Source organism: Hetaerina americana, unplaced genomic scaffold, assembly GCF_022747635.1.
Source record: "Hetaerina americana unplaced genomic scaffold, ioHetAmer1.1.p SCAF_8, whole genome shotgun sequence".
Lineage (NCBI taxonomy): Eukaryota > Metazoa > Arthropoda > Insecta > Odonata > Calopterygidae > Hetaerina > Hetaerina americana.
In genome coordinates, this window is record NW_027287427.1 from 39066751 (window position 1) to 40220183 (window position 1153433).

At 38.1% G+C, this 1153433-nt stretch overlaps 2 protein-coding genes across 2 annotated transcripts; one reads left to right on the forward strand and one right to left on the reverse strand.

The window, feature by feature from the left end:
• The first annotated feature begins 78848 nt into the window (after positions 1-78848).
• On the forward strand, positions 78849-610212 carry LOC139697860 (uncharacterized). Its single transcript, XM_071596719.1, has 15 exons — positions 78849-79263; positions 223854-224100; positions 325690-325862; positions 371999-372038; positions 486877-486954; positions 558836-559175; positions 562521-562850; positions 582546-582933; positions 584730-584925; positions 587419-587754; positions 590356-590633; positions 591241-591439; positions 593119-593223; positions 598428-598844; positions 608847-610212. The coding sequence occupies exons 6-15, from the start codon at positions 558884-558886 to the stop codon at positions 609267-609269; spliced, it is 2964 nt and encodes a 987-aa protein (XP_071452820.1). The 5' UTR covers positions 78849-79263; positions 223854-224100; positions 325690-325862; positions 371999-372038; positions 486877-486954; positions 558836-558883; the 3' UTR covers positions 609270-610212.
• LOC139697816 (uncharacterized) lies at positions 148531-150793 on the reverse strand. Its single transcript, XM_071596668.1, has one exon. The coding sequence runs from the start codon at positions 150714-150716 to the stop codon at positions 148623-148625; it is 2094 nt and encodes a 697-aa protein (XP_071452769.1). The 5' UTR covers positions 150717-150793; the 3' UTR covers positions 148531-148622.
• Positions 610213-1153433: the final 543221 nt, after the last annotated feature.

Consider the following 1153433-nt stretch of genomic DNA (forward strand, 5'->3'; position numbering starts at 1 on the left):
TTTTTATCGCAATCCGTACGTCTCTGACTGCTCAGGTGCGAGTGGGGGATGGAGAGGCCGGAATGGGCAGAGGTAGGAAGAGGTGTAAGGCAGGGTTATCTATTTTCACCTGTACTGTTCAACGCCCGTATATGTGGAGGAAATGTTTAAAGAGGCTTAAGGGAACTAGAGATACGAATGAAAGTCGGTGGGCAATTCATGAAATCAGCAATGTTTGCGAATGATCAAGCTTTTGTTTCAAATCCTCTAAATGTATTTTTTTGAACTTTGGTACGAAAACATGGACACTGAAGCAGCATAATGGGAAAACATATACGAGGGTCATCCGGAAAGTAGTACCCGTTCGTGCCGCATGAAGTGCTGACGACGCGAGTAGCCGCTGGACGAGGTCAGATAGCTTCAGTGGCTTGTCTGCCTTCTCTGAGCCAAGTTGCGTGACGCTAGCATTGCCTGTGTTGTTTCTGTGATTGTTTACAATGTTTAAAAAAATTGAGAACGCCGCCAGTTGTGAAGTGAGGGCAGTGATTAAATTCCTCAATGCAAGAAACGTTCGCCCATGTGATATTCATCGCCAATTAAAGGAGGTGTATGGAGACAATGTAATGGACGAGTCGTCTGTTCGGCGGTGGTGTCGCAACTTCAACATGGGGAGGGGGAACACACACGACGATGAGCGTTCGGAGAGACCGTCTGTCATTACAGACCAACTGGTGAGCTCAGTTGACGAATTCGTGAGGAACGATCGGCGCGTCACAATTGATGACATCTGTGAGCATTTTCCCAATGTTTCTCGAACAATTGTTCATGAAATTGTTAAACACCATCTGCATTATGCAAAAATTTGTGCAAGATGGGTCCCTCGCGTATCTCAATGAGCTGGCGGCGAAGGACTATGCAGCAGGAATACAGAAACTTGTCACACGTTATGACAAATGCCTTAATTTGCTTGGAGATTATGTTGAGAAGTAGTTTAAAGTATCCTCTTTCAAATAAAATTTTTTATGTTTGTTAATATTTACTTTTGTGTCTTTATTTCACGAACGGGTACTACTTTCCGGATGACCCTCGTAAGTCTTTTAACAGGTGGGTGAGTAGGATGGAAAAGGTAAAGTGGACAGAAAGGCGAGAAAAAGGAGTAAAAGGTGAGGGGATTATTGGGAGAAATCCAAAGGAGGCTTAAAAGAAGCTGTTCGGAAAACACTCGTCAATACTTTGATATGGAGCGTAGTTATGTACATCACGGAAACATGGTCATTGAAGTAGGGTGATAGGCGAAGGGAGGATTGGAGGATTTTGGAGAGTGGAGAAGGATGGAGAAGGTGAAGCAGACAGAAAGGAAAAGAAATGAGGAAGCGCTAGGTATGGTGGCGTAGGAGAGGGGATTGATGGGGGAAATCATAAGGAGGCAGGAATGATGAATGCAGAGCATTTTGATTGGCGATGAAATGTTGAAGAATGTGAAAGAGGGGAGAAGGTTAGACAAACGAGCAAGGGGTAGGAATAGGATAGAGATGTTGGACGGAATGGAGGATGGAAGTATGCGGAATCGAAGAGGGGCTTGTTTAGTGTTTGATATTGGGCTGCGTTTTGTTGGGAGAGCCAAGATATTGTTGCCGTACCTTGTGATAACTTGGTAGCTTGTCCATCTAAAACCGAACTTGACTGATTGGTTACCAATAGTAATATACGAGGGTCATCCGGAAAGTAGTACCTGTTCGTGAAATAAAGACACAAAAGTAAATATTAACAAACATAAAAAATTTTATTTGAAAGAGGATACTTTAAACTACTTCTCAACATAATCTCCAAGCAAATTAAGGCATTTGTCATAACGTGTGACAAGTTTCTGTATTCCTGCTGCATAGTCCTTCGCCGCCAGCTCATTGAGATACGCGAGGGACCCATCTTGCACAAATTTTTGCATAATGCAGATGGTGTTTAACAATTTCATGAACAATTGTTCGAGAAACATTGGGAAAATGCTCACAGATGTCATCAATTGTGACGCGCCGATCGTTCCTCACGAATTCGTCAACTGAGCTCACCAGTTGGTCTGTAATGACAGACGGTCTCTCCGAACGCTCATCGTCGTGTGTGTTCCCCCTCCCCATGTTGAAGTTGCGACACCACCGCCGAACAGACGACTCGTCCATTACATTGTCTCCATACACCTCCTTTAATTGGCGATGAATATCACATGGGCGAACGTTTCTTGCATTGAGGAATTTAATCACTGCCCTCACTTCACAACTGGCGGCGTTCTCAATTTTTTTAAACATTGTAAACAATCACAGAAACAACACAGGCAATGCTAGCGTCACGCAACTTGGCTCAGAGAAGGCAGACAAGCCACTGAAGCTATCTGACCTCGTCCAGCGGCTACTCGCGTCGTCAGCACTTCATGCGGCACGAACGGGTACTACTTTCCGGATGACCCTCGTAGTTAGATCGAGTTAGAGAGACTAAAAATGGCTCCACGTTCACAAATAATACTGCTAGTGTTTTTCGTGCCATAAACGTTTTGTTTTTCAAGACAACCCTTTTGCACCAATCTCTTAACGTAAGTTTACTCAACTTCAAAGGTATTATACTTACCAAAGTTGCTGTACGGTCTCTTGGCGATTTTAGATACCAATTTTGTACCACGTTAGACATCCTCTTAATAATTCTCCATTTTATTCCTATTCCATAAATTTTTCTTTATTCCACACTATTTTTTTCGTTGTACTTTCTACTTGCCTTCTTACTGTTTAAAAAGTATACTCTCTTACTTCCTCTACCCCGCTTGCCCTACAATCTCACTTTATTTAACGGCATTCAAGTACTCACTATTACACAATATTTCCCCCATTCACTTTTTCTGCCTTTTCCGAAATTCTAATAACAGCTTCTGCTCTTCGCCTACCATGTTTAAAACTTCGAAGTTTGTCTTCCTCTCTTGGGATCACTTTGATACTCATTCCAAAAAAAAGGAAAACAGCAGTATGTGAAAACTATGGGATCATACGTTAATTTCAAATGAGGAAAATGCTAGTTCGAAGAATATTATATATGTATACATATATAAATAATACCTTTTTCCTACAGGTGAAGAAAATCATGTTAAAATTGAAACTAGTCACACTGATTTAGAAACCACCACGCTTTTTACAGTATTTCATTTTTTGTCGATTGAAGAAGACATCCAAAGTAAGTTTCGGACATAATAATAATATTTTGCTATTTTATTTAATACGAAAATATTCCCCATAGGGATAATTCAATCCAACCCATAGCTGAAGCAGCGAAATGAGAATTGGTTTGCACCGTGATAGGTAGGAGTGTGCGACGGAATAATCCGAAAGCACCGGTACATTTAATGTACGTAACGTGCAGACGGAGGCATGAGTAGAGTTGGGGCCTGGAATGAAAGTGGGCGGCGAGGTGATTAAGCCAGTTTTAGTTGCAGCTGATCAATACTCAGTCAATCAATCAAGTAATTGCAGTTATTGCTGAGTGTCTTGTGGAATCAACGCAAAATTGAATGAATTGTATGGTTTTTTCAAAAGAATACCGAAGTGATGAGATTCGAAAGAAGTAATATGTATAAATTAAACATGGAAGTGGGAGGGAATACACTAGAGTAGACTGAGCACTTCACGTATTTCGGGATTTGCTATTTTGGAGGAAAATGGGCGTAGCAGTAGGCACATTAGGAGAAGATGCATATTTTTGAAAGAAGCATCTCTGCGAAAGGGTGATCCGAAAGCAGTTAGGTGAGATTTAGAGGAAAGACATTGAAGAATTCAGTACAGTAAGTAGCGCTACATGAATCAGAAAACTGGTTTTAGAGCAAGAAAATGAGCACCAAGTAGCGGCTTTTAAAATATAGAGCATTTATATACGTGTATAAAGAGCAGTCATTACTGACAGCCTATATTTTTTATTAAAGTTAAAACGCCAATCTGGTAGGATTCACACAATCTTTCGTGCTATCTGCTTCACCGTTATAGCACTAAACGTGAACCATTGCCCTGTAAATACAAGGTTTGTATAAAAAGTATCAGAAACAGTTTTTGCCTGACGTGATTCTGCGTCGTAGCGCCCTTGCACTGCGCAGGTTCGGTGGTGGGGATCTGACCTTAAATATGCACCAAGCGCCAATCGCCTGCGGGCATTCGTTTAGGTCAGATCGTGTATTTATGGAACCCTGTGCAGTGACTCGGTGCAAACGTATAATGCAACAAACGATTGAACAGCAGTAAGCCATCATATTTTGTGCTGAACTGGGGATATTGGATACGGAGACGTTTGGCATGATTTGCTTAGTGTTCAAAAATGAAAGAATAAAACAAACTGCTGTGTTTAGGCGGCACAAAAGATGGCCAAGAAAGTGTGGAGGACGAGCGCCGCGCTGGACGGCCGTCGCCGTCAAGAACCGACGCTAACGTGCAACGTGTGTAAAGTGCTGAATTCAGACCGTCGGTTGAGTATGCGCATGATGGCAGATATTATTGACATTGATAAGATGACTTTTCACACCATTATCACTTAAAATTTGGCGATGCGATGGGTCTGCGCTTGACTCGTCCAGAAGATGTTGACGCACGACCAAAAGCAGAGTCGATAGTCTGGTTGTGAAGAAGAAGAAGGATTGGATCAAGCGCTGGCATAAGTGTGTTGCAGTCGATGGGGATTACTTTGAAGGGGACAATATAGATTTAGATGAATAAACTTGTATTTTTAATTTTCTGAATAAATTCCGGGAAATTTTTGATCAAGGTAGTATATTCACGAAGTTGTTTCATTTTCGATATGAGTCTTTCACCATTAATAAATTGCCATCACTGAGGACGAAAAGATTCCTTTTGGGTGAATAAAAACTTATTTTAATGTGATGTAAGAGACGAGTAGCGAAAACATAACCATTAGACGCAAACTTTACATTGGAGGAATGGTTCTCCAGAACTCTTGGAGTTGACAGGCCGAGGAAAACATATTTATTAGCTACTTAAACTCTGCCATAAAATACCTGCAGAAGGAGCTTACAAAAACATCTCACGACATCTCCTTAACGTTTTGCGGGTCACTTGCGAGGCGTCATTTGGAGGCATTTCAAGGAGCTTTTATGCTATATTATAAGATGTGAAGCTTCACATTGCAGTGGGTCTGATACCCGATCTGCTATAGTAAAAATAGGACGTCTTATCAGATTGAACTCATCACCAAGACCCACCGTAAAATTGCTTTTGAAAGTAACTTCTATTCTACTTCTAATCAATACCAGTTGCTTGAAGTAGTGTAATTGATACTTGTAATTGATTAAAAAATTAAAGGAGTAACTGTAGCTGAGCTCATTTAATTTTTTCGTACTCCTCCCATTCTGATTAGAAAGTTTTGTAGGTTTTTCATTCGGGAAAAAAAGGCTGTTCACGACACAATAAAACTTTAGAAAATTCTTGAACTATTATCGTTGATTCACGGATAATATTTTGGCGAATAAGGGCGAACGTTTATTTTTGTTGTCAAGGAAAAAATCTAGTTTTATCCCAAAAACGAATTTCACTCTAAAATTTGTTTATTTTGCCTCGCGTAAAACTTGGAATGTGGATTTCGATATGTTTGAAATGCTACAATGCTATTTTATCCCAAAAAAATGATTTTATTCTTCTATTTTTTTCCGTCGCCCATGAAACTTGGCTGATGGATTTCAATTATTTGGAAAGCCTGCGGTCGTACTGACACCGTGGGTGATGGATTTAGTAATTAACTCGAACGGAGCATGACGGTGGGAGGACATCGAATGCGTCCGACGCTGGCACCGAGCGTGGCGAATAAATACCAGGGTGGACACGTATAATAAAGTTTTGCCTTGTCGAATACTTTCTCTGTGAATTCAAGTCAGGGCGACGAGTGCTTCAGATATTTATTAGACCTATGATAAAGTGTGGGATGAACTTACGTAACTGGGGAACTTTGATTTAACGGCAGTGAGTCAAGGTTCACACCGATTCATTTGGGAGGAGAGATTATAGTAAACTCGGAATCCCATTTTTTTGCCCTGGGTCTTTTGAGAGACGTACAACCAGTATAATTCTTCTGCTTGTTGGCCGATTTCTTTCTCTGCCTCAGGGCAAAATATGACCATGCCTGATAAATCTCACGCTTGCCATTTTAAGCAGGGTCAGCGTATCATTTTACAGAATAGTTAACTCTTTATCGGAAATAGTAAATGATAATGTACTTTTAAAGTGATATTACTCGTTTAAAATATTTTTTTATTTTTCGGGAATGTCGTTGTTTATCTATAATTTATCTGAATAAACTGAAGCTGTTTGCACCTGTGGTTGAACGTAGAAAATAAATTAGTCGAGTATGAAAAATTAAATGGTAAGATGTGGGAACTAGTTAGCTTACGTAATATTTTTATGCGTATAGAAATAAGTTTACTTGTAATGATTACATATATGGTATACCTACATATATATACCTACTATATAAAATTCAAGTTCGTTTAAGCTTGGTGAGTTCTCTGAATTTTATGGATGGCTTCCTATTTATTGAAAAAAATGTTCCTGGATTTACGTTATGTCAATTCTACCATCACAATAAAATTAAGTTGAGACGGGGCTAGGAAAGATAACTGAAAATGCTTTCCTCATTGAAAAATATTCCGCGAGCAGTATATTTGTATAGTATAGGCTAATTGGTATAGTCCTATTGAAATCTCGAATGATTTTACAGAAGTGTGCCAAATGTGACTTCACTTTTTCAATTTCCAAATGCTAATCGACTTTTATGGCAAGGGGAAAGAGAACGAACGCGATTTCGAATTTCATAGCTGTCGGAGTAGTGCATTAGCGCATGTCATTCTAATGGCCCGGGAAAAAATTTATGGCCGGATGAAAGCAATGCGCTCGTTGAACTTAAACGTACGCTACAGTTATGTTCCATTTGCTCCTTGTATGTTCCATTAAAACCGCCGCCCTTTCTGTTGTCAGTGGCCTGGGTTGAGAGGGACCTTCAAAGAGTCAGTGGTCATAGCTTCTTCATCGTTAAATTCTAACTTGAGATCTTCAAATTATTTGTCCTGCTTGAAGTAGACTGCTGCTCAAAAGTACGTATGTGCTGTATCTGCGGTAATTCCGAGTCCTTTCATACGTACGTTTGAGGTGAAAACTTCAGTTGGCGTATCCAAATAAACATCTATAGATCATTTCTTTAAGGATGTTGAAAAATAATTTGAACTGTCTGCTTTTTCAGAAGCTAACGCTTTCTTCGGCAGCTTGGTCCCTATAAAAGAATGTGTGTGATTGAATTGACTGGGGCGCACTTGGTGAGATATGCAGTGTGGGGCAGGCTGTTGTCCGTTCACGCCGGAATATATCCTTAGGCTGCATCCCACTTCGCGGCTTCGAAGGGAGGGTCATGCCGTGTTGCCAATTCTCCTCATTATGTGCGAGGTAAACTCAAACAACTAATTTCCAAGAGCGCACTTGAGAGTCTTAGCTTACTCTAGATTATAATATTAAAATGTGATTTTCCGAACCAGTAAAAAAGACCAAATTGACCCCAAACTTACATGTATGTGGCGAATAATAGCAAAAGTCAAGCTCAATTACGTATATAGTATCAATCTAGAGGTGAGAGCATAATGCGACAGCAGTTTTAAGATAATCATAGTGAGAGATGGACGGGAAGCGAGACTGGGGTGAAATTGGGGAAACCGCCACTCCAAAAAGGGGCTGTGGGAAATTGCAGCGCTGGTTCTATTCTAAGCGAACCCACTATAACGGCCCTTGTAGTCGGCTTCATTTTGTATGTATCCTCGAACCTCCTTCTCATATCAGTTACCCATCTTAAAAAAGACAGGATAAAAGGACGTAGGTATTTCGTTTCATCAGCTTCGTATCGAACGTTAAACTTTGATCAAACGATTGCATATGCCCCCAACACAGGCAGTTAGATTTTGATGAATTGTCGCATTAGTTTTTTCTTGAAAATATAGACAGGAAGATGTTTCGTAAAATAAAATTCCAAGCAAAAATTTGTAGGCATCCTGACAATAATTGATTGCACGTTGCAAGTTCTCATGGAAAATTCTGGGTGAACTAAAGGAGATATCACTTTGAAAGCATTATGGTTAGATTGCAATGCAACAATTTTAAAAATCATTCGCCTTGACCGGAATTCAAACCTGGTTTCCTCGATGTCCAGCTGAGTGCTCTTGCCAATTAAGCTACCAAGGCGTATGGGCCATGGATAATACTTGGACGTAGATTTTGGAACGATGTCCTGTATTTACACAGCTTCCCGGGGACGGTTTTAGGTTCAGACGGTTGCAGGCGGTAATCATATGTTAACAGCTCAACATTCAAAATAGTTAAAAAGAGGATGGGTGTTGTGAAAGTGCACCGTAGAAATTTTAACTGGAAGAGAAGAGGAAAGAATACGGAGAGGCTCACAATGAAATGCTAAACGATGACATGGGGGATGGAACATTGAACTAGTCGTAGGAAGATCCAGAGAAAGGCACAAGAAGACCCGTGGAAGAAACACGAAAGAAAATAATGAAGCTAGAACGAATAGAGCTGGGAAGCCATGGATTTTAAGAGATGGGAAAAATGATGTGAGATGGAAAATGGATCGAAGAGGAAGATTGAAAACGAGGATTCAAGGAGAAGAAATCTAGAGAATAAATTAACGAAAGCAGTCGCGCAGTTAATGCGAAGAAGAAAACCTGGCATAAAGGCACGACGAATTGAAGAAATATTAAAGCTCTTGAGATGAGAATCCGCCGAACAAGACGGCAGATACAAATACAAACAAAACCAAAATACCATGGGTTATAAAAAAAATCGCGATGCATAATAAGTGACGGGTAAATGACGAATTCGTAAAAAACTATGACAAAAAGAGTTTTATTCATTTGAGATGTAGAAAGGGAATTTGACAAAGAGGAGGATTGTTTGTATTCAGGGATAAATGCTGCGAGGATAAAAAGCGGTAATTGACGAAGGTAAGCTAGGATGTTGGAAGACATAATATCAATTTGCTCGCAATTATGCCCTATGGAATCTTTAATGAACGCAATAGCGTTGATCTCTGGCCCGTGTGGTAAAAACTCATGCTATGAAAAGATACTTTGCATATGGAATAAAAACGAGAGTCCAAACCAAGGTAGAGAATTTGGAATACCTACGGCATTCTATTAAAAATTACGATGATTTTAAAATGTCATTGAAAAATGGAAATGTAATGTTATATTTTAATTATGTACGAAACCGGCTACTTTGTCTATGGAGGTAGCAATAAAAATGGATGTCTTTCTCATTAGTCTCGTAGCTCCAGTTATCCGGCACTAATGTGTTGGGAAACTTTTAAAGACCAACTTATTGAAACTGTTATTTCTCAAGCATTGAAATATCAAACATCGAATGCTCATTTATATATTTTGACAATGATATAAAATATACCTTTTAGTTGAATAATTATTAAGATATGAAACTAAAACTGAAATCTCAAAGGTGGCTTATTAACTTGAAGGTAAATGCCTAGCTGGGTTTGCGGGTTATAGGAGTTGTCATGGAGACAGAGCTGCTGAGGGGGAAATCTCCAGTCGAAGGTTAAACACCTCCCACCGCCTGTGAGTGATCATTGTCGACGAGGAAAATAGATGAGGGCAAAGTCTCGGCTATGAAGCTCACGCTTTGACACCGGTGAATAAGGGACTCAGTCAGCTACGATTATGGTAAAACAGCCAAAACTAATTCCTCATGGGCTTTGTTCCCATTCTCAACTCCGGCACATCTCGTGATGATACACTCAGTCACTCATTAATTGTGCTAATCATGGCGCTAAGTTTAAAGTCAGAACTTTATTTCAAGCCTCCAGATAACTGAATTTGAGTACACGGGATTAAGTATAAGGTATGATTAAACCATCAATCATTAAATCATCGTCATTAATTTTCAATGAGAATGTTATAATTAATCAATTTCACTACTCCTTTAGACAAGGTTTCGTAACCTTTGACTTGCTTCATCACAGAGAAGGCGTAAGAATGACATTGTGGAAGAAAGAGGTTCTTCTCTGCTGCTTATTAGTGTTCTTGATTGCTTGATAAATTAATTTTTGGGGCGTTCAGGGCATAAAAAATTATTCTCAAAAGTAGCGAGGGTAAACTTTCAAGAACCCTCAATTTAGACTCTAAGGCTTAAGTTTAAACCTTTGAAAATATTCTTCCTCATCATGTCTGAATTATTCTGAAAATTTGTCTGGAAATAACATCTTTATTAATTTTTCTTTAAGAATATCTCCTTTTTCTTAACGTTAGTCATTTTATCTTCGCTTCGATTCTACCTCTTTAAAGTTTCTAGTGGTATTAATTCCTGATGATGATTCTCTCGTAATCTCCAGCCTATTTGATTCTTCATATTGTTTACGTTTATTCGGTTATCTTTCGAGCTCCTTCATTCCAATTCATTCCTATCTGCCTTATATATGTTGAGCATTGGATTTTCTAGTTATGCTTCCGGTTGCACAAAAATACTGCCTTTTGGTTAATTTTTCTAGTCACTTACCAATGAAATGAAAATATGTGGAGCAGTACACTATGAGGAAGTTTTGTGAAAAAGGTTGGCCTGAGTTCAAGTAATTAAATTACGCAATATTAGTGCCGTAGCAGGATAGAAAAAATTGTGCATGACATTTCCCTATGTATTTAGAACATTATACAGCCATTGTCAATGGATATTTCTTCATTTTTATATTTACGATAATTTACCGTTTAAGGTAAATATTTACACATTATCATGCGTATTCTTTCTGGGGACTTTTCATAAGTCATCATTTTGTAATTACCAATTAAGGCGCAACTTGTCATGTATGCCAATTGTTTTAACTCACCAGTCAAAAAGAGACGACATTTTCGAGATGGAACGTGTCAGATAATTGATAAATGTAACCGAATGAAACCCCACTTAACATTAATGTTACCTGTATCTTTTGCGATCTTCATTTTACGGAGAGACGCTTCCTTTTTTTTTAATTTTCCGTGAAAAAGTGAATTTGAGTTACTTCAAGGGAACGTTACATTAACTCAAAAAGAGCGTGGGGATCGAGATGATGCGGGGGCTAACGTACTGGCTTTCCACCCTGAGGGCGCGGGTTCAAATCCAGGCGGTGTTGAATATTTTTCAGAGGTATCTCGATCCATACTTGAGGTGCACTGTGGAGGGCACTTTGAGGGAGTACGCCGTCTGTCGGATGGGACGTTAAACTGCGGACCCCTTGGCGCCTTTCGTAAAGAGAAGGCTAATGCCGACGCCGGGTTTTCGCCACCCTTCATCCTTTCCTGTCCATCCCCTATGGCGCAAATGACCTTAGCTGTCGGTCGCCTCCTCTCAAAACTACTACTACTCAAAAAGAGCGTGTTTAATCGTTACTAGACTAAAACACTGAGCTAATTTTATTTCGTTGAATGATAAAAATGTTGTTGCATCAATAAAGTGTAACTTAAAGCTGCATGGTTTTTCTCAGGGACGTTGACTAAAACTTGACGAAATAAATAAGAGGGAAGAAAAAAACGCTTATCTTGACGAATTTGCGGCGCCGAATACAAAGCAAATTGTACTGTGATAAAAAGTCTTTGTTTCCATATTAGACTATTTCCTGTTCCCGGACTATTTCCTGTTCCCAAAAGTGAAATCCTCCCTCAAAGGGCACCACCATGGGCCCCTAAGTGCCGTCAAAGAAGCTTGTACGCATACCCTTAATAGCCTTCTGAAATCCGCGGACCAGGGAGCCTACGAGTCGTGGAAAAGCCACTGGCAAAAGTATGTTGACGCTCAAGGGTTTCGCTTTGAAGAATTATGAGGTATTGTACCTGAAATAAATCTATTTTTCCGAAAAGTTTCCCGATAATTTTATATAGACCTTGACTTTGTGAATCCTATTGTTGGCTGGTGTGAACGTATCCCAATTTATTTATAATTACTGTTATAAAAATCTAAATTCAGCATCAAGGGCATGCACCAGAAGCTACTATGGCTGCGACATATATAATTTTGTTGCTTAAAATCCAGTGTTTTTAGAAAACCATCGGGTCAAAAACGAAAAATTATTTTTTTAAAGGATAAGTTTAGAAGGCTGCTTAAATAATGTGGCATTAAGAAAGTAAAAAGTCTCATCTGATTTTGACAGTGATGATGAGCATGTTTTAGTTTCAATTTGATAATGTAATTAATAGGCTTTCTGACGTTGCTCTTTGGCGCGGAATCCCGAAAATATGGCAAAAATATAAAGAACTTATTATTAAAACATGACATTTTATATCCAAACGTGTTTGAAGTCGCTGAATGCAAAATTTTATTTCAAAATTTGGCAAAATGATGGCAGACGGGTTATAGCGAACTCAATAATTTGCGCCGTAGCGCGCTTATTGCACTAATTATGTACATGTAGCTTAATAATAGAGAAAGTTTAGAATTTGTTTTTATTTCGTCGAAAATTAATATTATTGTTACACTAAAAGTAAAGATTAAATATATGTGAATGCATGCGCACATCAAGACTCATATAAAAATATAATTAAGCGTTACCGTAGAAAAATAAGTGCTCCACTGTTTAACCGAATATTTTAAACATATTTTTGTCTTAAAGTCTTCTGACATTTTATACTATTTTATCCGTTCAAAACGGCTTGGAAAAGGTAATTCTACAAATATTTCAACCTATAGCGAAAATCAGTTTTCTCAATTCCTTTTTTTAGTTTTACCAGAAAAACTCCACATATTTGTATAATCACGCCATTTTTACTTAGAAAATTGCATTAGGTATTATAAACTATTTAAGACTAATTTTAATGGCATTAATATACCAAGTGATTGCATTAAATAAAGGCGTTTCACCGATCTTTTATTGCAGTGACGTTAATCAATTTTAGAAAAAAATATGTGATAACGGAAGGAAATGGCTCAAATTTTGTCAGCGTTAAAATTATGATGAGAGATAACTGAGGGGATCTGAATGGTGCGGTGGCTAAAGTATGGCTTCCCACCGATAGGGTCTACGTTCAAATCCTGGTGATGGCAGATCCCTTTCAGTGGTATCCAGATCCCTACTTGAGGTGCTTTGTGGAGAGCACTTTGAGTGAGTGGCCGTCCGTTGGATAGGACGTTAAACCCCTTGGCACTTTACGTTAAGAGTAGGCTAATGCCGACGCCGGATTTCTCTCCGCCCTTTCTCCTTTCCCATCCTTTCCTAGTGACGCAAATAACCTTAGCTATCGGTCGCCTCCCCTAAAAACTACTATTACGTCATAAGCGATTTTCTATTACATATATTAGAGCATAACAAAATTGATATTTTTCAATGTTGATACAAAACAGTAATATGTTTAAATATGGGAGCTCTATTCTCATATTTTACCTGACATGCAAAATATTTGACTTGCATGCGGTGGTTTTAGTCGAGTTCAATTTAGATGATAACATCTCATAGGCAGGTCAGTAAATTTACAGTAATCATTAAAAGTTAAATATGCCTTTTGTTTCTTAATGCATTACGATTATAGCTAAAGTGATGAGGAGAAATACCATTTCAAAAGCAATCCAAACAGGATTATATCTCTAAAAAGTTGTAGGACAATACCATCATTTTTGTGTGAGAAGAAATGAGGTATATTGATAAGAATGTTTCTCACGAGGAAGGGAATTGTATTGTATAAATTCTATTCTCCATTTTTATATTTGTTGAAAGTTAAATGAATACAATTGAAGGACAAAAAGCGCAAAATAATTTTCAGTGTTAGACTAAGAAATGGTATAAGGACGCAATATACTAGAATGTATTTGCTTGTTGTTCATCGGAGGGTTTGCAGAAGTCACAACCGGGTGAGTATGGAGTCCAAAATATACGCATGGTTTATCATGAATCTCAGCGTAAAACACACACGAAAGTCGTCAAAACATATTCAGTGAAACAGGTACAGAAAATGATTAATTGAGAATGCCAAGTTCTGTGTTGACTTTGATGGTGTATTCAATGTAATTCGTCTCTCCCTAAAATTAGGCAAACCTTCTTCCGTTATCCAACCCCTTCCTCTTAATTCTGTGCGCCTAAACCTGATCCCACGCCTTGGCGCGCGGTTTTCCTGGAATTCGATACGGGCATTGTTTTAGGCACAAGAAAAATAGTATAGTATGACGATTTCAGGACGTAATTTGAAAAGAAACGACGGCGGAAGAAAGGCGTTGGCGTACGCCCTGGAAATTCACAATGGGTGAGTGTGGAATACGAGTATACGAGCACAAAGGGGAGAGAACGATAGAACTCCTCGGACGCACATATTTGGTCTCAACGTCTTTGAGAATGCAATATAATGGAAATTGTTTCCGACTTGGCTTTGTGAAATTCCTTCGCGATAGAGGTAAACATATAACCTCGCACTGTTTCCATGTAAAATTTTATTTATGCAAGACACGTTGATCGTTTAATTGAACTTTAACATGGGATTGATTTGTATTTTTTTATCTAATTAATCTCTTGTATCATTACGCTAAAGGAATAATTAAAAGTAAACAAATAGGGGGGGGCGTTCAAAAATGGTCTTCAAAAAACAAGGAAACAATCGTGATATAATAATTAATTTTAATGAGAGCAATTAGAGAAAAGTTAAAAATGGTGAAAGGAAATTGATTGATCAAATTAATCAATATTTTAGCAATTAAAATGTAGCAAATGCCTGGAATAGAGGTAGTATTGAGGTAGAATAGCCTGGAGTAAAGGTAGTATTATTTTTCCTTCCATATCTAAAGAAGTAGTGTTTATTAGGAGAGGCGACCGACATCTGAGGTCATTTGTGTTCGATATCCCGTTAGCTAAATAAAAAGACGTAGCGTATTGATAAATGATGATCCCTCTGTTGCTCATGTACCTACTACATGCATAGTATTAATCAAAACGGAAAATAAAGTCTCGTAAAGATGAATGGTAAGTAAGCTGTACCTACCTTTCCCGAGATATATAACAAATTTCTTTGTATCTAAGCGTTATGGTTTCAGGCTTAACTTCGTATAATTTGTATATGTCCATAATGTATCATAATATATGGAGATTTTGCTTTTTTTACACGAAGTTTTATTGTTACGACGCGTTTCACCGTGGTGCGGCATCATCAGATAGAAGAGCATTTGGATACATATTAATGCCGTTTCAATTACAATTAGTTGAACAAAATTTTGAGATAGGCAATGCTGTACTTGGCCGAAAGTTTCAAGTATTATTTTACCTGGACTGCCATATTGGTAACACGAGTAAACTTCAAGGTTTCAGGCTTCAATTTATGAACGTTTTATATAACCATAACAGAAGAACCAACATCGTGCTTTACCTCTGGTTTTTTTATTCTGTGGAGAAGTAAGTTGCTCATTTTTATGCTACTATGTTATGGATCATAATAGCAGTATTTTTCCATGGGCATTTCTTGACATTTTACTGAGGGGGAAGGAAACATGATCGTGAAAGCGTCCCTTTCGCACCTTCCGAGTAATTGATAATTTGAAAGAAGGGCTAATGATAATACATCTGGATAATTCGTATACGCCGACAATTCGACTTCGTTCTACTTTTCTGCTGAATTTTTCTAATTTTATTTTAAGTTCATTCCAAGTTAAACTTAGTTTGATTGTTTTGATAGAATTGAGCTCTTACGGCTAGTAATATGAAATAAATGAAAAATTCATTTGTACTTTGTTTAGAAAGGTAAACTGTATACGGCTATTGGAGTTTTTCATTTATTTCTTCTTAGTTTTGTTTAATTATCTTTCCAAAGATAATTTCTTTTTAATTCCACCTCACAGTTCACTCCCCCAATTACTTTTGCAGACCCCTCCTCTACGCTGTCTTTTCCTTCCGTGACCTTGGAGAATTTTGCCTCTCTTGTCATTAATCCGTTTTACTCCGGAATCTCGAGCGTTCTTAATTGCGGTCATGAATATGAGGAGCTCATTTCCGACAGGTGCCACGCTGGCAATCACTCCACGAGTAACATCGCTTTATTTTTTTGCGCGAGTAACATTTCTTCATCTCGTGCGCCGTCTTCCCCGCAGTTTCTTTCCCCTCTGGATTGCCGGAGAACTCTTCGCAGCGTCGCACTCGTGTTTCAGGATTTCGGAGAGGAGAAATATTGAGCAAAAAATCTCACTTTTTCTCCCCTCACTCTGTGATCGATTACTTTCCTTTCCCACCACGTCCGTTCATTTTTTTTCCTTGTTCTTGGCACAGTGTCCCTCACCCTTATCGTCTGCCCATGTTATTTTGTCCTACTGCGGTGTTTCTTTAACTGCATCGGGAAACACGACTCTTAAGACGACACCTCTAGCTGCTACGCCAATACATTACGCTAGTTTTTCTTATCTCCTTCACGCTTGAGTTTTGCAGGGCTGCATTAAACTGGAAAATTCATTCAATTCAGAAGCTCTGAGAGACAATCACATTTTGGAGAAGGTTAGTTACTTGAGAGGAGATACTGCTCTAATACTTCACATTTTGTGCCGAAGCCCGACGTGGAATAGAGACCACTCTTCGGGTGCATTTCACCTTCGAAAAATTTAAGTTCGTTTCACTGGCATACGATAAACCAACATTTCTCAACCGTCTCGTTCTTGCAAAATTCTTGAAATAATATTCATTTCCCTGGGAACCCCTTCATAAAGATTTTTACGAGTATGTATATTATTATTGATGTATCCGACCTGCGTTCATATCTCCGCATTGGTGCTAATCGGCGACATCCGGGCCGTGGCATCCTTCGCATTAGCCCCCATTTCATTGAACCACGCGCTACCAGCGGTGCTTTTACGTCTTACTGCACTCCTCGAACGCAGATTTTATAATGGCCTTCAGCTCGCGCGTTGCATTACTCTGAATCATCTCGATATCGTCCTTTTAGCGCCATTTTCAATTTTGGGAGCATTCAAAAGTCGCAGGGAGCTATGTCGAGCCTGTACGGAGGCTGGCAAAGCTGTACAATCTTGTGTTTTGCCAAAAATTGCCGCTCAAGGTTATATTAATGCGCTGGCGCGTTATCGTGGTTAAGAAGCCAGTCACCGCTTCATCAGAGACGCGGTCGTTTTATTCTCACGGCATCACGCAATCTTTTCAGAACTTCAGCGTAATATTCTTTGTTGATCGTCTGACCTCTTGGAACAAATTCGTAGTGCGCAACACCCTCACAATAAAATAAACAATTAAAAACGCAGGTCGGATACTTTTAGGACACACCTCGTATCTTTCTTTCGGTTTGTATGGAAAGGAGCCCATGAGAAAAGCATGGTATATTTATTTTGATAGCTATTTTGTGTAAAACATGTGCGTATTCATCAATTTTATTGGAATAAAACTTTTTCTGATACAAACGATATTTTCATGAATATGCGGTCTTGATGAAGATTGATGATTTCTGGAGTCCTACGACTGGAGCCCCGGGCACGTAGACCTCTTGTTATATTGTGCCAACCCATGTTTAACCTACCTGCCATATAAATAAATGGGACAAGGGCACCATGGTAAAGCTATGGAGGTCATACATCCAACCTCCACCCCTATTTTGCTTACCTTGGTCATCTATCGGGATGTGGCAAGGGCTTTGCACATGAACAATAGGTAAGTCTGACTATATTAAATAATATTTCTTAAATATTATTTAATGTAATCAGCCTTAGAAAAGGCCTACTAGGCAAGTCTGTATTAAAAGTACGAACATGAATAGAATTGAAAAAATCATTCAGACATACATTTTCATATATTTTCCCATTTTACGTATATCTCGTGAGATCCTTTGTGACCTCTCTTGGAAACTACGACAGAGAATCAATTCTTGGGTCTAATTGTCACTCAGGTGCACACTCAAACATAATAACTGGTTTTAACTTACTCTATAAGGTTTGTGTGTAATACGAGTAAGTGACACTTATGAACAGAAATGCATGCATGCTTGAAATGCTATCATCCCACCATGTCTGGATCGTCCACATATGGGCAAATAAAAGATACTTTGAGTGACCTAAAATGGAATCGAAATCAATTAATTCCTCGGTACAGATGAGATAACATGATCGTGTTACGTTTAACGTTGCCTTTAAAAAGAAATATGGAGTCGAGTCACCTAGAAACATGTGGATTACCAGGTACTCAAGTTAGAAAATATTCAGATCCTGCGTCGTACAACTTTTCCACCCCACAATATTTTTGTGTGTAGTTTTCTCCATATTACGCGAACATTATTTTTTCGGACAGTGTAAACATTTATTATTTTGTAATTACTATTTGATTTTAGATGAATTGTCCTCGAATAGTAGATTAATTATATGATGCGGTGCACTATACGTTTGCTTCCTCATCGACCCGTTCACCTTCTGTCGTTCCGTTTTTCGGCGCTCAGGCTTAAGGTGTAGCAGTAGCATACGGAGTCACTTTCCTTCCTCATGTTCCACTTATTCTCTTTTGTAATTCCGGAGAGTAGCAGGTAATCCTCTTTCCGTCAAATCAATTTTCATCGCAGACATCGGAAACGTAATCGGAAAAATGAGAGGAGACCCTCGGTAAACTCTTTTGATTTTTTTTTGAGTCAGACACATCATAAATGAAACAGTTTCTGGCGTCACTTGGTGGAAATTCTTCATATTGAAATTAAATTTAAAATACTTCGCCTTTCCACGTGGAAAGGCGAAGTATTTTAAATTTAATTTCAATCAGACACATCATGTTGGCGGAAATTTCGGGGGCATTCTGATTTTGGGCTCCGTTAGGTGAGCATTTTAGGTGAAGCGCCCATTCCATCGGATGGAAAGGTAAACTTTGGATCCCTTAATGCACCTTGCTGCGGGCTAGCCAAAAGCGGCAGCACCACGAAGCAGAGACGACAACTGAGCCCGAACCCTCCACTCCTTTGACATTGTATCCGCACAAAATTACGCGCCTGCTTCTTTTTCCCCCCCTTGATTGTCAGTCCGGGACATTTCAACCACTTGAAATGAGTGCCCCGGCGATATAAACCCGGAAGTATCTCGTGTGGTAATATATCGGTCCTTCACATGCATGAGAATTCAAATGAACGAGTTACTTACACTTTTTACATGTTTAAGTGCTCCTAGGGTTTCATGGTAGTGTCCATTTGTGTTTAAAAAAATAGCACCTAGTCTTATGAAGAACATCCAGGCTCCCTTCTCAGATAATCTTATAGAACTATAACTCAGTAGAGCAAATAATTTAAATGCTTCCACCAATTCAGAAATGGCAGTATTTTCACGTCGATGACGGTCTTACGTATTTACCTGATACGGGTTACTTTACCTGTAGGTTTAACAGTAAATGCTCATATGCACTCTAGAATGTCCTCTAGTAGTGGGTCTTTACTGCGTGAATGTCATCATTATTATACATACTCTACCAGTTAAGGTAGGTTTTTGGATGGATAGAACTACCAAATAAATATCTTATATCTCTTAATAAAACACCACCCAAAATCCTAATCTACAACAAGCCCCTCTTCATATCCGCAGACTTTCTTCCTCCCTTCATTTCGTCCAACATCCCATATCGTTTTTTCCTCGTTTTCCTAACATTCTCCCCTCTATCACAGTCTTCATCATCCCATTGCCCATCAATATGCTTTGCATTCATTTGCTCTGTCTTCTCCCAACAAACTCCTATCCTCGCCCACCGTACCTAGTACTTCCTCATTTGTTTTCCTTTCGGTCCATTTCACCTTCTCCATTCTTCTCCGCGCTCACATTTCAAAAGCCTCCAGTCTACGTCTATCCTCCTGCTTCAGTAACTACATTTTCGCGCGTTTTTACGGGGCTCTTCATAACATCATTTCTCAACGTTCCTGTCATCAATTCCCACTTCCTTGTGAAAGATTCTTTGCCTAAGGCAATTCTTCTATTTGTGCCTCTACTACTTGGACCATTTTGGTCCAAATTACTTCCGAGATACGTAAACTGTTCCACCTGCTCTAGTTTATAAACTCCTATTTTGGTATTTAACTTAGTTTTTACACTTCTATTTTAACCTTTAGCTTAGCTTTTCTCTTTCTGAAAAACCACATAACCTTTGTTTTATTTATATTGATTATCATCCCATATCTATTGCACTGGATTTCGAAATCACTCAACAATAAATTGGAATTTCAGTGAGATAGATATTGAATGAGAATCAATTTAAATGAAGAAAAAGTTATGCGGTTTTCCAGAAAGAGAAAAGCTAAGCTAAAGGTTAAAATATAAGTGTAAAAACTAGAGCAGGTGGAAAACTTTACCTATCTTGGAAGTGTTTTGGGTCAAAATGGTCTAAGTAGTAAGGACATAATAAGAAGAATTGCTCTTGGCAAAGATGCTTTCACAAGTAGGAGGGAAATGATGACAGGTACGTTAAGTAAGGATGTTAAGAAAAAACTCGTTAAAACTTTGTAATGGAGCGTAGTTGTGTACGGTGCGGAAACATGTTCATTGAAACAGAATGTCGTGATAGGAAAAAATAAAAAAAAATGAAAATGAAAGTAAAGTAAATAGAATTGAAATTTAATTAAAAACATTAAAGGCATTCTCCTTCGCTTTCGCTCCTCTGCATTGATGCGGACCGGGGATTCCTTTACTTTTCGTTTCCTCGCCTCGCAGCATTTCCTCCGTCAATCAACTCTTCTCCGGAGAATAAGGTGTGACGTTCGCGTGCACGCGTGGAGGTCTCATGAAGACATGTGAGTTGCTCCAGTAAGGGAGAGTGGTGCTGAGTGACGTCAAATCTGTACTGCCGTGGTTCACCCCTCCTTTCACTACTCCCACCCGCTCGGGAGTCCATCCCCGCCACCTACCCAACCACCCACGTTTCCACCTCATGGGAGATGTTGCTGGCGTGACATCACCCTGAGGAAGACCATCATTCCTTTCACCCTTCCAGGATGTTTCTCCCTCATTCCGAAATCGCCTCAGAGGGAAAACTTAATGTGTCATGGCGACTTCGTGGAAGTTAGTGATATGCAATGGAATGAAAAAAGATTCTTATCCGTTAAGGCGTAGAATGACGGTGGAGTTTTCTCGATGCTGGCTCCAGAAATGGAGCTCAGAGCTTTCCCTCTTGATATTATAATCTGCACTAAATGTATAAATTGCACAAAATATAAGACCAGCGATCATCAATGAAGAATCAAATCATGTTTGACATTTCGATCGGAATATTTAGGATAGGCTTAATGATGTCTGAAGGTTGACTGAAAAACTGGAGGTTAAATTTAACCTCCGGTTTAGTCTAAATGTCAGTTTTATGACCGCTAGTTAATTTCAAAACCAACCGTTAAACTGCTAAATAACTGGTAGATGATATTAAGACGTTTACAACGCTCAAAGTCACTGATGAGCAATCTTACCTTTATCATAATCCCAAATATATACTTATGAAGATAATTTGGTTGCTTGTTTGGGGTCAATCACGTCAAGACAGTACGGAGTAAGGGGTTCTGATTTAATATTTAAATAGGGTTCATATTCATTAAGTAACGTAGCTCGATGTGGATATACTTCTCCGAACATTTTTGAGATCGAAAAAACCATTAAATATTTTTTCTCACACATATAGGAGCTCATTTTTCACTCTAATATAGGATTTCAATTCATTCACTTCAATGACGAGCAACCATTAAACGGTCGCATTTTTCTCTAGCTATTGTATCATTAATAGCGTGTATTTATGCCGACAGCTGGGAAGACGCTTTATGTATTGTGTGTAAACAGCTGCTGCAAGATTCGATGGTCTTGGATTATTTCTTTGAACTTTTCAAGGTTATCATTATTTTAATCAACTGTGAATGTGAAAAAAACACGATGGTCTCGAAATTTTTCTGCTTGAGTTACATTTTAAATCTCATCAGTTCGTTTCTTTCGAATTCAGTGTTCATTAGCGTCAAAACCAAATCATATTAGTCCAAACCATCTGTAGTATCGCGTGCCCACAGACGGCACTGTGATGAAAAAACTGCCCTCGTACTTAAAAAAGTCTATAATACGAATTAAAGCCAGTTACAACTATATGGACAAATAGTTCAGGCGAAGCCAGACATAACCGCTAGTTTGTATACTGATGTCCATTTAGATTTCCAAAATTTTCATCCCTTTTCATTTGATCATTTGGCGCTCGTTAAACGTCTTAAAACATATTTTACCACCTTACTGTAGTCCAAACTCCGCATGTTCATTTCACCTTTTTTTGGAACTGATTGATCGATGCTTCTTCCCGATTTCAACATGCTGATTGACAGCGGCATAGCAGAGCTCGCAAACATTAAAGAAAATTGCTAAACCAATGAAAAGAGTTAATATTATTAATTAAAAATAATATTTCAAAAATCATTCATTCAATGCTGGTTATAAGGTGTTAAATAATTAAAAGTTAATATCTATACCCAGATTATACACGTAGAATAAACAGATGTCTGCTTTTCATATAATTTTTAATAGGTTAGATCAGATATATTCACATCGGAATAAGTGGCGATTATTAGTAGGAAAACTTGTATTTCAAATCGATTATGAATATAAAATTCGAAAACTATGAGCATGAAGATAGCATTAGGACATGTAGTTAGAAGAAGAGCAATTGGTAATCATTTATGCGTTACAAAAAAGCTAGTTGACAGAAGTTATGCATGCATCCCAGCAATATATTATGTGAATGTTTTGACGTGCATTATTATTTTTAACAAATATTTATTCCCAAAATGAAGATATATACTAGACATACTAGCAGAGGAGGAGAGGGGATTGTCGGGATACATCTTAAAGAGGCAAAAAAGTGAATTGATAGCATTCTGGTCGAAGATGGAATGTTAAAGACTGTCATGGAAGAAACAAATGTAGAGCAGGAGAGGTAGGGGTAGGTAGATTATAGCCAATTTGGACGGGTTTGGATGATATAGAAAGTTTGCGAAATAGAAGGAAAGAATGCCAAATGTAAGGTGTCAGACTGTGCCGTGCTAGAGAAGGCGTAGAAATTTAGCGTTAGTTAATGTGCGCGCCCAAAGCCTACCTTAATGTGCAGACTACAATGAACAGGAGATGCATTGAGATGGTAAAGCGTGCCGATGTTTTTAAAAGTTCATTCTGTCTTTCTCTACGTGGAATATTTGGCCATGGTCATCTTCTGTCTTCTTGTGTTGTCCATTTATGCGTCTATGTTTATTCTCCAGGAAGGAAGTGTCGCGTACTTATCTCTTTCCCCTTCTCTTTCATTCCCTCCTACTATTTTTTAAAAAACCAACGTGACAGCCCGTCAAGTGTCGGCCAACTTCAAGGGCAAGTATTTGCACGTGGTCCGGTAGCTTAGTCGGTAGATCACTCGACCGGTAGTGGTGAGGTACCGGATTCGGACAACGGTGATAAAAAAATGATACCAGGAAAGATGACATTTTTATACTTTGTGAATGCATGCACAAAAGATAAGATTCGCAATTCACTTATGCATAGGCACTCCAAAAATAAAATAACAGGCGTCTTTTACGGGTATCACGTACTGTTTTGGATTCCATTGATGAATCAAAAATGGAAAACAGTAATTGCATTACAGATAGAGCAATAACAGTGCAGCACATCACATGAGGAGACACGAAAAAAAATATTACTATCACAGGAGACGTTTTGGGTGGGAAATGGGAGGTATTTCCTGTGGAGAGGGGGCCAAGGGCAAGAAGACTGACGATAAAATTGTGAAGGCATTCGATAGATTAGCGATCGTAGCGAAATGGTTCAACGGAATTGGTGGGCGTGAAGCGCACTAGTATTGAGGGTGTTGAGTTCTGAGATGCGTACCAATGAAGAAAAGTTCCTTGGAGCGGTAACACCCATTCGTAATACAGGGTCAAAATTTGAGGTCAGAAGTTATTTTGGCGCTTTTTTCAGGGGAGAGAACCAAGGGTGGAAAACGTTTCTTTACGCGTAAGGGGACGCAGCGGTAGAATATGGATAAAACGAAATTTACCGAACGGTTCAGTGACGAATTATCTTACGTTAAAAGTAGTCCAACTATTTGGAAGGCGGCTACTCTTATCTCCAAAATAAAAGTGTGAATTTATGAATGTTTTTGTTCGACAAAATGTTTTCGCGATATCGCGGTTTAAGGTCATCTTCCTCTTGAACCATTAATTTTTAAGATTGGCTCTATAGTTTGCTGTTAAGTTCAACTTTTACCGTCAAAAATAAATTGTTGTATTAAATATAAATAGTTTGAATTACGTTCATAAATAAACAAAACTCCACTGCGTTCATTGGGAGGAATGAGGAAATATCATTTCAATTATTGGAAGTTGATATCGAAAGACGATAAATTTAATTTTCGCAAATATTTTATGCATTAAATATCATCTTTTTATCAAGCTTTAGGAAAATTTATTAGAAAGTAGTTAAAAACAATATCAATCACAATGACTGGTAGTTGTGGTAATCACTGGACCAAATGTGCTTAAAAAATGTTTATTCATTTTAATTAGGGATCTTATTGATTATCTTGAGTTCCCTTTCATGGTCTTAATATATCAAATCTCTCAGAATATTCTGTCCAACGTCGTTATCGCTTCGGTGAATCCTTCCTCCAATTCGATGTTGCTCAAGGTAGCGTCATAATCATCAGTTATCACTTCGAAGGTTGTTTTGATAGGTGATGGTAGACCTAGTACTAAGCCCAACAGTATATGAAATTACATGTCAGGGTAAGGGGTTCAGTTCCTTACCCTGTGCCATCAGTGGTTTCCCAGGAAGAATTGGTATTGAAAAAACACAGCCTGGGTGAAGCTGAGGGGGCCCGGAGGCGTCACTCGGAATCGGATCCGGATCTCCCGGCCAGCAGCCCTGAGCTCTACCTTCCGGACTGCCACGCTCCCACATAATTATAATAAAAACATTAATATTGCTATGAGCTTTTGATATGTGGGCGTAAGGATAGAGGAGATGAAGTGGACATAAAGTAAAACAAATGAATAAAGTGCTAGGTATGGAGAGGGGTTTGTTGGGAGAAATGCAAAAGAGACAGGAGAAATGGAATAAATACATATTGATCGGCAGTGGGATGTTGAAGACTGTGATAGAGGGGAGAATCTCAGACAACGAGGGGGGGGGGGCAGAAATTGAGTGTACAGAATTGGGGTGGAAGAAAATGTCCGGAGATGAAGAGGGGCTTGTTGTAGCGTAGAATTTTGGATTGAGATTTGTGAGGAGAGAAAAGACATTTATTTGGTAATTGTGTCCAAACCTACCTTAACCGGTAGATTATCCACGATAATAATTACTATTATTATCCCACACGATCGCCACTATGCACGTAGGGGTATAGTGATGAGAAAACATAAGGGGCAAAGGATTAAAGATTAAAATGTAACGAGGTAATAATGAAGCGACGGGTTCTGCAGTATTTTCATCCAGGGTAGCTTGTAGTGATTGGAAAAGTTCTTTTTACTATACCATCGAATTTTATTTATTTTTTCAATATGTCCACCAAGAGTCACCTAAAGTTTCACAAAATCTTATAGGAGACGTAAATATTCTAAAAAGTATCTTTCACGCACTAATGACCGACGAATATGAGCAAAAATTACATTGAAAGACTGAAGGTAAAACAGAGTATGACAGTAGGAATAAGGAGAGGAGATTTGAGGCACTGGAGAAATTTGTATTCCTCGGATTTGGGAGTAAGATCAGTACGATCTCCTCATTACGAAATGAAACAGTGCGACAGGTCACCAAGCATGTCATAAGTGGGAATAAAGCATTTCATAAGAAAGCAAATACTGTTTTAAAGCAAGTATTGGAAAAGTCAGTTGATGGTATCCGTAACGGTTTGTTTAAACGCAACTAAAATGTACATAAAACGAGCTGAAATATTTTATAAGCTCGCTGATATGATCCTTTAAATATAAAATTCAATATACCTGGTATATATACTTGAACTATATTAATGTAGTTTGCCTAAAATGCGATACTTATTTATTTTAATTAGCCTGAATGGGATGAGACGGAATGCATCTCCTCTTACCACCATTCAGGGCTTTCGATTGGTGTAATACAAATGGTTTGCGTAAAATTTCACTTTCAAGTGAGTGATCACAGTAGTCTTTCTTATTGCTGGAGGCTTATGCCATCCCAAGTTATTAGGAAGGAATATTACACGAGGAAATACAGCAAGAAAATGCCATGGCAACGAGAATAATTTGTCACACATGTCAACGTTAAAAACTAAATCGTTCACGATATCCGTGCCTATTCAGTAATTTCCATTCGTTCGTAATTTAATTCATGTTATGAAAAAGGCCAGCGGATTTTAACCTCTGATATATGAGAGTAATTGAGTAGTTTCTACCTGTTCATAATTTCAAAAAAATAACAAAGGTGTAAAAAATTTGTGGCAGTTGAAATATGATGCATATTTTACAAATTGAATTTAAATAAATAAATGGAAAACATTGTGTCAGTCGTTGTCCCAGATTTAGTGGTGGATTCTGCTGATTATTTAAAATCTAAAAATAAAATTTTTATTTGAAAAATTCAATCAGTGGCTGGAAAATCAAATGTATTTAGGCTAGAATGTAGGATGTGTTTCTCTCGTTCATATTGAACGATATAAAAGTTCTGCTGCCATTGAAAATGAGAGATTCTAGTCATATCACATTGATTTATTTTGGTGAAACTCATGGAAACTATAATCTAATCATCGTCATGGAAACGAAACTGTAAATACGGACGCCATTATTTTCTTCCATTTCAATTTTTCATTACGCTACGGTTTCTAATCGGCGGATTCGTATTCACATTTTAACTACCGTGACTTGAGCAGCGTATTTTCCAAAAACTGTGGAAATATATGTATATATATATATATATATATATATATATATATATATATATATATATATATATATATATATACATACATATATGAACACACACACACGCACACACACACACACACACACACATATATATATATATATATATATATATATATATATATATATATATCCCTCCCCGGACTACAACCTTGACGTGGTGGAAGGGCTTGTGCGTTCCGATGACCCCTAGAGCTGTGCTGGCTGGAGTAATAATAATTGCTCCTGGTAGGGTCACCCATAGGTTGAAGGTTAGCAGCCAGACGAAAGGTAGTCCACGCAGCGTCTGTTCCTCAGTGAGGCGGCTGCAATGGCGTCTGACCCCAGTGGGGCGGCCAGTAAGTGATGGTGTCACGTTAAAAACACTATTGAGGAAGGCAACGGGAAACCACCTCAATTATCATTCCCAAGAAATATATGATGGACAATAGAGATATTTTGAGTCCTGGCAACCACGGGGCTCGGCCCAATCGGCCGTGTGTCGTGCCCGGCAGCGGGGGAGGCAAGGCTTCCGCGGTCGTCATCCCACGAAACCCTTGCAAGGGAAAACAAGCAGCAGCAGGACAGAAGACGCAGGAGAAGAAGACCAAATTAGTTAGAATAGGAACGTGGAATGTTAGGACAATGATGAGGACGGGGAAATTGGAGAATGTTAAGCGAGAGATGGAAAGGGGAAATATAGATATTTTAGGTCTATGCGAGGTGAGATGGGAAGATAGCGGGGATTACTAGAGTGATAAGTGTAGAATAATATACAGCGGCGGTGACGAGAGCCAACGAGGGGTTGCCATAGTATTAAATGAAGAGGTAGGAAGAAGCGTAGTCAACATAGAGCAGGTAACGGATAGAATACTACTAGTGGAGATAAAAGCAGAACCGACGAACTTAGTTATTATTCAGGTATACATGCCACCGGGCAACCATAAGGAAGAAGAGGTCGATAGGATATACGATCAGTTAGAGGACACGATCGCGTGTGTTCCTGCAGGGAAACATTTGATAGTGATGGGGGATTGGAATGCGACGGTAGGCGAAGGAAGAGATGGTGATGAGGAGGGGGACTCCGGTTTAGGCACGAGGAATGACCGCGGGGAGAAAGCAGTTGAGTTCTGCAGGAGACAGGGGTTAGTCATCACCAACACTTGGTTTAGACACCACAAAAGACGCAGGTATACATGGAAAATGCCAGGTGACTCAGGAAGATATCGGCTAGATTATATCCTGGTTAGACACCGGTTTAGGAACAGTGTGAAAAATTCGCACAGCTTCCCGGGAGCGGACGCGGACTGAGACCACAATTTAGTTGTTATGAAATGTAGCGTACGTTTCAAAAAGATAAGGCAGGGGTGGCGAGTTTGAAATGGAATGTAGAAGCATTAAATGGGTTGAAAAGGAAGGAATACAAACGGGCGGCAGAGAAAATCATGGAGGATGGTAAAGGGCTTAGCACTATCGAAGAAAAATGGGAAATGATCAAGAAAGGGTAGTCTAAAGCCGCAAAAGACACTTTTGGAACCGTTTACGCTAAAAGAACTAGGAAACCATGGATCACGGATGAGATGATTACAAAGATGGATGAGCGGCGAAAATGGAAGAATATAAATACAGAATTAGGCAAAATGAAGTACAAAGAATTGAACGATAAATTGAGGCGGGCAACAAATAAATCAAAGGAAGCATGGTGGAAGACCCAGTGTGAGGATATGGAAAGTCTGCAGAGGAAGGGTGAAATCGGTGCTCTGTACAGCAAAGTTAAATCGTTATCGGGAAGTAAGAAAGGAAGAGCTATGCTAACAGTTAGAGATAAGGCGGGTAAGGTAATAGTTTACGCAGGAAAGATCCAAGAGAGATGGAAGGAGTATATAGAAGAACTGTATAGTAAAGAACTCAGACCAACAAAGTTAGACATTGAAAAAGAAAATGACGTAGAGGAAGACAGCTTAGGTCCAGGCATACTAGACAATGAGATAGAAAGGGCATTAAGGGAGATGAAACTAAATAAGGCCGTGGGGGTATATAACATTCCCGTGGAGCTTTTGAAATCCTTAGGAAAATGTGGGAGGGAGAGGCTATATGGGCTGATCCGTAGTATTTATGAGGAGGGAATCTGGCCGGAAGACTTCGTGAGATCTGTTTTAGTTCCTATTCCGAAAAAGGTAAAGGCCACGTCATGTGAGGACTACAGGACAATTAGTTTGATATCCCACGCAGCTAAGGTTGTTCTCAGGATCATGAGCAAAAGGATAGAGAGTAGGGCAAATGATTACTCAAGGGATGATCAGTTTGGGTTTAGGAAGGGGAGAGGTACGCGTGATGCCATTGCAGTAATGAGATTATTAATCGAGAGGAATATAGAACACAACCAGGAGGTACTATTATTTGTATTATTATTAGTATTTATTAGTATTTGCCTGTTTCGTAGATTTCGAAAAAGCGTTTGATAGGGTGAATTGGGAAAAACTAATGAGTATATTGCAGAAAATAGGAATAGATTGGAGGGAAAGGAGGCTAATCCGCAACCTGTACATGTCTCAGACTGCTCAGGTGCGGGCGGGAAACGGGGAGTCAGGATGGGCAGTGTTAGGAAGGGGTGTAAGGCAGGGTTGCTGCCCATTATTACCGTTGTTGTTCAACCTGTATGCTGAGGAAATGATCAAAGAGGCATGGGAAGAACTCGAGGTAGGATTGAAAGTGGGCGGGGAATTCGTAAAATCAGTTAGGTTTGCTGATGACCAAGCCTTAGTTTGTCAGTCAGCCAAGGGGCTGCAAGCATTGCTGAGTGAATTGGAAATGCAGTGCGACAGGTATGGGATGAGAATCAATATTAAGAAAACAAAGGTTATGCGATTTTCTAGAAAGAAAAAGGCCAAGCTTAACATTAAAATAGGAGGGCAAAAACTAGAGCAGGTAGAGCAGTTTACGTATCTCGGTAGTGTTTTGGACCAACACGGTCAAAGTAGTAGGGACGTGAGGAGAAGAATTGCGCTAGGCAAAGAGGCTTTCACAAGGAGGAGGGAGTTGATGACGGGGACTTTGAGTAAGGATGTTAAGAAAAGACTCGTAAAAACTTTGACATGGAGCGTAGCTATGTACGGTGCGGAAACGTGGTCATTGAAGCAGGAGGATAGACGTAGATTGGAGGCTTTCGAAATGTGGGTGTGGAGAAAAATGGAGAAGGTGAAATGGACAGAGAAGAAAACAAATGAGGAAGTACTTGGTATGGTGGGCGAAGAGAGGGGTTTGTTGGGAGCAATCCTATGGAGGCAGGAAAAGTGGATGAAGGGGGTGTTGAACGGCAGTGGGATGTTGAAGACTGTGATAGAGGGTAGAATGTTGGGCAAAAGAGGAAAGGGAAGGAACAGGATAGGGATGTTGGACGGGATGAAGGGGGGAAGAAAGTACTCAGAGATGAAGAGTGACCTGATATAGAGTAGGATGATGGATTTTGTGTTTTGTTAGGAGTAATAAAATATTTATTTGGTAGTTGTGTCCATCCAAAAACCTACCTTTGCCGGTAGATTACCTTAAAAAAAAAAAAAATATATATATATATATATATATATATATATATATATATATATATATATATATATATATATATATATATATATATATATGAAGGCTTTGGGAGAGGTATGTTATCATCGAATATTTTTCGGTTGAATCGTGTTACCTAGAAAAAGTACCTTCTTGGTAGAGGATGAACAATATCATAGGGGTATACTTTACCAGTTGGCTTTAGCAACCTTTTGGGATTCTATGGATTCCACTACTTGGGCAGTTGAAGATATTTGATTGGGGGAAAACGGACATTGAACGAGTATTATGGTAATCAAATTTGTGATAAATATTCGGAAATATTTGTGATCAAACTATTTCTGTCAGTTGTAGGAAGTAAATGGTTGATTGCTTTTGATTAATAAAGTTACGTTATTATAAGTACTTAATTTTTCACTGGAAATTACTCGTGGAATACCTTTGAACCCGAAATACTCTGTTCCATTGCTAAATAGGAATTTATATTTAAAGTTACTTAAAATCCGTTTAGATTAGTCGTTCGCGATTAGAAATCTTTCGTTTAGGTGTGTTTACGAAAATGGAGTGAGTTTTGTGAAAGCAGCAACAGATGAACCAAAATGTATTGCTCATCAATGTTTTAATCCTCAGTTTTAATGAATTTGTACATTTTTTTTACATTTTTACTTTTTCAACCATACTGTGAGGCAGACCCAAATATTTTTATAAAATAAAAAAGCAAATTTCATTCATCTTATGGCAGATCATTTTTAAAATATAGGGTAAAAATATAAAAACTCCTGATATGGAAAGAAAAACTGATCTCCGTTAGCGGAGAAGCATTGAGCTGGAAAGTTTTGCCTCAGGCCCAACTTCATATGCATAGATATCGCGTTGCGGTAAAAATTAATGTTTCTGCGTGAATTCTTTTTAAGACTTCACTGGAACTTGTCTTCCAGAGGCTTTAAAATTAAATCAGCCCAAATGTAAATTGACGTAAGTCGAATACGATTGGTTTAAGAATTAAAACGTTTGAAGTCTCTTTTTCGGTGAAATTTCACCGAATGAGTCTTTTTCCCACCTTATCAAAATCAGAGCAGTGTTTGGCATATCTAGCCACGAATTTCTTTGACTTGTGACGGACTTTTAACCACGTGTGTTCAAAGATTAGAATGACATAATACTACTCTTGAAATATGTGAGAGTACCTACCTGATATGAAGTGTGCATGTTTATTCTCTTAACCCTACGTGGCCGAAACGCGCCTTTGTGGATATTCGCATCCTACGGAATATGTCAAAATATCGGACATCGTCTGTTTTGTACTTATGGGAGTTTACATCTTTTCCATGCTGGAGGATACCATCTGTCGTGATTGTTGTCGGTTGTTGCGGAAGCTCCACGCCAGGCGGAGGCACTGTTTATTGATCCATTTCATTAATACACATGGCTTGACTCACGGTGTTTGAACTTCTTATTGTCTCGTGAGGCTAGCGCGGATCGTATTTTTGGTCGAAGGCTATCGGGAAAATAAAAAAGATTTCACTGGACACATGCCCGCGGAGGCAAATACAACCCTTCCCTAAATGTACACCCAAACTCTGACGATGAGAAAGGGACAATTGAGTGATGGCTATGTAAGCGAATCCAAGATGTTTTCCCTCTGGATGTTGTCCAGGTGTATTTAGATATGGCGCGTGTACGACGCCCACGGAGATTCATTGTGACTGTAGGCATTGGCGATACTAATCCTCCTGGTGATCATTTACCCTTATCCAAATTATTAGAGGAACTAGGCTGGGAATCACTCACGGAGCGAAGGTTAAATTACAGAGTATAACTCTTGCATAAATTGGAAGGATGTATCTTTCGTAATGATGTTGAGAATGTATTATAAGCCCCATCTATTCTTTACCATTTCTGGTAGGCGAGATCATGTCAATAAAATTAGAATGGTTAATGTAGAACAGATTTAAAATGTCATTTTTTCCTCGAACAATAAGATATCAGAATAACGTAAGACCTCGGTAGGGCTAAATCTAGTCTGGTCAGAAATAGTCTGGTATATATTTACCACCTACCACGCACCTTAGCGGTGGCTTAGAGGGTACCAAAATACCTTTAATTTATCCTCTCAGTAGTCCATTAGGCATAACATAATATAGAGTTAGCAATATTTTTTGTGTATGACAGTTAATGTTACGAGTCTATTTGTTATATAAATGCTCTGTATTTGATTTTTTCACAAAACAACCTTATCACCTTCAAAGTACTCTCCATTACACTGAATACATTGGTCCAATCTGCGACTCCACCCCAGGAAACATTTTTCAAACTCGTCTGTTAGTTATGCCCGACAGCTCCTGCCTCGTTTTTTCTTTATCTCTTCCAAGTAATCAAAAAGCTGACCTTTCATGTCCCTTTTCATTCACGGAAACAAGAATAAATCGCACGGAGTGAGAAAAAACCTTTGAAAAAAATCTGGGTCGGCTCAGAGATGGACTTTCAATGCAAGGCAAGTTTCAATTCGATTCTCTTTTTGCTGTTCAGCCAGGACCCGAGGCTCGAATTGTGCAGTAAACCTTTTCATCTTCAAATCTTCCGACAAAATTTGCTGAACCGAGCTTCACGTTATTCCAGATAACTTACTAATCTCTTCAATATTCCGCCGTCTTCAAGTATGATTGTGCGAACGTTTTCAACATTTTCGTCAATTCTTGAAGTAGAAGGACGTCTTGAACAAGGTTTGTCTACAAGAGACATTTCATCTTCTTTGAAAAAAGAAAAGTATTGGTACACTTGAGTTTTTCCCATAGCACAATCATTATAAGCCATCTTTAGCATCACAACAGTTTCTGCGGCGTTTTTCCCAAGCAGGAAGCAAAATTTTACAGCGGCGCCCTGTTCACTTAAATCCGTCATGACGAAAAACGTGGACCGTATGAAACTGCTTTTACAAAATGAATTGTTTTGACTGAACATAAACTTCCCAGACGACGACAATGCCTTCCTCGAACTCGTAACTATTTGGGTTATGCTAATCTACCGGAAGAAATGTATATAGCAAAAGGTCATTAAAACTATGACATTAACGAAGCATAATATTTGAGTGACGACTCCACGAAGTACAAATAATACACCACGCATTTAAACTAATGTATCCATCTCTGAATTTAACTTTTAATAATTATTTATCGAATCACATTTTACATTAATTTTTTATGCGCTAAGTGAATACTCGAAATACATCCTAAAACGTTTTTGCGAACATATTTTTATGACTGGGCAGAGCGAAATATCCCGGAACTAGTTGGAATGATTTATTTTGCCAAAACTCCTTGGAGAATTAAATTTCCGGCGTCAAAATCCACTTGCTGTGCGAAATTTAAACTGGTTACTGAAACTTTCCAGACGCCCTGGTGTGTCTGTAAGTAGAATTTCTTCGCATCAAAGACCTTTCTTCTGGGATCTATTCATTACTAATATACAGTTAGCAAATATTATTACACCTTTCCTCTTTCGAAGCTAATATATTGCTCTCCGTTCCCCATGTAAACGCAGAAATGGGCCAAGGTCGCATGCGCAGTTTCACAAACATAGCCCAGATGATTACATTCGGAGCACTGGAGTTAAATTTCCGCGTTATTTTTCACTACATTTCCCTTGAAAATTCTTAGTATTTCACGCCTTTAACAGCTAACCTTTTTTAATAAAAATCATTTTACTGCAGAGTGAAAAACTTCACACCTCTCATGAAATATATTTTATTGAAATAAGATGAAATGAAATAATTGACTTTGTAATTCCACACACTTTTTGTGCAAAGTGTGTGGAATTACACAGTCAATTATTTCTATTTCATTTCAATATGTATGCAAACTCCATAAAGTTACGCCGGAGGCAATAAAAATAATGTTTTAATTCGTTTTAATTAAATTATAGGTTGGTAATTGTAAGGAAAACGAGAAAGTATGCTCATCTGCAACGGCCTTTGTGACACAAAATATATTATTTAACGAAAAATTGACATTAATTTTGCCGTGATAACTAATGCGACGGCATACTCATAACTTTTTCTTGTGCAAAAATGAATGTCCAAAAACAGTATTCGTTCTCCGCTATTGACTCTATCCATTATTTTTCAAACTATTAATAATTGCTTCCAGCTCTTAAAAATATCATTAATTTACAAGTTAATGTAGTCATCTATTTTTCATATTTATTTTACGTGATCTCGTGTAACCATTTGATTAGTACCTGAGACGGTAATTAAAGATATAATCAGTTCTTTGGACTCAGAAAAACTGTCTTCTTGCCTTTTTTATTTTCTGTAGAGTGATTAAAATAATTCTTGTCTCCGATTCTGTTTTTAGACTGCTAAAGATATCAACTCATCTGGCTTGTGAGGCTATTGATTTAAAACAATTACTCCTCAGGGTATTAGGTTTCGCTGACTATTGCCATTATATACAAAAAACATTTTGTGCTACGGTATCTACGCGATTTTTGGTCAGTTCCAAGCGACTTTATCAAATTTGTGATAACATACAATTTGGTTAACACAAGAGTTTCAAATACGATTTATGTGGGCAGTTACGGAGATAAGAGTTGTATGTACTATTTGAATTAATGGTGTCGGGAGTCCTAAATCTTTTCCGACAACGGAGCTTTGTTATCTTAGTCTGGATTTTTGGAGAGTCAAGTTTATACTACCTGACTTGTCACAGTCCTCATTATTTTATACCAAGAGTTTTGGGCTCAGTAAGTGTCCTATCATCTCTAGACCAGTACATAACATCATATTTGGAAAACATATCCTCAGTGTTTATTGTTCAAAATAGAGTATTAAATGAAACTTTAAAGTAGGGTCTTCTCATTTTACGAAAACATGATTATTGGCTACTTCAGATGAATTTATTGAATAATAAACGTTATTTTTGCTCATAAGTTTTGCCAGTTTTTCAAAATAAATCTGTTTACCTAGGATTTGCTATTTAAAACGTGCACTCGACACGTGAATTGATGAAATGCGATTCTGATTTGCTACAAAGTAGGAATAACCCGCAAATAAAGGAAAAATCGAAGTACTTTTATTTTTAATCCGATTTGGAATCAGGAAAAACGGAGGAACGAGGTAAGTAATCATGCATTAAACGATGCTTATTTAAAAAAAGATCCACATCCACAAGTCATTGGGTGACATTCGCAGACTTGTAGAAGGAATTTGCCAAAGACAATTTGAACAAAATGTTTCAATTGATGGAATTAAATGGCATGGATTACTAAGAAGGGAGAAAAATACAACAAATGCGCAAACATCATATCGCCAAAATGCAAACGGATCGTGGAAAAAAACGAGGGAAACTTAAGGAAGAAATCAGACAAGGATTGAAACATTAACCAGTACTGTTCAAAATTTGTTCAAAAGAGTCCATGATGGAAGCAAGGTATGGAAATCAAGGGAATTAAGCTGACTGGGGAAGAAATTAACGTCCTCCGTTTCGTTGATGACTAAGCGGAGAATCCAGAAGATTTAAAGGCAAATTTGAACGCAAAGGACAATTACTTTACGACCTAATTTGATGGTAAATATAAAGAAAACTAAAATTTTGACATTTGAAAGAGAGAAAATGTAGGCGGGTGTCGCGTTAAGAGAAGCAAATTAGAACCAGTGGAATCTTTCAACTGCCTTAGAAGTAGCATAAATAAGGACGAAAGGAGCTTGACGGACATCAAAACGAATTAATTCAAGATATGGAGGCATTTACCGTGTAGAGTCAACTGCTAAATTCAAGGAAGATAAGCGCAGTAATATGCAAGCAAAGCGTGCAGGAATAGGTGGGAATAATGAAAATACGTGTACATGGATCAAAGAAGATGAATAAAGAAGAGAAGGCTTCGCCGGCCCCGGTGGCGGCGGGGTAACGTCCTCGTTTTCCAACCCTGAGGTCCCGGGTAATTCCCGCCTCTATCCTTCACCTAGGGCTTGGATGTTTGTAATTGTGTCCAACGTTATACATATATATATATATATATATATATATATATATACAAATATATAAAAAACACAGATTTAGATTTTTAGAATATAGAGACACAAAGAAAGGACACTCACAATTTGTTATTTTACGTTTCGACAGCACGGCTGTCGTCTTCAGAAGTGTGATCAAAGGTAGTGTCATGCACCACTATTACAATTTTAAGCTTTGCAAACTATAATATCCGTACACGAAAAACCCTTATTTTTTATTTTATGGCAAGTAGTAAAAAAGAAATATATTAAGTCTACCGTTTATATTTGAGTATTTCTTGTTTTCATCAAAATAGAAAAAACAACTTGGTACATTTTTTACCTTGCTTCATCAAGATAAACAACCATAGTTTGGACCACTGTCAAGTTAACCTAGACCGAATTCGTCTAGAGTCAATTATATTATAACGAAGTGTAGAAAATGGACGGAGTAATTTTTATATTAATATAGAATAATAAAAATGAATTGGTAAGGTAAAAAATCAGTTTGCCGCCATAATCTTATCACGGTTTGCATTGCAACTTTGAAAGCTGACGTCGGAAGTTCCCGATTTCGTATCACCAATTTTATTATTCAACTTATTATTTATTTTACTATTTCTATTTCATTAATTATTTTCTTATTTTTGAAATGCAGCTAATCCACAGAGTATGTTGCGCGAGTCTCTTCAATTTATTTGCAACGGAGATATTTATTCGATTTCCTCTGATTCTCAAATTGTCCGGAAGGTACGCTCTCCGCAATAAGAAAAAGACAAAGGAGCAATCGGAAATATTAAAATTTCACCCATTTTCAACAGTGAATGTTTTATTTAACAAATTGTTTTAAATATAACATTCTCATCTTCAGCTGTAACTGTAAAAAATATGTGTCCAGCATCATGCGGGGCAAACTGAGGCGAGTGATGGCTAGTGATGGTGGTGGTAACAGGATTTTTTAGGGGCTAATGGGAAGGTAAAGCGATTGTATGGAATGAAAGTAAATGAGTAAGGGAAGGGAGAGGAGGTGATTATTTATTTGGATATCATTTTAAGCTAAGGTTAATTAGCTATTGCTCAATAAACTTCAAATAATTATAGTTCCAAGTTTCGTTGGTTAATGTTGTTTGTTGTTTATTTTTCGTAGCTCATTATTGGACGTTGTTTATTACTGATCCTTGTCTATAATTGTTTGTTAAATATTAGTGATTATTGTTTATTTTTTTGGCTTTGTTTCAAATTTGGGTGCGCCGGAGGGAAGGGTTGAGGGAAATGAGAAGGGGGGAGGGTGTAGTTTTCCTGATGGTTCAGATGTGGAATGATGGACAGTGGGGAGCGGGAAAGGCGAAATATACCTCTAATTGACACTCCCGAATTTAAAAATGAGTCTATCCCAAGGAAACCTTTCTGCACTTCTCCTTTGGGATTACGTGGCCTTCTGGTTTCCTTGGTTTCATTTTCCTTCGTCGCTACCCTCCACCCTTACCACGCCAATATCTCGGGCCCTCGGCTCTATCATCGCCTTCCTCTCCGTCTAATGGGTTTCTCACTTCGAAATGGATTCACCCCCAAGTGGTGTAGGGGGATGCTTGTGGGGGTCTGTATGGGTGGGGGGAGGGGTTAGCGAAGGGGCTAAGGATGGCCCATCTGCACCAGATGTGATTAAATGGGTGGCACCTCCCTTCTTGTTAGCTCCTTATTCCGCTTCCCAATTAAGTGCGGTTTGCGCCCGTTGATTAATCCGAATCGGATGAAGACGTGACATAGTCGGATTGAGAAATACTTGTGGGAATGAAAGGGATAAGATGAGAGAAAATGGGAAAGCTTCGGAAAATGGACCAGATGGATCGGAATGAGTAAGAAGAAAGAAATTGGAATGTGAGGCATGGTTTAGTGGAGATTGGAACTGGTCAGTATCATAACCAGTATTTCAAGTTATAGATTTAATATTGGTAATTGCAAAATCGCAATGCCTCGAAATAGAGGGGCATTTAAATTCTTTCGGCGTTGTATTTTTTTCGTTAATCGGGAGCTCGAAGCAATTCCATTTTACTTTTGCTTTTTTTTGAAGTTTTATCTCAGTATGTTCATCTCCACTTGAAATATAATGTAAGGCATTCTCATGACGATGGCCAATTTGGGTGACCGCAGAATATGCATTAATATTCTCGTTCAATTGCAACCTTGATACATTCTATGTTACTCGGCTTAACTTTATGGAACTTCATGATAAACTTAAAAAATTAAAATATTTTATGTTCACCTTAAAATTATGTAAAACGATTGGTTTCGTTGAACAGTCGACATCATCGTGCGTCGATCACCTGATGATGTCGAGTGGATGTGAGTTAGAGAGTCATAAATCTAGATATAGAAAAACAGCAATTAAATATTGCCAATTATTTTTTATTTGTAAAAGTTCTCGTCTCTGCTTGGTGAAATGCAGCTTTGAGTTCGACGTACCTTACTACGCTACACAAGGCTCAAACAGTTTTGCGTCTCCTTCTGTCTAATAAAGCGTTATTCAGTAAACATTATTAGTGGTATGCATCACTTAATAATGGAAAATATGACCCCTCATCCGAAGTTTATTTCCCATTGCCAAGGACAAAAATTTATCAACTCCTTCTGCTCACAATTGTAATATGATTTTGTCATTACGACTTTATGCTAAATACGTTTTTTAGTTTTGGCGTGATATAAGAAAAAAAACAGATTCCCATTGTTATGTATTAATAATAATTACTACTAAAAAGTGCCTCAAAAAGTATTAGGAAAAAAACGGGGAAAGAAAAATTAGTTTAAAAATTTGTTTTCAAGCATAAAAATTAGAGTGATGAATTAAACTTGAAAAATATCCGTCGTGAATTTTTACACAGAAAATATCTTCAAAGAGAGTTGATTTGTGTATTTAGCAATGATGCAGAAAAATATCATGACGTTACCATAAGAAAAGGACGAAATATTCTTAAATAACTCGCAATGGAAAAGGATATTATTCATTTCTCTAACGAGATATGCATGCAAATCATGAATAAAATATCAACTTTAACTTTTTTGACCGCATTTTCGTTTGACTCTGTAGATCGTAGCTTGAACGCATGGAACTTAAAAAAAACCTGTACCTTGAATTAAAGGTTAATGCAAGTACTTTTCTAATGGAACTGAAATTTGACTACTGATGGGGTTCAAAAATCTTTTAAAATTAAAATTGGACAGAATATTATTTTCTGGTCAATTGTATTCAATGCAATGGATGCAAAACTTAAACATTGGGAAAGAGGGAGAGGGCTCGATTGGAAGTAATGGAAATGTGGATTTGGAGAAGAATGACAAGAACAAGATGGACGGACAAGAAAAGCAACGGTAGAAGTATTGAGAGAAATTAAAGGGACATTTAATCAAAGGGATGGAGAAAAGAAAAATTAAATTTGTTGGACATGTTCTTAGGAATAGTAACTTCCTTTAAAATATTGTGCAGGGATAAATAACAGGTAAAAAAGGAAGAGGAACGAAATAAATTTATGGATGGCATAAAAAGTACTATGAGAGTGACAACATATTAGGAACTGAAAAGAAGGGGAATGGAGGAAGACCAATGGCCGCAACGACAAGGAACCGCCTTTAGAAGATGATGATGATGAATATACTATATTGATATTTTTTAATATCAGATTTGTTGATAGGAAATTGAACATTGCGATGCCCTGTCCCTAGGAATATTAGTGCTTGATCTCATAATTCCTATGATATTTCGGATATCTAAATTATTTTCCTGGTACACTCCCGTACCATCGCTATCCCGTGCAATTTTATGCTCTTCTATGTTTTTGGTAATGATATATGCCGATGCTGAGTAATTGCTGGGCATCGGAGGACTTGCAAGTTAATTTTGCCATTCGTAGTGGTAGTCATAGCAACAGTGGCTCCAAAAGGGGAGAGGAAATAATTGGCCGTTCTCTTGAATTATTTTGGTTCGTATTAGGAAAAATTCGCGTCACCATCGCCGCTATTTACTGCCGCGGAGGTGACGTGCGATCTGATCAGTTGAATTGAAGTTCCATGTCCGCGCTCAGGGACGGGAAAAGTGATTGTCTAAATTAGCGGTGGGTGGATATATACGGGAATGGCTGCCAACGCTGCTTTCCTGAAAATGGTCGCAGTGATAATTTAAAATGTATCATTCGATCTATGTTGACTGCCTTACCTTGGATTTCTATGGAAATAAATGACCGTGTGCTGTGAAAGAGCTTAATTGATTAAAAAATTAACTATAAAATCACCCCTTGATTATATGCTGTCCTCATTTAATCCGAGCATCTCAATGGAATGCATTAGGGGGACACTATTTTTGATGAGGCATTTTAGCTATTTTTTCTCACATACTTGAACTATTTATTGGTACCTACTAATTCAGGTCAGAAGCCACTTTTCTCAAGGAAGAGAAGAATGAACTACCTTCTCTTACTTGGGAAAGGTGGCTTTTACCACCGAAAATTTGAAAACGTGTGAGTTTCTTTTCTTTTTTGTGTGTATCTATGTTTTTGTATTTGTTCGCTAGTGCTGACTTCCTATATGTACATTATTATTCACATCCGTGAGACTTTCACATAAGTTTTGTATGAGATGAGTTAGATAATATAAGGCTATGATTCTGATTATTCGAGATAAGCAATTATCATCGATGTTGAATGGCATATGCTGTCTTGGCCACAAAAGATAAAACCGCAGTAGGTCTGGCACGGGATAAAATCTGGAGAAAGCCAATTTTAGCCAAAATCTGTCACCCATATTCGAACGTGGACCATCCTATTGAATGCCCAACAATCTAACCAGTGAAAATTAGTTTTTTAGGTGACTCATCCTCTTATAAAATTAAAGAGATTTCAAAATTGACTGCAAAGTTTCATTAATCAGTCCTTTCAATATTTCGCCATTATTAACATTATTGGAAATGGTTGGTTTAAATGAAACATTTTGCCACATCTTTCGCATTGCATTCCGTAATATTTACTCTTTAAAATGGTCGACCATTCATCTGCAAAATAACTCCAATAAGTTTGTTCACGGGAATTAATTCAATGGAAAGTTTTTTTCTTACTCGTTATTTTCCTTGTTATTAGGAATGTTTAATGCATTGTATTTCGCGTATTTTTAGGTGCGTTTTCTTATACCAACTCTTCTGTTTTAAAGCAGGGCGATTTACGTTTGTGAGGCAGTGTTTACCTAATAGAGATCTATTCTTGGTCCTTCGCAAGCGGCAATGTCTCGCGCTTCACGTAGCTCAGATTTACTCGGTATCATAATCTCAGTCTCGCCTAAGAAATATAGTTAAAATAGATAGAACCATAGGTGAAACGGGGTGGTTTTTTTTAGTATTTCAGCCTACTAATCCAAATAAGTGTGGTTTTCGGGATTCATAGTTTCGGGGCGAGGAAAATGTTGGATTATTATTGCCTTGTTTCATCAGTTCGGATTTTACTGTTGCTCCTATTGGTACTGTCGGTCAATTGATTCGTGTAACATTTATTTTTTGTTTGTAATAATAGATTGCCTAAAATAACATAAAAATCCTTTATGTCCTTAATTATTTTTGTCATTCCTCTTCCCCTGAATTTCTCTTTTGCTTTAGTTTTTGGGTGATAGATATAGCAGTCTTTCAGTATATTCTATTCAGTTGTTTCTTTGCATTCTCAAGTAAGTCAGTAGTAAACTTACCTTCCGTGTTTTATCTTGCTCGTAATATGTAAAACCGAAGATCTTAATTAGCGTTTATGTACTTGTGAGAAAGTATAATATTGAAAAAAGTGCATTTCAGCCGTGCCACGGAATTAGTGTTTTGGTGCCTTAGTTTTCTTTGCACTTGAAGGGTTATTGAAATTTCTCACCCTATCGATAAATAAGGCGAATTTAATAAAATGAAGGGGAACATATTATCTAATTGCCCGATTAAAATATTATTAAATTGACAAAATTACCTTTATTTCTCATAAACTTTCAAGAAGGTATCGTAAATAAGATTAAATACCTCAAAAGTTGTCTTTAAACTGAATTCATTTTTCTCTTTCGTTACACTTTGACTAGGGTATCATGGATGATATAGTGAATCCTAATTACCATTACAAAACAATGGCCGATTCAACAATATTTTCTGCTTCGCACCAATTTGGGTGGTGGAGTGTGACATACGAGCTCGTAAACTTGTACTATGGTTTCCCCACTCAGTCTTGTTCTAAAGGCTTATGTAATATCTGGATGAGACTACCGATTTATGCCCTCCACGTCAGGAGAAACAGAAGTCACAAAGTGACGCGCCTTACCAATCGAGGGACCTTTGTATTGGTATGTCTGTAGAGAGACTTGTGACCTGTCCATTCGGGGGACAACACACGTACTGTTTGGGATGGCTAATGCTAACGAAGAACAGTTATATACCCTTGAATTATGAAATCCTATGGTAACGAATGTTGAATAGAATTTCTTGAGCTCCTTTTCCAGTTTACTCCCGAACCAATTTACATCTCCTCTAGGCTGCAACTGACCATTTTTTCGGATGTTTACACTATATGAATATTCCATCATCATTATCTAATTAAAGGCATTGCCTTGCCGCTGTTTTTACAACACTATTTCTCTATCCCCAACTTACTCTTTTTTATGGAAAGAGCCGCAATTCATTCGGTGCATAGTATTCCGAAGCATGGGAACTCTGGGCCGACCTCAAGTTCTTTTACCTGAAATTCTTTATTTAAAAATGTTATACATCAACTCTTAATGCCTTATTTAATGGAAAATAAGATTTGATTTCCTCTTTTCAGTTGTATCTAAAAGGGTTCTGATTTCCCTTCATTCCTTCCATACTTGTTCGTTACATTTTCTTTGGGTCCAAATTGTTTGTGTGAATTTTTAACGAATCAGCATTTCAGCAGCTAGTGTTTTATTTTTTTCGTGCTTTCCTTTTTCATGTCTCGCTACCATAAGCTAGAACATACACCCCAAAATAATTTATTTACAAACGTTTTCCTGGTATCCATGGAGAGAGAGCCGTTCGTTTCCCAAGTCTGTTTTTTTTAAAGGCTTCTTTTGTCTCGACCATTCTTCTTTTAACATCGATCACGGTTATGTTTTCATTTGTTATTTCCAAAATAACAAAACTTCTTTGCTCGTTCCACCTTTGATCCGATATTGATCGAATCAAAGGTGGAACGAGCTTATTTTATCTACAACCATAGTTTTAGTTATTTTTTGTGTTCATGCCAAGTTTGACTATACCGTGAATATTTTGTTGACTGTATTGATTGCGGTTATAAAAATGCTCAGAGGTAAGAAAGGTAAACAGCCTTGAGACGTATGGAATGTACACACAAAAAGCGAACACGATTACATTTAGTTTGGAACTTGCAACGGTTAATTCAGGTCACGTAGTTATTTTCGTTCGACTCACATGACTAAGCAGGGCTTTTGGAGGAGAGCCCGAAGACCTTTGGATGCTTTAGGTAGCAGCAAAATCGTTTCGCTTACAGCTCTTAATGGCCCATAACCTCGAGCATCTTCGATCAGAGCGCGGACCAGAGATGAATCATCCCTTTGTTAAATACATTGAAATAATTTTAAATCGTTATTTTAAAGTGTTAAACGAGTAGAGAAGAGAATATTTTCTAAAATAAACGATTGATATGTTCAAGGTTGAAAAACAAAAATCATGCGGCTCACTCGATAATTTTCCACAAGGACCATGATACATGGTTGTATTAACCAGCACTGTGGTGTAGCGGTTGCAGCAGAATAATTTAATTCCGAATTCAGGTGAATAATTTTATATATTTGCCTTGAAAATGATAATAAACCTGAGAATACCTTACCTGAAGTTAGTGTTGTTAAAATTAAAAAATTGGACTGAGGACTCACTTAACTTATCAAATCGTTCTTCATTCCCCCCTCAAATAATCCTATCAAAAAATGTGCCCGGATGTGATACGGATATATTTTAATATTATTGGTAATCTACCGGTTAAGGTAGGTTTTTGATGTCACAAGCTACCAACAATTTCTTTGCCTCACCTAACAAACACAGCATCCACAACTCTCATCCAACATCTACAACTACAACAATAAGCCGCTTTTTCATTCTGCGTACTTCCTCCACACCGTCCAACATCCCTATCTTAGTCCCACCCTTTCCTTTTTTGCAAAACATTCTTCCTTCTATCGCAGTCTTCAGCATGCCATCGCCAATCTGAATGCTCAGCTTCCATCTTTCTTGCCTCCTTCGAATTTCTTCCTCACCTCTCCTACCATACCTAGCACTTCCCCGTTACTTTTCCTTTTTGTCCACCACTTCACCTTTTCCATCCTTCTCCAAACCCACAATCAAAAGCCTCTAATCATATTCGAATATAAAATGGGACTATCAGGACTAGAAAGTTTTAAAATCTTTATGATACTTAAATAATATTATTATGTTTTCCATAAAAATCATTGTACGGCAAATGAATTTCCTCTTTTGAGGTGATCCATTAGAAATTCCTTTAGTTATTTGAGATAGTACACATTCTTATTTTGAATTACGTGAGAGTATGGAAGTCTCGAATTATTTTGTCCGTCAACAATGGATTTCAATTTCATGAATTTTTCTTTCACTTCTCTCCCGAGTTCATGCTATTATTTCCTTAAGAGTTTATATTTTTATTTGTCTTTGCATTTGGCTTAAAGTGTTTTTTTTAACTCTAGAATCTGCCGCTTCCGTTTCAAACGGCTCTGATTTTAAGAGCACGAGGAAGTTTTATTCGATACCACTCGAAAAAAATACCTCTAGCGCTCTGCAAAAAACCCTCCACTTTACTCTTTAAGATTCAGAAACTCAATCCATTCGTCGAAAAGGATGCAACGTTCATTTGAAATACCTCATTATCCTTTCACAGTAAAGGAAAATGATGCCTTCAACCCGGAGCGGAGCTTTTAGTCGGCCATTCCTACGAATACGTGCCCCATTGGTTTTTTTGCACATTTTTTTAGTTTTTTTTTTAAACGAGTCGCGACCGAGTCGAATCCTCAATAGTGAGAATAAGGTCAGAATCGGGGGCAAGACATGTCTGCGAGAGGTGACGGAAATGAGCAAGGCGCATTCAAGGTCGACGCGCACACATCTGCACGGACGCATCTTCGAATCAAGGCGTCTATTCCTGGAGTCTTATCGGGAAGTCGATCGGGAGGAGGAGGGGGGTCTGAAAGAATGCAGGTGGGAGGGATAACAGTGGGGGAAGGAGAGTTGGGAAGTGTGTCCAACTATCGAGGATGCGATTCAGAAGAGGGTCTCAAGTTGGCTCCCAAGACGCGCGCTCAGGCGCATTCCCCTTATTCTCCTCCCTCTCCGGCCCACCCCTCTCGTTCCACTGACCCCCATTCCAAGTCGCTGTGCACTTCCGTCTTCATTCTTTTACTTTCTCCCTCAGCGCTGTTGGTCCAGCGGTCCCCTCGCGAATTCCTTCTCCCTTCTTGTATAGGTTTTTTTTCAATCTCTGTGGATGTCTTCACTCTAATCGTGGATGTCTTCGCACTAGTTCTAAACGCACTCTCAATTATATGCTCTCCCTTCGTCTTTGTTGATTTCTAATTTATTGTTTATTTGAAACAGTAATTCCTTCAATAACGACGTCATTATATTGTGAACACCATCTGTTAGTCATTAGTTATTTTTTCTTGGAATTTTAGCCCTCTTTTTCCCATTTAAACCCCCATCATTAAATTTTTTGCCTTTGTGCATTCCTTTGCCGCTAAATCTATTATTTTGGCGGCTGATTATTTTATGCACATTTTTAACCTTCCCATTTATGACGTTGGGTTTTCTTCGTTTCCCTTCGATAGTATAGTTTTAATTGAAACAAACCTCTTCTGGTTTAATTTTCCTCATCACACTTTCGGCCGTTCCTAAGGTGCAGAAAGTTTTTCTTGAATTGATTTAATTGTATTTTGACTCGATTTTTACTTTCAATTTTTATTAATGATTTTGATGGAATCTTCTAAATTACATAACCATTCGCTGAATTTAATTTCAAATTATTTCCAAGCGAGTGGTAAATAATTGAACCTTATTCATCGAATTCGTTATCAGCAAACCTTTGTTGGGACGTGAAAATTATATTTACCTCAATTTAAAATGGAGAATAATAGCGGGACGAGCAAGGGCAAGTAAAATTTATTACTACCTCGTAGGTAATACAAACACATTAAAGTAGGCATAAAATTTAACAAATTTGGCCTTAAGCGGTTTTAAACCTATGTATCTTGTGTAAATAATAATAAACATGAGAAAATGGTGGCGTAAATGAATATTGTAGAGATATTCCCCCTTGTCTACTTTATCTATTTCCCTCTTGCCTATTCTTCCTTTTTCCACTTTAGGCAGTTTATTTTACTTGTCATTCATCGTTCTAGTTTAACTAAATGCCGGTTTATTCCTCATGCTAATTGGGAACCAGTTTTTTTTAATTTTGCAAATTTCCTGGACTTCCACTGGGAAGTTTTATTGCTCCATGAGTTTTTGTAATGCATATTGGGTATAAATTCATATGGATAGCGCGTCGACTCTAACCACCATCTCTGACATGTGGTTTCGGATACCGAGGGAACGTAGACCATTAAAACCGTCACATTTTGATGATATGCACAACATTTTTTATCACGAGAGTTGCATAATTGATTGCGTCATTAATATGCCGCAGGGAACTGAAATCATTAATACGCCATGCGTCAGATATGTTCTGTGCCTGATAAATACCGAAACGCTCATAACTTTGTGTTTAACTTTTTCATAAAATTATTTATTCTGTAAATACTGATTTTTAAAGTTATTTTGAAAGGATTTTGTAAGCCAAAATGAAGAGGGAGACCTTTTAAAAAATGCTACATGTGAATTGTTGATCTCGAATAAGAGTTCTCTTTTCCAATATATGTTAAAAGCTTTAATATTTTAATTCGATAAATTTATCATCGCATTATTGCGTTGAAATTTGCTTTTATTTTTATTATCATAAAAGTGATATGGGAGTTGGGTTTTAATTATGACGCAGATTTGTTCCAATAACTTGAAAAACTCGGATGACAGTGGCAAGCCTTTTCCAGCTTGCCCTCCAGTAATGAATGGATATGATGTGCAAAAGTATTAATCGCATCGGGAAGAGCGCCAAATTTGAAAGCTACATCTCATACTATGTTATCGATTTTATTAATTTTATTGTTATCGAAATTCAGAGAAAATATATTTTCAATAGTTATTTAGCTGTTTTTGTTAGAAATTCTATGTAGGGTTGGTAGATGTTGATTATGAAAATACGTCGGAGTACCTAAACCATCTAAAGTGCGGAACGAAATATATTCGAAAACTGTTGAATTTATCTGATTATTAAGTTATGGAACGTGTTTATGAAATTTGTTCGTTGTATGTAAATGTTTCCTATCTTTCTTCGAAGAGTATGGAGTAGGTATATAAGGATTAACATATTATTAGTATAACCACAAAATAACTAAAGCCAATTGTTCTGCGGTATGGCATTTCAAGTATGAAGAATAGAGGACTATTATCAACAAGAAAGGTACACATTTCTCAATTCCAACTATCTGTGGCGCCACAATCTGTCACACTGGCTAACCTCGAATCTGAGATTCGGAATAGCAGCTATTTGCTAAATAATATCCATAAAAGTCGGCAGGAAATTCGTTACATCAATTAGGTCTGCTGATGACCAAGCTCTAGTTTGTTGGTCCGCCAACGGGGTTGCAAGCATTGCTGTGTGCACTGCAAAGCGCGATATTTATGCTATGAATAAATGTAAACAAAACCAATCGGCTAAGGTTTTCCAGAAGAGAAAGGCCAAGTTAATAATCGAAATAGCTCATAAAGCAGAACAGTTGGAACGGGTTACGTATCTCAGAAGTATTTTGGACCAACATGGCGAAGAAGTAGGGGCATAAGAAGAAAAATTGCGTTGTACAAAGAAGCTTTCACAAGGAGGAGGGGATTGATGACAGAAACGTTGAGTAAGGATGTTAAGAAAAGGATTGCCAATACTATGATATGAAGCGTAGTTATGTACGGTGCGGAAACATGGTCATTGAATCAGGATGATAGGCGTAGATTGGAGGATTTTGAAATGTGGAGTGTGGAGAAGGATGGCGAAGATGAAATAGAAAGGAAAACAAAAGAGTAAGCGCTAGGTATGGTGGGGGAGGAGAGAGAATTGATAGGAGAAATCATAAGGGGGCATAAATGCAGAGAATTTTGATTGGCGATGAAATGTTGAAGACTGTGATAGAGATAGAGAAATAGATAGAGGTCTTTATTTGGGCGAAATTGAGACCAAATGGTCCCTTCTTTCATTTAACCCATTGTCGTATACATATTATATTAGGCATTAAACTTATAGTTAAATTCATATGTACAAATAGATACATATAGACAGACATAAATTCATTTAGCACAGATTTGCACATCGAAAAGAAAAAAGAAAAAATATATACACACAAATACTCACACATACACACACATACATACACATACACACACATACATACATATATGCAAACACATACCTGCACATATACATACATATCCACACACACATACATACACACATACACATACATGCATGCATACACATACATAAATACATACATAATTACAGAGGGGAAAAAATTAGACAAACGAGGAAGAGGCAGGAATGGAATAGGGATGTTGGAGGGAATTCAGGGAGGAAGGAAGTATACGGAAATGAAGAGGAGCATGCGCTACAGTAGGATGTTGGGTTGTGGTTTGTTAGGAGAGACAAGATATTTATTTGGTAGTTGTGTCCATCTAAACCTTAACCGGTAAATTACCTACAATAATAATAATGTCTAAGATTTGTTCGTTCGAAGGTTTCCGCGGCGATGAGTAGGTGATTTCCACATTTTTCGGGCTGCGTCCGCGTATGTCGTTTAAATGTACAACAGTTTCGCCAGCTATCCTGCTGGCGTCCTCAGGTCAAGGATGAAAAGAAGCTTGTTGTCCCGTCTTATATAGGAAAAATCCGGCGCCAATACCGGGAAATTTCTTGGCCAATCATGGAACGTCCTCATATTTTCGCGGAATAATTCTTTTCCACGCACTGTGGAGTGGATATCCATCCTCTCTGTTAAAATTTTCTGGCCTTTTAACGATTTCAATGGCCTCTCTGATTATTCTCTGGAAGTATTTTCCTTCTTTCGCTATTATTTTAGCGTCGTCGAACAGAATAGAGTGTCCAGGTTCACTCCAGGCGTGCTCAGCGATGGCCGATGCTCTAAACTGTTTGGCCTTGGTTGCCCTCTGGTGTTCACTCATGCGTGTTTTCAGCGCTCTGCATGTTTCACCGATGTACCATTTGCCACTTGAATTATTCCGCGAAAATATGAGGACGTTCCCTGATTGGCCAAGAAATTTCCCGGTATTGTGTGGGAATCACCAATGTCTAAGATTGCCTCACATTATTCAAAAATATCTGCAATGCATACATTTTTCACCAACTGCTTTTCACCTCTTTTTTGTTTAAGTGGAGGTATAAAATGCTGATTTCCGAGATAATCTAACTACTCAACTTGTAAAAAAGTTGACTGGTTTTTATAGGATATTTAAATTCTGTACTGGTTTTACCCGACAATGCAACTACTAATTGAAGGAATGAGTCAAAGCTCACAATTTTCTTTTTTCATAAATATATGCAGATACCTTTAGAAAGTGTTTTGCTGAATTGTCTCTATGCATTTGTGAGAAAGGAAGAGTATGGTTTAGGTCGAAATAACTCATTATTCTAATAACTGTAATTGAGGAAATTTCGGTTTGCTGTACCATCTTTCTTCAACGTTATCCGCGGTATTCGTTTTAGCAACAAGTTCACTGAACAGTGATTATTAATATTGGAGCATTGGTATCGAATCAATTCATTGAATTAGAAGGAAAAGAGAGAGTGGTATTAATAAAAATCTTTGTAAAAATATTATATTGCCAGTTTGAAACATCTGTTTTGAATGCTAAAAATAGCCTCGTAAATCTTTGACTCGTGGCTTTCTTAAAATATATTCAAATAAACGCTATTCATTTGGAGCTGGCTGCCACCCTACAAGCTGACGATTGGGACACAACCGAGCGGATCACGTACGACTCTTCCCGAGCCAGTCTAATGGCGACGCGGGAAAAGCAAGTCAACAAATTCAACAAACTTCATTGTAGGCAGCATCCACTGACCTCGATTAATGGGGCTGACAATGGCCAATCGGTTGTGAACTTGACGGACCTTCATTTAGATGAAGCCACCCTCGCAGTCTTATCTAAGGGTCTGAACTTCGCTTTGACCCCAAGGACGATACCACTTGAGAAGATCATCGCGGAGGTAGAGTCATCGATCCGGAGACTTCCGAAGGCGGCCGCCGACGAAATCCGAGAAGATGTCGCACGTATCCTCCATGGCGCAAAACCACCAAGATCAAACACCATCGGCAAAGAAAGGAGAGCACTGAAGGAGCTAAGGGACAACGAGAGTATAATCATTTTACCAGCTGACAAAGGCAACGCAACAGTCCTGATAAACAGAGAGGATTACGAAGGGAAAATATCGCTCATCCTCAGCAGTCCGACTTATAGGAAATTGAAAAGCGATCCGACTGCCAAGACGGAGAGAAGCACAAGGGCTATCATTAAACGATCGCTTATTCCAAAAGAAGAGCAACGACGCCTGCTTCCGACTGCACCGAAACCACCGAGACTGTACGGCCTGCCCAAAATTCACAAGAAGGATGTACCTCTCCGACCGATTGTGAGCCAGATTGACGCTCCGACTTACCAACTCGCCAAGTACTTGGCGCGGTCTCTGCAGGACCACGTCGGACAGACACCCAGCTTCGTAAAAAACTCGACGCATTTCATTGACGTAATAAGAAACATCACCATCCACGACAACGATCTCATGGTCAGCTTCGACGTTGAATCGCTTTTCACCAGCGTCCCTATTGAGGAATCGCTGAATATCATCAAGGAACTCACCTCCCGCGGAATCCCTAAGGACTTTCCAGGATTGGTGGAGCATTGCCTCCGCAATTCCTTCTTCCTATGGAATGGTGACCATTACGAGCAGACGGAAGGAGCTGCGATGGGCTCACCCCTCTCCCCGGTTGTGGCCAACCTCTACATGGAGAGCTTCGAAAAGAAAGCACTGGAATCCTGCGACAAGCGGCCGTCACTGTGGCTAAGATATGTCGACGACACTTTTGTCATTTGGTCACACGGAGAGGAAGAATTAAAAAAGTTCCTGAAACATCTGAACTCACAGCATCAAGCCATCCACTTCACTATGGAGGTGGAAAAGGATCATCAACTGCCCTTCTTGGACGTCATGGTGAAGAGAAATAAAGGGAATGGGAGGCTTGGACACAGAGTATACAGGAAGCCTACTCACACCGACCGCTACCTTAATGCTGCATCGCACCACCATCCCAGTCAGAAGACCTCATTGGTAGACACACTTGTCAACCGAGCATATAAAATATGTGACTCCGATTCTATTGCCAACGAGAAGAAACACTTGACAAATGCCCTACAAAGGAATGGATACAGCGCTCATATGATCCAAAAAAGGACCGAGAAGGAAGAAAAGAAGAGACAAACCACCGCTGTTCCTGACAGGGAGGAAGACTCCAGACCACGACCGAAGGCTTACGTCACCATCCCCTTCATCGCAGGGACTTCGGAAAGAATCGCGAGGGCTTTAAGGAAACATGATGTGGTGACCAGATTCAACTGCGTCACCAAGATAGCTGACACCCTACCCGGACCCAAGGATGGAATTTCACCGTTAATATCAGAAGGCGTGTACCAAGTGCCATGCTACTGTGGCAAATGGTACATCGGTGAAACATGCAGAGCGCTGAAAACACGCATGAGTGAACACCAGAGGGCAACCAAGGCCAAACAGTTTAGAGCATCGGCCATCGCTGAGCACGCCTGGAGTGAACCTGGACACTCTATTCTGTTCGACGACGCTAAAATAATAGCGAAAGAAGGAAAATACTTCCAGAGAATAATCAGAGAGGCCATTGAAATCGTTAAAAGGCCAGAAAATTTTAACAGAGAGGATGGATATCCACTCCACAGTGCGTGGAAAAGAATTATTCCGCGAAAATATGAGGACGTTCCATGATTGGCCAAGAAATTTCCCGGTATTGGCGCCGGATTTTTCCTATATAAGACGGGACAACAAGCTTCTTTTCATCCTTGACCTGAGGACGCCAGCAGGATAGCTGGCGAAACTGTTGTACATTTAAACGACATACGCGGACGCAGCCCGAAAAATGTGGAAATCACCAATGTCTAAGATTGCCTCACATTATTCAAAAATATCTGCAATGCATACATTTTTCACCAACTGCTTTTCACCTCTTTTTTGTTTAAGTGGAGGTATAAAATGCTGATGTCCGAGATAATCTAACTACTCAACTTGTAAAAAAGTTGACTGGTTTTTATAGGATATTTAAATTCTGTACTGGTTTTACCCGACAATGCAACTACTAATTGAAGGAATGAGTCAAAGCTCACAATTTTCTTTTTTCATAAATATATGCAGATACCTTTAGAAAGTGTTTTGCTGAATTGTCTCTATGCATTTGTGAGAAAGGAAGAGTATGGTTTAGGTCGAAATAACTCATTATTCTAATAACTGTAATTGAGGAAATTTCGGTTTGCTGTACCATCTTTCTTCAACGTTATCCGCGGTATTCGTTTTAGCAACAAGTTCACTGAACAGTGATTATTAATATTGGAGCATTGGTATCGAATCAATTCATTGAATTAGAAGGAAAAGAGAGAGTGGTATTAATAAAAATCTTTGTAAAAATATTATATTGCCAGTTTGAAACATCTGTTTTGAATGCTAAAAATAGCCTCGTAAATCTTTGACTCGTGGCTTTCTTAAAATATATTCAAATAAACGCTCTTTCTTCAAATGCCAATGCGTAATCACTATTACTTTCATCTGAAGCACCTGACCACGAAAACTTTGTTAAAACTGGAAAACTGTAGTCAAATATGCTATATTTAATAAATAAGTTATTCATAATCATATTTTTCAACAGGAGTAGCGAAATATTGCCGTGGAAAGTTAATTTCGGTTATTAGAGAATTAATTACAGATACGTGGATGATAACGCAAGTTAACTCGCATTAGCCGCTGTTGTAGGGTTGCAAAACATATAACCACAAAGTCTCTGACCGTCTCAAAAATCTCCCCTCGCCAGCATTTACGATGTGTCTGACGTTATTGAACTTTGTGACCGATCGTACATCGCCAGCATCAAAATAAATTGGTTTTAAAATGTGTCGTTCCACTCAACTGGCTTTGAAGAAAATAGGAATAGGGGCAAGACCTAGACCTAGGAACTTACTCTTTTGAGACGTTAGATCTTTTCACTTCCTCCTTGAGAAAATCTTGAATTCACGCTGGACACCCTCTCGCCCCAATAATCCCATCCCCTCCCTCCTTTTGTGAGGAATCTGTCCACCTCCGCTACGAAGTCATTTCAATATGCAAAAAGCCTTGCTTGGATTAGGGATTCCTTGAACTCTAAATAGCGAAATTGCCTTGGGGAAAATCGTGCGCTGCCCATGGGCAAATTGCACTTTTTCAAATAAGAAAACGTCGTGGATTATCAAGTGTTCTCTTAGCCTAGAAACATCCAAGTCACAAGATGCTTTTGAACAGTGTCAATAAATTTTAAGAATCAATATCTTGCATGATTTTCATTGTCAATGGAGGTAATGTTTATGGTAGTTTTAGACAAGTCCACTTCATTTGACACATTTAAATAATATTAAAGAATGTTTTAAAAACGAACTCGTTGGGATTTAGCCGTGAAAAAGAAACACTTCTAAGCGTTATCATTCTTTAAAAATTACTCGTGGAAACTTACCGACCTCTTGATTTGTATCTGGAAAATTGATTTAACAGCTGATAGAGGAGAATTAATCGGGTTTGCAGTTCTCGCAAGTGTATATGTAACCAATTCAATGCAGTCTGCCGGTTTAGGGTACTAATCTGCTTTGTCTACATATTCTCTTATGAATATACGTAGATATATGCGCATAGAAACAGGAGTTTGATTTAGTTATGCTTATTTATCATGCGAGGGAAGAATAATACAGATCAAACCATTGCAAGACTTCTGAAGTATGCAAATCACAGGACGATTAATCCAAGTTAAAAATAAATTCGCTGCTCTGTGGAGATACTTCATTAAGTTATTAGCATCCGACATTCTAACTCGAGGTTTTTCAATAACCTGGTTGCTGATTGCCTGGTACCTGGTTAACTCATCCCTAATCGGTTGTGTTAATTAATCATTGACACCTCTGAACCGGCATGAATCCACACGGAAATTCACTTTGTGAACTGATTAACGCAATCGATCGCAGTTAAGTGGCTGTGAAACATAATTATCATAATGCTTCAGCGCCAAAAACCTGGGAGTATAATCAGTTATTTATGTCAGCAATAAAAATGGATGTCATTTAATCATAATTATTAATAAATACGGGCACTATGAATATGCAATTTTATAACCTAAAGAGGAGAGAAATATTTTTGGATAAGCTCATGCCATTAAAAGTTCATGGATGGTAATCATTATAATTGTCTTGTCAAATTAATCCCTAATTGATATCGCTCGGCGGCAAACATTATTTGGCATCATACCCTTTCCTTTATAATATCCAGAGTCTGAACCCCGGTCAAATTAAATGTTTTTCATGGAACTTGCATCCATTGATTTCGCATATCGATTGGATCCCCAATATAGGTGTGGTAACTATGGAGGGGTGTTACGTTGGCGTTTGTCATATTTTTCATTTATTTCATTCGTGCGTAAAATTGGGAAGAGTGAATGGAATAAGAAAAACATTTTTGCGTGTCTACAGCGATAATGATTTCATATGTTTTATTGGCTAACTGAAAGTGAGTGCCTATCTCATCGAAATATTGCAGAATATAACAAGTGATGTGGTGTAGAAAAGGATGTTAATTCACAAATTCTACCCTGTGCCAATGCGGTTTGATATTTACGTTATATTAGCAACAAAAGTGGCAGCTAATGCTTAAAATTTTAACCACGTATAACGATATGCCGATGTAAGCCACTTTATATTCTGCTGTAAAAGAAATAGCATGAAAGTAGAAAATTTTTTTGAGCTAAAGGCTAATGCCGGCCATAATAATTAATAAAGACATATTATAACTATAATATATAATATAGAGGGTCGCGGTAGTCCAGTGGATAGAGCGTTGGACTGCTGACCAGAGTCCCGGGGGGAGGTCCCGGGTTCGATTCCCGGGCAAGGCACTCTGGGCACCTGCAGCTCCACCCAAGCTAAAGTGAGTTTTCGGGTACCAGATCTTCCTGGGAAACCAAAACCGGCACAGGGAAAGGAACTGGCCCCCTACCCTGATATGTGAATTTTCACACGCCGTATAGGGCTTAGTACTTGGTGATCTCTACCATCACCTACTAAACCGACCTTCGGGTTGATTACTGTGTTTATGGTTTTTTTATATAATATTGGTGATATTATGATTATTTTATCTGTTTTCATTTGCACCGGCCAAACCGTTTTTCTTCGGAAATCAATATTTATCTCGAGAAATGTTTCAATAACCGCATGAAGTGGAAAAATGAAAACTAATTTGTGTAAATGCAGTTTTCCATGCCGAAGAGGGTGACTTAAGTTCGTTCCTAGTAGTGGAGTATTGATTGTAACGAAAGCAGTATTTTAAAGAAGCGTTTCTCATATTCTATGGAAACTCATATGATGAGATACTCATTTTCGCAGTGTCTTAATACAGTTTGCATAAGCCTGAATGACTTATTGAATACCTACCTCGTATATGGCTTGAGATTTTTGAAGTTCAAAGTTTCAGCTAAGATTTGGTAGTAATATATTCATATGAAATCATTTTAAGATACACTTACGAATATTTGTTATTACAGAGGACAGGTATTGCAAATATGAACTTTAAAAAATGTAAATTTGCAAATATGTCCATTAAAACTATTCAATCAACAATAAATATGTTGTTCTCTAGCCAATCTACAATCTTCAATTAAAATCTTTTTGGTACGCCCAGTTTTGGACAGTTAGCAGGTACCCTGTATCAACTTAATTCCTGTTAACCACGTCAAAAAATTACTTTTTTATTTTATTAGCTGTTTTCAAATATTTATTTAGCAGATCTAATTTCATATAATCCCTTTGATAAAAATTTCTCCAAAGAATGCAATATTTGTAGCATATGTCAAATGTGTCCAAATGTTTGTGAAATAACGTCTTTCCTTTACTTTCGTATTGCTTTTTCTCGTAAAAGGTCTTTTGAAAGCGTGTTTCTTTAAGGCGGAATCCTTTAAATCGAGTGAAGAGTAAGGTAGTGCTTCTTGGCCCATCAAATATCTCGAGCTGAAGGCTGATGTGGATTGTATCGTCTGGACAGTTGCCATTTAAATGTTAAATTTTGCAATGGCAAACCGTTAAAAACTATAAATTTCACATTTATTCACAACGTCTTCCCTGAGGTCTGAAATCAACTAAAGAGCAGCACACAAACATTCGATGAGAACGATGGTTAATCACATTCAGTTCCCCGTTAAATATTGCTGTTTTCTTTGGTGCCTAATCTTAGGCTGGCGTTGAAATATGCCGCTCTCAAGTACGTCTTGTCGACTTGCCCAGCTTAATGAGTGCAGTTTAACCTTGTCGCCAACCCGCTCGAAGGAAGCCGGGATTGCTGCAAAGGGGGGGGGAGGGGGATGCAAAGAAGGGAGGATGGACGCTTGGAGGGAGGGAGGGAGGTGTCCGGAGTGTAGGATTACCTCTACGGGAGCCGCGAGGGAAGATGTGGACAAACACTAATTTCGTTCGCCGCATGTCGTGGGTGGGAACGGACCCATTTCCGACGCCGCCTGGCGACGCAATCGTATCCGGGCGGTCTTTAAACGGATCACGTTCGCAAACCTCGAGGCATCTCTCAAATGGGTCGCTTGGAAACCTCACCCTCCCGTCCCCCTTACCACCCTTGCCTCCCCGTTGCACAGTGCGATCCCCCCCTCCCACTTCTCCCTTAAATCACACACGTACCTCAGCGGTAGGCTGTGTGTCTGTGTGTGAGCTGTGACCCTCCTTCCCCACTCGTTGCATAATCCGCTCCGCAGGCGAGATTTCCGACCCGCCATCCCTCCACTTTTGATCTCGTCTCCCTTGATATCAAACTTCTCTCCCACGAGCATCCGCATCCCGACCCGCCACCACCGTTCTCGATCCCTCACATCTCTCCGCACTCTCACTCGCTCTCCCACCGCGGTCAGTCTGCCCGGTCTACCACCCGGATTCGTCGAATCCGGCGCATCTCACGGCGGCAACGTTGGTCCCCGCGGGGTAATAATGGGGCGAGTCGCAACCGTTCCCGGTGAAGGGGTGGTGTGGGAGGGTAGAAGGTTGGAGCCAAGCAAAGTGGGGTGAAAAAACGGAGATGACGGTTGAGTGATGGTTGAGGTCGAGCCTTGCGGAATTCTATTGTGATTAGTGTCACCATAGGTTATCAATCAATGAAGATTGGTTTGTGGTAGATCACCAATCTATCATGTTCCTTGCCGATGTGTGCCAAATGGGTTGTTTCGTTAACAGTGAAATTGCTTCCTTCCTCGAGGGCCGATGGTGGAAGAATAATTCAGAGGGATTCCGATCATTATTTGGGTGCTATGTAGAGAGCACGTCTAGCGAATCTCTCCGTTCGTCGGATAGGAAGTTACATTTTTGTGACTCCTTAGGGTATGCGGATAAGATTAGACTAAAACCGACATTGATGGTTTTTCTCCACCCTTCCTTCATTTCTTGAAATCCTACTTCCACCAAATTTCCCACCTGCGGCGTAGATAACCCCAGCTGTCGATCGCCACCCATCGCCCTAATAAATACCAATACTACTCATTCCATTAAACCTTCTTGCGGCGAAATTTTCCGTTTCCTGAAATAGTTATTCCTTTATCTGTAATTCTTCCCTTTTTTGATTCCTCCAAATGTGTCCACATAGTTTCCTTCTCCTTGTAAATGTCTCGTAAAAGACTTTTACACAACTGTGATTGGTAAAACGAAAGAAAAAATTATGAAAATTTTGCGTCCAAAGAATTAACTATTTATTTCAATGTATTTCTCTACACTGTGACATCTTCAAGAGACTGTTCCCTCGCTGGCCTGATGTGTGAAATCAACACCCCGTAGGGGTTCAACGAGGTGACCTGATTCAGCCAGCTAAAACTGACTGGTCAAGAGCATCATCACAAACATGCACTATGTAGGGCAGAAAGTATGCAGAGCTTACAAACGAATTATGTACTGTAATATATACATGTAGTATGGTATTAAAGGATATTTAATGTCCTGCTAGTTGGGGCTTAGGAATCCAGTAATTGGTGAAGCCATGGTCCATTAAATACCTACCCTAAATCGGTAGACTATTGCTTGACAAAATACATTTACGTGATACACTGAAACCACCGTTATGGTTGATGGCAGGGGGTTTTATCCACCCCAGGAATACAGGGTATGCTAAGAGTTGCTGCCACATTCCGTGCATGAAAGTCCTGAATTACAGAAAACTTGTGGCGTTACGCGTTGAAAAAAAATACGAGCGTCTAAATTGATGAACTGAGATACAATCCAATATGGAGATGATGGCAATATACTACAGATGTATGTGTAGAGAGTATTTTTGGGCCCACATGGGCGCACGGGCAGGTGCTTTGACGGGAGCCAAGGCAAAAAGGAAAGGTTAAGTGCGACTTATGATGGAGCAATACGATTGAAATACCGCGTGGAAGGAGACGGCTGGCGTGATCTTCACACACATGGCCAGATGGGGAGAGTGCTCTGGAAGCACAAGCGACGGCGGGGCCCACTTCCCACCTCGGGTATAGAACGCACAAATGGGTTATACCCTCCATATCGATTATCGTTCAGATGGAGACTAAGGGTGTGTGGAGGGCAGAGGGCCCGCGTCCGAGTGTCGTAAAAATGTCGTCAAACATTCGACCCTAATGCAAAACGTGATGATGTTCGACGAGAAATCCAACGGCGTCCACTTACGTCACTGCGTCGTTTCATCGACACCAAGGTTTGTGAGCGGTTTGCAAAAATCGCATCGTTCGGAGCAGCTCGCCATGACCACCTGCGTCGTGGTAGAGGACATCAAATTCCCAAGCCGAAGGGGACTGACGGGGAAGGGTTTGATTTTCAATTTTATCCTGTAACTTACAGTTCCCTTTATCCGAGAATCTCAAGCTTCGTTTTGCATCGATTACCATACCTATAACTTAGATTCTGTGCTGTACAATCGTGTCTTTGCACGATAAATAATCAGCGTGATAGGTACACGATGCGAATATAATTGAAACAGAGGTAATGAGGTTCCCAGGAAATAGGAAGGGTCAGTTTAAAGTTAAAATTGGTGGAAAAAGAGTTAGTAGAGCATTTCACCTATCAAGGATTCCGTCCAGATATTTAAGTTTTAAAGATCACTTGGAAATTGGTAATTCCCCGAAATTTTGAGTGATTCATGTCGTTAATACGATCGTTTGTTGACTCGCATGGGTTCAATAATGTTGAGTTTGGAGTCCAATGTGACATTACTTGTCAGAGCACATTAAAATCAGTCTTAAAAAAACCAAAATGATTTTAAGTGGTACATCTGGGTTCAATGAGTATTATTTTGGAAAATAGTTCATTCTAAAGATCCTAAATTCTATTCCTACCAAAAAAATAGCAAGAGCTTTGTTAGGGGAAAATGCAGCTACCATTTTGCATCCAGAAATATACTGCGGTCAGCTTTTACATAAAATTTAATGGACTTATGAGTAAAAAACTGAAGACACTAGTTGAAGAGGAAGTTAATATTTTCATGCATATTTCCTTCCAGTTTTAAATACTTCATTTTAGCTCATGTCGTAAATAATGCATCATCCGTAAATATATATCAATGCTTGATATTGAAACTGCCAATATTTTTAAATATATTCCGGCTTCATACTAAGGGTTATTGAAGAAAGGCAGGGTGTAAACTCTCAAATCGCGCCATTACTTTAGTAGTAATTGTGAACAAAATATTAGTAAATCAGCCAAATCATCGATCATATAATGTTAATAAAAATCCCATCATAGAGTAAATAATGCGGCTGTGATATTATGGTCTTCATTTCACAGGATGCGTTTTTTAAAATATCGAGATTATGAAAATAAAAAGTGGTAGACGAACAAGCAGCTGAAGAAATATAAAAAACGTTGAAATACAACGATAAGGGCGAACGATTACCTCTAGTGTTGTGTTCTAGTTCTAAATCTAAATCGTATTCAAAGCTATCCCACTAAAGTAATTACTCTTTCAGGCATTAATGAGATGAGTTAACCAAAAAGAGTTACAATATTATGTTAAAATAGTTTTTGAAATGGTTACTATTATATGCGATTTAGCTCATAATTCATAGCAAAATTGTCAAATTTTGCTAATGAATTTCGTAAACGACACATATCTCTAAGACTTATAAACTATCTTTAAAAGGTATACATTATTATGTCAACAAATCCAGACTGCATGGAATGTGATAAATTATCAGCAAAAATTTAATAATTCAGGACAGCAATGTTGGGTAAACTTTGTTCAAAGAAAAATAATACACGTAGTTTTTCAGCCAAGGGTTTACAATCACATTAGGAAGAGCGATCGAATTATAAAGTCAGTGTTCATAGGTATGGTGTGAGAATCAATATTTAAATGTAAAAACAATGGTAATTAGGTTTTGGAGAGGACGTTAAACTTAACGTTTAACGTAGCACGTAATATGAGGGCAGAATCTAGAGCAGATCCATGTTCAATGTAAGACAGGAGTATGAAATCAAAGCTGTAGGAGAATGTTCATTATATTAAAGAAGAGAATTGGGTAGGTACACAGATGGAATGGAAAACTAACAGAAACGCGAAGATGTGCATTGATGATGTTCCTAGCAGGAGAGTATGAGTAGGGAGACCGAGAGAGAGAGAGATATGGTAAGATAGCACGTAAATGGCAAAACAAAGTACAAACTGAAAACCTGAAAGAAGATCGGAAAGCAGGCGAAAAGGAAATGCATGACATTAATGCAAGTGCTTACGGAACATGTCCTGGCCGCTTTCGTTACCCTGAATATCTTACAATGAACTAAATACAAAGAATGAGACGGTAAAATTGAATATATGAGAAGGAAAAATGCACATCGGTCGATAAATGAGAAATGGACATGAATGATTAGGAAACATATCGTAAAACTTCGCTTTCGTTTCCTCACCTTATAAATTTATGCATTGAATAAGACGTTAATCCTTTGGTTGGAGCGAATGTGGAAAATTGTCGTCATACCTTCTCTTTGAAGTTATGCTGGCTCTGAAATAATGATGCAAGGGGAAAAGCTTGAAATACTCAATACGTAGGACAGGTAACAAGACATGGTATTTCTGCCAAGTGTCCATTCGTGACATTCGACGTGTTTCCATAACGGTAATATGATACCTTGGCAATTACATGCAAATCAATCGTGAGTATGAGCACTTATCTTGCGTCAAAAGTTATTTAAATCACCTTGAGGCACCAAGTTGTAATGATTTTTTAGTTTTAAAATTTAAAACGAAGGATCCTAGAACGATGATCGAAATAAATTCCTCTTAAGTTATCACACAATAGCTTCATCTCCTTCTTCGAAATATACGATAACCTTGACACGCACAAACGTGGATAACTCTTTTTACTCATTTTTTTGCCGGTTGTCATTAAGAATGTCATATTGGTTAAATTAGGTTTTAGATGATTGCTGAAATTCATAGCTCAATTTCGTGATACCTGGTACTGAACAGTTCCACGGTGTAATGCTTACCAAGTACTGTTTACACCAAAATAATAGATACCTACGAAAGCTGCCCAAGGGGCTGTTAGGCCACCAGGCATTTATGAACAATATAAATTTAAATAATTCCATTCATTTATATGAATATACATTTGCTCATATGCAAAAATATGCGTATACATATACAATTATGCAATAATGTTTGTTTAAACAGCTAAAAAGTTCTTTTTAAGTAGAGATATTCGGGTTCTTGGGCTCCATTGTGCTATTATTGCGTGGTTTCCGAGGGAAGAACGAGAGCTTGAACCTATCAGTGACGGCGTCTCACTCTCTTTTATCTCAGTGGTCGAATCTACTCGTAGTTGGTTCCTGTGAAAATGCCCACGGTGTCACACGGAAACTTAGGTGTTCTGTATGCTTCTAAAAGTCTACATATATAAAAGCTGCTTACGTTATATTCAATCGTCTTCATATCCTTGTACTTTCCACTTCTGCCACCGAGGAATAATAAGTTGAGTTTTCACGTTTAGAAAGTTTTCTTCCATGTGGTCCTTTTGAAGTTACAATGGGATTGTTTTTGGGGAAGCAATTCGTACATTATTAACCGCGAGTACTCCATTTAATCGCGGTGGACGTTGAAATCTCGTGTGAAATAGAAATTATTCTCTATCTCCGGAGTGAAGTTACAGGAATTAATTCCTGTCTTTCCTACTGTTGAATTTGCTTTTGCAGTGCTGTCAAGACTATGAGATCTCCGATGAAGACCAAGGAAAAACAAACGTTTGGCATTATCGATAATCAAAATTTAAATGGTAATTTCTTCGTAACAGCAAGCATATATTGAGATATTGCGATATTTTCTGGTGAGGTTTTACTGTTTTCGAGATACACTTAGTTGTATGCTCCCAATTAGATGGTTTACAGTTAGCCATCGGTTTTTTGTGACAAGATCATACGCCTACAAGAATATCAATTTGATTTATAGGGACCACTTTTCGGTCTTGAATCTCGTGCTTGATTTCTAATGTAAACATGTAAGTTCACACAAGAAGTTTCTTCAGGTGTATTTTTGCGTAGGGTCAAGTTCACACGGATGCGATATTGGATATCCTCGTGTTAAGATAATCAATTTGATTTATTTATTATTGCATTGTATTCCTCTCTGTAAAATTTGGAAACAATCCTCTCTAAGTCACACCCATATTCATTCATAGGTAAAGTAAAATAAAAATCCAGGTTTCTACCGTGTTCATGTTTCCTATTACCTTCAATCGTCGTTAAATTACGAAAGGCTATTTTCTGGAACGTGCACTAACATTGGTCCCCAAATATGCGTTACAGAGTGTTGCGCTGGATTATTAATTCATAGTCATCGTGACCTCTGGGAGGAAAGAGAGAGAGAAGTGGGATAAGAACGAATAGTTGCCACATCTCGGGCGTTGCAAATAATGCTTAAGTCATGACTTCAAGAAGGGAGAGAGAGAGAGAGAATATACAAGTGGTTTCTGTTTCCGACAAGATCTTTCCTTTTTAAAGACGTACTTAGAGGATAAAGAAGACAAAACTCCCAGCGTACATATATCATATGAATGATAAGTACCTAGCAGTCTACCAGTCAAAGAAAGATTTTAATATCAATCCCAAGAAACATTATAGAAGTCATACTACCTTGATCAAAAAGTTCCCGGAATAACCACCGTGTGGCGCTCCCATCGTTCCGATTTGAGTTCTGTTTTTTTTGTTAAATTGGTACATCTGTTGTTGATATTCCCTTTAAATCTTAGTGTCATAACTTGACATTTGCAAAAGTTACGTAGCCAAGAGTACATCTATCTCTGTGTGTGTTGGCGATTTTTTACAATTTCAGAAATGGATTTAAATTTGCAACAACGAACTTGTATTAAATTTTGCGTAAAAAACGGATTTAGTGGCGCACGGACGTTGGAAATGTTGGAAAAGTGTTTCGGCAACGATTCTCTAAAAAAAAAACGGTCATTTACCAGTGGCACGAGCGGTTCAGAAGTGGTCGTGAGTCAATCGAAGATGATGAACGCAGTGGCAGACCATCGACATCGAAAGTCGGTGAAAAAATTGATAAATTGATAAAGTAAAACAAATGTTGGTCAATAACCGCAAATTAACCATCAGAGAAATAGCGGAGGACTTGAACATTGCCTATGGATCCGCCCAAGACATTGTGGTTAATGATTTGGGTTTCCGTCGTGTAGCAGCAAAGTTGGTGCCAAAAGACCTCAATTTCATGCAAAAAAGAGACCGTGTTGACGTCGCAAAAGAAATGATTTGCGAGGCTGAATCCGATCCCACATTCATCAAAAGGATCATTACTGGAGACGAGACGTGGGTTTATGAGTACGACACGCAATCCAGACAACAGGCAGGTGAATGGCGTTCACCAAATGAGCCGAGACCAAAAAAACCACGTCGTTTTCAGTCAAAAAAGAAGGCAATGCTGACGGTTTTCATGGATTACAACGGTGTAGTGCATCATGAATTTTTGCCAGAAGGCCAGACAGTAAACAAAGAGTATTATTTGGGCGTTATGAGACGTTTGCGTGAAGCAATTCGCCGAAAGAGACCAGAAATGTGGGCAGAAAACTCGTGGATTTTGCACCATGATAACGCACCGTCGCACAGTGCTATCATTATTCGTAATTTTTTGACGAAAAATGCAACAAATACCATCCAACAGCCACCGAATTCACCTGATTTGGCTCCCTGTGACTTCTTTCTGTTCAATCGAGTTAAAAAACCATTACGGGGAACGCGTTTTAGCAGCCGAGAGGAAGTAATGGAAAAATCGCAGGAAGCACTGATGGACATACCGAAAACCGAATATAAAAAATGTTTCGAGGATTGGATCAAGCGCTGGCATAAGTGTGTTGCAGTCGATGGGGATTACTTTGAAGGGGACAATATAGATTTAGATGAATAAACTTGTATTTTTAATTTTCTGAATAAATTCCGGGAAATTTTTGATCAAGGTAGTATGAACAAGAAAATAGAAATATACTCTTAAATCAGAGTTTTGCTTTGCAGTTGTTTTGTGATTATGTAAATGCAACGCATGTTCAGAGGAAAAAACAGGATTTTTTAATAATTAAAAACTATTGCATCGCCTTTTTTCCAAAAAAAATAATGCCTTAAAACGCAAGGGGAGTAGTCCAAAGGTCAATACAATTGACTTAAGTTAAAACAATTAGCTCAAGACTGAAAGTTAGGTGAAGTAAATAACTTAATGTTTAAATAAATATCATGTTACCATCTACGGTTACCCTCAATAGCGTACACGTGTTCAGAAATATATTCGTGTTATCTCCCGAGGTTGGTGTCCTGGCACCCCCTGAAGCGAGCCCATACTATAATTCGCGGGTTATGATACAGATAATTATTTATCAATGGTAGTTACCAGGTAACGTAGGTTTTGAATGAGCGAATAAACTACAATTCTATGCCTCACCTAATACGGCACTAAAAACATAGAAACAAAAAATTTAAATAGGTTTATATTGTACTCATATTGTGGTGTACACTATAAACCTATTTACATCGTACATTCCGCGTACATTTTGACTTCTTTCAATTCGTCCAAAGCGACTAATCTTCTGCTAAATATTTCTCGTTTCCATAACATTCTTCCCTGTATCACAGTCTTCAGCATGCCATCGTCGACATTTAAAGAATATAGATTTTTTTTATATTTTCTCAAAAAAATTATCTACCTCTACAATTCTAATCAAGGCACTTCTTCGTTTGCTTTTCTTTCCATCAGTTTTACTTTGCCAATTCTTCTCTAAACCGATACCTCCTACATCCCCAGTTTACGCTTATTTCTTTGCCTCATTGAACAGGTTACCAAGCTGTGAAAATCTACGCTCCATGTAAACATTTTCAAGAATATTTTCTTATTTTTCATACATAATTTCATTGTCATAAATTCCTCCCATTTAGCAGAAGCTTCTTCGACGAACGGAGTTTTATTTAGCCGAAATGATTTCCCCACTACTCTGGCAATCTTTGTCCTAAACACCTTCTCGGTAAGGGAACTATTACTATGCCGACTCTAGTTTACTCTCTCCAATTATTGTTTTAATTAGCCTTCCCATTTCTTGAGAATCTCATTTAATATGATTCTCATCCCAAACACGTGACACTGATTCTGTTACGCCCTCTGCAATGGTCTTAATCTTTTGGCTGCGGGGCTAAATATAGCTTGATAATCTGGAGTTATAGTATGATTTTATCGATTCCCCATATACTTTGATTACTTTCTCGAACTCATCTATACCTCTGATTTACTCCATCTGTTGAAAATCATGGGTAATGGTGGAAAGCCCTCTCTTACCCTTACTGGCTAACCCTGCTCATTACGACTCACCATCCGCTGCTCATCGCAGTAGAGGCAGGTTTCTTACAGATCGTCTGTCCCTCAAATCCACTCATATCCTCTGTTATAGACTTATTAATTTAACACAATTTACTATGCCGAACGCCTTCTCGTAATCCACGTAGGAAATAAATAGGTCCTGGCTGTATTTAACATTTCTTTTTATCAGTGACCCAATCATATTTTGCTGTGGTGTCACGTCTGCTTCTCCCCTTTCTTAATCCAATCTGATAATTCCTTTAGTGGTAATTTTCCCACAATCATTCCCATTGGCTTACTATTATCCCATTAATCCTTTTGTTGGCTATTCTAAGTATTATTAAAATTTCTGCCTGCGAAATCAAACTTATTAATCCTCATAAATATTAGGCTGCTATTCCCTTTTTTGGGTCAGGAATTAATAAGGATCAAAGAGTCTTTGCCAAAATTCCCCTCTGATAGATACTGCAACTGAGCTCATAAAAATCTTTCTTTCGCAGTCCCGTGGACATGTTTATCTATCTTCACAGCCTTGAACGATTTTATTTTATTTCGTGACTCTTCTATCTCGCTGTTAAGTCTGTCTGGGATTAAAAACTGCCCTCGTCGAATTCATATTTTATTTATCTACCTGACCTCATTCGCCTAATCTCGTACCTTGTAGTTCTGTAGATATTCTTTGTATCTTGTATGAATCTTTTACGGTAGGATTAAATTTTTCGTAAGTATTTCTGATAGTGTTAAAGGATTTTCTTTTCTTACTTACTGGTAGTACTTGTGCAATGATCCCATTTCACTGTCTCTGTGAACTCTATGACACTACACTGCTTCTTTAGCCATACTATTTATTCATCCATTTAATTTATTTCTCCTAAGTGGTTAGCCGTCTTAGTTTTTCAATCGCTCAGGTGCAGGTGAAGAGAAAGGAACATGAAATAAAATCCAGATATCGTTAAAAATGACGCACGCTGGCGCATGGCATAACAGTTGAGACATGAAACCTCTCCTTTTTTGTTTTACTAACCCCAAACTTAAAAATAAAGCCAAGTATCTCAAAGGCAGTACCAAATGTTTTAGTGCTTTTTGGTTATTTGGCCTGCTATAACAGTGGCTTAACTCGTCCACTCGCTTACTCGCCTCCTGTCAGATTCAGCTACTCACTGGACATTTATATTTGATTTGACAAATCCAGTAGTATTTTCACAAAGTGAAGTTCTGCTCGCCATTTGTGGAAATATCCAAGGCTAGTCATTTTCATGCAATAAAGACCTGCCCTCGCTCAAATAAAACTGCAGAGAAGCCATGGTAAACATCCTGGACTTCTCTTTACTTTAAACAGCCTCTTAACTCCTGCGTCTCTCTCAAATAAAGTTTTTTTCATATGTTGCTCCTCCCCTTGATGATGCCGGAGTTGTCTCTCCACCTCCCGCTCCCTGAATCCTCTTTGAACCCTCTCAGGCTTTGATTAATTTGTTCTCCTCGAAATGAGCTTCATTTGATGTGGTATATATCCTCTGAAGAAAGTTGTGGGGTTTGAGCTAATTTTATAGCATTCATTTAAAACTCTCCAAAATGCATCGGGTGGATCATTTATTTCGCCCGTTTCGTTGAGTCGAATACTTTAGGATTTGTTGTAGGTTATGGTCTGGGCTGAATATCTTTTATTTACTGTACATAATCGTCAGTATTCAGTAGCGTAGGCATAACTTTGCAGATAATTAAAAAAAGGCAATTTTCCACAATATAAAATTTAATGCGACCAGTTTCAATTTAACTACATCATCATCATCACCTGACGATGATGTAGTTACATTGAAACCGGTCGCATTAAATTTTATTTTGTGGAAAATTGCCAATTTTTAATTAATCATGATAGTCCACCATAACGTGCCTGAAACGTCTCTTTTTTGTAACTTTGTAGGCCTGAGATGCTGAATTCACCTACTTTCTTACTGATTTAAATGCAAATAAAATACACTTCAGCTGCTTCTCATTTCATTTATTAATTGGATTTCAGAATCGTTTTAAACCATACGGATAGTAGTACAAAGTACCTTCAAGTTCTAAGATCTTCTTATTGTTTTCGATCCACTGTTTGCAACAAATAGTTTTAATATCTGTTACTTCTCACCGCAATCTTCCCGTAGTCATACACGTTTTTGAGAACATTGGCGCCATGATTCCATGGCCACCGTGGACGCTAGTAGTAGTATTTAGGGGAGGCGACCGACAGCTGAGGTCATTTGCGCCATAGGGGATGGATAGGAAAGGATGAAGGGTGGAGAGAAACCCGGCGTCGGCATTAGCCTACTCTTTACGAAAGGCGCCCAGGGGTCCGCAGCTTAACGTCCCATCCGGCAGACGGCGTAATCACTCAAAGTGCCCTCCACAAAGCACCTCAAGTAGGGATCGAAATACCTCTGAAAAATATTCAACACCGCCGGGATTTGAACCCGGGCCCTCTGGGTGGGAAACCAATACGACAGCCACCGCACCATCCCCATCCCCCCCGAAGACGCTTCTTTAGGAGACGCTTCTTTTAGACCCCCTTTGCTCATTGGGAAACCGGCTGGTCCATGGCGGAGGCTTATCCGGTTCGTTGTCACACGACGTTCGGCCTTCGTTAAGCAGTCGCACTCGCGTGAGTACATTTTTCACAAAAATAATGTCATCTTATTCCTAACTCCATTTATGATGAAATTCAACGTTTGTTAAGCCACGCAAGTGAGGAAGGACGTTTACATTATTATGTTCTTGTACAGTACGACGCCATTTTAGGGAAAGAAAACGTTTCTTTCTCTAACGTCATCAGTTAGCACCCTGTGTACCGTATTGTGCTGTCATCTATGGTCTATATTCATAAACGGTACCTACGTATTTTAAGCACAACTACACATATTTACTTCTACTCCCAGTGGCAAGAAAAAATGTTAGAACTAATTATTAGAAGTGCAGCGATATGAAAGAGACATTTTGACTCATTATGTAAAAAACGGGGGACGCCGTAGTCCAGGGGTAGATCGTTGGACTATTGACCGCAGGGCCCGGGTGTGATTCCATAGGGTACCCAGAGGGGCATACCCCTCTGGGTACCCTCAGCGTCACCCAAGCCCTGTGATTTTTCGGGTAAAAGATCTTCCAGGGAAATCATAGCCGACACAGGGAAAGGAATTGGTCCCCTTACCATGATGTGTGAAATCCACACGCCGTCTGGCTTAGTACTGGGTGAATTCTACCATCACCAACCAAACCGACCTTTGGGTTGATTACTGTGTTTTATATGTAAAAAATAGGTTATCCGATAAAATGCTAAAATCTATGAAAAACTAAAATGAATAGTCGAATTATGCGGGATCAAGTGGACAACGTTACTCCAAAGTCACGATAATCAACCCGAAGCCCGTTTGGGCAGTTTATTTAGTGAAATTTAACAAGTAAGGCTCATTTTGCTGGTCACCAGAACTTGAAGAAAAGGTGATAGCATTGTTTTAGCGAGTGCCCTTCTCGATCCAGTTCTTTAAAGCCATTGCCGATTTTCCTTCCCTTTACATCGGCAATTCAATCTCTCACTCTCTACCTACGGTATACGTGTATTCATTTCCTTAAATATTTCAGGGAAAATGAAAATATGAATTATATATCCTTTGGCATACTGCCGTTGTTCTACTTCGTCAAGAATGGTAAAAGGCCCGTTTTTTGGTCACTCTTATCAGTCAGAAGCTTCACAAAATGTATACCAGTAACCGGAGAAGGAGATAATTGGGATAACATTTTCGCGAAATCTCGAACCTTCCTTCTAATTGCTCCCCTGAAAATAGTCTTTAGGATGATTGTCATAATGGAGTAATGGTATCGTAGATTTAGTGAAGCAAGTTAATCACCTAGTCAGTCGGAATTTCGGTGATTCCTCAACGAGAATTGGTATAATCCCAAACCTGGAAATCCACAATTTCCATTAAATAATCTCAGTTAGATGATTTATGATATATTTATAAGGGGGATAATATAATTAAATTATTGTGAAGAGATGCTGTGGGATGAAAAATATATTTTGCTAAAACTAACGCACTAACACGTGTTGTGTACAGTAATGTCATGGAATGCGAGTAAGTTGACGTCATTCTTTCTATTAAGGTATTGCTGTATTTTTTCTATTAATATTTTTTTGGATTCATTTATTTTGCCGCAATTTGTGCAATTATTAATTAAATTAAAGTAAATTTCCACCTTTGGTCAGGCATACCTTGAAAATTCCCTCACCTGCATTCTACTTGCAGTCACGTTCGTTTGATTTGCTATTTGAATATCATTACAACATTTGGAAACTGAAATTCAAATCAAAATGTACATAGTCTTTTAAAACTCTTGTGTTTGAAGAGAAATCGATGAACTTAATCTCATGGGGTTAAGTATAGTGGCTTAAAAAATATATATATGATGCCATTTTCCTATGGAGCATGTGAATTTTCTCTTTAAAGTGTTCTCTCGTAGCAGTAAACTATTCCCGTCGGACTAGACTAAACGATAAAAATTAATTTTGCCTTTAGTACGGCACTTTAAGACTATTTTTTTTAGTTTTTGCTATTTTTACACAATGGATAGTTTCATTGATTTAGTAGAACAAGCAAAATTCACTCTAATCGATACTTCCACAAGCGGCCCTCGAGTTAATGTTTGCATATGGCGATATCCTTGCGAATTCAGCTCCCCGTTGGGTATTTCAAACCCGTTTTTTTAATACGCTCGGGTGAATTTTATTTTCAGTATCATGGTGGAAAATTATCTTCTTTATAGTTTATAAAGACACTTTCCTACCGCTTGGAGAATGCCTTTTTGTAGAAGCCAGTTTTTTTCTCAGAATGCATTATCTCTCTAGAAACCTTACCCATCGAAACAACGGGGAACGAGATTTGTGGACGCATTCCCAGAATGTTACAAAAACGTTTCTTTTCCGTTGCCATTGCGTTTAGAGGTGCCTTTGAAATTCAAAAGCCCCTGAAAAAACGTGAGGGTATCGCGGAATATGTAGAGGACGAAAAAAGGGAGTGTGGTTGAATTTTTACCACGCGTGAAGAGTTGGCACGTGCATAAGAGCCTTCTGCTGCACTCAAGCGTATCCCACCGCAAGCCGAGCCTCGCGCGGGATGAGAAGTTTGCGATCCGGTCGATTTTCATTTAACATCACTCTGCTACCACCTAACTTGAAAACAGGGAAAACGGGGAAGAGTCAGGGATTTTTATTTGAGTATGAAATACGGGGAAAATGAGGGAATACGAGAGGTATAGGAAAAATAACAGAAAAATATTGTTCTTGGATTTTTCTTTCTCCTCTTCGGCAGGATACCGTTTAATCTATGCATGGTGTCTCATTAAGAAAGCTCGAGCCTGTAATTTTTCAGCAAGGAAAATTTATTATTACTTACTTGAAGTACTCATTAAAAAAAATTTCAGGACCTAAATTTTGTTGCTCTCTTTTTCGACGCCCATTTTTTCACATGAGGAGGGAAAAAACTAGAATTATCATGTTTTGAACTAGGAAACAAAGTACCATTATGACACTGGACGATTCCTGATTGCAGAAATAGCTCAGAATTAAAGTTCTCTTGCCAGAATTATACACTGGCATATTAGTTATTGATATATACCTGATGAAATAAGGAACACAATGTATTCGTTCAATAATTTTTTTTAGTAAATACGAGTATACCAATTTATAACAGTAATTCGGCCAATATAACCATCGACTGTTTCTTTGCTTTTTTACAATACCAATGCTGGAAAAGTGCACCATTAAAACTCACGCACATGAGCAATATTAAAGAAGAGAATACATTTTCTTGGAGAAATTGCATTAATGGCAGATTTAAGTTAAATTTTAAGGAAAAGTATGAAAAAACATGACTGTTGGTTAGGCAAATATGAAAAAGTCGTGGAATATTGGAATCAGAACAATGCGGTAAGCGATCGATTTATAATTTGCGGCCAAATAAGAATTATCATGCATCTTTGTGCAGACTAATTATATCATTGTTTGTGCTTTTTAAAACTGATGGCTGAATTTTTGGGACCTTATGGTTCCAGCTCAAATCATTTTATATCGACCAAATATATTTCATTTGGAACGATCCGTATAAAGAGGAAGTGACATTTGCTCACATTTGATTTTAACATACGTGTGATAAAGATATAGTTGTATTAGTATGAGCCGAGAAAAGCAACACATTCTTCTAAACCCTCCATTACAGGAACTGGGGTATATCATAAAAAATAATTATATTTTATTAAAACAAACCTTTTTCAGCTCTGTTAAATTTACCCATTGATTGTTGTTACATAAACGCTACCTTTGAATAGTTCTGCAAATTAGATTTTTCCGAATGATCGGTTTCAAAGCTTTGAATCATCTCCATTACTTTGACTGTTGATCTGAGGAGAGTATTGAAAAGTCGTGAGCTCAGAGCATGTGTAATTGAGGTATGGTATGAAGACGTACTACAAGAAACAGGGAAGCAGACATAAGGGCTGACGAAATAAAGACTTGTTTAATGATAAGGAAAATACGAGGTGAATTGGTAGGAGATACAAGCTTGTGATGCAAGAGATATTATTTTGAAGTTTGGATAATTGCCAACGTTTCAAGGGCATTCAAATGAGGTAGTTAGTTTTCAAAGATGCATCTGACCCCGTGTGCACGAAAATTCACCTGAGCGTGAATTGAGTGGCAATTGTTCTAGCACTAGTGACTTGGGATATCTGCTAGCATGAATTTTCTTTGTTCATTTCTTATTGGTAGAATAATGCCATACGTTTGTTCCCTATGCAACCCCTCTTCCCATACTCCTTGCGACTTTTTTATTTAGTTTGCATATACCCTCAAATGTTTTCTCTATTTTAACGTCATTTAAAATATTCGGTGCATCATCTACCCTGTGGATCTTGTGATATCTCGTTGAGCATCGATGTCGCACAGAAGGACAGAAGTATTTGCATCTTAATCCATACAACTTAAAATTTATTATTGCATTCACCATTCATTCATTTTCCCATGAAAGCATTGGGTAATCATGTTTACAGTGTGCGCCCTTTTTCAAACCTTACGTTATTTTTATATAAACTTATGAAAAACGCTCCACGGCGTATTCATTGCTTTACAGCCCTTCCATGTTATTCCATTTCCCTTTATACAAAGTTATAACCATCGCATTTCACCAATGGTTTTGAACAGATAAATATTTATGGACATAAATTTGACCCGATTTGCACAAAGTAGTTATCAGTATTTCGAAATTAGAATTAAAAATTACCATTGATATACACATGCAAGTTTTCTGTTTTTCAAAATCTCACTGCTGCCAATAAGTCATTTACACTTTTATCAAATTTCTCGGATTCAATTTCACTGCACTATATATTTGGCTCGCTTCCATGGCACGCATCTCTGGCCCATGCATATAAATCCTCAACTTCTATCCCTCCTTGGGTCACCAACTCTGAATTCGTTCAAAACAACAACTCTACTTTTATATTTTTCCTCCTGCCTTCATTTGTCCTCAAATTGCTATGCTCTTTTACTCATTTCCAAGTCATTATCATATCTTTTGCAATTGATTTAATATTCACACAAGACAAGCATGCGCAGCGCAGCCATCTAATTCACCAACTCCTCTTCATACACATAACTCACTTTTCACAAATCTGGAGATGGGACTACCTGGACTTTTGAGACTATTAATGTGAGATTTATGCATAAAATTTAAAAAAAAATATAGCAACTGCTAACGGTGGCCAATGTGCCTACGTACGTTCATTGATAGCACCATCTTTTGGAAATTTATTTCAATCGAGGTTTTTAATTTTAAGGGGAATTAAATGATATTTCGACCCTCCCGTCCCTAATTTTCCATCTTCACATGAGCACACACGATCGCGATAGCCCTGACTTTTCACCGCGCATTTATGGAGTCGTCTCAGGCGCAAAACGGCACCCTAGCACGCACACGTCTGAATGAACACCGACGCATCACCTCATTCCACGCACCGCATTCGTCTCCCGCCCCTTTTCCCGCCCATTTGAGGCGCATTCAAGCAATATGCTGTGGAGAAGAAAAAAAATATCTCCTTCCCGACTGGCTCGCCTCGTCGCTCTCGACTCCCTCCCTCCCACGAGAAATACCCTTCCCATCACTCTCCGCCCCTCCTTCGCAGTCCCCCTTTCCGCAACTTTTAAGCGACTACGCTCTCGAATTGTGTGCGAGGGGGGAAAATAATAAGCGCACTCCGACTTGCAAACTCCCTCCCATGCAGGCGAGCGTGAGTGTACTCTTTCTTCACGAACAGCTAGCTTCCTCCCCTCTACTCTCCTCCCTGTCTGCTATGAAAATGGTGGCTTACTCTTATCACTTTCAGTCTGTGACATGCACCCAGATCTTTAAGTAATATCCAAGATCTACCTAAAAGCAAACCGTGAGCAGCATGCTTATTCAAGAAGAATCATTTTATTCGGTGTTTTCTTGGCATTATTTTAGGAATGCTGCTTGTGTAAGTTTTAAAATTTTTCGTGCGTAGTTTTCAAATTTTATTCCACTCATACCGTTTCTCTAGTCATTATCATATTTATGTAATGCACATCGTCTTGTAATTTTATTTCACATTTATCCATAAATTTATTGGGAAGAGAGGAAAATTTGCAGAGAGCGGGTAAACAAAAACCACTATTCATAAATTTAAACGTAAGTAACAAAAATATGGGTACCTCCTTTCCAAAAGGTGTTTTTTTTGCACTGTTCAGCGTGCTGTTTTGTTGATTTCTCGTAAAACTAATGGATTGTGAATACTCAAGGAAAAAAACAAAAGCAGATCTATTTTTTGAATCATCGACCCAGGATTTCATTTCTTGCGTTTTAAAGTAATTTTTCAGGCTGTAAAGTTTTGAATGCCTGTTTCATATGACAATAACCTGTTTCGGTAATTTTTAAATGTACTCTGGATTTACGTGTTTCTTTCTTTGCATAAGGTTGACGAAGTCTACCGAATTACGTCGGAATGCATTTAGTAAACTGTGTTAACCTAATGCATGTGTTTTTCAATTGTGACTCTGATGCCGTAAATTTAAAGGGTGAACAATGTTAATGGCAAATAACAGTGTTTATTTGCCTTATGGCTAAACCCTAAATAAAGAACATTTCCGCTAAAAGAGAGAAATTTAAGATTGGGTTAGTAATAATAGTCATTGCTAAGGAAGGCGATCAACTGTTAAGGGCATTTACGCCGTTAAGAATAGGTGCTAATTAGGTTGAGGTAGGATGTTCAGGGACTGAAGGAAAGGTGGGTAGAACCCCGTTGTCGGCATTGGTCTACTCTTAAAGATAGGCGTTAAGTGGTCAACAGTTCAACGCCCAATTTGACGGGCATCGTACTCCTCTTGCTATACCCTGACAGAGCTCTTCATTTCGGGATCGAAATACTTACGAAAAATCCTGCCACCTTCGGGATTCGAACCCTAGCCATCAGAGTGAGAATTTTGAACATTAACTACCGCAACATCCCGATCCCTTTAAGGTTCGACCGTGTAAAGGCTACGAAAGAGTACGGCACTTAAAAATTTTTACATCAGGGAAGGTAAGTACATACAAGCAGCCAAAGTGGATTTCACTTGCCCAAGATCTTTTGAACGTGGACTATCGTTGAATGGAAGGCAGCTTCACCTGTGCCACCTTGTGTTTCTCGATAAGATTTAGTGACTGGAGAATCACATATTTTAGGTGAAGCTTGTCCAGTTTACGGACACTCGGATTTGAACCTCATGGTCCGGTCATTATTCGAACGCTTTACAACGCTCGTACTTCGACACTCCGTTGAGAACCACGTTAAGTATAAAACGCCGATGTGACGAAGATTTATTGCACCCTGGTTACTACATCACGCTCTGTCCGTTTTCATTATAATTCCGATTCCAGTCTCCTCTGTTCTCATCAGTAGATTTACAACTATTATTTGTAGGAGCTGAATACTCGCGATTGATTCGGTCACAACATTTCCGCCATTAGTTTTGAAGCGAGCGTTCTCCCAGCTTCCGTTGGTTGGATTCGGTTCGCCCGGCAATTTCACTCTCAATATTTCACCCGAAACAATTCGGGACGGCCGATGAGAGGGCGGATCTCCCCAACCGTCGGCCGTCATTCTGAGATGGGGAGGATTGGATGGGCTGCGAATAAAGCAGGTCGCCATGCGTCCAAGTGTTGACGCGAGATGGCACGCCGGGCGGTTTCGAATGGATTACGGCGGGAGAGAGCTTTCCCTCCAGTGTACGATCTTTCTCCTTCCCTCTCCACTCGCTCCCTCCCTCGCGCACCCTCGCACTATTCGTCCGGCGCCTTCATTCTAACCCCCCTCCCTCACACGCTCTCTCACCCTTCTTCCCCTCCCCTCCTTCATTCGCGCAGGCGCATCTGGCGAAAAATTCCATTTTCTGCATCCTTCTCCCCCGACCACACACACACACACACACACACACATATATATATATATATATATATATATATATATATATATATATATATATATATATATATTGGACAGCATAATAGAACACAAATAATATAGGTAACACTTAAAAGGACACTCACATTGTAGATTGTTTGAGTTTCGACCTTCTTCAAGTAAGACTGAAAATTTTGGAGAGAAGTTATATATATATATATATATATATATATATATATATATATATATATATATATATGCATGCACACACACACACCCAGACATAAATACATACCTCAATCTACCAGTCTTACCCCTCCCTCCCACCCCTTCGAACACTCGCAACACCCTCCAATCTTAACCAATCCTTCCCTGTCCGTCAATCCCAATGCTTCCGTACAGCCTGCCCGAAAGCTCTTCCACACCTTCCTCTTCCTAGTGGAGAGAGAGAGGTAGTTCTTCAGGCCTCCGGATGGGAAGTGGTGGGTGTACGAGGGAGAGGAGAAGGGTGTCTCGGTGAGGAGGAAGAGGAATACGGGCGACGGATGTGAGGGAAGGAGGGCGAGATTCCACGAAGGGGGGGGGGAGAGGTGAACGGGGGATCGATCCCGTAGCAGGGGTTTCGTGGTGCTGAGTGTGTGTGTGTACGCGACGGTGGGATGAGATGGGAACGGCGGGGGTGTGGTGGGGTTTGGAGTGGGAAAGGGGAGGTTAGAAAACCCCTCCCGCACTGTGTTAAGGGAGACGGAAGGTGGCTGGGGAGGAGGAAGTAGTGAGTGAAAGGGGGGGGGAGTTCAAGGGTTCGCACGGGGGCGGGGGTACGAGGGTTCGGCGTGGAGGTGGAGGGGGAAGTCTGGGTTGTGTTGGGGCGGGGAGGGGGGGCGCACAGGTGCCGGCATGGCCTTTGCCGAGAGCCACTGCTAACCGTGCAGCCGGTCCGGGAGGTTGTCTCGCTCGCTCTCTATCCCTCTCGCAGGAGAGCGCGGTGATCGGCGACGGAGAGCTGAGGGGGGCGGACAGGGGGAGTATGGGGGAACATTAGTGGGTGGAGGAGTGCCCCTCTCCAGAAAACTCGTGGGAGGAGGGGGAGATTCGAGGCGTGTTTACCACCGTTCTGATTCGATCGTGCGTGTGCTTGTTTGAGTGAGCGATCTCGTGCACGTTTTTTGCCGAGAAGGCGCGTGCGCCCCCAAGAAGAGTAGTGGAAAAGATTGAAATAAAAAAAAAATGAAATCCGTAAGCGCGCCGCAACCCTCCCGTGTTGTACCGACTTTCATCGTAAACGGTTCTCCTTTGACGGAATGTGGGCGGAGAAGGGGGGAACGACGATGAGGGAATCGGCGGAAGACGACGTAAAGTGTAGCACAGTGTCGGATGCCCCCGGCTCTGTGGAGGCGAAGATGAAGAGGAGACGGGCGGGAAAACGAGACGCGAGGGTGTGAGCGTCGCTCGCCGACGGCTACATTTCACCGCGCGTTTGGGGAGGTCAAGTGGCCGTCGGGCCGGAATGCTCAACGTGGGGCGTCCGCCGCTCGCGAGAGACGACGTCCTCCTCGCCGTTGCGGGGAGCGGTCGTCCGCGTGACTTCTCCCGCCGCCGTTCCTCGTGCCTCCCCTGACGGCACTGCTCCGCCCCCCCGTCGGACGGGCCGCCGCTACGCTCCCGTCCCTCCCCACCCTGTATCCATCAAACCCTTTCTCCACTCATCCTTCCCCTCCTTCCCTGACGACTCGCAAAACACGTACTCCTCTCTCGCGCACACTTCTCCTCCTCCTGCCGTCCCCCTTCCCACTCGCCCCCTCCTCCGGCCGCCGGTGGAGGCAGGGAGCAGACGTCGTCGGCTGATTGTGGCGGGCCCTATGCCGGGGTACTCCTCCTCCTCCCTCCCAGCGCACACGGCCTCTCTGCCCGCCAGATCGTGGTTTCGCCTCTCTCGGAACGTTGGCTACTACTACTGCTGCCGCGACGTGTCTCGGAGTATCAGATTCGCCGCAGACGGGGTGAGTGCGGCCGACTTTTGTTTGGGGTTTCCCATTTTTCGTTCCTTGAAGAGGGGAAAGAACCTGGCCTACCTCGATTTGAAGGATGAGGCGGTGCTATTCCTCGGGCGTTATCATCTCTTTTGTATTTTTGGAGTGTTTGCAAACTTTCGCATGGAGCCGTACCAGTTAGACTCTGAATTTGTTGTCGTTTTAAAAGTAGGCGCGCATTTATCTTTTAATTGGCTTTTCAGGACGTTTTCCCTCGATGATGTCAACAGTACAGGACTGTTGTTTTTTTATTAGTGTTTGTTAACCTTGGCTAAAGAATGCTTTCACGTTTTCATGGAAATGAGTCTTTCCATGGAGGCTTGAATTCTTGGCAACTAATCTCAAAGTGATCCAATTTGGCTTACTGTTAGCAATTGATTCAAAAAATTTTACTTGAACTATTTTTTGACTTCTATTTGATGGAAACATTAATGTAGAAACCTTCACATTGTGTTTTCTTTGTTTATATTTCCAGCAACAAAACTTAGAATAAAAAGTTTATTATTATTTTTGATAACTTTTCAATGTAGTAATTAACACTTATTAATTGTATTGATAATGCATCGTACACATACGGATTAGTTACTCATTACATAATATAGAATACACATTTTCGCTGTATTTGGCAAAAATACTTCCTTGTTTAGTCATTGAGTGGAGTATGTTGTACTGGAGGTCCCAATTTCTAACATGCGAATTGCCTTATTGTTTTCTTGTTTTCATATGAAATGCTGTGATTAATTTGCCAGCTTAGCAAAAGTTTTTGACAGAATCCAGAAACACTATAACCTATTCAAATGCGTTTAATTTTTAACATTGTATTTATAAACTGTGCCTTTTCTTGCTTGATACTCAATATTTTTTTAACAAGTTGATTTTTTAATTTCCTAATATAATGCATATTTTACTATTGTTCTATGAATATTTCTTTATATATATCATTTTATCACATGCATAGACGAAATGACATACTTGGTCGCGATTTGTGCTCGCTATTTGAGCAGCGTTCACTTATGGTTGTTCTTCCAGCTATTAAGGTATGCATTTCAACAAAGTTGTGGAGAAAGGATCTCCTCTATTCGTTTGCTTTCATTTTCGATTGCCAAGTATTTTTCCTGGTCGGCGTGTGGTGCAAACTTAACTGATAAAGTTCCCGAGTTTCTACGGGATATTATTCTGAGTCACGTTGAGGAATGATCGAGGGGCTTTGAAGTTGGCTGGGAGGACTGTGAGGGAAATTGCCCGTTTCAACGAAAACGTGCATACGAAGTGCTAAAAGATTTGTCGAGTGAATAAATTTACATATTTGCAGGAGGGACTGGAAAGTTCAAAGTGGAAGGGTTCTTACGGGGTTAGATAAACTGTAAATGTAATAGGAGATATTTTAGTAATATGCTGAAATGATTCTATTCACATTTGAGTTTAATAGAACGAAATGCTACGAAAACGGTGCGAAGCATCATATCGTCAAGTGCTAAAATTTTCAAATTGGCGTTACAAATAGTTTAGGTAGTATCAAAATAAATATTAACTCTACAGTAAACTGTGGTCGAACGTTTTTTGCCGTGAAGTCCTAATAATACCATCTTAATAAGCTCAAGCAATTCAGAACCTACACAATTAGGTTCCTTGAAACACTATTTGATATGTTTTTCTCTTTACGCCGTATTGGCGAATGAATTATCGCTATTTGAAAAAATAATGAATCATCCAATTAGGTTAATGGTTTATTTTCCAATTATTTCGCTTTTCTTCTCCAACCGCTTCCTCGTGTCGGCGTCAAAAGCCAAAAATATTGTTTTCGAGCGGAATAGGGTTCATATTTAACTATTAATATTTTGCCAGTTGAATTCATGGCGGAAAATAATTTTTCTAATTTTTTCTAAAAATTAAATATTATTAGATTTTAACTTTTTTAGATTTGAACGCATTCAGATTTGAACGTATCACTGGAGCATTGAAAAATATTCATTCGACTACTTATCGTGAATTTTGAGTAAAAATGGTATTTTAAAAGAAAATTATTTCAGTTTGTGGACTACAGGTCTCATTAAGCGACCGAAAATAAACATTTCTGTTGATTATTTTTGTATTTTCGACCATTTGAAAGCACTTTAATCCTAGCTACTTTTGTCTAAGTAAAATAGAAAAAACCGCACTTACTAAGTGTTAAAAGATTTACCGAGTGAATGCATTTGCATCTCTGAGAGAGGCACTGAGAAGTTCTAAGAGGAAGAGTTTCCACGGACGTAGATATCCTGTAAATGTAAAAGAATATGTTTGACCGATGTCATCCAATGAATTTAATCATATTTGAGTGTAATTACGAGGGTTGTCCAAAAAGTAACCTCCGTTATGCTATAAAAAATACACTGGAATAGATACAGAAAATTTATCATTTTCATCTTAAAACTACATATCTCTATTGCTTTTATACATATTCGTCATATCTCTGAACTAGTTTTCAACTTCCTTCAGCATAAAATTCTGCCGCCTGAGATCGCAGCCAACCGAAGACGGTATCTTCAAGTTCCTCGTCGAGACGATCACAAAACATGCAGCAGCTTAACTTTTCAGTCGCGTTTCCATGCAACAGAGTCGTAGAAATCTGTGGACAACTTTCTACATATTTCAGATATCGTAAAACACCGGTTTTCACGAACCTTTCGTAAAATTTGTGGGGAAGTCCATTGTTCACCAAAGACTGGCAGCCAATTCCGTCATCATCATGGACATTTGTGTTCACTCTCAAACGAACGACAACACTGACGCACAACTCATGTCACTCATCATATTTGTTCCGTACAGAGCACAAATTTCCCGATGAATGCCAGCAGCTTTGAAGTTTATTGCCAGTGCAAACCTTATCACAAAACGGATTTTAGTTTTGGCGGGATATCCAATTGTATTGTTTACTTTGACTCGCTACTGTAAACAAACGACAAGCGGCACAGCCTCCCGAACACTGCAGATCGAAGAGTACTACCCTAGTGCGTGTGTCAATACAGCAAACATTCGGCTCCCCCCATTACTTCACTCGCTACACGCAAACGAAGGTTACTTACTGGACAACCCTCGTAAAATGCTACGAAATAGATGAGTAAAATAAAAAATAACCTCTTTCAAGAACTTAAATTGTATTGTTATTTTTTTTTTAATGTTTCACTTAATGTCTTTGGATTAATCAAAACTCTTATTGGCCTTTATCTTTTGGGTTGAAGGTGACTTCAGCCTGAACAAAGCCTTCCTTCGGATTTACATGGGAATAGAAGTTTAAGGTCAACATTCGTAATTTAATGACGATCGAATGAGAAAAAAAACCTTATGATCATTTGCTCCATTTCTTCTAAATGCATAATTTCCCAAAATATGTTTCACAGATGAGTATTATGATGAACCTCCTTTGAACTTAATTTACAAAGTTTTGCAATAATACTTTTGACGACTATCTCTCTGTATTATGTGCAGTGCTTGTCTTTTGTGTGTAATCATTGGTATCTCCTGAAACATTCTAGTTTAACAGATCAATATTTGTCTTGAACGTCTCAATTTTAGATATAGGGAAAATTTCCGAGTATTTTGCACCGGTGAAGAGCATTTTCTGAGTAACTCAATATGTTTATTTTGGTCCCTAGATGTCTCTGTTGCTCACAGATATAAACACTATCGGAAGGAGCATACTCTCTCAAACATCAGAATTATACGCGGAGTATACCGTTCTAGCTACGCAGCATGCCCATATGAATCACTGCAATACCCTAACATTAATGCATTTAATGAAACTCTTTCGTAGCAATTGGAAATAAAGTCTAATCAGTAATCTTACATGAATGTAATTAAAGAGAAACGAAGTGAATTAAGCCCATATCTGAGTTAATACAAGATTTATAAGTAAAACGATAGCCCTCACTCTCTAGCTATTTAGTATATGCATGCTGATAATGTTTAATATGTGTTAATATACATTTAATATGCTGAAGAATATCATGTCTTATACAAATGCATGCATATTTATCTTCTAGCGACTCGTATTTCAAAGCGAAGGATTCTGCGAGTAAAAAAGATATTATTCCAACACCATTTGCTAATTTTTTTATAAAGAGATTCATATGAAATCCGTGTTCGTTATCCAAAGTTTTTTCGCGATTAACTGAAATTTTAGGTAGCTATGTGGCATTTTATTTATTTGGTATTCTATTTAAGGTTGGCTTTGAGTGGACACAGACTAAATATCGCTGCATTGTTAGCAACAATTATTAGAAAAATAGGGAGGCCCCTGTATTGCCGTGTAGGCCTATGCTAGATAGATATATCATGTAGGTAGGGTAAAGAGGCAGATAGCAAGGAGTCCTCTTGTACAGCGGAAACAAACCATGTTATGAAATCGTAAGCCGATGCACTTCCTCGTGTTAAACTGCCACTGATGAGACAAATAGCTCAAACTTGGCATGTTTTGATAAAGATGGCCAGATGCCATGACATTTTAATTTATGTTACTAGAGTAACTGTCCTCAAATAAGGTTTTTGTTAATTCCATAAATTTAAAAATAGCGTGAGCATTACTCCTGGCCATCGTTTTCAGCTCACTACAAGTTTACTCCTAAGCACCCAATGTGATTCACGGTTGCTTACTACTATTAGCTATTATTTTAAAAAAGTGGATTTTTATTGGCGTCTTAAGGAAAGAAAAATTGCGGTATATAATAAAGGTGGCAAACTAAGTTCCAGGCTAAAATATTAATTTCTTCGGTACGTTTAATTCCGAATAACATTGCATAAAATAGTATGAAGTTGGCCTATTAATAATCAATCATTAAAAACGTAATTGCAAAATGGTTAACAAAATCAAGTTTGAAATCTTTCCTTCATTTATGTAGCCCTCTGGTATACATCAATGTTATACCAGTAATAGAATTCAATTGAGAAACATGTATGTAATACTTCTTGCTAGAAAATAAGCCGTCACGTATCGTAAAACTCTTATCCCATTAACGAATTCTTCAGCATATTGACTTGAGGCGGGTAGTCGTAACGTAGATTTCAAAGAAAATACAGCTTTAGTTATTTTAGCAAAAAAATAAAAGGTACTTCCTAAATGACGGTGAATCGCCCATTAAAATTAAGTATTCTATGTTATGGAAGCTATTTACATGCGGGTCACTCAATTACACGTGCCAAATTCTAATCTTTGCAATGGAATTGCCCCAGTTTGAAATCATGAAGTGGGGACGAATAGCGGTAAAGCTTGGTTTATTTGCCATAAATTTCCCAGGTCGTAAAGCGCAGAGCGGTGGAAAACAAATCAATGGGTACCGCTATCGTCGAAATCTACTCGAGGAAGACATTCAGCTCTTATCTCTCCCTTCTTGTCCCTGTAATTGCGTACTCCTTCCGTGATTGGATTCTTCTTTCTCGATTGAGAAACTTACTTCTGCGAAAAGGCTGGCGGAAGTGGTCGCCTCAGATATCGGCGAGAAAATATTTACCGCCCACTTCTCAAACCCCTTTGTTAGAACATCCTTGAACTGTTTCCTAGAGAGAGCCGTTCGCAAACAGAGAACTCATGAGTTTGGGAGACTGAGACTCAGGATTTTATTAATTCATTATCCGTCGAAGACTTAAACCCCGAACAAAATATGGCACTTGTGCCAAGTCACAATCATTTCTGAGCGCATTAGTAAATCAGCGTGATAAGTATGGTGTGAGAATCGTTGGAAACAAAACAAAGGCTCCGAGATTTTCGTTGAAGAGGAAGCCTAAGTCAAGCATTCGAATTGTAGGTTATAAACTAGTTAAGGTAAGAACGGTTAAGCTATCTTGGTGGTTTTTGGACTAAATTGGTCACATTACTAGAAACCTTTCAAGATGAATTTCGATGTGCAAAGAAACTTTCACGGGGGGAGAGGAAATGATGACAAGGACATTGAGTAAGGTTGTTAAGAAAATATTAGTTAAAACTTTGATATGGAGCGTAGTTCTATACAGTTCGGAAACTTAGTCGTTAAAGCAAGGTAAAAGCTAGGAGATAGGAGACTTTTGAAATGTGGGTGTGGGGAGGAATAGAAAAGGTAAAATAAGCAGAAAGGAAAACGGAAAACAAAAGAATAAGTGCTTGGAATGGTGGAGAGAGAGAGAGGGTTATTGGGAGAAATTCAAAAGGGAGCAGGAGATATGGATGCAGAGCATTTTGATTTTTGATGGAATGTTGACGAGTATAGCGGAAGGGAAAACGTTGGGCCGACGAAGCAGAGGGAGGTAAAGGATTAAAGCATGTCAGAAGGAATATTTATTTTGAATGAAAAACATGGAGGTGGAATGTATAAGGGTCTTTTGTTGCTCATTATGTCAGGTCGTCTCTTATCAGGCATGCATGCAAATGTATACATGTACAGTATATTTCGAACCATGGAATTGAAATCATATACTTTCATCGTTACGAATCTTTGTGCAAAAATTTAAAGAATATACCTGCTTTAAATCTCCTCTTCTGTTAATTTTTACTCCAATGAGATACTTTCTCCTAGTAGGCTTGCGAGAGCTCAATATCGATTAAGTCCCGAATTCGCATTTACACAAGGGACCGGGTGGGATTCCAAGTGAAAAAACGCGTTAATAAGTCTCCCAACATGAATTTATTTAACATATAGTTCTAGGGTTAAATAAATTTTTGTCTAAGAACTCTTTCCTCTAGATTATTAACTTAAAAAGTTCAGGTTTTGATTCAATTACGAAGTACGCAGTCCTACCAAGTTTCACCTTTTTTTCGCCCACAACTTCACTTTTTCCCTTTGGAGGTAGATTTTCAAACTTTTCCTGCCAACCTCACTTCACACGCTCCGTGGGGGAAAGGAGAGCGATAGAAGGAAGAGAGATTGGGGGGGGGGGAGGGGGAATTGGAGTATAGCTCTCCGTTTTTCGCTTGGGAAGTGAAGTGCTTCGAACCCACGAGTGTTTTTCTGGAGAGAGAGAGTGAGAGTGTGAGTGAGAGAAGGCGGTCGTTAGTTGACAAACTGCGGTGTTTCATCCCTGGGCTCGTCCCCATGAGCCGAGGCCCCATTTACGATAAATGCTGCTTTCCTGACCTCGCGCCGTTGGAGAAAATTCAAGGCGACAGGCATTTGCGGAAAACCCTTATTTTTTTATCCTCCCCTGTGATCACCAGACTACCTACTTACTATTTCAGGTTTAGTGACGGAGTAGTTTTTCTCAGGGTGTGTGAGCCAGAGTGGTCAAGATAATTTATTTTAACCGTAGGATGCTGACCTCCACTTAATATATGCCTCACGATGTGAAATTTCAGCTGATTTGTTCACATTCCTCGTCGTAGGTACTCCACAGACCATCAGGTTTCAATTTCACCCAAATAAAGACCTCTATCCATCTATATCTATCTATATATCTCCACCTATTAGGTATACGATTTGGACGGTCACTAGACATTATCAAGAACAACCATACAGACTGTATACATCTTATTTTTACGATGTCATTTCCTTCAGCTCTTTCTATTTTCTACCTGACGCCGCACCATCCAAAAACCTTTTCCTCTATCTAGCTCTTCTCCACTCGCTCAACATTCCTTCTTCTATCACAGCCTTCATTAAATTACTTTCTCTCAATATCTTCTTCCTCCACTTTTCTTCTCGATACCGATTTCTCCTTGCAACTTCTTGTCCACCCTTGCCTATCAGTGAGAACTCTTATATTTTTGACCTCTTACCAATTGAACTTACTTTCTCCATTCTTCCTCATACCTGCATCTCAAACGATTCCCACTCATCCTTTTGTCATGAAGCCCACGTTTCCGAGCCATAAAACTCTATATTCCTTATTGCAGTCCATACAAATCTTTTGTTTACGTCTATATCCAATGTAACATATGATCATTTCCTTTGGAAATGATTCTCTTGCCAAAACAATGCCTTTTCTAACGTCCGCAGCACTGCGCTCATTTTCATCAAACATATTGGGTAATACTTTGGACTGCGTGGCCATCTATAATGTATTATCTGCTCTTTTCACTTTGACTTACTATTCATGAATTCTATTAATGCTGTAATGAAAACTTCGTTGCAATTTTCCACAGTTAAAACTTTATTGCCGACCATGGTTTCGATACACTGTATCATCTTCAGGTGAGGAAAAATACAAGGAGAAGGGATATATATACACAAGTTACAAGAAGGGGTGGCAGGGGAGGAGGGAGCGGGGGGGTAGGGGGGGGTTTGTCATAAAAAGAGAAAGGCAGGAAAAACCAATGGAACCCCTACCCCCCCGCTCCCTCCTCCCCTGCCACCCCTTCTTGTAACTTGTGTATATATATCCCTTCTACTTGTATTTTTCCTCACCTGAAGATGATACAGTGTATCGAAACCATGGTCGGCAATAAAGTTTTAACTGTGGAAAATTGCAACGAAGTTTTCATTATGTCTCGATTCCACAATATCACGCCTGACTCTTCACTTTTCGCTATTAATGCTGTTTTCTTCGATTTAATCTCCAACCGGCACCTCTCACATTGAACATATAATAATCAGAAAAATAATCGTGACAAACGAAGTGAATTTTTAGTTTAGTCAGTGTAGCGATTAGCCTTGTCTAGGAATCTGGGTGATGAAATCTAGTTGCTGTCCCTGATGACTACGGGATACAGTCCCCGCCTGGCAACCGAAAAGTCGCGGGTTTGATTCTCTTCTATTTGGGTTTTCTGTCACCTGGGGTTTGTGCGTAATTTTGGTTCTAATTCCAATTAGTTTTTGTCATTTTCATATTAAAAATCCGGCACGAAAGGATAGGACTTTAAGATCGCCTAATGCAGGCGATATGCGATAAAAATGTTGGTTGCCAGATTATTATTATATTATGAACTGAGGTACACCTAAGTCAAATTTTGCAATGATTAATAGCTCCGAGAAATGTAGTATCATAAAGAACAACTACAGTATTTGAAATATTATTCCTATTTTTTGGCAAAATAATGCTCCTTGGGGACTTACATTAAGTGCGAACATTAGAAGAGGATTCGTTTTCCATATGCCAAGTTATCCATCATAATGCTATCAAAATTTGCAACCGCACTGTTTGCCTTTGCCTTCTGCTTTATAAAAATAATTACGAAGAACGAGGAGTTCTTCGTAATTATTTTTATTGGCCTTAGGATCTTCTTCCTCGAGATTATTTCTTTAACAGCCAATAGCTCCACATCTTCCATTCTGCTTTATGTCGTCACACAATAATTTTACAACTGCGGTCAGAAAATTTGCTCGATTAGTATTCTCAACTCCATGGACTAAAATTGCATTGTTTCATTACGAAAATCTAGGGTTAATTTGGTTTAAAGTCTATAAAATCGCTGCCAGGTCCGCTGCTATCGTATTAAATCTATGAACAAATGTAGGTGTGAAAATTCCATTTCAATGAAATTCTAATGCCCCATAAGAATTAGGTTTGCGTGGATGTGCTGATTTTGAAATTGGTTTTGTTCTCTTTTACGGGTGGTGAGCTAATACCCCCCGCTACACGCCCTTGCGGGTTATTATGTAGATGTAGATAGATGCAGAATAATCTTTGCATTTTATAAATGGGAGACTAAATTCAATACGGTAGTTTGGCTTGTGTGTTCTAAGGATAGCTGAGTGTTGATATAGCGAATATACCCACAGCTCAATAATCAGCAAATGTAATTATCAATTTCCATTTGAAACTTTTATCATGAGGTGGTTTTAATATTACCCTGTTTGCACTTGAACAGCGATAGTTCTGTTGGAGGCGGATTTTGAATAGTTTGACTTCAATATGTAAATGGATGACATTATTCATTTCTGCGAAGTAGCGGCATTGTCTGCCGATTTTAATGGAAAACTAATTATCGAAAAGGAAATCTTCGTGCTTGTGCGATTCCTTTCTCTCGAAAACTGTGAGCTTCTATAACTAAAAATCCTTACTTTTTAATCCGCTCATCTCTTAGTTTGGAATCAGGAAAAATATAACAGCAAAAGTGTAGGGTTAATGTCTTTTTAAAATGAATGATATGATACAGGTTTTTCTTGCTTTAGCTTCCGATGATCTTGCCGATCTTGTAATCATACTTTCATTAAATTTCTTATTTAAGTATTCTGAAGGGGAAAGTGTATTTTTTTCGAATCCAAGGGTTGACATATAATTGCAGAATGAATGCGAAATCTGTGATTGGGTCCACAGATTTAATCTTTCATACTCATCTCTCTTCAAGGCGCAATCTATAAATCTCGTGGGACGTTAAACCTGAAAATGTTCTACCGAACTAATGGTTATCTATTTCAAAGTTCAAAATTACGCCATTTGACTTTCCTATTCTCTAATTTACATCAGAAATTGAAAATCGCATCGCTGTGGGCCGTCCTATTTTTTAAACCTCAAAACGAGTCTTCCATTCTCAAAGGCTTCATGGAAAATGCTGTCAGTGATGAGGCAAGTGGAAAAAGCGACCAAAATTATTCCCAGGACACAGAAACGGGCTAAAGTGGCTAATTGGTGAAAGCACCCGTAGATATGTGTTTTGACCCTCGAAATTGAACCTTGAAAATAAAAAAAATATAATGTAAATTGATTATTTTAAAGTGAATGTAAAAAATATCTCCTTGGAATGTATTTTAGAGTAGCATTAGTTATTAGGAACGGTAACTGATAGTCTAAGTCATTTGCGCCATTAGGATGATGTTAGTGATTTGCGAGAGGTTGAATATTTATGGAATGGGGGTATGGAGAAACTCCACGTCCTACAGAAAGTGGCCATGGGGACCACAGTTAACAGTCCCATCCTACAGACGGCGTACTCACTTGAAGTAATCTCTACTATATACTCGTCCCCAAGTAGGGATTGAGATATCATTGATAAATCCTTTCACCTCCGAGATTCGAATCCGGGTTTTCCAAGTGGGAAAACAATAAACTAGTCACCGCACTAACCCAATGCGAATAATGGTTCATTATTGTCATATTTTAAGTGTATTACCAACTTTTTGACAAGCGGCAGCTTTAATATAGCCAGTGAAAACTACCGAGTAAAATCGAAAACTTCCCACCTTATTAAACTCAGATTAATAATATTTTAATAATGCTCGTCTTCTGTTTAAGGCAAATAAGGAATTAACCATGGAATAAGCACCAAAAACACTAACCTCTAATCTCCTTAATTGTATTCTTGTTCAATTATTCATAGGTACTTTCCATTACACTTCATCTGTGCAGAAGTCTTATTCTTTTCCACTTTCTCATTTATTACCTCTCCATTCATTATTTATCCCTTCATGGAACAAGTTAAAAAAGAGCAAATAAGGGTAAAATTTTTAATTATAAAGGAATTGCTAAGTTTCCACGGAGTATAGTACACAATATATAATCATTACAATTATTTCAAAATCGAATCATAGACAAACAGCATTGCATCGTCAATTGTGTTGAGAAATTGTTTTATAAAAATAGCATTTACCTAACATAAATTTTGAAATAGTAGTAATAATATAAAATAATAGAGAAAACTAAATGCCAATGCGAACAGAGTTTCCATGCTTAGACAAATGTAAAATCAAAAAGAACGAAAACGTGACTCAGTTTTATGCATTTTCGGTAATGTCAATCTCTGATTGCATCGTGACTCTCTTTTGCCACATCAATTGTTATGATATAACGTCCAGTTCAATTCTGGGAGCAAGTATGTCAGAGGTCGGTTTGGAAGTTATTCTGTTGGTACTGCTTAACGTGATTCCCACACATTAAAGGCGTTCCGATCGAGGCGAGTGCTCTAATTCAAAGTGATTCATTCCAAGCGCTCCAATTAAACATTCAGAATTTCTCCTTCGTGCGATCCAAGCCCTTTCGGTTCGCTATTTGTAGGGGCACGGGTCGTGTGTATGAAAGGGGATGAGAATAGAAGTTCGTGCACTCACATTGGAACCTCAATATGGATGGGAGCTGAAAAGTTCTGTCTTTTAGTTTTCATTTGAGAACCAACTCCCACCATTTATGGAAATGGAATGAACCGTCGAAATTGCGGCTAACTGCATTCGATCTACGATCATATAAAGACTCCGAATGATGAACCAGAGTACTCCATAAGTATAGGCTTAAACGGCATATATTGTGCTTGTCACAGAGTCTGTTTTCGAGAATGGAACTCAGAAACGGGGAGGGATGAGAACGTGGGGTAAAAGGTCGAGCTTGAAAAATTTATCTTCTGTAAATATTGCTTCTGAATTTTCGGAATCTTGGAATATCCAGGGTCTTTTGAGCGGAGAAAGGTAAACCTTGAAAATATCGATATTTTGAGGCGTAGTCAAGGGCAGCCAATGCTAAAGCTAAAAAAGAGCCAAAGGGCTCTTTGCAGGCCAGTAACACCTTTCCAATTCTTAGAAATGCGGAACAACTGCTAAAATTATGATGTGCTCTTAGTAATCATACGTATATATACTCCTTGATCAAAAATTTCCCGGAATAACCACCGTGTGGCGCTCCCATCGTTCCGATTTGAGTTCTGTTTTTTTTGTTAAATTGGTACATCTGTTGTTGATATTCCCTTTAAATCTTAGTGTCATAACTTGACATTTGCAAAAGTTACGGTCGGTTTTCGGTATGTCCATCAGTGCTTCCTGCGATTTTTCCATTACTTCCTCTCGGCTGCTAAAACGCGTTCCCCGTAATGGTTTTTTAACTCGATTGAACAGAAAGAAGTCACAGGGAGCCAAATCAGGTGAATTCGGTGGCTGTTGGATGGTATTTGTTGCATTTTTCGTCAAAAAATTACGAATAATGATAGCACTGTGCGACGGTGCGTTATCATGGTGCAAAATCCACGAGTTTTCTGCCCACATTTCTGGTCTCTTTCGGCGAATTGCTTCACGCAAACGTCTCATAACGCCCAAATAATACTCTTTGTTTACTGTCTGGCCTTCTGGCAAAAATTCATGATGCACTACACCGTTGTAATCCATGAAAACCGTCAGCATTGCCTTCTTTTTTGACTGAAAACGACGTGGTTTTTTTGGTCTCGGCTCATTTGGTGAACGCCATTCACTTGCCTGATGTCTGGATTGCGTGTCGTACTCATAAACCCACGTCTCGTCTCCAGTAATGATCCTTTTGATGAATGTGGGATCGGATTCAGCCTCGCAAATCATGTCTTTTGCGACGTCAACACAGTCTCTTTTTTGCATGAAATTGAGGTCTTTTGGCACCAACTTTGCTGCTACACGACGGAAACCCAAATCATTAACCACAATGTCTTGGGCGGATCCATAGGCAATGTTCAAGTCCTCCGCTATTTCTCTGATGGTTAATTTGCGGTTATTGACCAACATTTCTTTTACTTTATCAATTTTTTCACCGACTTTCGATGTCGATGGTCTGCCACTGCGTTCATCATCTTCGATTGACTCACGACCACTTCTGAACCGCTCGTGCCACTGGTAAACGACCGTTTTTTTTAGAGAATCGTTGCCGAAACACTTTTCCAACATTTCCAACGTCCGTGCGCCACTAAATCCGTTTTTTACGCAAAATTTAATACAAGTTCGTTGTTGCAAATTTAAATCCATTTCTGAAATTTTAAAAAATCGCCGACACACACAGAGATAGATGTACTCTTGGCTACGTAACTTTTGCAAATGTCAAGTTATGACACTAAGATTTAAAGGGAATATCAACAACAGATGTACCAATTTAACAAAAAAAACAGAACTCAAATCGGAACGATGGGAGCGCCACACGGTGGTTATTCCGGGAACTTTTTGATCAAGGTATATCAATATAAAAATAATATAAATATTTCTCTAAGGTATTGAAAGAAAAAAACATTTTTCTTTCAAACAGATAAATATTTTATATTTCAGGATATATATTAACGACGACCGTGATCGCTACTAAACATTTAGTCATCAAAGCAAAATTTTTCTACGCGGTGACGTAAATGGGAATTCATGTTAAACAATAGGACGTACTGTAATGATTTATTAAGTCACTTAATTAATACAATTTCGTTTTTGTTTAAATTGACCCAATCCCAACCTCTGTAATGATTGCAGTACCTTGTGAGAACGAAGAATTTTCAAAATGTAATTATTTCAAAAAATAATGTTGATTTTCGCTCGGCCACATAATGGAATACTGCGAGAGTAAACATCTGCCCTGAAAACAGTAATTAGCTCTAAGTTTAAACGAAGGAATAGAAAGCACTCGCTTTTATTTCAACTTGTTAATGTAAAGGGAAAGTGACCGGGTGTTTTTGAAAGGAGTGGTTTTCTACTAATTCACGCATGAATTCAAAAAATGATATCTTTGCTACTATTACCAGCAGTGATGAAATGTATGAGAACGTTTTAATTTAAATCAAAAAGTATTTGACAATAATTCATGGCAGTGGGTTGATGAACATAGAAATGGAATTTCTACTCTTGACAAAAAAATTTAACACGAACTATTCTGGAAATATATTTGGCCAAAAAGAAAAACTAGGGACGAACTTTTCAAAATGGGAAAGGGAAAAGAGGAAATAGCTTGGTGAGATTCGAAGAAGGGGAAAAGACTGCTACAGAATAGCTGAACGGCTTTGGAGCGCTGAATTGTAAGGTTCGTGATCCAAGTTATAGTGTAAGCAAAGCGCGCAGGAGTAATGATAAGAATGAGATACATATTTAAACGGTAATGAACACCACTATAACTGCCTGCCAATATGTATATATGTATAAGCCTGTAAATATATGTGGCAGTGTACTTACGGTCCAAACGTAGCTCTAATAAGTCAGCTACTTACTTATTGAAAGTATAGCATGAATGCCACAAACCGCTGTGCCGAATATCTTTTACCACATGTGACATTTACATAATCGCTTTGAACGTTTGTGGCTTAATATTTTACATTAAAAGTAAACCAAATGAGCGCTCTTCTAAGGATTTTTAAAAAAATTGGTGTTGGGAGGGTTTAAGAAGTGTAGGAGTGTTTAGTTCATTGTACACTTCATGAACTGAAACTTATCGATAGACTACTGTTAATAACAGAACTAGTTGTTAGCATTTTCCTTTAAAATATGATTTTTCTCTTTTCTCCGCGCATTCAATGTAATGTGATTGCATAACTGAATTTTCATTATTGTGTGCTCTGCATTAGGTAATCTTATAATTTTATTAATTTTATTTCTGATTTGAGGAAAATTTAGACAAGTTAATCAATATTTGGTCTCACAAGTTTCAATTATAATCTGAATCGACAATCGTAGAGTAAGTTATTATTTTTAGTTGTGCCTAAATTTGTTCCTCTTTCAAAGAAAAATATCATTAAATATGAAATGATGGCTAACGAGGTTAAAATAATAAAAAAAAATAATATTTCATTTTTGATTTATTATGTCACTGTTGTATTGTTGAGTACATAACGCTAATTTTATTTTAGGTCATCGGTTTAATACATTATTCCTATGATTGTGGCGTCTTTAAAATTATTGAGAAGTCTTTGAGGTCATTTCGAACGTCACTCTGTAGAAATCATTCATAATGATATTTCCCCATGAGCTGGTGCTGATATGTGCCTTACGTCGAAACTTAGGTTTTGCTTTGAGTTTTTAAGTTAAAAACCGGGTTCTGTGGTAATATCATGAAACTGCTGCCGATCCAAACGTGGTCTCCAGTACCTGGTCTGACACAGGAGACCATAGGAGTTCCGCAACATTCTGTTAATTTGCTCTTTAATTTATTTTTAAACTTGTAATTTTTTAAACGGCGAGCAAGTGGAGTTCCGCCGAATTTCAGTCCCTCTCCTTTGTTTGACCGTACTTAAGGTGTGCACAAAAGAGTTCCGAGAATGCTAAGTGGAAAGTTCTTTTGAGGGTCACCGAAAGGGCTATTTATTTTTTTGAGTTTTAGTTTTTTAAAAGTTCTCGCATCTCAACTTTTTCTTGAGGTACAGTGGGCACAGAGGAGAAAGTTGAAATAAAAAAAGAATGCCCTTTGATGACCTCTGTACCTCTCCAAATGTATTCGTCCACGTACACTCAAACACGCACGTGAACTGTGAGGTTGACGATGTTAGTTGCGCACCATATTTTTCATTGCAGTCAGATTTACTGGACCAACCGCCCACTTCGGCTCCCCCTCGTCCCTCCTTTCTCGCCGCCCGCGCCACCCCTGTCCTTCCGGAATCACACGTGAGATTGAGCGAGGGCATTTGATCTCCGCGGCCCGAACAAATTACTGCGGGATATCGGTCTCTTGTCTAAAGGGCTATAGGGCTACTAACGTGGCAGGAGGTCAAAAAAATATATATCACAATTCGGAAATCTGAGCCCTAGGCTAAGGAAAGCGGCATAGACCCTCGCATCCGTATATTGAGTTATTTTCCTGGCACAATTTTCAATCATAACAGAAGTGATGCTAAACATTTTTAAATGGATTTAAATAATTCAAATCTTCACATATTTCCTTTGTCAACCAATCTCTTCAAATTTACATATTCCTTCTCTCTGGAATCCTTAATTACCTGGTCCATGAATCTGATCCGGGTCATTCGTCTTTGCGTAATCCTGTTCACTTCTTCCTCGACGGCTGTCTTCATCAGACGATTATGTCTCAGAATGTGCCCAATAAAGTTATCTCTCCTGCTTTTCAGAGTTTTTTGTCAAATTTATTTCTTATCCTGCGATTCGTAGAAATTCTTCGTTGATTATTTGATCCGAGCATTTGATCTTCGTCTTTATCCTGTTGCACCAACTGAATTTCCAATATTATCAAACTTCTCTGCAGTTGTTTCAGAGTGTAAAAATCATTCGCCTTGACTGGGATTCGAACCCAGATCCCTCAATCCCTCAAATCCCAGTCAAGGCGAATGATTTTTACACTCTGAAACTTGCATTGAAATGCACATTAGCGGATGACTCCGTTAAAAGTTACTGTTGCGGCATCTCCCGCAGTTTCTTTGGAATTTCTCTGCAGCTTTTATTGGTCACACTGACGCCCAGAGAACGCTCCTGTCGATGGAGTGCTGCCGCAATTTCAAGCTTACGTTGCCGGATTATTGAAGACCTATACTCAGGAAGAAGTTCTTCTTTGCTTAGGATTATATTACAAATGTTCACATTGCTGCTGTTGCTATGTCCCGGATGACAAAACTTCTCAATTCCCCCATCTCGTGATTCCCATGTTCAAAACTCATGTTGTTTTCTGCTCTTATGCTATGGACCATTAGCTTTGTCTTTTATCTTTTAATACTCAGATGGTATTGGTTAAATTATCCATCATCTCCAGATCCCATTCTCTTTCTGCTGCAACTGGATTGTTGGCAAAACGCAATATTCTGTTTTTTTCCTCCTGAATCATTTCCGTTGATTTCATTCATCGTTTCTCAATCTTGACATAAAAGACAAATTGGTGAAAATACACATTCTGATATGAATGTGAAATTATCTTTTTTGAGTGAACAATAGTTTTAATTAATCCCCATTCTGATTTTTGTTACCTGAACGGAAGCTCACGGTTTTAATTTTAATGAACCAGTAGACATGACAGTAAAAATACTAAGTGCGCGTGCAAAAATCGGTACTTGTACAATCCAGATATCTTCTCTTTGTTTACTACACCTGTACCTGCGAGTATTAAAAATTTTAAGCATAACAATGGGAGGCATGGAAATTGTTATACTCTTGGAAGTATGAAGTTGAAAAGGAGGTTTATGTTATATCTTGACGGGATACTAAATATAAAAACTTCGTGGTTTCTAAATCGACTGCTGAGAGGGGTATAACTAATAAACTGGATACTAAAAATTCAGGAAAGATTAAAAAAAATATCTTGTTCGTTACTTGCATAGACAATGTATTTAAGACTAAATGCTATACTCTGTTTCATGTTATGATACATTTTCACAATCATCGCCGTTCAGCCCTCGGTTGTTTTCATAAAAATGATAACAATGGCTACCTGGGTAACATATTTGATGAAAGACGGATCCAGCAAAAAATGTCATTATTCAAATGAATAAATTACACACACAAACGATTTGATGCCCCTTAAGTTTTCGAGTCTACGTGCGAATGATGCAAGAATTAGCACTAAATAGGATTTTTTTATAGCCTAATTTGACACACATCATGAGCTAATTTTAAAAATGTTCTCTCTACAACTGCCCAAAGAAAGCAATACATTCCATGATTAATACCATATTAATAATTTAGTTACTCTCGCAATCATTGAAATTTCATATTAATGATACTAACTTCAATCGAATTTTTCGAATGTCATTCAAGATGTTGCCAAATTTTAAATTGCCATTAATAACCATATTATTTTTATTGCAAAATACAAGCCAGCTGACTCGCAGCAAAGAATCAAATTGCAGATGCCTAATTCGTGGAGATAATTTACGGAGATGGATTCTTCGCAGTCTCAAAAAGTAAAGTGAATCAAAGTGGCAAAAAATGAATGAATTCATTGGGGTTTTCATTAAAAAAAACCCTTGACATGTGAGTGAAACGTGCGTATTTACATTTAACGTCATTCCGCCGTTCTCCGTAACATGAATTGAAACTTAATTAAATCATAGTTGTTCCCGTGACAGTTTTAATACACCCATCTCGGTTTTCAAAGACTCTTTCTTTCCATATCATTCTCCTGGGAATATTTATACTCCCGATTTCCAGGTGCCTGCGTGCTATTCACCAATTATAATCTCACGACGTAAAATCCATGTCACTTATTTTATTATTTTTATTCAAGCGAAGTATTTATTTTAGCATTAACTTGCGTCGATGCGCATGTCTGTATAACACCAACTATGAATATGTCAAGTCCACTTTGGGTTGATCATTGTGGTAGGGGCGTGTACATCTCTCTTGATGGTGTTGGCCTAGTAATTTTGATGTAATTTACCGATTGACATTTAGCCGTATGAATTATACAAAGAGGAATATTCTAAATCTATGTTGCGTGAATGCCGAATTTCTTTGAGAAATATTAACAATAGTTGGACGTAAAAATAGATATTTAAAGCCTAGATATGTGCGTCGAGATATTCACTTACCTGGACATATGATAAGACATACTTAAGGCATACGATTAAGTCCTAAAAAAACAGTTTCTGGCGTGACTTGGTGGAAAATCTTCATTTTGAAAATGAAAAATGAACAACTTGGCTTTTCCACGTAGAAAATATTTTATTTACGACCTAGGTATCGTTATGGTATAACATATGTTATACCACGGCGAAACCTAAGTCTTAAATAAAAAATATTCTATGTGGAAAAGCCAAGTTGTTTGTTTTTATCAATTTCAAGATTACGCCCTAGTTATAAGTAGGGTTAGAGGGACGGGGATTAGGATAAAAATTCGAAGTCGGGGTATGAGCGCAGGAGATAATGAGAGGAAATGGGTTGCTGAAGACTGTGTCAGAGGGGAGAATGTTGGGAAAGCGAGGTTCGTGCGGAAAGGATTTTGAATGAAATTAGGGAAATAGAAAGAGTGAAATATCAAAGATAGAGCTATTATAATGCGAGGGGTGTGCATAAAGTAAGGTTTGCGTTACTTTACTTGTTATTTTTCCCAAATGTATTCATAGAAACTAGATATTTCGCGTGTATTGGTTTATTTATACACCATAACTCATATAGGTGGGGATTGACATGGATTGTATCCGGAAGCGTTAGTAAGCGAAGCAAATCTCTACAAGTGCTGCCTTCAAAAATTTATGAATTTATTTTCAGTTAATTTTATAATTCTCTCAAAAGTGCTTATATTTATTGGTTATGTCAGTTAACGGTCTGCACATTCCAAAACTGAAGAAATTGAGTTAGGCAGACAGAGAGTGAGAGAGAGATGTGGGATGAAATTTGCATGTTTGGCTCAATTGAAAACTTGATTCTGAGTGATAGAAAGAAAATTTATTTAATATCGCAGGTATCCAAATGGCAATGAGATAATATATTTACAATATATTTATACGTGCTATATTTATAAGCGAATAAAACATGGAAGAAATCAAAGAGATACGAACAAAAAAAATCGACATAAACGTAAAGCAAATAATTAACTCTTATATGGTGACTGTTCCGATAAAAGTAGGTCTAAAGTATGCATTACATAAAAAATATCATTAAATATAAGAGAATGTGAGCTTACATACCTGTAGACTGTTTATTAGTACTTAAATATGAATCGTTTATCTAAGTATGTTCAGTTATAGTTAATAATCCGTTGTAAAAAACATAAAAATTTTAATTGAAAATAAAGTGTCTAATTAGGATTAAACAGTGTCGTACTTGTATTTTTTTATTTCGTAGGAGAGTGATATTTGGGTTCAAGAGGCTAAGACTTAGGAGAGGAGTTTTTGACTGACGAGACGCGGTTTTGGGGAATTCGCACCTCGGTAGAATGAAATCGTATGATGCGATGGCGAACTTCAGATTTAAACTTGATGCTAAAATTTGAATGAGTATCGTGGCAGAATGTTTAGAACCTTGGAAATAATATGATTTTGAGAGAAAGAGAGAACCCTTCGTGTCGTGGCGTTTTAAATGGAAAACTACATTGTTCTATCGCGCTCAGTTTGGTGAAAATCGCAAAATTAATTCTCGTTACAAAGCTCGTCTGAATTTCATCTCTCAATAAGGTATTTGATCAATGACTTAACCCTCTCATATTTCGATAATCTTTGATAAACCTTTCGAGGAAAGTGCAAAAATGATTAGATCTTTTGTAGTTATCGGAAAATTTAGATGATAATTAAAGCATTCACAAATATTAGAATATTTAGAAAGTATTGTGGTAAACACAAAAAAAGTATTACAAATAAAATTTGAAATCATTTGTTTTGATTTACGTAAAATTAATATTGCAGAGAAAGATTTTAAACGAAACAATCTACCCGAAACTCTAATGGCTGTGATTAAAGCTCAATTAATACTATAAATACTCTACTGCGTATAAAATTCAGGCAATCAGGGCAATGGTTGTTCCTTTCTCTATGTCGCCAGTGGATTCTCAAAAATACCTGGTATGCACCCAAAAAATCACACAACTTGAATGGAGTCTGAGATCTTCAGGGCCGCCAGGATTTCAATTCGGGCCCTTCAGTCAATAGCTGAACGTTTCAACCACCAGGCTACCTTACCACTACCAAAAGATTCAAAAAAATGTTTTCAATAAACCACCTTTCACTTCTAAGTATAAGCCGTATCCGAGGCACTGTTTCCAGGCGAGCCTCTGCCAGCAAGGAGGGACGTCACTCTTCATTCATGACGCAAATCGGGCGTCAGACAACCCTCTAGAGTCGACGTCAACTTGCCCTCTACCACGGCAGTTACAAAGTGTTTCCCTTTTAAATTCTCCCTCGAGGCCATCTACGCTTCCCATTCAATCGGAATGCAAATACGCCGTAGGTCCAATGTTTGCTCCCTTCTGACGTCGATCTGGATACAGTCAAGAATCTCCTTCACGTCTCCCACAACATTTGCAGTATCAGTTCGGAGCCTGCGCCCTTGGGATCTTTTTACCTGTAGGCCCGACGTCATTGCGTCGTTTCTCAATGGTTGTAACAACGCTTGCTGGCTCTGAGTGAAACTATCGATTTTTACGAATTTGAGCATCGTATTAGATCCCCTCAAAACATTAAAAATGTTCGTTTTCATCCCGTGACACATGAATTTCTCGGGCAATAAGATACTCCGTAATTTTTTTCCCAGATTCACATTTAATTTATTGAGATAGGCTTGGTTAGAACTTGTATGGTTTATCGAAACTGCGTTCGAATAAATGAAAACATTATGTTGGACAATTTAGATATTAGCTTTACCTTTAGCGACCGAAATGAGCCTGAATTCTCAATGACCTATGGTTTTAGATGCACCAATTGACGTGTGAATAATCGTTGCATAGATAGTACGATTACACCAAAACGCCAGTCGTATTCAGCAGTCATCTTTATCCATTCATTTTACGCTCCCGACTTTCGTCTGGTTCAGAAATGCTGTGTTCTAACAGGAATGCGAAAGCTTCGGGAAAGTATGTTAGTTGCGATTTTAAATATCTCGCATTTCGTATGCATGCTCTTCTGAATTTTCTAGTGCTGGGCTTAGATACCAGTGGCGTCACAACATCCGTGGCGTGCGAAATGTAAACTGCTACTTGCGTAAGAACAGGTTCCTACTATTCTACGAACCAAGGGGAAGAGGTTATACTGAAGACGATGCTTTCTCCTTTGCTCTTTCTAGTAGTGGTAAAGTTACGCATTTATTATTCAAAATCCCTTATCTCCGACAACCCTTCTCCATCTTTTTCCTCTCCATAAACGCAATTAATCACACTCTACATTGCTTGCTCTTGCATTTTACTCAATGACCGTCGTCCTTTTTCCACACGAAGTATTTGGAAATTCAGCCCCTACTCATTTTAAACATGTCTTAATTTTTCAAGATGGTGTATCACAATAAAAATTGGTATAATTGATATGAAAAGATTAGGGAAAGTGTATTGAATGGAAGGTGGGAATCTACCAAGCCTAATTTTGGGTACCGAGGAATCGAGAAATAAAAACAAGATACATGTTTTGCTGGTGCCTCTAAATGTAACTATAAAATGAACAATGGCTATGATTTTGTTGTGACACTTCCGTCTGGCGTGATACTTGAAACACAGTATTTGATGAGGCAAGCACAGAAGAATGCATTGCAACAGAAATGTTTTTTTGAGAACTCTATTTCTTCCTGTGCAAAATAAATGTTTTCATTCATAATATTGCACTGACATGACTTTTTGAAAAGTGTACTCCCTGACTGAAATGATAGTTGCCAGCAACCAAGATAACAAAATCAAAACTCATTCATCCTACTACGAGTCTGTCCGATTGTGGCTGTTAAGGAGGGCTTATCATGTTTCCTTTTCTTGTGTCTAAAAAAATTACTAAATAGCCGCACTATGCCGCGCGTTCTAATTTAATATTCAAATTGTAAACAAATCACTTATTTAAAAAAACTGAATTGCTTACATCCTCAAGATTGAAGAGGAAACGACCGGTCTACGGCCGTGTCATTTTTTTCTTACCGTTGCTTTGCATGTAATCGTAGTAGTTTTTATGGGAGGCGACCGACGGTAAGGTCACTTGCGCCATTGGGGATGGTTGGGAAACGAAGGGTGGAGAGAAACTCGGCGTCAGAATTAGCCTACTCTTGTCGAAAGGCACCAAGGGGTCCGCAGGCGTACGCAGGCGTCCCATCCGACGGCATACTCACTCAGTGTGCTCTCCACAAAGCACCTCAAGTAGGGATCGCGATACAACTGAAAAATATTTATTGTCTCCAGGATTTGAACCCGGGAAGCCTGTGCATTAGCCACCTCATCATCCCGACCCCCGCATGTATTCGAGAACATTCATTTAGCCAAGCAAGCAGCTATGAACGTCAGATTACGATTATTATGACTGTTTCCTTAGTATAGTAATTTTCTCAAACGCAGTTCGGCCATCCACCCTAAATAAATAAATATAATATAATAACATATTATATATACATTTATGTATGTAAATGAATTTAAAAATGTGTCTTTAGAGATTTAAGGAAAGAAGGACTAGATGTTTTGGACAGGAGAAGATTGATGAAGATTTCGACCGGGTGATTGGGAGGGAGCGGTGGAGGTTCAAGGTGGGAAGGCGGCCGGAACTTGGTGAGGGCGCTGTGTGTGTGTGCGGGGGATTGAAGAGTGGCGGGTTGCATGGCCCAGAAATGTCGCCATCTAAGATTTCTGGCGAAATTTATGACGTCTGCGAGGATGTTCACGTGATTAACCTTGGGGGTGGGGGAGAATGAGAGGCCTTTTCCCAGAAGTGAGGTATGGTGCTCGTTCAGCGTGGCGCTAGAAAGTGCTCAGTCTCTCAAATTCATCCTCAAAGACCTATTCCCCATCCTCAAAAATCACAACACTTCCTCCAACCTTCTTCCCAAATGCCCCTCTGTCACCTTCAAACGTCCCGCCAACCTAGCAGATATCCTCAAATCCACCAGGCCGCTCTCAAAATCCCCTCACACCCCCAGAGCCATACCCACTCCATGTCATCGAGCAAGATGCAAAACCTGCCCTATTTTCACCACTCCACCCCACTCCATCCCACCATTTAACTCTCTCCCGCCCTTCCCCTATTCCTCTTGCACTTCCAAGAATGTAGTTTATCTTCTTACCTGTAAACTCTGCCCGTCATTTTACATAGGCCAATGTTCCACACCACTTAACATTAGGATTAATAACCACCGCGCCTCGTGCAATCCCTCCTCCCCGTCCGCGGGTCTCCCCATCCCTAAACATGCTTCCCATCATAATACCCCTTTCAACCTGTGCTACAATGTTTCCGTCCTGGCCTCCCTTCCCACATCCGATAACCCTATACAATTAAAAACACTTGAAATGGCATTCATTTACATCTGTATGGCCTATCAGCATCCGGGCCTCAATGTCGTTCACTGATGGGAGTGGCCTAAAATTGTTACTTTGTGGAAGCCCACCCTCACCCCTCCTTCGCCTCCCGTTCTCCCCTTCTCCTGGCCCCCTTCCCTTTCTCTCGCACCCCTCACCCCAACAACTCCAGCAGTCATTACTTCTATATCTTCAGAGGAAGACGGATTGTTTCCGTCGAAATATCAAGAAATAACGTGTGAGTGTTCTTCTTTTTTTGTGTTTCTATATTGTGTGTTACTATATATATATATATATATATATATATATATATATATATATATATATATATATATATATGCATATTTTCATTTAATACTAGTTCGTAAACAGCCAAAAAAATTCTTAACGTTTTACTCCAGGTCAACATACAATATTAGAAAGGAAAATCAAAGGCACTCGAGCGAATAAGTGGAGGGAAACCAGTCAGGAATCAAACCGGAGGCCCCCTGGGTTAGCTCCTGCCGCCACCGGTGCCGGCACATATACACATTCATCAGTCCTAATTGAGCGTCTTGGCAGCTGGCTAATTGCAGCCCTCGGTTATTGAACGGAGAGTCCCTGGTCCAAATCCGAGCGATACATCTGAAATTTGCAGGCGTAATTCGATAATGCAGTTTTTTGAACACCAGGACTCTCTAGAAACTGCAGATTGGCCAGGACATTGACTGGTTTTTCCGTGGATTCGTAAATCTCACATAGGATTAAAGCTGTGTAAAATTAAAAATTATACTAATCATTCTTTAGGTATGTTTATTTTCTTCGCTCATCTAGTGGGTTAGTCGCACAACAATTTCCAACTACCAACAAAGTATTTACATGCACAACTGTTACCATTACGAATGTAAAACGCTATTAATTTGAATTGAAAAACAGCATCTGCAACTATTAACGGTAAAGAGTTCCCGGCGTAGATAGACAGGAAGCAATTTATTAAAAGCTATGGAATCGTTTAGGCATTTTTCTACGGATGAGAGACCTCGACGAGAGAAGCAGCAGAGAAAGGGAGATATGAGGTATTGGAAATGTAGTTCTGAAAAGGAAAAATTAAAATAAAATGGATAAAAAAGTACTTTGGCAGTGGGTGATGAGAGAATACTTTTGGGGACACTCGCAAGGAGAAGAAAATTGGTTTGGTACGTCCGGGATCACCATAGTTATCTGAATTATAATTAAAGAAAGCATGTAGTGGAAGAGTAACAGTGAGAGGCCACCTAACAGGGCTGTTTGGAATCCTACTGCGGAACAATCCTGAAATTTATAACTCATGATGACGACGGTGAAACAACTTTCCATTTTTACGTTCAACTTGAAGAAGGAAACAATGGATAATCTCCCAACAAAACAGAGCGAGGGGAGCTCTTTTCCAACGCCGAGCATCAAATCAAACATCATTCGCATTAGTGTCAAAGTTAATGAAAACTTGCTAGCTAAAATTAAATTTGCGGAAAAACAAGACTTCGGATTCCCAGGGAAATTTCCAGGATTGGTAAATACGTCTTAGATATGATAGCTGGGGGCGTGGGGGGAGGAGGACGATCAGGGACTCGGATTCGAATCAGTAACTTTCCGGTCAGTGGTTGTACACCCTCAGCAATCAGGATAACCTCAGGGTATCTATTAGACTATGGCCTCGTTCGAAATTTAGGTACTGCCATCACTACCGAAATCAGGTTAGGGCAGAGGAAGCGGGATTGTGGGTAATTCATGCCTCTTCGGCAGAGATTGCGATTTTCCATGACTCCAGTCCGTGGTCCAATATTCTCGCACATCCACTCCCACCCGTCCATATCGAATTCCCCGCGATATCTCCGCAAACTAACTACGACGCGTCGTGATCGGCCATTATCTACGTCCCGTCTCCTCCTCCTCCCTCTCCCCTATCCCTTTCCTCTCCTTGATCGGCACCGGGAGGTAGACACTGGAGATTTTAATGGGAGACCCCAGCAATTCACCGCGAGTCGTGTACCCTCACGCACGCCCGATTAGCATCTCGCAACCGTCGTCACCGCTCTCTTGTCCTTTTCCGTTCGCACCCTCGAACGCGATCGAACGTTCAAAAGTTATATTTATTTTGTCGTTTATTCCTTCACATGAACCACGTAGGCCCTCGCCGGCTCTTCCCTTTTCAATGCGGCAAGTGCTTAAAAATACTCCACGCCCACGTAATAGCTCCTGCATGCTCCTAAGCGGGCAAGGGAGGCTCCAGACATCAGAGAAGTGTCATGGGAAGTACATGTATGAAGTTCATAAGAGTAGAGCTGTGGAAAATAAGCATTTCGAGGTTACTACGGCAATCGAGAAGGGAAACCCTACGCTTGCAAAGAGAGCAAGTCAATCAAGGTTTTAGGATGATATCATGAAGCTGGGGTTATTAAGACCTTACAATGTAATTTCAGATGTTATCTCTGGATTAAGCTCAAAGAACTCCCTGGCCGGAAGATTTAAATAGAACTCCTTTTCTCGCACAGATCGTGGTCACAGCCAGCTGAGGGTAAACACCTCAATTTTTTTAAAGTAAGCTCTCGTTTTCATCTCCCCTATATTATGCAAAACTTCGGTGAAACAAAATCTTAATAACTATTAATTAAAGGAGGTTGTTATCCTTCCTTCATACGCTGCATGTGGGTTCCGTAAGGTGTGATTGGCATGATGGTGATGGGATTGAACCAAGGGGCATTTTTGTAGCAAGTGGTTTAGAAATGTGTACTTTGTTAATCATGACCGTTAAAAACAGTTTGCAGAAAAACTAATTCATATAAATTATCTGTCAGAATTAATAGAATCTGATTTTTTAAATGTTATCATCGTGGTCTGATTTAAAATATTAGTCGTACCTAGAATATTTAATTGAAATTGGAGGGCTCACCCGGAAATTAATCATTTAAATTTGTTTTACGTATCGTATTTTTGCATTCCGCCTAGCTATTGTCTCTCGGGAGAACTTATAAAAATAGCCTTTTTTATCCAAAGCAGTATTCTCGAGTATCTTTGTATAATATTGAAAATTACAATGCCTTTTATTTGCCAAGGACTGACTATTGAGTTTTGGGTAGTGATATTTTAAAAGAAATAATTCTGCGTGAATATTCTGATAATGCGTGAATATCACCGCTCTAGGGCTTAGTAACGAGATGAGGCTAACCAACTCATCTTACTCTAACTCATCTAACAAACCTTCGGGTTGACTTTTGTGTTTTTAGGTTCAATATGTAGTAGGTGTAATTAGAAATGCGTGGATTTATGGTTATTTTGTGACATGTCAGTCAGGCCTAAGGGGTGTTTCGTGCCAGGGCCCATCAAAAATCTATTTAACGCGGTAGAATCCTGCTGAAAACATCCACGCAAGTGGTCCAAATGATCACCAATGAAATTCACCGTTATACTTAAATAACGGCTGACACCTCAGGGTAATCGGGGAATGGATGCTTGATTTTATTAAATTTCAATTGTGCTAAAATTATGTAAATAAATTAGGGAAATTTTGAGCAATTTATTTGCACACAAAGCCTGTTTCGGCAGAAAATTTGGCAAAAATGGAACATAAAATAGAAGAAGAAATTTTATCTGAAGAAGAACGTTATCAAAGTGAGTAGGGCTAAGACCAGGGCAGGAAAGTAAAGACGTGAAGAGAGGATTGGCAAAGACTTTGAGCCCACTTTTTTATCGCATAGGAACTTGAGAAAGAGCCTTGGAGAAAAATGGAAAGTAGGTTGAATTTCGGATGTATGGATGCAAAATAATGGTAAAATTAAGCCATGTTAGCCATATTAAGCAAAATCAAGCCATAAGTACGAGTAGTAGGAGGGAGTGAGTTTGGGTGCGTTCCTCTAATTCATCACCAGTACTGTCCTAAATCGAAACACAACATGGAGATGCCACCTTAGAAGTAGCCAGATATGAACTCACTTATTTAGGGCGGCAACTAATGGTACCTCTTTTTTTGAATGAAGTAAACTAAATCAAGTCTACAAAAAATGTATAATTTTCCGACCCAGGCTTTGATTTATGCCAAGTATCTTTCACCTTAAACCTGATATTTGTTTTCATAATTTGTTTGAAACCTGGGTTGAAAAAAAAATCCTGGGCCTAACTTAATTCATTTTCACGAATTATTCGTAACTAGATATTTGTTGTTAACAATTGCTATTGGAGTACTACGGTAATACTTACATAACCGCGAGGTATTGGCAATGAAGATACGCGGCAAACGAGTGCAAAGCCATTACAATATGACAGCATACGTCTTATGAACCAAGTCAAACAAAATAAGGATGAACGTTCACCTAATTAAAACGGTCTTCTCGCCGAATATTTTTAAACATAGTATTTCTTTATTTTCCTTCCCGTATATTTTACTTTTTCCGTCCTTCTTTCCAGCAAAATCTCAAAATTTCTATCTACGCCTAGCATATTGCCTCAATGATCATTTTTCTCTACCGAACGAAAATACGCTCTACTATGTAAAAGTTATCAATAAACGTAGAAAGAAAATTGGTCAAATGACCACTGCGGACTGCCAGAAAATCAGAAATGTTAAATAGGTATTTAAAGAAGGAACTCAAGTAATTAATTCAATATAAAATATACTTTTACTTTAAATAACTGAGTTTACATGTTAATGGAACCTATGGGGAACTAGTGAAGGCATTTGCTTGTGTAAAAAAGAGCGTAACTTGTGTATAAAGCTTTGAGAAATCCTGAATAAAGTCATAAAGCTTCCAAAGATTGCCCAAAACCTACATTTGGATCGATAGTTACTTTAAATGAGCAATGCCGTTGCTCTTGTGGATTTTTCAGTTCTTCGGAGTGTAACTTAGTGATATGGAAATTGCCCCCTGGCATATTGTGCTCTTGCGTGGGCTTCGTCGGGCGTTGTGAATAAACGAATATTAGCTGTATCTCTGGGGTCCGATAGTCTCTTTCACGGCGTGGATTTTCGAATTATTATCGGTCACCCCGAGGCTTTTTGCGGAATCACCACGACGCGTTAATTTCCAGGCTCATATCACAGTTTTATATCTGCGGGCAGCGAAACAGTATCCGATTCTCTCGGGACGATCGAACGCGCAAACAACACGCTTTAATCTAATTACAAATATACATCATCCGCAGATAATTTGAAATGAAAGCAAAACAAAATCATCAGCGAAAAATCTGTAATTTAACACATGTGCATCCAAGCTGAATAGATTCCTCGATGATAGTGCGCAAAGTCAAGCATGACCGGATGAATTGTTCAAGTTAAATAATTTAGTGTACAACCGGACATTAATTCTTACAAGTGTGATACTCCGTATTTGTTTGCGTGGCAGTGTAAAGTGAAACAGTATTCGGCGGACCGAAAAGTTTTCAGTTCAATTTGGGGAATTTCTATGGACGCCCACAGCTAATCCTGTCTTTTTTTCGTCACCACGGCTCGGTGGAAACGTCACTAAGGCCATGATGCAGGAGCTTAGCTGTATTACGGGCGACGCCTTCCAGAATGCGTACGAGGCGTGGAAAACCCGCCAGTAGTAGGGTGTGGATGCACAAGTGTTCTACTTCGAAGACTTAAGAGTGATTGTATCAATTCTGGAAATACATTTTTAATTGACTCAGTCCTACCACTCTTGAGACAAACCTTGTTTAACTGAGGCTTAGGAATGAAGCTTCTTTTTCTGTCAAAACGAGTCTATGTTATTACTGTTCAAATTATGCGTTGCTGAAAACTTTCCATGGAACGTTCCGAGAAAGAATTAGTTGTGTATTTAATCACAAAATCAATTGAATATTCAGGATGGCGTCAACTACGTAACGAATATCGTCCTTAGGTTATATGTATCCGACATAGGATAATATCTCCTCTACTCCCTACTACTCTTCCGTATGGATCCTTTCTTTCATTCATAGGCGTTCTGCTTAATTTATTAGTTCCAAAACACTTCTCCCTCACTCATCGGCGAAATATTGGTTTTTTCCAGGGGAGCTTGAGAGCCCTTTGGCGCTCCCATGACTTTCGTGTTGACGTCATGTTCCTTCTCATGAGTCTAATAGCCTGAAAAAGAAAAATCAATGTTACAATATTCTAAATCTACATATAACCCCGCATGCCTCCGCAAGGGTGTGTGGCGGGGTTTGCGGAGGGTATTCGGTCACCACCCGTATAAGGGAACAAAATTACATTCAAAATCGACATATTTATGCAAACTTACTCCCATAGTGGCGTGAACGTTCATTCAAAAATATTTTTAACTTACACGCATGAAAATACATATACTATCAGCTAAAAAACACATGTGTTTTAGAATGTAGTAAAAAATTATCCAGTAACGTGCAATCTAGAATTTGAAAAGTAAGAAGGCGACATTCCAATAACACATGGGCATGCAATATTCAATGGTCTCCTCCCCCAAGCCCCAAGGACACTGGTAGGAATGTGACAACGCTGCAGGCAGCGGGGGGGGGGATCCCCCACAGAGAGAGACGAGGGATGGAAGGAGAAGCTAGAAAACAAACTAAGCAGGGCAAGCAATACTTTAACGAGCTCTCCATTCTTTAATGGCATTCTTATACGGCCATGCGGGAAGAATTGCGGAAACAAAACATATGATTGATTTCATAGTTCATTGACATATGTACCGTGGATGTCGATTTTGGCAATATGTCATTTCTAATACCCTATGAAGAGTGGAAAATAAAATTAATGAAACACGATGTACATGTATTAAACATTCAATTTGAAATTACGTGATGATAAACGAGGAAATGTATCTTACCCTAGGGATCAACTCACGTGATTAACAAACACACGACACACACACAACCAAAAACACACTAATCATCCTTGGTTGTTTGCGGAGATATTAATTCCACACCAGGGAAAATCACGGCACCTCAATCACGCTCCCTTTCAGTAGGATTCAAATTGAAAAAAATATGTACCTATTGTGTTTTTCCGTGTCTGTGATTTATGATTTAGTTGTTATGACCAATGGCCTTTCTTATGTGGTTGGTCTTACCATTTCTGCTTTAATATCGGAAATATTACTTGCAACAATAGGAATTCTAACACTTACTTTCTGAACGATATCTTTTTCCCGAGTTGGTATGGATTCTCCAAAATTCACCTAAACTTCGCGATGAAAGCTTGCAGTCTCAATAAAAGCAGCCCGTATTTGATTGCCCTAATTTTCGAGCAATAGAAAGCTCATCAGTTATTACCTTTGATAATACGAACATTTTTGTATTACTTCCATCTCTTAAAATGCTTTTCTGTGGCAGTAAATATTTGATTCCCAGCGGTTTCTATCATTCTTGAGAAAAATGCTTTCCAAAGAAGCGCATTTATTGCAAAAAATTGGTGAGAAAATAATCTTAAATGGTACTCGGCTACATTTTTTGTTTGATGAAAATGTTAATATTCCTCTCTTTACGTTTTGAGTTAGAAAAATAGCTTTTTTTGTCAAAATCTTACAATGTATTGAAGAATTCCAAGAAAGAGTAACTTTTAACAACGGAGTCATCCGCTAATATGCATTTCAATGCAAAAATTTCAGAGTGTAAAAATCATCCGCCTTGACCGGGATCGAGGGATCCGGGTTCGTATCGTGGCTGGGATTTTAATACTCTGAAATTGTTGCATTGAAATGTATTGAAGATATCATTAAAAGAGCGTTTTTAGATTTTTCAAAGACATTTTTTTTAAAGCTTATGTTAAAAATGTTGCTACTGTCTCCTCATCTACAGGTATTAGTGGAGAGCAAGGGAAAGTGTCATATTCATGAAAAAATCAGTTCTAGTGTTCCTACAAAAACATGTCTTGTTCCCAGAGGGTGGCTCGATCGAAATGGTGTCTGTCCATGAATTGGTTTGTGCTAGTTCCAACAAAACACGTGCGTGTCGGGAATTTTGTGAGCAGGATCGCTCATTAACTATCGATATAAAAAAGCAATAAATTTAATGCTTCACTTATTAACAAGTGTAGAGCTGACTACCAACTATAAGGTACACTATCCTAAAGGATCATTTGACTGCTACATTTGTTTTTCGTTACCACTTCAAACCTTTACTTTTTATGTATAAACATTTTAAAGAATTGTTTAGAAATCACATTAAAATATTTTACTACCAATAGTTTATCATTTATTTGTTTTTTGTGAATAATATTTTTCAGAAAATAATTTTCTCAATGGCTGTTGTTTCACAAATATCCCTGCGTTTCTAAATTGTTAAATTGGAATGAAGAATTTTGGCATTTAATAAAAATATATTGATAGAAATAATTTTCGCCAAAGATTACGTTGTAGTTATTAAAAGAAGTACCAGGCGACTATATTGCTATAAAATTTCATGCATGAAATCACCTAACGCAAAATCCACTTTTTGATGCAACGTTTTCTTTTGTATTTTACGAATGATTAACGCTAGTATGGATGCGGTAACGGAAACTTGACTCTTTTATCAGAATACGGCGGGGAATATGGAAAACATAATCCCAGTATTTGTCCAGCGGGTAAAAATCTTTGAAGGCTGTTTTTCTGGATGAACCTAAAGGAAATGAAAGTATGTATGTATACTCATTTATTTTCGCTTGCCCAATTATGTAAGCAGGTATTTTGTAGAGGAACTAGAAGACAAGGGGGATCGAGATGGTGCGGGGGCTAACGTACTGGCTTCCCACCCTGAGGGCGCGGGTTCAAATCCCGGCGGTGTTGAATATTTTTCAGAGGTATCTCGATCCCTACTTGAGGTGCTTTGTGGAGGGCACTTTGAGTGAGTACGCCGTCCGTCGGATGGGACGTTAAACTGTGGACCCCTTGGCGCCTTTCGTAAAGAGTAGGCTAATGCCGACGCCGGGTTTCTCTCCACCCTTCATCCTTTCCTATCCATCCCCTATGGCGCAAATGACCTTAGCTGTCGGTCGCCTCCCCTCAAAACTACTACTACTAGAAGACAATTAGCTAGCGGAAGAGATAATATCGCCCAATTCGGCTTCGTTTTCATGGGATATATTAAATAGCTCCTATGCCGACGATAGTACACGGCATGATTGCACCTAGGCAACGTATCTCGCATACACGAATGTAATGAAATGGCTGTCAGCTTGAGAATTTACGAGTATCGTTACAATATGCATCTCGTAGAATTTCGGTTTAGATGACTCACATTGCCTGTTTCGAAATAATCGTGTTTCCCCTCTTCCAGGATCTTGAAACGATTAAAGAGAAAATGTTCAACTTACCTAGCTAGCGGAAAATCACCTGAGACCCGATCGCTCTTCCATTTTCCTTGGGTAGTAATTTCCCTCCTTTACGAACTCCAGCGATTTGCGGTTTAATCGCTCTGTGCAAATGAGAATGTGGCTATAATACTTCATGGCGTTAAAATTTGCTCGTAGATTCACTGAAATTGACCTTGTCGATTCATTGATCTACTCTACAGCACAGAAAATATTGCGTTTAAATTACATTAATTTATTTTCATTCTTTGTTAACTGCTACTTGTATGCTGCTGCTTTGAAAATATGTACATCGCAAACGCATACAAAGTAATTTGCGGATGGCATAAACTGTTTTTTTAACTACTAACCTGGGATGTGAATTAATGAAATAAAAAATTCAATTTCATAGCCCTACTATATTAGATTTAAATAATTGATGTTAAAAGTAGACCTATCAAATTTGCCTTTTATATTAAATATTTGGTACTTAAGATGTAAAGGAAATATGAAGTTTAAAGAAGCTTCGATATTCCCAATTTGTACGAATGAACTTCTAGCAGTTGTAATTTTACAATGAACTGAATTGGAACAGTAACAATATGATTTTAATTTTGTAGATAATTTGTAGGCAACTTATTATTCAAGGTACAAAAATTCTGATTAATTAGTTAAAACTATTTTCAATAAATCAAATTTTGTTGTAGTATCTAAATTAGATTATGGAGTTTACAGTTACTTAATTATTTTCTGAAATCGTCCCAAGAAATATCTTACCTTACATTCCAACTTGCGGTAAAGTTTACTAACTGCTATGCTTACCAAAACAGAGAAAGCTTTGAAGAGAAGTTCGAAGGTAGATAAGTATTGAAAACTTGGTAATTAAATATTGCAAGCAGAAATGGTTATATAGATATACTTTTCCTTTTGTGAACTATCTGTTTGTTAAAGTTATAGGATTACCTTTTCGCTATAATATTCCTTATTAAAGATGGGCTAAATGAGGCAGTTGAAATGTTTAATACTCGGAATAGTATTGTATAAAATTAACCGGGTTAACTCATAAGTAATAAATTATGTATGAATCTTTAATGAAGGAAATGTTTAAAATTTCATCAACTAACTTGAAAAATTAAACTGTCTGAAATGTAAAAAATATCTAAAATATTAAAATAAATTTGGAAAAAGTATTAAATAAATGAATTTGAAGAATGAAAATAAATCTAACAAGATTTATCGCGTAGTAATTCGATCTTTTAGGCTTTTTAAATTTGATTATGAATGAACTGGCAACTTTTATTATCAGTGACGCCAAGTGAGATATTTATTTTTTCATTCAATGTTTCAAGATTCTTTTGCATATAGATTTTCCCGAATGAAATTATGGCAAATCAACGACACGGAGTTGCGAATTTGCGAATATATTCTCAATGGCTTCTCTTGCGAAATAAGAGGAAATACACTTATTTAATCGAAAATTCCTAAATGTAACCCAGCCGCGAGATTTTTGTAAAAGTCACGGATAATCACGTGAGTGTGCAAAAAATGCAAGCGTGAAAATGAGTAGAACTTTCGTTTCACTCCTCATTCCTTGTTCTTCATTCAATTTTTCCCAACTCCATGTAAAGAATTTATATGCCATCCGGACGAATTGGAAACATTTCTTACCCATTCTGATATGAAATGCACGAGGTGTTTACTTTAATTCCCTGTTAATTAATTTTATTCCCTGGTAACTCATTTAATTAATTTTTTGCTACTTAATTTCTGAAAAGATTTTCACCGTAGCACATTTAAAAATTTCTTCTATTTTTTTCATGATTTGCTTTTTTGTGTCTAATCCTTACTGTGCCACTAGGCATAATGCCAAATTTCAGCACCATTCAATTGAATTCAAGTATAGTAATTGGAATCGTTCGCTCAGATGGTGTAATTTGCCGATAAAAATCAGTCGTGATGAGCGAAAGAACACATTTGGGATGAAAATTGAATTGATTCACTGTAAGTTTATATTGATTTGATTGCATATTAATATTCCTTGTTTGGACACAGGGGAGGAAGCGAATTAGACGCGACTTTGTCTAATTCCATGCAAATCGATATCCCTTTTGTTTGTCCCTGGGCTGCTGGGGTAATGGGGCGGAACGATTCTTTTTGCGACTGCATCGAAAGCTGTGAGTTATCTCTATTTGCACCGCCATCTTTAATTAAGGAAAGAGCTCCTTCAACTTAGGACCTCGTTGCATTGACATTTTATCCAATTCCCTCGCACAGGGCCTCAGAAAGAAATAAAAGAAAGGGGCCACTCGGGGTGGCGGGGGAAACGGAGAGATATACACAAAAACGAGTGTGTTTGCCCTGATTTCAAAGTACATTTGCACTTCACATCTCCTCGTATTGCTCAGAGCGTTGGTATTTGGCGCATCATTTTTTTCCCAATTTTCAGCGTATTCGGACCATCGCGTAATTAAGAGTGTACTACTCTCTTGATGATGAGCACTGCTTTTCATCTGATATTTTCAAAACTTGGGGGCGAGTAATTAACAAAAAATCTTTTACGTCTCATAAATATATATATATATATATATTTTTTTTTTCAAAATTGTGGTTTGTCGTGGCCTTGCAGTGGCTTTTTTATAGCTTAGGGCTTTAAAAGCTTTGACAATCCAAGCGCACCACTTTGTTGTAGATAGATAGATGTCTTCATTTGGGTGGTATTGAGACCTAATGGCCCCTTCTTCCATTTAACCCATCGTCGTATACATAGTATTATATTTGGCACTAAATTTTTAATTACATGCATACACATAAATATATATATCTAATAAGGAAACGTTTCCTGGATAGCTCAAGTTGTTAAGAGCCTCCGCCCGACAAGTGGAAAGATCCGGAGTTCACATCGCGGTCTAGGAAATATTTTTACATCCACGATCTGCTTGATTCCGCCTTCCCCACCTCTCCTGTGTTTGTCCTTTATGTGTGTTCCTATTCCTTTTCCTTATATCTGTTTCTATAAAAACGAGCATTTGTTCGCCGTTTGGCAGGATTTCGTGTTTGAATGTATATATATATATATATATATATATATATATATATATATATATATATATGCTTATATATATATACTATATATATATATATATACTATATATATATATATGCTATATATATATATATATACACTATAAGCATATATATATATATGCTTTCGTAGGCGTAGCGCGGAAGTGCCGAATAGTACAATACACAGTAGCACACAATATAGAAACACAAAAAAAGAAGAACACTCACACGTTATTTCTTGATATTTCGACGGAAACAATCCGTCTTCATCTAAAGATATAGGAGTAATGATTTTACTTCTAGAGGGTTCGTCCGGAAAATAAGTGTACTGATTTTTTCCCGCCGCTCCAGGCGCGCCCAGCACCGCTCGGCGCGCCTGGAGCTTGTGTGTTACTGTGTATTGTACTAATATATATATATATATATATATATATATATATATATATATTTATATATATATATATTCATACATATACATATATAAATTAAGTTTACACCTAAAAATACGCATACTCAAAGCAGGAAAGGAGAACAATAAAATAGGGAAGCTCTAAGCAAAAAAGGAGGTCTGTGGGAATAGCTACGGAGAGCGTGGCATTGCTCACCTAGTAAAAACACGCAAAAAAACACCCACGGAGATGAGGGGTGTGAAAAACCTGCGAGAATCCTATAAATTAGAGGAAAGTGTTACAAACATTAAGGGAATGCATGTAGGGTCTTAAAGTTGTGGAAGGATGATGTAGACAAACCCGATGTCAGCATCTCCTAAGAAAACACCTTAAGGGCTCCATTGCTTATGATAACATTGTTTTCCAGTCACCCCCAAGTTCCAATGGCAGCCAGCATGAGGGGAGCTACGCAAAAACACATTGAACACCCTCATATCTTTTGTGGGCGACTTTGTACGAACAAAACATTTCCTGATGAAATCATTTCACGAATATGGATGTTGATAGCTCGAACGTTGATTAAGAATGTTAATGAAATGATAGTAAAACCTTTGACATGGACTGTGATTTTGTAAGGCGAGGAAATGCGGTAGTTGAAACAAGAGGATATGCTCCCGAAAGTATTAAAAAAAATACATTTCCATTTGATTGATACATTATTTTAAAGTAAGGGCGCTCGGAAAACGACGTAAGATCATCTTGAAGTTCTGTGACAAATGGAGAAGTTGATCACAACTGATGGTTCAATTGATTTGTGGTAATGCCAATTCGATATTACCCAAAAAATAGAGAAACGATTTATTCGTTAAATCGTAGTGATGAGATGATTTTTGTAAACGTTACAATTATACGCTACGTTTTTCAGTAATGCTTAAAATGAATGGTCAGTGTCTTAATCTCCCCCATCTATTTCAATGTTTTTGGTCAGTGCATAATTAGTTTGGTATTAGTATGCGTATTTCAGTAATCCTTGGAAGTAAAAATATAACCTGTTATTATTTTAATGCAAACTTTGTCACTTTTATTGTAACAGAAAATATTCTCCAAAGTTTATTTATTTTAATCGTAAGTGGAGTTAAACAGTAAAAATTATATAAAAATTAGTTTCACTGGTTGGTGTAGGCGGAACACAAACTTTAAGCTACTGGAAATTTTGAAATATGAAGTGATTTTGGAAAAAAACTCTTTCAAATAATTTTTTGTTACTATTAGAGCATGCCTAACTTTGACATGTCTATGATTGTTGGAGCTTGGTGGGCAATATTGCATGAACGCTTTTTACGAAATCCTCGATAACGTATAGTTGTAAACGCGAGTAAATATTTTTAATGCCAATATAATAAAAAAATCCCAAGTACTTCTTGGAGTAATTGCCTTAGTATTGATTAAATTATTACTATTATTATAAGGTAATCTACCGGTTAAGGTAGGTTTTGGGATGGACACAACTACCAAATAAATTTTTTTTGTGACTCCTAACAAAACACAAAATGCAGGCACCTACACGACATCAGGTCCCCCTTCATCTCTGAGTACTTCCTTCCTTCATCCTGTCCAACATCCCTATCCTGTTCCTGTCCTTTCCTCGTTTCATTCTCCCCTCTATTACAGTCTTCAACATCCCACTGCCGATCAATACCCCCTTCATCCATTTTTCCTGCCCTCATAGGATTTCTCCGAAAAAAACCCTCTCTTCGCCCACCATACCAAGTACTTCCTCAATTGTTTTCTTCTCGGCCCATCTCACCTTCTCCATTCTCCACACCCACATTTCAAAAGGCTCCAATCTACACCTATCCTGACCATGTTTCCACGCCGTACATAGCTACGCTCCATAGTAATGTTTTTACGAGTATTTTCTTGATATCTTTACTCAACGTCCCTCTCATCAACTCCCTCCTACTTATGAAAATCTCTTTGCCTAGCGCAATTCTTCTCCTTACGTCCCTACTACTTTGACCGTGTTGGTCCAAGACACTACCGAGATACGTAAACTATTCTACCTGCTCTAGTTTTTGCCCTCCTATTTTAATGTTTAGCTTAGCCTTTTTCTTTCTAGAAAATCGCATAACCTGTGTTTTATTAATATTGCTTCTTATCCCATATCTATCGCACTGAACTTCCAATTTGCTCAGCAATACTTGCAACCCCTTGGCTGGATGACAAACTAGAGCTTGGTCATCAGCAAACCTAACTGATTTTACGAATTCCCCCCCACTTTCATTCCTACCTCCAGTTCTTCCCATGCCTCTTAAATCATTTCCTCAACATACAGGTTGAACAGCAACGGTGATAATGGGCAACCCTGCCTTACACCTCTTCCCAACGCTGCCCATCCGGACTCCCCATTCCCCACTCGCACCTGAGCAGTCTGAAACATGTACAGGTTGCGGATTAGCCTCCTTTCCCTCCAATCTATTCCTATTTTCTGCAGAATACTCATTGGTTTTTCCCAATTCACTCTATCAAAAGCTTTTTCGAAATCTACGAAACAGGCAAACACCTCCTGGTTGTGTTCTATATTCCTCTCGATTAATAATCTAACTACTGCAATGGTATCACGCGTACCTCTCCCCTTCCTAAACCCAAACTGATCATCCCCTAAGTAACCATTTGCCCTACTCTCTATCCTTTTATTGATGATCCTGAGAATAACTTTAGCTGCGTGGAATATCAAACTTATTTTCCTGTAGTCTTCACATGATGTAGCCTTTACCTTTTTCGGAATACGAGCTAACACTGATCTCACAATGTCTTCCGGCCGGATTCCTTTCTCATAGATAGTACGAATCAGTCCATATAGCCTCTTCCTCCCACATTTTCCTAAACCCTTTAGTAGTCCTGCAAGAATGTTATCCACCCCCACACGAATAGGGCCGGATTTAGCCGGAAACTCCGTGGTCAGTAACTGAATGTTGGATAACTTAGCTCTACCCTCCAAAGTACTACGCCGGCAGATAAAAAATGCTACTACCAACCTTAAGCCCTCTCTAGTCTATCGTTTTAAATTTTTTATACCTTCATATCTGCTGAAATTCGTATGGATGATTACATACCTTTAAATAATACCCCAAAGGTGGCGGCAAGGGCGTGTGGCAGGAGATTTTAGGTCACCACCCATAAAACAGAATAAATCTACCAGCAAAATTAACAAACGTATGCCAATTCACACCAACAGAGACGTATACATTCATGCAAAATCAATTTTAACTGACACACATGCAAATAAATTTACGAGTATCTAACGCATTCATGCATATGTACAGCCTAATATATCTTATGCCTACGCAGCATTTAATATGCTCACTTGTAAATCGAATGTCCCTCCTCTTTCATTATGACTTATGATTCGATTTCTTACTATTATGAATTCCGATTTCCCTAGGAAAAAACAAATATTTGTATCTTTCTATACTTGAGTCTATCTCCCTAAACTTATCTTCGTTGTCTAAACAGTGTGGGGCCATAATAATCCCCCTTGTGTTCTAATAGGACCTTTTAATAGGCCCACAATTAAAAAGGACCATTGTGTGATATAGTCGGCATATATGTACAAGTATTGTATATGTATATTGGATAATGATCCAGAGAGAAATATGTCAATAAAATTAGCCATGTGAACACTTTTTCCGTTTCCAAAGCATCCTTTGAGCTTTTTTGCGGCATTCTGAAAAAAAATAAGTTGTCATACGGCTGTTTGGTTAAGTTAATGTAAGTAATTACTGCCTCACAACCTAAAGAAGTCTACTGAAGGATTAGTTAAGTTGAATTCGATGATAAGTACTATTTAAGGGAACTTTTTTGAGGAATGATATGACTGAAAGATTGAAAGAAACGCAGGATCTGTGGATTTTCCATCGTTATTCTCGGTACCCCTCAGACCTGGAATTTTATTTACGACTGTTGGATATCGTATATCATTTTCAAATAGTTCATCTTGTGAGGATGTATGTTTTTGAAAAACATTTGCGTGTGGTTACATTCACTTCCGAACGCGTAAATACATTCTTTCCTCGATTTTCATCGCCAAAATGTATTTCCCCCCCTCTGTTTGAGGCTTAATAAGATTCAGCTCATGGGGCGAGTGCGGTGAAATATGTGTCTGTCAGAGTCGCGCATAGTGCCCCGTTCCTCATCGGCCGATTTTTTTATCCGAGCGGACAGGCAACATTTATTTGAGGAATGCGCGGACGAGTGGGTGAGGTGGGGGTGGGGTGAGTAGGGGGTGAGAAGTAGTCCTCATCAAACTTCTACCCGCTATCCTCCAAGTTGGATATAAATAGGCGCTCCTAGCCGGATGAATAGTTACTCTGGGCCATCTCCTTGCTGTGCCGGTTTTCTCTCTAAAAGGGTGAGATACGGTAGGTTATGCTTGTCTTCTCGAAGAATCCTTTTAAGAGGAATCGACTTCCTGCAACGTGGAGGGTTGTCAGGGAGTCCTCTCGGAAGCATTTTTGTTTTTATGGCGAGTAGATATGCCAGGCCATGCTGTGCTTGAGAAACTATGACGCATAAAGTGTGGCCGTTGAGAGAGAATATCTTTCGTCGGCGATATTACGTGTACAATGCATGAGCTCTGTTAGTAAATCGGTCTCCTAAGAGCAGTCCGTAGGATTGTTGAAATATTATTCTGAATGACCACATTCTTTTTTGGTTCACAGAAAATTTTCGGTGCATTAAAATTGATATTTTCAACCGAGAAAATGATAATTATCCTCTGTGCCTTATTAGATGGAACTGATGTGTTTGAACCGGATATTTATGAACTTGGAAACTAATTTGCGTGGTGCATAAAAAAGTGTGCGTCATTGATGATGATCTCATTAGCGATACCCGAGCTCCATAAAAGCTGTTGCGTTTTGGCAGACGTAATCTTATTTTTTTCGGCTCCTCCGGGTTACCGCGCAACGTCATCAGCCGAGGATAAAATGTTGTCTTTGGCCGACTTCCCACGCATTGGGTAATGAAATCACACGTGAGGATGACAAAAGATCCGCGCACAATGCTTTATTCCCTATACTACGCCTAATGCAAATCTCATGTGCACTCCAGGATGTTCGACAAGAGGAAATGGTAGGGGGCTGGGTTAAACGCCAAACATTTCTTGTGGAAAATGAACGAAATGGAGAAAACACGGCATAGGGGTAAATATGGATCTTTGGCGAAATGCCTCAAAGAAAGACAAAAAAGAGAGAAACGAAACTCAGTCGATTTCATTTAAGACTGAGAATGACCACAGGTTTTGATAACTGTTAAATTAACAAATGACACTCTTTCAGGCGTGACCTGGTCGAATTTCTTCATGGCGAAAGAAGACACTTTGCTTTTCCACGTAAATTTTTTTTATTACGATCTAGGTTTCGTTACAGCGTAATAACTTCCGGCGCTGAAGATGTTACGCTGTAATTTTTTTCATTACGACCTAGGTCGTAATAAAAAAATACTATGTAGAAAAGCAAAGTGTCTTCTTTCATCATGCTAAATTAACATGAGAGTAAAAGGTTAGATAAGGCTAGATATGTTCCTGAAACTCAAGAGGAAATAAGAAACTCATAATCCTGGGTGATTGAGGTTATTATCATTTTCAACGAGCAAGTATTGAAATGATTAGTGTTTTAAAGCGATGGGTACGAGATGAGTGGCGTATTACATTAATTGTACACCAAATATAAAGCTTTAAATGCCGTACGTAGTCTTTTAATTCCTTGATTTACTCTCTGCGAGCATCAGTTACTAATTTGTTTAAGCGAAATATGATCTGGTCCTTTCCAGCGTATCAGCTTCATGAAGATTTCTCGGGTCTGGGTTCCACCGGGTTCCATATTGGCCGACCTTTTGAAGCTCGACTCGAGCATCTTCTCTGGGGACAAGCGAGAGTCGAGTTTTGGAACGTCGGCCAACATGGAACTCCTGACCTGGTGGATGACCCGAGCAAACCTCACAATACAGCGAAGTTCTGAATGACTGCGTCGATTAAATTGTTCACCGGAAATTGTACTGCGCTTTTTACAATTCTTTTAAAGGTAGTTTTATCCAGTAAAGTAGAACATATGTAGATTGCCATTGGTTCAACGTGTGTGATATACATACCTGTATTTATGAAAAACAAATGTGGTCATGGCACTCAATATCCCTAGCAAGAAAACAAGGTCGATAAAAACATACCGCTATTGTATGCATGAGCCGTTTTATATTGATAGTGGAGTTAGATTGGGGTTCTCTTCCACTGTCCATTTATATTAATGGAACCGTAGAGAATTCATAGAATATTTAGTCAGATCACGAATTGACATTTGTATTTACTTGGTGGGGAAATCACGAGCATATGAAAGCGTGGAAGATAAAGAAAGTTTTGAACTAAAACTTGCGTTAAGTTACTAATTGTGAAGTTACTCTTACAAGTTGATCGAGCGAAATCAATACAATGCTGCGCCTTCTGCCTTGACGTATCTTCCCCGATGCTTCTTTAGTCAAGAAACTTCAACATAATTTTGTATGAGGCATAATTTTCAAGGCTCTACTTTAATGTTGAGAAAGGCATAAAGGCGCAAACTTATTTTGGCTTTGTAAGACATTTTTCTTAAGCTTATACAACACTACAGGAATAAATTCGAGGTGTTACGATGCCGTAATATATTTGTTAATGCATGTTGATAATTACTAGAGATCTGACTAATTAGAGAATTATATATGGAAAAAGTGAAGGGATGGGTTACATAATAAAAACCTCTACGGCAATACAAAAATCACATCACAGATGAACGAGGAAATTTCAGTAAAGAATTATCATACCTTTTTTCACATACCTTTCACAGTTACTTATCCTCCTAATATTGATGCCACCCTCAAAGTACTCGTAGCCCCCATTTGACGAGATTCCCTTGCCCCATGTGCTTTACCAGTCCTCGGAGGTAGGTTAAAAGCAATTATTTAATAGGTCCTTCGTAATAGCGTCAGCAGCCTTCAACACTGCATCTAATAATAAAAAGCATTTCCTACAAACATTTTTATACACGTTGGGAAACAGGAAAACTCACATGTGGCTAGGGTTGGACCATAGGGAGGATGAGGAATGCATTTCACATCACTTAATCATGCCATTCTCAGAAATAAGCATTTCGATGCATTGCTGTGTTATTGTGGTGCAGCATCCAGCCTGTTGCTTTAAAATGTGGCCTTAAGCGAGTGATATGACCATAGAGAATTTTACGTTAATTTCTATTGTAAGCAACATTTGAAATTGTGTGCCTTAGTACGACGCGCTGGTACGTATAAAATTCTCTAAATATCGAAAAATGATATGGCTACAACTTTTCCAGGCTAGTTTCAATGCTTTTTAAATGCACCTATTGCTTTGTGAACAAATATTTTTTCATACGGCTGAAGGTTTCAATGAAGTTTTGGAAAATGGGTTTAAAAATATGGGTTGTGAAATCAAAAGCATGACTTTCTTGACACTTATGCTCTCTCGGGTGTACCTTGGATATTTCAATATGGAAATATTAGCTACTCAGTTACATTTTCAACCTCCTGAATATACACCACATCGATTCCCAGAGAACGACTCGAACATGCGACCTTTGAACAAAGAGGAGGCTGCTTTTCCTCTCCTGATTAAAACGGCAACCGATGAATTTTCACCTTTGCCTACAGGTACATCTGTTTACCTGTACACCCTGAGAGCGGTTAAAATGTATTCATTCAAATGATGGGATGCAACCCGAGGGACGAAGGGATATTTGACGAAATGCCGTGTTTTTAAGGTAATATCCTAATCTATTTAGGATTACTTCACGCAAAGTTGATTGTCTATTTATTTGTAAGCATCTGCTTAATGGATGTAGGCAAATGAAAATATGACTAGTCTTATCGGGCTGCAGATATGAGAAAAGTACTGAGAACTCTTTTGATGAGATCAAAAATATCTCGTGTGATCTGGAATAGAAATCGCGTTGGAAACATGGTATTTTGTATAAATCGATGGAATTAAATTAAATGAAGATAAACACTATGAAGTACTTAACGGGTATTCTTGCCACCACCCTTTCATGGAAATCAAACATGATATGAAGAAGCCTTCGGGCGAGTAGCTAAAATGTTTTGTAACGATGAAAAGATAGTTTCTTTTCTGTGGTTCATTGTTAAGGCCAGGTTTAGAATGTACGGCATTTAGGTGGAAAATCACGAAAGATCCACTGGGTTCGACCAATTGGTGTAGTAATGCGTTCCTTCTCCACCTTTTGCAACCAAATGGAATGCTCAAGAAATTACGGCTCTGAAATTGGGTAAATATTCAGGAAGAATGGTTTCCAATTTTTTGGGATATTTTGCGCGGGAAATGACCGGCTTCCGCGGATGAATTGATACTTTGAGTCTCTCACAAAAGCTGACGAATGAACCGGACTGCCTCGAGCTTCCAGCCACTTTACTAACCGGGGGGTTTTGCGGAGGGAGGTGAGCGACGGGGATCCCATCAACAGCTTGCTCTCAAGGTAGCATCATCCATCTATTGACGCTTTCACGGAATAAGAATCGCGGTCCTTCGCGTAGACGTGGACCTAAGACAAAAGGCTAACACGGCCCTTGGATAAGATATGAGCGCACTCCGCTCTTTAATTCAGTCTCTACCAGGATTCGTTTCCGGACGTGACACAGGGCTTAGCGAGAGAAAGAGAGAACCTTGGAAGGAATTTTGAGCGAGAAAGAATAGTAACGCTCAGGTCCCCAATGCAGATTTGGGAATTCCACACAATGAATCAGCGCCACTTCTAGGGATGGAGACGGCAGCGCGGCGATAGTCTGTTTCACAAGGAAGGGCAGACGATATTTTTTCCATTTTTGAAAGATTGATCGTATTTATTGGGAAAATTAATGCATCATTGGAAAAATCACACCCCGAAGTTTTCAGATGTGCTAGTCGAACTCGTCATTAGGAAATAACATTTATGTTCCAATATCTTAAGAAATGGTTTTCATTTATTTTTAATGTGATTCATGTATTAGGTACTAAATATTGCATTGGAGACTATGAAGTTCTAATAGTTTTATTTTATTTACAAAAAAACGTTCCGATCTAGTAAAAGTAATAGATAGATATAATGAGATATACCATTTATCTTCAAATAACACTTGTGAAGAGCTCCTCTTATCCAGGTTTATTTAGATGACTCCGTTACTATATGATGGCTGGTGACCTAACACACCCTGCCATATGCCCTTGAGGATGATGTATAGCTAGATGACGTACATTTCGCCTGCATAAACCATAGACTTTCTTTGGAATGGGCTTCGGAGAACTAGGTGACCGTTGCACAGAAGTCATGTTTCAGTGGTATAATCTTAATATTGATGTAAATTAAAAGTATATTGCCCTTTTTCCAAATCGGGAAATTTAAATTAATGCATGAGAACCAGTACAATTTATTATATCCATATTATTACATCATTGTTAATTCATGCATACTAATTCACACATTATACGCGCATTTACTTCTCTTTAAATTACACATCTTAAGATATCAATTTTCAAGAATAATTTAATCCGCATTCTTACTTAAGTTTAGATTACCATGCTATTGATTTCAGTCTAAAAATTATACTATACTATATAAAAAATTATATTATAATATATTTAAAACTATATACCCGGTGCAACTTAAGGTCATAACAATACAATTTTTATGACTCTCATGTAAAATCTTCATAGTACCCTGCAATCTACCGCTAAGGTGTGTGGCAAGGGGTGTATTTTCACCAAGCATGCTTAGCACACGAGCAAAGTCACGTACCATGCATGAGCCTTACTACAGAAAAAATTAACATGCAATGAACTAGTAAGCACTTATCATAAACAAGAAAAGTGCACATTGTACCACCACTATTTCATGTGAAGGCATGCAACAAGAGTGACATGTTTCTTGCTAAATATCTCTTCAACTACTTTAAATATATGTACGCATATATGCGCTACATATGTTTAAAGATGTAGATGCAGTAGACACTACATATAGATGGAAACATGCATATTCATACCCTAAAACATGTATACACATGCACACACCCACCTCCATTACCACATAATAAATACCCAATAGTAATTTCCGTGCATATTCGTAAACTTAGTTTCAGTAGTAGTATTATTTAGGGGAGAAGACCCACTTCTGAGGTGATGTGCGCCATTAGGAATGGACAGGAAGGGGCTTGGATAGGAGGTTGTCGGAATAGGAGGTTGTTGATTTGTTGACTTGTGGAGGATTTCTTTGTCGCGTCTCATAGTCCTAATTTTATGGGAGGCGACTGACAGCTAAGGTCATTTGCGCCATTAGGGATGGACAGGAAAGGATAAATAGTGGAGAGAAACTCTACTCTTAACGAAAGGCGCCAAGGGGTCCGCAGTTTAACGTCCCATCCGATGGACGGCGTACTCACTCCAAGTGCTCTCCACGGAGCGCTTCAAGTAGGGATCTGGATAACACTGAAAAATATCTGCCGCCCCTGGGATTCAAACCCGGGCCCTCTGGGTTGGAAGCTAGTACGTAAGCCTTCGCACCGTCCCGATCCCCGCTTAGTTTCAAACTGTTACCAATTCATATGTATTATCTCCCAATATTTACGTTCAAGTTTTACAGGCTTCGTAGAACCACGGAAAATTTATGAAAATAATGGAGACTGTAATATTAGGAGCGGTAAATTCAAACAGCATCTGTCTAATTTGAAATTCCAACCTTTGCTAAGGCATGTTTTGTCAGATTTTTTATCGGTAGTATACCGTTGAAGATAAGCTTTGGATGGAAACAGACGGCACAACGAAAAATAACTTCTCTCCAACACGCCTACTCTTTTCCTACTCATTCCTCACTTGCCTAACGTTCTCCTTCTATCACGGCCATCAACATCTCAACGCCAATCAAAATACTCTATTTCCATGTTTCCTACAAAACCATGCTCCATAAAGTTTTAACGAGGCTTTTCTCAACATCCTTACTCAACGTTCCTATCAGCGATTCCCTCCTAATGAAAGCTTCTTCTCCTAACGCAATTCTTCTTCTTGTGTCCGTACTATGTTTAACATTACTATCCAAAACATCTCCGTGATCGGTAAACTACTTTAATTGCTCTAGATTATGAATTTCTATTTTCACGTTTAATCTAGCCTTTCGGTCCCACCTCAAGGAAAGTTGGCCTTTTTATAAGAGTTTCAGAAGAAAAATCGATCCAAATGTTAAGAGGAAGAGACTTTCTACATTGGTAAGATCACATTGGACGGATGTGTTTGAAAAACCAGAGAGTTAGTGAGAAGTTCAAGGAAGATAAGCTGGATTTGTGAATTCTTTTCATGAAAAAGAGATGGGCTGAGTTTGAGAGTTGTGAAAATCTTGCGAAAGAAACTAAAGAGTTACAGGTTTTAAAAAGGGACTATGATGAGTCCAGGAAGGGAGCGAGATTAATTGTAGGACCTTTGGAAGGTTACAGGGTCCTCTTATTTAACGTACGTGGGGCACCGGTGGAATTATTGGGACGCTCAGTCGAAAGATCGGAGAGTCACATAAATTCAGGGAAAAGATCGGAAAGTCACCAACTCGAGTAGTATTAAAGAAAGATGACTCCGTCATCGAAATATTTGAATAATTATCTCCAACAAATCGCGATCACTGCAGAGTTATACATTGCGCCAGCTATAATACCTTAGCAGTATCAATGGAAAAACATTACCCTTTCATCTGAAATCGGTTTTACGAACGATTTGTGAATACCGAAATCTAATATAACATATAACATATGTCTCGCGTTGCCATGGAAGCTCTTAGAATATGACGTAGGTTTAGTTGTAAATGTGAGTGAAACCAGCTCTGTGTAACGCTTCGCTCTTGTTTTTCCACTTTTTAAGAGCCAATAAATATTTTCCATGAATATAGGCGTCGAATTGGAGAACTCAGATGGAATATTTTGTCCGTTGTCTTATTTTACCTTTTTCTCAAACGAGAAAATTAAGGTGCTAGGATATATTGAAAATTTTTCTTGAAAAAGGCGTCTTCTTCCAACTTTTCTTATATAGCACCATAAACTAGCTGCTTTTCGATTACCCAAAGTCAGTTCAGTTAGCATACAAACCATGCACAGTACTTAGGTATACTTAGTTTACATATATTTGGTAAACTTAGTAGCGTATCAAAAATATTGGAAGAGCTAGGCTGAGAATCACTCTCGGAGCGAAGGTTAAATTACAGATTAAATCTCTTGCATACATTGGGAGGACGTCTCTTTAGCAGTGACGTTGAAAATGTATTTTTTATCTCCATCGTACTAGGGTAGGGTAAATAATGCCAATAAAATGGGAGAGATTAGGTGTAGAACAAATAGATTTAAAATATCATTTTTTTCCACGGACAATAGGGGATCAGGATAACATTTTCCGACCACGGTAGGGTGATATTCGGTTAAAAGTTAGTCTGGTGTGTATTCACCCTGCGACATACCCTAGCGGTGGCTTGCAGGGTACTAAAAGATCAAATATCAAACCATTATAGAATTTCTGACGTCACCGGCGATTATGCTGGCAGGATAAAACAGCATAAATTTTATTAATTAAGAAATAATAATGCGTTATAATATTCTCAGTGGATACGGAAGCTCAAATGATGGAAGTCTTACAGAGATTGAAGGCATTAGGGTCGTGGACAAGGGGTTGGAGAGAGCGAGACTGTTAGAAAGGAAGTCATGGAGAGTCGGCGGCGAGGTAGTGAGGGGGATATGGTGGGATAGGTAGTTGAGACGTATTAAATAATTTATCTTCTTAGAATAGAAGATGATAGACGGATAATTCTCAGATAAGTGAGGAAGCGACTGTAGAGTACTTATATGTTAAATCCATCCAAAAATAGAACTAAAGAGAGGCGCGGATCTCCATTGCGCTCGTAACGGGCGTTACTTGCGAGGTGTACTCGTCATAGTGCCTAGTTTCCCTCCGTTACTCCTATTCTTCTCAGAATACATATTTTGGAAATGTATGAAAATTAAGGCTGAAAAATCAGTAGTGATGAATAAAAGGAAACGCGTTAGGCACATAAGCAACCACAAAGAGGAGGAAGTTGATGACAGGGACGCTGAGTACGGAGGTTGACGAAAGATTAGTGAAAACTTTGTAATGGAACATAGTTTGCCTGACGCGAAAACATAAACGTTGAGGATAGAAAATAAGTGTGAATTGAAAGTTTTGAGATGTGAATGTGGAGGAGGATGAAATAAGTAAAATAGCCAGAAAAGAAAAAGAGCGACAAAGTTGCAGCATAGCATGAGGGGGTTTCTTTGGAGTAATCCAAATGAGTCGGGAAAAGTGGATACGGGGCGTCTTAATTGGGTATGAAACGCTTAAGACCGCAATAGAGAGGAGAAAGTTGGACAGGAGAAGTAGGGGGATGAAATGATTAAGAGTGTTGCACAAGGTGAAGGGAGGAGGAAAGAATGAGAAATCGAAGATGGTTAAAGGTGACATTTTATGACTTATAGGCGAGGCTGGGATATGTGGCGGTGGTATGTATGTTGATCCATCCATACCTTACCGTAAACGGCAGATTACTACAACGATAAACTCGCGCCAAGGAAGTAGAGATTATGCGACTACTTCCGCTACCACAAATCATTCGCAGGCCGAGTCTTAATGCTCGCAAATTGTGTCGAAGAATATTATCTAATGAGCGATTGCGATGTTGTGGTAAAAAAACTACTTACTCGTATAACCACGCTTAATGACGGCTATAGCGGAAAAAGAGAGGTATTCTCATATACATCCGGTCACCGACATCGTCTCGCCACCCCCGCATCAAGGCACACCACCTCACTATCACTGATATCGCGCAATCCGCGCCAATCGACTCCGCGTAGTAATACGTGGCGGGCTGAAGGGGCGGGGGGCACGTGGGTGGAGGGGACCATCGGAGTGAAAAATGAGCGAGGGAACTAAGGGACCGACGGCGAATCGCCTCCGGCCTCCATCGCTGCGAGGGTTGAGAAGATTGCGGTTGAGTCCCACGCATGCGATCGGGGTGTCCGGAGGGGGGGGGTTGTGTACAGGTCGGGCGGTGGGGAAGGGAAAGGGAGATAAGCAGCGCAGTGCCGTGCCCCTCCTTGGAGAAAAGCTCACCGGAACGATTTCGGGTCGGTGATTCGACTGGAGCCGGGGGCGTTGCGGAGGAGAAGCGATGGGGCGGAGGTACCTACGGGGGACTTAACCGGGAAGGAGAATGGGCACTAATTAACCAGGATTAAGGCGAGACGAGCGCGCGCCGTGCTGTCGAGCGTGTGGATCCTGCCAGCCACTCCTGCATGGTAATCAGACTGATTCTCTCATGTCTCAGGTGAAGTGAGGGCCTCGAATCTCCTTGCCGCCGGATCGGAATGATTAAATGGGGGAAGGGAGAGTCATCCCGCAGCCATTTAATAAACTGCGTACACGAATTTGAGTGACGCATCGCTTCTGTTGTGACAAATACAGGAACATATCCTGCGAATCTCATCTGATGATGGTGGTATCTGGCTTTATCAAGGACGGCGACTTTTCAATAAGAACATGTCATACATTTTTATGCGCCTAAACCTAATTTGTAAAAAATAAATTTCGGGTAATGGTTTGGAAAACGTTTAGGGCTCAATTAAAAGTCCTCATTCCAAAAGAATCGATGTATGCGCGTTTTACTGACCGCGAGTCGATAAAGACAATTAAATACTAGAATTTGATCAGAAAATCAAAGGTTTCTTATCCCAAAACAATGATCGCGACGTTATGATCGGTGGACATATCAATTATATTGACTGGAGCACATATAGTTTCAAAACTGGTGGTAAAAACAAAGATATCTGCGAATCGCTTTTGAATTCTTTTATGTTGAACTCATTGAATCAACTTGTCAATTCACCAACTTGGGGCGATAATATTCTTGATTTGTTAGCAACAAATATCCCGAAGTCTTAACTATAGAAACTATAAAAAGATTCAGTGATCACAAGGCAGTAAATCCCAAGTTTTCGCTCCATGGGCTCCGAAAAAAGAACCTTAAAAGGAAAATTCTTTTGTTCAAAGAAGGGGACTACAATGGCCTAAAGTGCGTGCTACAGAATCAGTTTTCTAGTTTTAAGAAAAATAATTATCACCGAAATACTGAGGGTACGTGGAATCACTTCCTTGAGATCACGCGCTAGGCAGTCAACATGGTCATTTCCAGTCAATTTATAAAAGATTACACAGAACCTAGATAGTAGAACGCAGATGTTAGAAAGGCATTGCGACGTCAAAGGCTATGTCATGCCAAAATGAAAAATATTAGGGATGATATCACTAGCGGAAAAAGGAATGAGATCACTTATGATTATCAGATATCTAGGGCGAATGACAAGAATGAGTTTCGGAAAGCGTTAAGGGAATTCAGGAAAAGATTAGCGGAAAATTTGAAAGAGAATCCGAAAGTATTTTGGTCATGCGTCAGAGAAGTTCAGGGCAATAAGTCAACTGTTAATTCAATCAAAAACGATAAAGGCGAAAGAATATTTCCTATACTATACTACCTTGATCAAAAAGTTCCCGGAATAACCACCGTGGGGCGCTCCCATCGTTCCGATTTGAGTTCTGTTTTTTTGTTAAATTGGTACATCTGTTGTTGATATTCCCTTTAAATCTTAGTGTCATAACTTGAAATTTGCAAAAGTTACGTAGCCAAGAGTACATCTATCTCTGTGTGTGTTGGCGATTTTTTACAATTTCAGAAATGGATTTAAATTTGCAACAACGAACTTGTATTAAATTTTGCGTAAAAAACGGATTTAGTGGCGCACGGACGTTGGAAATGTTGGAAAAGTGTTTCGGCAACGATTCTCTAAAAAAAAACGGTCGTTTACCAGTGGCACGAGCGGTTCAGAAGTGGTCGTGAGTCAATCGAAGATGATGAACGCAGTGGCAGACCATCGACATCGAAAGTCGGTGAAAAAATTGATAAATTGATAAAGTAAAAGAAATGTTGGTCAATAACCGCAAATTAACCATCAGAGAAATAGCGGAGGACTTGAACATTGCCTATGGATCCGCCCAAGACATTGTGGTTAATGATTTGGGTTTCCGTCGTGTAGCAGCAAAGTTGGTGCCAAAAGACCTCAATTTCATGCAAAAAAGAGACCGTGTTGACGTCGCAAAAGACATGATTTGCGAGGCTGAATCCGATCCCACATTCATCAAAAGGATCATTACTGGAGACGAGACGAGGGTTTATGAGTACGACACGCAATCCAGACATCAGGCAAGTGAATGGCGTTCACCAAATGAGCCGAGACCAAAAAAACCACGTCGTTTACAGTAAAAAAAAAAGGCAATGCTGACGGTTTTCATGGATTACAACGGTGTATTGCATCATGAATTTTTGCCAGAAGGCCAGACAGTAAACAAAGAGTATTATTTGGGCGTTATGAGACGTTTGCGTGAAGCAATTCGCCGAAAGAGACCAGAAATGTGGGCAGAAAACTCGTGGATTTTGCACCATGATAACGCACCGTCGCACAGTGCTATCATTATTCGTAATTTTTTGACGAAAAATGCAACAAATACCATCCAACAGCCACCGAATTCACCTGATTTGGCTCCCTGTGACTTCTTTCTGTTCAATCGAGTTAAAAAACCATTACGGGGAACGCGTTTTAGCAGCCGAGAGGAAGTAATGGAAAAATCGCAGGAAGCACTGATGGACATACCGAAAACCGAATATAAAAAATGTTTCGAGGATTGGATCAAGCGCTGGCATAAGTGTGTTGCAGTCGATAGGGATTACTTTGAAGGGGACAATATAGATTTATATGAATAAACTTGTATTTTTAATTTTCTGAATAAATTCCGGGAAATTTTTGATCAAGGTAGTATACCTACTTCCTATTTCTCTCACATCCATTTCGTGCAAGGTTATGGAACATATAGTTGCTAGTTCGATCATGAGACACCTTGATAATCTGGAGTTATTAATGAAAAATCATCACGGTTTCCGAGAAGATAGATCCTGCGAGACACAACTTGCGCTTTTTGTTAATGGCATTCTTATTTCGGGAGAGAGCAATGTTCCGGTGGACCTGATTTTTATAGATTTTAAGAATGTCTTCGACAAAGCACCTCATAGTAAACTATGCGCAAAGCTAGAAGCATTTGACATATATAAAAATATCCGGGGTTGGATTAAAGACTTTTTTAATGCTCGGGTAAAAAGAGGGGTTGAAGATGGAATTGTTCAAATGCAATAGAAGTTATTTCAGGTGTTCCCCAGGGAAGTGCCATCGGACCTCTTTTATTCCTACTTTACGTTAACGACGTTGACACTTAGTCACTAGTAATATACACTTGTTTGCCGATGATGCAGTGGTTTACCGTGATATCCGTGATCCTGAGGGCATAGCAGCTTTGTTTTCCAGATGACCATAATGCTGTAAAACGCTGGTGCGACACTTGGTAATTAGAATTAAACTTAAAAAAGTGCGTAGTCATAAATTTTTGGAAAAAGAAGAATTCCCTCCCGAACACCTACTGAATTGGGAACACCGAAATGGAACACCCACGATCTCTCCTGGATGATATGATGAAACATTCAAAGAGAAATGTTACATTTTGCTGGTTAGGCCTCATTTGGATTATGATGCAAGTATATGGGGTCCACGTAAAATTGTATTAATCGCCGAATCGGATCGCGTGCAGGGTAGAGAAGCTAGATTTGTAAAACGTTCTTATGATAAACTTAGTGGCGTATCCAAAATATTAGACCAGCTAGGCTGGGAATCACTCACGGAGCGAAGGTTAAATTACAGATTGAAGGTCTTGTTTGAACTGGAAGGGAATCTCTTTCGCAAGGATGCTGGAAATATATTATTACCTCCATCGTACTACGGTAGGAGAGATCCTGTTAGTAAAATTAGAGAGATTAAGTTTAGAAAAGATAGATTTAGGATGTCATTTTTTCCGCAATTGATAGGGGATCATAATAACATCGTCCGACCGTAGTAGTGTCATGTTCAGGTAAAAATAAGTCTGGTGTGTATTCACCCCCAGCCACACACCCTAGCGTTCTTGTAGGGTACATAAGGAAATAAATAAAAATAAATAAATTATATGTTATCGTTAGCTTAATGTATAATGTACAAGAATATGTGGTACTAGTTCCATTGAATTTTGGTTCCAGTGTTGCGTCAGCGGCAGCAGTTGCAAGTTGAAACATGTTCAGCTTGCTAAATATTTGTTTTCAGTAATCTACTGGTTGAGATCTGTTTTGGGTGTTCATAAGTTACACAACGGTACAGTAACAATTCCTTTGTCTATCTTCGAAAAATACACCCTGACATCCAGCATTAAATGAGCCCCTCTTTGATTCTGACTGCTTGTTTTCTCCCTTTATTTCGTCCAACATTTCTTAGCTTGCCTAACATTCTCAAACAATATAATATAACTTAGAATTTCATTTTTGAAAAGTAAATTATGTAAATACCAATTATATCAACTGTCTTTTTTGAACAGCCCACGTAATCCCTGAATATGATAACACGGTAGCAATATTTTTTACCAGAAGATGACCTATTTAATGAAACCGGTATTACCGTGTTAATATCTTTTTTTGTAAATTTCACGACGTTTACTCATTCCACGTTAGCAATTGACATAAAAACTACTGCATAGTGTCATATTACTAGGCACCTAAGCGGTGATTCACTACCAAACATGATTAAAGATACACTGAACGCCTTTTCGGACTCCATAGCCACAAAAACAATGCAAATATTTTATTTATCTAGAATAAAGTCAAGTGTGTGCTATTTCTAGCAAGTAGAGACGTATTCGAGATATGGAACTTTCTTTTTCTAGGTATCACCCATTGTTGTAGAATATCTCCGCTAACACTCCCCGGTCAGATAAATAAGGCCATGCTGAGAGCAATTGGACAAGGATAATCACCTCTGCACTCGAAAAGTGTAGATAATTTATTTACATTTTATTAATTTTATAAAAAAAGTATATTTTATCAATCGATAGTATACAGGGTCGCACCCAAAAGTGGTAGGACTGATTTTTTTACAAGAATTTTATTGACGATATACTTACATCGACTTAATAATCTTCAAAGTATGCTCCTTGAGCTGCTACACACTTAGTATAACGTTGCTCCCATTCCCCGTACGCCCGCTGGAAATTTTCTTTGGGGATGCCGTTGATGACCCTCGTCGAAGCCTCTTGAACGGCCTTTATCGAGTCAAAACGTCGTCCCTTGAGCTGTCTTTTCATCAGGGGGAAGAAGAAGAAGTCCGGTGGTGCCAGATCGGGAGAATAGGGCGGGTGCAACAACGTGGCAACGCCGTATTTGGCCAGGAGCTGACGACGAGTGCGCCATGGCAGAATTTTCGGCATCATCTTGGCGCACACCTTGCTCATGGCCAAATCCTGTGAAATAATGCGTTGGACGTTGGATTCAGACAGACCCAATTGGTCTGCAATTTCTTCACTGGTTAAGCGTCGGTCTGTGTTCAGTAGTGTCTTCACTCTGTCCACATTCGTGTCGGTTCTTGCCGTCGACGGCCGTCCGGAGCGATGGTCGTCTTCAACGAGCTCCCTACCCTCTTTAAACAACTTGTGCCACTCAAATACTGTGGAACGGCTTAAGGCAGTGTCCCTATAAGCCTGCTTGATCATATCGAGGGTCTCAGTTGCCGTCTTCCCGAGTTTCGAACAAAACTTCACGGAATAACGTTGCTCTAAATTCAGATTCATTTTGTTTTTGGACGCGGACAAAAAACTTGCTTCACTAAAAACGGTGTCCTCACTCAACGACAGCCTGCAGGCGACTCAGGTTGGTGTCGGTCTGTTGCTAAGAGCCCCCTCCACCTTACTCTGCCAGGCAGACCCCCCTCCACCGCACCGTTCGCGCCAGAGAAAATCAGTCCTACCACTTTTGGGTGCTTCCCTGTAAATTAAGTTTCTGAAGAAATTTAATCAAGAATAATAGTGGGGATAGAAAACTATAAAAATATTCATTGTCCGACTGCGGTAGGGTCATATTCTGGTCAAAACTAGTCCGGTTCATATTGACTCCCTGTCACACACCCTAGCGGTGGCTTACAGGGTACTAAAATAACCAACTAAAAATATTCTTAGCTATTATTTAATTTTCTTTCTTTTTGTCATATTATAGTGTGCCTTCAACAACATCTGGGTGTAAATTTTGCCGTAAATTTTATATGCTGCACTATTATTTTGAGAATACAAATGCTAGCGTTAAATAGTAAATACCTAATTCAAATAAAATATTTCATTATTCATTGACATTTTGACCATAAACCTAATATTTCTTCTCTTTCTTGCAGGTAAGTGGCGGTGCTGAGTATATTTTATTCATTGGACTATTTGGCGCAGTGATTTCTACAGTGAGTACCATTTTTCATTCGTCTCAGGGGATCAATGCGCCCTAGTAATAATAGTAATTGGAGGAAGTTCCTTTGCTACGGTCTCAAACGAAGATATGTCCTTTTTCTTTTCGATCCCAACGTAACGTAAGTTTATTAGACATTCCCCTACGTAACGTAAGCTTATAAGACATTCCCAAGATGGGAGTCGTAACCACTAACATGATAGGCATCTAAATAGCTGGCAAGAGCAGGTCATTCCACTGAAAGGAATCCAAGGACTCCTGCGTGATAAGAATATTCTTATTTAAAATAGACTTGGCACGAAAAAGATTTGTGTTTTAATTCCTCTTATTAAAATCTACCAATTTTTAATTTAACAAAACGTGACATATTTTCACTAAGATGACATAAAATTTAGCATATGATAATGACCTGTAAACTTTTCTCTTATTGCTTGATCGTTTTTTCAGTACACCATCGCTGTAATTAATGAATTTAAATCATATGCGCTATTTTGAGCTTGAATTTGTCAAATTAATTCATAGGGGGCAATAAGAAAAAATAAAAAAATGATAAATTCACCAATATACAACACATACTGGTCGTTTTTACAGAACTATTAAAAATCCCATTTCATTTTCAGAGTTCTCATTAGATTCATTTCTTCTATTATAATATGAGGACTCTCCTTGTATATTCCCCAATTAACTTTTCCCTTGATAACTTATTCCCGAATGCAGTTTTCCGGGACCCAATTACCGGATACCATTTTCACGAATGACTTTTTCCCCAAGTTCTATTATGGTATCAGAATGTGATGATCTCCACTTTGCCAGTGTAACCGTAGTAACATTGCTTAGATTATTGTGACTCCGTTGGTGAAATTTACTCTTGCGGATGGATGCTCTTGAAATACTTGGTAGGTATTAAACTGATGCTTAGTAGGCATTTTAATTGGCGTTCAAAGGTAGAAAACATTAGGCCATAAATGCTATACCTATTGTCTTTTGATAAACTGTGATATAACATTAATTACATGATAAGTTTTATTTTTTGGGAACATCTGTATAATACCCCGCAAGGGCATGTGGCGGGGGGTGTTATTTCAGCAGCCATGCATGCACAATCCCATTCATGACATGCTCAATCGGGAATATGTCCAGCAGATATTCCTTTTTGCATGCAGATGCGTGAAAACCTATTAAAAGTTCCTATGACCAAATTTGTGGAAGTAAAATCTTCGATACTTTAACCGTATTTTATGGGTCAATAGCCTTGTTTGCGGTATTTACCACTGAAAAACGTCAGTATGACGCCTGCGTTTTTTTACATTGTAACTAGACAGAAATTGCTCATCTTTATTGAGGGACAAGAGGAATGTTTCGGTAGCACAGATTTAAAACCACATCCATCAATTCTGCCTCTGACGCCATTATTACAAAAATACGATAGATTCATAACTGTTGTAATTGAAATCTAGTGAATTAATCTGTGATGTGCTCGTAAGTTTAAAATTTTTATAATCCTCAATAGTTTGACTCCTACAACTCACAGTGAATAAAATAAGTGGGAGGGGATTATTTTCCACTCCAGAGCCTGCTCTATATTGATATGCTTACAAAAAGCTGGCCTTCTGCTTCGGTGGTATTTACCCATTGGAATCCAAAGAGGTTATACTTCTAGGAAGAGCGTTAAACCATCTGCCTAATAGATTATACCTCAATCTCTACTCTGTTCATAGTTCATGATTTATTCGGTGTTAATGGGATGAAACAGGGAGTTCAGAGAGACGAGAGTACGTGTATTGCAGAACAGGAAAGGTGTGCAAGGTTTTTAGGTAAATTAGCGTATCTAGAAAATCTTCAGGAGGGAGCGCTTTCATATACGAACAATGATAATTTTATAACCACTTCTCATGCAAAGAAAGTATGAAACCAAGTTAAATTTGAAACTAATGGCATAGTTAATCGAGAGACCAATTTATATACCTGAATTGTTCTTGTTTTTTGCCACCAGCAAGTATCCAAAATTAGTTTCGTGCATATAAATAATATTAATTTGGAATTTTATTAAAGCTAAAAATATTGCCCAATAGGTGAAGTTACGGCTCCACTCTTGGTCCCACACCTGCGCAATGTGCCGTAAATCTTTGATGCGGTAAAAGAAAGAGAATAAAAGAGAATTTATGAAGGAAATCAAGGTTAAGGAAATTGGGTGTTTAGCTTGGATTGGGTACAAAAGAGAATAAAACAATAAAAATTGAAGCTGTTTTTTGATGATTAAAAAATGACAGAGCAAGGATGACAAAGGAATGAATACCACTAAGAATGAAAGTGAAAGAGACAACACTACATGGGATGAATGATGCTACAAGCTGAGTAATACTATAATACAGATACCCCTAAGGGAATAATATATAGGTGTTGTATCTTACTTGCAAGTGGGTGAAAGGTGTATAGCCCAGTCTTCTTGCTCTCTAGCAAGCATAATCTTAATCTTCCCCCCCCCCATCCATTTTTGCTGCCTCCCCATGATTTCTCCCAACAATCCCCTATCCTAGCCCACCATACCTGGCACTTCCTCATTTGTTTTCCTTTCGGTCCACTTCACCTTCTACATCGTTCTCCTCGCCAACATTTCAAAAGCCTCCAATCTTCATCTATCCTCCTGCTTCAGTGACCGTGTTTCCGCGCCGTACATTACTACGCTACATATCAAAGTTTTTACGAGTATTTTCTTGATATCCTTACTCAACGTCCCTGTCATTAACTCCCCCCTCCTTGTGAAAGCCTCTTTCCCTAGCGCAATTCTTCTCCTTAAGTCCATACTACTTTGACAGTGTTGGTCCAAAACACTTCCTAGATACATAAACTGTTCTACCTGCTCTAATTTCTGCCCTCTTATTTTAGTGTTTTCCTTAGCCTTTCTCTTTCTGGCAAATCAAATGATCTTTGTTTTATTGATATTGATTCTCATCAATAATGCCATTTATCTTCACATTATTGCTATCAGTATTTCAATCCGAAGATTAGTTTAGTGACACCCTATACTCCTCTCTATTCAGTGTTAAATCCCTCACCCCCTGATAGCTTTCCTGTTTTATTTCCTTCTTAATTTGTCCTGTGTACTTGTCTCTTGGACTTCCTCGCGGGATCTTCCCTCCAAAATTCCCTTATATAATGTTTCTAACTAACACTTAGTGCATCAAGATGTATCCAATCCATCTAGTTCTTCCTTGTCGTAGAGCTCTCCAAATGGTCCTTTCCTCTTTTGCTCTTCCATTTATCGTTTATCATTTTGTCCATTTATTCTTCAGAATTCTCCTCCGGAACAATGGGTCAAAGGCTCCAAATTCTTGGCTAGTGCACTTTTCCATTGTTCCATGTCTCTAATCTATAGAGTTACATGCTCCATGCGAACATTTTTAAGAAATAATTTCTTGTTAGCAACCGCAGGTGTGCTTTAAACAAAACAGTTGCCTCTTTTTCACGAACACCATCTTAGCTCGAGTTATTCTTCGTTTGATGTCGGTCGAATTTCTACGACCCAGTGTATACTGCCACCCAGCTAGATAAAGGATTCCGCTTGCTCTATTATCACGCCTCGTATTCAGATCTCTGCCCTCAGTTTCCCTAAACATAACAGTTTCAGGTTTAATTTTGTGGAATTACTTCATTATGAGGGAAAAAAGAAACTTAAAATTGCCACAATAAAGATTTAATATTTCACGACTATGGTTTCGATGCTGCGCATTATTAAATCTTTAAATGGCAAAATATTGAATTTTATTGTGGCAATTTTAAGTTTCTTTTTACCCTCATCATAATCAGCTTCCCTCTTCCACACACGAGGATTTAGGTTTTCTTCTTGTTGATGATCATATTGCATTCTCAAATTCCCTGGATTGCATTCCGAGTTGCAGGTACTCTCGCGTTTCTGCTGCAACTGCGATGTCATCTGCGAACCGGAGAGTATTACTTTCTTTGCCATTTATCTTGACTCCTTTGATGCCCAATTCTTGTTCTTTTATTGTCTCCTCTAGATATACGTTGAGTAATGTTATCAAGATGTTGTATCCTTGTCCAGCTACTTTGTTTGTTTTGACTTATATTCTCTTTCCGTTTTTCATTTGTATGGTAGCCAAATGCCTCGAGTAGAGGTGATTCTACTGTCGTTTTAGTCCATTACAAGCGATTCTAGTATAGAACACCTTGTTTTACTCGAAGGTGTTGAATGCCTTCTTTAAGTTCACGATTTCCGCTTGTTTGCATGCATACATATTTCGGTCAGTACCCTTTGGTTAAGTACTGCCTCTCTTGCTCCTCGGTTTTTCCTGATTTCAATTGATTTTAATTCTTCACATATCGGTCAAAGTTTTATTCCAACAACGCGACACGTCTTTCAGTGAATCTATATGTATGAAAATTGGTATTTCCAAATGAAAATCTCCTCTAATCCTGCCCCACTTTGTATTAATTTGCATTTAACATTTTGTTATTTGTAGATAATGCGTAGCGGTCATCTTCTATCGGCGTTCATCCATTTATTAAGATTAGTGTGGCAAATGCTCATTCTTTTTTCGGTTCAGCAGGTCAGTAAGAGGGGAACGTATTCTCGATCTTGCCCGTCACTTTCTGTTTTCCATTAGTATCCATATCTAAAATGAGTGCTAGGATGCTTCAGCAGCACGCAATTGACCTTTGCGAAAACACCATCAACCTTTTTGGCCGTGAAAACCTTTAATCCCAATGGCGTAGTCTGATATTTAGTCGGCTAGTAAGTCATTATGCTGACTCGTGTTTATCCGTACATCATCCAGAGGTCGAGGTCAAGCGTACTCAGCGATAAGTACACAGCGTGGAATTATCTGTCTCCATATTTAGAAGAGAAACTCTTTAGAAAACTCCTATCGATCTTCAACTCTCATGCTTTGATGGAGTTGTACTATCAATAATTCAGAGAATTAATTTCTTTCAAATTTATCGATAGTTTGTTTGTTGGACTACTGTCTCATGCATTTGATATGAATGGATGACTGTAATACATATGGTGACGCTTTAATACAATAATACCTATTGCATGTTGTAATTTTGGAGAAATACGACAGACTTCGTACATTGTTCGATGAAATGGTTGCCCGGGAATTATCATGTTTATTATATCAGTTAACTGATAAAAATGGTAAAGGGGAAGTTCAGTTTTGCCTGTATTTTCATGAATATGAGCATATCGAAATGATTTTGGTCCTTATTCATTCAGAGGTAATGCATCTTTTTAAGGTATGAATTGGACGGTCCCCAAGAATTGGACTAATCCCGCATAGATTTCATATTTTTTTCCAATAATGTTTCATGGAGGAAAATGTAACAACAAGGTGAAAAAGAAGTGCTCCTTTGCTATATTTATGCCAGATTTGGAATTGGCGTAAAGTATTAATGATCCATGAGAAATGTATTAATTAAGAAATTGTATGAGAATAAGGGACACCAAACTCGTAGTAACGATTGAATTCAATGAACTCATTCCAAATGCCAAACGAGATGTTATTACGTCCTTTTCGCCTGTTGAAATCTGAGTACTAATTATGAGCGAATGTATTTCATCGTGACGTACATTCATCTCAATTAGTGAAGGATAATCATTTATGGTAGTGTACCGGTTAGAATAGGTGTTGGCGGAATAGGTTGAATAAGGCGGGCGAAGACACATCAATCACCACATGTGCTAAACTTCTAGACCACACCTTGAACGACACTAACACCGTAAAACTACACAAACCCATCTTAAATTTTGCATAGTTTCTACCTCCCACGCGACATGCCTAGTTTCTCCCTTCCCCATTATGAAAAGTAATACTTTTCGAAGGATAATTACAAAATAATGATCAAAAATCGAAGTAAAAGTTCTTTGACGTGTGCGGTAAGAAAGATAAGATTGAATCAATATCAGAGTTAAAAAATATCGTAAACTTTGAGCACAAAGAACTGAAGGGAGCAATTAGGATTCAAAGAACATAGGATTGAAAGAGAAATTTGGATTGAGCCACCCAAGAAGATGAAATAATACACTTTTTTCAGGTATCATCATCCTGGGAAATGGCCTTCACTTTATAAATTAATGTTCTCTCCGTAATGAATTTTGAATTTGGTGCATACTCAAAAATCACTGGTTGAAATTTGTTTTGAGTTTTAAGAAAAAGTTGATGGTATGTACATCGAGTGTAAGTATATTTTGAACCCTAATTGAATATTTGAATACCTCTATGCATTTTTGTAGACGGTAAAAATTATTATTAATAGTTATGATTTGTCTGTCTAAGATGGATTTAATAGATGTAGATAAATGCAGGAAAACTTATTAAATGAAAATATTCCACAATTCTTCAATTAAATTTGTCCAAGTACTTTGTCGATTATCTCTTTGAATTCCATGTAGCACGCTTAGGCATCGAGGTCATGGTTTAAAATATTTTGTTATGAATATCTTAGTCTCAGTCGTGATGTGATGGAATTGAAATATATCAAAGACCAAAAAATTACCTTTTATCGATCTTCAGGAAAATAATTATCGCCCCAGTTTCGATATACTACATCATCTTTGGGTACAAAATAAGAGTGATATGTTATGTACATTTTTATCCGCCGGGAAATGAAGTATGTGGAGAGTTCGGGTGCAGAATGAGTAAGATTTTCATCTTATATACGTTTTTATCGGGTAGGAAAAGATATGAGGGAGAAGTCTCAACCCACTTCCTTTTCTCCGTTCCAAGTGTTATTATTTGTCCGTTGGTATGTTCTGTTATTACTCCAAATACTCCAACGGCGACTTACAGTATTATCGTCGCCTTATATCCAGCTTGCTGTTCAACTAGGTAGAAGTTAGCATTATTATATTGTCATGCATAAATGATTCTCCCTTCCCCGGACTACAACCTTGACGTGGTGGAGGGTCTTGTGCGTTCCGATGACCCCTAGAGCTGTGCTGGCGGGAGTAATAAAAATTGCTCCTGGTAGGGTCACCCATGCCAGATAGGTCGAAGGTTAGGAGCCAGACGAAAGGTAGTCCACGCAGCGTCTGTTCCTCAGTGAGGCGGCTGCAATGGCGTCTAACCCCAGTGGGGCGGCCAGTAAGTGATGGTGTCACGTTAAAAACACTATTGAGGAAGGCAACGGGAAACCACCTCAATTATCATTCCCTAGAAAAATATGATGGACAATAGAGATATTTTGAGTCCGCTAAAAGGACTAGGAAACAATGGATCACGGATGAGATGATTACAAAAATGGATGAGCGGCGAAAATGGAAGAATATAAATACAGAATTAGGCAAAATGAAGTACAAAGAATTGAACAATAAATTGAGGCGGGCAACAAATAAAGCAAAGGAAGCATGGTGGAAGACGCAGTGCGAGGATATGGAAAGTCTGCAGAGGAAGGGTGAAATCGATGCGCTGTACAGCAAAGTTAAATCGTTATCGGGAAGTAAGAAAGGAAGAGCTATGCTAACAGTTAGAGATAAGGCGGGTAAGGTAATAGTTGACGCAGGAAAGATCCAAGAGAGATGAAAGGAGTATATAGAAGAACTGTATAGTAAAGAACTCAGACCAACACAGTTAGACATTGAAAAAGAAAATGACGTAGAGGAAGACAGCTTAGGTCCAGGCACACTAGACAATGAGATAGAAACGGCATTAAGGGAGATGAAACTAAATAAGGCCGTGGGGGTAGATAACATTCCCGTGGAACTTTTAAAATGCTTAGGAAAATGTGGGAGGAAGAGGCTATATGGGCTGATCCGTAGCATTTATGAGGAGGGAATCAGGCCGGAAGACTTTGTGAGAGCAGTTTTAGTTCCGATTCCGAGGCCACGTCATGTGAGGACTATAGGACAATTAGTTTGATATCCCACGCAGCTAAGGTTGTTCTCAGGGTCATGAGCAAAAGGATAGAGAGTAGGGCAAATGATTACTCAGGGGATGATCAGTTTGGGTTTAGGAAGGTTTGGGTTAAAATCAGTTAGGTTTGCTGATGACCAAGCTTTAGTTTGTCAGTCAGCCAAGGGGCTGCAAGCATTGCTTAGTGAATTGGAAATTCAGTACGACAGGTATGGGATGAGAATCAATATTAATGAAACAAAGGTTATGCGATTTTCTAGAAAGAAAAAGGCCAAGCTTAACATTAAAATAGGAGGGCAAAAAATAGAGCAGGTAGAACAGTTTACGTATCTCGGTAGTGTTTTGGACCAACGCGCTCAAAGTAGTAGGGACGTAAGTAGAAGAATTGCGCTAGGCAAAGAGTCTTTCACAAGTAGGAGGGAGTCGATGAAAGGGACCTTGAGTAAAGATATCATGAAAATACTCGTAAAAACTTACCCTTGGAGCGTAGCTATGTACGGCGCGGAAACATGGTCACAGAAGCAGGAGGATAGGCGTAGATTGGAGCCTTTTGAAATGTGGGTGTGGAGAATGGAGAAGGTGAAATGGGCCGAGAAGAAAACAAATGAGGAAGTACTTGGTATGGTGGGCGAAGAGAGAGGTTTTTTCGGAGAAATCCTATGGAGGCAGGAGAAGTGGATGAAGGGGGTGTTGACCGGCAGTGGGATGTTGAAGACTGTGATAGAGGGGAGAATGTTGGGCAAAAGAGGAAAGGGAAGGAACAGGATAGGGATGTTGGATGGGATGAAGGGAGGAAGAAAGTACTCAGATATGAAGAGGGACCTGATATAGAGTAGGATGATGGATTTTGTGTTTTGCTAGGAGTAATAAAATATTTGTTTGGTAGTTGTGTCCATCCAAAAACCTACCTGAACCCGTAGATTACCTTAAAAAAAATGGTTCTCACGGCCTTATATACCGCATGTAATATTAAAGTTATGCCCCGTTAGGTCCTCAATAACCTCCCCTTGACTCATTTTTTTTGAATGAGGATTAAAATGTATTCAGGGAAATCTTCTGGTCAAACACCTTGCTCATAAATTCTACGAATAAGTCCAAAAATCGTTCCCTTCCACTTCACTTAGAGCTTGGTTAATCCTTGGGGGGTATCAACCGCCGCTGCCATACGATATCTCTTCATCACTAAGGTCTTCATTGGCCGGCCACCTTGGCTAGACGTTTTTGCAGCCGCATCACTAATGAGCAGACGCCACGCGGACTGCCTTTCGTCTGGCAGCCGCTCTTCGATCTACCTGGCATCCGACCAAGCTTGGGCAAGTTGGGCAATGTTGTCCATGTGAAGAGACAGCGGTTATAAAGATGCAAAAATGAAAATTCTATCGCAGAGGATGAAGAGGCATAGAAAGTGAAGGTTACTCAGGCGTGCTATATATATTTCGAGTAGAGAAATCAAAGAAAATAGGGAGGCCTGGCTAATTCTGCATGAAACATATTGGACTGATAATAATTTTTTATGTGGACTCTGTCAAGTCTCTTTTAGACTTATAATCAAGTAACACCAAGTTTCGCCTAGAAAAAATGTTTTTTGGTAAAATATAGCAACCGAAATGAAAAACATATCGAATTGGTGAGGAATAGTGCTAGCCTCTATTAAACAACGTAATCAGTTGAGATCATTTTCCAATTTGGTCATGATTTTTGTCGATCTTTCCCAAAATCTATTCCGGAGAATAAGTCATATCGAATTGGTCGAGATAGATATCGGCATGGTTTCGAAGTATCCGTCAAAAGCGGAACCCTCGCTGGAGGTCAGCACGCCTCGTCCCATGCAAATATTGAACGAGAGGTATGATAATGATCCCGCCAACAAATAATTCCGCTGCGTCAACGGGGTGAACGAATTAATTAAGCCATTAACCTTCAAAACGGGAAGGCGACACTCCCTAGTCGGTCTCCCTCCATCTCAACGCTCTATGCGCGGGAGGTGTTTATCTATGTAAACCGGAATCGAAAATTTACGGCTGTCATACTCATTCTTTTTGTGACCATATTCCTCAAGCAGGAGACTCTCCGGCACCAACACTGTAAAGAGAATTAATAGGCCATCCATCGTTCCACTGTCAAAAAGCGGATCACAGGGATATTGCTTCCGGTATACTCTTCTGCTCATAGTATACCAAGCTTCCCCGCAACAACTTCATGCAGTAGACTTCGTAACATTTGGAGAAAATAAAGCGAGAGATTCGTAATCGTAAATCGGCGATATTTACGAATTTTTTCGTTGATTTTCACCATCAGTACATTTGTCACAAGGTTAGGTCGATCACTGTGGTCCTCGTCATGAGCATTGGTGCGGTAATTTTTAAACTGAATGCGCCACCGCCTCATTCCGCCTTCACTCATTATTTCGTCAAATTTTAACAGGCTACATTGAGCAAAGTGGAAGAAACATAGTTTTCCCACTACCACAGCAGTATGTGTACTGAGTCAAGAGACGTTTAGACACCAAAATGGGCTCTATACCTACCCATCCACCGCCATGCTAGGCCGAAACGTAAGTTAATTTCTGAACTGCCTTTGTAAATGAGATAAAAAGGCAGATTAAACTCCGTGCATGGTTGCCCCTGCCCTGGGACAACCACCCTAATTGACCTCTTATGACCAATAGTTACGACTCTACCTGGTTCCCGCTGGTAGTGACAGAGATTTAAGCAGTAGACCGTCGTGCTCATCTTCGGGATAACAGAGGATATATTGATGTAATCAGAATTTTCATGCACATAATTTTACGCAGCATAATAATAAAGCTCTTTCAAGGGTGACTTTTTGACGCTTCTTCGTTGGCAGTTACGAGTAATCGAGCAAGACTCAATGCTACTAGTTTTAAGTGTTCGCATTAGTTGTGGAAACTTAATGGGCTTAGTTCATAAAAGGCGAAAATATGAGCACCAAATTCATTGAAATATGATACAATTGGACCAAACTCAAAGTAATATGATACGTCGCTGACTTCAATTTTTTGTCTAGCTCGGCTGAAAGATTTATTTGTGAAATTTGACTGGTGAACCAATTGTAGTGCTGGAATTGAATAAGGGTATGATAAAATGAAAGTGGGCGTAATTATTGAGGTAAAAAAATTATCTCTGTCACAATAGTGCGTGGAGATTGACGCTCGTGGTAACAGGAGACTTTTAATACAGAACAAAGGTTCCGTATGAGAAAGAGTCAATTATAATGGCCTCAAGTTACATTGCCACATTAAAACATCAGAATAAAATAATAGAAAGGGATATTAGTTCTGTGAGATTTAAATACACGATACTCCCTCGCACAATACTTTTTTATCAAAAAATTAGAAATTATTAATACAGCTTTCTTAATTCAAATGTTAAAATTGGAAGCCCTATGCAAGAAAACTCAATTGTATCATGGACGTGATAGACAAATGAGTGCGTTTATATGTGAATATGTGTATTCAAGTACTGAGCGAATATTCAAACATAAAGGCTAGAATCCCCTGCCCTTGAGGCGTCATATGTAGATATGTAAAGCATATGTATGTTTGTCTTATGGCTATGTATACGCACACAACTGTACGTAAGACACTTTGCTGCTGGAACCTTTTTTAATTAGCAACATGGGTGCTGAAAATAGCACGATTTGTTTCATGCCCCCCTGGACATGGACCCCCTTTGCGTTTTAGACGGTGGTCTCATAATAATAAAAAAAAACAAAAAATTATTTTGCGAGAATACATTTATTAACCAGCCAGAAAAGTATACAAAATGAGTATTACTTCAGTGGAGAATAAGCATTATAACTCGAAAGTTTTGGCCTACAGTTGGCCTACAGTACTACAGGCCTATTTGTGGCCTACAGTTAGGTTTTCAAAAAATTTGTTTCCAGAAATGCCTCGAAGATGTCCGTACAGTGCGTAAGATGGATCAAGGTACCCCAGTTTAATACCTTTATGCACAATATATTTTTTGAATGCAAATAATATTTCTTTTGACCGAAAATCATAATCGAAGTCTGCCATGAAGGAAATCATTAAAGTTGCAGCTGAATTCCCGTTTGACACTGGCGGATTTGATGACCAATGCCACCCCAGGCCCCTGTAAACATTTCCATTGCCATCAATATAGAAGTTCATCTCAGATGGGGAATAATGACTGTTCATCAAGGAAATGCATTCATCCATCGTGTAGCATGTAAAATCTTCATTGGAGACCTGTATACTGTCGTAGAAAGATGATGGTAAGCGATGCCCATAATGATTACCATATGGATTCAACTGTAAATCATTCACCAACTTGTTGTTAAAAGGTCCGCAGTCCATAGTAATGTTTATTTTTTCGGACCAGTTAGCCCATTGGCGTAAGTCAAGATTGAGAGCGTCGCCAACGAAGGAGCAATTGCTGCAAAGTTGGCGAATTGAAATTAATTTGTAGTCTGGGATTATCTTTCCAGTTCGGATTCCAAATTTCATGAGGTACTTAAAGGCACGAGTGGCATTTGCGGAGGGATATTCATAATTGAATTTACCTAAAAATATGACAAATATCATATTGCCTTTGGGGAAAAAGTATTCGCTGTATATGTTGGATCCCCAACCAAATGACTCGTACGACCGGCCGTCTTCGCCCACGAAGAAGTTTTCGTTCAAATCGACATTTTGCGATACATATGGTATTTGTGACTCACATTGCTTGTGGTCGAAACAGCGTTCCCCTCCATCAGATATGACAACATATTCTGCTGGGGGAATGTTTTTTATTCCGCGCCCAGTAACACTCCTAAAAGATATACTAGTCTGCACGATCCTGAGATGTGCGTAAGATATGGTTTCTGAAAAGTTAAATGGAGTCAGATCGTTTGAATATCGATGCCATTTCTCAATGTCCAGCTGTAATTTATTTGCCAGTCTATCATTGTAGTCAAACAGCTGTCGAACAGAAAAAATCTTATAATCTATCGACAACCTGTCGGCATTGAGGCCATACTTCATGAACCTGTGAAAAGCTGCGGTGGCCAGTTGAGACGGTAACACGTTCTCGAATCGTCCAAGAAATCTGACGAATATAGCCTTTCCCTGCTCTTTGCGAGAGCTGTCGAGTGAAAGTTCTTTCCAACCTAAACCCTCGTAAACGTTTCCATCATCTCCAATGTAGAAATGGTCAGTGAGGGACCCATATAATTTGATTGCTCGATCCTGCTCGTTTTGCATCCGGTGGACGCATTGGGAGTAATTGAAGCACCGTTCTCCCGTCTCGCCAACGAACACGTATTGAACACTCCCGTTGATATTATCGAGGGAATAACCAGGTGAAGTGGCATTCCACTCATCGCGAGACACGTAGGGTAACAGACCCATCGATTCACGCTCTCTGTCGCCATCCACAGTCATTGCCGTGGACCAATGTTCTAGGCCTTCCACGTATTCACTGAGGGCATCCCCCAGAAAGGAAGAATCGTTGTAAATGTGACGGAAGGAGTATATCTGGTAGGAAGGTGATATGGTTCCGAGATTAATGCCTAGTTTGAGGAGTGATCGGAATGCTAGGAGAGCTAAATCGTTGGGCTGTGATGCATGGAATGTCCCTAAGAACTTGATGGTGATGTGTAAATCGTTGAGGTGTTTCAAGTGCAAATGCGGTACATCATTCCATCCGCGTCCCTCGTAAATGATGCCGTCACTACCAATGTAAAAGCTTTCGAGAAGATTGCCGTACGTTTTCGAATGCATATTTAATTCCGAAGTCATGGACACAGTGCATTGCTGCAATGTGTAACAAACTTCTCCACCCTCGTTGATTATGACATAATCGACTGGTGGACGCCTTCCATAAAGCACGTGATCAATGTCTGCAGTGTGATATGGGGACGGATTATATTTTAGAGATCTCATGGTTGAATACGGCACCAGTTTTTCTTTCATGCGCTGGTCTGCATTCATTGAATCGAACTCCTTGGCCCAAGGTGTCCATTTCTCCACGTAACGTGTTAATTCATCCCCCAGGAACACGTCGTCGTCATAAATTAAACGAAGGGAAGTAATTTTAAAGTGGGGAGATATTTTATGGAGCAGGATTCCAGTGTTAATGAGCGCCTTGAAGGCGCTAATCGCTCTGTAGGAGGGTATCTCCGAATTGAATGATCCCAGGAAGCTGACGCTAATGTATTTCTTATTGAAACCTTCAATGTGCCAATGGGGGAGAACGTTCCAACCTCGTCCTTCGTAAACATTACCGTCTTCCGCGACGTAAAAATTATCTAGAATGTCCCCATAAGTCTCCGTTTGATTTTTCTGAAGTGACTGCAACTGGAGGATGCACTTGTTCCGCATAAAACACCTATCGTGCCCATTATTCAACAACACGTATTGGACTGGTATTTCCAATTTTTCAAAATTTCTTAAAGGAGTGAACGCAGTCCATTCCCTCCGGAACACGAAATTAAGTCCTTCTGCCCCATGATATTCCCATCTTGAAGACAGGACGGAAAAATCTACCCAACCTTTCCATTCACTCACATCATTATCCAACTCTTTTCCCAGACCCCTTGTGTTTCCTAGTTGCCTAATGGAAACGATTTTGTAATTAGGCGATATTTTTCCCAACCAAACTCCCCTGACGAGAGCAGATTTTAAGGCTCGCAAGGCATTGTAGGACGGGACCTGTGACTGGTGGGTTCCCATAAATTTCACTGTTATTGACTCGTTTCTTAATCCATTAAGGTACCAATAGGGTGCCACTTCCCATCCACGTCCCTCGTACACATTTCCGTCATCTCCTATGTAGAAATTATCTTTGAGTTCGCATACACTGCTCGGTTGGTGAATCCTTTCCAAGAGGACTTTATTGAGACAGTCATTCTTTGAGAAACACCTCTCCCCTCCATCTTGAATCACTACGAACTCGGCTGGATTTTTAATTGGGATCACCTGGCTATGTTCTGAATTCTGTTTTCTCCAAAGATTCATATTCGTCCATTGAATTCCGTCTGGAAGGAAAAATAGAGTCTAAATGTGGATGTGCAAAGTGGTGCCAATATACCTGAGTGGAATTAAAGAAAAAAAATTATTAGACCCTGACTACCGTAGGAGGTGATCAATCAAAAGAAATTCATGAATTCTGTGAATTATAACAGTATAGAATTTTTGTGCAGTATGAAAAGTCTTATGTCTTATTGAAGTTGATAATGTATCCTTTATGGCACATTAGCATGAATAACAAAGATGAACTGATATCTCAACATCGTTTCACCAGAGGCAAGCCTTCACTCAAGAAATATACCTAAGAGAGCTAGAGAAGTAAGCTTCAGTTGATGTCGTGCAACAGTTTATATTACTATTTTGTAAATGTAAAACAAACAAGCTTTTGAGGTAGATTGAAAAATAGCTCAGTCTTATAATTATTCATGTGAGAAGAAGGCCCATTTGAAGTATTGGTGAAGTGCAGTTGATTATTATTTTATATTATATATATATATGTATATATATATATGTATATATATATATGTATATATATGTATATATATATATATATATGTATATATATATGTATATATATGTATATATATATATGTATATATATATATGTATATTTATGTGATTTGTTGACCGGAAACGGCATCGTTATTTTTCTTATATTACCGTTGCATGGACTAACAGTAAATGAACTCTTTGAGATATTCTATTTTACGCAAATGTATTGCGAATTAAATCCAAATTTATTTTAGAAACGTAGCTAATAATACGATCTTCAATCTTTTCAAGAGCAATTGTCTCAAGCTCATTTAGTAGTGCTCATACGGTTAGTATGTGCGCTTGAAAATTATTGCTGGTTCTGAACACGTGGAGTGTTGCAATTCTATAATTAGGATTTTTCATTTTACCCTTTACTAAAGGTATTAGATTGCGTAGAGTTAAAGGTTAACAAATTGCTTCATCAAATCTGCGATCGCTATCATGATTAATTACAAATCTCTCACGCTAGTATGTGATTCAACGGCAACTTTAAATGTATGGCAACCGTCCTACCCATCTCAGCTGAACAGATCGAGAATTTTTAATTGAAAATATATTTCTGCATATCATTGACTTTTTTGAGTCCTATTCATACTTTTTTTCTCGGACAGCATTAGAGTAACTCATCAATCAGCAATAGTAAATTCGGAGTTCAGCTCCTTCAATGCTAATTTCTTGGCTCTGTTCACCTGAGGAAGCGGTCATCTTACCTTCATAGCATCTGTTAAAATATCTATTAGCTTCATCGTCGCCTTCGATCACTGGGTAACCGCTTTCCCACTCCTCCTCATCTGAAACACAAATGTCATCTTCAATAAAGATTGTCTTCCCGAAAATAAATGTGGAAATAATTGTGGGGCAGGAGTTAAAGAAAACGCAATCTTGTGGATTTCACCCTGAATAATAATGGCTGTATGAGTGGTAGTGAGTGAATGTGGCCAAGCTTTACCTCAACCTGTAATAGTAATGAAGATTTAGTTTCTGGGGCTTAGGTAGCCGAAAGGCGGAACTTCCTATTCCCTACACACTTGACGTGATGGAAGGGGGTGGCAATGACCCCTGGAGTTGCACCGGAAAGGGAAATGAATTAGATTCTAGTTCGACCACCAATTTCAGATGGGTAGAAATGTGAAATCCAGACGCACGATAGACCCGCGGGGTGTTTGTTATCAGTGAGGCGATTGGAAAGGCGTCTGACTCAAGTTGAGTGCCCAATTAGCACGTTGAAAGCACTAAGAAGAAGAAAGAGGACAGTCACCAGTATTCGGGCTCACAAAAATGGATTCTAGACCCTGGATACCGTAAGGGAGATCGCAGCGACAGCGGATTATGGCGAGTGTCGTACCCGCCATAATGGCTGACGCAAGATCCCCGCTGTCGTAATCACACGAAATCGTCCAATCGATGAGCTGATAGAAGTAGAAAATAAGCCACATTAGCGGATAGCAATGTTTAGAATTTCCAGGACGAATTAAGAAGAGGTATTAGGAAATGTGTGAATAAAAATTTTGGAGATACCCAAAGGTAGGTACGATTTGCTTGAGGTAAGATTGGTAGATCCCGAAGATTAGTGGCGCGTTATTCAGAATTGTTTTTTGATAGGTGGGAAAGTGTCAATAGAGAGTAGCCCTTGTGTTGAATAGGTGATTTGGGAGAAAGTTTATGGGTATCAATTATATGAGAATCATATAGAATTTTGTCGGTAGTCACTGCAGAACCAATGAAACTAGTGATAATCTAGGCGTGCATACCAACAGAAAGTGAAAAGTGAAAGAAGTAAATAGAATATTATAATGGAATGAATTATTGCAGACGTTTGAAAGGATACAAATATTGGTGATACCGAATTGTTACGCAGCGATAAGCGAAGAGACTTTGGGGAGAGAAGTAGGACTGTAAGATCAGGGAATGGAAATGACTACGAAGATAGGGATATCGAGCTTGGAAGGAGAAAGAGTTAAATACTAATTGCTACTTATTAAGTCACTTACTTAGGAGCAGATGTAACATGACGGGAAATGTACGAAGTTACGGGCTACATTGAGATTTGATTACGTAGGCATTTAGGAACAGCGCCATCGATTCGTACGGACACACGTGGGTGAACGCAGAATCCGAACAGAATTAAATGATTATGAAATGTACTTAAATATCTATAAGATATTAATGGGCTAGTACAGTACGAATGTGAACCCATGGAGGCTTTAATGGGAATAAAAGTTAGAAATACCAAGAAAGAGTTAACAGAAAATTAAGGATAATGGGATAGGATGATTAGAGGACAAGTGGGTAGAATATTACTTAACAGACTCAATAACTATATCCCACGGACAATACGGGATAGTAACTGTAAGGTTGGAGGAAAAAAAGTCCCACTTGCCACCCGCAACGTCTAGGGAATACAGGTAGTCAGTGTTAATTATACGCATACATTTTACATTATTTAGTTTACAAAGCACGAAGATAGAATCAAATCAAAGACTTTGCCTTTTTGTGGGAAGGCAAAGTCTTTAATTCCTCCCTCGTGCTTAGCAATGAATTTCCAAGAAGAATCGGCCTCAGCCATCTCTCAAATCCAAATTTAGTTTGTTTTCTTGGCGAAACCCTTCCCGCACGAACGCATGGGTCTGACGTACAATTAACGTTGTGCATCCTGCAAAACTTTCTGCCCTGCTTTATTATATTTTCAAGCTCCCGTTCTATCCCTCGTTCCTCTCTTCGGGGATGATGTGTATGCCGCCCGTTGCAAACGGCACACGCTTTGACTTTAGGGGTGGGAACCATAACCTACATGACAGTGAATTAATAGAACTTCCCCATTCTTACTTTTCAGTTCTACATGATCCATACTGTATGGTGGAGGTCTATCGTATAAAATGCTGCGGTTCATTTTTCTTCCTTCCTTTGTCGTATACTAAAGAACCTTTTCGTGGGTGAAACTACATCTCAGTCTGTCATCACTTTGCCGATCGCGGAAAATTTTATCCACTTGACTAATTTTGGTATTAACAACAGAACTTTTCAAGCAGTTTGTTCATCTCAATCGGGGTATCCTTTCCCATTTGCATAAGATAAATTCATGAACAAACACAATAGAGCAGGGAAATAAAGAGAAAAGAGATCTTATTTTACGAAAATATTCAGCATATATGGCGTGGTTTTGTACGGCGCGGAAACATGGCCATTGAGGCAGGATAATAGGAGTAGATTGCTGGCTTTTGAAATGTGTTTGTGGAGGTGGATGGGAAAGGAAAAATGAGCATAATTGAAAACAAGCGAGGAAGTGCGAGGCATGTTGGAAGAGGAGGATTCTTCGGAGAAAACATAAAGAGGCAGGAAAGAGTGATTCAGAGCATTTTGATTGGCCGTGGGATGTGGAGATTTTTAAAGAGAGGAGAAAGCCAGGCAAGCGAGGAAGTAGTCGGAGTTGAAGAGGGGCTTATTGTGACGTTTGACGTCAGATTTTGTTTTGCTAGGAAAGGCGAGGGAATATTTGAACCATTGTGAAGCTTGCTTCCAGCCAAATGATACATTAAACAGTAGATTAGCAATAATAATAAAAATGACTTACCAGGGACTGGGTAGTAATCCGGAGGCTCGCCATGGAAAACGAGAGGATGATCAGGAGCCACCATCAAGCCGTGAATCCACATAGGAAGCAGGGATATTGTCAGGAGACGGAATACGATCGAATCCATATTAAATCCCGTTATTCTTCAGCTGAAGACCAAGCCTGTCGGAAGTAAATAATCCGTTTTAATGTATTTAGCTCTCGTTCCCAGCTTTATATTGTTTGAAAATGGTAGAGAGTGATGTTCACTGTTTTTATTTCCTGGAAACTACTAGCAACAGCAAAATACCCATAAAGGTAGGTTTTGATAAATCCAGGCCCTACCACACTCATAATCTCCACACAAGACGACAAAAATATTATTTACAATTGTATTTGTGTTCAGGGGTAGACCCAATTGATTTTGGCCGCTGAAATCTTCGCATATGGCTTTGCGGTAAACAACTAGGATGTAGTGGGTGGGAGCAGTCTGTTGAAAGTTTAATCTCTATTAGACCCCGGTTTTGTTCAAATTTCGAATCTGCGTGCAATATATCCGAACCTCTGTTGCCTGCATTTGCCTGATATCACCAAATGCTCTTTGTGCTTCTTCCACTTTCTCATTTCAAGATTTTCTTCTCTGTTTACTTCTTATTTTATATTTCTCGTTCGCTTATTACCAATCCGCTTTTTTGTCCTCTTTCATCAACACCCAGGATTACACCTTCCATCCTAACTTCGCGACGATATCTGTTGTAGAACTTATTAAGGATCTTAAGGAAATTTATCAAGATAAATTGGTTACAGATTGTTCGCTGTTTAGACAGAAATCCACCTCGTCATCGCAAAGAACATGGCTATGATATTTTTTCAACACTGTTAGAGAGAGAATTGTTAATACCTCAATTTTCAAATATTCACCTGTGAATCACAAGACAAATTTTGTGGACGACCTCTTGCCCCTGAGGACTCGTGGAAGTTAAAAAAAATATATTTATACATAAAAAATTCTATTCTTTAAACATACCCCTGCCGTGAAAATTGTAGTAGTATTTAGGGGAGGCGACCGACAGCTCAGGTCATTTGCGCCATATGGGATGGATAGGAGAGAATGAAGGGTGGAGAGAAACCCGGCGTCGGCATTAGCCTACTCTTTACAAAAAGCGCCAAGGGGTCCGCAGCTTAACATCGCATCCGACGGACGGCGTAACATCCCATTCGACGGACGGCGTACTTACTCAAAGTGCCCTCCACAAAGCACCTCTAGTAGGGATTGAAATACCACTGAAAAATATTCAACACCGCCGGGATTTGAACACGGGTCCTCTGGGTGGGATGCCAGTACCCGTGAAAATAATTGGAGGAAGACATGTCTATTGTTTTGCGACCGCGGCTTCTGGCCGCTCGGACTTTGGCAATATTCTCTTCATATTAACCTAGGGTACGTTTCCTTGTGATATTTCCTTGGAGCATTATAGACTATACCATGAGGTGTAAAGAATTCTTTACAAACCATTATACTGTGCTATGAGAGGTCATGTAAACAAAATTGTAGAACAGTTTGTAGTTGAGGTTAAATCAAAATTTAAATCTCTTTCATGAAGTGGAAGGATATCCGTTTAGAGATGATGTTGTAATTGTATTATTAGCTCAATTTCACTAGCGCAGGAGAGATCGTGTGAATAAAATTATAGCGATTGAGTGCAAGATAGATATATTTTAGATGTCATTTTACCCACGAACTATAAGGGATCAGAATAAAGTTGTCCGACCGTGCTAGGAAAGATAATCATTTTGGGTTGAAAGTAGTCTTTATCATAATCACCCCTGCCTCATACCCTAGCGGTCGCAGTGTAAATTTGTAAAAAATTAATATACATGTTTTTGAAGAAAATATAAATCTTTGTTCTCTATAAAAAACGCTGATTGACTTTAAAGGTCTCTAGTCTTGGCATATGAAGTATCTATCTTCGGCCAAGACTTGAGATAACGTTCCCACAGCTAGGATATAACCCTTGTCTTGAAATTTGAGATTAGAGACACAATTAATGAATGCATTTAAAAGACGAAGTTCATTCTTTGACATTTTTTTCCCGACTAGATATTATTTTTTTAGATTTTGACGGATTTTTAGTTAATATGCTTTAATATTTTCATATAGTCAGATAAAGGTGCTCATAGAATTAATAACACACACACACACCAATTATATGTCCACTTTTGTTTTCTTTTCCTACTGTAATAATTTTTCCAATGCTCCGGATATCCACATTTCGAAAGCCTTCTATCTACGCCTGCCATCTTGCCTCAACGATCACGTTTTCGCACCGTATAAAACTACGCTCCATGTAAAAATGTTCTCTAATTATTTCATAGCATCCTATCGCAAAATCCTCATCATGTATTCCTTCCTTATTGTGAAAGTTATTTGCCTAAAGTAATTTTTCCTCTTAAGCCCCCACAACCTTCACGACAAAACGTCTAAAACAGATAAAACGCGACTCTTGCAGTATTTTGTGACCCCAAAATTGAAACTGAAAGAAAAGAAAGCGACGTTAAATCTACTTATTTTTTTGAATTTATCAACCGCGTTTAACGTAGCCTTCCTCTTCCTCGACAACGTCATAAACTTGGTTTTGTTTACCATGATATTCTTCCCTTACCCACTACACCGTCTTTCTACTGGGTTCGACCACGATTGTAACTTTTTTGCTGGCCAGCTAAGGAAAGATAAGACATTAATTTTATTAGTGTGCATTTATTTTATTAGAGTGGTCTCGTGATTGTTTCGTCTTCGTGGCATAACGCCTCTTTGCCGCCAGCAATCAGGACCTGTTATTGTGAGCGTGGATTCCAGTAGGAAGGTAGGGGCAAACTGCCGAAGTGCCTTAAGTGCATCAGAAACACCGAAATATAAAGTTTAGACTCGATGAAATACTTAGGCGTTACTGTCAATTGCGACCTCTCCTGGATGAAACATATCCGGAAATATATGGCCAAGGTAACAAAAAATTAGGATTCATTAGAAGAGTTTGGCGAAATGTGTTGAAAAGATTGAAGAGCAACGCTAATTCTTGTTTCGATTGTCGAATTGGATCTCGTGCATTGTGGGTGAGCTAGATTTGTGAAACGATGTTTTGACAAATTGAGCGTATCAAAATTATTAGAGGATCTAAGTTGGTAATCACCCATGGATCGAAGGCTAAATCAGAAAGTGATTCTATTGCATAAATGTGAAGGATGTCTCTTCAGCGATGATGTTGAAAATGTGCTGTTAACCCCATAGTATTACGGTATGAGAGATTATGCCAGTAAAGTTGGAGAATATAGGTGCAGAAATGAATGATTAATGAATTGAATGATGTCATAATTCCCACGAAAGATAGGGGATCAGAAAAATAAAGCGATTGTTTGACCACGCTAGGAGTGTTAATCAACCCCTGCCATGCACCCTAGTGGTGACTGGAATGATGCTAAATAAAACCAAAAGTAAAACTACAGATTAAACCTCTGGCATAGTTAACGCCATGCTTAAATGCAAAGCATTTACTATGCGGTAGGTAATAATGCAGAGTATGCCATGATTCATGTATAGTAGCAAGCGGCTTTCTATCCCTGCGCTTGAAAGCCGTATTCATCAATTTTTTCACTCAGGTTAACCTCAATGTCTTGATCAGCAGTGCCATGCCAATAAAATGTGATTATCAATGATGTCGCGTGGTTGGCGGCCGCAACATCATTGGTGGGAGCGCAGCACAGATTGAGAGAGTCGTGATCGGCTTATGCGTCTTTTACTTAACCCTTTAAGCAATGGGGCTCAGGCACCGGGGAGTAGGGACGAGGGAGCGGGGAAAGGCGGGCCCATCTCTGGTGTCTCGACCGACGGGCCCAGAGCCAGGGTATCGGATGAGGTATCGGTAAGGAATGGGAATCGGGGGTCTAGGAGTCGGGAAGGGAATGGTGTGGGTAGAAACATTGTAACAACAAGGGAATTTGGTAGGCGGACATTGTCTTGCCTTGGTTTCCGAGAAACCCGCGCTAGATACATTGTCTGGTATGCTTGGGAGAGTTAACCAATGGTAGTGTGGGTTTCCGTTTCCGAAACCCACACTAAATAAGACTTATCCATGACCAGATGACTTCTTCATTGCCTTGTGTTAAAAATGATATTGGTAGGTGCACAAAAGCTTTTATATAATTTAGTTAAAAATAACTTCTTTATAAAGATCCACTTGGCAAGAACTAATAACGTACTTACGTTTGGTTGCTCCACAGTATTTTGCGACTTGTAGAAATCAATGCGAAGAATCTGCTAAGAGACACGAGCTCATCATTCAGATTCCTCCGTCTTAAGTCTGCGTGGTTCTTTGAATCATTTTTCCTTTATATCAATTTTCATATGCACGATATCTTTTCTGGAAGAAATTGCTGAAGCATCAAATGAATGGAAGTTTAACCTCACCCCTTTGATTTCCTCGTCTTTATCTTTCGTTCTCTCGATTTCTAGTAATCTATGTTTTGAAAACATTGCATATACATTATGCAAGAAGCGAAAACGGTATGTAGAAGTAGGATAAGTATATTTTGAGAGCATTTTATTTGAGTTTTTATGTCAGAATATCGATAACCATACATTTAAAGCGAGCTTAGTAATGATACCGTCTTAATTATGCGAGGTCTGTTCAAAATGACTTGCCACTTTAGTGCTTTTTCGAAAATTATTTATTTATTCATTAATACCTATTTTATCCCCTTCAAAATAATCCCAGCATAATTGACTGCAAGGCTTTGTGTGGTCCTTGCTCTGCGCCTTTCCAGCTGTTTAAGGCTACTAAGGCGACGGGAATTCAACTGCGTCGTCAGGCGTTTGTTTTTTCCCCTTCCCGCTTAAAGGAGCCTTGGCTTCTTCTTCACAGGAAGGCTTTCCTCCGTGTTAAGGGAAGCTATTGGGCGCTTAAAGCGGTCCCATGGCCTTACCTTAATTTCACGGACCCTACGAATAAGGTTAGCATCTGCTTCTGCCGCTTTCTCAAAGAATTTTCCTGAGATTCTCGGCAGAAGGACGTCTAGGGGTTTCAGCTTTCCGTCCTCGTGCATTTCGAAGACGCGGGCGTAACGACCGCGTCCCAATATGTCACGAAGAGCAGAGTTATGCACCACTTGGATTTGAGCGAGACTCGTTCGCGACACTCCTGACCATACCGCTGCAGCGTAGGTGATGACTGGCAGCACGCACGCCTGATATAGTCTGCGCTTCGTGGTCATACTCAGGACAGGCGGGCGAATAATCGGCCTTAGTCGATTAAGCGCCGCGTATGCCTTCGCACGGACCCGAAGCGCTTGGGCGTCCAAAGGAGTTTCCGGTCCATCAGCACTCCAAGGTAAGTAACTTCAGATTCCCATGGTAGGACGACTCCGTTCACCGAGATGTTCACTCCTGGCGGCCCACCATTTCCAGGTTGGAAGATGATTGCCTTCGTCTTTTGTGCTGTCGGTCGCCTCCCCTCAAAACTACTACTACTACTACTACCCCAGTACCATTGAAGGAGCTCTGCCACTGCGTTCTGCAGCCTTTGCACTGCAGTCACCTTCCGCCAGGATCGGCATAGGAGGGCCGCATCGTCAGCATAAAGAGACAGGATTTCAAGATTCCCTCCACGAATTGGAATATCGTGGGAATAGATGTTATAGAGCAGTGGTCCAAGGACGGAGCCCTGAGGCACGCTGGTGGAGATCCGACGCACCCCCGAGTCTGCCCCTAGCCACTGTACTGTGAATGTCCTGTCTCTCAAGTAGGAGTGAACCATCCTGATAGCCCAAGGTGGGAAATGGAGTCGCCTCATCTTCAACAGAAGAGCCGGATGCCATACGCGATCGAACGCCTTACTGACGTCGAAGAAGGCTCCGGCTACCACCATATTCCTGTTGAAGCTGTCGGTGATGAAATCTGTCGTTCTCACCAGCTGATGGACTGTGGAATGCTGCGCACGGAAGCCAAACTGTTCCTCCGGAAGAATTTCATTCTCCCGGACGAAGTCAGTAAGCGGCCTTTGCAGCAGTCTCTCGAATATCTTGCCGAAGCCGTCGAGCAAGGAGATAGGCCGGAATTCTCCGGGATCTACCTCTATTTTTTGTGACTTCGGCAGAAAGACGATTTTCGCTCTTCTCCAAGTGGTCGGAAAATAGGAAATCCTGACACAGCCATTGAATATCGCTGTCAGGTACCTCACCGCCGCCTTCGGAAGTTCCCGGATGACAACATTTGGAATGTTATCACTTCCAGGGGCCTTCCTCACGCGGAGGTGACGTATTGCCCCTATTACGTCCTTCTCGTCGAATCTTGGAATTTCAGAGGTGTCTTCTCGATCGGCGACTTCAGCTCTCTCTGACGCCTGTATTTGCTTCTCTATTTCGGCAGAGGCGGAGTTCCCAGGATTGGGTGAAAAGCTCCTGGCTATGTAGTCAGCGAGCATTTCCGCCTTTTCCTTGGGAGATCGTGCCACGCTGTCTCCGTCCATTATTAATGGGCGGAGGCTGCTCTATGGGGTGCACGCAGCTTCCTGCACATCTTCCACACCGCCCCTATGTCGTCATTGCCGTCTTCTGAAAGGAGTTCATCCCGCAGGTGTGCCTCCCAGTAGTCTGATCGGACTTCCTGGAGGGCGTCCCGCACCGCAACGTTAAGCTCAGAGAGCTGCGTCCGCACATCTGCTGTGCTTAATGGGGTGCGGCCATACTCGTCCATAGGTCCATCGAGCACCGTGCGTGTAGGGAAATTTCTCACCCATACGCGGAGGCTGTTTCGGTGGACATACGGACTAGAGGAGGATGGCTCCGGGTCTCATCGCTTTACTTCCCACCCGGGAAACCTTGGGATCCGGATCTCATTAAACCGTACAAAAAACAGCGGCTCATCGATCGTCCTGGGGGACCTGAATGCCAAGCACCCATCTTGGAATTCACGGTCCTTCAACCCGAGGGGAGAAAACCTGCGTGGGCTAGCAGACGACGAAGGCCTCACGGTCATTGGCCCAGTAACACCAACGCACGACCGAAGGGACGTTCTCGACATTGCGATCACTCGAAATGTGGGGACGTCTCTTAGCATGTACGCTTGCGTTGAACTGTCCTCAGATCATAACCCAACGATCCTAGCAGTGGGGAAACGTATTCCTGTGTTCCCTTCGACTCGCCGCCTACACTTGTCGTCGGCTGATTGGAAGTGTTTCCGCAACGTCATAGCTGGGGAGCTGCCTATAATTAATAATCCCCATTAGATATGATACACTTGTGCCTACGTTTTTTCCAATCCTCGAAGCACTTCAAAAAATCATTTTCTATGGTCTTGTTTGCCCCTTCTTCGAAGCAGTCTTTATCTCGTCAATTGTAGCGTAGAGTCGTCCTTTCATGGGCCTCTTCAGTTTCGGGAACAAGAATAAGTCACTGGGGGCCAGATCTGGAGAATACGGTGGCTGCGGCATCATTAGTGTGTTGTTTTTGGCCAAAAATTCGCGCACAAGCAATAATGTGTGAGCATGCGCGTTGTCATGGTGCAAAAGCCAATTTTTATTCTTCCACAAATCCAGTCGTTTGTGGCGGATTGCTTCGTGCAAATTGCGCATAACTTGCAGGTAATATTCCTTATTTACTGTTCTACCCTGTGACAAGTACTAATTATGCACCACGCCCCTGTAATGGAAGAAAACTGTGAGCAAAACTTTCACATTCGACCGAACTTGGCGCACTTTTTTCGGTCTTGGCTCGTGCTGCAGCCTCCATTGGGATAATTGAGCTTCAGTTTCCCCGTCATAACCATAAACCCATAATTCGTCCCCAGTTGTGACCCTCTGGATTAATTTTGGGCCATCGCTGACAGAGTCCAACACCTTATTAGCAATGTTAATGCGTTGGTCGAAATTGAGAAATGTTGGTACGAATTACGCGGCGCCATACCCAAATCATTGGAAAATTTGAATGGCACGAGCCAATCGATAAGTTAAGGTCCTCAGCAACTGCTCTAATGGTGATTCTAATACTATTTTCTTCACTTCATCAATGTTTTCGTCTGTCGTTGACTTGCTCGGGCGTCCGGCACGTTCTTCGTCCTTCACATTTTCTCGGCCCTCTGAGAACATGTTGTACCACAGATAAAGGTTGCTTCGGTCCAAGGTAGCTTCTCCATATGCCAAAGGCAACATTTGGAAACCCACCGCGCACTTAATTTCGTTTTTCACACAAAATTTGATACCGATTCTTTGATACATTTTTTGGAAGAGGCAAAAATCGGAGACAAGCCAAAACACGTCCAAGCAAAACAGGTGTTAACAATTAACTGAACATTCAAAGTAGCCGAACTTTTCGGCATAAGTGAAAGTCATAAGTACCAACAATACGCTATAAAATAAATCGAAATTAAAGTATACGTAACCCGAGGAAATTCAAATTCGCGATACTTGTTGAACAGACCTCGTATAAGTAGAAGCATGCTTTCTGTTGTGCTGAATGCATAAAGTTAATAATACAGATGGCAGAAATGATACTTAGTTATATTTCTTCCTTTTCTGTCTAATTAATATATCTCATAAATGCTCTTTTAGTTGAAACGTGATATGTCCAATACGAGTTTCAGTAATTTTAATACTGTAGTATTTGTGTCAAATCCAGTACTCTATTTTCTGCATAAAGCAGGAATAAGGAATCAAAGACTTTTCGTTTCCAAAGGCAAGAATTTATAATTCTTGTATATTATATAGTTCATCCCCAGGAATGAATTTATGATTATATTTATTAATTCTTTCCTGTGGAAACACAAAGTCTTTGACTGTTTCTTTGTGCTTTACAAATTGATTTCCACAAAATATCGGCCTCAAAGATCACTCAAAAGAACCCAGAGTGTATGTGACAAGGTACGACTCAAACCAGGCATGCACTCCATAAATATTTTTTTTTAATTTTTAGCTACAGTGTGGACAAAATTAAAGTTAATATTGTAGACCATGATGACAGCAGACAAATGCACTCATATATGTGTGATGCACTTAATCATACGAGAGGAGGTGTTAGTATCGAGAAGGATAAAAAATAAAGGTAAATGGGATAATGGTAACATATTAAACTGCTTAGAAAAAACTTCCTCTCCCCTTGCGCGGTGGGATATGTTTCCTTCGGATTCATTGCAATATCAATGAATTTAAAAATGTGGAACTAATAAGTAGAGGCAAACAGTTTTGAATTATTTAAAGGCGTTAAAATCATGCATTCTAGGTCAGTGTTAATTTTTATATGGTAGGCTAAAGTTTTGCGAAAAAGCATTAAAACACCATGACCTAAATAAGAAAAATAATGAAGCGCAGCGCTGTAAGGTCCCGCAATATGCTACCACTTTTTTTTAACCGTTAGCCTTGGCAGTAGTAGTGTCTAGGGGAGGCGACCGACAGCTGAGGTAATTTGCACCATTAGGGATGGACGGGAAAGGATGATGGGTGGAGAGAAATCCGGCGTTGGCATTAGCCTACTTTTTACGAAAGGCGCCCAGAGGTCCGCAGCTGAACGTCCCATCCGACGGACGGCGTACTCACTCAAAGTGCCCTCCACAAAGCACCTCAAGTAAGGATCGGGATACCAATGAAAAATATTCATCACCGCCGGGATTTAAACCCGGGTGGCTTCAAATCCGACGGCGATCGTACTGGCTTCCCACCCCTCTGGAAGGGCGTGTTGACTGGCAGTAGGATTCTGATAGCCGAAATCGAGGTGAGAATGTTTGGCAAACGAGGAAAGGTAAGGAACAGGATAGGGATATTGGACGGGATGAAGGGAGAAAGGAAGTACTCAGAGATGAAGAGGGACCTGATGTAGAGCAGGATGCTGGATTTTGTGTTTTGCTAGGAGTCGCAAAATATTTATTTGTTTGGTCGTTGTATCCATCCAAAAACCTACCTTAACCGGTAGACTACCCTTGTAATTTAAATAATAATTATATATTATCCCGATAGTCCAGGGGGTAGAGCGTTGTAATACTGACTGGAGGGCCCGGGTTCGATTCCCGGGCAAGTCACTCACGGTACCTGCAGCTCCAACCAAGCTATGTTATTTGTCGGATGCCAGATCTTCTGAGGAAACCATAACCGGCAAAGGGGAAGGAACTGGCCCCCCTACCCTGATGTGTGTATTTCACACGCCGTCGGCCTTAGTACTGGGTGAACTCTACCATCACCTGCCAAACCGACCTTCGGGTTGATTACTGGGTTTATGGTTTTTTAAACTTATATGTAAATATATATAATTTCCCATTTTATATATATGTATATAATGGGAAATTATATATATTTACATATAAGTTTTAAAAAGTTATATATATATAGTGGGAAATTATTTTTGTATATGATGTATATAATGGGAAATTTTATATATGTATATATATATATATACATAAAATTTCCCATTATATACATCATATATAAAAATAAATTCCCACTATATATATATATATATATATATATATATATATATATATATATATAAGGGGAAATTGTGAAGGCTGCAGAAAGTTCTCTGAAACGCGATTGATAGACTCTCCATTTCTTATTTTATGTGGAATTTTATTGAGTACATTTAAAATCTCATTTAACCATTTAAAATATTAATAAAAAATACAGTAATAGTGATGAAAAATAATCTATTAGAATGTTCATACCATGCACAAGCCAGGAAATGACAGCAGCTAGAATTTGATATTGCAAGTCCCATTATAATGATGATGATTAGTGTTATCATTAGGAAGGACGATAGGCAATGCAATACTTCAGTTGGGTAAAGAAGTGGGAGCCTTGAGTGGAGGAAGGATTCAACTACTCGATCCAAAACCTCAAGTTCGATGGGGAATTCTGTAGGAAGCACCAAATGGCTAATTTGGTGGCTGTTTTTACTGACTGAAGTAGGAATGTTTTTGGTAATTTCGTTTTTCCTTTAACATGAAAACGAAAATACATAGATCTCGGTAGTCTACAAGGTAAATGTTTTAATTGAGTTAACGGGGTTTCAACTCCTAATTAGTGAGTCAAAACTTCGAGGTTGTGCCCAAAAATACCATTTTTTAAAACGACCATTGAGATTCAAACATATGGTTTTATTACTAACTACTTTAAATCGTCCACAAAGGTGTTTTGAACGTAGAGCTCACAATTATATGTCACAAGATAGTTACACGTGATTCTCCTGGAGAGTGTGCACATTCAGTGAAAATATGGGAAAAAATAAATTAATGGAAAGAAAAGTTAATCTGAAAGCAACAAACGGAGATTGTTCTTTAACTTTTTTCCAACATTTGTCGAATAAGTGCCATCTGGAACTGCTCTTAGTTTGAAAGAAGGGTGAAGATTTCCAGACTTAATACCCTGATTCACAATTAAATTTTTGAACGCCAAAATTGCAATTTGTGATAGGTTCTCGTTTTCGAATCTTCCAAAGAAAAGAACGTTTATGGATTCCATTTTTCTTGAATGTTTGGTGTTGTAATCGTCGTATTCATCGCTATCCTCATCGTGATCATAACGATGATGATCATGAAATTCGTACTGTGGATCCCGATGCCACCCGCGGCCTTCATAAACGTTCCCGTCGTCTCCAACGTAGAAATTTTCGAGAACGCCGTAATTGCGTTGCACCTGAGTGTGCTCCTCCTCCATGAGGGCCGTGCATTCCTGGGGCGAGTAGCAATGCTCACGCCCGTCTCTGACAAATATGAATCCGACTTTGCCGTTTCTTGGGGATCCGCGAATCGGTCTTAGAGCACCCCAGGTTTCAGGTGAAATCATCTTGCCACATAGAAAACTGCAGCTCACAGTTATATTTATTTTGTCAGACCAATTGTTCCACCGTTGCACTTCATGATTAAGAGCGTCCCCAAGTAATGAGAAATCGCTGCAGATTTGGCGACTCGTGATGAGTTTGTAGTCGGGCGATATCTTTCCCGCGCGCACTCCCCAGTTAATAAAAGTATTGAAGGCGTTTATTGCATATCCAGAGGGTAGGTCAGAGTTAAAGTTTCCGAGAAAACTGACAGATATGAGAGAGCAGTTCTCGCAAAATGAATCCCACATTGGATTATTTTCCCAGCCAGACCCTTCATATAAGCGACCGTCCTCGGCTACAAGGAAATTGTTAAGTGTCGACAATGTGTTTCCCCCTTTTGAAAACTCATGCTCACATTGCTCACGATCGAAGCAGCGTTTCCCGCCGTCAAACAAGATAACATATTCGGCTGGAGAGGCATTATGTTTTACATTAATTGATACGCTTTGAATAGAGTTCTTATGTCTTCTTGGTACAATGGTTAGGCATGCATCGCGGTGGGCCTCCGGAAATGTATCTATAAGAGGATCGATTAAATATTGTTTCCAGTTTTCAACTTCTGCCTGAAAGTTGCTTCTTAACGCTTTGCTGTCGTTACACAGCTGTGCAATGGTAATGATAGAATAGTCTTGGGACAATTTTCCGGTATTGTATCCGTAGTTAATTAACCTGTGAAAAGCTGCGGTAGCCAGTTGAGATGGTAACATGTTCTCGAATCGACCTAAAAATTTTATGGAAATAGAGTTTTCTTCCTCTTTACCAGAGCTGTCGGGTGAAATTTCTTTCCAACCCACACCTTCGTAAACGTTGCCATCATCTCCAATATAGAAATGGTCAGTGAGGGAACCATATAATTTGATTGCTCGATCCTGCTCGTTTTGCACCCGGTGGACGCATTGGGAGTAATTGAAGCACCGTTCTCCCGTCTCGCCGACGAACACGTATTGAACACTCCCGTTGATATTATCGAGGGAATAACCAGGTGAAGTGGCACTCCACTCATCGCGAGACACGAAGGGCAACAGACCCATCGATTCACGCTCTCTGTCGTCGTCCACAGTCATTGCCGTGGACCAATGTTCTAGGCCTTCCACGTATTCACTGAGGGCATCCCCCAGAAAGGAAGAATCGTTGTAAATGTGACGGAAGGAGTATATCTGGTAGGAGGGTGATATGGTTCCGAGATTAATGCCTAGTTTGATGAGTGATCGGAATGCTAGGAGAGCTAAATCGTTGGGCTGTGATGCATGGAATGTCCCTAAGAACTTGACGGTGATGTGTGAATCGTTGAGGTGTTTCAAGTGCAAATGCGGTACATCATTCCATCCGCGTCCCTCGTAAATGATGCCGTCACTACCGATGTAAAAGCTTTCGAGAAGATTGCCATACGTATTCGAATGCATATTTAATTCCGAATTCATGGACTCAGTGCATTCCTGCAATGTGTAACAAACTTCTCCACCCTCGTTGATTATGACATAATCGACTGGTGGACGCCTTCCATAAAGCACGTGATCAATTTCTGCAGTGTGATATGGGGACGGATTATATTTTAGAGATCTCATGGTTGAATACGGCACCAGTTTTTCTTTTATGCGCTGGTCTGCATTCATTGAATCGAACTCCTTGGCCCAAGGAGTCCATTTCTCCACGTAACGTGTTAATTCATCCCCCAGGAACACGTCGTCGTCATAAATTAAACGAAGGGAAGTAATTTTAGGGTAGGGATATATGTTATTGAGCCGAATGCCAACGTTAATTAGCGCCTTGAAGGCGCTAATCGCTCTGTAGGAGGGTATCTCCGAATTGAATGATCCCAGGAAGCTGACGCTAACGTATTTCTTATTGAAACCTTCAATGTGCCAATGGGGGAGAACATTCCAACCTCGTCCTTCGTAAATGTTGCCGTCTTCCCCGATGTAAAAGTTTTCTAAAAGATCCCCGAATGTATCCATTTGTACTTTTTCTAACTCTCTTAATTGAGAAACGCATGCATCGCAGGAATTACATCGATTCATTGCGTTGTTTAATAACACGTATTCGACTTCCATTTTGTTTCTTTTAACGTTTAGGGGTCTAATATTGTCACTCCATTCCCTTCGCAGCACCAAGTTCAGCGGTTCTCTTGTATGGAATTCCCATCGGGAAATTGGTACTGAGTCATTCACCCAACGTTTCCATTTCATCATTTGCTTACTCAACGCGTCTCCCAGGTATTTCCTTCCACTAGTAAGCTGACTAATGGAGACAAAAGTGTAATTAGGGGAGAGTTTACCTTCCCATACGCCAATAGCGAGAGCAGAGTTTAGGGCACTCAGCGCTCTTCTCCCCGGTGTGCGTGTATTGTGGGATCCCATTAATTTCACCGTGATTGTCATTGCTCTCAATCCACTGAGGTACCAGTAAGGAGCTATCTCCCACCCGCGTCCTTCGTAAAACTTTCCGTCCTCTCCTACGTAGAAGTTTTCGAGAAAATTGCATGGTTCCCTTAGGTTTCTGACCGTTTGGGATCTGAGAATATTTATACAGGCTTCTTTAGTGAAACACTTTCCGCCCCCATCAGTTATCACCACGAACTCGGCTTGGCTATCCAATCTCATGGGTTGATTCCGATCTGCATACCAATCCCTCTGAATGGTAACTGGGTAGTACTCGTATTTTAGATCATCTGTGAAATAAAATAAACGATTTTAGAACAATTATTATATTCAACTTTCTTTCTAAAGTAGAAGTGCGCGTGAGTAATTTTATATTCCTTTGAATTTTTCGATTGTATTGATATTTACTAATATTATTATTTGATAATGATATTATAAATACTCAACTAAGTTATTAGAACAGGGAAAAAGGATTCTCTTCTTTGAGAAAGGTGACTTGATCACACATATGTACGAGGGTGGTCTGAAAAGTTGCCGACCTAACAAAGATATAAGATATTTTTCCTGAAATCTTCTGAGGTCAGAAGCCATTCATACTCGTAGCATCCTCGTGTGTATATATATGTATAAATATTATATATATATATATATATATATATATATAACATTCGGACGGCACAATAGAACACTAATAAAATAGATAACACTCAAAAGGACACTCACATTGTATATTTTTTGAGCTTTCGGCCTTCTCAGAGGCCTTCTTCAAGTAAGACTGAAGATTTTTAAGAGTGGTTAGAGGTCTGGGGAGGGGGTAAGGGAGTCGTAGGAAATGCTGGGAGCGAAGTTAAAGATGGCGGTAAAGGGTGGGAATTTTAAAAGACCGGGAAGCTAGTATAGACGCGGATTTTCGAGTTTTCACCTCTATATTGGTGGCTGAATCGTGTAGGGATTCTAGGATGGTAAGAGCAAAGCACTGGTCGAATGAAAGGTTGTGAGAATTTGCGTGTGAAGGGATAGGAAGAGAAGAGAGTGAGGCAGAATTGCAGGAGTAGCGGTGATTGTTCATTCGAATGGATAAGGGGGTAATGCATTAGCCTATGTAAAATGAAGTGCATTGTTTGCCTGAAAAAAGATAAATAATGTTTTTTGAGAGGCAATTAGCGTGGGAACGAGGTGAGGGGGCAATTAGGGGATGTGGGGAGAGGGGAGCAGATCTGATAAGTAGACATATTTTACATCGGGGGCGGTTGCAAGTAAGGGAAAAATGAGGAAATTTGTCAGGGGGGGGCGCCAAAGGGTTGATGGATCTCAGAAGGTTTTTGAGATTGGCGGATCTTCTGTATGCGAGGGATGGGCATTGGGGTAGTACGGATGAGGTCGCGTCATTGTCGTGTAAAATAGGAAGCAGTTCTTCAAGAAAGGTTTTCAGTCTGTGTGATCCGGGGAAATAGGTGGTGCAAAGGTTGAGTCCTGCGTCAGATGTGGGCTTGTTTTTATGTAGTGTGTGTTGTAGGGTGGAGCGGCGGATTTTATTTTGTAGGAGCTTTTCTGGATAACCGCGTTTGTGGAGTACAAGGTTTAGATTGTCGAGGTATTTATTGAGAGTGGCTGTGGTGTTGCAAATTCGATGCCCGCGGGCACCGAATTGTCCCTGCACCACTTCCGCACGTTTTTGATGTCCATACACTTCTCACCGTACACTTCCATTAAATGGCGATGAATTTACATCAGAGAAGCAGTCGTCAGTTGACTTTGTGAGACGCGGCGGGAGAAAGGTAAGACGCTGGTATTGAAAAGCTGCTTGCAAGGATGCAAAAGGTTACTGATCGTCAAGGTGACTAAGTAGAAAAATAGCTAAATGCTAAGCGTTTCCTACGATTTACTAAAAGTTGAGAATAAAATTGATTTTTCATGAAAAAAATATAGGAGACCTTACTTTTCAAGCCACCCTCCTATGTATAACTAAATATATATATATATATATATATACCTGTGTGTATATATATATATATATATAGCCAGCAGTCATTACGTCTATATATATATATATATATATATATATAGACGTAATGAATGCTGGTATAGGAGAGGTGAGGGGTGCGTGAGAAAGGGAAGGGGGGCAGAGGAAGGGGAGAACGGGAGGCGGAGGAGGGGTGAGAGGAATGGTTGGGGGAGAGGAAAGGGTAAGGAGAGGCTCGAGGGGAGCGGAGATAGGGAAGGAGTGAGAGGGAGGAGGTGGAATTGACACAAAGTCGGAAAAGAAAACAATCTGCTCACCACAACTGTTGCAACATCCGAGACCCAGGTTTCAACTTACAAAGTCGTGATCAAGACCCTGAGTAGGTGGCTGGATTGTGTTTTGCTAGGAGCTGCAAAATATATTTTGGTATTTGTGTCCAACCAAAAACATAACTTAACCGGCAGATTACCTTATAATATATATGTTTAAGTATTTCCCAGCGGATTTTTATATAATTTCCCGTAATGCCTTTTCTTTTTCATCGTGGAGTACGAGGTCTGTTCACAAAGTATCACGAATTTTGAATTTTCGCGGGTTACGTATATTTGATTTTCGATTTTTTTGTTGGCGTTATGTTGGTACTTATGTCTCTCACTTATTCCGAAAGGTTCGGCTAGTTTGAATGTTCAGTTAATTGTTGACATCTGTTTTGCTTGGACGTGTTTTGGCTTGTCTTCGATTTTTGCCTCTTCCAAAAAATGGATCAAAGAATCTGTATCAAATTTTGTGTGAAAAACGAAATTAAGTGCGCGGTGGGTTTCCGAATGTTGCCTTTGGCATATGGAGAAGTTACATTGGACCGAAGCAACGTTTATCTGTGGTACAACATGTTCTCAGAGGGCCGAGAAGATGTGAAGGACGAAGAACGTGCCGGACGCCCGAGCACGTCCACGACAGACGAAAACATTGATGAAGTGAAGAAAATAGTATTAGAATCACTGTTAGAGAAGTTGATGAGGACCTAAACTTATTGATTGGCTCGTACCATTCAAATTTTACCAATGATTTGGGCATGGCGCCGCGAAATTCGTACCAAAATTTCTCAATTTCGACCAACGCATTAACATTGCTATTAAGGTGTTGGACTCAACTGGGGACAAATTATGTGTTTATGGTTATGACGGGGAAACTAAAGCTCAATCAGCCCAATTTAAGCTGCAGCACGAACCAAGACCGAAAAAAGCACGCCAAGTTCGGTCGAATGTGAAAGTTTTGCTTGCAGTTTTCTTCCATTGCAGGGGCGTGGTGCATAATTAATACTTGTCACAGGGTAGAACAGTAAATAAGGAATATTACCTACAAGTTATGCGCAATTTGCGCGAAGCAATCCGCCGCAAACTCCCGGATTTGTGGAAGAACAAAATTGGCTCTTGCACCATGACAACGCCCCTGCTCAGACATCGTTACTTGTGCGCGAATATTTGGCCAAAAACAGCACACTAATGATGCCGCAGCCACCGTATTCCCCAGATCTGGCCCCCAGTGACTTTTTCTTGTTCCCGAAACTGAAGAGGCGCATGAAAGGACGACGCTACGCTGCGATTGACGAGATAAAGACTGCATTTAAGGAAGAGCTGAACAAGATCACAAAAAATTATTTTTTGAAGTGCTTCGAGGATTGGAAAAAACTTAGACATAAGTGTATTATACTAATGCGGATTACTTTTGAGGGGAAAAATAGATATTTATGAATAAATAAATAATTTTTGAAAAGACACAAAAGTCGTTATATGTGTTGAACAGACCTCGTATGCCTGGAACTAAGTTAGCTTCATCTACGTCATGTCTCTAACCTAGCTGGCCTAAGCTCCTTACCATAGAGTTATCTTCCAAAACCGCTAATAGCAATATTATGTGAGGGCTACAGAAGAATAAGTTTGATTTCACACCCAGCAAAAGCGTTGCTCAGGATCATAAACAAAAAGATAGAGAGCAGGTCAAATGATTACTTAGGGGATGATCAGTCCGGGCTCAGGGAGGGTAGACGCACGCGTGATGGCATTGCAGTAATGATATCACTAATATGGAGTAATATAAAATACAATTAGAACGTATTTTCCTATTTTATAGATTTCAAAAGGGTTTTTCACAGACTGAATTCGGAAAAATGTTGGACATATTGCAGAAAATACTGATAGGTTTGAGGGATAGGAGGCTAATCCACGCGCTGTACATGTCACAGACTTCTCAAGTGGGAATGGGGGACGGAGGGTCCGAATGGGCGTTGTTAGGAAGAGGATTATGCTTGGGTTTTTCATTATTACCTGTGTTTTTTCACGTTTTCACTTGATGATGTTGGACTAGGCAAGGAATTTAATGTAGGTAGGATTAAAAATCGGCAGGGAATTAAAATAATCTGATAGTTTTTCTGATGACTTAACTATAGTTGGTTAATCATCCAAGGGATTGCAAGCATTGATGAGTGAATTGGAATTTTTGTGCGATGGGTATGGGATGAGAATAAATGTAAATAAAGTAGAGCACATGCGGTTTTCCAGATAGAGAAAGTCAAATTTAAACGTTAAAATAGGAGGGCAAAAACTAGAGCAGGTGGAACAGTTTACGTATCTCGGAAGTGTTTTGGACCAGAGTGGTCAAAGTAGTAGGGTCGTAAGGAGAAGAATTGCGTTAGGCAGAGGAACTCAGGGATTTACTTTGGTGAATAATGCATGGACCTTTAAAACTCATCCGCTCAAAATACGGAAAAGTTTAATTTCAAGTAAATTATAACTGAGAATAATTTTATATTTATTATTTATTCCATAACCCTGGAAGAAATATTGACATTAGGCATGACCATACTGGAATTCATGCAGAATAAAGCGTTTTCCGACAGTGATGACAAACGTCGGTACATCATATTTTCCTGACGGCTATATTGTGCTGACTTTCATTCTAGTCAAAAGCTACATGATAGAAGTTACAGAATACGCAAAACATACATGACAAAATGTTTTCATTTTAAAAGAGGCTTTTATTATAACTGAAACCAAACGCAAATAGAATTGTAATTGAAAATTTCTTAGCTGATGTGGTTTGTTACTGCCACCATAGCGTACTCGTACCAGTTAATTTTGGTTGAATCTATTTTTAATATTTTAAATTGATTATACGAGTGGCTCAGATGTGAGCTGGTGCATTCTATGAAATTCTAAGTTTCTGAAAACACTAAAGATGCTAAAATCAATGATGCCCTTTAATTAAATCATCGATTAAAATTTAATTTTGCCTTCAATGATGTAATGACTCAACAAATGTGGGGACAAATAAGTATATAGTACGTGTTTGGCTATTCTCGAACAGATAACTGTGTAGTCAAGGGTCAGTAAAATAATACTTCCAATATTATTCATTGTACTTAATATCAAATTATTCTTTTGTGTTTAAATAGTTACATCAGAAGTTCATCTAGTTTTAATGTGATATCAAAATTTTGTCATACCTTCATAACAGCTTGAATAATCCTGAATAGATTCATCGAGATCATTGACGCTGCTTTCATTCTCGCCGGAGTGATTCTGGTTACCTGAAAAGGAGTGACTATTAAGAGAGGATGGATGGGTTATTTTTAAATTTAAACTTTTACTTGAACTGGAGAGATAACATCTCAATTTCGACATAGGTTTTCATAATGCCCACAAATAAAATGCCATTATTATTAGTTACATTCGATGGCCACAGTAAAAGACTATGCATCTACTTTTCCTACTTCCTTTGATTTGCTGAACGGCGTGGCGTAGAAACATGTTAATTGAGGCGGAATCATAGGCATAGATTTTGAATTGTGCAAGTGGAGTAGGATGGATGTGAAGTGGACAGAAAGGAAAACAGTCGAGGAAGTACCAGGCATGGTGGGAGAGGAGAGCGAATTGTTGGGAGACATCCAAAGGAGGCAGGAAAGTTGGATGGAGAGCGTTTTTAATGGCAAGGGGTGTTGAATGCTGTGATAGAGGAGAAAATGTTATGCAATGGAAGAAGGAGGAGGAATAGGATAGGCGTGTTGAACGGAATGAATGGAGAAGGGAAGTAGTGAAAGCTGAAGAGGGGCTTGTTGTGATGCTGGATGTCGGGTTGTGTTTTGTTGGGAGAGACAAGGGAATCGTCGCTGTAAGGAGCTTTTGCCCATCCAAATCCTACCTTAGCTGATAGATTACCAACAATAATGATTCATAATGTGTAGAACATATCCATGCGGCGCTTTAATCCAGAAAAATTTCAATTTGAATTTCCCAATATCCCGCCATATCGTAATTTCACTGGAGGTCGCAATTGGCCTTCTTGAAAGCTTTAGGCATCTAGTTAACAGTCATTACCTCCAAATGGCCGAGATGTTACGTACAAGTGCGGAGTACAATCGAAGAGCCGCTATTATCGAAAGTGTTCGCACCGGGCGTTATATTTCGAAATAGTTCAATTCTTCTGTTACCCCAGATCAACTGTTTACGATATTGTGGCTAAGTATAATGCTTTGGAGAAGTCTGGAGAAGGTTTCGCGAACCCGGCGAGGAATCTCATTCGAGGAGACGCGTGCTTGTCCGGATTTAAGTGCCGACCCTGTTTAATGTGTATGAAATCGGTGTTCGGTCCAAAATAGCCGTGGATTGCTGGAGGGTAGTATTTCCAGGTTAGCTATGCATGCCACCGTGTGACATCGCTCTGTCGGGCCATGAGTTCGAATTAGAGGGACGGACCCTTAGGAAATTGCCTTCTTTTAGCCTGCTTCAAGTGCATCCTCCTTCACCCTGCTGGCTGGGATGCCTTGGCTGGGGTCTATCGTTGACCTGTGAACACCAGTGAGGGCACCAAAAAGACCACGTATAGGTGTGTTAATTCCTGATTATAATCGTTTTTGTCCACGCTTAAGGTCAAAATATTACGTCCTTCGCATCTATTTTCATTTAAGTCAAGTCTGATAAGTTGGTGACGCACATGTTAACGATGGTCGATTGCGGTGTCTTGAAAAGGCCATCACAAGTATGAAGATTTACTGCTCTACTCCTCTCAATGTCCATCACCGAGATTAGACTTAGGCGTCGAGTTGACTGACATATTACTTTCAGATAGGCGCAAATTTATGGAAAGAGACAGTTTCATTTGGAAAATAAGTCTGAATCAGCGCAAGTATCCATCGATGTAAGATGGAAAGTTTCTTGTGAACAGCCTACTTATAAACGCAGTCTCCTACGCCTACGTGGGTCTTAAGCGCACCGAAAAGCAAAATAAATGAATAGTTAAAATAAGTGGAATATAATTTTGCACTCATACAAGTGTTCATGGAAACCTCTCCTAATGGTTATTTACTCGTAGTTAACTTCTGAACCAGTGGTAACCAAAGGTTACTCACAAATCAACCACCGGTGGTACCTCACCTTAGCTTATAGGACCCCGTGAAGATCAAAGGATGTTTTTATAGGATATTGATCCCTGGAGACGGTTTCAGTTCCCCGTAAATCGCTGCGCAGTCCCCATTTGGCTTCAATATTATAACAGGCATAGGAGTTTTCATTTCTACCTTTCTGTAATCCAGCTTATCAAAGATACGAAGAGCGTAGATTAAACCCAAGTATATCCTCTTCAAGTCCGATCGATTTTAACGATTTATTATAAAAAGCTCTGAACGTAATCTTACTTAAATGAAATGAAAGGAATTAGAAAAATCGAATAAAAATATAAGATGTCAGTCAAGGCTCCTTTTCAAGTGGTCCATTCAAAATTCTTTTCTCGAGACGTTGGAAATGGAAGTAAATCTTCATTTCATTGGAAGCACATGTGTGATTTATCTTTCCAAAAATGCGATGAGTTAGAGACTATTATTGGAACAATGTTCTTAATGCAATAGTGTTTTTATTTTTATTGAAAGCATGAGTACTGAAGGTACTATTTCAAGAGATTCAAATTTTCACATTTGGCCAATCAAATCTCGTTTGAAGTGCATTTCTAATTTTTTAAAGTGAAAATATTGCCAAAATACCTTAAGTTCTGCTCGTAAATCAAACACTTTTTTTTAAAGATTTAGCGTCCCAGTTAGTTTGTTTACCGGACGTATCCCTTTCTATAATTTTCTTTGAATACTTAAGGGATTATAAGTTTTGGCTATTGACCTCACATGAAGTAATAATACTTACATATGATTATGGTGCTGGTGTCACTTCTGTCAGGATCATCTTTTTCAGTGTCTGGCACAGATATTATTTCTCCAAGGCATAGAGGCATCAACGGTAGGATGAGTAAATGGAAAAAAATCATATTCATGGTCGAGACGGATGAGCCGCTGTTGAATTGGAGGATTCCGATCTGTTGATCGGGAGACTGCTTGCTTCCTCTTCAATCAATGGCCACCTGGCTATTACGCTGACTTCCCCGGACTAAAGACGTGTATACTTTCTCTTTTCAATCCTAAAATATGAATAGATTTCGAAAAAATGCAATTATTGGTTCTCGAAAAATAGAAGGATTAGCATTAAATTTGACTAATTGAAATGAAATGAAATTATTTACTTCGTAATTCCACACACTTTCTTTTAAGAATACGACACAGGTTTCGACGTTGAACGTCATTATCAGGTGGCTCTCAGAGAAGCAAACTTGGTATATATACTTTCTGATCAAGGGAGGGGGGGGGGTTGGTCAGAGAGGGAGGGTGGAGGGGTGAAAAGGTTAGAATGTAGCTGGGAAGAAAAGAGAGTTACATCTTTCGGTGTCAATTGTTGACTTGGAAGAGTGGTAGGCCTAGGAGTGGGGAGTGAGAGGGATACAAAATTTCGTTGGCAAGTTCATCTTTGCAACGGACCCATTTCAAAATTTCTAACTGCTCCAAAGCATCGAGCATATGACCATTATTTTCAAAATGAATTATTTTAGTCACAAAGTCACTTTTGTGGTCACTTTCGATGAGGTGCTTTGCAAATAGGGGTGTTATGTTCTAATTTTTTACACGTTTGGTGTTATATTATTCTTTCTTTAAATTTCCGTCCTGTTTGCCCAATATACTTTGTGTTACATTCTGAACACTTTAACTCCTACACTCTCCACTCGTTTTTGGGGACCTAGTCTTTAGTGTGAGAGATCAGGTTCTTAAGGTATGAACCACTGTGAAAGGTACATTTAATTTTTTCTTTAGGAAAACTTTTAATTACTTTTTGAGAAATAGTCCCTAGATAGAGTATTCTTCGCCATTTGGTAGTGGGGCCTTTTAAATTTTCAGGATTGTAAATGTGGCTTAAGGCCATTTGTGTGAGTTTATTCCGGTAAATTTTATTAATTAGATCTTCAGAATAGCCATTGTTTAATGCATAAATTTTAATTACATTCAGTTCCATATTTGCATTGAATTTTGACTTAGGAATAGCGTTTAAACGGTGGATCATTGCATGAAATGCCGAAAGCTTTTGGGCGAAGCAACCTTTTTACCCCTCCCTTGATGAGAAGGTATATACTACCTTGATCAAAACGTTCCCGGAATAACCACCGTGTGGCGCTCCCATCGTTCCGATTTGAGTTCTGTTTTTTTTGTTAAATTGGTACATCTGTTGTTAATATTCCCTTTAAATCTTAGTGTCATAACTTGACATTTGCAAAAGTTACGGTCGGTTTTCGGTATGTCCATCAGTGCTTCCTGCGATTTTTCCATTACTTCCTCTCGGCTGCTAAAACGCGTTCCCCGTAATGGTTTTTTAACTCGATTGAACAGAAAGAAGTCACAGGGAGCCAAATCAGGTGAATTCGGTGGCTGTTGGATGGTATTTGTTGCATTTTTCGCCAAAAAATTACGAATAATGATAGCACTGTGTGACGGTGCGTTATCATGGTGCAAAATCCACGAGTTTTCTGCCCACATTTCTGGTCTCTTTCGGCGAATTGCTTCACGCAAACGTCTCATAACGCCCAAATAATACTCTTTGTTTACTGTCTGGCCTTCTCGCAAAAATTCATGATGCACTACACCGTTGTAATCCATGAAAACCGTCAGCATTGCCTTCTTTTTTGACTGAAAACGACGTGGTTTTTTTGGTCTCGGCTCATTTGGTGAACGCCATTCACTTGCCTGATGTCTGGATTGCGTGTCGTACTCATAAACCCACGTCTCGTCTCCAGTAATGATCCTTTTGATGAATGTGGGATCGGATTCAGCCTCGCAAATCATGTCTTTTGCGACGTCAACACGGTCTCTTTTTTGCATGAAACTGAGGTCTTTTGGCACCAACTTTGCTGCTACACGACGGAAACCCAAATCATTAACCACAATGTCTTGGGCGGATCCATAGGCAATGTTCAAGTCCTCCGCTATTTCTCTGATGGTTAATTTGCGGTTATTGACCAACATTTCTTTTACTTTATCAATTTTTTCACCGACTTTCGATGTCGATGGTCTGCCACTGCGTTCATCATCTTCGATTGACTCACGACCACTTCTGAACCGCTCGTGCCACTGGTAAACGACCGTTTTTTTTAGAGAATCGTTGCCGAAACACTTTTCCAACATTTCCAACGTCCGCGCGCCACTAAATCCGTTTTTTACGCAAAATTTAATACAAGTTCGTTGTTGCAAATTTAAATCCATTTCTGAAATTGTAAAAAATCGCCAACACACACAGAGATAGATGTACTCTTGGCTACGTAACTTTTGCAAATGTCAAGTTATGACACTAAGATTTAAAGGGAATATCAACAACAGATGTACCAATTTAACAAAAAAAACAGAACTCAAATCGGAACGATGGGAGCGCCACACGGTGGTTATTCCGGGAACTTTTTGATCAAGGTAGTATACCAAGTTCGCTTCTATGAGGACCACCTGATGATGACGTTCAACGTCGAAACCTGTGTCGTATTTTTTAAAATAAAGTGTGTGGAATTACAATGTAAATAATTTCATTCCATTTCAATTTGCTATGCAAATTCCATAAAGTTACACCTGCGACAATAGAAAAAGAAATTTGAATAAGTTAAACATGATATTTTGGGAGGATAAAACAGAGCAGATAGATAACGTTAAAAGTAGAATTAAATGTAATCAGCAAAATAAATAAGTCAGCAAATATTTTACAGTGAGAAGGGACTTGATGACAGAAACTATTAGTAAAAATTCAAAGCAATAATTTGCGAAAAATTTAATACGCAGTTTTGTCTTGTACGTTACGGCAAATTGGTCGTTGAGAGTGGAGAATAAACGTGGGTTGGAGGATTTTTGAGGAGTAGGTGTGGAGGAGGATAGAAAAAGTGAAATTGAAAGAAATAAAAAAATGAATAAGTTCTTGAATGGGTCGGGTAAAAGAGATGAATAGTTGGAAAAAATTCAAAAAAAGTGGGAAAAGTGAATGTCGGACATATTAAGTGGAACTGAACAGTTGGAGAACAATCAGGAGGTCCCCCCTCCTCGGGCCAATCACAGGTCACCTGAGGCGGGAGCTCAGGTATATAAGACGGCCAAATACGGAATGGCAGCCACCAACCCTGAAGACGATGCACGAGTCGGGCATCGAAACGTCGGCCAATATGGAACCCTTGACCCGGTGGAAGACCCGAGAATCCTTCACGAGTTGGAGATTGCTAGAGGGTAGAATAAGGGTGAATTGGGTGAATAAGTTAGTGGCAAGAAAGGAATGGGCATGTTCGATGGAATGCAGGGAGAGAGGAAGTATGCCGATTCAAATGATGGCCTATTGCATCGAAACCTTTCGAGCGCATAATGAGTTAGAGTTGCGTTAGGAGGATTTTAAAATTGTAACATAAGAGTACACCTCAATGCAACAATTTCAGAGATTAAAATCAATCACCTTGACTGGGATATCCGGTCGAGTGCTTCAGCCACTTAAGCTATCGAGGCGTTCTCTTAAACTCTGAAATTTTGGGGGTTTTAAAGGAACTAGATGTTGTGACGAAATACCGTACGTACAATGTCACCGGCATTCGTATTCGTGCGCGACGCGCCATAGTCCACGAGGTTAAAGCCAACTCTGAGACTGGGGTCCCAGTCAAGGTGAATGATTTTTAATCTCTTAAGTTGTTGCATTGAAATGCACATTAGCGGATGACTCCGTTAAAAGTTACTGTTGCGGCATCTTCCGCAGTTTTTTTGGAATTTATAAGAGTACACGTTGGATCCCTCAAAGACTTACTTCGCCGCGGTGTTAGGTCACCAGCATTTTATGCAAAGATATTATCAGACAATAGCGTAGCTAGATATTTTCAAATACGAAAATTCAAATTCACTTTACCCGGAAAACATCCGCAAGTCGGTAGAGCTTTTGAGTTTTGAGTTGCGTAAAACGTAAACTTCAGAATTAATACTTACCGGAACTAGAAATCAGCTACAAATGTTCACTTTCTTATCTAAACAACAGTAGAAAAATATGTAGACTACAAAATGGATTATTTTTCCCTTGTGGCCTCGTGAACTTACACCTCTTATCGTCACTAAAACCACATTAATGCCCTCGGCGGACAAGTACGATTTTACCAGGAAATTGATATTCCGAAATAGCACATGTATGGTTTGCCTGTCTTCCCTGCACTTAAAGGCTATGTTTTCTTCCACCCGATTTTCTACATTTCCACAGTCTGCGGGGCTAATCAAAAAGTAGATCGTCTACTGGCGGCGGCTTTGCGGCAGGATTTGTCCATCTCTCAATTATTTGCGTAGACTTCTTGAGCGTGGTTGCGGTTGCGAGCGATGACAGATTCTCGATATCTACATCAAACATTTGCAGTCCTCAGATTAAGATACTAAGCGTAGGGGTCTCTGTCGCCGTCTGTATTCTACTGGCGATACCGCAGACATGAAAACTGGATACGATGCAAACTCACGTCGCTGTTGCAAACCAATGAAAAATCGGATGGGAGAAACGAGACCCAATGTTACAAGTTGCTGGGTACCCCAGTGCGGGTGGTGTTGCTTGTGAGCCAAGCCACAATCCATAAGAGGAAATTTCGATTCGCAAGTGAATAGACAAACAAACTTTCTCGCAAGTGATTCAGCGTCTTTTGCACCGGTCGCACTCTTTAATTTGAGTCAATTTATGTGGGTGTTTCTTTTTTGAGTTTTTCTTCCTTTCTTAACTTAACTAAGATTGAACTGAACGGAACGATCACCTTTGGGAATGAAAATCATGGGTCTAAAAATGAATGGGATAGGAGTAAAAGGTATGGTTAGGTCTTAATGGAAATGAAATGCAAGGTGTAATAATTATTCTTATATTTGGCACTTACTTTTTAGCAATCGTGTGATGGAAAGTCGGAAATATTTTTGGCGTGCTCAATGCAGGACGGTTTTGCTGCGGTTGCCCTGACTGCTCATCCTTCAATGCTGCGCAGGATCTCTCTGTAAGACCGTCGACTTCGCTCCACTATCTCTTAAGACGCTCGAGGAAAAGAGATAAAAATGCGATAAAAATATACTGCTTGGATAATCTTGGTGGGGTCGACTCATCAGCGAAGCCCCGTGAAGCCCTGCTTCGTCTTCAAGTCTCTCCCTTTTCGCATGAACTGTTTGCTATGAGGGTTTATGCCATGAATTTAGCGCATCAGTGGCTATTATGGCGTTTCATCGTAATAATAAATAATGTTGAAATTCGTGGTACACTATATTTATTAGTATATATGTACACATATGTTTGTCCAATGATAAAGAGAAAATTTTTGGCGGGAGAGATAAATATATAGAGGTGCAAAATCTTTATTTGTGCAAAATTGAGACCTTATGGTCCCTTCTTCCATTTGAATCATGTTGCATTGAATGAATAGAGGCAGAGAGTATGCGGAATTGAAGAAGGATTTACTATTTATTGTTGGGTACCACGTTGTGTCTAATTTGGCGATAATTAGATATTTAGTAGTATTGAGTCTTTGGGCCCATACCTTAAATACGAGTCTCGTATTTAAGTTATGGACCTCGTATACCAGTTTGCTTTACACGGTAGACTCCCAGGGCGCTGTGTGTCTCGGCATCTAAATGCACGGTTCATTAAAATAGCGGAGACATCGATTACACTATTATTATCCCTTCCAGACGGCTTTGACCATGCTGATTAATGAAAAGAGTGAGCGCATCGCTCTAAATTCTATCGCAAAAAAATGTTTCACGCATTGACCTAGGCTTGGTTTTCACTAATTTATTTATAAGTTTCTGTTTCATGGAAATTAATAATCGTGTTACATTAAACTACTTGAGGTTACCTCCGTAATGCTTTCCAATTATGTTCCAATATTACACCGACCATGAGAGCTGAGATTAAAGTTGGAATGTTATGGTGTTCGATATTATGAATAGTTAGGGTTCAAGTTTAGAATATTTGGACACAATTTTAGTATTAGTTTTGAATAAGTTTTCTTGCTATTAGTTTCGAGTCAAGATTTTTAAAACCATATACTTCATAAGGTAATATTGCTAATTTTATGGTGTTTGGTGTCAAATGTTTCAATAAGAGGAAGAAACGTAGATCAAATAAATGTGGACAGTAATTTGATTTGATTCTGAGTTGATTTTAATGAATAACTGATCGTAACACTTTTCCACTTGATATAATTTTTATTTTACGACCGAGTTTCGATGTATTACATCATCATCAGTCGCCTGATGATGATGTAATACATAGAAACCCGGTCGTAAAATAAAAATTTTATCAAGTGGAAAAGTGCTACGATCAGTTATTCATTATATTCGACTTCCACCATATCACGCCAGAAGCTACTCAATTTGTTCTGAGTTGATTCATTCTGCCAATAAGGTACAGTGGAACTTTTTTAATTTTTTATACTCTGGGCTCATCTTAAGGTATTTCATTTCACAATCAGTGGATTTGCAATAGTGTGATGTATAACCCCCAGGTGATAATTCTTGAAGAGTCTAGATTGTCCCTAGGGTTGCAACGTGATTTATTTATTTAAGAATGTGGAAAGAATACGGAGGTGAACTTATGAAGTGAAGAATGGTGAACACTTTGATATGGAGGGTGTTTTTTCACGGTATGGAAACCTGGTAACTTAGGCAAGATGATTGGCGTATTATGCAAAACTGATCTGCTACGGAAACTTACCCTGCAACCTGCATGCGGCTTGATGGCATTGGTGAGGTAATTGACAGGAGCAGAAAGCTTGCTGGTCGTCAAAAGATAAATTTGCGACGTTATCCTATTAGCATTCCTAGTTTAAATGTTCCTGTTCTATTCGTCGTTGCCGTAATAAACTTCAGTATATTCTTGTAAACTAAACAAACAGAAAATTGGAAGTAATCGTCTCCGATCACTTTGTCACTCACGCAGTGGGGCGAATCTATTAAGCTAATACGTGAAATCCTCGTGCATTCTCTTGTATTGCAGATTGTTGATTACTATTACTCTGTTTACCTGTACATCCGAAAAATAGAATTGACGGCTTCCGAATGCCTACAAATAGTTCTATAAGATAGAGCACTGGCTAAAAACCTTTTGAGTAGAATTGTCAGCGACACTAGGTCGGCAAATGATTGAATTATGGTGTTCTCTTGAATATTTCTCACTATTCTCGTGAATTTCTCACTGTCTGTATCCTAAATATTTCTCGTGATAGGCACACATTAATCAAGTGTAGATGTCATGACTCAGACATTATCTCCAGTTCATCCAATGCAAGTATATGTGAAACTAAAAATATTTCTGCAGTCTTTCCATCTTATCAGGTGCCCATGAGATGAGGGATTTATTTATACAGGTGAAATACAATCTAGAATAAAGATTCAAAATGATGCATTTATTGTGAATTTCCCATGAAGTTCCATGAATGCAACAGATGTAACGTGCTTCAAGATTAATAGGGACGCAATAAAACGTTGTCATGAAATGTAAGGACCGGAGCAGTAGTAAAAGATGACTATGTTTTCCATGAATTCGGAAGAGCTTTCTAATTTTGGACGCATTTACTTTTGAATGGGCTTATGTTGTTTAAGCCACCATGTGAGTATGCTGGAAAAATTTGTCAAGAATCCTTGAAATGGTATAAAAACTAAAGTCGTTTTTTGTTCCAAGCTCTCACGAACTGCTTCAGTCTTCCACCTACGTCTGTTACATATTCGCCGTCAGGGACTGCACGAAGGATGTAATCTGGGGACAGCAATCCTAGAAGTATTCCCTGTTTGACAACAATATTTTCAAAAGCTGATATGGCCGCTATTGATAGTGGCTCCTGATCAAACTCACCGAAGAACAGAACGTTTATGCTATTTTTGGCTGAAATAATTTCGTGATACGGTCTTCTTCCCCACCCACGTCCCTCGTAAACATTTCCGTCGTCACCTATGTAGAAATTTTCCAGCACACCCCCTTTTTCCCGTTGAATATCGTGGTGCTCGTTTGCCATCAGTTTAGTGCAGTGTGCTCTACTGTAGCATCTCTCTCCTCGGTCCCTAACGAAGATCTCTTCTACTGGAAGATGGTACCTTTCAGATCCCTCAATGGAGTATCCTTCCCATTCGCGGGTTGATACAAGGCTTTGCTTCGGACTACAGTCAGCAGTTACGGCAGCATTGCCGGTCCAATGTTTCCCGATACATATGTGACGGTGAAGGGCATCCCCAATATCTGTTGTATTTTCGCAGAGCTGGAGAATGGATAGTACTCTGAAATCGGGTGAAACTTTTCCCAAACCAACTCCCCACTTAACCAGAAAATTAAAGGTATCGGTAATATTTGCATCAGGTGGTGTGTCATCGTAGTTGCCTAGGAATACTATTTTCAAGAAGCTGCAATTCGCGCAGCTAAAATTAAAATTTGACTGTAGGTCCCAACCCAAACCCTCATACACAAAGCCGTCTTCAGGGATGAAAAAATTGTCGACGTAACTGGTGTATTTAGGTTCTATTAAAGTCGACGTAACTATTGTGCCACATTCTTCGCGGTTGAAACAGCTACCTCTCTTGTTGGAAACAATAATATATTCCACCGGTCGTCTTTCATGGGCTCGCTTTGGTACACTCCGATGCTTTATGTTTTTTTCTAATCTTGGGACCATCATGAAGCGCACTGACGACTTACGCTGAAGTGCTGAGGACCCATTCAAATATCCAATACATCTATCCCATGTCAGGATACTTTTATGAAAGGTTTCACCAACAAAATATTTGTAGTCGTAAATTTGCCTGGCGGAGGCTATCTTATAAGTCTGAGCGATTTTACCTGTGCTAATGCCGTATTTAATTAGCCGTCGAAACGAAGCCATTGCTAATTCAGATGGTAGTTCATTTTCGAATCTTCCGAAAAACGAGACATACATTGATTTACTTTCGACTCCCTCGTCGGATGAATACGGATCCATTTTCCAGCCTTTCCCTTCGAAAGCGTTTCCGTCCATGCCAATGTAGAAGTTGTCAGGGACGTCGCCATATAGTGGCATTGTTTTTTTCTGTTCGGCTTGCATTTCTGCAATGCAATGGTCATACTTGAAGCATTGATTTCCCACTTCGCCAACGACCACATAATCAATGGCTTGAGTGACACCTCTGAATGTCCTGTAGGGAGGATCCGCGTTCCAATCTTTGCGCAGCACTAACGGGAGTGACCCTGAGGCTTCGCGCTCACTGTCATCAGAATGCGCCCATGAAGTGGACCAATGCTCAGAGGCCTCGAGATATTCACAGAGGGCATCTCCTAGATAAGAGGGCTCGTCGTATATGTGTCGGTACGAAAAGAGTTGGTAATCAGGCGATATTATCCCAGCATTAACCCCATAGTTGATTAGTGCGTTGAATGCCTTGAGGGCAAGGTCGTTGGGTATGTCATGGGTGAAGGTTCCCAAAAATTTGACGGTAATATGAGAGTCTTTCAGAATGGCCAGTCGCAAGTGCGGAAGGAAGTCCCATCCCCTTCTCTCATACGCACTTCCATCGCCACCCACGTAAAAGTTGTGGGGCATATTTCCGTAGTTTTTCGTATTGTTAGACATATCTGAATTCATAAGATTAGTGCATTGTGAATATGTGAAGCAAAAATCTCCACCGTCCGCAATTATTACATAGCGAATAGGCACAACTACATTCTTGAATTGGTCGTGCGTGGCTGAATCCGTGCTCCGAGAGCCAAGTGTGAGGATTGGCACAATTTTATTTGCCATTAGCTCGCGCGCTGACATGGTGTTATACAAATTCTTCCAAGGCGTCCATTTCTCTACGTATCGCGTCAGTGCATCACCCAGGAGATTGCTATCGTTGTACGCCAAGCGTAAGGAGATAAGAGAGAAATTTTCTCTTAACTTTCCGAGGCTGATCCCTGTGTTCACGAGGGATTTGAATGCTCCTATAGCCTTCTCAGAGGGCAGCTCGGTTTGGAAGTTGCCCATGAAGCGGACGCTGACGAATGTACTCCGTCCTCCCAACTGCCAGTGGGGGCAAAACTTCCATCCCCTCCCCTCGTAAACGCTCCCATCGTCTCCAATGTAAAAGTTCTCCAGGAGATCGCCGTACTTGTCTATACTCCCCTGCTGCTCTTCCTTAATCTGGGATGTGCATTCCGCCCGCGTGTAGCAGCGATGACCTCCATTGCTCAACACGACCTCCCGAACGGGATGATAAAGAGAATAGAATCTCTCGTTTGAGGGCAAAGCATTCCACTGCCTCCGAAATACGACCTTTAACCTCCCGGACAACACAAATTCCCATCGTGACTTCGGAACTGCGATGTTCACCCAACCTTCCCAGCTTTTCAAGCTATGCTGGAAAGCGTCACTGAGATATTTTCGGTCGCTGATAATGTCTCTCATTGAAATGATTTTGTACTGCGGCGATAATTTTCCTGACCAAACGCCCCCGATGACCGCAGCCTCAAAGCTTGACTGTGCATTTTGCTTAAGAGTTGCATTTTGGTGCGACCCTAAGAACATGAACGTTATGGATTGGTTTCTTATTCCTTTTAAGTGCCAGAATGGTGGTATATCCCACCCCCGTCCCTCGTAAATACTCCCATCGCCTCCGACATAAAAATTCTCACGCAGATTGCACTCGGGGCTCGTGGAATTTATCCGGTAAGAGAGGATTTGTTTCACACAGTCTTCCCTGGAGTAGCAAGGATTCCCGCCGTCCCTTATCACCACGAACTCAACCGGATGCTGTGTTCTTAAGGGTTCTCTTATTTGACCACTCCTGTAGTCCCGGTAAACGAGCGGAGTGGGCACCTTTACATCTGAAAGTAAAAAAAAACTTATTTAGTTAGATTAGTACGTACATATTTCAAGCCCGATTATGCATTCATTTTTTTCGAGTAATTTATTTATGAATTTATTGTTAACTTTCCAAGAGAAACATTGTTGAATAGTTGAAAACTCTTGGAATGTTCCACCTACGCTTTTCTTGTAATGAAGGAAGTTTTGTTGTCCTGACGGCAGTTTTTAGGGTGAGATTAATGTATTCGGCGTTAAAGAGGCGTTACTATTAAAATAATATAGAAGAAATAACGATATTTGATGGAGATTACTTGAGACGGAGGTAAGTAATAAGAGAGATGAAGAGATTAGTTAGGCCGTTAAAGAGTGATTCGTTTGAAATATTTCAGGAGAAGATGAATGTAAGGGAGATGAAATTCTAAAAAATAGTAGATATACCAGGAAAATAATTATATATAATGATTCGAATATCGAGAGAAAGGGCTTTGTGAAAGATAAAATAAAAAAGCGATGAACTTTCACTGAAGAAGCGACAAATTTACTAACTTTACGGAGATAGAAACAGTGATACCAGGTAAAACTTTCACAGTGCATTAACACGGCACGAGTTTTGACGTATCTACGCCATTATCCTGTGTATCAAAAAACACGTGCCATGTTAATAAATAAGTTTTGTAATTTTTACTCAGTAATTTATATCTTTCCACAAAAGCAGTGATGAAAATTTTAATTCATCATATCGGTTCAATATCCAACATATGGTGATTTGAAATTAATTTATTTTAATTTACATAACACCTGGCAGACCATCGCTGGGGTGTGTGGCAGGGGGTGATTACGCACCAAACTACTTTTGACCCAAAATATTTTTCCCTCCCAGCGCGTTTAGCCTACGTTATTCTGATCCCTTATCGCTCGTGGGAAAAATGATGTCTTAAATATATCTTTTCTACACTTACAATCTCTAGTTTTATCGATATGATCTCTACGAGTCCCTACGGATCTCTCATACTACCGTAGTGCGATGGGTCTAATATATCATTTTCAACACCAAAGCTGAAGAAATCAGTTTCCAATTAATGCTGGAGTACCGCAAGTTAAGCTTCTCTGCTTGATTCCCAACCTAGTTGCCCTAAAAATCTAGATATACCATATAGATGTGTATTACTAAGTTTATCATAACAAAATTTTTCCTTTGCAATTCCTCTTTCCTGCTCACAATCTGATTGGGCAGTAAAACAATCTTCGTGAAGTGCGAATACACTACCAATATATTCTGAATGAAATCTAGCTAGCAAAAGATAGCAAAAATATTTAGCCATGTCCGATTTTCCCTTATACTCTTCTATTAGACCTAAGTATTTAATAGAGTAAAAACGTCTTATTTCTCTATTTTTGATGCAGTAGCCGTTCGGGAGAGAACTACTTCTAGTAAAAATATCATTAAAAAACACTTTTGTGGGTCGCGGTAGTCCAGGGGGTAGAGCGTTAGACTACTGACCGGAGGGCCCAGATTCGATTCCTGGGCAAGCCTCTCTGGGCTCCACCCAAGCTATGTGATTTTTCGGGTACCAGATCTTCCCGGGAAACCATAACAGGGAAAGGAACTGCCCCCCTACTCTGATGTGTAAATTTCACACGCCGTCGGGCTTAGTACTAGGTGAACTCGACCATCACCTACCCAACCGACCTTCGGGTTGATTATCGTATTTTTTTTAATTTTGTTTTACACACTTTTACTGAGTGACATTGCTCGTACCGACATGCTATACTATGTTTCACTTGTCTCATATGATCGTTTTCAGGTTCATGAGAAGTCGAAATAATATTGGCTTAATCTCATTGAGTGAATGTATTGCTTACGATATCAATCAGAGGAAGCCAACTTCATTAGTTAGTAAGGATGTCAGTTTAGGTATACTCTATGTACTTTAAGTTACCAATTAATATCAAGGATATTTATGGTAATATAACTTTAGCCAATGGGAAAAAGAGAGCAGAAGAAGTTCCATGTATACCTTACCTTTAGAAACTTTACTGTGTTTCATAATGCTCAGAGGAAAAGAGAACGAAAATGCTGAGATTCAGGAATTTCCGCAATGCGAGTCCTCGTACAGGGAAAAAAATCAATTATGCATTTCATGCAAATTACGTTTATTTTATTTATACCCCGTTTTTTAACCGGGAAGTACCGCTATAAGTAGTCCTTAACAAATTAGGTTTAATTATCTCTTACAGTCGATGGAATTCCGGTCAGGGGATATATGAGTTCAATGGTATATTAAGACGTTCAAATGATGGGAACATCGAAAGAAACGTTTTCACTTTGGTGTATACAGGTATCCTGTAGAACTATTCCTTACTACTTAAGACTCTTACCTTGGTGACAAGGATCTATGCGTATTCTGTTTAACTCTTTTGTTGGATTGATTGGAACTTCAATTCCTCGTGCACTGGATACTCCCTCTGTAATGACAAAATGAAGGTACACGTATGTAGTGGAAGTGAGGAGGGTTGGTGGTAGACACAATAAGCGTAAACATGTTGAGTTCAATAGATAAACTTCTACTATTAATGCCCTATAATTTTTAATGCGCGTTCTCGGCCAGTTATGACTATGAATGTACGGTAGATTTCTTCGTCATAATACCGCTATCTTTATTATCCCTATTTCTTGAGCTAGCCTCTCATTTTGCAAGGAGTTTATTTAGTTCCAAACGGAGTTCTATTTCTCCACCTCTCGATTCCTTGCAATTATTTCTATGTACGATATCATATCTGTTTATTTGTTTTCCATGGGGAAAACTCAAATTCCTCAATGGGTTCTTTCAGAGGGAACGTAATATTTTATGTTAGGTTCAAAAAATATTCAAGTAACCTTATCTTACTCGCATTGCTTCCATTTTTTGCCTTAATGCTTAACCTCAGTTTGTCACTCGGGAAAAAGATAGCACTTGACTTCGTGACCGCTTCGCGACCGATTTCCCCAATTAATCGTACTCACCAGGGTGTAGGGGCTCCCTTTCTTCTGTGGTCTCTAGTTCGTTGATTTCTTGCGGGATGTTTTCCGAGGTGTGTCCTTCCCCGCTCCAATGTTCTCCGAAAAACCATGGCGACAGCAGGAGGATAAAATATAGCAAACTCGTCGCTAAGATGTCCATTACAATGTTTACGGCTTTTTGTTTAAAATGCCGGTACACAGAGTGTGGTTAAATTAATTCCAAAACTGAGGAATCGGAATCGTATATCTCAAAAGCCTCTCTCCAAACTGAAAAGCGGGAAAATATATTTCATTGAGTGTTAATTTTCTACAAAAAGTAAAACACAACCCATAATTAATACTCTCATATTAGTACTGAAATTAATTCTACAGCACATGCGGAACGTGGAAAGCATGAAAGTTGCTTTATTTTCCCGGGCTTCTTCCTTTAGGAGAAGGGTAAACCTTTTCGAACATAATGTAATTAGCATAGCGTAATCATAATGTTAATAATGAATTTGGACTGTTTTCTATCAATGTAAATATCAGCCAATAGTTAACCTACTTCATTTATTTTTTAATGTTGTTGAATACACGGTGAGATACGGGCTAGATGTCACTGAACCGTATTTTTCACTTTCATCTATTTTCTGGTATCTAATGGATGAACGATCCTTTTCAATTTCTGACAATCCTTCTTAATGAAATTTAATTCCTCTCTTTTGATTCATATGGATGTGTGTTGATATGTTAAATTAGAAGTAACCCGTCGTTTTCGCATAGCCATGAGTTTGTGTTCAACTTTAAATAAATTCTGTGTTTAACTTCTACACTGGGGTGGAATTAAGTATCTATAATTAGAAATGAAAATGTAAAGCCACCGAAATATTTAAAGACTTAACGGACTAATCCCTTTCCATTATCGCTGTTAAATATCTTTTAAAGTACTTTACATATTTTAATGGGTTCCAAGATTGCTTCAGGTAAAGGGCATTGGACCACTCACCTCAGGCGGAAATCTAAAAAAACTGGCCACATACAATTTAATATATTTTCCCCAGTTATGAAGAAAATTAACACGATGTTTCCACGAATATACTTGGAGATGATCAGTACAATTGTTTCTTTTTTTAATATTTCATTAATGTTTGGAATTTTTGGGGGCAGTAAATGTTGCTCGCAGTGCCATCAACATTTTGAACGTGGTATTAATTACGGTAATTTTTTTACGATGACTGGCGAATTAATTGGTATGAACGTCATTGATTCATGCATCTCTGGGAAAATTAGTATTTTCTCTTTAAATGAAACATTAAATAATTGCAACATGCATCTTTAAGCTCTGTCCTTCAAATTACGATTTTTGCTTAAAATGATTTTACTTTTTATATCCTCAATAACTGTTTGAAAATGAGCTAAATTCCCTATTGAAACAGCATACGAGCTCGTATTTTGTTTTCTCCACTGGTATAGCGAAGAATGTTTTTAATAAATACTTAAGGGATAACCGCATGCTATATTATGAAAGAGAAGTTTCTTGCGGAGCGTTTTTTCCCTACACTTGTGGTTAATAGATCTATCACATCGACATTGAAGCATATTGGTTAGACCGTTCGACTTTACGTGTACGCAGGAGGGTTCTGGGTCAAAAACCCATGCGGCGCCTTTGAATCAACACTGTCCAGGTAGTGGGATTTTCTTTTCGTCAAAATTCCATGGGAGGCAGGAGGAAGACCCAAGGGAAGGAGCTGAACTCACTACCCTGTCGATGTGTGCATTCTAGAGGCAACTAATGTCTTACTTTGGGGATGATCTCCACTGTCAATTATCGAAATCGAAATTCGGGTTAAATACTGCGGATAGATAGTTAGTTGGAGCCGAGTGCCACCATGATTCATGGCTATTTTCACGTCAAACTCATTAAAATAGTAAATTTGCGACTAACCTATGGCCAGCTGAAGATCCCGGGTACCCGGATCCTGTGAATGCTACATTTCTGTGAAATACTTCAGAGAAAATTTATAACTTGTTTCCTAACGAGTTATGAGCATCCAAATCGTTAGTCGTTAAACTGAAAAGAATTTTGGTCAATAATCATGGAAATTATTGTCCGCTATAATTTGACTTGGTTCATCATGATAGCGTAAAAGTCCTAAGTGTGTGAAATTGATTTTAATAACTAATCCATAATACTTCATCATGTATTCTAACGCAATATGTGTAAATTAATTGAACTTAACCGTATTAACGGGTGTAATTGCTCGATGTGGAAGTAAAGAAGTGCGATAAAAAAATACCCCGTTGACAAAAATGAAATTAAGCGTGAATATATTTAAAATATAAAATATTTTGAAATACATTGATGTAAACAGCTATAGTTTAATCGACGAGTTTGGCGATGAAAGCAAAGGTTACTATTGGAACCCTGTGCACTAAATGTAGTGTGAAAACTATGTGGGATAATGAAGAACACTTTTTCACACAAAAGATATTGTAGCTATTACTTGACAGAAGAAAGGTGTTTGAAGAAGAGTGTTAGCGCAAAAAATGCAAGATGCAAATGCAATATGCAAAAGAAGTATTATGATAAAAAGAGAGGTAAATAAGTATTTAAAACTCATTTAATGAAAAGAAATATTAATTCACATATGCATTTAATATTTATTTACATAGGGAAATTACACAATATTAGTTATGTGGCATTAATATTTTATGTAACCTGTACACATGCAAATAGTGTGTTATTGTTTAGACTGCCATTTATGACTTTAATGCGAACCTAATTTGGAAATGAAAACACTATACTAGCTAATCATTGTGACAGAATACAGTTATCTAGACGGAAGAAAGACATAATTACTAAAGAGATGAGATTATGGTAATGATAGATGTTTATTGGTTTTCCGAGAGTTCTGAATTCATATGTAGTTACAGTTCCTAGCAATTATTCAGTAAACTATGCTTTCGAAATGTTGTATTAAAAAGATCACCATTATTTGCTTTCTCTTATTATTTCTGTATTTGATGGGCGCCATCCTGTTGGCCATACGGGTAAATTCGTAATAGAATATAAACAAAATAACTAATGGTTCATGTAAAATAATCCGAATGTTTTCCTTAGTTTCTCTCTCATATCTTTGAAATAATCATTTTAGGTTATGTGCTCATGGAATGGAGGCTCTCGATACCAGAAATAATGGAACTAGTCACTGGAACAATTCTGTATTATCTTTTAATTTTCCCCCGATAGTTTCTTCCAGGGAGTATTAGGATCGTGGATTATTCTAAAATCTGGCGAGAGCTTGCCATTTCTGACTCCTTCTTCAACTAGGATGTTTTTAAAAGAATCAATGGCATAAGATGATAGAGGCTCGTGCTGAAAGTTTCCGAAGAAGATAACGTTGATAGACCCGTGCTCATGTTCCTCAAATGGTTTCACGTCCCAACCTCTGCCTTCGTACACATTTCCATCCTCCCCAATGTAGAAATTGTCATTTAAATGATTCTTATTTCGTCCGAAGCTCAACTTGATCATGAGAGCAGTGCAGTGGTAAACCGTGAAGCAGCGCTCCATTTGATCTTTGACAAATATCTGCTTCACTGGAGACCTTCGTTCCTTCTTGAAATGTAAATACCGACGAGGACTCCAGTCTCTTTGAGTAAATAATTTGTTTTCCAATAGGGTACAGTTCACCGATGGATAATCCTTCCCGGCCCATCGGCCGAATTTATGCAAATTGTCCTTGAGTGACTCAGTAAGGGGAGGAAAACTGTGGCAGATTTGGTGCAAGGAAATCATTTTGAAATGCGGAGATAACTTACCCATGATTTCCCCCATTTTGATCAATTCGCCGAAAGCATGGATAGCTCGATAACTCGGCGGGTCTTCCCTAAAATCCCCCACGAACCTAACTCCAACGAAGGGGCACCTAAGACAATTGCTGTTCCAAAAGGGTTGGCCCTCCCAGCCAATCCCCTCGTACACTTGTCCGTCTTCGACCACGAAGAAACTTTCGATGTCAGACCCATATCTCGTCAGGTTTCCAGCGGAAGATATTTTCGAAGCGCAATCCTTTCGACCCGAGCAACGATCTCCCCCTTCTAATATTATCACGTAATCGGCCGCGTGGGCATTCATGCTCCTTCCGCTGTAACTGTCAGTTGCGTTCCAACCTGACCGTGGTACCAACGTGACGTGCCCGTAAGGTGTACCTCGCCAGACGGACGACGTGTCCGATGCGTCGGAATATCTGTCCCACGTCTTAAGATTCTCGTGTAGCATGTCCCCGAGTCCATCGCTACAGTTGCACGTGTGACGGAAGGAGACGATCTTGTAATTTTCCACAAGTTTCCCCGTCCGCACGGCGTGAAACAGCAATCGGTTTAAGGCTGACATGGACATCCTTGAGGGCAGTGTGTGATCATATTGTCCAAAGAATATCATGGATATCGCTCTCATGCTCTCTTCCCGAAGATCGGAATATGGCGCTGTGGTCCAGCCGAGGCCTTCATATGCGACTCCGCTGTCGCTGACGTAGAAGCTGTCCGGGACATCACCGTAAAGGGACCTGCTGTCGTTTTGCTTCCTTTGCATCTCGTAGACGCATTTCTCATGCGTGAAACAGCGAGAACCGGTTTCCCCGATGATTACGTACTCGGCTGGGCCTTTCGTTTTTACATATGTTCTTGGAAGAACTGTGGCATTCCAGTCGCCGCGTAAAATTAGCGGCAGTATTCCTATGGACGCGCGTTCGTCTTCATTTTCCTCCGACATCCTTACGGACCAGTGCTTCAATTCCAGAATGCGATCGCTCAGTCTATCACAAAGGAAAGAGGAGTCGTTATAAATGTGTCTGTATGAGTATACTTGAAAATCTGGAGATATTATTTCCAAATCAGTCCCGAGTTTCAAGAGAGACTGAAAAGCCATGAATGCCAAATCGATAGATTTGTCACTTTCCGTTTTCCCCAAGAAATTGACAGTAATTTGTGAGTTATTAAAGTATGTCAGGTGTATAAAAGGCAATTGGTACCAACCTCGGCCCTCGTAAATGTTCCCATCAAAGCCTATGTAAAAATTTTCGGGAACGTTGTTGTAATCATGTTTATATAGCTCTCTCTCCGTGTTCATGGCGCGTTGGCATTCGGGAATAGTGTAGCATGATTCTCCACCATCCCTGACAATCACGTAACGTATTGGATGCGTGGAGTTCGGGAGCATTCTGTATTCATATTCATCTTTTTCTTTCCATTCATTCTGATATATTAGTGGACGAAAGCCTTTTAACAGCAGTCGATCTGTTTGCAGCGAGTCCAGGTCCCTCGACCAAGGAGTCCAACCCATCACCAATCGAGTCAGGGCATCGCCAAGTGGTGTGTTGACGTTGTAAAACTGTCGAAGTGAAATTATCTGGAAGTCTTCAGCTATCATTCCAATGCTGATACCAGTCCTTACGAGGGACTTGAAAGCTCCAGTCGCCAAATTCGATGGGAGCTCCGTCTGGAAATCCCCGAGGTAACGGACGCTTATGTACGTCCCCTTGAGACCTTTGATGAACCAATGAGGAGTGACCCGCCATCCTCGTCCCTCATATAAGTTTCCGTCATCGCCGATGTAAAAGTTCTCGAGGATGTCACCATAAGCTCCTGCCTGGCTCTCTTTTAAAGATTTCAATTGTGCAGTGCACTCCTCTCTGGTGTAACATCGGTTGCCGCCGTTGCTAATCAATGTGTAGGCAATGGGTTTCGTGGTTGAGTTGAAACCTCTGGTTGCCCTCGAGTCATCCCATTGCCTGCGGGGTACATATTTTAATGGGTAGGGCAATTCATATTCCCACGTCAACATCGGGACTGTATCGTTTACCCACCCCTCCCAGGTCATCACGTTTTCGTGCAGTTTTTCTCCGAGAAATTTTGTGCTGTTTAGAAGTTGTCGCATTGACACAATTTTGTAATCCTCGGACAATTTACCCGTCCAAACACCTATTACTATCAAATCGTCCAAGGCATCTATGGCAGCAGTTGTTGGAATGACGTCATTATAGGATCCTAAGAATTTCACAATTATGGACTCACTCCTGAGTCCTTTGAGATTCCAGTAGGCACCAGCGTCCCACCCTCGGCCTTCGTAAATGTTGCCATCACTGCTAATGAGGAAATTTTCTTTGAGATTGCATTCTCTTCTCGTGTTACGTTTTCTTCTTGATTTGATGTACTCAAAGCACTCTTTTTTAGAGTTGCAACTCCGACCACCATCTCTAATTATTAAGAATTCTATTGGCCTCCTCGTCCAGGTGATATTTTCTTTTCTTTTTAAGGTATTCCATTTAGCAATAGGCACGTATCTCCTGTCATCTGCGAATGAAGAAGTTAAAAAAACCACTAATTTCTCATATTTCATTTAGGTTCCTCGGTCAGTGATTACATTATATTCACAAAAGTTACATATCTCCCGGAAACACACACACATGTGCTGTTTATTATTATTTCCACGATGAAAGACAAAATAATTCGTCCATTTTGAGAAATGAATTTGAATTATTCAACTTGATCTATTTACCTCAGGTTTTCTGATGCATTGCTATCCCTCAATATTTTTCTCGAAATATCAAAGACCTAAATATATTTTGTTCGAAAGTGATACAGAAGAAAAGGAGTTACAATAAATAGGAAATTCAAATATACAAAGGAAATAATTCAACTAGAATATAAAATTAAAATGTCACTTCTTTTGAAAGCTTCTTAGCTTACTATACATTTACATTTATATGTAATTACTATTGATCTCATTGGTAACGTATTTTTACATTCCGTGGATAAGGTGAAATTTACTCTGATTAAAGAATTTCGTTTTGAAAATTCAGAAAATTTGTTATCTTTGCCGTTGCTACTTCAATGTTTTTGCAGCTTGAGGAAATATTTTATTGAGAAAAAGAGACTTAATGATTATGATGGGAGATGTTTCGTGCTTCTTAGCTCCAAGTTTATTATTTTTAAAGAAATACAGCAATTTTTACAAGTTATGCGTGCATGATGATGATATATTAACATTGATAATCACAACATAAATCAATACTCAGCAAAGAGATTAAAAAAATATTACCATTAAATGGGAGCAACCTGTAGAAGGTTTATTTTCCCTTCAAAATGTTCTTAACGAGTTTAACTATAACACAGAGGGAATTGTTCTTACTCCACGCTATTCGGGTAGGCTAGACCAAAAAGATAAAATAAGAGAGATAGACTCCAATGCAGATAGATACAAATATTCGTTCTCTCCTCGGTCAATCAGTAATCATAATAGTAAGAAGTCAAAGTTATAATAGATATATTAAAGACATTCTAAGTACAAGCGAGGGCAATTAAACGCTGCGTAGACATCTGGTACATTCGTAGGTGTATGTGGCGGTGTTGGTTAGTTACTAGTATCTGTATTTGCATGTGTATACGTTAAAATAAGTTTTGCATGAATATGTATATCTGTGTGTGTTAATTGGCATGGTTTTGTCAGTTTTGCATGTGGTTTTATGCTGTTTTACAAGTGGTATCCTAGCACCCTCCGCCACACGCCCTTTCAGCCACTTGCGGGGCATTGTTTACATGTAGAACTTTGAATTTTTACATGTATAAATGTTGTTTTTTCTGCTTTTTTTCAATGACTAAACCCCAACCGTTTCCTCATTTTTATCTAAATGTTTTTGCAAGATTCACAAAAGAAACCATTGTAAACCTTTATGGCCGTCAAGAATGAGCAGGCAGATAGGAAAGTTACACATTCTCATCATTAATCCCTGGTTTCGATATATTTAATGCACGAGTAACATTTATTTACTGAAGATAACTCATATATATTTGTATTTAGTCCACGTTAACACTTATCTTAATCGAAATAGATGATGGATGCATTTTCATTTGCATTGGCATTTAAAACGCCACCTTTTCAGATTATAATGAGCTGATTTAATTATTTTATATCTCATAAAAACCTTTTGGAGTAGTGCAGGAGGCTAGTATAATTTTTTAGTGATTACCCTAAAAATTAACAATCCGAATCAATCATTATTGGTTCATTTTAATTAAATTTGCTCTCAGATGTGGCAGTTTCAAAAATAAACCGCGAAACTGTGAATTATGTAAATTGAATGTTTTGAGGTGTCACTTCGTGGAAGCGATTCATATCGGAAAAGAAATACTTAGTTGTTCCAGATATATTTTATTATACACGACCTAGGTTTCGACTTACAAACCTGACGACCTGATGATGACTTTGTAAGTCAAAACCTAGGTCGTGTATAATAAAATATATGTGGAATAACTAAGTATTTCTTTGCCAATTATGTGAGTTAGCCTAAATAAACATTTTTGCGTTGGCGTTCATTCTCTTCGGATAATTTGACCGGTCAAGACAAAGACTTGATTATGTATCATTTTGACGCAATTTTTCTCTCTATTGAATATTTAATGTTTCATCTATATGATAAAATTCATTAATTTTTAATTTAGCATTTTATTAAACAAATCGATTCATCCAAAACGGAAGCATTAATGAAAAATAAAAGTGTAGGTCTCGAGTCGTCAGAGTCGCAGATAATTTAGAATAAAATCCTTAATAATGCTTAACTTTCCTCCAGAGTATGTTTAGTCCAAAAATGAGTCAGAGATGGAACCTCACTTTATGGCATACGTTAATATCATGAAGTCCTCAAACTCGTGACAGTATATTTACCGCCTCTTTCAGTTTTCTCCCTACGGATATCCCGTGAGCGTCTTCAGGGACCGGTCGGACTTCAAAGTCGTCGGAAATTAATCCAAGTTCTAAGCCCTGTTTCAGCAAAATGTTTCTGAATGCGGCAATGGCGTGTTTCGAAGGAGGCTCTTCCTCGAATCCCCCGAAGAAAAGGACGTTTATCGAAGATCCATGCGTCCCAAATTCGTGCCTCGGCGCCTTGTACCAACCGCGTCCCTCGTATACGTTTCCGTCGTCTCCGATGTAGAAATTCTCGGAGACGTCGTCTTGGTAGCGTTTCGCATCCTCGTACACCTTCAGCAACACGGTGGTGCACTGGTAAACCGTGTAGCAACGCTCTCCCAAATTGCTTACGCGTATGGTCCGCTTCGGCCCCCTTAATTTGAACCAATAGTCTTTACTGAAAGACCCCCATTCCTCGGTCGCGATGAGCCTGTTTTTAAGGAGATCACAGTTAACCGACGCGTTTATGTTCTCCCACCTGTGATCCCAAGATCTGACGCTGAATTCGAGTGCTTCACCCAGAAACCTCTGGTCTTCACATAGTTGGTTTATGGAGAATAACTTATAATCGGGGTCTATCTTCCCCATCTCGATGCCCCACTTGATGAAAGACTTGAAGGCCCCGACTGCGCTCTCAGTCGGCAGCGCGGTATCGAATTCCCCGATGAACGTCACGCCGACGTTATTGCATTGGGCGCAGTTGATATGCGAGAACGGGCGCGAGTCCCATCCGAGTCCCTGGTACACGTGGCCGTCCTCGCCCACGAAGAAATTTTCGAGGTCCAGCCCGTATCTCGGCATGTTCTGAGCCAAGTGGATCTGGGCGTAGCACTCATCCCGGCTGAAGCATCGTCCCCCGCCGTCCATCATGGTCACGTACCTGGCTGGCGGCGGCGTAGGCGAGGTCCTTTGACCGTACCTGTCGACTGCGTCCCAGCGCGATCTGGGGACCATCACCAGGCGTCTGGATGTGCTTCTGTCAGCGTCAAAGGTCGTGTTGGTTCCACTAGACCACCTCTCCCATGATGATACGGCGTCGTGCAACATTTCTCCCACGCCGGTGGTGCAGTTACAGACATGCCTTATCGAGAGAATCTTATAGTTTGGCGCTAATCTCGACGTAATAACTCCATGCTTCATCAGGCGGCGGAAAGCAGCAATGGCCATTTCGTCGGGTAAAGATACGTCGAATTTGCCAAAAAAGCGGACAAAGATGGATTTACTCTCGGTACCTCCAGGTTTGGCGTATGGGTCGACCTCCCAGCCAATTCCTTCGTAGACGCTACCATCATCTCCGATGTAAAAGTTATCTGAAATGTATCCGTAGAGAGACATGGTGTTATTTTGTTCTTTTTGAATTTCGGAAAGGCAATGGTTGTGGTTGAAACAACGTTCTCCAGCCTCGCCGACAATTACGTACTCCATGGAAATATTTTGACTCGCAAAATGTTGGAGGGTCTCCCTTGCATTCCATTCCTTTCGTAGTACAAGCGGAAGTATGCCGTAGGTTACACGTTGATATTCACTCATATTCGCCAAAACGTCTGCCCAATGATCAGATCTCTCAATGTATTCGTTCAGTTGATCTCCCAGAAAGCGTGTATCGTTGTAAATGTGCCGAAAGGAATATATTCTGTAATTTGGGGACAGAAATTTCAAAGATATTCCTATTTTGATCAAAGACTTGAAAGCCAGGATGGCCATCGCAGCAGGCTTGGTATTATTACACGAACTAAAAAAGTTTATGGTCAAGTAGGAATCGTTAAAATACTTCAATTTCAAGTGGGGATTTGAAGCCCATCCACGACCTTCGTAAGCGATTCCGTCGTTTCCAATGTAAAAATTGTCTAAAACACCGCCATATTTCGGTTTGTAAAAGTTTTCCTCTGAGTGCATTGCACCTTGACATTCCTTGAATGTGAAACAAGGGTTTCCGCTTTCCCTTAGTATTAAGTAGCGAATGGAATTTCTTTTATCGTCGTGTCCTCCGTGTTGGTGTTGTTTTCCATTCCATTCGTCGTAGTTGATTAATGGCAACGCCCCAAAATTTTGAAGCTCTTCCATTGAGAAGGACTTAATTGCCGACGACCATGGATCCCAGTTTTCTAAGAAGCTCGTCAAAGCATCTCCAAGGAGACTGCTGTCATTATAAAGCTGTCGGAGAGATATCACGTTGAAGTTGGGAGATATCTTTCCCACGGAAATTCCTGTCATCACGAGAGACTTGAATGCTTGTAATGCCAATTCTGGAGGCAGTTCTGATTGATAATTACCTAGGAAACGCACGCTTATATAATTATTTTCTAGTCCTTTAATATACCAGTGAGGGGAAATGCCCCAACCTCGCCCAGCATACACCCATCTGTCATCTCCAATGTAGAAATTTTCCAAAAGATCCCCATAGTGGTTCTTCGTGTCCTCTTCTTCCAATTTGATCTGGGAAATACATTTCCTCCGAGAGCGGCAACGACTTCCACCGTTGCTAATTAACACGTATTCGACTTTTTTTAGAGTAGAGGTAAACTCTTCAGAGGGTTTAAAACTACTCCAGTGCTTGCGAGGCACAAATTTCAGGATACTAGGCTCGTGGTATTCCCACATTGAAGTTAGAAAAGAATCGTTTGCCCATCTTTCCCAGGTTTCTACGTTTTCATGCAATTTATCTCCCGTGTGATGATCAAGTTTCATGATTTGCCTCATTGTTACTATTTTGTATTCCAGAGACAACTTTCCTATCCGAACACCCTCGGTAATGGTATCTTCGAAGGCGCGCATAACTTGATTTGACGGAACGCTTGCTTGGTGTGATCCCAGGAATTTTATAGTGATTGATACATTTCTTAGTCCTTTGAGATACCAATAAGGAACTATACCCCAACCACGGCCTTCGATAACAGTTCCGTTAGAGCCTATGAAGAAATTTTCTCGAAGGGAGCACTCCTTCTCCAGTGTAGGGATCCTCTCCGACTGGATATTCGAAAGGCACTCCTCCATCGTGAAGCAAGTGTCACCTCCGTCTCTAATTACCACAAGCTTTGCCGCCCCTCTTTTTCTTATGATGCCTTGCCTTCCTCCTTCCCAATGATTCCGCAAAAGAATTGGGATGAACCCTCTGTGAACTATGGGCGAAGAAACATTCAGTTAGTTCTAACGGGTCCAAAATTGTGATCACAGAATTCGTCTCATTATGAGCTTTGATCCGACAAAGAGAATTCCCATGAAGTTACGTTCATTTTTTTTGCTGTTTTTCTATTTTCATTTCCAAAAATATTTCCGTGCATTATTAATCAAAAATGTACTTTGAGTGTAATCATACCATTGTATGTACTGCGTGATACTAGTGATTGCATCAACCATTCTAATCGTTTAAGAACTCGTTTCACAAAGAGTAACAATCCGATGAGGCCAAACAGTGAATTATGCTCTATAATTAGTACAGTTTTGATTAAAAACGGGCATGCACCATTTTAAATTCTGATTTATTACAAATAAACAAAATTTGACTGTTATATAATATTTAAATTGGTAAAGCTCTAATCGTAAAAAGAAATAGCATTGCAAGTACGAGTCGTACGTGTCGTACGAGTTGTACGTGTCGTATGACTCGTACTTGTAATGCTACGAGAGTACGTGTCGTACATTAACACTCGCCAATGCTGAGGGAAAAGTTTAATTTGAATCCTCTTCCCTCGGAAAATGGGCGAAGCGGCTAAAACTTCATCGATTGTTAGGTGCTAATTTTATTAAGTTTTATCCATTTACTTCATGCAATGGTAGCAACACAAGGCATTTATCCTCTTTTCATACACGAGAAAAAAAGTAAAAGTAGCCAGGCTCTAGACATAACATTGGTATGTTTGAATTTGTGGTATTCTCAACCTGATTTTCGTAGTTTTTTCAAGTTTTATCCACAGTTTATAATTTACCCACAATTCTGAAAGTTTTGGTTAGCGCACAAATTATCTTTTTTATCAAAAAATCCTTTAGATTGAACGATAGAAAATGGAAAATTGATAAATTGATCAAAATGGGGTTATTTTCACAATTTTCAGTTTATGTACATTTATTTCAAGTATTTTTTATGAAATAACGATATATTTTTTAATAGCCGGTGAATCTAGCGCTTTTTCACGTGGGCGTTCGTTCTGGTTTTAATTGTTCCACTTGGAACTTTATCTGGAACTGGAAGACCTGGAGATTTTGTATTCTATTGATGTTGAGTACGCTATGATCGCAAGCATTTATAAGGCAGCGAAAGAATGGCTTGCACTTTACTATTTTATAAAGTTATGGTTAGTACTTTTTTATTGGTCATAATTTAGTAATTTGTTTTTAGAAGCAAGAGAATAAGCTTAGAGTTCTGGTTTTTTTGAGATGTGCAGTGTGGAAGGATGAAAAAAATAAAATTAAAATAACTAAGAAATCCAAGACAGACTAGGCTCACTAACGTGAGTTTTGGTGTCATCTGCGTCTTACCTCACAAGCCGTGAACGAAATTCCTAATGCTCTACGCTTAATCTGGGTGCTTCATAACCGGCGTGAAATATCACCTCTCCTTGAGTTTTTCATTCGAATATTTCTCTGTTACCCGCTTGACGCCGCCAAGTTTATTGAAAACACTAGATTACCTTCGATTTGTTTTCCTATATTAGTGTGAATTCAAAGGAATTTGCTTCGTTTCTTATGCTCATCCCTACCCCGGTGTGAGTATTGGCCTCTCTTTCCCGGAAATGCATCAATTAGAAATGTTAATAAATGAAAAAGAAAAACTTTGTTCCAATCCACCACTTTATTTCAGGTACGACTAGTTTCAACGCTACGGCGTCATCCTCAGGTAAGTTCAGCTCAGTTGTACCTGAGGATGACGCCATAGCGTCGAAACTAGTCGTACCTGAAATAAAGTGGTGGATTGGAACAAAGTTTTTCTTTTTCATTTATTAAAATGAATTTCCACAAAGTTGAGGCTGAAACTATTGAGATAATTAGAAATGTTTTTGATTACCCACCACCCCATCACTACCCACCACTTTTACTCATACCGGGGTAGGCATGAGTGTATGAGATTAAGTAAATTACTTGGAATTAAGAGTAACATAGGGAAAAAAGCTCCGAGAACATCTGCTGTATTAAATAAACTTGGTTTACACCAATAACTAATATTGATCATTTCTCTAAAAATATACTCAGATTCCGTTTCATTTCTTGTGTATCACATGGGTGTCTGTTTTATCGTTAAATATTTTCTTAACAACTGAGCGGTGATCTTAATCACTGCATCAATATGCTGTAACTGTGTTAAGCGGTAGTTAAGGAACTTCTCTATTTAATTCTGATTGGATTCGATTGAGTTTTTTAAATTTACCAATAGCGCTTGTCTTCAGATATTAAAAAAAAATCTGATTTATTTTTGAATACTAATCAGTGATTGACTCCGCCTTTAACTATCGTCATCTGTTGTTTTATTGAAAACCGTCAAGTTAACTTATTTCATTCCGGAAAATCTGTAGTTGAATATAAAAATAATTAGTAAAGTTGATGCTTACTCCTGTTATCATTCCTGTATTAATTAGCCACGGTAAACATTTCATGTATCATTATCAATTTTTCCTAATCTTTGGAAGTACTGGAGTCAAACATATGCTAAGAGATGTCACAATTCTTTACCCAAGCCCTAAATTCCTCTCCCAAGCCTTGCAATGATTCCGTTATTAATTCGGGTTTAATTTACCCAAAGACTGAAAAAATAATTACTGTTCCCTTTTCCAAAAAAAGTTTTTCCCCTTTCTTAATGTTAGTGTGAATACATCAAGAAACACGGAGGAGAAAAAAAATGCCTTCAGTAAAGATGATATTGTTTCGTTGTAATTATCCAAGGATAAAAATAACTCAAAATATTATTTACCTAAATTACAATCAGGGGACAAAAATAAGTTCTAAAATTGGTTAGTTTTATTCTGATCGGTGAAAAGATACAGCATTTGAAAAACATCAACCCCAAGTCCTTCATAAACGAGGTTATAATTTATTTAATGGTTTCACCACGAGATGCAACATGATACATGTATATCATATATTTTCATAATTTTTAGGATCTCTGGAAACTTCAGCCATCTAATTCTAATGATTTGGACTTTGTATTTTCCTTTATTCCCATCTCCTTCTCAAAGATGTGTCATACTATGATGGCGTGTAGGAATTGACTGCACATTATACAGGTACAAATGTTAGCATGTATTGATTACTTATTTCCTACTCATTATTAATTAAAACTACATTATCTAAAGCTATTTAATATGTATTTAACACCACCATACTTACAGTTAATGAAATCTTAAATAAGGATGTTTAAAGGAAATACTCATAAAAAGTTTGATATGAAGCATAGGTTTGTATGGCTCGGAAACAACGCCTTTTACGTAAGAGGACAAGCGTATATTGGAGACTTTTGACAAAAGGATGTGGAGAAGAATGGAGTAAATAAAATGGGCGGAAAAGAAAACAAACGAAGTACTAGAAAAAGTCAAAGAAACTGCGGGAAATGCCGAAAAATAACTTTTATGGAGTCAACCGCTAATTCGCCTTGCAATACAATAATTTTCAAAGAGTAAAAATCATTCGCATCCTGGTCAAGGCGACTGAAGGTGTAGGCATTTTCGGGGAGGAGAGGCGGTTGTTGGGTGAAAATTTTTGCAGGTTTGACATTAGGATGCATGGGACACTGAAAATGTAAGGTAATGGGATGCTGTAATAGAGGGGGGAATACCGTGAAAAGGAGGAAAAGAATAGGCATTTTGAATGAAATTAAGGGAGGTAGAAAGTATGTAGAGCTAAGTAATGAGTTATTGTTATATATAAATGGGGTTAACCGAACAAAATAACATATCCTTAAATTATTACTAGTTACGAGTACAAAAGTGTGAAGTCCCAGGGGACATCAAAAATCTACCCTTTGCATGTAGACTACTTCTAACCCGTTAGTGTCAGACCAACAGCGATTAACCAATAGACTGGTTTTGATATGAGAAAATGAGTCCCTATCATTCTATTTAGCCATGAGGTACGTGAAGTGGGCATTAAGGGCAGGAGGAGTCAACTCATTTCTCTGTTCACTACTATTCTGTTTATCAGATAGTGGTACTTAGAAAATGGCCTTTCTAGGAGTCTAAATGAGGTGATAAAGCGTCATCCGGTATTTGAACGCGGGATGCTGCGGCCAATAACCGAAACTTCACCCACTTGGCTGCCAAGTTTCCCTATAATCATTCAGATTTAACATATAAGCTGGCTTTCCCAGTCATTACTTCAAAGGTTATACTTACGCTCATAACAGTTCTCTGTCCTTTCGCTTTCCTCACTGTTCTCCTCAGCATCCCGCTTCATTATGGAGTGAACCTTTCCCCCATTCTCTGAAATGGAAATAAGATGATAGTAATTAGAAGGTGAAATGCTATAATCAAACGTTTGACTTGATTAAGGGGAGTTTTTGATCTCATAAAATTGGAAAAAATTAAAGAAGATGTAACAGAAAGTGCAGTTAATTGTACTTGTTTGGCAAATACCACGTGATGGAAATATTTTTGTATGTAAAAAACTAACGTGATTGATGTTTCAGCCTCTTAAAATGAAATTTAAATACATCTCTTTTCAAATGAGTTCCAGTCAAAGAGTTATTAACATTTGGTTTTAAAAGCCAAAGCTTGAAAATAAATCAATTCCTTCGAAAGAGGAGAAAAATCCATTAAACTATATATATATATATATATCTATATATATATATATATATATATATATATATATATATATATATATATATATATATATATACTCATATATACAGAAACAGATATAAGGAAAAGGGATAGGAACACATATAAAGGACGAACACAATAGAGGTGGGGAAGGCGGAATCGAACGGATCACTAGAGTAAAAATATTTCCTCAACCGGGACTCGAACACCGGATCTTTCCACTTGCCGGGCGGATGCTCTTAACCACTTGAGCTATCGAGGATAGTCAATTTACCTGCCCGGCAAGTGGAAAAATCCGGTGTTCGAGTCCCGGTTGAGGAAATATTTTTACTCTAGTGATCCGTTCGATTCCGCCTTCCCCACCTCTATTGTGTTCGTCCTTTATATGTGTTCCTATCCCTTTTCCTTATATCTGTTTCTGTATATATGAGTATTTATTCGCCGTTTGGCGGGATTTCGTGTTTGAATGTGTATTTGGCCAATGTGGCTCATCTCTTTCTTCTGGCTATGCGTGCCACGAAACGCACTGTTCCTTTCCTGTATGATGTTGTATGAATTCTAACCCACTGTCCTTTCCTTTCCTTGTGTATTGTCTATTTCTCCTTTGGTGGGTGAAACTGCCCCCTGACGCCATCTCTTGGCTGAACGAATCGGGGCGCTTGGCGACATATTAGACCCACGGATCTCAGGGTAAATTGACTATCCTCGATAGCTCAAGTGGTTAAGAGCATCCGCCCGGCAAGTGGAAAGATCCGGTGTTCGAGTCCCGGTTGAGGAAATATTTTTACTCTAGTGATCCGTTCGATTCCGCCTTCCCCACCTCTATTGTGTTCGTCCTTTATATGTGTTCCTATCCCTTTTCCTTATATCTGTTTCTGTATATATGAGTATTTATTCGCCGTTTGGCGGGATTTCGTGTTTGAATGTATATATATATATATATATATATATATATATATATATATAAAATTATTGTTCTAAGTAGTGGTTTTTTTATCGTAAATAATATTTGGTGATATTCCGAAGAAAAAATTCGCTGGTAACCTGGTTTCAGCATAAAGTTTAGTCTGTTTGTTGGAGTAAAAGTATGCCTGGATGACCGAGTCATCGTCGTTGGATCTCATATAAGCGACGAAAGGTCGCATTTTGTTTGATAAGGTTGCAAGACTTTGACCCTCGTGGATTCTCCGAGAATAAGGAAAAATTGACATGTTATTTACAATTTTATTTTAACAGATTATTCGAAAAACCTTGTTTAAACATCCCGCTCTCATTTCCGAGGATACTATAATAGTTTACCAGTTCTTTCATAAGGTAAAGGAAAGGAAGAGGGAATGGCGTGATGACTTACTGAGAAATATGCGTCATAAAGTGGAGTGGGGCTGGGCGACTTTCACGTACCTGTATGCTCAACCTTACACGAAAAACCTAAAACCGGGAGGAGTTCTGTTTATGCGACTGTGGTTCAAGAGACAGAGGTTGGCATCGGGTAGAGAAATATAGAAGATTGGCGAGGTTGATGGGCATAACTTATCGTTTTAAAACGTGCTCTTCTTGAATTTGAACCCACCTCACCAAGGGGGCCTCAATGTCAAACTTTCTTTCGCGTCTTCCCCTGGGATTTTGAATGCGGAGCGGAGAGCGAAGAGGAAAAGGGAAAGTTATAGAAAGGATCAAGTGATTCGATAATGTATTTATTTGTTAGTCTTGTGGAGGCGTAGTAGTTGCGTGGGTTTGAGCGTCGATTCTACTCTTGGTCTCTCAAATCTTATTTTCATGATCGCTAATACCGTAATGCGATAGAGCTAATAATGCATTACGTGTGTGCACTAATAATGGACACCAAAAATGGACTTTACTATTATTTTATTAATATTCGTCATTGTGAGTCAAGTACATTATGTCCCACTCTTCTTAAACCTCCTAAATTCTTTGTTCCCTCAACTCAACAACCTACTCTTCAATGTTATGCTAAGTGGGTTAAAAAGAATTAGTGTTTCCAAACATAATACACGTTTTTTATGTTCACTGATCGGATATGCAATGAATGGGGAAGCCTTTCAAGCACATGTTGTGATCAGACACAAAGCGTGGTCTGACTTAATAACGGAATACATACCGGAATTTGTATTACATTGGACTTCTTCGTATTCTTTTGCAAGTATTATGCCCTTCAAACTGCTCATCCCTCCGCTCGCTAATCCCCATTCAACATGGCACCACAGAAGGAAAGTCCAGATGAGAAAATGAAGAGGTTCCATGCCCTTGTTGTGAGGTGTCAATGCATTTGAAGAGCCACTTTAAGTGGAACGTTTCCACTCTGATGTTTGCTAAAACCTAGAGCACTTAACCTGGGCGATGAACGGATCCACTTCAGCCTGTAATTATAATTAACTTATTTAAATATCATCAATTATCATGTGAAGAAATATATTGGTACGCAATGGGCGAAAGTGTTTACCTTTCCCTGTATTATACTTTACAAATGCAAATGAATCTTTTATAATATTACTTGAAGCACATTGCTATTAAAATTTGTAATAGTTTTGCACTTAACAAATGACAAAAGTATGCGGGCCTATCGTGCAAATTATATAAAGAATATGTTTTTAAAAATTCTGAATAGAAAATATCCTTACATAAATATATTAAAAATTACTTTTGAGTACATACATTTTCATTAGGAACCAAACATCCATTGCTACGACGCAGTAGTCACCAAATATAATCATCAAAGCGGCGAAAACCTACGCTCAAAATAAAATTACTTTCATGAAAAACTTCTTTTTTATTTATAAAACCTGTGAAATGTATGCTGAGCTCTTAATTTTGAAATTTAAATCGTAAAACTGTATAACTCAAATTTGTTATATCAGCTATACGCGATTTCTTGATGAAATTAAAATACGCATATTTGTATATTTATAAATATATATATATATATATATATATATATATACACACATATATATTATATTTATATATAGACACACACACACATATATATTATATATATAATAGACACACACACACATATATATTATATATATAATAGATGATTTCACGACGTAACACGGAAGTTCCGAATAATACATTGGACAGTAACAAACAATATAGACACACATAAAAAGATCACTCACACGTTATTTCTTGATCATTTCGACGGAATTCTGATCCGTCTTCATCGGAAGATAGAGAAGTAATTACTTACCAGCAGTCATTACTTTCCTATATTCCGATGAAGACGGAGCAGAATTCCGTCGAAATGATCAAGAAATAACGTGTGAGCGATCTTTTTATGTGTGTCTATATTGTTTGTTGCTAAATATATATATATATATATATATATATATATATATATATATATATATATATATATAACGTAGAGTAAATCACCTACAAGCTTTAATATTTTCCTCTCATCGTCTCCATTTTAGCTTTGTTGCATTTCGTTCTCTTTTCCAATCTCCGTTCTCTTTTCATCCTATGCTGTAATCAATGTTTCATAGCTTCTCTTAGTATTTACCAAACATATCGTTTCCTTTGCTGCTCTTTCAATGTCGTTTTTAAGGCCTACCCAACTTTCCTCAACATTTCTTAATACCTTTACATCATGAATTGAATGAAGATATTCCTTCATGAAGTTTATTAATTCATATTCTTTCTCTTCCACCCCCGTTGAAGCTTTACAATTCCCCCTTCACACTCATATTTTTTTCAAATCCCCTTGGATTTTAAAATGTGTTTCATTACATACGATTAAAATGTGATTGGTCACTCATCTCTATGATAGTGTTTGATGAAATAGTTCTTTCCTCCGCAAAGATCGATCGCTTTCTCTCCGCGGATCTTCTTTTTTCCTAAACTGGACTCTTCGACCTGGATCATGTCTCTCCCTTAGGAGAGACATGATCGTTGCCTTCTAATCCTCCATTAATAATTAGTGTTTACTCCCCAGTACATGCTCGTTCGTCTAATTGATAGTAACAAATGCCTACCTCTTCCTACCATAAGTTTACTCTTTCGAATGTGCTCCTGTAATAACACTTTAGTGTGTTTATATGAAAGGAAACTTTTGATCGAAGCTTCGACACGATACCCTCTAAAGCGGCGATACGTGCCCTTACAGCCATGTATTCACCGACGTAGGCGTGAATCGGGAAAGAGGACTCAGTAGAAGCCATCTTAGATAGTTGAATATAGGATCTCTGCTCAATTAGAATCAGACCTAATGTTGTGGAAGGCAAGCATGATAGCTTGGGAATCCCACTTTTCCACTAATAATGATTTATGACGACCATGGTTTAGAAGTTACTTCGTTAAATTCAGGTACTTTCACGTCACCTGAAGAGGATGAAGTAACCTCGAAACTATGGTCTTAATACATTATTGTTAGTGAAAAAGTGTGTTTATTTCTTAAGCTAATAGGATCTATGCAATGTTGTCCTTGATAACATTCATTACCTGAGACAATGATCATGTATTGAGAACTTACCTATTTTAAAATCCACATCGGCTCTTGACAGACAGCCAAACAGCATTTAATCCTGGTTCCGTATTCAACATCTTAAACGGAAAGCAATTTTTTAAGTAAAGCAGTGCTAGAATAGTTAAAGAATCGACCATAAACCGTCGCATTAACCCGTACCTGAGTTTGTTATCCAGGATGAAGTGTTTTGTATTCATGTGAAAATATTATTCTTTAGAGATTTCCTTTTGACTGCACGTTAGGTAAGTCTCGGCGATTCCTCCATCGGCGTCTTGAACATTTCCTGCTAAAACCCTAAGGAAAATCTTCGACTCGTGACCATTCCAGCATTTGTCGGTATAACTTATTCCTGCTCGTAGGCTGTACATGACGGAACCGAAAAGCATTGTTCACGATAAAAGAATCAGTAAAGATTAGGCAGGAGAGGAAGTGAAGCAGCTCAAGCGGGGTTGAGGAGAGGCGAGCTTGAATGGCAGCAAGGAGAATGTGGAGAGAAGAATAAGTTTTAATCCGGTTAGTCAGTGAGGAGAGATGTTGAGGAAGAGAGGCATTGATGAGAGAGAACGGCTAACCGAGGCCGGTGCTTCTTGGTCGGAAGAGAGCAAGAAATAAAAAACTAAAGATATACGTAAGAAGAAAATAATTTCAAAAAACGCCTCTCAAGCATGAAAATATAATGCGTTGTCCATCGTCTTTTTGTGAATTTGTTCGTCATAGTTTTCTGTACGTATCAACTTCCCCTCTCGGGCCGTAATAATTTTTATACATTTGGTCAAAATCCTGTATTTCTATGGGATTATAAAATTCCGAAAAGCATTTCGTTAAGGTGCAATCATGCACATCATAAATTCTAAAACTATCCGGATAATACTAAGGCAACTTTATTATTATTATACGAATACAATTATTATTCTTATGAACGAGTTCTTAAGCTATGAAAATGTTACCATCTGAATTGGAATATATATTTTTTATTCATTTATTTGGCATTTGTCTGAAAGCAGCACATTTTGGCCTTTACATCGAACTATTAACAATGATAACAATGATCACATTTACAAGCACCCAAGGCCTAGGTGGAGGAAAACCCACCTAGGCGGAAATCAAACCCGCGAACCGCGAATGGCAGACGAGAACGTTACCCCGCCGTCACCGGGGTCGGCAAATTAATTGTATTTTCAATTATTGTATTGTTTAATATGAACGGAACGGAGTTTCTTTTTTACGTAAATATGATTTGGATGATTTAAAGAGTACATCGAGAGACATCGAAGAGGCATCGTACCTTCGGTGATTATATCCCTCATTGCATGAAAATTTACGTTTCTCTTGTAAATTTATTGACGAGAATTTGTGAAATGTGAAAAAATGCGAGAGACATTTCATTTATTTCCCTTTTTCGTAGTATTTCATGGTACAACACATTTATTATGAATAGCATCTCGTATAATCTATATTTCGCTCGGTATGAAGCTTGCATTCTGGCCTGATCCATGTGTTTTAAATGATCAGGCAACAATCAAACTCGGCATACTCATTTCCACAAGTCTGTACTTCTGGGTTATCTCCCGAAGCAAGGGAATAGCGAATAAAAATCAATATAATGTACAGTGGAGATATTCAATGGAAACAGTGACGATTCAGAAAAGGAAAAAAATTATGGTTCCTTTTAAATTTTTTGACGCATTGATTGCTTTCCAGAAAATTGCTACCTTTTCGTTTTTTTGTTACACTCTTTTCTTTCTTGCTTTCTATTATCTTGAATAGTTCAAAATAAATTCCCTTCCTCTGGTATCTAGCATTTACTAACAACGGCAATGTTCTCATCTTTATTCACTTTTATCGCCTTAACCTGACAAACCTCCAATTAGGTGTTGGCAAGTGGGTAAAATGAAAGTAATCCTAATTAATGCCGGATAAAAAGTGGATTGAACAAAGAGATTATATATTGTGCAAACGCAATAACCTTACACATTATGTGCGTTAATAGTTTCACACATTATTTTTATTCAATACGGACTGTATTCACTATTTTTGTTTTGGTTAAGACTTTTGCAAGAGATAAACATTAAAATTTCACCTGAATTCTCAGCAATCGACTCGATCTGATAATTTTGGAGATAAATAAAACTACATGGATTAAATGAGATAGATAAGACGGCTCAGATTAAACAATAAGTTTGGAAAATCACCGGTGTTTTTCTATATTTCAAGCTTTACAAAAACTGTTTCTCAACGAAAGGCTAAACCCATGTAAATTTTAATGTTGCGAAAGTCATGCTACGATCTTTGATCTTTTGAAAATATGTATCAGAAATCAATTTGGATTTTTTCAGCGTAAATGACCTCACAGTTTTCGAGCGGCGTCGTAAAATGTTGAACGGTACTAGTGCTATTTCCGAGTGTGTTACCCTTTAAGCCCTATTCGTAATCATTGAAAACTAGGTGAAGGTGGCGAAATTATTCAATGAACACGTAGTACTTACCAAAAGAGTTTTATCCAGCTGGGAAGGCTTTGGAGCTCTTCGGGATCAAGATGGAGAATGAGACGATGATCTTTGAGACTAGTCTCAGCCAAGCGTCATCCGTCAATGGCAAAATGTCTTCCCGATGAATTCGTTATCACTTGTCCTCCAAATTTCAAATGGGCTCAAGGACATGAAGCGATACGGTGGTACAAAGATGGTGCATTGAACTTCTGGCCACTATAATTAGGCGGAAATAATATACATTTGGATTTTGGTGGCAAGAAGAAGATGGGAAATTGAATTTAACTTTATTTCTGAGTTGTGACTATAAATAAAGAATGCAATATTTTTATAACTCAATGTTCTCCAGTCATATTCTTGATTAATAATCATTGATTGAAGGTTTTTTTAAGTGATTTGAGTGCTGTATATTTTTTTCGGAATTTATATATGTGATAATGATCAAACTTGTATTATCCTAAGACTAAACTGCCCGTTCTTACTAACGAGAAATTCTTAAGGATCGTACTGAAAATTTTGTTTTATGTGTTATCCCTATGTACCTCACTGATAGGATCGTTATAGGTGGTCGACATGCTTACAAAAATTGATAATATCAAACGGTCCGATATTACAATTTGTGATTGAGTGAAAACCTTTTATACGCAGAGATGTAACGTCAACTATTTTTCCTGTTAAAATAATATAGTGGTTGGCAGTATGAATAACTTTATAGAGCAGGGAAGAATAGAAGAGCCATTTTTCAAAACTTTAACCTCATTGAAGATTCTTTTTTGCTCCAACTCCTACAAATAATCATCTACGAAAAATATTATTTTTTTAATTTTAGAATTACGTTGCAATTAGGTGTTTTTCCTGGTGGCAACGGTCAAGTTTGATCAAAGATAACTCTTACAACGAAAAATAAATACATACACGCGCTAGAAAAACAGATAAGAGACAAAATATTCTTACATAAATTGACACTTCCACATCACATGCAAACAAACTTCCTCATTACATACAAAATGCCGTCCACATCACATACAAACAATATTTTAATAACTACAAAGAAGTTTATTACCCAGTGGCTGCTTTACATTTATGCTTAAAACTTCTAAAATCAATACACACCAGGGAATACTAAAATAATATATATCGAAAACGTCAAAGTATTCTGTGGCGTAAGACGTTCTCAAAAGACATAGAGATATTTGATCTAAAAATGGTGATAATCTTTTGGGAGAGAAATTTATGAATTAGGCAACACATTTATAAATCAAGGCAAGCTTGGAAATTAGTGAAAAAATGAAAATATACATATAGAATACTTTTCTATGGTAGTAATATAAGGGAAATTGTAAAATTAGAAATTATTCAAATATGAATTAAGCAAAAATTGTATTTATGAAGGATAATGAACATTAAACGGGCTGAACGAATCACTAATAAAGAAATTTAAGGAAACCGATTCAGCGTGAAGGGTGTGACAAGGTTTAAAGAATCTGCGGAAATTCGGAATTCGTGAAGGGTTGGAATAATTAAACATTAAATTTGTGGTTTTAAAATTGCGTCCATTAGTCAAATCACTATTTGCGCAAGAAATAATAGCATACACGCTGAGAATTTTTTTGCAATATATACAGAGATGAGAGTAGTAGTGTGAGTGTACATTTGCTAACTATTTAATTTGACTTTAAATTTCAAGTGAAACCTTTCGATTACTTAGACCCTTTTCGAGAAAGGATAAACGATTTGTAAACCCACTTTTACTGCTATCAGGATGGTGTTACGTCATAATTTATGTAATATATCTTTTTTATAAGCTTGCTCTATGTTCTCTATACCCCCAGTTTTAAGAACAGTATATGTTATAAAACTATTACATAAATTCCTAATGAACTCTGCGCAAGATAAAATATGTATTGAATACACGGATTTATTCTATTAATCAAAGTTATAATGCTTCCGAATTTAAATTGCTCATTACTTAAAACGTTCTAAGCATAAGCGCTCACACAATTATGTATCTCCATATGTGAATTAATTGGATTCAATTTAATATTGCTTTCATCCTAAAACATCTTGTTTACCAATTTCATTTTAATTTGAGGTAGAATAGAATTAAAAACATGAACTAGAATGATTGGTAGCATTAATCTGTAGACTCCTATAACCCTTTAATCTCCATGAGCCGATGGAATGTCAACATCTGAAAGGATGTCGGTGTGTAGTTTTCATTATTGATATCCGTTGCATTAAAAATAATGGCATCGATTTTCCTTTGCTACGGAACAGTTATTTATAGCACTGCTACTCTCTCCGTGGGTGAGTAACACGTAATGCAGCCGTCAAAGATAACCAGTATAGCCTATGTACATCACCGCATTACGTATTAGCCTGCCTTTTCGGACAATTCTCATACACCACTTCGTCTTTTATTTTGACTTCTTTCAGTAATATGTTACGGTCGTTGTTGTGTTTTTCTCTGCCCAAAAGCATTTCCTTCCCATGTCCCTTTCCATTCTGATGTCATTTCTTTATTGATTCTTCGCCAACCTCCCTTTCCACCGTTTTGGCGTGACGTTTAGTGTGGTTAGCGAATGGAATTATACGAGTTGATCAAATGATAGAAGAGTAGGATCCAAATGAAAACTAGGACAGATGGCCATTGACGGGGATGATGTAATAAGTGATCATTCTTGGGGAAATGGAACTTGTCTTCACCCAGACCAAATTTGTTTTCAATTTTATTTAATAACATGAGATGGAAATGGTACTTTTATTTTATTTCTCTGTTGAAGAGCTATAGAGGGTTGAAAACCGGACAAAGACGAAGTACATAAAGATTATGTTCAGTTAAACATAAAATCAGGTTACATGAATTACTACCTATTTATGATTATGTATGCACAACATTTTATGCTAATTTCAAGAGTTGTGTTAGGATTTTCTTTATTTGCAAAAGGACCAAAATATCAAAGGTCTTTCTATTTATAATGTAGAAAAATTCCAGGGAGACTGCGAAAAGATTCTAGCACTTGCTTTCGCATTAAAAAAAGCTTCGATTAGAACTTTAGATAAATAATTAAAAAACTGTATGACCCCAGTTATTTGGGTCGACTGAAAATATTTGATTCATGTTTCTAGGAGTTGCTATAAACTAAATACGCGGTCATTGGGTACCCCCGTGATACCACGTTTAAGTTTCACAGTTCAGCCCCACAGTTTTAGCTCACTCTTCATTAAGCTTAGAGCTAAATAAGAGATAAAAATTCAATCAATCTTCTACTTTCCTACTTTCCTCGAAATACCATTTTTTTGAAGAAATTCCGACGGAGGAGAAAAAGAATGTGCCTTAGATAAGGTTCGACTTTAACTCTTGGACATAAACTTATTCTAAGCTTTCGCTTTTTCGCTGGAATAATAAAATATCATGATTTTCATTTGTTGCAAAGTTTGCTGAATGCCTATAAAACTGGAAAATACAATATTTTGGCACTAAATAATATCCCTTTCCCATGGATGGGCACACATAGAAGCTGTACACAAGGTCGTATGTGCGTAGCTTCCTTTCCCTCAATGCGAGCGTCGCGAATTCTCCGTCTTTAATTTGACAGTGAAATCTTTTTTTCAAACCTTTGAAAAAGCAGAGGTTCCCCTGACTCATCATATGTTAAGAGAGAACTATGTGTTCTACTTATGCAAAGTTTCCTGTTCTCCCATCCCCAACTCTCGACCCTTTCATTTCTCCCGCCATGCCTAGTAATTATTTGTACTCCTTTTGGTCCACTTAACCTTTTCCATCCTTCTACGCTATCACATATTAAAAACTTTCAAAATAGGCCCAACGTCTTGACTCAAAGATCAAGTTTCCGCGCCGTGCAAAACCACAGTTAATATCAAATTCACCAACCTATGCTTTCACTTATCTTTTCTTAGTATACTTGCTCGACGTCATCACTTAACTTCTCCTAATTGAAATTTTTATGCCTCCTTTTTCTTTTGACCATCTTGGTCTAAACTATTTCCAAAATAGGTAAACCGTTCCACCTGCCCCAGTTTTGAGGCTTCTATTTTAAGGTATAACAACGGGTTCTGCGAATATTTTATAGCACCAGATTATATTGATTCCAAAATCACTGGCAAAATAGGTGTTTGAATATTCATTTGTCATTAAAAAAACCCCGTCGAGACCATAGACTTATTTATTTGTAATTCCAATTAAACTGGATTGGAGCACGTTTCATTCAATTTTAGATTTTTTAAGATTCTTTTCCAATTATCTCATCGTGAGGCTGTCAGAAACCGCTTATATCACGTAATTTTTAAGAATAGCATATCACTTTCCTCGTATTCGTTTTCATTTTCCCCTGGGTTCTTTCTGCCTTTGTTATCACCCTGATATTTTTTCTCTCCTTTCAACCTTCCCTTTTATTTTCGCCCTCGCGAATCCATTGTGCTCCGCGGGAAGGATATTTAAACCTGCGAGCAGTGAATATAAATTGTGATTCTTCCGCGCGAAGCAAAAAAAAAAGGGATCCAACGTTGGGAAGGGAGTTGTGTTGGATGAGAAGGCGGAGAATGAATGAATGGAAGAGCAGGTATAATGAGGGAGCCTTAATCTTCATTAGCGGGCCGCCCTCCGACCCGCGGCTACGCCTACTGGCTGCGATAGCTTGACAGAACGGATAGGCACTTCCGTGGGCCCCTGGTCGCGCGCTCCGGATGAGGATTAGCTGGGACTCTTACCTCTTTTCTTCTCTGAAAGGTCTTCCCAAACCTATTCATCATAAATTTCGGACGAAGGCTCACCTTGAAAAACTACCTTGTGTCGGTGGCGGGAAGTTTTATAAATCACGAAATTATCGCCCACGCCATTGACTATGATCATACCACCATGAGATGATATATGATTCCCTATTCGCGAAAATTAGATTTTTATGGTAACTACATAATTGATGACCCATGAGCTAAGGTCATAATTCAGCCTCAAGCGATGGCACAATTCGCGATATCTTGAACGAAATACGAAGTGTTCCTTTGGTGATTCCACGCGGGGTTCGAAATGCTTCACTATTAAGGATTCACTTCAATGCTGCCCTACATAGAATGCTTTCGGAAGAGTACTAGGAATACTGCAGTATCTATATAAGCCGCATTCCCGGTCATCATCATCAAGTAGTTACATTCTTAGTCAGTGGCGAGTAAATCATTTTGTTCGGGTCACCTGACTTCCCAAATATCAAATGCAAAATTCTCTTTTGTCAGTCGGTTCTTTTACGCTGAAAAGAAATTGTTGTTACGCAGTCTGCCGAAAAATGAGAAGACTATGTCTTCCTAACTTAATGAGTAAAGAATACTCGAAAGACTCAGAAGTTGAACAAACGAGAAAATTAAGGTATTTTGATGTTTATTAATGAATTTTTTAAAGTCTTTACAAGAATGTCTATGCATGGTGACACTCCATGACAGAGCTTACATTTTATCTCTGAGTAAACAATAAAATAATCAAGGAGTAGAATAATTTCCTCTTGTTGCTTATTCTCTTGGCAGCCAAGCAAAGGGTGAAAATGGAATATTTTTCCAATAATGTCCACGGATTTTTCTTCTTGCAGATAAAAGTATCTAAATACATTTAACTCCACCAAATATATTTTCATTCGACAGAAAATTGTTCCTCGAAGGATTTTTTGTATTTATCCCGTCCACTTTTAATGTTTTTGTTAAAATTGTAATAAAATAATAAAAACGACATGTCATCGTTAGATTAAGAGTCTCTGCCTGAACGAGGAAGAGTGGCAAATATTGTGGTAAATGACTTCATACTATTCCCTTTCATGGAAGGCAAAGTAGTAATTTTAGAAAACTTAATCTCTTTTACCAATTTCTTTAATACACGTAATTCCCTCTCCTTGCAGACTTCTTTAACCTCTTCCAAATCTACGCATTAGTTTATAGATCCTCTTAAGTTCCTGATATCTACTCGTAATATTCCTTGTTTAAGAATTTTTTCCACCACATCCACTCTTGTCTCACTCGGCCTATTTATTCATCTTTGAAAACCGTACACTTTCTCTCTCTCCTTCACGCATCTGGAAATTTGGCAGTTATTCTATCTCTCAACTTGACCAAGCTGGTTAATTACACTTATTTTGTGTTTCCTGGCATCAGCCCATACTTATAATCCATGTTCTTTCATAGGTACTTACGTATTATTCACCCTCTTCAGTCTCTATTATTAAGGACCGCATAATCGTGAAATCTACTCGCTATGTATGCATGTTCATTCCAGCACACACCTGTTTTACTTTCATTAATTAATGTTGAAAAGAGTGTAATTATTTAAATGGGAACTTTTTCTACCTTAGACAGACATAAGTGTTTTTATAAAATCCTAATACTGCTAGCGATCTTTCTCATGGAATTTGTAAAATTGTTAATTGACCATTGTGTTGTGAATTTACCGTTCCATCTTTCGTAAAGGTTCAAGATACGCAAATTCATCCTTTCTGTTAAATCATCTCAATTTTTACACACATCATGCCATCAAATAGGAAGGTGGAGTTCAGAGAGATGAAAATTTAATACATACACGTATGTTTTGGGGAGGGAACTGCCGTAGATTGGGAGGGGAGAATAGATGACATTCCGAGGGGCAATACGAGTACTAGGTAAAATATGGTCATTGAGTACGTTTGCACTAGAAGTGTAGGGCTTAGTCGAAGTAATTCCTTACTCCAAGACAAGTTACATTCTTCACACTAATTTGTTCGGTTGAAGAGTACTATGGCCAGAGGGAGAGCTCAACGAAGCTCAACGAGAAGTTCAACGAAGATAAGGAAAAATAGTATGTGCACCTGATAGCCTGCCTTTGGTGCACTAGATTTACTTCAATTCGACTACTTAGATTATGCGTGTTTTCTTCGCTCTTTTTTATCCGAAAGTATTGCTTACATATTCTGGAAAAATAATTTTTCTTAGTTATAATTATCGCGGTTCCGAGTCATCTATTTTAACCTAAATGATGACATTCTCCGTAGATAAACGGTAGCGTTCAAGAATTCGTTGGCATTGCGGTGACATCAAGTTAGAATTGATTAAGTTACTGATTTTGAATACATGTCAGCTTAATACGTGTGTATGTGAAATACTTTTTTTGCATGAACAATCTAGATGTCGAATTTCTTTCGACTCATTCATAATTTCTATGCACGGGGGTGTTCTGAAAAGTTTCCGACCTCAGAAAATTTCAGAATAAAATGTCTTCTATCTTTTTTACGTACCATCCTCGTATATTAGCAGTAAACTTTCGACGTATTTCCATAGTTGCAGTAACCAGCATATGAATTATGAAGTGTTTTAAGTAATGAAATACCTCAATAACAGGCGTTTATATTTACGTCTTTTTCCGTCCTGCTTTTCTCGTTGGCAAAATCATTCATCATTTACAAGCTTTCAGCAGGTGATACTGCATGTTACATTAATTTAGTACATTGTACATAAATTTCAATTACATCCCCAAGTTCTCTGCGCAGCATTAAGTCAATTGCGGTTCATTTCTCACAGGTATTCTTTATTCAGCTTCTCTCTTTAAGTGATAATGGAGTCGCTTTCCTTTAACCTCACATAAAATTTTAATTCTTCCGGTTCCCTTCAGAGCGCCATTCTCATCGGTCCGCATCTCCTCGAGACGTGGCCTATCAACTTTTTCTTACTACTCTCATACCATCCATCACCCTCTTTTCATCCCCCTTCCTCTTAAGCACTTTCGTATTCTTAATTTTATCGGCAAACTTTATTTTCAGCATCCTTCGCCTCCACCACATTTCGAACACCTATAGTCTCCCTTCTCTCCTCTTAGTTTCCCCAAGCGATGCGGTAGCACATTCCAAACACAGCGCTTCACCAGAGCAGAAGTGGAGGTAACGCACCGAATTTTTGAATGCAGTGTGGGAGTGTGAAATGTGAAGACGAAGTGAACCTGGACTGTTTAGAAGTTTCCAAAGAATTCTCTTAAAAACTTTCGTTTCGGTAACCTTTTTCATGATTGCGTCTAGGTAGCTTTGTTTTGCAATTCCCGGATGCAAAACTTATTGTAAATAGGGAACTGAATCAGCCAACTAGTGGGTTTTCACGTCCCCTTTTGGTACCAGCGGTATTGACTTTTTAATTAAACTCATCTCGTTATTTTTTCCCTCAGGCACCGCCGTTTGGGGCGGCAGGTCCACTCTTCTGCTGCTTAGTAGCCCACTCTCCGGCCGGTAGCTTCAGCCGCCGCCGCCAGTGCCGGACCCCGCTAGGAGTCAATGTCGCCGGTCTTCAACTTCCCGCCACCTCTTACCGCTTGTGCTCTTCGCGGTGACTGTCGGAGGGTCTCCTCGCGCAGCGACCACCCACCGACCCGTCTGGATAGAGGGGGACACGACGGAAAAAAATTGAACCCGTTGGTGAGTTTTATTTTGCCCGTCTTAAATATAATTCCCAGCCCATGTCAATGTTACAGTAAGCGCATGACGACATTAATCGCATGAGTTCGGGAAACAATGATGGGCCTATTGCTTCTGTCACTGCGATCCATAATGTGCTTTCTCTCGGTGGGACAGTTTTGCACTCGGTGGGACAGTTTGCAAGTTATACCACCCTTCCCACATCATACGTTGTAGCGTCAGGAATCGCGTTACGTTAGAATCCGCTTCGTGAAGTTTGATACATGGTGATAGCGTCCTCGTTAACTATAGCGCGCGCCCGTCATAAAGTTCACTAATCTCACCCCACGAATACTCTTTTTCGTGTAGGTAAAGTTTGTAAAAAATATGATTTTCCCAGGGATATATTATTTTGGTGGGTTTTTCTATTGCTAGCGTGCATGAGGTTTTCTCCCTTAACCGGGTAAGTGCCACTCAAAATAGGCTAATCATTCAAAACAATTAAACTCTCAATAGAATAAATTGTAATGGATTGGGAACATTGTAAACCCTGGAAATTTCATTTAAATCACCGTTGGGTTTCAATTGGTTTCGCCTCATTGGGTTTTTGACCGATCTAGTTTTTACTAGCGGAAAGTAAAATACTCAAAATGAGTACGATTTGGTAGTGTTAGTTCTATATTCGCTAAATTGGCGATTACTCTCATTTAGAACCATTCATGGCAATCTATTTAGAGTATTTTGGAGAGTCAAATTTATTATTAATGAGTGAAGTCCTCAATTTAGTTTCGCGAACTTATAAAAATATGGATTTCGTAGTCAAAAATCTGGAGAAGGAGCTGCAGGGAGATTCTTCTAGATGTAGCAACCCTGTCCCCACGGCCCTTTACGTTCCTTTTTTTTTGAAACCTTCTACTTCCCTTTCAAACCCTCTTTCCCTCGGGTCTGCTCTCGTCTCCCTCGCCCTCGTCCCCCTCGCCCTCGTCCCCCGCTAATTTACGCCTCTCGACCATTTTCCTCGCTCGCTTCTCTTGAGCTGAGGAATCCAAAGGTCTGGCACGTTTCAGCTGTGCTCGTCGTCTCAAGTGGTTCCCGTACCTGTGGAGATTAATTTAAATCTTTTTTTCCGCCCTGCACGCACCCACCTGAGACCATGGATGCGTGGAGTAACGGATTGCGTGCCGTCCATTTTCATGTTTCTCCGGGAGATAGCATCTCCTACCTTCGGTTTCTACGTAAAATAACACGGTTTGCCTTGGTACCCACAAAATATCGGGTGCTATGAATTAAGGGTTAAATGTAAAATGCCCCTAAATGATTGGGAACAATTTTCCTCCCGCGTTGCGTTCTTCAAGTTATGTTCATTTTTGTTGTTAACGTGATTAGAAAGCTTTTAGTTTTGCTCGGGAAGAATTGAATACGTTAAGTTTCTAAGGAAGGAACGAAAAAATGAAACGCCTTTATTGATGATTTTGAATTCTAACTTACCTCTTAGTAATGCCCGGTACCTCTATGAGAACTCTAAAATTCGCTAAGTGTCGTAAATATTTTAGTACCCTGCAAGCCACCAAAGGGGTGTATGGAAGGGGGTGAATACACACCAGACTAATTTTGAACTAAATATTTTTACCCCTACCGCGGTCGGACAATGCTATTCTGATTCCTTATCGTTCGTGGAAAAAAGGAAATCTTAAATCTATGTGTTCTGCATCTAATTCCTCTAAATTTATTGGCATTATCTCTCATACCGTAGCACGATGGGGTAATAATACATCTTCAACATAACTGCTACAGAGACGCCCATCCCATTTATGCAAGAGATTTCATCTGTAATTTAACCTTCGCTCCGAGTGTGATTCCCAGCCTAGCCCTTCTAATATTTTGGATACGCTACTAAGTTTATCATAACAACGTTAAACAAATCTAGATCCTCTGCGCTGCACGTGATCCAATTCGGCAATTAATCCAACTTTGTGAGAATCCCATATACCAGCAGCACATTCGAAATGAGACCTAACAAGCGAAAGATAACATTTCCCTTGATCTTATCATCACATTTACTTAGTACTCTTCCAGTAAACCCTAAATTTTTGTTAGCTTGTCCACATATTCCTCGTAGGTGTTTCCCCCGGGAGAGGTAGTGAGTAAAGAGAACGCCTAAGTATATAATCATGTCTACACAGTCTTACAGAGTCTTTCTCCTCATTAATAAGAGCCCTGTACGAAAAGAGATATGTAATTTATTAGAAGTAGTTATAGATATGTATATCAAATTATTTCTCCGGGAAATGGTTTCCTTTTCGTCCTTGCTTACGTCCATTTCAAGTCCGATGTGTTGAATGTCAGCCATTTGCAAGATAGAAACTATTTAAAACGAGTAAGTAAACTCAGAAAATTCTAGAAGAGCAAACTTTTGCGGAATAGACTGTGAAATGAAAGGTAATTTTTTGCAGCAGAACTGAGTTGTTAGTGATGCCCGTGGCAAAGTAATTAGTTCAGGGCTATAACCAGTAAGAGAAGAGAGAGAGAGACATAAGAACGGCACTTACGTGTATATTAGTCACGACTAATTCGACGTTAAGGGTTTGCCGTACCTATTTTCCTTCGACCAAGAGCATGGTGTCAGAGGAAACGAGTAGCATATATCGATGGATCTGAAAATATTTTGATATGGAACGGTTTGTGCATCGTGCTTCCTATCCTGTCTGCTTCCTATCTGCATATATCCTGATCGAATTTTTCATTTATTTCTTACGCAAAATTCGGAGGAATTTGACTCGGAGTACCATTTCATGAAAAAAATGTGCCGTTACATCAAAATACGTACAAATAAATGGAATTGGTACCAAGGTAATAACACTGATTGAGTAAGCATATGAATAAAGAATAAATAAATAAGAAATTTTTTACCAGCTGACATACGTGTTTTAACCCTTCATAATGCCACGTTCTCTTCTTCATAGGTGATATATTTTCGATGGTAAAAGATATTTCTTTTTACCCAGGATATTTTTGCATTATTATTGTTATGAATAGTCTACCATTCAAGTTAAGCTTGATAAACTTGGTGAAAAACATCTTATATATTTATAAGCCCTGCCAAACATGACCATCTATCCTTAAACCCCACATTACTATGAATATTTTTCAACTCCAAATGCTTGATAAATCCCTTTCTTCGTCCAGCGTGCTTAATCTTTCCCATCCAATTCCCCAATTATCCAACATTCTCCACTCAGTCAATGTCTTCAACCATCCACCACCACTCAAAATGCCCTCAATCCTTTTCTTCTGTCTTCATGCATTTCTTCAAAATAAATCTCTCCCCATACTCGTCTGGCACTCAAAGGTTAGTTTTCTTTCCATCATTTATTTTTTCCATTCTTCTACGCGTCCATATTTCAAAATTCTCCAAACTACGCTTACTCCCTTGAATGACCAAAACGTACAAAGCTATGTCACACATATTTATTCGTCTTTACTTGTCATCCTTAGAGTCATCAATTACTGAAGTATCTTCTTTACTTGATGGGAAAAGTAACAGCGACTGACAAACCTGTCTTTTCTTCTTGCATAACTTCCTCTTTCTGGACTCTCCATTTGCTAACCATGCCTTTGAAGACATACATTTATTTGGGTATCAGATAAGTAGCCTGCCTATCCCTCCCGTCTACGCCTATCTTCTGCGGTGAGTTCGTTAATTAGGCTTAGTTTACTCTGTCAAATGCCTCCTCTAAGGTTACTTTGCAAATGATGTAGTTGCATTCCATATTCCTTTCTATAGTGAATTCATGTCTACTACAAAATCTCGCGTCCAACCCAAGTCCTTCTTTCCCTAAGTTATCAATTGTCTTCTTCTCCATGCTGTTGATGACATTTTTGAAAGGACTACATTTTCCGCGTAACAAATCATGCTTATGTTTTTGCATTCCTAGCACATTGCTTTTTAAATGCTTTGAAGGAACTCTATCTTCCTTCTCTTCCTTGAGAAAGGTGGCTTGTACCACAGAAAATTCGAAAACTATTGAGTTTTATTTCTTTTTTGTGAGAATAACTGATCGAAGCACTTTTCCACTTGATATGTCGTATACTTGATATATGTTCGACTTCCAGCATATCACACCGGAAGCTACTCAATTTGTTCTTTTTTGTGTGTTTCCCTGATTTTGTCTTTGTTCGCAAGTTCTAACTTCATATGAATTCTATTGACATCATTGCGTCCATTCTGAGACAGCGTTGCGTAATTATTGTAGGGGTTAGAATGTTTCCGTGAAAACGAATATCTGTCAACAAAAGGCATATGGTTACTTTCTGATGAAAACATACCAATAATAAACTGCATAAAATAATATAAAAATGCGCAGGAAATCCAAAATACAGCAATAGAAACCTTCAAAATGACACTCTTTAAATGTAACTGAGACGGGTGCGTCAGTTTCACCTCCAGAATATGGCTGATGAAAGACAATTGATTACATCTGAACCTTAAAATTACTTTCTTTTTCTATTCCCTTCAATTATTATTTGATGAATTTGAAATAGAAATGACACAGGTAGGTGGAAAACAATATGAAATTTTAAAAACAGCATGAAATTGTTAGTGGAACAGGGAAACAATTAGAGACGAAATCAGATATGTCATTAATGTTGCTGAAAATATAGGTTTCTTCCGTATTCCGGTGGAGTTAGAGTAATTTTCGCATCACAAAAGTATTTCATAATAACCAATACCCCATCCTGAAACCATTTCAAGCGTATTTCGCAAGACCTGAATAAGAGGACTGTTTAAAAGTATGACGACTTTTTGTTTTTTCAAAAATTATTTATTTATTCATGTATATCTATTTTGTCCCCAACAAAGTAATCCCCATTCGATATTATACACTTGTGCCAAAGTTTTTTCCAATCCTCGAAGTACTTCAAAAAATCATTTCTTGTGATCTTGTTCAGCTCCTCCTTCGATGCAGTCTTTATCTCGTCAATCGTAGCGTAGCGTCGTCCTTTCATGGGCCTCTTTAATTTCGAGAACAAGAAAAAGTCACTGGGGGCCAGATCTGGGGAATACGGTGGCTGCGGCATCATTGGTGTGTTGTTTTTGGCCAAATATTCACGAACAAATAACTATGTGTGAGCAGGGGCGTTGTCATGGTGCAAAAGCCATTTTTGTACTTACACGAATCCGGGCGTTTGTGGCGGATTACTTCGCACAAATTGCGCATAACTTGCAGGTAATATACTATATACCGTTCTACCCTGAGGCAAGAACTCAGCCCCACTAATCGAAGAAAACTGAGAGCAAAAGTTTCACATTCGACCGAACTTGGCGCGCTTTTTTCTGTCTTGGCTCGTAGTGCATCTTCCATTGGGATAATTGAGCTTTATTTTCCACGTCATAACCCTAAACCCATGATTCGTCACCAGTTATGACCCTCTGGAGCAAATTTGGGTCGACGCGGACAGAGTCTAACGAAAGTTCAATAGCAATGTTAATGCGTTGCCGTTTTTGGTCGAAATTGAGCAATTTTGGTACGAATTTCGCGGCGACCCGTGTCATGGCCAGAATCATTGGTAAAAATCGAATGGCACGAGGCAGTCGATATTTTTAGGTCCTCAGTAACTTCTCTAATGGTAGTAGTAGTATAAAGGGGAGGCGACTGACAGCTAACGTAATTTGCGCCATTAGGGATGGGCAGGAAAGGACGCAGAGAAACCCGGCGTTGGCATTAGCCTACTTTTTACGAAAGGCGCTAAGGGGTTACACAGTGCCCTACATAAAGCATCTAAAGTAGGGATCGAGTTACCGCTGAAAACTATTCAGTACCGCCGCGATTTAAAACCGGGCCCTCTGGGTGGGAATCCAGTACGATAGCCACCGTAACCTCTCGATCCCCTTATCTCATGTCATCAATGTTTTCGTATGTTGTTGACGTGCTCGGGCGTCCGGCAGGCTTCTCGTCGTTCACATCTTCTCGGCCTTCTGAGAACATTTTGTACCCGCGGTAAACGTTGCTTCATTCCTAGGTAGCTTATAAATATGTCACAGTCAACATTCGGAATGCGTCCGCGCACTTGATTTCGTTTTTCACTCAAAATTTGGTACAGATTCTTCGATCCATTTTTTGGAAGAGGCAAAAATCGAAGACAAACAAAAACACGTCCTAGCAAAACAGCTGTCGACAATTAACCATTCAAAATTAGTGAAATTTGCGGCTTAAATGCGAGACATAAGAACCAACATAACGCCACAAAGAAATTGAAAATAAATTATACCTAACTTGCGAAAATTCAAAATTCGTGATACTTTTTTAACAGATTTAGTGTATGTATGTATATATATATATATACACGAGGGTCATCCGGAAAGTAGTACCCGTTCGTGCCGCATGAAGTGCTGACGACGCGAGTAGCCGCTGGACGAGGTCAGATAGCTTCAGTGGCTTGTCTGCCTTCTCTGAGCCAAGTTGCGTGACGCTAGCATTGCCTGTGTTGTTTCTGTGATTGTTTACAATGTTTAAAAAAATTGAGAACGCCGCCAGTTGTGAAGTGAGGGCAGTGATTAAATTCCTCAATGCAAGAAACGTTCGCCCATGTGATATTCATCGCCAATTAAAGGAGGTGTATGGAGACAATGTAATGGACGAGTCGTCTGTTCGGCGGTGGTGTCGCAACTTCAACATGGGGAGGGGGAACACACACGACGATGAGCGTTCGGGGAGACCGTCTGTCATTACAGACCAACTGGTGAGCTCAGTTGACGAATTCGTGAGGAACGATCGGCGCGTCACAATTGATGACATCTGTGAGCATTTTCCCAATGTTTCTCGAACAATTGTTCATGAAATTGTTAAACACCATCTGCATTATGCAAAAATTTGTGCAAGATGGGTCCCTCGCGTATCTCAATGAGCTGGCGGCGAAGGACTATGCAGCAGGAATACAGAAACTTGTCACACGTTATGACAAATGCCTTAATTTGCTTGGAGATTATGTTGAGAAGTAGTTTAAAGTATCCTCTTTCAAATAAAATTTTTTATGTTTGTTAATATTTACTTTTGTGTCTTTATTTCACGAACGGGTACTACTTTCCGGATGACCCTCGTGTGTGTATATATATATATATATATATGTATGTATATGTATGTATATATATATATATATACATATATATATATATATATATATATATATATATATATAGTATAAGGCCTCTGAGAGGGCCGAAAGCTCGAACAATTTACCGTGTGAGATTTCTTTTAAATGTGTCTATTCTCTTCTATTTGTGTTATATTGTGTCAGCCCATTATTGTGCCGCTCGTGTGAGTTTTCCGTACAATCGTTATATATATATATATATATATATATATATATATATATATATATATATATATATATATATATATGGGGGAGGAGGTAGACTAGAGATAGCGTGTCTGCCTGTGGTGCCGAAGGTCACTGGTTTGATTCCCATGACCGGCGGAAAATTTTCAGTTTAGAACAAATTTGTTTAGGGAAAATGGAAGTTCAATGTGGAGAGTCGTTTTGTGCAGCGCGGCCATTGAGGAAGTTGACAGGCGTATATTGGAGTATTTTGGGACGTGGATATGGAGGAGGATGAAAACGTAAAATGGATGGGAAAAATTAATAAGGTGTTGGAAAGGGGAAAGGAGCTTGGAAGGAACCCAAAGGAGGCGTGAAAGGTGCTTGCATAGCGCCTTGATTGGCAATGGAATATTGAAAGCTGCGAAAGAGAACGCATGGCAGGGGAGTTTTGGGGAGGAGAATGATGTGGAAGGTGTTTGAATTAGTTAAGTATGTTATTATGTTTAGTATGCTTTTAATTAGTTTGAATAATAGTAAATTTGAAAATGTCTTGATCTTTTTCAAAATAAAACTATCTTTCAGCATACAAGCTAAATATTATTATAATATGGTTGTTATAGTTAAACTCTTACACTTCAGAATGGATTTTTATTTTTATGGTAATTATAAGAATTAGGTTCATGCATTTTACATTGTGCGAGTATATTCGAGAAAAACCGTAAATACCATTATGAGTATTAACGAAGTACATGATAATTATTATGATTCCATAAAATGTTTGGGAAAGTAAATAGAAAACAAAATATTTCCTTTCGTCCATATTTAAGACAGTGGCAAACAAGTTCGGCAGCTTGGAACTGTCTTCGGAGTCTCGTACGTACATAATGGATGTTTTATGGCTACTATAACGAGTTTTTCAGTTAATTAAATCCAGCAGAGAATCTTGAAAACTTGCCCTGATGCCTTATCTCTTTTATGTCTGGATTTCGCAGTAGTCTTAAAATATAAACAGTAAACTCTTGATGTCCTGTTAAAAGTTTTAATTCCATATTTTATCTTAGTTCCAGGAAGGTCAAAGCAACTGTTGCTAACGGTTATCATTGCATGCTTCAGCTAGCTATAGGTAGAAAGTTGCGCTAAAATTGGTCCAAGTTCGTTAGGGCTCAAGCAAGGAACTGATCCGTGAGCTCTTATTGTCCCCATCGTAATTTTCTTTCCAGACAATCATCTGCTTCCTCCGTTCCCCAGTGTCAGGAAAGTTATAATTCCAAGATAAACCATTATATTGCTTGAGGGGATATGAGCTCTCATACTAGTTTTCAAAATGAAATGTGACCGTAATTATCAAGATAAATTATGTCTTAAAAACCACGAAAAGATGTGAATGTCTTCCTCCTTTATCCACGGAAGTCTTGATTGGTGGAAAATTAAAATATTAGAAAATTCATGGGAAAAGTAAGCCACTTGACGATGCCACACAAATATTCATTTAATAATACCCCCGTCGTCACCAGCAATGGGTTTAATGCTTCTCTATCAAAACCGAGATCAACTTGATAAAATATTATTGAGTCCCTTTTTCGGTTATAAAGAACTTTCGCCAGATTAATTAGAGCAAGAAGGATTGTTCGAGGACAAAAATACAAAAGTAGTTTTATAAACGACGATGTCTCCATGTGTATTGATAGAGGGAACAAGGGATAAACATTAAAATCGTAATAAAATTAGTGTTTTATTTGTAAAATTTTGCCAGAGATTACGAAATTCGTTGAGTGTCTGTCTCCTAAGCATAACATTATTTTATATTCTCCTCAGTGGCTGAGTTTTAACCTAAATGCATCTATATTTATATAGATATGCTATGTAACTTTGCAACAGAAAAGATGTACAGCAAGGTGATCATAACCTTACTTTAAAAATGGATAGCCTCAAGTTTACAGTTGTTCTGGGGGTAGGTGATTTTGCCCATTCCTGGAAATGTATATTATTCCATGAGCCACGCGAAACATTTTGTTTATATTTATTGTTTTAGCCATCGTTTTAAATTCATTGGACCTAGAATTAGATAACGACCTATCCTCGATAAAGAGTGATTACATGCCGTTGTAAGAGGAATAGTAGGGGCTATTTGTTGAGTGATCCTCTTAGGAAATTGGTGAAATCTTTTTTTATTCCACAATGGCAATTCATCAATGTTTGCGTTAACTACATGCTTTTGTCTCTAATGCTCCTAGATCCGTATCAGTATTGCAATGTAATAATTTAAAAATATATTAAAAATACTATTCCATCATATATATTTGTATAGTTAATTTGATAAAACCATGAGTATTTTGTCGGCTAGTATTTGACCGGACCCCTTCTCTCTTTTGTCTACCGATAACCTCCTTTTTACTTTTGAATAATGCGATATATAATATATATATATATATATATATATATATATATATATATATATATATATATATATATATATCATCCAGCTCATGCTACGTTAAAAACCCGGGTTGTACATGAAGCAATAAAAAATATAGCCTTTTAATGCATTATTTCCTCCATGGACTGGTAATTATGGTCTCTATTATATGCGATTTGTCATTCCATGAAATTTATGCATTTGCGCGTATTGGTGACATGAGGGAGACGCGTCTTCTAATTCATAAAAAAAATGACTATAAGTGCCATGCATTTCTAAGAGTTGATTCATTGAGAGTTTAATTTTCTGCCGTAAACCGCGTTCAGTGCGGTGATTTAAGCCTGCACGCCAGATTATTCCCGGGAAATAACGTCCGCAGGGCCTCTTGCAATCCTTCCTCAGCCCGTAAAGGGGACTCGCATCTCTTTCCCCCCGTATCCCAGCCACTAGGCGCACGTGCTATTACTGCCTTTTCAGAGTCCCGCCTGGCTTTTGTGCCCGTGGGCCCTTAACGTCACGGCGCAGCAGCCGCAGCTGAGGTTTCCGTGCCCTTTAACTAGACTCGTTGTGGATTTATTCCATCCGTGAGTGGGAGGGAAAACTACCTCTACAAATCCCTTTCCCCTGTTTTCTTTGAAATCTTCCCCCTCGTGCCGTCATTTGTAGAATCCTTCCTGAACGTTTGCCGGCATAAATAACGCTCGCTGTCATGCCAAAGGATAAACGGTCGTAAAGTAAAGAGATCTTGAGTATCTTGTACGAGTAAGGAAGACAAGGTGGATTCACGGAGGAATGAATAGGGTATTCTAAGGTGCTCTTTCTATGGCACTCGTGATTTTTCAAAGTCCTATAAAAAAAGGCAATGCTCAGCCGGGTTTAAAGATAAACAACAGGTGCCCGTTTCTCAAACGTATGGGTCAGTTAACATGTCCATTTTTTTCGTTCATATAGCCTAAAATTGAAAGCAGATCGGTCATAACATTCATGTATTATGCTTATATTTTACTATATGTGATTTAAAATGTTTATTTCATGCACGATTGTGTACAGAGAATTTGAAAATTAAGCGAGAAATTTAAAAAAATGTCAGAATGAAATGCTTTGTCTTGCCATAACATCATCTTACATCGAATTTGAATTTCAAAGAAGTCTGGAAGCAGTGTTTTTTTTTAGAGTGAGCAAAGTTGTATTAACATAAAAATAATAATTTCGTTGGGTAAAGAAATGCTTACAAAGAGGCAGAAATTGATGTCAGACACATTAAGTGCGGATGTACGAAAAAGACTAGCAAACTAGCCACTTCATTATGGATCGTAGTTGTGTATACTTCAGAAATTTGGTTGTCGAGACAGGAGGATAAGAGTGAATTGGAGGCCTTTGAGATGCTGATGTGAAGAAAATGAAAAAAAAATAATGGACGCAAAGAAAACTGGCGGTGAAGTTTTGAATCCGGTAGAGGAAGATAAAAGGTTGTTGGAATGAATTAATAATCATACAGAAGGAGGCAGAAAGAGTGGTTGCAGTAGGTAATGAGAGGGGGATGCCGAAGGGGGGCAACCCTGGGGAAGAGAAGGCAAATATAGATATTTTGATAGCAGTTACTGGAATAGAAATTATTCTGAGCTAAAGAATTAGTTAATTTGCGGTTTATAAATAGTTTGCGTCATGCTAGCCAGCTAGGCAGTCCCAGGATCCATAAAAAATACCCTAAACCGGTACCTTTGTTCGAGATAAAACACCAATAATTAAAATATCATCGATTAAGAGTATATGAGACAAAATTTTAAATCCAATTCTTTGTCCATTGCATACCATTTCGTTGTCTGGAGGGCTACATGATTATATAGTCGAAGGTTTCAAATTCCGGGCCGGCAAACCATCACACAATGTTGTCGTTTGATAAGGTACTCAAAGGAAATTCGTAATTTTTGTCAGAACAGAGTCTTTAATGAGCCATAATGGATTTACGGTGATGGAAGGTTTAGAGAAGACAGGGAGTGCGGTATCCCTGTATGATTATTAATTTATGACCGTTCTATTTGGCCTGGAAGAAAGAAAGTTAGAAGCCTCGTCATCCATCCTTATAAGGTCTTTAAATATATTTACGATCTCCAGGCTAAGGTCGAATTAGAAACCATAAAACATGTCGCAGGTCTTCCTTGCGAGTGAAGGGAAGAAGAGGGAGCGTAAATCTGTATCTACCTTTGACACACACAATGTTGCAGAAGTTCCAGCAATAAGAGGAGGAAGGGTATCAAAGCCACGTAGCATACACATTGATTTTGAAAATATGTGAAAAAGTCTTCAGTAGGAGGCAGTTGAAATACATCCATACGGAAAGGAAGTCAGTACTTGTATGAAGCTCGCAAATTCACTCCTTATCGCCGGAGAGTTGAGTACAGTTGAGATAATCGCAGTGGGCCAGACCAAACGGCTGGGGAACATGTGAAGTACACTGCTGCGGCACACCTGAAATGAAGCCCCTCTGGCAAATGAAGTTGAAATTCACTATTGCCAAAGATTCAATTAGGTTTTACTTAATGTTTAATGCTAAATTTTTTTTAATGGTATAGAATTTTGTATTTTTTCAGTGGGGATTTTGAGGAAGGGAACGTAATTTACTTTCATCGAAGTGTACTCAATTAAAATAAGTCATCTTCGACTCAAATAATAGACCAGTAGATTTGTGCAAGCGAGAGACGCGTCCTTCCTATCATCCCAAGAATTTCGAGAATAAAGCTCGAGATTACTTCAGTCATAAACCAGGACGTGGTTTTCTAGGCATTCACCATTATATTAGCTGAGTTTAGCTGGGTTTTATTAGTAGGTCAAACCTTTGGGTACTAACTGAGATCCCTTTCTGTTAAATTCACCTATTTATTGTCATTACTGATATTGATGATGCCAACTCTCTTCCCCAAGCGCAACAGCAGCATATTTGTGGGAAGATGCAGCGTTACTCTGCCATCAATTAATTTGAACAGGTGTTGCGAGGAAAACCGTAGATGACGTCTTCTGTAAATGATAATAGTCGGGTGTAAACACATTTATGCATTCTTGCTTCACTGAGAGATTAAGGGTTTTGCGTGAGAAGGGTGCATCATTAAGACCCCACAACATTATTTTAATTGCCTTTCTCTTTGAGGATTGTCAGAGCGCCTAGTGTTCTGCGGGTGAAAGGTCGTGGACGATTGGAGAAAGGCAGACAAAATGGGTTTTGGAAACTACCGGGAGCGAAGGATCGAGATAGGGTCCCTCCACTGTTTCTAAGGGTTTTATTTTACCTCCCATCTGAGTTTTACAACCCTGAGAAGCAATTCCAATTACCCTTATTCCCCTCCCAATCTACCGTGGATGTCTCTTCACAAAATGTCTTGACCTCCTTTCGTCCACTTCTTCTTCTCAGTCCGCTTTCTCTGAAGTGTCCTACCGAAGTACTTATCATGGTTGATGGACTATTATTACCTTTCGGTGGAATTAGGTGCGAAGGTACTAATGGCTGCTGCTGGAAATTTTATAAAATCTATTTTTACTCTCGTATTGCGCTCAGTTGAAGTTCCTGTGGGCAGGAACCAGCATGTTTGAAGAATTTGAGACCAGTATGAAAGAATTTTGTCGATAATGACATCGACTAAATGCTTATTAGAAGGTTGATTCTCATTTTGGGTACATTAATTTTCTCTATCTAGGGTTCCCGGGAAAGTTAAAGGGCAATCATTAAATAGGCATGAAAAAAGGTCATCGGTTAAAATATATAAGATCCCGCAATAGTCCATCGTTAATACTCTAATGAAATAATGAATACCTTAAATGTATGGAGGTTTTTCACAAGACTTTTAAAGACGAAAATAAAGTTTTGTTTTGTCATATCAAAAAATTTATGAAATAAAATATTGGACAAGAATTCAGATCATAAATTTAAAGTTTATCGGGAATGTTGGTGTAATTCGATATTCAAAATTGTCTGTTCTCAGGGATCAGGGTGGTGCAGTAGCTAAAGTACTTGCTGCTCACCCAGAGGGTCCGTGTTCGAATTCCGGTGGCGGCAGATATTATTCAGCGTTCTCCCAATCCGTACTTGAGATGCTTTGTAGAAGACACTTTGATTGAGTACTCAGTCCGTTGGATGGAACGTTAAGCTGCGGACCCCTTGGCGGCTTTCGTTAAGAGTAGGCTAATGCCAACGCTGGGTTTCTTATTCAATAAAACGTTGCATAAAAATTTTGGACGATTTTTATCGTGACTGTGATTTTCCATCCCGCTCCAAACCATCTACATGTACCTCTAATTTTATTTAAATTAATTTTTAAAATCAATTAGATTTGACAAGTTTTCATTTCAAACTTTAAAGCGGAGCAAAAGTTTTGCATGCGTCTGCCTTCCGTGAATCTTGAAAAATGTTTCACGAGTACCTTCAGGTTTGTTGCCGTAATCTCTTACGTTGGTGCCTCTATGCACGACGATGCGTAGGTATGACCATTAAGACCGGCGATGCTTTAAAAAATTTGCGGAAAACCAAAGGATGTCTAAGAGAGGGCGCGACCTGGTTTCTTTAAGCGGCCCTCGGCGTCCAGGCATGAGACTCCCTGCGAAGTGTGCACCTCCCGTCCTCGCGGGCTGGGATCCGGGCGCCTTTTTGAGGTCAGGCCTTCGGCGGTCTCGAGAGATGTATGGGCAGTAAGGGGGAGGGGCAGAGACGGGCGGCGCATGAGTGCTTATCGGTTGGCCCGCTCCCGCGAATAATACAGGCCAACCGATGGCGATAACATCGGCTGGAGGTGGAGGAAGGCGGGGAGGCACTTGCAATACGAAATGAGGAGAGTCAAGGACACGGGATCAGCGCTGAGGAATTTGAACCTTTTTCACGGCGTGGGGGATCGACCAGTGAAATTTTATTTAAGTATGGCCCACGACCCCTTCGGGCTAACATAAATATTCATGTCTGGGCTTTCGATTTTTCTCCAAGCAAACACTGTGCGATCACTGCTCGCTTTTTCCAGAGCTTCTATTCACGAGAGCTGCAAGCTTTAGGATGGCTAGTGGCGTGATGTTTTCGTGTGTTGCAGGGATCACTTAACTCTCAGAATCAAAACGCTGACCTCACCGCTGTAATTGATTTAGGCCCTTTAAGTAATCTTGCCGACTGCTTTGACTCCTATTTATTTTTCACTTTAGTTTAAAATTAAATTATGAAAACGTTATCGAAATGTTATCCGAGCACTTGAACTTTTTCATTTGAAAGTTATTTTTCTCATGGTTGTGATTTTTTACAATGATTTTCTATTTTTTTTACTCCATATATTTATTTTTTTGTACGGTAAAGTTATTCGATGAAATGGGACTTCAAAATCAAGCCTTTCATGCAAGCTTTTAATTGAAGGACGAGGGCACCTAATACATTATATTTTCTGGTGGTAATGCATTTCATGTCGATATATCATTAAAAAATAATGTAGAAAACGATTACGATGAATGATGAGCACCGTCCTTGAACCGTGAACGACATGCCTTGTTTTACATGATAAATAGACTACACAGGATTTCAGCCTTCTTTATGAGTCAGGTGAAATACCTAAACTAGTGTGTTTAGAAAATTTATCATTTAACCTCCTATTATCGATTTTGCTTTCGTATGAATTGAATAGGAAGGTTTTTTTTTAAACATCGAATAAGTGTACCTCTTGAAATGTAAAAAGGCTGCCTTTTCATCGATCAGATCAGCAACGCCTTTTCATGAGATTTTGAAGGGTAGTGAGCGAGGCCATTCATGCAACTGATTTTTCTTGCGGAAGATTTTTATCCTTGCTAGTGCGGAGAAGGTTCTTTCTTCGCTGAAAACGTTACCGGAGTGGTCTGAATTTAATGTATTTTCAAAAATTTACGAATTATTCCAAGGTGCTACAGAAATGTCTCTCCTTTTTATAAAAAAATCTTTGTCATTCGTTCGTTATTGTAAAAAATGAAAGAGTTGAAGGAAGAGAAACGAAAGAGATGAAGAAAAAAAGAGAAGAGGTATAAATCGAACTACAATTAAATTTAATCGTGAATAATAGAAAACACCTCTGTGTACAAACCCGCGTTTTTCCGTCCCATCCTTCTGGGTCTACTTCAGTTTCGCGTTCCAGAGAAATTTTCAAGAATTTGAATTTTCAAAAATTGAAATTTTTCCCTCCACTAGGTGATGTCAAGTCGATCACTCTTATTCAATTTTATCGGGAGAAAAAATTTCGGATTTTTGTGGAGTTTTGAAAAATTTTAATGAATTGGAAACCGGGAACAGAATGATGAATAAGGGCACTTTTACACGGTACATTTTTTTTACCACCATATACCATTAAAATACATCAGTTTTAAGTATTCAATGTTTACAAGTGTTGTCTAAAGCAGTTTGAAGGCTAACTTGTCCATCGGTGCATTCTTATGGGCCAACAGGGTTTAAATTGGCACATAAGGTTCACTTCTAAGTCTGCAACTAGATACTTGTTCTTTAGTGGGAAATTGGAACCGCAGGGGAATATTCAATCATTTGTTGAGTAATGTCAATACAGGATCAGAACGTTGACATTTGGACAGATTAACGATCTTAGCTTAAAAAAATAAGTGCCAATTAGACCCGTGGCAGCCAGTAGGAATGCATCGGCGTCCATGTTAGTCCTTATATAAAAGATGACGCTTGTAATCATGATGCACTAGATGGTGTAGGATGTTGATCTTGAATATTTTTTAATGCATTCCCATATATCTTTTGAAACACCCTTCTTCCTGTCCTCACCATTAGTTTTCTGTACTGCGTGCTGATACTGCTTTCTTGTCGTTCCAGTTAATGGATCTAGGTTAGATTTCCTTAACCGTATTATCTGTTTTTTTCCATTTGAAGCTGGAGCGATACTTCATTTTTACTAAATTATGATCTGACTCCTCATCCGCTCCGGGGAAACAATACCAATTAATCACGTTGTTCCGAAAATTGTGCTTACCCATAATATAGTCTAACTGATATGTTTCTTTATTCAAGACATATTCCATACATAATGAACCTATTGTGGTGTTTAAAACCAAGTGTTCCTCATAATTGAAACCTGTCTTCTCCAGAACAATAATGTTCTCTCTTCGAAGTTATTCTAGTTCCTAAATCGTAGTCTCCTAACTTATTGCCATCTCTTCCTTCGCGTTGCAGTACCCCATCACTGTCCAATTTTCCCACACATTATTAATCGTGTACTGAGGCTATTAATTCAGATCTATTCATCGGATACAGTTCAACTAAAATCCTGCATCATCATGCCATAACATGTTGTAAACACACGCATTTCAATTTAGGAGATTAGTGATAGGCAATAATGGCGTTAAAGATATATTTTTTTCTCACTGACAAACGTTTGAAATCAACGGACTTGCAACTTTCGCAAACTGACCCCACAATACTGTCAAATGGGCCCCAGAAATATATTTCAATAAACTGAGTTGCCTATTTTTAGTAATATGCGACTTACTCTTCCTTTGTGCGTATTGATTACCCTATTCACTAAGTGCTAAATTCTTTTAAAATAACATGTATGAATGCAAATTCAAAGGTTATTTTAGACCAAACGACCATCGAGTGATGGTTATTTCATTCAGGGAAAATCACTCCATGAATAAAATGTTCCATTGAATATTTGAATTCTTTCCATAGCTTAATTTTTTGACCTATATAATGAGGAAAAATAGCTGTATCTCGGAAACTTTACCCTGGTTAACGCTTCGACGCAGAAGGCTTCTCTGCGCTGCGGAATAGAATTTTGTTTCCCATCCTTGCGGTATTATATTACTCCGCTTGTATTCGACCTTAAGGTTCAGATCAATGGATATTCGATGCGTAATCCACTGTGCATTGCTGGTATTTCGCTTAGTATCCGAATTTCTGCCTCTTCGCTTTTATATTCTTTGGTCATGCGCGCTCCACGCGATACGAGTGCTCACACATGGTGTTGCACCCGAAGACCTCAATCGCCCTCCGCATATTCCCGCAATCCGGCTCCGCTCGTGTTCTGCCGTTGATAGATATTATCCCGTTCGGCTTCGGAATCCACATTTTATCTCCGCGGACGGCACCTGCCACTCGAGTGCTATTCGCCCCAGGTTGGCGACGAAAGGGAAATCAACACGGAATAGGAAATTATTCAGGCTCTTATCTACTAACATCATTGATCCGTATCATCACATTTCCTGAAAAAATGTAAAAGTATGATTAATTTTGAATTAATTACGAAGCATTAAATGGCTCATTTAAATTGACAGCCAAATTTTTAAGCCGTCACCTGGGGGGATTGGTATGTCAGTATACTTTTTTTAATGACTCATTTAGAATTTAATAGATTTTTTATCGCGCGTGTAACCTCGTAATTTTATTTTATGGCATTCCACCTATTAAAATTTAGGTTTCGGACGATTACTAACGACTATACACAAGTGTTTTTATTTACGGAATACTTCTAATTATCGCATGAACTTCGCCTTGCGTTCACTACGTTATTAATTTCTTTCTTCATTTCTGCGTAATTTTTGCCTATCTTTAAGCTGCCTTAAAATGCTATTCTCACTTTGACTCTCGTTCTCCCTCTTGACACGGTCTTCATAATTTCACTATATTTCAAGTATTCTCAGCTTTTCTCTTGTCATCCTTTAAAAAAATTCATCCATAGCACAGAAAAACTTATCTTAGCGTTGCATTCCCGACGTGATATATTTTGCCATTAAATGTTTGTATAGCAGGTAGTGTACGAAGAATATAGGTGAAATGGGCAGTTTTTAAAGTTTTCACGTATTGGGTAGTGTTATATCATCGCCTATCTTGTGAGGAGTGTATTTTTCAATGACATCTGCCGTTTGAAGTTATGGAAATCAATAAACTGGAAATACTAATTATCTAATCTTCTATCGTCACAACCGATCAAAATCTCAACGACCAGTATTATGTTGGAAAAATATGAAGATTGATTATCTGTCTTTTGGTCTGTTCTCTGGTAAAATTATCGAATTCACGAAAATTGATAAGAGCCTTTTTAGTTACTCAGTGATAGGGAGCTCAGTCACATTAAATGAGACCTTTACGAGTCCGGTTTTGTACGCTTCAACAGAGCATTCCAGGTGTGGTTTGTATATACATTTTTTGTACATTAATTGTGACGAAAGACTTCTTAAACGGTTTCGGCAGTAGACTTTACCATTATTTCTCAGATGGGTTCGGTATGAAGAGAAAAGAATAGAGCTAGGCCTTAATTTCATCCGGAAAGCTTTTGACGAATTCTTTATCTTTCTGTTGAGCTGGGGCACTTAATACTTTCTTACAAAATCAATGTCTTTGGATGTGGAACTAAATTTAAATATACCATTTTCCATAAAGAAAAAGGCTAAGCTAAGCATTAAAATAGGAGGGTAAAAATTTGAGCAGGTAGAACAGTTTACGTATCTCGGAAGTGTTTTGGACCAACACGGTCAAAGTAGTAGGGACGTAAGGAGAAGAATTGCGCTAGGCAAAGAGACTCACGAGGAGGAGGGAGTTGATGACAGGGACGTTGAGTAAGGATGCTAAGAAAAGACTCGTAAAAACTTTGATATGGAGCGTAGCTATGTACGGCGCGGAAACGTGGTCATTGAAGCAGGAGGATAGACGTAGACTGGAGGATTTTGAAATGTGGGTGTGGAGAAGAATGGAGAGGGTCAAATGGACAGAGAGGAAAATAAATGAGGAAATACTTGGTATGGTGGGCGAAGAGAGGGGCTTTTTGGGAGAAATCCTTTGGAGGCAGGAAAGGTGGATGAAGGGGGTATTGGCTGGCAGTGGGATGTTGAAGACTGTAATTGAGGGGAGAATGTTAGGCAAACGAGGAAACGGAAGGAACAGGATAGGATGGTTGGACGGGATGAAGATAGGAAGAAAGTACACAGAGATGAAGAGGGGCCTGATGTGGAGTAGGTTGCTGGATTATGTTTCGTTAGGAATCACAAAATATTTATTTGGTAGTTGTGTCCATCCAAAACCTACCTTAACCGGTAGATTACTTAGTAATAATATTTCATCTGGATGGTGTGCTTGCTTAATTTGGATTTTGCAACGATTCAAAAAGGGTGACAAATTTATTTTATAATCAGTTTTTGATGATAAAATTTATTTATTATTTACATTTTTTTCTTTTTATTTTTTCCGAACGGAGCTTAAGAAGCTTTATGAAGAAGATTGGAAGAAATTGTTAATTTTTTGGGGATTTTAGCTGATACGTAACCATACAATCCTCAATAGGAAATAATAATGATCACTGATATTGGTATCTCTCTCAGATAGTCAAATTAAAATAACAGTGAAATTTACCAATTAAATATAAAAACTCAGTTTCTGCGTTGTGTCTGGACCAAGATGAGGCAGATATGAAAAATTACAAGGAATTTGAAAGTCTTGTTTATGTGATGTCACTAAAAGACTGGAAGGAACTAGGAAGTGGAAAGCAATTCGTGGAGTGAACGTGAGTTATCAATAAACACAAATAGGTGGAACATTAAGCTAAGTATCTTATAATCTATGAAAATAGCAACAATAACTTGCACACGGATTCATATTTTCAAATACCGGCAATACTTATTTTATTTATGACGCCTCGCAAAATTTAACATGAGAGTAATTGGTTGTTCATCGATGGACCATTTAAAAGCCAGAGGATTAATTTAACCTCACATGACTGAGTTTTAATGGGATTAACTTTCCCTGGCTCTATAATTCTATTCCAAAATACTTCTAAAAATATTAATGTAGAAGTGACTTCAGTATTAGCATATCGAATTGATCCTAGCAGTGTCGGTCTTCGCAGCATTAAAGTCACTGACCACGTACTTATATGAGAAGTTGGCCCTTAGCATTATTTGGGTAAAGTATTGGAAGTAAAAATTACGGCAAAAATCAGTTTAATGCCTACATAACGTGATCACAAAAATATTTGGGTCAAAATTCATTGACGATTTTGTTTTTGGGCGTAAAGTGTTTCGGATATCTGTAACGAGTGGTAATAATCACATGCCCTCGAAAATCTATTCCATTAACGTCCATTAAATGACTCTATACAGAGATTTAAAAAACTCCCCTAATTAATTGAAGTGAATTGGTATCCAACCAGGGCCGATGCTTCATTTAATTAGGGTATTCAAGTTATGTCGGCACCTGACCAATTCTGCTGTTTCGCTGCCGAATGTTTGCAGGCTTAACTTCCATCATTTACAGGGCATCGAATCGCCCTTAAAATATTGTTGACTATGAGGCACTTCGAAACTCCGCCAGTGTAATATCTGGCTTTCTGAAACATCCCGCTACTGCATACGCCGGAAAAATCACTCCTTAGCTTTTATAATTTTATGTTTCCAATAAAGGGTTGTTTTTTATTTTACTTCGCCAAAAGGTGATATCTACGCTTTGGATATCGAAAGTGACGTGAATGGGTTAAACCTTTCTCCAGATTGGAGGTTTTCCGCTTTGATAATACCCCCTTTATCGAGGCTGCACGAATGGAGTCACTGGATAAGAGCGTTCCATAGGAGCGGATTGATTCCAGTTGAGAGAGAGACAGAGAGTGGTGGGGGGGGGGGGGGTAGCCGTTTCGGCACTTTGGCCCGTCCGTCGAGGGAAGAGCGGCAATTGACTCCGTCGCAATTGATTCCCGAGCTCGGATTTCGTTCTCCCGCAGCCTCCGCTTCTCATATCGGTCCTCCTCATCTCCTCATACCGTCATCACGAGAGAGCCGGGGAATATTTCCTAATTAACGCGCTGAAGCTCTTCCATTGGCCCTTTTGAGCGATGGGCACGGGGTCCATCCGTACCCCCCCCCCCCCCCACCGCCACACCCCTTCGTCCGCTCCTACCCTCCACCACCTCCTCGGCTCGCGGCCATCAACGGAGGTTGCGTATCCCTTTGAAGAATGGTGGGTGGTGTGGTCTCATTTTGTGCCGTTTGCCCCCTTTTGCCTTTCACCGGTTTTAGCGACCTCGTTTCCCTCCTCCGAGTCATATTCTTCGGGCTTCTATTCTCCTCCTAGGGTACGAGAAAGGCCAACCCCCTCACTCCAAGAATGATCATCCGTTCTCAGCGGAAAAGCGAACTGCGCAACGGCCGTGCAAGAATTATAGCTACATTTTCGGCCCCCGGGTCCGTCAGCGGTACTGATCGAAGGCTGACAAATCAATGGAAAGTGTATGAGTCAAACCTTTAGGAATTGAATCGTGATTCTAGGGCTTTATAATGTCTAATCGCCAGCGCGTGACCTATGGAAGTTATAGGAAGTAGGGCGTCACGCGGAACGCTTCCGAATAATAGGCAGTGGGCGACGAGTACACATATAATTCATTCATTTTATTTGGAACTGTAGCCAAGTGTAATGTTGGGGTGAGTGATTTTATTAATACTCTGGGGTGACACATTAGAGCAAAGAAACAAAATGTAAAATGTAAATTCTGCTCAGAGCACTCGGTTTAGAACGACACCACATATACAGTCATTCCCTAGATCTCAGATAAAACAACTGGGTTCAATAAAAAGTAAATAAATAAATATAGGCCTCATATATTAAGTGTAGTTGTAGATTGGAGGCCATTGAAGTCTGTGTGTGGAGAAGGAGAGAAACGGTGAAATGGATGAAAGTAAAACCAACGGAGAAAAGCTAGTCATAATGGGGGAGAAGAGAGGGTTGTTGGGAGAAGTCAAAGGAAGGGTTGGCCTGTTGGACAGAATGATGGAATGTAGAAATTAAACGGAATTGAAGAGTGGTTTTATGTAGTGTGAAATTTCAAGCTTTTTTCTTTTCGAACGGAGATGTTGACTGCATATAAGATGTTTAGTCAGTGTCCATCCAAAATATGTATACTTTCAACGGTAAACTACCAATAATAATAAAGCTAATATTGTCAGAAATTTAAATATAGGGCTAGTTCAAGCTCGCGAGGAAGTTGTAGGAAAAATGTTAGTATAATTAGAAAAAAATAAGATAGGAAGGAGGTATGTATAATTGCAGAAGGGTTTATTGAATTTCCAGATGTCAGGTTGTGTTTTATTAGGAGAGGCAAAGAATTGTGTCATTGTCCAGTCTGTGTCCATTCAATACCTGCATTTTTATATCCCACCCAACCGACATCTGAATATTTTATAACATGCATAATAAAGGACTCTTTTTCAAATTCGCATACTTCTTGCCCCGATTGATTCCGTCCAGAATGTCAATTCTAATGTCGGCAATATTAATCTAAAATGGTATAATATGCTATGGGTGACATTAGGGAGGTGATGTTTCAATGGTTTTGGGGTTTGAAACCCACATGCGAATTTTAGGAGAGGAAATGCTTAAAGGCGAAAAGTGTATTTACTTTCCTTGCTCGTTAAAGGCGAAAAATTTATTCACTTTCCTTATGAAAAAAGGTACCCCGAGTTCATTCACAAAAGTTGATTCTCCTTTCCACTGCGGGTATGGATGCCCTTGATGTCAGCTATCAGTGATGCCTTGGGTTCAGAAAACATAAACTTATGATGAAAGAAGACACTTTGCTTTTTAACAAAGAATTTTTTTATTACAACCTAGGTTTCGTTACTGCGTAACATTATCAAGTGATGTTAAGTAGTAACGAAACCTAGTTTGTTATAAAAAAGTTTTATGTGGAAAAGTAAATTGTCTTTTTTCATCATGAAGGATTTCCTCCATATTACACCTGAAACTGTGGCATAAACTTATGTTAGCACTCATCTACCCAGAATTGATGTAATGAATATTTATTCCAACATGCATTCTTCTCTCGTCATTTTTGTCGCAACTAAATCCGTTTCAGACGGTTATGACGACTCTAAGGAGAAAAAATATATTTGAAAGAAAGGGAGATATTATCGCATTGTGAGAATTTTTTTTCGAAAATTGTCACAAAAATCATCATACTGTAATTTCCGGCGGTACCGTCTTGTTGCCAAAATTATGAAATCGTTAATCCGTGCATACATTTCTGAGTAAGGGGCTTAATGTGAAGCGTGGCAATCTATTTGACCTGTTCTTGGTTGCTTGATTCGATTACATCCCTTTTACACGAGTAATATACTCATTAATTCTCTTTCAAATTATTCCAAACCTTCATTGTTGTGCACTATCTTATTTTGTATTATAACTCCTATTCTTTACTCCCCTTCGGTATTAGGTCCAAATCGCTGTAGAGCATCCCGCCATTTTATGGCGTCTTTATTTCTTTTTAAATAATCTGCAAAGGTAGCTAACGTGGAAACGTGGGTTGTTAATGTGTGTCGAGAAAAGTAGAGGCCCTAAACACTTCCCTCTAGAACTCCTGAAGTTTCATCCATCTCTAATAAACTCGTCGTATCGATGACTGCTTTTTGTTCACGTTTAAATACAGGTAGGTGGTCTCTAATCCAGTTAGTAACTTTCCTGATAACAACATAATATTTTAGATATATTTGTTAGTCTCTCGTGGGGGACCTTATCGGAGGAAATCATGAATTTTAAACATTCAGCATTCACAATTGTGTTTCCTCACCCGTATTTCAGGATATCATCGATAAAAAGGCTTTCCTTGCGCCCTCTCCTCTGCTCCTTCAAATCTCCCCCCACACATCTACTACCTTAGGTCACGCATCGCCCAGGTGGTTGAGTTGTGCGTTACCTATACCTACGTACGTACCTTAGGAGTTGAGATATTTTCTGGCAGAGGTGACCTTCGGTTTTCACATACGCCTCTGGAGCCATGAAAGAAGCAGATGACTTCTCCAAGCATGTCATAGTTAAGCCTTTCTCCTAATTTTTTTCGTACCCAACTAGTAATTTCAGCCCTCCCTTGGGAGATTTCCTTGGGAAGTTTCTTGGTCTGGGAAAAATATGAACTCTCTAAAAAACCAAATAAAGCTAAACGAAACTGATGATATATAACGAGGTGATATTGGAATCAGTATTACCCTTTGACCTCAACATGTGAGCAGGAGAGATTTGCTGATGTTGCCTGAGTATAGAAAAAAAATGCAGTTGATATGAGCCCTTCTCTTTAAGCCAACAAGGCTGTTGGTGGAGTGGGGGACGCCACGGCAAGGTTAGCTGTCAGCCTTACCCTTCTGGTTTCGACAGCTGCGCCTTTCCATGTGCCTCCCACTGCGGCCTGCGCCCGAAGGGGCGTCCCGTTTGATCTTTGAGCTCGCGATACTCCAATCCACACGGCTGAGGGCCGAGTATTTAAAGTGTCAAGGCCCGTCGAAATGCCTTTGGTTGCTGGAGCTTTGTCTGCCCGCAGGATCATTTGTTGGGGGGCGGTGGATTCTGTCGCTGTCATCTCATTTACTTCGCCCATTTGTCCACCCGAGCGTGCAAGCAGCCAATTTAGGGAAGTGAACACAGCATATTGTTTCATGGGTATAGCGATGTGCCAGGGTAGAGGTTGGACCTCGGGGTTCTTGAGCTTTTCCATGAGCAATTAATGACTAATTTTCCATGTAATATATTGAATGTTGAGAAACTATGGATTAATATTTTCTATTTGCCTTGAATTCATTTTTTCATGGCATTAGAATAAATTATTGGCCACATAATTGCTATATATCGTTTTATTAGACAAAAATATTATACTGGTTAATTTCTGGGCTCTTTGATACTCTGAAGAATATACCCTTTGGAAGCTTTCTGGGAAAAGACGAAGAATATGATGAGAAAAAAAGGTTATGCAGGAATAATTGAGTGCATTTATCGGAAGGGAAAAGGATCATCGTTGAGCAATTACTGCTAATGACTGATCCTAGTAGCAAAATATAATGTAGAATAAGCGTCATTTCGCGTCAAAGTTGTAATATGCAAATTGTTTCATGTATAGTAGGATTATTATTCAGATATCCTTGGGACGGGAAACCTTCGCTTTTCTCCTATTTTAATCGTAGTCTTTGCTAGAACCTTGAGGCAAATACCAATGATTTTTGAAATTTTTTATAAGCATATTACTTCAGTTGTGTGTGGCTGAAAATATATACGATGTTATATTAAGAATAATTGGGAGTTAAGTTCGGAGATAAATTGGCATTCTTAGCTCAGGAAATCGTTGAATGTCGAGAGGTAGTATTGTGTACCTACTATTCTCTCACGTCACGTCAAGTGTATTCACTGTCGCGTCACTCCCGAAAGAGATGGTGTTAGTTCAAAAGAAACGTTCACTTGAAAAATTGCCAGCAGAGGTTATCTGAAAGAGACGTCGGTATCAAAAAACTGACTACAAAAGCCGACCATAAACGTTAATCAGGGTTTGCTCATATTTATTTTCTCTATACACTGTAAATATTTAATTCAATCTATGTAATTGCACACTGAAGGGACGAATTAACGTCTCCATGCGCTCGGAAACATCTGCCGAGGAACGAGAGTGTTAATATTTGGACCAAATAGAATCCCAAATCCTCTCGAGTGGAAACGGCAAATTCGCTTTGAAGGACTCATTCGTCACCGTGCGCCCAAATCACGCTCGGAAGTCTAGAAATGTCATTCACAACCCTGTTAATCTTATCGAGGGAAATTGAGTGGCGATTCTTCCCTTAATTAAATTTCCTTAATGCGATATTTCGGAACCTCACGCGCGTAGAATCTCTCCCCTCCAGCCGATCCGACCTCATCTCTCCTACTCCACCCCCCTTTCTCTGTTCCTCTCCCATCCGCCGTCGCCTTGATTATCTTTCTTTACAGATACGATTCCAGAGCGTAATCAAGAACTCCAATTCATGAGTTTACTCGCTCGAAGGAAATTAAGAGCTTTCGAGCGATGGGGGGGGGGGGGGGAAGCGAGGGGGGAAAGAGAGACAGCGAAATAGAGGAAGAGAGGGAGTGATATTTTTTATTCTCCTGCAGCAAAATGAATCCATTATCCTCCTTCCCGGGTATTTTGATTCCCGCGCCGTATCCCCTTCCCTCCCTCTCCAATCCTCTTTCTGGCCTCCTTTGCCTTTTGAGACAAGAAGGTATTATTTTTTCTTCCGCAGGAGGTGAAGGATTGGGTGGGTGGGTGTGTGGAAAGGTGGATGTCGGGGGAATCACGCCCATTTCTTTAATGCGACTTGATCATCGGCAATCTTTTTTTTTGCCTGTGATTTTGAAAAAAGAAACTGGGTTGGGAGCATTGGGTGGGTCGTGGGACTATAAGAGCAGCTCATTGTCTCTGTTCCCTGGAAAAAAGTTCTCGATCCAATCCCCGTCCTGATTAATTCGGGTGGGGATTATGTCAAAGTTTTTCCTGCGAAGGAAAGGGAGAAGAAACATGAAGGCAAGACGAAAAGAGGGAAAAGGATCCCGGATCCCATTATGAATTCTGAAAATGGGGAGGGAGAAGCGCAGGTTTTTTTTTCTTAAACTTCTTGTGTCTATGTTTCCGTTTTTATTTATGACTACTCGACCCGCACTCAAGTGAGACAGTTGCATAGAAGGAGACAGTTACGAGAATGAGTTACTGGATTTGCTTTTCTCGTCAATTCTACATGATGTGGAAAAAACCATTCTTACTACATTTGAAGTAGGAGTGCGGCTCAAATTATGTTATCCTGCACCCCGATAGGAACTAGCCTGGTCTGAAATGATTGCTGTGCAACAAAATGGCGGATTTATTTATGTTCGTCATCTTTCGTGTGTTACGACCCTCCCCTTAGAAAAATCGCAATTAATGAGTCTACGAATATCTTCTGTGAAAATTTTGACATTTCTGATGATGGATTTTTTCTCGGATTCCTTATTTATTGTTGCCAGTTTTAACGGCTTGCAATGTTTCAAAGCACATAAATGAAATAAACTCAATTTTCTCAAATTTTTCATTTCATTCATGCACTTCCCATTGAGTTCAATTGGGTAAAAAAAATATCAATACTCCACAGGAAATGGAGAAATATTTTAAAAAGTTTGATAATTGTTCCTGGTATGGAAGTTTGCAATATTAAATGGCATAAGTCTAAAAATAAACTAAAAGGATATTGGTTTCTTTTGGTGTACATATCGTTAGGGTTTAACAGATCCTTTGATTTTGAATGTTTGCATTTATAAGAGATTGAAGTTTATTGAGTCACATTTATGTGATACTTTGGTCCAAAAAATTGAGTAAAAAAATATGAATTACATCTATGTCTATGTTGTCATGCGTAAAACGAAGTAAATTAGAATATAATGCAAATTTGTATGCAAGATAAATGCATAAATTAAGGCAAAATATAAAATAGCCCTTCAAACAACCACTAATAGCAGTAAAATAAGGTATAAACATTAGACTTTTCATGAATAATTTTTTCTCACGATATAGCTCATGTTGTTTTTCTCTAAACATGGTGATGCTCTTGATGCCTATTTTCAAATTAATAAAATATGGCCGAACGAATGCACAACATTAGGTGAAGTAGGGTTTATATATTGTGGTCTAATCTATCCTTGCTTGGTAAAATCCAACTTTGGCTTAATTAATTTGTATTTGAAGCTTAAAGTGTGTTTGTAGCAGTGGTAATCGTAAATAGGGTTGACGACCGACAGCTGAGCTCATGAAGTATGGGTGCAAAAATGGTAGATATAGGATTTTCAAGGAAGGGCGAAGGGAGGATACAAATCCGGTGTCGACATTAATCTCCATTCGTCAAAAGAGACTCCAAAAGGGTCACATAATTTATCGTCCCATCCAGCAGACGGAGTACTACGTTTGAAGTTCTCTCCACATGGAAATCCCAGTAGGGATCAGGATTCCACTGGAAATTTCTTTCACCGCCGGGATTTTGTCCTCGGAGTAGGAATTAAATTCACTACTCAGTACCCAATCTCATCCTATTTATGTATTATCGTGAATAAAAGTATCTCAAGGAACTAAAGGTTTACCATTTGCGAGCTAACACGGCATTTGCGAGTTCTAATTCAACCTCAGACTCGGAATTTTAGGTTTCCTGAAAAGGCTTTCGGGGTTTGAGCTTAAGCCGCTATACGAGCTTGTATAAAATGAAAAATTTCGGAATACAAATTGTTCCCGCGTAACTAAATAATTTCAAAGGGATTGGATTGTTGTGATGGTAGTTTACTTGCTTGCTACCCGCTTTCTATTCCGAGGCCTGGATTCAAACCTCAACCGTGATTCGCTGTTCCATGGTGTTCCGACCTTTAGGCACTTGACGACGGCTAGGAAAAGTAATGTTCACATTTCATGCACAGCTGAATTTCCCGCGCCGATCCTATTGATCGGAGTGGGATCGAACCTTTTGAAGTATGTGCGGGGGGGGGGAAGCTAAGCTTTGCTGCAAACCAGTGTCAGTGCTCTCCAAAACTGTGAAAGCGGCCGGACGTCAGTTATTTTAAACCTCTGCGTGCCGACCGTGTCACGGAAAAGTATGGAATCGACGATCGAGCAACTTTACGCGATTACTACGTTTTGTGCTCAAATGAGAAATTGTATTGAGGAGACTAACAAAATGATTCGTTGAGGCTTACTCTGCTCTGTCCTACTCAAAGATTTCGAGGTGGTTAAAGGCCTTTTAGGAGGGTCGGGAAGAGGTTCACGACGAAGAACGCTATGGACGGCCGTCAACCACCAAAACCGACAACAATGTGGCTGTATGTTCGACAATTGTTGTACTCTTACCACCAATTGAGTATCGGAATGGTTGTAAATGAACTGAACTTTGTCGTTTAAGGTTTATCTTCGCATTGTTACTGAAGATTTAGCGATGAGGAAAGTGTTCGCCAAGCTCGTGCTCAAGGTGTTGTCAGACGAATAAAAGATTAACCGAGAGGAAATTTCAAGTGAACCTTTGCAATGTAATGAAAATGAACCTGTTTATTTGGATAACGACATCACTGGTGATGAAACTTTGGTTTTTTAATACGACCCAGAAAAAAATACCAAAGCTCTTCGTGACACACCGGCAAGTTCTCCAAGCCCAAAAAGGCAAGAATGAGCAAATGAAAATTGAAAACAGTGCTCATTATCTTTTTCAGCAGTAAAGAAGTGGTTCATAAGGAGAGACAGCTAACGCTGCTTACAATGTGGGTGTGCTGGAAAGACTCCGAAAAAGAGTCTTCTGGACTAGAAAAGACATCTCCGCTACCTGGCAACTCCATCACGACAACGCGCTACGAGTTCACGGGTTCCTGGCCATACACCAGGTGCCAACGCTGCCTCACCCCCTATAGTTCTGACGTCACCCCAGCAGACTTCATTTTGTTCCCTCGGATTAAGGTAGCTCTGATAGGAACCCGTTTTTCGATTATAGAAGAGATCCAATCGGCTGTGACGAAGACCTCGCAAGAGGTCCCCGAAAACGCCTTCCATGGCGCGTACCGGTCATTGCAGCGTTATTGGAAAAAATGTGTAGAGGCCCGTACTTTGAAGAATTTTAACTGTTTGTGCAAATCTGTTCCATCAATTACTTAAAAAAATATTGCATTGCATTCGGAACGCACCCTGTATATAAATTGTATCATACGGTTTCTTTGCGGTGAGATTTAAGAAATAGTTATGTTTAAATATTCACTTGTTCCCGGCTCAACCTTGTGGGAATTCATTTTAATAAAATTAAGAATACAAAGTAACTTTCCACTGTCCTTTATTAGCGTTGAAACCGATCGTACGCTAATAAAGGAGAGTGGAAAGTTACTTTGTATTCTTAATTTTATTAAATAGTTATGTTATTCTAATTTAACTGAGCAACGGCGACGAAGTAGTTGTCGAACACCATGTTAGGAAATCCCCAAACTTTTGGCATGGCCAGTGCTTAGAACAGCAAGAATTAAATTATTGCGAAAAATCAGGGTTGACATACTTTTTCTCACTTGAAATAATCGTGAATTCAATACTATAGTTAGAATAACGGAACTAGATACCTGAAATTAAAATGTCTGTAGTGCGTCTATTACGAAAAATAAGTAAATTTTGTTATTTTAAAATATCAGAAACGTTAAATTCGGAGTTAATGGCAGCTTTCTAGTTGTATCGCTTTGGCCGAATATTAAAGTGCTAGTGCTCTGCTTAAGCGTTAGTACGAATTCATAACGCTGAGAAGGCCATTGAGAAGGCAGTTAACGAGATCAGGAAATAATAAATGGTGCCATACTAATACACGGGGAAAGGATAGAGATTCTTACTCCGAAGATTTCAGATTAGGATCTTGAGATTTACGGACGGCGTAGCTATGCTTACAGAGAAGAAAGGGCACTTGACAAAGATGCTAGTTACTATGGAAGAGGGGATTAGAAGGTACAACCTTGAGAGAAATATGATTTAACTAAGGTAATGGCTCACAGTCAAAATAGGGAAGGAAATTGGAAATAGAAGACTAGGAATTAAACATTAAAGCAAGTGAAAGAGTTTTTCCATTCCAGTAGCAGGATTAAGAGTAATGAAAGACGAAAAAAGGGATACTTAGCAAGGAAAATAAGAATGGCGAAGAAATTATTCATCTGAAAAGCCAAATGCTAATGCTAATTAGCATTAGCATCAACATAACGAAGCGATTCGTAAATATTGAAATAATGAATCTACTTTTCTACAGATGTGAGACTTCGGTGATAGGAGCAGCAGGGTAAAGAAGGTGAGGGAGCCGATGGATATGCGGTGCTATAGAATGATGCTGAAAATGAAATAGATAAAACGAGTAAGTAGTGAAGGAGTATTTTCGAGATAGGATGAGGAGAGAAACCTACGGAGGTCACGAGGAGAAGGGGAACATTGATTCATATCCTGAATCAAGATAGCCGAATTAAACTCATAAACGATGGAAACACAAAGGAATATAAGTTAAGACGAAGACCTAAAATGAACAACGAGGTGAATGACGTGGAAGACATTGGTGCATGCTTTATGAAAGAGCAAAAACTTCGGCTGGGGACAGGAAAATTTTGACAAACCATTCTTCGGAATGATAGGTCATGATGATGATGAAGACCCTCTTAGTGAAAATGTCATATCTGTGCATGGAATATGAAAGGATTTCTGGGAGAGTCATGGATAAGTCAGAGAATAGGGTAAATCCAGGAGCGTAACGATGTCAGGAGCTTGGGAAATGGGGCGAATAGGGAAAGGGTCCTCTCACAATGGCCGCACAAATTCGTTGTACGAGATGTTGGACTTGTGCATGTCTTCTTGTCAGTGTCGTTAGCACCTCGTATCCCTTCAAACTCCCCCTTGGTTCCAACGAAATTAGCCCCTCACCTAAATTAATCTTCCCGACAATAACCTCAGCTGACGAGCCCCCTCCCCCCATAATGCGACGCCCAGTTAATGACTCGAAAACTGAGATCTCCAGGTGAAGTCGGGTCTTGAGAGGGTAGAGGACACTATGACGGTGGGTCATTTTGGGACATCCCCCGCGGCGTGCGATGTGCGCACATATAATACTCATACAAAATTGATCCACCAGGGAAAGAGACGATTTGCTGTAAATATAAGTTATTTAATATTCTATTTTCAGTAGCAAATATTGTTATGAAATACATATATTTTAGTATAAGGATTTAATCTTTTATGACTATAAATCAGAAAATTATTTTGTGTATCTCTAGGGACACATCAGTCCAAGATGGTACGGTGTAAGGGCTTCTAATAATTTGCATTAATAGGGTAAACATAAACAAAGTATCACTAGCTAGGCCCGATTTGGATGTAATCTCCTGGAAATTTTTTAGATAAAAAGATCTATTTAAAAATGTTCACATAGATAGCAGCACGTGTTTCACTCAGAATTAAGGTGCCGAAGAAGACCAATTTAACTGTCGCATTTTTCCGTAGTAGTAGGTTTATGAGAGACGGCTAGATTTGTGATGGATGGCTAAGGAGTAAATATGGGGAGAAACCCGGCGTCTGCATTAGCCTACTCTAAACGAAATGTGCCAAGGGTCTCCAATTTAACTTTCTATTCAACGAACGGCGTACTCACTTAAAGTGCTCTCCACAAAGTACCTGACGTAGGCATTGGGATACCACTGTAAGAGATGTGCCGACTCTAGGATTTGAGCCCGAGCTCTCTGAGTAGGAAGCCAGTACAGTAGCTGCCGCAGCATCCCAATTCTCGAAGCGCATAAAATGGCTAATGAAATATCGGGAGAAAAGTAATTATTTTAACTAATTAAGCTTCAGCCAGCGTTAAATTTATTCTAACCTCATGGATTAAAGGAAGAGGGAGTGCGAAATTTGTTTTTTGTTTCTAAAATTTTGCTGTATGCATCTTAATTGCAAATTTGTTGTGGCATGTAATCAAAGGGAGATTGGTCGAAGTTTTTGGGGGAAAATGAAAAGTGAATAAATTTTGTTAAAGTACTTTCAGTAAAAAGGATAGGTGCAAGGAGATGACACATTTAATCAGCGATGAACTATTAATGGACGTACGGTACTAGGGGTGGGTACGAGTTGGTCATCATGGTACTCTGAAATTAATGAAGAATACCAGCTCAGTACAATCAATCATAGAATGAAGAGTGGTATGAAAGAATTTTAAATAAAATTTAAGTAGATGATTGGGGAGAATAAAAATGAAGAGTGAAGAAAAAATATCGGCCACTTCTCGTTTTACTATTTCAGCGAAAAAATTAGTAACTTGAGTCGAAATACTCTAGATGAAAGCGAAGTCAACCATGTGGGGAAAGTAATATAAAATGAGTTTATGGGCGATATTTGAAAAATGTGAATATAATGTTTGGATAAATATGACTTTCTTGAGGCAGTAGAGGAGACTTAAAGGAGCCATTACCTTTTAAGTGCCATTTTAATTCAAAAGTCACTTACTTGCTACTGTAAGGTTTTGGATGGTTCTAAGCCATAATTATGTACCGAGTATCTTGATAACTCCCTCCTTTTTGTCCTACATTCATTTTTTTCTTCAGCTTTTAGTACCATCTACTTGGCTTCAGCCTGTATAACAATTCCATTATCTTTCTTTCTCCAACCCCCTTTTCAAGCATGTTATTAAATTTTTCCATCATTATCCTTTTGACACCTTCCACATAGATTTCATGGAGAGAAGATTTAAGGTTTTCCTTATTGACTTAATTTAATTTCAAAAATTGGCCAACTTAGTATATTCACTCTCACCCCACCAGAGTCAGATGCCTCTGTAGCTGCCTCACTGAGGAACAGACGCAATGTGGACCACCTGTCGTCTGGCCCTCACCCTTAGATCTACCTGAAATGGGCGAACCTACGAGGAGAAAGTCTTATTGTCCCTGCCAATAAATAAATAGATAGATAAACGTCTTTATTTGGCCGGAATTGAAACCATAGGGTCCCTTCTTTCATTTAACTCTTCGTCAAGTATATAACAATGATAATAATAAGAAGAAGAAATAAGCAGTGAAATAAAAAAGAAAAAAAACGCTAAAAGCATATATATGTGTATATATATATATATATATATATATATATATATATATATATATATATATATATATATATATAATATCTTCGAAATGGAACGCTCTTCGGCGACGCACAAATATATAAAAACACAGATGTAGATTTTTAGAATATAGAGACACAAAGAAAGGACACTCACAATTTATTATTTGACGTTTCGACAGCACGGCTGTCGTCTTCAGAACCTTGATTCTGAAGACGACAGCCGTGCTGTCGAAACGTCAAATAACAAATTGTGAGTGTCCTTTCTTTGTGTCTCTATATTCTAAAAATCTACATCTGTGGTTTTATATATATATATATATATATATATATATATATATATATATATATATATATATATATATACTCATATATACAGAAACAGATATAAGGAAAAGGGATAGGAACACATATAAAGGACGAACACAATAGAGGTGGGGAAGGCGGAATCGAACGGATCACAAGAGTAAAAATATTTCCTCAACCGGGACTCGAACACCGGATCTTTCCACTTGCCGGGCGGATGCTCTTAACCACTTGAGCTATCGAGGATAGTCAATTTACCCTGAGATCCGTGGGTCTAATATGTCGCCAAGCGCCCCGATTCTTTCAGCCAAGAGATGGCGTCAGGGGGCTGTTTCACCCACCAAAGGAGAAATAGACAATACACAAGGAAAGGAAAGGACAGTGGGTTAGAATTCATACAACATCATACAGGAAAGGAACAGTGCGTTTCGTGGCACGCATAGCCAGAAGAAAGAGATGAGCCACATTGGCCAAATACACATTCAAACACGAAATCCCGCCAAACGGCGAATAAATACTCATATATACAGAAACAGATATAAGGAAAAGGGATAGGAACACATATAAAGGACGAACACAATAGAGGTGGGGAAGGCGGAATCGAACGGATCACAAGAGTAAAAATATTTCCTCAACCGGGACTCGAACACCGGATCTTTCCACTTGCCGGGCGGATGCTCTTAACCACTTGAGCTATGGTTCAATTTATTTTTATTCGGTCTAGTATGTTACACTGCTAGTGTTTACATTGTACACATTGTCAGCTTACAGATTATGGTTACAGAATATTTTTTTCCTTATTATGGTTACACAATTACATAGACATAAATTCATATACATGGCATAAAACAATTGTGACCATGAACAATACTGTGGAAGGAAATAATAAAGGCAGGGTTCACAAAATATAGAAGGAATTATTTGGATTAGCGACGGAACATTAGATTTGGTTGGAATTATTGATAGCTTTGAAGCACAGTTATTCAGAAAAACAACTTTTTAACCACGGACGAAGTGTGTCCGGTACCGGGGGCAGCCACATCCGTTCCACCAATGCTTGCATGCCTTTAGCGGAATGTTTATTCGCGGTTCTCATCTGTGTGAATTCCACGATTAGGGTGGTCATTATGAAGGATTTGAAGCTCGGAAAGAGCCGAAAGTTCAAGGTGATCAGATTCATGTCGGTAATGGCACCACCACCGAACACGTCCCAGGTTTTATAGATCTTTTTTAGAGCTTCCCATTCTCTGATTTTATCGTTGCATCCAAGGATGAGATGTGCGACGTTGTCTATTCGACCGCATGACGGACAAAGGGGCGAATCGGCTAGCCGAAGATGGTGCCTCACTTCCCTCGTCATGACTGTGTTCGCGATTAGGTTAAACATTCCACTACGTGCCTCATCGTTCGCCCTGCTGGTCGCCCAGTTTTTCCAAGAAATCGTTCTTTTTAATGTATCTTGTTGCTGCTCGGTAAGCGCTCTGACATACAGGGTCTTCACCCGAATTGCTTCTCCATCTCGCAGGAGAGAAGCGACTTTTTTCGTTTCATCAAATGCCCTCCGGTGGCATACGTCGCGCGCGAGTTCCTGCCACGCGTCCTTGAGGAGTGCCTTGCGCCACGCGTCGTCACCGCCGAGGATGCGCAGGCTAAGCTTCGCGTAGACCACCTTCGCCTTTAGAGCTGTATCGGTTAAATTGAGACCACCCTGCTCAAACGGGCCATAGAGCTGGTTTCGGGACACTTTCTTTACGTAGCCATTCCAGATCATTTGGTTGGACACTCTAATAAAGTATGCGTTGTATTTAGTGGGTAAGGGCCATAGATGGGCCACATACCATATCCTTGGGAAGACAATCTGGTTGAGGAGGCGGACGCGGGTCACGATCGGGAGGGAAGGGAGTGAAAGCTTTCCAACACTCCATTTTACATGATGGTCAATAATTCCCCAGTTTCGCTCAATCGTGGGAGCCAACTCCCTCTCCCACCAGAACCCCAAGATTTTGAGCGAGGGCGCTTCTGACCAACCGATGGAGTTCGAGGGCCGGTCGCCCTTCAGCAGCAAAAACCCGGATTTCCGGTTATTGAGGAAGATACCACCCTGCTCATATGACTTTAATATGTCGTGGGCTAGGGCCATGTGGGACGGGTCGTCTACGAAGAGCGTTATGTCGTCAGCGTATGCGACGCCCAGGCAGACGGCGCCGTGACGACGTACCCCGATTCCACTGCTCTGTAGTCGTCTGAGTATGGGGTCTAAAGCAAGGGCGAACAGCAGCATTGACAGTGGGCAGCCCTGCCGAACGGAGTTACTGACGGGGATGGGCGGCGAGGTGGCATTGTTTATCCTAATTATAGAGTATATTCCGTTATACATCGTTGATACGGCACGAATGAAGTACTCGGGGAAGGCCATCTTCTTGAGCACGGTGAGAATCCATTCGATCCGGACCAGGTCAAATGCTTTCTCAAGATCGATAGCCACGAGTGATAAAAAACGATCACCATACAAGGGGGCGGAAAAAATGATGTCACGAATTAAAAGTGCTGCATCGAAAATGTTTCGCGTTTTCGACACGGCGTACTGGGATGGAGAGAGGACGATGTCGGCAGCAGCCGTCATTCTACATCGTAGGACGTGCGCCAATATTTTATAGTCTGCGTTTAAAAGGGCGATTGGCCTGAAGTCGTTGAACGACTTTGGCCGCGTCTTCTTTGGTATAAGCGTTATCACGGCGGTCCTCTGACTTGCAGTCAGAGAGCCGCTAGCTAAAATACAGTTAAAAAGGTGGGTTAAAATAGGTTTTAAAACATCCCAGTACGCTAAATAAAATTCAAAGGGTAGGCCGTCCAAGCCGGGTGCTTTGCCCTTCGGGAACATGGACGAGACGCAGTCCAGTTCGTCTGAACTTATGTCTCGACAAAGATCGTCTTTTTGATCTGTAGGAAGCGTAGGGAGAGGGGGGAGAGGGGGTGCGTCTCCCTCCTTCCATGGAGGATACCTGTTAAAGGTGTTTTGAAAGTGCCGGCCCGCTTCCTTAAGGAGGTCGGTGTCACCGGCGGCAGATTCTCTGACAGGGATTCTGTCTATATCGGAGCCAGAGTTGGATTTCATCCAGCGCCGAAGCTCAGATAGCGTTAGGGGGCCCCCTTTATCCGTGTCCAGTTCTTTTTGCCACTGTTGGGGAGCGTATTTTTGGAGCTCGTGGCCCAGGATAATTTTTTTAGGGACGAAACTTGGGCGTGGAAACCCTCCGGCGCCACATCCTTACGCAGGAGCTCTTCCAGCGCTCGGCGGTAGAAGGAGATGGTGTAGTTCTTTTCCCTACGCCACTCCAAAGTTTGCCTTTTGATGTGGGTGACAATGTGGGGTTTGAAAACCTCGTCCCACCATAGAGCGAGATTTGCACCGGGACGGAGTGCCGCGATCAGTGCACACACCCGGGTGCGGATAGAATCACGACGAGTCGCGTCCTCCAACACGCGGAGGTCCATGCGCCACACGGAGCCGCAGCGGTGGACGTGCGCGCCCGGGGTTGTGTCCGGGCACGTAACTCTCATGATCACTGCGCAGTGATCAGAGAAGGACACCGGGAGGGTGTCCACTGTCTGGACATCATTCTTTAGGGATGTCGAGACGAAGAGGTAGTCAATCCGCGTCCGAGAGTTAGGCCCTGATCGCGTGAAGGGGGCGGGACCGGCGCAATAAGAACGCACTGCGTCAATCGCTCTAATGGAGTCGAGCATCAGTGAGAGCGCCCGGCTTGGATAGTATGTCACGTTATCCCTGTTCGAGGCACTATCCTCTCGGCGGTAGATAGTGTTAAAATCTCCGCCCAATATGGCCTTCCCCGAGAAGGAATACAGGTAGGGGAGGAGAAGTTCATTGAAATATGTTTCGCGCTCTGCCCTCGCGCGCTCACCGGAGGGAGCGTAAAGGTTTGTGATATGGATACCATTCACGATAACGGACGTTATTCGGCCCGAGGGGTGGCGGCGAACATGAGAGAACGGAATGCCATTTCGGACTAGGGTGGTGGTGCCAGAATGACTTTCGGCGAAATGGCCGATAGCCTGAAAGATGTTCGCATCCCAGACTATGTCCTCCTTTACCTCTTGAAGGAGGATTACATCAGCCCTAAGGTCGCGGAGAAAACGTTGGAGGACTGCAATTTTTAAAGCGCTATAAACGCCAGCAATATTAAGCGAAACAATATTCATTGGTGGAATGAGAGGACAGCTATGGGCACCGGACATCACTTACCAGAGTCCTGGTCATGGCTTACGTCGCTTCGGTCGCGGCTCGAACCCGGGCGACGAGTGCTTCGCCGCTTCCCAGGACGCTTCGTCCGACGGGTCGACGATCGAGGTCTCGAGTTGCCACCGCATACCTCCCCTCCGACCTCGTCCGAAGAGGAAAACCCAGCCGTGGTTTCTACGAAGAGCGGGTTACTTGGCGGCATTCCACGGGGGGCCCTGTTCGAGCGAGCAGAGCTGTGGGCCGTCCCAGCCCAGGAGGTGGCCTCAGGGGGGGGCGGGGTGGCGGACTGGTGGTCGGGAGAAATTAGAGGAGATCGGTCGAATTGGTCCGCCTCTAGAGGAGCCCTGGGAAGATCGTCGACACCTTGGCTGTCCTCAAAGGAGAATGAGGATGGAATGTCTGGGATTGTTGACGTCGACAAGGTTTTGCTCGTACATGTGTCAACTTCCGCGGCCGGTGATACTTTCTTGATTTTCCGTGACACAGTAATCGAGGGGCCCGCCGTTGAGGAAGGGGGACAGTCGTAATCGGATACATCCTCCCCCGCTGTCACCCGTGATTCTCGGGGAGTTGGAAGCCCGTGAAGCAAGGATTGCGGGAAGAACGCATCGTTGGCGTGGCCAGAGAAAGGAAGGACGCAGGATGATCTGTCCTCTTTTGACGGGGTCACGGAGATAGGAGCCGGTGGTCGTGAGTGTGTATCCGAGCTGGTAGGGACCGCAGCTTGATCGATGTTCGAAATCAGCAGTGCAATGTCGTCCGTTCTCTTCTTCTTCGGATCCCTTTCTTCCGTTGACGACTTTCGCTCCCTCTGAAATTTCCCTCCAAGTGGAGGGGGATGCGGGGGTTCGGCGGGAACAGCTGGGGGCGCACCCTCGATAAGTATCAGGGACCGCGCCCTCTCCTCCACAGCCATCTCGGGCTCATCTATCTCCTCGGCGGTGTTCGGATTAGAGGCCAAAAACATTGCCTCCGCATAGCTCTTCCCTCCCTGGTTCCGAGGGCAGGTCTTGCGCTCGTGGCCTTCTTGGTTGCAACGGGCGCAGGTGCGGCGCTGACCCTCGTAGATGATGATGGCCCGGTTGCCGCCGATGTGGAGGTACGAGGGGATATTTCTTTCGACCGTCATCCGCACCACTCTCGTACCTGTTAACACGCGCGCCAATTTGTCGCCCTCCCACCTGTTCTCCCACGAGCGATGGATTTTTCCAAAACGCTGAAGCTCGCCTGTTATATCTTCCAATGGGGTCTCCACGGGGAGACATAGAACCCTGACATTACAAGGGCTACCGGAGGTCTCGTCAATAGTAATCGTCGTCCTCGGATCATTTTTGGATGGAAACGGTAGTTTTCGTGGGATAAGATCTAAAATCCTCTTCATAGTAGCTTCAGCTGCCAATTTCAGGAATACCAAATGGCGGTTATATCCAAATTGGATCGCCACAATCTCTTCGGGTGTGAGGCCCAGCGACTCTAGTGTAAAGAGGTGGACCTCCAACGGAGTAGGGGGTTTCGCCTTCTCATCAACTTGCAAGGCGAGCGTGTTTACGCGACGTACGACCATTTTGAAAGAAATCAAATGGAGCACGCCAGCGCCAAGAAAAGAAGAAGAGCGCACTGAAAGCACTCCAAGAAGGAAAGAAAGAAAAAAAAACACTCACGAACGCTCCCTCCCCGCTACGCGCACCCGGCGGTAGCAAATAAAAAGGAGCCTAAGCTCTACACTAGTAGTCAAGGTCAGTCTTGATCCAGTAAACAAAACAAAGGCACGGCCTTCCCGGCGGAAGAAGTCGAGAGTCAAACTGCACGCTTCTTGATGAACTAGGCGGTCAACCGCCGCTCGAAACAAAACACGATCGGAACCTCGATTTCTGAGAGAGTCCGGCAGTGCCGCTCTCCAAACCCCGGCGGCCGAAGCCTCGGACGCCGGCGAATTTTAGACACTCGGTGAACACAGGCACGTCCTGCTATCGAGGCAGCTATCGAGGATAGTCAATTTACCCTGAGATCCGTGGGTCTAATATGTCGCCAAGCGCCCCGATTCTTTCAGCCAAGAGATGGCGTCAGGGGGCTGTTTCACCCACCAAAGGAGAAATAGACAATACACAAGGAAAGGAAAGGACAGTGGGTTAGAATTCATACAACATCATACAGGAAAGGAACAGTGCGTTTCGTGGCACGCATAGCCAGAAGAAAGAGATGAGCCACATTGGCCAAATACACATTCAAACACGAAATCCCGCCAAACGGCGAATAAATACTCATATATACAGAAACAGATATAAGGAAAAGGGATAGGAACACATATAAAGGACGAACACAATAGAGGTGGGGAAGGCGGAATCGAACGGATCACAAGAGTAAAAATATGTATATTGTCTATTTCTCCTTTGGTGGGTGAGTGTCCTTTCTTTGTGTCTCTATATTCTAAAAATCTACATCTGTGGTTTTATATATATATATATATATATATATATATATATATATATATATATATATATATATATATATATATATATATATGTTCAGAGAAATTAATTTTATGATCCAAATGCCGCCATCCTTTACGGAAGGCGCACGTGCGAAAGGAATGGAATTAACGGTGCAGTCGAAGTGGATGCCGGATATGGGACACCTAAATATTTCGCTTTGGTCCAGGCGACGGGAATTCCCCATCCCGTCGCCCTCCGTATCAGTGTATGTGTGCGTGTGACCTTTGCAATTTCGTCCCAAAACTTAATATATTCGGCATCCTCCCCTTCCGTCTTCGCCCCGCGAATATGTTCGACCGACCCCTTCTTTAATGCATCTTTAATGCGATGACAAGGGAAAAGGGCGACGGAGACGCCGCCGACCCGACCTTTTCCCTTTAATGAACTCCTGCATTAAAAATAGATCCATCACCTTCTCCACGGCCATTTGATTCGTGCCGGGGTGCAGGCAGTGGAGGGTAGTCCGCGTTTCGAACTGCTCCAAGACGTGTCGTCTTGTAATGCCGATAATTCTATCAGGTGAGGGAGGCAAAGAGGAGTTAGCCTTGGCGAAAATGCCCAAACGCCTCGCCCCCCACAATGCCCTGAATAAGGCCCGGGTGTCCCCTCGGATTCCGTGGATACCGAATTCCTCGCGAATGCCCCCCCCCCCCAGCTCAGTCCGGTGAGAGCTGAGCCTCGAAACTCGCATGCCTGCCTACCTGCTGTTCGAGTGGAACTCACTATGACGCTACGCTCAGGTCGTCCGCGTGGGGTCTCGCACGTGAGATGTTCTCTATTGGAATGTTTATGCAAGTATTGATCTAGAGTTTGCCTGAAAAGGGGTCACCGGGGCCCGGCTGAAAATCTTGCTGCCGCGAGCACTGTCAGATATTGCGGCGTTCCCCATGGTATCAGGCTCATGGATAGGGTCCAGACTACCACTATGGGGTGGAGAAAAAAGGTCTGATAGTATTTTTGCTACCCTCAGGGCATTATTTAGTGTAATACACGATGGTGTTGTCAAGTTTTCTTATGATAGCAGAAAACAAATCGAAATTCATTCATTTAACACTGCGTGTCAAATGCTCGAAGAAAAGCTCGGTCTGACGGTCTCAACTTTGTCAGGTCATTTGCTTTCTTGCAGTTGAATCTACGAATACTCAAAGTTGTTTGAAAATTTTTCTCCTGGTGTTAATTACGCATCGTTCATTCAAAATTGATGCCAATTTTTTTTTATTAGTTGGCTCCACCATCTCAATTTTTTGGTTGTATTTACAGTTTATTGTTATGAATATTTTTCTCGTATTTCATTCAGATATACTCGCCTCTGAATTAGAATTTCGATGATAGCTTTTGGCACCGCAGCTTAGCTGAAATGCCTATATATATATAATTTCTTTCCTCTATGAATAAACTCTGCATTCCTATGGTATCCATCTAATGATGTAAGTATGTTAAATTATTAGACAGAATGAAGGATTAGATGATATTGCTTACAAAACTGCAGGGAGAAATTATGTATGTCCTTCAATTTTCGTTGGAAGTAAGCATTTGATGTTTTCAATAGCTAATAGGAAATACCTTCATTAAAGTGACGAAAACATGTGACAGAACACAGTTAACCGAAATTACACCGAGAGTGATATTGGCATTAAACTGGGGAACTAGAAAGTTACGATATTGTCATGATTATTTCCGTTTATTTTCAATTATGTATTGTTCGAGCACCATTCATAACGATTATTTAGGTATTGATAGTGGTTAGTTTTCCCATAATCAAAAATTTCCGTCGCAAATCTATTAAGTCATTAAGGTGTACCTTAAGAAAGTGATACAAGTGGTTCATTTCCTAACTATTAGGCACTTATTATGGAAGAATTTTTTAATGTTTTAATTAACAGGTATTTGAATTAGTTTAAAAGTGGCCAGGTCAGGTGGGGTGACTTGCTCTGGCTAGTGAGAAAATTTAAATCTTGATGCTCAATATATAAACGTGCTTATCTCCGATTTTTCGATAAGGCATTTGAATTTCGGGAAAGTTTAGCCCCATACCTTGAGTCACCCATCTAAGGTTTCCTTCGCACTCCGTGGCCGTGATAGCGCATACCTCGTACCAAGAGTGGAGAAAAATCCCCTTCGCATTCGAAGACTTCCTTTGTTTGAGCTACCAAAACGAAGTGAACTCTGAGCCAACCTTTGTTTGGCTTTGCTTTATTCGTGTAGACTCTTCGAAAAAGAGAGCCTTACGACTCTACAGAATTCCTTTCTTCATTCTTATCTGATCCTTAGTAAAGGTTCACGCCTTAGGAACGACTCTCGGTACGGGCCTTAGCGTTTGGTAGTCCTTAATGAGCTTAGAAGGAACTGTCTGTCACTCACTGATGAATGGGCGACCAATATTGCCGACATGCTCAACCACTATTAGTCTCATCCCATGATGCTGAATAAATGGAGGCTGAAAACTTCGTAAGCAGTATCCTTGAGGATGAATGCCATGCAGTTGAATTTCGACTCTGAAAAGTTCCATTCTGACGCAAATATTGGTGGTTTAGCTATTTTGCTCAAATAAATTCAATTTTCCCATTAGCATATTCAGATATTATTTTAAAGCAAAGGGTGAATGTAATTTAATGAAAAACACTAATTTCACTTATGGCCGGGAGATTTGCTTTCCTAATACAGGTACGCTTTCCTGTAGGTACCTCATTTTCCAACGTGTATCTAATCCGAACGCTAACTATACGTTAACGTCACGCTCGGCAACAGGGTGGAACTCTCTCATGGTAGAGAAGGAAAAATCTTTGCTTTTCCGTAATAATATTTTATTTATTTTTATTTCAATTTGTATCATCCTTTGAAAATAAATATCATTCTGCTATTAAATAAATAAATTTACAATCAAGAAACAAAGCCTTCACATGCAAGGTCTGTGCCAAAAGTAGTAGGACTGAGTGAATTAGAAAAATTTATTGCCAACATCGATACATTCACTCATAAGTCTTAGAAGTAGCACCCTTGTGCGCCCACACACCGCTGCCAGCGGGTTTTCCACGCCCCGTACCCATCCTGGAAGGTGGCTCCCGAAATACCGCTACCTCCCTCGTCTAGGCCTGTTGTAACGTTTCCACCGACCGTGGTGACGTCCATTCCGCACGAATTTGAGCCAGGGGAAGAGAAAGAGGTCTGGTTGGGTCTAATTGTATAAAAAATCTATTTGGACCCTCAGTCACATGGTCGATAAGCTATTGGCGGATCCGCGTGCAAGTTTTCTTCCGTTCGCCCAAGAGCACTCGCGGCACCAACTGCGCACACACCTTTCTCATGCCCATTTTTTTGGTCACAAGTCGATTCGCATCACTTTTAGGTATTCCAAGTTCATCAAAAATCATGTGAACACTTAATCTGCGAGCTCTCTCCAAGAAAGCCTTCACTCTTGCAAGATTATGTCACCTTTTGAGGTCGAAGGGCGTCCTGAACGTTCGGCGTCTTCCACATCTTCTCTATCCTCCCGAAACCACTTGGGCCACTCAAATACCTACCCATCGCGTCATCACTATAAGCTGCCTTAAGCGTGTAATGAATCTCTCTCCTGGCTTAGCTCAGTTTCATGCATAATTTAATCTCGTAGCGCTGTTCCAATCACCGGTTCATGACGGAGCGTAGCAAGGTCACGTTATAGAAGTTTCGCAAACAAACAATCCGCACTCCGCAAAGACGGGGAACCGACTACCACCGGCTTACAGCCTTTCTAAGACTGCCTTCCCTCGAATCCAGCCAGAAAAACCGCATGCTGTCTGTTTTTCCGTAAAAAATTAATCCTACTACCTTAGGTACAGACTTTGTTTGTACATACTCTAGTTTGGAGCTATCTACCCGCTATGTTTAGTAATCTAACCATTAGTGAACATATTATCACGGTTGACCGACTGATACAGAAGAGGTTGACGGAAGAAGGACTATTTTAATAAATGTGCTTGCGAAATGAACAATTTCAACTAGCCAATCCATAAAGAGCACGAATTGCAATTAAAATAAATCGGAGATTATGTGTGTTTTTCTCAGTCATTTCACGAAAATCATTAAATGATAAAACATCCCGCTATCCTCGCCTTAGAAGTAGAATGTCATGCTTTATGCATACTCGGTAACCTTACTTTCTATGAAAATAATTGGTAAATGCTCTATTACAAAAGGGTATTTTTCCCACATTCTATTGGGGCACACATTAAAGCTGTGCTCTATTGTTACGTAGGATTGCAACTTTCAATCTTAACACAATATCCCAGTATTTTCTTGGCGTCAAGTAATTAGACATATCGCACTGAGATTGCAAGTGCATTTTTGTCATGTTTTTTCCAAATGTGAGATTTTATGGCCACTTATCTTCTAGTGATAAACACGTATTGCATACACATTTTTTTTTGACATATTCAAGGCCTATGACCCGAGTTAGATGCAGATATTCAGAAAAATTGTCTATGTTCCCTTTTGGCCCGGTATTCTTACAATGAAAAAATTGAAAAAAAAAGTTTAGAACGGACTACAAATGGTGCCGTGTGATTATTGCCTGGCATCGCATAAACCTACACGATGTAACTACAACGCTTGGCCATCGACGATAAAATCCAAAATTTTCAAAATCCAAAATTGGACGAAGTTGTGCGCTATGTGTCTGCTATTTTATATGTAGATGAAAAGTTGCTTTCCGTTCCATAAACATTGATGCTAAGATGAAAAAAGAAAGAATGTTGATTAGCGGCATCCAATGTGCAACCGATGGAAGGAGATTAATGTGATGAAATGTTTTTTATGGAACATTATTTCTAAAATTGCGAATATTTTTGTTACTAAGCGTATATATGCGTAGAAAATATGTTGCGCGCTTTTGCAGTTCATTCACTGAATCCACACCAAATGGATTCTATAATCCTTGAACGATTTCGGCGATACCGGTGTGCTACAAACGAAATTTACTTATAAGAGCTCAAATATGCGCTTTGAAAACTATTATCACATCGCCGTTTGATATTCACTTCAATACACTTAATATTACTCCACGCACATCTTTGTTCAATAATAACACTCATATTACCTATTTATCTCTGCAAAGTAAAATGGGCATGGCAAACGGCCATTGCCCTCACGAATCTGTATTCTGCAGGGTGAAGATTGGTTTGGTCCTTATATTTATTAAACTGCATTCCCATGCCGATAACCCGATTCCAATTACTATTGGTGGTAGGTTTTATTTTTTTTCTACTTTTTCCTTACCAGTGGAGCGCTTACAATGAAATAATCGTTCGCCGCATGGGACTTTAAAAAGCTTTGCCACATCTGGTACGATTAGAACGCCGATGATTCCTTCCTCCATTTCGTCTTCTCCACCAATTATCCATCAGCCCTCAATCACTATCGTCGTGCCGGAAGGTCCATTTACACCAAAATTTCGGCCTTCTTAGATCAATTACGCAGCTTTTTATTGACGTACCTCACGTATCATTAAAGCGTCAATCACATTGTCAAACTAATCGCTTTGCCAGGCAATCATTTTGGCAGATAACTCCATATCGGTTTTACCTCTGATCATCAGCGATGGAGCGTAAATTATGACCATACCGGGATATAATCGGCATCAGAAGGCAGATTGCCGGACGTGTCTATTACAGCCTGTTCATGTGACCAGATGTCGAAAATCAACAAGGGTGATTGTTGTTGTTGTGGCTCAACTGTGGATTTTTGCAATTCGGGGAATAATTATACATTTTCTTTACCTCAAAATAGAGTCTAAATAATTTTTTTCTCGCCGTGAAAAAAGTGTCCAGGTGCTAAACCATTTAATAATTACCTCCAGTCTTCGATATTTTTGCACCAGACTGGAAAGAATTTTCCCACGCACCGTCCGCGAGAGATGGAGCTCTGTTGTATCTCTCTATTATCCATTCTCATCGCTTTTTCTCTCGTTCCCATTCTACTTTTAATTCACTTCATCTTTCTCTCCCCATCTTTGTTCTCGCTCCTCCACTCCTCTAAAATAACCTAACTCCCTCTCTCATTACACTTTTATGGAGTCAAATTTCCATCTATCTGATACCCTATTATTCAATATCATTTTCTCCCATGTTGCTTGCTCTCAAGCGTTCGTTCCTTTCTTTATTTCTTCCTACCGTTTCCTCTCATTCCTTTTTATTGTTTGTTTTAATCTTTCATTCCTTACTTGAAAACCCTTTTTTATGGCTCCTCTGAGTCTCTACTTATTTCTCTCCTTACCATTCTCATCTCTTTTTTTCCAAGAATCCTCTTTAAGCTTCCCTCATTTTTTTCTCCAATTTTATTTCCTCTTATTGTCTTTTTTTAGTCTCTTTATTTCTCTGATTATGTCTTATATTTTCTCCCTCTTTCTTTCCTATCATCCCTCACTCCAACTTTCATTTCCACCATATCCTCCTTCCTATCTTTAACCTTAGTTTTATTTTCCCTTTTATCAATATCCTTTTCACTCTTTCTATTTTCATTCTCCTTCTTTTTCTTTATTTATCTTTGACTTACACTCTCTATTTTTCTCCCCTATTCCATTCCTTGGTCTCCATTCCATTCCATTCCTCATATATCCGCCGAGCCGTTTCCCAATTTAGCGAATCGTTCCGTCAGTCGGCCGGACGAATGAGTATCGCCCCCACCCGCCCGGAAGCTGCTTGCTCAATCCTCAATTCCCACGACCCTCTCATCCTTCTTCCACCCGTAAATTCTCCCCTTCAATTTTCTTATAGGCCGTGTCCGAATGAGGGAATTAAACTTGCCAGGTCATCCTAAATGAACTTTCTGTGTCGATCCGATTGGGTCGGCGGGTCAAAAATTTGCGGGAAAGGGAATAGAGTTTTGAATTGGGTTTTGTCAAGCGTATTGTTGGTAGAGGTAATTTAAAGGTTATACGCTGAGGGGCTTGGATATACTCGTATATCTCCAGTCGGAAGCGATTTGGCTTCGACGACCAGCACAAATGGGATCCGTTTGAGGAAGGTTTCATTCGTGGCATCGTAAAAGTTCACCGGGAGACCCCTGTTCGTTCAAGTCTTTTATGACATTGGGAATTTCACCCTAGAGAGACGCGGATTACATATAAAGCCAAAGGAACTGAAGATATACTGGAAAATAGGCAGTGAAAACTTCAATTTTCGTGTCTGAAGTAACTGGTGAAAAATTAAGCGAAGGCAAAGGAAATTTGAAATTCGGCGGAACATAATTCATGTGTATTTTCATGTTTTATACTACATTTCATATCTCCCATAGAGAATTAAAATTTAAACAGCAACAATTTTTATTCAATGAAGTACAATGAATACGGATAAAAAGTTTTGAAACTGAGAATTATGAAGTGCCAACAAGTACGTACGTACAAGGTGCCACAGAGGTTTCCTATATTCATACACTTCGTAGAATTTTTGACTTTAGCCTAAATTACATTGTGTTTATTTTCCCTAAACATTTTTAGAGCATTATAAGGTGAAGTTGAAATTAATAAAAAATATTCAACTAGCGTTAGTCCAGAGCTTTGCTGTTATTTTAAGCAAAATATATTCCACCAGAAGAATTAAATCATACTCGTTATTTCAGAGTGTAGAAATCATTCGCCTAGACCGGGATCCCTCAATGTCCGGCCGAGTGCTTTAGCCAGTTATGCTATCGAGGCGTCCTTTTACTTTCCGAGATTTTGGAGGATTTAAATGAACAAGATGTTGCGACCAAACGCGATTTAGACGAATTATTTTTACCCCGTGAAATTGTTGCATCGTAATTCACATTTAGCGGATGACTCCGTTAAAAGTTACTGTCGCGGCATCTCCCGCAGTTTCTTGGAGTTAAAGGGTAACTTTTCCCACATTTCAGATTACTGAGCCGGTACATAACCAGACCAGTGATTATTTGAGCGCGGTGGGTAGCCGGTACGGTAGCCATCGCACCATTCCGTTCCTCATGAGTGAGGATTGTAGATTCACACTTGTATACTATGGTTTTTACAGGTGATCACGTAGTAATTGCAAAAAATCCGGATGGTGCTAACTGCAGGGTTTGGAAACTGTATCAAGAATGCACATAAGAGTAAGTCGTAAGTCAAGTGTTTTAGAGATAAATTTTGAGAAGGAGAGAAGAAAGTGTTGGTCTGTGGAGACTAAGAAAAGGATTTCAATATTGACGGAAATATTGGTAAAATATATAAGGCATATTATTTATAAAGCGTAAGGAGTAAATAATGATGTCCATCCTTAGCATACAAGAAACTTATGAATAGAACATAAACCAAGAATAGCCATTCCCGAGCCATAAACAAAAGAGCGGATGAAACAAAGCCTTTAAGCCTATACGACAACTGCGTAAGTGAAATATTCTGGAGCAAAAACCAGGGCATAGAAGGAAATAAAATGGGACTTCATCGCAGAGGAAATTTTCCCCTACAATTCAAAAGAATGGAGAATAAGTAGAAGAGTGGAAAGTCAATTGCGAATTCTAGAGAAGGATGGAATGAGGAAAAGTTACATGGTTTCGAGATTAAAGCATATTTTAAATAAGTTAATCAGAGAAAGAAAGGATAAGGAGTGAATCGGTATACTAGATAGAATATAAAGAATAGGGTTATCCTGATACGGGAATGTGCGAACAGTGAATCAGGGACAATGTCCCTTGAAAATGTGGAGTTGGGAACCCCCAGGCAGAAGGAGAAGAAAATGAACGAAAAGATCTTGGGGGCAAGGAGTTAAGGGAGACATACACCCTCTACTACGGTGACAATTCAATGAGAACGTCATTCATAGTAATCATAGTACGTTAAAAATACGGGAACACTGTTAAAGAAACGGTAGCATAATAATTATTAATTTTTATGAGCAACTATGCATAAAATAAAGATATAGTAATAAATTTCGTAATGAAGAAAAAGTTGGATAGGAATAGGATGGAAATAAGTTCGTTATATTCTTGAAATTGTGAGACTTTACGGACAGCCCAGGCTTCAGGCATAAAGTGGTGGTATTGATTGAAGTAATTCACATGAAAAACTACGCGGATCGTAAAAAGTTTTGTAAATCGGAGGTTTATATTAATTCAGGTTGGCGTTGGAAAATTTAAGGGTGTCTCTGTATGCATTCTTACCAAAATTAGGGCTCATGCGTATAAAACATGGGGGTTCTTCCCGCCCGATACAAGGGGTAGGTTGAAGGCCGCTTGGCTGTATTATGGAGATGACGACAGGAGCCGCATCCTGGCCCCTTTCCTTTAAGCTCTGCCGTCCATCTTTCGTCCAGTGTCCTACATCCTCTCAGATTACTCTCGCGATTTACTTCCTGAAAGCCGTTTACTTTTGATGTGCCGGAGTCACCTCCACAATTTGGAAAAGGACGGAGCGTACGGGCGTTGGTTGGTATCATGAAAGTGACATCTCGCCCCTGTCTGGACTATCTTCCTAAGGGGTAAGCACTACCAAGTCTTCCACCATACAGAGTGAAAATTCACGAAACTACTTTACTTACCTGGTATTATTGTTATTTATGTTAGTGTACCGGTTAAGGCAGATGTTGGACGAATGCACAACCTAATGGCTGCCACGCATGTAAATCTAACCTATCATGAAACAAAGTGAAATCGTTGACCGGTCTTCAATTCCGTATGCTTCCTTCCTCCCTTCATTTCGCCAAATAAACCTGTCATTTTCCTCCCCCTACCTCCCTTGCCTAACGTTCTCTCTCTATAAAAGTTTTCAACGCTCAATTGTAAAACCCCATGCATGAATGTTTTCTGCCTCATATGGATTTTTCCCAACAACACTCTTTACTGCCCCAATTTATGTTAAAATTTTAAGGCGTTAAATGAAGATAAAGTAGACGAATCGTGTAACTAGCAAAGAGATTCCTCTGTAAAAGGAAGAATATGAATGATGAAAACAACAGAAGAAATGTGGGTCACTAAAACGGGGATAATTTGAGATACGAATGAAAAGTGAAGATAGTCCTAGAAAGATAACTGAACGGGAAGAAATCTGAAGGAAGAACCCGTATTTTCGATAAATAATAGCAGACGTCAAAGAAATCAATATCTAGACTTGAAGGTGTCGGCGGCCAGAAGAAATGAGGGCATAACTTTGTCAAACCAATCTTAGGATTAATGACCAGCGGTGATGAATTAAATATAGCGGGTGGGTTCTAGTCCGAAGTCCGTAACCCAAGATACGATAACCATTAGATCAGCAATAGTGAAATAGGATAAGCAATGCATTGCATGACTTGTAGGCGTTATTTTCCGCGAGTAACATACCTTTATGTGAAAAAACGACAATCATTTTTTAATCCCTCTGATATTTTTTAAAATTTTATGTTGTCATTAGGGTTATCAACAACGCCCTGGGTTTCACCCATCACCTTTGGCTTGCATGTAGAGTGTTGTGGGTCGTTTTACGAAGCTATTAAAATAAAGGTTTAAATAGTATTATAAAATATTTGAGAAAAAAATAATTTGAAGCTTAAAATTTAATTGGCAGTTCGTTACTGAACTTTAGGCAAGGGGGCAATTTAGTAGGGAATTTTGTCTTTTATTTTAAATTGCGGGGAATTTTTTTCCAGTCTAATTTGTAATATTTTTTTACAGGAATTTGATAGCGATGGTTAAATTTAACGGTATCTTTTTTTAGATTAGATCTTTAGGAAAACGCGTTTGGAGGTCGAGTTTTTATGCAAATGAAATTTTGATAAATATTTAATTGGCAAGAGCGTACATCCGGTGTTTTCAAAACGGTGTTCCAAGGGAATACTTAGGCTACTAAAATATGGATAACCCTACGTAGAGAGGTCAAAGAGCACAAACGACAACAAGTCGTGTTCAAAAGGGAATGTTTCGTAAAAAAAGACTAATGCTGGCTCATGGAATTCATATTTTCCTTGGGGGAATATGAGGAACGGCTGGTTCCGTTCTTACCACGGTTGCAGAGGAATTAATTTTCATTTTCTCTCGTTCTTGGATGTGTTCCACTAGTTTTCCAACACGTTTAATTGTTTCATAGATGATGTTTTTTATGATGCGGTCATAAGCACAATAATGATGAAGAAATCATTAACCAACATGGAAACTTGCGTTCGTACACACGCGTATAAAAAATAAAAACAATAAATTGAGTACTAGTCTCTCTACAAGATGACACGATTCATCGTTTTCTTAATGCATTCTCTGGGTGGTAGTAATTTATTTTTATTCGTGAAAATATTTAATTTTAGCTTTTAACATAATCACTATAGTCTTCCAATACATATCAGTCGATTTTCCCGATGATTCCTGCCCGTTTTTTGTTCTTAAGATTGTATAATGATAAAAACAAAATTGATGATCTTTTGAAAGTAAAGTTTTATATTTCATGATTTCTTTTACTCCGAGTCCGAGTATAAGGAACTTTAAGCTAAAATCTACTCTTTGAATTTGGAATTTTTCTGAAGTTCAAGTTCCCATATTTTCGACTGTCTTGGTCAAAACTTGCAATTGTATTCGAGTTAAAAAAATTATATTCTTTAATTTGGGGCAGTAATTCTGCCATACTTTTTCCCCTAGTACCATCACACTGTTCGGGAAATATTATGAAAGGTACTGCTTTTAATGAATTATCTTTCTCATTTTGAAGTTAAGGTTGAAATATTGTTTTTTTGACGCATAAACTTATCGGCGACATTTTTATTAACTCTTTGAAAATCACTCTAAAAAAATATTCCGATATATTCTTCACACAGTCGTCCTTCACCTAATCTTTAATTCACGGAAGAACAATTCATGGATCTCTAAAGAATTATGAACGAAATTTAAAAACAATTTAAATTTATTGTGATTTTGAATGTTGCATATGCAAAAACATTTATATTTACTGAACCATGAACAAAATACAAAAAATTTTAGGAAATTCTCTGGTTTGAGTTTTTCTATTAAATTAGTTAGTGCTTGATATTTTTTTCCATTTCCGTGTTATCCCTTCTTCATCATACTGCTGAAATTTACGTTGAAGTGAAGTTTTTCGCGTTCCATCTATTCCTATTGCAGGTCACCTCCAAATTTTTTGGAGGATGGATTGAGTGGCAGGGACATTATGAGAAGAATTACGCAAGTTAAAATAAGAGTTTACAAAGTGGTGATAGTTACAATGCAACAATATCGGTGTGTAAAAAACATTCGCCATGACTGGTATTCGAACCCGGATCCCTCAAGAAATTCCTAGCTAAAAATTCGATCCAGAATGTAGTTTAGTGCAGCTCGGAAAAATGGTCTTTTGAGGCCAGAGGATAAGCGTGGATTGGAAGCTTGTGAGGTTTGGGTATAGAGAATAATGGACAAATATAATGGACATAAGGAGACCAAACGATAAATTTTTGGTCATTGCAGGAGAAGAGGGACGATGTTTGGAAAAATGCAAAGAAGGGAGAGGAACTAGAAGCGAGAGAGGCAATGGGATGCTGAAGACGGCGATAGAGAACATAATTCTGGGACTTCAAGGTAAAGAGAGGAAAAAATAGGCATTTTGGATGATTTTAAGTCAGATAGAAAGTACACAGAGTTTAAGAAAGTACAATTGTAATATGTAGAAAAAGATTCAAGGATATATGCATAGAATAGTTAAAAAGGACGAAGCGTGGGAAGATTTATGGCAATGGATAGAAAAGCCTAACTTTAAGGGAAAAAACGACCATAGCCACAAAATAAAAATAAGGACTCAAAAAACCAATAAGAAAAAATACTCTTATTTAAATAGAACCATTATTGATTGGAACCAGCTGCCTGGAGGTTTGTTTGAGCCCTTTCCATCCAATTTTAGAAGTTTTAAGTTTAAATGTAAAGTAGCCACTGGGTAATACACTTCACTGTAGTTTTGAAAATATTGTTTGTATGTGATGTGGACGGCATTTTGTATGTGATGTGGAAGTTTGTTTGTATGTGATGTGGAAGTGTCATTATGTAAAAATATTTTGTCTCTTATCTGTTTTTATGTGTTCGTATGTAATTTTCGTTGTTAGTAGTTATCTTTGACCTAACCTGACCGTTGCCACCAGGAAATTTGCCTAATTGCAACGTAATTGTGTAAATAAATAATAAATAAAAATATTTTATGATATTTGTCAGAGCCTAGAGAGTAATGTGGAACGCAATGCTATGGCTCATGAAAAACCTACCTTAAACCGATAGAATGCTGCCTATTATTGTATTTTTATTACGTCTCCAGCTTCTAAAATTGATAAAAAAATACTTAAAATACGTAATAAATAAAAATAGTACCATAAATGACTAGAAGCGGAGGAAATGTGATGCAAGAGAAGAGTGATAAGTATAAAATGGATTGATTTAAACAAAGAAATGCTTCCAAGAGTGGGTGAATGGCGAAGCCTATGGATATTTTGCTTTTTAGGAGGAGGAAACTAATTGGAAGCATCCCGAGGTGGTCGTAACTGAAGTAGCCGCAGAGGGGGAAATTACGGTGGCAGGCCAAGGATGAATTACGAGAACCGGGCAAAGAAGACGTTCACACAGGGAACTGTGAAGGAATAGGAATGGAAGGGTAGGAGAATTTGTTGGTGACAGGATAGTTTGAAGCCCTGGGAGAAATCAATCGTTGGATTGATAACACGTGATGATGGTCTAAGTACCTAGGGTGATCAAGGATGGGAAGAAGGTTGCGGAATAATAATGAGGGATTGAAGCTGTAAAGTGAATGGCACTCAGAAACGGGGAGCTATTTCATCAGTGTGGGAATGAAAAGTGGTAGCGCAAGAGACCGGGTAATTGCCTGACGTCTAATGGCTGAATACTGATTGGAGGAAGATTGATAAACGGGTGGTGTAATTGGGGGCATCAGAGTTGAATAGTTTAAACTATCTACCAATAATGAAGTAGACTCTATTAGGGAAGTCTTGCCCCGTAAAATTACAATATTCCTTTAAAAAATCTAGGTTGTGACATTTGTTAAATGCGAGTGAGAGAATTAAGTAAATAATTACTATGGTTGAAATTAAGTGATTCGATAAAAATCATTTTAAGTCTTAAAAGACAGTGTGTCTTGTGTGAATTTGGCGTTCAATTTTCTGCCTATATGCTCATAAGACGCTTTTATGAGCACTGCACGATTAAACCAAATTTTCCACCAGGGTTGACACCACATTTATTCGTGAAGTCCAATTTTTCCCCCATTAAATTTTTACATTTCTCTTGTCAAAGAGTGAGACAGTCATATCTAAAGGGGTCATCCACGAATTATATTAAAAATATTTTCCTGCACAACACAAGCAAAAGGATGCATTAAGCCCTATCCTACAAGCGTTTTTAGTATAAAACCTAATACTGTAGACATTATCCATTCTGCAAATTATTGAATGAAGTGATACATACATGATTCCAGTGAATTATTATAAAATGGATTCTCTATCATCTCATATGATCCGCTTATATATCCTGAATGACAACTAATAAGTTATGGAATGGTACATGATCATCAATGGGGAACGAGGAATGGTTTGATTAGATGTAGCGACGGCTAAGTTGTAACTGTGACCCAACGCTGAGAAACTGAATGATGGAATCCGTTAGATAGTGCATCCATGCTTTTCTATTCTATTTTATTTTCAGTTAAGATATAAAACTTCAAAGATTTTAGAGAGGAGGAGGCTTTCAGGGAATGACTTGAATACGGCTTTGGAGTAATATACAGGTTGTGGCTAAAGATTATATTGTTAAGAGTAGCGTAGGTTGGTTTTGGATGGATCCAATGCCTGAGCGCAGCCACATTTCTAAGGACTAACACGGCACCACGAAAGAAACACTCATTTAATCTAAATAAAAGTTTTGTACTTTTCAGTGATTAAAAACTCAAAAAGACCGTTTTCGTCGAAGAGTCGATATGATCAGAATATCTCTACGGAACACGTGGTCTCTGGGTAAACCCCTTGATGATGACGACAACGAGGCTGACCTATTTAAGTTTTTAATCTTTTAAATTTTCATTGATTCAGGATTTAAGTTATCATAATATTTTTTATTTTGATTCTTTACTCATATAATTTGTTTTTTAATTGTGCGACAAGTACTAATCTAGTCGCATTTTCATTTATTAAATGATGTTTTTTCACAATATTATGGCTGTTTGGAGTATCACTGCTTTATACATGTTTGTGCAGATGTATAGGTCCATTAATATTGGTTCCATTTATTTAACGATATTAAATCATTATAAACAAACACCAAATATACTGTATCTCCAGTGATATGAGGGTAAAATATCAATTATTTCAAAAATATTGCTTTTGACAAAAATTCAAATTACAAATTAAATTGTAACTATAAAGTCAATTAAAAATGTACCCAAAATGTCATAACAAAGATTGAGGTTCATAAATAATTTGGAAAAACATTGAACATTTCCTTATAGAATGCACCAAGTTTAAAATATACACAAAACAATAAAATTATACGTACGTTGCAGTTTTTCGAAAAATAAGAAACCCAGGTATCTACGGAGAAAGTTCAGGTAGTTTCACACAGTCCAACCAAACTCTAAATCTCTCTAATTTGGAAATACACACTCTATTATTTATCTCGCGCTGCAACTTTGATGAAATCAAAGTGAACTCACGGTGTTGACTTTTGAATTTTGATCGAAAAGGGGACCTAGAACGAAGATGCATAGACGGAAAGAATGTGTGCGCACCTGAACCTTAAAAAGACCAAGTAACCGAGCGAAGTCGATCTTGCATCCGCGCAGATTCATGCTCCGTCGCATGACGTTAGACACCCGTGGTATGGGTTCCGCCTCGCCGGGGCCTCAGAGAAGAGTGCCGACGTGATTCCGGTTCGTTTGCTTTTTTGGAGGGCGATCCATTTCGTCGCGCATTACGGCCTTATCCCTCCGGACTCCAACATTCCTTTTTAGTGCTTTTAGCCAGCCTCTGTTTCAAGATCGATTTCAGGGCCGCTTTCAAGGGCGCGATCACCTCATTCGTCGAGGGCTTCCCTTGGCCCTCGAAAAAAATCTTCTCTACTGTTTTAAGTCAGGAGTTCCGCCGAGGATGGCATTACCCGTTTTAACGTTTGCGTTTATTTTCTGTTCCCGTCCAAAAAAAATGGGAGAAGGAACTAGATGCCCCTCTTACGTCTTTTTTCTTTCTCACAGTACACTTAGTTTTCAAGCACAGATTTTTTTCTTCATGTTGTTCGCTTCTGCAGTGTTGAAATGTAATGAACTGCCATTAGGGTGCCTTCCGTTCCACCCCTCGGTTTACATGAACTCTTTCTACTGTCACTCTCGAATGTTCTTCGATGTACTTACTTCAAGGGGGGCTAATAACATCATCCCCGCTATAGCAAAAGAAAACGCCTTATTCTGTAAAGTAGGGCAGTTAAGTATGCAGCATTGATTCTCCTATAAAATAAAAATTATGTTTTTAGTTTTTTCCACCTGTAATACTGTACTTGTCGTATAATTTTATCGGAATTCTACAATAAAACAAAATTTGGAACATGGTATGAGTCCCAGATGACATTCTCTGAGTTTGAGTGACCATATATAGCATTAATATGGGAGGCAGATGACCAATGAAAATATATGAATGCTTCTATATTGCATGATGGCTTCTTTGATGCCACTCAATTTTTTTAAGATAGTGCATTTCTGCTAATTGCGCATCTCGTGCCAAAAATACGAAGTTGATTCTTTTCCGAAATGTGGAGTGTTGTCTTGAAGGTATACCAATTTTGAAAAACATAATTGAACCTAAAATTTGTTCTCATAAATTAGCGATCAATGGTTTGAAGTTCAGAAGATGAGTGTCGTTCACTATGTGGAAACTATTTCAGTCAAACCCGATTTATCATGCTGTGAGTTGCATCGTTCGAACACAAACTCTTGAATGAGTCATAGTTTTAAATCCTCTCTAGAATTAATTTGTGTAATTTATTTTTTTCACAAATATATTGCGAATACATAAATGTATTTACTCAAGAATATGATTTGCATGGTCTTATGTCGATCGTCATTATGGCTAAATAAATATTTTCAAAACTTACCAGAAATGTAAAAATTTGGGAAAATGACAGGAAATTGTAATTTATTATAAACGTTAGCACCCAGATGCATAGTTAAAGTATTTAATAAGTTAAAGTATTTTACCTCTGTAGCATACATGCTATGTAATGATCACTCGATAATTTGATTTAAATTTTTGTTCGTTGCCACTTTCAGAGATATTCTCAGTAATTAATTTCTGAAAACCATGTGTTTGTATATTTTAATTATTTTAAGCAATTGCAAATTACATTTAATAACACAAAATATTTGAGGCGTTTCAATTTGATCCCATTGAAATTGTACTTATCAAAGGAACATAAGGGTATAGGACTATAGATTTTCGTACAATTCTAATTTATTTTCATCATTAAATCCCTGAATTTCATGCATTATTCATAAATTCAAAAGTTTTGGATTTGTTCAATAGATTTGACCAAGAAAATCCAATTTTTCAGCAAGAATAACATGAGTCTATGTTACTGCTATTCATAAATGATGTATTACATAAATTATATAGATTCACTTACGACCTCGGTGTATCGCCGTCATCAGCGGTGTCAAAATTATTTAAGAACTACTTTTATTCTCAACTCATCTTTTTGTTCAACCCTACCTACTCTCGGAATCTATTTCCTGGGCTACTGCTCATTTCATTTTTGATATTTCTTTGCTTCTTTTCCGTCGTGGCTACTTGGGGAATTTGACACCTTGCGAGCACGAAAGCTTCGCCCTTGGGATGGACTGGACCTCCCTTTCCTCGCATTCTGCCCTTATGGAAAACATTGGGGGTCATAAAATGAAACGTGGTGCCATTCAATAGCCGCGCCGATTATTTTCAATGCCCGAGTTGGAAGAGTAAATTTTTGTTCTGTACTCAAAGGAAATAGGTAGTGCTCCTCATTATTAAGTTTAGTGCAATAGATTGGGGCCCACAGTTCTTGCATCGCAGTTTCTCATAACGCTGAATTATTGGGTCGCGTCTCGTAAATACATGTGTGTTTTCCATCTGTTTTGTAATGATTGGTTTATGATATGATGTTATGACGACGCCCGTTACTGTGTCCAGCGAGAGTTAGCATTCTGGTTTCAAGAAAAATTTTCCACTGATAACACAATGATAACACAACTTGTTTCTATCTGCTTACCCATTCTTATGCACACAGTATGATTCATCGCACATCGCTTCGCTCACAAAACATAGCACACAAAAGGTCAAATGCAAACTTAGGCTAGGCGAAACGCGATGTATTGAAGTTTTGCTCACCGTGAAAAGGTGCGCTTGAGTATTGCCATTAGTGTATGTACTCCTTACACCACACCTTCCTGATATAATTAAAATTTTACTAATTACCTTATATGGGTATTATACAGTACCTGTATTTCAACTTTTTTGGCACAGTACGTAAGTGCTAAGCTTATTGGCCGATGTAGTTTCCCTGGAAACATATTTTCCGATTTTTGTCAGTTTGTATCCATGTTGAAATATTAGTACTCTTTCGTGATATTTATTCGAACCGATATTTCTTAATGATTTTATATGAAATTCCATCGTTTAAATCATGATGATTCTGAACAGTCGTAATTACACCCTGGCTCTGTGATTTTCCGGGTACCATGGCTTTCTGGATCAACTCAGGCATCCCTGGAAAGGGAACTGATCCCTTACCTGTAATCATGCATATTTTACATAACTAATAGGGTTTCTATTTATGACAAAATAAATGGTTAAATGGACTCTTTGTAGTGAAATCAAAGCGTAGTTCATTTTTTTTAAATAGTGCATATGGCCCTCTTGGCTTAACGGTGAAATACTTGACATTGCTCGCTGAATTATCATCTGCAATTTATAATTTTACTTATAAATAACTTAGTATGTTAGCTTTCTTTAATATTTCTTATATTTTTCCTTTTATTGATAAGTATTAATGTATGCAAAAACATTATCCTTTGTATATCCCTCAATTAACTGTCGCGTTTCATTTGTTGTCCTCGAACCTGCGAGTGTTCATTTGGTTTAATAAAAAAACAACACAAAACGTGAACGCGAGAGTGATGTGGAAACCCCGTAAAATCACTTTATTTTTCTGTCTTTTTCACATATTTCTACGCACGCACGCTAAGGTAGCAGGCCCCACGCGCGCTGGGAATGATTTAATGAGCCGTGGCGAGCACTTATCTCGAGCATGGATGTTACCCACTCTCGCGATTCGCCTGTTTTACAGGCATCCGCGTGTATTTCCATCCATCCCCTCCCAATTCGTCGTTCTCAAGGCATTCGTTGAGTGATTTCATGCGTGTTTCGGACATAATACCCGCTTTTCCCAGCCTCATGTTCCCCCGGGCGGACCAATCTCGCCGGCGGCACCACCGACGCTTGGGATACCGCATTATGAAATATTCGCAAACTTGCCGATGAGGTCCCGTGTTTCGTAGGGCCGCCACCATTAAGGGATGGAGTTAATCTTTAGGGGCTCATTTTTGGGATATCTAAACTTTTCAACGGATCTTGAGCATTTTAAGTTGAACCCAGTTTGCGTACTTGGTAAGACGACCAGGATGAAAAAAGTCGCTACGTGCATGTCAACGGGGAACATATCTCATTATTTTCAATTGAGATGATATCATTTTGCATCTTTTTTAGAAATGCGTGCATGATTTTAAATATTTACTCTGAGTAGGTTATCTACCGAGAATGTTGCTGGGAAAAATTCAAATAAGTCAGGAAAAATGAATGCGGGTCACATTGAGTGGTAGTAGACTATTGAAAACTGTAGCAGTGTTTTGAATGTTGGGCAATGGTAGGAAAAAAGTGGACATATTGGGTGAACTTCGAGTTGAAGCTAATTATGTTGATTTGAAGAATGGCCTATTATAATGCAAGTTGTAGAAACGTAGAAATGTATTAGGAGGGACTTAGAAATGTAGCAGAACTTAGGTATTGGATCCATAAATAAACATATCTTGGTCGGTAGAGTACCCTTAATAATAAATAAGCATTCATTCCAAATTATTGTAATTATCCAGCTTTGCTTCATTATCCCACCTAATGCGAAAGTAAACTTTTTAATGAGTAAAAATTTCTAATTGCTAGAAACAATCGAATTGGTTATTACTTAATTTTAAGATGGAATTTGGATTAACTGAGAAAGGATGGATGGACGTTTATTCCCGCCACTTGCCTACCGCCTTAGTCTTTTATTAGGTGAAATATTCTCTTACCCGATAACTGCACTTGCAATCTCTCTGGACAAGGAACAGTCACGTAAAACACAAATCCGTCCCTTTCGCCGGATCCACCCCGCCCGAAACGGATCGGTCCCTTCCATCTCCCCCTCCCACTCTGTCCCTCCCCTACGCTCCATCTTGCGTACTCTCGGAGGAAATCACTTTCCATGGCATCGTCCCTGCCCCTATCGCTCTCCGCAGGCCCTTTCTCATCGCTCTCAGCTCTTCTCCCGCTTAAATCGCACCCTCGGAGATTCTTCCCCAATTCGACCCTGCAGCGAAAACGAACCGCTTGGACTCCTGGGATTGATGAACCAAGGAAAAAAACGATTCAGGTCGTTAGGAAACTTACCGTGGAGACAGGGTTTAATCAGTCCACCCTCCTCACGATTGGATGTGGTTTGCTAGGATAGATGCCCGGCCAAATGGACATCTGACGGAAGAAGCATTTCCCATAGGAGAATTGCGTGGGATGATTTGTCTTGACAAATGGGCATTTCTTACGAATATCATTGCCTAGAGTAACTAAGGTAGGCTTTAAGATGCATAAATGGAACTCGGTCATTGGTAGTATGAAACCTCTTCTTTGTCTTACGGAATGCATCTAATTTCATGGGATGTCAAGTGATATTACCCTTTATTTAGCTATGATTTTCTGAGGGTAAATTGAAAAAAAAGGTCCATTCGTTATCGAGTACCATTACAGTCAAGTAGTCCGTACAGCTAAGAAAGGCCTACTGAGTATAAATGATGTAAAATGACGTTCAGTTACTAATTTATTCGTTATCTTCTTCTCTTTGCACACTTTTTTCCTCCTACCACATTAATAAATTTTATGCGAGACCATCTTTGACTGAAACTTGGATTATCCCTAGCCCTGAAAGTCTCTTCAGTCGCTCGCATTCATTCACGATCTGACACTCTTAAAATATTTAAAAAATTGAAAGCCCTCTATATGAAAGTACGAGTATACATGTCTAGTTTTTGGCAAAAAAAATTTAAAGATTAAATATAGGTATACTTACTTTTTCTCCAGATTCTCCTTTGAGACTATCAATTTAATGTTATACAATCAATCATAGTATGTGAGCAATCATAGTATGTGAGCACTCTGATTATACCTCTTGGTGCTGAGGTCAGGCCAACTTTGCGCAAGCTAGCACAGGTATCACTTCAGAAAGGACACTAACGTCTTGATAATAATGAAAGTATTTTGGTATTAATTACTATTCATAGGTTTTTCTAGTTAAATCCTAGTATAAACTTTCTCAAACTGATCCATAAAACGCTGTTAACTTTAGCACACTCTTTACAGAATGAATACTTTAACGGTTGGAAAATGTGCAAACTTTATGCAGGTTTGCATACATATACAGCTGTTGGTAACCATAGTAAAAAGTATGCAGAATAAGTGATGATGGACAGCGTGTGTCACAAAATATTGGCTCATCAAGAGTCGGGATTAGCAAACAAAATACGAAGCGAATGCGAAAAGTAAGGGTCGTTTTCTTTTATTAATATATTGCTGCGTCAAAACAAAGTTGTAATCATGCAGTGCCATCTATTGATTTCTTCCAAAGCCACTGAATTTATTGTTTTATTTAGTAGTCTTTTGCCCATCGGTAAATGCAGATGAATAATATCCGCGAAAATCGTTGCTCTCGCCAGGTGTAAAAAGCGTGCTGCGTTCGATTTTTGTGTAAAAAAAGGACCATCATCTGCCCAAATTTATCAAGTGTTTTGCTTATATTATGGGCCTACAGTGATGGGTAAAGGAAAGTTTAGAAAATGGTGTTAAGACTTCAAAAGTGTCCGCATAAATTTATATGATAAAGAGCTGACTGGCAGGCCCAGTATCTAGACAGATGAAATCGTTAAACAAGTGAACCAAGGAGAGTAATCTAAATTACGATTGACGATTAGCACTCTTCCTGATAATTCTCTGCTTGTTGGACGCACCAATGTTGCTTGTTTGCACACGATTGTTACGGAACAGCTAGGATATCACAGATTTTGTTCAAGATGGGTTCACAAAATGCTTACCGACCGACACAAAGGACTGAGAACTTTGAGTGGATGATCGTTTTTGGACCTCTATTCCCGGTCCCGACCTTGCATCTAGGAACTTTTTCCTCTTCTTAAACTTGAAAATGGCTTGGTCGACCTCGGTTGCAAGACGACGAGGAACTCAAGAACGTCGTTGTCAACTGCTTCAGTTCCTAGGTGGCGAACTTATAAGCTGAGGGATTGAAGAAGCTGGTGCAGCGTTAAGAAAAGTGCTTAGCGAATGGCGATTGTGTTGAAATGTGAAGAAAGTTTGTAGGAAACAAAAACCGTAGTTAAAATCTTTTTCTAACGAATTATTTTTTCATGACCAAACGGCCATGTAATTTTCGAATATATATGTAGTTAGTATATTTTAGATTCACGCTGAAGATGGCAAGACGGTGTTGAGTGGTGCTAATATGGTTTATCGATACATGAATGTTTGCGTTACTTTTTGTGACATTTCGAATAAAGTGTAAAAATTACGTGGTCAAATTTTTTACCGCAGACAATGGTGGAAATCCCTTTACTGAAAAACTTACTGCAATCTAATGGTAAATTCTACACCTTATTTCAACATTACCCTTAGAAAATATGCCTTGTTGCAATGATACATTTAAGATTCACATTCATGCTGAAGTATTAATCAAAATAAATATATTTTTTTTGAAAATTCGAATGACCACGTACACTCAGGATTGTTTCCTCCAGTAAAATTCTCTCCCACTTACGTCTCGTGGGGACTTAGGATACATATTTTTCATGTTTCAGAAGAATTCATTCTCTTTTGTTTATTTCAAAAGTTAGAGATAAATTCATAAAGAATTTGAATAGGATAATGAAGATGCATTTATTAGGCTGTCAATATACCACCTTGGGTTTATATTTCCTTCAGAATGGAATGGGGGTACGCAAGAGGGTGAGGATTTTGAAGCAACGCTTGGGCAAATCAAGATTTATTCCTATCTCGAACAATCGGCAATATTATTATAGTGTAGAAAGGGATATTATATTCGTAGAAACTGTCGGTCTTTTACATAAGAAGGGCAATGGGAATACATTTTCTACATGGAAATGGCAAAAATTGAAAACGCCTCACATTTGATATATGTTCATTTATAATAAGTGTTCGATATTTCAGATAAATTATTTTTCCCTTTTCATGAAATGAGACATACCGCATTGAATGCCTAATGGGGCTGTTGAAATAAAGAAGGATTAAAAGCATTTAAAGTAGTATTCTTGTCTTGTATATATGTATATGACTGATGTTATTACAGAAGGGGAATATATTCATGGCCTAGTATTGCTTAAAGATCTGCCTCAGCAGTGGAGTAGTGCATTACTATTTGCTTAGCGCCAACAACATTCCGCCTGATTTCACAAAATCAATTTCCTGCTCTCACCTCTGGAAATATTCTCTTAGCATATCGCAAGGGTTCTGTTTTTTCTGCAGCTGCCGCGGCTCGGGAGTTTATTTCAATCGCATTAGCACCACCAAAATTCTTCACCTATCAAAGGAAATACTCATGGATGCACGTCATTATATGGGGTAATCGCATAATCATTTAGCTGCCGAGCCAGCACCATAATGCAATGTGTAGTATTAGAGGATACTTTAAAAGTCTGCCTCTCTCGCCATAATGCCAGGAGGGCAATCGTAATCGGCTACAATTCGATAGAAATGCATAATATATTATTGTGCATATGTGCCAAATCATGTTCATATGCATAGGTAAATATTCTCTATGACTAAGAATCCTTAACTAACATCCGATTTTCTACCTATCTGGTAGACTAGCGAAACTTATTCCTAATTAACTTCAGTTTTAAAATCAGCTTTTTGAGAGTAACCTAAGAGTCGTTAAAACCAATCAATTTAATGTACTGATACAATGATAATGCTTGTTAAGTTAGCTTAAAAGTGAATATTTTCTTAATCGAGCTTAAGCACAGTATTAAATGAGACGTCCAGGCCATATAACTCTGTCACGAATTACCACGGTGTATTGATACACTGGAGGGAGCCACATTGAAAATGATTGTCAAATTTACTTCCACTTTTTGAGATGAGTTGAGGCCTCGTTCACTTATATTTAAAAAGCTCTGATCAGGATGTAATCCGCCATCAAATAGTCTTATTCATTCAGTTAACGCGTTCATTCTTTAAGATTCTAATATTCGAAGTTCTACCCCTTGCTTTCTTGAATACACCGTTGTTTCGTCAGGGATTTTGCAGTATTTCCCCCATCTCCATCACCGTTGGGAGGTAAGGGATGGGGACTTACGAATTTGGATTCGCCCTGCTTTCCTCCCCATTTCTTTCTCTCCCGTTGGTCGTGACCGTAATTTCTTTCCCCATCCTCGCCTTCACCCTTTACGCAGCGCAGTGTCTCGGGGGTTCATGGCGGGTTGGGTTTTCGGAGAAATTCTTCAGAAAAGGGAAGAAGAAATGTTTTCCCCACTCTCTCTCCCTTCTCCCAGCACCCACGTGGGGAAAACTTTACGATACACACTTGAGCCCTCCCTTTTCCTTCGTTTCCTTCCCGCCTTGACACGGAAAAAATTTTCTGAATACTCGTTTTTCACTACTCGGTCGCCTAATGAAAACGTTGGAAGGCCCAAGTAAGATTTCTTTTTCACCAACCAAAATAGAATATGGGTAAAAATATCGAAATATAAGGCTTTCTTCTATATGAAATTTAAGTTGTAAATATTCTGCTTGGATATAGTCAGTACAAAATGGTGGACACTTGTGTGCTAATGCTGTTTATTTCTTTACTCGGAGTGCAAGAATATAGAATTTCCCAAAATATGTCTGCCGTAGTTGTTATAAAGTGTGACAGTCAAAGAGGTATTTCATTGGTCGTAAAAATAAAAAATTAAGCCATGGAAATTTTAAATGAATATTAAAGGAGGTCAAAAAGGTGAAAATTGAAGATAAATTATGAGTACTTATGTCAAGAAATAATCAGTGAAGTTCAATAATCAGTAAAAATCATTCGCCTTGACCAGGTTTCGAACCCGGATCCCTCGATTTCCGAAATTTCAGAGTTAAAGAGGAAACCTCCATAGCTTAACTGGCTAAAGCACTCGGCCGGACATCGAGGGATCCGGGTTTGAAATACGGAAATTGGATCTGGTCCTGGTCAAGGCGAATGATTTTTACACTCTGAAACTGTTGCATCCCCGTAATGTTTTGAGATATAGGGTTCTTAATTGCCTATGGTTAGTCTTCGGCTCAAATGGAGTTTACTGCAATCCGGAATTGATAAAAGTGAAGAAGTTGTTTTTTTCTAAACATGTTACATTATAATCAAACTGGGCATCTTGTTTTTTGTTTCATTTTGGGGTAGTATCACCTAGCAAAACCTTATGAAAATTGTATTCCCATAGGAAGGATGAAATAATGATGATTGTGTGATACGTAGTTCTACTTTTGCCATTATTTTCTATGATTAGAAGTTTTTTAAGTAAATGTAATCGCAAGCTAGGTTTGAGGAATTTCGTAATTTTTTTTGCTGATAATGCAAGAAGAATGGTAACGCAATGGTCAAGAACTTGGGAGGATGAGAAAAGGAAACGGAAGCTCTGTGAACTTTGTCCTCCCAAATAGGGTTTCCCATTAAAGGAGCGTCACTTTTATCATTCTCAGGGCTTATAATATTTGGGAAACTTTCTCAGATGTTTCCTTTTAATCCCCCGTTTCCCTTTTTTCGCAGTCGGGAGTCGTGCAGGAGGAACGAAGAAGCGGGGTGGGAGAATTATGGGACATCTTAACTAGAGCCGTTCATCATTTCCCCACTTAAAAATATACTGAAGTTTTGTCCTCTTCCTTTCTCAGCAGAAGAAGGCTTTCCTTCCACCCATGGGGGCTTGTCGATTAACTTTGAGAGAAATATATTCAAGATTATAAAAGCTTAGTAGCGCATACTGCGTTGCCTTTTATGTTTAAAATTAGTAATTCGGTGACTTAATGACTATATTTTGATTCTCAATTTTTGCTGAAAGTGTTCTGTAAGTTCTCTTCTCTTCATCCCTCCTTTAATTTAATTGTTCAAGCTATCTATCTTTTTGGTCTTTCTCCTTCTTTTCCCCACACTTCTTTCCACTCCTGCATTTTCTGTATTATTCGTCGGTAAATAGTTGATTCTTAGTACTTGACGCATCCGTTTTGTAAAATAATGTGATGGCTATACCTGCGCAAGTTTATATTCTTCAGTACCTATTCACCTAAATTCCTAACCGTTTTTACCAAAGACCCAATTCTCTTTTTCCTAGATTATTGTATATACCATTGGCTCATTTGCAGCATTTATTACGCGGGATTCTACTATACGGGTTCGTCAAATTAAAATTTGATGCTATTCTATTCATACACGATCTCATTTAAATTTATCCACACTCCGTGTTATACCATTTTTAGTATAATACGGAATACGAGTTGGAATGTTGGAATGAAGAATTTTTGGAAAAGTTTTTCGCCAGTAATTTTAAAATTCTGCAGTACCCTAATGGAGTAAACAAAGATACAAAATTTGAAACAAATTTTGACATCCTCATGGAACTTCCGTAGCTAGAGGTAGCTGAAAAAGAAATTCCCGAACTCCGGAAAGAAGATTGAGTGTATAGTTTTATTTGCGCCCACGAAGCCAGGAAAATCAATTGTTTTTTTATCCAAAGTAAATCGGCTTACGAAGATAAAACTTTCATGACATTTATCTCAATATATAATAAAGCGTTACCCCCGTGAGAGATCATGAATCAAAATTATGTTCTGCATGGAATTTTAAGAATTTAAAAAATGTATAGATCTGACCACAGGGTGGTGCACTTCATTTTAATTCTAAAGTCAAACTGCGTAATATTGCTGGTAAGGAAGTTGTGTAATAAAATTTAAACGGATAACGTTTTTAGTATGTAACGTAATAAGTCATCATCGTAAAGAATTCTCGTTTTTATTAATAATCGATTGTTCACTTGAAATTCCGCTCCGAAACTTTATTGGAAATTCTCTTCTGTGAAATTCAATTTGCCAATGAAGGAATAAAATGAGATTATCCTTAAAAATGAATGAATCCTAACAACAGAGGTCCATGGAAATTCAGATTAATTTAATTCTTTTTCTTTCTTCAGCGAAATTCATCGCGTTTGCAATCGTCGATGTTGATTACTAAGGGTATTTAGATTCGTTGTCACATGAAATTCATGTTTTTAAAGTTTTTGTTATTAGGTTTATTGTGCTTTAATCATGAACAGAAAAATATGATGTAATTTGAATTATGCTATAACGTGCAGTACAACTAATCCATCGACCTAATCAACTCCCTATAAAACCTTTGACAGTTCAGTTGCTAAAAAGGTAAAACTAAAAGTCAGCTTTGCACCTGCTAAAACGTATCCCGTTAATTAAACTACGAATATTTAATCACATACCTGCAGTTAAATAAAATGTATCCTTAAAATTACAAATCTTGGTGAAGTATTGCACTCTTTCATTGATGAAAAAAATAAATATGCATTAATGGAGAACGACATTTTTAATCTGAAAGGCTCAACCTCTAGACGCTCAACGCTCAAGAGAAACCCTCAACATTTGCGAAGATTAAGGTAAAATTGAGTGAAACTTAAATATATTAGTGTATTTCTTGCCCACCTTATCCTATGCAAGCCTCATGGGTGAGCAATTATTCTCATTTTTACCTTTTAACAATGGTTTGCGAGGTCTGTTCTAAAAGTGTCCCGAATTATGAATTTTTGCTGGTTACGTTTATTTGATTTTCGATTTTTTTGTGGCGTTATGTGGTACTCATGTCTCTCACTTATGCCGAAAGGTTCGGCTACTTTGAATGTTCAGTTAAATGTTGACAACTATTTTGCTTGGATGTGTTTTGGCTTTTCTTCATTATTTTCCTGTTTCAAAAAATGGATCATAGAAACTATATCAAATTTTGTGAGGTAAACGAAATTAAGTGCGCGACCGCATTCCGAATGAGGACTGTGGCATATGGAGAAGCTACCTTGGACCGAAGCAACGTTTATCGGTGGTACAACATGTTCTAAGAGGGCCGAGAAGATGTGAAGGACGAAGAGCGTCCCGGAAGCCCGAGCACGTCAACAACAGACGAAAACATTGATGAAGTGAAGGAAATTGTATTGGCCAATTGCCATATAACCGTTATAAAAGTTGCTGAGGATCTAAACATATCGATTGGCTCATGCCATTCGATTTTTACCAATAATTTGGCTATGACACGGGTCGCCGCGAAACTCGTACCAAAATTGCACAATTTCGATCAAAAACAGCAACGCAATAACATTGCTAATGGACTTGCGTTGGACTTTGTCTGTGACGACCCAAATTTGCTCCAGAGGGTCATATCTGGTGACGAATCAAGGTTTTATGGTTATGGCGTGGAAACTAAAGCTCAATCATCCCAATAGAAGCTGCAGCACAAGTCAAGACCGAAAAAAGCGCGCCAAGTTCGGTCGAATGTGAAATTTTGCTCACAGTTTTCTTCGATTACTGGGGCTGAGTTCTTGCCTCAGGGTAAAACGGTAACTAGGGAATATTACCTGCGAGTTATACGCAATTTGCGCGATGTAATCCGCCACAAACGCCCGGATTCGTGGAAGAACAAAAATGGCTTTTGCACCATGACAACACCCCTGCTCACGCATAGTTACTTGTGAGCGAACATTTGTCCAAAAACAACACACTAATGATGCCGCAGCCACCGTATTCCCCAGATCTGGCCCCCAGTGACTTTTTCTTGTTCCCGAAATTAAATTGGCCCGTGAAAGGACGACGCTACGCTACGATTGACGAGATAAAGACTGCATCGAAGGAGGAGCTGAACAAGATCACAAGAAATGATTTTTTGAAGTATTTCGAGGATTGGAAAAAACGTTGGCACGAGTGTATAATATTTAATGGGGATTACTTTGAAGGGGACAAAATAGATATCCATGAATAAATAAATAATTTTTGAAAAAACAAAAAGTCGTCATACTTTTAAACAGTCCTCTTATTCAGGTCTTGCGAAATACGCTTGAAATGGTTTCAGGATGGGGTATTGGTTATTATGAAATACTTTTGTGATGCAAAAATTACTCTAATTCCACCGGAATACGAAGGAATCTATATTTTCAGCAACATTAATGACATATCTGAATTTGTCTCTAATTGTTTCCCTGTCCCAATAACAATTTCATGCTGTTTTTCAAATTTCTTATTGTTTTCCACCTACCTGTGTCATTTCTATTTCAAGGTCATCAAATAATAATTGAAGGGAATGGGAAAAGAAAGTAAGTTTAAGGTGCAGATGCAATCAATTGTGTTTCATCAGCCAAATTCTGGAGCTGAAACTGACGCACCCGTTTTAGTTACCTTTAAAGAGTGACATTTTGAAGGTGTCTATTTCTGTATTTTGAATTTCCTGTGGATTTTTATATTATTTTATGCAGTTTATTATTGGTATGTTTTCATCAGATAGTAACCATATTCCTTTTGTTGACAGATATTAGTTTTCCCAGGAACATCCTACCCCTACAATAATTACGCAACCCTGTCTGCCTTTCAAGTTATGCGAGTGGCATACACACGAGGATGTCATAACTCATATGTGAGAGGGGTAGTTGTGACTCACACTTCTTAATTGTCACATTCTTACCTGTTCTCGTTCATTCATTTCTCCTTGTGACTATGTTAATTCACCATCTTTAATTGTTTTAAGTATTCTTTCCCATTGTGTGATTACACAACTAGCCGCGTAGTGGGTGTACATCAAATTTTCTTTTTTCAAGAGCAGTCATGTGATGAAACGAGATATTATTTCTTCACACAAATCAGCGTTGGGATATGTTTTAGCAATCTTCTGCGTGCTTATACGATATAAACATTTCATACACTTTATAAACCTTTTGTATTTACTAAGTAATATCACATGGCTCCGAACCTTAACGCCAAAATAATAATAATTTTAAATTTCAATATCAATGATGAGGTACATCTTTGACGCTATTGACGTCAGTGCACGTGAACAAGTTGTCAACTCTATGTGGGAGAGGCAATGCAAGAACACAATTTTTGATCGCATTCCCTTTGTTCTGCCTATGCAAAATTTGAGTGTTCTCTCACAGCGGAAACCCATTTCATCCCAGTGGTGAATTTCGTGAGCGAAAAAGTGGACCGAGACCCGAGAGGATAAAACCTTGGCATTCCTTTCAGGGTTTGCTCCTTCAGTCACCACACTGTTGCCTCAATGTCAGGGAGAAAATTGGCGAATGGGGACGCGAGTGACTAAAGGTAGCTTCCTGGACCCCCTACGGAATAGTGCCCCCTGCAAAGGTACCCAGCAGAGTACAAGGGCAGGTAGCCGAATTCCTTGGAGGAAAGTCAGTTGCACTGTCTTTTCTTATTCATATGGTGGACACCATCTCCATAATTCACTTTGAATTCATGAATGTGGAAGTATGGCACATTGCGAGTAACGCATTGGTGTAAATTATTTGATAAATGCCAAAACACGGTTCAAGTTATTATTCAAGGAAATATATATTTTCATTCTTTCGTTTAATTAAATATTAAAATAAACTTTTTGGCATTCCACTATTTTATTCACGCAATGTAGAGAAAGGGAATGTAAGAAGAATTGATATTTACATATAATGTAAAAAGTTGCTATAATAGAGTCTCATAAATTCAACTCTAAGTTAGCTTGCCTGGTAAATAGCAAAATGAGATCTTTCACAGCGAGTCATATTACCGACACTTAGAGAGTTAGGATTTAACTTCATGGAACTCCCTCTAACACATAGATCTAAACCTAAGAAATACAAGCTACGAACATCAGGTATTGTATTATATTTCTACGGATAAGTAAATAATTTATGCGGCCATTCGATGCAAACTGGGTAAATGCAAACATTAGCCAAGTGACCTTTCCTCCATTTCCTTTGGAATCCTAGGGAATGGTTTTCTGTTTCTAAATGCTAATCTGCTCCATGATAGTGAGAGTGCGTTAAAGTAATTTTGTTTAGCTCTTTGGAAAAATTATAATGTTTTCATTCTGTTTCTGTAAGAAATTTGTAAATATTTTAGAATAAAACTTAAAATTACAGATGGTTGATATCTTTAGGATAGGAGGTATTTGGTTTTACTTTTGTTGCGACTCATAATTTTCAATTCCTTTTTGACTGCAAGGTGTGATTCATCTTCTCACCTCTGTTCTATATTTTAATGCTGTATTAAAAAAATAATATTGATGTTTTGTTCATCATAATAGTCAAGGTGAAACAAGAGCTGTTTCATTAAAACCAGGGGACTTGGCGATCAATTGTAAATATAGAGTAATGGTCAAAATATTGATTAATTCACATTCCGCCAGCAACAGAATATTACCATTTATACGAGTATTAGTTAGCTCATCATTCATACTTATTATTTTTGTACTCAACTTACTGTTATTGAAAGTTATATGGATCATAAACATAACCATGAGGTAGTTTTCTTTCTCGCGATATTCCAATATTCTATATCTAATCAGCTATTTAACTTGCAGAGGTCTTCGATGACATAAACGACACCGTCACGAAACCTACCAGAGATTTTCGCAGAATTGATCTCGTGCCAAACCGTCGAAAATTTTTTCTGTCTCACCTGGCGATCTATAATGAATTTTTTATTGCATAAATTGGAGAGATAAGTCCACCAATATCCGGTGCACATAATAGTGTGGAGGCGTTTTCCAATAAGCTCTCACAGGCAGAAACGTTTACGAAATTGAGATTAAAACATTTTTTTTACTGTTCAATTAAAGCCCATTTGAAATTATTTTTTTCCTCCTCGCATCCGGATATGTAAGCAATATACTTAGTCAGTCCCAAAAATAAGTAGAATATATCCAGGGAAACATTTTATCGCAGTTGAAGGTAATAACTACTGAATTTTTTAAAAATAACAACCTTTGCATCGACACACCGATCACAGCCATCGGTTGGGTGACAGAATTTCCTGGGAAACCTCAATCGGCAAAGGGATAGAAACTGGTCCTAAAACCTTGGTATATGAAATCCACCGGCCATAGGGCTTAGTATTGAATGATTCCTAACGTCTCCTATGAAGCAAACCTTCAAGCTGCCTACTGTGGTTGTTTAAGTCATCAATTGTGTGTGATAGATTCATCTTGCTTTGGTGAAATTTCTAAATTTTAAGAAATTCCTTCTCTTTACAAATGCTATCTCCATGTTCTCCTCATCCAAATAACCGATTGATCTCCACTCACCCTGAGAGGCTATTAGAGGATATATAGAATATTTCATGATATTGCTAAGTTTAAGTTAAAAGCATCAAAGTTTACTTCTAGTTTTATACGGAGTCCACTATCAGGATGACATTTTTCTAAAATTTAAGGCTAACATGAAATTTTGCGAAAAATTGAAGTACCAGTATTCAGTATACTAATTGGTTGTTTGAAGTGTTACTTTATGGAATCGATTAATTTTATAATGAAAAATTACAACGTACAATAATGGTTTTTAATTATAAAATAGCATGCTCGTCTTTCCACGCTATAACCCTATACCGTATATAGAATAAAATGCGACAGATTTGCCACTATAATTTTTGTTTACGTTGGATATGATAGTAAAATGCAAACACTGTGCGGTGAAAACTTTGCACGCCAAGATATGTGTATTTCGCGGAATTAACAGGGTCGGACCAACCAAGGTTGCCCCAATTAATTGTCCCACTCAACGTTACCAATGATTGAGTATCACGGAAACGTGAAGTTAATTTAAATAGTAATTCTTGGAAAGCGCTAATTGTAACTCATGGATAGTCAGCAATTTTTGACGGATTGTGTTACCCTTATGCATGTGGTTTGCTGAGAGAAACACTCTGCCAACTTGGAATACTTACACGGTTGCATTCCGAATATTTAAATCAACATAATACCTAGCTTTAGGTAAATTGAAATTATAAGTATTGCATTTTTTACGCACACATTTTGCCACAATTGTCTGCATTCATACATTTCATATAAGGTGATATAACGTTGTTACTGCAATAACAATTGCCAATTCTGGAAATGTAGTTAGACAGGGTTTACAAAATTAAAAACAAATGATTAGTTATAAAAATTTAAAAATATATTTTTTAGAAATATTGTTAGGGCGTTAAGTTAGTTAGTTAGGTAGTTAAGGGTTAACGTTAATAGTATTTAATCGAAGGGAAATCAAATTATCTCGCTTAAATGGAAGCTGTTTAATTAATACTGCACGTTCTACCGATGTTAGAGCAGGGTAGCCTGAGTTAGTGAAATTTTTGAGCTATTAAATGTCCATTGAGGACTTTAAATCAAGCCTACACCTATAAATTTCCAAGAGTATGAGAGATGGAGAGAAATCGAGTGGCTGGCATTCGTGAGAGACTTTCAGTGTGCGTGACAAATTTTGTGACGTGGGTCGGATGGACTCAGGCACGTGCCCCACGTGCTTGCTAAAATCGCTGGGGACGTATGCACATGTTGTTTCAGGAATAAAACGTCCGAATCATTAGGTGAACAAACAAGTACGGACGTCGCCATGTGCTCTTTCTTACCGAGAAACATTAAGAGGGGAAATGCTGAATCCGACGGGAAAACAAGCCAACAAACCAATGTCAGCTCATTTCTACTGTAAATTGGTCTTCGTTGAGCTTAACAAATAGTTACAGGGGACAGTAAACAAGAAAGAACGCCAAAACATTGACTTTAATTTGTTAAAAAATTACTTATTGTTTCTTCAATCAAATGAATAATCGGGGTTTTGTCAGTTTCATTAATGTTTGCACGGAAAATTTCAGATGCGTCTGTTTTTTAGAATGTTAGTTTGTCTAACATTGTAAATGAAACCATTACCAATCGGGCATGGACTAGGATAGATAGGATCAATTTTTTGTGTTTCTCAGTTTTTGTGGATGGTTGTAAATTTTAACTTAAAAAAATCATAATGTTTTAGGATACCCTATTCTTTAATGCAGGTATTTACTTCATCCTACTTCGGAATGGAGACGGTATTCAGTGCACTGGAGTGCATTTTAACTTCAGAGAATACGTAGATCGGCATTATTGTGCAGCAGATGGCGATAGTAGACTGTCAGTAGTGCACAGTGACGTAAATTTGGAGTCTGATGTTCGTAAAAAGTGGATGATTCAGATGCGCGGTTAGTTCCCAAGGTACAGCATGATTATAATCGGCGGAGCGTTAACGATATTTCATAACCTCGCCGGTACCCATTTGCTTTTGTTCCAGAACATGGACTTGTTTCGGAAATTCCGCTCCAATGATAATTGCAATCACTGCATTCAAGAGTACACGCGGAAGAAGATGAACTCCGCTTCTATGTCGGCTCCACCCGGCTAATTGGTGGTGAAATGATCATGGTGGAGAGGTACACCTTAATTATATTGACCAACGGTATCAAAGGGAATGTTATTTTAAGTATAATATCCCGTTCATTGCGACTAAATGAGCATAAAAAGTTACTTTTCTCAGTAAAATATAGGTCATAATAGAGAAAACTTTGGAAAATAGTATCGTTTATGTGTATAGCAGATGAATTACGATATCAAAATATTTTTTCCTTAAAAAGGGATTTGATGACATACTTTGCAATGTTGGTTCTCAGTTAAATCAAATGCTTAATCCCCTAAGAACCTCTGTTAGAATCAGTATTGAGATTTAGCTACCTAATAGGTATTAAAAATGTATTATGACCTTCTATTTGCATCTTATACACTATTTATAATTTAATTTATCTAGTTTCAGCATGATTCTTACTATAAGAATCAACCGGAAAGTAATAAACGTAAAATGCCTTTTAGGATGTTTTCTTTAGTAAAATAAAATTCAATCAGACTTCGACGTAGATGAAATCGTCACTTAAAAATTTTAATACTGAAATGTGGCCATTTAAATCGTAAGTATTTAACGTAAGCAGTTGATATTAGAGAAAATATTCTTCTGGTCGACGAATTAACAAGTCGATTGAGTACCCATCTTTTTGATTTTACTTAGGCTTAGTACTATTTAAGCCTCTATGCCGCTGTCGTACTACTTTGAATTGCATTTAAAAAGGTTTGAATACACGTGGGAATCTGTGTGTAGCCGGTTACATGTCTTCCTTGGCTTCTGGGTGAATTTTCTTATCTGCAAACTAAACACTGAAAGTCGTTTTTACTGTAATGTCACGATTTCTCGTGGAACAACACATTCTTCCTTTGTGAGTTATTTATGCCCAGTATTTTATGAATTCTGTAAATATAATTAAATCATATATTTTAAGGGTATATTTGTTAGAGAATGTTGAAGGTTGTTTAAATTGCGAGTTCGCAATAGTCGATACGTAGTGATATTTATATTTTACAGGGGATTGGGTTTAGTTTACCAATGCAGCGTTTTTCCAGCTTATACGGACAATTTTGTGTATAATAGGATAAATATAATACTTAGTTGCTTTCATTAAATGTTTTAACAACATTGCGATAAATCAGATAAATCTTAATGTGTTGACATAATGGTTGAGCTACAAAAGTCTCCATTTCCCACGCTTAGAAACTAGTTACGTTTTCTTAAATATTGAGTAACCTCAGAATAAATAAACAATAATAATTTATAATTATCTTTGCGTATATTTGTGCAAGAAAAAATTGGTTTTTAATCAAGTGCTCAGACAGTTGTATTGGCAGCGACTATTTAACAGCCAAGTCAAAATATCCTGTTCAGAATAATAGCATGCCAATTATGTAAATTATATTATGTAAAGTAATTCCATTTTGTTTCATTTTCATGATATTATGTTTTCATGTCAATCTGGGTTCAATGGTGGAGACTATAAATGATAATAAATATTTGTTTATTGTTAAGCCTATGTCTTTTACTTTATTGGAATTATCCAATTAAATGTATCAGCAATATACATTTTCAAAATATGAATCAGCATAGCGCTGCATGGATCTAAAACTTAGTTTTGAGATAGAAGGATAATAATAATAACAATCAATCAGCTTTATTCGATAGAGATTGAGACTGGGACAGCCCCTTCTTCCATCTAACCCATCGCCAAATTCATTCAATGAAAATGTAATTCAATGCCAGCGATAAATAATCGGAAAGGAACTAAATTATGATGAACATAGATTAGAGGCGATTGAGATCTGAGTATGGATAGAAATGGAGAATATAAGATGTAGAATGGGAGAAGGACGGGGAAGTTTTACATTTGGCGGGATAATATAGGAAGTTCTTATATTAAATTCGTATAAGTGAACTAATCCGAGTGGAGAATATTTGGCTAGTTAATACAATGCTGAAATCATCAAGAAGGAAGAATATTAGCGAAACGGGGAAGAGAAAGGAGGAAAATATGCTTTATGGACGGCTTGAAGGCGAGTAGAACATATAAGGAACTGGAGAAAAAAACAATCAAAATTAATCAAGTAGAACTACACGAAATATTGAATGCAAATGTTAGGGTCCGCCCAAAACCTTCCTTTATTACATGGTTTAGGTGTGATGTTGGCGCAATCTATTTATGTGAATGCAAATTATACATCACGTCCAGCAATGAAAGCAGCACTCTCAATAAACATTAGTATCAATGGTCGCAATGTGCTCCAAGCAACGGTATGTAGATAATAGTATTTGTGTCCATAAAAAGATGAAATGAAAACATTTCAAGATTCTTATTGTGGAGGGAAAACTAATTATATGAAAAACATTTTGATTTCACTAGCACCAGCGGAATAATATGAATAATAGTATTTTAATTTTCATAACATAACAAAGGTATTCCACAAAGTCAAAACTGTGAATTGAAAATTAAAATTGATATTTTTTTACATATTTCGTCTTGAATTTTCAGAATTTCTGATTATTAATCATCGGACTGATTACGGAAGGAGAGAAGTCTAAGACTGATTTAAAGTTATCATGACCGCAAGCATTCAAAAAGGAATTGTGTAAGATTAAAAATGTGCTATCGATTTTCTCAGGGTTTGGTGATTTCTGCATCTATATACCTTCTGTAAATTGGTTTCATCCTTCTCTGATTATTGCGAAATTCCTTCACCGAACTAAAATTCATGAGAAACTATTTAATTCTTCCATGATAATATTAGTATAATAATAAAAAATGAATTAATATAGCATAGATTTTCTATATTTTGCACTGGATTTGGGATAGAGATATTTCAGAATATCCAATTATACAATGCAATAGATCGGAGTTTTTCATCGAAGCAGTATATGGAGTTTATTCTGGTGAATCAAGAATTTTTATTTCCTTGGAATGTTGAAAATTTCCTGGAGTAAATTGTTCCGTGAGCATTAATGGGTATGGCCAAAAATAACGAGGGAGCCTGGAATGTTTTTCGAGGCTGAAACGCAAAAGAAAACAGGAAAAAATATTATAAAACTTAAAAATGGATTCAAACCATTCTGAAATTTGGTATTCATATCATAAACAACAACAGGCAACGAATTTAAAAAAATAAATACATACAATGTTACAAAGCTTGCTTTATGATTGAAATGCCCGTTTCAAAATTGCATTCTTAAAAATTCGATGTGTTGAGACATGGATTGAAAATTTTGTATTTGTTTGAATGTAATGGCACAATGAAGTTTTTCGAAGAGAATAAATATTAAGTAGTAGCTTTATAAGAATTTATTGAATTATTTATTGATATTTATTTTATCTTACGCTATTAGTAACTTAATTATATAGGAGAACAAGGTTAAAGTTACGCGTAGGAAGTCCCTGCGCACAATCAATGGAAATGTGTGTCAAATGCCCAACCGAAAAGGAAGTCATTCAATGATTTTAGTCTCAAAATACCATTTATTTGGAAATTGAGTTTAAGCTGCAGGCAAAGTTAAACTTAAGTACTTAAGATTACACAAGCAATGAAGACCAAATATGAATAGGTTTCTAGGTAAATCCTTTGTGTATCGCATCACGAATTGCTTCTTTAACTTTGTCCCGAGCCTAAAGTCTTATTTAATCCTCTCATTCTTTCATATTTCCTCCCTTGGCCGGTACTTTTTCACGGTAATTTCAATATTGAAACAACTTATCGTCATTCGTGTCTCCAAAAACACACAGATATCTTTATCTGCCGTCATGTCATGAAAGTAACAATCGCGAGCTCTCAATTCCCGAGAACTTGCTCCTCCGCATTTCTCCATAATCATTCATTTCAATTCGACCTTAATTCCATTGCCTTCTTTTTTTAAATTGATGGAGTTCTTGTTGAGGCGACCAAAGTGTATGTAGGCCTTTAAATAACTTTTGGCGGAATCAATAAGGTCAGTTTCGTGCGGCGAATTTTTATTCCTGATAGTGGGAAAGTTATTTTTTTTCCCCGCTCAGCTCTCTCCAGTCAAAAAAAAACCTTTTACTTCCCCCGCTATCACTCCGGACGCTCGCCCTTCCCCCCCTTTTTCCCCCTCCTCGAAACACCGGAACTCTCCCCGACACCACTCCGGCTCCCTCTCCCCTTCCACCCATACCCCTCTTCTCCTCATCCACTTCGTCGCTTTCGTAACGAGAGAAAATCCAATCGGTTTCCCGAACACATACCTTCGTCCTTCCAGTTCTTTCTCTCCCTCTCTTACAGTCTTTCCTTCACCTCGACTCACCTGCTCGTATATTTCTCTCCGGATCAATTCATATTTCATCCTGACGCGGGTGGGTGAAATAAAAAGAGCATTTCTTTTCACATTTCATTTTTCTACTCCTCTCTCTCTCTTTCTCCGGTTCCCTCTCGTTTTTCTTCTCTTCCCCCTCCACACCAGCTCATTCCATTTCCACTCCCGATCGCGTTCTCGTCGCAACCCTTCAGTGACTCCTCGCGTGGGCGCACAACGGGCGGCTTGAAGCGGCGCCGCCGCCGTCTTCATAAATCACACCGCTACCTTTCGGCGTCGGAAACTTCCTGAGCCGCGAATTTTGTTTTATTTATTTTTTTAATATAGTGATTTTTTTTAGATGAATGACCTAAGGTTTGAGGTTTTGACTACTCCGCCGACTTCTGCCTCCTTCAAACTCTCGGTTTAGTTCGATTCCACGTGAGTGCTCCCTCCCACGTCACGATTCCTCGCCCTATTAGAAATTCAATTGGCTCAGTCTCTCGTCATTTCCCCTTGCCAGAGTCATTGAGGGGAAAGACTCCTCAATGGTACTCCCAAGCCCCGGATTGAGATCGAGCTTCGCACGATGCTGCAAGCAGGGTAATGGTGTAAGCAAAGAGCTTGTGAAAAACTCATTTTGCGGAGATGCCTCACAAACTGGACTTATAGCGATAGAAAAATGAAATATGAAAATGTACGTGGAGTAAATACAAAAACTATGGGTGAAAATATGGTCGATAAAATGTAGGGATAATGGAAAGGGAAAGGTATAAAGTAGTCATTGAAACAATGACTAGGGAAATGCCTTGAGAACCGTTATTGAATAAGCAATGAAGCATTCTAGTCATTTTTAAGCTTGAAACAAATGAGTAGTTTATATTTAAGGTCAATTTTAAGTGAAGCTTGGATATTCAGTGACTGCACAGCTAACCTTTTTATAAAACGTATCATATTTAAGCTAATTAATTGTATGGTATTATCACTTATCTTTTAAAATTGCGTCTTCTATTTACAGTCGCGGATAGCATACGTTTACGCAAAAATTATGAAAGTGTATAAAGGAAAACAATTGCAATACAAATAGTATGACAAAAAACGAGTAAAAATCCATAGTAACAAAGTACTTTGAATAGTAGGAATTATTGTTTGTATTGACTAATGAGGAATAAAAACTTTATTTTAGGTTTCCTTGCGTTGTTTCAACGTATTCTTTTTGAAGTGAAAAATATCTGTGACTCCCAGCAATATAAAGAGCTGCTTTTTCATGATGTTTTACTGCAGTCACTAGTTATCTGCAATATATAGTTGAATTTTATATTTGATATGATATCGGTTTCAGTTAGCTTCAGTTATAACTTCAGAGGAAGATCTAGGATAGAATAAATTGTGCATCTACCCTAACCACATGACTGATTTACCTCTTAGCTTGGCCCTGAAACTATCATGTTTCATTCTATAGGGCCCATATGCTATCATTAAATTGAGGCATAATATTATGATTCAACTCATTTCTTTTAAATCCATCTAAGTGCAGTTAGTGAGCTTAAAATCCTATGTTTATGGCCAAAACGAGTGGAATATGATTGTAAATTACGATCATCATTTTAACTGGAGAGTTCTTTGAACGTAGTTTATTGAATCACCCAATTTTGATTCCAGTCCAGATATAAGGCTTAGCATTTGAATAATATTTTTCGATTGAGAACTTCACGGCACTCACTTTTATTTGGTAATATCTTTTAATGTAATAACTAATATCCTCTAGCACGCCCCATTATGATGTGAATGATATTTAATGAGAAACGGTATTTCCTAATGTAATTTAATCTCAAATTTTCAGTTCCTCTGCAATGTGTTGATATACTTATTTCTTAAAGCCACAATGCAATTCCTAAGATTGTGAAAGAGGGGGGAATTGAGTAGGAGGAGGAATAAAATCAAGATTTTCTACAAAATGAGGTCAAGATCTATAAAATATATTGAGTTAAAATTATTAATTAAACTGCAAATTATTTTGAATTAATAATTAATGATAACTTGTAGTTCCTACACACTGAGGTTTGGGTTAGGTCGGCCTCAGAAAGACTAGCATATGTGTTTAGTCTCTGGATCCATAAAACCCTACCTTCACCAACAGGTAACGATTAATAGTGAAACTTCCATTTACTTCTCAATTTTTACGTCTTACCTATTGCAGGAATTGTCCCATTGGCGCATTTGGGATTTAGCCTTCGAAATCGACTTCACTGAGTTTGTTATGCCGGGCTAACAGGACGCTGCCGCATTTTCTACGGGATACTGCAGCATGCCTCGGAGCGAGTGGTACAGTTAACCTCTCTCGGAAATGTTTCAATTAAGATTAGGCATAATAAGAACAACTGGAAACTTAGCTAAAAGATTTAGGAGGAGGAAGGATCTGATGGGGGCAACGTTGTGTAAGGATGCCAGGAATAGATTTATGAACAATTTTATGCGTAGGGTAGTGCTATAGGTTGAGGAAATTTTGTCATTGAGTCATGGTGACAGATGTCAATTGCCAACGCCAAGTGCCAATTGCCTGTAAGGGTTCGTACAGACGAAACTGTGTTTTTAGTGAACATCTGTTGAGTGTCTCGGTGCAAGCGCAAAATGCAGCGAATGATTGAACAGCGGTACGCCATCAAATTTCGTCTTGGACTGGGGAAATCGGGTACAAAGACGCTTGGCATTATTTGCCAAGTGTATAAAAATGAAAGCATGTCACAAACAATAGTTTTTAAGTGGCACAATCTCTTAAAAGATGGTAAAGAGAATATGGAGGACGAGCCCCGCGCTGGGAGCCAGTCGAATTCAAAAATCGACGATAGCTTGCAATGTGTGCTTGAAGTACTTCATTCATGTGCGCATGATCGCAAATGGTATTGGCCTTAATAAGATGACAGTGCACAACATTATCACTGCAAATTTGGTGATGCGGAAGATCCGCGCTAAACTCTCCCCGAAAGTCTTGACGGACGACCAAGAGAAGAGTCGAGTGTCTACTTGCGAAGACCTCGTGCAACGCGTTGAAGAAGACGCCCACTTTTTGGACAGTCCCGACTTGGCAGCAGCAGACTATTTTCTATTCACAAATGTGAAATCCTCCCTCAATGGACACCACCATGGAACCGTAAGTGCCGTCAAAGAAGCTTGGATGCTTGTATTTCTTAAGGACCTTCCGGAATCCGCCTACCATGGAGCCTTCGAGTCATGGAAAAACCGCTGGAAAATGTATGTAAACGCTAAAGGGTTGTACTTTGAAGAATGTTTAGGCATTGCAGCAGTATGTAAAATAAATCTATTTATAATAAAACTTTTCCCGATACTTTCAATACAAACTTTGTTTACCTGAGATGAAATTTGAGGTGGAAATTTAAGATGAAGAATACGAAAACGACTTTTAATGCTGATTACGTCTTAAATTTAAAAATAGCTGAGTTGGTAATTATGGAATTAGTCAATTCTGCGTTTATTTTAATTATTGAGTTTATGTTTGATGTTTGTGAAATGGCTACAAGTGGGTGGTGGATTTGTGAGGAATTGTTGCAATAGTTGTAGGCAGTATTTGTTTAGCCAGCGAAGTACCCTCCTCTGGTTGTTTTACTTGAATATTATATGGTATTAATGAAAGTCTTTGAAAAATTGTTATTAAGAAGCGTTCAATAACCATGTTTTATTTGCTTGGGCTTCATTCGTTAATTTTTTTGATTCTGTGGTTAGAATTCAAATGTTTCTCGGCTTTTCGAGGTTTTTTACGCCAATCTACAGCGAGAGTTCCGTCAGTATTTCTGAGTATGTTTTTCATTGTTTTCAATATTTTGTTGGCCATTTACTTTAACTGCCTCTTTAATTCAAAGGAGAACCTACTTAAATTTCAGAAAATAAATTTACAACCATTTTTTTTAATATTTTAATTTTCAGGAAAATGTGCTGTATTTTGGTAAGTTTTTCTTGCTGAAAATTTTAAGCCTCTTAAGAAGAGTTTCTTTGAAGTTGGCACAACTCTAGCAAAAAAAAATCTTGTTGGGTTTCAGGGAATTTTTGAAGCCATATTTTGTGGTGAGGAGGAAAAGAATAGGCATGTTAGATGGGGGAGTTTGAAGGGAGGCAGGAAGCTTGAAGAACAGTTTATTATTTATTTACTCTTATTTTTCATGTTTCATCTCGCTAGGTGAGGCATTGAAAAGTAGCGGTGGTTAGTCTGTTTACCCATCAAAAACCTACCATAAACGATAGACTACCACAGTAATGATACTAATAGTATGAGCAAGAGGATCGTTCTTAAGCACCCCGTATCGCTTTCCTTCGTCCAAATCCTCGTCTAAGGGCTTTAGGCCTGACTCTAGGAGTGCTCCTCCTCTCAAATCCCGGTCCTAACGAGTTATTCCACGTCGCAGTGGGAAAGGGCGCCTATCTTCTCTCTTCCATCCTCAACCCTTCTGCTCTCTAGTCTCCTCAAGACGGGAGAGGACGTCTCCATCGTCCCCGATTCCATACGTTTGCGTAGTCCGTATCGTGACGGAGTCTAATTAATCAATTGCTTCCTTCGGTTAATTAAGGTTCCTGAAACGAGCTGCTGGCGCCTGTGCCGAGTGGTCTCCCTCTGTTTTCCCGCTCAGCCATCCGCGCTTCTCGTACTGAACCTCCGTCCCCCCTGTTTTCCGTCTTCCAACTTCCGACGACTCTTGCCCTCACCCAGGAGAAGTTCCTGCTTCCATTTGTAATTGAGTTGACTGCCTTTGCGAATTTGAATGCCCTGCCTATTATGGCTCAGGAATTGGTGATTTCCCCACTCAGATCCCTACTAATGGATTTGAGAGTACAGCACCAGTCTCTCCAGAGGACGCGTATTCCTTCCTTAGAAAAAATAAACCGTCGCAAGTACAGTCAATAGAAATGGCGCGAGATATATTAGGTTTGTTTCCATGCTTGAAATGGTATCACCATGGATCATCACAGCTCCAGTTTTTATGACTTCGTAAAAATAACTATCCGTTATGTTTGCTTACACTGCCAGTAATCCATCAATTTCCTCGCAATGGATAGTCAAATTATTAAGCGAGATGCACCCAATTGAAATACCACCGACTTGATATTTTGCGTTAGTAAACTATCTCTATCGTTTAGACATACCTTATCTTAAAAAGCAATTCAATTGTTATTTTATTATTAAATAAAATGTCATAATAAAATTAACAATTTTTATGATGGCAATTAGAATGAAAAACTATACAATTGTGATTTCACAGTATAGTATTTAGTTTTGACCCTAAATTTATATAGATCGACGTTCAGCTCATTTTCAGGTTGGGTGGTCAAAGGAACTGGGTAACGAGAGTACTGCAACAGAAAGGAATAAAGTTAGTAAGTCATAGAGTTGTCTATTGATAATGGTTAAAAAAGTATGAACTCCTATTTCTGACACCATTATATAGACTTAGTTAAATGCGTAAAATGACGAACTATACAAAATAAATGATAGAAAAGTGCACAGGTGGATGTCAATTCAACGCTTTCAATTCATACGGTAGAAAGCATACGTGTATTCAGATAATAATTTAGTCGTTATTAGGTGTATTAAAATTCAGAGGAATTAAAAGAACGCGAATAGTGTAAAAGAAAACCAGAATAGCATTTAATTTGATGAAAGAAAAGAAATACTACCGGACAGTTGATTAAATATTCAGTGAATGGGAAGGAAAGGGGTACTACCGAAGAAAGGAATCACGTTATCTTGCAAAATCAACCTTGAGAGCTGTAGAGGGAGCTAAAGGGATGTAAATTACGGACTAGATTAGAAATCTGTACGCTGTATGTAGGAGGGAGTAATGGAAATAGATGGAATTGGAAGGAGGCTATACCAATTAGTTGAATAAATAAGCAGAAAGTAAGAGCTGTGGATTTTGGACTCCAGGTCGAATCCTAATCTGCAAATAAAAAAATAAAAGAATCAAAGAAGATAACTAGGTATTCTTCTTTCATTCGAAAATAAATTTCCTCGTAGTGAATGCATACACTCGATACCATTCGAGTGTGAAAAATAAAAACTTTTTTAATCGCAATGTAAATTATCTCATCTCCTGAGGTTACCATTATTAAGTTAATAATTTCATATATTAAATAAGGTTTTTATCTGTATTTATCCATTTCCTTTTTATGTTAGTTTTTGCAATTCTATATCTACGTTTAGTATCATACCTGTACATCCTGCAAAACACGTCCTTATTTCCATGTATGAGATTTTAAGTCACTCTATTTGTTTATGGAATATCATTGCTTTAATTTAGCAATGGTAGCCTTCGGTTTGAGTTAGGTTTTACATGGGTACACATATCGACACTACTTAATTTCGACGCGTAACAGTAACAGATATACCTAATACTAACCTCAAAATAGAGACGAAAGAAGTGCTAAGTGTTTAAGAAACGAAAGAAAGCTTCTAGTAAATATTGCTGAGGGTATAAGGTAGATGGAAAATTTTAAGTCCTGGTAAAAGAGGAGAATATGAAGGAAACCTGGGAGGATTCGACAATAAGAAAATCATACGGTTGGCATAAAGAGGGTAAAACTGGAGTACATAAGACAGGACGACTTATACGAATAAAAAATTGAATCATATTAAGGTAATTAAATACGCATGTCAGACGTGATGAAAGGAAGTATAATTTTTGCGAAAACGAAGGAAGGCTAAATATAGTGTATATAATATAGCAGGGTGTCAGGTTGTTACACATCTTTTTAGGCAAGGCTTAGAAATGTTGTGGTTGCTAATCTGTGTCTCCATCAAAAATATTCTTTGAAAGGTAAACTGTATAACGATAATAATCAAGGTGATGATTTTGTTAGACTATTCAGAAGTGTTTAAAAGCGGCATTCGATTTTTCAGTCTTTCGGGACTATCCTAAATCTAATTCTGTAGAATGACGTTTAGCAATAATAATTCCTTTATAAATCAGAATAATTATAATTTATTGGTCATATTATATTCAAATATCCCTACCTATTTCAATATTTCTAAATGTATTGAAGCATTAAAAGTGAAAATACTTTAAAACTAAATATCGTGCTTTGATTCAACAGTATAGGAATCTTTAACGTGTACCAGAATTTGTAATAAATTGTTTTTAGGGCCAATTATTACCCTATGAAGATAAAAGAGACTAATTTAAGCGACATATCCTCATAATCTTTCTGAGAGTCAATTGCTCCCATTTTAATCCCATCAATACTCAAGGAATGAACAAGTAAATTCATTTTCACGGGTGATTCATTTTTCTTCCCAAATCTCATGAAGTGGGGACATGATTGAACTGAAAGGGATTAGTAATTACCGAATATCATGCGACGCCTTAGCATTTATCAGCCCTACAATGGGAGTGAGGAGGGTATTTTTAAGCATTTGGTAGCGTGCGCTCGGATTTCTCTGCCTGCTCTCACGCGCGGCTCGAGGTTTGGCGTACCATTGGACGGGGAAATTTAATATCAAAACTTCTCCATTGTCATTTCACCATACCATATCCCATCCCACCTTATTTTCATATTGTGTTCTTAGGGTATATCTACGTTATTTATTTATATATTAATATATATAAATATATATGGAAATATATATATATATATATATATATATATGTTTATATATATATATATATATATATATATATATATATAAACTTCTTCTTATTTATATAAATATATTATATATAAGAATGCGTGGGTGGTCTGAAAAGTTTCCGACCTAACAAAGGTACAAGACTTTTTTTCTGAAATTTTCTGGAATTTTACCCAGGATAGACGGACCGACGGGCGCCGGTTTCTCTGGATGGGTTTGACGCAGGATAGTCTCAGAAAGGCAGTAGGCCGATGATAGTAGGTTACCAGCGTTTATCGAAGTGCGGATCGTTCATTTGTGAGACCTCTATAACGTGACCTCGTAACGTTCCGTCGTGAACCGGTAATTGGAACAACATTACGCCATCAAATTTTGCGTGAAACTGAGCAACGCCGGGAAAGAGACTTATGACATGGTCAATGCAGATTATTGTGATAACGCTATGGGTAGATCGGGTTTTTTTGAGTGGCACAATATTTTTTGGGAGGGTAGAGAAGATTTTGAAGACGCCGGACGTTCAGGACGCCCTTCGACCTCAAAAAGTGACCCAAATCTTGAAAGAATGAAGGCTTTGTTGGAGAGGGATCGCAGATTAAGTGTTCACATGGTGTTTGATGAACTTGGAATACCTGAAAGTGATGCGCATCGACTTGTAACAGAAAACATGGGCATGAGAAAAGTGTGTGCGAAGTTGCTGCCACGAGTGCTCTCGGACGAACAAAAGGAAACTCGGACACGGATCCGCCAAGTGCATCTCGACCATGTGATCTCGACCGGATCTTTTGTGACACTTTTGTGAAAGTCTCACTGACGTGAATAATAATGTACATGAAGTTAGCACAAATGGACTAAGACAAAAACACAGAAACACAAAAAAAGAAGAAACCCAAAAGGTTTCGAATTTACGATTATCCCAGCCACCTTTCTCAAGGAAGATGAGTCGTTTCACTAGGATGGCCGATGTGCGAGCGGAGCGTCCCTAAACTCCCGTTCGTCGCGGAGTTCATTCGCTCGCAAGTCGCGTTTTTCAAATCCCGCCTCGCACCGTCTGGAAATCCGCTGCGACGAACCATCTGCGACTATGATCCCGGAGAGAAACACAGTTATACACTGCCTAAAGATATTACTCGCATTTGAGTCTTTTCTGTGTCTTTTAATTTTAAATTTTCTTCAGAGCAATAAACTGCTTTACGGCCGGACGGAAGTCTTCCTCCGTCCTCTAAGTTATTTTAGTATCATTTTATCCGCTTCACGGTCTTGCTGTCACCGGCTTTCTCTTACCCAAGTGTAATTTCCCGCTGTGGGAAATGGGCGACCCTCACCTCCGCTTCCTTTTTGTACCGCCCTATGCCCAGAGTGTGCCTGTGGGCAGTTAGTGCTGTTACTGACTGTCTTTTTTGTAAAAAGCCGTTCCCTGTCGGCTTTCCTTTCTTGTTAGATAAAAAATTCATATTTTACTCCTAGTTTTAAGTTCCTCCTTCTCGAAAACCACACCTCCATCTCAGTCATGCTTCTTTCTTCAATGCCAAGCGTTTCTTATGTATCATGACCGGTAAAGGTGGGACTTCACTCACCGGGACGGTTTATACTTGCCCGCTTGGACAGTCAATTAACATTTGCGTGAAGGACGGGACTATCAGACGGGACAAAGTTCTGTCCTTCTCTTCCTTGATAAAGGTCTCTGGGACCACCGTTAATTCGAGACCTTGTAAGTTACTTCTTTTTTGTGTTTCTATGTTCTTGTCTTTGTCCACTAGTGGTAACTTCATATGCATTATATATATATATATATATATATATATATATATATATATATATATATATATATATATATGTAATATAAAATATGTATTATATATATATAAATATATATATATAAATATATATATATAAATATATATATATATTTATATATATATTTATATATATATATATATATATTTATATATATATATATATATATTTATATATATTTATATTCCATGACTATATATATATATATATATATATATATATATATATATATATATATATATATATATATATATATATAGTCATGGAATATGGAGATTTTATATATTATTACGGACCTACGGTCAAAAACAGGACTAGATATCAGAGTTCTAGTTCTTCCCGTACATAAGGGCATAAGGTATTTCTATCCTGAACGACGTGTCACATGAGCCAATTCTTTTGCCTCCACTAGCCTAATTAAAGATTGCCTTGGTAGATATTAGGCGGCAAGGAATAGAAGCGACGTCGCATAAAGGTTACGTCTAAGGGGAGGATGTTTGGAGTGGTGGGCAAGAGATAAGCTTCGAGGGACGAAGGAACTAGGCATGGGGCGGAAGCGGAGGCTCAGGCGGGATTTCAGGTGAGCCGGAATCTCGCTCTTCTCGTGATAAGGGATTTACGGGAAGTGATGTCTGAGTTAACTTACGTCCTTAATCGCGTGTTAATAGGGATTTGGGTAAATGCTTTTTAATTTTTTATAATTACTACTCGCTAGTTTCCCAATAAAAGCGATCGGGCAGGTGCTTTGTAGACCCTTCAACCTTTAAAATTTGGTAAGTCTAAAAAATATTGGTTGTAGCAATGGAAAATGCATACAGGCACCAACGCAAACATGTTAATGTTGTCCCAAAGAACATTATTTCCCCATTTCATTGAAAGGAGTTCCTAATTAGTGTGGCTTTCATTAATGCCCAACATGACCAATGAACAAATTTAGAAACAAACAACGTTGGAAATAATTTAAGTTAAGTATGTGCACATAAGGTAAATAAAGCAATGATACATTCTTAATATATTTTTCTGACGGCAAAAATTCGCTAGGTTAAGTAATTTCGTGAAAATTCACCATTTTGAAACTCCTGAATTAAGCTTTCTTTAATTACCTTTTTAAGGTTAAGTAATTTCGTGAAAATTCACCATTTTGAAACTCCTGAATTAAGCTTTCTTTAATTACCTGAAGTGCTTCACTATGACATAGATTATAGACTTTATATTATTTTTTGTAATGATTTTAAATATCTAGGGTGTAAAATTAGTGATGTTTAGAAGGTAAATGTGTAGAATGCAGTCCAAATCATTTGCGAAAAAGGAATTTTTGATGGTAATGTTGTTTTAAAGTATGGAAGTAGCGTCACGCCCAGATTGGTTATATTGCTGTTTCGAGTTTTTCATTAAGATAAAATAAAAAGGCCAGACCTAAATCTGCTCTTTTTTGAATTGCTAAAGGATTTCTAATCCATTGGATCAAACTATTTTTGAACTACCTCCAGCCACCAGGGCTACAATGATGTCTGGCAGTCGAATTCACACAAGTAGGCAGATCATGAAAGGTTTTCTTTTTCATTTTTTCCTTGAATCAACCGCAAAATAACAATATTAATCAAACTGCCTATTACCTAAAGCGGTTCCATCATCATCATAGGCTGTCCATCCGGAACTGGGTCGTACCTGCTTTCATAATTGCTCTTATAATGCGAGTGATTTTTCTCCTTCATATTTCCTTGAGAAGACTTCCTTAGGGCCCTTCCTGTGGGCTTTTATGACCTCAAGAGCTGTGCGGGCTCGGACAGCGTTGTTTTCTCCTGGTATCCATGCCAGATAGGTCAAAGGGTAGGAGCCTGATAAAAGTTAGCCCGCGCAGCGTCTGTTCCCGAGTGAGGCGGCTGCAAAGGCGTCTAACTACAGAGGGCTGGTCAATTGAATCACGTTAAAAACATTAATGAGAAAGACAAGAGGAAATAACCGCAATTATTTAACCTTAGACTATTAGTATGGGCATCATAATGAAAATGGTAACTGCAGTACTCAGCCGAATCGACCCCGTATCGTCCCCGGCCGGCAGCGGGAGAGGCAAGACTTCCGTGGTTTTCATCTCACTAAATCCTTTACTATGCGTGACAGCTACTACACTGAAGCAGAATAGGGCTGGGTAAGTTAGATTAGGAATCTGGAATTTAAGGGAAATGTTACGGGGAAGAAAATTATATAATGTAAAGCGAGAGATGGAGAAAAGAAATAATGATGTTTTAGTTCTATGCGAGGTGAGATGGAAAGATAGCGGGTATTACTGGAGTGATTGTTATAGAGTAATACACAGCGAAGAGGAAAAGAGCCTGCGAAGGGTGGCACTAATACTGAATAAAAATATTGGAAGACGCGTAGTTAACACAAAACAAGTAATGGATAGACAATCACCAGCAGAAGTAAAAGCGAAACAGGCGAATTTGGTCATTTTTCAGCTATGAATGCCATCAAGCAATCATAAGGAAGAGGAAGTCGATAGGGTATACGATCACTTAGAGGATGTAATCGCGGGTGTTTCTGAAGGGAAACATTTGATAGGTATGTGGGAGTGGAACGTGATAGTAGACGAAGGAAGAGACGGTAATGATGTAAGGAACTACGGTTTAAGAAGAAGGATTGGCTGCCGGGAGAAATCAAGCAAGAAATTCTACTGGAGGCAAAGATTAATTATCATCAAAACTTGTTATAGACACCACAAGAGACAGGCGTAGGTACACATGTAACATTCCAGGTTACTCAGAAATTTATCAGGGAGATTATGTTATGGTTAACCACAGATTAAATAAATATTATTCATTAATTAAAAATAATTATTTGAACCAAAGGAGATTTAAGAGGTATGAAAGTCATGTTTAGAAGAACTGTTTGGTAAAGCTTTATGACCAGGAAGCTTAGGCATAGAAAGAGAATATGACAAGGATGGGGTAAATTTGATCCAGACTTATTCGATGCTGAAATATATAGGGCATTTAGGGAATTAAAATCGAATAAGGCCGTAAGAGTGGACAACATTCCCGTGAAACTAAGGAAAGGTACAGGAATTGGTGGAAGGAAGAGTTTTTATGGACTAATTCGTAGCATTTATGAAGGAGGAAATTGGTTGGAAGATTTCGTCAGAGCAATTGGAGTTTCTATCCCAAAAAAGGAAAACACAGGATATCAGGATTATTAACAAGGGGATGGAAATCAGGGAAAATGATACTGGGGGGTTACAGGAAGGGCAGAGGCACGAGTGATGCCATGTAAGTAGGACATATAAGGAGGGACACAAAATACTATCAGGATGAATTTTTCTGTTTCGAAGAATTCAAGGCGTTTGATAGATTGCACTGAATGAAATTAATTAACGTTTTGCAGAAAATAGGAGCAAATTTCCGGGATAGGGGTTATCCGCAACTCCTACATGTTACAGACTGCGCAGCGATACAACGATGTATTTATTTACCCTCTTCCAACAAAACCCAGTACAACAAAACCCAAAACAACCTGACATCCGACATTGCAATAAACCTTTCTTCATTTCCGCATACTTCCTTCCTTTATTCATTTCACCCAATATCCATATTTTATTCCCAACTCTTCCTTGCCTCCCTAACGTTCTCCCATCTCTTAAGCCTTCAACATCTTAACGCCAATCAAATGCTCTGCATCCATCTTCCCCGCTTCCTTTGGATCTCTTCCAGCCATCTACTCTCCTCACCCTCTATCTTCCGCCTAGTACTTCCTCGCTGGTTTTCCTTTCCGTTCATTTTACCTCTTCCATTCTCCAACTCATGCCTGCTCCATTAATTTCCTATATGTTGTATGCCAAGTCCCTTTATCACAGATTAAATCCTCAAATGGGATTTGCACGAGAGAAGATTTTAAGGGGTTAGAGCAATGGAAAATATGTATGGATTGAATATACATTTATTCAAGCCAAACTTCTCAGAGGCAACACTTGAGTCACTAAGTATTATTCGTAAGCATTCCTCAAAGCAAGGAAAACAACTCGGTGCATAAATTACAAACCGAAATCATTAGTAGTCGTTCGTTTCGAACTCCCTAATTTGCATTAACGAGGGCAATTATTGGTATGGTTTCGGTAACTAACCAGACCCTTGCGTTTTTTGCGTTATTAATCACCAGATAACAAGCTTATTATTTCCGGATTTGTTGAAGACCATCCGCCGGCTCGCTTTCCGAAGGATTTTTGGGATGCAATCAAACCCCAATCTCCCTTGGCATTAATAAAACATCTATTGCCCTAATTTCTTCTTATCGCTTCAGTTTGGGTCTACTAGATTCTGATTTCTGATTTTCTTGTTTAGATTTTTCCAAACCTTATCTGGAAATTGTAGGATTGACGCTGTAAATTGGATGAATGTGTCGTAATTAATTTTCATAGAAATGATGTTTGTCGAGATGCTAATCTGTTCTTAATTCAGTCTTTTATTCCTAAAGCGTGCAATGGCACCGTTTAAATCGCAATTAACGACTTTTTAACTTTATGGCTTTATTATCGGTAAAATGAGAAGTTTTTAATCGTTTTGTTCATTGTTAAAAGTAAAAATAATGTTAGTCAAATACACACTAAGATAAATAAATTCGAAGAATCTGCGGGAGATGCCGCAACAGTAACTTTTAACGGAGTCATCCGCTAATATGCATTTCAATGCAACAATTTCAGTTTGTAAAAATCATTCGCCTGAAGGCGAATGATTTTTACACACTGAAATTCGCCTTCAGGCGAATGATTTTTCCACTCTTAAATTATTGCATTGACACAGTAATATGTTGAAAGCATTCATAGATAAGTAGAAGAACATATGAACGTCCGCCATATTTTATGTAACAGTCTTATTTTATACTGGCTAAGTTTATAACAGCATGTTATCTCTTTTTATGCTCATAACTAGTTGATCATAATTCAACGAAGTCAGGTAACTTAAATATGAATTAGGAAGAGGAGAAACATGAAATTAATGGGTAAAGAAATGAGATATTTGTAATTATATGCTGCCAAGGTGACGTTAAATTATATTTGTAATTATATGCTGCCAAGGTGACGTTAAATTTGAGTCAAATGAAGTGGGTGTTTGAATATGTACACATCATTGAAGTACGGAAAACTGGAATAGCTATCGGAGGAGTTAAAAGTTTTCTTCAACTCTGAGAACCAAAGATCAGGAACACGAGCAATTAATAAATTTAAAGTGTTATCGTTTCAACAAAAATGGTTATTAGGGTAAGATTAAAATACATGAGTTATACCCCGAATAATATAGTTTAGTGAAAGAAGTCGAAAAATAATCTTTTATAGAGTATAATTACGTTTTGGAGGGTGTGGAAAGCGACATCAATGCCGATGTTGCTTATTTAAAGGACAAAGAACTCCTCGACCTTATTTTAACTGTTCCTCTACTGGAATGTAGTTTAGGACATGGGTTTCTGTGCTAGTGTGATGCGAATACTTTTACGATGCGAATCCCTTCGTTAAAACCGGTGTTTAAACTAAGTCTAAAAACAGATTGCGCTTTAACAGGTATAATTATACCAATAGTGGAGGGTCCTTGAAATGTTTTTCAAGTCGCCAACTCACTAAGTTCCTTATCAAAACATGAAAACCAATTTATTTCCACCCCTTCGTCTGTTTATAGTTTTCATGATTCTTATCCAGTTCAGAATGGCTATAAATTTCCACCGTCTTCTTTTCTTACGAAACATTCTCCACCATACCACAACTTTCAACATCCCTCTAATCTGTGAATATATCTTCGGAACCTCGTTATGTCTTCTTTGATTTTTTTGTACCAGGCGACTCTCGCCCCTCACCCCATCTAAAAACTCCTCATTTGTCTTTCCATCAATCCAATTTATTTTTTCGGCCTTCTCCGTAATGCTAAAAGCTTTCCAGATTCGCTCATTCTCTTACATCGAAGGCTAAGTTTCTAAAAAAAACATACATTCACTCGTTGTATCAAACTTTTCATCCATCTTTCACTTGTACATTTACTGTTTTCAGCAATCAGATCTTTTTGTGTAAATAAAGAATGTGCTAAAAGAGAATATTTTATTCAAATGAGTATCATAGTAGATAGGTTTCTATGACGATTATGACTCTCAAATAATTAATATGAGCTAGTCAAAATTAAAAATGAAAATTATCCAGGTAGATTAACCCGTCGATAAAAGTATTCCTTAATGGAGAACCTAATAACCAATAACCTTGATGGAGAAAGCAAGTCCAAAGTTCAAGAGGGAAAGGATTTTCCAGATTTTTACTTGAGATCCCAAAGCCTCATTTGTACGTAAAAGTCAATTTCACGGAAACCTGCGCAAACTCACAGATGATTATCTTCTATAATTGATAAAACGGTCAAAGAAAGCAGCTATTTCTTTCTTAAGGGTCCTATGAACTCAATAGGACTTCCATATGATCTTCAGGGGTTCGGAATAAAATTGCCTGGTGTCTTGTGGAACGATATTAGACCACCAATCTTTAATATTTTTACGGACCCCACTTGAGCTCTTTTTTAGAACCGCCATATCATCTGAGAGCACCTTTGGATCACAAAGCACTATATGAGTATTATGATAGTCGGAGCACAGTTCAAATCGTGAATTTAAACACTGAGGGGTTCAATTAAATAGGCATATATTGAATTTATTCTTCATTGGTAGGAAGTGTAGCTGGCACTCAGTTTTCTCCGTAATTTCTCCACGTCTAAGGGTTCACCATGTCTCCTCATTCCCTTGGTCCGGCGAAGGTTGGGTTAAGGATGGACGTTAGGCCGCCGACCGCCAATCGAGAGATAGAGTAAGGGAGGATCGATCCGTCCTCCCCAGACCCACTTCCCCTTCTTTCCTCTCTCTCTCTCTTTCCCTTTTCCTCCGCCTCTTCCCTACCTTCCTCCTCGTCTTCCCCTCCTAATTCTTTCGGCCCAGTAATTGAATTTCCATCCGTTGTCCCCACTCGGAAAGATTTCCCCTCGATCCTCCTCTTACTTTCCTCTCGTTTCCTCCTTTCTCTTCTCCGCCTTCCGGAATGTTGAAAGCCCGCCCTCCCTAACCTTTCCCATTCACCCTCCACCCACGAACACGAAAGGCCTCATCTCATTCCCACCCCACCTTCCCGTTTTTTTTGTATCTCATTTTATTTTATTTTCTCCGCCCCGTACTTTGTTTTCCGTTTAATAGCCCATTGTCTGCTTCCCGTCTCTACTTCCCATGTTCCCCCTGCTTCTTAGGAGCAACCCTTATTTTTTGCTATGAGGCACATGTGAGGAAGGAGTTGGGTTTCGTTGCCCTTCTTTCTTAAATTTGCCAGCAATGGAAGTGCATCCCGATATGGAGAGTCATAAACTACTCCTTTTTGTTCTCACAAGGTAAAATGCTTTGCAATGAATTGTAATGATCTAGAATTATTACCTCGATGGAGAATGGAAGGGCACACGGTCTCTAAGGTGAAGCTTTGTGGTCATTTGATGGCGATTAGCTAGTGAGAAGTTGATTCAAAATCAATGGTTACATTGGCAATATCTTTTCCATGCCTTTTCTACTCGATAATAATTTAGGATTTTTTAATCTAATACGATGGTTTTCGAGTGCTTTATATATAATTGGATATTTCATGAATAACCTGTATGTATTTAGTTTTCAATTTATGGTGTCCTCATAGTTCAATCAGCTTCAATTTTCTTGCGTAACTGTACCATCATATTACTCCATAAATACCTGATTATGATGTAGTGAATGCTGGATTTTCTCTTGATTACTTTCCAACATTTGTTTCGTCGATTTGGCTCATAAACTATACCATGTTCTGCGGTACTATACATTAGATAAACTCTGGGATACTCTATGACTATCCTTACAAATGACTAATTATCTTTAGCACGCGTTTCTAATGTAATAGTTGATATTTTGGCTAGTGTGTTTGCTATTAATCAATTTATAATTCTAATGTTTATTAATTGGTGTTATTCGTGTTAATTTATTATACAATCTAGTGAAAGAGATTTTGTATCAGAAGTGAGTGTTGGCATGGTAATTTTGAGCTTAATCTGAATGTGTAATAACATAGAAGTTTAGTTTCATTAGTTTCGAGTAAGGTTTTCTTTCTCGGTATTATCATCCAGAAAACTTATTGAAGCTTTAGTGTGGGCACAAGGGGGGAGAAAATTATATTTTAAAAGTATGAATATTATATTATATTTTACTTTTGATTTTTACATATGATTAGTGACTACGCATTCGTCTCGAACAAGGTTGAGAATTGCCTTAAAAAATCCACTTTACCAAATGTCTAGAGTCCCATTAATTTTCGTTAAGTGATTATGGCGGTGCCTAAGAATAGGAGAAGTTTAATGCGTCAGCTAAGTGTTTTTACTCTCCGTGAAAACGTCCTCACTGCAAAGAGTTTTTACCCTCTCTGAAAGCACTCCAATGACCTTGCCTTTCCATTCCCTACACCTGTGTCTCGTGGGCGCCAGAGGGATAGTCTTCCAGGAGGCAAAGCATTTCTAATCGGATATTCTATTATGATAGTGTCTTGTTTCCTTTTCTGTACCTTTGCCATAATGCTAGCGGAATTTAATCTACGGAAATGATTTGGTTCCCACAATTTGACCGCAATAGCTCCTGCTGTACATTTTATCCTACAATTCCTACTACTAATACTCTTAATTCTTACTCTTTCCTGTATATAGCGGCAGGTAAAACGCTTTTCCGATTCAGAATGTCTATTATATCCCGATTGTGGGCAGGAAGAGGTGGCGTTGACGTTTCAAATTAAGTCAAAGTAGCATGCGTTTGCGATTATTCTGAAGATGTCAAGTTAGTGAGAATGGAGGCATAAATTGAAAATGAGAAATGAAATCCTTTATCATCTGATTAAAAAACCAAAGGTATCTCACCAAAGATAATTATTTAGTCATAGACTTCAATTTTAATGCCAAATCTTAACCATGACTTTTTCCATTTGAGAAATAATTGTCATATTTACGCATAGAATGTGTTGGGTATTATTTCCACAGCATCGCGCTACATATACGGAGAATGCATGTTGTATATGTAAATAAATGACTATAAATGAAATTGTATTTCAAAACACCGTAGTTTGTTAAGAGTAATAGTAGTAATTAATAAGAGTTTAATTTAAGAATGTACGGATTCTGCTAAATAGAAGCTATTCGTGTCTTCAATATTATGATGCCTATTCTTATATTCTTGATTTTGACTTTTCACCTCGAAATATCATAATTGAATTATTTCAAGTTTGTTATCCGCGGGTTAAATATTCATTATTGCGAAAGAAAATTTTTGAATGAATAAGTTACGTACGGGATTCAGTGAGCACCACTGCAAGGCTAGTAGGAAGTTTTTGTTCCAAATAAAACTTGACGACCTTCTTACCGTACCTTCTTAATGCAGATTCATAGATGCGTAAGTAGCTGCCTTATAATCAGGCAAAACGGGAGCTTATTATTATTTTACTATTAGGCAAAATGCCTGTCAGCTACACACAATAGTGTAAAAAACATGAAGCATACCGAAATGAGAGAAACTCGCACGGAAATCAAATTTTCGGCACCACCACCATACACCTTCGACCACCTTCTAAAGTGAAAAGTGGAGTCCTTCCTCTGAAGAAGTGGTCGAAGGAATTCTCTTCGCGAGCTCTTCCATGTATACAACGAAATATACACGTACCAATTAAAGTTATTCTGTACAATTAAAACAAAAACCAATCAAAAATGGACTCACAGAACTAATTTACAATTCGCCGGACTTGCCGCCTTCGTCGAAGGGAGAATTATTCATCTGGGTGAAGGAGAGAGGGAATCCGGTTTGGAAAGAGAAAGTTGCAAAGAGAGAGGTGGATTGGCATCCTGATGGTGGTGGGGAGGGGTAGTTGTTGTTGTTGTATTTAGGGGAGGCGACCGACAACTGAGGTCATTGCGCCATAGGGGATGGACAGGAAAGGATGAAGGGTGGAGAGAAACCCGGCGTCGGCATTAGCCTTCTCTTTACGAAAGGCGCCAAGGGGTCCGCAGTTTAACGTCCCATCCAACGGACGGCGTACTCACTCAAAGTGCCCTCCACAAAGCACCTCAAGTAGGGATTGAGATACCTCTGAAAAATATTCAACACCGCCGAGATTTGAACCCGTGCCCTCTGGGTAGGAAGCCAGTACGTTAGCCCCCGCATGGTGGGGAGGGAATGGAGGATATTTTTTATTAGTGAGCTTAGATAAGATTGGCATTTCAAATACCTACCCGGGTGTTTACTCCAAAACTTGCTGCTGATTTTGGGAGGATTTCTATGGCTATATGGTAAAAATTTTATCGAAGGATTGATTGCAGAAAGCGATGTGTTAGAAATGGAGTGATTGAGAAATACAAGAGACTATATTAAGTAACTATGAGTGTTGATGCCGATGGAATGGGTGGTGGTGTACTTGCCAATGTAAAAAGAAGGGGAGAAGTCGCAAAAGTGGAGCTGTACGATATTTACGGAAGGGCACGTGGCCATTGAGAATTGTCTGGAAGAAGAAGCTTTGGAATGGAAAAGATGAGAGCACCTTAGCGTCTTGCAAGGTTAGAATTGCGGTTGAGGGTGGTGGCTGTTTTACGCATATATACGAGGAGTTTGAAATAAATGGGGGGTATGGTGAAAGGAGGAAGGATGCGAATTCATTATTTTCTATTTTAAGGCTTCCTTAAAACCTGACGAATTTCGCGAGGGCCGGGGAAAGAGATCGTAGTAATGAGGAGACCATCATGGTGTAGAATTCCGCTTTAGATCATTTGTCTGGGTTTTCTGCGTTTGCCAAGGTAGTTCGATTAAGTTAGTTCATGCCACTCATATGTGGCATGATCACAATTGAGTAAACATATTTGAATATCGTTTTTATTTGTGTCTATGCAATAGTGTCTTTATTATGTACATGCATTGTGTGTGTATGTACATGTGTGCCTGTGCCTCGTATGCACATATATACACACACTTATATATACCTTGGAGGAAAGTCTCACGGATGTGAAAATAATGAAAACGGAGAAGCGAGATAGCAGTAGCGAGCAAAAGCACAGAGAAATACGCAACACAGTGTGTGTTCTCTGTGTTTTTTTTCGCAAGCGCTGTCTCGCTTCTTCGTTTTCATTATACACGTGTATATATGCATGTGTGCATATATATATATATATATATATATATATATATATATATATATATATGTATATATATATATGCACATTGGTAGATATAAGAAAAAGGGATAGGAACACAAATAATGAGACCCTTTTCCATCCATCTACGTGAATATGTGTGGGCCATTTGGTGGGTTTTCGTCTTGGCTGTAATCTACGGACACACGTATACCAGCAGACAAACACATATGGGTGGGGTTTATTTCTTTTATCTATTTAGCCCTTATCGTTTTTTTTAAACATTTTGATCAATTCGGCGTCATTAACCCTACCAATCAATGCCCAATGCCAATCGTTAGCAATCCTCCCCGAGACCCTCACTTTCTCTTCATCCGAATTTTTTCTCCACGGTCCCGTATTTTATTGTCAACCCTCCCCTCTTTCCCTCCTCCGGTCCCCAACGCCTTAACATCCTCGCCGTCTCTTCTTTCCACCTCAGTCCCGTCGTCCCCAACCCCACTCCCGAAATCCCCTTCCAAAACCCAGAAAATTCCTCCTTGGACGGATACGCCCCTCCGTTAATGAAGGCTATATGAATCATTTAATCCCATTTCTGTTAAAAGGGACAGAGTGATGAGATTGGAGATTGGGGTTTATCAAATAAGAAACATGCCGAACGAAACAAGGAGAGGAAACGATATTTTTTTCAAACCCAAGCTGCCCGCAATATGGAGGTTAGATCTCGGTTGTTCCCTTGACCAAAGGCTAAATTTTGTGTCATTTTCCCTTGATTTAATTCCTTATTGTTTCCTTATGTTATTTTCCTCTAATGTTTTATTTCTTTTCTTGTCTCTCTTCAGTCCCTCTCGCGTCTCCAGAACACAGTCCAGCGCGGGGACCTTGGAATGGGCTGTTTGCACGCAGGGGAGCCTTTTGACGCCTTGGTCACAGTTCATTTCGTCGTCGAGCCGTTCGCTTCGTAGATTTTTTATGAGGCTTCGCTGTCAGAGTGGAAAGAGACTCAAGTAGATAGGTAAGTGTTGTCCTGTTATATTAATCAAAGTTTGCTCTCTTCTTCGTCGGAATTATATATTAGCAAAGTAATTTTCTCGAAAGAAGGGCATGATGCGTGTTGGATGGTACATCAAGACACGGTAATAGTTCGTATTCACTGAAAGGCTGTGTTTTCCGTGCTGTTTTGTGACACACATTTTACTCACAAATAATTTAACAGGTTTTGAAAGGATGTAAATCATGAGAATCTTCCTCTCTCAGTCGTCAATTTCTGTTTAAGTATTTCATGCGAAGTCAAATTCGTGATGGTTTCCGACGTGAATTATTTATAGACTTTCTACGATTCATTTTGAATGAAACTTCGTGCTTTGTATATTTCCACAATTTCTTATATTTTTACCAGACCATAGTATTGAGAATTAACATTATCTTCATGTGACATCAATCTGAAAATGACGTTAATCGTCGAAACCACGGTCGGGTAAAAATAGATGACATTGGGGAAATATACCCAGTACGAAGTTGTATTCAAAATGAAAAGTCATATTGTGATCATGCTTTAAAAGCGTGCTCCTACTATTGGTTCAAAAAGAGTCTTGTTGCTATTTCTTTAAACTATGGTCTCCGCGAATTGTAGAAAAAAAAATGGCAAGCTATAAGTTAAAGACTTGGTGACGTTCTTACCTAGAAAAAAAAATAAAATGTTTATTTTATGAAGACACTTGCTAAATGTATTTGAGAAATAAATTCCTATACCCACTTTTATCGTTATTTTTTGGCACAAAAATTCCGCAAGGAATATACAAACTATAATGCGAGTAAAACGGTTGTGTAAAAAATATTTTGTGCGGATAGAATATCGAATAGAATTGCATGAAACAAAACAATTCGTTCACATTATTGGCCATGAAAGGTAAATAAAGCCAGGATTATATTGTAAACTTCAAATTCAATGACACGCCTAAAACATTTGTTCCGCCGCGAATATGCCAATTTTAATAAACGTAAGTGAATGTACACATTTGATATACGCTTGCATTTGACCATGAAAGGTAAATAAAGCCAGAATTATATTGGATACTTCAAAGTCACGCCTAAAACATTTGTTCCGCTACGAAGATGTCAATTTTAATAAATGTATGTGAACCTATCCATTTGAAATGTGCTTGCATTTGCCTCATGTATATGGACTTATTCTTTCATCATCTTTTGAAGGAAAAGCCTTGTCAATACAGTGATTTGGCTCTCTCAATTACTGTTATTTTCAATTCTTGATAAGTTCTAACACCCATAATGCTTTTAATGACATCAACAGACTTATTTCTTCGCCTACTTTTCTTTTTGATTCAAGGGCCTTCCCTTTAATTTAAATTATAAATATTTGTTATGCCTCAGAATATGCCTTAAAAATTTAGTTTTATTAATTTAAAGAATATTTATTTTTCAATAAATGTATATAGCGAGCATACTCGTACGTATATTACCAAGTTACACCAAGCACGGTAACGATATTTAATAATGAACAAAAGCATTTTTATTTCAAGAACTGTTTTAATTTCGCTTATTCGAAATACAATATATAATTGATCAAAATATGTCGACTTGTCCAAATATTTATTTCATTTTTATTTCGATTAATTTTTAAGCAATTTGCATTCAGGAATTCCATTTGTCCTGTTGCACTTCCTGAGCTGAATGGAAAATACGAATTCGTCATTTTATTTCGTGATATGAGGATTTTCTTCGTCGTCATTTTACAAAAATCTCTAATTTTTATTCTTAGAATAAATTTTGCCCACGTGGGAACTAAAGTATTACTTATCACGTTGATTTTTCTCAACTATATAGGACACGTTAAATTTTTCCGACCGTAAAAATTGTTTTAACAACTTTTGTGTTTAATCCAAGTGGCGCTTTAAGTGGATTTTTATGATACATAATAAATCAATATAACGTTTGTGTTTTGACTTTAAGCTGCCGACGTTTATGAAGAAGAAATACTTTATCCCAAGGGGGAGAAAGGATATCAAAGTTTGGTTGTTGAAATCATCTTTTGACCAGGGTTGTAAGCATTATCAGCGAGCCATATCCTCTTTATAGATCTTCATATTACGCTTCAAGACAGAAATTTACCATCAGAAGCTTCGGGCTGAAGGAGATACGATTCCAGTATAATGATTCAATTTGGTCAAGTGTGTGTATTACTCATAAAAAAAAGAGACTTTTAATGAAAGATACATGCCCGAATGATTTTGCGGGCGGTCGCGTGAGGGAGAGGCAAACATTTTCATAAGGGAATGTGATGCATGAAAAAGGAGATGGAAAGGTAAACAGGGTAACAATTATGGCCCGTGTCCCCCGGGGAAAAACATGTATTCCGGAGTTCCCTTGCCCCACCAAGTCCGTAACTGTACCTTTGTGGTGTTTTATGAATTATCATAAGTGCCTATAAAAGTTCAGGGTACAAAAACCAATCATATTACTTCCGTGATCTTTTCTCTCACTCCCCATCCAGAACATCTCCGGGGGCGCTTGCCACTCCCCTTCAATTACAGCCCTGAGGTCAGGTGAATAACTTCAATTTTTAAACCTTATGTGTTAAATGCGTCAATTATTTCTCCTTCAGAGGTGTGATCTGGCCGTGAATTTGCGAAGAGCTTAACCAGTGTCACGCTTTCCTCATATTTACCCACACAAAGGAATGATAAAGGAAAGACCCATCCATAGAGAGACAATCGATCAGCAGCCATTGCGGGAACAGTTTCATGCGTCCCGTTGTCCCTTCGAGAAAACATATGCGTTGCACTGATAAAGAACAATTAATTTTTGTTATTAACTCCTTCCGTATGGCAAAAATCTAAAAAATGGGTCATTGTATGCCTTTTCTTCGTTTTGTACGAATTAATATGCAGGTTCAATTATGAAAGTAATATTTATATAATATAAAAATTAATTTCATAATAATAATTTAATTGCATAAATATATATTATAAAAGTTTATATAAAAGTTTACATAAAAGTTTATTGTGACGCAATTATCCATGGCAGTGCGATAAAACCGGTCGGCATATGTGGTGGAGGGTCTTCCCTTCTAACGCAGCTAGTTGCCAGTTTGCTCTTGAGTGAAAAGACGTGCCTCCGTGTGAAGTGTGTTTTTCGACTTCTCAACACGGCGCGCCCAGCCACACGCCACATTCCCCCAGCCACACGTTCTTCATCGTTGCCAACTTCCTGGCCCGGAGCACCACCAGTGGTCCCCTAGCACCCTTACAGTCCCGACTTGGCTCTGTGCCACTTTTTTTGTTTCTCCGACTGAAGGGAGAGCTGAAAGGAAAGCATAGGGAGACCGTGTGAAACATCCAAAAGCATGTTAAATCGTTCTTTAGAAATATTCCTGTAAGGAGTTTCAGGGTGCCTTCCAGGCGTGGCAGACACATCTACGCTGGTGTTTTGATGCAGGGATAGAGTATTTTGAAGAATTTTAAGAATTTGTACAAGTTCGATCAATAAATCTATTTTTCTTAGAGAATGCGCATTACATTTCTAGTGGACCGTGTGTACTTCGTGTCACATATTCTCAAGGTCGTTATTGGCAGTCTTGAATTCAAGCATGTTCTTGGAGACTTGTTAGCTCTTCCTCTTGGTAGCCAGCGTGGCACTTCTACAAACCCGTAACTGATTTTTCCAGCGACGTAGGATTTTAAAACTCTTTTCAAAACTCAAAAATGTTGTGGCTTCCTATTGCCTAAAATATTATACCATCTTCATCCCCACATAATCAAAGTAGTGCCTTGGTGTTTGTCCTCTAAACCTAGTTTCGTGATAGTGAGCGTGCTCTGTTGATTGAATTTTATTTTAAGTGGTTTCCATATCATGAAATCACGTCAAAACAATTTATTTAATTTTATACGGGGTGAAATATTTGCCGAAAATATTTTAAAAATATTTTCAACACAATCAATGAATTTTTGAGCAAAATATCAACACCTATAAACTTTGTCTTATACCGTCCTAGCTTTTACGACGTTTGGTGACCATATGAGTAGAAATCTGGTCATCTTTCAAAATTTTCTCTGCTTCATCACGTTTCATCAAATCAGTTTGAAGCATCGAGAAAATTATCAACTGCTTGATTTGGTGTCTCAGTTAAGAGTCATTTGCAATAAAATGTCATTTTTTCAGGGACGTTTGTTAACTACATCTACCTAAATCACCGCTACCCAATAAATCAATGACATCTGTATTTGAATTCAGAAATATTTCCAATACTTCCATCTCCATAATGACCATGATCAGTCGCTTTAGTTCGTACCTCAAATGTTTATCTTTCGTTAATTAACGAAATTATTTAAATGTGAAATGTTTTATTTTCGTGAATGATTTATAACAAGGAAAATGGTACATAGGGTCAATGCGATAACTAAGTGTACCACGGTAACTTCAAATAAAAATAGAAGGAAGCAAAAAGGATTCCAAAATTCAAGCATAAAAATTTTGAGATCTTGACCTCCCTACGTTAAATTTATGCAACCCTTTCGACGTGCAAGCAAAGTAAAAAGACGGCTCAAGTTTGAAGTAATAAAAATTATATCAGTGGTAATAAATTTCTAGTGATACGTAGTATAGCAAGCGGAGTAGTACCAGGTAACTGTTGATTTCCTGTCGTTGGCAATGATGGACGCCTTTTTTAAAAAAATATCGCTTAAACTCGCGCCAGGAAGTCCGGGGGGGATATATTTTTCCTGTCATCCACAGGTAAGGAGTAAAATGAATAAAATTTAATTGCTAGGGTAATTGACGAGAGGCTTCATTCAAGGCCAAGGCGAGTTTATTTCTTTTTGCGTGCTCGAGGAAATATATTGAGACAGGCCTTAAGGGAAAATATCAAAGAAGCTACGAGTAGTGACACTCCCCCTCAGGCCATTGATCGATTAAGTCGTCATTCTAATGCGCATTATCGAGATATCTTTAAGGTAGCTTATCCCGAAACCACTGAAAAAATAAATATTGATTTTTTTTAAAGTGGGGCTTTGTCTATATGGAGATAATTAAAAATACGGAAATATTTTCAGTAACTTAATTCCTCTCTTTTCACTGTTGAATTACTGCGTGCGAGTTTGCCAAAAGTTATTTCATATGTCTAAGGGATCGCTCAGCAATATTTAAATATTTGTTATCACGTCGAATAAGCGACTAGGAATTTCAAGGATTTTGAAAATTAATACGCAGACTTCTCGACGCAACGACAGGCTGAAATATGTTTTTGTTATCTGAAAAAAATTGAAGTTTGCGAGCTCGTTTGCATGAAATGTGCATGAAACTTTTGAGGTGAAGATGAAAATGGAAAGTTTTTCTTCTTTCTCCGAAAAAAAACAACTGGAAACTTGTTCAAGAAACTTGGTAAGAGATAAGGGAGTGCTCGACTGTTTTTCTTCTTAGCCCAACTTTACTTAACTACATAGGATTAATTAACATTTCGTTAGCAAATGTGTTCACTCATTAGACTAGTTTATTACTGGCCATGATGTTTGTGAATAGGAAACATTTTGAATTACTACTAAAAGTTCGGTGGGTACCAAGGAAAACATTGTGCACTCCGTGAAAACTACTTGGGAATGGATTTCGTCCATTATCGCGTTGTATTCGTAATTTTGGTGAGCAAAAAATGAGTTTTGGGTATTTATGATGATTATTTAATAACCATAAAAAGGGAAATATTGTAATCAACCCAAAGAACGGTTTGATTGATGATGATAGAGTTCACCCAGTACTAAGCCCAACACCGGTGAAATTTACACATCAGATTAGGGGGGTCAGTTCATTTCCCTGCGCCGGCTATTGTTTTCCAGGAAGGTTTGGTACCCGACAAATAACACAGCTTAGGTGTAGTTGAAGGTGCCTAGAGAGACTTGCCCAGAATTCTAACCTCCATTCATCAATCCAACGATCTACCCCTGGACGACCGCGACCCATGAAGTTAATATTATTTGTTAAAAAGAGAGAATGCTAGTAAAAGGCGGCCTAAATAGAAATGAATCATGAAAATATTATTACTCTAATTACCACGTATTTTAAGCCACCGAATCATTTGTCTGGTAGTCTGATGGGAAGACGATTTTAATACGAGGGCGATTCGAAAAGTAGGGTCTCATATTTTTTTTCATAAAAAATCAAATGTATTCTCGCCATTGCGTGCATCGTTGGACAGGTTGAGCATTTAGCTATTTTTATACATTGTCGCCTTGACGATCAATTACTTTTTGTATCCTTGTAAGCAGCTTTTTAATACCGGCGTCGTACCTTTCTCTCGCCGCGATGCGATGCCAACTGACGACTGGTTCCCCGATATAAATTCAGCGTCATTCAGTGGAAGTGTACGGTGAGGAGTGTATGGACATCAAAAACGTGCGGAAGTGGTGCAGGGAGTTTTTTCATGGCCGGGAAAACGTCCACGATGAGCAGCGGTCGGGATGGCCGATTTTGCCGGAATCAACGGTGGCTCCAATTGACGAGATGGTGCGCAATAATCGGAGAATTACCCTTCATGAGATATAGGATGGCCTTAATGAAGAGAGGGGCTACTTCTCCGTGCAGAATATTGTGTCGGAGGTCCTCGGTTACAACAAGGTGTGTCACCGAAGGAGTGTGTTTGCATCATGACAATGCACGTCCACACCAACATACATGTGTCACATCAAACGATCACCCTACTGAATGAATTTAGCAGGGATATCGACCACCCTCCTTAACAGCTCGGAAGTTGCCCCCAGCGACTACCACTTGTTTCCCGCTCCCCAAAACCACTTGGAGAACAGAAATTCAAGTCAAACGAGGAAGTGCAAGAAAAAATCGTCAGTTGGCTTCGTGACGCGTCGGTAGAAAGGTACGACGCCGGTATTAAAAAGCTGCTTACAAGGATGCAAAAAGTGATTGATCGTCAAGGCGACTATGTAGAAAAATAGCTAAAGTCTCAGTCTTTCCTACGATATGCACGAATTGAGAATAAATTTGACTTTTCACGAAAAAAATCGGAGGCCTTACTTTTTGAATCGCCCTCGTAATTATTTATAATTCATAAGAACTTCATAATGAATCTGGTTGGATTTTTATTTGGTAACGCATTAAAAATAATGCTTTCGCTATGTAGGTGGTGGCCATGAAAAGCGTCGTAAACCCACCGAGCCAATATTCCATGACACAATCCATCCCTTGGGAGTCAATGATTGAACTTTTCCAAAAATGGACAGTCACAAAAGTTCCAGGTTTGTACTAATGATTGAAATGAAATCTATGTACACAACAACATCACTCAGAGTCCATAATTTTCGAATTTCTCTGCTTGTGTCTTTTCCCTTTAAATTTTTGACAGCCTCAGTAATTTTCCTCTTCTTGCTTTCCAGTTCTGCATAACCTGTTTTGGTATATTGGTAATATATTACAAAAGGGGGGGGGACATTTTAATCCCTCCTTTTCAGTATACTCGAGAACCTTGATAGCGGGTAAAATTAGCATTCATTTGGAACTAAGTTTTTCAATAGTATGTTCATACATGGATTTGTACGTCTTTTTGGAGATTTAAGTGAAAGTTTTTCTCTTATCCCAACCCTTATAATAACACTCATACCCTTCCTCTCCAATGTACCTTAACCTTCCCATCCTTGTGCTTTAACTCCCCGCCAGACACCTTTTTGAGGGATCGCTGGGTATTTCTGGAGCTGTAGATGTAGAATGAACTGGTGGTATCTTAAGCTGAGATATACGATTGTAGACGATACACTTCTCCGCTTCTATACTAACGATTACGGTGGTATCGAAGCTGAAATTAAAAAAAAATACGATGGAGTTAGAAATGGTGAAATAATGGGTGAGGAAGAATATTGTTCTGGAAGTTAAACAATTCTAACGATCCTTTCCTAGCACTGGAAGATTTGAAGAGAAAACAGGGCTATTTTTTTAGTTATAAGGTTTGTATTACTTTACTTTTTACAAGAGTCTTTATCAGATTCGGCAACGTATACCTAAATATTTGCGATATTTCCAAAAATAGCATTTCTCGTAGAAAAAATATTTCATATCCTTGAGTAATTCGAGCTTTCTACTGTTTAACTGGCGAGCGCTTGTGTCATATACTTAAACGTTGGAATGAAGAAGTGATCGTTGGAGTTGTATACTTTATTTTTAAAATTCACATTAATATTTCATGTTGAGGAACATATATTGGGGGATGAGGTGAAGTTTCTTGGTGAAATGTAAAGAGGGTAGAAAAAAATGGATTGAGAGAATTTAGAGGTATTGTAAGTGGTTGAAGAGCGTGATAGAAGGGAGAATTTTGGGTAGGCGTGGAATGTTTTTTAGGTGGAATATAGCATAGAGATAGTCACCGGAACGTGGCATTTGTAAACACATGAGTCTATAAACCGAGAATGAGGGAACAGTTAAAAAAACAAAGGAATTAAATGAAGGGAGTTCCGAGAGTATGTGTCACTATAGCGAGCAAATACCTGTAGTTCTCCGGATTGAAAATGAATTAATTCGTATGATATGCGTACACAGCTTAAGGTTATTCAAAACCTTAAATTATATCTTCAGCGAAAATAAATTACGCTCTATAGATATTAAATTATTGTCACAGTGTAATTATTACAAAATATTAGGATCAAATGAGAATTTTAAATAGATACATCGCGAGCATAGAAAAAAAGACATAGCTAGGAAGAGAGTAACTATAATTACAAAAACAAATTTCATTAAAATTAAAATTTTCATCAAAAATATTCTTTTGATTAGAAATTTATAAGTTATATATATATATATATATATATATATATATATATATATATATATATATATATATATATATATATATATATATATATATATATATGTGTGTGTGTGTGTGTGTGTGTGTATATATAGAAATACGTCATTAAAATTATTTTATTTATGTATGTCATGGATTAAAATTTCTGTTTTCAAAGTTCACTTGGTAATTGAGGGCACCCGCTTATTCAATGGTAATTCGGGATATGAATTAAAATAAAAAGGTACATTGTGTGCCATTGGCAGACTCGAAAATATTTTTCAAGAAAGGAGGAGAAAGACTATTCGGGGCAGTTGCGCAGGAGCCAGAGAGAGAGTAACGGGTATTTTCTCTCGTGTACGCCATCTGGTGGGTGAAACGGCATAATTTGCATACCTATGGGAATTAAAACATGGAGGGGAAAAGTAAAAAAAATGATTTGGACGTATAAAGTTAATTGAAGATTGCAGCACGATGAACTCATCTTGTATATTCACGGTCTCGTTTGCAAATTGCCCAAGGCGAATATGAAACCGTATTGTGGATGAGGGAATTCCACGATTTATGAGCTTGCGAAATCGTACAATGTTCAGAAATTTGCTTCTTTCGAGAGTAGATCATTGAAATGGAACCCCATATAATTATTTTATGCTAATAATAATATTAGTGAAGTCATTATGCTATGAATTTTCATAAGTCCTCTCTAATTTGCCTGCACATGACTCCACATTTTGTATGCCCTGAATGTATCATTATTGTACACCAATGATTAGTAATAGCATGATCAATAATGTATTAAAATTAGTGCGCATTAAAATGTAAAAAATGTCGGAGAAACTAACGCATGCTCTTTACGATAGGGAGCAGTTTCCATTTAACAGAGATTAGTGGTGTAAACAGTCAGAAAACTATTGCATGAAATTGAATAATATACTTCCATTATGCATGCTTCAATACTTCATTGATATATATATATATATAAACATAAAATAGGCATGCTCTTTACGAAAGGGGGTTATTCTCGTGTTCAGGCGAGAATGTGGGGCATATGAAGCCGAAGTTTAATTAAAATCCGTACTCCAAATTCTCTGGGAGCGTTTCAAAGTGAATGGGTCACGTGCAGTTATACTGTATCATTCCTTCATCCACTTGTGCCTCTTAGGGAATGGTTTGCCAGATGTTCCTTCGGTACTGTTTGCATCCAGGTGGTTTATCATCATAACAGAAAGATTCTACGTTTATAAGAAACCCTTGGAATAGAACCGCTAGCTCTAGAAAGATTTTTATTGGGATTTAATCTGCAGGAATATATATTACAGGGTTCGTCCGGAAAATAAGTGTACTGATTTTTTCCCGCCGCTCCAGGCGCGCCCAGCACCGCTCTGACGGGCTGCGATTGGAGGGAGGTATGTTGGCAAGCGACGCTGAAAAAGGCAGTCGGCTCTGAGCTGTGGTGTAGTGAGGAGCTCTGTTAACGCGAACCTCCACGCTCGACCCACGTCACGGAACGCGATGCCGAAGTTTTTGGAGCAGCGTTATTCCATCAAATTTGCGGTAAAGCTTGGGAAATCGTCTACCGAAACTGTCGGTATGATTAACCAGGCTTACGGGGAGTCAGCCATGTCCAGAAACATGATCTTTCGGTGGCACAAGATGTTCGTGGAGGGCAGATAAGAGGTCGACGACGAACCACGGCCTGGACGCCCATCAACGACACTCACCGACGAAAATGTGCGAAAAGTTCGCGATGTACTGAACTCTGATCGTCGTCTTAGTGTTCGGATGATAGCAGAGCAGTGTAATGTGCCAAAAACAATAGTGCACGAGATTATTAGGGAGCAATTACAGATGCGAAAAATTTGTGCAAAGTTGGTGCCGAAAGTGCTCAGTGATGATCAAAGACTCAATCGTTTGGAAATCGCGACACAACTTGCGGATGACTGCAAAAATGATCCACATTTTTTAGAGAACGTTGTTTCGGGTGACGAGACGTGGATTTTTGAGTACGACCCGGAGTCGAAGAGACAAAGTGCGGAGTGGCACACCCTATCATCACCCCGTCAAAAGAAAGCTCGCATGAGCAAATCTCGGATCAAGGCGATGCTCATTGTCTTTTTTGACAAAAGGGGAGTCGTCCACTACGAATTTGTACCTGAACGACAAACTGTAAATGCTGCATTTTACGTCCAAGTGCTCGATTGGCTTCGAAAACGAGTCGCCCGCGTCCGGCCAGCGTTCAAAAACATCTGGCGGCTGCATCACGACAATGCGCCGTCTCACACCGCGCTTGTCGTGTCGGACTTCTTGGCCAAGCACGGCGTGGCAACGCTGCCGCACCCGCCCTACAGCCCGGACTTGGCACCCTCGGACTTCTTTCTGTTCCCGAAGATAAAGAGGAGTTTGAAAGGAACGCGATACGGGACTTTGAACGCCGTCAAAGAGGCCGTGACGACGTGTCTTCGAGAGGTTCCCGATGATGCCTTCGCGGGAGCGTTCCAGGAATGGGAACGCCGCTGGAACAAGTGTATCGACTCACAAGGGTCCTATTTTGAGGAATATTAGCTTAAGATATATAAAAGTGTAATACATTTTTTTCCTGAGCTCAGTACACTTATTTTCCGGACGAACCCTGTATGTGGGTTTATATGAATTTACCTGAAACTCGAAGAAACCACGTAGAAATTAAGGATCATTCAATTATGTAGGAATAAAGAAAAAAAAACATTTTTTTCCTCACGCGCTTTGGCAGTTACGACAATAAAAAATAAATAATGCATTTCATTTTCTTTTAGAAATTATCTAATAATCAACCATTTAAGTTAGCCATAAATAGATTGATATTGTTCCAAATTTAATGATAAAATCTTAATCATAAAATCATAAAAAAAGTTTATTGTGCGACGCATCACTTCAAATAGTTTTTTTCAATAAATTGTTGTCAGCCGTTATTGAAGGCTCACCCGTTCGACATGATTGGTCAAACAACTTTTATTTGCTAAAGCCAGAAAAACCAATGTGAAAAAATATAACCTCGCACAGGGTACAAAATATCTCAGTTCTCAATAATTTTGTTTCTGCATTCGTCCGCGGCCGTACTTTCCTAGTTTTTATATTTTGCTCGACTCGTTGGGAAGGAGTACATCAGTATACGGGTGAGAGGGGGAGAATTGGAGCGAATAGAATTGCTATTTTGAATCGGTAAGTGAATTTTAGAAAGGGTGCATAGAGTCGAAAAAAACCCGAGTAATGATGTGGGTGTGAGAGACACTGCCGTTGGTTGTAATTAAAAAGAAATGTACTAGCATGGCGACAAAGGGAGTGAAATGAAGCCTGAATGGGAAGATATGCCAGCTATGACTACATTTTCTGCCATGATCTCTTGGTAACCATCAGTCAAGTATTATCTTATGAAAAAACTATTGAGATAACCAAATGTTTGTCACAATAGTCGTTTAAGGAAACCTTAATTAGCTGTAGTTAGCGTTTTTAAAGTAGACGGGCGCTGGCGCAAGTTTTTTTCCATTTATCTACGCTCAATCTCATGGATGTCCATAGGAAAAATTATGAATGGAAATAATTTATTCTGCAAGAGTTTGTAAGCAATGCATTATGTATATTATATATTTGCGGTAATTATTTAGGGAAAAATTAACTTTCCTGCTGTTTCCCTGTTTATTTTATACTTAGCAGTAGCCTTAAAATTCAAGGTGAGGGAAACGTTATACTAGTCGAAAACCAACCAAGACTAGGGCTTTATTTCAATATTTTCCAGGTATCCATGTTAAAATGTGTTTATGCGATCCTTATCCACTGTTGTTACTGATATCTATAAAATTATTACACTCTATGCAAATCATGTAGCCATAACCCCTTTCAATTACAAAGCCATTCTCAGCTAATATTACGGAGAAGCTAACCTATTTTTACTAAAAATGTTGATGAAAAATTAGTTCCGCGTATTTTAGATTAAGTCTTGTAGATTAACCTCTCTTTTATTTGTTCATTGGGAGAGTAAAAACTTCAGGACGGCGTCGCAATCCTAAATATCGGGAAACGCTATACTGATATATAAGTAAAGAAATATTACATTTATTTTCATAAAATTAACTTAAAATTTTATTAAAATTCTAATTATATTGTCACACTTTTTTTAATAGTTACTATTATTACTATCGGTAATCCACCGATTAAGGTAGGTTTTCAATTGACTCAAACTATTAAACTCAAATAACTAAAGCAGCAATAACCTTGCCTTTTTAAATAGCATTCAAACCAAACAAATTACCTTCATTGGAAATTTCAAATGGTGGACCGAGGACAGATTTGACTCTGGGGTACTAAACCAATGTGTTGACGCTTATACTTTGTGAGTCTCTGGGAATAAAATACGATCAATCGACAAATCCCTTTCATCAGCCCTACGCGACCATAGTTTCAGCCCTCGATTTTTATTTTCGCTATCAGTGCTACAACTTCTTCATACGACGTCTTGCTGAGTGGGGAGGGTCAATCCCCTTCCGCATATTCCCGGGGTGAACACTTGGTTGAAGAACGTTCGGGATACGCCAGTGGCAGGCCAACCGATGGAGGGTGGCGTGAGGTGGAAATGACACACGGACGTATTTTCGTATTTTTCCCGCCTGCCTGGCCCTGCCTCGGGGAAGGTGGCGGCCGGAGATAAAAAAAAAGATATGAAAGGTCCGTGGGAGAGACTGGTAGTCGGTTTGGCAGTTTGCTTTTGTGAAGTGAGAGGGAGAGAGGTGTGCGTGGGTCTCTATGGGTGTCCCAATAAAGGGATCGCCGTCTGTGGGGTTTTACGGCCAACAAAAAGTCTCCCTCTCTTTTTTTCCATTCGGGGTGTGGGAGTTCGAGTCCGGAGAGGAGAAGGGGAGAGCGAGAGAGGGAGAGAGAAGGCTGGCCGGATTGCCACCAACGGCACCCGGCATCCTAGCGGTGCCGCTATCGATTCAATGGTGGTTGGTGGCGGGTGGGAAGGTGGGTTGGGAAGTGGTCCGGCGGGATGTATGTGACACCGCAATGACAATGCCCAGCGATAATTCGACTTATCGAATCCGATCTTCGTCCCATGTCGAGAGCCAAGCGATGTGATACCTTGTCTCGCTGGATTACTTCGGTAATTCTGTCATCTACATCTACAGGATGGCCTAAAAGTCGCCGGGAGGACGTGTAGCGGTGTGTTAGGCGGGAGCCATTCATGCGCATATGAGAGCGCTGACATGAACATCATTATCGACGGTATTTCAATCCTTAGATTGGTTTACTGCAGCCCTCCAATTTTATCAATTCAATGATAATTCCCCCATCTCTGATGGTTTTTCTATTTTACAGCCTTCTTAATACTATATATCTATCTACATAACTCCTAGGCTCCCTCGCGGGATCATCCCTTCAATTTTTCCATCTAATAAGATTTTGATGAATTCAAGCTTCAAGGGGTGTCCAATCCATCCAGTTATTCTTTGCAATAGATTTCTCCATAGGGTTCTTTCCTCTTCTGCTTTACCGTGTGCTACTTCCTTTTTATTCACCTTGTATATCCATTTAACCAGCAATATTTTCCTCCGGCACCATGTTTCAAAGGCTTCCACGATTCTTCGCTGGTACATTTTCCAAACTTCTTGCATTTTAAGTTAAATCGTTGTGTAGGTAAAAAAAATACATTTTCTCATGTAGACAAACGAACGCGCACATACATATATGCATGTCAATATACATCATGCAATTATGAATGTATTTGTTTGAATTTTTAAATTTTGCTGTTAAAATCGAAATATTTGTATCCTTTGGGACGTTGCTGATGTGACTGTGTATCGTCCGAGGGAAGAACTAGTACTTAAATCTTTTGCTGGCGGTGTCTACCTGTATATCTCTTATTTTATTGCGTTGACCTAACCCACTAATTTAATTTGGGCCCTAGTCATTCCCTCGCTGTCACCAGCAAAGATTGTACTCAGTGCTGTTCCAAAAGTTATAAAGCGTGTTCTCTTCGTTCATGAAAGGGTTTCCATCTCATTCCTCCAGCATGCTCAACACGCCTAATTACTTCTTATAGCAATTACTAACAGATGGAGCTTATTTATACCTGCACCTTTTCCAAGTCTCTAATTAATGGTTCCTCAAATGGATCTCAAAACTTGCAGCGTATTTCAAATATGCCTGACTAAAGCTACGTAATACCACTTTTAGACGACTTTAGACGAGGCGCTATTGACTTTAGACGCTTTAGACTTTTGAAGACTCATTCCATTTTGGGTAGATTTGTCTCCAGAGAATTCATTATTATCGAGACAATTTATGAAAATGGTGAATATGGAATTATATTAATCGCAGTGGCTCAGCTCCAGCTGCGATCGGGAGTGAATCGTAGTAGATCATTTTTTATCCAATTGCAAAGAAAATCGACTCTGCTTTTTGGGTAAATCCTGTTAAACCCCTCAAAACTCCAGAATTAGTCACTTTAATATGTAGCAATGATGAAACCTGCTCATGAATAAAATTAATTAATAGCAGGTAATTATATGGTATGCATCAAAAGACTACTTAATCATAGAACCGAACAGTAATTGTACAATTATAAAAGTGTAAATATTGTACAATTTACCAATCTAATCCGGTCGATATTGCCGAAATTGTAGAGCTCACTCGAATGGCTGTTAGGATAATAGCTGTTCCAATGAAGATTCTATCTTGGATGTCATAGATAATAAACCTGAATGTTATTTAACAAGATGAGCGTTAAATTCCGAAAACGAGGTAAAAACCCGACTCCTGTGCGCCATGCCCCTATAGCGTCCATTTCGTGTGTCGATATCGTCTGTAGTGAGGCGATAGCTGGGCACAAGTCGGCATATCGAAAAATGTCCTCAGTATATGTTCATACTTTTAATGAAAATGTAATGATGAGATTATGTGAATGCGCTATCCTAATGGTCTGAAGTGGTCGCCCGTGAGTTCGAATATTGAGGCACCGAAATATAATTTGAGATTGTCATGCGATGTCGTCTAGCGGATTCGGCTGGTCGTTTGTGTAAGTGAGCAGGGGCACTGTTATCCCGTTGATAGAGCAGCAGGAGGCTAGGGTGTGATTCCGGGGGACGCTTCTGGCCAATCTTAGCTTCACCCTAGTTTTCCAGTTTTTCGGGTACCACATCTATAAAAACTACAGACGGATCACGGAAAGGAACCGTTCCCCCAAACTCTGCATAAATGTGTGAATTTCATACTTCGTCTAAGGATTAATATTAAGTGTGCAGTACGCTCATCTATCAAGCCAGTCTCAGGGTTTATTGCTGTAGTGTCTTGCGTCTTGTAGCATGAATGTGACCTAAATTTTGATTTTCTGGCCAAGCAGCCGTTTCTTCGTTTCCACCATTCCCGCGTTTCTACAAATTGTCAACCTAATGTAGGCAGCCATTTTTAGAAACTCCCAACCTATCTCCATTTTTCATTATTCTATTCGAATTTACTGCAGTAGTTTTTTTTCTTGCCAGTCGTAATGCTTTCTTTGGGGATATAAACTTTCCATATATCGATTATTTTACATCAGTCGTCCCTTAGTTCTCGTATTCGTACAGGCTCAGTGAGAAAATAGACGAACGGGGTGAAGGAGGAGGGTGAGTGAGATTTGGAGTTGGGGGTTGGTGTGGCGTAATTTGAGGTGGAAGGACAGGGGAGGGTGGAGGAATATTGTGAGAGAGGAAGTGAGGCGGGAGGATATGCCAAGGGATGGCGTAAGCGAAACCTTGTTTTGCTTTCGCTGCGAATAATTACTTTCGCCGTCGTGGTGAAATTTTCAGTACGATTGAGCTCGCGGTGAATGATGAAATTTGTATTTTTTTGCGGATCCCTACAAATGTCGATACAAACCTGAATGATGACGTCAATTATATCGAACAGTCCAAATGACATATCTTGACGCTGCAATATTTTTCCAATCATGAACATTTTTCCGTATGAATTAAATGAGTGGGAGGAAAGAAATTCAGAGAAATAAAGAGATGAAGGCTTAGGGACACAATGGCAGAATTTTCCCATTAGGGGTGGCGATTTATCAAATGTTTGGAAGAATTTAGTTACAAAAGCGAATTTGATATCATTTTTATTCAACTTTACGTTTTATGATATTCATGGAATGTAAACAATTTTCAGATTTAATTAATGAATTGTACAATGCGAAATTTTAAATCTGGCAGGTTAATATTAAAGAAATTATAGATATTTTTGCTTAACAATGTTGTATAATATTCATCGTATATAATATACAAATAAATACAGGCAATCGATGAAACATACTATTGCGACAATCTTTTTCATAACCTTGGTATAATGATCATCATAATAAACAATAGTAGCATACATTTAAAAACTATAAAGAAATACTCATTCTGGTCCTGCCAGTCCAGTCAGTTATGGCATGGCATCAGGTGCCGCAAAACAACAATGATATCTTAAATTGTTGCAGTTATAAAGCTACATATATTGTGTCAAATTTTGTTCCAAGCCCTAATCCATTCTGTATAATATATAGTATTTAATCTCCCTTTCACAGCATTTGCGGACTGTAATATTCACAAATCTTTAGGTATTTCATTAAAAATTAGAGGCACAGTAACCTCCAATTTTCTTCTATCTTGATTTGTCTGAAAGTTTTCATTTATATCAGTGTAGTGTGTGACATTTCCTGTTGCCAACATTGAAAATTCCGTTCAAAGGGCACAGGTTCGTCGATATGGAGACGGTTGAAACTGATTCGACGAGTGCACTCAAGGCCATTTCGAAAACTAAATTCCAGTACTGCTTCAGAATGTGGAAGCACCGATGGGAGTGTGTTGTTCAATCGAATGAGCATTGCTTCGAAGGATGCCACGAGCCGGATGGCGAAGAATAATGCCAGCGCAAAGTCATGAACGCAGTCCGGATGCTTTTGGGACGTTCGCCATGTACTAATTATTACATGATGGCATTTCATCATACAGAGAGTGCAGTGGAAGAAGAACAATTTTACGCGAAAAGATTTTCCAAAATACTGGCCCTATGTCCTTTTTTGCTTGAAAAGTATTAGACTCCTTCCAAAACTGAAAATTTAGACTCATTATATCAAAATCCTGCCAAAAAGTTTTAAAGTGGATGTCTGAGAAAAATGGGATATTTGCCGAATATTTTGTATGGAAAATATCTTCTTAGTATATATCTTCCTAGTATTAAATTGCTTCTGAAATTTTCTCCACGTAGAAATTTACTTATAACCTACCTACCTGCGTAGTGTCCTAGTTTTACCATTTAATCAGGACAAATACGCTTACAAGACCACATATGCCAGCATATTATCCGAAAGTTGGTTATGATGGGTGAAAGGGGGAGCTCTTGTCTACACATATAAAACCAGTGATGCGTGAAATTTACGCAGGGTAGGGAAGCACGTACCTGCGCCAATTGCCGGTTTCCCACGAAGTTCTGGCAACACAAAAGTACTTGGCTTTTAAGTGTACATCTGCCTACATTTACATGATTTCATGCAAGGTAGAATATATATATATTATATATATATATATATATATATATATATATATATATATATATATATATATATACATACACACACACACTCACTCAAATATATACTCTTTAAGTATACACACAAACACCAACACACACTATCAATTATACTAGTAAGTGCAACGAACCCCTCAACGAATGTAAAACGATCGGCAAGTGACATGAAGAACAATAAAATAAAAAACTAGATAAAACCGTGACAAAATTTCAGACTACTCAGAAGCCTAAAAATAATTTTTTCCTTTATCGTGGTCGTTCGCAGTATTTCCGATCCCTTATCATTTGTGGTAAAAATAGCATCTTAAATCTTTTGGTTCTACATTTTATCTTAATTTTTACTACCAGCTCTTATAGTACTGTGGGGATAATAATACATTTTCAACGTTTTTGTTAAAAATACCCGCTTCCAATTTATGCAATATATTTCACTTGTAATTTAACTTGCTCCTTGTGTGATCCCGAGCGTATTTCGTCTAATACTCTAGGTATGCTACTATGCTTATTATAATATTTAATAAATCTAGCTCCTCTTCTTTGCACATGATCTAATTTGCGAATCTAACCGGATTTTTGAGGATTCTACATAAACGCATTTTAACTGGATCTAACTAGCAATAGATAGGTTTTCTCTCTAACCCATCAAAAAGATTTGGGGAAATAACGGTTGAAAAGCAGTTCTCTCTTTCAAAATGATATCTAAAAAATTCCAGATTAATAATGGCGCATAAATTGAAAGCAGGTCTTTCTACCGATATTGTTTAAAATGTTTTACAAGTATTAGCCCTATCGTACTAATGTAGGGAAGGAGGTGCCATTAAAGTAAGATTAGAGACTTTGACTACATTATAGCTAATGCGGTCTATTAAGAAAACCTATGCTCGCGGCTATACAATAAGTCTTTAATTGGTCCATAAGCATCACGATCCTTCCAAAGAAACTGCGGGAGATGCCGCAACAGTAACTTTTAACGGAGTCATCCGCTAATGTGCATTTTAATGCAACAATTTCAGAGCGTAAAAATCATTCGCCTTGACTGGGACTCGAACCCAGATCCCTCAATATCCGGTCGAGTGCTTTAGCCACTTAAGCTACCGAGGCGTCCTCTTAAACTCTGAAATTTTGGGGCTTTTAAAGGAACTAGATGTTATGACGAAATACCGTACATACAATGTCACATGCATTCGTAGTCGTGCGCGAGGCGCCACTGTCCACGAGGTTAAAAGCCAACTTTAAACACGTATGGTGTTTTCCCTTTGACAAATTCCAAAGAAACTGCGGGAGATGCCGCAACAGTAACTTTTAACGGAGTCATCCTCATTTTAACCTCGTGGACAGTGGCGCCTCGCGCACGACTACGAATGCATGTGACATTGTATGTACGGTATTTCGTCATAACATCTAGTTCCTTTAAAAGCCCCAAAATTTCAGAGTTTAAGAGGACGCCTCGGTAGCTTAAGTGGCTAAAGCACTCGACCGGATATTGAGGGATCTGGGTTCGAGTCCCAGTCAAGGCGAATGATTTTTACGCTCTGAAATTGTTGCATTATCACGATCCTTGCAAATTTATATCCTCTATGCTATCACGCCGACATCCACCCAGACAAACATATCATTTCAAAGTCATGGGTTTGACCTTTCTTCAAACACACTGCTAACCTTCGCCCACCTCCATGGTAGTGTATGACTCCAAATACCTTGGTTTCCGCCCTCTTGTGCATGTTGAACTGATTCGCTCCATCTCCTGAAGCACATTCCCGGCAATTCCCCTCATTCCAACCTCTTGGGCCCATGTCTCCAACTGCGCACCCAATTCCCAAACATCACCTCTGCAAACAACCCTCCCCTTGTGTTTCCACTCATGAAGCACCACTCACCCCAGTCCTCGCTTTCTCATGTACCGGAATTCAATCTGCAATTGGTTTCCGAAATAATTCTTGCCAGGGATGAAATCGGTTGCTGGGTGTGAAAAATAAATATGAGGAAAAATAAGAGATATTTTGCTTCAATCAATATCCGCCACTGCCGCAAAGTTACCTCAATAAATGTCAAGTTTATTGTGATTGAATGCTGAGAGGGGATAGTCCATTACCCATCATGAAAACATAAGGATCTAGAAATGGAATTTTAATGGCGAATCGACTTTGCTTCAGTGATTTTTATCCTTCACTTGCCTAACACATTTTCTCCGAGCCGTACCCTTCAGTTCTCTCCGTTTTAAATACAAAATTAGCTGTCATTTTCCCGTCCAATATGCAACATGTATGGCTCCTATCTTCTAATTACGTTTACAAAATTCCCCGATAAAAGCCGCAACGGTTTGTGTAGGGATGTTAGGGCACCAGCCTATTATGAATAAATATGCACTAGTATGTAAACATAAATATCTATTTGCACATGCGAAAAAGCATATACACTTCGACGCATATTTTTCTACCTACGTCAATCAAAAATGGGCGTATTTGAATGGGGCTATAAATTTAGCCTTTTGGATTTAGAAAATAGAGGTTCTTGTATCTGAATTGTTTATGAGGAAGTTTCTTGCGAGGGAAGAATGAGGACAGTACTGCTATCTATTTCGATTATTTTATCCTATTCTATCTATTTTATTTTTTATCCAATCTACTGGGGTATTGTAAGGCAGTATGATTTATCTCGTCGTCAGATGAAAACTCAGTTGCTCTATGCCTCTCTCATTCCCTTAATCTTGCTTTTTCCGTTCATGGCTCTAGGGGCTCCCATCCCCTGGGGGGGGCCCTAGTTTCTCCAGGTTACTTTCTCTCTTTCTCGTTTCTAATGCCAATTTCCAACGATTCTAGCGCTATCCTAATCTTTCATTATTATTGTTTTTCGTTAAAATACATGTATTAAACTCGATCGCCAAGAAAAGGCCCACAAAATTCAAAAATGCAACGCACAGATTAAAGTAATTCCTATGCCTCGGGCTTATGAAAGCCTCAAGTACAATGTTCTTATTACACGTGTTCAGAGTGGGTGTGATTTTGATGGTATTTAGCACTTATACATTTAAAAAATACCTCTCAACCCGCAGCAAGGGCGTGCTTAGTGATGACACAAGCTTTTTCTTTTGGTATGAGCAATCTTATATACTTATTGAATACATACATACACACTTACACGCTCACTCAATACATGAAGTCAGCTCAGATCACTGGTGAAGAAAATATTTCCTCAATTGGTCTATCCAGGTGGTGTGCGGTTTTAAACTCACGTGGCGAGCGCCATAGTCTTGAGTGCGGTTAGCTCTCCCCATGCGCGGCTCTGAGTCATCACTCAGCCACTGGCGCGGAGCCACCCGACACCCCCGGTGAAAAGAGCCGCCGTCCCCGAAATCCGGTCAATCACGTGACTCCTGCGGAAAGGTACCTTGTGTGGTGATGTCCGCGAGCGGATTTCTATTTTGCGAGCATTTATTTCTTCGTGGGAGGGTCACACGATCGCCCCCTTTCCTTTGGCCTTCCCATCTCTCCGTTTTTCAAGGAGCCTGTCTCGCGTGACCCGCTGGGGACACGCACCTCTCTGCTTCTTTCATTTCGTGACCTGGATACGTTTCTTCTCCGTCGGGCTGGTTAGCTACTTCCTTTGGCGTCACCCGAACGATGACACAGCTGTACGTTTACACACACACATATATATTATATATATATATATATATATATATATACATGTATTAATGTATATCTTTGTATTTGCAATACATAAGGAAATGCTATATATATATCCTGCGGAAAGGTACCCTTCTGCGGTATGCATATGTACTACATATATGTATATATCTATGTAATACGAACATAATATTAAATGGCTTCGGAAAAGAATGCTCTTTAGCGACCACACTAATATAGGTGTATAAAAACTTTGATCTTACAGAGAACACTCACATATTTAGTTTTGACGCTTCAATGGCACGGCCGTCACCATCAGAATGTATGCACACACATATATATATGCATTTATTTAATATAGTATGTATGTATGTATATATATATATATATATATATATATATATATATATATATATATATATACACACACGCACACATGCATGTACTCACGTCTATAATTGACCAGGGCCTCGCCGTGAATCACGCCTTACGTCTCGAGGAATATAGATCAGGACGCGCTCGCTGTCTAGCAGGGGCCGCCGAAGGGTTTTGTTCTCCTTCCTCTTCTCGCCAGGGGATCAGGAGGAGGTAGCAACTGTCGGTGGTGAAATATTTCGTGGGGCTAAATATAGCCCCCTGGGTGAAACAACAGAGGAACAAAATTTACGGCCTAGGCGGCGTCTACTCATCCGAATTGGAGTTCTCGTGTCGTAGAATTTAAGCAAATGGCGAAACGTCCATTGACACTAGATGGATGCTTTTTTACTTCTATGCCCTCGTGTAGGTGCCTTAATTGAAAATGGCAATTTTGTACGAGTAATTTCTGTTTTACTCCCACCCCATTCCTATGTTGTTTCCAGACAAATGTACAGCACTAGGCATGCGTACTTTACATAAAAAGTGTAGGTGGTCCTTAGGTACTCAAATGGAGATATGTATGAACGTTTACAGGTGACACCTGATTCAACACTGTAACATTTGCCTTGCCTCACGTTTAGCAGAGCAGACATTTATATATATTTTAATTTCACGCATACTTCTATTGTGGGTATATGTGTCTGCATGGTGATATGTGCTCTAGAAAGCATATTTATCTTGAATAAACTTCAATTTGGATCGTAAAGTACCGATGTTACTACATTTCCATTCTTCCAGCTATCGACGGTAAGATTCAATTTGAATGACGTTATGCAAGAATTTTATTTCGCACTGGACACACTTGCCAGCTTTAAAATTTCATTTTTCAAATATGTATTTAGACATCCTCAAACTCATATTTGTGATCTTTTTTCTAATCTATTTGTACTATGAAATAAAGGTGTCTTATTAAAACATATTTGAGGGAAACAGTAAAGGAAAATTGCACAATTTAAAAAAGTACGCCTCCAAAAGTACTTTTTTAAATTTTGCATTTTCCCATAAAATATAAGAAAATGGTAAATTTCCATCTTAACAGGATAAGACGGTGCTTGAATTTTCCTGCATAAAAATTGATGAGGTATTGACCAATACTTAGGCTCTCCCCTACGCGCAATCCCATAAGCGGAGAATAGTAAATTAAATCGGTCCCTAGACAATGTTGGAAAGGGGGAATTGAATGACCTGCCCCCTTTCGGCTCCGAGAATGATAGGTAGATCATTTGGTATACTATTTTTTGCCATACTTTCTGACCAATAAGACAATGTACCTCATGTAATATGACATTCAACCCCTGAATATTCAGAGGTCAAAACACATGGATGAGGCCTTGAGATAATTTAGCGGTGAGAGCTGAAGAGATCTAAAGCCGAGTGATCAATTAAAAAGTCGAATTAATAACGGAAACTTTGATTAAAAATTGGGACTGAAAGATTATTACACCTACTCTTATTTCCCTAATTGAGGAATTTTCAAACGTTAGAATATTATTTCAATGAATAATTTGAATTTGCTTGTCTGCTCATTTGTGTGTTCTGAGGAAAATATTTAAGTAAAGGAGAAGTGGAAATTGAAATACTTTATAGCACGATGGTATGGCCTTGCTGGATGAAATACTATCAAATAAGTAGAAACTAGCATTTGAAATGGCATATTGAAATATATTGCTCTTCAAACTATTTGTCATGAGTGATCACATCATGAGCTGCCGTGATTGTTTCCATAAGCATATGGTTCATCTGAAATCGCAAGCACTTAAAACACGTTTAAGTCATAGTGTATGGGAAATAGTTTTAAAATAAGTTCTGATTTTACCCACATTTTATTTGGCTAAAGATAGTCTGGGTCTTGAAGTTTGTAGTGTTTTAAACTACATTGGACACTAAGTTGTTTTGTTTTCATCCTAACAGTCATAATGTAGTGTAGCTCCACATAATGGTACATTTTATATGATCATGAAATTATATCATGCATAGTTTTAAATATTCAAGATCCGTAAATAAAGTAATTGATTTCATTACCCCCTCATTTGCAGGTGGACATAAGACGGAAAAAACTTATCGTTTGTTATGTTTACTTGTCTGGAAAAAATAATACTCTTTGAGGCTCTTTGCTAGAAATGATTGAAAGAATTTCTTCGTGATAATGAAATATGGTAGACATACAACCAAAAAAAAGAGTTTAAAAACAAGAGCTCAACCATTTACGTTTCAATTAATAATGCCAGTAGTTTAGTATTTTGTCTATTTGCAAAAATAATACTATATTTCAGCACACATCAATTTAAAAATATCAGAGTTTGGGAAATTTTTGATTATGGACTTAGGAGAGAGCTTTGTATTTTTAGCGAAACACAAAATCCGCCGAATCGCATACGAAAACTATTTAATAGGCGTTAATCATCATTCTGCAATGCCGTTAATTGCTTGAAACGGGAATTTTTTTGCATCCCGAAACACTTTTTACAGACTCGAACTAAAACCCAGATCTTACACCTCCCACTTTATTTCGAGATACTATTTCGATATTCCGAGTGTCCTCTTGAGACTTCGGGCTGGTGGTTTGAATACACTAAAATTCTAGAGTACAAACGGAATTAGCAGAAATATGAATGTGTCTAAGAATACTAAAAATAAGTTAGGAAGAAAAGAGAACAACTGTTCAAGTTTTGTGCGTTAAGAAAGAAAAGAAAGTGGAGGAAATGAATGTTTAATTATTTGAACACATTTTGTGTAATAGCTGACTGGTTAGAGAAATACTGGAAGGAAAAGTGCTAAGAAAAAAGATAAGATGGGATATGCGAAGCCCATGGACTATATGCTAGGCTGTAGATCCTATTGATCATGGGGTGAAATGCATTAAATGATTTAAATGAATCGGTGGTTGCAATGTTAAACCCACATGGAGTTCAATTATCAGTCGAGGTGGTTGGATGTTGTCGTCTTCGATGGCCAGTTATCGTGTGCACCAAAATGTGAACAAAAGTATATAGGCTCATGTGATAAGAGTATTGAATGAAAAAGCGTTCGATACTGTTTTGAAAAGAATTTAATTTTCTTTTCACATTCCAGATTGGGAAAATGAGTTAAAATTTCTGGGATTATATTTTTGGAATACAATCACACTTTCCACCAAACGGCGTTGATTGATTGAAAATGTAATATGTGACGATGTGTTTTTTAATATTTCCCAATATTCGGGTTTTATATATTTTCAAAATAATTCTTAAGTAAATTTGAGACATTTTCTTGACGTATTTAATTTTCCATCCGTTTAAAATCGTGATAAAATAATTTTTATCCTTAATATATTTTCGACGTAAATTCCAATTAGGAACGTTTTGGCGGAATGCCACTCGGGTGAGCACATGCATATTCCAGGATTTGTACATCTATGGACTCATCAGTGCCAAGAAGAAAGAGAAAGATGAAATAGAAGCTCTGAATAACATCGGTGGTCAGGAGCGTTTTCTTTCCCTCATAAAAGCATCCCAAGGTTTAAATCCGACACCGGCATTGAATAAGGAATAAGGGAATACGCAGGGGAAGCGTCGTTATAGGTATGAAGCTGAGGTGGGGAAATATCGCCAAATATAAAGGAACTAACAAGGGAAATGGTGAAAAGCAAAGGGGGGATGAGGGACGAATGCAGCTCAGGGTCGCTCAACCGAACCGCGTTAACACTTTGTTCATTTCGATTCGTGGAGGCCCCTTAAGGGGGGACAAGGGGTGAGGGGCGAAGGGGTTACAGGATCGGAGTTAGGAGGAAGAGGATATGGGGCTTCGCAGGATAATGATGAGATGGGGAGGAAAGAAGGGGCGGGTAGATTGAGGTGGAATAAGGTCCCGGGGAGAAGAGAACGTTCAAGAGATATACTTGCTCCGAAGGACCCGAAAAAAAAGACATTTATTTTTGGCCACCCCCAACCCACCCCCAAGGCGGGCTTCTCTTTCACCCTTTCTCCAGACCCACTTTCCCTTCGCCGGCCCTCCACCCTCTGCGCTTCTCTTCTTCATCTCCCCCCGGACTCCGCCGTGGGCCGTCTTTTTCCCTTCCTCTCTCAAGATACCCTTTAAACCCTTCCCATCCCTTTTCTTCCCTTCACTCCGGGGGCGCCCTTGAGCCCAGGACGCTCTCGGAGGGAAGCTATCCCCAACCGACTCCCTTTCCCTCGCACTCTCCCTACACCCCTTAAGGGCCTCGCATCCCTTAGCACTTCGTATCGTCGTATCTCGGATGCAGTCATGGAGAGGGAGCGAATTCGGGGAGGATAGGTGCGGATATCCCGAGCAAACTTCCTTCCTACCTCCGCCCCTTAACTTTACGCTCGGCCTCTTCTCCGCCATTTTGTGTACCTACCCACCTTTACCCCCCCACTTCCCGGCGTCTCCTTCTCTTTGAACCGCTCCACCGATGGTCCCTTTGGAGGTTCGACCAAGTGTCTCATTCCTGTCCGTCCTTTTCCTTTCTCGATTTACATCGCGCACATTCGAATTTCGTCAACGAGCGAGGCGTCCTGATACCGTTTACACGATTATGTTCAGCCATTACGCCTCCAGGTAGTGTGTGGCAGAGATTGTGTCTATGATTTAAGATTTGTGTCTAAATTTTTAAGGGTCTAGATCAAAAGTGGGAGCGTGTGATTTCTTCCCTTTCTGAACCAACGGTTGAGGGAATAGAATATGTATATATTATTATTATTAGGTAATCTACCGGTTAAGGTAGGTTTTTGGATGGACAAAATTACTAATTCAACAATTTGTGAGCCCAGCAAAACACAACGTCCTACTCTACATCAGGTCCCTGTTCATCTCTGAGTACTTTCTTCCTCCCTTCATTCCGTCCAACATCCCTATCCTGTTCCTTCCCTTTCCTCGCCCGCCCAACATTCCCCCCTAAATCACAGTCTTCAACATCCCACTGCCGGCCAATATGTTTATATATATATATATATATATATATATATATATATATATATATATACATGAATATATATATATATATACATACATATATAAAAATTATATAAATATGATTATTTCTGTATACGTGGGTCGCGGTAGTCGAGGGGTCAGAGTGTTGCAGACTGCTGACCGGAGGGTCCCGGGTTCGATTCCCGGGCAAGGCACTCTGAGCACCTGCAGCTCCACCCAAGCTATGTGATTTTTCGGGTAGCAGGTCTTACTGGGAAACCATAACCGGCACAGGGAAAGGAACTGGCCTCCCTACCCTGATGTGTGAATTTCACACGCCGAATAGGGCTTAGTACTGGGTGAACTCTACCATCACCTACCAAACCGACCTTTGGGTTGATTACTGTATTTATGCTTTTTTTATATACATACACATTCACACCCGTGAGACTTTCAAAGGATAGGAAAAGGGATAAGAACACATATAAAGGACGAACACAGTAGAGGTGGGATAGGCGGAATCAGGCAAATCACAGGTGTAAAAATATTTCTTAGACCGGAACTTGAACTCCTGATCTTTCCACTTTGCCGGGCGGATGCTCTGACTACTTGAGCTATCCAGGAAACGTAATTTACACTGAGATCTGCGATGCTTTAAGCAACCGAGTGCCCCGATGCTTTGGCCAAGAGATGGCGTTAGGGAGCTGAATCACCCTCCAAAGGAGAAATAGACAACGCACAAGAGGAAAGAAAAATAGTTAAGCAATCATACAACATCATAAAGGATAAGGACAGTGCGTTTAGTGGCACGCATAGCCAGAAGAAGAGATGAGCCACATACACATGCAAGTATGTAAAAATGTTTCCTAGACCGGGTCTTGAACTCTGGGTCTTTCCACTTGCCGGGCGGATGCTCTGACCATGCATACATACATACAATCTTAAGCTTTTTACAAATGCTTCGGTATAAATTAAACCTCGGTAATAAAAAATCGGTAATAAAATTAAACCTTCATGTTGAGGAGTATATGTATATCGAGAGAAAACAATCAATCCAACTACTTATATTTTTAGATTTATTTTCAATTGGGTCAATTATGATAGATGGGAGGCTCACTGAATTGGTCGACAGTCACAAAAACAACCAGTTGATTAATGCCATGGCCACAGGATCACTTCCCGAAGTTTCAAATGAATATCACCTGATAAGGCGGATTAACAAGAGTGAATTTGTTGCGATGAATTACCGAGATCAGAACTCATCACGTACTAAACCATGAGGCGTGTGTATTAGGGTCGGGAGGAAAGGAGTTCTGGTAGCCATAAGATCACATAGCTCGGAATTTTTATGGAAATATCCGGGGACATCACCATGGATTTGACCTTGGGACGCTTAGCTAGGTAGCCGATTACTCTAGTAGCTATCTACTGGGCTTCCAAGACCCGAATGGAATGTTCCTAAATCCAAAATGCAACATAACACATTTACAGCGCAATTAACGAACATATATAGTGTTTAGCGTAATAGAATGCCATCAATTTAAATTCATGGATTTAAATTTGGGTCTATGTCGTTGGAGCGAAAGAAATCGACCCGGCTCAATCCGCTTTGCCGATCGATATGCTAAGCACTCTTTAACTGCTCCTGTGATTGGATCAATTACCGATGTTTACCTAGGAAGATTCAAAGTTTTCCGCTCTTCTCTGTAATTCTCTATGCCTCTATATACTTAAAATTGAATAAAATTGCTATCACTGAAAACACATGCTTCCATTACCTTAACTTACCTCCTGTTTCCATACCTTAACTATCTCTGGAACTTTCTATCCGGAGGCTTATTGCCAACTAACTGGGTACTGTGGGCGTTGACTGAAAATGCATTTTCCTAATCATAGAAAATATTTTCACTTTTATGCTGGAGGGATAATAATCCAGAGATACATTTAATGATTTAACTTTAATTTTCTTTAGTTACAATGTATTTCATAGTTTTCTCTCAATACATTTTTGTCCCACTTATACTGATGCGGAAGTATCCTGCTAAAGAAGAATCAGTATAATTTTGAATGCAATGTAATATAAGTAGGGCAGGTTACCTTATGTGAAGCTCACCGTACTCGGAGAATTTTCTCGGTCGTCCCCGTTCTTTAATCCCCAATCCTTTCTTAACTGTTCGCATAGACTTCGCTCATATTTGAATTGCCTTGAGCACCTTCATTTCCTGCGCCGGGAACTTAATGACGGCAAAAGATTTTCAAAAAAGCCATGTCATTACCGCTGGAGAAAAGGATTTGCCGTGCGACCTCACGTACTTACCCCGGAAATATTATTTCTTGAGCCCTCTTCCAAAATGGAATTGGGTATACTAAATTCGGTCTCGGAATTTCCGTAGGTGCATTTTATCGAAAAAAACGTCATATTTTCAATGCCTTGGGAGAATAATTATGAGTCAGTGATCGTTAGGATTTTTAAAAGGGTCTCCATTGGAGTGCCTTAAATATTTTTGAATCTCAGTCTTATATAAATACAAAGTACTCCGTGTACCACATAGTTCTGTAAAGGAGGATTCGAGTGTACGATTGGCGTACTGAATTACTGAAATTTTTAAAAATTATATATGTGTGTAATTTCACTATACCGGTATCCGGATTGCGAAGTGTCCTTGAGCATCTTTATATATAGGTACATGGAAAACAGTTTAATTGAAATAAACAGTAAATGGTAGCCGGATATTATATTATTCTGGATTGCTTATTTAAATATTAAAGAAGATGTCGCAATAACTGAATCTGTCTTAACCAATTTTAGGCGACATAAAGAGAGATAAATCTGCATGAACCTGAAGAAATATTTAATAAAATGAGGGTGGTTTATATGTAAAACAGCTTTTAGAAGTGCAGAGCCCTTCAGATCGTGGAATTTCAACAAATATTTTAGAGTTAAAATAAATTAATCTTTGATCGCCGTACTAATGCTTAGATGAATATGAAACCGTGGGAAATCTTGTTAGCAATTAAAGCAAAGGTCCATATATACGTCAGTACGCCAAACTAACGGAAGCATCCAAAAATAAAAAAAACTCGTTTCTGCAAATTTAATGGTACATAATGAATTAAATTATTGAATAGAGTTCCTTAAGCAGTCGTTTATAGTCAATTTTCATAGAAGCAATTAGCAGAAACACATCACAATTATTTATCCAAAGAGTGCCATTTTGATTGGTTTAATCAGTGTTGTAACAAGTGTATTTGTATAAAATTAACTTCGGACTAGTTGGGAAGCTTTTGGTTATTCCTCGACTAGCTATGTATCATATATCTCGTACTTCATGTAGTTCAAAGAACATATTATGAAGGAGTGCAAGATACTAAATTTTGCTCAATGTATTCCATACCTTCTCGAGGGAAACCAAGAGGGAGGAATAATCAAAATTGACAAGTATGAAGATAAACAAAATGGAAAATGGGCCGTGGAGAAAATTTTACGGTGGGAGACTCCGCGTTAACGAGAGCCCGTTCGGAGTCAGTTAACTAGTCGAGCCATCAAGGGTTGGCGGCGTTGTGAGAGAGGAGAGGGAGTTAGGATCCATGAGAGAGTTTTTGAAGTAATATATCGAACGTGCAATCAACGACCGTATTTCAAAGAGCACGACAGGCGGTGTGGGGGAGGTCGAACACGGTGGGTGGAACGACGTAGGTATCTCCCTCCCTCTCTCTCCTTGCGGTTTCAGCGACGCTATTTGCGCTCGATACGCTGCGGTTCAATATGACGCGGGATGCTGTTGGCCCGATCGCCTCTCCAAACCGCCGGATTTAAATGCGAGCAAGCCATTGCGAAGGAACCCATTCGGATGGGCAAGCCAGGTGGCTCGCGGGACCGAACGGTTCGGTTGGGAGTGCGGTTGGATTCGGGAGGTAGGAGACGCTTGAAGCGTCACCCTTCCCTCCTACACATGTGCGAAAGCAGGATTTTAGGGTTTAGACGTTACAGTGGCCAATCGCACCATCTAAGCTACGCAACCGATTTCAGGACAAGCGCCACATCTATGGGCAAAGCGGCATTTGAACCGACGACTTTTATACTTAAAAGTCAGTAGGTTATAGAGTCATTTTTCATAGTTTTCCGTTACTCTCTCTAAGACCATTAACCCTCATCATTTTTAAAGTAGCCAGTAAAGTGTTATTTAGAAGATGAATTTCGTTTATAAGGCTGTATACAAGGTTTGTATAAAGAACATCGGCAACAATTTTTTCCTGACGAGTGCGTGAAGTACTGAATTCAGACCGTCGGTTAGATGTATGCTTAATCTCAGATCATATTGGCATTGATACGAAGACAGTGTACACTATTATTACAGAAAATTTGGTGAAGCGAAAGATCTGCGCTAAACTCGACCCTAGGGTCTTGACGGACGAAAAAATCCGAGTCGAATACCTGCTTGCGAAGACCTTATGTAAAGGTATCACGACGATTCCCCAACCTCCTTACAGTCCCGACTTGGCACCAGCAGACTATCTTCCATTTTCAAAAGAGAAATCCTCCCTCAAAGAATTCCACCACAGGACCCTTAATGCTGCCAAAGAAGTTTGCACGCGTACCCTTATGGACCTTCCGGAATCCTGCTAGCAGGGAGCCTTGGAAAAGCCACTGGCAAAGGCGTCGCTGCTCAAGGGATGTACTTTGAAAAATGTTGAGGCACTGTAGCAATATCTAAAATAAATCTTTTTTTACGGAAATATTCCCGATACATTTTATTGAAACCATGTGGATAAGAAATCTAAAGACATGATTTTGATAAACGGACACGCGACTACCATGGTCGACACATCGACAAGAGCAAGAGCGTTTAGTCTTTTCAGGAAAAAATTATCTTCAGCCAAATTATGTATGAGCGGTGTACTGAATTTCCAAGTATTCAAAAAAAAACGTTTAAGTGCTGTAATTATTGTGCCGTGCAGCGCGCTGAAGATAATATTAGGTGCCCTGGGAGCATATCACCATCCTCCAGGCTTGACTTTACTCAAGGAAAGCTGGCATTTGAAACTATGGTCGGGCGATAGAACGATATATCGACTGCGATGCTCATACGATCCCGAGGCTCCAGGCCTGCGGTGCATGGTAGTAATACGTCACGTTACTTTACCTTGTTATTTTGAATGCCTTCGACATAGATAAGTTTAAGTCATGAGATGTAAATCACGTACATGTAGATCATTAGCGATCTTATTGATGCAAAAAATAACCTATACTGATAAAAAAGAGAAGAGATAACAGGCCCCATGAGTTTGAATGTTGATAAAATACTGGGGAGAACTTTGATGCGGAGCATATTTGAGTTTGGTACGGAAAAATGGTCGTTGAGGAAAGATGATAAGCGTCGGTTGAAAGCTTTTGAAATGTGGGTGTGGAGATGGTTGTGGGAAATAAAATGGACGAAAAGGAAACCAAACCAAGAAGTGCAAAGAAATGGAGGAGAGGAGAGCGGTTTGCCGTAGATACCAAAAAAAAGGCATGGACGTTGAATGCAGAGCATTTTGATTGGCGCTGAAATTCTGAAGCCTGGGTTAGAAGAGAGCACATTGGAGGAAAAGAATAAAAATGTTTGAAGAATAAAGGGAGGTGGAGAGTATGCGGTATGCGGATAGTTGAAGAATGGTTTATTGTATTGCCGGTTTTAAATTGTGCCTTGTTAGGCGAAGCTTAGAAAGGTATTCTGTCAGTATGATAGTATTTCAGGCCACCTTAACCGTAAACTGCCATGAAAATTGATACAATACAATGTGGAAGAGAGAGAAAGGAAATTTACATGCTGTGCAAATATTTGAAAATCGTATAACCCTTTACCTGTACCTCCAAATACGGACATAGGTAGGATGGAACTTTAGTTTATTAAAAATTGAAGAAATTTTATACACTAGGGAAACAAATACTACATGATTTAGTAACAAAAATTTGCTTTTTCGAGCGAATGTATGATTGTATTTAGAATACAAATAGGTTTGTTGGCGAATTAGTAAGTCACCCAAAGGATTATTTGTATCTTCTTGGTTTGACTATTGATTTGACATACCAGCACAATGTCAGCTCGCCTACCTTATTGTACGAAATGGTATTTGTAGGATTTTCCTCGTGTTAGGGTATTAAATTAATATGATTGTAATTATTCCTGTTGTGTCAAGTCTAGCGAGTAATATTCGTGCATCCAACTGCTCCAAGTCCAGAGACTTTCTAATAATCACAAATATGAGAAGGATTCGTCCAAATGAGAAGAACAATTTTGCAGCCCTAGAGTTTGATCTCTGCGTCGCTACGTTCAGATTCGATCCTTAATTCCGATACTAAGAGAGGAGAGGCGTCGTGCAGACACTTCAAAGTTGTGCGCCTAGGGTCTTCGGACATATCCCTCAAACATTTCATTCGTGCCCCCCCTGGCACTCTTCTACCCTCATCAGCCCTCTGTCCCAGAAGGAGTCTGTGGAATAAGCTGTATGAGGACTAAACATCAGAGAGAGAGAGAAAGAGAGGGAAATGGAAAGGGAGCGTGCCGATGGTTTTTATCGGAGCGGAAATGAAACCGCGGGATCCGCTGCCTCACCTCCGGCTCGTTTTAAATTCGGATCGTCGTGCAAAGAGTGGGAGGCTGACTTGCCACTCTAGCCGCGCAGTCGCACGGCTGAGGCGGGTAAGGAGATTGGTTTTCTGTGAGAGGGGGAGGGTGAATTACTTCAGCAGTTGCCGTCAATTTTTTAACTTCCTGTTGGTTTGTTCATAATTAACTCGGAAGAAATTGCTACCATGTCAGGTCATTGTTTATTAAATTAATTTTAATTTGAGACACGTGGAGAGGTGTTTTATCTCAGTTTCGTAACTTCAAGGATCACCAATGCCCCATGGCAAAGCGCGTGTAAATCCAACATATTTATTGTTATTTTATGACCTTCATGCATACTAGTATTATTTTGAATGCCGGTATCTTTTCCCCAAACGATGTCAAGGCAATACATAGTACTCTTAGTGACAGCGGGAGGCTTTATTATTCAAACGAGTGACAGTTGAGTGCGATATTCAGCCGCGTCGTCAACTCGATCGAAGAGTGCAGTTAACCCTTGAAATTGGGGTAACCTTTTGTAGATTACATCTTTGTATACTTTTGTAATACGCAAGGGATATATCTTTTCTTCTTCTTAAAAAGAAATCTACCTGCGGAAATTCAGAAGATTTTACAAAAGAAAGTTCCAGTTTGTACACTGATGGACATAATGAACTTTACTGGATGCTCAAAGAGTCTTGATTTTTCGTCACTTCTGAAGTTTTCCCTGTTAAATTACAGATAATGTGATTCAAAATTTGGTATATGGCTAGTGAGATCTTGAAGTGCCCTCCTTGAAAAAGTAATTTGGTTTTACCAGAATCTTGTCCACTGTCAACATTTTTTCATCTCCTCAAAATATTATTTTCTGATTATTCTGGGATGATACAATGACAAGCATGGCTATAGCAACCGAGGAAAACGGCACTATTAGTTAGACAGAGACGTTTCGGGATTATGGAATCAATGGCTTAGATCAATGAGATCTGCCCGGTATCAACTGCCACTGCTGGCGACGATAATGATGGCCACTGAAACTGGGGCAGTGTAGCGATATAAAGGGCCATAGGGACGTGTCTCATTGCTCTACCTTGAAGGTGCAGCCTTGCATTCATCATGGTGGCGTGTTTTAGGTATAGCAATGCATTGGAAAGAGTTAAAGTCAGCCACATTAGTACAAATTAATACAATCAATAATTGAAATACGAATAAATGCATGAATCTAATGACCAATTTGACATATGCGTTAGTTTTGAAAATTCAATGTCACAAACCATTCTGAGGCTGAATTAGACATTAGTAGACTGGTGGTTTCGACGGACAGATTCCCTGCTTTAGTTTTTGTTGGGATAATTCGAAAGAACCTGTTCTATTAGTTCGCGTACAATTTTACATTAGTTGTTGGAGGAGTTTAAAAAGTTTTCAATATATATATAGTATATATATATATATATATATATATATATATATATATATATATATATATATATATATATATATATATATATATGTTATATTATCGGTAGGGTATTAAACGTAGCTATTGTAAATTTAAATTAATTATTAAATTTAATCTAATTTAAAATTAAATCCCTGATCTATGGAAAACATTCCAAAGGAAAAGGTTTGACACCACACTCAATGCAGAAAAACTGAGCATTTTTTCTTCTAATCCAAATTTATCCCGTATTATGTTCTTGCATTATTGATTTAAATTTGGAATGAGAATCCCTCATTCGGACATTTGTTGCAGTAATCTACATCTACATCCACATCAATACCCTGCGAGCCACCAAAAAGGTGTGTGGCAGGGGTAATGTTTCAGGGCATTCCTGGAAACCAGTACACTAAGCGTTATGACACCAAGCATGGTATAACCTTATGCATAATATCACTATCATTTTATATTTATCACTCAATGAATGAGATTTCATACAGATACGTGACTACATTTTTGCTTAGATTTGAGTGTGGAAATAAAATATTCGTTATTGTCTAGTAACTGGTCGGGATATCCCTGAACCGTCTTTCTTCTCTCTTGAATTCCTCCGTTTGGCTTATCGATCGCCTCCGAGTAATATTTTTTTTAGTCGTCCTATAGCCTTTTTAGCATTTTCCCCGACCTTGAAATTAATGTTGGTACGCTACACTTTCATCAGTTCACCTTGCATTATAATTCTGTTGAAATTTACCAACCATTTGGCTGATTAAATACATTGGGTAAAAGTAACCACTGAGAAAGTGGTTCTCAATAAATGTATGCATGCTTTCTATTTTTTATGGTATTCATATTAAAAATCAACCCATTGAGGCTTTATTTCTATTTAATTTTTTAGAAAAATTAATCACATTATTTTGTGTTAATGGGTGTTGAATAAATGCGTTATGTATTTCATTATCAATTAAAACCTGATTGAATTATATATTATTTTTGATTTTCATTCTCGTACGATTTTTTTCACGGCCAGAAAGACGAAGGGTAAAGTTTTAATCGGAATGAACTCAAGTGCCAATATATGATATTTTTGAGATTCTCCCTAACGAGTATTGAGGATTTTATATCGTCGCTTCATTTTACCTAATTAGAACGCCATCAGCAGTTGACTGAAGATTTTTTTTTCATTCTTGTGTGTGTATCGCTTAGACGGCCGTTGATCATCGATGGCCTTATTTTATTTTTTTTAAAGCGGTTCATCATTTCTCTTTGGTGTTTAGGTGTCATTTTCACAAAGGGCTAAAGTAAAACCGTATCCCTAATTATAATTTTAATCGTCAAATGCTTATATCGATTACTACTCTAATCAGACAAATATAATACGCACAGTCCAATATAATGTCAGGGCGACATAAAATCAACTCTTCATTATGATTACGTTTGCAGCTGGTAGAATAAAAAGATGCACCATGAAAAATGTCAATTATGCAGTGGAATATCCCTGAAATATTTTACAGAGAAAACAATCGCCACGAAATCCTTCAATTAAATATTTTGAATATTAGTCATTGAAACTCGACTGCCTTCCGATATCTCGTCTATTTTAAAGCTAAGAGGCATTTTTTAAATATTCTTTAGCCTCGTATTTTTTTATCGAAATGGACTTAATTTTCAACAATTTGAGGGTTTAATTATGTTTTGAAAAAAGCTGACCTTAATATTATATCAACCCTTTATCAGCCGTATCAGTGAAATTGAAATTATAGATTCATAATTAAGCCTAATTAACAGGTAAAGAAATTCCATGCTTACTATTTGGGTGATTCTAATGAATTAAGTACAAATATCTACCCCTCAATTTGACGAATACTACGCAAGTCGCCGAAAGGGCGTTTGGCAGGATATGTTAGGACACCAGAGGAAAACATTCTTAATAGATGTTAAGTCGTAATAAGGAAACCCGTCAGCTGACTATATTAGAAAAATGGTTTGAGTGCTAACAAAACTACCGAAAGCCTATTTTTTTAAAGGCGACTTAAGGTAAGATGGAAGGGAAAAAAGTAAAAAGGGAAAAGAAACTAATGGTTAGGACAGAAGTTAATCATAAAATACCCTCTTCCAAAGAGTTATTACGAAAATTTAGCCAATGCTCTGCAAATCATGTGTTTTTTACAGCATCATAGCAAAAAAGGATAGCAAACTATTAAAATTGTTTTCATTTTTGTCTGCATGTTAAATCATTAGATTTATAAACAGCACTTTACGCGAAAAGATAACGTCCAATAAATATTTGAGAGACCACTTGATGCCAGCGACTGGAAAGAAACCACAATGTCTTTGATATTTATTTCAAAACAGAGATGGGTCGAGTCCAGCAACCATATCTTATAATCTTCTATTTCCTGGTTTTTGACCTGGCAGCCCTCTTTAGAGGAGGTGCCTTCAGATCGGAGGTCAAGACTGAGGCCTTAAGAGTCTTAGGAGGTGAGACTGTTGACCGTAGGAAGCCGACCTACTCATCCAAATCTAGAGCAATGAAAAGTGACGCAGCGGAAGTCTTTAATTCTCATAGAACGTATAAATTCGAGCGAAACTATGGGAAGTTACGATAATCAGCGCTGGTTTACTAAGAGTTAGCTCGCGTTCCGTAAGGATTTTATATTGCGAGATGCATACAGCTCTATCTGATATTTATATTTTAGTTTTATATAAATATAGCTTCATTCATGATGCGACATTTATGTGTTAAATACATTTTGATGGAGTTACTTGAAAGAATGAGACGTATTTCCTATGTAATATAATTACAGGATTACTTTTTCTGAAGTAGTCACAGAAAAGGAAAAAGTTACGGGCTTGTTAAATTCAGCATGCTGAGATGGGCGGCTATTTTTGGAAAAATATTCTTCTGTCATTATCTGTACTTATTTTTAACATACAAAAATGATGGTAATAACATGGTTATTAAAATTACCACCTGTATGTGGAAGAATAAAGTCGTATCCGGAGAATCCACGATGGAAACGTGAATAAATTTATACATGATTCGAGATTTGGAGGACAAATGATACTGTAATTAAATAAAATGCAATTAAATTACTGCATATTACCTACTTTAATTTATGTAAAATATATTTTTCCGGAATAGAGTAATTATTCTGTATCGTTTATTTGTAAATATGTCTCTTGGGGGAACAATCTGGATGAATGGGGGAAAGGAAATACAAAATAAGATCCTGTTTGTAACAGTGGAGCGGTAAATGTCGAGAGGAAATAAAAAAGTATTTAATTTTATTAATGTTTGAGTCACGGAATGTGCTATTGAATGAGGTTGATTGCAGATGCAGATATCGAAGTGCAGAAGGTCTTGTGGTAAAAATGTAATTTGATAATTTTACAATTTCTGGTACTCTTATAATACTCCTTTCAGTCGATTTATGTATTTTTGCCTCATTAACATAAGAGCTAAGGGATTCATTTTAGAATAAATTCTTGGAAAATACAGATCTAAGATGTATGATAAATAAGTATGACTGAAACGTCTCTTACTCTCTCAATTATTAGATATGATTAGACTTCTAGGGGTAAATTTACCTGAAGTAATATAATGGATTTCAAAAATGTGTGTGTTTGGTGTGCTGATAAGCTTTTTTGTTGCTCGCTCGTGAGTAACTTGTTTCTGCGGACACAACACTGTGACATTTATGTCTTTCACGTCAAGTAAAAAATCTAGGATTAAAATGATGATTAGACGCTTGACCTTCGTACAGCTTCATTTTATAATTACACTAAAATATGTTAGACCTAGCGCGCATGCCGATTCGGAACGACGAAAAATATCCGTGAAACTTAATATTCCGCTGGATAATGAACGAGATCATCGAATGATAGACAGTTTAACTAGGAAGAGTTATACCTTTCGATTACGTATGACCTATTCCGATTCCATTGTTTACGTGAGATATGAATTGGTAACCGAATTCGGTGCACTGTTGATCTCGGTCTATGGAACACTGCTAGAGAAACAGATGTTGCTGCAACATTCCCTGTGCCCAATTCAGACCTCAGCTGGCTCTGGAATATACTCCCTTTTCGTGGGAATGGCGAAGACGACTGTGAATAATGACCGGGTCTAACGTCGCAACATTTGTTGGGCCAGGGCATAAGAAATATGCCTACGAATGTGGATGGGAAGTAAGCTTGCTGAGTGGGGGAAAAAAATATGAGGGCTTGACTTGCTGTAGAGTAGGAGCAAAGGGGATCGCGTAATCCCCTCGACCTTGAAAACTGGCGAGCGTTTAATAAAGGTCTTCATATCAAGGAAAGGTCTCCCCGAGAATATCTTCCTTACTTTTCTCATCCGTCCTCCCAAAAGAACGCATTTGAACGCCGAGGAGTAACGAAATGATCTGAAGGTCAAGATGCTAGGCTCTAAATGGATATGAACAAATGCAATATGATTAACTCGAAGATAAAAACCTAATCACTGTATGAAGTCACAATAAAATACTACATTTGGGCAATGGGGAAAATATTTTAGATCCAATCGGAGAAACGTTCGATTAAGAAATGAGATTAACTCGAAAAAGACAAGCTGGATCATCCTCCTTGCACGGAGGATAGACGAAGATGAGACATTCAGAATGGCATTGGGAACTTAAATTTGCGTTTAAAAACGAGAGAATTATTAGGTCCTTGCACTGCCAGCAGGTCAGATAAAATTTATTAACGGCTCTACTCCCCATTCGATTAGAAATTACCGCGACCTAGTTACCATGACGCTTGGTATGGGACATGTACTACGATATAATTCCACTCGTTTCCATTGAATAATTTGCGTAGTGCTCTTAAGGAAGGGTAAAGAGAAGGCTTTTTGGACACATTGTAAGTAAGAGTTTCTCATTGATGAGCCAAGAGCGGAAAAAAGCGAAATTGTAGGCTTTTTGAAAAAAAACGTAAACACCGGAAATGTGGTCGGGAAAACTCTGGGATGAGTATGGATGAATAAATAAAACCGCCAGGTTTTAAACGCGGTAAGGCTCTGACAGGGAAAAGGAGAGGCAAAGAACGACGAAGGGAGAGAGAACGAGGAGGTTGAAAAGGTTGTTGGGAATATATAATGAGGAACGAAGAGGAAGAGGTAGGAGGAAAGTGAAATGGGACAAAAAGTAATAGGATTATATTTAATTAGTTTCATTGTAAACCGCTACAAGGTATAAGTCATGTCCGTCAGTCAAAAGGAGTCTGTCAATATTGGTGCTTAGAGAAAGAGACTAATATCTTTGAAATTAGTAATTGGAATAATTTTTTTTAACTTTAAGAAAAATCGAGGATCTAGGTGAGGAATTGATTGTTACAGATTGCTCTACGGCGAGGGTTTTTATCTATAGGTAAATCATCTCGAAAATTTACTTTCAATGAAAAGCCATTATAATTCCAAGGTAAATATAGTGTGTTCAATACTGGCTACGTACATCTATATCCAATATTCAGCGTAATTGTAGGTTTGACTTAGGGCATCCCCTTCCATTGTCACAAACCTTGACTTGACTTCCGATTCTCACGTAGGTGGGTTTTCTTCCACCTCGGGCATGGGTGTTTTCAATTGTCTAAAATGCTTAGAGGTTAGGTGGAAGAAGGGACTACACAGGCTCAATCTAGATTTTATGAAGACGTCATATGAATAACTGTACGACTGTAATGAATTAAACCTCGAATAGCAATTTAAAACACGTAGCATGCTTACATGAGTTTCATATTTAGGATATTCCTACGAGATTTGCAAAGAATATGATATATGCTCGTATCATATCCCATATCCCATAAGACACTGATCTACTCATATTCTATTTCATTAGTGATTATTCGTAACGTAATCGCATTTCGGCTACCGCCTAGCCCTCTTCATTGCGAGGAAGCCTAATTTTTATTAAAACCAAATTCGAAGTTCATTGTTAGAGCCTAGGATTTCATGCAAGCACTCTTGGTGTGTAAAATGTTTACGGTCTGGATAGTCACAGTTTTGTATTCAGGGCCTAGGGCTGCTATATTACAATTTTTGATGATTTACTTTTTCGTATTAGCTGTAAATATATTGTGCTTGTCTACAACTGAAATAGGGAGAGGATAAACGTATTTCGGGAGGGTCTGATGATCTATTCCTGGGGTCAAAAGATTTTGGAAACTCACGCTTCTCCCATTTTTCACGCAAACGTTTAACCCCGGTTTTTAATTTATTCACGGTTGATTAAAAGCGTGAATGATTGATTTGATTGAAGGCGCCAGAATACTTTTCGAGTTCTTTTGTTGCCCATGAATAATCTCGAGTGAAAGAAGAAGAAAAGAACTATGCATGAGTCATACTTACCCTCTATGTCTGAGCGTGTCTTCCCTGGGGTCTGCATACGACCGTCCTCGGCAGTAAGGGCGTGTGGGCTGGCGATATTCCAATGGAGGGATGCCATATTAAATAAATCGCTCTTCCATGGTGATTTTACTCGCTAAAGGCTTCTCTGTCATCCACCGCAGTGTGGATTGCGGGGTGCACCTGTAGCCATAGATAAAATAGAATTAATCAGAGATCCCAGGGCGATATTTGCTCCGATTTCAATGCAAACGCAGGACTGGTCGGTGTATTTCCTGTAGTTCAAATAAATCGTGTTCCGCCTCACTCGGATCACGGAGAGGCAAAGTGGAATTGAAGTACGGGCATTCAAATTTCACTTCGCGCGAGAGAGCCGCGCGATCGCGCTTTGATGAGCGGGCATCACAGCGAGGCCGCCGACGGCACGTATTTGTGGGACGTGGATTCTATAACTGAGGTGAATCCCTCCGTCTACCGATTTTCCGGGCCATTCACGGATTTATGGTTGGCGTGGAGATGGGTCAAAGCGAAGGGTGGATTCCATAGAGCAAGGAAGGACCGAGGGATATCTCGTCCCTTGGGATAATAGGAAGGGGGAATGAACAACGTGCCAAGGGGAGCCCACGACTCAGACAACAGCGAAGATTAAAGAAGGATTCGGGGAGCTCTGCCAAGAGGGTGAAGAAAATAATTTGTCTTCTCGGCGAAAGAAGAAATCCTTATTTTCGTCATGTTTTCGTGCTTGATTTTCAACTTTGTTTTTCCCCAGAAAGTGAATCTGGTTGGAATTTTTGTTAAAATACCACCGGAATTTTGAGAAATATGCATCTGCCCAGTAGCGAAGAAGTAGTCGACAAAGACGCGTTATCTTTAATTAACGGTTAAGAATCTCCAAATTGATCATAGAGGCGTGCCTGGTAAAAGGTAACATGCGCATGTCAGCTATTGAAAGGGAGGATGCTTCGAGATAAATCTGGCCTTGTAACTTATGGCTCAAAAATAGACAAAAACTTACAATGCAAATTTAGGTGCACATTAATCCAAAATCCTCCATACTGAGCGTGTATGTAATCTGTAGTGTGTGAGCTGAACAACTAGAATCCGTTAGTCAATCGGACGGTTGCAGAGAGTTCGTGTGTCCGACTGAGCTCCATTTTTTGCAAATTGGAGAGTGGTGGGACGTAAAAGGTATTTACTTCAGAAGGTAGGCGCTACTTAATGTCAGGCACTTGAAGGCTTTCCAGTGGTAAAATTGCGCATACATTTCTCGTTTCACGCTCATTTTAGCTGCGACGAAGACATGAAATCAATGTAATAGGAAATATCACTTTTCAGAATTCAGTTGACAAAGAGATGACATATATATTGTTAGGCTGCGGAATCCTTGGTGACTTTCGTTGAGATTAGGCCGACGCCGGGTTTCTCATCACCATTTATCCTTTTCTGTCCATCCCTAACGGTACAAATTACCTCAGCTGTAGGTCACCAACCCTAAAAACTACTACCCCTTTTATACTGTCGGACGATTTGGTGTTGACATACGTGAATCCATGCCATATAATTATTGCCCTTGGTAAAGTTATTTGTGGTCTTTTGCCTAATATTTTTGCATCACAAGTTTAAATATTGATATTCATTGCCCTGCTGTGATTTTCACGGTACAGTTAATTGATTGCGACCAAATGTGTTCAATTACATCAAAACTGCAATCAGCTTGGGAATATCGCCTCAGTCGGGGACGATATTGGCACTGTGAGGGGCAGAGACCAATGTTATGGATAACTGGCATTAGGAAGGCATCGGGATGGTTCTCTTTCTACCTCCAAACACTTTAACCCTTGTCTCTCTTTCTTCATCGCCCCTCAGCTTCCCTATGTGAAGGGATGGGTGAGGGGAAGGGACATACGGAAGGGGGCGTACGGGTGCTTCCAAAAGCGTGACCTCTTTGATGACCCTTTCCCGGCACGGAGGAGGGTACGGCTGAATCATCGCGCATCTGTGTTTGTGTCGGCGAGACGTGAAACCACGCACTTGCTTGTACCGCTGCCCACGCGGCTGGAAGGGCACGCCTTTAAAGGGTCGTAAAAGCACACTGAGTTTCCCCTTTGGAGAAGTGGGAAATGCACGAGTGTATTTCCGTTGGCCGCACGAGAGCCGAGCTTCCCCTCCGGAAGTCTCCGCGTATGCGAAATGGAACATTCAATGCAATTGGACATCCGGCGCACTGTGCTATCTCGGCTCACTCGCTCAGTCCATTCATTCATTCCGATCCATCAAAATGTCTTTTCCCTCCGCTTCCCGCTTGCTCCAAAGGCGTCTCTCCCAGGGACGTTGGTGGAGGATTGAAGTCGGAGTAAGATATTTGAGATACGTGTGTGACCCAAAACTGTCCAACGAAGTGCTCGTCGCATTCAGAGCATTGCCGTACATGGACGCATGTAGGGAATCCAATGAATAGGCTCGCCGGTATGGTAACAAATTCTTTTCATTGAAAAAGTTATTCATATCGGAAATAATGCATAAATATAGCAAGAGAGGTATTATAAAGAGTTAATTTCGTCTTCTAAAAGATTTCATGGTAGGAGAAGAATTTCAGTGATACTGTCAATTAGGGGAAAGTAGAAGCGGAGGAATTCAAAGGAGGTAGAGCCATTGGATGCAGGGGATACGTAGATGAAATGGGATACTGAAGACGGCGGTAGAGAGAAAAATGTGGGAAAGAAAGGTAAATGGAGGAAAATTTAGGAATTTTGGATGGGGCTAAGGTAGATATTAAGCATACAGAGCTAAATAACGAGTCAGCGTATTTAAAGGACAGTTTGTATCATTTTAGTAGGGATTCGGAAATACAGTATTGAGTATTGACTGGCTCCATCGAAAATCCATCCTGACCCGATAGACTCATACTTTATTTTAAAAATTTAATGAAAACTTTGTTATGCGTCTTCTGTGCATACTGCACCTTCAGCAACTATACACTAATGACTATATTACCCTCCTGAAAAAGAGATACGACCCATACCTTGGAAATACCATCTACCCAAACACTCCGCAGCTTCTATTAACCAGTAATCGACCTCGGATTGGTTTTAATGACATGTAAGATAGCCTCAATAAAAGCCCTTAAGTGTAAAAAATTCATACTTTCAGGGTTTTATGTGAATTAGAGAGCTCTAATTTTGAATTTAGCCTTTCTCCAGAATGTAAACAATTTTGCCCGTCATTTGATAGATTTTGATACATATTGTTCCCTTTTCCCTTCCACTCCTATATCCTTCCTTATCATTTCCATCTCGGGCTTGCGCCCCCCAGCATTCACCTTTATGAGGAATTGCGGGGTGTTAATGTCGATATATTCGATATATTGAAGAGTTGTTTCATTCCATCAACGATTTAGGGATTTTTACTTATCTGGAAAAATCACATGACTTAGAATTTTAGATGGTTGATCAACCGGTGTAGATTGTCCATTACCTTCAAGTAAACTGCCACCCGCTGTGCCAACCCGTCCAACACATATTCCCGTGGCTGTGTATCTACGTAATAGAGTTCTGTTAATCCTCTAGGTTCTTGCCAGCTGCTTCACCATTAACTTTGGCGTCCAATGCCATCTCTCGATTCCGTATTTCAGGCGCTCTTTGTCCTACTCAGAGAAAAAATCGCATGTTTACATGCCATATTCAACCACAATAATGAATTTTTGACTTCAGAAAAAATATACCTCATTTTTGAGACACCGAAAGCATTGATAGTCTAGAGTTTCCGAAGTAACTTTTCGAAACCGATTTATGGTTGAAATTGAAAAACATTTTAAAATTCCACATTAAAATATTAAATACACGACCCAGGTTTCGTTGCTGGGCATTGTATGCCTACGGATGTTGCACAGCAACGAAAACTGCCTTATATTAAAAATTTGAATTTGTAATTAACTATGCTTTTGTGTTTTTCTAACCATACTACACTCCGATTTTTGCTGAATTACGTGTTGTCCCTAAATTGAATAATAATTTCCCCATTGATCTGCTGAATTTAGACAGTTCACGTTAGGCAATTGCAAGATTTAAATTGTTTTCCATCACAATAAGTACTAACCAACAATCATTCTAAAGTTTAAAATATTTTCGCCACTGCTTGTATTTTTGTGTTAAAGATAACTTTTTCTCTTGTACATTTTTGAAGCTAAAAATTATTCATAATAGTGGGAGATATATTGATGAAAATGTTAATAATATTAGTGAACTGCCGACAAGTCTGATGGCTTGCATATTGATATATTAATTTGTAAGTATATAGAAATAATTATCATTAAACGTAAAGTACATTATAATGATAATAATTTTCTTTTCATTTTTTCCTTTTTATTTCTACATCTATGGTGATCAACGTACCTCATGGATACCAATAAACCACTCTTGGTACGTCACGTTTTCTAGGAGCGAAACCGTCGGCACTTGCATCAGCCCCACGCTCAAGGTATGTGTGATATAAATTTTAACCCTATACACTCAACTTATCGCTCTTATTAATCTCAATTATGATTCTAAATACGTTTTCCACACGAAGAAACACCACATAAACCCGTTTTTCACATAAGCTCAGGGTATTGAACGAGAAAGACTTTTTGACTTAAAATGCTAATTATTTCATTGCTTTCAGTATATTTGGGCGTTCGGTTGTATAATATTCTAAATTTGTATTTATGCAGTTACACCTAATTAGCTGCCCAGATACTATAACCTTAAAAAGTTTGACGCTTACTCTCAGGTGGTCTGTTTCCATTGAGGTCCAACCATTATCAATCAATTTTTATGCATTACAATGCTTCACTGTATAAGATACATAAATTATCTTGCTGAATACTTGGAGTTTAAATGGAAAATTACGCATATTTACCCTTTTTAAATATTGCTAATGGCAGACTAATCATTTGGTTTTGACAATATCATTCGATCGATATTTTTAAATCCACTGATTATGTTTGAGTATGCTGAAAGCGGTGTCCGGAAACAGTTCTTTGAGTTGCCTTTGACGGTGAGAGTTAATGATAATATAGCAGCAAGAGATATATTTATTGGAAGGGACTCAAATTTATAATTCTGTAGTGAAGTCAATGTATGATAAGGAAACGTTATGGTTTTCATGGAACATTATTTAGTTAGGAATAAAGGTTGTCCTGGAGCTTATTAAGTAGCTATTAGCTGTCAATGATCAGATACTTTCTGCAGCCTATGTAGTGACAATGGTAGCTCAGTGGGTTTTTTAGCGATATTTATATTAGTCGTGTTCATGTATGACACCTACTGCACCATCTTGCCTACAGAAATTAAATACGTCCTCATAAAGTAAGAAGAGTAAAAAGAAGACCTTGGGAGGGAAAAATACCAGAGGAGGAGGATACAACTAGATCAGATGAAAAAACGCACATATTTGTGCTGCGTTCAGCAGTTGATATTGCAACTCTATGCAAAATCAGCTGGCAGACTTTTTGTTCATTAATATAACATCTCTCTTAAAAAATGACCCTGATATGTTATTTCTTTTTTTAATTATTAGGTTATCAAATATTTTAGACTCTGGCATGTCATTGTGATTTAATACATTTATAATGGCATGACAATGGCATAAACATAACTAGTGAAGTACTGAATGGAAAATAGTGAATACTTGGCAATTAATGTTGGAGTAATTTCTGCGTGCAAGATCGTTTTCGAATGGCTTTAGCGTTGACCTATAGATTTAGTGAATTTTATCTTTAATTTTCCATTTTTTCCTTCCTCGCGAATACGTGTTGCGCGCAATTTATTTTTCTTTTTGAAATTTCATGATGGTCGGAAACACAATAGTGGAATAAGGAAACGAGATAGCGTAAAGGAGTGGTTAGGTACAAAAGGAGGAATCTGAGGCTCACAAAAATACGTAGATAATTATTAGAGACCAACCAAAACCTATTTAATTTTTATATTTCTTCTGATCTGTCATATCATTTCCAGGGGTTTATTTGTCATTCCCAGCTTTAGTATTGAGAACCTCATAATATTGACTCTTTCCTGTGAGTTCTTCCATATCCTGAGGAATCTGTAGGCTACGTCTTGTTAAATCATTTCTTCATTCTAATCATGCAGTGGCACTCGTTATGGGCGGGCATTTTTTTATGTGAAGTGTTGCGTCGTCTTATATCTGAGTTGGCCTTTCTACGTTTTCCAATAGCCGGAATTTCCGCCCAAAAGTATAATGCCGGAACTTTTTCCTAAAGCCGGAGCTTGGGTAATTCTTTTCGGGGAGGTACTTCAATTCGGTCGAAAAATAAACATACCGTTATTTATGTTATGTCGTTTTTTCAGTTCCCTGCAATATAATCTCCTCTGCTTCAAAGTTTTACTCTTCCTTTTTTTTATAGGTCGGTTTGGGGGTGATAAACGTGAAGCTGGTGTTATTTCACCGACGTGCGTTCTCGCAAAGCTTTAGCGAAATCAACAGATTTAGATTGAAAATTTAACTTTCTTCATCCTCCGTTTATTTGCTATCTTTTTTAGTTTGTTTATATTCGGCGAATCCTTTTTGGTTAAAGCTCTGGAACTTACTCTGTGAAAATTTGGTGAATGCTTTTCTTCGATGTTTAAACTTTCCCTATGGCCTTTCGATGGTCTAGACGTCTACGTATAGTAAGATATGATAATGGTAGCACTCGGTATCCATCTATTTAGAACCTAATGTTTATCATCTGTTCCCATTACGTTGCTTTTTTGATGCAGTTTATAAGCCTTCAGAAAGGATTAATTTTATCGTTAATCTATTAGCCTGAAGGTTTCAGCGAAGATAAATTTGAAAATGCGTCCTGACTCAAACGCCGAGTTTCAAAGGCATCTTCAAAGGCATTACAGATCAGTCAAATTTCCTCCCAAGTAAAATATAGGGTGATTATGGGAAATGAAGTACGGAATAATAACGAAGGCATTTGTGTAAATGGGAAAAATATACGTCATGAGGCGACAGAGGGACATTTTTATCTGATATTAGTTACTGACATGTGACTCTTTTCTTACGAATTTGTTGTTACTACTGCAAAAATATGGGTATTTTATTGTTTGACTTAACCTGAATTTACTTATTATCATGACCTCCATTTCAAACCATCATTGAAAAAGGATAGAATTATTGCCCTGTGTTTTTCCTCATCGAAAGCTAGCAAACGTAATAATATCGTCTTTAAAGTGGCAGATTACATACGAACGACCTGCTATAAACGAAATGGAAATAGGTGATGAGGATATTGCGTGCTGTGTCCACCAAGGACACCAAAGTAATGTAATAATGAGGCTGAAGTTAGAGGAATGATGGCTAGAGACTACTCAGGTTTATGACACATTTTTGTTCTTGACATATAGTTGCTGTTACTCTGTTACACGTTTATAGGATAATGTGTAAACACATTTTTCAATCTCTCATTAAACGGAGGATTGCTATGTCCCTTGATTTATTTCAAATTTCCATCTTAAGGTAGAATTTTTCTAACATTTTTGATAAATTTTATGAACGTTAACAATATTGTTGCGCTTCTCCACATGTCCCTCCATGTAGATGCCTAATTTAAGACGCAAACATTGCATTAACCACTCTTATTTTGACATTGAGAACTAAAACCAATGGGATAAGCTATTAAGTGCTCTTCCCCATTAGTGTATTTGCAAATGATGAGCAGATATTGAAAAAACAACTATTTATCAGAAAAGGACAGGACTGTTGGTATTTTGATTTCAATCCAACATACGATTTATTTCATTTATTTTACAGTAAAAGGTTTTTGCATTATTTTTCATTGTTTTTTCAATGTATCTTTTTTATTCTATGACGGAATTGAGCATTGAGATTCATGAAAGCATTCCCAAAATTAGTTTCACGTGACGAGTGATATTTTGTTCTTCGAGTGATTTTATTACAATGATTGCTGTAAACTTTAGCAGTTTGACGGATGATGCTATTGCATTTAATCCAAAAGTGATTACTACGAAAATATTGTTTTAGAGTAAACGTACACTGCCCGGCGTTTGGCAATATTTACAGTCAGACCTCTCGATGGTAAATTGCAGTAATAGCTGTGCTCAAAGGTATTTCATGGTAATTTTGCTAATGTGCACTTGTAAAGAAAGATTTTTAAAAGTACTCTGGAGCACCAACGCCGCTATTGTTCGTAGAAACTGTGATAAAATAAACTTTTTAAAACCAAGCATATATTCTCCCAGCTCCGTCGAAGCTTGGTACTTCGTGTCCCCCTCGCAAATGCCCAATGCAAGTTCAAATGCGTATCACCACTCTTGCATTTTTTATTCCATCCCGTAGCTAATAAAAAGTTTCATATTTCCCCCCCATTCAAAATTTACACTTATTTTTTTCTCTTTTAGACATAATTCCTCGTATTCGTTTTGAAACCTGTCGATCAAGTTGTTGAAAGCAACCCAAAGCCCAAAGTTACGGATACGTATCCATTCTTGGTCGCGATTTTTATTTTCGATGTAATTTTTTCTTAATTCAATTGTTTCGATCCTTTCAGTGGGTCTGAGCAGCCACTGAAACCAATGAAAATTATTTGTAATCCTCGGTTACAATCACCTCAGGCAACTTTCCTAGCTACCTCTAGTCTGCCCTCTAAATTTACTTTCATGAGCCACTGCCCGTTTTACACTATGTTATTGATCTATGGGTAAAGCTCGCTGGAGTATAGTATCCCCTTGATGTTCTTTATATATTCTACATATTTCTTTAAATATATCTACATTGCTTGGGAAGGAATCGAATAGTTCTGTAGAGTAAAATACGATTTAAAATAGAATATAATCTTAGGTATGCTATGGAAGGGAAACCACGTATTACAGGAATAAAACTAAGACAAAGTTTTTCTTATTGTGTTCCCAGAATGTCACGTGTTGAAATCCTGCATCAGTAATAGGCGTTTTGTTGCGCTTTGGTGTAATGCCTTGCTTTGCGCCCGGGATAATAAAAGGCTTCATCAGTCTGAAACCTAATTACCTGAAATCCAATTAAATACATTTATTAGTGTTATTTTATATTTTTTAAGTATGTCTCGCGAGTTCTGCTTGAGAATGTTTGTGTGCGCGCGCAACTTTCTTGTGCGCGTGAAACTTCATTATTAGCTTCAGATTTTTCCTTGGCAGAAAGTTACCATCGAGCGAACTTGGAAAGGTTACTTTCAGAAAAATGCGGCGCGGCAGGCTGTTTACGCCTAGTTTGGTTGTCCCCGAGTTCAATCAGCCGTATCTAGGGAGTAGAGGGACTCGACTGCGAAAAGGTCACGGCAGAAACGCCCTCGCCCCGCCCCCCACCGAGCCGTTTTATCCTAACCCGACGGACAGCTCACGCTGTCGCATCTTTGCGGAGGCCGGATTGGCTTTGTTTTTGTATCCCCTTTGCTTTCCGCATCTCTGTGTTTTTTGTGCCTTGCTGCGGCAGCCGGAATGTTTGGTGGTAGGACTGGGGGTGGAGTTGCGCGCAGAGGATTATGGGTTGATATTTCAAAGAGTTCTTGTGGGGAGTTGGATGCCAAAGGAGCTAGGGGATGAGATGAGGCGAAGAGTTGCGTGATGCGTCACTCATTTCACGGAATTTCGATTTTTATAGAAAGTAAAATGTACCTCCAAGCTAACTAAAATCGGCTGCGATGACGGGGAAACATTACCCAATTTTTCGTAGTGCGTCACCTTCTTTAACAATGAAAAAATTCGTGAATCCAGATAAACCAGTGCTATGCTCGCGTCCATCCAAGTCGGATTCAATATTGAGATGTAGCTAGATATATGAGTTGTTTTAGGAGAAAATTGTTCACCAGAGGGCAGAGGTTCTCAAAAATCAGTAATTATGGGAAGTAATTTTCATGGGAAATTTAATAATCACCTCACAGTATGCCATCTTTATTGATAGATAGTTTATTGATAGTAAATATCAGTTGTCGAATGTTATCTTGTATCAAAGTTCACTGTTCTACACCAGGTCTTGCGTCAAATATAAATATAAACATAGCACATAATGATTTATAAATTTGACAATAGGTTGAGGATCCGATTTGTGATTAATTTCAGTTATATTTTTACTTTCTTTGGTTAAGTTAATTTTCTTTGCATATTCAGGGGAAAGGTTGCTGGGTCAGTCACACAATAATGGAAAAATGTCAACAGACTACTTCCATAACGAGCACAAGGCTAAATAATGTATCTATGTACGTACATTGCCCCTTTTTATATGTACTACAAAGAAATAAGCAACAGAAAATTTTGTATAGGAAATCACGCAGCACGTTCGACTAAAACTTAACTTTCCTTTTAAAGATTTTTTGTTATTCCCGTTGTTTCTTTTTAAGTTGTTATTACTCATAGTACGTATGCAGCTTTTTCTACAACTTAATCACGCTCTGTTTTCCCGTTATATATTCAATCCATTTTATATTTCGTACTCTTCCCCTAATATTTAAATAAGTGAATATTTGTGGGTAGAGCTCAATAGTGTAGCATACGTATAATGTGAACAAACGCACTGTGACAAAACGATTTGTTGGCATTTTTAACGGGTAATATTCAATAAACGGTGTAAATAAAATCATAGCCTAAAGAAAACCGATGATAAAGTCATCTTAGTCTTCAAAATTTTAATCTTTGATTGATTTTGACGCCATTATAATCAATTGGTTATGTTCTATTTTCAAAAATCAGCAGGTATTAAACTTAAATGTACAATACTAAATATTAGCCGTCTAAGAATGCCGATCATGTAGTAATATTCATTTAAATTTACTTTGGATCAGATGCCATGCATCATAAATAATGTCATTAAACGGAAGTATGAGGCTTCATCTCTTTCAGGTTGGTAATAACTACTTCCTCAAATAAACACTGATTATCTCTTAATGACGATTGGATTGATTCTACCATTGGAGATCTTCAAGAATGTTTTCGCAAGAAAAGTAACTAATTCGTTTTGAAATAAGCGAGGGAACTGGTTCGCGATTGGCCTGAGGGAAATATATTGTGATTGCTAATTTTTAAATCAACTCTTCTCCTTGAAATTTTAGTCGTCACGTATAACTTCGAAAGTCGACATCGAAAGCAGAAGATTGACACACACATTGACACAATAATCGGGAGAGGGTGTGGGATTGGACAATACTTCATTTTGAAATGATTTAATGTATAACTTCTTACTTCTATAGAAGAAAATAAAGCAAAGCATTAATTGATAATTTAATGTGGAATTCAGGGTAGAATGGTGTCTTGCAAGTGGCTTAGAGGGAGAGAAAAATGTCAAAATTCAATATAAATCCAATAAATGCATTTCCGTTGTGTTGTACGACTTGGCTCCTGTGAAAAGACGCAGTCATTAGGAAACATTAACTGAAAGGCATATGTGAAGAATCCATCTGAAGATACCGTAGTGTCGACATTTTAAATTTTAGTTCATCCATTGATTGATTGAATGCGGAATATCCAGGCATTTTCAGTATACCACAGTATTCATCGCGAGGGTTAAAATGCAAGCAATAACAGTTTCTCAGTACCCTTGAAATTTTTCGGTGGGTGACGGAAGTAAAACCCAACGCTTTCTAACACGCGCGCAAGTTCACGGACAATGGTGGGTCGTATGAGGAAAGGTGCCCGGGCCGGGGAGTTTCCCGCGCGGTGGGTGGACTGAGAGGAACAGACATTTTTATCTCGCGGCGGATGGTGTTTTTCCGAGCCGGTAGATTTTTCCGCCGCGATCCAGAGGCACTCGCTATCGATCCCAACCGGCGCGACCACATGCTCACACTCTAGGCGCATCCGAGCGCGGAGACAGTCCCCCGTTCGTTCGCCGGAGGGGTCCTCTTTTTCGGTCGGGAACTGGATTGGGGAGGAAAGAGGGAGAAGGGTACCCTCTCGACGCCACGAGGGGAAACAGGAGAGGGTCATACTCACTAGAGATCCGAGAGGTTTTCGAATGGAGGGAAATTTTTATGCATGGGTATCTAGATGTGTGTGTACTTATCCGCGAGTAATTTTTTATTTATTTTGGGGTATATGTCGAAATTTGTGGAAGGGTAGGGGACTCTTTTTGCACGCCAAAGGATGCCACGGGATGGTTGATACGAGCGGGGCGGGAACTGATGATAGGGAGCTTGGAATTTTGAGGGAGAGGAGATACTTAGGTCACCTCCTACGTTCTATTCCTTTTGAAAACATAGAGAATAAAAAAAATGATAGAGTCGCATCGCTCACTCACTCATTCTCTCGCTCTTTTCCCCCGAAAAAGGATTCAGAGCGTGGTGGTATACGTCATTCAGTTTTTTTTCGCGCACGCCATTTTCCCCCTCGCTTGGCGTTTCTCTCTTTTTTTTTAAATATTCGATGCCTGCTCCATTTCTCCCTCCCAAGGACGGCGGCGCCGCAGAAAAAAAATGAATGTTGAGCGAGGATTTCATTCCCCCGCGCGCGAGATCCGCCGTGTTTGTTGTGTGTTCATTCTGGCCTCACGCCATCTGCTAAGCGGCACAACGCATCACGCTTGCAGTGGTATTGCAATCGGCTTAACCTCATTATTCCGAAATGCTCTGCTGCGGATGATCGGGCGGCGCTCCGTCCCAATCCCCCACTTCCCTCCCGCCTACCATTTTACTTTCGCACGATGGGGCAAGCAGTTTCCTCGTGCTCAATGTATTTGTCCAAACCTCTCGAACGCCATTGGCATTGAACAGACAGGATGAACAATGGCGGGGTCGGTTGATGGCCGAGTAATTTCCAGCCATTCAACGTTGGACGTGCTAGGCAGTTCTTTCGAGGCAAAGCTGGAAGTGCGCTCTTTCCTTCACATCGGATGTTATCAAAGTGAACGGTGCGATCCATGAGGAGGACGTCTAGGAAATAATATTGGAAAAGACGGGCATGCGGAAATTTTAATAGCGTAATAACTTCTAAATTACAATTGTTAGGTTATCTACGGTATTTATTGGTAAAGATTCAATACCTTTGTTCCTATGTTTAATTTAAAAAAAAATTAATCCTTATAAGTACATCTGCTAACAAATTTATCTCTCTAAAAAAACTTCAACTTTGGAGACTATCATCTGCACATTAGATCAAATCCTGTTTGATAGAGTTCTTGTTTTTGAAACTTTTGAGCCGAACGAAACTTTTTGTGAGTATGCGGACAACCAATTTAAGCTTTTCGGGAATCTATAATTACAACGATGATCATTGTTTAACTCATTATACTTCAAATTCCAAAGAAAATGCGGTAGATGCCGCAACAGTAACTTTAAACGGAGTCATCCGCTAATATGCATTTCAATGCAATTATTTCACAGTGTAAAAATCATTCGCCTTGACCGGGATCCCGGTCCACAAAAATTCATCTACCTACATCTACATAATACCCCCGAAGCCGCCGCAAGGGCGTGTGGCGGGGGGTGTTAGGTCACCGCCCGTAAAAAGGAACAAAACCATATGCAAAGTCAACTCATACATGCAAAATTATACCCGAAATGGAATATTTATAATACTTGAGAAACTTATAGTGTTTATATTATTTCATACGCGTTAGAATTTGATGAACGACAACTTGAGCTATTCAGACGAGCGCTTATTGTGGGAGAATACTGGAATATGTTGGACTGACAAGTAAGCGCATCTTACAAACGGCCTAAAGAAGTCACAGGTGTTCCTTCTCAAATAGAAAAGTGCTCAAAGCCATTAGTTATAAATTACCAATGGGATTTGTTTGGTTAAGGTAATTTTTGGCTAGGCACACAGACTATCTACGAATTGATTTCTAAACCTAAATTACAATGAGCGCAACTTCAATGCCGCACATTTTCTTCCTTATTTCATCCCATACAACATCGCCCCACTAACATGGTCCACCTAACAACCTACAATATTCCTTCATCCAAAGCTATCAACGAAGTACAACTTATGCGTTAAATAATCCTAAAGGAAACTACTTACTATGATAAATGTCGAGAAATAATAGCAGCTTGAAGAACCTGTTGAAGTTACTCTGAAGAAAGCCATGTTGATTACCATACCATCCAAGACATCCAAGATAAACAACTCGTGAAATATCCCACAAGAGCTGAATCGTTCGGATAAACATTTTCCACATTAAACGCCAAAAGATTTTCCCATGAAAAATGAATAAAGGTCGGTTTTACTGGCTTTATGATGATGGACGGGAGAGGTTGAAATTTTTTTCACATCCGTAGTTTTTATGGCTGGTTGAATTACATATCAAAATCTCTGTTCTCAAAATGTTGCCCAAGTGTTCCCGGCATCGAATATAATTAACTTATAACGACATCAAACGATTCTTTCCTTTGAATATACTCCTAGGCCCCTTGGCGTACGTGTGCCTGGTACGCAATTTTCTTGCATTTTAGAGTGCAGTCATTTCGTGCGATGGTGATTTAAGGACCGCATATTAAACGGTATCACCCAGATAAAATGGAGGAGATATCACCATTCAATTCCTAACGGTGCTCAGAATGAATAAATGATTCACGTCAGCCGTGGAGTTAATGAACTTTTGAATGTATGGCCGAAAAATTGCTTTTCCCCGCTCTTTGTTTACATCCCTACATAACGAGCGATGATGAGTGGACGAGATAATGAAAGATATTTCATTATCTTGTCCGTAGGCATGTAAATGTAAACATTACATTTCTCAATGAGTAAATTGCGCGTACATTGAAAATGCGCAATTTTCTGCTGCAAAGTTCCTATATTCGACCCTCTATCCCCACGGTCTTGGTCTTTGGTGCTTTAAATATGTCCGACTATGTTAATTTAGTAGTTCTGAGTAGTACTGAGTAGAGTAGTATTTAGTAGTGCTGAGTCTTTTAATAGTAGTATTTGAAAGTTTACTCCGAAAGCTAGATAAAATCAAAATATATTCATGCATGCATGCACTCAACGATTACATTTACGTATGTAATTAGGCTTAAATAACGAGCAGGAAGAAGCAGACCTCTGTGTTCTGTGGCCTATCTCAGCGTGCCCGTGAGATTATCACCAAGGTTGAGTTTCTTGAGGTCACCAATTTTAATATCTTGGCTAAAGAGTGACAGTGTGACATGCACGAGCCCTTTTTCTCGATACGCCCATGCAGAAACTTAAAAATTTAGTAGTTACTACCACTGCCGACACAGTTAAACTTCAAACCGTTAGAGAGACCGTTTGACATGCTATAGGTGAGTTTGATCATTTCCCCATTGATTAAGTTTGTCGTTACGTTTGATAAAGGATGCATATATAAATTTTTAAACCAACTGTATAAAGTTAATTTTAAGGACTCCATATATATAGTAACATCTGAAATACCTATAAATATAAAAATCTATAAATATATGAAACATCTGCATATTGTGGGCACCTAAAATGAACACCATATCCAGTTGGTGATATATAGTGATATATGTAGTGTGAATTGGGGTATGCAAGACCATAGAATAAATGATAGTTAACTCTCCTCGATATATAGTTACAATTTTATTCTTTGACTACCTTTCTTTGCGTGTTATTCCATTCATAATCCTTTTCTATTCCAGAAATATACTGAAAGTTTTCACTTATTGTATAAAAATTAATGTCGCAGGAATTCGGAGGAAAATTTCTTTCCTATTATCATTTAAGATGATTGATATTGACCCTAAGCGTCATGTATAGCGTAATTAGCATGAGCAAGCAAGCATAGCAAGTCCGTGAGAAAGGTGGGTATTTTAAAAAACGTATTACTTTTCACTTCCATTCTCCTCCAAGCGACTGAATAACACTGAAAAATCAAAAACCTGTAGGGAAGACGGATACCTATCGTGCGTAGTGGGAGCCAAAATGTTTGGTGAAGGGAAAGAAAGGATATATAGCTTCGAGTTAGGGTGGAAACGATGGACGATAAGTGGAGCATTGGTAATATCGTAAAGGCCCTGAAGGATATCCAGCTCATTGGTCCGAATATCTCTACTTAAAGACCCCGTTCTCTTTGCCGGAAATGATACGGGACGCATTTTACGTCTAGCTCGAATGAAGTTCTCTCTAGAGGAAAGCTTCGAAGTAAGATAGGAAATAAAAATATTCAACGAATGTGGTGTTGCTCGCTTTTTCCACTTAATTTTGAACTGAATGCTAGTATGCACTCCCGAAGGTTTTCGCGTTAAAAAGATCCAATGCATGCTTATAGGAGTCTGTTCCTGGTACTGAATTATCAAACTCACCGTTTCTCACGTCTGGCATCTCATCGGATAGTAAGTGAAAATGCCTGAAGCTCAAAAACCCATTTCAGTTACATATCTAAGAGCAAAGGAGAATGGGACAAGTTGTTTTTCTAAGATCTTTCTCTTCTCGTACTATGAATCAGAGTAACGCAAAATAATTTCATTAAGGGGAGATTCTCACCAGGTTTTAATTTTAGAAATTGTCTTTTACTTATTCAGAACTTTTCATCAGCAGTCCTATCCGTGTTTTAAAGACAAAACTTGACATTATAAATCTGGTGAGCCAAGGGAGGAAATTGATAGAAGAAATCCGAATAATCAGAAAAATTGGATAGAAAAAAACATTGAAAGGTGATGGGATATCAAAAGGCCATGAAAGAAGGGAGAATATAGAAGAAGCGGAGTAGGGGAAGGAATATGATAGTTTTTTTAGATATAATTAAGGTAGGCTGAAGCAATACGGAAATGAAGGAAGTAATTAAGGGGAGTAATGAAGGGAAAACGATGAACATTATATAGATAATAGTCGCTTGCCCGTCATACCCTATAAGTATTCGTCCACAGCTTACCTTTTAATGGCTGAATAACTTGAGTGAATATGCTTAGTATACACGAAGTGTTCATTGATATGCTGCTGTCAATATTATTAAATTTTCTAGAATTTCAAAAGGTGGATGTATAAGTAACTACTGTTTTATATACCCAGGGACGCAAATGACTTCTTTTTCGATAGGAGGTTCAATTGTCCAAGACAATTTCAATGCACACGTAAATCCTGATATATTTAATGAGTGAACCGTAGCCATCTTTGATCTTGAAATAATTTTAAACTTCACACGGTACTGATTTGTTAGTTTATTAAATTAGTGGCGTACATGTTCTCTCTTGCGTAGTGTAAAAACGTATATGTATTTCCATGCGGTGAATAAAACTTCTAAGTGCATATTTACGTCTTTTCCCCATGAGCAGGTATGCCAAGGGCTTGGAAAAATCGGGAATTTAAAATATCCTCCTCTTGCTTGGTCCTGAGGATTTTTGATTCTAGAGATCACTCTTTATCTTTACGAATTAAAAGAAAGTGTAAATTAAAATTCGGATCAGTCGTGATAGTTGAAAATTAGCCTCCGTCTCGATAGAATCGAAATGTGTTCGACTGTAGCGTGCTTGTGACCGCTTTCAGCGATAACATTCCGTATGTTGCGGCTTCATTAATGAATGCTCTTTAATAAAGCCGATATCTCCGTACATCAAACACATGATGTACAAATCTTGTTGGTAAAAAATATCTTGGGAAATAATAAAAAACATGGAGTGATGCAGGGAGAGATAATGGACATTTATGGGTTTACACATCTCTATGTAAACGTGCCTACTTTCATTTCCCCTCCTTCCTCCTCTCAATATACGGCGTAGCATAGTCTTTATTATACTAGAAACTAACGCTAAGATTAAGTACGAGTTCATATTGAATAAGGTATTAGCACATTTGTTGTTTTCCTAATAAATAGAGATTGAAAATATCAAATTCCAAAGAAACTGCGGGAGATGCCGCAACAGTAACTTTTAACGGAGTCATCCACTAATGTGCATTTCAATGCTACAATTTCAGAGTGTAAAAATCATTCGCCTTGACTGGGATTCGAACCCAGGTCCCTGAATATCCGGTCGAGTGCTTTAACAACACCTTGTTCCTTTAAAAGCCCCAAAATTTCAGAGTTTAAGAGGACGCCTCGGTAGCTTAAGTGGCTAAAGCATTCGACCGGATATTGAGGGATCTGGGTTCGAATCCCAGTCAAGGCGAATGATTTTTACACTCTGAAATTGTTGCATTGAAAATATCAGTTTTCTCTGAAGGTAGCGACAAGAGTGCCGCAATATGCGATGAAAAGAAAAATTATTGTATCGTCGTAAAAGCGCAGCTTTTTAATCCATGCAAGTCACTGCTTAGAGACCGTCTCTGGCTTCACAGCCATTACTTCAAGGCCCTGGAATCGAGTTCGCTTACTTTTCACAGAATTTTCCTTGTACGTAAGCCAAGCTACCAAGGGTTAGTCTTTAACCGACCTCCATAGCCGAGATAAACCAAGATAAACCATCTCTCCCTCACGAGATATTTTAATGAACTTATTGCGTGTTAGCTCGTGAAGCTGCCCGCGGCCATACCCTTGCACAAATGCGCACGCCTCATTTGCGCAAAGCTCCTTCAAAGTACAATGCATCTTCCACCACCTTGAGTTTTGCGAACATCGCCCTTAATTATCTTCCACCTTCAATTTCATTCTCCCTCTCCTCCGTCAGCTTGCCTTTTACGTCGTTTACTACGGTCCCCGTTGGCCTTGACCCCTCAATAACAAGCGGCAACCCACTCCTTAGGCGGCCGTCTGAGCATGCCCGCGCGACACCTCTCCTTCCCCCTTTCTCTCTCTTTCTCTCTTTTTCGCCGTCGACATCACGGTAAACATTTTTAACCACCCACGTGGTGAGGTCGCGGTAAGCGCAGCCAATACGAACACGACAGACGAAATTAAAATGAAAAAAATCAGTGACTTTATAAAGACCCATGCACCTAGAGCGTGTTCGAGGTGTTCGAGTGTGTTCTCCGTACTCGGACGAGTTGTCGATCTCCAGATGATACTGTTATTTTTTACTAGCTCTCCTCTCCCGACGCCTCAATCATATTGCTGCACGAACTAATTTTCTTTCTCTTCAGTATGACACATTACTTTTTTTCTATCCAGAAAGAAATTCTGGCCAGAAAAATCTGCGAGTAACTGAACTGAAAATAAAACTGATGACATTCATCATTGATAGATCTTAATAAATTATCAACTTTTAAGAATACAGTATAGAAAGTAAAGAATGCCAATGGCTATACTGTTGAGGTCTAACTATTATTCTTTGAAAATGATAGGGAAATAATATAGGTTTAAAAAAACCTCCCTGACTGGCGTATTATCATTTGCAATGGTTTACCAGTCAAGATAGATTTTTGATGGACTTCTAGAGGTTAAATAAAGGTGCACTTATTTAATCCTTCTAGCACTACTATAAACACCATAATATCCTACGTCACAAGCATTTTTTAACTCCATATTTTCTATCTCCATTCACCCCATCCAGTATGCCCTATTTTGTCATATCTCTGCATAACCTATCCGGCTAGGACCAGTTAGGTTCTATTATTATGGTCCTAAACGTTACATTATCGTTCATTATGTCTTGCGTTCACTTTTTCCTTCTCCTTTGTATATCTCCAAATAACCGTCTCCCTCTCTCTCTGAACGTAGGAAAAAAAACCCTTAATAAGTCCACACAAAATGTTTAATTTACCGTTTCAGTTTATGCACAGCTTATGCAGTCATTTCCAAGGCCAAGTATGCATGTAGACTTTAAAAAATCGGGGCTGGTCACTTTAAAAAAACCGGGCACGGGGAATGTTCGTTGTTTTATGGTCTCATCCAAAAAGGAGTCATTTTGTCTCCTATCTCACCACATGGACTTGGTTCACTCCAGCCTATCTGTGTGAGTTAAGTGAATTATATGTTGAATATTTTTGGTTGAAAAGTGTCACTATTTTTCATGTACGATAATTAATGAAGCCAGGAAAGTTAGATGCATAGAATTTTGATGATCAACGGAATGTTGAAGATGAGAGAACGTTGAGAAATCGAGGTATGGGGGGGATAGAATAGACATGCTGGGATGGGAGGAATGAAGGGAGGTATGAGGTATGCGGAATTGAAGAGAAGTTTATTGTGGTGTGAAGTGTCTGATTTTATCTTTATAGGCGAGGTTAAGTAATGTAGTGGTGTTCAGTCTGAGTCAATCGATAGCCTACCTTCAACGGTAGACTACCAAATAAAAGAATCTATGAAGTATGACAGTTGTAGCAGCGGTAAATTATATTTAAGGGCGCGAAATAATTAGACTTCAGTGAGAAAATTACTTTCTTTCAAGTCTCGATGGGTAATGACGAAGAATTTTATTCTAAAAAAAGGTGATGAATGGTGTTCTAAAGTATTTGCATGGAAATAGTTGAACATTAATATTAATGAAGGCCGAAATTTAGACTAGAATACTCTTTAACTGGCACCTAATTCAGGTGCTCGAGTGGTTCATTTTAAAAAATTCTACTTGTATTTGTGCTCCTATTAAAACCGTATTGGACCTACAAAGTTCATGGTATTTTCCCACTAACGTTATTTAAATTAGGAAATAATCTTTGACGGGGGATGGTAATTGCAACGGAAAAGAAAAATTATTATTTTAGCCTTTGTTAGATTAATTCAGAATAAATTGGGTACATTTTCTATCAATTAAGGTGAGAGTCATTTGCTTATATTAGTTTCAGATAAGTTTCCCATTATTTGCTACAGTTTTGCATAGAATCAACAATTCTTCGAGATATAATAGTGAAAGAATGATAGGAAACTAATTACTTAAAGAGTAATCTAGACTGTTTCGAAATTACATACTGTCTACTCTTGCGTGCATCTAATGCGAAAGGATCTGTTAAAAGTCCGCACTAAGTCGAAAAAGTAGGCAACCAAGGAGAGAGAGACGGATCTTCAGCGCAAAAAATCTTTTAAAACTTAAAAGCTTTGCGTTTCACCATCCAGAAATTTGATGCAGAAAAACATGTTTGCATAAGGTGTTGCAAACATAAATTCACTCCTCACAGCAATGTCATACTAAAAAGCTGTCGTCCTAAAACGCCTCTGCCACGCCTTGTAATGGATTACATGATTTTCAATTAATCTTCTTTCGTCATTTAATGGAAATGATGAGTTCGAAGGAGTAATATTATTCTGCAGTATCAATTCATATAACATGTTCCTATGACGAGGAATCACTTTGATTGCCATGATTAGGTTGCGCTATAGACACATTAACGGAGAGAAGGGAGGAGTATCAGGACGAAGCTTCTCAAAATTGTTGCATGTACTACGACCCGTAGTCACACATGTTACACCACTTGTGGTCAGGTAAATGTTCCTCGTTTAATATTCCGTCCCGAGAGAGAAAGAGATATGCAAACTGGTGGGAAATTAAATTTAAAAAACGCTAAGCTTTCGCGGGAGAAATGTTAATCACTTTGACCTTTTGAGATAGGTTTCGTAATTTTCGTTAGATATTTACTGCATCATGATGATGAGGATTAAGAGTAGTCGATTCCGCAAGAACAAAAACGTTTGCATACGATAGGAAATCGAACTGCTATAAATAGTGAGAAGAGACAAAGAGTAAACCGTCATTGTGCAATTAATAAAGTCGTATTTTTCCTTCATATGGTGAGTTTCCCCGACTGCGTACTTATTTGAACACGGATTTCTTTATTTTTGTGACAGCTTTGAAGTCCGCGTGTACCTCAATCGCGGGTGATATCCTTGGTGAAATAGACTCTTTACATATTAATAATTTTCGGGATAAATCTTTTTTCTTATTATTTGTTACTGTTGGTAAAATCTATATAAAAAGTATTCTTTCAAAGCTGAGTTTATTTCGGGAGGATTTTTTTTTTCGAAGTTTAACATGGAAAAATATGTTGTGCACACGACAGAACAAAAGTTGTGCCCTGGTGCTGACGTCGTGGGAATAGGGGACCGAAAAGAAATGCCATGTGTGAGGAAAGGGATTGCTTTTTCCCGGCCTTGTTTTTCGCGAGACATTTTACGTCCCGTGAATTATTCTCGCAAGCTCTCTAGATGAAGCGTGCGCTCTCACGTGCCTCCCTCTCGCCCCCCACTCTCCATGTAGGAAAAAAAAGCAAGGACCCGTTACATCACGTGCTTTTGCAATCATTGACTCAAGCGAATATGCGCGCATTAAATATTTAGCACTCCGCCAAGTTCGCGGGAAATCGTTCCCATTCGGATGACGCACGACTGCCACCGCGGACCCCTTTAAAATATTTTAAAGCAGCGGTCCTGAGTGTTGGAGAGATGCTTTACCCCCTCCAAATTCGGGAAACGCTGTGACCGTGGTGGGGAGAGGAGTTACTTGACACAGTCTACCGTTCGACATATGCAGTCGAGAGGAGGCCGGATGAAATTTTCAATTTTTCAGGGCAGGTGCGACAGCAGAAGAAATAAAAAAGTCGGGAGCTCCATTTTTACGCGTAAAACGCCCCGTTTGCAGCATTGTCTCAGCCGATTTCCGCAAGTGCTGCACTCTGCTCCTCCGCTTCCATTGAGGTGGTGCAGTTTTCGCCCGTACAATTTTAGCGCTCCTCCATGGTGATCCTTAGGTAAAATCGATCGCTTCCCCATCTGAAGTTTGAGCTGCGCGGCGTTGTCTAAACGAGCACTTCGGAGCTTTGCCTGCATTGAAAGAGGGATGGGAGTATACTTGAGAACCTAGGAAGTGGTGTCCTTTAGGTTCGTATGGTATTATTCATACAAATGTTATTCGATTCAGCCCAGGAAAAAATTGTGATCTCAGGAAAAAAAATGTTTTTCTCATAGCAGACGATGTAGATATATATTTTGAATAAATGAAAAAATAAAATTAACCTATTGTTTAACTTGGCACTAATATTAGTTTTTGAGATAGAACATGCCATATTCACATAAATTCGCAATGATGACGTTTTGAGGGGCATTACGGAGCGAATTTAACGTTTTTTCCTCCATCTTGCTCGTAGTAATATTGTGACCTGACGTCTTTACGATTCAAGACGCTGTTAACAAGAGAATTTCGTCTCTCCTTATCTCTGACTGGAGAACGGCAAAGGACCGTTAAAAATGCATCTCCTCAAGTTTCATTCTCGTTTTGTTTCACCCCATCTGTTTAACACCTGGTAGGAACTAACAAGGAGAAAATATTACCCAATTTCGAATGATAGTTGGAATAGAAGCCATAGCCTCAATGTTTGTATTTGAGTTCGTGTGAAATGAGCTCCACCCTGATAGTTCAAAATGATCTTCGGCCTAAGCATTTGATGGGACTCTTTATCACAGCATATTATTTGCATCATACCCGTTGATGGATCCCAGGGAGAACAATCTCAGTCACGGAAGTATAGACCGTGTACTGTCATTCCGTGAATGAAACGCCTTTGTCAAAAACCAAAGTTCCTGTAGGAATATATGCCAGCGTTACCATACATGACCAGAGTTCTATCTTCATCCGTTATAACTAACTTTTTTGTCTATAATCCTCAGCAGGATTCCAAAAACATATTAAGCTGAAATATGGGATACTATGTTCCTTAAGATTTGATCAAATTTTTTCGCAAAGATTAGTGTTTTCATTACATTTTTTTAAATTTCCTACTCTTGGCGGTATTTTGACCAGGCAGTGTGAAAGGATACGTTTATTGAAAATATCCATCATACACAGCCCGTTCGATTCAGTACCAATTTTGCAGAAAAATATTTCCGTAATTTTGGTTTTTTTCCGTTTAGCATTGTCGTTATTTATCGATCCAAAGATGGTGATGACGGCCACATATTTCTACCCTTTCCCTTCTTATTTGTTTTAATTTAAATTTTAATTTATGGGTCCCCAGGGACTGAGTTCATGCATGTATCGCATCACCGATCATACGCCTCTAATCTTTGGGTAAACAGCACTTTCGATCATGCCCGAGGCAGGATTCAAAACGGTACCTTTGGGTCGTATTCATAGAAGGAGACTTTGGAGTGATGAGGAAGATGAGAAGGCTTAGGTGACTGCAATATGCCTTCATATCTCCCGGAAATTATGCTTCATCCACGTCGACCTCCATCACCGTGGCCCAACCCTCCTTTCCCTCTCAGCTGGTTAACGTCTTTATTTTCGACCTATCAACCAATCAAATTTGTTTAATGGGTGAAGTGAAGGAAGGTTCTGAACGCTCTCTGAAACTGTTATTTGCTGCGTATCCCGTAGACTTCCTCTTGTTTGAAGTACATTTTTATCTTGGACAGTTCTCGCTTCCCTCTACCTACCTTCATATTGTCTACAAAGCCCATTCTCTTCCTTTCACTCATTCGATCACCTACCATTCTTCTATCACGGTCTTCAACATGCTAACACATCCTCCACCCAATTTACATATCTTCTTCGCCTAAACTCAGACTATACCCCATCCTGTATGAATAAGCAAAATTAATGAAGCAATGGTCAAAGTCTCCTGAACTTTATTTTTAGAGTACTAGTGGTATTTTATATGTGAGATGGCCTACAGTTAGGTCATGTTCGCCGGGATAGTTGGTGGTAGGATAGATGCTCAAGGAACAGGGAAAGGTGGGAGAGGAATTCTGCGTCGCCATTAGTCTACTCCTAACGAAAGGTTGTAAGTGGTCCACAGTTCAATGTCTCATCGAACGGATGGGACACTCAACTTATAGTATAGTAATACCTGCGTGGTTCCCAATTTGGGATCCATATACCACCGAAAAACTCTGCTCCAGCCGGGATTCGAACCGGGGCCCTAAGGGTGGGAAGCTCACGCCAACCTGATCCCCACATCACTAAAGACACAATCTAACAAGACCCCTTTGGACTAGTCCCCCGTTACGGTGCCCTCTATGATGTTAGGACGAAAATAATTGTTACTGGAATTCAAATTGTCATTTGAAAGTTTTCCACGGAAATCAGCGTCGTTCAGACATCAGTTGTCTGTTTTGTTGCAAGGAGCAATCATGAAACCTAATTAATCCTTGACAAGGGTCCTCTTTGGAGATGGAGGAGAAACTTCGGTGACTGCCGGCAATACTCCGGAGAGATTCCCGGGAAAAGTTTTAACCAAATTATTAACGAACAGTGAAAGTTTTTAATAAGCTGGAGTGACGACGAAATTTTGTTTTTCCGCCGCGCGTGAACGATAACAAGGAAAGAGTAGCGACGCCGAGGGATAAGAGCCTTCAGTGGAGGGCGTGAACGATACATCGACACGACGAATAAAAAAAATTCGACGTTAATCGAAGTTATTCTTACTCACACGAACGACAGAGAGCGAAGAGGCGTGAGCGAGAGTTTGTAAATGGGAACGCGGACTAGCGGCAAACGTCAGAGAAAATGATGGTGAATGAAGGAAAGTCGAGGGAGAGTTTTTGACGAGAGTCCACTTGTTTTTCAACCGCAGTTATATTTCCACTCAAAGAAGCCGCGAAAATTCGGACCAAATGCTGAAGTTTCGTGACATTGGCCCTTATCTCAACCGGGAGAGGTATTGTGAAAACTGCCATTGAAGCACTTTCTCGTAAAATCATAATTTGTTATTTTTTATTGGAGGCGTGCCATTTTTTAATTACACATATGGTATTGAAGTAGTACCGAAGTTGATCATCAGAATGAGTTTTTAAATTTTTCCTTACACTCTTTTGAGGAAGTGTTTCAAAGAAACTGTGGTAGACGGCACGAAAGTAATTTTTAACGGAGTCATCCCCTAAACATGCATTGCTAGTCAACAAATTTCGAAATGTAAAAATCATTCGCCTTGATCGGGATCCTGGTTTAAATTCTGGTCAAGGCGAATGATTTTTACACTCTGCATTATTGGAGCGTAATTAATAAATTAAAACTTTAAAATTGCTAACACTGAGCAAATTTTCTCTTGAAAAAATAATGACACGATGGTGCTACTCTCCCAGGGAAAAATAACATACTAAGAAATTAAAAATGTAAAAAAATCTGTCTAAAATAGAGTTGGGATTCCCCTGTAAATGGAAACTGTAAACTTCGTGAAAAACGCTAGTTATTTGAATTAGTTTAGGTGGCTGCCATTTTCAAATATGTATCAGATATATTTGAACTTTCGCAGTTTTCAAAATTTCATAAAGAACAGTTTGCGGGTACATGCAAAATTCCAAATCAGCGTGAATGCAATGTTAACATTACTTTCCCTGCTGCATGTGGACAGAGTAACTACGGTTCCCTCTGAGCTTGGCTTTGAGGGAATATTTAAAAATCAATTCCAATATGTTCAAATATATGATAATATATCTGTGCTGACTTTTGAGGAAAATGAAGAATGGAGAACCCTCGGCCATTTGATGTTTTCAGGTGGAATGAATGGCCGTATATTTTGAGCGCAGGGATGTTACATTTTCTCCATTTTGTTCCTCGACCGAAGAGCGAGCGAAACGATCCCGCGGGCGAAATTGTCAAGGTGCGTACTACAGTGAAGATGCGAAGGATGTGAGAATGATGACAACGTGGAGACGGCTGCGCAAACAGGAAATGAAGTTTGCTCGCTTCCCTTCGCAAAAGCGAACGGAATTTCGGGAGTGAAAGTGACTGATACGAGTCCAAAACCCGTTTCGCTCCGGGGTTGGAAGTTGAAGACGAACATGCGAAACGGCCCGGTTCCGGAGAAACCTAATGGGAGCCTTATCATTGCAATTTCAGTTGCCCTGTAATGAATTCAATATGATTTAAGTCTGAGAAATAATACTGCTCGTTTTATGATGGCATAGGTAGATAAAAATCTTTGGGATAGAAAAGTTAGCACTTAATTCGAAAGAGCAATCTTTACTCTTGAGCGATTCAAGTCAATAAGTGATCGTAATCTTCCTTTGAGATTCCATAACAATAGGAATTCCAGAAAATAGGTTAGCGTAGTTAGGAAAAGATATGAACTAATAAAAAATAATGAGAAGATACTTTTACAATGATGAGAAGGTCTTATTCAAGACTGTAATACATGGGTATAAAAAAGGAATATATGCAAGAGTGGTGTTCATTATAATTAGAAACAAGCAGTTTTGGATGAATTCAATAAATCACTTGGATCAGTGGCGTTAGTTACATGGAAAAAATTGCGTCGGCTTAAAATTCTGATAAAAGCGGCGTATATTATATAGCAGTGTTTGAGCTAACCGATAAATTAATAAAAATTCATCAAAAGCGTGCTTTCATGTTGCGACTAATAAGGCGACGTTTTAAATTTTTCCGTGAATGCTGACGTTACGTGTGGGCAGATATAATCATTTAGTTCGAAATAATTGTTAGTCTTAAAAAACCAAAACCTATGTGATTCCATTCATGTCTAGTTCGAAATTCTTTCAGAGAACTTATACCACACCACAGGGTGCATTCCAAAGGTAATGCAATCAAATTTCCCGCCCTGCTCCTATTGGGCGTAGTGGGATTACATCACTTGGATTAGGTGGAATGAACGCTCAGCTGTATTGTCGCCATTGAAAGAAGAAGGTATTATCTGTTATTAGCTATTATCAGTAATTTCTTGTAGTAATTTCGAAAATATTTGTCCAAATTTGTTTGTAGATTTGAGTAAAATCAAACTAAAATTCACCACACAGTTAATTCTTCGATATTTTTCGTTGTAAGGTACGTGGCAGTTTATTGTCCAGATGAGCCGCTATCTCCGGTTCCTTTGCCACGACATCATGCCTTTTATTTAACTTCAGGTTGGAGAGAGAGAGAGTAGGAATGAATGTTAAAGGTATGGGAGCTGTGCAAATTTGATACTATTGACTATAAAGTTCTTGTTTCAGAACTCCACCTTAACGACCAATATTACCGGTAACACTTATGTTCTCTTCAAGTTAGTTTTCCACCTTGGTATTTAAATATTAATAAATTTTTCTCACACACATTAAGAGTTCAATCTGTTCACGCGGACTCTTACTTTCATATGAACATGGTCGCTTTGGTGTATTAATCCAGTCAAACTAATTAATACTTGGTCATTATCCTTGCTCCTTGAACTTCCCTCTTAATTGGGAACTGACGCCAATAAAATTTTTAACTGACTTGAATGTAACAAAAATATTTGATGGTATTAAATTTTTATGGTATCGATACTTTTCAAAAGTCATATAGTGAATCTTTCCAATTAGGTAAAAAAATTTCTGGAACATAATTATCTACATTACAGAATTTTCGATTACTTGCCTTGGTTGCTAGACATTGTGCATTTTTCTATGGATGGAGTTTTTGAAGTTGGATATTAGTTACGGTGGGATAAGGCTCGGAATTTGGTCACCAAAAACCGAGCGGCTACCCAATCAAATGTGAACTAGTCTTTTTTTCATTCATGACTTGCTGGAATAATGCAAAATTAGTTCCTCGGTTGAATGAAAAATTAAATTCCACCTTTATTTGCCTCTCTTTTTTTATCTCTCACTCTCAAAATGCTCGAAAAGAGACGATCAAGAAAATTTTTTTATGAATATTTTATGCCGTACTTACCTTTAAGAATGCTATTTAAGGTGCAGACTCAAAATGAAAGATGCAAGACGGATATAGTAAAGAGAGTAGGACTTTCGAAGACATTTTTCGGTTATAAGATGCGAACTGTAATTGCAAAAAGCAGAGGAAGCAATTCGTTCAAAAGCTATATCATATATGGTATATTTCTCCACGGAAAGGAGGCATGGACGATGGGAAAAGCAGCGAAATGAATGTTGGGGGCGATGGGAATGTGGTGCTACAGAAGAACGCTGAAAATAAAGCGGATATACAGCGTAACAAGTGAAGAAGTATTTCGAAGAGTGAGTGAAGAAAGGAGCCTATGAAAGACACATGCAAGAAGGGATGGAAATCGATTGGATTCGATCCTAATGCACGATGGATGAAGGAATTTCAATGAGAGGCGTGAACTAAGAGAAGTAATTAGTGGATAATATCGGTGAAAAAACCTACGAGAGACTGAATAAATTGGCAGGGAACTAGACGGTTTGAAGGGCTGCAAAAAACCCACCTCTGGATTGTTGATGACTTATCTTTTATTGATTTATTCATGTTGTTGAAGGATTAAAGCTTTGAAACACAGCATGTGAAATTTTATATAAATGCCTATAACCATTCTAACATGCATGTTCATGATAATTTTTTCAGTTATCTTTCTTCTATCTCATATTTTTTCAGCTTCTAAAATGTACGTTATTCTAAGAAGATCAATGTTTGTTACTGCGTTTAGGACACGATTTACTGCTTAGCTTATATGGATGAAGCAGGGTGGACTCCTTGATTTGACGGGTAAATTGTAAAAAAAGCGAAGATAATTAAAATAAGTTTTTACTTCTGAAAATTAAATTTAATTCCATTTTTTTCATTAGATTTTGAAATTTGATTTCATCAAGATGACGACCTTGGTGAGCAATGCATATATTGCGTCGTTCAAAAAAGTTTTCAAAAACTCTTCTCTGCATATCTTGCGTTATTCCAGAGATGATATCTGTAATTGCCCCTTAAAAAGCTTCCAAGGTCCTTGGTCGAAATTTGTGAACCTCAGCTTTGATATATCCCCAAAGAAAAAGATCATATGGGCCCATATCCGGGGAGCAAGGGGGTAGTATTCCTGTAAGATTTGGCGTGAACGACGGATGGGGTGAGCCGTGGCACCATCCTGTTGAAACCAAAAGGCTTCTGTGTCATATTCCTCATTTTGGGGAGTGAAAAGATTCAAAAAATTAAGGCCCAATAATGCCTATGGAGGACGCAGCGCACCAAAAAGTCACTTTGGAGCTATGAAGAAATCTTGGGTGAAATTGGCGAGGTTTGTCAGTCGCCCAGTAACGAACATTTTGTTTATTTACTGAGCCGGAGAGGTGAAATTGTGCTTCATCGCTAGACCACAGAATAGTGTCGGGTTGCACAGAGGTTAAGATTGCTTTGCAAGCATCCGTAGGTTTCACCCAGTCTTCTGGTCTCAATTCTTGAGCAACCATCATCTTATAGGGCTGTCAGTGAAGGTCAAAGTGTAAAATTTCCCTTACCATTCTGGGCGATATTTGAAGAGCAGCAGCACGTTTCCGCGCAGAGCGTGATGAAGGCTGTTCAATGGACGCTCTCACTGCCACAATGTTTTCAGGTATCCCCACACTTTTAGGTCACTCAGCTGGTTTTCTAGGAAATGCAGATCCTGTCGCCCGTACATTTGTAATCCATTTCCTAATGGTTTTAGCATTAGCAACTCTGTCATGGCGAGTCTTCATGGCTTCACTCTGGTTAATGGACTATACATGTAGATATATTCTTAGAGTGATCCGGGAATCAAAGTAAATATTATCAGAAATAAGCGTTCACCTCCATATTGAAAGATTTTGCAATTTTCCGCATACTTTATTTTAAGATATAACGAAATTCACCGACTTGTGGCATATTCAGTTACGGATATCAAATACTTCCTCGGAGTGAAGCTTGAAACCGTAGAATCTTTTGACTTTCTCTTTAGGGAAGATCTATTTATTCGTAAACTCCACAAACACAATGCCAGTTGTCTCTGTTCCGCGTTCATGAAAGTACCTTTATAAATGCTCCTAATTTGTAAAAGTCTTTCCTTGTCTCTTTTTATGGATTTGAATGCCTGTAGAACAGAGAAATCGCAGTCAAAAGACTTCACAGAACTGGATTCGGCTCAATCCCCTTCGGCATATCGATTTAGTTCTGTTTTCCATGCCTATGGAACCAGAGAATGACGACTAAAGGGAGATTCCAGTAGGTTATTCTTGTATTTTAATCTTTATTGATCATTCAGGTTAAGCGAGAAAGATAGCATTTGTGATATTTATTATAATATTTAACCATAAATTATTAAATAGAGTAATTTTTTTAAGACTAGACAAAGGATTAAATCTAAAAGCACCGCTATCTCAATCAAAAGCAATAGAAATAAAAGGTCGCTGAAAGCTGGCATCCACTAATATGCAAACGGTAACAGTTTCCAGGCAACTCCCCTCTTTCTTTGTGCATGGGTGACTTCCTGTAATAAATCTTTTTCATGAGAAAGGGAAAATTTTTAAAAAATAAGATAGGAGACGTTTCCTTAGTTCCTTGCTGTGCATTTCTTAAATAACATACGTGCATGTCCAAATTAAGTGAGGACGTGTTGACTCAATACAATTGCCTGTGATTTAAAACTTATTTATCATTGTGACCTTATTCCATATAAATCATCTCTCTAGCTAAATTCAAGAATCTTTTATATACTTTATCTCAAAATTTGCATTCAACGACCACAGGCCAAGATTACCCAAGTAGGATCAATACTCTCCATTGGATTTCTACAACCATCAGACTTTCATTCTAAGCCTGCCCATAATGAAGCATATACCTAACCAGTAAACAAAGCCGATCACGAGATTCAAGCTAGCAAGTAATCGCACGTCACACAAAAAAAGTTACATGATCATAATAGTATTAGGCAACGGCATACCAAGCGCACAACAGACCTATTGTCATCTCCTCTACGTGTCTTTGCGAAATTCCAGTCATTTATGATGAATTTCCCTAACCTTTTAACGGTTTCATATAAGTAATATTTGCGTTTTCCTGATAAGCATATGATCAGCCAATTAATAAAACACATCTTGCATTCTCCATTTCCTACTTCTTTCTAATTGCGAAGGCAAAGTACAATAATTTCTCTGTACATGTATTTGTGTGATTTACACCTAACCCCGTTAAATTTATCATATTCACAATTGAAATGGTGAATGTTGTGCGTCAGAATGTTTTCTAAGTGCTTTAACCATTTAAATTGCGCAGGAATGCCAGGTTTAATCAGATATAGTATGCCATTGAAATGAGGGAATATTCGTACAGGTAAATAAGTTGCGAAAATATGGTGACATTTTAATCACTCGGAGACCTGTTAGTCAACCGACGATGTCGATTTAATCGAACATGCGACCAGGTTGAAACCAGGTCGGCGGTTCGCCAACGGCGGAAATTAAATCGGTGCACGAATTTCATTTATATCTTTGAGGGTTGTTTAATAAATAATCGTCATAAATTTTTTACTCGCATAATTTATTACCCCAAAATTAAATGCGACATTTTCAGTTTAATAAGTAATGAATACTTGATATATGTTCATTTAACTTTTGACTCCAGTGATGCATCGGTGGCAACCGCTTGAAACTGAAATGTGTTTAGTTTGCCTATGGCAACGATAGAGATAAGATGTTTTTATAACTTGGGTCTAAGCAGACGAGCGGTATTGTTGTCTTCAAGTCAACTACTGAGTGTTTAAAGGGGTAAACATCATTCGCGCGGTACACCTTCGGGGCAGAAATGGAAGTCCGTCCCCTGAACTCTTCTGCTCTCCCCCATACCCCACCTGTCTTACGATGCGATTTTTTTCTTTAATTTGCTCCTCCTTATTTTCTCGACGTTACGCGATGGGCCATTACGATGCAAACGAAATTCCTCCCTGCGCTCTCTCCTCTCCCTCCCCCTTTATCTCCCTACCTACCCCTCCTTCTCTTTCACTCCCTTGAAACTCTCGGCGGACTCACGCGAGACTCCTCCCCCCCGCTCTCTTTAATATTTCAAGGCGGTCGTCACTTTCACCGCTTGCCAGACGCCTCTGTGCGCTCGATTCTCTTCCCCTCAAGTCACCCCTCACCCGCGCATCGCTCCTTCCCTTCCTGAATGCCCTCGAACCCTGCTGTTCCACTACTCAATCCGCCACTTCCATTATAACGTGCCATTCCAGTTTCTTACCATGCTTCATCACTCTCCTTTTCACCTCAAGCGGATGCTCTTTTTTAAATAATTTCTCTTCGTCACCGTTAATGCGCTAAAATAATCATTCTTAAACTCGGTAAGGTCGCCGAGTGGATAGAGATTTTTCCTGCTGAGTTCATAACACCTGGCTGAAATTCGGCCGCACCTCTGCGTCTAAAACCCAAGTTGTGTGATTTTCTTACTATGGGAACGTTCCGGGAGACCGCGGGTGGCAGAGGGAAAGGAAATATGTATCCTATGTGAATGTTTGAGTTTCATGGTGTAGTCTGGGTTGAAAAGTGGAACAACGCCTGAGAAAAGCGTCCTCCATTAGCAGAAGGGAATCTTCGCTAACACATGGTGTTTCTGTAGAGGAAGGAAGCAATGAACAGAGCTAAAAATTTTAAAACAGGAAGGGATTAAAAATATAGGTCATGCCACCAGCCAACTTCCGCCCTGGTGACGGCCGCGGCTAGGTTTATTTTCTCGGCGCCGCGACAGGCATAATAAGTATCTCGATAAAATGTCCACCCCTATTCTGTTTCCTTGTTAAGGTCAATTGCCTCCCATTGGCTGTGGAAAATCTCTTTCATAGATGATTAAGAGATTTCTCGTGGACAAGGTATTTTTAAAAGTACCAAAATATCTCAAATTTAGCGCCTATTCATAATGTATTAAAAACATGCAATGAGAATTAACTCATCACACTTTCAACTAAGATGCACATCATGAGGTCTAACATTTACTCACATTCCAGTTTCCCCCCTATTCTTATTGCCAATGATGGGAGGAAAATGAAGAAGCAAAGCAACATAAGAAAATGATTTAAACAAAATCGATATAGTTCAATGTAATGTTACGTTAACTAAACAGTTTTTTGTTGTGATTCCATGATTGAAAATTTTGTTTTCTCTAACCCTGGCAGAGCAGATATTCTCCGTTAAAAATTGCATTTCTCACTGAGGCTCATGTTTAAAGGTTAATCAATCGTTTGCTAAAGAAAACTCAATCCAACGGGCACTATCTCCTGTCATCGATTCTCTGTATCAAAAACACGTAGGAGCGTCAAGCTCAGAAAATCGCAACTGTTGCATGTGAAGGCTGTCATGGGCTTAGACAGGACGCCATGCTTCCGCTCTACTTAAGTGTCCGTCGGGTCAAACAAGTAAAGAGAGAAAAACTACCATAACCCCTTTTAATAACTTATTGTCTTCCAGAGCCGTAGAGGAAGGTATCAAAGTAGCTCTATCGTAACATTGATCGAAATAAGTTCCGTCGCCTCAAAGAGAACTACAGGAGGACCGACCTAGAGTTTATAAGGCATTATTTTGAATTATATAGCTGCAAAAAGTTAAAATTTTTTAGCAAGAAAAAGCTGCTCTATTGTGTCTATAATTCCTAAGTATTTGGTTGGATTTATCACATATTTTTCCATGGCTTACCGCTTCAAAATTTCAATACCTTAGTTCGTTCTCGTCACATATATGGTTACAAAGAGGAATAAATAGGCTTAAGTTTGGAAGAGGGTGGTCGAAGACAGGAAGTTAATAGGGAAAATCCAAAAAAGGCTAATAGGAAGTGTATGTAGGAAATATTGAGTGGTAGTGGTATTCTGAAGGCCGTGATAGAAGGGGAAAATTTTGAAAAGCGGGTTGAAGGAAGGAGGAGGGAAGGCGTCTTACACAACATCAAGGCGTGCAGAAGTGACGAAATATGTAATGACGAAGGACAAAAACAGAAAGGTTTCAGGATACTTAAAAGAATACGAGTCTTTAGAAATCCTTCAAAACCTGTCGTTAATAGCTAGAATATCTTCAATGAAATTAGGATACATGGACTCTTCAGATGGCGAATACGATTATTCAGAAATAACATTCGGTAAATTTTGGGAAATATTTTCTGCTGTAATTCATATTATTATAATAAATAATTTGTGCTATAAATTCATAGTTGATTTGAATATTATCGCAGCAAAACTCAAGGGATGATTAAGGTCACAAGTCTTACTTTCCGCTTGTAAGCATGGCCGTTAAGTTTCTTAATTACTTTTGAAGAGCCTATTCATTATTATGCATTGTTCCATCGCAGCTGGCTTCTGAATGGAGGTTGCTTAGGTTTAAATCTCAGAAATGGCTCTGTTTAGCCCAATTTTAAATTCAAGCTGTACAATTGTATGGGAACAAAAACTGTAAAACTACTGTTTGCAACAGAGGGAACCAGGCTTTCCTGAGTTGAGTAAATGAATTTTACGTGCTGCTCGACTTGATAACTCACCCCTAACCTTCCTTAGAAATCAACTTTTGGATTTACTTCCTTGGTGCTGTTATGACTATGTTCAGTTATGCTCTGAAAATTCCTCTCTGTACCTTATGGAATCATCTAATAGAAGAAATGATCTTTTTTCTTTCCTTTAGTTCCCGCTAGTCTAATACATGGTCTAGTGAAGCTTTCCAAATTGGATCATAATTAAACTATTGTGAACCATTCAGTTCAATAAAACTTTTTTGTGCCTCCTGAAATGAGGGTCAAGCACAATCGCCGCTGACTGAATCTGTTTTTAAAAAATATTGAAAGAATTAATGGAGTTTAAATCCAGCAGCAATCGAACTTCTAGCCTGGTAGGAGATGGAAGGGCGAGAGTGCTGATTGATCCCATTTTGCAAGGCTTGGATAGAATGCGGTGCCAGTCGGAGGTTCTCTCCGTACCCATTAGCCGGCGGGATATTCTGAGGGAAATTCTAATTCTGGCTTCGAAATTCAGGTAGTCAATGAGAAAATATATAAATAAATCCCCCATTCAAATACTTTACCGTAACGTTGTTTTATTATCAATAATTAGTATTTGAAATAGGGCACTTAAACAAAAATAAGAATTAATTGTATATGCTGAGTGCTGATTTATAATATTATCCCCTGATAATTTATTAAGCAAATAAGATCACGTCATTGGCCAGTGACCTTGGTGCCGCGCCCCAACACCGAACGTATGAATAATTTTCATGAAGTAGAAATTTGTCACTTCTTGCATTGTGGATTTTTGTAGTTTTCTGCTATTAGTCTGTCAGATTTGAAAGATATTCCCAGCTGATTTCCTTTCTAGTAGCATTAGTGTGGTGGACGCGTTGCTATATATGAAATTATGGGTTTAGCCAGCTGTATTTGTACCACGCTCGCCAAATGAAACGTCAGTTCCACGGATTTTAGTAGATGTGTGTATCAGCATGTTCAATTGCTCATAGGATAGAGTTAGCGCCAGGAATCATGGCCAATGCATAAATCATACATAGAATCCTAATAGGTTCTCCATTTACACGTGCCTATTTTGGACCAAACACCGATAGATCACAACTCTGATATACGCAAAGCTTGCCTGATTCATGTGGTCAGATTTGAACGCGTCGAGATTCACTTCAGCTTAAACCCATCCGGTAAGAAAATAGATATGTAACTATAATATCACACATACGGTGATGAAAGTTACAAATGAATATTTACTTCAAGTACTATTTCACTTCAAAATCTTCCTTGGTGAGAGAGACAAATCTTTCACAGATGATGCTTTTGTACAAGAAAGGTGCACAGTTCATTTGCTTACAGTGAGTCAGTATTAACTGCGGAGTAAATTTCCTTAAGATTTTGACAAATTGATAGTATCCTTATGTCTGTTTAACTTTTGATTAAAACTCAGCGGGGATATTAAAGTTCAAAATTGAGTGCGAAGTAAATTCATCACTACAATAGGCATACGAAGAATTATTAACATTTTTAATGTGTGTTTTACCATTTATGCAAATTTGGAGGGGCGAGTTATGAGAAAGTTCCTTAGAGAGGGTTCCTATGAGAGGGTCGTGGGAGTTATCAGGAAGTTCCTTAAAGTAATGTTGACAAAGATAAAACTATATGAAAAATTGCTATTTACGTTGTGTTCAAATAAAAATGAAAGGGTAGTGATACTACAGATATAAAATAGAGAGTCTTCCTCAACATTTTAGTTTAAATATGTTTTTTAATAAAAATAAATGGCTCTAATAAATTGATGCACTGACATATTTTATTCGCTTTCCATTTTCTAGGAATGCATTTTTTTCACTCCGATATTTGATAGTTATTTTAGATTGATTGGTTTGACACATATCATCGACATACTCTACTTCTACCTTTCGTTGTCTTCTCTGCAGTTTTCTTTTTTGTCATGCAGTTTCAGATCACTGCATTTCGCCATGGATACTAGTTCTTCACTGAGGCTATCTCTGATATTAATTAATACATCCTTATCACGTTTAACAAAAATATTATATTAATATTTATTGTATTAAAAAATTATTGATGCTAATATGATTGGCGAACCCTTTCATGCGCCTGCAAATATCTTCATACTGTCCTGTCGTGTAGAGCGATTATAACTCTGAACGGACTCCAAAAACTAGTTGATTATATTGAGGGCTTTGCAAAACTTGAATGAATAATATAAAATGATTGCAATTGAATGGAAAATGTTTTTGCAGAATAATTGTGCCTTACCAATTAGCTGCTAGGCTTATTGCAGGAATATGCAATCATCAATGTCGCGTCATGTAAATATTAATAGTGTCTCTTCTTCATGAAAAGTATAAATAAACTGATTACTGTTGCGAAAATTTGCCTTGAGTGTAATAATAATTCTTCATGTGGACAGAAGAACACTCTACGTGAAAAAATAACAGACCCGATCCGAGTTTGAAATTTGAAGCTTTCCGTGAAATTTAACGAGGTATTCACGAATTATAGCTGTTAAACTTATTTTTTCTTCTCATATTCATCCTTTTTTTGTTTTTATTTTCCTCACAAAAGCTAAATAGTCTTCTGGCCTACGTTAAAATATGATTTAATTTCATAAGCATAGCATAAAGATCACCTACATAAAGACGCGACTCACTGGTAAATTGCGCAGTTATAAATCATAGTTAGGATCATTTATAGGTGATGAAGAACCAATTTAAAATTATGGACAAAAATACCTAATTTTTACTTATGAAAAGTTAGAGAAAATTTATCTTCATTTTTGGAAAAAAGTTACTTGACTTCAAATTCAATGCATCAACACTTCAATCATAATTAAGTAAAAGTAACCACGCTAAACGAAATTCAAAAGAAATTCTTATTCCCCATTTTAAAGTCCTCTTTAAATTTGAACTCCTTGGTTATTACCGTGAGAGGATGTATAACATTTTTCCTCACCCTGAGAATACACCAGATCTTTTTACGCCCCCTGTTTCACCCATTCTCTCAGAGGTAATAGCAATTGACCTACTTTCAAATGTTCTCAATCCCTTTTAAACTGAGTTCCTGGGAAACTTTTATCCAATTTGACCTGGGAATTACGTCGTTGTTTGCTAGTTTAAAAGCATACAAGGCCCTCTAGTACGTGAGGCAGAGTTGGATATTGGTTATCTTCCGGAACAATACGCTTTACATAATTTTGGTTCCGCATATAATAAAGCGCTCCTTCAAGTTGGTGCAGAGATAGCCAGTCCTGCGGGACAGGTGATAAATTATTATAATAATGGTAAATATTGATTTGGAAAAAAGGCCATTTAAAGAAACCAGTCAACATATAGTATATTCTTATTCTTTAAACGACTTACGCCTACAGTTATAGTCAAAAGAATGATATAACCATGGTGTTTGAAAGTGCGTGACTCTGATAACTCTTGTGGTGGAAAAAAGTATTAGAGATTTTGAAAGCTTCATGTAACTTAGAAATCATTACAATTATCATTTGCTGACCTAAAAGGAGAAGTTTTCAAGGAAAGAGGTCAACTTTTTGAGATAGTTAATGAAACATTTGTTGTGTGTCAACTAACGAAACTTTTACCTCATAAACAGGAAGCTAATTACAATATGGTAGTAATTGAGTTATGAATGAAAATTGATCTCTTCAAGATATAACCATGAGCCATTAATATTTGTAAGAGTGGGAGTATTTAAGCGGCGCTGAGGGAGTTCAAATTTCCGTCATTGGAGAGAGTTCAACTTAACTTAAAAGCGAGCCACCGGGAGCATATTTGCAAATTTTTTCTGCCACATTTTTTTAAATGCTGTTCTGAGTATATTTATTGTACCTTTGCGAGAGTAGAAATTTTCACGGGCTCAAACACAAGTGTTTCATGCATGCTCGCCGCTAGCTGAACAAACTAGCATTTTGCTTTGTTTTCTGCAACCAATGCATGATTCCCTCATGTTCAAAACCGATTAAATTAAAATGCAGGCCATTAAATTTCTAACATGAATTCGACGCATACATAAAGCATACATGTTTAGAATACTTCTTTTTACGACATACCATGTAACCAGAGCTACACACTTTCAACGTTCATACTTCAATTTTTAATCCGAAAGTAGTTAACCACATTGTACTGTATTTCTGAGCATTGTAAAGGAACATTTTACTCACGGAACCAAACTAAGTTGGAGTCAATTAATATTTGCAAATATTACTCAAAGCAAGTCCCTGGACTCGGGGAGCCAGTACCACAGCGAATTAACCAATGCGTTTATTAGTATTTTCAAAATGAAAGAAAATGCTTACCGACTTGTAACTTGGTAGATTTAAGGTTTTGGAATTCTTACTCGATTGAGTGCTACAATCGATTTTCACTTAATTTGAAATGTAAATTTCCAATTCCATGTTTATCCATATGTGTGTGTGTGTATATATATACATACATAATATATATATATATATATATATATATATATATATATATATATATATATATACATACACACACACACCTATACACGCAGTATAAAACAATATGAAATTTATGTGAGTCTTACGGTTGTGAATAAGAATGAACTCCTTTTTCCTCGTTCCTTCCTTCTCTTTCTTGAAAAAGGTGGCTTGTACCACCGAAAATTCGAAAACTAGTGAGTTTCTTTTCATTTTTGTGTATTTCTGTATTTTTGCCTTTGCCCGCTATTGCTAACTTCATATAAATTAGAAAGAATTATATATATATATATATATATATATATATATATATATATATATATATATATATATATATATATATATATAGTATATATATACACACACACAAAAATGCACACTCGAATATTTCTTTTTCCGTCTCTTGCTTAACATTCTCTAATTTTCCTGTCCCCAACATTGTCCAAACATTCCAAGATCCTATTCTAACTAATTTGGTCCTCTTCCTCTGTATCTTCTGTCCTGCTGCTGTTATTTTTCCTTTGCACGGGTTTCGTGAGGTAAAGCCCGCGGAAGCCTTGACTCTCCAGCTGCAGGGCACGACACATGGCCGATAGGGCCTAGTCCCGTTGTTGCCGGGACTCATATTCTCTATAGAGTCCATCAGTTCGTTCTTGGGATGATAATTTAGGAGGATATACATATATATATATATATATATATATATATATATATATATATATATATATATATATATGTGTGTATTTTTTTCCTCGGTGTATATCTCTTCATTGAAGGCCACAACCACTTGAGCCGTTTTTTATAATTCCCTCCGACTCGCATTTTCTTTCTTTTTCCACCCCGCAAACCGGCCACTTCTGGGTTTCCACTGAGTCCGCAGGTTTCGAAAACGTTGAAGCGGCAAACTCCGCTCTACCTCCTTTTGTTCGACGCCACATCGAGCCGCGTCACCCCCCCTCGGAATCCCGAGAAGTTTCATCTCCACTGTCTCTCCCTCTCCCCACCAGAACCCTCCCTCTTCTTCTCTCCCTCATCCTCCACCCCAAAACGTCATAATAACCTCCTCTTGTCACTCGTTCGACGAACGTAGCGTCAAAAACTCTGCGGACAAACTCTCGTTCTCGCTTTTTATGATATCCTTTTACTTTTTTAATTTGTGTGAACGACTCCCTCTCTATAATTATTTTTTCGTCTTAATTACTTTTGTTCCATCTACTCCCTTCTCTCCCCGCATTTTCTCAAGCGTCCGCATACCTCTCCTACCACACCTCTTCAGTCCACACGTCGGCACATATTTTCCGTGAATCTTATTTGTCGTTTTTTTTTGCTTAATTATAAAAAAAGGTTTTTTACCCTTCCTTCCTCAACACCTACCATAATGAAATAACGTTCTCTGCCAGGGCGTTGTTCCTTGTTTTCATTTACTTCTATATTGTAGGTAGAGCTTCAGCGAAGGAAATTTCTCGTTTACGGCCACGATATTTTTTTTCTCATGACGCGCATTTAATTTTTAAGTGCTTTCGGTAATTGGCCTCCCGAATAATGTGTGTCGTTCCGGTGCACCTACAAGGAATTAAGAGCTCACGTACGTGCGTGTTGTCGGATTTTTAAGTCGTTTTTCATTTTGGAGGTTTATCCTTTTGATTTCGTTTGTCGTAATTTTCACTAGTTTTATATAGCCGGGAATCGCGGACTGCATATACTCATGTTTTGTAATGTAAAGATTTTTAAATGCCGGGCAAAATATTTTCTTGGCGTTTAAATTAAAGTTTTAACTTAAAGAAATGATAATTCTAGTGAGCAACACCGGATATTTGTTGGAAATTTCAAATGAGGAATTAATAGGACACCCATAAATAATAAATCCCACCCATAAATGAAGGAAACGCAGACAACATTATAATAAATTATATACGTCGCACCTCTTTGCTGGTTAATGCTCTAAAACCTCAACCAGGGTAAACTTGTGAATGATGAACACAGAAGACAATAAACTTGTGTTGCATATGCATGTTATTTGCATTTCACATGAATATTTTGTGTCATTTTAGAAATGAGTCACGCTTAACTCTCCAGGAGGTGTTCCAAATGGATAAAATTTTTGCATATGTTTAAAAATAAAATGTAAAAAATAAGAAATTTACATCCATGAATCATTCCAGAATCTTTTTGTTAGAAGATTATTTTTGGCCAAATGACGGGTAATTTTCGGAGGTTCCGTTTCTAAAAAAAGGAATCTAAGCGTTTAGTTGTCAAAAGTAATTTTCTTTTTCTCAAAATTCTTTTCGTTCGTAAAGAATACCGATTAACTATTTCGTGGAAGGTAATCAAACCACATGATACAGGAACGAGATTCAAAGAAATATTGCTGATCATTACTTTGCAAACAAGAATATTAGTGCACTAGAGAAATGTTTTTCACTTGAATGCCAGCGATGTATCCCGTTTCCATGTTCTATTTGAATTACTACCTTCCTCCACAGGGTGTAAGCACCATAAATTTAAAAAAACCATGATTATAATCAAGACTTTTTCTCCCACCGTATTTTTGCTTCTTTGCAAGCAAAAAGAGACGCGAAAATGGATTTTCAAAGCGATTCATTGGAAAATGAAATTATTGCCAGAGTCAGGTTCACATTTCTCATTAATCCTAACTATAAATTTTGTGTTTGTTTCCTCTTTGTGTTTCTGTGTGTATCCTTCCACCAGTCCCATGGTGATTTATTCCGTTTTTCTTGGCACGCAACCTAATGCATTAACTTCGGTGTGTAGAAAGAGCGTGAATGGTGACGGAAGATGGATGGTGGACAGGAAGCGGTGAGGGTGGAAGCGTAGTGGAATATCACTTTCCCCGATCCAGGGCGATCACACTATGCGCCATAGACCCATGTTCTTCGCTCCCTCCCCCATGCCACGCCCCCTTCGACCCTCGCCTCCCCATGGTCCCACAAAACTTTTCACCTCTTTTATTATTGACTAACAATCATCTCTTTCATTTTTAGCTACTTTAAGATTCCCATTCTTAATTATGAAATCATACGGTAAAAAATACAATGGATTTCGATAAAAAAAGTCGGTTAAATGAATCGTTAAATTTGGAAGTCGTGGACTAAATCAATGTTTTCCGATCTTTATAGCATTTTGAACCATTTTAGTTAAATAATAGGGACATAAAAAAGGGAATTAAGTGAGAGAAATACACTTTTTCAGGGAGGATGGATTGGATGATAGGAAGACGTTGATTAAGGATGTTTGGAAAAGATAAGGGAAAACTTTCGTTCAGGGTCATACGGGGCGGAAACTTAGTCGTTCAGGAAAGATGATAGGTTTATTTAGGATAGGTTTGAGTGAAGGTGTGGGGAAGGATGGAATCGATAGAATGAACGAAGAGAAAAACAAAAGGAAAAATTCTAGGCATGGCTGGGTTAGGGCGAGGTTTTCGGTAGAAAGACAGGAACATTGGATATATATTATTTTGATTGGTCATGGAATTTGGATGAATTTGATAGAGGGGAGAACGTTGAGCAAACGAGGTGTGGCGAGGAAAGGAATAGGTATATTGGACGGAATTATGATAGATAGAAAGTTTTTGGCATTGACGAAGGGTTTACTTTTTTGTAGGTTGTCAGGTTGTCTTGCTAGGCGCAGCTTGAAAATGTAGCGGCACCTAGCCAAAATCTAACTTACACGTTAGACTGTCAAATACAAATAATATTTCCGAATAATTGTATTTTTTGCGCGTCGTTATAACTAAACGGGTTAAACGGGCTGTGGAAACAATGAGATTTATCACGTATTTCTTATAAGTATAATTTATTTCATTCGCAAAGAGCTAATTTCTCACCTCAAAATTCCGAAAAACGTTTGTTTTATCATGTTCGAGAGAATGTCTCAATTTTCTTTATCATTAAATTCGCATTATTTTTGGTCTGTGTGCACAATCGATCAGAATTTCCAGGATTGATGTAGTTTTGACACGGTTTCCCGTCATTTCAAAATGAATGCTAATGCACAAGACTATTTTTTTACGGAAGCATATAATACTAAATTATATTGGTATATTTTTATTTTGGATGAACAATTAATAAACTTCTAAATTTCACCCAAAGTTTAATATAAACGGACCATTGATACTTATATAACTATCGAGCACACTTAGCTTAGAAACCGAGGTGGCGTTATATTAAATCTTCCGAGGAGAGTAATGATATGTGCTTTATTGCTCCAATCCGAGAATCTCAAATGTTCACAAAGTGACGTAACTACCTCTTATGTTTATTAAATTTTGGTCAATTAATATTCTATTTGTTTCTAATTGTTTATTTTATATTTAATGTAGATTATTTGAAATTCATGCTTATTACATGCATACCTTTCCAAGGAATCCAAAAAATTATTAACCTCTAAATATCATTTCCCTCTGGTCTGGACTGCTGTTATTGTATTAATATTTAAGGTTTCAGATGGCAATTAATAAAAAATGGGAAAAGATTCTCAGTTAAAACTTAGGCTAAGATGAGCGTTAATGTCTAAGGAGATAAACTGGAAAAGGTCGTCTATTTAGGTAGTTTTTCGGAATAAAGCAGGCGGAATTATGGTGATATATAGTATAGTTGCGTTAGGTAAAAAAGCGTTTACAGAATAGGGTAGTTACTGACTGGCGCTCTAAGTGAATATAGTATGTAAAAAAGACCAGTGAAATCTGTAATTTTAATAGTTCTCATAAACAAACATAACCTGGAAACTTGGTCGTTATGACGAAAGTTTCAGCCGTACATAAATATATGTGGATGTATTTAGGGATGAAGCAAATACATATTATGGACGAGCGGAACACAAGAAAACAAGTTTTTAGCCCGTTAAAGGTAGACAGATAATGGGTGAATTTCGATGGGTGACGATAGTTGATGGTTTAATTTCAAAAGTGTCGGACAAATGGAAGCTGAAAATTTTGATGGGTGATGAAATGCTGAAGACAGTAATAGGTTGGGTAACGTTGAGTAAAGAACGTTGGGAAAGCAAAAAGGGAACAAGGATAAGACTATTTGATGCAATGATGGAGGATAGAAAGTTTGCAAATCTAAAAAATGTGTTATCTTAAGAGGTAGCATGGACTTAAAAGCATAGTAGCGTGCAGTGTCAGGGTCAATAATAAATCAAAACAATTCCTTATTCTGTTGTTAATTATAACGAAACGCTATTTATGGGGAACTTGTTTGTTCCACTCTTTTGTTCGCTACCTATAGTTCAAATATGGTTCAAATAACATTCCCCATATCACCGCATTAAATATTTTCATATGATTTTAATAATTTCGAGAATAAGCCCATAGCGTTTATGAAACTGCACCGATTTTTCTATCCTGTTCAAATTATCATTATCACTATTTCTATCTATCCTGAGATTGGTTTACTGCAGCCCACCATTCTTTTTTCATTCAGTGTCGATTCCCTCGTCCCCTGATAATTTCTCTGTTTTTAAGTCCTCCTTAATTTGTCTTATGTTCGTGTGTAATTGTCTCTTTGTCTATCTTGTGGCATCCTCCTATCAATTTTCCCTTTTATTATGCTTCAATCCAATCCATTGTACCTCAAGATTTGTGTGTTTATCTCTTTTTTGTCAAAGAGATCTCTTATTGGTCCTTCCCACAGATGCTCTTCTTACTCGTTAAATTCTCATATCATGAAAAATCGCTTTTTTGAGCAATTATTGCAATTGCTCTGTATGACAGAAATACTTCGTACTCTTAATGCTATAAGTGATTTTTACGTACAAAGGAGAATTCTTGGGCCTTGGTAGGTGTTTAACTCTTAGTTTTTCGTGTTTCTACGTGCCCTGGTTGCGCTCTTAGTGCGGCAAGTCCGAGTTGCGGACTTGCTGTAGGTTTTAAAGGAAGGGAAACGCCCACGTGCCGCAAGCTGCGGCCGAGTGGGTGGAAAATGGTTTGGTAGGCTCGCCTGGACGCCTTCGCCGCCGCGGAGGGACCCCAGTCCCCGGCGAAAGACCAGGGTCCACTATAGCCAACCCACCTTCCACATGTGGAGCCCATCCGCAACGGGCCCGCCCACGCCAACTCAAAAGCCTCCCACTCCATTGCTTCTCCCTTTCCTAAACAGACCGCCGTCCCAGACTTCCCCTTTTATTCCCTTCCGTCTCTATGTTTTTCTCCTTTTGTGCGGCGGCTGATTTATGCTCTTCCGTCACAGACGCAGGATTTCCCCGCAGCTTTATCGCCGGGTAGGAGGTAGAAAATAGAGGGGAAGAAAAGCCGGCCCTCTCTCTGTATCCTTGCCGCCACCACCGCCATCCCCACCATTATTTTAATTCGCGCGTTAAGCTCCTTTTAATTAAGCATCCTTATGTTGAGGGAATTAATGTGCACTTCTAAATAATTTTCTTTTAACATTTTCCTCGCTCTCTCTCTATGGATGACTTGCTACGAATAAAACTTATGTGTGACCACAAGCAATTTTCTCTTCGTCCACTCCCATCTCCGTTCTTTCACCCTCTTTCACCTTCTATTCCTCGCTAGCTTTTTGTATTCTTTCCTCGTTGCTCTTATCTCTCAGTTCTGGAACCGCTCGCATGCCCATCCTCGCTTACCTCGTCACCGTTTTCATCCGCAGTTCGTGAGGTTGTCTTGTTCACATTGGGAAAACTACGGTATCTCTAATTTGAAAGTAACATGGGAGGAAGTGACCCTTCGGGGTGATTCATGAAATCCTAACGTGTAGAAGCTTTAGTTGTTTTTCCGGTGAAACAAGCAAAACGTTGGCAGTAGTATTTGTTTGCATCTAGTTAAAAAGATTGATCCAGGACGTGGAACTTTTAAGCAGTTGTTTTCCATAAAAGTTATAAAAACAATTCTGTTGCTGATATCCTTTTGCTGCTGGAAAAATATAATAACCACATTATCACTAAGCATTAATTTTCACCTAGTCTATCGATCTCCTTGATGAACAATATTCCGTTGAAATCTTGGAACAACTCAGTGTTGGTACTGCTTTGAAGGTTTATGGTCTTAAGTCAATGTAGCTTCAGCATATACGATATATTGGCAATTTGTACAATCTTGGAATCTTGGAACACTCATGGCAATCTTGGAACAACTCAGTATTGGTACTACTTTGAAGGTTTATGGTCTTAAGTCAATGTAGCTTAAACTGACATATTGGCAAGTTGTTCTCACGTATTGTTCAAAAACTTAAGCGATTTAAAGCGGTATAATTTTTACATTTCAATAAAAGAAGGACGTAGTTCAGATAATTTTCCGTAGAATTCGACGATGTACTTTTCATTCCGGTTTTTACAACGCTGTTTTCATAAAGCGATAACGATAATTGGATTAAATTTTTACAAGACAGGACCCTACGTGATATTTATCTCGGGCATCGGTGTTAATTTAGTTAGTTTGAATCAATCGTATTAATGGATACACAAATGGCCTGTATTAATCAAAATTAGTTCTTTGCATGAGGTGACGATTTATTTTATTTCTTTTAAGGTAATCTAACCGTTAAGGTAAGTTTTGAATGGATAAAACAACCAAATATCTGTCTCCTAAATGAACACAACAATACAAAATCCTACTCTACTTCAAGTCCCTCCTCATCTCCGTGTACTTCTTTCCTCCGTTCATCCTATCCAACATCCCACAATCCTATTCCTGCCCCTTCTTCGTTTGCCTAATGTTATCCCCTCTATTACAGTCTTCATCCCATTTCCGATGAATATGCTTTTCATCCATTTTCCTGCGTACTGAGGAATCCTCCCAATAAACCGCTCTCCTCGCCCACCATAGCTAATACTTCCTCATTTGTTTTCCTTGCGATCCATTTTACCTTCTCCATTCTTCTCCACACCCGCGTTTCAAAAGCCTCTAATCTAAGTCTATCCTCCTGCTTCAGTGACCACGTTTCCGCACCGTACATAGCTACGCTCCATATCAAAGTTTTTACGAGTCTTTTCTTAACATCCTTACTTAACGTCCCTGTCATCAACTCCCTCCTCCTCGTGAAAGCCTCTTTGCCTAGCGCAATTCTTCTCCTTACGTCCCTACCACTTTGACCCCGTTGGTCCAAAACACTACCGAGATACGTAAACTGTTCTACCTGCTCTAGTTTTTTCCCTCCTATATCATTGAATAGCTTAACATTTTTCTTTCTGGACAATCGCATAACCTTTGTTTTATTAATATTGATTCTCATCCATATCTAATGCACCTACTCGACTCATTTTATTGTTTAACTCGTTTTATTTCCTTTTGCTGAACTCTGTGTTCGCATTCCTCCATTTTTTCTCTCATCTATCTTTGTAATTATCTCATCCGCAATCAATGGTTTCCTTGTCCAATTCTGATTAACGGTTCCTACAGTTTCTTTTGTGGACTTCGATCTCCCTTTCCTTATACATTACTATACTTTCTCGATAGTTCTCCGCTCTTTGTCGTCATCCGTGATTTACTCTAAGCCTCCTGAAACTTCTTCCTTATCAATCCATTCAATGCTTCTACATTCCATTTCCTAACTCGCCTACCCTGCCTTATCTCTTTGAAACGGATTCTACTCTTCATAACAACTAAATTGTGGTCAGAGTCCGCATCCGCTCCCGGGAAGCTGTGTGAATTTATCACACTGTTCCTAAACCTGTGTCTAACAAGGATATAATCTAGCTGATACCTTCCTGAGTCACCTGGCATTTTCCATGTATACCTGCGTCTTTTGTGGTGTCCAAACCAAGTGTTGGTGATGACTAACCCATGTCTCCCGCAGAACGCAACTGCTTTCTCCCCGCGGTCATTCCTCGTGCCTAAACCGTAGTCCCCCACCTCATCACCATCTCTTCTTTCGCCTATCGTCGCATTCCAATCCGCCATCACTATCAAATGTTTCCCTGCAGGAACACACGCGATTATGTCCTCTAACGCATAGTATATCCTATCGACCTCTTCTTCCTTATGGTTGCTCGGTGGCATGTATACCTGAATAATTACCAAGTTCGTCGGTTCTGCTTGTATCTATAATAGTAATGATCTATCCGTTACCTGCTCTATGTTGACTACGCTTCTTCCTACTCCTTTAGTTAATATTATGGTAACCCCTCGTTGGCTCTCGTCCACGCCGCTGTATATTATTCTAAAATTATCACTCCAGTAATCCCCGCTATCATTCCATCTCACCTCGCATAGACCTAAAATATCTATTTTCCCCTTTCCATCTCTCGCTTAACATTCTCCAATTTCCCTGTCCTCATCATTGTCCTAACATTCCACGTTCCTATTGTAACTAATGTGGTCTTCTTCTCCTGCGTCTTCTGCCCCGCTGCTGCTGGTTTTCCCTTGCAAGGGTTTCGCGGGATGACGACCGCGGAAGCCTTGCCTCCCCCGCTGCCGGGCACGACTTACGGCCGATTGGGCCGAGCCCCGTAGTTGCCAGGACTCAAAATCTCTGTATAGTCCATCATGTAAATCTTGGGAATGATAATTGAGGTGGTTTTCCGTTGCCTTCCTCAATAGTGTTTTTAACGTGACACCATCACTTACTGGCCGCCCCGCTGGGATCAGATGCCTTTGCAGCCGCCTCACTGAGGAACAGACGCTGCGTGGACATCTTTCATCAGGCTCCTAACCGTCGACCTATCTGGCATGGGTGACCCTACCAGAAACAATTATTATTACTGCCGCCAGCAAAGCTCTAAGGGGTATCGGAACGCACATGGCCTTCCACGCCAATGTTGTCGACCATGGGAGGGACGATTTATTTATGCAATATATTTACTTATTTCTCTAAATTTTAAAAACGTTTTGCCCGTTTAGATGTTTTTAAGAAAAATTTAATTAAGTCTCTCAGACTTTCTAGTGAATTCGCAGGAAAAGTTTTCTGTATAGCATAGGTAAAGGGGAATGAAGGGAAGAAAAATGCAACAGCCTAGTAAAACTTAAGTACATTGGATATTAATACAAAGTCTTTCTTTATATATACATGCATATGTATAATATATTAATATCACCGGATGACTATTTTTCGTTTTAAATCATTTGCGATTGGCACATATAACGTATGCTGCATTATACTAGTCTTGTCTAGACTACCCTCCATGGGTAAATTACTCTCTCGTGCCAAATAATCTTGATCTGAATGTTCTCTTTAATATTTACCGGTTATTTAAAAATTCAAGACATAGTAAATTATGTACGTGTTTATCATACATACGAGCAAGGACTATGCTGTTTATTGACTTATTTGCAGGACCAATTGAAACGGCAAAGTTTTCTTAATAAAGAAACTTTTCTTCTCTCCGGTTAATAAAGAAAAAGCGCTTGGAAAATTATGTTTCCGGAGTTGATTTTCCGACATTCATTAAAGAAATATTCAGTAATATGTGGTTGAAAATGTTTACCACAGAATCATATTCTTTCACCCTATACAAACTTTCCAAAATTTAATATTCAATGCCCACGTTGATATTTATGAAGAGATATCTCTTCTAATAGGTGCCTATATTATGAGTGAGAGTTGAACGAACTCGCAACATGCGGTGGCCTGATGGAGAGAAAAACTAATAAATAAATCTTTGAAGAGAAATTTGTGTGGTGCTATGTTTAAACAGAAAATAAAGGGTTCATATGGCTGCTTTCCAGCATGGCAGAGGCACATACCCCTGAATTACCCTCAGTAGTACCGTATTCAGTCGTAGTTTTCGTACTCCTGGAGGTAATTAAAAAGCGTAGCAGCCACGAAGCAATTCCAGCCAGCCGAGTTTTTTTTTCCTCATATTCATTCGCGAAACTCTCGATCTGCACCATTTACTCATTCCTTTCCCTTTCCCCGATCTCCCATCGACCACTTTTTTGTTCTTCCATCCCTCCTCTTCCAATCCTCTCTCCACGTTTCCATGTTTTCTTTTTTTCCATATTTCCCCCCGCCCTATTGCCATGCCCCTGCGACGAATGCATCGTCAAGCGACGGCCAGTCAAGGAGGGCTCTCGGGATGCCTCTCATAAAACCAAAAATCTTCCACCACTCCCCTCGGCTCGCTTCCTCCCGCGCCTCTTGCGTTAATGTATTCATTCACTGGGGTAATACGAAGGGGTGCGGAAATGGGGTGGACGAGGGGTGCGTGGGATGGGCTAAGAGTGGACAAGAACGGATTTGATGGTCGGGGGTAGGGGGTGGGGATCGAGGAAGTTTCCGTCCGAGGGTCGGTCAATATAGGGGGATATATTTCGCCGGAAAACCCGTCCCCGTCACCTGCCTGTTTCATCTCCGCTCCCAGGGCAGCCTATTCATCTCTCCCGACATCATCCCCCGGCTCTGTCTCCTCGCCTTCATAACTCTGTAAATCCCCACCCTCGATCTCATCTCTCGCCCTCTGGTGTCTCTCTCTCTCTCTCTCCGTACATCCCATATATGCCCACCCGTCGTCCTTGTCCCCGTGCCATATGCCTTTCATGCCCATCCTCCCAAAGCCCCTTCGCCCCATTTACCTCACTCACTTTTGGCCGCTGCTCATATCGACGATTTCCGCGGGAGGTGCCTTTTCCGTCCCTCGCCCTCTCTTCACCCTTCCGCTCCATCCCGCTAGAAGCTTCACATTCATTTCACTCCTTTCATTCCAAGGGACAAGGTCCTGTTTAAAATGAGAGGGGGGAAAGAGGTGTTTCTCTTCTCCCAAACAGTTTCGCGGACGACGGCGGGTCAATTCATTCCGACCACTCGGATGTTCGTGAGTGTGCAGGTAGTCAGTCAGAGGAGCCCCATGGATCCGGGTGAAATGTTTCATCCTCTTGGGTCATATATTTTTTTTATTATTGTGTCGTTGGGTTAGAGAATATTTTGTTCACGTTTGAGGTAAGTGAACGATACACCCGCGATGATCAGCCAAACGCGAAAATTGGTCCAGGGAACAAGATGTATCGGACGTAACTATATAAATGCGTACGCATACACGCACAAAGATGTATCCACAAATGTATGACATGTATTTGTGTATGTGCTGTCCTCTTGTAATATATATTATTTTAATATAACCAGTTTTTTGCTCTCTATGTTAAGGTAGGTGTTGAATGGACAGGGAATAAGAACCGTTAGATTTCTAAGGCTCCCCTGACAGGACAACTGTCATTTAGAGTACTGCGAGGTTGACGTTTACACGAGTATATACGGCATATGTATAAGATGTATATACTCGTGTATATGTCGACATTTAAATTAAAAATTTCCATAAAAAAATTAGGCGTTAACCTACAAGTATACGCGAGAGACGTATTAATAGTAATTTAAAAAAGACATTACTTGAGATATTTGTTGAAGGTCTACCAGCACATTCCGAAATTCACTGATGTTATTACGAAGTAACAATAGCGTCACATTTATGACTTTTCTTTGCACAAACACTACTGCTACTAATGCTGCCTGTTTGTTACAGTGCATCGGTAAAAGCAAACAGTTATGGCAGTACCATTCGGAGAGTACTCGCGGTATTAGCGGTAACTTTCAGTACGCATAGACGATAATGGTTTATACTGACGAGACATTGAAAAAATGGAAATAAATATCTAATAATTACAACTTGGTAACTACTTCTAAAGTGTCTAATAATTTTTTTGCTCGTTACTTGAAAGCATGCATGTAACACATTTGCAAGTTATATATAATTATAATTAATTCATAGAAACTAAAATAGTAACATTTCATAACTAAATGGAAAACTCAGGCCATTTTATTTACAAGATATGTAAAAATAGGAGGTTTTTAGTAAAACTTCCAGGGTCGACCTATTTAAGTGTAAGGATATCTATGGCATTTATGTGCAAGGATTTGTTTAAAGCTATCGGTAAAAGTTTATGAAAAATAGATTTACTTCTTATATTACTGCAATGCCTCAACATTCTTCAAAGTTCATCCATTGAGTGTTGACACACTTTTCCAGCATCGAAAGGCTTTTCCACGACTCGAAGGCGCCCTGGTAGGCGGATTCCGGAAGGCCCATAAGGGTACACGTTCAAGCTTCTTTGACGGCACTTAGGGTCCCATGATGGTGTCTTTTGAGAAAGGATTTCACATTTAAGAATAGTAAATAGTCTCCTGGTGCCAAGTCACGACTGTAAAGATGTTGGGAAATCGTCGCGATATCGTTGTTTGTCAGGTGGTTGGTTACCTTGGAGCTTCAAGCTCTCAAGACTTTTGGGACGAGTCTAAGGCAAATCTTTCGCATCGCGAAATTTCCAGTAATAATGGAGTGTACTATCATCTTATCAATGCCAATACGATGTGCGATCATGTGCAGGCTTAATGGATGCTATACGTCATTGCGCTAGAATATCTGTTTACTTTCGGTTAGTTTGGCTGAGTCTCTGATTCTAATGGAATTCATTTATTATATTACTTAATATAGTTAACACGTTTATCATCAGTCTTTTTCCGCAGTATTATATATTTTAGTTGAGATAGAATTACTGTTATTAAATCTGCGTTGCATTTATTTAAGTTACAAGTTGATTAAAAGTCTTTGCAGTTGACTCAATCAGGAACGTACAGGTATGGTAGAAAAATGAGGGCAGTTCTATAGATTAAATCGTTATGGAGCCATATTAACAGAAAGTTCGGTTTGGTGCGGTAGCTAGTGTTTTGGCCGTGAACCCAGTTATGCAACACGTTGGTGGCAGAGTTTTCGGAGGTATCCCAAATTATGTTTTTTTTGGCATATGGTATGAGATGGGGCATTAAACTGTCGATATTTTGGTGCCTTTCCTTAAAATTAGGCTAATGTTTGTGCAGGGTGTCTTTTCATATTTCCTTTATTCCTTAAAAATCTCGCCTCCACCAAATTACCCTCATTACCATTATGTCGCTTCCTTCAAATAAAACTATTAATACGATATTAATACAATTAAATCGTATGTGTACGTATTTACAAGATTTCATTGATAGAGTATGTTAAGTTCATGTATCCTAATTATTGTTTGGTTTTCTTGGTAGAAATGTTGACTTAAAGCGTTATATTAAAGAATTTTGAAAAATGTGATCCAATTCCTACTCCTTTAATTCAGTTTCTGTTGAGTATTACCCCAGTGGCGTTAGAAAAATATAAGCTTCTCTTTCAAAAAATTCGAATTGTTTTCGTATGTGTGTGTGTTGGTAGACCGGAAGTCATAAGGCATACCTAATACAAGTTATTTGATGAAAATAGGAAAACCAGTACAGTAGTATGCCACCGTATTAATGATTCTTGCATAAATTATGATTTTGTACAGACCCAAGTATCTATGATTACAGGAAGAGGATCGTGGGAAAGATTCTGCAAATAAATATATCCTCAGAGCACTGAGTGTCGATTTCAAGTGAACCCCGGGAAAAAATCCTCACGCCCGTAATGAAATTCTCAAAAGAGAGGCCTATGCCGGGAGCGTGGTTGGAATGTCCTAGCGAGCGGGGAGAAAGGGAATGGCTGGAACAACTCCCTTCGCTTCGTTCCGCTGGTCCGCGCTCCTTCCTCAAGTCCACCTCTCTCTCTCTCCCTACACTCCTCCGTGCCTCGGGGATACATTCCTGCCGGGCATTCGTCTCCTGAGCGGAGCGAATTCGATGTGACACAGGCTGAGGGGTGATCGGCAGTACCCCGGAGACAATGCTGTCCTCTTTAAGCGACACACGGTACATCTTCATTCAGTCTCCTGGTCTGCTTGAAGGCTATTTCTCTCCATTTTCCATCTATTAACGTGTATTTGTCCCTCTCTATTTCTCTGCAATGCCGCCGGGATATACATCTTCCTGTCCATTTCGGGGTTCACCGGCCTTTTGAACGTTCCAGTTTTGATTCTATAACCATGCCCAACCTTTTCACGGTCGTGATAGCCCTAAGTCAAAGAACGAGACCAGGGTAGACTTCTTGTCAGAAATAAGAATTAGGTTCTCCGCGTGCTTCTCTCGGATTGCTTTTCTGGGACGACGTTTGCCTTGAGGCTATTTCATTTGGGCAATTAGTGTTTCACACCATGATTTTTTGTTCATTTTTCTCCTACAACATTTTCCAGTTTATGTTGGATTTATCAGGCCTGAACTTTAAGAAGGTATTTTACCTGTAGCAAATTACCTACCAACATTTGTACATATTTTCAAGAAACTTTTAGGTTTTTGTTTGACAATATACTTTTCAAAATAAAAACGCTTCTATGATCCCAAACACCATTTTAGCTTGACATTTCCGCTGCCGATAGTTGTTTAAGTGTCATTGAAATTAACGTTATCGCTCAATGCGACTAATGGTAAAATATTAGTTTTATTAAATTATTAAAAGTTTTTTTAACGAGGATAATACAAAGGAAACGTGATTGAACTAATTTCGCTAACTACGTAATTACAAAGCCAAGATATTGTGTGCCATTTAGTGTCATTATACTGATCATAAAGACGCCCTTGTGAATAACATGCAAACAGCATATTACCCCTGTAACTTCGTTAACAGAGTTTGACATGAAACATTTTTGGGCGGAACTTCATGCTTGTATTCTCCAATTCAATGGAGAAGATAAGTATACTGGTTTCATTTCTAAGTTTTGTCATTGGTTTTTTTTCATTCAAAGTTCGCTTGATATTAATTAATTCATGTAAAATATTAGATAATTTGAAATTGCATGAAACAAAATTTAAATACCTTCAACAGTTTTATTGTGCTAATGGAAGTCTACCATTTTAGATACGTCTTGGAAGGAAACATAACAGCTACCGCTATCTTTCTAAACCTCTTCTCCCAAGGCCCAACCCATTTATCACACTATTTAACGCACTGTTAACTCACTTTTCCAGTCTCTTTTGGGCTACTTTTAGCGACACTTTCTCCTCCCTACACAAGAAAAACAAATATATATATATATATATATATATATATATATATATATATATACATAATACATATGTATACAAATATATATATTGATAATATATACGAGGGTCATCCGGAAAGTAGTACCCGTTCGTGAAATAAAGACACAAAAGTAAATATTAACAAACATAAAAAATTTTATTTGAAAGAGGATACTTTAAACTACTTCTCAACATAATCTCCAAGCAAATTAAGGCATTTGTCATAACGTGTGACAAGTTTCTGTATTCCTGCTGCATAGTCCTTCGCCGCCAGCTCATTGAGATACGCGAGGGACCCATCTTGCACAAATTTTTGCATAATGCAGATGGTGTTTAACAATTTCATGAACAATTGTTCGAGAAACATTGGGAAAATGCTCACAGATGTCATCAATTGTGACGCGCCGATCGTTCCTCACGAATTCGTCAACTGAGCTCACCAGTTGGTCGGTCGTATGTATGTGTATATTTATTATATATAACATATTTATTATTTTTGTATATGTATATATATACACACACATTAATTGTTATTCTACTGTTTAAGATGCATTTGGGATAAACATACACTCAACGAGAATGCATTTTTAATCCTCATTTAAAAACACATCTTAGCTACTGCCATTGCACAAAATCCTTCTTCAAACATGCACATTTTCATCCTTCATTCATTTTGTTCAACAGGACTTTACTATTTTTCCCATTTTTCCTCTCCTTACGTTTTCCTAGATTTACCTGAATCGCAGTCTTCAACATCTGGTTGCCGATCAAAATGCTGTGCATCCAACAGCCTTCTTCTTCTCCTCAGCATGTATTTCTTGTACTTTTCCGTTTGGTTTCCTTTCTATCCATGTCCCCTTTTCCATTCTTCCCTACACCCTCATTTTAAGTCTTCATTTGCTCTATCGCATTGCTTCAACGACCATGTTTCCGCATCTTTCAAAACTATGCCTCAAATCATAGTTTTCGCTAATCTTTTCCTGCACCTTTTTTTCATTTAACTGGTCATGTACTCCATACTCCTTACAAATATTTCTTCTCCTGAAAGATTTCTTTGTCTGAAATCCCTACAACTGTGAACGGTCTAAAACTTGGTCTAAAACATTTCCAAAAAATGTAAACAGTTTTAACAGTAAGCAAAAACATTCAATAGAAATATAGCTATTGAATAACAAATGTACCTGTCAATTGTTATTATTTAATTAGCCTAATCTTTTAGGTCACAAGCAACATTTTTCTTGGAGTAAATAAGAAATTAATGCATGAGCACAGAACAAAGAAGAGACCATGGGGTGGTAAAGAAATAGCTGAATTATACTAGGGTCTCCTATTTCAGGTTCTTTTGTCTTTGTATGAGGATGATGTTGTCTTCATGAGATACCCTCATGTACATTTATACAAGAATTATTCCATGGAGGGAGCTTTACATCCACACCCGTGTTGTCACGTGTCCACGTATGTTTATAAATGTCTCTTTATTTAATATCAATAGGATCGGCGAACTCTGTCTTTCCATCCCCCTATTCCCGACGTCCACGCTCTTCTGCTATCGTCTCAATCTTCTTTGGCCTCCACTCGTTTCAATTATTCCTATCGCAATATCTCTCTTTGAAATTGGCTGTTTCCTCGTATCGCTTTCAGGATATCCGTGAACTTTTTTTCATTTATTCTTTAGTGTGTTATCGAGATGAGAAAGAAAAAGAAAGCACGGAATGTCTTCAATTTCCTTGCAAAACAGTTGTAATATTTCATCTCCAATTCCTCTCGTGCTGGAAGAAATTCAGAAAAATGTTTCAATTGTTATGAGATTAATCCTTCAATTTATTTGTTGCACCTGATGGAAATATACGAGTATGTACATAATTAGTAGCACTCTTATGGAATTATCTGATTTAAATAAACGTAAAGATTCTCCAAAATAGTTTGTGAGTTAAGAGGCTCAATTCTTCTGAAGTTAGAATAAGGCGCGGAGTATTTTGTGATGATTTTAAAGGGTACGTGACAGTAGTTTTCATGATAGTACCCAAGAAACTATGTTAGAATTTAATACGTTTATATTTGTACGCGGAATTTTAGACGGATTGTAGTTATTCTGATGGCACCTAAAATACTTTAGGATGTCCCAAACTTCCCAAAATACCTTAAGGATGTCCCAAATATCCTAAAATACTCACACGGAAATGTAAAGATCTTCAAAGGTTGGTTTTTTAATTCTCATCAAAAGGAATTTTGTCTCAATGAAAGACATAATTTTAGCGTAGGTAATAAAATTTAGCGTAGGTATATTTAATAACTAATGATGGCGTATTATTAGACGCAGACGTAGGAGCGTTTTGTTAGATGTTAGAGTGTGATAGAAGAATTACTTTGAAGAAGATTTTGAGCTTCTATGAAATAAATTTAGTTAATGACAATTTAAATTTTCGTAGAAAAAAGAATTTAAAATTTGTACTGAAGAATGTGTAAGATTACGAAATAGGTCTCTTTTATTTGATGGAATAAGAAAGTTCAATTCTGATCTTAAATATGCTGTAATTTTTAATAAAGAATCAATGAAATTCATCACTTTTCGAAATCTCTCCAAAATATTTTGGTGAATGAATTTCATTCGTACCATCTACATACCACTCACAGGATTCTGAGCAATGACTTTGGTTTGACCGTTTCCTATTTTATAAAATATTAGTGATGTTACGACGAGCGAGATAATCCCAAGAAAGCTGAAATGCAGCGAGTTTGCATATAACCGAAAATCAATGACTCGTTGGCTATGTTTCAAAATGCGTTAATGAATTACATACCTCGTGACATTTCTGTTATTTGTGGTATTCCACTTTGTCCCTTTTGGACTCAAAGCAACTCGTACAATGAGAAATAATAACACGTTTATGTGGTGATCTAAAATTAGTTTCCTTTGCTTTCCCCTATTTCATTTCCTCGTCATTTCTACTGCCCTTAATGTCGTTTTAATTTTCTTTTCTCCCACATAATGTATCTTCTCTCTCTCAAATCCACCATCATAGTCCGCTGCCTCTTCATACTTCCATTTTCTTTTTTTTTTATTATCTACTTCCTCGCGTTTCAAATCGTAACTAACATAAATAAATCTAATTATTATTTTAAAATTTTATTATATCCTCAATATATATTTTTGTTATCTTTTCTTTGTGTCTCTGTTTGCCAATTATAATATCAAAGCGAATAATTCATTTACGATATTCAAACATACAATTTCCTAATTGCGTGTCATGAAAACTCTATTCAACTCATTATTGGAATTTTAAAAACGGAAATCAATAAAATTAATGATCGAAATCGAGGAAAGCGACCATGCTAAAATAATTTATCCTGCAACGTAGGTGAATTAAGCTTTACTCCTGTTATGCAAAATGCATCTGAAATAGTTTCAGGGGCTTTCATATTTCTCATGGGAAATGCGGTAACGAAGGTTAATGCTCTTTCAACTTAAAGTGAAAAGAGTAGAAGACCCTTTGTTATTAGAATAAAAACTCGAATAAGTATATTTGAATTAATGTTGTATTAAAATTTCATTGGCATGAGACCTAGAAATATTGCAGCTCATGGGATATAGGCGTCATCTTCATATCACCCCGCAGAGGGGTTCACACGACCTACGCAGCGTGACATAACAGCAGAAGAAATCAAATGGAGCATATCCTAAGTGAGTCATTTTGTGTGACCAAAATTGCCTATAGTTTATCATAGCACTCGAATATCAAAATTACGGATGCATTTCACCAATATTCTGCTGAAAACTAGAATATTTAATGCAAAAAGAGTAAAGATATTTTTAGAGCTCACGAGAAAGTCAAGAGTGGCGCTCCACCCGAGTAGTTTCCACGAATTTGCATATCAATTTCCAATGCATCTATACCATTTTCTGGCTCCTTCATTTCCACTGTGTAAATTATCAGGTTGAGTCAGAGGACCCATCTCTACTCCAAATCTCTATGTAGGTAAATTACACAGTAACACTCAATTGTTTTGCGGACGTTTCTTGAAGTAAAAAACAAGAGATCCTTCAATTATGGAAGTTATTTTGTCGTTTAAATTAATAGTAGAATCTTCTTCTCATTCCTGGAAATATTAATATGGTCAATTATGAAAAAAACACGCTTAAGTTATGCGTATCAATTCACGGGGTGAGTATTTTGAAGAATTTCGATAAATTGTACCAGCACGATCAATAAATCCATTTTTTCCGGAGAAATAAATAAAATCATGGCATTTAATTTCATAATAGACCATGTAGGTCGCTTTATTTGTTGATAGAAAAATCTAAATAATGTCAGAATCAGGCGAATTTCTTTAATTGAAATCGTTATAATGCTATTGTTAGTTAGATTATTCAAATTTACCATATTTTGTCTCGGTTTCTTTGTCAAGACGATATCTTTTTACATATTAAAATATTCAGCAAGTGTTCATTTTCTCCCGAGTGTCACGCTATTGGCCTAATTTATCTCGAAATAACAATTCAGTGATCAACCCGAAATTGAAGCGGTGGGTTTCCAAATCCAGCTCTCGGGGTTGACTTGCACCTTATTTTCAAAATTAATTAAATGAGAATATTTCAATTAAACAGTCTTTATTTCAATATTTCTATATCTTTATTGCAATTTTTCTCGCGGTTCACTCAATATTTTTCCTTGATGAAATTATTTGATTTATGAGAATAAAAACACTTTCATCATTACTCTCCAAAATTCGAATTTTGAAATTAATTATTTTCTTACCAGCAGACTTGTATTCAGATTAGTTATTTCAATGGGCGGCATTTTATTTGTCCAAAAGTAGCGTCATTACGAATGTTGTATCGCAAAATCCATGCTTTTCATGTACCATTTTAATATTCATTCTGGTGGAGATGCTAGTTCGGTACGACTTTGGAGGCCAAAGTCACGAAAATAATTCTATTTCTATTCATCTCGTTAATGCAAAATCTTAGTAAATGTGAATTACCATTTAAAGGCCTTTGTTATTGCTATGCGGATGAAATCTAGCCGTGTACATACCGACGCTACTTAAAAGGTTTACAAACTAGAAGTTTAGTTGCCCCACTCCCCCCCACCCCCACACGGAAATTGATTGACAGTAAGACCCCAATGGTGGAAATGAGAGAATTGTCTGGCTCTCGGAAGAGGATTTAGTACATGCGTCGAACTTGTAACGAAGGGACTGAACAAGGAAAAGATTAAATCACCAGCAGGTCGAGATTGGCAATTGCGATCAACTGAACGTGGGTGATCCAAATTTCTCACCTCCGCCGATCGTTTCCACCTCAGTAATGGTATTTTTCGTATGTGTGTGCGTATACAGTACAAAGACTTTGCTGACGATAAATGGAATCGACAGTTTACGCCCGTTGGCTTTATTTCTATTCCGATTGTGTTTCCCCTATAACCCCCTTTTATGCTTACAATGTATTTATTCAGGAAATGGGAGTTGACAGCCCATCCATAAACCCACATATTCTCTGAGTTGAATGATTGAAGGCACCTCCTCATCATAGAGTTCTATTCAAATGGTGAAGGTGAAATGAACTCATAAAGTGAGGAAAGAGATAGTTATAGAAGACATGAAAAGAAACAATGAATACGAAGCACCACACCGGAATTAGAGCAGTTGTTTTGTGCACACCTTTAGAATAAGAAAGATTGGAAGGGATATAATATTTTGAAATATTCACATAAGGAAAACCCTATAGTGTTTTATATCCTTCTATATTAAATAAGTGAAATGGTAAAGGAAAAGATTGTAGCTAAATACGAAAAGGGCAGCTTCAAAGGCGCAAGAGATTTAAATTTTGTTTGAGAAAAACGGAGGTCTTCAGGAATTAAAATAATAACTCGAAGGAACATCAAACTAATTGATGAAATTAAATCATTAAAACTGTTACTATCAATAATAATGATATAACTTTAATACCTGTAGCGGACTGATTGATTATATCCTATTTTTAACAAGTTGTATTTTTCCAACGACTCAGCCACGCTTTGTAATGAACTTGACATAGTTTCCTACATTGATGGTGATATTAGGTGACCGATAAATGGTTCCATAGAGGTACTATTGGGGGCTTGAAGTCAGACAATCTTTAAAGAAGATAGTTGTTTCCATGGATATCATGGTAGGATTTTTCGAACTTGCTCAGTGATATGGCGTATAACGATTTTACATAAAAATCGAGAGCACATTGTTTACAGTCTTAATTTATTTCTTTGCAAGTAATTGCTGTCTACTAGGTATTTATACTCCTGATTACCGTTTATATTTTGAATTTAAAGATAATTTTGAAATTGGAAAATACAATTTTTTTATCAAAATGAACTTCGGAAAAACAATTTTCCGGCGCCTCTTGTATGTATTCCGGCATGCAAGAATGTTCCAAAATTACGTGGAATGACAAAACAACTGCTTACAAACCCGAGTAAAACATAACATTTCAGTTTTATATGGATTCAAAAAGGATGAGAGCAAGTATGTAGATAATTGAGCAACAACTAGATAATTAAAGAAAAGTGGAAAAAATGTCTAAGAAACTTGCTATGAAAATTAACATGTATATTTCAACCATGACAACTTTGTAAATAAAATAAAGGTAATACGGTTTTCTAGGAAGAGAAAAGCAAACTAATGTTAAAATAAGAGGGAGAAAACCAGAGCAGGTGGAACAATTTGTGTAACTCGGAAGTATTTTGAACCAAAATGTTCGAAGAATTAAGGATGCACAGAGAAGAATTGCGTTAGGCAAGGAAGCTTTCACCGAGAGGACGGAATAGATGACTGGAGCGTTGAGTAAGGATGTTAAGAAAAGACTCGTTAAAACTTCAATATTGGGTGTAGCTATATACGGCGTGGAGGCGTGGTTCCTGAAGCAGGATAATAGGTTTAGATTGGAGTTTTTTGGAATGTAGGTGTGGAGATATTTGGGAAAAGTAAGTGGACTGAAAAAAACCACCTAGGAAGTGCTGGGTACCGTGAAGAAGAAGAGATTATTGCCGAGAAGAGTCAAATTAGGATCTCAATGCTTTAATAATTATCAATTATATTTTTTCAGTATTGGGGATTAAGTATACTTATATAGTGACCAAATAGCAGTAGATATTTTATATAGAGCACATTTATATCTAAGAAATCTATTTAAATTAACCTTTAATTATAATTTTAAAATGTCCATATATTTACAATTGAATTAACGAAATTCATTATACCCATGGGAAAATTTACTGTTTAAAATTTAAAGGGGTGAGGTTTTTATTTTAATTACATTTATTAGACCTTTTGAATATAAATTTGACATCGATATGAAATTGATCAATGTAAAATAATATTGAAATATTATTTTACATTGATTTATAAAATTTATTTGGTTAATTTGTCTGAATTAAATTTATTTCCAGCAGAATTATGTATTTTTTAACTTGATTCACCAATTGGCTAATTTAATTTGCGAAACATCAAAGTAAGCTCTTCGAATATTTTTCCCCGTCTCAATTTCACACAAACCACGATGGGAAATTTTATCCAAATACTCGGGCCAAGGGACACACGTTTCGTGTTTTTATTTCGGCATTCGTTTCATTTTCGTCGACCGACAGGTGAGCGCCTGGCGATTCGCTTTTCCTCTTACAGCCCGCTCGTTGCCTTTAATCGGTTAACCTTTCCCGCCACGAGGTCGCAGCGTTTTAAACGGAACGGTGACCGTCGGTGGGCGAAAGGGGGGTATTCGGATGTCCACCCACGTAGTAAAAATCCCCTCCCCTCTTCTCCCAGGCTGTACGATCTCTCCGTCCCCAAGCCGCCCCCATCCGTCATTACCCCCACGCCTACCTCCACTCTCCCGGACTCTTCCGCCACTCCCCCCCCCTCCCTCACTCTCACTTTCTCCGTCCCGAAGCGGAAGCATGCCCCCTCTCCAAAGTTGTGCGTCCGATACTCCTCCCCAAACTTTCTCCCCCGGCCAGTCCCCCGTCCCCGCTTACCATCGCGCGTTCGAGGGAGGGCATGAAAGGGGGCGGAATTTTCAACCCGTGGCCATCGCGGCATTGCATCCTTCGCGCCTGGCCAACCGATTCCATTATCATTCCGCGGTGACCCGGGAGAATTTTGAGAGCGCAGGAGGAATGAGGGAGACGGGTGATTGTGTGGGAGGTCGCACTTTCCCAAGGGGTCTATCCATACCGCTGTAGGTGTGCGTGGGAAGGGATGAAAGGAAGGGCTCTGCTGACCTCTCGGATTGGGTTTGCTGCCCCTCCGTGTGGGGAAGTTTTTTCCTTTACGAGTCATAATCTGCCGCCCACACACGTACTATCAATTCCCGATTCCAAACGTGATGAGCACATTGAATAGACGACGACGGAACCGGGCCCCCGAAGGATTTCTACCACCAGATCTGGCGAGTGTGCTTCTAGGTGCAAGCGTTTAAGTGACCTCCACGGTCTTTTGAAGAAGGTGAATCATGGCATGGCATAGTTTTATTGGCTTTAGAATGAATTTATCATGCCTGATTATATTTGTTTTCTAATATATTAACTGAAATGTTTGGAAACTTTTCTCCTTAGCAATAATGATAAATCAAGTGAAATTTGTAAGAGGAAAAGGATACTTTTAAATATATACGGATTAGCCAATTTGAAACCGCAACTCATGCGAAAAGAGGAGCTGTTTTCAATGATTTTGTGATATCTAGGAAATACTTATATCAGCTCAAATATTTTCAGGTTTCCCAAAATAACAGGAATTAGTACAAACTCCTGTATCCATAAATAATTGTTGTGTTGGAAGGAAGTTATGTTTATTTTTAGTTTATAGGAGTTTAATATTACTTGTCTTTTAAGAAGGTCAAACATTCGTCTTTTGTGCTTGAATTTGATAAGAAATTCAATTCTCACCAAATTCATTCTAGCTTGGCTCTTGAAAATTCATGCATTCACATGTGATGGAGAAAAACGTTATTTGGTGATCTGAAAGCACACAAATCAGTTTTACTCATCGCTACAGGAAATTTAGGGTATAATCAAACTTAGAGGGAGCTTTCAACTTTTTTCAGAGAACACTTACCAACCATTTCTATTTCCGGTTGATACTTACCAACAATTTCCAATCGTGAAACTAGACAGGCAAGTAACACAATCCATATTGATCAGCAGCTGTTTACTTGTTTGTTTTATGAATACCAATAGGTTTTGACAAGTATTGGTCGATCACTCCGTAATGGACTCGAGTAAAGTACTTTACAAATATAAATTTATCATTTACTTGAAATTTGATTTCTTTCACGAGCATTATATTAATTTTCTGCATACATAATAAAAAGAAACATTGTCAAGAAAATAATAAATGACAGGATCCACTGGAAAATTAATCCGAATTCTCTGAGAAAAAAGATACAATAATCGTACTTGTACAAATGCTAAAAATTCTTGAAAATACTCTCCCCCTGCATCAATACACTTGCGGAAGCGTGTCTTCCACGCCTGGAAGACACCCTGAAACTCTTCGGCAGGAATCTCAAAAGAACGTTTTGGCATTCTTTTGGGTATGTTCCGTGGTCTCCCAATGTTTTCCTTTCAGCTCTCTCTTCAGTCGGGGAAACAAAAAAAAAGACCCTAGGAACCAAGTCGTGACTGTAAGGGGGCTGGGGGACCACCAGGGTCAACAACGCTTGACTGTGTCTTGGATGTCAGCCCTCAATCGCGTGACCCGGCGTTTCAATCTCTTGAGCTCCTCCAGGTAAAATGCTGAGTTGACAGTTTCGCCCTGCGGTACAAACTCAACATGGACGATTCCTCGAACGTGAGAAAAGACAATGAACATCGTTTTGATGCGAGACGTGCTCATTCGCGATTTCTAAGGGTGGGAGGATGATTTCGTTTGCCACTCGCTGCTCCGCCTTTCCGATTCTGGGTCGTACTCAAACATCCGGATTCGTCCCCAGTTACGACAGAATTAGGAAAGTCCGGCTCATTTTGAATCAAACCCAACAATTATTGACTGAGTGAAACTTGAAGTTCTTTCTGGTCTTCCGTCAACACTTTCGGCACAAGCTTCGCGCAGACTGTACGCATTTCTAGATCCTCGGTCACTATCCCATGTAAAGCAAATGTGGACATGTGTATGTTGTTGCCAATTTGCTAGGTACTCAATCGACGGTCGGTACGCAAAACCTCGCGCACAGGATTCACGTTTTCATCGTTCTGGCTATTGTTGGGCGTCCAGAACGGGGTTCGAGGGCGACCTTCTCCCGGCCCTCCTTGAACGCCTTGTACCACCTCCTGGTTTACTGTTTACTTGAAATGAAGTAGTTCTTTAAGGCGTATTGAAGCGTCTGGAATGTTTCGGTAACATTCTATCCAGGATTCTTGCATAACATAATGTCGTATTATTGTTCAAGCGAACGCTCCATCGCGCCGTATTACAAAGTCGAAAAATACACTTCACGCGGAGGCACATCTTTCCACTCAGACTGATTAGAGCAAACTAGCAACCAGCTGCGCTGGAAGGTCAGATCCTTAGCACATTTACCAACCGGTTTTACTGCGCTATAGTTAATAGTTGCGTCACAATAAAATCATGCGCATTACTTTCATCAAAGACCGTATATGACATTGTGGGTAAAGGTACATGAAAGAGACTATTAGTGTGAATTATTTGCTCTGAACGAACGAGTTTTAAATAACGGTTTATGGTAAACAGTGGTACTATTTTAATAAAAACTAATACAGTTTATATTGTGAAAACAAACTGAAGCTAATACCGTTTTTCTCTGCATGGTAGCGAAAAAATCCGTGGTAAATGGAAATTAATAATTCTCTGCTTTAGTAATTAGTTTTTGAAATAGGAACTAAATAGCAATTATAGAGGAAGTTATGCCCCAGGAAATATTATTACGTGAAAAATGATACCATAAATTATTTAATTTACCATTTGAATTTTTATTAATTTCTCTAAATTCTAAAGTGTTAGTAGCGGCGATTTTAGAACTATTAGAAAATGTTATAAATATGTAAACACCATTGCTATTGGGGTAAAAATATATGCATGATGAATAAGAACGTCAACACTGTTTCTGAAACCTGGCCAATATTTTCAAAGCGTTTTCAAAAATTACTCTGATTTGGGTCCCAATACATGAATGTTTCACCCATGTGAACTATTTTTAGGGGGATTTATTTTTTTTGTTAGTCTAGCAAATTTTGCATCATAATGTTTCAAATGTTTCCTCACTAGAAACAAAATATTTGCCAAAATTTAAACCTCACTTTACATTGAAATTCCTTCAATATTCTAGTTAAAATTTCATTTTCTCGTTGATGTGACAATTATATATTTTTTTAAAAGCACTATTTTTAATCCGGCATCCATAATTTTCCATAGATTTTAAACAATATTAAGGTGTCTACCCAGTTTTATTAAATACCTTCTTGAGCACTTTAAGCTTCACTCAAGCTGTGTGATTTTGTGGGTATTCCTGAGAAACCACAGGCGGCACAGTGAAAAAAACTGTCCTCTCATTAGTAAATTTCACACGCCGTTGAGCTTAGTACTAGTACCTTTAACTAGCAAACTAACCTTCAGGTTGATAATTGTGCTGGCTATGGTAATTTCTATGCAAGCATTCGTCCATTGACAAATATTACATCTTCATATTCATACTGGTTCTTCAATCAAGTAGAATTTCATGAAGTTAAAGTAATTAAAAGTATGTTTTGATCATGGAAATAATTGGTCGCCAAAAGTTGACGCGTCATTTCATAATGGCTACAAGTTCTGTCTCAAAAGTAATAGGACATCAAACAAATGCATTGCCAGAATTGACACATTTACGCAAAAGTCTTCGAAGTAGCACCCTTTTGCGTCCACTTACCACTGCCAGTGGGCTTTCATCGCCTTGAAAGCCTTCTGAAAGGCGGCGCTCGGAAAGCTGCGAAGCTTCCTCGTTACAGCCTGCTGTTAAGCTTCTACCGAGCCGCGATGACGTCATTTCAGCACAGATTTGAAACGGGGGAAGAGGAACAATTCTGATGGGGCAACGCCAGGGCTGTAGGGTGCTTGGGTCAGGGTTACTACGTTATGCAGAGCCAGGTCGTCCGTTACCCAGGGAGCAACCGCGGCACCAACTTCGCAAACACCTTTCTCTAGCACATGTTTTCGCTCAAAATTCTATGCATATCACTTTTAGGGATCCCAAGTTTATCAGAAACCATGCGAATACTCTATCTACGATCCATATCCAGCAAAACTTTCACTCTTGCAAAATTTTTGTCTCTTTTTGAGAGCAATGGGCGTCCTGAACCATCCGCGTCTTAAACATCTTCTCCACCTCCGGATTCTCAGCCAGAGAAACTACCACCCGTCTGTCCGTCTATCCGGGAAAAAATAAGTCCTACTACATTTGGGTCAGGACTTTTATATATTCTAAAGCTTTTCTATGTGTTTTGCTAAAATATCCTTTTTCATTTAAGATATGCCAGTGATAACATTATAAAAAAGAAGAATCCCGTATCAGATCATCACCGTGGGCGAAAAAGCGTGGTTCCCCCAATTGTATTCCGCAGAGAAGGCGCGTCGTTAAAAATGAAAGGAAATGAGCAAACCTTACGAGTAATTTTACTATTTGCACCTTTTTGCGTGTTCCGCTATTACTTCCTCCGCCAGAGAATCCAGCACTTCTATCCTTCCTCTCGGGAAACATTTAGCAGTATTCACGAGTTGAGATAAAGTTGTCTTGGCTGAGGTCAAGCTGGGCTTATAGAACAGGGCCGTCGGCTTAATAAATTTTGCATAAACCACGTCATTTGGTATCTCTTAAACTGGGTTGAGGCAATATAATCTCAAATGGAGCCGCCGTACTATGTGAAGACACATCATATGAACATTTTTCCTTCACTTTCCTCTAGAATAATAATACTCTCCGAACACACAACAGAAAGCGTGGAAATTAATTATTACTTCGAAATAAGAGGATTTTTCGAGTACTCACTAGAATATGGAAAACCTGGAAGATGAAAGTGGTGTAAAAAAAAACACTAAAGCAATCAAATTTATAATTGGAGTCACCGATAAAATATATCCGAGGAGCGGATGAATCGATAAATCCTTGGAAAATGATATTAAGAAGACTCCAGAAAAATTCAAAGAACTGCGGGGGATACCGCGGAAATTAATTCTAGCGAACTCGACCCCTAATATTCATCTAAATGCAGAAATTTTAAAGAGTAAAAATCATTCTTCTTGACCGGGATCCCGGCTCGATCTGGCTTCCCGGCCAAGACGAATGATTTTTACTCCTTGAAATGTCTGCATTTTTTGACTCTAGGAATTATCAGCCATTGTTAAAGCAGTATTCCAAGAGGATAATGAAGAATGTCAAACGAACTGGTGAAGTAGCTAGTGAAAAGCGTTGAAAGTATTATATTGAGGGAAAAAGACGAAGCAATACTGTTTGACATTTTGTCAGGCACAGCATCCTACTGAAAAAATACGGACCAGAGACTGAAAAAATCGAAATAAACACATGAATAGACTCAGTTTGAATTTTGTGAGATACTCTCCTCAGATTTGTGAGCAGTGGGATGCCCTTGCTAACTAAAATGCAGGTCGCAGGTTCGATTTATGAGTGTAGCTGGGTTTTCTTCCAAATAGGTTTTTGGTTTTAGTGATTGTACTTGTTGTTTTTTCCATGCTGAAATCATTCGTAAATCGCCTAAAGACGTAAGTAAAGACAGTCAAAGAAGTAAATAAAGGCAGTCAAAATCTCAGAAATATATATTCTGCGATATGTTTACTGTGACTCTCAACTTAAAGTTGAGTCAACCTTCGTATGTTCAAATATTATCATTGATTTTGAAGTAAGAAAGAATTTGCTTAGGAAATTTGATTTTGTAACTGTCTTGAGAGCATTTTAGGGTACCCAATATATGCTTGCATGTTTAAGAGTATACACTCTAGTTAGCATGCTGAACTAATTGCGCCATTAACGAATTAATGCCTGACACCTATTCTTTAAACTCCTAAAGTTTGATGAAAAGGGCTCACACAACCCTCCAGGCAGCTGGTTTTACGAGTATGTATTCAACAATACTTCTTTTCCAAAATGAATATGTTTCGTCATTGCTTTTGCATGCTTATTTTTATCGTAAAACTGCGGTCAACCTTTCCCTCAAAACTTGGTTTTTCTATCTATAAATCTTCCCCCGCTTGCCATTTTTAACTATTCTATACATCGCTGCTAACCTACTCCTTTTTCTTCTATTTTACAAACTCTCCCATTTCAGAAGACCCAACATTTCCGTTACGCTATTTGACCTTTTGCGCCTACCGAGTACGTATCTCGTTGCCTTTCGTTGCACTTTTTCTACCTTTTTTATGTGTCCCACCTCACATGGGTCCCACGCTATGGACGAGTATTCCAGGAAAGAGAAACCACCTAAGGATGTGCTTTTTCTTTTGTGGAAGTATCCTTATAAATTTCTCACTATCCAATGGAGTACTGCAAATGCCTAACGTGTCACACTATCAACTTGAACTCCCGACCCAAGATCCTAACTTAAGTAAACGCCTAAATATTTGTAATGACTGCTACATGGGATTCTGTCTCCAAAGAGAGGGTAAATACCCTGTTTTACATGTTTTATTTGAAAAATGTATACACTTGCTTACATTAATGCCCATAATTTATTTTTAATCCAGTCACCGATGTCAGGAATCGCTGTAAATTTTAAGTATCAGGTGGCCATTTACATGCTCTAGCCATCCATGGATAATGCAATCGTCAGCAAAGAGTCGCTTAATTTATAACTACAAGATAGACCATAAGTGCCGAGAATATATACTGAAATGTTATTTCGAAGGAATGATGGAACTATCTTTAGAGGGCCTCTGGTGGATTTTGAGAATATTTGAGTTACGTCTTAAAGGCGGACCCAACTTCACGTCAACTATCAACGCAAAGGGCAAATGAAGCTTGTCCAGGAACCCAGGCCACCCTGGTTTCTAACAGCACCGAAGTCCTCCGGAGGTCGAGGGCTCTATTATTACCATGTCACTGCGCCACGCGGGATTACTTGACGCCGAAGGGCATTGTGAAAACCGAAGGCCATGTTCGTTCCACACAGCTCCCCCAGTTTACGCCTTCCCCAAGCCTGCGACGACTGATATCCGCGAGGAACAGAACTCCAGAGTGCACAGAATTTCCCCGCGTCGGAATTGTCGGTTTTGGTGGCGTCTATCGTTTCAACGAGTCACCTGCATTAATTATTGTCTGTGCGTTGGTGCAAGGTTCGCGTACATGTGCGTTCCGAGTGGAACGAGTTGAATTAAATATCACGCGGTGGCGTGAGACGAAGGCAAAAGTGGGGAGAGGGAGGAAGCCAGAGAGAGGTAGGACTTTATTCGGGTTCAGCATGGAGAGTATACCACAATACCACACGAGGAATATATGTAAAATTCATTTCATTCGGTAAGTATAGTACAAAATGATCCATCAGCGAAAGAAAAGAGTCGCAGATTTATCATTGATAAAAGATTTTATCTATTGAAGTTTATGAAAAACAATTTACTATGCATAATATAATTTGCAATATGCATATTTAACAGGAACAAAATAGGAAAGAGAGAGTAACATAATTAGCATTCAAAGAGGCTAGGATGTACATAAAAAGTGTTGCTGGGTTTGCTCTTTTAAGTGAGATCAATTGTAATGATTTGTGTTACATGTACATTAGTGATACATTATCGTGCAAAAAGTAAAAAACAACACCAACTAGAGTCATCGTGTATGCATTTGGAAGGACTGAGAACATACCTTCACAATATTGACCTCATTATACTCGGAATCTATCCACGAGATCATTAAAAAGGGAAATATAATTGCAAGCTGAGAGCCAACTGCAGTTTTCAAAAGTTTATTTACAAACAGTTTATGTTCGTGAAATTTGTAGTCCTTGAAAATTCTGCTGTTAAAAAAAAGAAACAAGTGTGACAAATGCATCATTATCAGTATTACTAATCGGATGTAGAGTATCTTATTTAATCAATGAATTTATTTTACTGTATATATAGCGTCGTATATCCTGGAAACATAGTCGTTTACCCTAGAGTACAGGAATACGAGATGGTAGACCTTTCAGATGTGGTTATAAAGAAGAGTGTAAAAATTGAAATGAGCAAAAATAAATACGCATACGAAGAAGTGTTTCGCATGTGAGGAGTATTCAGTTTTGTTGCGGAAAATTCGAAGGAATTAAAAAACATGGCTACAGGACATAATGATTAGTTACAGAATATTGAGGACTGTAACAGATGGGAGAATACCAATTGGTATTATACAGTCTACGTAGGGGAGGAATAGGATAGACATGTCGGAGGGAATGAAGGAAGGTAGAAAGCATGTAGAATGGAAGAAGGGTTTATTTTTAGTGCACAGTAATCGGTTTGTGTCTTATTAGGTGAGGCTAATAGAAATGAAGTAATAGTTGGAAAGTATGTCTGAGTAGTACAGTTTTTTTAGTCGTGTTTGATGAGGTGTCAAAGAAGTATAGAATTATAGCAGTGGTTTGTCTCCTAGTCATCAAACAGCCATCAAAAACCTTCCTCAAACCGTAGACCCACTTTATTAATAATGCTAGCATTTCTTAGTATTACATGGGTAATCGCTAATACAAATTAACCACTAGGATGTCTATCGGTAGTTAGCTCTCAATCAACGCAGAGGACGACAGCGTAATGCTTTGGAAACATACTTTAAGTTTCTATTCAGTGTCGTAAATGCAGTGAACGGGGATGGTGTGGAAACGGCTGGGATGCATTTCCCGTGGTTACTCGTGGCCTGTTCATTTTACGAGGCGCGCGTGCAAATTGTGTTCCCTTGGGAAGGGGCGAAAAGTGGAGGGGATGTGACGGCGTGGAGAAAAGGGCGACGCTGGGGTTGCACACGCCGGGAGACGCCGTTCTCTAATGAGAGGGGAGGGGGAAGAGAGACGGAAAAAAATGATGACGTGCATTTTCAGGGGAAAAGGAGGAGGAATAGGCGGGGTGGGAGACGCGGAGATGAAGCGGAAGGAAAGGGGGGAGACTTGCTAAGGGCGAAAGGGATCAGGGGGAGGGGGGTGGAAGATCGTAGGAGGGCTAGGAAGAGGGAGGGAAAGGGGGGTGTGGTGAACGCAAAATTAATGTGGTGACCAAGACATGGGGTGGGAGTGGCGGGGGGGATGACCGCGGTCCAGTGCGTGCGGGAATAGAACGGACTCATTTCCATTTTCTCCATTGTCACGGATCTAATCGTCGCCGGGAGTGCCCAGGGGTTGTCGGATCTCCCCTCCCCCTCCTCGAGCCGGGAGCGTCTCAGAATGCGTGGAGACGTCAAGCAAGACTGTGAAATAATGCATGGCCGGACTGGTACGGCCATATTTAAATCGATAGTACGCCGTGTGTAGGCTCCACATGGCAAGGCGTGAGCCAAATGTATTAATATTCAATGTGAATTCCACTCCACTCTAAATAAATATGTTGCTTATAGCAGGGACACATTTTAAATCCCCCCTCTATGATTTAATATTGATGATATTTGTATGAAACGCCAATTGATTCAGCATAAAATGAATAAATGAGGCAATAAAGAAAACAATACATGTGTAGAATCTGCAATTAATTCGGATAACTCTGATTGGAGAACAAGAGAGCTTTAGTTTCATTACTTTACGCCGACGTACGAGGATTTTGCTCACCAAATGACCTTATTTTTATTTAGTCATCTCGACGAAATTGTATACTTCCAGAGTTGATTCCAGTCATTCTGTAGGTAAAGAATGGTGTACTATTTTTATACATTGGATGTACCCTGTTTCACCGCTGTATTTTCTTTTTTCACATGGAAATTCATCAAAATTCTCATAAATCACAGATACCTTTCTTAAAACAACAATAATAATTCACATAAGATGGATTGCGAAATAAAAACAACCAATGAAAAATTACATTTCTTGTTCATATTTTGCATTTATACCATATTGTACACTGCCCTGATCGAACGGTAGATTTGGCTGGGGTTAGTTGTTATGCAATAATAACCTGTAAATAGAAGATATGTATTATTAAAACTACGATTGGTGGGATTGAATATTTTACCGATATTCATGCAAAAAGGTCCATTGTTATTGTTGTTGAAAATTGATCAGATAGAAAAAAATGTAGCTTCTTTGAGTACCCTTCCAATTTTAATGCAACAAAATGATCATCATTGTAATTGATCAATATCTGTGAAAAACCGGAAGATATCTCATTTATTACAACATATTTTTTCCTCAAAGTCGTCAAAATACGAAAAGAGACTTATATTTAATCAATTTTGACAGTCTCGGAGGATCCACACACATCATCATGGAATAAAGGTTTTGTTTGAAACTTGCACATTGCTGGATGTGGATCAATCGATCAGTGTACTGGGCCTGCCACTCTGCTCTTCATAGAGCACGTTTGCGCGGCTATTTTTGCAGTCTTGATACCGTTGAAACCTTTCCTTTACCTCATATATATATGTTGTATGTATGTATGTGTATGGATGTGTATGTGTATGTATATATGTGTGTATATATATATATATATATATATATATATATATATATACATACATACATATATATGTATATACATATACTTATATACAAATATGTATGTGTGTGTATACATGTACATGTATTTGTGTGTATAGATATTTATATACTTTTTTCTTTTCGATGTGCAAATCTGTGCTAAATGAATTTATGTCTGTCTACATGTATTTATGTGTACTTATGAATGTAACTATAAGCTCAATGCCTAATATAATATGTAAACGACGATGGGTTAGATGGAAGAAGGGACCATTTTCTCAATTTCGCCCAAATAAAGGCCTCTATCTATCTATACATAACCCTATTACTGCAGGTCCATAGGCGAGACACAAATTTCGATGAATTTAGACAGGTGATGCGAAAGCAGCGATTTTCACGGACACTGGTATTCGTTTTCACCGGCCTGAAAACGACTATTGAAACTAAAACTTTTGTTGTGGACCGTCAATATTAAAAAATAAGAAAACGGCGCTTCCTTCTTGGTTATGTCTCTTATGTCACTCAAATCGATTTCATCATCATAGGTTATCCACCTAGTAAATGTACGGAGTTTTCCAAAGATACATTAAAACTATTATATACTACCTATCACTCAAAATTTCTCCTGATTTCCTTACATTAATTCCTTCCTCTGTTGTTCAGACTCTACTTTTTTCTGGACTCCGTCCAAATCCTTTCTCTCCTCCGCTCATTTGACATTTTCCCCTATCTCACCAACTCAGCTTCCCCACTGTATCTGGTTTCTTGAAGTCCGGACGAAATCCTTAGAAGACAGGAAGGAGTCTGGGATCCATTTTAAAAAATCCTTCACCACGGAGAAATTGGATCTAGGTCTTAATTCCATTATTGTTCAATCGATTGATTGCCAAAGGAAAGGAACTCGTATTCGTCATATTTTGACGTCCCTCAAAGGTTCTCTCAAAAGGGGATAAGGCGGTAAAATTGGCGCGCAGGTCTTATTTATTATTCAGTAGACACGATCGAAATTTATGGAACACAAATCCTGAGTCCTCTGCATGGATGTGTACATTCAGTACAGTAGTCATTTCACCAAATCCTCCTCTTCGGATTGGAGGATGATGGGCAAGTAATACAGCGTCATTCACTATACTTGCAATTACCGACGTCCATGTTGGTCGCATGAGTGCGAGTGGTAATTACTGTGTACGCAATTTGTAATTTACATATCATATCCTGAAGGCCACCACGATGGTGACTGACGGGAGGTTTAAGGTCACCAACCCTTGGAATTTTTGATAATTAATTTTGTCTGCATCGTGTCATTTTCGGGAACTCGAGAATTGTATTCCTTGATCTTTCCTGCCTGTGCGGCCACAAATTGAGGGAGAGGGAAATATTCACTCTATCTTCGATTTTTTATTGATTTCTCTTGAGTTCTCTAAATGGACTAGCCTTCCTGTGTTATTTGGGGCTAAAATTATTCTCCTCTGTCACGGTTAATCTTGACTGGTTTGTATTTAACTAATATTTCGTCGGGCGCATTTCATATTAGTGGCTCCAGAGACTCCTAACGTCAGAGTATCCAGGAATAATCTGACGCTTTCTGTTAGCTCATAACTATTCTTCACGTAATGGGCATATTTTCCCACAGCCAGGCCAACGGAGTAGGAGAAGTGCCCATAAGATTCAGCATGCTTGAATATGGGACTCATTGGTCTAAAACAGAACGCTTTGCCCACTAAGCTATCTCGCCACACATAAAAATAAAGTTAGAGTAAAGATTAAGAAAGATCTCCAAGGGCTTAGGGACTAGGTTAGCACAGTGCGAATATATATGTTCTTCGGCCTACGATTATTGAGAAAATGAAAAGAATTTGGAAGGGGGAATCTGAAATTTCCAGCAGTTAGTCCCATTGGCTCGACTTAGCACCCTAAGGGAGCCGTAGGAACGGGGAAAACGGAGTATAGAGGAAAGGAAAAAAAACAGGAAAACTTCGATCCGCTATATATCTCTTTAAAAACGACACCAAGAAGGCGATGGCGGAAGAGAGAGAGAGAGGGGGGGGGGAAGAAGAATTAAACGAATAAAAGGAGAAAGTGGAAAGATAATACTTAAAAAGTGGTGAGAGAACTTTTGGGAAGGAATCGATTAATTCCTATCAAATTAATTATTAATGACTGCTCATCGAAATTTTTAAGATTCAGCTTCATTTTTCATGGCATTCCACGTTTCTGGTAATAAATTTCGCTACTATATACTTTTGTCGATTGCAAAGTTTTATCGCTATGTGTTGCTAATTTTTATTCTGTGCATGACTTAACAACCAGAAATTAAGGAAACCCATTTTGTCACATAATAAAACTCATTTTATTAGGAAATATCACTTAGAGTGATACATTTAAAATGGCCATAGTGAAAATCATGTTATTAATTTTCAGTAATTTCAGTGGACATCGGCATGAACTTCACTATATTGTACGATCGTTTAGTAATACGGTAAAAGTATACGGGTATAGCTTTGAAATTGAAATTCAGTTGATGTTAAGGCATGAAAAAATTCTTTTTCCTAAATTTCCTTTGGAAATACTTGTTCGAGTGGCAAACGAATAGACGCCATCTTATCCAGTTTTCTGAATAGAGACATCTCAGGTTGTATTTTCGCTTGAGGGTATCAATATTGTTGCTCTCTTTCTTCAAGTATCTGCACACCACACCTCCAATTTTGTGCGTCAGTATTATTTGAGAATGTCACTTTGAATAAACACTTAAAGCTAGTAATAAGTGTAGGATGAAGTAAGTAGTTTGTTAAATTCTGTGATAAAATTTTTACACTCTACTTTCTCTCTACAATAAATTAAATTTTTATATTTGAGCCTATCCCCTATTAGCAAGAACTGGTGCTTTTTCGGAGTAAAACATGTAGAGGTTTCTCTTTTATCTGCCAACGGGTGAGCCTCTATTCTGGCCGAAGTTTCACTCACTCGTCACGTCATCCTTGCCCTGAATACGATACTTGAGTCGAGCGTCGAAATTTTGGCCAGAATTGAGACCCTCACTAGAGGTGGAAGATCCGAGAGGAATTGCCATAACCTTTGCTATTTTAAAGATTTGCATAACTGTACTTTTCTTCAGTTTGCACCTTTGACGAAATTTACTTTTCCCCAATTCGTTGCAGTTTTCAATAGCCATGTTTATTGATGTGGAAGTCTAAACATAGAAATAAACGTACTTTGTTGCAATATCATCATCGGAAGAGCAAAATGCGTCATTTCTGATTCATGCTTCAGAGTGTATTTTTTCAGCATAACACGGTCAAAGTAGTACGAATGTAAGGAGAAGAATAGGCAAAGAGGCTTTCACAAGGAGGAGGGAGTTGATGACCGGGACTTTGAGTAAGGATATTAATAAAAGACTCGTAAAAACTTTGATAGGGTGCGTAGCTATGTACGGTGCGGAAACGTGGTCATTGAAGCAGGAGGACAGACGTAGACTGGAGGCTTTTGAAATGTGGGTGTGGAGAAGAATGGAGAAGGTGAAATGGACAGAGAAGAAAACAAACGAGGAAGTACTTGGTATGGTGAGCGAAGAGAGGGGTTTGTTGGGAGCAATCCTATGGAGGCAGGAAAAGTGGATGAAGGGCGTGTTGACTGTCAGTGGGATTCTGAAAACTGTAATAGAGGGGAGAATGTTAGGCAAACGAGGAAATGGCAGGAATAGGATAGGGGTGTTGGACGGGATGAAGGGAGGAAGGAAGTATTCAGAGATGAAGAGGGACCTTATGTAGAGTAGGTTGCTGGATTGCTATTTGTCAGGAGTCACAAAATATTTATTTGGAAGTTGCGTTTATCCAAAAACCTACCTTAACCTGTAGATTACCTTATAATAATAATTAATTGAAATACCTTGTACAGTTTTTCAAGCTTAAGCTTTCATTGCGGTGGGTATAAGTGTTTGTATGCACTCGTTAGCTCTCTATTGTAGTTTTCTACATGAAAATTTACGAATTTAAAAATTGAATTAGAAGAAAAATGTCTGAGGCTCGTCAAGTGTAATAAATATAATATTTTATAATTTTAAAATTTTATTCTCCGTCAATAGTAGGTATATGAACAATTTCAGTGAGTAATGATGGTTTATGGAATCAATCGTTTTCTTTAAATAACCGTGTTTTGTACATGTCAAAGTACATATTAATTAAACAAAGTAGATTTATTTTTACCTTCGCGGCTCACTCTATGGAAAGATTCGACTTGAATTTAAATAAAGTGGGTTGGGACATTGGGAGTGGATTGAGAAAGCCAGTGCTATATTTATCAGGAATTCCACCTGGTAGTTCTACTTTCTACGCAGATATTCCATTAACAAGAGGAACTAAAGTTCCTTCCGCCATCCGGGGAAATTGAGGTCAAGGAATTACACCCAATTTTGATATGAATTGACTGCAGATTTCACGTTTAAAACTTCAAAAGAGATGTTTGGAACCATTTTCGCATTTGAACAAATCCCTGGTGTTACAGAGAGAGAATAATACGTAACCGTATTTCAATATTTAAAGTTCAAATATCAACCTGTATTTTTTAAAGAACCTATCTGATTCGGCAAAACTTCGTCTTTTATAATTCCTATGGTAAATATATTAAATGAATTTTCTACTATTTTCTGATGCTATGCTAGATACATGCATGCATACATGCCTGTATTTCCTAAAATCAGAGTCATTGCGCTTAAGTTTGACAGAAATGTGAAATTTTAAAAATATATTACTTGTTTAGAGCGTAATTAATTTGTTTCATTAGATATAATCTTCCAAAAATTGAGAGCATTGGGTGTTGTTTCATTTATATTGCATAAAAATGTCAACACTACTGACTTTCTGGTTTAATGAAACCGACAGTAGCCTAAGTAACCTTTAATATGGTAAAAGGGAACGAAATATGTATGCTATAAAATAGGATTGAGTTTTCCAGAGAGTGCCTTATGAATTCAAAAACATTCACGATCCCATTGGAATAATCACTTCCGGTACACTAGTGTAACTTTACCGGGCGGTAAAAAAAGTCGACATATTCGGGTAATTTCTTTTCCTTTACATCTATTATATATATTATAATATATATTTTTCTGATTCAGGATTCCTTATTAATGTAGATTTTACTTCCTTGCAGTTAATTAGGTGATTGTATTGTTAACTATGGGAATTAAAACCATTTACATTGTTATATATTAAAAACTCCTGTCCTCCCACCTCAGCGTTCACTCATGCCTACCATCTTCCCGAAATTACTTCCAACATCCAATATTCGATCATATTTCCTGCCCCATACCATCATATACTTAAAGCTGCCAATCCATTATCCGTCCTTCCTTCACCAAAAGCATTTCTATTGACGGGGCGTGATAAATATATAGACGGACACGAACCTACGAAAGTAAGTACATCGGATATATGTAACATTTTCGCAGACAAAGTGCTAAATCTATTTGATTCCGCAGTCCGCAAAGCGCTATTTTAAAGGAGAGGCGAACCTTAATCCTGAGACTCATCAAGTATTTAAAAGTCTATCCGTAGCGATGGGGTGTTATTTTCGTCAAAATGAGCGCGGGTAATAACATCAACTGCGATAAAATCCCCTCCCGAAGGAAATGCGACGTTTAAACTTCATGTGACGCACGAGTCCGCGGGTTAACAGGCATGAACATCGTCTCTCTTCGCCATTCCCCGTTTGGCCTGAGACGGGGGTAGGGGAAGCAACGGCACCCCGTCTAGCGAAAATCGACGGAATGCCTCTCACGGAATAGTTCCCGGCCGCCGAGGCGGTAGTCTCCGGCACTGGGTGGATAATTTAGCGGCGCGCACACACACACACGCGCGCGTGGCGAACGGGACGAGACGATAAACGATGAACGGAACGTTGAGGAGGAACGTGGCGGAGCCGCGGCCCGCCCGGAGTTCTTCGGGTCGAATCCACGATTACGGCGGAGCTCGATTTACGCGCGGGCACGCCCTCTACCGATGATGGCGACGGCGTCGTCGAGAAGCCATTGGAAAAGCGCTGGGGGAGAGGGATGGGGTAAGTGAAATGAAAACTCCGAAATAATTACATGCGCAGCCGAGGTTTCCCTTCATACATTTTTTGTTTTCACCCTCCTCGTGCGCTAGCCCCATAATCTCGCACCATGTTTGGTGATTCACGGTTCCGTGCCCCTTTGGGGTGTGAGGGGAACTCTTCTTCCGCGTTTTCCCTTTCTCAGGGCGAGTTCATTGTGAATTTTGGCGAGTGCCTCCATTTCTGGTGGGGTTTACCCGCCCAAGACATCGCTGGCCGTGCCACCCTCTTCCACACCCATGTGAGTTGACGCCAGGGGCGGCGGCCCACATTGGATGGTCATGAATTAGAGATTCACTGGGGAAAAATCATTCGCCTGACCGAGTCACGATTTCCTGACATGTACTTGTGAGTCATTGAAACCACGAAGAATTCAGCAGCAAATTTCGACGGTCTTTCCTTGTCTAAGATGTAGTAAGAACTAGGATGTTATAAATTAACAATTTAAGTCTCTTTCTTTTGGAAACTGCAATTACACAGGTTTTATTACGCTAAGAAAAGTCGATACATAATGAATCGAGTGTAGGTAGATTGTTTTTGTTGTCTCTGGTCTCTATATGTGTCCACTATCTATGACGAAACTTCAAGAAAATAATTTTTCGTCACATGCCATTCATGAATCTTTTAAAGATCGATAAATAGATATTCGTCTTTATTTTGGGGCGAAATTGAGAGAATTAGAGTCTCTTCTACTACCTAACCTCTCCTCAAACATTTACAATATTAAATTTATAGATAAATTGCACAAACTGTGCATAAATAGCGATGAAATGAATGCATATAATATCTTAGGACTAACATACAACAACACAACACATTAGTTGCCTAGTTAATTAATAACTATAACACAACATTACGCCATGGAAATATTGCATTCATTGGAGGACATTGGATGTCTTAGCTTAGGATGAATGAAAATATATTTAAAAAATGGACATCGAAAGCCGCAAAAGAAATTAGAGGAACTGTTAATAGGAAAGTTATAGTAACTATGGATCGTTGATGAGATGATTAGAAGATATATGAGAGGATGAAATGCAAGAATGTCAATACCGAGTTAGGTAAAACGAAGTGCAAAGAGTTAAATAAGATATTGGGACCGGTAACAAATAGAGCGAAAGAAACGTGGTGGACGACGCAGTGGGAGGATATGAAATGAGTAAGGGTGAAAATACGGTGCTATTCAAGAAGGTCGTGACACTATCGAGAAGTAAGAAGGGAAGATCTGTGTTAACAGTTAGAGATAAGTTGCGTAAGATAATAGTTGAAACAGAAAAGATCAAAGAGAGATGGAAGGAATATACAGAATAACTCTATGGTAAAGAACTTAGGCCAGCAAGCTTATGCATAAAAAGAGAATTTGAAGTAGTTCAAGATAGATTAGGGCCAGTAATATTTTATGTTGAGATTTCAGGGATATTAATGGAGATGAAATTAAATAAGGCCGAGGAGGTAGACAAAATTCCTGCGGAACTGCTTAAAGGTTTAGGACAATGTGGGAGGAAGACTCTGTATGGACTGATTCGTAGTATCTATGAGGAAAAAATCTGACCGGACAACTTTTTGAGATCAGTGTTAGCGCCCATTTCGAAAAAGACAAAGGCTATTTCATGTGAGGACTATAAAACTGTAAGTTTGATTTTCCATGCAGCTAAAGTAGTTCTCGAGATCAACAACAAAAGGATAGAGATTAGGGAAAATTATTACTTAGGGAATGATCAGTTTGGGTTCAGGAAGGGGAGAGGCCGCAATTATTGAAAACTGGTTTATACCTGGACTATAGTTCTAATTCTTAGACTATAGTTCCTGCACTATATTTCACCGAAAGGATGTTCCGTTCGCATTTCTACTTGTATAACAAATTACAAACAAAATTGACATTTATTACCAAAGTATGCGTTATACTTATTTCTCTTAAATATAAATACGTAACATATAAGAATACGTTGAATGAAGTAATTATTAAAATCATTAGCTGTGTGGTACATATTAAAAGATGTAATCACCCCAAAACGAGATAACTTCAAATTCGATAGAATGCTCATCAGATATTACTGTTGTTTATTTTGTATGTTGTTTTGTGTTGTTGTGTTATAACAATAAATTTGCATTACGTGATTAGCTGAAGTTATCTCGCCCTTGACGTAGGCGAACAGAATATGCAAACGAAGCACAGGAGTGTAGTTTTAGTCTGAATAAATTAGCTTGCATTAAATAATTAAACTCTTCGTGAATTATTAAAGCCACAGGTTTTGATGGTTGATGCATATGAAATTGTGTAAAACTTTATTCAACTTTTATTTAAGCCCCAGCGGCCAAATTTTGTAGCAAAAAATAGTACTGTTTCGTGCTATTAAAAAATTTTGCGGAAAACGGGTATTTTTTAACCTTTTATTCAAATTTTATGTAATGTGAGACATGAAAATTACTAGATAAAGCCTTAAATTCTTTAAATGGGCATCTGAAGTTTCATTCAGATATCAACATATAGTTATGTCTAATAGAAGATTTATTATTATAATGGAATGGCGCAATGTTTTCCCAATATTTTAAATTACATGTAGTTGGGCTAATTTTAGTTATTAAATAGCGTGAAGATTTATTGCAGCCAGAGAACGTTATCATAGTATCTCTAAATACTTTGGAAGAGGATGACTCTTTACTGTGAAGAACTTAAAATTTATCTGATCAATTTTCTTGAATCAAATTTTCGGAATAATTTGTAAGAATCATTATCTACTTTGTTGGTGTTTAGCCTATTTACGTCAGATGGTGTCCAATTTTACATATATTTACTTAAAATGTGGCATACATATATTGAAAAGGATACATTAGCTTATAATTTTACGGTGGAAAAACGAAGTAATGTTAATTCAAATTATGATGGATTATCACTACTTACCCAAAAATTATTACCTTACAAATTCTCCGTCACCGTTACGTGTTCAGCAGGGGGGGAAGAAACTCTTCGACTCCAGATGAGAAGTTCTGCGGAGTCGCATGTTGCATTTAAAATATGTTTTTATGGTTATTTTAGAGTTTGTTTTCAGTAGCATCACTGTGAGAGCGCTTTCCAACGACGCATATCTTTCTAGTTGTTTAGGAAAATTAAATTGGGACTAAGATGGAGGATGCTTCTCACTCTGAATGGCAGAAATATAATGCCCTCCTTTTCAATTCCGCGCCGCAGACGCCAAAGGTACGCAGATGACGGGACACCTGCGTACTTTTTCCCCTGACTGTCGCAAATTAGGATGATCACATGGCCTTGTACATTTGACTCGACCATAGCATTCATTGTTCTTTTCTTAGAATGTGCCCATGCGTTATTCCCCTCTCACTCCTTCTCGAGCTCCCTTTGTTTCGCTTTCTTTGCAAATTTTGAGGATCTCGACCCGGAGTCACAGCTCAATTCCCACGAAGGAGGTACACGCAGACATACAGATGTCCATCCTCCCGCCACCCTCCCACGCTCCCTTTGTTGAAGTGGACCGTTCCGGGTGGAAGAGAAGGGTACCACTCCCTTTCCCATGGCAACCCCACTCCCAGAATGCCTCAAAACATCGCATATCCCCTCCCTTCCTCGTTTCCCCTGCCGCTGGGTCCCCCCCTTACGCCGCCCTGCCTCACATTCTGCACGGATCTCCTCCCCCTCCGCACGACATCCCCCTCCACGAGTCCCTTATCTGCCCCGCTCCAGAACCCCTTCGAAATCCTTCGAATTCCCTCCCTCCCGCCCCATCCCTCTTCGTTCACCCCGCCTTTGTCGTCCTTTCGGTTTCACCTCTTCGTTTTCCGCCTTTTTTTCGATCCTCTTCCCTGAGACCTTTTTTTTTATTTTTGCTCCTCTCCGGTCTCGCACTTTATTTATATATTTTTTTCTTTCCCTTCTCCCATGCCGTTATCTGGATGAGCAGTGCCTCCTGCGTGTGATTCTCCGAATTTTCGATCGCATCGAACATTTCGGGAGCTTCTGATATCCGTCTGTGATCGCCGGTTGGTTAGGGTGTTTATGGCCCCGTCGCGAGATCCTCTTTGCGGGAGAGAAATTCAAAGAAGGGATTCGTAGGCGCTTCAGGAGGAGACGTGCATTTTTTTTAAGGAAGCGAGGGTGTCGCGGACTGGTTTGTAATTTTGCTCGCTAAGATTGATGCTCTTCGTGATTTTTTGAAGGCTACCATCAGATAAGGGAGACTGAATAAACAACGTGAGAACGGAGACCTCTTCATTCGTCGGACGTGAATAAAAGTACCAGGAATTTCCGAAATTATAAATGTATCGCACATCTCTCTGGAGTTTCGGACGCAGTGCCGAAATTTATGACTTGGGGTGCTCATTTTACATTTGGTTAATCTAGAGAATTGCAAACACGTGAAGCGCGATAAACGCGTCAGCGGATGAGTGGGATAATGCCCTTTGTATGCTTTGCCATTTTCAGGTATGACATGATGAGATGCGTTAGCAAATCTTTATATTATAACTCTCTTTACTTTTCTCTTAAATGAATTTTAATATTGTTTTCCACAAAGACTTTTTTTAATCTGGGTGGTCAGAAATATATTTCTGCCATGAAATGGTTATCTATAATTTTACGTTTAATGATAATTTCATGCAACATGCTGAAAGCATTTTCCATTTAAAACCTTGATATTAAAACAATATAATTAGGCGCGATGTAAAATAATTCGATCCACCACCACGGAAATCAACCGGAAGGTTGCTTTGATATAAAATACTAGGTTGCACTTCATATAAAATACTAAGACAAACGACGTGTAGATTTAATACCATGTTTAAGGGGTCCGTTCACTGCACGATAACCAAAAAAATATTCTATTCCCCCTCCTCTTGAACTGGGTTCAAAGTAAGGAAAAAAACGACTAAGGCGAAGTCATTGGAACGGAAACGTTTTTTTAGAATTGGAATGAATCAGAAATCGATTTTGGAGGAAGGAATTTCGGGTCTTTTGAGTTTTTCCTTTCTAAGTGGAACATCCATGCTTGTTATTTTGTTGCAGCGATATATTGGTTCTTCGGCTTATCCAATAATCGTATTTAGTTTCATTCTTGAATTTTTTCCAGCATTAATGAACTCTTCAATCTATAAAGAGGTGCTGCATGCAGGTTTTTTCTAAACTAGCAAAACAAGTAATGATTCATTACAACTATTTAAGCCTCATTTTCCCAAGAAATGCATGATTTTTAAAGTTAATTCTAAATGTTACTGCTTCCAAACTTACTCAAATCTTTCAAGAAAATTTTTCCTTTGATTCGGAAGTATGACTTGTGAAACTTTTATTGGTAAGCCGCGAAATTTCCTTCCCATAAACTTCGTACACCAAGCCTTGTACAGGAATTGAAATCCTCATGGCACATTTCATGAATAAATTTGGATTGAAGCAAAATTCAAATTAAAAAAAATGAAAATTCAGTTGAAACAGAGAGAGGGAGAGCGAGAGGGAGTGAGGGAAAATTAATTAAAACTGTAGGCTAATGAGGTGACACGTGGAACGAAGCTCATGAGCAAAGAAGTATGGAGAGGCTGCCGTGAAATTAAAGTGGTATAGATTTGAGTGAGCATGAGAGGAGGATAAAATACGCTGGAACCACGGTACTAGTATACTTCCAGCCTTGCGCATTTGAGCAAAGTACCTTGTAACATGTGAAGCTTGCTAGGAAAAATAGGAATGGAAAGAAAGTTTGAAGAGAAAGAAGGTATGAAAATAATATCATGCAGAAGGAACGAGAAAATTCGAAAAAGTGGATTCAATTTTGATTCAAGGAGAGAGCTGGACGTGGGTGGGAATGATTGTAGGCCGTCAGATCAGGTCTATTTGAAAATGGGGAAATGGGAAATGGAGAATAGGGATTATCTAGTTGAAAACGGGATATCTAAGCGATTAGAATGATGGAGATTATTATTGCCATGCCATCATTGCCTAGGCTAGTGCTAAGCTTAATCAGTTTCACTGTAAAATTTTAGTGAAACAGTGAAGCGAGAGACCTATGGCAGATACCTTGATATTTTTTTAATTGAGCCATATTCACAATTTCACTATTTTTGGATCATTTTAATCAGTAATTGTACTTTCTCATTCTGTATTTCCTAGTTACCTTATGAACCTACTAATTTAATGAAATTAAATCCGGGAAGTAATTTCTATATTCACGATTATTTCCCTTACGCGGCTCATAATTCGGAAAATATATTTTTCGGGGTATGTTGATAAACAGAGATTTTTTATCACTGACCTTTAACTCAGCGTAATCCTTCTCGGGTCTGTTTATCTATTACTTTCATGTATTTCTTTTTAATTTATTAGATTATTTTTTTCATGGGGCTTATTCTAATTCAATTTTATTTTACTACATTTTTTATTTCGAATTTATGGAGAAAGAGGAAAACAATACTGTTGAAATAGCATCGCCTTCGAGAGTGAAAATTCCAGTCACTCTCATCTTTTTCACCCACGAACAGCATCCGGGAAAATGATTGCGAGGTTGAATTATGACTCTGCGGCATTCCGGTTCCTGCTGGGTTGTTTAGTGCAGATGTATTTGTCGGGAAAGGAATTAAATTTTGCGCTTGTTTCTCCTTTCTTTTTCTCCGTGTTTTTTTGTTGTCTCTGTTATTTTTTTAACGGTAGTTTAACGGATTAGGGTAGGTTTTTGATGGACTCAGGTACTACACAGTGTTGGGCTTCAAAACTCACAGGACAAAAAGCATCCCAAAATCCCATGCTGGGTATTATTAATTATTCTTTAGCTCTGAATACTTTCTATCTCCCTATCTTTCATCCAAAACGTCTATTTTTTTGGACTTTCTCACTTTTTAGCGGTCTCTCCTCTTTTACCGTTGAGAGCATCCTATTGCTTCTCAGTATATCCCACGTTCACTCGACCCGCCTCCATCGAATGTCTCCTAACAGCTGTGTATCATCACGTAATGTTTTCCCATAACTTCTCCATTAGTTTTCCTTTCTATTCATGTTATGCTTTCCATTCTTCTCCAAATCTACGTCTCGGAAGCTTCCAATCGACGCTTTCCCTCTCGCCTCAGATTTACGAGTCACACAATGCTCCGTATTAAAGTTTCCCCCTATCCTTTTCTTTATGTCATTACTTCAGGTGCCTGTCATCAATTCACAAGTCTTTTTAAAAGGTTTTTGACCGAATGAAATTCTTCTTATAATGCCCTCACTACTTTGCCCCCTTTGGCTTGGCGGGGCGAGACTTCCACTCTCATTGATCCCTGCGTTGCAGCGTGGTCTCCACACGGTTTTATCCAGTGGTGACTTATTTATCTTCTGAACTTAAAATGAAGGAGCTGCTAATATAATTCTGAGAATACATTCTAAAGATATGAATCGTGAGACTCATTTCGTTACTGGATCCAGGTCAAGATTTTCAGCAGTCTGACTTTACCGTTTCGATCACGGACTCTCTCCATTCGGAAGATTTTGGTGTACTCGTTTTAAGCTACTGCCATTGTTGTATTTTTACCATTATTATTAGCTAATTTCATTTTCGAAATTTTCCGTCAGTCTCATAAGTTTTGAATGAGCTGATTATTTCTTGAGATGTCGAAAATGAAACGAAATGAGTGGGAATACTATCCTGAAATAGTTACGAAGTTGAAAAAAATCACGCCTAGGGAAAGTGCATTTCAATACAATATTAAATCGATGCTAATTGAGACTGGCTACGAGAAATTAGCGTAAAATGAATACATAAAACCTAAATCGAGGAATATTGTTACCAAGTTGACAGAGAAAAGAAAAAAAGGAAGAGATCATAAAATATCTTTGTCAAAGTTCGCGTAGAATTTAATTTGTGTGGATATCGGTTTGGGTCCTTCTTATTAACTCAATTAGAAAAAGATTTTTCAGTTTAATGAAAAACTCAAATGATATATTTAATTAATTTATTCGTAAATAAGATTATGGCTTTCTTACCGTAAAATTTTTTTCCCTGAGTTTCTTCACCATCAATTCCATGAGTAATGTGGCAGGTTATCTTTCAACGGGGGTCTCCTTATACTAGAGGAGACCCCTTTCCATCAAATGCGCAACATTATTTTGGTGAAAAACGTTTATTTTCAAAATTCATCGTCGAACATTCATTATTTTTCAGACTATTCATTATTTTTGGATTTTTTATTCCGATATATCACTATTTGGCATTTACATATTTCCTCAAGATATGCTATAAACCCTATTACGATACTTGTTATTAAGAGATTAACATTATATTTATTGGACGGATTAAAAGTAAATGTTATTATTCTATTCGATGTTATTACATGCTCTGCAAAAATTTCGTACTCTTTGTACAGAATGCTCGTCTCATACTTTTATTTCACTGATGAGCGGCAGTGATATTATAGTGCATCGTACTTGCTTGCTTTGATGATGACTAGTGGATAACTAAGTATTATTATATTAGTATTCTCTTTACTCTTCCTTCCTGATCCTATGTTAAATAATATTCCTTATACTTATCCTTTCTCGTAAACGACCAGTCCTTTCATTCCCATTTAACATTAAGTCTTGCATGCATCACTTGTTCACCTTCATCACAACACTGCGTTAAAGCCTCGACCTTCTTCTAAATTTCCCACGCTATTTTCTGTCTTCTTTTTATATTTTTTAGATATTTTCATAGTTTTCCGTTGTTTGCTCATTAAATAGTAAAGTTTTCTCTCTGTCACATAATTAAAAGGCATGTATTTTTCTGTAAAGATACTGAATTAGTGAAAAGACTGCTCGATGAATTAAGTGGGGGATCTTGCAGAATATCCCAGAGGATGATAAAAAAGATATTTAAAATAGTTTGGCAACATGTATAAATGAACAATCTAACAGTTCAAACTACCAAACCTGTTAATAGTGGATCATTTATAAAGGAATTGAATTTTCTTTTGTCTGTGGAAATAATAATGAATACAAGTATAATGATCGATTTTCATAATGCCGGCTGATCCAACTGAATTAAAACGTGAAATAATTACGGCAACATCTTCATATATGTTCCAAAACATTTTGAATGGGTTAGTTGGCAAAACCTTGTATTTTGAATTATTTCATCTCAAATAATCGGCGGATATTTTCAGGCCTATCACCAGCGAATACTTCATTAGTATCGTTCGTAACCAAGGAGATTAAACGACGTCTTCACAAACCTAAGGTGGTTGAATCACGGGTTGTAGCTTTGGGAAATGGATGGAACTTGGAAAAAAATGTCAACCATGTTATCATATAACAGAAAGCGGTTGATGGCGGTATATGTTCTTTCCAGGAGAGCTGTGAATAGTAGAGGTCAGAAATTCTTTTGTTCATATTTTTCTTTCGTTTTCATTTACAATACGAGAATGTAAGTCTTACCTTAGAGATATATGCAAGTTGTATTATAGAAGAAATTTTCTTTCTCTCATGGACATTTGTCAGTTGTCATTTAAAAGTGGGAGAAGGTATATTGTTTGTCCCAAACGTAGTAGGACTGAGTAAATTAAAAAAATTGCATTGACAGAATTGATACATTCACTCAAAAATCTTCGAAGTAGCACCCTTGTGAGCCCACACACCGCTGCCAGCGGACTTTCCACGCCTCGTACGCCTTCTGAAAGGCGGCGCCCGAAATGCTGCTAAGCTCCCTCGTCACGGCCTGTTGTAACCCTTTCACCAAGCTGTGGTGACGTCCTTTCAGCACCGATTAGAGGCGATGGAAGAGGGAGAAGTCTGGTGAGGAGAACTTCAGGGTTTTAAGTTGGCTGAGGCAGGGTCGAGAAGCTCTTGGCAGATCCACGTGCGAGTTTCCTTTTGTTCGTCCGAGAGCACTCCCGGCACCAACTTATCACGCAACTTTCTCATGCTCATGTTTTTGACCCCCAAGTCAATACACCTCACTTTAAGAGAGGCCAAGTTTATCAGAAAACATGCAAACACTTGATCTACGATTCCTGTCCAACAAAGCCTTCACCCTTGCAAGATATTTGTCACTTTTTGAGGCCGAAGGGCGTCCTAAACATTCGGCGTCTTCAACATCTTCTCAATCCTCCTGAAACAGTTTGTGCCACTCAAAAACACATTTCTTCATTAATAGCACCTTTTACCTCCTTACTATAGCTGTCATTCTCGTTCCTATTTTCACAGGGTTCTTCCATAAGCATTTTTACCTTCTACTCCATTTAAAATTTCTCCAGTTATGTCCCTAGCTAACTTAACATCTTCTACGGTTTACTTTTACCATTCTCCTCTAAACTCAATTCTCATTATGGTTCTTGCCCGTGGCTTGAATTAAAACTGAGTGTGTAACCTTTCACTTAAGTTATTGATAAATCTTTTCTTTACGAGTCTGTGCTTACTTTTAGGGCCAATAGTGAATTTACTTCCCTCTGCAAATCCTACAGAAACACTCCGCAAAACCTACACATTTTTCTTTATTAGGTTAATATTTCCTCCATCTGTAATATTTTAATAATCTCTTCATTTCTTGAGAGTGTCCTCGCTTTACATATTTTATCCCATTACTCTTTCATTGGTCTTTTATTGCGCTCAATGATGTCCACTATCCCTTTGCTGATTGATTCCGTTTGTTTTGTCATTTTCAAAATTGACTTAGCTTCCTGTCTCCCTTCACACTGTCTACACATAAATTGCTTTTTTATCAAAGCATAAGTTCAAGAGCAAAAAGAATCCATTCTCTCTTGTCAACCCAATTTTTCCTCCACTTCCCTTATTTTTGCAACTCTTCACGTGCTCACTGCGTTTTTTTTACGGTCCTCATGCATGAATTTTGAATAACACGCCTATTCCTACAGCCCGATACATTATGCAATACAATTATTAATAGATTTCCACTCTATTCGATCGAACCCATCGCCGATATTTTGAGCAATGATGTATTCCGGTTATAAGAGCTCTTCTAAAATTGATTATGCTTCTGCTAGATTTGGCGAAAAGTATAATTTCGTAGAATTGTTAGGTCACCCAGTTTATGTGGATCAATATAACGCTCCATAATGAACGGGCTTCATTTAAAGGCATAATGGCATATTTGATTCTGAAAAATGTATATTCATTTTAAGGTCTGCGCATCTGATTCCGCAGGTTCAACATCGTAATTGCATTTGGCTATACTTCTCCGCCATAACAACTTCGATTAATTTTGACAACCCTACCTCGAAAATAACTGAAATATTGATCATAGAATAGTGTATGGAAAGAACACCGATGATGTGGAGGACTAAGAATCCGCGCGGAAGGATTCCCATATCCCATCAGGCTTTCCTCCGAGAATTTGGGAACATAAAAGAAATACGATATTTAACGGGTAGGGGAGGTGAGGCCACGAAGGAATGAGGCTGTATTGGAAGGGAAATTCTCTTTAGGTGTTCGATGGAGGGTCACGGGGAGAAGGTAGAGGAGATCTGTGCGGGATATTTGACGATTTTGAGACGACGTCACAAAGTATTCTGCAACACGAAGAACGTGAAAGAAGAAAACGAACCAGGGGAGTGTTCCCTTATTTTCATATGCACTTTGTACTCACGGAATCAATAAAGGTGAAGGCAGAGTTGTAATCTCGCACATTTCACGCCTCGATGAGAAGAGCGAAGATTTTGGAGCATTTGGGAGAAACCCCAATTGTGCCGTTGTGCATCATCATAATGCCCAAATGTCGCAAGAGGCGATAGCATTCAGTTGTGATATGTACGAGTCTATTCTCAAGGTTTATTTCGGAGAAAACGCAAGACAAGCATTCTCTCATTTGGTCAAAGAGCCTTTTAAAATGTGAATATTTTCTCCTATCAAGGTAATGCACCGATGCGCAAAAAGTGGGGAATTCTTTTGAAACACTCTTGTTTTTAAGTTTTTAGAGAGGCGCACTCATTTAGAGTGGTTCTGTGTTTCATAGATGGCATAAAATACTAACTTCAAAACTATATCCCGGTATGTATTATTCAAGATATTTCTAGGAGTAAAAAATAAAATGTTTAATGTGAAATGAAGGCAAGTTTTACCAAAAGCTACAGCAGGCTTTTAGTAGTAAAATATGATTATTGCTAGGGCAGGTTTTAATGGACCATGGAACTACGCACTATTGTGCTCCCAATCCCTTACTAAGTTGGCACAAAGCATCTTGAAACCCCATGCGCGATATTACAATGCTCATTCTTTGAATTTCTTTTTCATCACATTCTCGCTTTCTACCTCACTTAATTTCATCCAAAATATCTATTTTTTCCTCCCTCTGCTGCTCTCTCTCTCTGAATCCACTTTCTCTGCCTTCTCCAAATATTTTCGAGCATCGTTTGGCATCCTTTCCTCCTATTTAATTTTATCCATCCTTCTCCAAACGCACTTGTCTAAAGCCTCCAATACAAATTTATCCTTTTGTTTCAACGACCAAGTTTCCGAGCCATTAAAACTACGCTCCCACATTAGAATGCCCACTATTCTCTGCTTTACATTCTTACGTGAGGTTGCTCTTATGAAGTCCCGCCTCTTTATTTTGCTTCCTTTTTTAATTTACTACTTTTTTCACCATCATTCAAAACGCTTTCTCAATATTTGTATCCCCATCTGCCTTTTCCAATTTAAAGTATGTCCCACAGCGTTAATATTAATTTAAGCCTCCATTTTTCTTGATAGCCTAATTACTTCCGTTTTCTGATGATCAATCCTCATTTCTTACCTATTCCACTGATCCTGCAATCCGCTAAGTAATGATTTTTAATTGTTTGGCTAAAGTTTGATCATCCGTAGATCTAACTGATTTTAATGCTTCCCTACCTACTCTTAATCTAGCCTCCATGCCTTCCTCTCCATTTCTTTGCATATGTATTGAAAAAAAATGATGATAAAGAACATCCCTGTATTACTCCCCTGCTTAGCATTGTCCATCCAACTCTCCGTTTGCTATCAGTACCTGCTCAGGGTTTTCAGATAAGTCTTCTATATTTTCTGTTTGTTCCTATATTCTCGTACACTTTCGAGCGCCTTATCGAAATCCAACAAGCATGCAAATACATCCTGGTAGTAATTTATGGTTCTTCCTACTCGCAACTTCATTAATGCTATGGCATCACGCCATCTCCTCCCTTTTCTAAACCCAACCTTATCTTTAAGTGAGTACTTGTTTGCCATCTTTTCGATCGTTTTGACGATTATCCTACTCTCAAATACCATCTTTTCCGCGTGTGAAATCAAACTTACGAGTTTTTACGTAATGTTGTTTTAACTTTTCTGGCCTGCATATCAACACTGATCCATCAAGTTCACCTGACCAAGTTCCTCCCTCATAAATGCTACAAATGAGTCTAATATTACTTTTCGCATTTTTTAAAAATTCTTTGGCAGTTTTTAAATGATGGTGTATATTCCCACAGTCTTCTAGATTTCATTTCCTTTTATGCCTTTTCTCTCTCGCATTGAAGTATTTCTGGCTATGTTGACATCATATTCCATTTCAAGGACCGAACTCCCTGGCATATTTATCGTTGTCTTAAACATGCAGTTCCACTCTATATTCTTTCCATCTTACCAAAACCATTCCTCTTTGTATACTTTTTACTCGTTACGTCTCATATGATTGGTAGTTTAATCAAATTTTTTTCTTAAATCTTTATTATCCTTCTCATTCTAGGGTAGCCCACCTATTATAGCCCTGTCTCTTCAAATTATACATATCCTTAGAATATTTTTTTCCATCATAATTGGATTAGTTACTGGCATCAGTTTATTGCTAAATGTTATAGGAAGTTACAATAACCTTCGAGATATTATTTTTGTGGAAAATAAAAATTCACTAGGGATTGCAGTCACACTCCTTTCAAAACGGCGGCAGCATTTAAAATATTAGAGTCATAGACATTTAAAAATCTGATAGACGCGTCAGAATTTTATGCCAGAATTGTTATTTATGCTTAATTTAGTTTCATTCTGTCTGTGAGATGGACGATTAACAAGTTTCCAACATGTTCCGGACGACCTTTGGGAAGTGTTAACAGCCCATTTGGGAAGTGTATTTAATCCCAAAACATTGTTCCCGTAACGTAACGTAGCCGTTACGTTACGGGAACCGTAACGTTCCCGTTCATGACATTAAAAATTGAAAAGAGAGAAACGCAATCATTAAAACATTGTTCATTGTTTGTAAGGAGCTCAACAAAAGAATTGTTTGTAATGGCACGCCAAAAGGGCGTCGAAGCGAAGCGCTGAAATATAATAGAACTTAATTAGATTGAGAGTTAAACCCTGGATCAGTCCAATTTAAATTTCAGTTGCATCTCCAATTGATCATACATTTTTAAAAACTCTTTTCCGTTCAAATTCATTTTTTTCTCATTCATCGATGGCTGTTTGTGAGGCGGGATGGAACGAATTAACGCATGAATGATGGAAGCTTTTGCTTTACGTCGGACTGCAATTCTTGCTAGCAAGCTGTAATTAACACAAACTGGCAAAATCCTCTTATTTCAGAGATCTGTAATTTCCTATTATGATTATCTAAGGTTGTCAAAAACATTGCATTTTACAGTAATCTTGTGCAATGCAAGCTATTTGTTTTCATTGCTCATATTTAATTTAATTATGACACAATCACGCCACAGAAGGGAAAAAGGAAAAAGGGCTTAATCAAACCTATGATAGGGTAAACAAAAACATATTATGGAGCCTTAAAAAATGCAACGAAATAAATGTCTGAGTTTAGTAATAACAGGTCTATGTGAAATGAAATGCATAATTATATGTGAAAATAATACAATATTTAAAGTTAGTACAAATTATTTTCACATAATTTACAAAGAGATCTTGTTTGCAATATCACCGTATTAGTACGCAGAGGTAGGCAATACCGGAATGCTATTTGAAGTAAATAAATGAAAGTTTTCATTTATATGGAAATATATTTTATTTGGTGAATACGTTTTGCAATGAAGCTTTAAACCTATTTGAATGGGTATACCTTTTGATTCTCATTAATGATTTCGTTATTTCTAAAGTCAATTAATTTCCTACATCGTTGATGGACGTCATTTTTGTCTGGTAAAGACATTTCTAGTTTCTTGAAGCGTTTTTGTTTTGCTCCGGGACGTTATATTTTTCTCATCCATTCCTGCGACACGGTGTTTGGTAAGGCAGTGTTCCAAGTTGTAAGTCACGGCCCTATGGAGAGGCTTAGCATTAATGTCTAGGTTGGCGTCATAAAATGAGGGAGTAAAATAAGAAAGATTACAATTGGAAACTTTAAGTTTTCACGTGATAAAAAATTAGCGTCTTGGTAGAGAAAACTAAGATAGTGGACCATGTGGTTAGAGCTTTTGATCACTGATCAGAGAGACTGGGTCGTAATCCACGTGATTATGGGCAATCTCAGCTTTACCCAAGCTCGTGATTTTTTTGGATTCCAGATCTTCCCTCGAAACCACAAGCGGCCCAGGGAGAATAGCTATCCCCCATCCACCCAGATAGCATGTGCACTGCACACGACGTGAGGCTTAATCCCCGATGAGCTCTGCCCTCGTCTATCGAGAGATCCCTCCGGGTTGATTACTTTGGCGGGATTACAACCTCCCAGAGTTTATGATTGATTAGTACTTAGTGACTCTCTTCTTGTAAATACTCCCTTAATCTGTTAATTAAAATCTCGTTTTATGGATCTTTGCTAAGCTCTTGAGAATAGACAATTACGTCTGAATCATCTTTTAGTTTTCGATTTCCACTTAAATATTTTAATTTCTTTCGATCTTGGTTCTGATGTAATTAAATCTTCCGTTGGTCTTGTATGACCTGAAAATGATGTGTTAAGATAAAAATTGGCATCAAAACCCAGGGCAAAATTGAAAATATTTGTTTGCTTTGGAGGTAATTAGAGGCCATGTGGTTTTGAAGACTCTTATGGATATAGAATGCTGGAAAAGCTATGTAGAGGGTGGAAATAGTTAGCGTTTTGAATGGAAGTAAGGGAAGTGAAAAGTATCCAGAGCTAAATAACGACTTCATGTTATTATTACTATTGTTATATATACATTATAACAAAACAAGATGTGTTTATGGAGTAATACGTATAGCCATGGTAATACATGGTTACGTGGTCATACAGTATGCAGATGAGTTCTTGTAATATGAAGCATGGGGTGAAGGATGTTTTGTATCAAAGTAATTGCGGCTTAGGCAATTTTGTAATTGTTTATCAAAAACCCGCATACCTTTTGCTGGTAAAATACAGGTAAACTGCTCTTAATAATAAGAATAGGGCGTAATAATAAATAGAATAGTTATCGTAATGTGTAGAAAATAATACACGTATAGAGTTCTCCTAAAACCTGCCTACTTAGATTGAATGCGAATTAATTTAGAGACCGACATGTCATTCACACCCAAATGGGTGAAAAACATCATAAGAAGTTAGACTTCCTGAAATTTATCTGATATTGACGACGGAACACCTAAACTGTAAGAAAATCCTCAATAAAGATCTTATGGAGTGGAAAATAATCTCTTAGAAATTGTGAATGGAATAGTTCCATTATAAAAAACTATTATAATTATCTAAGAACAAAGTCAACCCGTTATTTTTCCTCATAATTATTTCTTTGGTCCTTTTCATTTTTCAACATGAATAGTTTATCCTATGAAATAATAGAAATGCAGAATTGGATGTTTCAATTAATATCATTTCGTTTATTAATGTAGTAACAATGGCATAATCATATGTTTAAAAATGATAGTTGCATTGCATTTAGACATAGATAGAGAGTAAGAAAACATCAAGCCTTAAATCTTAGGTAGGTAAAGAGAGAAATTCGCCGAGAGAAATTCAAATGAAGTGGTAAAGTGCATGGGAACATATTGAAAGGTAGTGGAATAAGGTTGACCATATCCGATGTAATTGTTTGGAGATCTTTCATATTTAAAAGAAAAAGCATAGCTTTGTTTTCTACATAAAAGATGAGTAGCGCAATACAGTCTTGGTTTCGTAGAATATCTACATCTTCATGTGATAACACACACTTTCTGGAGAACAGAACCTTTTATGCAGATATTTTACTTCAACTGATGGGGTAAATCGCAAACAAAGCCAAGGTCGTGTTGTGCTAAATACATTTTATAGGGGAAAAAAGTTACACATATCATTCAAAATTTCAGAAAAAGGTAGTGAAAAGTTGTAGGCGTTAATAGAAGGTTGAATATTTGGCAACCAAGGTGGATAAAGTAAGGGAATAGACATTTCACGCAGCATAGTGACAGGAAGACGGTACGAAAAAATGAAGATGAAATAATTTGGAGTATATCATTGGAATTTCTCGAAATATGTAAAAGGTAGTAAGCGTTAGTGACCGTCCACAAACTTACCCTGATAAGTATTATTCCTGTATCTTGAATGAATGTAATGAAAGAAAGTTCAGATTTCACCATATAACGCCTGAACGTTCACAATGTACAGTTTACGTCTTCTTAACTCATTTGATACCTTTTATTCATAATTCTCATAACAACCGAAAATGCTATTGCGGCTAATAAAACTGTCGAGAAATTAACGTGAGTAATAAATGAGTACTAATTGTAACAGTGAGGAAATAGTGAAATAATTTTAATTACGGTAGAAGAGTAGCAAAGAAAGAAAGAGCAGCAATACAGGGTTCGTCCGGAAAATAAGTGTACTGATTTTTTCCCGCCGCTCCAGGCGCGCCCAGCACCGCTCTGACGGGCTGCGATTGGAGGGGGGTATGTTGGCAAGCGACGCTGAAAAAGGCAGTCGGCTCTGAGCTGTGGTGTAGTGAGGAGCTCTGTTAACGCGAACCTCCACGCTCGACCCACGTCACGGAACGCGATGCCGAAGTTTTTGGAGCAGCGTTATTCCATCAAATTTGCGGTAAAGCTTGGGAAATCGTCTACCAAAACTGTCAGTATGATTAACCAGGCTTACGGGGAGTCAGCCATGTCCATAAACATGATCTTTCGGTGGCACAAGATGTTCGTGGATGGCAGAGAAGAGGTCGACGACGAACCACGGCCTAGACGCCCATCAACGACACTCACCGACGAAAATGTGCGAAAAGTTCGCGATGTACTGAGCTCTGATCGTCGTCTTAGTGTTTGGATGATAGCAGAGCAGTGTAATGTGCCAAAAACAATAGTGCACGAGATTAAAAACATCTGGCGGCTGCATCACGGCTGCATCATCAGATATGTAAAAGTGTAATAAATTTTTTTTCCTGAGCTCAGTACACTTATTTTCCGGACGAACCCTGTACAACACCTATGACCCTTCCAACGACCTGGGAGGGCTAGGGACTTGTGGGTGGGGATGTGGGGTCGCCAGCCACTGAATAAAAATTATAATTTTTCCGAGAAAATCATTGAAAAACTACGGTACGAACGATCTCCAACATAACGTGTTGTTTCCTATCGTTGCGATCTTTAATCACGCGAGGGGAATAGGATCAAGCGCATTGGTTGTACTTACACCTCGCAAGACCTCACGGTTCAGGTTACAGTCCACAGGTTTTCGATTATTTGGGTTCCTACGTTCCGTTTAGTGCGGAACATTCTGGTATAAATTTTATTTGCCGTAGAACGAGAGAGAGAGGGACTGGGAGGTGAGGTGGCAGGGAAAGAGGGGAGGAATCGAGCAGAGCGTCTTCTCTTCGGAAGCATTAAAGGAGAGAGAGAGAGATCCCGGGAGCGAGGGAGAAGGAGGAGAGATATTCGTTGAATTCGGAGGGGATAGGGTGATGGGAAGAGGGCGGAATGTTATATATGGAGTGGGCGTTGAGTTGAGGTGGGTTTTTTGGGCCTTTTTGGAAGGATCCAAGAACGCTACGCAGCGCATGAATTCGGATAGACAGTTGGATGGAAAAATGATTTCATAAGGTCGAAAATTGAGGCCTCCAGGGAGATGCCTGTTCTTTCCTCCGGCTCTGAGTTTAACATATAAATGCGGCAGTATATCACCTGAGCTGCAAGTAAATTCAACAAAAGTGCGTTTAAGCAGAGTGTATGTATATTATATGGAGGAAAACAGGGGTAGAAAATGACGTTTAAATGCATGATTTTTTATCCATATTTTTGTATTGTTTTGTATCTGCGGGCTAGCTAATAATAAGTAGCTATCTAATAAGTAGTTGCTTCCTATTTTCATGTATGCTTCTGTGGAAAACTCTTTCAGTGTATCTTAAGAAATGGAGAATAACAGCCATAGTATATTGTGTACTGCCATGTACATGAATAAAGAAAATTAGAGAAGATTTTGTGACAAGAGAAAATTGGACGTGAATTGAATGGTAGGTGAGTTCAAAATATTGAAAATAGCACTTTTTTGCATTGAATTTCCATGGATAATCAGGAGAAACTTATGAATTTATGAGTAAATAGAAAAGTAATAGTTATTAATAGTTTTATATAAAAATATGCCGAGTTTTCCAGTTCATAAAATTTATTTTGGTTGGTTGTTATATTTTTTTTATTCTCCGGGAGTAGGAGTTTAAGTGATGCGCAACCATGGACAGACTGCATGGGCGAGACCAGTTAGGTTTAGGTTCCCACCTAACTAACTATTGGGGACTTTGACGATTTTAATAGAAATATGATATTTCAAAAACCTCTTTGCAGGAAGTCGTCATACTGTTGAGTTAGGACAGTATCTTATAAGTGTTATCCGATTAGGTTGAGGTAAAGCAAATAAATAATTGGGACTTTGGCTATTGTCATAAGAATATATGAATTCAAAAAACGTTTTACAGGAAGTCGTCATACCGTTGAGTTAGGACAATATATAAGTGCTGTACGATGAGACTTCAGGGATAGAGCCTCAATTCCTATGTTTTGGTATTAAATCTGAACCTTTATTAATAAATGCTAGGAAAATTGGTTGAAAGCTGTTTCCTGACTATCCGTCCCGAAAGACCGCCTATTGAAGGTAACATCATTGACACTTGTCACGTTTTTTTATATTGGCTACCGGTATGGTCATTATTAGATTTTAAAAGATACAAAAAGCGTCCCACTAAACAAGTGCGATTAAAGAGATATAACATTAGGCATGTATACAAAATTAAGAAACTCAGTTATATTAGAATAGGTGTAGGAAACATCGCCATGCGAGTGATCAATAATTTTAAATAATACAGTATAACGTGGAACTCCTGTTGTTAATCTTATATTATTTTATAATATTACCTGAATATTTTTCTCTCTGTGGTTGCTTTAAATATTCCATAACGCCTCATTATGTCCTTCACCAACATTTTTTGCTTTCTTCGAAATGTATCTGACAATTTTCTCATTTCTCCCACCATATCTAGAACTTTTTATTCTATCTTCCTCCCTTTCTAGAGTATTCAAAGGAAGAAGTAACTACGGTTAAGTGCAAAAGAGTGAAATGTGAGCGAATGTGGGGCATTTTGTAATAAGAGCGTGGTATTTGGGGCATTCGGACGCGGTGGAGTGGTCCATAGCTTCGCATCCTTTTTTCCGACCACGTGAATTGAATTGCATTTTCATTTCCATCCCATCATTTGGACCGCGCATCTCCGCACCTCGGCGCCCAATTTAGGTGAAATAAATCCTTGTGTGGCAGCCTAAGAGAACAAAATGAAGGGCTGAAACGTAAGGAAATGAATGAGAAAGGAATGAGAATAGAGAACACGCTCTCGTCAAGGAGAAAAAAACGATGGTCAAATTAAAGGGAAAATCCTACTTTTTGACGCCAAGTAACTGACTTTTCACGTTTAAAGGAAGCAAGAGACGTCCTTTATTCCCAATAAACTGTTATTTCCTCCTATGTTAGCTTTGTTTCTAATTTTTTGAGCTCAGCTTTTTGGATTTTTGAACTCCAACATATTCCTTCTGACGCTATGCCGTCGCTGATTGGACTACAGCAAATCCTTCCTTTCACCATAAGTTCATGATTTCTTCGTTCTGCCTCTATTAATTCTACCCTTCGTAATCAAATTAAATATCGTTCAATCCATATAGACATTATCTTGCGTAATAAAGTCCATAGCACCACTTAATCTACCTTTCCGTTCCCCGTTCCGATTCTTAAACTCTCTGTGATGAAGTAATTCCGAGTAATGTCCGAACTGCTGAACCTTCTCAAGTAAGCGCTTAATAATTTAATGTATCATTTGGTAGTAACCATATTTAGTAACCTGTTGTCAAAGTATCTCCAGCATTAAGACATAAGACTTGCAGCTACCCAGTGACACAATGAACGCATTCATATTTGTATAAAAAAGGTATTAAAATGAAGTGTAAATACGATACACAAAGTATCCGAGTCCTTTGTCCATTACCCTCTTCCTACCACTTCTGCAGTCCACTTTGCAATCTACGTTCCATATAAGAACAAGAATGGGCTAGGAAATGGGATATGTTATTAATGGAATGAATTAAAATTAGAGAGCTTATATTCTCTCTCTCTGTCTCTCATAATAATACCAGTTTTCTTTTGAAATCTCGCAGGTCTATCATTATTGAAATTATCGACGTCTAAGCTCCTCTTAGATAAACCCATTGCAAGCGAAGAAATACTGACTACTACTCTGTTTTACTTCAACTTCGTCACTAATATCATTGTTATGCCACCTTGATTCACAGATAAATTGAATGCATTTTCTTAAAATGAATTCTATTATGGGTGGTGTATTCAATCTAAATGAGACGCAGTAATTACCCAAAACGTAATTTGACTTCGTAAAGTAGGCTGTTAAAGTTTAGAAAAAAGATATCAGGATTCATGAATATTTTTTTACTTAAAAAGGTACACCACGTCTTAATTCTTGAGACTAAGCGTTGTGATCGCTTAAGCGTTCGTTCAAAGTCACGCATCAAAAATTCTCCGGGGTGTTTTTAAGAAGTAAGTTCAAAATAATATTTCCAAGAATGGACGCGCTTACAGCCTGGTGTTTAAACCTTCTTCGAAAAGTTTTAACAATTTACAGCAACCAGGTACTTCTTGTGAAACTGTACGCACGTCACCAATGTCTGCCTCGCGAAATTGGAATCTTATGAAATACACGGGAGTATTATATGCTAGATTAGACAATTTTTAAAAAATAGCGTTCAAACAGTCGTCCTGGACGGTGTATCATCCGATACTGTCAAGGTCACGTCGGGTGTACCACAGGCAAGTGTCATAGGCCCCCTCTTGTATCTTATTTACATAAATGACCTCAGAACCGTGGTTAATAGCAGGCTCCGTTTTTTTGCTGATGGTGCGGTGATTTATGGGGGCATTCGAAGTCTCGAAGACAAAGTCGCGTTAGCTAACGAGCTAGATGCAATTCAGACTTGGTGCGACACATGGCAATTGGAATTAAATTTGAAAAAATGCGTAGTAATATATTTTTGGGAAAAGAGTAACACCCCCCAATTAGTTACAAAGTGAAACAAACAGAAATTGCCCGGGTAAATTCCTTTAAATACTTGGGTGTAACAATTACTCACGATCTGTCCTCGGAAAAGCACATGCGAGAAATATGCGGTGGTGCTAATAAAAAAATGGGATTTGTAAAAGGAGTGCTGGGTAAATGTGACGAAAAAGTGAAGGAACGATGTTTTCTTGCCCTAGTCAGGCCCCACCTAGAGTATGCTGCCAATATAAGGGATCCTCAAGAGATAAATTTGATTTCGGAATTAGATCGAGTTCAGCGGAGGGGGGCTAGATTTGTAAAAAATTGTTATGACCAACGCAGTAGCGTAACTACTTTGCTTGAAAATTTAGGCTGGGATTCCCTTACACAGCGGCGTTTACAATGTAGATTAAACTAATTAAAACATTTTAAGATGGGCCCTTTTCCTATGGCATCAAGAACATAATACGAACCCCAACGTATTACGGGCGGAGGGATCACGAATATAAGATTAGGGAGATAGACTGCAAGACTGACAGGTTTAAATGGTCATTTTTTCCAAATACAATGAGAGACAGAATGCTTGTAATCAAAATCCTCTGGGACTCAGCTCGACAAAATAAGTATTAATCTACAAGGCATGGACTGCGCATGGTTATTCTAGTATATTTATATATTTTTTTGCAGCAGGTTCCCCCCACCTTTCCCCATCCCATTTGAAAAACCCTAACCCCCTCATCCCTTACCCTTTCCTCCTGGTGCTGCACCCCCTGCCACACACCTTTTTGGTGGCTCGCAGGGTATTGATGTAGATGCAGAATGTCCATCCACGCCAGACCTAGAAAATACTCTCCTTCAAGACTGTTTGCTCCTAAGCTAAGATGTTTTACCAATTTAGTACTATTCCTAGTAGTTTGCAACACATTTTAGTGAAATGTGAAGGTTAGTATGAAAAGGGCTTGCTGAGTTTTGAATTAAATTGGGCGGCAAGATGACTAAGTCAGTTAGTTTTATAAATGATCAAGCAATATTTGGACAGCCAAGCAATTACATATGTTAACGAGTGCTTCACAGGAACAATTTGAGAGGCATGGAATGAAGGTTAATCACAAGACAGCAAGAGTAATGAGATTTTCTTGAAGTAGGATAGCTTAGTTAAGCATTTAAGTAGGAGGAAATAAACTAAGGTATAGTAATGGGCATTAGGAGGATTGAATCAAGAAAGAAGTATGTGGGAGAAAGATGAATGGGTGAGAGAAGAGAGGAAGTTGCTAGTGTTAATCCGAAAAAGCCAGAATAAGTGGTTGGAAGGAATATTTAAAGGTAGTGGTATGTTGCATGGCCGCGATAGGAGAGGGTTTGTTTGGTAAGCGGGTTAGAGGAACGAAGAGAATAGGTTTTTTAGACGGCATGAAGAAGGCAGAAGTTAAGCAATGTTTCAAAGATAGATTGCCTTCCCGCACGTATGCAACTAACTCCTTTGGAAAAACACCCCCAGCTTGAGCTTCCTAGTACAGAATAGTCTACAAAGGTAAAATCGTGCGTGCGTACGTAACGCTGCGAACTTATGGTAGTTGGCGGAGATTAAATACTTCGATATGTAAATCTATGGATAAATATAATATCAAATAAAAGGGATAGTTTCCTTTCAGCTTCCTAAATTTATTATTAGTTAAACTTATAATGCTTCATAAATATGCGAGTGAATAATATATACTTTGATTGAATAATATATACTAATTATTGAAATGTAATGAAATAATTGACTTCGTAATTCCACACACTTTAAAAGTGTGTGGAATTAAAAAAGTCAATTATTTCATTACATTTCAATATGCTATGCAAATTCCATAAAGTTACGCCTGAGACAACAAATATGCTAATTAGGTTTTCGTTTGTTATTTGCCATAGAAGTTTGCAACCAAACCAGTTGAGTGTGCGTAAATTGTAAATACAGGTTTCCCTGCCCTTTTGGGTAAGACCATTAGTAAACTGTCTTATATTTTAACCAATATAAAAAACTTGTATAAATATAACCACACTTATGAACCCGAAGGTTGATTTGAGAGCTGAGGGTAGAGTTCATCTAGTATTAAGCCCAACGGCAAATGAAATTCACACATCAGATTATAGGGGGGGTGTCCTTTCCCACTGCCACCTAAAACACATCTAGCTGGAGGTAGCCGAAAAATTCCAAGACTCGGTGAAACAGAGTACCCTCGGGAATCGAACCCAAGCCCTTCGGTCAGTAATCCAACGCTCTAATTGCTGGACCACCACGTTCCCCGTATAAACATAAGTAAACATACATATTACAAATACACAATATAAATGCATAATATTAAATATTATGAATATCCTTTCGTTCAAATTTACAAAGAAAAATTACAATTGACTGAATTAAATACTCGTATATTGTAGAATATAGTTACTACGTCGGCTGTCCAAAAAGTAATATCCGTTTTTGTGTAACATGAGAAGTAGTGGAGGGAGCAGAATGGTCGCTGTATTGACTCAGTGACATTGACTCATTGAGTATGTTAGTACGCCTCGAGCTGCAGTGTTTGGAAGGTCACGCCGCTTTTCGTTTGTTAATAATAGCAAACCAAAATGAACAATAAAATGTGAATTCCCGCCAAATGTGAAGATACCTTGATCAAAAAGTTCCCGGAATAACCACTGTGTGGCGCTCCCATCGTTTCGATTTGAGTTCTGTTTTTTTTTTTAAATTGGTACATCTGTTGTTGATATTCCCTTTAAATCTTAGTGTCATAACTTGACATTTGCAAAAGTTACGTAGCCAAGAGTACATCTATCTCTGTGTGTGTTGGCGATTTTTTACAATTTCAGAAATGGATTTAAATTTGCAACAACGAACTTGTATTAAATTTTGCGTAAAAAACGGATTTAGTGGCGCACGGACGTTGGAAATGTTGGAAAAGTGTTTCGGCAACGATTCTCTAAAAAAAACGGTCGTTTACCAGTAACACGAGCGGTTCAGAAGTGGTCGTGAGTCAATCGAAGATTATGAACGCAGTGGCAGACCATCGACATCGAAAGTCGGTGAAAAAATTGATAAAGTAAAAGAAATGTTGGTCAATAACCGCAAATTAACCATCAGAGAAATAGCGGAGGACTTGAACATTGCCTATGGATCCGCCCAAGACATTGTGGTTAATGATTTGGGTTTCCGTCGTGTAGCAGCAAAGTTGGTTCCAAAAGACCTCAATTTCATGCAAAAAAGAGACCGTGTTGACGTCGCAAAAGACATGATTTGCGAGGCTGAATCCGATCCCACATTCATCAAAAGGATCATTACTGGAGACGAGACGTGGGTTTATGAGTACGACACGCAATCCAGACATCAGGCAAGTGAATGGCGTTCACCAAATGAGCCGAGACCAAAAAAACCACGTCGTTTTCAGTCAAAAAAGAAGGCAATGCTGACGGTTTTCATGGATTACAACGGTGTAGTGCATCATGAATTTTTGCCAGAAGGCCAGACAGTAAACAAAGAGTATTATTTGGGCGTTATGAGACGTTTGCGTGAAGCAATTCGCCGAAAGAGACCAGAAATGTGGGCAGAAAACTCGTGGACTTTGCACCATGATAACGCACCGTCGCACAGTGCTATCATTATTCGTAATTTTTTGACGAAAAATGCAACAAATACCATCCAACAGCCACCGAATTCACCTGATTTGGCTCCCTGTGACTTCTTTCTGTTCAATCGAGTTAAAAAACCATTACGGGGAACGCGTTTTAGCAGCCGAGAGGAAGTAATGGAAAAATCGCAGGAAGCACTGATGGACATACCGAAAACCGACCGTAACTTTTGCAAATGTCAAGTTATGACACTAAGATTTAAAGGGAATATCAACAACAGATGTACCAATTTAACAAAAAAACAGAACTCAAATCGGAACGATGGGAGCGGCACACGGTGGTTATTCCGGGAACTTTTTGATCAAGGTAGTAGTTCTGTGATTAGGTTATTACTGATAAACGACTTCAAAGCACCTGACATTCTTTGGGAAATTTGAGCTCTGCGCGGACTATATGAGATAAGTGATACGAGCTGTACGTCAGTGTTGTCGTTCGTTTAAGTGTGTTTAAATCTGTTTGGCGAATATTAATAAAATAGTAGAAAAAAGTAGTTTTGAGATGAAAATGATAAATTTCCTGTATCTATTCCAGTGTATTATAATAATGTAACTTTCTAGAGAGCCCTTACACGTATATCCCCTCATTGCAAATTTTTTTCTGGTCCTTGTTGATATTTCCACAGTAGAGCTATCAATTATGTGTTATGGCATGAGAGTAAATATATATTTCAAATAAATGTCCTGATGTATACATTTGTAGACCGATATATGGCGATAAAATTTTTCTCCGAAGAAGACTCCTTCAGAAGTGTGTATGTATTTCATCAGAATCTTGATTCATAAGGAGCTCATAAATACTCATTAGGATTGGATGCAAAAGAGTGGCTTGCTTGTCCCTAAATCCGGTGATGGAGGTTGTAACACAAAGTTTCACATGACCCTTAGTTATAATTAAGAGCGGGCCCAGAGGTCAAGGATAAAGCCATTAAATGAAAATCATGTGCTTTAATAGTACATGAAGGTAAGCACGTGTCTTATGCAGCTATCAAACCCGCAAAGGGAGGATTTGTTGGAAAATAACAGAAAAGTTGATTAACAGCCATGTAGAGGATCCACGAAGAATCGTAAACACAAATGATTATGTATGGAAAGGGCAGTAGGAAAGGAAGACTGATATCAGCCGACTAGCAAACACATGCCAGGAAAGGAAGTTCACTTTGCCTTCTTAAATACTGCTTTTGAATACTTAATTTAATTAGCTGTGGAGAGCTCGTGCATCATTCTCTCGTACGAAAAATTAGCTGAAATTATCTGGAAATGGAAACAGCGGGACAGCTTGAATGCTTTACGCTGCGATATTTTCTTGTCTAGATCACGTATACTGTTTTCTTTAAATATCTTTCGAAGTACGCTTTTGAGTCGGAGAAAAACGTTCATCAATCGTCTGTCGCCTGGTGAACGTTCCCCAGGGAAAGAGATTACTTAGTTATATCTTTTGAGCGTATGGAAATTTGGAAAAAAATATAGCGATCGGCTTCCGAAGAAGTAATTAGTTGAATGAAAGTCCTTAACAATGAATAAACGAATTGTTTTGGTGAAGTTTGAATTTATCCTTTAGTGGAATCGGATATATTATTTGGAACGAAGCACATTAAGAACTCATTCGTTATTTTACTTTCAGATTTTATTATAACTTTCAAATTTTAATTCAGATTTAAAAAAATATAATGACCGTTATCCTGGCAATCAACCAACCTGTAGGAAATTAGCTAACAAATAAGTTTCCTTGTTTTGGTAGTAAGTATTTGAGTGCTCGCAGGAATTTGACTTTTGTACACGCCTTTGAACTAGGACGCTCATACTAGAGACGCCCTTAGTTGGTGGCATACGAGAAGCAAGAATTGCCAATAACTTTTAACAATTATGAAACCGCCAAGTTTTATTCCGCGTGGTTCTATCTCCAATGTGTCGAGAATTCACGGAAGGTTATCGTGACTCAAGGGAACTGAATGCCGCAATGACGGGCCGACATCGAGTAAATGGGCAATGTGATGAATGCTCCTCTTTTTACACCAAGCCCCGTCTAGCTACCAAGGAAAGAAAAAAAAGATCGATTGGGCGGATTAGGAAAGGAAAAGACGTTGGGGAAGAAATGATGGGGGAGGAGAGGAGTAATAGCGAAGAGAGCAGAGAAATCACGTGGGCGGTGAAAGGAGGCCTCCACATTGACTCATCAAAAAGACCACAGGGCCGCTGAAAGCCTCCACTCTTCCTCACATTTAACCCCTCGCTCTCTAGACGTTGAGTGCCCTTATTAAGGAGGGCAAGGAGAAAGGGTGAAAGGCATTTAAGAGCTCCTTAGGTTTTACACCTTAAGGTTTCGATTTCCTGAGATATAACAGCATGTTAAAAGAGCGAAGATAATTTATAGCGTATTAGGTACCTTCATATTTCTTAGATGACCTCTCCCTAGATTTCCCAAGCTTTCTTCTTCAACATTTTTTTCATTAGAAGAAATAAAATTTCCAACCTCATACGCAATTGAAATTTGAATTGCTTAAATATATCCCGGCAAGATTTACTCTGGATGCATTGCGGATGTGACGTTAAATAATGAAAACTTTGAAGTAAATGTGGTGTATAGACAAGTTATTTTCAAATTTGAACGAGAGCCAAAACATTTCATCTATTCCCAAAAAATTAAGAGTATTTGAGAGCCTTTGAAACTAATTTTTTTTTAAATTTAGCTGAAAGCCAATTTAATGCTTCGGTATTTATATAGAAAATATGGGAATAGCAGCGTCACATACTCGTATATTCCAATAGTCCACAGTAGTATCTAATTTCAGACCAGTAACCTATCGTCATGTCGCTCGAGATTTCTGATGGACCCAACCATACATTTTTACATTTCTTAGCCCCGCATCACACAATAATAAATACCGTAAACCCATCACATCAATGAAACATTTTTTTTTAGGTTCTACGTTCTTTCATAGCAATCATTATTTCTAATCTTTCTACCTTTCTCTCTACCTTCTTCAACTTTCCATTTCCGCTCCATCTGACATGCATCCAATTTTCCTACCGTCTTTAAATTGATTCCGATGAAGAAATTAGGCCTTTCCCTATTAGCCTACTTTTGCCTTTCCCTATTATCTTTCTTTGTTCTTCTCCATGTCCATTTTTTCACCCTTCCCCACATTCATCTCTCAAAATATCCCGATGTGAATTCATTCTCTTTTCTCAAAAGCCAAGTTTCGCAGCCTTACGAATTCCATTTAAGATTTTCACAAATTCTCTATGACTACATGTCCCCTTTAAGTTATTTTCTTCGACTCCTATTCTTAGTAAATATTCAATTCTTCTCCTCAAAACTGGGTCAATTTTTGATTCAAAACACTTCCCAAGTAAGTTATGGCTCATTACCTTAATGTTTAACAAAGCTTTCCATTTCTTGAGGCTCTCATTACGTCCATTTCTAATAATTTTTCGTCGAATATTAGTCGTATTGGTTCTCTAGTGATCTTAGTGAAAATTAACACGATGACTGACTATGCTAAACAGAGCTCTCACAAAACCGATTGAATATTTTTCCCTTCTACCTACACTCCTGCCTCCGGTCCTTGTTATTCTTTCCATATTCGTGCCTCTTTTTCCGTGCCCAACGCTTTTACGTTGAAAATCCCGAATGAAATTTAACAGCACTGTTTTATCCCGATACCTAAGTCTGTTTATTTCGATTCTCAATCCACTTCCCACGCCTACGACAGATTCACGTCTTCTTCCAGTTTACTACTATCTTCTGCAATTCTCTCATTGATTCAACCCAAATTAATATCCTGTACAAAGTTCAGGTGATTTTACCGATGAGACTGTGCCTTTTCCGCTGCCGGACATATCACCCACCTCTGTTAACCAAATCCCAAAGTTGCTAGGTTTTACCCCTCTGTTTTCCCTATCATGTTGTAGGCATCTGAAAATTTTCTCGCGTTGCTTTTATCAATATTTTTTGGAACGGTATACGCGCAGTAAACTGGAGACCCGCCAATATAAGACGTCCTTGCAGCCGCTTCACTCCAAAGTAGTTAATTATTAATATTGGGTATAATACATAATATAATTAATATGGTATAACTTTCGTCTGACTCTCAGACTCCTTCTTCTGCCTATCTGCAATGTGTGATTTTACCCGAGGTAAGGATTTTGCTGCTTTCCCCTGCACAGCTGTATGGTAATACGAGTGATTGGAACCCGAAAGTCAAGTCCTCCCACCATGTCGAAAGAATGGAGAGGGATATAAGCATGTATTTCATTCAAAATAGTGTACTTTACAAAGGTAGCCTTTTGACAGAATCTAAAGACTGATTTCTCCTTTTTGTCGCTAGAACTTCCCTGAATTATTTCCACCTTCATTTCCCTGTAACATTTACCTGTTTACATGCTGTCTGAAAATCCTATTCTCTTCCTCTCCATTTCCCGATTACCCAAAATTCTCTTTTCCATCGCACCCATTTCTCACACTACCTATCAGTATTTTTTCCATCAACATTTTCCGTCTTATTCGAATGACTGAGCAATTTCCTCTCCTTGCTCACCAGAAATATTAAGCATTTAATCGTTTGTCTTCCTCGCTCTCCAACTTAAGTTCTTCATATTTCTCCTGATGCCCCTGAAAAGGTTCCAGCGCTGCCTCATCTGCTTACCTCGTAGGTGACCAGGGTAAGAGAGAGGAGAAATAAACGTTTTCTTTGATGGTTATGTTTCTTATCCAATTTCTGAACTTTTACAGAGTATTTCGATCCCATTCCAATCACTTGAAATCGATATTCCCCAAGATTTTCCAGCGCCTGATTTTTACTGTAAGTGGAAATGGTCACACACACACAAACACGCTAGACTGGAAAGACCTTGGATTTTGCACCTAAATGAAAGCTTCGTGGGAGCCAAGAATGGGCTAAAAGTTCTAGTTTGGGGTGATTCCAGAGCTGAGTTCTCCTTGTGACCCTTCAACGCGGCAGGTGGGAATCTGAAATGCATGAGAAACATCATTCCAAATTCACTTGCACACCAGGGGCCCCAGATCGCGAAATGCGAGGAGCGAAAGAAGAGGTGTAAATAATTCATTAGTGTTGTGAGGAAGGTCAGGTGGCGTTTTAGTTCGTTGTTTATAGGTCTCATCTGCTAGATTTCGTGTCGGCCGTCCGCCGGAACGTTATTTTCTTCCCCTTTCTAGTAATGCTCATTACCAGTTTTATATCATTCTTTTTTTAAGATATTCATTCAATTAAGAGGGATTCATTTCTTACGAATTCCTTTCATTACAGAAATATTTACAAGCATTCATACTACTATAAAATTGGTCTAATTGCGACGCTGACTTAATTACACTCATAGTTCAGTAAATTTATTCGTTTTATTCTCCATTTTTCGAATATGTGATAAGATCTGTGCGCACCTTTCCTTTTTCAGTGCACTTTAACATATTAGAAATGAGAATGGAACCGATTTCAGCTTACGTTAAAAAGTCATTCCATGCCGCTTTTCTCTGTTTTAGTAGCGTTATGAAAATGCACGCTAATGACATGTTCTGCTAGAATATTTCTTGTCTAGTTTGGTCTTAATATCTTTTTAGATAATTTGTAAAGAGAAAACGTTTCCACTATTTTTCAAATACATAATGAAAAAGGTTTTGACGCAAATAAGGAACGAACGAGAAAAAAATTCTCTGCGGGAAAAGGAATTTCCACATGCTCGTGTTGTATTTTAATTTAATTTGGGAAAATTGCCTAAAAGATTATTAAGTTGAATTTATATTAACTAACTACGGGAGAGAAAAATATTTCTTTGCACCGAAATAATTCTTAACTCATGGTGTTGCAACGCCCCTTAAACGGGAACGTCCGCCCAATTCTCCAAATCTTTCTATTTCAGCGTGCCGCTGAGAACCCTTGTGTTTCTCCCAAAGAGAAAAGCCAGTCCAGGGGGCGATATTAGATAGCTCCTGCAGATTCCGTGGGAATTATATTTTTTTATTGGTTGGTACCATTAACAAAAAAAGAATAAGCCTCGCCTCGACCTCGGCGGAATCCGGATTGTGGTCCGCCTTTGTGTATCTCTCAGTCATGGAGGCAGCTACATGTACGGGATTGCTTTTTTAACGGTGCTTTTCGAGGTAGTCGTGGCGAGTCTCGCGAAGATCAACAGGAAGATATCGAAGGTTTTTGGGAAGGGAAATGGGTGGGGGATGGATTCGGAGGGAGTAGAAGTGGGATTAGAGGCAGCGAGGGGGAGTTAGAGGTGAATGGGGTCGTCCTCAGATAAGGCGTCTCGAGCACTTCTAGTCTCCTCTAAAGCTCCTTTCCTTCGGAGATTTTTTTTCTTTCGATCCTCGCCCCACTGGCGGAGGGAGTGAAGCAGAAGAGGAGGCAAGCGAGGTAGGGCGCTAAATTGCCATGGCCACAAGAGGATGATGCTCTCTAAATCTAGCCCACGCGCAATCGCCGGCTACGCAATTCAAAATGATTTCAGCTTTTATTTGAAAGACAAACCTCTGCAGTTTCATCTCATTTTTTCTTTCGGTTACCTCTCGTGGCAGAGTATCTCAAATTTTCAGCGCGCAGGAAATTTTTATTTATCATTAAACTTTCTTCTGGTGGTGATATTTTACCAGGTTTAGTGATGGTCACACTTCTTACTCTTGTTTATAAATTTCCTGGATGATTCCTCCTGTAACGTGGTGAGCTCATGTCCACAGTAGGCTCTCGTCTCGCAACAACGGAATACTCATATTATGCAAGCGTCTTATTATTAACTACATTTTGAGTTTGAACAGTGGCAGTGAATTATGAATATGAGTCAATATTTTTTCAAATATATTTAATATTATCAGTGAAAATTTAATGTTAATGCATTGCTTAGGTCTGAAAATGAAATGAATTAGCTTCTATTTTCTTTAGAAACTTAAAAATTAATCCTAGAATATTCTATTCGAATTATTTTTCACTGCCTTTTGAAGTTTTACTAAGTCATTCCCTTGTTTAAATGTTTTTTCATTATATTTCGTTCTTAGCTTTCATGATTTACTCTCAATACAATTAAATACAAACGGTTCTTCAAAAGCAGCCGAGGAAATTTAGTACCTTTACGTTTAATTTAGAAATTAAAGGTCGAAGACCTGCATTTTCTACAGCGGAATCGTCTAGCTCCATGAATTTCCTTATGATTGCTCTTTAAGAAAATATTGGATTTTGAGTTGATTCTTTGTTTGAAAAGATTTTTTTTTATTTTGACACCTGATGTTCAAAATTACCTGGAAAATATTAATCGCAAGGTCGATAAAAATCTGCTAACATTCATAACCAGTGATTCTTTCCAAATGAAAAAGTTTAGATTCAATACTATTTCCTCAAGATCGCTAGTATTTTCTGAACGTCACGGGGGTAACGCTTTGAAAGCTTGGAGCAGTTCTCATGACCCAAATAAACTTAATCTAACGTCACATGCATCCACTCATCCATCATATCATAGCTTCGGTTCCATTTCGACTTCTGTAGCGAGAAATTTCTGTATCTTTCAAACACTTTACCAAGCTCCAATGAGCGATGGAGAAAGTTGACTAGGATATAATCCATCCAGTTATGTTTTCCGTCTTCGACAGATAACGCCCGTCCACGAGAATAGTTAGGAAAAGTTTTGAGGTACGAATCTCTTGGTATCCGTTTCATTTTCCCTCCTTCAGGCCCGGAACTTCCTTTTCGGAACATGCTACCATAAAACCATTTGATTGATGAGGGTGTTTTTTTCAAGACTTTGGACTGAAATGAAAACTCCCTCTGTCACAAGCGGCTTCTAAAATTAAGCGCGTCACCAAGTTTCTCCCGCGAAACCAACTTAACCAACACCCATATTTTCAGATCTTCTACTCAAGTATGGATATGTTGTATCGTTTCCCCTTTCTGCTTATCTGCAGACGGTTTTACTCTTGCCCAGCAGGCACCGTCACGGAAGGATGAAGTTTCGGTGGCAACTGTTTCCGCGGTTTTATGTATTCGATGTCTTTACTTACATTACATTAGCTTACGTTCCACTTCGGTCAAAAGGGAAAATTAATGGGTCAGAAGATTGTTAAACTATTATAAATGCTTTCATATTCTTTCCATTTAATGTTTGTGATAGTGAAAGGTTTTTTTCTCACAGTATCTAAAAGCCGTTTGCTCCGTTATATGTCCCACGATGTGAGGTCTTTTAATAGCTCATTAACTTCTGTTTTTCTACTCATTAAATTCCAAACCTTTTTTCTGTATATATTCTTCTCGACATTCAGTGACAATTTCAAATGCTATTTCGAGAGTAAAACTTGGTAAAATCCTCTATTGTTTAGTGCTGATAATTGGAAAATAATATTTTTTTAAAAAGAGGCGTGCCAATCAAGTATGGGTTCAAATTGATCCGGAAACTCATTTAAAAAATTCATTTTTGTCACCCAAGGGCGCAACGGAATTGACCCGAACATTCCATACCAGCATAAAGTAAGCCAGTCAGCGTAATTTAAACACTAATTCTGGATTAGCTGGGGAGCGTAACATTTACCGGAAAAATGATTTGAGCGGCCCAAAATAATCTGTCATCGCACCCCGTTTATTTATTCAAGTGACGTATCTCCACATTTTTCCCTCCCATAAACGAAAAATGATATTTTTTATGGTATATCATAAAGTCATTATTATATTCTGCATAGAATTAAATTCATTTTCAATTCAAATCAAGTTTTATAGCAGGATATTGTGCTTTCAAATAAATGTTTTACAATATTTGATAATTGTCTTAAATTCGTATTTTAAGATTTAATTAGGCCTTTATTCGCACATTGTATACCTAAAGAGATGAAATATATTGCCTCGCCAACAAAATTCAATTTTAACTGCCCACCTACTATGGATGCTTGAATTTGTCACTCCTCATAGCTTTATACCAGGTAAGTGCAGCCGTTGAACGATTAGTGATTGAAATTTATCGGCATAGGTAAAAGCAGAACCAACCAATTTTGGCCCTTTAGTGATACATTAATGTATTCATCCACTAAAACAGTGGTAATTCAGGTGTACCCGCCGACATGGATTAATTGGGTGTAGGAAATAGATGGTTGAGATATCAATTCATAATTTACCATCCTTTTAAGCAGTTTTCCAGTGGCGGTTAAATAACCTGAGCATCATTTAGATGCTTTTAATGAAATTTTTATATTCAAAAATATTAGGATGGCTAGAATTGCGCAAATGTGAAATGATTGTCTTTGAAGTACGTCAAGAGGAAGTATAGATGCTCAAACTTTAAATTAATAATATAAAATGACCATACAGGGATAGGAACTGTTGAAGAAAAGAAGTTGCGTCTTAAGAATGAAATTTGAAATAGCTGCAAAGAAAGTAAGATAAACGATATGTAAGAAAATACCCGATGAGAGCATTTTGGATCCAGACAGAAAGGGAAGGAAAGGCAAATGCCGATGGTAGTACGTGTAGAAGGGTAGACGGGTAGAAGGAAATCCAAAGTACTAACTAATGGATTAAGGAACCAATAGGTCAAAGGAAAACCTGAGGAATGGGCAGTGCGAGGATATGGAGGTATCTTAGTTACATTGCAATTTAGAAGCGCAACATGTATTTAAGAAGAAAAGAGAATTCTCAAGATGCATAAAGTGAAAATCTCCACCCGCCGTACCAAGTAAACGGCATAGTTTATGGAGACGGCATCGATTAAGCAAAAGTGAAAAGAGTACGTTGAAAAACTCGGTTAAGTGATTAAACATTTCGGTTAGCAATAAAAGGGGACGGCGGACCAAAATGAGAGAATTCGGGACCCATGAATAGTAGACAGTAAGAAATAAGGTATTTAGTCGAACTAGAATAGATTATTAGAATCGAACTGGGAATAGATTATTATCCCCGCATAATCACCGAATATTTCAGGGAACAATTGAAGAAGGAAATTTTTAGGGCATGCACTTTGCACTTTTAAGGAAGGAATTGGACCAAGAGGAGTTTTAAAGAAATTTTAACTCCGATCTTGAATGAAAGAGATACGGAAGTATGTATGTATGTATATATTATAAGACGATAAGTTTAATTTCACCTGAAGCAAAGGTAGCTCTGAGAATCATCAATTGTAGGGTACATGATACCATAAACAACGACCTAGGTGGAGATAGGTTTGTATTTGAAAGGGTAAAAGGTGACGCCATTGCACTCATGAGTATTTGAATAGAAAGGAATATAGAAAAAAACAGTTGTTTTTTGTGTGTTCGTGGATTTCAAGAAGTGAGTAAAAATTGAGTGGACAAATTTGAGGTAGGTTTACGATGATTACTGAAAACTTCCACATACTTTTTTCTCACCGAGAACTTCTACGCGACAATGCAAACCCTTACGAAAGATACCTTTTCCTTGATTCTTGGTACTGTCCACTCATATGTGACGCTTGCCGATTTATTCTATTATTTCTTCCGCTTCTCTGCACGTAACAGTGTTCCTCGTATAAATGCCTTTTATCATCTCATTACCCCTTAATATCCTCGTCTCTTAATAACCTCGTCTTTTATTCACGTTTTCCACAGTCTCCGAATTTCCCCAACAACTTCCTTTCTTTGTACGATAATATCACTTTCTTTGCCTTTCCCCCTGCGCAGCTTATTTCCTCGTATACCCGCCAATCGCCCTTTACACGTATCCTCAAAATCCACAAAGATGGAAAGGAGCTCTTAATCAAGCTGCTCATTGTTACTGAAAAATTTCTCTATTGAACATTTCTTTCCATTTTCACTTTCAAAATGGGGTAACATTCTCCTTCTCTTCAAAAACACTAGGGTAGTTTAAAAGGTTCTCGAAATCACCAATACACGTCAGCCATAAGGCAACGAGATTCCAGCGCAGTAGTATGTAATTCTTAATAAGTGTACACATAACTCGTGACTACCCAATTGGTTGCATTAATTCCTCTTAGATTCCAGTGTAATTTACGTTTCCTTGATTGCTCAACCGGTTAAGAGTATCAGCCCGGCAAGTCTAAGATCCGTGGTATAACTCCTGGTCAAGGAAATATTTTTGCGCTCGTGATCTACTCAATTCTGCCTACCCACCATTTTGGAAGTAGGTCCCGTATGTTCGTCTTTTACATGTTTCTATTTTCCTTATGTCTACTTCCATGTGAAATATGTATATATTACACAGCAACAAACAGCAACAGCAACAATAATGACTCGTTATGAGTCATTACTTCTCTATCTTCCGATGAAGACGGAGTAGAATTCCGTCGAAATTATCAAGAAATAACGTGTGAGTGATCCTTTTTTTGTGTTTCTATACTGTTTGTTACTGTGTAATGTACTATTCGGCACTTCCGTGTTACGTCGAAGAAATCATATATATATATATATATATATATATATATATATATATATATATATATATATATATATATATATATATATATACATATATATGTGTGTGTGTGTGTGTGTAAAATTATTAATTGAGTCAAGTGTAGGTCTTTCATGCGTTCAGCTGCTCTTTGCGATTTATCACAAGTAATTATGTTGCCTAATTTTACTGCACGCGGAGATGAGGAGGAGGATTTTGTAGATTAGGATGTTGAGTTGTGTTTTGTTAGGAGAGACAAGATATTTATTTGGTATTTGAGCCCATCCAAAACCTAACCTTAACCGGTAGATTACCTGATAGATAAAAATGATGCTGCCTAATTATGCTCTTGAACAGATTTAACAATGAAGCTTTAAGTATAACGGAAAACAAAAGATACTCCATTAGGACGTCATGTTTCTAGTGAAAAGAATAAGCGGAGTTAAGCGAACTTCATACAATGGCACACTCCGCCCCGAAAGAAAGTTTTAAATGACACTTCAACAATGCTAACGACGAGCAAACTCAAAAAATATAATTTCACGAGTGAACACGATACGGTTTTGGGAGATTTTTTGAAATTCTGTCGTATCACGTCCTCTGTGCTTTCGATTCTGATGTAATCCGAGGAACTTGGACGAATTTGAGAGCCCCTGCGAATTATAATGCCCATCGGACCCTTTGTGTCTGAAATTTTAATGCTGCGGCTGCAGATATTTGAATTGATTTTATTTTCAATCCTTTAGATATCCTCGTCGGGTAAACGCTCCCAGTTTTGATGAGTTGAATTCCATGTTATATCCCTGTACACCTCGGTCGGTTTTATATTTCAAAGCTGACAACATTTTCTCCCTCTTTCCAAATGATAAGGAATTCATCCTTCAAGACGGCTATCCATCTCATCAAAATAGTATGCATGAGTAAAAATATACGTGAGTTAGTAATCGTATGCTTTTCGTCGCTATTCAAAATTTTCAGCTAAATGTATTATGTAGTCATACATTTTAGTTTCCAAAAAACAGGTTTTTTTTCTTTACAGAATCTAGAACATTTGCCAGTCAGCACGTGTTATGCAGAGTTATTTCGATGCTCGTGTAACGCGGATGCATGTGCAACAATAACATTCCCAATTACGGAAATCATGTTACATCAAAACACATAGCCATTAATCGTTTAATTTCAGAGCCTTTCCGCCACCCTTACCTTATCGGTCATCTTTTTCTGAGTGCACCGCGTAGCGAGTTGCAGCCAAAATAAAATTTTCCTTGCCAAGAGAAAGGAAGATTTCCATGCCAAAATGAAATTGCAAACAGGATGTGTCTGTATTTGAAACAAAGCAAGTAAACACTAAGAGAAGTCTAATTGGTTACGCTGTGATATCCTTCGCATACAAATCAGTTCCTTCATGACACAGTCGTTTCCATTAGGCGTTATAAATAGGTGATGGGAGAAATACCGACGTTATACCGAATACATACGCTAACGACTCTGGAATTAAGAAAGTCCGCTGTTTCCTGAAGGAACTCGACTTTACATCCTGGCTACACGTACACAAATCTTTTCTCTCAGACTGTCAAACACTGACGGGAAAAATGGGATGATGCTGTAGTAATGGAAGCAGAGAAAGTAATTAGGGACGTATTATAGAAAATATATGTTGAAAAGATTATAAAAGACTGTACTGAATATTATGTAACTAATGCCTCTAATTTTTCACTAAAAACAGCAACCTTATCTTTTAACTAAAATTTACCATTATTCCGTCGCGGAAAACCTCGAATGGCGTTTTCCTGACCCCATTAACACTATCTCGATTTAAAATTATAGTTCTGCATTCAAATTTCAATTTCAATTTTGATAGAAAGAAATCTGTCCTAGTAATTTTATATTCATTATTTTAAATAATAACTATTAAGGTTGGTGTACTTGCATTTGTTATTATGTAATGCGAGGGTTTATTCTGTTCGTTTGAATTAATTTTGAATATTTTACAAATTGCAGGAATTTTGACTGCAAGGCATCTGGCTTGAAGTGGATCTGGATACGCTCTCTTCCCGAGATAAAGAAAAGAATGGCTATGTAAGTCCACGTTTATTTTTTCCATTCCTTCTCCTTAATGATTTGATTTTCTCGTATTTTTTTGCGGGCTATATACGGTGCTTCGAGAAAATACGAGACCAGATATACCGTGAAGGTGGCCGCATGGCTGTGGGCCTTCAACGGGTGCCTTTAATTAGAATTTTCCGGAGCCAAACACTTTAAAATCGAGGACTCCTCTTTATAGAGAATATTTTTATTACCGAATCGTGTGTTTTTCATCATGTCTTGGGCAAGACTTATTGTACGGGGCATACAAGGGGCTGCTAATTAGTGGTAAGAATTTTGGAGAAATTGCGGATGCATTTCTTAATAATTAATTAACTCCCTCTATATACGTATATTATTGATTCAATAATTCCATGCAAATATCCTTTGTAACATTACTAATTATAAATTAATGATAATGCCATGGGAATAACAAATGTGCTTGGGATGCTTCATGAGTCATAGATACAGATTTAAGAAATATATTTTCAACTGGGCCATATGGTGGAAATTATGAATCCATAAATATCTACCTAGTTAAATATCGTCCATTACTGTATTATTTCTCCGTAAACACTGATATTTTGCCACGAGTCGAAAATCATTATGTGTGAAACTTGGCAGCATTAGACTCCTTTCAACTGCAAACGTACGATCGTAAAATTCTACAATAAAAGCATAATATTCCTAAGTTCCAGTTTATATTCCATACAATTCCAATTTCTAAGTCCTATGGCTATTTCAGCGTACAATAAGCACTTATAAAACGCAAGAGATGGTGCGTGTGTTATCAAAAATGGTTTCCTTTTAGTAAGCCTCATTTCCTACTACATTGTAATTAAAGTTTCAGCCATGTCCATCTCGAGGTTTTATTTTAACCGTTGTTTGATGCAGCAAACTTTTGCTTAGTTATAAAAATGGAAACAATGGCTTTCATGTTGTGATTTAACAGTATTTAAAAGGCTTAACACCGAGGGAGATCCAAGATGAGTTGTACGAAGTTATACATCGACCTCGGCTTTACACTTATTTTCTATGTTTTTCTGTATTTTTCTAAGAAATTATTCAACGATCTTGATATTTAATCCTTAAAAATACTAATACGCGATTAACAATATTTCATTGTTTATATATATATATATATATATATATATATATATATATATATATATATATATATATATATATATATACTACCTTGATCAAAAAGTTCCCGGAATAACCACCGTGTGGCGCTCCCATCGTTCCGATTTGAGTTCTGTTTTTTTTTGTTAAATTGGTACATCTGTTGTTGATATTCCCTTTAAATCTTAGTGTCATAACTTGACATTTGCAAAAGTTACGTAGCCAAGAGTACATCTATCTCTGTGTGTGTTGGCGATTTTTTACAATTTCAGAAATGGATTTAAATTTGCAACAACGAACTTGTATTAAATTTTGCGTAAAAAACGGATTTAGTGGCGCACGGACGTTGGAAATGTTGGAAAAGTGTTTCGGCAACGATTCTCTAAAAAAAACGGTCGTTTACCAGTGGCACGAGCGGTTCAGAAGTGGTCGTGAGTCAATCGAAGATGATGAACGCAGTGGCAGACCATCGACATCGAAAGTCGGTGAAAAAATTGATAAAGTAAAAGAAATGTTGGTCAATAACCGCAAATTAACCATCAGAGAAATAGCGGAGGACTTGAACATTGCCTATGGATCCGCCCAAGACATTGTGGTTAATGATTTGGGTTTCCGTCGTGTAGCAGCAAAGTTGGTTCCAAAAGACCTCAATTTCATGCAAAAAAGAGACCGTGTTGACGTCGCAAAAGACATGATTTGCGAGGCTGAATCCGATCCCACATTCATCAAAAGGATCATTACTGGAGACGAGACGTGGGTTTATGAGTACGACACGCAATCCAGACATCAGGCAAGTGAATGGCGTTCACCAAATGAGCCGAGACCAAAAAAACCACGTCGTTTTCAGTCAAAAAAGAAGGCAATGCTGACGGTTTTCATGGATTACAACGGTGTAGTGCATCATGAATTTTTGCCAGAAGGCCAGACAGTAAACAAAGAGTATTATTTGGGCGTTATGAGACGTTTGCGTGAAGCAATTCGCCGAAAGAGACCAGAAATGTGGGCAGAAAACTCGTGGATTTTGCACCATGATAACGCACCGTCGCACAGTGCTATCATTATTCGTAATTTTTTGACGAAAAATGCAACAAATACCATCCAACAGCCACCGAATTCACCTGATTTGGCTCCCTGTGACTTCTTTCTGTTCAATCGAGTTAAAAAACCATTACGGGGAACGCGTTTTAGCAGCCGAGAGGAAGTAATGGAAAAATCGCAGGAAGCACTGATGGACATACCGAAAACCGAATATAAAAAATGTTTCGAGGATTGGATCAAGCGCTGGCATAAGTGTGTTGCAGTCGATGGGGATTACTTTGAAGGGGACAATATAGATTTAGATGAATAAACTTGTATTTTTAATTTTCTGAATAAATTCCGGGAAATTTTTGATCAAGGTAGTATATATTTCATTAATGAGTTTATGTATAAATCATGGATTTAGTGCTGGGCTGGGAAAGGTGGGCCGCTGCATCAATTACACTTCCTTGGGGGTAGCCCGAATTACATATACCTCCGTTGAACACCCATTAATGACTACTGCTTACTTTTTGTTTGCGATATGGCAAAAATTATTTAATCCAATTTTTTATTGTTTAATTGATACCTTAGCGTTTAAGTTTGAGTAGCAATTTATTTTGTTGGACTTAATGTAAGGATTTCTTGAAATCCAAAAATACTGCATCGACTTGTGTGCTGTTTTCTCCCGACCCAAGGATATCGTGAATAAAAAAGGCCCAATTTGGTTTCGCAAGATCTTCTCCTTCTAGATCTGTGCTGGCTATGGCTTAGTATCTTCCTACTATCGAGAAATCTTATAATGTTATTGACAATAATGTGTTCTAAAAATTGACATGAAATTCATGGTAAAGATATCGGTCGGTATCTGGTGTGTTTTTCTCTTTCGTCCCTTTCATAGATGGGAGTTTTGTGAGCTAGCATACAGTCGCGAGATCCTGAGCCTTCTTTTATCGATTTTAGAAAGACAATTTCTAAAAGTGGGGCAATAACTTCAGCTAATTCCTTACATATTCTAGCAGGTATTTTTTAAAGACCCCGTGCTTCGTTGCCTTTGATACTTCGGAGCTGATGTTCTATTCCTTTTTGGGCAATTTTATGCCGCTCATGTGCTCCCCGTGGGGATGTGGTAGCTTGGTTTGTTGCGTTTGTATCTTTATTGAAGACGCTCTGAAAAGATATGTTTAAGATATTTGCCTTATAAACCCCGTCTGTAATAAGTTCACCATTTTCCGTCGTCAATGGATGTACAGTTGGTCGTTTATCCCGTATTTTTATGTTATAATAATAATAATTATTAATGTTCCTCAAGCGTAGAACCAAAATAATTTTTGGAATTTCCTCATGATATTTACATAGCATTATAGTTTTGAAGGAGGGTAGGTCTTTGCGCATGATGCTTTTTGATCTACCACGAGATTCTTTTGGTTTCTTTTTAGGTGTACAAAAAGAAGCGAAATTGTATTGATATTAAATACACTTATTACAAATATTAAATATTATTAATTTGTATTCATATTCAATAAATCACCACTTTTAAAAATCTGATTGCAGTCTTCTTTGCTTTCTTAAATCCGCTCTCACTTCAACGTGGTACCATCTAGGATCCTTGCTGCCGCATTTAAGTTTGAAAATCTTCATTCTTTCGGGTATAATATTTAAGAAATACTTCCAAATGTGTTCTGAATCGGTTATCTGGGTTTTTATCTTGGATTCTGGTGATGTGTTTTAAAAATATTTTCGAAGTACTTTAAAAGTTAACTTTTTGAATAAGAGTATTCTACGCTTCTCTTTGTTTAATTTCACGAATTTCTTTTTAATTTCTACTAAAATGGCTGTATGGGCACTGATGCTGTCCATTATTTCATTGTTTGTGATAATCTCGGACGTAGAGGTCGCGAAGAAATCAAAGTATGCTGTCGCACCTTGCTGGTGATTTAATAATTAGTTCTAAAGAGTATTTTGCAAATATATGGAGGTGTTCTTCACATCAATATCGGTTTATGGTAGAATTTCCTACGCAGTACAAATTCCATTCTATAAAAAGTAGATTAATATCAGCAGCGATTATAATTATACAGTTACTGTGTTTGTTGTCAAGAATGGATATTTGGTCGTCAAGCTTTGTAGAATATCTATATCGGAATCTGGGGATCTGTAAAATGAGCACACAAATAGGCTTCTTTAGTTATAGTCCCTCACATTGCACCAAACGCTTTCAATGTCATTTCGTCGAATTTATAACGTCGGCTAATGTGTTGTTAATTTACAGCAATGAATACTCCTCCGCCTAGTCTATTACGCCTGTTCTTTCTGTAAATTGTGAAACTGTTTGGAACCCTCTTCAGTGAGCCAGCTCTCCGTTCCAACTACGATGGCTGCCTTTGTATTAACTAAAAATATGTTCAGTGTCCCATCTTTTGTTTCTTATGCTATGGCAATTTAACGTTATACTTTTTATTTGGTCTGATCCAAGCAGTCCTTGGGTTGATTGGGTTTTTGAGATATAAGGTTGCTACGGAGATTTAGATACAGCTTTGTTAATATTCATCAAAAATGAAATTTCATGCGCATAAAATAAATGCCGTACGATTGGAATTTAGTGAAGTCATTAAAAGTCAAGCCTCGCTTCTCTTCGCGTACCATTTCGAAAATACTAGAGCAGAAAGGAAAATTTGAATTAATAATGGGCGTAAAAATCCTCTTTAAAAACTGTCAATGTATATTATAGCTCGGAACAAATTATCAAATGCTAATGACCTTGATATTGAATTGAAGCCGGCTGTTGAGTTTAAAATATTAAGTAAAGGTTCAATTAAAATTAATTTTGGCGGGTGACACTATAGTGGGGATTTCTCCAGGGAAAGAGAACGTTACTTAGTATTATTTCTCTCTTTTCATGAGCATATTTTGCTGTTAAAGTTTTCTCAGTTGTGAAAATAGGTTCGTGTGTAATTCGGAAGGTAGACTGCACTCACAAAAAGGCGATCTTTGGTGCACGGTGTCCGTAATTTATTCCGTCGTGTGATGGACCTTTAAGGAATCGGAAGTAGTGGGATATAATTAGATTAAGATAATATTTTACTTGTCATTCTGTCGAAGAGTTTCACTTGCAGACCTTGACCTTGCTTTGGGGAGGGGGACGAATTTCTTAAGGTGAGAGGACTGCGGGGGAAGGAGGCCAGGGAGCACGTGGTTGTGAGGGAACTCGAGGGAGAAAAAATAGTAGTGCTTCCTTCTCCCCCAGGCGTCACACGAAGCACGCCATTGTCTAACTCTCCTCGTCCTACCTCCCTCTCTTTCTCCCTTTCTCGCGGCTTGCCATGCTCTCTTACGGCATACCCTCCATGTGAACTCCCTCCAGGGAACAAGTGAGCCTACTAAAGGCTAAAGGAGCCCCGTTTGCGCTTCAGGCTCGGTGGGAAAGCAGGCGAGGACTTCGCAGAAAGAAAAGGGGAGAGATACCGAGCGGAAGGATCGGATGATGGCGACGCTTTCAGTTCCCCCACCCTTTTGTGCACTCCTTCCTTTCACTTAATTCCTCCTTTTGTAGTTTCCCTGCTCCCAATCCTCCCGCCCGCCCGTCCCGCATTCGGGGCCACCCTTGAGAACAGGGAAGTAATTAATTCGGGATTCGGCGTCGAAAACTGAAGGCGCGGAGGGGTGTGGTGGGGTTGGTAGGTTGTTTAGTCCTGGGTGAGGGGGGAGAACTCTCCCGCGAGATGGATACGCCGCCGCCGTGACCTGCTTGCGGATTAAGTCCCGGCACGCGAGGATATGCCACGGAGTAGGGGGGTTAGGACGAAGGTACGGTGCGGGGAGGAGAGCGGATCGCTGGGGCCCGGAACACGACGATATTGGATCTGGATGGGCGCCGGGAGTTACCGTAGGGTGCGATACTGTGCGGCAGTGTTCGATGGAAGAGAGTAGAGACGGAAATGGACGGAATATAGTGTGCCCTCGAGACCGGCTACGAGTTAGTTTTATATATTTTACCCGCTCCATTCCGTATTGACATGGACTCCGTAAGGAGCGAAACTTTTCCTCTGAAAAACAGAAAAAAAATGTTCAACTCCTACCATTGCAATATCTCGAACCAAGGTTGGGGCGTGGGAGGAAGAATCCCAGTATGGCTTCCCTCTACGTGCTAGGGGATCCTCTTCCTTCATCGACGGGTTTTTAGTGTGGTTTCGTTTGTAGTTGGGAGAGGGCTCGGAGAGGTAAATCGATCGAGAGGATTATTACGATGCACCGATTACGAAAGAAATAAGCTCCTCTCCAGAAAGGAATGCTGGTTTGCGAAGGAGTGGATTGTTTGATTTCGCGCAAAGAGGATTAAGTCGCCGATAATAATTCCAATTTTGCACATAATTAATTTTATTTCACGGCATGGCTTAATCTATCCATAAATGCGTTTCACGACGAGAAAATGCTTCCCTTGTTCCGTTTTACTGGAGAGGATTTCAGCAAAATGTTTTAATATACTTGAACCTGTATTACTCATTTTATTGGTTATCTTAGAGATTCCCAGAAAAATAAATGCCATTAATTGCATGTATTTTGTCTTTAAGTGGTATTTATTTTTGTTTCCCTACTTTAAAATATATTTTGAGGCAATAAATTGAATTCGCTGATAAGTCTAATTGAATACCATTTGTTTATTTTAGTGTGTATACTATTGTTGAAGTAAGATCTGGTGCTTTCCCGGCGTATTTGATTCGTGAAGGATTCTCGGGTCTTCCACCGGGTCAAGGGTTCCATATTGGCCTTGGTCAAGGGTTCCATATGGAACCCTTGACCCGGTGGAAGACCCGAGAATCCTTCACGAATATACTATTGTTGTTACGACATTTTTGATTTGGTTGATGTAGAAACCATATTTGCTCATGGTCATGCTCATCGTAGGCTCATGGTAAAAACATCAAGAAAATTAAATTATTCGAATTTTTTAAAAATTAATTGCCTGATTAGGGTAGATTTTTGATGGATCCTGGCGCTACACACTTTACTGATTGCAAGCCCTAATTGACATAACATAAAATCTCTGGCTTATGCACATGCATTTTAATCTTTATTATTAACAGAAAGTAATAACTCCTTATTATTATGAAATTCATGGCCAAAATGATTTTTAAACATTTAGTAATTTTTCACAATTCTATTTTGGAATGCTTAACCGGTTTCCACCTTTTCACGTCCTTATCAAACGAGCAAAGTTAAAATTCAGTAGCGTCTAGCTTATATACCCCTGCGATGGGAGGAGTGGGGGACAGGCAGGGAAAAATAGGGGAAGGCCAAGGAAAAAATGTGGGAGGAGGTGGGGTTGACCTTTTGGCCATATTTTTGCGATTCTGACATGTGAATTGCATGATGTGAATAAAGCTATATCCATTATTGGGAGCTACAATTTGGGAGCATTTTATTTGGGAAACAAAAGTTCTCATGAGCTAAAATTTGTAAAGGCCTATAATAATATCATTTGTCGGGCTAATTTGTTTTAATCATGTTGAAAGTTTTGGCGCTCTGAATTAAATATGTAAAAGTTTTTAGTTAATTCTATATTTCCGCATTGATTCTGTTATTTAAGTAGTTGCATATTAGATATTTCCCCTTCGTTCTTCGTCTTAAAACTGTATGAGACATTTATGTGACGTAACCTACATTTAGCAGCGGTTGGATTGAATTTCTCTTATAAAATTCCCGATCTAAAGAATCGAATGCCATTCAAATGATAAATAGAATTTAGTTTAGAATATTATCTCAAATTTGCACTTATATCATATTTTTTTGATTAAATATCACCTCGAGGACGGATTAAATAAATAATGTTCTGCTTTCTGGCCCAGTTGAGTGACAAGAATCCGCTAGCTCCCTCTAATCTAACTGGAACTCGCGAACGACGTCATACTATTAAGCAAATTGGAAGGTGGAAGGCATAAGTTGCCAGAATATAGGTTAAATCACGGGTCCCTTCTCAAATGGTAACTTAGATTGTCTATCTCCTGTGGGAGAATATGTAGTATAAACTTTTATTAGTGTTCTTTTGAATGCACTACGTATTTTATACTCGCTCTTTGCATACCATAAAATAAATACAAGTAGATTATTTCTAACTTAACATTTATAAATATATTAAGCTTAGGAAATGAATTACTCAAGACTTCCATAATTTTGTTGCTATTGTTTCTGGTAATGTATTTCTCCATAATGTTTAAGAACCCACGAAGAAGTTTTCTACGATATTTTTATAAATATATGATTTAGGCTATGTTGTCACCTTATCACATTTGACCAAATGCTATGATTGCAAACTTTAAATAGCATTGGTGCATATAATTTGCATTATAATAAATTGGCTTTCGATATTGTCTGCATTATATATTATTAGCATTAACAAGAGCACTCAACATTTCTCTCGTTTTCCATTACGTCATTCTGAGCGATGTAACGGTCGCTGTTTATTTCACCGTCTTATATACCCTTTTCGATTCTCTTCATTGTGTTGTTCAAAGTTTCAAGGGGATCATCAAAACTCAAATATCTTCATATTTAGTGACGTTTGAAAGACATCTTAGTATCATTAGTTTTCTTTAAAAGCCTAGGATCTACTACAGCATGGTAATCAGTTGCCATGCATGGTCCTATCCTAAAAATAATAGGTATTCATAATCATAAATTGTTTCATCTATAGATTTTTATGTGCCAGGAGACATTTAAATATTCATTTATATTAATATAATGATAAATACTCGTCAAACTAAAAAACATTGTGTTCTGTTCGTTTTTTTTTGCTGTTTTCGTGTCGAATATCCAAAATGTATAAGAGGGGATAGAAATTTATAAAATGTTTGCTCACAGGCTTCTTGTACGTAAAATTCTTTCAGGAGAAGCGAGTCATGTTCTTCAAAAGGCTAACACTAATTTTGAGTTAATTAATAACTATTCTCGTTTTAAATCAACAGGAGTTAAAAGTGCACTTTTATCAGATTTTTTAAGGGTTTCAGAAAATAATTTTGAGAAATATTTCTTAATAAAAAATAAGCACAAGAAAAAAGATTTTACCAGATCAACCGTGAATATTAAATAAACTAAAATTAAACTGATAATCAATGTCCTTTCATAATTATCTTATTTAGTAAAATTAAAAAAATACTATAATGCCTTACATAGAGTTTCCCCTCGTTATTTAAATGCCAATATTGGTTCAATTTCGCAGTTTCTGTGAATATTATGTCTTAGACTATGAATCTTAAGAGAGGCTAGAGGGAAGAAATTCAATTCTTATCCTTCTGGAAAAAAAAATTAACGTAGAGCCCTGAAGCATCTCTACAAATGTATTCAGTTGTGCTGTGGGACACCTCTGCGTTCGAGGCATGGGATCCATCCTCAAAACCCATGCATTTCCCTCTGCGTTTGTAATAACCCCTTTCCCGTTTTGCCTCGAGTATTAATTAATGAGAGCGCTTATTCTGCTTCCCAAGTATTATAATTACATAGAGTGCTTAGTCTTATGCGTGGTGAACCCGAGCAGCCAGTAACCTTCATCGCCAATGGCGCCTCCATCGAGGTCAGATGATATTAATGATAATTATGTTCCCTTCCCAGTAATATCCGATTTAATTATGATTTGAACACTCCTTCAAGCCTTTTTCATTGTTTCGGGATGTGAGATTCATAGTTTTATTCGAAGGGGAATTTATTCTCATTTTAAGCCTAGTTTTACATGTTACGGGGGTGCAGTCGTGAATTTTCCATTTCTAGTGACAAATATAAGAGCAAAAATATAAAAAAGAAAGTTTTTTTTGATCGAATAAGTTTGATTTAATTTATCTATAATATTATTTTCATCCTGCCTATACCAAAGTGTATATTTAACGTTTTATTCTGTTATGTATCGTATTTAGTATGTGTTCCCGTGGTATCTAACATTTATGCATCCAATAAAAAAGGATTTATTATGCACTGAGGAGTGTTTGAAGTGAAAGTTAACGGAAGCCCTGTGGAGTAAGGGAAGTAAATCAGATGTTAGATAACTTGAAGATGAACGTACAGTATGGTAATAGGAGAGAATGGGAGAGCGTTCGGAGGGATAAGCGGCTAGGAGTCAGAGATAGGACATAAAAATATAATGTCCTTTCATGAGGCACATGGAATTTTTTTAAGGTCACCAGTTTTATTGCTCTCCTGAAAATGATATTAAGAACGATGACGTCAGGGCAAGGAGCCCCGAAAGGAGTGAAAAATTTGAGGGGTATAAAATATCTTTGAGAGCTGCTGCTTCGTACCTGCCATTATTTGGATTAATTTTGATAAAGTTGATAAAGAAACGCTTTTTGCAAATTATTACAAGTAAAATGCCTCGAAGTGCATATACGTGTAGATGACTAAAAAAACTGACATTGAATGGAAATGTGCCATCAAAGTCATAAAAAAAATCTTTTAGGTTAGGGTAGATTAGGGTAATATTTTTAGTAATAATAGTAGTACTCGCACGGAAAGATTTAATTTTACCATGAATGGTGATTCTTCATTTGTCTACAAAGCCATCCATTAGAAATCGAACAGACTATTGACAAATAATTTTTAACCTCAAGGTAAATCTGATTGTCTTCAAATGCATAATTATACAAGTACACTGTACACCTGTACCTGTACACCTCAGCAACTTGGGAAAGTTGATAGTTTCTCTCCGATTCCAATTTCTTTTGGTTCCCAGCATACTCAACATGTGAGATGAGTCACGTACTTGGGGACAAAAACTTTGAGAGTTATTTTCTCTATCCCACATCTCTCTTTCTTTTTGAAATTACCTATGCTAGCTTTATCGCCCCTCTCTTTCCGTAAAAAAACGGGAGAAGTGATGGCAAAATTATTTCTCGTAAAATCATTAATTTTTTTATAAAATTGGGCGTTCATATTTTTTATTTCCCCAAATTCAACGTAGATTTAGTCAAAGAATCATATTCATATTTATGGAAATGAATTTTTAATATTTAAAACTCTAAGTGATGCACTCCAGCTGATTCCGAATCGCGCAGAAATGTATAACATTTTCTCCATCAAGAGTTAGAACATAGCGAAAAATTTAATTATGGTTTCCTTTTAAAATTTTATAAATACTGTTTTTTAAGTTATGAAAGTTAAGATTTTCATGAAAAAGAAATGCGGCCACCGAAAACCCTCCAAACCGAGTTGCATTTTTTTCTAATATTAAAACGTCATATCAGGAGCTTCCTGCACTATATGTGACAGATTTTGTAAACATTTAAATGTATCTACATAAATTTTATCCAAATTATAACTTTGTACCGTTCTATTTTCTATGAGAAAATTTGTCATAAATATGCGGATAAAAAACTAGGCATTTTCAATATCAAATTATTTTATACGATGACGCAATTGATAAGATGCAGCGCTTTATAGTAATAGTACTTTGTTTTTAAATACAAATATCATTTAATTTTTTTAAGTTTTTACGTTAATATAAATTTCAAAAGCCAAAGTATTCACTTTCAATCCATTCTTTTAATATTCTTCGATCAGCATTGTATATGCTTGCAGGAGAGTCCCAAAATGTTGCAAGTTCAGCCATTTTACATGGCATTACCTAGCATGTATACGATACGTGTTCATAGATGTTTAACGCTCACTTCCCTTGCCAAAGCTATAACGTTTGTGACTCAAAATTTATTAAACTACGAGGGTCATCCGGAAAGTAGTACCCGTTCGTGCCGCATGAAGTGCTGACGACGCGAGTAGCCGCTGGACGAGGTCAGATAGCTTCAGTGGCTTGTCTGCCTTCTCTGAGCCAAGTTGCGTGACGCTAGCATTGCCTGTGTTGTTTCTGTGATTGTTTACAATGTTTAAAAAAATTGAGAACGCCGCCAGGTGTGAAGTGAGGGCAGTGATTAAATTCCTCAATGGAAGAAACGTTCGCCCATGTGATATTCATCGCCAATTAAAGGAGGTGTATGGAGACAATGTAATGGACGAGTCGTCTGTTCGGCGGTGGTGTCGCAACTTCAACATGGGGAGGGGGAACACACACGACGATGAGCGTTCGGAGAGACCGTCTGTCATTACAGACCAACTGGTGAGCTCAGTTGACGAATTCGTGAGGAACGATCGGCGCGTCACAATTGATGACATCTGTGAGCATTTTCCCAATGTTTCTCGAACAATTGTTCATGAAATTGTTAAACACCATCTGCATTATGCAAAAATTTGTGCAAGATGGGTCCCTCGCGTATCTCAATGAGCTGGCGGCGAAGGACTATGCAGCAGGAATACAGAAACTTGTCACACGTTATGACAAATGCCTTAATTTGCTTGGAGATTATGTTGAGAAGTAGTTTAAAGTATCCTCTTTCAAATAAAATTTTTTATGTTTGTTAATATTTACTTTTGTCTCTTTATTTCACGAACGGGTACTACTTTCCGGATGACCCTCGTAGAACACCGTTACTTAGAATATATCTGGTACATGTGCATAGCTTATTGGCTTTCTTGTTATCTATTGAATTAAATTTGTTAATTAGTACAATTAAATTAGCCAGAAACAGGCCCGTGATAAATTCATATTTAGTGTGGGCTCCTTAAAAATTACATTTTTTTATACAGTACATTTTTCTTGAATGCCTTACTCAAAAATCGTATGCTGGTGTCTGTATTTTTAAATTCTATTTTTCCATAAGTACTAGCAAATAGTAGTTCAATATCTCACCCTTTCTTAAACAATAAGTGATATTTTGCAATTTTTCGCCCTGGGTTTTGCTATTCAAATCTTCATAACTGATTTGACTGTTCGGATTTTATTCAAATAGATTTCTGTCAGCGGAATAATGCCTTTTTAACAAAAACTATGGCTACATTTCTCTTATTTTTTATCACCACCACAAGGGATGGAAAATATGAATATAACCTTCTGCCTCTATCTCTTTTTTCGGAGAGAATAACATTTTACGTTGATGATATTTGTTTTTTTTCTGTTGTTTCAATCTATTTTCATGCAAAATGTAATGAAATGGCATGGAAGTAGCTGACAAAAGGGAACAAAGGAGAGACAAAAAGATTTAACGGTCCACATCTTCAAGGAACAATAGGAAATCTGAATATGAAAATGAGATTCCCTTTGTCATGGAAGCCAAGAAAATCCGAGTGCTTCCTATGGACTTCGTAGCGCTCGCTATAACGGATGACATTGCTGGAACACGTTTCTGTGATCTACGTATTCTGTCTCCCTCTTCCTCTATTATCCATCTTGTCCTCATTTTTTTTAGAAAAAGTCGTAATTTTCTGTCCTGTTCTATTTGCATAGTCACGTGCGTTATTCATTATTATATATTATTATTATTGCAGACCATTCCACGATGCGCTTCTTTGCCTCTCTTGGCAATACAGAACTTGACCTATTAGGTCTACATTACGAAACCGTCTTTAATAACTTGTTGATATTGACTATCAATGTACAAACGCACAGTGGGTAATAGCTAATATCATGAGATAAGAAATTATTGCCTCTGTGGATTTTCGGTCTCTTTTTTCAGAGATTCCCATGCTTAATTATTCCGTGAATATCGTTAAAATTGGTATATTGTTATCGCCCTCACCGTGAATCTAGAAATAGAGGAGAAGATTAATGCCACTTTAATTGTTATGCAACATAGGTATTGGCACATTACCAGGTCTATTCATTTATTGCACTTATCTCTTATAAATGACGACTAGGTAGTCGTAATTTACCGTTATCAAGCAGTTTATTGTGTAAATAAAAGAATTATTGGCAAAGAGAATAACAAATATTGAAAACCAAATTTGTAACGAGAAATGAGAATGTAAATAAGGTGCATTACTTCCATGTCTGATGCGCAGTCGTCCACTTTACCAGAAAATAGCAATCGATAAGTATTTTTCTGACAGTGAATTTCGTACTAATTTAACTACCGTTACAAATTACGTACTAACTATCAACTGGTATTAATCACAGAAATTACAGATTAACATCATGAAATCCTCTTGGTAGAAAGTTTGGCTTCGTTAATCAAGTTTCTTGGGTCAATTTTCGGGAAATGTCATAGGAACCGTAAGGGGATAGGGTTGCGGAGAGGTATTTTCCCCTCGAACCACATGGATGGGGGTACGAAATCACATCAGTATCAAATTTTTCGATTCCTAGTATGGCGGTTAATTCTCACTATGGCGCAGCATGATTCTGCGGTGAATTGATAGGCAATATAATGTTTTTTATTACATCTTCTTCTTATTTTTCACATAAAAAAGCCATTGAAATCCATAATAATTTTTAATGATTGTGAGCATCTCTCCTTCAATGAGCGTTTCTCTGTTTCCGCCAAGGAATTCGTCAAAAGTAAATTTCTTAACCATCTCGAGTTATATCATCATCAGTTAATTCCTTTCTTCCACAGAACAGGTTTTTCATTGGTATCATCACGTTTACGTAGTAAGGTTTTAAATGAAAACAGACTGAATATCGTAAAATCCTTTGCCTTTCCTAGGGAAATGCAACCTAAAAGTCGACACTACGTTTAACTATTTTTCAACTCCGGATACATTCTACCCAGTTTTTAATTTGATAGTCTAATGTTTAAGGTAATTTTGGATGGATACAAACTTGACACCCTACAATTTTTAGACTTGTAATACTGACAGTTTGAGGCTCAAAATTGTGCAAGTAGCGAGAAAAGAAGAGATAATTTACCCAAGAAACCCTATTTGGACCAATAAGTAATAAATTTGGGTTTACGTGTGTTAGAATTCATCGCATCATTCTTTTAAAATACATGATCCCTTGTTAGTCAAGCCCATGAAGTTCTTCGGGTTTTGCCACACTCGTCTTGAAATTGATTGCTGCTCCTTTGAATGCCCAAGCTACAATTCAAGCGAGGTTATTTAATGGCGAACAGTAATTGGTGAGAAACCGCGGGTGACCCAGTGAAAGGAACTACCCCCTTTTCCTTAAAATTATGTCACCTTCATGCAACCTCGGCATTACCATGAAATGGAAAGGTTTCATGGAAAGGAGATGAAGTCCTTTAGGTATCGATTTTTTTATAATTTGAATTACGATTCAATGATTTTTATCTTGACAATCAATTCACGTATTTCATTTCCAATTAATTTTCCGTTGAAACTAAAAGAACTTTATTCAATATGCAGTTAATTTTTAAATTCATGTCTTTTATATGCCATTACTAGTGTTAGTTTCTAGGATATATTATGCAAAAATATAGAGAAATTAGTGGCCGTTCTCAAACTAATTGAGCCGGAGCCAAATTTTGTTCTGCTCCGAGTGCTTGGGAAAAGGATCCAGGGTCTGCAGCGCTGAAGTGTATTTTTGGAGTCAACCTGTTCCACTTCGCCTGTTTTATTATTTATACCTGTTTACCTTCAATTAACGCCATTATCAATTGCTTACATATTCAAAATTGTTATAATTGATCATGTATCTATATGCTTCATTGATAATTTTATTTAATATCATCCAAGTATTAATCATGGCCTTACACCAAACTTTAATATTATATATTAATATAAAAGAAGTAGGAGACGATTTCAAAACATTACTCTCCCAAATATCGATAATGTTACCTCATCTTTTTAAGCTTCTGAATAGATTTTTCTTTCTATTCTATTTTTTCGTCTCTTTATCCTCAATCGTTATTTATTCATTCATTTCCACATCTATAAAAACGACCATACAGAATTGCCACGCCTTCACCCCTTCTCATATTCCACATTTTATTTTACCCCCCTTCCCCGTGTCTCAAGATTTGGGTTTTACTGGTTCTTCAAACCGTGCTCTCTACTGAACTTTCCATATTTAAAAAAATATTTTTATCTGAGAAAATTTGAGTAAGTCCATCTCCGAGTTTCTGTCTCGCATACAGCTAACCTTATTTTCTCCACGTAATGCATATGTTCATAAAGTAGTTTGCTCATAAAGTGTTTTTTATAAAGCTCGAACTCGTTCGAGCATGATTAGGTTAAAATCCTATGGTTTCGCGATTACTCCCGCATTACAGTGCAATTCGTGGAATGCATATTATTGAGTCTTTCTAGTATCAAAGGGTTATATGACACATATTATCGCAGTAGATAATCATAAGTGATGGATAATTCATAAATTATCATATTGTAATAGAATGGAATAGCGTTGGAGTAGCAGACTTGTTGCTAGAAGGTACAATTCTATTCATTTTGTGGCAATATATGGAATCGTTTGATAAGGTGGCCATCACTGAGTTCTTGTGCCCAGTGAGCTCTAAAATAAGAAATAGATAAGCTCGAGAAATAGATAAGCTCGTATTCTAATGGAATAAATATTTTGGATAATGCAATAGGTGCAGAGAATACGCTGTTTCTTATTATATTATTGTTTGAGAAACAAACCGTAGTATCCCCAAATGAGATTGAGTCCCAAGATGCATACTCAAAATAAAACATGCTTCCGTTGTAAGGCTTTAATATCATGTTATATTGTTATGATCAAATAATATTTGCCCTTTCATACCTTTTACTTAGCCACCAAGTGTCTAAAACTTAGTTTATATGTGATGCAAATAAATTTAGTTAAAAAAATGAATGGAAATTTTTAGGCTTGTAGGAAATGTATGTACATTTGGTACGTTCTAATAGTACCTCTTCACATTTCCAGGAAAATTAATAAGTTGGGACAGATGGCAAATTAATATCTTACGCATCAAGCATTAATATTTAGGTGAGCAGAACTTTCCATTCTCTTTTTATTGACTAAATTCTCAGAAAATATAAGTTCTAAATTGAAAAGTTAGGCTTGCGTGTCAAACAAATTTTTATTTCTACGAAATGGATTCCTCTCATCTCATTGAGGCATCAGATGTGACTCTTAAAGTTCTGCTTTTATATTTCGATCACCCATATGTCTTTACAGCAAATTCTTCAAACATCTGCTCATGTCACACACATAATTTATTCCTTCCTTCTCCAAAACATTTCTTCAGTAGCCTAAATACTCTTATGAATCTTTACGTATTCATTTGCTATTTATTCGCATTTAGAAGGGATATCATGGTCTTTTTTCCTCTCTGCTTCTTTGAAACAACCTCATTTTCTACTTCCTGAATAAATCACCATTCATTTTTGTCATTTTTCCTTTCGCTGTCTTATATATTCCGAGAACAAAGCATAAAATCATCTCATATAGATTGTTAGAGAGAAAACGGCCATAGACTCGGAAGGAAAACGTGTCCTCTGCTATTTTAAAAAGGCAAATTAGTCATAATATTATTTATAAAGTGCATTAATGATGTTATCTGAATGGATATGTTTTTACAAAAATGAAATTTTCAGCTAGAGAGGTTTCCAAATTTAATTAAAGACGCTCCCGTAGTCATAACAAATTCGTTTTGCCTCTTACTAAAATAAGAGTTTTGGTAAACCTATTGTAAAAGCGCCAGTAGATTTAATCATAAACATTTCATTTCGGTGAGATACCTTGTGCTTAGAATACAAAGAGCAGAAAATGTAAATTCTAAGAGCTCGAGCTATTATTTTCTTTTCTATTGTTACTGTGACAAGGACATTCAATCCGGATAAACATCTAAGGAATTAAAATTTGTTAATATAGTTTGCGAGCAAAAAACTTACAAGAAGAAAATTGATGAGAGGTACAGCAATAATAATAGAATGGCATAAAAAGTAGGTGGAGGATATACCTGAAGGCAGGTGAACATTGAAGGCCGTGATAGAATGGAGAAATGTTTGGCAAGAGAGGTAGAGGATGGAATAAAATATGGGGTTTCTGACAGCATGAAGATAGGTAAAAATTTAGAAGAAATTAAAATGAAAATGATGTAGTGCAAACAAAAAGGAGTCCACGTAAAGATTAGGAGGTAATAGTCTTAAGGGAACGCCCAAAAAAGCATTTCTTGAATAGCTATAATTCATTTTATAGAATTAATCAATAAATTGAGGAATAATATGCTTTTTCTATATAATTTCCATTCTTTTGTCGCCTTCCGCGCAATATATCTGGGATAAACCAAGGTCAACTTGACGGATGACCACCCGTGAGTCTATGGTGTGCAGAGGATGGAAATCAACGGAGTGAATACCTAATTTCAAACTCTGAATCATTAGGGCCGCCCCCGTTTTATTTCTCCGCCGGCCCAGCGCTAGTCACATAATGCGCCGCCCAACTTGCGCTTTAAAATCAGGCGGCCGCGTCTTTATGACGTGGGAATCACCAGGGCAACGAAGAGCGCCTAATTTGTCACCGTCTGCCTCCCTCGCACTCGACTTTCTCCTGACTCCCCTATTCTTTTTTCTGCTCCCCTCTCTTCATTCCTCCACACCGTCTCTCCTCCCCTGGGTTCCACACAAGATAAGTCTTGAGTGCTTTCGCAGATGACTCTGGCCCGAGGGGGTGAGGGAGAGTGTGGGGGACGGGAGCTCCGGACAGGTTGTCGGAAGGGTCATTACGGTTTCGGCGCGAAGGGCTAGGCGCTCCTCGTTCGGGAGAGGACAAAAGGGTTTGTGGAAGGGAGAAGAGAGGCGTATGAGGAAAGAGGGGTGTCGTCCATCCCTTCGTTCCCTTTCCCGCACCCTGCGTAACTCGGTGAGGAAGAGGTGTTTGGGAGAGCACCTAGTGGCTTCAATGCGAACTAGATGGAGTGGAGGGAATGTGGTTTTTTGGTCAGGGAATTTTTGGGTGGGATGGTCGGAGGAAGGGAGAGAGAGGGTGGGGAGGGATGAGGGGAGCGGTGGGGAAGGAAGTGGACGTGCGAAACATTGCTTTTTCCACTCTCTGCCCCGAGCACCGCATTAGGGCGCCCATCACAGGGATCCCGCGACGTCGCATCCTTTTAAGCCACTCAAAAATTCTCATTTATAAAATAAATGATAGTGAGGAACAGAAATATAACAAGTCTTTCACGTTGCATACAAAACTGCTTTCCTGTGTGGTGTCTAGGGCTATGTTTTAGAGGAGTGGCAATATTATCAACGAGCATGTTTGGAAACAATTTTGTTTCCAAAGAGATGCCTCCGCAATGGTATGTATGGTTTAATTAGATATCAAAGTACATGTGCCCGCAATGGCTTCAAAAAGAAACTTGAATTAAGCTTTGAGACATATTCCTTATGGAAGGACTGCAAATTAGGGATGGAATGAATAACGTAAAAAATTAAACAGCCTAGAGAAGATGAATCAATGCTCCAGTTCACTAATATAATGATGCGAAATTCAATTACGAGTTGGTCAACAAAAAATGCGGAAGCAAATTTAATGAGTTCACGGGTCACAGAAACAAATTGCGTATTAAATTAAAAAGTTACACAGAGGATATAACACAGCGTATAGCTCGCTGATGGAATATTAATAAATTCAAGTGTGACGTGTTCAACGATAAACGAAAAAATATATTTTCGCATTGTGATTCGTTGACAAGAACAGCACCGAAATAAGATTGCATTTTGCATCAATTATTAATTCTTTGCCTTTTGAATAAAACTACGAGCTTATAACAATTTGTGGGTCTAAGAGCTTACTCAGTAAATAAAAGTAAATCGATTGCAACTGTAATTATTAAATATCATCAAAGAACTTTATTTCTTGATGATTTATTTTTATAATAGACATGAAAGATATTTTTAGGGTGATGTTTTATGCCTGTGGCTGCTTTCTCTAAACGGCGCGGAATTTTTGAGGTATTCATGTTGTGTATGTCCTTTAATTGAGAATGTTGGTCACTACAAGAGATCGTTGCGTAAATAAGAGGTATGGAGTACGGTATGGAATAAAAGTGGTCTGTTACCGCATGTATCACATTAAATATTTAATGATAAACAGGTATCAGCAGGTCGGTCTGAACGTGTCTAACGTGTTTATCGACATAGTAATTGGAGGAAAAATATCAACCCTTCAATCTATTAGTACTTTATTAACAGTGAGCGTAGGAAATTCCCTCGAAGAAGGTTAGTGGATATTTACTTTGGTTGCTTACAAATTTAATGGTACCTCTGAAAATACTTTTCGGGAGCACAGGTTGCGGTAGAAAAAAATGTCGCTTATAAATGTATGACGATGGAATGTGCTGCACCAAACCATTTGAATTTGCCTCTTGGAAGACGAAAACTTTAAAGTGAACGTTTGGGCATCATAGCTATCATAGAAAGGAACGTATACGAATATGGAGGCAGTTCCAGAAAAACGAAATCGTTTCTTGATGATACCTTAAAAAACGTCGGCTCTTTGAGCCGATAGCACCGCGCAGTTAGAGCATCCTTGGCGTTTCATATTCTCATCTATTTGTACAAATGTGTAGCATTGTCATTTCAAGTAACTCATTCGGGTTATAAATTTTAATTAATAATTGATAGGTGGAGAACTATCATTTTTTTTCGTTTAAAATATTTTTACCCATGTCTCTTTTCCAATTTCTGAAAAGGGAATGTGAAAGCAGTAAGTTCATATAATCGTCTTTGACATTGATCTTTGTGTGCACTTTGTTCACAAATGGCCCATTGTCAAGCAAAGATGTTCGTTCCAGGTATTAAATAAATTCATCCATTTCATTCTAAGTGTTCTACTTATTTAATGGTAGATTTAGAACGCTCCCTAATGACTAATAACGATGTTTTTCTTTAAGTAAGGTCTGTTGAGCTATTAAAAATATATATTCGTTAGGAAAAGTTTTTACTAATAGTTTTAGTTTCTTACAAACTGACTTCAGTTTTCAGCACAAAAGCCGTTAACCTCTAAGCGCTTTACGTAACGCTGTACCGACTTCTTCACTCGCTCTGCATTAAAGTGAAAACCTCTCTGGTCTTCCACCAGGTTGTTGTCTCTATTGCTGCCGAAATTTCGAAAACCGACTCGATCATCGTCCTTAGGGTTTTTGAATGATCATTCAGAAGCCCTGAGGTTGATGATCGAGTCGCTTTTCGAAACTTTGATTGCAATAAGGGCACTAATCCGGTGGAAGACCCTGGAGAATTTCACTCAACAGATCCGTTGGGACGGTACCAGATCTTTTATCCTCAGAATAGAAGTTCGCCGTATGGGAATTGAACCAGTTGACAACGGCGGTCTTTGAGTTCCTCGTCGCCTTCAAACTGTCGTTCACCAAGCCACTGTTTTCAGCGCAAGGAGAGAAAATAGTCACTATGTGTAAGATCGTTGATGTAAGGTGGGTGATCAAAAGGTTTCCAAGCAGTTCAAAACGCTCGACCACTCAACACTCTTTGTGTTTGTCGGCAAGTATTTTCGTACTCACCTTGAACACAATTTGCGATGCCCGTGCTTTTCGGTAACAATCGTGTTTATATTGATGCGTCCCAAAATGCGACACATACCAGCAGTTCACTCCATTTCATCACGGCTTTCAAGCACTACTTTCTTATTTCCTCCTTCCTTTTTCTCTCTCTGTCTTTTTCGGTTTTTCCCCAAAAACTCCTTCTCTTCGTTCACTCAGTTTAAAACCTCGACCTTTGTCCTATTATATTTCTAATTTATTTTCTCCAGGGTCGCCAAACCCACACCTTAAAAACCTTCAATCTAAGCGCATCCTCTTTGCCTCGAGAACCAGGTTTCACATTTATAAAGAGCTGCGCTTCTTTAGCTAAGTCTTCGCTAATATTTCTTCACACAATTACACAGTGTATCCATCACAGATACTCTCCTTCTTGCAAATTTCTCTTTTACTTACCTAATTCTTCTCATATTTTCCCCACATCTATGCCATATTTACTCATAAAATACTGCCCAAATCCGTAAATTGCTTCGGCTCTCCTAGTTTATTCCCTCCTATATTAATGTTTGCAATAGCTATTCTACTTCACGAGAGTCTCATTACTTTGTCTGTTAGTAGATAAATGAGTTTGTCTAATAAATTTAGGTATATATATGATATTATAAACCTATCCTCTGTGGATGAAAAATAATACTTAACTTTCGTCCAGATGTAATCATTAGCAAGTTATTCATTAAAAATATCCTCTAAATTGTTCATCTCCCCATTTACTAGTTTAATTTTCATTAAGTTAATGAGTATCGGGAAGCATATTATTACCAACGCTAAATGCTGGAACAAAGGGGAAGAAAGTGATTTCCGACTAGGTACCAAAGCGGAAAGCTCAAAGCCTCTGCTTGCTAGGTATTCATTCCACCCCTTGACGCTTCCCTTGGGAAGCTTTATCATCAACACTTTTTCAGATAGTTCGAGGGAAATAGAGGGGCGACCTGAACGAAAAGCCTTTGGTATTAGGGGTAGGAACAAGATCAAGTTGATTACTTTCCTTGATAATTATTTTATAATTTTCTTGAATATTAAACGGTCATTTATATTCATGAATCGATTCAACCAATACTGTAGAAGAAGAATTAAAATCTAATTTAATCTAGATGAAACTTTATATCGTAATATATACTGCCTCGCCGATTTCAGAGAACTGAGATGATAGAGTACCTTTTGGTCATTTTATGAAGTGGTATCGTCACGGTATTTAGTTTCTGAGGAAGGCGAACTATCAGAAGTGTCTCAATCAACTTTTATCCGTTTATTCATGTCTCCTTCCCTCCCTCCGAAATCCTTATTTATTCAGAAACGACAATTTTTCATTTTACTCAATTCTCTGTTAACAACCACTCCAAACAAATCCAATTCATAAGGTTATCCTCCTTCTCTTAAACTTTTCTACTTCGTCTTCGATTTATTCGCGGGAAACCGATGTACTATGTACGTATGTATTTCAACACACATTTAAAAACTCCTTCCATCAGCTGATGAAAGGTAGTTGTAAATTGGCCTCTAATTCTGTGAAATGAGCCGTTCTAGTGTTTTGTAGAACGTGATCGCCAAACTATTTTTGGTCTAAATCAACGATTCTAAATTTGGCTTGTTTTTATTTCTTTCTTGATGTCACTTTATGGAGCACTTTTAGATTAATGGCCTTAATATGCGCACGTAGCAGCGTTGGCACACTAAAAATAGGCAATGAAAGGACCGCGATCGTAAATGTTGTGGGACGAGGAATCAACCTTAATGCTTGACTTTTACGTAGATGCATGAGGCTGGGTCCAGTGTCCGGCTGGACTTCTGGACCTTAATCCCTTCAAACTCCCCCGTGGATTCCTGGCTGCCCGAATAAAGGGAAAGGAGGGTCGCGCTCGGCCATTATGAACTCCATTATGGGTAAAAGCTGAGGAGAATGAATCTCTCGGGCATGAGTGTAGTCGCCTAATATAAAATCAATAAACTGAAAAGTAGCTCGATATGCTGTAAAAAGGAAGGGTTAATTCTGTTAACTTTTTTTCACATCAAAATATACGTACATAACTTGAGTGCCAAAACCTTGATAGCTAAGCGATATAAATCGATGAAGTACATAATGAGGATTTAAAGTAAATTATGTGATTTTCATGCAACAATTAATTTATTAGGTAATCTACCGGTTAAGGTAGTTTTATGATGGACAAAACTGCCAATAAATATCTTGTCTCTCCTAGCAAAACACAACCCAAAATCCTACTGTACAACAAGACCCTCTGAATCTCCGTATAACTCCTTCCTCCCTTCATTCCATCCAACACCCCAATCCTATTCCTGCCCCTTCCTCGCTTGCCTGATATTCTCTCCTCTATCACAGTATTCAACATCCCTCTGCCGATCAATATGCTTTGCATTCATTTGTATCCATTGGATTTCTCCACACAACACCCTCCCCTCCCCCAAAATACCCAGCACCTCCTCATTTGTTTACCTTTCTGTCCGTTTATTCTTCTCCACACATTTCAAAACCCTCCAATCGACGCCTATCGTAGTTTCAATGACCTTCTTTCCACGCCGTAGATAAAAGCGCTTCATATCAGAGTGTTAACTACCTTTTCTTAACATTCTTACTCAATGTCCCTGTCAAAAATTCCCTTCTTCCTCTATAAGCTTCTTTGCCCAACGCAATTCTTCTTCTTATGCCCCTATTTTGGTCCAAAACACTTCCGAGATGCGTAAACTATTCCACATGCTCCAGTTTTTGCCCTTTATTTGAATATTTAGCTAAGCCTTTTTGTTTCTGATGAATCGCATAACCTTTGTTTTATTATTATTGATTTTCATCCCATATCTATCGCATTGACTTTCCAATTCACTCAGCAATGCTTGCAACCCCTTCGCTGACTGACAGACTAGAGCTTGGTCATCAGCAAACATAACTGATTTTACGAATTCTCCTCCAGCTTTCATTCCTACCTCCAGTTCCTCCCATGCCTCTTTTATCATTTCCTCCACATATACGTTGAACAGCACCGGTATTCATACTCCTCTTTCTAACACTACCAATCCTGACTCTTCCCTCCCCATTCGCACCTGAGCACTCTGAGACATGTATAGGTTGCGGGTTAGTCTCCTATCCCTCTAATCTATTCCTATTTTCTGCAATACACTCATTAGTTTTTCCCAGTTCACTCTATCAAACGCTTTTTCAAAATCTACGAAACAGGCAAATACCTCCTGGTTGTGTTCTATATTCCTCTCGATTAATAATCTCATTAATGCAATGGCATCACGCGTACCTCTCCCCTTCCTAAACCCAAACTGATCATCCCCTAAGTAATCATTTGCCCTGCTCTCAATCCTTTTGTTGATGATCCCGAGATAACTTTAGCTGGGTGTGAAATGAAACTTATTGTTCTGTAGTCCTCACTTGAGGTAGCCTTTACCTTTTTCGGAATAGGAACTAACACTCATCACACAAAATCTTACGGCCAGACTCCTTCCTCGTAGATAATACGAATCAGTCCATACAGACTTTTCATTTCATATTTTCCTAAACCTTTTAGTAATTTTGCAGGAATGTTACCCACCCCCACGGCCATATTTAGTTTCATCTCTCTCAATGCCCTTTCTATCTCATCGTCGAGTATGCCTGGACCTAAGCTATCTTCATCTACGTCATGTTCCTTTTCTATGTCTAAGCTTGTTGACCTAAATTCCCTACCATACATTTCTTATGTGTATTCCTTCCATCTCTCTTGGATCCATTCTGGTTGAACCATATCTTGCCCGAGTTATCGCTGGCTGTTATCACAGATTTTCCCATTTTCTTCGCGCTAATGTTTTAATCTTCTTGTATAGGGCACCAATTTCACCCGTCCTCTGCAAACTTTCCATATCCTCCCCCTGCGTCTTACAGCACGCTTCTTCTGCTCTAATTTGTTACCCATCTCAATGTATTATTTAATTTTTGTGCTTCTTTCTACATGACTTTGTATTTACTATTTACATTCTTCTATTCCCTTCTCTTATGCATCTTTCTAATGATCCATGGCTTCCTAGTCATTTTCCTTTTAACAGTTTCTATAATTTCTTTTGCGGCTTTTGATATCCCTTTTTGAAACATCACCTCGATATTCCTCGATAATATTCAGCTCCTATCCCTCACTCATAATTTTCTCTAAAACCTGCTGATACTCCTTCCTTGTCAATCCAGTTAATACTTCTACACTTCCAAATCCGCCTCCACTGCCTTATCCTTTTCAATCGGACGCTACACCTTATGACTAATAAATTATGATTAGAGTCCACATCCGCTCACGGGAAACTGTACGAATTGATAACGCTATTCCTAAATTTGTTCCTAACCGTAATATAATCTGATTAATGCCTTTATAACTCTCATGGCTTTTCCCATCTATATCTCCGCCTTTTTTGATGCCTAACCTAAAAAGTGTTGGTGATGATTCGCCCGTTTTTCCTATAGAACTCGTTTGCTTTTGATATTAGTAGAATATTGAACGCGGAATGTGTTTTTGTGTGGTGGCTTCCACTATATCGTCACTATCTCGCCAAAATCGCCATGAAGTGTGTTATGTTATTCTACCAATACTCTTGACCTAGCCCTATGTGAACTTATCCTGTTTTCCAATTTGAAGATACGCCTTCATCATTAGAAGCAGGAGGTGAGGAACTGAACATGTTGCAACTTGCAGCGATATCCGTGGACGCAATGCTAGATCTGATTCAATGAATCTTATACCATTTTTTAATCGGACATTGAGCTAAAGATATGATATAAAATCTTTTACTAATAAATTATGCAATGTAAAAAATGTATAAGCACCCTCTACTGAACATCCTTCGAATATTCGGAACAAACATCTGAATAAAATTTACAAATAATTCCGTGAGACCGCAATCACCTGGGTGCTCAGCGCACATTAATGGTTTTAGTGTAATGAGTGGGTGTATTGTATCTAACAATAATACTTTTCTGTTATAAATTTAAACATGTTATAGTTGTTAAACTAAATAATGCAGGAACTCATGATTTCTTTTACTTAATGTATATCGCATCCCGATTCTCATAAATTATCTTAATTTCGTATGGGAGTAGTGGACACGGACGAGGCCTAGGGGTGCTCATAACCAAACTCGTATCAAAAGTCTTCACCAGTTTTCATTACCCCCTGCACAACTTCTGCAAAATTACACCCTAATTTGCGGCCGTCATGTGTAATTACTGTGAAATTACTTTTGTCATTTGGCATGCGCTCTCTTGCTAATTTCACGGCAAAGTGGAAGGACCAGCGAAGTGTGTGGTGGGAGGGGTGGGTTGGAATGGGGGAGTAGATTTAGGAGCGAGGGAGAGCGAGATGATTGGTGGGGGAGGTAAGGAGTGGGGAATGTCGGATTTGGGTGTGCATCGTAAAGTAATCATCACGCAGCAAGAGAGGATCGCCATGTTAAAACGTTTGGCCTGTGACCAATGCAGGAAGGTTTTTCCCAAAATTTTCATAGCCAGGAAAATGCACGTCTGCTTTTCAATCGATCGCAGCCGGGTGAAGGAAATGAATGCAGCACACGCCAAGGGCCATGAGGTCGCACGGGAAACTCTTCCGACGCTTAGTTGCGAGTCTGGCACACTACGTGGGTGCCACTGCTGAAGTAGCGATGATACGCCTAATTGATACGAGCATCACGTTGAGTTCACTTTTCCCAGCAAATGAGGTTTTATTCTCCGTTAACCCAATTTAGCGTTGCGCATGATCTAACCGGAGCATCCAGTCACCAGATAATACGTGAGGTTTCCTTAGAGAGAGTGGGTGAGCGTTGAAACATCCTCGCTGATCCTGACTGATGGAAATATGAGATTTGATTTTCTTAATACGTCACGGTACAGTGTACACGCTTTATGTAATGCATTCTACCCTCAAGTGCGGCGTTGAACTCTGCGACGTAGGAACAACTTTATCGACGGGGCAACAAACTCGGGGCAGTGCGGCTATGATGGAGAACAATGATTATAACGGCTAAAATTAATGGCCCTAAATATTGACCCTCTCGTTATATTTTCCGCACCAATTCCGATCCTGTATTGTACCTTAACTTTGTGTGACTTGTGAAACTTATTCCACCTCATCCTATATTCCTCATTTGTACCATGAATCACGCAATCCTTCCCTTGTGGAAGGTTTAGTTTCCCTGAGTAATTATGCTTGAAGGATAAACACAGCGTCATAGTCTCTTTTTAAGCTGGAGGTCAATTACTTGGTCAATAAATTCTCAATTTCTCCTGCACAGTTTTGTTAGAAATTGCTACGAGAAAAGAGTTATATCGTGACGGGTATGCTTGAAAAATAATGATGCAAGTCCCTTGAGTCACAGAGAGAGCAAGCAACACCAAGGCTGTCAGAGAGGTGCAAAATATCCGCGTTTAATTGGTAACTCCGAGGGAATTATCCTAGCCCCAAAATATATAATCATATTGAACCACCATCAAAAAATAAGGGAGATTTACACCAGCACCGACAAATTCAAGTACTCGTTCTTTCCTCGAACTATACCAATCATCACAAAATGAAAAGTTAACACTCCTGCTTTCTCGAATGAAAAATAAATATTGAAAACTTTATTAGGGTACACCCATTTTTGCATGGTATATATATAGGTATGTTTTTGTCATTGTACGATTGTTTTTGCCCTTAAAAATGTATATTTATATCTGTGTTTCAGTGGATCTTTATAAACATTCATGATGGGTTTGTGCCCTGAAATCTCCCACCACACACCCTTCCAGCTGCTTGTGGGAAATGGTAAACGCGTGGATATTTAGCAGATATTTAGTGAGTGATTTCAGATTTTTTGTGCGAGCCGTTTGTTGTTTTATGATGTCTGCTTAAAACTTAGTGGGATGCAATATCGTCACAGAATGGAAAATGTGAACTTTGGAGTGTATAACACATCGATGTAATTCTTATTGAATTAGTATCAAACTTACATCGTCCACATTTTGTGTGGTACCAAACATTCATCAGTTGTTCAAGTGAGATTCATCGTCATTGAGTCTTACTGTCGTTTCATACTTATAAATCTTCCCTTTCTCGCTCTCTCCTTCAAAAATTCACCGATAACCCAACAATTACTTTGCGGTTCCAACCCTCTTATATTTATGTCTATTAGTACAATTTGGTTTGATAAGTAGTTCGTTTAAATATTTAATTGACTTTCGTTTTAATAAGTCAAGATATAACATTATGTTATAAGCAGTGGTAGCATAGCAGTCAGAAAAAATTAAGGAATAGACTTTCAGGGGGACTTCTACTTCAGGGATGAATGGTTCAGCCATTTCAGCAGTGATATTAGATTTGTGCGGTGGCTAGCATACCGATTCCCCACCACGCGGACCCGGATTTGAACCCCGGTGGTGATAAAAATTTTTACAGGTATTACGATCCCTCATTGGGGAGCCACGTGGAGACCAATTATCAATTGCAGTGCGTCGACCGTCGGATGGAACGTTAAATATTGCGACCCTTCGGCGTCTTTCGTTGTGAGTAGGCTAATGTTGACCTTTCGGGTATCTCTGCACACATTCCTCTCTTATTCCCTAAAACTTCTGCCTATACCGAATTATCCAGCCGACCCTAATGTGACAAATAACCCCAGCTGTCGATCGAATTCTTTAATTATTACTACCACAGGACTCGACGCGCGAATGTGGGAAAAATCGGCGTTCCTTCGTTTTATTTATGTTTAGCCATTTTTCTGTACACCGAAGCTCATCACTTTTCGTTCCCCGTTTCGGAAATTTTCTCCAGTCTCCTGCTCCACTCCTCAGGAGCCGTTCGAGCCACCTTCGCGGTCTCCCAAAGGATTTCTCCGTGCTGCGCTTGAGTGCGTGCCCGCACGCTCGCAACGCAGCCAGCTTGAGAGAAGCCGCTTTGTTTGGGAGGGGCGAATGAATGAGTGTGTATTATGAATAAAACAGGAGGGACGGGCGGCGCGCGCGAGGGAGAAGGATTTGGAGTGGTGCGGTCGGGTGCGGGTTGATCGATGGGGTGTGGGGGGTGGCGGAGGGAGGCGCAGAGGCGCGAACGAGGGCGGTGGGATAGGGAGATAAATGGAGATTCAACGGTGGGAGGAATGACGACGCAGGTGCACGGGGGAAGGAATGCACGTAATGCTTCCGGAGTAATTTCTGTGCGATGCAATTCAGCGAAGTAAATAAAAATTGCGATCCACAAAGGCTTTTGCTTGCTGGAAATCCGATAGTAGCTATTTCGGAATACTCATGCGTTTCAGGTATACCTAAATCAGTACTCAAACGTCGCAAAATAATGGAAAAAAGTTTACCTTAATGCTTCGTCGTCAATTCGTTTGGGATTTAAATGCGCTGTAGCAGAAGAAAAGTTTACTTTGTGATGAATACGGCTCATTAATTCAAATTGATGGAGTTTAAATGATTCAGCGTCATGCGGGGGAGCATTATTTACGTTTAAAGGACCCCGAGAGATGTAAACTATCATCTTAGCTATGCATTAGGTGGTCACAATATTACCACGACCAAACGGAATCTTTCAAACCACATTTCCACGTAATCCTGCTTTCTTCATAGTTGCCATTCGGAAGAAAAAAACTGTAGCAATCGGACCGTTCCAAGTAACTCCATGGGAACAAACATTAACCATATAATATTAATGTTGAAATAGTGAGTTTTAGATAACTGGAAAAACTGAATCCTCCACCGCCATTCCTTGAAATGGGAGAACAAATGCAAATATTACAAGGTTGTATTCTATATTGCTTTTGTTACGTATTAGCATTGAAGCTATTATGCTATATCAATTTGATAAGGAAAGAGGCAAAGAATGGGCCATGATATTAAAAAAATTCACGAAGGGATGGCTGCAATATAAAAATAATAAACGGTGTAGCTGTTATTATAAACATCGTGCCACAGTGATATTTCTTAATATTTCCGAACATGAATCATTTATCGTAGTCATAATATGCATTTATATGAAAGTACTAAAATTTACTAATGTTTTAAATGTATTCTAAATTACTATTAATACTAAAATACTATTAATACTGAAATACTATTAATACTAAACTAAAAAACTAAATTAATATTAAACTGGTTTTTCTATGCTATGCATTTATTTTAAACCACTTAATTCAGAACAAATAAGATCGTTTCAAAGGAAAACAAATGATAAAAGTCTATGCATTGTGGAAGAGAAGAGAGGATTGTTTGGAGAAATTTGAAGAAGCTTAGTAGCTGGCGAAGGGAATATTGTTGGAGAAATGATTCTTATACTTTCCACAGACCATGTCTTTGGAAAATTAAAACTTATTTATTATGGACATCGAAAAATTCCACGGAGTGAAACCTGAAAGTGCAAATAACTCAGTGGAGATATTGAAATGTAATGAAATAATTGACTTTGTAATTCCACACACTTAATTTTAAAGAAACACACGACCCAGGTTTCGACGTTGAACGTCATCATCAGGTGGCAAAATAAAGTGTGTGGAATTACAAAGTCAATTATTTCATTACATTTCAATATGTTATGCAAATTCCATAAAGTAACGCCTGAGACAACAAATTTATTTTAACTCAGTGGAGTTTTGCAATAATCTTTCAGGCAAGTAATTTCTTTGGTGAAATGTTTAAATAATCTGGGATCTGGAGTTTTCAAATCATATCTTTTACTAGGTGTTTACCTTTACAATAAATGTGATATAGGGTGCTTCGACAAACAGTCTTCCACAACACATTCCTTAGTATACCCAGTTATGGGCTCATAGAACCCTTCAATGGCCATCATATTTCTATAACAAATGCATAATTATTATTTTTATTCTTAAGATTGATATATATACCTCCTATAAAAATAAATTCCTTCAGACTTGCAATATCAACAAAAGAGTTTGTAAATCATGCATGATTTTTTTAGAAATCATGAACGAAAGGTGAGCGTTGTCACGAACCGCTTCAACGAAAAGTGAAGAGTCAGGCGTGATGTTGTGGAATCGAGACATAATGAAAACTTCGTTGCAATTTTCCACTGTTAAAACTTTATTGCCGACCATGGTTTCGATACACTGTATCATCATCAGGTCATGCCATCAGGTCAGGACCTGATGATGATACAGTGTATCGAAACCATGGTCGGCAATAAACTTTTAACTGAGGAAAATTGCAACGAAGTTTTCATTATGAACCGCTTCAAGTTTTACGATTATGTATCCTCCATCGGGAGAAAATATCAAAAATGCAACGCACTAATAATTCAGCGGCTCATTATGTAAATAACATCATGTGTATGTTTTGCGTGAATGTCTTCCATTAATCAATATCCGTCCTTGTTTACGTTTCAATACAAAAACATTCGAAGTTGCCACAAGTTTAAGTTTGATTTTTGGGGCTGTAGCCGCATGAGCACTACGTACATACGGCACTAGCTATAATGTTCCATGACAGTTTTTTAACCTTTATCACACCCTTAGGACATTACATGTTGCAATGCACGAAAATACCTTTTATTCGATGACATTTTGATTGCATGAACTGAATGCAAAACGACGAATGTCGAATCGTGTGCAAGCAACATGCTCCCTTCCTGTTTTCTCAGTCTACATTGATATGGTGATTAAAGAAGTCTTTCGCCGGGGTGTTCCATATTATTTTATATCATTTTCCGTATCAAAACTTGAGCCTTCCCCTATTTTAAGGCCGTTTGGAAAAAAGGAGGTCTTATACAGGTATACTATTAAATGTTTATATCTATGACGTTCAGTTTTCAGATAATGTCATAGTTGAACTTCATAATAGTCAATACTGGTAAAAATTTAAAGTCTAAATATGACCCATAAATCGATTCATTGATATGAAACATTATTATATTTTGTTGTCATATGTTTACATGTAATTCTTTACTTAATAACTCGGTCATTCTTTTAGATAGTTAATGGTGGCGTTTAAATTAATGCGTCTCTTTTGGAAATTAAATTTCGTCAGACCGTCAAAAATTACTATGGGAAATAAATGTGCGCTTAACAATATAATAGGTAAGGCGGTCTAGAAGTTCCACTATAATTCCCATGAAGGGATACGTGCATTTTGAAACGAATGCACATACGATATTGATAATTCATATCTTTAAAACTCGTTTTTAAAGCGAGGAATTATCTGTTCTTCTCTTGCTCTTTTCCATTGGAAACGCTCACGGCTAACCCTGTGCAGAACGTGCGCCCGTCACTAATGCGACAAACGCTCGCACTTATCGACGGAATCGGGAGGGCAACACGAGGGGCCGCGGTCTCGAGCTTCACGCCACCGCCAACCCCTTCACTTCCTTCCCCCCGTCGGGTTGTTTGTCCCTCTCGCTCGTGTCGCAGCAGCGCAAACCGAATCCGCTATCTCTCTCCTTCTCTCTCTCGGCAAGGAGTCCCGGTGGGGAGGGACACGGGGTCGACGACGAGAGCGGCGCCCAGGCGGTGTGGTGGGGAGGTGGAGGGTCGGAGGTCCCGGCGAAAGTTTCGGGAAGAGAGAGCCTGGCGCATCTCGCATCTCGCCGAGCGGGAGAGTGAATGATGGCATTCGGATGACGACGGCGAGGGAATTGGAAAAAGGGATTGCCACTAGCGACGGGGAATCGACTTGAGAGAGTGGAATTAATCATTAAACAGCGCGAATCCTCGAAGCATGGCATGTTGGCATAATTTGGTTGGCGAGTTTTGTGCGCTCACCTGTCGAAGTGTGCATAAAAAAATACCGCACTTTATCCCTTGACTGTCACTGGCTGAGATAACCCCTTGGAGAAGTCGTCTATTCATAATATGTCTTGAAAATAAGACATTTAGAATGTTTTCTAAGATAAGATCATCTTTTTTATTTTTTCCAGCTTTTCTAATTTCTCTGCATTTCACTCTAAGGGACTCTTTGGCGGGATACGTGAGCTTTCAAATAAACCAACGACTGTGATGACTCTTATGTAAACCTGTGCTATGCAAGTGTACGTTCATGTTTGCTAATTCATAAGGTGATTTTTAGAAAAGCACAACTTATGTTATCCGTTGATAAAATGATATTTTTTGAATTGGAAAATTTCTTGCTGTTAATTAAAAATGCATAAATAAAAGAAAATTAACACCACTGAAGAGATCTGAAATATTCTATTTTTAATGCTACATGCACTCTATTTCTATACGCATATTTATCCAAATATTATCCAAAATACGAATGCATCGGAAACGAAATTTTGAAGTAGAGAAGTGCGCGTTGTGCGGTCCAAGAAAGACTTTACTTTCCAGAGACTCGCTCCGTCAGCAGCAATCCTGAGCATGATGATATGAAAACATACTCGTATATACACACTGATGAAATCGCAAAGGCATGTGGAGTAGGTGGGGGATATTCCGAAGGTCATCACTAAAGGGGTGACGTTAGTTAAGAAGAGAAGGCAAGAAAAGTGTGGGTATTTGTGGATAGTACAATGGACTGAGTGAGAGTAATGGACAACTTTAGAATGAAATATTATGGGAAAAACCGTGAAATAAGGTACGAAGTATCATTTTTATATACTATGAATTACGATAAGGAACTTGGGAATTATTAGGATATGAATAACATAGTAATATCTCGTGGTATTTTAGTGTTGGTACTGTGCGTAAAATCGCGTAATAATACGCAAACGCATGAGTGGGTTTTGGGACTCCTATCCAAGTTAGTAGACCACTTATTGTGAAAACAATCGTCTGAAAGTTATGGGTGGCACGGAATTTATGTTCATTTTTAATTAGAATTTTCAGCATCATCAATATTTGGGGTTAGGTCTCCGAACACCGAAATTAATGGTTTTAATGGTTACTAGAACTTTTTTCTGAGAGGGATACATCCGTATATCGGAGAAATCTTACCCTTGTAAGATTGAGGGGTCACAGAATGCCAAACCTGACCTCCTGCCCTTCAGAAGTTGTCATGTTTAGGAGAGAAGAGACCGTTGACATTTTCCCGACCTTTACACCAAATCGAGAAAACTTCTCCAAGAGGAGAAGCATCCTGTCTTCTCTGAACAAAGAGAATCATATTATCGTCACAGAATGTCATTCTTTTATATGAGACATTGGCCTTACTTGAATTTAATTCTGTTTCAGAGAAGAACAAACCCCAAACGTTGTTATCCATTTATATTTGTCCTCTCTCTCACCAAACTCTACGTCATCTATATCGTTTTTGCGCGTTCAGTTTTCGTTTGGTTGGAATCCGAGTGGAGAATCGGTCCTCCGTGTTTATTTGCATAAACTTGTTGAACTGTGGCAGCGATTAACAAATGAATGAATCCTAGACCTCAGTTTTTTCATTACTATTGCCCGTTGGAGAGGAAACCGGGAGATAAATCGCTAAACGTAGCAAGGATTCACATCGCTTCCCTTTCACTATTTCTCAAGTGGTCGTCCCTGAATAGTAAACCCTCCCCTAACTTCACGAACCGTCGCCTTCTGGGTGCTTTTGTCCATTTTCACACGCTTTCATTTAGTTCAGTTTGTTTTCATTCAAGATTTTTGACAAGCTTTTCCGTGTTAAATCGACTTGAAACTTCGCGTGAACATGAGTATATACCTGATGACCATACAACATTTCATCAAATTATAGTCGATCTCTCACCCTCAATTTCATCGCCACCAAACTTTTAGTTGGCCGAGTTTCAGAATAAATCAGCTTGTTGCAATAAACTAAGAGATAAGTATGCAAACTCTTTAAATACATGATGAGGTTAGCCCCATTATGAGTTCATTGGTGTGGCGTCATAACTGTGGCAAGTGATTTACGAATTATTGATGCGCAAAATTTGCACTCCTCCCTTACTCGGCTTGGCCTCTGACATGGAGAATACAGAAAGACAAGGAAAGTTTTTAATTCCAGAGCTGAAGCAACCCCTTTGTATGGTACTCCGCGCTCCCTCAAAGGCCGTTGCCTATGGACGACTTACCTTAGGTAAGAGAGATCAATAGTAACGCCGAGCTGTTCAAACGAAACTTGACCATATCTGCCTCTTCTAATGGCTCGCCTAATTATCGTAGGACTCCTCTGAATTGCTGAGCTTTAAAAATTGGCAGGTTTCTTCTATGAAATTTGCAAATAGCCTTCAGAAGAATATTTGTTGCTGCTTGAGAATTTCGGTCATAGCAACATCAGATATGACCTCATTTTAGTACGCTGCATCAATGTAGAGGAGGAAGGAAATGCCCTGCGTCTTTTGTTTCGCTGAATTCGTAATCCCGAAATGCGGGGAAATTATGTCATGGTCTACCGGAGAGGGTACGAGATTTGGACTTGACGTTATACGGTAGGACTCGGGGGAGTAAAGTTTCGCAATCATGACCACGGAGTGACCAGTAATCAAAGGGACGTGGCTTTGAAATTTTGCGACATCAACCCTTTTCTCCCGATCTCGCCCCAAGCGACTTTTTCTTATTCCCAAAACTCAAAAATCACTGCGAGGTTAGAGACTTCATGACACAATTGACGTCATTCGAGAGGTGGAACAGTTTATGACGAAATATGTTGACTTCTACCATGACGGCTTTCGAAATATCAAGAAACGCTGGGATATGTAAAACTCTGGTTGGTGACTAAGTAGGGAAATCTTAATAGCGACTAATAAATTTTTTAAATCTCGAATAGTTTAAATAGAAATTACAAGTTTCCAATACCCTCTCGTAAATCTATCTTTTTCTCCTTTCGTTTTATTTAATATCCGTCAATGCAAAGGAAATTTGGTAATTGTTGTAGTTGTGGTGAAGGACTTCATGATTATTTGAAACTAATATGGCACTTTATAATATTATTTGTATGCCAGAATAGCTCGTGTGGGAAAAAATATTATGAATGGGAATTACAAAGTTTTTCGTTTTTAATAGTATGATGAAGTTGGTAATGTATTAATGTAATCAGATTGTGATTTATTCCATTCAATGTTTTATATTTAGAATTTAATGTCAGATACTTCGATTTACGAGGAATTACCAAGCGAATTAAGTTAGAAATTCGATTACACCTGAAAGTTTTATCATCATTAATTTTTACGTACAATATCCTTCTCCAGTGAACTCTCACAACTGAGGTTTCCCATTTAGCAATACAGATGTTCAGATTTTCTTCCGGTATTTTCTCGTACAATGCATTTCCACTAGCATTTAACTTCGATAGTCATTCACAATGTTAATAAGATTCTAAAATGTCATCAAATGTCGCCATATTGTGAAATGTAAGCATGGCAAAGGGTTATTGCACCCAAATCCCTATGTTTGTATTAAAACAATTTTTTTCACCTTTCTCATCTTCTCATCCTTTCCGCTTCTGAGGTTGAAGCAACCGCGAGCACAAGCAGTTTGATAGTTCCATTACGCACCCTTAAGTTTCTGTATGTCCCAAGAATGAATTAAGTTATTTCATTTCAACCCCACTTACTTTTGGAGATATGCTGTTATCAAGATTATTTTAATCAACTTGTAATGCTAAACATAATACGAAGGCACTGCTCTCTAAATAAACGTTATTCGCCATTCGTTTTGAGCGGAGAAAACCGTTTAGTGCATCTAAAAGCTCTCTCAGCAATCAGGTTTCAGACTATATTAAAGTTAACTGAGGAGGAATAAGTATACAAGGGTAGAAAAGTATGTAATAAAATGATAGCCACTCTAAAAAACCTTGAATTTAGGTTCTCACTTCCCCATTCTAGATGAAAACGGCCCAGAACATATGAAAGTTGGATGATAAATTCCACAAAGAGGAGAATCGGTGGGAGAATTTCAAAGGCAACTGTAAATATATAACAAAAGTCTTTGGCTGCTTTAAGAGCTTCAATATAAATAGACGAGGTTTAACCGAACTCTCTAGAGACTATACTGGTCAAATTGGTTAGGAAACACTGCCATAGTGTATTAACTTACACCGTTGCGCGTGACTGGATGCAATGTTCTCCCTGGCTTTGTGCTTCGGCATTATTTCTCTTCCATTGAGTTTTTTTTCTTCCATGATGGTGCAACTTAACGGGACGTGATGGGATGGAACGAAAAGCGGGCGTCCCATCTTCGTTTCACTCCGAGACTTAAACGAAACTATTTCCTTCTGTTTCGATTGCCAACCCTAGTTGGGAGGCGGGCGCGTGAGAACCCGGGTAATGTTGCGGAAAGGAAGGAGGGCGCTTGCGGCCGGGCGAGTGACCCTCATGTCATCAATCTACTCACCCCCCTTTCTGCCCTTCTATTCCTTCTTGCTTCCAAGGTCTTTCTACTGCCCTTCCATTCATGCCACTCAGTAACTTTTGAAAACATGTCTCCCTTTGCCATCCCCTCCCAAGCCACGTTTATTGTAATGTATATTTCAGAATGACGTTCAATTTGCCGGTTAATCAAATCATTACATTTATTCCTTTGCCTCTCATTTCACGCCAGGGAACTCGTTAAAGAATGTAATAAAAGTATCGGGGCAAACTAGTTTCGTGCGGCGAAGAAACTTGGTCATAGAAACAGGCGTAGATTGGAAGCTTTGTAGATGATGCTGAGAATGGTGGAAAAGGTAAAATGAACGGAAAGGAAAACAAACAGAAGTATTATGTATTTTGGGAAAAGAAAAAGGGCTTTAGCAAGACATCCAAAATACACAGCTAGGTATGTGAAAAGCATTTTATTTGGGATTGAATGTTTGAAGGCCGCGATATGGGGTTGAACTTAAGGCAAGCGAGGAAGTATCCTTCCTTGCTTGCCGAAAGTTTGCAATTGAAGAATGATTAATTGTAGTGTGGCGAGTCACTTGCCGTGTTAGACGAGGCTTAGAAATATAGCGGTGGTTAGCCCGTTTGCCCGACCAATATCTACTCCAAACAAGAGATTACCATTACAAATTGTTTTTACCCCGCTCTAGCTTATTTAAAAATATTTTATCAAAAATGACTCAAACCATCATATCCTTACGCCGGAGGCCTTGACGTAAGAGACAATGTAAGGTAAGTAGACAAGGAAGGAAACTCACTCTGTGGACGAAATGAAGGTGGTGGGAGAAAGTACGAAACACTGAAGAAGAAAGTTGTGCCGGGAAAAAAGTATAGGTCTGAGATATCCACAAGATATTTCAATATTTTTTAGTGACCGTCCGTATAATACCTTTTATAGGTAACCCATCTTATCTTATCGATTTTTCTGGAACAGTCGCAAGCACTTATCTGCACAAAATAAAATGCGGTTTAAGTTATTAAAAGACATAAGAAGTCAGAAATAGGAGTTCCGGCTTAGGTTACCTTTTTCTCAGCCCTTCACACCGTCTTTTATCTTGCACAGTAACATCCGTTTATAAACCGAGTTTGAATAGCGGGTGCGTTGGAAACAAATTCAACCGATGTAATTTTTCGCATAAAGATCGATGCCAACTTTAATGTAAGGACAAACGGATCTAAGAAAAAAATTTGAGACCATTTGTTCGACTGAAGCTTTGAGGTACTGATCCGAAAAAATGACCAAGGTAGCAATGCTGCCGATCTTATTTTTACCTACGAATACCTCTATTCAACCGGAAAAACTGTGTATTGTGGACGTATTTAGCATTTAAATGCCGCTTTTTTGTATCTTCCCTACTATTTATCCGTTTTTCTTATGCTGCACACATACTATACACTTCTGCATGTTATTATCTTATGATGGCAAAAAGCAAATGATGAAAAAAGCAAATATTACACCAATTTTCAAGAAAGGGGATAAAACAATAGTAAATAATTATAGACCGGTAAGCACAACCTCAGTTTTTGCCTAACAATCGAAAAAAGAATCACTGACTACATTTGGGAATGGTGGACAAGAGATATATGGCTATTCAAACACCAACATGGGTTTAGAACGGGATACTCGTGTGAAACGCAGCTTTTGGGATACATCTACATCTACATAAATACCCTGCGAGCCACCAACGAGGTGTGTGGCTGGGGGTGCAGCACCAGGAGGAAAGGGTAAGGAATGAGAGGGTTAGAGATTTTCACAAGGATGGGGAAAGGAGGGGGTAACCTGCAAAAAAAATATATAAATATTCTAGTATAACCATACGCAGTCGCTATCCTGTAGGTTAATATTTTTTATGTCGAGGCGACTAGTGAGGGATTTCGATTACAAGCATTCTGGTCTCTTATTGTTCTTGGAAAAAATGACCATTTAAACCTGTTAGTCTTGCAGTCTATCTCTCTAATCTTATATTCGTGATCCCTCCGCCCGTGATACGTTGGGGTTCGTATTATGTTCTTGAAGTCATCGGAAAAGGACCCATCTTTAAATGTTTTTAATAGGTTTGATCTCTATTGTAAACGCCGCAGTACGTAGGATTTAGCCCATATCTCGGCGACAAAATAGATGAAGGAAAGAATGTTGATGTAGTTATCGTTGATTTTTCGGCAGCTTTCGACCGAATGCCTCACGATAAATTATTGTTAAAGTTGGATTCGTTACCATTGGATTTGAGGGTAAAACAATGGATAAAAAATTTTCTTGGAGCCAGAATTCTAAAAGTAAAATTAGGGGATACATTTCAAAAGAGGCGAGTGTTTTAGCCGGAGTTCCACAAGGCGGTGTTCCAGGGACATTACTCTTCCTAATTTACGTGAACGATCTACCAAACAATTTACATTCCCAAATAAGACTGTTTGCTGATGACTGCATTATATACGGGTGGGTAGAGCAAGTAAATGACCGCGTAATATTACAAAATGACATCGATCGCCTTGGTGACTGGGCTACAAATAATAACATGGGTATTAATGTTAGTAAGAGTAAGCATGTAAATTTTTCAACTAAAAAGAATGCAGAAAAGGAAACTTACACCCTCTTTGGAAAAAGAATCCCATGTAGCAGTCATTGCAAATATTTAGGCATTTACTTAAATAGGGATCTTGGGTGGGGAGTCCAAGTAGATAATTTGACACGGAATGCATTTAAAGCATTGGGTAATGAAAAATTTAAAAGGAAGTAGCGCAACCACAAAAGAAAAAGCATATAAGGTACTGGTTATCCCTATCCTAGAATACTCGTCCATAGTATGGGATCTACGAGGGTCATCCGGAAAGTAGTACCCGTTCGTGAAATAAAGACACAAAAGTAAATATTAACAAACATAAAAAATTTTATTTGAAAGAGGATACTTTAAACTACTTCTCAACATAATCTCCAAGCAAATTAAGGCATTTGTCATAACGTGTGACAAGTTTCTGTATTCCTGCTGCATAGTCCTTCGCCGCCAGCTCATTGAGATACGCGAGGGACCCATCTTGCACAAATTTTTGCATAATGCAGATGGTGTTTAACAATTTCATGAACAATTGTTCGAGAAACATTGGGAAAATGCTCACAGATGTCATCAATTGTGACGCGCCGATCGTTCCTCACGAATTCGTCAACTGAGCTCACCAGTTGGTCTGTAATGACAGACGGTCTCCCCGAACGCTCATCGTCGTGTGTGTTCCCCCTCCCCATGTTGAAGTTGCGACACCACCGCCGAACAGACGACTCGTCCATTACATTGTCTCCATACACCTCCTTTAATTGGCGATGAATATCACATGGGCGAACGTTTCTTGCATTGAGGAATTTAATCACTGCCCTCACTTCACAACTGGCGGCGTTCTCAATTTTTTTAAACATTGTAAACAATCACAGAAACAACACAGGCAATGCTAGCGTCACGCAACTTGGCTCAGAGAAGGCAGACAAGCCACTGAAGCTATCTGACCTCGTCCAGCGGCTACTCGCGTCGTCAGCACTTCATGCGGCACGAACGGGTACTACTTTCCGGATGACCCTCGTATATGAGGTGGAACATACTAAAAAGATAGAAAAAATTCAGAGAAAGGCAGCAAGATATGTACTCGAATGGTACAAAAAAACAGATAGTGTCATAGAAATGTTGGATATATATATATATATATATATATATATATATATATATATATATATATATATATATATATATATATATATATATATATATATATATATACATACAGGAGAGTTTGGAAAATAAAAGGAAAAGGAGTAGGTTTGGCGCGATGCATAGAATTGTTAAAAATGACGAAGCGTGGGAAGATATATGGAAAGAGATAGAAAAACCTAACTTTACGGGAAAAACGACCAAAGTTTCAAAATAAAAATAAGAACGCAAAAAACAAATAAGAAAAAATACTCTTTTTTTAACTAGAACTATTGTTGACTGGAACCAGCTGCCTGGAGGTTTGTTTGAGCCCTTTCCATTCAATTTCAGGAGTTTTAAGAAAAAATTTAAAGCAGCCCATGAGTTACAAACTTCATTTTAGTTATTAAAATATTGTTTGATGTGATATGGACGGCATTTTGTAGGTAATGTGGAAGTTTGCTTGTACGTGATGTGAAAGTGTCATTGTATGTAAGAGCATTTTGTCTACTATCTGTTTTTCTAGTGCGTGTATGTATGCATGTTCGACGTAAGAGTGGTCATTGATCAAACTTGACCGTTGCCACCAGGACAATTGTCTAATTGCAACGTATTTCTTAAATAAATAAATAATGCTATTCTGAGGAGAAATAGCTATTGTCTTGACGTAATGATATGAAAGTAAAAGTATTTAAAATTACAGTTTCATATAATTGTACCAGAATACAACTTCTTAAATTGATACTATTTCATTGCTTTGCCATGCAAAGCAATGAAAGCAATTAATTACACTAAATTGAACAGAAGGGCTACACGGAAAGACTAAGACTAAATTTGAAGAATTTTCAATTGTGTCACGTTAGATAATATCTCACAAAACCATGTAAACAAGAACGGTAGACATTTTATTAGTGTTAAACTCTCGACATATATTGTTCCATCATTTAAAAAGCCTCGAGTCCGCGAATTTTCAGCTCAGGGAAATGGCTCAAAAATACGAGATTGTGAAACACCTTCAGGGCGGTCTCCAAACGCTACAAGGTTGAGAATGAGTTTGCATCCATGAAACTCATATTTCCTAGCCATATTTTGAGTTGCTTCATTAATTGGGTCCTGGGAAAAAGTGTTCCCCGGCATTGAAGTAATTCCCCCCTGTTTTCATACCCTTTACATTCCCTAATTAGCTTACTGGCCGCCATGTCTCCCCTTTCCCCCACGACTTCCCTCGAATCTCACGTGATTTTCCTTCCCATCAGAGCGGCTGACCGATTTCCCAGCCCACCGTCTCCACTAGAGTTTGCCCCTGATGAAACCTCCGGAAAGTACACATTAGTCACAATGCGGGCTCGATCCAAATTAGGCGGATTCTCGGACGGTTGAGAGGAGAGGGAGGGAAAAAGGGAGCGGAAGGGAAGAGTCCCGGGTAGGGAGAACTGTTGGGATTTTGTGTGGCGCAGAACACTCCATTGCCGTCAACCTCGGCCAACACTTATCCTGCCTGCTTTCCCCTCCTCTCCATTCCCAACCTCAGCACGCGAGCGCACAACGACGATCCCTGGCGCACGTCCCATCCCAAGAATATTTGACCGAAGCACATTCTGACGTTAATTAATGCGGAGTCGTCTATGGATGTGCGGAACAAAAAGCGTTCGCGCTCGCTAAATTTTTTGCTCCGTTTAATCTTTTCAAACGTCCGACGGTTAAACAGATCTGTCTCTCTGTGAGTGTTATATGATTCGTCCGTCGTTAATTAGGCGTGCTGAAGCGGTAACTCAAGTGCGAAGCACGTTTAAAAATGTCAATGCATGCCCAGAGTGCTACCGGCAGGTTGCATAAAGATTATGTGTGCCTGTAGCATGGGCGTGTTTCGGTTAATTTAACCCGTAATTGGTTCTTGACTAAATTTTAGGAGCATTTATTTCGCATATAGAATTCATATTTGTAAAAAATTTCATCGTGGAAAATACAAAATTTAATTAATTTTAAGCAATAACACAAATTTAAAAATTTATCGGCTGCTTTATCTTAAGAGTTATGATATTGAAACCTGTTTACATTTCATATGTTTACTTCAGAGAACCATGTATGAAAAGCATAATATGTAATTGCTCGTCATAGGACCCTTAGTGTAAAGTTGTAAAAATCATCATAGCACATATAAGAGTAATCAACTGAGATATCACCATATTTTATTCACAGTCGTTATTATAGTGAGAAATAAGTATCTTAGCTGTATCTGAAGTTCTGGAAGTAATAATTTCGAAGAATAATCGAATCACTAACAGTTTGACAAATACTTTCTTTTAAATAGCAATATTATCAGAGGGTAACCTTTCTCTAAGCCCTTAGTTAAACTCATAAATCCCAGTGGTATGCTGACATTGGAGGTTCATCTCATCAAGTTAGTTTGTGAAGTATGTGCCTCTTATTTCAAAATTAAACGTTTTAAAGAATAAAGTCATATGTCGAATTGATATGGCATCATAAACGATTATTTGAAGCTATATTAAATGCAAAAGTGGGAAATAATTGTCAAAGAATAACAACAAGGCATAAATAGGAATAAGTATGCTTTACTATTACAAGTATTTAAATGCTGGGATGAGGGGTAACGAATGCAAAACTATGTCAAAGACATGAAAAATTATATATTGAAGTTTATGCCACACTTTATGAAGTTAGTCAAATGTTAAAATATGGTAAAGTTTCAGTAAATTCTCTAAATCTACGTAAAATTATAGTTTATGGTATTAAAAAACTCAAATGGTATTCATTGCCCTTTCTACTTGTATGATTTGCTCTTTATTATTCTTTCGAGTATTTCAGTAATACTTCGATGCGTTCATTATACGTACATATACCTCACTAATGGTTACGATTGGACAGGAAATTCAATAGCTGCCGTATCACGGGAATGCCAGTGAGGCTATAACCTTGGATGTTATGACGAACCTTTAAGCTCTTTGCTGTTTTTTAATTGCACGTTATTGACTGCGGAACGGAATATATTCCCTGCCAAACGGTTGAACACTGCCGTATCTTGGCGAAAAAATAAATCGATCGACTGGTCGTTTTCCGAACATTTCTGTCCCTGCCGCCATGTTGAATAAAGTAACGCTGAGATACTATCCACTTCCACTTCTCATTGATTTACCCTCCGGACCATTCCTCTGCTCCACTTCGCTTTGAATAGGAACGTAAATCACACTCCTACGACACAACCGAAACTAACAAAGCCGAGAAAAAGTTTCGCCATGGGAAACGGAGTCCTCCAAGGAATATCGGCGCCACTCAAAATAGCAACTTCAACTCTCGCGTCCCCTCCAAGGACTCTTTTAATGAAAGATATTGTTATGGTTATCTGAAAGAGATTTTTAACAACTTTATTGAGAAATATCTTGATAGTAACAGCGCTGGCAAAAAAAGAAGATATGTTTAAACCTTTACAGCTGGTTCCGGAAGTGATCACCCCGTTTTTTTACCAGTTACCCCGTTAGTAAAAACGTCTGTTGGGGCATTCGCAACTGAATCACGCGCAGTTGACTCGAAATTACAAAATAAAAATTACAAAAAATTATCATTTTTTTTAGCGTTTGAGTGACAATTTAAGTTGGTCAAACACTTCCATGAAGTGTGGCCTGAAAGTGTTAAGTATACAAATTAACTCGTTTTAAATGTCTTGTTTTGATGATTTAGACTTCCTAATCTCCATTATTTACTTATTTCAGGACGCATCAAAATTATTATGTTCTTTGCCTTTGTTTTTTACTCTGTAGTACACATTTGATATAATTACACAAGCATATTCGTCCGGGAAGTATAATCACTAGAAGATGTATTATGAGATAGATAATTGGAAAATATATGAATACCTGTTATTCTACGTATTGAAGAGTTGGATTATAATTTGAGATTAAAGAATGCGATGAAAAGCTAATTTAGCAGGTTCTTTAATTGCTGTAAAAATTTACGAATCAGGAAAATATTTTCATGCGTCAATATTTTACTTTGTGATTTTTGCAAGATGATTTTGTCTTTTATCTAATGCGTAACTTTCAAAACTCCTATTTTTACAAAGAAGTTTCGCTGTATTTTTTGTTACGCCTGCCAACGTGAAGTTATCTAGGTGAGGAAGAAAAATCAAGGTCGCTCGCCATTTTGACCACTCCCCGAAATTCTCAATTTCCATTCTTCTATTTTATTAAAGAATAAAAATCAATACAGTCCGCCTCGACAAGACCACTAAGTTTTCTGATTGATTTTGAAATATTTCATCCTCTTGAGTTCTCAATAGTAAAGAAAGTTTCGAAGGGATCCCTGTACACAGAAAGTTGACAAAGTTGCCCCCGTGGTTGAATACGGAAAAAAGGGTAATAATTTTCTCGAAGTTCTTCGCAATTCTTTTCGAAATTCCTTTTTTAGATCTTGGAATCATTGTCCTGATACCATTACTAAGCGAGCGAGATTCTTTATCCTTAGGCTATTTTATCCAATCTGAAAATATATTAATCCGGGAAATCTATGAAATTTAAAATTCTGGAAGTTCTCTCGCTGTAGAAATGTCATGAATCAGTACCGTACAGTAACTGTCGAAGCAGATAAAACGAGGTCGCAGAGTTGAAACGGGTAGAGGGTATTTTGCAAGACGGAAGAGCGTTGCGGTAGTGTTTAATCCGTCAATAGTTCCGTGAATTGTACGCTACATCTAATAATAATACCATAATACCAATTAAATTGGCTTATGATACATCCAGGGGCCACTTAATAAAAATTCACACCGGTTTCTCAAAACAATCGACGCCTACCTCCACATCTCAATGAATAAGTTTGGAAGCCGTATAAACTAAGCTTCAAATAAAAAGAGACGTTTCAGGCGTGATATTATGAAATATCATAATTAATTTATTTTAAATATTTTTTATCAAATAATATTTTTTTTAATTAAAAAAATTTAAAAAATGACCATTTTTAATTAATGCTAAGCTTTATATTAAGTATTTAGGTATTTTTGTATTATTTTTATTCATGAGTACCTTGTTAATCATTGATAATCTCTGTTATTTATGATCAATTTCATCCCAAAACCATTTAACTGATTATAATCCGCTCATAACTGATATAAACCGATACAAAATAACTGGAACCCTACACTTTCGTAATCTAACCCGACAGTATTCATGTCAAAGTACTATTATTTTTATAAGAACTTATCTCGACAGCCCTGTCATCAATACCCTCCTCCTGGTGAAAGCTTCTTTGATTAATACAATTCTTCTTCTGTTCTCTCTACCACTATGAATACCTTGTTCCAAAATATTTCGAAGATAGGTAAACTATTCAAAGTGCTCTGGTATTTCCCCTCCAGTCTTAAAGTTCTTCCTCCTTCTCTAAAACCTCGTGATATATGTTTTTTTATATTAATTTTCATCCTATAGCTATCACGATGGTTTTCTAAAATTCTCAGTAATGCTAGCAAGCCCTTGATATACTGGCTGCCTAAAACTTAACCCGCGAACCTAACTAATTTTATGAATTTCCCTCCGGCTTTCATCCCTATCTTCAGTTCCTCCCATGCTTTTTTACCAGTTCTTTCATGTGCACATAGAAAAGTATGGATAATATCTTGGATACTTTTTTAATATCATGATTGTGAACATCATGTATGTATACTTTGTATTAATGTATTTGGAATTAGTAGTTAATGAAATAATAACTTTTTAATGTTACATCATAAAAATCTTAAAAGAGAGTGCAATAAATTAGTACTTTGAGATTGATCTAAACTTAGACTTACCAAGCACTTGATAAATAATATATTAGTGCTGAGAGTTGGTACGCGAAAGTAATATCTGTCCTTGATAATTGCTCTATACTGTACACCAAGTTCAACCGGTGTTTCAGAAACGGGCCGCCGCTGATTAACTAACTCTTTCTAACACTTTTATTGAAAACTATTTTTTAAGTGTGTATATCTTGGACGTTGCATTGCTGGTCTAGGTTAATAGTATTTCATTACACTGAGTAATAATCATGATGATACTGCTATTGAGTATGAAGTCGCAAATCCATTCTCTCATGGAATATTATCTCTCCCTTAAAACAAGTCTTCTGATTTGTGCCTTATTTTTTCCACATAATTAAGTGCGATCAAAAATTCAGTAATGGCATCGCTTTGTACCATACTATCCGCAAACTAATTTTTTTTCCCGAAGGGATACCTACCTTTAAGATGTTTGCTTAATTTCATTATTTATCTCTCTTTTTTACACCTGGGTGCTCAAAGGACATTATTTTGGCTTCCAAAATCCTCGGAAGGCAAGTAGTATCCAGCATATGTTTGGTGGGTGTTTCTTTCAGCAGATATCGATTTTCCGTTGACTCGAACCGACATTCGACGAAAACCAATTCACCGCCACGTTCAATGAAATGACCAATCGATCAAATGCGGGGGACATCCTTACGCTTCGTTGCGGCTGGACCTTTTTCCCTTCCGCGTCGCACATTTCTGAGGAACGTTTCCATGTAATATTTCAGTGACCTTTGGAGATTCCGTCCATTCCAGAGTCATGAATCGTAAACGTCGACCTGGAATATTTCCTGAAGGATCGTCAGGGGACTCTTGATCGTAAATTTGAGTTTTCGTGCTCACCACAGCATTCATTTCAGACGGCGATGTGACTAAAACTCAGAATTTCCGCTTCCAGTAAAAAATATTTGAAGAGTTTGTTTCATGAAGCAGTTTTTCTCCATACATTGATCGCAGTCGCACGTTACAGTACCACACTTTTTAGATGGAAAGAATAGTTTATCAACTTCAGTGAAACAGTCGTTGTTGCTCCAACTACTAATTTATCGGGGATTCTCGAGATGAAATTTTTTAGCGTTTATCAATTGAACTGTCATAACCGTAACAGCTATATATTCGTGATGTGTTTTGTTTTACTGCTAATTAAAAATCTTCTGCCAAATCATGGACGTGCACACACATTTACCGGTTTGAATTTGAAACTGGACATGCGGAAAAATTTAGCCCCTTATAAAAGAACGCTCTCGGAGTAAGTGCTTAATTAAAGCATCATTTACTTATTTTAGTTTGTGTCTATGAGTATAAGTCTGCACGAAATTTTTTATGTGATAGAATTGCATTCAGTTTGAATATGTTTTTATATTCTCCGTTCTGGTCAGTAAGAACCTAACGCTTGTGCTGTGATATTTCCGTCACACTTTATACTGAAATCTGAAAAGAGTGTAATTAATCGACGAAATGTAGAAGCCGACAGCCAGCGACAGCTGAGGTCATTTGCAACATTAGGGATGGTTGGAAAAGAAGGAATGGTAGAGAGAAACCCGGCGTTGGGTCCGCATTTTGACGTCCTATCCGACGGACAGCGTACTCACTCCTAGCGCTCTATACAAAGTACCTCAAGTAGGGATCAGGATACCGCTGAAAAATATTTGCCGTCTTCAGGAACCCGGGTCATCTGGGTCAGAAGCCCGTACGTTAGCCACCGCTCCATCCTGATCCCCATCGAAGAAATATGTAGGAATTATTATTTCATAGAATTGCATTACCTTCAAATGGAATGAATTCATAATGGAGATCAAAAGATATTGCAAATGTTATTTTGATACAGATACACAATAGCCCACCTCCATTTTTATTCATTTTAAAAAAAGAGGGGATAAAGTAATGTGGATAGGTCACAAATATTGATTAGAGGTGGGATTATTGATTTAAAACAATGTATTTCGGAATTTATGACAGGTAGAATACAGATATTGGAAGGTTTATTTTTTAAAATATATTTTTCGCCCTGAGGGTTGATATGTAAATTACCCATCAAAGAGTTGGTTGATCAGGGAAAATTGTAATATAATGAATTTTAATTTAATTAAGTGGTGGAAATTGCTCAAAATACTTATTAAGACGAAAATCTATCCTTTAAAAACACATTCGTAAACGCTCAAGTAAAATTAATCTTTTTTGCCGTAATTCACTCACATTTCATTTCCGGAAGATCAGAATCATAGTCTTGCAGTGAGGTCGCATATTTTTAAGCGTATTTTATTTACATCACATGAAATCCGACGTTTCATATAATTTCTTTCAGTTGCGAATGAGCTACCAACATTTTTATATGGCCTTTCACCTAGAAGTATGGCTTTTTGTTCTGCAAAGCCGAAGTGACCCTGGAATAACCTCAGTAAAATGTGAAAAAACAACCAGATTTCGATCGTTTGGAATCGTGGAACCACTTTTCACATAAATTACAAATATCACGAGACTGTAAAAGATGTAACCTTCACCCTATGCGTGTAAAATCCGTATTTGTACCTCTAATCGCATTTTCACAGACCATAAAGGTATCTCATTTTTAGTAGCTATAACACTGCCACTCTTCTTAAATTAACGAGTCTATTTGTGTAGCAAGATGTGGAGGAAGTGCGAGTATCATTCACCCGAACTGTTAATGCGAAAGTTAAATTTCCTTTCCTTAGAGAGAGGAGAAAACTAATTTATGTAAAAGATAATAAATTACAACATATGCTGATGTCCTCACGGGTAAAATACAGCTTATATTTTTCAACGAATAAGGCGAATTTCAGTAATACCCCGATGAGGACAGTAAGTGATGTACAAAGAAGAGGGAGAAGCTTCGAAATGACTGATTGTACATTTTATGGCTTAACATCAAGCGACTACTTCGGCGTTGTCTTTAAGAAGGAAATGGCTTGCTTGTAAGTAATACCAAATTCCTTCGGCTGCAACCGTTATCCTTCGGATGTAAAACCGCATGAGGAATGACATTATTTTAAATTACTGCGTGCGAGTCACCACTTTCGCGATTTTTTTAATGATAAGCCGGCGGTCATGTTTCTGGTAATTTTTAAAGTGAATTTAGCCAAGTGGATATGAGATATAATTCAAGAAATACGATTCATGGAGGTGGTACGATAATAAATTCATGGAACCCTCGCAAACAGCAGTTATCTTCTGGAGCATTCTCTTATTTCAGGTTTTCCTTTGTTGGGGAGTATTATTTTTTCAGAAATCGCATTTAGAAGAGAAAGGGAAATAAGGTGTTCTCTTGGTTGTCTCCTCGCCTTGCTTCCACGGAAGTCAATTTGCGACTTCGAAACGAGATTTTCGGAGGCTATTGGTTTTGAGCGTCATGATCAACTCTTTTCTTTTGTGTCGTTATCGGACTGAGCTGGAACTATTATTGTATTCGCAGGCATGCAAAAACTTTTATTGTATTCGCTGGTAAGACATGCAAAACAAAAATCTTTACTACGTACTTTAATTCATTTTTGTTTAACCCGTTTCACCAGACCTAGGCTTACTGCTATTACTTTTAAGTTTTTATGGGCTCTATTTACCAAGATATGATATACTCGTATTTAAGACAATGCGGAGTTATCTTCTAGGCTGGGTTTGTCTTCTGTGATTCAATTTTTGACGTGAGCTCTGGGAATTCATTGATAATTTCTTTGGAAGTACGTTAAAAGGTTGTCCTGAAGTATATCACGCTTGTATTCGACCACTCTCGTGAGTTTCAATCCCATTTCTAGAAAAATACCTACATTGTCCCCGATACCTTGGATAATTTTTGTGTTTGCGGATGTTTATGGTGCATAGGCTGCGAATAAGTTGATTATACTGTTGTGTTAAGTAAGTGATATTGGCGCGTTGATTAAATTTTAGGTTGCCCGTAACTATAACAATAATCTGTTGCTAAGTTTTGGGCTGAGAGTGAAATATCGGCTTATGTGCTTTTTCTGCTCTAGAAGTTTGCTTGACCATCTTAAGTGCCAAATTGGAGTTGAGAGGGTTTTATGGGGTGAGCAGTTACAATATTGGGGAAAGAGGTTGACTGGGGACAAAGTGTGTAAAGGGAGAAAACCGGAAAAAGCTATTGGAAGTTGAAAATGGGTGAAGAACATCAACTATCTAGCTTCAGATGCCGTAAATTCCTCACTTATTATAGATTGGGATAATATGTATCTGAAACACGGTTGAAAGCAGAATTTTTCTATGAAATATTTGTCCCAAATAATTGATGAAATATTTCGGTCGACCAACCTATTTCCTATATTAATCTAGATACACTATTAATTTTATTACACCTTTTACTAGCTAGCTGCATTCACTGCATGTGACATAATTTAGAAATGAAACCGACAACTTTAGGATTCCTTATCATAGCAACTTACAAGGTTTATATTAAAAGTATCGGGAAAATTTTAAGAAAAATTGATATTTCAGATATTGCTACAATACCTCAAAATTCTTCTGAGTGCATCATTTGGGCGTCGACACACTTTTAACAGCGGTTTTTTTACGGCTCGAAGGCCTCCTTGTAGGCAGACTCCGGAAAGCCCTTAAGGGTGCGCGTGCAAGCTTCTTTGATGGCACTTAGGGTCTCATGGTGTGGTCCTTTGAGGGAGAAGTTCACTTTTGGGAATAGGATATGATCTCCTAGTGCCAATTCGGGACTGTAATGGGGTTGGGGAATCGTCGCGACGCCATTTTGCTTTTTTATGCCACTTTTGTTCGTCCGTCAATACCTTTGGGACGAGTTTAGCACAGATATTTTGCATCACCAAATTTTCAGTGATAATTGTGTGTACTGTCATCATATCAATGCCAATACCTGCTGCGATCATGCGTGCACCAAACCGACGGTCTGAATTTAGCACTTCACGTACACGTTGCTAAGTTGTCATCGATTTTTGACGTTAACGGCTCTCCAGCGCGGGGCTCGTCCTCCACACTCACTCGGCTATCTTTGTAGAGCTTGTGGTCCTGAAAAACTGCCCAGCTTGAATTATTCCCAACGTCTCCGTACCCAATTTCTTCAGTTCAGCACAAAATTTGATGGAGTACCGCTGTTCAATCGTTCCCTGCATTTAGCGCTAGGTCCGAGTCACTCGACAGGGGTCCACTAAAAACACGATCTAGCCTGTACAAATGCTCACAAGCAATTGGTGCTTTGACGAGTTGGAGAGTTGAAGGTTAGACCCTCCACTATAAAGCCTGGGCCCGGCGATGTACAGTCACGTCAGGAAAAAATTATTACAACTATTAGTTTGTCTATTTAGTGCAATTAGTACATTTGAATATACATTCGCCCATAAGCTAAAACACTTGTACACATCCTGTATGCATGTACATGCCTATTTAAATGGCAGAATAAATGAATAAGTCAATAAACATTGGTGTATAAGTAAATATCTCCAATATTCTTCCAATTATTCCTAATTGTTTGTTAGCTCGTCCACATATTCTCCAGGTATGTTTTTACCCGATAAATACAATGAGTAAGAATATCAACCCTTCCCGCTAGCTTCATATACATATGAGGCCAAGCATGACCTTGGGAATCCCGCACTTCTAGGTTTTCCACGAAGCGTCTTTTTCTCACTTTCTCAAAATTTACCCAGCAACTCCCGCTCTTCCCCCACCGTATGTAAAACTTGGTAATTTATCTTCCACTTTGTCCAAATTATTGTCCCCATCTTTCCAAGTCTTCATATCAAACTTCTACTACGCTCATCTTCTTTTCTCGAAGGGACTGGGTTTTTCAACTGTTGAGCGTCATCATCCATTCTGGAGGTTTGCTTTGCATGCCATGAAGCTTAGGAAATGAGTTCAGTAATTCCCAAAGACTCTCTACAGTCCAGCAAACCTTAGTGGCTTTACTTTTAACTTTTAATGGCTTACCTCCGGGAAAATTACGCAAGGTTAATAATAAAGCAATTCTATTTCAAATGGATGTATACAAATTGAAAAACCTGGTAATCTTTCTCGTCCTATACACCTGCACACACTTTCGCATTTCTCACCCTCACCTATGGAGCAAACAATATTAATTCGTATATTTATTTTATTTTCCCCTGCTCGGAGCAGAGAGTTAGATCAAAGGAATGCTATCTACCTCACCTAGCCTTTTATATTCCGTGCGAAACCATTTAGAAGTTCGGAGAACTTCCATTTAACTCAGGAACGTTTCAATTAAAACACCAATAATAAGTTCCCGAAATGGAATTCCTGAGGTCAAGCGAAGTGGACCGCTTCCTTCCTTCATGACAAATAGTATAGGAAAACGTTGCCATTCTTCGCGAAGGTTTTTCCTTTCTCTCTCCCTCGCCTCTTTTCGTAAACATCCGTTTACAAAAAATAAAGTTTAACTTAGACTAAAGCCTTAATAGCTGTTTCGCCCTTCGATGTAGTAGTTCGGTTGTCTTTTAAGGTATACTCTAGTACATCTCACACACGGAAGGCAGGGCAAAACTATCTCATCTAATTTTCTCTTCTATCGTCTCATTAGTCGCTCTACTATTTATTTTAGATATAGGGTTTGCACCCTCCCCGGACTACAACCTTGACGTGGTGGAAGGGCTTGTGCGTTCCGATGACCCCTAGAGCTGTGCTGGCGGGAGTAATAAAAATTAATCCTGGTAGGGTCACCCATGCCAGATAGGTCGAAGGTTAGAAACCAGACGAAAGGTAGTCCACGCAGCGTCTGTTCCTCAGTGAGGCGGCTGCAATGGCGTCTGACCCCAGTGGGGCGGCCAGTAAGTGATGGTGTCACGTTAAAAACACTATTGAGGAAGGCAACGGGAAACCACCTCAATTATCATTCCCAAGAAATATATGATGGACAAAAGAGATATTTTGAGTCCTGGCAACCACGGGGCTCGGCCCAATCGGCCGTGTGTCGTACCCGGCAGCGGGGGAGGCAAGTCTTCCGCGTTCGTCATCCCACGAAACCCTTGCAAGGGAAAACCAGCAGCAGCAGCGGGGCAGAAGACGCAGGAGAAGAAGACCACATTAGTTAGAATAGGAACGTGGAATGTTAGGACAATGATGAGGACAGGGAAATTGGAGAATGTTAAGCGAGAGATGGAAAGCGGAAATATAGATATTTTAGGTCTATGCGAGGTGAGATGGAAAGATAGCGGGGATTACTGGAGTGATAAGTATAGAATAATATACAGCGGTGGGGACGAGAGCCAACGAGGGGTAGCCATAGTATTAAATGAAGTGGTAGGAAGAAGCATAGTCAGCATAGAGCAGGTCACGGATAGAATACTACTAGTGGAGATAAAAGCAGAACCGACGAACTTAGTTATTGTTCAGGTATACATGCCACCGAGCAACCATAAGGAAGAAGAGGTCGATAGGATATACGATCAGTTAGAGGACATGATCGCGTGTGTTCCTGCAGGGAAACATTTGATAGTGATGCGGGATTGGAATACGACGGTAGGCGAAGGAAGAGATGGTGATGAGGTGGGGGACTTCGGTTTAGGTACGAGGAATGACCGCGGGGAGAAAGCAGTTGAGTTCTGCAGAAGACAGGGGTTAGTCATCACCAATACTTGGTTTAGACACCACAAAAGACGCAGGTAAACATGGAAAATGCCAGGTGATTCAGGAAGATATCAGCTAGATTATATCCTGGTTAGACGCAGGTTTAGGAACAGTGTGATAAATTCCCACAGCTTTCCGGGAGCAGATGAGGACTTAGACCACAATTTAGTTGTTATGAAATGTAGCGTACGTTTCAAAAAGATAAGGCAGGGGCGGCGAGTTAGAAAATGGAAGGTAGAAGCATTAAATGGGTTGAAAAGGAAGGAATACAAACAGGCGGTAGAGAAAATCATGGAGGATGGTAAAGGGCTTAATACTATCGAAGAAAAATGGGAAACGATCAAGAAAGGGTTGTCTAAAGTCGCAAAAGACACTATTGGAACAGTTAACGCTAAAAGGACTAGGAAACCATGGAACACGGATAAGATGATTACAAAGATGGATGAGCGGCGAAAATGGAAGTATATAAATACAGAATTAGGCAAAATGAAGTACAAAGAATTGAACAATAAATTGAGGCGGACAACAATAAAGCAAAGGAAGCATGGTGGAAGACGCAGGCCGAGGATATGGAAAGTCTGCAGAGGAAGAGTGAAATCGGTGCGCTGTACAGCAAAGTTAAATCGTTATCGGGAAGTAAGAAAGGAAGAGCTATGCTAACAGTTAGAGATAAGGCGGGTAAGGTAATAGTCTACGCAGGAAAGATCCAAGAGAGATGGAAGGAGTATATAGAAGAACTGTATAGTAAAGAACTCAGACCAACAAAGTTAAACATTGAAAAATAAAATGACGTAGAGGAAGACAGCTTAGGTCCAGGCATACTAGACAATGAGATATAAAGGGCATTAAGAGAGATGAAACTAAATAAGGCCGTGGGGGTAGATAACATTCCCGTGGAACTTTTAAAATGCTTAGGAAAATGTGGGAGGAAGATGCTATATGGGCCTATCCGTAGTATTTATGAGGAGGGAATCTGGCCGGAAGACTTTGTGAGATCAGTTTTAGTTCCTATTGCGAAAAAGGTAAAGGCCACGTCATGTGAGGACTATATGACAATTAGTTTGATATCCCACGCAGCTAAAGTTGTTCTCAGGATCATAAACAAAAGGATAGAGAGTAGGACAAATGATTACTTAGGGGATGATCAGTTTGGGTTTAGGAAGGGGAGAGGTTCGCGTGATGCCATTGCAGTAATGAGATTATTAATCGAGAGGAATATAGAACACAACCAGGAGGTATTTGCCTGTTTCGTAGATTTAGAAAAAGCATTTGACAGAGTGAATTGGGAAAAACTAATGAGTATATTGCAGAAAATAGGAATAGATTGGAGGGAAAGGAGGCTAATCCACAACCTGTACATGTCTCAGACTGCTCAGGTGCGGGTGGGAAGCGGGGAGTCAGGATGGGCAGTGTTAGGAAGGGGTGTAAGGCAGGGTTGCCCATTATCACCGTTGCTGTTCAACCTGTATGCAGAGGAAATGATCAAAGAGGCATGGGAAGAACTGGAGGTAGGAATGAAAGTGGGCGGGGAATTCGTAAAATCAGTTAGGTTTGCTGATGACCAAGCTTTAGTTTGTCAGTCAGCCAAGGGGCTGCAAGCATTGCTGAGTGAATTGGAAATTCAGTGCGACAGGTATGGGATGAGAATCAATATTAACAAAACAAAGGTTATGCAATTTTCTAGAAAGAAAAAGGCCAAGCTTAACATTAAAATAGGAGGGCAAAAACTAGAGCAGGTAGAACAGTTTACGTATCTCGGTAGTGTTTTTGACCAACACGGTCAAAGTAGTAGGGACGTAAGGAGAAGAATTGCGCTAGGCAAAGAGGCTTTCACAAGGAGGAGGGAGTTGATGACAGGGACGTTGAGTAAGGATGTTAAGAAAACACTAGTAAAAACTTTGATATGGAGCGTAGCTATGTACGGTGCCGAAACGTGGTCATTGAAGAAGGAGGATAGACGTAGACTGGAGGCTTTTGAAATGTGGGTGTGGAGAAGAATGGAGAAGGTGAGATGGACAGAGAAGAAAACAAATGAGGAAGTACTTGGTATGGTGGGCGAAGAGAGGGGTTTGTTGGGAGCAATCCTATGGAGGCAGGAAAAGTGGATGAAGGGGGTTTTGACCGACAGTGGGATGTTGAAGACGTTGATAGAGGGTAGAATGTTGGGCAAAAGAGGAAAGGGAAGGAACAGGATAGGGATGTTGGACGGGATGAAGGGAGGAAGAAAGTACTCAGAGATGAAGAGGGACCTGATATAGAGTAGGATGATGGATTTTGTGTTTTGTTAGGAGTAATAAAATATTTGTTTGGTAGTTGTGTCCATCCAAAACCTACCTTAACCGGTAGATTACCTAAAAAAAATAGGGTTTGCAATATACTAATATAAATATATGCATGATACTCGTATCCGATAATTTTTATCGTAAATTGTTTTTATAAATTCAATTTAAATTAAAGCTATAAGCTAATAATATTTCCTTTACCATCCTGATGACAACAATTTTAATTAAAATGTTATTATTTGTAGTTTTTATCCCTCAAAATAGGTATATTTACGTTCCCCCTACTATTATGAACATAGCGAATCCCTAAGTTTATACCAAGTACATACTATATATCATTTTGTGAATAGATAAGTTTGTTCGTTGTTCCTTCCGTTGTGCCTATTGATCGCCATGCATCATTTCCTTCTTTAGTTTTTCGGAACATTTAATTGTCTTCATGCCGTACAAAAAGTCTGCCTCTCTTCTTCTACCATATTTAAAACTTATTGTTATTCCTCCTCTTTGTTCAACATATTTTCTCAATTCTTCTCCATGCCAAATCCTCAAATGTATCCTCGTTCTCTCTCAACTAACAAGTTGAAGATCCATGCGCCGTTTATATAGCCATATTTGCACTACTGTTTCTGCCTTTTCGTTGGATTTAGCCGTCAAATTGTTGAATTGTATATATGTAAAATGTACCGCCATCACCGTCCTACTTGTTTAAATTTTTCCCAGCGGTTCCTAACTCCGGTGGCAAATAATTTATTTTTCACTCAAGCAATTTTAGAAAAAAATATCGTTGCCATTATGTTCACATTTGATGAGACAGTTTGCAAATTGGTTGAAAATCATGCAAATGTCACGAAGAACTGACAGCATGTCAGAAAAATATGAATTCTCACGCGGAAACTCGAGATCTTTTTATCCAACATGTTGTACTTCCCTGAAACTGACTTCCCTGTAATGCGTCTCAGAGTTTGCAAATGGAGCTTAATTTTTTTAAAAGTCATTTGGATGAAAAAAAAGATTCACACAATTCTCGGACACCCCCAGCATTTTAAACTTTCGCAATTTTTTAATAGCCATAAAGTACGACCCAGGCATATCACGTACTTGTATAGGTAAAGATGTCCAAAATATGTGAATTTGAGATGAATGCATATGTGCAAGGATGAATACATCTCTTTTTTGAATTGAAATACCTCGTGGGTCGCTTACCCGAATGAGTATCCAGTAAACAAAAGAAGCCGGAGCAGTGCGAGAACTGCGCAATGGAAACAGGAGGAATCAGGGAGGGTACATTACGAGTAGATTGAGGTTTGAGAGGATTTAAGAGCACGTAAAATGTTGGTGGAGAGGGTTTTCTCTTAATTGGCAACTCTTAAATGCTGGACAGAAATTTTTACACACCTGAAATCGCGCTATTTCTTGGTGGTGCTGATTGTTTTATTCGAAGATAAATAAAATGATAATAATTGCATAAGATTTGCATAGTGCCCATCTATGGAACAATACGTGAAATTTCTTCAGCGTCGGATCCAAGGGGAGGCATGGGGATCAAACACCAGCCCCCAACTTTTTTGTGTCTCATAAAATTAATAATATATTTATTTCGAGATAGGAAAACAGATGAGGAAGTACTTGGTATGGTGGGTAAAGAGAGGGATTTGTTGGGAGAAATCCTATGGAGGCAGGAAAAGTGGCTGAAGGGGGTGGCAGGGGGTATTGACCGGCAGTGGGATGTTGAAGACTGTAATTGAGGGGAGAATGTTAGGCAAACGAGGTTAAGGCAGGAACAGGATAGGGATGTTGGATGGGATGAAGGAAGTACTTAGAGATAAAGATGGACCTGATGTAGGATAGGTTGCTGTTTTGTGTTGTTAGGAGTCCCAAAATCTTTATTTGGTAGTTGTGTCCATCCAAAAACCTACCCTAACCGGTAGATTATCTAATAATAATAATAATTTATTTGGACCACCGAATCTAATGATAAATACCTACCAACGTCCTAGAGTAAAATTATCTAAAGTATGGTGCATTCCGGTATCTATGATAAATTGTAGGAATTATTTTCATCTTAACTTTATTTGCAAATTTTTCTGTAGGAGTAAAGGGCGTAGGATTAGTAGCTACACCTCAATACCTAATGTATGGTGCTCTTAGGTCTCTATAAAATAGCTGACAATGTATTTCATATTTATGATCACAATTTCCATATATGCCACACGAGTTCTGGTAATAATGCTTACTTTTTCCGAATTAGATGAGCTATACATGAGAGCGTCAAGTACTTTTTTCGCTCATCGGTTACTCCGACCCTGTTGGATGAAATGTGTTCGGGAGGTCGAAGGAAAGGCCCTGGTCCCTGGCAATGGTCTCAGTCCCTTTATGATCGTCTGCTTGCCCAACATCTTTCTCCCGCTTCCTTTCCATCTCCAAACCGAACTCCCTAATCCAGCACTTTTTTTCGATTCGGACCAAAATCATACAGATGGGACTTTTTACTGCTTTGAGGCCTCTCTGTCCCCATCCGTAAAAACCTGAAGTAAGATATGTAAACCCCGAGCTAAAGTTTCAGATTTTATGTATCTGCTCATTGAGGAAACTATAAATAAAAGTAAATTTACTTTTTTACTATGTGCCGTATTGAACCCTAATAACTTACGTTCCCTGGAAAAGCAAATCCAGGAAGGGTTAACTACGTACATACCTGTCGTGTTATTTTCATCGAGATTCGAGAGGTGAACGCCAGTTTAAAATTTGATTTGGTGTTCAATGCCTAGAATATGTGTTCATACCAGCATTTGTATCTGTTATATTATTTTTTCCTTCCTCAAGTACCCGTCTTGGATCCCCTCTTTAAATTAAATATGGCTCTATTGAGCCATTTTCACATTTACCAGGACATCTATCCTGAATTACGGATTATCGGTAATTCGAAAACTCTTGAAGTGAAGGTCAAAAACGCAGAGGGTAAAATATGGAATTACGTCGATCCAATGGGTGCGAATTGAGATATTATTCACATCCCTGAAAACGCGTCTCTCCTACTAAGTCATTTGGTCAACTTAACCCTTTGGTTCTTGAACAAGACGCGGAAAGTTAACACTAACTCTTAAAAGGTATTACGTAACTTGGGACTTTACACGTGACCAAAATGAATTTGTAGGGCATCGTTTGAAAATTAATGCCCTGTAAAGCACAAATGTAATTCTAGAATTTTGTTACTAAATAAAATACGGTTATTTCACTCTGATGTGAGTAAATTTTGTTTAACTCCGAGGATGATATTTTTTTTGGATATGATATGAATAAAAACTTTTGAATAAAAACGTGTTTATACCACATATAAAATAGATGAATACACTATTGAGGGGTATGTCACAAAAAAGAATGGAAAAAGCGAATTTGACGAAATAAAACCTTTTTGCGAATAGATTGTCATACGTGCTCATTCTGCTCATGAGATAATATAATCTGCGTTGATTACGTCCTGGCCTTATGTTCAAAGTCCAGAAATTTTCACGAAGTTTTTCAATCAAAAGTCCATATTTGGATGCAAACAGGATTGTTTCGCAATTAGAAAGGGGGAAGTTAGAGCAGTCAGGTTATGATCGAAGTCCGTTAAACGTTAATAATCCACCAGGTTGAACGGAGTACAAATAACTCGGAAGTTATTCAATTTTTCCAATTACTCAGCGCCGCTACTTCTTATATTCCATCAGTAAATTGGTGCTTTCATATCGAAAAGACAAACCCGAGAGATTATGAATGATTCCACATTTCTATTACGGTTTTGAATTCAACGGTAAAAATATTTGGTGTAGCACATAAAATCGTTTATTCAAGTAGTAATATTTAGGGGAGGCGACCGACAGCGGAGGTCATTTGCGCCATTAGGGATGGATAGGAAAGGATGAAGGGTGGAGAGAAACCCGGCGTCGGCATTAGCCTCCTCTTTACGAAAGACGCCAAGTGGTCCGCAGCTTAACGTCCCATCCGGCGGACGAACGGATGTGATGACGTGATTCTAGCATTCCATAAGGAAATGGATTCTTTTAAAAAGTCCCTATTTCAACTAATTTAAAAGAGGTAAATCCGCAATATTTGGCCAATTTTGCGCCATAACGCATTGAATACATTTACTTCATCCATATGCAACGCATTAACACATTTGATAGCAACACCGAGTGTTTTTTAAGTTATTTTCATTTTTCAGTTTTTCAGGGGGGCGAAAACGTCTCATCTGATGCTTTAAGAGTATATTTTAAGAAATTTGCCTTCTATTTATTTCACGGTTGACCGAAAGTTTTGGTAACAGTATCCAACAAATTTTCTCCCTTCCACAAAGATGGGATAATGTTAAGGGAAAGAAAACGCCAACCGTTTTCATACCTCATATGTTCACAGCGCTGCGCGTTTTCGGGAGGAGTTCGAAGTTTTAGGACCCTCCCAACGCTTCGGATGTTATTTCAGCCCTAATGCCCGCAAGAGTTTTTTTTCAGATTGGATTCTTAAAGTAAATCGCCTCGTTTACATGGAGTACAGCCAAGTCGACAGGCAGGAAGCTAAATCGATGGGTTAGTCATTCACAGAAGAACACGTCTTATAGAAGTAACAAAGCCGCTACAATCAATGTGTGAATTGAAAGGCGTCCTTCCAAAGATGGTTTTAACATGCTCTAAGCTTCAGATAAAGAGGGAAATCTTCGCATACCTTCATCACATACTGTTATGAACGACTTATTTGTATTATTTTATATTATTTAATAGAATGTAAATAAATTAAAGAGAGTTAAACCCGAGAGCCAAAATTTAGCGATAGATTGAGCGGAAAGAAAGTCTTACGATCGCTTCAGATGCATTTCGATCGATTCTATTCCATGGATGGATTCGAAGCGGTCATTTGGCCAACTCGATTCGTGGAAAAAGAGCGCCGTGTAAACGGCCAAAGGTTATATGGAACGAGTTCCGAGAAGGAAATAATCGCCTCCATTTGAATTTCAAGAGTCGGGCCTCCCAGCGTTTTATCGGGAAAAGGCAAAACAGGAAAAGATGACATTTTTTTGCTTATCACGCTCTCTACAAATAGAGAATGAGAATGAATTGATCCTTCACGCGAGAGAAGCAAAAGAATATCTCTCACTCCATTCTGAGCTCTCTGGCGATTGTCTTATTCTCCCAAGCTCTCTGCGGTAGTCTAATTACCTGGTGACTTAATCACTTTGGTTGCTGCTGCTTATGGAAGAAGTTTGTTGAAATGGGTCAAGAAAAGTTTATTTCGATGTTTCCGGCCTGAAGTAGGAGGGTCATGGTGAATTCACCTCACTCTGCCAAATTTCACATTCCAGCACACATTGCATTAATGTGGAGATATTTTCAAATAGCCAGGGTCAAATGGTCATCAGATCAGGGTCATCGGTGATATTTTGAAAACATGACTTATTTGCTTTAGATCAATTGCCTGTGGTTCGTCATAAGATATGATTAATATTTTTTTCATTGATAAGATCCAAAATTTTGCATTCGCAACCCCGTGGAAGATTAATAACCATTAAAATAATAATCATTCCGTTCCTCTCAATCAGTTGATAGTTCTTATATTTTAAAACCGATACGTTTATTCACAACGCTCATGGGAATTTGCAGTTGTAAGCCATAATTTTTGTCGGGAAAATAACATCATTCACGGATTTAATTCGCATTTAAAGTTTGTATAATATTTTCATCCAAGAACAAGTTGTCCATAATGTTTTCTTTTGACCAGGAGACACATTAAATTGTGTTAGCCCTTACAACCCCACTTTATTCAACATTGGTAAGAAATATTTCTAAATATATTTGGATGAAAATGTGTAAACTTAATATGGGTTTCTATTGATCGAAGTTTATTCTGAAACACCAGAGTTTGAGGGACAACGTTAGTTGTAACTTAGCGAAAGTTTCTATTATATAAAGTGAATGTTTCTCCAAATATTTGCGTAACTTTGTTCTATCTTTCTACACATAACTGTAATTATTACTTGTGAACGCAGTATAAATCGATCAATTGGACGATGATTTACTATCTACCACGTGAGCGTTTTGTTAATTTTTCGTGTTTTCTTATTTCTGATTCGCTAATGTAGTTGCTGTATTGTGCACAACAAATATTTTGGTAATGAATAATTTAAGGGAAATGTATGCATGCAGGGAAGCATATTCTAACTTTATTTAAGTTCGATTTCGGCGAACATTATATATGTTCCCTCGGTTGACGAGTCCACCTGGTGGGATTTGAACCCGCGGCCTGTAGCTTAAGAGGTGAAAACTAACGTCGTTTATTCGTAAATCTCGCCCCTACCCCCTGGTTAGAAGTAGATAAAGCTATAGATACGCATTACGATTATACGCTTAACCGATCTATTTCCATCGAATCCAATAATATTTTGACTCATATTGAAAGAAGAAAGGAGTTGAGTCTTTCTTTCGGATGGTCCAGTCATCAGCATAATTACATCCATAACGATGCTGAAAATAATCTGGAGAGTTGTTAGGCATTTACCATTGTAAATAATGTTTTTCTTAAATGGTCGAGTTGAATTATAAATAAAAACGGCCTGTTTATGAGTCTGATCATAAAAGTTTGATTGATTTAATGGAGCCTCTCGGATGGCAACTCGAGTGGAGGCCAACTGCGGCAGCCAACTCGTGGTAATAGGGAACCCGTATTCACTCTGGTGTGTAATAAAGGTCAAATCGTATGATAAAAGCGGGATCGTATAGGTGTGAGCCGACTCTTTGTTTAGCCACTGATTATTTACTGACTGTTTATCTTACGGCATCGACACTAAGTTTAAAAAATCAACTCTGAGGTCAATATGTATGTATGTGGTAGTGGAATTTCGCCTTCCTACTTTTCAAATTCTAATTTGCACGTTATTGGATGAATTTCTTACTGCATCCTGAAGTGCAATTATTAATTATATGATAGTATATGTATTTGCATGCGTGTAGAATGAAAGGCTTTTTTTGTATGAATTTATACGCCACGGTGGGTATGGTTTTGTATGTATGTGTTGATTTTATATGTGGTTTTGTTCCTTTTTACGGGTGGTGACCTAACACCCCCCGCCACACGCCACTGTGGCAGCTTGCGGGGTATTGTGTAGATGTATGTATCATTCCTTCAAGCCCAATTCATCCCGAAATGTCATCACCTATTTCAGTAATGTTATAAAATCATAACAAGTCGATGGATAGTGTTGGTCCAATCAAATGGCTCTGCTGAATTTTCGCCGTGGATAAAAGTCCCTCGCAGCATTATCTTTGTGGTGCACCCTCACTCGACCCTTAAATTAAGCTGGACTGAGGATAATACGCGCGTTTTGTACTCGGCAACATCCGCAGGTTCGCACGAGCACCATCTAGACCCCCGGACGTGGAAATGGTCAAACAATTTATTTTTTTAATAAAAAAAGGGGGAAAAAATACCTGAACTCTCGGCTCGGAGCCGTCCGCGTACGTGAGCGCGCATTCTTTCCTGGGGTTTTGCGCGAGAGCTTCCATTGACAATTTTTTGGAGGGAATTCACCACGAATGCGTCGAGAGAAGAAATGAGGGAGTGAGGAGGAGAAAAGGGGCACTCGCGAGATGAGATCGTGACGCGAAAATCCAGGCCATCTCCCTTCCCCCCAACCTCTTCCAAGTATGCGATTTGAACAAACGGACTTCAGCCCCCCCCCCGTTTTTCCCTTCATCATAGCCCCCCCTGCCCCCACCCATCGACCCGCTCCCCCACCCCCAGTCCCTCGGCGTATATTTTCGCCCGCGGGTTTCCGGAGGGTGGGGGATGGATGGCGTTGGTAGGAGCACCGGGGGCCAGAGAAGAAAGGGAGCGTCACACCTCCTACCGCCCAATTTGAGGGAGGTCTCAGTTTGCATAGCGTAATTCGTGGACGAGAGCGGAGGTCGCCATCCACCGGTCGTAGTTAGAACTACCATTTCGCCGGTGTGGAAAGTAAAGTGTGTGCTTTGGTGGGGGTGAGTGTGTTGGGGGGATTGGGTAGGTTTTCTGAGGGGGAGGGAGAGAATTGGGGTGTGTGTGGTGGGCGGGTGGTAAGAGAAACAGCAGGGCCTGGGAGCATCTGCCGGATTGCATGTTCTAACTACTCATAGTTGGAGATTGGGGGGTGGGGGGAAAGGTCCGCTGCGGATTCCCAGGAGGCGACCGCTAGGAAGGCTGAGAGAGAGAGGAAGGGGGGGGGGAGGAGGGGAATAAGCCCATGCCAAGGACAGGCGGCGGTTTGGAGACTGTGAGTGGGTCAAAGTGGAATGGGTTTGGAGGATTTTAGCGAGCGTGGGAAGGGAGAGAGAGCGTACTTGCTTCGAAGGTCCCAGAAAATCTACCCTCTGGGGCTAATTCAGTCCTACGTTCCTTTACGTGGCGGTCAAAAGATCGCTTTTTCCTCTTCCCGCTGGGATAGTTGAATTAGCATTCCAAGCGATTTGCCTACTGTCAAAAATCGTACGGAGGAATACATAAATGTGGTTTTGACTCTAAATTTACTTTCGCAAGAATATCGTATTGATTTGTCGATATGATTATATTACAGAAATAACAATAATTATGATTATTGGTAATCTACTAATGGTTTGAAAGTATACAGACTACACAAATTTATTAGGATAGATTTCCTTGTCTCTCCTTACAAAAAACAAGCTCATATCCGACACTACAAAAAGTCCATCTTCAATTCAGCAAATATTCTACCTCCCGACATTCCGTCCAACTTGCCGATCATATCTCAATCACTTTCTCATTCGTCTAACATTCTCCCCTCTATCACGCTCCCATTGCTAATCAAAATACTCTGCATTCATCTTTTCTACCCCCTTAGGATTTCTCCCAACAATCTCCTCTCCTCCCACACCAGTTCCTCGTTTGTTTTCCTTTCTGCCCATCATACCTTTTCAATTATTATCCACACCCACATTCTGGATTAATAAAAATTGTAATTTTCGGAATAATTGTATAATTCTTTGTACGTTATATATTTTAATGTATTTTAATGGTTTTTCTCAAATTGAAGACGAACAAAAATGTAATTTAAACATTCTTGCGATTACCAGGAAAATTTAATGTCAGATATAGGCACTTTGAATTTTAACTTCTAGCGTATTGTGAATGAGAAGTAGCGGTATAGCGACGGAGAAGTACCTAGGTGTGGAAAGCTACCTCTCTCCTTACTCTCCCTTTACGTGGTCAAATAAAACTTTGTAAGTAATAGGCGGTGAAAAACATATGTACTGATCACATATAAATTCTTATGTGCATTACTTCACCTGTTCCCAATTTCGGAAGCACTCACTTCACCTCCCTCTTCTCTGCAAACGCATGCAGGTGGGGTGGCGAACGAAAGAACCGCGGAGAAGGTTGTAGGGATTTTTTTATTAAATAGGCTCACTCCCTCAAAAAGGAAACAAGGGTTGACTCTGGGAAAATAACATGACGGATATTTTTACCGGAGAAACTTGACGCATGAGTGATGAGTAAATTCAGTGGGCTAAAACGAATTCCCGACATATTTTTAACTCTGTAAGAGTCTTTTACACTTCATTTCTTTTCTAAATGAACGTAGGGGTCAGAATTATCAGCGCTGGGTTCTACGGAAGTCGTTTAATGCAAAGAATAATGTCAGTTTCAATGCTTTGTTTTCGCGTGACTAAGTCAATCCTGAATTTTGTTGACAGGGAAAAACTCCTGCGCCCTTTCATAATTTCCTCTAATTCGAAAGCGTGCAAATAATTTTAATTAAACGTCCGATCCCTTTAATAGAAAAAACACATGAGATGAAATAACGTTGTGTACTCACGTGGGCGCAAAATTATCCGCACGGGGATAAGTTCGGTGTCATGCTCGACTGCGGTGCAATTTCTATGCCGCCACGGCCTTCAAAGAGCGTGCTTTACTCCAATCCCTCAGCGGAAATTTTTTCCCCCGGGGTCCGTTCCGTGGGACATCCCTGTGGTCGAAGCTCCATGATTTATTCTCCGAGTGTCCTCGTCTTCGGGTTGGGTGCTAATGAATCTCTAGAGCTACGAGCGAACAATCGGAGGATACTTTGCTTGAGTTCGGTTGCGCTTGGAATGAAAAATTATGATGATACGCTATGTAGGCCACAGACTTACTGTAGCATTATTTGAAAAATTAGAATTCAGCTTCCTTACGCTCTGCGGGACCTCTTTGGTGAATACATAGTTTTAGTTTCCGTGAACCGTTTTCATCCCGACGTCACCTGTTTTACTGCGGCGAGGTCAAAACAATTTCGAAGCGATCAGGGTTTTGTTTGCACGCTGTTGTTGTTGATGAGGCAATTTTCCTCTTTTGCCTGGATCGCGATCCAATTCAGTTGATTAGTGTTACCGCCGAAAATGTTGTTATGCTTGCTTTCACGGAGAAAATTTAAATAAGAGATGCAGAATATCCGTCGAGAAAACAACGATTTGACCCGGCTAATCAGTTACGAAATTATTTTGATTTAATACACGTATTTACATTCAAAGATTCCTACCTAATGATATAGGTTTTGGAAGTTACCTTAATCTATTTTTAACATGCTGCCCAAAAATGTCACTCTTCCTTTCTCTATCCTGCTTTCCCATCGTCCTGCCTTCTATCTCGGCGTTCAAAATCCATCCGCCCACTTTCCCTGCCTTTTTTGTATTTCCCCGAACAACTTCCTCACTTCGCTCATCCTTTTTAAAACTTCAGCGTTTGTCTTCCTCTCCGTCCAACTCATTGTCCCCCATTCTTCACCACATTCACCACGTAAAAGCCATGTTCATTCTCCTGCTTCAAGGACCAGATCCTGCATTTATAAAACACTGCACCCCTAATCAAAGTCTGTTGTAAATAGCTTCCTCACTCACGGTACCCGTCATAAATTCTCTTCTTGCAAACGACATATTCGATAGCGCAATTATTTTCCTTGTGTCCCTACTACTATACCCTTTTTCCTCTAAAATACTGCCGAAATGCATAAAGTGCTCCCTCCGCTGTAGTTTATTCCCTCTGACATTGATTTTTACTTTAATATTCCTACTTCTTAAGAAATTCCTTCTTCAATTCTACTACTGCCTTTCTTTCCATTGCTTTTGTTTTCTTTAGATTAATCTTCGGTCCTTGTCGTCGAAATTAACCAAAAGAAAACACCTAAAGAAAGTGTCGACTTCGTTTCTCCTCGTGCAGATCTCTGGCATTATACCCATAAGTCAGGTAACCATGACTTCAATTCCCTGTCCGACCTACGCGCGATCATATTCAAACCTTACTTATTCAATCATCTTCGGGTGAGGATAATTTCACTTAATTCAACTTTGAAAATATTATTAAATAAACTGGCGCAGTACCTATGCTTTACTACGGGCTTGAACTATTTATCGAAGTATTTCTTTAACCTGCCCACTTTGCTATGGTTGCAATAAAAATTTTGCGGAACCACCGTACACCAGTCATCTTCAACTTATGCTATGGAAGCATTATCCTCCTGGTAGCACTATTCCCATGGCCTCACATTAATTGTGACATATTTTATTTAGTCTAACCAAATATCTGTTCTTTGCGTATCTAATTAGATTGTACATAACATAGCATATTGTATTTGCAGATGAGTAAAGATTGTAAACACAGGGTTGGCCTGGGGCAAAATGCAAGATTAAATTAATGAATTAAGTTATAAAACTGCAAATGACTTGACTTCTGAGTAATTCATAACTCATAGCTATCCTTTACTTTTGATTTATTTTAATTTTTTTTGAGAAAATGTGGCAAAATCTTTCATTTTCTCAAGATTGTAAATACACAGTTGGTGACATATATGTGTGTGTATACATAGATAATCGCCTTTATTTTGGAGCAAGATTGAAACTCCGGAGTCACTTTTACCACCTAACCCATCCACATACATTTAAAATATTAAATTTACAGGTAATTCACATAAATTATACATAAATAGCAATAATTGAATAGATATAATATCTTAGGACTAACATACCGCAACACAATACGTATATTAGTTGCCTAGTTAATAAACTACCAAAACAAAATATATTCAGCATACACACATACAATGCATACAAATGCTTAACACACACATACCAATACTTTTAAAAATATGGTATTGAGGGGTTATATCGTATGTAGAATGGCTAGGGCCCACCCACTTTCTCCCAACATCCTTAGGACGGCTTGCACGGTATTATGTATACGTACAGAGAAAATACTTAAACAGTTTCTCTGAAGTGGCCATGATAATTTAAAAAGTATAGAATAAATATATTAAATAAGGATTTGCATTGAGGATTTTGCGAAGACGCTCAAATTTTTGTCTTCAATTATAGTTATGCACGTGGGCGATTTTAAAACTATTGCGATAAATCGAGAGGCATTACGATAAGTCTTATCCGTATTTCGATAAACAATACCTTAGTTACCTAGTAATTTAAGTATGGTAATGGTTCATATTTAAATACTAATTTGTAAAGCTCAAGGTAAAAAGAATGTACCCCGGTGATATTCCTCAAATGTCATAAAAACCAGTTGAAGTTTGAATTTTCACCCTAATTATTGAGCATTTCATAACGATTTCTTTATTAGTGTTTAGAATCTAGTAATTCTAATCTTCTCTTACAATTTGTTGTAGTTTCAGGGGTTTGGGAAATACTACGGCGAGCTCGTGTGTGATATCTCACGTTTATAAAGATGAATGCAATCCTCATAATTTGTTTTATTTATTATTTGCGCGATATTAAAATTTATACATATGGCAAGTATTTGATCCGTTTTCAAAATGTTAATAATGGCATTTTTGGATTCTATTTCCACTGTCCATGGGAATCAATAAACAATGTAGATTAAATGTGTCTGGGAATCATTTATAATAGCAGTGTAATTTAGAGATTTATATTTACAATTATTACTCTGGAGAAACAAAACATATTCTAAAGAAGAGAATTTAAAGAAACTAAATTTACATTTTTAAATTTGTAATCGGATTTTTCAAGCCACTGACGTCTTGTTTACGAATTTATCTTCAACCGTTATAATTGTGAAGGCTTACACGGCGTCAAATATCTCCTGAAGTTTTTCAAGAAATAAGAACTTTCGTCCTCCGGAATAAGGTTTGAATTTCTGGCAAAATATTGAATCGTATTATTGTGTTGATTCTTCATATGAAATATAAAATAACCTTTCCAGAGCATCTTAAACCCGAATTTAAGAAGTTGTAGACTTGATAACTCTTCGTAACATTAGGGGGGTTTCTTAATATGGTAACAATTTGGGAAAATCACGCTTTCGGAATTCGGAAAGTAAGGATTTTCTCTGAGGTCTCACTGCTTATATTTACAGGCAGTTTGTATTTACAGACTCCGAGGAATCATCCAGGATTAACAGGACGTGGTGGTCCCTTGCCACGCCAATATCTAATGTATGATTTGAACATTATATGCATAGATAGTATTTATATTATTAGTCTGTCTACCATATACGGTAGATTTTTGATGAACATAGATTGAAGAAAAATAGATTTCTAAGCCTCCCATAATTTTACAAAACCTGACACAATACACTAAAATAAAGTCAATGCCACATTCTTTTCACCTTCCATCATTACGTTGAGTAGTAGCAATAATAATTAGGGGAGGTGACCGACAGCGGAGGTCGTTTGCGCCAGAAGGGATAGGTTGGTAATTCAGTATCGATGGGATATTCAGGGACTCGAGGAAGGGTGGAGAGAAACCCGGCGTCAGCATTAGCCTATTCTTAACGAAAGGCGGCAAAGGGTCCACAATTTAACGTCCCGACCACTTGAAGTGCTCTCCGTATTGCACTCCAATTAAGAATCGGGATACCGCTGAAAAATCTGGCCACCACTGGGATTCGAACCCGGGCCTTCGGGCGCCTTTTCCTCCCCATACTTCACTTGCCGAAGCTCCTCTCCTCATCTCAGCATTCAACAATTCATCCTCTTTCATAATGATACGCATCCATATTTCCTGCTTCCTTTAAATTTCTTCCTCCAACCATTTCTCCACCTCCACCATGTCCATTACAAATTGGCTTGTTTTCCTTTCTGTATATTTTATTTTCCATTCTTCTGAAAACGCACGTATCAAAAGCCAAGGTTCCGAGCCGTTCAAAACCATACTTCATATCAAATTTTACGCTAATCTTTTCTTGTCAGCTTAACTCAATATATCTGCCATAAATTCCCTCCTTCTTGTGAAAGCTTCTTTGATTAAAGCAATTATTTTTCCTATATCCGTATTAATTTGACTATTCTGATTCAAGCAACTCTCAAGTTAGATACATTTTACATCCACTTTAGTTTGTCCACTTAAATTTGTTCTCATTATATATCTATCTCATTTATTTTTCAACCCGCTCGGCAATTATGGTACTGAACGTATATAATATTATTTAAGGATAATTTAAAAAATATTTCTTCATGTGTACATTTTTCATCTATATTGCATTCATTTCTGTAGTAGGCGTATGTTTTATTTGAGGATTAAAATATTTTGGGGCATCTACTACGAGGAAATCATGTGTGAACGTGGTTGAAAATACTCTCAAGATGATTAACATGGGTAATATTCGTATTTTTCTGAGGAATTTTATTACATCTTTCAAAGAATATAGGGACATGGTAAAATAAAGAATAGATTAGTGTGGAAGGATATAGAGAAAAGGAGCACGTTTCCTGAAATGTCTTCAAAATGTATATTGTTGGGTAAATTTCCTAACTCAATTGGAAATTGCATGAAGATGTTGCATACTATATGCATGATATTTACCTGGCCGTGAATTCTCTTTTCAGTGTTCGTTCATCTGAGTGATCGAAGCTTCCAGAAGTCAGGAAAGCAACATGGCCGCCGCTACGGAAGCAACGCTGCTTTACACCCGCTCTCCCGGATATCGGCGTCACGTGGCACTGGACATGTCGCCGCCGATGACCAATTCCATTCACGCCAAGAGAAAATCCTCAGCTGCTGGCCGGAAACCCGGCTCATCCCCCTTACGTGTCGACACGAGACCAAAGCCGTTGCTGGTCGACGGCATTTCATCGGAAATCACAGAACCAAATCCCGAAGTGCCTCAAGCCGAAGGATATGCGAAAATAAGCTTGAATTCCGAGAATAGGAATTTAGTCATCAAAAGTAAGTCACTCCTTCATGTCAGTTTTCTGAAACAATAATTTTCTGAAAATCATATAAGATGATTTATATTGCATTTGCTTATAATCTTCATTTCATTGATATATTATCAACTATAGCCTGCTGCTAAAATATCTAAATTCGCTTAAAATTGTAAAGAATTTTTCTCACTGTCTAAATCATTTATTCCATGTTAGACCATGATAATACTGTATGAAAATGAAAATTACGTTATCATTATAAGCCCATGAAATATAAGACCTTATAGTTTTATCCTTTCCTTTTTAGAAGTCGAACTAAGATCAACTCAAAATAATGACCGTGCTCTTATTTTTCGTGCTACATGGGTTTCTAATGTTCACAGTAATTTCATAAGCTCAAAAAATTACTAAAACAGCTATTTCGACTCAAAAAGGATCGCGTGGCTGTACTGATAAACGTCGCAGTGCGAGGTTGTGGAAAGTTTTCAGAGGAAGGGTGAAAATGGTATTACGTACAAGATTTTCATGAAAGGTATCGGGAATATTTTTTTCCTGGTGTGATGGTATGTCGCACCGCGCAGGCTCGATGGTACGGGGGTCTGCCCTTAACGCGTGCCAAACGCCTGCTAGCGTTTGTTCAGGTTAGATCATGTTTTTGGTTAACCCCTGCCGTGTGACTCGGTGCTAGCGTAAAAAGCAGCGAACGATTGAATAGCAGTACGCCATTAAATTTTGTGTCTACGGAGGAAATTGGGTGCGGAGACGTTGGGTATGATTCGCCAACTGTTTAAATATGAAATTGTGTCACAAACTGCAGTTTTAAAGTGGCACAACCTCTTCAAAGACAGCGAAGAGAGTTTGGAGGACGAGTCCCGCTCTTGACTGCCGTCGGCGTCAAGAACCGACGGCATGTGCATGAAGTGCTGAATTCAGACCGTCGGTTAAGTGCGCGCATGATGAGGGAGGGATTTGGCCAGAAGACTAAGGTAATTTTAGCAATAAGCGAGGAATACAGAACAATAAGCTTAATTTTAAATGGAGCTAAAATGGTTCTCGGGATCACAAACAAAAGAAATTAGAGCAGGGTAAATGATTAATTAGGGAAGGGTAAATGATTAATTAGGGGATGATCAGTTTTGGTTCTGGAAGGGAAGAGGTACGCGTGACTCCATTGCAGTAATGAGGTCACTAATACAGAGGGGCACAGAAAACAGTCAGACTGTTCATATTAGTCTTTTTCGTAGATTTCTTAAAAGAGTTTGATAGAGTGAATATGTTGGAGTTAATGATTATATTGTAGAAAAAAAGTCGACTGGCGGGATAAGAGACTAATCCGCAACCTTTTCATGTCACTGACTGCATCGGTGCGAGTGGGGTTTGGAGAGGTCGGTTGGATGTTGTTGGAAAGGGGAGTTACAGAGGGGTTTCCATAATCACGTGTGTGGTTTAAAGTATATGTGGAGGAAATGATTAAAGATGCTTGTGAAAAACTAGAAAAAGGATTGAAAATCGTTGGGGAATCCCGTAATTAGATTTGCGGATGACCAACGTTTAGTTTTTCATTCAACGAAGGGGTTGCAAACTCTGCTGATTGCATTGGAGAACGTAGTAGGGATATAAGAAGAAGAATTGGATTAGACAAAGAGCTTTCAAAAGGAGAGAATTGATGACAGGGACATTGAGTAAGAATATTTAGAAAAGGCTCGTCAAAACTTGATATAAAACGTGGTTTTTCACGGCTCGGAAACATGAGCATAGACGCAGGATTTATAGGCATAGATTGGAAGCTTTTGAAATGTCGGTGTGGAGAAGAATGAAAAAGGTGTAGTGTACAGGAAGGAAAACAAACGAGGAAAGGCTAGATATGGTGATGACGGAGAGATAATTTTGGGGGAAAATAAAAAGGAGGCGGGAAAGGTGAATTCATAGCGTTTTTATTGGATGGTGGAATGTTGAAGATTGTGATAGAGGGGAGAACGTTGGGCAAACGAGGGAGGGGTAGGAATTGGATATAAACTCGATGGTTTCAGGCTTCACTTTGTGGAAATCCATTCTAATAAATCAAAAGAGAGATGGTACTTTTTTCCACACTTTATTTTACAAGTCAACCGGTTTCGTCGCATAGGCGACATCATCAGGTGATGATGTCGCCTATGCGACGAAACCGGTCGACTTGTAAAATAAAGTGTGGAAAAAAGTACCATCTCTCTTTTGATTTATTAGGAATTGGATAGGCCAACTGGGTGGAATGATGGGAGGAAAGAAGGATGCGAAAAGGAAGAGTAGTGTAGTGTCCCATTTCAAGTTGAGTTTTTTGTTATGAGAAGCAAGTAAATCTATTTTTTTACATATGTTTAGACTGTGACCATCTAAAACTTACCCTAGCTGGTAGAATACCAATAATAATGACAAATCATTCTGGTATTCCATTTTGTATATTTTTTTGTCTTCTATAGTGTATCAAGGCAACAATATACAATGGAATTTCCGTTGTGAATTCTAAGCTGGATAAATTAACTATATTCTATTTTGAGTGATTAATTAAGTTCCAGAAGCAGTGAAATTTGCAGAAATCGAAAATTTTACTCGCCGCATTAAGACACAAGGTCAAATCTTACGTGATTTCATTTGTTCCCTGTGGTTTCCAAAGCTATTAGACGGGATTTAAAGGTTGAATGGAAAATCAAGGCGAGGAAAGCCCAACTTTTTTCCTCAATTTGGAACTCGAATTTTTGTAGAGCTGCCTTTCTAAAAAAAAAGCTGATGTCGAATCTAATGAAGTTGGATAAAGTTTGCAAGAATAGCCTTAAGGTTTTAGGGAGTAGGTTTATTTATGAGAAAATTAACGTCCTTTGGTACAGAAGAAATCTTCAAAAAAACAATGAATAACTGCGTTTAAGGCAATTAGATTTTTACATGTCGCAGGAGAAGTGAGGAACAGTTAGGAAATGTGAATTAGAGAGAAACATAGAATTCTTAATTAGATACCTTATAAAGAATTCATCAGTGGGACTAATCATCTCCAGTTCAATCTTTCCAGTTAAGTTATTTTCCAATGATGAAAAGAAAACTTGGACGAAAGAGCAATGGGATGAGGGAAGTTTCATAGTCAGGGTGATGTGAACTTTCCACCCAATAAAACGAAATAATAGTGGGCATGAAAGATGAATATCAGTGACCATTAGCTGTTAGAAGAGAATTCATTAGTCGAGCCGATGTAGAATGAGGAAAGGTGGACGGAATACTCGGTATGACCTTATTGGGAATACATGTACTATATATTAGATAAATGCAAATAGATATACTCTGCCATATTTCCCAACACTTATGACGGGAGTAATTATGCTGACTTCGCTTGATTTCGCAGCGTTCGCGGCCAAGGAGCGGTTGTTCAAGCCCTCGCCAGCTCCGCCGCCCACGCCCTCCGCCATTCACTGTGGGGGAACGCCGGGCACCGCCTCGAGCGTCCCGCCGCACCTCCGAAGCGCGCCCATCCGGAGGTTGCGGCATCCTCTGGAGGAAAGCCCGTTGTGGGGAGCGGCTGGAGGGGCCCTCTCTGGGGCCCTGTCCCTGGCGGTGGCCCTCCCGACCCTCCTACTACTCTTCCTCTTCCTGCCCGTCTGTCTGCTCGCTCGCTCGATGGCTTTCCTGGCCGCCGTCTGGGGGAGACGTGCGGCAGCTGCCGGGGGAAACCAGGGTAAGCCTTTCATTTACCTCCGTCCCGGTCGGTATTCAAGCAAGCTTACTCAACCGCAAGTCCTCGGAGACTGTCATGGTTTAACGTAAAAATGTAGTCAACTCTGACCACCGTGTATTTCGGTTTGAAGCGGGAGGTTTGCGATGTTGGAGCTTATACTACATTAGGCGACTTAGAGAAGCTCTGGTAATGCATGCTAAGTAAAATATTAGGCCTGTAATGTTCGGAAAATATTTAATTCACAGAACCTCCTTGAATTTTTGATATTTTGAGAGTGAATTCTCATGAATTGTTTTATTATCGCAATGAATTCTAATGTTCAATTATAATACCTGTAGGTATGATTAATATATCCCAAATTTGAAAATTTGCCTTAGAAAATGTATTTTTCCAACTAATTCTGAAATAGTTTATTAAAATTGTTTGCATATTTGATATTCATATAAATTTAAGATCGTATATAATATGCTTCTGTTTAACATTATTTATTAAATCAATTTATTTGAGAAATATCACATTCTTTAGGCATAATATGTTGGAGGAAATTCTTATTGATCAAGTGTTTGACTATATTTTATATTATATAATTACTTTCTCGATTGTTCCTTTAATTATTAAATTTTAAAAATTAGCATTATTAGGCAATGCATGCTGCCACTTAATCAATGTCAGTTTACAGTAAATTTGCATGGAGTTATATCTCCCCTTTATAGAGCTTTGAAGTGCTAAAATCCCACCCTTGTTACTTTCCTTCGCTTAAATTTTCAACTCGAAAATAATGTTACTTTGACATATAATGCTGGGAGAAGTGAGGTAAATTGTTGCATTCGGAAAAGTAACAACCGTTGTCGAAACCAACCCGGCTCTTTCCCTCCTCTTTTTCCCCTCGCCCGTTTAATATCATTCATGGAGACCTACAGAGGTTTGCCCTGCCGCGGGTATTGCGATGCTTTCTGAGGAAACCCCTCTAACCCTTTCGCGAGAAATATCGCGAACTTTTTGCCGTAATTTTCCCTTGATTTGGAACCAGTGGTATCGGTCTTGAGTCACACTGGAAGTGATCCAGTCACCTTGTTACCATTATTAGGGTTACACGGTAAAAAAAAAACTTACATATTTCGGTTTTTGTGCTTTTTGCTGAAATGGTGGAAATTTTCCAAAGGTAAGATAGTGTTTCCTTCTCTGAACATAATTTTTCCGCTCATATATCAAGACTATTTCTATTCCCATTCACCCCGTTTCGTTGCGATTTTCCATCCGCGTGTTTTCGTCCCAAATAGCGGTACCGCAGGTTCCGTCTTGAATTACGGGAGTTTTCTCTTGCTCGTGCTAAAACATTATTGCCGAATAGTTGTTGAAGCCCGCTGGGAACCATCTTGGCTGCACTTAAAGGGTGGGAGAGATCTCCACACGAGTAGAATGAAACGGAAAAGAGCACTCAAACTCTGCCGGCATCGTCGCCGATGGATTGAATTCGCAAGTCTCGCGTCAAATTGCGCCTATCCCAGTGTAATAGTCGCGGTTAGTCCAACTTCCAGGAGCGACCTCGGGGGAGCGCTAGACTCATCCGAGGGTGAATAGTCTCATTACACCCAGGAGGAACTTTGGATGCTCCTTCGAACTCTCCAACCCCAACCCCCTTTCCCTTCCCATTCCCCACCCCCAGAGTACCGTGTCAAGTCTCCCACAAGCTGGTATCCCTTACTCTCCCACGCTTCCTCCACCTCTTCCTCCACCGCGTCTCACCCGCCCCACCGACATCCCAGCACCACTGCACACACCCTTCCTCCCCATACACAAACTCTCACGTTTCTCCCCTTCCCGTCCCGATCCCTCCCGGTAACACTCTCCGCTTCTTCCGTATCCAACTCCCGTGTTCAGCTCTCGGGAGAAGTAGGTGAGTGAAATGGGATGCGGGAAAGAAGGGAGGAATTGGGTCGGAGACTCCCACCGCCGTTTCACCCTTTCCCCTTTCCACTCATAAGCCTCTCCCTTCAGCCTCCCCTCTCCTCCTCGTGGCTTTGTGCTAACCAATCTGTTAGGGGGTGGCGGCCCCCTAACGTTCGCCACCGGCGTTGCGAAATCTCTGCATGGAGCTTTGATTGTGACACCCATTAAAATTAGTAGTTTATTTTGTCTTTCAATAATTTTATATACTCTTTCAGGCTCCCATTACCAACATCTGAGTGGCGTAATCCCACACAGGAAACTAGAAATGGGTCCCCCTTAGTGGAACTGGTTTTCAGTCAATATGATGTTTTCCGTTTTTAATTTGAAAATCAACGTAACTTTGAGTTCAAAATATCACTGAGAAACTTAGGATTGTAGTATAGTAATACGTATGAGAAGAGGATCTATTGGAGGCTTAAGAGTTTGTGAAGGTATTGAAAAGGGTGTCATACGTGAGCTTGATAGAGAAGAAAAAAAACGAAGAAGTTCTTGAATGGACTGGGAACGAGATAAAGTTAGCGGGAGAAATTTAGTGGAAGAGAGAGAGAAGTGGATGGAAGAGCTATTGAGAGGTGGGGATATGAAGAGAGAGACAAAATGAGTGGAGAAGTTAGATAAGTTAGGAGATGAGAAGATAAGAAGAGGCTTTTGAGACTGCATGAAGTTGAATTGGAAAGTATAAGGACCAAAGGTTAGAACTAAGTTGTGTCAGATAAAATGTTTTCATGCTTTCCTGAAGCTCTTTGGAGATGATGGCAACGTCTTATTTTTCAGGGGCCTATTAAAACACCCTTACCGGGTTGACTACGTTTCACAATTATAGTCATTTGCGCTTGGTTGATGAAATTGAGTTTAATTTGAGACAATACTCTCTTAGTTTATGTGTATGGTACAGTATATACATGTATGCCGCTTGCAAGCCACGCGCATGGGTTACTCCAACTAGTGATTTCTTGACATGAAAGAAATATTTTGATCAATTTCACCTGATTCCCCTTTCGGAATTTCATTAATAATTCCGCTGATTGGTTGATTAACATTATTGTGAATCTCTGGGCACGTGCTGTCGTGGTATTCCCCATAATATCATTGCTAATTTTAAATGGAAATTCCTGTAGTAGGCCAAGAAACGATAACATCTCCTCGGCTATTACGACTGTTGCTAGTCTTAACAAAATGTTTTTAAACCCATGTAGACAGTAAGTGGCACCTTGAATTTTGTCTTTCATATTGTCTGAAAAATGCTTCAAAAGATGATAGGCGGCTGGATATTGTTATTTCCAGCATACTCGACCGGTATTTATTAGATTTAAATTTAGCTCAAGGTATTGTTTTGCTTGCATGGCAAAATTTCATGCATTTTTATATAGTATATAATAACTATGATACAAAAAGGTATGAACTCATCTCTTACATTCCTACATATACATTTCTCCTCATAGTCGGATGGAGATAACATTAAAATTCCGATAGTTGAAATGTCTTACATTTTTAGGTGGCATTATTGATTATTTTATTTGGTATTAGTGTTAGTTTTTTCCCGGTTCGACTTATTTAAAGAATTTAACAAAAAGAAAATTTGACAGCACTGCATTTACCTCAAATATTATATTTATTTTTTTGAATATTAATCGAGAAAAACAGAAAAAAGTTGAATGGATAATATTTTTTAAGTTACCACAAAAAAAATCCAAGTTAAATGTAAACAATTGCATGAAAATTAAAATTTAGCACAAATTATGATCGTCAAAAGTTTTCATAAGTTTTTACACGGGATCATATTTACGTAATTTATTATGTTTTACAATTATTGCGAGTGGTGGATGGAGAGTCGAAATGAGCAGTGTTAGGAGGAGGGGAGCAAAGAAGTTTTCACACCAGTCTATTGCCACCCTTGCTTTTCAACTTATGTCTGGAGGAAAAATAGGCGTGGGAAGAATCTGAGATAGGAATAAAAGTCTACGAACGATTCATAAATGCAGTTAGGCTTGCGGATGATCAAGCTTTAGTACGCTAATCAGCCAATGGGTTTCAAGTATTCCTTGGCGCATCCGAAATTCAGTGAATTAGGCATGATATGAGAATAAATGTAAATAAAACAACGGTTATGCGATTGCCGAGAAAGAGGAAAGCTAAGTTAAATATCAAAATAATAGATTATAAACTAGAGCAGGCAGGATAGTATATTTACCTCGGAAGTGTTTTGGACCAAAATGTTCGAATCAATAGGAGAGGATTATACGGAGAAAAATGTCGATAGGCAAAGAAGCTTTCACAAGGAGGGGGGAATTGATGACAAGGACGATGAGTACGGATATTAAGAGAAATCTTGTAAAAACTATGGTATGGAGCGTAGTTATGTACGGCGCGGAAACATGGTCTTTGAAGCAGGATAATAGACGTAGATTGGAGGCTTTTCAAATGTGGGTGTGAAGAAGGATGGAGAAGGAGAAGTGAACAGAAAGGAAAAGAAATGAGGAAATGCTAGGTATGGTGGGGGAGGAGAAGGGTTTGATGGAACAAATAATAAAGAGACAGGAAAAATGAATGTAGAGCATGTTAGTGGCAGTGGGATATTGAAAACTTTGATAGAGGGGAGAATGTTAGGAAAAACAGAAAGGGGCAGGAATAGGATAGAAATGTTGGACGGAATGAAGGGAAGAAGGAAGTATACGGGATTAAGAGGGACTGTGTTGTAGAGTGGTATGTTGGATTGTGGTTTGTTAGCAGAGGCAGATATTGCTGTACCGTTGTAGGCTCTATTTTTATCCAAAACCTTTATTGGTATAATCCTAGTAATATTATCAATTGCCTTCACGTTTTCTTTTTTGAACTCTTGCTTTCAAATCTTTAAACTGTCATTTTCAGTGTCAACGGTGCATTCAGCATGATCAAACATAATACCGCTTCTGAAGTCAATTAGTTGAATTTTGCCGTTAATTATTGCTAAATTAATAGCCTTAACAACTATTTATTATATTAATCTTTTTAAGTTTTAAATTACAGGGCTTTGTTTTCATTTTTATTCTGAAATAATGTCGTAGGCAGTAATTTTAATTTTGTGACCCAGACAGAATGCGTTTGGCTATATAAATTTAAGAAACATTTTGTTGTCGAAAGACTTATCTGCTCGGGATACCCTTCCGCAAAATTTTGGATTCCACAACCCATTTCATCTATGTGCTCCATATATTGTATAGTATTGGCGATGAAGACTATTACTTCAGGAATGAAAGTACAGATTGATTAAATTTGACATAGCAAGGAGCAAATGTCTCTTCGAGCATGAAATTTTTTTAAAGAGGGAATAAGTAATTGTTACATAAGTTGCGATGCCTATTGATCCCTCGGCCGTTTGAGTATACATATAAGTCATAAATTTACTTACTGACTTAAATGAGATCGTTTAAAATATTGTAGAGCATATTATGATATTCACTGGGGAGACGTGGTTAAATGTTAATCTGTGTAAAGGTTTTGGTTGGAAATAACGGGGAGGGAAGACGCCGATGTACAAACATTCCCAGCTCTCGAGCAATTTTGATTCTTAAGAATTAATTTTTTTCTGCGTTTTTGTATTCTCAGCACACCAACTCCATCTCTTCTTATTCACAGAGTTTCATCTTTTTCTTCCCACTTCCCTTTTACGTGTTGTCTTCTCGTCTGTCATCTAAAATTTTACCCCCTGACTGAAGTCACCCAACTGATGTAAATTTCGTGTGCAGAATACACCCTCATTAATTTTAATGATTGAGCACAGTATTATCCTCTCTCTCTCTATCTCTCTCGTTCGACACACTAAGCCCACCTGTTTCATTTGGCATGCACGGATTATGTATCACCCTTCCCAAGGCAAGTGCTTGCGAAAATAAAATACATTTACATCACTCTCAAATAAATACTCCCTAATGGAAAAGCGTTGGATGCCAGAAAGTCATCTCACTTTTTCTTGCAAGGTGAGTATGAAAATGCAATTTCCAGAGGTTAAATCTTTTGAAAAGAAGCCAACGAAACTTATTTTGTCCACGTACCGCGTTCCACTTCCTTTAGTTGTGCGGATACTTGAATTTGAACTTTGCAGTGCCGTTTGAATCAGCTTTTTCAAACATTCTAAAACATTTTTGTCGCGATTAACTCAAATTTAAATAATCTAGCCGCTCTCATGACTATTAACGTTACGTTATTGGGCGGCATTTATTCTATACGATCAAGTTTGTAAAAGGGGATAATCGAATACAGATGAACCAATAGATTATAATGATTAGGTTTCAGGAAATTATATTTATTTTCGTTTTTCCAAATATAATAATTGACTTCAATCGATATATTGTTGATTTACTTGAACTTGCTAAGATACTGTAGAGATAAACTGAAGAAAAGGATATTTTACCCAAAAAAACTAGATTGGTATTTTATAGAATATGCTCTGAACCGATTTCAGCTGATGCAAAAAATGTTAATTTGTATGTGAAATTTTAGGAACCCGTCAAGCATTAGTAGTGAACTGAAATGATTTTTTTTTAGCATGAGGTGAAGTTATGAGTATCTTTCATGCATGTACTCATGTTTTAGAAGGTGCCTAATTCCAAAGAATAACATCATTATAAAGAATTAAACCTTCGAATAAAAACATATTCTCAATATAGGATGCACCCATTAGCAAACCTATCGACTACTTTGGATAATTATCTTATGTTACGTACAATAATATTTACCTTCATTTAATGATTTGAAGAGCAGTTTCATATTTTATATCAAACGACAATCGAATTATTGAACGTAATAATTTCTATGAAAAGTTAATTTTATGTACAATTGATTACAGCATTTAGAGAGGGAGTGATATAAATACTTCGATTCCATTATTTTCGGTAATCAATTACTTTTCCACTTCACTTTTCTCTTTGTCCTTGTCCAAATATGGTGCTCATGATTGTCAAATACTTGAAGCCTACCAAATTATCCCATTTTAATGGAAGTTGTTTATTGTGACTATTGGTGGTCTACGAGCGCCACTTCCACGTGCAATACGCAACAATAGGAATTAAGCGTATGTTATCGGCATTCAGGGTGTTTGCCATACCCAATTTTGGAAATTTCCATATTAAGTCCCATGTTTTCCCGTGTAATTCTTCCCCGTCCCCTTAGATCGTTACAGCGTGGTGACATAGTGTGACTTGGGGGCGTGCAATTCACACTTTCTCGGATTCCGTCCAAATTTTGAGTGGCATTTCGTACCTACGGGCCCCAAAGTGGTAACTCGGCATCTGACTCCCATGTTCTCGACAAGAATTCTCCACGAGCCACAAATGAAACGGCTTCTCTTGCGGCGCATGAATTCCCACGTTCGTGACTTCCCCCTACCGCTCCTTTGCATTGCCCCCACTTCCCCCGATCCTCATATCCCCTCTGTCCATCGGCCCGCTGCCTCCCGTAGGCGATACCCGTCGGCGAGTGGACAGGAAACCCCATTTGTTCCCGTAGGATTTCTCCGGGTGCGCGGAAAGATATATTTCACCGCGCCAATGACAGCCGAGCACCGAAACTGCGATTAATTGCCTTTTCTCCCGCCCTAAACGGTCTGATCACCCGGGATGAGGCCGGTTGATTAAATTCTCGGCACCTGCTCGGTGGAACGCAATCTCGGGGCGGAATTGCTTGCTGCTTGGATGATAATGCGTCCGAATAAAATTAAGGGTGAACGGAAGGGGTCGCAATTACCGACCGCATCAGTTGCCTGAGCGATGGGTGCCAATTTCATCGGGCGGCATGTATTCCGAAGGATGCGTTGCAATCCGCACCACCTGGTCAGGTGCGCGCACACGGACGTTTGCTGATCATTATCACAATCTGACCATTACGCTTCTCACTGCGAAAGTCGTGACTGAGGTCTGGGGTTATCGTTAGGAGAGCAAACAAGAGAAACAAAAAAGGGGAAAGTTATCCCATTGTCGCTCTCATAATTTCTATGCCAAACTCCTTATAAAGAGCTGTAAAAACATTGCGCCAATTGGCCATCCTCAATACCACCAGATCTGTCGAAATAAAAACAAAATAGCTAATTATACAAAATAGCTAGTGATACAAAATAGCTAGTTATTTCAACTATTTTAAACTCTTGTTGTGCCACAAAAGTTAACCATGCACGGTCAACTGTGCATTAAAAGTCAACACAGTTACAAGAAATGTAATGAATACATTTTGTTTCAGATGACCTTTCCCAGGCCATTACATTCCGATTGACTTTATAAAGTCCAAATGAAAATGATCTCTGAAAATGATTCCTCTTCAATGATCGTAAATATTTTACATTCACAGTCTTAACTTTTATTTTAAAATTTAATACTATTTCCAAACTTAAATATTTCTATAACTAGCTAGGAAAATAATGAGAAAACTTGTTAGTTTGTACGATTCATCATTCGCAGATTTTCATTCAACTACCGGCAAAAGATAAATACATTTCATTCAGTTGGGTAGAACTATATTCCCTATGATTCCAGATCTAGTTATAACTTAATAAAATGTGGCTTACTCAATATGCCATACTTTAGATAAAGTTATGTAGGTGTACGGCTTTCGGTTGAAAATAGACCCCATGGTTGAAAATTACATGTATCGCTCCGTTTCTAGCCCTTCATCTCCGACTCCCAGATGATTGTCCTCCACCTTACCAATCTATGTGGGAAGTATATCTTCTCTATGAAGACGACCGGAGTTTGAAAGGCCTCGGGAATTTAAAAATAATGTCCTCAAATAAGCATAAAAGTAATTGGAAATATTGCTACAATTGCTTCTCTGCAACTACCAATGGCTGTAAACTAAACCTCTATTATCCAAAAGGCTTCAAACACTTGCAATTTCGTGCCAAAAAAATGAAGTATGGACGTGATCAAGGACAACTTTCTCCATTAATCATTTTGCCAATTAATCAATGGCTAAATGTGGACACCATACAGCAAGCACCAAATAAACAAACGCCTCATGGTGCCCAAGGACATATTAAACCCCAAGATGTATCTGATGGATGACTGCCCGTTGACAATCGTGAGCGAGCATTTTAAAAAAAATTCCCAGAGACAAGCGTTGGGGATGGGGCAGATAGGGAAGGAGTTTGCCTGTAGAAGACCCTTGAGGACGTGAAACAATGGGAATGTGGTGGGCGCAACGTTGAACAAAATTGCCAAATAGCAGGCGGGTCGACCCTCGGAAACGATTCCACCCTGATCTCCCTCCAGTTTTTTCTCCCCGGGAGTTTGAAATGGCCTTAGGTGGAAATAAAAGGCACAGCGATATCGCCATAAAACCTTTTTTATCTTATCCTGACGCTTCTATCAAAATGCTAATGTGTCGTAATTGGCTCGCAAAGATATTATCAAGGTTTTTTTCAGGAAAGAGTTGCCCCTAGGAAGGACATTTGTCTTACGATCCAATTTATACGCAATGAGTAACACACGTAGCAGGAGAAATTATTTTTGCCGAGTTTATAATATTTTTCTCTCATTTTTCCTTAAGTTTTTTCAGTTTAATTGCATCCCTAAATCTAGATCTCCATTGACCGGCAATTCCCGAAAAAAGAAAAGTTCTCCTTCCTGCAAGTGTAAATAAAAACATTCTATTCAACTTATGTGAGGTTTCCATGAACGAATGAAAACTTTTGCCAATAATTAAAGTGTATCACATATTGTCAGGCTCAATATTACTTTTAGGTTCATGCTCATAGTACAGGCAATTATCATAGATGAACATTTATTTCCGATGAATGATTGACGATAAATCAATGTCGCATCAATGGATGTATTTATTCTTCTGCTCGTCTATATAAACATTTATAGCATGATAGTAAATTTGAATTTTGGCAGTTAATTATTCGCCTTTATTACTTCATGCCTTTTTAATCATGTTGAAATTCCATCGCTATTATGTTTTTTTTGTAGAACGCCTAATCTTGGTTAAAAAAATAAAAACTGTCATGGTGGAATACTGCATTGATGACGAACGTAATAACCAACCACCGCCTCAAAAAACTACATGCTTATGTAAAAAATTAAAAATGGGCACATACCTCGATAACTCCATGCTTGGTGTATAATAAGTTTAATATAAGAGTCACATGAACGAAATTTGCACTCGGCGAATTAAGACTTTAGAGCCAATTGAAATAATTGCAATTCACTTCTATGGACATAATGAAACAGTCCAAAGTGATAGTACATCTGTAAACCAATGTCCGATACCATGGTTAGTATAATTCTATTTTAAACAATCATGTTACTGAAAATACAACTCTGCTACTGAGCGGACCAGGAATTCCCAATCCATGCACCACTTTTTTTTCAAAAGCCTAAATTGATCTGGGGTGGCTTTTACCGGAAATGTCTTGACTTTAAAATTTGTTTTTTGAACTCTAAATGTTATTTTGGGCACATTAACTTCCTTAGAATCACTTTTGATACAATGCGAGGCAAACATTACCTTTTCGATTGGCTCGGTTTTTTTTCGCGCCGAGAAAGAAATCTGACCTCGGAGGGAGCTAAGAGGTTGCGGGGAAACTGATATACGTGTCAGTCGCGCATTGTTTTCCATTCCTCGGCGAGATTACGTACTTCCTCTTGGGAACCCTCGCGTGAGCTGAGGCCGAATCGAACTTTCAGAAATGAGTGGCATTTGGGTCGACCATTACGGTCGTAACAGAGATTTGGAACCGGGAGATAGGGCGTGGAGGCCACAACGCAGGAAGGGGGAGGATGCGGGAGAGTGGGTGAAGGCGGGACGTCGCCGCGAAATAAAAATATCGATTTGTTTCGATTTGTCAGGGGCGCAGGCGATGTATCGGAGGGAGCCGGACTCTAATCCTCAGACGAACTGGTAAATGAGTGACCCCATTTTCTTTAGGCCGATTCAAAAGTTTTTATTGCAAAATCCGCATCTTTGAGGTTTTTTTTGCTCTCTCTCTCTCGCCCCTCGTTCCTCGAATGTAGAACAAAGAAAACCAAAAGTATGAAAATGGAACGCCAGCTTATTCTGTGAGTGACTGTACATCTCTTTGTTCCTATTGTTTCAGTGAGTGCTAGTATTATTTCAGTTTCGTTGTGCTTACATTCATGCCCTGATTCATCTGACCTTACAATATGCATCTGTTGCAGATTGTATTCTTTCGGGATAAACTGAAAAAGTGACAATCCTTCCACTTTAGTAAAAATATTCGTCTGCTTTAAAGTCCATGCATAAAAACTTTGGAACTACAAGCTTGTGTTTGCTTTTCATATTAAATTATCCCAAAAGTAACACAAATTCGATTTATTAGACCATGTTTCTTCATTTTTGTCATGATTTAAAAAAATAATGTAGCTGCGATGACATATTTTTTCATGATTGTTCTCCATGATTAACATTTGCCTAAATTAAGTTTTACATATTATTTTAAGTGCCGGTACAAGGCTCCCTTGTGCTGATCTTTTCTTTGATAAAACACTGGCTCGGTCAAATTATCTTTCTTTTTCACCCAACTACTTACTTAACCCATCTAGCGTTCCCTAACAAGAGATATGTTAGTGTGAATCAGTCGTGCTTAGGTGTAGTGTAAGCTTAGCTTCTTTCCACTAATAATAATTGATAGGAAAATATATCACTCTTTCCAAATTAATTTCATTTACAATTAAATTTTAAGTTAAAATTTAAAATTTCGAAGTGCAAGAGGACTTATCGTTAGTTTTTAACTGGCTAAAGCACTCGGCTGGTCATTGATGGATTCGGGTTCGAATCCCGGTCAAGGGTAATGCTTTTTACACTCTAAAATAGTTGTATTGAAATGAACGTTCAACGGATGACTCTGGTCAAAGTTATTGCCGTGGCATCTCCCGGAGTTTCTTGGAATTCAAAGAAAGAACAATAGAAACAACTGGCGAAGGGCCAAGTAAATATTAGGCATAAATATTACTTCCATACTAAATGAGTTTGTAATTTTCCACAGACTTTATTTTAAAGTACAACGCGTTTCATCGACTTGTGCTATCATTAAGTTAAAGTACAGTCGGTGAAATGCGTTGTATCTTAAAATGAAGTTGTGGAAAGTTACATTTTTAATATGGGCATCAAACAATTCCATACAGTGAAGCCTGAAAGACTAAAGTATAAATGTGATTTGATTGGGAAAAAACGTGCACAAATAATTTCTATGATCTTGATCGCTTCCGATGAAAAGAATTGTTATGGTCTGAAGCGTTCATTTTTATGTAAAACACGTGGGAGAAATGAGATTTCGCTGGAGTTTTAGCCAAAGTTAATGTTTAAAATATATTATTAGTCCAATCGTGTTACTGCTTGATAGTGAGATTTAGAGAGACTAATTGTAGAATTGACAGATTAAAGAGGCTATTATTTTTCCAACGATAAATAAGGGATCATAATAACTGTAAGCAACCACGCTGGAAAATAAGTATTTTCCATTTTTCATTCTAATAAGCCAATATGCTGCCATTATTTCCTCTGACCTGAGTTGATTTTCCTTATTACTAGCAGCTCGTATATGCAAAGTAGTATTTCACACTCAGATACCGTGGCGTAGCTGAATGATAACTACAGGTAGATGAGTACTTGCAGTTATCATTCTACAGTGTTTGAATAATTTCACCTATTTATTGTATTTAACAATGAAGAAAAGGTACAGTTTTGACATTTTATGTTAGATGCTGAATCATCTTCGCCTCTTACTCTGCAGATGGCTGTGGGGTACCTTGTAGGTAGGGTTTCAGGAGTAGGAAATAAATGGGGCATAAATGGGTCAAAATTATAATAAAAGACTTGGCACCGGAGATAGTTGAGCGCCCTGCTTCTGATCGGAGGATCCCGGGATCAAATTCGGAGTCTTTCTACAACCCCATGTCAAACCAAATGGTGGGATATCTGAGTATGAGAAATTCGGGAAATTCGGGCAAATGGAACAGGGAAGTTAACAGATTCCCCTGTAATCAGAGCATGAATCTTACACGCATCGATGTTTAGTTGGGGGTGAGCTCATCCTCCGTCTATCAAAACAAAACTCCAGCTTTTTAACGTAAGTTTATCATATTTTGACGAATTCCTGTCGCCTGAAAGACAAAACTCCTCCACGAAGTATTAGGTCAACTCTTTTTAATGGATTTAATGCAAATCTTGCACGAAAGTTGCACAATATTTCTTGAATGTAAACATACGTTACCAAAAATCCGACTGATCAACTTAAATCGCAACGCTTAGGAGTTTTCATATTATCAAAGAATATGTCATGATAAGGCAAACTAATGTGTTCGAAATAAGAAATCAAACGACTTGCGTAAAACAAATATTCTCCGAAGTCTTAATTTTTTTTAATTCAAGATACATATTATTCTAGTAGACATTAGTATAATTGTTTTTAAATCCGCGCGTGCAATTTTTGTATTTTGACTATTTTTCAGCATCATAATAAATTCTTCGCGATTCACCAAAAAGGTGTGAGGCAGGGGGTGCAAGCGCTAGGTGGGAAGGGTGAGTGATAAGGAAGAATATGGGAGCGGAAGGGAAAAGAGAAAAATATTCGTTAAAAATTATCAAACAACGCGAAAACATGCCGGAGGAAGACCAATTCAAAACAAGGGTTACTTGTTATGAGAAAAAGAGGAATAAAAATGAACCAAAACCATTTGTACGACTGGCCGCCAACAAAAAAAAGATGTCATACAGAACTGAAAAATAAGAAGGGGAAAGTCCACTATCACACGGGCATGCAACTCATGGCCTCCGTCCCTCAGGCAGCGGAGGCGTCCCCCATCAGAGAGAGACGAGAGATGGAAGGAGAAGCTTGAAAAAACAAAGCAGAGCTAGCAACACTGTAAATAGTAGTCCAATGAGATCATGCTGGAAGCAATTAGCCAAAAAACGCACGAGATTGGTGAAAGTGCAGGTATTTGAGTAAAACTAATTATTCCCTAGACTCTGGACTTTGAAGGTGGCAAGTGAATTGCATTGAATTGTCTTATCTTCTAATGGTTCCTAACTCAACTCCAAAAGCATTTCTTTGTCGCTTTTCGTTTTATCGCAATAGTTTTCAACGATCTGGGCTGCACTTTGTTGAATCATCTCAATTTCCCGATTGAGTTATTTTTCATCCGGTTCCCATACACTACGTGTATATTCTGAAAAAGGCCTCAAAAGAGCATGATAACAATATTATTTGACTTTATAGCCAATGCGTCTTATTAATCCCAATGTTTTATTTGCTTGACCGCAGATTTTACGTATGTGGGTGTCCCGAATCAAGTCATTAGTACAGAGAGGCCTAGGTATTTTACCGTATCAACTACTTCTAGGTCAACTCTAGCTAATTTGGAAATATTGATCTTCAAATGAAATTCACCACCGAGCGTTTGTCATGGTTTAATGACAATCCCCAATTTGTACGCCATTTATAAATGCAATCTAGATCCTCTACTAGTATTAAACTAGAAATGAAAAAATAGTAACTTCAGTGATTCCACGTAAAAGAACTCCAGTTTTAGTGGAATCACATTGTTACTATTTTTTCATTTCCAATATGAATCGATTCCATAAAGTTTCGCTGGAAACCATAAATTATAGTATTAAACGATCATCATCCCCAGATATCTCCCGATAAATCGCCGTGTCATCCAAGCACATCTTAATCTTACTTTTCACTTCGCGGTTTAAATCGTTAACAAAAATCAAGAAAAGCAACGGCCCGATTACACTGCCCTGAGGTACACTCGTAGACACTCGTTTGCTGTTGGAATTAGCGCCATCAAGGACTACCCTTTGTTCCCACTTTGACATAAAGTCTTCAACCCAATTTATTGCGCTATTGTTTATACATACGTACTTCAATTTATGAATTATTTTACCTTGGGGAATCTTATCAAATGCCTTTTGAAAATCCAAAATGATAGCATCCACTTGCCACGAAGTGGCAGAAGTGAATGGTTTAACATTGTAATTTCGAAAATTTACATGGAATTTCCCATAATTTTGCCTACTCTCTAACCTAACATCAATGCTAAACTCTCGAAACTTGTTTCTGTATCCTACTAGCAACCAACTGCCACGCCATGGCAGTATAATGGACCCCAGAACAATTTAGGGATACCCAACAAGAGTAGAGGACATGCGTCAGATCAACGAAGTCTGCTCCAATTTTCCGGCAAAATTCCAACTATCTTTGATTCAAACACTAAATTCTGTTCCAAACGAGCCCTCCGCGTCCAGTACGCAGTACGATACACAGATCGTTAAATTTATTAGGACCATCAACTCCAACTCTGCCCATTTCACCACTTAGTGCATCTTCTTAAAGGAGCACTCTTCAGATCCACGTCTTGAGGCATCGTTTGTCCCGACATGAGCTACGATGCATAGCTTGGAGGATCCCGAATTACTGTCGGCTGCTCTTACCGCCTGTGCCGTCTGGTAACCCCGCCACCTGGTATACACAACGATAAGAATTCAACATCTCCCTCCCGTTGGACTCTGCGACGCAGCGGAAACATTATTCACCGGACATTGGAGCTACCTAATATAATGGTTCCCTCCATTCATGTACGCTGACGTCTTACCCTAGGTATCGCCCTCAAAGTAAGGGTAGGGGCTGCAGGTACGGTGGTGCTGTTATCCGACGCAACCTGGTGCATGTTGGAGTAGTTTTCACTAACTTCTCTACGATTAACCTCAGGAGTGAATCGGTTACTCCTGAGCCGGTGCTTTTCCTAATCGGAACTAGTTTTCTCCTTTCAAATGCAGAAAGTTTAAATGGCAAAAATCATTCGTCTTGACTGGGATTATATTATTATTAATCTTTTTCAAATGACTCTTCTATTTATAACGTTCCATTCCTCTGTAGCTGATTCTTCAAAGGAACTTTATGCTTGTGCCGTCGGACTTCTGACAGAAAAGCTCTTAGATTTATAATGTTCATTTTGTAACATTAATAACACCTTGCATAAGAAAAATGTACATTTTTCACTAGTGAAATTGTCATGGACCAAAGAAACTCTAACATTTTGAGTTATCATAGAAAAATATTTCAGCAGTTTAGAACATTCACAGCTATTTCACATTTCTATAAATACCACATTTTTCAAGGAATTATTATTATCATAGGTAATCTACCGGTTTAGGTAGATTTTTGTTGGACAGAAACTACCAAATAATTCTCTTGTCTCTCCAAACAAAACACAATCCAACATCCTACTGCATAGGATGTTGGGTTGGATTTTGTTGGGAGAGGCAAGAGAAATCTTTCAAGAAATATTATATCAATATTTAATAATATTGAATTCTTATTTTGGTTTTGGTTTTTTAAGTCATTTTAATAATTTTCCATTCAAAATTTAAGAATTTTTCCGAATTTCTATGAAACCTATTGTCGTGTCGTATTGTTTAATAAGAAGAGTTTTGCATAGTGTTCTTTTACGAGCGATATATTTAATGAGCACGGGTGAATGTCTTACTTTTTAGGAAGATGAAAAAAACTTAATTTTTTTCTTTAAGAGAGGATTTTTTCTGATAGTACCATGCATAAAATAATAAGGAATGCAGTTGTTTAATCCTTGCGTCATTCACAATTACTTTGGGTGTTGGCGTAAGATGTTCACCTCATAAAATACGCAATAAATTATCTTATCACAAATAAATTTAATTTTTTTCATTGCATACGTATATTCCACCACGTGATATTTAATGATAGTTGTACTTTAAACGGAATTCGTCCTTAAACCGTTCAGGAAAGAATTTTGAATGTGCAATGACGATATATGTTTCTTTGCGAAAGGCTGTCAATTTTTCCTTGTGAGGGACTTCCTTTTAAAACGAACCTGAACTGGAAGTGGCTTAGCGAGAGTGGAATCCCGTGTCAGAGCATTGCGTTAAGGGGATCACAGCTACAAGTCCCATCAGCCAGCCCCTCCGTCATCGAATTCCCCTCTCCGCTGGTCTTGCCGTGTCAACGTGCGGAATCACTATCCATAAACCTTGTGCACTCACCTCAGAATTCATTTACGATGTTCTCTCATTTTTATGCCCTCTAACATTCTCCCGTGCGTCCATTCCGTTTCGGAAGAGGGAAAGGGAGGGAGGAGAGCTCTAGCAATGCATAGTAGATGCATGCAGATTTGTCTGCTCTCCCCCTGTCTATTTAGGCAATCTATTGTGCTAGGGATGTCAAGCGTGTTGCGTCGTACAGGATTCTCGAGATTGACGACGGATGAAAGGACGTACGATGGTTGCTATGGACTGATGGATCACACGACATCCGGAGGAAGTTTTCTGAAAACCCGTTCAACACCTCTCTTTGCTTTCAGAAGGCGAAGCATCTCCGAAATATGGGCTGAGGGTCTCTCTCATTAACGCCTCGACGTCGCTAACGACTCCCAGTAAGCGGTGGTGGCTGGGTATTACTCAGGGACTCGCACCCGCTCGACTTGAATGCTCCTCGCAGCTTTCGTCTCCGTTGGGGTGTGAAGGGAATCCTCGTTTCTTCACAAATTCACGTCACATGGAACAGGGGTAGCTACATTTGCGAACTCGCTCGATATTTTACCCACGCCCGCAGTATGTAGTTACGTGATGTTTTCTAACAATCCGTCGTCGCACCTTGTGATCCCGAGTAATAATTTTCCCATTCGTCAAACAGAGGGGTGAAAAGTTAGTGTTCATTGTAGACGTGCTGGGTGTGCGTTCTTTTTTATTTCTGAAAGTGTATATTTCCGTTCTGAAAATATGTATGCCAAGATCAGTCTAAAAGGAGGTGGTACACACCGCTCGGCATGAGGTAGCAGATATTTATCGAGTGCCATCGTTAGATTTATGTTCACGTTAGTCCAGAGAATCAATGAATAATCGTGAGCTTTAGAATACGCTTTATTACGGAAGTTCACTCATTCTCGTTTTTCACACCGAGAGCACTCCCTAGTTTAGAAGAAAATGGCACACCACTTACCGTTAGACATGTTTACATGGAGTGCCGAAAGAAATTTTATCTGTGTTTGAAACGTATGCGTTGACCAACAGGTCATTCATAGCATGTCTACGCTGAGTTATGAATTATTTTTTCTTTACTACAAACTGTGGTATTTTTGTTCGTTCTTATAGATTGTGTAAAGTTTGAATGTCGCACGCTTTGCGCTCCCGTCACTGCGACAATTATGAATGTTCGGATGTCAAATATTGTTCATGCATTTTTTGTTAGCCTTAATGTGTCGTGTTTTAGTTTCCTCTCCTCGTTAAAATTATGTTTTGCTGAAGCTACCTAATTGTCAACTTCTTATTTGCATATCAACTTATTGGTTTAACATGACCCTTCGATAACTTGCCTGTTTTATATATGATGTACAATTTCATTGCTTGCCTTAAATAGAAAAACAGGTACGAACTAATGCTATCCATGTTGTAGCTGTAACGCGTTAAACAACTTTCCATCTATATCAACATATTTGCTTCCCTATATGTATCACTAAGAGCTCACTTGTACTGGTGTTGATGATAATATTTGAAGGCACTGGTCCTGAAATAAAATAAACAACGCTGTGTATGCTGTAACAAGAACAAAGCGCAGTATTTGTGTGACATTAAACAATTTATTTGTGCTCAGTGATTCTAAAAAGTCCTGATAAATAGGACGAGTAAATTTCCTACAAATTCAGAAATTTTTAGGTTTTCCTAAAACTCTTCAATCCTGGAAATAAGAGTTATTGCATCCTTTGATTTTAGTAGTTCTGACTTCGAAATATTTATCTGCACTACCCCCTCCCATAGACTTTATCCATTGAAAAAGTGCAACTTATCCATTGTTATGGACTTCTGTTGAATATGCATGTATCACCACATTCACCTTTAGTACAATTATCCAGTTTTTAATCGATTTTTCTTCTTTATGAGAAAAATAAGGGAAGGCGACGATTGGGAGTTGGGGGAAATGTGTAATCTTGAATTAAACGCGTTGCATGAGAGTTAGAGAGACTATTGTGAAAATAAACTGTTCCACATGTTCTAATTCTGTTAATATTCGTTCTCATGGGTAAAGTAAACCTTTTATGACACGGATCATATTACATCGCAGATTCTATCCTCAAGGATTCGAACCCAGAGCAGTCGGATGAGCGCAAAACTGCGTTCCCAACGGTGCTAACCTCCTCGGTCCGACTCTCGGTATAAATGGATTGCAATTGTATAGTTGCACTATTGTATAGTTGCTATTAAATTTCACTATTTATTTGAATCGGGGGCTTTTATGTAATTGGTGTGAATAGTTTAGGGTATTTAATGCATTCACGTAATGTGCGGTATAAATTTACCTATTTCAATAGTATTGTATGATTCGTAATATACATTATTACGCTATTTATTCGTAGCAATAATCGTATTGGTTTTTTTTAAATTTCCTTTAAGTTGGAAACTAATCGCACCGCAAAATAAAAAATAATTCATCGAGTGAACCGTGTCTTGTGCATTTAGAATAAGTTGAGCTCGTCCATTGTCGTTCAGTTAACGTACACCCTGTTGGCTGCAGTTATAGTTGGATTCACTGGTATTCCTTATTTCCGGACATTTTCTGCGTACTTGTTCGAGGCTGATGGAAAAAATTGGATACACGAAATAACTAAGTGTACCCCAATACTATCTTATTTGTGTCTTGTTTTCAACACTCTTGCCCACTACTTATGAAATGTTTCGGTAATCCCGCTTCTTTTCTTCCTTTCTTCTCTTCCGATCCGACAGGAGGAGGTAGTGGGTCGTCCGAGAGCGGCAGCGGTGGATCTCGGGCGTGGGCGGGGGATCGTCCGGAGCCGGTCCGGGGCAACGATGCCCGCTGGCTCGGGCCCACGTGGCACCGGTCCGTCCTCCACGCCGTCCTCGTGTTCGACTCGGGGCTGGAGGTGGGGGCGCTGCGGCAGCTAGTGGCCACCCGGGTCCTCCCCAGGCACCCCCGCCTCACCTCCCGCCTCATCCGACTTCCTCCACCCGCGCCCCCCTGCTGGCTCCCAGACCCCCGCTTTCAGATCGAGCGCCACGTGTTCCCAGCGGCCCTGAGACCAAGCAAGCGGAAGAGGCGACGTCCGAGAGCTCCGGGGGAGACGGAAAGAGTCACTGAGAGGCAGCTGCAGAGGTTGGTAGAGATCTTCGACCCCTGGATCACTTCCGGCGTCGTCAAAAGTCATTAAATGTTTACTTTGGGTCTCACAAGGAGTAACCACAGGGCCTACTAGAGAGAATAATATTCTCGTAGGCAGTCACGAGTTGTCGAACACAATTCCTTCAATGTAAGCTCTTTAGAAAGTATTACATGACAATATGTTCAAGGTGTGGAACCAGGGATGTGCGATCGGACTTTTTTAATCTGCTCGTTCTCCAAGAGATTTATGTTTCCAAATACTACGCGTTGATTAACTCAAAGGAGAAAATTTCGTGTAAGTGGCATGGGTCGTATTTTTCCTGATGATAATTAATATGGTGCAGGAAGTGGATGGAGAATCGAGCTGGCAGTTTTAGGAATAGAAGTGAGATAGAAATATACGGATTTTCGGACTGGGATATACAGGGATAACGGTAGATAGAAATTAAAATTTGAAAAACATAAAACCGAAGACACGCGTCAGTTATGTTCACTGAAATCATTTCCTGGAAATTTTGCCGTAATAATGACTTTTCCATCATTAAATTACATTAAATGATATTCGATATAAAAGATATTTCTCTTCGTCCAGAAACATATTGTTCTGAGGTCGTAAATTATTTGGAGTATGAGTCGGTTATTTATACAGGTGATATCCTTAATGCCGTTGAAGAATACTCGTACCCTTTATGTTGCCAATCTGATTAGCCAGATACCTTCATAAAAAACTAGTTTTTGGCTGCCCGGTGCCATTCCATCTTAGCATTTTGGTATTTTATTGATCGTTATCTGTAATTTATTGCAACTCAAACTACGAATTAGCCTTAGCCGTGGTAATAACTGAAAGTCAAAAACAATGTATTCCAATGAAGATTAAAATAAGGTCCTTCGAATCAGTTAAAATAGGAATAGAGTGTTCTAACTGATTATTTCTCAATTTTAGATGATGTACCATTTTTCAAATCATGCAATGGAACCCCTGACTTGGGATAGTGCTTCGTTTTCAGCAATAAAAGAAATTGGTGTGCGTTGCTCTAATTTTTTTTAATTGAATGACTAAATATTTTATCGATTAATCAAAATGAGTTTTCACCCAAAAGTAACATAGGATCAGGATCAATTTGAACGAATGCATAATGGCTAATTTCAACGAAAATGCATCATCTGGTGCATTCCCTTATTGAGGTGTATGCACTCTTCACGTCTGGGGGGTGATTGTATTTTGTATGTGGGGTGAACTATTTCCATGTGGCTTTTGAGTAAAATTCGAACTAAGCAAAGAGTAGAGATTATGTAAGAACTATTTATTGGCCACGGGGTCATTTGGACTTATTTTACGGATTGGGTGAATTTTAAATTGCCCTTTTATATCCATCTGGATTATCGGCAATCCGTAATAATTCTGAGATGAAGATTGAAGCGTGACTATTGGTGAGAAGATTCTTTGGCTAGGAGGACGAAAGAATGTTAGTCAAACAGAAAGGATTTCTCTGGATCCTGAATCCAGATGTCAAAATTGAATCTCACATTAACGGCATTGATATCACAGCATGCAAGATTGTAGGCGCGCCGGTGTAGGCACTGATTAGTCGGATGCCCATTCGAACTGCCGTAGTTGAATCGCAATTTCTCTTTCTCATTTAGTGCATCTCTACAGTTTAATCTCTTCCTTTTAAGGTTAAGCTGTGGTCGACAGCTCAGACTGATAGAGTGGAGGGGCTATCTCCTCTTCAAAGAGTGGCATCGAATTTGTCCACGCTCCAATAGTATCTTTTCCTCCTCCCTTACAGGTACGTTGCGAGGCTGTTAGCAGTCGGTCTTCCCGCCAGCAAGCCACCTTGGGAACTAAGGGTAGTGAGGGGATATGGGAAACATCTGGATACAGTGGCCGTGGTACGGGTTCACCAGTCGCTGGCCGACGGAATGTCTCTCGTGAGGCTCCTGTGTCACGCTCTAGCCGATTCCAGAGTCCTGCATGTGCCTCAGGTGAGGATTACTATGCTGACCAATATTCAGATATTTCCTGTGCGGTCTGATAAAATTATTACGGCACTCAGAACATGAATTGGTTCTACTCTCTCTCGGTTTAGTCAATATGCGTAGTCATATTCAGGCAATATCTATGGAACTCGTTATAAAATATTAACAAATTCTCTGTTAATTTAAATTACACAGCGGAGCCAAAAAAACATCGCATAATGAATCTAATCTGTAAAAATCTTAAAAAAACAAGTTAATTGATAAGTGGGGCTAATGTTCAGGTACCTAGTTTTTATGCTTGCCGACTCTAATGAATCAAGGTTTTGATACTCGTAAAAGGTAATATTTTAAATATATTTTTCTCGAGATGTTAAAAAAATTTTAGCGAAGTCATTTTTGTAAAAGTAATAACAGCATGTAAACTGAAAATAATAATAATTCAGCCACTCTCGGAAATTTAACCATAATTTGAGTTCCCCATCATCATACTACGCCAGTTGAGTTTCTAAAATATCAGTCCTTTGCATCAGGTAGGTTGGTGACATGCTCATCAGTTAATCCGAAGGTCGTGGATATGGATTCTCTGGCCCCCCTATCATTAATATTGTAAGGGTATGGATTATATTGAGCAATGTCTAAGTTTCGAAATGGCCCAGACTGTAGGAGTACCTCAGTAGTCCAACGGCTAGTACTGCTCCGTTAATACGTATGGGTAAGCTAGCTGTTTCACGCAAAGAAATTACAGGTCTGTGTACCTGTAAGTTTGTGACTCGTACTGAGGCAGTGATAAACTGTATAACGCTTGGGATATTGGTACAAAGAGTGTAAGCTAATAGTTTGTGTAATTATTCTTTCAATGAATAAAATCATATTTTATGCAAAAACTAATATTTATTATTATTTTAAGTAGTTCTCCGGTTATGTGTTGGTTTAGAAAAATATTATACGTATTTCTAAATTTAGAAAATATTTCTGAAAAACCGTACAGCTTTCGTCGCACATATTCCCTTCATGATTTTCTTAGTTTTGCCCTCCCTTCGCGTCACACTAACTACATAATCTATCTTCCCGGCATACCTTAAATTCTTTCTTCATTAAGGAAACACATTCTTCATCTCGTTACGTGCTCTACTCCGTCCACTCTTTTATCTTCTCGTTATGTTCTTTTCCTTTCTCTCAGTAGGGCTCTGTTTGTCTCCGTCTCCACTCAACTCATTTTTCTCATCCCACTCCGTGCTTACACCTCAAAAGCTTCATGCATGACCTTACCATCCTTACTTAAATATAAAATTCCACGTTAAAGTCTTCCTTAATCTTTCATTAATGTCTCTTCCCCGAGTCCAAGGTTTCGTTTCCCTTCTCATTGTAAATTCTGCTATTACTTACGCAGCCATTACCTTAATCTCGTTGCTGCTTTGCCCATTTACTCTTAAAACACAGCTATGAATGACTAAGTATCGTTCTCTTTGCCTTAAAGTACGCCCTCTAATTTTAATATTGGACGTAATCTTCCCCTTTTCTGAAAATTGCCTTCGTTTTCTCATAATTATTCATCGTATACATCTCACGTTGATCCTAAAATAACCTAGACGTACACTGTATTCCCTTGGCTTACTGGCTAATGATAGCGATCAGCCATATATTAAGCTGAGTTAAAATCCTCACTCGTTTTAATTATTACGTTTAGCCCTTCCTCTCTTCAAATTTCTTTTGTATAAAAGTGAGTACTTAGAGCACAGACTAAGGTGGAACATCGTGTCTTGATATCTTGTCTATCACTGCCCATCCCAATACTACTGCATGTTTAAGGTATGTGTGCAGTCTGATCAAATTAGGACAAAGTTATTATTTCTTTAGTCCATTCCTGCATTCTGCAATTCTTTCATTGCCTTTTTCCGTTAATCTTGGAGTTCACGAAATAAAAATGTCTTGATCATGTCTATATTCCTTCGAATTGATGCGCTCACCGGATAACGCGCAGCTTAAGGTATTTTCGTCCCATAGAGAGTGAACTCCACGGCGTGGTTTAATTTAATCTTTCTCTGATATATCTTTTATTCTTGCAGAGATATTTTTTCGATGGGTCCCAAATTACAGCTGCATATTCAAAAAAATTGCGTCTTCGGGGTTACACCGCATGTACAAAGTAATTATGTGTGTTTTCTCAAAGTTAGCAGCGCCGTCAAAGGCCATTCAAGCCCATTTGAACACTTTCGGGAGTGTAAGCGTAAATCCATTCGTTTTTATCGGTTCGATTTTCATTTTTTAATCTAGCATTGAAAAATATTAATTGGGTATTTAATTCCAAACGACATTCTGTGCGCCAGTCTCGAAAGTTCTCAAAAATACGTGAAAGTCCTTCGCCAAACCTTGTGGCTCGTTTTTACTTTCCAAATCGCACTCCCGAGTATCTTTTAATTAAATGAAAAAAGAATATTCCCTCCTTCTGATGTGAAAACATTGATGTTGAATTTGTTCCCTTCTTCCTCGACGGAACAGCAACCCCATTTCGGCGGCCAATCCTTCTCGCTCAACGCCGTGAGGGCGTGCTTGGCTGGTCCCTTGACGCTCATACTATGGTTGCTCCTGCTCGTCGCCGGCGGAGTGAAGGGCGGGGGAGGTGGTTGGTGGAGCGACTGCAATCCACTCACCCACCGGGCCTCCTGGACGGGGCGGATAACCCTCTCCTGGTCCGCCACCATCGCCCTCCCCAAGATCACCAGGGTCAAGCACGTGACGAGGTCAACCGTGAATGACGTCCTGATGGCGGCTCTCGCGGGGGCAGTGAGGGGACTGCTGCAGGGGTGCGGCATCCGTCAGCCTCCCAACTTAAGGGTTAGTCACGTCACACCAGTTAGCGACACGTGCTGAAGGTCTCCACCGGTGGCAAAACCAGGACCTAAATCTGGAGGGAGCTAAAAGTGATAAGGCGAAAAATGTCGTAAAATCATTTTTGAATATGAGGCTATCGTGTGTATTGATTCAAAAATTTGCAAAATGGAGATTAACTGTGTAAAAAAATGATAAAATAACATATTCAGATATATTTTCGTTTCTAGGGCTTTGACCCCCTTTTTTGGCTGGCCTCCTTTACTCTTACAAGATATCGATATTTAAAAAAATAATTCAACAAAGCAATAAATAGAAGACCTATTACTGCAATATTTTTGCAAAGTAAAAATTTGTTGATTTATTCTATGAGCCAAAGGGTAAAGAAATGCAAAATATTTAAGTTCAGTTTCACTCCTGCCAATCAACTGATAAAGGCATCATATGACTGTCGACTGTTTATAGCTCATCCTCATTGCCTTGAGAACCACATCTTCTGCTGACTTGTTTCAAATTATGTGCATAATATATGCTGTAATACATGGAGCTTGAAAACTTTGCATCCCAAAGAAAAGCAATATAATTACAATAAATGCCCTGCTTTCCTCCGCCTTCTTTAATTTTCAATTCTTATTCATTGATCTATTTGCTCAAATAATTCTTTCATTATCTTCCGTGTTCAGAAATACGCATTTGTGCTTAAAAAAAGGATTGTTTTTTCAGTTTAAAAACGTATTTATCATTCATCATTATATCTTTTAATTGTTTTGTTTTTCGTTAGCATTTTTACTGCTCAAATCAATTGACATAGGATATAATCTTTAAAATACAGTGGAACCTCGCTTAACGAGCACCTCGCACAGCGAGAAAAAATATTGGTTCCGAAAACGATTAGCTTAACGGGCGACTTCTCGTATAAGGAGTGGCGAGGAGAGAGGAATTCCGGGATTTATAGCGAGGCTGCTACTCCAGTTTGTCTCTAGAACTCGTTCCGCTAGCATCTTTGCGTCGCTAGTGATCACACTTTTTTCCAAACTTGTGTTCAAGCAGTGATTCTTTTGTGCAAAGTTTAATAATATTTTGTTCACAGTTTTAGCATTGACCTCGAAGAAAAATACATGAGAAGAAAGCCATAAGATAATAAAAAATAACAGTAGCAATGAACATTAAAATGGTTGTTAGTCGTGAACAACATGTAAGCGTGGCTGATCTAGTAGGCACATCAACAATCGGTCGACGTAAACGATTGGCCTTTTCTTCAAATACACGGACAAGACTAAGGAGATAGACGCTCCAAAAAGAGTGTTTCTACGCTACGGTTACGCATTCTCAACCACGTTGAAAGGTTGCTTCTCAATAGGCATAAACAAAAAGCAATTGCAATGCAACACCATTAACGTGAGTGGTATTTTTGAGAAAGTGAAATTGATTTTCACAAACCTCGTTGATATGGTAAAAAGTAAGGGTCATCAACGGCCGAACAATTATTTAAGGGAGCCGCGCGTGATTCGAGAAGTTAGCGAGAAGAAACTCCATCTACGTTGTAGTGATGCGTAGTGAAGTAGCAAGCTCTGAGTCAAAGGCAGCACAGAACTTCATCAGTGACTTCAAAAGCTCGTAGATTCTGAGGGTTACCAGCCACAAAATATTTTATCTGTGGCAAGACGGGTCTACTCGGGAAGGGGATGCCGAAGTGAACCTATATAACAGCAGAGGAGAATGCATTGTCCGGCCACAAGCCAATCAATGAAATACCGTCTCACGCTGTTATTTGGCGCAAATGTGAGCGGTGATTTGTTTATCAAGCCCCTGCTTGTTTACCAATCAAAGACTCCATGAGCCTTCAAGAAGCGGTGAGTCCAAACAGCAGGTTCCATGTGATGTTAAGGTCGCGGAAAACTTTTTCATGGTACCATGCGGACGAGGCATCGCCCTAATAAGGCAGTGGTGATCCGATCCATAGATTCATCGAACGATCATTGAGTCGCATTTTTACCTAATTTTGACGCGTAGACAAAAAGAAATGTCTCTAGGCATCTCTCTAGTAAAAAGGAATTAGGTACGTTTCATAAATAATTAACAATTAAGTTAGGTTATTTTTTTGCTTTTAAAAATCGAGTTCGCATTCCCGGTTGCTCCATTCTGCGATGGAAGAAAATGTGAACACGGTCCACAATCCTCAATAATCTGTACATAATTTTCTTTGATTAAACCTTGTACATAATTTATTTTTTCAGCACGGAACGCATTATCGTGTTTTGCATTAATTTACAGGGTGCGAAGTTATGTTGCCGCACCCTGTATATGCAAAAAGTTGTTTCACTGAACGAGTATTTCGCCTTACGAGGGAGATCACGTAACGGACTACGCACTTACTATTAGGTCCCACTGCACATAATTCGAGCGCAATCTGAATAGGTATATGCACATAGCTATTGAGATTATGTGCAAACATTAAATCTCATAGAAATGAATGAATAAAATCATTTTAAATATTCAGTCATATACTATTATTTAGAATTTATTGAGGTTCGCGTTTATATGTTTGTTTGTTCACCCTGAGTTATGATATTATTTTAATAATGTTTTATCTCCTCCGTCTTTTAGGTCGTTTTACCTGTTGACCTTCGAAGTGACATTTCCTCCCCTAAGCCAACATCTCGAATGGGATGTAAGGTGGCACCTGTTGTAGTTGCATTGCCTGTTTCCATCGAAGGAGCAGTTCCTCGCCTCTGGGCAATGCGCAAGAGTCTGGAGTCCCTAAAGTCTTCCCCAGAGCCTGTGGTTGTGTACGGTGCAACAGCTGCACTCATGGCTCTACTTCCTCAAAGATGGGCATGTAAGGTCATAAGCACACCATCTGCCACTGCTTCTTTGCAATTCAGGTACCTATCCTTACAAAGGCATTAAGTGTGTGATGCAATGTGACCAGTAGTAAGAGCTACCATTGAAATGCACCAGAATGACAATATGATGTACCCCTTAGTCAATATATTACAATGTAACCCTTAGTCAATGTATTTTTTCATTCAAAGGGTAAAGTAATAGTAAATACTTAAATGCAGTCTGCCCATACATTACTTATAAAAAGTAGAAGTATGCCATGTATTTCAAAAACTCAAAATTAAATTTATTTCAAGATCAAGGATGATTATAATGGGCTACAGTTCACTTAATATTCCGTCTAGATAATCTTATATAATATAATTATCTGTATGGAATAATCATTCTAATCACTCGCTAAGCTTAGGAAATCCTAAGCTTACCGAGAATTTGCCCTTACCCCAAAAAGATATCATCTACATCCCAATGGCATAGGGATTTGAGGGGTTTTAAAGTTGAATTTCAACTTTGAAGCCTAGGCATAGTTTTGGTTGATATCTACTCCATCTATTCTTTAGTTTGATTACTGTAGTGTGGTATGCTAATATTAAAATAATTTGAAGGTATTAAAAATTAACTAAGCATTGTAACAATTTTTCCCCTCTTCAGTGCTCTTCCAGGCCCTCCAAGTACCCTTTTAGTTGGAGGTTACCCTTTGAAGGGCGTTTTTCCCATCTTACCAGCACCAGAGGGCCTGGGTCTTTCTGTGTCAGCATTCACTTATGCTGATCAGGTGTATGTGACAGTGGCAGCCGACTCTGGTCTTGCGTCAGCTGCAAAAGCCCTCCTGACCCATCTCCAAGCACAGGTGAGATGGTAACAGTATTTCATGATAGCACAGAAAAATATCAGTTATTCTAAGGTAAAGAAGATACATTTTATTTACATGATTGAGATCTAGAATTAGTCTAGTTAGAGATCTAGAAATGATCCTCGTATGTCTATATCCCAATGCTCAAAAAATCTCTTACATCTTCATTCTGCCAGGTCTAACTTTTCATTATTACTATCATATTTTTTCGACAACATTTCCACACCTTTGAAAATCATTCCCTTCAAATATTCATGAGAATCACACAAACACTTTCATTTTCAATTTTCATATTTACCCAATTCCACTTTATTCAAATATCTTCAAGCATTCTTTAATACATCATGTCCTAATTCACACTGAATTCTTAAATTTTGGCTTCACAGATTTTTGAATCTTACTCTTAATTAATCCAATTAACTTAATTAATTTATTACTACTCATAATCCACTCTAATATTCCTTGCTACTCATACTCTCTTCACAGATTCAATTTTGAGATGGAAAAATAGTGGTAGTTCCATTTTTAATAATTTTAATAACCTCTCTTTGTTAATCATTCCAGTCTTACTGCTTCAACTATTCTCCTTCCTAAGTATACAATAAACTTCAAAAATTAATTATTTCCCCCACTACTTTCAAAATGAAATTTTGTAAACTGTTACAAATGAACATGTATTTCAGTGTGGATGGGTTCTTTGATTAAAGCTCAAATGTGAATATTCAGCTACTTATACCTCTATTATTTATTATTTACTTGTGTCTGTGTTTATTTCCTATTTTTGTCAATGTAAATTGTCCAAAATTGATGGGCTCTATAAATATTGACCATTTTGAACAATGAAGCATTGTTACTATCAATCTCTCATCATTTGCAACAAAATCAATACGGTTTCTGAGTTAATTCCTCTGCAATTGATATAAATGAGTAACTTAGTCAAAATAGCATATATTCAAAACAAATAAACCTTTTCCCATGCTCACACTCAACAACTTTTCATCATTATAGTTCAATCAGGGGTCAGCAAATGGTCCTACTGCTTTTTTAGGGGCATCCCTTCTAACAGCCAAAAATCCCATGCAATTTTTTTCTATAACTAACTCTATCATATAAAATGTAGGCTACTTCATTTGAAATGCTTGTACATATTCATAATCTATTTATATATTCTTCAGTGGGCATTGTAGTGAACATTGCCATGGTCCATCAAAATATTACTCTAACCTGATAGACTACTGCTAATAATAATATTCTTTAGTCTTATTTATTAGGCACATCTGATGATGTTCAAAGTCATTTATATATAAGCAATGTTAGATGGTCAAGCTTTAGGCCTTGCCAGTCAGCCAAGGGTTTGCAAAGTGGTGGATCCCTCTATACAATGTTTTCCTGACTCATAAAATTAGTTCTGTAGCTCCCAAAACAAAAGAATTTCATCTCTCATATTTTGCATTGAACTGAGAAAATTTCATAAAAATTAGAAAAATGATCATTAATAGGAAATCCGTTCTCTCACTGTCACATATGACTGAACTAAGGTAGGTTATGTCATAGAAACAATGAAAAATCAGTCGCAAGGCAAAGTATTTGTTTAAGATAAATGAAATTAAATACAAATCATCTGATTTTCTACCAGAGGTTATTTTGTAATTTATGGCCAAAATATCACTTTTTAGATCGAGCTTCTTTGGCAGTTGTTGTTGCATCGAAGGCTGCCAGGAGAACTAAGACCTCCAGTTATTATGAGACATTCAGATCTCACACGGCCAAGTGTACAAGAGGTAAGTTCCAGTTACACTTAAAAGAGGAAAAGTAAGTACTTATTAGTATGTGAATGATTACAAAGATGGATGAGCGGAGAAAATGGAAGAATATGAATACAGAAATAGCAAAATGAAGTACAAAGAATTGAACAATAAATTGAGGCGGGCAACAAATAAAGCAAAAGAAGCATGGTGGAAGACCCAGTGCGAGGATATGGAAAGTCTGCAGAGGAAGGGTGAAATCGGTGCGCTGTACAGCAAAGTTAAATCGTTATCGGGAAGTAAGAAAGGAAGAGCTATGCTAACAGTTAGAGATAAGGCGGGTAAGGTAATAGTTGACGCAGGAAAGATCCAAGAGAGATGGAAGGAATATGTAGAGGAACTGTATAGTAAAGAGCTTAGACCAACAAAGTTAGGCATAGAAAAGGAACATGACGTAGAGGAAGATAGCTTAGGTCCGGGCATTCTCGACGATGAGATAGAAAGGGAATTAAGGGAGATGAAACTAAATAAGGCCGTGGGGGTGGATAACATTCCTGCGGAACTATTGAAATGCTTAGGAAAATGTGGGAGGAAGAGGCTAAACGGGCTGATCCGTAGTACTTATGAGGAAGGAATCTGGCCGGAAGACTTTGTGTCAGTTTTAGTTCCTGTTGTGAGATCAGTTTTAGTTCCTATTCCGAAAAAGGTAAAGGCCACGTCATGTGAGGACTAAAGGACAATTAGTTTGATATCCCACGCAGCTAAAGTTGTTCTCAGGATCATAAACAAAAGGATAGAGAGTAGGGCAAATGATTACTTAGGGGATGATCAGTTTGGGTTTAGGAAGGGGAGAGGTACGCGTGATGCCATTGCAGTAATGAGATTATTAAACGAGAGGAATATAGAACACAACCAGGAGGTATTTGCCTGTTTCGTAGATTTCGAAAAAGCGTTTGATAGGGTGAATTGGGAAAAACTAATGAGTATATTGCAGAAAATAGGAATAGATTGGAGGGAAAGGAGGCTAATCCGCAACCTGTACATGTCTCAGACTGCTCAGGTGCGGGTGGGAAACGGGGAGTCAGGATGGGCAGTGTTAGGAAGGAGTGTAAGGCAGGGTTGCCCATTATCACCGTTGCTGTTCAACCTGTATGCAGAGGAAATGATTAAAGAGGCATGGGAAGAACTCGAGGTAGGAATGAAAGTGGGCGGGGAATTCGTAAAATCAGTTAGGTTCGCTGATGACCAAGCCTTAGTTTGTCAGTCAGCCAAGGGGCTGCAAGCATTGCTGAGTGAATTGGAAATTCAGTGCGACAGGTATGGGATGAGAATCAATATTAATAAAACAAAGGTTATGCGATTTTCTAGAAAGAAAAAGGCCAAGCTTAACATTAAAATAGGAGGGCAAAAACTAGAGCAGGTAGAGCAGTTTACGTATCTCGGTAGTGTTTTGGACCAACACGGTCAAAGTAGTAGGGACGTAAGGAGAAGAATTGCGCTAGGCAAAGAGGCTTTCACAAGGAGGAGGGAGTTGATGACGGGGACTTTGAGTAAGGATGTTAAGAAAAGACTCGTAAAAACTTTGATATGGAGCGTAGCTATGTACGGTGCGGAAACGTGGTCATTGAAGCAGGAGGACAGACGTAGACTGGAGGCTTTTGAAATGTGGGTGTGGAGAAGAATGGAAAAGGTGAAATGGACAGAGAAGAAAACAAATGAGGAAGTACTTGGTATGGTGGGAGAAGAGAGGGGTTTGTTGGGAGAAATCCTGTGGAGGCAGGAAAAGTGGACGAAGGGGGTAATGACCGGCAGTGGGATGTTGAAGACTGTGATAGAGGGTAGAATGTTGGGCAAAAGAGGAAAGGGAAGGAACAGGATAGGGATGTTGGACGGGATGAAGGGAGGAAGAAAGTACTCAGAGATGAAGAGGGACCTGATATAGAGTAGGATGATGGATTTTGTGTTTTGTTAGGAGTAATAAAATATTTGTTTGGTAGTTGTGTCCATCCAAAAACCTACCTTAACCGGTAGATTACCTTAAAAAAATTAGTATGTGAAGATCACATTGTGTGTAAGAACTTTTGTATTGCAAATGCATTACCAATTTCCTTTGAAAAATATAATAAAGAGAGAATGTGAAATCTTGGGGTGCTCTAGCCAATCTAGGTAATTTGAAGGAATAACTAAGAGGTCAAAAATATATTTTTGAGCGACAAAAAAAGTTTAAAATGATTGGAAAAGGAATCCAATATTTGAAAATATTACAAAGGGCAATTAGAATTGTTGTTAATAAGAATTGCTTTGCTATGCTGGGAAGGCCAAACTTCTTATGGAGCCAAAGAAAACACTTTCAATAAATATCTCAGCTATTGCAGAACACTTTATGAGATGAATCAGTTCGGCATGTTAATTTTAGATGATGGTCACAAGCACAAATGTCCCAAATAATTATATCATCCTACCATTTTAGCTGGACTTTATAGAAATCACAACTGGGACTAATCATCTTGGTGCTGTAATTTTGAAAAAAATATTACAAAATCAGGTTTCAATAGATAAAAAAGAGAGTAAAATGGTAGTGCTCATAATCATGGCTAATTTTCAACTTATTTATGCATGGAGGAAATAGTAAGAGTGGCATAGGAAGGAATGATGGAAAAATAAAAGTGGATGGGAAGCAGAGAAGATGTGGAATGGTCAAGTTTTAGGTCTTGCCAGTCAGCCAGGTTTGCACAGTGACAGATTCAGACTCAACAGCCTGGGAAGGGATGTGGGAAAGTCAGTTCAATTGAAATGTTATACTTTGTATACTCAGATTCATGGTGTCTGTTTTAGCTGTTTAGTTGAAATGGATAAAATAAATAACCTGTCATGGCAGAAAGGTCAATGGGGGGAGAGGGCCACCCCTCCTTTTACCTCCTCCTCCCTTAACCACTGAAATTGCTATCATTGCTGAACATATTATAAGATCAGTGTGATTGTTATAGGACAAGAATCAATGATGAAAAAATCAAACTAATGAGTTTTCAAGAATTAAAAGAGGCTCTGTTAAAGATTAAAGGGTAGCCATTATCACTTCTTTAAGAGCAACTTCTCTCATTTAGGCATAGAAACTTGGTCAATGAAGCAAGGGGACAAAACTAGATATGAGGATTTCATATGTGGGTGAGGAGAAAAATGGATGGAAAAGAATAGTTTGGTCAAACTAAGGGATGTTGAAAGTATAGAGAGCTAAGGAATGAGTTATTATTATAATATGTAGCATGGGGTTTAAGAATATTGTGTCATATAAGATAGAACATTATAATTTGTCATGCAAGTTAGGATTGTGCTGTGTTAGGCAGAGCTTAGGAGTGTAGTATACATATAATGTCAGGGCATGGAGTCAAACATGGGGTGGAAAAACTGAAATGGCAGAACAAAGGTAAAGAAAGAACAAAGATCGAAGAAAGGAAGGCAAGTTTTGAAAGTGCACTCAGAGTATAGTCAAGTAGCCCCATTTTAGATTTTGAATTTGAGGTGTCCAGAAAATAAATTTCCCCATGGTTTGAATTTTAGTAATTCTTGCTTATAAAGAAAAAATGTGATATCAAAACAATTCCCATGATTAAAAACTGAAATCACAAGGTATTCTATATTTTTTCCACATGTTCTGAAAATTAAGTCATATTTGAATACTTACAAGATACACTTTAGCAGCTAGAAATTAGAAGAGTAACACAAAAGAGGAGCTGTTCAATGAAAATCTTTTTCCCTTCTCAATGTGCCCCTCATGCGTAGACAACAGCATATCCTCAATCAAATATTTCTTTGTCACTCAGCACACTCTTTATCACCATCAGGGTTCTAAATTCCTTCTGCTGCATGCTCAACCACCCATGAATTGTGCCATGCGCCACACTTCCCCACCCACCAATTTCTTTTGATTTACATCCATCCCTTTCTCTTACCAACCCCTCTCACCCTATTGTTTCTCCTTCTCCCTCCACAAAATAACAACCAATTTATCTTCAACTCTTCACCCTTCCATCTTATTCTCTCTGTCCTTCTCAGGTATGCTGCAGGCTTATGCTGAGTAAATTATTGTACCTGAAGATATCTCACATGATGAAACTGGTTGTATCCCTGTAAAATTAGGTAAAATCTACCTAGCTTTTCTAATTCCTCAGTGTGCTATCTCTTGCCAGAGGAATGAGCAACTGGGCAAGTGTCTGGGTAGGTAGGGATATGATAAAGGAACCCTACATAGTTTAATGTGTCTATACAAGAGAATGCCAAGAAGAATAAAAGCATCACCTGCTTTGGAGTTGGGAAGGAGATGGAATGCTAACATCCACTTCCCATACTATCACTACTTTACCTTTATTCTATCGATTATTCTTCTGTTTTTCTTTAAACACCTCCCATTTTTTTTCCTCTCAGCATTTCCCCCAAGTATCAGCATCTAACGAAATTTTTATATCTGGTGACCTACCTTCCCTTAACCTAATCTTACTACCCATTGGTCCTCAGCCCTCTTAGGCCATACTCATAGTGTTTTTATGTAAGATTTGGTGTTTTCATGGTGTATGATTCTAGTGTCATCTTTGTGGTTTTTCCACGACAAAGACTTCACTAGAATCATTTGACTTAGCAGTAGCCATATTTTTATCTGTGTTTATTTTATTAGGTTTGGAAAATTAATGGGGTGAAATATAAATAGTAAATTATGATAAAAATCTTTCAGTAAAATTAAGGAAATTTTATCCATACTGTTTCCTACATCCACTTTTCCTGAATATTTATGCCATGAAAATGCTGTACAATGGTCAAATGTTGCAAATATTTTCAAAATATGCTGAAAATATTAGTATGAGGTAAACATTGTTGCAAGTGGTTTTCATATGATTCATTTCACCTTATACTATGACTGGCACCAGTAAGCAGTCATTGTCCATAGTAGAATGACTCTATAGAGCCCTTTGAAAACGAGCTATTTTCACTAAGGCCATGCATCTTAACTTAAGCTTTGATCCCTCTAGCACAAATGTTAGACTTTTTTCACTAAACCAGGCTATCAAACAACATTTTTAATACAGTGTTTCAAGACTCTAATCACAAAGCTTAATTTTTCAATGCTTTCCTTATAATTTGGAGGGAGAATCCTAATATTTTAAATTATGATCTATATGAAATATAAATGGAAACATTCAGAATAAAAATATTTCTGTGATACTCAACACAATATCCTTACTTCACAGATACAGACAAGATTGTACCATGTGCAAATGGAACTTCAGAAGTTAAGCCTTCAGGTAGTGGCATCATCATATCACTCATCAACAAAAGACTTAGCAAATTCAAATTTTAGCCCAAATGGGAGAGGGATAAGGGAAAGGCCAAGAGAAAAGTTTGCTCAAGGTGAAGATTTTTTAAAAGGTGGTGAATTAGTGGAGAAGAGCCAGACTGATATGGAGAACTTGAAAGACAGTGTTATTGTTCAAGTTGAATCAGAGGAGGTAATACAGGTGGAGGAGCATGGGGCACATAGTGCCACACAAGAAGATTCCCTGACAATGGCCAGGCTTCGTCTTTTAAAGGCAGAGTTCGTAGAGTTGCTGACAGAGCTGAGGAAAAGGAGGTCTCTCATTGAGGGCTCAGATTCACTAATATTTGAGGTGGGTATTACAAACAACTTATTTTAGAATGTATTAACATAGGTGCATAGGTATTTCACTTTGATGATAGTTCGTTAATTATACAGGTCAGGGATGTTATGCCCTCCATCAAATCAGTAATCTGCATCAATACTTGGCTAGGAAATGTGCCTTTATGTGGCTGTATGCATCAGTATCTTCTGGTCATATATTGATTGCTATGATAACATCCCTTGCTAGCCGATGAACTTAGCATTATAACTTAAACCCTCATTTTCATCTTTTTGATCAATATTTACACATTTCAGATATAGAGTTCATCAACCTTTAATGATACAGAATACATATTTTTAGTAATTTGCACTCCAAAAATGCATACATTTATCATTGAAATATGTATTTATATTGAAACGAAGAAAATATCCTAATTGACGTAAATAATTGCCTAGAAAAATTAGGTAGGTACACATTTTTACGAAAAATTGTTAATTAATGCATGAGATTTTATCATCATATGATATCTATCTGGCTTGATTCATCATTGACCCTATGGAGCTTGGGACAAAAATCTGGCAAGTATTTTTTATGTTTACGCAGTAGAGTGTCCATGGTTACAGGGCTAAAAGAATTTAAGGAAAGTTTTTATCATTGCTCTTAAATGCAATGGGAGGATAGCACTTCGTTTTGTTAAAGGTATTACTCCAGCCAACTCTGTGACAAAATTTATTGTTTCTTGACTAATATTGGAACAACACCAACTTTTATAGAAAAACTTTATCATGTATAAAAACTTGCAACGTTAAATAATTATTTAACAATTTTTAGATGGTCATTTCATCATTGATATAGACTTCTTTGAATAGAATAGATGTATATTTCACTTAACAATGTGCATTTTTATTCATTTAATGCTTGGCTTATTTTATGCCTGTATAAGTATACATGTTACTTTTTACACTGATTATAGTGCCTGTTCCTTTCTGAAAATTATAAATGTGCTATAATTTTGCTCTTGTTTCACTCTTAAATTTCTTCTCTAAATATTGTAATAAAATACTTTTGCAATCTAAGCATGGCGCTTTCTTTCTTCCTTTTACACCTCCAGATGATTATTTTTCAATCAACTTATTGTGTAGCTTTTATGATAATGCTTGAAAATTTTTAAAATATTTATGAGTAATTAAATGGTGCATGCTTGTTTCTGGTGCCATTAGTAACTGTGTATATTGTCATACTATGATTTAGATATATCTGAGAATTTTTATAAGGTTAGCTAACCTATGACATGACCTATATGCTATGGCTTTTATTGTACAACTGTATGTTCAAAATTTTGGCATTAAAATAAAGAATCTTCTTTTCAGCCATGGTGACTTCCACTCATTTTTATAGGTATCAAACAATCAAATACTGCAAGGTTCTGTTGAGTGGACTATGTTTACAAACCATGGGTATGGCTAGCTCATCTAGACGCAAATTATAAAAAAATATCAGTGAATACTGTGGAACTTCGTAATATGAGCATGATCCATCCTGATACCTTTCTCATGAAACGAAATACTCATGTGGTGAATCATATATTTCCATATAAAATAACTTAAAATATAATAATACGTTTCACGCCAAAAAAAATATTAATTTTTTGCAAGGTTTAGTCAAAGAAAACTATATAGACATTATTTAGGATCATTGTTCACGTTCACCTTTTCTTCTATCTTCTATAGTTTATGATATCTGCGTGATTCTTTTTTCCTAGAAAACTATCGAGATTTATTTTTGCTGACTCTTCAAAATTTTGCAAAAATGCAGCACAGCATTATCATCATATTAATTTGTGGTGCACGTAGCCACTGCCATGTTAGGATGATGCTTCTTAATGTACGTTGCAACAGTTTCCCATGATTTCAGCATTCTCTTATGGCACTAGATAATTGTTGCTCTGCTGTTACTTCCTGCTACTCAGCCAAACTCTCCTCCACAAGCTCATTGACATCATTGTTATCCACCTCCAGTCCCAGGAACTTGGTCAAAGGCAAAAACTACAGTCCCTTTATCTGCTGTTACAAATCCCTCAAAGTCAATTTTGTCAATGCTCTCTGGCCAAAGCTTCTTCCAAGTAGAAGTGCAAGTTCTCTTGGTAACCCCTTCCTACACCTTTTAAATCATCTTAAGGCAGCCAACAATATTAAAATGATATTTCCAAATCTCTATCAGATTGAGATTGGTCCTTTCAGTCACCTCATAACGATGCTTGAAAACTGCTTTAGTGTAGAGCTTCTTAAAGTTAGAAATAACCTGCTGGTCCATGGGCTTGAGTGATGGAGTGTTGTTGGGAGGAATAAACTGGATCTTGAAGGATATAACTTCCTCAAGGAGGTCATCTTGTAGGATTGGAGGATGAGTGGAAGCATTGTTAATAACAAGCAAGACATGAAGTGGCATATTCATCTCAAGCAAATACTTTTTCACAGAAGGACAAAACACTTCATGGATCAACTCAGTAAAAAGGTCATGTGTCACCCAAGCCTTGTTGCTGGACCTCCTAATCACATTTAGCCTGCTCTTCTGGACTTTGAACTTCTTGAAGGCACAAAGAGTTCCTGAATGGTAAATGAGCATGGGTTTAATTTTCAAATCGTCACTTGCATTGGCAGAAAATAACAGCGTGAGAAAGTTTTTCATTGGCATGTGGCCAGACAATGCATTCTCCTCTGCTGTTATATAGATTCGTTTTGGCATCTTTTTCCAGAAGAGGCCCATCTCATCACACTTAAAAACATGTTGCAGCAGGTAACCCTCAGAATCTATGAGTTTTTTGAAGTCACGGATGGACACCCACAGCTTCCCTTATATACTTTTTTTCATCCATTGATAATCCTGGCATTTCCTTAACAAGATCAGCAAAAATGACTTTCCTCTTCTCACAAATCATGTTCTCATTAATTGCATCGCCTTGCAATTGTTTTTCGTTTATCCATGTGAGAATCAACCTTTCAACATCGTTCAGAATACGTAACTCTTGCTTAGATATCCTTGTCAATCCCTTTAAAACATCCATTCCTTGATTTTTTCCTTGTTTTTGAGGATAGTATGAATCATTGATGTCAACCTATTGTATATGCATGATAGATCAGCTATGCTGATTCCTCATTCTTGTTTTATAATAATTTCCCATTTTATTTCTACATTTACTTTTATTCTCTTTTGAATGTCTTCTGGTGGCTTTTTCTTTGGGGACATTTTTAAATTGTTCATAAAATTTCATTAAACTGTGCACGGAAAGTCACAAATAATATGCCTGAACACAAGTTTGAACAAATGTCTAGCATCACTAACAACACTACGATAGATCACTAGCAACACTATGATACTAGTGAAACTTGTGCTAAACGCAATGGTAAACAGCCAGTGCAATCACTTTAGGAATCTCACGCCCCTCTCCTCATCATTTGTTATGCAAAATGCCGCTTGCTAAGTGAGTTATTCTTGGGCACCATATTTGTGCTCATTGTTCCAGTTACTCGCTATCCGATGTGCTTGTTAAGTGAGGTTCCACTTTATAATTAATTCATTCATTAATTCTATAGAACCTGCTAAATAGGCCATCTGAACTAGGTACTGTGATAATTTTAGATGATAGGATGACTCTTTTACATGTGTACCATTATAACTGTGAGGGCATACAAATATTGCTTATAACAGATTTCGTCATCTTCAAAACTCATATTTGTTGGAATAATTTTATCTGAAAGTTGAAACACTTTTTAGCATCTAGCACCTTTAATGAACTAGGTTAGCTGATAATGCTGAACCCATGAATATGAACCACCAACCCTTTTTCCCATAGCTTAAAAGCATGTCTATCAATGTCAAGTAATAAAATTAGATGTTTGGTTACAAAGTGACATCACGATTCCTTAGACTCAATTAATTTGAGCCGCCTTATATGAAAATTCAAAAAAAAGAAGTATATTTGCCTATCTTAATTAAATGACTCAATTTTCATTTATAATAATATATTATACACATTGAAAAGTATGGTGTATCTCATATGTGTATTAGTATTTCAACATACTTGGACCAGCTTAAAAATAATTTTAATTAATTTGAACAAATCCATATTAACGAAAACTGATCAATGACGGCAAATGCCGGCCCTAGTGAGGGCCACCGGCATTGAACCTGCGACCTCAGCCAACCCTGTGGTCCCAGGTTCAATTCCCACCTAGGTGGTTTTTCCTTCACCTAGGGCTTGGGTTGTTTAATTTTCTAATTGTAATATCAAAGTTCAAAGTCTGATGTAAAGGTCGAAGTCCTTTTTTTGGACTAATGCAAAATAAATGAATACTACCTTGATCAAAAAGTTCCCGGAATAACCACCGTGTGGCGCTCCCATCGTTCCGATTTGAGTTCTGTTTTTTTTGTTAAATTGGTACATCTGTTGTTGATATTCCCTTTAAATCTTAGTGTCATAACTTGACATTTGCAAAAGTTACGTAGCCAAGAGTACATCTATCTCTGTGTGTGTTGGCGATTTTTTACAATTGCAGAAATGGATTTAAATTTGCAACAACGAACTTGTATTAAATTTTGCGTAAAAAACGGATTTAGTGGCGCACGGACGTTGGAAATGTTGGAAAAGTGTTTCGGCAACGATTCTCTAAAAAAAACGGTCGTTTACCAGTGGCACGAGCGGTTCAGAAGTGGTCGTGAGTCAATCGAAGATGATGAACGCAGTGGCAGACCATCGACATCGAAAGTCGGTGAAAAAATTGATAAAGTAAAAGAAATGTTGGTCAATAACCGCAAATTAACCATCAGAGAAATAGCGGAGGACTTGAACATTGCCTATGGATCCGCCCAAGACATTGTGGTTAATGATTTGGGTTTCCGTCGTGTAGCATGCCAAAAGACCTCAATTTCATGCAAAAAAGAGACCGTGTTGACGTCGCAAAAGACATGATTTGCGAGGCTGAATCCGATCCCACATTCATCAAAAGGATCATTACTGGAGACGAGACGTGGGTTTATGAGTACGACATGCAATCCAGACATCAGGCAAGTAAATGGCGTTCACCAAATGAGCCGAGACCAAAAAAACCACGTCGTTTTCAGTCAAAAAAGAAGGCAATGCTGTCGGTTTTCATGGATTACAACGGTGTAGTGCATCATGAATTTTTGCCAGAAGGCCAGACAGTAAACAAAGAGTATTATTTGGGCGTTATGAGACGTTTGCGTGAAGCAATTCGCCGAAAGAGACCAGAAATGTGGGCAGAAAACTCGTGGATTTTGCACCATGATAACGCACCGTCGCACAGTGCTATCATTATTCGTAATTATTTGACGAAAAATGCAACAAATACCATCCAACAGCCACCGAATTCACCTGATTTGGCTCCCTGTGACTTCTTTCTGTTCAATCGAGTTAAAAAACCATTACGGGGAACGCGTTTTAGCAGCCGAGAGGAAGTAATGGAAAAATCGCAGGAAGCACTGATGGACATACCGAAAACCGACCGTAACTTTTGCAAATGTCAAGTTATGACACTAAGATTTAAAGGGAATATCAACAACAGATGTACCAATTTAACAAAAAAAACAGAACTCAAATCGGAACGATGGGAGCGCCACACGGTGGTTATTCCGGGAACTTTTTGATCAAGGTAGTAAAGAAATGCAGCGATCCAACTTTTCAATCAATTAGATTAGATCAAACTTTAATGATTATGCTAACTTTCTTATCATGATAGCAAAGGGAAAGTAATCATGAATTTCCATCACTTGTAGAAAATATGGTAATAACCTGGGCAAGTAGGGATAAATTCCTGAAAAATGCTGTAATTAAGATTCAGTTATGAATGGCAGCCCTCTAAATGGGCTGCAACCCTGGTGGATGAGCTGATGTAGGTATTCTGATAACTGATACAACTATATTTGAAGGATTATGATGTTTGCTCCTCATAGAGTTACCAATGAAACAGCCGGGGTCAGGCAAAAAGTAGTCAATGCAGTCAGTCTGTGTTCATTAGTGAGACAACTGGAAAGAAAACTGACCCCAGGGAGATGGAAATTTAAGTGCTGCTATGATACTAAAAACATTGTTGAGAGAGTTACCTAAATGAAAGCCACCTTCAAGTTTTCCTTCCCTGGCAGTAATGAATGCAAACATGAGAAGAATGAATCTCTTAATAGGATTTAGCTCAGTTGGGTTGGATATCATACCCAGCATTGGGGGAAGCTAGGCCTCCATAGTCTTCATAACACAAAACCTATGCACAGCAAAGTCAATAGTAGCTATTAGTATAGTAGTAGAATGGATACAGGAAAAGACTTCAAATGAATGTTAGGATGCTCTCAGTTCATGGAAGTTAAAAAATAATTGTGTGGAATTAAAGGATATAGGAAGTTTGTCTGTTAGCCCTTCATCAGGTGAGATAGAAAGATGGCAGGGTTAATTGGAGCAACGGCTACAGAGTAGCATGTAATGGATGAGAGGAGAGTCAAAAGGAGTTGCACATAATGCTGAATTAGAATTTAGGGAGGGAATCAATGAATACAGAACAGATAATTGACAGAATTTAATTAAAATAGATAAAACCAGATCTGACAATATTAGTGAAATTATTGACATACATGCCAAGTCATTGGGATGAAGAAGTAAGTAGTGAATACAGTTAACTAACAACTGCTGAAATATAGATGATATAAACTTGCAAGTGTACCTGAATGAATATATTTTATAGTAATGGGATTTTGGAATATGTTTGTAGGTCAAGGGAGATAATCGAGGGAAATAGGGAAGTACATTAAAGGAGCAAGGAATGGCTGTAGGGAGAAAAAATAGGGTTCTGTAGGAGAAATGGCTTAATAATCACTAATACATAGTTTAAGAAACACACTATATTTAGATGCACATGGTAAATGCTGGAAAAATCGGGGCGATGTCAGTTAGATTATATATTTAGGCATATTAGGTTTGGTAACAGCAAGATAAATTCCCACAGTTTATCATGGGTAAATGTGGATTTGGATCATGATTATTTCATGCAGTGTAGCTTTAAATTTAAGAAAATAAAAAAGGGATGTGATATAAGCCAATGGAATTGAGAGCCTTTGTTCAGAAAAAAACAGAAAGGAATATTGGATTCACATGATGAAAGTAATGATGAGGGGCTGATTACAGTAGAAGAAAAAGAGGAATAAAAAAGGATAAAGAAAGCTGCAAATAAAACAGTCAGGGTGGTAAATAAGAAATGAATGAGGAAGCCATTCACAAATGAAGAGATAATAGAGGTAGAGAGATAGGAGCCAGTGGTTTTAGTGTATAAAAATAATATGAGTTCAATGAGGGTTACTAAGTGCAGAAGTACTTGATCGAGAGATAAAAAAAGGCATTCAAGGAAATGGAATTGAAAAAGATAGTGCGGATGAAGAACAATCATGCAGAACTACTAAATTGTTTCCAAAAATGTGGAAGGAAGAGATTATTTGGGCTCATTTAGCAATTATGGTTTAGGACTTTGTCTGGAAGAATTTTCTAGATCATCATTGATTCTCATCCCAGAAAAAGGTCAAAGCAGTAACAAATATGTGTTGACCAGGGAAACATAAGTTTGATTTCACATGCAACAAACAGAACAGATTTAGGGGCATCTACAAAATGATAGAAGGGATAGTAAATGATTACAAAGAGGAGAATCAGGTTCATGTGATCTCATGGCAGCAATGAGGTCACTGTTAGAAAAAAATATAGGATGTAACTAGTATGTACACACCTATATGTATGCCTCATCGGTCCTAAGAAAGCTTTTTGGCAAAGTAAGAATGGGACAATTGATCATCATTTTTCAGAAGAAGGAAGTGCTGGGATATCAGCTGGCTGTGAAGGAATTTGGAATGATAGGGTAAGAGAGAAAGTTTTTGGAAGAAAGTCAAGAAGGCATGACAAGTTAATGCAGGTGATAGAAAAGTAACAGGATGCTGAAGACTGTTATAAAGAGGAGAATGTTGGTAAGCAAGGAAGTGAGAGAAAAGAAATAGGAATGCATTATGGAATAATGGGAGGTAAAAAGTATGCAGATATATACAGATTAACTGCATGGCATGATTTTTTCAGTCATTCTAATATTCTAGAAGTTATTACATCCTGGATGATTTAATATGGTTACACCAAAAGCAGCACAAAACAAGCATGAATTATGCTTTACTCAGAGATATCATTCTTCTTCTGGTCCATCAATTGAACTCTCCATTTAGTAAAATTTGATGACACTCTAATTCGTATTTATTGTTCCACAGGGCAAGGGGACAACCAAAATCTGTAAATATAATAATCTACATTTATTTAAAGGTGTTCAACCCTTTTACAATTTTCTTAGTCTTAAAGTCAAATCTCATACTAAATGCATCACAATTTCAACATAACACATGGTAAAAAATTACTTATAATTAACAGTCCAGTATTTATGCCTAGATTCAGGTTCTTCATAGCGAAAAATTGAAATAACAGAAATTTTCTTAATATTATGCTAAAATCAGGCCTTTTATTTGTCATTACATGCTAAATTAAAAAAAAAATTGTTGCTCTCTGGATATCTTTGGTAGTCCATAATATGCCCTTTGGGATCCCAATTAGCCGTTGGCTTCTCGCCAGGTTTCCTAGGGGCTGAACCACCAGAGTTGACACGACATCCAAGCCCAAGGTGGCATTTGAACCCATGAACCTGTGAACTTATAGGATAACAGGCAAGTTTGTTAATTACCTGGCTCAGCCATCCATTTAAAAATGAATTTAAAAAATCACAGCCATTACAAATCTCATTGCAGTCCCACATTTTCTATTATATACAAAGTAATTATGCAAGAACATCCCACGCTCATTTCAAAAGCCTCCAATCTAAGCTTTTCAACATGTTTCAGTGACCATATTTCCATGCCTTACAAGCCACATTCCATATCAAAGTTTTGATAAGCCATTTTTTAATATCCTTACTCAATATCTACGTTAGCCATTCCCTCCTTGTGAAAACTTCTTTGCCTAATGCAATTCTTCTCCTCATGCAACTCTTCTCCTTATGCAATTCTTTGCCTTCTGCATTAACCATTGTAGTCCAGAACACTTCCAAGATAGGTCAACTCTTCCACTTTCCATTAAGACAATAAATTAAAACCCGAAAAGGTAAAGCAAAAAATTATTTGACCTAATTAAATCAAAATCTGCTCTCATTTCTCTTGTTAAACTTTCAGTTGGGCAAAAATTCTTAAATTGAACAAAAACACCCAATTCATGAATTTAACAGGAAGACTCCAGGTTGAAAGCTAATGAAATAATTTTCAGCTAAAAAAGCTTGTAGTGTCAACTTGAAAACCATAGACTTCAAATTAAAGTTAAAGTGAAAATTCTCTGTATCAACATCATACCTTGAGTTTTAGGATGGATTTTTAATGTAGTTTATACTGCATTTTATGGGGGTTTGGTAGTCAAGTGGATGAACCATTCTCATACTGAAATTATGGCCCCTGGTTCATATCTGAAGATAGCCTTTGGATATCCACATCTAATGAATTAGTGGCCAGAATTTGTAGGATACAGTATGCATAGCATAGTGTTATAAATGGGTTTCCTTGAAAGTGTGGACACAATAGGCCTAGGTCAAGGTGAGCTGTACCTTCAGTTATCAAAACTGAAAAAAATGAGTGTAGATGAGTTTTTGGCTGAATACTGATTTTAATCAATGATAGTCCTAAGCTGATTTCATATGTATGAACTCATACACCAATATTTCATTACATTTCTTAGTTTCAAACAATAACCACATATCATTTTTCTAAAAAGAGATAAAAGACTTTAAATGCATTGGTTTTCCTTATAATATAACCCAGTGGTTATTCCCTTTCTGGCACATTTCTTTGCTGCCAATTTTTTTTCTGATATAAACTTCATTTATTGTAAAGACTGTGGAGCATACAATTCAATATCCATTGTAAGGCCTTCCTAATAAATATTCTGTTTCATTATTTCAGGATGAAGAGCTTGTAGGTGAGTTATGGCGACCAAGAGCATCATCAGCATCCAGACGAAGCCTCTCATTGGCAGGGCTCATTTCAGCAGCCACGGGCCGCCCCACGCCTTCCACCTCTGCATGTGCCAGCCCAACTAGCCCCACTTCTCACTGGGATTGGGAAGCTGTCCCTCAGGAAGATGCACCTCTTGATAAAAGTATCACTCAAGAGAGCGCTATTGGTTCTGCGCCTGCAGGGACTCTGGAGGAATTGCCACCTTCAAGGTCTGGTGCTAGAAGTCAGCCTGATTATGCAGGTAGTAGTGAAGCACTTGTGATCACTGTAGCTAGCAGGGATAATGGAAGCCCTAATGTTAATATTGAGGTCCAAGACATGAGATTGGAGGAGTTTAGGAGAATATGCCCAACAGAGAAGGAAATATAAATGAAGAGTAGTGAAACATGTTTTCACCAATAACAAATAAAGTGCAATATGGTGCTTAGTAATAATATAAAATATGATCATAGAGAAATGAAGTTTTATGCAAGCTGACCTGCCCTTTATTCATGCTGGATGAAAGAATGGGAAGCTCATTTGCTGAAATAGGATCAGATGATTAATTTCCAATCCATTTTATTCTGATACATATGTGTCACTCTTTATTTTTAAACAAATTTATTTTTGCATCCTGTACATGATCGACATATTTTTTTTTTCATTTGTGTACATTACTTCTTGGGAAGCAATTTCCTCTGGAGTTATTCTAAATAACTAACAAATTCCAAAGATGATGTGGTGCTTTCATTGCACATTTCCAGGGTACAGCACAATCTAGTCAATAAGGAAAAGGCATATGTTTAGTGAAGGCTATGTTCCCTCGAGACTGAAATGTTTCTAAACATGGCAATATATTTAGATCATATAGTACATTAATTCTGCCAAGAACACCAATTGTATCATACAAATATTTGTATAATGACTTTTGACGGTATTTACTTTTCATGTTGTTATCATTGGTAGAAGATCAGGCAAAATATTTGTGAGCTTGTTGTTGAGCAGTTGTTGATTATTCTTTATGAAGTGAAGGAGTGACACCACAATCAGAACATTTTCTTTGCCCTGCGAACTAAAATGCTGACTATAGTAATTAACATGGCCTTGTTTCGACTCATGTTAGGGAAAATGTAACGTGGTCATGAAATAAATAGTATAATTTCAAGCGGCTGAATGCCTTATTTGAAATTATCATCATAGTTCACACTAAGAAAATTATAATGGCATTGCTGATTACAAGAAGTAGCACAATGCTTTACTGGATGAAGTTTATAAATGCATAAAAATATTTATGTGATATGTCATAAAACACCAATAAAAATATTGTTATTACCTACTTAAAAAAAAAAAAAAAAAAAAAAAAAACTTCTTTAGATAGGTACCTACATATTATGTCAGATTTTCATATTTATAGTATTTTAATGTTTAAGCACATCTGTTTTTTAATCAAGGCTGATGGGGATCTATTCTTAATATTTGATAGCAATATTATGCCCCAGGCATGATTTCCGACTTACATAGACCATAGGAACCTACTCACATTCGATCATACTCCTCATTTACTTAATCTCAATTACTAAAGGGCAGTAAAGAGTTATAAATATGAATTTTCATGAAACCTTTACTCAATTCCCAATCCAATAATTCAATTTTGTTCATGTATTCAACTGCAAATATATCTCCATATTATTTTTCTAATTTCAGAAATATTATTAATATTTGGTCAGGTAATGCTAAATTTCTGGTGAATACACTTAATGTAAACGAAGTTCCATTGCCATACTTGAAACTATAAGAATTGGCGGTTGTAAGGAAGAATTTATAGTTAATTGCATATATTAAAGATTATTTAATTTTTGCATGAATTTATTCTATTAATTGGGAATCTTCTTTTCCATGGCTTCGTTAATATACATTTTTACCTTACACTGCAAGCTGCTGTAGAGGCATGTCACAGGGAGAATTAAGTTACCACTCATATATTGATCATGTCAAACTCAATAAAGTTAAGTTTGATTGTTTGCTATCTCTTTGTATTACCTCAATCATAAGCCAATTGACTTGAATGAACTATGTAGATTATGTATAATATGTTCATGAAGAAATTTAGCTGTGCAACTCTTATAGTGAGATGTACAATTAAGAGTTTGGCTATACAATTAAAATTTTTCATTCTTTCAAATAAAATATAACAAAATATTTTTTGAAGAAGAAAAACATTTAAATATTATATTCCTTTCAGCATATAAAGATGAAGTCCTTCATTCACTTTGAATTTGAAAAAAATATTTATTGTACTTGGGCTTTCATAATTACTAAATAAAATGAGTAAGATAAAGTAACTTTCAAATGCAATAAAACCTCGTTGTTTCGTTCTTCCTTGATTCAAAGCTGAATACAATTTGCATGTGCTAGTAGCCCTAATCAAAATCATAGGAAATTGTATACTTCTTAATGAATATTATTCATAAGATTTAAGAATTGAAATTTGAAGTCATGAGCTCCAACTACTCAGAGACATATCGTTTTTCTAGCATTCCTCCATGCTCCGGCTGGAAGCTTTTGAATATTGGAAAATTTACATTCACATGGAAAATGACATTGCGTTATTGTTCTCTATATTTTACCACATTTTTCTCACCTCTAAACTGGGTTAGTGGGTGGCTAGTGTATTGTCTTCCCATCTCAATGGCACAGGCCTAACCCCAGTGGTGGAAAATTTTGTCCAACTTGTATCTGATCCCTACTTGTGTGTCATGTGATGGTAGGCATACTGTGCTCTATATTCAGTATGCCATCAATTGGATGGGGCATTAAATTATGGTCCCCATGACATCTTCTGCTAAAGTTAGGCTATTATCAACACCAAGTTTTTGTCCACACATCATTCCCTGAAAATCCTATGCCAAATTATTCACCTGCCCATAATGGCAACATAACGTTTGTTCATTTTATTTTATGCAATTGATAATGTTAATGCAAGAGAAAGAGGGCATTACAGAAAGTGCAGCTTCAAAATAATCGTCATAAATCATTCATTAAAACAACTACCACAAGGGATATGCATATTTCATCCGAAAATCTCATAATGCCACCATTAAAGAAGCATTAACTATGTAATAACCAAAAAGTACAAATTATCAATTACTTTATTTTTCATTCACAGAGGATATATGAAGTAAATATCCAAGATGTAATCATATTCTAAATTTTCAATGTGTTTATGCTCCAAGCTACAATGGCTTAGTATCATCCTAATAAAATACCATGAGAAATATCCATTGCGTGATTCTCAACCATGAAAAGTAATTTCCACTGTATTTGAAATCTGATTGAAAAAAATTTACTGCAATCAGTGTAGAAATTGGAGATCATGTAAATAGAGGCATCATATTGAAATTGAATCACCAGACCTATTGCAAATTTTGCTTTTTATACTGTTAGTTTTCCCAGAATCTAGTTTTGATGTTCTATGCTCAAAAATTTCTGTCAATACTGTGGGTTGAGATTTATTGAATTTCAAAAGTCAGACACTCTCCTTTGTTACTTTCCTCATTTCCATATCTAAAATATATCCTATTAATTGTATCTTTTCCCCTCCTTCATAGTAATAGCTGATGGAATCCTTAGATTGAAGAAGGTCCAAAACTAATCCCACAACTATTTCTTTTAGGATTTCATTTCAATTCAGAAGCTATTTGCAGTAATTTATATCATATTCTGTGAAAACTGTACTCTAGAGAAAAAGGAAAAACTTGTGGCATATCTTTGGTTTTCCAGTATTTTTGGTTGCTTTATCATATTCATTAATGTTGTAGTATGTCCTTAGAGCTGAACAGAAATAAATCGATAGTAAAAAAAACAGTAAATAAATTGGTAAAGATGGTGATGAAAAATAAAAAGAATAATTAAAGTTCCTCTACTGATACAAGATCCCATCAGGAAGCCACCTTGCTGGGTAAATGAAAACAATCTTGCATATCCTACATTTATCTTTCTCACCACACAAAAAGTATGGGAATATTACTAGTATTTGAATAAACCTAAGCTACTTTTATCTGCTCAAAGGCAGTTATTTTTTCCACATAATTTGACAGCAGATATGATGCTCTGTGGGAATTTGAAATTTCATTAATAGAACAATGGGGAATCATCACTATTTACAAGTGAAATCAATGCAATATCCCTGATGTTGGCCATAACATCCATAAAACAGCCATTTCGTACCAATTCCTAGTATATCCATCCATGCAAATTCCAGCACAGATTCTACTGAAAATGAGCTCCCTATCTATCTTTCAGTCAAGCATTATTATTTGATTCAATACACATTCATTCTATATTCTCCTGGGGAAGAGAATGAAATTCATTATTTTTCTAATGAATGTTTCCATAAAAGTTTGTATCGGAAAAACTATTGTGTTTATCATAGGTTATGTTAATGTTTGTTAAAGTTGAGTAAAAGTTATTTAAAGAGACACTGATTTCCCTGGGAATCACATTTATTAGCCAATTGGAACTTGGTTGAAATCATTTAGTTTTTAGGGATCATTGAGGCAATTTAAGGATTTTAATTCCTTCAGACACCCTCCTCTACTTTTTTTTCACTAGCTTATGACTATTGACAATTGGGATGAGATTATGACAAATTAATTTTTATTACACATTATATAGGCATACTACATGTTAATTTACAGGCAATATCCACACAATATTAAAGGTGGGCATAATGCATTTTGTATGTTGCAAAATCTCTTTGGACATATGATGGACATTAACTACTAGACATAGGTAATTCTATGTGATAACTGATTCGTAACAGCAATGTGCAAATAACAGATAGATATATATTAATTATACAATCCTATTTCAATGATCATAAGAAAGAATGTGGACCAACTTATTGAGTACTAGGTATATTGCATATTGCACAATGAGAGTGGCCAGCACAGTGAGAGATAATTTTGGATCTGTGAATGGGAAGACTATGGAGATATGGGGGATGAAGGTAAAGTTTGCAGTGCACTGAAAAGTGTGTGGTGCTCATGAGAGAATTTCTTTTTCCAATTTAAGATTGAATGAAATCGAACACTCCTTGTCTGATTCTAAGTCATTTCCCATTCTCATCAATCATGGGTGTGTGTGTTATTGCTTTAAAAATCAGTTGCTCCTCTTAAGGAGAAAAGTTAACGTGCTCGTCCGAAGTTTGAACTCCACCCTCCTCCATGTTGCATTGCATGGATCAAACTCATTTTGCTAGTTGACCTAAATGAAAAACATGCAATGCATATTCATGAAATGAATTTATTGCTTAATGCACAAATTTATTCCATATTGTTGGTGCAATCATCTCATTATTTGATCTCAGGAAATAAGTGATAATGGAAAATGAAAATTTATATACAACCAGTTCTGAATCTGTCTGGAAACCTTGAAGCTGTGAATGCAAGGAAATTATCTGAGTCGCATAGCATAAAAGTAACGAAGAAAACTTCCTATTATTCAGTCATTACTAATTAAAATTCATCGTTTAATTGTACTTTTATTTCTTTAAAATGGGGATATCCTAATAATATGTTTACAGTATTGAGGATGTGATTTTTATTGAACACATGGATGATGTCATTAAAGGACAACGCATTTAAAAAATATGTAATCTAGAGTAAATAAACTCAGATGTTAGGAAATATTTCATTGCTCAAGGAGGAAAAAATAAATTTTGGTTTGAATGAAAATGAGATGAACATATCATTAAGGAGAATGTTTTAAGCTACAATGTTCAAAGAGAATAAGTAAGTGCTAACATCTGTAGAAAATAATTTTTTGTGACTTTATGAAAGTATATTTCATTTCACCTCCAGAATTAAAATTGTGAGAGAAGCATAGAAAGTCAAGCAGATCTAAAATGTGCCCCTTCTAATCCCAAAACAAGAACTTTGTTGTTTCAATGTTAATATGTTTATAGATTAAGGCAATCTGTTTTTTCTTTGCAAATAGGTCATTAGAATATGAGTGAGTATTCATTGCTTAAATTTGAGGCCTAGCTTCTGTGGCCAAAGGTTTTTTCTTTAAAAAATATGGTTTAAATCATGAATTGATAGCTTCTAGGTCAACATATTTTCCACCAAAATTAACAGGTATATGGTAACAAAATTCTCTATCTTAATGTGAGGTTATAAGAATGTTAATTTTTGTTCAGGTATGTTCATTTTGAAACATGACCCTTTAAAATATCCTTTTTGGACCCTTCATACTTTAAAATAATGAGGTTTCACATTAATGACTGCTATCAAATTTCATACTGATAGCATTTTGAATATGAGAGTGACCTACCTACCTATCTATGAATTCTCAAAATTATGAATTAATCAGGGTACTTCCTCAATATGACAAAAACTATTGAATAAAATGTTTGATGTTATTGTAAGCAAAGGATATTTTACGACAAATATCATACGATAAAGAAGTCTGAAATCGAACTTAATATGCATTTCATAGTTTACACATACTCTGCATTGTACTTTTTATTTTCTAATGTAGACATGATTTCAGTTTTTGACGATTGCCAAAACCCTCTAATTTCATATATGTTCCCAGAAATTATTTTTTTTCATGAACTTTTTACAGTCGAAGGTAAGAAGTATGAGAAAGACACACTCTCCCATGTTACACCTCTTTTTGATTTTAGCTTCTAATTTCATTTCGTCAAAAAAGTAAACATTCTTCCTAAATTCCTTTCTTTTTATTGTAATTGAAAATACTGAATAGTTTGGTGTCTGCCTTATCATTGTGGTCACAGTAGTTTTGTGGCCCTAGTTATGTTGTTTGGTTGGTATCGTAATAGATACGTATTAGTCCAGTTTGTCCTCACCCAGAGTTTGGTTTCAGTTTGACTCAGTTGCTGGTGTTTTTTTTTCTGAAACAATCTTCCATATCAGCCTAATACTCTCATTCTACTCGGGTTGTGCTTCTGGGATAATTGTCCTGTTGGATCAAGCAGGAGTGTGTCTCCAAACTTTATCTTGCAGAGATCTACTGTTGAAAAATATGCTTCTGAATCATCAAATCATTCACTATTTGTAGTGGCCCAAGGTCAGCTGCTATCAGTGATGTAAATTTTGCTTCTTAGCAAATTCCTCTTTTGCTATCTTTTTTCATAGTTATCAGTAATGATTTGGAAATTTAATTAATGTACCCAGATCTCTTTCTGCTACTTAACACCTTATAACAATGATGTTGCCAAGTGATGTGCAATGTTGACAAGAAAGGCTTTAAGGAATTCTGTTGTCAAAGAGTTATGCCCATTTTCATTGGCTTCCTCAAAGACTTTCTTCACTGTCAACAGTTGAAACTTGATATATAAGCATTTTGATAATGATGGGAGCTCATTTTCATGTTCAATGGCCCAGATTTCCACCAATGACCTGAACTGCTTTGCCGCGAGATGATGTCCATCATATTACTTGATTCACAGAAAATAATTTTTAATGCTTCAATTGCAACTGTGCTCTTGTACATTTAGAGCATTTGTCTAGTGAAGAAGAACTATGACTTCACTCAACAAAAAAGCCACTCTACCCTATAGTTAAAATAATATTTTAGATTTTATTTCCCATGAACGAGGAGTGTTTCTTTTGGCTAAGTGCTTCCTTCCATTGGCTGCTCCAATGCATTTACGTGCCAAATTCATTGCAAATATGTTAGAAACTCTTGTCCCATTTTCTCAGTCTGTTCACACATTTCTATCCAATAAACACATTTTTCAACTCTCAAATGACACTCTTTTATTTTGCTTAGGCCTTTGAGAGTCATGTTCACAATGAATGGAAATATTGTTTTTGGGAGTGACTCAAGAATGTCTTTTTCCAATTATTCCACCATTCATCAAGATTTCATCCATAATTCAATAATAAGAGGATATATAGATGCCACTTTTCAAAGCTACCTTTGCAACCAGATACCCATAGTTGAATTCCATATAGTCTTCAAACTTCACAGACAACAGCAAAGAAAGTGTCCTATGTGTTTTTGGTAATTGAACTTATTTACTGGGACAGGGTTGATTACTCTGTCAAGGAAAATTGGAAAATTGAGTCGGGGTGACAATTGGTTCTCAAGGGTTTATCAGATGTGAGAGAGAATATAAGTTATTACCAACTATAAATTATTACCCATTCAAGATCAGTTTTATATTTTTAGGTCTTACTCCAGCATCTTGGAAAGAATACAAAATTTCCTTTGCCGCAGTATAGTTTTTAGAATATGTAATCACATCCAGTATTAAGGATGAGGTTTTTCATAAATCTGGGAATCTCCTCATAGCTAAAAGCATTGGCAAGTGCTTATACCTCATTCAATATCTGCGTCTTTTCTTTAGAACCCAGCTAATCTTTGTGATGCTTCTCCCTTGATAAATTGCAATTTACCCACACCGCAATGGAGATGACTAAATTTTTATTGATTTTTACCAAAAAATAATTAGTTTCATGAGCAGGGATGCCAGACGTCCTGTGATGTCTGGGCATTCATACATTAACATGTCCTATATTCAAGTATCCCTTTGGTAAAATAAGAACTGAATTTTGCAGTCCAGTAAACTATCTTGACTGACAGGGATCAGGTTAACCAAGATACCCTAAAAACAAAGTTACTTCCCTAGGAAAACAATGATAATAGAATGTGCATATTCAGAGAAATGACTCTTGAAAATTTATAATCAAAAGTCATTGAATATACTTGATTTTATCCACTCCGTGTGTGATAGATGACCATCACATTGTATTTGAAGGGCACAATAATCTGTACCACTCAATTAGAGATCAGAATGTCATTGAAAAATAACAATCACCATGAGGGTTTTAACCTAGAAACTCAAGGTGGGAAGCCAATGCCCTAGCCACCACGTTCATTCAATCCCCCATCATATATTTTGTTTTTGTTGAGCAAGACCTAATTTGGAATCTGCCATGCCTGTCCTAGAGTCATAAAAGGAATTTAAAAATAATGAAATGTACTTCCTTTATGAAAACTCACCTTCTGGTTATTTTCCGGGAAATACACATATTTAGCCATTATTGTTTGTACCAATTAGAGAAGGAAGTATCATCGAAAATACACAAATGTAATTTTTTCCTCACCATTACTTTCAGTTGGTCACATTCTATCAGGTTATACAGTTCCAATTATTATATTAGCCATCTCATAGAAGTCATACAACTTCTTTGTAAAATCATACACAAATCTGTTCTCCCATCCATTGAAATCATTGATCTCAGTCATTATTATTGCCTCCTTCCATAGTGTTTTCATCTGTTGCTGAAGAAATGTACGTAAGAAATGTATTGGAAACACAAAAATTATGCAGTAGAAAATATTAATTTAGCAGCCATCATTTTTCCATAGTTAAAATTGTTGCTGCATGAACATTTTCATCTGCTCCATTATTTTTTCAAATAGACTCGGCATTGTCTCCATCATCAAAGATTCATCTTTTCTAAGTAATTTCTTTTGTACATCCAAAATTTTTAAGATTATCTTCTGCTAGTTAGTATTCCAGCTCATAATCTCTAAATGAACACTTTGTGCCTGCCTGTAAATATACTCAATACATAAACGACAAATGTTTCAGACTGCCTCTATGTACATTTTTAATCAGTTAGATATGCTACTCACAAACTTAAAATGTTTAAAGCCCTGGTTTTTTCTCGTCTTTCTGTTTTAAGGCATGTACATATGTGTAATACCTAACTACTTTCTCCTTGATACTGGCTCAATAGTTACATTTAATAAAATCCCCCATTTCATTATTTGATGTTAGCGAACGGTAACATATATGTAAGTTACAATTAATGTAAATATATTTCTCTGGAATTAATGCAAACAGCACATGCTGAAAACTCACCTACCTAGCTCATTAATTTGCTCTTTGTTTGAAAAGGAATATAAAGGATCAATTGTAGCATTTTGAACAAATGTTTTTCTGAGGCCATTCTGGCATAGAGACCTAATATTTATATATTGTCAATAAATTATCTGATATCTGATTTGGTAGAAATCTTGGTCTGTCGGCAATATAATTAAAATGAACTAATAAAGTTATGAATATTTATTAAAATTAATGTATTGGGTTAAAACAATAGTTCCTTAAATTTCCCTTTTCTTGCTTCATAAGGTTTACGGACCAGCTCACAATAAGCATTTGAACCTTTGATAAGGGTTCAGAATTATGGCTTGAATACTTATTTATATGAAAAAGGGTGTGAATAATTCCTCTTTGGTTATGTGCTGTTGCCTAATTCATGCTGTTTCATATATTTACACACATATTTGAATACTATGCTAAGTATTAAATAACCCAAATTTTGTACATAAAGATAAATCGATAAAACTCATCTGTAGATGACTGATTCTAAATAATGATAATAAATATTTTTGTGTATTTTCTACATATAACTACTCAATCTTCAAGATTTGACTTAGACAACAATTTTCATGACATAGAAATGATCCAGATACCCTGGAGAATAATTGAGACAATCGCCTTGTAAAATTATGCAATTTACTGCTTAAATAGAAGGCTAGAAAGAAACTTAAATTTCAACATCTTAGGTTTCTATTTTTTGTAATCCAAGTACAACTATGTATATTGCTACAAAATGTAATGAATTTAAATGAAAATTTCAATGAACAATTGGATAGTGTTGTAATAAGCTTTTATAATTAAGATAGAGGTACATTTTATCATAATCACTTTATTGTTTTCTTGTAAATGAACAACCAGTATTACTAGTCAATTACTGAAAACCATATTAAAACAACAGGACCACTGACTTAAGGTGATTTGTTTTCCTAACTTAAGTGTCAAAATTATAAAATAAAATCATTAAGTCTGTTCCTAATATGTACTCTATTTCACTTTTACCTTTGTAATAGAGTGAAGAGTTACAGAATGCAATACCAACTCCAAACATATCTGGAGTTCATATTGAGATTTTTTCTTATTATTTCACGTTGTCATCTCTGTCTAATTCTTTAGAAAAGATTTGGCAAAAACATGAAAAACTTTTAAAGGGTGCCTTGAACAAATTTGGAATTTGTGAAATTGTGTTTTACCATGTAAAAATTGTAAAGTAGACAGTTATTGTCTGCAAATGGTACAAGGTGATATTTTGGTGGCCAATCTTCTTGTTTGTGTAATGTAACGGTTAAAAAATTCTTGCTTCATGATATATATGGACCAAAATATGGTTTTAACGAAAGCAGAAGAGTGAACTTGCACGTGCATTAAAGATAATGATCGTTGGTGTCCATGAAATGGATCTGATTTTTAAGAGAATTGGCAAATGGATCACATGCTATGCTTGATAGTGAATCCTGCTGCCACTTATACACCTTATGGAGTGCATCTGGTCAAATCCAGTCTAATATTTTGTAGATATTACTGCTTTATACCTATTGTACATATCGAGTACTAAATTGATGTACAAATATAGAAACTTGAATGCATGTAATGCATTACCTATGTGTTCCTTGCATTCGGTTGTCACAAAATAATTCTCAGTTATGTGAGACCAAGGTTAGTGAGATGGAAAAATCAATGAAGATCCATTCTTTAATTTTTCCATTTGTAGTAGCATTTATCTGATATAAGAAAAAAGCAATATTAATGCAAACAAACTCAAATAATTCCTGTGAACACCAAAAAATATTTGTAAATTGACTTCATTTTCACTTCTCTGTAAATGTCATTTTTCATTTCTCATGGTGTCATTAAATACTTATTCTTCACATGAAACTTCAAGTGATTAATATTTAACTTTGAAGAAATCATGGTACCCTAATTATATGGACATTTGGGCATGCAGCATTGCAATCTATGGGCAAAACCAAAACTCATGGTATTCAGATGTGTGAGGGAGCAAGTTAGCGGTCAGTGGAAGGGGTGTAAAGAAGGGATTTGGAGAGGTAATGGCAAGTTTCTGGCAGAGGTCCCAACTAGATCCACCAGAGGCATTCAACTCTTGCTGGACCACAATCTCATTCACTTCTCTCATCTGGGGCTCTTGTTCCTGCTGTATTCTCCCCAAGGTCACTTCTCTAGGTCCATATCAGGCTAAGTAATGCTTTGAAGTTGACCAGAGGGTGCCCCAATTCCAGTAAGGGATCTGCAAAAGCAAACTAATCTTTCACACATTTTATTGAATTGGGATCTCTCTTCCAAAATGGATCTGCTGCCAAAAGGTTTACTTTGTCTGCATTACATGTGATGTTTATGCAATGAAATTGTGCAATGTTGAACACTGAGCTATGCAATGCTTTTTATAGATATGAAATATTGATGGAAAGGCAAAGTTGCAAGATTAGTTAAAATGCATAGGCTGTATCATATTCACTGGTACTCCTTGGGGGGGAGGGGATTCAACCCAGATGGAATGTTTGGTCTTCTGCATTGGTCAGGGAATCGGTAAATTATTCCAAATGGGTTTTAAATGAAAATCTTAGGTGAGGTGCAGCAATCTCAGAGACTAACCTGGCTGACACAAATTCCAGTTATATTATATTTCCGTCATAATATTCCATTTCTACAACTGAATGTTAATATAAAACATCAATTAAATAAAATGAATATGCTGCAGTGGGTCATAGAGTGATAAATTTCTCAGAGTAATTAGTAAATAGTGGGAGATTAGAAATATAGAAAATTCTCATGAATTATTTTATTCGTTGGAAATGGATTGAGTGATATGATCCTAATTGTTATATTGTATTATGTGTATTATATGATCCTAAACAACTCAAGGACAAAGTAAATACTTCAAAATCTTCATGATTTTACATTTGTTTTCCATTTGATGCTCAGAATTTCACATAATACAGTCCTATGTAGAAATCTGCTGGTATGAGTTTGATAGCCTCACCTTTTATTCACTCTACGCCAGAGTGAGTTTTTGGCCTTGGAGATTGTTATTTGTAGCGTAGTTTTTAGTGTGCATTGACAGCTGTGGTTATTTTGCACCACTGTTGAAAGGTTTATACCCTCAATACCCTGTCAATAAATAGATAAATAAATATGTAAAACCAAAATCCTAAAAAAGTATACCACAACTATAGTTTTCCTAAAAGGCTAGTTTTACTTTAAAAAGTTAGAACTCTATTTAAGGAGTTAGTGTAACCCCCTAAAATATTACTTAGATCACCCCTTATTTTAAAAGTGTCTCTAGCCCTCTGGTATTTGTCTCACTGTGTTAGGATATGGTTTACCATCAGGGGCAAGTTGCAGTCTTTGCAGCAAGGTTGGGCTTTTTCCTCTGAGGAGAAGACGTATGAGTGTGTGAGGGCACAATATCCTATCCTCAAGCACATGGTGGTAATCTCTCCCCTCCCATTTTTCTGGATGGAAAAGGGCTATGTTGAAAAGATCAAGTTTATTGCCCTCAATTTATTATTTTTGATAGACCACCAAGCTTCCTTCGACTGGTTTAAAACTGAGTTTTGCTAGGGGACCTTAAGGTCCTACACAGGTACCAGTATGGAATCAGTCTTGAGCTTCCCCAGGACCTCTTTTGCTGCTTTGTCCGTTTTCTTATTGCTATTAATTCCTACATGGCCTTGAGCCCACATGAAGGATACCCTGTTTCTCTTTTTATGAAGGGATAGGAGGGTGGAATGGAACTCTTGAACTATCAGGTGAATTGATGAGAAGACCAAAATGGATTTAAACCAGCTAAAGTCCGAAATTGTTGGGCTTGGAATGATAACATAGAAACTTCATGGGAACAAACAGAAAGTTCAGGAGCTAATTTCCCATGTGTTTCAAATAGTCAAAATAGGTAGTTTTTGATGATGCAATATTGCACTGCTTTACTGTAGTAGTCATTTCAGATGTTTGCACCCAAACGAATGATGGCATTGCTTTGTAAAAACACTCAAAAGTTTTCTCTCTGCTGTTAACTATATCCGCTGTTCACTGGGAGAAGGATTCTGTTACCGAGGTGGAATTTTTGTGCTCCATTATTCAATTTGCTGAAGTTCATGAATTCTTTGTTCGACGGTCATTGTAAGGTGATGCAACCGTGACTGGCACGAGAAAACCCAAAATATTTTCTCATACCTTTGCCTCTTGTGACGTGTGAAGAAACACGTTCAAATCTGATAGAAAAATACTGTGGTTTTTCCCATTTCCATTTGTTCGCCAATTTAATATTTCTTTCTCATTGGGAGTATTTTATACTCTTCCAGGAATTTTATCGAGAAAAAAAAGGATTTCAATTTGACATTTCTTCCGCTGTCTTAACCACTTGAAGTCTTTACTGTATTTTTTTTGACGGTGGCAGAGCCTGGAACGGTGCAGGGAGGGAGATAGTAAAGTCAGTGTTATGCACGCCAAGCTTAACCGGCGGGTGGACACGGAAGTGGCTCTATCCGAATTTAACCTTCCCACACTGTGATACGAATAAATAAGAGAAGTAGATAGGCGTAATATGGTGGGGGTAATATGCGGCCCAGTTGATTCCCTCCCCCTTTATGTTACTCCAACAACCTAGGGTAGGCTTGCAGACGCCGCGAACGCCGCGATGTTGAACTGAAGTCTATGGGACTCCGCCCAGCAACGGTCGCCGTCTCCGCGCACGCCTACATTTTCATTCCATCGACCTCTGTCAACTGTTATCACGCTATTACATACTTGCGTCACCTGAAAGTTTTGCGCCCTTTCTCTGGATGTTTACTGCAGTCATTACTTCGCAAGGTTCATTGTGTGCCTAGGTTGATTTTCGATTTTGCCAAGAGCAACTCCGAAGGAAACAAAGTCAGGAAAGAGAAAAAGGAGCAACAAAGTAATAATTAAAAATATGTTATTTTTTACCTGATTAGATTTATGAAGAATATTCAGATGTAAGAGCTCCAAAGCCCTCGATGCGAATTCCCAGTTTTCCGAAAAAAAGTACACACTTCATGACTACTTTGAACTCAATAGGTATTGACGATGTTATTTTAAAATTTTTAGGTCCTCATCTCAGTACTCTCCACAAAGCACATCAAGTAGGGACCGGGACCCCACTAAAAAATTCTGCCTTCTCCAGGATTCGAACCCGGAGGGGTTGAAAGGTTAAGGAGGAATGTTACCTTTCGCTCATTAGCCCTCATTTGGAATATGCTGCTAGCATATGGGATCCTCATGAGGTTGGATTTATTTACGAATTGGATCGCTTGCAGCCTAGAGGAGCTGACTTTGAAAAACATTATGACTGAGTTTTTTTGGGTAATCTACCGGAAGGAAACGCGTCTATATAATAAATATCTTGTCTCTACACAACCTTACATCCTACTCTGCCAAAAAGTCCCTTTTAATCTCCGTATACCTCCTCCCTCCCTTCATTCCATCCAACATTCTATTCTATTCCTGCCCCTTCCTTGTTTGTCCAACATTCTCCCCTTTATCACAGTCTCCAACATTCCACTGTCAACCAATACTCGTATGCTTGACAAAACTGAGAAGCGTATGGAAATTATTAAAGGATCTAGTCGGGAATCATTCACGGAGCGAAGGTTAAATTACAGAGTAAATCTCTAGCATAAATTGGCAGGATATCTCTTTAGCGTGGTGATGTTAAGAATGTGCTATTAACTATATTATACTACGATGGGGGTCCACGTATCAAAAATTTCGAGAGATTAGTTGTAGAACACAAAAATAATAGATCAGATTAAAATAATTTTTGTTCGACCGCGATTGTAAGGAAAGATGTTTTGGGTCAAAAGTAGTCTGCTGTGTAATCACCCCATTCCACACACCTTAGCGGTGGCTTGCAGGGTACCATATATATAAGGTCTGTCCCAAAAGTAGTAGGACTCAGTCGATTAAAAAACATTATTGCCAGAATTGATAAATTCACTCAAAAGTCTTCGAAGTAGCACTCTTACGCGTCCACACACCGCTGCCAGCCATCCATGCCTCGTACACCTTTCGGAAAGCGGCACTCGGAATGCTTTTAAGCTCTCTCGACATGGTCTGTTGTTACGCTTCCACTGAGCCGCGTTGAAGTCCTATCCGCACGGATTTGAGGTGGGGGAAGAGGAAGAAGTCTGGTGAGGCATTGTCTAAAAAATTTGGATCCTTGGTCATATGGTAGAGAAGCTCATGTCAGATTCACGTGTGAACTTCCATGTGTTCGTCCGAGAGCACTCGCGGCATCAACTTCGTACACACCTTTCTCATACCCATGTTTTCAGACACAAGTCGATGGACATCACTTTTACGGATGTCAAGTTCACCTAACCATGCGAACATTTAATCTGCTATCCCTGTCAAACAAAGCCATCACTCTTGCAAGATTTTCGTCGCTTTTTGAGGTCGAAGGGCGCCCTAAACATTCGGCGTCTTCAGTATTTTCGCTACCCTCCCGAAACAAATTGTGCCACTCAAAAGCACCCGATCTACCCATGATCACCATAAGCTGCCTTGAACGAGTTTCTTTCCCGGTTTAGCCCAGTTTCACGCAAAATTTGATGGCGTAGCACTGTTACAATTACCATTTTATGACGGAGCGTAACGAGATCACGATGTAGAGGTTTCGCGAACGAACGATCCGAACTCCGGGTTGGCTGGAAGCAACTGCCACCGACCGACCTCCACCCTTTCTTGAGACCTTCCTACCTCGGCCCAGAAACCCAGCCAGAGAAATCGCCGCCCGTCCGTCCAACTGCGAAATATAAAGTCATACTACCTTTGGAACAGACCTTGTAAATCTATAAATAAACTGGGCCTTCTGAGTGGGAAGCCACCCTCACGATCCCCTAGTATTACATGGTCGGGGTTAAGAGAGCGGTCAGTAAAATGCCCTCGTTCACAGGCCGTCGAACGGCAGCTGACCAATTTGACGTGATTTCCACATGGCCGACAATAGGGGAGCACCGAGTGTTGCGTTACCAGGTCGTGAATGACTGGAAAACTTATGGGAGAGGATGTTTTCAGAGGCAGGTTGGCAACACTGTGGTGGTAATGGTGTTTATTGATGGTCGTTTTCAAGGGAACCATCCGTCAGTTTGTCTCCTTACGGCACATCCCAGGGGATCGAGATGCTGCGGGGGCTAACGTACTGTCTTCCCACCCAGATGGCCCGGGTTCAAATCTCGGCGGTGTTGAATATTTTTCAGAGGTATATCGATCCCTACTTGAGATGCTTTGTGGGGAGCACTTTGAGTGAGTACGCCGTCCGTCGGATGGGACGTTAAGCTGCGGACCCCTTGGCGCCTTTCGTTAAGAGTAGGCTAATGCCGACGCCGGGTTTCTCTCCACCCTTCATCCTCTCCTATCCATCCCCAATGGCGCAAATGACCTCAGCTGTCGGTCGCCTCCCCTCAATACTATTACTACGGCATATCCTTTTCCCTTCCCCTCACTTCTTCCTCCCCCATTTTACTTCATACCCTTTCTGATTGCGTTCTTCGCCGTATGTTATCATACGGCGAAGAACGCAACCAGTTTGTCCTCCCATTTCATCATGCCTCACAGTTTCCCCGCCTCCAGGACCGCCTTCTCACTATCGCTCCTTCACCCTTCCCCGAATGGGACACGTGAGGAAGGGGCTCTCACCTCTCCCCGTTTCGTTGCTCTTCAAGTTCGCGAGTTCTGTTTTCCCCCGTTTTCTGCAGCTACAACTTCAAACAAGTTGCGCAAGGATGGCGAGAATTCTCGTACTTTATTTGCCGACCGATGCGTGGATAATTTAATACTATTAATTCAAATTAGTTGCATGTTTGTTGGTAATTTTTCATTTGCCTTTCGTTATTTAATAGGAACAGCCGTAACCTAATTTTTAATTGGACAGCTTGAAACTTCTTCGTCGATTCCTCTTCATTTCGGAGGTAATATTTATTTCATCTCCTCCTCGGATACCACAACGCCTTGCCTCATTATATCCTTAGTGTTTATCCTCATGGCCCAAGCTAGCTAGGCTAACGGCGAGGAACCTTATCTCTATCGCCTCACGGACCATTTCCTCGCTTGCAAGTTCCACTCCGGGCAAATTGAATGCACTCTCAGCTCTGCCGCTTCAAGGTAAAAATTTTTTATGAAAAGAATGAATGGGGCCAAAAATGAATCATCCATATTTCTTTTACGTTTCTGGTCAGTTCCTTCTCTCGATGTGTCTTGAGCGGTTCGTTTCCACGAGTCCCGGTGAATTGTGATTTTGGTGTTCGGTTTGTCTTGCAAGAGGGTTTTCTCAATCATTTTTTGAATTATTCAAAGGAATATTCCATGTATTGGCATCGCATACGAAAGAGAGTGCTTTGTGCCGGGAAGAAATTTTATTAGGTTTGTGCGCCGATGAATTTCCAGATGTGCCATCAGGGTATGACAAAGAGAACGAAAGTGATTCCGATATTGTAGCGAATGTCAGAAATAAAATAATCCACTCCTCTCTTGATAAGTGAAAGTGACTCCGATAAGAGCACCTATGAAGACAATACTTCACCAGGAATCTCTACTACAACCATCAGGTCAAATAGAGGGCTCCCTGCCACATTGAATAGTGAGGCGAACACAATGAAATAGTGCACATTTTCTCGTAAAGGTGAAGCGCTTCTGGTGATTTGGAAAGACGTAAGGGAGGGGAGGATTAGTAGTATTATTCACTGATCTAGGATGGGTAATAAGCCCGCGGAAAGATGAGATCCCAGTACCGCCATTCATAAAATCTATCAGAATTTTGAAATGCAATAAGTTCATAAAAGGCTTAGACGGGGCGGATATGTATTTGTAGTATCATACAATCATGAGAAAAGCAATGAAATGGTCAAAGAAAGAAGTGCCGGGCTTATTTATTGTGCTCCTTTTATTGCTTTTAGAATTAAAAGAAACACTAAATGAATCAAATAGCATTCGATTCAAAGGCTTTCTGATCCAGACATCCACAAAGTGAGAAAGGAGTAGAGAGGAGCAAGATGAGTCATCTTCGGCGGACGATGGCGGTGATAAGCCGACGCAGGGTGTTCCTGCTAGGGATCCACCCACATCGTCTCTCGAGAGACCTTAGTAAACATCATCTCCTTCCTATCGTGGGTAAAGGGAAGAAAAAATATCGCTCAAGAAGATGCGAAGTGCGTGCTTCAAGAAAAATTTGGAAAGGGACGGAGGTATGTGTGCTCCTCATAGGATGTTCCACTCCACATAGGAAAATGTTTCCTGGAGTATCACGCATAGAAGAAACAAGAAAGTTATTGGTGAGTATTAAATTCAAAGTCCAATTAAAATTTTTCACTTTTTTTAATTTATGACATTTTTAGTGAAGTAATGCGTGCTCAAAATCTGCACCTTAAAAATCCGCCCCAACGGAGAGTTAAAACCCATTGAAATACCTCAGTACGCAACTTGTGAATAGGTCTGTTTGGTTGAATTTTCAAATTGAAAACTACTTTCTTTTCGTCTTTTCTACGTCACCCATCGTTTTACGATTCTAATTATCTCGAATACTGGATGGATTCATCTCTCCATAACATTGATGGCGTGCACAAATTTCCTAGGTTGCCATTTCAAAACCAATGTAGAACTTATGTCCAAGGTATTCTGAGTTCCTCTTTAGGCGCGCTGGTGTTTTCAGCATGGGAAATTGGTAAGCATGGTAAAAACCTTTTTAAAATGTATGTACCTAAAGTAAGAAGGTAAGGAAATAAGGAGATGCGTTTAATTTAAGCTGGGAAATTGATGTTGGATTGAGTAATACAAAGAGCACGACTTAATGAAATGGTGTTTTCTGATTTTGTCCTTGCTTACAGGATCGGATAAAAGTTCAATAGGACCAAAAAGGCCGATTGCCTTCCGTTAGCAAGGAATTTGATTTTTTTGATAGTTCACAAAGTAAAATGTTTCAACGTTTAGCCATTGGAAATCCAACTAACGGAAAGTATTATGTTCATGTTGAAAACGAAATGAAATATTCCAAGTTAACCCACCATAACACTTGAACTTGATTTAATGTACTGTGAAGCATTAGGAACTTGCTCCGACAGATCACTTAGTCATTACTCGATCCTTTCCCAGAAACTTTAATCAGCAAAATATCCTCATACCAGATTTCATTCGACTGCATTGATAGTTTAAAAAAGTCTTGTAGAGGCATTTGTTAGGCGATTGTGGCAATTTCATGCATTGAAAAAAGTTTTTTTCGATTAGACCAATGTAAAAAACTACCTTGTATTTGATATATGGGATGTATGCCACCCAAAATTACAAGAGAAGAATGGATGCGTAGTAGCTACTTTATGATGTAACGAGTACCTGAAGAGATGAGAACCCTACTTTTTCATGCTTATTGTTAGGATCTTCGACAGGAGCTCTGGGTAATTAGGACCTCATTGTTCATTGTGCCAAATCATATTTAACCTGCTCCCCGCCAGCGGGCAGGAGACAAGAGCACCATGATAAATTACGTAGCCAATGGTTATCAGTAAGATGGGCTTCTTGTCTTCACATCCCCCTCCTCTCACCTACCCGCCGTTCGGACCCACGTGCGAATGAAGCCCTTGCTGCACTCCTTGCCTACTGCAGCGCTTAATTCTTATGCTAATGTTGCCAATTATTCTAAGATAGAAATCCAGGTTAAGAGACAGAAAATAGAACTGGTAGAACAATTTATCTATTTAGGAAGTTTTTAGACAAGGGTGGTAATAGTAGTAGGGACACGGAAAGAAAAATCGTGTTGGTTAAAAAGAAGCGTAAGTAGATGACAGGCACCTTAAGTAATTAAGGAAAGAAAAGCCTAGTGAAAAATTTGATATGGGCTTAATCTTGTATGTATCAGAAACATGATAGTTGAGGCTACAGTATGAAAGTATATTGGCAGTTTTTGAGGTTTGAGAGTGGAGGAATGGAAAAAAATCAACGGAAAGTAGACCAAACGAGAAAGTTCTAGACATAATAGGGTAAAAGAATGTTTGGAGAAATTCTAAGAAGCCAGTACAAGAGGGTTCATAATAGAGATGTGCTTAACTGTTCATTTTGGTGACCAATTCAGTCTCCCCGAAGTAGAAGGAGTAATAGTACGATATTTAAGGGAGACGACCGACAGCTGAGGTCATCTGTGCCATTAGGGATGGACAGGAAAGGATGAAGGGTGGAGAGAAACCCGGCGTCGGCATTAGCCTACTCTTAACGAAAGGCGCCAAGGGGTCAACAGCTTAACGTCCCATCCGACGGAGGGCGTATTCCCTCAAAGTGTTCTCCACAAAGCACCTCAAGCTGGATGCCACTGAAAAATATCTACCACCGCCGGAATTCGAACTCGGGTCCTTTGGGTGGGAAGCAAGGTCGTTGGCCACCGCACCATCCCGATCTCCCTCAGTCTCCTCGTTCAGCAAAAAATAACAGTGACGATAAATATGTGGGGGATGGAGGGATAAATACTACTTTTACAAGAAATTTGAACAAATGCACCAGAACAGTCAATTAATTCTGCTGATTAGACAATCCGTCGAAGCCATGCTTACCACATGCCGGAGCGACAAGCTGGGAATCGCAATTGCGCTGCTAAATACAAGAGTTCACTTTTCAGCAATCAATGATTATCCAAATGGTTAACTGAATTCATAAACTTTAAATTTGCAGTATCGCGCCACGAGGGCGAGAGAATAGTAGCGCTAATTGCTAATAAAGCAGCAAAATTTTCATTAATTTAGGATATTAATCACATCCGGTTGCTAAGTATAAATTTTATTAATATAAGACAGATTAGGAATAAAAACAGAGAAATAGATAACCATTTTTGTGCATGAACGTACTTTCACAAACAACGTATGGAACTCCATTAGAAAAGGGCTGCTCCGCATTGCATAAGTAAACGCCATCATGCGACGCTTCGGAGCATAATTAATCAATAATGTAGCTATAACTTAATGAATGTACGTTCAAGTATTCGTCTATGTTAGAGTATTATGCAAGGAACTATAGTAAAAAAAAAGTTAAAAAAAAAAAATGGTCTCTGAAAGTTGCAACCGAAAACTTGCTAGAATTAGTTTATAGTATCGGCTCTCATGCTTTCCAGTTCAATTCCACTACTGGAGTTATGGAACCAAAACCTGGATGACGCGTTCGATTAATTAGCAACAAGGATCAAACTGAGTCTCAATTTCACGTGTTTAATTAGCCAAATTCAAATACTTGTAAATACTGAGTACGTAGGTACCTCGTAGTATGCTCACTGAAGCAGTATCCGACCAGACCTGCGTTCTCTCACTTTTGAGTCCCCATATAATCTTCCTTTGGTCATTTAATTAGCCAAATCAAGGGAAGTATCTCCCCGACGGAAAGACTCTATTATCTCCCAGGTCCCTGGAAATTCCAATGGCGCTGAGAAATTGCATGAAATGATAACGCGGCCGAGATATGAATGTAACCTCAGAGGTGCAGTACTCATCAGCCTGATGAAATGATATCGCCGCATAATTGTGCCGGCATAGATGAGCTTGTCAAGTGGAGGACATTTGCATAATGTTTTTGAACTTAAAACATATATCTTGTCACTCACATTTATTTGAAATATAAGAGAATGTAATTCAATGTAGACATTTTAGAATGCCTAATAAAATATGGAACAATTTCCCTCAGCTCTAGTTGTTTTGACTACAATTTAATAAGTGAACATTACGAGAGGACGACGCATCTAATTTTCGTAAACGGAAATAAAAAATTGAATGATAAACGTAAAACATTGAAACGCTTGGCTCTCAAGAGTAAATACACTGTCATTTGATAAAATAAAGTTTGATTGAAAAGATAAAATTGACTATGCATGAAAATAGAATGGTATAGTGATCTATGCGTTAGTCTCCCTGCGTAATTTTACAGAGAATTCCCCGTCAAGTCTCCTTGTTCTTCTCTTTAGTTAATTGACAACAGGGCATGGCATTGAACGTCCAACGCTGACCCTCATGTTTTAGTAGAACTCCCCAGTTGAACACCTACAGTGGAGTGCGAAGCGTCCTCCCTTGAACAGTTCCTCATTGGAAAGTTTTGAGCGGCAAACATTTCATCTTAGGGCATTTCCTCAACGAACAACTCAGGATACAGGTGTTCACCCAAGAACAGTTTCTTTGGCAAAATGACCTTAGCTGTCGACACACCCCAAATAATAGTAATATTAAGAACAGTTCCTCGTCTGAACAACTCAATTAAACCTGTTTGTTCGTTTCGTGGACTCCACAACAGCTCTTAAGACTCCACGCCATCTGTTTTTTACTCAGGCCAACTCTTTGAATAAGTCGTTCCTTTGGAACAGAGATATTTGGAGACAACTGTCCATTTAGTGAACGGCTCATTTTGGAAAACGGTTCTTTTGAAACTGTTCTATTCTTTTTGGGACAACGAAAAATGCGAAACACGTGACAGCGAAAGACGTTTGCACGCATTTAGTGTTGAAGATTCTTAGAGGTGATGGGATACTGGGAGCGCTAATAGAGAGGAGGATGCTGAGGTGTTTTTAGGGAGGAAAATGATGGGCATTATGGTTGGAATAATATGCGGTTGAAACTATACAGATCTGAAGGAGTTATTGGTGTTGGAGCATGTGGCACGGGGTTAAAGGACATTTTGCGTCATGTTGGTTTGGACTAAAGGATACACTTGCGGGTAGTGCTTGGGTGGGTACATACTTAATTTTCCCCAACCCAGGTAGCCTACCGCCAATAATAATCAGGGGTCATCGGGGAAGTGCGTTGCCGAGGGCACGCATTCGGATAGGCTGGCGCAAAAGCTTGGTGACTCTGTTCCGGGCCCTTGGCTCGCAGGGAAATGTGAAGGACCCGACACTAATAGTGCGCTCCCCTCGTGTCACCAGGAGCCACCGTGGGCCGTTAATGGGTTTCAGTTTAACTTTAGCCCTCGTCGTGGTCATTTCGTTGTCCCACCTCCAACCTACTCCATCGAGTTCAATGAGATGCCCCAAGACGTACCTACATTTGGTTGGTTGTCCCTACCACAGAAATAGGGTTAGCCTACTTCTAATCAAACTTTTCCTCTGTTATGAGAGCGTACGAGGGTGGTAAGCTGGGATACAGGAGGGGTGATCAGGCTGTGGGGGAGAAAATTTAAGTTTTGGTGTTTCAAGTTTTCAGTTGAAATTGAAGCAAGTGAGAGAGAGAGGCGGAAGGAAGATGAAAACTTGAAGATGCGAGAGAGGGAAGATCGTAGGCAAACCCAAGTACGTATGTATTAACGTAAATATTAGAACTTCGGGACTAGTTATTTGAAGTTCAATTTCAGTCATTAATTAATCGTTTGCCAATTATTCATCCAATTTAAAAGTATGCTTCGAATGGTCTTTAATGTTGTTTTACACATTTCTAAAATAGAAAACGCTTAAAACTCGCTAACTTCCGAAGCTCACTTCGTTTTATCTATTTATATGTATGTACTCTTAAGCATCATTTTTAATAAATCATTTTTATTCATGATACTTGCCATCTGCGTGTTTATAATACCTGTAATGGAATTCACCATGAGATGCAAACACCAATTACATGGGTCATATAAATTAGAAGGAATAAAGAATTAGACTTAACAGTTATTCTTTTAATTTCATTTCCATGGAAAAAAGGATTTACTGAAAGGATATTGCATAAAAATAATAGGAAACTGACGGCGCATAATTCTTGGTACTCTCTGTATACTATATTCCTTCATTCCATCGATTTCGATTATTTTATACTTTTGAGCCAATTAGAAGACGCAACGATGGGGCCACGTTTAATCTGATAGAAGTGAGATGTGAACACACGGTAATCATTATTTTAAAATAAATGTAAAAGTACGCAAATCGACCCAAGAGAACCTGGATAAGAGAGCCTGTCCTCAAAAACTTATGCTTGTATGTTGTAATTTTTAATGGTTTTACCCCTTTTACGCGTAGATATATTGATTGCATATTTGCATCAAACGATGCACAGATAATGATGAAAACCTATGTACAAAAAGTAGTTTCGATCTAACATAGCATTTATGTAAAAGGGAATGGTGTGCAATCTCAAGATAAATAAGAATAAAACTAAACTGTTTGCGAGTGAAGTAGATATAACCTTTAAACAAGGGTTGGGTAAGACACACCGGAACAAGTCGAAGACGTTCACGAACGATGGAAGAAGCAATCGGGTATAGAAGTTATAATTAGATTGGTGAAGAAGGATTGCCGTTAAAATAAATAATTACTAACAGCAAATAATAATAGTCTGCATACAGTTCATGACTTGCGGAGTTTATTTTTCCTCATCTGGGAGATTGTGGGGCAAAGAGCCCTGCAACATCAAGAGCAAGCGATAGGAACATGTTTCTACCGACGAACGATGAAAATAAAATTTATGGAGAGAGTAGAATATGGAGAATTACTGAAATATAAAACATATTCTAAGCCAATATAGTTGGGCACCTTCTTAGGCCCAGCAGTTAAATGAAGGCCCCATTACTGAAGGAAATGTGAGGGAAGAAGTACAGTGGAAGGCCAAGGCTGTAATGCAAGGAACAGGTAATGGAATATGACAGTGCAAGGAACAATGAGGGGTTGAAATTATTGGTAAGTAAACAGGATTACCATGGTAATCTTCTACGATGCAATACTCCAATTGATAATCCATGTTGACTACTTCAGTGCTGAATTAGGTATTCTTCTGAGGTACATATGTAAGGTTCCCCCTCCCAAGTTTAAAATTAAATATATCTTTACCGTGAAATCGATTCATCAGGCGTTCCATGACGTCGCTACAATGATTGATTGTCATTGGGAATTGACGAAATGTATTCGCCACCGGTACCTCCGTTGCTAGAAATACCCTGTGACGCTCTTTAAAAAAAACATCGTAGCCAAGTTCTCTCCTACGTTCAGCAAAAGAAGGCTCGTAGTGGAAGAGTTGGGACTTTCTTTTCTCCGTCACTCCCTTGTTTGGCCGGGGAGATGGATTTGTTTTGTTCGTTCATGTCCGTGAGACCAGTGCAGTTAGGATCCTTCCTAGAATAGAGGTTGTTTTCTGTGATTCTTCGGTTTTTGTTTTAGTTTTGTTTTCCCAACTCCCACCAGTGTTATCTGTTCGGGGTCACGAGGAGATTCGGAGCATGTCACTGCCTCTCTCATTTCCCTAGAAACGTTTTCCCTCGCATCTCTCTGCCATGGGGAGACTAGATGACGACTGTAAAGGCGCTTTTTTTTATACAAATCTTTTTAGTTTGCATTTTTCCGCTGGTTACACGTTAAGGGCAGCAAGCGGGAGCTTTATTTTATTTGTTATTTTTCAAATACGTATCTCTATACTTTTCTCTCCACTCATACCCTCTCTCCTTACTCCCCCTCCTCTCCCTAACCCCTTTCCTTTCATCCCATCGCTTTGGTATCCGCGCTGCTAGGAGCGCTCCTTCGCCTTTTTCTTCCACGGTCGCCTATTACGAACTATCTCCTCTGAGCACGCCGTGCCGCACTTTTGCGAACAATGCATACACCTGTTCATATATATACATGCGGTGTGGTGCATAGGCAGGTACACGTGCAATGCTCGTCCTACGTTTTTCCGCTTCTGGCATTTTTCTCTTATATTTTTGTGTTTCTTTTGGGCGTTCCGTGACAGCCTTAGTTTGTGTATACCGCAGCTCTTTCTCCCACGTAAGCGTGTAGGGGAGGCGGCCTCATATCTATGGGATCGCAAAAGTAACGAACCCACACGGAATCTTGTCTTCAAGTTTGTTTCCTCTTACTTTTGTTTTTTTATTCGTGAAAAAATGTGTACTTTGGAGAGGAGTATATTCCCCGAAAGTGCCGGAGCAATAAGTTTGGAATTGAAAATTTCGTGACGCCTTGACTTCCTTTTTTGAGTTTTCTTTCTTTATCTAGGGGACAAACATTCCCCAGATAAGAGTTCAAAGGGGTTTGTTTCGAAATTGCATAATCATTGAGGTAGTTTATCTATCGTTTGAATTCGTGGTCTGTAGTCGTAATTATGCAGAGGGTAGGCACAGGTTTTGGTGGAGTCACGGCATTTGACGTCTTCTCTTTTAATAAATACCTATCTTTCAAAGCGGGGTCTCATGCGTGTTTCAAGGTACCTTCATTTGAAGTATACAATTTATAATAAACTATATAATCGTAAAATTTATTTAATAGGACACAATGTAGGTCAAAAATTTACTTCGTTGAGAAGGAGACAGGACAAAAACTGTATCCGTTGATATTTCACGACACACAAGCCTACTTATCAGGTTATTTTGTAACATTTCATGCGAGTAAAACGTATAATATATACTAATGAAAATGAAATACTAGCTTGTCTGTTTCATAGAACTCATTAGTCACTTTATATTATGAGCAAGTTTGAATGTATGAAAATAAATTACTGTTTCAAAATTTTCGCAGAATTTCTTTCTCTGATAATGCCAAGTGTTATAAGTAATAATGGCGGGGTACCGTCATCACCTGCTATCCCAGAGGTTGAGGGTTCGATTCCCACCCAGGTGAATTTTTTTCCACCTAGGGCTTGGGTGTTTTCGGATAATGGCAAATAAATAAATTTTAGCATTATTAAAGGTTTGAAGACCTACCTCATTTAGGAAAGTGGGGGAGCCGGGGCCCGTTCCAACATGCAATGTAAAGGATCTTTAATAATTCAGAGGATTTCGGTGATATCGTGTGGAGGTAAAACAAATCTGAATAAACATAACTTGCAGTTTTCCTCAATTAAAAATGTTCATTATACGGCCCTTGGAGTAAAGCTGTGTTAATCAGCAAAGTTAATCTGGAGTTCGCAGAAGAGTTTTTTATATAATTTTATATTCATCGGCTCTTATTTTCTCCTCACTAATCCCTTTGCTTACTATAACCCTGACGAAGCTCGCTATCGTGACCCCTGTCCTGAGATGACAACGATTTCGTGCCTGGCCAGAAAGGGTGACATCGACCCCTTGCTACCCAGCGAACGATCTCAGTCAGTTCACGTTAATTGCAGATACCGCTTTTCAAAGTCTCAATTGAACAACGCTTGCGCAAGAACTCTCAAAAGACGTAAAATCTCCATGCGAAGAGAGACTCCGCTCTCTCTCTTCCACCTCTGAAACTTCTTGATAAGCATCAAAAACGAGTCGTGCACTCCGAGGTAATGAGAGGCCACGACTTTTAGAGATCTCGTTGTGCCAAGTGTTTTCCACGACGAAAAAAGACGAAGACCGGAAGCGACATTTCCTTTGGAGCTGCTGCACCAAAGTACGGTTCCGCTTTTATTAGATATTACGTTCAGCGTTAGCGTTTCACCGTTTAATTGAAACAGACCCGTCTCGTGCCTCGAACGTTTGATGAAGATCTCTTTCATGACGAATCTTTGCTACGCCACGCTAAGCAGGTCCTAAATTTCGGGCGATAACGCTGTCCTCTTATAAGCGGAACTTGAATTCATGGCCTGTCAGGGTGCAATATTGTATCATTAAGGAAAATAATTTCTATTCCTTTAGATACCGAACGGTATACAAGGTTTTCATCCATCTGCAAAAATGGAAAAACCTGGCAATGTCTGGGATTTTATTTGTGCGCGTGTTACCCGATAACGGTCAGGCATTTAAAAAATATCACTTAAGTAATTGTTCTTAGCTCGTCGCGTTTATCCAATTCGCCTGGATACGTTGTGAATGAGTCCGGAATTTAATAAATGGTTGTCACGGTAATTTTCATCGGATTTTCGAGATTTTCAGGAAAGTATCAATTTCACTAATCGACGTGTGTGGGATGAAAAACGGACAAATTAAGACGCTTGATTTTGGTTGCATGTAATTGTTACTATGTTAGGTAATTTTTGTTATCATTTGGGATATTTGTTTTCAGAATAACAGAAACAAAGAAAAACGCTTGCAATTTTCCACTTTTTAGCCAAAAAGTGGAAGATTGCTAGTGTTTTTCTCTGTTTTTGTTTTTATGGGACGAATCCAAAACATCACACCTGAATCTCTATTACATAGTTGATTTTAATTTTTGGTGTTTTTTTTTAATTTATATATTTCGGTAAAAGACATTGCTTAGACAGTTGCGTAGACCATCTATCGACGTTGGATGTATAAACCCGATTCCTATATGCTAAGGACATGAAATCTTGTGCGAGGTTAGTTATTGAATAGAAAATGTGTTAAGTGGAGGTTGTGAACGTCTAAGAAATTCTATGAAGAGAGTGTTTGACTGGGTAAAATTAATAGTGATAAATATAAATTAAATGATAAAAATTCAGGTTTGAAACAGCTAAGGAAATTTAATTCTACTTTCAAAAAATAACTTATCATTTTTTATCCAAATTATTTATTGAAAAACGTGTGACCCCTTCATTTGAGGGGGCCACTGGCCTCATTTTATGAACAAAGGTAATAATATTCATATCATAAGAATTAAACTCTCTGCTTGATTTTCAAATTTGAATAAATGTAAAAAGATCGTACTTTCTACACTACTATGTGTCATTTTCATGCAAGAAAAGATTAATTTGAATATTTATTCAATATATGTTTATTATTAACTCATAATTTCAGCTATTCCTTCCCTTCATTTCCATGAAAGTCATTGAATTGGAGCTTTTCCTTTTAGATAAAACTGTATGGATTCGATCACAGATTGCTCATATTTTATTCATATTAACAATAAAAACTGTGATAGAATTCCAAATAAATAAGATAGCTTGTTTCTGGAACGGCATTTTCTGTGCAAAAACTTATATAAAATCCTTAAAGTAAAATAACTCAGATTATTTTAATAATAATACTTGAACACCTTGAGTTCTTGGTTAGTTCAAATATATTTTAAGAAAATGTACTGACGAACCTGATTTTTGATCCGGAAAACCTGGAAAAGTAAGGGAGTATTGATATCAGAAATAAGAGGCAACCATGATTAATATTTTCTGAAGTTTGCCATTAAGAACATTGCTTTGGGTTTGGGGAAATTACTTATTGGTACAATTATATACCCTAATCTTTTATTTAGTGTGATTCAGGGACAAAGTAAGAAATACAGAAATTATTTTTTGACTAATTTAAACCGTAGCAACTGTAATAAAAGAACCATTCCAAATATTTCGATTTGTGATTCATGATTAACTCTAAAATATAACTTAACCAACAAAAACAATTGCATTTTTTCTTACACTAATGGGAACTTGTGGCGATTTACGGTTTTATGCAGCTAGACTATTTACCTTGCAGCATACAGAGATTTTTATAAGAATAGGTTCTATGGTAAAACAATAAAACTAGAGAAATGCTTAGGTTTTCGAAGTTAAAACATTCACTGTAAGGAGTACCTATCTTTAATAAGGTAGGCACTTTCCATCTACTTCTACATAGTACCCTGCAAGCCGCCGCAAGGGTGTGTGGCCGTGAGCTGGGCATGTGAGGTCACCACCCGTACTTTTAGGTAGTTAAAAATAAAAATGATTGTCTTAGGCTTTTATTTTCCCATAAAAGTAGTATGTTTGTCAAGCATTCGTCGTTTTGTATAACTTATTGTTTAATATTCCTAATTGTTACTTCAGTTATATTATAAATTCATTGGAATTGATTCAGGATGTGTTACTTATTCAAAGTTATGTCTGGGTTGGTCCCTAACAATTATTTATTTCTACGTATTTTGAAAACTTCCTCATCTGCAGCTTACATTTTTTATTTCCTCATTCCTCCTTACGAAATCCTCCTTACTCGTCGAAATGGCCAATATATTCAATGACCAATAAGGGAAAAATGTGGGAATCTGACCAGAGGAAAAGCCATGTTTATTTAAGAACGTGATTAATGATTCAGACTATTCTGACGTAAAGGAAATGCGGAGGAAGATCAAAAATTTAATATCGATCTTTTGCAACAATCTTAATAGAGCTATTTGAGCTATACTACTTGTTTAAAGTTGCTTTTGAAAGGTACTTGAGGGCTATCACGAGAAAATCGTATTGTTTTTCATGAATAATTTTCTTCTTCATTTCTTTGAAACTTTTACCTTCATGCTTTCTAGAATCCCTGGTATCTTCCTTCGTCTACCCCTTGTACACAATATTTCTCCCCCTACAACGAGCAATATTTACTAATTCCCACACTACCTTTCAATATTTCCTTCAGCCACTTTCTGCGTTTTTGGATTTCTCCCAGTAACTTCCTCTCTGTCCGACTATCTTCTCCATTCTCCGCCGCACCTATATCTCGAAAGTCTCCTTTATACACTCATACTCAGGGTGACTTAGTCAGCATATCATTAATACCTTAAATGGGTGGCTCATATAGTATATTATTCCCCCACTGCCTTATTGCTGATTTGATTCGCATTTTGATTTCCCGTCCAGGCGGAACTAGAATTTTGAAAGTAGTTTTCTTTCTGATAGTTAGCCAGTGATTTGAAGATATCCTACTTTAACTAAGAATTTCAGTCGTTATAGGTGATATTTATAATTAATATTCAGAGTAATATGTCTGAGAATAATTATTTCATTTTATTTTTAAAATTCAAATCCAAAGAAAGCCGTTTTTAAGAATTTATTTTTTTTTAAGAATGAGATTCCATGAGTTTTAAAGTTTCATCTATTATTGTAGAACGTTTTCACTGTGGTGCTCCTTATTTTTATCTCTTGTTACGCTTAATATATTTTAATCCAAACGATCTATTCAGATCTTTTTTGATTAAAAGTGGATGACCGTTACTCTTTCAATTTTCGAATTAATGATATGCATCATTTACAAATATGAAACTTCAGCGGTTAGTTCTCCAAGTACTCTACTTGAAAGAAAAAAACTGTCAGCCCTTGGCAAATAACGAAAGTACACATTGCTCACTTGGACCACTTTTGAGTTTGTGATGTGTTCAAATATATTAAAACAAAGTGACTTGATATCATTGAAGAAAGGGGTTTGATTAACCAGTGATGTAATTAAGAGTCGTGGACTAGTATCTCTCTGAGTAAGACAAAGCTTGAGTCTTGAACGAGGGGCTGGTCGGCCGGTTCCCTTACGACCAGGGCCTTTGATCTCCAAAGGTTCCGTTTAGAGTCGGTTGCGATCCGTGCACTGCGGTTCCCAGCACGCAAGGGGAAGCAGTTGCTTTGGTGGCCGAAAGGAAATATCCCATCCGTTATCGACTCCTAACTAAAAGCCCATTTCCCGCCTTGAGGCGAGCGCTCCCCTTCCTTTCACGGGTGACTCAAACGTGAACCGGGCAGTGGAGCACGAGGGAGATGTTTGCGACGGTCAATTACATACGAAGCTTCCTTTGTGGGTAATAGCGCGATTCCAGAGGGAGGATTTCGTGATTCTGCAGACGTTCATTTGGGGGTTGGGGATGTGGGGCTTTCGCGAGTGATTCGTGCCACTCGTGCACCTCAGTCTTGAGCAAACGTCGATAGAATCCATTCGGCTCCAGATCGCTACTCACATTGAGGTCACCCTTGATGCGCCCGAGCTTCAGGCCCTTTATCCGACACTTAAAAGAGATCCTAACGCTTGGAATGATACTAAAAGGCGGTCAGCAGGCGATATTTTATCCGTCGTTCCCACGAGAAATGCCGAGATGCATGTAAATAAATGTGGCCCAAACGGATCGTGTTCGCCAGGGCTGTGATCGCATTAAGTATTGTCGAGGACTGAAACTTTTGGAATCAACACGAAAAATATGGAAAATGGATTCATAATGTACTCTTATGAGAAATACAGGGTCGCACCCAAAAGTGGTAGGACTGATTTTTTTACAAGAATTTTATTGAGGATATACTTACATCGACTTAATAATCTTCAAAGTATGCTCCTTGAGCTGCTACACACTTAGTATAACGTTGCTCCCATTCCCCGTACGCCCGCTGGAAATTTTCTTTGGGGATGCCGTTGATGACCCTCGTCGAAGCCTCTTGAACGGCCTTTATCGAGTCAAAACGTCGTCCCTTGAGCTGTCTTTTCATCAGGGGGAAGAAGAAGAAGTCCGGTGGTGCCAGATCGGGAGAATAGGGCGGGTGCGGCAACGTGGCAACGCCGTATTTGGCCAGGAGCTGTCTGACGACGAGCGCGCCATGGCAGAATTTTCGGCACCATCTTGGCGCACACCTTGCACATGGCCAAATCCTGTGAAATAATGCGTTGGACGTTGGATGCAGACAGACACAACTGGTCTGCAATTTCTTCACTGGTTAAGCGTCGGTCTTTGTTCAGCAGTGTCCTCACTCTGTCCACATTCCTGTCGGTTCTTGCCGTCGACGGCCGTCCGGAGCGATGGTCGTCTTCAACGAGCTCCCTACCCTCTTTAAACAACTTGTGCCACTCAAATACTGTGGAACGGCTTAAGGCAGTGTTCCCATAAGCCTGCTTGATCATATCGAGGGTCTCAGTTGCCGTCTTCCCGACTTTCGCACAAAACTTCACGGAATAACGTTGCTCTAAATTCAGATTCATTTTGTTTTTTGACGCGGACAAAAAACTTGCTTCACTAAAAACGGTGTCATCACTCAACGACAGCCCGGAGGCGAGTTAGGTTGGTGTCGGTCTGTTGCTAAGAGCCCCCTCCATCTTACTCTGCCAGGCAGACCCCCCATCCACCGCTCCGTTCGTGCCTAAGAAAATCAGTCCTACCACTTTTGAGTGCGTCCCGTCGTTTTAACGTAACGTTGTAAAGTAACGTCGTTGCTAGGTTATCTACTTAACAGCGTCATTTAATTAAAGATGCGTGATATCGTAGAAAATAATTTTGTTGAGGTATTCCCCACTTAGAGATATCGACACCCGTACATTTCCTGGCAGAATGTCACGGATCAACAGCGCGTTGCAACAGATTGAACCGTGGCAGAGTAACACTCAGGGAGGTTAGTTTAAATTTAGAGAATTCCTCTTTTCAAATGATTAGTTTATCGGAATCCAAAATGCCACCTCGGCAGGCAAGGAGATTGGAACGGATCAAATTCACTTCGAAGGGAAATGGGGAGAATGAACAAAATTGGTTGAATGACGCCTCTATGCTTGGATATTTTGCTAGAGAGAGACCTGAGTCAACGGTAAGGGTAAATTGTGATTGAGCCAATTTTGACTATACGAGAAAAAAATTCCCTTGTGGTATGATAAGATTAACAACTGAGTACCATGCGACCCACGGCAGCATTAATGTTTAGAAGTTTTATATTGTGAATGGATGGCTTAACGTTTTGGAAATCCATTGTGTGTGTGTGTGTGTATGTTGAGAAGGTCGGAACAGGTAAAATAGAAGTAAATGAAAACGAAGTACTTGGCAGGGAGGGGAAGGAGAGGGGATTTTTGAGAGAAATCTAAAGGAGGCTGGAAAGTTTCATGCACAGCATTTAGATTTGCAATGGGGTGATGGAGACTGTGATAGAGGGGAGAATTCTAGGCAAATGAGTTAGTGGGGGGGGGGAAGGATAGGCGTGTTGGATGGAAATATCTATTATTCATCGATAGGGTGTCGTGTTAGACAATTCTGAGAGTTGTAGCCTTTCCAACCTGTATTTTTCCACCCTCCCAACTTTCCAAATTTTCAAATCAAAATTCAAAATCCAAGGGCCAGGGTTCAAATCCCAGCGTTGTTGAATATTTTTCAGTGGAATATCGATCCCTACTTGAGGTGCTTTGTGAAGGGCACTTTGAGTGAGTACGCCGTCCGTCGGATGGGACGTTAAACTGCGGACCCCTTGGCGCCTTTCGTAAAGAGTAGGCTAATGCGGAAGCCGGGTTTCTCTCCACCCTTCATCCTTTCCTGTCCATCCCCTATGGCGCAAATGACCTCAGCTGTCGGTCGCCTCCCCTAAATACTACGACTGTTACTTGCCTCTCCCAACAAAACACAACCTGGCATCCGACACTACAGCAAGCCCCTCTTCATCTCTGTATATTTCCTTCCTCCCTTCATTCTGTCCAACATCACGTTCCCATTTCTTTCCCTTCCTCGTTTTCCTAACATTCTCGCCTCTATCACGGTCTTCAACATCCTATTGCCTATCAATTTGCTTTGCATCCAATTTTCCTGACTCATAGTGATTTTTCCCATCAATTCCTTCTCCTCCCCAACTATTCCTAGTACTTCCTCACTTGTTTTCCTTTCTGTCCACTTCCCCTTTTCCATCTTTCTTCGCACTGTCATTTCAAAAGCCTTCAATATGCCTTACGATCAAGTTTTCTCTCCCATCACGGACTCCTATTCACCCATTAACTTCGCCTACGTCCCCCTTCTCACGAACCTCAACAGCCGACAAACAACTTCTCTCTTTCGCCTTTCCCTCTCCTTTCAATCCTATTTCCTCTCGTCACCACGCCAACATATCAAAGTCCTCCGATCTACACCTACGGCTGAGCTTCAGTGACCATGTTTCCAAGCCTAACAAAACTTCGCTCCATATCTAAGTTTTTACGAGCCGTTCCTACTCTATGCCCCTGTCATCAATACCCTTCTCTTTGTGAATGCTGTATGAAGCAGTAGTAACGGTAAATAGAAAAATTGTTTAGGGAGACATGGATTTATGATTAGTAGGATGGATTAAAGAAGAATGTGGAAGAGCATGTACTTAGAATAAGGTAGAAGTGAGTAAAAAGAGCTAAACAGTGAACTGAGGGCTAAAACTAATTGGGAAAAGGAAATATATTGGGAAGAGCGTTTGCGTGGTGATGGAGATTTTACAGAGATGGGGAGAAATGGGTGCGCGATTCATAAAGGTGAATGCAATCTAAATATTTAGGAAAGAAAATACCGTTTACCGTTTACACTATTAGAGCTGAAAACTAGTAAAATTTTATGGATAAAAGGTTTTGAAATGTTGTAAAGAATATTTGTACTAAGGAACTATGTGATAGAATAATAAGCCAGGAAGTGTGGATATTGGGGTGGGGAATTACGTCGTTAATGATAGCTTCTAACGTGGAATACTTGACTGCGAGATAGAAAATGTATAAAAGAAAATAAAATCGTGAGTCTGTCGAAAAAGATGAAATTCCTGCATAACTACAAAATATGTAGGAATACGGGGAATGAGCCTATAACCAATTCATGGGAATGGGAAATGCAATAGGAAAATTCAATGGGTAAATACCAATTGAATTTTAATACCAATTTAGGAGAATAGTTTTGTTTTGCTTGGAAATTTAGGCAGGGGAATAAGCGTATATTGGAGGCCTAAGAGATGAAGGTGGGTTTGAAGACGAATGGCGATAATAAAATGGAAGGAAATGAAAACAAATACCGAAGGTTTGGGCATGGTAGAGGAAGAGAGATGGCTGTTGGATGTCAATCGAAGATGGCAGGACCAGGAGATGCAGGACATACTGAGAGGCATGATGCTGAAAACAGCAATAGAGGTGAAAGCGACGTGTAGAGGCCATTTTTGATTAAATTAGTGGATAAAAAAGTAAAGTTAGAGAATGAGTTAATGTAATATGTGGTATACAGTTTAAGGATTTTTTGTCATCTTATTGTGGACAGGAGTATTATAGTGTGTGAAGCGTATGGATTTATCAAAAACCTACCCTGAGCTGGTACAATACTCCTGATGAAAATATAATCAATGAACTGTCAGACATGAATAAATAGTTCATCCGTGTGGTGTTTTGAATATTGAGTTCTAAGACGAAAATAAATATGGTAATTCAAGAAAAAGCAGAGTCATAAAAGTAGAGTTCGTTCTAAACATTTTATATTCATTGGAAAGGTCGCACTAAATGATCTAATAGAGAGCAGTTACCCCCGTCTTGGTCCGGTATAATTCCTTATAAGAAGTTTTAACACGAATACGATAGCCTTGCAACGTGGTATCCTTGTGGATGGAGGCTTCGGTTGCTTGCTAAATGGCTAATTTCTAATGCATTACGCAGCATTGGCCATGTAAAAACTCAACAACATTTATTTCGGAAGGCAATCTATAATGGCTACCATTTCTCTCGAAATAATTCTCCTATTACCGTCTCGATGTCCATACTTAACAGCCTGAATCCTCCATAGTAAACTCCAACCCTACGCCCTTTGCTCTTCCGTCACCCTCCACTTGTCTCTTCCAACCAACCTTTCCCCGGCCCCTCTCCTCCCCACTCTCTTCTTCTTCACCACCCTCCCCATCCACCACACTCTCTCCCTGGGGCGCGGGGCGCACAATCAGGCGGGTCGTGGGTGGCGCGAAGGCAGGGTAGACGTCCTCATCAGGCGGCAGACACGCTTGCTCTCGTCCCGTTTGAAACGCTTTCCACCCCCCTTTCCTTCCCCTCACTTTGCCTGCCAGCCATTCCTCTCACGATCTTCAAAGGCAATTGCTCGTATCTTTCGTCTCCCCTAACGGACCCCTATTCGCACATTAAATTCACCACCAGCCCCCTTCTCACTAGCATACACCATCCTCCTAACACCTTCGCTCTTTCGCCTTTTCCTCTCCTTTCATTCCCTTCCGCTCTCCACTCCGAGGTGGACAGAGGGTAACTGTGGGCTCCAAGAGTCATCGACCAATTGTTAATAAATAAGGAGTGTAAAAAAGTTACCGAAATGAATGAATGCTGAATTTAAAAAAATGAAAATAATAGCAGTTGTCATGAAAAAAGGTGCCGTCTACCTTAGGTTATAATGTTACGCTATGATGAATATGGATTTAATGAACAGGATTGATGTGTATTTATGGCGTTTTTGGATTGGTTCAGTTATGAAAGAAAGAAGCATGGAGATAGCAGATATCATTTCTTACGTCATTGTGGATGAATATTTGAACATTCACCAAATTAAATCTTGCAAGGTAAATACCTTAGTGACTGATGGTTGAGGCCGAGACTTTGTGGAAATCCATTGCGAACAGGAGTTTCAGAAATAACTTTGCAGCTTCCACATAAAATATTTTATGTGAAAGCTGCAAAGTTATTTCTGAAACTAAATACCTTAGGTCTAGGCATTCGTGTCGGTGAAATAAAAACGTAATTAAGGGAATTGAAAGCAAATAAGGCAAGGTGGGTGGACAATATTCCCCCAGACCAACCCAAAGGTTTACGAAAACGTGGAAATAAGAGTTTTTATTGACTAATTCGTAACAGTTGTGAGGAAATTTGGCAGGAGGATTTCGTCAGACCAGTCTCGTTCCAAGTAAAAAGTAAGGGAATGAGCTACTCTGTATGTGAGCACTACAGAACAATAAGTTTGATTTCGTACGGAGATGATGCGATCCTTAGAATCGTCAATAAGAGGGTGGAGAACAGGGTAAATGATTACTAAGAGTATATATATATATATATATATATATATATATATATATATATATATATATATATATATATATATATATATATATATAAGTTTGGGTTCAGAAAGAGGAGAGCCAAGCCTGATGCCATTGCCGTAATGAGGCCACTAATACAGAGGAATATAGAATACAATTAGGATGAATTTTCCTGTTTTGTATATATCGAGAAGGTGTTTGATAGAAGTAAATGGGTAGAAACAATGACTTTAATGCGAAAAATCGGAGTACATTGGATGGACGGAGATTTATCTGCAGCCTGTATCTCAGAGATAGCGAAAAAGAGGTCAGCGACAATGATTCCATTTTTCTTTTCCGGTAAGAAAAATTAGTATTTTCCTATTGATAGAGGTGAAAAACGTAACTCCTGCGGTGTTCTCCCAAATATTTGTGATACCGATTCTCCCATGTACAAATTTAGAAGATTGGGCAGCTGATATTGATGAAAACGGAGTTCGATTGCCGAAACCGATGAATGCTGAAGATGTTCAGGAAAACAAAAGTGTCACCAATAATGTGGGCGTTGCTCATTGACATGTTTGACACACAAGTGATGTCCAGGCGGAAACTTGTCACAGGGTTCAGAGCTTTTGCGATACCCAAAAAGGATGGGGCGACGCGGTTTAACCACAACATTTCTCCATGGACCGGCCTGTATTCCCAAACTCATTTTTCCTTGTTCTACGCATCGCATCACCAGGAACGCCAAGATGATTAAGAGTAAAGCATAAAACGGGTTTTTTTAATTTAAGTTAAAGCTACCCGAAGGTTTACTTGGATGTTACGGTTTTTATAGAAACAATGAAATATTCTCCTTCCTGAATGTACGTTTACCTATGGGTTGCACTGTGGCTCCGTTCATTATACAGAGATGGGCTATGGTAGTGGCCGAAGAAATAAAAAATAGATTCCAAATAATAAAAAATAAATTTCAAATTCATATTATTCCTTACTTGGACAACTCGTTGCTGCACCCATTCCAAGATAGTGAAATAGTAGATTTTATTTTAGAATTTTTTCAATTTGAATTGGGTATCACTATCAATTTCAACGAGGGTAGTATTCATTCTACTACGACTTAAATATCTCTTAATACATACAAGAGTGTATAGAGTTTTGCCAGACCTCAACAGTCGTCCAAGTAAGGACTCATATCTATTTGAAATTAATGTTTGATTTCTTTGGCCACTGCCATAGAGCATCGCTCTGATTCTTCCACCAGATACAAGATTAAAATTTATATTTAATATGTGCCGCATTGTTCATACAAGAATCTTTAGAAAATTGCGAGTTATCTATTTAAGGTGACAATTTTCTTTCTCCACCCAGATTCCTAAATACAGAAATTTCTCAGCGCGACATTAACTGATTTAGGTACGAGTCTCGTATATCTCATCTTCCGCGTCAATTCGAAGGTAAATATCATTTATTTATGAATTATATCGTCCTGTTTCTTATCCACTTCCATTAGTCTTACCTCTTTATCATATCCCTGCTAGTATTCATTTTTTTCTTCTCCGTATTTTTTCTCGTAATTCCAGCCAATATGAAACGGTGGTTTGTCATTTGCCTCCATAAAGAGTCGCGTGAGAGGATCTCTTGAATTCTTTGAATGTGGTCCACACACACCCGTTCCCCTTCAGCCCCATCAGCCTCTCATCTCTCCTCATGAAAATCTCTGCTAGGTGACGGAGGGAAGGGAGCCACTGGAGATGACTGCGTCAACTTCTATGGATTATAAACGAGCTGTTAAAACGGACAAATGACGGTCGCACGTGATGGCCCCCGCTCCCCATCCCTCGAGCAAGGTGGGGGAGAGGGCGTTTCGGGTGAAGGAGGTGAAAGTAAAGAGGAAAGTGAAAAACGTGCAGAGAGGAATGAGCGAGAGGTTTCATTACATTGAGAAATCTACATTTTTACCACTTTTCTCGGATAGGACTCTTTTCAAAAAGTATGTTAAAATAATATTCTAGAGAATAAATTCCGCTCGTCTGGTAGGTTGTCACACGTCCTACCACGGTGTGAGATTTCGTGAGGTGGCGTGACAGCCGTTGTGACCACTTCCTGTCGTTGACTCAAAACGCCGTCAGTTAAAAATTATGTAAATACCTTGACGGCAAGCCAGATGCTTGAATGTATATATGTCACTTTGAATGAGTTTATTAAAACAAGGCTGCCCGTGAATAGTATAAGTGGTGGCGGAGCCCGCGGTAAATAATTCTGCCGATGCTTTAGTTCACATAAATTCTCAGGGAACGCGGCAATTTTCTGCATTGCGGAAGCTCACGTAATATGTTTTCTTATGGGTGGAATTGCAAGCGGTGATCAATCAACGCACCTGTCTCCACACCCATTTTGCTCGGCACTTTCGCTAAAAGTCAACAAAATAACGCTTTAAGCGGTGATATCGCTCCGAAAACCAGGTGTCCATGAATGTTTAAATCTGTGATTACTCTTAAAGGTTTTGGTATTCTGATGCCTCACGTCATAAAACTGGAACCGTAAGCTATCAAGAAGTGGGCTCATCTGTCTGTACTTAAGAAACTCGGAAAGAAACAGTTTATGAATTCTAAAGATAAATAGACGGTTTTCAACAATTGAATTTGATAGTTTGGCTAGTAATCATTTAGATTGCAATTGGGATTTATACGTATATTATCGCCAAATTAAAATACGAAAGCTTGTGAAATCTATGGAATCACCTTTTGCGAATCAAACAAACTGCGGGAGATGCCGCGAAAATAAAATGTAAGTCTAGCATGACGTTTGAAGAGAGCGTGAAAAAATCCCCTTTACGTGAAAAATGTTTACCTTTTATTGTATTAACTGTACATTTACTGAAATATTTCGTGCTACCAGTGTCCCATAAGCTTCGGCCTACCTGCGTTTGGGTCAGCAACCTTGGTTTTGCGATTAAATCTACCTTTTCATGCTGTAAAATAGTTAAATTTTGCAGAGCATGAAATTGGTCGTTTTATTCATTGTCAGAGTTATTTGACAGCCGCCGTTTTCCGTGTCGATTCTTCTGCCATTAATTTGTCCGTTAAAAAGCTAAGTAGATTAACATGTTCACTACTCACCAGATTTTTCCGCAAATTATTTAAACGGTATGTCACAGGACATTTTGAGATGCAGTATTGATACACTCGATTATTTCAAAATTGAATCAGTGGAAAATATTTTTGAATGAATGAAGAGTGCCTAGTATTCATTCTTCTCTCGTTCAGTACAGTGTTGATGTGTTTTTTGAGCTTCCAACCGCTTGCATCAAAGATATGGTCACGCACAATGGGGTTTATAATTAATGGACTCATAATCGACGCTCCCCATTAAAATTTTGAGAGCCGTAGTCGCCGACTTATGTACCGACCACACCACAATGGTGTGCTATATTAAGTACTGTGTATAGAAATATAGTAGTAATATGCATATTAATAGAGAATCTTCGAATATCATTGCCATTGCTATGAACCACACCTCCTCCATGGTCATTTATGAGTGATTACTCGCAGTACTAAGAGTATAAGTCTAAGAGTAATTCAGTGTACCAAGAACATTTGAACGCAATGTGGAAAGAGTTCTTTTTGTCAATAAAGATTTTATAGGAATTATGAAAATATTTTGTTTTAAATTATTTTTATAAAACATCTTAAAATATGACTAATTAGAAATATTGCCTCCATTTCGTATTTATTTCTTATTACTTTGATGAACGGTGGAACATAGAAGATTTAAGGAATAAATATCAAGCGATGAAATATACAAATGTTTGAATGTATTTTGGAAAGTTTTAAATTGATGTATAACTTTGAAAATATATCGCAACATTATATTTTGTTCCCATGAGAGAGTTAACAACTGAACATTATTTTGAATATATATCAGTCATGAATGGTTCTTTTTTTCATAATAAAAAACCTTGAAAAATTATTTCATCGGGCAAGGCGCACGAGGTTTTTGAGAGGCGTTATGCCCGCTTCCCACGTGGTAAACTTCCTCGCTGTTCGCTGGGACCCGCGATATATTTTCCCTGACCTCGCCAGGCGCCTCCGTCAGAAGATACTCAAACATTGGTTATGCATAGAATCCCGAGAAGTCCCCTAACCCAAAATGAAGTCATTAGCGTGTAAGTAGGTTACTGTGTCGGGCCTCACCACGGCGGCACTCTTGACAATAAGGTGACGCCCACACGTCCTTATGCAGTTGTCTAGGTTATGAACGAGGAAACAATTCGCAAAGGAGGTTCAGGCGTCTTAGTAGGCGCTCATCTTCATTCTCTCTCGTACTCCTCTGAGTGCCGAAAGTATTCTATTACTGCGTGGCGCCAGAAGTCTCGAAGCGCATAAATCACAGTTACTACGTTCCCGCAGAGACGGTTGTTTCGCAGAGAGCACTAGATATTCAACTTGCATGTTAAAGGCTGAATCATTGACCCATGGACCGTGCGAAAAATATAATATATTTTTAAAAAGGTGAATGTTTTGACGATTTTCGGAGGAGCCTTTCGTTCGAGGTTGACCATCTTGAAATAAAATGGAGTTAGCCAAAACGGCATATTTTCCCGTCTATGACCGATAGGAAAGAAGAAAACAGTCGGGTGTAGTGATTCGAAATTGTTTAATTGGAAGATTTATAGTTTGAACCCGTTGTCCGTAAATAGATATCAGTCACTCTTTTAGTAAGTAGTAGTGTAAATATCAGTGGAACCACAGTGAACACATTAATGCTTTCGCTGGCCTCGTGTAACATATCTCAGCTCCCAACCATAATCATGCCTTTCGGAAGGAAATTTTTCTTGGTCGAACGGAACGCTAATGCCGACTTTGCTTCAACATCCTTTCTCTTCCATATTTCTTCAAAATAACATGAAATTTATTTATTAAGGTTTTTAATTCCCCTGCAATGTATTAACTTAAACTAAATCCGCGTTTCTGATTGCAAATTATTGGTGCGTACAGGGTTCGTCCGGAAAATAAGTGTACTGAGCTCAGGAAAAAAAATTTATTACACTTTTACATATCTTAAGCTAATATTCCTCATAATAGGACCCTTGGGAGTCGATACACTTGTTCCAGCGGCGTTCCCATTCCTGGAACGCTCCCGCGAAGGCATCATCGGGAACCTCTCGAAGACACGTCGTCACGGGCTCTTTGACGACGTCCAAAGTCCCGTATCGCGTTCCTTTCAAACACCTCCTTATCTTCGGGAACAGAAAGAAGTTCAACAACGTTCTCTAAAAAATGTGGATCATTTTTGCAGTGATCCGCAAGTTGTGTCGCGATTTCCAAACGATTGAGTCTTTGATCATCACTGAGCACTTTCGGCACCAACTTTGCACAAATTTTTCGCATCTGTAATTGCTCCCTAATAATCTCGTGCGTTATTGTTTTTGCTGCATTACACTGCTCTGCTATCATCCGAACACTAAGACGACGATCAGAGTTCAGTACATCGCGAACTTTTCGCACATTTTCGTCGGTGAGTGTCGTTGATGGGCGTCCAGGCCGTGGTTCGTCGTCGACCTCTTCTCTGCCCTCCACGAACATCTTGTGCCACCGAAATATCATGTTTCTGGACATGGCTGACTCCCCGTAAGCCTGGTTAATCATACCGACAGTTTCGGTAGACGATTCCTCAAGCTTTACCGCAAATTTGATGGAATAACGCTGCTCCAAAAACTTCGGCATCGCGTTCCGTGACGTTGGTGGAGCGTGGAGGTTCGCGTTAACAGAGCTCCTCACTACACCACAGCTCAGAGCCGACTACCTTTTTCAGCGTCGCTTGCCAACATACCCCCCTCCAATCGCAGCCCGTCAGAGCGGTGCTGGGCGCGCCTGGAGCGGCGGGAAAAAATCAGTACACATATTTTCCGGACGAACCCTGTAGTAATTGAAGGATTATATCATCCACCGGCGTCTCAAAAGGAAGCAAAATCTACCACATATTCTCGTTGATGTTGTTAAAATAATTCTAAAATTACCAGCGATACTTATCTGCATGGACTAGGTATATTTATCGGAATAGGATTAATAAACTGGACTTTTTCAAGTAATTTTTCAAGCGACGTCAAAATTTCACTCGTGAGGTCTCATACTGAATCTGAAAAATTTATGTTAGCAGTAAGATAATTCAAGATAAAGTAATTCATTCATTCAGTCTCTGTTATCGAAAAGACATGTTAATGAGTTTTCAAGAAGTATAAAGCCTAAGTTCACCATTTAAAGAGGGAGAAAAAACTAGAGAAAGTAACAGTACACTAGGGAAAATGAGCGTTCCTTTCGGGTATTAGGGTAATAAGGGAAATAATTTTCTCAGCGAAAGAGGGACCTGAAAAGAGGAGGAAACTGATGATACATATGTTAAGTAATACCATGAAGTAATGACGCGTCTAGACCATTCTCTGGATATTTATCAGTTACTTAATCGAGAGTACGGCGCGAGCGGTTCGGGAACTGGCTTTCATAAAAAAGGATGAGCATAATTTAAAGATTGTAGAGAAGTGGCTAAGAAAATGAATGGAAGAAATTGGTTGGATGAAGAGAGGGCTGCTCAATTTAATTTAAAAAAACACAAATAGATGGATGAAGGGTATATTAAAGGGTGGTGAGATTCTGAAGGTCGTGTTTAAAGAGAATGTTGGACAAACAGGGAAGAGAGAGGAAGAGATGATGATCTAAAGCAGAAAATAATGAAGCAGAAGTGGTTGTTGTTTTTGAGGTCCGTCCAAAACCTACCTGTGATAGATAGGCTATCTAGGATTCGATGGTATTTGTTTTGCTGCCCTGTAAAATACCAACAAGTGTTGGATGGAGTTCTAGTATAGGACGCCATCGTCGAAAGAAAACACGTTTACTATCAAGGAAAATACGTTCCGAATTTTCCGAGTTGCATCAACATAAAAAGTAAAAATATTCGAATGAAAACTTTGAAGGAAACGTGTTGTTTCGCATTAATTTGGCCTTTTCGTGAATGTGCTCGAGAGCTGGACCTTAGGGTCGAAAGTTTTAATTTGTAATTTAAATAAATAATAAAAAATTGCAAATTTTTACATTAATTTGGATGAACAACAATCATCTCGCGGTTACTAGTCAACCTAGGATGATAAAAACTTGGAAACTAATATAAAATGGAAGAAAATCTAATTGGAGAAGGGTCTTTAAGAGCGTTATGTCAAAACTTAACGATGAATTCTAATTTTCCTATCACGTCCATAAATATAATCATAAACGTAGATATTATCAGAGATATGTTGTGGGGATTAAACTATCAAGCCAACCTGCACTAGTGCAATATTTTAACTAACGATTAAAACTCATTAAAAAACCAATCTAATGCCCATATTCATTGTGGGTTCAAATCCAGATTTCCGTCACTATCTGGTGTCCTTGCTTATCTAAAAGTATTTTGAAGCCTTTGAGTTCAATGTGTCGATTCAAGTATTGAAATGGCAATGTATATCTATTTACTGTTAGGAATACCTCTTGTGTTTTCTTTGAAACAAATATATTTAATCGTAGCTATGTGAGTGAATAATTATCTTCACCCACAGAAATAACTGAATAAATAAATGTAAGCATAAAGTCGTGATCAAAATAGATTTCTTGTGATGGCTGCTCATTGATTAGTTTTAATTTGGGGTGATCTTCCAATTAATGCAAAGTTTTCAACGATCCCTAGCAACTCATGAACTCAAATATCACGTTAAATGCCTCTCTTTTTTCTGTTCTAATATTTATATGCTTAGAAAATAGTTTATAAAATTTCCTTACCAATTTATTGTTGAATCTTCTCATCTTTGAATAGCCTCCTTGACTTAATTAACAGTAATAATTAAGAGAGACTTAAAGTGAGGAGTGATTGAAGAATTATTTATTGTTGTGTTGAATATTTTGATGTTCAAGGTCATGTTACACGAGGATTACGAATGCACAATGTGTACCATAAATCTGCCTTAACTGTAAGACTAACAATAGAAATTATTATAGCATTTTGTCACTGCTACCGAACGTAACCTGGTTCTTTATCTCTAGTTAATCTATTTCTTTTTCGGAAAAATGAACGATCAAACTGTCGGGAGGCATAAATCCACACACCTTTGGTTTTATGCCCTTTCGGAAGATGGTTCTTGTAATACGTTGTCAAAAGCGTGCTGGTTTGGAACATCACATTCACACCCATTGCCGCAGGATTTCGAAATTTTACTGGAATGGGAAATTAGTTTCTCGGCTGCTATTTGAATATGAGTTCCAATAAATAAAGCTGTGTAAATGTCGCCATGAAAACGAGGTGACATAGTTACATCAATTGAGTGGGAAACTTGAGTGATTAAGATGAAAACTTACTATTTTTCATAATTGTTTGCGTATATATAGTCGATACAGCATAGCAATAAATACCGATATTTTAAGAAAGTGGAATATAAACCGAAGGAAAAATTTTTAGCGGCGTGATACTCCAGTATTCCAGATGTCTTTTAAGGCACCGAGAGAGTAACTTATAGTCAATCCAATATCCCTTTCCTTTTTCTCCCCCTTTCTCGGTTGCCTGTCCTTTTTTTCCCTTTATCACAGCCTTCGATGGTCAATAGCCAGGGTAAATATTCTGTATCTACTTTTTTTTGCCTCCTTTGGATTTTTCCCAATAATCCCTCCTCTTTTCCCCGCCATTTCTAGTACTTCTTCGCTTGTTTAACTTCTCTTCATTTCACCTTCTGCTTAAAATTCTTACTTGACGTCCCTGTCATCAATTTCCTCATCCTTGTGGAAGCTTTTCTGCCTTACGCATTTATTCTTCCCTTTTTCCGTACTGCTATGACCATCATGCTCCAAAATACCTCCAAGATAGGTGAACTATTCTACATTATTCAGTTTTTGGCCTCCTAATTTAAAATTTAACTTAACCTTCCTCTTACCTGGAAAATTTATAATCTTTGTTTTGTTTACATTGAATCTCATCCCATGACTATCGGACAGACTCATAAATGCGCCCACCAGTAATCTTTGCTCCATGGCTGAATGGATAACTGCCAGTAAAGCTTGATCATTTGAATATCTTCAATAGAAAAATGAATGAAAAATTTACCTTAAACTCTTTTTTCATGGTAGTAAAAATATCTTTTTTAAATCAATATATTTAAACTGAAACACTCCTTGCATATTGAAAAGGGTATTGATCTATTGAAAATGTTATGGTCAGCAAACTATCAGGCTTACATTTGTAAACTTACTCATGCATTCATGAAAGCTGTGCCAAAATCGCTCATTCCTACATTTATGTACATCAATATCTCGCGATCCACCAGAAAGGTGTGTGGCAGGGGGTTCAAACACTCGGTGGGAAGAGTAAGGGATAAGGGAGGGGAAGGATATTTAAAGGGTTAGGAAAAGGGAAAAAATATCCACAACATATACCTGAAAATATGTGCATGGTGGTGAAAATCCAGGTACATGTTAACGAAAAATTTAGTTCCAAACGTGTGATTTTAACCACTAAAGAAGTTCTCGGGTATGCTAAGAAGGAGGGATAAACAAAGAACTGCCACCACATATACGGTATACCACCACCATACCAAAACAAGTCATGCAGGACTGGAAATGCACCATCATTGTTGGACGGAAATTCACTCCCCTGGTAATCAGATTACTTTTTGAAGATATATGTTGATGACTGCCCACGATGTCGTCTGAAGGTTAGGCTAAGCGATTATCTTTATTTATCCTCTATATTTCACAGGTCATAAGGAAAATATTGCAATTTTAATACTCTCTACACTTCTTGCCTCCACTGCTGTCATTTTTTATCGTTGAAGAAAAGCGATTTCCTAAATGAAATGAAGGACGAAGGAAAAGAGCCTGATGTGTAACTTGGAATTACTAAATCGAACATGTGCAATGACCCTCAATGTGCAGAGGTTAGGCTGCATGCCATTTTTTCCTGGACATTTAATGCTGTCGAAGGGTGAAAAGGAAGATTGAGTGAGAGAATATCTGGAAACGGTATTGCGGAGTGACTGAATTTTGTCGAGAGTAGCAGATGAGACGGGATACTTACGAGTAGCATAGGGACTGGAAAGCAGCGCTCACGGAGTGAAGTTAGGGAGCTATAAAAGTCAGAGGGTGGAGAGAGAGAGAGAGAGGGTTAGACTGATACATTGCAATCGCTCGTATTGCACTCTAGAGCGCGACAAAAGAGGTGTGAAACTATTTAAGTGGCAAGGTGATTTAAGGAAGAACGGGAGAGAGCCTTGAATTCGAGGCAACGTAAATGTTGGCGTTGCATGCGGCTGGTGGCGAGAGGTGTGCTGGATTGAATTGAGCAGTAAACCTCTCCTTCCTCGATGGGGAAACGATGATATCAGTGTTGAGAACCCCGAAGATATAGGTTTATTGAAGGGAAGGGGGGAGGCGAATGGGATGTGTGGTGGGGAGGGGTCCCAGAGGAAAAGTCAGGGTGAGTGAGGGTTGAAATGTACATATCTTGTTGGGGAAAGGATTCGATAGCGAAGATGGCCTCTGGAGTGCAGACCAGATAAGGGATTCTGGCAGTCGAGAGAATGAGTGGTCGGGAGCAAGTACCAGGGTTTTCAGGAGGGGCGGGATAAGTATGACTACCTGCCTATTCTTGGCACTTTTTAAAGGGAAATAAAATGAGAGACGAGAGTAGATGAAGATGGAATAAGTGATTTTGCATGTAGCTGACGCTTTGAATAATTTAAAAACGTGGTAAGTCGTGAGATGTATGCATTTCATGCATGTGTCTATGTGCATGTGTATGTAAAACTTGAATGAAGATCTCACGGATGTGAATGATTATGTACACCAAGATAGCAGTAGCGTACAAAAACGCGGAGAAACTTTTTCTCTCTCCCTTGAGAAAGGTGGTCTTGCCGCCAAAAATTCGGAATACGTGCGAGTTTCATTGGTGTTTATTACTCTGCGTTTTTAGTTTGCGTGTATATTATATATATATATATATATATATATATATATATATATATATATATATATATATATATATATATATATATGTACTCACGTGTATACACTTACAATTTTATTTATTAATATCATCAGTACTTCAATCTTAAAATTGGTTTGTTTCAGTCCTCCATTTTCTCTATCCTGTGTTTTTATGTATTATTTACCACATTTCTGTTTTTAAACGTTTATTATCAAATTTATGTGTTTTATTGCATCAGCATTGTATGCTATTAAATAAATCGCACACACAAAAACATACAGGTTGAATGGATGCTTGTTCATTCACTCAATCTTGAGATTGACAATTTCTTTGATTCTTCTAATGATGAATTGTCGCAAAAGTGTAGTAAAGAGTCTTTCCCGTTAAAAACGATTCATTAGGAAAGGAATAGGGGTTATCGGCTTAATGAAGGTTATACGGAAGAATGGTATACATGTAAAATTGTGGAAAGGTTTAAGTAAGTCTTTAATTTTAAATTAATGATTAAGGCTTTAAGGTGTTAGGTGAGGTTTTTGGGTGTGGTGGTTTTTGGTACCGATTGGTGTCCATTCAAAACCTACCGTAACAGATGGACTACCATTTATAAAAAAAAATCATTTAACAAATGAGATCCAGTTAATTAGTGAAAGAAGCTCTAACTTAGTAAGTTTAGTCCTCTAATAGTCCCCTTCAATATAATATAACAAGAGTGAATCTACTTAATTCTGTGGAAACGTTTACATGATTTATTTAGGATATTTTTTCCCCTCAGACTGGTTAATACATTTGAACCGAGTTTCATAATGAAGGATTCATCTCAAAAGTCATCCAAAGCTTTTTCCAATTTTATAGTTCTTTTTAATCTTTCATTGTAATTAAGTAATGATAAATGCATTGCTAGTCCGCTTTAAACTTAAATAATCATGGATCATATGAATTTGATGTTAGACCGCTGGATGCTTCGGAATTGAAATCTAAGGTTAGGTGTGATCGCCTCTCCAGTCTGATCGTGATGTACGATCTCAATTAAGGAAAAATCACTTTGATCAAATAAAAGAAGCCACCTCAATTAATTTTTACCATAAAAGTTTTTTACCAAACGGTTACTCTCGATACTGAAAGTCTAATTTATAGCCTTCCACATTTTATAATGAGGTAGCATGTTCTCTCTTTCCATTCGTAATAAGTATTAATTTGTTTTGCTCTGCTGAATGCTTCTGATGACCCATTTTTCGGCCCAAACGCCAAATTTGGCTTGCTATCTGCTACCCTGGGGTGGGTATCAGATACATGTGCCCTGGGTGGAATTCGAACCTGTGACTTCTGGATTAGTGTTGCACCGTTGGGAACTATAGCCTCCCGTTCGACGAATGTAAATAAATATTTATATTTGTTCGGACAGATCGTCAATGCAACCTGCCTCCTACCCAAAGCTAGTGACACGACATTTCTATTCGCGTCAATAAATTCTGCCTCATGCAATCCGAAATGGGCGCTTCAATTAAGGGTAGCCATTGGGAGAGTAAACATTTAATAGATGCAGAAGAATTACGTAGCTCCCAGGCGTTCTTAACTCCGAATGCGTTTTTTCCCCGCGTAGTTAGATTCATTTTTAGTACGCGAGAGTACCGTGAGAGAGTTTCTTGTGCTTTATTATCATGCATATTTATATATTTACCCATTTTACCTATAGTATTGATTCTGGACCAGAACCGCACTGTTCTCTCGGATCGAATGACGCAAATTTCTCCACGACAGGCGAAAAAAAAATCCCAGATAATGGGATATGGGGTTTCTGGATAACAAAGGATTGCATTTTCGGGGAAACGCGTGCTCGTCACACGGGTATTTGCTTATCTCTCGTAGCTCAGCGAAATCCAGCGACACGAAAATATTTGCTCTGCCATCGTGTGCGGCAGAGCGGGGAGCTATATTTTTTTCGCTTCCTTTCGGAAAGCCGCTTTTTCTATTCACGTGTATTTGTCGTAGGAAGGAAAGTAATGTCATTAATTAAAATCGACACGGACAGTCTCACATGGGGAACTAACTCGGAATGGGGACAGTGAGCTATTTCCAAACTGCAGTTCTTTTTTTTTGTTCTCCTTCCCCTTCGAATGCTTGGTTAGCCTTGGCATTTTCCATGCCGCAGGAGTAATTTACACCCGATCTGGCTCGATGGCTCTTCAATTGCCGATCGAACGTTTGCATCATCGAAAATATGCCAAATATCTACCGATTACTGAGGAGTATGTGGACACCGAATTGTTTAATTAATGATTAAGGATTGGACGTCATGAGAAATTCGCTTACGTAACAGTCTTGTCGGTTACTCCGTTAGGTGATGCGCTTAATGCAATTTTCGGGTACTATTGATATATGTGCAAATTTCACTTCTCCCATGAATGAGTCTCATATGCTGACCGTTGTAATCGGAGAATAGGTCAAATGTAAAACCGAATATTTGTTTAGCTAATATAGCCAGCTTTCAAGTGTGGAATCAGGGAATCCTGGAGTCACTGTTGGCACAGGGGACTTAATATTAATGTATGCTAGGCCTAATACCATGACATATTGTACAGATTGTGGAAAAATTATCTAGCCGCTTTCGTAATTGCTACGATATTTAGGAAACCTCTCTAGACGGCGCGACGAGTCGTGACGACGTGATATTTCCCATTTTTTTGTGCGAGATATTCCCATTTTGGTTCTTTAACCGTTATTTTTGTAACGCTAGTGGTAAAATTGGAAAACTCTCTGTCCTCGGAAGACTGTTAAGTACCATCAATGTATGTGCCTCATTAATTTGACTACATGTATCAGTAGCGTAAGAACGGCGAGCCAAAAATACCATCGTATGACGGTTATTCAATAAAGCGTGATCAAACCTTTGTATTCGTATAATTGATTGTACAAAAGTTTAATTTTGTTATACAATTAGCATAGTTTATTTTTGGTTAAAGTTCCCATCAATTTGTGCTTGCCATTAAGTCAATTTCAAGATGAAATGTTAATTTCGCCTAAGCCTTCTTATGATGATGAAGGTGTTTTTTCGCATGCGGGAACCGAAAAAAAACTCACATTTGGCTAGTTCTAGACCATAGAGAGGACGAGGAAAATATTTCACTCGAATTTTACGGGATATTCAGCGATAAAATTTGCGAAATGCAGCCGTTCATCATCGTGGCGCAGCATCCAGGGGGCTGGTACTTTGAAATGTGACCTTGGAGAATGTGCAATGTTTCCTTAAAATATACTTCATTTACAGTTGTGTGTGCGAGTACGACATGTCGATACACCATTCCTTATTGCTCTCAGCAGGATTAAGATAATGTAGCCATGTTTCATCAACAGTAAGAATCTTCGGTAGCTTCTCCTCAGCTTTCTGTGACATCAATTTCAACTTCGGAAGTACATGTACGCGGACCTCATGGGAATTGGCAGTCTCGGAACCCGCGCCTCACACATACACGTCTGTTGCGCTGTTTCTGTTACGTACACGTGGGTTGCTTCAAAATGAAATATAAATCATTTTGATAGTTCTCTTAATGTAATTCGATATTGTTCTCGTATTCGTAGTTTTTAGGGGAGGTGACCGACAGCTGAGGTCACTTGCGCCATAAGAAAGGATGAATGGTGGGAAGAAATCCGGCGTTGGCATTAACCTACTCTTAACGAAACCAACAGGACGGCGTACTCACTCACGTACAGCGCTCTCCACCTCGAATAGGGATCGGGTTAACAGTGAAAAATATCTGCCACCTTCCGGATTCGAACCCGGGTTCGAATCCGGACCCGGGTTCGGACACCGCACCATCCTGCTTCCCATATAGTGGTATCTTTGAATGCCACTGATATTAATGTTTTCTTCTGTATGCCCTGTCAGTGACTGGTGCAGTGGGCACTCTTTTTCTTTGATATTGATTGTTTTCTCTCTTTAAACATTTCAAACCATATCTATTATTGGGTAGAACGGACTCCCAAAAAGCCTCTTGTGGCATTATATAGGTTCGCCTATTTCTTCAGGCGAAAGCAAAATTTCAATGCATAGTTGCAAAATTTTGGCGATTGAGTGCCAAAGTTGATGAATTAAAAGAGTACTCTAGAGTCGAGTGCCAACTCATCTAGTGAGATAGAGATGTTGACTATTATCATGTCTATATGAGGCATAGGTTATTTTTATGATAAAAACAATATTTTTGAAGATATTCAAAATTATTTGTTTTCAAGTTTAAATGATTGTTGAGAGTTTAAAACAAAGGTAAAATATATGTATTAATTATCATATAACATCTATCTCAGTTATTTATTAGAACGTCTTTTTCTTTTTGGGATAAAAGTTGCCTTTCGTAGGAGGAATAACGTTACATTTGCAATTAATATTGTTGATTCTCCACCTGTTCAAAGAAAAATAGATGCTTTTTACGACTTTTAGTCAAAGGGATTGCTCCGATGGCACAGAGTTCACTGGTGTGCACGGCGCTCTTCTTTGTGTCCCATCTACAACGTAGTCAGATCAGTTTCACCTGCTATTTTGAGCCTTTAATCTAAACCTACCGTGGAATTTCCCGTAACGCCCACCCTCCCCACCGAAGGATTGCTCCGCGTGCCACGTTGAACACGCGTCATGGGTTGAACTGATCGTCTCAACAGTTTTACAACGGCTGCCTATGACGCAATACTGAAGTGAAATAATTGAAACTGCACCACACATACAAGACCTAACAGTAGAGCATAAAATTGATTTTTTTACGAAATGATTTATGTGAATATAAATTTTATGATCTCGCTACTTTTATGATCACGTTTCATTGAATAGCCTTCGTGAGTGTATGCACAATTTGGAAATGTGTTTTTATATTCGGGGGTTAATTTGTGTTACCCAACTATAGCAATAATAAATTGCTGTTCTATCCAGTTTACTGTTCTTTTGAATTATCCCTAATTCTATTTACGTATTCCTATTCTATTTATATCTTCAGAATATCTGTCAAAGAGGGTTCAATCAATTTCTTAGTGTTTTTTCTTGACGTAATTTACGATAAGCCTCTTTCAAATATTTGAACTGGTCGCACATTTGAAACTACATCGTAGTTTCAAAAAAAAACTCCCAAACGCTGTAAATGATGACGCAAAAGCTCAAGAAGGAAGTTAGTTATGTAATTCCCAAAAGCAAGTTAAATAAAATTAGTGACGGTTGATTTTTCTCAGTAGAGCATTTTTAAGAGGACTGCGCGATTCCACGACTGTATCGGGGAATCCTTCCTCATGAGCTTAAAATTCGCCTCAATTTTCGAGACATTAACATAAAATTTATTTTTTGTGATTTCTCGATAAGATAAACTATGGAATAAGATATTTTTCAGTTCAATTTAGTGTGTTTATTATATTGAGGTAGAGGCGAGAAAAATCAATGGAAATGTATTTGAGTAGCCAGCCGAGAAAATTGCGAACACATTACTTTTTGCTTTGACGCCGTTTGTTATGCTAAATTTGCAGCTGCGAAGACAATGGATGGCATCGTCAGAATGACCTCTCACCTTGAGTTTTGCAAAGATTTTGTTTCGAGACAAATGACGAATGAAATATTTACGACTTACAAATAAGAAACTATAATATTTCTTTCGTAAACTCGACGAATTCGTTCGTACAATTAATATTAATTTGCAAGAAGCTTCTGGAAAAGCAAAATGGCCTAATTACTCTTCGGAATACAAATGGGTTTAGTCTACTCCTGACTCGAATACACCTTTGATTCTATGATGATACATCGCAGAAAAACATCGATAAAAATATCTTTAACTCTATAAAAAACGTTCAGCGGCTTATGAATGCGGTGCTGCAATCGACTCCTTTCGAAAAAATCATCGTGAATCAATGCCCTTAGTTCTCTTCGTTCTCAAAAATTGCCAAAATAAATTTCATTTTAAGCTGTAATGACGGTCTATATCGTTAAAAAAAACTCCTTAGAAATCTCACTCGCGCCAATTGTTTTAATAAAATTATTCTATAACGTTAGGCAAACGAGGAAAGGGCAGAAATAGGACATTGGATGGGATGGGATGAAGGAGGAAGGGAGTACGTGGAGTCGAAGAAGGGGTTATTGTAGAATACCTGTAGGATGTTGGGTTGGTTCGTTTAAAAACGCAAGGGGATTGTCACTATACCGTTTGGTGGCTTTTATCCATCCAGAACCTACCTTTACCAGTAGATTACCGATAATAATAATAATAAAAATAATGATAAAATAATAATAATAAAATAACAATAATAATTATAATAATAATAATAAAATAACATTAATAATAACAAAATAACAATATTAATAATGATAATAAATTATCATTATTATTATTATTATTATTGTGCACATGCTGCATCCTTCTAATGAGTCGTTTTTAATTAATCATCTGATATTTGAAGTGAAATTGCGTCAATGCGTAAAGTTTTTACATTTACCATTTCAATATTTGCGGTATTAACGTTGCTGCATATTAATTTACTGTATTATTAAGATATATGGATGCCAATATCTACCTATTTTCGTTTTGCAGCAAGCTTTTTAGAGCTATTTTTTCAATCCTTTGAGCTCCACTTAAAATCAACTTAAATTCATCTTAAAATATTTTTTCATGCATATATAGTATGAAAATGCTTTCCTATGGAAGCAAATGGTCCACGTATTCTGTCGGTGAGTCACAGTTATATGATAATAAAAAAAAGATGTTACCAATAATACTACCCGTGGTCGTCGGATTCGTTTAACCCATGACTGGTGCCAATGGCTGAAGAGTGTTCCGTTAATCTGTACATAAAGTTCTATCGGTATTTCGGTCAAAGGCGACAATCAACAGAGAGAAATATGCCGAGTGCTTGACCTGGAGAAAGAGATCAGTGCTAAAGCACTGATCGTTTTCGATTGAACATTTGAACTCGGGAGGGGGAAGGTAGTAAGATTGACCCAGTTTGTGGGAAATGGCTCGGCGGGCAGGAAAATTGGTGGGGATTTAAGAGTTGGGAAAGGAAGATGAAAGGGGTTGGTGGACAGGAGTTTCCGTCACTATATGACGGAATATGTTTCTTTAATGCCGAGACAGAGTTAAGAATTATAATTTTGAAAATATCATGCTAGTTGCTCATGATATTGTAGTGAAGCCTATGAACAATCCAAAGTTTTGATAGCGTTCAGTGCGAAAGTCTCATTTTTCTTTTAATGTAGTTAAATCTATTTATGCTAAGGGATGACCGTTGTACTGAAAGACCATTAGTTACAATTACTCCAAGTAGTTGTTTTTTGAAAAGCATTCATCGCTTTTTTCGCAATGAACTCTAAAGAATAGTATTAAATTCTACTGTCTAATGGTTTAATCCTAAAGCATTGAGGTAAATTTTCGATCGATATAAATTGTATGAACGTACATAAGTGCCTTTTTGTTGAAAAATAATAAAAATTTTAGTAATTTACCGGTATAGGTTGGGATACCGATCATTCTTAAAGACATATAAAGCACTTATAACCTACTCCGGCTGCAAGTTCGTGACCTATGTGTTAAGATCAGTTTTAGGACTGGGAGGGTTGAAAGGTTCCAGGTGAAAGTGAATGTTGTTAGATTGCGTGTGACTAGCATTACTACGGTACCTCGGTTTTTAGTTGCAATTGCTATTAATTTTTTTATTTGGACCATGGGGACCGAAACTAAATCAGTATTGCTCAGCTATTCATTACAGCGCCTGATTTTACCAGAACTCAAAAATGAACACCGGGTTCATTACTTTGGTGGTACGTACTCCGAGTATTTGCGGTTCGACATCGCTTCACTCACTAGGGAGGTTGAAGGTTTGAAGGTTTCAACCAAAAATATGTCAGGTACCTCAAAATTTTAGGGACGCCGTAAAATTTCTTGCAGTACTATTCAATTGTCAACGAATCTCTAATTCTTAGTAGAATACGCGTGCTTTTATATCTCATGGATCTCATGAGCTTGCAGACATAATCAAATCAATTATTAAAGGAGTAATAACACAATGGATAAGATACATTTTTGTTGGAGTGCAAGGAAAGAAATTGTAATCAATTTAAAATTCTTGCAGAATAAATTATTGAATTGAATATAAAATTTCTTGCAGTACTATTCAATTGTCAACGAATCTCTAATTCTTAGTAGAATACGCGTGCTTTTATATCTCAAGGATCTCATGAGCTTGCAGACATAATCAAATCAATTATTAAAGGAGTAATAACACAATGGATAAGATACATTTTTGTTGGAGTGCAAGGAAAGAAATTGTAATCAATTTAAAATTCTTGCAGAATAAATTATTGAATTGAATATAAAATTTCTTGCAGTACTATTCAATTGTCAACGAATCTCTAATTCTTAGTAGAATACGCGTGCTTTTATATCTCAAGGATCTCATGAGCTTGCAGACATAATCAAATCAATTATTAAAGGAGTAATAACACAATGGATAAGATACATTTTTGTTGGAGTGCAAGGAAAGAAATTGTAATCAATTTAAAATTCTTGCAGAATAAATTATTGAATTGTTAAATTATATATCGAGCGCAGCACGTTGATGCGGAAAGTTCTTAAGTATCTAAGGAAATACACACGTATGTCCTGAAGTTTACACCCTATCTGAATTGATTTAACTAAAGAGCACTCAGCATCATTTCCGAGTGTCTATCATTTGAAAACATTTAATCGTGTATAAATCTCTTTGCTCAATTAACAACCTCACTTTTGATAATGGTAGTAAAATTTCAAAAGTTTTTGAGTTGCATAGATTAAAAGCGTGAGTTTTTTGTCTGCTAAATAGATATTGCATTTATCGTCTAAAACTTGATCGTGAAAGATCGCTTTAATTAGGATGTTTTTTTTTATTTGAAGGGCAAGACTGATTCCATAAAGACTTTAAGGAGATTAAAAGATATTTTCTCTTCACATTTCGAACGTAACGGAAAAATTAGTCTTTCGAGCACGACATGGTGGGATTATTTTGTACTTTAATCTTGGATAAAAAAATATGGAATTGTGACTTTGACTTCTTAAGGTCTCAACAAAATATTTCCTCATTGATACACACTCAACGATAATGGGCTGAAGGTAATATAAAAAAATACAATACGTCCGTGAGTACTGGAAAAATTAAGTCTTCACCATTTCGTGTTATAAAAATTCTTTGAAGTCAATTGAAACTTTCCAGTCGAAAAACATTCCAATGTGACCTGAGTTGGCGTTTCCATTTGGCTCATGCAGTGGAAATTACCCCAATTAGTAAGTTCTCTGTTCCTTTCACGCGGAATCCGATGGAAAAAGAGGAAAGTACGTTTTCGCTTTATCTTCGAACACTTTTTGCGTTTTCTACGTTACTTTTCTTCTGGAGTACAAGGAAATTGTTCGTCGTTCTTAAACATAATTAATATGCTTAATGTTTGTAAACCGTAGTCTTGAAAGTAGAAATCTTCTCTGATAGATTTTATTCATATCTCACTCTCTCCCTTAGTGTCTTTATTGGGGAACCATTAAGGAATGAATTAATCCTAATCTTCATTTGTCGATTCGTTAGTTCAAATGAGATGATTGCACAATTAAATCTCACCATTGAACTCAAACGGAGGTGGGGAACGACGCAATTTCCTCTATACCTCGCCTACCGTTCCAATTGCACTTCACCCTCTTGAACCTCGCCGATTCCGGTAAAAAATATTCGTCTCAATCACTAAGTATTTTTTATCTTTATCTCGCTACCCTGGGCAAAAAGGAGAAAACTGTTGACTGGGTGGACCAAATGGTGTTTAGTCGGTTGTTCGCAAGGGGGAGCTACTTGGGCTTCCTCTATTCCTTCGGCAACAATTGCTAACCTCTACCTTTGCATTCATGGCAGGAATGTTGCAAAGGCATATAAGTGTTAATTTAGATAAGCTGAAGGATAAAATTTGAGTATGAATAGTATGATAGTCCACAATGGCGTGAAGTGTGTGTATCTTAGATAAAACTCATTTCAAAGATACGCAAACCATTCAATGCAAATTTACACTTTATTTATCGATTTAAATGGATCAAGTTTAAAAACTTTCCTTCGCCCCAAATTTAGCAGACGTCGTAAAGCAATTAAAAATGATTGTATGAAGCCATTACTATTTTCTTGAGAGTTTTGAAACTCCATGCCTCCAGTAATTTTAAAATAGTCTGGTGAACCAAGAAAAATCCTATTTTCATTACTATTCAAAGCAATTCAAAGCAGAGCAAGGCCTTAGCAATCCCAAATTATTTCCTCCCAATTCCATAAAAATGTTCCCTCCTTGAATTATTCGCAAAAAGTCATATTTATGCCCAGTTTAAACCCAGTTCTCTCCTCCAAATCCTAGAGCATTATGATTTCACGTCTAAAACTTCAACTACTCACAGGTTTGCTCACATTCCTTAATGACCCTTCTAGCAGCCGTCGCATCACAGCAGTTTCTCTCGGCTTAGATAAGTCCTGTAATAAATCTGGCACGAGAGGTTTATTTTCAAACTTTTCTTTTAAAAACATTCCACTTTACTTAATGCAAATTATTTCCTTTTCTCAAAGTGCCTATTCGTCGCAGCAATAGAAAATTCTTCTTCCCAAATATTTTCAATCCGGCTGATTCCCTACAGGGGACCGCGTTACCTCCGACCTAATGGAATTAATATCTTCATGAACTATATTCCCTAAACTGACCTAACTAAATTATTTACTCTTTGTAACGATATAGCTATAACTTTCTTACAAAATTGGCTTATGTTCGCCTGATTAACCTACAGGAACACCAGATCTCTTCATCGAATGATCAAGTGGGTGGAAAATTATAGGTAACCTCATAAAATGTCAAGAAATCACATTTTTGCACAGAAAACAAAAGTTAGAAACTGAAGAAGTATCTGCGTAGGAGGTTCAGTATTCTTGCTATTTCCCCATTATCTTTCGGCCGGGTTAACCAGGTGGGTAACGCACTCGTTTGTAAACCCGAAGGTCGTGAGTTCGATTCGTGCCTCGGGTATGGGAGCTCTGCCAATTCTGGTTCTTTGGGCCTCCGAAAAAACGGATGCATGAACGAGAGGACTTATCGTTATACCAGAGACGCGCGGATCGCAAGAGGGGTCCAGCAAGCAAAAAAAAATTTCTAATTAACTCTTGCGATAACTGGAACATAGAAGTATGCACGCACCTAATATCGGTAAGACACAAAAGAGGACGATCTTCACGAGTCAAAGCTAAATTAGTAATATTGTAATTTATTTTTACAGTATATTTATATGCTAAGCTAAACGGTAAAAGTGGTGAACATAAACTAGAACAGGTTGAACTGCTCTTCCATTTAGGATATTTGTGGATGAAGGTGAGCCGAGCATTATAGTAATTGAAAGAAGCGGGATTTGATGCTAAGCACCTTCAGTAAAGACTTAAAGAGAATACTAGTATAACTTTAATAAGGAGCCTCTTTTTGTATGTCGCACGAATTTTGTCGTTGAGGCCGAAGGGTAAACTTGATTCGAAGGCTTTTGAGATTTGGATGTGGGGTAGAATGGGAACATAAAATGGACTTAAAGGAAATAAAACGATGCAAGTCTAGACATGATATTTTTAAGGCGGTAGATTGCCACTATTTCAAAATATTCAGTCAGTTTTCGTGAGGGATAACGCGGCGCGCAATTTTAAAAGTTGATACATACTAGGAAATTTTTCGACAGAGTAACTGCTCGTGATATCCCAAAAATGCACTTAATGCTTCTACTTTACAAACATCTTTCGTTCATTCTCCATTTTGGGATCGGGTATTGCGGTAGCTATTGTACTGTTTTTCCACTCCAATGGCTTGGGATCGAATACCGGAATCAGCAGAACTTTTCAGGACTAATTCGATTCCGATTTGGGTTCAATGTGGGCAGCCCTAAGGGCGCCGTCCGTCGGATGGGACGTTAAACTATGTAATCCCTTGGCGTCTTTCGTTGAGAGTACATCTACATCTACATCTACATCTACATAATACCCCGCAAGCCGCCGCAAGGGCGTGTGGCGGGGGGTGTTAGGTCACCAACCGTAAAAAAGAAAAATACCACATGCAAAATTAACAACACGGAAAATTACACCCACAGCAGCGCACACACTCATGCAAAAATCCCTTCATCCAACACTCATGCAAACACATATACCGCAAAACAACTAAAAATCTGCACCCCATGATGCAGCACGAAAGACATTCTACAACACCCTAAACCAACACGGAAGCCAGGACACAACAAGCAAGAAATTGAAACATCACTACCACATGAAAATGCACCAGAGTAGGCAAGTGGCAGTTTAGGGATTCTCTATTCCCGTTCTTCCTCTATTCCACGAAAATGTATCCCGTTCAAAATACTCATCTATTCTTGATGACGCATATGACCTGTTTCCAGTCGCTTACCCATCTAAATACTACTACATTTTCTATATGATCGTATTATATGAAAAAGTTTTTCCCAAGACATCTTCGGCAGCGTATTCACTTTCTGTTGTCTCTTCCAAAAATAGAGAACCTTACTATTACAATTCCTCGCCGAGGTCCAAATATTCCTGTTTAAGAATAGGTAAGTTCCCGTACCTCAACAATAGAGGACATGTGACTTAGTGCAAACGAGGGATTTTCTTGGCAATGTCATGATTTCATCGAATATTTTGTTTTATTATGTATTTTTGGCGAAACACTCGTAGTATTACCATTACCAAGCCAACAAATCCCATTTCAAGGGGTGACTATATACGGATAGGAGCGTTTTGAGGTAACTCTTCACTTACGTATTCCATACTCAAGTTGGAGGTTAAATGTCGCAAGGTTCTCGGCTAACCGTATTTTAAGGTGCGCAAACGCAAAATTGACGCGGCAAATTAAGATATGTAAGTTTGGGAAAGGAACCTCGTATAAACCGATGGCTACTAGATATTTCCTCATTAAAACTTTTAAAATCAATATACTCTACGGTTTCAGGCTTCACTTCTTAGAAGAACTTAGTATCCATATTAAAATATTTTATTTTTTTCCACAGGCTTAGGTTAAGTCAGTGAAAAGTGCAAAATCTCTTGACGGGGATTAAAAATCAATGTTAAATTCCTAGTGGAGAGTTCATCATAGGTCCTGAGAGGTGAAAATCAACAGAAGTGAATGACCTCTTTCGTATTTATTGCTTTGGTTTACCTTTAAAAATTACTCAGATTGCATCCGCGGGGAAATAACGGTAGTTTTGAAGAAGATTACGGATAAAGAAAAGAAATGTTAATGTTATAGAAAATAAGTGATCATGACTCTCTAACCGTAAATTAACGGGCTCCGAGATGTAATTTCACGATGCAGCCCCCGAGGGAAGCACGCGTGAATGCTGCAATAACGTGATTATTAATAGGATGAAGCGTGAAAACCGTTAACGCAGAAGTGCATGCAGAGAAAATTTCGAGAGAAGAGGTTGTCGTGACATCATCTCCAGGCGATAACAATTTATATTTTATAGAATATGAATTAGCTTTAGATGGTAGAGAAGGAGACGAGTAATTCTTTATAGTTTGCCTTCTACTCAACGAAATTATGTACTGACTCTCAAGGGTGAGGTCCACTTTTATACCAACTGTTGACCTTCATCTTCTTCTATAGCATAACTGATTCCATGAGCCCAAAGAAAATCTTTGGCCCCTGAATCATACCAGGAATTAGAGATATTAAATTTTGTTTCCCTTAGACTTGCTACCAAGCGTACAACTTCTATAATGGAATGCAATGTGCTATGAGGGATCGCAATAATACGTCATGAGATTGTACCAGGACTCTTGGGAGCTCGTATCTATGGTAGAAAAAATGTCCTGGAGACTTATACTCTCTGTTTAAATTAATAATAAGTCTTTCTGGAATTTTTTTATAAAATTTTAAGAATTACGGTGCGATGGAATTCAGGATATTACATTTGTTCATCGAGGAATAATTCGAAAATTATAACAAAAATAAAATTTATGTGCAGAATGACTCTAGATATTAATATTTTTGGGAACAACGGTGGCTTCATCACGTCGATAAAAATTACTAAACGCTACGTTTAAAAAAAATGAAACGATACGAATTTTGCAAAATATTTCATCTCCATAAGTTTAGTACCAAATAACGTTTGTGAATTAGGGAATCTATAATAATAAGCTTTTAAATATAGTGGAAAAAGATAATTATGGCAACACAACTATGATGCACAAATATTTCACATTGTAAAAATAATTTGACGTGGCTGGCACTCCAATCCGTATCCATCAATCACTGATTTTTCTTTGGTGATTGCTTTTTATACTGTGATTTTTCGATATTTCGAAGCCTATGATCGGATGACTATTAAAATACCTAACTGCTGCGGCATCTCCAGCAGTTCTTATTAAATAATCAATGAATTACTCAGCTATGGTGTTAGGTTACGTGCCTAAATAAAAGGTAATGGGCGGTTAGAAATAATATATGATGAATCAAATCTTCATAAAAATATGATATTACTCCAATTTTGAGGCCTACTAATTGGGAATTATAATTATTATATATTAGGAACTATATTTTCCGCTAGCAGCAAATAAAAAACTCTTTCGATATCAGGATTTTTCTTATGACGTTTGTATTGTCTATGATTCATAATTGTTAATCCGTAAAAATCGAATTTTTTGGCACGTTGAAATTATCAAAAAACTCAAGTTTATTATTATTTGCAATTAGTGGTGGTTAAATGAATTTTTTAATTTTTTTGGCACACAATTTCTTTTCCTGAGACATAAGAGCAACGTGTTCTGCTTAGAGTTCTGGTGAAATTTGGACATACTTTTAGTGAAGTGTAAAGTTTCGTGAAAAAATGTGTTCTGAAATTATTATTTCACGAAATCATTTTTTGGGAGTTTTTCAAAGAAAGCACAGCGTGTTACCGTATACATAAGCGTTATTTATTACTCTTTCTTTGATGGAGCTATACTCATTCCTTTGACTGTGAGGGGCCTTTGTCCTTATCACACCACTATAGTGCTCCTGCGTTACCAACCTTCCCAATTGTTTTCTTCCGTGTTCATTTTTTTTAAATATACGGTCGTCATATCCTGCCAAACTTTTCTCACCCACCTAACCGCTTGCATCCCAGCGGATCCTTTTCTGAGGCCAAGGGATTACATGTCCACGAGATCCGATCTCTGGCCTCTTAACCTCCCGCGCACACATTATATGAGCGCGAAAACGTTTTCCCGCTCGCGAAGAGACAGGCAGTGGATGAAGAAGTCCCTGGGGCGATCCACGGAGATGGCCGCGCTCGACGATGTTGTTTTGTTCCCTCCCACTCGATGTGGAGATTTATTCATCTTTCCTCCGGCGTGCTTTTCTTCCGCCTCGGCCCTCTCCTCAAAATCATGAAGTAAAATATTTTCGAACGTTTTGGAAAATTTCCCTTATATCAGGCACAAACCGATTTTTTAATCGAAGGCGCGGGAGTGTTCGATGTTCTTTGCATGATAGGCCAAAAGTAACCCCAGTAGTGAGTGGTCGAAACGATTCAGGAGCTCATATCTCTTGATCCAAGGTTGAAATGATTTTACATGTGTCGGAAAATATATTTTAAATATCCTCGAAAGGAGTTTTGTAATTAATAACAAATAGGGAAATATACCACATCTTCGTAGTTGTAAAAATACAAGAGTTCGGTTGACTTAAAGTTCCACCTACGTTGAGGAGAGAGTTGATTACACTATAAAAAATAGTGAAAACTTTTATATGGAACCTGACGTTGCAAGTTTGCTCAGTATGACCAATAAGGTAAATTGATAATCCAGTCAGGCAGTGGATGTGATTAAATATCTATCAGTTTTAGTTTATAAATTGCAGTGAAGGCTTTTAAAAATTAATAATATCGTTGAAATATTTGGATATAATATTGATTGAAAAGGGTCTACATTTTTGAAAATATGAAATTTTGTAGGATTCATCTTTCATGATCAAAAACTTAATACATATTTCCTTAACAGTACTTCAATTGTGATATTAGCTGGGGTAAATTACTCACCCAGTTGTTACGTGATGTGTAATGGGGGATGAGAATTATAATGCGTCACGGAAAAGCTCTTGAATGCCCTTTGTTCACGCGTCTTCAGAAGAAAATAGATGTAAACAGTAATTTTTAAGTATCTGAAAACGTTTTCATACACATTACGGTAACTTCTGAGACTAGATTTACTATTTGAAATCTTAAATTACGGGAAATTATTGTCACTTAATTTAATAAATTGTATTCCATATACGTACACATTTTATCGTGCCATTCACCGAATAAATTGCAACCTAAGAAAACATTTAGTACAACTAGATCTGTGGTGACTTCTTGTCTTGTTTCCGAGTGGGTTTGTATATAAATTTTGGATTTATAAGGTGACGCGAAAGAATTTACGCTCGTAATTAGCCGTTTCTCGGTTACTCCGAGCTTCGGAAAAGGAATGTGGTATGGCTTGCCGCCGCAGACGGGGCAATAAGCCGAAGACGATGCACTCGCTCGTAAATAACGGAGGAATAAATATCAGTAGCGCAATTCGAGAGATAAAAGGAAATGTTCTGAAGTGCTATCTTCAGCATCATGTCAATATTTCTTTTCCTTTCCCTTTGCGATGGAGGAAATAAGCACTTAGCTCTTTAATTACGCCTACCTTTCAATTGCTCACCGTATATTTATCCTTCTCTCCCTCGTTTTAACAATTGTCGGGCGGTTTCTTGTTCTCTTAATTTGAAATTTCCAATTTAGGAAATCCTCCCCGATCCTAGATTTGTACGAAAACGTAAATGCTGTTGAAATGGATGGCGGCGCTTTTTGGAAAATCCGTCAATTCGAAATTAGGTCTCCGCGTCTCAATTTTAAAAAATCAGCCGGCGCTTTTAATTTTACCATGCAATATACCTCTTCTTAATTAGAGAGTAATTTCACTTCGCAAAAGAGTAAAAATTAGCTTATATTACGACGTAATTTCCTCTCTCAGCGTAGGCAAATGGATTTAATATATTAATCTCCCCTTGTATTTCATTATTTCTAATCTTAATGAGTGGGCGACAGAAGAGGCAATAACGCGGTAAGCCATATAGCATTTAGTATATTTTTTCTTGCATTTTTTAGCATTAAAATAAATCATGATAAAAATTCTACAAGAACATAATTAAGAGGAAAGTATAAAGGGGCTATAATCACGTATAAGCAACTTAAAAGTTACGAAAAATGAGCAGGGTGACCGTTTGACTGTCGTTGATATGCCTCAGCATTAACGTATACACGCTGAATGATAAGTATCTTTTCCTTTAAATATTTTTTGCTGTTTTACGCACCTAATATCTCATGCGATATATCTTTTTGCTCCCATAAAATTATCATTACACTACAAAATTAGGATGCTTCGATTCCACCACACTATGGCTGGAGAGTTTTAACGGAAATCTAGCCCTCTTTCTGTTTTTTAAGCTGTGAGGCAAGAACTTTGTTGTAAGTTCTGAAAAGGACCGATAATTTTTTACAAATAATCGTTTGAAGATATTTCAAGTTCCTTTGTGTAGTGATTTCATTGAGAAATGAAGCAGATATCGGCAATAGGATTGATAAGTTAAATTTTGCTTGAAAATGTTTTACGCTTCAGTGCTTGTGCTGTGCTACTCAAATGAGTAATAAGACCTTATTCCGACTCTTGCCTGGTCATCTATTTGAATCAAAACTTTTTCGCTCGTGTTATTTCCGAAACTCATACCAAAGTCTCTTGAAATTATTTCCTTTATCTGGAAAAAAAATAAGAAAAAATATGTACCTCTTCCTCCCAGTGAACCATAAACCACCTCTCCTACCACCGTACTGCGGTCACGCGCTTGCTGGATATGAAGCATAGAAACCCGCCCCATTAAGGGTACCGTTTCTTTTGGTGGTTGTTTATTCCCGCCATGCCTCTGATGTATCAAAGAGGCGGTGCACGAATACCTGAGGCAGGCATTTATCATTCCAGTGAAAAATGAATCGCCTAGTTCGCAGGCGTCGTTCTCGGGGAATGCGAGAGAGGATATTTTAAGTGCTCAAGAAATGCGTAGATTTTTACTCGAGAGATAAGAAAGCTCATTTTCCCTAGCGCGGTACGTTCTATTGGCAAAGAACGGGTATGAAGAGAAAACGGATTTTAAGGCTTCTTTTGAAGAAGACGACATCATGTTCACGTTTTAGAACAGTAGGAAGTTTTACTATACGGGGTCACATCAATCTTTCTGGATAGGAGTTTATGCCCTCGCCAATTTTTATTTTGCACTTTTCAGGTGTTTGGTACTCGCTGTGCGATCAAAAAAAATGAATTACTACTCCGATTTTCTATTTTTGATCGAAACTCTGTAGTTTTTATTCGGTAAGAATCTTGGGCCTACCAGTTCAAAGGGTTATGTTTTTAAATATCCTAAGAAATGACGTTGAATAGTTTCACTATGAATTAAAACGCCATGTAAAAGAACTGAAAGCTTTAGTTGCATACTGAGTAAAATAGGACATTTGAGTAAAAAAAATCGGCAACATAATTTTTTATTTCAAAAAAATATTTCTGAGATTGTATATTCTTGAGAATAGGAGAGGTCATTGTTACTAGCTCTGAATTAATTTTGACTGCAAACATGACCAGTGTGTAAAGTAAATTAATTAAATTAAGTAAATTCAGTAGTTGGGAAGTGGGAGGAAAAATAAAATATTTAAACCTTGCTCCCATTTTACTTTGAGAACTTTGAAATATCTATTTAAATTAGTTGAACGTTTTTTGCATTCCTGTGATATTTGCTTATGCAACATTAGAGCAAGGAAAAATGATTAAGCCATGGTAAACTCAGTAGTTTATTGTGTACTTTAGTGGAAGTGATATTTTACTTTGCTAAAAGGAAGATACTTATCAACGGCTTTTGTTTGTGAAAATAAAATTCGTCTGTCCCTTCTTCGAACACACATAAAGACAACAAAAACATTTAAATCGCTATTTATCATTTTCAAACAGATTTCAACGATTTTATCTCTTTAGCTTAAGGCGTTATTTGAAGAGTATTTTAGGAATTGAGCTGAGGAATATTTTTAAACACCCTCCGGAGTGTTTAAAAAAGGCAACTCGTGAAGTTAAGAGGATGCTATTCGTACTTCAGGAATTAGTCACAATAAGTCCTCTCTCATACGCGGTAGTCCTCTAAAAATACGAAAGAACTAGATGCTAAATTGCTATAAAATATTTTTCAGTTGATAGATTCCAGTTGCGTGGAACCTAGCCGAAACATTAAAAGACATGATGGCTAGGCAAGTATTTCGAGATAATCAACGATAATAAATATTAAAAGACTATTTAAGTGAATGCGTGTAATACTGTTTAAGAGTAACATTATTTATGATAGTTATATACTGGCACCGCAGTAGACTTAGTGCCTTTATTTAGCAAACAAATTATTTGATGGTTTGATAATCCTAAAATATACGAAAAACTGAACTTAAACGAACATTTTACTATGGAAGAGAAGAATTATCTTTGTAGTAACGGTAAAAGAAGATCGATGAGCACGAACTGCATCATTCATGTGTACAGGTGCCTTGATTCTTGTTAGTAGATGTACACACACTCTTTGGCATGAGATATCAAATACTCATAGCTGTCCCATGCATTACAATTCATATGCAATAATTTGATGCAGTTCGTATCAGAATTCACAAAAGAATGTTTCAGTAAAGTTATCACTAGATTTAGTATTATATTTTTCGTTTATTTAGCTTTTAATCGAAGCATATGGGCTTCTTTCAAGGCGCGTAAACGAATGTTTTCCAAAATAATCACTTCGTGTAGACATTTTCCTTGAAGAAAAAGATTAATGTATGTATCATTTCATTGGCCATACGAGTATTGTATCATATCATTAGTACTGTGTGACAATAAAAAATTGTTTGAAATTTGTTGGCCAACGTTTTGGACTGGCTGGAAACGACTTTAAATGAAATATCAACGCCGACGAAAATTAAAATGAAAAAATGGTTAGGCTTTTTGGGGTATCGCGGAAACGCCAGAAGCGGGAATGAGGATGACATTCCAGAACGGGAGTGGGAACGGGTGTATGGGTTGGAATGGGCAAAACCGTCTCGCTTCTTCATCTTCTCTCCCTTGAGGATTCGGTGGCGGAAGGAGAGGCAAAAGTAAAGCGGAGACGTGTGAGTGTGTGAGGGAGTGGTGGCGGGACAAGTCGTTTTCCTAGACCGAGTCTCCGGGTGCCGGAAATTATGCCCAGGTGATTAGGACGTCCTGGGACCAAGGAAGTCGGCAAACTGGAAGGGGATATTCAGGTGGAGTGGGCGAAAGGTGTTGTGTAGATGGGTGAGGGAGCAGAAGGAGTGAAATATAAAAGGGAAAAGGATAATGGTGTGGGTGGACGGACATAAAGATGAGCTGGATTGTGGGGTAGATGGAGAAGGACGACGAGGAGTACTGTGGAGAGGGACTGGAAGGCTCTCCAGGGAGAGAAGATCGGTGTAATCTCCTCCTTTTTGGCAGGAGTGTCCTCATCCTATGTCTTCCTCGCCCGCAAATTTCGGACGTTCCCCCAGGAAAACGAAGACTAGCCCTCTCTTCTTCATTATTCGAGTCAAAGACGAGGCTACGCCTGGAGAAGATGGCGTCGGTTCATGAAGTCATGGCAAGCGAAATTGGGACAGTTCCGAATAGATTGATTGGTAAATCATTTTCAATAATAAAATTTCCAATGATTCTAAGCCGAGATCTTCAATTTTATTTACTCTTTCTTGATCATCCGATTTAAATGGATAGATTGGTTCATGGCGGTCCGAATACAAACTACAAGAACTTGTTTCTCTTTCTCTCAAAGTGCATTAGTCCAGATTCAATATTCATTCAAGGCCTTCCTCTACCCAGGGATTTGCAACATTGACTTGATGTCGCGGAAGGTCAACCCCTCCACTGTCGATGATTTCAATGACCATGTGCCGGTGTAATAATTGTTGAATATCGTCAGTATGCCGCATCGACATCCACTGACCGTTAATGCATAAGTATATAGCAAATGTGTCTCCAAAATATAAGAAGTCGTTTGTTTCTTTCTCATTTTTATGAAACGTTTCGTGAAAGAAGATCTGCCAATTCCAAGTCGATGTTCATATCACTTCCGACCTCGATAGCATTATGGACATCAGTTTCGTCCACTATATTTCCTCGACTATTTAGGTTAGTGTAGGCAGGTCGACATCAGAGTCAATATCGACACCCACTCGATGTGCTACACAGCCCTATCGATACGACTTCCTTTCGGTCTGATTTGATGTCAATTTTCTATTAAATCACTTATCTCTCTGCTCCCATATTCTAGTTAAATTACTCCCATTATGTCAATTGAATTTGCCAATTCTGTTGGATCCAACGACTATTTCAATCCACGAAGATTTCCCGAAGAAGACTATATTTGATTTAACTCTACTATATCGAAGACTATTTCGATTTAACTCTATTATTTGCAGTGATAAGGGCATCGGTGCACGTAATGAGGTCACGGGTCCCTGTCCCCTTTTTCGACCCAAACTGATCCCTGCATAGGTAGTTGTGTGAACTAGTTTGTTACCGACCCATTATTTATTCTTAGAAACATCTTTTCTGCCTATAAAATTAAATTTACCGCTTCAAATGCAGCTGCTTTATACTAATTGGTATCGGGTTCAGAATTTTCCTAAATATATGTTCTGACTGAATTGTTCTCGTAAACACTGTGTATAAGTTTTCGAAATCCTACCGTTTTCCCCTAAACTTATTGGTAGTTCTGGGGAGATATTATATTTTTCTACTTCTTTGTTGGGTCGAATCTCCTTGAGTGTTTTTTCTATCGCGCTATCCAGTATAACTTCACCATTTTCTCGTCTATGTCGTATTCCCTTTACATTTCTGTATTTGGCGGCGTGTTATATTTTCCTAAGAGTTCTTCATTTTATTCTTTCCTTCTTCATTAACAATGGCTTCTTAATTCGTTTACTCTCTACCACTCCGATCGTTCCATTCGCTGTTCATTCTATCCCATTCTTAAACTCCAACCACATTCCTTCAATCTTTTTCATTCCTCTATCCTCATTTAGATATTTATTAAGTTTGTCGAGTACTCTGGTTGCTTACCCTCTTGCACCTTTATGCTCCGGTTAAACCTTTAAGAATTTCACACCAGCACTTTCCTACTACTTCTTCTGAATTGATGATAACATTTCATGAAAACTAATTTATGATCCAGTAAGCCTCCGTATCTGGGGAGCTTTTTGTGATGATAACGGTGTTTCTAAATCTATCTCAAACCACAATGTACGTAACGGATGCCTACCCGTTTCTCTCGGCATTCTTCATGTGTACTAACACTTATTATGATTTAAAAAAAATAAGTTGTTCCCCATTTCTCACTTTGCCTCACCTTACCACGGCTTTCCAATCACTCATTATTATTTCGCGTTTCCCTCCTGGTAAATGCTCAAGCATTACTTCTAATTGCTCCAAAAAATATCTACTGCTTCATCATGATAAAGTATCGTTCCCCTTCTTTACAGTTTCCTATTCCGTACTATGTCCAATCTATGCTGTCCATCTTCCCTCTTTATGAGTTACACTCTCACACGATAGCGTCGGTAATCCATCGCTGTTTCTCATCTCACCTCACAAAATCCTAAAATACATATAACTCCTTTCTCAAATTTTCTCATCATCGTTATTATATTTCATGGTTTTATCCAAACCGTTGGTTTCCTCTTCTGAATCTTCTTTTCCTCAAGTTTCAGCTCTTTTGTGGAAGGCTTTCGTGTGAAGAGGTGTGGTGAACTTTGATGATTAATGCGATTCAATCATTTAAATGGCTACTCAAATGAGTCAGACGTTTTTGCAGCCGCCGCACTGCGAGACAATAACTGGGCCGAATACGTTTTGCCCGACTCCTACTCTTCGACACATTTGCTATGGATGGACTTGCTATATTGCTCCCGCGAGCACAGCTCTATGGGCCAACGCAACACGCCAGCCCTCTACCCCCTGTACGTCTTTGACCATGGGTAGAGATTCAATATCATACTATTACTTCTATTAATGACAATTAGTGCCATGAAGTCGTTAAGTAAATAATGCATGAAGCTGTTAAGTAAAAGAGAGGGCAGCTGAAAAGATAACGGAGATGGACAGTGGCAGTGGAATTATTGTAGGTAATATAGTTAAGGTAGGTTTTGGATGGACACAACCTGCCAAACACTTCTCTTGTCTATTCTATCAAACACAACCCAACATTCTACTATACAACTAAGTCCCTCTTCAGCTCCGTATACATCCTTCCACTATTCATACCGTCCAATATCCCCATTCCATTCCCGACCCTTCCTCACGTGCCTGACATTCTCCCCTCTATCGCAGTCTTCAACATACTACTGCCAATCTATATGCATTGCCTCAATTTTTTGTCTCCTTATGATTTCTCTTAGCAATACCCTCTGGTCCCCCACCATACCCAGCACTTCCTCTTGCGTTTTCCCATCTGTCCACTTCACTTTCTCCATCCTTCCACATACCCACATTTCAAAAGTCTCCAATCTACGCCTATCATCCTCAAACATGCATAATGACGCTCCTCATCAAGGTTTAAACAAATATTTTCTTATCATCCTTTCTCCACGTCCCTGTCATGAATTCTTTCCTCCTTGTGATATCTTCTTTGCCCAAAGCAATCTTTATCCTTATGTCCCTAATATTTTGACAATTTTGTTTCATAATGCATCCGAGAATCGCAAACTGTTCCGCCTGCTCTAGTTTTTGCCCTCCTATTTTAACGTTTGACTTAATCTCTCTCTATCTTAAAAAAACGCATAACTCATGTTTTATGTACATTTATTCTTATCCCATAAAATTCCATCCGTCCATCGCAATGAAATTCCAAATCACCAAGCAATATTAGAAACCCCCTGGCTGGCTGACCCCTTAAGAGCTTGGTCATCAGCAAACCTATTTGATGCTTATGAATTCTCCGCCGAATTTCATTCATATCTCCGGTTCTGACCAGGTCTCTTTGATCATTTCCTCCACATAACAGTATGGTTGTATAGCACAGGTGATAATAGATAACCTTGCCTTACTCCTCTTCCTCACCCTGCCCATCCGGACTCTCTGTCTTCTACTATTATCTGAGCAGTCTGAGATATGTGCAAGTTGCGGATTAGGCTCCAATCCCTCCAATGTTTTCCTATTTTCTGCAATATATTCATTAGGTTTCCCCAATTCACTCTTTCAGACGCTTTTTCAAAATCTACGAAACAGGCAAATATGGCCTCAATGTATTCTCCTCCATTGTATTAGTGATCTCATTACTGCAATGGCATCATGCGTGCATCTCCCCTTCCTGAAGCCAAACTGATCGTCCCCTAAGTTACCATTTACCCTGCTCTTTAAAAAATTTCAAAGTGTAAAAATCATTCGCCAATACTGGTATCCCAGTCAAGGCGAATGATTTTTACACATTGAAATCGTTGCATTGAAGTAATACGCATCAGCGGATGAATCGGCTTAAAGTTACTTTTGCGGTTAAAGTTTTTTTACTAAAGTTAATGAAAAAATATCTGGATAAAGGGCAACTCAGAAAAGACACCTATTAAAAAGGATGAGGGAAGCGAAGAAATTAATGAGTGGATATTTAAAAGAGCACTTGAGCAGTAGGTGTCGGATGAGTTGACGGTGAAATGGTGCAACATTTTTGAAGTTTGGAAAGGTGTTAAGGCGATACCGGAAACAGACTTCCTAATAAATAATCTAAAATAAAACGACGCTAGTTCAAATAAAATGAATAGCACTCTTGGGGAGGATTACCCAAGAGTGTTCATCATCTTAAGTTTATAAAAAAGCAACTATGTCCAAATATTTGAAGAATATCACAAAATAATTATTTTTTAATCGTTAGATAAGTGGTATTTGGAAATTACCGTAGAAAGTTGAATGGAAATAAGGCCATATTATTGATTATTATCCATGCGATCGTACTCACGAAGGTTGTTGTTATCATTTACTTTGCTGCCAGGTATTAATAACCCATTCATGTCAATATCATATGGAGAAACGATAAAGAAATTCCAAAACATGAAGAAAATCCAACTCCAGGTTCGGAATAAATCGTCCAAGAATAGAGGAGCTCCCTGAAGTCATAAAATTTAACTCAAAAAGCGTATTCCTTTATAACGTAGACTGTTTTTATACTGGCATGAATGTGTATGAGAAGTTACTTGCGCGACATCCCGAATTGTGTCACCTTTTTGGTGGTACACACATACAAAGTATATGAGTAACTTTGTCCACAGCTGGATTTCTAAATCTCGGGTTTTCTAGGGAGTAGAAAAGGTCAAGACAAACAGCCGATCTTGAGTCGAACCGAAGGCTGCAGGAGTACGAGTACCAGAGACAATATAATGCTTCTTTTTTCCAAATTTTCTCCTTTATTTTGAAACATACTCGTACAACTCACCTCAAATCATTGGTGGGCACATCTGCAGGAAAAAAAGGATACATTTTCAAAACTACTTCTCCGGGGCAATGCCGTTTGTGTCCCACTTTTCATATTAGGTTTTCGATGGGCCCATTAACTTAAGCACTGTCCCTCTTCTGAGTCTCAAATACCATTGAACCGCATATGAAAATAAATCATCATTGAAGTCCCTAACGTCTACCTCACTTCAATCTACCCTATATGCCTAATCTACCCCCACCTCTAACTCCCTTACGCAACGTTCTCCCCTGCAATCAGTATTCAGTATCACTCAATGTGCTCGACATCCATTTTTCCTACCTTTTTCGGATTTCTCTCAAAAACTTGCACTCCTCGCCCGCCATGTGATTGGCACTACTTTTGTTTTTCTTTTTGATCATTTCATTCTTTTTCATATAAAAATCTCAAGAGTACACATGTATTTCCATACCTCAACGACCATTTTATAGAGCCATACCAAACCACGCCCAAAATCAATGTTATGGATACATAGACGTCTTTACCGAGGTTCCCTATCATCAAATTCCTCCTAGTAGCGAAAACTTCTTATCATTGTAAATCTTCATTCACTTCTCTGCTGCTTTCCCTTTTTGTGTAAACTACTTCCTAGATAGGTGTGCTACTATACAATGTCTGCATTAGCTGGTAACCTAACACCTTCTGCCGCACGCCTTCGTAGTGACCAGCACGATAATATTTAGATTTATTTTTATAGACCCATGTGGAGGCTTCATTTTATGGGAAATCCTTAATACTGATACTTTTCAGAATTTTCAACAGAAATAATATCAAATGAGCTAATTCCTCTATAAAACTTAATCTAGAAGAGATCTGAAGAATCAATATGAATGAAGAATCAAGGTGATTAAAAACTGAAGTAATTTGAAGAGTGGATGAAGCGAGAAACCAATTAGGGACTATTATAAGAAGAAAGGGAAACTTTTGAGGCGTATTCAGAGTCTTGATAGTTTACTAAGGACTGTAATTAATGGAAACATAGAAGGATAGAATTCATTCATTGAATTAGTTAGGTCGAGAATAAACGACTATTAGAAAGTGCTGGAAAATGTCGGTGCAAATCACTATGAGGGGATGAAGAATAGATGAAGGCGAGTTTCCAGAAACCAATTGGTTTGACAGCCCGAATTAACGAGAAAAGATCTACTGATGGGACTTAAATTTGAGTTGTAACAAGTGAAAAAACATTTCTATGTAACGTTAACACAATGATGCTGTCGTGAAGCTGGAGTCAGGCAAATTTGAAGTGTCATCAGCACGGCTACGAATTTCAGAAATAAAATATGAAAAACTGAATCACCTCTTTTTATGGCATTTTTAATGCAACATGAGCAGAAAATTATCATTTCTATCTTGGTATAACAACGAATTTTGGAAAGGGGAATGTGATGGTTCGTGTTCTTCATATGATAAATTGAGTCGCATATCAGGGAAGAACTCAACATGCTAGACGGCACCTATGTTCGTCATGTTCACTTTCTTCTTGCTTTCATGATTCACACATCAACTAGCAATGAGTTCGGGAGTTATGATTTTTTTTCTATTTCGAGGGCTCTGATTCCTGGAGGGCTGATTGACATGAAAATTCCATGAACACTTTAGAAACACACCATGGCAGGTAGAAATAATATCGGGAAAATGTCATCCGAATCACAAGAAGAATGCAAAGTAAACATCGGGAAAGATATTGGAAAAAACAATCACCATGAGTAGACCTATCGTGAATATCGATAAGTCCAAAGTTCAGAAAGTCCATCGGAGTAATTTTGGAGGTCATTCGTGTGTACCAATTTTATTAGTTGAAGAAAGATTACTGACATCAGGTAAATATTTTCCAAATCGAACGAAAGCGCAAGGGTTTCATGTCTTGCTATGGACAAATATTTGGATGATATAAGGATGGTTTAAGTATGAAGGAGAAGAGAATTGTCAACATTTGCAAAATCAAACAAAGAAGTGATTTTTACTGGAAAAACCAATAACTGTAGAATGTTACGTATTTCCATTGGTCGTAAAATGTTGAAAGCATAGAAAACTTTAAATAAATAATATTTATTCGATGTAAAATTATTTTCGACATTTATTGCCCCAGATGTAATCTTTGATTGAAACGAATTGTAAAACAATCTTAGTAGGTGACTAACGAGATTTCTCCAGAGATAAAATATCCCCATGGGCGATTTTATGCGTGAAAAAATCGAAGAGATATTATTAAACATATAGTATGTGTCGGGGCACAGGATCGAGGTGTTTTTGGGATCTTATGGGAGATAAGAAATTTCAAATAGTGGACTTATGTTTCTCACATAATGTATAGTAGCTCGAATGTCCGTCGTGTAATGGTCCCATTGAGGGAGAGGGCGCGCCGCGTAGGCGCCGATCAACGGGTGACCGCCTGGTGTATACCAGGCGGAGGAGTCCCTCAGGTGACGAAGGCGATCGAGGCGGCGGTCAAAGGCACGAAGTGCTCTAGGCTGCAGGTCGTGGCCCATGTGGGCACCAACGACGTCACGGACCGTGGATCCGAGGAGGTCCTCCGTTCCCTTAGGGAACTGAGCTCCGAGGTGAAGCGCGTCCAGGGCGTCGAGGGGGTTCGGCTGGGACTAACGGTCTGCAGCATCGTTCCGAGGGAGGATCGCGGGTCTCTGGTTTGGAGCCGAGTGGAAGGCATAAACCAGAGACTATCGAGATTCTGCTCGGACATAGGAGCCTCCTTCGTCGACCTCAGACCAACCCTCCGATCTTGCAGGACTCCCCTTAACCGATCTGGGGTCCATTACACGGCGGAAGCGGCGAGTAAGGTAGCGGATAGGATACTCGACCACTGTAGGCCTTTTTTAGGATAGAGAGCAGGTCACTTAGTGGGTCAATAACATCTGGGGATAGCGCGTATAATATTATTAATAAAAATATAAAAGTCATTGACAACACTGGCAATGATTTAGAAAGACATGTGACACGCACTTCCCCACAAAGGCGTCCTAAATTACAGTCAGACACTAATAAGGACGTTATTCAACATCAAAATAATTTAACTATACTTGTTATAAATTGCAGAAGCCTCAAGAACAAATCAGCGGATCTAGAACACATAATCCAAACTCATTCCGCTGATATAGTATTAGGCACAGAGAGTTGGCTGTGCAATGATATTAATGACCAAGAAATTTTCCCAATAGATTTCAAAGTTTACCGACACGATAGAGATACAAGACCCGGAGGAGGGGTTTTCGTGGCAGTTAAAAGTCATTTTGAAAGCAGGCAAGTTTCATTTGAAAATAATAACATAGAAAGTGTTTGGTGCACCTTACTACGGACCAATCAACCCAACATAAATTTATGCTCTTTCTACAGACCTCCAGACTCAGATTTGAAAACACTTCACACCCTCAACGATCAAATTCACAAGTTTACACGTAAATATAATAACAGCATAAACATAATTGGTGGCGACTTTAACCTCCCTGGTATAGATTGGGACAGCAATATCGTTAAATCTGGGACCCGCGATCGCGAATCTTGCAATTCCATGATAAAATTGGTTCAAAGAAACTCCCTCCATCAAGCAGTACGCATGCCCACCCGTGGAAAAAACATATTGGATCTATTTCTTACAAACACGCCGGAACGTATTATTAGTGTATCAACTGATGAGGGCTTGAGTGACCATAAAGCAATTAATGTCCATTTGGACATAGCAATAAAAAAGATTGTTAAACCAAAAAGAAAAATTTATAATTACCATAAAGCAGACTTTGAATCTTTTGCCAATCAATTAAACTCTTCACTACCCGAGTTCAAAACCCGCTTAAGTCATGCCAACGTGGAAGAAACTTGGACAGAATTTGTCAATATCATGCAAAAAGGAATCGTAGATTTCATACCTATAAAATACGTTAAAGCAAATCGCGACCCCAGGTGGTACAATAAAGACGTTAGAAAAGCCCTTCGAAAGCAGAGAATGCTACACTCTAGGGTAAAGAGGGCAGGCGTGAACACATCATCTCCTGAGAATACACAATTATGGGACACATATAGATCCTCTAAAATTGAAACCAAAAAACAATTACGTAGCGCCTTACTGGAATTTAAACGCAAAGTACTTTGCGAGCACTTGGACACTGACCCCAAAGCTTTCTGGTCATATGTTAGGGAAGTAAATGGGAGTAAACAAACCGTGGCTTGCTTAAGGGATTGTAGCAATGTAATTCATACAGACAGCGAGGTTAAAGCTAACATCTTAAATTCATTCTTCCAAAGCGTTTTCTCGAATGATGTTGCCACCGCATATCTCCAAGAAACAATACATACTCCACCCATGGAAAAAATAACAGTGGACCAACAAGGAATTCTAAAATTACTTAATGAGATTAAACCCAACAAATCCCCGGGTCCCGAAAATATACCAGCTAGGGTGATAAAACATTTAGCTCCAAACATTGCCCCGTACCTTGAATTTATATTTAACAAATCCCTCACAGAGTGCAAAGTACCTAAGATTTGGAAAACCGCGCAAATAACGCCTATTTTTAAAAGTGGTGACAGGGAGGATCCCAGTAATTACAGACCTATATCTCTCACTTCTATCTGTTGTAAAATATTAGAGCACATAATTGTCAGTTCAATAATGAGACACCTTGACAACATTAACTTTTTAAGTGACAATCAACACGGATTCAGGAAAACCCGCTCCTGCGAAACCCAATTAGGATTATTTACACATGATTTACTTGTATCTGGTGAGAGAGGTAGGCAAGTGGATGCCATCTTCTTAGATTTTCAAAAGGCATTTGATAAGGTCCCACATGGTAAACTCATTCATAAATTAAAGGTCGCGGGTATAAACAAGGGCGCTATAAGTTGGGTTAAAGATTTTCTTTCAGAGCGGGAACAGAGGGTAGTCCTTGATGGCGCTAGTTCCGACAGCGTTCGAGTCACGTCGGGGGTACCTCAGGGAAGTGTGATCGGGCCGTTACTTTTCTTGATTTTTGTTAACGATTTGAACCGCGAAGTGAAAAGTAACATTAGGATGTTTGCGGATGACACGGTGATCTATCGGGAGATATCTGGGGATGAGGATCGTTTTATTCTAGCGCAGGATTTAGATTGCATTACTAAATGGTGTTCTAACTGGGGATTGACTCTAAATTATAATAAATGTTCAGTGGTAAATTTCTTTAAAAGATCAACGGGATTTGCTTACAAATTAGCTGGAGGTGACCTAGCAGTAGTTGATACGGTAAAATACCTAGGTGTCACATTCACTAAAGACTTAACTTGGGGGACTCACATACGTAAAGTCTGCGGTCAAGCAAATAAAAAATTGGGATTCATTAGACGCATTGTCGGCAAAAGTGACTCAAAGGTCAAGGAACGTTGTTACCACGCTCTTGTAAGGCCTCATTTAGAATACGCATGCAGCGTGTGGGACCCGAGTGAAAAAGGTCTCATTCGGGAAATTGAGAAGGTTCAACGCCGGGCAGCCCGTTTTGTAAAAAATTCCTACGATAAAACGCAAAGCGTTACCGAAATGCTCATGGATTTGGGGTGGGAATCATTAGAAGAGAGACGATTCAATGCAAGACTGAAATTATTAAATAAATTCAGATCCGCATGTTTCAGCACCGAGGTCTCGCAGATTATTCGTACTCCTACATACATTGGTCGCTTGGATCATGCATATAAAATTCGGGAAATAGATGCCAGGACTAGCCGACTCAAGGACTCCTTCTTCCCACGGACAATACGGGATAGCAACTGTAGGATTATAGATAGTAAAAATTCCACTTGCCACCCTCAGTGTCTAAAAAATAATTAGTTCTACTTAAATGCATGCTCCTCCACTAACCTTATGTGTTTTGTTATAATAACCCATTCTTTCCGCATGATATCATTCGTGTTCTGTTCATCTGTTTTTAAGTTTCCCTTTCAGTCCCTCTTCCCTCCCGGCGGGGGGAAATTCCTGCTACCTGCAACGTTGGGTCGAATTCCCTTCCTTTTACTGTCTCTTTGGGGGGTTGAGTGTTTTGTGGTGCATTTTCATGTGGTAGTGATGTTTCACATTCTTGCTTGTTGTGTCCTGGCTTGCGTGTTTTAGGATGGCTTTCGTGCTGTATCCTGGGGTGCAGTTTTTTGTTGTTTTGCGGTGTATGTGTTTGCATGAGTATTGGATGGAGGGAGTTTTGCATGAGTGTGTGCGCTGCTGGGGTGTAATTTTCCGTGTTGTTTTTTGCATGTGGTATTTTTCGTTTTTACGGTTGGTGACCTAACACCCCCCGCCACACGCCCTTGCGGCGGCTTGCGGGGTATTATGTAGATGTAGATGTAGATGTATAATTTATATAATATCTTCTAATGTGCTGTTCATTTAATTTAAGTTGCCAAATTAATGTCATTTCGCTTGCACGGTGCCATTGGAATGAAGATTTAGAGAGGCCGGAAGGACAATAGTGTTTTAGTATGGCACGGCGGGTGGGACTCTTCGGATATGTGCGTGCGGTTAAAAAGGAAAGGCGTTTCACCAGCCCTTCTCAGGAAGTGTTTACAATGCTCCCTTCTGATTCTCGCACCACAGAGCCACGAGCTCCTCTCAGGGACGCGTTGTTTAAGACTGTCATCAGGGAAAACGGCGAGGGTTTTGGGATGATGAGGGGAATGGTGGGGAGAAGTGGCGAGAAAGTACGTGGAGTTTTTAGTTGTTTTAGGACACATTAAAGCAGAATTAGGAGTCGGTCTGCGAGCCTTCTCTCTTCTCCCTTTTCCTCGCCAAGACTAGAATCCTTTCTCCCTCCTCCCACACCCCGACCGCACCCCCACCCACCCGTTACTCCAGTTTGAATGTGCTGGGCGTAGGGCGCCGGCGCGGTCTGAAGGAGGAGCCGAGGGGGGGTTATATGAGATTCGGGAAAGTGCTTCGGTCCAAGCGAAACAGTTTGTCGAGGAAATTTGGGTTTGAAGTCGACCCGGGGGGTATGGGGAGTGTTAATTGCGGCTTCTTGAGCCTTCAGAATTAACCTTCTCCGTGAATTATTCGATGGATTATTGTCTTCCACAATCGTGAATTTTTTTGAGTAGCGAGGAAAAAAAATTGAATTCTTATTCTCATCATACCCGACACAATCGCTTGATCTCATCTCGGGGTTTTATAGCGTCGTTTTTCGGTCTCGGATTTTATGTTTAATATATATAATGAGGAAGTACTTGGTATGGTGGGCGAAAAGAGGGGTTTGTTAGGAGAAATCCTATGGAAGAAGGAAAAGTAGATGCAGGGGGTATTGACCAGCAGTGGGATGTTGAAGACTGTAGTAGAGGGGAGAATGTTAGGAAAACGAGGAGAGGGAAGGAACAGGATAGGGATGCTGGACGGGATGAAGAAAGGAAGAAAGTACTCAGAGATGAAGAGGGACCTGATGTAGAGTAGGATGTTGTGTTTTGCTAGAGGTCACAAATTATTTAATTAGTAATTATGTCCATCCAAAAACTTACCTTAACCGGTAGATTACCTAATATAAATATATATACAGGGTAACACCCAAAATTGGTAGGACTGATTTTTTTACAAGAATTTTATTGACGATATACTTACATCGACTAAATAATCTTCAAAGTATGCTCCTTGAGCTGCTACACACTTAGTATAACGTTGCTCCCATTCCCCGTACGCCCGCTGGAAATTTTCTTGAGGATGCCGTTGATGACCTTCGTCGAAGCCTCTTAAACGGCCTTCATCGAGTCAAAACGTCGTCCCTTGAGCTGTCTTTTCATCAGGGGGAAGAAGAAGAAGTCCGGTGGTGCCAGATCGGGAAAATGGGGCGGGTGCGGCAACGTGGCAACGCCGTATTTGGCCAGGAGCTGTCTGACGACGAGCGCGCCATGGCACGGCGCGTTGTCATGATGAAGCATCCAGCAGTTTGCGATGGCCGGTCGGACTCTTTTCACGCGTTCTCGGAGGCGGGTGAGCACCTGCACGTAAAAGTTCTCATTCACAGTCTCCCCTTATGGGACAAACCACATTCGTGTCGGTTCTTGCCGTCGACGGCCGTCCGGAGCGATGGTCGTCTTCAACGAGCTCCCTGCCCGCTTTAAACAACTTGTGCCACTCAAATACTGTGGAACGGCTTAAGGCAGTGTCCCCATAAGCCTGCTTGATCATATCGAGGGTCTGAGTTGCCGTCTTCCCGAGTTTCGCACAAAACTTCACGGAATAACGTTGCTCTAAATTCAGATTCATTTTGTTTTTCGACGCGGACAAAAAACTTGCTTCACTAAAAACGGTGTCCTCACTCAACGACAGCCCGCAGGCGACTGAGATTGGTGTCGGTCTGTTGCTAAGAGCCCCCTCCACCGCTCCGTTAGCGCCAGAGAAAATCAGTAGGATATATATATATATATATATATATATATATATATATATATATACATATATATACATATATTTTTTCCCCTCCCCGGACTACAACCTTGTGGTGGAAGGGCTTGTGCGTTCCGATGACCCCTAGAGCTGTGCTGGCGGGAGTAATAATAATTGCTCCTGGTAGGGTCACCCATGCCAGATAGGTCGAAGATATGATTTCTACCAACAAACCCCTCTCTTCGCCCACCATACCAAGTACTTCCTCATTTGTTTTCTTCTCTGTCCATTTCACCTTCTCCGTTCTTCTCCACACCAACATTCCAAAAGCATCAAATCTACGTCTATCCTCCTGCTTCAATGACCGCGCCGTTCAAATCTACGCTCCATATCAAAGTTTTTACGAGTCTTTTCTTAATATCCTTACTCAACGTCCCTCTCATCACCTACCTTCTCCTTGTGAAAGCCGCATTACCTAGCGCCATTCTTCTCCTTTCGTCCCTAATACTTTGACCGTGTTAGTCCAAAACTACCGAGATACGTAAACTGTTCTACCTACTCTAGTTTTTGCCCTCCTATTTTAATGTTTAGCTTAGCCTTTTTCTTTCTAGAAAATCGCATAAAATTTGTTTTATTAATATTGATTCTCATCCCATACCTGTCGCACTGAAGTTACCTTTCACTAAGCAATGCTTGCAACCCCTTTGCTGACTGACAAACTAAAGCTAGGCCATCAGTAAACCTAATCAATTTAACAATTCCCCGCCCACTTTCATTCCTACCTCCAGTTCTTTCCATGCCTCTTTAATCATTTCCTCTGCATACAGGTTAAAAAGCAACGGTGATAATGGGCAACCCTGCCTTACTCCCCTTCCTAACACTGCCCATCCGGACTCCCCGTTCCCCATTTGCACCTGCGCAATCAGATACCTGTTGCGGATTGGCCTCCTGTCCTTTCAATCTATTCCTATTTTCTTCAGTATACTTAATAGTTTTTCTTAATTCACTCTATCAAACGCTTTTTGAAAATCTCTAAACTGGCAAATACATGCTGACTGTATTATATATTCCTCTCTATAAGTGATATCATAACTTCAATGGCATCACGCGTACCTCTCCTCTTCCTCAACCCAAACTGATCATCCCCTAAGTAATCATTTGCCCTACTCTCTATCCTTTCGTTTATCCTGAGAACAACTTTAGCTGCGTGGGATATCAAACTTATTTTCCTCTAGTCCTGACATGATGTAGCCTTTATCTTTTTCGGAATAGGAACTAACGCTGATCTCACTAAGTCTTCCCGGCCAGATTCCTTCCTCGTGATGCTATGAATCAGTCCATTATATATGTGTAATATATGATATTCTTTCGAGAGGAGACTGTAGGGAGAAATCATAAGGGTCAGGAAAAAAGTATGCAGAGCATATTGATTGGCAGTGAGATGCTGAAGACTAATAGAGGGCAGAATGTTGGGTTAACGAGGATGGGGCAGGAATAGGGATTTTGGACGGAATGATGGGAGGGAGGACGTACACGGAGATGTAGAAGGGCAGGTTCTAGGGTAGAATTTTGGGTTGTGTTCTGTTAAGAGAGACAAGAGAATTTTTTGGTATTATGCGTCCACCCAAAACCTATCTTAACCGGCATTCTACCTATGAGTATAATAATTATTTCGAGGGTTATAGGTATTAGAGCTTCATGAAGCGATCATGTAGTGTTGTTTTATCTTGATAGAATTGGAATTGAAATGATTTTGAGATTGCTTACAGTATCCAGATTATCACAGCCTTTGTTTCCTTTCATACCCTGCAGTTGTTGCATTCAATTAAATTTTCTCGTTAAAAATTGGATCTGTTCGCGGAAACTACCTGTTCCAGAAACTTCACTTCCTCCGTCTACCGACGTCCCTCTTAACTTAAAGTTTTTATTGAAATTGAAAATTAAATAACTTGTGTTTTTCCAATAGAAAATTTTATTTACGACCTAGGTTTCGTTATGGTATCACATCTTCATGTAAAAATACAGGCCAGGCACAGTATATATGTATATCTCTGGGCGGAGGGAAAGAGGAGGGAGAAAGGAAAGGATCTAGGTCGAAACTCAGGTCGTAAATAAAATTTTCCACGTGGAAAAGCCAAGTTATTTAATATTCAATTTCAATATGAAGATTTTACACCAAGTCACGCCAGAAACAGTTTTTATTTTAGAGCTGCTACAAATATTCATATTCTGGGCACGATATACGAGCATATACATACTCGTAAATGTTCGCAACATTTTCTGTGTATTGGTTAACCTTGTATTTAAAGAATGCGGTTTTATGCCTTCCCGGTGACTTCGTTTCTTTTTCCATCTGCGACAGAAGATACTTGGACAGATCTGATGAATTTCATCGCTGAATCTTAAACTTTCTCTCTTCTTTTTTCACTGCTGGTCCGTCTCGCTTGCCTAATTAATGTTTATGTAGCAGGTTGTTTTCATTATAGACGGATTTTCTAGGTAGATTTCTTTCATAGGGTTGAATAAGTCATAGATATAAATACTTCAATAGTATAATATAACCATCAATATCATTACTGTATGAGATACTTGATCCAATAAAATTAAAAATGTTAACTGGTTCAATGACGAAGCTGAATTTTGTCATAAATACGTACGAGTGGGTATCGTAAAGTTTTCATTATTGCTAAAAAATAATCGAGATAGATAATTAATTTTTATTGGTTATTCATGAGAATGCATTGTCACCATCCACCAGGGATTCATTTTTAGAGCGTGCCTTGAACTTTCAAAGGCTTTCATTGTAGAAATCAGCAGATTCCGTCGAAAACAATTTTTTCCAACTCTCGAATGGCGTCATTTTTGTTGCCAAATCTCTTGGGTTCTGGGAATAGGGAATGATTAAAAGTCGCTTTTGGCAAGATCGGGAAAATTGACGCGTGCGGCAAACTTTCAAAGCCGCATCGCTTTGATTCCTCAACCGCGCCTCAAGATTAGTGTGGAGGTGCATTATCGTCAAGGAGATGGATGCCTTTGGTGATCATACCACGCCGTTCATTTGTTCAGCAGTCTGCAGTAATTGGCACCAGTGATGTTCTGACCCTTCTCCAGCTTATCTGTTAAGATAACAGTCCCAAAAAAACAGAGAGCATGACCTTCCTGCAGACTTCTGCACCTTAGCTTTCTTATCACTGTGCTACTTGAGAGTAACTTTTAACTCCTAGCTCATATCTTTGGTTTCTGGATCATGTTTTACCAGATGTTCAAAAAAGTCCTCTTTGCCTTCGTCCAAAAAAAAGATTCAATATCTCCCTTCACAGGTCGCGCCGTGGTTGCTTCTGATACGGGCCAGTAGTCGTGGAACCCAGCGTGCTGACACTTTTGACATGTGCAGTTAATTCTTGGTAAATAATTTCCCGCTCACTGCCGTAACTAAGGTCAGTCTCATTCATGATCGTTTAGATGGTTGTCTTTCGCTCTAATCGGATCAAGATCTCTAATTTCCTCTTTGTGGCAGCATCATTCGTGACTGATGGTTTTCCACTTCTTGGATCGTCTGTGAGGGACACGTAGACAGTTTGAAAATTACTTTTCAACCTAACAACTGTATCATATGACGGACCATCATTTCCATAAGCAGACATTATTTCATCGTGGATTTTCCGGGCACTGTAACCTTTCAAATGAAGGAACTTAATGACACTGCGAGCATCTTTCTTCTCCATACTGAGAGTTAGGTCCATCTATGGATTCCTGAAGCTAAAAAAACAACAGAAATAGTAACTGTAATTTACAACATCATATACATGCGAATCAGTTAATAATGCAGCAGAAACAATATCCAGATAACTCGGTTTTTTATTAATAATAATTGCTTAAAAACGATAACCCACTTATGCTTGATCGTATTGTATTTTTAATTTATAGGAATTATGAGTATAAATTAAGGTTTAATTACGTCACTTTTTCCAAAATTTGTGGGTTCATTTTCATCAAGATAATAAAAATGCGATCGAGAAATTTTAAGGGAGACATCAATTCTTCCTCCCTTTTAGTATTTGGAATACAGCGGTATTTTCATAACGTGCAGTCTCACTAGCGTGCATCTTTACAAACAATTTCCAAAATATAATTTCCCCGAACCAAGCCAATTAGAAAAATTAACAAACAAACCTTACACTAACTGTCATTGTGATTCAGCAGCCTTGGCCAGACTGTTACATCATTCCTTGCTCATAATGCGATATCCAATTAGGATCAGTCAGGAGGTAATGAGGTTGGATTGAAGAGAACGAAAATTGGAATGAACGATTGAAATGAAGAACAAGAGGCAGAAGCTGTGCTTGCATACGAAGCAAATATGTACTCGTAAGCTTCATGTAATACAAACTCTTTTTTCTATTTTTTTTCGAAACGAGTAATTAAATTTGAAGCGTTTGTACCGAATGACGAATACGAAAAGAATTTAGCGGCCCTTACCAGGTAGGATGAGGACGCATCACGCCGCATCTCTCTTATTTTGGAGTATATCCTGACATGATATTCGACGAACTTCAACTACAGGAATTGAACTATGACTTCGCTGGGAAGTAAAAAGTTACACCAGGCTCAATAATTTCATTTCAAAAGTATGTACAACATCATCTAATTTATAGAAATAGCAGGAAAACTGAAATTTTGGAACTTAGATTCATCTGATAGAAAGAAGCTGCTACTGCTGTTACTTTTATGGAGTCTAATCTACTTTCCTGAAGAAAAACTCAGCTACTGGGCGTTTTATCAAAGTTAATGTCTGGATACGTTTAATACGTTGATATAATATATACTTGAGCTACGTTAAAGCATTATAATGCGCTATAAATTTTAATTTAAAAGTCGTCATATTAGCCGCCCTAAAATTCAGAATTATTTTCCACGATTTAACCTCTTTATTGTAGAGTAACGGTCTTAACGCCAAATTTTCACCCACTCACGTACGATACAACTTTTTAAAACTCGCCTCTGACAGAAAATCTCCAGCCTCTAGCCCAAAAAATATCATCGGTGTGATAATGCGGCTTAAGTTTTCGACTTATACTGATAATTTTAAAAATCAGTTATTGTTACATCAATTTCAATGTTAATTAACCATCAGCATGTTATTTACTGTATGATATTCTAGTCGCACAAATTTCATTTCAACGTTTTTACATCATTAATATATGATAAATCAATTCTTTTAAAGCTTCAAATAAAGGACAACGGGCTTATATGGCCTAATTTTAACATTAAGATACAGAGATACCGTCGATAGAGAATCGAAAATTTTATTTACTCTCTGGAAATAGTATTGTCAAAGCTATCAATTCATTTCTTGCCGCCGAGGAGTTTGCCTGTAGGGTAACTCCACTGACAGGTAGAAAAACGTCTCAGCTTCTAATCCTTCCTTGTGGATTTAGTGTTCCCTTGAAATTTGTCTAAATGATACCCTGCTTAAGGATCTACACCAGGCCGAAATTTTCTACGAATTTGGGCGATAATACGACGGTTATACTATGTGGGTTATCATGAATGATGCAATATAATGATTTTCTAGACGAATGTACTCTACTATGAAGTACATTCAACCATGTATGTTGATCTTAGCTGAGAGTAAATCAATTTTTTCTCGAAAAAAGTTAAATGTTTTCGTTATATTTGACCACCCATGCCACGCACATAATAAATATTGACATTTTATTACATTAAAAGTTATACCGCGCGAGTCACAATGGGAGGATGTAGTAGGGTGTGTGAGGACAGTCTTTATTTCTCAGTCAAACCTAGCCAAAGCTTTTACCCGCATTAAATATATTACCCTTAGGCACACACTCAATTGGTTAATCATAACATTTTCTAGATTTAATTTAAGAGGGTAGATTGTTAAATAAATTTCTCTGGCCTGTATTATTTCAGTATCCATGGTCCTCATCCTCCATCCGAAGCACTCGAGTGCTAGGGACAGGGAGGATAGGCTCTTTCTGAGGCCCGACCCACGGTAACCTCGTCAGAGTACCTACTTCCCGAAGGGGCCTCCTCAGCCGAGGACCAAAGGCTCGCGCTTCACCCGAGGATTCGAGTATTAGGGACAGGGAGGACAGGCTCTTCCTGAGGCCCGACCCACGGTAACCTCGTTAGAGTACCTACTTCCCGAAGGGGCCTCCTCAACCGAGGACCAAGGGCCTGCGCTTCACCCGAAGATTTGGAAGATGGTAGTGATGACGAGAAGGATGGCTATAGTTTTGTGGGACCATGGATTTTGCCTGGGTGAGTATATGCTGAATTGTTTGTTCAATACTCCCAAGAATATTTTTTAGAAACATTTACAGAGGAAGAATGGGTGTCATAAAATTTGGCAGGACTCACGTGTAACCTTTCATTTTTGCCCCAGTGTGAAAATTCATCCAAGTGAAAACTTATACCCGAGCCTTGCCCACCATTTTATCATTTTTGATGTGAGGCCTCCCAATTATTGACAAACGAGAGATGATCTTATGTGATATGGGTATGTTAATGTGATGGTCCCAGGTCTCGTCAATTACTTGCAATAGAATATTCATTGGCCACTTTGATCATCAATATAAAATTCGAGAAATAAACGGCAGAACTAGCAGACTCAAGGACTCCTTCCCACGGACAATATGGGATGATAACTGAGATTTAATCAAATTTTGCCAGAAAAAAGTAAAATATTGTTGTTATATTTGACTTTTTTCAGGATTGCAGATAACAAAAATCCCACTTGAAATCCACAGGAAATAATTAGTTTTACCTAAATGCATGGATTTTCACTAATCTCGTGTGTTTTGTTGGCAAATCCCCGCATGGCCGCGTGGGAATTTCATATAATTAATATAGAGCACGTTGCAACATTCACTGCGATTTTTGCTGTGTTTTCAAGCTCCCCCTTCCATACCTCGTCCCTGTCTGTGGGGGGTGTTGCCTCACGTCGATCGTTGCCAACAGCGGGATGTCACATTTTCTCCCCGTGACTTGACCATGAGTTGTATTGACACGATTTAATAGAAATTTCCCCTTCCTACTTTCTAGTTCAACATGACCTTTCTTACATGGTGGAGGTCTATCTTATGAATGGTTGTGGTTCCTTTCTTTTCCCTCGTTTTTCGTGCATCAAAGAACTATTTTATTGGGTGAAATCAACGCTTGTTTTGAAATCAGTCTGCCGCCAGCATAGAAGAGTATATAAATTTACACGCTTTTTGAAATGTTTGATGAATTTATTTTTCCCTTCCTCTCCATTATCCCTCAACTATCCCACCTGGTACTTAAACCCCCTACCACACACCTTTTTGAGTGATCTGAGGGTATTTATGTAGATATGATCAGTAGGCCCATATAAGGATCATTTGTGTGCATAACCTTTGATCAACCCTAAGAAAAGTCACCTACTTATCACGTGACAAGAGACTGAAAGTCATTTTCATGTATATTCTTTGGTCCAGATAACCCCATCAGAAAGGAAAACTAACAAGTAAAGTGCTAGTTATGGTTAGGGAGGAGAGTTAGGATAAATCGAAAGGGGGCAGCAGAGATGGATTCAGAGTATTGTGGTTGGAGATGAGATGTCGAAGACTGTGTCAGAAGGGAGAACGTTATGCATATGAGGAATGGTTAGGAATAGGACAACCTCCATTATTTTTTCCCAATGTTCTACTTCTGAAAACTTATTGGCATTCCTTTCATTTTCGTGTATCAATTTCAAAGCCATTTCAGTGCTAGGTTCATTATCCTTCTATCTCAATATTTGGGTTTTCCCACTGAAACAATTTTGAAGTCCTACATTGTATACATTAGCAACATCCTTCTTCGAAAAACCACATCTGATCTTTTTTTTCTGTTTTGATAGATATAACTTACAAATGCAACTATTTCAAAGGATAAAAATCATCCGCCTTGACCAGGATTCAAACCCTGATCCCTCAATGTCCGGTCGAGCGCTTTAGTCAGTTAAGTTACCTACGTGTTGGATATAACTTAAGCAGAAATTAATGGTTAATTTATTTGTTATTATAGGGATTTTTATAAATTCATTGCAATAGACCTATGTTTTATCGGATATTTGTTAATAAATGAGATCTTATTTTTTGGATGTGCGGACGCACTCACTCGTCAGACTTAATATCCTTAAAAACAGTACAAATGAAATGGTGTATGTCTGCACAGCTGACACTCACTTAAAACTGCATGCGATCGAGCTGGTGCGGTGGCCAGTGTACTGGTTTCCAACGACGAGGTCCCGAGATCGATTCCCCGTGGTATCAGACATAAAAAAGATGTGCCCCGATCCCTATTTGGGTGGCATTTTGGGGGAATTGCACGTGGTTACGCCGTTAGTCGGATGAGACGTTAAATTGGGTGACCCCTTGGAGTCCTTCCTTAAGAGTACATGTCAGCTAATGAAAACGTGGAGTTCCTACGCACCCTTTCCCACGTTCCCCAAAAATCCTGTCCCTAATAGCGCAATAACCTCAACTGTCTGTAGTCTTCCTTAATAACTACCACCACCGCTAATATATCTATTGCTTTATCGATTGGGCTAAAATTGGTTCAATATTTGTGGTCATATGAAATTATAAATGCATAGAGAAAATGGTTGGTTGGTATAAGACATTGTAGGGTAGTCAGAATATCCGTTTTAGAGCCAGAGTTTACGAGCGAGTGAATATGATGCGCGAGTATAATCAGGGTGCGCGACGAATGTAAGGGGTGTGAGAGAGGGTTGATAAACCAATGGTGCTTCACATTCACCAGATGGTAGCCCTCCATTGACAACACGGAACCAAGTGGTTAAGAACATGGGAAATTTCCTATGTGATTTGATAGAGTAGATCCCGGCGTTGTTGAATATTTTTCAGAGGAATCTCGATCCCTACTTGAGGTGCTTTGTGAGGTCCCCTATGGCGCAAATGACCTCAGCTGTCGGTCGCCCCCCCCCTAAATACTACTACTTGATAGAGTAGTACTAGAAAACACCACATGTTCACGGGGATTTTTAATGTGTTATTAAGAGCCAAGAGCGATCTGGGACCTCCAGCGACCGATTAATCTCCACCGTTTTATGGAAAATAAATGTTCAGGAGGAGCGAAAAAGGAGAAGTGAGAGTTTTTGCATATTAATAACCATAATGTTTTTATTTTTCAGCAATTAATTGATGAACGATGATTTTTTTGTATACACACTTCCTAGAAGTGTTTTATTTATCAACGACAAGTAATGTTAATTTTATTTTTTCTTTACAGGAATTAAGTAGCCATTTTGAAGGATTTTTTTTGGTATGCAGTTTCGCATCGAGCTCAACGTCTATCGAATGTTGTTCGTATACAGCGGATGCCATTCGCCGATCACTGAAAAATGTTACTTGCTGAAGGAATCAAAACTGAACCCCTCGTGTGGGACGGTTACATTCCAGTGTGAAATATTTGTGCGTGGCACGTAATTTTTGTGATGCACTCTCCAACTGATATTCCTCTGGGGAAAGTTTGAGACGAGCTCACGGACGGATGAAGAAAAACTAGAGCCTGGATCGTTGAGATTTTAACGTAATGTGTTCTCCAATGGGTGCTGCTTTTGAAATGGTCTCATCGCGAAACTCCAGGGGAGACCCACAGAAAACATTCTGTCAAATGCCTCAATCAGCAGTGTTCCCACGGTGTGGGTTACCATTCATTGGTAGACCAAGCTAATGCCATCTTCCACGCCGCACCGCTGACGAAAGGAGTTAGGTGAGTAATATCTACCAGTCCATCTCAATACAGTATTTAAAGGATGACAAGTCACCGAATCCACTCTTCGTTTCGTGAGAATTACATCATTTTTCTTTTGTACTGCTTTTTCCATTGGTCGCATATTTTCATGTAAAAATTGAAATTCTAGATTTTGTGGAACTACGAGGGTAAGCTGCTAAGTAATGCACACATGCTTGTAGAGCGTGAGCAAAAACAAATAGCAAGATCGGGCAAAAAGTACATTAAAGGACAATTAATATGTTTAAAAATTATGTTTTTATTTTTCTACATAGTCACCGTTAAGGCTAACGTATTTCTCCCAACGTGTGACAAGTTTTTTCATTCCGTCACTGAAAAACTCTTCTGACATTTCTCGAATTCAGGACTTACAGCTGCCTTCACCTCATTGTTCGAGGTGTAATGATTACCCTTGAGGTGTCCTTGAGTTCAGGAAAAAAATCGGGGGAATAAGGAGGGTGTGGAATCGGTTCAAATTTAAAGTTTCGCAGAGCCTCTCCAGTTGCGCGCCAGGTGTGTGGGCGAGCGTAGTCATGTTGCAAGATTATAGGCGCCAGACTGCCTTTAACACGACAAACTTCTTCCTTGGGTATTCCAACAAGGTTTGCGATACGCTTTTAGTGATTCACCGGTCATTTTGAATCAAACCTTCGACGAGTGTGCGATTTTTATCGCCTGTGGCAGTGATCGGACGTCCGCTGCGTGCTTCATCAACAAGTATAGCTTTCCCAGGCTCGCAATCACGAAATATTACTACCCATGGCTTTACAGTAGACCTATCAACAGCATCGTCACCATAAATAGCCTTTAAATGACGATGAATCTCAGTACGAGTCACTTTTTCTGAAGTTAAAAATTCGCTAACAGTACGCTGTTTAAGTAGCGTTGACGTAGCATTAGAACACGTCTCCATACTTCCGCTTCTCGAAATACACGGGATGAATGAAACGTCCTCAAACCTGCGCATGCATGTTGAGGGGGAATGTTACTTTCACATGCCACCAGGACTTCTACCTAAGGTTATTTTGTGTTTGGTCTACAAGTATGTGTGCATTGGTTTTCAGCCTACCCTCATGCATGTTTTGAGGTATCCTGAACTCGTTTACACCGTTGTCCGAAAGATATCTTTATGTGTGGGTATATGTGAGGTTTTTTGTCGACATGATAGCTCAAAAGCTATTAACGTAAGCAATCGAAATTTCATATTTGCCTTATTTTTAAATGCCTCCTAACTATATTTTCGCCAAAATCCACCTACAGGAAATTTCCATTTCAGACTTTCGCGTCCTGCACCAGTAGTGCCGCCGCAAAATAGCCGTTGGAATAGAATTGGAGAGCTGAGAACTATTTCTTTAGAATATATGTGGATTTCCAAAGAGCACCATTTTATTTTCCATTCAAATATGACATAATGGAGTCACTAGCACGGGACATAAACCATTGTACGGATATGGGGTTGAATTATCTTATCATGATCACAATTTATCCTGTCTCGTTCGAAATATTTATGCAATGTGATTCGAATGCGGATATTTAGTGTTTTTTGACCATTTTAAATGTGGTCATTGTGTGCCCCCATCTTTGTCGCCGGTTGATTCTCCTGAATAGGTGGAATGCCCATTCCACCCCAGGCTTAAAAGATCTCTACTCGTTGAAGAATTGGCTTCAAAGGTTAATGATATCATATTCTTCTCATTTGTCTTTCAGAGGCTCAAGGAAGCCCTTTAATATAACTGCGTAATGTAAAAATATTACTGTAAATGATTAATGACGTCTTTAGAATGATCCCAAAAAGATAAATCTATCGAAGAAGTAATAAGCTGTTGACTAAAGATTTTTTACGTAAATTCTGTGCTAGTGAAAATAAATGGATTGAGTTTGAGGTATGGATGATTTGGTGTGTACTCTCAAGCTATGCAGAGAAGTACATATCTGTCGTGTTCTAGCCAGCAATTCACCCATCACTTGCAGGGCCCTCTCAAAAACCCCAGTCAACGTTTTCTTTAAAGAAAGGTTGAGAAGTGCCTTTAAAGAAGGGCTTTTGAATGTAGATTGCAAGCGTGTTATTGGGCAAAAATCGAAGAAGGCCGAAGATGTGAATGGGAGATTTCGAGAGGCTGAATATTGTAGGGAGAGTGAAGGAGAATGTAGGGTAAGTGGGGCATAAGTAGTAAGTTAAAGTATTTTTATGGGTTCAAACTGAGGGTAAACTTATGGAGATAGGTAGTTCCCATTGGCAGTGTCAAAAGATGAAACAGTGAAACATTTAAAACAAACTTTCTTCGCGAAAAGAGCCGTGAGAGACGAACCTTTTGGGGCTACGATCTTGTGGCGCAATCGCTCTCAAGGAGTTTCCGCAGGGATAGTATAATTGCTAAGACGAGATTTCTTTCGACAGAGAAAGAGTAAGTCATTCTAAAGCATTTAGGAGGCTACAGAACTGTCGGAATTACCTCTATTGCTATGAATAACAAGGCCGCATGCATACAAAGAGAAATAGCCAAACAAATTGATGTCACGATGTCACATGTGCTATTTGCTGTCACAATTAAACCTAGGTCTAATATTTCGAATGAAAAGACCTCTCATATGTATGTCTTTGATTTCACGATCATTTCATTAAATATTCAATTTACCTTACGAATACCTCGTCAGAGTATTGTTACCTCCTGCTTCAGGCCCGCCGGGGAACCCCGTAGAATCAACAACACTTAATCGGCAGGTTGCCTCTGATGATCATGAACAAAGCGATAGTTGAACTGAATTTGAAGTTAGGTTTTTATTTGCATTTAAGTAACCACTTCCTGTGATGCTAAATAAATTAATAAATATGTATTTGGTTAGATTTATGTTCAGATGATTTAAGTGCCTATTGCGTGATATTTGTGTATATCGTCACACATATTCCTATGAATTGTAATGGAATTTTTGTTTTACTTGTGTCATCTCCTTGGTCGTAAAGATTCCACTGTTTTTAGTTTTGGATAAAAATGTCAATTCAATATTATAAACAGTATGAGGAAATATCAGAAAAACCTTCATTAAAACAGAAGTTCTAAAATATATAAGAATTCAGATGCTCGCTTGAGTTAGCCACGACTTCGGATCTTTCTGCTATCCACTTATAAGTATTTTTAAAATATCTAATTAGCCTTGGCACTACGCATTTCTTTACTCTTAGTTCCTGAATTACTTGAAACAAAATATCCATAAACACCATACTTAGCGTTAAAATCAATCTTTCATTAGTTCTGCATACTTTCTATCTCCTTTATTGTCATTCAAAATGCCTTTGTTTCCTCTCCTTATCTCATTTTGCCACGCATTTCCCCTCTACAACCGATTTCAGCATCCCAATACCTCTCAGTATCTCCTGAATCAATTTCCTGCCTTCTTCGAATTTCTCCCGAAGCTGTATCTCGCCTCCTATTATACCAAAAACTTCATCCATTATTTTCCGTTGTGTACTATTTATTTAAACCCATGGGTTAGTATGCAGGAAATAATTACAGTGGAGAATTAAAATGAGTAAGCCTAGTTTTGAAATGCCAATTTGTATATTCTTATTTGATATACTTGGCTCCAAAATTCCCCTTGACTTTGATAAATTTATTTTCAAACTGTACCTCTTAAATTACCAGTTATCTACGTATATGCCTCCCTCGTAATGATATTCCCGAGTATATTTTGTTTGGTTTAGAGACTAAATGCTGGGAAAAGTATTTTCTGTGTAATAATTTAGTGCATTTGGTAGAGACTCGGCTCACAATCGTAGAGTTATACCAGTGCTCACAAAATATTTTAAAACCTTGAAAAATGAGGAGTGAGTATTAAAGCTAAAATGCCATTTATGTACTAACTTAACTAAATAAAATATTGTTACTTTGAATCATTTGCATTTGTTAGTAACTTTTGTTGGGTTTTTTGAGGTAAGAATCAATTTTATTAAGGGACTATCAATAATTCGCAATTGATTTCTCATTTTTTTCATCATTTTCTAGTTCACGCACAACTGCTATGAGCATATGAAAAAAAGTAATGCCTAAATCAAACAAAGCTTGAAGACCTGAGAAAACAAATAGGAATAATTATGCTCTCTCTCTCGCCTTGGTAACCGATATTCCAACTTTCCCCAGGAAACTCACTTTGTTTGCATGACTATCCCTCTTTGGTGGACCACCGTAAGACGTAACAATGAAACTCGGGGCTCCTTCGAAATGACATAGCTTAGAAAGGCCACAGCTCCACAACCATCTGGGCAAAATCTGATCCTTGTTCGAATCGGACACCATCTTTATTTCCCTCCACCCAAAGTTCTCTATGGCGTTTCTTTCGCAGGAGTTTAATTTTTTGGTGGGGGAGGGGGGACGGCTAGAGCGAAGCAGAGAAGCCAGGCTTTTGCCTAATGAAACCTATCAAAAGTCTTCATTTCTCTGATTGGCGTATCGCCTTGCATCAAATTCGATTCGATCCCAAACTTCCTCGGCCACCCTCCCCAACATCTTCTCTGCTGGGCAAAATGGGGGCAACTCTCGCCCAGACCAGCAACTAAAATGTTCAGTGAAACCCGCGCTGCGGTCGCAATTACATTGTTCGTCTGTTTAGCGAAGTTTTGGTCGAAATGGAGTTAGAAGGGTGTGTGGAGTGGAGAGGGAAGGGAGTGAGGGCAGGCCTTAAGAGTGGATTTGGTCAGAGGCACGTCTACTTATTAAAACTTTCTCTCGAGCAGTTTGAAGTGAGATGAAGGGAGGGAAAGAAAGGTTGTTTGGGAGAGTCGAGGCAAGAAGGCTGACCATTTGTGAGGCAGAATAGGTGTGCAAAGGAGATTAAATGGAGAGAAATTTTGGAAGGGTTGGCTGAGATACTTTCTTCACCCTCTATCGCCCGTTTCATTTAAACTCTATTTAATCCTCATCCGTTCTCTCAGCTTTTCACTCCTGCGGGGTACTTGTGATGAATAGATGTGTCTAGAGTTTTCACTAACATGAGTAACTAATTTAGGAACTTAAAAAAAGTTGCACGATCTAATAAAGTTCATGCATACTTTCTTTGCCACATTTTAGCCGAAATCTCATTTGAAGATGTTAACCACTCATAATTAAGTGGATATTAGCCTTGGTATTATATGATTAAAAATGTATTTTAATTCTATAACCCTGAGCTGACGTAATGAGTATGCATGATCAATAGCTATGCAGTCAGCATTTATAATGCATTTGTTTATGCCAGTTTGAGTTAAAATATTGCTTATGATGATATTAGAACTTGATCTTGCTAGATAAATTATTTTTAATGCGTAGTAATGTGAAATGTTTTGAATGTGCTGATTTTAGTTGTAACAGTGTCCCTACGTACCGTTTTCATGTTCCGATAAAAATCGGAAAATTCATCGATAATTCCAAAGCACTATACAATATGCACGTACGCCAAATACGAGTTTCGGCAAAAGTGTACGGTGCTAATGTTTGCTAGGACAGTTTTAACTTAGGAGTATTTTTTTCTCTATTCATGTAGTTTTCACAGTGTTATTGGGTGACCTGTGATTCTACAATTCCTTTGTCAGATTTCTTAGGTTTGTGAACTATTCACATCAAAAAGAAATTCTCTGATAACGTGACGAGCACGAGTATTGCTCCTTCAGTATTATGTTGTAATCGCATTGCCATCATTCCAAAAAAATAAGGCATATGATGGCTATAATTGCTCCCCTTGTTCAAGTCGTACCTGTATAATATGACAACGTAACCACTAGCGATGATTGTGGAACATGTTAATGTTTTACGGGATGTACTGAATTATTTCATTTTAGTGTTTCCTTAGAGTTTTAATCAGTGACACGAAATATAAATCCTTTTTATGATCGATTAGAAAGTCTATTCATGGATGGAAAAGGAAAATGGACGATAAGAAAGACAAGCAAAGAAGTTCAAGACATAATATATGAAGAGTTGATTCTGCATGTGGTTGTGTTCCTTTTTACGGGTGGTGACCAAACACCCCCCGCCACACGCCCTTGCGGCGGCTTGCGGGGTACTATGTAGATGTAGATATAGGAGATAGGATTTTTTTAGAGATACAAAGGAAGCAGAATAGGTGGCGAGGTAGTAGTTAGAGAAAAGAGGATAGGCATGTTGGGTGTAATGAAGGGAGGTAGGATATACTATATATGGAGTTTAAAGAAGGTTTTATTTCAGTGGGTGCCATGATGTGTCCTCTTAGGAAAGGCTAAGTAGCGTGGAATTGTTACGTTTCCATCCATCCAAAATCTACCTTAAACGGTAGATTACCAAATGATAATAATAGGTCTGCTTTGGATTTAGTTGAAGTAACTTCTCCTCATCCCCTTTATCATACAAATTTTTGAAAGAGATAATACGACAGCCGCCTTACTTGAGAATTGAATGGAATGTTCTTTTTATATGGTTAATAGATATGATGTTAAACTTTGTAAATTTCGGTAACGGAAATCTGCACTATAGCAAAGGGGTAAAATAACTTTGAACGAAGTCTGCGGGAAAAATTTCTAACTTTAATTGCGCGGCGGTTGCTAGTCACGTTCCTCCCGCTGGTTCCTGCTTATAATCCCAATGAAAACTTATAATCCGGAGCGCAGAATGCAAATGTTTGGGTGGGGTGAGGGGAGACGGCGGGCAGGAAGTCGCTCATATCTGAAAAGTGTTTGAACGATATATATTTTAACTCCTACTCCAAAACCTATCTAATACGTAATTTTCAGCAGTGATAAACTTAAACCGGACGTTAGAAATCGTAAAATGAATGTTTTTTTTCTCTAATACCCCATGAAAAACAGAATAAATGCGACAAGTACGGAAAGAGTTCACCTTAACATGTCTTGTCATGTCTTTGAATAAATTGTATTTGGACCTTTTAATTTCTCTATTGCATGGCTTATTTTGTTTTTCTAGATGAATTATTTAATTAAAATAATTAAGTTATGCCCTTCATATTCTGGAACTTAGGAAGGACTTTTCATTCCAATTGCATTCCACCTGTACAAGATGGAAAACCTGCACGTAGCAGAAAACTGAAGTATTCCCTTGTTATCCGCATCTGGCAAGTTTTACCGTACTTAATATAAATTTTCGGAATGCCATACTTTGAAAAAGCACTAATTCTTCGATACAAATTTGATCAGCTATTAGAAAGATCTTCTTGTAAGGTAATCTACCAGTTAAGGAAGGTTTTGGATGGACACAACAACTAAATAAAGATCTTGTTCCTCCAAACATAACACAATCCTACATCTTACTCTACCACAAAGTCCCTCTTAATCTCCGTATAATTCCCTTTTCCCTTCATTCCGTCTAACATCCCCATCCACTGCCTAATACTTTAATCATTTTGGTCCATAACAATTCTGAGATAATAAATTGTTCCACCTGCCATAGTTCTTGTCTCCATACACTTCAATGTTAAGCTTAGCCTTTCTCTTTATGGAAAACCGCATAACCTTTCTTAAACTTATATTGATCCCCATCCCATATCTATCGCACTGAATTTCCAATTAACTCAGTAATTCTTGTCTGACGGAAAAACTACAGCTTGGTCAATAGAAAACCTAGCTGATTTTACGAATTTCCCCACCGACTGAGAAAGAATTAGTGAGACGAAAATAACAGTATGTAAATTCAGTGACGATGATTTTATCGTAGCCTTGGGCAAATGTGTACTCAGGTGCGAGAGATGGAAAACAGAGAAAAGTTACCTAGATTGATTTCCGAACCCGTTTACTCATATTAACGAGTGAGTGCCTTACCCTGTCAAATATAAATATTCATTGCAAATTAAACGAGGTCCTGGATATGACTCGTCCAAAAACCAGCTTGGGGATGAAAAAGTGGGTCAAAGGGAATTGTTTTATTTACTCCACCCATCATTTATCAGTATGGAATTTCCGAAATATTTCAGTGCCTTTTCATCGACTATGCCTCGAAAGCTAGTGCATTCTTGTTACTATGTTAAACGGGGTTTACAGTAACCTTACATTCATCCTGTTTATACGAATGTCATATATATCAAGACCTCCATTTTATAATGACATTCGTGCTTAATTTAATCGTGATGATACTGAGCGTGTGTTGATGCCGAGTTCTGGTTTAAATGACTATTTACATATTTGAATCAAGCTCATGGCCGACGCAACATACTACATTTTTAATAATAATTTGAAAAGATAAATGTGCGATGAGTGGTGCAAAATTACTTTTTCACTCTGAATTAAATATTACTGGAATGCAAGCGTAATAATTATTGAATAAAATATGTAGCTAATTAAAATCCCTTGTATGATACCCAGTCACAAAAAGTGGCGGTTGTCTTTTGAAAGAGGCTGTCTAACACTGCAACTGATACTTTTATTTCTGTCGCGTCAAAGTTAATTTTGATGACGTTTGCTTCTAAACTGTAGGTTAACCGCAATTTCTCTATTCTGCCTTGTTTATGTTTCCTAAATACTGTAAAAAGTTGTAGATAAGGTATTTTTCTGCCATTTCAAATAGCTTTATCCCCATTTTGTAAAAAGTGCTTTAGAATTCGAGTGAGAATAAATGTTTAGCATTAAAATTTCATTTAAGGCTAAAGGCTATGAGTCGTGTTGGACGAAGCTTAGAAGTACAGTTGTGGGCAGTGCCTGGATGCATTGAAAACTTACCCTAACCCAGTACGCTACTGATAATATTAATAGAAATGGGTATCCAGCGTTTAAAAACATGGTAAACCTCCCATTTTAATGCTTCTTCCAATATTTAATTTTGAATTGACCACCAAATGGCTTGTTGGGTTGCGGAAATCCGTGCCATTAGGTACAAGAATTTGCATAGGTTCCAATTGAATGATACCATCATTAAATAACAGAATCTAGGACATATTTAATAAATTAGTAGAGTCTCGAGTGGGAGTGGACACATTATTTTCCTTATGAAACCTGTCATCTAAGCATAAGATGCTATTTATTCACCAGAAATGCTTCTGAGCTGCGATGAACTTCAGTTTTAATCTGATCGATACTTATCGTCATAACTACTCACCTTCGGTCTCCCCCAGAGGGCGCACGCTCGGTTCATCCGCCCATTTGCCACCCCGCCTCTCGGATTCTCTTTTGGTTCTTTACGCTCCTCCGCCTCGTACTCCCACGCCGAGGTTTGCGGCCGCCTCGTTTCCAATCGAAAACTGCGATCCAAGAGGAGCACTCATGTCTCCTCCACTTGCGGCCGACATGAACACGAAGTTGGGAATGAGAGAGAGACACTAAGGGGTGAGAGGAGAGAAGATGGTGAAGGCTAAAGCAAAGAGTGGAGTTTGTGGAATGGGTCATGTGACGAGATTTTGTGCCCGATCGAGTTTTAACACGAGTCTTAGTCGGGTGAGCAGAAGTCAAGACCCTTTGCGAAAATTCAAAACAGTCGAAAACATTGGGCAATGCATTGTAAGCAGAAAATTCGTCTCATAATTGTCTAATAATATAGTTAATATTAGTGTACATAATATAATAATGCACCTATTTCATGCGTTTTCTGTATGGTGGCCAACATACTTAAATGACGGCCTTTCAGGGCATTTCAATAGGACTGTGCAGCACTCCGATATATTGAGTGTGTCGAACACTCTCCATCCTGCTACTACATCTAGTGCTTATTCACTTAATTTCTTTTCCGCCCATTCTGGTAATTCGGGCTTATTTTTTTAGTTTGGTTTCCAGCTCGTTTCTTCTTGATGAGGGTAGAAAAAGAAACTTTGCACTTCCACATAAAGATTTAATACTTCACACGACCATGGTTTCGATGATCATCACCCGATGATGATACGTAGCATCGAAACCATGTTCGTGTGAAGTATTAAATCTTTAAATGGAAGTGCAAAGTTTCTTTTCCTACCCTCATCATGAAGGAATTTCACAAACTTAAGCCTTAAACTGTTGTGTCGTTTCTTCTTATTCCTCTAATACTCGGACCATCTTCTTTAACATTTTCAAAAAGGGTAAGACGTTCTAGCTGGTCTGGTTTATGCCATCTAGTCCAAACCTTGACTTTAGTCTCACTCTTCATTGAAAACCTCATTTTTTTCGTGTTTTCGGTAATTCTTATCAAATGCTCTAATTTCATCCGCGTGATTATTCCTGCATCAAGAAAATGTGGATGGACACATCCCCGGTGCCTCAAGCACGGCCTCATGCGAATGGGTAATAGAAATAATTTAAGGTTAATATAAAAAAACACGCAAGAAAACTAACTAACACGAGGAAAGAGAAGTTTAAGGAGGAGGTTATTTAAGGTTAAAAAGAGATCAGGTTCACCCTTTTCTCGAGGTCGGGAGGTTTTTCTTAGCCCAAGAATAAAAAACTAGAGAGAAAAAAGAGTTTCGGTATACTGCAAAAATTTTGCTGTAAGATGGAGGAAGATATATCAGCTTAACTACAGGGGAGCCCACCAAAGGAGCACCCAGGCCTCCATTCTTGCCTTAGAAAAAATAACAGCCGAAGTAGTTCTCACATCCTTCTCGGACTGCAGGGACTAAGATTAAAAGACTCGCCGAGTAATCCAACATCTCTACAACTCTTTCAGAGAGAACTCACAAGATGAACTCTTCACACCTCCCAAAGAAGTGCCTCGTGGACTCGCGCTGCTTCGAAAGAGATTCCGGTGTATCATCTTAAGGACGTGAAGCACTAAAAGGCTAAATTAACGAGAAGCGCATTGAACTGATGCCCTGAATGCTCGTTACTCATGAAACAATCCATGGCGCGTTCTCCTTTAGCAAAGAAACGAATTTTGCAACCAAATGAGATTAAAATAGCGTTTATAATCATTCCCAAGGGAAACGTTAAAAGTAAATAATTTGGAAGAGTATCCTCTTCCAAATATAAGATATATTCATATGTCGCATCAACGGTCTCAAAAAAACCTAATCTTATCGTCCAAAACGATACGCTTTAGATGATTTTATCCATAACCAAACGCTCTATCTCCTGCCTCCGATCGACCAATGCTTCAACCGAAGTGATTTGGAGGATAATTACTTGTTTTTACTGCAAGAATGAATAATTCGAATGATTAGAGTAATTTCAGGCTAATGAAAAGAGATTTCGGGAATTAACTAGAGGAGTGTTTACCGTCCATGAAGAGTGAACGGCTTTTGAGAAGGCGTACCGTAAAATCCCAGTAAGTGATTTTTACCTAATGGCCGTTTTTATCAAAAGAATCCGCACAAGCTGAAGGTATCCTTTAGAGATAATGGAATTTAAATTATATCGCTATTAGCACTAGTTTGCCGTACAAAGTTGGTTTTTGATGAATCGGTGGCTGAGCACTCTAGTTTTTCTATGTCATGACTAACGCCACAAAAATACCTAATGTTATTCTTCTTTTAAAATAACATTTTACTCTACATAATCTTCCTACGTCACCAATGTGTCGTACAACATTCCATATGCCCAGATTCCACTTATTCTGTCGTTTTTTTAATTTCACGTTAATATATACTCCTCCTCTACCTTGCTTTGCGCTTCCTTCCGTTTCCTTTCTGTATTTTTATCCGTAGTCCAGAGCTGTATAAACGGTGATATTACCTATTACTCTTATATTACCCATGAATATGTCACAGTGGAGTAAAATGTGTTGTTTCAAGCACAAATTAGAGTGTGAAAAATAAGGAAAATTTATTTTTTTAATTATGAATATTCATAATTTCCAGAAGGTTACCCCTGATGCTATGTTTTTGCCAATTCTGTCAAAATAAGTGATATTGTTTATGAGTGCTTTGGTTGGGGTTGGAATCTCATTTTTTCCTTTGTGTGCCAAGTTTGGACCTGATGTTAAAAGGCACGTGAAGGACTCCTAAGAACAACAAATATAAATTTTAAATGCATACAATTTGTATTGCAGTATTACCTAAAATTAAGTTGATTTAGGAAAACATGTCTCACCATTAGGAAAATAAGAACTTAATACTTAAGGCACACTTTGAATACACATTACGGATTTTTTGTGTGCATTCGTATTAAAAAGGAAAACAAAAGATAAGAGGCCCGAGAAGAAGACCAAGGGTCCAATACGAAGACCGAATAAACTGTTATGTTCCTCAAAAGAAATATGGCTGAAAAGTGTTATGTGTGAATAAGAAATGAAGATTGAAGGGAAACAGTGAAACAATGCTTAGCAATGCTTGCAACCCCTTAGCTGTCTGACAAACTAGAGCTTGGCCATTGCATTAGCGAATCTAATTGATTATATGGATTCCCCGCCGGCATTCATTCCTATCTCCAATTCTTCACATGCCTCTTTCAGCATTTCTTCCACGTTGCTCGATACGTTGAACAGCACCGTTGGTGATGGACAGCCCTGCCTTGCGTCGCCTCCTAACACTGCCCATTCGGACTCTCTGTCCCCCACTCGCACCTGAGCAGTCTGTCACTCATGTATAGGTTGTAGATTGGTCTCCTCTCCCCCCAATCCATTCCTATTTCCTGCGATACATTCATCAGTTGTTCCCAATCCAATCTACTCGTATCAAACGCCTTTTCGAAATCTACGAAACAGGCAAATACGTTCTGGTTGTATTCTGCAAAATCTGCACATACACTCCGATGGTCTTCTTGCTGATCTTAATACAGGTAAAGGACATTTTATCGTAAAAACTATTAATCGTCATTTTTTATTATTATATTAATATTAATTTTTCATCAATTAGGGTTAAAACACTTAAGATAATATTCTCATATAAAGTTGGCATTTAGGCACAACATTCACACACTTGATTATAAATTTATACTTCGGTAATTCGTAAATTTAACAAACACTAATTTAAATATTTATATTTAATTAATTTAACGAAATAATAAGTATTTAATATTGTTAAGCTACTTCCATTGGCTTGCAATGAAATTAGAATATTTACATATTGGCGCCGGGGATGAAGAATTTTGTGGTATTGTGGTGAAAATAGCAAATATTTGGGCTTAGCTAAATATACTTATCTGAAATTATTTGCTGTCCTTGTCTTTTCCTTAAATCGTCGAATCTTTTACCTTGAATAATATTACGAATAGTTATTAAAAAAGTGATGTAAATACAATCAATTTTCACTACCGTAGTCAGTGTTTTCTATTGACGAACGGGTAATTATGAACATTTCTTTTGAAATATAATGCCATTCCAACATTTAATTTCATTACTTTCAAAATCATACGTATTCTTGTTGTCTTTTTTCCGACTGAAATATTTTCAACGGTCCAAAAATATGTGCGTTTTACTCTTAATGGTGATGGTGCGTATTAATTATGGTTGTGTTTCCTTGGTATTAAATTTTACACCCATTTTTAACATGAGTAGGGTAAAAACAATGGAATGCGATTAAGAGTTAATACGGATTGAAGAGACACAATATCATTAATATACTTCACGTCAAAATACACTTATCATCAAGATGGAAACCGAATGCACCTAAAAATAACGGTATTCCTAGCTTTTAACCGTTTTGCACTGGGTAACAGTGACGGTTTCGCTGTTGCGCGGGCATTTATAGAGACATCATAAGCTCAATTTAACTCCAGGCGATGATAAACTGCTATCCTTCCTACTGTATACCAGAATCTATTGGCGCCAGAAGTTGCCTAAAAAAAGTAACCGTTCCGCTTTAAAGTGTTTAACTCTTGGTCGTTTTTCCTATGCTTTCAAACGTTAATTGAGTGTCATAAATGATTTATGCAGATGGAATATACTATATGTTTAATATTTAAAATCTTATGAAGTGAAGTCAGATTACAGTCTTCCTCTTCCACGTTGAATTATGTAACAGGAGGCGAGAAAGTGAAGAGAAATATATACGCGTATAAAATGTGTTGCAAAAAAATTAATCGTGAATAGTTAGGTTGACGTAAACCACGCTCTAGATGCTGCTCTGTGGACCGTGCGAAGTCTTAGGAAAAAAAGGACCGAGAAAAAGAATTTTTTTGCCGCAGAAATTAGTCCGATGTAAATTTTCATTTTCCGCAAAGTTGACGTGTCTGAGCTGGATATAGCTGAGCAATTAATTCAGTAATTCCTTGAAATTCTTGAAGGTAGTGCGCAGATCCTGGGTTCTGAATCTCCTGACCTCTCCCTTGCTTTCATCATTACCATCTGCAATATATTTTTCCCATTTTAGTCAAATTATTAATAAAAACGTGAGTTGACTTTGCCTGATGATTTTTTTAATCACTTAATGACGAACTTTACGTTTGATGTTCTTCATAGCAGAGAAGGATCTCAGATGGTATATTTTTAAAACATGTCATAGAATTTGTTGTCTCATGCGTAACTTTATGGAATTTGCATAACATTTTGAAATGTGATGAAATAATTGACTTTGTAATTCCACACACTTTGTGTGTGGAAGTGTGTGGAATTACAAAGTCAATTATTTCATTACATTTCAATATGTCATAGAATGTCTGCGGCCTGCAAATATTATCCTCCAATGCATATTTGCCAGAAGAAGAACTAAAGTTTCTTGCATAAATGCGAGAGTAAGAAAATGCCATTGTGCTCGTAACAACACGATTTTTTAAAGTAGTAAACTAAATTTTTTCAATTGATTAAAAATGTATCTAATTTTACATTACTTACTATGAACAACAAAATTGAAGAAAATAACAATTTTATTCTGAGCTACCCTTAAAGTAACTATCTGTTTTCACCTAAAAGAATTTATTGCACATTACCACACTTTTACAGTGGCCAGTAACCTTGAGGTTTTTAAAATACATCGGGAAAAATATAAAGTACAGCCATAATCTTCTTTTTGTTGAAATAACCAGCTAGGGGTGCTGTTCGGGAGCTATCATAGTTTTATGAAAGTTTTAAGTGGCGTTTCTAATTTGAAATTGCATATGTGTGACAGAAATTTTATTTCAGTGAAGTTATTTGGGAAAGAAGTTTTTTCAATAATGTATAAGGTGCGGGATGAGGATAATATGTAATTGAAACAAATGATTGGTGGCATAATTCAAGCTGAGTTTTTGAGAAATTCCTCGTATGGGTCAAGATTTTTATGCGGGGTTGCAAGTTAAAAATAAAGTAATGTAGCTAATTTATGATACGTGATATTCTCACGGTTTCATTCCGAGTATTCAATAGAAAAGCGTACCCACTCTTATTCTCTCTGACATCAAGGTTGGCAGTTAGAAATACGTTTGTGTATCAGGCAGATCTTTTGGGATTAGCTATAACTATTCATAAATATTGATAAACAAGAAGGATTAATCATTTTCACTTTTGCTTTGAACTGTCATTATTTTTAAATTTACTCTTCGTTATAATGCAAACAGAGCCAGTAATAGAACAAACTTGTATTATTTAGGAATATCGAACAGAAAATATCGTGGCTATCATTTCCAATTTAAGGTAGTTTTTGGACGATCCGTGACGTATCCGTAGATTACGAGTATGTTAAGCGTGAGTATGTTTAGCGTTTCGTGTATACTTACTCATTCCTTCCAGCTGCTATTATTTCCTTCGTCAGTTCCTGACTCATACTACTTACTTTCGTGCATCCTTCACAGCCTTTTCTCATTCTTCCTCTTCCCCGCTTACGTACATTTATACTTTGTTTCACGTCAGTCAACGGCTGTTCCATACATCCTAAACCCACTTTCTCTGCCTTTCCCTCATTTTCCCAGCTTCTTCAAGGAACTTCATATCATTAATCACTACATGTTATAGTACTTAAGTCCTCATTCCTCTCAATCCAATTTATTTTCTACATTCTTCCCATACCCATATCTCAGAAGCCTCTAATCTACGCTCATAGATTTGCCTCAAAGATTAGATTTAATATCCATACACTCCATACCAAGGTCTTATACAATATTTTCCCACTCATAATTGCTTGGTAAATCAGTTTTAGGGTCTCTCCTTGTGGGTGCTATTTCGGTTAAAGCAATTAATTGCTCTATAATCCCAAGGTTGGAAGTCTAAATATTGCTTGATCATCAGCAAACGGACTTAATCATCTCGCTGCCCTTTTTTATTCCCAGCCTAAGCCCTTGACATGCCACCGTAAATATTTCTCAGAATAAAATGCAGAAAGAATTGGCGATAACGGGCAACCGCCTCTTAGTCCCTTACCTATATTTGATCATTCTGATTTTCCGTCTGCTACGCTTACTTGTGCCGTGTCATTAATATAAATGTTGTGAATGATTTACATATCCCTACACATTACTCCTATGTTCGTCAAAATTTTTTTTCAGAATTGTGCTCTTTGCTTATACAAATTCCATCAGAAAACACTCAAAACTATTTGAAGTCGTAATCGTAATAATTTTTCTTTCAAATCCTGCATATTCGTAAAGCCTAAATTTTATTAATGAGATGGCCAAGGAGAATTCGAAAGTTCAAGGGAAGCGTAGATAAAAATGTTTTGCCACCTAAATCGTATTTGGCAGTGTTCACATTCATGTAAGAGAATTGAAATTAAAACTTATGGCAACCAATCTTTTTTACTTTTTTATTCTGTCCTTCTCTTGTAGCCTACCCTTTAAAATGTACTCAGAGAAATCTAGATCTACAACCATCGTCTAACAAAAGACAACTTTGCACATTTCACTACAGTAAACTTTTCTTAAATTCCGCCTTCTTTCCTCCTCCATCATTCCGTCCGGTATGCCATACATTTTCCAATCCCTTCCTCCCTTGAATAATGTTCTCCCCTTTACCTCGGTCTTCAACTTTCCTTTGCAGTGAGATTCATTATTCTGTGGGAATCTCTTATTAGTAAAGCTAAGATTTTTATGAGACACTCAGTTTAAATTGTAAAAGAGTACTGAATTCTTCAATATGAATCGTGTAATGATCCGTCAAGTTCATGTGTTCAGTGTTAGAAATTCTTATTTTTTGATTCACCATCCTTTTTCCTGACCTAAGACTGTGGCATAACTCTCTAAGATTTCGTAATTTGCTAAGTTCACCAGGTTGCTAACGCCTTAGCGTTTCAGTTAACTTTTACGAACGTGTATGTGTGTAAATAACACGCTTAACTGTTTTTTAGCTTAATTAATTTATCAATGAAAATTAACTGTCGCGAGCAATCTGGATGTGAACTAATACAAACGTCGACTATACAAAAGCCAGTTGCTGCCAAACGAATTAATTCCTTAACTTTGTGCACAATTTCATCAATTGTTTGATGCTTCTTACTTCTCTAGCCTTGTCCCCCTACGTTTGCGAACTTTCTGCGTTGTTTCGGATCTCCTTTGGTGCTAACTTCTCTCTTTCCTTCACACCCCTGAGTCTGGCGTACTTCCTTTCTTAAGACTTTGCATCAGACCTTTTCTCTTTTCGCATGGTGAATTTCTCCCTTCTCATCTCCACAGAACTCTTCATCTGAGCCAAAAAGGCTATAAACTTGGGAATAAAGGAATTCAGGCAAGCAGGAACATTTAAGAGTAAATCAGAGGATGTTGAGAATGTGATTTAAGGGCGAGCTTTGCGAGAGGTGCTTTAAAAGCCGTTGGTATCTGCGTCCTTCGAGAACGAAATCGCATCTCAGGCTTCCAGTCCCGTACTTGTCTGATTTCCTTGCGCCAACCATTTTTTATTCACTTGGCACTTGCACCGCTAACTTTTGTCTCTGGTTGTAAAAACTAAGCTTACAATTGATTTATTTTCATAAAAATAATAAATTTTGTTATATAAATACACATTTTGGTAGTCTTATTATTTCTTTTAATTTTTTATAATGTTATGCGCATATTACGTGGGTCGGTCAATAAGTCCTTTGGAAAAAGGATACAAATAAATTATTTAGGGTGGATGTTTTGATTTTTCTATTTGTTTTCTTTTTAGTTCGATACACTTTTCCTGTTCCTCCAACTTTTTTAAGCGGTCCACAAAGTAGGATTTCGGAAGGTTTTCAAATCTGTTTTGGCAATGACCTCCTCATTCGGTATGAATCGTTTTCAGCCGACCCATTTTTAAGGGTGGAAATTTAGAGAGTAACTGGGGTAAAATCTGGTGAAAATGGTGGATGTTGAAATAATTCGAAATTTAATTCATAATTCATAATTTTAGCCATCGAAACTGGGCAGATGTGCACCCGTGCATTGCCTTGATGGAAGAGAATTTTTGCTTTGCCAAATGGGACGGTTTTTTCTTAATTTCTTCACTCATTCGGTGCAATAACGACGCTTATTACTGTACATTTTTTGTTTGTCTTTTTGGCAAGTAATCGATGTTGATAATTACGCGTGAATCCTAAATAACCGTAGTGTAGATTTGTCGGTCGATTTCGCCGTCTTCGGTTTCTTCGGAGACAGATCGCCTTTAAAAACCCACTGTTTTGAGTGTTCTTTTTTCCTTGGAGTGTAGCAGTGTATCCATGTTTTGTTCACAGTATTGCATCGACGTAGAAACGCGTTAGGACTCCGATGGAAAAGCGCCAAACCAGCCTCCGAATCGACCACATTATTTCGATTATTCACCACTGAAAGTTAACGCATGCAGCATCCAACTTGCCAAGAATTTTTTCACACCCAATTTTTCGTGCAAATTGAAAACGCTGTACCTTTTGATATACCTGTGGCCTCAACTACTTTGATTCGTCGATCACTCAAAACAATATCGTGGATTTGGTCAATCATTTCAAATAAAGTCACTTCAACTGGACGTCCCGAAAGATGGTCAGCCTTCGTCTATGTACGCTCAGTTTTAAAATAATTCATGCAATTGTTAACAGTCGCAAACACAGAAACATATGAGTATACTTCATCCAAGTTTACTTTGATCTTTTTCGATGTTAAACCTTTTAAATAGAAGTTTTTAGTCACTGCTCGAAACTCAATTATTTCCATTTTCTAATGAACAAAAGATTGTTGCTTCCATTGACTGTGAAAATGAAAGCACGTGGTGGATATAGCTGCAACTAGAAGCAGTCTAGTTAGACGACAAGACTTACCGAAATTAAAATTTTCCTTAACTATGAGCGCCATCTCTTGAATTTTCCAAAGAATCATTGAACGACCCGCGTAGTTTGACCAGGCTTGCAATATTATAATTTTATTAGATTAACTTATGATTAGTACCAATGCAGCGAATCTTAATTTAAGATATTTTGTTAAATTATCTCTTCCCTTGGCCAATTTTTTTCTTCTTAGCGAAGCTTGCTACGAAAGAAATATTAAAATGTTTATCTTGGTAGGTATGAACAAATGTATTGCTATAGGAGAAGTATTCCGTCATTATTTCTCGGCGATACGATGTCGATTAAAAACTGCAATAAATTTACGTCAAGTTATATTTAGACAATAGTAGTGGTATTTTTAAGGGGGATGACCGACGGCTAAGGTCATTTGCGCCATTAGGGATGGATGGGAAAGGAAGGGTGGGGAGAAACGCGACGTCGGCATTAGCCTACTCTTGCCGAAAGGCGTGAAGAGGTCCGCAGCTTGAGGTTCCATCCTACGGACGTCGTACTGTTTGCTTGATCTGCTTTGTCCGTATTTAAGTTTCCCTTTCCAACCCTCGCCCTCTCCGTGGGGGGACCCTCCCGCCACCTGCAGCGTTGGGTCACTTTCCCGACCTTTGTCCTTGGGGAGGAGAGTGTTTTACGTTGCATGGTAGTGGAAATCCGCATTTTTATTTTTCATATTCTGGCTTGCGCGATGTTGGATGGATTTCATTCTGCATCCTAGAGTGCTATTGTTTGTTAGTTTATAGTGTATGTTTGCATGCGTGTGGGATGCTGGGAGTTTTGCATGAAAGTGTGCACCACTGTGGGTCTAGTTTTGCATCTATTTGTTATTTTTGCATGCGGTTTTCTTCCTTTTTCCGGTGGTGACCTAACACCCCCCGCCACACGCCTTTCCGGCGGCTTGCGGGGTATTATGTATATATAGATATACTACTCACTCAAAGTGCCCTCCACAAAGTACCTGAAATAAGGATCGGGATACCACTGCAAAATATCTGTCACCTCGATTCGAACTCGTGCCCTCTCGGTAGGAAGCCAGGAGTTTGCCACCGGACCATACCGGACCCCATTTAGACAATGTAGTGTTGCCTGACTTTAAATCAGGCAGTGAGTGTATATAGTTATTATAGTTGAAGTAAATTATAGAACTGAATGAAGGGAGAATTATGTCTTCAAAGTCTCCCTCCGATCCTAAGGAAACAAAGAAATATTGTTTTCATGTCCCAGTATGCTGTAAATGCTTTTCTTAGCCATAAGCGTGCGTTGTACAGGAGTTCGACAGGGTAGAGTTAGTTTGGAGAGGTTCTACAACCAACCCTCACATTAATGGGATGTTGAGAAAGAGTTCTGGGGTCCGATGAAAAAAAATGGTAGTTTTCAATACTTCCACGTGTGTGATACAAATCTTATGCATTAAAGTTGACGTGAGTGATTTGCAAAGGTTTTGACGGGCCTTCAACTAAGCGAATTGTAAACGGAACCTCATTTCTCCTAACTTGGTGGGTATCTTGGTGGAAAATCCGCGGTTGCGTCGAAATCCAGCTCCTGAACACTTTCGGAACACCTCCAGGGGGTTTTTGAGGATTTCGCACATCGTTTTTTTTCCATCGAAAATTCGCCGGAGGGAAGCGAGAAGCAGGGTTGTCGATATAGACAACTGGTGGTATAAGTAGGAGAGGAAACCCTCGGGGGATCTTTCGAAGGGATTTTCGGAAATTGCGGTACTGAGTAGATTGGGCGGGAGGCTAAGATAAGTTGAGAGAGGAAGAAAGATAGGGCAAGAAAAATAACAGCTCGAACCCGAGTTTGGAAGAAGAAATGAGCACGAGTAAAGTATCTCACAGTAGGGGCTTATAGAGTGAGGTTACATCCCCATTTATGGCTGGAGAATATCACCGTGCAACAAAATTGACCGAGGCATTTATGGCGGCGTGGGATGTTTTTGCGAAAAATTGAACCAGCATCTTGAGCTATTGTTAGTTTTTCCTACTTAAACGGCCAAAAACGTCGAAGGTTTTCTCCTTTAAAAGTTAAGTGGATCACAAGTATAATGATATTATTGAAATGAATGAAGTTCCCAAGAACTACTCAGCACCCGGTTGTAATCAAATATCCACCTTTTCACTAGCATCCGCTGAATATTTATGCGCTAATAAAATATGCGACATTGTAAACAAAATCAGGTTAAATTCTCAAAATTAAACGTTTTCGCCATGCTCAACGACCTTTAATCGATAATTTATGGGTCTGAAACTGCGATAACATAGGATATAATAACTCATTCCTACGTAATTACGTGAATTCCTTGAAGAAATTAACATATGGGGCATATTTAAAGAAACCTGAGAGCCCATTGAAACCTATTTAATATCTCCATAAGCTTTATTTTTTCATTTTTCGTTTCCCCTTCGGAACATTGATTCGCCGTAGTTTGCAGATTTTGTTTTATCAGAACTCAGTTCAATTTTTAAATTTCTATTCGCAAATTTAGGTTGTCGGCCTTGAGAACTTTCGCTAATTTCAAACACCAAATATAACTTCAAAACTCCAAAAAATGCCATTTGCTATGGAAAAGTACAATATATGGGATTTTCTAGGTAGAATGTGTAACGAGCGTTTATCATATTACTCGCTTATTTCTTCGGATAATTCCGTAAATGATTATTTTTAACTTTTGCGCATATCGTATTTGCAAATTACCGACGTGTTGCAGATGCTCCGCCTTATTATGGTACTATTGCTCAAAAATTTCAGAAGATTGTATTATTTTAGTTTTAGTGGGTCTAGCATACGTACTTATAAGTCGTATTTGTTAATGTTATTCACTTGAGTCAGAGGAATTGATGATGTCTGTAGGAATGGAATATCGTCCCTAGCAAGTGCGATAAAAATTTATTTAATATGGAGATTTGATCAATTTATTGGGTGCAAAGAAGCTGAAATACTCTTCTCAATTGAGATTAATTTTAAAGATCTGAAAAATAATGCGAAAGAAATGCCTAAATTTGGCTCAACTTATCTCAACTCCTGACTAATCAACTCTGAGCGAATTTGGGCGATATTTAAAACATATTTTTTTCCAAGAAAATCTGAATTTTTCATTTAAAGTATTTTCTTGAGTGCCGTGGCAGTTAATATTGCTATACATTATTACAAAGAAAGTTTCATGATCTCTACGAATAAATAGGCTGTTGGCAGTATTCTTAATAAATTTATATATTTCTTAATTAACTCAAGTACAATATCAGTGATCCAAAATGTTTTTTTGCCTGTAAATCAAACGAGTTATTATTGCTATTATACCGATGCCCAGGATTTTGAAATATACCCGCAAAATACACAACATAAGTGGATTTTACGCCATTATACCGTAATAGACCCTAACCTTAGGATGATATTCAGCCACCTCAGTGTTGTAAACGAATAAAATAGAAAAATGGCAAAATTCATGGTAATTATAGCAAGTATTGAACTTGGAATTAATTTAAGAACTGCAGTTGCATATGTACAAGTACATGAACAAGATTCAAGCAAATTAATACTGACCGCTTCCTATCACGTAGGCACCCAGAAGAAAATGAAAATAATTTTCTTTGTTTATCTACTCGTACATATCTAAAATAATGTATGGTAGATTTTCTATTAGGTAAACTACCGATTAAGGTAGGTTTTGGATGGACGCAACTACCTAATAAACATCTTGTTTCTCCCAAGAAACCACAATCCTAGTCTACAGAAAGCCCCTCTTCATCTCAACATACTTACTTCCTCCGCTCATTCCGTCCAATATACCATCCAATTCCTGCCCCTTCCTCGCTGTCTTAAATTTCTTCCCTCCAATAGTCTTGAACATCCTACTGCCGATCAGTATGCTTTGCATCTTTTTTTCCTGTCTCCTTATGATTTCTCCAAATTATCCCCTCTCCTCCTCCACCATACCCAGCACCTATTCGTTTGTTTTTCTTTCTGTCACCTTCACCTTCTCCACACCCATATTTCAAAAGCCTCCAATTTACGCATACCATCCTGTTACAATGAACATGTTTCCGCGCCGTATGTAGCCACGCGTTATAGCAAAGTTTGAACAAGCCTTTTATAACACCTTTTAATTAATTTCCCTGTCATCAATTCCCTCCTACTTGTGAAAAATCCTTTGTCTAACGCAAGTCTTCTCCTTATTTCTCTACTACTTTGACCGCTCCTCCTGTTCTTGTTTGTGCTATTTTAACGTTCAACTTAAACTTTCTCTTTGTGGAAAATATAATAACCTTGGCGTTATTTATATTTATTGATTCTAATTCCATATCTACCACAATGATCTTCTAATTCACTCAGAAATGCTTGCAACCCTGCCTCATTCCTCTTCCTGAAACTGCCCATCCGAACTCTCCGTCCCCCACTCGCACCTGAGCATTTTCAGGTTATAGAATAACTTCCTATACCTCCAACAGATTCCAATTTTCTGCTGTATACTCATTGGTTTTTCCTAATTCACTCCATCCAACGCTTTTTCGAAATCGACAAAACAGGCTAATACGTCCTGATTGTATTCTATATTCCTCTCGATTAATTATCTCATTACTGCAATGGCGTCACGCGTACCTCTCCCCTTCCTAAACCCAAACTGAACATCCCCTAAGTAATCATTTGCCCTACTCTCTATCCTTTTGTTGATGATCCTGAGAACAACGTTAGCTGCGTGGGATATCAAACGTATTTCCCTGTAGTCCTCACATGATGAAGCATTTATCTTTTTCGGAATAGGAATTAAAACTGATCTCACCAAGTCTTCCGGCCAGATTCCTTCCTCATAAATACTACGAATCAGCCCATATAGCCTCTTCCTCCCACTTTTCCCTAAACATTTCAATAGTTCCGCGGGAATGTTATCCTCGCCCACGGCCTTGTTGAGTTTCATCTCCCTAAATACCCTTTCTATGTCATCTTCGGGTATGCCTGGACCTAAGCCATCTTCATCTGCGCCATATTCTCTTTCAATGTATAACCCTGTTGGCCTACGTTCTTTACCATACAGTGCTTCTATATATTCATTTCATCCTTCTGGAATTTTTTCTGGCTCAACTACTATCTTACCCGACTTACCTCTAATTGTAAACACAGTTTTTCCTTTTTACTTCCCGATAGGGTTTATCCTTCTTGTCTAGTGCACCAATTTCACCCTTCCTCTGTAAACTTTCCATGTCCTCTTACAACTTCTTCCAACACGCTTCTTTTGCTCTATTTGTTACCTGTCTCAATTAATTATTCAATTTTTTGTACTTTATTTGACCTAACTCTGCGTTTACATTCTTCCATTTTCTCCTCTCATCCATCTTTGTAATCATCTCATCCGTGATCCATGGTTTCGTAGTTAATTTCGCGTTAACGGTTCTAATAGTTTCAAATAGTTCCAATAGTTGAATAGGGTACAGAGAAAGGCCGCTAGGTTCGTGAAAAGCTCGTGTCAAAGGTCAAAACGTCACACATTTAATACTGAGTCTGAAGTGGGAACTCTTTGATTTGCGAAGACATAGGGCTAGATTTAACTTATTACGAAGGTGCAAAGCGTGTGGTTATGAATCCGACTTTGGAGATATAATGAGGCCCCCTAATTACATTGGCAGGGCCTACAATTGTCACAAAATTAGAGATATTGTCTAACTGATTCAATTTTTCGTTTTTCTCGCGGACTATCCGCGACAGCAATAAATGGGGGAAAACTTAAGAAAATAATAGATACACGCTGTCAAAAATCGGGGTTTACAAGATTAAATTGCTACAAAACACTATCTTAGTCTTACGTCATAACACCCCCCGCCGTGCGCCCTTGAGCCAGGTCGGGTGTAGATGAAATATATAAAGCTTTTTTTATTCGTGAACTGTCCGTCCGGAATACGGAGAATATATACCGGTAATAAGAGTCTCAGTTGCATGTGTGCCTAACCTCTTTTAACGTATTTTCTTGTCCTTATTGTGTAGGCATAGAAATAGCTTCTAACCATATAAAACTCGTAATATATATGTATATAGACATGATGCATGATTCTGGTTCGGTCGCTTCCTTTCCATGCAGTTTTCGGTGGATGGCGGGGTGCCAGGTGTATGAGGAAATAGAGTGAATGTACGTAGATGGCTGGTGACCAACGACCCCCTGCCACACGTCCTTGCGACGGCTTGCGGGATATTGTGTAGATGTAGATAGGTACTAAATCGTGTTCAGAGTCTGCATCCACTCCCAAGAAGCTGTGCAAATTGATCACACTGTTCAGGAACCTGTGCCTAACCAGAATATAATCTAACTGATACCTTTCTGAGTCGCCTGGCATTTTCCATGTATACCAGCGCCTTTTGTAATGTCTACATCAATTGTTGGTGATGACTAACTCCTGTCTCCAGCAGAATTCGATTGCTATCTCCTCACGGCCAACCCTCGTACCTAAACCGTAGTCCCCCACCTCATCACCATCTTTTCCTTCGTCTCCCGTTGCATTCCAAATCCTCATCACTATCAAATGTTATCTTGCTGGAACATACGCTATTATGTCCTCTAACTGATCGTATGTATAGTATACCATTATAATAACCAAGTTCTTCGGTTCTGCTTTTATCTCTACTAGTAATAATCTATCCGTTACCTGCTCTATGTTGACTGCGCTTCTTCCTACCTCTTCATTTAATACTATGGCAACCCCTCGTTGGCTCTCGTCCCCGCCGCTGTATATTATTCTATACTTATCACTCCAGTAATCCCCGCTATCTTTCCATCTCACCTCGCATAGACCTAAAATATCTATATTTCCCCTTTCCATCTCTCTTTTAACATTCTCCAATTTCCCTGTCCTCATCATTGTCCTAACATTCCACGTTCCTATTCTAACTAATTTGGTTTTCTTCTCCTGCGTCTTCTGTCCTGCTGCTGCTGGTTTTCCCTAGCAAGGGTTTCGTGGGATGACGACCGCGGAAGCCTTGCCTCCCCCGCTGCCGGGCACGACACACGGCCGATTGGGCCGAGCCCCGTAGTTGCCAGGATTCAAAATCTCTGTATTGTCCATCATATAAATCTTGGGAATGATAATTAAGGTGGTCTCCCGTTGCCGTCCTCAGTAGTGTTTTTAATGTGACACCATCACTTACTGGCTGCCCCACTGGGGTCAGACGCCATTGCAGCCGCCTCACTGAGGAGCAGACGCTGCGTGGACTACATTTAGTCTGGCTCCTAGCCTTCGACCTATCTGGTATGGGTGACCCTACCAGGAACATTTGCGGTTACTCCCGCTAGCACAGCTCTAGGGTTCCTCGGAACGTACAAACTATTCCACCACGTCAAGCTTGGAGCCCATGGAATGGTTATAATAGATATCATTATAAGAATTGAAAAAAAAACCGTTTTCTGTCATACCTTCTCTGGGTTTGGGCATATATTTTCACTTGTAGGTGAGTACGTACAATTAATAAAATTTTCTAGTATTTTTAGTTGAAACATTCCACGCCGATGTCGAATGGAATCCAATATTACGATAGTTTATCACAATAAATGATTAATATGAGCTAGTAAAGTTTGAGAGTGCTAAAAATTGGGATTGGAGCATTAGTTTTATCCTACGCGAAACATCTTTCCGTTCCTTAATGTTATTTCCAATAGAAAGTCCATGTGCTGATTTTTTCCGTTATACGTGCATGAGGAGGCGGGATTAATATTGAAATATCATTCAAATTCTCCCTTTCCTAGAATTCACACGAGTCTCTTACATTTCCTTTGCATCACACGGTAAAATTTCGCATTGATCATGCTTTCACCATATCTCATGTACTAATAACTATGTTGCCTATTCGAGCGTTAAATTCTTTGTTTGTGCCAGGTCATCTTCGCAGGTATTTAGTGCATAGTCAGAAATTAATAAGGTACTGAGATCTCGTTGGATATTAATTTTTTCCATTGTCATATGTGCTTGTTAATGGGAGGTGGAATGTTGTAAAATGAGTTATTCCTCATGGCATCAGAATGCCACAACATTAAAAATCAAATTAATTAATTCCAAAACGGAAGTTTGGTAATATCGCTCGATGAATTTTCCTCGGGGTCATTTCATTCGTGATTTAAATGTATTTAGAGGTTATTGACTGACAGCTGGAAATAAGTATGCTACCATGTGTCATTTTAGAGTGTGTTTCCGAGTTTTACTTCGTGGCAGCGCGGTTTTGTGAAGGCCCGAATATCTCTAAAAAAATAAGAGCATTTTTGCTCCCTTCTGAGAAAAACGTATTTCCGTACGAGTTATTGCATTTTATTTTGATGATTTGTGTTTCGTTTTCCATATCGGTTCAAGAAGAACTCTTCCACCTAAGGTATTACATAGCCAGCTATTCAGCGCATTGAAGTGAATTAGGAAGAATGACTGTTAAATCTTCAGTAACCGTATATTTTTATTTATCAGTTGTAAACTGCCACTACTCGTATTAGACGCTAGTCACTAGAATCTTAAAAATGACAAACTAAAGTAAAGGGAAATCGTGGGAGCCATGAATTTCGTGCAAGTTTCCTCTTTTGTAGTACCTTTATCAGTATCACAATTGGGAAGGTATTTGCGGAGACACTAGGACACTAAAATCCTCCGTTTCAATATTATCGGATGCCGAAAAAGCATTCTCAAAATTTAAATCTCACTAAATCTCTGTGGTGGTGTTTAAAGTCTGAACATCTGATAAATGCATTGACACCGTGATACACACGTTTGTGCTTTTGGGTTTTTTGAGTAAATGTATTCCCATAGGCTGGTATCTATCAGCGTTTCATCAAATTAGGACTTCGAAATTATTTAGATTTTTAAAAGTAGATTTAATTCATCAAGGAAACAAAACTAAGGCCAACTACAATACCCTAATCTCAGTGTATAATTATGATATTGTCTCCATGCATGAAAAATATTTCCTGCGCAAATATCTTTTAAGAATTAACGTGGTCAGCGATGGATTTAGTTCATTATGTTTTTTGTTACAAATGTCTCTTTTATCTCAAGTGATAAATCTTAAAAATATATCAAAAAGAAAACTTTGGTGGCAGAATCAGAGGTAAAAATGAGTAAAATGTCTTCAAGCGTAGACTACAAATTCTGGTAAAATAAAATTGTAATTGATCGAAACAGTATAGAAAATTTTCGGATTTCTGTACGAGTCTTAAAGGGTGGAATGGGCGATCTTCCCACTGTCCTCCTTTCACTATTCTCTACGTCAGAGATGGTTACTCATCACTAAAAAATACGTTATCGAAATTCTCCACTTACGAGTAATGACAGGCATATCTTGGTTTTCCTGGTCCCCACAGAACCTTCAGTTTCTCAGGAAATGTATTTGATTTCGGTAGTTACTTAGGCAATTGACTATATTTTTTAATGGGAGCTGAGATGCTGAATGATGATATTTTTCCTCTTGAGTGCCAATGCCGTAATTCACGCCAAAATGTAAGTCTCAATATGTTGACGGACTCAATCCTGTATATCTGATGGAGGAAAGCCGTCTTCGTCTATCAGCGTCTTTAACTTTCTATCCGAACAAGCAAATATTTTTAACTGCATGCAAATCTACCGTCAGTCGGTTACGTGAAGCATCACTAATGACTGTTATTGATCAACACCCATTCTTAAGAACGCTGCCCACAAGATGAGTAATATTCCAATAAAGAGGCGAAAGCACAATGCGCATACGAGGAAAGTCAAGCAGAACAAGCAAAAATATGTGTTGGGCATAGAGCAGTAGAGGTCATATTGATCTTCTATCATCCTGAAATGAAATTGATATCATTATTTATATATTTTTGGAGTAGCCATCCCTGCCTCATTTAACTTGTTCAGTTAAAGTATGACTAAATTTTAAGAGTTAGGTCCGCACTGCTTGAAGACATCTCGTGTTTTCATAAGAAATTTCATAAAATTGTATCATGAACGAAAAATTATTTTTCCCCGAAGAGAGGTTACCGTTGCAAGAACATATTCTCCTCAACAGTGACTTTTCGCCTTAAAAGCCTCTCATCGCAGACTTGTAAAATCCCCTTTGCATTATCATTTTTCTTGGCAGACACACACGTGATACGTAAAAATGTTATGTTATCGCTGCAGCGAAGGAGAAGAGCGAGAAAGGGAATTGAGAAACGTAAATAGGAATGGCAAGAAGATGGGGTCGGTGTGATGAAGTGGAGACTATGACGTTTGGGAAGGGGAGAGAGGTGGAGGAAGAGAAGTTGAGGGAGTGCACGGCTGCTTGTGTTATTTCCCTTCCCCGCACAAGGGGATAGAGGAGAGGTGGGGAGCGAGGACTCTAACGTTGGGGGGTGGTGTATTATGCGATCATGGGAAATTGGGCGGGGCGGCATCGGCGAAGGGCGGCAAGGGAAGGGATTCTGCGGCGGCGTAGGATTCGGGGAAGGACAAGGAATAAGGGGGGTGGGATGGGGGAAGGCGTGTGAAGATGCAGAGGGTGGCGGTGAAATATGAGGACATAAAAGATGGCTGCTGGTCCATTCAGCGTAATTGTTTCCGAAAAGGGTGGATGAGGGAGAAGTGCGTGGTGGGGGAGATTATGGTTAAAAGGAATGCAGAGAGTAGAATAAAACGGAATGGCCGTGGGTAGAACAAGAATACTCTTCTTGGTTTTGGTTTCTATATCGCAAGAGCGTACAATACTCGTTGATTCATAGGCGCCGACGTTATTCGTTTATTTATATTTATGACGGGGACTGTGAAGATTATGGTGAATGTACAAACGGCCTTTTAATGTTGCCCTTGTCCATAAATATGACGCCAATGCGTGTATTGCGCTGCACGTATTATATTATTCTGGAAACCTAAGTTTTCCGGTATTATTGTCGGTTATTGAATGAAAAGCTTTCTTTATATTATTCCCCGTTGCTTCAGTATCAGCATACTAAAATGATTGAGTATGAATTCTCATCGACACTGCATGAAGGGTACACTTCGACGGTAACTTTGAGTTGTTTTTTAATTTATATTAATTAGGAATTTAACAAACGACTCATTTAGACGAAAATGTTAAAAAAATGCTAGTGAATCTGCGAAGAAAATATATTCACCCGTATAAATTCATTATTTGAAACGCTAAGCCATTTTAAAGAGGAGTATCCTTGACCGAAGAACGGAATCACTACACCTTGCATCATAATATATATGCTGATGCTTTGTCATTTCCATTTAGTTGCTCTACACCATAGCAGTATATACCTGCAGGAAAATAAGTAGTTGGGCGGCTTCTGCAAAAGTAGTTGCTTTACATGAATACAGTTTACTTAGTCGCTGTTAGATAAACTGTAACACAAGCATTACACTGACCCTATATTTTTCACTCCCCGGTGCATTATGAAACTATTTTATTTTATAATTCTCCTCGAACCAAAAACAATTTAAAAAAGTATTCGAATTTTCACATTTGCGTATGTGTTTAAACGTAGTGACACATTTACTTGTAAGTGATGCATTGCACATAATGCAAACAAAATATTGTATCTTAAAGCGGGACATGAAGGATGTGCTTTTATTGTCGGCTATATGACAAGTAAATGTACCGTCTGAATCCACGAGCAAAATGTTATTTTTTCGCTAGAAGATAACCTGAAATCACTAAACGCCGAGCTTTTTATTGACATCTCAATAGTTTATCATTCGTGAGATGGTTGCATATATAACTATTAATTTTTAATTCACATTAGCTCATATACATTAAGTGCTTTGTTGCGAGGTGTCCCATCAGCATAACCCACGCTATATTTCAATAACCAATTGAGTGAAAAAGACAATTTCAAAAGGATTTGCAAACTGACTCCTTGTAAAGGCATTGGACGCATTTATCGATCTCGGGCGCCGTAGCATCGAAATAAATAATTCAGTTTAAGTAAATTGTTCTTTCGTTTGGCAAATTCGTTGTTTTAATGTTTAAAGTCCTGTTTTTAGCCAAAATAAATTAATTTTACATTTTGATTGCTGTACAAGTAAAAAAGAGATAGAGAGAGAAGGTAAAATTAAACATTATTAGGTATATTTGGAACATTCTGGTGAATGTGGTATCATTACCGACACATAGCGATGACATCATTATTTCATTTCACTATTGCGTCGTCATTCATTAAATACGTTTATTTACCGTTGTATCTTGTCATGCGAACAAATTTCATTCCCAGCTTCGTTTTTTAATGGTAATTATATCGTCGCCACGGTTCGCAAGAACAGCGGCTTCACCATTTGCACTAGTAAATGGACTGCCTCTTTCTTACTCAGCGGTATTCCGCATTTTGTGGTGGAGGTCTGTGAACGCTTTGCCCATTCAGAACACCTGCGAACTGGCTCTCATCCACCGCTCACGAAGAGGCTGCTGTTGCAAATTTCTTAAGGGGGGTACACAGAGGCGTACGGTGAAACTGGCACATACGCGTGTTGGGGATGAGAGTGCGGAGTGTATAAAAGATGAAAAAATAGAATCTCACCATGTATAGAAATACATTTTTATCTTATTTTGCTGTAGAATTAAGATGCCGATATATAAAACTACGTTACAGTCGATCTGTTTAGAATTTGTCTTAATATTTTTGCAAGCAATAGTCTCAAAACTTCTCGCGATAACACCAATTTTTTAATGAATTAAATAATACGTATAGAAATCCATTTGCCATTAAGATTACCCTTTATTTTAGATTTATGAAATTATAATAGGTTTTCGCTGTTGGTTCGTCAATATTGTTGAAGGAAATTTATATTTGAACGGTTCAGGAATTTTTACTCTGGCTGTTTCTTCGGTATAGTTTTTCAAGTTTTATTCCAGCCTCAGTTTTTGTGTGGGAAAACACATCTTCACGCTGTTTATATATTAACGTTTGGCTGTAAGAGTTTTACACTCCATTGCCATAAAAAACACCTGTTCCGTCTAAACAGAAGAATAGTTTGAGAAAAGATAGGGTCTCAAAAAGAATAGACAACGGTGGCGCGTTTGCCCACTAAGCTTTGGGGGGGGTGGGATTAAGTCCCACGGAGCTTATGAATTCAAGGACAAACGTAGTTACCGTACAATTGCAAATCATATGGCCTCGAAAGAGAAGGGGTTTTCAAGTGCCGGCAGCTTTAATTGACAAGACCGATTCGCAGCCGTGTATTCTCCGTGCCCGATCCCTACGTCGCTCTGCTACGTAAGCTAAAAATCAATCTATTCTCCTGCCTAATATACTTAGTAATTTTAATTACACTTCGCCCGTGAAATAAGCATGTATTGAGAATTAAATAATGTTTGTATCAATTTCAGTTTGAGCCTCAAATTTCAAGAGGCAAGATTATGTCACTTAAATAACCACGAAGTGTTAGTTTGAATGCTTTTGATTAATATAAAAGAGAAAAACTTTATTAATCATGCATAAAGAGATCCATCGATCCGTATACATTTTATTTCTAATTACGTGATCGTTACATTATATAAAAACATTGTGTTTTTTAACAAATCCCATTCAGATGATTAAAAAATATATCGACAATTTCAGTAGATTTTGATGTACCCGTTTCAGTTTTCAATTAAATGCCCATTATACGACAGACCATCTATTTTATTTGCACAAAAAAATAGTACGGCTCTTCTGAAATCCATTTCTCAATGTGTTTTTCGGCTATGTGGCCTTTGGGTTAATGGAAAAGCGTACTTACTATGATAGAGAACTCGGGAAAAAATAGCAGTGCCTAGTCGTAAAACTTCGGGTGATAATTTATTTGCTCACCTGTGAATCGCCTTTGGGATCTCCGAACGACCCTGGATTCAGTTTCCACCATCAATATTTACTCCCATTGTAGAAGCAGCGGCCTCTCGGGCCGTCTTTTACTGCCCATCATGTTGATTAAAATTCTCTTGCACGACGCCACCTGCTTGTACATATGTTTAACGAAAGACCCAGACTTGTGTTTTTATCCAAAATGATAGCTTCACTAACAAAAATGTGGTGCGTGAGGTGTGAGTCAGAAATATAAAACAGATACGCTCTCCGTTCTTCGAATGGTGAATGGCAATCGTTAAAAACACGAAAGAAGAGAAAAAAAAGACCGTAGATATGAAGGTGAGGCGCGGATATTAGATTGGTCGACTAAAGCAAAAAAGTTTCATTTCTCGGAAAGGTTTACATTCTTGGGAAGGACAGTTGGTTGAGGGGAGGGATAGGAGTCGAAAGGAGAAAGGGATCGTGATGACAATGAAATGAAAAGAAGGGGAAAAATGTATACATGGAAGACAGGCGAGAAGAAATGTGCACCTCCAAAAACCAGTCGAAAGTAGAAGTCAAGATATTGCCCTGTGCCTAATCGCAACGATCTCTTAAAGATGTGAGGAATCCTTTGGAGTGGGAAATTGCATAGGTCTTTAGCTACAGTATTATACCCTGATTTTAGGTTAGCACTTAGAAAATGCTTACTTATTTCGTAGAAGTAGTTATTAGGGAAGTTAACAGACAGTTAAGGTCATTTGAGCCATTATAAATAGCCGGATACTTTGGTAGTGGTTAGATGTTCAGGGAAGAGGGAAAGGTTAGATAGAGACCCGGTGTCGGCATTAGCCTACTCTTAACGAAAGGCGACCATGGGTCCTCAATTTAACGTCCCTTCCTAAGGACAGTGTACTCGACAGGTAGTGAGTGCTCTTTACTTATCACGCCAAGTAGAGACCGGGATATCTTGGGAGTAGTCAGAGCTTAATACCGCCCCTAATGTTTTTCATGTGGTTTTCCGAACTTGAATTCTTTCTAGATGTACTTGGAACAGTGCCACCAATACTCAGTAATGTTTACTATTGTCCCTGCAGGTTCTTAGCCGGCGAAAAGACAGTTGTGTCCTTCACACTCACAGAAGAATGACGGTTAAACATGTGAAAAGAATTTTTACACATACACATAAATTAAAAATACATATATTTACTTGCAGGTAAATAAATAATAATCTGGTCATTGATTTTCACGTAAAAGTCTGGCGATGACAGATCATCAGCTTCCGAATCCAACCATAGCGTAACGAGTTGTGGGAAACAAGAAGTAAGAAAGCATTGGGCGCTTATTTTCTATTTTAATTTTTGAAAGCACTTCACGATTTTGGTTATATATCGAGCACAGTACTAGACTATTGAGCCACTCCCTGTGAGTCAAAGTGAGAGATTTTTTTGTTAGTTATTCCCTGTTGGCATCTTTATCTAGTATTTATCTTGTATAACCAACTTGCGCTCGTTGAGCAACTCACGAACGCGTGACCCACTCTCCATCATAGGCGCACTCGTAGCTTCTAAATGTAACCGCCATTTCACTAAACGCAACAGGATTCATTGGATACCATAATGAGGATAATTGACTTAATCGATACGTATTTTATTAATTTCAAATTTTTTAATTGGATAGAGTTATATACAAGTTTGTTGTCCTCAATGGGAATCTACTGAATCGCTGTTGGCTGTCATACACACTGTTTCTCTTGCGTAGTGGTCATTTGGTGTGGCCTCAGGCCAAAAGAATAAGGGGTAAGGGGATGACAAACAAAAATAAGGAACGGTGATATTAAGGGGATTGCTCCAAAAGGGAGGAAAGAAAAAAATGTATGTATTTTTGTACATATGTATTTAATTTTATACATTTGTATTTTTTTCCTTATATCAATATCCATGTGAATGAATATGCGTTCGCCATTTGGCGGGTTTTCGTGTTTGAATGTGAATGTATGGGTGTATATATGAATATATGTGTGTGCATATATATAAAATATCTTCGAAATGGAACGCTCTTCGGCGACACACAAATATATAAAAAACACAGATGTAGATTTTTAGAATATAGAGACACAAAGAAAGGACACTCACAATTTGTTATTTTACGTTTCGACAGCACGGCTGTCGTCTTCAGATTCTGAAGACGACAGCCGTGCTGTCGAAACGTAAAATAACAAATTGTGAGTGTCCTTTCTTTGTGTCTCTATATTCTAAAAATCTATATATATATATATGGTCGAAATGCATGGAGCTGGTGTGGAAGGGCATTTTCCCGAGCCCGTAAGAATAATGGAGGGGCATAACAGAAGAAAATATGGCAGAAAAAAATGACATTCGTCGCCCGAATAAATATCCTCCTCACGAAGAGGGAAAAGGAGTGAAATGAAAAAAAATAGAGAGAATTGGAAATCTCTTCTGCTACTCTAATCGCTTTTCACTTTCCTCCACGCTCTTCTTCGTCCGTCCCTCTTACTATTCAAATTGTCTTCCTCCTTTCACCCTTTCCCTCTCCTCAGCATTATTATTCTCTTTAGGTGAAATTTATTGAAATCCCTTTCATTCCTGTGCTCTCCACGTGTTACTTCCATATCCCCCTCGTCCTTTTATTTTTTTATGCCTATTCCCATAGTGCAGGAAGACACCGGGACTGAAATTTTCATTCTTTTGTCCTCGTACATCTTGGCGGGTAGGAAAAGTTTTCACGACTTTTTCGATCCATGAGTCAACGTTTCCCTTGTAAGTCGGATTCCTCCAGAACTTTTTCTTGTTTTTGGCGGCACATATAGGCCTTTTGGCTAGCCCTTTAATCTTTATCTCCGTTTTCTCATAAAATTTGACACACGATCCCCCATCGTGATAGCTTAGCGTCTAAATAATTTTTGGCCTTTGAGGTATGAATGTCTGGGTGTATGTTGGCTAGAGAAGGGTCAGAAAGATTTAGATACTATATTAATAATAATAGCAATAATATCCTGTGGCAGGGAAAATTTCATTTTAACTGAGAAATTACTGTTTATACTCCATCCTTTATACTGTAGATATGCTATACTCATCATCCTCTAATGTTGTCTTTATATCCAAGTTATGTTTCGCATGGTTCCTGAAAGCTATTGGTATGTACATTACATATTGATTTCAACTTCCTCTGGGTTTTTTGTGCTTCATAGCTTCTGCTGCCTTCATTCCAACCCTAAATCCTATTGTGCTACTTCCGATTCCTTGCGTGCCCAACAACATCTCCTCTCTTAAGAACTTCAACGCGTGCCAGCATCTCCTCTACTCATCATTTTCAGCCTACTTCGAATTTTGGCAAGTAACTTCTTTCTTCCAACTCTTCTCTTTCATTCTTCTTCTATGTTACACTTCGTCATTCATCCTCTCTTCCCATCATATTTTCTGCAATTTTCGCCATTCACATTTATCAAAACATATCTTACTATCTTCATATCTACTAATTCGATCTTTATACAGAATGTATCGAATTTTAGTTGAACATTGAAATTTTTGCCAATGTCTTCATAAAATCTTTATTTAGTGTACTTGTAATGAATTTCCTCATATGTGTAAAAGCTCTTTCCATTTTCGCGATTCTTCCCTTCATAACTCTATTCTACGTCCATTTTCCTCCATAACAGAGCCTAAATATGTGAACACTTTCGCTGGTCTAGTCCATTTCTACCCGTCTTTAACCTTATACTCTTCCAACTTTTTTCAAAATCATATTGCTCTCATTGTTTCATATTGGTTAATATTCATTCCATAAAATTCGCCTTTGTCCTGCCACACCAGTAACAATAGCAGAATTTCTGAATTATAAGCGGATATAAGTTTATACTCCATTTATACGTTATTTTTACTGTGTAGGCATTTTCCATGCTAACGATTAAAGGAAAGTCTTTTGCAACCATTCTATAATTAAAAGAGCATGCTTTTTAAAGTAAAAGGCCTCTCGACGACTGGTTGCATGTCATGGCTATCCTAAATAGTGTCATTGATTAATGTGTCAATGAGCTCGGTAGAAAATTGACTGACCACATGCATGATAAGAGTGTAGGTATAGGCCTTTTTTCCTGATTGCTCGATATTTTGGGTGACCAAGTTTCTCTTTTCGTTTGAGCATGGTATCTATCAAATTAATAGTTTATCCTGAATTTTTTACCTACGGTAATTTTCATTGAAAGTAAATTAGAAATTATTGTAAATTTACAGCTATGTCTCTTTATTAGTTTGACTGCTAAATTAATGTGAAATTTTTATTCTATTGTAAAATGACTAGTTTTGAAATTTCCTCATCTTTGTTTAATAGCCATTATTTTATATATTGAATTATTATTCCTATAAGATTTCCTACCAATTTAAAGATGGGTATTGGACATTTTCTAACGACTGTTTACCCCTAAGGTCGGCAGGAACTTACTTTTTCTTTGCCCTATGCATTAATTCATTCTTCATAATTTATTGCTGGAGTTTATCTAGTGAAAGCCTACTCTCCTCCTTGATCCACCCCGCTCACCCAATATCCTCCCATTCAAAACGGCCTTTAAGCTTTCGTTTGTCAGTCAGCCAAGGCGTTGCGAACTCTGCTGAGATTATGTGGTTTTCGAGAAAGAAAGGCATAGTTAAACGTTAAAATAGGATTGCAAACGCAGTAGCAAGCGAAACGATTTACCTATCTCGAAAGGGTTTTGGACCAAAATGGTTCAAGTAGTTGTGACTTGGTTTAGGCAAAGAAGCTTTCACAATGAAGAGGTGATTGGTGACAAGGACATCGAGTAAGATTGTTAAGAAAAAGCTTGTTAAAACTTTAATATCGAGCGTGGTTTTCTGCGGCGTGGAAACATGGTCATTGAAGCAGGATGATAGGCATGGATTGTGGTGTTTTGAAATGTAGCATGGGGAAGGATGGAAAAAGTGAAATAGACCTGAGGTAAACAAACGATGAAGTAATAGGTATGTTAAGAGCTAAATTACGGTTAAGAGCTAAATTCTATCCTTTATGAAAGTACATAGACTATCATTTCTTAACTTATAATATTTTTAAAGCCTAAGTTTTTGTATTATATTTTATAATTAGAGGGAGTTTGATAAGGTGATATAAATACCATAAGACCTCGAAAAAAATGCAGATAAATTCAGCGATTTAAAATTTACTTAAGCTTAGAAAACATTTTTATTTTTACAAGTCATTTTTCTATTCCTTTTGTCTGTCGATCTATTTTCAGACGAACTTTTACATATAGTCGCTCAGCTATAATTCCTTTTAATTATGGATCGAGATGGTGCGGGGGCTAACGTACTGGCTTCCCACCCAGAGGGCCCGGGTTCAAATCCCGGCGGGGTTGAATATTTTTCAGAGGTATCTCGATTCCCTACTTGAAGTGCTTTGTGGAGGGCACTTTGAGTGAGTACGCCGTCCGTCGGATGGGACGTTAAGCGTCGGACCCCTTGGTGCCTTTCGTAAAGAGTAGGCTAATGCCGACGCCGGGTGTCTCTCCACCCTCCATCCTTTCCTGTCCATTCCCTATGGCGCAAATGACCTCAGCAGTCAGTCGCCTCCCCTCAAAACTACTACTACTAGGTATGTTGGGGGTGGAGACGGGATTGTTGAAAGAAAAGAAGAAAAGGATCCAGGAAATTTGGATTCAAAGGGATTAAATTGCGAATGGGATGCAGAAAACACTGAGAGGGGGGAAAACGTTGGGCAAACGAGGAAGGGGAAGGAATAGGAAAGGTATGTGGGATGGAATGAAGGGAGGAATGAAGTATGCGGAAATGAAGAGGGAATTTCTGTAGTCCGCCTTCAAGTTATGTTTTTTGTTACGAGAGGTAAGTAAATGGGTTGTTGCCCAACTGTATAGGCTGTCCATCCATAATCTACCTTAACCGGTTGAAGACCCAATAATAATAATAATAGTTAGAAAGAGCTAATGGGGCTCGTTAGAGATTTGTTATAGTTAGAATCGTTTGTTGTTCGTCCTTCTTTCCTTCACTATAAGAAAAACACACCTTGATATTTTAGTAGTGAATTATAGGATCTATCTTATTTGGTAATTGAACATTCGAGATATATTTGTAGTATGCTGTTGGAGATTTTATGCTAAAATTTAATGGGGCAAAAGTTAATATTTAGGCGAACTTTTAATAAGCAGTGATTTTATTTGGCTCGCTCCTTAGATAAATACCAATAAGAATTTGTAAAAGGAATTTCAGACTACGGTACACGATAAGTGCCGGGAATTTATTGTAATGCTTAAGTATTCTAGGAAAATACTAGCCCGAAAGAAGGAATGACCCTATTCTGATTTTAATGTGCAAGACTTCATATTGAAAGCGTTGTTTTCATAGTACTCGTAATATTCAAAGCTTATTGAGGGCCTTGTTTTTCTAGAACATCATCTTCATTAAGTCTCATCTTTTATTCAAAATGCTGGCAAATAAATTTTGTAGAATTTATTTCTAATTTGCTGAAATTATTATCCGTAATGTAGAGGTAGCAAAATTAAATACAAAAGCGGCTTACCCGACTGAAATTTAATGAAAAAAATCCTCTCCCAAACTCATTTAAATGATTTTCTTTCAAATGACTTTAATATTCAATGCTAATTAAGTGCTGGGAATGACCGTGATGATAAGTTTTCTATTTGTGTGAATAGGTTACAGAAAATTAAAATTTTCTTGAGTACCTTCCATGAAAAGGAACGTTACTATAACTACACTAAAAGTTAAAATCGAATGCTATTCATTCGTTCTAGGCATTGTAACTATTAGATGTACGTTTTGGATGGTCCCTAACGACTGTTATCTTCTACGCATGGCAAGAATTTCCCTTTATTTTTTAATGCACTATTTCCTTATTTAATCATAATTTCACCAAATGACATCACTCCAACTAAAAATGTGAACGAGCATAGGGTGTTCTGAACACCAGTTTTTCAAGCCTACATACTCGTATGTATGCTTGAAATAAAGAGATTTCTCAATATTGAAATATTCCCACTATTTCAATGCATCGTAATAGTGAAGGATAGTATTATCTAGATTACTTCAATTATTCAAAAGTATGAATGAGTGAGGGATGTCTCATCAATGACGGAAACGGGAAGTGGAGAGGGATCTTCTCTTCCCTCTTATATCTTTATATAGATAGGTATCGCACAATATATTTAACCTCCCTCATTTCCTCTCGTATGTCTTCGAGAGAAAATGATGGAGGTGAAATACGGTGTGTGACTTAAGCGCTACTTCATTTGTTATTCGGCTTTGATACAGACCAATGAATCATGCGACACGTCATCGTGAGTTTTAAACTTGCATTCTCCCCTCCTGAACAGTGGAACTAATTAATTTAATAGTATTTAATGTAAATCTCGAGGGATATAAACCGCCAATAAATAAAGTCTTCAGATCTCTTTAATGAAGTCCCGTGATATGCGGATTGAGTACAACATTTTAGTGAATTATTTCCACATAATTTTAACGCTTAATTTAATCCACTCCCAGAGCCTAATTTTTAGTGAATCCCATATTTACCGCTGTTTTCATCATCTGCACTCCTCATCTATTTTCCATGCATTTCTCCGGTACAAACAATCCCTCATCCATGCCCCTAATACCAAAATCCTTCGCAGCATGCCGTCTTTAAATTTTGTCTCTGCAGGAGGTGAGGGGAGAGAAGGTAAGGAGGGAGAACATTTGGTTAAAGATTTCTCCTCTCATCCGATTCAAACCTTTCCTCATCCCTCAATCTCATTGCCATCTCATCTTTTTGCTCACTTCTTCTCTTCACCTTTTGTTCTTTTCGCTTTTCCCCATCGTCTCTTTTTCCCAACACAAACTTCCCATTCTCTCCGTTCTCAGAGCCAGCTTCCTCCGTCGGAGACAGGTGATGGATGCTTTGTCCATTCCCAAAACAGGTATTCACAGAATGGCTCAAGAAACCATTCCCGGTGAATGAAAAGCAATAGTCTATTTTCTCGAGCGTATTTTACTTCGGAAGAGTAACGCGTAGGTAGCATTTTTTCTGTACATCTCCATTGTTTTATTTCCTATGTCTTGCAGTGAAATACGGCATCGTATTACCTCATTGTATTACCGCGATGTGTTGTGGACGTTGATTTAATATTTTATTTTCTACACTAACAATTATCACTATTGATTAGTGTAGTTCGAACTAGTCCTTAAATCAATTGCACGAGAAAGCCTCTTTCGGCCGTCACCTAAAATGAGTACCTGAGATTTCCGTTGAAATGGAAACTTTTAGTGGTTTTTGTTCAGCTGAAATAACTTGTATAAACGGAATATTAAATGCATAAAAGAGAAATGCAATGGGAGATATTCCTGAAAGTCTTTGATTTTAGGTATTAAATAATAATGACGGATTAATATTCTTCGTAAACGGCCAGTAAAATAATTTAAAAATTAAATAAATTAAAATAATAATGGAGTACAATTGCATGTGAGAAACCAATTAAATTTCGCCTTTAAGAAGTGCATTTCACCAAAGGGAACGAAAACTGCATTATTTCAATAGAAGACGTATTATATCGGTCTTTTGACGGATAGAAACTATCTGATGAGTGATTAATAGGCACTAGTCCTTAGGACGATCGCTAACGATTATGAAGGCCGACAATAACTGTAAAAATAATGATTTAAAAATGTCCATTACCCCTTACGTGTCATCAATTATTTTCCGTTATCGACCTCTGGTACATTTGGGTACTACAAGAGTCCTGAGAAAGAGATATTAGTAGCTATAAGTGAAATATTTAAATTTTATCTGAAAAAGCCAGACTTTCTGTTATTAGTTACATGAGAGATTTTTCATATTCAACGTGGAGCGAAAAGCGAACATTGTACCGTGATTATAAACAAGGGTGTCTAAATAGACCATTTAGTACGGATGCTTGTGTTGATGATGTAATTCGATAACTTAATCCTCAGGAAATCATTAATAGTTTCCGTTCTCCCGAGGGATTCATCCAAAGTCTGCAACGCGTGTAAAAATAAGACGGAATTTTTCTGTGTGTTAAATTTAAGATCTCGGATGTGGGCGGGTAAAATAGTTCATGCTGGTACAAGATATAGTTTAAATTTGGGATCGAGATAATGTTAAATGCGAAGCTCTTTAATGTTGATCGAAAACCTTAGTGTGGACAGATGAGAGACATGTATGCGTTTAGCTTATCACTGTGTTTTGCTAGTGCTGTGCGACTTTAAATCACAATAAGGGATAAAAGACAGTTATCAGGTATTTTAGCATGGGGATCACTAGATTAAACGTACCAAAGATGGAAATTGTTTCCATGACCTTTGAGTATTTTGGTGAGCTTAATACCATCAAACTCTGTGCGTATAATATGCTCATCTATATTGTCAAGAATAGGTAGGAGATGTTTTATTAATGTGAACACGTTTCATCTACCCTTCGATGATCAGGCAAAGAATGAATATAAAGTTTTATCCGTCATTCAGAGAAATGTTCATGCTATTTGATATTCCAGGTTACGGCAATATTAATTTTGTCATTGACACTCTGAGTATACATTACCGTGAATAACGCTGCATGTGATTTTTGATGTGAAAAAATGTGAACATTTCGGATTCGACGGCATTTGTTTATCGATTCATTTTTTTACTCACGTTTATCGCTTTTAAATTCAATTATGAAAGTTCAAAGGAAAATAAATTTAAAAACTTTAATCGAAAATAGTTTGGTTAAGTTTATATTATATACCCAATTCGATGATGTTCCCGGCGGTGCTGTTGCCATTTTTTTATTAAATGAGAGTAGGTTTTAGTTTTGGGCAAACAGCTACATTTCACCGGAAAAGAATTGATGGCACGTAAGGGTTAATAATATATGTCGAGTGACTCTATTTAATCTGAGTGTCATTGAATCATTTCACTGTCGTTATATTGTTCTATGAGTTTTTCATTAACGTCTCGGCTCAACAAATCCGATGTTGGATATAAATGAAATGGCTGTGAAACAAAATCAGGTGTTAGGGTAATGCTCGCAATACGAAAAAAAATGTTCGTTTATGAGACCAGAGGTAATTGAATCATGGAGATGACAGCGATGAAATAATCACCTCGTGGCATTCAGGGAAAGTAAGCTTGTACGAATTCTAAACAGAATCTACTCTTTGTTATTTTGTTGGAGACAAAATCGTGGAAAACCGCGAGGGTTGATACGCTTTTTATTACAACTTCTCGTTCCATCACTTGGTCGCGGAAGCGTCGGGAAGTAGAAGTGAAAGAAGGAGCATGCTTGATTACGCATTCAGGGCACGCGATTGCCCTCGCCAGAGTGGTCCCCAGCCGAGACCAACCCCCCGGTCGATTAGCCTAATGATTCATTTGCCGACGGTAAAGCTTCCACTTTGTTCGGATCATGTCCTTAATATCCTCCATTTTATTGTAATTCATGAAACACAACCACCATCCCCCATTCTCGCGGTTCCTATTCGAGATTTACGAGTTAAAACATTATTATGGCGTCTGGCTGAGTAGGTTTTCGTTAGTTTCGTTGTCATTATTATGGTGTCGAAAGAGCATTTAAAAAATATTCTTTGAAGATACCGCTCACTACTTTTTGTGCCCTCTTTGGACCGCCTGTAAGAATTTTGAACGTCGCTTAAATCTTTGGGAGCTGTCAGATTTCATGCGTTCATGATGTTAATAGGATGTCGTCACTCGTGAACTACACACCTGCGAAATCGAAGGGATTGAATGATCTCGCAAATACGCTGATATATGAATAAATCTTTTTATTCTTTGTTCACTGTTTCCTTAGTGTATTATAATTGCGAATTCATGTAGATATGCATTAACTGTTAAATCATTAGAAACTGGTAAACAGTACATAAGTAAACAGTAACATAAGTAACAGTAAGTAAACAGGGACATAAAAGCATCTTAATGTACATAATTTTATACGTGTGGGGTAGCATGTATACAGAAGTAGTCTCGGGCAGATAGTTAATTATATTTTCCATTATTTTATTCAATCCAAAATAATTTCCCAGGTTGTGGAGGAACTTGACCCTTCTATTCTAGGATCAGTCCCTGGCAGTCAACTCATCGGTGGACAATTTGTCCCATCATTCGCTGAATAGTATCTCGCCTCTACCTTTTCTGTTATCGATTACATCGCCAGGGAACGCGTTTTTGTTTCAAAATTCATCTGAGCGATTCGATTTTATGCTACGTCAGACGAGAACTGCTGACGAATATCCAAGATTAAATTACCGCTATTGTGAAGCATTTACAGTTATGACAGGTAACAAAAAAAATAAACAATTGCCATCTCCCCGTGAGCACGTGCGCCATCTTCGATTCCTTTTCTCATATTCTTTGTATCTCTCTGTCTCGCTCTCCCTCTCTGGTCTCTGTGGGAGACTCATTACTGTAAATGCGGCTCATTTTGACAGCCAATTTAACACGCGGGTGAAGACGTAATTCATGCACAATCAAGTGTTTTGGCTTCCTTAAGTTTCCTTTGAGAAACGTCGGCAGATTCGGGTTTCCAACCGCATTCACTCTCTCCACTATGCACCGGTTGAGATAATCATTCTCATCGTTTCAGGTGAAATTCTATGTTTTAATTGTTTCTAATTGGGCTCGAACGGAAGAGATTTCACATTTTTTATCGTTTCCTTTGTGTTACTAACACGACAATCTTCACCTTATTCTTAAAAGTGTGCTGACTAGAATTGTTGATCATAATTTAAAGTAACGATTTTTCTAATAAATAGGACGAATTTTTTTAATAACTTCCTTCTTTTAGTTTTACTTTTAAGCCGGAAATGTGTACATTCAGAGTATAAAGCTTTAATTGTTTTATTCATACTGTAGTCAATAGTACACTGAATATTTTTACTCTAGAGTATAGTCGTGCAATGTCCCTGAAAAGGAAAAAAACGAATTTAAGGGAAAACACGACCATAGTTTCAAAATAAAAATAAGGACGCAATAAACAAATAAGAAAAAATACCCTTTTTTAAATAGAACTATTATTAAATTCCAAAGAAACTGCGAGAGTTGCCGCAACAGTAACTTAATTGTTGCACAGAACTATTATTGATTGGAACCAGCTGCCTGGAGGTTTGTTTGAGCCCTTTTCATCCAATTTTAGAAGTTTTTAGTATAAATGTAAAGCAGCCACTGGGTAGTAAACTTCATTATAGTTGTTAAAATATTGTTTATATGTGATGTGGACGGCATTTTGTACTTGATGTGGAAGTTTGTTCGTATGTGATGTGGAAGTGACATAGTATGTAAGAATATTTTGTCTCTTATCTGTTTTTCTAGTGCGTTTATGTATGTAATTTTCGTTGTAAGAGTTATCTTTGATCAAACTTGTCCGTTGCCACCAGGAAAATCGCCTATTTGCAACGTAATTCTAAAATAATAAAATAAAATAAAATAAAAGAATTTCCGGTCGTGTTCTTATAAAGCGCTATTTTATGTAACGCAACCACGTTTACAAAAAAATTCATTTTTACTCGGACTCGTGCACTCGGTCTTTAACGCCATCAAGTGAGCTCGAGGAGCTTGAGCTTATGATTATTTTAAGTGTTCACGTAATCAAATTCATTTTCCGAATCATTAAACTTCACCAAATGCAACTTAATTCGTTTCTTAATTGTAATAAATGTAGTACAGAGAGCTTAATGCTAAACAATTTTATAATGCACTGATTTTTTTCCCTACTGTTCTTTGTTGTACAATTTTCTAAAGCCATTATACAATTTATTTTTTCCAACAAGTTCACCATTAGTAAATAAATTGCCGAGGCATTTCATCTCTTGACTTCGACAATTATAGCATAATTTACGTAGGTTCACATATTATTCCCTTCTTGTGCAACGAGTCATAAGTTTTCCTTAAAGTAGGTAAAATTTTCCTTTATTCCGTAGCAGTTTTGTTTAAAACCAAATGTTCAACTTCGGGTTTAGAGCAAGCAAATTTCTTGGGTCATTTTAAAGAATTTCATCATTCCTAGGTGGTGTAGTTGTTTTAAGATAAGGGAAACTATATTATATATAATTCAACCCAGCAGGCTTAGGCGTATAAAAAGAATTTGACGCAGATGATTGAAATATTTTCCTTGAACTCTGTAATTCTTTCATCTGTTTTCTCAACATAGTTTCTTATTCCAAATTTAAACTTCCTTAAAAATGTAAGGGGAAATTTGGGAAAGAGTGGTCGCTTATCCTAATTATTAAATTCACCTTATATGTATACTTAATAAAATTTTATAATATTATTCTTGCAGAGACAGTTTCTACTTTATTGTATTGGAATTATTTCATTTTAGGTCTGACGTGCCAATTTTTTTCTTTCAAAATTATTGTTTTTGTCTACGGGGAGTGCATTTTCTCAAAGAAGAGAAGTTTCTTTTAATAATGGCTTTGTTATTGATTGATAATTAACAATGCTTTGGGAAATGCATCCGTCTAGACATTCATAATAAAAACCATTGCAAAAATCACCCATATAACTTATTCTTGAATGAATAAAGCATAATTTATAGATAAAATGATCTTTGGTTGCGGTATCGTTGGCCTATTTTTAGGCCTACGATTCCGCAATAGGTTTAGTAAAAAATGCTTGTCGTGGTCCCTCTGTGTCAAGCAATAACATTGAGAGAGCACACTGTTAGCGGCTATTCAAGAATAAATCAATTCCTTTAGAGCATTCGATGAACATCTACACCCCTCGTCTTCCCTTCAACTTGCAAATCTTACGCGTTCATACATTTCTTGAACTTTCAGACTTTTTATTGCGCACGTTAAAAAGTTATTTCCAAAGGTATCATTCGTTTAATATTTCGAACTGATATCATAAATTTAATAATCACGCTTCATTTTAGCCGTATTTTCTGTGGTAATTTTTGAAAGTTAAAACTAATTAGATTAGGTTCATACCTACTTTTAAGCACTATTTCATTTCGCTAGCTCGAGAGCTTGGGACATGTTTAGTTTCCAAAATTTTTTCATGCTCTTTTGTGATATTTCGCTCAAGGGTTATGAAGATCTTTTGGGCGCCCTGAAATTTCTCATACCCTCCTTCATCTATCCACGCTGCTTTGAATCCTCGATTCTATTGGTTTCTAAAACTCCGTTGACTGTCTGAATCTCATCTAAACATTCGCCTGTTCTCTTTACAATTTCCATAAATTACTTCCACAATTACCCCTTTCAGTATAACACTTGCCGTAAATCTCTTGCTGTAACATAACCAGGAATTCTTCTTTTCTCTGATGTCCCACAACACTATTTTCGGGTTCTCTAAACACGAAAGCGTGTGATTCTATCAGTTCTGAGTCAAAATGGAATTGTACGTGAATTGGTCATGCGATTACACCTTTGATTCCGAGGTGACGGCTGTGGCGTTCGTAGCATCTTCGATTGAAAGGGGCCTAATCGCTTGATCAGGGGATCAAGAGAGAGAGAGTACCCGAAGCCACGAGAACATTGGGAAAACCCGTCACCCTTCCCCTCGCCTAGATTCCTAAAACGCTCGGCGCTCATTTTCGTTACGCTCGACTTGAACTCCTCACATACATACGTAAGACCCGTGGGTACTACTCACTTCGAAATTCCCTTCATCCCTCGTCGTAGCGTACGGTGGTGCGGCTGTTGATGTTTTATTTTAAGGGATCGGTCTTGCGCCTTCAATGTTAACATCAAAAGCTGCGGAATTCCTCTTTAAGTCCGACACGGATGAATAACCCTTTTGGTGGGACCCTGCCCCCGTAAACCCGTTTTTTTTATCAATCCTCTCCTCCCTTCCACCCCTTCTCCTTATGTACATGCGCGAACCTCAACCCTCACACCGTAATGTCCCCTATGATGACTCACGCGCGATCCCTAAAAATATTGACCCTCATCACCTCCCTCATTCCATTGATCGCCATTCACCCTCCCTCATTCTCTCTTTTCCTTTCTATCTCTCTGCCTCATGCCTTGTCCCCAACCTCCCTCCCAAGGGCTGCACAGGGAGATGGAAATTCCGGCCGAACGCCCTCGGTGATTTCTCGGATAAGGTCCTTTTATGCCCGCCGCGGGCACACGACACCAGAAAAAAGTTTTTCATCTCATCTCGACGACGGATAGCGTGGGCAGAGAGAGAAGTGCCGTGTTTACGGCATTCCTCCGATGCCCTGGGAAACGATCAACCTCTCTCTCTCCTCTCCGCCCTCGTGATGGCTTGGGTCACACCCACACGGTCGACGTTCATTCCTTCTCGACCTCCTCTCTGCGTACCCTGGAGACCCTTCACCAAATTTTCGATTCCCACCTCCCACCCCATAGTCACTCAATCTTCCCATTACCTTTATCCTTCAGCTCACTTCCCAACTATAACGACCCCTTTTGCCTCACCCAGGCCTTTCCTCCCGCTCTCTCAAGCTACTACTACTTCCTCCAAATGACAAGGAGAAGATCATTTATGGGTGTACGTATATATATATATATATATGTGGAAATATATAAATATATATGTGTATACATATGTGTGTGAATGTGTATATATATATATATATGTATAATTATTATTATTAGTTAACCTACCGGTATGTTTTTGGATGGACACAGCTATCAAATAAATATTTTGTGACTCCTAACAAAAAAAAATCCAGCAACCTAGTCTATATCAGGTCACTCTTCATCTCTGAGTACTTCCTTCCTCCCTTAATCCTATCCGACATTGCTATCGTGTTCCTGCCCTTTCCTCGTTTGCCTAACATTCTCCCCTCTATTAGTTTTCAACATCCCACTACCGATCAATACGCCCTTCATCCACTTTTCCTGCCTCCACAGGATTTCTCCCGACAAACCCCTCTCTTCACCCACCATACCTAGTACTTTCTCATTTGTTTTCTTCTCGGTCCATTTTACCTTGTCCATTCTTCTCCACACCCACATATCCAAAACCTCCAATATACGTCTATATTCCTGCTTCAACTACCAAGTTTCCGCGCCGTACATAGCTACGCTCCATGTCAAAGTTTTTACGGGTCTTTTCTTAATATCCCTACTCAACATCCCTGTCATCAACTCCCTCCTCCTTGTGAAAGCCTCTTTGCCTGGGGCAATTCTCCTCCTTACGTCCCTACTACTTTGACCGTGTTGGTCCAAAACGCTTCCGAGATACGTAAACTGTTCTACCTGCTCTAGTTTATGCCCTCCTATTTTAATGTAAAGCTTAGCCTTTTTCTTTCTAGACAATCGCATAAACTTTGTTTTACTAATATTGATGCTCAACCCATATCTGTCGCCCTGATTTTCCAATTCACTCAGCAATGCTTGCAACCCCTTGGCTGACTGACAAACTAAAGCGTGCTCATCAGCAAACCTAACTGATTTTGCGAATTACCCGCCGACTTTCATTCCTACCTCCCGTTCTCTCTATGCCTCTTTAATAATTTCCTCCACATATACATTGAACAACAACGGTGATAATGGGCAACCCTGTCTTACACCTCTTCCTAACACTGCCCATCCGGACTCCCCGTTCTCCACTCGCACCCGAGCGGTCTTAGACATGTACAGGTTGCGGATTAGCCTCCTTTCCCTCCAATCTATTCCTATTTTCTGCAATATACTCATTAGTTTTTCCCAATTCACCCTAACAAACGCTTTTCCGAAATCTACAAAACAGGCAAATACCTTCCGATTGTATTCCATATTCCTCTCGAATAGTTATCTCATTACTGCAATGGCATCACGCGTACCTCTCCCCTTCCTAAACCCAAGCTGATCATCTCTTAAGTAATCATTTTCCTTATTCCCTTTCCTTATGTTGATGATCCTGGGATCAATTTTAGCTGCGTGGGATATCAAACTTATTGTCCTGTAGTCCTCACATGATGTTGCCTTTACCTTTTTCGGAATAGGATCTAACACTGATCTCACTAAGTATATATATATATATATATATATATATATATATATATATATATATATATATATATATATATATATATATATATATATATACTTATATTTCTAATTTTTTTCAATATAGCACTAGCGAACAAAAACACACAAAAAAGAGAAGAAATGCACACCTTTCCGAATTTTAGCGGGTCAAATCACCTTTCTCATGGGAGAGAGGAAGGAATTATGTGTGTGTATATGTATATATATATATATATATATATATATATATATATATATATATATATATATATGTGTGTGTGTGTGTGTGTGTGTGTGTGTGTGTTTGCATGCGTGTGTGTGTACCTTTTGCATCAAAATTGTGCATCCATCATGTCGGGAATACGCGTGATTAGTTGTTCTATTGCAGTTGATCGCTGGGCTTAACAACTATGTCCATAAAAGACAACTAGATTTAAGGCTTAGGGAAGATGGAGAGCCAATGGTAGCTTACTCCTGACATCGAAGGATTTATTAAGATAGATACCCTATGTAGGCAGATTTGAACATTCAGATAAAATGAGTAAAACAAATAAATTCACTCTGAGGGATGGATTTCAATCTTGTGCTTTCCATCACCTAGCTCGCAATCACATGAAATGTAGCGGTGGAATGCGCGAGAATTTAATTTAAAGAAAGAATATGTTGCCGTATACTTTATTTTTACTTGTTTTTTTTACTGAATCCCTAAATTTTTACATGCATATTTAGAAACTGTTGTCTAAAGATCCTTCCTCACATCAGCCCACGGCGAATCGCAGTGAATTATGTGGAAGATATTTTCGTTCGTGCGTGCCCCTTGCAATTACCTTAGGTAGCACCCAAATACCCCTGCTTCCTAGCCGGAAGAAAATGGCATTCATCATTCGGCAGGAGTGCCTCGTTACTTTGTGAGGGTATGCGGATTGCGACGGTACGGTGCCATGAGCCGGGTCTCCATCGATCTACTGCTGCTAACTGTCTTCGTGTTCTTGAATCGATATGAAATGGGAATAGGGTCATTACATTATCAATTAAATAAAAACCAAGAAATGTTTCCTGTAAGCATTAAATTCTTGGTTCTTCAACAATATGAAAGGGAAGAAAAGTTTTTACTCGAAATTCCACCTTTTTACGTATGCGCTCTTTGTTAATCCATTTTCCTTGCAATGCCAAAAGCCGTACTTTGTAGATTGTCTACTTCAATGTGAAACACTATTCATTCGTAAACTTTTAAACTTTGTCTCCTATTAATTACATTTTTCGATTATTTATATCTGCATTAATATTACGTTACAAAACGACACCAACTTCGTTTATCGAATATTTTCAAAATGTACATAATTCCGTCATCATTCTGATTTCTTGTGTATTTACAAGAACATAAATTCATCATCAATGCTTATTATTGAGAAAAAACGCGATAAATAGCTCGAGTGTTTAGTAATCCATAGATTACATTATAAAAAACTTATTGATAAATAATTGTACATGTTAAAGCACATGATAACTCCGCTTATTTATGTTTGGATTTCCGAGTCTTCTAATTAAAAACACGATGTATTCAGTTATTGTGTTAAATTGTGAATTTACTCATTTATATTTTTGTTTCTGTTTGATTCGCGATTTTATGGATTCCAGTTCAATTGGCTTCATTTTTACGGAAACAGTTTTCACGAACAAGTTTTTTGAGGTTCAGCGAGCGGAAGATATATTTTAAATTACACGAGGCATTGATTTTAAATAATTGGAGGAGTTTCACTCGCATGCCTGTCCACTGATATATTCACATTATATGAAGTTGTAGCATATTATTATAGTCTTACACTTGAAAACAGTGACTTCACCATAAATAAAATGGAAAGTATACTTTAATCGCTAGTTATTGTCAGTAAGTATTTTTTCTATGATAGACGACAACTATCTTATTTATTTTTTCAATTTCTTTTATTTTTAATGATTAGTGAGCACAAGAGAACTAACTAAGCACTTAGGATTCATCGTCACGGGTTATCAATTTGATGTTGTTTAATGGCATCTCCCCTAACTATCCTGTCCCCTGACAGTTCCTTCATTCCCTCTCAGGCCTCCCTCTGTATTTGTTCTCCTCAGTGTTTCGGTCAATTCTGACTCTCAGGAAATTATCGTACCTCAAGATAAGCCCAAATTTTTTCCCCTTTTCTGTTAAGTGCCCTTCATAGGCTACCTGGCCTATGCCCTCTATGCAAACACTCTTCGAGTTACTTTTTTTTCATGTGTTACTCAGTGTTGTTTTGTTTTACAGCATTCTCCCGTAGCACCACTTGACAATCGCCTCTAATCTTCTTTTCTCAGCTGCTTCTATAGTCCATATCTCTCATCCCCATAAAAGCATCAAGTATTTGCAACGAATCACTTCTCATGCCAATGCTAGCACTCTTTGCCGTTAGTAGTTAGGTTCTTCTAATGGTAAACCTTCCTCGACATTTCTAACCTGCCTACTATATCGTTCTTGTTTCTTCCATTATTAAATTTATCCTGGTGCCTAAATGGCAAAACTGTGTCAACTAGGACTTTTGTTCCCTACTTCAACTGCAGACCAGAATCTTAGTTTTAAACTTGTTTATCATGAATTTTTACTATTCCGTCTTATTTCTCTACCATTGTTGACTAAAATTCACAGAATGCTTGTCCTATCTCCTTGAATTCGTACATAAACTGTTTTCTTTTCCTTGATTTCTTCAATTGAATGTTCAATGTACGTATTTATTATCATTGACAATAATGAGCAGCCATGCTTATCTCCTTTATCCAGATTAATGAATACTTCATAGGCCAGTTGATTTTTCCGTAGCCTCTTTTCTACGATGAGTGAGTTTGGTATTTCTATATTTGATTACTGGCAACCAATCGCTGAGGTATAGGCAAAGGTAACCAAAGGTATAGGTGAGGTAAAATTTGGGGCAGTGAGAATTTGAGAGGGGGGAAGTTTGGGGAGAAATGTATTTAATGTAATGTACCTAATGTATTTATCATCTTATTTTCACCCAAAAAATGAAAAAAATCATTTAACGATAAAAAATTCATCTGCACTTATACAACTCACCATCCGATTACGTAATAAATTGATTGCGTTGCTTACCTCACCTAATAAGGGATCGGAACACCGGTGAGGAGTCATAACGTGGCACATGTACTTGGAAATCAAATATTATTCACCCCTTGAATCTGTAACCTTCAGAAAAATGTTGGTTGGAAAACGAAACGTTTAGCAGAAAGCAAAAATTCTGCTTTCCACAATGTGGTTAGTGAGAAATAGTTTGTACAGCTTCTTGTCTAAGGTATAAATGTACCTTTCTTTTTTTAGGGTTTATGCCTAAATTATTGCATATATTTTGAATTGGTAGAGTGCGTATAAGTGTTCCGCCAATGCCTAAGCCGTTCTACGCATACCGTATAGAAATATTTAATCATCACCTCACTGTCTTGTTTTATCCTCATCCATATCCATTCCGTTTTAATAGTGTGCCAGACGTCTCTCTCTATCCCCTCACCCCCTTTTTCCCTTCAATCCCGTTCCTCACTGGTGCACAACCCCAAACCTCTCTCACCCCTTTGTGGTGCCATCACCGCCTCTCCCTCCTAGCCTCCCATCACCCGGGCCATTAATACTCCGCCGCGTCGAACGTCAGACACGTGCTGGGAATTTCTCATGACCATCTCGTACTCCTTTTGAGGGTGGAGAATTTCCGATCCCGTATCCATCCCCGTCTCTCCCCTCTCCTATATCTTCACACCCTAAACCTCTCCTTCCATTCCCCCTTTAAGGGTAAGCAGGCAAAAACAAAGGCGTCATCTCCTAGCATCTTTCTCCCTTCGAACATCCGCTCTCCACACCCTCAAGGACTACCCGGGGCGCTCAAAGGCGATTGAGGTAGCTAAGTATCGTAAGAATCTTCCATTCCATCATCTTACTATGCTGCCTACCTTACCGCTGTCTGTAAATTTATAATACGAAGTTAATTTCTTCTAGGGGAAACTATACTAGCCTATTGTTTAGTTGCTACTTTACCAATTGTGCTACTTTGACACCTATTTTTATGCTCCTAACGTTTGAAAGTTGGGACAAACACGTCAAATAAATGTATTCCCGGTAGTTATTGGTTTTCACGCTAATTTTTCAATGTAATTTTATAATTAAAGCATGTTTTAGATATTCGAAAATTGAATTTAAAGTTAATATGGTTTTTAATTACGAACGGATTTTCACAGACTTGCCCCGAAAAGAATACGTTGAAAAACTAGCAAATATTTTATTCAATTTAAATGACGATCATTTGTTTTCAATTCGGATACGCCGAGAAGAAATTCATAAAAAAGTAAGCTGTGGACGTTGTAATTTTTTGCTAATAATATTCATTCTATAATCAACTCTTTTTATTAGATAATCATTTAATAATGTAATGAAACAAAACTAACTCCTGCACCGGAGAAATAATGATCTTTTGTTCTTCTGATATTAGATGCGGTTGATAGACATTGAAATAAAAGTTAATGAACAAATAAAACTTTCAGAATAATGCAAATGAAATAAGAATAAAGATTTTATTAAATAATGTAATATTTTTCATTATATAAATCAAGGTTTAGGTAAAATTAATTTCAGAAATTTTACTGGGCTAACAAATCACAAAGAATGTCCGTATTGAATAGCATGAAAGGAATGAGAGGTCATTGAAGATGGATGAAATAAGAAATATATGCTGTGGAGAATATCCCAAGTGCTCAAAGTGCACCTAATGAAATGTCTGCTGGGAATTTGCAATGAATTCTTAAAAGTAAGGAAGGGAAGACTTAATTGAAGGACATTAGTCTATGTTAGTGAGATATGGCCATTAATAACGGCATAGAAAGTGGATTATAAAAATCTGTAGGTGCATATTACAACGGGGGAGTATAGAGAAGGTAGGAGAATATAAATGGTCCTTCAAAAATCAACTTTAAAGTAGGTAAAAACTATAAAGAGTTAATCTGATATTCTTGTTTCTTCAATTTTTCCGTGTGACGATTCCTTTTGGGGTTATATCCCTAGTCTGGAATATTTATGCCCTTTAGGGTAAATCCTATGGTTACGATTTATTTGCGCTGAAATTAATTGCCATTAATGATGTAATAACTTCCTACTCTTCAATTGAAAACCCATAAATAACTCTGCTGCCGTATGCTCATCATAGTGATCAGCTAGCGGAAAATCGGAGAGCCGGGGAATTTTTCTGAAACTGGGATAGGTTAGACATGAGTGAGTAGATTTCGCGTAGTCAGGAATTTTTCTGGGTGTATTGATAGAAGTGTTTGAGCTAAGAAGTATCGAATTATTTGAAATCGTTGAGCCTATCAAGAATCTATCATGGCGAGTAGACCGCTGACAATAATAATAATAGTAAACAAAATATGTTCGAAGTAAGGATTTCATAGTTGAAAAATGTATGTTTTCATTGCCTCCGCTGTTCCTCTGTGGACGAATTATGGATTCTTAACTAATTTTGTCATTAAATGAAAGAGATACATCCCGTGGGAAAGAGAATCACCCATTAAAAAGCCTAGTCCCCAAGGTAATTTAATACTTGACGGAGGGATCCTATTGTCCGACCCGAGTTCCTCAGAGTTCCGTTCACATCCTGAATCAGCCAGCCGGTCCAATTCAATCGGAACCATTTGCTTAAGGTCAGGAAGGTAGAGGAGATATCACCACCACACTGAAGCGATGACACAATCCCTTGGTAGAACTCGAGATCTATTGGTGTAGTCTATCTTTCGTTACTCATCATTTTGGCCGTGTGCTCCGTATTGGCTTTGGCTATATTGGTGGCAGCTGCAAATTGTAAAATTCTATTAGAAAATTTCATTTTTTTGCGTTATCTTTCCGATTTAGGAAAAATATCTGATGAAGGGAGTGACCCAATATTAGAATTATCCCAGCGTAAGTATCATTAATTCTCTCTATGGCATTACTTTACAAATATTGTTTGCACCAACAAACATTCTTTATGTTCATTATTTTGGTCTTAGTTATAATAATTAGTGATAATATCCGTAAAATGTATCACAAGCAGAAATTTCATTGGTTACATCAAAGCGTAGGTATTAAAATACTACACGTAATCCATACAATCATACAAACGCAAGTCATACAGCCTCAATATTGAGGAAATTCTCATTGCTAGAAAGGGAAATGCTATTAGAGGTAGGTTAGGTTAATGTCCCTCAAAATTTATGTTTATCTTAGATTTAACAGGGAAATAAGTATAGATTACCGTTGGAAGCAGTCTGAATTGTACATTTTACAAAATAACTTCTCCATTGCACTTTGTTATTTATGCGCAAACCAGGATGCGAAGCAATGCAATTATTCAAAGGTCTATTAACTATCTCCTGGAAACTTAACGGAAAACTTCTACTTATATTAGATATTCCTTCATACTTGATGGTCAGGGAATTCTCAGTAACTAGGAGTGAAACAAGCGTAATATTGGATTTTTGTACAGTAAAAGTGAGGCCAGGGAGCCAGTCTTTACCGTGTATGGAAAGGATAGGGTCAGATCAGATCAGGTTTCGGCCATCAGTTTTTGGCTAAGATCAGGTTTTGGCCATCCTCTTTCAGGAAGTTATTTCTCAAGGATGCGTCCACGGGACATACATTAATCCCATCATAAGTATTAAAAGCCACCTTTAGGGTCAAATTAAATGGAAGATTCAACTTGAACAGTAATCGAGAAAGGGAATAGAAGGAGCGATATATTTAGGCACTTATTAGCAGTATTACGGATTTAGGGTACGGTTACGGCTGCACACTACTCTACTTTTCAGCACTAATTGACATTACGGAAAATCTATCCTCAAACCCCAGATACATTTAACAATACCTCGCTAATTATCCCTGCATAATTTCTACCTCCCTCAAAAAATGCCAATTATTTTCCTCAACCTACATCACTTTCCTAACATTCTCCATTCTGCTACCGTCTTCAGCGTCTCGTTGCCTCTCAGTCTCTCGTACATCCATTTAGGAGAGAATAGATAAGGGGACTGAAATAAATCAATTTTCTGGAAATAATTTTCTATTTGTTTCAGTTGCAATGATCTATAAGTACTACTCCATCAAGTTCTAAGTCTTCTTAGTCTGGCCAAAGAGCCATTCTCTCGCCTAATTTGTTCGGATGATATTTCTTTAGCGACTTCTTATACTTTTATACCTATTCTACGTATAGTCTTCTTTTGGTATCTTTCATCACGGAAAACGGTGAGCGCAAAGGACATTGCAAGTAGCTGTAGCAGCAATAGCTGGAGATTTTACTTCAAATAAGTACTAAAATGTGCACATTGACGTGATTCTCAGGAAATTTACCTTGCTCCAATGCTCATGAAGTTTGCTGTCGTTTAAAAGTCTTCGTCTACGCTCGTAGTTATCTTAAGATTTCTCGTTTTGTGCATCCGTCTTCGCTGTCTTGCTGCGTTAAAGGGTGATACTGCTATTCGGGCATTCAGTTTGAAGTCGCATTGCGTCGTAATAAGTTATTGCTCGGGCACATGAGGCCGGGGAATAGGCATTTCCTGGGGAGGTTCTATTTAAGGTGAAGTCGATTGCAAAGAAGATGCCTCGGGCGCTAACTTCGTCTGAAGTCGGCAATACTTAGTACAGTATATAATTTTACGCAATGCAAAATTAACTTCCAATTCCCTTAGCGTTCATTACATAAAATCATTTACGAATGTGGTATTAAATGGAGGAGACAGGGCCAGTACCGAATACAGTAGTAATGTTTGGATCATTAAATCACGCAATTCTAATGGCTGGTGGTATGTGGGGAAAATAGTTTTGATAAAATATACCGAGGAATTCCCAAGGGGAGATGTTGACTGAAGATTCTGTGTCGCATCTAAATTTTATAAAAAATATTACGGCACAGGGCTAAAATAAGTCTTACCTAGTCCTGAAAATGAAATGTCGCTGACCAGATAGATATGCTAAAACATTTAGACTGACTGCATCCATGTTTTTAGGCATCACTTCAGAATTTGGCATTCGATTCACGGAATTGATCATTATTTTCAGTATGGATTGAAATGGATTTCACTTGCAATCCATTTCGATCGAAAAATCTGTATCCCCGTCCCGAAGGTCCTCCTGTGTGGTAGATTGATGAAATACTACATCTCCGGTGCCCTTGTTTTGTTCTTTGCATCTGAATCGTATTGCACTTCCCATTTGACCAAATGCTAAATTTTTAACTTGAGCAAGTCGCAAGAAATTTTTCCTCTCTTCCTTTTGAGTTGACTGGAGAATAGATCAGGGATTCTCCCTGGGATTTTTAATGAGCTCTGAAGAAGTAACATCGATTTATAGGGCATTTTCTGCGTGAAGTTTATAAACTGATACTGAGAAATTTAAACATACAAAGTCTAGATGTTCCCTCAAATGTTTCTGTTATTTTCACCATCTACAGCAATTTACACTCCTTTTTTGTGGTGAGTCTAACTATACATTGCAAAACTCTTTCTTTTGAGTCATATCGCTTCAATTTAAAATTGCATTTAGATCTGTGCGTTTTTCCCCCCCAATATGACTGTAGTGATTTCTCATTATCTTGTGGGCTGCTTTATTCTTTCCACATGAGGTTTTTCTTTCCATTTTTCCCATTATTTCTTCATCCTTCTTCTTTTGCTTTTCTTAAACCCAGGATAAATATTCTTTTTATATCGCCATTGCCCTTCGGTTATCGAAATCTTGTACTAATTTAATCTCTCCAGTTACTACAATTATTTTTTCGTTATTCAGGGCCTCCTATTGTCAAATCTTTAGCTATTTCTTGGTGTTCGACTTCTTTTTGTCTACATTTTACGTAATCTTTTTTCTTCTAAATTTTTTTATTGCGCATTTGTACTCCACCTTTCTTTAGGTTTCTCAAGTATTTTCCACCATGATAATAAAGTCTTTGCTATTCAATTCAGTTTATGAAATGTAAATTATCAATTAATTGCTAAGTGTTTATTATTCACCTATGCATCCAGATTTCTTTTCTAATATTGGACTATTATTATTGATCATTATGACGTAAAGGTAGACAATAAGGAATATTATTTGATTGCTATAATTTTCTAAGGACGTATCTGTGCACCTGTTTGTGATTTTCAACTGGGATATCTGCCTCTTCTAACTTAGTATGCTGCGCACAGAATTCCACCAACGCTTTCCTTTTTGCATCATGGTTTTTACTTTTGCTTACAGTTTTTTTTCGTAGCCTTCTCTGGCGATCGTGTTTCAATCTATTGGTATTTTAAAATACCTTCGATTCATTTTATTACTTCGTAATTTTGATACACAAGTTTTACTATTCCGCCTTCAAACTCCGACCTTAGAGTACTCACCTGCTATGTAATAATAAATAATATGTATGGTGCTCATAAAGCGTGTGTTATGTGTATAGGCTTCAGCTGAGTTGGACGGAATAAAGGAACATAAAATATTTGCAGAATTGGGGAACAGGCCATTGTAGTGTTTGATGTAAAGTTGTGTTGTTAGGCAATGCTATTTATATGAACTTCGCTTTCACTTAAATTTAGCATTATACTCACTCTGACGTTTATGTCCAAAGATTCATTTTCTCTAATTCTAGTAGCGAGTTTTGCATTCATCCTTTCAGGGTCTATTAGTGTATCTGATTACGACTATATAAAATATTAAAGTATATCATTTTCGCATGCTGACTTTGCGTTTTCCAATGTTTCACGTGCCCGAAGTAATCTAAATTCCAACGTCTTAAATTATTTACCAAAGTCCCCTCCCGGAGATCCAAATGGAGGATTAGTTTTCTCCCGGAGTATTTTACTCTGGTCCATTACGTCAAGTTTAATAAAATAGCATAATGATTGGAATGGACGAATTTCTACTTTTCAGGATTATGCGGTTTATTCCTGTTCAGCTACACATAGAACTACTTCAGCAATCAAAGTAACAGTAACAACTGTAGTTTCATAAGTGCAACTGAATTTTTATACCTTTGCAGTCTACGCATGTACCCATATGAAGGACGATAGTTTTCCTCTTTTCTAGACAGTCGAAGGCATATTTGTTATTGAAAGATACTCGAGTACTTTGGAAGTTACTTCCATACATATGGTAGTATCCCAGACCAAAATTCTAACATAGTGAACGGTTTAAGTGTACATATTAATAAAGAAATGCTTCCTTCGTGGAGCATCACAGCACAAGGAAAACTAAAAATTCTTCATTAAAACTAAAAAAATCGTAATCTGTGGTAACCCAAGTCAAATCTACTCCAGTTAGATCCGAAAAAGTTAAAGATAATGCCTTACCTCAAACTTTCCATAATTTAAAAGCTCACATGAAACCGTCTCACCGTCCTAAATGCAGGATTTCTCAAAGGAAGAGTAACTTATCCTGTGTCTTCAAACGAAATTTCCGGTAAATCTAGAATAAGAGAAAGATTAAGTAGACTGTGAAGATTCAAGGCACTGAAGATTTCCTTTTATTTCCATTGGGGAGTAATCTGGGAGGTAATTTGCTAATACGCCATTTAAGATCAAAAAGTCTTAAATAAAGAAGAAGCGGAAAACAGTGAGTTGTGCGTGCAACTGATAGCTTATACAAATATCAGTTAATTTGCTTATAAATTAGGAAGCGTTGTGATCAACTCACGTTCAGAACGCGGTGATATACTAAAGAGATTTGTAAGGAATTCTTTCATCATGGAGAACATCAAGTTTCAAATTACGGCGTATTGAAAGGTAATTAATTATAAATTAAATGAATTTGATAATAAAGTTTTTTGTAGTTTGAGTGAAAAAATAACCCTTGATATATACTCTTTCGGATAGGAAATCCAGAATTCAATATTTTTCGTTGATATTTTTTTTAATCGGTGATCTTGTCAACGTTGAGCACCAAATTCATTATTATAGCGCCAATATTATCTAATTGGTTTGTGAGCGTGTATTACTAAATGGATAAGAAAAGAAATTTCAACAAAACTTTATGCTGAGATTTCTATTCCACTTCACCAGCAGGTTTGAGGTCAGAAACCGAGGAAGATGGCACCTGCGATTGTGCATGCATAATTTTCCTCGCGTGTCTACGGACATTTGAGTGTGTAATTCGTTTTCCATTACTCGTTGGTACAGCACGTAAAAGGCCATCTTGCGGGATCTACCCTGGAAAGTGGGTCAGCACCCCTCCTTCCCCTTTGTCTCCTACTCCATTTCCGAAATGAGGACGGCTGACCATCCCACGCCCCCACAATCTCTGCACTCCGTCGCTGACTCCGGGTAATCAAGCGTCCTTGATGTTTGCCCAACTGTAAACCACCGACTCTGCCGTAAACTCTCTCTAGTACATCTGGATTTCATTTCTCCGTCAGATCACGCAGCAGATTCATTATGGAAGAGGGCCTGTGGGGACGGGGTAACTTGAATTTCGTCGACACGGGCGTGATACTTGCCTGTAGTGGCGGCAAGCTATGTAGCCCAGGAAAATAATACGAACGATTCTCTCCCTTTTCTAAGGGATATTAGTGGAACAATTGTTCAGTATTTGGAGTGCAGGTTTCTGTCGATGCGTAACCTATGATATGCGGTACGACTGAAATGTCGGCTTCCCAAGCTTATTATAGAGTCCGTCGAGAATGAGCGGTACGGCCTAATGTGCACACGAATCTTATAAGTTTTCATTTCATTCATCAGTTTAATTCATAGTTTGCCGTAACCCCTTTTTGGTTGTCGCATTGTCTCATGGGTTTGATTGTATCCGATTTTACGAAAATATTTCGCTTTCCAGTTTTTCACTTCCTCCATTTCTAAAATCTTTTCGAACTCCCCGCTCTAATATCCCCTAAAAACGGTTATATAGGCTTGGAAAACCAGAAAATTAATGCAAGTCGATGGGAAATCCATAAATTACGAAGTGAAGTTCGTGATCAAGCTTAGTTTTCCAGTCAACCAAGGGGTTTGCAAGCATTGTTGATCGTATTGGAAATTCAGTGGGATAGGTATTTTATTATTTATTTAACGAATTTATAAGGCGAGATTGAGAGTTTATGGTTCCATCTTCTTCCTAACCTTTAGAAATTTCATTGAAGACAACCGAATACCCCCAAGTCGCCCCAACTTGACCAGATCGAACCCGCGACCTCTTTTTGGTTAATAGGCAAGAACGTTACCCCGCCACCACTGGGACGGGCGGCGAGGGTATGGGATGAGAATAAATGTAAGCAAAACAAAAATCATGCGATTTTAAAGAAAGAAAAATACTTAAATAAAAATAAGAATTCATAGACAAGAGCAGGTGGAACAGTTAAATCATCTTGGAAGTTTTTGGACCGGAATGGTCAAAGTAGTTAGGACATCAGAGGAAGGATTGCAATACTCAAGAAGCTTTCATAAAGGGGAGGGGATTATTGATATGGAATGTGCTTGAAGAAAATGCTACGTATGGTGGAGGAGGAGAGGGGATATTTGGTATAAATCCAGAGGATACACGAATAATGGATCTATAGTATTTTATTGGCAATGGTATGCTGATGACTGCGATAGAGGGGAGAAAGTTAATTAGGCGGAGAATGGGTAGGCAAAGAATGAGTGCGTTTGGCGTTATGAAGGGAAGAAGTATTCCGTGTTATTGAGGAGCATATTTTACTGTCTGATGTCAGGTTGTGTGTTGTTAGGAGAGGTGAGGAAATGTATCATTGTGTAGGATTTACCCATCCAAACACTACCATAATCGATGGAATACTTAAAATAATAATATTACCTCGTTAAATAAGTTATCTTTGCGGTGTAACAATTCAAGATTCAACTGATTATATAATTTCAGTGAGCAGAATCTGTTATTTGACGCATTCTTAGGCACTTTGGAAAGACATGGACAAGATATCTTAGTCAGCCTAGTCGCCTATGGCTCGAAATATTCTCCATAATTTCTAATTATTTTTAGGATTTTATGAAATGTTTTGTCTTAATGTTTTAGGAATGTAGTAATTTATTGTGTAATTAGTTTCACTAATACTAAATATAATAATTTTAATTAGTTATTAGTTTCACTTTTTCCTCGTTATTCTTCTTTCTTGCATATTTTAAGCCGTAATGTGCTTATGAAACTACAGGTAGTAAGGGTAAAACACTGCGTCAATGCATTTTCTGCGCTTCATTTAAAACTCTCAGGGCCTTCAGAGACAATTATCGCCTCTGAGACGTCCATTACGTTAAATAGACATTGTGTGTCAGTTTCATTAATAATTCTTAGACGTTTCTCTGTTGTATTCCTAAATTCTAATTCTGGCCGATTTCTCTCTCGGCTTTCTCTGTCCACGCGGCTCATTTCAGTTGTATCCATCCATCAGCCACTTAAAGTGTGCTTTATCAATAGGGATTTCCCTGCCAACACACATGAATGAGAAATGTATCCCCCTGTAACAGTGAAACTTTTTTCGTACACTACGCGTTATTTATTTTATAGATTTTTGATGCATAAAATGCGTTAGTCACGTTTCAAGTTATATTTTATGCGTTGAGTCTGACTGCGGACTGCGATGGGCATAATAGGCGTTAGTTCCGTGATTATACTACGGAAACATTCCAAAATATCTCTTGAAAAGCACCAGAATTCGACCTAGGAAAACCCATCATTGTGGTTATAATTAGATTATAATTGGAGTCTCACGGTTTGGTCGCACGCATAGAAATCGTGCAGTCACAGAAGATTACTAGTATTGATTTCATTCATCAAAGGCGTTGTTACTCTTAGGGGGAAAACATAGCGTCCACTGCAGGTGAACAAGCATATTTCCACTTCCTCGTCGGCGAAGGGATAATATTTCATAGATTTTGAAAAAAAATACGGTAGATATAACCTCAAGAGGAGAAGGGGATTGGCATTCACGCGGCTTGCAACCATTACTAATCTCAGCGGGGGGACCTTAGTCACGCATACGTGCGATTCAGGAAAGAAAGACACGGCGGTAGAATGGGAGACCAATAGTTATGGTAAGGAGGAGGAGGGGAAAGAGGAAGGCTTCAAGCCCCAAGGGTGGAAGGAAACAGCGGTAATAAAAATCGTCTCAATCCCGTCTTACTCTCACCGATGCGAGGACCATGATGAAACCTTATTTGAAAGAGTTCCTTAGCAATTAGTGGGCACCTCAATTAAAGGTATGTAGGAGGAACCTAACCTAGATTAGTAAAACATTACCACGAGGAGCATGCATAGGTGTGGAGTACAAGTTTCGAATGCGAAATCTGTCTCCAACGCTTTTGGTAGAACAAATCCAACCAAAATCTAGCTCAAATTTTCATTTTCATGGATGATTCTCGTTTCTCGGCTTGGTTCATAATTATATTATCAGAATCATTTTAGTTCCACTGAGCGTAATTGCTATTAGTCCAGTAAATGTGGCTTATGTGTCTCAAAAACCAGCTTTATATACGATTTCGAAGTAATGCTGTTGATCTGAGCTATTGACCTAGGCAAAACAGCAAAGTCAATCCTGCAATTTCGAGAAAATAGTCGAGGTTTCCAATGAATGCGGAACCACAATCTTGCTTTTCACTATTTTTTTATTATCTTTTCATCTACAAATAGATAGATTTGCCAAAGCTAAGGGTTGGAACGTTTGAAGAAAGACCATTGGTTAAACTGTAGCTTTAATATGCTCGGTCAATGTTCTCAAAAGTCTTTCCCAAAGAATTAGGTAGAAAGAAGAAATATAATTTTTTAGTGGACCTCTTCATCTTATCCTTGCTTCATTAATAAAATTACTCTACTATACATACTTTGTCCGAGGAAAATAGCTCACCGAAATACATTTAGACGGATGTACTTTTCAATTTGAGATAATTTCAGTGATTGGTTAAGTACATTTCCATTATAATTTTATGAAATTAATTATGTGTCGAATGGAAGAGGAAAGGGCGAAAATATCAACATGGCACAGAAGCAAAATATGTTTGCCAGAAGAACATGCCTCGGTGTATTATCTGGGGAGGAGGTTAAAGGATTGCGCCAACAACTTACTCAAAAACGGCATTTTGAACGAGAACGGAACGAGGTTAAAAGAAGAGAGAGAAATCATAGAGCATGCATGCCACCATTTTGAGACTCTCCTGTCTGGGGAGGACACATCACTCAAGGAAGAGACAGAAAATCTCACGCCACTCCCCCAACTGCCAGTGGAGGTGGCAGAGAGGATGGCGGAAAGAATCACAAGGGAGGAGTGCGAGGATGCTATGAGATGGCTCCCCAAGGGGAGGTCCCCGGGTACCGACGGTATCCCTTTTGAATTCTACGTAGAATTCTGGGAAGAGCTGAAGGATTTAATCATTCCAGCGATAGAGAACATCCTCCAAAAAGGCACCCTCACCACGACCCAAAGAGAGGGGAAAATTGTCCTAGTGCCGAAAAGAAAAGAGCCAAGGAGCCTAAATGACTACAGACCCATCACCCTCCTCAACGCCGATTACAAGGTAGTAGCCAAAATCGTTAAAACCAGACTCAGCGAAGCCGTAGAAAAGATAATCGGGCCAGACCAACACATAGTAGGAAAGGGGAGAAACATTGTAACGGCGCTCACAACGATCAGAGACGCAATCGCGAGCCACGAGAGCAGGCAGGGCGCGGGCCTTAAACTGGTAGCGGTAGATCTAGAGAAGGCATTCGACAGGGTGAACATAAACCACGTAGTGAACACGCTAAAGAGGATGGGCTTCCCCGAAAAGTTTTTGAACACGATAAAAATGTTCACGAACAACATCACGTCGAAAGTAAAGTTGAGCGCGGGGGCCGAAACAAAGTCGTTCCCCGTGAGAAGATCAATCAGACAAGGCTGCCCGCTTTCGATGCTTCTGTTCTCGATATCACTGGAGCCCCTGCTACATAGCCTTCGCAGAAACCTTAAAGGAATTCCGGCGGGGAACGGAAAAGTGTCCGCGGTGGCTTATGCGGACGACGTAACGATTTTCGCCAAAGATCAAGCGGAAATTCATGTGATAGAAAAATCATTAAAGGAATATGAAGAGGAAAGCGGGCAAAAAGTAAACATGGAAAAGACAAAGGCCTTGACAATAAAAGACGCCGACTTCACCGCGACCAGTGAATGGAAAGAAGTGACCTCGATGGACATTCTAGGCATCCCATGGAGTAGGACATCCGCGGAGACGATAAACGCAGTATGGGAAAAGTCCACGGGAATGATACAAGGAACATTAGCGCAATTGAGAGACAGGGACCTAAACATACATCAGAAAGTCCTTGCGATAAACGCGTTGTTATTATCCAAGGCATGGTACGCCGCACTGATTTTCCCGTTGCCAGAAAAACATGGGGCTCTATTGACAAAAATAGCAACGCAATACCTTTGGGGAGGGCATTTGCTAAGAGTAGCAAAGAGCCAGGCCTGTCTCCCCAAGGGGAAGGGGGGCCTAGGGCTGATCGACGTACGGGACAAAGGCCTGGCACTCTATGCAAAGACAGTAATTAACATCCTATCCGACGACTGTCAACATTCAAAAGATCTGCTAAAGGCGGCATGGGGTGCACCAGGGCAGGATAGACTGCTGGTGAAAACTATCAGGAAAGTTAAGGACTTGGTAGAAAAGATGCCGCGAGGAGTGAGAGCCACCACCAAGTGCCTTTACCGACAACTCAGAAGCGACGACAACCACCGAATCAACATCGAAAAGCACATTCTATCGGTAAATTGGAAGAGAGTTTGGAAGAACATCAACGAAATAGTCATGACCCTAAGGACAAAGAGCGTCCTATTCCTATTCGCAAACTATATAGTGACCACCCAGCAAGTGAAACAAAACCTGAATCTATCCAGCAGGAACGAATGCGAATACTGTGACAAAGCCGACACACAAGACCACAGGGTGTTCGAATGCACCATCTCGAGGAGAAGGTGGTGTCTAATAAAAAGATCATTCAGAGAATTAAACACCTTTGGAGAAAAGGAGATAGGAAATAGGAATATGATGATGCTGGATTTCAACATCTTTCCCCGCGTGAAAATGGAAACAATGTGCTGGCTGATTGGACAGCACCTTCTTACGGTACACAAGTGTGTTAAAATAGATATAGAAAGTTGGTGGGAACAAGTGAAAAAAGAGAGCAAAAACCTACCGGGCCGATTAAAGCCATATTGGAAGAAAGTAGAACAAATGGTAAAAAAAGTCATGAAAGAATGAAATGAAGTCATGAAAGAATAACAATTTTAAAGAAAATTGGTCTTGGACTCAATGTAAACTGTCGTGTATGCAAAGGAAATATATTACCGATAACAAGTATGTAAATAAAGGGAATACGTTCAATAAATAAGAGCAGCAAAGAATGTAAACAAATGTATCATTAATGTTTAACTGTGAAAAAAAGACGCAAAGGGGATGTTTAAAAAAATATGACTATTTATAATTGGCTTGATTTCATTGTAATCATTTTGTTCCCTATAAAGGATCTTGTATTGTTAATTTGTAAGGAAAATGTTCCCTAAGTTATGTGACTGTGAACACTTTCCGAATGCTTATAGTTCATAAGTGGTTCATACTTATATCATCCTTTGTTTAGAATTGTTCAATTGTGAAAATGTTCAATCTGTGGTCTTATGCACGTTTAAGATGGTGCACATGGTGTTAAATAACTATGTCTGTGAATGGAAATACATGTAATAAAAAAAAATGGGCCAAGTGCCACGAAATAAAGATATAAAAAAAAAGTGGTAGTCCAGGGGTAGAGCGTTGGACTGCTGGCCGGAGGGTTCCGGGTTCGATTCCCGGGCAAAGCGGTCTGGGCTTTGTGATTTTTCGGGTACCAGATCTTCCTGGGAAACTAATCATAACCGGCATAGGGAAAGAAATTGGCCACTATACCCTAATGTGTGAATTTCACTCACCGTCGGGCTTAGTACTAGGTGTACTATACCATCACCTACCAAACTGACCTTCGGGTTGATTACTGTGTTTATGGTTTATGATTTTTATATCTAATTAATAAACCATGTTTCAGAACCTAGAAATATATTCTTTATGCATGTGTTGGTTTGGTATTTAAGGTTACGGTATTGGTCTGCTGTTTAACATGAGTATTGGTTGGACTCAAGCTACACTGTGGTTACATCTTCTTTAGCCTTCCCTGACAAGGCACAACATGATACCATTAATGACGGTAATTACCCACTCTTCAATTCCACATACTTTCTACCTCCCATCTTTACGTTCGGCATGCTTATTGTTTTTTCCCTCGACGTCTTTTGCCTCACGTTCTCCCCTCTATCACGCTCTTCGACATTCCATTGCCAAACAAAATGGTGTGCTTCCACATTTCTTGCCGCCTTTGTATTTCTTTCAACAACTCTCTTCTCTCCGCAACTTGGTCAGCATTTCTCGTTTATTTTCCTTTCAGTTCATTTTACTTTTCCCATCCTTCTCTACACCAGAATATCAAAAGCTAATATATAAAAGCCAAAAGAGGATGTCCATTTATTTCTTCATTTACTAACAATATCTATATCTCGGGTACTTCAATGTTTCCGCTTTAATATTGAAATTCTTCCTTTAAATAAACAACATTGATAATAAGAATAATATCGGCAATAATACGCAAATAAAATTATTAATTTCATCAAAATATTTTTATAAATTACTTCGCTTTTTATTCTGTGGTATTTTATGTTGGAAAGGAATCATGCCAGGATCTCTGATAAATTAGTACAGTGAAAAACTGACCCAGGAAAACCTTACTTAAACATAAAATTTTAATGCAATACTGTAAATGCATTCGGACATCTTCTTTATACCAAACTTGTTGACGAATTTCAAGTAATGTTTCAGGTGAAAGCATTCCTTGACATGTTTCATGCTCTGATGGGGAATAAATTAGGAACCGTCATTCATTTATGAGACCCGGGTATCAGGTGATCTGAGTATTCAAGCATCAATATCATTAGGCGTTTACTTTATATCCTGAGAAACACTCTGTGTGTTACTTCATGTTGTTTCTCTAGAGTAGGATGGAATGGAAACGGTCTTCATTGGTGGATTAACTCTCGACTAGACTAATTATCTTAATCGAAATCTGTATCATTGTAAATTTTCTGGACGGAATCATGAATTGTACAACTCTCTCCTTCAGCACTCAAATTACTGAATGGATTCATAAATAAATTATGAGTGTAAATATTTTATTTGATACATTTCAATAATGAAGTAATGTTAACATGGTCTTATTATCTTTATTTAAATAGTAGAGTATTTAGGGGAGGCGACCGACAACTGAGGTCATTTGCGCCATAGGGGATGGACAGGAAAGGATGAATGGCGGAGAGAAAGGCGGCGTCGGCATTAGCCTACACTTTACGAAAGGCGCCAAGGGGTCCGCAGCTTAACGTCCCATCCGACGGATGGCGTACTCACTCAAAGTGCCCTCCACAAAGCACCTCAAATAGGGATCGAGATACCTATAAAAATATTCAACTCCGCCGGGATTTGACCCCGGGCCCTCTGGGTGGGAAGCCAGTACGTTAGCCCCCGCGCCATCTCGATCTTTATCTAAGATCTCTTCCAATACAATTTAACTATCTTCCTCCAGCATAGTATGTCAGCCTTCTTCCTCCAACATAATGGAAGAAAAACTATATAAGAGTATATTCGTACGTGTTGCTGCTCATTTTTGATGATAATAAAAATAAAAAGACGGGTTGCTCTATGGTGCGGGTTTTTATCTATAGGTAAATCATCTTGAAAATTTACTGTCAAGTAAAAGCTATTATAATTCAGAGATAAAAACTAGTATAGTCTCGTGTAGTCTCTTATTGATATTCATTTACAGTTTGGATTTACCCAATTTATTATGTCATGCAGACCTACCTATTCAATCTCTGTTTTTATTCTTTTAACCTCCTAACGATAAATCGATCGCATAACATGAACTACCCAAGTGTTTTATTGTTGGGATGACAACACATATTCTTGAATTCAGTCCAAGAATTCGATGACTTTCAATGTTAATTTTCATGAACTCGTTTTTCCTTCGCTAATGCAATCTCGTCGTGATATAAGAGATATGGGTTTGTTGGGCCCGTGAGACGTGAATTTTTAAATTACCAGGCCCTGGGCCTTGGGATCCTATGACCTACGGGTGCTGTAAATGCACCTATGTAAATAATTATCAATATAAATAATGACGCACTAGATCTATAAATTTATTATGAAAGAGAACACTACTACTCCACCCGGGGCTCGAAATATGAGATAAATAAGAATTGCAGAGAGCAAACTGAGCCATTAAGTCATAGTTTCAGCCAGAAAATAATCATATTTGATGATTTAAGTAACTCTTAGTGGATGAATCAGATTGGGAATACAAATACCTGAATCACGTTACCAGGAATGGAAATTCGTAAAGTATCGTACTGATGATTTAGAGGGAACAATTTGGCGAAATAGATTATTGGCCTGAGGTATAAAAATGTTTTGGCGTGAATTCGGTTCAATTTCAAATATTGACCACCTAATTTTGTGGGCATTCGATTATTTGGAAGAGAAGAGATATCGTTGTTGGGCGAGATACGAGAACATTGGATGGGGGATATATACTGAGTGATTGAGATGCTTAAGTCGTGTAAGAAAAGAGAAAGTTGTAAGCCGGGAAGGGGGAGGAAGGCAACGATCATTTTGATGGAGATGGAGGATTACGAAGTTCATATACTAGGATATGAAGGAGGAATTATGCTAGGTAGTGTTTTGGCACTTAAAAGAAAATACTAAGTGAACTCCAAGGTGTTGTGGTAGCTTTCACGGACCGACCATCTTTATTCAGTCTACCGATGGTAATCATTACTTGGCTTTAGGCCACAGCAGCTCTTCATAGATTATTTTAATAAGCCCTATGTTCTCTTTTAACAAACCGAACGGTATTAGGGTTAACCCTGTGAAATTTATCCATGATGGAAAGGAAACAAACTATGCAAATTTCACTTGAATAGAGATTTATTCACGACCCGGGTTTCAAACACTTAAATCTCTATTCAAGTGAAATTTGCATAGTTTGTTTCCTTTCCACCCTATGTTCTCACCTAGCCTATCTGTCCCACATGTCTTGCCCAGAGGCCATGAATACGACGTCGTATGCCTAAGCAGGGTGACGGCAAATAATCTAATGAGTATGTTGACAGGGTTGGCTAAGAATCTGCGGCTGCCTTTGGAAACTTATGTATGGAAGCAGGAGCAAGTAAGTCCCAAGATTGGAAATTAAAACTTTCGACGACGTGTGAAACGCAGATATCGTTAATTAAATGAAACATGTCATTGTAAGATAGCTGAGATTAAGTGGGCAAATAGTTTGCTTTTATCGTGAAGAGCGGGTCGTCTAAAAAGTTTGATGATAATTTGCTTGTGGATGGAGTTCATGATTGGTCTACTAAAATTAAATTTGTTAAGTTACCGTTCAACAAAAATCAGACTAATTAAGCACAGGATACATTATCTCATTTAATGCCGAAAACATGGCATTAGTTAATAATTGCCTAATTTCAATGAATTTTTTGGCAGTGTTTGGCTTTGTACTTTACATTCTCAGTAGCTAAGGAGCTAATCAATAAGAATCAACAGAATAAAAAATGGCATGCATCTTTTGCGATAAAATTGTATGTACCTCATCTAAACGTCTGATGACATACTTCTGATTACATTTTTCAAAGCAATTTTTATAGAGATAATAATTTTAGGTTGGAATGATTCAGTAAATAATAAAAAATAATGCCCTGCCAAATGATTGGAAGGAGGCATGTGTTACGCCAATTTTCAAAGGAGGAGATAAGGCACTAGTTGATAATTATAGACCGGTAAGCTTGACATCAGTTGTATGCAAGCTATTAGAAAAGATAATGGCTGATTATCTCTGGGATTTGTGGGAGAGTGAGAATTGGTTGTATAGTCGCCAATACGGTTTTAGAAAAGGGCACTCTTGCGAAACTCAGCTATTAGGGTTCTGCCAAGAAATGTTCGACTCTATGGAAGCGGGAATAGAGGTGGATGCTATAATAGTCGACCTGTCAAAAGCCTTTGACAAAGTTGACCACGATCTCTTAATGCTTAAGATGGGCCAATTGCCACTACACACAGATGGAAGAGTAATCTCTTGGGTCAGAAATTTCATGGAAGGTCGAACTCAAAGGGTCAAATTAGGAGAGGTGTATTCTGAAAAAGCAAGGGTAACATCGGGAGTCCCACAAGGAAGCGTACTTGGCCCGCTCTTGTTTTTAATATATATAAATGATCCCCCAATTAATATTAATTCTCAGATAAGACTTTTTGCAGACGACTGTATTATCTACAGGAAAGTCGAAAATGACATAGACCGTGACAAACTTCAAAGGGACATTAATAAAATGGCAGATTGGGTGACAAAAAATGGGATGGATATTAACGTTAACAAATGCAAATCAATCACTTTTAGCAATAAGGTAAATGGAAACAATAGGGAATATAAATTATCAGAAAATGTCATTCCTAGAAGTTATACTGTCAAATACTTATGTGTATATTTAACTAAGGACTTAGGGTGGGGGCTAAATGTGGAGTGCATCTATAAGAAAGCTTTCAAAACTCTTCATTGGGTAATGAGAAACCTCAAAGGGAGCGTTAGAGCAACCAAGGAGAAGGCTTATCAGACCCTAGTAAGGCCAATTTTAGAGTACGCTTCTCTTGTATGGGACCCTCATGAAGAAGGTCATATTAAAAAACTGGAAAAGGTGCAAAGAAAGGCTGCCTGATATGTACTGGGGAAGCATGGGAGGATGGAGAGTGTGTCTGACATGCTAGAAACGCTGGGCTGGGAACCTCTAGAATCTAGAAGAAAAGTAAGCAGACTTTGTGGAATGTTCCGAATTTTGAAGGGGGAGAAAGCTTGGGCAGATCTTAGAAAAGAGGTGGGGAACCCAAATTTTATAGGCAGAAATGATCACAAATTTAAGATAAAATGCCGGGCACAGAGAACAAATAAAAAAAAAATTTCTTTTCTAAATAGAACAATTGTTGAGTGGAACACTTTACCTGCAAAAATATTTGAGCCCTTTCCTAACAGAGTGTATACTTTTAAGAATAGATGTAAGGCATATATGTAATAATTTGATTGATGTGTGGTATATGGTATTATATGTAATAGCTTAATTTTTTTTTATTTATCTTTTTTTTTCTTGCTGATTAATGGTTGTAAATGGGATGGGGATTCACTTGTTTTGTTAAAGAGATTTGTGTTTTGAAGTCTAGTTTTATGTATTATCTTTTGCAATTATTTGGGACTTGTGTGCCACCTGACAATGTCTATCAGCACATGTGTATTTTTAATAATAATAATAATGATAAATAGCTGTTTTGATCTAGAAAACTTCCAGTCAAGATAGTTAAAGCTATATTAAGCGTATTTAACAAAATATGCCCAGTACTCCCCATATATAGTATACCCGTTATTCAATCATTTTTGTATCGTAATTTTAATGGTGAATAATGGTAACATACATATGGCACTTCCTCATTTGTTTTCCTTTCCGTCCATTTCACCTTCTTCATCCTTCTCCATAACCGACATTTCAAAAACCTCCAATCTACGTCCATCCTCCTGCTTCAGTGACCATGTTTCCGCGCCGTACATTACTACGCTTCAAATCAAAGTTTTGACGAGCCTTTCCTTAACATCCTTACTCAATGGTGGGCGAGGAGAGTGCATTGTTGGGAGAAATCATAAGGAGGCGGGAAAAATGGATGAAGGGAATATAATTCGGCAGTAGGAAAGTGAAGAATGTAACAGAGGGGAGAATGTAACAGAGGGGAGAATGTTGGGCAAACGAGGAAAGGGCAAGAATAGGATAGGGATGTTGGACGGGTTGAAGGGAGGAAGAAAGTACATTGAGATGAGGAGAGACTTGTAGAGTAAGATGTTGGGTTGTGTTTTGTTAGGAGAAACATAATATTTATTTAGTGGTTGTGTATATCCAAAACCTACGTTAACCAGTAGATAGCTTTAAAAACAATGTTAACATATCAGAAAGAGATTGTGCTGATGGTAGATAAAAGTGACCGTGAAGAGCTGTTTTTAAAAGCCTAGTTCCTCCCTTTATCACTTAAATTCCAATGTCATCATCCTTTTCCTATCGATTAATCCGCTCTTTTCTTGTTTTTCTCTCGTATTGAGTTAGGTAGCGTTTGTCACTTCTCGGGTAGAGGATTATATAGAGCTTAAGGCGAAACTAGTGCATGTTGAAATGGCAAGAAAGTTTATCTTATACAGATCCACCTTGTTAAAAATGAATTCCAAATCTGAACGAAAGTAAGGTTTTCTGAAAGGTACTGAGGTGCTTAAAAATTGACGCATGGATATGAATTTTATGATTATGTAGAACAAACCTTTATATTTTCACAAAAATATGATGAAGTATAGTCATTGATTCTGTCTAATCGCTTTGTGTTTTAAGTGAAAATGTGTTCATAAAACGAAAGTTAAGTAAGTTAAATTCTTCATGAGAAACAAGTGGGGTTTCTGCCAGTTTTTTCGTAACATAAATTAACTTCAAGATTTCATTATGACATCCTTTTGTTTTGGTAAGTGGTAGTTTTAGTATTCTGTATAGACGTAGTTTGAAAAGAAGAAAAGTTCTTTTTATTAGCATTGTAAATGCTTCATTACCTGTACATATAGATATAATATATATTACTATAATGGCATGTTTCTCGTATGTGTATCGATACTTCATACAGTACTAAACTGAAAATATTATTAGATATTAAATATCTTAATATAAAGGTAAAACCCCGCAACACCATATAATAGTGTCTTTAAATATTTAATTTGAAATAAAATAATTTAGAATTTAAATATGTCTAATGACACAAACCATAATAACTAGTTGATTAAATTAGACATTTTTTAATAATACATACATTGACAGCAATTGTATTTAAACGAACAATTAGTTTTGTAGTTATACTTTATCTACATGCCTGACTGCTGTGTTTTTGTCTTGGTGACAGTACCTTGCCAACAAAATTTGTAGGTACCGTCGCCATGATATATAATCTACTATGGTATTATATACAAATTTGATGATTTAAGCTGAATTTTTCCATTTATAACGGAGTTCAGCATTTATCCCTTATCACTGTCCAGTTTCTTTAAACAAATTATCGTTTGACTCTACCATGGATTCTTGAAAAGAACATCGGTCGCTTCAGGGACTTCTTAACATTATTAGATTTGATTTTTACGTGCTCAATATCCTCAAAACAATTTTTCTCAATGCTTGAAATATAAAGAAGTCCACGATAAATACATATTAGACGTTTAATTGCAAAAACTGTAATATCTAACCGCCAATGAAATGTATAAATAATAATGGCAATGTTGTCTTTTTGAAACAAAATTATTCGAGCTTCTTCATATAAGGTTGGAATAGATGTAAAAAATAGTCATGCACATTTATTAAGCTGTTAAATGGTAATTTTGAGTTAATTAGGCTTTCGCGGTCCATCAAACAAAACGTTTCCTTCCATTTTAATTAGCCCCCTTTCCGTTCTACTCTGATGAAGATTTAAATTTCTTTAAATTATGTAATAATCTGTTAAAAAAACATAAAACGGTCGTTATACAGGTCTGAAACTCCTTTAAAACAGCCAATCAAATGTTTAATTGTGTAGCGATTTGAAACTTCTTAGCAAAAACTCTTGCCGAAAATGCTCCCAGAACCAGGGCTTACGACGCCGGCCAAAGAGAACCATCAAGTGAATCGTTGTACTCCTACCCGCCCGTGAATCTCCTAGGGTCAATATTCCTAAAACACATTTCTGAGTACCATTTTGAGATCGTAAGAGATGGAGGAATATCTCGAATATTCACTCTTTTTTGACGTTCTTTAAACGTTCGGAGCCGTGGGAGACCCACAAATAATTGGGGTCGTCCCTTTCAAAACACGTGGAAAGGTGGGAGGGAAGAGGTGGGAAAGACGGGTCCCTTCGTGGAAACACCTCCGGAGGGGGACGAGTGCGGTTGGAGGGGATATCAAAAGTAGAGACTTGTAGCCAGAGCGGAGATGATGGAGACGGGAAGGGGTGGCGGTGGTATAGGGTGGACTGAGCGTGAAGAGATGCGTTGCCGTGGAAACGAGGAGGAGAGAAAGAGATGTAGTGAAGAGGAAAAAGGAACGATATGACATCCGAGATGGGGCTGAGGAAGTCATTAAGGAGACCTCCTGCGGGAGAGGCACAGAAGGATTCTTGAGAGGGGGACAGGGAAAGGATGAGACCGGGGACGACCCACGCTCGCACGCTGTATGGGAAAGTTTTGAGAGAGGGGCGGGCGAGGAGAACTAAGAGTGGGAAGGAACTGTTGGGCTTCGTTTCGAGTACCCCACGCGCAAGTCCGATTTGAATGTATTTCAATCGCGCGTCGGAAGGGATCTCAAATGCTCTGCCAGTCGAAGTGAACCAGAGTCGGCATTCGGAACTGCCACGGTGCCAAGGGACGTACTCACTAAGTCGGCGGATAATATTCTCGTCGGAGAGAAAGCGAACCCATCTGAGTCATGCTTTGCCGTATGGGGGGTCCACGAATCACTTCCATGGGACGCGCGACAAACTGCTCTTGTAAAAATCTTGCTTCCTGCAGAAGCCGTTCCGAGGTCCCAGCGGACGACTCCAATTGGTTTTGTCCAGACGAGTTTGGTTTGGATAGTCCTCGCTTCCCCGAGAATTCCTTCCATCCCACTCGAAGCTAAGTGATTGTTCGATTCTTTTTCCTTGTTCGTACAACGATGGATGGAGGGTTCTATTTTAAGGAAGTAACATTCTTTTTTAATTACCTGACGCCACGGAGGTTCTTCGCGGAGAATATATATTGTAAGCATGGTGACCTTTTTTGACCGGTTTGGTCGAAACACATTATTAACTTACGACGGATCGCACTTGGAGGAGTTCCATCGTCTCTATGAAAATTTCGGTTGAAATACTAGCTTATTCTGGAGTTGTATCATTGTGAATGATATATTACGCTTAATATTTATACAATATTAAATTTACTTGGAGTAATATCCCTTTAAAGGAAAGGAAAAGTATTAATGATACACCGGGGTCATAGATTAAAACATAAAATAGTGACCCTAACTATAATTTCAAGTTGAGGGATTACAAGATGAAAGTTCTCTATCCAATTGGTTTCGAATGCTGTCAATATAATTTATCTCAAAACAGCATTTACAAATTTCCTTTCCAAGAATGAGATGGCTATTAAATAGCGGTCAGATGTAAAAAAAGAACACCATCATTCTTGGCGAAGCAACGTCGCCCAGTGAGTTAAGGCTGTGATCTCATAGCTGGGAGATTTCTCTCGAGATGGGAGTGATTGAGGAAGTATCTTTATATTCAAAGGGTGTGGTGGTATTTCTTACCACGTAATAATTAATTTTTTATTAAAGAACTTTCATTTCACTCACGGGCTCTTGTATGAATTTCAATTAGCTCAAACTATTGGCTAATCTACACAAAATGTTTTATCAGAGCACGACCCGGATTTCGATGTAAGACGTCATCATCAGGAGAATTCCGTGCGAAAGGTTAAGTATAAACGCATAAGCCGTCCAGGATGGGAGTCGAGGAATATAGAGGAATAAGGGGGTATGAGGGAATCTGCATGTAATTCTTGTAATGATGACGAATTAATGCCGAAAACCGAGTCGAATTCCGAATAGAAACTTTTGCATAGAATAATCAATTGTTTGAGTACATTTTAGTAATGTTAATTCTACAAGAATAGATTCCACAAAGTCACGCCTGAAACCAGGGATTATTATCAGGTTTTTATTTTGAATGGTACACATAATGCCAAGTTGAAACCAAGTAGTTTAACTGCGTGAAGTTACCTTTTCCCGGTGTTTCTTTCATCTACATCTACATAATACCCCGCAAGCCGCCGCAGAGGCGTGCGGCGGGGTGTTTTAGGCCACCACCCGTAAAAGACGATAAAAACACATGCAAAACCAATAAACTAATAAAAATTTACACCCCCAGGTGCGTACATATTCGCTCAAAAATCTCTTTTACTTACACGCATGCAAAGTACCATCAACTAACGTACACATGCACCTAAAAATATAGTTAACATCTATCCAATAACGTAGAAAATTAGAATTGAAAAGGGAGAAAGGGTAATTCTACCATTATATGGAGATGCAACTCATGGTCTCCGCTCCCAAAGACCTTCATATAGGGAATGTGACACACCGCAGCAGGCAGATCGTGATGTAATGATGCATGTACAACATTAGTACGTGTACTTACCTATTACATCATTCTCCTCCTGGGAGTGCACGGTCAAAAAAGGATGATCTTAGATTATTTTACGAAATGTGCTCTTTAGTCAATTTTATTGTTTATGCTGGTAATTACCACCCAAGAAAGGATTTTAATAGGCACAGATAACCACTGCTACATTAGGACGGCGCTTATTTAACGAAATTTGAGTCATAGGAATTTGTACGCTAAAAATAATCGATTGGTTAGATACCTCATTTGTTTCAGTTTGATAATTGTTCGAACTGCCATATATTTCTTTAACATATTTTTTACATCCAAAAGCACGGCGGGTGGGAGGCTTGCAGTGAACCCCCCCCCGCTAATCGCAAGCAACCCCCCCTAGGCACAACTCATCAATGTCGTTTGCCAGTTACACCGTAAGCGAGAGAACATGAGTGAGAGTTGGTTCACATTTTTCGATTCAGTAAATATGCCATAGCATAATAAATTTCCGATTTTTACGAATAATATTATTGCACCAATTATAGGATTAAATACTTGAGAAGCAGAATATAGCCTAGTGGGTAGCCGAGCGTATTAATTTAAAGTTGTAGGCTCTGATATGTCGTATTTTCAAACTTCACAAATATTCTTTTTTTGATGTGCAGTAAAGATTTCCTGCCGGTATGCAGAGTAAATGCAAGACTTTGGAGCAATTCCTCCTCCTAAGTTACCATTCCATCGGCATGCTGATTCGCAACCCGTAAGTTCTTAACTATTTCATTGCTTTGTACGTAATCGAGAGAGATATCTGAGCTTCTTCAAGTCCTTTTTCAGCGATTAATTTGTAGATTGGAGCAATGTAAACCAAAGCGTACCCACATTCGAGCTTATGGTGCCAAAAAATAGCGGTGCGTAGTGCCTCCTGGGTTGTGGGCGATGCTGTGCGCACTTGGACGCAGCGCGCTCTACGCTGGCCATGACCCGGCACGCGCAAGTGATACGGTATACTGATCGCCGCTCAAGTAGGTTGACAGGACAAGAGACATTCAGACAGACGACAGATATATATCCAAGTGTCGACATATATATCCAAGAGACAGGACAGCAGATAAGAAGCGATATGGTGGGAGAGATAAACCATACTCCCCTATCACCAGACGCGAGGAGGGGTCAGCAGGCCAAAGTTCACCCTGGAGCGAGAGACCTTGCACTCCCCTCCCCTGTTTTCCTTTCACCCCCACCCCATCTCTCCCCACGGTGGATGAATGTATTTAAACGCCCCAAAAAGGGAAAGAAGGGGCATTCTCTGATTATTAGACTTTTAGCTCTTGGACGGGTCACGTCAGACCCAGAGGGCAGCCATTGTACTCTACTGTAACTCTAATAAACTCCTTGTTGATTCTAATTTACTTTGAGTAATAACTCTTAAGTGTCCAAAGACCCTACCGGAGATTCTTCGCAGCCACTCGAGATGAATATCCTCTTCCATGTCTGATCAAGAGATCACTACAACGGTAATGCTGTGAAGATGTAGTAATACCCTGAATTGAATAAAATTTTCGATTCAAAGAGCTTCTAAAATGAACTACTCTCAAAATCGTTTTTTCACCCCTCAAAACGGGTATCTAGTCCCGGCTGCACTTTGACCCATGGCACAGGGCTCAGGCGGGTCTCACAGTTAGCAGACTGAAACGGTTTTTTCACCAAATCGATCATATTTAGCGTTAAAGTCCAATTGATCTGGAATTCCGTTAAAGAAATAACTCCCTACTGGTAAAAATCCATGCCTCATCTTATGTTAGGTGGAAGAAGGACTATGAGATCTCAATCTCGCCCCAATAAAGTTGTTAAATTAATCAATAATTTTGAAAATTAACTCCGTACGCCGAACATTAAACCATTCCGCATTCCCTTACTATTACTTTGGCCGTCATTCCGTCTAGCATGCTTAATCTTTTCCTGAGACTTCCTCTTTTACCCAGCCTTATTTCTTCTCGTTAATCTTTAAGATTCCATTTCCACTCAGTGCATCAATTACGTATGATACAATGGCCGGCATCAAAATAAATAACCATCCATTATGCATTAGTTCACTTGTTTTTCAATCCGTACAAGCAATTTATATTGTTGGCTATTTTTCAACAACGACATAAATACTCCGCGATACACCAAAAAGGTATGTGTCAGGGGGTGCAAGCGTCAGTTGGGAGGGGTGAGTGATAATGAAGGATATGGGAGGGGAAGGGAAAAGGGAAATCTTTCGCAAAAAACTATCAAATAACGTGCAAACGTATGGATGGAGGAAGACCCAATTCAAAACAAGGGTTGAAACACCTAACAAACAAGTTGCTTGTTAGGCGAAAAAAAGGGAATGGAATGAGCCAAAACTTACGACAGGCCTCCACCAAAAAAGGCAGGTCATGCAGATCTGAAAAGAAAGAAGGTGAAACTTCACCATCACATGGACATGGTCCCTGCCCCCAAAGGGCGTCTCCCCGCCAAAGAGAGACGAGGAATAGAAGGAGAAGCTTGAAAACAACGAAGCAGAGCAAACAATACTCTAACGAGCACTATATTCATCAAATGGCAGTACCATGCGGTCATGTGGGAAGGTATTTGATGACAGTACTTACGATATTAGTGAAAGCGTATGCATTTGAGTAAAACTAATTATTCCCTAGGCTCTTTGGGTGGCAAATGGAATATTTCTTATCTCTAATCCTACATTTGCTATCCCGCTTTGCCCGTGGGGAGGAAGAGTCCTTGAGTCTGCTGCTTGAGTTCTGGAATCTATATCCTGAATTTTATGTTCATCATCCAAGCGACCAGTATATGCACGGTATGTTGGAGTGAAAATAATTTACGAGACTTCGGTGCTGAAACATTCGGCTTTGAATTTATTTAATAAGTTTGAACTACAATTGAATCATCTTTCTTCTAATGATCCTAGGCCAAACCCCAGAATCTTTTCTGTGAAGCCGTTCGTTTTATCATAACAGTTTTTAACGAAACGAGCTGCCCTGAGTTGAATCTTCTCAATTTCCCGATTGAGGCCTTTTTCAGTCGAATTCCATACACTATATGCATTTTATAAATAAGGCCTTACAAGTGCATGGTAACAATATTACTTGATTTTATAGTCACTCCTGCTAACAATAAGTGTTAAAAATCTCAATTTTTAATTTGCTTGACCTCAGATGTTACAAATGTGGATATCCCCAGTTGTCATTAGTTATAGTTAGGCCAAAGTATTTTACCGTGTCGTCTACTTCTAGGTCAATTCAAGCTAGTTTTTGAATGAATCCTGTTGATCTTTTAGAGCAATTTACCACCGAACGTTTATCAAGGTTTAATGAAAATCCCCATTTTGTGCACCATTTCGAAATGCAATCGAGATCCTTTGCTAGTATTGAACGATCACAACCCCCAGACATCTCCCCATAAATCACTGTGTCATCCACGAACATCCTAATCTTATTTTTCTCTTAGTGTTTCAAATCTTTTAGAAAACTCACGGGAAGCAAGGGCCCAATATCACTTCCCTGAGGTACACCCGAGGTCACTCGTAAGCTATCGGAACTAGCGCTCTAAAGGGCTACCCTCTGTTCCCGCTCTAACAGAAAGTTTTTTACCCGAATTATTACCTACCTTACCTACGAACTTTAATTTATGAATTATTTTACCTTGGGGAACGTTATCAAATGCCTTTTGAAAATCCGAAAAGATCGTATCCTTTTGACAACGCAAGTGATTAAAAACGTTGATTATTTCTGAAGTTTATGCGATAAGTAGCTACGGTGTTCGGGTGTCGTGGGTATTGCCAGCCCAGTCTCTTTGAAACAAAGAATCCTCTCAACCTCAACATCTCCTCGAGCTCGATGGATGAATGAACTTCTGAACGAAGAATGCATGTACTCCGAATGGTATTAACTGTGAACCAATAGGAAAACGGGCGAGAGTGGACGTCAGTTTGTGAAATCAACAACCGGTATTCGAATTGGATTAGTTTTGCCGGCTTCGTTATCAAATTCGACCCTTGTAGAAGTTTTCGATTGGCAGAGTATGGGGTCAATTAACGGGTCCACCATTCTGTATGCGCTGGAATGTTGATCCCAAACATCGTTTATTAGGTGAACTAGAGCAAAAGGGTTCGTTGGTTAATTATGTTACGGTCGACGATCATTCGTTTGCTATAAACCACGGTTCAATTGCAAGTTTCATTTCCTCGACACGCAAATTAAATTGGTGAAAAAAGTCAATGAGGTGGGCGGAAGAATTTCATCGGGATCAGGGAGAATTGAGAAATTCCCAAAGCAACGATTTTATCGTGTGAAATTCATGTGTCAAAGCTGGAATTTTTACCTTCCCTGTCCGGCATCCCTGCTGCGTCAGTAGCTGTGAATATTTTCCTCTAATGAAACGCCCATGCCTAAGAGTGCCCACTCGACCAAGATTTCCTGCTAACGATCCTTATGCTACCACAATTGGATACTGGTGCTCTTGTGGCCTGCAGCGTGGAGAGATGGAGAAGGAGGGAGTACCGCTCAACGGCTTACTCCGAATGACGTTTTTCTCCTGGTCAAAATCTCTCTCTGGACGTGACACGTATCCTGCTGGATTAGTTTATTATTATTTTATTAAAAATACACATGTGCTGATAGACAGTGTCAGGTGGCATACAAGTCCCAAATAATCGCATAAGATAATAGATAAAATCAGACTTCAAAACACAAATCTCTTTAACAAAACAAGCGAATCCCAATCCCATTTACAACATTAATCAGCAAGAAAAAAAGATGAATTAAAAAAATTAAGCTATTGCATACAATACAATACACCACACATCAATCAAATTATTACATATATACCTTACATCTATTCTTAAAAGTATACACTCTGTTAGGAAAGGGCTCGAATATTTTTGCAGGTAAGGTGTTCCAATCAACAATTGTTCTATTTAGAAAAGAAAATTTTCTTTTATTTGTTCTCTGTGCCCGGCATTTTACCTTGAATTTGTGATCATTTCTGCCAAGTGACGCGGATAAAAGGGGTCATTTTTCATTTCTGTGGTCGAATCTGTTTTGGCCGCTAGACTAGGTTTCACCACGAATAGGTTTATTCATAAATATTTTAAGTGAAAATGTTCATTTCGTTAAACGCTTCAATTTTTTCGATTCGCTAATTGATCAGGATTTACTTTTCCTGGTTCAATACGGAATGTGTTATTAAAATTTGTCAGGTAAAATCAAACCGTGAATCGGTAATATTGGACGGTGCTAGAAAACTGTTGCCCATACTTCTACATCTACACGATACCCCGCAAGCTGTCGCAATGACGCGTGACGGTAGGTGTTAGGTCACCAGCCATGCATGCAAAATCCGAAACAAGTTACCTCTACACAAATATTAGTTTGACCATGAAGTCGAAAAATGCTAATCACATGGACGAAAGTACTTACATGCCACAATATTCAATAGCATGATAAGTATGTTCAAATCATCCTGTAGAATGTTAAAAATATGGGTCTATTAAATAAAAAATAGCATAAATTATATCGATAAATAGATACAATACCCATATAACTATCTCCTACGCGATTTCTGGCATATCTATTTGGATCTCTAATGGTTTGTGGAAAAACTGACATTTTAAATCTATTAGTTCTACGGTAAATCTCCCTAATTTGAGTTTGGTCATCTGATACAACCTAGTAAGTCGGAGCCTATAACGTCTTTAACATCTTCAGATATTACTGACAACTTTTCGCAAACCTAGCTGCTCTACGTTGCACTCAATCAGTTTCAAAATTAAGCCTAACTCGTGAGGATCCCATACACTTGCAGCATACTCAAGGTGGGGCCTAACTAACGTAAACTAGCAAAGCTCCTTAAACCTTCGATTGCAATCCCCAAGTATTCTTTTTATGAATACCAATTTTTTATTTACTATTCAGCAAATTTCATGAATGTGTTTTCCCCAGGACATATCCTTAGTTATTGTTACACCCAATTATTTTAACGATTCAAGTAGTGATATATTGGTTCCCTGTATAGTAAGTTTTCGGGTGAAATACTCTTCCTCCAAAAATCAATCTAAACACATTTATTCAAATTAAATTCGAGCTCCCACGTCTCGCACTACTTTTGAATTGCCCATAGGTTGTTAACTAATGATGCTCTATCTTCATGACTGGATATTTCGTTATATATCACGGCATCATCAGCAAATAGACACATTTTACTGTAAACCTAAGATCCGATGTCATAAATGAATAAAAGGAACAATATATTCTATTGTTTCAGGCTTCACTTCGTGGAAGTATTTAATATCCATACTAAAAAGAAAGATTCGTACTTTTCCACAGATTTTATTATACGGTACAAAAAAAAGGAACAATGGTGGACCTATAACACTTCCTTGTGGGACACCCAATGCGATGCTTACTGTTTTCAATGATGCTCCGTCTATTACAATCCTTTTGCTCCCGGCCTGTTAAAAAGTTATTAATCCAGTCTATAAACACAATAATTAATTCCGTAGCTTCCCAACTTTTGGAAAAACTTCTTATGAGGGACTACTTCGGCATTTTAAAGAGTACCCCGTATAACAAGGAAGTTTTGCCCTTAAAAAGTGACTGTTTCAACGTTTCTTCCTATCATGACACATCCCTGAATGACATATAAGGATCCTGCTAAATTCCTTTCGTTAGTCTTAGATCCTCGAAATCCTACCCCTCAGTAACTCACTGATCCACTTTGCCCTGCTTTTCATTTTGCTCATTATGAATCAATATCTTCCCCAATCGTATGAAAGTGGCAGTGAGTAGTTCGTGAAATGGAAAAAATCATATTTTAGCTCAGAATTGATTACGTATCCATATTGATGTCAGCAATTTCAATTGCGATGGAAGAAAAATGTAGTGCAAATTTACATTAAATATCTTCCCAATTATTTAATATGTTGAGAATATTCCTTCCTTAGGGTGGGTAGGATATGCCTTAAATGAATAAACGATTTCTAACAATTTGCCAACACCCTGTGATCCATCAGGTGCCGAAAATTTCAATTTTTAGCACTTTTTAGCCTCCTGAAAAGTTTAGACAAACATTTATATGGCTATATTTTCATTTCAGTATTGGTACGTGGTATTCAGGGATGACAGGATAGAATGTTAGATGAAGAAGCATAATTACCTGTTCTTTTTTCTAGCATTTTCCGTAATCAAGCAAATATTGTTGCTCTGTAATCTGAGAAAAACTCTGAAAGTTTAGAAATCTTTACAATTGAAAATCTTATGTTAGAAAGTTATCTCTTCATTTTTCTCTGGATGTATTGGCTTTTCCCAATACTATTATAATGCATTAATTATTAACTAATATATCATCCTAGTAACTAAACCGACCTTCGGGTTGATTACTGTGTTTATGGTTTTTTTTTATATGTTCATGTTACGTGAAAAACTTTAAAATATTCAATCTTTAGCTTGCATACACAGATCTAAGTGCCGATATAACTGGAGAGTTTATTGTGCATACTTTTCAAGGAATACATATAGTGAGGGCTAGTTATTTTCTTTTGAACAATAGGTAAGTATATTTTTTTATCCAATTTTTAAATTGATTGCGAATTCTAACCCTCTTTCCAAAATTGTAGTGGAAGGGATAACACAGAGATTTTTTGATTTGTGTTTGTGAAATGAAATGCTTAGTAGTTCTAAAGAGTTTGTGAGCGACATCATCTCTGATTTCTCGGAGTGTTTTATATCGAAAAGCGATCATTCAATTTTAGCTGGTTATGCTCCAAAAGAATTCTCAAAAATAGACACTTCCTACTATCTCATCATGAGACTTCATCTTTAATTTTGTTTGCAAAATCGTGTACTTTTTTTTTACTTAGCCGTTATGCAAATGCAACTGCAACCACGCACGACGGCTGATAGGATTTGGAGTTCATAAACACCTTAAAAAGAGAAAAATAATTCCCTTCCATTAGCATAGACATCCGCCCTCGCAGCGAAATTACTAATGACTTCAAAAATTTGTAATCTTTTGAAAGATTACGTCTTTTCCTATGTCTTTATGAACTCAATGTAAGAGTTAATTTATTATGGTTATAATGACAATTCTGGTTTTCATTGCACGTGCGAGTATTGCTGGCTGAAGAGTCTATGTGGAAAGGAAACTCCAGTCAATTGGTGATTGTGTTTCCAAGTTTTAATGATATTTCAACCTTATCTCATAAAACAGTAATGCCAGAATTTTCTTTTTGCGTACCATCATCTGTCCGTATTTCATGATTTATTCAATATTTTCCTTTGATGTGTAACGCGCATGAACGTATAGTCCGTTTTCTACCTTTATCAGAGCTTTAATATTAGAATGATAATATTAATTCGAATTGAAATATCCAATTATATGTTTCGTAATAATTTGTTGAAAATGAGATTTGCAGACCGTTTGACATGGAGAACCAGACATTTAGAGCGCTGTTCAAGTCACATTATTCACGGAGGAATACATCCCCTTCTTATTCGTCACATAAAGTAATTTTTCAATGAAGGCTCTTCCTAATGACGAGTGAAGACAATTTTGATTGATAAAGATATCCAATGACCTATTACTTGCTATGGAATGGCTGCATTTAAAGATGCGGAAACGAAATTCTCATTCTAAGCTGCGTTAACTTACGCAATTAGGATTCTCATGGTAGATATTTTACCCCTAATCGCTTCATTTGGCTCTAGGATTCGTGTGATTGTATCCTGTGCGACATTAGAAGTCTCTGTAAATTTCATTCTTAATTGCTCTTTCGGAGGTTCCCGTGGCGTGAATTAGATGAGCTTTGCATACTTATCGGGTTTTCACAGCTTTTGCTGACTGGAAACAGTTTTAACATTTGGATTATTCAAACCAATTAGTTAATGTAATATTTAAGACTCTAATATGGAGTATCGCACTTTATGGAGAGGAGAACTGATTTTTGAGGCAAGAGGATGAGGGTAATTTGGAGGTTTTTGAAATGAGGATGTGGGAAAAAATGGAGAAAATAATTTGAACGGAGAAGAGTGCAAACGCTGAAGTTTTAAATATGTTGCGTGAGTATAGAATATTGCCTGGATAACTCCGATTATGGTAGAAAATTGGGTTGAGGAAATATTAAATGGTAGTTGGATGTGAGACCATGATAGAAAGGAGAACATTTGGTATCTGAAGAGACATACAGATGATTTTCTCAGACCAAATACGAGAAGAATTTTTCAAGCAACACAAAACCAGACCGACACTACGATGGAATGAGGAAAGAAATAATGTAGGGTTAACAAAAGGAAGTTCTCATGTTCCGTAAAAGGTAAATAGGAAACATTTGAAACCTACCTTTAATAAATATAATGCCTTAAATGAGTGAAGTAAATGTAAACATCAAAGGAATATACGCACTCGTATTTATCAAAATGTGCCCCTTAAACGGCCGTGAACCCATAAAAAAAATGGTACCTCAGCTATCGCCCCGAAGATTGGTTTGATAATAGCTTACCTAGTACTTAGCTCAACGTCTTGTGAAATTCACACATCAGGGTATGGGGGCCCTGTGAGGCACATGATTTCCCAGGAAGATTCAATACCTAAAAAATCACTTGACTTGACTTGTGAAGACTTGTGAAGTTGATGGTTCGGAGAGGTGACACCAGGAATCAAAACCGGACCCTACGGTGTCCTCCGCGCTCTATCCATTAGGTTACTACATGCCTATCATAAATCCTTTCCAAGTGAATATAAAGCTGCAAGAGTTTTTCAATTCGGTACGACAGAGTTTATTAGCTCAATTAAAATATACACCTGGCACTCACTCACGTCCGACATTAAGGAGTTACGAAAGTGTTAGGGTGGAGAACTCTTCTCACTTCTCTCAAACGCTTTCCAGGTCGGGCCCTGGGCTCTAGTCTGAATCAAGCATTTTAACGAGAGAACACTCTCCGGGAAACATTTTCTCTCGATCGCTCGCTCCCTCCTCCATTCCTGTATTGGGTTAAAAGGGGCACGTGCGGATGGAAAGGGCAACCTCACCGTCCTCCACGAAACCCTTAAACCATATTTTAACCCTTAAACCAAGTTATTCCCTTGCAAAGTTTTCGTCGGAAGGCAAGAAAGCGTGTCATTCATGAATCCCCAGTTATTGCTTATAATTCTCGAATTCCAGCTCGTAAACTTCTGCGAGAGAGAGAGAGAGAGAGAGTGGAAGAGTTTGGAAGAGAGTGGGTTAGAGTGAAATAGTGGGGGAATGAGTGTGAGAGACAGAGAAGGCAGTAGAGGAGCCCTTTGCTCAGCGATCCGTCAACAGACTTCGCAAACCGCGATGCGACTCACCGTCGTGTCTTCATGAGTACTTTCGCATGGGCGATGCATGGTGTACCTCATGCAACTACGGCTGCGAGAGCGGTAGATGGGAAAATGGATAAAATATGAAACGGATTTTTTTCTAATGTAGGTAGGAGAAGACGAGTGGTGTTATGTCCCCGGCGTTTTCGTCGACGCTGGGCTCTGAAGAGGTGTGTTGCAAATTCTATGGACTGATATATGTCATGCGAATCAGCTCTAGGTATTCGGAAATTCAGGGTGGGTGAGAAAAAGTCGAAGCCGGAGGTGCTAAACCGTATAGCATATTCTAAGACTTAACCAGTTTTGAAATTAACCTACTTTGCACTCTGTTCAGGTGACTAGGCGTCCCTTTTGAAGGTTAGGGAATGGAGATGTGAAATCTGGAGAAATTCGAATCTCATTACGACGCTTCAAGGTGGATTAACTCTTCTTACGTAGCGATCTGGTTTGACATCTTCTAACTAAGTCTCTAAAACCTCTTCACACACTGCATTGAGATCAAAACTCATCATTATATCTGAACTGCATACATGCTTTGTGCTGTTTTTTTTATTACGACGATTTTACATAGGGGAGTTTTTCGTAAGCATAGCTTACTAGAAAGGTTTTGTACTATGGTAGAAAATGCAGGAATGCTCATAGATTGATTTTTAATTTTTGTATTATGAATGAAATATTATTTAGACTTAAATAAAATTCAGTAAGAATGGTTTAAGGTAAGAGGCGTGGTTGGCGCTAGGTAGAGAGCTGCTGCTGAATTGAGGACCCGGTTTCGATTTCGGGTGATGCCCCTGGGTACCTTAGGCACCACTCAAACCGTGATATTTCGGGTACTGGATTTTCTTGGGAACTACAGGCAGGTGTTCAAAATGAAGAATCCGCATAATTAACCAGAATATGTGAATTTCACTTGCTGTTTAGCTTAATATTAGATGAGCTCTAAACTTGCCTATCAAACCAATCTTGTGGTTGGTGACTGTGGTGAAGTGTACACATAATCCTTATCTAGATGAAAAAACTGTCTTTCGGATGGTCCAGGGCTTTTTTATCGTTTCGGATATCTTACTTTGGGAATTTAAAAACTAATTTTTAATTTTCTGACATGCCATGATCATTGTGTGTAATTAATCCTTCACTAGTTATGGATTCAACATGATTACGTTAAGATACATTATCAAGTACATTCAGCCTTACAGTTGTGTTCATGTCATCTTTCCCTTTCTATCCTAAAACATTTAGGAAGATCTATATTTCATTTATTGCCCTATCTGTCGATTTGTCTTGTTTTAATAGTAATATTTTTTCCTTCGGACCAACGCGAAACGATAAGATATGTTGTAGAGATGTTTTGTATGAAGAATACCTCGCGTTGAACAGAAATGTAGGCTTATACACTTTAATTTTCTACTAAAAATTTAATTTAATAAAATGCATGACATGTAAATATGATTTTAAAATCTTAGGAAATCGTTTCATGGTGATGCTGTCGTTATTATACTTCATTAGTGATCAAATGCGACATTAAATTACAACTCTGATAAAATAATCGGTGTTACATTACATGAATTTAAAAATAATTCTTAACACTATTTCATTGCTTCGTAGTATAACGTTTAAGATACATTTGAGATGGAAACAGACTGAACAATGATACATTTATTTGCCTCTCCTAACGGAACAGAACTTCCCATCCGACAATACGATGAACCCTTCTTCAATAGCGCATAATTTTTACCTCCTTTCATTTCATCCAACATGCCTACCCTATTTCTACTCCTTCCACGGTTGCCAAACATTCTCCCCTCTGCTATAGCGTCCAACAATTGATCTCCAATCAAAATACTCTGCATTCTCCTCTTCTGCCTACTTTGGATCCCCCGTTATTCCCCTATCCTCCACAGCCAGACCTAGCACTTCCTCGTTTGTTTTACTTTACTTTCATTTCACTTTGTCCATCCTTCTCCACGCTCAAATCTCAAAAGCCTCTAGTTTATCTCTAACTGCTTACTTCGACGACTATGTTTACACTTATTACTTACGGGTATCGTATTTATTACTAAGTACTTACTTGCCTACATAGCAGGAATGCTTATTTGAAATAATGCCACGATAATACCTTACGTTTTATGACTTATATGAGTAGTAAAAATATTTATTGATGATAAACTCTGGTGTTCATTATTTGTACACTAGAATATTTGCATTTGAAAGTCATATTTCGTAACATAGCAGAGATAGTATGAATAAAATGGAAATGCTAAAATGTTTCCAGTTTTATAAATCCGAAGTTCAAGCCTAACTTTCACATCATTTTTGTATTGACGGCAAATCATTAAAAATCATAGTGTCGGAAAATTTTAATCCAAACAGAGGGAGCAAATGAGATTGTTTCCTCACCGAACTCACTCATTTACTTCTCAGACTGGATGGGGAAAGAGCGGGAGGAAAAAAATCAATATTTTTCAGAATCGGCAACTTCTTTTTCGGGAAAGCGCCTTATCTTTTTTTCTCTCTTCCATCTCCTCTTCGGCGATATGCATTTTTCATCGAGGTACGAAAACCAGAAGAGGGCGATACAGCAAGCGATGACGCTGTTTGAAAAAAAAACTCTTGGTAGGATATTCTGTATGCGCGGAAACTCCATGGAGATGCGAGACGTTCTTACACGCACACACTCGCGCGGTATATAAAATGGAGACGGCTTTCTCACGCTGCAGGGCGTGCTGTATCGGAGAAGAGGCCTCCTTCAAACAACTTCCCCCTTTCCCCCATCCTCTCTCTCTCCCTCTCCTTCCCTGACTGAAAAGGGCATCGCAGCCTCCTTTTCTCCTCCTCCCTCAAGTTTTTCCCTCTTCTCTCTTTCGGAAATACCCTCAATGACGCCCCCACCAGCTCCCACCCCTCGCCATCACTCGAGCCATTTCTCCTCTCCATATTCCTCTCCCCATATTCTAAAATTCAAAATTCCCATCCTCATCAACGCTCCAGCAATTCTCCCTCTATATTCTCCCACCGATATATTCGAGGTCCTCGTACCAAGGCTATACTCTTTCACGTTACATGAGATCAAGGTATTTAATCTCAATTTAAGGGAATTATCACGTAGTCTTTTGACACCCGGGAAATTTACGTGATCACTTGACACATCTGAGAATCTTGAAATAAGAGAGCAGTATGTACTTAGTTGTGAGCCCTTCTAAATCCGTCAACCGAAATACATAGTGCTCTATCTGTGTGTGACAAATACTGACCCGATTCGGTGCAGACGGTACTAAATTTTTACCTCGACGGTTGGAGTAACCATTTAGTCATCAAAGGAATCACACGCCTCCCTTCTATTACTATTTCTGAATTCGCATTAAATATTCATTAGTGTTTAATTTATCTGAATTTGCACGGAATATCCATTAGAGTTTAAATTATGCAAATGATTCAAAGTAACAATATTTTATTTAGTTAAGTTAGTACATAAATGGCATTTTAGCTTTAATACTCACTCCTCATTTTTCAAGGTTTTAAAATATTTTGTGAGCACTGGTATAACTCTACGATTGTGAGCCGAGTCTCTACCAAATGCACTAAATTATTACACAGAAAATACTTTTCCCAGCATTTAGTCTCTAAACCAAACAAAATATACTCGGGAATATCATTACGAGGGAGGCATATACGAGGGTCATCCGGAAAGTAGTACCCGTTCGTGCCGCATGAAGTGCTGACGACGCGAGTAGCCGCTGGACGAGGTCAGATAGCTTCAGTGGCTTGTCTGCCTTCTCTGAGCCAAGTTGCGTGACGCTAGCATTGCCTGTGTTGTTTCTGTGATTGTTTACAATGTTTAAAAAAATTGAGAACGCCGCCAGTTGTGAAGTGAGGGCAGTGATTAAATTCCTCAATGCAAGAAACGTTCGCCCATGTGATATTCATCGCCAATTAAAGGAGGTGTATGGAGACAATGTAATGGACGAGTCGTCTGTTCGGCGGTGGTGTCGCAACTTCAACATGGGGAGGGGGAACACACACGACGATGAGCGTTCGGGGAGACCGTCTGTCATTACAGACCAACTGGTGAGCTCAGTTGACGAATTCGTGAGGAACGATCGGCGCGTCACAATTGATGACATCTGTGAGCATTTTCCCAATGTTTCTCGAACAATTGTTCATGAAATTGTTAAACACCATCTGCATTATGCAAAAATTTGTGCAAGATGCCTCGCGTATCTCAATGAGCTGGCGGCGAAGGACTATGCAGCAGGAATACAGAAACTTGTCACACGTTATGACAAATGCCTTAATTTGCTTGGAGATTATGTTGAGAAGTAGTTTAAAGTATCCTCTTTCAAATAAAATTTTTTATGTTTGTTAATATTTACTTTTGTGTCTTTATTTCACGAACGGGTACTACTTTCCGGATGACCCTCGTATTATTTCACGTAGGGCAAAGAAAAGGAGGTTCTCGTGATGTGTAGACATTAGGGGTGGTCCGAATTCTGCCTTTATTTTACAATATTAGGTATTCTTGAATAAATGAAATAACATAATGGCCATGTGCGAGATGTGTTTTATTTATCTTCTTTTCAGTATCTTTCAGCCTTCTACAGGCTCCTGTATATTCTCACACTCTTGAAAACATTTCGTCTTTAGTCACTCCATGTGACTAATTTTTCCCCATGATTTTTAACCTCCTTTGCTTTTATGCAAACATCTTTTATATGCTTCTAGTTTTATGCTTACTTGCGTAAATTAGTTGTTATAAATCTGGTATGATTATGGAGTTTTAGCTTAACAATATGCAACAGTAAAATAATTGTTGCTTAGGGAAGTAACAGGCCGCGGTGATCTGACATTCACCTTTTAACAGCTGGATAATAGTCGCAATATTTCTGATTCTGATTTAAATGCTAACCTTCACTTAATATCTTAAAAGAGCACCTAACAAAAACTTTAATATTAATTATTTTATGAACGGAAATATTTATACGTAAAAATGATTGAAACAATTATTATAAATTAAATAAAATAGTATTTGATGGTTTCCAGCGTAACTTTATGGAATCGATTCATATTGGAAATGAAAAAATATTAACTTTGTGATTCCACAGAAAATTTTCTGTGGTATCACTAAGTTACCTTTTTTTCATTTCCGAAAAAAGTTGTACCAACAATGGTAGAATCAAAGAACGATTGTAATTATTTCCATCTAGAACCCACAAATAATTGAATACTTGTGCAATTTAAATGCCGCTAAGCCTGTAAAAATGTTCCTAATACTACACCTAGACATTAGGAGTCAGATTAATGTCCGTTTGGTTCGACAGCCTTATAATCTGTTTTGATTAACCAAACTCATAGGACTATTGTCTCATACCTCATTCTTGGTTTCTCGCCACTATTCCCTACCCACGGAATTTGCGTTCTTTGCAGCTCATTTCTATCCCTTTTTCAAAAGAAACCTTTAGTCCTCCCTTCGCTTTACCCTTAAATTCCACGTGGAAGCAAGCACTCCAGGCAAACCTATTTCCCGAACCATCCCACGTAGCCCAATGGAACAGATTCAACTTGACGACGCGCTGTAGCTCACGTGAAGGGCAAAGGTATTTTTTTGAGGGAGGGAAGAAAAGCGAAGGAGAGAAGAGAAGTAGAATGGGAAGTGGAGGAGGGAATTTGCATTGTTGGGAAAAGGAGGAGGGATAAAAAATCAAGGGAGGCATTATAGGTTTCTTCTCCTTCCCTTACTATTTCATATGCATACATATTTCGTATATATGTATGTGTACACGTGCACACACATACACTCATACCCATACACTTTTTCCTCTCTCTTATTCTCAGCAAGCGAATGGACCGAAGAGGGTTTAGGAAAAGGGTTGCTATTCTTCCCTATCTCTTCGAGTGAGAAAAGTGAGAGGATGGCACGTGACTCTTCCCTTATTTTTTCCTCAAAAAAAAGCAAAGGTTTTTGGGGGCATGACGGTGGCGGAAAAAGTTCATGGAATGGGGAAATGGGGCTTGAGGGTAGGAAAGGGTTTGAGGATGGTAGGAGGGGTGGGAATTGGATGGGGAAAGAAATGAAGGGATAGGGAGAAATCTTTAAGGTATGAAGGTTGAGGGGAAGGTCTTCCGGAGGGGTCCTTACATAATGGGGAGTCCTTATGTGCCACTTTCTTCGGGTACAGCCCTCAGGCAAAGAAAACATTTCTTATTTCCAATCGCCCTTTCGTGGTGGTTGCTCCTGATACTAACATCATATCATCATCCCTCTTATGCATACGTTTTCACTGACTCAATAAATAACGAAAACGCCTTTTGGTGTGCAATGCCCCTGATTCAATTGTCACTCCATCTCAAATGATATATCAATAGGATATGAAAGAGGAGTCAGGCATGTTGGTGACTGAGTAAATATTATAATTATTATTATTGTTATTATAATATAAGTGTAAGGCATGAAATGCATAGAATGATATCCACTGGATGAGTAAAATAAGAAATCATGAATTCTTATTGCTGGGATTTTCAAATGCCATTAATAATAAAGAGGGATGGGAGAGGATTACGCTGGGAAGTGGTAACTTACGGAATTTGATTGCTCGATTGAGAACTCTCTGGTGATTGGCTTTTGCAGGACCAGCTGGATGGGGGCTTTCACTGAGTTCTAGCAGCATGTGGTGATTAGTAGTCGTCTTTCCCCATTCTAAGCTAAATTATACCCAAATTATTGTAAAAACACTGCCAATCTTCCTTCCAACATTTTTCGTTAAATTGAAGGCATTTTCACCATATTTGGCCCCCTTCTGATGCCAAAATACTTCCTCATTGACCTTTAAAACTGTTTTCCTATCCATTTATTTCACCGTAGAAACAAAATCAAACAGTTTTAGTTCGTTCCTAGACATTTTAGTGAAAAAAGAGTCCAAGTAATACATTTTCATTCGAACTATTTAGAAAGCCGTGAAATTCAGAGCTTTACATCCCTTCTGAGCCTTTACACCCCTAAAGAAAAAAATTTGCTGCCTAACATATCCTCATTAACCCTTCTCTCTATCGCTTTTTATAAATGTATCTTTTCCTAATGTCTCCAACACAGAAAAAAATAGGCATGGCCCAATGAAACAATGAAACAAGAACAGTGAATGCACCAAATCCTCAAAGGACATATTAAAGAAAACTAATCAATTTCACTATGGTCCTTACTCCAAATTCCAAAAAAATACACATATTGTATTAAACTTCCTTGTTATCCGTATTTACCAATGACCTTTTCTCTGTTATAAACCACATGGAATTTAAATTTTTCCGGCAACAAATTCAAATTAAAAATCCTGATTTCCCCTTGTCATAGATAGTGGTATCCCTTTCTTCAGAAATACGGTATGTACCAAATTCATTGCCCATCCCTTTGCAACCAAGTGGTAAAATAAATCGCCAACTCCTCATTACAATAAAAGAATATTAAGTTGATTTTGAAGAAAATATACCGGAAAATTCCAGAATCGTCAAGAATTTAATTCAATCCAACCTCTTCTTTATGTGGTTCTATAGTTATGCCTGTGTATTGATTTTACAGTTTTCTATATTCTTGGTGCCATGTCATATATTTCTAACCCTGGATATAATCCCCGACGTAATGCGGGTTAGGGAAGAGATATAATAAATTAAACTCCATTTTAATTTATTCACACTCAGATAACTGTAAGAGTAAAAATATTTATTTGTGAAAATAATTCTCATGATCGCCAGTGGACTCAAGTTTTGGTGTCAGATTACCTCATGTAATTACGTCATGGAGGGTATAAACATCTCAATGCCCTTATTTATCTATGTGCTCCTTAAATGATAGAAATTTTCATTTTTTTTGGTGACGCTAGTAAAATATTTGAACAAAAAATTATACTATTTGCAAAAACAAATATTTGGTAATATGTCAAAGGCTCTTCTCCTCTTTAGTTAGTAACGTTAATTGACATTAACGAAGTCTCTGTAAAAAATATTCCCTTTGGAGAAATCATATTCCGTCGTCATTCATGCTCAATAATTTCCAAGCCTTTAAGTAAAGTTCGCCCAATGCACGTGTTACGAGTTTTGCTACATTACCCACGTTACACGACCTCGTCTCCTCGTCAATTGCATCCTTGATTGAAATAAATGATGGAAGCTGTGACGAAAAATTGATCGTCCGAAAAGACGATAACAGTAAAATGCCTGGTCCATTGACCACCAATAAAATGGTAGATGATCGTTTTCATCACCAGATACACACCATTCTGTCGCTGATGAGGTCATGGCACCGGGAGGTTCTCCACAGGCTGTATGTGCTCTCGTCTTTTATTTTCACCACTTACTTTCTTAAACGAATTTGCGACCTGTGAAGATAATTGAGACCTTGAAATGCGTTGTCCCTTGCGATCAATACATTTTGTACCTTTTATTATTTTGGTGGATGCAATTCATAATTTGTAATATTTTTGATATTTTTAATTGTAAATATATAATAAGAGATGCCTGTTGAATTGAGATGTCCTAGCCAAATAATTGATCTATTCATTTTCTTAAACTTTCGATTCAGTATTTAAGGATAGTTGAAAATGAAAGGGGAAAAAAGATTTAAAGGAATTATAGAAATAATTGGCCCCAAAGGAATTTCTTTTCATGGAATAGTTTTTCAATTTTTTGAATCAGACAAATATTATTAAACATCGTCCAATGCAATGTACAGACAGAGTGAAAAATTTTAAGATTCTACCAAGCGTACCAAGACATGCCGTTACGTTACTCTACTCGCTTCAGGCTTAATCAATATCGGGCGAATATATGAAGCTAGTCAAATATCATCTTCCTTGATTTATGTAAATTATTTATTGAGATCCATATTTTTCAAATTAATGAACCATGAAATGACTTCAGCATCATATCCTTTATGATTCATTTTCCTAACGATACCTTATGAATGACGATGTGCCCATGCTGAACCGATTACGAGTTCCCATTTAGGTAAATAATAATTCAGAATTGAACACGATAAACATCGGATCTTCATTAATTAAAAATAGCAATTTTCCACAAAAATAAAATTTAATGCGACCGGTTTCAATGTTACTACATCATCATCAGATCTGATCATCCTGATGATGATGTAGTAACATTGAAACCGGTCGCATTAAATTTTATTTTTGTGGAAAATTGCTATTTTTAATTAATCATGATATTCCACCATATCACGCCTGAAACGTCTCTTTTAATCGGATCTTCAACTTTGAATGAATAAAACAAACAGAAAATGCTCTTGATTTAGTCTTGTATGGTTCAACGTAAATATTCATAATTGGTTTAAGTTTGAAGTTGAGTGCCACTCAACTTCAAGTGCCACCTAACACCACCCAAAACACCACCTCGAATGCTCTTCATATTTTCCAAACCCTTTCCTCTACCTACTTCGCTCTGCCAACAATCTGTCCTCCATCACAACCTTCAACATTCATTTACCTCATATCTCACACATCCCCTTTCCTTGTGTACCTTCTTCGAATGCCTTCATATATCCCCTTTCAGGTCATGCAATTTTTTTCACTTTCCTTCACATCCATTCCTGAAAAATGCAAGATTAGACTGATGTGTGCAGTTCAGTAGTACGCCGTTAATACCGTCATACATAATTATTATTCTTTATTTTTTCTCATTCTTTGCAATTCTTATTCATTATTTCTAAATCATATTCTTTGCAATACTTTCATTAAAAGTTCCATTATTATCAATCGAACACATTCATGAAAAAATATCCCGGTTATGATGAAATTTTCTTGATATTTTTCTCTCGGGAAGATTGTATTCCTTTGGATTGAGCGCTGAAATACTGGACAGAGGGCTCGGGTTCCATTCCCGGGGACGCTTCTAGGAACCCTCAGGTTAACCCAAGCTCTGTGATTTTTCAGGTTCCCAGAAAACCACGGGCGGCACAAGGAAAGGAGATGGTCCCAATAACCCGATGTTTGAATTACACACGCCCTCGGGTGTAATGCTAGGAGTAGGTAAGCTCTATTCTCATATATCAAACCAACTCTAGGGTCGACAGCCGTGAGATACTTATCTGATTGCTGGCAGAGCAACACGCATCAAATTTCACCGTCACATTTCTAAAGCAAAATGTATCTTCCCGAAAGTAGCCAATGACTTCTTCTCCGTCATTCCGTCTTTGATAGTCCTTATTAAATTGTCTACTTGCGACTCTAAGCTATTAATCCAAAAGAATGAAAAGATGCGGAATTTCCCTGTTTTTTAATAAGTATTCTCTAGCGAAGTGTCCTGGCCAATAGGCTCCCTCATGAAAGGTATGACCAAGTGCACACACACACACATCGGAAGAATATGCGAGCCAACTTTAAAGATGCTAGGTTTTATTAGATGGCCGTAGTAAAATGTAATGAAAAGGTGACAGGTGGTACTCCACATTAGTTAGGACACTTTAGAATACGCGGCTAGTATTTGGGATCAACATTAGAAAACTTTAATTCTTGAATGAGAAATTTTTATGTTAAAATCTTTTATATTAGGTAATAATTGCTAAGAGAAGAGGGCAAGCTTTATTGATATTTTGGAGAAATTGGTTGGTAGCCTCTCCATTCCTATGAGTGGAGGCAAGGCTTAGACTTTTAGAAAAGTGCAGGACACCTGAGTTTTCTTGCCTCATCCAGGAGATAATCACGGCACCAAATGATATTTGTAGATTAAACTGCCGTGATGAAATAAGAGAGATGGACTACGTCATCGACATACTCGTATATTCGTTTTTCCCTCGGACGATACACAATCAAAATAAAACGGACCCAAAAATCGGAATACTACCTTGATCAAAAAGTTCCCGGAATAACCACCGTGTGGCGCTCCCATCGTTCCGATTTGAGTTCTGTTTTTTTGTTAAATTGGTACATCTGTTGTTGATATTCCCTTTAAATCTTAGTGTCATAACTTGACATTTGCAAAAGTTACGTAGCCAAGAGTACATCTATCTCTGTGTGTGTTGGCGATTTTTTACAATTGCAGAAATGGATTTAAATTTGCAACAACGAACTTGTATTAAATTTTGCGTAAAAAACGGATTTAGTGGCGCACGGACGTTGGAAATGTTGGAAAAGTGTTTCGGCAACGATTCTCTAAAAAAAACGGTCGTTTACCAGTGGCACGAGCGGTTCAGAAGTGGTCGTGAGTCAATCGAAGATGATGAACGCAGTGGCAGACCATCGACATCGAAAGTCGGTGAAAAAATTGATAAAGTAAAAGAAATGTTGGTCAATAACCGCAAATTAACCATCAGAGAAATAGCGGAGGACTTGAACATTGCCTATGGATCCGCCCAAGACATTGTGGTTAATGATTTGGGTTTCCGTCGTGTAGCAGCAAAAGACCTCAATTTCATGCAAAAAAGAGACCGTGTTGACGTCGCAAAAGACATGATTTGCGAGGCTGAATCCGATCCCACATTCATCAAAAGGATCATTACTGGAGACGAGACGTGGGTTTATGAGTACGACACGCAATCCAGACATCAGGCAAGTGAATGGCGTTCACCAAATGAGCCGAGACCAAAAAAACCACGTCGTTTTCAGTCAAAAAAGAAGGCAATGCTGACGGTTTTCATGGATTACAACGGTGTAGTGCATCATGAATTTTTGCCAGAAGGCCAGACAGTAAACAAAGAGTATTATTTGGGCGTTATGAGACGTTTGCGTGAAGCAATTCGCCGAAAGAGACCAGAAATGCGGGCAGAAAACTCGTGGATTTTGCACCATGATAACGCACCGTCGCACAGTGCTATCATTATTCTTAATTTTTTGACGAAAAATGCAACAAATACCATCCAACAGCCACCGAATTCACCTGATTTGGCTCCCTGTGACTTCTTTCTGTTCAATCGAGTTAAAAAACCATTACGGGGAACGCGTTTTAGCAGCCGAGAGGAAGTAATGGAAAAATCGCAGGAAGCACTGATGGACATACCGAAAACCGAATATAAAAAATGTTTCGAGGATTGGATCAAGCGCTGGCATAAGTGTGTTGCAGTCGATGGGGATTACTTTGAAGGGGATAATATAGATTTAGATGAATAAACTTGTATTTTTAATTTTCTGAATAAATTCCGGGAAATTTTTGATCAAGGTAGTATATTTAATTAGCGACAAAATTTCAATGATATTGTCATTTATTGGATGATGTGCCTAGGCATACATGTGTGTATGGTTGCGAGTGCTTTTGTATTTTAACTAATATATTCTAGATCAATTATGAATAGATTGTCCACCATGCTTGCTTGGTGCCCCACCACCCCACTCCACACGTTCTTGCGGAGGATAATGGAGTATAGTGTTGATGCATTGCGTGTTATGTGGAGTTTTCCAGAAGAGGGTATGGTAACTCTCGTTCTGTATTTCTTTATATTGGTGGTGACGTGAATGGAAAACGTCGTGCATTATAGTTAGGGAATTGAAAAGTTAAAATTTACTGACTATAAATAATGTTAATTGAATTATGTCCAAGATAAAAATATATTTCTTATTTCATTCTTCATAATCCTGTTAGAATTCGCGCAGGAATTGTGTCTTTATGTGATGACCAATTCAGTAAAGATTTTCGAGCTTAACGTTAAAATGTGAACTCTTTATTTCTGTCTGATAATCTTGAGCATAATAGACTTCTGCTGCGACTTTGCTCATCCTCAAAAATGCATCTCTTGCGTGTTAAATAAAACATAGATATTGGAGTTTTTGAGGCCTCTCAGGAGACTCGGTTTCACTGCATATTCGGGGATTGGCTTACCTCAGGTCATATTGGAAAATAGGATTGCGCTGGGGAAATGGTATCGCATAGGTTTTAAATGTAATGTAAGTTGCTGAAATCATTGATTTTCTTTCCAAATATTATGTACTGTATTTGAACTTCTCTTTTCCTTTCCTATCAGAATAAAAAATATTAGCTGTAATTCTTTTTGAAAATGTTTGACAAAGAGGATAATGATAGAGACGGTGGATAATTCACTAAATATCTAACTGGAGATTGTTTTTTGTAAATACAAGTACTTGTAATTTGAACTTCTTATTGGATCTGAAGATTCATTGAAAGAGCATATTGTTGTATTCGCAATAACGTACAGCTGCGTAAGCCAATTTTTATTTCAACTGAGTAACTAAGGAAAACGCTGATGTATGAGGTGATAGTGCGTCGTTTCTGAATTAGTGGGATGTGGACATCATATCTCTTAATGTCTGCAACTCAGCCAAATAGCATTACGGCAAATATAAATGAAAGTTTATAAATGCTACAATATGAGATGTTACACTTAGTGCTAAAGTAAAACAGTGTATCTGACACTATGGCGCATCGTCAGGGTTAATGTTTAATCAAATTAAAAATCTAAAATTGGGCGTGAAATTACAAATTTTATCCGATGAAGAACAATTTTCAGAAACAATTGTGGTCTCAAGATTAAAATACAAAGTGATTGGAATGACAATGTAACATTATTTGAGATACATTACTTCTCAATAAAATTTAGAGAACTTTTCAACTATGATTCCTCGAAAGCATAGTCATCTTCATGTAATGCTCGTAATATTAACATTTCAATAATATTTAACAACAATTTGAAATGAAATGAAATAACTGACTTTGTAATTCCACACACTTTATTTTAAAAAACACGACCCAGGTTTCGACGTTGAACGTCATCATCAGGTGATGGCCATCAGGTGATCAGCACCTGATGATTACGTTCAACGTCGAAACCTTGGTCGTGTTTTTAAAATAAAGAGTGTGGAATTACAAAGTCAATTATTTCATTTCAATATGTTATGCAATTTCCATAAAGTTACGCCTGAGACAACAAATTTTGTTGACAAAAACGGTTAAAGTTTCTTAAATTTTACTCCCTTGATTCTCAGAGCAATTGAAGATTTTATAATATGTAGAGACGTTAAATTGTGAAATGTTATCCACTGAAAGCTACAAATCTTTAATTAAATTAAATTTTGTTGTTTTTTTAGAGGGGTTTTCCGTTGTGTGCTGCTGCTCCAATCGTGAAGAAGAATGTCTATGAAATGGGGATAACACTCTTGAAACCAAAGGAGTATTTCAGATGGTACGGACAAAGATGGTGACGTAAAGGTAAGAAATAATCACCGTAACATTAAATTTGAAGTTCAATTCAGCTATACGTTTACCTTTTTAAAATATGCTGATGGGAAATGGTAATACTTATCGTTTAGAAATAATACTTAGGCTTTATACCCAGAAGTTATTTGCTGCATCGCTTCTTATTCACTCATAAAGTTGGGAGTATTACCTTCAATTTAATCCTTCGTGGATAACATTCAAATAGAGATAGCGTTCTGTCAGTGGCGCTCCTTTACCCACGCACGTTGATGGTGGAAAATGGAATAGAGTAGGCTGTGAGAGGAGGATGCTGGTCGTGGAGTGGATACTTATCGTTTCCTTAACTTTAAAGTCGTACTTAAGGTACTGTATTACCCAAGTGGAGCTTCCAACTTGAGCGTTCCACCTGCCGATATCAATCAGGAAGCTGGTCTAGAGGCCTTGCATCAACGGTCACCACAGCAGTTACATACTATATAAAAGCTTGAGGATTGAGTTATGCTCGAATGCTGTGTGTTTTGGGAATCAGTTTATAATGATTTTAGGGAAGTTGTATCCGACAACTTCTTTTTATTTGGACATGCTGAGTGCTATCTAGAGTTTTCAATGCCAACATGTCAAACAAAATAAACAAGATCGAATTCCATTGATTAAGAATTAAAATAATTTAGGGGATTACTCGAGAACCTGCGTCTATCAGGTTAAATCATATAATTTAGCCTAATGTGAACACTGAAGAGGTGCATGATTTAGTTAGTTCAGTAATAATATTTAAATAACTGTCACTGATTTTTCACTAAAGGTGGACTCATTTGATCTCAGCACGTAAATAATGTCAACTGTATACCCTGGAACTGCGACTGCTCGTACATTTGTCCAAACATAATTATTATCAGATATCCACTATTTATTTTCTAACGCTTCCTTATGCCTTATCCTTCCCTTCCCTATGCCTTCCTAAGTATTGCCTTTTACTTGGCCGGCGTATTTGTCCTATGATCTTCCTCGCTGAGCCTTTTATTCCCTCTTCCATGATATGAAAATAATACGTTGTCTTAAGCTTAATCTGGTTAGCATATTCTCCGTATCGTATTTTCTTCTTGTGTTTTTCTTTTCTACTATTATTTATAATTGTCCATTTATTTTATGTATTTAATTCCTATACTAGTTCAAGAATAGATAATAATAATAATTCGACTTTATTCGGACGATATTTAGACTGTGGCAGTCTCTTCTTCCATTGAACCCATCGTCAAATACATTCAATGAAAATATAATTATATTTGAGTGCAAAATAATATAAGAGATGTAGATAATTACAATCGATTTATGAATATGCATAAGTACAAAGAGTGTAGAAAGATGGGCAAAACTGTGAGAAAAGCGTAAGAATAAGGTGTTAAGGAATAGGTGCATCCTTGACGAAAAAACCCACATTCGGAAAACACCCACACATGAAGGAGAGCGTGAAAAACCTGCGAATACCTATAGATAGATAATGCTTACACTATAATTTACTAAATTTAAAACAATAAATAAAAATTAAGCAAAGCATGTAAAATAAGAGAAGAGTCAAAATGATAACTGATATATACCCCTGTTCATAGCCTGTACTTACATATAAATGTGGAGAAAAATTATTGAAAATAAAATCACTGATAAATAATACAGAAATAAGAAATATAAAAGGGAAAAAATGAAAGAAAAAATATTACTTCAGCCCGATTGAACGGTAATTTAAAAATATTTTTTTACTGTAACCCATCACAAGAACAGATTTTAACAGAAGTGATACTCCCTCCTAAAGTTAGAAGGGGCGCGCATGAGTGCGAGCCACAACATTCCTTAACTTTGTTATTTTTCTCCTGTAATTTTGACATGTTTTTTGATGACTTGTCAACATTTAAAATGTTTTGAGATTAAATTTTCAGCTTAACTGTATGCATATATAGTCGTCTTCCCTCTTTCCATTGTCACCAGCCTTCATTTCCTTGTACTCTGTGTGCTTTGAAATCTTTCTTTCGTTGGGATCGAGATGGTGCGGCGGCTAACGCACTGGCTTCTCACCCTGAGGGCGCGGGTTCAAATCCCGGCGGTGTTGAATATTTTTCAGAGGTATCTCGATCCCTACTTGAGGTGGTTTGTGGAGGGCACTTTAAGTGAGTACGTCGGATGGGACGTTAAGCTTCGGACCCCTTGGCGCCTTTCGTAAAGAGTAGGCTAATGCCGACGCCGGGTTTCTCTCCACCCTTCACCCTTTCCTGTCCATCCCCTATGGCGCAAATGACCTTCGCTGTCGGTCGCATGCCCTAAAAACTACTACTACTCTTTCTTTCGTATACACTCGTGAATACTCCAGTCCTCCAATTTTATGTTACCTCAGTATAGCAGTCTAAAACCTTTCCCAGTCCTCCACCCTGACTGCTCCTAATTCTCCCTTCTAACATACGCTTTTAACATCCTACCTTGATACATATTCTGAAAACCTTTTTCATACCTTTTTTTAATTTCGTCTGGCAACGATTTCTGTTCCCTGGACTCCATTTGTAACCAGAATCAGATTTCAAAAGGTTCCAGAATACGTTCGTACTCTTGCCTAAAATTCGTACATCCATGAAAATTAGGCGGGATTCTAAAGACATTGCAAATATTTTCTTCACACATTTGAATGGTGGGTACTCTCATTACCATAAATGAAAATCTTTTGGCAAATTTTCACAAAATTTCCCAGACTGCTGATACGCATGTAGTGGATCGAGAGTCAAGTCTAGCGATAGTTAATGCAGTTATTTTGTTATATATTTAGTCAACGCAATTACGGGTTAAGACAGAAATTAACTTAGGAATCGAAGAAAGAGTCGTTTTATTTTTTGCTTTAAGCATGGCAACGTTGATTTGTAATTTAACGGAAATGATGATTCATTGAACTTGAAAATAGTTTTTAACTACTTTCTCAACGTAACCACGGCGGATTTAATGCATAAGGTGTCTTTTCTCTGCTGTAATTCACTTCTCCTTTTCTTTTTAAGTGAACATCATGTCCAGCTTACCGTAATTTTGAATCCTGAATACAATCGCCAGAACCGTAGCCTTTAGGAGTACCTGATTTGAACGTTTGGGGGGATTAGTGGGAAAATAAAGCGCGCTTTATTTCGCTACAGTTGCCTGCGGGGAAATGGATTTGGAAAGTGCGTTTCATAGCAATTTGTTGAAATTATATGGCAAAGTCTTGGATCGATATTTTATTTATTGATGTGGCAACAGCCAAATGCGAGGGTAAGGTGAAAAGTGATCAACCTGATAATGAAAGACCACGATTTTCAGTTAAAAAATTATTTTATTTTTCTACGTAATCTCCCTTGAATTCAGCACACTTGATTCGACGTTTCTTTAATGTCAGTATTCGTTTCCGGGAGTAAGAGTCTGGAAGACTGTGAAAATATCCATCGACGGCCATCTCAATTGGCCATTGACGCGGCATTGGACGCGATGCGCTTCCCAGAAACAAATTTCTCCAAGTTTGGGAACAGATAAGGGTTCTAAATCAGGAGAATAGGGGGGATAGCCGAGCAAATCGTACCCCAAATACCGTAGTTTTCCCATCACTAACGCACCTTTGTAAGCAGGCGACAGTAGGTTTTCCTGGTGAAAGATGTTTTTTTTTCTTCTTGAAGCCAGGCCTCGTCTCGCGATTTTGCCATCCAGCAGTTCAAGAAGGTTGGAGTAATATCACCTTTAATTGTTCTTTTGCCTTTTTCAAGGTAATCAATTAACTGAATCCCTTCCGTAAAAAACATATGACCTTTCTGGCAGATGCGATCGACTACGCTTTTTTTTGGCGCTGAAGCACCGGTTTCCAAGCACTTCTTCGACTGCTGTTTCGTTCCTGGCGTGTAGTAGTGGACCCGTCTCATCCATGGTGACGAATCGCCGCACAAAATCGGTCGGTTCCCTCTTGAATCGGTCCAAATATATGCTACGAAAATCGTTTGCGCATTTGCTTTTGATCGGCATTCAGCAAATGCGGCGCAAATTGCGCAGAGCTTTCGCATCCGTAATTATTTGCGTAAGATGTTTCGCACCCTTTCTCCCGATATCACCACGGCCTCAGCTACCGCACTCATCTTCACTCGCCTATCGTTCAACACGATATTGTGCACCTTTTCAATGGTTTCCCGTGTGGTTGCGGTTTTTGGCCGTCCTTCGAATGAAATCTTCGACGGAAATATGCGGCCACGTTTTGTGACAGCGGCCCACTTTTTAACGATTGACCTTGAAGGAGCAGAATCCGCGGACACTTTTTTCAACTTAGGATGATTTCCTTAAGGGTTAATCCATCCAAAACGAAGAATTTTATGATCGCAAGAAATTCAAGTTCTTCCATTGTAACGGAAACCACGAAATACGTGTACTGCAATGAAACGAGTAAACAAATTACTTGAGAGAACGAGTTGAAACTTGTCTGACGAACTAATGACACGTGCACTCAGGGAGGAATCATTACCTTTCGCTGATTGGAACGTCATCTCTGTGTCAGGCCGAGAACTGTTCACCTTACCCTCATATTTGTATAGTTGAAAAACTGCGAACCATTTTTGAAAAGAAAGGGCCGTTTGTTCCCAAAAAATATTCGCTAGAAAAAAGTTTTTAAGGACGTTTTACTTCCCTCCAAACCTACTTAACTTTTCTACATTATTGCCGTGCACTTCGAAGCACTTTTCATAACGCTACACCAGCTTCTTTGACACCTCAGCATAGAAGATCGCTGCCTAGCAGTTGAACCAGTAGACAACCAAGGTCTTAAAACAATTGTCCACCAAGACACTGTTTCAAGAACAAGAAGTCTTCAAGTCTTTGCTCTTTGTGTCGGTGGGTAAGAATTTTCGGTACCTATCTTCTACAGAATTTGTGATATCAGAGCGTTTCGATAACAATCGGGAAGATTGGTTTGTCCAACAATTGTCAATACACCAGCATGAGCACTATGGGTCAATCGTCGATCAGATCGCTGTTCATGATCCACTTGTTGAACGATTTCATCGGTCTGGTTACCGGACCTGCCACTCCTATCTTCACCATGCACATTTACGCGGCCATTTTGAAAGTCTCGACCCTCATTGTCTAACCCTCCCGTCATTTATTACTGTAGGCCCATAAACAAGGCAACTGCGCCATGATTTTAGTCACCTGATGATCCTTTTGTGCACCAAAATGGAAATGGAAGTTGTTACTCATAGGCAGGCAAACGACAACTGAATCGAAACAATGACTTGAGTGGCTTAGGTAAGGGTTACGATTACAGTATTGTGTGATTCCAGGGTTTATCCATGCTTACCGTAACTCGGTAGTCTAATGTTAATAACATCTTTGAATTCGTTCTCTATCAGTATCTACCTTGCTATCCATCTCCACATTTATCAGTTATTTAATTTAAGTCAACTGATTACGTTTTGTCGAATTCAATATTCACATGTATTAATTATTCCTTCACTTCAAGCTAATATCTCACTTCAAGTTAATATCTCACTTCACTCAAGAATTTGGTTTCATCAATCTCATTTGTCGTAGAATATTTAGAATTTAGGCTGATTTTGGGGGTGTTACGGAAGGGGTATAGATGCCTATTGAGAGCTGACATACATTGAATTGTCTAAAATTTCAAATTTTTTAATGGATTTAAAATTTGCAAAGTCAATTTTGAATTGCATGTTAAGGAACTGGAAATTCAGCCTTAGAGGCATCCGTCTATGTGCTACAGTTCGTCTAAGGGTATGAATTCAATCTTCTCAACACTCTTTGACGTAGTAATTTAAATGAACGAGTATATAATAATTTAATTAATCGAATGTATGTGAGTTTATTTTTGTTAATGTAAGGACAGAAAAGCATTTGTATGATAAGCTGCGTTAATTTATATTGTATCTTTTAAATTAGGAAACATTAACGGCAAAAATTGACATTCCACTCTGAAAGAATCTTCTTTTTAAGCCCGGCAATGCAGAGTTAAAGCACCTTTGTCAGGTAGTTAACATTCTCATTGCTCTCTCTTGCTAATATTTCATCCTACAGTCTTAACACCTAAAATAGGACAGGGAAATCAACATAGACAAAGTACGATAATTAATATTTTCAGTTATTCATTGTGGAGGTTAAATGCAATAGAGAAGTTGAAAGTTTAATTGTTATCTGCAAATTGTTTTCAAGTTTATAAGTGTAACCGTGCTAAACAAAATAAAATAATTTATTGCTTATATTTAGAGCTGTTTATATGATCTACTTAAGGGCGACTACTTTTATTAGCTTCTTTAAGAAATATGTGCAAAAAACTGAAGAACTCAATGTATCCCGACGACTGCGAAATTAAAAATGGCCTAACAAAAATTATTGAAACTGATTGTTCGCTAGCCTTGTAGTATGTTTCCATTGAAATTTGGTATGTATTGCGAAATCAATCAATCAGCATTATCGTGAATAAAAATAAAGAATTTCATCCGCCACTTAACTCTGAAGAAGATAAGTTTGATTTGCAAAACACAAGTCTTTAAGTGTTTGGCTATTAATATATTATCGTATTTAAAATGTAAAGTTTTGGATCGAAAACATTGCGATGATAAATGATTTAAAATTTATTTTGTCAGTCATAGGAAAATGCAGTTCACATAGATTTCTACATAATTGCAGAATATTTGTTCAAACCATTCGTTGCTATTTATATCGATGCCTTTGGGGTCTATGTAACTGTCCTATTCCTACTAAGACCGGGTCAGAGATGGTTATTTCGTTGTAAACGCACCTGGCGCTTAAAAAAACTTACTCGTTCTTAAGAATGGTATTTGTGCTACGGTTGAAATAACGCCGGCGAATATGTTCAGAAATTGGAATAACCCTTAGCCAGTTAGTTCCATGCATCCTGTATTTTTTCTTTATCGATTTTTTACTACGAGGGTCATCCGGAAAGTAGTACCCGTTCGTGAAATAAAGACACAAAAGTAAATATTAACAAACATAAAAAATTTTATTTCAAAGAGGATACTTTAAACTACTTCTCAACATAATCTCCAAGCAAATTAAGGCATTTGTCATAACGTGTGACAAGTTTCTGTATTCCTGCTGCATAGTCCTTCGCCGCCAGCTCATTGAGATACGCGAGGGACCCATCTTGCACAAATTTTTGCATAATGCAGATGGTGTTTAACAATTTCATGAACAATTGTTCGAGAAACATTGGGAAAATGCTCACAGATGTCATCAATTGTGACGCGCCGATCGTTCCTCACGAATTCGTCAACTGAGCTCACCAGTTGGTCTGTAATGACAGACGGTCTCTCCGAACGCTCATCGTCGTGTGTGTTCCCCCTCCCCATGTTGAAGTTGCGACACCACCGCCGAACAGACGACTCGTCCATTACATTGTCTCCATACACCTCCTTTAATTGGCGATGAATATCACATGGGCGAACGTTTCTTGCATTGAGGAATTTAATCACTGCCCTCACTTCACAACTGGCGGCGTTCTCAATTTTTTTAAACATTGTAAACAATCACAGAAACAACACAGGCAATGCTAGCGTCACGCAACTTGGCTCAGAGAAGGCAGACAAGCCACTGAAGCTATCTGACCTCGTCCAGCGGCTACTCGCGTCGTCAGCACTTCATGCGGCACGAACGGGTACTACTTTCCGGATGACCCTCGTATTTTATACGTTACTCGTATTCATCATTGAACAATTTTTAATTAGAATAAGGTTACAATGAGAATCGTAATAAAATAATTTTTATACAATTTTAACTGATATAACTTAGTGAGGAATAGTAAGTTTTCATAAATAAAACTCAACGTTTCATAAATCAAATTTCATTCTTCCCTTTATTGGTGGATAGCCCTCCTCTTATTACTAGATTTAAATGCATGAAAACGGAATGAGCTTAAGCGTAGATACATTAACACAAAAATCCATTTCGTAGATGGAATATACGTTAAACGTGATTATAATTTATATGGAATTATCATTTTCTAGTTTTCAAGTTTACTATTTTGAGCTTATATCATCTGTATGGACTAAAACCGTTACATTAGTTGAGGAAAGCAAATGATTATTATTATGGTGTTTGAACTTGCATACGTAATACTTTTGCAATCAAATTTCAATGCCGTTAAAATAATTGCGAAATGAGTGTTGTTTGACAGTATGCTGAATTAGTAATTTGATCTTTCAGTTTTTGAGTTTTCAGAACACGGGGTGATTAATAGCATTGGGAATAATGTCTAAGCATCAGCAATCATAAAATACGGCTATAGCTAAGTTTATTTCCGAAATACTGAACTAATAGATTTTAAATTAGATATCCGTTGATAGTCATTACTCGCACTGCTGTTCAGCGTTATTACCACAATACTCTTCCTACTGTAAAATGTAATTTACATTTTTTGATCGAGCATTTACAAATGGTCTTGATTGGAAAAGAATATTTTTACAGACAAGTTTATTAATCGATGTTTTTTAATGAAATTAGTTAATAAGTCATCCATGATATCAACTTTATATTTTCCGTGGCTCCAGCGTTTTTCTAAAATGAGGATTGAGAAGTAAGTTTGAAGTCAAAGTGAATGATTTTTATATCCCTATCAGCAAGCACCAATATGACCCCTTGCAACATGCAGTTAGGGTTTAAAATGGAGGACTCGTTGCGAAATCCCTGCTCTGAAACTGTTTAGGATTCGTATTGGACGGGTGAGTAAGCGGGCTCTTCGTGAAGGGAAGGAATTGATTTAAAGCTTCGCGCCGTCTTGCCTCCGCCTTGGGGAAAATCTGTACTAATTGGATTCATTCCGTTAAAACCCTCAAATTCCCGAAGTGCACCTCGTCTTCATTAACTGCCATTTTGTCGCTCCCTCCCTCTCTCAGCCGGGCACTTGGAAACTCGGGGCGCACTTATTAGTTCCATTTGGTTATACGCGATTAGCAATGAGACGCTTCCATCTCCCTCCCTTTCTCTCCCCCTGAGTCTCTAATTTACGCACATGGTGATTATTTCTGGTTTGGAACCCTAGCTCGTTCTCCAACGCATGGCAAGAAGATACTTCTTAAACCGTCCAAACAGCAGTGTGTCGCCGATAAGATCTATCTTAAATATCTCCTCGTGTATTAAAAAACCGGTGGCGGAACAATTCTTTCATCGAAAATGTAGGAGAGTAGATTTCATAATGTCTAGTACTGTCAACTTCAACATGAATATTTTTTCAGACATTTTTCGGTTGATTTCTGTTAGAACTAAAAATATTTCTCAGAAGCCTGTTGTGCAATCCCTGACGAATGAAGACGATGAAACACTTTCAATCCATTTAGTTATTTACGCATTATCAAGCAGGGAAATTGAAAGGAGCATTAAGAAGAACATTGATGACTGGTTTACGAAGGTGAGATGTGAAAGAAAGATTACGAAAGACATAGACGGAAATCTTTGCCTCTTTTGTGAGTGAAGCATTATAGATTCAATGAGGCAAGAGGATGGAAAAAGATTCTTGAATTTAGAGGCATAGCTATGGGGAAGAGCGTGTTTGACAGCGTTAGGGAATATCGACGAAGTTTAAATCGTGCGGTAGGATAAGAGAGCATGGTGCTACGTGTGTTTCTAATTAAGTGATAAAATTTTGTGAATAAAATGTTTAGAATTGGTTCACTTTTAAAGTACATGATAGGAGGGGGATTGATTGGTAAGCAAAATATAGAGAGGAAGAACATGAAGGATGGAATAAGGTACGAAGAGCTGTAGATAAAAATAATAGAGTGAAAATAAGATAAATTTCACGCGATATGGTCCAAAATTGTATTTCGGATAGGACTAAAACCTATCATTAGTACCTATCGACGGAAAACGAGCGCTGTTGTCCTGATGGCAGTGTTCTCTTAACAGATTACCAGGGATAATTCGATAGGAATTCACTTTGAGTGGTTGTGAATATGTGCCACAACAGGATTTATTACGCCGCGATCCGAAGTTTGTTATAACCTCCGGGAATGTATCATTACAATTAAATTTGTATTACCGCAACATCTACTCCCACTAGGGAATAAACCCCAGGGAGATGGGATGGTAAAGAGGAGAGGCGATCCCTTGGATAATTTTCAATTCAATTCGAGCTGGTGTTGCTAAACTACGAACTGTCATGCCTTAATACATTTTTCCTCTCTCGTAGTTGATTTAAAATGAACGACTTTCATTTTGGGATGGTATGGTAGCCTAGTGGATAGATTGTTCGGCTGCATAGCTTAGGTTCAGGATTGAGAAACAAGATGAGGTCTATGAACATCACGTAGTATAACCAAACAGTGTCGTTAATTGGTAGCTGGCCTTCCTGGGACACTGCAGGTGGCACAGAGAAAGTAGCTGCCTCCCTTTCCCTCCTCTGTGGATGTCTGTGTGATGGTACCTGTAGGGCGTAGGACTACTTTAATTTTATCACAAGTTTGGACTGATTAAAACTGAGTTCTGGTAGGCGCTTTTTTATGGAAATTGTCCGTATTCAGATTAGGGGTCATAATAATGGTTTTTTTTCATTTTGAAAAAACAATGGTGTCATTAATGGATTATTTGAGACGAAATGTGGTCGTTCCGTACGTTAGTTGACTCAAATTCCTACGAGCGGTTGGTACCTCGATGCAAATGATGATTCATATCTCTTCCACTTCAGTCTGGATGAAAATGGGATTAATTTCTTTCCCGTACCAGTTATATCGAGTCATTTGCGAAGGAATGTAACTTTTGGGACCCGAAAATCACTATTAGCATTTTTTATAACACAAAGAAAAAAGTGTACTTTATTTTTTGCCATAAAAGAGACGCATTAGTGTAAATGTCTGTTAGCTAGGAGGCAGTTTAGTGACATAAATTCAGTTTAAATGAAAAATATTGAGCTATATAGTTTCTCAGAGATGTCAGAGTTTCAATATTACGTATGTATTACATTTGTTTTAAGCAGGCTGATTTCATCCCTGTAAATATCTTAAATATTTTTCTGATTCAAGTGGTCCAAGCTCAAATGCTGGGATTTACGTATGGTTTTGAATATTTTGAGACACGTCAGCTTTAATGGACGTGGTCTACCTATGCTTCCAACAATTCCATGCTTATGATGAAACTACATCGATCTGTAAGTGATGACAGTTAATATGTTCTCAGGAAACAGTCAGTTGACAAAAAGTAAAGTCTTCATTATAAAAATAGATTAGACACCTATGAAACCGAAGTGGATAAATACTTAACCATTTCCATTGAAATATACGCTTTACTTAATTAGATCACCAGTTGTAGTATTATGGGATAAAGATTGCATCAATACGTACTAAGTATGTCATCTTTTAGCCATTTTTCGCCTATTTCTTTGAAGCTTGCCTGTCAAAAACCTGGGAGCAAATTGAGAAATAATCTTTATCCTTAAACGTTATTAAGTGTCTTATAAATAACCGAATAAATGGCAATCATTTCAATTATGCAGTTAATAAGGTGGTGTTTAAATACCAAAGTAAGATTTGGGCAATAAAAATGGCCTGATCTTCAACTGGTTTACCTTCGTCGGTACATTTATTGAACGTGAAGATAAATGGGAGAAATGTTATCATCGGCGGGACAAAACGTTGAAACGGCGCTATTTCGGCGTGAATGGGACCTCATACCAAGGGTTTTTTTTGCAATCTGCGAGAGCGAAATGTGTGAGGAGGGGTGAATTGTCTGTTGTGCGGTAACTAAAGAGGGGAAAGGGGGCAACTGGTAATCTGTTTCTCCGGCTTAATCGCCCTCTCTTTGGCAAAGGAAATCCGTACAAGCGAACGCTGATTTATTTATCGTAACCCTGGTGCGTTCAACCCGACACGAACAGTCCACTTAATCATTTAAGTCTCTTATTCGTTTCCCTCTTGCCCCTGTTCCCCTCTTATGTAGGGGCAGCCGGTGGTCCCATCACCCCTATCCATTTTATAGTTTAGGGTGTACGTGCGATCACACACGAAAGCTTATATGCATAAACAAAGGAGCGAATGTACAAAAAGCTAATGAAGGTTCTCAGGTGACTCAGTTCAGCCAAAATTTCAAGCAACAAGTATATTGTATGTTTATCCCGTGTTTTAACATTTTAACTTCCGGTTATTCTCGTTCAAGTTCGCTAGTCACTGCGCCAATATAATCATGTATGTTTATAAACACACCTGAAGTTGCATCAGTACCCGCACGTCTTATCTCCGGAATAATCAGTTCCTCGTCTAATCTTAAACTATTCATGTGAGTTTACAATGCTAATGCACTTGAAACAGTATTATTGGTTTTATTTAATCAATATGTGGATTTGAATAATTTTATTTAATATCTGGAAAACATTTTGTAATAATCATAATCGCCATTTCTGGGCTCTATATTCGCAATTAGGGTTGATTTGAATTATGTGTAAAAGGTGGGTGGCATTTTGACTGAATACATATTTATTTCTTTGGGAAGCTTGAAAATTTTTATTTTACTCATGAAAGCTAGTCGTAAGAGAATTATTTTCCTTTCATGGTAGTGTTGGATCAGATCGACGGAATTGTTTCCAAGCTTTCTGTAAAATCCCTTAAAACCCACCCTCCCTCTTATAATCCATTGGTGGGATTCCATTGAATTCGGATTTGGAGATTAAGAATAACGAGTTTCTGCGCTCAGTAGGCATATAGGGAGGATTCATTATTGACCATCACATCTAGTTCTGGAAAAAATCCCATCCTTGACTCTATTATGTATTTTACGAAGCCTCATAAAGCTTAAAGGGCATTTCTAAAAGCGGAACTTCTCTCTGTTAAGTTCTTATTGCATACGTGGCAACTAAAATCTGGGAATTAACCTATTTAATGTGACTTCCATGGCATAATAAACGACCAGCGTATACTTGCTTCGAGCTGACCCATTTTCGTGTTTTTAGACAATCAAGTGTGTGCCAGGCCTGAATTGTTTCTAATGATTTGCATCATTCGTTTGGGTTTAGCCCTAATCTTCAGCAATTGAATGGAAAAATCATTGCGACTTCTACTTCTAACTCAAACACTCCAGCTACAGTGTCGATATGGAATAGGAGCAAATGAAGTTACCACTTTTAGTATTCTACTGTTGTTTTCATGTGATTTTATAGAGCATCTCTTTACAACTTACGTGAATACATGACCGAGTTTTATATTAATTAACAGAATTTAGTGTAGACCTTCAAATTATTTGAATTGTGCTTAAATATTTTGTGAATATATACGTAGAGTGAAAAATAACGTGATTTAAAATGTAACGTTTGAAATAAACTTTTAACAACATATTGAGCCCTCCACGTATGTTCATTACACGAAATTTGACAATTGAAGGAATGACTCACAATAGTTAACGGTAATGGCTGACATTTCGAACAATTATATAGTACATGTTAAGTAAGTGACAATTCTATAGAAATTTTACTATATTGACAAACCAACCTTCGGGTTGATAACTTACATTGGTGTCAAATAGCACATGAAGACGGGGTAGTCCAATAGGTAGACAGCTGGGACACTGACCAAAGGGCCTCTCAGCTTTAACCAAGATGTGTGATTTTTCTGGTGCAAGACCTTCTGGGAAAACTGTAGATGCCATTGGGAAATGATCGGACCTAATGTGTGAGTTTCACACGCCGTTGGGATTTTTATTAAGTGAGCTCCAATCAAATCGAACTTCAAGTTGATAACCATAAATTTTATAAAGTACATAATGATGAGAAGAAACCAGTAGAGTTAGTTTAAATAGTACCGCGTGGAATCTCACAAATTATTTAGCCGATTTTCTTAAAAATGCGTAAGGAAAACGTGGGAAACAGGCAACTTAAAAGCTTTAGGGGAGAGTTTCGCACTACGTAATACGACTTGCACGAGTTCATATAATTTTTGCCTCATTCGTATGAATGTTAGAAATTCAGCACTTGGTTACTTTTGTTTTGAATTCCGCGATTGCCGCACTTGAATTTTTTCAACCGCGCCCGAACTTTCCACCCCCAATTTTCTTTTAAGTGTCCGCTCTCGGGGCATTTGACTGCTCATCTTTCTTCTCCGGTGCCTGTTCGGTAGCATTCCCTTCCGATGTGATCCTCCCACCTTAAAACTTTCGAATGGATAAATCTTCCTGGTTCGACGTATTTTCCTCTCGAATCACCACCAGGTTTTAGGTCCGTGCTGCTTCGTCCCAGGGTGTATGGGCATTCACACCAGAGGACGTTTCTTCGGCCTCCGTCAGAGAGTGGGTAGTTTTGTTGTTGCTTTAAATAGATCGGCTTGACTTTTGGACGAGGGTGAGATTTTTTCTGGGCTGGCAATCAAATTTAGTAGGGGGCGTGTTTCGTTCTCCCGTAACATCTACACATTTTCCCCTGCATGGACCCGAGTTTTCGGTCGAAGAGCACTGACGGTATATATATTAGTCTCCTCCCGGAGACCATTGGAATGAATCAGGAGCGTGTTGATGGGGGAATTTCCCTTGAGCATTTTTCTGCTACGCAATTGCAATTCATTATCCCGAACCCGCTATTGATCAAACTCTACCTGAAATAATTAACCTTACCTTAAATTGAAGCACTTAAGAAATTTTGAGTTGAAAAATGTAATTTTCATGTTACATTCATGAGCACGCCTTTGCTCTGATATGGAGTGACAATGTGAATTCATTGAAATATTTCAATTACTATAATTATTTTATTTTTTTCTTGCTTTTCAAAAGTGTTTGCTAGCAAATAGGTTCGTCAGGACCCGGAAATCACTTAGATTTACTTCGAACCTGTATTGGTAAAAACCCTATTTCCCCATTTTTAAAAATTCTGCCTCGCATACAAGCTGAGTCTACATTCGGAGGAAACCCTCGAATTTATTTAGAGAAATCTGAGTTTTACGGATCATTTAACAATTTCTGCTTATTCTTATAAATAGATAGCGAGACAATGCTTTCAACTGTTGAAAAATATTACAGATACCTGGGCCAAAGCTTAAGTATAGAAATTATCGTGATAGGATTTGGTTATGCTGTAAGGATTTTATATATGCCATCTTGATTTAATACTCCTTCACGATCGAAAAAAATGGGAATAATTAATTTTTAATTGGAGCAAATAATCCTCCGGAAAGATTTTTGTGGTGCATTAAGTCTCCTCCTTTCTTTTCAAAATTCTGCCGTATACTTATTTACCTGGTTACCACCGTCTCCCAGTTAGTGACTTCGTTGTACCCTCAGTACTTACACGATATACCTTCGAAAGAATATATTTTGATAAGACAGAGGTTGGATAAACTATTTTGGAGGAAGAAGGCGGGAATTAAATACAGGAGACTTGGGTGCGGATGAAAGAGGGAAAGAGAGCAGGGGGGCGTGAATATTTACTGCCAAACACTCTGCTATGGTCCGCACACTCATCACCTTCTCCTCTCTCACACCGCTTGCCTCTCCTGTTCCCACACCACTTCGTATCCCACAACCAGAGGGAGGCGTGGCGGATTCGGTGGGGAGGACGGGTTCGGTGTCGGGGGAAGAGTCCTCGCTCTTTTTCTCCATGTGTTACGGCCGGACTAGCGGCTTCCCGACCGAAAGAGCATTTCCCCGGTAAATCGAGAGAGCAAGTAAGTACGTGTGTGTGTAGCTACTGATTACGCTCTACCTTCCCCTTTCCCCCCCTCCTCACTCTGTGAAACAGGAAAATGGGGCCCGTAATCTCCGTTCATCCTCTCTCCAACGTGCTGTGGTTCCATTCCTATCGCTTTGGCGAGAAATCGGGATTTATTCCCACGGCACATGTCCGCCTAATCTATTTAGCCTCCGAACGAGAAAAGAGGTGCTCAGTGCTCCTGGTAGTTACTCCGGCGTCGTCTCTGGCCAAGTGCTGCTACGAATGCCTAACGTTCTCTTGGTTGGGCTCATTATTCCAGGCATCCTTTTTTTTCAAGCGCTGGCCGATAAAGTTGCCAAGTAACTGGGGCCGAGGTCCCTTTAAAGGATTATATTGCTTTACTTATGCCGAACTACTGATTCCCATTCGAAAAGTGTTATTCAAGGCCATTATTGCTTGTTCTTCTAATTTTTTTTCCAGGTTCTCTTTGATATTAATATTAAAGGTTAAGGTAAGTTTTGGATGGGCTCAACTACCAAATAAATATTTTGTTAATCCTAAAAAAACAAAGCCCAAGATCCTGTTCCTGCCCTTTCCTCGTTTGCCTAACATTCTTCCCTCTATTACAGTCTTCAACATCTCACTGCCAGTCAATACCCCCTTCATCCACTTTTCCTGCCTCCATAGGATTTCTCCCAACAAACCCCTCTCTTCGCCCATCATACCAAGTACTTCCTCATTTGTTTTCTTCTCGGTCCATTTCACCTTTCCTATATTGCTCCACACCCACATTTCAAAAGCCTCCAGTCTACGTCTATCCTCCTGCTTCAGTGACCATGTTTCCGCGCCGCACATAACTACTCTTCAAATCAAAGTTTTTACGAGTCTTTTCTAAACATCCCTACTCAAGATTCCTATCATCAACTCCCTCCTCCTTGTGAAAGCCTCTTGGCTTAGTGCAATTCTTCTCCTTATGTCGCGACTACTTTGACTCTGTTGATCCAAAACACTTCCGAGATACGCAAACTGTTCTACCTGCTCTAGTTTTTGTCCTCATACGAAAGTAGTAGTAGTGCCCTCGTACAGTGCTGTATTGCCTGTATTTTAATGTTTATCTTAACTTTTTTCTTTCTGAAAAATCGCATGACCTTTGTTTTATGTATATTGATTCTCATCCTGTATCTATCGCACTGAATTTCCAGTTCACTCAGCAATACTTGCATTCCCTTTGCTGACTGACAAACGAGAGCTTGGTCATCATCAAACCTACCTGATTTTACTATTTCCCATCCTACTTTCTTTCCTACCTACAGTTCTTCTCATGTCTCTTTAATCATTTCCTCCTCGCATACGTTGAACAGCACCGGTGATAATGGGCACCCCTGCCTTACTCCTCTTCCTAACACTGTCAATTCGGCCTCTCTGTTCACCACTCACACCTGAGCAGTCTGAGGCATGTACTGGTTGCGGATTAGCCTCCTATCCCTTCACTCTATTCCTATTTTCTTCAATACACTCATTTTTTTCCCAATCCACTCTATCGAACACCTTTTTGAAATCTATAAAACAGGTAAATACGTCTTGATTTTATTCTCTATTCCCCTCGATTATTGATCTCATCACTGCAATGACCATCACTGCCTCTTCCCTTCCTAAACCAAACTTATCCTAAACATTTCAGTAGTTACGCAGGAATGTTATCCACCCCTACGGCCTTATTTTATTTCATCTCCCCTAATACCCTTTCTGTCTCATCATCAAGTATGCCTGGACCTTAGCCATCTTCATTTACATAATATTCCCTTTCTATGACTAACCTTGCTGGGCTAAGTTCTAAGCCATGCAGTTCTTCTATATATTCCTTCCATCTCTCTTGGATCTTTCCTGGTTCAACTAGAATTTACCCCGAACAACCTCTAATTGGAACCTCAAAATTTTCCCTTTTTACTTCCCAATAGTGTTTTAACCTTCTTGTATAGTGCACCAATTTCACCTTTTACAAACTTTCCATATCCTCGCACTGCGTCTTCCACCGTGCTTCGTTTGTTTCATTTGTTGTCCGTCTCAATTAATTATTTTACTCGGTTTACTTCATTTTACCTAACTCCGTGTGTACATTCTTTCATTTTCCCTCTTATCCATCTTTGTAATCATCTCGTCCGTGATCCATGGTTTTTTAGTCCTATGTTTCTTAACAGATTCTATAGTTTTTTTTGCAGTTTTCGATATCCTTTTTTTGATACATTTCCATTTTTCTTCGATTATACTCTTCCGTTTCGTCACTCGTGATTTTCTCTCCAACCTGCTGATACTTCTTCCTGCTGTCAATCCGTCAACCCATTTAATGCTTTTACATTCCATTTCCTAGCCCGCCTCCCCTGCCCTATCTTTTTGAATCGGACGCTACACTTCGTTACGATTAATTTATGATCAGTCCGCAGCCGCTTCCGGGAAAATGCGAACTGATCACACTGTTCCTTAATCTATTTCCCTTTGATATAAGGTTTGAATTAAAGAATAAATTCTCGTACGGGGTATAGAAGGAAATATATCTTTATATGGAGGAAATAAACCTTTTTGGATACCTACCCCAGCAATGACTATTTTCTTTTCACTATGAAGATGTGTGGATTTATATTCGTGAACGAAATCGGGTATATAGTCAAGATTTGGTGGGAACATAATATGTGGAAAAAGTATCTGGAAAGCTAATTTAAAATGTTACAGCCTAATTAAAAGTAGATGAGTTCATTTGATTTTGGCACCCGCAATCATGTGGCCTTTTAGCTATGTGTTTCTCCCATGTCCACGGCTAATTTTAAAAACAATAATAAAATCAGTGATTGTAGAATTAAATTTTCATTATATTAACGTCTTCTGTCTTAATTTCGTTTGTTAATGGGAATAAAGTAAGATGAACGAAAATAAATCTGCATAATGATTGTTCGTTATTTCTGTTTGAAAGTCATTTAGTATCCACATTGTAGATAATAATGGTCTCACTATATTATATGCGACGTTCTACAAGTCCCAAAATGACTGATTTGGTACCTAAAATAACTTTAATTAAAGTTAAATGTATGTGGTACCGGTTCTTTTCTATTTATTGAGCTCGGTTGGAAAGTTGTTTTGTTTTAACGCCTATACTACCGGGAGAATATTTGATTCCAGGCATATTTGGATGCCATCCGTTTAATATTTCTCAATATAGTACCGTAATGGTACTAATGTACAGACGTAATTGAAGTTTGTTCTTTAAAATGTACGACCTTTTTAAATGTTTTAGTCGCGATTTAAACAATACGAACCATTTTGAGAAGGTATAACTTTTTGGAAGGAATATTACTGACGTGGTTTTCTAATATTAATAAAAAAAATGAACACCCCAGCTGCAAAAAAAATAATTTTACCTTGTCTCAAATGAACTTATTTTAATTATTTCCCCGAAACAAAATTCCAAATTTTTCATGTAATTTTACGAAACATATATGAAAGTGCTTACGAGGGAGCAAGAGTTAATGATAGATACCGAAAAAAAGATGTAAAGAAAATACCGGTGATTACACTTCTATGAAAGATAAGTTTTGTACGAGGGTTGATATTTATATTTTGAGCCTTGGCAACACTAAATGCTTTAGACGCCATCAGACTTTTCCGTCTGAAAGTTTGACCCTTTTAAAATTGATTTTCTCCAGAACATTTTGTTGTTTGATCATAACTTTTGGTGTTTACAGTGACTCGAAAATTTTTTCTTAGCGAAAAAATGGAATTAACTCGTGAACACTTTTGTACGATGATTTTTTCGACTTTCGACGAGGATTATCAAGACAGAAGTGCATCGATCAACCTGCTTTCACTTTTGGCGATGAAGCCCCATCCTTTTCCACTATGAGAAGCTGGTATAACAAATGCCATCATGGCCGCCGTTTGCTCAGCGACGAAAGTCGTGAAGGTCGTCCGCAATCAGTTGTTGTGCCAGAAAACTTTGATGCTGTGCAAGAACTAGCAAAGAAAGATCGTCATGTGACTTATCGTGTGACTGAGATATCCATGGGGATTATTATGACGAGCATCAATGAGATATTGCACGAAAATTTAGCTTAGAAAAAAATATTTTCGCGTTGGATCCATAATTTGACAAAACTCAAAGAGATGCTCGTGTCATTTGGTGCGAAGAAATTCTTAACAAACTCAATCGTGGTGAATCAAAAGTTGTGTTGTATAACATCTAAACAGGTGACGAATCTTAAATCTATGCGTATGAGCCCGAAACAAAACTGCAATTTACTCTATAGGTCTTCCAAGACGAGCCAAATCCGACAAAAGTTCGTGATTCGTGCACCAAGCACAGCGAAGCAAACGACCGCCTATTTCTTCGGAATAACTGGACATATGAAAACCATACCGTTAGAGCAACGTTGAAATGTTAATTCTGAATGGTAAATGAGTCTTTTTTTGCCAGAAATGCTCGGTGAAATATGAAAAAAAGAAGCGGCGGATCATTCTTCATCATGACAATGCAAACTCTCACAGATCGGCTGAAATAACTGCCTATTTGACTGGCCAGAACGTCGAATCGATGGGTCCTCCTTCGTACTACCCTGATTTAGCACCAAATGACTTCTATTTATTCCCGTTTATCGAGAAAAACTTGCGTGGCCAACGTTTATCGGCGCCTGAAGAAGCCGATGATGCATTCACAAACCATGTTTTGTAGGCTCCTCAATCGGAGTGGAAAAAGTATAACGAAATTTGGTTCGAGGGCATGCAAAAGTTTATTGATTATCATGGAAAATACTTCGAAAAACAATAAAGCCACTTTCAATAATAAATTACTGTCTTTTCATTATTCGGCTCATATTCGTCATACCGTTAAGAGCAACGTTGAAATGTTAATTCTGAATGGTAAATGAGTCTTTTTTTGCCAGAAATGCTCGGTGAAATATGAAAAAAAGAAGCGGCGGATCATTCTTCATCATGACAATGCAAACTCTCACAGATCGGCTGAAATAACTGCCTATTTGACTGGTCAGAACGTCGAATCGATGGGTCCTCCTTCGTACTACCCTGATTTAGCACCAAATGACTTCTATTTATTCCCGTTTATCGAGAAAAACTTGCGTGGCCAACGTTTATCGGCGCCTGAAGAAGCCGATGATGCATTCACAAACCATGTTTTGTAGGCTCCTCAATCGGAGTGGAAAAAGTATAACGAAATTTGGTTCGAGGGCATGCAAAAGTTTATTGATTATCATGGAAAATACTTCGAAAAACAATAAAGCCACTTTCAATAATAAATTACTGTCTTTTCATTATTCGGCTCAAAATATATATAGCAACCCTTGTTTAGCTGGGAAATTTGGTCATTAAAGCTAAAGAATGGGTCATCGCAATGTGTATTATGGGATATTTACTGTCATTTTAGTTAGACCTAATGACTGGAGTATTGCGTAGTGCTAAGGCCCACACACTCTTAGCTGGTCGATGACTGCTAAAAATAAATAATTTAATTGGGTTGTATATCATAAATGCATCTACATAAAAAGTTTTCCGTGATCCTGAAATCACGTTTCGATCATGAATGGCTCAATTATTTACAAGAGTAGGAGTTTTTTCATATTCTTTATTCATAAAGCCGGTTAAACTCGTCATTTTTTTATTTTAGACCTATTATTATTGAATCTCGTTATCGAGTATCCGATTTACTATAATTTATTATTTTGATATTTATTATCTCAGTTAGATTTTCATGGAAAACGGCATTCGTTTTATATGGGTTTATATGGCTTAATACTAAGGTTTTTTTATTATTTCCAGCTGCTGATCTTATTTCCCTCCGTCGTAGTCAACGCCTTATTTTATTTTTTTAGCAGTCACTCTACATTAATGATTTTTTGTTTGTGATGGAATATTTTACCTTATTCTATAATATTCCTTGCCGTATTTATTCAAAATGATATCTCATAACTAATTCAAATTTTGATCTACGATTTTTGACTAAGTTCCTCAGATTTTTTAATGCACTGCTTCAGAAAACACTTCTCTTTCTCCTTCCACATCGCTTACTCAGAAGTTTTCTTTGTACTTTATTGGCTCTCTTACCAATTATCGAAAAATTCATCACAATACCCATATTCATCGCACATTCTTAGTTTGCCGTACCACGTTTTGCAGATTGTATATTTCAATCATTTCATCAGATTAGGCGTTAGTATTTAAAAATTTCTTCATGATGCTAACTCTTAAAAGTTTTATCGTGACCCTATGTGGTAAGTAACAATCTCACGCCCATTCATCTCAAATGCGCTTGAGCGTTGGTGGTGTAATTATGAGGATAAAGGAACTTCAGCGCCCGGGTGAGTTGAACTCGCAGGCAGAATGCGATTAGCGTTTCCCGAAAATTGGATGTAACGCAGTCTATATCTCACCCTTTGTCGCAGAGACGCTAATGAATTTTTAAGTGGCAATGCGTATGGGCATTACCTATGATGTAGTTGTATTCATTTCAAAGAAGTTGTGAGTGACAACTTTCTCTGACAGAAATTTTATGTCAAACATTAATCTTAGCATTCCATTTCATTTATCTTTACCAAAGAAGATTTACATTTCAGAGTATAGATGGTTTTTAAAGTAAAGCAACGAGAGGTGTCTTAATTTCATTTTCACATTTTGTACAACTGTAGGAGTTCAAAATCCCTCTAATGCTTTTCAAAGTGAGTAGTTTCAGGTGTGATGTAGTGGAATTCGAACGAAATAGAGGATTTCTTTATTTTTATTTCTTTTCAAAGTGTTTGGTACAAGCACGATGGGAATTTTGGTATTAATTTTGCTATTTTTTGCACTTTTTTATTGTATAATGGACAGATGGGCAATTAAAGCCCAATTTCAGCGCCTATTGGCAAACATTTGTCGCCAATTTCAGGCGGGAAGGAGTAAATTCTTGGTCAAATGGATGAGAATAAAGAGTAATAGCATTTAAACTAACCAGTTGTAGTAGATTTTTTATGAGATGTCGACAGCTGTCTGCTTTAGGCTTCGAAAATAGATAATTTGAATGTTGGAGTTACCAATTTTCAGTGGCATTTGAGAAAGAACTGATGATCCGAAGGTGTGAAAATTTAATTAGTACTCTCCGTAAAGTTTTTCTATTAATTTTTTATGAAAATTTAAAGGATGAGGGAGGGAGAATTTAAAAAATTACATTATCTTATCTCTATGCATACATGCACATACGTGTATTCAACTAATTTTGGAATTATCAATATACGTGTGTTAAGAATAATTTTATGTACAGCAGAAGAGCTTTCAAGCGATGATAAACTAAATGTTTGAATCATTATTTGTTTATATGAAAATACAAGGTTTATTTTGCATTTTTAATCGCGATTTTTCCGTTGAATTTAACCCGACTTATTGATAACAATTATGCCATATTTTGTTGGTGGAGCATGCAACTTAGTATTTGTACTAAGTAACGCCGTTCCATGATCAAAATTACCTCAATCAATAATCATAACGAACCCGCTACTGGAGAGGATTTGGTGTTGGGATTTACAGCTGGTGAGCCATGATACACCAAGATGACGCGAGAGGCTCGTTGGTGTGCCGCAAGACTTTTCATTAGAAGTTAAAGAATGACCTACAACTTTTTTATAAGGCAAAAAGAGAGCGTATGCACCGACATGCATTCGGCGCAACAATATTTAGCATTGATAGAAAATAATCCAATAACTATTAATTCCACATTAAAATCTTTATTGCACGACCCAGGTTACGTTGTTTTAGTATATCTTTAGATTGGTTAGAGCAAATTATCCCATGGTAAAGTTTTGAGTGATTCAGGAAGCGGCTCGTCGTAGTCAAAAGATGAGAAAATTTCGAATATTCAGCAGTTCTGCATAGAAACATAAAAAAGTGGAAAATAAACGTGTAGGAAAATAATAAATTTTTGATGAGAGATTGTTAGTTATCTGTTTTATGAGCCCTTAGCGAATATTTTTGAATAATCTTGTATTTCTGCTATAAATTTCTTCGAATCTCCTCGGTAGGACATCTGGTTTTTGAGTGCCTCGAAAAACAAATCACTGAAACTGGGAAATAAGTCAGTGTTTCAAATTACGATGCTGACGGTTCGGTATCTTTCACTTCTTATCTATTTCTCATGGTCGTGCCCTTGTTCAATGGTTGATTTCCTCATAATGACCACCTAGTAAAAAACGGAAATTATTTACAAAAGATGTCCTCGAACGTACATTAAGCCGCCTCGTATAATGTTTATTTAATTTTCGTCTTGCACAGTTTCTGCTTCCAGCTGCGGAATATTAAAAACTCGCCATTTATTCATGCGAAAATTTTTTCCCTTTACCTCTCTTCCTTCGAAAAGACATTTTTTTCTCTCTCTCCAACCATCCCTAGATGGATCTGCAGTCGCGCCACGAGCAAGAGATTTGTCATCGGCCGGGTGTGTGCGGACGGAATTCCTGACCTCACGCCCTCACCCAGCTCTTCTCCCCGCCTCCCCCTTTCCCTTTGTGTCCCGCACCTTCCCTTCGTCTTCATCCGCAGTTCTTCTCCCCATCGATCAGGGACGCTCTCTCGAACGCGCGCAGTGTGCTCTCAATCTCACATGCCGCCGGAAACGATCAGCATCCTATGCGATATGGGATGGGATGGGAAAGAGTTTGGTAAGAAATCTTTCATTCGATTTTTAAACCAGAAGGATCCATTTATGAAATTTATATCCATTGAAATATCGCTGTTTCGCTCTGATCCGATCTTGACAATTTGACTACTAGCACGTTACTTGATGCCAAAGACAGGAAGCTAGCGTCCGCTGAGGACACTATCGAAAGCTCTGAAAAGCTTATTGAATCTGTGTGTTGGGAGTGGCAATTGGTGCCTAGGCAAAGGATGCATTTAGCGACTGCCTCATGCGTAGTTTTTCGGAAAAAAACATTTCAATTAATAAGTTTGTTGCCGCAGTACATCCAAATGCTTTTCCTTCAGTAGTTCATAAGAGTAAGTGAAGGGGAAGATGATATATATTGTGCGGCGCGAATGAGAAACTGTAATTAAAACCAATTTTGGAGACGTTCGATTGGGAATGGGTGCTGCGTTGAGTTAGGGACATATAGCGATAACGGGAAGCGCTTACATCTCTATTGCAACCTTACTAGGTGCTCATGTAAATTCGCCTACTTTCGCATAATTGCCAAATTAATAAAAAACATAGCAATATCCTCGGCACCGTGGGAAAACAAAAGAAATTACTCGGAAAACTTGGCATAAATGAATGGGAGCAAATAAAAGGGTGAGCGCATCTATAATTAGTATTGTGAACATGAATTTATTCAGAACAGTAATGAAATCCGTAGAAGTTAAATGAAAGCAGTCCGAAATTGTTAATACTCTTTTAGTTAAATTAATTTAACTAAACCAGAATGTATTTGTACTATATGCTTTATGGATTTTGAAAAGGTGTTTGACTGAGTAATCGGAGTAATAAAGACATTTCAGAAGATATGGGTACTTAGCTAGAAGGGCGAATAACTTATCTGGAACCTTAACGTCTCAGATTTCACAAGGGTGGAAAACGAATCTTGAGTTGAGTTGAGCAGTGGTAGGCAGACGAGTAAGAGATTCGTTTTCACCTGATAAATTCAGTATTTATGGGGAGGAAATGGTAAGAGATGCATGGGAGGCTGAAGGGGGGTGGTGTTAGTGCGTGGAGGAATATTCAAATCAGTTAGATTTTCGGATGATCATGCGTTAGTAAGCCAGTCAGCCAAAGGGTAGTTACAATCATTACTTAAGGTTTTAGCAAATCAATGGGATAGGTATGGGATTCAGATTAGTCGTAAGAAAATGAAGTTAGTTAGAATTCAAAGAAAAGTGAGAAAGCTAAGATAAAAATTTAATTAAGGAGGAAAAACAAGAGTAGGTAGTAAGTGTTTGGGAGGATAGTACAGACATTAAAAGAGGAATTGTGGTAGGTAAAGACGGGTTTAGGCAAAGTCGTCGAGAAAGGACTAGTGAAAATTTTGAAAGCGTCTTAAGGAGCTTCGTTTTGCATGCCTCACAAACTAGTCCTTGGAGGTTTTTGATATTTGGCTGTGGAGGAGAACGGGAAAATAAAATGGACGAAAAGGAAATAAAATTATGAATTTCTAGTTATGGTAATGAAACATAGACGACGGTGGTGAAAAATTCTAAGAAGTCAGGAAACGTGAATGCTGAGTGGCAGGCAATGCTGAGAAAGCGAGGTTAAGGTAGGAAATTATATGCCCTTTTGGATGGCGTTAATGGAGGTAAAACGTATGCTGAGCTGAAGAATAAGTTCAATTCATATTCTATGAATTCAAATAAAATTTTGTCAATTTAGAAAGGACAGTAGTACAGTAATGTGTAGTTCAAGGAAGCATCAGACATCTAGCCTAACCAGTAGACTAACATTGTAGTTACAATTTATTTACATTGTTTCTGGAAATTCTGGTTAATAATCTAAGAGTCTCTCAGGGCTAATCAACGGGCATGTAAAATAAAGATCGAAGGTACAGAACTAGTAATTGAAGTCATTTATGGCGAAGGTACGTTTAATGCCACCGACGAGAGCATTCGATAATTAATGTACGCATCTGGAATATGTCCGAGAAAATTAAATTTCTCTTAGTACCTGTAAATAAAACACTATCCAGTTGATTTTTAATGAGTGAATTTTAGGGAATCGTACTTTGTCGCTCGAAGTATTTTCTTCTACTGAAGGTCGGTTTTGAATGGACCATAATGACTATTATCTCTTATGTTTCACGAGAACTTCCTCTTGTTTTCCCTGCATTATTTTATTCTCCAGTTATTCAATCTGCCTACGTACTAACTCAAAAGCATATAAATTTCTCGACCCCGCTTTTCAAACACCCTCTTTTCTATCACATCTTTGAAAATCCCAATTCTTCCTTCGTCGGGAAAATCTTTTGATGCATGTCCCCCAACTACAAACGTTTCAAACATCACCCCAGTGCGTCAACTGCTCCGCCTGCTCTAGTTTATTCCCTCCTATTTATATTGTTTAATTTTGCATTCCTACATCTCAAGAATGCCATTGATTTGATTTTTCTGATGGTAATCTTATCTCATTTTCTTATGTAAAACATTTAAGAATGACTGTATTGCCTCGTCTGACTGACTCAATATTGTTAAATCATGTGCAAATCAGACTGTAAGTCATATTGCTGCTCACTATTATTCCCATTTACACCCCTTCCTATGGCATCTTTAAGATTTCCTCCTGATAAGAACCCTCGGGGATAAATGCCTTTGAATATAGTTTTAGTAAGTTTGTTTTCCTTATTTTAAATATCTCCCTAATTTAGGCCAACGTTTTATTGTTTTTTTTGAGTAATTTGTGCTAGGCTATTTAGAATTGAGTCCTTTCATCTTGAAACATGGAAGACCTATTTCCGCACAGTTGCAAAAACTCAAAAGTTGAGGGCCTTCCTCGGGGCACACAGTCTTCCTACGCTAAACTTTAATAGTTCCTTTTCATGCGACGTAAAGTCACCCTCATTTCAAACCTTGAACGAGATTTTCCGTTGAATTCGATGCCTTCCAATTAATTTTATAATTAACGCAAATTTGCGTTTAGTGTACCAACTTGAAGTTTTCCCTTTAGCCTCTAGCTGAGCCTCAAGGCGCTGTAAATTAATACAAGCAGAGAGTTTTCATTCCCCTTCTCTTGAGAAAATGATAGCATTATTCTGCAGTGCCTTTGTCTTCATCTAGTGGTAACAGTAATATTAGAAACATTAGAAAGAGCTTTTGATCAAAGGCTCCTTTGATATTTTAGTAAATCCTCCCTTTGCAATGATTTCCTTTAGTTCCTCTCTGATGTAATACCCCATCCATATAGTCATGATAGTGTCAGTATGTGCAATGTTTAACGGTGATACTTAAATCAAGTATCTTCTCAAATGTTGGAATAACTCGTGGAAGAATAACTTGGCAAGAATTTTTAATGCTAAATACATTATACTTAAGCCCTTTTTTCGTTTGGGCACTGCAAACACTAACTGTTTATGCTTCCAAGTGGACTATTTTCGTAGGTGTCCACATTTAAACAAAAACATTATTCATTAATTTTCATAACAGCCTAAACCTCTTAGCGTCAATTAAATCTTTAATTTAGTGATTACATATCGTAATGTTTTGATTAGCTTTACGAAATGAACATGTTTACATGATGCTTAATGGTGAAATACCTCGAATAGGAAAATATGAAGTTCGGGCAGAGATACCTGTATATTTTACCTAAGAAATTGGTAATTATTAGACTTTAACTATAAGATTATAATTTTTTTCGTTAATTGTTTTGTCAAAAATGATTACTTTCTGACTTTTAGTTACATTTAATATCTAAGTTGATTTGCCACTTCATCCTCATCTAAGTTTCAATATGATCCATATACTGTATTCATGATAAATTTTAATGCGATATTTTTGAAGTAGGGGCAAAGAAAACTCTAATTAGTTAGAAATGTATATATTCCATGTGTTTGTTCACAATATAATGAAAAATATACGATTTTTTATGCTTGGAATTATTTTGCTCTCAGTCAATCATAGATTAGGAGAGTCGTTTTTAGGAGACTGTTGCGTGCCAAAGAAAAATTAAAGTAAAAATATCTTAGCAATTTAATCCGTTATTTTCGTTATTTGTTAATGTAAATATTTATATGTAGTCGCAGATATCACTATTGTTAGTGATAATTAAAATGCAAACTCGGAGGATCGGTGTTGTCAGAAACACTCACTGAAATACGAGTTTGTCAATATGAACACCTCCTTGGTCATGGGTACGATTTAATTAATTAATTTATTTTTCTTCGTGAAAAAATGTCAAAATTTCATGTAAAACCATGAACTGGAATCTATGTTTAAAAGCCTAACTGTTATCAACTTACCGATAGTTTATGGATTGCGAGGGCTATCATGTATGTTTATGCATTTATAATTTTATTTTTTTAATGGTGTGAAGTACAAATGTTCAATCTATTTGTTAAAAGAATGGTCTGTCGGAGAAGTTGATTTGCAAAATATATAAGTACTACGCCATGCTGGTCTTCCAAGCCCTGTTGTTAAAGACGCTAAATACTCCAATGCCCTTGATTACCAGAAACCGTTCTTTAACTCCACATGCTTTCTGACTCCCGAGATTGTCCCGATATGCCTTTGTCTTACCTATCTCTCCATTGCCTTCGAGAATACATACCTCTCTTATCACTCTTAGAATATCGGTTTTTCTATTCGTTTTCATGCTTTCTATGCTACATCATTCTCAAGTTTCAAAATACTCCATTCTTTGCTTATCCTCTTACCTTAATGACCATTTCTCCGAGCAATACAGTACTGCGCTCGACATGTAAGTTTCTTAGTTTTTTCTAAAGGAACTATAAAATGTTTTATATATTTTACGCAAGAATGTTTTCTATCAACTTCCTCTACGTTGTAGAAGTTTCTTTACCTAATGAAATTCTTCTTTTAATGTCTCACAGTACTCCGCCAAACTTCTTCGAAAGTACTTACTAAACAGATGAACTGTTCCACCAGCCCTAGTTTACGTCTCTAAACTTTATTGTTTGTTTCTCTTAGATCTGTCAGTTTACCTTAAATTTCCTCTTTCTTGAGAACCAAAATACCGCCGTTTTCTTTTCATTAATTTTTATTCCAACCTACCACATTGTATCTGTAACACAGAAATTACAATCAAAAGTGATAGTAATTTCTCAATGTGGCTGAATACCGATGCATTCACCGTTAAGTATGTCACTGACTGCTATTAGTCATCGAGAGGAAAACAGCTACGTTTTATTTATTTATATTCCCTATTTAGCTAGTACTTCAATTATTAAGTCTCTTTGTAAGCTGTAGTAAATAATGAGTGACAAAAAGTAGTCCTTCAAACTCATAAAGCAATCCGTTCTAGGTTGGTAGACGACTTCTACACATCAGGTTTCGACGTGTAATCACGAGGAGAGTTCAATGCAAGCACGCATGCGCATCAAAATTGGAGTGCGATACTTTCAAAATGACAGCTCTCGCACCACCCTAATTCTCGGTGCGGGAAAAACACGACTCCTCGGACTAGTGCGGATGTTGGGAGAAAGATGGCTGTATAAGCGAGAGGCGCAGACATCTTGCCAAGAGCGTGGTCCAGCATTAATCTCCATTAGGTAGCCAGCTTAGGGTGGGGGAAAAGGGATATGCGGGAGGAGTTGTTTCAGTGGCCCTATTTCGACTCGGTTCCCGCTCATGGCAGCGGCCCCTTTTTTTCTCACCGGCTTTTATTTCTCCCTCTTTCTTTTTTTTTAATGTTTCCGTAGTCCAGCAGCAACAGCAACTGACTATTACATGCTCCCGCGAGGCGACGGACGGACATTAGCCTCAAAATAGGCAGTCGAGTATTAGCTGAGCGGAAACCAAGTGCGTTAATAACATTTCCAAAACGTTGCACTAATGGCCCCTCCATTCGGCGTCCATCTTTCAAACCGTTCACTAGTCCCGATCAGTTTTCCTCCCGCGCTGATCGAGTTGGGAAGAGCCAAAGACGCTTTGATTGGTTGGAGTCGTTCTACGTCACGGATTACGTGCGCAGCAAGGAAGCCTAGACACACGAGCCGTCTATCTAGTTTAGTCCGGAAGATTTAACCGAACACATTTTCTTTGTTGAAAAATGTTTAACTGGACATATTGGCCAGTTGAGTGATTGAAGCGCGCCGGTAGGTTAACTGAAATTGGTTGACTCACTGAGAACCTATTTATTGAACGATTGTGTCCAGGAATAACTGAACGCGTGGTTAATAAAATGGTGACTTTTAATGGTACCCGAAACAAATACACTTACAAAAGGATACACGTACTAATTTTACATCAATAGCTGCCCTCAAAGCATGTGACCATTGTCGTAAAAATAGTTTTTTATTGAGATAAAATATAAAAGTATCACGAAATATATAGTCACGTGACTTCACCTTATGAGCCGATCTTAATAATTCTTTACCAAGCAATTTCAAACCAATTTTAATTATTGTTCTGCATGCTCTCTTTATGACATAATGTTATTTTATCAGTATAAATGAAACTCCACTGTAAAACCTATTAGTTAAGGAATTACTGTCAAAACGTTATTTTATACTTGCCTTATTAAGAATCAGTGTTCGTTACTCTTCGAAGTACTTATTTATTTGTTACTCTGTCTATCCGTTTTATGCACATAATTCTCCGGTAGCACCACATTTTCATCGCCCTAAATCCTCTTTTTTTCTGCTGCTTTAAATACCCTTATATCCCACTCTTAAAAAAAAGCACTCCAAATAAAAGGTGCTTGCCTTACCTTATCTCCTTACCATCCACCCTCATCTTCTATCGCTAGGGATTTTGCCACCGAAATAGCAAAACCATTCCACTTGTAATAGTGTAATTTTTCCTGTTCTTTCTTGGCGATTACCTTCTTTGCTTCGACTAAATGGCTTAGTTTTACTTGTGAATCTCTTAGAGTTGGACCTCTTATTACCTTCTCCAAACTGGATGGTATCCTTCTGAGGAATTTTTTCTCTGGTTGTGGAGCTATTCTGTACGCAAATCGCCGCATAATTATCATTTTTCCGTGTGTTTATAAGCCGCTTATTATCTTTCCTGTTATCTTTCCTAGGTCATATTATTTGCATTCTTTATAGGCACTATACAAAGGGGGATATTGGGCTGCGATAGTGATATAATTAGCTTGGTATATGAAGGATGTGTATCGATCTCCTGTCATTGTGTTTAATTCCAAATTTTAAGGTTCATAACTTCATATTCCGGTCCCCGTTCACAATATCTTTCTTCAGAGGAATGAATGCAATATTCTTCTTTAGTCTTTTGATCTTTCTGTATTGTGTTCTCCAAGGTGAGTCACAAATAGCTCCTCATGTTCCTTCACTCGAAAATCCGAATTGGTTTTCAATTAATATTCTGCTAGCTTCTAGTCCATTCTCCGGTAGATATTCATGCCATAATGCAGGCCTATATCCGAGGCAAAGGTCATCAAGCTATACTTATATACTTCTACATCTACATCAATATCCTGCGAGTCACCAAAAAGGTGTGTGGCAGGGGGTGCACCACCAGGAGGAAAGGGTTAGGGATGAGGGGGTTAGGGTTTTCAAATGGATGGGGAAAGGTGGGAGGAACCTGCAAAAAAATATATAAATATACTAGTATAACCATGCGCAGTCGCTTCCTTGTAGGTTAACACTTATTATGTCGAGCCGACTAGTGGGGGATTTCGATTACAAGCATTCTGTTCTCTTATTGTTCTTGGAAAAAATGACCATTTAAACCTGTCTGTCTTGCAGTCTATCTCTCTAATCTTATATTCGTGATCCCTCCGCCCGTAATACGTTGGGATTCGTATTATGTTCTTGATGTCATCGGGGAAGGACTCATCTTTAAATGTTTTTAACAAGTTAAATCTATATTGTAAACGCCGCAATATTGAGTTCCTAAGCCATATAATGTTGGAGTATTTGCCTGTTTTTTTTATTTTTTAACGACTTTGTTACTTTAAAGCTAATCCTTATTTCTCTTCGTGTATAAAGATGGCAGATTAGGTTGTATTTCTGGGTCAGAATCTTGTTTATAACTTAATTGACAGTGATGAGAAATTTTCGTCAATTCTTGGTTCTTGTTTGTTATTTAATCCTTTACTGCGGCTTTAAATTTTGGACTTTTTGCACTTTCCTTTTTCATTATCGGCCACGTCATCTTCATATTCCTGAATTCTTGCATTCATTTATTTTCTGGCAAAGGGATTCTTCAAATATTATTGCCATCTCTTCGTTTTGTCTTCATGTTCAGTATGAATTTAAGCATTGTTAGCCCGAAATGCATTGAGCCAACATTTGTTACGGATTGTTTTGATTGGCGATGAGTTATTAAACACTATGATGAAGGTGAGAATGTTGGACAAGTGAGGTAACGGAGGGAAGAGAATAAAGCTATTTGGCGAGATAAAGGGAGACATAAAATATGCGAAATTGGAGAAATGTTTATTTTAGTATGGGTCGTAGCGTTTTTTCATGTTAGGTGACGCTTAGAAATGTAAGGGTGGTTAGCGAGTGTCTATCCAAAATTTACTTAATTTGTTTGACTACCTTAAGAATAATATTAATTACGGAGATGATAAAAAATGCTTTCTACATACATTGGCTAAGTTAATCAAATAGGATATGTACAAGGTTGTATTACGGTTGGTTCTGCTCGGTTCTGCTTTTGTTGTACAATGTTTGCCATCCAACGTTAACATTATGCATCCTATCGTAATGGAGAAATCTATTGCCTCACCTTTACACTGTATACCTGAACCTCTGCTACATATTATTTATTTTTTCGTATTTTTGCAACGTATTTTTTATGTTCAGTAATTTATAATAAAATTTTAACAAAACCCATCGCTAGAATTTAAAATGTTTGATGTAGTAAAGGAAGCAAACTCTCTTCCAGGTTAATTCAAATCTTTATTGAATTCATTTTTAAAAACTTTTTATTATATTATTTTAGGGCAACAATGTTTTATTTTAATTTCTAGTTCCTTTTCTTTTAGAAGTAAAATGATTCTCTTTGATACTACGCCGAGTTAAATTTCAACTTCCGAAAGAAAGTTTGTAAATAGAGAATTTTGAGGTGCCGCTTAATACACGGATATAAACAACGGCCGTCATTTCGACGAGTTACTTGGATGTTTTCCTGGATTTCAAAGGGATTTCAACTGGCATGCATTTTGCGGATGGACACTAATGGCTATGGTGATATACAAAGGCATTCATAAAATACGGCATGATAAAAAAATGCTATGAATAAGAGAGAGTTTTTTTTGGCAAAGAGATTGGAGATCACGCTTCACGTGAAAGAAGAAAAATCATTGTGTTACATGCCTTATTAGGATACACATGGACCTATTTTATGTGCGTACATCGTATTCCGCGAATCATGCTTCATTTTAATTTTGGTTTAACTTTAACTCATTCTCTCGTCGTGACTGATTCAGCTTAGCACACATTTACTGTCTCTTACCAGCGCATCCAGACCATATTCATTCATAATCCACTTATTATTTGCTCTATCTATCCTATTTTTGCCACTCATTCTCCATACATGGACGAATGAAGTAATCAAGGTCTGGAGATTAGGGAAGGAAATAGAAATTTGTTTTAAAATTTGTGGAATCACCTAAAACCAGGCTGTTTTTAGCGGGGCGAAGGGCATTTTCGTATATAAAAATATAAGATATTGAAAGTTCTCCTTAAACTTAACAACTCTACTGGTAAATTTATCCCAAAGATATTCTGAGTATTATTATATGAAACTTTTAATATAGGTTTAGCAAGAATATATCGATAAACTCGATGGTTTCAGGCTTCACTTTGTGGAAATCCATTCTAATAAATCGAAAGAGAGATGGTACTTTTTTCCACACTTTACACTTTTATAAACTTTTCCACTACACTTTTTCCACTTTTATAAAGTGTGGAAAAAAGTACCATCTCTCTTTCGATTTATAAGAATATATCGAGCTAAGTGACTCGCTGTGTCTCGTTACGGCAATAGAAATTTTATCTTATAAAATATATCTTCGGCAATGTGGTATCAACTTTTATGTCTGTAAACAATTATTTCAGCCCGGAACCGCTCAGTCTATAATTTGGAGTAAATGATTAAAGAGGCATGGGAAGTACTGGTGATATGGGATGACAATCAATATAAATAAAACAAAGGTTATACGATTTTCCAGAAAGTAAAAGGCAAAGCAAAACGTTAAAATAGTCGGGCAAAAACTAGAGCAGGTTTACGTATCTCGGAAGTGTTTTGGACCCACATGGTCAAAGTAGTAGGGACTTAAGGAGAAGAATTGCGCTAGCCAAAGAGACTTTCTCAAGGAGGAGGGAGTTGATGATAGGAACTTTTATTAAGCATGTTAAGAAAAGTCTCGTCAGACATTTGACATGGTGCGTAGTTATTTACAGCGCGGAAACATGGTCACTGGAGCAGGAGGATAGACGAAGATTGAAGACTTTTGAAATGTGGTTTTGGAGAAGGATGTAGATGGTGAAATAGACCGAATGGAAAACAAATGACGAAGAGCAAGGTATGGTGGGCGAGGAGAAGGGTTTGTTAGGAGTAATCATAAGGCAGCAGGAAAAATGGATGAAGGGCATATTGATCGGGAGTGGGATGTTGAAGACTGTGATAGAGAGGAGAAGTTAGGCAAACGAGAAAAGAGCAAGAACAGGATAGGGATGTTGTTCGAGATGAAGGGAGGAAGGAAGTAATCAGAGATGGAGTTGTTGAGGGTGTTGTTGTAGAGTAGGATGTTGGGCTGTGTTTTGTTAGGATTAATAAGACATTTATTTGGTAGTTGTGTCTATCCAAAACCTACCTTGACCGGTTGATTACCTATAAATAAAAATTATCGCTCAATTTCGCGAGGCCAATAGGGTCACGAACAAATAAATTCACTTTGAAATCAATAAAGGACCAATCATGAAGAACGATTGGATCCATTCAATTTATAAAAATAATCTTCAGGAATTTCATGAGTAATCATGGCTTGTTTCCCGATTACCTCCTCCAGTAGGTGCGGCTTGTTATTAATGTAACACTCGGTTGATTCTGCGCATTTACGTAATTACCATCGTTTTAACTTGTAAGTTGCACATAATTATTTCTTGTTTTCTGAACAGGAGCTTCAGAAATAACTTTGCAGCTTCCACATAAAATAACTTATTTATTTTCTACTAGTTTCGCTACACTGTAGCATCTTCAGGAACGTACAAAGAAAATATTTTCTTTGTACGTTCCTGAAGATGCTACAATGTAGCGAAACTAGTAGAAAATAAATAAGTTATTTTATGTGGAAGCTGCAAAGTTATTTCTGAAACTCCTGTTCGCAATGGATTTCCACAAAGTCTCGGCCTCAACCATCAGTCACATCTCGTTTTCTGGTTCTGCTTTGTATTGTTAAAACGTTTTCTCAAATTGTGAAACAACTGCCTCTGCATCCTGACTTAATATTTGATATTTTTTTAATACACTTTAGTCAATCAGATGGTTTCATTTGATTAAAAAAGCTCTTATTACCTCATTTAAGTAGAAGCAAATTTATTTGATTATTCTTGAATGCCATTTAATTTTTTACGAAAAAAGTTTCGTGGTTGCTAATCGTCTACCCTTCCGCTCTCTCAGATAATTAAACAAATGATATAACAAGCTATGGAGACTGTATAGTAAAGTTTGAAGAAATTAAAATGAATTAAATGTGAGGATAGCAAGAATTAGGCTGGTTATCAAAATTTCATGAAAATTTGTTATAGTGACTACAAAAAGAAGGGCCTTAGCAGTATGGGCTGTCGAAAACTTAAAGTATCTTTGTTACAATGCCTTGAAAATGGTATAAAGACAAATCCACACGCTTAACTATATGCCAAAGCTAGCTTATTTCGTTTTCTGGAAGAATTAATTTGTGTTGTAGTTCTTTTTAAACCTAAAAAACAAATATGGACTGATTGCGTCGAGTCTTGACAACTTGGATTCGGGCGTGTGAAACCTTTTACCTACCCAATATTGTGAAAATTGGATTATGATTTGAATCTTATTTAAAAATACGAACACTCCTACGCATTCCAATAATAAAATCCACTTGAATCTTGATGGTCATATGTTCAGCAATATAAAACTTTTCTTAAATTTTTGGGTTGTGACACATACTTCAACGACATTACAGAATGATAGACGCTGTTAAAATCAATTACCGCAACACGAAGGCGAAAAGTTTGTAATCAGTACAAGAGCCTTCGTCGTTCAAGCGGCGTATCTTCCCAACGGCCTGTAATGAATGTTTCAACGGGGTTTTCCATTTGTTTCACTTTTTCTATTGTTGAAAATGTTACGCGGTTGAAAAAGGTAGTAGAAAACCGAAGCCATTCTCTCCCGAGGACCACAAACGGCCACCGCCGATAAGTTAAGGGGAATGACTTCCCCTGGCCTTACCCGCCCATTCGGTTTCTTCTTCCAACACACCACGCATTTGGCCCAAAAACCACTTTATACAGCCTTATGCAGCCATTTCTCAATTTCTGTATCATTTTGACCTCTTATTGCCTTCATGGTGGCTATTATATCCTGTATCCATCACCTCCTCCTGCTCGACTTGATTTTATATCCTTTTACTTGATGTATTCCGTTGAAGGAGAAAAATGTACTCTTTTTGCACATCTATTATTGCATTCTTCGTATCCTTTGCCTCTTTTCTTATGCCTCGATATATGGGAAAACTTTGAAAGGCGAATTTGTCCGATATATTTTCTATGACACATATTTTTAGGTTTAGCATTGGAATATATAAGTCACGATATATCATTGCGTTGATATATGGTACATTTTTACATTTACTGCGATGTATCGGACAAACTGTCAGCATTATACTTAGCCATTCTGATATAGAATACAAAAATGATTGACGGAACGGGTTCTTTTTCAGTTATAAATAATTTTTCACTTGGTGCACCCTGGAAAAACACGATTTTACCATAGATCCGTTAATCTATCAAAATAATGTGATCAACAATTGTCAAGATAGAAGCAAAATGGTCAAAATATCAACCGATCATATGATTATATCAACCTATCATAGCAGTGACATGCAAGATATAATCCTGAGTGGATACATATAACTGGCACACTGCAATAATGTAATGTAATCGCTCTGGAATGAAGTAAAAATTGAAAATCATTGCAAGCAGTCATATATGAGTCCGGAATTGGACCAGGGAATGTTCAAGCGAGATGGAAGGAGTATAAAGGGGAACTATTTGGTAAAAGTAATAGATAAATAAGGTTAGACAAAGAAAGAGAATGCGATGCACACGTAGATGAGGATAGTTTAGATCCAAGCTAACTTGATGGTGAGATAGAAAGGGCATAAAGGAATAGAAATTAAGTAAGTAGGAATTTGGCCGGAAGACTTCGTCAGCTCAGTGTTAGTTATAATTCCACAAGAGAGAAAGTTAGCCATATGTGAGTTCAAAATATTCTGGATGTGAGGAGAAAAATTACGTTAGGAAAAGAGGCTTTCACAAGGATGAGATAATTTATGACAGGGACATTGGGTAAGGAGGTTAAGAAACAGCTCACCAAAACTTTAATATGGAGCGTGGTTTTATACGACGCGGAAACATGTTCATTGCAGCAATATGATAGGCGTAGATGGGATGTTTTTCAAATGTGAGTGTGGAGAAGGGTGGTGAAGATTAAGTGGGCAGAAAGAAAACAAATGAAGAAGTCCTAGGAATGGTAGGGGAGGAGATGTTGGGAGAAATAATTAGGAGGCAGGAAAAATGGTTGAAAAGAATATTGATAGGCATTTGGATATTGAAGACTGTGATAGAGGGGAGAATGTTGGGAAAATGAGGAATGGGCAGAAATAGGATGGGGATGTAAGAAATGAAGTTAGGAAGGGAGTATGCAGAATCTAATATAGGCTTACTGTAGTCCCCGAAGTCAGGTCGTGTTTTTTGTTAGGAGATGCAAGTAAATGTATTATTGCGCAATTTAATAGGTTGTGTCCAGCCAAAACCAACCCTAACCGGTTGGATAACAACAATAATAACTAAAGTAATTTGCACAATGTTCTTGTACCTGATACCTAATAGATTATTCGTGGCCATAGATTAAGAAAGAAAGATATACAAGAATGTTTGCATAAGAAAATTATTCTAACCGTCATCTGAAACTCATTTCTTACATTTAGAACTGAATGAATTCCTTTAAAAATGTTAAACGTCATAGAAAATTCTTTACCTCTTATATAATGAATATAGATATGAAAAGAGTACCCGTTCAGAGGCCCTACTAAATTACGGGATCATGCGCACTGCCTTGTTAATGATGCCAAGAACTATGAGAAATAGTCGCACGTGTGGGCATCCTGCACTGAAGTATGGTAAGAGGAAGGGTTTGCGACCTCACCCAATGAAGAGCGTCAAATAAACTTTAACCTTCATCACCGGCTAAATTTTATGTTGTTTGGAAAAATAGGTGACAATGCATACTCGTGACCATGTTGCCTGTGGCATTTATGACAGGAGATCGTGGATTCGAGGAAATAATAAAATTTTATTTTTATAACTTTATTTCTAAGAGATATGAAAAATAAGAACACCAAAATTTATCGGTGATTAGGTATTCATGCAATATGTGGAAAACACACTGAGGCGAAATATTATTAATTTATTTTTTAATAATTTCAATTAAGTTTTTCTCACAAAAATAATATGGTAGTACGCATTTCTTCCGCTAAGCAAGCATAGCTCACCTAATTATGAGTTCTAGAAAGGCACTGTTGTTGTTTGGGAAGGTCAAGGTCTGTCAAGACAATTAGTTTGGTGAAAGCAAATTGTCTTGCTCCTCGTTTTTCGTCATGGCAGATTTAAGTGAACAGGTGAAATTTTGCTTCCTGCATGGGAAAAACGCCGCAGAAACTGCTACCATGTTAAAAACATCTTACAAGGATTGTGCTATGGCAAAAACTCAAGTGTACTGATGGTTTTCACGTTTCAAAGAAGGTGAAAAGTCACTTGATGACAAACCCGTTTCTGACGTCCGTCAAATTATAAAATTGACGAAAATGTTGAAAAATTTAACAGTCTGACCTGGTGGGACGAATTTAGAATACACTAGTTCTGTCACACCGAAAAAACAAATGAGTATTGTCTTGATGTTTGAGTTCATTTGACGAAACTCTGTTGGGTGAGGTGACAAATACGTTTTCCGCTGGCTTGAATGTTGTCTGGTTTCGGGGTAGTAACAATAGCACCATGACTCGTCACCAGTAATGACCTCGAAACAAATTTCTGGGTCGGTTCGAAGATTGCCATTCAACACGCGGCTAGTTCCAATTCGATCCTAGTCACTAGATACCCCACCGGGCCCCGATGGTGAGAGCGGGGTATCTAGTGACCCGGAAAGCGATGCGGTTTGAATTTATCATTGAGGTAACGTTCCTTGGCGTTGAAAAGGGTCCGAATCATTTCAGGAATGACTTAAGAGAGCGTAAGCGATAACCCATTCCATTAAATATTTTGCAGAGTAAGGGTCTGAAGTTTTAATTAAGTGCCAAGGCTTAGTTACGCATTGAATTCTGTTGAAAAAAATGTGACGGAGGAGCCCGTGTAAGTGATAATTCTTCAAAGCATAAAAATGGCTCCAAGGGAGTTGCAGTATTATCAGAGGCCTTTGGATAGAGGAAAGAATGGAAGACATGAGACCGAGCATGATGCTGAAATGTTAATAGCTAATTATAAGTGTGTTTTGGAGTGCAGTGATTTATGGCTCGAAAACGTCCGTAAAAACGGAGAAGAAGAACATTGATTAATGGTGCAGCGGTATGGGTTTCGAGAAGGATGGAGAAAGCGAGGTGGAAAGTGGCGATTGTTCATTTCTAATTGTGACGAAGTATTAATTATTTTTGCCAGTCGACGGAGCAGGTTGTTTTTTCTTTAGGATCAAATAAGTGGATCACGTGTGGCAACCACTAGCGGAGAGTCAGTATGCCATTGGAAGACGTGATGGAAGTTTGAATCTTGCTGGAAACAGAGGAGTAGTGAGTGAGTTGAGCACTTAGCTACCTTTAAAATTGAGTGGAATTAATCGTAAGTTTAAAAAACTCTGTGGCCCGCAATTAGTTCGCAGTTAACTTCTGAGCAGGAGCCTCTCTACCGTGTCTAAGTCGGGCCGAAGGTCAAAAGTGGACGACAGCGTTTGACATCTATGCCTAACTCGTGGACTGCTGCCGTCGTCCGCCACCGGGCGGGTTGCCTCTCGTCTCGTCTGTTCTTCCCTATTCTGAAATGATCTCCTCCTCCACATATGACTCGTCTTCCACTGCCCAGCGTCCATTCCTTTCTCCTCATCCCAGTCCCGCATTCAAGTCTTTTCGCTTCCCCCTAACCTTCTTTCCATCTCTCCCCCCTCATTCTCCCTTGCGACGCAGCCGTTGAAGCGGCAAAATAACCCCAGTCATCCGCCTACTTCCCTCCCCCCCCCACTCTCAACCATCCCTTTTCCTCATCACTATAGGACCCTGCCTTTACGGAGCGGAATGGGAATAAAAGGGTCAGGTGGGAGGGGGGGGGGGTGGCGGGCGTATGGGCAATTTCACTCTCCACGCCTCTCCATCGTCGTGCCGGACCCATTTGGTCCCTCGCTCACGTGCGCCTCCCTCCCATACCCCTTCTTTCTCCCAACTTCCTCCCTCCCCCCTGTCCAGCCCACCCGGACCATATGGGCCGAAATGAGGGGTAAAGAATTCCCTGCGCACTTTCTCCGCGGCCTCCTTCCTTTTCTCCCATTTTTCCTTTCCCCACTTCCGTCTCTCACTTCGCCGCATCACTTTCTTTGCATTCCTCACCAAACTCTCCAGATCTGCCTTATTGCCTCTTTTATCAGCAGTTTTAATGGTATGCTTAAATTCTTTCTCATGCCATCCCCTTTATTTCTGACTTTCACCACGCGTTAAGTATGGAGGAATCGTCCTTATGGTAGAATAATGTTTTTTTGCTGTAGATATAATTCTTTTTTATCGCCCATTTTCTATATTTGTGATACTTGCGTGTGGCAGAGGCAATGAACTTCACTGTAAACGTTATAAAATCGTGTTCACAAAACTCTTAAAATATTGGCAGCGTAGAAAGTAATAATATAAATGCGGTCAGTGTGTTATCTTAGTCTTAATATCTCCTAGTTGTGGATAAGCTGTGTGTATAACTAGTTCACTTCTATTTTTCTCTAAAATGTAGAGCTAAAATTAATTAAGAACGGTTGAGGGATAGAAAAAACCTCAACTTGATAAGGGACACTGACGATACCAGAAAAACTTTGGCAATATTTAGTGGGAGGCAACTAATTGAAAATCCTGAATAGTCTTCCTTACCTATAGCTCATGATAGTCTTCCAGCATATCTTAAAAATGAAAAAAACCTCGGATATTAAACAAAAGTAAAACATGGCAGATAACAACAGTCGATGACACTATTGTATAAAAATCTCACTTCAGTTATCACGATAGTTCATCAATGCCATAGCAAAGAGAAATCCAAGTAAAGAAGGAATTGAATATAGCTTTGCGTATGCATAATGTCTCGGGTTCCCTGCGGAGATAAACCCGGCTGAGGAGAAAATTGAACTGACAGTCGTCTCAGGGCGGCGTGACGTCAAACGAGCAAATTATGATTGGACGACTGTGGAGTGAAAGGGAATAGGTAATGGAATACAATCCCCGGAAAAGCAAGAAAGATTGTATTCTGAGCAAAAAACAAATTTATTTTCGTGATATGCAATCAGGGTGGTAAAGCAAGAATCCCAGGCAAGTAAAAGAAAAAAAAACACTCGTGGGCTCTGCAAAAAGAGAAAATAATATTAAGCCTGGAAAAGTTCGCCGTGAAACAGATGGTTGGAGGGATATTCTCTATCAAATGGTATAAGCGAGACAAAACAAAAATAAATCTGATGCCGATTAACTTAACAAAATCATCAAAATGCTTGTGACTCGCACGATAGAATTTTTTTGTTCTTGAACCTTGTGGTCGGAGGGGATGGGGAAAACGTCACACGGGGAGGTCACCCAAAAGGTGACACGCGGTCGAGATGGCAATGCCAGATTTATTGCGGGTAACTCCCGTCTTACGGTCATTGTCCTGGGCCGGAGATACGTCTCACGGCAAGTGGATTGTTGTGGCAGCTAGCTCACTGTGGCAGGGGTGACACTGGGAACCACATTTCCGGTACTTTGAGGATCAGGATCGGGGAAAGGCTGCAGACTCGTTCAGTTCGCGAGGTGACGCAATCGAGTTATCCGAATATATTATACGCATCTCTCTCTGCAATATTGCAAATTTTTAACCCTCTTACGCATTCGCCAGTCTTGCGACTGCCCCGTCTCACCCCAAGTAAAACCCTGCTATTCTCTTGCTGGGTGAAAGAGACCTTCACTGCAGGATGTTATTTTGTTTCAAGGTGAGAGAAAGGGAGTGTCAACAAGTTTTTGAAATATTGTGGTATTATTTAAACGCTCGAACAGAAGTGGCACGTCGATTCTACAGTCGTCTCTGTAAAACTCACTACTTATAATTTAAAGTACAATATAAGATTCGATCACTCCAAAGTTTATTTAAGTATGTAAATATCCTATCAATTTTAGTTGAACTTGACCCACTTGCTCCTTCACCCTGCGTCGCAAGGGCGTAAACAGTAATTCTTCGTATTCCGTATGAGAGAAATATCTAAATTTTAAAACGATGGTCTAAGATATAGTAGTTCAAGATTTAAAAAGAGAACTGGTACTGATGCCTAATTTTAATTTATGTGCGACATTGAAAAGGTCTGTACAATTAGTACCAATATTGTAAATTAGACCTTGCAGGTCTTCGTGAAATGTTAATTAGGTTGATAATTTAAAGGATTTTTTTCTTTGTTTTGTTTTCTCAGCCATTCAATGGCTTGAAAAGCTTTTGTAAACACACATACTTGGTTTCCCAATGAGAAAATGGGCTGACTTTGGGCTTAAACTCGTTTAAAATTTCTCCAATGGAGATCACCGCATTGCTCAGTAACAAAATATATTAATTAAATGGGTAAAAACCCAACCTTCCAATATGTCAAGTGCATAGAGCAAAATACAGTTACATCATATATCGGCGCACATAGTTTGCAAATATTGATGGATATGGGCGTATATGTACTTAATTGCATGAATACACAATAAATATAAAAATCAGCTCTTCAAGATAGTGTGCGAACCATCTGTAGCTATGTGACAATTAATATCCATTATCATATCAATTTTCATCTATGTAGGTTAATAAGTCTTAGAAGTGTAGCGGTATTGTTCTTGTCAATCCAAAACCTACGTTTCACGTTACACTACCAAATATTAATAGTAATGACAGCTAGCTATCGTATCTAGCTAGCTAGCTAGTATCGTCAACTAGAGTGAAATTATTAATGGGCTTTTTTAAACTTATTGTTGAGCATACCGTCCTTAGCGCGAAGCACTAATCTACCTAAGAGCTACATAAAGTGCACATATATGAACTGAAACGTAAGAGCCCCATCTTATGACTAAATGTAAATATATGAGATATCTGAAGTAACACTAAAATCTTTATAGAGAGCACTATTTCAATATCTCTCTGGTTATAGAGAATATGGTTATTTGGTACTACATTGGTAACATCTCGTGTATCGGTTTGTTTTCTTTTTGAAATGAAATACTTATATTTTACGCAAGACATTGTAATAATTCTCTATCACGAAAACAAAAAATTGACTCCCGTACGGGTGTTCAGTACTGAGCCCATCTTCCTACGTTATGGTATGCCAATTCCTCACAACAAAAGTTCTAAAAGCGAATTTAATTTAAAGCGATTACTGTGCTGGCGGTATCACGTATGCACATATCGAACCACAGCCTTGAAGGCTGAATATTTTTGCGCATGGCTATGCGCTTGTTTATCAGCACGAAAATGAAACGTGTTCGCTTTTGTCCTTGAGGTATTCTTAAAATGGCATTACTTCTCGTTGTGATAACGCTATCCGTATGTGGTTCAGAAGTATTGAGGGAAGGCAATCGACTGTTTCGTTGGGGTTGGATTTCTCATAATTCTCTCACACATGTACGATACTGTCAAAGGAAGGAATGGTGGTTAAATTACACAAATATTGCACTATGCTTGTTCATTAGTAGCAGGAAAGGTGCTTAAAGGTATTGGTACGTGATTGTGCTATATTTTTATCTTCCGTTTTCATTTGTCACATTTCGCAATTTCTGCCCTCGCTTTTCTCCAATCCCGTTCTCCACAAGATATGCTTTCCCCGTCGTTGCCCTTCATCCAACCCGGTCGCACCCTTTCTCTTTTCCTCCCTCGGCTCATCCTCTCCCACTCTCTTTCGCATTCGTAATATCCGGTGTAATTTTTTTCCTTCTCTCACGCAGATTTGTTTCACCCTACCCCTTTTCCTAATTTCCACGGCCATCACCTGGTGTTTGTTTTGTGCTCGCAGCAGGAAATTAAACTTTTCAGCGCCGTTTCTCGGAATACAGGTTTGTCTTCCATTTAGATTTTGCGAAAAAGTGATTTTTTTGAGTGACCATTCTCCATCTTCCTTATGGGGGAACGCAATGATTGTTAACGTAGTTATGCATAAAAAAACAACCGTTAACCTTTCTTCCGGTCGTGCTAAGCTTATGGGATAGGAGTTAATATTCTTTAGTGGAGCTATAATGGATACATACAAACGAGATAAATAAGCATGATGTTCAATGTTACAGTTAAAACTAGAAATAAGTATTCTGAACTGAAAACTGAATAGTTATTCATCCGATGAAGATATTGAGATCAAGTAATATCGTATTGTGGTTTACCTCAACGCAGAGTTAAAGTTTCCCTTGGATAAGCTGAAGAGCTTAATGATATGATTTTATTTTAACATACTTTATGTTGGCGAAAATAATGATGTGTGGAAAGTAACCAACAAGAGAAATCGCGAGTGAAATGATTTTTCCCTAATCCTAGAAGGCATGAGATGTGCATAGTGATGATTTTATGCGGCTGACAGTGAACACTTAGCTTTCGAGGTTTTATCACAGGATCCAATGTTATCATGATATCCTTTAATACATATTCCGCAATACCGATGGCAAATAAACAATTTTTAAAGGTAGTTTTAATTTCCTTACTGCACGAGGAATTGTATTGAGAGGTACGCTTTCATTACAAAACTAATTTGATCAAACGCTTACAATCAAACACCACTAAACCGATCAATTACCTTTGTCTTTGTTTACTCTTTCTGCGAATATGATAGCAGCAAGTTTAAAACGTAATCTCTAGTCGAAATAAGAGATATAACATCCATGTTAGACCAGGGAAGTGCGCATTGAGCACTTGGGTCCCAATGGATCTTCACAATGGGCTTTCTGTGAGAATGAAAAGTTGATAAGGTTAAGTTACTGTAGCGTAGATCTTAGCAAGTTGGTCATAAAAAATTATATATTGAGTACATTTTCTTACTATTGTCAGAATTGGACGATAGTGTATTTGGAGAAAATATCATTGAAGACGTTGGAAATGATGCAGTGATGAAAGTACAATAATAGTAGGCAACCGAATAAAAAATGAAGATATATCAGAAAGAGTGGATGACGAACAGAGTCTATGAAGGACATTTAATTGAGCGTATATAATGAAACAACAACTGAAAACTACAATAGAAAGATTTGAATAGTAAGATCAAGGATGGACAAGTAGCAGGTGATGAAAAATATGACGAAATACGAAGAAATTAAGCTATTGGTCGATAGGGAGGACAGTTGAAAGTACTACCACAAACCATTCCTCAGAATGGCGAGCCATGTTGATGACGGCTCTCACCTACCGATAAAGATCTTAGCCATTCTTTTTTCTTATGAATCGCAGTAACCGCTCTTTTTCATTAGAATATGTCATTACTCACTCTTCACTCGAATGAATATCTAAGTGAAATAGATATTTCAAGAAAACTCTCCGAAATAGTATCCATCCACTGGCGTGGTATCAGGTGAAACCCTTTCAGTTTATTAGATGTATGGACCAATCCTCCATGTTTAAAGAATTTTTTACCTAAAAAACCGCATGAAAATGTTTAATAACGTGATAGATGCAATACCATCTTTCATGATGTGAACTCTAAAGCTGATCCACAGATTACATTTTTCTTCGCCATGAAATCATGGTTTTATTCTTCAAGTTAACAGATCCAGTCATATATTATCTAGAGTACCCATTTTTGTTTGTCCAAAACCTTTCAGAGAGAAGTAAATGAACATGACCGCCGAGTAATTAATTTTATATTTTTAATATCATTGAAGTATTTTTTTAAAGCTCCAATGGTTGCATTTATTACTATTTTACCATCATTATAATCGTTACTACTCAACATTACCTTTTACAAAGATGACCCATTTCTAAAGGGTATGTAAAAAATAGTTTATACTGTGTCGCTAGAGTGTAGGTGACAAATTACAAATAAAAGATTAAATAGTAAATTCAAATTTCTTATACTTTATGTGCATAATCTAGCTTTCAAGTTTAATTTAGAAATATTTATTTCATTGGAATACACAATAATATTATTTCTATACTAATTAGTAGTAGTGGTTTTTATGGGAGGCGACCGACAGCAAAGGTCATTCGCGCCATTAGGGATGGTTGGGAAAGGATGAAGGGTGGAGAGAAACCCGGCATCGGCATTAGCCTAATCTTGTCGAAAGGTGCCAAGGGGTCCGCAGTTTAACGTTCCATCCGACGGACATCGTACTTACTCAAAGTGCTTTCCACAAAGAACCTAATGTAAGGATCGGGATACCACTGAAAAATATTTGTCTCCAGGATTTGAACCCGGGAAGCCTGTACGTTAACCACCTCGCCATCGCGATCCCTTCAATAATATTTCTATGATGAGAATGCTCAAATAAAAGCGAGAGTAGCAATACTGACATGATATAACAGATAACGATGATGAATTACAGAAGTTTTAAGCCTTAATAGAAAAGATCAATGAAGATTTTGAAATGGAAAGTAGAATATTATGATTCCGAAACTTATCCTTGATGGAAAGGTCTAGATGAAAGAGAAATGGGCTACATTGGAGGCTTTTCAGGTAGTTGGCAGAAATTCGAGAGTAAATACGGAATACATCAAGGAAGGCAAACGGAAGAGTTATTGGGCATGATATTGGAAGAGATTAAGTCGTTAGGGAAAATTTGTAGAAAGTATGAAAAGTGAATAAAAGATTATTAGTGACCATATTTAGTGGTGATGAGTTTTTGAAGTACTTGATCGGAGAGAAATTATTAGGAAAGCGTGGAGGAGGGGAGAAAAGAAAAAGCGTTTTGAAACGAGTTGACAATAACAAGAGCTGAAATAATTAATGCCAAAAAGACGGACTGTATTATTTGCGATGCATTATATCTAGGTGATTTAAATCACAACCACATGTACTGGTTTTCAGCGACCATCCAAATTTTACCCACGATGGTAGGCCACCTGTGATAAAGTTTATTTGTACGGAGATACGTGATTGCATACGATAATCATTTTTTGCATAAAACGTCAAAATTAATGAGTTTATTCCATTTCCCGCATTGCAGCAACATACTGAACTTATGAGAGGTGTATTTGGTCGTGGAAGGAGAATTTAAATCAGTTTTATGGGAAGGCGGCATTTGGAATATGTGGATTATTAAGGCTTGTATAGAATTTACTAGGGAGAATATACCTTGAATTTGGAATGATTGATAAAGGTAAGAGCTAAATCAGGTGTTGGTATTAGCTTAAATTACTCTTGTGTTATGTAATTCTACCGGAAATCATAGTTTAAATCCCAGAAACGGACCATGGAATTAAAATGCACTTCACACAAGTACTCGATACGATTGAATCGGAATCAAACCGATATTCACAAAATACTGGATTCGAATCCATGAACTGAGCAAAGAAAGCCATACATTATCTACTTATTTACTTCGTTCATTGTTATAAGCAGAGGCTCAGTTGTTATATCAGTATCTTCCCGATGATTTAAGCATATTTGAAGGAAATAGTTAAATTGGTTTTTATTTTAAAATGAATGAATGAAAATGATAATTGATACATACAATGAGCATGCCTTTTGATTCAGCATTTGGTCGGCCGTTTTTCGCTGGACATTTTTCCCAAAATGCTTATTCTTTTTCCTCTGTTCACAGCAATAAGAAACTCTCCAAATACTTATCTCCTCTCTTCTTAATAGCACATGCTCAAAATCCATATGAAGTGATAATCCATGTTTCACACATGAAACATTTCTTAAGTTCTCGGGTTACATCTCAAGTTGAAACTTATTTATACAAACTCTCTCCTTATTCTTATGCAGTTTTTTGTTGTTTGGCGGTGTATGTGTTTGCATGAGTATTGGATGGAGGGAGTTTTGCATGAGTGTGTGCGCTGCTGGGGTGTAATTTTCCGTGTTGTTTTTTGCATGTGGTATTTTTCGTTTTTACGGTTGGTGACCTGACACCCCCTGCCACACGCCCTTGCGGCGGCTTGCGGGGTATTATGTAGATGTAGATGTAGATTCTGAGCAGTCTTATTTTATCCGATCTTATTTCTGATTTCTTCTACAAAAAAACGTATTCCAAATAATGATACTTTGCAGTTATTTAAGCGATTTTACCTATATGTACCATTCTTTAAAATACCTGGGTGGCCACGCCTTTTATCCCATCCAGCATGATTTTTAATTGTTTTTCTTTCTTTGCGTTATCATTATTATTATTAAGTTATCTACCGGTTAAGTTAAGTTTTGGAGGGACACAACCACGAAATAAAAATTTTGTCAATCCTAACAAAACGCAGGTCAACATCCTACCCCACAAGTCTCCCTTCATCTCTGAGTACTTGCACCCTCCCTTCATCCCGTCCAACATACTTATCCTGTTCCTGCCCTTTGCTGGTTTGCCTAACATTCTCCTTTCTATCACAATCTTCAACATCCCACTCCCGATCAATATGCCCTACATCCATTTTTTCTACCTCCTTACGATTTCTCTCAACAAACCCCTCTCCTCTAACACCATGCCTAGCGCTTCCTCATTTGTTTTCCTTTCGGCCCCTTTCACCTTCTCCATCATTCTCCACACCCACATTCAAAAGCCTCCAATCTTCGTCTATCCTCCTGCTCCAGTGACCATGTTTCCGCGCTGTACATAACTACGAACCATGTGAAATTTTTGGCGAGCTTTTTCATAACATCCTTATTCAACGTCTTTGTCATCAACTCCCTCCTCCTTGTGAAAGCCTCTTTGCCCAATACAATTCTTTTCCTTACGTCCCTACTATTTTGACCATGTTGGTCCAAAACACTTACGAGATACGTAAACTGTTCTACCTGCTCTATTTTTTGCCCTCATATTTTAATGTTTAGGGTAAGCTTTTTCTTTCTAGAAAATCGCATAACCTTTGTTTTATTTATATTGATCCTCATCCCGTATCTATCGCACTAAGTTTCCAATACACTCAGCAATGCCTGCAACCCATTGGCTGACCGACAAGCAATAGCTCGGTCATCAGCAAACCTAACTGGTTTTACGAATTCCCCTCCGAACTTTATTCCTACCTCCAGCTCTTCCAATGCCTCTTTAATCATTTCCTTCACATATAGGTTGGACAGCAACGGTGATAGTGGACAACCCTGCCTTACACCTCTTCCTAGCACTACCCATCCGGACTCCCCGTTCTCCACTCGTACCTGAGCAGTCTGAGACATGTACAAGTTTCGGATTAGCCTCCTGTCCCTCCAATCTATTCCTATTTTCTGCAATACATATACTCATTAGTTTTTCCCAATACACTCTATCAAACACCTTTTCAAAATCTACGAAACAGGCAAATACCTCCTGGTTGTGTTCTATATTCCTCTCGATTAATAATCTCATTACTGCAATGGCATCACGCGTACCTCTCCCATTCCTAAACCCAAATTGATCATCCCCTAAGTAATCATTTGTCCTGCTCTTCATCCTTTCATTGATGAACCCGAGAACCATACTTGGGATATCATCTAATCAAAAATAAGGTCTATGGAATTCAATGGTACCAAGAATGGCTAATTATGATCGATCTGCGACGAAAGATGCCTGCAATAAAACTGGCAATATTCGTGTTCCCTGGATATTTGAATTTAAAACTATACAATGTAGCTTCCTCTCAATTACGGGGATTTGATTTTTAAACAGCCTCGTTTAATATTCATGTAAGATTTTTTCCGATACAAAATCATCTTAGTTATTAACAAACCGAACGGTTTTAGGTATAATTATGTGAAATTTATCCATCATGGAAAGGAACAAACTATGCAAAATTTCACAATTTAATGCTTTAAATAGTGAAATTTTGCATAGTTTGTTCCTTTCCATGATCTTAGTTATTATTTGCAAATAATTTTTATTACTTTAATCGCGAGTTTTGACTTAAAATGTCGTTACCAACACCTCGTGTAATAAATTTTTCTCAGATTGTTTGGGCGAGAGAGAATTGGACAAAGAAAAGATCGTCCATCAATATTCCCAACTCCGAGGAAACTACAGCTTACGTATGTATAAGCTAGAGCGCCTTGCGTCGAAACCTGAGTGCCCATCTTTCTGCTGAAATTAGCATTGTTGAGACACTCATACAACCTAGCATCTGCGAAATATTTACGATCTGTAGTTTTTTTTAACAAGCGGAACCAACAGGACGACGTTGTAGGAGCAGGAAAATGTTAAGGGATGGGTAGGGGAGAGGAGCGCCAAGGAGGGTCTCGATGGATGTCGGAAGTAGTTTCTTTTATTTTTTCCGTCCTCCTTATTCATCTTTCTTAAAGTAGCGGTGGGTGGTTGGCTTCCGCCTTTTCTTATATACGTCCACGACAAAGGGTGTGCGTGAGAGGGGGAGAGGGAGGGCAGGGAATGAGCGAGCGAAGCACAGGGATATGGTCGCAATGCTGAGCCCGCCCCTTATTCGATGCTTTACGATGTCCCGCATAAAAAAGCGAATGTCGCCCTCCTTTTCCTCTCTGTCGAAGATCTTCGGGGCTTGCATTATTAATTCTTTCTTGGTTGTTACCCTCCTTTACCCGCCCTTGCTTGCTGTACCCTTTCCCCTCCGTCGGTCTTGGGCTCTGGAGTTAGGAAAAACGAATGAGAGTTAAACCCTATTGGCCTCATCGGTTTCTTTGGATTACGTTAGAATCGTTAGAGCGAGTGTGCTATACACGTAAGTTTAGCAATGAAAGTTTTGAGTAAACTTGTGAAAGTTAATTCTCGAAAAACATTGATATAGTATTGTTGTATCGTGAATACAAGTTGTAGTGTCCCGAGTACAGTTGTTGTATAATTTATTTCCCGTATTTATGATGGCGCACAGATTTCACAGAAATTTGTGAAATCCTATTTTTACAGCCGTGCTCTCTGCTATTCGACTCGCTTTCGTTTTTTTGACAAAGATAAATTCCTCTTATGCTTCCATTTTTTACTGAAAATCAGTTTTTTAGTGGCAAATTGATCCACCTCAACTAAGGCAATTGATAATCTCTTTTCCCATTTCCCTTCACTGCTATCATTTACTTAGTTCCCGATCCTGTGGACGAACGAAACGGTAAAATTGTAAAAAAATAGACCAGAGATGATTGGAGAGAATACGCCTATAAAGGAAATGAAAATGTAGGATTTGAGGTCATCCACCATTGTCGGCGATTCCCTTCACGCTATTTATTCCTTGGAGATTTCCATTGTTTACCACACATCGGCACCAAGGCTGTTATTATGGTAGTCTATCATTTAAATAATATTTTGAATGGGCGTACATACTAATCCAAGTTTCTATTAAGCTTCCCTTGACAAGACACTATCTACCATCATATAATAAACCCATCTTCATTTCCGCAAAATTTCCACTTCACTTTATTATGCCCAAAGTTCCTATTCGTGTCCTTCCTCTTTCCCACTGGCCCAACGTTTATCTTCAATCAATATCCTTTACATATCATCATCACTCAAAATGATTTGCTTCCACTTTTCTTGCTTCTTTTGGATTTCACCTAACTCAATCATCTCTCCTCTCCTAACATGGCTACTACTTCTCTGCTTATTTTCCTTTATATTCAATTCACTTTTACCATCTCCGCCTCACCTATCTCAAAATACTCAAATCTACGAATATCACATTGATTGACCCATGTTTATACAAAACTTCGCACTCAATCAATGTTTTCTCTAATATTTTCCAAACATTCTTACTTCACGTTCCGGTCATCAATTCCCCCTACTGAGAAACCTTCTACTCTACAGCCTTCTAGGTCAATAATACTTTTCAATGAGAAGTAAACTCTGCCATCTGCTCTGGTATATGCTGTCCTATTATAAATTTAACTTATTTTTCCTCTTTCTCGGAAAGCGTCCGTGATTTTTACGTTGATCTATCGTTTAGTTATAACACTGATTTTCTGTTGCGCTCAGCAATGATTGTTAACCTTCGCTGATCACCTAATTTAAGTTTGATCACCCGCAACGTAAATGATTCTGAGTTCCCCACCTATTCCATTCCGATATTCAGCTATTTCTATCTCTTTCTCTCTCTTTGCGTTTGTGTTAAAAATAAAAACAACATGTCCTCTCGAAATTTAAGAATAGGAATGAATGCTTATTTTGCTCAAGATGGTTTTATTTCTGTAAGCCATAGCTGTTAATGTCTATTTTTACGGAGATACGGAGGCAGTTATTTCAGATATGGATGAGGTCTACCGAGAAGCATAGCAAAGGCTATTTTTATATGGTCACGATTAACATAAAAATACTCGAACACTTTTGTCTTTAGCAGTTCTTAATGTTCTTCTGTAGGAACCGTTGACTTAAAACCACAGTTTTTATCTTTTAACGTAATATGAGAGGAGACACGTGAAAACAAATTGGGTTGTAGTTCATGCTATTCTCTTTAAAGCGGCTTTATTTTGTACCGGAATATATGCAGTTTGAATGATCGGTATGTGGGGTCAGTGCACCATCCACCGACGCAGTGTGACGTTGAAATGCATGCCATCATAAGCGCTCAAAATAGCTATGGAACTTCGCTGAAAAGGAATCTTCCCAGTCATTTGCCCTGGCAGTGATTAATGAGGGGTTTAAAATGTGACTCATTTTCAATGTGGGCTGTTTATGTTGCCTCCTCGGAGGAGATATAAGTTTTTTATCAATATGAATACTATTTACTATGAAATATGAAACTATTTATATTAATATGAATGATTTGGTAGTTTATCATGCGCATTGTATGTGTCAAACATTTCAAATGCATTATGCTCATTTGACAAAGAACAATTATCAAATTATAAAAATTAGTCGTTCTCCTATAGATCTTGTAGGAATATAAAATTTAAGGGTGGCAAACAGTGATCGGGGTAAGGTTTTCGGTTGATCCTTCTCACAGAAGTAATTAATTATTTTTAATTTTGGAAATGTGGTTTCAATTTGGTATTCAAATGAAGCTTATGCGTGAAAGTTCAATCATGAATTATTTTTCTCGTCGTTAATCTGAATTCGTTTCGGAATATTAAAATCGATTGCAGCCAATAATAATTTGATCAAAGTCGTTCCTAGCCGAAGAAGAGTTAATCAGTTCTTCACCTGGACCCTGTACCAGAAAATTGAGAGTTTAATAATGTTGGAGAAACTTCATTCCCGATGCTTAGTTTATCCTTTGTTCAACAATAAAAATAACACGGGAGCAGTGTTGAAATAGGGTCATGTGATTTGTTACTACACCTTAAGCCGTAGATGCAATATAACTTTGAAAATGGTTTTATTTTACGAAGAGTTAAAAATATAGACCGCATTTTATGCGTAAAACCCTCAGCATCTTTCAAATTTTAGCTGAGAATTATTATAATATTCTTGCGAATTGATAGGCGATTCTGATAATAATATGGATGACCAAATATAATTACTGCGTACGTATTTACATTTGAATTCGCCCAAGACTATACAAAAGTCGTATATGTTATAAACAATATGGAGTGGATCACATTTTCTTTTTTCTATACTCCTTGAAAATTGGACAAAATTTGTTTTTATTTAAAAAATATCATCGTGGAAAAATTGGGTTTAATTCATTACTTTCCGTCGCCATTACATCTAAACGAAGAAAAAATGTTGTAAATTATTCGCTGCGTTTCAAATTTTTCCAAAAATACCTATGGAATTCCATTTATTCCTTATATTTATCTGAAGTAGATCGTTGTTTCTGTAGATATGTGTCCAAATATTGGACCTTTGGTTATTATTTTTTTTACGCTATATTATTAGTATGTGTACATACATGTACAAAAATGAGCCTTCTTCATGTTACCTCTATAATAACACCTGGATGGTGCCCGTAAGTACGTAATTACAATGCATTTGAAGTTGGATTTACTTTGAGTCATTATTACATCTACATCTATATAATACCCCGCAAGCCGCCGCAAGGGCGTGTGGCGGGGGGTGTTAGGTCACCAACCGTAAAAACGAAAAATACCACATGCAAAAAACAACACGGAAAATTACACCCCAGCAGCGCACACACTCATGCAAAACTCCCTCCATCCAATACTCATGCAAACACATACACCGCAAAACAACAAAAAACTGCACCCCAGGATACAGCACCAAAGCCATCCTAAAACACGCAAGCCAGGACACAACAAGCAAGAATGTGAAACATCACTACCACATGAAAATGCACCACAAAACACTCAACCCCCCAAAGAGACAGTAAAAGGAAGGGAATTCGACCCAACGTTGCAGGTAGCAGGAATTTCCCCCCGCCGGGAGGGAAGAGGGACTGAAAGGGAAACTTAAAAACAGATGAACAGAACACGAATGATGTCATGCGGAAAGAATGGGTTATTATAACAAAACACATAAGGTTAGTGGAGGAGCATGCATTTAAGTAGAACTAATTATTTTTTAGACACTGAGGGTGGCAAGTGGAATTTTTACTATCTATAATCCTACAGTTGCTATCCCGTATTGTCCGTGGGAAGAAGGAGTCCTTGAGTCGGCTAGTCCTGGCATCTATTTCCCGAATTTTATATGCATGATCCAAGCGACCAATGTACGAGGGTCATCCGGAAAGTAGTACCCGTTCGTGAAATAAAGACACAAAAGTAAATATTAACAAACATAAAAAATTTTATTTGAAAGAGGATACTTTAAACTACTTCTCAACATAATCTCCAAGCAAATTAAGGCATTTGTCATAACGTGTGACAAGTTTCTGTATTCCTGCTGCATAGTCCTTCGCCGCCAGCTCATTGAGATACGCGAGGGACCCATCTTGCACAAATTTTTGCATAATGCAGATGGTGTTTAACAATTTCATGAACAATTGTTCGAGAAACATTGGGAAAATGCTCACAGATGTCATCAATTGTGACGCGCCGATCGTTCCTCACGAATTCGTCAACTGAGCTCACCAGCTGGTCTGTAATGACAGACGGTCTCTCCGAACGCTCATCGTCGTGTGTGTTCCCCCTCCCCATGTTGAAGTTGCGACACCACCGCCGAACAGACGACTCGTCCATTACATTGTCTCCATACACCTCCTTTAATTGGCGATGAATATCACATGGGCGAACGTTTCTTGCATTGAGGAATTTAATCACTGCCCTCACTTCACAACTGGCGGCGTTCTCAATTTTTTTAAACATTGTAAACAATCACAGAAACAACACAGGCAATGCTAGCGTCACGCAACTTGGCTCAGAGAAGGCAGACAAGCCACTGAAGCTATCTGACCTCGTCCAGCGGCTACTCGCGTCGTCAGCACTTCATGCGGCACGAACGGGTACTACTTTCCGGATGACCCTCGTATGTAGGAGTACGAATAATCTGCGAGACCTCGGTGCTGAAACATGCGGATCTGAATTTATTTAATAATTTCAGTCTTGCATTGAATCGTCTCTCTTCTAATGATTCCCACCCCAAATCCATGAGCATTTCGGTAACGCTTTGCGTTTTATCGTAGGAATTTTTTACAAAACGGGCTGCCCGGCGTTGAACCTTTTCAATTTCCCTAATGAGACCTTTTTCACTCGGGTCCCACACGCTGCATGCGTATTCTAAATGAGGCCTTACAAGAGCGTGGTAACAACGTTCCTTGACCTTTGAGTCACTTTTGCCGACAATGCGTCTAATGAATCCCAATTTTTTATTTGCTTGACCGCAGACTTTACGTATGTGAGTCCCCCAAGTTAAGTCTTTTGTGAATGTGACACCTAGGTATTTCACCGTATCAACTACTGCTAGATCACCTCCAGCTAATTTGTAAGCAAATCCCGTTGATCTTTTAAAGAAATTTACCACTGAACATTTATTATAATTTAGAGTCAATCCCCAGTTAGAACACCATTTAGTAATGCAATCTAAATCCTGCGCTAGAATAAAACGATCCTCATCCCCAGATATCTCCCGATAGATCACCGTGTCATCCGCAAACATCCTAATGTTACTTTTCACTTCGCGGTTCAAATCGTTAACAAAAATCAAGAAAAGTAACGGCCCGATCACACTTCCCTGAGGTACCCCCGACGTGACTCGAACGCTGTCGGAACTAGCGCCATCAAGGACTACCCTCTGTTCCCGCTCTGAAAGAAAATCTTTAACCCAACTTATAGCGCCCTTGTTTATACCCGCGACCTTTAATTTATGAATGAGTTTACCATGTGGGACCTTATCAAATGCCTTTTGAAAATCTAAGAAGATGGCATCCACTTGCCTACCTCTCTCACCAGATACAAGTAAATCATGTGTAAATTATCCTAATTGGGTTTCGCAGGAGCGGGTTTTCCTGAATCCGTGTTGATTGTCACTTAAAAAGTTAATATTGTCAAGGTGTCTCATTATTGAACTGACAATTATGTGCTCTAAGATTTTACAACAGATAGAAGTGAGAGATATAGGTCTGTAATTACAGGGATCCTCCCTGTCACCACTTTTAAAATAGGCGTTATTTGCGCGGCTTTCCAAATCTTAGGTACTTTGCACTCTGTGAGGGATTTGTTAAATATAAATTCAAGGTACGGGGCAATGTTTGGAGCTAAATGTTTTATCACCCTAGCTGGTATATTTTCGGGACCCGGGGATTTGTTGGGTTTAATCTCGTTAAGTAATTTTAGAATTCCTTGTTGGTACACTGTTATTTTTTCCATGGGTGGAGTGTGTATTGTTTCTTGGAGATATGCGGTGGCAACATCATTCGAGAAAACGCTTTGGAAGAATGAATTTAAGATGTTAGCTTTAACCTCGCTGTCTGTATGAATTACATTGCTACAATCCCTTAAGCAAGCCACGGTTTGTTTACTCCCATTTACTTCCCTAACATATGACCAGAAAGCTTTGGGGTCAGTGTCCAAGTGCTCGCAAAGTACTTTGCGTTTAAATTCCAGTAAGGCGCTACGTAATTGTTTTTTGGTTTCAATTTTAGAGGATCTATATGTATCCCATAATTGTGTATTCTCAGGAGATGATGTGTTCACGCCTGCCCTCTTTGCCCTAGAGTGTAGCATTCTCTGCTTTCGAAGGGCTTTTCTAACGTCTTTATTGTACCACCTGGGGTCGCGATTTGCTTTAACGTATTTTATAGGTATGAAATCTACGATTCCTTTTTGCATGATATTGACAAATTCTGTCCAAGTTTCTTCCACGTTGACATGACTTAAGCGGGTTTTGAACTCGGGTAGTGAAGAGTTTAATTGATTGGCAAAAGATTCAAAGTCTGCTTTATGGTAATTATAAATTTTTCTTTTTGGTTTAACAATCTTTTTTATTGCTATGTCCAAATGGACATTAATTGCTTTATGGTCACTCAAGCCCTCATCAGTTGATACACTAATAATACGTTCCGGCGTGTTTGTAAGAAATAGATCCAATATGTTCTTTCCACGGGTGGGCATGCGTACTGCTTGATGGAGGGAGTTTCTTTGAACCAATTTTATCATGGAATTGCAAGATTCGCGATCGCGGGTCCCAGATTTAACGATATTGCTGTCCCAATCTATACCAGGGAGGTTAAAGTCGCCACCAATTATGTTTATGCTGTTATTATATTTACGTGTAAACTTGTGAATTTGATCGTTGAGGGTGTGAAGTGTTTTCAAATCTGAGTCTGGAGGTCTGTAGAAAGAGCATAAATTTATGTTGGGTTGATTGGTCCGTAGTAAGGTGCACCAAACACTTTCTATGTTTTTATTTTCAAATGAAACTTGCCTGCTTTCAAAATGACTTTTAACTGCCACGAAAACCCCTCCTCCGGGTCTTGTATCTCTATCGTGTCGGTAAACTTTGAAATCTATTGGGAAAATTTCTTGGTCATTAATATCATTGCACAGCCAACTCTCTGTGCCTAATACTATATCAGCGGAATGAGTTTGGATTATGTGTTCTAGATCCGCTGATTTGTTCTTGAGGCTTCTGCAATTTATAACAAGTATAGTTAAATTATTTTGATGTTGAATAACGTCCTTATTAGTGCCTGACTGTAATTTAGGACGCCTTTGTGGGGAAGTGCGTGTCACAATTCTTTCTAAATCATTACCAGTGTTGTCAATGACTTTTATATTTTTATTAATAATATTATACGCGCTATCCCCAGATGTTATTGACCCACTAAGTGACCTGCCCTCTATCCTAAAAAAGGCCTACAGTGGTCGAGTATCCTATCCGCTACCTTACTCGCCGCTTCCCTCGTGTAATGGACCCCAGATCGGTTAAGGGGAGTCCTGCAAGATCGGAGGGTTTGTCTGAGGTCGACGAAGGAGGCTCCTATGTCCGAGCAAAATCTCGATAGTCTCTGGTTTATGCCTTCCACTCGGCTCCAAACCAGAGACCCGCGATCCTCCCTCGGAACGATGCTGCAGACCGTTAGTCCCAGCCGAACCCCCTCGACGCCCTGGACGCGCTTCACCTCGGAGCTCAGTTCCCTAAGGGAACGGAGGACCTCCTCGGATCCACGGTCCGTGACGATGTTGGTGCCCACATGGGCCACGACCTGCAGCCTAGAGCACTTCGTGCCTTTGACCGCCGCCTCGATCGCCTTCGTCACCTGAGGGACTCCTCCGCCTGGTATACACCAGGCGGTCACCCGTTGATCGGCGCCTACGCGGCGCGCCCTTTCCCTCAATGGGACCATTACACGACGGACATTCGAGCTACCTATTACTACAATTCCCTCCCTTCCCGTTCCCTGACGTCTTACCCTAGGCAGTGCCCTCGGAGTAGGGGTAGGGGCTGCAGGTACGGTGGTGCTGTCATCCGACAACACCTGGTACCTGTTGGAGACGGGGATGGTATCTGCCTCCGCAGAGTCCAATCCACGCCGCAGCGTTACCTTCCCCTTGCCCCGAGAGACAACCCTCCAATCGTCTGACCTACGGACGTGAGACACTCCCTCGTTGGGAGATGGGACACGGGGTAGGTCTCTAATCGCCCAGCCACGTGTAGCATTCGGACGAATCCGTGCACCCATATGGGCGTGGCGGGTTTTTGTATTCCCACCCCGAGCACCATCTCTCCTGAGGGGAGTCCTCCGGCCAGCGATCTCCGATCGAAGCTCCCGCACCATTCTCTCCAGCATGACAATACGGGCCCTTAAAGCCGCGCATTCGCCAGTGCCTTCGAGCATGGCAACAGGGGACCTAGATGAAGCCATCCTAATTAAACTACTGAGTTCCCAACAAAAGCTAACCTGTATACACTATGCTAAAATTTCTAAGAGGGGTTAGTTAAATTTAGCTCAATCAATAAGTTACGCTTTGGAAGTAAGTAAAGAAAGGAAAGAAAAAAGATGGTAAAGAAAATAAAACACTCACCGATAACCAATTAGATTCGACGGACAAAAACCACCGCAAGCCACTAAGAGTACCCACAAGGAATACTACCAAACTATTAAAAACTAATAACAAACAGCACAAAAACTAAATAAACTAACTATTTCACAAAATTAATGCTAACACTAAACTACACTTCACTAGGGAAGAACAAACACAGAAGTAACAGCAGGCACGCAGGTAGTCTCAGGTAGGGTCGAACCGGTTCTACATCTACATCTACATCTACATCTACATAATACCCCGCAAGCCGCCGCAAGGGCGTGTGGCGGGGGGTGTTAGGTCACCAACCGTAAAAACGAAAAATACCACATGCAAAAAACAACACGGAAAATTACACCCCAGCAGCGCACACACTCATGCAAAACTCCCTCCATCCAATACTCATGCAAACACATACACCGCCAAACAACAAAAAAACTGCACCCCAGGATACAGCACGAAAGCCATCCTAAAACACGCAAGCCAGGACACAACAAGCAAGAATGTGAAACATCACTACCACATGAAAATGCACCACAAAACACTCAACCCCCCAAAGAGACAGTAAAAGGAAGGGAATTCGACCCAACGTTGCAGGTAGCAGGAATTTCCCCCCGCCGGGAGGGAAGAGGGACTGAAAGGGAAACTTAAAAACAGATGAACAGAACACGAATGATGTCATGCGGAAAGAATGGGTTATTATAACAAAACACATAAGGTTAGTGGAAGAGCATGCATTTAAATACGACTAATTATTTTTTAGACACTGAGGGTGGCAAGTGGAATTTTTACTATCTATAATCCTACAGTTGCTATCCCGTATTGTCCGTGGGAAGAAGGAGTCCTTGAGTCGGCTAGTCCTGGCATCTATTTCCCGAATTTTATATGCATGATCCAAGCGACCAATGTATGTAGGAGTACGAATAATCTGCGAGACCTCGGTGCTGAAACATGCGGATCTGAAATGCGGTTCTAGGGAGCGAGCTCGAGCACGTCTGTTCTCGGCAGAAGCCAGGCAGAGAATGATTTAAAAGAATTAAATTAAAAGAGAATGATATTAAAGGTAATCTAGCGATTAAGGTAGGTTATGGATGGACATTAGCTACCAAACAGTACAGCGACAATTCCCATGTCTCTCTTGGAAAACACAACCTGACATCCAACATTTCAAAAAGCCCCTCTTAAATTCCGAATACTTCCTCCCTCCATTCATTCCTTACGACATCCCTTGTCCTAATCCTGCCCATTCCTCACTTGCCTAACATTCTCCCATCTATCAGTCTTCAAAATCCCATTTGCCAATCAGAATGCTCTGCATCAAGCTTTCTCCTCTCCTACCTTCTCTGGATTTTTCCCAATAATCCCCTCTCCTTACCATGCCTAGTAGTTCCTCATTTATTTGCTTTTCTATCAATTTCTTGTTCTCTATCCATCTCCACACCCACATTTCAAAAGCCTCCAATCTTCGCCTATCATGAGTACCACGCAAAAAAGTGTTAGATGTAGAATAAATTTCCAATTCAATTTTTGTAAAACTGTTGCATTTTTATATGGTTTTTTGTTTGAGAGTATTCAGTTCAAAATTCCCTGTTTAATTTCTGCGATATTTGCATTTCAAAATGTTTGACCTGTGTTTCAAATCATCTTACCCAGTGGTGGATGCCTACGTCCTCGGCGTACGTGTTACCTTAGAGTGAAGTTGTCAATAACCCAAGAAATATTTGGCAACTTATTACGTTCAAATATCAGGTTAATTGCTTCATTTATCTGTAGTCATTCAGCAGCAGCAACTTTTATTCATATTAATTTTTAGTATCAAAGGAATTTCATTCTTACGACTTGAATTCTGTGAAACAATTAATACCTCTTGGTCTATTCGATTACCGAAGCTTTCAATTCCTCTTCGGAAAATGAATACTTTGTTATGAAATTAGTCCTTGGTATCTTACAAACTGAATATTGGGACTACTCAGGTTAATTTTGGCATTTTGTTTCGCCAGATAAAGACTAAATTTGTAGCACGGAAATTGATATGTAGTGTTTGTATAATACTGTTTAAATAAAGGTTTATGATTGATTACCTTGGGTAGTTAACTATCTATTCTTTGAGCATTTTTAACCATAATAGGAGATGTGATATAGTTTAATCGATGGATAGAAAATGGTTGTATTATTAATATTGATTATTTAACTTACGAATGTATACGCCTGTAAACCCATTGCTTTATTTAAGGGATTCGTGATACAGTAAGTGAAATATCAGTGGAGAGGTAAACATTACATTTACTTTCACCTACGAGGGAATTCTGTATCAATTCGCTATTTACCTTACAATTTAAAATTGACAAATATAATGTTTTTCATTTTTAACACATTCGGTACATGTCGTGCTATTAATGGTAACGGCTGAAATCGAAAATGATAAATCAAGGGGCGATTGAATTAGAGATAACTGTAATAATAGAACACTGAAAACATACTGTTTTGTCTTATTTTACGTGTTGTATTATATTTGGCATTAACTAAGGAACTCTGCGAAATGAATTTATAACGCTATCATTTACACAGCTTTATACTTTTTCCCATCATTTTAAAAGAACTTAGGTTTTTTTTCTCTTGAGGAATTTAAGTTTTCAATATGATGCTAGTAATAAATTGTGCTCCGCCATTTTTCAGCGTAAGTTTTGCTGAGTACAAAATGAATTCACAGTTGGTAGGAAAGTATAAAACGTAAGGGGAAGCAGTTTTGGGTCACGCGAGACGACGATGCAGTTTTTAGCGGTTCAAGGCCAGTGACGGGCATCCAGACCCAAAGTTTAGAATTTGAATGTGAAATATGGTTATAATTTTTATCCGAGGCCGTTTGTTTGCAACTCGACGGAGGTAGGGATATGGAAAAATGCATTTTAAAGTGTAGGTTGCAAGATATGAAATAATAACAACTTCATCATACAATGCCGCAACATTTATTATTTCAATCTATATAATCAAATTAAAATGGGTTTCGTGTTGCTTTGTGATGAAAAGTGTTCTCTTTTACACGGTATTGTTAAATATTTTAAATGGAAAGTGTAAAAGCTAACTCTGGCCGTTGGCTACTGTTGGCTATAATTATTGATAGGGGTGTTGGTAAAATAACTTCTCCTATATCTGTCTGATTTCTAAAGTCTCTATGAAAAGGTGCAATTATGGGAGTTCATTAAGCAACAATTCCCTCTACTAATGCAATTAAATATTCCTGCATTTATGGGGAGATTATATGATGCAATTGTATGAGAAGAAATAAAATTCGTTTAACACTTGTTACGATAAAATTAATAAACCAATTTTTATGGGAATGCGATGTAGAGATGGGTACAAAAATAGAAATTTATTTCCAACTATGCTTTATTACTAGGCTCATATCATTTATAATTTAGTACTTCGTCATTTTGTCCAGATCCTTTCATAATAGGCTTGCTTCTAATAAGTTCTAATTCTGAGCTAAATTATAAGATATTCAAATTTATTTATCACTATAGCTGTGTCATCATTCTTTTGCTAATTCCCTCGCCGCTACTACCGCAATGAGGATTGGCTTCCTCAACAATGCTTTCTCATTTTTGTTTAATCTTTTACAGGCCGACATCTAATTAGTCACTTTTTTCGATTATCGTCTGCCCTGACATCTCTCAATGTTTAACCTGGAGTGACCGTAGGGCGATATTTATGCTGGATCCATAGATATTAATGTTAATCGTGAACGATTTCACATAATGATTTTATTCTGTTACTTTTTAGCATTTGCTGACTGACGACACTTCATTTTATTACAATGTTCATTCAAAGTGAGGTATGACAAAAAAATCTTTAGCTTTGTTTAACATTTTTGAGCTACTACGGTTTAATAAGTACTCGTACACCATTTTAGGGGTGACTGATGCATTCCTTTCTGGAGGAGCAGAGACTAGTGGAGGCTGTGGAAAATAAAGATTTGGTCCTTTTGAAGAAATGGTGCATAAAGATTTTTCTCTCAAATTATTTTATGAGTAAGAATTACACTGATCTTATCTTACCTTATTGCCGATTCCCCTCCCTTAGGAGGTACTATTTAAGTTCTCTGAATTATGGTTACATTGCTCGCATTAACACTACAGCCGTCCCTTCCCGCACTCAAAATGCTAATTTTGAAGTGTTTTCTTGTCCTTCATGTAGATTGAAGTAACTTTCATTTTATTTCCCATCGCACAGATTTATTTAAATAAACGAAATAATGAATCTTAATAAGACGTGTTATAGTTTCTTCTTTTGTCATATAATTATTTCTAATCCATTGTCATTTTTCTTCTTTCCCCGTATTATTATTCTTTCAGAGTTGATCAAAAATCCCTCTTAAAATAATTTTCTACCATTTTTATTTTTATTCTCCGTCGCATTAATCTTAATCTTGTCATATTTTTTTTACTTTCGATTATTAATGCAGGATAGGAGAGGAGGAACGTCTTGAGGAGATAAGTCTGACGTAATCCAGTGGAACTATAAATGATGGTAATAAATGTGAACTTTTTTTAAAATCCCGCAGCGCATTAAATCTGTAGCGCGAAAGGATCCGCATTTTACGGCGCTGCCATGAGCAGTTTACAAAATATGAATAATTTGATTAACTTCGATGAATTCAAACGTGCGTAACAGGAGGGGACTAGTGAGAACTAGAAAGTAGTAGGGCAGGGAGGCAAAGAGGGATCGCATGGGGTGTATGGAGACTGCGACGAGCGGAGTGCATTACGATATCTAACAGAATAATCAACGTCTTCGGGTATATTCACACCTGGTGAGATTATTTCTGTTATTTCACATGTTATTTTTGGTTAAAGTAGGCTTAAACTATTTAAAGCGTATTCACGTTTCCAGATGCCTTAGTATTTAGATATTTTCGTGATGTCTCGTTCTTTATGCCATTTATTTTATGTTTCAATCATTTTTCCAATAAACCACTTCGATGGGTTTGCTCCATGAACATTTTTGAAAAGAATTTTCGCTTGGTCATGTAATAATGATGATATTGCATGAGCTGGTGGTTGGAACGCTTATTCCCTTTTATTTAAAATTAGTTATGCATTTCAGACTATTGCCATTGAAGTAGTACATAGAAAAGGAAAGTCTCAATACGACATCGCCTCTGCTTAAACATATTTCCGATTTGAAAACATAAGTTAACTCGCCGTTCGCCCTCCATCAGCAAATTTATGACGTAGGTGTACTTTCAAGTTGGAAAAATATTTTACATTCCTCAATTGACATATTTAAATAAAATGACAAGAATATCAGCCTAATCTCGTACAAGTATCGTAATAAAATTTTTAAAGAGTAATATAATTTTTTAAATATTTTCCTTTGAAATCTCTCATTTCTGAAATCGTTCATCTCAACTCATCACTTATCTCAACATAATCAGCCATTCTCTTGTAAAGATGACGCGAAAATGTCAAATTATTCACAATTAGTAATATGACTATCTAACTGTTAGTGATTCTGTTTTAATCTGGTGTTTTATGGATGATTTATTTGTTTATTCGTTACTTGTTTTCAATTGGCTTGGGTTTTGATGAATTAGCGGTTGTTTTTAAAGTGTTTCAAATTACACTAATTTGTCGTAAATTATGGTACTTCAAGTGCTCGCACGCGTGCATCTTGAGTGGAGTGTAGGTACATGCTGAGATTCAGTCAAAACAGGTAATTATACTCTCAACCAAATGAATTCATAGGACACAGGTCACACAGACAGTCATGAAAATAACTCCAATTAGACCGTGTGTATTTTTTTTAAATGAGTTGATCAATACGTTATCATAATGATCAAGGTTGAATAACTGCTTGATGCATAATAACTCAATGAATCTTGGGTGTTATCTTAACGGATATTTTCTACTTTTCGAAGAATTTATTTAAGAATCACAAAATTTTTCCCGAATAAGTTGGCGGCGACTCTCGTTTTTTCACATATAACGATTTTTTCACATTCGCCCAAATTTCACTATAACATTATACTTGTCTACCATTGGTTATGCATGCATTGGTGAATTTAGACTCTGCTTTTCCCTTTGGTGACACGCAAGCAAACTTATATATTGGATATACGAAAGCCTCATGTCTCAATTCCAATTGCCGAACTCATCTTAATATAATGATAGTTCCAGCTATTGCCATTCTTAGAATTTTAAGAGCTCTACTTAATTCCTACAATTCTTATAGATAATATGGAGTTTCAACTTGTGAATCATAACGCTATCAGCCAAAAAAATTCCTTCTTTCATTCTATCCCACTCTAACCAGGGAGCATGAACCAGAGACTCTGTTTCAATCAGTTTGAATTCAAGTAGTAAATGTGTATGACTTTCACACTAGATATGATTCCATTTGAAATAAAAAGAAAATGATCCACTAACTCTCATTTTCTCATAGTTTTACAAGAAGGAGTTTTAAAGAAAAATGAAAATACATATGTACACGTACTAGAAAATCCAGTTTCCACGCAGTCTCAGAAATTTGGTGGTTCCCTGGTATAGATTGGGACAACAATATCGTTAAATCTGGGACCCGCGATCGCGAATCTTGCAATTCCATGATAAAATTGGTTCAAAGAAACTCCCTCCATCAAGCAGTACGCATGCCCACCCGTGGAAAAAACATATTGGATCTATTTCTTACAAACACGCCTGAACGTATTATTAGTGTATCAACTGATGAGGGGTTGAGTGACCATAAAGCAATTAATGTCCACTTGGACATAGAAATAAAAAAGATCATTAAACCAAAAAGAAAAATTTATAATTACCATAAAGCAGACTTTGAATCTTTTGCCAATCAATTAAACTCTTCACTACCCGAGTTCAAAACCCGCTTAAGTCATGTCAACGTGGAAGAAACTTGGACAGAATTTGTCAATATCATGCAAAAAGGAATCGTAGATTTCATACCTATAAAATACGTTAAAGCAAATCGCGAACCCAGGTGGTACAATAAAGACGTTAGAAAAGCCCTTCGAAAGCAGAGAATGCTACACTCTAGGGTAAAGAGGGCAGGCGTGAACACATCATCCCCTGAGAATAAACAATTATGGGACACATATAGATCCTCCAAAATTGAAACCAAAACACAATTACGTAGCGCTTTACTGGACTTTAAACGCAAAGTACTTTGCGAGCACTTGGACACTGACCCCAAAGCTTTCTGGTCATATGTTAGGGAAGTAAATGGGAGTAAACAAACCGTGGCTTGCTTAAGGGATTGTAGCAATGTAATTCATACAGACAGTGAGGGTAAAGCTAACATCTTAAATTCATTCTTCCAAAGCGTTTTCTCGAACGATGTTGCCACCGCATATCTCCAAGAAACAATACATACTCCACCCATGGAAAAAATAACAGTGGACCAACAAGGAATTCTAAAATTGCTTAACGAGATTAAACCCAACAAATCCCCGGGTCCCGAAAATATACCAGCTAGGGTGATAAAACATTTAGCTCCAAACATTGCCCCGTACCTTGAATTTATATTCAACAAATCCCTCACAGAGTGCAAAGTACCTAAGATTTGGAAAACCGCGCAAATAACGCCTATTTTTAAAAGTGGTGACAGGGAGGATCCCAGTAATTACAGACCTATATCTCTCACTTCTATCTGTTGCAAAATCTTAGAGCACATAATTGTCAGTTCAATAATGAGACACCTTGACAATATTAACTTTTTAAGTGACAATCAACACGGATTCAGGAAAACCCGCTCCTGCGAGACCCAATTAGGATTATTTACACATGATTTACTTTTATCGGGTGAGAGAGGTAGGCAAGTGGATGCCATCTTCTTAGATTTTCAAAAGGCATTTGATAAGGTCCCACACGGTAAACTCATTCATAAATTAAAGGTCGCGGGTATAAACAAGGGCGCCATAAGTTGGGTTAAAGATTTTCTTTCAGAGCGGGAACAGAGGGTAGTCCTTGATGGCGCTAGTTCCGACAGCGTTCGAGTCACGTCGGGGGTACCTCAGGGAAGTGTGATCGGGCCGTTGCTTTTCTTGATATTTGTTAACGATTTGAACCGCGAAGTGAAAAGTAAAATTAGGATGTTCGCGGATGACACGGTGATCTATCGGGAGATATCTGGGGATGAGGATCGTTTTATTCTAGAGCAGGATTTATATTGCATTACTAAATGGTGTTCTAACTGGGGATTGACTCTAAATTATAATAAATGTTCAGTGGTAAATTTCTTTAAAAGATCAACGGGATTTGCTTACAAATTAGCTGGAGGTGACCTAGCAGTAGTTGATACGGTAAAATACCTAGGTGTCACATTCACCAAAGACTTAACTTGGGGGACTCACATACGTAAAGTCTGCGGTCAAGCATATAAAAAATTGGGATTCATTAGACGCATTGTCGGCAAAAGTGACTCGAAGGTCAAGGAACGTTGTTACCACGCTCTTGTAAGGCCTCATTTAGAATACGCATGCAGCGTGTGGGATCCGAGTGAAAAAGGTCTCATTCGGGAAATTGAGAAGGTTCAACGCCGGGCAGCCCGTTTTGTAAAAAATTCCTACGATAAAACGCAAAGCGTCACCGAAATGCTCATGGATTTGGGGTGGGAATCATTGGCTGAGAGACGATTCAATGCAAGATTGAAATTATTAAATAAATTTAGATCCGCATGTTTCAGCACCGAGGTCTCGCAAATTATTCGTACTCCTACATACATTAGTCGCTTGGATCATGCATATAAAATTCGGGAAATAGATGCCAGAACTAGCCGACTCAAGGACTCCTTCTTCCCACGGACAATACGGGATAGCAACTGCAGGGTTATAGATAGCAAAAATTCCACTTGCCACCCTCAGCGTCTAAAAAATAATTAGTTGTATTTAAATGCATGCTCTTCCACTAACCTTATGTGTTTTGTTATAATAACACATTCTTCCCGAATGACCTCATTCATGTTCTGTTCATCTGTTTTTAAGTTTCCCTTTCAATCCCTCGTCCCTCTCCGCGGGGGGAAATTCCTGCTACCTGCAACGTTGGGTCGCATTCCCTGCCTTTTAAAGACTCTTTGGGGGCAGAGTGTTTCGTGGTGCATTTTCATGTGGTGTTTCAATTTCTTGCTTCATCTACATCTACATCTACATAATACCCCGCAAGCCGCCGCAAGGGCGTGTGGCGGGGGGTGTCAGGTCACCAACCGTAAAAACGAAAAATACCACATGCAAAAAACAACACGGAAAATTACACCCCAGCAGCGCACACACTCATGCAAAACTCCCTCCATCCAATACTCATGCAAACACATACACCGCCAAACAACAAAAAACTGCACCCCAGGATACAGCACGAAAGCCATCCTAAAACACGCAAGCCAGGACACAACAAGCAAGAATGTGAAACATCACTACCACATGAAAATGCACCACAAAACACTCAACCCCCCAAAGAGAAAGTAAAAGGAAGGGAATTCGACCCAACGTTGCAGGTAGCAGGAATTTCCCCCCGCGGAGAGGGACGAGGGATTGAAAGGGAAACTTAAAAACAGATGAACAGAACACGAATGAGGTCATTCGGAAAGAATGGGTTATTACAACAAAACACATAAGGTTAGTGGAGGAGCATGCATTTAAGTAGAACTAATTATCTTTTAGACACTGAAGGGTGGCAAGTGGAATTTTTACTATCTATAATCCTACAGTTGCTATCCCGTATTGTCCGTGGGAAGAAGGAGTCCTTGAGTCGGCTAGTCCTGGCATCTATTTCCCGAATTTTATATGCATGATCCAAGCGACCAATGTATGTAGGAGTACGAATAATCTGCGAGACCTCGGTGCTGAAACATGCGGATCTGAATTTATTTAATAATTTCAGTCTTGCATTGAACCGTCTCTCTTCTAATGATTCCCACCCCAAATCCATGAGCATTTCGGTAACGCTTTGCGTTTTATCGTAGGAATTTTTTACAAAACGGGCTGCCCGGCGTTGAACCTTCTCAATTTCCCGAATGAGACCTTTTTCACTCGGGTCCCACACGCTGCATGCGTATTCTAAATGAGGCCTTACAAGAGCGTGGTAACAACGTTCCTTGACCTTTGAGTCACTTTTGCCGACAATGCGTCTAATGAATCCCAATTTTTTATTTGCTTGACCGCAGACTTTACGTATGTGAGTCCCCCAAGTTAAGTCTTCAGTGAATGTGACACCTAGGTATTTTACCGTATCAACTACTGCTAGGTCACCTCCAGCTAATTTGTAAGCAAATCCCGTTGATCTTTTAAAGAAATTTACCACTGAACATTTATTATAATTTAGAGTCAATCCCCAGTTAGAACACCATTTAGTAATGCAATCTAAATCCTGCGCTAGAATAAAACGATCCTCATCCCCAGATATCTCCCGATAGATCACCGTGTCATCCGCGAACATCCTAATTTTACTTTTCACTTCGCGGTTCAAATCGTTAACAAAAATCAAGAAAAGTAACGGCCCGATCACACTTCCCTGAGGTACCCCCGACGTGACTCGAACGCTGTCGGAACTAGCGCCATCAAGGACTACCCTCTGTTCCCGCTCTGAAAGAAAATCTTTAACCCAACTTATGGCGCCCTTGTTTATACCCGCGACCTTTAATTTATGAATGAGTTTACCATGTGGGACTTTATCAAATGCCTTTTGAAAATCTAAGAAGATGGCATCCACTTGCCTACCTCTCTCACCAGATACAAGTAAATCATGTGTAAATAATCCTAATTGGGTTTCGCAGGAGCGGGTTTTCCTGAATCCGTGTTGATTGTCACTTAAAAAGTTAATATTGTCAAGGTGTCTCATTATTGAACTGACAATTATGTGCTCTAAGATTTTACAACAGATAGAAGTGAGAGATATAGGTCTGTAATTACTGGGATCCTCCCTGTCACCACTTTTAAAAATAGGCGTTATTTGCGCGGTTTTCCAAATCTTAGGTACTTTGCACTCTGTGAGGGATTTGTTAAATATAAATTCAAGGTACGGGGCAATGTTTGGAGCTAAATGTTTAATCACCCTAGCTGGTATATTTTCGGGACCCGGGGATTTGTTGGGTTTAATCTCATTAAGTAATTTTAGAATTCCTTGTTGGTCCACTGTTATTTTTTCCATGGGTGGAGTATGTATTGTTTCTTGGAGATATTGCTTGTTGTGTCCTGGCTTCCGTGTTGTAGGATGTCTTTCGTGCTGCATCATGGGGTGCAGTTTTTTAGTTGTTTTGCGGTTTATGTGTTTGCATGAGTATTGGATGAAGGGATTTTTGCATGAGTGTGTGCGCTCCTGTGGGTGTAATTTTCCGTGTTGTTTTTTTTTTGCATGTGGTATTTTTCTTTTTACGGTTGGTGACCTAACACCCCCCGCCACACGCCCTTGCGGCGGCTTGCGGGGTATTATGTAGATGTAGAGATGTAGATGAAGAAAGGGAAAGAAACTGTCAATGTTAGAAAAAAAAAGATAAGAACAAGGCAAAGTAAGGGCAATTCTATAAGAGTGACCGCTTAGGTTGGAAAGGGTTTTGGGAAGAATGTCGATGTCGGGGTGAAATGGTGTGGTTCACTGTGAGTATAAAAGGGCATTGAATGGGAGTAGAAAAGGATCCTTTTGGAAAGGGACGCAGGGAGAAAGTGGTGGTTTGGGGCGGGGATATGGGCATATTATATTAGAAAGAACATCCACATCAGGAATGCTGAATGGTGCGAGGAAAAAAGAAACATCCTCCGGTAGTGGGCCATTAAAGGATGAGAGTATGGAAGCAAGATTTTGCGATTTGAGGAAGGCGATGCAGGTTACCGTTTCTTTTATGATCGGGGAAAGTATTGGCATTTAACATGTTTATGGCACCCCACAAAATATTTTCACAAACACACGTGCGCATATAACACGAGAATCAAATCACTCTCACGGATATGATGAAAACTCAAGCCTGCTGTTAAATCTTAAAAATATAATCAAAGAGATGTATTAATGAAATTTAAAATAGAAATGAGTTTAGCGGACGTATATTTCTGAAGAATGTGCAATATATTTACTTCCTAGCTCCTCATGTTCTTACCGGAATTCGGACTTCAGCTTCCAGCTATAATTTATTCTCAATGTGGGCATATTATGTACAGAATAATACTATTGATTAAGATTTATACGCCTGAAAAAAATTCACACAAATTATTGTGTGCTTTAATAAGAGTTGGTGTTCCTCTATGGGGAAATTAGAAAGTTTAACTGATAGAAATGAGTGAACATAATATCTGTGTATTGGACTTCGTGTGAGAAGTGTTTTGTTAAATGGAATTTAATAATTTTTTCCTCTGATACAGGGGATAGAAATGGGGGGAGGGTGTTCAAAAGGTAAAGAATATTTTGTTACGCAAAGAGACATGAACGCTTTGTATCGGCCATCTACATCATGTAAATCTATTTGATGAAATGAGGTTATCTTGAATAGAGATGAAGGTAAGTTACCATAGCAAAAATGTTTTTTTTCACCCGGGCGGTTCTTTTGATGTAGGGATAATCTGTGTTTTGGGGTTGTATTCTTTTTTAAAGTCCGGACGCTTGGGGAAAGCAAATTCATTACCTGCATAAAATTATATTCAGGAAATTCAATGTTGAATAGATATAAAAACCAAATAGAAGGTTATATATTTATGACATACGAAGGTATCATCATGTAACTTATTTTCGGTCTATATAAGGGCTAATGAAAAGAAAAGTCAAAATACATTTATTTGATGTGATATTTCATTTCATGGTCAGTAACTTAGAGGAACAGTAATGAGGGCCTTATGCGCTTCATGGGAAAAGATTTGATGAACAGATCCTTACTTTCTAAGCCATAGGAGTTGCAATGAGCGTTGATGGCCATGAAAACTATTTCGGAGTCCACAGTATCGGACTTAACTCCTAAAACAACGGAACATGCAATTGGAAAATATAACTTAGAAAATCAGACTACATGTACCAGTTTTTGTTATTTATATTTTCATGTGCATATACCATGCTTTTTGACTTACGATGCCCTTATGAGGATATGTTTCATGAATTGAAGTAAACCGATGGAAAGCCTCCAGGTATGCGATCACTGCCAATGAAAAGCGTCTAGCTTAACTCAAAGAGATAGATCAATAATGCAGTATGGAAGCCATTTAAAGCTTAAAGATTCAAACCTAGATTCGCAGTATTGAAAAGGCATCAGTCGAGCGATATTACTTGCACATCGATCAAAAAAGCCATGCCTCACACTACGTTTTCAGGCAAGGTAGGCAACAAGGGCACAATTGAAGAGAAAAGACTTACGAATTTCGTTGTATTCAAGGATCGCTTTTTCTCTCGCAGTATTCACGATAGCAATGAAAGAGAGGGAAACGCCGAACAATTCTGGGCCAGACATTCTTTTATCCACAGTTGCACGTCTGACACTTATTACATCTCTCTATTGTAGTAGATTGTAAGTAATATTTGGAATTGAATTAGATCGAAATAGATCAGAAGATGTATGTAACTGTCGTCAAAGAAGGTGACTCATCACCCGTGGTGCAATTTAGGTTCCACTTTTAGGCATTCGCTAGGGCTAAACTTTTCCCCTTGGAACGAGCATGTATGTTTCTGAAGGCGATATCATTTGAAATGCCAATAATTTTCGTGATCGAAGGTTGGTTGTCTTTCATGGCGATAAAGTGATTTTTTTGCTTTATTCCAGTATTGGTTTATTAAGTCAGCAATAAGTTTGATGCCAAAAATTCCTAAATATCGGAAGACTTCGATGTGCTAAAATCATGAGATATACGCTTCAGTTTTTTTCATGATCATTGGAGATCAACTCTAATTTTTACATGAAGAAGTGATGATAAAATCCTATAGTAACACTCTCACAATTTATACCCGACTCTTTTTCATGAGATTAGAAAAAATATTTATATTTAAGTTACATTTGTATTAAAACTATCAATATGGAACTATAGAAAAATTTATGCATGCAAAAGATATTAAAGGAGAGCCTAGGCACTACGTGCGTAAGAGCAACGGCCGGCTTTCTCCGTATACTTATCCAGAGGAAAAAAATAATTTTCATATGACTAATCTATGACTGCCATGCTAGTCTTTGGCTCGATGTATAAAACACCATTTATTTTATTTATCGTATTGCAAAAAAATACATGTAACCAAACATCATTGCAATATTAATAATGCGTGTTTTTCATTTTTGATTATATGTTCATATGACCGTTAAATTAAAGTTAATCTTTTTACTGATAAGTTACGAGGTAACAACGATAGGCACTTATAGGGTACTAATTAAGCTGAAGCTAAAAAAGTACGAGTACTCGTAATTGTATTTGGTTACTTAATTAATCATGATAAATTTAATTGAAAAAATGGGGAGCATATTTTTATTTTGTCTTCCTAAATGTGAAGGTTTGAAATCCTATGATTAAATCATTTTAATTATACACTTAATAGCCCAGAGTCCCGTAATCTTTATTCAATGATTGAAAATTTTACAATTGGATACATTTATTTGGTCCGATGTGACTGACATTTAACACTGTTGAAACTACACGGAAATCAGATCTTGACTGTTCTAAATTTATGCCATGGAAGTATTTTTTTTAATTGTACTTATTTTTGTAATTGTGAAAGCTTTAAAGTAAAGAAAAACCTTTTGATGTGATGAAAAAAAATCTTGTAAATTTCCACCCTCAAATCAAAAATAACGAGAGAACTTGTAGCAGGAAATTCATGCGTTATTTAGCCGTTTATTTAAAATGGATTAATACTTCTTGTGGAGCGCAAAGCATGATGTATGATAGTTATGAAGATGCTTAATCATGACAAAAAGGTAAAGCGGTTTGGAAAAAAACTCTAAGAAAGTAGGATTAAGTGCCAAAATAGTATGGCAAAAATTAGGATATGGATAGCTTTTCTTTGTTTTGGGAAGTATCCTCAGTAAGGGCTGTGAGATAAGATGGGCGTAACTGAAAGGAAAATTTACGAAGGCCACTGATGCTATGGACCTTAAGCCATGAGAAATGGTAACTTCAAATAGGATATTACCGTGAGTAAATTTTATTTAAGTGTTTGATAGGATGTGGAACTTGGTTTTTGAAAATAGTTTGAGAGCTTCGAACGATTTTTAGGTCATGGGCGTAGGGAAAGAAATGAGATAAAAGGAATGTAAAGGAAGACAAATGAAGGTATATATGCCTGTTTGGGAAAAGTAAAATGTTTTAGGAGAATTTAAAGAGAGTATTTTAGATGGTAGGAGGAAAAATTAAGAGGCGAACATGTTGGTGACCAGTTTGTGAAGGTAGAATGTTGAATACGCCAGGTAGGGGGAGATACGTATGTGTCGTAGGAATATTTTAACGAAAAGGTGAAACATGTATTGATTATATAGGAAAAGAGTAACAATTTTATAAAAATATCCCGGCTTAAATTTGCATTAAAATTTTTTTATTTCAATTTTATGGCCATGTAAATTGAATTATATAATTGAACAGTTAAAATATTCGACATATTAATTACTTAATAGTTGAAAATAAAATGAAAAAGCTATATAGCGACACAGAAATATGACATTGATAGCGTTTCTTATTAAGGTTGGTTACTATTTGTAGTCTATCGGACTAAATGCGCTTTTGATGGATCCAGCTAATAAACACCACTACTCGTGATGGCCCAGACGACGACACCATAAAAACGACATCATGTCTGTGAACACCTATTACAATAAACCATTTCTTAACACCACATACTTCTTGCCTCCATTATTTCCAGCAGATACTCTCATGCCTAATACATTCCTGTCTCAATATCGCTTACTCAAAATTCTCGGTATCACAATTATTCCTACTAAATTTTTCTTCCTCCATTTTTTCTTCTCAAAATTTGCCCCAACAATATTCTCTTCTCATCTACCATACTTTCAACGTCTTCGTTTGTTTTTCTTGCTGTTCCTTTCTCTTTTAACCTTAGAATAATACATTGAAAAAATAAAAAAATCTTGTCTTGAATAACATGTTAAAGAAAAATTAATACTTTAGGAGTGAAAATCCAAATCTTCATATTCGAGATAAATTCCTTCATCTTAATTCTTACATTCCTCGTCGTAACTCTGTATCATTTTGGGTAAAATGAAAATAGGTAGAAGGTACGTGGTATTGGAAAAATTGCACACTCTAAGTCAAAGGGTTTTCAATAATACAGATTTCACTAAGTACGAGCTTTATCATTATACGAGGAGGACATCGTACCAGAGGAGTATTGTTCAATAGTTTAGTCGGCAATTGAAGTGGCAATTTTGTTGTAAGAATTATGCCTAATATTTTGCGTAAAATTCGTGAAATTAGCATACTGCAAAGGAAAATATTTGCCTTTCGTGGAAATTGTCATTAATTGCAAATAACATTTATTACATAAGCTGCGTAAAACAGTCAGTAGTATTTTCTTTAAATATTCTGAGCATTTATTAGTCTTGAGGGCATTAGACCAATCCGTGTTTACCTAATTAATGCCAAAGAAGATATAGAACATGGTGTGATTTTCGATTAGGAGGACTAATTTTGGATTAATTGACCCATCTTACTACTTTTTCGATGATAAATCTTTACAGAATAGCATGTCCATATGATAGCTAACGTAGCAATTAAAAGCACTTAAACGAGACAAAAGTCAGTCCTACTAAAAACCATTCTATTGTCTTGCCGTAACTTTATTCCGCTCTTTCATTACTTAATTCATCATTAAATTTAGACATGTATTGTTTATTTCTATTTTGAAAAATTCTAGGATTTTTGTAATGTGTTTCACGGCACTATATGCCAGTTACCGACATTCTTCATAGCTAGGTGACTTGTCTAAACAGGTGAGAACGTGATATAAATTATGATAACATGAATCTGTTTACCTTAAAAGTGCGAATTTGCAAAGTAAAACACTATTTACTCTATGCACTATTAACCACAATCAGTACTTAAAAACAAAAATTCGTTCATGATATGTCTTGAGTAAATCTTGGCTAAAAAACGAATATTTTTCATCCTCTTCTACTTCACTTTGAGGAATAAATTGAAAGTTTCATTTAAGACTTTTAGTACCTCACTTTATTTTCAATGAACACCACTTGCAATGGCAATTATCAATGAATAATGAAATTTACGTCCGGGAACTCTATGTGAGAATGGCTATAGGAAAGATTACTCCATGGGACTATGATACCGTTAGTACCTAAAAACAGAATATGGTTTCATTTCAGTTTTCACTGGTTTTTGGAGGTTTTTATTTTGAAAAAGGGAAGGTGAAACGTGCGCATTTTTGTTACATTAGTTTACATTTTCGTAGGAAAGTGTGCGAACTCGAATTCCAGTAGTCCACGTGTGGCAGAGTAAAATTACTGGGCAATGTGTGCACTCTGATCAGCGGCAGTAGAAACAAAAATTGATGGAAACAAAACAACTGAGATTCTACGTACCTTAGAAAAATATAGAGGTACCTCATCGTCAAGTGGGCGAAATATCGTGCATCCAACCGAAACCTCCCTTTTGTTTCCTTTTCCACCCATCCGTCCAAGTCCACCCCACCTCGACATGCACTCACATGCGTTAATGGTCTTGGTGGAACTGTGTCAACACCTTTCACGGAGAGCAGTTGATGACAGCACCACGGTGATTTGCAGCTCTCGTTCCGAATTCGACAAAGGCCCTTTCAGGGGTGGGCGGAGATCTGTCGAGGAGACAGAGGGAGAGAGAGGGCGAAAAAGGAAGGGATAGTGGGTGAGAGAGTGAAGGGGTTGAACGGCTGACGAAAACCACAATGGGAGGAGGGAAAGGAGACACTCGAGAGATCTCGACGGGGCTGCGGTGAGGGAGACGACGGGTGAAACAGTAGCGGAATTGGAAGAAGAAAGAATGGAAGACCTTATTTTCGATGCATTACACCGATGAAGAAGAAATAGTTTCGTATTTCCACGGAGTGAGTCCGTGATCGACTGATTTGGTTACCGTCGCTGGAGGAGTTATGCAAATGGTTATATTAAAAACATTTACTAATATTCTAGTATGACCACTCGAAAAAATAATTTGGAGGCATCGGCATCACTAAACAGAAGTTCTTTTCCTTATAACTGTATCGCACTCATACGTTGCAAAAAGTAATACGTCGTTTTTTTATGAGGTCGCACTACTGAATACGTGCAATGTCCATCTTACTTTGAATTTTCCCCGTAGGCACACATTACTAATGATTTTCATAAAGAGGAAGAAAAAGCATGTCCGACGAATGTTCATAAAAAGAAGCACGACCAATTAAGGTCATTTATGATGATCCGAGTTCAAAAATGTTTTCAATTTGTTTTTGAAGTCTGAACTTAATGGATGGCTTAATGGGTGGGGGTAGTTAGTAGGCGGCTCCATCACATCTGCTGCGGGTTGCGCTTGGAAAGGAGTGTCAGACTAACCAAGCAAGAATGCGGGGAAAAGGGGATGATAGGAAGGAAGAGAGGGAGAGTGAGAAAGTAGGTAAATAGGGGGGAGTGTGGGACACCAAAACTGTAAGGGGAACAGGGTGAGTGGTGATCGAATGTGATGAGGGCAGTGGGATGGGAGTGTCGCGGCTTAATCCCATTCATCGAAAGGGGGCGTACCCCATTGCGAACCCTTTGCTCAACCGAAATCCCTCTCTCCCTTTCTCCTTCCTCACGCCTACATTCGTCTACCCATACAAACCCACATAAGGGTTTATGGGTCGCGGAGTAGAATACGTAATGAAGATGGGGAGAGTTTTTTTTCCTAGAGGATTTTGACCGATATACTTCAGTAAGGGAAATAGCATCTCCCACAGATAAAATAAGAAGTGACCGAATGAACGATAACATGAATGATTTAATAGAAATTGGTCCGTGGAAGTGTTTTAAATAGTCTAGGATGTCGTCGTATAATAATCAGTAATTTATCCACTATGGTTTGATTAAGATAAAGTAAGTAGTTTCAGCCGTACCTTTGTAGAAGTATTTTATAGTCAAAAAAGTGACAAACATTCAACAAGATACAAAACTTCAAGATCCACAGCTTGTCCTCAAAAATATTTTCTCTCTCTCCCATTCTTCTTCTAAACTAGGGTTAATGCTGCAAAAAGTCGCCGGTAGAAGCCCAATTAAAGTGAATCCGGTCGCATTTGCTCAAATGTATACCGTAGAAAATAACTTTCTGTCACTTCTTTGAATCTTTCGATAATGTTTTTTGAAGTAGTGTTAATGATCGCAGAGAGGTCGAAAGGATTATTTTCTGATGGATTTTCAAAACTTATGGCGGAATTGGTTTCCCATGTAAACGCTTGTATTTTAGTATATTTTTGCTGTGCATCCCAAACACTGGTCATCTTTAAAAGAGCAAGATCCCAAGTTCGATTATATTGCAAGGTAGAACATATATGATGCAATTAATTTTGAAGTATCTTTGGTGATGCACAATGACATTATTCAAAGACTCGAAATTTAACTATTCAAACTGCTTTTATTTTGTTTTCAGCCCATATAGCCATGCTGATAGATCTTCCCGACTGTTAGCGAGTGGGTGGTAGCTTGCCTTCTATGAATGTGATATTCTGCTTTCTAAATTATCATCGCCGGTCATCTTATTCCTTTTTTATCAACAAAACTATTGTATTAGTACTAGTGAATTGTTCGTTTTCTATCCATTACCAAACCTTTAGTAATTTGAATGAGGTAGGTGGATGCAGTGGAGGCAATGAGATTCTAGAGACGGCAATAGTCGGGAGAATACAAAGCGAGATTGAGGTAGGAAAAGAATAGGCATTTCGGATGGAATTGAGATATAGACTCATGAAAAATACGGGAAAATTGAAATGATCTCCCGTTAAAATGTTGTTTTTCATTAAGAAACTCGAATTTGTTGTCTGTTCGAGGAAATCTAAGGTCTGTGACCGGATTGAAGTTTAGTTACTACTTACATGCGCTCTAAACTAAACCTAGTTGGTCAGATTTTAGGGACCTAAAAAATAAATCGGAAAATCGAATTTGATTCAAGGATAGATAACGATACCAAAACGCTGATTCTATTCCACAACCTCCTTTGGTCATTCAGGATAGTTATGCCCTCGAATACTCTGACCTACTGATTATAGATATTTTATTCCAAACATTTTCAAAAATATCTTTTACATTTCTATGATATACAGTGACGAACTTGTAAAGATCTCTGAAAAAAACAGTAATTTTCGTCCCTTAGCCCTTTAAATCTGTGTAATTTATTTAAACCCACATGGATTCAGCAGACGTATTGGAAACCTGGTATAATCGAAGAAAGTTTTTTCAATATACACACATCTACACACCATTGAAGGTTTCAACCCAAATATGGAGTCTAGCTCTACCTTATAGTTCTTATTTTTAATAATGTTTCCCCACAAAGTAGCGTATATTAAACAAATGCCATAAAAACTATATGAAAACAGGGTACTACTGCCGTGGAATGTCTAGTATTACGTGTAGCCTACATCTCTCGCAGACAAAGGTACCTGCACGAGTGGGTCATACCATAAAACACTACGACTCCATAATTTAAATAGTGCCCTTTGGAGTAGAAGTCGAAAGGGATAATGACATGGATGCATTAGCCCTTTAATTTAGCTGTGGATGAGTTTTTTTTAAGATGCGTCGCTGGAAGTTCTTCCATCAGAGTTACGGATTGCCAAAGAGACTTTTTCCCAATTCGATGCTTTGAAGAAAGATTAATTTGTGTTTTAGTCTAAAAAATTTTATTATAATATCAAGATTAATTAAATTACATTTATTTCACCCAGGTTGGATTAGAGAAGCAATACTGTGAAGCAATGCAATGCGGTACCCAATTTAATTTTAGACCTTTTAGATATTATAAAATCGAAATATGCGTATTCATTTTCCAACCGTCCAAGTGAACCAATATTTTTAAGTGTAATTTACCTTTCAAATTATCATACCAGGATCTTATTTTGTGGTTGTTTGGAAATCGGTATTCAGAGAAATGGTTGAATGTAAATGATGTTTTGAATTGATTCATGTAGTTGCATTGACATATCGACCGTGACGGGATAGTATTATGTGTGTTTGGTAAATCGACTCAACCAATGGATCTCTGTTCACGCTAGAAGGTAGTAAATGGGTACTTCAAACACAGTTTTGCATTTTATTTAAGAAGGTAATTTAATGTCTTGAATTACTCGATATTAAATTATTTTTACTTAAAATTACGTTGGGAATGTCGGGCATTCACAACGTTCCTCAAAGATGTCGGATATCAAAAAACGTGTAACTCGTTCATATTTAAATTTCAATTGAAAAATGCTCTTGCCCCAGCAAAAAAGAAAACGTTTCAGAAGTAGCTAGACGTACTAAAGTAGAGTGAGACCTAGTATTTAAAGATAGACTTAATCCATTTAGGTGTTCAGTTACGTTCATAAGTTTTTAAAATCCTTTGGATTTCTCAGGAATACTTACTTCTACCTACATGTGAATTCATTCACCTTTTACAAAAGTAATTTTAATGTACAGTGGTCCTCAGAGTACTTTGAAACCGTCTCATATTTTATTGAATAGATAAATGATTAAAAACCTTGTAGTAGTAGTGAGAATGGTTGGACAGATGAATCGCATTGCATGGGATATGGGAAGTTCAACTTTCAAGTCACAGCTTAAAAGATGGATGAAGAAATGTCAACTGGTAAGAGAATGCGGGGAGGGATTACGTTTACTTATTGTTTACGTGTCTTTCTCCGTACTTAATTCATAATTTAGAATCTGGCGACATCTCATTTTCCATTCTTGATTATCCTGGGAAATGTCAACGTAGTGGTTACTTAAATATTATTAACATGCCTTTAAAATTTAGTACTAATAAATGTACGGATACGCAGAGGAAATGATTAAAGAGGCATGGGAAGAACTGGAGGTGGGAATGAAAGTGGGCGGGGAATTCGTAAAATCAGTTAGGTTTGCTGATGACCAAGCTTTAGTTTGTCAGTCAGCCAAGGGGCTGCAAGCATTGCTGAGTGAATTGGAAATTCAGTGCGACGGGTATGGGATGAGAATCAGTATTAATAAAACAAAGGTTATGCGATTTTCTAGAAAGAAAAAGGCTAAGCTAAACATTAAAATAGGAGGACAAAAACTATAGCAGGTAGAACAGTTTACGTATCTCGGCAGTGTTTTGGACCAACACGGTCAAAGTAGTAGGGACGTAAGGAGAAGAATTGCGCTAGGCAAAGAGGCTTTCACAAGGAGGAGGGAGTTGATGACAGGGACTTTGAGTAAGGATGTTAAGAAAAGACTCGTAAAAACTTTGATATGGAGCGTAGCTATGTATATATAGATTGGAGGCTTTTGAAATGTGGGTGTGGAGAAGAATGGAGAAGGTGAAATGGACAGAGAAGAAAACAAATGAGGAAGTACTTGGTATGGTGGGAGAAGAGAGGGGTTTTTTGGGAGAAATCCTATGGAGGCAGGAAAAGTGGATGAAAGGGGTATTGATCGGCAGTGGGACGATGAAGACTGTAATAGAGGGGAGAATGTTAGGCAAACGAGCAAAGGGCAGGAACAGGATAGGGATGTTGGACGGGATGAAGGGAGGAAGAAAGTACTCAGAGATGAAAAGGGACCTGATATAGACTAGGTTGCTGGATTGTGTTTGGCTAGGAGTCAAAAAATATTTATTTGGTAGTTGTATCCATCAAAAACCTGCCTTAATTGGTAGATTACCTAAAAAAAAATGTATGGATAATGACTTTTGATTGGATGTTCTAGAAGCGAGGACTTTCATTTCAAGAAAAGTGTGGATTTGGTTTTGGATCATGTATTTTCTCAATGCTCTCCTTATCCTCAAATTGACTATGGAGTATTTCAGTTAGCATTTTGAAGAGTACTTAATATTCGCGCCCTTGGCATCAGTTGGCAGTGACTGAAACTTCGTAATCGCAGTACTTTTTTCGACGTGGCGGATAATCAATGACACGGAAAACGGGTCGGGTACTTAAATTCCATCTCGAGTGACCCACACTGACGGTCAGAGGCAATAAACGTACTTAATGCGATTATCAAGATTCTTCTTCCAGAGGAGGCAATTGCTTCGATCGGTCATCAAATGAAATTGATTACATTCGGATGTAGGGAGAAGCCGTTCAGCCTTTCGCCGTACTCTTCTCTTTCATTCCCAAGCCCTGCATTTCATCCTAGAGCCCCCATCTTTCAGCCGATAGCCTAAATGGCAGCCGAGTTTAATCGACTTCAATGACGGAAATCTGATCGCGATTGCCTTAATCTAGCGTAAGCGAGGGACGGAAGCCGAGTTTGAAGGGTGTTAGGGAGGGGTAAACGGGAGGCCAAACGTCCTCTTCACATCGCGCGGTTTTAAACTTGGTCGCGGACGCTCTGCGAGAGGGATAATAAGCCACCAGGCTTTTCTCCGGCAACACGGGGCCAATAGGTTGATTGAAGGTTCATTAACTCCACGCCGCCACCGCATTAACGTAAGTGGCTCCGTCTAGCGGACGAAGGTGGGCACTGAGGTTAATGGGAATGTCGCGTCACATGCCCGCGGACGTGACGTTGCAGGAGGGATTTTGAATAGAGTATTAGTGGGTGGTGGTCGTTGGACCGGGGGGCGGGATGGAGGGAGCGGTGAGGGGGTGGGTTCTGGAAGGTGAGAGAGCCCTTGGACAGGAACGGGATTGCAGTGGGGAGGGAAGAGAAAGATATTTTTTTTTAGCCCGAGGTTAAATTCGAGTTAGACCCATCACGCCCACCAGTGAGCCCTGAAGTGGTAGATATATGCGGGTTCCAGTTAGGTAAGCCTCGGCTATTCACAAGTTTGCGCGATTTTTGCAGCTGCGAAGAATAGCCAATTTTGGAAGGACGAAGGGTTTCACATTAAATGGCCTTGGTTCTTTCGAACCTAGCCACATCGTTTTTAAATGCCAGCCTATTACGTGACAGTTTCAACGCTATGTGATTTTCAATTCTTGACGGGGGTGACTTCTATGCATTATAAATGAATTCATTTGTTACGTAATTGTATGCAAATGCGCTTGCCATTTGATGCGTTATATAACGTTAGTTCATAGTTTTTACAAATATGATAACTTATACCATATACAAAACTAATTACAACTGTCGACCACGGAATTTGCATTTCGTTTCTCTGTTACAGCGAATTTCTTATTTTAAAAATATTTGATTTCGTTGCAGAAAATCTCCTTCCTCCAAAACCTTTTTAATAGGTTGGTAATATCAAATTTACAATAGGAAGATAAATATCATTTTGAAGCTAATAACTTTTGTACGGCGCTGAAATTTGGTCATGGAAAATGTGAAATTGTAGTTTGGAGCCTTTTGAGATTTAGGAGTAGCTAAGAATAGAAAAATGTTGACGGGAACATGGCAATAGTTAAATTGACAACAAGTGAAGAGATACTAGTTATAGTTGTGTAGGCGAGAGGATTTTTAAATGAATTCAAAGTATTCTGGTAAGATGGAAAGAGTTTTATGATAGTAAAATGTTCAAGACTGTAATAGAAGGTAGAACGTTGGGGAAAGGAGGAAGGGGCAGAAAAGGGACAGTCACGTTGATCGGAATGGTGGAAGGAAGTATGCAGAATTGAAGAAGGGTGAGGTCAGGTTAGGGTGAGGTCAGGTTGTCCCAAATATTGCGGAAAAAACTGAAATATGACACTGATATTCTCAGGTGGTACAAAATTTATAATAACAAATTATGATAACTATTTAGAATAAGATAGCCAGCCATCTGTAGTAGTACGGCGAAAAGGTTGCGTCCACTTGTTTGAAAAATCACTGGTCATAATGTTTAAAGGAGCAGGTACCTCTTAAAGAAAGTGCAGAACCACCTATTTTTATGAATAGGTATATATATACATTTATACATATACATATATATATATATATATATATATATATATATATATATATATATATATATATATATATCAGATTCAACCTTAATTTAATGTTAAAATTTAAATGTTTAGTTTAAATAATTTTGATAGACCATTTTCATTGAAATTTAAAAAGATTCATCACGAGGCTTAATTTCATGAAATACAAAATATTTTTCCCCACAGTCTATAATGGAAATAACTACTAGTTGGCCATATTATGCGAAAAATCGGGAAATTGTCTATATTATTTAAATGTCTTGGAAAAATCTGGGAAAAGAGGCAGTCTATGAAAAATTGGGAAATTTAGCTGCCAGTTTGGGTGTTCCCTCTGAGAATGATAGAGGTTTTAGAACTAAGAATGTGTATCAGCAATTGCAAAAACAAACCGTAATAGGATCGACAGCGGTGATATCAGTGGCAGGCGGAGAAGAAAAAGGGATAATCGGATTTATGATATCTATCCCCTAACTACTGAGCCTTAAGTCTCTGGCAACTTGGTTTTCACTCCTGGTTATTACTTAATAAAAAATGAATCGATTTAAGCACCTGAATTCGGGTAATATATTTCTCCATGTAACATTCCTGTCATATCGGCGGCTTTCGAGGAAAGCGTGGAAAATATCTGTAAAAGACGGCATATTAATATAGAAAAATGGGTTCAAATCCGGAATTGGTATGCCAAAAAGTGGGGCCACCCTGATGTATTTATTGCTCTATTCTAAATTTCCACAACTGCAATGAATTCACGACTGCAACTCTGTGCCACAGTATACAGCTTAATAAGCAAGTGGATTACTTTAATTTTTTTTATCGGTTCCAATGATTTTTCGTATGACCTACCTCAGAGACATCAACTTTCATTTGTTTCGCTCTTATTACAGTATTATACCTGGAATATTCTAAATCCTACTTACTAAGAGGGTGTACTCATTCTTAGAATTTGGACCAAGATCTTCCTATCAACCCCGGCAATTACATATAGTATATAACTTAGACGTCTCTTTCACTTTGTTTAACCGAGTTACTACAATTTTTCCTAAGAATTCGTCTCAAGGTCAGTTTAAGAACAATATGACTACGATTTCAGCCATCAACGACTACCATCAACATGAGATTTAAAAAAAAATATTTTTTACTTATTTTTTTAGGTTTTTTGCTAGCTCTATTTCTAAATATTTACATGTAATTCTAATTGAGTACATTTAGTGATTCCACCAATCACTGAATACGTATACGTATAGTGAAATTCATTTGAAATCGAACAACCGGGACCCTAATTTTCTAAATGTGTAGAGAAAAATTTAATGCCGAGGACGCTATCGATAAAATCGATACATTATACCTAAGGTTCCTTGTATATGTAACACATTTAAATATTTTGGTTGTGTTTACATTGTCACTCCTCTTTCAAATAAGAGACCTGAACATTCTCAAATAAACTGCAGGAGATGCCGCGACAGTAACTTATAACGGATTCATTCGCTAAAACGCTTAATAGGGCAAAATTTCAAAGTATAAAAATCATTCTCCTTGACCGGGATTACAATCCGGATTCCTCAATGTCCGGCCGAGTGCTTCAGCGAGTTAAGCTTCCGAAGCGTCCACTTACAAATCGAAATTTTATTTGAAATTGAAATTGTTGCATTATAGAGCTGGAATTGTTTAGCTCTTTTCGAATTAGCTAACTATTTCATTGGCTGGCGAATGCAACCACTGAGATGAGTACTTTAATTTCATAATTTGGTTAATCCGTACTTACTACTGATGCAATATGTCATCAGTTTGAGAATGTTTTAGTACTCCGAAAGAGATTTTTCAACATTTATTGTGTAGCTCGTCATACGATTTGAGATATAACGTGGAATTCGCTAAACTATTTCCCAACTCATCGCTGTGGAAATGTGTGCAAAAAAGAAATGGTAATATTCCCATCCCAAACCAATAACCTAGGTATAAGTATACGAGTACTCATTGCATCTGTTTTTACTGCCAACATTTTCCATTCAGTGTGGTGTATCTATCAGAAATCTGCGACTGGTGTAGGTAATTCGAGGTTTGAAGTAGTACGTCGGTTAAGTACACACACCCGTCTCAATCTCTATAATATTTCGCACTTTTTCTGGAATAATGAAAACACGGCATCCGCAAAACAGAATCGTTTTCCTTCTGTATCTTCGACTTCATATTACGACATTTATATTTATCTCCAAGTACCTTCTTACTCGTTCGTGGATCGATGCACACGCATTCAAGAATTGTCAAATATTTATTTGGAAGAATACCAATGTTACTCAGAGTAATTTAACGGAATCCATTAACTGAGAATTTAGAGAGGGGCAGTTCTTCGAATTTGCCTTTCAAATGGCGTCACTGTTGTGTACATCTAAGTATCATCTCTCGAATGTTTGTTTTCAAGACCGAAGTGGTTTATGTATTATTGCGCGAGCATCTCTCTCCCAGTGAACCAAAAGTTGTTGTATCAGATGGTTATTGTTTGGGGAAAATTCACATTCTTCAAAAATGGACTGATACAACAGAAATCTCATGGAACCCTCGGGGATGAAGCAAGCCTGTCTTTTTTCTCTCCCCCCAATTCTTGTTCTGCAAACTGTACGCCACCATCGATAAATCTCCTTAGGTTAATGTTGAATAATTTTCCTTCTACTGTTGCTGATTTTAGTAAATGCTCCGAATTTTATTAATCTATTGTGAGCTGTTGAATAGTCAACTAGTTGTCTCCTTGTACTTTTTATTACGAATCAAGATACTATATCGTATGGCGATTTCGTTCCTAAGAGTTTGATTGATTTTTCATTGAGGCCGAATTTACCGTACGTTTCTCGAAATTAGGATCAAACGGTTGGTTTGATATTGCTGAAAATGAGTTGTTATAGACTGTAGACTATCATGATTTTTTAAGACCATACGACGACTGTTATTTTGTTGCTCACCACTTCGAACTCTTTATCAGTGAAAGGTCTGAGTTCACGTCGTTGCTCTTGAAATTATTTTGATATAAATGGCATAGGTAACTAACTATTTGGAGAGAATGCAACAATTTCAGAGTGTAAAAATCATTCGCCGTGACCGGGATTCGAACCCGGACCCCTCTATATCCGACCGAGTGCTTTAGCCAAAGGGATTTAGCTTTAGCATCGAGGGATCCGGGTCCGAATCCTGGTCAAGGTGAATGATTTTTACCCTCTGAAATTGATGCATTGAAATACATGTTAGCGGATGACTACGTTAAAAATTACTGTTGTGGTATCTCCCGCAGTTTCTGGGAAATTAACAATTAAGAGATAACATTCTAATTCCTTTTTAAAAAATATCAGTGTAGAGTTAATTATTCTTACGTTGTTTTAATTACTCACAAATATTTATATTCACTATAGTTGTTATTAAAGGTGACCTACCGGTTTAGGCAGGTTTTCAATTGACAAAACTTCCAAATAAATATCTTGTATCTCCTAACAAAATGCAATCCTACATCTAAGTCCCTCTTCATTTCCGTATGCATCCTTCGTCCCTTTAATCCGTCCAACATTCCTATCCTATTTCTGCCCCTTCCTCGTTTCCGTAAACTTCTCCTCCCTATCGCAGTCTTTAACATCATATTAACAATCAATATACTTTGCATCCATTTTTGCTGTTTATTTTTTTCTGTCTTGTACATTATATTTACTTCAAAATGTTCACAGTTACCGTTGAAAGGTAAGTTTTGATTATCGCTAACACGTGCGCAGTATACTCTGGAATGGTTTGGTTGAGCTGTAGCTTAAAAAACTGCTTTTATGAGGATTGGTGGCGCTCAGTGCTTGACTTTTCACAGTATTAATTCTTGCGCAAATAAGTTGTCTTTCATTAGTAGTGACAGCGTATTCATTTGTTTCTCTTGGCTTTTGATAACTTTATCTGCCATAAACATTGGGGTGATAGAATCTTAAGCGCCCACTTATGACAGATTGCACCAGAGATGTGTCCCGAGTTAAAAAAATTCCACTAGGGGGTTGCTTCATCCGCGGTTAGAAGGATTATCGTGAATGCGGGATTATTTAGACACGGAATAAAGAATTTATTAATTCACTTAAAATAAAACGTGGTCATCATCCTTCCTCTTTAATACTGCTGCCGCTCAGGCATGAAATATGGGTTCTCAACCGTTGACGAGAAATTTTAATCCCTATCATGTCCACTGAGTTAATCCCCTTTTGTTAGGAAATTTGAAGTTTAAAATAACCTGTATCACATTTAACTTGATGGAAAGCAACAGGGTGTATTAAGATATTTCATCTTTAGGGGTTTACCGCCAGTTATGAAAAGTTAAATAAGATTAAGTACTAATTTTTATAAATATGAACAAAATTAAATTAGGTACTTATCGTGTTGCTTGGTGTGATATTAAAAATACCTCTGCTCTAAGCAAGGCCGATAAATAATAGATATTGGTAGAGTACTTGTTTGATTTGACTTTTTAGTGTAGCTTTTTCCGGTATGCCTTAATGACTAATTAGTTTTTCTTTTCTATTTATTATATTAAATTGTCAAAATCAATTGCATTCAGTAAACTCCTATTAATCATTACCAAATGGTTTATTACTATCGACATTCACCTTCTTTGTTCGTACGAAGTTTGGATATATTAAATTATTTTTTAGCACCAACTTCTCCTTAAATTCTTTAGATACTTAAGAGGTTTTCATTTGGAGGCATTTTTTAATTCAATTACTAAAAACATTTGCGCTAGATATTATTACTTAGCTGAGAAAACGATGATAAGGTCAGACGAGCCCCACCCCTTCACAATACTAACATATCCGACTCAACTCATTACCTTTATCCTTTCTTCTGAATGATTTCCTTGAATGAGCAACAAAATGTATTTCTAGTTTTTTTCTCCTTATTTCATGACTGTAGTAATTAATACGCTCATTTAACGTTTTTAAAAGTATATATGTGTAAAACACGTTTTCTGAAGTTACTTGGTGGAATCACGAAATCAATTAAAAAGAAAACTGCAATTTAACAAGATATTGTACTATATTACTACTCCATTCGCCTGTTAAGCCATAGTCAGGTACATTCGATTTAAAAGATAAACTTCTGGAAGATGCGGGTGCTGATAGAGGAATGTATGTGGTATGGTGCCATTCGTTTGTGTTAGTTTAATTATAGAAGTAAAGCATTTAATATTTTAAAAATTAGGAAGGGAAGAATGTGTAGAGAAAGTATCCTTGTAATAAAATATTTAGGGTGCATGAATGCAAACTCTGTAAGGGTTCCTTATCCGACGACCTACACAAGATCCCCATCGGTAACAAGGGCTGAAAATGGCTCGTGATGGTTACTTTATTTCCTATGGACGGTCCCGCCGTGTTGGTAACGCTGAGCATTGCAGGTGGCGTGATGTTTCAAATGCTCAAGAGAGAGAGACCCTCGAGGCCATTGGTCGGGTGAGTAACACTCGCCACGCAGCATCCATGCAGCCATAAATCATCGTCGTAATCGTCGTAAAGCAACGACAATGGTGGGTTAATGAGGAATTTAGTGGAAGGGGTAGGCGGGTGGACGCGTGGGCTGTTGGCTTTCCTTGAGAAAGAGTGTCGGAAGTAAGTAGGTGGCCTCAGCAGTTATCCCTCTGGCCTTCAAAGTGTCGCCTGCAGAAGTGAGTGGCATAATCTAGCTCGGAATGTCATCCCAAATCCTATCTCCTTTAATTCAAAATGCTCACGCGGTTCAAGTGCATCCGGTCATCGACATCACGGGGACTCGTCTCTTAGCATGACCTTTAGCTTCACGATTTTCGAAGTATCTCTTCCACCAACATCTATCATCGGTTCGGAAAACAACTGCAATTTTAATAGTTTTTTAATATTCTTATTGCATGGCGATTTATTTCAATCTTGAAAAATTTTAATGCAGCATATTCACCGTTTAGAATCACCCATCTGCATAGATGGGTGATTTCCGGTCAAGGTGGTTGATTTTTAACCTTTGAAAATTCTGAATTTTAATGTATATTAGCGGATGACTCGTTTAAATTTACTCTCGAGACATCTCCAAGAAAATGGACAATTTTCAGCATCACTTCCTTTCTAGCGCCATTTCCTTCAAAATGCTTAATATTTTCCTCGCTCAAAGTTGTACATCCAATATTCTTCCTCTTTAAGTCTTCAATATTTCATTTACGCGCAAAATGTCTTGCTTTTATGTATGATAATGCCTAATTTGTAGCCAATGGCATATTCTTTTTATGTATCATTAATACTGTAGTAACTTTGCAGTTATTAATCTATTTTAGCAAATTTTTCTTGACGTAATATCTTTTGTTTGATTTAGACTTTTCCTACTTCGTCTCTGATGATGTGCCAGAATTTAGTTTTTCAATCCTCGACAGTTCGTTTACCGTTTCATTGCGTTAATTTCACCCTGACTGAGCAAATTTCCATACTCTCACTCATTTTGTTACCACTTCCGCACAATTAGTTTCTCGTCCCAGTTCATATTTTGGCTCTTCACACTTTCTTATTTCTAATTCTATATTACTGTGATAATATCATATCGTGCCTCTTTCTCATCTACTTTCCAAATTCTCTCTTCTGTAATTTGTAGGTTCTTCGTCCTTTTTTTTATTTACCGAGTCATTTTTTTGTGTGGGGTTAACTCTTTATTGTATTCCCACCTTTCCACTACAATGCATATTTTTCCTGGAGCCTTCTGCTACTCTTTCCTCATCGTCCCAGTTAAAGCTAATATATTACCTTTTGTCATCCTTCTTACTTTTATCCTCTTAAATTTGATGGTAGCCTTCATGAGTACTATAATTTGATCCAAAACTTAACCCATTCGCGGGGAAACTGAGAATTCATTATTACAAAAATCAACTTCAAATACAGTAATCAACCCGAAGGTGTGTTTAGTAGTTGGTGTATAGTTCACCCAATACTAAGCTCGACGGTGTGTGAAATTCACACATCAAGCGTAGGGGGGCCAGTTCATTTCCCAGTACCGGGGCTATGGTTTCCCAGAATGATGTGGTACCAGAAAAACTCTACAAGTTGGGTGGAGCTGAGGGTGCCCTTAGAGGCCTGTCTGAGAATCGAACCAGGGCCCTCCTGTCAGTCCAACGCTCTACCCCTTGATTACCTCGCACCATTTATTTTAAGAACCTGAATTTTAAGTTACATTTTTATCTGATATATGTTTGAAATTTCCTTATTTACCACTTTTACGGTTTTGTTCAAATTGAGAATTAGTTCTAGTTATGCAAGTTGTCCTGCAAAACTCTATTTTGAGTTTTCCCTCTTTCCTAATCCGTAATCCCATGCTTAATAATCCCATAATCTCATTCTCCATTCGCGCACTACAGCATACCGACTCCCCATCAAAATCAAGTTTTTCCCATCAGGAACTTCCGCGATCCCTTCTTCCAGTTGATCCTCAAAATTTTCCTCCCTCTGATTACTTGTCAAAATTGAGACCTGAGCAATATCTAAGTCAGTTGGATCTCCATAAATCTCTACTAATAATAATTTACCATTCACCTGCTTGACTTACAAATTTATACATATATTGCTAATCTAACTATTTGCTGTTTAATATTATTGCTACCCTTCGTTGGCTCTTTTTTCCTCCGCTGTACATGACCCTGTAACTATCACTCCAGTAATCCACTCTTATCTTTTCATCTCACCTCATCTTTCCTCCCTGATGTTGTAAAGGTTTTAATCCATTTGGATGGAAAATACTAAAATTATTTATGGATATTATACAGCAGCTACCTTTGGCGTATATCTTCACTTTTTTTCAGCGTCGTTAAAACATTTTGTTATTTTTGTTTTGAGCAGACCATGAAAAAGCATACATTTAAAAAAATGTTCTACGGACTTTTTAACTTTATAGAATGGCTTGAACGGAGAATATGCTATCTTTTTCAGTTGAATATCCTCTCGTTTTAATATAATAATGGCCATGAAAATTACCATCTCTAATATGTTTCATTTGGTAATTTATTATAAAGTGTTACAGAAGCGCAGGGGAAAAGCTGATGCAATAAATTGACTTTAAATGGTCTCACCTAACGTGTTCATAAATATTTTCCCACAGATAGCATAGCTATTATCGTTAGTACCGGTCAGAGGTGTGTGGAATCCCACATTGAAATAAATCATTTTTCAACTTCACCGACTTCCGACCTCCATTTATGGTGTTTTTAATGCCTGATATCTTCCTTTCTCTGCCTCGTTTTACCGACGTTCTGTTCCCTGCCACAAATATTCAGCATTCCATTGCGACTCAATATGCCTCCCATTCACATTTCATGCTTATTGGATGTCTCGTAATCCAAAAATCTCTTCATCTGCCCGGCCTGATGATTCGCATTTCTGTCATCTTTCTGTAAATTTCATTTTTCTCATTCTTCTACGCACCAACGTGCGAATAGAATCGATTCTCATTGTAAAGCTATTCTCTGGCCTCCTCGACAATTTCGAAGAGCACGAAATTACTCTCAGTGTCCAATTTTCACTAATAATTTCTTCACAACTCTGCGTGAGGTTCTTTTCGTCAACTCCGATTCATGAAAGTATTTCTCTGACTCCAAAAAATCCTTATTACATTCTTCATTTATTATACAACACTTAAAATAAGTTTAATATTCCCTCACGGATATTTTAAGCACTTGAAATTTATTAAGTTAATCCCGTCTAAGTTTTTATGAACTAAATTTCTTTCGGTTTTTTCTTCGCGTCTTATGAATGATTTTCATTCCGAAGGTATTTTCTGGTTCAGTAAACTATTAAGCCAATAGTATATCGTACGCACAGTAATATTCTCATATCTATAAAGTAAATTCTACTTACATTTGAGTAAATTTGATCACCCGCACAACTTTAAAAATTAGAAACGAGAGAGTGAAATTCCGCTATAACTTTATCTCAAAACGGAGTATATTTTCTTCAAAATAACAACTTTTTGACCTCAATGCAAGACCAATGGTAACACACATTTAATTTAGTTTTGTTAGAAGGACGAGCACCGCCAAACTTTTTTGTTGTATGGTATTAAGCCCTATGATGGTGATTGATTTTTATGAGATTAAATCCGTATATATTTGCCCATGAATGCGTAGTTGCAGAAGTCACCTCGGAATCTTTTTCAACTTTGGCGATATATCACTTTGAGATCTAAGCATAGAGTGACGGAAGAAATTTTATAATATCGTGTACACGTGTGTAGTATATTACAACAGCTTTAGAGCAATCAGCCCCAATATTCCCATTACAGAGTTTAACTGTGTTATAAAGCAGACGAGGGCATGATCTCATGCACGAGTTATTCCATTCCAAAAGAAATAGCCTACGGTCGGAAACCGACAAATCGACGAGAGAATTCTCACCAAAATAGTAATCAGAACCTAAATTTTTAATTTCTCATCACATTTTCGGAGATTCCTCGAAAAGTTTCGAGTGGGACCCTCTATCGGATCCTCTTTGACCCTCACTTTGCCAGGTGAAATTTTTCCCTCCAACGATATGGTGGACGCCGAAAGCCAATGGTGACATCAGGAAGAAGTGGCCCGAGGGCGATTCCGAGCGGGGTGAATTTCGGTCGGCAGAGGTCACCGAATTCCTGAAAAAGGGATCGCTTGGAGTGGGAACGGGATGGTGCAGAGGTAGAAGCCGTGCGTGTTTGCGCATGTGTTGGTGTATCATGCGTTTTTTGGAAACATTTTGCTGGTGGTGGTATTGGTAATCAAGGATGAACGCGGCGGAATTCCTGTCATGGCGGGGTAGGGGGAAGGTTGGAGAGGGGTGTGGGAAAATGTGTGAGGTGGGTGGATCTCAGGGTAAGGGGGGGATGCGATGTTTGAACTGGTTTGCGAGTTCTTTCATTTGTTTCGAAGCGGCTCGATTGGATTCCGTTCGATCTCTTCCTTCATTTCGCGGCCCTGTCTCTTTTATTCATTAGGGGCACGGGACCAACGTTGGTTGCGTTTGCGGGGCGGGGGAGGGGGGGAGATGAGTGGGGGAAGAGGCGTGGGGAACGAGGCGTTAGGTACTCCTGCGGGCGATTGGGGGATGGGGGGAGGGTCGAGAGAAGGGCGAGTAGTGTTGCGGGGATGGGAAAGGGTATGGCGGGGGGGATGTATCTCGGAATTCCAGTTGGAGAGGATTTTCCGATTTTCTCCCTCTCACTCCATCGCTTTCGCCGATGGGAATGAACGGGATTGCGAAATATTTGCTCGGACGATTTAAAAATTCAGAGCATTCGCCCTGCCCAATCGGCGGGAGGAAGGGGACGGGGTGAAAGAAGCGGGAAGGGTGGGAATCGATCCGGTCCTGTCAATCGGCTAGGCGAATTTCGTTGCGTTCATTACTTAATAATCCGCGCAGGGGAAGCGCAGGCTCGTCCGGCAGCAACAACAAAACAGGAGCGCGTTGATCATTGTTTCATGCCTCGGCTAAGCTGGTGGGGAGGGAGAAAGGAGTAGGTAATCCTGCCAGTGTTAAAGCCTCGGACGACTGTGGCCTAAACGATGCTTGCGTGCACTCAAGCGTGCCTGGCTCTTTGACGTTTCGGCGTGCGCGTGGATGTGCGCGTTATGCTTTTGAATTCGTGAGAGGAGAAAATAGGAAAAAATAATTATTTTTTTCTACTCGATATTACCTTGAATTTCCCTTGTTGAAAAGTTGTGATGACGGGCCGATGATGCGTATAACTAACATCATCATGATTCGTTTGATAACGAAATGAAACACTCTTTAGTACGATGAATGTAAGTTAAAGCACAGATCACCTGATTAAATAGCTATTTTATTGATTTTAAATTATAATTATTTCTTTAATGAGTGGGTGCGCCACGGATTCATCACGATCATAATTCCTTTTTCTGTTTTCTTTTGTTTTCTTTCCAATTACTTAGTTTGCGCATGGCTAGAACTTTTTCTTGTTTGCCTTAAGTTATCGCTTCTTCATTTTTTCTGTAAAAGACAAGAAATTAAATTACCTTGATAACTCTACTTTATAAATTTTTTGGCTATATCTAGTGGCTGAAAATATAGGTAAAATATTTATAAACGCTGTATTTTCCGAGTATTTCCCCAATATTAGATAACAGTGCATACTGGGAAAACGTTCCTTAGGCATTAAAAATTAAAGATAATTATGTTTAAATCTAAATCTAAAGCTAAAGCTCACCCAACATGTCAAAGTAAACTTTTACTGGTATCATACGAGAAAGCAGAACGTTTAACTTTGTCATATTGTTCGTTAATATAGAGCAATTAATATGACAGAATGTTTTTTCGCATCAAGCAAAATATTTCAAGATAAATTGAAAATTCAAATATTAACCCCACGTGAAAACCCTCAATTACGTTAGTTGACGCTATTTATTGTAATTCATGCGTTACTTCTCCTCACACGGATTTTGAAATCAGATTCAAGCGCCTAAAAGTGGACTTAACAGAGAGGGTAAAAACAAAGCTTATTTATATAGCTGGCGAGTTGACTAAATTGGCATAATGGGAAGTGGGCCCAGGTGCTTTCTCGCCAACGACCATTACGTAATGTACTTCCAGAAATTGGAGTGGTTTCCAGATTCCATGTCATTCACGATACCTCTGTTTTAGTATAATTTCTCACCTTTAGACAGTTAAACAATTTACGACTGGTTTGTGATTGTAATTTTCCACCCCTACGAGCATTGCGTTCTAGGGCATGATATGCATTTACGTAAAATAAAATATTGCAAGCATGGATCGCTTGCAGGTGTACCACTTTCGCTTTCGACCTCCGGAATCAACAGTGCTACGTAATATTTAATCAATGAGGATAGATTTTGTCTAATGCATGTCACTGCATTTAAAAAAATCTCATATCTGCGTCGGAAATCCTTTTCCGTTCCACCTCTCTATTCAAGATTCATTATGAAGTTAAATTACCGTCTGGAATTCATAAATGCACATATCCTTTATCACCTGTGGATGTTAAGAGGCATTACCTGGGTTTTTGATGAGACTCTCTAAGTTATTTTATGGTCTAGGCAGCGACGGTGTCAAATGGCTATTTCTGTTTTCATTTGTTTGTTTATTTTCAAACAATATTAAGTGATGACGGCCTTTAGCATACAGATTAACCAGTGCTTAATTCATGTAAAATATAATGTAAATTATTTTTTATTACGAGTTATATGAAGCACACAGCAATGATACAAGGTCAAGAAATATGCTGGACATTTTCCAATGCGAATTGTCTAAAACCAGTGGGATAACTTTGCCTTAAAATTATACAACAAACTTCCCCATATGCCTGCCTGATTAGCTGTATTAGATTCAAAATTGTAATTAAGAGTTGGTTGATTTTGAACCCCTTGTATACTTTTAGTGAATTCAAGCACAGATACAATGTTTTTATTTTGAACTAGGCTTTTCAAGCGTAAAATTATATTGCATACATGTTCATATTTTATTCACGGTAATGAATGCATGTATGTTTATGGCTTTATTTTGTCGAAAGCTGTAATGGAAAGTGCTATTCTTTGTTAAAATAAATATTAATATTATCTCTTGTATGTGGTACTAGTCAAAAGTATCTTCCAAAAAATACCCTGAAATATCATTTCATTCAGTTTAAAATGTCTATCTCGTCCTATTGCTATTAAATCCCAGTGTGTGTGAAATTTTCCTCAAAGTATGTGCTTAAAAAACGCGTGGTGTAATTTCACATATTGCAATAAAATAATCCTGAACCTACCCTTTTAAGTACCTCCCCCGTTGCGTCAAGATCGGAAAAGAAATCGGTCACCGTTGATTGCAGCATCTGAGTACACTACGAATGTCTCCATTTTTGGGATAATGTGATATAAACACGTTCGCGTTGACATTTCTTGCTTTTCATCAAATAAAAGCTCGATCCAAATATTATAACAGATTTATATGGTATATAGTATTCAAAAGCCTCTACGAAATTAAAATTATTAATCCAACGGATTGGATTATCTCTATTGAGGGCACATGCGTCACTGAAAATATCTTCGGAAACTCGAAGCGAGAAAGATGGATGGCAATATAGTCGGAGGATAGTAGGTATTAAGGTCATGGAGAAGGAGTGGCAAGAACATGCGACAATTGGAGATTGTTGACTGCTTAGACTTGAATTGTGATTTATTCCTTCCTTGAGCCATCGATTCGGTCATTTGGTTGAGAATCGTTCTCTTCGTTTCCCCCGACTTAATATCAGCCGAGTCAATCGCCGTTCATCGCGTTTCAGTGTTTTCTGAAGAGGACCCCGACTCTTTGTTGGGAAACCCTCATCGAAAACCTTTCAGTTTGATTGAGTTGGACAAGACTCGCATGAACTCTTTGGTATATTTTTCGAAACCTAATATTCCTGATTCGATTTAAATAAAACGATCTCGTTTTGTCCACTGAACCGAAGTAAGGGTCACTTGACCTTAAGGGGAATGTTACGAACTCCAATAATCACTTGAATGAATGTTACAAGACGATAAATATTGTATGAATGTCTCTTAATAATGAAGAAAATAAGAAAATAATTTTATTTTTCAATTAAATGAATATTTTCATTATATTTTATTGTTTATTTTGTTTATATGAATTAATGCTCTACTATTAGTACCATAAAAAAATATCCAAGTCATCGCACATTTTATGTTACCTTACTTACCATGCTGTAGAAGGATATTTTGAGGCAAAAACGCTTCCCTCCTCCATACCTGAAAAATAATTCATCCCTGGACCATAGCTTACCGAACATACTATATATTCGAAAACTGTATGCTCTATAGAAACATCAAAACCAGTCCTTCGGCTAAATGTAAAGTGGTGAAGGTTCGAACACCATTCTGAACAGAAATAGATCTCAAGCAATCAGATCTCGAAAACAAAAATAATAAACATTTAGTCCTCAAGTTTCGGAATGAAACTTTGTGATAATTGGTAGGTGTTTTTTTTATTCCTATCAAATGGAAGAGAAAATTATACCAGCTGAACTTTCATAATTAATTTTAAAGTGTTTTTTCAATGAAAAAGTCACGGAGAATACTTTTTTGGTCAATAGTTTGCATGAAGTATTCAGTAACAGGTGGCTTCCATGTAATTGCAAGGGATTTAAGGAGGGATGTAATTTTTGTACTACAATCTTTATTTCATTCCTCGTATTCGTTTGCTGAAATCACTCTCTTTCATTCTAATATAGCCTTAATGGTCCTCTCAACTTATTTCATTTCTTTTCCGCAATGGGGCCGAAATAAAGGTCACATTGGAACGGAATAATTCCGAGAATTTAATGTGAATTATTGCAGCTTCCGTTACGCGTGACACCGGCATTTAGGATACCGGATCTGCTTGCGGTTTTGGAAGGAATTCTCTCCCTCTTGCTCTCTCTCCCTCTTTCCCACCCCTTCTCTCTCCTTCCCTTAACCTCCAGCAAGATTAAGTTCGATGGATCGAGGCTTTTGTGAGGAAACACATTTGGGAATCGCGGTCGGGAAGGAAATGCAATTAACTGTAAGGTTTGAATTGAATGAAGGACAAGTTGAGCAAGGATTCCCGATTTAGAGCTTAGGAATGCCAGGATGGATCCCAAAAGAATTAGGGAATCGGTTCGGGAAATGTGTAATTTGAATGTTGCTCTTTCATTAGAATTTAGTTAAGATTCTGATGCCTTAAACTATTCATTATCAGAATCAAATGCGAAATAGGAAATGGTGGTAATATTCATCACTTTATCATTATATCACGAGTTTACTTCAACGTGCCTTTCAATTTTCATGAAGAATTAAATTTCATCAAGACCTCTTTTGCCAATTTGGAAGTAGCATTGCATGTAGAACGTCAGAATAATTGGCAGGCCCTAAAAATTAGTCAGAAAACATCGCGCTCTTACTCTCCTTTAAGGAAACTTGTATTTAAATGAGAACTTCCCGCTTCCCGCCGAAGTCCACGCTGAAAACTTTGAGTCTCAAGTTAAACTGGTCAATTGAAAGTCCGTTTTTTTCACTATTATTCGTCATATTCCACTCGGGTGGTATCTGTTTCAGGCTGTGTATCTTCTCTTTGAATGACAATTCATCGTCTAGAAGTTAATTGCAATTATATTTAGTTACATAACTTTTAGCAATTTAATTATGAAGCTCAAGCAATGTTTCCCGTAAAACTTTAAACCGGCTACATCTTGTTTTAGGTGCAACAATTTCAGAGTGTAAAAATCATTCGCCTTGACTGGGATTCGAACCCAGATCCCTCAATATCCGGTCGAGTGCTTTAGCCACTTAAGCTACCGAGGCGTCCCCTAAGTGGCTAAAGCACTCGACCGGATATTGAGGGATCTGGGTTCGAATCCCAGTCAAGGCGAATGATTTTTACACTCTGAAATTGTTGCATTGAAATGCACATTAGCGGATGACTCCGTAAAAAGTTACTGTTGCGGCATCTCCCGCAGTTTCTTTGGAATTTGTTTTAGGTGATTAAAACTATTTTAAGGCAAATAAAATCGCTTTTTTTACACATTTTTAACTCATTTATGTGTTCCTTATGCTTTCAAATACTTCAATGTTGATAAGTATAGCTTGCTTCTGAATTATATTGGATGCATAACTTATGCTTTTTCAGTGGTTTTATGCATCGTACCCTCCTGCTAGAGCAATTGTTAAATTTTAACTTTCCGATAAGGGTACAAAGTGTATTATAACTCCCTATTAGATCATAAGATACTGATTAATATTAAATTTATTTGTTTCTGGATTAAATATCTTACTAGAAAGCGAATTAGTATCACAACTGTGAATAATATATCATAATATAAATAATCCACTTTTTAAACATTAAGTGTTACCATAAGTTGATCGCCATGTCGTCTATTTACGATAACAATTAGTTAGGTGTGTCAGTTGGTATTGCTTACAAATCTTGTTGGGAAAGAGCATTGTGAATCTAAGCATTAGTGGGTATATAGTGCAGTTTTAGTCATGTATTTTATGACAAAATTCAAGAAACTGCATTAGATGCCGCAACAGTAACTTTTAACGGCGGCATCCGCTAAAGCGTATTACATATAATGCAACAATTTCACAATTTATGAAAACTTTCAAATTACACCCAGTGTCTTTATAAACACACGAATTTTTAGATGATATTACGATAAAATAATAATAATTGGGAAAAAACCCAATGCATCGCATTAGATTAGTTTCATATCATGGCGCATCATATTTGGGTCCTTTTTTTACTACGCATTAGCGTAGTATGGCGACAAGCTTGGTTTAATCTTAATTAAAACTGAGGTCAATCATATATGACTGTTTTAGTCAGATTTATCATCAAGTGTCATCAATGATGGCCACTTGATGATACTTGATAAATGAAGATTCAATATCCAAGGAAAAATGTAAAGTTAATTAGGCGAGTAAAATGTTTCTCTAATAATTTGGAAATTCAAGTGAGTGAATATCAGTAATCGGGTACCTTTATGTCCTAATCAATGAAGAATAAAATATGTTATTCATTTAATATTACGTTGAATGCTATTACATTAAGTTACTTCTACGTAATTTTAATCATGGAGACATATGCAGCAATGTTTTGAATATAATGTGTAATTAGACTGTTTAAGGAAATATTATACCGACTTTGATGATTGAAATGAAGGTTTTTGAAAAACTTCAAGAAACGGAGAAAACATCTTAGCAGTTTTTGAATAGTAATAAGTTTTTCTCTTATTGTCATTTTGAATATTTTATTTTCCGTATTGTCTTTTAGTTAAACTCATAGTGAATGAGTGCTGGGCTCTTTGCTGGTATTTTAATGTAATCCCTGATGAAGTAGGTATCTTTACCGAAATTTTAATGATATTCTACCATTTAATAGTATCGACATTTGACGGGATTCACTGATTTGAAAAATTGCCATGAAATCATTCTTAAAAATTAATGTGTGTTGTTGGACTTTATTGGTGTTTGGCATTCAACTACAGTTATCGTTAAGCAAACGTGGTGATATAACTATAATACGTTTTGGGGAATTAGACAAGATAAACGTAATTTTTTTTCCATGCACACCATCAAAACATGTTCAATAATATTTCCTGTTGTGTTATTCATTTATTCAACATTGTTTTCTATAAAAAAATTTAAGTTTTCGATCTATTTGGCTTGGAGATTTTTAACCATTTCAAAGACGATCATAGAATTTTATTTATTTAAAATTTGAATGCTCGCTCTGTTATTTTTCAATGCTTTTTAGTCCTCAGATATTTATATAATCGGAAAGGTATCCATAAAATTCGTTGGTATGAGATGAAAACAAAAAGAAATCGAATTGTTGAACGCTGGCAACCTTTAGCTAAATAACTGATATCCAATAGTTTCGTATTCAGCTGTTCGTGAATATTAAGTAATACGGTTTCTTAAATTATAGCGTGAGTTGACTTATTTGATAGCGAGATAATTTAAGCTTTTAAAAACTAACCATAATAACCTAAGCCCTAAGTGATATTTGGAAACTACTGCTACTGAGGAATAAATAGAACAATTATTCGATTCTATCCATATTCTACCGCAGTTTTTTGGAGTGTGGCCATGATTATGCTTTTACTCTTCAATAAATCTAAAGGAATATTTTAATATATTTTTAATGAAGTGGAGGTAAGGAAAACATACGGGATTGAAGAGATACGTAATTATTGTGTAAGGGTGTCACGTTGTGTCGGGTCAGGTGAAACTTAGCGGTGATTAGTATATAAGGGTGCACATACGAGTATATAACTTAACCGTTAGGATGCCATTAATACCGTTATACTATCCAAGATATAAAGGATTTTAACGACGAATCACTCAGTACCACCTCAAGACTAAAGCATCATTAACCCCAAAACGTGTTCGCCGGTATCTATGTGCCTTTCAGAATGGGGTTTCGACCTGTCCATGAACTCTGTGTGCTCTCTCCATCAAGCTCAGTGTGTTTTCTACGTCAAGAAATCCTCAAGCTTGCCCTAATCCGTCTTGGATCCTTGAGTGCGAGTCTGTGCGCCTGAGTGCGTTCGCGTCTCTTGTGTTCTCGGTGGTTATATGGTATAAATGGCGATTGCACATGTGTGGGCAGTTTATATGGTAATTTTATTTTTTACAAATGAAACAGAATATTCTTTCGTTAATCCTTTTTCGTGCGTTCATCCGTCGGCATGACTTAATATAGACCGTAATGTAACTCATATATAGGGGGATTACGGTAATGCACTACAGTCTCCTGCCACGGAATCACGGATCCCAGTGGAAATTATCAATTCGTCAAATTTACCTCTTTTCGTGGATGTCTATTTTTGTTTTTCTCTTATTTTTCCTTCCCTATTCTGCCCCTTCCCTCATTCCTACCCCAGCCTCCGCAACCCTTCTCTCTCAATCGTTCGCAAAGCTCGCTCCTCATCATTCATCAAATGCCTTTGGCCACAACTGTCACGGCAGCCATCGCATCCACTCGCGCCAACCGTCTCCTCTCCCCACTCTCTATTCTCCTAATCGCGCTGATCAAGCGTCTTTTGTCATCGCCTAATCTCACCACCTCATCCCTCATCTGCGTCTTTGACTGGTTAATTTACTTCACGTATCCGATGACATCTCAGCGTTTAGCGATTCGGTGAGAGAATTTCCCTTGTTTAGTGCCTAATTTTCTTTATAATTGCTATTCTCCTGCGAGTCATTTCCATACCACGGGGCTCGGAATACAATTCCCATCGCACAAGGGAGATTTCCGTTAGGCGTGCCTTCAAAAGACTTAATTATGCGTAATCAATCAAATCTTCCTCCGCATATTTTACCTACTACAGTGATAACGAATTCGGTTACGCTACCTAAATTGAAAAGTTTCCTTTGGAGTCGAATTGAGGGATTTACGATCAACAAGTTAATTTTTATAGAGAAAGTTTTTCTTAAATTATTTGTAGTTCAGCTTTAACACTGCTATTTATTTGGTTCTAAGGGCTATAAATATCCACCAATTGGAAGAATTTAAAATTTGGGTGATAAGATGAGAAGATTTGTCATTTCAAGTCTTTATTCACGAAAGGTGTTGCACTTTAACTTCATGTTGATGTAATTCGAAAATACTGAAATATTGTACACATTTTTTTCTGGCGGTGATACAAATAGAGTGTTGAATATTCAGATTGAGTCGGAAATATGGTGATGATATTCTTTAGTAACTGGAAATTAGTTCCTATTTTTAGTTTACAAAGCATGTGCTTACGTCTCTCTTGTACACGTACGTCAAAGTGAAAAAGAAAAAAGGGAAAGAATATTAAAATTTAAAGTCAGCTAAATAAAAAGAATATTATAATCATGTCTGTCATTCTCTAAGAAGTAACCCACTATAAAGCGTGATGAAATAACTATCCCTTCAAATAAATTATGCTCTTGACAACATACGTTTTTAAATAAAAGCAAATTCATTTTTTCCGTAAAACTTTTTCATTTCATTGTGTAAGTGTTAATGTATTTAAAATGCCAAGATTAATTTTTTAATATGGTTATTTTCAGTAAATATTGAGTCATGGTGATTAATTATCTATTAAATAAATTATCTACTAACCTTCGTTTTGTAAACTATCGACTGACTAAAAGCTATCGCCAATCCGATTATTTTATTGCGCTAGACTTGGATTATTTACCTGATACAACACTTGAAATTGAACGACTTGTATCATTGCGTTATTTGGATTTATTATTTTACACTTAATTTTGGTTGGATTTAATCTGGAGTTCCATAACTTCTGGTGGATTCCATTCCGGGAAATAAAGTCATTATTCGACGCTTCGTAATCCCTTGTAAAATTATTCACAAACTGGAAATTGTTTTCTCTGCATTAGGTTTCATTCTTAAATCGAATTTTCTGCTTTTTAGTTAATGGGGCACACATAAAACTGTAAATTACAGGGAGTTTTTATGAAATTTTTATTAATGACAAATATCATGACAATTATTTTTTCTTCGGCGTAATGTCATACTTCGTTTTGGAAATGGTAGATTTGTAAGGAGGGCAATTAAGGCAGATATATAATGAGCTTTTCTCCCTCACGTTATATCCGCATGACAGTGAGAGTGAGTTCTTCGGGTGCGCTCCTTTTAACCATATGAATAGTGATTTGTATTCGATTGTATTTAAATTGAAATATTTTTAGGGCACGTGGTAGTCCAGTGGTTTGAGCGATGGTATCCTGACAGTAGGATCAGAGTTCGCTTCCCTCTGATTTAGGAGCGCCTTATGATATATATATATATGTGTGTGTGTATATATATTTATATATATATGAGTATATATATATATATATATACACAAACAATTATACTCATACATATATGTGTATATATGTGTATATTGTTTATTACATATATATAACCATTAGCCATAAACACAGTAATCAATCCGAAGGTCGGTTTGGTAGGTGATGGTAGAGTTCACCCAGTACTAAGCCCAACGGCTTGTGAAATTCACGCATCAGGGAAGGGGGGCTATTCCTTTCCCTGCACCGGTTATGGTTTCCCAGAAAGATCTGCTAACCCCAAAAATCACAAAGCTTGGTTGGAGCTTCCGGTGCCCAGAGAGGCTTGCCCAGGAATCGATCCCGGGGTCTCCAGTCAGTAGTCCAACGCCCTACCCCTAGGCTGCCGCGACCCACGCACACATCGCTACACTTGCGATATTTTCGCTATATTTAATGTCGGAATGTGAATTACGTTTGAAGATTCACCTGTAAAAGTTATTTAATTTTAAAGAAGTCGGGTTAGACGTGCTGCCATATTTTTGGAACATTAACATTTATTTTTGAGTAAAATTTAAAAATGTATTCATTAGACATCTACTTTTAAAACATCAATGATTGGGAAACAGTCACGTTATGCATCTCGGTTAAGTTACAGAAAAAAAGATTTTAGCTCGAATTATATCTTCTATTTTTGGTTTGCACATATTTAGAATGTAATCATTGTGCTTTAAAACATTCTTGTATTTTTTAAATTTTAACAGCTTCAAAAAGTAGCCTGATTTATATATTTGCCCTATGACTATCATTCTTGACGGAGTAAAATGGTTATATCGATATTTAATAGAACAAATTGTTACTTATTTATGCTCGGAGATTTAAACTATCGCATTTCGCAACTAAGTCGTATAATGATACAAATTTATTTTCCCGAGGGCAAAATTTCATTTTATCGACCACTGGGTGTTCACTGAATAACCTCCAATTCACTAACGGTTGAGTTACGCGTATGGATTTAAAGAGAGGAACGAAACAGTCTTCCAAACAGTTATGTCGGACGGAGGTATTCCGTAAGTGGTTCCCAGCGGCGCGGCCATTATGTGTCAAATATCGATATCGCATCGCCACATCAAAGCGTCCCGCAATGTGTCGTAATAGGTCGAGAAATTCCCGTTCTCTCTCTTATGTTCTCACCATCGACATCCGCAACATCTTTATGTGTTTTATTTTTAAACCATCATCTGCTCCAGTCTCCCTCTCCTCTTCGATTCGCAAGGTAACCGCTGCATCAATCACTTGCGCTTCCACTTGCGGGGCTGCTTAAACTTGAGTGCCCACGGGGGATGGGTCTCTCACGTTTCCCCCTCACGCCTTAGTCACACGGCTCCGACGTCGCTTCGCACCTTAATCTGTGACGCTACGGGGGTGGGGGAAGGAAGCGTCCTCAAGAAGAGTGAGGGTGTTTGGCGTGCCCAGAGGCCGGCTGCTTGCTGCTTAGTGCTGGCGAGGATGAGATGGAGAGATACGATAGACGTCGTCACATTGCGGCAAATAATCTCCGTCGGTGGCATATGCCCCCGGTCGTCGACTTTGACGCCTGGGAAACTGTGTGCGCCGTGGTTGGACGATGGACATTGACGCCTGCGCGAAAGCAGCAGATGGGTTAAGCGACTAGTCCAAGTGATAAGTGAACTCCCGGTCCCGTGCGGCTAAATGGTGCTTTATATGGGTTTTGAAACTCAGAAACTGTCGATGCCGGCAATGATTGTGGTGGCAACAAGCAATGACGGCGGCTTTGGTGTAACAGAAGAGATGCTTTTGAAAGTTAAGCGATTAACAGGAGAACGCAACCGAAGAACCCGCTTTTTGAGCGTCAATTATTGATTAGGCTGTAATGACGTTCTACGGCCAAGACCTCAATAATCTTAATGTGTATCACTGGGAATATATATTACATTAATAATATAAATGGAATTTCCGTAAACAATTCTGTGAAGGATAAAATTTTAACGCTAATTATCTCCGTATTAAAATATAAAAAACATATTCCTTAGTAAACGGTATTTTTAAATTTATATTAATCTGCTCAACTTCTATATCTATTATGAAACATTTATACATATTGTTCAAATCAAATTCCTTCAGGGAAGGGCACTATCTAGAAAATCCTGTTTTATGCTGTGAAAGGATATTTACTGCCCCTTAATATCGAATTTTCTTCTACACTGCTCTATCTTTTGGATAATTCATTGCCTCTATTACATGAATAAATGCTTCATACTCGCTCTTCTGTCGCATAAACTTCTATTATTCCTTACTTTAAGACCCTCTTCATCCCAATCACCAGACGCGTCACCAGTTCATCCCTTACTCTAAATCTGTCAACTAATAATTATTTGCTTGGTTATTCCACTCTAATTCATCCTCTCAGCATAACTAATAATGGAAGGAGTAACTCTTTTATGAACTAACAATCTATTCTGAAATGGAAATGGGTTTACCAAGTCCAAAAATAATTGGGTTTTCAATGATGAGTAGTCAGTTGGCACTCATTAGTGTATACTATTTGCATTAATATGCATAAATTAATGGAATAATAATCGCTGCGGTTATGATATATCATTTCAATGGTGATGTTTTACGTGAATAGCCTAGTCATATTAAATCGTATAGTAAATTTATTTAAGATGAAGTAACTATGGCATTATTCATGAAAAGTTATTAAAATTACTGCGTAATTACGTCATAAATTTAGTCACATATCTTTGTGGCGCCCACGTGTATTAAATGTATATGAATAAATTTGGAATGAAAATGTTCATATTAACCAAGTTTACATTTGTGCAGTTAACCTCTATTTGTTCGTAATAAGGATTAATATATACATTTTTTAAATTATCTGAAGGTATTCTGAGATCTAGAGAAACTAAATAGCGAAAATAATGGAACCAAATAATTGGCTTATCTTCTATTGTCACATTATTTGTTTAAGTTTTTACACAACTTTATTACAGTTTTTAGGTATCGTTTTTTTATGATTACAGATGTATGTCCCTAAATGTGCATCGGTACGGCTTGAATTGGCAATGAAAAGAAATGAGAGCAGTTAAAGCGAAACTATATGAAGAGATTGTTATGTAAAATAATATTTATTCAGCGTTGCAAAAAAGTTAGTGGATTCACATTGCTAAACACATTTCATGAATTAGTTTTTAAAAATTCGTCTTACATTTGCATTGGTATTCTAAAAGAATATATATTAGAGGGAGTACCACCACCACAAGGTATTCAAATGGGGTATCCCAATTCAAATTTTACGAACGGAGAAGGTTTTTTTTTTTCATTCCAGTCTAAATGGGATATACTCATTGCAGCAAACCATGAAAGTTTAACCAATCATAATTCAGCGCTTTAATCCAATCCATCATATAGTGAATGGGAAAATTAAATGTAATTGGAAGATTAAATCGGATGCACATGAATAGAAGCATACCTTTTCAATCTTGGTCTGGTTGAAATGATTTCCATTCCAATTATTACTATTGTATACTTCGCTAGATTAGAATCATCAGAATTCAAGTACCCTGAACTATTCCAGCAAGAAAATCTTTGAGGTAACCTGACGAATCAATCAATTTGCGTTGTTCCTCCAGCGAAAAAGGATGGATCATTGATATTTTCCCTAAGGCAATGCCATTACTTACTAGAAAGAAAACGATGCCTACGATGACGTGATAAATGTTAACAATTTTTTTTAGCATATTTATACTAAATTACTTCCATAAAATGAGCCTCCATAAATTGGGAACTGTCAGTGACCGAAAGAGATAGAGAGAGCGCTCGCAATGAATGGAAAATAATAACGAAAAGGGTAAACTATTTCCAAACGATATAAATTGCATACGTATTCCAAATTATTTCAAACTCTGTAGTGTCCTCCGAAAAGGAAATGAATGGAAAGAGGAAAATAGGTGCAGAATTTTCCTTATTTCACTAACGCCGTCGTTGAACCTTTTCGAAAATTCATCCACCATTATGCTAACCCATGGGAAACTCAAATACCCACAAATACAAAATAAAATACGTAATAGGTTTCTCAATGAATGACAAATGGTTGTGCATAGTTTCATTTTATCATAGTAATGGTATGTAGCTGGTAAAAATAAAGATACTTCATTATCAGTATTAAAAAAATGGAACTAAAGATAATACAGGATAATACCTGCACCTCTAAACCATTTTGGAGAGTCACTTTAAAACGTATGGCTCTTTTAAGTTTGTTTTCGAGTGTCCTCCAGAATGAACCAAACACTTCTACAAGTCATTAGTTGTACAGCATTGATTATTTCCATTGTAAGATATTATATAATACATTAATTAAGAAGAATTTTGTAATGGTTATGGGTTAGGGTGGATTGGTTAAAGCACAGGAAAAAATCAATTCTTAAAAAAAATGGCGTTTCTATATAACAGAGGGACTATAATATGGTTGGAAAAAGTGTTTTACTACTGATACTTAAAGTGAGTCATGATTGTCTTTAACTTATTTTTTTCCTGAAATTTAAAAGCAAGCGATAGTAATAATTGGTCTCAGATCATTGACTTATTGTTAAACTATAATGAATAATTGTTTATCGGGGAGTGAGAAATTAAAACAGAAAAATGAAAATATGGCATTTTAAAGATTTGGGATTTTGGGGGCGTTGTAGAGTGGAGAGTAAGTTGTAATGGGTTACAAGAAGGAGAGTGGAAACTATCGAGTATGAGAGTGTAGGCCATAGTTGAAGAATACGAAATACGATCAGTTTTATGAGACTCCAAAATTATTTCTCCTCGATAGTCTACTTGTAATGGCAATGATAATGATCGTACATGCTTCAAATGTCGTTTAACTGAGCAGTGTCAGTTCTTTCCTTTGACCAAACCGCCCACACTTTCACCAGCAGTAGTGAATTTTTCAGTGACACTCAAGAGGAGAGTGGGGAGGAAGTGGGTGCAGTGGCTGTAAGGAATCCTCTCTCGTGATTTATCGCGTGAGCCTCCACGGAAGTCCCCCCATCCATCCCACCTCAAACCTAACCCTCCCCCGTTTTATCCTTTTAGAATTCCCTTTACTCTTCCCTTCCCCGTTCTTCCCCACTCCTCTCTTCTCCTACCCTCTAAACTCTTTCATTTCCAATTGCTCTTCATCAACGTCCAAGCAAATAGCGCCTTTTTTTGCATCCGTAGGTCGCTTCATCCTCGCAGCCGTTTGTCCATTCCGTTTCTCAAGCCCGCGACGGGAGGAATCTTCTGTGGTCAGTCGCACGTAATCTACGGTAGAATGAGGGGGGTCCAAAATGTGTAATTTTTTAATGGAGCAACGGGTTGAAATGCTTTTCCACGAAGACAGTAGACAGATAGCGAAGTTTAAAGGAGAAATGGAAGACAAGAAAGGGAAACGAAATTTCGGAACTTAATTCGCTACTAAGGTGATTTCTCGCCTTCCAGATCAGTCACATGTGTAAATACTACCCTTTTCCCCTTAAAGAATCTCGGTATCATTTGCTTTGGGTTTGATCCTTCCAGAATCACTTTTCTCCCCCTCTCGATCCCTCGAGCCTTCTCCTACTCAAGGTTTCGTGCTCCAATCACGGGTTATAGTTAGTTTGTTGTTAGTTACCCTGTTAGTATGTTGGCCAAATTTTGTGACTAAACAATTATGCATTTCATGAAGGTTGCCATACTTGATTTTCTCAGTGTATGCCCGCCCAAAGTTCATACCTTGCCCTGTAATAATTTCTAAATCCATCGCGGTAATTAATGGATTCACATGATAGTGTTCTAAGCAAGATGTCCGGTTCAATGTGTCCAGCATTTTGTCCAAGGAAGGTAATTGAATTGTTTCAGCGTTAGTTCGTAACAGTATACCCTACGTGATACTATAATTTGTATGACTTGGCATTATAACACCTTTAAGGCTACCTCACTTAATGTCTTTGCGAGGATTACCTATTGCTAAGCTCCTGGATCTCGATCTACCTTAATTAGTCGGCTCTAGCAAGAGCAGTCATTATTGCTCCCAAAGGTACTGTTTTAGGTCCATAGGCACGAAAGAGCCTTCCTTCTACAACAGGGCCATAGATCACGGGTTTTAACTTTCAGTGGAACGTTTGTATAGCCGGTCTCTTAAAGTTCACTGATCGTGGTAGGGAACCAAACCATGGTCCTTGGTATTCCGAATTCAATATATTACAATGAGGAAAGTGATCTTCATACAAAAAGAATGACACTTTTCTACCTAAGGATATTCAAATTGCATATGCATCGGATCTACCCACACTTGATACACATGTTATTTAAAATTACACAGTATTTTCAGGGACATAGTATTTTACTATTTTCCTTTTGTAATGCAGTATGCAGTAACTTATTTAAATCATGGATAAATCACCATAACGGAATTGAATCATGCTACTCTGATGAGAAAGTAATGATTACATTGTTATTTTCAATTTAAATATTGAATCTTACGCATTAAGTTTCAAGATATTTTATACCAGCCCCATTTAATTTTCCACGCTAATGTACCAAGTAAGAGACTTTGATGTGCAGATGTTTTGATAATTTTCAAAATGTTTCCTTGCCTGCAAAAATCTAAGCAAATCAGTTTTGCTGTGTTAACAATAGTTTTCCCCTCGGTCACAGATGGGGGGGTTAAGTAAAATTATTTAAGAGATCTTGAGTGTTTATCTACTTTCTTACCTTTTTTCTTCCTCAGTTTCCACACTAAGAATCGACATTATGTTATTTTCAGCAGTTTTAGAGGACTCCTGGTGGAATAACCAAGTCATCCTCTATCTATGACAGTCCGAATCAGACAGTGGTGAAAGTGGACACAGTGGAGTGGTGAAAGAACCTCAAGATGGTGAGTAGAGAACGTTGTAAGGGAATTTTCATAACTTTCCTTAAGATATAGCGAATCAATGAGGATGCCTGTGACACACTAAGTTTCAAGGAAATATTTCAGTTTTTGCTAAGTTTCATTGAGATACGAAAAGGCATTGTTCAGCTCCGAGATATAAGAACGTTTTTTCATCGACTTTATATATGGAGGCGTTGGAAATTAGTACAGGTAAATGGGGTTTTGAATCTTTTTCCTCAATAGTCGACCTCTTTACGTAGGGACATCTCATACAAAATGACAAACTTGAGCTCAATGTATAGTATAGTAATAAAACTCAATGAATAGTATAAATACTTAATATTTAAATAGCTATTCTTTAAATGATACTTTCTAATCAGCGATTGATCTACGGCGGTTAAAGTTCCTGAGGGGCGCAGGTTAAGGGTCCGTAGTTTAACGTTCCATTCGATGGAAGGCGTAATCACTTAAAGTGCTCTCCCAAATGCCCCTCAGGTAGGGATCGGGATACCTCTGAAAGATATCTTCCGTTTCCAGGATTCGAACCCGGGACCTTTCGGTGGGAAGCCTGTACAGTAGCCACCGCGCCATCCCGATTCTCGCAGAATTTCAAGAATGGAAAAAAAGCCTGGGATAGAAGTTTATCACTTCATTCACGAGGATGCTTACATCTTTCTTGTTTTGGAAATTGCGTGTGTCAGAGATTACGCTCATTCATTCTAAATACTAAAAGAGACAGTATATTCAGCACCATTTACAGTACATACTGATCATTGAATTGCAATTTGTCAAAAGATCGATACTCCTATCACTAGAGTTGGCAGGATTGATGTACGTTTGGAAATATGAATTCCTAGCTGAAAGTTACTCATCATAGGTTGCTACTGATTAAATGTAGATTTTGCACGGTTTCTCACGTATTTGTTACAACTACATGGGAAGCGCTAAGTACCGTCTAAGCACCTTCTTTATGCCTTTAATTCTGGACCTCCATTATGATTTTCTAATCATATCCTTACGATTTTCTTCGTATTTTCAAATCCTTTTATGCTGATCAATAAACTCACCATCTTCATTTTTCATTGTAAACTATCTAATTCAACGCGGTCTTAACCCTTAACCGCGGCCCTTTTAACACGGTCTTAACATCCCATGCCTGTCAATGTCTATATTCGCTTCGTCTGCCTCGTTCGAATGTCATCCCGAAAATAAATAAAACTATGGTTATTTTTGAACAGAGCTAGAATTTGAGAAAAATAGAAGAGGAAGAAAATCAATGGGGTGTCTTGTAATATTATATAATTTTGAGATTTAATGTAACTGTGTCATAAACGTCACATATGGCATATTTCCAATTTCTAAAAATTGAGACGAATTCCTCCAAATTTGGAACCCAGGTTGACATTAAGTTCAGGCATTCTATCACGTCCATATATACTCGATAGTATTTAGATCCAATGTTGTAATTCGTGTCCATTTCAATTACATATTGTGTGTTTGCGTACATGCAATTTAGTTACATTTTGTATGATTTTTCAAAAGTTAACATTTAACCAAGTCATTTACTTTTTGATGAATTAAATTAAGTCATAAATGAAGGAATGTGAAAAAGATGATAACTATGCAAACGAGATTTTTGTGTCAATTTCTTTGCCAATTATTTGAAAGTGCGGTTCTGAGTGCTCCACATTTCTTCCCAACTCTTATAAAAAAGGAATTGAGTTATTTTGTCATACCTGCATTCTTCTGATGAACTGAATTCATACTGACTCTCGTTTATAGCCGACTATTTTTATTTTAACAATATCCTATTTTACCGTTTTCAATCAATTCAGTTGGCATTGAAATATATTTTCATGGATCATTATTTGAACGAGACTAATATGTCATCAAAATTTCTACACTTAATTGATGTTTACTGATGTCAGTAATACTTAATATTCAAGAACACATTTTAAAGTAATTACAACAATTGCCAATTCAAATGTTGCGTTGCAGTAATAACTCACCGGTTTTTGTATTGCTGAGTTTTTTAGAGTGGGCATATTCCTCTTTTGGCGAGTTTGTGATACACATTTGGTGATTTAAATATAATTTCCTTCAATTTTTTTTTAAATTTACGCAGATTTGACCCTTGTGATATTTGGGTTACAGTAAGTACACAATCTGTGTGTATACATTTATTTTCCTGCGCTAGGTTAGCTTTTTAATCTTTAACGAGCTTTCGGTAGTAATTGAATATAATGTAACAAAGAGTAAACCCTTATACATACTGTGCAATATTACCCTTACATATACTGCATAATGTACGAATAACTGCTTACCTTTCGTTTTGTGACGTGCTAAAAAAATGCTAGCATCAATTTATCCAATAAAGTAAATTGGTTCTCTAAAATTAAATCTACACTAAGAGAATGTTTAATATGCACTCCACGTTTCCTCTTAAAAGTTCGAGTATTATTTTGGTAGTAAGTGTTTTAGATGTAGTTACTTCGGTTTTTTTCTTTAATTATTTATTTTGGCTGGTTATGATACCTATTTAGTTAGTCAAATATGTGTATTATATGTATTCGCAAACAAAATTGGATGCCCAGAAAAAAAGCTGGAAAAAATCTAATCGCCGTTTAAAAAATATTGGCCGGCATAATTTTGCGAATATATGTAAAATTTGTTGCATCCGATAAAGGTTTCTTTGTGTTTATAAATATATCAGTTAAAATGTTAAATATTTTTTGTTCTGAGAATGTTACTGAAAGATTCATCAAAAAGAACAGTTTATAAGCTGCTTTTTCTACGCGTTTCCGATTAACAAATAATAAAGCTCTTTTCAATCCTATTGATACGGTTGATACTGCTGCATTTATAGGTATCTAGTCATGCATTACTCTCCTCTTTCCTTTTACCTATATACGCCGTTCAAGCGTCGGAAAAGTCCTATTTTTGATCGGAAACTTCCAGAAACTGTGTAGCGGAAGCTTAATTTTCATGCTTCATAAAAAAAAGAGGCATCATGACGCAAAAGCGATTCCGCGATTCTCTTTCAAGATTCTGATTGGTTTTCCTGGAATTACGAAGCGATGCATACTGAAAGTTTTGATTGTGTTGAAAGGATTGGTTAAAGAGAAAAGGCTGAATTTAAATATGACAAGCGCGTCAGCTGCAGCCGTAATTGTGATTTGCAACGACTGATAACAACTTTTGTTTCAAATGGATTTTTGAGCGCTCTCACGGCCAAATCGTGTTAGGTAATTACTACTTAATTTGTTTCCGTCAGTTTGGTGATTCTGTTATAAACTTATAGAAATTAATTTAAGGTCACATTCGTAATCCTGTTCCCCGTAGTGTGTGCTCTCAAACAGGTGACGCGCAAAAATCTTGATCAGGGAAAATATCTGGACTTTATTTATCCTTGAACGATGGTTCATATTACCATTATTCCGAAAACGTCAGCTCATACTGTACATTTTTTCTTTTGATGTGCGATCTATTTACGTGATACGGCCGATTGAAAAATATTTTCCAATCATTATCATTTCATGTAATGGATCCCAAAGTCTAAGGGATAAGGGTATTTATTGTACACAGGAAATGGTGACACAGTTTGGAAATCATATGCCCGAATGGGGTTTTAAGCAGTACCACAGTAAATGGACTCCTATTGAAAGGGACAGCAGTATTTCCGAGCCTGCCTACGTTTTAGTAAGCATTAAGGATTTGAGTTTGTTTTAATAAAGCGAAAAATATGAATTATAAAATTTATATGAGCACTGACGCGGAAGGATAGTTCACGTAAAATGCAGCTTTCTATGTAATGCAATCTAACTACAATGTTTTTATAACTTCTTTCACTGATTACTTACGTTGATTCTTCATAAACCCATTTTAAGTTACATGAAGCCTTGCTGAGGTCTATTTGGTATTAGTTACTGACAGGTAGTATGTCCAATAATGTTAATATTCTCTAGGAGAGGACGATATTCACCAAATGGGAAATTGTAATAATTTTACGTGCTTACATGATATTTTTGAGCAATAAGTTTGACCCATTTCTAATAATAATTCATCTTTGAATATTTATGCAATAACCGGGGGTTTGTTGTTAACACATCTGCTATCAACTTTTGTCCAGGCACTATTTACTAGGACTATTTACTAGCTAAATAAAACCATAAACTGGTGAAAGAAATATGACGTTTTCAAAAGTCTTATTTTATATTATGGTCCATATGATCTTGGTGAAGTTATAAATTTTAATTTTTATCCTATTCGACGGACATTATCATCAATTAGCCGACCTCGATATGAACTAGGATGTTTAAAGGATACTTGGAGAGATATTTCAAGCAAACCCGTACTATAAGGAACCCCATGTTATCTGCGTGATATACTCGTATTTGCACGTTCCGTGGCTAAGTAGCGATCGATTTCTCCGGCATCCCTGTCGGAAGCTGACCTCGAGTCCTTTATTCCAACACGCCAACATCCTAGTTCTGTTGGCCTCATCTGTCCACCACCCCCGCTGGACCCCACCCACTTTATTCTGTTCTGTTCCGCGGTACTTCGTCGCGACGGGGCGCGAGTCTACGTCACGGTGCCCTCTCACCGCACCCTCCCCGTCTCGACCCACCCCGTTTCTCCTAGTCCCTTCCCGCCCCCTCCCCATTTTTCCTTTGGACGGCCAGCCAATCCCCTGTGGCTCCGTGAATGCGAAGCTCCGTCTCCTCTCCTAACCCCGGCAGTTCTCCGCGGAGATCCGCTACGTTCAGTGGAACCCGTCTTGGATCACGTCGTGGAAACTATCCAGCACCTTTCTTCCGGAGTGAATTTTTCTCCCGTGTTGCAATGGGCGCGTCGATTTTTCAGGGGAAGAAAGATTAAATAAAATAGTTGAAACTTTCGCGAGGGAAATATCAACTAGTTTCAGAGACGAATGAGTGGACATTTTTGGAGCGCAAACATGTAACAAATTACATATATTTCGATTTTCTTCTTTTTCAATATTGTAATCAATTTTTTTTTAGCGAGAAGTGACAACTTATTTTTTACAAAACTATCTGTTTTTTTGCAAGGGTATATGATAATTTTTAGTTTTGGTTTCAGGGTTTTATTTCCTACGTGTTGAGTGACAATTAGTGCATTAGGATAAATAGTATAAGGGAATTTTGACATGTGAGAATACTATACGTGAGGTGTGAAAACTAAAATGTGCTAATTCGAAATATTTTGAAGAAGTGCGGCGAGAACTGCCTGAGAATTTCGCTAGCGTTCACCACACGCGTTGATTGAAGGGATTCGCTGTCTCTTCGTCCGCATATCTGATTGGACCATTCCCATTGGATAATGTAAAGAGGTCTTCATAAGGTGAGTGGCGGAAGGCTTTTTTTATACATTGAATTGGCGTTGTTTTCTCTTGCCTTTGAATTAGGGCCAACAGCAATTTTCTTCGTAATAAATCCGTAACTATTGTATGCATTAATCGATCTTTAAAAGATGCGCAGAGGATAAAACACTAATATTTTTAGGCAAACGAATCGAATGGATAAAATTAATTTTCTTTGCCGCGTTATCATCCGGAGAGACGAGCGTATTTTAAGCTGATAATATGTTATGCGATCCGTGATTAGTCACTTTTTTAGTAATAGGTTTTTGCATTTTATGATAAATATCGCTTATAAGTTCCGCTTTATATGTTATATCATATTCATAAGAGTTTGATGGCATTAATTTGTTATTCCTTGCGCTTTTGAGTGAAAATGACAGTAATAAATGAGTAGTCAATCCACTTCATCATTTTCTTTTATGATAAAAATATGCCTTCCCTAAACCAGTTTATTCATCATCGTTACATGTAATTCAATTCAAATTATAAACAATTTCCTCTCCAACTTGCCGATTATAATATATTATTTATTTTCTCTCTTGGACATGCGGGATGGTGAATTTATCAAAAATCTTCCTCATAGATAGCCCTGATAAAATTAATTTTAACTTAATTTTATTTTATCAATAAGAAAAAATGCTACCAAATGATAGATTTTTAAACATGTATTTAAACTTAATCTAATAAGATGTCATTCTAAAACAACAGTGATCCAAATTAGTCTTGATTCTACATATACACTGCCATACTATATACTCTTTATTATTAATGTGGGTGTTTGATTACTGCGTTATTGGTTTATGTGTGTGTGTGTGTATACATACATAAAAAAATATATTTGTATAATTTTGAAGCTCTATATATTGATTCGAAATTATACATATATATTTTTTATATTTGTATATAATATATATAATAATAAATATCCATGTATTTATTTTTTATATATTTACACACATTTATGTATGTGTGTCGATTCGAAAATGTATGCTTATTGACTAAACCATGTGTTCTTTTGCGGTATTATACCATTAAATTTCCAGTTCACTGACTCCTCTTATTTCCTTATTTCCGTCATACTCATGTGCTGTAGTATATTTCATAATTCCTCAAATCATGGATTTGAAGATATTTCATTTATACTTTATTTACTATTCCAACACCATTGCTCTATTTTGCTTGCGTAATTATATACAGGGTCGCACCCGAAAGTGGTAGGACTGATTTTTTACAAGAATTTCACTGACCATATACTTACATCGACTTAATAATCTTCAAAGTATGGTCCTTGAGCTGCTACACACTTAGTATAACGTTGCTCCCATTCCCCGTACGCCCGCTGGAAATTTTCTTTGGGGATGCCGTTGATGACCCTCGTCGAAGCCTCTCGAACGGCCTTTATCGAGTCAAAACGTCGTCCCTTGAGCTGTCTTTTCAACAGGGGGAAGAAGAAGTCCGGTGGTGCCAGATCGGAGAATAGGGTAGGTGCGGCAACGTGGCAACGCCGTATTTGGCCAGGAGCTGTCTGATGACGAGCTCGCCATGGCAGAATTTTCGGCACCATCTTGGCGCACACCTTGCGCATGGCCAAATCCTGTGAAATAATGCGTTGGACGTTGGATGCAGACAGACCCAACTGGTCTGCAATTTCTTCACTGGTTAAGCGTCGGTCTGTGTTCAGCAGTGTCCTCACTCTGTCCACATTCGTGTCTGTTCTTGCCGTCGACGGCCGTCCGGAGCGATGGTCGTCTTCAACGAGCTCCCTACCCTCTTTAAACAACTTGTGCCACTCAAATACTGTGGAACGGCTTAAGGCAGTGTCCCCATAAGCCTGCTTGATCATATCGAGGGTCTGAGTTGCCGTCTTCCCGAGTTTCGCACAAAACTTCACGGAATAACGTTGCTCTAAATTCAGATTCATTTTGTTTTTCGACGCGGACAAAAAACTTGCTTCACTAAAAACGGTGTCCTCACTCAACGACAGCCCGCAGGCGACTAGGTTGGTGTCGGTCTGTTGCTAAGAGCACCCTCCACCCTACCCTGCCAGGCAGACCCCCCTCCACCGCTTCGTTCGCGCCAGAGAAAATCAGTCCTACCACTTTTGGGTGCGACCCTGTACATACCTATGTTAGAACTTGGGCTGCATTTAACTATATATTATTTAGAGAGATAGATGATAGTAGGAAAATGAAAAATGCAAATACAGAGTTATGTGGAAGAAAATATAAAGAGTTAAATTATAAATTGAGACGGGTAACATGTAGAGCAAAAGTAGAGTGGTGGAAGAGAAAGTGCGAGGGTATTGGAAATGTACACAGGGAGGATGACATTTGTGCGCCATACAAGATTGTTAAAACACTATCGGGATGTTAGAAGGGACAATTTGTGATAACAGTTAGAGATAAGTCGGGGAAGATAATAGTTGAAATAGGGCCAAGAGTAATGAAAGGACTATATAAAAAAATGTATGTTAAAGATCTTAGGCTAGCAAGGTTTGACGTAAAAAGAGAATATGGTGTAGATGAAGATAGCTTAGGCCCAGGCGTAGTCAACGTTGAGATAGAGAGGGCATTAAAGGAACGTAATCAAATAAGTGTGGGTGTAGAAAACATTCCTGCGAACTAACAAAGGTTCAGTAAAATATGGGAGAATATATGGAAAATTCTTAGAATCAATCAGGAATGAATCTGGCCGGAAGATTTTGTGAGATCAGTATTAGTTCCAATTCCGAAAAAGGTAAAGGCTACGTAATGTGAGGGCTTCAGAACCATAGGTTTGATTTCACACGCAGTTAAATTGGTTATCAGGATCATGAACTAAAGTATTGAGAGTAGGGCAAATGATGGCATGTACTTTGAGGGTGACAAGTTCGATTAAACTGTATCCGTCGAAATAAACAAGTTATAAAATCAGTCCTGTCTTTTTTTTATCACACCTTGTATATACAGGGTCCGCACAATAAGTATCGTGACTGGCTCGCTATAGCCTACACGGAGCGGTGGATGGGGGTCCGACCGGTTGGCTTGGTTGAGGGGTCTCCACCACTCAGGCGCACCATTTCAGTCGCCTTTATGCATGCCTTGAGACAGGAGGGCGATTTTTGTTATGTGTGACTGTTTGTGGTGTTGACGCGCCAGCATGGAGCGCACCGTTGAGCAACGCTGACCAGTGAAGTTTTGCGTTAAACTCGGGATGATGCCTTAAGATGCACAAGAGTTTTGAGTTCGTCGAAGACGAGCACCGCATCGGATCCCCGACGAACGCTCAAACCGATGCTCAGGTGGCCAGAGTGAAAAAGGTTTTGCCTCTGAGAGAGCCCTTTACAGTGAGGAAACCGGCCATTCAGTCGGAACCGTCCAAACCATTGTAACAGAGGATCTTGCGATGAGGAAAGTGTGCGCGAAGCTGGTGTCGAAAGTCTTGAGCGAAGAACAAAAATTGTCGCGGGTGGAATTTCGGAAGAAATTTTGGACTTCGCCCAGGAAGATGAAGATTTTCTCGACAGCATTATTACCTAAAAGGATAGCTCAAAAGGAGCTCAAAGGATATCGGTTTGACTCCATCGAGGCGATTCAAGCGGTGACGACTAAGGCTCTCAACAGTATTCCGGAAACCGACTTCCAGCGGACTTTTTACGATTGGCAGACGCGCCGGACTAAGTGTATCGGTGCAGGAGGAATGTATTTTGAAGATTATTAAGTAAATGTAATGATAACTGCAATGAATTTTGATTTTTGGAACCAGTCCCGATACTTATTGTACGGACCCTGTGGAAACAATGGATTGGGAATAACTGCTGTTTACTGCCAAGAATTTCAATAATTTCAATTGGTATTTAAATTTTGAAACGTATTCTGTTTCGTAGAGTTAGAAAAGGCGTTTGAAAGTGTGAATTGGGAAAATAAATTAATGCTCGTATATTCCAGGAAATGGGTATAGATTGCAGGGACAGGAGGCTAATCCGCAACCTGGACATATCTCAGACTGCTAAGGTACGATTGGTGAACGGAGAGTTCGGATAGGCAGTGTTGGGAAGAGGTGTGAGACTGGGTTGTCCATTGCCACTGGTGCTGTTCAACGTATATGTGGAGGAAATGATTAAAGAGGCATGGGAGGATCTGGAGGTAGGAATAAAATTCGGAGGGGACTTCATGTAATTAGTATAATTTTGTAATGGCCAAGCTATAGTTAGTCAGACAGCCAAGGGGTTGCAAGCATTGCTGAGTTAAATGGTAATTCAGTGTGATGGATATTGGATTAGAATCAATATAAAAAAACAAAGGTTATGCGATTTTTCAGAAAGGCTAAGTTATACCTTAAAATAGTAGGGAACAAACTAGAGCAGGAGAAACGGTTTACGTATCTCAGAAGTGTTTTGGACCAAAATGTTCAATGTAGTAGGGGCATTGGGAGAAGAGTTGCACTAGGCAAAGAGGCTTTCACAAGGAGGAGGGAGTTGATGACAGGGACGTTGATTGAGGAAAGGCACGTTAAAACTTTGATATGGAGCCTAGTTATGTTTGGCGTGGAAACATAGTCACTAAAGCAGGAGGGTAGGAGTAGATTGGGGGCTTTAGAAATGTGGGTATGGAGAATGATGGAGAATGTGATATGGCCCGCCTTGAAAACAAATGAGGAAGTAGTTGAGGAGAAGGAGAGAGTATTGTTGGCAGAAATCCTTAGGGGGTAGGAAAAATGGACGAATGGCGTAAGGATCGGCAGTGGGATGTTAAAGACTGTAAAAGAAGGGAGAATGTTAGACAAACGAGGAAGGAGCAAAAATATGATTGCCATGCTGGATGAAATAAAGGGAGGAAGGGAAGGAGGGAAGGGAAGCTATAGGGAGACGATGAGGCGCTTGTTGTAGATTAGGATAGTGTGTTGTATTATATTCTGAGAGACAAGATATTTATCTGGTAGTTTGCGCCTATCCAAAACCTACCATAACCGGTAGGGATTACCTATAATACTAATACATATGAAGGTTGAATATTTTACGTAGATTTTCGGAAATGAGGACTTCTTAACTAATATTGAATATAAAAATTGAACTTAAAACATGAATAAGTTACTTCTGCATTGGGTTTACAAATTCTACTGGCAGGAGGGATAACCTCATGCTTTGGTTAAGAGAATTGTGTAATTTTTATGCGTCTTGAACTATTAATCAATATTATGTTTCCATAAGATTTCTGGAAATAGCATTTATTTTCCAGTTCAATTGGATAGTGCTTGACTAGCGGGTGCAATTGGCGGGTAAAATTACTTCCTTTTTAGTTGAATAATATTCCATTGGTTAATCTGAAAATTGTGTCCCTACAGCCATAGTTATTATGGATTGTGCTTTAGTTGCATTTAACAGAATCAAACACCTGATATTTCTTTTATTTTTTATGGATATGTCCGGTAAATCGCTCTTTAAAATAATTCTGTCTTTAATCTTTCCATTGACGTACTCAAGGATAGGAAAGACAAGAATACGCGTTGGGAGATGTGTTCATTAAGATAGGCCTACCAAAGTGTTGAAAAAAGAATATTCCATAATTAGCAAGAGGAAGAATTGGGTGATGGATGAGGGTAATTCTGTTTGTGTAACGCAGTTTCAATCGCAATATGGAGAGATGCTTGTCGACCGAATTGTCCCGGGAATAATTTTTCTTTGACCTTGTCAAGCAACTAACGTCGGCGAGTTATTCGGTAGGTAGCTATGTAGGTAGCCGCTAAAAGCGTGTGTCAGTGTTCGTCAGATGCGAAAAAGATAAGCAATTTGCATTCGCACTCCGGGGGTACAACCGCTCCAAAAAAGATTCACATTATTATTTTTCCCCAGCGGCCTGGCGTTTGATGTCGTTTAAGTCTCTAAGGATTCCTCGACACGCCACTCTCTCACCATGCCCTCACACTCACTTTTCCCATCTTGCGGTCGGAGATTAATGCAGAGCGTTGCATTCGCGCCTGCATTGTTCTTCTGGTTTACTGGTCGATGAAGGATACAGTTATCTCCAAATCCATTAGCCTAAACGTGGAGTTAGTTGAATTTTTTGAGTCCTTTTCACTCCATTTTCTTTTGAATATCACATCGCGCTTAAAAAAATTATTACAACGTTAATCTAAAAATCAACCTGCATTACAATGGTGTTTTAAATTTCCATGAATACACTTTAGTCACTATGCCGTCTATGTCTGTGCTTGTATATTGACATGTGTGCCAAGATGTTGATAGAAATTGTACCTTAAAACCCATTAATCTGGCCAGCACGTAAATTTATATTTAAATGTTAGTGTTAAACAGAGAAACTGCTTACGTCGTAATTTTCGTATCAAAGGAGGTTACAGAGGTAATTTGATTTTTTGTCGATACACATGGTTGAAAATTCAAAATTTTGTGAGAGGTAAGAATTAAAGGGGAAGGTGGGAAGTCCAGTGGGTTGACCACTGAGCTACTGATCTGAGGGTCCGGGTTTATTTCCGGGTGAAGCACCTGAGCGTCCTCGTCTTCACCCAAGCTGTGCGATCTTTCGATCCAAAATTTCACTGTGTTTGTGAATAACAAATTTGGGGGAGTAATATTCTTGATGATTTTGTTTAAATTTCATAAAAATAATATTTTATAATGTATATTTCCACGGAAGTTGACCACCTTGTAAAATGTACCAACTTAAGGATAAGTTTAACACCCGAAATGTAATCTGGCTGCATAAAATTGTGCCTCTAATTGTGAAACAAAATAAAAGTAGTCGTGAATAACACGATATTACATTAAAATATATACCAATAACTTTTCAAGTTGCTAACCGAGTTAATTGCTAAATATTTATTGCCATTTGAAGAACATCGATGACTTTAGTCTTAGAGCGGGAGGAGAAGACTTTTTCTTTTTGAGAGAGTTCATTTGAATAAATAAGGTATTATTATTCATTGCAATGGTGTTATGAACAGAGAAGAGAGAAATTTGTGGATTAAGTATCTTTGATTTTAATTGGGTGATGTTGAAGATATTCGCAAAAATTGATTTTCATTGCTGACTGATACTGCGTCGAAGTATACCAGAAGAGTGTATGAGGAAATGTGCCCACTTGATGGGATAATTTTTTTCTCCACATATTGATTCGAACATTATCAACTTTATCATGAAGCCTTTGGCCTGAAATGGAATGGTTTCGGCCCTGTTGACATATTTTATAATGTCAACAGGGTGTTTTATAAAGTAAGAGGTGTTGCTGATGTAGATGTTTTTAGAACTTTCCCCGAGTGGATATCAAGATATATTCCAAAATTATGAGTGAAACTTTCATTCCTTTCTTTGAGTTTAGTCATATTTTTAACAATGTTACTTTCTTTTGGAATAAACCTCCTGAGAGTTTAAATAGTAAAAAACCAGCGAAATCAGTGTTGAAAATAGATATATTATTTATAAATTGGCGTACGGTTTCATGTATATAATTTCTTTCGCACCTCATCAAAAAATATTTTTTGTAGCAATATTCCCAGTACAGTATTTTTCGACTTTTCTAGTTCGCAGTTACAAAACAATTAAATAAAAAGGTTTCACTACTTTTTTCCTGTAAAATGAACAGTATATCAGTAATTTCAGCGCGTTTATACGGATGTTGATTTTTTCATGGAAATTCATCCAACCAATTGATTGCATTAAAATGATAAATCATTATTGCGTATTACTAGAAGCCAGAGGTCTGATGAAAGCATTAATCCCTTTACTTTGAAAATCATTTTTAAAAGCTCTATTTTAATTTGGCCCCATTAGTTGATGCATAAAGTCTGAACGTGGAGGCTATCATTGTATGAAACCACTTCCAAAAGACTACGTGAAGTACTTTTTAAATAGTACACCTTAAAATATTAACGATTGAATATGATGCCAGGGAGTGTCATTTGACTTCAAACGAGAGTAGATTGAATGTCTTGTCTCAATGAAACTCATTGTTATGTGAGGGAAAAGTCAAAATATGCAAGTATCACAAACGTTTGTCTCACAGTAAATTTGACTTATTCATTATATTCATATTGGTATCTGCGAAGCCTTTTTCCGGTTAAAAATTGCCGTGTCGTGTTCACTAGTCATAGCTGAAACGTATGCGTGACTCAAAAAATATCCCGTTATTTGTTTTTCTTTATGCCCGATGCAAACGAAGACTTTCAAAGGGAATATCTAAGCTTAAAATTTCCGATTATGATATGTGCATTCGTACTCATCTTTGACATGACATGAACATATTCGTTTTCCAAAAATATAGCCTAAATCAAGGCACAGAGGGTATTGATATTCGGGTAAAGTATCCGGACATATCGTGTTGGTGCTATTGACGATATCATTCCCTTTGTAAATTGGCGTACATGGAGAATATATGATAATAGATAATCTACCGGTTAAGGTATCGTTTGGATGGACACAAACTAACAAATAATTCCATTGTATCTCCTAATAAAACACGACCCAGCATCATGTCATCCTTATTAAAGAGCAGACCCCTTCATTCACTGCTCAGTTAAATCCTCATTCAGGTCAAACGCCAGATTGAACAAATTGAGAAACAGCCGTGCACATAATTTATTCCGTTACATAGATCCGTAAAGCTATCATAAAGCAAAAACTATTCAATAAAGTTGGTGGGAAAAGTTTCAGTCAAATGCAAAAGATCAGCAGAATGCTTAATTGTGCTGTGTTATAACAGTTTCTAGTTTATTCATGGAGAAATGTCGTAAAGTTAGACATGATTACGTAAAACGCTCTTGTTGTATTATCTCTCTCGAAATTATACTCTTCAGTCAGATGGTGTTCATAATAAACTATTGGAAAAAATTAAATTAAAAAAAAATATTAGTTGAGAAACGATTCTCTTCAAATTCATTATATAATAGCGATGTCATATTCAATGCAACAAATTATTTTTTCCTCATATTCATCCTTTAACACTTTTTTGTGCGTCACTATAGAATCGAAATTATTTTAGTCCCATCTATTCCATTAGTTCTTTGCTCAATTTGCTGCATTCTCGCAATCCTTAAACATCACTACCGATTTCTGAGACAGGTTTAAAAGTTGCAATCACTTTCCAGTCAATGCCTGAATCTAACACGACGGCGCAATCTGCGCCGAGGGAGACTGATTGTTTTGAATGCAGCTAGGATGTAGGTAGGTGCATCCTACGTGTAGGTAGGTGATTTGTGGGATGTTCGTCCGCGCGCGGGCCACATACAAGCCATCCTCTTGCCGGAAACGGAGAACTAGAGCGATAGGCGAAGCGTGCCCTCTCTCCTCTCAAACGGTCAAGTAGGGTTGGGAACCTAGAGTTGACCCCGTGACCCTGGGGGTTTGAGTGAGTGTAGGAGACGACTGACGAGAAAGACGACTGTGGAACCTTCTCCCTCGAAGAGAGCGTCTGGTTTCCCGGTGAAGGGGCGCGAGGGGCAAGGTAGGGGAGAGTTTTGGTTAAGGTACAAGCGTCGGCGCCCATCCATGGCGTACGCGCAAATACGCACAAGCGCAAATGCCAAATTTTCCCTCCTACCTCTCCCCTCCCTCCTCGCACACCAAACACGCGCAGTCTTACCAACACACACGCACCCACACCTAACACATCCTCCTACTAACCTTTGAACTAATGGCATCCTGTAGAGTGAGGGAGAGAGGCGAGGGGGGAGGGAGTAAGGGAGACACGGGCGGCAATGGTGTAGAAAGGACACGCCCGACCGGTGTTTCCTGTTCCATTTCCCATCATGCACCTTCTCTCTCTCTCTTCTCCATATCTCCCTCCCTCTAAACACACTCGCTCAAACACGCGGCCATTCACAAACAATCGCACGCACACCACCCCGACATGGTTAGAATCCTCCTCTCCGCGCGTATCCCTGGTCCTTCCAAAGTCCTGTAAGCTTTCCCCAACCCTCTCGTTCCGACGCCACCCCCTCTCTCCGCCTCCGCCGACCGAGCATGGGAGAGGTTGCCGCAAACAAAAGGAGGCGCCGCCGAGAATACTCGCGGGAGTGAACTCTTTATGCAACTCGCCTCGCGGTCCGCATGAGATGGATTGCACCCTTGTCGGTCTTAATCACATGGAGCGCAGCGCAGGGAGTCCTGTAGTTCTCGTAAATGATTTCGTATCTTTCGTCTCTACCGTTTTTTTTCGGTCTTTTTTGAACCCTCTTGGTATGAGGCGACGCTTCCGCGTCAAGTGACCTCGTGGTCTCCCACCCGGCATTGCTGAAACCGAGGTGAAAATATTAATGTTACACTTGGGAATATTACTTTTAACTCGGGAGAGGGATCGTGCCTCGCTGTATGGTAGGCAGGGACATTACTTGCTTTCATATAAAATCGATACATTAGACTTGGAAAGTTATTGGATACATGGTTTTGATTAATTCTTTCGGCTTTTAAGTAAGCATCCTTGGTATAAAAATTATTGTGTGCAGGCTTGTTTTATTAGGCGAGGGTTGGAGATGTAATAATTATTATTTGCCCATCAAAAACATAGCTTATCAGTGACTACCGTAATAATAATTCACGTTTTGAATGTGTTTTTTAAATTTAGATTAGTTTGTACAATAGATTAAGTGAAACATTAGGAAATGTTCACTCAGGCTGTATTTTAGACGTTGAGATAACCGATATTCTTGACGTGAAATCGTAGTTTTTGTTCAACAACGAATGTGAAATTTGCACATGGTTAAAATTTTTTCAATTAAAAAGATGATGAAAATCTATTTTTGATGGAAATCATTTTTGTTGTTAAACCACTTAAAAGCTAAGTAATTTCATCATTTTTTGTTTTCTTTTTATGAAACTTTAAAAATAATGTTCGCCGCACTTGATGTTTACGTGAGAAAAAACTTTGCCACAAGCTAAAAAAGTGGCTCTAGATTAAAGTGAATTTTAGTTTCAGTTGGTGTGACTCATTTAATTTTTAATACACATAAGCTTTTGCATTTATTAAAGCGGTGGATATCAAGTTGTGTTTTGTTAGGAGAGGCAGTGAAATTAATCGTTGTTCAGTATGTGTTTAATTTTACACTTGCTAATTATTTATTTATTGTTGCGCTTTCTCCAAATACTTGCAATACCGCCGACTTGGTATTTGCTTATCCATATATTGTTGGTGATAAAAATTGGACATGTATTGCCTGTTAAAAAAATAATAGCGATTAATAATATAAATTAGGCAGCATGAATGGCATAAAAATAGAGATACAAGTGTGATTGATGATCGTTCCACTTCTCGAATGGGGCAGCGTGTTTATATTTGTTGCGCTTAATAGAGTTTTGAAAAATTAGATAACTCGTTGCCCTAAGCAAAAGAGCGCTTACAGAAGTCCAATTCTCGCTCATATCATATTTGATGGAATTTTTTTAGCCGATGTGATTCATATTCCCTTGATCCCCAGCTAGCGCCAGCAAAGGAATGAATCGATTTGGCGTACCTTTATGGGAGAGGAAATGTTCCTTTTAGTGACCCAGAAATCTCCATGAAGGAAGGGGCTTACATTTCACTCCTTGAATTTTTATTTTAAAATCCTCATTTGAAATCATTAACCTTGCTGCGCTTAAAGAAAAATTCCTTCGTGCACCTAAATAATCGAATTCCAAAATTCGAAGATAGAAGTAAATAATTTCTGAGATTTTTGCTGATGTGCGTTTTTATGTTTATGGTTTGTAATGGAATCTTCTAAATAACGTCGTTTACGTTCATAAATAGTGTCAATTCTTTCATTTTAGAAATTGCGAAAACTGAAGTCGAGAATTTGATTGCTGTATATTTGAATTTTGTATATTTTTTTACCAAAATTTAACTGTAAATGATGAAATTCCCACTCCGTTTCACATTGCTTTATTAGTATTATTTACCTCAAATCTATCGTTTAAGGTACGCCTACATTTCTTAGCTCCGCATAACAAGATACAGCCTGACGCTCAGCAGTAGCATAAGCTGTTCTCTAATTACGTAATTCCTATTATAAACATTTCTAAAAGATCGAGCTAGAGCGAATCAGATAGCTTCTTTTTCTCACTTAAAATATCCGCCTGATTGATTCTTATGGTTTACCTCTTAATAAATATCTATCAAAAAGGCTTCTCTTATTATCCGTCTTAGTTAATCATTTAGAGAAAAAATACGTTAATTGGAGAAAACATTGATGCATTGAGTAATTTCTATTAGTAACTTTCTTTGAGTAAATTTCTATTTATATGATTTATGACCGTAATATCTTAAAATTTTTTACTTTGACTTACCGGCAGTTATGTACATGCTGATTACCTTTTAGATATAAAGTTTTCATTTATAATACGGATTCTTAAATTGTTAGTCAAAAATAAAATACCAATTACCAAAACATTTTGCTGTTAATTTCGTGCGGGATTAAATGGCGTTATTTGGCTTTTAAAATAACTTTAGCACCATAGAATTGATTATAAGTTGATGCAAATTAACTGTACTAGTTATGTGAAACCTAAATTTTAAAGTAACTCACATTATCACGCTTGGTTCATGAAAAATTGGTAACTAACTGGTCGAATAGGTCTTGTTTGAAGATATAGCTGCAGGTAATGTCAGCCATAGACGAAATATGACTTTTTCAACATGTCATTAAAGATTTGAAAATCGCTAACAATTGCAAAATTCCGCAATTAAATGTATTTTGCTTGAATTAGAAAATGATAAGAATCTGAGCATACGTTCCTAGCTCTTAATTTGCCTTTTCTGTCCTCCTACGAGGCACCTGACGGTGCTGTTTGCTCAGTGGAAGGAAAAGGGTACGTTTCATGAGAAGCGGTCGCCATGATAGCAAAAGACGCGAAGAACTTAGCGGCCGTGTTTCAGGAGAACTCAAGGGCCGGAATCCCGAGATGGGAGATAAGAAAACACATGAACAGGAAGGTCATGCGTATACTAATGGGCACCATAAACGTTTTACAGGATACAACCGCTATAATGCTATTACCAGGTATCATTGCATATCTGATCAAACCTCTGCTAGGGATATGAAATAGTCTTATTCCCTAAGGTGTGAATATGTCATCTATGCACCTGCATTCCAATCTGGTGATCATGAAGGAAAAAATGAATACCTATTTCCATAGACTTAATTGTGCATCAAATGCATTAACTTCCTTTCCATTTTCATCGGAGATAAGAGGAAATCTTCTAAGCACTCCGCGAACTCCCTAATTAAAATAATGGTATTATATTGGTCAAAAACATTCATGTTTTTAGTGAATATCTCCCCTTTATATTCACAGTGCAACGAAAAAGTTCACATTAGAGTAATCTTTTGTCGTAATACAATTGAAAAAATTGAAATTGACCGAACAAAAAAAAGAAATCTCATAGCAAGGGAGGAGGATATTGCGAACATCTAAAAGAAAATAGGAAAATAGGTGCAGGACCTGCAAAGTTTGAATTGAGCTCCGAGACTATGGCCGGTAGAGCATACGAGAATTGAGTAATCTAGGTAGGCGGAGGACAATAATAACCATGCCGGACAGAATTAATAATTAAAGTAGTCACCTTAATAGTACTGATTAATATTTCACTCTCGGAAATTGAGGTTGAATCATCCCAATGCTAAGATACGCCTATTAACATACCTCAGTCGAAATAATGTACGTTCCCTCATGGAATTTTCTTGTGCCAAGTTCTAAGTGATGAATGGTATCAAGGTTAGTCTTTACTGGTTAATTTAAATTTCCAGTTCATTGAATGTGTACTTCCACGTTCGCTAATCATTTATGGTATTTCAATCAATTTAAAACTTTTTGTTTTACCTCCTACACCTCCTGAGGAAGGCCATGAAGTTTAGGCGGCTAAGGAAGAGGGGATGAAGTATATGATTGATGGAGGGAAACAGACATTGAAGCGCTATTCACCACCGAATTCTGAGCACAACATTGCTGATATACTTACAGTATGCTCAAAAGTTCTCGTACCTGAATATAATGAATTTATATCTAATCGCATTTGCATAATAGACTTATTACCATGTAGTAGTCTATATGATTGAATTGTAATATCAATTAATGCGATTTGAATATTTTGTTTCTGTGTTTCAATAGGTCACAAGTAAAATAAATTTGTGTAAAACCCGTTTGGCATTGGCCTTATGGGTATGTGGATAGAGGCTGGTTGGCGTTGATAATTGAATGAAAAGAAGGAAAGTTCCGAGGCAAGAAAATTGTAATTGTATATTGTTTATCAAGACCGATGGTGGCTAAAAAACTTTGCTATTCCAAATTTATTGCATATTCCACATTTTCAATGTGGAATAGAAATCTTTTCTTTCCCCTAATCGTGAAGGAATTCCACCTAGTTAGGCCTGAAACTGTAATTTTTATCAAGGCCATTGAAACTCAGAGCCTCAGGTTTATATGTATACATTTCGAACTATTAAATCTGGTTATTTTATAACGTCACCTGCACAGCGACAACTGTTCTTAGTAATGTTTAGGTAAACATGTGCCCGCTGAGGCAATTTTTTATTGTCTATGTTGAGCATCAAGACTAATTAGATTGCCATTGAAATAAACTTCGCCTCTTCTCAGGTAAATTCTGGACAGTCACCAAGCACGATTTCGTCTCCGCATTTCGCTAGAGGGCTTTCCTTAACCCACGATGGGATTATCTTCACTCACCTTGCCTTCCACATTTCTTTGCGTGTTCTTTTATTTCCAATTTATTTTCTTCATCATTTACGTATTGATATTTAGAATTCCATTCGCTTTCACTCTTGTTCTTTCCTCCAACCATATTTTTATCAAATAACACTAACCATGTGAAAATTACTTATTACTGTATTTTGTTAAATCTGAATCATCTTCACATTGTCCATGTTCATCATCTATTTTCTTACCTTATTTCACATCTTAAACTTTTGACTTGTATTACTGTAATGTGAATATTTGTAGATGAATTTAGGTTCTAGCCATTTTGAATTTTTAACAAATGGTGTTAATAAGGATATGTCCTAGGAAATTGTCACGAAAATGGTGAGAAATAGAAACTGTGGAAATAATACTAACGAGGATGAATGCTGAGAGTTGTGAGACTTAGGCAGAGAGGGATAAATTAATGAAACCAAGAAGGGTATTTAGCGTTCGATAGTGGGTTCGTACTTTTGAGATCATGAACCTAATTTCACCGAGAGATGCCTCAAATAATTGCATTTAACCAAATAACCAAAAGCTCTTCACTCGTATGAAAGGATCGGTTTAATAAATTCATGGTGACGAATTTGTTGGAAGCAGAGTTTGAGTTTGAGATTTTTTTTGTAAATAAATATACAAGAGCAGTATTTTCACATCGTAAAATGATCCATCATATTCTTCGGAAAACTGATGAAGCATGGATGTTGTTATCCCTATTCAAGTTGCAGAGGGGACTAACGCACGAGTTCCATCGTTGTGGCTTTAGGTTGAGGTCAACATTTAGGCGATTTTAAAACCAACCTAGAGTATCCCTTGACTCTATGAATAAGGCAAGAGAAGAGAAGATAGACTGTTTCCTCGTATACAACGGAAAGTGGATTTCATCAATGTCGGTTGGCAAACTTAAATTAATCATTTATTTATTATTAAAGGTAATCTACCGGTTAAGGTAGGTTTTGGATGGACACAAGCTACCAAACAATTCTCTTGTCTCTCCCAACAAACAAAATACGACCCAACATCCAACTGGACAATACGCCCCTCTACAACTCCCTATAATTCCTTCCTCCTTTCATTTCGCCCTACTATGCCCAAATCCCTATGCTATTTTTGCCCTTTCCTCGTTTGTTTAACACTCTAACCTCTATCATAGTCTTATGCATCGCTCTGCCGATCAATATTCTCTGCATCCATTTTTCCAAATTAATATTTGTATGAATCTTTTAGATATGAAAAAATGTGCCCTTTATATGTAATACACTCTTTTTAAATTATGATTTCCATATTATCAAAATATAATATTCATATTCTTGGAATCTAAAATCACCCTCAATCAGAGGAAAGTATTTGAACTACATTATGATGGGATTGCATAACCATTTCATCGGTTTCTTCTACGATTTATTATTAGTTCCATTGTATCTGTCCGTGCTCGCACTAATGGTAATCCTTTGAAATTTATCTGTCCGTTAACACTTTATTTTACAATATTTTTCCGTAAAAAGTCATCAACGTTCTTCATGTCATATAGCGCATACCAGTCAATGGTAATTTATAGTATGTGTTATTACTTTAATCATCGGTCTTGTAAAAAATATCATCTCAAAGTAGTACGTGATGACTAATAAAACTGCATTGTGACGGAATGCGGTTAAAATATAACTTATCATAGTGATTCATTTTGTTTGCTTTTTCACGGAGTCTCCTCAGCCTTATTCGCCGGCAGCAACAAACACAGTCGCCCGCATAATGAGACGATTCAATTAATCTCGTCTGCTCCGCTCTTTTGAGTCTGTTTCGTGTGCCTTGACACTTCGATAAATATGCGAGGAGGCTCTTTCGTGACTGCGCTAATCTCCTAACGGGTATGGTTGAAGTTCAAGAAGGGGAGGGGCATGAAAATAAAACACTCTCTCGACTATGTTATAGGTCATTAACCCTTCCCCGTCGACTCCTTCTTCGTGGTTGGAACAGCTCTCATACTCTTTTCCTCTCTCCCTCTCTCTCTCTCTTCTCCACCTCCCATAAATTTCCCGCTTGCCCTTAGAGCCTCACTCTCTTTGAAAAGCCTATGCCATCCATTGGAGGGTGTCGCTGCCACCACATCATTGCAAGTTACGCCAATCATTATGCTCGTCACTCGATGTGCATATTCTGCGTGTGTAAACCCATATGCATCCATTTCATCCATCCATTCAGGCCTTCGTATTCTTCTCATGGTGATACGTGGCGGTAGACAATATCCAGCTTTGAATGGACGATGTTTAATTTTCTCGATCGTAGGCCACACAAGACGGCATTCGGGCTAGGCAAGACATTCATGTTGGAAATCCATGTACCATGCAATATAGTAATTCCATTATGCCAAATTATCTGTTGTCTGCATTTCATTATATCCCAGCTGGGATACACGAGAATATCAGGAAAGAAAAGTTTCTACTGCACAAACGGATCATTAGTTATTTTTGTAAGAGAAATGGCGTTGTTGTGCTCGATCGCGGAGTTAGATGTAGGAAAAATATAAATGAAATTTATAAGGACGTAGAAAGAGAAAACTGACAGACTAGGAAAAAGAGGAAAAATGCGATTTTTCTGCAATATCAGTCTATTCATGGTGGCTTTCAGGGTAAGTGTAAATATATTCCTCAAAGTATAGAACCAGTCAAACTCGAAAAATGAAATATTCGCTTAAGTGAGGAGACTGCTTAATTCATTCTGCTGAAAAATATTAAATGGAAAAAAATCAATAGTATTTCGACCATTCCCTCCAAATCAATGTGCAAAATCAGCTGGTGGGTATTAAACTACATACATTTTACGCTACAAGTAAATGCTTCAGGCAAATAAATATGGAATGACATTATTTGAACGTTAAAGTTCTATCATGAATAAACTGCCTATTGAAGGGAGGTTGTGGATGGTTCCGAACAGTAATTATAAGATCATCACGTGAATAGCATATCAATGTGTTTTCTATGCATCATTTCTTTTTTTCAGCTGGTATTTTGCCGCATTTCATACAGTTGGAAGTGTTTTCTCATCCTTCTTCATCCCTGCTTTCCTCATGTTCTTCCATTATTGCTGGTATCTTCCAATATCTCCTCCATTCACTTTTCTATCTTTTTCAAAATCCACCATGAGACAGCTACATTTATCCCGCCATATTTAAAACGAAATTTACTGCAGTTCCTTTGTTTTCAGCTCATTTCATCACTTGTTCTCTCTTTCCATATTTCAAAATCCCGTGCACTCCTCCTCATGGCTCTAAAACCTAGTTTGAATACATTAATTTTATAGGCTCTAGATTCATTTCATCTCATTATTCTTTTGGAATTACCTCCTCTATTGGAGGTCTTAAATAGAGTAAGTGAATTCAATAAAGGAAGAACTGGATGGAGGAAATGTTAAAAGGTAGTGGTATACCGAAGACCTTGATAGAAGGGAGAACGTTGGGTAAGCGAGGCATATTAAGTAAGACAATCGACTTATTTGACACCATAAGGGCTGGCAGAAGTTATGAAGAAATTAAAGAAGGAAATAATTTAGGGTACCAAAAGAGGAAGTTCTCGTAATACTTAGATGCAAACAGTTATTAAGGACCGTCCTAAACTCACCCTTCAATAAGTAGAATAACTTGAATGCAATTCGTTGAGTAAATCTTCTTCTTAACCATATTATCCAATTAACCTTCAAATTGTCAGTTTTATGGATGTATTCTAACGGATCAGGGCACATTTTCGATTTACTCACTACACACACACACCACTACTCCAATTCTCTGAATGTTATTATTCAAAATATTTTAATACCGTAATTTAAATATTAAAATATACAATGCAACAATTTCAGAGCGTAAAAATCATTCGCCTTGACTGGGACTCGAACCCAGATCCCTCAATATCCGGTCGAGTGCTTTAGCCACTTAAGCTACCGAGGCGTCCTCTTAAACTCTGAAATTTTGGGGCTTTTAAAGGAACTAGATGTTATGACGAAATACCGTACATACAATGTCACATGCATTCGTAGTCGTGCGCGAGGCGCCACTGTCCACGAGGTTAAAGCCAACTTTAAACACGTATGGTGTTTTCCCTTTGACAAATTCCAAAGAAACTGCGGGAGATGCCGCAACAGTAACTTTTAACGGAGTCATCCGCTAATGTGCATTTCAATGCAACAATTTCAGAGCGTAAAAATCATTCGCCTTGACTGGGACTCGAACCCAGATCCCTCGATATCCGGTCGAGTGCTTTAGCCACTTAAGCTACCGAGGCGTCCTCTTAAACTCTGAAATTTTGGGGCTTTTAAAGGAACTAGATGTTATGACGAAATACCGTACATACAATGTCACATGCATTCGTAGTCGTGCGCGAGGCGCCACTGTCCACGAGGTTAAAGCCAACTTTAAACACGTATGGTGTTTTCCCTTTGACAAATTCCAAAGAAACTGCGGGAGATGCCGCAACAGTAACTTTTAACGGAGTCATCCGCTAATGTGCATTTCAATGCAACAATTTCAGAGGATTTCAGAATTTATGAGGAGGGAATCTGGCCGGAAGACTTAGTGAGATCAGTTTTAGTTCCTATTCCGAAAAAGGTAAAGGCCACGTCATGTGAGGACTATAGGACGATAAGTTTGATATCCCACGCAGCTAAAGTTGTTCTCAGGATCATAAACAAAAGGATAGAGAGTAGGGCAAATGATTACTTAGGGGATGATCAGTTTGGGTTTAGGAAGGGGAGAGGTACGCGTGATGCCATTGCAGTAATGAGATTATTAATCGAGAGGAATATAGAACACAACCAGGAGGTATTTGCCTGTTTCGTAGATTTCGAAAAAGCGTGTGATAGAGTGAATTGGGAAAAACTAATGAGTATATTGCAGAAAATAGGAATAGATTGGAGGGAAAGGAGGCTAATCCGCCACCTGTACATGTCTCAGACTGCTCAGGTGCGGGTGGGAAACGGGGAGTCAGAATGGGCAGTGTTAGGACGGGGTGTAAGGCAGGGTTGCCCATTATCACCATTGCTGTTCAACCTGTATGCAGAAGAAATGATCAAAGAGGCATGGGAAGGACTCGAGGTAGGAATGAAAGTGGGCGGGGAATTCGTAAAATCAGTTAGGTTTGCTGATGACCAAGCTTTAGTTTGTCAGTCAGCCAAGGGGCTGCAAGCATTGCTGAGTGAATTGGAAATTCAGTGCGACAGGTATGGGATGAGAATCAACATTAGTAAAACAAAGGTTATGCGATTTTCTAGAAAGAAAAAGGCCAAGCTTAACATTAAAATAGGAGGGCAAAAACTAGAGCAGGTAGAACAGTTTACGTATCTCACGAAGTGTTTTGGACCAACACGGTCAAAGTAGTAGGGACGTAAGGAGAAGAATTGCGGTAGACAAAGAGGCTTTCACAAGGAGGAGGGAGTTGATGACAGGGACTTTGAGTAAGGATATTAAGAAAAGACTCGTAAAAACTTTGATAAGGAGCGTAGCTATGTACGGTGCGGAAACGTGGTCAATGAAGCAGGAGGATAGACGTAGATTGGAGGCTTTTGAAATGTGGGTGTGGAGAAGGATGGAGAAGGTGAAATGGACAGAGAAGAAAACAAATGAGGAAGTACTTGGTATGGTGGGCGAAGAGAGGGGTTTGTTGGGAGCAATCCTATGGAGGCAGGAAAAGTGGATGAAGGGGGTGTTGACCGGCAGTGGGATGTTGAAGACTGTGATAGAGGGTAGAATGTTGGGCAAAAGAGGAAAGGGAAGGAACAGGATAGGGATGTTGGACGGGATGAAGGGAGGAAGAAGGTACTCAGAGATGAAGAGGGACCTGATATAGAGTAGGATGATGGATTTTTTGTTTTGTTAGGAGTAATAAAATGTTGGTTTGGTAGTTGTGTCCATCCAAAAACCTACCTTAACCGGTAGATTACCTTAAAAAAAATGTGCTAATTCCTCTTCCTGGCACTGACCATCCGGATTATGGTGTCTAAACTATGTATTCGGTACAGTTAACCCCTGTCTCCTGCAGAACTCTATTGCTATCTCCCCGCAGTCATTTTTTGTTCCCGGAGTCCCACACCTTACTATCACCTCTTCCTTCGCCTACCGTCGCGGTCCAGTCCTTCATCACTATCAATGTTTCTCCTCAGGAACACTTATGTTACACTTACGTCCTCTAAAGCACCGTATACCGTATCGAATTCTTCCTTCAACGATTGCTTGGTGGCATTAGATGTACATGAGCAATGATCAAGTTCGTCATTTCCGCTTTTGCTTCAGCGAATAATATTCAATCAGTCGCTTGCTCTATGTTTATTACGCTTCTTCCTGCCTTTTTATTCAGTATTATAGTCATCTCTCGCTAGTTCTCTTCTCCTCCTCTGCATTTCCCCTCCACGAGTTACTTGTGGTGGATTATTTAGCCATGGGACTCGTAATATTAGGATAATGTTAAAGGCAGAAAAATTATAAAACATATAACGAGAAATGGTGAGAGGAAATTTATATTTTTTAAGGTTGTGAGTTGTGAGATGGAAGGATATGCAGTGCATACCCCGTCATTTGATAGTAATGTCAAATGATAGATTTTTGGGGAACGATGGCTGAGGTAATTTCTACCACAGGAAATGGGCCCGTAAGCGTTGTCAGGTGAGCAAGGGATGACACCTGCTCCCCTTAGAAAAATGAATGAAAAAATAAGTAAAAGAAAAAACAAAATTGGAGTACTTTTGTAAGAATATTATGTAACTAAAAATCTGCTTGTTATTATATTAAATGATTTAAAGCATGCTGGGCTGTAAAAATGCACATTGAAATTTCAGAATAAGCTGCAAGTATCTAGAAGCGTGCAAGGCGTACTACCTTGATCAAAAAGTTCCCGGAATAACCACCGTGTGGCGCTCCCATCGTTCCGATTTGAGTTCTGTTTTTTTTGTTAAATTGGTACATCTGTTGTTGATATTCCCTTTAAATCTTAGTGTCATAACTTGACATTTGCAAAAGTTACGTAGCCAAGAGTACATCTATCTCTGTGTGTGTTGGCGATTTTTTACAATTGCAGAAATGGATTTAAATTTGCAACAACGAACTTGTATTAAATTTTGCGTAAAAAACGGATTTAGTGGCGCACGGACGTTGGAAATGTTGGAAAAGTGTTTCGGCAACGATTCTCTAAAAAAAACGGTCGTTTACCAGTGGCACGAGCGGTTCAGAAGTGGTCGTGAGTCAATCGAAGATGATGAACGCAGTGGCAGACCATCGACATCGAAAGTCGGTGAAAAAATTGATAAAGTAAAAGAAATGTTGGTCAATAACCGCAAATTAACCATCAGAGAAATAGCGGAGGACTTGAACATTGCCTATGGATCCGCCCAAGACATTGTGGTTAATGATTTGGGTTTCCGTCGTGTAGCATGCCAAAAGACCTCAATTTCATGCAAAAAAGAGACCGTGTTGACGTCGCAAAAGACATGATTTGCGAGGCTGAATCCGATCCCACATTCATCAAAAGGATCATTACTGGAGACGAGACGTGGGTTTATGAGTACGACACGCAATCCAGACATCAGGCAAGTGAATGGCGTTCACCAAATGAGCCGAGACCAAAAAAACCACGTCGTTTTCAGTCAAAAAAGAAGGCAATGCTGACGGTTTTCATGGATTACAACGGTGTAGTGCATCATGAATTTTTGCCAGACAGTAAACAAAGAGTATTATTTGGGCGTTATGAGACGTTTGCGTGAAGCAATTCGCCGAAAGAGACCAGAAATGTGGGCAGAAAACTCGTGGATTTTGCACCAATGATAACGCACCGTCGCACAGTGCTATCATTATTCGTAATTTTTTGACGAAAAATGCAACAAATACCATCCAACAGCCACCGAATTCACCTGATTTGGCTCCCTGTGACTTCTTTCTGTCCAATCGAGTTAAAAAACCATTACGGGGAACGCGTTTTAGCAGCCGAGAGGAAGTAATGGAAAAATCGCAGGAAGCACTGATGGACATACCGAAAACCGAATATAAAAAATGTTTCGAGGATTGGATCAAGCGCTGGCATAAGTGTGTTGCAGTCGATGGGGATTACTTTGAAGGGGACAATATAGATTTAGATGAATAAACTTGTATTTTTAATTTTCTGAATAAATTCCGGGAAATTTTTGATCAAGGTAGTATGTAACGTAGCACTACCCTTGTTTCTCGATTGTCCGACGATTGGCGCAGCGATTTTCGTGGGGGTTGTGAGATATCTACTGTTTATTTGTACCTAACTCTGGTGTTTTTTGAACATTTTCCTGAGCTAATTTTCATAGTCATCTTCGTGAATTCGCGCAGAAAAAACTCCTTTTCATTCTCATTCTTTCTTGAAATCTAACATTCTCACTTCTAATGCACATTTAAACAAACGTTCATAATTCTCGGCATCCGAGTTCCATTCTTATCCTGACATAAAACCTGCAAAAACTCAGCATTATCTCGCTCTCTCAGTATTTCGCTCAAAGTTACTGACCTGCTAATCTATTAATCCAAGCACATATCGAGAGTAGCAGTAGTTCTGTAGGAAGGTGACCGATAGCTACTCATTTGTATTATTAGGAATAGGTGGGTAATTAGATAGGGGTGGGATGGATGGAGAGAAACCCGGCTTCGTCGTTGACCTACCATTTATGATAAGCACCAAGGGTTCCACAATTTAACGACCCATCCGTTGGACCATGTACTCCACTGGAAGTGCTCCCCCAATAGCGTCCCAAATGGGGGTTGGGTAACCACTGAAAACAATCCTGTCCCATCCGGAAGTGAAATCCAGACTTTCGGGGTGGGAAGTCTCTTCATCAACTACCGCACCATCACGATCCCCGATTCCGATTGATCCCCCCACCTGCCCTCATACATAAATCCAAAATGTCTATAACATTTTACTCGATTCTATTGAAATATATTGGCATATCCTTTGCTTACGTTTCCACAGGGACCTTTCAAGAAAGTGTTTACAGTCATAATAATATCATTTTCAGTTATGAAGTTCTAATGAAATCAACGACATCAGTTTTTCAAGATAAGTCACTATATCAGAATTCCATTCACCTTCTCAAGTTCCCTCACTCTTTGAACCCTGATGTTGACTACCTCCTACTAGAGTATCCCATGATCCCGTTTTGTTATTCATTACCTTCAGCTCTGATTTTGTCGTGCGCTGAACAATGACTGCAATGCCTCGACTTACTCCTCAAGAAAGTTTTAATCCGAAAAAAATTAACTCATTAAGCTCCTGACTTACTTTCAGTAACTATATCATCATTTTCCACTTCTCTTTTGCAGTTTTCTAAATGCATCAGTTTCCATTTCATTCGCTACCATAACCTACACTGAGCACTTCTTAATTATAAGAAATGTGAGGAATTACAATTTGCTCTAATATTATTACTTGCTTTTAAAGAAGTTTATTAAGTCTCCTTTTTACTTTGTTATTTAATTCATATTTATCCTTACCTTTGTTATGGTTTATTATAAAAAAATCGTTATTCATGCTAAGAGATTAAAAATGCAGGTCCAGCAAAAACTAAAATTTCCAGGAAAATTATTCCTGAACTGTTATTGTTCTCTTCTGTCATGCTACTAATTTTGTGAGAAACATTATTTAGAGTAAATGGATCTTAATAACTCGTTTATGCTTAGGAATTAATTTAAATTCAAATGCAATTTATATCGAAGGTAGCATTAGTCCCATTTTACAGTGTTTCCCTGGTATTATTCCCCATACCCAAAAGAATCGTGAAGATTAGTACGGAGTATATTGCTGTTGAAAGGATGAGGCTATTTTTGTATTCCCTTAGACATTATTTCCTACTATCATTTTGAATTAGAAATTTGTGGAGAAGATAAAACGTTTTGTTATTAATATGGTATTATCAATAATACAGATTTTTGCTATTAGTTTGACTTCATTCATAACGTCCTATATGCACGCTTCCATACATCCATCCGGCCATCTAAAACCACCTCTTCTTTGAAATTTTCACTTTTTTTAAGACATGATCCTTATTCAGGGAGTAAAAGTTGAGCACCCTCAAAAAGCACACACATTTCCATATGCTGTTGACGCCTTGTTCGATTATTTTTCTTAGTCACTGAGGAATCCCATCAAAATCTTTCATTCTCTTCCTTTCGCTGTACGGCGAGTTATTAGATTAGGTGCAGATTTTCATAGTTCACTGAACTCATATTCGCACAATCTCTCTGGTCATTTCCAACTTAAAATTCATGCGGAGCGTCCCGAAACACTGGTGAAAATAAAATCGCCAAAATAACGGGTGTTAATTAACCTTCCTCTCTTGAATACCTATATTTCGTGGGCCGTGTACCTTAGTTCAAGGTTTGCTCTGATTCGTCTCTACCAGACTAAATACTGAATTGGTTACATTGCGTTAACGGTATTTATAGCTTCGGTTTTTTCCTCATCAAAGAAACGTGTCGTTATTCCAATTTTCTAAGTCAGATTTACGGGATAAGAGTGTGTTTGATAGGAGAACGTGGAAAACCTAAAATTATAAAGTTTTATCGGTCATCCTAGCGCGCGCTGCTTTAAAATTGTCTCCATGTCTCTACAAATTAAGGGCACTAATATATATGTTATACTTTCCAGCCCTTATTTTTTCCCTCCGGCTTCTCTCTTCTCTCCCATCAAAACCTCCAAAGCCTGGAGTTTCCCTCACCTTCTGAAACCCTTGAAAACTTCCCCCTTCCAGCGTGGCTTTGGTTTTGGCGTAAGGACCCGGTGGGAGCAGGGCGATAGTGGAGGCAATGCTGGACGTTTGCCCAAACCTCGGGGAAACCTTTGGCCCGGGAGGCAAACAGTGGGACGAAGACAGGTGACGCACATTTTGCGAATTAAGGCGATGGAGGTTGGGTGGTAATAACTGAGGAGGTATGGAGAGGAGTGAGGGAGAGTGGGAATGAGTGGGTGGGCATGGAAATGCCTTTGTACGGAACAAGGGAGAGGTGGGGCGTTTGTTTGAATTAAAGGGTAGAGAGCCAAGGGAGGAGCCAATGCCTGTGCCACTAGTGTTATCTCTAACGATTTTTTACACATCTAGTTTGTTTTCCTTCTATCGGAGCGCCTTTACCAACATTTTTATATACTTTATATCGTATGTACCGATACTTGGACCTCTACCAGAGATAAAGTAGTTTGCATATCTATTAGTTCACTATCATCTTCATTTAATTTGATAGTTTGTTGAATCTGTTTGAATTGTAGGCGGTTTCGTATCCCCCGGTGTCAGAATGTTCTTGTAGGCCGAAGAGAGTTAGTTAGGCTTACTGTCTTCATGGAGGAATGGACCTCCATCCTATAGTGTATAAGATAATATCGTAAAATTTGTTTTCTTACTGTTGCTATGTTTAGAAAAAATATTCAATTATCTTTCATATAAATAGGTTTTCATTTATATTTCAAAATACTCACTCGGCCGGTGTCTTAAATGTTTAGAGGCAGAATTGTATGTTAGTCACCACAAAAATGCTGGGAGTGATTTGATTCTCGGTATTTTACGCACCCCGGAACATCATGAGAGTATGTTATTACTTAACTCTACTTCACCTAACTTACATGATTAGGCGTACATGTTTCCTATTGACTACGTTCCAAAAGACCATGATGAAATTTTGAACTGCAGTCTAATATCCAAGCATCACGCTCAAATATTTTCCTGATCGCGTGAAAGTGAATATGAATATACTGGACTTGTTATGATTTAATGAACCATTTAATGATTTTTTCTGGTAAAGTGGGTTATTTTAATGGTGGTTTTTACGTTTATGCGTGAGCTGATGCAATTAATACGTGAATTTTGGTTGAAATGCTGGCTTGTATAGTTAAAGATTTATGATAAAGTTGCAAATATTATAAAATGTGATCTATAAAGAGTTGATTCATAGATGCCTCACCTGTTTCAGAATTAGTATACCTACTCTAGCTGATAGGTACCTCGCCTTGTCTGTCCGATATGCATGAAACTTGATTTGAAATGTTTCTGTTAAAAATTATGAATTCCATTAGGAAATTTTTAAATTTAAATGTCTATAAAACCTCCGATTTGAAGACACGACCAGAACGCGGTTAATACGCCGCACTTGTCATCGTTTCAGGGTTGTCATTTTCAGATTGTTTGAACTTGGTTTTAATATAGTTTTTTTAATGAGGTTCCCGGCCTTAGGCGATTAAAATATGCAAATTTTTTCACCGTATTTGGCAAACTTTGCACTTTAATTCCGCTACTTTCGAGTTTTTTAGTGAAGGATCTAAAACTAATTAGTTTAATTAATGTAATCCGTAAGTGATAGTCAACTCTTGTAAAGAAATTTAATAATTTCGTAAAATTTTCCATGCCCTAGAAAATGTTTACGCGTAATGTAATGTGCCATATGTTATGGATTACATAGGAATATTGCGCTCACTAATTTTACTTGCATTGACACAAATATTCTTCATGAAATCAATTTCCTGATTTTCTATGGGTTTTATTGATCGTGGAACCAAATGAAGATATTATGCTTTTAAATTGGGCTAATTACCGTACAGCCGTGAATAAAACTGTTGTCACTCTTGTGGTACTGAAAGAACTGCGTATGTGGGTATGTATTTCCTATCATAGTAATACGAGGGTGGTTTGAAAAGTTTCCGACATAACAAAGATACAAGACTTTTTTTCTGAAATTTTCCGAGGTTGGAAACTTTTCAGACCACTCAAGTGGAACTGAGTTTGTTTTGAAATGTCAGTAGCCAGAAAAAAATGCACATACGAGGGTCATCCGGAAAGTAGTACCCGTTCGTGAAATAAAGACACAAAAGTAAATATTAACAAACATAAAAAATTTTATTTGAAAGAGGATACTTTAAACTACTTCTCAACATAATCTCCAAGCAAATTAAGGCATTTGTCATAACGTGTGACAAGTTTCTGTATTCCTGCTGCATAGTCCTTCGCCGCCAGCTCATTGAGATACGCGAGGGACCCATCTTGCACAAATTTTTGCATAATGCAGATGGTGTTTAACAATTTCATGAACAATTGTTCGAGAAACATTGGGAAAATGCTCACAGATGTCATCAATTGTGACGCGCCGATCGTTCCTCACGAATTCGTCAACTGAGCTCACCAGTTGGTCTGTAATGACAGACGGTCTCCCCGAACGCTCATCGTCGTGTGTGTTCCCCCTCCCCATGTTGAAGTTGCGACACCACCGCCGAACAGACGACTCGTCCATTACATTGTCTCCATACACCTCCTTTAATTGGCGATGAATATCACATGGGCGAACGTTTCTTGCATTGAGGAATTTAATCACTGCCCTCACTTCACAACTGGCGGCGTTCTCAATTTTTTTAAACATTGTAAACAATCACAGAAACAACACAGGCAATGCTAGCGTCACGCAACTTGGCTAAGAGAAGGCAGACAAGCCACTGAAGCTATCTGACCTCGTCCAGCGGCTACTCGCGTCGTCAGCACTTCATGCGGCACGAACGGGTACTACTTTCCGGATGACCCTCGTATGTATGTAAAGATACTATAAATGTAATTACAGTTTGAGGGCTAAAAAGTCGTATTATCTCGTAATAAGGTTCTATTGAAAGGAAGTTACTTTAGCAAATTTAGAGCTAACGAACATTTTACAGAATGAAGCCTCGGCCAGCAATTACAGTTGGTATTACTAGTCTGGATTGCGTGTCGTACTCATAAACCCACGTCTCGTCTCCAGTAATGATCCTTTTGATGAATGTGGGATCGGATTCAGCCTCGAAAATCATGTCTTTTGCGACGTCAACACGGTCTCTTTTTTGCATGAAATTGAGGTACTTTGCTGCTACACGACGGAAACCCAAATCATTAACCACAATGTCTTGGGCGGATCCATAGGCAATGTTCAAGTCCTCCGCTATTTCTCTGATGGTTAATTTGCGGTTATTGACCAACATTTCTTTTACTTTATCAATTTTTTCACCGACTTTCGATGTCGATGGTCTGCCACTGCGTTCATCATCTTCGATTGACTCACGACCACTTCTGAACCGCTCGTGCCACTGGTAAACGACCGTTTTTTTTAGAGAATCGTTGCCGAAACACTTTTCCAACATTTCCAACGTCCGTGCGCCACTAAATCCGTTTTTTACGCAAAATTTAATACAAGTTCGTTGTTGCAAATTTAAATCCATTTCTGAAATTGTAAAAAATCGCCAACACACACAGAGATAGATGTACTCTTGGCTACGTAACTTTTGCAAATGTCAAGTTATGACACTAAGATTTAAAGGGAATATCAACAACAGATGTACCAATTTAACAAAAAAAACAGAACTCAAATCGGAACGATGGGAGCGCCACACGGTGGTTATTCCGGGAACTTTTTGATCAAGGTAGTATGTCAGCTAGTATTTAAAGTACCCATTATTTTTCTTAGTTCAGATATTCTCAGTGTTAACATAAAGATGATCTACCCACTAGAATTTAAGTGGATGGCCTTAATTTGAACTAATGATATCGGACCAAGGGAACGAAAGGCTAAATATATTTTATGACGAATCTGTCAGTATTTACGTTTAGGTTCTATCGCTTGGCTTTGCTTTCATGTCTTGCTCCTATCGGATAGCGAAAATTAATGTTATTCCCGCTCCATTAAATTGCAAATCCAGCTCATTTCAGGTTTTTGGGGAAGGAATAAGGGGTTTTGGAAATTAATTCGATACTTTAAACTGTTCAGTGGCTATGGGGGCCATAAATACCAAGGACACGATCGAATTTTTAACGTGCGCTTGGAACTTGATATACGTAGATCAGTTCGATTTACAGTGGCGATCTTAGTGTCCACATTTTTAGGGTATTTGCTTTTTCCACTCAACACAAATTCCATTCCTAAGTTACCTTTCAGCAGAAGGCATTAAATGGTAGGAATTTTTTACCTTCACCTTTTAAGATGCTTCCATTTCCCATGCCCATTTCATTTCATATATTGAGAAGCCATCTGTTGTACTTTTGGTTTTTCTGCTGAGAAGGTACGATTATAATTTACGTAAAATGTATAAATTTCGGTCTCAAAGGGCTGTAAATGGGGGTAAGTATTTTCATGTCTCTTTAGCATTTCGAGAAATTACCAGATGACTCGAGTTTTGGTCTCCTGAGTCCCGCTGCCCTGATGATAAAAATTTACAAATTCTTCTTTTCAATAGTATAATTGTATTCTTAGTAAATTTAAAAAACTTCGTGATGAAAAATCCAAATGATGTTACATTGGTAGTGCAAAACAACCATGGTCGTGCAAATTAAAAAATCTATTGGAATTTGTAAAGTTAGCCTCTCCTCATTTACGCTTGGATTAAAAATCAGACTAAATTAACATATGCAGAGGTCATCTGTGTTTATTGCATCTACAGCGCAAGTTTCGTCAGTATGGGATTCCTTGAATCGGCTTAGGAGTCAGAATCTATGTGACACTTCTGCCAGCAAAACTAATCTATGCCTCAAGTATTTTATGAGGACTAGGATTACAGAAATAATGTCGGCTGAAACGAAGAAAAATGATTCCTTTTATGACATTTGAATATGTTTGCTGCGAAATACGGAATTGCGACTGGTTGCTCTATAACTGTCTGCATCGAAGTTGTAATCTATTCCTGTGAGATTTTTCCTTGTCAATAATCATTAAAAACTCTACATCATCTTGTTAAAGGAAAAGCTGTATTTTAAACTAAATATACTGAATTATCTCACGGCAACTTATTTCCTGGTTATATTTGGCAAGTAAAATGGGAAAGATTTCAAAAGTTTATTTTTCTCAATATTTGAATTTGTATTCGGCTATTCATTTTAATTTTCCCCCAAAATCAAACAGAAATTAGATCTTATTTCAATTAAAATATTGACTTGATGAATCAATCTTACGGATTATTGGCTGTAGTAATTCAACAGGGTTTTACATTAAAATTTTTCTAATTGTATAATATGATAAAAATCCTGGAAAAATAAACACATCTCCCATATGTACATTTATGATTAGTACGTTTTTATCTCTATACTGAAAAATAAACAGATATATGGAATACTCGATGGATTAAAACTGAATCGGTAACAGTCTCAATTTTCATCTATTTTTATACTATCCCACAGCTGTATCGCATTCTGAGTTAAATTAGATTTCTCTCCGAATATTCAGATATTTTTCAAATTAATCCTAATGGTGTCACTATGTATTGATTATTTCGCATGTATTTCAAAAGAGGTGAGAGATAGCTGAATGATGCACCAATTTCAGAGCGTAAAAATCATTCGCCTTGACTGGGACTCGAACCCAGATCCCTCAATATCCGGTCGAGTGCTTTAGCCACTTAAGCTACCGAGGCGTCCTCTTAAACTCTGAAATTTTGGGGCTTTTAAAGGAACTAGATGTTATGACGAAATACCGTACATACAATGTCACATGCATTCGTAGTCGTGCGCGAGGCGCCACTGTCCACGAGGTTAAAGCCAACTTTAAACACGTATGGTGTTTTCCCTTTGACAAATTCCAAAGAAACTGCGGGAGATGCCGCAACAGTAACTTTTAACGGAGTCATCCGCTAATGTGCATTTCAATGCAACAATTTCAGAGCGTAAAAATCATTCGCCTTGACTGGGACTCGAACCCAGATCCCTCAATATCCGGTCGAGTGCTTTAGCCACTTAAGCTACCGAGGCGTCCTCTTAAACTCTGAAATTTTGGGGCTTTTAAAGGAACTAGATGTTATGACGAAATACCGTACATACAATGTCACATGCATTCGTAGTCGTGCGCGAGGCGCCACTGTCCACGAGGTTAAAGCCAACTTGAGGGATCTGGGTTCGAGTCCCAGTCAAGGCGAATGATTTTTACGCTCTGAAATTGGTGCATTAAAATGCACATTAGCGGATGACTCCGTTAAAAGTTACTGTTGCGGCATCTCCCGCAGTTTCTTTGGAAGCTGAATGATGTTTGGATAATGTACATGAATGCCTGGTCTAGGGAGGCAAGAGTTTAAAGTGATTTTTATTTACATTAGCGTTTCATAAAGATCTACCGTATCGGTTACATTTCACCCTGTTTGCTCGTCATCGTATAATGACCATCATGGATCTCATTCTTAGAACACGCTCTTTATTTCCTAAGAAATTGTTGCCTGGAAATTCTGAGATGCGTATGGAATAGGTTTAGAAACATGAAGGCTCAGAGTAATTATTAAGAGAAAAGAAGTTAGAACAATTAAATTGGCATAAGAATAAAAAATCGCGACAGTATGCCATTAAGGAATTTCCAATAGAACTTGTTTTAATGGTAAAGTTGACTACAAATAATACGATAAGAATGCGGATATATCATATAAAGTTACTGATTTAAATTTAAGAATACCCGAAAATATACTTCGAGAAATGTTAGGATCGTTAAATGGTTTCATTAGCGGAGCCATGTATACTATGCCGGAATAGGTTGTTTCTAGTAAGCTGATAGTCTGGGTAGGTTTTTTTTAGCCACAATATAATGTGAACACCGATAGACTTCCGATGAACACACATGTGATATAAGGTGGTTCAAACGGCGTCACATACTCTAGATACAATGGAATATTCTTGCCGCAGTGTGTAATAGATAAAATGGTTATGCTGGATTTGATAGGCTGTCTTGGTCATCTGTTTTCGTGGACACTGGAATTAAAATAGAGTACTGTAGCTCTCGTTAAATGCTAAATATGACTCGTAAAGATTTTATAGAATTAAATGATCATTAGAACCAAGTACATCACAGAAAAAGATTTTGCAGGAATATGTAATCATTTGTATAGAGTAAATTAATTGATCACCGGCATGATAGTTGTTCTTTCTACAATCTTGTTTCTTTAATTGCAACATAATTTACTATCCTGGCACTCACTTTCATTGATCAATTTTTTTGTACGAAATTTTTCAGTAACATTTATATCCTTAATTTAACAACGAGTTAGATAGTATTACCGCCATACATACCTGTTGACGCAATAAATGATAACGTGTGTACTGTAGAAAAGGAAATATATTTTTTTATCCAATTCTACTCGCCTGAGGAGACCAAAGAACGAAATTCGCATTTAATCCAATTAAATTACCTCACTTGATTCAATTTCTTAAATTTTGTCGCGTTTAATTTTCATGTTGATAGTTTCTCGGATCGTAAAACCTAGGAAGGAAAGACAACGAGTCGAAGACTAAATTAAATTGAGAGCCTTAACCTTCAATATTCCGATGTAAATGCGTGAGAATCTCGGAGACACTAGCATGAGCGCTTGTTTTCAGAATCCCAATCCTGGCTAATTTCCTACTCACCCTCGTAAAATCGTTTCCGGCATGGCCATTTCTTTGACTCGGCCTCCCAGTCCTAACCACCCTACCCGACCCCACAACTCTTGCGGGTCATTTGTCCTCCCCCCCCCCCCCACCCTCCTCGATCGTGATTGTGTTCGTTCTGGATAAGCTCCCAGTGTGACATTCGATCTCTCTCGTGCGATCTTCGAGATCCTCTGGACACGGGCCCAACGTTTTTCTGGCTCCCATTTCCCGTCCTCTTTTTCTTCCGTCTCTCTCTCACTTCCTTTTTTCCCCCTTTTCCCCAGAAGCCCAATTTCTCTCTGTTCCTCACTCTTCCGAACTCTCCTCTTCCTCCCTCCAATCTTTGCTTCCTGATGTGATTCGAAATAGAGCCTCGACAGCTTTCTCATTAGGGTTCCCATAAAAAGGTGTACGGCAAATTATCTGATCTCTTGGATCTTCGGAAGTCCCTCAAATACGAGATGGACACTTTGTTTTCATTTGGGGTAGTATATCTCTCCTCCGCTTTCCCTAAGAAATAGAGGCTCTTTCTTATTTATTGGGTATCAATTTTCCTTCCCCAAAGAAGGGAGAATGATTGCCTTTGTAACGTACCATATAATGCGGGCGTATTTAATTTTTTATTCCGAAGCTAAGCTGAGTGGAAAATTATTGTTTTTCGAAAGTTTCTCTGCTTGATTTTAATGGAGAGGAAAGTGATTTTAAGTCATCCTCTGTGACTAATTGTATTGATGATCATAGGTAACCGGTTTGATTACCTTAACCCTCTTCATCTTCCCCTAGCGAAAAATTTAGAGAAATTTAATAAGTACATCGCATCGCATTAATACTTATTCCTAAGGAATGTATCAAAACGAAAAAGTGGCTTTTAGCCAGTGAAAACCTAATGACATATATTACTTCAAAATTCGTGGGATTTTCTATTGCAGCGAACATTTAAACCGTTCCCAGTGAGCAAAGTAGATGAACCACATTCTGCATATTACCATATAAGGATGCGTACTGAGTGTAGGGACGTTTAGACAACAAGATGTTGGCTCAAGCTCAACCCACCACCACGCTAGGCTGAAACGTAAGTTACTTTCTTGACAGCCCCCGGACATACCATAAGTGCATTAATGAGAAACAAAGAGGTGCTTGCGTATAGTTAATCATTTATGACGAAGGTACATTTTTTCTAGGGTAGAAATTATGGGTCATTGATCTCATTCTCCAAAAGGAAGGCAGGTGAGGGAAGGGTATATGAAATAATGGGAGAAACGATTGTAACAAAAGATAATTGGAAATATCTAGGGGTACACCTAAGTAAAGACTTAGGGTGGGGACTTCACACAGATTATGTGGTAGGCAAGGCTTTTAAATCGCTTCACTGGGTCATGCGGAGCCTCAAAGGAAGCACTAAATCAACTAAAGAATTGGCCTACAAAACAATTGTAAGGCCTATTGTCGAATATGCGACCACAGTATGGGATCCCTTTGAAATATGGCATGTGAAAAAATTAGAAGCAGTGCAAAGGAAGGCTGCCAGGTACGTTTTAGGGCGACATAGGCAGACTGACAGTGTAAGCGACATGCTAGGTTCACTAGGATGGGGGTCCCTAAAGAACAGACGGAAGCTGAATAGACTGTGTGCCATTTTTAAAATATTGAAAGCTGACGGAGGCTGGAAAGAACTGAACGAGAGTGTAAATAAGCCATGTTATCTCGGCAGGAATGATCACCCGCTTAAAATCAAATACATGCCCCAAAGGACAAACACCGCCAAGTTTTCGTTCCTAAATATGGGAATCAAAGAGTGGAACCAGCTGCCTGATGAACTCTTTAAGCCCTTACCCAAAAGCATTAAATCATTTAGGCGTGAATGTAAAAGGTATACATGATGGGATTGTTCTATGCAATACGGCAGAAGGTGTATGGCTGTATCACAATATATTGTTTTTTCTTATTTTTTTATCTTTTTGTAAGTCTACTATATGACTAAATGACACTATGATATGTTTTAAGACTGACTACTGCATAGTTTATAGCTCTTGTTATATCATGTCATTGCCACCCGGCTTATCGCCTAACAGCAATGTATCCTAAATAAATAAATAAATAAATAAATAAATAAATAAATAAATAAATAAATAAATAAATAAATAAATAAATAAATAAATAAATAAATAAATAAATAAATAAATAAATAAATAAATAAATAAATAAATAAATAAATAAATAAATAAATAAATAAATAAATAAATAAATAAATAAATAAATAAATAAATAAATAAATAAATAAATAAATAAATAAATAAATAAATAAATAAATAAATAAATAAATAAATAAATAAATAAATAAATAAATAAATAAATAAATAAATAAATAAATAAATAAATAAATAAATAAATAAATAAATAAATAAATATTATCGGTAATCTACCAGTTAAGGTAGGTTTATAATGAGCACGAGCTACTAAACTATACAGCGATATTTGCTATGACTCTCTTAACAAAAACACAACCCAATATCAAACCTTACACACGGCTCCTCTTAAATTCTGCATACTTCATGCCAAACAACATCCGTACCTACTCCTGTCCCTTCCTCGCTCGTTTTACCTTCTCTCCTCTTGACAGTCTTCGAATTCCCATCGCCAGTTAAAACCCTCTACATCCATCTTCCCTGCCTCTTTTTGATTTCTCCCAACAATCCTCTCTCCTCCTCCACCATACACTTACTTTTTTGTTTTCCTTTCGGTGCACTTCACATTTTTCATTCTTCTCCACACCCAGATTTTAAAAGCCTCCAATCTAGGCCCATTATCCTACTTCAATGACGCTGTTTCCGCGCCTCATATAAGTAAATTCTGGAGTGAGAAATCCAAACGGCAAAAATGAGAGATAAATGAAATGGTAAATTTTTATATCCGCCGCTAATTGACTACTGAGGCGATCATGCTGTAATCGCCGCAATGAATCGAGGAATAAAATAATTAATGACTCAACCAAGTGTTTTAATATTTTTACCTTTGAATACATTTTAATGAATATATTAAAACAATTGAGAGGACCTTGGATAGATGGCTGGTTAAAATATTAAGTACGTAATTTCCTGATCGGGAATCTAGAATTCCTATGTCTAAGCGGGAGACATTCATTAAACAAATTCTTTGATAATTTCTTGTGGAAATGAAAATGGCACTTGTATTTACCGTCTATGGTAAATTAAATTTCATTTCTGAAAGGCCTTAGAGTCTATTTATTCGCGTAGAGATTGAGTCGGGGTCACTTTGACAATTGTGTCAGTCAATACTGCGCCCGCTATTTTATGATGTTATAAGGGACATGATGAAATTTTTTCCTGTCTTTTTATGGAAGCACAATAGCGGAGGGATAGTAGCAATCGAATTCTGGAAACTTGATAGCTTTTCTCGGAATAACTGATGGAATATTTCACATGGCTGGTATAAGTTTCTTTGTGCATCGTGTCATCCTCCGAAACCAATATTGGATTCTGTCTCAAGATCAATCGATCAGGTTCAACGTGGAGATATTTCCTGCCCTTTCGTTTGTCATAATCGTTTCAAAACTTTGGGATTGACAGTTCAGAAGTAACTTTAATTTTTAACAGACCATATACCCGCACTCAATCAAAATTATTAACGAAACGAAAGTATTAAGATAGCGTAATAGCGTACATTTATTTGTAAAAGTTTAAAATCCGGTATGTAAACGTAGTATTTCTTGGAGGGATGTTGCGATGATGAGTATGTCTCCCGTGCAAAAATTTTTAGCGAAGTTCAAAAAGTGTTAAGAAAATATCGGAGACGATGTGCGTCTAGGGCGTCCTCTCTTGTCAAATACAGATAATATAAATAAAATTAGAAAAATTGTTTGATGAGATCGTCGATCGAGTTTGATATAGCGCCGAAGGAACTGCTCCGGTTAATGAGTTTTTAAATGGGGACAAATTCTTCAAAGAAGAGCTACCGACATTCCGGAGGAAAAGGAAGTTCGATTGGTAATTTGTGTTGGAATATTTCAAATGAGCCAATATTTTTTTAAAATTGCAGTGGTTTGTGATTATTCCGGTCTTTTTTTGTATGATCCAGAAAAAAATGTCACTAGTACGACTCGTATAGGCAGTGAAATTTTCGTGGTTTACGTATTAGGACAGTTTAGAAATCGGCACTGTGAAAGGACGCCTCGTGGGTCCTTCAATAATGCATATACGGGTATTTACGCATTGTCTGGCATCTAGTATTTTCCAAGGGCCAAATAATATTGAAACACCCAACTTGTTCGCTTATTCTATCCCATGTGACTTTTTTCTCTCTCAAGATCAAATTGACACTAAAAGAACTCATTTCGAGGTTATGGTGAAAGCAAATATGATGTATATCACTGAAACTATGTCAGGAAAGAACCGACAGCTTTTCATCCGACAGTAAAAGATCCGAATAGAAGCACGGAGGATTGATTGATTTAACGCATAGATATCGAGGAGGAAGCTTTCATTTCAATGGCACATGTTTGCAATATACCTATACTCTATGAAAATTGACATTTTTTAAGTATTACTATTTTATTATCGTGCTCTAAGGGTAAACATTGATCAGGTGGAACAAATTACGTATCTCTTAAGTATTTTGGACCAAAATGAACAAAGTAGTGGAGACATAAAGAGGAACATTGTTGCAGAGTAGGTTATTGCTTGTGTTTTTTAAGAGAGTCGGGAGAATAAGCTGATAGTTTCTGTCCATCCAAAACCTTCCTTAACCGGTAGATAACCTATAAAAATAATAATAATAATCATGACCAATTTATATAATTTAAAACTCCTATAAATTATGCTAATGCTGAAATTGAACCTTCAACGGCACTATAACAATTTCCTTCGAAGCCAGATGTCACGTTCTTTTTTACCAAAAACCAGTCTGTCAAGAGTCAGGTTAAGATTTATTTTGCATTCTTTGAGTGAAGCAGATATTTTACTTACGTAGATGAAACAAGGAAACACGGCATCAACTACAGTATACTAAGCGTGGATCGGGCACTTTCATGAAACCCGTCGAAGTGGAAACTCCGTGGAGAGTTTGAGCCAATGATTGAGTGCAAGTGCGCGTGCAAGTTCACCTTCTCGGCGGTGCAGCGCCTCGAGGGAGATGGGTTGTTATTAGGTCGTACGCGTAAGTGCCTGCCTATGGGAGTCACTGTAGGTGGATCTAATGGGGGTAGGAGTGGGGGCATCGATGCCCGCGTGGAGCGGAAGTCCAAGCTGGAATGTTTCTCAGCCAAGCCACTCGTGGAGACCCGGAGGGGGTGATTGGCGTCACCATGGGGTCATGTTTGCCCGAGATAAGGAAATAACATTTGAGATGTGGTGCCGAAGTAAGCACGAACCCTGGTCCGCGCAACGTTCCGCCACACCTCTGTATTTATGACCCATGGGGATGCCTCCATGAGTATTGGAAATACTAAATGTCGCTCAAGTTTCTTCCCCAGTTTGTATGTTTTCAAGTTTTCCGGGACTTCCTTTTTTCCATGTGTCCTAATTAAATCAGAAGATCCCCTCCGTCAGATTATCATTAAGTTTCTCACAACCTGGTTCACTTGATTTGGAAACACCACCGTGAGGCCAAAGCGAGCCGCCCGTGGGTCCAACGTAGGGCTGTTTGGCAACAAACTATGCCTTATTGACAATATTATTCATATTCAATCACTTGTGTTTAAAACTTTCTCGACTTAAATATACAATGACCCGGGAAATTCATTTAAAGCTCCCTCAAATAGGCTTGATGACGTTATGTTGGATTATTTTAAATAAATAACAATATATATATATATATATATATATTTTATGCGTACATATTTGGGGGCGTGGTAGTCCAGGTGAAGAGCATTGAACTACTGACCGAGGGATCTGGGTTCGATTCCCGGGCACGCTGCCCTAGGGACGATCAGTTTCAATTCGGGCTGTGTGATTTTTCGGGTACCAGAAAGTCCTGGGAAACCATAGGCTGGACATCTGAGCAGATGGGGCCTATCCTGATGTGTGAATAATACACGCCGTTTTTTAGTTTGGGTAAACTCTACTTTCGCCAGCCAAACCGACCTTCGGGTTGATAACTGTGTTCATGGTTACATTCGATGGATTCCGTAGGGAAAGAAAATTGAAATAAATGCTAATGTCCAACCGTGAGCAATAGGTTGTTTCATGGCAAAATGAAATCACTTTTGTGAAGGTCATTGCATTTCGTTGCTTGAATTGGCAGTAAGTAGCACAAACATTCGAAACTAGTATCGAGTAAAAGTAACCTCTCGTCCTTAAAAATCTAATCACAAATGGGGAACTACAAGTATACTTGTATATACACGTAGGTACCTATATATTGGGAATGATGCGGAAAGAGTTTAGGAGACAATCAATGAGGAGAATCATCACTAAATTGTAACGCGTAAATTTTTTATGATGAGATTTGTTCTGAATAATTCTCTTTAAGCATAAAGTTAAGAAATTAGGTATTTTATTTCACATGGTAAAAGTTTGTTCGTTTAATGTTACGCAATCCTATATATGGCATTATAATGCACGTTATTATATATATATATATATATATGTATATATATGTATATATATGTATATATATGTATATATATGTATATATATGTATATATATACATATATATGTGTATATATATATATATATATATATATATATATATATGTATATACATACATATATACACCCACACACAAAAGGGCTTGTCAAAAGACATAAGCATTCAATTCTCCCTCTTCCACTGCATTATATTTTCTCCATTGTCTAATGGGATTGCTATGCACTGTTTCACCCATGAGAACTAGGCTAAGAGGTTGCCTTCTATCCATGTAGTTGATCATGATGGTAGGAATTTATCGCTCAAGTATGTGTAGTTTTGCTTTATTGTGAATTATTAACGGGTTCTTCAAAAACTCACATTTTTTATGACTATTGCTTAAAATACTAAATGCTGTTAGTCTTTTATAGTGCATTATACTTTGAAGGCATTCACAAACTCGACGTCCCAAAGAAAGCGAGGAAAATTCTTTCTGTTGTGGGAAACCCAAATTACGATGTTTAGCATTATGCACTGTGTCTGTTATTTTAGGGATTTTTTATAAGCATAGGAATTCAAGCTTTTTTCCCCAAAAAATACATCCCCGAAATCGGGAAATTAAGCAACTCTATATGCTTGATTACATGGAAACACAATCACAGACATCTGCCGTTGTCGGAAGGTTAATTGCATCTGTTCCTAATAGCCACCCAGAAAGATTACGAAGTGAGCCCCCCCTCTGTTAGGTCCAAATGCCAAAAATAAACCACCATTAACGAAACACGCCCCTTCCTCGCTTATATCGTGCGCTGGGTCCCATAGTTTGCCTGAGTGATTAATCCAGAGGATCAAATTAAGCATCGCTCAAGCAAGCCAGGGCTTGAATTGGTCATAAAGTGACGTGGGTGTGTACTCCTCCTTTTAACCCTTTATGAGGAATTCGAAAGAATTGTATGGTGATATTTTTTCTAATTTTGCACGTTATTTGTTTTGTGTTTTGGAAGCCCTTCACTTTATAGAACCATGGAATTGTTAAGCTCAACTTTAAAGTGAATATGTTTTCCCCAACGTATGAAATCGCTCGCTAGAATTATTTAAAATAAGATAGAAATACTTTCGAAATATATTACAATGGCGATGATTTACTTGGAGCATCTTTTTCGTCCTTTATCAACTCTGAGATTTTCTCCTAACATACATGTGTGCATCTGGTTTTTTAGTTTGAAGACTATAAATAAATGAATTGCTACAAATTTCATGAAAAAACTAATTTAAATCTCTCTGCATCAATGATTTGGTAACGTCTAGACATCTCTAATGTTTAGGACATCATTTAATGAGAAATGGATGGGCATTCATTATAGATCAATCATTTGCTTGAACGAATATTCACGGGTATCTGTCGCTTGCTGATTTAGTTAAATTTGTGAATAAAACTTATCACTTAATTTTGTTTATCTTCTATTCTTATGACTCTTCATCTTACGCTCTTATGCTTAATCCGGCATATATAACATTCCAAAGATTTGTTATAAATATTCCTAATTCATAAATCGCTCTTTTTTATCATGTTAATTCACTAGCTCGCATTCTCAATATGCATTGTAACCTTCGATATAATTTTTCCAAATTTTAAAAATGAGTCATTCGATTTTCATACCATTTCGTGTTCTAATTCAATAATGATCTATATTTAAATTATTTTCTCTATTTTCTGTAAAATATGTAAGGATAATGTTTTAAATTACCACGGCATGGAGATACCGCCTCTCCTTCGTTTTATCATGACTTCATAATTAATGTATAAATACTGTAAATAGTTACATTCAATAAGGGTGCCAACGAAGAGCTGGAGGCCACCGCAAATCTGAGTAATATATGAGATCCAATCCCTAGAGTTTTTGTAAGAAAATCATTTATTGACACTGCACAGCTTTCATATAATTTTTCTATACAGCGATCTTCCAATAAGCGAGCAATCATTTAATTTCATCCCGACGTTCCTACATTTGCGTTCCGACCGTACAATTGTATTCCCAGCTTCCCACGTTACTCGAGGGGAATCCTGGCTCCTTCGCGTATTCAACGGATAGGTGTCCTACCTCATTCCGCTCTCCGATCGAGGTGGGCCCGAGTTCCTACGCGTCATTAAATATTAACTCATCTACCTCCGGCTCTCTCACCTTGCCGTCTCCTGCACGCGCGGGGTCACTGTCGGAGAGTGACATCTACGGCAGGGAAAGGTGCACCTTTTCAAAGCAAGGTTTCCATCCCTTTAACGGTATAGGCCAAAACCGGATTTTTCCCATACGAAGTCCAATCCTGAGAGGCACACACTCCTACAAGTGACACACGAGTCCCTCGGGGCCAGTTCTTTTTTCCGACGGGCGTTGATATCTCCGTGGTTTCCCAGTGGAGGGGAAGGACAGCCGCCTTGCTTCCTCTGTGGAGCTGGGCGTAGGAAACAGGCCTTTATTTGTCTTCGCCCGTCAGCCGAGCACATCGCCGTCCTGGGAAATGAAGTGTACCTTGGCAGACGTGGCTATACAGGGGCGCACATACAGGCAAACCAATGGACAGCAAGTGGTAGAGAGAGGGTTTCATGCATTATTAAAACGAACGGCTCACGGAATGGGTGTAATCTCGTGTGGCCCTTCCTATGTCTTCTAAAATTGTATACAAACAAATATGTTACCTGTACCCATGAGTTAAATCTAACATTTTCCTCGTTACCTCTTTCAAGGGATTGGACTGAATGGATCCGTGCATTGGATCTATGAGCCGATCATTTTCGGCAATCCTCTCTTTTATATATTAATTCACCAGCTCACCTGTCACTTTACTATTTCATCAACTTCGTGTCAAAACGAATATTTATGACATTATTTCTTCCTTTGAAAATATAACTGAGTAATGCAAAGTTAGTTTTTCTCTGTGATTCAAATAGACCTAGTTAGTAGAAACATTCATGGATAATTGGTGGATCTGCTAGTGTCGCCATTTAATATCTGAGTCGGAAAACCTTCATTCACTGCAAATCAAAGAGAGAAAGAATTAAAACTTTCATTAATTAAACCCTTATTCAGTTATAGCCGTGGGTTCACGATCGTTTTAAAAGTTAAAGGAGCCTTTTTACAACCAATAGGAATTATTAATGGGAAGTGTAGTATTAATGAAGTTTTAGTTTAACCGAAAGAAACACGGGCTAAGTTTGTTTGATTTTAACGAACTGTGTCAGGTAACTTGCTTTGTTGTCCCCCCTCCCAATTTAATTCAAGTAAATGGCCTCTCGAAGAAATAATCAAACTAAAAAGATCTTGATTACGATATGAAATAAACGTATTCAAGTTTTATGGAAACGGGCACACTGCAGCAATTATTTCTCTAGATTAATTGCTCGGTTTCTTCTCTTCTTTTAATCATAATGGCTTTTGCTCGCTTAATAACCTTTTACAGATCTCATGGCTCGTTTTAAGAATTAAATTACACAATTACCTGTGGTTTTTGGATGAGTTTTCTTCATCGTGGATTGCTTTGATATTTTTTGGGCTTGAAAAGGATTTGCGTAGCCATAACATATTGATAATGGAGCATTAAAATAACAATCGTCATTAAATACGTCGGCACTCTGATCAGCCGAGAGTAAAAGGGACAGATGTTTGAAGTTAATAGATGTAATGGTTTTTACGTTATTGTGAGATCAATTCGGAACGGGCCTTTTTTTCATTGGCTCTCCTGCTTCCAACGGTAGCTCGGGAGTACTAAAGCGATGTACATTTAGCCTTAGCAGCATCTCGGGCACAGTGTTTATCTACAGAGACGCCTTATTTAGAGCCACCACGTGGTGTCATTAATCTTCCATTTGATGTCATCTAACCTGATGTTCTCCAACTTCCCAGCCATTCGCTTGTAACACCTCCAACACAAAAGAGGTGACCGCGGGAGACCTGTTAAAGCAGAGGTCCTGAATGAACGATGCAATAAGACGGTGCGTCGAAGATTTGACAAAGTGAGAATGCTAATTCAGAGTTATATAAAGAAAGTTTATGATCCTGCTGTAATAATAATATATTATCTGCCTCACTCAAAAGAATGCCAAGTACATTGGCTGTTTCAAAATATTACAAGCACCCCATAGTTTCTGAAAGGTTGGTAATCATAATTTTCTGTTGTCGTTCTTCATATTGAAAGTATTATATTTATCAATGCAACAATTTCAGAGTGTACAAATCATTCCCCTAGACCTGGATTCGAGCCCGGATCCCTCGATGTCTGGCCGAGTGCTGTGGTCAGTTAAGCTATCGAGGCGTCCTGTTCAACTCTGAAATTTATATTTTAAAAAGGATCTGGGTTCGACTCCCTGTAAAGGCGAATGATTTTTACACCCTGAAATTGTTGCATTGAAATGCATATTAGTGGATGACTACGTTGAAAGTTACTGTTGCGGCATCTCCCGCAGTTTCTTGGAATTTATTATGTTAGTGCACTCGTTATATTTACTGCATTCCTTCACAAAAAATATTTTTTTAAACAATATGGAAAGGGATTATTTATGTGTGATGAATAACGGAAACTAATGTAAAGTATTTCATTGCAACAATTTCAAAGTGTAAAAATCATTCGCCTTGACTGGGATTAAAATAAAAAGTTAAAGATAAAGTTAAGATTTAAAAAATTTAAGTTAAAATGTAAAAAAGTTAAGTTACAAAAAGTTAAGATAAAAAGTTACTGTTGCGGCATGTCCCGCAGTTTCTTTGGTCATGTTAAATATAATTATGGAGTTAAAACATGATGTCTTAAAGTGTGAGTTTAGAATATTTACTGTCGTCTTAGGCAGGGCCTTAAATTGGAGAAATACTTAGTTCCTTGGTCTATCAGTAACATACCTCTGGCAATAGTCTATTGATAAAAACTTAATAATGCGTCTAAAAGTAATAAAAATGGAACGAACATGTTAGAGGCTTGTGAAAAAATGATGGTATTTACATTCCATTTCAAGCATAAGTATCAATTCTCTTCTCTATCCACTTCTGAATAATCTTGTATTTGAACGTAATTATATTTTCAATGAAAATGGCGCGTGTACCCTTATTTCCATACAGCGAAGTAAATTCATTCCATATCAATTCATAGAATTGGTGCTTGCATTGCATTTTTATCCCGTGATACACATTTATATGATTCGTCTATCAGATATTGCGGATTTATTCCTCTTAGGAGTTAATGCTTAGGTTTCCACATTGATTTGCGTATATTCGGGTAGGGGTAGGACGTCGTCATATTGTCGAGTTTCTTTGAACGCCTCGATTAATATTTGTTGAGTAATAAGACGGAAATTACGACCGTGCCGTTGTATGCGAGAAGAGTGGCTGAAAAACCGGTAGCTAACATGCAAAGGGGGGAGGGTGGTTTCCTTAGCGAACTTCTTTCCTCAATGGCGATGCATCCGCAAACGAATGCATCGCATTTCATCGCGATGGAGCAGTTTGGGGTTTGCGGCGTCAAAAAAGCAAGGCAGAAACTCAAACAAGTTCCAATTCGCAGTGTTAAGGAATCCTTAACGCCAAAACCAGAGCGGTAGGAAAAACGCAACAACCTGCTTGCACCTGCCACGCATCCCACGTGAGCTTCTGAAACCGAGAATTCTCATCGCGGAGAGATAATCGTAAAAGCATTGTGCCGCATCCTGCCTACTCTTTGAGATAAAATGAAGCAAGGAAACTTTTTACGCGCACCATTAAATCACTCTGACACTTTCCCTCCAGACAAATATCGTCCTAAACGGCAGGAAGTTTAAAGCGTCGCGAAAGAAGCTGGAGGATTGCAGAAGCGTCCGACGCAGGCAAGCAACTCGTCCAACTGAAAAACATTCCCTGGTCTCGAGATATTACTTTTAGTGGTTTTATTACTACAGTTAATACAAGGGAGCGACATCTCAAGCGATAAGAAGAAAAAATCAAGGATTATTCATTTCATTGCAGCGAAGTGCGCTCTTTCTTGCGTGAGTGCTAAGTGCAGTCTCACAAAGTAAGCGAAACTATCGCAGCGCAGAAGTTTCCATCATCTGAAACATCTCGGAGATTTTTTTAATTCCACGCTGTATAGTATATACTGAGCACGTCCAGATAAGCTATAATGTACCTTAATGCATCCACTCCCGAGATGTAGACGATGAAGACGGTCGTATAATCTAAAAGAGATTATAGGAAAGTCAGAGTATTAAGCCATGTTCACATGGAAATTGCCGTGAACGAGTCTGCAGTAAATATCCATTTTATATATTCCGTAGTTTCAAGTAACAAGTATATATATTTACTGTTGAAAATCTGTATTTGGTCTCGTACGGATTATTTAATCAGAGTAGAATGAAATTACGTCCATTTCTCTAAGAATGAATTTCAGAGATGTACTTGAATTTATTTAAATAACCATTGACTGCGAACTTATTCTATTAATGCAGAGTCATCAATGTAATGACATATAATCACAAGTAATATATCCATATTAATTTGATCCTTTGTGATTCACCATGGAATAATTCTTCCCAATGCTATGTGCCGTTAATAATGAGGCGATAATAAGAGTGTTACACTAAAGAGGTACATGAGAATAATTAAAAGTTTAAGATGTAAAAATATTCAATTTTTATGGGTAATGTACATAGACGAAATTATAAGGTGTACGCCTTGGAGCGAGCATTCTACTGAAATACCTGAGATCAAAATCAAAACAATCACTTTCATTCGTGTAGAGGTCGGAATTAGGTGTAAGATTAAGGAAGTGTTGTTTTAAAACTTTTTGTTTCACCATCAACATAGAGTGCAGTAAAAAACTTTATCTAATAATTTGGATAACTTTCAATCCAGATGATCTTCCCTTCAAATATTGTTCTTTTGAATCATTCCTAACCCTTAAATGGAATACTGAAATTATTTGAGCATACTTACAATTTTAGACAAAGACACAAAAAGACACAATTTTACAAAAGACGTGCGAGAGGTTGTTACTCTAATAGTATGGCCCTTTTTTCAAAAATTTTGTGACATTGAAATTCGCAAATCGATTTGGTGAGATGAATATGTTTCTGTCTGCTAGCTGTTCGACTCACAATTGTCGTGCACCATTTTTCGATGTGCAGCTGGAACAAGATGTCCATTTTGCGAAGTGACAACCGCTTTAAGGGAAATAACTCATTTTTGATTCTCATAGGAACGGAAATTCAATTCATTATGGCGTGTTTCAACGCCTTTATGCTGGCGCGTTCTTGGCTGCGCGCATGCTGCGTCCGGTGCCAAGTGGTTTGCGTCCCGTCTCTTATTCTTCTCCAACCCACTGCCATCGCCCCACTCCTGAGTTCTACCCGCTAATGTCATTGGAAAACATATGCGTGAACACGGGAATGAAATGGTTTATATTATGCGGCGATCTTACCATCAAATTACAGGGTTCGTCCGGAAAATAAGTGTACTGAGCTCAGGAAAAAAAATTTATTACACTTTTACATATCTTAAGCTAATATTCCTCAAAATAGGACCCTTGTGAGTCGATACACTTGTTCCAGCGGCGTTCCCATTCCTGGAACGCTCCCGCGAAAGCATCATCGGGAACCTCTCGAAGACTCGTCGTCGACCTCTTCTCTGCCCTCTACGAACATCTTGTGCCACCGAAAGATCATGTTTCTGGACATGGCTGACTCCCCGTAAGCCTGGTTAATCATACCGACAGTTTCGGTAGACGATTTCCCAAGCTTTACCGCAAATTTGATGGAATAACGCTGCTCCAAAAACTTCGGCATCGCGTTCCGTGACGTGGGTCGAGCGTGGAGGTTTGCGTTAACAGAGCTCCTCACTACACCACAGCTCAGAGCCGACTGCCTTTTTCAGCGTCGCTTGCCAACATACCCCCCTCCAATCGCAGCCCGTCAGAGCGGTGCTGGGCGCGCCTGGAGCGGCGCGCCCAGCCCAGGAGTCAGTACACTTATTTTCCGGACGAACCCTGTATATACAGTATTTCAGCTAACTAATTTATGTAAATTATTATTATGAGATCAATTGTTTCACTCTTGATCCTACTAGGGGATTTTTTTTGTCTATAGTCGCTCCTTCATCTGCGTTGTTGCTCGCCGACATGTAAATTACTATTCTTCTCTCAGCTTTTGATTTGGAGCAGGGCTGCAAAGTCATGGTCACGCTATGTACAATGTCGAAGTTCGAAGCACCATATTTGTTTGCAGTTCGATGTATTTAAGCTTTCCAAATTACCACTGTTCGAGTGGAACTTGAGGATCAACCCTGATGCCTAACATGATGCTAGAGGTACTATCAAGAAACTACTATAGACATGGAATATGACGAAGGCTCCTCAAATGCAAACAGCTTATATGATAGAAAGAGTGAAATAATTTTACTTGATGAGAGGAACTGTCTCTAGATATGAAAATAGCCTTTTTACGATGACTGAAAACACATTTCATAAAATAGCAATAAATATGAAACTAATTCAGACCAAATATTCCAAATTTAAAATATTTTTTTTTTAAAGAGCTAGAAGAAGAGGAAAGAAATGCTAAGAAGATGGTGAACCAAAAGTCAGGACGGATCTGCGATTTCATTCAAATTAGATTAATTCGGACTTAGTTCATTTACAGTGGGTGGTTCCGAAACGAATGTGAAGAGGAGGCTATTTAAAAAAAATCATACTGAGAGACGGAGAGAAAAGTTGTATAAGGGATAAGAAAGAATGCACATGGATGCGTAGAGGGCATGAGTAAAGGAAGTTTAGCCTTATTTATTTTTTTTGTTTTTTTCTTGTTTATTTTACTTTGCCTCTCCTGATTACACTATGACCAATTAAATAGCAAAGATTTTACGGGCTGCACATGAACGTACAGAAGATTTGAAGTATATGGTAGATTGTAATAGGACGTAAACTCCTAAGGAGGGATCATCCCATACTCTCCTAATTATTGTACTTGGTCGTAGAGAATCTTTCAGTTTATCAGAAAAAGATGACTAGTTCCTAATAATGACACTTCAAACCTTCAAATTCAAATGAATTGGTTTTGTTTCGGGTAGAAAGGTACTTATTTGTCAATTAATTTAAACCGTGATTGCCAAAAAAAAAATATTTCTGTCATGATAAACTACATACTGTAAACTGTAAGTTTTCATAGTGTAGTTAAACCGACCATGGTTTCAACAGACTGTGTTAAGTAACTTCTTATACTCTTAGAGAGTGAGTTTTCCGGGCACTTTTAAGCCAAATTATCTTGGGGATGACCGAATTTGTCGAAATTATGGTTGCATAATTTTAAAATTCAATGTTAAATACCCATTAATTTATTTTCTAATCCTTATACATGCAAGAAAACTTCAGAAGATGCCTAGATTGTTAGTATCAACAGTATCAATTTGAAATGCATTATTTATTATGCCATATTATCCTTTACACAACGAAACAATGAAGCAATGCTAACCAATGCTTCTCCGTGTCCACGTTTATGAGACCAAATGTCATTATCGTGTAGTGCCCGGAGGTTGGTGGTGGGGAAGTTAATAAGCGCTGAGGCGTAAACCGCTCGGCATACGCCAGTTAGGAGGCGTCGAAATTCTCCAAAATGAATTCAATTTCCGCTCCTAAGGGGTTCTAAAATGAGTCATTTACCGGATTCCATTGCTAGCTGACTGAAATATTTATGTTTTCTCACCAAATCCATATTTGTTAGCGTACGAATTCTATTGTCTCTAAAATTTCTAAAAATAACCGACGACCCCTAGCAAGAACCGATCTTTTGTATAGGAGGAGTAAGACATGTTTCATTTTATTATTTTTGTTGATATTATTTATTCAAAGGCTCCTGAAAGCATTGGTTTAATGCCTGCAATTTAGCAGTTTGTGTTCCTTTTTGCACAAATTTTATTGATCTTTGATAAAAAATTGTGAAATATTCTTTCCCTCTTTCTCTTATGTCTTCCTTAATTTTCATAATTGTAATGTGTTAAACTTTTTAAATTTTATTTCTCCGTAACCATCCCGTTCATTCAACTCAAGGAATTTTCGTAGCTTCCTGCCCAAATCCATATTTATTAACAACCCTCTCAATAGTCTTGGAACATATTTTTTTCAACCCATTTTCAATGCAAAAGGTTAATATATTCGCCTGCTAGGGCTGAGATCCAATCCAAAAACGTGTCTTGTGATTTGAGATATTTAAGGACACATATCGGAAACAGAGAAAAACTATAATACGATCACTATTGTTGTATTTCTTTTCAGGCACACCCAATCAGTTCCCATCGATCACAACCTTATAAAGTGCCGTCGTGGATATCGAATTTGATGAGTTCTTCTGTATCGCTTACGTCACTTGTCTGCGCTTTAAAAGAAATGGAGGCAAGTCATTTGAGAATCCCCCTCTCACATTCACTGGTATTAAAAAAAAATTAGTACCAAAATAGTTTCGAGATGAAGAAACAGCTGGATACACTAAGGACACTCCCAAGATTAAAGTATTAACCCAGGCAAACACTACCAGAGTTGATTATTTTTTTAGTAAAGCTCGAGAACAATCCATAAACTTAGAGGTTTTCATTGTCTTAAGATAAGTGAGTCGTGGAAAAAGTCCTTAAGAAAAAATAAAAATCCTATTTTTGGTAAATATTTTCTTTTTTCAACAATCTCATTTTAGTTCAATCCACTTTTCCCAGCGTTTCTCCCATTTTGAGCCGACCAAAAGGCAGAATTTCGGAATGTCCTCAAAATAGACATCTGTGTTGGCAATGAACTCCTCGTTCCACGTGAATCATTTCCACCGAACAATTTTTTCAAGTAGTCAAGTAAAAAAAGTCCCTGGGGTCAAATCTGGTGATTACGGCGGATGTTGCCATAATTCAAACTTTAATTTTAAAATTTCCGCCATGGAAATTACACAGGTGTGCATCCGTGCATTGCTTTGATGGAAGAGAAATTTTTTCTTTGGCAAATGAGAATCTCTATTTCTTCGGCGTCAGTTTATTCCACGGTCTTTTCAACAGTGATTTAAATAAGTAATTGATTCCATAGATTGCTTGGACAGAAATTACATTTTAAAAATAAAACAAATAATGGAATGAGGAAGGTGCCAGCAGTTAAGGAAATCAAGTTAATATAGTTAGAAATAGAAAATATCATAAGATTTTTTTACCTATAAAGATGATGTCTTGGAACAATTTTAAGTTCCTTAAAAGCACCAAAAAAGTTGTCTTTATCTCTCAAAGCCCATTACTATCTACATCACACCTTAATACGAGGTACAATAATACGATACATCACACCTCGTATGTATGTACATATACTAATATGCACATTATCTGTTACAATATACGTATGATGCGGTCACAATACCGAGCATTCATACATAACAGTACAATTACTAAAGTCATATGACATGGCACTAAAGATCTAAAACAGGTTGCATCGCCCTACATTCTTTTTAATTGTTGAAAATATTTGCGAAAAAATTCGTTGGCCAACTTAATGTTTTCCTATAAAATATAGTTATCTTGCTTGTATTTTTATTCTTCCGCATAAGCTGAGCAGTTTTTTTTTAATTTTGAATTTTAAACAGTCATGTGTCTTCCTATCTCCTGTTCTGAAGCCTGGAAGTTGGAATTGCGATTGGAGGTCTTTCATTTCCAACTCTGCAAACGCGACACGCGATCCTTGTCCTCCTGTGGAGACGAGCCTTCGAGAGTGGTAGCCACAGTAACCAGAGGTCGCCACGACATTATTATTTACGAGAGGCAATTATTCCATTGGGTACGTGATACCCTTTTAGCGCATTCACGACAAGTACTTGCCACTGGCAACGATCCAATCGAGTAAGCTAATGATTTACTCCCAATGTCACCGTAAATTGAACTGATTTGTATTCGCCTACATTCGTGTACTCAAACCCGTTACTTAAATATGTACAATATTTTCTGAATGAGTTTCGTCACTCTCGCACTTCGAGTAAGCGAGGTTTGTCTTATTGATAGATGGCTATATTATCATAATTTTAATCGTATTTATATTAATGAAATTATAAGAGGTCAATGTTATATTGTTGTGATAAACATCACGATTTTTTATTGCTGGTGTTAGTGAACTATTGTTTTTTGTACGAACTGTGGGACAACGACCCTGGAGCTATTGTGTAGGAACCCCCTGAACCGTTCTGGTGGTCACTGTACGTCTGAGGCCGCTAGGTGTGTAGAGAGTAGGATGTTCGAGCACTGCAGGACCTTTTTTAGATTAAAGTGTAGGTCAGCGTGTAGGTCAATTAATGTGTCCCTAATATCTTCTTTGCCAAATTATGTAACTTTAAATGAAGTGAGGTTCATTGCTAGTAATAGTTCATTTAACACCAATCAGACAGCATCGGACAATTTGATAAATGATTCAATATTAATAAAAAGACGATCCTCGTCAAAAATTCAAAAAGCCGTAATGTCAAGGGAACATAATCTGTATTGTATTAAATTGCTTAAGTTTAAAAAACGAAGTCGCAGAATATCATCACCTTATTCAAAGCACAGGCGCACATATAATTATTGGGACCGAAAGCTGGTTATCCACGGATATTGTCGTAGGTGAAATTTTCCCAAAATCCTTGTCCATTTGCTGAAATGACAGAAGAAATAGAATTAGGGGCAGTGTCTTAATGGCAGTTAAAAGTTCTTGCGTCAGCAAGGCAGTGGTAATTCCGAGTAATGGTTTGGAAAGCGTTTGGTGTTCAATTAAAGGTCCTCAATACAAAAGAATTAATGTATGGGCATTTTACAGACCACCAGTCGACGGAGACAATTCAATGCTAGAATTAGATCAGCAAATCAAAGGTTTCACATCCCTACACAATGCTCGCAACATTATAATCGGTGGAGGTTTCAATGTCTCATCTATTGACTGGAGTGCATATAGTTTTAAAACGGGCGGTAAAGACAAAGATATCTGCGAATCGCTCTTAAGTTCTTTGACATTGAACTCATTGAATCAACTTGTCACTTCATCAACTAGGGGCGATAATATTCTTAACTTGTTAGCAACGAATATTCCTGAAAAAGTCTTAATTATAGAAAATATAAAAGGAATCAGTGACCACAGGACAGTAAATGCTAAGTTTCACTTCATGGGGTCCAAAATAAGAAGCCTAAAAGGAATTTGAAAGGTTAAATTACAGATTAAATCTTTCACACCGATTGGAATGATGTCTTTTTAGCAGTGATATTGCAAATTACCCCCATCGTACTACGATAGGAGAGATCATGGAAATAAAATTAGAGAGATCAAGTCTAGAACAGATAGATTTAAGGTATTATTTTTCCACGTACGCTAGGGGATCATAATAGCATTGTTCAACCAAGATAGGGGCATGTTCGGAGAAAAATTAGTCTGGTGTGTAGTCGCCGCCTGCCATACACCCTGGCGGTGGCTTGCAGGGTATATAAATAAATAAATAAATAAACTCCTTGGGATCGATTTACGCTACAGTGAGCACTTTGAAACCGCCCGTTGCAATCAACTATTTTTATCCTAGACAAGCTTTATACTTACCTTCCCTCGTACAAAATAGCAGATATGTTTTCTCCCTGGTTCTCCCTAGCCCGATACTCTCCCCTCTATCAGCAACCATCAGCATTTCAGTGCCTCTCGATATGTCCTGAAGCTTTATTTCCCGCCACCTCCAAAGTTTTCCCAATGAGATTCGAAATTTCCCCTCTATGCCGAGCACTTCTTCGTTTGTATTCCTTTTCGTCCAATACCACAAAAATATTTTGAAAAATTCTTTGTAGCAAACTTTTTGGAGACCGTTGATACTTTGACAATATGGCTCCTACATTGAATCTCAGTGGTGTTAAATACAGATAAATGAAATACTTCATTGCCAGTATCAGCAATAGAATATGCTGACTTTTGTGGTAAATGTCGGGAGAAACTATCACTTGGATGAGAGTAACAGGTGAAAGTTGAAATGACTTAAACCACCTGAAGATGATGGCGTTGATGTTGAGGTGACCGTTGTTTTTTTCGCAGAATTTATTTATCCAACATCTAATATTATGTGTTAGTGTCGACAGGCTTTTGAGACTATTATGATTGGGGACAGCTAGCAGTGAACAAATAAAAAAGGGAAATCAAAAATCGTAAAAGAAACCCTAGGAATTATAAATAGGGTAAGGACAAAGAAACTCAACCAATTGATCAGAAAGGTAGGTGAAATAAGGAAATATACAAATGTAAATACAAAGTCAAGTGGAAGGAAGTTTAAAGAATTGAATAATGATCTGAAAAGGATAACAAATAGCGTATAAGAAGCGCGGTGGAAGACGCAGTGCGAGGATATGGAAGGTTTACAGTGGGAGGTAGGTGTCGTATTCAGGAAAATTAAAACGCTGTCATAGAGTAAGAAGAGAAATTCTGAGGTAAAAATCGAAGATAAGTCGGGAAATATATTACTTGAGCTATTGAGGATCCAAGGCCAATCGAAGAAAAATATACCATTGAAGAGATGGTTTTGATGATAAATTGTATGGTGAAGAGATTAGGCCAGCAAGCGAAGACCTGGAAAGAGAATGTTACGTAGATGAGGATAGCTCGTCATACTCGATTGTGAGATGAAAGGGAATTAAGGGAATGAAAATCACGTAAGGCAAATGAGGTGGGAAAAATTCCCGGGGAACTATATAAAGCTTTAGTTGTAGCTGGAAGAAAGAATATTTATGGGATAATTCATAGCATGCATGAGAGAGGAATTTGGCCGGAAGACTTTGTCAGATCAGTGACAGTTTCCTAACCAAAAAATGGAATGGCAGCAACACTTGAGGAATAATAACTTTCAGTTCGAACGAGGCTAAAATGGCGTTTAAAAGGGTATGTTGGGTAGAATCAATGAATGTATTGCAGAAAATAGGAGTAGATTTGAGGGATTGGAGATTTATTTGCAATATTTTCATGTCTCAGACTGCTCACGTGAGAATAGCCGATTGAGAGTCGTGACGGTCAATGTTAGGAAGAGGAGAAAGACAGGGGGGCTCATCATTACCGATGCTTATTTGGAGGAAATAGTTAAAGAGAAATGGGAGGAACTGGAGATTGGAATGAAAGACGGCGGGGAATTCATAAATCAGTTGGATTTGCTGATGACCATGCTTTTGTGTGTCAGTCAGCCAACGGGGTTGCAAGTATTGCTGCTTGCATGGAAAAGTCTGTGGTATAGTTATGTCATGAGAATAAATCTAAACAAAACGAAGGTTATGCGGTTTTCTAGAAGAGAAAGGCCAAGTTAAATATAAAAATGAACAGTTAATAAGATGAGGACCAGGAACTAGGAATTACAAATGATATGATGAGGAAGGTTACGAGAGAAACAAATGGGAAAAGGTAATTACGGAATGAAGTAGAAGCAATATAGAGATTAATAATAAAGTGAGACGGTCAACTAATCGGGTGAAAGAAGCGTCATGGAAGACGTAGAGCAGGGATATGGAGAGTTTACATAGGAATAGTGAAATACGTGCAATGTACGGGAAGTTATAAACAGTATCACCAAGTAAAATGGAAAAATCTCTATAAATGTTCATTGATATTTCAGGAAAGTCATAAATTAAGCAATAAAATTCAAAATAGAGGGAAATAATCCGTAAAGGGGCTCATATTTGGGACATTAGTCCACCAAGCTTAGTCATTGAGACAAGCTTAGACATAGATTGAGAAAATAACGTAGATGAGGACAGTTTAAGTCGAGACATACTTGACTGTGATGTAGACATTAAGACATTATGAGGGTTGATATCCAATTAGACACTTGAGTGTCACTGATCTGACACTCAAGTGTCTAGGCACCAAGTCTTAGACATGGAACAATAATACATCCACCAAATCTTGTGACAATAACTTCGGGATTTTGAAGGTGTTAGTATTTTACTCAGCAATATTGAAATGAACTCTACTTTTAATAAAAATTCAATTTCCATCAATAAATTTATGGAATTTGGATATTGATTATTTATCAATAATTTATTTTTTCTTCGTGTATCATTTATCTTTTAACACTGATTTTACCGATGTGATTTTATACTTATGAATAAACTTCGGCTATAAGTGACTGAAATTAACTACTTGGGGTATTACGGATTTGCACATAGAAATCGTAGTTATACGAAAAGATGAAATAGAATTGGACAAAAACGTTGAACATAATAAATTTATTCTTAATGATCCTTCTTTTTCGGGACGGTCATTGAATTAAAGTGTCTTCCGTTGAGTCATGGTGGTAATGGCAGAACGTCTATGCGCGTTCATTGCAGAACTTGCTCAAAATTGCCGAGAAAATCATCAACGGCTCCACAACACTTCTTGAGAGATTTTTGAGCGAATTATATAAAGTATGAAATGAAAAAATCTAACATCGCATCACATTGGAATTATCAGCTGCTCATACTTCAACCATTGACTGAGTTAAAACACCGCTAACCCATTGAAAAGTAACGGGTGAAAAACGGACCTCGATTAAAATAATGTGCATCATCTAAAAATTCCAAGTCAGTGAGAGAACCCATTGCGATTTCATCAAGGTATCATATGATAATACGTGTTGCGCGAGGGTTATGTGATACCTTTTTCTTTGCATCAGAAATTGAGGCCTATCATGGGCAGTTTTATGTACAAAATCCCGAGCATTTATTTAATGAATGTATTTTCTTCAATGTATTGCATTCAATCCGTAGCCGCCAGCTGCCTTCATGTAAATTTTTCCAACTACCATATTCCGCCCACTTCATTCCTCCCCTTATAACACTCCTCTCTTTTATCTGAGAAGCTTCCGTTAAACCGTACGTGGTAATCAAACATACGCACAGACACAATACCTTTAATGTTAAGTGTGAAAATCAGTTTCTTATGATGTGATTACATATTTTGCGAAATTATTTCCGAGTTTTAGGTACACCTTGATGTAGATATCATGATATGATATTTATGATACTCTAAATCGCAACAAAAAATCAACATTTGAGGAAATATAATATTGTTTTAGACTGAGGAGGATGAGGTTGCTCTGGCTAAAGACTCGTGATTCATTTCGATATTGACGTAAAAATTATTTGGATTTCGTATCTAATAATGATATATGGCAAATATATTTACGGTATTTTCATCATTGTACTTCAATAGGATAGGTCTAAAACTTTAGTTGCTACCGTTTGCTTGCTCAAGATCGGTCTACTTTAGGGTTTTAATACTCTTTACTTCGTTTTAGATCATATTGAGACTAGGACAACATTTTTTCAGCGTACGCGTGAAAGCGTGACTAGGAAGTGGAATCCTTACGTAAGAAATATCTTGCTCTAAGTGCCGAAGTAGAGCGTGTATTTCCAAGCAAGCCATTGAATCCCAAGAGAAATTTACGATCCTTCTGGGTAGATAATAGTTTTTCTTGGCTCACGTCCGTCGTAAGATCTATGGAGCCTCCTTGGTAGGGAGCAGTTTGCATAGAGCTGCCTACATGAATCATGCAGTCAATGGAACCCGATATTGCACGAGATGACAAAGTTACGGCGCGGCTGTTTGAGAGATGCATTGTCGCTCCGAACGTTAAAGGACTCACAGCCCCTCATTTGGGTGGCTTCAAGAGCCCAGTATATAAGGACTTGCACAGTCAATTTTGCTTGCACTGCAACGCGTCTAATGGAGGTTGTTGAGAAAGGATTGGGAATTTCGTATTATGAATCTTGAATTGTAAGTATTTTTTTAACTTATGATATTTGTATAACCTTTTGAGGCCATTTGATCCCATTTGTTGAGTATGAATCCGTAGAGTTCGGATGCGATTTATGTGAGAAGTAAACTTCGATTGATTAAAGGGAAAACAATGAAAATGATTAAGTACCCAATTAACTTAAAATTCATGAAAATTAAATTAATAAATCATTGTAATAGACAACTTGACTCATTATCAAGATAAATGCACAAAATTTGTGAGCTACCTTATGCTTTATCGCAAAATGAATGTGCTATGAATGTTTCTTCACAGCGTTGAGCCTTATTGCAATACATTAGAAATTAATTTCATAATTCCTTGCCTTCATGAATCTCACTCAGACCCTGTAGCATGGAATATACTATATTATAGGAAAAAAGAATAGCCAGTGAAGTTGGTTTCCCGGGGGAATGAGTGTAACCGAGAAGTGCATCCGTAGGTTTGGCCATTATTTAAACGTACCTACTCCCTCACGGATGTGAGGAGAATATAAAATATGTATTTTTAAGATTTTTTTGGCGCTTTTCAAAAATATATAGTCTGATGGTATTTGGAACTGAACACTTAAGAGAAGTCAAATTCAGAAATGGAATATGGATACTAATTCCAAAGAAACTGCGGGAGATGCCGCAACAGTAACTTTATCATGACAGTGATAAACATGATGAACGCAAAAGTATAGAAGTGAGCAGATTGGGTTCACTTAAGTTGGGGTTACTGGATGAGATACGTACGAGTAGGTGGGAAAGGTGTAAAGATATTTTAGATCGAAGTAAGCAAAGCATAATGGTGCCAGCGTTAAAAGTTAGGTAAGAAATACGGCAGTGGAAGGTTCTAGAATATATTAGCGCACGAAGGTATTTTTTTAGGTAGTAATTCTAGAAGATAGCGACTTCGAAGACAGTTTTAGACCTTCCGTTAATTGGCGGAACAGCCATCTGAGAATGAGTAATGACAACCTCGCCAGTTTAGAAACTAACTAGGAAGAGAAGACCGAGTTCTGAGAGAATATTTCAAGCTAACGTCGTTGGTATAAATTGGGTATCATAAATATTGCTAAATGACTCTTTCTGAAGATTTTTTCCATGTAATAAAATAAATTCTAAGAAAATGGTACTTTTGTGTATATGAAGACCTCAAACGGGGAGCTCTAATGGCTTGGAACTTCTTTCTGGGGTTATAATATAGATGATGACTTCCAATTTTTTGACATACTATATTTTAAATCCCAGATTTTAAAGTTTTTTACGTCAAGAAATCCCTCTGTCGTCCCAAATGCATGCGACGGGTTATCCCAGAAACAGACGAAAATGAGCCCATCCTAATGTTTCACTTACCTACTTTGTGTAGAGTATTATTAGATTTTCCTCTTCTCTAAGAGTCATGACATCCAGGTCATAACTCATTCTGTAATGACTTCTCAGTTTGTAAGCGACGAATTCCAGTGAATTAAAGCATTCTTGAAGCAATACCCCCACGTCTATACAAACTCGAAACGACTTCTTTATAGTACGTTTCAAAAACCTTATGCATTCGTTCTTTGAGCATATTAACGGTCTTAATATAATTTTCTAAATTCTAACTCCCTCTTTAGCCCACTGGTTACATTTTCCTCCAAGAACTTTGGGATCGAATGCCAACAGAAACTTGAGTAATGATTAAAGGGAAAGGGGGTTCAATACCGGTAACGCCGCCAGGAACGCAAGGCGCAGAGAGAGAAATGTGAAGGGAGCGACAGATTTAGGAGGGCAGAGGGCGAACGGATGGTAGGGAGGGTGGAGAAAAGCGACCCATCGTGTTGCGCCCATGGCTTGTTTTACTGCACGCGCGCTTCACCGGGAAGGGACACCTAATTGCCTCCCTGCGCCGCGGTAGGCAGCAGAGGACGTCACCACATATCGATTAGGGTAGCGGCCCGCTATTATCTGGAGGTTGACCATTTTCTATTGAAGGAGTAAGCCCTCCGGCCTGTGAGCACCATCTTCCGTTGATTACCGCTATCAAAGCATGTAGCACTGCTTGGGAAGAAGGTTTTTCCGTTTAAGATGCTACATATTTGGCTATTAAAAGTTATGGCATATTATTTGCATTAAATTTCACTAGTTTTGATCGTTATCGTGGATTTAAATTTCCCAATATAAATTCAACCACCATCTTTCACTGCTAGAGGAATTGATCATATATCGAATCAGTATTTTCAGTAACTTTTAATATTTCATCAGGAAAATGAATCACTGCGGAGTCAAATTTGAACTTTACAATGCAAAATAATAGAATTGTAGTTTTCCAGAGTTATTTATTTCGTATTTCCATACTTATTACGTATTATCATCCTAAAGTCCAATATAGTTTTGAAAAGTCTAGGGTTAAGTGTATATACTGCAAAATCAGATTGAATAGGTAACCCATGCTGCTGGTGATTTGGTGCTTGCCTGAATGTTGATGTATTTGGGTGCCAAGCCAAGTATCAAAATTGAGCTATTGAAATAAATATTAATACCAGATTTCCGGTGATTCAACTTCATGTTGATGTTAATTTGGCATGATGTGCCGTACTTGCGCATGGAATATAAAAAATGTGGCGGGATTTTTTATTATTTAGCACAATTGATGCATAAAACATGATTATTTGGCATCATTTATTCCTTGCTTGCAAATGTTGCAATCGACTCCCATTCAATTAATACGCATTCTGTTTTTAATAACATCGGTTTAAAAGTAACCTGGCTGCTTTAATATAAATGTTGGTGAAATTTAAGACTTACGTCTGACTTTCGGTCAAGCTTGAAGATGTGGTTAACTTACTTGCGAAATAATTGTTATTTTTACTTTTTTTAATTTAACATATTTGTATTATTTTTACTAATAATAGTAAAATTTATAAAAAGCCTTTGTGCCAAAATATGTAAGGAGTGACAGAGTTGACCATTTGTATTCATGTATCACACATTCACTTGTAATGATAACAGAATTGTTCTTTTCGTGGAAGTTCCCCTAACAAAGACATATTAGATGAATAGAGGCAACCTAGACCTTAGGCCATCCACGTAATACCCAACAAGTCACCCCAAAGGAGTGTGGAATGGGGTATTAGGTCACCAGCCATGCCTGCACAATCCCAATCATGTCACATATACACAAATATTAGTTTGATTATGCACTCGAATAAAGTTATTCACGCGATAGATAGAAGGTAATTACGTGCAATAATATTCAATAACAGGATACGTACACTCAAATCATGCTGCACAACTGTCAAAAAGATGGATGTAATAAATAAAACAATAAGATGCAGCATCTCCTATGTATTTTGCATATGCTTGGACCTCAAGCTCTACTTTTCATGAACCTCGAATTACTTGAATGCGGCAAAAGCTGAAATCTGTGAATTAGTTACTGGTGAGAATTGATATTTTTCTTGACAATCCGTCACGTGAGAGCTATTAATAAATTAGAAATTATTTTCTCAGTAAGTACTATATTCCATCGAAAGTTGATAGTAGCTAATTTTTGATACCGTAAAGCAATAGGTAGATAACACGTCGAAAAACATGGGGTCAGCAGAAAGGACTTAGCTATGCATATAAAAACAGGCTAATTGTGTTTGTTTGCTGAAGTTTTTATGCGCAGCATTACAAATCTCGCCGGACCATCTCTTTCAAAATACTATAATTTCTTCTTATTTAAATTTAATGATACCACTTCAGTAGAATTATTATCACAGGCCTTCATTCAAATCTACGATTTCAGAGAAACCATAGAAACTCGTATTAGCCGCCAAATACGCTTATTATCATACCATTAATGTTCCATATTGACCATACTTGTTACGACTTACCGATTCCGTTTCACAAGGTTCATGTAAAACACCCTTTAATTATAAGAAATTCTATGAAAATTATCCACCAAAGGAAAACATTTGCTCAACACCCCTCAGTTTCATTGCATTGAGCTGACGGATTTCAAATTCTGTATTGTGAGGCGAATTTGATTATCATTATTAAATTACCTTGACGTAAACGTAACACAAACGTCACCTCTCCTTGGAGTTGAAGGTTCAGAAATTCAATGACTTGGAAACAGGGAACGAGCAGCGCAGTGCTTTAATCAATCATTACTCCTGTCTTCCTTGTTCCAGACCCAAATGAGCCTGTAATGGGTAGGCGTCGCATCACACATGTACAAGGCCTCGTCCCACGCGATTGCCTGAGATTGGGATCGGAGAGCCAATCAAATTTTTTCCTATTCCACGGTCTGCATTGTCTAGAGGACATTTCTCCGTTCCGCCGCCGTCATAGTATTGGTCCAACTCCTCTGCCTTGCACGCCTCCCCATTTAGCCTCAGGTGCCCAGCTCTAGTCTCATCCATCACGTCACGGCACGCCCCCTAGTAGACCAACCAAATGCCGAGCACCGAACAGTCAAATCTTAGACCCTGGGACTATGTACAACCAAATGACGTCCCATGTCAGCAATTGCCTCGTTTTCAAGGGAAATTGTCCGGTGAATGTCGATGAAAATTTGTATGATGATTTTTCCCTCTTTTCAGTCATTTTACGGCATCAGGTATTTTAAATATTTAATTTTTAGATCCATATTTTTCTAATTTACACGAAGTTCACTGCTGCTGGGAAAAGTATAATTTGAGCACTTCCCATGCTCTTAAGCTAACAATTGATATTATTTTTGAAAATGAAGTCTTATTTTTCTTTCAGAATTGGTTTCGAATATGTCGGCAAGTGGCTGATATAATTTTATTTTTTTCGTTGGTATATTAGCATATGGTAATTTCGTGTGTATTGGCATATTCTGTCTTCGGTGTTTAACATGAGAAAATAAGATTAGTTCTACCAGGACATTTAGAAATACCTTATTTTGAAGATGTGAAGCTAGCGATACCTCGAGTGAAATCATTGAAAAATTACGTGTAGCTATTGATACAGACGAACATGATTGCAGTATTTTAGCTGGCTTTGATTATTTTGCCAAATAAAACTGCTAATTAGTCGTAGATATGAAGCTATTTCACCAAATAAATTATGCGTCAAATACATAACAACTATAGTACTGGATTCACTATGCATAGCAAGCTGCTCTTTATGTCTAAGAGGCCGGGAATTTATAAAGTGAAGAAATTCAATCGTGAAGTGATATCCTCTCAGGTCTTCCACCGGATTAGTGTCTTCATATGGAATTCTTATTCTCTTGCAAAATCTTTCAAAAAAATTCAATCGTACTTAAGGCGTTAAGACGTATTTTCATCAATATTATATAAAACATCATTTGACTATTTATCGAAACAGATTGCGCTTAGTATGACTCGGAGTGATTTTTTTTATTTTCCATTCCTTAATATTGCAGTCTTCGGTAAACCCGCCCTATCGCTATTTTTTTAAGGAGTTTTCTTTTGTGGAAGATATAAATGATATTTTAACACAATTCCAATATAATATGCTGAGGAATCAAATGGAAGTAAATAATTGTTCTTTTAGTACTGGTATGTTTACTCGTGCACGAAGATAACTAATTCTTTTTGCAGTTATATAAAAGGCTTGATATGAGGTTAAAATACGTGGATTTTGTCCCATATATTGTCTCCCGTAATTCATAATGTCTGTTAACGGCACTTATTGCTTACAAGTATATTTTTCATGACATTATGTGGACATCATTTCGACATTTTTCCTGCCAGATTCAGGGTATACCGATCTCGTAAGAACTTAAGATGTACAATTCCTGTCCTGTATACAAATTCTCTGATGAATTCAATGCGTATAAGTGTCTCGAGTCACAGTCCTAATCTTCCTAAATTTTTATGTTGTATTTTTCATAATATATTAATTGTTATTTAATTGTTTTAGTCGTGACAAAAAATTAAAATATTGAATTTTTTATCCATTTCAGGTATGTACCAACCTCCATTATCCAGTCTAACAATAGTAAGTTTATTTCCTCATAGTATTTCAAAATACGAACTGTATTTTATATTTATGCCACTTTCTTATCTCAGAAAACCCTGTTAAGAATTGGTTTGGACAGTATCGGAATCACACTAAACATCTCTAATAAAGAAAAAGTCAGGCCTTTACTTCGTTGATCATAAAGGTAAGTGGGCGTCGATATATATTATTATTATAGGTAATGTACCGGTTAAGACTGGTTTTTGATAGACACAACTACCAAATAAATGTCTTCTTTCTCCCAACAAAACACAACCAAATATTCTACTCTACAGCAAGCCCCTCTTCATCTCCGTATTATTCCTTCCTCCTCTCATTTAGCCCAACTATGCGCTAATCCCTATTCTATTTTCGCCCTTTCCTCGTTTGTCAATCACTCTACCCTCTATCACAGTCTTAAACATCGCACTGCCGATCAACATTCTTTGCATCCATTTTTCCTGCCTCCTTATGATTTCTCCCAACAATTCCCTCACCTCTCCCACAAAACTCAGAACCTCAATAGTTTTCCTTTCTTTCCAATTGACCTTCTCCATCGATATCCTCACCCACATTCCAAGAACCTCCAATCTACGCCTACGAGATGTACAAAAACTTCAAGAACTTTTTCATTATAAAAAATAATTCAAGTCGAAATTTATTGACTTACAATTTACTATTGTAAGTTAATAAATTACTAACAACCTACAAGTCAGGGCTCCTTTCAAAGTAGGCCCCTCCCGAACGTATACCAACGGCGTTTCCACACTTGAAACAGTCCTGGAACGCTTCTTCTGGAATGCTCATAAGAACCTCCGTCGAATGTTTCTCTATGTCTGTAATGGTGGCAAATATTTTTCCTTTTGGTGGGTTTTTAATTTAGAGAACAGAAAAGGTCACATGGGGTCAGGCCGGTGGGTAGGGTGAGTGAGGGAGCACAGTGGTCTTTATTTTGGCTAAAAACTCACGAGTTCTGAGTGACGAATATGCTGGCGCGTTGTCATGGTGACCAAAACCAACTCACCGCTTCTCCAAAGTTCGGACCTTTTTCGCCTGATTTCGCCTCTTAGGCGTTTCATCAGGGAGTAGGTTAGGAGGCCGTTCGGTAGGCATTCGTGATTCACAGTCCGCTATGCATCGAAAGAAACAGTCGTTATCAACGTTTCATTCGAGCAAACTTGTCGAGCCTTTTTTGGGGCAAGGGATGTTTCACCAATCCACCGTGAAGATTGCATTTTTGTTTCGACGTCACATCCATAAACCCATGATCTGTTATGACCCTGGACAAGAATGTTTCATTCTCTTCAGCTCGATCTAACTGTTCCTAAAAGAATTGAAATCGATGTTGTTTCTGGTCAACCAGCGAGGCACGCATTTGGCGGCGACTTGATGCACCCTCAATTTTTAAGTCAGGATTTCATAGCTCGTAAAATTCGAGATGCCACACTCTTCTGCAAGTTTTCTGACAGAGAAAAATTGATTTGCACGATCAAAATCATTCGTTTTCTCGATGTGGGGGTCATCAGTCGACGTGGGTCATCTTCCGAAAAGTTCGTCGTCTTCATGATTTCCGACCCAACTTGAACCGAGTAAACTCCACATAACACACGGTGAGTATCATAGCGCCCTCAGCAAAAGCATTGGTAATCAATCCAAAAGTTTTTGTTAAGGATTTGTCTAGTTCTAGGGAGAATTTCACTGTAACATATGGCTCCTTCAAAACCTCATTCCGAAGATCTGATTTTTCGCCGCACTCCACGAACACCCTTTTACATAATCGGCCGAAACTAGTAAAAAAAACTAGATATCAACAGAGTGGTTGAAAGTGGTTCTTTGGGATGCTTTAGTGGACCCAACATTTTCAAAAAGATTATATAATAATTACCCGGAGGCGCGTTATTAAAATATTTTGGAAACCTTTTGAACAGACAAGTATCATCCTGCTTCAATGAGCATGTTCCATGCATCCATTTTTTCTCTCGCCATAGGATTTCATCCAAAAATCCCTTCTCCTCCCCCGCCATACACATCACCTCCTCATTTATTTCCCTTTCTCTCCAATTCACCCTCTCCATCGTATTCCACACTCACATTTCAAAAGCTTCCAATCTAAGCCTATCATTCTACTTCAATGACCACGTTTCCGCGCCGCACATAACTACGCTCCATATAGAGACAAGTTAGACAAGTCTTTTCTTAACATCCAAACTCAACGTCCCAGTCATCAATTTCCTCCTTCTTTTAAAAGCTTCTTTGCCCAGCGCAATTTTTCTCCTTACGTCCTAACTACTATGACCGTGTTGTTCCAAAACACTTACGAGATTCGTAAACTGCTCCACCTGCTCTAGTTTTTGCCCTATTATTTTAATGTATAACTTAGCCATTCTGGAAGCCCGCATACGCTTTGTTTTATTTATATTGATTCGCATCCGATTTCTATCGTACTAAATATCTTATTCACTCAGCAACGTTTGCAACCCATTTGCTGACTGACAAACTAGAGCGTGGTCATTAGAAAACCTGACTGATTTTATGAATTCCCCGCCGACTTTCATTCCTATCTCTAGTTCTTTCCATATGTCGTCAATCATTCGCTTATATGCGTTGAACAGCGCAGGTGAAAACGGACAACCCTACCATACACCTCTTCCAAATACTGCACATCCGGACTCTTCGTTCCCCAATGAGCAGTCAGAGACCTGCACAGGTTTTGGCTATCAACCTCCTGCCCAACCAATCCATTCCTATTTCTGCAATATACTCATTGGCTTTTCCCAATCCACTCTATCAAACGACTTTCCGAAATCCAGGAAACGAGGAAATACGTCCTGATTGTATCCTAAATTCCTCTCGATTAGTGATCCCATTACATATTTATATACAAATGTGATGATAAATATACGTATGTATGTATATATTGTGTATACACGCACACATACTATATATGTACACATATACATATGTAAATTTCTCTGGAAAAATCAAAACATATATCAGTTATAGTAAACTAATAGGCTGAAAACTATCTTTATTAATATACGTAGAGTGTGTATTGGACATTGTGCTTATGACACGGTTTTAGATTTTTCTATTCGTCTTCTGAGACTACAGCGTAATTAATCTAGATTCATTGATTGTAGAAATCGAATGTTTATTGGTGATTTTAAATCCTGAAATTACATGAAAAGTCAAGGTAAGGCTTACAAAATTAAGTTTTCCCCATTAAAAATAATATAAAATATTTGACTTGTCCTTTGGCCTTTCTGAAATAGATTGCCATTCTCTTCCAGAGTGAAAAATAGAATTCCCAACTAGAATAAAGACAATTTATAAAAGCAGGGAAATGGATACTCAAATAACGAGATTTTTCAAATTAGCATATTTAATTGAGGCATCTGAATCAGTCAACGAGGTGATTTAAGTTTTATTTCTGAAGTAGTGTTCCTCTACCTAAATATAAATGTTTTTGTTAATATTGCAATAATGATAGTTTCTTTAAATATGCTCAATGTTATTTTAATTGGATTTTTAAGGCAAAATCTTTATTCATTGTGGGCTACTAATTTTTTTGGATACATAAACGGAGAGCAGACATATTATTCAGCGCTATGTAGTAGAAGGTGGTTTAACGGTAAAATACGTTAAAATATCTACCTAGCAAAAACACCAAAAACTCTTTTTATCATAATTATTTGACCATATTACAATAGTTATGTATGCATAGACCGTTGATGTCCCCATATTTGTTTTTATATGTTCGTGATTGTACGTAATCCGTTTTGTTTGCATGGTATTATAGTGTCGTAGCATAACAAAATATAATTTTGGGTTTTGTGAAAAAAAATCTCTACTACCTTTGAAAGTTAAAACCTTGAAACGCAAACTACGTGCAATGCAAGCATAAACAAGACTGGAATCTTAATTGGGAAATATATACGAGAATATCGAACTTTTGCCGGCAGGTAGCGTCAACCCGTTTTTATATTCCTTTACATTTTCGTCAGATAGCCGTTCCCGCTCCCCCACGACTTCGTCGTTTCACCGCTACGTGGCGTTGGCCTGTCAGAGGTGGCCTTAAGCCAAACGCAGTCAGAATTTCGATAATATGTCGTCTCCTTAGTAATGTAACTTAATAGATCGCGGTCGCTCACCTTCCTGCTTGAGGATTCTCACGTGAAGGAGTAATTCTCTCGTTAATTATTTTCTCAATCAATTCCTTTCTCAGGTTTAATTGTCTTGGGGTAGGTATTTTCCAGTAGTGTACTATTTAATTTATTCCGGATGAAATCCTTCTGTTTTTCAATGCCTGGGACTTAAATGCTCCCAATTAAAAGAGACGTTGAAATATTCGCTGAATTATGAAGTTTATATAGTCTCTTTTAATCCTAAAAATGAATTATTGAAGGAATACGTGATCATTTCTTGTAGGTCGTAGACTATATATGTTGTTTTTTGTGCAAATAAATAAATTAAAACTCGAAATACACTCAGTTTATAATGCTGACTGTAAGTGTTATTCCGTTTTGTAAATTTTCAACAGTCGGACGTTGGTAATTCGTGATAGTGTAAAGCCAAAGTAGAAATACAGAGATCAAGCTCTTTTGAGACGGCGGCACAAGGTCCTCTTGTGAAACGTTAAATTTATTGGCCCTTTGGCGCCCTTCGTGCGTTCTCCTCTCAGAATTGGAGTATAAATATAGTTATCGTGAAGAATTTCATGCATACGAATTAAGCATGAGTTGTTTGAAGACTTTGGAAGAAGTTTGGAAACGAGAACGCGCAAATTGATCCCTAAGTCCAACATAATTCATTTCATGCTAAGTTCAGCCTTGTTATACGTTCTGTGGCTGATGGAGGTTTAATAGAAACGCCACTGTACCCTTCAAATATAAGAGGCCTATTATGAGCTTGGTGTTGAGAGAAAATTAACCTGTTATTAATGGTATTACTGTTTTAAATTACAACGGTTCTGGGGAAAGAGGATGAGGAGATTGCATAACTAAAAACCATTAAACTCCTGAGGAAGGAATGCAGAATGGATCATGAATGCAGAGAAATGAGGTTACCATATATGGAACGTACTAAGTCGAGTGCTGAGTCGATACTAAGTATAGGATTCTCAAGAAACATTATGGACCAGTAGACATATTATGGCAATTGTAAAGTATGATTTCTAACATTTTCAGCTTGTATTGGTCAAGAAGGAAGCCGTCTGTAACTTTTATACTAAAGCTTCTCAAAAGATATTTGGTGAAAGTCCAAAAAGATGGATATTCGACTTTCAAAATTTTGTCAACATTTTCATGCATGAAGAAATAAGTTATGTCGGGATTCAGCACGTGGTATGGACCGTTTAATTAAAATAGCATGAAAATATATGCGCCTATAGAGTGGAAAAATTTATAGAAAGATAATGAGTTTGCATAATGACGAGTCGTAGAAGTTTGAGTGCAAATTAAAAAAAAAACTCAAGGACGCCGGTATAAATGTGGTTTAGAGTAGAATCATGACAAGGGAATTGAGAGGAAATTAAGTTGATAGGAAGTAGTTTGAAGGTATGCTCATTGAAAAATATCGGTAACTGGCTGCCCGCAGTGTATCCATCCATGCGTATGTAGAATAGCACCCAGTCGTACTTATTACTTTGAAGATCGAATCCAGAGACATGTTATATGAAAGTCTTTAATGACTTCAAAAATATTTTTCTCTCTATTATCAATTCAATCATTATTACTTTATCCTTCATCTCTACAATACCTCGCAAGCCACCGCTAGGGCTTGTGGCGAGAGGTGCTAGAACACCACACGTAAGATAGAATACAACCACATGCAAAACAAACAAAAAGTATGCTATGCACACCTAAACACGAATATATTTATGACAATCTTAAATTAATTTACATGAAAATTATACAAGCTACTGGCATACACCCGTACATCGTCCAAAAAATTCGCTAGATGTCTACGCAACGTTAAATCTAGTTCTCCTTTGCGATTCAATTTTTTTTTACTATTTGTACTATGACTTCGATTTTTTATTCATTATTTTTTTTAGAAAAGAACAAATATTTTTATCTATCTGTACTGGAGTCTATCTCCTTTATATTATCATTGTGGTCTTGTCTAACGAAATAGTGTGGGGCAATAATAACTCCTTTGTGTCTTAATCTCATGTGTCCAGAATCTCGCTAAAAGTTTTACTTGTTCTCTTCGCGTTTCAAGCAGCTGCCAGCCTAAATCTTCTAATAGGCCTGTCACACAGGTTTTCTTATCGTAACCTAATAGAAACTACACGGCTTGTCCAAAAAGTAGCTGGGCTGAGTCAATTAAAAAAATCTAATACCAAAATGGATAAATTCACTTAGAAGTCTTCTTAGTAGCACCCTTTGCGTCCACTCACCGCTGCCAGCAGGTTTTCCACGCTTCGTACTCCTGAAAGGCGGTGGCCGGAATGCTGCTAAGCTCTGTCGTAACGAACTGTAGTAACGATTCCACCGAGCCGTGGCAACGTCCTTTCAGTACGAATTTGTGATGGGGAAAGAGAAAGAAGTCTGGTGGGGCAACGTCAGGGTTGTAGGGGGGGCTGAGACATGCTCAAGAAACTATTGGCAGATCCGCGTGCGAGTTTCCTTTTGTTCGTCCGAGAACACTCGCAGCACCAACTTAGTAAACAACTTTCTCATGCCCATGTTTTCGGTCACAAGTCGATGCGCATTACTTTCAGCGATTTCAGCAGGTTCATCAGAAACTATTCGAACACTTAATCTGCGACACCTGTCCAAACAAAGCCTTTGTTCTTGCAAGATTTTCGTAAATTTGTGAGGTCGATGGGCGTCCTGAACGTTCGGCGTCTTCAACATCTTCTCTTCCCTCCCGAAATAACTTGTGCTACTCAAAAACACCCGATCTACCCATGGCGTTCTCACCATAAGCTGCCTTGAGTATATCTTTAGTCTCTTTCCCGGTTTTGCCCAGTGTCACACAACATTTGATGGCATAGCGCTGTTCCAATAACCGGTTCACGACGCAGCGTAACGAGGTCACGTTCTAGAGATTTTTCAAACAAACGATCCGCACTCCGCAAAGGCTGGCAGCCAACTACTACCGGCCTCCAGCCTTTCCCGAGACTCCCCTCCCTCTAACCCGGCCTGAAAAACCGCCCACCGTCCATCACTCTATCCGGGGAAAAATAAAGTCTTATTACTTCTGGGACATACCTTGTGCAATGTTTGTCCAGAAAGAAATTAGGTTTTGAAATAAAATTGCAACCTAGAGACAGGACAAATTTTTATTATATACATTGGAAAGGCTCATTCTTAAACTATTTTTCTAAATAGTCGCCATTCAAATTGAGGCATTTATCATAACAACACACAAGCTTTTCAGTGCGTCATTGAGGAAATCTACTGCCTTACATTTTAACCACCTGTTTACGCCACCATGCGATTCTGCGTTACTGGCAAAGCGCTGTGCGGCAAACGCCTAGCGAGAGATCTTTAATACTAAATTGGCGATTTTCACGAATTTTTTACTTGATTTTCACCATCAGTTCACCTGTCACAAGGCTAAGTTGACATGAACTCCTCGAGGTCCTCGTGATGAAGATTGGTGCTACCATTTTTAAATTAAATACACTACTGCCTCACTCCGACTGTAATAGTTTTGAATTCTTTAGTAATTTTGATTAAATTAAATTCAATTACCGACAATTGTAGTTTGCAACAATATTGAACACATTATTTACAAGCAGCCACAATACATCCTAGTATGCATTGGATGCCACGCAATTGATGGTGCCACCTTGGTAGCAGGTCCCCAATAGACATGTGGCTAAATTTGAGTTTCCAGTGCACCAAAAATATAATATGATTTTTTTAATGAAGAAAAATTAAAATTTTTGTAAATCTCAATTGATTTCTTGGTAAAAAAAATGGAACACCAATTTTCTTATATTTTTTTTATTTCACTTACCAGACACACAATTAATATCAACTGCCACTACCATTATTATTAAAATTAATTAGAAGTCAATTGTTAGCAGAAATGTTTCAAATTTAACTCTCAATAATTTAGTATTATTGGCATATTTTTACGAGATCATTTGTAGGCAAGGGAGAAGATTCGGTCGCCTTGTTGGTAGAGTGCTCGCCTACTGACTTTTGGGGTTCAGGTTCAAATTACGGGTGATGCCTCTCAACCATCCCCTGACTGAACCCAAGCTCTGTGATTTCTGGATTCTGGATAATTGTGCAAAACTGGAGGTAGCAAAGGAACTGGACCCTATAATTATTCTGAAGGTTTGGATGCCTTGTGCGGCGTGTGGCACACGGGAAGTGTACGGCACGAGGTTCTAAGAACCCCGGGGTTCACTTTCCAATAACAATCTTTTTGCTCGTCGGTGTATTTTGTGCCTTCGGGTTGACTTATTTTGTGGCATAAACAGTGAGCGTTCATGATTGAACGTACGTATACGTCATGTGAGTGCAGTACATCATGAGAAATATGCCCACAAGGTACACTCGAAAGAATACATTAATGTAGTGAAGGTTGGTTATCTTTTTCTAGTTTACTTTCTACGATAAATCTGTTGTAAAGTGATGTTAATACAACGCTCTAATCTTCTAATGGCATTTCATAATGGCGTAACTCTTCAAAAATACGTTGGTGACGACTTAAGTGTTGTATACTCGCAATAAAAAGTGGCGTTTATTAATTATTCCTTTAAAATACTTGCCTTTATGTACAATTCTACAATGATTATCTTCATACGTATTCTCATTGTTTTAAATAATTTTCATACCATTATAAGGATGCTTGTGTGATAAAAAAATGTACATAACGCTACAATAATACCATAAATTATTGTCTATTGGATAAAAAGCAAATGGATTGATTATCATCAATCTAATTTCCAAAAGTAAGTGAAGGCTGTTAAAAGTATAATCGTAAATATTAATGTGAGATTAAATTATCCTCGAGTCATCGGTTACTACGTTAGTATCGGATATAGTATCGGCCGCAGAATCCCTTAAGTTACTGCATTAACTTGTATAGTACCCTGCGAATCTATTATACCAATAGGAATTTCAACTTGCGTAGTTAGGAAGTCTGAATTACATCAGCTCTATTTAACGACTAGGCCTCAAAATTCACCCACGAAATGAATGCGTCGACGTCAAGTTATTTTCATAACTATTTACATAGGCTGTAGCACGCTGTTTTAGAACAATTAGTGAATTGTATTTTTTTTAAGGATACAAGTGCACTGTTAGGTATTAATAGCCTTGTTAATTATAGAACCCTTTCTCCCGATGGCTGTGTAAGGATGGATGTGTAATGATGGAAATGTTACTTCAAAAGCAGTTTTAGCTACTTGGATAAAGAAAAATTAAACATTAATGTAGAAGTAGAGATAGTACATAAGTAGAAGTAGATTTAGGAGAGCCTGCCGACATTTGAAGTCATATGCGCATATAAGGATCAACGAGGAAGGAGGAAGGGTGGAGAGAAATCTGGCGTCAGCAATAGACTACTATTAACTAAATGAGCCAAGGGGTCCGAAGCTTAACGTCCCGACAGACGGCGTACTTTCTTAAAGTGCTCTCCACAAAACAACTCAAGTAGAGATCAGGATCTTACTGAAAAATATCTGACGTCGCTGAGATACGAACCCGGGCCCTCTGGGTGGAATTAAACACTAATGTAAGTCGCTTAAAAAACAAATAAGTTGCAGAAGTGAAACAGCAGTTATTAAATCAAAATCCGTTTATTGCTGGTAAATTAATTAATTAATCGATCATGCGAGGGGTTTGCAAGTTAGATATTGTTTATACTATATGTTTTCCTTATGTTGCTCAATAGAGTTGGTCAATTTGGAAAACATTCGAAACTTAAGTCAAAATGAAATCTGCTGAAACCAATGAATAATGAACTGAGAACTTCTTGTAACATTATGCTTAAGATATGGTATTTGATAGCTCTTTTTGAGCTTGATCTTGGTTAATTTCTCGTGCCTGGAGTTAGGAAATGGAACTGATTTACCGGTTTGTGAAACTTAGGGAGTTTAAGGGATGAAAGTTCTGTTAAAAATTATAGCTGAGTCATCAGTCTAACAACTTAAATTTGTCAGGAACCAACTCAGAAATCTGCAAAGGACCCGTATAAGAATGATTTGTTCCGAAAGAACCTAAGTTTCCCCGACGCAAGCATATAAGCTTGGCGGGATGCATAATACCAGTAACTCACTTTCCATCCCACTTGCTTTTATGGTCCAATTTCTATTTGGCCAACTAAGGATTTCAATCCATGAGATAGGAATGTACTTTTTGGATTGTAGCCGGGTTTTTCAGGAACGCCCCTTATCCCTTTGTTAAATTATAATTTGTATAATTTGAGTAACCAGCGAATCGCGTGAAATGTGCGTTAAGTGAAAAATATTAAAAATTTAAAACTGATGTACCGTTTTTTAAACTAGTTTTGTATTTTTAGAAAACCAAAATAAATATAAATTAGCAATATATTTCCAAGTAACTCGACTAAAACATGATAATGTCATAACAAATTATTCTAAGTTTTTAATTTAGCTAAGGGGTATCATATTTTGTTTACTGTTTAGGTAATATTTTCGTTTTACAATGATTTATTGTTAGAATAGATCAGAAAGCTGAATAAATTACTTGAATTAAATGAAAGCTTTCTTAATAATTCAAATGTTAATTGTGAAGCTTCTACGAATCACTTTCTATTGAATTTAAACTAATAGGTACGTTCCTATAACGCCGATGGTATTATATTAAAGAATCCGTTATCTTACCTCTCTATTTTTAAAGTTTTTCATGAATTAAAGGATTATTTCTGAACAAATTTTTTCTTAAATGGAATGGAAAAGAAAGAGTGGAAGTAAAAATAGGTTCTGAGAATGAGTAACGGTTCTATGAGAAGGCTATTTTATTTAAATAGATGCTTTGTTTCGAACTTCACATACATATTTTGACTGGAAAAAGTTAATCGAATGCTCATACTATTATTGGTACACGCCTCTTTGAATTTGTTTTTCAGTTGGCTTGGCACTACTCAGTATACCTAGAGTTAATGTTACTTGAATTTCATCTTATCAATTTATCCAACAAAAAATTTATCAAATTTCTTAAATTAAAATTAAGGCAGAGTTTTAGAAAATCTTAAAAACAGGCTATTATTAACCTCACACTTTACCCTAGAAAAAAATATTTAGAAGATCAACAGTCTCATGTTAGATTCATTGATTTGGAGTATACTTTTGAAATGGCTGAAATTGGACTACGTATTCTTACAGAAATCTAAATGAACTACTGCGATAGGAGTTTAATTCATGCTTAACATGAGGAGCAGGCAGTGGCGATTAAATGCGGTGAAAGTAGTTGAGAAGGTAAGATAAATGAAGGAGCACGGCAGGGCTGCTCTCTATCCCCCTTGATGCGTAGTCAGTATTGAGAAGGCATTGAACGAGACAAACAGTAATATTGGAGGCGGCAGGCGCTAAACATGCGAAATGATATGAAAACCTGAAAAGTGCACCAGTCACTCTGGAACAAAGATTAGAAAATAACTTAAAGCTAATGAGGTTGAAACTGCATTATTATTCGGCAGGAGAAGGAATTATCTCAACGTAAGATTTGGAAAAGAGTTACTGGAAAATGAATGGTGAAAAAGACTTTCAATCTCAATAAGCCCCTATTAACGGCAAATAGTATTAACATAGAAAAAAGAAAGCGATTTGTAAAATGTTATGAATGGAGTCCACCTTTTTGTGTATGTGAAACTTGGATGATAGCAGCTGCAAAGAAAAGAAGATTTGAGCTAATGGAAATTTATTGATATAAAAAAATACTGGAAATAAAGTCGACAGACAAAGTAACAAGTGAATATGTGCTTCGAAGAATGGGTGAAGAACTTTTATAGAAGATATGAACGATAATTATCGGAAGAAGAGGGGATGACTGGTAACATCGTGATGCACAGAAGTTTACTGAAGGTCATAAATTAAGCAAATATTTAGAGGAAGGTCTGGATGAACTACTGAGAGCATGTAGTGAAGAATTTGCTTCTGGAAGCATTGAGAAAATGAGGAGGCTGCCAGCGACGAGGAGAATTTTGGAGAGCTGCCACAAACCAATGCTCGGATTGATAACCAATGATGGTGATGGCAAGTTGCAAAAACTGGAAACTGGAAGGACACCTCCTAACATGCATTCAAAATGCTAACAGTGGACGGATGGAACAAAAAAAAGAAGAAATTCCGGAAAACCTCATTGGATTCAGGAAGAACAGGGCCACGAGGGGGACATACTTAGTCTTAGGAATCTAGTTCAGAAAAATATTCGTGTCATGAAGTCACTGTATTTACCGTTTTGGATTTCAAAAAGGTCTTTGATCATGTTGAGTGTAATAGTGAGTTCAAGCTGCTGGAAACTGCAGAATAATCTGCAACCCACCATGAACCCATCTCAAAGGAAACGGGAAACGAAAGAAAAAGAACCTAATATAAATAAAGGAGCTGGAGAAAAATGTGACCTCAACTTTGTCTTCAGGTAAAAACAATAAAGTAAGCATAATAATACACCATCAAAGTAATTGGAGTGAACGGATGAGAAATAAAAATATTTCGCTTTGTGCAATATACTGCAGTCATAGCAGCGAACCGAGAAAACCTACAATCACCCAAGAACTTAATGTAAAATGTATTGCTTAAATATAGCATGACAAAAAATGAGAAGATGATGAGTACCTTAATTTTTGGAAGAGAAACACTTAATGCAAGTGTTGCGCTCCAAGAAAGAAATAGAAGAAGTGGAATCTTTCATCTTTTTCAGAAACACCGTAATATGGGATGGAAAAAGCTGAAGTACAGAATAACTCAACCTTACAAGATATTTATAATGAAAAGCTAACTGCTTTGGTCAAAAAAATTACTGCAAACAACAAAATAGTTTGTAAATAAATAGTCTTGTAGATCGTGCAATTCTATGGATGAGAGAAAATGAGTATATTATAAGCAGAGAGCATAGGATTAGTGGGATTTTATTTGTAGCATGAAACTTCGTACAAGTTATTCGTGTTTATAAGGCATGAGTAATCGATGCTGCGAAACTCTTGCTTAATTCATATCTGGTACGTAATAATTGAGTGGAGACTAAATGGGGAAATCCTAATTGTTTCTCAATACTATGTTCGAGGATGATTCTATTTATTTTACTCTAGAAGCTTTTAATTTTTATGGAAAATATGAGTAGAGTTAGTTTTCCTTCTAAATCAATTGATTTGAACATCGACCAATGTATTACTGTATAGGATTGAGTTTCTTGATTAAATTATCCCACAGGATGTCGTACTTTGAGCAATTCTCTTAAATAATGTTAACTATTCTTCCCATGGTTCGGTTGATCTAAAACCTCATGCTAAACTATTTTAGTTACAGTTTAGAGTGTTCGTATTAAAAGATTTTCTACTTTTCCACGGACTTAATGCCCCTTATCCCAACCCATTCCACGTAATAGCCAAGGTGGGACCACCGCTTTTTCCCTTTCATTACCCAAATAACCCCAACCCCCACCTTCGACTTTCCACCCTCCCTCAAACTCTTACATAGCCACCCCTCTCCTTTGTTCTAGGCGTATATATTAAACTGCTGCATGTGAACGAAATTTGTACCTGATGATGCCGCAATTCGGTGAACGTATCTTAAAGTAAATTCTGTGGAAAAGTAGCAATTCTTTTGATATACATATCACACACTCATACGAAGTAAAGCCTGAAACCGTTAAGTACATACAATTAAGAGCAACTATTTCAGCGTTGTCTTAAGCTTTGGCCGTCTTTTAAAGGCCGCGGCATCACACACGAAACTATAAAAACGTTTCGAGTGAAGAGGTGTCTTAAATACGTGTGTACCTCACGCCAAGTAAGGTATATATGAGTTTACGGGTAAGTGCGATAAAATTTTGCACTAAATATAAGTAAATCGGGAGAATTAAATGGGTATTAGATACCAAAGAGTAAAAATATAGCTTTCATTGAAAACTTCCGGCTCAGCTGTCCCATAAGGAGTACAAGTTAAATGTAAGAGCGTTGAGAAATACTCCTGTTTAAGTTCATTCGGAAAAGGCTTTTCCTCCCTGTGTCAATGTTATGTAAAGTGAAGTTGCGATCTCATTTTCCCTTTGGCTGGGAGTATATGAAGCTTAATCGGCGTGGAAATGATGTAATCATCGTATGGAAGATCGTAAGGTGACTTGAGCTCCTTAGAGTGTAAGATACATTTCGACGCATTTTAATGACATCTCTTTTCATAACAGCCGCACGAAACTTCCTGGTACCAAGGCAGTTTCACGTGAAAACTTGAGAACTTAAATGTTCACCGTCATTCCTTTGTGGAACTTCAAAAAGCTGTGTAATGAAAGAGAGGCTTAAATGTTGTCCACAAAAAAAGATTTTCAATCAACGTCTTGACTTAACAGTCTATTATCCAGGTGGTGGACGACGCAAAATTTAAATGAAAAAACCGGGGAGGTTTATATTGGCTCAAGTTTAATACCTGCAAATGTGTATTTCAGTAACTCGAGCAAAGTTCAGTTTTTACTGGTCTGTGGATTACCCTAAAATTTTGTTTAAAACCGAATAACAGTTCCAATTTCTGGTAATGTCTGAGAGACGACGACTAATGCAGCAACGTATATTACTGCATACCAAAGGAAAACGTGCTAAGGTGAATGCTTTCTTGAATTTAAAATTATGTTTAGTTGAATTAATAGATTTATCATTTTGAATTTAAAATTATGTTCCCTTCAATTAATAGATTTATCATTAATTGAATTGCATTCCCTTCAAATGCCCTATTTTTACCTCCAGTCTTTCTTTTTACTCTGAAATGGTTTCGTATTGTTTTCCGCATGAAATATCATTGATCCTCTTTATATTACCTACTGTATTCAGGTAGATCAAGTGATGATGTCCTTTGTCAGACCGGAGGTTTCGTCACCTTCCCAATCCGTCACCCTTTCACTCTCGCTCATTTAAGAAATCCTTGAAACCAATATTATACCTAATTATTCCCTAACCAACCGCATCTTGAAAATGTCAGTGTACTTAATAAAGGTATTGTGTGGGTCATACTGACTTTCCACATATGAAGCGTAGCTTCTTTACTCCTGTCCCTCCTTGAAGTTCACGAAATATAACTTTTTCCATTTCTTCTTCATACCAGAATTTTTGCGTGAAAGGTGATTTTTCTAGGAAATTGGAATTTCCTGTTACCAGTGGGCACACCTAAGAGTTAACATTTGATTTACGATATCGAGAAAATTCTGGAAACATTCAATTTTATGGAATATCGGTAATATAACCATATTAATTGTAAAAAACATAGAAAAATATGATTTCTGAATCATGGTGGAGAATTATTCTCATTTTTACTTTCGATTACGATATGCACTGAGCTTAAATCATCGCCTGTGCAAGAGATAGAAGAACCGAAAACAAATAAAAGGATCTGCAGTGGTAATGCGTTCCAATGGTCGATCCAGGGACCTGGAGGTCGTCCTAGATTCATGGATAGGGATGCTTCAATCATTTAAGAAGCCTTAGCTACACCCCTGGGTGATGCATATTTTATAATAGTGGCAAGAGAGTGTACTGCGGTCTAACTTCTAAAAAAGTAATGTCTTGCCCGAGAGCTCTGGAGATTCAATCATTTAAGGAACGGTGAATGTACCCCTGGGTCATATCCGTGTATGACGAGAACCACAGGAGAAGGTGCTGCGGTATTGTTACTATAATCATAATTAATGAGATTATAAATGATAAAATAGAACGGCAATGTCTTTTAATAGTGGTATATGAATATATATATATATATATATATATATATATATATATATATATATATATATATATATATATATATATATATATATATATATATATATTAATACTTTATTCCATTTTTACACTGTTTATATTCTGGGATTACACATAATTATTTATCTCTTTACATTTTTGGCATTGGGAAAATCATGGGAAATAGATATGCGCAATGATTTAAGTTCCTTTGTTACAAGTTACGATGACATCATTGATCGTAGCCTTTAAGCCGTTGTTTCGATATTCAAGATTGGGTGTAGGTAAACCGGCATTAACTTTTCGATTATAGAAGGATACTTTTCTAATGTATTCGTTTAAGTACAAACGTATATCAAAAAGGTTTTCTGCTCTAATAATTGCCCAATCTAAGCATTGCGATCGCGAATTATTCATTTAATAAATAATTTGTGAAATACATTCGAGAAAATGTTTCCCTTACGTGAATTTTATGGTGTCGAGATAATGAGCTCAAATGAGTATTCTCAGGATTCGCTTCCTGGCAGAGATAATACTCACCGTTCTATACCCTTTTTATTGTTCATGTCAGGCCTCTTTCCTGATGGTTAGAGAGTATGCTATTCTAGTAATTCCACTTAAATTCTTTAGATCGAATGTCTCTCAAGATCCATCTAAGGCTTTGCCTATCATCTTTAATGTCCTTAGTCGAACAACCGTTATCTTCAAAAGGATATTTCAACGTTACTCTTTATGTTATTGTCCCTATGTCATCCGTACGCGTAAAATCTTCAGTTTGATCCCTCGAAATTTCCTTAACTCCCCACACTCGACGTCTAATTTCCATTGCAATCTTCCGCGTGCAACTATTTCTCCATGTATTCCTCATGCGTACACATTTACTTACTTTGCCATCGCAATTTCGTCTCTTCCCACATTATTTTTTTCTTATCCGGCATCAAAAACTATCCTGGCCTCTTGCATCCTCCATGCTCTTTCCGCCTTATGGACTTCATCGCGTAAAATATTAAAACATTTTAGCCAGTTCTTTGAAGCTAAATCCAATTTTAATATTTCAATTTTTTTAAATATATTTCTAATTTTTTTAATGTAATCGTTAGCCCGTTATTAGGTCAGCACAGCCACAATTTTGAAATGCGGGCATGATTAGTTTTTTTAAGTGTTTTGTTAATTGTGCGTATTGTATTCTTAGAAAACTGCAAATCCTTGTGAGCTCACTGATAACTTTTGGAAGCGGGTGCTTGATCATGAATGAAGGTGATAATTTCAATGAAATGAGGAAAATTTTCCTAGCTTTTTGAATCTTTTTACAAGCTAAAATAACTTAATTTAATTTTACTTTTGATTTATTCCACCGGAAAAAATATATTTATTAGAATGCTATCGAAAAGTCTTCTTGACGGTTTAATATTTTATAAGTGTTTTAAAACTTTAAATTTAAAGGTGTATTCCGTCAGCATTTTTTCCAACATCCCAATTTTTTAAACGTTATTGCCGACGAGTGGGTACTCACAGCCATCGAGTTAAATGGCTGGTTTGGTATGCTAGAGGTGCCCAAAAGCACCATTTGAATCACCGTGAGCACCTAATGGTCAATAATGGAAATCCAAATTTTAATTGGCTGCTTATGAATTATTCATTGAAGATTTTATTTTTTCAAATCTTCAGTGCTTAGTATTTAAAATTCTGTCCTAATATAGTTTTAATGAGTTTCAACTTCTCTGTTGAATAGGTTTATAAACAGTGAGACATCATTAATAATCATGGATGAATGCTGTGCTGGGGAACACAGTTCTTTGCGTTTTCTCACCTATCCCTAATTCCAATTTTCAAGGAAGTTTTCCACATGGATTAAGTAATGACAGAAATATAGAATGCATGTAAAATTTCCTGAATCGTATTGAACGTACTTGAGCCATTTAGCCGGTGGCATTTTTGATACTGAATAAATTATATCATTGTATGTAAAGAGTTTCATGCAACTTTTCGTCAGCTTAAACCTTCGCAATATTTTCTGCCGAACCACATTCCGCAAGCGAGGGGGTGATCTCCTTCTATGATATTCTGTGGAAAGAAAAAAGCGAAACTATTACGTTAGGACTATTAATCTCCCGAGGGAAGTGAGAAAACAATTGAAAATCGGCAGAGACTAGAACCTCTGCTGCCGGAACAACCTGTCCCCTCAACGAACGTGTCGGATTGGCGTCCTTCTTCACGCTCCGGTCTCCACTTTCGGAACGACTCTGAGGCGCAACGCACTTGTCAGCTAGAGATGTCTCAGCTTCCAGAATCTCATCCCCCCCCCTCCGATTCCTGGACGGAACCTCGGGCCCCGAAGGGCCATAATGGGCGGGCGACCCGTGAACGGGGACATCCGTCCTTCCCTTCTCCCGCTCCCTTACTGCTCGTATCTCCGATTTTCTCCGATCCCGGGCCAATAATCCCCTTTTCCGCACCCGGAGACGACCCTCTGCGGGTGTGCAAAGGGAAGGATCGAGGTGGAGGGGAACGGAGAGAGGGGCTTTGCTCCTCTCGCTTTGGTTCCTTACTTCCTTTAAGCCTTTTGCGTGGGAGTGGGAGTCTCAATTTACCTCCGCTACGCTTGCTTCTCCGTCGTTCCCGCCACACTCGCTACCCCCTATCCTGAAGCTTTAGCATCGGCTTAGCAGCGCTCCCGGTTCCGCTGAGCAACCGTTCTCGCCTCGGATGGGCAGGGATTCAGCGTAAAACGCGGCAAAAACGTGAGTGCCGAGTCCTTGGTAAGACATGAAGGAGTGAGAGTTTGGTGGGCTTAGGGATGGGGTCCCCATCGTAGATGTCTGATCCTGCAGGAAAGGTGCTATTTGGTTATTGACCGAGACAGAAGGCGGTAACTTCTCCGACGATGGAAAAGGTCACGTAGTGTGGTTCGGGTGGAAATCCCTTGTTTTGAGGCTCGATGTCATCTTCGAGGTCTTCCTTTTTTACGTTTTCTCTGCGGAATATGCGGCGGATATTGTGAAGATATTTTTGAAACGGTTGTATAAAGAAACACGCATGTAGGTATGTAAATTTTTTGAACAATATTTCGACACTACACATCTGTTAGTGTGCATACTCGTGCATACTCTTACTCACATTCGTGTATTGATTACTAGCAGATAATATTCGGAAACTTGGGAATTCATTATAAAAAATCTGGGAATTATGGTAACCTAGAAAAAAAAGTCAACAACCGATGACTAAATATTTCAACGGATCCTGAAAATGATCGTATGATATAGGGAATTTTAAGCTATTAAAATGCAAAAGTCTTATAAATACCCTCCGACCACTGCAAAGGGCATACATGTGAGGCATTATGCATTAATTAGAAATTAAAATCACTGATTCTTACTGCATCTAATCGTCAGAGTTGAATGAGGATGAATGCAACCTTCAAGGTAAATACAGTGATCAGTGTCACCTTTCCCTCTTTATCTGGGGATATACTACACATATTCCATAAAATCTTGCCATAGTTACTTGCGTTACGTTGATTCAGTGTTCTATTATTTGTGGTTTCAAATATTTAATTTAATAAGTATGAGAAATTGAAGATAGGAATCTCTTAGATTGCGAAAATCGCCTCAGTACTGGATGAAAGAGTATTCGAAACAAAAGATAAGTAGCGTTATAAAATCATTTACTAGAAAATGTTATCATGCGTAAGTATGAGCGTATGTTTGTTATCGTCGCTGCGGTTTTAGCATAATAACTTCGCCTATAACTTCCTTCCTATTATATTTCTTCTCTTTTACATCTATCTATTCCTTATCAGAACTGTCATGATAATTCTTCTTTTACCCCCTTTCGTATTTCAGTAAATCTATCCTGTCATTTGATCTTACCTTTCTCCAACAGTACCATATTTCAAGAGCTTCCAGCCTTTTCTTTTTATTGCCGTTTTTGTTCAAGTCTTACAAACGCAGGGAATCGTTCTCCAGTTGTTTATTTATTAATTTTTTCATTCATTCATTCAATATTTGGATTTTGGGCAGTTACTAGACATTTTTCTAGTATACTTTTATCTTAACTTGGGCCGTTTACTAATTATTAATTCCACTTGAATGTATGCGGAGGCCACATACTAATATTTTTTATATTATTCAATTGTTTCTGGCTCAACCTTGTGGAAATTCATGTTAATGAAATTAAGAATTTTTTATATTATTATCATATATCCCTCCCCAGACTACAATTTTGTCGTGGTGGAAGGGCTTGTGCGTTCCGATGACCCCTAGAGCTGTGCTGGCGGGAGTAATATTTATTGCTCCTGGTAGGGTCACCCATGCCAGATAAGTCGAAGGTTAGGAGCCAGAGGAAAGGTAGTCCACGCAGCGTCTGTTCCTCAGTGAGGCGGCTGCAACGGCGTCTGACCCCAGTGGGGCGGCCAGTAAGTGATGGTGTCACGTTAAAAACACTATTGAGGAAGGCAACGGGAAACCACCTCAATTATCATTCCCAAGATTAACATAATTATCATATATATTCAAGTGGTGGGTCGCGATAGTACAGGGGTAGAGCGTTTGACTACTGACCGGAGGGTCCGGGTTCGATTACCAGGAAAGCCTCTCTGGGCACCTGCAGCTCCGCCCAAGCTATGTGATTTTTGGGTACCAGATCTTCTAGGGAAACCATAACCGGCTTAGAAAAAGAAACTGGCCCCCCTACCCTGATATGTGAATTTCATACGCCGTCGGGGTCTAAACTCTACTATCACCTTCCAAACCGACCTTCGGGTTGATGACTCTGATTATTATCTTTATATCAAAGAGGTATTTCTTCTACAGTTTCATTCTTTCATTTAAAAAGCACCTTCTAAGATTTGCTTCTCACTCAGCCACAAAGCTGCTTGGAAAACGATTGGATATATTGATATTTTTTTCACCTTGAATATGTAATTGAAGCTCATTACCTCTGGTTTTATGATTGGGTTTCTCAATCCAAGTGTTTAAGATGATGGGTTTCGTTAATTTTTAGTCCTTGGTCCTTCATATTGATTAATCCGAAGATTGATCCCCTTTACTAGAAAAACGTTTTGTAAATAATCGTTGCAAGCCTTTTCTCCTTCATTTTCTCGTTACGTCATCGATTTGAGGTTTTATTTTTGTTTTTTTCTTGACGATTGAAACCAATCTGACTTTGGCTTATCGTCTCCTTTACTGCCTTCGTTTCCCTGTATTTACCTTTTAAATATTTTTCTTCTGGAATTAATCAATTTATAGATTTTTTAGACATCCTTACCATTTTACCAATTTATTTGGCGGCTCTAATGTTTCAGTGTAGATGGATTTTCGTTTTGTTTCAGATTGATTTTAGCTTCTTTGCATGTATAGTATGTTTCAAATGCGTTAATCTTACTTCACGGCAGATGCCATTCCTATCCTTTTATAAGAGAGGGCTCGATTTATTTCTCCAACGTTTATATTTACGCTCTTTACTGAGCTCCACGACTTCCTCATCCATGGCTTCTTATTAACGGCTTTCCTTCTGCCGATAGCTTGCCAGGTGGTTTCCATTAGACGGTTTGTAATATTTGCCATTTATTTATTGTAATGTATTAGAATTTTGGATAGCAGCACCCTCTTAACTTTACATTGTGTGACATTTATGGTGAAAATAAATAAATGCTCGCCAAAAGATTCTCGAGTGGACACCTGAACCAACCGGAAAGCCCTTCGAGTCGTCAGCATCATCTTTGGGCTGATATATTTCTTTCCAGAATGTAGTTGCCTTCTAGCCTTAACAAACGACCACCGAACTCTTTAAAGTACGGGATTCTGGCCTTCCGTTTTATATTACGGCTTTCCGTTCTCCAGGTGGGGAGTTGAGCTTCTACTTATGGATTTCTGGAATTTAAAAAATGGATTATCATGACAAACCGCGAAATTCAAGTTTTAGGGGAATGTGAAGAAGTGCATATTTACCGTTTAAACGGATAATTTCCGTCGAAAAATTCCTCACACCTTTACATGGTTTCGTCCATTTTTTTTTGCCGAAAAAACCCTAAGGTGAAGTTGAGAAAACGCAGCATCATCTTTAATTTCCGTCATCCCAAGTCATTTCCGTCATCACGACCTTTTAGTTTTCTTAAATCTTCGCGGACCATGGATCTTGTGCACACTGCATGCTTATACTCCGCGCTTTGCCGTAGAATTTCTGTCCTTTGACATGCGGCAGTGTTGAGAGACTGGACAACGAAGGATTTTTGCCTCCGCCGTAAATTTATCTTCTCCCACCTCAAAATCGCGAGTTACTGAGATGTCGGTTGTGTGAGTTAGAGAAGAAAGGAGCGGAAAGGAATTCCACAGGTGTCCGTCTAAAAGCTCGGGGAGCGCGACGTGAAAAGTACCCAATCCTCCATTGTGGTGTGGGATTACCCCGGAGAAAAATTGTAAACACCAACCCCTCCCCACACTCTTCATCCCATTTTAAAACCCGTCGCTATTTTCCTTTCTCACGTCGCGTCTTTCACACCGTGCTCCACTACAGATAATCCGCCGTAAATGAAAAGAGCCTTCTTTCTCTCCTGCGAATGCCGTCTAAGAGATTTTGGTATGAAGTGGGTTTGCATTATATCGCCCTGTGTTAACAAACGCTCTTACACTTCTCTTTTTTCGAGAGCGTTGAGCGACGGATTGAGACGTCTGCCTGACCGCATTTTTATTGAGAGGAGACTGCATTTTTCTACACTTAAGACACCGCAGACATACGTTGAGACGAATGAGAGTTTCTTCCTTCACCGATGAGTTCAGCGCTCTTCTTGTTATCATTTTAGTAGGCCTGGCACGTGGACCTGTCCATATTCTGCACGCTTTTAAAATCAAATAATGAAACGCAAATGATTCTTCGGTCACCGACATATTTGCAAACGTAAGACACAAAAAGTATTTCTTTGCAATTGGAAAATATTACCACATGACTCGTGAAGAAAGTAATATCAGTTAGGAGAAAAAAAGGGTATTAATTTTCAACAGGAATAGATGAATACTAGCCATGAAAGAGTGTAATTTGGAAACCGAACAGTGAACTTATAATTGCAAGTAAGCTGAAAGTGATGAGGTGCACAGCGAGACAGCAACTACGTACTTTTTCTAAATTTGTCAAGAAATAAAATACAGGACGTGAGGTGCATGGAACGCACTGATGGTGGGATATCGAAGACACGTTTTGAATTCGGCTTTGGTAAATAAATATCCCAGGCGTAATTAAGTCATGACATCCAATTAAAAATATAGGAAGTAAGTCTTTATTGTTAAAATATTCTAATGCGTGGTATTCTTGGCAGTGGAATGAAAACATGAGAAGTTAACATGAGTGTAATTCATCATTAGTTAGCGGTGCAGTGAAAGGCTTACATTCTCTTCGAAGGTCATATATACATACGTATTATCCCTAAAGGAAGAAATCAAGACTCTAAACAATGGATATCCTAGTTGAAGAGATGTACATTATAAAATAATGTCATCATGGGTGTCAATTAACCCTTAGGATTCTTGTTGAGATCTGATTTATTGGAAATGTTGCGGTGTATTATGATTTTTAGAAGTCTCTAGTAAGGAGTACTGAAGAAGGGACTATTGTTGGGAAAGAAAAATAAAGCACATGTGCTGAACTTAATAACAGTAAAATCTATTCCGCAGAATGGTTTTTATTGAATTACGACCATGGTTTCGACGCTGAGCATCGAAGATAGAATAATGAGGCCTGCAACTGCATGCTTTCGAATATGTGATACGAAATTAATAACTGACATTTGGAATAATTGAAAAGAACCATCTGTATAAGCAATTACCAATGATGATCATCAAATGAATATATAATTGTTCATGGCGATGGATGCACTTAATCAAGAAGTGATAATTATACTTTCATTTCATTTAAGAGAAGTATTGTAGAGTGATAATAAGATGGAAAATAAACATGAAAAGTACTTCGTGAATTGTCTCATGCACTGCAATAAAAAGAAACACTTTATGGTAACCAAGTTCATAGGAAATCAATCAGGAAATCGTCACAATACTATTTCTAAAGTGGGCAATAATGTTGTTGATTCATAATGCTTAGCTTTGTAATGGCTGTATTATTTGCTGTTGATAATTGGTAGTAAATTACTAATTGGTACATACTGATAGGTAATTGATTGCATTGTTTTCGTAAAGATTTGTAATGACCGATTCAGAACTTTTTTGTTTTGTAAAATTCAAGTTGATATTAAGTTGCGCCAGCATGCATAAATTACTAATTCAGTAATTAAATCCAGACACTCGATAAAATCAAGAAACCGCTGAAACACTTAACAATTTGAAAGACCTAGATAATAGTGGTTCAGTGTAATATAGACATTGACTAGGATTTATAAAAGAGGTTTATGCACGAGCTTGGCTAAAATAGTAGCAAGGCGTCGAAGTGTTAGCGAGAAAAATAACTATTGAATAAAGGTACGGGTTAAACTCAAAAAAGATGAGCAGACTTATAAGACGGGCTCTATTATTGGTATCTGTGTAATGAACGCTCTGAGCACAAATTAGGTACAATTGCTCAACGAATGATGGAATTTGCACTGTTAATAATTCTTATGGAATATAATGAAGTATGTCAGAAGGTCCTTAAAACAATTTTGTACCACGTGCTTAAGATAACAGCAACAAAACCAAGTGGTTTGATGAAGTTCACATATGATAGTCGAATGTAAAAATTCACTTACTGAAAGTATCATACGTCTCGTATGTTGTAAGGGGGAACCCTGGAATACGTTTTGATGGAAATAATGAGAAATATTGATACTTATATTTGAGGAGGGCAGCTATTTTTGTTCATTAATCGTCGGAAAGCTTTCACCAACTAGAATTCCGATAGTTTTCCATTTTCAATCCCTCACGAGCGTTTCTCCTCAGAAATATGAGGTACGTTCGATTGCGAGCAATAAATCAATCAGCAAATAGTTCCTCGGGTAAGGACTTTCTATATAGCAATATGTCAAAAGAATAAATTAAAAATCGTCCTAAACAAATATGAAGGAATTTTTACGTCACCCGAGTGGGGACCTGATTGATCTTGCTGTGGGATATAATGGATGCATTCCTCGAACGTGGTGAGAGATTAATGGCTGATATTTTACGAGTTACCGTTCCGTCCATTTCCCATCCTGAACGAATGAACCGGGTCGAAGACTTATCTACGTCTTGTCACTGGCTGATTAATAGTCAGATCAGCAGGCGGCTCTTGCTCTGGTCCAGTGACCCAGTGGCAATCATGTTTTCATAATTGCTCGCTTTTTGATCGTCTCACGTGGCACGGGAAGCGAAGGCGTGTGTTTAGTTTTTTTTTTCATTCCTCTTGGTTGCCCTGGCGCCTGCTTGCGTGATGCCATTTTTAATGTGTCTCAAGGGCGGTGTTTTGGCTAAAATTTTACACCTTGCGGGAAAATAACTCTATGCTTTCACCGGATAATACCATAAACTATTTTACTGCTTCACGCTTTCAGAGTTATTGCCAACTGTGAATGCTGGGTAAACTACCGAGACGTAGTCAATTTTTCGTGAGATTCTGAAAAAAAAATTGCATTTGGATATTTCAGTCATCGAAGGGATATGTGAAAATAGAGTTCAGTTCACATGTGTTTGATAATGAAGAATAACCGTCTCAATAAAAAATAAAAACCGCCCAGTTAATTGCAATATCACTCCCCGAGTAAAATAACAGAGAAAGTGATTAATATGCATATGAAAGACATTGCTTGAGAAAGACTTAATAAGTATTTATATGAACCAGTTATACCAAAGGAAAACCGATAAAGAATGAAGAAAATATGTTTATAAGTACGCTAGATAAATTATAGAATTTTACTCCATGGGAATCAATTATGTATTCTATTATTAGCAGTGGTCTACCAATTAAGATAGGTCATTATTATTGGGTCCTTGCACTAGGTACTACCACCCTTCTAAGCCACATCTAACATTGTGCTAAATACTCTAACTCACCAGATTACAATAAATCACTTTTCAACTGTGGATACTTTTTACGTCTCTTCATTCCTTCCTCCGAATCTATACTTTTCTTTCTCTATCCCACTTGCTTAAAATTCTCCTCTCTCTCTCACAGTATTCACCATTTCATCACCAATAGAAATGTCCTGCTCCCATATTTTCTGTCTAAGAATTCCCACTAATAATCTTTCTCTTTTCTTACGATGCCTCGAATTTCTTTTTTTGTTTTACCTTTCCATCCATTTCATATTTTCAATTATTATGCAAACCAATATTTTGAATGTATTTCATACACAGTTTTCCTTTATCCAAAACGACCTAGTGTCAGGGTCGTAAAAAACCACGCCCAGCATCAATTTTCCGTAGTTTTCTTTGTACATTTATTTAGTATCTTTCAAATAATTTCCTCCTCGTTGTATAAAATTCGTTACAAAATACAAATCCTGTTTTATTCATTTGTTACGTGACCATCTAAAAGATTTACCTGATCATATAAATCGCTTTCTAAATGAATTTTTCCATCTGTCCTGATGTTTGCCGTCTAACCTTAATCTTCTATTTCCTATTTCTTTAAAACCTGCTTACTTTCGCTGTTATGATTAATTGTCATCGCTCATATATCAAACTGGTTTTTTTCAATGCGTTTAGCAATAATTTTAATTTCTTAACTGACTGGCTTATTAAAGATTATTGCATTAAACTGTTCTACCGTCCAAATCGGATTTATATCCCATTCATCTCTAGATTATTTTAATGTACAAATGAAATAAGACCTAGGTTGAACCAAGATCATTCATTGAATGCAAGAAAAATCGCTTACGATATCAGTGTACCCAAACTTCGGAGCTGAGCAATGATATGAAAATAAGAGGCAACCATGCCTGAAATATTTTCAATTTATGCGTCAGCCTTTAAGTATAAACATTTTCACATTACCATTCATATGTTTCTTTCTACCCTTTTAATAATTATTCATATAATCCAAGTGATATTTACAATTCATCTATTTGCGCTCAAGTCACGCGCGAGAGTTCGCTTGTCCATACCTCGTTTCGAGCTATAAAAAAGAAAATCATGAACTTATGCCTTCGGTATATAACCCTCCAACATCAGATAAAGCATTTATTCCATCTTTTTCCGTATAAACACTCGTCTCATATTCCAATATGCACTGAACGAGAATGTGTTCGACGCAATATGCGCTCCAATGGCCCAGCATTTCATGCGAAATAATCGGAGAGATTCACATAGAACTGGCGGGTGATTCCCAAAGATTTTGGGGGTTAACTTTCTCATGCCTTTTCGATACACTGCCTTTTTTACATTTAAGATACTGCGTTTACTTAATCACTTTTACGAGGAGCATGCTTTTTGAAATTACAATGAAATGGAATATACAGAGTTCCAACATATGTTTGCCAATTGGATTCTGAATACCAACTACTACTACGGTTCATAAAACTGCTCTATTTGCTATGACATTTCCTGTTATCCTCCCATCATTATTATTATTTGGGTTCTTGGGCGAGTATTCGGACGATGGTTAAACCCTGAACAGAGTTTTGCACAGCGTGGTATAGTATTATAATTTTTATTTTATGTATCTAGAAAGAGAATGTCCTCTTAATGTGTTCGTTTTTTGCTATTTCTTCATCGTCCTTAATTATGATTGTGCTCTTGAACTAAAGCATGTTTTAAAATCCAGATTTTAAATCGCTATAAAATGTAAAATGGTATTTTGGTATTATCTTTATTCCTGATTTTTGAAATAGTTTTATGAAATCGCAATCGACATCGTTTGATCTTTGCGTAATGACTACAGCAACTTTCACCATATTTTCGTGACTTATCGCATGAATTAATCCTACGTTTTTGAATAGAGATTTTAGAAGATGCTTGAACTGAAATGAACAGGTTTTTAACTCATTGAAAGTGTCAAGTATCATTTTCTTACGGAGATCTTCAATGGTAAACGTTCGTTGATTTTCGCGGGAAAAACACACCAATTAATCTTTGTGATTTTTTTTCCACCTCCCCCCTTATCCGAAGAAGAAATATCAATACAAGCATGTGAAATGGGAGAACGAGATTGGCGTGAATTTTTAGGCGCGGTGATAAATAGATGAAATGCATGCGTTCAGTTTCGGCGGCAGGTAGCCGTTCGTAGTGGGAGTGAAAGTAGTCCCTTGACAAGGCGAGGCGTGCGTGAGAAACCAGTTCTTTCAGGCCTGTCATCCCACCCCATTTGTTTATGAATCCCTCTCTCTGCCTTCCTTCCTCTCTCTCTCTCTCTCTATCTCTCTCTCTCTCTCTCTCTCTCTCTCTCTCTCTCTCTCTCTCTCTCTCTCTCTTATCTCGTTATGATTCGAGAAGGCAGCAATTATAGAGGTTCATTGGTCCGTAATTATTGGCTGCCCTCAGGGAAGGGGAAGGGTCGTCTTGGGTACCGCCCAGAAACTCCATCAACACTGGAGGCTTGAAAAGAAGAAAGGATCTGGACATAGACATCTCTATTGTTCGAATCGAATATCCCAAGATGAATGTTTTAATGGAACGGATATCCAACGGTCGTAATTATTCGTGAAGATCATGTTCCTCGCGGGTTTATTCCTGTGAAATGTCGTGCACAAAACTTCTTTTTAAAATTTTGGATTATCGATCATACAGCATTAAGTGCAGCCATTCTTGAAGTGGATAATCTATCAGCAACACTACCTTTTCGGAGCTGAGCTGGGAATGCTGTTATTAATAAAAATTGCCAGCTATATGTTCTTTATGTTATATTTACTGTGGTACTTTATTCAGTGTTTTTCACCAGGTGATATGTATTGCAAAACGAACAGGTAACTTTCTGATTAATACCACGAATTTGAAAGATGAATTTTAGATATATTATGATGAGTTCTCCTAAAAATAAGAGTAGAAAGACGATAGACCCTTAGAGCTCTGCTAGCGGGAGAATATTTAAATTGAAATAACTCCCATTAAGGTCATCCATATTGCGCAGACAGAAGGCTGGGACCAGTCAAACATTATTTCCGTCCAGTCTTTTATCAGTTAGGTGGTTACGTAGATGTGTGATCTCAGATGGGACGCCATATAAAGTGATGGTGCCACGTTAACATCACTGTCGTGGGAGGCAACGGGAAATCATCTCTATTAATTTTTTTATTGATGAAGATTAATATTTCTTACTGCAAATTTTTTAAATATAATACCATAATACATTGTCAAGCACAAAATTTGTTTTACTTATTAAATCCGAGCTTCTTCAGTACATTTCGATTTTTGATAGACGATCTTAAATTAATAGAGAAATTTAATTTTGACATTTTCCTATAATAATTCTGTCATAGTGATGAATTCCGAGTTTCTTCTCCAATCAAGTTCGTAGGATAACTCAGTCCCGTTTTCTGTCTGAACTCTTGTATTTTCTTCATGAGCTCAGAAGCAATCCTCTGAAGATACCAAATACTCCCTTGAGTCGAATCAATAAATTAAATTGTTCCCCACATTTGTATTTAAATACTTCAGGAAATACTTAGGAATTGGCTTATATTCATGCAACTACCCTGGAGCCAATTAGAAATATTTATTTAATAGACTATTATCAGATATAAAGGGAAATCAATTTCAGCAAGTAAAATGAAATAGTTCTTGGTTACTATTGAAAATATCCCCGTTTTGTGAAAAGCAGCGGTATAAACATGCAAAATTAACATATTATTTCTTGTTATACCTTTATCATCTGGGTTGGAGCCCTTTGGATAAACGAAGATTCAAGTTTTGATTAGACCAATTTCGAAGTCTGCGGACGCGGCCTAGCGGTAAATATGGAGGAATCCGAGAATTACGTCTGAAGCTCATAAATGATGAAGAATTTAGAGAAAAGACTACCCCAAATACACTTTAATATTCTATTTTTACGACGGGTGTTCATCGGCCACGCCATAAAAATTAGGTAAACCCTGTCACATTAATTGATAACCCTGCTGAAAACTTTCTCCTCCCGCTTTTGTAATCAGTGACGAGAAATTCCTTGCCAAATTCAGTTAAAATGGTGAAGCCTTTTGATTTAAATTAGCTTATATTTTCATTATAGGTTATTGCATACTGCCATTTCAATCTATTACCGAATGTAAATTATTAAGCGAAAGTATCCCTTTGCATCAAATATGGGGCGATCAGGATGGTATAGCGGCTCACGCATTGACTTCCCACCGATCCCAGAGGGTCTGGGTTCTAATCCTGGAGACGGTAGATATTTCTCAGTAATATCCCGATTCCTGCTTGAGGTGCTTCGTGGAGAGCATCTTGAGTGAGTACGCCCATCCGTCCGTCGGTTGGGACAGCTGCGGGCCCCTTAGCGCCTTTCGTTAAGAGTAGGGTAATGACGATGCCGTGTTTCCCTCCACCCTTTCTCCTTTCCCATCTATCCCTAATGGCAAAAATGACTTTAGCTATCGATCACCTCCTCTAAAACTACCACTACTATCTAAAACAATCATGTATGCAGCATTGACTATACAATTTTTAATGATTAAAAATGAATTATAAGTGACCCTTGGGTCATTTAATGCTGGCGTCGTGTACTTTCCTCGTTACTACCTCTGTTTCATACATGAAGTAAAGAGTACTCCATGACGACAAAAATATCCCTATTGACAATAATCTGACAAGTGACTATTTGATGTTAACAAGGATCACATTCCAAAGAAACTGTGGGGGATGCCGAAACAGTGACTTTTAACAGTGTCATCCGCTAATTTACATTTCAATGCAACAATTTCAGAGTGTAAAAATCATTCGGCGAATGATTTTTACACTCTGAAATTGTTCCATTGAAAGGATAACATTATGTATAAATAAAATTATTTTGAATAATAAATAGCCCAAACTATTCAGATTGGGTAGGAGGGGGGGAGAACAACCTAGTTTGACTTGTTACAAATTTAGAATCATTCTCGAGACAGACAGAATTCGGGGGTGCGGTAGCGAAGCAATTTTCGATTCGACAAATGATGATTTTTTTCACCCCTTCCCCCACTCCAACTCTAGTAATTCCGCGGACACGCTTCGCAGCAGTCGGCATAAGAAATGTAAATAGACCACAGAAAAAACCCCACCTGCTGATTTAATTGGCAAGAGCATTGTTGGCTATCAGCTTACGAAAAAAAATGGTGCGAGAATTTTACGGTCATCAGATAAGAGGGGAAGGAAATGGATTTTGAAATGTTTTGAGTGGCTCGTTTGTATCATTTTGTGTGCAGTTTTTTCCCCGCCCCTTTAAGCTGGCCGGCCCCTTTTGCAGTCGAGTGGAAGAGTGTCTCGTGAGACTCTTCTGGAGGCAAATGGAAACAGTGCTATGGAATTTTGAAATTATTAGAGCTGAAAAAAATGATGCTTTCATAAATCGCGTGGCATAGTAAATAGGGATTTTGATTTACAATTGAAATCCACGGCCACTTCTCATTTCTCTCATGTCCTGAAAAGACTGTATCAACCCGTGGATATTAATGTAATGTAATGGAATAAAACACATAAATATTAGTTTTATTTTTATCCAGTAAACGTTTACAGTACTTATAACCAGTATATTCAACTTGGCTTTATTATCCGAGGTGAATGACGCAAATGACCCTCAGTTGTCGGTCACCTGCCTCCCTTCAGTAACCACTTTCCGCGCCTAAGGTTGCCTTACCTTACTCCTCTTCCTAGCACTACCCATCCGGTCTCCCCATCTCCCCCTCGCCCCATTAATGTCTTTAGTCAATTTAAAAACCGCACGGTCGCTTCACGTTTAATATGCGGGAAAAAATGCCCACTAGTTTTTTAAAATTAAATTTTCACTGCTAGCAATTCACACATAGAACTACGAGTATACCAGTTTCTAATGATTAGGGGATAATGTGAATGTTCTACTGTTATTGTACGATGCATAATACTCTGAACACCGAATATTTAATAAGAACAATGGTGCAAATATTTGCGTCAGCCTGCTATGCTCATTAATTGAAATGGAATTTGCAAAATTTAAAATTTCAGTATTTCGTTAAACTAGCTTACCATACTCATAATCCGATCCGTAAGGATTGAGTGTCTTAGGCATAGTGTGATAAAATATGGATACATACTTAAAAATTGTTTATATTCCCCATAAAAAAATGATATATGGAGAATCAGTTATATTTCAACCTAATGCTTGGGAAAGTTTTTTTCGAAGTAGGTATCGTATTGGCTGTCCTAAATTTCGGTTTGATCAGTCTTCTGTGGGTTTTGGGAAGGTTTACAGCTCTAGTAACATAGTTCTCTCGAGATGGTCTTAGAACACTTCAGAACGCCTTTAAAATTTTGAACAAACTTTTTTATAACATTTCATTATTAATGATATTCCCCTAATATTGGTATGCTGGCAGGAAGTTTTGGATGGACACCCATATCATATACCGTTACATTTTTAATTCCCAATGTAATATTATGACAGCGTGGCAAGCCTACACTACCCTAAACCCTACTTTAATTTCGCTTCCTTCTTCCTTTATCAGGTACATCTTGCCTAATTTGTTTAATATTTTGAAAAGTATTTATTACTAGTCATCATCTTCCCTTTTAGTGTATTAAACTTTCTCTTTGCTTCGAGTAGATACTGGGATCTTTTCGTCAAAGAGAAGCTTCTTCTGTTTCAATAGTCGTCTGTGGAAATATGGGGTAATGAATGCCTAGTAGCCGTAAAAACTTCAGCCCCCCTCAGCCAAACATTCTTCGCCCATTTGCGTGTCCCGATTTTTTCTGATACCAAATCCATTGATAGAGTTGGATATTCATTTGTATTTAAGGCGTTGTCGTATCGCAATACCACTGTTGTCCATATACCTCCGTGGTCCCCCGGTCAATAATTTAACCTCTTTAGGTGAGAAAAATGTGTATGTGGTAAGAAGAGAATGAGCAGTTTTAAAATGATACTTCTAGATCAAAAACTTCAACAGGAACTCAACTCGTTCATTAAAGCTACTTCAATTATTCTAAGCAAGATTTTAAGAGGAGTATATTTTAATTATATAATGCGTAGGAAAGTTGGCTTCAAATTTTGGAAAGGTGACTTTTTATCGTAGTTAAGAAATGTATATACTATTCATACTAATATCATTACGCTACTATGATAACAAGATTTACTACACCCCCCGTGAGAGCATATGTATTTTTAAATAATTATATTCTGGCCTCCATTCTGCATTTTAATCGTTAAATGAATCCAGTTGTATTATGCTGTCCCACTAGCAGCCATCTGTCCAAAAGATTTTTATTTCTGGATGTAAATCTCTATTTACATTTTTGTCTTGTAGAACGCATTATCTCTTCTGGATTCAAGAGTAGGCATTCCTGTTCTGCTGTTTTTCCACTGATGTAATATATTTCTTGAATCCTGTTTTTCTTTGTTTCTCCAAAGTTGTTTTCTCTTTAGCCCTATGTAGATTTATGTTAGAATTGCCTTTGAATTTATTTCATTATTGGTCATGTATATATAAAATTGTAACTCTTCATAGCGTCTTTAAATATTGTTAACTACATGTGTTCATTATTAGATATCCTCTTAGGGGATCTTTATTCCAGAGTAAAATGAATTGATATTCTTTCTCTCGTATGCCGTTATGATCGTAGATACAATCTTTCATTAAAAATTTGAAAAACTATATATTTCTAATGAAATTAAATATTGATTTCTGTCTTATTTGATGCCGTCAGCTCTTTTTGATGAAGCCCGTGTTTTATGAATGGAGTCAGGATTTATTGAAAAAGCCAACTTTTTTCGCACACAATAACGAGTGTTTTAATTACTTTCAAAATATTTTTAGATTGCATATTATAAGGTTTACTTTTATTAGATCACATATTAATTCATATCGAAAAAATGCAATTACAACGGTATGACCTGACCTTTAAATTGAATAATCAGAATTTTTCACTGGACGAAATTGCGCCCAGTTAAGAACCGACTTCACTAACAAGCGTGGAAAAGGGGTCTCACCAAAGTTTGCCTAGAGCATAAACAGAAGGCATCCCCAGCTTAATGAGAAAACGCGTTCTAAAAATATCCGTTTCCCTGAAAGAGAATTTACCTTTTACTCCCGAGTTAATGCACAAGTTTATGTTAATTCGGAACATAAACTGAATAAACAAACCTTTCATTTTTCGGTTAAAGGATATCATTTTTAATCAACCGTAACTTTTAAGCATGCGATAAGCTTTTTCATTCAGAGTAAGTTATTGTATTTTAGCGGCATAAATACTCGAAAATGCGCCCATGTATTATATGTGAATGCTAAACATTTTCATTTTATCCACTTCCTATTTTCTCTTCCCATCTTATATTTCAGTGCACTCATTAACGCTTAGCCCCACTCCAGATCTACTATTAATAGGTGAGGAGCACACTTCGTGATAACCATTTGTAATATTTCCGCTTTCAAAGAGTTGCGTTACATTCATTAAATAAGTCGATTAAGGTATCTCAATAAGCCTACCTTAATTGAAAAGATTAAGCCGTTATGTACATTGCCATTCTGAGATATCACTAGGCTGTATTCATTTTGAAGGGTATATCAACAGCATAAGTGTAATGTTAAGTATTAGAGATAGAGAGAGGCGAGGGATATAAGGACGTGCAACGTAAAACACTTCACTGGAACGAAAAAGAAGTATCAGGTGGTAGTCGATCAAACTGCTAGGGAGGATTAGAGGATGACTACACAAGAAGAAAGATGGGAATACCTCAGACAAGGAATGAAGAAAGCGGCGAACTTAAAATATAAACTTAAAAAAAATAAGAAGATACAGATTACATTGATTACAGAAGATATGAACAGGAATGTGAATGAGAGAACTGAATAAAAAAAGTTACCACAGTTTTAGAGAGAGGGAAATACAATTAGCTAAATAAGTAATTAAGGGGAGAAAGTAATAGACCTATAAAACATGGTGGAAAGAGCTGTGCGAGGGAATTTTAAGGGCAGTTTGAAGTGACGAAAGCGAAAGAATTTAAAGATGGAAATAAGTACGCTGTATGTACAGGAGTACCAGAATCTAAGCAAGAAAAATTCATTTCACTATTGAGATGAAACGAATAAAGTAGTAGACGAAGAGAAAGAGGTTTTGGAATGACAGAAGAAATTATAAAGGAATTATATGGCAAAAACAGTAATTAGGCCAGTGGGTTAAAACATAGGAAGGGAATATGATGTCGAAACAGATGATTTAAGCCAAGGAATGCGAAATATGGAGAGCATTGAGGGAAATTAGATCTAGGAAGGCTGTATAAAAAGGTAATATCCTTGCAGAAATACCAAAAATAAAAAAAAATCGTGGTGGAAAGAGTTAGTTACATTAGTCTTGGGCTCATTTATAAGTAGGGAATTTAACCTTAAGTCTTATTCAGACAAGTGTTGATACGCATCCTAAGGGAGGAAAAAGCAGCATTATGTAAGGAATTATTAAGTTCAATTTCACTTGAAGCAAAGATAATACTTACTAGGATAATAAGCAATATGATGGAGAATAGAGTAAATGATGCTTTTTAGCGTACTTGCAGAGGAAATGGTACAAACTGGAGATGGGAATGAAAGTCAGAGGGTAATTCATAATATCAGTTTGTTAGGTTAATGATCAGGTATTGGTTAGACATTCTGCCAAAGAATACTATCGTTAGTTTGCGCATTGAGGTATGTTTTCGGTATGCTATGAGAATAATTAATAATGAGAAAACCTAGGTAATAAGGTTCTCAAGAATTGGAAAGGTTGAGATATTCATTAAATGTTAGAGATAAACTCGAACACGTAAAAGATATTCCATATTTACGACGTCATTTAGAAGGGGTAAGGAGTTTATGTACGGCAGATTTAGAAATGATCTCAAGAAGAGATTAGAGAAGATCCTCACCGGAATGTGTTATTGTATGACAAGGAAATCTGGATTTTGAGGTAAGAGAATTAGAGGCGTTTGAGTTGTTTGTGTGGCGAAGAATCCTGGAAAATATGTAGACGTATAGGAGAATAAACGATTAGGTTCGATGAGGTACTTTATGGATATAAGACCTGGTTTTTAAGCAAAAGGGTAAACGTAGATTGGGGAGGCATTTGAGAGGTGAATGTCAATAATAATGGAGAAAATAATTTGGACAAAGAGGAATCTGAGGTTTTTTAATGATGGGCGAAGAGAGTAACTTGCTGCGGAAATCAGAAAAAGGCAGAGAAAATGGATTGAGGAAATATTGGAAGGTAGTATGAGGTTGCACATGGGTAGTATCAAGTCCGCGAGATAAATAAGAATTTTTGGAAGTAGGTAGAAGAAGGAAGAGGCTTTTTTGATAACATGAATGCTGATAGAAGTGACAAGGAAATGAAGAAAGAAGTGATGCAGGGAATACAAGAATTTTTAGTATTCATTACAAATAAATAATCGTTAGAGACCGCCCAATATCTGTGTGTAATAGGTAGAATACTTTAAAGGAATGAATGTATATATTTATATTTTGGGAAGACAAGTTGTATATGTAGAAAAAGTGTTTGGTAAAGCCATAATGCCTATACCTTTACTGGGCAGGAAGAGCAGAGTATTTATAGACTATGTAAAAATAGCAATTAGTTTTCCCATACATTAGGGGAATATGTTATCAAAGAATTAATCATATTTGCTTTAAAATTAATAATTCCTCATAACTATCAATATACGCCCACGCCATTGATTCCCTATTATTTTTTCATAAATACAATTGATAACCTTGATGAATATACAGGGTCCGTACAAAAGGTATCGGAACTGGTTCCAAAAATCAAAATTTAGTGAAGTTTTCATTACAATTACTTAATAATCTTCAAAATACATTCCCCCGGCATTGAGGTACTTGTTTTGGCGCGTCTGCCACTCGTCAAAAACACCCGGAAGTCAGACAGATTATTTAATTAGTAATTATGTCCATCCAAAAACCTACCTTAACCGGTAGGTTACCTAAAAAAATATACATTATATATACATATATATACATAAATATATATATATATACTATATATATATATATATATATATATATATATTTTTATATATACATATACATATATGCACACATACTACATGCATATTCGAAATGGGAGTGAATAGTTATGAGTTATAAATTGTTCCTTATAATTTTATGAATTTTCAATATACGTAAATGATTTTTTTCAAGTCTGAATGTTTGATAAAAAACTATTATTGTGGAAAAAGGATTGCTAACTTTTCAATAATTTTCAAGTAAACCGAGTAGTAACGAAGGTAAAGGAATTGTTTCGGGGAAACTTTATAATACAGAGGACTTCAGTTAAGAATTTGAAATTGAAATTGGAGGTATAGCAATTTGTGGAAGTGATTTTAAAAAAATATTGCCGGTGGATATGAATGTCGGCGGTGTGATATCGGAGGTAGATTTTGAGGTGAAGACAGAGACATCGGATAATTGGCCTAGAATGCATTTATAAGCCGAGTATTATTTGTGTTGAAGAATAAATATTCATGACGGAAACCATAAATCTTCTTGGGAAAATTTAATTTCTGGTCTATATAGGGAACAGGGAATTTATGAGTTCCGCTCAGCTTTCTTCCTAGGCACCCCCGTTAATTACCACACGATTCGGGGAAAGGGTATTTTGAAAATTTTGGATGTCTACTTCATCGCGTTTACCATCTTAGAAACGATTTAAATGTGATGGGGAGTCATAATGCTGCTCAATTCAGATCACTTAATTTTAAAATACACATATATACATTGTAATTTCAAACAAATGAAGCTTATAAAGTTTTCTTTTCCACTTCACTTTGTGCCAACAGGTACCGCTAAGCTTTGAGCAGAATATGGAATAAATCATAGATACTGGATGGTTAGACTACACATCATCCACATATTTTGATGGGAAGCCTCAACAGTCCTGTGTTTGTATAGTTTGCTGGAATACAGGTCATTTAACGGAAGGTGGACTATTTTTACGATCGAGCGACGATTTGACGTACGATGTTTTAATTACGCTGTGGACTGGGAATGTTACAAACTGCGTCAGTTTTACGGGAAAATAATTTCTTCTAAGGTGGATATGGTGGGGTAGAATCGTGGCGTTACTAGTCTCTCCAGAACCTACAACCAGGATTACGGTTTTCTCGCATTTTGTTCGAAGTTCAAAGTCAAAGTTCGTTAAAAACTCGTGCGATTCATTCAAAGCATTGTAATTCATACAGTGGTTAGTCGTCAAGGTAGTGCTTACCCAGAAATCCTTCACTCTTTTAGCAATAATCCCTAACGAGTTATTGTAATTCTTGACTGAGTCCGATGTGAAAAAATAACCTTTCGCTAAGACGTGGGATTGAAGGTGGTGAGAATTTCCGTCTTCCATTATTTCAAGTAACTTCTTTTTTTCTATTACGGGGCGGGGTGTGGCTTTCGATTACATCGTGAAGAAGGGCTAACCATTAAATTTGTAGCCATTCGTAAGATTGAGCTCAAGAATGTTTCCCTGTCTTAAGTTTGAAAGTTTCATCCCTCCTATCATCTTTTATTTAATTTTGCCCGGTGACTCAATAGTGTTCCGTTCTATAAGGTTTTAATTAAGTTAAATCATCTATGAATTTTACTACAGAATGAACATATATGTGTAGTTTTTAACGACCTGGAGCGCATAATTTTACATGGTTAGTCAAATTTGTGTGAGGATTACGCTGACACCACCGTTTCTGTGGTACTTAATTTCGATTAAAAAAGCAACTCGAGCAGAAGCGCTTACTGAGCGATCGTTTTTTAACCCATGCCAAGAAAATTATGCACACCGCGGCGTTGCATACTCGGTGAGATGGAAGTTTGATATAATGGTATTATTTTCAACCCCCAATCCAAATTTTACTTTCCTTATGACTTGCGGCCATAATACTCGGACGAGGGCTCGTATTGTTTAGGACTAATGAAACTTTCGAGCAAGCTCCCCTCCGTTATTGTTATCATGAGTAACCATGAGTAACATCAATTTTCGTGCTGATAGGGACCTGACAACACTTCACTTCTATTTAGAATTTACCATTGATTTTGATATCCTCTTCTACCTAGTACAAAAAGTTTTTTTTGTAAAATTCAGAATAATGTCGTCTTTCGTTTTATTAAAATCAATCTGCAGATACAGGAAAAATGTCATTGACAGAGCTTCTCGGTTGCTCAGAATCAGCCAAGGAGGTATTTTCCTGGGTCAACACCTAGTAATTATTTCACCAGGAGAGCACTGAAGCGTCTACGATTGATGAGCAGCGAAGTACTGGTCCTAGAACGCAAAGGGAACCTGGCGTCAGACTGGAGATGTTTACGTTTTGATATGTAATAAGTTCTAGCAGTTATGACGGCTACCCTAGACTTCTGTAGATTCATGCCTAGTGATTAACTTACTTTTGGTCTGTAAAATTAAAGATCTATTTCACGAATGTGTTATATTCATGCGCAAGAATCATCGGCCAGTCAAAAACACACGGCGCACTGATTTTCAGGGGTGTGCATAAATGCCAGTGGCAAGCGAAATAACTTGAAAGGAGGAGGATGTTGTTATGTCAACTTTAGATGCATCATAAATTTTACAATTCACTTTCCTTATCTACGAATATTATTAGGAAATTAAAGGGCCTGGGTATCTACGGAGAATTTGAATTAATAATCGTCAGTCCGATAGAAGTTCACCTAGCTAATTTCTCACCGGCCAATCTTTGAATTGCTGCAACGTCCCATGCGATAACGTCTTCCGTCGCCTGCATGTCAGAGTTGATCATTTCTTTTGATTGTTTGATTTTTGATTTTTGATAAACCCGCTGTTTTTGTGGATTCGTCAAATTATTTATGCGTCATATCTTCTTCCAATTGGCTTAATAAATCACATAAGATAAGAAGTGTGTCCTCACTTTGTTCTGCGCCTGACATTATGATCTTCATTATTAAGTAAGCCAGGTCGTATTCAACGTTTCATACTGCCTCTCAAATCAAGAATGGGCAATAACACTCCGTGTTTCCCCTTCCAAAGGAAAGGAAACCTTCAAAATTAATTTAGCAGAAGTTGTGTTGCCATAGTTGCGCTGCGATTTAATTTGAAACAATATTCAAAGTGATCCTCGACCGTGATCGTGAATTATTAGTTTAGCAGTAATACGTTCGAATCATGGAAATTGATATAATTATAGCAACAATAAAAATAATCAAAACAGATAGGGACATTTTAACGCACCTTTTATTCCTCCTGGTCCTTAGCTCCCGTTCACCATATCAGACTCGAAGGGTTCTCAAGAATTGAAAATCGAATTTTCGCGCAGCAATGAAACCGTTTTTGTATGAAGAAATATTAATAATATTTTCTCTGAGATTTGTCTAGAAAATCAACCTCAACGCATCGTGCTACTAAGGTTAACCATTTTGTAATGCGTTTTAATTACAGGGAAATACTACCAACTCTTGTTTGTTTGCTTTTGGTTGAAACCTCTGGGGTGTTTTCCTCGTATCTGGTGCGGAACAAAGCTAGTTTCAAGTTTCGTGAGTTACATTAACCCGAGAATTGATTAATGCTAGAGAGGATTGAGTATGAGTGTAATTGAAATCAGATTTTATACTACTTCTTATAAAGATGCATGTACGATAGTAGTTAAAGATTTACCGCAAATATTCATTCAGTACTATTTTAAATTCACCAATTTTTTCCAAAGAGACCTGTACCTTGCTATGTGATTACGTGGTGAGGGCTGCCTCGTCCATCAAAAATCTGCCACCGAGTAATTTTTTTCCTTTTTGTTCGAATAGCAACTCTTTCATTATGATCGTCTAAAATCGTCAACAAAAATTTGCGGCGATAAATCTTCAATATATATATGTTTTGAAACATACGCGTTAGAATGTAGGCGGAATTAAAGAATACTTCGCTGTAACGTAGATTGTCAGGTTGTGTTTTTTTAGGGGAGGAATAAAATTGTGCTGGTATTCACTCCGTGTCCTACCAAATCCTACCTCAAATGATAGGTACCAATTCCGATTTTTTGCACAACATTTATATGCGTGAACCAACAGTCAGAATACGCTGATGGTTACAAATGAAGAGTATAACCAATTTTTCTGCCCATGTTTGTCACAGCTTTATTTTTTTAAGTAGTTTCATCTTAAAATTAGAATTTTGATAGAATAGTTTTTTAGAGATTGATGAGACACATCCAGTTTTTAGACAGGTTAATATTATTTGACCCGAAAGCCATAGCACTCTTATAGAGTAACATTGCTACTAATTGATTTGATCTAATTGGGCACAAGGAAATCATTCATGGGAGATGTCTAACTGAATATTTTAGCCATAAAAGTGATGCATAAATTGGCAACTGAGTATTATCGTCCACCCCGTTATTTCAACTGCCAGTTTACAGTTTATTTTCTTGGCATCTGGATATTATGCAATGAATTAAATGATATGCTAAATATTTTAAGGTATTTGGTGCATATGGTGGGGGGTATTGATACACGTAATTACTTAGCTTAAGGGTAGCAAAAGACTAAATATTATAAAAGTAAAACTTCTCTAGCGCTTAAAGGTTTTGGAAATTTTTCTGTGATACCATCTTTGCACTCAGCAAACTGATGAATGGCGATATATATATAAATTAACTTCAAAAGAAAATCAGGAAAAACGAGTATTTTTCTTCTCGTTTTCTCACCAGAAACTTAAAAAGATAAAACGCTCTCAAAAAAATGCACGAACTCAGCCCTATTTTAACTATTTTAATTTAAAAATGATTCAAGGAGAGATAGCTTCATTTTTTGAGTCTTTTGCCTTGTGAATGTTTAAGCGCGGTTAACATTCCAGCTAATTTCTCCCTTCCAATGCCATCAAATTAGACGCACAGCAACAGGGTTGAAGAACGAGCCCGGTTAGGTAATGCCTTGACGTTATCCTAATAAATGTTCGAAATTTTCAGGTATTTCAACCATTCTTCCATTTTCTGTCATGTGGAAGTACAGAGATGGATTGCACCCCGTACACGTGGTGTATCTCTTAAAAGATCACCGTCGAAACAGCATTTTATGGACACCCAATTTACATTCAGACGAAAAATAAGTCAACGTCTTTGACGTCCTTCCCTCCCAGCCCCGAAAATTTTCGCTATGTAAATGTGTCCCCCCTTCCACTGCGGAAAATGTCTCGAAGGCGCACCCCTCGAAAACCGCCTTCGCTACCTTCGACATTAAAAAGGGGGAGACAACTAATTACCATTCGGCGGAAAATTCTCTCCCAACAAGACCATCGACAAATTACTCGTTCCAATGGGGGGAGCAATAAGTTTATGTTTGAACCAGATCATTCCTGTCTGGATTTCGTTCCCCACAACGCCTCGGGGAGAAATTGGAGCGATCGTTGCTAGGGGCACGCGGATGGCGGGTTAGAAAGGTTTTAAGTGTCTTGAAAGGAAAGGCTGCTGCGTGGACCGAGAGTTGATATATAACGTTAGAAAAATAAAGTTCATATTTATCCTCTGTTCGAACTCTTTCTGGAAACGGCAATTTAATATTTTATGTATTTTACTATTACGAGGATTTACACGAAAAATACCGGTTTGCCGTGCCATAAATGAAAAAAATAAATAATGATATAAATCGCATATTGCAGTCCAAGTGATTTTATAGTTCAAATGAGTCTGACTTAATGCTCCTTATGCAAAATATACACCAAGACACCTTTTATAGATATCATGATGTTATTACCGAATGACAGGGGAAGACCAATGTTTAGTCGTTGAATAGCTCAGATTTTTGGGATTTTGTCTTCCCTTCATAGTCCAAAATAAATTAGAATAAAATACTGGCATGCATAAATAATAGTAGTCACTTTCTAAGCATTCAAGTAGTTCAGATGGTTAAATTTTTTATCTTCTGTCATCGGCACCTGTATTCCAATCTCAGAAATTACTGAATGCACTCCAAAGTATTACCGCTGCAAACTTGTACGAAGCCATAATAATACTTAGTGTTCTATTTGTTAGCATTATCCTGAGACGCATCGGAACAGCAGTCTTAGTGCGCTTCATGTTGCATTGTAATGGTTTTATACAATTTATCAATATTAATAACTTTCAATGGCGTTTATCTGATCAATACTTAAACTATTGTACCACACATAGCAATGGATGAAAAGGACCTTTATTCGCCGTATTTGATCATGTCTACAGCTGGAAGTTCTTTTGCCGCCGTAAAGGATATAATACCTGAATTAATTCCTACGGAGACTTTCATGCCATTTTCATGAAATTGTTTTTCATTCCCAATAAAATCAACATCTGAAGCAATTATTTTATGTACTCTACCGGTTAGAGTGGGTTGTCGATCTATCTACACAGCATTTATGCAATACCCCGGAAGCCGCCGCAATGGCGTGTGCTGGAGGGTGTTAGGTCACCAGCCATGAAAACATAATCCCGATCATTTCACTTCTACGCAAATATTAGTTTGACCATATATTTGAACGTTAATCACACAAAAGAAGGTACTCACATGCTAGAATATAGAATAATAGGATACGTATATTAAAATCAAGCTATACAACTGTTAAAAATATGAGTCTATTGAATAAAAAAATAACATGCAAGAAAGAACTTGCAGAATATAGAAAAAATGCATACATTACCAATTCAAAATTATCTCCTACCTTATCTTACCTTATCTTCTGTCATATCTAGTTTGAGCTCTAATAGTGCGAGGGAAAAACGACATTTTAAATCTATCCGTTCTATAAATCTCCCTGGTTTTACGTTGTTGATCTGATCTACCATAGTTAGTTGGAGCCCGTGATATGCCTTTAACATCCTCGGATAAGTAACCTGCCTCAAATTTACGAAGTAAATTTAACCTGTATTTAAGCCTATGGTCACTTAGTGGCTCCAATCCTAATTGTTCCAATAGTGTTGTGACACTGCTACCTTTTTCATAGTAAAATTTCACGAACGTATCTACGCCTAGGTTGCACTTCATCCAGTTCCAAAAATAAGTCTACCTCATGAGGATCCCACCTGCAGCATGCTCAAGGTAGGGCCTAACTAACGTGAAGTGAGAAATTTCCTTCAACTTTTCATCGCAATTCCCAAGTATCCATTTTATGAACCCTAACTTTTTATTTGTTATGCCGCAAATTTCACGAATGTGTTTCCCCAGGACATATCCGTAGTTATCGTTACATCCAAGAATTTTATCGACTCTTTATGCTGGTTCCCTGTGTATTGCGTGTTTTCGGTTGTAAAAAATCCTTCTTTCAAAAATGTATCGAAAGACATTTATTCAAATCTAAATCTAGCTGGACCAAACTACCAAATGGACACCACTTCCTTATAAATATCTTGTATATCCCAGCAAAATACGACCCAGTATCCCACTCCACAACAAGCAGTACCGGAACGGAACAGTACCGGAATATGCCCAGTCCAATCCATTTAGCTACTCTACCTCTTGGTTAGTGATGGACTAGCTGTGAGAGGTAGGTTCCCTATTTTCACGGAGAGCTATTAAACAATGACATCCTTCGCATATGAAGACAGCATGCACACCTTTGTATGTGAAAACTTTCACATCACACCCTCAGTCATTTTACTGATAACCTTATACCATCGAAATGTCTGTTCATTTTCATCCACCTCCCGATTGCCCGACCGCGTTTCTTCCATGACAACTTCCCACGCCATGTTTACCTTTACTCTGCTAAGAATACACCTCTAACATTTTTCCTAATGCGTCACACATATTCTGCACCCACAAATTCTTCTCATTCCATACAATGATTCATTATTCGTCTTCTGTGCTCCTCACTACTCACCTCCCTTTCTCCATTCTTCTCCAAGGTAGAATCGCAAAAGACATCAATCTACTCCCATTCTCTTAGACCAAGTTTCCGATCCTATGACCAGCCAACCAATGCCAGCGCATCCTTGGTAAAAATTTCTTAACATTTTTAGAAAAATCTTTTTCATGAAGGACGATTCATCCAAGGCATTGCACCTATTTTAAGGTAGGTTTTCGATGATCCACGAGGATTGTTTACTTTTACGTATCACAAAAACCACGTTTTCTTTGCTCTTTTTTCTTTCTATATGCCTTCTTAACTTTTGCCTACCCTTATGCTGCCTAAAAAGCCTACTCTCTTCCTTCTATCCCACTAACATTTAGGAAGAATACGTACACACCTTACATACAGCATACATAAACACCTTACACACCCAAATATTTTCGTTCTAGATGAAAACTGGGAAGTAGTGCGCACTTAGAGACGAAAAGTTTTAGTATTCTCATTTAAAACTTGAATTTCAGACCCTCCAAACTCTGAAAATGCATTCACAATGATCGGGAACTGCGAGAACTTGGCAAATTCAATGGAAGCAAGGTTTTTAAGTAAGGAGTGAGTCTTGAAGAGGTATTCAAGGGCATTGATAAAAGGCTTTTCAAATATCTCCAAGTTCAAACAACCATTTAAATGAGACTGACATCGTTTCCTCAAAACTAATACGGGCCATTTATTAGTTTGTAATGAATACCTCATGCGTTTAGAAGTTATCATTCCGAAGGAACACAATTTAGGCCAAAAATAACTTAATAAATACCCGTAAATACCGGAAGAGTTAAGTGCTTGAGACGATTTACCATATAATGAGCTTTTGGTAGCGATATTTGAAACCCTCGTGAAGCCCTGGGGAAAAGCTTTCCCGGGATGAATACTATATGTAAATTTCTGTTACGCAATTCAGGCAAAATGCGTCGGCGTGTTTTCCTTTTTTTACTCTTTCTACTCCACACACATAATACGTATCGCTAAGTACTCATTCAGCAGGTTCTGATTTGGAATATAGGCTTTCTTTTTTTGCATCGTGTTAAGCAATTTAAATTTTACAAACACTAGCCTTCTTTTTAGCGAGCGATTACATAAAAGGAGTTTTATATTCAACTGGTTATAGATAGGAATTAAATCAGTTAATGACAGATAAATGATTAAAAACGGATTGAAATGATACGGTCTGCTGGTAATATGCTCCTGACGTGGAAACAAGTGAGATCCTCTTGCTATCACAAGATGACAAAATCACTGTCGGAGGATGAAGAGTACGAGTATTTATAACGCCCTCGCAATTTACTATCATCTGGACGTGGTGGACGAGCTTGTGGGTTTTGATGACCTCAAGAACTATACCTCAGGTGCACAGGCCTAAAAATCATCACCATTATAAATGACCGCCTAAGCAGATCTACGACGTCAAACTTCCCGATATCCATGATTCGCGATCATTCCATTGTCTCTCTTCTAACCATAATTCGCTCATCTCCTTCCTAATTCCTTTTTTTATATTTCTCAGTCTACCTCCTTCGCCTTCCATTTAGGTACCATTCCAAAATTTTCTTAGAGATTCTCCAATTTCTCATCCCTGTTACGTGACCTGTATCAAGAGATCATTGCTAAATCCTACAAAAAACAACTTTGTCAACTTTGTCCCCAGAAATACATCTAAATAATAATAATTAGTTGAATACTTGATGATGAATAATGAACCACAGATTTGCGCAGTATTATATACTAGGTCCTCTAAAATTAGCAATTTTATTCATTTATGAATTCATATTATACGAAAAATTGCATATTTTTTATTCATAACTTTTTACGTTCCTTCATGATTATATTCCTTAACCCGTGCCTATTATCAATATATCTTTCTCGTTCTACGCAGTCAACTAGCGATTGCGTGACATATTTTATCCACGGCGAAAGTAGCTTCCCTACTGCTTCCAGAAACGTGGGGAAAACTTGATGGCATATGTTTTGATGGATGGTTGACTCACAGCGGGGTAGAGGTGGAGAGGATATAGCATTTTCCCGTTGACTCCACCCACGTTCTCTCTTCCAAGGCAAAAAGGAAATAAAAGAATGATAATGGACGTTTTCACAATGCTTTGCATGTTAGCACGGCGCTTGGGAGCTGTCCTGTCCGGGGGGAGGTCTTTAACCCGTTTCTCGCGGGAGTGAAAAATCCGCGAACACACGGCTCGTGACTGGGTGCGTTCATAAAAAAGGGACCAATTTGATTGGGGCGCTTATGTTGCAAGCCGTTACCGCCCCGGGAGAATGTTCTTCGGTCGGCCGTCAGACGCAGTCGCCCTTTTCATGGCGGGCCATCTCATTTGTTGATCCGCGCCATTCCCTCCCTCTACAGCTGCAGTAAATTATGGCTAGAGGGCGAGATGCCCCAGATCGTGGATTTTTGCCATGAATTTTTTGAAAAAAATCACCCGCCCGTCTTGTACTGTCAGGAGTGTATGTGGTTAAGGAGGTATTCAGGTCGTGAACAAGCCAGAAAATCGGCACCACTACGCAATGCGTTTCCTCATTTGAGTATTGTTTGTTTCACTAAAAACAATTATTAGTCAACAAAATCACTATTTTTGTAGTTAAAATTTTTCTCTTGTGCATGGGATCTAAACTGTACATCCAGGCTAAATAATAAATAAAATTAATAGTTTTCAATAAATATGAAATACCTTAATTATTACTTTATACGCGCGTTGAGGTTCATTTTGACGTCGTAATATTCGGTTTTATATTCCCACAAATTTTGTGGAAACGGGAAAGGATTTGTGATCAAAGTAAAATTTACTAGAAGTTTGACAGGAAAATTTCATAAGTCGTCCCGTCACTTCTGCAGCGCTTGCAGTAGGAGCAAGAGATGCGGCGAACATCTTTTGGCAGTAATGGGCAAGCTGCATTGCTTTATTTATTGCTAGAAATATGTCTGACGGATGAAATAACCAATGAATAACATAGGCTGAGGGTAAAAAGATAAAGAGATCAACTCAAAGGGCGTATTTTGAGGAGCGAAAATTATTTCGGAAAAAAATGGAAGATAGAAGTGAAAGAAATACATACGATATAGTCAGTGAATAGTATGTTAATGATAAATCAGGGGAAGCACTGGACAGCGAAACCAACCCTTACTACGTAGACTGTATATTTTGTACAGTATTTGCGAACTAAAGAAAATTAATACATTGGCATTCCGTTGGAGAAAGACTGACTTGAAATGAGGAGTTGAGAGAGAACAATTGACTAAGATGAAAGAAGGAGGAACTTAAGAATGTTTTGATAGGTAAGAAATTTGAAACAAGGTAAAAGGATTATTAAGGACATGTTGAGAGGTTACCTGGTTTTAATTACGCTGTAAGTAGCATTGAAAACCCATACCTGCGCGCTGAACCTCTTATATCAATTCAATACGAGTATATCCAAATTTAACCTCAGGTGAATTACGCTTTAATTGCGTGCTGTATTCATCTTCCAATTTATACTTATGTTAATTATAATTCTTGATATATTTTATTGTAAATGAAATGTAAATAAAGTATTTTGTATCGTTAATAAAAGAAGGCTATAAGAAAAGATCGATAAAATAATTTATGAAATAGTTGAGCCCGTGAAGCAGAACCAGACGAAAGAGGTTGAACACCTCTTTATGAAAGTATAAACCAAATAAAAGCAATGGAAATTGCCCAAATGGCAGATATTTTCTTCCAGAAAGGCAAAAGTGATAAAACTGGCCTCCCTCGGTGTGGTTTAATTAGCTCTGAATAGGAGAGAATGGCTATTTGGTCATTTGAGTTGTGTGTTGCTATTCCGGGAGTTGACAAGTGTAATTTCGACGGGGTATGCGACAGCGAATTGAAGGAATGAGGGCTTCTCCATGAAAAGGAACGGTGGCTATAGAGTTACGGATTTAACTTCTCTTCCGACGGACGATTTACGTAATTTGAAGTGACCGCGCAACTCCAAAGTGTCGACAGAAAGGCATCTGAAAATCCCCTTCTCCTGCCGTTTAGCTGTCATTATGAGAAACCATTAGAAAAGTTGACGCTGCGCGCTCTTTCATTCTGATTACCACACCCTTTGAACAGTAATATGGTTAATGGAGGGGAAGATTTCGAACCATTGCTCAATTACGGAAGTAATAAGTGAATCAGAGGAAAAATAAATTGTTAAATCAATAGCTACCACTTACCTAGAGTCATACCGTTGTAACACCGTAGAGAATCCGCTCAGTGCTCTATAGAGTCAAAATACATAAGTAATCATAAAAATATGTATATGTTTAACAAGAAACTTAATAATGAGAAAATATAGATTGTATAAAGAGTTTAACTCAGTTTTAATCAACAGTTCTTTGTCTACCACAAACTATTGGGCATTCACATAATATTGTCAAAGGCTTACTTTCTTCTTTCTACGGAACACTTGCTCACCCGGAAGCAAAGATGAGAAACAAGTTTCAAAAGTGGTAATAAAATTACGGTGCCCAGAAGCTTCTTGATATAGTTGACGTATATAATTGTAAAATATATTTTAAATGTCCTAGTTTATTGTAATAAGTTTTCATTGCTTCGAACTTATTTTGGAAACCTGATATTTTTGCAAATAAAATTTGATCTAACTAAAGCGCTAAAAAACAAACGGTGTTCAAGTGACTGACGCTCAGTGATGCGCTCCTCTTTTGAATACAGCAGTAGCAGTTGCACATATTCTAGAGGAATAATATGCCTCAAATCTTTTTAAGACACTGAACTTTAAATAATAAAATCAAGTGGTTGATGTCATTTCTCTAGTCTCAAACATTAGTGATCCCATGGTGAATTTCAAAATGGGAATTATCAATTATTTCTATTCTAGTATTTAATTCTAACAAGCTTAAATTGAAAAATATAGTATGAATTTCTCAGTACTTGATTCTTAAAGTTTGCCGTATCATAATTATGCTTATTACTTTTATTAATAACATTAACTTATCTTGTATCAAATTAGTATGATTATAATTTTTGACAATTTTTGATTAGATGTAAAGTTGCATTAAAAATAACTTGTGTATTACGCTATTATCGTAATGAAGAGTAGCGGTTTTTTATAAAGAACTAACCCGAAAATAATTTCCGGGATTGAGTTCAAGCTGGCTAGCAATGAATTTTTACCCTCGTCAAAAGGTTCACGTCAGCTGTGTATAATAATTCTGCTTCGATGTTTCCTCTGCACCAACACATAATCGCAATTATTACCTCAATCCGAAGTGGGGTGATTACATACTATGGTGGACTTCACTATTTTTGAAAAAAAACGAGATAATAAAATGCGAGCATATGCAAAAAGATATTATTTTCAGTATAGCTGTCCAATAATTGGCTCTTTATTTCTCTTTAGTATTTTGCTGAACACTTAAAATTAAATCAAACAATTTATCAAGGGTATTATTCATGTGGAAGTCAATTTTGAAATGGATTAAAGCCTTATTATCTTCCATGGCTACGCCATTGGTGAAGGAAGTTTGTTACAATAAGACCAGCATTTTCGACGCAGGGTTCAATAAGCTTATGAAACATTGATACTAAATAAAAAGATTAAATCGTCAAACTAAGAGTGGTATAACTGTAATAGCAGAAATCACACTAATGGTAACTAACTCCTTATTCTTCGGGACACGGTGCACAAATCACAGAAAAGGTTTCTCAAGACACTTGCCTTCGCTCCTGAACCGACTTGAAGGGCTCATCCATCACAGTCTGCACATTTATTCCATCTTATGTCTTAGAGGGAGAAAAAATCCCCGCGGGAGATGCGTGGTATACCTGAGGCAACCTATTCGCATCTTGAAATGTTTGATTTCCACAAAACTGTGAACGACCTTTCTTAAGGAATTTAGTGGTTTGACCTGATGTTATCCCTAGTCACATATTTTTTATGTGATTAATTGAATGAAGTTTTTCTTTTCAAATTATTATGTAAGAAATGCATGTACGATATCAGATTTTTTGATAGGGCATTCATCTGCAGTAACTGCTTTTTCTTGATATTTATTCTATAATCGTGGGTTTTTTGAGCATTTATTCTTGTAGGCCCTTTGGACAGTGTGGACAGTTATATAACACGGACTAATTTTGATAGCAAAAATGTGATTTTGAAACTGGCTGTGTGGCTTTACGTTATTTTCAATCCAAGAATTTGATTTTACGTTGACCGAAAGTTAAACTTATTTCGTGGTCATATTTCAGTAAAGTTTATTAAAATATTAAAATATTCTGGGGATCAGTGTACATTGCGGAATTACTTTTTTCCTTCTGACTTTTGTGGACGAAGGAAGTGCGGGCACTGGCCAACGATGAAACGCATTGGTCGGAAAAGGAAACGAAGAGAGTTCGTGATGAATGCATAATCTCTGTCTTTGTGAACGATGTGATGTGTAAAAAAGGGATCTTTGGAGGAGAATATTTGGAGTTTGAGATAATTAACGGGTCCCCATGAGATATTTATTTATTTTTCATCAGTCGGAATACAGCACTGCGACATTTACATCGGAATTTGAGCATGGACGTAGTAATTTGACAATTACATACACCCTAGATGGAGGAACATTCACCTAGTCGGGAATCGAACGAGGACGTTACCCAGCCGCCACCGGGGCCGGCTAGATATGTCAGCAAAGCAAAGATGCGCGAGATTTGAAAGGACGATTAGAAAGGGAAAATATCTTGAGGGCAATCGTTGAGCTCAAATTATTTCCGAAATTTTTGGAAAAATGAGTCTGACAGAGTTACTTTATTCCAGAGTGAGGGCGCGAAGGTGAAGCAAAAAGACAAGGGAAACTCGGCCCAAGGCACTTGCCTTCTTTTACGGTCTTCAACGCTACCAACCGTAGCGGATGAGGGGCAAACTACCTAAACAGACTTCCGAATGAGTCTGCAGGACGAATTTTACAGTACGGTGCTCTGCCGTAAGAACTAGCAAGCATTTCCTGTTCTTAAAGGTGAAAGTCGGAAAAATGCCGCAAAAGTCTAAGCTATGGGTGACATTTAAGCCACTAATTAATGACATAACGCTTCGTACGACGAGGTACATTTAGGTACTTATATAATCATCGGAAATCTTCCTTGCAGTCTTATTACTACTTATTGTGATGTCTTAATTCTCCTTTAAAATATATGATAGTATTTTTTTAAACAGGAAAAAAGATGATTATGATGTTTTCCTTGAATTCAAGAAGCTATAGCAACATTCTGGTCGTAGCAGGATATCGTATATCAGGAGAGGTAATTGATAGCTGAGATCATTTTCACCGTTAAGGATAGGTAGAGGAAGGGTTAAGAGAAACCCGGTGTCGATATTGGCGTACTCTTATCGAAAGGTGCCAAGGGGTTCACATTTTAACGACTCAACTGACGGAAAGGCTCTCCACATTGTGATCAGGATACTGCTGAAACATTTCCGAGATACGTGTCCGATCGCTCTTGGAGAGAGAGAAGCCAGTACATTGGCCACCGCAACATCCTGAACTCCCACCTTAATAGTACGTAATAATAATATTGAGAGAAACGAATATGGAGTGCACTCAAGTGCACTAAGGTTTTTGATTAGTTGATTATAGGAAACGTCGGACGGTATGAATTGGACAAAGATAATGAAAGTTTTGCTATTGGAGGAATCTTTTTGACTAGTTCCTTATTTAAGAACAGATATTTTCGGACGGAAAATTTGGGTGCCCATCCATATGTAGGAGAATAGCAGTGTTTGCCAGTCATACACTATGGTTTCAACATGCCTACCAGGAATCAGAAACATGTTCAGTGAAGTGAAGGAAATGCTCGAGGCATGAATAATAAGTGGTTAAGTGATTAGGTGAGTAAGATTTCAGGTCAAAGAACCTTAGTAATCCTGTCAACCACGGGTTGGCATTCACTTTGCTGGCATTTATCTTCTCAGCGTGAATTAATGTGGGGGTGTTTGGATTGGATGATAATAAATGAAAATGGAAGGAAAATAGGTACTCCTTGAATAAGAAGGCTGTAGTAAACATTCTAAATGAACAGAAAGACATTTTAAAAAATACACGATATTTATCGTTTTTGAATTAGTATTTCACATGAAAACGGGCCTAATAGGAAGTACATGAGGAGATGATAAGTTAAATAAGGAAGCATTTCTAAAGAGAATGGGGTTGGAGACGGAAACCATTTAGCGAAAATAAGTAAGAATTAAAGATTTGAAATAGTTAAATAGTTAGTGTTGGCAAAATAATTGGTTCAAAATATTCATTAGTGCTGAAAGGCGATTATTTTATAGTTGAATCTCCTGAGATTTATGCTTGGAGTTGCATCGAAGAGAAATCAGAAAAAAGAGGAATAAAAATGAAAAAGCTTCGACACGATGATACCATGGCCATGGAGAACTCTTCCGTAGGGGTAGTTTTCATCCACTGGCATAACCGGATATCCGAAACCTTTTATGTTTCGTTTTCTCACAAAGTTCTGCCTTCTTCGACTCTCGCAAATACAAACGCTCATTTTTATCAGCGATGGCCGTCATATCTCATTGATTGACGATTAATTACTTTGTTGATGAAACCGTGCAACTAAAGAAAAAGTATGATCACGCCTTTTTTATACATTCAACGACATATTTTACGACGGCGATTGTCGAAAACTCTTCTCACTCTCGGGGTAGCTAAGCAAATTGTTCACATTGCGGTCATCTATGTTCTGGATTTATAAAGAATGCACGCGTATTTTAACATCTACTACCGGTGCCGAGTAAACTATTGAGAGACCATACAACTAGAGCTCATCGTATTTATTTTTGGTCGATTCCTATTTTCATATGTAAGCTTTTTATTTTAATGGCACTGGAGGAACAGAAGATACCATAAGATCATAAGTGATTTCATATTGAATTTGTATTTTCTAGAGCCTAATAAAGAGAACTTAACAATTATATTCTTGTGAACATTAAGATTGAACTTTTTGTCTTTTCATTAATATTATTTATTTGCATCCACTTTCAACACACATCTTCAGTGTAAATCATAGGAAAGTAGATAGGCATCAATCCTTTTCATCGACTGAAAAGATTTGGTTGAATCTATGCTCAGGGAGACATTGTTGAAGTGTTTAAATAGTGACATTGGGAAGAAGTTGATGGATCTCATCTGGTTACCGTTAGATACCTTTGGGGTAGCTTTCTTTCCAAATAAAATTTGATGTTTGGTTTCGACAGTTTCTCTGGTTTCGTCTGCATATACATCGCCTGCAGCTACGCCCGCCTCAATCGACGTCCAGGATTTCAATCGTAGTAACCTGGAGATTTATTACGGCCATTCGATATCTATCGGCGTCAAGAGATTTATCGTTTGGGTTGCAGTGACCGTATGTCCTATCATATTGACAAATTTACCTTCTGTTTTATCTTCTACAACTAGTTCTTGTGGTTATGAGTAGGAATCGGAATTCAGGCTTGATCTATTTGTAGAGGAGTGTGTCCAGTATTAGTTTTACGAGCACATTATCATAATCATGTTTATTAGTCAGTACTGTCAGTTATTCCACATTTTTAAATACGTATAATTTTTCAATTAGTTTGGTCTTCCCTTACCATTTTCAATAATTTCAAACATTGGAGAAAAATGATTTAAAAGAAAGGATATGGCATACCTTTACGATAATTGCTTGCGCTTATGTTTATGGTATAATATAGGAGTATTCCTCGAATTCGTTGAATATTTTGTGAAATAATGTCGTGCATTTTGATAATGGAAATATGGCTGAAGGAAATCATGAGCAGCTGCTCAGTTTCGTACGGTTTGCCACGCAGTTAAAGAAATGGCATCGCAAGGTCACGTTCCACCAATGTCAGGGAAAAATTATCATATGAACGCTAATTAACGCTATTTTTGCGTTTTATATTTTTCTCCGGTTATAAAACATCTCCAGGAGAACTTGATTTCCAAAAGTTCACTTGCATGCCAATGAATACCAATAATATCTTCTCGCACGCTACTCTGGTTGATAAGATTCCGAAGAGACATGTCTCTAAGTTTTGGTAACATTTCGTCGATGGTGCTGTGACTGATGGCGATACAATTGGTTACACACATCAGCAACACGCTTCACCTCCTCAGTATTTTTAAATGGAGGAACAATTTGAAGTTCCAAGTAAACTTTAAGCCTTTGTGGTGTTGAGTAAAATATGGTAGTTATTACCGTCTTTACGTGTACTGAATTATTTATACGCATCAACTACATAGATCCAGAATTTAAACGTTGGTAGACGTTACGTATAATACGTAGACATTCAAAACGTTGAGTATAACTCATAAACAAATTCAGGAATTTACCATGAAAGGAAATGGAATTTTGCTGACAAAAATTGTGCCATATTTCTGTCAAATCATCAATCATCTTTTTAAATCAGCCAAACTATCAAACATCTTTTTGTACCTCATTTTGTAAAGAATATTCGTGCTGCATGTGAATAAAATGTTTTCGGAAAAAATCTCTCGGGCATTTACTGAAAAAGCATTTCTTCCTTCGTGTATTTTGTACCGTTTCATTTGTTCGTTTATGGTTTTGCTTAAGGTCGTTCTTATTTGTTTTCTAACTATTATATTTTGGGCATTTTTAAACCTGGTTATGATCATTACTACAAATATTTACTTTAGCATACGTCATTCTTCTTTTGCTATCAAATAGCCGGATCCTACACCCGAGATATAAGTACATTTATAAAATAATTATCACACGAAAGGCATTGCCTACGTGGTATGTATCTTAAAAGTAATGCTGAACGAAAGGTATTGAATTTTTCCGTCTCATGAATGAAGTATGAGCTTAATTTAATATCTTTTTGTATTAAAAACAGTTGGTTTAAGGAAGCAGAAATTTCTAATATCAATGGATTTATAACGATAATTGATGATATTAAAAAACTATTGGCCTTTGCATCAAGGTATAATATTGTGTTTCAGTTTACTAACAAATAATTAAGCACCAAATATGAAAATGGTGGAATTACATCAAGTGTTTTTTTGCGTTTGTGCCAACAAATTAAATGGTATTTTCGTCTGTAAATATTTAAGTCTCAATCACAGAAAAGGTAACAATACGATTGATATCCCGTTACGTTGGATGACAATATATTGCGATAAACTGACTATTAAATAATTCAGATTTTTATTAGCGTAAATTGAGTTAATTGGCTCGTATATTCAATTCTAGAAAAATAACTTTAGTTTAATGTGATGCTTGAGCAAGGCAGTTTTCGTGAGGTTACATGCTGGCCCAGCATGCAATAATAACTCAGGTAATAACCGTTAACTAGGTGATATAACATGCAAAAAATAGGATCTAGAAGATATTTTCAAGAAAAAGGAAGCTTTTTTTCAAGTGGAAAGCATTTTTTTATGGATGATACTTATAGTGAATTGTTTCGGAGTCGTAATGCTTTACAAGGTGCCCAAAGAATATGAACACTGCAGTGTCAGGTTTACGATGACTGCACATGACATAATTATTCTGTCTTAGGGATTCTTGATCTGAAGTACTTTGAACCCTATTTGTCCATGATTTGAATTTAAAAAATAAGTTATCATATTTCCTGTGCAAACAATGCATTATTTCTGGCTTGAGTACATCACCTATCCGGATTTTTGTGGTAAGTTTGAATAGCAAAGCCAAAAATAGTGTCCCTACCTAATGCAATTAAAATTACTAAACTCAAATTCTTAGATCACAAGATAAGTGTCCAGATATATCAGCTTCCGAGGCTTCATTATAAATTAGACTCCTTTGAAAAATCCTGCTCGTATTCCGTTTCCCATTAATTTATTAAAACCTTTTTTGCACCCTATTTTCATAAACTCAAATGTCTTATGGAAAAATTAAATAAATAACTACGAGCGTTAAGGCAGGCGTGACTTATGAATGAACGTTAAGCCAGCCAACTTTATATGCACTAAAAATCTGCTCTTTCGTCTCTCCGCATTTGAGAATGACGTAACCTGTTTTATGGTGACTTCCGCATACCCTCAGCTGATTCATCGCCTAATTGTAAAAATATAAAATTCCGCTGAATGATTCAAGGCTCTAGTTGGTTACAAGTAGGCGTAATAAATTATAAGACGGAACTCCAACTAAATTTGAGACAAGGAAACTTGAAAAATTGCGTTTTTTCGACGAAATACGCTGGTTAACGGGGAGAAATGTATTGATTGTGAGCGAAATAAATGTTTTGACTATTGGCTATGTCCATATAAGTGTAAACTTAGGGTGAATCGTTCACGAAAAACGAGAACTTTCGTTACTCTCCGGCTGGCTCAGGGCATCGACATATTCATCCAAGCTTTGACAATTTCTGGTACCATTTCGAAGAAATTTCGAGTCGCACAGCCCTACCTCTCGGCGTAGCAGTGAATTTCGCATTGTGTGCCACATATTGTGTAACCAAACTTCGAATGATTACTGCTCCATGGTTTGGTTACTACGCGGTGTATGCCGCAATAACTTCATGTGAACGTTTGTGTATTATGGTCGATAATGTTTTTAATCTATCGAGCGAATCAAATGAATGAATGATGAATCAAAGTTATGCATTTTACGCAACACATCACAACAGTAATTGCTACGATTTCCTGATTTCGGAAGAAAAAAAAGGAGGGTAAATGAGAGCGGTTGGAGTGGTAAGAGGCTGTTGGAGGGAATATACGATAGAGGATGCATTCACGAGCGTGTTTCGTTGGCCATCCGGGCGGAAACAAATCATCCGTAGGGAGTAACTGATCATGCGGAAGTGGAGATGTTAGTTGATGAAAATGTTTGGCCTCAGATCTTTCACTAAACAGAATATACCCGCTTGATTTAGATGTTTTGCTTGCTGAGCTCTGATGAAATTTTGCTTTGGCTATTCACGCGTTAACCCGCCGGAATGGTGTACTTTGCACAACTGGCTAACTGTTACACGTGTACCCACCACTTTTGTTATCTTTTAATCTGATGTTCTTAATAAAGTTCCCATTAAGTGAAAGTCCTCGGAGTAGTGGAAGGGAAACAGAATTATACAAACGTGTGTAGCCAAATGCTACCAGTCCTCGTAAATGGATGTATTATTTTTTAATATCGTGTATTCATTTTCGTTTTTCAATACCTTTGATGAACTGCATTAACTGGAATAACTTCATATTAAATAATTTACTTTTTCTATCGAACCAAGCGGTGGCGTTAATACTTGGTTGCGCATGATCACTCATCATCTCATCTCCCGTATATCCGCATTGAAAGTAATCGATTAATACGAAGTCAGTGTCAGCGAAATATTAGAATCTGGTACCTAGTGTTACGGAAAATAACGTGAAAATATTCGCTCGCATGAACTAACTGAGTTATTTCACGACTGAGTGCATATTGATGATTGGCAGTGGGAAATGATTTTCTTTTAACTTTTTCAATCAATCTGTTTATTGCATCTTAGACTGCCGATCAATACAGAACATATAGGATCCTATTAATTTTGGTCGGAATATTTTTATTTAATATTTACTTTTGAAAACATTTTTGAATACGCAACTTGCATTTTAAGCCTTCATGAAGAAATAATTTTGGAAACCGAATATTATACGACTGTCAACTGACATGCACGCACGGAGCATTAAGCCCTCCTGCCAGTTGACGAACATCGTATCCGGTGATCTGTATATAGCTGGCTAAATAAAGAAAGGACACAAACCTCTTAACTATCCATACAGTTGTGTGTTCACAGCACCAGAGCAGTAGGGACATAAGAAGAATTGAAGTTGGCAAAGATGCTTTCATAATCAGGAGAATTATTTTTACGGAGAAGACAAAGATGATAAGAAAATATCGATAAAACTCAATAGATTTTCGCGTGTTTTTTACTGTAAGGAAGCAGTCGTTGAAACAAGATGGTAGACGTACATTGGAGACTGAAAATTTGGATTTGGAGAGGGATGAGATAAGGAAAATGGACGGAAAGGAAAACGTACCAAGAAGTGTTAGACAAAGTGGGAGCGGAGAGGGGATTGTTGGGAAAAATCGAAAAGGAGATAGAAATTGCGGACGCAGAGAATTAAATCGGCAGTAGGAAAGTTGAAGACTGTAATGGAGGGGAGAACACGTGGCAAAGGAGGAGGATAGGGTAGGTAAAGGACAGGCATGTGGGAAGGGATGAAAGAAGGAAGAAAGATAGTGGAATTAAGGAGAGTTTATTGAGGTGTCGGATGTCAGGATGTGTTTTTTTGACAGCCAAGAAATATATATAGAAATATATCCAAAACCTAACTTTAGCGGTGTAAAAATAATTAAATAATATTTACATTCATTTTAAGTTGTCCAACCTCCGCACCCACGTGTCAAAAACCTTATGCCTATCATCTTACGTCTACGGTCAAGATTCCGCACCGAGTAAAACAATATAGAAATTTTTGCTATTCTTTTTTAACATCCAAATGTCCCAGCCATCCTTCTTGTGAAAGCTTCTTTTCTTAACGCAATTTTTTTAGAAAAAGTGGAGGCGTAGAAAATATGTTATAATGCATAGCTAATGGTAGACAGATTGGTCAAGTTCAATTCAGGAACATTTTGAGTTCCCTGTGAGAGTTCCAGTGTCTTGGAACCTGTGAGAAAGCAAGCGAGCGCATTGCCCATCTATCACGATACTTAGGTCACGATACTTAAAGAAAATAGTGACACATTTTATTGATGAACTGCTTCCCAAAGGTTCACTTGAAGTGTGTGACAAGAGATTTATGTGGAGATAAAAAAATTCATGAATCAGAGTTAAATAATTTATTGTGCACCCCTGCTGCACATATTTCGGCTTTAAGTTGTTAGCTACTGTTGAGTGGAAATGACATTGAGATCCTGGTATATCCGCTTCTCTTTCTGGTTTTCTATGGGTGTGGGCGGGCTCCGACATGAAATTATCCATATGTCAATCTTTCTTTTAAGCATAATATTACACTGATGTCGTGCTAGTCGCGCACTATTTGTGACCTTTTGTATTTTTTCGTAAATATTTCATAGTATGGCAGTTCGCAATGAGAAAAGAAAATTCGTTGGTCGCAAATACTTCCAAATCATGATTTAACTTTCGAATCCCGGTCGAATGCTGTAAAGCTTTCTGCCCGGGAGAGAATGCGTGTCCTGCGCCCCTTACTTTGCGTAGTGGAGTAAATGCAGCTATTAATAAGAATAGCATGATTAGGCAATCTAAGGGATCGGAAAGATGAGAAGAGGTGATGGATAGGAATGACAGGGTGAAGGGAAAAGGGTTTGCTGGAAGGAAAACGTGGCTCGAGGGAAAGTGTGTGTTTGAGTGACACCCGACTCAGAAAACAAGAGATTCAAATTAATTTCCATTTGCCGGAGAGAATGTATTCTCCGACGACATATTTCTCGTCCTAACCAGTCTGTCGTGAGTGGCGAGAAAGGCACAGAGGCGCACGCAGGCACAGGCGTTCCTCATCCGTGGAGGATATATAGTATCTACGACTTCCACCTCCACCTCTCCCTTCCCGCCACCCGAGTCGCCTGAGTGAGATGCTGTGTATTCTGAAACGCATCCCATGGAACTCATCGTTCTTCAAGGGGGCAAGTTGGGGGAGAACGAGTTGCAGGAAAAGCGGCGCTGTACGGCAGTGAGGGAAAGGGAGGTAGGTTGATACCACTGGAGTAGTGGGAGGATGGAAATGGAAGAATCAAAGAGGTTGAGGGTGAGAAGGAGATGGAGTGGAGGGGTACTCATGCCTCACGTGTCTGATGGAATGCCATGCTGAAAAGTAGCATTGCTTCTCGTCCTACCGACTAGGTTCTCAAAGTACGATATCTTTGCGTTCTTTCATGAATTTCCGAGCGGTGAGCTTATGATTTGCAGTTTCATAAATGCCCCTACGAATAGAAGAGTAATTACTTATCTATACTATTTCTCGAATTTGAGGGATTTATTAGATGTTATGTTAAGTACCATTAGTAATGTTAATGTAAATATGCTGAGGTATTTCAGTGTGAACGTTGGCTAAATTGATAAAAGCAAGTAGGATTCTCCTCATATCTACTATCTACTAATAAAAATGTTGCTGAAACGCTCCAAATATTAATGGAATTCAATTTGAACAACAGCTAAAGATCTAATGAGATTCTTAATCCCTTTTCATAGAAATAAAAATAATCAAAAAGAGAGGGAAGTGATGGGAAGATGAATTGGAGAAGAGATTTAAGGGGCTCAGGTTGGAAAAGAGTTGAGCGAAGCAGGTTGTTGAGAAAAAAGGACTGTCGAAAGTCGCAAAAGAAGCTATACATGCGGTTAATAGGAAAAGTACTAGGTAACTATGGGTCACAGACAAGATGATTAGAAAGTTAGATGAGAGAAGGAAATGAAAGAATGTAACCACACGGCCAGACAGAAGAATTTATAAATACTTGAGTGATAAACTGAGGGGGGCTGCTAATTAGGCGAATGGAGCGCGTTTGAAGACGCAGTGCGTGGACATGGCAAGTTGTAAGGGGAAGGGTGAAAACCGTGCGCTGTACAGGCAGACGAAAAAATATCTAGACCTAAGAATACAAACCCCGTCCTAATATCATAAATAAATCCGGAAAATTACATACTGGACAAGGAAATATTCAAGAGAGATGGAAAGAACACATATGTTAGATAAATTAAGCCAGCATGCTTAGCTGGAGCAAAACACGGAATGAGACTATGACGTAGATTGGGATCTATAACTACATAATATCTCGCAAGCCACCGGAGGGTGTGTGGCGGATGGTGTTGGGTCATATTATATCAGCCATGCATAGGCAATCAGTTGGATCAACACTCAAAGAAAGTTGATCACATTAAGAAGGTACATGCAATGCAATTCAATAAAAGGATAAGTGTATACATACCATGCGAAAGGATTGCTAAGAAGATGGGTCTAATCAAAATTAATGCAGGATATCGACAAGATGTATGCTCTACCAAAACTAATTATCTCCTTCGCGCCTGCAGTCATATCTATTTTTTTATCTCTAATTTTACAAGGAATAAATAAACGGCATTTTAAATATATCCGTTCTACTATCTATCTTCCTCATTTTACTTACGTGACCTGATTTACCATTGGAGGTCGGGACCTGCAATATGTCTTTACCATCATCAGTTAAGTGCCTGCCTGAAATTTACAAGGAAAATTTAACCTGTGTCTACGTACAGTCAGGTAGTGGCTCCCATTTTAATTCTTCCGAAAGTGTCATGACAAGGGATATATTAGTTAAAGACCGACTATATTGCATGATATACAAGATGTAATATATTAACATATACAAGATGTATTATATCCACCATAGAAGTAAGTCACTAATGAAGAAGAAATTGCGGTACAATCAGGTTATGATTCTTTGTATCGTAGGTTTCTAGGTTTTCAATTGAAAAAACTGGGTCTAATAAATGAATCTACTGCAGAAAATAGGAAAAGATTACAGGAAGAGGCGACTTATCCGCAACCTGTACACGTCTCAGCCTGCTCGATCCGAGTGGTGGATAGTGAGTCGGAATGGGCTGTGTTAGGAAGAGGGGTGAGATAGGGTGTCCATTATCACCCCGTGCTTTTCAACGTGTACGTGGAGGAAATGGTGAATGAGGCATGAAAAAACTGGAGTCAGGAAATAAGTTCAGCTTGGAATTCATAAAATCATCCTCGCGAATGAACAAGCTTTCGCTATCTACTCAGCCCAGGGGTTAATATCAATACCGAATGCAGCAATTTCCAGATATTCTAGAAGGAGGAAGTTCAAGTTATACATTAAAACATGAGGGCTTAATCTGGATAAAGTGGAACAATTTGTCTAATTAGGCAGCGGTTTGCACCGAAATGAATCAGAATAACAGAGCATTAAAAGAATTATCACGTTAGATGAGGTAACTTTCACAAGAAGGGAAATGATCACAGGGATATCGAGTAAGTATATTATGAAAAAAATCATTAAAATTTTGATATTTAGTGAGATTTTGTTCGGCTCGCGGAAACATGGTCATTGAAACTAAAGTTATATGCGTAGATTGGAGGTATTTGAGAATACGAGTGGAGAAGGATGGAGAGGTGGCGTGGATAGAATGGAAAACAAACGAAATGATACTAGGAATGGTGGGGAAGAGACAGGATTTTTAGAATAAAACCTAAGTAGGCTGGAAAAGTGGACGCAGAGAATCTTGATTGGCTATGGGATGCTAAGGACAGTGATATAGGAGAGAATATTAGGGAAGCGATGAGGCGGAGGAAAAGGATATGCATGTTGGACAGAATAAAGGGATGACAAATAATTCTTCCGCTAACAAACTTTGAGAAACATCATCCTCCTCGGAGTAGACTTAACCTCCAATGAAGCGATACATTTTTCCTTGTTTACCATTCCCAGTTTGTACACTTGCCTTCATTTGCACTCTTAGCACCCAATTTTTGGGATATTTTAATCCTTTTATATGTTTCAGAACCTTAGTTGTTGAGGCAGAATGGTAAGCTACCTGTATATTGAAGGCCTTTGAGAGGAAGGATGGATATAATAAAATGGGAAAATAAAATCGTAATATACCCGATATACGAAATGGTTGCTACACAATGTCGTCCCCAGTGGATGAGAATGTTGTTGGGCGGAATTCGAAGAAGTGAAAACAAGCGGTTGCATGGGAAAATGAGATGCTATTTACGGTATTAGAGTGTAAAAAGGGAAAGTAAGGTAGCGGCGTTAAACGTTTAGACATTTTGGAAGAAATAAAGAAGCTTGGGCCGCCAGATTCCTTGAAATTTTCATTAAATAGAGTGGACGAATGAGAGGAATCAAGGGGAGGTAAATTAATGCGAGGGTTAAATTTATTTCCTGAAATAATTTTTCTGTGTAATCATCCGCTTTTAAGCACTCCTTGACTTATATTAAGCCTGCGTGCTATTTCGTCAAGAGGATATAAAAGGATTTTCTTCAAAGTTAGTCATTTACAAGTATTACTTATTGTTTCGAAATGTGAAGGAGGGATTCCTTCTACCTAAAAACAAAGATGATTCTAGCTAGTTAATCAAGGTGTAAATGAAAAATAGTGTTTAGAATTCTTTTCGTCAAAAATATTTATAATTATAAAATGCGTATATTATTAATAGCTTATCTTTACAAGCGCATTGTTGGATAGTCTACTAGTTATAGTAGTTATTAGTACTATAGATAGTTATTTCTTTAACTTCGTCAGGTGTTAATTGCGTCTAGGTACATATAAAGTGGCACTGACGATGCATACTATATATATCGGCTAAATTGATTTACGGAGTGGAACGAATGAGTTCTAAGTAAAAATTTTCAGGACATTATCTTCTACGCGTATTCACTGCCTTTAAGTGTACTTGAGTATGAGATTGAAACGTTTTCAGTGCTTTCTAAACCAAGGTAGAACTATCTGATAAATGAATCATTATCGGTGATCTACCGGTTAAGGTAGGTTTTTGATGGACACAAGCAAGGAAACGATACTGGGAAAATTTTTCTTGTCTCTCATAAAAAACACAACTCAACCTCCAGCGTTACGCTTGGCCCTCTTCAATTCTACATACTGCCTTCCTCCCTTCATTACGTCCTATATTTCTCTCCTACTCCTACCCCTTCCTCGCTTGCCTACCATTCTACCCTCTCATAGTCTTCGGCATCCCACTGCCGATCAATATGCTTTTCATCTATCTTCCCCGTCTCTTTTTGTCTTCTCGCAACAACCCTCTCCTCTTTCCACCGTACCGAGCACCTCAATTCAACCCCCACCGTACTAGATATAGTAGGGAATAATTGAATAAATGATTATTAATAAACCTAGGCCCATTTTAATCCCACATTTATAGATTTGCAATAATGCTAAAGTATGTTATTAATGTATTTTATGCAAAATATTTCGAAGACTACACGTGCAAGTTACAGTGTAAGAAAAATTCGATTTGTTTTAAGCCTGTATACAACTGATATACGAGGGTAGTTATAAAGGTTCTCGGAATGGAATAGGAATAAACGACATGCCTCAGTGAAACTTTTTTATTTTTCAGTGTAGTCTCCCTCTACACAAATGCATTTGGTCCTGCGATGTTCCACAGTCTTGATCACATCTCGAAAATTAGATTTCTTCAAGACTGCAAAATACTCGTCTACTTCTGCTGTTAGCTCTTTGTTTACAGAGAATCTTTGTCCGAAGAGGAAAATTTTGAGTTTGGGGAAGAGATGAAAATCTGATGAAGCCAAATCAGGCGCATAAGGCTCTTGATTTAAGATGACATTATTCGTTGAAACTTCATGAGAAATGACATTCTTCCTTGCCAAACCTGGTCTTTTTTCGTGTATCTTTCGCTGTAGTTGGTCCAGGAGTTTAGCGTAGTATTATTCAGTAATTGTCTGGCCAGCGGTAAGATAAGCTATCAGCAGAATCTCTTTCGCATCCCACAAAACTGAAATCATAACCTTTCCGGCCGACCGTATTGCCAGTAGTTTCTTTGGCAGTGGTTAATCAACATGTTCCCCTGCTTTGACGGCTGTTTTGCGTCTGAAACATAGTAGTGGACCCAAGTTTCATCTCTGGTCACAAACTGGGGCAGAAAATCTTGTACAAGTCCTTGATCAAGATAGGGAATCATTACTTCTCTCAAGAAGTAATTTTGCGGTCTTGGTGGTGTTCCGCGTACAATTTGACGTATGTCCATCAAATTGTAGATCTAATTTCTTTAGTTTTGTTTTCTAACATATTGTAATAACTTGATTTACACAAATAACACATTCCTTATTAGATTGACTTAAAAAAATTCTTTCTGAAAAATAAAATCGCGTGACTTGTTAACAAAACATCCTCTGTTGTTCGAAATTCTCTAAGCTGAATAAGCCTAGTGCATGAATACCAACCTACCTATTCATTCAGTTTTTGCATTCCAGACTCACGAGAATATTTGAGTGAGTGAAATCGGCGTGGGAAAAGAGAAAGATGGGTGGAATGGAAGAAAATATATGAGAGGATGGATGAGGCAAAAAGGATTAACGGAATCAGAAAGGAAATTTATATTCCGAAGAAAAGGATTTGAATCTTTGCCAACATCTGAAAGAAAGAAAAAACGTTCGCGTTCTCAAGGCATGAGGAAAGTGAAGCTAAGCTTCTTTCTCTACAAGAGAAAGCTTTTTTTTAGTTACCGAAAATAACTATGCAGTTTTATTTTGTTACTGTATATTCCCTTGCTGTCCCTAGTTTACCATTCTTTCTTTCCCACTAGTTTATAATTTTGTTCTCATTATTAATTTTTTATGAACCAATACGTTGGAATTCGTAAATTTTTAATGAACAAGGTATCATGAATCTAAATTATATGATATAATAAGGAAGAGAAAAGCTTCGTGTGGGCTGCGACAGGATAAGAACTCAATTATGAGGATGCCAATTTCGTAGGAAAATAGGTATTCGTAAATATTTCAGGTGAAATAATAATTTGATATGATATTATTTGGAAGTTTTTTGCATTACGCAAATGAGTGGTACGTTTTAAATCAATAAATTAACACCTCTTTAATTCGTTTATATCAAAAAGACGACTACTCAGATTAAAAAATATCTGATTCAAAATTAAAACTTTTTTGCGCTGTAACAAGCGGTGAGGTGTGTTATTTCCACCAGTGGAAATCAATCCCAGGATTGATTTATCAGCTCTTGCTAACCATTCTTTATTTTGGTAAATTGCATCCATACAGTATTCCTTGATGTTAACGTATACTATTTCATAGTTACATTTTTAAACTGAGTTTTTCCTCTGTAATAATTTCTGTTCGCTTTAGATTTCAAAAGTTTCGTCGATGCTCCACTAGGTTTAAAATATCTTCGATATCCTATATTCCTTCTTCTTGTCCTCTTAGTTTTTTATCATTTTTTTCACAGGTGTTTTATTTATCGTTGTATTACTCGTTAGTTCTGCAATCTATTTATTAGATCTAGAAACGGGCATTTCTTCCATTTATTCATGAATATGTTTTTCTGTCGATTTAACTAGCAACGTTAATATCGATCGAGGTATACTGAATAAATATCTACGATTTGAAGTGTTATACTATTTCCAGACTTATTTGTCATCCTGTGGTTAGATTTTTTTGCATTGTAGAAATCCTTCCCGGCTATATAATAGGCTCAGGTTTGAATTTGCTTAGTTGGGATGCCGATTCATATCAACAAAATGAATTCAGATTTTTTAACTTTCTCTTTCTCAGTTGGGTTTTGTGATATCCAAGACCGTTTAGGATTAGGAGGTTTAAGACTTCCAGAAAATACTGCTCATACTACATAACTACCCGTACCAAGCATTCTCGTATGCCAACGAATAATTATGTCATTGATTAATCGATAAATGTTGGTTATTTCTCCTGATATGCATCCATGAAGCATTTGCTCAAAGCGGAGGAATAATTTCATTTTATCCAGCATACTTTCGTGATTATTTTGGATGACGTCATAATAGTATCATTATAGGATACCCAATTACTGTTCTATGAGAGGAAATGGGATGCAGAAGACAGTAGACGAGGACAGAATATTGGGAACTGAGTTGAAAGGAGGAAAATAATATACATTTTGGATGAAATAAAGGGCAAAGCTAAAGAATGAGATAGTGTAATATGCGGTATGAGATCAAAGATCATTTTATGTCATGTTAATAAGGGCTCAGGAATACCGTCGTGTGGAGTCCTTAGATCCATAAAAAAATGTACCCTTAACCGTTATACCACCTCAACTGACCACAATTTACTCTTTAGAATATGAATTTTTCTATTCCATTTGAATAACACAGTTGTCAATCCACGAATGCAATGAGTGTGTTGCTAATTTTACATTTTCCTTTTTATTAGTGCACGAAAGAGCTTGAAGTCTTATTTTTGCTACTCCTGCTCTTCCAAATTTAAACTTTTGTTAAAATTGGAATTCCTCTGCTTTAAGAGCTAAAATTTGAGGTCAACTCTTTTGAATATTTGTATGGAATGGGGCATGTTTGAAATTACAATAAGAAAGGGTGAAGTGTCATTTTATTAAAGCACCTCATGTTCATACGGCTTTCTGAGTTAATATTTATGTTAAAGTTAGGTTTGCTGGACTCATATATTTTATTTATATGATGACCTTTTCTTAATCTACGAGGGTCATCCGGAAAGTAGTACCCGTTCGTGAAATAAAGACACAAAAGTAAATATTAACAAACATAAAAAATTTTATTTGAAAGAGGATACTTTAAACTACTTCTCAACATAATCTCCAAGCAAATTAAGGCATTTGTCATAACGTGTGACAAGTTTCTGTATTCCTGCTGCATAGCCCTTCGCCGCCAGCTCATTGAGATACGCGAGGGACCCATCTTGCACAAATTTTTGCATAATGCAGATGGTGTTTAACAATTTCATGAACAATTGTTCGAGAAACATTGGGAAAATGCTCACAGATGTCATCAATTGTGACGCGCCGATCGTTCCTCACGAATTCGTCAACTGAGCTCACCAGTTGGTCTGTAATGACAGACGGTCTCTCCGAACGCTCATCGTCGTGTGTGTTCCCCCTCCCCATGTTGAAGTTGCGACACCACCGCCGAACAGACGACTCGTCCATTACATTGTCTCCATACACCTCCTTTAATTGGCGATGAATATCACATGGGCGAACGTTTCTTGCATTGAGGAATTTAATCACTGCCCTCACTTCACAACTGGCGGCGTTCTCAATTTTTTTAAACATTGTAAACAATCACAGAAACAAAACAGGCAATGCTAGCGTCACGCAACTTGGCTCAGAGAAGGCAGACAAGCCACTGAAGCTATCTGACCTCGTCCAGCGGCTACTCGCGTCGTCAGCACTTCATGCGGCACGAACGGGTACTACTTTCCGGATGACCCTCGTATATTCAAACGTTACACTCAAAAATAATTTATATTTGACTTGTAGTTTTTTTCAATTTTATTGTAGACTGCTTGTGATAGTGCATCATACCCGAGCATTTTATCGCTCTTTGTTGCTTTGGAATATTCTACTTGAATATGGTATTATTGGAATAGGGTCAACAGTTACGCTTTGAAAGTCTCTTTCTTTTAAAATATTAAAATGCATTTTTTTAAATTCTTTTTCAACTCTTTTTTAGTCATGTGGTATCTACGTGACTTTGTTTGGGATGTGACCTATTTTAGGTCTGTTACCTCCAGTTGGTAGGTTATTCAGAACGCATCATTTTCAGATAAGCCAGAATATATTTAACTCAGTGTAGTTATAGAGAGATATTGCTGATATTTTTTCATCACAAAATTTAATTTCAAGCTAATGCAAATTTGAACATGTTGATTATACTGGGATAAATACTAAATAAAATATCAAATGAATGAATTTTAATAGTTACATGAGAATTGCTTATAACTGATGTATTGATTTTGTAACTAGGACATCTCCTCGTTGTAATACATCCGGCTTATACATTATACAAAATCTCATTAGTGTCCGATCATTGACGTTAAAAAAATAATGAAATCAACCTGCCAAATGCTTGCACTTTATTTTATTTACAATTAATTCACAGATGCTTTTGCAGAATCATAAATATGTAATGAATGTACGTGAGTAATTTCATTAAGGCTGCCTGGTATGTTGGCTATGAATCTGTATAAATAAAGGTAACTTCAAAATTAATTAATTCAGATTTTAATTATTATTTCTAAATTGAATATGATTGGTTAATGGTGCCAAAAAATTGAACTGTTTCTTAATTACCGACAAAGAAAGCAATATTTCATGTACGTCATCACCTATTGTTTACAGAATAAATAATGAGGTTCCTATTCGCTCCAAGTTTATTCATAAACACATAAATCCTAACAAAAGGAATAAATATGATGTAAACTTTCATTATAGTACAACAAAGGTGGGAATATGATCCTACTAATTACACTACTTACACAAGTCAATCATGGACACCCGTTTTACCCAATCACGCCAAGTATCCTTAACCGTGCCCGTATTGAGGAGAGCATCAAAAAATTAATCTTCATCATTGTTGATCGGAAAAATGAGAATATCCTACTAAAATAAATTCTCTCCGTTCACCTTCCATGACTTTATTTGATATTTAGCCTCCTGCATCTTACGCTTCCTCCCCAAGAAATACCAACCGCTAATTCCTCATCCCACCCTTCCTGTACGCAATCAGTTTTCCTTCCCGACTTCGTCCTTCTCTCTCAGACCTAATATTGCGAAGGAATCGTGGGCTTTCTAGGGATCTGTTTGGCGAGGAGGAGGGCGACCGGGCAGAGTGGCCGACTTATTTTGCTTCCCTTTTTCATTTTAACAGTTTCGGGTAATAAAAGGGCAAGAGTCCTTTATGGACGCTGCGCCCTCTCTAATCTCTTTGCGTTGCTCCCTTTCCCAAATTTTAATGCCCTCTGCTCTTGCGCTTCCTTCTTCATTCTCTCCAACCCCTCCCTTAAATCCAGCCCCGTAAACCTCGGTTAATGTCTTCTCGAGGAATGCTTACTCCCGATTAGAATCACAATCTGGATCGTATTCAAGAACGTCAATGTGACAAATGAATTTTAATTTTTCGCAACTGGCCGGGGAGTTTCTAATGTAAATTATTAGAAAAACCAATTAACTTATTAATCATTACTGCGGCTACTATTAACTTAGCGATATTTTCTTTCCTTTTAATTCACGTCAAATAGTACGGAATATTTTTTCTGAATGAAATATTTACGGCATGTTGACTAGTTACAAAGTTTTGACATTTGAAAGAAATTTTGAAAAGAAAATAAATACTATTGAAGTAGTCTGAGTATTCAAATCTCTGCTCCCATGCTTCCCAATTGACATACTAAATATTATTTTGTTTGGAATTGCGACGGGAGGATATTTTTCGTGCTTGAGAACGACAAATTTCAGCTATCGTTCCATGTGTCATTGTAGTTATATATGATTTTTTTATTTGGTGCCTAGATTATCTTTTATATGACAATAGAAGCGCATATAAATGTTTACTTTGTTTTACTACACTGCATCCTCTGTTTGCTAATCGCATGCTTATAAATTGGAATCCTTAGTATCCCTCTAAAATTATTAATAACGAATCATAACGAAGACAAAATTCATTTTTGTTTCGCTCGTCTACGATTTTGTGGCTAAAGAGGCTCTCTGAGTATCTGCTTTATTCTTGACCTCGTTCTAATTCAAAATGAATTATGTACCACTACGATGAAAGATGCGACAGCACTTAATATTATTTTATTTTGTATGCATTCATATAGTATTCATTACGTGTTTTATTGATATTCTAGGTATGCCTTACTGTTTGCATTTTTTATGACTGCTGTTCAGTCATCGACATGGTCAATTTAGTTCCACCATTAAATCTCAAACTTAGGCATCGCACAGGCTCCAATCGATCCCATGGAATTTGGGTCATTAGTCACTTGAGTTTCCCGCCATTTGCAGGCTAACGCCACTGGCTGCTTTCACATGTAACGTTAGAAAACCCCCTAGTGCATTTCAAATTAATGGATAGGTATTCATTCCTCTCAAAGGTTATTTTTTCGTGGTGTGTTGCCGACCTGTTTCAATATTGGTGAATGATTTTTGCACTATTTCTGTCCAAATTATTCTCCTGGTTTTGATTAGATTAGAGGTGAATAATATGCTGCGTAATTTTTGTTTAGTGCACTTGCCGCGTGGAAAAAATCATTTACCGTACTTCTTCGAAAGAGTTCTGATTTTAATCATCTTAGTCATGTTAGGTTCATAATATTCGTCGTAGATCAAAATATTTCCGCCCGAAAATTTAATGCCATAGGCGTAGATAAAACGACATAAAGGAAAACGCCGAATCATCGTTCTCGCTAAAACAATGACAAAGACAGACTAGAACTGAATTTTAAGGGCGAGAGCTGAACAAATACATGTAAGTCAATTATGTTAATCCCAGCTGTCTATAGGAGTAATAGAATTATAAACCTTAGGAAATTATGTGAATATTAGTGCATTTTGAAATGTATTACCAGCGTAGACGTACTTGCGGAGTTCCAGCAGTTTGAGTTGAATGTTTTTTTACTTTTATATATATAAGAGGATGCCTGACTCCAAAATTTTATTTCTAATCACTAAATTGTACTTTGTGGAATCATATAGACTCTTCTATGTTTTAATTTCTTATTATTTTCAGAATAAGGTTCTAATTCGTTCGACTCCCCATTTTATGCATCCATCACGTCGTTTTCACGTTTTAATTCGTATTTACACTTTTTTATCCTTTCTAGTTTTCAAAAGATAAAAAATAAAAAAAAATAAATTAGGATTTCTGTGAAGGAATGCTGTTGTTATTCGATTCCTAGTTTTAATTATAAATTGGCGATTCGAAACTTGAATAGATCGAAATGAAATGGCGCTTAACAATAGGATGTCTAAGGGAAAAGGAGTAAGGAGCGTTAGATTAAAACTTTCCTCCTTTGTTATGACTGCAAAACGTGGGACTCTGTGAGGAGGTGACGATAGCCTAATTGCAAGATATAGAATACGGGATACGGAAGGAGTCAACATCCCTCTATTGCGGTCGTCGCGAAACGAATGAAAGAAATATTTGTATACTTAACATTGGTAATGAATACTCGTTCGATTTTCGTTCAATTTCTGGGGTAAAGCTTTTAGCGATTATCTTAACAAGCATACTCATGATATATTAAACCCTCAATAACCTATCACATAATTGATTGAAATAAATTATAACTACTATCTTCAAAATAGCAAACAATCATTGTAACAATATTCCATATCTCTTTACTATTGAACGGATTAGAAGTTGTCAGCAGATGGAAACTCATGCCTCTGAGTTTTTTGGGTGAAAAAACATTTTTTATAAATAGAAATGAAATAATCAGTTTCTTAAGTGTTTTGCACGTATCTGTGTGTAATTGAACACCTGCATTCACGTGAAAATCGTCAGAGGTAATGCGATTGCGCAATTTATGTATCATAATTTGAGTTATAGTTCATTGAGTTTAAAAGATACCGTTACAATAAAGTATACTCCAAGTTTTTCAAAGTAAATTATGAAATTAAAAAAGGAGAAAAACCCTATTGAACAGACCTCGTTTTACGGAATGTATTTTCTTTCAATTCAATGCAGGCATTGCATGATGTTCCATATATCTATCTCTTGAATTCAGATAGACATTTCCAGGGACCGAAACAACATACTTCACTCCTATTCGATGCGGGAGTCTAACCTGTGATATTTTTGACTGCAGCCGGGCACAGTAATCCACGGAAGAAAGTGAAATTCAAATTCCGGTTGGGATCTTCTTATTTTACCCGTCTGCAGTGCTTAAACTTATTCCAGAGATCATAAAGACAATGTCGTGGTTTTCAGTCCCAACAGTCCCCATTTCGAGATGTTAAACTGCTTCAGAGTTATAATATGTTCCCAAAGATGATACTAATCACAAGCAAATATTCTCCGGTTTCGCCGGACTACCCCTGACCTCTGGGGTCAACTGGATGCCTTTTTCCCTTTCCTGAGTCGCCCACTCCGTCGCAGTGCCCACTCCATCCTCCCTCGGTTTTTCGAGAACTTGAGAGAAAGGACTTCTCTCTACCTTCCCGTCCCCTACCCATTCAGCCCCCACCCCTCCATCCCCTCGTTCTAGCACCGCGCGGGGAACACCGAGCGCGTAAAGCCGGGTGAGTTTATTGCCCGTATATCTCCGGGCCCTTCTCGTCCTCCACACCCCAACTATGCGCCCAACTCTTTCTCTCTCCATCCCAAACTCTCTCCCTCTCGCATTGTCTTTCTCCTAAGTGTCCGAAGTAGGTGAGGGGGAAATGGCCTCGTGGAGTTTTACCTTTTTTTGTTGAATTTTTAATCATTATTATATTTTTATGAATGGAAATAGCTCCGAGTTTTTTCAAGGGTTGCGATCATTTTTATTTTTCTCTTTTTCGAGACGTTAAGTGCTTGGCATTTCTACGAAAAAGGAACGATGGAATTCTCGAGAATGGATTGGACGGCGGATAAGCATGCACAAATGAGGTTTAGTGGAGAAGTTTAGCTAGAACATGGCATGAGAAGTTCGAGGTATTAAAGATTTAATTTAGATTAAACATTTTCTCAGTGAATCAGAGGAGTAGATCGTCTGCAATATTATTTGAGAGACCTGCCTTCACTCAGTATGTTACATTTTGTTAATTATACGTGATGGTAATTAAAGTCGGATGGATTTCCTAGCATTTCATATGGCTAGAAGACTGAAATGAGATTAGGGTGAAAGGTTAAATGTCACCCCATAAGGGCTATGATGAGGCCTACGATTAAATCTTCCAAGCTGTCTGTTATATTCTCTACTGAGTTGCCATTTTTATTATTACTGTAATTGTACATAATTCAATTCCGAAAGTTATGGTATGCTGTAGATGACATTCGGGTGTAGCAAACGATGGAAATAGGAGCACCCGTTTGAAAATTCAAGTCACTTTTTTCAGTCTTGAAGTGTCAAGTCCTTCGATACGATTGATGCTGCAGTTCATAGTTGATTCGAGAAAAAAATAGTATGTACTAGCAATAAAATAACTGTCTCGCTGGAAATTAAGGTTATACATTTATCTTACTAACTCATTGGCTTCTTATTTTGGTAGTTGTTTTCATTTATCGTTCTTATATCTTCTATAATTTAAATTTTCCCAGGAAGTATACTATCCAGCTCCATATACCAATTACTAATAAAGCCCTGTTCCCTAATCATTCGCTAATACAAGGTAGGTCCGATCTCGAAAATTTCAGAAAATTTGTCTTTTATCTTTGTTAGGTCGGAGACTATTCAGACCACCCATATATTATTCCCATTTGAGATAAAGCATTTGAGGTGTTAAGAAAATCAACGGCAAATAGCTGCGGAACTTTACGCTTTATAAATGTCTAGAAGTTTATATTGGAATAGGAACTTCAAATTTGGTGGTTTTAATAAGTATAGGTAAGGAGATGATTAGCATTTTCCTTTTACGCACTGATATATGGATTATTTTCATATATTTGACATTGTTGTGTAGCCTGTGTTTAGTCAAAACCTACCTTAACAGATATGTTACCAAAAGGATTATTGTTTGAAATGCACACCATGGAAAATAAATGTTGGTTTTTATTACGTGCACGTGAGCGCTTTAACCAGGACTTCGGTAAATCGTAATTGGTGGAAAGATAGAAATTCTGAGAAGGTAAGAATGTACATGTATGAACGGCAGGGTTTAGTATGGCACAGAATGGCAAAGGTGTCAAGGAATATTCATCCTTTTATTTAGAAGGCCAGTTGAAGCATACGAGTGAAAGTATTTTTTTTCTTTTCGAAAAGTGATTTCCCCGGAGCAATGTGGATTTCTTTGACCTTAACTCCAGCTCCTCCATTTGCGAGCTGCACCACCCCCTTAGTTTATTTCATTTTAAGTCCTTTCTGCGCCCCAAGAAACGACTCAATATTCCTTCATCTTTTTCTTGTCGACTTTAAACGTCATTCTACTCCCCTTTCCAATATCAATATACAAATGTGTAAGACTCAGCTTCTTCTTGCCATAGTGTCAAGCAAATGTTTTATTTCGTCCTCGACTTAATTTCCACAAATACCATTGTGTTGCAAAAGTTTACTTTAACGCTGTGAATTCGATTTTTGTTATTCACTGATGAAATATTTTGGCGTAATTTTCCCCGAATCCTCTAATCGCCTACCAGGTTTGCATGAAAATTATCGGTAACAATGTTTTCCTGACGTGTGCGTTAAGTGCTGAATTCAGACCGTCGGTTAAGTGTACGGATGATCATGGATCTTCTTGTTAGTGATAAGATAACGCCATTATCAATATAAATTTGTCCCGAAGGTCTTGACGGACGACCAAAAGCGCAGTCGAGTGTTTGCTTGCAAAGACCTTCCGCAACAGGATCGCGACGATTACACCGTCTTACAGTCCCGCTTTGGTACCATCAGACTATTCCCTATTTCCAAAAGGTGAAATTGAATTTCAACGGACACCACCATGGGACCGTAAGTTCTGTCAATAACCATTCACGTGTACTCTTAAAGACCTTCCGGAATCCGCCTACCAGGGAGTCTTCGAGTGGTGGAAAAGTCGGTGGCAGAAGTGTGTCAACGCTCGAGGGATAAACTTTGAAGGATTTTTGACATTGTGGCAATATTTGAAATAAATCAATTTCTCCGTAACTTTTCCCGACAGATATTAAACAAATCATGTATTTTATTGTTCTTCTCTTTGAATTAATTTTATCCCCTGTATCAGAATTCGTTTTATTGAAACGCTTAAGCGCTATGTCTCTCCATGCATTTGGGTAACTAGGTTTCTATGCAATTCTAAATTCGGAATAGATAGGTCAGCATTTCCTTGTTGAATAGTCATCAGTAGCACCCGTCTAGAATAGGTTTTTAATTGGTACTGATTATACACTGCACAACTCGTAAACCCACGACTAACGAAAAAAAATTTAAACCCCATTCTGAGTCCTACAAAAGCTTATTCCTTGGCTCTGCATACTTTCTACCCTCTTAAACTTCATGAAAATTGACTTTAATTACCTCCCTGTACCTCGTTTCCTCAGCATCCTCCCATCTTATCTTCAGCATCCCAATACCTTTCAGTGTCTCGTAGTAGTAGTAGTATTTAGGGGAGGTGACTGAGCGCTGAGGTCATTTGCGCCATAGGGGATGGACAGGAAAGGATGGAGGGTGGAGAGAAACCCGGCGTTGGCATTAGTCTACTCTTTACGAAAGACGCCAAGGGGTCTGCAGTTTAACGTCCCATCCGACAGACGGCGTACTCACTCAAAGTGCCCTTCACAAAGCATCTCAAGTAGGGATCGAGATACCACTGAAAAAAATTCAACACCGCCGCGATTTGAACCCGGGAGGGCTCGGGCCCGGGTGGGAAGCCAGTACGATAGCCACCGCACCTTCAGTATCTCTTGCATCCACGAGCCCTACTCCTTTGAATGTTTTCTTCCTTCTACAGTGCCTAGTACTACTTCGTATGTTTTCCTTTCCACCCATGGTAACTTTTTTTGTTATTGCTTCATAACCATTTCTCGAAAGTCGCTAATCTCCGTTTATCCTATTGTCTAGTAGATCAAATTGTTGACCCATGCAAAACTATGATCCGTATTAAAGATTTCACGTCGTATGTGTGTATGTATAATCACTTCCCGCCTTTTCGTAAACGCTACCTTACCCACCGCAATGCTTCTTTCCACCCCACTTTCCTTCCGCCCATCCACCACTTCAAGGTTGCGTCTATTTGGAGGTCTTAGTTCAATTTCGAGTGGAAAATTTGTTGTAAATTTTTTGAAAATGATACATTCTTTTGTAGAAAAAAGTTACACTTTTCAAGAGGAATTATCAGTTATTTATAAAACATTGTTTTATGTAGTTATTTTTAAAAGGAGAACCTGCCAGGCATAATAAATCAGTCTTTTAATTTTTGTGAAATTTTATTTATCAATAACCAATTAATTTTATTTCGGAGTAAATATATTGTTCATAACCAAGGAAGAGCAAATCCAAAAGATGTAAGTACCATTTTACAATTAGTTTTGCTCGGGTTTCGAAAGCTTTTTAATCATAGAGAAAAGTTTATTGTTTTAAATCGTGATTGATAATGTAATACTTGTTTTTTTAATTGAAGATGCCTCAATCGATGAAGCATTTTCATTTCATTATCGGTAAGAGCTATTTCAGAATGAGTTAGAAAGGAAAACATTTTGACGGAAGTTATGCATAAAATTTTATATGGAACAGACAGTGTTTGCATGAATATTTAAATTTATTATGCTCCATACTTTCATAAGATGCCATGCAGGAGAAAATGAACATTTCTTTTAGAAATATGTAACTTATTAAAAATTTAAATATAGATATTTTCTATGGATTTATCCTACAAATATTTTTTTACGTAATATTCAATTGAAGCCAAATGAATTGCCTCCACTCAAATTTGTCTCTTGTAGTCTCCTATTTTGGGCAATACTAAGTATAACACGGACGCGGCAGCATGGATTTTTATAGTATGCACGAGAGGCAGGACGAGTGCTGATAATGAGGGAAATCACAGTGATTGTTTGCAACGCTATCGAGGACTGAAACTGGGGTCCGCCCGCCTCCTCTTCCATTGGGACTTAGCATTAACCCTCCTAAATCCGTACTACCCACTTGCCCATCATACCACAGCCTTACTGCGTTCCGTCGGAGACGTTGGCGTTCACAGTTGACCCACTCACACACAACGGCCATTCTCGTCCCCCCTAGCCCTCCTCCCCGCTTTTCTCCTCCATTGAAGTGACCTGCCGTTGCCAGGATTCCTGGCAGCATTCCCGATGCAGTCGATGCCGCTAAACCCCTGTTCCAGCATACGAGTACAGTACCGTCCCGCAATAACGTAATTGGTAGGAAGTTGCAGTCAATGAAAGACTCTCCTGCTGAATACAATGGCTCGTTTTTTCGAAGTTTTCAATTTTTGTGAGTTTTAATTGTAGCACATTGAATTTACATTGTAGGGAGACGCTGGGGTTGGGTTGGAAAAACTGCCAGTATCGTAATTAAATCATAACAAACTAAATTATTTATAAGTAGTATGTGATATTTCTGTGTAACCCTGTTGGTATTTTAAGTATTTGTTATGCCTAGAAATTGTCGAGTCGATTGCCTTATTGCCACTCAAGACCTCTCGTGAATGAAATGTACGGAAAATATGTGGACAAGCTATCAAAATATTGACATTTATTATAAGAAGAGTATTTGGGAAATGTGATGAAAAGATTAAGGATAAATGTTATCTTTTACTCGCTATGCCTCATTTAGAATATGCTGCCAGTATATGGGATCCTCACGATTTTGAATTGATATACATATTTGATCGCGTGCATCGTAGAGGAGCTAGATTTTTACTTTAAAACGATTTTATGGTAAACTAAGCGTATCCAAAATATTAGAGGAGCTAGGCTGGGAAGCACTCACGGAGCAAAGGTTTAAATTACAGATTGAAGCTCTTGCATCAATTGGAAGTATGTCTCTTTAGCAGCAATGTTGAAAATTTGTTATTGCCCCCATCGTACCACGGTAGGAGAGATCATATCCAAAAAATTAGAGAGATAAAGTGTAGAACAGATGGATTTAAGAAGTCAATTTTTCCACGAAAGATAAGGGACCAGGAGACTGTCCGACCGCGGTAGGGGCATATCTGGGTCCAAATTAATCTGGTGTGTATTCACCCCCTGCCACACACCATAGCGGTGACTGGCAGGGTACAAAAATTTCCAAAATAAATATCTCAAAATCATCTTATATCATATTGTCCTCGGGTTCCACCAGGATCCAAGTGCTTCTTCTCAACGCCATACTCCTAACCAAAGAGAAGCTTCATGGTTATCACGACGAATACAGTACAATAGATTAAATCTCTTGCATAAGTTACAAAGGTGTCTCTTTAAGAATGGTGTTGAAAATGAATCATTAGCCCTCGTTTTACGGTAGGAGAAACCTTGTACGTAAATAAAATAAGAAAGATGAAGTGTAAAAAAGATTGATTTAAGATACCACTTTATCCAGTAACGATTAGGGATCACAATAAGATGGTCCGATCGCGATAGGGATAGGGGAGAGAGGCATTGGTGTCAAAAGTAGCCTAATGCATAATCACCCCGTCACACACCCTGGCGGTGGCTTACAGGTTACTGTTAAAAAATGCTTTGGGTGGGTTAAAAGTGTATGTGAAGAAGGGCACAATAGCATTGTGCCCTTGCAGCTGAAGCATTAAATACGATGATATGAAGTTATTTCAAGGAAAACGCGAGGAGTTAAACAATAAGGGAAATATTTTGACATTCTAATAAAAAAGGAAGGAATAAGATAATGGAAAGAATGATTTGAGCGATTCCCAATTGGAAAATAAATCGTAAAAAAAGTTAAACGAAATTGGATTTTTGAAAAAAATTAAGAAGAAATAATGCAATATCTGAAAGAATCGATAAATAGAATTACACCTGATTGAATAAAGAACAACTAGTTTCAACGCATAGGTGCAAATAGTTTCAACGCATACTCGGGTACTTACTGTGCGTTGCATTACGTTGAAACTATTTGGGACAAGTAAAACGTTTGTGTAATGCCTAGTATTCTTCTTTCATTCAAATTGAATTTTCACGTAGTCAAGCGTGATACCATCGAGTAGACTTACATATATTACGTAACCTGCTAGATGATATGAGGACATGTGATCGGGATTTTTGTACAACACCGTCTACACTAAATTTAAGGTTATATATAGCCTTTGGCATGCATTTTCCTGGGTGAATAGACTTTCAGGGCAATATAGGAGTTTCTATTTTGTTGGTGAAATTTACCGTTTATATGCTACAAGCTTATTAATTACATCTTGGGTAATGGCCAACAATAGAGCATAGGAGAGAGATTCGTAGTTGAAGATTCATCTGGTTCGAGGGACACAAATGTCTTATATTGCCTCATAGGTTATTCATGGAGAAAAGAATGAAAATAAGTGTGTGAAACGCATTCTTAGATTTAAAGAAAATATTATATCATTTTACAGTATGCTTCTAGGGTAACTTCTAGAAAGTAGAATTATTATTTGTAGAAGTACTTTATCTGTGAAGGATGGTTTTTTTTGGGAATTATTTGTTAGATATATATCATTAAGATCCATCAATAATGTAATTGGTAATAATTTGAGAACATTCTAATTTAACCGTTTATAATTATACGCTGGCATCCCCTCCTCCCCTGACTCTAGGCTCAACGTTTACCCAATGGGTACCCAAATTAACGCTATGAAATCAAATATCTTTTTCGTAACAAAAGCAGAATGCTCAAATCAGATGGTTTCTAGAATTAAAGCTATTTTCTTTTAATTGCCTCCATTAACAACACTTTTATGAAGATAGCATCATGAAGTGACGTCATTATAATGTTGAGAATAATATATTTCTTTTTATTATTGTACTTCAGTTTTAACCACGGAATTTTCATTTACCATAATAGACAAGGAAGATGTTTTACAATGGTGTTCCAAGTTGTGTTGCGTTTATTTTTTCTTTTCATTTTTTGTTTTTTTGTTAAAATGTAGCCATGAACAATAATATTTATCTGAACTTTGAAGAATGATTGATGATATAAATGAATCACTATTTTTGTAAGTATGGTATGTGTTGAATGAGGTAATGATGCCGTTCATATAATTTTGAGTGTATTAAGAGCAAAAAAAAACGAAAGCATGTGCATAGTGTAATTTTGGAAGCTGAGTCCGCGTTAGATTAGTTATAGAAATAGGAAAGAAAGATGTCAATAGAAATGAATGAATTAACCTGAACAAATGTGCATCACAAAACCAGTTAAGCAAGCAACGAACCACCACTCAAACCAGAGTCTTTACTATAGCATTTTCATGAAGTGGAACAAGTGTCTCTGAAGCATGCTTTTAGTTTTACTTCATTTTAAAAAAATAGCACCAAAAGAGAGTTATGAAGTAGAAATTGATGGATCAAGTTACTAATGAATAAGGCCTTCAGTAGAGCGAGTTAAAAATTAATTCTCTTGAGAAACTTGATATGAGCAAATTACTACCGTATCGGAAACATTTTGAGGAATAAATAGCTTAATGAAAACAATTTTCTGAGGAAGAGTGACAGGAAATTATTGAGGGAAGGGAGCTATGGAAGAGAACAAGATACACGAAATAACCAGTGAAAGGTTTCAAAATTAGGATATATTATAAGGAAGATAGGGTAAGGGGAATCGACTGGTGAGCCTCTTACAACCAGTTGTAGAACTATTGATCATGATAACTTGAAAATGATTCGATTAAGTGTAATGGACTCATTTTTTCTAATGGTGTTTTTCCAATATGTATGCATGTGTGTATGCTGTATGCTTTTTTTAATTCGGTTACTGTTAGTTCATTCTTTACCTATGAGATGAAGCCTCCCATCTCTAAGTAGTACAAATATAATAGAATATCTGTAACTCTCTTTTATTCTTTACCTAAAAAATTAAATAGATTTTCAACTGGTACTATACAATTAAAAATTGTTACAGAATATTTTAGCTTTGCAGGGGCAGTGCTTGAAATATATTGCCACGACGAAAGCCTTTACGTCTGTATAAAGAAACCTTTTGCCGCCCTGGCAGTTAACCATTAACATGCGCGAAATTTACTGTTGAAAGGTTTTCTTCGCCAAGGAACAGCATTGTGTCCGATCTTCAAGAACTTCTATTTCTTTGACGTGTCCCAGACCCGTGCAGCGACCGCGTCGAGCACTCCGGGCGGAGGAAGGAAGGGCACCGTATTCCCCCTCAGTAGGGGCATCCCCAGTATCCACCCACCTACAGATGCATGCATCCCTGACAGCCGCAGGGAGGGGTTGGGGGGGTGTGGTGGGGAGGTGTGCCAGAGTTACCCGGCTTAAGGTAGACTTCGGAGACCTAGTCACCTAATTATCCCCATTCGACACGGAACCGCACTACCTGCGAAATTAAAGGGAGCCGGCACGTCGCGCCAAGTTCTCTCGGAGGTTTCGGTTTGACGGGGGGGGAAGCCCCCCTTAAAGGTGGAGGTGGGAAGGACAGCCGTGGAGGAGTAATTCGCCTCCTTCCTCCGGCCCCTTGCACCGCATGCCCCCTCCACCCATGCCTTGGGCCCGCCGCACCGAGGCGTTTAAGCCCTTTGGGATTCCAGGTCCATGCAACGGAGCCGTCCTCGATCCCATAATGGGTTAAACTGAAGGAAACTTGTTCCGAGGTGGTGGCTCCGCGCACGTGCCCGGTGGCCTCGAAACATAGTTGGGGTTGAGTGTGCTGCATGGGAGGATTGTTGCGAGACTTTTTAAGGTGCACGCCGGTGAGGGCAGGGCGTTAAATGAAGTTTTCGGCTTGCTCAAAAGTAGAGGTTTTGCGAAGATACTGTTTGTGGAGTTGTGAAATGATGTGTCAAAGAAAATAAAAAGCCGTTGGGTCAAATAACCGTCAGGATGAGCAAGTTGAATTTAATCGATAGTTGTCAAAGTGCTTGGGAAGCACCCAAGGAAGATTTAGATACCACTCTTACTCCTAACTAATTTTCATTCGAATCCCTTATGTGATGAAGCCGTTTTTACTCTCTAATTCGAAAGGTCATCACTCGAAATCGACTGAATCTATTTCTCATTAGCATGATTCAGCATCAGTGAAAGTCAGCCCTCTAATTCACTCCTTAAAGGCATGCAATATTTTTAGTTACATTTATAGTTATACTGTCACCATGCAAAAAGGGTAATGTGGTTAACATTCAAGGCATTATATTGGAATCAGAGGCCACTCGCAGGTTGTACAGTCATTTAGATGAAATTCATTTTTCTAGTCCCAGTTTGTAAATTCCAATTGGTGGAAGAAGATTTCAATAGAATTTGTTCATAACGAATAATCTAAATCTTATTTACCCATATTTTATTTTTTTTCTTTCGTCGCCTCAAAAGTTTCACGTGAGGCATAATGAGTTGTTTTGTATGATAAATGAATTATCCGTGCCTGTAATTTCATAAGCCAGTCTGTCGTGTACCATATCTAAAGGACTCTGACGCATAGTTTTTGTACATCTTTAGTTTTTAAGGTGATAATCATATTTTTGCTTGCGTGAAATGATTGAAATTATTGCCAGAGACATATTAAATAAACATGCTTTATTCTAAGTACATGAGTACTGCGTTATTTGTTTGTGAGTGAAGTAATCTGTTTGCTATACCTTAAACTGACGTAAAAAAATTATTTCGTTAGAATTTCAAATATTGGCTAAGTTGAAATTAAGGATGATGATCTGTGGACCTTGTATTGCAAATAATATCGAAGCTAAGAAGAAATTACTACTGTTTAGGCCTTAATTAAAACTACCAACTCCCCTGTTTCATGGTATGGGCACAAATATTTTCCCCCGAGAGTGCACGAATCGAAAAAACGTCCATTACTACGCACGGCTTTCACCTCACTTGATTCCGTCGCCTTCACATTTTTCATCGGCGTCCGCCGACATTTTCTGTCTCGTATTTCAGGCGCCACCGGCTGCGGGAATACTTTTTTGATTTCGAATATAATAAATTAACGCATCAACCCAAAATTAAATTGAATAACTGCGCACGGGGGATAACGATCTCCGACGATTAATGATCCTTCAGAAATACACAAAATGCCGCTTCTGAAACCGGTTGATTTGCCACTACTTGTATCCCGCACGTTTCAGTGTTGGAGTCGGAGGCCAAACCAGCCCACCTCACGGCACGACAAAGCGGGCATGGACACACACGGTGGTGGTGCGGTTTCATTTTATTATAACGGGATCTCTTTACATCTTTTTTAAAAACGCCAGCCGATCATTTCCAATTAGCGTCGAGGAGAGATAATGATAGCCCGTGGTGAAGACAGCCCACCGTAAGGCGCCATCTACTACTGACCGCAAAGGTTGCGAAAGGTATGTTATGTTGACTTAACTTCATTTAACAGAAGCGGTACGGTAATAGATAGATGCATATTACCAAAGCCAATTTTTTGTTTTGATGTACCTATATTCAGTCATAATGGCCAAACGAAATGTCGCCTGTTAAGGATGTCATATACTTGTACATGTACGAGTATGAATCCGTAGCAGGTTAGCCTTGTGGATTTTGGGTCTCTAAGCTAACCCAAAGGTCGAGCTTTTCAAGTCCGACTGGTGGGATGTATGTTGAGTAAACTTTGGCGGTTACGCTCCAGGGGAACCGAATTATAAGCCAGGGAGGCGTCTGAGGGCAATTGGACGTGCCTGGCGGTTGCCAGAATCGCCCAAAAGGAAAAATAATAATGCTTTTACCGAAATTCGTGAGTTAGATATTTCTTTAAATCAATACACTGCCCTGTAAATACTTAAACTCTTGATATAAGCTGTGCTATGAAGCAATTAGCGTCACTTGGGTAATCGTGGTATCAATTCCTGAGCGCTAAATATGAATAATTATGAATATATTTAGATACAAATCAAGTTTTTTGCTATTTAATCATCACTTATGCGCTACTTAAAAATTGATAATCGTTTTAAATATGCATTATCTATAGTAACTTTTAATATGAAAACTGACTTTTAAAACTAATAACGATACTGAAAAGAAGTGATTAATGCGCTGTTCTCCTGTCCTGTTCTAACAAGTTTTCCGCATCATACTCCACTTAACTTTTACAATTTTAACATTTTTCTCTATATATTTTATTTCTGTTGGCAAAAATGTATTATCTGATAAGTTAAATTAGTATTCAAAATAAGTATCACGTAACATTATCCAAGCATCATATTTCAATTATATTCCCTCATGTGTTATTATTGAAATGAAAGGAAGGACCTCGGACGAATAGTGAAAATCAATGGTGGGGTATATTGAAGGGTAATTTCAGTGTTGAAAATCGTTCTAAAAAACGTTTTCATGGAAATTAAAGAACATTGTTGCGTTTACCCTTGTCTTTGTAGTTCCTATTTTCGTTAATTGGGACCACTTCATAATTTTTTATAGAGTTTACTACTGTAGAATCTCTTATGCATCCAAAGCATCTCTTATGAAATTTTCACTTAGGTGCGTATATGCGTTTACATGGTATCATCATGCCACCACTAGGGTTTGTGTCAGAGGCTAGATCCGCAGGAGGAATGCTTTGCTGGTAAAAGGATAGGAACAATTTTAATTACGAAATTGGTGATAGTTTCTAGATGAATTCTGAACTGAAACGAAGCTTAGAGTACCTTGTACCTCGAGAAGCTCAAAGCCATCATGGTTCATCGCTTGGAGCAGCGATGATCCATGTGTAGGCCATCAAATGTGCTTTCGCTGCTCCACCTCGGTTTGGAAGCCCGATCAGCCACCTCCAATGAAGAGATAGCTGCAAAATGTGGATTGCTATTTTTCCATTGATTTAGTTCTCATTTCACTCCCTGGAGTCAGAATGTATATTGCCTTACGAACTATTAAGAACTTAACTTCGATCACACGAGTATTTGAGCTTTCTGCTCTGTGGGGAGTGCGGACCTTGTGTCGTGGCAACAGTCCCATCTAAACTAAAAACACAACAGCTAACAGTGGTGACATCATAAAGATCACAGAAAAAATAAACCACAGTCTCAATTCGTTTCTACCGGCGTACGAGAATTCCCAGTATACATAACTACGAGTCTCGGGAGTCGCTCTTCTTTCGCCTCCGATATTTTTTTTTGGTACGGAAACATCAAGAAATTAGATAATGGTATTTTTCACTCAATAATTTAAGCTGCCGGTAATTTCATGAACCGCCACAGCTTTGGGAATATTAAAGCTTTACTACTTTACGAAACTTTCACGTCTCATGAGAAATCAAAAATATTCATGAGAAGATAACGGTTACAAAAGAGATAGTTCTCAGAAACATCGTTTTGAATAAAAAATGCCACCAATTATCCTAGTTCGAAGGAGATACCTCGAGGGACAAATTCAAAACAATAACAGCCCAGTTATTACATACAATGCTTCTTTCCAATAGCAGTGAGGAAAACCTTAAAAAATGTCTTCGTTGCTTGGTTCATCTATCCTGGATGTATGGTATTTCTTAGTGCCAACTAATAATATTATATGCTGAGTTTTTATATATTCACAGGAATAAGATAAAGTTAAAATAAAATTAAAACGATTTAAAAGGTGTTTTTTGTTGGAAGCTGTTTTCTTATACCTACTCACGTACTTATAGTAAAAAGAAGTACTGAGGTAATATAAAAAAGTACTGAAGTAATATAAAAAAATATTTGAACATAGTAGACAACACCATTGAGTAATTTCCTGAAGAAACATAAAAATTCTTTTTATTAATGAATTCTAGTAAATAAGTGTACATAAAAATCATTATTGTTATCGTACCTGATTTTCAAAAATGTGTAGTAGCTGTATTTTTTACTGTTTTAACTTAATGATGGTATTAAGGTAGAGAATTACTGTTGGTTTCTATTTATTTTTCAAGTTATCTAGAGCTTTTGAAGTGACTCTTGAATGGAAATGTTTTCAATTTCATTTCTTTACGATAGCGGGTTGTGGTAGTACCGGGGTAGAGCGTTGGACTTCTGACCGGAGGGCCCGGGTTCTATTTCCGGGAAAGCCTTTCTGGTAACCTGCAGCTCCACCCAAGCTATGTGTTTTTTCCAGTACCATATCTTCTTGGGAAACCATAACCGGCACAGGGAAAGGATCTATCCCCCCCACCCTGATGTGTGAATTTCACTCGCGGTCGGGCTTAGTACTGGGTGAACATTACCTACCAAACTGACATTCGGGTTGATTACTGTGTTTATGTTTTTATATTACGGTAGTGAAGATATCTACCACGTTTTACTTTAATTTAAATTTTTCGATGGGAGCAGATCGTTAGAGCCATAGCGTATTTGTGCAGTCAATAACGACCAAACCAAAAACCAATTTTAGCCTAATTAAATTCGGTGAAATTTACCCTGGATCGAAATTGCTCAAAGAGGTATTTATCGACTCCTATTTGTCTCTTTTCTTGAATCAGGATCAGAATTAACCCAGCGAATTTCTGTGGCCATCATTTGCCTTCAGCAATGATTATCAGTTGAGCAACTAAACCTCAAGGGTAGGGACATGAAGTTAAGTAGGCTAATTTTCACAAGTTAAGCATTTGAGTATTTCTTATAACCTGAAGAAGTAAGAGTCCTCGTAATTGTACATAATTTCTTAAGCTAATAAATTATTCTCTCTTGAAATCTTTATTCGTGTAAGCACCGCCGATTCACGCAAAAAGGGCAAACGAATCATCTGGTTTAGGATCTTGGGAGAACACATTGAGAAAAACATTACCCTGGTGTGTGAAATCTCCTACCTTCCGCACGTATTCCCCATCCCCGTATAATCATATCTATAACACTATCGTTTTTCCCCTTCTTACAATCAAAGTCGGCTTCCGTCCCTTCCTGTTTCCACGTCTTACGTTCTCTTAGCACCCTTCTTCCTCTCACACCTCTTATCCATAGCTTTGACCCTGGACTTGATAAAACCACTCATATGGTACAATAGATAATACTCATTAATGCAACGTAATGATTACAATCCATACCGTTTTATTTTTTCAAAGGCATGAGGTATACTTGATATACGAGTAATTAATTGTGATGGAGGGCGCGAGATAAAATTCCTATGTCATTCGTACGAGTCAATTTTTCCTAATTAGTTTTCGATGACTTTGCTATCGTAGATGATGTTTTCGATTTTATTATTTGAAGTAGTTGAGTCGAACGTTGTGAGTTAATCCTAGAATAAATATCAAGAAGGTCACAATGCTTGATTGTTTGGAGTGTATGCTTAATGTGCCAGTTGGCATTACAACATTCGGCGTCATTATTGCTACACCCCGAATCTTAGCGGAGGCAATAGGGTAACTAAAACAGGTGTTGAGGACCATTTATTTTGATTAAATCGTACCTTAAATCGAGTATTTCTCTTGCCTACAGAGGAAGGTAATAATTAAACAGTGTTTTTTGTTTGGTGTACACTAAATAGAGAATATTCTGAGATTTCACAATTTAACAAAAACCTATGGTGCATATGAAACCATATAACCATGGCGTTTTTTTCCTAAGTATTAGGTTTTAAATGACAGAAAAAAGTCTCCATTTTCAGTGGATATCCATTTACCATGCTCGGCGCTCGCCAGGGCTGAGGCATAGACTAACGGCGTGTCACATTGTGATAGCAGGAAAGATGGAGCATATTCTTCGTAGTAACCATGAAGCTTTTCTATGTTCAGGAGTGCTGCGTTGCGGAGAAGCACTGGGGTCCTGATGGGATCCGAGGGTAATGTGATATCTTGTTCGCGTGGAATCATGGGATCATCTTCTCGGTGACATGACTATCGAAGGGTGATGATTGGCTGTTTCAAATGGTGCGCCCTCTCCCTACTTCCTCCTCATTGGTCGAAGGGACGAAGAAGCTTCTTCGTCGAGTCGAGGCGCGAAACTTCAGTGAGCGCAGAGCTGGAATACAGTTTATCTCCGATCGTGGTGCGTCTCGTTTCGTCAAATCTTTACTTGGGCTACTTTTTTGCAGTTAATTGGACTGAAAGTTCGTCTCTAAGGCTAATCGCAGTCATAGTGAAGTATTCTATTTGAAATATCGGCATTGCAATTGTAGAAGTTTTGACAAGGATTTGGCCATGGCAATCCCAGGAAATGAAGACTGGCGACATCGTTGGCTTCCCCGTCCTCCGAGTCAAAGATGGAGTTTCATCGGTTGTTTCATAAGGTAAATTGTATTTTTAAAATCTCAATCAATATTTTGTGCTCCGAAGTAAAACGTCTGTGATCTTTTTCCCTTGAAAATTTGTTGTCGTGTGAATCCGCCATCTTGGAATCCGTTTGGTCTATTGAAGAACTCAGGAATTTCATTGGAATTAATTTATTTCAATTGCTGGATAAATTAAGGTCTGCTTTTGCTAACTTTTCCAATTACATTAGTTGCGCTGATTATTGATGGAGGTAGATACTCTTTTTAAAATCTTTATCCTAGATTTTGTGGCGCGAAGTCTAATGTGTGTGATGTTTTTTCTCGTGTGCAGTGGTGTAATTGTGTAAAGCCGCCATCTTGGAAACCATTTGGTCTTCCTTAAGTACAGGAATTTTACTTGAACCGTCTTTTTTGAATTTTTGTCTTGATTCTGCATTCAAATTCTTTCTTTTCGGCAAGTTGGCCTACGTTAGCTAGTCAGAATTTCCAATTTGCACCTGTGAAAAATCGCACATTTAGATCAGCTGTTGAATTGTTTTATTTGCCATTATAAAATATGAAGTTGGTAATTTTTTGCCGTTGAGCCTAGTCCCAATATTATCCTGAATACATACTGAAGTAAGTCCTCGCACAAAAGAATACGATATCTGTTAGAGAATTATACGTTTAATATAACAAGAGTTTAGTCATAGTAAGAATTTATTTGTTTCACATAATAGCGTTGAGTTTTACTTCGTCTTTAACATGACGAGCTGCAATCAGCACGTTAAAGAATATGCATTATGTACCCTTGAGTAATAATCAATTTTGCAACTGAATGATACTTGAATGAAGTGAAACTATGAATAAAGTGTCAAGTAAATTGGAGCGCCTAGAATTTAATAAAATTTTTAATGCAATAATAGTTAGGTAATCCTCCCTTTAAGTTAGATTTTAAGCGTAAACTCAGTCTCAACACCAATCTATTACTCAGCTCTCCGTAAAAGCACTACCTGCACCGGGCACTTAAAGAAACCTTTCTGCAAATACGCATGCATCCTTCCTCCTATCATTTAGTCAAACATCCCTATCCTCTTCTAGCTTCCCTAATGTTTTCTAACTATCATAGTCCTCAGTCCCTCATCAGCCTACATTTTCTGGAAACGCACGCAAATTTTTTAAATGCGATATTTGAGAAATTTTGTGTATGAAAACTATCAACCTACTTCTCTAATGCTTGTATTTGTAAAAATGAAATAGTAAAATATCTTCTATCGATTTCAGTATCATCTCTCAGGACTCCCGTATCTCTCACAGCACGCATTATCCCTTAGGGCTTACTGGAAGTGGGAGAGGCGTAAGCCAGGATTGATAACTTGAATAAGACCTTATCGCACAAATAACTAATTTATAATGAAGCTCACTGATTTGACATTTTAATTTTTTCAATTGAACTCTTTAATTTATATATGCACGCTGTTTACGTATCCATTGAGTAGTAAGAAAGACGCGCAATTTCCTTTTGGTGACCGTGTCCATAATTTATTTTGTTGGAGGAATTTCTTACCGTAATTGAGTTGCGTATAATATAAAACAAGAGGCTATATTGGATGTATGTAGTCATTTCCAAGCTTCGTGACACACATGTGAAATTAAGGAGCGCGACCATTGGAGGCAAAGAGCAATCAGTTTCTTATAAATATGTATATGGGAACATGAAAAATGAGTGAATGGTCCAGTACATGCCTTTAAAATGCTAAATGTGAGGTAGAGGAGATGTATTTAAATGATTTAAAAGGTAACTTAATTTATTTTTAACTATATATATATCACACAAATGATAAACATCATGTCTTAATTTTACTAAATAGAAATGTTTTCGGAATTTTTCGAACACAGCTTATTTTGGAAATTTCTTAGTTCAAACTCAGTTCATCGAAAGCGTAATGAATTATTCAAGCCTAGTTAATATACTATTGGAAATCTCCGATAACGATTATAGCTTACCAAGTTAACTGCTATTTTAAATTATATGCAGGAATGTGAGATAAAACATAATAGGTTCTAGTATTCATACACTTGATGCTGTCTATTCGAAAGGGAAGTGTGGTAGGAATATTTCTCGCTGTAACCAGAACAAGGCAAGGTTACGTAATAAGCTTTGAGCTACATTACAGTTTACTGTCCATCGTGAAATTTATTTAGAATTTCTAGCATGGAAAAGTTATATTTTCTGTGAGTTTAAGAAAATGTAGTGGGTAAGTCCATAAGATCAACTCCATATTTTGAAATCCTCAGTGTGGAATGCTCCCTTAAGTTCTAATAATTTAAAGTATGTTTTCTAATAAATCTTTTTATGTCCTGCCGGTTCCCTCTTTTTGAATCAACCTTCTGCAGAACTATTTTGAGACCGTCTAAGTGTTTATTTTATTTTTATTTATTTATTTATTTATGTACCCTCCAAGCCACCGCTAGGGTGTGTGGCAGGGGGTGAATACACACCAGACTAATTTTTACTCGAGCATGACCCTATCATGGTCAGACAATGTTATTATAATCCCCTATCGTTCGTGGAAAAATAGCATATTAAATCTATCTGCTCTACACTTCATCTCTCTAATTTTATTGACATGATCTCTCCTACCGCAGTACGATAGGGTCATAATACATTTTCAACATCACTGCTGAAGAGACTCCCTTCCAATTTATGCAAGATGTTCAATATGCAATTTTACCATCGCTCAGTGAGTGATTCCCAGCCTAGCTGCTCTAATTTTATAGATACCCTACTAACTTTATCATAACAATGTTTTACAAATCTAGCTCCTCTACGCTGCATGCGATCCAATTCGGCAAATAATCCAAATTCGTGAGGATCCAATATACTTGCAGCATATTCTAATTGAGACCTAACCAGCGACAGATAACATTTATCTTTGACTTTTTCATCACATTTACCTGGTACCCTTCCACTAAAACCTATTTTTTGTTAGTTTTTCCACATATTCCTCGTTATGTGTTTCATCCAGGAGAGGTCGTGAGCGAGGGTATTTATCGAGCATTTTAGTAGTTACTCGAGTCTACACATTTCATTTTGGTATTCCCAATGCAGTAGGCGTTCGGGTGGGAATTGCTCTTTTTCTAAAAATGTATGACTACGCACTTTTAAAGTTTAATTCTAATTGACTAGTGTCACCCCAGAGTTGTATAGCATTGCAGTCATCTGACAAAGCTGCTGTGTCCTCAGGATCACGGATATCACGGTAAACCACTGCATCATCGGCAAATAAACGTACCTAACTGGAAACTACGGAGTCAATGTCGTTAACTTTGAGTAGGAATAAAAGAGGTCCGATGACACTTCCCTGGGGGAACACCTGAAGTAACTTCTACTGCATTTGAACTATCTCCAGATATCACTACTCTCTGAACCCGACCATTTAAAAAGTCTTAAATCCAACCCCGGGTATTTTTATCTATGCCCTATGCTTCTAGCTTTGCGAGTAGTTTACTATAAGGTACTTTGTCGAAGGCTTTCTTAAAATATAGAAACACGCATCCCCTGGAAAATTGCTCTCTCCCGATATAAGAATATCATGAACAAAAAGCGAAAGTTGTAACTCGCAGGATCTACCTTCTCGGAAACCGTGCTGATTTTTCATTACTAACTCTAGATTATCGAGGTGTCTCACGATCGAACTAGCAACTATATGTTCCATAGCCTTGCACAAAATGGATGTGAGCGAAATACTTAAATTACTCTGTTCCTTCTTGTCTCCATTTTTAAATATTGGCGTTACGTTGGCCGTTCCATCTCTGGGAACCTTGAGATCTACCAGCGACTTATTATTATTTCTAGATACGGCGCAATTTTCGAAGCTAGATCCTTTAATATTCGAGCGGATATTTCATCGGGGCCGGAGGATTTATTATGCTTGATATTTTTCATCCAACGTTCTGTTCCATTAAATTCCATATATTTCGTTTCCAATTCTAATTTCTCTCATACAAATAACATACAGGACCATTTTGTAGCTGTAATCGTTAAGCTCTTGGCAGCTTTCGGCCCATCAACCGAATAATACGCAGTTCTCGATTGACGTTTGGACAAGTTGTTTCGACACCAGTCATGGAATTGGGTTAGTCCCAATGGGTTTGTAAAGGAGAACATGATGTGTTTTAACGTTTTAGGGCTTAGTAATTTATGTTTTTATTCATTTTGTGCGAGTCCTTGGGCCTAAGCGTTCAAAGCGAGGGCTGGACTATTGGTAACTTGTTTAACCTATCATTTTGTAGTCTTGATTATAGTGGATCTGATACCTGATTATATTTTACCTAATGTACTGACAGATTTTATTGTTTGTGACGGAGTGAATAGGGTGTCTTTGACTTCATTTCGAATAATACCTGAATCATTAATTTAAGAGATAAGTGACAACAGCTATATTTTCCCGGCATATTCCATGTAGGGTCCGGCTAACGGGAAATAGAGCGTTTTCGTCTCTTTTTCAGCGTTATATTTTCCGTTGGTGCTTTTGACAAGTGCCATTTTCAATTCGGCGACTCCGCAAATATATTACGTTTCTACTACACTTTCTACTTTTGATATCTGATATGTTAGTGACAGCAAATTATTACCTGCAGATGGATATAAATGCCCATTGGAGCCGCTCTGGGCGTCCCCACCCCTCGCTACGATGCATCTCATCTGCTTATTCTTATTACCTCTCAGAAACAGAGATGCTCGTTATAGTTTTTGTAGCACATTAATAGATTTACGCATAACCTACGAAGGCGCAATTGTCAGAGGAATATTGTTGTGGAATTTATTTCAAATGCCTTTATGCTAAATAAAATTATTAACCGAAAGCGCTTATCGAAAATCTACGACTTCTTTTTAGGAATTATAAGCATATTAACTATTATTTTAAATTTTGGCCGCTAGAACTTAACTCCTTTCACTCCCGAATAAGCTTTTTGCATACACCCTTGCGTATTAGCTTTTAGAAATTTGGTATACCGGGGCGTAGAGCACTCCGCTTCTGAACTAAGGTCTTGGGTTCAAATCGGAGTGAATTTAGACACCCTCGGCTTTAAACGGTGATCTTCATAGGAGACTAAAGCCGGTGTTGGGGAAGGAACTGGTTTCCAATACCCTGGTTGGTGAGTTTCACAGGCTGTTGACTTTTTACAAGGTGTGCTTCACCCTCTCTAATAAATTCTCACCTTCGCGCTGAATACTGTGGTATGGGTGAGTATTATTATTATTAGATAATCTACCGGTTAAGGTAGGTTTTTGGATGGACGTAATTACTAATTAAATAATTTTTGACCTCGAGCAAAACACAACATCCTACTCTACATCAGGTCCCTCTTCAGCTCTGAGTACTTTCTTCCTCCCTTCATCCCGTCCAACATCCCTATCCTGTTCCTTCCCTTTCCTCGCTTGCCTAACATTCTCCCCTCAATTTCAGTCTTCAACATCCCGCTGCCGGTCAAATACCCCCTTCAGCCACTTTTCCTACCTCCATAGGATTTCTCCCAACAAAACCCTCTCGTTGATTCGTTGATTTTGTGGGCGAATGCAGTGTAGCTTGATTTCGCTGTAAATCTAATGGTAATGTCTATTTGGATAACCTTGTGAGTGAAATCAGCGTCAAAATTTATCAAGAAATGAAATATTTATTAATAATCAAATATAAAAAATAAATTCCTAGAAAAATGAGTCCTCAATGGTTTCCGGCAATGACCTATGCTCCACGATTCCTGCTTCGCGAGTTGGAGTAGATACTGAAAAGGCCGTATCTTTGGCCTTTGCATGTAAGGGGATATCTTTCATCCTTTATCTATGCCTTTTCAACCATTAAGGAAGGAATTATCTCTCCTCATGGTGAAATTCATTTGTTCCTCCAATGTAGACACGCGATGCGACATCTCGTGGGCCGTAGATCCACGTGAAGCATCATGGGTACAAGGAAAACTCACCCTTCCTGCCGCGAACAGAAGGGGAAGGGAGGGAGTGTTGTGAGGTTGGACAATTCCCTTGATGGCCATAAATATATCCCCACCGCTTCCTTCTAAGCCGTCTCCGGGGCTTTACTGTGTCCGGGAAATAATTCGAAAGACGAGACACCCACACGAGAAACGGATAAAACGACGGCCATTTCCGGTCAGATGTGAACGACGCACTCGGAAACTCTCCGATATGCCTTTTCTTCCAAGTAGGCTTAAGGAGGTTTATTTGGAAATGAAATTGCATCCACACATCATGATTTACGAAGTTATAAAACGCGGTCGCTGAGCGCATTACTTCACATCGAATCTAATGTAAATTTCGATCCACCCATCCTTATTGAGAGAAGGGCTACTTCCCTTGCAATTTACCTCTTCTTGTATGCCATCCCAATTTACGTCCGAAGCATCGTAAGAACAATGTAGGCACTATTAATTAAAAGTTATAATAATTTCTGGATATTTGTATTCATGTGGACGTGGTATTCCAGCAGTTAGAGAGCTAGGATACTGACCAGAGGTTCAGGGTTCGATTCCGGATGACCCCTCTGGGCTCCCTCAGTTTTACCCAATCAGTTTGATTTTTCGTTTTCCATATCATCCTTTCAAACAATAGTCGGCACAAGAAAAGGAGCTAGACCCCCTTACCCTGATGTATAGTCCCAGCTCTCGATATACAGATGAATTAAATTTCTGTTAGTTTATTGTAACAATTTTCAACATTGAACATTTATCAAAAACTGCTGCAAGGCAATCATCTGTATTGAAGACTCAAATGCATCAATTTGAGCAAGATAATCTACGGAAGGTATTCAGTAAATCTTTTGCTCTGTGGTTTGTTACATATTTTAATAAAATAAATTTGAAAAATAATAGTGCCCACAATAATCTGATAATCTAAAATAATGCCTTTTTTATGAAAGAAAATATATTTCAGGCTTCCAAATCGTTATCTCGGGCAATCCAATTTTCGAGCCCTTCTTTAGATTGAAATTGCAACGAATGGCATGATTATGTGTTTTAATTTGGTTTATATTTTGTGCTTTTGTTTGAAACTGTGCCCATTAAATCGGGAAAAGCGGGAATTATGCTGGAATAACGACTTTTGGGAAAAAGCTCGGGAATTATTTATTATATCGGGAATATTTCTCCATGTGTATTTGTTTCAAATTTGACAATTAACGAAATTTGTATCATCTCCACGTCCTTTGCCGTTGGTTGTCCTCAATCCTTTGAGGACCCTAATTACATTGTTTTGAGCAAGGAATGTAAAATAATTGAAAAACATGTCCTGCATTCTCTTTTACTTTATCATCAGTGTGTGGATTAAGAACCGAACGTAGGCAAAGGTCGTTGAAATTGACGAGTACGTTTTTATTTTCTAGTACCTGCTCACGTTATCGCAAGTTTTTTTCGTCAATCTCAGTCACGTGAAATATCGTATGTAACAGAGGGTGTTGTATAGTGAACTATTATAATGTAAAATGCTCGCAAAATTTATTTCTTAAACGAAAACTGGGATTTTTTTAGAAACAAAACCTGGGTTTTAATGGAGACTTAGATAGATTTTTATGTCGGGTGCGCTCATGACAATTGAATTTACATGCAGTTATCAAAGTTTACATCATTAACAGCTTGTTCGTTGATTGGGGCAAATTAAGCGGGTAATACAGATAAGTGAATGCTTCGAAATACTTTGCTTATCGCAATGAATACCGTATAATACGTGTATAATCAATAATGTACTAATTTTTAGGCCAAATTCAGAGAATTCTTTTTAGTGGGACAGATAAAAATAAGCTGGCAGATATAATTCAAACGAAGTAGCTCAAAATGATTCCCTTCAATTGTTCCAAGAAAATAATCTAATTATGTGGCATTTCATTATTTTGGTTCAATAGGAATCGCAGGATATTTATTTTAACGCCTAATTTCCTTTTCAGGCCTAAAGTATTTTGGACCGAAATGGTCAGAGGTCGGGATATCAAAAGAATTTCGTTAGGGGATAAAGATTTCATTTGGAGGCGGGAAATAATTAAAGTGACGTTGAGAACGGATATTAAGAAATGCCTCGTTAAAACTATAATGTGGAGCTCGGTTGTGTACAGCACGGAAACATGGATATCAAAAGGACTCGGGAAAGATGGTTGCAGAGCATTTTGATTGGCGACGGGATGTTGAAGACTGATCGAGGGAAGAACGTTAAGCAAGCGTGAAAGGAATAGGATAGGATTATTGAACGGAGTGGAGGAAGGAAATATGCTGAACTGAAAAAGGGTTCTTTGGAGTGTCGGATGTCAGGCTGTGTTTAATTGGGAGAGGTAAATACATCCATCTTTGTACCGAAGTATAGTCTCTGTTCATCCCAAGCCTATCTTAAACAGTATTTGTCAATAATAATTTACAAATAATTTCGGGCAGTTTAGGTAACATTGAAGTGAACGAATTTGATCATGGATATGGCCATAATAGTTTAATTCAATTTCTGCAGTTTGCAATTTAAGATATCTTATGAAGTAAGTATCCATAAAAATAATGCATTATCATTATTTCGCGGAATTAATTATATCTATATTCCTCCTTTTGATCGATTAGTACGCACCGTTCTATTACTAGTGAGATAAATGAAGTATGTGGAACTACTTTAGTCATAATTACTTGGAATTTTTTCTTGATAATGCTTATTTTTCTTTTTTATATGATTCTCTTCCGATAAATAAATCGATATTTGCAATAGGTTATTTACGATTATGTCATACCCCGAAATGTACTTACTCTCTTCGTGGCAAGCAAACCAGGATGGTTCTAAGACCTGATGTCCTTCCGAAAAATATTTATAAAGTCCGGAAGACAAAGCCCTCTTAAAAGCCCCGGCATAAAATATTTTATCCACGAAAAACAGTAACCGCATGTTTTATCTAATAATGCGCGCGCTAATTGGATTTCCGTTTGACCTTCACTATTTTTTATATGTCGCAGACATCCTTTGAGGTAATGAAATGAATTTTGCTCACAAAATTGACTACCTAGACTACCGGGGGCTTTTTTTTCCTCTAAAAAAGCAAAATCTTTGTGATCGTTGAAATACATGTATTGTATTTGTATTAATTTGAAAAAAATGGGAGAGAATCAACCATAACAGATAATATCGTATTATACCAAATGAGATACTTTTGCTATATTTTGACTCTATTTTCCCTGCGGAACCTCTGGGGCAAGAGGAGCGCTTCCCCTCACGCCATCCAATATCCCTGCCGCCCCTCCCACCTCGTTTTCGTCCGACACCAATCCTCCACAACCCCTCTCCCGAACGACCTCTTTTCTTCCCGTAATTCTCTTCCACACCCTCGTCTTATTTCTTCTGGGCCTCTGTCGCCTTCATCTCGCCCCTCATATCGCACGTCGCAAGGTCCATCACACTTCTCGCCCCTCCCGACGCCCTCTCTAACCACCTCCAGTGCCCTACCTTAAGCTACCCCGACGGCAGGGGAAATTCCTCTGCGATGATATCTCATCCACTTCTCCCTCCCCGATTTTTCCATTCTTCTTTTCCACGTCTCTATTTCAGGTTGAAATCTTGCTTTGTATAAATCCATCTCTGAGCCTTCAATTATCTCACTCACCCCAAGATCCAAACGCTTAGAATTAGAATCACCGTGATAATTGAATTTATCCCAAGTTTATAAAATTATATTATTAACTTTAAATAATTTGGGTAAATACTGGATTAATTTTGACTACAAATTTATTTCAGCCGCTGTATGGTTTTAACCTTTAAAATTGCAAAAATATTTTCGGGGCATGGTGGGTAAGATATCAAGAATTTGGCCAAAAAGCGCTCATTCGAGATGTCGTCTGGTACGTATTTAAAATATGTAAAGTTGGATTTTTAAAAGTATTCAAATCATTTAAAAATGGATTTCTAAGTAATAAGGGATGTGCAATAGATATGTAATTTGCGTAATGCGGTCTGTGGTTAAGCTGGCGGTTGCTAAGATTTCAATGGAAGCAAGTTTGAGCTCAAAGAAGCTCGATGACGAATTTGGCCTCGAGGAATGCCACCACAGAGCGTACAGCTTCCCTCCATGCGACACAGTGTATCTGTTCCCAAAGTGCTCTTGAGGGGTCAATAGGACATCATACTGCCAGTGATTGATTCCGTCATATATTTTCTCTATTATGGTGTTTGTTCCATTGATTTATACGATGGTTATTTACATATAGGTGAATTTTCGAAAAATAGTAGCCATGCATAAAATTTATTTCATCCCTCACAACATGTCTTGTCAAAGAATCTAACAAGGTCATTTTCCTTGCTTTGTTGTTTCAAACGTTACCTTCCAAATTACTTGAGTTAACCTCCACGTGTAAGTAAGAGATAACAAAGTCTTTCATTTCCCACGGAATGCTATACTATACTTTTTCAAGAATGGATAAAGTGCTGCAGCTCTTTTTGAGCACACATTATTGAGGAATACAGTTGTTATGTGGCCTATAGCGTCAGCCTTAAATTTAGTTTTACTACCTAAAAATTATGTCTAGGTTTTTTTGCCCTTCATTAATTACATGGTGACGAATTTTTAGGTAGTTTTACTACCTAAAAATTATCTCTATGCTTTCCTACCCTTCATTAACTACATGGGGACGAAATAAATGAATAAATATGAAATGTAAAATAAATAAATTGTTCATTTATTTCTAGATGAAATAAATTTAAAATTAATGGGAAATATTTTCGAGGATATTTCTTAAATGCCAACTGATTTATTGTATCGAGTTAATGTCAGTGCTCATACTGCAGATAACTAATTATAATAACTTGTATTCTACTGCTGGAACATGAAGAGAACAGTTGAAAATGTGAAGAAGAAATATCCAACGGCAGTATCGTCTGTCTTTTGCTGAAACTAATTTATGGATCATTTTGCTCCAGCAAAACTGCAAAATAGGTCGCGTGAGAAATGTGATAAATGCGTTCGTGTGGCAGCATAAGCACGACTCCGTCCCTAGTTCATTCGTGAAACGGTAGAGGATGCGTTATTTATTTGTTTATCCTGGTGTCGGTCGCCATTAGCCGCGGCGTGTACACCCATGCATCTCTCCTCGAAGTCTCTTCCTCCCTGCTGTTTTGACACCGCATTCAATTCAACCTGCGTGCAATCATCTTTCCTTCTCCACATTCTACGGTCCCTCCGGTACGCTATCCGTTACTCTTTGCAATCTACCTGGCGAAGCACTCGCTTGTCCTGTCCTTTCTTTGATCTTATCAACAACGAGGAAATTCTCAATTCTTGTAGCTGACAGGGTTACTCTTTTCAGTGTCTTGCGTAATTTTAAGCACCAAATGTTCGAAATAAAAATAGTACGCGCATATTGACCTAATCCAAATTATGATCAACTAGTACGGAGGTGACAAATAATGGTTCGCTACTCACAATTCATACAATTTACTTAAGATTCCCGCAAACACCGGGGAAATATTACTCGGTTGGAGTTATTTAGCCGTAAATCAGTATAAATGATCCGAAATCATAAATCCACTATGTTGACGAATAATTAGAAGTTATATTGTGTTAAATTATGGGAATGAATGCTCATGATATAATTCTACAGTTTTGGTGCACCAAAATCATACTCGGAGCGTCACTACTCTTCGAAGTTACATGTAAATAATGGAAATGTGTAGTCAACCTAGAGACATAATCAAAACTTGGATGCTAATATTTCAAAGCCCATGAGGGAATTTAAATGTCCACCCTTAAATCTTTTCAAATGCTTTTAAAATAACGAAAATTTACGTTAATAATTCGTTTTCAATTTTCTCTGATTATATCATGAAGTAAGTAATTTATTCACGTAAATACATAATTCTAAAATTCTAAATTTTATCTTCCTGCTGGATGAATTTAATTTCATCAACAAGCACTGAAGATCTCAACATCTTCAATGAAATGTTCAATTGTATTGAGGCAATTTTCTGATGAAATCAATACTGCCTCCATATGCATGATAAGTACGAAAGACATAATCACGTATTTTTTCAATTGAGACTATCGATAAAATTGCCGTGACAATAGAAAAAAATAGCTCATTGGCGAAAATGGTGCTTTTAGGCTTGTAAATCTTCACCATTTGCTTTTATTAACCACTTCTCCGGGTGTGAACGTTCCAGGAAAATAAGTCCCTGTCTCACCACAATTACTTATCCAAATTGATAGCTTGGGGCATGTAGGTTTCCTACGCATATGACTTAAATCCCGGGCACTTCGCGTATATTGGGCCATAAATCTCTCCATCCGTCGGTATCAATTTCAAAGCACGCCCTCCTCAGTCATCCCCGCCCCTGCTCCGGGGATATATCCTCTATTCCTCCCCACTCTCCTTTCTTCTTCCTCGGTCCCGTCCACCCTTTCCTCTTTTCTCTGTCGCACCATTTCTTCCCCCTCTTAATCAGTATATTTCCCAACCTATCGCAATGCCTACCTCTCCTACATTGCCCTCCTCAGGCTGACTCCCATCCTTCCCTAGCAGTCCCACGCCTGCTCAATAATTTGCTGAGTAATTAAGCAGATAGAACAGAATGAGTGGGAGAGTCGCATTGGAATACCTAATTCAGGGTTTATGTCATCTTCCTGGATCAATTTAAGATTATAATGACTTTCAGTCGCACATGTTTATCTAAAAGCATAGTCTTCATAATTGCAGCCTGTCTGACTATGTCAGCAATTTTTTAGAAAACTTTGGCTAAACCTTTCTTCTTTCCGAAGCTGGAAACAGTTAGGAAAATTCTTTACTTTTCCTTTCAAGGGATATAGCTCCTATTTGTAGGAGTGCCACGCTGAATCCTTTTTCGCGTCGAATTTGCGTGTATCCCTGAGATATTCGATTCTTTTGTCCAAATGGGTGGCTCGAGCCCTGCTCGTTAGTGAAGAGGATTGATGGTTAGCGTTTGCATGCCAGACTTATATTCCGAGTTTTCCATTGTGAGGAATTAATTTCAAAGCACAAATATTTCGATGACATAGAAAAATGTATTTCGAATGGCCTCATATATACTTGAATTAAGAACCCGTGGGAAATAATTCTGTAGAAAAATCTGCATTAAGTTAAATAAAGCAGCATGATATAATAAATTTGAAACTCCAATAGCCGTAAACAGTTTTACAGCTACAGCAACAAAAAACTGTTTACGGCTATTGGAGTTTCAAATTTATTATATATTACTAGCCGTAAGAGCTCATTTCTATCAATAAAGCAGCATGATGTAAAATGAATTTTTAGATTATGTGTTTTTCAAATGTTTTGAACCCATTTTGATATAATTACGCTTCGTTCTATGAAATATTAAAAAAATACCCCATTCCGTTAGGAAGAACAGAAGAACCCGTGAAGCCATACTCTTTCTGAGAATCATGATAGAAAAAACAATGCATATGAACAAGGTATTGTATGCGGCATTCGTGGACTTGGAGAAAGCCTTCGACAATGTGGAATGGCGCAAGATGTATGGCCTGCTGGAAAAACTCGGAATAGATTTCAACGATAGAAGAATAATATATCAGCTATAAGAGAAACAAGTAGCCATAATGCGAATGAGAGATGGAAGCCATATAGAGGCTAAAATTTACAAAGGAGTTAGACAAGGAACCCCTCACCTGCATTGTTCAACATGTAACTGGGGGAGGCAATAAGAGAAGTATAAGGTATCGGATTAAACGGAATAAGGATCAAGGGAGAGGAGATTAATATGCTACGCCTCGCCGACGATATTGCAATGATAGCAGAAAACCAGGAGGATCTTCAAAGGTCACTAAATGTATTGGATCAAATTGTACTAAGATACAACATAAACACACTTCACACTGAAAGGACAAACATTAGAGCAAGTGGATTCCTTCACCTATCTCGGAAGTACCATCATATGGGATGGAAGAAGTGCTGCAGACCTCAAGTGCAGAATAGCTCAAGCTAAGAGAGCATTCCTAATGAAAAGAAAACTGCTGTGTTCAATGAAGATAAGCTACAAATGAGGAAACAAGACGTGAAAGCATTCGTCTGGAGCGTGGTACTCTATGGATCAGAAGCATGGACCATCGGAAAAGTAGACTAGGAAAGACTAGAATCCTTCGAAACCTGGTGCTGGAGGAGGATTATTAAGATCAAATGGACGGATAAAATAAAAAATTAAGACGTAAACAGAAGAATAGACGAAGAGCAGATCTTGTGGAACACTACAGAGAAAAGAAGAACCAGATGAAATGGCCTCACCCTGGGGCAAAATGGATTCATGTAAACTATAGTAGATGGAAAAATAGAGAGAAAAATCCCAAGAGGGATAAATGCATGGGAATAAAACAAGGGAAAAATACGTGGGACAAATAAAAAAATACATTGCAAAAAATACCAGGAAGCAAGACAATTATCATCAGATGGAGTAGGATGGAGGGCTTCAGTCAACCAATTTTAGGATTGAACGACCAATGATGATGACGTGTTAAGTAATGTGACCAAAAATTAGGAATGCCTTTCTTTGAATGATAATTTTTTATAGAGTCGAACATTTGGTTGAGTCTAATTACTCTGTCCACTGCTTTTCTTTTAAACTCAAGCTCACAATTAATTGTCCAGTAGTCAGTAGATTCATTTAATGTTACTATATTTTCAGTTTTAAAACTAAGTACCAATTTAATTTACCATATTTTGCGGACTCATCCACGTATTTTTTGTGTATTTATTTCTCAAAATTTCTCTCTTTTGTCCATTTTAACCTTAATACATACAAATAACATTCAGCAACCGGCTCGTTGAATTGATAAAACTTTTGCCTTAAATCATCTTTGGGGTATTCATAATGGGGAGTCATTTCTATTTATCTTTTTCTGTATTTAATTTCTTCTCTTCTCTTTAGAGTTTTAAGCCTCGAAATTGTATTCTGAAAGAAATAAACATCCGAGGCATTCCATGTCATTCTTTCCAAAATCATCTCATTAAAAATCCTATCCATTACAGATATTTAGTCCTGTTGGTTTTGATTTAAGACACTGATCCGCCATCCTCGGACTAAGAAATGAGAGGCGGGCAGGAACGTGGTCCTGTTACGCATAACTGTCGGCAAACTTATCTTCCTGTCTCCTGCATCCCTCTCTTCCTTCACTCAATCTTCAGCCCACAAAATCCCTTATCCTCACCCGACTTGGCGTGCCAGCTTCTATCCCTCCTGCCGAAGTCGAATATTAGAAACAACCCACGATCTCAATTTCATCCCTTCATCTCTCCGCTTCGTCCCGCCTACTTCCCTTCTTCTGCCTTGCCCGCATTCCTGCCATTCCTCTGCGAAGTCCTTATCAATCTCCCCACTGCAGCTCCTTTCACCTCTTAACTCGGACTTTGCCCTCTTATCATCCCTTCCTTCTTCCTGCTCTTCAATTTCCCTAACGTATTGGTTCCAGAAATTTGGTTCATCCCCGTCCCCCTTTGAAAGGGGCCGAATCACGCTGAGGAAGAATTTAAGTTCATAGAAGAGGATACTACTCTACGAGGAAACGCCAATAATTCTCTTTTTTTATCCCAATAGTCAAATTTATTGTGCTCGTTTAGGTTCTGAAGTGACGAGTTTCTTTGTCTGTTTTGTTGAAATAATAAATTGTTACTGTGGTGTCTTGATTGTGAATGGAAGGTTGGCACTAAATAAGTACAATGTATTTGTCACTTATTTTCAACTAAATTTTAAGTGACTTCTATTTTAATAATTATTCGTGTTTTATATTTCATTTTTTTCATATGAATGATCAATTTCCCAATTTTGACTTAACGTGAAACGAATTTTAATGACAAATTGTATTCCATGTAACTTCGTCGTCTTCAATCAAAGTGTATAGGTAAAGAGTATCATCCAGAGTCGTACTTGCTGTAGTTGTATTACCTAGTTCCCGACTATAAGATAGGATCTCGTCATTTAAGGATGTTCAAAGAACATCGACCATAATGAAAGTAATGCGCATGATTTAATTGTGACGCGGCTATCCATGGCAGCGCGTCAAAACCGGTCGGGAAATATGTTGCCCTTCCAACACAACCGGTCACCGGTTCGCTCCGATCAGTGTTAAGTAGAAAGATGTGCTTCCACGTGAAGTTTGTTTTTCGGCTTAGTAACACGGTGCGATGGAGCATTCGCTTGAATAAAGATATGCCCTCAAGTTTTGCGTGAAGCTTGGAAAGAATGCAACCGAAACATTCCAAATGCTTCAAGAGGCCTTTAAGGACGACTGCATTTCAAGGTCACAGTGCGGGAGGCAGCACTAGACGTTCAAGGAGGGCCGGGAGGTCGCCGACGAACCCCGTTCTGGACGCCCAACAATGGACAAGACAAACGAAAACGTGAATCGTGCGGGCGAAGTTTTGTGTACCGACCGTAGATTGAACATCCAGCAAATTGCTGACTCCTTACGCGTGTCCACATTTGCGGTACATGGAATAGTGACCGAGGATCTGGAAATACGCAAGGTCTGCGCGAAGCTTGTGCCGAAAGTGTTGCCACATGTCCTACATCGTTACCAACTTCCTGACCCGAAGCACCCCCAGCCCCCCCTTACAGTCCCGACTTGGCTCCGTGCGACTCTTTTATGTTTCCATGATTGAAGAGAGAGCTGAAAGGAAAGCATTTTTAGACCGTGGAATACATCCAAAAGTATGTTAAAACGTTCCTGAGAGACATTCCCGTCGAGTAATTTTAGGGTGCCTTTCAGGCGTAAAAGACACGTCTATGCCAGTGCATTCATGCAGAGGGAGAGTATTTTGAAGAATTTCAAGCATTTACACAAGTACGATCAAAAAATCTATTTTTCCCAGAGAATGCGCATTCATTTTATAGTGCACCCTGTGGATGATCTTTATTGCGTTTACTACCTTTTTTGGACTAATCTACTTCCACTTCAAATCTCTGAAGGAGGGTACAAAGAAAGACACGCTTCCTTAAGACCATAACGCCATCAGTACCTCAACTTGCCTTCTCGTCGTTTAAAGCACTCGTCCGTAACGTAGGATATTTTTCGCGGAAGCGATCTCATAATCGGATTCTAAAATTGGTCTCAGTTCTCTGGCTGCACCACTGAAAAACCCTACTCTATTTCGTTCGAATAACTCCGTAAAACTCTTTCTGCTCCTTCACCAGTTAGAGGTGTGGGACCCTTTATCGAGGCAAGGTCCTTGGCTGAGAAAGTTCCCCGTCGTGAAACACGGCATTGACTTTCTTTCTAAAAAAATTGTTGAAGATCGTTCTTTTGCGAGTCGGAAGGTTAAAACTACCTGAAGTCCATTTAGACTTTACGTTCGTCATGGCATGTAGGTAGTTGCTTACACTGTTCAAGTGAAAGGTTTGACCTTTTGAACCCTTATATTCTGTGGCGGAAATTAATTCAACATTAAGGAAACTATTTGAATGTAAATAATAGTTTAATGTGGATTTTCGTATTACATGTATGGATTATTCATTTTAAGTATTACCTTTTGCAAACGGAAGAGAATAATAAATGCCATGCAACCTTGATTACTAAGGATATTTATCCATTTAGCACCATGTATTTAGGTACTGTTACTTTATTTAGTATTGAAAAATTTAAATCCCAATCGGACTTCAAGAATCAGTGAAAAAATATTATTCCTATTTTGTTTATTTTTATAATCAATAAAACCTTTAAAAAATCTCTCCATTCGTGGTAAGTTTCGCCTTTAGGAGCATAGTTACTTTTTAGTCCTTTAACTACATTTGCTTTGACTCTCAGTGATATCATTTTTTGGAAAGATGCCTTTTAAATTGTGTTGAATTTAAGAGTAAGATACATAGTTTAATTTATTGTCGGTCATTTTTTAATCATATGATTATCTATCAACAAGTTTACACATTTTAATTGCCGAATATGTAATAGTGTGATAGGACTGATCATAAAACAATGACTCAAGATTTAACTGCAGAGTTCGGGTATGGTATGACCTAAATTATTTTTTCCCAATTAGTTGAAAATATCATTATAAAAATGTAGGAAATTTCATAGACAGCTATAGAAGTGAAATTAGCTAATTAATTGAGTGTCATAGTTGTGCATTATCAAATAAGAATAATTCGCATTATTTGCATAAATCCTAAGTTAGCTCTTGAATACTACGTTACTAGTTAATTCATTGGTAATGAGTTCGAATCACGAAGTATTCTATGAATATGCAGAGGACAAGTCATCAATAACCTACAGTAGTCCCCTAAATTATCCTGGCAACTGTTGCTAACTAATGGATAATCACTGTCTCCCAGGACGTCCCCCATGGTAGCCGTGCTTAATCCCGAGCGATTCATTTCGAAGCCGTCTCCGGTCCCTTATGCATGCACGATCGTGCTCCGGGGCACCTGAACCCTATACCACTGTCTTTCCTCTCGCATCCTATCCTCCTCTCAACCCTACCTCTTCTTCTATAGTCCGCGACGAGACTAGTCTAAAACCAGCGGTTACCCCGGAAGTTGCTAGATGTCACAGCCGTCTGAGTGCCATTCTACCGACAAGAGCTTAAACGACTTTTTCAATAGATAACTACTGGGGAAATTAAAAGAAAATTTTTGAAACTTGTCTCTTTGGACCGGTTTGCTCATATTAAAAATAATGTTCGGGTTTAAGAATTGGGTTTTCTGCTATGCGCAAGGGCTTATTTAAAAAAGTGATAACACCACTCCTAGAATCTACGGGACGGTACGATTTAAGCCTGGAGGACACCTTTTTAGTGAAAATATTACGTTAAAAATTTGCACTTAAAACATTAGTTGGGTCATTTCTATGCTAGGCGATGTACATTACTATATTTGACGATTTAAAAGCCCTTATACAGCCCTTTCTACTAGGCCATTGATAGAACTTTCCTTTTCAATTGAAATATTTTTTAGGGTTTACCTATTCGGCGGGTAAGGAAAATAGATAGAACCTGACAAAATATTTTTCAATTGTAATCATTGGGGTTATGGTCTTTCTTGTACTTGAATAGTTTAATAGTAAAAATAAATACCTTAGCGGATATTGCTATTTTATATTTCCATTTCGGATGTCAATCTATCAAGGAACGCTCACTTATGAGTGAATGCTGGGACAACAAAACGTAAGCCCATTTCACTTCTCGGGCGATTCAATTTAGTGATTTAAACCCTTGGAATTAAAATAAAAGAACTACTCTTGGGGTATTAATTCATCGTAAATCTTAAGTTCGCGAATAAATCCAATTATTTATTCGCACAATAGTATCGTCTATAAATTGGCACCCACTAAATTGTCTACGGAATCGTAGTCGGCGAAAGAAAAATCCAAAGCAGTAATACGGTATATTTTTAAATCTTTGAGTCGTCTTTGGGAGTCGTATATTACAAATTTCATTTAGTAGACATTGGGATGTCGTATTCAGGTGGATGGATTGCTAGGAAACTAAAAGAGGTTCCGGGTTCGTTTCCCGGGGATACCTCGGCTTCACACATTCTGTGTAATTTTTCGGATATCTGCAATTTCACGTGCCACGCCGTTGGATTAAAATTTGATGAGTTCTGATTCCATCTACAAAACCAACTTTCGAGTTGATGACTGAGATTTTGGTGATTGCAGATAAATAGCAAAATGGAAGATGTAACCTTTGTAATTAACAAATAATTTCCTACCCGTGACTTTCCATGCTGAAAAATGATTTTTTTGTGTACCGCTGTTGTGTATTTATCATTTTTTAAGCACTTTTTCTCATCGAAATATTGTTTTCAATCGACTCCGAAATGCTATTTTCAATTTTAGTGGCTATTTACTGATACACGTTAAAGATAAATGCCACCTAGGAAAAATTAATGAAATGCACTCTCTCACACCCTCGCTACAAACATTCAGAAACAAAAATTAGATAAGTGCGCATTCCTCTTCTGGGAGAATTTTTACTCAATTAAAAGTATACTAAGTCTACCAAGCTGTACTTCAGCTTCTTTCTTAGAATTGTGTAAGAAAAACAAACTCTATATTTTTGAGGTCACACTAATAGCGAATGAATCCAAGCAACCCTTTAATATCGATTCTTCTCTTTCTAGTTTGAAATAAAGGGTTGATTTCCATTAGGTGAAATTTGTAGCCAAAAGTCAAATTTTTAGAATGTCGATACTTGGGGATTCATAAAAATTAAAGTTTCTTTCTAAACTTTCCTTTTTTGGAGAACGAACGAAGAGTAAATAATGCGTCCTTTTTCAAATGAGTTCTTTTATATCGGGGCTAATTCCAGGAGCCCTTTCTGGAGTGCTCGATAGTGGAGGGGGCAAAAGAAATAGTAAAGAGCTGTCTAAAATAAATGGAAATATCATCGCTTTATTAAGAAGTAGAACGAAAAATGATCCATAAAATGGTTCTGCTTGTTTTTTCTTTGCTCCTTAGCAATGAAATTTGTTGAAGTCATCCATCGCTTCGACCTGGGGAGTATAGGTAATGGGCCCCAGACGATTTCTATCGTTCAAGGGAAAATGTACACGTAGTTGATGAAATCTGACATCAGAGGAAGAACTGAGGAATACCAGATACAGTCAGTTCGTTGTCATCACTTTTGGTCAATATTCATTCCGTTCGCCATTAGGAAATGATTCTGAAGGAGTCATGGCAAATAGGTTTATCCATAGTTTATAAGTGGAAAGATCTGGAGTTCAAGTCCCGGTCTAGGAAATATTTTTACAATTGTGATTTTCCTGATTCCGCCTTCTCCACCTCTACTGTGTTCGTCTTTAATATGTGTTCCTATCCCTTTTCCTTATATCTATTTATATGTGATGAGTATATATATTTAGACACAGGTTTAGGAACAGTGTGATAAATTCGCACAGCTTCCCGGGAGCGGATGCGGACCCAGACCACAATTTAGTTGTTATGAAATGTAGAGTCCGTTTCAAAAAGATAAGGCAGGGGCGGCGAGTTAGAAAATGGAATGTAAAAGCATTAAATGGTTTGAAAAGGGAAGAATACAAACAGGCGGTAGAGTAAATCATGGAGGATGGTAAAGAGCTAAGTACTATCGAAGAAAAATGGGAAAGGATCAAGAAAGGGTTGCCTAATGCCGCAAAAGATACTATTGGAACCGTTAACGCTAAAAGGACTAGGAAACCATGGATCACGGATGAGATGATTACAAAGATGGATGAGCGGCGAAAATGGAAGAATATAAATACAAAATTAGGCAAAATGAAGTACAAAAATGTAACAATAAATTGAGGCGGGCAACAAATAAAGCAAAAGAAGCATGGTGGAAGACGCAGTGCGAGGATATGGAAAGTCTGCAGAGGAAAGGTGAAATCGGTGCGCTGTACAGCAAAGTTAAATCTTTATCGGGAAGTAAGAATGGGAGATCAACGATAGCAGTTAGAGACAAGACGGGTAAGGCAATAGTTGACGCAGGAAAGATCCAAGAGAGATGGAAGGAATATATAGAAGAACTGTACAGTGAAGAGTTTAGACCAACAAAGTTAGACATAGGAAAGGAACCTGAGGTAGAGGAAGATAGCTTAGGTCCAGGCATACTAGACAATGAGATAGAAAGGGCATTAAGAGAGATGAAACTGAATAAGGCCGTGGGGGTGGATAACATTCCCGTGGAACTTTTAAAATGCTTAGGAAAATGTGGGAGGAAGATGATATATGGGCTGATCCGTAGTATTTATGAGGAGGGAATCTGGCCGGAAGACTTTGTGAGATCAGTTTTAGTTCCTATTCCGAAAAAGGTAAAGGCCACGTCATGTGAGGACTATAGGACAATTAGTTTGATATCCCACGCAGCTAAAGTTGTTCTCAGGATCATAAACAAAAGGATAGAGAGTAGGGCAAATGATTACTTAGGGGATGATCAGTTTGGGTTTAGGAAGGGGAGAGGTACGCGTGATGCCATTGCAGTAATTAGATTATTAATCGAGATGAATATAGAACACAACCAGGAGGTATTTGCATGTTTCGTAGATTTCGAAAAAGCGTTTGATAAGGTGAATTGGGAAAAACTAATGAGTATATTGCAGAAAATAGGAATAGATTGGAGGGAAAGGAGGCTAATCCGCAACCTGTACATATCTCAGACTGCTCAGGTGCGGGTGGGAAGCGGGGATTCAGGATGGGCAGTGTTAGGAAGGGGTGTAAGGCAGGGTTGCCCATTATCACCGTTGCTGTTCAACTTGTATGCAGAGGAAATGATCAAAGAGGCATGGGAAGAACTCGAGGTAGGAATGAAAGTGGGCGGGGAACTCATAAAATCAGTTAGGTTTGCTGATGACCAAGCTTTAGTTTGTCAGTCAGCCAAGGGGCTGCAAGCATTGCTGAGTGAATTGGAAATTCAGTGTGACAGGTATGGGATGAGAATCAATATTAATAAAACAAAGGTTATGCGATTTTCTAGAAAGAAAAAGGCCAAATTTAACATTAAAATAGGAGGGCAAAAACTAGAGCAGGTAGAACAGTTTACGTATCTCGGTAGTGTTTTTGACCAACACGGTCAAAGTAGTAGGGACGTAAGGAGAAGAATTGCGCCAGGCAAAGAGGCTTTCACAAGGAGGATGGAGTTGATGACGGGGACGTTGAGTAAGGATGTTAAGAAAAGACTCGTAAAAACTTTGTTATGGAGCGTAGCTATGTACGGCGCGGAAACGTGGTCATTGAAGCAGGAGGATAGGCGTAGACTGGAGGCTTTTGAAATGTGGGTGTGGAGAAGAATGGAGAAGGTGAAATGGACAGAGAAGAAAACAAACGAGGAAGTACTTGGTATGGTGTGCGAAGAGAGTGGTTTGTTGGTAGAAATCCTATAGAGGCAGGAAAAGTGGATGAAGGGGGTATTGACCGGCAGTGGGATGTTGAAGAAGACTGTGATAGAGGGGAGAATGTCGGGCTAACGAGGAATGGGAAGGAACAGGCTACGGAGTTGGACGGGATGAAGGGAAGAAGAAGGTACTCAGAGATGAAGAGGGACCTGATGTGGAGTAGGAATTTGTGATTTGCTAGGAGTCACAAAATATTTATTTAGGAGCTGTCCCCATCCAAAAACTTACCTTAACCGGTAGATTACCTAATAATAATACACATATATAACGTATAAATTGTAAGTAACGTATGATACACTGATGGCCCTAATAGTTATTGTTAATATGCAGAGCCTGGAACAACTTATGATTAAATTTACTACCTGTTGCCACCGATATGGACTCAATATTAATATTGATAAGACTGTGCATATGATAATCAAAGGCAACAATTTTCTGCGTGGGAACAGAGAAGTGAGAACTGAAAACAGGAGTAATTTATCGATGCACATAGCACAAGGAATATAAATGGAAATCGTCATGAGGAAATGAATTTCGTTGCCAAAAGTTTTAAGAATAAGGCTCTCAACGGGAACCGCAGGACAATTTAGCGCAGGTGCAAACGGAGATAAATTAGCGAATATGATAGCAAACATCTGGAATAGAGATTCCTGGAGACCTGAAGGAGAAGAGATGTATTTGAGGTCTGCCATGACTCCATTAGAACAGCTAGCACCATCCCTTATACCTGTCAGGAAGCTATTGTTGCGAAAAGTTTGAAGATCAGCAACGAAACTTTTTCCCGAGTCGTCTATTGAGCCAGAACCCAACAAATGGAAGAGACTGTGCTCCTTGTAACCCGAATTCTGACCCCTCTTTTAGTTTACCTGGTCAGTTAATGCCGAAAAATCTAAGTACAACTAGCATTTTAGGACAAAGGGCACGAACTGTGTCAAGTACATGATTGATTTGTCATTTAACAGGATTCTAGAGTGTCAAAGTCTTGCAAAGTCCTAAACCATGTGTATTTGAAATAAATCACTTTAAAAGATAAAATCATTAACAATGATATTCATCAGGTAAACATCCGGAGGAAGAAGTGGACTTAATGGAAGCAATACAACTTCTCCAATATTTATCCGCTCCGTCAGGTACCCTTTCATCACCGTCTTAGAACTCGTAGGATAAAGATAATTTTTCATGATGCCATTGCTGATATTAGTATGTATAACTCTATGGTGCACACGAAAGAGCTATTAACGAAATTACATGTTTAATTATGGAAAATTTTCCAATTCCGAAGAGGAATTGAAATTCCAAGCTCTTGAAGAAATCGAATATACGAATCTATTTATGTGTTCGATATGAAGGTTTAAAGAATAACCGTTTTCTTGAAAGAGGGCTTTCATAAAAGCCTATTTAATACCTTATTCACTTATCCGTAATTGCTGAACTTTTACCTAAATTGTGTATTTTGTATTGGCTACAATTCACAGTTTGAAAGCCGTGGTGATTCAGAAAAATCTATACAAAGATATGAATTCATAATTAGAGAAGTCACCTAAAACTTCATTAGCAAATCCAAAGATGATTCAGTCATTTCCTGAACGAGGTTTGAAATACACGAGTGGAATTCTAAGCTAAGAAAAGTACATAGTCCAGAAGCTATGGAGCACTTGAGCCCAAAGATCATTTCAAGTAGTGAAACTGAATATTTTAAGAATATGATAAAACTTCCCTGTAATTTTTCGCCTCGCTTGGAAGCCCGGATGTCAGTCTCGGTGAGTTTCGTGTCATTTAGCCCTGCATATGGCAAAATCCTGATAATTTCAAAAGCACCAAAATCATTAAACAAAATTTTGCTAACAAAAACCAGTTGAATAACCCCAAGATTGTCTGCTCGGATATGATGCTATAGCAAATGCCACGGAAATTTGTTTGCTCGCTGGGGGTTGTACATATTTTTTATCCGACAAAGTCCGGTAAGGCAAGAAGGTAATGAGAAAGGGATAGAATAAACTCGAGGCAGGCCAATAACAACGGCGAGTCGGAACTTTTACCAGCTGTATATATTTAATATGTTTTAATTCCGTGGTATCCATCCATTTGAAGATATGATGCTAGACAAAAAGCAAAGAGCAATTTCAACGAAAAGGAAACATTTATCCTGTTTATGAAGGAATCTTAGGTTGTGACACCATGAATATTCTCGCCTACCTTGAAAAGTAGACAGTGTCAAGCAAGGAAAACGGATAGCAAGCGAGGGAAACGACGTATTCCGAAGATACATTATTCCATGCTATTGATAAAATATATATTTTTCTATTCTCATGTCGTCCGATTTTTCCCGGTTCGTAGTCCACTTAAGATTACAGATCATGATGATTATCATTAACATTTGGCATGCGTCCGGCATTTTTGTTACTAATAGTAGCTCAAATTTCCTTTATAAATGATTGTTATTAATTAGTCTTTTTGCTTTTTTTAATTTTTACTTCACGTTCTGACATATTCGAATGGATTGAATTAACTTGAAACTCAAAATTTAGTCCAAATTTTACGGTAGATGTCTCAGCTGGGCATAGTAGTAGGTATAGTTAGTAGCAAAGACGACAAATCTTTAAATTTTCCTTTTAATGAAGATTTATTTTCCATTCGTCTCTGTTATTCTACTGAACAGTTCCATAATACCACATCACACCTGAATCTGTGATTTATATTTGTATAGTTAACTTTTTTTATTTTAAAACCAAAATATGAGATTCGATCCAACTCTAGGTATAATGATAGGTCATTGGTACTTTCTTATTGCCATAAAAATATTTTCTACTTTTCACTCTGCGTAGGAAATCATCTCCGCCAGTAGTGTTTCGAGTGATGATGCTTAGCCAACAGGTCACACTTAAGTATGCATAGCGTTGCCCCTTTGTCCTTTCTATCACTTCGGCACACATTTTCATAGTCCGTAATGATAATTCGGCGGTTGTATAGCGTTTCTCCTCTGCATATAGAATCAACATTCCAATGTTGAAAACCACCCATCAGTTGGAAATTTAGATGCAATATGCGGGTCCATGTAAATTCATCTATATTTGTCACTTCAATTCTAATTATTTAAAACTGTTTTGTTCTCGGAAATCTGGGCGATGAATCAAATTCAATTCACGTTCTGCTTCTTTTAGAAAAATAAATATTTACCGAATATCAACTCCCGTTCGTTCATCAGTTTAAAGTGAGATAATTAATATGACAACTGAGTTTTGAATTGAATTCGGAATTTGAACGGATAATGAACGTCATTTAATTTAAAATTCAATCTGAACAAACAGCAATGCATGGTGTTGCTTCGGAGATTAATTACTTCCAATAATAAAATGTAGATAAATTATAGTGGATGATAAAAAAGTAGAAATTATTGTGTAAAATATTTTTTTTGTTAGATAGTTTTCCTCTGCATCATAATTTTAATTTTCCCATTCATAATCTAAATCTTGTGATGGAATTTTATACAAAAAACTTGGAATGGTCAAAAGAAGGGAGCAGGAATTACCTGTGTCTATCAACCTTGCGTCCATGTGTCAACCAACTGTCAGTCTTCACAAAACGCGAATTTATGAAAGCTATTTCATTTAATCGCTAAAGATAATGATATACACCAATCTCGGGAATTAAATTCTGTACGGTACAATATATATTCTGACGTGGAATTCGTCCGAGCCAGGGGCGGTATAATTTAGTTCTTAATCCCTGTCCTCTCGTTTCCCTGTGGTGCGTACAAATATTACCAAACGATTGTTAAACCGCCAAATATTGTATTTTAAAATAATTTACCAAGGATTTCGGGCGACTTGTTCCAGATCAGAACAGATTTTCGCGTCGACTTTTAGATACGATGCATCCACCCTGCTCTTTGTAGTTTTCTGGACAAAAGGAATGAGTTATTATTCCGTTACTTAAACATTTGTCTCGAGTAGAAGTTTGGATGGAACCCTCAGGCGATGGGCAATTGAAAGATGAGAGCGACATGGACGAAGACAGCCGTGGTACAGTTATGCTCAGAAGCTTGTACAACCGAACTTTAAATGAGATACAGAAGCACAGTGCACCCAGAATGGACAAAAAACCATAAATAATCTAGATGTACTTGAGATATGTCAAGGAAAGCCTGTTTAAAATAAAAGAAGACAGGTGAGAAATTGGATGGCTTTAAAATTGCCGGGGGAGTATTAGATGAATGTAACAATGGCGATACCGAAAACGAGGCCCAAGGAATATGTGAAGCATCGAAAAATGAGTCCAGTCTCATATGTTTTTAAAATAATAGAAAAAAGTACTCAGCCAATAAACAGGGGATGGCATTAAAGACATCAAGCTATAAAACCATTTTGGCCTAAAAAACATGAATAACTCGGCCATACTTATGTCAAGATACTTAGAGATAAAACAATACACGTCAACAAGTCTTTGAATACGATATTCGTGCACTTGTTGGGGATGATCTTTGACAATGTCGAGTGACACTAGATGTTATAATTATAGAAAATATGGATTGCAGCGAAAGAAAAATAATCGATCAAAAATATAAAAAAACCTAGTCATATCAATTATAATAAAATATTGAAGTATACATATGCGGATATAAATAACAGCTATACAGAGGTGAAAATTCTTATCAGCACGATTCCAGGCATGGCTGAAAGAGTCAAAAATAGAACCTCAAGTAATAGGTATCAAATATTTGAATGGGGAATAAAGTAACATACTCTGTGTCTGAGATGACGTCGCAGTATTAAAAAGGACTTCACAATACCTGGGGATTCATTAGACACAGTGATATTTTTTTGTATGCGAAAGAGCTGGTGCAGGGGGATGTCGAGTTTAAAGGAGAGGAATAATCCTTCCCCTCCCAGATTAAAGCACATCCCTTCCAAAATCCCCTCCCTCACCGCGTCATTCACTCTACCCTTCGGTATCCACTATCCCTTCGTCACTACTCCCATCCTTTATTCGTTTTCCACCTCCACCAGTTTTCCTGTCCTGAAGGGTAAACCATAATTATCTGTGCCAAAACTCATCCCATAAAAAATTACACTCACAGGACTCCGTGTTTTCAGAGATACTAGTCCGGTGAAATAGAAAAGGTTTACTTCTAGGCTTACTACTAGGTCTTGGTCTCGAATTTGAATTACTAGTTTTTTTCGGATAGCCTGCAAGTACCATAACAAGGAATCAAAGTAGTCCAACGGCTGAAATGTGGAGATTATCTCAAGGTTATCTCTCTCTTTATCTCGATTAAGGCTCAAGGGGCGAAATTAAATCACGACAGGACTCAAAAGTAGGATACACTTATGGAAAAGAAAGAAACTTGTAAAAACATTAGTGAGGAGTATGGCACTCTATGGATCAGAGATATGGGCCACTGGAAAAGCAGACCAAAGACGATATCGAACACTTGTTCTAGAAGCGGATGTTAAATTTGAATTTACACTTATACATGCGCACGCTACTATTATTATTATCTGGTAGTCTGTCGCTTAAGGTAGCATTTGGATGGACTAAAACTTATCAACTCTATCTTTCTCAATGTCGTCTAATAATGTACCCTGACTCCTCAAACTACATGAAGCTATTATTCAATTCCTTATAAACTATTTGCGATTCGACATTCCGATTCTTGGATAATTTTTTCAATTGTAGAATAAGCCGTTAGGTTGAACGTAAATTTCTCGTGAAAGGATAAGATATCCTTATATTCTCTTTCCTTATTCTATTTATGCGGATATTTGGATAACGAGTTTCAAACTTATTTGACAAGTTTTGCTAACGTTGATAATAATTTTCAAATTTTTTCAATTGGTTTGATTACCAAGTAATATCTCAATGACCACTTCAATGGGAACTCTTTATTTGTTGCGAATGCTCAGGCATTTTTTATTCATTGTGGTCTTCTTCAGTGCGTCCTTCAATCTGGCGACAAAATTCTCATTCAAATTTTTTTCGTACATTGTTCTGAATTCAATCACCGTACTAGTATGGAATGCGTTTATCAATGCGCAGTATATTTTCGAATAAATTAAATTACTAAAAATGTTTGTTAATATTATTTCGGTAATTTTAATGATAATTTATAATAGGCCAACCTTTTGGTGAAATTAATATTGTTTACAAATCAACTAAATGGGAAGAATTATTCCTCAAATCAAAATAGAATTGACATTTCTGAACGATTTCCTGACATCTTTAATCTAATAATCATTGATTAAATTTAGGTCACGCAACAGTCGAGGCCTTTGGCCTAGTCGAGTCGTCCTGAAAAACTGATTGACTGGGGTAATATTCTCGCTTCAGTAACTTAAATGCGTTATTTTGGAGATAACATATTTTTATAGTATTGCCTAATATTAGACATATTAGTTTATTATTAACCCAAAGAAAATCATAAATGCCATCTCCGGATTATTTTTTACGTCTCAGGAAAACGTAAGTTTAGTTTAAGAAAAAGAGCTGAAACCACAGATATATATTGCTGTCAATCATTTTGGTACCTAAAATATCGTCTTCAATCTTTTTACTGAACATACATATGGCCAAGTAATATATTCCATAAAACTTTGAACTGTTTTTAAAATTTCCTAGAATTACCAAAATAAGATGTTATCACCATTGAGTTGCGTTATACTTTCGTTACCCCGTGTGATCTTGGAAAAATATACATTATAAGTCAATATAATTAATTACTATAGCTTAGCCTCGGCTTTTCCCTTTCATTCTAGCTAATTATGCGAGGTCTGTAAATTAATTAATGAGACTGATTTTTAAAAAAGTTTTTCTTTCTAATTGAATTACAATTTTATATTGTACCCCTAAAAATAACTTCCTTGTGAAGCCACAAAATGCTGAAAACGGTTCTTCCACTCCTCATAGCAGTGCTGGAACTCCGATACTGGAATACTCTTCGGCTGATCAATTACAGCCGTTTGGATGTTTTCGACTGTCCCAAAATGAGTTTCCTTGAGGTGATTTTTTAACTTCGGGTAGAGAAAAAAGTCGCAATAACTCAAGTAGTAGTAGTATTTAGGGGAGGCAACCGACAGCTGAGGTCATTTGCGCCATTAGGGATTGACAGGAAAGGATGAAGGGTGGAGAGAAACCCGGCGTTGGTATTAGCCTACTCTTTACGAAAGGCGCCAAGGGGTCCGCAGCTTAATGTCCCATCCGACGGACGGCGTACACACTCAAAGTGCCCTCCTCAAAGCACCTCAATGAGATACCTCTGAATAATATTCAACACCGCCGGGATTTGAACCCACTCAAGTCAGGCGAATAAGGAGGCTGGGGAACCACAGGAATGTTTTTGCTGGCCAAAAACTACTGGTCCTTTTGGGCTTGCGAAAGGTTTTTGGAGCCATTTTTACGCAGATTTTGCTCATCCCCAATTCATTGGTCAAAATCTGATGAACGGTGTACGAGTCAAATTCATCTCTTCTCCGATCATTCTGACTGTCAACCGACGATCTGATCGCAAAGGATCCCGGATTCTGTCGACATTTTCATCCGTTCTTGAAGATGAAGGCCTTTCGCTGTTTGGTTCATCTTCAATCGACTATCTTCCTTCTGAAAATGCCTCAATCCACCGAAAAATCTTGGCTCTTGACAAAACAGCGCTGGTCGGCTTCATAAGGAAGTTATTCTGAGGGTGACAATATAAAATTGTAATTCTATTCGGTTGGAAAAATTAAAAAAAAATCAGTCTAATTACTTAATTTATAGACTTCGTAGAACCCAATAGAAAAAACTGTTTCACAAAAAAAATCGCTACAGACAACCATATGACTCGAGCGAGTTCAAACCCGTATTGAAGGCGGATCACGTGTTTCCCTGCCACCTCTCCAAGCCCAGCGCCTCCAGTGTGGCCAGATCGAACGCTACGTGGCCAGTCCCATTACTTAATTTACCGAACTCTTACCTTATCCCAGAGGCTAGGCGGTACGATTTATCACGAATAATATATTATATCTAATCGTGACCGTAAAATCGCTTTTGATGTGACTTTAAATACAGAAATTGCTTAGATCTGTAATGGTATTATAAATTTATTTGTATTTCAAGTGATGGCAAATCATTTCATATTTTGGTGTACTATGGAAAATTACATAATGTTAGAGGTGAGATGATTGTAATTTTGCATACACGGCTGGTGACAAAACACGCCCTTGCGACGGCTTGCAGGAATTGTGTAGATCTTGCGTTCTACATTTCGACTTAAATTAATTATTATATAATAAATGCCAAAGCAGGTCAAAAGTATTTAATTTAATTGTTGAAAGTTTGGCATATAATCTCCTCATTTATTGACTTAATTAGCCAATTAGACCGCAAACACAGTCACGCCTCTACCACGCCGCGACGCCATGTTTTATTGCATCGCTACAATCAACTTCTACTATGAACTTACCCATGACCATGATAACACCTAGTGCTGTAAGTTTGACGTGACAACTTTGCAAAGAACCTATCATGTAAATCCAATATTCCTGGCGATAACCTCTTTTGCAAAGTTCAGTGTCTTGGCAACTAATTTTCACGGCCTACATAAATAGAATGAAAGTCGATACAAAGAAAAAGTGACACACTTAGGCTATAAATATCTTTCAAATTTCGTGATGGATACGAACATTCAATCTATTTTTTTCATTAGTACGCGAGGCCATAAAAATTTATTATGATGGCAATTATATTTTGAATGTAATTTTTTTATTATTTCAAATAGCCTTTCTTTACTTGTATCGACTACGACATTGTAAAATACAATTGATTCGCGTAACCGCTCTACAGTCACGGACTGATTCTCTCTTGTTAAAATAAAAGGGACATCAGACCTTTACACCGAATATTTTTAAAGATTACGGTTAAGGTACTACCTACTGGGAAGTAATACGTTTTTAGTAATTCCTAATGTAAAATTAACGGCTCTTCTTGATAAATGCACTGTTAAATACTTTTTCCATTACACGTATGTTTACATTTCGGAACTAGGATTAGCCGCATTTCTTTCGAGCATTAAAAGTCGACAGTAAAAGATTACGACTATGATTTGAGAAGAATTTTAAAATGATTTCAAAAGGATCTGGTAATGTTTTAAGAACCTTTTTGAACCACGCTTTGAAATTAAAAGTGAAGCTATCGTCAGCTGGGACCAAGACCATGCGCTAACGGAAGTATATCAAGCAGCTGTTAAATTTCCCCTATGACGTGCTTGAAATGGAATGACTTCGGTAAACTGTAACCAAGATTAAACAGCTGACTCATGAAGAGATATTACACCAATAATTTTCCACTGTTTTTGTGCTGATGACATGAAGGGAGAGTGTCTTGCGAGGGCTAATGAATTTCATGCCACATAATGTGTTTTACCATTTCTCCTTCACTTCGAAGATTTGTTCACTATTACCCTTTATGATTCCCTATTCGACTGTTAATTCTCTTATTCACAGAGAGCCTTCTCGTCTTGAATTTCTCCTCATTTGGCCTACCCATTTGTGTATGATATATCTCGCGGATTTTTTTCCTCTATTTTGCAATCTATAACGTTCCTCGCAAACCCATTGTGTCTCAAGGTATGCTCAGGCAATCCGGTTTTTCTTTCTCCTGCACGGTCATCCTTCTGCTTTACTGCCTTACTCCTTCATATAATCTAACTCCTGGTTTTATCTGGCGTTTTGGTCTCAGGCATTCGCCTGCACGGCCATATTTTAAAAATCTTCTTCATTGAATAATTAAACAATAGCAATGATATACGAGCATGGCTCGTATGGCTCTTCGCAAGAATGATCACTAGCAATCATTGTGCCTTGAAAATAGTCACGTTCTTTGAAATCGAATTCGCATTGAAATGAAATTTCATGGAAAAATTTCATTTGTGGCTTTTGTAATAACTCATATGACGAAGGCTGTCCAGAAAGTAGCCTCCGTTTTCGTGTGGCGAGGGATGTAAGGGGGGAGCCGTATGTTTGTTGTTATGACTTTTACACTGCCTCAAACTGCAGCGTTTGGAAGGCAGCTTGTCGTTTACAGTTTGTTTTCAGTAGCGAGTCAAAATGAACAATACAATTGGAAATCTTGCCAAATACTAAATCCGCTACGTGATAAGGTTTTTTATGGCAATAAAATTCAAAGAGGCTGACATTCATCGAAAGTTTTTTGATGAGTGACAGTGTCGTGCGTCAGTGGTGCTGTTAGTCTCGGAATGAACGGACAAATATCCATGATGTCCAAGAACTGGACATTCGTTAGTTCATTTGTCACAAGACCAGGCCGACCACTTCAAACCTCGTCGTGAAAAATGTTTCGGTCATTTTTAAACTGAATGCACGGTTTCCTTACCCCACCTTCACTCATTATTCCGTCTCCACACTCTTCCCAAAGTTGCCAAATTAATTTCAATTGGCTTGCGTTTTTTTGGCCAGTAAAAACCTAATTACACCTCGCGGGATTTCTATTGCAGCGCACATTTTCACAGTTTGCTGTGGGCAAAGTAGAAGACCACAGTCTGCACGTTACTACATCAGGATGCGTACTGAGTGTAGGGACGTTTAGGCCCAAGATGGTGGCTCTAGCCCTACCTACTGCCACGCTAGGCCGAAACCTAAATTACTTTCTTGGCAGCCCTCGTGCATACCGCACCAAAATGTGATATCTTCGAAGTTTTTCAAACAATGCCTCGCTATTAAAATTATTAAATTTAATGCTTTCAAATATGTAGAAAAAATTATTTCATATTAAGTGATATTTGAGCATTTAATGGCATGAAAAATGATCGTGATATTGATTCAGATGTATTCCCATTATCAACAGCCTCATATGTCCCGCTGTGACAAAATTCCTTAATTTTAACTTTGATACCTTGACTAATATAACTTTCGACCTCATTTTTTTATTTCTTGTATATTATTGTGTTACACAATCATGTTTTTCGCCAATATTTGGAATGAATTATTTAGTAAATTGTATGTTATCATTTTGCTTACCTTCTTTGTTGTCAAATGTAATTTTAGATCATGATTCGTGAAATCCTATTAAATAGGCAAACACTGATAAGTTTTTTAATTTATGAATGCTAATTTTGTTTTTATATTATTGGTTTTGACGTGGATCCTTCATGAATTATGCCCTAAAATGTTGATGTATATTAATAATGTAACGATCTCCATAATTGTGCACCTTTAAGTTTAAATTAAATTATTGCATTTGATCACAAATAATACAGAAGGGTCTTGAATTTATATTTAATACTTGAAACTCAATGTAAATGCTTGGATGTTGGCAAATTTTACGTTTAATCCTTTTTTCGTAGAACTCGATGTTACTTTTTAGTGCCTCCAAGGACGGATTAAGCTTCAATAGGTTGGTCATTTTGAAAAAAATTAAAACATGGAGGGTGGTATTAACAATTAGCTGTTACCCTTTAATTCTGTTCGTCATTGCTGCGGAACTTTTCCTCTAGAAGCCTTGTTAGATTGACCCTCTTAGGAAGCGTAGTTGTAAAAAATCATCAATAGGCGGTTATGTTATTTTTTCTAGATGTAGTAGATAAGTGAATACTAACTGCACCATGTACAAACACTTCTATTTCGTGATGCGTATGACTTTGCCCATGGAAGTAGATTTGTCGCAGAAAATGTCGAATCTGACAGCTGTATGTGCACATGATTATATAGGTCCTAGAAATACGTTTTCTGATTGATTCAAGCCCAAGGTTAATATCAAGGACAAGCTGCTATTCCAAAATTGCACCGTGGTAATTTGCTCCAGCCTACTGGACCTCTGGGGTTTTCGATGAACTCGTGCATAAACCATGCGTTCATACATTTACGTTCGTGCTAGAGAATCGTGTACATCTCCTGCCAACACGCTCAGCCACTTGCGAATTCAATATTTACGAACAGCATGTAAATCTATTTAGAGAACTTACGGTAGTGTAACTCTTCACCCTATCGTGGATACTAGTGGTGAAGTTACGTTCGTGGATGACGCGGGGCTGCAGCGTTTAAACGAAGTTCTTCGGTGAGAATTTACGATCGCCTTCTGGTCCCCTGACACTATCCCTCCCTTCGAGCTCAAGAGGCCCATCATGCAATATCGTCTATCTTCCCTTCTCCCCTGCCCGCTACCGAGCCATTAACTCCTTCATGTCCGCTCAAGCCGAACTAGTAATTACCGACGAGTCTAAACAGGTCCTTGCCAGAGAATTACAGTATACTTGTAGCAGCGTCAGGAAAATATTGTCCAACTAATACGTAGAAATATCTGTATTATTCTTGCTCTTTCATGTAATGGATTAATGAGAGAATTAAATGTATCCATTGCTTTTCCGATGGATAAATTTCTCTGTGATAATAATTATTTTGAGTTGTAACAGTCAATTGAAAAAGTAGCCATAGGCACCGATTTAACGTCACCGGTGTAATGCAACAACGATACTATTTTTCTCATACTTCGAGAATGCGTTAGCGCACCTTTTAATGCACAACCTGTGGCCAATTTTAAAACTTGCTCGCAGTGGTAGATGAAATATAATTGACATCTACTTCATTTTAGAACATTTTTTTTGAGTTGGGGAAGTTGTCGTTATATTTATAAGGTGGCAGTAATCGTCAAATGCCTAGCGTGTTGGTAAACTGCTTCTATTTGAAGAGGATATTCCTTTATCTGTATCTCATCTACAAATTGTGCGTATTATTAATTTTGACACGCTGAGGAGAAATGGTTGTGTAATGAGCCAAGTGATAACCAGATACTTCTTAATAGAAATTGCCATGACATTGTCAAGCGTGGGGAGACGTAAATGGAACGTCATCAACAGCTCCAATTCCAAAAATGTTTGGCATTTCAAAAAACGGGATGTCCTTACAACTTTTATTTCATTCAATTGAATTGATGGAATGCACAAAAAACTTCCAAATTATATACTCGCAGCAGTTGGTAACCATTGTTTTGTTAATTACTGGTATTTTACGAAAGTGTTTTATGCTGTAAATTATTATTTAAATATGGATTAAGAATACTTTTTTTCTTTTTTCACCTCATGCATTATCAGTTATTACCAGCATCATGGAACTTTATTTGTACATTATAAATGATACTCATCATTGCTCAGATATGTACTTGTTATTTAAGATAAAGATTAATATGGATTCCTGAGTATACCTTTTGTTGAGTTGATTTCAGATAATAGTGGCAGAGGTGGTTGGTCAAAACACATCGTCAGTAGCAGTGCAATATAGGGGCCATGAGAAAACTGTTCAAAAGGAATAGACTCATGCAGCAAAAAAGTATGATGGATCCATCACTTAAAACTTATGCTAGTAGGGAATCAGTAGCAGCCCTAAACAAAGTTCTCGTTGCTGATTATAGGACAATCCAGCTGGAATTCCCAAATTGTGAAACGGAGAAAGCCATTGCATGAAAAGTGAATGACAAAAGGCGCGGTAGAGAATGAAGTAGGAAAGAATCTTACAGCTACGAAAAATAAGATGTAAAATAGGTGCATTGAAGAATTACAGTAGGCAATTGGATTGAGTTGAGGACAGGTTGAGTCGGGGACGTTGAGGGATGGTGCTAAGAAAAGTTGAGTGAAAAATTTGATATGGTACGTGGCTTTGTACGGCGCGTGTTGAAGCAAGATTGTAATCTTAAGACCAGGTGCTTTTCCGATGTGGGCGTTGGGAGTATGGATAAGGTAAATAGGACGTAAAGGAAAATATTCGGGGAAGTGTTATAGGTGGAGGTGGATTGGAGAGATGAAATACCATTTTTTTGTGGATTGTATAAATTTGTGGCTTTTGGATGCAATTTTTTCTTAATTATGGGTGGTGCCGTAACACCCCCAGTTACACGCTCTTGCGGCAGCTTGAGGGGTATTAAGTAGATTTAGATATAATAGAGAAATAATAAAAAGAAAATCTTAGATATCCTTTTAGCTGAGAATGAATTAGAATTTAGATATTAGTATACCTGTATAATAAATGTGAAAAGAGTGGGTTATTTCCTTATTCTATAAATCGGACATAGTAAACATAAATTCCTAGGGTCTACAACCAAAGTCGGAGTGTAACAGGCAGTTTGAGTCATATCGTGTCCTACTCCTTGAAAATAACGATCTATATTATTATTAGGTAATCTTCCGTTTAAGGAAGGTTTTGTATGGACTTTACTACCAAGTAAATACTCAATGAAGTTTTATCGGGTCTTCCACCAGGTCAGGGGTTCCATGTTGGCCCAAGACCAACCAAGGTTAGAAACAAGGATATTAGGGATTTAAATAAAATGCCAACCGTACGCAATCACTCGCGGGGCGAAAGTGAAATCACAGATTAAACCTTTTGCATAATTCGGGGTATATCTTTTTAGCGATTATGTTGAAAATGTGCTATTAGCGTCATCTTATTACGGTAGACGAGATTGTGTCGACAAAATTCGAGAGATTAAATGCAGTGCAGATAACTGTATCGTGTCATTTCTCCCACGAACGATTAATGATCTGAATAACGTGCGATCGCGCCCGGAGTGAAAGGTGTTTTAGATCAAGGGTAGCTTATGAAAATAATTAGAGAAGCTAGGTTTGGAATGACTTATGTAGCGAAAGGTTAATTACAGATATTGCAGATTTAACCTCTTGCATAAATTGGAAGGATGTCCCTTTAGCAGTGATGTTGAAAATGTGTTATTAGTCCAATCGTAGCGGCGATCTTGTGAAAAAAATTTGAGAGATTAAGCATAGAACAGATGTCATTTTTCTGACGAACGATATGATATCATCATGAAGTAACGTTTTTCCGTCCACGTTAGGATGGATAGGTGTTTTCGGTTAAGGGTGTCCTGGGGTGTAATAGACCCCGTCCACTCACCCCAGCGGTGGCTTGCAGGGTTCTTAAAGAAACTGATATACAATTATGAAAGTGGAAAGAATACTAAGAATAGCAAGATATAATCATTTAAAGTAATAAGTCGACGAAACAATAGATGGTCAGATCATGTGAGATAATGGAATAAATCCAGAAAGATAAGACAGAAATGCCTTTTGAATAGCGGTAAAAAGTTGCCCGTGGTTGAGAATGTAGGTCTTATATTGCGTTGGTAAATACAAGTTCGTTTATTTTACGTTCATTTGGAGTAACATGTGCGAAATGACGCCCTGTTAGGGTCCTCTCAGTTGAGATATCCAAAGACCTTAATATTTGAAGGGTCACATACAACGATGTTGAACATGCGAGGTGTGCCTTTGGGAGAAGCAGCACTGGAACGGAAGTGCATATCGTTTCATGGGGTCGTTTCGGTATCAACGGTTTCACAGCCTTCTCTCACTCTCCCTCTCCCTTGTTTTTCGCTTAGGCCTCAAGGGGCGACTCCCTCCGAGCCGTTGGAAAGGACGCGCAATTTCAGGGTACCGACGGAGAGAGAATATCGGATTTGTCAGTTGAGTGATCCGGTTGCAGTGAATGTTCGCGGTTTCTGGCTTCGCGACCGCATTGCAGAGTCTGGGCCTTCGTGAATATTTTCCCCTATTTCCGCCCTCCCCACACCAACATAGGAGCATTCTTTCATGCACTCCTGCGGAATAATGTGCTCTTCGTTGGGAATACGTTGATCCCTTGCGTCGATGCGGTTACCGCGGTGATGTCTCAACCATGCCTCCTCCTCCAAAGCACCGACGTGATGACCAAATGTGCAAGGATGCCTGTCTGTTGTTGCTTTTCCTCCTGAACTGACGGATGAGAAGGATACGACAAGCCTCCCAGGAGGAAGCTCAAAATGGCATGGATGAAATCAGGAAAATGTATTTTTGATTCGAGATATTAATTTAGAAGCTTTACGGAGTTAGCTATTCAGTATAGTCAATAAATATTCCTTTATCGAGTATTTAATAGTATTTGATTTTACCAATTATTACAGAGTTACATATAGTTTATTATTATATCTTTTATACCTTATCTCATGGATTAATGGTGGAGGAAAAGGTTAGAATTTGACCAATTTCCGATGCTGAATGAAACCTAAATCGCCAATGTCTTTGTTATAGTAATTTTATGCCCTCAATTGTTTTAAATCTGTATTTATGTTGCTTCAGATATCGAATATCAAGTGAAAATTAATACATTTCCCGTGGAAACTGAAAATATGCCGGTGGTTTTGAGGGTTAACTTTCTTGCCCCTTTAATATTTGGCTCTCGTTTAACCCAGAAAACCCTATAATACAAATACGGTTATTATGAATACTTGAATAATATACGCAACAACATGTTGGCCCAATACGTAATTTCTCGGAATAATTATCCAAAAATACAATAATAAGTAGGAAATATCACACCATCAATGCATTTTAAAATTTTTTTGCACTAATTTGCTACTCAAAATACTTATTTTACGAGAACCAGTAACTGTCAATGGAATTTTACTTTCTTATGATATATTTTATTTTATTTTAAACCATCATTTACATAAGGCAGTGCTGCCAATCTACAAAGAAAAAATATTACAAACATGAAAGAGGACAAAATAGAATAACAGCATAACAATAAACAAGTAGAACCGAACATGGACAGGGGAAAAGTTAATTTTTTGAAAGGTGGGATAAAGCTTGGGTGGTGAAATTGTTGCATGATAAATTAAAAGGATCAACAGTGTGAGGGAGTGAATTTAGAAGCGAGGAGAGGTGAAAAAAGGTGAGCGTTTAAGTACTTATCAGTAATGAATGGTATGCATAGAAACCGCAATGAATAGTCGTGCTATTTGCATTCTCCATAGTGTCGAGTGTGATTTGATTCAAAGATGAAATGAAGCAAATCTAATTCGTAAGGAGTTTATAAAATATTATGTTTGCGGACGGTCAATCTTAATACTTCTAATTAGCCAAGGGGTTACGATCATTTTTGAGCACATTATAAGATTAGGATAAACATCATCGTAAAAAAAAAGATATATAAGTGCTCGAATAGGAGTGAAGTTAATTTAAAAAGCTAAAATCGGAGAGCAAAACTAGAGCAAGAAGACGCAGGGGTTTTCAAAATTCTTGAAAGCGTTTTAGACTAAAATGATCAAAGTTGGTGGGGCATAAGAAGATGGGCTTCGTCATTCGAGGAGACTGTTGTATGGATGGGGGATTTGATCTCAAGGACATTGGGTTGGAATGTTAAGAAAGATTAGTGGGAACTTTGATATGGAGCGTGGCTGTGTTCTGACCGGTAACCTGGTCATTGAAGCAAGGTGATTGCCGTAGACAGGAGATTTTTGAAATCTGTATGTGGAGAAAGGTGGAAAAGGTAAATTGAACGGAAAGAAAACCGACTAACTAGGCATGCAAAATGAGAAAAATGTTGTTGGGAAAAATCCAAAGGAGACAGAAAAGGCGGATGAATAGCATTTTGATGGGCGATGATATGCTGAAGACTGGGAGAGAGAAAAAAAAACCCTAGGAAATAGAAAAGGATAGCTATGTTAGACAGAAAAAAGGGAGGTAGACTTGATGAGGAATTGCAAGTTTTATTTTAGTGTGGGGTGTCAGGCTTGTCAACCCACAATGTTTAATTAGTGTGCAATGTGATGTGAAATTTTTCTAGACAAGTGAGGCAAAAGGAGGACAAATATAGGCATGTTGAAAGAAAATTAAAGTATCGGAAAGTAACGAATTTCATTCAATCCAGAACTTCCAAATGTCTGTTTGAACGAATTCATTGTTATTTAGAAAATATGACCTAAGAAATTCTTTACTTGAATTGAGGATGAAAACCTTCATTGTCCAATTTCAATGCAACAGTTTCAGAGTGTTAAAATCATTCGCCTTCACCGGCGAATGATTTTTACACTCCGAAATTGTTGCATTGAAATGAGCATTAGTGGATGACTCAGTTAAAAGTTACTGTTGCGGCATCTCCCGCAGTTTCTTTGGAATTTTTGATCCAAGTTGATTGGAGTGTATTTGTGAACTACGTCTTGTACCAAACTGCGTGCGTCGATGGATTAGAGAGGAATCATTTCATGTATATGCCAGATTTGTTGCGGCATTACAGAAAATTACTATAGCCTCATCATTCAATGAATATAATAATCCTGCACCCATGTCCTTAGGTTTACATAGTATCACCGCCGACTTGGTGGGTAACGTTGGTAGCCTTTGACAGTTAGGATTTTCATTTTCAGAGACAGTGCCTTTAGTTTTTGCCGAATATTTTGTGATTCACCATCGCAGTGTACCCGTCAAGTGTTCCATGCCAATTTTCACAGAAATTGACTTTAAAAAAATTCCAGATCTTATACACCCCTTCTGTCTTACACCCGATGAATTATCGATTAATGGTGGAGCAATATACTCGTATGTTCTCAAGAAAAAATTATATCAAGTGCGCAATGGATGTAGGAGTTGTAATTAATTATACTATTGTAGTAGAGTATACTAATATACTATATATATACATATATTATACTATATTATAACTTACGAGAACCAACCGCCTTTGATTAAACTATTTTTATTAATTTCTGGGGACAGTAGGTGTAATCACAAAGTTTAAAAAATTGGCAATACGGAAATAGCCAACAAGTAATTTTTTCGTATGCTTAAAAAATCAATGGGTGCTTAAAAACTGTATTTTCACGTCATATCTGTTTACGAAATGCGTATGAGCGGTTGCTACTTTACTTTTATCACTCTCCATTAATACATGGAAGTAGGTGCCGCATTCATCCATCAGTAAGATTTAAGGTTTGCATCGATCGAATTTGCACCTTCCCCCTTTAATATAAAATATATCCTTTGCTCCCTATTCCTGATAGATAGTGCATATGTTTGTTTCCATAATTGTTTATTTCTCTTGGTTCAGGTTTGCAGGAATTTGATTGCTTATTTGTGGTTTATTAATAGAAAAACCCTTTGCACATTCTTTATTGCAATCGATCGACCAATGCCTTTGACTTTGTCCTCATGGCCTAGGGGTTTTTGAAGTTCTTCGCTGTGGTCTTCGTGTCTTTTGCGGTGGCTTATAATACCTGTCCAAGGTGGAACTTAATTCCTGAGATGCAACTAACGAAATCTTGTCCTAAAGTCATAATATATCTTTTATCTTAGTCTGGCATTATTTCGCCTCTGACTGCGATGGCTGTCAAATATTAATCAAATTTTAGGGCTGCGTTTCATGTTTCATATTATTTCAATTATCATCAGTGAGTAAATTTCTCATCTATTAGTTGTCTCTTTCACTTCTGTTCCTATATGTTTTAATCATTTGATGCCGTGAATAAATTTGATGATTTTTGGCTTCTCCTTAAAAAATAACTATTTCCTTAAGTGTAGATCTAATCAATGTATATGCCACTCTTGTAGAATTACCCTTAAATCTTAATGTTGACGTTGAAATATCGGAACCATACGTTTAATAATATATTGTTTACACTTTTCATTTTAAATAAATCACGATTTTGTTTATATTAAACGACTAAACATATCGCTTTTCATCGCTTAAGATAATAAATGCTGGTATTACGGCCACTGAATTTATCATGCACTTTTAAATATAATGGCACTCATGAAAATAAAAATACTCCAAAATATTTATTACATGTGAAAGCATGTACAATTCACCAGTTCATTAACTATAATCACTCATAGCATAAACGTATATTTTATGAGTTTTCTTCAACTCAATGCCACGTGAAGCGTTACCCTCGCGTCATGAATTTGCGCATTCTACGTACATGTACCATCTTTCACATTATCCGTTCGTTGGAATGACGATTATTCACAGTACCACAGAGTAATTTCGACGGTCTATTACTCCTCTCCATGTACGCTGTAAACGAGGACATTTTCCTAATTGTAATATCATAATCTTCATTTCCTTTCCGGGCACGTTTTTCCCGTTCTTACTCCACACTAGTAGTCTATTCACCTCTTCGCTGGCCATTGAATAGCTTCGCCGATTGGTGGCCAATGAGTACCCTAATTGATATTCTGATCACGGAATGACGGCCATTGGAATATCACCATTGATGCTCCTGCCTCCGTAGGGGCGACTTTAGAACCGTGCAAGTACCATTCCCTCCGATCGTCTCGCTTCCACAGCCGGAGACCATTTTTTACCCATTGATACATAAATAATATAGCTCGATCCATCCTAGGCGTGAACTCTTAGATTAGATCTTGAAATGGGCTATCTACGTTTATTGGGTAGAATACTCTTTGTTAATTTATCTCGGATTTTGCAACTATTTTACCCTTATTATTATTTTTCAAACGTTAATTTCATTTATACGCAGTAATATTATTTCACGCACAAATACGATTAAATCCTTCAGTGGCTTTCAGGCAGTCCCTTTTTTCATGCATTGTAAATAAGGTTATGTTGATTCCTAGAAAGAGGAAAGCTAAGTTCAATGTGAAATTAGGAGGGCAACAATTAGGTCAAGCGGAACAGTTAACTTCTACCGGAAGTGTTTTGGACAAAATGGTCGAAGTAGTAGTGAGGCTCAAAGGGGCTCACTAAACTCTAGGCTTGTCAAAACTTTGATATGGAGCGTGGTTTTGCATGGCGTGGAAATATGGTCAGTGAAGCAGGATGATCCGCATGGATTGGAGACTTTTGAAATGTAAGCGTGGAGAAGTCGAAAGGGGAGTATGTTAGACAAATTAGGAATGATTAGGAATAGGATAGAGATCTTGGACGGGATGAAGGGAGGAGGGAAGTTTTTATAAGTGAAGAGGGACTTCTTATAATGCTGATGTCCGGTAATATTTGTTGTTAAAATAGGGAAATAGAGGTAATGTTGTGCGATGGTATAGCCTATGTCCATTCAAAACCTTAACTGGGAAAAGACAAATAAAAATAAATGTACGAAGAAAATATAAGCACATAATCAACTCGAAGGTTGGTTTGATAGGCGATGGTGGAGTCCCACGGCTGGTGAAATTCATATAGTACATCAGAGTAAGGAGGCCAGATCCTTTCCTCTGGGGATACATCACTACAAGACGGTACGAAGTAGGGGGTTCTAATGTTTTGCATAAATAATAATGGTCATATTTCCGAAAGTAACGTAGGCCAGGTCCGATTTAGATTTATTTGTTTGGCAATAATATGAGATAAAAAAAATGTTTCGAAAAAAATGTCAACAGGAAAGAAAGATAATATTTATGCGCATAGATGGCAGCCCATGGATTCACTCAGATTTCACTGAGAATTGAGATTTTAATTAATGCTTTTCGATAAGACGCAGCAAGTAAACTGTCGCATCTGTTATCTAGTTAATATATTATTCACAATCGTATATTATGATGTATCGGTTTTGCTTTTCAAGGAATTGAACCTTCCTTATCTACTTTAAACGGTAGATTACGTATAATAAAGTAGCAATATATAATTATGCATAACACTGAATTTTCACTGATTTATCCAAGCGAAATCGAGGAAATCTTACGCGTGAGATGCTTAAAAAAAATTTCCTCACGCATTATCATTCGAATAAAACCTCTGAAGTTCCTTTCCCATTGTGTTTTCCTTCAACGTCCGACTTGAGATGGTGTCGCATTCTTCACTTTCTCCTGCTCCGGTTTTCATTCCCCATAATACTTTTATTTACCCGTAATTTTCTCCTGGCTTTCATCCTTATTTGTTTTTTGTGCGCGAGCGAGTGAATTGTCAGACTCTACTCGTCATTTCAGTGCTTTTACTTTTTTTTCCTTATCTCGTGTCCACTCTTTCAACGCCCTTTTTCTCTCTTTCCATTCCCTCCCGTGTATTTCCTCAAGATATGGCCCTGGGAATTTTTTGAAACTTGGTGAAACGGGGCGAAGACATTATACTAATAGGGCGTCCCTCGAAAGGGAAGCGTAGGAGACTCGAGAATGAGGTACAGGGGAGAAGAAAGAAATGAGAGGGGGGTAGGTAATGAAAGTGAGTGAGGTGGTTGATGTGCTGGCAGAAAAAAAAATTAAGAACGACGGGCGTGCATTTCCCATTGTTTCCCCTTCAGTGCGGTCTCAACTCTCCAACCCTACCGATTCTATTAGCGCCGTGATTTTTTTTTAAATTAACGCTCAGTATAACTGTAATTCTAAACCCTATGTTTCGCGCTAGTGCTAATATTCTTGCCGAGTGTGTCATTTTCATGAAATAAGAAAATTTTCTACGATAATGCCTATAGGATTTCAAGTTGGTTGCTATAAGATCAAAGAAAACTTTTTAAGAGGGGTGACTCTGTATTGGGATCCAGTCCCTTCTAGAGAAGAGGAAGACATACTTCGATTCTTCTAAAGGTGCATGAATGTTGATTTAAAGCGTGATACAAAGGGAATAGTTAATCATCTCCCATTTCTCTGGATTAAAAGCTCTTACGATGGATATAAATATTCTCCAGGATTAGAGCTTGGTTTTATTATTATTATCCCTCTTCTTGTTATATAACATGCAATTGTATGAAGCATTTACCTTTCTCAGCTTGAGCTTGACTACTGAATTAAACCGACATATAGATAATGAATTGAAAACTTACTAAATTGCTGCTCGATCGCTTGCATTCATGATTGATTTCGTGGCTATTTGTTCACGTTTTTTAGCTTTATTGATTAGAGCGATATACCACGAACCACTATATTTTTCAAATTATTACTTTGTCAACATTCTTCAACCATTTTTAATTTCATGTCGAAATTAATTTGTATCATTGACCTTTGGATTATCTAGTCTTACAATGAGTGGCACTCTACCAATGAAAATTTAGAAGAGAGCTCTTTAATATGTGGTGCAATGGACTTATTAAAAAATAAGGATATTGGCTGAATTGGTAATGACCTACGCACCTAGAAAATAAATTCCCAAATTAATTGAATGAAAAGATATTTAAGGATATTTTAATGATAATTCTAGAATTATGTAATCATTAAAACTGAGTATATAATATTTCCGAGGATCTAGTCTTATAGGAATGCAGAAATGCTTAAGAGTTTTTGATGTTTTTTTACCTACAAAAGTAACTTAGGCGTTAAGACGTATTTTGGCAGTCCTTATATTGGCACTAATAATTAATATGCCGACGCACTGTTTAAAAAAAACCGTTTACCATGAAATGCATTCGTTTTTTTAAATCTCCTGCGGGAAATTTATCTTTCAGAAACTAATAAATGCCATTTACTTGTGGACCGTTTAGAGCCTCATCAACAGCTACTGATATCATTATTATTTTCGACACTTTGGCTCATATCTTCAAACGGTACTCTTTAATACTGCATATAGTTTAGGAACATGCATTTTTTTCTCGCTCAGTCATCTTTTAGAAATAAAGACAAATCACCGACCGTGCGAATGATGTATTCACGCCGAGAACTCTGGCAAATATCGAGCGGCTTGGTGGAATTGGGATGAATGCGATGAGGCGAAAGAAGGGAAATATCGAAGCTGGAGGAAGGAGGGGGAATGAGAAACAAATGAAGAACGCCTCGCCAGTGGGGAAGTTGAGGGAGGGCGGTTCGAGCGAGTCCTGAAAACGGTGGCTTAATGACGAAGAGGCTGCGAACTCAGCAGATGGATAACGGTTCGCGTGTGGGTGTGTGTGCATTGTATGTGTATGCGGGAGGATCGTTGGGAACGGATTTTTAAGAATGCACAGCGGAATGCGCTGCGGGGAAGGGGGTGAGGGAGTTGAAGGAGGGTAGTTGGCAATCGGCGGGCGTGGTTCTGGCCTCTTGGTGGAAGAGTTCTCACTCTCTTTGCCTTCTTCGTACAGAAAAGTCGTGCTCTCTTCGCGACGCACCCTAGCCTGCCTCTCTCCCCCGCCTTCAAATCGGCCATTCCCGAGATTTATACCTGAGCGAGAAGATCTTTCAACTCGCGCCACCCGCGATGCTTCCGTTTTCTAGGAATATTCACCATTATCCAACCACCCACGCGGGCACCCTGAGCACCACGCTTAGCTTCTCTCGCTCTCTCTCACATCCCACACCCCTGTTCATCGATTGCCGGTGGGTGGAGGGCGTCACGTGTGTCCCATTCCGATCAGAGCCAGATTCTCCCATTCGTCTCGTTCTCTTCCTTCATTCCGCTCGCCGTTCTTCACTCTTCACTGCTTTTCCTCACTCGCTGAATAACGACACCGCGCGTGCATGTCGAGGAAATAGCGTCTTCCTTTGCGCAAAGTGTTCTTTGCTGCGCATTGTTTTACATGAAGCATCATGCGTTGAATGCGCATTACTGTGAGATCTGGATAGAGAAACACCTTCAAGTGCTTTGAAAATGAATAAATTCCTCCGTTTTCCTCGTGAAATTTTTCATCTTTTCTAGTTTCGTACTTCGTTCCGCTGTATTAATTAATTTAAGAAACCCACGCGCGATCCATTATGCGTGACCGTATGTGAATGTGACGTGTATGGCTTGAATTGGCACGAACAGGAATTCGCAGGAACTGTGCACAATGGTGTGGAGAGACCATTGTGCTAAACTAGCGTGCAGTGTGCGGCATACGTCTGCTCGACAAAAATCAAGTTGGTTCCGTTTGTTTGCGTCTAGTGAAGACCGACACGCCTGATCATAGTGCCCGGATATCTTACTTTCTCGATGGGCGCGAATAGTTTTAAATTTAAGGGCCTAGAGTGGTTTCAGCTGATTCCATGGCAGGCTTTGCCGCAAGGGGAGGCGGCCATCAACCGAGATCTTAAGCGTATTCTCTTTGAATTTCTTTAAATGCAATATGTTTTTATTAAACCCGTTTGTTATCCAACCATTGTTCCTTTATTATTATCATTGCTGGTTTCTGAGACTAATATGTGACGGAGAATAGAGAATATAGAAAAGAATTAGAAAAAAATAGGAAAGTGAGATAAGGGAAAGAAGAGAGCTTTTTAGAAGAGAAGAAGAGATGGCTTTTTAAACGACATGAAGACGGGTAAAAGTTACGAAGAAATAAAAGAAATAGTTCCCATAATACTTAAAATTAATGGTTGTACGGGACCGTCCAATACTTATCTTTAAAGTAGGTTTAGTACATCGATTTGTTGATTATAACTATCAAGCGTCTCGAATATTAATGACGTCACAACATATTTATTTTTGCCGCATTCAGCGTTAAGATGAAAAATTTAATCAAACCGCTAAAAACGTAATGCAATTTGATTTTTTTAAAAGTTATTGTAGCTTAAAGTTTTCAAGGGATATAATATATATATATATATATATATATATATATATATATATATATATATATATATATATATATATCGTGTTGGATAACAAAATAGGGGATTCGAGTCAAATGAATTGTGGATCCATTGACAAAAAATTAAATAAGTGTAGTCCAATATTTTTGCTTTTTCATATTGCCATTATCTATAGCCATTTCATTGGAGCGTCATTGTCACATTCTTTAAGTTTTATATCAAATCGCGTTTCCTGAATGAAGGACATGTCAAGAGGTGTCCGCTTTTTATTTCCGGTGTGATCAATTTCGCAAATAGACACCGGAAGAACTTTTCGAACGAACTGTGCATAAACAGATTTTGGTTCGGAATAACACCAACGACAGAAGACAGTATGTCCCCTTTTTGTAATCTCGGCCATATAAAATTATTACTCTATGGTGAATTCCAATAAATGTACCTTTTTTCAAATAGCTTTCATCTCTCTTTTCCAATGTTCAATTAATCATTAGACTGCGAATTAGGTAATATCGCATCGGCGTAAACTTATCCTTCCTACTTCTCGTATAAAAGACGTACTTCTTACTTGTAATTGGTTGTCCCTTGAAAGATTTACGGTTTCATTTTCTTTTAATTCTTAATAATGTCGATGTATGTTCGGCTACTTAAACATTTCGTCGCACCTCTTGGTTTGGCATTGACGCCTTATTCCAACGCTCTCCCCCTCAGCAATCCCTCGACAGCCTAAAACGCCCTTCTCCTGTTCATCGCTGCGATTTTTTAAGCAAATTTGCTGCACGTACATATAATATCTGGCATCGGAAATTAACGTTTAGTCATTCTGCTAATGCGATGTAGCATGGCATAGTAAGTATTCAAATTATATTTTTTTACTTTAATCATTCTACTTCTATTAATTGCGCGGCGGGACACGATGAGAGTACTCTTTGTTGCGACCCCAAAGCTATTTCTTTCCATCATAGAGCGAGGTATTTTTTTCTCGTCTCTTTGATTTTCGCTTTTACTTTCGAAAATCATTGAGTTGCCATGCCAAATGGATTTTTGTTTCACGAATAAATAATCCCTGTGATTGAATTCAGTTTCCAAGTCCGTGTTTGTATCCCATATCAATTTTTCTCCCATGAATTTAAAAATTCCCGTTTACTTTTGAATGAATTGGAAATCATTGCTCTACATTCGGGTGAAAATAATGTTTGGTCAAAAGAGGTAATGGTAATTATTAAGAGAGTCGAAAAAATTACAACAGTGTCATTATAACATTTCCGTCAAATGAAACTGTGGCAGTATCACGATATTGTTGGTGGGGAAGATTGAGTTGTCTCGTGGGATGTGTTGAAGTGTAGGAATTAAGATTTATAAAAATTTTATATTTTCAGTAAACTTGAAGGAAGTTTCAAAAATTGGTGAAACCATTTAATACCCGTACTTATACCTTTACTTGGTTTATATTTTACACTTTCGGGCTTCAATTCGTGGAATTGTTTGATTTTCATATTAAAAGAGTTTGTAATCTTCCTCAGACTTGGAAGTCTGTGGAAAATTACAAAATCATTTAATATGGACTTTTACTCGGTTGTTTCAATTTTAACTCCAACTACGACCTGTGTGCCAATTTTGTGTTTGTAAAGCGGAAGGGAGTACGAGACGCCATTGATATGCTGACGGCAAAAATTGGAATATATATAGAGTATAACCGTCATGGCATTTCGTGATTCATTTATATAATTACAGTATTTGGAAATTGGGGCGTGAAGAGTGGACAAAGCTAATTACAGTATTAAAAAACACAGGAGCAGACGAGGTGAATGAAAAAAGTATATTATGAAGTGCAGGAACACGGTTTAATGCGATTGATTTTCAGGGTCAGCGTAAGACCTATCTCTCACTTCTCTTTGGTGTGGAACTTGGTTTAGTATACTGTGCGGAATCATGGTCTTTGGAGCAAGGTAGGCATAGAGATGGAAGCTTTTGTCTGATGTAGAGAAGGTAAAATGGACAGAATGAAAGGCAAGCGAAGCAGTACAACAACGGTAGAAGAGGGGAGGGATTTTTGGGGAAACACAAAAGAGGCAAGAAAGGTGGATGCAAATGTTTTGATAGGCGATGGAATTTTGAAGACTGTTGTTGTGGGAAGGGCGATAGGCAAGGAAGGCGGGAATAGGGAATAAAAAGGGAAGTTGGACGGAATGAAGGGAGCTAGAATGTAAGCAAAATTCAAGAACAGTTTATTTTAATTTAGCGTGGCACTTTTCATCATGTTATTCTAGGCTACGAAATATAGGAGTGTATACACAACCTACGTTAAGTAGCACACTACCGTATTATTCAAATAAAAATGCTTTCTTTGGATTCCAATGTAAAAGTTGTAATTTCGCATGCTATCAAATACCCATAATTACATTTTATAAACATATCCATCCTCACCCACTTTCTTAAAACAAGAGATTTACTCAATGAGGCTTCATCACAACCGGAGTGAGAATCCATACAATTATAGAATATTGTTTTGAATTGCTGCAGAATTAGAATAACTAATTTGAATTGAATAATAATTTCTTTTACATTATCAATCTTACATTGGGGCACAAAATCAAATGAATGAAATAAAACTATGACATTATTTTTAAGCATTGTATTCGAATGTTTCGACTTATGTAAAAGTCATATTCACAATCAATTCTCATCAATTTGTAAAGTCGATTTGTTACATTTATTTCTTTCCTATAATAATCTGAATAGTATCATAGAGTGGCGCCCGCAAAAATAAATCTCATGTTAAACGTGAATAGTAGACTAATGAGAGGTGGGTATTTGGGTCATATCCATCCCCACGGGCTTATTGGTTTTCAATTCACTTAATTCATTTCTGTCTCGCAATCAAATAGGTCTGGACCTAAGCTATACCCAACGTCCGTCATTATCTCTATCAAATCTAAAAATTATAGGCTAATATGTTTGTAGATTCTCTTTAACTATTTTTACATATCTTTTGGATAACTTAAGGTTCACTGAATAATTGTTCTGACGAAATTTAAAATTCGTACCCGAATACTTCCTTCTTACTACTTGATAGTTCTTTTATCTTCCTGCTTTGCAAACCAACATTTCCCTTCCTTTGTAAAATGACCATATCCCCGCCCTGCGTTTTCCCCTTCTTTATTTTCGCCACTCAGCTTCCAGCTTTGTTTTAGCATATGTATATATCTGGATGACTAACAAGGATTTCACTCGGATATTCTTCCATAATTTAATTTTACCTTAGCCGTATTCTTTCCCTGATTTATGACGTCAGTTAGTTCAATGAACTTTGTATTATATTCTTATTTCTTAGTATTCCCTTCAATACAACGGGCTGAAAAGCCTATGACTGAATGACCACATAAAAATTTAATCGCAGTAATCCACCCGAAGGTCAGTTTGGTAGGTAATCATAGAGGTCACCCAGGACTAAGCCTGATGGCGTGTTAAATTCACAATCAGGGGGTGAGTTCCTTTCCCTCTGCCGATTGTGGTTTCCCAGTAAGACCTGGTACCCGAAAAATCGCACAGATTGGGTGGACCTGAGGGTGCCCAGGGAGTCTTGCCCGGGAATCGCATTGGGCCCCGAGCAGTAGTCTAACGCTCAATCCCAGGACTACCGTGATCTTTTAAATGGCCATATATGTACAATATTAAAAAAAAAGAATCTGTAAGATAACGAAAAAGTAAAAACATTTATTTCGAAATTTTTTGATAAAAATAAACTTGAATTCCGCATGAGTGAAAAAGTACCTTTAAAAAGAAACATTGATTATTTTTAGTAAATATATGAAAAAAGCGTTTCGAAGAAATTAATTGTTTAGCTTATCGTAAAAATCAGAAACTGACTTTTAGGAACACGTAAGACCATGATTGGATTTCTAGACGTGCTTATAGAGAAATCTGACAAAAATGAGGTGGCCAAAAAAATGAGGAAAAATGAAGGAAACCGCATGGTAGGAAAAAAGTGAAGTTAAGTGTGTTAATTTGTAGAGGCAGCGGAATCTGTAAGACGCTGATAGATAGAAGGAATCGGAATAGGAAAATAATGAACATTTTAAGTGTCATTTGAAATAATAAAAATCTATGGGATAAACATTATGATGTGTAATTAGTTTTCTTAAACCCTTCAAAGTACACAAATGATAAAAATTGTATCACAATAGATGTTTAATTTCTTTTTTCTTTTCAGGAATTTCCCTCTCGGTAGAGTGCATTTATCGGATTGAGTCTATCAAAGGATGCCGGTGAGTCAAAATCTTTTTTTGTTATTTTTGTGCAAATAGTGGCGGGACTATAACAATCTCCGCTTCCTGATTTAGTCAAATTGGCGCTTTAAAGTAGATGGAAGGATATAATCGGTGTTTCAATTATCTAATACTGACAAGCGCAATATATTTCAATTGAATATGAAAAGATTGTCATTGCTCTCTCGATATTCCTCGGTATCCCTTTCAAATAAGCTCTTCCTCACAATCTTAGGAATTATTTATTTTTGAAGTAATTTCAACGATTTCCCAAATGGATCCTGAACTTCAACCGCCATACTTTTCTAATATTCCCGTCTGCATACTTAGCTCAATCGTTGTTAGCGACGATGATTGAATTAGGATCCATAAACATCTTATTTCACTTCCGTGAAGAATGAAGAACGAATTATATGGCTAATACAGTAATAGATATTGTGGCCCCGGAAGAACACTACAGAGATAATGAACAAAAACCTTATTTCATCTGCTTTTTCCCAAAAAAAATTGATACAGGATAGTTTTTCAACATTTTGTTTAAAGAAACTCAGCATTTGCTTCCATTGCTCGTTAGAGTAAATGTGCAATTTTATCTGCAATGCACAATTCAAGAAGGAACGCTGAAAATGGTAGACCCGAACTTTTTAAGTATTGCAGCGAAAGGAAAGGGTGGAATTTACTTCCAAGATTAATTGGTCCATCATTAATTGAGTGAGAGAGTCTTATCTTTGATCTTCTTCATATTTAATAAATGAATTATACAAGCGTATATATTAATTTAATGAATGAATTATACAAGCGTATATATTAATTTAATGAATGAATCATACAAGCGCCAACCCCGGTGGTGGCTGGGTAAGGTCCTTGTCTGCCAAGGGTCGCGGGATCGATTCCCGCCTGGGTGGGTTTTCCTTCACCTAGGGCTTGGGTGTTTGTAAATGTGACCATTGCTAATAGTCCGATGTAAAGGCCAAAATGTGCTGATTTCGGACGAATGCTGAATAAATAAATACTGAAATGAAACTAATGATTTAATCAATATGTTATGCAAGTTCCATAAAGTTACGCTGGAGACTACAAAACTTATAGTGATGCTCCTCATTGCATAAATTCAGTTCGGAATGGCCAAAAATACAATGGATTCATGTTGGTCCTTCATACCCAAACTACTGCAGCAGCTGCTATTTTTCACGACAGTTTAGAAAGGGGATCATCCAAGGAACAGTCAGCGAAAATAGATACTTTATGTTTCCCACAGGTAAAAGCAGGATATTAAAACAATTCGTTCACTTGGCAATGGATGTGTTTAGAATGAACAGAGCAGAAAAATGTATTTTGCCTCAAATGTAAATGCAGCTGAAAACTGTGTATTTGAACTATGTAAATTTACTTACTATTTCAAATTTATACAAATGAAAATATCTTAGTATTAGTCGTGAATTACTTTTATAAAAAGTATATGAGACGAATTTATCCAACGCACAATTACACATTGTTAAGTCTGATAAACCCACGATGAAAACAAATTTTACTCTAAATGACTCAACTTGACCGGATATCTCACTAAATATGCTCATTCCGCTTAGAGATATGTTATCAACGAAGGATTATCGAAAAAGGGCATTTTTAATTTATTCTGCTACGAGTTGGGGGTATTTCCGGTACTTTCCCAAAAAATGAGACCACTGAAACATGCTATGCCATCTTCCGTTAGGGGCAGATGAATGGCTCTTGAGCGAGTCATGCACAGCCGTGATTCTATCCTATTTCCGTGAATTGGGGAGAAATCTCTCCCAAGTGTTCGTCTCCAAGTTTCTTTCTTTGGGGGGTGGGCGGGCCTTTCTGACTTCCCTTTAGGAGAAAGAACGCGAGGGAAATAGTGGGGAAAATAACCAATTGGTGAGTCAAGCATTGCAAGCAATTTCCGTTCATTGAAATGGGGTGGAATCGATGTGGAATTACTTATAAAAGAAGAAAGGCATTGTTATGCCTTCCGATACTCCTAGGAACCAACTAATTGCCAGAATGCAATGGCATTCTTAAATTATATCCCTTATCATTCGTAATTGGTCTGAATTATTTATTTGAGTGAAAGAATATCAGATAATGATTTAACCTGGACAAATTATTATTCTCAGATGTAACTAGTTTGAAGTGGATATATTACTGAAATATTCTAATATGAATTATGTAATTTTCTCGAGAAACCATCAGCTAACGGGAGAAAAAATTCTCAGAGTTTCAAATTCAAACGCGACATCACTATCACACGTATAACGGAATTTAGCTATCGTTTAGTTTGATAAAGCTTTGGAGTCTTTCTTGTCTTTTATTTTATGGTGAGTGATAGTTTTGGAGCCTACGCACAGACAACATCCATCTAAATTATAAATAAATGCCCATTTTTAGAAATGGTTAACTCAGGATTTTTAAATAAGATTCGAAGTGGAAGTCATTTGCAAGCGTATATGGTGTTACTTGGGTGTAACTATGCTACAAATTTGCAAATGAAAATTCACAATGGCGCCAAATTTTCAGCCCAGTAGTCAGCAAGCTTCTGTCTAATTGTTAAAATGAAACATTTTTATAGTATTTCAGTTTTTAGTACCCCTGCGAATTATTTAATGCAGTGCAAATACGTTTATTCTTCTGGAGCAAAGAAATGGACACACATAGATCATGCGTCTTTAGTCGCCTCAAGAGTGATCCGAATTTTCGTGTAAAATTCAGCCCTTGTATACCGATATATGTATGAATACAAGGCATACATACACGTACATGATACTTGTGCATCGGCATTCTAAAGATGAATTGGAATAGGTGGATTACTTTCAATTAATGAGTAATGGGTAAAAATCTAAAATATGAGCAGAATGAAGTGTGTATCATTTGCACATACCATATTTAATGTAAATCTTCGCGAAACTAGACTAGGTGCTTGACGAATACGAATAAAATCCTATTCCCATAAAGTAGGTTATGTCTGATGGCTGCCAAACTTATCTGCATTCTATTCACATGAAAATTTAACAATCTGAGTGGAACCCATTAGTCGGAATTGCACTTGGAACGAATGAGAAAGCTGAGGCATGAGTGTCATCTTTATTCAATAGCTACTGGGAAAGAGGAATGTTGAAAGCAAGCCTTTAATGATACTAGAAAGTCAAATGTATCTTCTACCTGAAACAACTCGATCACATTACTTTCATTTAATTAAAGTTAGAGGAAATGAAATCTTATGCAACAATGTATTCCTAGGACTCTACTCACGGCAAACGTTATTTCAGTACGTAGGAACCACCGCCCGCATCTTTGAATCAATTATTTTTCTATAAGAACTCTACAATTTCACGGATGTTCGTTATTTGCATCATTTATACGGATATAATAGGTATTATTTCACGTAAATATTCGTTTAAAGTCAATATTTAATGGCGTTCAAGATACTTAAAAATTTCTAGTATTTTAAGATGATGGAAAATAAAAATTACTGACGAACTCTTTCTGGTATGACGTTCATATATTTTTGTAGTCTACCCGTAATATGCTAATTTATCAAAGTTTTCCAGAATTATTTTAATATTTTCCTTAACCTCGACATTTAATACTCCCTCTCTGATGGATATTACGTGTATGCAAGGAATAAAAATCAACCAAGAGGATCGAAGAAGCATTTGTTAAAAATGTGCTTGTTGTAAATATGCGTTTTAGATGCATATATTTCTATTGTAGCAGGTAATTTATTTTACGAGAAACAATGGAATTTACCCAGAAATCGGTCTTCTCGCTGACGATTCTTTACTAGGAAATAAAAAAGTAAACTGTTGCCTAGTAGATTTAATTGAGTAAACATTAAGCTATCGATCTGAGTTTGGTTTTATATTTGAAGTTTTCTTGAGAATGTCTTTTTTAGTATTTCATGTAATATATTCTCTGCCTTACTTCAAAGATCTGAGTGATATTTTGTAGAACAGAAAATGGTTTCTTCAAGAAGTTTCGTTTCATTTCTTACAAATTATACGGCGATTTATGAAGAGATCTTCAAGTCCAATTATGTTCAGGTTTATAACCACCCATTCATTTCCTTTACGACATCAGAGAGAAAGAGAGTTAACGTATTGAGACATGCTTGTTGGAGCTCACCGTTATACGCATGGGGTTAAGAGGCGGGCAACATGAAGCATCGGTCGTTTAAACGATGCCAGTTAATTCTCGCGTTAATTCTCTCGGTACGCGTCTTTGCCAAATATTAAATTTATCTCTCAGAAAACCGTAACTCCGAACGCCTCCAGTATTTCGTGATTCGGCCCGTCTCATTTCTGTTCTTCCTAGGACTGCCAGGATGGAGGAGAAGGGGATAGAGATGGGGGTGAATGAGTCAGTGGGCGAACGGTTGAATGGGTCCCGTGGATTTGAGAGCGTCGGCCTGGGCCGAAAAATGCTAAACGTGTTCCTCTATTCTTCTTTTTTATTTTGTACGCGGAAAAAATCTCTGAGAAACGAGAACGATTTTGCGAGGGATGGGCTAAAAGAAGGAAAAAAATAATGCGTACGGTGACTTCCGTGTTCGGTCCTGGTGACGAAGGGGGCGGTATGTCGCGGAGCGATGTAGGCATGCCGTGTACTTTTTGAGAGGAGGCGAGGTGGGGGCAGGGGTGAAGCAGGTTTGGGTGCTGGTTCGGGGGAGAATGACAAAGCTTCGGGCAAGCAATCCGGTGGAGAGGGATTTTCCCTCAACGGGAGAGAGAGATATGTATACTGTACACAGCGACAGGTGAGGGGTGGGTGAGGAGGGTTGAGGGAACTGATGGAAGTGGACGGCAAAGGGGTGATCAAAGGACTGGCTGGACCAAGGCGAGGGGAGTGGAGTGTGGTTGTGTGGTGCTGTGAGGGGTCGCCGGATGCCCCCGGGATCCACGTCGCCCGCTACAGTGGATGCAGCCTTCCTCCTCCCCCCACTCGATGCTTCCACGGAGAAGGGGCATTCTTGACCCCCGCCGACCTGCGACCATCTAACTCACAGTCGCAACCGCGGAGCCCGGGCTCCTGAATTCCACGCCGGTCATTTTTTTTAGCCTCTCCCCAGAAATCCGCGCTCTCCACGGCCATTCCATCCATCTCTCTCAGTCCTATCCTCCCCCTTCCGCTCGAAAGCAAGCAAGCAAACAGACAAACACTCCCTCCCTCTTTACTCATCTCCCCGCGGCCAGACGCAACAGTCGCTTTGCGAGATGGCGTATGAAGTAGCTCCCAACGCTCCCTGGATCTCCCTTCTCCCTCCTATTTTTCCTCCCTTCATCTCCACCGCCTCACTCTCCGATCCTCTTCCTCCACCTCTGCGCGGACGAAGAACGCACTCCTGTTATTTTGTGGCTCGGTGAGGTGATTGGCGAATGGCGGGATAAATCCAAACGAAAAATTGCATCAACCGAAGCATCGTTATGCATACACGAAGCCATATTTTCCACGGGTAACTTGATCCACGTTAATGCAAAAATGCGCCAGAAGGGAAACACCAATCCAAGATAGCTAGGTAGACAACCGAAAAATTATCCCTTTCTGTAGAATGTTTCTTAAGTGGTCTTCGTTATAATTTTAGCTGGTCGAATAAATTTTAATTAGAAATTTTTGACTAGAAGCACATATAAATGCAAACTCGCTAAAAATACGTGATTATTTGCATCAAAATTATGAAATAGTAACAAATAATTGTGATGAAAATAATTACTACAGTTAAATTAAACTATCAGATAAGATAATCATTCCCGTTCGGATGTATTTTATAATGATTACTGGTCATATTTTTATTTGCTACACTTCTCAACCTGTGGTAAAATGTATATTCTGTTTACAATCAATGCATATTTGCGGATTCATTTAACTTCATAGAATGTATCGTCAAAATGCGTAGACATGCATACTGTCGAAGATAAGTTAAATAATATTAAGGTGTACGTTTCAGTTAATGTTACGCCGAAGTCTTTTATTCTTAGCGCATGTAACTTTCCTCCAAGTTACAGAAATTTTAGTTATGGAATTATCGCGCATTAATTTAATTTTTAAATATTTTGAAATTCTTTTGATATTAAGCTGAAATTATTTATGAATAATGTTTGTGATGATTATTCCGAAGATAGTAAGATAAATAAGACTAGGACCGCGTTTCTCGAAGGTAAACGTAGACGTACAATTCTCTGAATTCAACCTTATATGTTTATACTGCAAAATATTACCATTCGCCTATTGTGTGATTTTTCCATGTAGCCAATACTGCACTATTTCTTACGAACAGCAGACTTCAAATATGCATAGTACAAGAGCCTTTTCTCTGACTTGTAGCTTTTACAAACACGCTAGAGATAGTTCTATTTAATTTGATAAGGGAAGAATTTTAGTTATAACCGTCTTTCCTTTTCAACATACCTATCCTTGCATCGTTCGAGCGTCTAACGTCCATGTACCTACGTCTTCACACAGGAAGTAAGTTTCCATTATAGGGCTTAAAATTACTTCTAAGGGGGAAAATAATTAAAATACTTCCTTCTAAACGAAGGGTAGTGAGCATCGTTATTCGATTCCGGAAATACCTTTTGCGATATAGGCACTTAAAATATGGGTCGTAGTCACTTGCATTTACAATTTTTTTGGGATATCTATGTGAAATAAATAGTTAGTAATACTTAGTAATATCAGTGCCCGAATGATGAAACTTTTGAAAACAAACAGTCATAAGACTAGCAGAGTATTAGTTGAAGTATAGTGATATAATTTGGTTTGTTCTCTTCACATAAATGACGAAAGAATTCGCTTTAATAACACTCACTTCAGATCCGAGGAGTTACAGCGTGGAGGCGGAATTTCCACTTCCTGGGGAAGGATTAATTAAAGATACCCGCGTGAGATTTTCGTTTGTTCGTGAGGATGGAGATTTTAGTTTGTTCACCACACCGAGTCATCGAGTCGCTTTGTAGTCGTCATACGTGAAATTCCTATCGCTTGCAGTGACGGATGACGCCCCTCGCATCCCCTCCCTTTTCTACGCTACATCCCTTCAGTTCTGAAAATCGTTGTTGCCATTCACCCCTCTCTCCCTCTCCCTCATCTGCGCTCCGGGCGCGGTCCTTTCAACGTCACCGCTTCCTCGCCTTGACTCCGCTTTTCTCCCCTGATTTACGACCACGTGAAACGTTGATGCCTCCCTCCTGCACCCTTACTCCTCTCTTTTGCCCTCTTCCCCTTCGTTCCTCCTCATCCGTTTCCTTGTAAACCGCCTCTTTTCTCCCTTGGCCGAAAATACTCGAAAAGTTTCCGCGAAACAGCTTGATTTTTTCGCTTTTTCTCTCTCTCACGCTCCGTCAAAACCAGCTCAGTTTGGAACAAGAATAATAAATACTCTCTATCGACGAATCAATGACCCAATCGTTTTTATTTATTTACTGAAAAAACTAAGGTGAACACCTTATCATGCAAGTTCAATTATCCATGGATTTGACATGACTACGTAAGTTAACAATTTCTGTTTTCTAACAAATTGATAAATGGGCATAAATTAAGCATAAGCACGAATGAATTACTTGAAAATGGGTAGATTTGTTTTGTTTAATATGAGGGAAGTAAAATACTTTGGAATGATAAAGATTACAATTAACTTGCCGCTCGTAGGTATTCATCAAATAATACACAAGTTCTTGAAATAAATTTGATAATAAGATTATCTCAATAGAGAAACGGCAGATAAAACGTTAAACCAGGCGAAACACCATCCTTAATAGGACCGAGTTTTCAGTGAATTTGGGAAGAGGTGATGGATAGCAGGTGGAAAACTATGACGCTGAAATGTGTTTACTACTTGGAATAAATTAATTTAATGTTAAGGCACTTGCTGGTGGAAAGAAAATATTTCAAGAAAACATTGGATTTTATGAAAGCTCGTTACGTGAATGGGAGTATTTATAAGAAGAAAGGAATAATTTCCTGTGAAGGAGGTTTCCCAAAATGTCGCATTTTACTTCGGGCTAGATAGTATGTAATAAAAAAATCTTGAACGAAAAATAAATTATTGTTCAAAAGACTAACAAATTATATGTTGTTTCGCGTTTAGGTAAAATATTGCAAAATATTGTAGATTCCAGCTGGATCTCCAGAGCACTCCATTGCGCGTTTTACCATTGTTGTTCACACAATATACTTCAGGAGATGGCATGGAGTAGTTATTCACTTCAAATTTGCATGATGGAGAAAAAAGGCTGACCGGATTCCAGCATCCAGCTTTTAGTCGGTAAACTTTCGTTCTGTGACAAGAGAAGATTTTATTGAGCTGAATCCTATCTGCTTCCTTTAACCCGTTGATAGATTTAATCTTCTACTATTTTTTTGGTATATATTAGCTTTATTATCTCTGATTCTTTAAATAAACTTATGTGACAACTAAAATTTAATGGATAATAACGCTTATTTTTTCGTGTTACTCAAATTCGATAATTTTTTATGCATGCATTCCCACCAGGACACCTCCACCACCAATATTAAGCAAAATCACGCGGGCACGCAGAACTACATCTTTTGGAAAGTTCTAAAAACACGTTCTTGGAACATCAAAACATATATTTCTATTGTATTCTGCTTTGGAATTTTGTAAAGTGAACAAAACTAAACGATGTCTTGAAAAGTAATTCAATGGATATTGCCTATCTAATCGAATCCTGTTTCGCGCAGGTTATGTTAGCGTTGCCTTCTTTCGGAAGCATACGATTTGCATGAAGGTAATGCAATAGCTTAATGGCCCTCTTGCAGTTTCCTGCCTGTGACGACAAGTCTATGGGTCATAAAGTCCTTGCCCAACCAGTCGACTGTAGAGACTAATGAATATCAATCTAATATTCGTAAAATATATCTCAGGGTCTGAGGGGCACGCGAATCTCGTGAAGCGTTTAATTGAGCTTGACCAATTATTCACTATTCTATTCTAAGGAAAATCTTAAATCGCATTCAATGCATCTTCGAATATTTCGGTCACACTGTATCTTAATATTGTTGTTGCAGTATCACTATGAACATCTACTGCATACCGTGGAGAAACCTACAAAATGGTATGATGGGAAGTCTCCACTCGTTAAATAGCATAATTTTATGGAATGAGGACATTTTTATTAATTCTTATAAATATGAAACTTTAGTATCTTACATTAAACCCTAGAGCTAGAGTGTGATAATTGATTTATTTTGTTTTCTGAGTGTGATAATTAATTGATTTCTGATCACCAAGAGCTCGGGAGAAACTGAGTACATATATTCGTCATTATTTGGGGATTATTTAATGTGCTCATATGGTGTGTGATCTTGATTATTTCATCGATGCTGGAAATAAACTCGATATCAATCTTGAAGTGTTTCTCCTACTATTCATTAGTATTTCCAGCTGGTCATGATCCGGAAAATGTGGTGCGTATATTTTAGTATGCATTTCAATCGATAACAATAGTAAATTGATTTAAAATAAATCGTTCAATTTTCCATTATTGTTTCAACCGGATGGGAAGAATATCTGTGATCATGTTAAAATGTAATGTACTTTTATTTCGTTGGAAAACTTTGGCCTTTATCACGTCCTATCTGTTTAGCCACTACGTACTCCTATTTTCAAAACGTCTTCGAAATTTGTCTGTGCTAATTTACATGCCTCGTGTCTCTAGTAGTTTAATTAAGGCCGTTGAATGAAATCAGTTTTTACACCATAGTACATTTCTCTCCCTGTTCATCATCTGTCATCTCTTTATTTTTTCGTGCCTGAGCTCCGTAATAATTTATGTGATTTTCAAACGCAGGTGCAAATTGTTCCATGTTTTCAACCGACACTGTGTAATGTGAGGATATCTGGTTATCACTGTAAAGATAATGAAATAACAAGAATAAACCTGTAGTCTGCTGACATCGTTTACGTTGATGCATTTCAATCCAGAAAGCATATGGTGCCGGTTAAAACAACTGGCCGGGGTAGGAGAATTCTGATTTCTACGGTGTATAATTCATATTCAGTGCATTTATTTTTATCGTCGGTAATTTCTAATCGGCAATCATATTAATGAATCAATTTTACGCTTTTTATGATTCGGTTAAACCTGAATAGGGCGTAAAATACATGGGAGTTTATTTAATTTAATGAATTTCATTCACATTACGAATGTACTGAGCACTTCACATTATTGACCACATAAAATAGTTTGATTTGCATTTGGAGTTTTTTTTAGTTTCCAAATATTGAAACACGATTCTGGAATCTATTAATGGAGGGAATCTACCGGTTAAATAGGTTTTGGATGGACACCACTACCAAATAAATATCTTCTTCATCTCTGTATACTTCCTATCCCCTTTCAATCCGTCCAGCATCCCTATCCTATTTCTGCCCCTTCCCCATTTTCCTTACATTCTCACTTCTATCAAAGTCATCAACGTCCCATTACGAATCAATATGATCTGAATCAATTTTTTTCCGTCTTCTTTTTATTTCTCCCAATAACCCTGTCTCCTCTCCACCATACTCTTATGGAAATGATCACGTGATTATGCAATTTGGAAAATGATCTTTCACATCCTCTCTTCAACATTGCAATGTAATCACCAATTTTTTCCTTCCACTTACTCGTTTATTTTCTACGTACCATGTAGAGTGGGACAACGTAACTTCCTTTTTTGAAAGCATTTTGCGTAATGTATAATCTAAATCCAATCTTACAATAGACAGCTCTACAATTCTGCATACTTCCTTCCTCCCTTAATTACATCAAACATACATATCTTATTCCTCCTCCTTCCTCGTTTGCGCAAAATACCCCCCTCCATCACAGTTTTCAACTTCCCACTGCCGATCAATATCTTTTTTATCCATTTTCATGCCTCCTTATGATTTCTCCCAACAACCCCCTATCCTCACCCACCATACCTAGCGCTTTCTCGTTTGTTTTACTTTCTGTCCACTCAATTTTCTCTATCCTTTTGCGCACCAACATTTCAAAAGCTTCCATCTACGCCTATCATCCCGCTTTCATTATTGGTTTCCCTGCTGTATGCTCCATGTAATGTTTTAACCATCCTTTTATTAACATCCTCACTCCATGTCACTTGTTGTGGATTCTGGAATACCTAAGTCATATTAACTCATGGCCCATATTTCGAGAAGCACGTTCGAGATGTGTTGCAAACCATTGGGGCCACGTTTTTCTTTTGATCAGCATTTGGTTTTTGAAGATTCTAATAGAAAGGGGAATCTTGCACAAACGATGAAAGGGCAGGAATATGATAGCGGTGTTGGACGGAATGAAGAGAGGAAGGAAATGTTCGGAATTGAAGAGGGTGTGTCGTAATGTTGAATGTCAGGTTATATTTTGTTAGGAGAGACAATGGAATTGCCGCTGCACCGCTCAGCAGCTTGTGTTCATCCAAAACCTACTTTAACTGGTAGATTACTGGAAAAAATTGGTTGCGAGGTCCAATGTCATCTTTAAAATTCATATAAATTGCTTAAATTCATGTAAGTTATCATTCAAGAAAGAATTAACGAAAATATTTTCCTTTATTATCGTTGCTGAAGTATCCATTGGTAAATAATAATGGAAATGCAGAAATTTCACATTATGAAAACAATTCGCTTTGACCGAGATTCGAACCCGAATTCTTCAATTTTCGGGCGTACTGTAGCAAATCAAGCCTCATATAACCTACGTGTGTATTTTTTGTAGCTTAAAGGAAATCACCAGAAATTGAGGAATCCGGATTCGATTGCCGGTTAATGCGAATGGTTTTTACGCTGTAAAGTTACTGCCTTTTAATTCAATTTAGCAGGTGACTTTGCTATAGGAACTTTTGCGGCGTCTCCCATTTTCTTTCTATGAAAATGTTAATTAAATGCCTCTCCGCTAACGTAAAACGTAAAAGTACTGCTGACGGACATTGATTTCCAACCTATAACCAATGAAATAAGCTCGATTTTATTTCTCTGGGTACGTTGTAAATATATAGGAGATAATCACGTGAAGGTAGCGAGACAATAATTACCAACGCCTTCGCTCCATATAGCTAGCAATTTTCTGCGCCGTAATAATTAAGTGCCCACCATTGAATTTCTGCTTAGGAATTGCCAGCTATAGAGTGCTACCTCAATTGATGATAGAACTGTACTTGCCAACGGGAAATGGCGGGCCACTCAGTAAGATGGGGTCATAGAATTGACTTTGATGTGATAGGCGTAATAGTAGCAGAGAAATTCTTGTTTGGTAAATACAAAGCCGGAAGGGAAAGTGAATGAATGGCATGCTGAGTTGAAAATTAATTTGGATACTTTGAAAAAGAGGAAAACATTATATGAACGAGGTAGAGGGAGGGAAATATTTGGACGGAATAAAGGTATAAAGCAAAAAAAATCATAAAATGTTTTACATGTATGTGTAGTAATGTGAGATTTTCGGTTATTAACTATTATATTTTTTTAAAGGCTTGCGAGGGGTAGCAGTAGCTAATTATATGAGTATACATACATCAGAAACCTGCCTCATCGGTACATAACTGTTGGATGTAGCCAAATTCAACGTTTAATTAAAGTCGGTACGTAGAATTTTAATGGCAAGATTTAAGTAAGCATTCAAATATCGAAAGTAAATAGTTTTTATTCTAATTTTAACCTCTGACTGTCTTAAATACTTAAATTATTCAGACTCCTTCCGCAGAAATAGGATTTTATACATGAGTCTTACCCTGAAACTAAAGATTCAGTAATCAGTGTAGAGATACACGAAAAAACATCTTTCGTTGGTAAAATCAATGATAATGGATAATTTTTGCATAGCACTAAGTTGTCTTACTATTTTAACACATATTCAATTTGCATATTTAGTATTACCAGTGGTGACGCGCCCGAAAACGGTGTAGGACCAGACAATCTATTTGAATATACAAAATTTCATGAAATTTTGTAGAATTATTGTGACTACTTGCTTTTATTTATTTACCAGAAAATTAAAAGGGATGGAGGTAACATCGTGGAGCGCGCTTCCTTATTCACAACTCTTCTATGAATTCGGATAACAGATTCCAATAAGCGAAGCGTTACACTTATTTTAAGGTTACCCCTATAATTCTCATGCAATAAATTCGTCTCAATGAAGAAAAGAAACCTTTTGAAATTTCCAACGAATATTATTGTTTATTTTCATGGTGAAAAAATTGATTTTAACTAGAAATTTTATTATTTTCTGTAAGTGGCTACGTTATTGCAATAGCTTATCCATGCTATAAATAATGAGTATTCCAACAAGGAAAAATGAAAATATTTGCTCTGGATAAATCGAAACTGCCTTTGAATTTTTTCCTTAGATTATGGTAGCCGCCCTGGTATTTTACCATCATCAAATATTGACGTAATCTCAACGGTATAGCAAGAATTTTTAAATGTACCTTGGCCTGTGGTCACTCTTTATCAATTAACGTACGTATTCGATCCTCGAGAGGATAATCTCCCTTTTCTTCCACTTATGCTCTATAAAATATCATGTGACATACTACGAGTACAGGATCCGTACAATAAGTATCGCGACTGGTTCCAAAAATCAAAATTTATCGCGGTTATCATTGCAATTACTTAGTAATCTTCAAAATACATTCCTCTTGCATAGATACACCTAGTTCAACGCGTCTGCCACTCGTCAAAAGCCCGCTGGAATTCGGTTTCCGGAATACTGTTGAGTGCCTTTGTCGTCGCCACTTGAACCGGCTAAATGGAGTCGAACCGATATCCTTTGAGCCCCTTTTGAGCTATTCTTTGAGGTAATAACGATAAGGAGAAAATCTTCTTCTTCCTGGATGCATTCCAAAATTTCTTGCGAAATTTCCACCCGTGACTTTTTGTTCCTCGCTCAAGACTTTCGGCACCAGCTTCGCGCACACTTTCCTCAGCGCAAGATCCTCTGTTACACAGGTGTAGACGTTTCTGACTGAAAGGGCGGTCTCCTCACTGACAAGGGCGATGGTTAAACGCCTGTCAGAGTCCCAAACCTTTTTCACTTTGGCCACCTGAGCATTGGTACGAACGGTCGTCGGGCGTCCGACGCGGTGCTCGTCTTCGACGAGCTCCCGGCCTTCCTTTAACATTTTGTGCCTCTCAAAAACTCTTGTGCAGCTTAAGTCATCATCTCCTTAAGCCTATTTAATGAGTTCAAGGTTCTCCGACGCGGATTTTCCGAGTTTAACGCAAAACTTCACAGCGTAGCTTTGCTCGACGGTGCGCTCCATGCTGGCGCGACGACACCACAAATAATCGCACGTCACAAAAATTCACCTCCTGTCTAAACGCATCCCCGGAGGCGACTGAACTAAAGTGCGGCTGAGTGGTGCTGGACCCCTCTACCGAGCCGACCGGTCCGACCCCCACCACCGCTCCGTTGAGGCTACAGCGAACCAGCCGCAATACTTATTGTGCGGACCCTGTATGGACTTTAAAACAATTAAAACAAACCGCAAAACCTGAGGTCATGTTATAGGATACCATCTCTTCTCAAATGCCGGCGGACTAAATGGGCTAGCCCATTATTTGAGATGACGTTATTTTAATCTGAATGAAGACGAATGATTGCTAGCAGACAGAATCTTAAATCTTTGAGGGAATCGATTCATCTACTTACGGAAAATGATAAATGTTCTACGTTAAAGGGGAGATCCTTTTGCAGAGATTTAATTTTGATTTATTTGTTAGGTTTTTTATTATAAATTTCATTTTCCAATTTGTACCTTCATAAACTAGTTCATTGGAAGCAAGCCATGCAACAGATTATTTTCTGAAGGAAAAGGATTGCGCAAGGATAGAGATTTAAGTAATTGAGTTAGACGTCTCGTCCATGTTTGAAAAAATGTCCTCCGAGAACTAGGTGGTCTTTCATTCTTATTTGCTACAAGTTGGTGGCTCTGGCAATGTCACAGCCAAAGATATTTGTTTACCAGTTATTTTTTGAAAGTTTACGAAAATTATTAAAGGGCGTGATAGAATGACTAATTTGAATTCCAGTCGTGGAAAAACTTATAAATATTTTAAGCTTTGATAGTCGGGTTGTTGATGGTGACAATGTTTGCATTTATTACTTCGAAATTGAATCCTTTTAAGCAATATATTAACTATTTGTGGTAATACATGCCTAGATTTCGCGATATTGATATCATTGGTAAATATATTACTGTTTGAAAGGCTCTGCTGCTTTCTTTAATGAAAACTAAGTTTAATCATTCAGTGTATAATTGAAACTGATATTTCTCGCTTTATAAGATGGGTCAGGGATTTTACACTCGCCATTCCGCTTAAGGCAAAATCTTCGACCATTCAGTTTGTTTTTAGTTTTCAAGTACGCAATACAGATCTACAACTTTTAGTGCTTTACTCCTACGACGTACTTCTAAAACCCCACATTTACAAATATTTGTTTAGTTTACCGAACCATATGGATCGTAGATAAGTAGGAATGGCGTCATGCGATGAAGGAGAAAAGAAAACGAAAAGACCCTATTAATAACTCGAAATTATTGGCAGAGCATTGTAATAACTCCGAAATTTCGTGGTCGTCCATAATGAGCCCTAGTCCTTGAATTTTCATGATATCTGGCATAAAAGGTCAAGGATGTATTTCTCTAAATTTTAACTATTTGGTAATGAAAAATAATTTTTATTTGTTCTTAATATTTTCATTACTTAAGTTTTCTTTTATTCCCCTTCGCCCTTTTGTCCCATGAATTTGGAATCAAGAGTATAGCATCTATTAAGGAATAACACGATTTAGTGGGTTTATTTCTAAATTTCAAGGCTATAGCTAAGCAGTACAATTTTTTCGCGTTATATGCTGCAACGCAGTAATTTACAGGCTATTTATGACGACGTTAGTTTTCCCGTTATTATTACCAGTCGTATTGTTTGTAGTAATCATACGTTTTCTTCACTTTGAGCTACCACCTGGATACAAGTTAAAATATTATTTCTAAAATGTAGAACCGCAGTTTTTGAAGGGTTTATGAGGACAATTATACGAATTTGTATCATGAACCTTCAAAGTTACGGTGATTTTGTTCTAAATGGCAAATTTTTCTTTGTCAATTGATTCATTTCTTCATCAAAATTGATATAAAGCGCTAAATGTAAAGTGGTGTACTTAATAATTGGATGCATACAAAAAATTTGAATGCTATATTTAAAAATAGAAAATTATCTAATACTAATGATTTTGCCTAGGTCCCGTCACGAGAAAACGAATGACTGACATGCCTTTGAGAGTTAAAGCATAGTCACGCTTCACTGGCATCAGCTGAACACACGAGACCTGGAATTGCACAGGATTTTAGTTTCTAACACCGTAGCGCATCCATGCTCAAACTTCCTCACTTTGGGAAATCATTTGGTAAATAGGTTTACAGTGTGGCAGCTACGGTGGCGTAAACATACTCGTCTAAGCTCATAATCGCTCTAATACTGCACCTTGAGTAGATTAGGAGCTAAAATTCTATCTGATGCAGAATACCTGCTGCTTACTAGCATCAGTTCCTGTAGAGCATATCAGTTCCCACCGCATGAAAGGATGCTTGCTGAATAATTTAGAGTTCACGGACGGGCACATCATGGGTTTTAAAATTGATAGCGCTACCTTGTGCTGAAACACCAAATAATTCGATGAATCAAAGGATGGATTAAAAGTGTTGTTTTTTACACACTTCTGTCATCTAAGCAATGTCATGAAGAAGGAGAAGGTAAAACACATTCATTCTCCTTATAATTGAGCGAAGCATTGTCAAGGTGATACAAAATTATTTGTTGTGCCCTTTATCGTTACAAGTTATTTTTATAAATTAAGACACTGATTAAAAATAGAGGAATGAAATGGGAAATTCTAAAAAATAAATTTTCGATAACCAAGCGTTGATTAGCCAGTCAATCATAAGGCTACCATAAATGCGTAGCGTTTTTAAGACTTGTGATAGAATTGTCATGAATATCAATTATAACTAATAAAAGGTGATGAGATTCTATAGAATATGGCTAAATTCTAAGATAAAGATTCTAAGATGGGAATTATAAGATACAGATTCTAATATAAATATTGATGGTAGGGGACGTAAAAAAGTTGTGGAAAATAATTCACATATTTGGGAATATTTTTGATGAGGGTGTGGAACCAGAAGGAAAAATGCGGCAAAGAAGCATTTATAAAGTGGCGGGAGTTGGTGTCATGCACCTTTAGTAAATGTTTTAAAATACTAGTGAACACTTTAATATAGAGTACAGTTTCCCAATATGTTTCATAAATTTAGCTAATGTGGGAGGAGGATAAGAGTGTATTGAAAGTATTCGGAAAATCAACGATTAAGTTCTAATAATGGTAAGGAAGGTCACAATAAAGGGTTAGTCTGGGAAGGCTTGGTGGAATGAGGAAAGAAATAGGCTTTTTAGATGGAATTAAAGGAGATAAAAAGTATATAGAGCTAAAGAATGAGTTACACTCATTTCCATGCGCAAAATTAGGTTATATCCGTTAGGTCTTACAAGTACAGTTGTGTGTAGCTTCATAGTCCTTTGAAAACCTACTATAAGATGTTAGGCTGCTAATAATAAAATATTAACACTTATGTGTGTATGCTTTATTGAATTATGGTTCAAATCATTTGGCCTAGCATGAAGGAAAAGTCCATACAGTGTAAATTGGCAATATTTTTCTTACCTCGGCGATGTCAATCTATCCTTTTAGCTTCTTTCATATCCGGTATTCCGCATCTCATTGACAGTTAATAATTCGAAAGCCACGTATAAATGAAAGCATATATTAAAAATAATTTTGGTAAAATATAGGGATGTAAAAAGAAGATAGAGCGAATCAATGTTATGAGTCGTACAGACTTGAAGGATATTTTGTCACGTTAGTAATGACTTAGAACCACAGTAGTGTATAGCGCTAGGATCTAACAAAAACTGATTCCTCCCTGGTAAACTACTATTAATAAATAATATTAATTTAAAAACTATAAGTTAAACTGTGACAAAATGATAAGGAATTAGAAGAAATTCATTAGATGACCGTTCGGTAATTTTATTTCCAAATCATTGCAACTCAACTTAACTCAACTTAAGTATTCATCAACGCCATGAGAACTGACTATGAAATTAATCGGTGAAGGTATTTTCAGATTTTATCTTATTCATGGTGTTATCTAAAGGGAAGTATTTATTACTTATCGATTAGTTTTCTCTATATTTTTTATGGAAATTCTTATCGGTACTTAAGACCTAATTCGCTGATAATACAAAGGCGTATTCTTTTCATTACTTTACATTCTCTTATACCAAGTTATGGAGAAGTGAGAAGCAAACAATTGACGTAGCTTAACGGTTGCATTCTCCGATTGTACGTTAGTCTAATGGGAATATAGATTAATAACGACCGTGTTTGCCTATTTGTACCTCGAAGACACAGAGAATCTAGAAGAATTCTATAGCAGTCTTTTTTATCTTTTATTTTCCCGAGTATCCACGGGGATTTAGATATCCCCACTGCGGAAGAAAATGGATCTGGAGGAAAATAACCACTCTTTGCTGAAGGTCTTATTGTCTTCTCCATTTCTTGGGATAAAAGAGGTAATTGTAATTTCAGTTCTATTTTATGCCCCTCCGATGACTGTCTAGCCACTCTGATGACATTCTTTGCTTTACTTGTTGCACGTCTCTCTTTCGTTGCTTACAGTCAATCCAATATGGTTGGAAATTTGCTGATGCTGGAACAGAATTCTCAAGGAGACAGAGTAATAAGAGCGTAAATTAACCGGTGAGGTAATCGTTAACGCTCACTGGCAATAACTGTATCATGATTCCCAAGTACATGTTAATATATGTGAAGAATATATTATAATAACCTGAGTAATTTTTATGAATATTTTGTAAAATACGGCTCATAAATTGAATCAAAGTATTGACGTAAGAAAATGCAGATCAATGTTAGGTCATTTTTCTTCTTGTCTACGTATTATTTTAGGTGTTTTTTTTACTAATATAATACAATAATAAAATATTTCGTTTTTTGCTGACGCCTAGGTCGAATTCAAAACCTTTTTGTTACAGGTATTGTGCACCGTATAATTTGTCTACGAGAAACAATTTTAAAAATCAATTATCAACGCCCAATTTTGGGTGAATATCTATGGACAAATGCTTCCACTGTAGTTTATTTATTAAAGTTCTTCTTCCGTCTTCATTAAATCAATTCCGAGAATTAATGTGTTTGAAACTTGGCAATGATGTTTTTCCATGTCAAAATCGATCCCCAAATCGAAAAACGTAAGCGGCTGGATGTCAGAGTGATAAAGGAAAGGTTAAATTTCATGTACGGAAACGTTACTTAGTACTGAGAATAATGGTGAATCTGAGCTTGTTTTTCGGAGGGGACCTGGGGGCAACATTTCAATAAAGAAAACGATAATAGAAAAAAAATTGAACCTTACCAGAATGTCTCCTTGTGCATTAAAGATTTGGAAAATTGTTTATATAAGGGTAGAGGAGTCCAAACTGATAGAAGTGCGGAGAATGCAAACTTTTTCGCCAGGGTTAGGTAATATATGGGATCCTAAAGGCTTTGAGGAAAGGGAGAACGTAAGGTTGTGGTAGAGAATACAATTTAGCCCTATATGAAGTCTGGCTGGCATTAGCATGAAATCTGGCATTATTTGGTAGTATGAAGAAATTGAGGAGAAAATGATTGAGTCAGACGTATAAATAAAGCAGATATACTCGTATGTACGGCTTGGGAGGTCCGTGGTATTTTTCGTAGGTATAAGGGACCGGTAACCTTTATTTAATGAGTAGATTACGTATCGTGTTGCATCCATATGAAAACCAATCGCATATATTCTCCAGTGTTAAAATCATCTATATATTTGTCTTTGAAGCATTTCTGCGTTTGGATGAAGATTTCCATATCCTTGTGTGGAAAACAAATTATGTTCTGCGCGATTATATTCTACGTTAATTATCACTTTTCACATCGCTAATGATAATTCAAATACCATTTTGAACAAAAAACTTCACCCACAATACAGAATAAAGCGCGACACGAATAATATGCGAGGCGGGCGTAAGAAGCATTGTGACGGCGAAGGAGGAATGCTTGGAAGTGGGGACAAAGGGAAAATTATGAGAAATATTTTTCGCATGATACCACTATAACTTAATATACTATATGCGGCAGCGTTTCTCTTTCGATATTATTCTTTTCTCTTTAAATCTGACTAGAAATAATTTTAAGCAATATTTGTTTCCTTTCACTTTTTCCCCTAGGTTAATTTTGTTGGTGAACATGCCGTAAGTTCAATCACTAAAGCAAAAGTTCGATGATAGTTCAATTAGATACCAGATACCTTTTTCACCTATTTTAATTTTTTTGTAGCAGAGGTCGAGGAAAGGTAGCCCACGTAGAATCAAGGTAGCTATTACAAAAAAAGTCTATCTACTCTATTCCTTTGATTGGTGAGATTCCATTTCAGAATGCACCATGCCATTTCAACCCATTTTCCACCAATTATTTCATGCAAGAATAGACATAAGGCTTTTTAGTCCGCAGTTGAATGGATTGTGCCTTCTGGTCGGTAGAGTGACTCCGGTTAAACAATAACGCGTATGTTTCATGAGAAATGCCCGGTCAACGTACCAGTATTTACGAAGCCCTGCTAATGAGTGTCTTCCCCAGTGGCATCGGTTAATTGAGTTTCTCCGAACGCAACAAAGTGTGGGTTTTTGAAATAACCTCACGAGCATGATTCGTTAAACAATCCAGTTGGTCACTAAGCGGCACGTATAATCCCCCTGAGGAATCCCTGTTGAAGCGGTGTATGGCGGTGGAGTAACTGGTAGCCATCCTAATGACATTCGAAGGACAAGGTTCAATTAATTGCAATTAAGTGCAGTAAATTGTTCATTTATAATTGGTTTATCTTCTAGCAGCACAATTGTGGGGTAGATGAAAATATTTATGAGGACGATCCAATAAAATCATTTCTAGTATTCATTTTTACAGCTGGTGTCTCATGAAACTAGCACATGTGAACGCTTAAAATGCCAGAATAAACTACCAGAAGGCTGCTTAAAATATTACTGGACGTAAAAAACCCTCTAGGCTTAAAAGTACTTATTTTCCAGGAATTACCATTACTTCAGTATAATGATATCATTGTTTTGGTATAAATTACAGTTCCAGGTGCGATGTGATGGAACTGTTCCATAATAACGGAGACGAAAACTCTTGCAAATATTCCATTCAAGAAAGATTTATTTTGGACTAAATTCGATGTACTACTTCATTTTTAAGTGTCACACAAGTACATTCGAAAACTATGTAGTCAAAACTAGTCGAAAATAAATCTGTCATAAGTGGAAAACAGCTAGAGAATACGTTTCTGATATCATTGTTTTCCGTTAAGCCTTCTTAAATCTACTACTGATCACGAAAAGAATAAGGAATTGAATGGAGCATAATGGTATGAAATTGGCTAAGAGTAGGCTAATTATATCACCGGGGTAACTGCACATGTACGTATCTATGTAGTCCTTCCTGAGGATGAAAGTTAGCTGTGAAATAATTACAATTGCTTCTAAAAGTTATGAATATTGAAAATCTACAATAAGGAAATCATATTAGTAAATTCAATCCTAAGATAAATTTTCTGTACTCTATCCAAAATATTTTTTTCATTGAATTCCGATGTACATTTTAAGGCAAAGTATTTCGTGGTAAAAAAACATTAATTGGGGTAAACTAAGATTTTATTGATTTATATTGATAGTGTGGCATCAGTAATTTTCTTTTAAGACTTGTGCGTATAGGTAGTCAATACATTGAGCTATATATAAGAGACCCTTTTTCTTTTTGAATGAAGGAATTTTATTTCGAACTAATATAGGCAATTTCAAACTAAAATAGGCCCTAATTTCAATCTTCTAATTTTAATGCCTGCCTCTGAAAACTGCCAGGGAACTTTATATGTGTGTACTTATATAAATGCGTTTCATGAGCGTGGAGGCAGCAAAACGGCGAGTCTGCACGTTGTTATTTCTTAATAATACCTTCAATTTTTAGCAAAGTATGCATAAACGAGACTTGAATGTTTTTTGTCGTTCTTTTATAGCTGCTCACATAGCGCTCTGTAGGTTCCCATCCGCAAGGAATGGTGTTAGCGGGACTCCTCTGTGAATTTAGCGCTGGGAATTAATGGCAGCGAATAGAAGCCATTTTGGAGCGCATCTTTGTGAATCGCATTGCGAGGCCGTCAGTATTGCCGTAACCATTGCATCCCTTGGAGAACGACCCACATTTTCCTCTCCGCTCATATGCTCCATGCCCCCTCCTTTCCGCTGCAGGTAATATTCATGCGCTGCAGTCAATACAACGAAATTTTTCCTCGAATATCTTCCGCTTTTATTCCGTCATTTACTTACGTTATTCCAAAGAATTTAATATTTTCAGAACAACTGCTGCTGTTAAATATGAGTGCATGTTCAATATTTATTCTCTTCTTTTATTTTCTGCGCTATCTTAAGTCCATGTGCAGTGGAATCCAATGGCAGGATACCTCATGCCGTGATGTACTCATAATTGAGAGTAGAACAGAGTAAACAATGGTTTCTTATCATGATAACGACGAGTAATCACTCGTTTTGATGCATGCTCGGTAATTATGGGTCGAATTAGGATGAAATATTGAAATATATAAAACTTACAGTGCTAGATTAATGGGAATATTAATGTAAGTATTTATATTAGTAAGTATTTTAGCACAATTCTTTTTGTCGATTTTGATGGAGTTTCTTGTTAATTCAGTATATATATTTAACAAGATTTTGAAATAGGAGTGTTAGGTGTTCGGTTTCTTGAAAAGTTTTGAGTGCAGATCTTCCTTGGAAAAGGCGGGCGGCAGAGGTAAAGGAGCTGATTCACATATCCCGACGTGTGAATTTTATACACTGTTGATATTAGTATTAGATGAGCTCTATTACTACCTATCGAGCAGTCTTCTGGTTGATTACTGTGGTGTTGATGGACTGTTATCCCGTCAATATCATGATGAGGGTATAGCATAACAGCCAAATTACCAATACAAATGGCATGATTTCAAAGGAAATTAAGTCATCATGGAAATATCACAGTTTAGTTCACTTATTCCATTAATATCCTATCTATTAAATTTTTCTTACGGCCAGTGTTTTACAAAACTAGAGAAGGTGGAACAGTTAACGTATCTCGGTAGTGCCTTGGACCAAAATGGTCGAAGTAGAAGGGGCATACGGAGGAGTATTACATTAGGCAAAGAAGCTTTCATAAGGAGGAGAGAATTGATGACAGAGATATAGAGTAAGGATGATAAGAAATTGCTGAAAAAAACTTTGATATGGAGCATACTATAGCTATGTACGGCGCGGAAATGTGGTCCCTGAAGCAGAATGATAGACGTAAATTTGAGGCTTTTGCATTGTGGGTGTGGAGAAGGATGGAGAAAGTGGAGTGGGCAGAAAGGAAAACAATTGAGGTCAAGTGAACGGAATGAAGCGAGGAAGAAAGTAAAAGAAGATTAAGAGGGGCTTGTTGCAGAGTAGGATGTTGGTTTGTGTTTTGTGAAGAAAAACAAGATATTTATTTGGTAGTTGTGTCCATCCAAAACCTACCTTAACCGTTATATTACCTAATAATAATAATTAGTGTTTTGCAGCAGATGTCATCTTTGTTTTAAACTGCCCGTTTTTTTCTTCATAACCTACCTATTGGATTCTGTTGTCTACCAGGGTGGTCTGAAAAGTTTCCGACCTCATAAATCATCAGAAATTTCAGAAAAAATGTCTTGTATCTTTGTTAGGTTGGAAACTCTTCAAACCATCCAATTATTCCGTTCCGTTCCTTCCTGTGCACTTATTAATTCGGTTGTGTTTTCTTCGGAGGTCGGGGAGAAATGGGCTTTTTGCCTGGTTACTCCGGTTACATTCCGTATGATATCCATTGGGGACCCGTAGCAGTGCGATTGTGATTTTTCGTGTACCTGATATTCTTGGGTAATGGCACAGGGGAAAGAACTCGCCCTCTTATCCTGGAGCGTGAGTTTTACATGACGTTGGACTAAGTGTTAGTAATTATTGAGCTCTATTCTCATCTGTCAGGTCTATGTCTGGGTGGATGAATAGGGTTATTGCTGTCTTTTCAGTTTCCTTCCAGGTTTTAAATAAGTGCAACTCCTCGCTTTTGAGGTGTGCTTTGTGTACGTTCTGTACGATATGAATACTTTGTTCAACATACTTCCTCTATGTAAGCCTGCGAATCCACTCTTTGTAATCCTAACTTCTTGAAATAATTTATATTTTTTTAAAACTATGGTTGCATTAAAAAAAGGTTTCGCATTCTCGTTTATTTTTAATCTGAATCTTTAGTATTTTAGGTCAATTCGTGGAAAGATTATGCTTTTTTTATAATTTGTAAATGGGTCAAAGCAGACGATTATCTGGTATGTAATTAGACAATGACTTTGTTTGTACAACATTTATTTATGTGTTTATTAGCTGACAGATAGTTGATACCTTATTCTATTCCAAGTGGACGAATCACTTCAAGTAAACTAGCCCTTAAAGTATGCTGCATCTCAGATAAAGAGAACATGAGTACAAGGTGAACCTTTCTGAGAATTATGTTAATAGGAAGTTTGTTTCATTTGTTATGGCAGATGTATTTTATGTAAATACCGAGATTTTATTCCTCCAATTTATGACTATGAGAAGCCTTTCCCTCCCGCCACGGAGAGTATTTTCGTGTTTCATATTTTCTTGGAAATATAGGCGAATCATCTGTATCAAATCCCTCAAACGAGATACATTTTCTTCCACTTCAACGGCCTCTTTAAATTTTATTATATTCCTTTTGATGACGTAAATTCTTTGGGTAGATTTACACGATATCCTTTTTGGATTACGAACTAAGACATTTTTATGGTCAGGAGTTGTACCTCCTATGAATTTTTATTTAAATCCGAGTGGTTTTGCGTATGCGACCATTTTTCTCTAACGAAAAAGTGAATTTGTAGCCAAATATAGCGAATATGAGGGAGTTTGATCGTTTTTCTCTTGAATTTGGCAATGGAAGTGTTTTCTTACCTTTTATTTCGGTATGTAATGTATTCCCCAGAATGGGTTAGGTGTATTAAGGGTTTTATAACTCTATGATAAAGTGTTAATTTGATCTCTATAATCGCGTAGCATCCCTAAAATCAGAATCTTTTGGTTAAAAGATATCCGAAAAATATTGAAGACGCTGCATTCAAAAGTATTATATTTTGATTTTTGGTTATAAGTTGTGTAACGTTTATTTAATTTATTTTTTAAAGTAGGATAGAAAATAAGTAGAAAATAATTTATTATGCTCTCTGATCTACACGCGCTATATATTTAAGGATTAACATTCAAGACGTTAGGAATTTTGTTTTCAAGAAGTATTTACAATTCTAAAATGTTTACATTTTTTTATACTATCGGCAATGAAAAAATTACACGGTTTTCCTACGTGGCTACGAATGATAAATTCACGATTGTTCTTTGAATGATACTTGCTAACACGTTATAAATTAAATGTACAAGCATATAGTTACTTCGATTTGGTGCATGATTTGTAAGATTTATTTCAAACTCGGGACTGTAAACAACGGTCAGATACGTACAAAAATGCTGGTAGTTATATTATTATTATTATTGGTATACTACCGGTTAAGGTAGGTTTTGGATGGACAAAACCTATACATTTGTTAAACAATATTTTGAAAAATAGAATTAACATATCTAGATGATAAACGATGAAATTTCTGGATCTGTAGGAGAAATAAATATAGATTTATAAACTTATATGAATTATTTCAATGCCAAACTAGTATTATATATCATATTTTCTTTTTCCTAAGCATGTTTTTGGCATTAAATGCGTCCTCTTTGAAGACAGCTATATATAATATAAATACATAACATGTATGAACAACATTTTGAAAATTATTTTGTATTATTTTACCTTAGCTTTATATAAAATTGTAGAAAATATGTTATAGTAGGCACCGCACCATCCCGATCCCATTTATTGCTAAGAGCTCGGAAATTAGTGTGTGTACATATTTATTGTGAGTTTACATTTATTGTGTATCAAGCGGTGAATTTCAAATTAAGCATGAGGTCGCGTGGAAAGATCAATCAAAAATCTTACGATGACGCTATAACAATTATTGACCCGGATTTACGTGTTCCATATTTATTGCATGAATTTTGGAATATAATTTGATGGTGGTGTTTCTCAGGTTCTTGTTTCGTTGAAATTTTATTAAGAAAGTATGAACGCTTCCTTTGTCATGTTTTAACAATTTTTTTTTAAACTGCAATTCTCAATGTTTATAGTTATCGCGGAACGTAATGGATTTCGTGCACAAGAAGAGCCGGTGAGCACGGTCCCTCTGGGCTATTAAATTCCTTATTTCTTAGGTTATCCACAGCGCAGAGCATGCACTATTTTTCTCCCTGTGGGAGAATATCCCAGTCCCTTTCGAGCTACAGCATGTAAAAATACCTAAAAGGTATTTACAGCGGTTTGTCCGAAGGATTTCTAAATGAGAAGTTCACATAATTT

Bases quoted from the DNA above. Each gene is read 5' to 3' on its own strand.
- LOC139697860 (XM_071596719.1), top strand. From the start codon at position 558,884: ATGGCCGCCGCTACGGAAGCAACGCTGCTTTACACCCGCTCTCCCGGA. The intron at 590,634-591,240 runs GTACCTATCCTT...TCCCCTCTTCAG, and splicing joins ACTGCTTCTTTGCAATTCAG to TGCTCTTCCAGGCCCTCCAA. The intron at 598,845-608,846 runs GTGGGTATTACA...TCATTATTTCAG, and splicing joins CAGATTCACTAATATTTGAG to GATGAAGAGCTTGTAGGTGA.
- LOC139697816 (XM_071596668.1), bottom strand. From the start codon at position 150,716: ATGAATGCAGACCAGCGCATGAAAGAAAAACTGGTGCCGTATTCAACC.